Source organism: Dipodomys spectabilis, unplaced genomic scaffold (genome assembly GCF_019054845.1).
Source record: "Dipodomys spectabilis isolate Male_0828 unplaced genomic scaffold, ASM1905484v1 ptg000018l, whole genome shotgun sequence".
Taxonomy (NCBI): domain Eukaryota; kingdom Metazoa; phylum Chordata; class Mammalia; order Rodentia; family Heteromyidae; genus Dipodomys; species Dipodomys spectabilis.
The window spans coordinates 361,527-1,330,000 of record NW_024870695.1 but is presented as its reverse complement, the minus strand read 5'-3'; the positions used below and the strand labels follow the sequence as shown (position 1 = coordinate 1,330,000).

Genomic DNA, 968,474 nt, shown 5'->3' with positions numbered 1-968,474 from the left:
TTCCCAGTCCTGGGGCTTGAACTCAGGGCCTGGGCACTGTCCCTAATCTTTTGCTCAAGGGTAGCACTCTGCCACTTGAGCCACAGCGCCACCTCCAGCTTTTTCTTTTTACTAAGGAATGAAACTCAGGGCTTCATGCATTCTAGGCAAGCACTCTACAACTAGCCACATTCCCAGCCCCTACATCCATATTTCTTTAAGGGTGGTCCAAGTGACAGACAGCCAGGTGCATCCCAGAATGTACCTGGGTAAGAATTAGACAGAGTGCTTGTCAAAATGCACATTCCCCAGATTGACTCCCACCCCCTAGGTGTAGCTTGGGAGCCTTCTGCTGAACATGTTACCCAGGTGACATGCACATTGGGATTTGAGAGCTGCTGCTTTGGTTGCTGCTATCAAGGAGGTCAGACTAAGGTCATCTCCAAGTGGTTCAGACATCCTTCCAACAGCTCCTCCATGAAGAACAAGGCAAATTCCCTTCTCTTTCCTCTTCTGTCACCACCAGGGATTAAGGGAACATCCTTAAATTAGAGAACCAGTGTATATAATATATGCAATCCAACATTATTTACAAGAAAAAGAAAATGAAAACAGCTGCCTGCCAACAGTGGCCTGAGAAGCTACATATCTTTTCAGTAGAACACTGCAACTAGTGAAAGTATCTATGTCATTATTATTAGATAATCAACTTTCACTGAATCTTTGTAAAAAAATGTGTTAAGCAAAGAATGGTGTTGCACACTCATAAGCCCAACACTTGAGAAACTGAGGCAGGATGATTGTAAGATTGTCTCAAAAGAAATGTTAAATGGGCACTGGTGGATCATGCCTGTAATCCTAGTTACTCAGGAGGCTAAGATCTGAGCATCACGCTTCAAAGCCAATTCAGGCAGGAAAGTCCGTGAGACTCATCTCCAATTAAGCACCAGAAAACTGGAAGTGGTGCTGTAGCTCAAGTGTTAGAGTACTAGCCTTGGGCTGAAGAGCTGAGGGACAGCGCCCAGGCCCAGAGTTCAAGCCCCACAACTGACAAAAAAAAAGGAAATAAAAATTGGTGGGGCTTGAACTTTGGGCCTGGGCACTCTCCCGCAGCTCTTCAGCTCAAGGCTAGTGATCTACCTCTTGAATCACAGCACCACTTCCAGTTTTCTGGTGGCTAATTGGAGATGTCGCACAGAACTGTGATCCTCAGGTCTCAGCCTCCTGAGAAGCTAGGATTGCATGCGTGAGCCACTGGTGCCTGGCTTGGTATTGAGTTTTTGATATAAACTTCTACTATCTTTTTTTTTTAATGTCACTGGGGTTTAGATTCAGGACATACCACTTGCTAGACAGGTGCTCCGTTCCTTAAGTCACACCCCCACACTCTCAAATCATTTTACTTTGGTTTGACCTTTCTATTCCAAAGTAGCTGAGATGACAGATGTTTGTCATTGTGCCCAGCTTTTTTTTTTTTTTTTGTCATGGAGCTTGAACTCTGGGCCTGTCCCTCCACTCTTCATCTCAAGGCTAGTGCTCTACCACTTGAGCCACAGCACCACTTCCAGTTTTCTGAGTGGTTTATTGGAGATAAGAGTCTCACAGACTTTTCCTGCCCAGGCTGGCTTTGAACCATGATCCTCAGATCTCAGCCTCCTGAGTAGCTAGGATTACAGGCATGAGCCACCAGCGCCCGGCCCAGCTTTTTGTGGTTTGAGATGGGGTCTTCATAAGTTGTTGCCCAGACTGGCCTGAAGATCCATCCTCCCAATCTCTTCATCCAGGAATTACAGGCCTGAGCTACAGTGTCTAGCTATATTACCTTGATTTATTTTATTTGTGATGATAGATATGGAACCCAGGGACATGTGCATGGTAGGCAAGTGCTTGACTGCTGGTATACTCTAGCCTCAATTGTTTTTTTATAACCAGCCCCTACCACAGGGCTCCTTCCCAGATAAGTAATGTTCATAGGAGCTGCAGAACTCAGTGGCTATCTTTGGGCCCAACAGGCACCCACAGACCATCTTGGTGCTTTTGTAGGTGAACTGCTGTGTTTGATGTTCCTTCTCCAGGAGTGATTTGGACAGTCCTGGGGTTTGAACTCAGGACCTTGTGCTTGCTAGGCAGGCACTCCACCACTTTGAGCCAAATTCCCAACCCATCCAGGGGTGATGTAAAGACTAAGGTTATTCCCTTACAGAACCCAGCTACAGTGACACTGGCATGAGTCTCCTAGCTTCCTCCATCACCCACAAAATTTTAACAGGCTAAATGACTACCTTGTACCTGACTGAGTGGATTGCTTTTTGGAGATTAGTCAAAGAGATCAACCTCCTCGGCTTACAACAACCTTGCACCATGGCTAAGGCCCACTCAGCAGCAGGAGCAGCAGGAGTAGCCAGCAGCCACCAATGCAGATGGTCAGCCAAGAAGGCCTTGACCCTTGCAAGTATGGGAAGTATACTCAGGCTCCACAGGCAAACCCAGAATCCACTGGTCCCCTCTGTTAATGGAATAAGACACTGAGACAGCAGCCAGGTTACAGCTGCAGTTGTTGTGAGGAGAATGCCGTATCCACCGTAATGTTACCTACTTCTGGTTGTATGACACAGCCATTGTCAACACCTGCTGGATGATCAGCCCAGAGGCGGAGATGTTTAGCATCTTCACTGGCTCCCAATCTCTTTCTTTGTCTCTGTCTCTCTCTGTGTCTCTCTCTCTCTGTGTCTCTCTCTCCTCCCTCTCTCCCCTCTTCCTCTCTTGTTGGTCATGGGGCTTGAACTCAGGGCCTTGTTATTGTCTCTGAGCTTTTTCTGCTCAAGGCTAGCATTCTACCACTTTGAGCCATAGTGCCATTTCTGGTTTTCGTGATAAATTGGACATAAGAGTCTCTTGGACTTTCTTGCCCTGACTGGCATCAAACCACGATCCTCAATCTGTCTCCTGAGTAATCCTACAGTAATCCTTCCTCTCTCTCCCTCCCTCTGTCTCTCTCTCCCTCCCTCTGTCTCTATCTCCCTCTCTCTGTCTCTCTCTGTCTCTGTCTCTGTCTGTCTGTCTCTCTCTCTCATATGCTGGTCCTGGTGCTTAAATGGCCTGGATCTCTGAGTTTTCATTCAAGGATAGCACTCTAATATGTCTTCAGCCACAGCTCCAATTCCAGATTTTTTTTTGTTTTTTGGTAGTTAATTGAAGAGCCTCATGGACTTTCCTACCCAGACTGGCTTGAAAACATGATGCTCAGATCTCAGCCTCCTGAGTAGCTAGGATTAATTACAGGTATAATCACCAGTGCTAGTCTTTGTCCTTAGTCTTTAGCACACTACTCTATTACTCAGGATTTCAATTGTGTCCGTGGGGGTTTTGGTCGTGATGCCTACCTGGAAGAAGGGCTCTAAACTGGTGCTCTGGGTTGACTTCAGCATGGCACCTTATAGCCAGCAGCATATTACTGATCTCAGAGAGATCCTCCTTGGAAAACACCAAATCCACATACCCGAGGATATGAGGCAAGGAGCTCTGAAGAGCTAGATTGTCTTCCTCAGATGGCCTTGGGTATCATGGCAACTACAGCCTTCTCTCCGAGGAACACAGGCACCTGCTGCATTGGCTTGAAGCCACATTGCCTACTCCCACACGAAGCATTAAGAAAGTGGTTGGATTTCTAGGTTGGATTTCTGTCTTCCCTGGGCATCACTGTGGTGTGTTAGGTAATTGTCATGCATGATGTAAAGATGGTGTTTCACTCTTACAAGAACCCTGGGTGACAAGTCCATGACTTTTAATATTTGTATTTTTAGCTTAGTGCTAGTAGCTCAAACCTGTAATCCTAACTACTCAGGAGCTGGAGATCTGAGGATCCAGGGTCATGCCAGCCCAACAGATAAATCCAAGAGATTCATATCGAATTAACCAACAAAAAGCCAGAAATAGAGGAGTGGTTTAAGTGGTAGAGTACCAGTTTTGAGTGAAAAATGAGAGTGCAAAACTTTGAGTACAAGTCCCTCAAAAAGCCTACTGCAATAAACTGAAAATTTTCAGAACACCAAAACCAAAAGAAATTTTTGATTTGTTTTGTTTTGGCCAGTCCTGGGACTTGAATCTGGGCCTGGGTGCAGTCCCTGAGCTTATTTTGCTCAAGGCTAGCACTCTACCACTTGAACCACATAGTCACTTCTTGACCTTTCTGTGATTTAGCTGGAGATAATCACAAGCCAGGCAGCGGTGATTCATGCCTATAATTCTCTTACTCAGGAGGCTGAGAATCCTGGTTTGAAGCCAGCCTAGGCAGATAAGTCCATGAGATTCATCTCCAATTAGCCACCAGTAACCCGGAAATGAAGCTGTGGCTCAAAATGGTAGAATGCTAGTCTTGATCAGAAAAGCTTGAGTACAGCACCCAGTCCCTGAGTTCAAGCCCAATGACCAACAACAAAACATCAACAACAACAACAACAAACCCCAGATACTTAGAAAACTCAGCAACTGAGGTGGCAGTTATGATTTGCCCAAGATTCAGGAACTTCTTTCCTTGAACTGGAGCTGTGGTTGAAGTGGTAGAGCAACTACCTAGCATGTTCAAGTTCCTGTGTTCAAACCTCAAACCTCTGAACCACCAAAAAATTATTTTAAAAACTGCAAACTTGAAGTGCACACTTGCTTTTCTTTTGTGGCCAGGCCTGGGTTTGGACTCGGGTCCTGGGTACTGTCTTTGAGCTTTTCTTTTTTTTTTTTCCCCTCTAGGCTAGCACTATATCGCTTGAGCCATAGCTCCACTTCTATTTTTGTTTTGTTTTGTTTTGTGTTTTGGTGGTTAATTGGAGATGACGATCAGGAGTCTAGGCTGGCTTCAAACCTTTATACTCAGATCTCAGTCTCCTGAGTAGCTAGGATTATAAGAGTGACCCCCAGGGGCTGGGAAGGTGGCTCAGTGGTAGAGCGCTTGCCTTGCATGCATGAGACCCTGGGTTCGATTCCTCAGCACCACATAAACAAAAAAGAAAAAAGCCAGAAGTGGTGCTGTGGCTCAAGAGTGGTAGAGCACTAGCCTTGAGCTGAAGAGCTGAGGGACAGTGCCCAGGCCCAGAGTTCAGGCCCCACAACCGGGCCCCCCCCCAAAAAAAAGAGTGAGCCCTGGGCACCCAGCTATTTTTCTTTTCTAGTAGTTTTGGTGTAGCTAATAACTGAAGAAGAGTTTCCAGTGACCTGAAGAGCAGTGAGTAATTATGCAAGGTCCCATGCAGGGCCTCTCAAACCCTGACCCCTGACATCTTTCCAAACTCAAAGCATGTGGCTTTCTACAGCATGTTGAGTTTTGAGCAGTGCACATTTGGATATTACTTTTCTTGAAGATTATTCAGATTTCTATAGCACAGTCCAGGACTTGTTGAAATTGCAGGAACAGACATCTGGAGTTGGATATAAACTTACATTCAGGATTGTTTGGTCTAGGCCAATCAGGTTTAAAGACTATGTGTCCATCTTGAATAACTTTTTCATTGTGATAATAGAAACTTTCTTCAACTTCTACATTGCCTTTTTTTTTTTTTTTTTTGTCGGTCGTGGGGCTTGAACTCTGGGCCTGGGCGCTGTCCCTCAGCTCTTCAGCTCAAGGCGAGCACTCTACCACTTGAGCTACAGCGCCACTTCCGGTTTTCTGGTGGTTTATTGGAGATAGGAGTCTCACGGTCTCTCCTGCCCGGGCTGGCTTTGAACCGCGATCCTCAGATCTCAGCCTCCTGAGTAGCTAGGATTACAGGCGTGAGCCACCAGCGCCCGGCTTACATTGTCTTATTGTAAGAGGCAATTCAAAAGCTGCTTTGGGGCTTTGCAGCTACTGCTATCAGATCCTGCTGTCAACCATGATCAACCCCACGGTATTCTTCAACATTGCCACCAACAGCATTTGGGTTGTGTCTCCTTCAAACTATTCTCAGAACAAGTTCCAAAGACAGCAGAAAACTCCAGTGCTCTGAGCACTGGAGAGAAAGGTTTTGGTTATAAGGGTTCCTACTTTCACAGGATTATCCCAGGATTCATGTGCCAGGATGGTCACTTTACATGCTCTAACGGCACTGGTGGCAAGTCCACCTATGGAGAGAAATTTGAAGATGAGAATTTTATCATGAAGCATACAGGTCTTGGAATTTTGTCCATGGAAAATGCTGGGCCAGACCCAAGTGGTTCCCAGTTTTCCATCTGCACAGCCAAGACCGATTAGTTGGATGGTAAGCATGTGGTCTTTGGATATGTGGAATCCATGTGGGGCTTTGGGTCCAGGAATGGAAAGACCAGCAAGACCATTACTGACTATGGACAACTCTGAACACATTTGACTTGATTTATCATAACCACTAGGCCATGCCTTCTGCAGCTTAGGAGAGAGCACTCTCACACCCCATCTGTTTGCAACATCCTGTAATCTTTGTGCCCTCATTGCATGCAGTTCTTCGGGTTCCATGTTTTCCTTACTCCCCTCCAAGTCTAGCTCGATTGCAGAGTTAAGCTTATGATTATAAAAACTAAATAACAAAAAAGCTACTTTTGCTGTGTAAGGTCTACACAGGGATGCCTCCTTACCTCTTGGCTAAGTTTCTGCCCAGTATCTGTTACCTAGGTAACTGACAAACCTGGAAGCAGTCCCTTCCCCTCCTACTAGGTCACATCCTAGGCCACCTCTGGTCACATGCCTCCCATCTGACCTTAGGAGAGTCCCAGACCCTGAGGTCATATCCGGAATCAGTGTGACCACACCTTTCCCCCACCTGGCCACACCTCTTCCTGTCCCTGGCCTACATAAGTCCTAGCCTGGGGTGGGTTGCCCTTCCCCCCCTTTTCTCTGTCTCTCTGTCTCTATCTCTCTGTCTCTGTCTCTGTCTCTGTCTCTGTCTCTCTCTGTCTCTCTCTCTCTGTCTCTGTCTCTCTCTCTCATGCTCTGGGGGGAGTCAGGAGGCTGCTTCTGCCTGGTCAGCTGTCCTTCACTCCCAGACTGACTCTCCTGCACATTTAATGGGGTGTTGCGAGTCATGCCTGAGCTGCAAAACCCCTTTGAAATGCTTCCTGCGCTCCCTGGAAAGCCAGAGCACCTCATTTTTATGCCATTCTCAGATGTAGACAGTTTTTGCCACTGCAATGGTAAATGGTCAGAAGTCTGTTTACTTTCAGGCTCTCTTTGCTCTCTGCCAATCATGTCCAACTTTCCTTCTCTCCCTTTCTTTTTTCTACAACATTTTGGCTTGTGCCCTGAAGAGTGTGACACAGGCTGGGTCCCGGGGAACCCCCCCATCTAGGTTCCCTCTCAAAGGCTAGCCACTCTAAGATTGAAAATTGTCAGAGTTTCCTTTTGTTCAGGTTTTCTTTGCACTTTTTCAGAAATTTGCCATCTTGAGTTCGCCATCTTGGCCACCTGGTAGATTAAGGTTTTGGTCTCATCTGACCCTTAACCTTTCACCAAGCATACTAGTCCATCCATTTATTCTAATGTACCTTGCTAACAAGTTGCTGCCTCTATAGGCCCTGGTAACTGAGGCCCAACCATCTGATGTGCTTTGTTAGCAAAGATGTCTAAATATTGTTGTCAAAAATTTTAGGTTTTGAGTTTTGCCTTTTTTTTGTTTGGTGTTGTGTATTCCAGTACTGACTACATGGTTCTAAAATATTGGGCAAAATAATGTTATCTTACTGCTGGAATTCCAAGAGTCTACAGCCGCTATTCATTTTGGGGCACTGCAAAACTTAATGTGTACAGTGTGTGTGTATGTCTGTGTCCATCTAAACTTGCTATTTGGCATTGTAATCAAGTTATTTGACTTAAATGGTCTGAGATTCCTGAAGTTTGTTCAGTTTGGATTCGTAGTTCAATGCCACCAGTCTACATGCAGTCCAGATCCAGTCCATCTCTTCCAACCTGGAAGACAGGCCTCCCCCCTTCCTAGACCATCCTGACTACTTCCACCATGGTAAAAGTAGACTGGAGTCTCACTTGGCTCCATCACACGCTGCTGATTTCCTGGTGAAAGATTGCTTTGGATTTGCAAAAGCTAAGGCTCTTTCTGTAACTTTGGTTGACTTAAGCACTGTTAGGGTTACCAGAAAGAAATCAATACTATATCTGTGCTAAAAATTCTCATCACGTCTACCGAGTTTTGTCATTGCAGAATATTTGTTAGTCAATTTTTTTTTTCCTTTTTGCCAGTCTTAGGGCTTGAACTCAGGGCCTGGGTGCTGTCCCTGAGCTTCTTTTACTCAAGGCTAGCTCCCTACCATGTGAGCCACAGTGCCACTTCTGGCTTTTTCTGTTTATGTAGTGCTGAGGAATCAAACCCAGGGCTTCATGCATGCAAGGCAAGCACTCTATCACTGAGGCACCTTCCCAAGCCTGTTAATCAATTTTTGTAAGGATCAGGTAAGCTCTACTTATTCTATTTGATCTCCTTGTTGTTCTAATTGGAAATACTAAAGGGTTTTTGTGGCAAATATTGTAGTTCAAAGCCAGCCTGGGTTGAAAAAAAATCCCTGAGAATCCATCTCCTAACCAGCAAAGAGCTAGGCTGGAAGCATGGCTCAAGACACTCTTATCTCTAACCAGCAAACACTGGAAGCGGCGCTGTGACTCAAGCAGTAGAGCTCTAGCCTTGAGTTTAAGAGATGAGGGACAGTGCCCAGGCCCAAAGTTCAAGGCCCACAGCTGACCAAAAAAAAAAAAAGGAAAGGGGTGACCCACCCTAGGCCAGGACTTATGTAGGTCAGGGACAGGAAGAGGTGTGGCCAGGTGGGGAAAAGGTGTGGCCACACTGATTCCAGATATGACCTCAGGGTCTGGGACCCTCCTAAGGTCAGATGGGAGGCATGTGACCAGAGGGGGCCTCGGATGTGACCAAGCAGGAGAGGAAGGTGACTGCTTCCAGGTTTGCCAGTTACCTAGGTAATAGATACTGGGCAGAAACTTAGCCAAGAGGTAGGGAGGTGTCCCTGTGCAGACCTTACATGCTGGCCTGTGAATTGACTAAAATCTGGACATTTGAAGCCTCTTGGCATCTTTGCTCTTTGATCTGAGCTATTCTCTGTTGCAGTCACTTTACAATCACCTTAGGCTCCAGGAAAAACAGGATTCTATGATAAATATCTTGTCACAAGAGCAAACCCTCAGATCTCTGTATCTTCTTATCAGTTAAAAGCTCTAGAGACCATACTGTCAGCCACTGGTTTCCTGCTCCTCTCCAGTGGAAAACTTCTCCAAGGTCACAAAAACTCCTCCAGAGACAAAGACAGATAATGGTCCAGCAGGCCACCTGCCTCTTTTAACTCACTGCCCCAAATTCTTCCTAATCTGAGACCAGTATCTGTAGCTTTTGTTGTTGTTGGTCAAGGGAGCTTGAATTCTGGGCGCTGTCCCTCAGCTCTTCAGCTCAAGACTAGCACTCTACTACTTGAGCTACAGTGCCACGTCTGGTTTTCTGGTGGTTTATTGGAGATAAGAATCTCATTGACTTTCCTACCTGGGCTGGTTTTGAACTGTGATCCTCAGATCTCAGCTTCCTGAGTAGCTAGGATTACAGGTGTGAGCCACTGGCACCTGGCAAGCTTGGGGGTTAAAGACCCATTTCACTGGTAACTTTCATAAGCATAGCATTGAACAGGCAGCTTAGGCCAGTCTACTCCAAACCTAGTACTGCAAACAGGTGACATGCCTGCATGGTTGGCTTTACCATTGTGAAATCACAGTCTTCAGCTTTCTATCTGAGTTGTCCTGGCAATCATCCGTGTATAATAGTGTTTTAGAGCCAGCTTAGCCCACGTTGATGATTTACTTTTAGATTTCTGCCCTCGGCTTGACTATTGGAGCACCATACATGTATATTTAGATCAAACTTTCCTCATAATTATTCTGACTTCTCTACCATTTGACTTGATCTTGGGTTATTGAAAGTTCTATGATTATGTATCTAGGATTAGATATAACTGATCATTATGAATATTCTTAGTGAAAGAGGAGGATCACACTCATCCATCCCAGGGGACCACACAGAGGCAGGCTGGCACAGGAGAAAGATTATTATAAGGTTTATTAGAAGAGCCATATTTCCCCCAAGAGGGAACACATGGCCTCCGTCCCCATCCAGGCAGCAGGAGGGTCTGAGAGATAGAAGTGAGGTAGATGGGAGTTCAGGTGGATCTGGATGGAGAGAGGGAGGAGCCAGCTGTATGGAGTGAACTCCAGGAATGGGAGGGTGGCCCAGGTCTGGGTAGAGCTGAAGACCAAGGGTGAGCATAACACTAACACTTAGTACTACAGCATTTTGGGTTATTGTTGGGCTTTTTTTTAGAGGTACTTGAGAATGTAGCTATAATCTTTCTTCATGAGTATTATACTCTGTAAGGCATTTTATCTTAGTAGTAGGTCCCTGAAGGCTAAGGGAGCATACATCTAGACTTGAAATCATCTTTACTTCATGATGATTCTAATTTGTATGTTATTTTGAGTTGATTCTGGTCTCTCAGGCATTTGATGAGCATAGAAACCACCTGTATGATTATTCTCATCTAAAGATTTATATTAATCATTCATTATTATTGTGCTGCTCCTAGGACTTAAAATCAGGGTCTAGGCCCTGTTCCTGAATTTTTTTTGCTTAAGGACAGTGGTCTACTACTTGTGTGACAGCTTCACTTTCAGCTTTTTGGTAGTTAATTGGAGATAGCCACTCATAGACTTTTCTGCCTGGGCTATTCTCCTCAGATCTCAGCATTCTGAATAGCTAGGATTATAGACATCAGCCATCCATGCTTGGCTCTAATCCTGTTATCTTGAAAATCCTTAGCGATGAGCTGGGAAGGTAGCTCAGTGGTAGAGCGCTTGCCTTGCATGCTTGAGGCCCTGGATTCGATTCCTCAGCACCACATAAGCAGAAAAAAAAAAGCCGGAAGTGGCACTGTGGCTCAAGTGGTAGAGTGCTAGCCTTGAGCTGAAGAGCTGAGGGACAGCGCCCAGGCCCCACGACCGGACCCCCCCCCCAAAAAAAAAAGAAGAAAATCCTTAACAAATATATCTGGATTCAGATACAAGATGCAATTTTTTCTTTAGCAGTATATTGATCTCAAAGCCTGGTGCTGGAGACTCATGTTTGTAATCTTTTTTTTTTGTCAGTCATGGGGCTTGAACTCTGGGCCTGGGTGCTGTCCCTCAGCTCTTCAGCTCAAGGCGAGTGCTCTACCACTTGAGCTACAGTGCCACTTCTGGTTTTCTGGTGGTTTATTGGAGATAAGAGTCTCACAGTCTCTCCTGCCCGGGCTGGCTTTGAACCTCTATCCTCAGATCTCAGCCTCCTGAGTAGCTAGGATAACAGGCATGAGCCACCAGCACCCAGCTTTATGTTTGTAATCTTAGTTATTCACAAGGCTGAGATCTGAGGATCATGGTTCAAAGCCAGCCTGGAAAGTCTATGAGACTTTTTTTTTTTTTTTTTGCCAGTTCTGGTACTTGTACTCAGGGCTTGGGCATTGTCCCTGAGCTTCTTTTGTTCAAGACTAGCACTCTACCACTTGAGCCACAACATCACTTCTGGCTTTTTCTGTTTATGTGGTACTGAGGAATTGAACCCAGGGCTTCATGCATGCAAGGCAAGCATTCTACCACTGAGTCACCTTCCCAGCCCTCTTGAAGCTTATTTTGATAAGTATACTTTTAAAATTTTTTTTTTTTTTTTGAGGGAAAGCTGGGCACTGTCCCTCAGCTCTTCAGCTCAAGGCTAGCGCTCTACCACTTAAGCTACAGCACCACTTCTGGCTTATTTCTTTTTGCTTATGTGGTGCTGAGGAATCCAACCCAGGGCCTCAGGCATGCAAGGCAAGCGCTCTACCACTGAGCCACCTTCCCAGTCCCGGTAAGTATACTTTTATAAGATCATATGCACATAGCTATTGAGCCCTTGTGATCCTCTCCTAAGAGTATCTTTCTTTGGTCTCACTGTGTGAATGTCTAGAGTCCTGTATAATTTGTCATGTCCAAGTGTATTTTTTTGTCTTTTACTATCCAATGTATTTACTTGTACATTTATAGGCACATTCTAGTTACAAAAATGAGGGAAAACATGCAACCTGTGTTTCTTTGGGTCTGGCTTACTTTGCTTAATGTAAGTTTTTCCATGTCTTGGGCTGGGAAAGTGGCTCAGTGGTAGAGTGCTTGCCTTGCATGCATGAGGCCCCAGGTTCGATTCCTCAGCACCACATAAGCAAAAAGCAAAAAAAAAAGCTGGAAGTGGCGCTGTGGCTCAAGTGGTAGAGTGCTAGCCTTGAGCTGAAGAGCTGAGGGATAGTGCCCAAGTCCAGAGTTCAGGCCCCACAACTAGACCAAAAAATAATTTTTTCCATGTCTTTCCACTTCTTTATGAATGATGCAATATCATTTTTTCTAATGGAAGCACAGAATTCCATTATCTATCTATCTATCTATCTATCTATCTATCTATATATGTATGTATCTATATATAGCAAATTTTTTTTATGCATCCATTGAGGGGCATCTGGGTTGATTCTGTATCTTGGCTATGGTAAACAATGCTGCATTGAACATGTTTCTACCATTGTTATTATTATTATTTATTTTTGGTGGTACTGAGGTTTGAACTCAAGGCTTTATACTTGCTAAGGAGGCATTCTATTATTTGAGTCCTACTCCCTGTTCTCCTACATCTTAGATACAGTCTACTTCAACTTCACCAGTCATCGTTCCAAGGCCATTTTCTCTTTCAGCTTTTCAGAAGGAAACACAAAAGCTTGTAATCCAAACTGTAATCCAGAAAGGCTGGGCAATATAGTGAGATCTCATCTTAAAACACACACACAGCCGGCCGCTGGTGGCTCATGCCTGTAATCCTAGCTACTCAGGAGGCTGAGATCTGAGGATCGCCGTTCAAAGCCAGCCCGGGCAGGAAAGACTGTGAGACTCCTATCTCCAATAAACCACCAGAAAACCGGAAGTGGCGCTGTAGCTCAAGTGGTAGAGTGCTCGCCTTGAGCTGAAGAGCTGAGGGACAGCGCCCAGGCCCAGAGTTCAAGCCCCACGACCGACAAAAACACACACACACACTCTCTCTCTCTCTCTCATGCTCCAAAACACCAACTACTCCAATAGTAACTAGTACCAAAAGTCATTTCAAGTTAGAAAAACTTCTCCCCAGTACCAAAGGAAAGACAAACTAAAAAATAAAAATAAAGTCCTCATGTTAAATTGGTGGCCCCACAGAACCACGCCTTTGCAATCTGAAAGATACCTTGGAATTATCTCTTCCCTTTTATATAGGCTGGCCGTTTGACTTGTTTTCACCTACAGAATATGGTGGAAGTGTCAGTTCTTGACATAAGACTTAAAGAAGGCCTAATGACTTTCACTTTTGCCCTTTTGGAAGCTTCAAGTCAACATATCATAAGTCTGACTGTCCTGCTTGGGAGATTGTGAAGAAAAGCTACACAGATGTTAGATCTAGGAGTACAAGGAGCCGCTCCACACTTTCAGCTGAGGCAGCTCCTAATATGTTCTAGGGTCATTGAAAAGAACAGCAAAATAGCTGCAATTATTATAGCCCAGATTGCACAACTGAGTAAATAAAATAGTTCTTGTGTCAACTCATAGATTTTATGATAGTGATTTGTTGTGTAACACCTAGAAAAAACTTTTCATAGAATACTACTGGTACACTTGGTTCTGCATAAGATTTCTGCTGACGTCTCATTCCTTATTCTCTGCTCTCTCCAACTGTCAAGGCAACAGTTTGCCAGAAAATTTTGCATTAATTTCTACATATGCACAAATCATTTCTGCTTTGTTTTCATGGCGCTAGGGAATCTAACTTCATGCTAAAAGCACACTGTACTTCCAATTACTCCATCTCTCAGTTTTGATATTAGGAAGTTCTTGGTCTTGGGAAGTTCATTAGTTCTAGCTTATTGATTGTATGTCTTTAGGAGGTAGGGGGGTCCTGGAGTGTGGTGTAGATGGAATCTAGGGCCGTCAGCATGCTAGGAAGTGCTCAAGTCTGAGCTACATTCCCAGCCCTAGTAGTCAGCCTTTGGAAGTCATTCACTTTCATATCTCTGCTGTAAAATTGGAACATTGAAGTTTATTACTAAAGGCTAAACATAAGAGTAACCAAAGTTGAGAAGAAAATGAAAGGCATTAACTGAGTTTCCAGTTCAAGAAGCCGGAGGGGAAGTACAAAAAAATGAGGACTTGATGCCATCTGAATGTGTTCCATAAAAGGCATGGCGTTAGTGTCTCATGTCTATAATCCTAGCCTTTCAAGAGGCTGAGATCTGAGGATCATGGTTTGAAACCAGCTCTGGCTTCTGGCCGTCTGTGAGGTTCTTAACTCCAATTAATTAGCAAGAGGTCAGACATGGTGTGGCTCAAGTAGCAGAGCGCCAAACTTGAGGGAAATAGCTAAGAAATAATTCTGTGCTGAGTCAAGCCCCAAACAAAAATAAACGGCCTGACATCGTCTATTCTTCCTCTGTAACTAAGGTGCTTTCCCAGCCTCTCAAGTTGTTTGACCTGCGACCATTAAAGGTGGTATCGCATACAGAGACCTGTTGCGCACAAGCACTAATTGCCCACCAACAAGCCCAAAAGTCTCTCTTCCTCATCCTCCGCCCACCATCCCAGAGAAGATGATTTACTAAGTCTAAACTGGGGCCTAGAAAGCCCGGAACAAAAAGAAAAAAAAACGAAAAACCAAGTTCTCCAGCCGACTGCAGAGAATATCCGGCCCAGACCCCAGAATCCACCCCTAGACTGGCCGCCACACCCACACCTTCTGGTCTAAAGCGGTGGTAAGCTCCAGTTATCGCGATAACACGCCTCCCCCAGCTAAGCTGGAGGTCACGCGAGAGTGACTAGTCCAATCACGAGGCCAGATGGCTCTCCAAGATGGCGGCGCGCTGGGAGCGTAGCATCTGCGTTTCTAAGAGCTGGGCGCTGTGGGGATTACTATTTCGGAGTTGAACGAGCCCCCGCCAGGCCCGTTGTTGTCGAACGGGAACATCGGCCTCAGAGGTGGGTCATTTGACTTCTCTGCGGGATGCGATCTTGAACGGCGTAGGCCCAGGGGTCCGTGTCGGATTTGGGGCCCGTGAGGTGTTGACTTGGGGGTCCGGAGCGGGCTTCCTGGGGCGGGCGTGTTGGGGTGGGCTGGTGGGCGGAGTTGGCGACGGGAATGGAGACGGGGATTGAAGGAGAGACCCCGGAGCGGGAGTGTGCTCAGATGTTGCGAAGACGTTTGAAGCTGAAGACCTACTGAGGAGGCAGGAGTAGGAGTAGCGGGGGGACAGGCAGGGCAAGAACAAGAGGGAAAAAGCCGAATTGAGGGGGGAGGGCGAGAAGAGAAAACACGGAGGCCAGAGCCGAGGACGGTAAGATCGAGTGAGAAGGAATTTGACGTGCCAGAAGCAGAATTGGACCGTTTCTTGGCTTCTGTATTAAAGGAAATTAAAATAAAAAAGGTTGGGGCACCAAGGGAACCGAAGCATGGAAACGAGAAAGATCAAAGAAGGTCGAAGCATCAATTTTTCTGAACTGCTGCTACTACTATTGCGTTCTGAACTGACTCTGGTCAACTAAAAGAAAAGATGCCTTCCCTTGGGTTGGGCTTAAAACATTTTTTTTTTTTTTTGAGACTTAAGAAGGGGACAGACGGCCAAGTCCCAATGAGAATGCTATGTTTCAGTAGTATAGACTGTGAAAAGTGTTTCATAACATTTTCAGTCAACACTAGTTGAGTGCCCGCCTTGTCCAGGTTCTGTTTAAGGCAATGGGATGTAAACAGTGAAAAAAGAGACACTTTGCCTTTTCTAAAGTAGGATAGAGCTTCTTCGTGTGTGTGTGTGTGTGTGTGTGTGTGTGTGTGTGTGTGTTTGTGTTTGTGTGTAGACTCTATGGAATGTCAGATGGGTAAATTCTCTGTGGAAGATAGCTAGAAAGCGAACGAGGAGCATGTTCCTTCTGCATATTTACATGTGATGTTAATGAGAAGGAAGGTGATGTTTGGCTAAAGGCCTGAACAAGGTGAGATGCCTTCAATGTCTGTACTGGTGGAAGAACAATCTACGCAGACTGAATAACGACAGCAAGAGCAAAATTCTTAAGGCTTGTGGCAGACTTGAAGCAATAGGGAAGAAAGAGGTCACTGTGGCTAGAGCAGGAGTAAGGAAAAGTTAAGAGATTCCATTAGAGAAGAGTGGAGAGTGCCAGGTAAGAGTTGGCATCCAAGTTAACTTTGAGGCATGAAACAGCTTCAGTTAAAACTTCAGTGCCTGTATTAGGAAGTAAGTTAGGCTGCAATGTAGGAGCTCATTGATAGAATTCATGCTTACATGTATGAGACTCTAGGTTCAATCTCTAGGCCCCTCCTCCCAAAAAAGAGCAAAGAAAAATTTTTTTGACTCTTCCTATATTTTGAACAGAATAAGTAATGGAGTTGTCGATCTGAAACTTAGTTTGTTTCATATATGTACTTTTTGGGGTCGGGGGCGAGGGGAGTTGTGCTGTACTGAAGCTTGAACTCAGTGCCTGAGCTTCTTTGCTCAAGGCTGGCGCTCTGCCATTTGAGCCACAGTTCCCCTTCTGGCTTTTTGGTGGTTAATTGGAGATAAGAGTCTCCAGGACTTTCCTGCTGGTTTTGAACCATGTCACTCAGAATAAGTTGTAGAGCCCTAATATAGCAGTAGTCCTTGAAATTGTCTTTTAGTTTCTGTTCAGAATTACAAGAAAGGAAAACATGGTCTTTTTTTTACTATTTTCTTGGGGACTGGGATCTATTCTAGTTTTATGCCCTTCTATTTCCTGATGATCTGTAAAGGCAATGTTATGTTAGGAAATTAAAATTGATGTATAAGCCAGGCTTGGTGGTGTACAACTATAATCTCATCACTCAGGAGGATCTTGAGACCAAGGCTGGCCTCAGCTACATTGTGAAGTCTTTCTCAGAAAACCAACACACAGGGGCTAGGAAGGTGGCTCAGTGGTACAGCGCTTGCCTTGCATGCCTGAGGCCCTGGGTTCAATTCCTCAGCACCACATAAGAAAAAAGAAAAAAGCCGGAAGTGGTGCTGTGGTTCAAGTGGTAGAGCGCTAGCCTTGAGCTGAAGAGCTGAGGGACAGCGCCCAGGCCCAGAGTTCAGGCCCCATGACTGGACCCAAAAAAAAAAAAGAAAACCAACACACACACACACACACACACACACACACACACATGCACACACTCACACACACAGTCCTTAGAGAATAGTGTGCTTTAGTGATAGTGTGAGGAGTTAAAGGTAGTAACTCACTGCTTAAAAACTTCCAAGTGAGGGGCTGGGAAGGTGGCTCAGTGGGAGAACGCTTGCCTTGCATGCATGAAGCCCTGGGTTTGATTCCTCAGCATCACATAAGCAGAAAAAAGCCAGAAGTGGCGCTGTGGCTCAAGTGGTAGGGCGCTTGCTTTGAGCTGAAGAGCTGAGGGGCAGCGCCTAGGCTCAGAGTTCAAGCCCCACAATCGACAAAAAAAAAAACAAAACAAAGCAAAAAAAAAACCTTGCAAGGCATTTTTTTTTTTTTGTCTTGTCAGTTGTGGGGGCCTGAACTCTGCACCAGGGCGCTGTCCCTCAGCGATTCAGCTCAAGGTGAGTGCCCTACCGCTTGAGCCACAGTGCCACTTCCGGCTTTTTCTGCTTATGTGGTGCTGAGGAATCAAACCCAGGGCTTCATGCATGCAAGGCAAGCACTCTTACCACTGAGCCACCTTCCCAGCCCCCAAGTGACTTTTAATATTCATTTAATGAAATATTTATTGTATACCCATTGTTGGGAGTACAGTGAAGAATAAAGTGGGAGCTGGGTGTTGGTGGCTCATGTCTGTAATTCTAGCTACTCAGGAGGCTGAGATATGAGGGTTGTGGTTCAAAGTCAGCCCAGGCAAGAAACTTAACTCCAGTCAACCACTAGAAAATCTGGAGTGGTGCATTGGCTCTAAGTGGTAGAGTGCTAGCCTTGAGCAAAATAGCTCACAGACAGTGTCTAGGCCCTGAGTTCAAGCCCCATGACTGAACAAAAAAAGAATAAAGTGGGACTACCCAAATGTAGAATGTGTGTGTGTGATGTAAGTGAAATAATTACACTCACAGCCACTGTAAGGATGGAAAAGAATGGGGTGCTTTGAAAACAGAATAGAGGCTAGGGGGATGGCTCCAGAGGTAGACTGCTTGCTTGGGAAGCAGGAGGCCCTGAGTTCAAATCCCAGTACTGCAAAGAAAAAGCATATAGAGTGGGCTCTTGATGGGCTGTGTAGATGAGAGAATGCTTACTTGAGAAAGTGATTGTTAGGGTATAATTTAAAGGCCTAATGGGTCTTCAGAGTTTAGTGAAAGGTGACAGTGGAAGATGATGAGATTCTTGCAGACATAAGGATAGCAGACGGTGAGATACCCCACTGTGTGGCAGAGAAAATGAAAGCAGACCATGTTACATGGAGCATAGGGTAGGTAGGGGAAAATGGCAACAGATGAGGTAGGCAAGGCCCACGTCTTGTAGGCCTTGTTAATGATTTTAGACTTGAACAGCTTTAAGAAGCTGCTGAAGGAATTTTGCAAGGGAATGTTCAGATTTGCATTGAGAGATGGGGACAGGCTTGTCTTCTGGGTGAAAAAGTGGATTGCAAGGGGCAAGAACTGTTATGAGACTCTTTTTGTCTGGCCAGATCAGTGGATTTATAGGGATGAAAAGTTGGATAGTATCAAGAAATAATTAGGACAAGGAAAGTACTAAAGAATTCTGGCTAGTATGTCACAGGAAAGATGGTAGTGCCATTCAGTAACATAGGAAAAAATAGGAGAGGACCAGTGTGGAGTTGGTAGACAAGACTTAATTTTGGACATGTATATAAAGTGCTTTTTGGCTATTCAAGTGAGAAATATAATAGGCAGTTAGATGTGTAATTTGGAAAGATTTGGAGTGAGGACAATGGTTCTCTTTTGAGATTGGCTAATTGCCAGGATAGAAACTGTCAGAAAACCTGAAATAGGTTGTTAATGTTTATTACTGTGTAAAATTGCATCTCTAAAAAAGCTGGTGAAGGAAAGGTTCTTATTGCTAGGATACTTAATAATAGGGGATTATGACTCAACTGTTGACTTAGGGAAAGAAGAGCCTTTGGAAAAAGAGATGCTTGAACTATGATCCTAAGGATGAGCTGATAAAGAACAGTACAGTTAAAGGTATCTCCTGGGGCTGGTGATGTAGCTCAAGTGGCAGTGAGCTTGCTAACAAGCACGAGGCCCTGAGGTTAGTCCTCAGCACAGAAATACAAAAACAAGCAAAAGAAATGGCCTGTGTAAAGGCCTTTGACATGAATGGAGGAGCAGAAAGGGCAAGAGGTCTGACTTACACTGAGGGTAAAAAGATAGGTAAGGCTAGATCATGCAGGATCTGGTATATATGTTGAAGTAATACTTGCTGTTATCTAAGAGTAAGGTTTTGAGTAAGTAGGTACTGAAGGACATACTGAGATTTGTGTTTAGAAATAATTACTGTGTGACATGATGTTATATGTCTGCAAGTTCGGCACTGGGGACCTGGAAGCAAGAAACTTCCTGAGTTTGAGGCCAGCTTGGCTTCATAGCAAATTCCAGATCAGTCTTGAGTTATATCTAAAAAAAAAAGACTCAGGATGTAGCCCAGTTTTTCCTAGTATGCCCAAGGCCCTAGGCTCAGTTCCCAGAATGACAAAAATAAATGATTCAGCTGGATATGATGCTGTATACCTATAATTCCAGCATTCAGGAGGGTGAGACAGGAGGATCATAAGTTGGAGACTATGTTAAACAGCCAGACCTTGTTTCAAAAGAAAAGAAAAAAATCACTGCGAAGTGGAAGGGCAGTGGTGAGAACGAGTGCCTCAGTATTCTAAGTGGCTTGTACTGGACTGCTTGTAGAGGTGGGAAAAGAGATGGATATGAGGCATTTAGCAGGTGAACACAGAATTTAGGATTTATGAGATATATGAAGGAGAGAGGGCTATCAGATAATAGCTAGATTTTGGCTTGCTTTATTTAGGTGAATGTTGTTAAAAGTGGAAAATACATATAACAAGGGGGAAAGTCACCTATACCTAGAAATGGATATATGCTAAAATATTTTTTCATTTGCCAACTTGAGGCTGGGGTGCAACTTCATGTAGACACATGCCTAATTTTTGTTGTTGTTGGTCGTGGGGCTTGAACTCTGGGCTTGGGCGCTGTCCCTGCGCTCTTCAGCTCAAAGCTAGCTCGCTACCACTTGAGCCACAGTTGCACTTCCAGTTTTCTGGTGGTTTATTGGAGATAAGAGTCTCACGGATTTTTCTGCCGGAGCTGGCTTTGAACTGTGATCCTCAGGTCTCAATCTCCTGAGTAGCTAGGATTACAGCCACTGATGCCCAGATGGCTAATTTGTTTGACTCCCAAAATTGAATCCCAGTATTAAAACAACAAAAACAACAACAACAAACCGATGACCTGGAGATTAGGTAAACTAACACCATAGTTTTTCTTCATTTTTATTTTTCCATAGAAACACATTAGTTTTTTTCCATTTTGTAATCTGGATAAAGATAGAAGAGTGTTTTCATCCAGGTACAACAACAAATTTATAAAAGAAATTGGGATAGAAGAGATTTTTGCAAAGTTCAGTGACTCAGTATTTAATCCTTGCAAGGCGACTTGAACCTATGACTAATAATCTTGGCTTCTGTCACTTACAGGTTGGGGACTGGGAATTGAATCTAGAGCCTATACAAGCTAGGAAATGATTTACCACTAAATATACCCTCAGCCTACTTTGATACTGTTAAAAGAATGATTTTTTTTTTTTTTTTTTTTTTTTTGTCCAGGGATAGGGGCATGAAGTCAGGGCCTAGACCTTGTCCATTAATCTTTTTTTCTTTTCTTTTCTTTTTTTTGTCGGTCTTGTGTCTTGAGCCTGAGCTCTGCCCCTTAGCTCTTCAACTCAAGGCTAGCCTTCTACCGCTTAAACTACAGCGCCATTTCCGGTTTTCTGGTGGCTTATTGGAGATAAGAGCTTCATGGACTTTCCTGCTGGGCTGGCTTTGAGCTGCAATCCTTAGATCTCAGCCTCCTGAGTAGCTAGGATTACAGGCATGAGCCACTGGCACCTGGCTTCCATTAATTTTTTTTGGGTTTTGTTTTTTTTTTTTTTTTTTTGGTTTTTTGCTGGTCACGGGCCTGAACTCAGGGCCTGGGCACTGTCCCTCAGCTCTTCAGCTCAAGGCTAGCACTCTACCATTTGAGCCACAGCACCACTTACTGCTTTTTATTTATGTGGTGCTGAGGAATCGAACCCAGGGCCTCATGCATGCAAGGCAAGCACTCTATCACTGAGCTACTTTCCCAGCCCCTCCATTAATTTTTTTACTCAATGCTGGTACTCTACAATTTGAGCCACATACCTCTACTTCCAGCCTTTTGGTAGTTAAAGGTAACAATCTCATGGACTTCTCTGTCCTGGCTGGCTTCCAACAATGATCCTTAGATCTCAGTCTCCTGAGTAACTAGAATTACAGGCTTTGAGCAACAGTGTCAGGCAAATTTTTTTTCTTTTTTTTTTTCTCATTAGTTATGGGGCTTGAACTCAGGGCTTAGGCATTGTCTCTGAGCTCTTTTGCTCAAAGCTAGTGCTCTACCACTTTGAACCACAGCTCCACTTCTGGTTTTCTGGAGGTTAATTAGAGAAAAAAACTCATACTTTCCTGCCTGTGCTGGCTTTGAACCTTGATCCTCAGATCTCAGCCTCCTGAGTTGCTATGAGTATATTATCCAGCAGTGTTGTATATTTTTACTGTAGTACAATAAACAATGTAAAATTTTAGGTAAAAATTCAAAAGTCACCGGGCGCCAGTGGCTCATCCCTGTAATCCTAGCTACTCAGGAGGCTGAGATCTGAGGATCAAAGTTCAAAGCCAGCCTGGGCAAGGAAAGTCAATGAGACTCTTATCTCCAATAAACCACTAGAAAACCAGAAGTAGTGTTGTGGCTCAAGTGGTGGTAGAGTGTTCGCCTTGAGCTGAAGAGGGCAGGGACAGCGCCCAAGCCCAGAGTTCAAGCCCCGCAACCGACAAAAAAAAAAACATTGAAAGTAAAATGTTAACCATTTTAAGTATACCATCCAGTGGCATTAAGTACATTCAGGGTGTTTTGCAATCCTTATCACCAATGGAAGCTTAATGCCCATTAAACACCGCTTCACTGATTTTCCTCTGCTCTTCATCTTTGTTGATTTATTTGTTCTGGTGTTTCATAAGTGGAAGCATATAATATTTGTCCTTTTGTGTGGCTAATTTTTTTGTTGGTTGTAAATGCATTGGTTGGTTGTAAATGTAAATGTGTGGCTAATTTTTGGCTTATTTTTCTTAGCACAGCGCTGTAGCATGTATGAGAATTTCATTCCTTTCTATGCTTGAATGTGTATATGTTTATATGTGTATATGTATACTACATTATATATAGTCAATCTTTCTGTCACTGGACACTAGATTTAGCATTTTTTCAAAAATATAAATCAATCTTTTTTTTGTTGTTAGTTGTAGGGCTTGAACTCTGGGATTGAGCACTGTATCTGAGCTCTTCAGCTCAAGGTGAACGTTCTACCACTTCTGGTTTTCTGGTGGTTAATTGGAGATAAGAGTCTCACAGAACCTTTTCTCCCCAGGCTGGCTTTGAACTGTGATCCTCAGATCTCAACCTCCTGAGTAGCTACGATTACAGGCGTGAGCCACCGGCATCCAACTTTTTTCTTTCTTTTCTTTTCTTTTTTTTGTGCCAGTCCTGGGGCTTGAACTCAAGGCCTGGGCACTGGCTCTGAGCTCTTCAGCTCAAGGTGAGCGCTCTACCACTTGAGCCACAGCACTACTTCTGGCTTTTTCTGTTTATGAGGTACTAAGGAATCGAACCCAGGACTAGGCAAGCACTCTACCACTCAGCCACATTCCCAGCCCACACTTATTTTCTTTTTCTTTTTCTTTGCTTTTCTTTTCTTTCTTTTTTGGTCAATTGTGGGGCCTGAACTCTGGGCCTAGGTGCTATCCCTCAGCTCTTCAGCTCAAGGCTAGCGCTCTACCACTTGAGCCACAGCACCATTTCCAGCTTTTTTCTTTTTGCTTATGTGGTGCTGAGGAATCGAACCCAGGGCCTCATGCATGCAAGATAGGCACTCTACCACTGAGCCACGTTCCCAGCCCTGTTACTTTCTATTTTTCAAGTTTTGTGTTTTATTTATGACAACTACCCTATTGTGTGTGCAGTGGAATTTCATTGTGATTTTGATTTGCATTTCTCTAATGACAATGTTTTTATGTGCTTATTTGTGTATATTAAAAAAGAAAAAATTTATACTTGGGCTGGGAAGGTGGCTCAGTGGTAGAGTGCTTGCCTCGCAGGCATGAGGCCCTGGGTTTGATTCCTCAGTACCATATAAGCAGAAAAAGCTGGAAGTGGCACTGTGGTTCCAGTGGTAGAGCGCTAGTCTTGAACTGAGGAGCTGAGGAGCTGAGGGACAACACCCAGGCCCGGAGTTCAGACCAAATGACCATCAAAAAAAAAAAAGATTTGTACTTTCTTGATTGGTAAGATGTTTTGGCTATAACAATTAAGTTGGCATCCACAACTTTCCCATCAATATTTTAAAACTAAATATGTATATTTTTTTCTTTTTTCCTTTTGAAGATGGCTTTGAGTAAGTCAATGCATGCAAGAAATAGATACAAGGACAAACCTCCTGACTTTGCATATCTGGCATCCAAATATCCAGATTTTAAACAGCATGTTCAGATGAACCTGAACGGAAGAGTAAGGTAGGTAACACATGAACATTGTTAATATTATTATAGTGTGATCTGAGTGAACATAATATCATGAGAAGCAGACTAGATTAATAGAAGATCTGTCATCTAGTTATCTATCTTTATTGGAAAAAGAACACACAATGTATTACATGCTTAAGGAATGGAGTATTAGAAGTCAATATTCATCCTTAGAAAGCACCTATAATAGGAGACAGGAAATATACTCTAGTATACAACAAGCTAGGTGCTTACAAGCCTTCCACAGGATTGATAATAACTTTCTGCCTTGATACAATGCTCTTCTTTTATAATGGCTTTTTATTTAGCTCTATGATGTGTGAAAGAATAATCACCAAAATTACAAACTTAGTTAATGATGGAAATGGAATACTAGGCAACTTATTAGATCTGAGATGAGTTGGAATGTCATTTATTTGTTCAGCTCTTAAGTAATCTCTTCAGGGAAGCAGGGGATATGAAAAGCAATGGTCCTTTTAAGTTACTCATCCTTAAGTATCAGATTTGAGAGTACTACTTACCAACTGAGATTTTTAGATACTTCTCTTAGTTTTACTGAGACTGAATCTCTTCACCTAATGAAGAGAAGTAAAAGAATGTAATAAAAGAATGACTAGTTGTCATAAAGGTTAACAATAATGTATGTATAACAACACATTGTAGAGAATTGATACATTGCTTTTTTTGTTATTAATCCTGGTGTGATTAAGATGATCAATATTGCCAGTGATAACTTTCTCTGTTTTTCTTCCCTGCACCTGTCAGTGCTAGCCCTAATCAAATCAGACCATTACGACTAAATTTTATCTTGTGCTTTTTTCATAGTAACCAGCTCCACAGAGGCAGACTACAGTTTACTTGAGCTCTGTCAATGGAGTTTGAATAGAGTGAAGCTTAGCTAATTTGTTTTTAAGCCATAGACCTGGTGTTGAAGAGCTTGGTCATGCTGGGTGATCGTATCATTTTTAGCATCTCAGTGACAATCCAATGACTGGATCATTGTTGGAATAAAGAAGGCAGGCTTTGGCCTTATTATACACCTGGTTCAGCTTTTACAGTATGAGGATGATTGTTCTTTCAACCCTGGTTACAGAAATGGATCCTACCAAAATGCATCTATAATAATGCTGCAATTACCTGTAATAGATCAGGGAGTTATTCTGGGGAAATGGGACTTTAGCCTGTTCACACAATCTATTTTGTGATATTTTAAACAAATAACAAAGACTAATGGAAGGAATAAATTGCTGATTTCCACGTGAGAGCTAATTTTAGTTAGGCTCCCTGTGATCTCAGAAATGAAGGGGAAAAAAGATCTTACCTATGTTGAGGAGTTTGAATGTCCCAGGGTGCTGATGTGACCTAGATATTTAACTTGTGAAGTTGGGTGACTAGACTTTGTCCTGCAAAACTACAGACTAATGTCTGCATTTTCTTAGAAGAAAAAAATTAACACTCATTTTACGAATGAAATCTAAGAATCTGCTCTTCATTGATTTTTTCAGTTAATTCCTTCAGTTATCTCTTGCCTCTATTTGGTGGCTTATATTTTTTGGTGGTTAGGATAATTCTTCAATAAATTATGTGTTGTAGTTCATGTTTTTGTTTTGTTTTGTTTTTTGTTGGGGTGCTTGAACTCTGAGCCTGGCAAGTGCTCTACCATTTGAGCCACAGCACCACTTCGGTTTTCAGGTAGTTAATTGGAGATAAGAGTCTTACAGACTTTTCTGCCCGGGCTGGCTTTGAATCATGATCTTCAGATCTCAGCCTCCTGAGTAGCTAGGATTACAGGCGTGAGCCATTAGTGCCTGGCTTCATTGATCTTTCAAATGAACTTTGACCATATTCATTAACCATAGTCATCCTCATTCATTTTAAGAATTGGAGACATTTCATATAAAAATATGGGTTACTTTTTTTTTTTTTTTTTATTGTAAAGCTACTATACAGAGGGTTACAGTTACATGAGTGAGGTTATGAGTACACTTCCTCTTGAACATTGTTACCCCCTCCATTGTTTTCCCCCTACCATCCCCTCCCTCCCTCCCTTCCCCGAGGTTCTTTTTTTTTTTTGATTGTGATTAAATGATTACATAATTTCAAAGTCACAAGTTCATTCTTACTTCTATGGGTTACTTTTTGTTTGAAAGTATTATAGGGCCAGGAATGAGGTATATGCTTGTCTCTGCTGGGTAGGAAAAGGATTGCAGTTAAGATCCTATCTAAAATATAAACTAGGGGCTGGGAAGGTAGCTCAGTGGTAGAGTGCATGCCTTGCAAGCATGAGGCCCTGGGTTCGATTCCTCAGCACCACATAAGCAAAAAGAAAAAAGCTGGAAGTGGCGCTGTGGCTCCAGTGGTAGAGCGCTAGCCTTGAGCTGAAGAGCTGAGGGACAGCGCCCAGACCCAGAGTTCAGGCCCCATGACCTGCAAAAAATAAATAAATAAAATAAAATATAAACTAAAGCAAAGAGGGCTGGAGGTGTGACTCATGTGGTAAGAGTGCTTAAGGTCCGAAGTTCACGTCCTAGTAACACCAGAGGAAAGAAAAGAAATATTATAGATCAGGCAAAATTGGGCTGGCAAAAACCCAATTGACATTCCTAACTTTTGTGTCATCTTCATAGAGCTACTGAAAATGTGCTCATTGAGTGTGCTCATTGAGTGCTCAACCACAGACTGTTTACTGTACACAGAGATTACTACCTTGTGCATTTGTTAGTCACCTGGCACAAGCTTCTTGTCCCAAACTGGCATTGTGAGTAGTATTGATAGCTGTTCCTTGTAAATATTTGAATTTTCAAGTTCTGATTTTCAGTTTCTTTGAAATGCCTCTGCAGAGTAGCATTCAGGATTAATAAGGCAACAATTGTGTCACTATGTACAATTAGATAAATTATCTAGATTTTCAGAGTTTCTTAAATAGAAATTTTCTCAAGTTTCACAATTGAGCTGGTAAGATTTTGCATGGAGCTGTTTTGTTGAGAAATATCCTTTTATGTGTTTAGGCAGTGAAACTTAAAGGATGTGAACACATTTTAATGCTTTTGCTTTATTTTGATATGAATTTCTTTCTGGGGATGAAAGGAACTTTCATTCCTGTCATTAAAGGAAGCAAAGTTGCCCGTCATTTTCAGGATGGATTATGACTGATATTATAGGCATAAAATACAATATTGTTAGAATTCAACCTGTCATTTTTCTAGTTTCACAAATTATTTATTTTTGTGATGGTCCTGGGGCTTGAACTCAGACCCTGACCTTTTTGTTCAAAGCTAGCTCTCTACCACTTGAGCCACAGCTCCACTTTGAGCTTTTTTTTAGGGGGAAGGGGTAGTTTAGTGCAGATGAGAGTCTCAAACTTTCCTGCCCAAGCTAGCTTCAAACTATGATCCTCAAATCTCGGCCTCCTGAGTAACTAGGATTATAGATGTGAGCCACTGGCACCCAGCAGTTTCTTTCTTTTTCTTTCTTTTTTTGTCGGTCGTGGGTCCTGAACTCTGTGCCTGGGCATTGTCACTCAGCTCTTCAGCTCAAGGCTAGCGCCCTACCACTTGAGCCACAGCACTACTTCTGGCTTTTTTCTGCTTATGTGGTGCTGAGGAATCGAACCCAGAGCCTCATGCATGCTAGGCAAGCACCCTACCACTGAGCCAACTTCCCAGTCCAACCCAACAGTTTCATAATCTATTTGTTGCTACATAATTTATGTTGACTCTGGGTTCATGTTGATTTCAGTTCAGGAAGAAATCCAAAGGCAATATGTCAATCTTTTTTTTTAATGTGAAAATTGATTGGGACAGTTGATGGGCAGCTGAGTAAGTAGAATTGTAGTCCTTTGTTAGCATTTTTCATACAAATTGTTCCAGATTTGGCCTGTGGGAGTTCACTCTGTGTACTTTTGACTTTATCTTCCTTTCAACATGGCCTATTTTCTGATATGACAAAACGTTACAGGCTTATCTTGTACTTTTCCCACTCCAAATATGATATAGTTGGTTATCCAAGGAAATTGTAATTTCTTTTAGAGGGGAGTGGTACTTAGAAGTCAAGATAATGGAGCTCTAGATATGTTTACTGCTATGGAAATGTCACAGCTGGGCTCCTACTGTATTTATTGATATTCTACTATGGCTACCCTCTTTTCTTTGCTTATATTGAAATTGTGTGTTTGTGTGTGTGTGTGTGTGTGTGTATGTGTGTGTTCCCTGTATAAGAGATTACACCATGATATCTAGGCAAGCATGCTAGCACTGAGCTATACCCTCAGTTCCTTGAATTTTTATTCTTTGTGCCTTCTGTCTCTGTCTTCATATACTTTCATCCTATTATCACTGTTCGCATAAGTTCTTTAAATATAAACATTTCATTTTTCCTTTTTTGTTTGTTTGACGTAGAGAGTCTTGCTATTTAGCTCAGTCTAGCCTAGAATTTGTGGTCTTCCTGGTTCAACCTTTCAAGTGCTGGACCACTATGCCCAGCTGAAAGTTAGATTTTTCTAAATTGAACTCTGGGCCTGGCGCTGTCCCTCAGCTAGTCAGCTCAAGGCTTGCGCCCTACCACTTGAGCCACAGCACCAACCACTTCCCTCTTTTTCTGTTTATGTGGTGCTGAGGAATCGAACCCAGGGCCTCATGCATGCAAGGCAAGCACTCTACTACTGAGCCACCTTCCCAGCCCCTAAAGTGTAGATCACAAGATCTCCTACTGGTTGTCTATTTAATATGTGATCAGTAGCATGACTAGATGCTTGACCTCTTTTAACAAGAGTGAGAAGTTTGATACAATACCATACTGGAGAATAATGGGAACATTTACTTGTCTTTTGTTACTTTTTTTTTTTTTTTTTTGTTGGTCATGGGGCTTGAACTCTGGGCCTGAAAGCTGTCCCTCAGCTCTTCAGCTCAAGGCTAGCACTACCACTTGAGCCACAGCGCCACTTCTGGGTTTCTGAGGGGTTTTATTGGAGCTAAGAGTCTCATGGACTTTCCTGCCTCGGCTGGCTTTGAACCGTGATCCTCAGATCTCAGCCTCCTGAGTAGCTAGGATTACAGATGAGCCACCGGCTTGGAGCTTGAACTCTGGGCCTGGAACTGTCCTTGTGCTTCTTTGCTCAAGACTAGCACTTTTAATTGAGCCACAGCTCCACTTCTGATTTTTTGCCGGTTATAGATTAGAGTCTCAAAGATGGGCTGGGAAGGTGGCTCAGTGGTAGAGCGCTTGCCTTGCATGCATGAGCCCTGGGTTGGATTCCTCAGCACCACATAAGCAGAAAGAAAAAAGCCGGAAGTGGCGCTGTGGCTCAAGTGGTAGAGCACTAGCCTTGAGCTGAAGAGCTAAGGGACAGCGTCCAGGCCCAGAGTTCAGGCCCCAGGACTGGACCCAAAAAAAAAAAAGTCTCAAAGACTTTCTTGCACAGGCTGGCATTGAACTGATCCTCAAATCTCAGCCCTCTGAGTAGCTGGGATTACAGGTGTGAGCCACCAGTGCCTGGTTTTTTATTATGTTTTAAGTAATTGTGTAAAGTGTCCTGTGTTTCTGTTACTTGCTTTACAAATGTTTAAGTGACTCTTGGCCCTGGTACCAGTTCTTTGGCATCTAACACTAGACTAGTGTGCCCAGTTCCTTAATTTTGTAGATGTAGAAACTAAGACCTAAGAACTCAAAGCATGCCAGGCACTTGTGGCTCACACCTGTAATCCCAGCTACTCATGAGGCTGAGATCTGAGGTGTGTGGTTCAAAGCCAGCACAAGTGGAAAAGTCCATCAGACTCTTACCTCTAATTAACCACCAGAAAACTGGAAGCGGTGCTGTGGCTTAAAGTAGAGAGCCCTGGTCTTGAGTATAAAAGCTCAAGGACAATACCCAGGCCCTGAGTTCGAGCTCCAGTTCCAACTTAAAAAAAAGAAAGGGGAAAAAAAAAGAACTCAGGGCTTAACATGACTAATTGCAGGACATTTGTACTTTTTTTTTTGCTAGTCCTGGGGCTTGAACTCTAGACCTGGGGCACTGTCCCAGAGCTTCTTTTGCTCAAGGTGAGGGATCTGCCACTTGAGCCACAGCACCACTTCTGGATTTTTCTGCTTATGTGGTGCTGAGGAATCAAACCCAGGGCCTCATGCATACAAAGCAAGCACTCTACCACTGAGCCACCTTCCCAGCCCTTTAACAGCATTTTAAACACGAAACTACATTATTATAAACATAAGTTTCTTACTTAAAACATTAATATACCATGTGGTACAGTCATGGATGGATGTCTGTCCATATTTCCACACAAAGACTTGTTGAGGAATGTTCACAGCACCATTGTTCTTGTGAGCCAAAAAGGAGAAAACGTATGATGTCTGCCTTTAACGGTTGGTGAATGGAAACAAACAGGCTTTTCTTACGATGCTATACTATTCAGTGATATGATGAGACAAACACTGTAGTACAGAAGAACCTCACCAATATTGTGCTTATGGAAAAAAGTTTTTGCCAGGTGGGCAAAGTGTGGTTTCAGTTTCCTCAAAAGGCAAAACTCCACACAAGTGGCCTGGGCTTAGATCTATGAAGATGACTTACAGTATTGCATAATACTTTTTTTTTTCCTTGTTGGTCATGGGGCTTGAACTCTAGGCATGGGCCCTGTCCCTGAGCTCTTCAGCTCAAAGTGAGCACTCTACCATTTGAGTCACAGCGCCACTTCCAATTTTCTTGTGGCTAATTGGAGGTAAGAGTCTCACAGATGGGGCTGGGAAGTTGGGTCGGTGGTAAAGTGCTTGCCTCACATGCATGAGGCTCTGGGTTCGATTCCTCTACCACATAAGCAGAAAGAAGCCAGAAGTGGCGCCGTGGCTCAAGTGGAAGGATGCTAGTCCTGAGCTGAAGAGACGATGGACAGCGCCCAGGTCAAGAGTTCAGCCCCCATGATGGACAAAAAAAAAAAGAGTCTCATGGACTTTCCTGCCCAGGCTGGCTTTGAACAGTGATCCACAGATTTCAGCCTCCCGAGTAGGTAGGATTACAGGTGTGAGCCACCAGCACCCAGCTTGAGCTGGCAGTTCTTTTGTGTGTCCTCTAATAGGATTGTAGGGATGGTTACAGAACTCTGTTAATGTACTATGCACTACTCTGGGTGTGGTAGTACATTCCTATAATCTAGCACCCTGGGGATGGAGGCAGGAGGATTAAAAGTTTGAGGCTACCCTTGGCTATATAGGAGACCTCTACCCCAAAAAAGTTATATTAAATTTGTTGTCTGAAATAGCTCTATTTAGGTATTTTAGTGTATTTTTATTTTTATTTTATGTTTTTGCTCAAGACTAGCACTCTATCACTTGAGCCACAGTACCACTTCTAGCCTTTTCTGCTTATGTGGTACTGAGGAATAAAACCCAGGGGTCATGCATGCTGGGCAAGCACTCTACCATTAATCCACATTCCCACCCCCTAGTATATTTTTAATTGTGAAGATTTGATGCGTCTTTCTTTCCATTTTAAAGGATGATTTTCAAAGAATACTTGTGTCAGATGATGTCAGTGATATTAGTGGAAAAAAAAAAGATTTACTTTTTTTTTTTTGGTCATTCATGGGTCTTGAACTTGGGGCCTGGGCCCTGAGCTCTTCAGCTCAAGACTAGTATTCTATCACTTTAATCCACATCTCCATTTTGTTTTCTGGTGGTTAATTGGAGATAAGAGTCTCATAGAGGGCTGGGAAGGTGGCTCAGTGGTAGAGCGCTTTCCTTGCATGCATGAGGCCCTGGGTTCGATTCCTCAGCACCATATAAGCAAAAAGAAAAAAGCCGGAAGTGGTGCTGTGGCTCAAATGGTAGAGCGCTAGCCTTGAGCCACAGCTCCCACTTCTGTCTTTTTTCTGCTTATGTGGTGCTGAGGAATGGAACCCAGGGCTTCATGTATGCGAAGCAAGTGCTCTACTACTGAGCCACCTTCCCAGCCCCACAGAATCATTTCTATACAACACGGCAGTGCTGTAAGACAGGTCCTGCTTCCCTCACTTTACAGTTGTGGACATAATCACAGAGGTAAAGAAATGGTCCTGAGTAAGGGGACCTTAGAATGGGAACATATTCTTTTTTTCCTTCCTTCCTTCCTTCCTTCCTTCCTTCCTTCCTTCCTTCCTTCCTTCCTTCCTTCCTTCCTTCCTTCCTTCCTTCCTTCCTTCCTTCCTTCCCCCTCCCTCGCTCCTTTCTTTCTTCTCTCTCTCTCTCTCTTGCTGGTCCTGGGGCTTGAACTGTAGGCTTGGGTGCTATCCCTGAACCTCTTTGTGCTCAAAGTTAGTGTTCTACCACTTGAGCCATAGCATCACTCCCAGCTTTTTCTGAGTAGTTTATTGGAGATAAAAGTCTCATGAGGGGCTGGGAAGGTGGCTCAGTGGTAGAGCGCTTGCCTTGCATGCCTGAGGCCCTGGGTTTGATTCCTCAGCACCACATAAGCAAAAAGAAAAAAGCTGGAAGTGGCACTGTGGCTCAAGTGGTAGAGCACTAGCCTTGAGCTGAAGAGCTGAGGGACAGCGCCCAGGCCCAGAATTCAGGCCCATGACCGGACCCAAAAAACAAATAACAAACAAAGAAAAACCGAAAAAGTCTCATGAACTTTTCTTCCCCATCTGGCTTCAAACCATGATCCTCAGATCTTAACCTCCTGAGTACCTAAGAATACAGGTGTGAACCACTGGCTTGGGAACATATTCTTAATCAACATGCTTCATGTGTGGGCATACAGTAGTTTGGTGGAAAGCGACACCATCTTCTACAGGCTGTGAGAGTGTTAAAACACAGCTCTTCCTTCATGTGAGCTCTCACTAGGAGAGTCAAGTAGGCATTTGGGCATGATGAACTCTGTCATACAACTTGTATAGCAGAAGTGAATCTTACTAATCATTTTGACTTCTTTTTCTCCATCCCTCAGTCTTAATTTTAAAGACCCTGAAGCAGTCAGAGCTCTGACTTGTACTCTCCTAAAGGAAGATTTTGGACTTTCTATTGATATTCCATTGGAGAGACTAATTCCCACAGTTCCCTTGAGACTCAACTATATCCATTGGGTAGAAGACCTGATCGGCCACCAGGAATCTGACAAAAGTACTCTCCGAAGAGGAATTGACATAGGTACATAGTTTTAACTTTTTTTATTTAAGTTTTAAATTTTACAAAGACATATTCTTCATAGGCTTCCTCTGCTAGGTATTGGTTGTATGAAAGAAGCTAGCGTCATATACTGCTTTTTTTTTTTTTTTTTTTTTGTCGGTCGTGGGGCTTGAACTCTGGGCTTGGGCACTGTCCCTGCGCTCTTCAGCTCAAGGTGAGTTCTCTACCGCTTGAGCCACAGTGGTACTTCCAGTTTTCTGGTGGTTTATTAGAGATAAGAGCCTTACGGACTTTCCTGCATGGGCTGGCTTTGAACTGTCCTCAGATCTCAGCTCCTGAGTAGCTAGGATTACAGGTGTGAGCTACCAGCACCCCGCAAATACTACTGTTCTTATTTGTTATATCGGGGCTTTTCTGCCATTGGTTTTGCTTGAGAAGAGTTGTCAGCTCTCAACACAGCACTAATGTGTGTGTGTCTTCAATATTATCTTTATGATCTTCACTTACTTTGTTTTTTTTTTTTGGGTCCAGTTGTGGGGCCTGAACTCTGGGCCTGGGCGCTGTCCCTCAGCTCTTCAGCTCAAGGCTAGCACTCTACCACTTGAGCCACAGCGCCACTTCCGGCTTTTTGCTTATGTGGCGCTGAGGAATCGAACCCAGGGCCTCTGGCATGCAAGGCAAGCGCTCTACCACTGAGCCACCTTCCCAGCCCCTTCACTTACTTTGTATGTGTATTCTTATGCCAGTCCTTAGGCTTTAAGGCAGGGCCTGGGCACTGTCCCTGAGTTTTTGTTTTTTTTTTTTTTTGGTCAGTTGTAGTGCTTAAACTCTGGGCCTGTGTGCTGTCCCTCAGCTCTTCAGCTCAAGGTGAGCGTTCTACTACTTGAGCTACAGCACCAGTTTCAGTTTTCTAGTGGTTTATTGGAGATGAGTCTCATGGACATTCTTACCCAGGCTGGCTTTTTTTTTTTTTTTTTTTAAATTTTTATTTATTTTTTATTGTGAAAATACTGTACAGAGGGGTTACAATTACATGGGCAAGATAATGAGTACATTTCTTATCAAGCATTGTAGCCTCCTCCTTTGTTTCCCCTTCCCAGCCTCCCCCCCCTACTCAATTCCCTCCTTTCCCCCCAGCTAGCTTTGAACTGTGATCCTCAGATCTCAGCCTCCTGAGTAGCTAGGATTACAGGCGTGAGCCACTGATGCCCAGCTTCCCTGAGCATTTTTTGCTCAAAACTAGTGCTCTAGTACTTTGAGCCACAGCTCCATGGTTAATTGGAGATAAGAGTCTCACAGAGGTCTGGAAATGTGGTTTAGTGGTAGTGTTTGACTAGCATGCATGAAGCTGGGTTTTATTCCTCAGTACCACATAAACAGAAAAAGCTGGAAGTGTCACTGTGGCTCAAGTGGTAGAGTGCTAGTCTTGAGCAAAAAAAAGCTTAGGGATAGTGCTCAGGACCTGAGTTTATGCCCAGGACTGACCCCCCCCCCCTCCAAAAAAAAAAAGGCACTGACTTTTCTGCCTGGGCTGGCTTCAAATCACTATCCTTGGATCTCAGCCTCCTGAGTAGCTAGGAACCAGTGCCCAGTTTTACCTAAGGCTCTTATCATTATTATCCTTATTATGTTCATGGCAGAAGATTGACTGGTGTATTCTAGAAAGCTTTAAAAGGTGTACAAGCCAGGTTTGGTGCACATACCTGTAATATAAGCACTTGGGATTGAGGTAGGATATTGAGGTTCAATATCAGATTGGGTTATTTGGCAAGCACCTCTCTAAAAAATAATTTAAAAAAAAAAAAGCTTCACAGCCTATTCTTGGTGCTAATTTAATTTTAATTATGCCCCAAACCCTTTGAAACAGCACTTGGGGATATAGGAGGTTAATGGATTTTAGCTCTTCACAAGAGACAAGCAATTCTAGCTAAAATCACATTCATTCTAATTAGGGTTTTATATAAATTCTTCCCCCAGACTCTCATCAGTTTGCTCTAATTCTATGATTATATACTTTTCCATTTTTATTTTTTATTAAGATTATTACCCACTTAAAATGTCATTTGACTTTCTAAGGGGATTAGAGTGTCAAAGTTACAAGTGTTTTGGTCTTGAGAATTGAGGAACTTCTGGGGGGTGAATGGGCATTTTACCTACATTTTTTGCCCTAAAGTAAGTGCAGTTTTTGTTTTCTTTGAAATGAAGTGGAGCTATGAAGAGAGGAGCAGCTATGTGAATCTGAATTTTCTTTTTTGCCTATGGAGCTGAAAGTGCTAGGAAATTGAAAGACTAGCCGTCAAGGCTAAATAACTTGGTTTCAGGAGAAGTCTAAGCGCATTTTGCTCCTCCCCTCCCCCATCACAGATCCTCATGTGTTCACCCTTGCAGCATCAGGTCTGGAGATTTGGGCAGCAAATACTGTGACTGACTAAGCTTAACTGTTGCAGCATTAGTCAGTCATTGGCCTTTCTTTCTTTTCCTAGCTTGTTGAGAATACCGCATGAGGAAGCAATAATAGGAGCCTGGATTTCCTGTGGGTTAGAAGGCCTTCAGCCTCAACTTCATGCCAGATAACTTTAAGGGCAGTCAGGGAAAGCAACCCTAGAATGGCCAGGTTAGGCTTGGCTGCAATAGGCCTTCTCAGAAACACGGGATGTCCTCCCAAATATCCTTGCTTAGGATCTGATTGGTCAAGATTAGTTTGTGGTTGTAGGAGGAATATTTGTGGTTGGTATGTAAACTGGTCCAGGGCTGAGGCTCTGCATGGGAGTTAAAGGCCAAACCCTCCTTGTCAAAGACTGATTTTTGTTTGGAGTGTCACCCTGTGAGTTGTGTGCCTTGAATCTGTGGTAAGTCCAGCCAGTGGCTTTGACTTTTATGGAAATGTGGGTAATTGGATCTTTTGATGTCAGGAAAATTTTGCCTTACATATTTTTTTCTGCTTTTGGAGATGAGTGCATATACTTACCCTGTTTGTTTCTTTGTTTTATTGGTGGTAGGGCTTGAACACAGGACCTTGGTGCTGTCCCTGAACTTTTTCTCTCAGGGCGAGCACTCTACCACTTTGAGCCACTTCGATTAATTGGAGATAGGAGTCTCCTGGACTTTCCTGCTTGGGCTGGCTTTGAACTGTGATCCTCAGATCTCAGCCTCCTGAGTAGCTAGGATTATAGGCATAAGCCACTGGTGCCTAGCTTGCTGTTGTGTTTTGTATGTATATATTGTCTGTTTTTTGGGGAAACAAGGTCTTGCTCTGTAGCTCAGGTTGGCCTCAATTCTTCTGCCTGTGCCCCTCTCCAAGTACTAGGACTACACATGTGTATTACCATGTCCAGCTTTATATTACTATTTCTATTTTAATATTTCTGTGGTGATATAAAATAGCTAATTTAACCAATAGCATTGAATCTGAATCTTTTTTTTTTTTTTTTTTAAGAAAATTGAGTTTTGTTAGTGACTCACACCTGTAATCCTAGTTTCTCAGTATGCTAAGATCTGAGAAGTCTGGTTCAAAGCCAGCCAGCCAGGGCAGGAGAGCCCAGGAGCCTCTTATCTCCAATTAACTACGCAAAGAAGCCAAAGTGGAGCTATGGATCAAGGGGTAGAGCACTAAGCCCTGGGTACAAAAGCTCAGACAGCATGGAGGACAGAGAGAAAAAGAGAGAGGGAAGAAAGAGAGATGGGGAAGGGGAGGAAGTGAAGGGGAAAGAGATTCTGTAGAAGAATTAAAATGAGCCAGGCACCGATAGCTCATGCCTATAATCCTAGCTATTCAGAGGCTGAGATCTGACGATCATGGTTCAAAGCCAGCCCAGGCAAGAACGTTCATGAAACTCTTATTTCTAACCACCAGAAAACCGCAAGTGGTGCTGTGGCTCAAATGGTAGAGCTGAGGGACAGAGCTCAGGCCCAGAGTTCAAGCCCCATGACCAACCAAAAACAAACAAACAAAAAAGAATTACATGGGGGCTGGGAAAGTGGCTCAGTGGTAGAGTGCTTGCTTTGTATGCATGAGGCACTGGGTTCGATTCCTCAGCACCACATAAAAAAAAAAAAGGGGCTGGGAAGGTAGCTCAGTGGTAGAGTGCTTGCTTTGCATGCATGAGGCCCTGGATTCGATTCCTCAGCACCACATAAGCAAAAAGAAAAAAGCCGGAAGTGGCGCTGTGGCTCAAGTGGTAGAGCACTAACCTTGAGCTGAAGAGCTGAGGGACAGCACCCAAGCCCAGAGTTCAGGCCCCACGACTGGACCCAAAAAAAATTAAAAAAAAGAAAGAAAGAAAGAAAAAAAGCCGGAAGTGACACTGTGGCTCAAGTGGTAGAGCGCTAGCCTTGAGCTGAAGAGCTGAGGGACAGCGCCCAGGCCCAGAGTTCAGGCCCCGTGACTGGACCCCCCCCCACCCCCATAAAAAAAAAAAAAAAAGAATTATATGAAGCTGGGAATGTGGCTTAGTGGTAGAGTGCTTGCTTAGCAGGCATGAAGCCCTGGGTTCGATTCCTTAGTACCACATAAGCAGAAAAGGCCAGAAGTGGTGTTGTGGCTCAGGTGGTAGAGTGCTTTCCTTGAGCAAAAGAAGCTCAGGGACAGTGCCCAGGCCCTGAGTTCAAGCCCCAAGACTAGCAAAATTAAAAAAAGAGAGAAAAGAATTAGGGGGTGGGAAGGTGGCTCAGCAGTAGAGTGCTTGCCTTGCATGCATGAGACCCTAGGTTCAATTCCTTGGCACCACATAAGCAGAAAAAGCTGGAAGTGGCGCTGTGGCTCCAGTGGTAGAGCTGAAGAGCTGAGGGACAGCACCCAGCCCCAGAGTTCAGGCTCCATGACTGGCAAAAAGAAAAGAAAAGAATTAAAATGAAACTTTTTTCTTTTGGTTGGTTATGGGTTTGAACTCAGGGCCAGGTACTGTCCTCTTTGTACTCAAGGCTAGTTCTCTACCATTTGAGCCACAATGCCATTTTTTTGTTTTTGAGTGGTTAATTGGAGATAAGAGTTTCATGGAGACTCTTCTGCCTGGTGGGCTTTGAACCGCCATCCTCAAATCTCAGCCTCCTGAGTAGCTAGGATTACAGGCATGAGCCACCCAGTGTCTGCCTATGAAAACTTTTTATAACACAAATAGATTGAGTATTGACCATTTTTATGTAATGGATTCCTGGGGCTCCAATTACATGTGTTTCATTTTAAATTTAGTGTGCAAAAGAAGAGGGTAGCAGGAAATTTGATGTTACTTAGGAAATAAGGTTCACGAACATGAAGCAGCTAGAGAGGCCAGCAGCCCCATATGTCTTGGTTGGTGATTTAAACTGCAAAAACCAGGAGGCTTCTGAGAAGAGAATGTGTGAAGAATGTGTTCTGACATTTCATTTCCCTAGGAACTGGGGCCTCCTGCATCTACCCTTTACTTGGAGCAACTTTGAATGGCTGGTATTTCCTTGCAACGGAAGTGGATGATATGTGTTTCAACTATGCCAAGAAAAATGTGGAACAGAATAACTTATCTGACCTAATAAAAGGTTAGCTCAGCAGAATAAATATCCCCTTCAAACTTTATTTATAGCCTTTCTAGTTTAATATGTCTCTTTTTTCTTAAATGAATTGACTTAAAAAAAAATTGTTGGTGGTGGTGGTGGTGGCAGCGGGGGCCGGGCCTGGGCGCTGTCCCTCAGCTATTCAGCTCAAGGCTAGTGCTCTACCACTTGAGCCACAGTGGCACTTTTGGTTTTCTGAGTGGTTTATTAGAGATAAGAGTCTCACGGACTTTCCTGCCCAGGCTGGCTTTGAACCACCTTCCTCAGATCTCAGCCTCCTGAGTAGCTAGGATTACAGGCGTGAGCCACTAGTGCCCAGCGACTTTGATAATTAAAAAAAAAAAAAAAATGAATGCATTATAATTGGATTTGCTATTTTGATACTGGAATTATGTTGTGTGTGCATGTGTCAGTATTGGGCCTTGAACTAAGGGCCTCACATTTAATTGGCTTTTTTGCTTACAGCTAGCACTTGAGATGCCTCCAGTTTAGCTGGTTAATTGGAGATAAAGAGTCTCACAGACTTTTCTGCCTGAGTGGATTTGAACTATAGGCATTTGCAGTACAGTTTAGTTACAGAGCACTTCACAGTTGTTGAGTAGAAGGTAGACTTCCCATGTACCCCCACCCTCACATGCACAACCTCCCCATTATCAACATCCCACATCAGGGTGACACATCTTCAATACCCAGATTCCACAGTTTATTCTGAGGCTTACTCTTGGTGATGCACATTATGCAGTTTTGGACAAATGAAGGGACAGGGATGTAGTTCATTTGTAGAGTTCTTGATAGTATTCTTTTTTTTATTTTGCCAGTCCTGAGGTTTGACTCAGGGCCTGGGCACTGTCCCTGAGCTTCTTTTACTCAATTCTAGCACTCTACCATTTGTACCATTTAAGCCACAGCATCACTTTATGTGGTACTGAGGAATCAAACCCAAGGCTTCATGCATGCGAGGTAAGCACTCAACCACTAAGCCACACTCCCAGCCCCTTGCTAGCATTCTTAAGACCCTAATTAGTCCCCAGTACTTAAAGAATAAATAAAATAAATAAATAAATAAAATAAATAAAATCCTACCCAACTTTTTTTTTTTTTTTCATTTTAAGGCAGAATCTCTCTATGTTGTCCAGACAGGCCTCAAACTTGTGATTCTTCCACCTTAAGTCTTCTGAGTAGCTGTGATTGCTGGCATGCACCACCAGACCTGGCTAGTACTAGCTTTTAAATTTTTGTACCTGGCACTTGCTGAGAAATCAAATTCTTGAGTAATCGGTTAACTGATTTTTTGTTGTTGTTGTTTGTTTTTTAGTGACCCATATATGAAGTGCTATTAATTTTTTTTTTGGGGGGTCCGGCCATGGGGCCTGAACTCTGGGCCTGGGCACTGTCCCTCAGCTCTTCAGCTCAAGGCTAGCGCTCTACTACTTGAGCCACAGCGCCACTTCTGGCTTTTTTCTTTTTGCTTATGTGGTGCTGAGGAATCGAACCCAGGCCCTCATGCATACAAGGCAAGCGCTTTACCACTGAGCCACCTTCTCAGCCCTCATTTTTTTTATTACAGTGATTTTACTGTCTTCTTAGAAATAAGGCCTTCCTGGGAATGTTAAACATATTGCAAGGGGAAAATACTGATATCATTAATGGATTTGTTTTAATTCCCATTGTTGTATAACAAATTGCTACAAAATCTATCCATTTCAAGTGGGTATTTATGATTGATTTCATAGTCCCTGTGGGGCAGGCAGTCGGGCTTGCAGTTTGCCTTATTGTCTTTCATGAAGCTGCACTCTGGTTGTAAGATGCAGCTGTCATTTGAGGGCTCAATTGCTGATAGAACTTTGCTTCCATTGGTGCTGTGGCTCAAGTGGTAGAGTGCTAGCCTTGAGCTGAAGAGCTGAGGGACAGTTCCCAGGCCCAGAGTTCAGGCCCTATGACGAGACCCCCCAAAAAAAAAAGAACCTTGCTTCCAAAAGGGCTTGCTCACATGGAGCTGGAAGAAAACTTTAGTTTGTGTCCACCTGAATCTTAACAGCATGTCACAGGGCCTTTGATAGAGTGACTGTTCGAGGGAAAGGCAAGGAGAGGGTCCTGTCGTTACTTCTGTCCTACTGTTTGATAAAATCTGTCACTAAATGTGGCTTACTCTCAAGGAGGAAAATTTTAAACTGCACCTCTTTTAGGAAATAGTATCAGACAGTTTATATACATTTTCTTTTTTCTTTTGTGCACATATTTAAGGCATAGTCAACAGTTCTATTTTTTTCCTAGTGGTGAAAGTACCCCAGAAGACACTCCTAATGGATGCTCTCAAGGAAGAATCTGAAATAATCTATGACTTTTGTATGTGCAATCCTCCCTTTTTTGCAAACCAGTTGGAAGCTAAGGTAAAGATATCTTTTGCTTTAAAGTCATTTAGTATTTACCTGAATTTACCCTGTTTACAGAGATAAAAGCAAAGGTACCCTTTCCTTTGGATGCTGTAGTGGAAGCTGTATTGGTTATGATGCTTTTGGCTTGAAGGACTTAAAAACCCACTTCAGATTAACTTAACAGCCAAGAAAGTTTATTGGCTTAGGTATTTGAGAAATAACAGCAGTAGTCTGAACTTCATGAACAATTTGATCAATGAAATCTCATAAAGGCTGAGGCTCTGATTGTCTGGGTTTCTCTTGGCTCTGACCTAGTCCTTAGCTGTTTTTGTTCTCTGGCTGCTTTACTTGTGGGAGAAACAATATCTAGTGAAGTAAGATGGAGAAGAAGGAGCTGTTCTCTCTCCCCAAATCACTGGACATTTGATTGTGTTTTTCTGATGTGACTAACAGGTTGCAGTCACTTTTGCACTGAGCTTATTGGATTAGGGAACTACTATTTTTTTTTTTTTTGGTCTGTCGTGGGGCCTGAACTCTGGGCCTGGGCGCTGTCCCTCAGCTCTTCAGCTCAAGGATAGCATTCTACCACTTGAGCCACAGCACCACTTCCGATTTTTTCTTTTTGCTTATTTGGTGCTGAGGAATCGAACCCAGGGCCTCATGCATGTGAGGTGAGCACTCTACCACTAAGCCATATTCCTAGCCCGGAACTACTCTTTTTTGCTAGCACCTGTTACTTGATGATAAATGAGTAGGTGATTTTATCTTTCCAACTTCAAATGAGGGCTGGGACATGCCTCAAGTGGTACAGCACCTGCCTAGCCAGTTAGAACATTTTCATCAACCCAGGAAAAAAAACCTCTTAGTCATTAGCACTCACTCTTGATTTCTCCCAAGCACCCTGAGGCCTGTCTCTGTAGATCAGCCTGTTGTGGGCTTTCCATATAAATAGAATCATACACTCAGGCCTTTTGTTTCTGACTTCTTTTATGGAGATACAAATATTTCAAGGTTCATCCATGTTTCTTTTGGTTGCCAAGTAATATTCCACCATATGGTTATAACACATGAATTACCTGCTCAGCAGCTAGTAGGTGTTGGTGTTTTCCACCTCTTGGCTCTTAGCAGTGGTACTCTAGCATCCATGTACAGGGTGATCTTTGGACCTAGGTTTTTGTTTATCTTGGCTATAGACCCAGGAATGAAACTGGATCCAATAGTAGGAAGCTCTGTGATTCATTGGTTCAGGAACTGCCAGATAGTTTTCCCATGTGCCTGTGCTACTTTACATTCCTGTAAACAGCAATGCATTAGCATTCTAATTTTCCACATCCTCGTGGATGTCTTTTTTCATTATAGCTTCCTAGTGGGTGGGAAGTAGCATCTTATTCTGGTTTTGATTAGCTTTTTCATGATGGCTGACAGTGCTAAGAATCTTTTCATGTGCTTATTGGCCATTTCTTTAAAATCCTTTGGCAAAATGCCTTTTTAGATCCCTTGCCTCTGACCCTCGTAGCCAGGATGGCAACTTTTTTTTTTTTTTGGTCTTGGGGCTTGAACTTTGGGCTGTCCCTGTGCTCTTCAGCTCAAGGCAAGCACTTTATTGCTTGAGCCACAGCGCCACTTCTGGTTTTCTAGTGGTTTATTGGAGATAAGAGTCTCATGGACTTTCCTGCCCTGGCTGGCTTTGAACTGTGATCTTCAGATCTCAGCCTCCTGAATAGCTAGGATTACAGCATGAGCCACCAGCACCTGGCTTGGGATGACAACTTTTATGGTAGACTGGGTCTTGTGAACTTTTTGCCTGCCCTGGCTTCACACTGTGATCTTTTGGATCTCTGTCCGCTGAATAGCAAGATTACCAGCAGGAGCCTGGCTTTGTTTGTTTTAGTGCAGGCTCTGGAGCTTAGAACTTGGGATGTGGAGGCTGCCTTTTGAGTATTTTTGCTTTAGGCTAGCACTACCACTTGAGCCACAGCTCCACTTCTGGTTTTCTGGTGGCTAATTGGAGATAAGAGTCTCACAGACTTTTCTGCCCAACCTGGCTCTGAACCAGATCTCAGCCTTCTGAGTAGCTAGGATTACAGGTGAAAGCCATCAGCATCTGGCTTTCTTGATGTTGTCCTTTACAATGCAGAGGCTTTTGATTGTGATCAAGTCCAATTTTATCTTTCTTTTTAGTTGTTTTTTTTTTTTTTTTTTTTTGGTCCGGTCGTGGGGCCTGAACTCTGGGGCCTGGGCGCTGTCCCTCAGCTCTTCAGCTCAAGGCTAGCGCTCCAACAATTGAGCCACAGCACCACTTCTGGCTTTTTTCTTTTTGCTTGTGTGGTGCTGAGGAATAGAACCCAGGGCCTCTTGCATGCAAGGCAAGCGCTCTACCACTGAGCCAACTTCCCCGCCCCTTTTTAGTTGTTCTTGTGCTCTTTGTATTGTATCTAAGAAACCACTGGCTAATCCAAATTAATGCAGATTTACTTCTATGTTTTCTTCTGGGTTTTAAAGTTATAGCTCTTACACTTAGGTTGTAGATTGATTTTGAGTTCATTTTTTTTTTCTTTTTCTTTTTCTTTTTTTTGGGGGGGGGGTCTGGTTGTGGGACCTGAACTCTGGGCCTGGGCGCTGTTCCTCAGCTCTTCAGCTCAAGGCTAGTGCTCTACTACTTGAGCCACAGTGCCACTTCCGGCTTTTTTCTTTCTGCTTATGTGGTACTGAGGAATCGAACCCAGGGCCTCAGGCATGCAAGGCAAGCACTCTACCACTGAGCCACCTTCCCAGCCCCGAGTTCATTTTTTTCATATGATATGAAATAAGGATGGGTTAAATACTTAAGTATTTAAAAACCAAAAAATACTAGAAGAAAACATAAGTAAATATTGATTTAATCTTTGGGTAGATTTCCTGTGCCATGGTATCAAGACAGAAAGCATAGAGGAAAAGCAACAGATTGGGCTAATATAAAAAGGTAAAATTTTTTATATTTAATCACAAAGATGAAAGGTAAAGTCTCTAGGGAGGAATATTTGCATGAATGCATTTGTTTAAAGTATAACATTGTACTGGTTATGATTTTTAAATCTTAAGACTAGTGTAATGTTTAGAAAATAAAAGTAGATTTACACTTTGCTACTACAGCTAGATGATACAGAGACTTGCATCTTAAGAGATGTAAACATTTTCATCATGACTTTGTTGTTGTTCAGGGGGTAAACTCTAGAAATCCTCGAAGGCCTCCACCTAGTTCTGTCAATACAGGAGGAATCACAGAGATCATGGCAGAAGGAGGTGAATTAGAGTTTGTTAAAAGGATCATCCATGACAGTTTACAGCTTAAAAAACGATTAAGGTAAGTTAGCTGTTACAATCAGAATATTTATCTTTGTGTAATTCCTAAAGAAACCAAGCCACCCAGAGGAAAAGTAGTCCTAAAGTCTAGAGAATAAACAACTGGCACCAGTGGCTCATGCTTATAATCCTAGCTACTCAGGAGGCTGAGATTTAAGGATCAGTGTTTGAAGCCAGCCTGGGCAGGGTAATCCATGAGACTTTTTTGTCATGGGACTAGAACTCAGGGCCTGGGCATTGTCCCTGAGCTCTTTTGATCAAGGCTAGTGTTCTACCACTTTGAGCCACAGCTCCACCTCCTATGATACGCTTATCTCCCATTACCCACAAAAAAGGCAGAAGTAGAGCTGGGGCTCAAGTAGTAGACTGAAAGCCTTAAGTGAAAAAACCTCAAGGACAGCACTCAGGCCGTGAGGTCAAGCTCTAGCACCAGCACCAAAAAAAAAGAAAAAAGGAAAAAAGAGGTAAGAATGAAAAGGTAGTGAACTCTACATTAGGCAGAGACCCTTTTTCTTGTTTGTTTTTTGTTGTTATTGTTGTTTTGGTTTTTTGTTTTGGTGGTACCTGGGTTTGAAAAGAGGGCCTCACCAATTGCTCAGTGTTCTTGCTTTGCTGGTGCTCTACTATTTAAACCATCAGCCCCACTTACAGGTTAGTTTGAAGATGCCCAGGCTGGCCTTGAGCTTCAGACCTCCAGATCTCAGCCTCATGAGTATCTAGGATTGCAGGCATGATTCACCATTGCCTGGCCCTGCTTTTGATAATGCTCTCTAATTGATGTGTGTTTCCCTAGTCATCTGTACACCACAGATAAAAAGGAGGAAAATACCATATGATTGTATTGCTCCCATTAATATGGTCCTGTGATGGAACAAAACTGTTTAAATATGGCTTTTGATGAGAAAACAGATGGATTCAAATCTGTCCTGTGAACCAGAATAAATTTGTTGCCTAGTCCTTGAAGCAATTTATGTTCTTGGAATCAGTCTTCCAAACAGTGACAGATGTGAGGACAAAGAGCTGTCAAGAACCTAATGAAGGGAAACATAGATCACTAACCAGTGCCCAAAGAGAATTAAAGCTATTCTTTTTCAAAAGCTAATTATTTAGGACAACACACCTGTCATCAAGCAGCATAAGGTACTGAAAAAGGGCTGCTGTCTCTCTTGACTTTGTACCCTGACACATTGTCAACTTGATGGATAATGTAGTTCAATGCTGAAAGAGTTTTTAACCCTAGAATTCAGCTTTTGGGGGGGGGGAGAGAGAGACAGAGTGTGTGTGAGAGAGAGAGAGAGGAGAATGTGTATGTGCGTATAAAATAGACATAACATTATCCCCCCCCTTTTTTTTTTTGGTTGGTTGTGGAGCTTGAACACCCGGGGACTGGGTTCTGTCCCTGAGCCTCTTTGTGCTCGACTCGTTGAGCCACAACACCACATCTGGCTTTTTCTGAGTAGTTTATTAGAGATGAGAGTCTCATGGACTTCTCTGCCAGGTGTGAGCCACTGGTGCCTGACTACATTTACTAGTCTTAATAGTTGTTGTGTTTTGTGGTGCTGAAGATGTAGCCCTGAACCTCATATATGCTAGGCAAGCACCCTACCTATCCTGTCCCATAGTTTTATTGGTATATAGTTTAGTAGTGTGAAGTACGTTCACATTGTTGCACAACCAGTCCCAGAACTCTTCATTTTCCACAGCTCTGACTCTATTCTGTTCCTTCCCTCCTCCCAGCCACTGGCCCCACATTCTTCTTTCTTTTCTATGGATTTGACTTCCTTAGGGGCCTTTGCCTGTAATCCTAGCTGCTCTGGAGGCTGAGATCTGAGGATTGCGGTTCCAAGCCAGTCCAGGCAGGACAGTCTGTGAGACTTTTTTTTTTTTTTGCCAGTTCTGGGGCTTGAACTCAGCGCCTGGGCACTGTCCCTGAGCTTCTTTGGTTCAAGGCTAGCACTCTACCACTTGAGCCACTGCTTATGTGGTACTAAGGAATCGAACCCAGGGCTTCATATATGCTAGGCAAGCACTCTACCACAGTCCCAGCCCCTGTGAGACTCTTTTTTTTTGTGGTCGTGGAGCTTGAACTCTGGGCCTGGGCGCTGTCCCTCAGCTCTTCAGCTCAAGGCGAGCACTCTACCACTTGAGCTACAGCGCCACTTCCGGTTTTCTGGTGGTTTATTGGAGATAGGAGTCTCACGGTCTCTTCTGCCCGGACTGGCTTTGAACCGGGATCCTCAGATCTCAGCCTCCTGAGTAGCTAGGATTACAGGCGTGAGCCACTAGCGCCTGGCCCCTGTGAGACTCTTATCTTCAGTTAATCACAGAAAAATCTGGAAGTTCAAGTGATAGAGCACAAACCTTGAGCAAAAGGAGCTCAGAGCACAAGCCTTGAGCAAAAGGAGCTCAGGAACTGGCAAAAAAAGAATCATTCAGTGACTGACTTCACTTAATATAGTTTTCAAGCTTCAGCCAATGACATAGCATGTCTCAGAATTTCCTTTTTAAAGATACAATATAAATTTTTCCGTGCATGTAAACCATATTTTCTTTGTCCATCCATTGTTGGATTCTTGTTGCTCTTGCCATTTGACTCTTGTGACTGAGTCTGCAGGAGCATGGGTATATAAATAGGGAGTCTCAAGACTGGCAGTTTTTTTTTTTTTTTTTTTTTGTCGGTCGTGGGGCTTGAACTCTGGGCCTGGGCGCTGTCCCTCAGCTCTTCAGCTCAAGGCGAGCGCTCTACCACTAGAGCTATAGCGCCACTTCCGGTTTTCTGGTGGTTTATTGGAGATAGGAGTCTCACGGTCTCTCCTGCCTGGGCTGGCTTTGAACTGCGATCCTCAGATCTCAGCCTCCTGAGTAGCTAGGATTACAGGCGTGAGCCACCAGCGCCCGGCTAAGACTGGCAGTTCTTGAGCCATCAGTTCTTCTGTCTGTATGCCCAGATGCACATTGCTGGAGAGGGAAGATTTTTTTTTTTCCCTATAAGTATCTAAAGCTGCTTATTTTAAGCACACTCGCACACACCTAACTCTCACTGAGGCCAGCCTGGGCTACTTAGTGAGGCACTGATCTCATGCCTGTAATCCTAGCAACTCAGGAGGCTCAGATCTGAGGATTACAGTTCAAAGCCAGCCCAGTGTATCACTGAGTTTATTTAAATGTTTGTGGAAAGCAGCTTGACTATTGTGATTTGTCCCTTAGAAAAGTTCCATATTACTGATGCCAAAAGTTAAAGATATTTTTGCTTTAATTGATTTTTTTTTTTTTCTCCTTATCGTGGGGCCTGAACTCTGGGCCTGGCTGTTGTTCCTCAGCTCTTCAGCTGAAGGCTAGCATTCTACCACTTGAGAGTCAGCCCCACTTCCAGCTTCTTCTGCTTATGTGGTGCTGAGGAATCAAACCCAGGGCCTCATGAATGCAAGGCAAACACTCTACCACTGAGCCACCTTCCCAGTCCAAGCTTGATTGTTTTTTAATAGAATCTTATACTTAATGCCTAGGCTAGCCTGTACCATGATCCTCCTATTTATATACTTCCTATATAAGCTGGATGGCAGGTATAGCACTACTTTGCATAACATTAACTTTGGTTGAAATGGAGTCTTAACAAACTTTTTGTCCAGGCTGGACTCAATCTGAGATTCTCCTGATCTCAACCTCCTGAATAGCTAGAAATAGTCATGAACTATTGCTCCTGGTTTTCTACTTACTAACACACACACTCACTCACACGCACTCCCCCCCCCCCTTTGCCCCCCAAGGATTTAAACTCAGGGCCTTCTTTGCATCAGCTGATACTATTTGAGCCACACTTTCAACCCTTAATAAAGGTTTTTTGGGAGTTTTTTTTTGCCCGGTGTGGGTGGGAGGTTGGTGGTACTGGTGTTTGAACTCAGGACCTCATGCTTGTTCACCTTGCTTGCTTAGCTGGTGGTGTACCATTTGAGCCATGTCTCCAACTTCTGGCATTTGAAAGAAATGGAGCCATCTGGAAAATGAACTGTAGATGGCTCTTTTCAGCTACAATCTTCTTGAGCTCTTGTTTGTTTTTAGGAGACTTAAATAATAAATTTCCAATGTGTCCTGAGTTTTGTGAGCTGCTGATACCTTGCCAGTTTTCCCTTTTTGATACGCATAATTAAATCTTCATTTTTCCTTGACCTAAAGGATTTTTGGGTTTTCACTAAACTTGTGATTTTCATTGTTCTCCATTTTCTTTGTGTTTTTCCCTTCATTGTTTCTGTTCTAATCTTTATTATTTCCTTTCTTCTTAGTTGGATTTAATTAGCTCTTGTTCATTTGCTTTGCACCTCAAATCAACTGACTCTCCTGAGTTCCCATGTCAGCCCACCAGGCTCATCAGGACTGCTATTCTGTTTGGTTAACTTTCCTTACACCTCAGCTAGTGCTCTACTTTAAGCAGCAAGTACTGGCCCCTATAGGACTACCCTGGTTGGTTTCTTTTTCTGGGGTTGTAAGTGTGCTAGCAGTTGTCCAGTATCTGAAAAACAGTTTCTATATATTTTGTTCAGTCTCTAATTGAAGAACAATTCCTGTAGAACTAATACTTTATGGGCTAAAGTGCTACTTAGATTTTATATTTTGCAAAACTTTTTGAATAATCAGAAGAAATAAATTCTCTTATCTCTTTACCTTGCAGCCAGTTTCCCCAACATCGCCCACTCCATTTTTGGATTAGTGTTTATATAAAACAGATTGATTCCATAATCTGTTGCAGACATAATGTACTAATGAACCTTAAATTCTGCAGATCTGGGCTAATAGGTGATCAGGCAGGACTTTATAAGTTCTCTTATTATGGGGTAGGGGTTGTTTATATGCATTTTTAAAATTTATTGATTAATTTCTGCCCTAAGGCTAAGTGGCCTTTATTTTGAGTGTGACAGATACATCTTCTTCAGTCTCTTTTTAGACACTTAAAGCCTCAATGTAGTGCAGAGGCTAAGTGGGTTGATGTTCTTCATGTTGCTTTGGGTAACACATTAAGCACATTATCTACTGTTTTCATCTTGTTCCGTTGGATAATGCTTAGTTCAGAAGTGTCACCACAAACTGGCTGATTTTTTTTCTTAGATGGTATAGCTGTATGCTGGGGAAGAAATGCAGCCTGGCTCCACTAAAGAAAGAGCTTCGCATCCAAGGGGTAAGGCTTTGTTTGGCATTACCATTCTTTTTTTTCTTTTTTCTTTTTTTTGGTCTGGTCGTGGGGCCTGAACTCTGGGTCTGGGCGCTGTCCCTCAGCTCTTCAGCTCAAGGCTAGCGCTCTACCACTTGAGCCACAGCGCCACTGCCGGCTTTTTTCTTTTTGCTTATGTGGTGCTGAGGAATCGAACCCAGGGCCTCAGGCCTGCAAGGCAAGCGCTCTACCACTGAGCCACCTTCCCAGCCCTGCATTATCATTCTTGAATAGCTACTTTTTTTTCTTTTGAGACAAGGTCTTGCTAATAGCCCAGGCTGGTCTGGCCTCAAACTTGAAAACTCCCTACCTCAGCCTCTTGAGTGCTGGGATTGCAAGTATGTACCACCCACTATACTTGGCTCTTTTTTTCAATTGGTCTTGAAGTTTGAACTCGGGGTCTGACACTGTCCCTGAGCTCTTTTGCTCAAGGCTAACACTCTATCACTTGAGCCACAGTGTCACTTCCAGTTTTTGAGAGTCCCATGGCAACTTTTATACCCAGGCTGGCTTTGAACCACAATCCTCATATCTCAGCCTCCTGAGTTGCTAGGATTACAAGTATGGGCCACCAGCTCCTGGCCTACTTGAATCTTTTTACAAATAATTCCCCAATTATTTCTTCCCCCAGTTACTTTCTTTCTCCTGTTTGGACCTTTGAGCTAGATCTGTAAATTCTAATGCATTACCAAAGGCAAAAACAAAACAGAACCAATGCATTCATTGTCAGGCAGCTATGTAAAACAATTTTTAAAAAATAATAGTGCTTGTTAACAAAAAGGACCAAGGGAAATAGGCAGAAACATTGATAAGCACTTCATTCAGTTTAATTGAGATGCTGTGTGTTTTGGTTTCAGGTTCCTAAAGTCACCTTCACTGAGTTCTGTCAAGGTCGGACAATGCGATGGGCTTTAGCTTGGAGTTTTTACGATGATGTCACTGTACCAGTAAGTAGAGACTTTGCTTCGCCTTCTCCACATGCCAGCACATGGTGGCCAGTGAGCTAAATCTGCATTGTCCCATTTCCCTTAATATGCCCCTAAATGCTTACGGCCATAAACAAGACACAGCCCTAGAGCTGGTGTAGTGCAATGGAACCTTCCTCTGGGTTTATGCCACAGTGACCCTTGTTAAACAGGTAGAAAGAAACACATCTTAGGGATTAGAAATGCAGATAAGGTAGCCTGGAGGAACACTTGGAGGTATGTGATCCTTCTCCTCTGGAAAGGAAATTGAAATCTGTATCATTGCCTTTACCACTGCTCCTTTCTCAGAGAAGCAGCTTCCTGGGGCTCCTAGGGAATTTACAAGTTGCCAGTTGGTTGCTGCCTTCTCTTTTGTTCTTGCTCTCTCTCTTCCTTTTTCAATGTTGGGCATTGAATCCAGAGCATCACATACACTAGACAAATGGTCTGCACCTGAGCTGCAGCCAGCTGTAGTACTTGTGTCCCTCTCACATATAACTCAGGGATCATCCTGTTAGAGTGGAGAGTGTCACTGGTACCGGGCACTGATGGTTCATACCTGTAATGCTAAACTCAGAAGGCTGAGATCTGAGGATTATGGCTTGAAGCCAGCTGGGGCAGGAAAGCCTGTGAGACTTATCTCTTAACTGCCAAAAATCTGGAAATTGAACTGTGGTTCAAAGTAGTAGAGTGCTAGCCTTGAGCACAAAAGCTCTGAGTTCAAGCCCTAGGACTGAAAAATTAAAAAATTAAAAAAGATTACCACTAGGATAGATGTTGAACAGTATTGAATGTGGATCATTATTCTGTTTTCTCTACTTTGTATTTATCGTTTTATGGAATGAATTTTTAAAAAGTAATCGTTTCCTCGCCGGGTGCTGGTGGCTCACGCCTGTAATCCTAGCTACTCAGGAGGCTGAGATCTGAGGATCACGGTTCAAAGCCAGCCCGGGCAGGAGAGACTGTGAGACTCCTATCTCCAATAAACCACCAGAAAACCGGAAGTGGCGCTGTAGCTCAAGTGGTAGAGTGCTGCCTTGAGCTGAAGAGCTGAGGGACAGTGCCCAGGCCCAGAGTTCAAGCCCCATGACTAGTGCAAATAGATAGATAGAAGATAGATAGATAGATAGATAGATAGATAGATAGATAGATAGATAGATAGATAGATAGATAGATAGATAGATAGGTAGATAGGTAGATAGGTAGATAGGTAGGCCAGGCATGGTGGTACATGAAAAGCTGAGGCAGAGGATTGAGAGTTTGAGGCCAGCTTGGCTATATAATGAGACCCTGCCTTGTAAGAACTGTCTCATGGCCTCTTAGCTGGCCACCTGGGTGGTTTTCTGGGCTGCCCTGGGAGGCGGTGATGGAACAGCATGTGTTTATTCTCTCTCTTCCCCCTTAAAGTAGACTTGTGTAGCTATGGCCACCCACCTTAAGCTTGTGCACAACCAGTCAGTGAATCCTTCTTCCCATGGTATGTGTATGAAGGCCTGTATCTGCTCCTGCATGCTTCTGTCCCTAGTCTGAACATCAGGATTCATCTGGGGACTCTTCTTCTAAGATCTTAGCCCAATTTTTTGGTCCCTAAATCCATCTTGATGATGTCATGTTTCTGAGTCTCTCCCCCTACTCTCATAGGACAGAGGAGTAGAGGTATGTGGAACTCACCATGTTTCTGGTACTACCATGTTTCTAGAGACATCTGCTCAGACCCAGATGAGCCCAAGCCCATCCTTCACTCTGCAGCCTGATGTACTGCTGAATCACAGTCAGACCCTCTCCCAAGGTTTTGGGGTTTTTTTTTTGGTTGGTCGTAGGGCCTGAGCTTTGGGCCTGGGCGCTGTCCCTCAGCTCTTCAGCTCAAGGCTAGCTCTCTACCATTTGAGCCACAGTGCCACTTACAGCTTTTCTGCTTATGTGGTGCTGAGGAATCTAACCCAGGGCCTCATGCATGCACTGAGCCACCTTCCTAGCCCCCCTCTCCCAAGTTTGAATGGCCTTTTTATGAAAACTTGATTCTCTTCGATGGTGCAGTAGGTGTCATTCGTTGGTGCTAGGCATGATGGTGCATGTTTGTATTCATAACACTTAAGGAAACTAGCATTGGGTTGGAGGGAAGAAAGTTTAAAGTCTGCCTGGAGCTACATAGTAAGTTCAAGGCTAGCTGGAGCTATGTAAATAACAAGACCTTGTCTCATACAACACACACAAGAAAGAAAGGTCAATGATTAAAAGATGCCTCTACTTTTCTGTCCCCCTTTATCTATTACACTTTCCGTTGTTTCCTAGAATACCAGGGCTTTCACAGTAGGTGGATAAAATCTTCAGCAATGCCCTAACTTAGTCCTGTGCCGACATGAACAGCTATAGGAACATGGGGCCACACCAGGTTCTGAATGTTTTGTGTTTAGCCTGCATCTGGAAGAGCTGATAATGGCTCTGGTAGTCTGCATCAGCCCAGTCTAGTCTCCTTTGCCCTCTCGGGTTAGTTACCATCATGGATCCAAGTGTTAAGACTATGTTTCTTTTTTTGTTCAGTTGTGGGGCTTGAACTTAGGGCCAGGGCACTGTCCCTGAGCCTTTTCTCTCAAGGCTAGTGCTCTATCACTTGGAGCCACAGTGGTACTTCTGGTTTTCTGTTGGTTAATTGGAGATAAGAATCTCATGGGGGGGGGGGAGTTGAGGAGGTAGAAAGGGAAGGAATAGTAGGGGAAAAACAAAGGAAGGGGATACCTTACTCACATAACTGCAACCCTTCTGTACAGTATCTTTACATTAAAAAAAAAAAAAAATCTCATGCTCTTTTCTGCCCGGGCCAACTTTGAACTGTGATCCTCAGATCTCAGCCTCTTGAGTATCTAGGATTACAGGTGTGAGCCACTGGCACATGGCCAGGCTATGTTTCTATGTTAATCTTGTTTTGAAAAGGAACCCTTGAGTCTTCCTTCTGCTTTTAGGGCAGCCTGTAGTTTGCAGCCAGCAAAAATACCTCTGGCTAAGGCCTCAGATTCCTCTCTTGCTGCTGGAGTATTCCCCCCTCCCTTCCACTGCTGCTACCCCCCAAGCTGTTAATAATGCATTCCCAAGTGCTCCATTAGATGCACTTAAACTGCTAAGGGAAAATGGCAATTTCTGATTTGTAGTAACCCAGCAACAGTTTCTTAGCACTGGTGCTAAGATCAGTGACTACTTTCCCTGGGGTAGTTTGAGGTTACTTGTGAGATTTTGGTTTGGTTTTCTTGTGGTTCTTCTTCCCTCCACTTAAACCTTGTCTGATTTTTTTTTTTTTTAAGCTCACCTGACTTTCCCACGCTTTTTGGAGATTGGGAAGGAGGAAGGCACTATTTTACACTAGGAGATAAGGAATAGAGCTAGTTAAGCAGAAATATTGACCTACTTCCCCACCCCCATCTCTGCCATTTTAGGTTAGATGTGCAAGTTACTATGGCAACTTGTATTTTCACTTATCTCAGGACTACTGACTGTTTTCTGTTGATGCTGAATGCTGAACAATTCGAATTCACTGTGATTTGAGTGGTTGCACTAAGCCCATTGCTGTTGTCTGGATTTATTTTAGCAACAAAAAGACAGATCCTAGTGTTGATGGAATTTTTGTGCCATCATTCTGATGGATGCTGAATGTAAGGACTGTTCTTTATAGTGTTCTATCAAGATTCTCTCTCAAAAAGCCTCTTTGTCCTGTTCTCTAATTGCCCAAGGCAATATTTTAGCTTTGCCTTGGTTTGCTTTAAGGAATTTAGATACTTGCTAAAGGCCGACGAATAGTTCTATTAATTTGTGTACTCCTGGAGTGAGCATTACCCAGGAACTCAAGTTTTAAAAGAATTATTGTGTGTTCAAAATCTTCCCCTTAAGGCTTAGATTTTCCTGTGTAGGGAGTAATAGCCAGGCTTTTTAGTGACCAGATGGAGGGAGGAGGCAAGTTAGGTAAACATGTGAGTGTCGGAACTGGGGTCTCTTGGTAGTGCTCTATACATTTTCAAGCCAATACCACTGAAGTACACATCAGATTCATTCTTTGGATTTTTTTTTTTTGTCGGTTGTGGGCCTGAACTCTGGGCCTGGGCACTGTCCCTCAGCTCTTCAGCTCAAGGTTAGCCCTCTACCACTTGAGCTACAGCACCACTTTCGGTTTTTTCTGCCTATATGGTGCTGAAGAATCGAACCCAGGGCCTCATGCATGCAAGGCAAGCGCTCTACCACTGAGCCACCTTCCCAGCCCTGGGTTTGTTTTTTTAATCAGAGCTTATCTGCTTTTATCAATTTCAGATGCTGATTTTATTTGTTGAAAAGGTTTTGTTGAGAAATGGTTTGGGCTGAGGGCTACTCAGGAGGCTGAGACTTGAGGATTCCAGCTCGAAGCCAGCCTGGGCAGGAAAGCCCATAATACTCTTTATCTCCAATTAATCACACAAAAAAACTAGAAATAGAGCTATGACTCAAGTGGTAGAACACAAGCTCTGAGTGGAAGCCCCCAGTACCAGCATACCAGCACATAACCTTCTCCTCCCCCCGCTCCCCCTCTCTGCCCTCCTTCCATTAAAAAAAAAAGGTTTAAAAGTGATGGCCTAAGCCAGGCGCTGGTGGCTTATGCATGTAATCTTAGCTACTCAGAAGGCTGAGATCTGAGGATCGTAGTTCAAAGCCAGTCCAGGCAGGAAAGTCTGTGAGACCCTTGTGTCTAATTAACCACCAGTAAACTGGAAGTGGTGCTGTGGCTCAAGTGGTAGAGTACTCGCCTTGAGCTGAAGAGCTCAGGGACAGTGTCCAGGCCCAGAGTTCAAGCCCCACGACTGACCAAAAAAAAAAAAAAAGTGATGGCCTAGCAACCACAAGGCCCTGAGTTCAATTCCTAGTACCACAAACAAGCAAGTAAACAACAAAAAAACCTCAAAACAAGAGATGGTTTAGGAATTGGAGTAAATGGCTCAGTGGTAGGGTATTTGCTTGGCATACATGAGGTCTTGGTTTTGATCTAGTGATCACACACAATAAAAAAACAGTTTGGATACCAAGCTGCACATTAGGTTACAAAACAGATGTGAAGAGTTAGGCACCAATGGTTTAAAACTATATTCCTAGCTACTCAGGAGGCTGAGATCTGAGAATCATAATTTGGAACCACTTATATACACAGACAGATGTAATGATTAAAGAGCTGAGGTTTGAGCAAAATCAAAGCTAAAGACACTTTTCTTAGTTATTTTTTGTATTATATGTGATCCTCACTATGATAATAAAAAAAAGACCTCTTTCAGTTCCTTGCAATGATTAGTTTTATGAGGAAAAACCAGTGAACACGAAATGATAGGAAAATTTATATGAACAAGTTCTAAAGTAAATGGTAGGGATGAGTAATTGAGAGCTGAGCCAAGGAAGTGATTGGGACTTAGCTGGTTAGAGATGTTTGTCAGTGCCTGTTTGTATGTAGTTGGTGCTCAGTGAATGCTTGCATGTTTAAAGGGATGACCACATAGGATCTGTGTTGAACAATAGGTGAAGCAGAGCATCAGTAGGTTTAGGAGATTTGAAATGCTGGATGTATTCTCTGTTGTTATTTGAATGCTTCATACATACTATCTCCTTCACTTCCACCTGACAGTGGTGGAGTGAAGTAGATGGTATTAGCCTATTAGTCCCACTTTATGGATGAGGACATTGGAGGCTCCAAAAGTCAGGTTGGAATCCTGGTGAGTCCTAGTTACCCTGACCTTCTGCCTTTCCCCCAGTCTGGCTATGACAGCCTGGTCATGCAGGCTTTCATGGTCTAGTGTTGGAACCACAGTCTTATCCTCTAGGAGTCCTTTGAGTTCATCCCAAGTCCACCATTCTGTTCATAAACTGGAGTCCGTTCGTCTTCCATATCCCCCCATCCTAATCACCTTGTTTTCCTGACTACTGTCTTCTATCATATTAGCTTTCATATACTCTCATGATGCCAGAATTAGATCTGACTCAACTATTTCCCTATTCTGTCTGCTCCTTCACTCTCTCCACAGAACCCAGCTTAATTCCTTCCTTCCTTCCTTCCTTTCTTCCTTCCTTCCTTCCTTCCTTCCTTTTTCTCTCTTGCTCTCTCTCTCCCTTCCTTCCTTTCTTTCTTCCTTCCTTTCTTTCTTTCTTTCTCCCTTTCTTCTCCCTTTCTCCCTTTCTGTTCCTCTACAGCTGCTTCCTGTGTACTATGTAGCCTGCCTAGCATGCACAAGGCCCTGGCTTTAATCACAGCCCTATGTGCATACATGCGTTTGTGTATGTATGTATATACCTTTAAGTACATTATTACTCCTCATTTTACAGATAAAGAAACTGAAGCTTACAGAACTAAAGAATCTGCTCAATGTAAAGCTAACAGAAGCTGGCCACACAAAAAGGCCTTTGTTCATGCCAAACAGTACAATTTTAGTGTTATCCATCATGTCAGAATTGAATGAAGTGCCAAAATAAAGGAAGTTTGTGCAAAGTACAGATGACTAAAAGATAGATCCAATAAATCCAGAAAAAGAAATAAATATCTATGGCTGAATGGTTAAGACAACACAGAATTGAAGGCTGGGCATGATGACAGATACCTGTAATCCCAACACTTAGAAAGTTGAGGCAGGAAGATGATGAGTCCAAGGCCAGCCTGAGCTACACAGTGAGTTCAAAGTCAGGCTGGGCACAGGTGGTTACTCAGAGGGCTGAGATCTAAGGATCAAGGTTCAAAGCCAGATCAGCGACAGTGTCCAAGCCAAGCCCCAGGTCTGGTACATGTACACACACGCACGCACGCATGCACACACACACACACACACACACACACACACACACCTAACAATTTCTATCTAAGTAATATATATAGAGAGAAAGTTATACAACATATAGAGAAAATTTTATGAGAAAAGCAGCTGTGTCCCATCTCAGCCTCTTCATACTGTTCTTCTCCCAAGAAGGACCATATATTGGCAAATGCTCTTTCTCATATGATCGCTTCCATAGCCTCTAATACATGTCTGTGCTGTCCAATATGATGGCTTTCTTCGGTCTCTGCCTCTTCACTGCTTTATATGCTTCATTGCCACATGGGCTAGAAGCCACCCTTCCAGCCAGAGCAGATAAGGAGCACCCTGTCACTACAGGAAGTGCTAGTAGGGTAGGCTGTTTTAGTTAGAACTTGTTTGTTTTTTGAGATAGGGTCTTATTGTGTAGCCTAGACTTCCCTGGAACTCAAAATCCTCCCTCAGCCTCCCAAATGCTGGGATTGGGGGCACTTTTTGTTGTTGTTGTTACTCAGTTTTGGAATTCTAAAAGATAATTACGTGGTTTCAAAACCAAAATCTAAAAATATCCATGTTCATATACATAGTTAGAAGTCTTTGTTTTGTCCTTCTCACCCTCATCCTTCACTTACCCTTTTTCTGTTTGTTTTTGTCAGTCATGGGGCTTTAACTCAGGGCCTGAGCACTGTCCCTGAGTTTCTTTTGCTCAAGGCTAGCACTCTACCACTTGAGCCACAGCGCCACTTCTGGCTTTTTCTGTTTATATGGTACTGAGAAATCGAACCCAGGGCTTCATGCATGCTAGGCAAGCATTAAGCCACATTCCCAGCCAATGAGTACATTTCTTTTGGGACAGTACCACCCTTCCCTTGCTCTTTTTTTTTTATATAAGGAAATACATGTATGTAATCCTTTTCTTTTTTTTTTTTGCACTTGTGGGGCCTGGGCTCTGTCCCTCAGCTCTTTAGCTCAAGGCTAGCGCTCTACCACTTGAGCCACAGTGCCACTTCCATCTTTTTCTGCTTATGTGGTGCTGAGTATACGAACCCAGGGCCTCGTGCATGTAAGACAAGCACTCTACCACTGAGCCATCTTCCCAGCCCGTAATCCTTTCTTTTTTTGTTTTTTTGTTTTTTTGGGGTCCAGTCATAGGGCTTGAACTCTGGGCCTGGGTGCTGTCCCTCAGCTCTTCAGCTCAAGGCTAGCGCTCTACCACTTGAGCCATAGTGCCAATTCAGGCTTTTTTCTTTTTGCTTATGTGGTGCTGAGGAATCGAACCCAGGGCCTCATGCATGCAAGGCAAGCGCTCTACCACTGAGCCACCTTCCCAGCCCCCAATCCCTTCTTTTTAATAGGTAACATTTTGCATAAAATTTTCTTCCCATTGTTTAAATTTTTTTACTGTTTTTTTTTTTTTTTTTTTATATATTTGGGGGATGAGTTCAGGACATTTTAAATTAAGATTAAAAAATGTCAACTAGGCTGTTAATCCAGTGTATGGCAGCAGAGCTGGTACACTGTTGTACAGAGAGATTTCCCCATGACCACCACTTCTGTATCCTGGCCATATGACAGCATTGGTGCCTGTGCTGTTTCACCGAGTACTGGTGGCTTTTGCTGATCAGCGTCTTACAGGCATTCTGCTGGTTTCTGAAGAACCTAGGTAAGCAGTTCACAGGGTGGCAGAGCTCTTCCAGTGCTAAGAGTACCCTTTATACCTTGAGGCCAGACTAGAAGCTTCTTTGCCAGAACAAGGGAGTTCAGTAGCTGTCTAGAAAATGGTTCTTTCCCTGTAGATCCCAGGGAGAATGTGTTTCACAGAGCCTGTGGCTTGATTGTGTGCCTTTGCATCTGCCACAGTGAAGAGCCTGGCTTAGGCAATGTGGCAGGCCTCCACTGATTCATGTTCCTTATCCCAGAGTCTCTGGACTAATGACAGTACAGAGATCTAGAAATCAAAGCAAGGATTAAAAAAAATTACAGACAACTGTGCTATTAGGTAACTAGGGAAAGCATATTTAAATGTTCACAACTATTCTTGCCCAATTTATATTGTTTGTTTTTTTCCCAGTAGTAGGGATTGAACTCAGCAACTGCTCTTACCAATTGAGCCATGCCCCTAGTCCAGTTTTATGTGTTTGGAACAAAATAGCAAAGTTCCTCCCCTGGTGATACATTATTACTCACTGACCACTTGCAATTCAAAAGCTATAAAAGCTGTATACCCTGGGGACCCTTGGCTCCTCTGCCCAGGTTCACTCCTTTTCCTTTGATGTCTGTAGTGCCTCTATGAATGTGAGGTCGGTTACAGATTTGCCTTCCTGTCCTTTGTAGTAAACTGGATTGATTGGCTATTGTGAATGATTGGATGTTTTGAGTTTTTTTTTTTTTTTGTAAAGTTTATTTATCTATACCTTCCTCCTATACTTGATTATGACAGTTTGAATATAAAAATGTTGTGGCTTAAGATTACATTAGCAGCCAGGTGCTGGTAGCTCAGGCCTGTAATCTTAGCTACTCAGGAGGCTGAGATCTGAGGATCACGGTTCAGAGCCAGCCCAGGTAGGAAAATCAGTGAGACTCTTATCTCCAATTAGCCAGCAGAAAACCAGAAGTGGAGCTGTGGCTCAAGTGGTAGAGCATTCTCCTTGAGCTGAAGAGCTCAGAGACCGGGCCCAGGCCCAGAGTTCAAGCCCCAGGACCAAAAAAAATAAAAAATAAAAAATTACATTAGCAAAGTAAGATCAGGTCAGTTGGAGAAAGCTAGCTTTTTACTAGTGTTTGTAGCAGGGGGTAAAATTGACCTAATACCAGAGACCTGGGGGATTTACTTTAAACCAATTTTTTTCTTTTAATAAAGGTTAAAAAAATATGTCAAAGGAAGTTCTACAAATAGAATTTAAATGGAAGGTAGTATCGAATAATTATGGCTTATATCCCATCAGCTTTACTTAAAAATAATGGATAGGTTTATGCTTTTTAATCTGTAATAGTCTGGAAATTAAATCATTTATGATGCTTTCACACTGATAATGAGAAGTTTTAGAATTTGCAGTAACTTAGGTTCAATTTTTTGCTGGGTGCTGGTGGCTCACGCCTGTAATCCTAGCTACTTAGGAGGCTGAGATCTGAGGATCGTGGTTCAAAGCCAGCCCGGGCAGGAAAATCCAAGAAACTTTTATCTCCAATAAAACACTGTGAAAACCGGAAGTGGCACTGAGGCTCAAGCGGTAGAGCACTCACCTTGAGCTGAAGAGCTGAGGGACAGTGCCCAAGCCCAGAGTTCAAGCCCCACGACCGACAAAAAAAACAAACAAACAATTTTTTTATTATTTATTTATTTATTTTTTGGGTCCAGTTGTGGGGCCTGAACTCTGGGCCTGGGCACTGTCCCTCAGCTCTTCAGCTCAAGGCTAGCGCTCTACCACTTGAGCCACAGCGCCACTTCCGGCTTTTTTCTTTTTTTTGCTTATATGGTGCTGAGGAATCGAACCCAGGGCCTCAGGCATGCAAGGCAAGCGCTCTACCACTGAGCCACCTTCCCAGCCCCACAAAACAATTTTTTAAGACCTGATCTTTATACTATTGTGGCCCTACCACTGGAAGACTGGGTGCTAGGCCATACTTAATCTTTTATCATTTTATTTATTTATTTTGGGGTCCGGTCATGGGGCCTGAACTCTGGGCCTGCGCACTGTCCCTCAGCTCTTCAGCTTAAGGCTAGCGCTTTACCACTTGAGCCACAACGCCACTTCTGGCTTTTTTCTTTTTGCTTATGTGGTGCTGAGGAATTGAACCTAGGGGCCTCAGGCATGCAAGGCAAGTGCTCTACCACTGAGCCAACTTCCCAGCCCATCTTTTATCATTTTAAACCCTTGCTTTAGCCTGGGACCCTAGTGGCTCACACCTGTAATCCTAGCTATACCGGAGGCTGATAACTGAGGATTATGGGTTTGAAGCCAAGTCTGGCAGGAAAGTCTGTGAGACTCTTATCTCCAGTTAATTACCAAAAAGCCACAAGTGGAGCTGTGGCTCAAATGGTAGTATGCTAGCCTTAACCAAAAAAGCTCAGGGACCGTGCACAGGCTCCCAGCAAAAATACATTTAAAATGATCCTAAAGATCTGTAATATACACGTGTGTTAGTTATTAGAGACCTGAGGCCGTGTTTGTTGGAGCTGGAGATGTAGCTAAGCAGTAGAGCATATGATTATTTATACATTCAAGACCCTGGGTTTGATCCCCAGAACTGGGGGTTGAGGCTTTTGCCATATTTCTTTTTTTTTGGGGGGGGGGGGTCTGGTCGTGGGGCCTGAACTCTGGGCCTGGGCGCTGTCCCTCAGCTCTTCAGCTCAAGGCCAACACTCTACCACTTAAGCCACAGTGCCACTTCCGGCTTTTTTCTTTATGTGGTGCTGAGGAATCGAACCCAGGGCCTCATGCATGCAAGGCAAGCGCTCTACCACTGAGCCACCTTCCCAGCCCTGCCATATTTCTTGATTGATCACTGTATATGGAAAACTGGGGCCAGAAGCCACATTTGAAGTTTTTGTTTTAGTCCTGAGATATAAGGGCAACAAGTTGTCTATTTCATTGTTTCTTACTCCCTCATTACTTTGGAAGTAGATCCTTGTTGGAGTTCTTGTTAGGTGGGATGAAGATGTGGTTCCCTTTTTAAGTTGTAGAAATAATCATTTCTGCAGTCCATTCTATCTTTTGATAAAAGAGTATTGCAGGCCAGCTCCAGCACAAATAAGAACCAGCAATATCCTTATTCTCCTGTTTGGAATTTATGAGCCCAAAGGGTGTCTGTGCTGCCAGGAGAGAATGAAGGGCTGTCCTTTCTTTCATACTTGTAGCTGACCTTTGGTGTTCTGAGTGAGCCGTCCCTGGTAATGACCTTGAATGTTGGAGAGTGGAAAACTGGAAGGGGAATCCAGTTTTTTTTTTGTCCCTTATCATCTTCCTCCTGCCACACCACCATTTTTTTCCTCCCCAGCTTAATAGAAATCTTATTTCAAACTGGGCACTGGTGGCTCATACCTGTAATCCTAGCTACTCAGAAAGCTGAGGAGCTGAGGATCTCTGTTCAAAGCCAGCCCGGGCAGGAAAGCCCGAGAAACTCTTATCCTCAGTAAACCACCAGAAAACTGGAAGTGGCGCTGTGGCTTAGGTGATAGAGTGCTAGCCTTGAGCTCAAGAGCTGAGGGACCTCCCAGGCCCAGAGTTCAAGCCCCACGACCTACCAAAAAAAAAACTTACTTCAAACTCCTTAATAATACAAAGTGTTATGTTCTCAGTATAGTCTATAGGAATTGTGTCTCTCATGCTGGGTAATTAAGAAATAATAATATTGCTCTCTGAATGTCAATAAGAATCTGTCTCATCTTGTCTGGAACCTAATTGAACAGATACAGGCTCAGACAAGTCTTTCAGTCCACTGTTCATACCACAAGAGTAGTTTATTATACACAAGCATATCCTTTTTTCTTCTAAGCTTTTGTGTTGTTTTTTCTTCATTTCATTTTTGTTGTTGTTATTTTGAGATAGGGCATCTTATATAGGCCAAACTGGCCTTCGGTGTGCTATCTTTCTAGATCTATCTATCTGTCTGTCTGTCTTTTTTTTTTTTTTTGCCAGTCCTGGGGGCTTGAACTCAGGGCCTAGGCACTGTCCCTGAGCTGCTTTTGTTCAAGGCTAGCTAGCACTCTACCACTTGAGCCACAGTGCCACTTCAGCTTTTTCTGTTTATGTGATACTAAGGAATCAAACCCAGGAGCTTCATGCATGCTAAACAACATTCTACCACTAAGTCATGTTCCCAGCCTCTATCTATCTATCTATCTATCTATCTATCTATCTATCTATCTATCTATCTATCTATCTATCTATCTATCTATTGTCTTTCTATTTGGTGACGCTAAGATTTGAACTCAGAGCCTTACATTTGCTAATAAGCACCCATTCTACAACTTGAGCCACAGCTGTAGCTCTGAAAAAGTAAATTTGTACTACAAAAGGATCATTTGGTTTTAAAATGGAACTTGAGTCCCTCTAGTGGGTAGGATGTGATTTACCTTCCAGCCCTGAGATAGAAGGGTGGTGGAGTTTCCTGGCCCAAGCTTTCCCACGCAGTGCTCAGTGCTGGTGTCCCAGAGCCCAGTTGAGAGACGGTGTCAGCCAGCCCAGGGCTTGGCCTGACCCAGCCAGGGAGGTGGAGACTGCAGCCCTGCTTTTCCACCCATGTTGTATTAGTATCCCTATTCATTCTTAGCATGTAATCACACAAGCTGCTGTAGGTCAAGCCCCAGCAAGTTGGGGATTTTACACTGTGCAGGTTTGTTTGTTTCATTTTGTTTTTAAATGGAAAAGGACATAGCAATCCAGGTGCTTGAGTTGAAGGACAGGCCTGCTTCAGCACAGCAGACATGGAAGTCTATTTAGCCTTTAGAAGAGGTTGGTGCTGCTAGCCAGGTGGTGTGGTTGGAAAGAAATTGGGTTTGGGGTTGATGCCCACCTGGGCCATTACTAGTTGTGTCACCTGAGCTATGATGGTGCAGTCTGTCTGTGTCAGTATTTCCTTTTATAAAGTGGGAAGATGGCAAAATCTTGCAGAGCTGTTCTGAGTCCTGAAAATAGCATGTACAAAGGCTTCATGATTGGGAGCTGAAGTTGTAGAGCTTTCCTCTCTCCTTGAGTCAGTTACAGTGCATGGGATTTCAATATTTACTCTGTTCCTTCTTTTTTCCTTTCAGTCACCACCAAGTAAACGAAGAAAGTTAGAAAAACCAAGGAAACCCATTACGTTTGTAGTGTTGGAGTCTATGATGAAAGAATTAGCCCTGAAAGCATCCTCTTTGGGCTCTGAAACAGTGGAGGGCATCGTGGTTGTGACTACCTGGATAGAGAAGATTCTCACTGACCTGAAGGTATGTGCAGGCACATGATGATGTGCTCCTAACCTCTCCTTTTAAAAGGAGTTTGACAAGAAGGGACAGGTGCTTTCCTATAAAATCCTGTTTGTTTCTACTTAGGTCCAGCACAAACGAGTTCCCTGTGGAAATGAGGAAGTGAGCCTTTTCCTGACAGCCATAGAAAACTCATGGATTCATTTAAGGAGAAGGAAAAGAGAGCGAGTGAGACAGCTAAGGGAGGTTCCTCGAGCCCCTGAGGACGTCATTCAAGCCTTGGAAGAGAAAAAGTCCACCCCTAGAGGCTCAGGCAGCAGCCAGGATATGGCCCAGGCCTCCCGGGAGAGTGCCCTTTGTGGGTCTGCTCTGCCTGAAGGCGAATCTGCCACTGTGGATGGCCACTGCCCAAGTCAGGAGTCACTGTCCCAAGAGGAAATCCCAGAAGCCATGGAGGATGAAAGGAGTGAGGAAAGGGGAGGGATGGCCATTGTGGAAAGCTGCATGGGCTCCAGCAATGGAGCCCAGGACCAAGAGGCTTCTGAGCAGTTGGGAAGCACCGTGGTTGAGAAGGCAAAGCACCTCCAAGGAACAGCTGGACCGTACCTGTTCAAGTGTTTGATCAAAGTTAAGAAGGAAGTGGATGACACACTAGTTGAAATGCATTGGGTTGCGGGCCAGAACAGAGATTTGATGAACCAGCTCTGTACCTATATTCGTAACCAAATTTTCAGGCTTGTTGCCAGTTAACTCTCAAATTCTTGCACAGTTAGAGGTGTCTATGGGACTGGGAGTGTAACTGAGTGGCAGAGTGTATTCTTAGCATGCAGGAGGCCCTAAGTTCAATCTTCAGCACAGAGAGAGAGACAGAGAGAGAGAGAGAGGAAAGATTTATAAAACAGCCTACTTTGGAGGAACCTGTTGGGTAGCACTATGATAGCATTTTAAAAAGCAGAAACCAGTCCATCCATTTTAACCCCCTCCCAACTTCTTAAGTCATGGGTTTTATAACTTTTGGGGAGAACTGTGATTGTCAACAGCAAAAGGCTGTCAGTAAACTCAGAAGGGATGTCAAGCTCAGTCAGGCTGGTCACCTCAGCTTTGGACTAGTTCTTTTTGAGGCCAGAAGGACTGTTTATGTCATCTAGTCTGGCCAGTGGTCAACATTACCGAGAATGCAAGGAGAGTTGGAATACTCATCCTAGACTGGAGGCAGTCCAGTGGGACTGAGGCCCAGGCCTTCTCTAGTGTCACCTTCAAGACTGAAGCTGGGTTAATATGACTGGTTAGTACTGTCCAGACCCCCAGAGAGGAGCTGGTCCCATAGTAGGTTGCAGGAGAGTCAGGAAGAGAGGCATTAGTTAGGCCAGGCAGAAGGACCCATCTGGGAATGCCTAAGAAACGGTGCACTCCTGGCTTGATGCTGCTTGGATGTTGCCCAGTTCAGACGCAGAATTAGGTAAGCAACATTCCGATACATGACTGAGACTTACCAGTGCTCCTTTCCCCATCTCCACCCTGGTGAAAGTACCAGATGTGGCAGTTGTATTGCTTTGTGATTTTTGTTTCAACCTGTGAAGTGGAGCTTGTTTTGTTTTTAATATATGAACATTCATAATCGAAAACTGTCAATCCTGTTTGGGTCTTGGGGTTAGGGAAAATATTTTCTTGCCTTTGAGTGGGTAAATGGTTGATGATAGAAATGAGAAAGGGAACAAAGTCTGAAGCTCCGTGGTTGAATACTCACCGTGTGCATGTGAAGTCCTGGGCTCAGTTGCCAGCACTGCATGATTCTCTTACAGGTGTGAGCCCCCACACCTGGCTTCCTCCTGCAATTATTTCTGAAAGCCCCTTGAACATATGTCTGTTCACAACCTCCTCTAGGGAGGAGTGGGAGAAGTTAGACCCATGACAAGGGAGTGGGATCAATAATCCATTTCAAATAACCATTATTCAATTCCAGCCATTCAACAGGATGCAGAAACCCATCAGGGGTCCATAGAGTCAATATTCAGCCCAGAGCCTTGGGTTCCTCCCAGGGCCTTAAATTCCTGCCTCTAGTAATGTTTGGCTCTGCCACACTTATTCCCTTTCCATGTTTGGGTTGTATATGGGGCCCAGACCTACCTTTTTTTTAAATGACATTTTAGGATCTTTGAGTTATATGGCAACCATCAGTAAGTAGTCAATAAGTGTTTATTGTTTTGTTTATTGTTATTAAAGAGTATCATAAGCTCAAAGATTTAGAATAAATGCACTGGAGATGTGTGTCAGTGATAGATGGCTTGACTAGCATGCATGCAGCCCTGGGTCCAATGCCAGCCCTGGGGGAAATGACTCCTGGTCTGGCCTTCTCTAGCACAACCACTGTGGGTCAGTGATCTAGAGAAGACAGGCGGTGCCAACTGACCATACTTCCACTGTCTATTTGGTTTCATACTGTACATCTTCCTTTAGTAAGTGCTTTTTTGTATGTTACAACAGTAGTATTGTATTTACACTGCTTGCCTGATGAGAAGGTCCTCAGGCAGAGAATCAGGCTTCTTGCCTATTTGTAGGGATTTTCAGAGAACAGTGTATGTGGCTAGAAACTCAAGAAATTGTGTCTAGGTCTTTATATGATCCAGGCTGGAGGCATGTTGTGGAAGTTTGTGCAGGAGTTGAGGTAATGATCCTAGAATTAAAAAAGAAATGTGACAAGGTTGATGTCCAGAGTCTGGAAAACTAGAGCTATGAATGCCTTCTTCACCTTTGGATGTCATTTCCTTTCTCTGAGGAGAAAAGTTTATTTCTCAAACTGTCTAATGAGAGACACTGAGAACATTAAAGAGATTGTTTGCATTCTGCATGGCTTTCTAGTCATGAGATGTTTGTGAAGGCATATTCCTTCAATGCAGGGAAAGAAACCATTTAAACAAATAGGTTACCAACTCACATGTTCAGTGTTGGATGACAGTCTCCCTAAGTGTCTGAGGTCAGCTTCATGTTGGTCTTGGTAGATTGGTATGAAATTAAATCTTGGTGGAATTATCTTAAATTCTATTCTAGTCCCTGGCATTGGCTTCTGATGTCTTGATAGCTAAAATGGGAACAGAGGCTGAGCTTGTTTACCAGGGAACTAAAGCTGCTTTTGTTCTTTGGGATCTGCTTTGGTTTTATCAGTTTGGTTCCTTCACCCCACATCCTTGCCCACTGTTCCCACTGTAGAGCTTTGCTGCCCGTCCTGGCGTGTCTGGTTGTTTTGTGAAGGAGTTTGAGCTAATCTTAAGGGTTCATATTGATTGCTTTAGTATATGTTTTTTGCACACATAAAACCTCTCTTTTCTTGATGGAAATCAAAGCTTACCACGTGAGTACACCAGCTTCAAGCCTCTGACAAAAATATTAAAGATGCAAGGTGTAGAAGAAATGAAAAAGCCTGTGGAATGTCTGAGGTCTTTTGAGAAAGGGAATTAATGAATACTTGACTGGTTGTTGGAGCCTCTTATTTGGCCAGCAGCACTTCCTTCTGCCGCCACATAGGGGCACCCTCAGTCCTCTTATCAAACGCCTTAACTTCACTGTGGAAATGGATAAAATTGTGTCCATGGAATTTTCTTGAAATACCTAGTTGCTACCCAGATAAGTATTTTTATGTAAACAAATACAATTTTACATTAAAATTTTTGAAAAATAAAAGAAAAAAACCTCTATCTATGGTCTTTTTATCTGACATAATCCCTGTTAAACTTTAAAAAAAAAATAGTCTCTGTTGAGTATTTTTCTTTCTTTCTTTCTTTCTTTTTTTTTTTTTTTTTCATCTGTGGTTCTTCTTTAGAATATACTCAGGTTGGGCCAGTGTTTTAGAGCAAGTTTTTCTTGGTATCTAGTTAATGGGGTTGTTCTAGGGGAGGACATTTACTGACCTTAAAGCAATTAACTTCTAAAGCTTTCTATTCCAGGACAGGTAATACAGACAGCTTTGAAGTAAGAGTTTTCAGGGTCCTTTTGTTGATTCTTGCTTTTTCTAGTTGGCAGATGGGTATACCTGTAAATAGAGTAGGGGAGGCTGAGGGTTTTCGGTAGTGCTAGACATTGAACCCAAGCCCTTGCACATGCTAGGTGAGCATCTCCCATTGAGGTACATCCTCAGCCTGGGTCTGTGTTTATATGAAAAGTCAGTGAGTTCTGTGCTGCATATATTATATAGGTGCTGTTAGCTGGGGCTTATTTGTTACGGTGCATGAGTAAGAGTAGAATATGAATATTACCCTGGGGTATAGGTACCAAGGAGAAATTTCATGTGTGTTTTTTTTTTGTTGGTTGTTTTGTATTTTCACTATTTCTAGGGCTTGAACTCAGGGCCTGTGTGCTGCCCCTGAACTTTTTTTCTCAATGTAATTTCTCTACCATTTGGGCAACAGCTCCATTTTTGTCTTTTTGGTGGTTACCTGGGGGTAAAATTATCACAGCCTTTCTTGTCCAGGCTGGCGTTGAACTGCGATCATCAGATCTCAGCCTCTGAATAGCTAGGATTATAAGCATGAGCCAGTGGCACCCTGTATTTTATGAAAGTCTCAGGGTTTGTGGTGCCCCCCCTCCCCCGCCAGATCCACCTGTTAGGAAGAGAAAATCCAGTTTGAGAACCTTGAATCAGAGCTCTCTGGAAGAAGGGATGTGTCAAAGGTGTCATCCAGGGGAGTGCCATGAGGTAAAGGATGTGACCACATTCTTTTAGGGAGGTTGGATTGCTGAATGGGCAGTGGCCACAGTAAAACCTTATCCGAATAACCAATACAATGGATCTGCTTTTGCCTCCCAGAGCAGGGCATAAGTGGTTTTATGCTTCCTAATTATCCCAAATCCATACCCTGTGTGAGTGCCAGCCCAGCACTGGAGCAGGCAGCATGGGGTGCCCGTCAGCCACACACACACACACACACACACGCCAGAGCTCCTGCTTCGCTCTGGAAAGATATTGAGATTCTTTGCTGTGACTCACCCAAATGACTAAAACAGCAGTTTATTTCTTTAATTGCTAGTTGGGACAGCTAATGCTGCCTTTTGGAGGCTGTGCTTTTACTCTGGGAAACTATGTTGTGACTGAGTGAAGACCTTGTATGTGCTTCCAAATGTCCTTTGCCATGCAGCCTGTCTGCCTGTCTTTCCAGGCAGGAATATGGGGGCCTGTGGGCTCTTCTTAGAGAGGAAAAGAACCATAGGTGCTCTGCGTGAGAAATGAAGACGAAACAGAAAGGACTTTGAGCAGATACATATAATTCCAAAATACATTTCTAGAAATAGAGGCACGGCTCAAGTGGTAGAGCACCAGCCTGGAGTTAAAAAGCCAAGCACACAGTACCTCTGAACCAGACCCTCCCTGTGGGAAAGAAAGCAGGGAACTAATAATGGGTTGTCTGTTTGGTGTCTCTGTGAGGCCCTTGTGGTATGGTGCCCTTGTGGGACAGCTGAAGGAACTGGTAGCTTAGAAAGCTTAGGTGAATTGCCCTAAGGTTATCCAGAGTGAAGCCATGGAAACAGGACCTGAACTTAGTCTGAGAAGCCAAGACTGATCTTGTGCCAAATCTCAAAAATGTCATGCCAAAGTGATGTTCATAAGGTAGACATGCTTCCAGTTGCATTTGACCTACCTCTGTGGAAGGAGATGGCAGTTTTATGACCCAGGAAAGAGAGAAAAGGCACAGTGCCCAACTTTACAGGTTAGCACTTTTACAGTCATATTTTTCCAGCCTCTGATCAATAGTGAGACTTAGTGAAATTACTTATAATGAGTTCTTTAATTTATGCCACCAAATCTTCATAGAATATTGTATTTGGCAGTTGGGCAGATAATTAAGTAGTTAATGAAACCACAAAATACAATGGTAGTGAAAGCACATGTTGGAGCAGAATCAATGTGAAATAACTGATAATTAGATAATGACTCTTTGACAATATGTAATTGTATAATAGTGGAGGGAGGTTTAATTCTTTATGGGAAAAAAAAGGCACTGCCACATATTTCACTTAACCAGTGTTCATGAGCTTGTCACAGAAGGTGGCATTGTTAAGAAATCAGCAGGTCCTCTTTCCAGGTAGGTATGGGCCTGGTTTAGATCTAGGGACGCAGAGGCTGCCTGCCATCTGGTAGACCTTCTCAGAGAGAGTATGGTGGGGGAATCTAGAAGGAGAGCCAGGAATTCCCAACTGGGGGACGTGGCTGACTCCAGCAGCTAGTCAACCTCCAGGGAGCTGGCAGCTTGTGCAGCTGCTTTTCCAAAAGAGCAAGTTCCCCCAGAGCTCTGCTGAATAGGTTCCCCCCGACCCCTGGGGACTGTAGATGAGTCGGGCTGATCCCATGGACTTGCTGTCTCTTACTGGCAAGGAGTTAGCAGTGGTCTGACATAGGATCCTTACTTCAGACACAGTCATGGTATTCCTGCCTTCAGCTCCAAATGTGGCTATAATACGAAGTGCTTTTTTTTTTTCCTCTTTCTGGTCCTGGGGCTTGAACTAAGGGCTTGGGTGTTGTCCCTGAGCCTCTTTGTATTCAAGGCTCAAGGCTTGCACTCTCACCACTTGAGCCACAGCAGTAGTTTATTGGAAGTAAGAGTCCCACAGACTTTTCTGCCTGGGCTGGCTTTGAACTGTGATCTTCAGATCTCAGCTTCCTGGGTAACTAGGATTACAGGTGTGAGCCACCAGTGCCCAGCCTGCTTATGGAGCTTTATAGACTAGATTGTGGCCAAGGTTTCAGTGAGCTCCAGACCAGCACAGATAGACTTTTTTATCACAAAGGAAAGTAGCTCCCTCTTAGGCTAGGAGCCAGGCAAGAAGGCAAAATGCCTGTGCCCTGACTCAAAGGGAGTGGCTTTTATTTAGCTCCTGCTGGTTACTGCATGAAAAAGTGTATGTGACAGACTGGGAATGTGGCTCAGTGGCAGAGCGCTTGCCTAGCGTGCATGAAGCCCTGGGTTCAATTCCTCAGCACCACATAAGCAAAAAGCCAGAAGTGGCACTGTGGCTCAAATGGTAGAGTCCTAGCCTTGAGCAAAAGCAGCTCAGGGACAGTGCCTAGGCCCTGAGTTCAAGCCCCAGGACTGGAAAAAAAAAGAAAAAAAAAAAAGAAAAGTGACATGTGGCTCGATCTTCTGATTGTTTTGAGAGAAGCCAGAAATCCAGATTTATGATACGTGTAACTTAATTGTAAATCCTAGCAGTTAATCAGTATTTTATTTATTGGGAGGGGGTTGGGAACCCTGCATGGTAAACCAATGTGTTCTGTCCTCTTCTGTGACTGGCTGGTAGAGCTGTCCTATTTGCTGCCTTCTTCACCTTTCCCAGCTCTCGCTTTACCTCTGAGGCTTTTCTAGCCATAGGTCTTGTTTGCATTTTTCTTCTATTTCTGGCTGATGTCATCCACTCTTATGACTTCAGTTACTATTCATCTAAATATTCATCCTGTCCAAATCCAGTCCTATCCTGAACTTCTACCATCTACATACCTGGCCACTAGTGGACATTTCCCCCAGACCATGGGTATGTCTTAACTTCTGTCTGTGCCTCCATCTTCATGCAGGTGGCTGTTCAGATTAGAAATTTGCTCTTGCCCAGCACCATTGTCTCCCACCTGTAATTGTAGCTACTCAGGAAGCTGAGATCTGAAGATCATAGTTCAAATCCAGCCCTGGCAGGGAAATCATTGAGACTCTTTATCTCCAACTAACCTCTCCAAAAAGCCAGAAATGGAGCTATAGTTCAAGTAGTATAGTGCTAACCTTGAGCAAAAAGCTCAGGGACGGTGCCCAGATCCTAAGTTGGAGCCTCAGAACCAGTACAAAAATAAATAAATAAAAATCTTTGCTCTTCCTTTTCACTAAAGAAAACCTGTCCTAATCCTACCAGCTTCCTCCTCCTGAGAACTTCAGCAACTGCAGCCCCACTGACATGGCCTTCCTTACTGAATGTTCCTCAAGGCCACCTGGGCTACAAGAATAGCCTTGGCTTCTGAAGAGCTTCAGAGGAAGGCAGCAGATTCTCCAAGTCTTGGGGGAAGACTAGATGAAGAAACCTGCTTTGAGGAAGCTTTCAGAAGAAAGAGTAAGGTGGAAAATGAGCAGGACGGACACAAGTGGAGTAAGATCAAACACAATGAAACCCCCATGGAACAGGCCCACCCTTTTCCCCCTGCAATGACCATTTTACAAAAGTAATGCATTTCCAATATAAAAATATATTGAAGCCGGGTGCCAGTGGCTCACACCTGTAATCCTAACTACTAAGGAGGTTGAGATCCGAGGATCACAGTTCAAAGCCAGCCGGGGCAGAAAAGTCTGTGAGACTCTTATCCCCAATAAACTACTAGAAAACCAGAAGTGGCACTGTGGCTCAAACGGTAGAGCACTCACCTTGAGCTGAAGAGCACAGGGATAGCGCCCAAGCCCAGAGTTCAAGCCCCATGACCGATTTAAAAAAACAAAATTGCCAGCAAACACACTGTTGAAAGTCAAATGGTATTGCTGTTTGGGTGGTTTAGCAGCCCTGTTTCTTTCCACATACCTATTGTGAGCATTGCTTCACTCACTCAGCTGGTCCTAGTTGGGACTAGATTTTCTAAAATGGTTTTTATTATTGTGCATAACACTTAAGTGGATATCTTTGTATTAAGAAACTATGCATTTAGGGTAAGTTTGCATGAGTTCCTAAGGCAGAGGACATACCTTTTACAGAAGCTTCTATACATGGACAATTTGTTCATGACTATGGTCATTTGCATTTCCATGAGTATGTTTTTGCCACACTTGACTGAGAGGCTGCATTTTAAAATTTCTTTATCTTTGATTGGCAACACATTAGTCCATTGTTGGATTTTCTGATAGATCTATGAGCTCATGCATTCCATGTCTGTGCCTCTATGCTGTACATATTACATATAATTGGGGGGGGGGGTTGGGGGGGGGGCTTGAACTCAGGGCCAGGATGCTATCCCTGGGCTCAAGGTAGCACTCTACCACTTTGAACCACAGCTCCACTTCCAGTTTTCTAATGGTTAATTGGAGATGAGAGTCTTATGAACTTTGCTGCCCAGGGTTGGCTTTGAACTGTGATCTCAGATCTCAGCCTTCTGGGTAGTTAGAATTACAGGCATGAGCCACCAGCGACTGGCTTGAGTTCATTTTTTTTTTTTTTAAACAAAGGTTCTTTTTCCTGTTCAATTACAAGACTTCCTTCTGTTTGGTCATTTACCTTTTCCTGTGTGTGTCTATGTGTGTGTCTATGTGTGTGTGTTTGTTCATGTTCTTGTACATGTGATGTTACTGGGACTTGAACTCAAGGTCTTGTACTCTTGCTTGGTTTTCAAAGCTGTAGCTATATCACTTAAGCCACAGTTCTACTTCCAGCTTTTAGCTGGTTTATTGGAGATGACTCTTACATACTTTGCTGCCCAGGCTGGTTTGGAAGCCCAGTCCTCAGAACTCAGTCTCCTGAGCAGCCAGGATTACAAATATGAGTCCCTGGTACCCAGCACCTTTTCTTTTTTTCTCTTTCTTTCTTTCTCTTTCTTTCTTTCTTTCTTTCTTTCTTTCTTTCTTTCTTTCTTTCTTTCTTTCTTTCTTTCTTTCTTTCTTTCTTTCTTTCTTTCTTTCTTTCTTTCTTCCTTCCCTCCCTCCCTCCCTTCCTTCCTTCCTTCTTTCTTTTTTGGGTCCAGTCGTGGGGCCTGAGCTCTGGGCCTGGGCGCTGTCCCTCAGCTCTTCAGCTCAAGGCTAGCACTCTACCACTTGAACCATAGCGCCACTTCCAGCTTTTTTCTTTTTGCTTATGTGGTGCTGGGGAATCGAACCCAGGGCCTCATGCATGCAAGGCAAGCGCTCTACCACTGAGCCACCTTCCCAGCCCCTCAGTACCTTTTCTAAATGATGATTTTGTTTTATTTACTTAGAGGTGATCAGACTATCACACTATGCTGTCACAATTTTTCTGTTTGCTTTCACTGGTACAAAGTTCCTTGGCCACTCTAGATAGAAAAATGTTTGCCTATATTTTATGATGGCTTCTAAGACAGATGTTACATCGGCACTTGACTGTAGGTAGTTGGTATGCAGGCTAGACCTAACTACTCAACCAGTAGTTCAGAATCACCTTAAAGTGACTTCAGAGACAGCTGGTTGCTCACTAACAGGGACAGTGACTAGTACTGTATAGGCTAGATCAGTGTACCAGATCAGTTGGAAGTATGAAGAGAAGCATGGGCTGGCATGTGATACCCTTAGGTTCCAAAGAGGGCCCCCACTCTACTGTCCAGTAGAGGCTTGGGGCCCTCATATTCCTTACCAGTGGTTCAGTGCAGCTAAGTCCTTACTCTGGGCTGGCCAGCCAGTTTCAGTCACTGGCTGGGCCTTACCAGTTCTGAGTGAATATTTCTCATCACTGATCCTTCATCTTATGAGTTTGGAAGACCTGGAGCTACAACTGGGCATTTGAGTATGTTTGGGCTGCTGGGACAGTAAACTTCAGTCCTCTTTGTGGAGCTCAGCTTGCATCTCCTGGAGTCCTGTGCCCTAGGAGGGGTCTTCTCTGTCTCCCACATCTACACCCCTGCACCGTCCAGCTGGCTGCCACTCACACTGCACATTCTACCCTCCACTTCTCTTTACTCATCATTTTGCCTATTCCACTCCCTTGACCTGGATCCATTTCTCTCAGAAAGCCACCTCCTTTTTCCTTCCAGGAGTTTCTAAAATCCACATCCTGTCCTTCCACCTTTCCACTGGGTCAGCTGCCACCCAAGTCTCTTGTCTGCATCAGACCCACCTCTAGCATCATAGTTCTGGTTTCTCAGAGAAGCCCAGCATGTGGCTCCTCCCTTTTTACTTCTGAACTGCATTTCTTTCCTCCTTACTCAGAGTCCACACCCAAAGTGATGCCTGGATGAAAGTCTGCCCCTTTCTCCAGTCACCCTCTCAGGCTAGATGAGGAATGGCCACCTCTCTAGGCAATGGCCTCTGAGGTCATGGAGCTCCTGGATCCAAGTCCAGTTCTCACTTACGGACTCAGTTTTGTGGAGCAGCTCTCAGTGAAGTTAATGATTATGTTTTTAATGAGGAAGAGAGGAGTTCACTCCCCCTCTTCACCTGCTTCTGAGATGTACAGGGACTCTTAACACTGTGATTAGGCCCCTTCTCTACTGGACACCTTGGTGACCATCATTAAGACATCTCTCTCTCTCTCTTTTTTTTTTTTTTTTGGTCAGTCGTGGAGCCTGAACTCTGAGCCTGGGCACTGTCCCTCTGCTCTTCAGCTCAAGGCTAGTGCTCTACCACTTGAGCCACAGCAACAGTTCCAGCTTTTTTCTGCTTATGTGGTGCTGAGGAATCGAACCCAGGGCCTTATGCATGCAGGGCAAGCACTCTACCACTGAGCCACCTTCCCAGGTCCTAAGACACCTTCTCTTGGTAGGTCCTGCCAGGTGATCTGAACTCTTCCAGCTGTGGCATGAGACAACAAATTGGGGAACTTACCTGGACAAGAAGGTGGAACCAAGACTGTACCTGTTGCGTGGGTCCTGGAGAAGTCCTTTCATCTATCATAGTTGGGAAGGGGTGGAGGGAGGTGAGACTGCTGTAAAGAAATCGACTTCACTCATGACCAGTGGGTACCTGCTTCTACTCCTAATCTTGTTCATTCTGATAGACTTACCAGAAATCAGGTTCATTTAACTAATCCAGACTTTAAGCCTACTTTGTTTTTATTTTTTATTTTTTTTGGGTCCAGTCGTGGGACCTGAACTCTGGGCCTGAGCGCTGTCCCTCAGCTCTTCAGCTCAAGGCTAGCACTCCACCACTTGAGCCACAGCACCACTTCTGACTTTTTTCTTTTTGTTTATGTGGTGCTGAGGAATTGAACCCAGGGCCTCATGCATGCAAGGCAAGCACTCTACCACTGAGCCACCTTCCCAGCCCTGTTTTTATTTTTTGTGCCAGTACTGGAGCTTGAATTCAGGGCATGGGCATTGTCCTTTAGCTTTTTTGCTCTGTCACTTGAGCCACAGCTCCTTTTTCAGCTTGTGGGTTCTAGTGTATCTGTGCTTTCAGTTTCGCCCCCTCCCCCTTCTCAGTGCTTGGAAGAAGTCCACATACAACTTTGTTTTTTTTTTTTGGGGGGCGGGGGGTGGTGGCAGACAGTTCCATAAGGAAATGTTTCTAGCTCAGCACATTAAAAAATAGTGAGGACTGGGAAGGTGGCTCAGTGGTAGAGCGCTTGCCTCCCATGCATGAGGCTCTGGGTTCGATTCCTCTGCACCATATAAGCAGAAAAGAAAAAAAAAAAAACGGAAATGTTGCTGTGGCTCAAGTGGTAGAGCGCTACCCTTGAGCTGAAGAGCTGAGGGACAGTGCCCAGGCCCAGAGTTCAGGCCCCACGACCAACCAAAAAATAAAAAATAAAAACTAGTGAGTGAAATGAGATTTGAACAGGGCATCAGAGTACATAGGACAGGAGAAAGATTGAAAGAGGATTAACATCCTCTCAGGAAATGCACGGTGATGGGTGTCCCAGGTTTTCTTCTGCCCCAAAGGTCCTACAAGTAAGAAGTCATAAAGAAACTTTAGGACCAACTTTAGATCACTAAGCTTTCTGCTGAACAGGCAAAACTATCTTTCCCTTGAGTGATACATTTGCCAGCTTCTCTCGTTACTCCACCCCCTTGGAACAGGAAACTGGCTTGAAATGTTAAATACCCCTTCTATTCATTCCTCTCCACTTTTATGTTCCCTCCTTACAGGAGTGTCTACCTACACTATTCATTCCCCAACTGAGGAAACCATAGTTGATGAGAAATTCTGTTGGGCCATTTTTCAGGCTCTCATAAGCAACAAGCCCAGCAAAAAACCACCTTTCCAAAGTCTAGCTTTTGCCTAACATCCCCTGGCTGCTGTCCCTGATATGACCCAAATAAACAGATGATCATGTGAAGCCAGTAAGGCTGTTTGTTTTAAATAGCATGCATCTCCACTAAGCTCTGGGCCAGATGTATTGAGAATGACCAGTATTCAACTCTGTGTTCACCTCACTTGTATCTCCAGTTTCATCCCAACAGGAAAAAAAGCCTTCCAAATACTGCTCAGAGTGGTGCCTTCTTAATGATACAGAGCTGGTCCCTAGTGAGAAGAGTCTAGCAAAACTGGACTTGGCCTCTAGAAAGGCTTAGGTCTACGTGAGTGCCATTACTACCTGCAGACAGGCTAGATGCACCTCCCTGGGTGAATGCTTTAGTGTTGATCCCAAGCAATATGAGAACTTGGCCAATATCTCACATCACTATGGAGTAGGATACTCCCCCTCCTCTGCCTCTCCCCTTAAGTTTTTGGCAGTACTGGGGGACTTGGACTTGCTAGGAAGCTGCTTTACTGCTAAGCTCCAGAATAATTATCATTAGGAGCTGGAAAGGTGGCTCAGCGGTGGAATGCTTGCCTCAAATGCATGAGGCCCTGGGTTCAATTCCTCAGCACCACATAAACAGAAAAGGCCGGAAGTGGCACTATGGCTCAAGTGGTAGAATGCTAGCCTTGAGCTGAAGAGCTCAGGGACAGTGCCCAGGCCTAGAGTTCAAGCCCCACAACCAACAACAACAACAACAAAAAAACTTAGATGGTACTGGGATTGAGAGCTTTATGCTTTGCCAGGCATAAAGTGCCCTACCACTTAAGGCAAACCTTCAGCTCAAGTATCCCTTTTCTCAAGTTGTACAGAGTGGGCCAGGTCCAACCTAGTAAATATTATAAACATTGTGAAGGAAGCAATGTAAGGGCAGATCTAGCCTTCCTAGAAAAAGGGCACTCAAACATCATCAAAATCAGTGTCACCCAGATATTTATGTTTGATGGTCCCTTCATGCTATACAGATGCTGGGGCATTGGAGAGGTGACTGATTGCTACGATCTTCCCTGCAGTTTTCTTTCTCACTGTGATGGTCATAAACGAGCATCAAGGAGTAAACGAGTAAAACCACCAAGCATTAATTTGTACTAGTTCTCTCTACTGGCTCTTTTTCAGCTGGTCCCGGAAATTGGCACATATGCTTCTGAGGGCACAGTGTGGATGGGATAGTTGGGCAGCGTGTTGAAGCCCAGGCCCCAACTAGGCTCCTGACACCACTGGGCACAGTCCCACTCTCCTTGACTGGTTTGACAAGGCACTTGGAACCATAACTAAGGTTATGTCCTATGCCTAGCATTCGGACAGCAGAACTGGATATGCTCCAGGGTGCCCCAAATATCCCTTCAGCCAGCTGGAGCCTGTCACTACCAATTGTACCAGTGGGAATGGTGTGACCTCCCTCAAAGAAGCCAAACAGTAGGGTTGAGTATTCAGCCAAAGGAAACGTCAGTTGCCCAATCATATGTTAAGTGGCCACCCCCTTCCACTCCCCCCTCCCCCGACGCCCCGGCTTTTTTCTAGTTGGGAGTCCTGCCTCTGAACTGGCTTCAAAGGAGGATAATGCTCTTCCTTATGGGACAAGGAGCAGCAGGGATGGGGAATGATCGTAGACAAGTCCCTTCCTGTCTCAGGGCTTCAGTTTTTCTATCAGTAAAGTGAGAGGATTTGGGCCGGCTGGCCTCCAGGCAGGTCTGACTTTCTGATTGTACCTTAGGCGCCCCTAAGCACTGGAGCCCGGAAGAGAAGGGCGGGCGCGCCTGGCCTCCGGGAGAACGAAGTTCAAGCTAGACGCGGCGACCCCGCCCCGCACCCCGCCCGCGGCCTCCTGTGGCCCAGTGGCCAAGAGGACCGGGCTTCCGCCCTCCACGTTGTTGTTCCCGATTTGGACCACACCCCCCCTCAACGCGCGCTTTATAGTTGTTTCCCCCTGACCGCCGCCGCCTCGGCCCAGAGCAAAAGGTGGCCCCTGAGGTGGCACTGTCGGAGTCTCCACCCACGCCAGACACGCGTGGACAAAGACAAAAAATTTAGAGGAAGAAGTGACTTGGTTTTAAATGAGAGGGTGATGAAAAGTAGAGGATGGACCTGGTCACTACTTCAAGAAGTTACCGAAACCTGTGTTCACCTATGGCCCCGTCCGAACCCTCAAATGTGACCCTTCAGACACTGGCCCTTTAAACAGAAGGCTGGCGGTGCGGGGTGTCCATGTGGAGCTGCTCCATGCCGTGTTGTCCTGCCCGCCCATTGGCCCGCGGCCCGATTACGTAGCCTAATAGGATGCGAACGCACTGCGGGGGGAGGAACGGAGACAAAACCCGGAGCCGGATCAGCCCTCCGCTCCGCCGGCTCTCCGGCACCCTGCTGTCGTCAGCTCCGCCCAGGGGCGGATCCCGCGGGGGGAGGGGGGAATTGCGACAGTCGGGTAGTTGCGGGATTTAGGTCGCGTGTGGGAGGGGAGCGGGGACCTAAGCGTCCGGTCATAAATTTCCTTAACCAGCATAGCCTTAATTCAGCTAACCTCAGTCTTGAATTTTCCATTCTTCCTTTCAACCAGGCGAGATTACGACGAGAATGACCCGAGCGCTTCACCCTTTGCTCAACTTGTGGCTTGTCATTGGGGCGGGGCGAGGTGGGAAAGCGGAAAACGGGCGCAACAAACCCTATTCCCTCTTCCTCCCCCACCTAAGCCACGTGCGCGCGCGTGCGCGCGCCGTTTATAGTGGGCGGGGCCACCCAGCGCGCGACCCCGCCTCTCCCTCCGTGAGACGACCCGGCCCTTCGGGCGGGGGCTCCGGTCCGGGCTTTGGCTGCGGCCCCGGTGTAGTAGCGGGGGCGGCGGCCGGGGGCAGCGCGGCTCCTTCCCTTGTTGTGTGTGTCGGTGCCTCCTCGCCATCTTGTTGCAAAGCCCTTTCTTGTCGGCGGGACTCCCGGGGGCCGCGGGGCGGGAGGCATCCGAAGGGAGGAAAAGAGGGAGGGCAAGAAAGGGAGGCAGTGCCGCCTCTTGGGGAGATCTTTTTTTTTTTTTTTTGCAGATTTATCTTTTTGCAAATATTTTGGGAGACATTGATTTTTCTATCCGTGCTCCCCCGTTCTTTCCTGAGGAGTGCGCTGCGCCGCCCAGCCCTGTCGCCCCCCGGAGGTGATCCCTCCCTCCTGCCCGCCCGCCAGCCTGACCTGTGCCTGGCTCGCGGGCCGCAGCCTCGGCCCCGGCGCGCCCCCGGCTGCTCTCGGCGCGATGAGCATCGAGACGCTACTGGAGGCCGCCCGCTTCCTGGAATGGCAAGCTCAGCAACAACAGAGAGCACGTGGTGAGCGGCCGGGCTGGGCCCCTGGGGCACCGGGCAAGGGGAGGCGAGTGACCCTGGTCCCTGAACCCACACGAAACCCCAAGCGCCCCCCCCTCCTCGGCGGCAGCCCGTAGCTTCCCCCCGCCCCCCCCCCCCCGAGCTGCCGCCCGGGAGGAATGATGTGGGCAGTGAAAATAATTAATCAATTCATTAACATGCAGCAAAGGACCTGGTTCATTCGGGCGCCACCCTAGCAGCCTGGCACCCCCGTACACTATCCGTGGGGGGCTCCTGCCGCGTGGGCCGGCGGCACCCAGGGTAGCATTGAGGATGTGGATGTGTGAACCGGGGGTTGGGGCAAGGGCTGGTGTTACGTGGGGGTGGCAGACCCGCGTGTGCGTGCGTGCAGGGAGATGTGTAATGGGAACCTCGGAGAGCAGACGAACGGACGTGTACACCGACGTGTGTACAGCACACGAGTGGGCGTGTGTGTAACGGGGTGGGGGTGGGGATTACTCTACGCGGAGCAGCTCTCCGGCTTTCCTGGTCCCGGCAGGAGGGTGAGGGGGGGGCGCTCCCGGCAGATCTACGCGCCGCTCGGGGCGGAGGCGGCCTTTGCAGAATGAAATGACATCGCGTGTCTTATGATCCTAGCCAGCCCCGCCTGACCCCGCCTCCCAGGGCTGGGCTGGGTCCCGCGCCTGGGGTTTGAGTGAAAGCCGGGCTGATTGGGCGTCTCTGCAAATGCCCCACGAGTCGACGGGGTCGGTTCCTGGGCCCCCTCGCTCAACCCGGCTTTAGCCGGTGTGGAATGTGGCGTGTCTACGCCTTCCAAACCCGCTCTCGGCTGGAATGTTGCGTGTGCCTGCGTCCCAAGCCCGTTGGTTACACCGGGTGGTGACGTGGATGGGCCCCGCCCCCGACCACGTGCACGGGGGACACTCCCGCTGGGGACGGCGGGGCCCGGCCCCTCCTCCCCGACTCGCGCTCGGCCGGGGGCGGGGTCTGGGCGGGGCCGCCCTGGAACCTTGCGCCGGGTTGGGCCCGGGATCGGGCCGCTGGGCTTCTCCCTGGGAGAGAGAGAGCCTTTGCCCTGGGAAGGAGGAGCGAAATTCACCTCTCGATTCTCGCCTAATCTTCCTGTATTTGCTCTTGAGGCGAGGGAAACCCTCAGAATCCCAGAGTGACAAGACATTTAGGACTCAGATTGCTCGGCCTACCCCCCCAAAAAACCTTCTCCCCAGTCCTTCGTGGCCCTGCACCGGCTGCAGTGATCCACACTGAAAAGGGGTAAACCTTGGCATTTCTAACTCAGAGCAGAGACACTAGGATTTTATGGTCCGCCCCACGCACCCTTGGTGGTTGGTCGCTAGCCTTAGGGGTGCTGCCGAGATACGGGCTGAGGAGAGAAAGACTGCTGATCTCCACACTGTCAAGGAGGCTTCAGCCCCCGAACCGTATGGGTGCAGTTCCCCGGGACTCCTGTTCCCTCCCAGACCCCCTAGCACTCCTCGGCCGGTGGGTTGTGGTAGCGAGTGCTTCGCCCTCCTTTCCGTTCTCGCTGCCTATTGTTGCTTCAATGATGAGTCATGCAGGAGGTAGTAGTGTGTGGTGTGTGTGCGCGCGCGCGCTCCTGCAGCCTGTGCCGCTGCTACAGCGGCGCCGGAGGAGGGGGGGGGTAGCCAGCAAGGGGAGGGAGAGCTATGGGTCCGCAGGCCTAGTCCGATCCGACCGGCTTCTCAAGGTCAAGAGTCACTAGAGATGTGCCAGACTCAAGTGTCTGGGTTTTGCAGAACTGGTGGGTTGGGACCATCAGCCTACACGTTCCTCTCTCTTGTTTGGGGGCGTCTGGAGCGGGGTGAGGCAATGGACAATGCAGTCTCAGCTGTAGTGGGGAGAGGGAGGAATAAGCACTAGGTCTGGGGACGTTGAGTTAACTCCTGCCACTGTCAACACAATGCCTATCGGGAGTGTCAATCTGTGTCCCTATGCATAGACACCAAGAGGAGCGCTCAAGGTGAACAGAATTGACCTGCTGTTGCCTCTGGGTGTATCCTCTTTTCACTCTCACCTGACTGAAGGCTGAAAGGCCATGTGGGGAAAGGGAGAAGACCATCCCTGTCATTCCTTCTACTCCTCCCCAATTAAGCCTAGGGCTGGTCAGTTAGATGGAAGTGGGTGATGTAAGCTGCTTTGCAGGCAAAGCAGTTGGGGAATAGCTCTCCTAAGAAGGTGCAGAGCCCTGCCCCTCCCCCAGGTGGTGAGAACTGGGGGTTAGCCAAGTTCAGCTACTGGGTCAGAGCTTCTTGATGCTGAATCAGGGAGTCTTGGGAGATGGATGGTGCTAAAAAGCCTAATCTATTCCAAGAAAACATGCATCTCTTGTCTAGAGTTGGCCAGACCTGGTCTCAGCAGTTTAACCTCCAGAATTCCCTTTCTTCTTCTTAAGATTCTATCCTTTATCCTGGAGCAGGAAGAATGGGAGAGAAGAGGGTGGGATGTGAACCCAATGATCAGCTCTGAACAGAAATTCTCCTGTCCATTCCTCCTTCAATCTCAAGGGCAGGTTTTCTGGCCTAAACCATATAGTTGGCTTACATGATGGATGAACCTGAGGATGGGTGCACATTGGAGCCTGTGTGAGAAAAAATAAGAAAGGAAGGGCAAGGCCCTCTTTTGTTCTGCAAGATGGCTTAATTTGGTCTTCCCAGGGGTAATTTGGGCTCTACTACCTTGATTGGAGGATGCTAGGCAGAGTATCCAGAGACACCTGTCCATGTCCTGCCCTGGGTCTGCTTTGTTTGCCAAGCTCCCTGGTAGCCTGTTGAAGGGGAAAACTGCTGTGCACATTTGGGACCACAAAGTGTGCACATTTGTGGACCCCCTTAACCTGGAACCCTGTGCCTAAGTTCCTAGGCCCCTTATAGCTTAAAAAGATTGCAGGTAGCTGGTGCAGTGGCTTGTGCCTGTAATCCTAGCTACCCAGGAGGCTGAGATCTGAGGATGGAGATTCAAAGTCAGCCCATGCAGGAAAGGCCAGGAGCCTCTTATCTCCAATAAACTAGCCAGAAAAAGTCAGAACTGGCCACTGTAGTAGAGTGCTAGCCACAGGACCAGAAAAGAAAAAAAAAAAAAAAAAAGATTGCTAGTAGCACTCCTGCAATCTTGCTCTCTGGGCCTTTGGCCCTGGATTATCCCAAAGGGTCATGATAAATTCTTGGGGGTGGGGCAGCACCTGGGTAGATCCCAGGGAGATGAGTGTGCATGCGAGAGGGCGTATGTATACCTGTGAGTACAGAATGGTTGAAATCTGCAGATTGCTCTTGAGGAAGGCCCTAGCACCTGTGTATTTGGCCCTTCAGTGCCCTAGAGAGGTTCTCTTTGGGTAGAAAATGAGTGGTTGGGGACAGAAAGCATTGGTGACTGGTTCCGTCCTAAGACAGCCTCCCTCCCTCCCTCCCTCCCTCCAGAGTTGCTCATGCTAGGCCAAGTGTGATAGACCTTTGCCATTCACCAGGGTTTTTCCTGGCACCTGGGAGACATGTCTCCCTGCTTCTGGAAGAGGGGAGGGGAAGGAAGGAGGTTGCCATCTCCTAGGTGAGCTTTGGATTTGCTTTAAAATACAGGGTTTGTCTAGGTTCCCAGGACACCTGTCCTTGGGTCCCTGTCTGTCTGCCCATGGAGAGTAGAGCATTTGCTCCTAAGCTAATGGATGTTTGGATTCTGGGTTGAAGAAGTGGAGATGGGGAGCTGAAGAGCCTTATCTTGCCAGGCCCAGCCTGCCAGCAGTCTGGAGCTGGAATTCAGCAAGGCTTTTTTGCCAGTGTGGTTTGTGGGAAACTGGAGCACAAGGAACAGGTTTTCTCTGGTGCTGTAATCTAAGCCAGGGCAGGTAGGGAGAGGCCTGGAAAAGCAAGGCCTCCCCACATTGGAGCAGGCCTGCCCAGCTTGGCGGCTTAGCTTCCTGAAGGGCAGGGATGATCAGGAGAGGCCCTGTGACTGGCAGCCCTGAGCCCTGGCTGCTGGGAAACCACGGAGAGCTTTACTCTGAATACTTCCCCTCTGTTTCCTCCTTGGGCTTCTTCCCTGTGGGCAGGGCCAGCAGCTGCCCTGGAGATTCTGAAGGTGTCCCTTGGCCAAAGGGCCTTGGGCCTCTGAGCCAGTAACACTTGTAGAGGTTGTTCTGCCCCCAGCTTCAACTCACATTTGGGTGTGTCCACTCACTGCTGTGTCCACTCATTCAACAGTGGTGAATGCAGCAGGAGCAAGAGGCTGGTTGTCCAGTTCCTGCTTGTCTTGAGTCCGTGCAGCCCTATGCAGGGCTGGGAAAGGACAGCACTGGGAGGGTAAGGGAAGGCTCTGCTCCTTCTCCTGTTCTCTATCAGCTCCTGAGCAGGCCTCACCATCCTGCTTGGCTTTCAACAGAGGAGTTGAAGGAAGTGACCAGTGAAGGTAGCCTGAGTCCATGCCCCTGCTCTGCCTCTGCTAAAGAATCCAGCCTACCTTTCTTCCTGCCTCTTACCTTTCTAGTTTTTGTTGCTGTTGATGGAACAGAAGGGATTGGGAGAAATGAATCCTAACAGAAGGGGCAAGTATGTTTATAGTCTCTTTAGAACACAAAGAGGCCTTAGGACTGGTCTGGGAGTTTAGAAGTCCTGAGAGATTGTCTCATAAAGGCGATATCCCTGCCCTACCTGTGACTTGGGGCTCTTGTGAGGATTGGGGATGTGAACGTATGCGAGTTCATGTTGACATTGAAAGTACTAGGCATCTGGCTAGGTGTTAATCTTGCTGTGTGACCTCTCTTGTGTTCATTTACTGCATCTGTGAAGTGCAGGGGCCTGTCTGTGTTTATAACATCTGTGAAATAAAAGTGCTGCCTGCTCTCTAACAGGTGCCTTGTAAATACTGTGAAAGCTGCCTCCATTCTTCTATGGTGGCTGGCCTCTGCCCAGCTTTCTGACCTCATCTTTCCCTCTTGGCCCTCTGGACACTCCTGGCTGATCACCTGCCTTACCCACTCAAGCTTCAGGTTGTCAAGCCTACAGCACCCTCACAGCTTCTACTTACCTTTCCTTGGACCCTTTCTTTCCTGGACAAGGGGTATCATGGAACACTGACTGGGTGAAGCAGGACCCACAGCCATCAGCCCTGCTGAGACTCCCTCCCATGTGTTCTTTCTTTGCATAGAGGAGCAAGAGCGGCTTCGTCTGGAACGGGAACGGGAGCGGGAGCGGGAGCAGGAACAGAAGAAAGCCAGTAGCTTGGCCAGGCTAGCACATGCCCTACCTGTGGAGGAACCCCGCATCGAGGCACCCCCGCTGCCCTTGTCCCCACCAGCTCCCCCACCAGCACCTCCACCCCCACTTGCCACTCCCACTCCACTGACTGTCATTCCCATTCCTGTAGTGACCAACTCTGCCCAGCCACTGCCCCCACCCCCACCACTGCCCCCTGCTGCCCAGCCTCTGCCCCTGGCACCTCGTCAGCCAGCCCTGGTCAGCACTCCTGGACTCAGCATTAAGGAGCCTGCCCCGTTGCCTGCCAGGCCTCAGGTGCACACCCCGGCTCCTGTACTGCCGGACTCGAAGACCACTGTTGCACCTACTGGCAGCCCCAAGCCTTTGCAGCCCCTCCCCACACCCATCCTGACCATAGCACCCCACCCTGGCGTACAGCCTCAGCTGGCCCCCCAGCAGCCACCCCCACCCACGCTTGGGACCCTGAAGTTGGCACCAGCTGAAGAAGCCAAATCCAGTGAACAGAAGAAGAGGCCTGGGGGGTGAGTGGGGAGTGGGGCCGGAGGGATGGAGAGAACTTGTCTGGTCCCTGGGCTGTGTGTGCAAGAGAAAGTACCCTTCCCAGCATGTCATGCCCAATCTAGAAGTACCTCCTGTATTTGCACAGGCCAGACACTGTTCTCACTAAGCTTTCTCTGTCCTGAGAATGAATGGCCATTACCTTCTTGTTCTCAGACCCTCTCCAATGCCATCACCCAGGGGCTTATGCTACTTCCAGGCCTTTGGGAAGGGGCCAGGGTCAACTGGCTGCTGACAGCCACAGCATCTGAGCTGTCTGTCTCAATAGTTGACCGGGAGGGATAGAGGGTTACAGGGCATGTGGATTAAGAGCCTAGTTGTGCCCTGAGAAGGGGGAGTGGGGATATGGGTTCTGCATAGGGCAAACACTTTTCATTGCCCATTGCTGCTATTAACGAATGTTGGGGACAAAAAGCCTGTGGCATTTGGGAGGGATGGCAGCGGGGCTCAGGAAGGCTGCCTATTCAAGGCCCTTTCTGAGCCTCCTGTCTGTCTGGGTTTCAGGATCGGAACCAGAGAAGTTCACAACAAATTGGAGAAAAACAGGTGTGTGTGTGCATGCGCCCGCACGCACCTGCGTGTGTGACTGGGGGCCCCAGCCCCTCCCTCCCTCCCTCCCTCCCCTGGGATTTGCCCACCTTGGGTCTCCCCTAGCTCCCCTCTCCCCCTCCCCGCCCCGGGGCCTTCCTTCCTCTCCCCAGTCTGGGGCGCTGGCTGACTCGAGCTCGCTCCCTCTCCCTCAGGAGGGCCCATCTAAAGGAGTGCTTTGAGACCCTGAAGCGCAACATCCCCAATGTGGACGACAAGAAGACATCGAATCTGAGTGTGCTGCGGACGGCGCTGCGGTACATCCAGGTATGGGGGAGGGAAGCCGGACCGGGCGGTGCCGCCACAGGCCGCAGCGCCAGCTTCCTGCTCCGCAGCCTGCCCCGCCCTCCCGCGCTCGCCGGCTCCCCCGCCCGCCTCCACGCGGGCGCTGAGCACATGGCCCCGCTGACGTCAGCGGGGCTCCCAGCCCGAGAGGAGGAGCGGTGGTGGCGGAGAGCGCGTGCGCGGGAGGGCGGGGCGGAGGGCGCGTGCGCGGCAGGGGGGTGGCGCTCTCCTCTCCCGCGCGCGCGCGGCGTCTGCGGGCCCCGGGCAGCGCCGCTGACTCTCGGCAATGTGTGAGCGCAGCGCGCGTGACTAGGGCGCGAGTGACTGGCGTCGCCCCGCCCTCCGTTAGGGCGGGAACCCGACTTGGCCCGAGCGACTGTCGCTAGTGGCAATAAGTGGGACAGGAAGGTGGGGGAACTCCTGGGCGGAACCTCCCTCCCTGGCAGCGGGCTGGTGAAGCGCCCCTTCTGTCCGCCAGGCTTAAGATCCCCCCCCAGGATGGCGTAGGCACCGAGAGGCCGCGACCTGAAAAGGCGAATGCAGCGATTTGGGTGACACACAGTTCTGGGCTCACTGAAAAGAAAAAAAAATTGGGTTTCCCTTCTGCCATTGTTGAAAGAAAGGGGTTTTGTTTTAAACTGTAGTGGATCCTCTAGGCTGTCGGTCCCCTCCCTTGGGCGGGCGCCCCTCTGCTGCCGTGGGGAGCGAGCCGATAAGACAGTTGCCATGACGGCCTGGAGTTCCGGTTTCCTTGGAAACCGGCTCAGGCGCGGCGCGCGGGGCGGGGGGGATGGGCGCGCGCCGCGCTCGGCTGCCTCGGCGACGCGAGCCGTTGAGGAGGTGGGCGGCGCTTAGGGCTCCCTGCCGCGCGGGCGGGGTGACGCCTCAGGGTCTCCCTGTTGGCCCATTTGGGAAGCTTTCGGGATGGGGGGGTGAGAGCAGAGATGTCCAAGAAGCCGGCCCTCCCTCGGCTCCCCCACAGGGGTGACAGTTCCGAAGCAGCCCGAACCTGACTTGCTGCAAGACCCAGCCGCCGCTACGCACCCCCCCCACTGCCCGCTCTCCCCTCCCCCTTCCCCCGCCGGCAAACTCGCGCCTTTCCGCCCGCCCTCCCTAGCGAGGGGGAGGGACTGGCCCGTTTCCCGTTCGCTTCCCGGCAGCCAGGAGGGGGCAGGGCAGCATCGCTGATTGGCCGAGCCAGACTTGGGGCGGGGTACCTGGGCGCGCGGAGGGAGGGTGCGGCTGGCGGGAGTGACGCAGCAAAGCCAGGCCGCGTGGGTGAGCGCGTGCTCCGAAGGGGCGGGGCCTCTTGCGGCTAGGGTGGAGGGGGAAAACCCGCGGAGCGGGGGAGGGGCTCCGGGTTACCCGGGGTCTGGAGGATGCAGTGGAAGGTCAAATAGCTTATTTTCGGAATTTTTTTTTTTTTTTTCAGAACTTAAGGTTGTAACAGGGTATAATTTGTGTTTAGCCAAGTGGCCTCTTGACAAATTCCTGTTGAGAGGCTGTGATATTTTCTGCGAATAGCAACTTCTGCTTGGTGAAGTTGAACAACTAGTCGTGCCAAGATGTTAGGAGAATTGAGTTTATTCATGCAAATAACCTCAGGCACTGTAAAAGTTATTAGGAATCGTTGCTGAGTAGAAGGATGAACTGGCAAGTTCCTCTACAGATGCATACTTGGGGAGTCTTGCATAACAAGTGGATTTGGAAATAATTCAGAGATTCAGAAGCAGCAGAATGAAGCTCCTTAGGCTCCTGGTTGGGCTGACTAGGAAGTGAGAGGGACCCCAGGCAAGTTGTCGAGCAAGACATTAGAGACCTGCTGGATATATCTGGATAAACTCAGGAGGCAATCCAGATAGTGTTGGAGGGAGGAAGATGCCTTTTTAGAAGTAAAAGATGTGCTGATGAGGGTTTTGGTATTGTGTGCAGAGCAGGAGGCTATGGAGGGCAAGAGACTCAGCAGAACCTAGAGGTGGTATAGGACTAGAAGACCGCCATAGAGAACAGAGCAGAGGAAGAACAGGCATGCATCCAGGTCATCACAGGGAGGAAGTGAGTTTAAAATGAAGTAACTCAGTGGGTAGAATGCTTGCTTAGTGTGCATGAAGCTGTGCGTCTGACTGTCAGTATCACCAGGGCAAACCAAAAATGAAACTGTATAGGCTGAAGTTAGTCTCTGGGGAAACTTTCCAGACACTTGTATGCCTGTAGAGAACTCCACTGTGGGAAGAAGAGCTCTTGGCTCCTGATCTAAAAGTCTGGCCTCCCTGAAAGCCAGTAGATTTCAGAGTGGCAGTTACAGCCAGCCACCAGGTTCCAATGATAGCTAAGTTACCAGGGGCCTGCCATTGATGTAGCCTCCTGTGATACCATGTGCAGGCCCAGGGTAGAGCCATGAGAGAAGCCACACAGGTGTGGAAGGGTGGGTGGAGAGTGTCTTTTCTACTTTTTCTAGCAGAATGTGGGAAAAACAAGTTAAAGTAAGGATAGTAGAAGAGGGTTGTGTGGTCAAGGCCAGTACAGAGTATGACTGTATCTGCATTATGTGTCTTGGCCCTGATAGTTTGAGTCATTTCTCACTGGTCAGAGGTCAGTAGTTTGGGGCCAAAGGAGTGTAGGGCAGTGGGGCCCAAATGGATTAGTGAGGTTTAAGACATTGCTATATACAGTCAAGAAAAGCTGCCACAACAGCAAGACAGCTTCTAGGGTGTGGATGCATAAAGGTCTCCAATGCACTTAGTTCCTGTGATTCTTTCTCCTTAAGATGAAAGGGTGAGACTGCACAGAGCCAGAGCAGGGACAGACATGCTCATAGATCTTTCCTTGAGGCTGGTAAGCACTTTGCTTATCATCCTGTCTTGGTAGGGTACTGAGGGTAATAAAATGGAGAGCAGTCCTTACCTTCTTTCACATATTGGGCAGGGACAAGGTACGAAAACAAAATATTGACACATATCAGCTATTTTGGTGGACATCTGATAGTATCTAATTTAATATTCAGATGTTTGATAAAGCTATTCATGAATTCCTGGCCAGGCTTTGAGCTGAAGAAGGATAGTGGAAGGGTGGGGACCCAGGTTTGGTCTTGGAGCAGGAGCAAACGAGAGAGTGGTGAAGATGGGAGAGTCTATGTATAGGCATTGAGACAGATAGGGTTCAGAGAGGAAAACGAAGACAAATATGTGGTTCTAGTGTGTGAGGAGTCTGTATACTTGGTTATATTCCCCAAGCCTTGGAGGTCAGATACTCAAGAACAGATCAAGAAATAGACTTGGGGGCTGGGGTGTGGCTTAGTGGTAGAGTGCTTGCCTAGCGTGCATGAAGCCCTTGGTTCGATTCTTCGATACCCACATACACAGAAAAGGCCAGAGTGGCTCTGTGGCTCAAGTGGTAGAGTGCTAGCCTTGAGCAAAAGCAGCTCAAGGACAGTGCCTACGCCCTGAGTTCAAGTACCAAGACTGGAAAAAAAGAAAAATGGAGTCTGGCACTGGTGGCTCACACCTATAATCCTAACTACTCAGGAGGCTGAGATTTGAGGATCATGATTCAAAGCCAGACATGGCAGAAAAACCCATGGAGACTTTTTTTTTTTGGGGGGGAGGGGGGATCCGGTCGTGGGACCTGAACTCTGGACCTGGGCACTGTCCCTTAGCTGTTCAGCTCAAGGCTAGCACTCTACCACTTGAGCCACAGCGCCACTTCCGGGTTTTTTCTTTTTGCTTATGTGGTGCTGAGGAATTGAACCCAGGGCCTCATGCATGCAAGGCAAGCGCTCTACCACTGAGCCACCTTCCCAGCCCTCCATGAGACTCTTGTTGCCAGTGAACCACCAGAAAATCAGATGCGGAGCTGTGGCTCAAAGTGGTGGAGTGCTAGCCTTGAGCACAAAAGCTCAGAGACAGTGCCCAGGCCCTGAGTTCAAGCCCCATAACCAATAAAAGAGAGCGAGAGAGAGAGAGAGAGATACTTGGGCTGGGTGCCAGTGGCTCACACTTGTAATCTTGGCTACGAGGAGGCTGAGATCTGAAGATTTAGTTCTACCACCAGCTGGTGCAGATAAAAGTCAGGAGATTATAGAGACATGAAAAAGATGTATGTGTAGAAGGCAGCTTGGAAATGGGATGTGAACAGACAGATTAGAGCTGTGTTAACCCTGTGCAAAAAGGTAATTGGAGAGAAGGAGATGAGAGGATGCTGTCCCAAAGTTTAGCTTGCCATCTCCAAGGACAAGGTTACCAAAGGGGAAAAGCAAATGGTGAGGTGGAGAGAAGTGTAAGATCCTTCTGTGGTTCTTGGAGGAACAGGTTCTGAGGAGTAGCTTGTGGTATCAGTGACTGAGCAGAGGGAAAGAATGATAGTGGAGGCATCTGGAGTGGAGGTAGAGAGATGAGGCAAGAAGCAGTGAGTCCTTCAGAAACAAGCTGAGGGAGGGGTAGGAGAGGGCCTTCATACTTGGGTCCAAGCTGGCCTGAATCTGCTTGCTTTCAGTGGTATGTGTTCAAGATCCCACAGTGCTCAGAAGCATTAGCAGGCCTGGTCTCCAGTGGCTCAGGTCCCACCAGGCCCCTTGTCACTGCAATGTCCCTGTAGGTCTGCTGATGTGACGTGAGGTTTTGAGGTACCATGCAGCCTGTGGCTGCTGCTCAGTGTATCCTCCTGTCCCTTGTCCTGTCCCCAGTCCCTAAAGAGGAAGGAGAAGGAGTATGAGCATGAGATGGAACGGCTGGCGAGGGAGAAGATCGCCACACAGCAGCGGCTGGCAGAGCTCAAACATGAGCTGAGTCAGTGGATGGACGTGCTGGAGATCGACCGTGTACTCCGGCAGACGGGCCAACCTGAGGATGACCAGGCCTCCACCTCCACTGCCTCTGGTGAGCCCTGGCCCTATGCTAGCCCTCCCACCTCCAGACATAGTGTCCAGCTTCCCTGGTCAGGTTTTTTTGTCTGTTAGAAAAGTTGCTCTCTACCCCATCCTGTCTCCAGGCCCCTAGTGGCATCTTTGCCTCCACACACTTGTTTTCTGTGCCCTTCTGATCTGCTTCCCGCTCCTTGTTCCCCCACAGAGGGTGAGGACAACATAGACGAGGATATGGAGGAGGACCGGGCAGGCCTGGGCCCACCTAAGCTGAGCCATCGTCCCCAGCCGGAGCTGCTGAAGTCTACCCTGCCACCTTCCAGCACTGCCCCTGCACCTCTGCCACCACATCCTCACCCCCATCCTCACCCAGTGGCTCTGTCTCCTGCCCATCTCCCTGTGCAGCCACCGCCGCCACCACTGCCACCACAGCAGAAGACCCCTCTGCCAGCACCACCTCCCCCACCAGCCACCCCTGCCCAGACACTGGTGCCAGCTCCAGCTCATCTGGTGGCCACAGCTGGGGGTGGTTCCACGGTCATTGCCCACACAGCCACCACCCATGCCTCAGTCATCCAGACTGTGAACCATGTTCTACAGGGGCCAGGCGGCAAGCACATTGCCCACATTGCCCCCTCAGCCCCCAGCCCTGCCGTGCAGCTAGCACCTGCCACGCCCCCCATCGGCCACATCACAGTGCACCCTGCCACCCTCAACCACGTGGCCCACCTTGGCTCCCAGCTGCCCTTGTACCCACAGCCTGTGGCAGTAAGCCAGCCAGTGGCAGTGAGCCACATTGCTCACACTCTCTCACACCAGCAAGTGAATGGCACAGCCGGGCTGGGGCCCCCGGCCACTGTCATGGCAAAGCCAGCTGTGGGGGCTCAGGTGGTGCACCACCCCCAGCTGGTAGGCCAGACAGTGCTTAACCCAGTGACCATGGTCACCATGCCCTCCTTCCCAGTCAGCACACTGAAGCTGGCCTGAGGATGAGGCTACTCAGAGGCCCCCAGTGGGGGCAGGGAGGGGGACCTGTCCCTCCCTCTCCTACCCACCAGCTCCACACATTCCAGCCAGGCCCAGGCCCACCTAACCCACACCACCCCCAGGCCTCCTAGGGGAAGGGGGTGCAGAGACACTGAGCCAGGGGAGGGAAGGGCTCCCAGAGAGTTGGGGGCAGGGCAGGGTCTTACCCCGCTGTACTAGGGCTTGATAGAATTAACTGCTGAGAACACTGATGGATGCGCCACCTGTGTGGCTAGTGCCAGCCCCTGTCCCCTGAAGTGATAATGGCCTCATGTTCCCTGGCTCTCCCTCCCCTGCCCTCCTTCCTGTGCTGCTGCTATTGCTCTATCTGGCGAGGTGACGAAGCACCCCAGCCTTCCCACCCTGGCTTCAGTGTACTTCTCTGGGACTTTTGTAGAGAAAATGGGGGCAGACCTGAAGCCACTTGGTCCTGAAAGCTGGGGACATGCCTGATGAGGGGCCCTTCTCTGAGTACAGGTGACAGATCCTATGATGAAGTGGTTGGACCGGAGTCATGCCCAGACAGGTGGGGGCCTGGGCCTGGACCTGGTGCTCGCTAACCTACTCGGAGTCACTAATTCGTTGCAGTAGAAACTTTCAAATGGTTACCAACAATAAACCAAGCTGTTGTCAAGCTTCCCCATCCCTCCCACTTGGCTCTTGACCTCCAGAGGGCAGGCTGAGTTGGAGCTGTGGGAGATCAGAGAGGAGCCATCCTGTACCCCTATCCCCATCTTGGGCTTGGTATTAGGCTTCCAGGAGGTCCTGTTTTGGCTTTTATGCCCCCTGGTTCTGTGATCTCTTGTGTGGGGTGGCCTCCCAGGAGCTGGGGGCAGGCCTTTATGGGTCTGGATTCCAGGGGCTTAGAAGCCACATTGGTGAGACCTCAGGAAGATGAAGTCCAGGGACATGGCCAAAGCCTGGTACCCCTTCCCAAACAGCCCTGGGATCTGTAAAAGGGGCAGAGCTGGTCTCCCCGTTACTCCAGTGGAGGTTTGAAGGCCCTTCCCGAGTGGGCGCTGCAGCATACTGCCACCTTCCATTATGGGAGGGGCAGGGACAGTGCTACACTTGGGGTCAGGAGTGAGGGTGCTGTGCTAGGAGATGCTCTGCCCCTGCCTCTGCTGTGGTAGACTTCGTTGGCTTCTCTTTGTGTGGATATTTATTACAAGTGGCCTTGTGTCAAGACACTCAGTTACACGCACACATGCACATTCAGCTCCCCACTGGACACTCACCAATGGCCTTTTGGTGTGGGGAAAGTGAATATCCCTAGGTGTTAAGTTTGCACTGGAGTCCGGTTGTGTGAGGGACCAGGAGGGGCCAACTCGGGATCTTCTGGAGTGCCCCAGGAGAGTGCTGAGGACCCCAGCAGAGGTCTTAAATGGATTTTCCCCTGAAATAAAAGATTCCTTAGATGCCTAAACAACTCCCAGTTCCTTCCTGGTCCTGGAGACCTCCCAGGGGACTTCTTTCCATTTGTCTTGGGGGTGGGGTGGGGGTGACAATAGGATGAGGTCCCCACTCAGGCCTGTGGCAGGGCAATCTACCCCACAGGCTGGCTGGCTTTCTGCAGCCATTCCACCCACACCCTGGGGGTGGGGGGCGGGGAGACAACCACACTCTGGTGACAGTGAAAGAGCAGGGTTTGGTGCCAGCACGGAGCACTTTGGCAGACTTGCCACCCCCATTCACTTTTCTTTGTGTCCTGAGGCCAGTTCTAGAGTTCAAACTCCTGTTGGCCAGTTGCCCTCAGGCCTGCAGATTACCTCATCATCCACCTGCCCTCCCCCTCCCAGCCCCTTGTAGGGGGTCCTGATCTAGTGCCGAATGACTCTGTCCAGATTGGTGATGATGGGTGTTGTTGCTGTTGTTTTTGTCGTTTGTGAACGCTGTGATGCTGTGTGCCCAAGCGGGCAGCCACTTCCTGGCCCTTCCTTGGGCATTTCCCCCTGAAAGCTGTTAGGACCATATCTGTCCTCACCCTGTGGGACCACCTAACCTTTCCCTCCCTAGCCCTTCCAGCCTGGGACACACACACACACATACACACACACACACACACACATCTTACCTCTCATGCGTGTTTTACCCTTGATGTTCAGAGTGACTCACTGGCTGGGAGTCTTTACCTCGGGGAGAAGGGGGGAGTGGTTCCTTGGGGGCCAAAGAAGGGCAGGGAACACCTGGAGGGTAGTTGGGGGTCACCATATAGCCCCTGCTCTCTGGGAATAGCTGCTTCTCCCCCCATCCCAGGGTCCCACCCCCAACCCCTAAAGAGGTGGCCCTTGTTTACAGTGAGGACTCGGTCACTGTGTCTCCGTTTCCTGAAATACAAACTGTAGCGACCCCAGACTGTAGAGATTTTTATGTGTTTGGATACATCTGCTGTGTGGGAAAAAAACAAAACTACAAAACCCCTAATTTTGTACATATTGTATTTTTACTATTGAACTGTATTCTAGTGGCTGTTCATGCTCCAAAACTTTAGGTATTGAGACATGAATACTATCCATGTAATAAGCACTTGCCTGGAATAAAATATAAAACTGAAATAAACCTGCACTGAAACCTGAGATAAAGCTGCCAGCCTGCAGCATCTGGGTCAGTTTATTGCAGAAGGAGGTGGAGGCAGCAGGATCTGCCAGCAAGGGCTGTGTCACAAAACCCTGTCTCAAAACACAAAAATGCCAGATGTCTGTGGCTTAGACCTGTAATTCTAACTCAGGTGATAGATCTGGGGGATATTGGTTTGAGGCCAGCCTGAGCAGAAAAGTTGAAAAAAAGGCAAGGCTGAGGGCTGGAGGTGTGGCCAAGTGGTAGCGCTAGAGCACCATCCAGGCAGAGCAAGCAAACTTGAGTAAGGAGCCCTGAATTGAATTTGAAATCCCAGTACTGTCCCAAAGAAAAACCCACAAAAACCAGCTGGGAATGTGGCTCAGTGGTAGAGTGCTTCCTCAGCATGTATGAAACTCTGAGTTCAATTCCTCAGTGCCACATAAACAGAAAAGGCTGGAAGTAGCACTGTGGCTCAAGTGGTAGAGCGCTAGCCTTGACAAAAGAAGCTTAAAGACAGTGCCGAGGCTCTGAGTTCAAGCCCCAGGACTGGCCAAAACAAAACAAAACAAAAAACAACTGGAATGGTTGGAAACAAAACAGAGAGTAGAATACTTGCCTAACAAGTGCTTCTGAACTAGGGTTCCATCCCAATCCTCCAGCAGTCCTAAGTTCAATACCCAGTAGAAAGGATAGGGAGTCCATCCATACCCTGGGCTGTTTGGAGAATGGTCAATTTTAAAAAACAGTTTGAGGGCTAGGAATATGGCTTAGTAGTAGAGTGATTATCTAGCATGCATGAAGCCCTGGGCTCGATTCCTCAGTACCACATAAACAGAAAAAGCCAGAAGTGGCACTGGCTCAAGTGGTAGGGTGCTAGCCTTGAGCATAAGAAGCTCAGGGAGGGCTGGGGGGAAGGTAACTCAGTGGTAGAGCACTTGCCTTGCATGCATGAGGCCCTGGGTTCGATTCCTCAGCACCACATAAGCAAAAAGAAAAAAACTGAAAGTGGCTCTGTGGTTCAAGTGGTAGAGCGCTAGCCTTGAGCTGAAGAGCTGAGGGACAGTGCCCAGGCCCAGAGTTCAGGCCCCACGACCGGACCCCCCCTCCCAAAAAAAAAAAAAAAAAAGCAGCTCAGGGAGAGTGCCCAGGCCCTGAGTTCAAGCCCTAGGACTGGAAAACACACACACACACACACACACACACACACACCTAAAATCAAGACACCCAGTTGTCATCACATGCCTCAAATTTAGACTGCAGTTTTGGTCATCCTTATGCCTCTGTAATGTTTTATATTTCCTCCAACCATTTTTAACAAACAGCCCATTGGAGGAAATAAAGAGCTAACCCAGCTGAGCAGATAAGGAAACAGGTTTGAGGGGGCCAAGTGATTTGTTAAAGTCACATGGTCGCACAATTGTCTGAGCCCTTCAAGCTACGTTCAGATCTCTGAACAGAATTTTCCCTCTAGCATGTGACACCCTTGACCTAGCCTGGTAGCAACACACCCCAAGACTGTGGCATAAGCAGTAAGCAGCTTCTTCCCAAGAAGGCCACTTGGCTTTGGGTCATGAGAAGACATCCTAGGGGTCCACCAAGTCTTTCCAGGAAAGAGAAAAAGAATGAGAAGAGGGTGGAGGTCAGAGGCCAAGAAGTCATGTTACCAGCTAGGTATGGAGGAACTTGTCTTCACAGTGGCATTTTAACAATCTAGCCCTGTGGCAGGCTGTCTCCGGAGTAAGTGGTGGGAAAAATGAGATCAGGGAACAGCTAGCTGGACCTAACCTCAGACCAGACTAGCTTGACCTTCACTGCACCTGACAGCTCCTCAGAGAGAACTGACATTGTGATATACGGGGGTTAGCCTTGAAGAAGGGAGCGGTGACCATAATGTCCTATAGGTCTTTTTTCCACTGAAGGAGGTTAGCATTAAGCAAGTCCAAGTCCATCTCTGCCCCACCATCTCATCAGCTTTCACATGTGAGATGTGGGCTCCCTCTGCTGGTAGCTTCAGGAAAAGCTCAAGAGGACAATGGTTCTGGGCACTGGTAGCTCACACCTGTAATCCTAGCTACTCAGGAGGCTGAGATCTAAGGATCACAGTTCAAAGCCAGCCTGGGCAGGAAAGTCTGTGAGACTCTTTTATTTTTTTTTTTTGGTTGGTCGTGGGGCTTGAACTCTGGGCTTGAGCGCTGTCCCTGTGCTCTTCAGCTCAAGGCAAGCGCTCTACCACTTGAGCCTCGGCACCACTTCCAATTTTCTAGTGGTTTACTGGAGATAAGAGTCTCACGGACTTTCCTGCCAGGGCTGGCTTTGAACCGTGGTCCTCAGATCTCAGCCTCCTTAGTAGCTAGGATTACAGGCATGAGCCACTGGCGCCCAGCTTCCGTGAGACTCTTATCTCCAATAAATCACTAGAAAACTGGACGTGGCACTGTGGCTCAAGTGGTAGAGAGCTTGCCTTGAGCTGAAGAGCTGAGGGACAGCACCCAAGCCCAGAGTTCAAGCCCCACAACTGACAAAACAAAAGGGGGGTGGGGGACTGTGGTTGGGGTTAACTCTTTGTGAGCACCCACTCATCACTAGGACTGCCCAGCACTGAGAACATAGATGCACCCTGCTCTGTAAATGACCCATAGCTCCTGAAGGTAGACAAGCTACGCTTCTTGTATCTCTAGAGTATCTAGAGCCTGTGGACAGAAATTCCAAGTAAGAATCCAGTTGCCTCCATTTACTAATCTCTGTTCTGTGAGAGAGGATTCATTTTCTGAGGAGTGTCTGCTGAGATATGGTTTCTAGAGCTCTTTCCTGGTCTTGCCAGAAGACTGGCCTCTGTCCCCAGCAGACCATTATTTTGGTTAGGAGATTCCTTATGGTGCTAGCCCAACCCAGGGTCTGGGTAGGAACAATGGAGATGATTTTCCATGGTCACAGCAGAAGGAATTCTGATTCCTCCAGGCCAGAGAACCAAGTAGTTTCTTTGCCTATGTGGCTCAGGACAGTAGTCTTTGTTTTTTTGGTCTGGGGGCTTTCTTTTGGGCGGGGGCAATGCTGGGGCTCGAACTCAGGGCCTGGGTGCTCTCCCATAGCTTTTTCAGGTCAAGGATGGCACCATAGTTACACTTCTGGCTTTTGGCTAATTAGACTTTTCTTTCTGGGCTGGCTTTGAACCATGATCCTCAGATCTTAGCCTCCTGAGTAGTTAGGATTACAGGTGTGAGCCACCAGTGCCCAGCATGTATACCATCTTAACATCATGCTCGGGCCATGAGCTGGGTTTGCAGCTGAATCTGTTGGGAGTAGTCCCTAGTTCCCAGAAAGTGTCATTTCGAGACAGAGATTTTGTTGGGTGACTGAGGTCCTTTACGCACAGGATAGAGGTCACTGTCAACTTGAGATAGAACCACGATTTTGGGGTGAAGTTCCTCCAGGGTGCTGACTATTTGAGGTCTGGCCATCACCTTTAACTTCTGGACTATTCCATGCCAGGCTAAGGACTGGAGATTTTCCGTCTAGGAAATGTTGATCCCCTTTATGCCATCCTTGACTTTGGGGGCTTATGTCTTTACTGTTCAATTATGGAGAATACAGACCTCCTCCTGCCCCATGCACGGTCACTCTGAGACAATGTCAGTTGCAGAAGTAGCCTCCAGAGCCTCAAGCATTGTCAAATGCTGTTTATTGGTCTGTTACACTGAAGAGTATAGTTTCTGAGCCAAATACACACACACACACTCTGCTCCTCACAAAACCACTTCGTCACTAAGGCAGGCACACATTGGCCATTCGTGCTTGGTGGAGGCCAAGGACTCATGGACAACAGGGGCAGGCAGTGGGGTGGGCTGGCCCTGCACAGGCTGTGAAGTGCCCAGGGGCAGGGGTGGGCAGGGTATGCTGGGTGCAGAGGGCTGCTGGCTCTTTCTCATGGTTCTCAGATAGAGGAAGTCTGCAGACTTTGGTGACTGCCAAGCAGAAGCCAGCCAGTGTGGCCTCTAGGCCCCAGAGCCAGGCCTAGCTTGCACGTGTTTGGGTGGTAGGGGATATGGAGCTGACAGAGCAAGCAACATGCCAAGGCCTCAGGTCAAGGGCAGGGCCCTTTCTGACACACCCACAAAATACAGTTCCTCCAAAGGAGTTTCTGGGTCCCTGGGTCTTTTGGCATCCTGAGATGCATGTGGAAGGCAGAATTGGCTTTGCTTCTCCCCAGGGACAAATGAGGAACCCAAGTACCCCTGAATCCCTCAGCCCCAAGAACTCAGCATATGCCTGGGGCAAGTAATGGAGTGCATCCCTACAGAATCTCTCTGGGCTACCTTGGAGAGCAAGTGTTCCTGCTACATTTCTAGACCATCCAACCGGCAAGTATGGGATTTATGCACAGTCTTAGGGGTGTATCTAGGTGCATAAAGCGAGGACAGGGTGGCAAGGGTTACACTGTACAGACACTGGGGAGTGGAGGGGGTCGCCTCAGGTCGCCAGAGGCCGTGGCAGTGCTGCTGAGCTGGGTTGCTCCCCCTGGGCTCATGTCTGACTGCCCAGAGTCTCAGGGGAGGGCCTAGGTCACATGCCTGAAAGGACAGTTACTGTCCTATTGGGACCGCAAAGGGACTCTCGGGAGAGATATAGCACAGATCCCCTTGCCCCCCAGATCTTTCTGTAGGCGGTGCTCATGCCGCTAGAGCCTCCCCGGCCTGCCACCTCTGCTAGCCCTACAGATAGGTATTAGGGAACAGTCCAGGCTGAGGCTGCAGGTGGCAGTGGGGCTATTCCCAGTTGTTTTCAGAGAACAGAATAGTTGTCCCCCAAGGCAGCTGCTCTCTGAGGCCAACTCCTCCTGTCCCAGCCCTGGTCTGAAGGCATCCTGGCCCAACTTGCCCTATGGGGCCAGCACTGCCCACAGTCGGATCCCAGGCTCACATCACTTTGTTAGGAACACAGCTGGGCTGGCAGGGGTGGCTGGGGGAGTTGGGACAGTCCCAGCTGTGTTTGCCCGTGCCTCTGCCTGCTGGCACTCAGGGGCCCGGTGTTTAGGCTGTCCACGCTGCTGCCCCAGCTACAGCCCTCACTTGTTCTCTATGAGCATCTGCACCTTGTGGACGAGGTCTCGGGCAATCCGCAGGATCTCCTGGGCATCATGACGCTCAGCCCGCTCTGAGAGAAACATAGGTAACTGTAGCCAGGTACAGACAGGGCAGTAGGCTGGGAGGGGCCCTGTGGCTGATTACCCTGCCTATGGGGAAGGGACCCTGGTATTCCTGAAAACCCTCCAATTCTTCCCAGGCCTTGAATGAAGGTCCCCACGCCCTGATGGGGACAGTCGGATGGCTGGTCCAGCTCCTACCATTGAAGAACTTGATGATGTCAGTGAAGTCCATGTTGTTGTCTCGGATAATCTCTCGGTAGGCCTCCACCAGAGCCAGGGCGATAAACAGGACAAAGTGCTCTGATGAGATGTGCCTGGCCGCCCAGATCACCTCCCACACGGCAAACACGTCCTCATACAGCAGCTCTGCAGACAGGAAGGGGCTGGCGCTCACCAGGCCAGGCTCACCAGCACAGGCCTGGTGATAAGGCTGCCCTGGCTCCCTTGGCTACCCACGTATAGCACTTCTTCCTTGGGGAAATCAACTTTTAATGCTTAGGGAAGACGCACAGTTTGAAAAAGGCTCAAAGATCATCACCTATCAGGGGGATGGTTGCAGCCCTGGGTGTTCCATGTGCTCTTCAACCTAAGGGAGGCCGAGGGTGAGCCAGCACAGGGCATTCGCAGTGCTTCAAAGCTCTCCATGTGGTGCCAAGGTACAGTTAGGGGATTACTGACTGGGAGGAAGAGGGATCTCCCACATCTGTGGCCCTAGTCTGCTGATCCCACCACCTACTTCTTACCTCTTTTAAAATCCAGCAGGAACCAGCGGTAACAGAAGTAGAAGTGGGTGTAGTCTCCGTTCTGATGCATCAGCTCAAATAACTCTGAGTCCAGGATCTCACAGGGGAAAAGGAAAGAGACTGATCGAAGGCTGCCTCTCTGCCACCCTCAGCTGCCACGCACAGGGATGCTGTACGGTGCCTGCCAGCTAAGGTCTCCTTGGGTGGAGGCTTGCTGCTGCCTCCCTGCCTGTCTCTGGGCAGTATTCCTTTGGAGTTATATTTATTTGTGAGTGTTAGATTTCACCACCAACTTCGAATACACAGCAAAATCACACTTATAGTCTTCTGTTTGTAACATGGACAACCATGTTTTTTGTTGTTTTAATGAGAGAAATTAAGCTGATGTGTGAAGACCCCTCCCTCTAGCACGCTCGGTGACCTCTCTGAATGGACTGACTAGTCTAGCACCGCCATTATGACCCCCCAGGTGGTTTCAGACCTCACCTGGATGAGGGACCGCATGTTGGCAAAGTGGGTGTCCATGGCACCCCCGTTGGGGAAGTTCTGGCTCATCCTCTTCATGAGGTGGCTGAAGCAGCTGTAGGCTAGCTGATCTGCAGTGAGACCAGAGTGAGACCGGCAGGGCTCCTGTTTCCACCCTTCCCAACCTAGCCATCTTTCCTCTCCAGTTTGTTACCCCAACGCAGCTCCACTTTGGGATTGCGTACTCTGTGTCCCTCACCATTGTCGAGGATGACCAGGAGAGGTGCCAGCAGATCGCACATGCCCTGCACGTAGCCCACGTCCAGGTGCTCCCACACGTAGCTGAAACGCCAGGGATAGTCACTAAGTCATTGTGGCTGTGCTCTGGCCTTCCCTTCCCACAGAGGTATCTGGGCACATGACCTCTACAATAGCCTGCTACCTCCAAATCAGCCTTTCAACAGTTGTAAAGCACTTCCTGTGAGCCTCACTTCAGGAGACAGTGGGAGGCTATATACGTCCCCTGCTCCCCAAGGCATTTGGGGACTCGGGGAAAGAAATGGCTACCACAGCTTGGTGTGTAGAACAGGGGAACAAAAACAGGAGAGTCTTCCTGTAGAAGAGTGGCTGAATAGGTAGGTGCCGGTGGCTCATGCCTAGAATACTAGCTACTCAGGAGGCTGAGATCTGAGGATGGTGGTTCAAAGCCAACCTGGGCAGAAAAGTCCCTGTAAGACTCTTATCTCCAATTAACCACTCAAAAACTGGAAGTAAGCTGTGGCTTAAGTAGTAGAATGCTAGTTTTGAGCATAAAGAGGCTAGGGATAGCACCTAGGCCCCGACCGAGTTCAAGACCCACAACCGACCAAAAAAAAAAAAAAAAAAAATGAGTGGCTGAAGTGGGGATCTGGGCGGTCTCAGGGAATATAGGGTTAGGTGGGTGCACTATAGGGAAGTTGTTCTTGAGAGAGGGCAGCAGGCGTGAATTGGGTGTGAGGGAGAGGAATAAGACATCTGCCAGACCTAACCCCTCACAGAGAAACTGGTAGCAGCCTGAGCATGGGCCTCCTTGCCTCCCTCCCTGAGCCTGCCCCACAATGGCACCTGCACATGATGTCTCTGAGCCTCTCCAGGTTGGAGGAAGTGAAATACCAGTAGTTACGATCACATCTCTGTACGTCCTTGTCTATGCGGTGCAGATTTAAGGCCACGGTGTCCAGTAATTCTATCTGGAAGAGTGTATGGTGTTCAGGGGAGAGGCTGGACAGCCTCTCCCAAGTTGGGGCAGGAGAAAGAAGCCTAATAGGGAAGCCAGAACTCTTAGAAGAGGGTCCTCTGAGGATGCTGAGAGATGGGATTAGGGCTCCATGTCAGGACAGGCTGAGCACCCCACCACCCTGGCAGCTGCTCCCCAGGTGTTGGGATGTCCAGAGTACCTCTGGAGACACTGGGAACAGTACCAAGGGCCACAGGGAGGGGTCACGTACAGTGTAGGACGCGGCACACACAGCCTCCAGCTCTTCCCCTGCCTCCAGCTGACTGGCCCTGGGAGCCTTCTCCTGGCTGGGATCTTCCTCCGAGAAAGAGTGGCCTGCAGGGGCTGGCCTGTTAGAGCCTTCTCCACCTCCATCTTCTTCAAAGCCCATGCTCTGGCCTTCATCCAGGCTAGATTGGATGCCGGAGGCCACCGAGTAATTTCGGGAGGAAGGCAGCCCTGAGTCTGGAGAGTCAAACTCTACAGACTGCTGCTGTTCCACCGCTGCTGCTGTGCCTGGAGTCCCAGCTCCTGCTTCCTGCTCAGGCTTTGGTCTAGAATCTTCAGGGCCCTGGGGACCTGGGGGCTCCAGATCATCCACAGAGATGAATACCTAGTGAGAGTGAATCCACACATGTTGGCTCCTCACAGCACCCCAGGACTTTCCTTTCTATAGCCCCAGCCCTCTCCCTGCGTCAGAATGGAGCCCAGATAGAGAATTTTTTTCCCACACTCCTTTCTTTCCTCTTTTCCCCACTTTCTCCCCAATTCTGGGCTTCACATTCTTGCTTAGCTTTTTCACTCAAGGCTGGCACTCTACCACTTGGGCCACACCTCCACTTCTGGCTTTTATTGGCTAATTGGAGATAAGTCTCTTCGATTTGCTGGCTTCAAATATCCATCTTCAGATCTCGTCTTCCTGAGTAGCTAGGTTACGAGTCACTGGAACATAGCTGAATTTTGTGTTTGAGTTAGAATTTTGCTAATGGCCTTGGCTGGCTTGGAACCCTTGATCATCCTGCTTCTGCCTTCTGTGTGTTGGGATTACAGGCATGTACCTCCATACCTGGTCCACATTTCTTTTAAGTCTTGCTTCAACATATGCTTTCTGTTATTGTTATTATTAGAAAGGGTTTAGTAAAGCAACAAGAGACAATTTTGAACAAAAAACATAAATTGATAAAGGTATTCTAAAAATGAAACATCACCGGGCACTGGTGGCTCACTCATGCAATCCTACTAGCTACTCAGGAGGCTGAGATCTGAGGATTTAGGTTCAAAGCTAGCCTGGGCAGAAAAGTCCATGAGACTCTTATCTCCCATTAACCACCAGAAAACTGGTAGTGGCGCTGTGGCTCAAATGTTAGAATGCTCACCTTGAGCTGAAGAGCTGAGGGACAGCACCCAGGCCCAGAGTTCAAGCCCCATGACCAACAGAGAGAGAGAGAGAAAGAGAGACAGAGAGAGAGACAGACAGAGAGGCAGAGAGAGAGAGAGAGAGAGAGAAACTTATTGGTGTTAATTGGGTGTAGAGACTGTGGTGTAGATCTTGCTGTCTAAACACAGGAGGAGGGATGCCAGGAAGAAAGGAAGAACTTCCACCCATGCTCTGAACTAGCTCTGCCTGGCCACTTCCACAAGGCCACAGATGTGGGGGAGAGGGGATCTGCCAGTGGATACCAGAGGGGCACAGAGTGCACTGGGTACCCTTGGTGCAGCCTCTGTGATGAGAAGCATGAGAGCAGATGAGGAAACAGAGGTCAGAAATGGGAAGTTGTTGGCAGACACATTGCGCATCCTTCCCAGTCTGGGGAAATCATTATCTTGTTAGACAAGAAATAGGCAGCAACCCATTGTTTTGGTGGAAGAAAATGAGATACAGACACCTTGAGCCTTCTGCTGTGGGTCCCACTGTCAGTGAGTGCATAAAAGACTTCTGGCCCACGCCCCCCACCCCCAGGCTCCCCTATCCCCTAGCCACCACCGCCTCCCTTTCCCCCACCCCTGTCTGGCTCACATCATTGCTGATGGTCGAATCTCGGTGGATGAGGCGCTGCACGTGGCTGTCAATGCTGCTGCCCGAGGAGAACTTGGTGAGCATGGCTGGGTGAGCCTCCCGCTCCCGTTGCCTCACCACCACCTCACAAGCCTTCCACTCCGCCAGCACCTGCTGGTACCTTGCCGCCACGGCTGTGTCCACCTGTGCTTGGACCACATCATGATCATGGCAGAGGGCACCCCAAGGCCTCCTCTTCAGGGCTGGCAGACACTGGATCTCTGGCCCAGAATCTCAAGGCTAGAGCAAAGCTGCTGGTGAGGGCTGTGGGGCTGCGCTATCTTCCTCTGCCATGTTTCCCATCTCCCTTACCCCATAGGTGTAAGTTTCTGTTACCTGCTCCATCTCCTTCTTGCTCATGCCAAACTTGTAGTGGCTGAGCAGGAAGGGCCAGACATCCTTTCGGATCTCGTGTTCCACACCTCCGTAGTAAACCTGCCGCAGCAACTCCAGCTCCTTGTAGTTCTGAGGGAGCCAGTGGGTAAAGATTGTGTGGCTCCCAGGCTCAAGCCCCAGCCCAGGTGCCCAAGCCCCGGCTCAAGGAGGGCTCAGGCTGGGGCGGGGACTCCTCTGCTGGAGCCTGGGCAAACTCTGCTTGGGGGAGCCAAGTCCTCTCGTGCCCCCTTCAGCTAGATGAGATCCAGCCCTACCTCCTTCCTCACAGGGCAGGAAATGAAGCCCGGAGGGAGCCAAAGAGCTGCCTGAGATCACTGGAGCAAGGTAAGAAGCAGAAAAGGTTCCCAGCCCAGACCCTTCCCATGGAGACCCAGCAGTATGAGATTCTATGGGGACTCAGGCCACTTCTAGGAAGTCAGCCCACCCCCTGCCATGTTCTACCTGTAATCCTCATTCCTTCCAGGAAGCTGCCCCCAGAGCAAGCAGCTGTGCACAATGGGGCCCACTCCAGCCCTTCACCCATAACCCCAGAGTTTGTACCTTTTTGTCCTTCTGGTACTTGCTCCACACATCCTTGGTGAGGCCTCCTGAGGCCCCAGGAGGCCGGTCAGGTGGGATGATGTTGTGATGCACCAGTGCTGACAGGTGGGTCCGCACCGTGGACAGGTGGCGGCAGTAGGCCAGCCCTGTGGTAGACAACCAGGACACCCTGATGGCTGGTGCCTCCTTCCCACTCCCAGCCTCTCCCATCCTCTTCCCACCTCACCACACACTCACAGCCATAGAAGGCCCGGGACACGATCTGCCTCTTCATGCTCTCGCACAGTAGCCTCAGGGGCAACCTATGGAAACAACGTAGTGCGACCTAGTGATGGGTGATGATGAGCACGTATTCTGGCTTGAGAGGCAGGCAGGTGTATGGACTAGCAGACCAGTGGGCTCCTCCTCCCTGCCTCCGCCCTCCTTATGACTGCTGCTACTCCCAATATCAATGCTGGGCAACTAACTTGGCTTTAGTAAATCTTGGAGAAAGCTACCTGAAGGTCCCCAGGAGTAACAGGTAAAACATAAAGTGACAGGTGAAGGACAGCACCCAGCCAATGGCCCACACAAAGGTTGTCCACACACTGCTCTTTCACATGGCAGGTGTTGAGGGATGTGTTGAGTGCTCTCAGATATGTCACCCAACAGCAGGTTCTGTGTCCACACTGGGAAGTGGGGAGCACTTACTATGTGCAGGCATGTTTTTTTTTTTTTTTCTGAGCCAGTTCTGAGGTATGAACTCAGGGCCTGTGTGCTGTCCCTCAGCTTTTTTTTTTTTTTTTTTGTTAAAGGCTGGTGCTCTATCAATTGAGCCACAGAACCACTTCTGGCTTTTTCTGAGTAGTTTATTAGAGATAAGAGTCTCACAGACTTTCCTGCCTGAGCTCACTTTGAACTGTGATCCTCAGATCTCGCCCTCCTAAGTAGCTACTAGGATTACAGGCATGAGCCACCAGTGCCCAACTTCTCACTTGGTTTTTTGTCGGTCATGGGACTTGAACTCTGGGTCTGGGCGCTGTCCCTCAGCTCTTCAGCTCAAGGCTAGCGCTCTACCACTTGAGCCACAGCGCCACTTCTGGTTTTCTGAATGGTTTATTGTGAGATAGGAGTCTCACAGATTTTTCTGCCCAGGCTGGCTTTGAACTGCAATTCTCAGATCTCAGCTTCCTGAGTAGCTAGAATTACAGGCGTGAGATACCAGTGCCCAGCTTCATGTGGTCTTTACAAGTGTGTTAGAGAGTAAGTGATAGCACCCCCACTTCACAGGGGAAGAAACAGGTTGAGAAACTCAGAAACTTGCCAAAGTCACATAAGTAAAATTTGAATCCAGGTCTGTCCAACTCTAGAGGCCAGCCTGCCATGCAAGTGACACAGACTGTAAAGACAGAAGGACACATATGGATAGACTCATTAAAGGGAGGCTGGCATCCCAGGCTCTCTTCCTACTCACCGGTCGGGGACACAGCTGCAGTGGCTGGGGGTTGCATATGGGGAGCTGCTGGAGGAACAGGAGAGGCAGGAGGAGCCTTGGCCACACAAGGGCTCCAAGTGCCAGGCTGTCAGGCCAGGCCCAAAACCCTGCATCTCAATCATGTCGCCAGCATCTGAGGGCAGGAAAGGGCTATGGTCAGTGTTTGTCAAGCCTCCTCGCTCAAGCATCCTGTAGCATGCCCACTTCTGTTCCCAGAGCTGCAGCATGAAGTCATCATCAGTTGAAAACCACAGGGGTGTGGACCTGCCTAGTTCAATGCCCAGAGATTAAAAATGATAGAGAAGGTACCTGGCACTTCCCAGGCTCTCACAAGTCTGAAAAAGGCCGGTAAGAAGTCTTAGTACAAAACAGAGTACTTAGACTGAGTTGTGTCTACTTACCTTCTAGAAAAGTATTTGTTAGTAATAGAGATCTCACTATCAGCAAACACTTTTCTAGAAGGTAGGGAGGGAAAGAGAAGGAACGGCAAAGGCCTAAGCTCCCAGGCAGCCTGGCCCTTAAGGGCTGAGTTTGGTTTGCTCAGGCAAACTCTAAGATGCTCAGAAAGGTGCTTGAAACCCATCACACTCTAACTCCTCTCCCTAAGGGAGTCTCCACTGCTCAAAGCTCTCAAAGGACCCTAGTGCCACCAGTCCCACTTTCCTTGCTTTTCCAAGGGTTCTACATCTAGTGGACAATGGCTGGGTCCAGACATCCTGCAGCCTAGTCTGACTATACTTGGCATAGCAGCTCCCAAGTGAGCTGGAAGGGAGGGCAAAATTCCCAGGGCTACCAGGGACAATATAAGGGCAGAGGTGGTGACTATGCTCACAGGCCCACCGCTTAACACCAGTCACAGATAAACGTGCCTAGGTGTAGCCTCAGAAGATGGCTCCTTAGACATATCTACACTGCTGCGGAAGAACCTTTTCAGTCAGCTCTGTTGGGTCTGCATGGGACCTGAATCAAGACCCTGGGGACTTCCCAGGGCCTGAGGAGGGCAGGGCGCTGCTCAGGAATCACACTGGCAACTCCAGGGGGCCATGGAGATGAAGCTCACTGAGGGAAGGAAGTGAAAAGACTAGGAGGGGAAGACTGTAGATGTGAGGGAGAAGAGAGCAGAGAAGAGGACAGAATGAGGAGAGCACCGTGTGGGTTGAGACTTTTTAACAGCATTTTTCTTAGTGATTCTAATGTGAATTTGACCCAGCCTAGGCTCTGGTCTGTCATGATCTGAGGCAGGCCTCAACCTGGTTTTTCTGAGAGCCCGAGTCCAGTTCTGGGTGTGCTTTGGTAGAGAAGACTGAGCTGAGCATATTCCCCTCCAGCCCCCTCAAGAGCTGCCCTACCTTGTACCACCATGGCTGGGATTGTGTGTGTGTGGGAGTGTGTGTGTATACACATACATATATATATGTATATGTATATTTATATGTATATATGTGTGTATGCGTATATGTAAATGTATATATCTGGCCCTTCAGCTCCACCAGGAGGCAAATTAAGGGAACATACACGGGGCAGAGGGGCTGCGGCTCTGGGAGTGAGGGGTTGCAAGCTATGAAGAGAGGGAGGGGACAAGTGCAGGAGGGGTGGGACAGGAACCCAGCTCATGCCTCTGCAGCAGGCAGAAGAGAGGCCAGTTCTGGGAGGACCTGGGATAGGAACTGGCCCAACTGGGCAGGCAGCAGGCAGCAGGCGAACAGGCAGGGAGGACATTAGGTGCAGAGGGCAGAGGGTGGGCACAAAGGGAAACAAGCTCATGCCCAGAAAGCAAGGCCCAACCAAGGCAAATCTCCTGGGTCAATGCTTTTCACCTTAATTCTCCAGGAAGGAGCTGAACCAGCCAGCCTTGAACACTGTCTGAATTAACCCAGTACAGATGGCTGGAGCTCTGACATGACTGGGTGAGGGGTAGCGGGCTGGACAGGGAGGGTCTGCTGGGTCAGCTTTGACTCTGACTCTCTCCTCTGAGCATGAGGAAAGTGTAAAGCAAACAATCTAGGTGGGTGAACCCCACAGCCCCTAAGACTCCGAGTGAAAGGTGCCTGGCCTGGAGCAGAATTAGAGTGAACAGCATCTCTGCTCTGTGGAGGAGGCAGCGGGAAAAGGGGGGTGAGAAGGGGAAGGAGAGGAGATTTGGACACCCCGCCACTTGAATCACATGCACAAGTCAAGCATGTTGCAGGCCTGAAAAGCAACAGCCAGCAGAATGGACTCATCAGTGTTGTCATTATGGACTGGAGTGGAGGTGGGGGCTTATATTCCTAGCCCCTCTCCCCAGCCACCTAGGGATTCTGTTCTTATCTCCCTCCCCCTTCTCCAAGTATTGAGGCCCCAAGCATACTGGCTTCATCTGGCACCTGAGTTCTGCAAGAGGATGCTCAGACCAATCCTAAGGCCTCTGAACTTAAGATTTGGCAGTCCTGCTCATCTTGAAGGACTAGTCAAGAGGGCTTTCTATTGCCAAGTCTGCTAAGACAAGGGCTCTGCTGGAACCCTTCAGCCTCCAGCCTGCTTGCCAATTTGTGGGTCAAGAAGGGGCTCCTTGTTTCCCCTTAGACCTTAATCTTCCTACCCTGCTCGCTTAGCCTACAAATAAGCAGCAATCCTTAGTCCAAGTCAGATGGCAGGATGTGTGCGGGCAGTAAAAATGAGAAGTAGGGTGTCTGTAGCTAGGCCTGGCCTATGGACTTATGTTGGAAGGGCTGGGAGGGAGGGTGGGCTTAAGGACAGGCATGTGGCAGGAAGAAGAGCAGCTAGCAGGGTTGGCTGAGGGGTGCAGGTGTGTTCTAAGTCATGGGTCTGACTGGCAGGGATAGAGAGGCTCGTCACTTGTGGTCAAGCAGTTGGGCTAAGGAATAGTACTCCTTAGCAGAATTTTGTAGACGTATAAGAGGAGTGTTACAGATTCTGAGGCTCCCTCTACAGGGACAGGGGAAATGGGAGACACAATTAATTCCGTCATGGAAGTAGATGGGGATGGTAAAGTTCTCTAACTTCCAAGAGAGCAGGCTTCAGCTGACCAGCCTTTCCTCATGTGTCCCTTCCTTATCCTCAAAGGATTCTAGGCTGCTGGATCTCCATAGAGTAGGACTGCCTTTCCACCCACCTACACTTGTGCAAAAATAGATAAACAGGTGGTGGATAGAGAAAAACTGCTAGTTGTGGATACTGCTGTGCCATTTCCAATGACTCTGAGGTCCATGAGATGGGAATACACTGGTGTGGTATCCTTGGCACAGAACCGGGTGCCAGAGAGAATGTTGAGCTTCCAAAAAACAAAAAGTATCACGTAGCCCATACTGTGTGCCAGAGGCATATCTGTGACAAGAAATTCAGCTGACATGCCCTAAGCTGTGTTCCTTTTTGGACAGCCCACAGAGATATTTCTAGGCTTCATGCTAGAGCACCAGGCCTTACTTTCTAAAGCCCTTAGGTATGCTGGAAAAACTAAGCCCTGAGGTGGCCTTCACCTCTTGCTTGAACTCTCCAACCTCTACCCTTGCTCTAGAAGAGCCTAGTACCTCTGGCCTGTTTCTGTGAAGTCAGAAGTCAGAAGCACAGGGAGGTGGCTGGGACTGGCCTTCCCAAATCAGCAGAGAGAAAGAAAGAGACTACTACTGCCTGGCATTTCCAGCATGAAGGCCAGAAGAACAAAAGGCTGAGGCCCATGAGGGGCAATCAGATAATCACTGGCTCCCCTCAGTGGCTCTTCTTCCCTCGAAGCATGAAGCTCCCTTCTTATAACCAGTGTCACTTACTCTGAATGATCCTTTTTCTGGGCAGCACCTGTCCAGACTCCTTCCGCCCTCCCTGATCAGTATCCTGACAGAAGGAAAACACCCTAGGTGCGAGTCCCCTAATGCCAACACTGCTGTTTGAGCCCCTGTGGTGGGTGGCAGGTGGGCCCAGGGGGTGGGGTGGAGGATGAGGTGAGTCAGGGAGTGGGGAGGGATAAAAACCTTTCATCGGATTGGGAGCTGTGAGGTTCCGCGAGCAGATCATTGAGAGCATCGCGTGTAGTTTATCCTCCTCTTCCTCATCATCGTCCACCGAGGCCGCGCGGCTGGCCGCTAGGTGGTGGTAGTTAATAGTGACTGCTCAAAGAAAATAGCGAGAGAGGCAGAGGCATGAGGACCCTGGTGAAGGGGGTCTGGGAACCTTCCGGTGATTACTAGATGAGTACGGAAGAAGGTGAGGGATTGGGAGAGCCCCAGAGCGCTACTCTTTGGAGGGATCCTCTCCAGGAAGAACAGAAGAGAGGCAACTGAGTCTGTATGTGTGAAAGACAGGGACTATATGGGGCAGGTTAGCAGCTCAGGCGCTTACCATCCCTGGCCAAACCTGGGCAGGATTACAAATCCTGATCATTCTCCAGCTCCTGCCATGGTCAGGCTGCATTGAATCTGAAGACTTTGGGGATAAATCTCTCTTTTGAGGCTATAAATTCAACCTTCTCCTCTCAGGGTTTCCCCAGAGCCACCCTAAGGGAGCCTGAGTCACTCAGCTGAGTTTCTGCATCAAGCACTCAGGATTTCCCTCAAGATTGAAGCAGTCCTTAAAAATGAAGTGACCAGAAAGGGAAAGGTCAGTGATTGAAGAGGGGGAAGCAGAGACCAAAGAATCTAAACTGTGCATCAGCCTGAGACTAAGTGTTGGGTTTGCAAACCCATTCTGGCTTAAGATGTCTCTTTGTCAGGTACATCTGGGAGGAACAAGGGATCCTCGAAACCTTGTGCCCTCCAAGACTGTTGGGAGGATTTGTCTGCAGCTTGGTCATTTGCCTGCCAAACCAGACACACTTGTTGACAATTTTCTGGCACCTGTTAGGAACTGTAGGGAGCAGGTGGTCTGGCTGGCAGTAAGTGTTCTGAGATGGCAAATTCCCTCACTTTTATCTTCAAGAAACGTTGAATCTAGTTCAAAGAAAACCCTGAGTAGCAGCAGCACTCTGACTAGAAAGGAAACTCTGGTGTTATTACAAACATATCAACAGACCTTCAGGTTGGGAGGTGTGTGTCCAGCGCAAGGCAGGATGCATGAGAACCCGGTGCCTTCAGGGGTCCAGCCCTCCATATGTAAGACCCAAGTCTCACCCTCCAGATGCATCCTGCTCAGGCCAAACCTTGTCTCCTCAGGAGCTTGCATGAGGAAGGCTCAGTGAACAATTTGCACTATCCAAAAAGTGCAAATCCCCTGCCCATGTTGCTTCCTGGGAGCCTGGCAGACATCTGGTGGCTAACGAGGGACTGAGGGTTTGCTACTCTCTATTTCTAGTCCCTCTACATTTTTCCCCCTGAGGCATGAAAAGATGTCTAAGAATCTTACACAGTGATGCCTGGGTCTACTGAGCCAAGAGGTTCTGGGTGAAGAGATAAGAAGGACCACTAAGCAGATGGGAGGCAGGCTTTCCAAAGGAGGACAGGTAAAAGGTCCGATGGGGAGGCAGAGCGATGAACTTCTTAATCTGGCCTGGCCAGAGGACCCTGTCTGCTACCCTCTTGGATGATGTGGTGCTGTCCCACCTCCTGAACAGCTCTCTCCTCCTCCATGGAGGAAGTTTGGGACACTCACTGTGCTCATGCCTGTGCCCAGGGTAGATGATCCGGAACACGTAGTCTGTGGTCCGCCCCATGCCCAAGTCTTCCATGTCCACGGATCGTATGCTGCTGCGTTTTCGTAGCTTGGGGAACACCTTACCCTGCAGAGTGAGGGGGTGGTCAGCCTGCCCAGAGCAAAGTCCCACCCAAAGCAGCTCCTAAGAACTCTCTGTGGGGAAAGGAAGGGAGGTACCTTCCTTCACCCAGCCCTGCACCCAGAACCCCCCTGCCCTGAGGTACCTTTCCCTGCTGGGTCCACAGCGGGGGCTCAAGCTGTCCTCGAGGCAGCAGCCCATTCTCCAGACAGGACAGAAAGGATAGCAGGTGTCCTCCCTGTGGGAAGTGCAGTGGCGGCCTCTGGATGCCATCCTGGCTCACCAGCACGAGTGTGCCACCACTCTCTGGGGGGGAGGGGGTGAACGTGGTTGAGTGAGGCCACCTGAGACCTCCCTGCCCATCACCATAACTCCTTGGCTAGGTTGCACGGGCTGGTTAGGAGGACAGCCAGGCTGGCCCATTGGCTTTTTTAACAGGGACAGCAGGAGGACCAGGGATGTGGCTCAGTGGTAGGACACATGTACAAGACCCTGGATTAAAATCTCCAGCACCACAAAATGAATGAATTAATCAATTAATACACTGACTAATTAATAGGGACAGTGGGAGAGACCTAAAGAGTCTTGATGCATAGTGCACAATGGGGAGAAGAATGTCTACCCTCCCACTCCTCTGCCAGGGACAAACAGACTTACTGTGCTGATGACAGTGGATGCAGACAATCTGACTGAAGGGTACCACCAGGGCATAGTCCCAGTAAACACTGAAAAGGAACCAGTCTGGTGTTACTGTGTCCTAAGACCCACCATCTGCCTACTTTGTCACCTAGTCCTAGCACCTCTTAAAACTTTCCTGAAGACAGGATGGTCTAGAGCTGAGTAATGACTTCAGCCAGCCTTGTCCCTCTGAGCCCCATGCTGTCCTCTGGCACAGAGACTGTCTGTCTCAGCTGCTTAGAGCTTGGCTTGAGCATGACTCTCCACAGCCAGGCCAGCCTCAGTCTTAGAGGACTTGGGAATCCCTCCAGGCAGCTTCACGCTGTAATTCTTGGCATTGGGATAAGGAGTGAGGCTTGCCTCCCTGGAGCAGATTGAGTCTCTCCATTTCCGTCCTTGTGACCAAGTCTCCCATTATTTCCCTGAGGCCTGGGAGCAAGTGCCAAACCCCCACCTCTTTTCCAGCTCAGAGTCCCCCAAAGTCCCGTTCATGAGCTGGTTGGGGGTCCATTTCAGAGTTAAGTTCTCTGCAGACTGGTGCAGGGAGAGATAACCAGGGACAGCCTCCATGTCTTCCTTCTACAGGGAAAAGGCAACAGAAAAAAGAGACGATGAGTGGTGGGGAGACTCCCAGGATGGCCCAGGGAAAAAAGCAGAAGATGGAGGCCAGGCCAGGCCAGCTCTGGGGTCCTGAGCTACAGGCTGGGCAGAAGCAAGTGTGAACAGGAAGCCACACAGCCTGCCTGGGTATCTTCTCTTCCTGGTTGGCCTGGTGCCATTTTCTCTATCAGCCTCCTGGATGCCAGGTGTGTCCTGGCCCAGCCAAATCTACACTGGACATTTACCCTGCCTGTTGGCTGCCATTTTTGCCCCTGGACAGCCTAGTTCTCAGTTAGCTATAGCAGATGTCATCCCTGGCTCCTGCCAACTGCAGGCTGGGCGTGAGTCATAGGAGACAGCGAGGTGGAGGGAGGGCTGCCTTTCTTGTTCTCTGGTCAAGCTCCTTAGGTAAGAAACATCTTGTGGCTAGAGGCTTCTGGATGTGGACCTTCAGAGGGAGACTGAAGGGGAGGGGGGAGGCATTAAGCCTTCCTACCGGCTGAACCAGCACGTTGTTCTTGCCATAGAGCAGCCGCGTTCTTGAGTTCTGATGCAGGGATTCCACATACTCTCGGGCACAGGCAGCTAGCCTGTCCTCTGATGTGCTGCCACTAGAATGCCGCTTCCGGATCTGCCAGGAAAGCCACAGCTCAGCCCCTGGCCTTGGGAAGTCAGGCTTAGGACCTGAAAACCCTCAGGCTTCCATGCCCACCCTCCCTCGTGAGCCCCAGTTTGTATTTGTGTGTGTGTATGTGTGTGTGTGTGTGAGCTGGTCCTAGGGCTTGAGCTCAGGGCCTAGGTGCTGACCCTCAGCTTGCTTTGCTCAAGGTAGTACTTTACCACTTGAGCCATAGCTCTACTTGCGGCTCTTTTGACAATTTACTTTTTTAATTTTGTCTTTTGGTTTTTGGTACTAGGATTGATGGGGATTGAGCCCAGGATATTTACTAGGCAAGCACTTTGCCACTGAGCTACATCCAGCCCCTTTAATAGTTTATTGGATATGAATCCATGGGCTTTCCTGCCTGCACTGGCTTCAAACCACAATCCTCAGGTCTCAGCCTCCTGCGTAACTAGGATTATAGGTGTGAGCCATAGTTTGCTCTTAGGTAGCCTCTGATTCCCAGCCAAGGACAAGCATGGGCTCCCAGAATTTAGGCAAGTGGTAGTGTGGACAGAAGGCTCTTCTAGGTGGCCACTGCTTTGGGGCAAGTTTTCTCTCCTTGTAGGCCCATAGGTATAGCCTGAAATGGGTAGGGAGACACCCACCCCCAGGGCTGGGCGCTTTGCAGGGGAATCCTGGCGATTGGGGGGACCTCGGATACGGTGTCTCTGGACCAGCTCATCAGCAGAGGGGTCAGTCCAATAATGATCAGCTGTCTTGAGCTTTGTGTATTCCAAGGCACAGGGTCCCACTGTGGAGACAGGGATGATTAACTTAGATGGGGCTCCTTACCACCTGTTCCTCACCTCACTAACCCCGCTCAGGCTCACCTAAAAGAGAGGCCAGGATTGGGCCAAACACAGGATCTGCCAGTAATGCTTCTTTCTCGTAGTACTTGCTGCCAGGAGGACAGATGGACAGGGTCACTGCCAGGGTACATGGACTGAGTCCAGGTTAGTCAATCAGGCTCACCCGGAAGAGATGTCACTCAAGGAGGAGTGAATCCACAGCATGGAGCTCTGTGGGGTTTCTGGTGAGGTCAGAGCTTTGGAATTGCTAAAAGGGGAGGTACAGGCATGCCTAGCTGCCAGGGACTGTGAAGGGTAGAAGAGTGGGCTGAGGCCTGTGCAGGAGGTAGGCTGGGAAGGGGGGAGAGTTTGGATGGAGGATAGGGCAGTCACCTGCAGTTTTCCACCAGGTACTGCACAACCCTGTCCAGAACTTTCTCGATGAGTGCTGTGCGTACCCATATGTGTTTCAAGGCCTGAGGGCTGAGGGCTGGGGCCTTCCCACTGGTTGAGGCCTGTTTCCGCAGAGCCTCAGGGCCACCTCCAGAGGATTTCCTGCAAAGAGGGGTAAGGGTTTCAGGAGCATAATGGTCCAGGGGTAAACCCCAAGTTGGTGGCACTAGATGTGGGGACTGGTGAGCTGAGACAGTCCCTGGATGAAGGTAGAGAGGTGAAGGAGTGGGACTGGACACACTCAAGCTGGTCCCTCATGGGAGCAATACAAGACCTGGGCCTAGAAGCCAACCTTCACATAGGCTGTCCAGGAAGCAGCAAATGCCAAATGGAAGGAAAGATGCTGAGGGTGAGAAGGGGCTAGTCCACAGCTCACCTGCCCTCTACTTGTTGCTGCAGCTCCTGTACCTTGTGACAAATCTCCCCAGCCACAGGGCATGTCTTCCCCACCTTGGTAAACAGAGCTGCCATCTTGTCGCTGCGCAGGAAGCCAGCAGTTCGACGTCTCAGCTGATGCAGGAGGCAAGCCTCCACTGCACCTGGGCCACGAGAGAAAATAGCACCTGAGCCTAGGTAAGTGGGGGACATCCCTCTTTTCCATGACTGTACAGAGGTAGGAAAGGGCAAGGCCAAGGGCAGGCCATGACCTATGCTACAATTAGGGGAAGAGGAAGGCTGGGGAAGCATCCTCTGACCTCCTTCGAAACCTTACCTTCTTGTTCCTCTGTCCCCACTTAGGGTGGACCTACAAGAGCTGTGGCTGTTTTGTGCCATTGTAGTTCCTCTTTCATATCTGGTAAATAGCATCACCCCAGGTGGGCTGTGAGGACCAAAGCTACCCACTGGGGTGGTATGAGTAGTTCTAACTGACCATAAGGACAAGCAGGGGCAGTACCTACAGGGTGGGGATACAGATAGCACGTGGCCCAGTGCCTTCCCTGGAAAGCTTAGTGATGTGGTTGCTAAGGAACCAGGTTCTAGAGGAGCTGAAATATTGATAAAGCCACTGCAGAGATCGACCTGACACTGGCCCCTGGATTATTGATGAGTATAGCAGCTGAGAGTGAGATTTCTCTCATCCATGCTGGGAGGGTTCCCCTTCATTCATTCATACTTTAGGGGGGACATTTAATCTCTCCATCTGTATCCTACTTAGCCCAGAGACCCCACAGGAAAGAAAGTAAGATTTGGTGGGAAAGAGCAGTGATTGTCCCAGGGCACATATGGATTCTAAAAATGTTGGGCCATGACTAAAGCCAGGCTGGGTGAATAGTGCTAGAGACAGACCAGAGGCTGAAGTTGGTGGAGCAATTCGTTGCTTTTGGAAAGGCTGGGTAAGTGATTATTCAATGTTTCAAGCCTTGTATTATCATCCACGAATTGGGAAAGACTTTTTTTTTTTGTCGGTCGTGGGGCTTGAAAACTCGGGGCTTGGGCGCTGTCCGTGTGCTCTTCAGCTCAAGGCAAGCACTTTACCGCTTGAGCCACAGTGTCACTGCGGTTTTCTAGTGGTTTATTGGAGATAAGGGTCTCAGGGACTTTCCTACCTGGGCTGCTTTGAACTGTGATCCTCAGATCTCAGCCTCCTGAGTAGCTAAGATTACAGGCATGAGCCTGGCTTGTTTTTGTTTTGTTTTGGCCAGTCCTGGGGCTTGAACTCAGGGCCTGGGCACTATCCCTGAGCTTCTTTTGCTCAAGGCTAGCACTCTACCACTTGAGCCAAAGCACCACTTCTGGCTTTTTCTGTATATGTGGTACTGAGGAATGGAACCTAGGGCTTCATGCATGCTAGGCAAGCACTCTACCACTGAGCCTCATTCCCAGCCCTAGACTTCTTAGGACTGGTATGGGACACTACATGAGATGGATTATGCAGGTTATGGCTCTCAGAAGGTACTGGAATTATGTCATTTCCTGACTGCCACTCTCCCTGTTCTGAGCCTATTCTATATCCAGTCAGTAAGAGCCAGGTGTGGCAGGACCCAAATGCAGGATCCAGATGTATCACATGATCACAGGGTGCCCCCTGGGGCCTATAGCGCTCTCTTAAATCTGGGGGACTGAAGTCATCAAGTTTGTGTTGTTTTTTGTTTTCTTTCAAGTTTACTTTGACTAGCACTGTTGGGATAGGCAACTACCCTTAGAAAGTAATTACTGAAAACAGACTTCCTAAGCTTTTGTTCTGCCTTTGAGCAAATGACAGTCACTGCTGCCCTATAAAATAACCTCATGGTCAGGGGAAGTCCAAAAGGGAGAGAGAGGACCTGAGGCCCACCTGGAGGATGGCTGGCTTGGTGACAGTACCCTAGGGGAGGAAAACAGGCAGGCCACTGCCTCTGAGAGTGTCCTGCTCAGGCCTTGAAGGCCTTGGAAAGGCTGTGGTGTGGTCACATATAATTGGCACGTCCCATGCATGCGTAAGACAAGTGGGGAGATCTATGGCTCTAGTGTCCACACAATCCTCCCCATAGTCTGCACTGGTCCCTGGAGGTCTTGTACATTGGCATGTATAGGACAGTGACTCTTGGGTCCGGGTTGCTGCAGCTATGGGTGTGTTACATCTGTGGGAAGGCAGTAATCATTTCCTGAAGTTGAATCCTTATCTAGATGGAGAGGGAAGCCACACTAAACAGAGCCTTGTGGCAGCAGGTGGCACCAGGCCTACGGGGCATCATGTGCCTCCATGATGTGACTAATTGCAGGGATAATGAGTCATTAGCCTTGCCACCTTCCCCAGGCGACTGCAAATGCAGCCAGGCTGGGAGATGGGAGTGGCCACCCTGCTTGGCCTCACTGGCTCTCTCAGCCAACCTCTCAGCAGAAGCAGGGGGTTCTCTCTTGAGAGTGAGAAGAAGCAATCCTCAGCAATTACTGCACTAAAGGAGTGCTGAGGGAAACCCAAACATCTCGCCCAACCCTCTGCTCACCCCACGGCTCCTGAGTTCCTTCTGTGAAACCCAGGCAAAATGCCACGTCCTGTCTGGGGAAGGAGAAATCCCTCTCACCCTCCACTTTGCAAGGGATCTATTGTGCCAGATGTTTTTGGCCTACTTCCATACCTCCCTTCACCAGTGATATTTGAAACTACGCAATGTTCTTTCCTGTTCCCATGGTGGTAACCTCAGGAAAATCAGCAAATGCAACAAAAAGTATTGTCCTGTGTCAACATGTAGGCATAAGTAATAATAATATTAACAATGGAGAATTATTATCCTAAGGAGGCTTGTGGATGGGTTTCTTGAGCTCCAAAGGCAGTCTGAAAATTATGTTTAAATTGTATGTAAATTATTGACATGTTCTAGAATGGGTGAGTTGACTTTATTTTTGTATGTGGGGACGGGGAGGGTCTGGGGCTTGAACTCAGGGCCTAGGCATTGTGTGCAAAAGCTTGAGCCACAGCTCAATTTTGGCTTTTTGGTGATTAATTGGAGTCTCACAGGCTTTCATGCCTGGCCTGGTTTTGAGTAGCTAGGAGCACAGGAATGTGCCAACAGAGCCCAGTGAGTTGATTTTTTTTTTCTTGTTAGAGAATCCATGTCTTTCTGTAACTCCTTCTCTAACACTTTTGAGTTTAGGAGAAACCCAAACATTCCCACTGAATAAAACTCAAAGATGCAAAACTAACCTCTCCCTCCCTCTCTCTTCCCCTCTAGCTCCAATATATAGTGAATACTACATTCAGAACTGTCTAAAGAGCCATTGGCAACAACATCCAATGTTGTTCTGAACATACCCTTCTGGGAAAGGCTTTTCACATTCAGACTGAACAGGGGCCATCAAGCTCCCTTCCCCAGGGGGAACTTTGTTAAAAACATATGCTTATTTTCTCTCTTAACATAAGGCCAGGGCACTAAGCAGACATCTAGGGCCTTACTCCTCTTTCTGTACTTGATCTGCCACCAGGACCCTACCTGCAGGGTGAAGGGCATGGAGGAGATTGCCACAGAGATAAAGTTCTAAGCTGTCCAGTCCTACCTGCTTGCTAACCTGTTGAGCTATCTGGATCCTGGGCCCTCGGTCATGGAGGTTTCAAGTCCCTCCCACTCGCCCCCCCCCCCCCCGCCCCCTTTCAGTGGGTCCAGTACTCTCTGAATGGACCACAAGGTGACAACCTTATTTACCACTTGGCTCACTGATGGAACAAAAACATGAACTAGCACTGGATTGGGTGGAAAGGTCTGGACAAATGAATGAAAACAAAGAGACAGGACTTAACAAGAATGATCCTCTCATTGCCCACACTGATCTTCCCATTGCCTTCAGAGTTTGGACCAGAGGAGCTCAGGGTACCTCTTCCACTGTCATCCATCCCATTCCACTGGCAGAAAGACTCAGAGAACAGCAGCTCTGAGTGGGCAGGAACATAGCTAAATTTAACTTCAGCACTTGGCCATGAACACCCCCTCCCACCACCGAAAGGTCTGATGCCATCTTCTCAAGTAAAGCCTGGTAATTACAGGCTCAGACTAGCCCCCAGACCCACTACCTTCTGACATACCCTTCAAGCCCGTTAAGTTATGGAGCTTAACAAATGCTACCTGAGGCTAGAGACCGCAGTGCTACTGAAATCCTATAGGGCCCTCACTCCAACTCTTCATAGGCTGACTTAATCATTCCAATAGCCCAGTACAGACTGGAGACATCAAGGACACAGAGATGGAAGGGACATGGAAAGCTGCTGAATCTGCTTGTACAAGGTTGATGGGAGGGCTGGATGGTTAAACACATATTTGGAAATTTGGCTCTATCAATGAAGCAGATAACCTCAGTCCCTGCAACTCCTCTCTTCTGGAACTTTTCCTACAGATGTAACTGAACTGATTATATGTGTAACAGCAAATGATTAATAACACCCACTTGTCTATCAATAGGGGTCAGATTGGGTTGGATTTGTGGTTCAAGTGGTAAAAAGCCTATAAGGGTAAGTGTAAAGTCCTGAGTTCAAACCTCAGTACTGTTAAAAAAAAATTGGAGGAAGTGGTGCTGTGGCTTAGGTGGTAGAGCACTTGCCTTGAGCTAAAGAGCACAGGGACAGCGCCCAAGCCCAGAGTTCAAGCACCACGACCAACAACAACAACAAAAAAAATTGGAGTCAGGTTAGGTCAATATGGTAGATTCACATGGTAGAATCTTGTGCAACTCTGAAAATCAATGAAATGCTCTCTAGGAACTGATGATGGCAAGTTTTCCCAAAGCAGGACAGTGTGACTGCATGTCATCTGTTAGTAACAAAATGGGTGGATTTACAAAGATTATGATCTTTTTAATTATGGTTATAAAAAAAAAACAACCTCTAGATGGACACCGGTAGCTCACAACTGTAATCCTATTACTCAGGAGGCTGAGGTCTGGGGATCGCAGTTCAAAGCCAGCCTGGGCAGGAAAGTCCGTGACACTTATCTCAAATAAAACCACCAGAAAACGGGAAGTGGGTGATGTGGCTCAAGTGGTAGAGCGCTTGCCTTGAGCTGAAGAACAAAGGACAGCGCTCAGGCCTAGAGTGCAAGCCCCATGACCAACCAAAAATCAAACAACAATGACAACAACAAAAAATCCTCTAGTTGGGAGCTCATGCCTGTAGTTCTACATATTCAGGAGGCTGAGATCTGAGATCACAATATGAATCCAACTTGGGCAAGAAAGTCCATTAAAATTTTATCTCCAGGGCTGGGAAGGTGGCTCAGTGGTAGAGTGCTTGCCTTGCATGCATGAGGTCCTGGGCTGAGGCTCAAGTGGTGGTAGAGCGCTAGCCTTGAGCTGAAGAGCTGAGGGACAGTGCCCAGGCCCAGAGTTAAGGCCCCATGACCAGCCAAAAAATAAATAAATAAAAATAAAAATAAATTATCTCCAATTAACCACCAAAAAGTGGGAAGTGGAGATGTGGCCCAAGTAGTAGAGTACTAGTCTTGAGCTCAGGGATAGTGCCCAGGCTCTGAGTTCAAGCCCCAGAATCAACACACACACACACACACACACACACACACACACACACACATCTATGTGGGACATAATAAGCAGAAGGGAAGTGCATGATGAATGGGACTAGAGAAAGGCATATTAGGTTTGTATCTTTTATACAGTCTTGATTTTAGAATGAGGTAAATATCAGTTTAAAAATTTTAGTTAGGGTCTGGGAAGGAGTGGTAGAGTGCTTGCCTCACATGCTGAGGCCCTGGGTTCGATTCCTCAACACCACATAAACAGAAAAAGCCGGAAGTGGTTCAAGTGGTAGAGCACTAGCCTTGAGCTGAAGAGCTGAAGGACAGAGCCCAGGCCCAGAGTTCAGACCCCACGACCAACAACAACAACAAAAATTAGTTATAGTGACTTAGTAGGTGGGGCACTATAAGAGTTCCTAACATGAGGTGATGCCAGGTTTTCTTCAAACAAATAGGATCTTCCAAATAGCTTGATTCCCTAGTCAGCACCTGCTTAGGGCAATAGTGGTAACCTGAGTGGGGCAGGGACAATAATCCCATTGGCTAGAATAAACTCAGGTATCTTAGGAGCTTACAAAAATGAACTGAGGCTGGGAATGTGGCTTAATGGTAGAATGCTTGCCTAGCATGAATGAAGCCCTAGGTTTAATTCCTCAGTACCACATTAAACAGAAAAAGCCAGAAGTGGCACTGTGGTACAAGTGGTAGAGTGCCAGCCTTGAGCAAAAGAAGCTCAGGGACAATGCCCAGGCCCTGAGTTCAAGCCCCAGGACTGGTGAAAACAACAACAACAACAACAAAAACCACAAACTGAAACTAGAGCTGCTGCCAGGAAATGCTGCAGTGGTTGGGAAGGTGTCCTAGGGGGCTTCTACAAGGTGCAGTCTAGGTAGGTTCCTCATTCCATCTTGCATCTCATATGCAAATACATCTATATTCAAAATTGTAGCCAAAGAGCCTAGTAACTATCCTAGTAACAGTGGGACTCACTGAACAGCCTTCAGAGGACTGGCCAAATTTGGCTGAGGTACAGGGACAAAGCCCCCTATAGCTTGCACATCCTGACATGAAGCTAAGCCTAAGACAGTCTTCCAGGAGGGTTGTGGATGGAGGAGAAAAGGTATGGCAAAAGTGTAGCTTCCTGACATGTGGCTCAGTCTCACCTTTACTCCCAGCTACCATCTGTGCAATGGGGGAGTTCCATGGTGGTTTCCATAGAGAACCAGAAGTAGGAAAGTGTGAGTAGTATAGTCAGCATGGATGACTGAATAGGGCACTACTCAGAGTAGAGTTTTCTTTTCTTTTTTTTTGGGTCCGGTCGTGGGGCCTGAACTCTGGGCCTGGGCGCTGTCCCTCAGCTCTTCAGCTCAAGGCTAGCACTCTACCACTTGAACCACAGCGCCACTTCCGGCTTTTTTTCTTTTTGCTTATGTGGTGCTGAGGAATTGAACCCAGGGCCTCAGGCATGCAAAACAAGCGCTCTACCACTGAGCCACCGTCTCAGCCCCCAGAGTAGAGTTTTCAAAAGCTGAATGTCTTGGGCTACTGATGGGAGGAACAAAGAGGCATCACCTTTCTTCTCTGATTGGCAATTCACACCCACCCAGAGTTAGGTACTGACCACTCAGAATGAGCATTTCTACTATAGACAGAAAGGGCTTTTCCTCTCAGCCCACACTGGTTATTAGCTTCCACTCTGGTGTGCATTCAGCCTTGTTCAATCTCAAAATAAGAAAGTATTCTTCCCATCTAGACCTTGACCGTGAAGAGATAATTGGCCTGATATTCTGGACGAAGGTGAGGGTAAACAAGTCTTGCCACACGTACTCATTTTCCTTGTTCTCCTGGGGGTGTGGGGCAGGGATTGCAGGCAGAAGGCTCACAGTGGTTTCTGAAGGAACTGAGCCAGGCCCAGCCTCTCACACAGTAGACAGAGGCCTGAGCACATTCACTCAGTTTAACAAAGGACTCGCTGACTCCCAGGTATCTCTGGACACTTTAGCCCCACTAAATGACTGAGCTGAGTTTGCCCAAATGCCAACTCCTCAGCAGTGTCCCCACTCCTCCAGGCTCCACTCCTGGATAGTCCTCAGGGGCACATTGATCCTGAGCAGCAAAGACTTTGGGCCAAGACAATTGGCCCAAAGTTCAGCCACTGGCTCCTCTCCTTACTAGCCGTTTCACTGTACAAATCACTAACCTTCCTTTGCTTTGTTGCAATTAGGGAAGATAACATGTCTTGCCTCAATAGATGCCAGATGACAGAAAGCAATTGCACATGAAAGGTACAAAAGTTTTCTTGATGGCAGCCTGCATGTTGAAGGGGGTCAGGAAGCACTGGTACCATGCACCCTGTGCTCACAAGCATCCCCAGCACTACCATGATCAGGTAGTGCTGTGCTCTTCTCACAGGTCACTGAAACTCGGGCCTTAAACACGGGAACCCAGAACCTCTCACTTAGCCAAGAACTCCAGTAAATGACCCTTCTCTTTCCTTTATCTTCCAATTTTCTCGCTTAAGCTACTTCTTGGGCTGGGAAGATAGCTCAGTGGCAGAGTGCTCATCTAGCATGCATGAAGTCCTGGGTTCGATTCCTCAGCCACATAAACAGAAAAAGCTGGAAGTGGTGTTGTGGCACAAGTGGTAAGAGTGCTAATCTTTGGGGGGGAGGGGGAAGGCTGGGAAGGGAGGTGAAAGGTAAACAAAGGAGGAGGCTGCAATGCTTGGTAAGAAATGTATGCATTATCCTGCCCATGTAATTGTAACCCCTCTGTACAGTATGTTCTCAAATAAAATAAAATAAAATTAAAAAAAAAAAAAAAGAGTGCTAATCTTGAGCAAAAGAAGCTCAGGGACAGTGCCCAGGCCCTGAGTTCAAGCCCTAGGACTGGCAAAAAAAAAAAAAAAAAAAAAGATACTTCTCATTTAAATATGAACATTTTGGGCTGGGAAGGTGGCTCAGTGGTAGAGCGCTTGCCTTGCAAGCCTGAGGCCCTGGGTTCGATTCCTCAGCACCACATAAGCAAAAAGAAAAAAGCAGGAAGTGGTGCTGTGGCTCAAGTGGTAGAGTGCTAGCCTTGAGCTGAAGAGCTGAGGGACAGCGCCTAGGCCCAGAGTTCAGGCCCCACGACCGGACCTCCCCCCAAAAAAATAAAAAAAATAAATATGAACATTTTATAACTTTTACAACTTGAAAACACACTACCTACCTTGGTCCTGCATCCTATCTGGGTATTGTCCCATTTAGCTGTACCCCTTTAAATAAAATTTCTCAAGAAAATGATCCATACTTGCTATCCTCTTTTTTTTCTCCTCTCATTCTCTTTTCCCTACTAAAAACTTTTGAGATGCTGGAACCTAGAGCCTCACATATACACCCATACTAGGCAAGTGCTCTGCAACTGAGCTATACCTCCTAGACCTGCATGGGTCTTCCAATCCTCATATCTACTTTTTTGGGATAGAATCAAAGATGATTAAATAGATGAGCAAATAGCATTCTCAGTGACAAGGCCAGGGTATGAACTTGGGTCTGTCTGGATCCCCAATATCCTAGCTACAAGTCATACCACATGCCCTCAGCCATGGCCCCTCCCCTACTTTGCACAGGGGGTGGGGAGCTAGTTCCTTCCTACTTGATCATTTCTGGATGGACAGCAGAAGAGCTAGTCTGAGAATGAATTATTCACTGAATACAGGTGAGAAGGAATCCCTTTTACTGAAAAAAGAGATATGCTGAAAATTGTCTGGACTTTTTCTCAGAATGTACTGGAACATCTGTGGTTGTAATATCCCAGGTGGGATGTAAGCCTCCCGTGGCACCTGCTGCTCTTCCAGCTCATTAGCATCTCTTGCCATTACCCAGAGGACCTCGCTGTGGGGCAGAACTAATGAAAGCTGCTTAGCAACAGGAAGGTTAATAAAGCCTGATATTTTTCCTACCTCTGATATTTTTCCACCCCTGTCTCCTGTGACAGTGCACCCTCAGCCTGAAGCAACCTTTAAGATGACCCTTTTAAACACTGGAGGGGCAGGAAACTGGTGAGGAAAAGGCTAAGCTGGTTGGGCCCAGTAACCCCTCAATCCCTGGGAGCTGGCAGTAGTATGAGAAGGAAGACATTGAATCTGAGAGCCAACTCTGCCAGCCAGAACTCCTTAACCAAAGGTTAAGTTCAACTTCAGTGTCCATTCAGAATAGAGTAGACCAAGGGCTGATCACAGGGAGGACAGGCTCAGAGAAGCTTTGATGCTAGGCTACCTGAATTTACCTCAGATCTTTCAATGGACAGCCTCTTTTAAGCACACACATGACTATTTTCTTTTTTTTTTTTTGGGTCCGGTCATGGGGCCTGAACTCTAGGCCTGGGCGCTGTCCCTCAGCTCTTCAGCTCAAGGCTAGCGCTCTACCACTTGAGCCACAGCACCACTTCCAGCTTTTTTCTTTTTGCTTATGTGGTGCTGAGGAATCGAACCCAGGGCCTCTGGCATGCAAGGCATGCGCTCTACCACTGAGCCACCTTCCTAGCCCCACACATGACTATTTTATATGCAGGATTCAAAGGCAGAACTTGGGATGATTTTCTGTTGCACTCTGTTCTTGAGTGCTCTGTCCCCTTGTACATGTTAAAAGCACCTCCACGGGAGGCAGGGATGCAGGAGGGTGTGAGAGTGAAGTTTGTAAGCCACAGGAAAAACATGAAGCACTGATTTAATAGTATTTTTATTTTTCCTTTTGTGGTGCCACAGCTTTGATTCAGGACCTTATACTTGCTATGCATGAGATCTTAAGATTTTTTTTTTTTGTCGGTCATGGGGCTTGAACTCTGACCTGGGCGCTGTCCCTCAGCTCTTCAGCTCAAGGCTAGTACTCTACCACTTGAGCCACAGAGCCACTTCTGGCCTTTTCTGCTTATGTGGCACTGAGGAATCGAACCCAGGGCCTCATGCATGCAAGGCAGGCACTCTACCACTGAGCCATCTTCCCAGCCTCAAGAATTAAAAAAAAAGGGGGGGGGGATATCAGCTGGGCATTGGTGGCTCATAATTGTAATCCTAGCTACTCAGGAGGCTGAATTTGAAGATCGTGGTTCGAAGGCAACCCAGGCAGAAAATTCCTGTGACATTCTTATCTCCAATTAATCAACAAAAAGCCAGAAGTATAGGTATGGCTTGAGTGGTAGGACACCAACCTTTAGTGGAAAAGCTAAGGGACAGTGCCCAGACCCTGAGTTTAAACATTAGTCACACACACACACACACACACACACACACACACACACACACACACACACACACACACAGAGTAAGGGGGTTATTAAAGATCTCTCTTCTCTTTTCTATTATGGTGGTTTAAGTCCATCTTTGGTGCCTCAGCTGAGCAGCACTGCAGCCACACTCTGTGGTCTGAGAGGCAGGAACAGTACATGTGGATACCACGTTTGCTACCAAAGCTTCCTCACAAGGAAACTTTCTACTTGCAGGGCCTGACTGACTCCTAGATAGACAATTTTAGGGACAGCCACAGCAAATACTGAACAAATGCACCTTTCTTGTCAGTCCTGCCTCTTGACCTACTCCTTAGTTAATATAACCAGAAGTCTGGCCACAATATTCCTGGGTTTGTCCATCTGTCTGGCTGTCTCCTCTTTAGTTCTAGGGACTGAATTTAAGCCCTCATGAATGCTAGAACACCACTAGAGCTACATCCATGCCACTCAGGGATTCTGGTTCTGTTTCTAGAGCCCTCCAGGAAGCTTGCTTCAGGTATCTATCTATCTATCTATCTGTACATATAGATATATAGATATCAGTACTGGAGTTTGAACTCAAGTCATGTGTTTACTCTGCTTGCTTGCTTGCTTGCTTGTTCTGGAGCTCTACCACTTGAGCAAGACTTCTAACCCTGATTTTTTTTTTCATACTGGTACTGGGAATCTGAACTCAGATCTTAGGTGTTATCTCTTAGCCCTTTTGCCTAAGGCTGGTGCTCTACCACTTGAGGGTAGCCCCACTTGTGGCTTTTTGCTGGTTTATCAGAGATAAAAGTCTTGTCTGCTTGAGCTAGCTTCAAACCTTGATCCTCATACCTCAGCCTCCTGAGTAGCTAGGATCACAAGTAGGACCCAGCATAACCCAAATATCAGTATCCTAAGGAAGTTCTTGCCTAGGTCTGAGTCCTCAGTCACCACCTAGTTCTCCTTTTCCTAGAACAGAGGGAAAGCATGGAGTTAAAAGCTCCAAGGATGCAGTCACTCTATTGTTAGACTAGTTTACCCTGACTTCACTCTGACCCTGACCATATCATGCATATTTTATGAAATCCCACTCCTCCCAGAACAAAGCGAAATTCTGGACAAGGGTAGGAAAACAGTACAAATGGTACAAATCCAGTATTCATCTGAATCTCCTTCAGAATAAAAATGCATTCCCAAACATTTCCCAGCGTGAGGGAGATGGGTATATCAGAATCTCTAAAAAGCTGGAGGGTGTCATTTTCATTCAATACATATCTAGACTCTCCCTCCCTCTCCCCCTAAGAATCCTGCTTATAATTCTACTGCATGGAAGCAGCTTGCAGATGGAGAAAAAAACCTGATAATCATTGCTTTAAATCAACCTTGTTTTGAGCCCAAATTCAGAATATCAATTAATGTTATTTGGAACACCAATTTTGACAAAGTACAAGAATTTTTTTGAGGGGTGGGGGGAGAGTTGCCAGTGTCCCAGCTGCCTTGGCTTGGTGCTGTTGGCAACCCCTCCTGTTCATGGTCTCCTCAGTAACTATGTACTGAGCCCAAAGCAGAGGCAGGAAACTGGCAGAGGCCTACAGATGCCTTTTGTCTGGCCCACACATTTTTTTAATGGCAATTAGTTGTCAGCATTTACACAGTGAGAAGTTTTATTTAAAAAAAAATCCCGCACTTCTGTTTTTTTCTTATAAAATAGAGACCATGGGAAACCTGGGTCCATACCCCCATAGGGGGATCATGGCTGTCTCCCTTCCCATAGGGCAACTCTATCCAAGTCACTTTCAGTCTCTGCCACTGCCTCCTATTTCACATCTGGTCAGCTTAGCTTGTGGAAACTTCTCTGTCTAGGCCTATAGACATTTAAGTTTGTACTGCTGGCCCTGAGCTATCTTTTGAAGACCAACAGAACAGGGCTCTTCTCTCTGGTCTGAGCTCACAACGCTGGAGACTTGAGGGCCTTGTTCTATTTCAGCAACTGAAACTTAACTGATAGTAAAAACAAAACAGAACAACAACATCAAAAACATGCACATTCCTTTAGAGTATGATCTCCTAGCCTTCCGGAAAGAACCCCAAGCTTCCAGGTAAGAGATGAAAGTGAAAGCTCCACTGCTTCCCAAGGGCTCTTGGACCAATCACAGGACAGCTGACAGTTGTTTCTCACCCAAACAGCCTGAGCCTGAGTGTGGGACAGACAGCATCAGCTTTTCTTCCGCTTGTCTTCCTCCAATACCTTCTCCTTCAGCTCCCATCCATACCCATCCATGGCATCCGTGTACAAGTTGTTTGTGCTCTTTGTTTCTGCTTTCTTTAGAGTGTGTGCTTTGACAAAGCCAAACACCAAGCCATGTATAACTGGGCCACCTGCAGATCCCTTCTGGCAATGATAGCAAAGCGACATGGCACAGCTGGAAAGAAGAATTCTAAAGCTCTTCCAGAGTACTTACTAGAGACTGGCAAGCTTTTTTTTTTTTTTTCCCCCCCAGCACAGGTGGTCCTGAGAAAAGGTGAGATCAGGTTACGAACATGATCACCTCATAGAACTGGGGAAATATACTGAAAAAGGAGATGATGGGAACCTAAATCCTGCGAGCCAACCTCCAATCTCAACATCCAGAGGAGAAAGCAACACATTTTCTGTTCTTACAGTGCTGGAGACATTCACAGTCATCAACAAAATTCCCATATAAAAAGCACTGCCTCGGATCTCTCTCTCTCTCTCTCTCTCTCTCTCTCTCCCTCCCTCTCCCTCTCTCCCCCTCTCTCTCTCCCTCCTTCCTTCATTCCCTCCCTCCTCCCCTCTCTCTCTGTGAGCTAACCTCTTTGGGGTTTGAACTCAGGGCCTAAGCACTGTCCCGGGGCTTTATTTTGCCCCAAATTAGTGCTCCACCACTATTCCATCTCTGGCTTTTTTTGTAAGTGGTTAATTGGAGATAGGAGTCTCAAAAACTTTCCTGCTTGGGCAGGCTTTGAACCACAATATGCAGATCTCAGCCTCCTAAGTAGCTAAAATTACAGATGTGAGCCACTGGTACCTGGCTTATGTAGCCCAGAAAAGAAAGTCCTGAAGACTCTCAGATAACCACCAGAAAGCTGGAAGTGGAGCTGTGACTCAACTGGTAGAGCACTAACCTTCAGTAGAAAAGCTCAGGTACAGCACCTAAGCCCTGAGTTCAAGACCCAGGACTAGAAGAAAGAAAAGGGGGGAGGGGAGGGAGAGAGAGAGGGAGGAGACAGGAGAGAGGGAAGGAGGGAAAGGAGTGAAGAAGGGAGAGGGGAGGAGGAAGGGGAAAGGGGAAGGGAGAGAGGGAAGGAGGGAGGGAGGGAGGAAAGGAAGGAAGGAAGAAAAAAAATAAGGGTAGGCACCAGTGGCTCACATCTGAAATCTTACTTACTCAGTAGGTTGAGATCTGAAAAACACCATTCAAAGCCTGGACAGCAAAGTCTTTGAGACTCTTTTTTTTTTTTTTTGTCAGTCGTGGGGCTTGAACTCTGGGCTTGGGTGCTGTCCTTGTGCTCTTCAGCTCAAGGCGAGTGCTCTACCGCTTCCAGTTTTCTGGTGGTTTATTGGAGACAAGAGTCTCCCGGACTTTCCTGCCAGGGCTGGCTTTGAACCGAGATCATCAGATCTCAGCCTCCTGAGTAGCTAGAATTACAGGCGTGAGCCACCAGTGCTTTGAGACTCTTATCTCCAATTAACTATCAAAAAGTTAGAAGTGGAGCTGTGGCTCAAGTGGTAATATACCAGCCTTGAGCAAAAAAGCTAAGAGACAGTGTCCAGGCTTTAGTTCAAGCCCTAGTACTGGTGCGCACACACATACGCACACATGCGTGTACACACACACACACACACAAAAGGTTGACAGAAGAAACTTATCCAAGATAATGTAAGTGGTACACAGAACACCAGAGCTCAAACTCCAGAACACCTGGTCTCAGCTCACTGGCTGCCTCCAAAATCACTCCCTCGTATCTATTTTCTTTTGTAGTTCTTATTGCTATACCTATAATCACCTGACATGTCTCTTTTGTACATTTGTTCTCTTGTCTCTCTCAACAGAATATAAGTTCCTGAGGCAGAGACTTGACCACCTTGTCATTGCCATTTCCCTGTATGGAACACAGGAATTACAGATTATATAATCTGGAGCTTTCAGCAAGTATTTGTGGCTGGACTCATGGGTAGGGCAACGCTGTCTCACTACATAATTATCAAAAGCATCCCTTCTGCATGCATGCCATGCATTAGCCCCTGGTTAGATCCTGTGTATAGAGATACAGATGCAAAAATCTACAAATTGAGAAGGTTTTATGGATATTTCCCCCTTTTTTGGATGGAAGACTGTGACTACCCCTCCTAGCCTAATGCTTATATACTTCTGCATCCATCTTAACTTTACTGCATGTAGAGTTAAGATGATGTAGCCGGGCACTGGTGGCTTACACCTGTAATCCTAGCTACTCAGGAGGCTGAGATCTGAGGATCGCAGTTCAAAGCCAGCCCATGCAGGAAAGTCTGTGAGACTCTGATCTCCAATAAAACCACAGGAAAACCAGAAGTGGCACTGTGGCTCAAGTAGTAGAGCACTAGCTTTGAACTGAAGAGCTGAGGGACAGCATTCAGGCCCAGCATTCCAGCCCCACGACCAACAATTACAACAACAACAAAAAGGATGATGTAACTACTCAGAAAGTAAATGTGTCATAGGAAGTAGAAAGCATCCCCAATGTACCAATCTTCCTCTAAAGTTCAAAGAAGGGTAAATCAGAGCAGTGGTTCCCAACTCTTAATTACCTCAGGCAGTGGTTCTCAAAATATGGTCCCTAGACTGGCAACATCAGCCCTATCTGTGAGCTTGTTGGAAATCCAGATTTTCTTGCTGTGTATGGTAGCTTAAGCCTATATTCTAGCTATTCAGAAGGCAGAGACGGGGAGAATGAGTGAGGCTTGCACAGGGAAGAAAAGTTCGTGAGACTTCTTCTTTCAATGACTGGGTGTACTGGCGCATGCCTGTCATCCCCAGCAACACAGGGAAGTGCAAATAGGAGGAGTGCACTCAAGAAGACTCTACCTTGAAAATAATCAATGCAAAAAGGGGCTAGAGTCATGGCATGGAGTCCTGGAGTCAAGTGTGAGGCTGAGTTCAACCCCCTAATACCACCAAAAAAAAAAGAACCTCCCAGCAATAGGTGACCTCCACACCTACTAGAATCAGATACTCTGGGGCCAGGAGCCAGGCCTGTGTTTTAACAAGCCCTTCAGGTGTCTAAAATTGTAGAACTATTATCCTAGGGAACTGAAAATGTATAGATTCTTAGGCCCTGAAGATCCAATTGAATAGATCTAACTGAATTGAATAAGGCCCAAGGAGAATTCAAGTTTTTTGGGGGTTGATGTAAACTTGTGGCTAAAGATTTGAGTAGTACACCTAAGGATTCATCTTTCCCAGCTTCAGGAAGGCATCATCCTCAGCTCTAGACCCATCTCCCACCCCACCAGACCTAAGCCTCTCACTCACCACACAGAGCAATGATGTGGCTGCTATCTTCATGCACAAACTTCCTGGTGACAGCCTCTTCCATGATTTGCTTCACCTGTGGATAAATGGACAGTATCCTTATTTTTATTTTTGTTTATTTTGGGGGGATGCTGAGGACCAAACCCAGTGCCTCATACATGGTAGGCAAGCACTCTACCATGAAACTACATCCCCAGCGCAGCATCGTTTTACATATATATTCACATATACACACATATACATGTATATGTACGTATATGTGTGTATATTAATTCGTTAATTTTTTTTAGGACTTCCTGCTCCAAGCCTTTCGGAGGGGAAACCAGGAAAACAGATGTCATAATCCATCAACTAAGTGGTATGGCGTTCTAATCCAGGTGAAAGTGTCCTGCTTTGGGGATAAGAGGCTGTTTGTGCCAGGTGTAATTCTGTAATCCCACCTGTAATCCTAGTTTCAAAGTGAGTTTAGCCTCATCTCCAATTAATCACAGAAAAAGCTGGAAGTGGCACTGTGGCTCAAGCAGTACAGTGCTACTCTTGAGCAAAAGGAGCTCAGGGACAGCACTCAGGCCCAGAGTTCAAGCCCCAGAACCAGGAAAAGAAAAAAAAAAAGGCCGTTTGTTCCTCTGCATTCGGCTGGAGGGCTTGTGCGCAAACAGTCTCAGTGACAGGATCCATTCATGCCTCAGGGACATTTGATTGTGTTTTCATTCTTTCTAGGTTTTAAAACTGATGTGTGTCACAGTGAGAGAAGGGAGGATATTCTTAGGAGAGGAACACAAAGGTGCAATGCCTATGTGCATCTGATCATGTAAAATAATACTTATTGAAATGAACTCCAGGAAATGGGAACAAGAGGTCCTTTTCTTTGTTGCTGTTTTTGTTTTGCTTTGTTTTGTGGGGCCTGGGCACCGTCCCTGAGCTCTTTTGCGCAAGGGTAGCACTCTACCATTTTGAGCCACAGTTCCACTTCCTGATTTTTGAATGGTTAATTGAATATGAGTCTTGCAGGGAGACCGGGGCTGGCTTTGAAACACGATTCTAAGATCTCAGCCTTTAGAGTAACTAGGTTTAGTCATGAGCCACTGGCGCAGGGCCACTGTTTTGACTTCTCACATCACTGGTTAGATTTCTAGGTATTTATTTTGTTGGTTCTAAGGTTTAGACTCAGGACCTGGTGCTTGCTAGACAGGTGCTCTACCCCTTGAGTCATGTATATCTGGTCCTAAAGTATCTTTTTTGTTTTTATAAATAGAATAACAAGTAGTGGTATTTTGTAGCTGGTCTCTTTTGCTTGCCTGCGTGATTGTAAGATTCGTCCATGTTGTGTATATGTTGTAGATAGATATAGATGTTGTGTATAGTTGTAGATGGTTCATTCCAGATTGTGTGAACACATAATTGACTGGCATTTGGGTAGTTTCCACTTTGGGGTTTTTATGAATAGTCTTGCTATGAACATTCTGGACACATATTTTGCTGAACATATGTGCTGGCTTTTTAAAATTTATATTTCTAAGCAAGGAATTTCTGATGTATATAATCTGCTTTGTTAGACTTTGCCAAAATGCTCTCCAAAGTGATTGTAATAATTTACACTCCCATTGGTGTTTATAAAGCTCTAGCTGCTCCCAACATTTTAGGCAAGCACAATCGAGACCTAGGGGAATGGGTAGAAGACAGATGCTAGCACTGGAGATGAGAAGATAGATTTCCTTAACTCCAGCTTACAGGAGGCAGAATTGGTCTTACCATTCTTCGGACAGTCAGTTGTACAGTGTTCTGATGCTGCCCTCAGTTAGCACTATACTGTTTGGAGAGTGGTAAGAGTCCAAAGCTTTCAGAAAGGGGAAGGGATGGAAAGGGAAGGAAAAGGAAAGGAAGAAGGGCCCAGAAGCTCTTCACTTCCTCCCTGATGGAACTGCTCTTCCTTGGTGGTTAGGTAAATAAGGCTGAGTTAAGATTAATTCCTGTACTCTAAACTGTTAAAAGCTTCCTAGATGACTTCCCAAAGGGTGTTTATATTTATCAGCAGAACATAATACCACAACTAAACATCCATAGGCATCTGAAGTGCTTGGTAGCACCTATTTTTGGGTTAGAAGGCTCTATAGCTACTCCTAAAAAGATACTGCGGGTCTCTGTGAAAAAGGATGGCCATACCTAAATTGATACTGGTTGTCTCTACTTTTTTTTTTTTTTGGGTCGGTCGTGGGGCTTGAACTCTGGGCCTGGGCGCTGTCCCTCAGCTCTTCAGCTCAAGGCGAGCGCTCTACCACTTGAGCTACAGCGCCACTTCCGGTTTTCTGGTGGTTTTTATTGGAGATAGGAGTCTCACGGTCTCTCCTGCCCGGGCTGGCTTTGAACCGTGATCCTCAGATCTCAGCCTCCTGAGTAGCTAGAATTACAGGCGTGAGCCACCAGCGCCCGGCTGGTTGTCTCTTCTTGTAGAGAGAAAGGATATGTTTTTTTCTTTGCATTTCTGTTCTGAACCTGGGGCTTGAACTCAAGGCCTGGACCACTGTCCCTGAGCTTTTGTGCTCATGGCTAGCGCTTTACCACCTGAGCCACAGCTCCACTTCTGGCTTTTTGGTCATTAATTGGAGATAAGAGTCTCATGGACTTTCCTGTTGGAGCTAGCTTTGAATCATAATTCTAAGATCTCAGCCTCCTGAATAGCTAGGATTACAGGTTTGAGTCACTGGTGGTTGGGTTGGATATATATATATATGTATATTATATATATATTTTTTCTGTAAACCAAGCACTGAAGGGGGAAATACATGAAACTGAAAGCAGGTAGATCTATAATGAAGACACATTATACAGTTGTGCCATATTCTGGACATGCTTCAGGTTGTGGGGGGGAAGATCACGCATACATGCACGAGCATGGGCACTTATTGGTGCTGGGGCTCAGATTCAGGACCTTATTCTCCTTTGACTTTTTCTGCTCACAGTGGTGCTCTATCACTTGAGCCACATTTCTAGTTAGGGTTTTTTTTTTTTTTTTTGGTCGGTCCTGGGGATCGAACTCTGAACCTGGGCGCAGGTGAGCACTCTACCACTGAGCCACATTCCCAGCCCCCAGTTTTTTTTTTTTTTTTTTTGGAGTCCAGTGGTGGGCCTGAACTCTGGGCCTGGGCTCTGTCCCTCAGCTCTTCAGCTCAAGGCTAGCGCTCTACCACTTGAGCCACAGCGCCACTTCCGGCTTTTTTCCTTTTTGCTTATGTGGTGCTAGGGAATCGAACCCAGGGCCTCAGGCATGCAAGGCAAGCGCTCTACCACTGAGCCACCTTCCCAGCCCCCCAGTTTGGGTTTTTTAATTGAAGAGTCTCTCTTTTTTCCTTTTATGCCAGTCCTGTGGCTTGAACTCAGGGTTTGCACTCTGTCCCTGGGCTTTTTTTGTTCAAAGCTAGCTAGCACTCTACCACTTGTATTCACAAAACTACTCTGGCTTTTTTTTTTTTTTTAATGTATTGTGAAAATACCATACAGAGGGGTTACAATTACATGGGCAAGGTAATGAGTGTATTTCTTTCTTTTTTTTTTTTTGTCCATCATGGAGCTTGAACTCTGGGCCTGAGCGCTGTCCTTCAGCTCTTCAGCCGAACCCAGGGCCTCATGCATGCAAGGCAAGTGCTCTACCACTGAGCCACCTTCTCAGCCCCATGAGTACATTTCTTATCAAGCATTGTTGCCTCCTGCTTTGTTTCCCCTTCCCATCCCTTCCCATCTTTTTTTTTTTTTTTTTGCCAGTCCTGGGGCTTGGACTCAGGGCCTGGGCACTGTCCCTGAGCTTCTTTCTGCTCAAGGCTAGCACTCTAACCACTTGAGCCACAGCACCACTTCCAGCTTTTTCGGTGTATGTATTACTGAGGAATAGAATCCGGGGCTTCATGCATGCTAGGCAAGCACTCTACCACTAAACCACATTCCCAGCCCGAGCTTTTTGTGTTTTTTTTTGTTTTTGTTTTTTAAGAATCATTGTTGGACTAATATTGTCTTCTAAGTATTGGAGAAAAAAATCATTGTTTTCTGAAAAATCTTTCCTAGTATGCCTAATCAACCCTCAAATTTGGATTGCACTAATTGCAGCAAATGTTTAATCACATTTGTCTTAAATGTTTGGGTATGACTCCCTTCCTGCTTTTGTTCATACTCTTCTTGGAAGTCTCTGTCACTAGACTACTTTCTTTCTGGAGATAATCAGTGACTATTTTTTTTTCTTTTCTTTCTCTTTTCCTCCCAGAGGTTGGGACTGAATTGAACCTGGGCCTCATGCATGCTAGGCAACACTCTACTAATTTGGGGAGATCGGGGCTGAGGCTTAATGCTGATTTGATAGACCCCTAGCTTAGGAAACCCTCATGTGGCCACTTCACAACAAAAGCACAATAAAGCTTCTCACACAAGATGGGAAGGAGAGGGCTAATGCCAAGGAAAGGAAAGGTAACTAATAGGGCATAGTAGCTAACCCACAGTAATGAACTATGAAGAGTTTTCCAGGATTTTATGAGAACCCAGAGTCTTGCCCCACCTGAAACTCTAAGATGTAAGAGAACCAATATGGTAATTTTTAAATAAATGAGATAGCATTATCCCTATTTAAAGGGGGTATGGGGGCTGGGAAGGTGGCTCAGTAGTAGAGCGCTTGCCTTGCATGCATGAGGCCCTTGGTTTGATTCCTCAGCACCACATAACCAAAAAAAAGAAAAAAGTCGGAAGTGGCGCGGTGGCTCAAGTGGTAGAGCACTAGCCTTTAGCTGAAGAGCTGAGGGACAGTGCCCAGGCCCAGAGTTCAGGCCCCATGACCGGACACCCCCCCCCCCGAAAAAAATAGCATATTTAAAGGGGGTGTGTGTGAAGAAATCCAGGCTCAGAGAGGTTAAGTAACTTACTTAAGGTCACACAGAAGTAGATTCAGGCTATTCCAAAGTTCTATTCTACCAGTTCTCAGTTTCCAAGATCAGCAGGCTTATTTACATATAGTCACTGTGTGCCTGTAAGTGTGCCAGGTACTGGCTAGAGCATAGTGAACAAAGCGGACAGGTTCCCTGCCCTCATGGAGTTCACACATCTGGCAGATCTAGCCACCAAAGCAGTGGGGGAAAGGAGGCCTCATTCATTTCATCTACTCTGCAGGCTTGAGCTCTCTCACAGGCTGGTGAGTCATTCATACGTGTCGTCCACCACCCCCCCCCCCCACACACACTGAAATGAAAATGGGCTTTTGAGCAGGGTCAAGGTAAGGGAGTTAGTACGGAGGAGGACTCTTCTTTCTGACGTGAGGGCTTCCCTCAAAAGCGGAGGAAAAAAAAAAATCGAGTCTAAAAACACCATTCTTAAACCCCCGGTTCCTGGGTAAAGAGGTGGGCGTGGAGGGAGAAGAGAGAGAGTGCAGCAAATCAGGCAGCCACGACTCAGGGATAGCGAAGGGGGGTGGTCGGACGCCCTCAGCGGGATCCAAGCACCCCTCCCACCCCATCACCCGCACAGGATGCCCGCGGGGGCCCGCCCTCTCCCTCGATGGCACCGGGAATGAATGGGCAAAGCTCCGGCTCTTCAGAAACCGCCGCCACCCCTCCCGCGACCTCGGTCTCCCGGGACTGCTGCCGTCACAGGGCGGGGAGCTGCGGGAGCGCGAAGCAAACAAGCCCTGGGGTGCCACCTGTCCCCGGGACCCCGCCCCCGCCCGGCCCAGGCCTGGCCGTCAGGTGCCCGCAGCCCGAAGGTGGGTGCGGACCTCCGGGTCCCCGGGCCGCGCGGGCGTGGCGCGAGCCGTCCCCCCCCCCAGGCGCTGGGGTCCGCACCCCGACTTTACCTCCTTTTTTACGTTCCACAGCAGTTTCTCTTTGGCTGCGTCCTCTGCGCTGCCCATGGTGCGGACGGTGGCGGAGAGGCGGCACCGAATGCCCCCTGAGTCCCCCGCTCGCCCTCGCCACCTCCGAGCCTTTCAGCTCAGCGCCCCACGCGCAAGGCGGAGCCCCCTCCCGCCGCCCTCCCCGCCTGCCGCCGCCGCCGCCGCAGCCACTGCCGGGTGCTCGGCTCCGCAGCCATCTTCCGAGCCCCGCACCGACGTCAGGCGGCAGGCCCGGCCCCTTCCCACAGTCGGGAGGGGCGGGGCGGGGGGTGCGCACAGCGAAGGGGCGGGGGTCGGGGCGCGGGGAGGCTGCGCGCGCCTGGGGGCGGCGGGCCCGGGGGCCGCTGTCATGGCAACGCGCCTGCTCCCTCCGGGAGGGCGCAAACTCGCATTGTGAGCGCCGGTAGCCAGTCCCGCACTGCACGGTCCAGCCAGACTTTGGACCCTGAGGCTGAGCCTCAATTCTGATAGATGCCTCCCCAATTTCCACCCGCGGAGCTGGGAGGACCGGGTCCGGCACTAAGGCTCGAATCTGCCCACGGGGGACGCTAGCGTTGTCTCCCGGTCCCAGGTCGCCTCCGAGTCCCACGGTCAGCGGTTGCTCAGTTGCAAAGCTTGTTGGAAGTTGAGTGGGAAGGCAGCTGCTGGTTTTGGAGAAGAGGAGCCAGAAGGCAGGAGGGTCATGGCCCCCCTCCCCGCCCACCCCCCAACACACCCACACCCTTCGCAGGGCTCTCCACATCCTGTCTGGTCCTGGTAACCGCTTTGTGAGAAATGAGGTGCCGATTGTAAACGGACCGGCGGGAACTTGTATGGAGCTAATGAGGCGAGTGAAGCGCCTTCCCTGCGACTTGCCCTCGAATGTAAAGGGTGTTTTGGGAAAGGAAAAGGCTGCTCAGCAGTAAAGAACGCCTTTTGTTGTCAATATAGAGCGGCGCGCCCGAATCTTACGTGAGAGGGGCTTAGGCGTCTCGTGCACAAGTAGCCTTCCATTCAACATCTTACTACGTGCTGCCATGTAATAGTGCAAAAAGAAAGAGAGAGAGGAAGGAGGAAAGAGAGAGAGAGAGAGGAAGAAAAAAGAAGAGAAGTGGACACAAAACCGCCCTTCTGGAATAAGAGCCGGAGTTGGCAGTATATCGGCTCCTTTTGTCTTTTTCTTTTCGGTGCCAGTCCTGGGGCTTGAACCCAAGACTTGGGCAATGTCCCTGAGCTTTTGTGCTCCATCACTTGAGCCACAGCTCCACTTCTGGCTTTTTGGTGGAGATGAGTCTCACGGATTTTCCTGCCCGGGCTGGCTTGGAACCACGATCCTCAGATCTCAGCCTCCTGGGTCGCTAGGATTACAGGCGTGAGCCACCCGTGCCCGGCTACAAGGGGAGTTTTAAAGTCGTCAGCCGCAGAGTGCAACGTCTGAAAAGTTCCCACCGCGGTTCCACTGAGACTGACAGATGGGTTGAAAAGCCCTCAGCACAACGCGTGGAAGCCCCGCCCCCGGAAGGGGCCCTCTAGAGGGAGGGGCCGGAAACACTCCGCGCGGCCCGGAAGTAGTGCGGGCTTGGAGCACGCGGACGGCGGCATGGCGGCTCACCGCTCCGGCCCGCTAAAACAGCAGAATAAGCCTCATAAAGGCGGGCGGCATCGGGGTCGAGGGTCGGCACAGCGAGATGGCAAAGGTGAGGAGACAGGGCAGGTAGAAGGACCGTTTAACTGGTAACCGCTTTTCCTTGCGTCTGCACTGCTATAGTCAGGCCTGGGACTGGGCAAAGGCCCGTGGGGCGGTGGGCTTAGAGAGGGGGCCTCTGTTTATCTTCCGATCCAGACACAACAGCCCCATCTGGTCTCCTCTCCAGGCCGCCTAGAAATGAAAATCCTGTGCAAGAAGGTGAAAAAAGAGCTGAGCAGAATAGACCAGAGACATCGCGCCAGCCAACTCCGAAAGCAGAAGAAGGAGGCGGTAAGGAGAATTGGGTTGGGGACATGCTGCGGATTTACTACCATTATACAAGGATGATGGTATGAACTAGAAGATGGGACTCTGGGACGGGCCGGAGATGGAAAATGCACAAGTTGGGCCTACACTACTTACTGGTCTAGATTTTTTTTTTTTTTTGGTCGGTTGTGGGGCTTGAACTCAGGGCCTGGGTGCTTTCCCTGAGCTCTTTAGCCCTAGGCTAGCTCTCTACTACTTTTAGCCATGGCTCCATTTCCCGTTTTTTTGAGTGGTAAATTGGCTCATGGGAACTTTTCAGCCCGGGCTGGCTTCTAACTGCCATCCTTAGATCTCAGCCTCCTGAGTAGCTAGGATTATAGGCATGCTCGGTGCCCAGCTCTGGTTTGCATTCTTTTTTTTTTTTTTTTTTTCTGCCAGTCCTGGGGCTTGAACTAAAGGCCTGGACATTGTCCCTGAGCTTCTTGTGCTCAAGGCTAGCACTCTACCACTTGAGCCACAGTGCCACTTCTTGCTTTCTCTGTTTATGTGGTACTGAGATATTGAACTGAGTGCTTCAGCATGTTAGATAGGCACTCCTACCACCAAGCCACATTCCCAGCCTTGGTGTAGATTCTGTTAGAGTCTGAGATGACCTGCAGGCTTTCCCCCATACTTGGGGGCCTGTGGCAAGGAGGCTGGTACCAGGCTGCCGCTGGCCATACTGTTGGAAATGTAATACTGGAGCATAGTTTTCTGACTATTTCTTTTCTCAGGTTCTGGCAGAGAAGAGACATTTGGGCAGCAAGGATGGGCCTCCCCATCAGGTGCTGGTGGTGCCTCTGCACAACAGGATTTCCCTGCCTGAGGTCTTGGGACTGCTTCAGGATGGAGACTTGGGAACAGTATGCTTCAATGAATGTGGAAACACTCACAGCTTTATGCTACTGTGCCCACAATTGAAACATCGGTGGTTTTTCACATTTGCAAAGCCAGGTTAGAGCATATAATATTCTCCTGTTAAATATAAATAGCTTAAATTTCTTTCCTTTTTTTTTTTTTTTTTTTTAAACTTAGGTGGTGCTTATAATCAAACGCAGGGTCTTGCCCATGGTAGGCAAGTTGTCACTCTGCTGACCTTGAACTGGTGGCCCTTTTATCACAGCCTTCAGAGGGCTAGGTAATATTTGCTGAGAATAATGTTCTGTACCTTTTCTGTGTCTTCTATCTCCAGGGGATCTGCACACTGTGTTAGACCTGGCTAAAGTGGCTGATACCATCCTGTTTCTCCTTGATCCACTAGAAGCTTGGGACAGCACTGGAGATTACTGCCTTTCCTGCCTCTTTGCTCAGGGCCTTCCCACCTACAGTAAGTGAGTTGGCATATTGGAGGCTAGGAAAAAAGTAAATAATTGTTCATTGTGTACCTATAGCTGTTCAAGCACTTAGCTTGGCATTTGATTCAGGAATATATATGATGGATTATATTGCTGGTAGAATGTATATGCAGACATTAAATTTGATCACTTATGAATTGTCAGTTAAGGTCCTATTTTATTTCTGAGCTGACATTTGCCAAGAGGAAGAAGAATGTGAAGTTTTGTTGTGACATTTCTTTTTTTTTGGTCAGTAGTGGGGCTTAACTCTGGGCCTGGGCACTGTCCCTCAGCTCTTCAGCTCAAGTCTAGTGCTCTACCACTTGAGCCACAGCGCCTCTTCTGGCTTTTTTTGCTTATGTGGTGCTGAGGCATGCAAGGCAAGCACTCTACCACTGAGCTATCTTCCCAGCCTTCTTTCTTCTTTTTTTTGGGGGGTCTGGTCATGGGGCCTGAACTCTGGGCCTGGGCGCTGTCCCTCAGCTCTTCAGCTCAAGGCTAGTGCTCTACCACTTGAGCCACAGCGCCACTTTCTGCTTTTTTCTTTTTGCTTATGTGGTGCTGAGGAATTGAACCCAGGGCCTCCAGCATGCAAGGCATGCGCTCTACCACTGAGCCACATTCCCAGCCCCCTTCTTTCTTATGTGTATGTGTGTGTGTGCCTGCATGCGTGTGAGTCCTGGGACTTGAACTCAGGTCCAGGGCTTTTTTGCTCAAGGCTAGTGCTCTATCACAGGAGTCACTTTCTGCCTGGGCTGGCTTTGAAGTGCTATCCTCAGATCTTAGTCTTCTGAGTAGCTAGAATTATAGTCATGAGCCACCAATGCCAGCATCATTGTGCCATTTCTTTCTTTCTTTTTTTTTTTTTTTTTTGATGGTGGGGCTTGAACTCTGGGTTTGGGTGCTGTCCCTGCACTCTTCAGCTCAAGGCAAGCGCTCTACCACTTGAGCTACAGCACCACTTCCAGTTTTCTAGTGGTTTATTGGAGATAGGAGTCTCACAGTCTTTCCTGCCCGGGCTGGCTTTGATCCTTGGGTCTCAGCCTCCTGAGTAGCTAGAATTACAGGCATGAGCCACCGGCACCCGGCATTGTGACATTTCTTTAGGGTGGCCAAGGGTTGACTTTCTCAGTGATCTCTGGGATCACATACCTGTTGGCTTATTTGAATTGCAAGAGGATTTTCATGTAAGCAGTAAGTTACAAAGCCCTCTCTTTTGCTTTCAGCACTAGCTGTCCAGGGGGTTTCTGGCCTCCCACTGAAGAAACAAATAGATGCCAAAAAGAAGTTAAATAAAGTAGTGGAGAAGCGCTTTCCTGATGACAAACTACTCTTGTTAGACACCCAACAGGAGGCAAGCATGCTGCTTAGACAGTTGGCTAACCAAAAGCAACGGCATCTTGCTTTTCGAGATCGGAGGGCCTACCTGTTTGCCCATGCTGCTGATTTTGTGCCTAGTGAAGAGAATAACTCTGTGGGCACCTTGAAAATCTCGGGTTATGTTCGTGGGAGGACTCTGAATGTAAATAGCTTGCTGCATATTGTTGGATATGGAGACTTCCAAATGAAACAGATAGATGCTCCCATGGATCCTTTCCCCTTAAATACTAGAGTGAATAAGTCCCAGAAGGACTCAAGCATGGCAATGGAGGTGAGATTGATGCTTTTGTATTTTGTTTTTCTTTTTGTTCCCCTGCCCCCCTGTCAATGCTGAAGATCAAACCTAGGACCTCATGAATGCTAGACAACCATTTTACCACTCAACCTGTATTATGGATTTTTGTGCAAGTTGGCACATGATGGAAATTTAAATCCAGAAAAGATAGTCCACAAGTATGTTGGTCTATTATATATATTACTTTTTAGTATGTTGATCAATTATATATATATTACTTTCTAGCTGTCCTGCACACAGTTGACTGAGTTTATAGAAGGGGACCCAGTATGTGATCACTCCTCAAAGAACTTAGTTGGATTAGAAAAAAAGGGCAAATGCCAGTGAAGTAAAGGTTGAAGTTAGGTTATCATATGGACCTACTGTAGAAGTTGAGGAAATAGACAGGCAAAGCAGAAGGAAAATCAGCTAAATGTGGAGTAGGATGAGTGTGGCTTAAGGTAAAACGGAGGTGAAAGAATGGAGACAACAGCTTGATAGGAATGAGAACTAGGTACAGTATGGATAAGATTATGAAAGGCCTCAAGAGCTGAGCAGAAGTGTAGAGTTAAGATGCCATTTGACATGGAAACAGCCATTTGAAAATACCCTTGGTTATGTTTTGATTTGTCTGCATAAGGACTGATAGGTTTCTGAATCTTACTGCTTGCTGTGTTTAAGTATACTTTTGGTTAATGTTTGACTGGCTAGACCTGCTTTTGTTTTTCAGATTTGTGCTGTAGATGCTGTGGTTAATATGGAAGAAGATCTTAAGATCCTAATGAAGGCAGACCCCAATAAACAGGAATCTTTGCAAGCAGAGGTCATCCCAGATCCAATGGAAGGGGAGCAGACCTGGCCCACTGAGGAGGAACTGAATGAGGCAGATGGTTGGTAGTAGTAACAGACTTCTTTGTTATTTATCTGACCTGGAATTGTGGATTTTTGTCTAGTTGCTTATAGGGTAGCTGCTCACACCCTATGTAGGGTAGAATAGGATGAGAATAACATTGAAGTTCCGTCATTTCCCGTATCCCCAAATGCTGTAGATTGCACTAAGCAAACAGTGGATGCAACTTTGTTCCATTTCTTGACATTGCATTATTTTATAATGAACAGATAAACAACTGTAGATGTACTGAAACAACTTAGCTGTGTAGGTATTGCTAATTGTGAGGCAGTTGAGTTAAATTTGAAAGTCTGCTCTACTTACCTGTCTACTAATGTGTACACATGTTGACAGAAGTGTCCAGCATCTTCTGGAGTTAAGAAGACCCAGGGCAAAGGAGGTCCATAATTTGTTGGGAGGTTTATAACTTGTTTTGGCTTTTACAGATTCTGTGAAGCAAAGTTCTAAGGTGGTAAAGAAGGTTCCCAAAGGAACATCCAGTTACCAAGCTGAATGGATTTTGGATGAAGGTGATGGAAGTGATGGGGAAGGAGATGAGTATGACATGGAACATGAGGATTTTATGGAAGAAGACTCTCAGGTAAGGAATTGGATCATTAGACCACTTATATACACAGTGCTCAGTACTAGGTGGTGTGCAGTCTTGACATTGCTGTCATTTTCTTAGTAATGACTGATCACAAAGAATGAGATTTTTTTTAATGACTTAATCACTGTTAGAATAGAGATGAAGATTATTGGTTAGTTAGGTGTCCAGGGAAATTAGCTTCCTGGCTTTGGGGTAGAGGTGGATGGATTTCTTGTGAGATAACTGCAGTCCTTTTATAGGTTGAGAGTGCTGAAGAGGAAGATGAGGAGGAATGTGAAACGCTGACAACAGGGGAGTCTGTGCGTGATGATCTGTATGATGAGAAAGTGGATGAAGAGGCTGAGGAAAAAATGCTGGAGAAATATAAACAAGAAAGATTAGAAGAGATGTTTCCTGATGAAATGGATACCCCCCGTGATGTGGCTGCCAGAGTGCGGTTCGTCCATAATTCTCAAGTGAAATAATAAGTTTTTATTTAAAAACTATGGCTCAGAACCATGTTATAATAGAGAGAAAGATGTTGTGTTTGCTCCTGAAGGGTTAATATTCTGTGTCAGAAAGGGAAATTAATATATGATCTGTGGTAAAGACTAGTATTATATGATTACTCAATTATTGGAGCTTGAACTCAGGGTCTGGGTACTGTTCTGAGCTTCTTTTGCTCAGGGATAGTACTATACCATTTGAGACTCAGCTCTACCGCTGGCTTTTTCTGAATAGTTTATTGACGGTAAGAGTCTCATGGACTTTCACGCTGGGTAGCTTCAAATCTCAGCCTCCTGAATAGGATTACAGTCATGAGCCACTGGCATCCAACTACACTCTCAGCCTTTTCCTGGTTAACTGGAGATAAGATTTTCACAGATTTGTCTGCCCAGGTGGCTTTGAACCTTGATCCTCATATCTTAGCCTCTTGAAATGACAAGCAGAAGCAATGACAACAGAAGCTAATACTCAGTTGAAGTATAATGTTTGTAGGTTTGGGAAACGTGTGGCAGGACAACAAAGTAAAGGCATGAAAGATGATCTTGTCTGTTCTGAATTGGAATCTGAAGCCAGTGAGTAATGTTGGATATTAAGTGGTTAAGGCTATTGCCAAAGATGTAGTTTATCTGGTTAAAGAGCCATTCCCTGTCAGGCACCAGGATGCCACTCTAAATACTTTATCCCCAGTAAGAAGTTTGGGTTTGGTTCTGAAATACTTGTTACAAGTTATTTCTAGAGTATGAATTCTAGAGTTAGATTTTTTTTTCTGTTTTGTGAAGAGGAAAGGTTTATTTTGTTTATGCTAGATTAGATTTTTTTTTTTTTTTAGAAATGACAATTAGAATTCCTTTCCCCTTTTCTTTCTTATCATTATCTCTTTCCTGTTTTCCTTTCGGGTAGGCAAGTGCCCTATCATTTAAACCACATTCCTGGCCTTTTTTCTTTTTCAGTTATTTTTCAAGTAAGGTTTCCTGTTTTTACCTTGGTTGGCCTCAGACAACAGTTGTACCTGCATCTGTGCCTGACCTTATGTTAAGGGTGATGATGTACAGACGAGATGGGATCTTAGGAACTGATTTTGCTTGGGTTAACCTTAAGCCATTTGGCCCATGAAGATTCTTTGGCCCATGAGGATTCTTCTGTTTCTCACTTTCTGAGTAGCTGGGGTTATAGGCATTATCTACTATGCCTGATCCTCTTTGGGGTCTTTGTTTTGTTTTTGGTTGAAGTCAGCCTGGGCACTGTTCTTGAGCTTTTTTTGCTCAAGGCTACTCCACTTGTGGCTTTTTTTTTTTTTTTTGGTCGGTCGTGGGGCTTGAACTCTGGACTTTGGCTCTATACCTCAGCTTTTCAGCTCAAGGCCAGTGCTCTACCACTTGAGGTACAGGGCCACTTCCGGTTTTCTAGTGGTTTATTGGAGATGAGAGTCTCACGGACTTTCCTGCTTGGGCTGGCTTTGAACCTCAGTCCTCAGATCGCAGCCTCTTGAGTAGCTAGGATTATAGGCGTGAGCCACAGGCACTGGCCCCACTTTTTTGGTAATTAATTAGAGATAAAATAGGCTGGTTTGGAACTTTGATCCTCAAGTCTTAGCCTTCTGAGTAGCTAAGATTATAGGCATGAGCTACTGGCACCTGAGTTTCCCTATTTTTTTTTTTTTTTTGGGTCCGATCGTGGGGCCTGAGCGCTGTCCCTCAGCTCTTCAGCTCAAGGCCTGAGTGCTGTCTCTCAGCTCTTCAGCTCAAGGGTAGCGCTCTCTACCACTTGAGCCACAGCGCCACTTCCTGCTTTTTTCTTTTTTGCTTATGTGGTGCTGAGGAATCGAATCCAGGGCCTCAGGCATGCAAGGCAAGCGCTCTACCACTGAGCCACCTTCCCAGCTCCTGTTTTGAGACAGGTTATGGCTCTGTAGCTCGGGCTGTCCTGGTACATTCTGTCTTTTGTTAGCACTGTGAATGCTAGGATTACAAATATATATTATTGTACTCAAGTGTTTGTTTTTGATTTTTTGGGGGGGAAATGGGGAGTGTCCTTGGGGCCTGAACCCAGGGCCTTTACCACCGAGCCATATCTATGCCTAGCTCAATTTTTGTTTTTGGTTGATCGTGGGGCTTGAACTCTGGGCTTGAGCGCTGTCCCTGAGCTCTTTAGCTCAAGGTTAGTGCTGTACTACTTGAGCCACAGCTCGACTTCCTGTTTTCTGGTGGTTAATTGGAGATAAGAGTCTCATAGATTTTCCTGCCTGGGTAGGCTTTGAACCCCAATCCTCAGATCTTAGCTTCCTGAGTAGCTAGGATTACAGGCATGAGCCACCCGCGCCTGGCCCTAGTTTAGTTTTTTTTTTTAAGCTAGAGCCTTAGATGGTGGTGTTTTTGTTGTTGTTTGGTGGTTGGTTGGTTTTTTGGTGCCTGTCTTTGTCCCTGAGCCTTTTCTTGCTCTATCACTTGAACTACAGCTAATTGAAGATAAAAGTCTCATGGGGGCTGGGAATGTGGTTTAGTGTAGAGTGCTTGGTTAGCATGCTTGAAGCCCTGGGTTTGATTCCTCAGTACCACATAAACAGAAAAAGCTGGAAGTGGTGCTGTGCTATGGCTCAAGTGGTAGAGTGCTATCCTTGAGCAAAAAGAAGCTCAGGGACAGTGCCCAGGCCCTGAGTTCAAGCCCCAGGACTGATTTAAAAAAAAAGTGTCTCATAGACTTTCTTGCTGGGTCTGGCTTTAAATAAAGATCCTCAGATCTCAGCCTCCTGAGTAGTTAGGATTACAGGCTTGAGTTACTTGCACCAGACTCATTTTTGATGTTCTTTTTGTTTTGTTTACTAGTACCAGGGTTTGAATTCAGGATCTCCTTTCACTTGGCTTTTTTATTCATAGCTGGTTTTCTGCCACTTTTTATGTCTTCAGTCTGGCATTGTGCTGGTTTATTGGAGATAGAGTCTCACAGGCTTTTCTGCCCCGACTGGCTTTGAACCACCATCCCCTAGGTCTTAGCCTAGTGTGTACCTAGGATTATAGGCACGAGTCGCTGGTGTCTGGCTCCTTAGCTGTTTTAGACCTAATGTGAATCTTATGTAGCACATATAAATCTCTTACATATATTTGAAATTTCTATTCTAGCTTTCAGAAATATAGAGGCCTCAAGAGTTTCCGGACATCTCCATGGGATCCTAAGGAAAACCTCCCTCAAGACTATGCTCGGATCTTTCAGTTTCAGAACTTTATTAATACTAGGAAACGTATCTTTAAAGAGATTGAGGAAAAAGAAGCTGAAGGAGCTGAGGTATCTTATCTGCTTTCCTGTGTGTCCTATAAGTTGTGAGTGTTTGCGATCATACTACCACTTTTACTTTCTCTTGCTCTTTTTTTTTGGGGGGGGGGCAGGTGGTTGGGGTGGGGGTGGTCCAAGACCAAGACTTGAATTCTGTATTTGCTGCTTTGGTGGAACCCTAACACCTGAGCCACAGCTTCAACCCCTAACGGTTTATTATTTCTTTTTTTTTTTTTTTTTTTTTTTTACTTCTCTTGGCATGAGAATGAGTATCTAATTTAGTTTTGTGCTTGCCTGCAGCTAAATCAGCTGTATTAACCGAGAGACTTGTATCTGAGTAATTGAAGCATCTGTTAGAGGGAATCTTTCAGGGGGAAGGTTAGTTTTATGTAGTCTGAGAGATTAACAATTTGGAGAAAAGTTCTGTCATTATTGAGACTTTAAGAGTAATCCTGTGATCTCTGTTTCCTGCTGGCAGGTCGGCTGGTATGTCACACTTCATGTCTCTGAAGTCCCTGTCTCAGTAGTTGAATACTTCAAACAAGGAGCACCCTTGATTGCATTTTCTTTGCTCCCTCATGAACAGAAGGTAAATTAGTATCTGTGGGAAGTAGCATCACAAAAAATTTTCCAACCTGTTCATGATGTTTTGCTAATTGGGATATGAAGATTATGGCTTTGTAATTTAGTAATCAGAGAATCAGAGAAGTCAATGATGGTTATACCCAAAATGTCTGAACCTGTCTGAAGCATCTCAGTGATGCAGTTTGGTGTAGTTCTGAGACTTCTCCAAGATAGGAGTGTTTTTCAGATAACAACAGCAGCAGTAAGGGGCTGGGAATGTGGGTCAGTGGTAGAGTGCTTGCCTTGCATGCATGATGAGGCCCTCGGTTCAATTTCTCAGCACCACATAAGCAGAAAAAATCAGAAGTGGTGCTGTGACTCAAGTGGTAGAGTGCTAACCTTGAGCTGAAGAGTTGAGGGACAGTGCCCAAACCCAACAACAACAACAACAACAAACAGCAGTAAAAATATAAGGTATACTATGGTTTAGACCTCTTGTCTATATGACTTATTGTGCACATTAGGGTAGAGACAACTGCTCTGACCTTTGGTTGGTGGTGTAAGAGTTGAGGAAGAGGCTTGAATAAATAGGATTTGAAGGCCATAATGTGTAGATGAATAGAAAGGCACTGTGACAGAAGTTGAGCTCTTTTATGTTAGATATGGGAAGGTAAACTAACAAGTGCATGAGAACTTTGATCATGCTAATGACAGTTGTTGATGGATATAAAGGGTTACTCTGTGTCATCATCTACACTCTACCATTAACTAGTACTTGTAAGTTTTAGAGTGAATCTGATGTTTGTTTGCTTTGCCTTCTTTCAGGTTAGGCTGTTGTATTCCTAGATTAGAAGCTTTTTTTCTTACTTGGTCCTCAGATGTCAGTATTGAACATGGTGGTCAGTCGGAGCCCTGGCAACACTGAACCTGTGAAAGCCAAAGAGGAACTGATCTTCCATTGTGGATTCAGGCGCTTCCGAGCCTCACCTTTATTCTCTCAGCATACTTCAGGTCAGTAGTGTGGAAGCCTTTCAGTTCTCCTCCATCTTGTTTTTCTTTTTGGAGACTGGGAGTGATGGAGGGCAGAATACAAAGTTCCAGCTCTTATGTATCTGGGTTTGAGGTGTTTTCAGTACTCTGGCTTAGGAGTCAATGATGTTTTTATTCAAAATGTCTGAACCTGTCTGAGGCATCTTAATGATGCAGCTTGTGTGGTGCTGAGACTTCTCTGTCATGAGTACTTGTATCCAAGTAAGTTTTGAATCAGTTGATAGCTTTACAAAAATGGGTATGTCAGTGTGGAAACCATAGTGTCTGGCATAACAGTGGCAGTGAGTAAAAGGGTGGTGACTTTTGTGGCTCTCCAGCTGAGTAAAGAGATGGTAAGATTGCATTTAGTAATTTAATAATTGTACTCCTATAGACTATGAGATAGGTTATCCTCTAACTTGGTTTTTTTTTTTTTTTTTTTTGTTGACTGTGGGCCTTGAATTCTGTGCCTGGACACTGTCCCTCAGCTCTTCAGCTTTAGGCGAGTGTTTTACCACTTGAGCCACAATGCCACTTCTATCTTTCTGGTGGTTAGCTGAAGATAAGAGTCTTATGGAGGGCTGGGAAGGTGGCTCAGTGGTAGAGTGCTTGCCTTGCATGCATGAGGCCCTGGTTCCATTCCTCAGCACCACATAAGCAAAAAGAAAAAAGCTGGAAAGGCTCAAGCGCTAGCCTTGAGCTGAAGAGCTGAGGGACAGTGCCCAGGCCCAGAGTTCAGGCCCCACGACTAGACCCCAAAAAAAGAGTCTTATGGATGTTCCTGCCTGGGTTGGCTTTGAACCATGATCCTCAGATCTCAGCCTCCTAAGTAGCTAGGATTACAGGTGTGAGTCACCCAAGCCTGTCTTAACTTGGCATTTTTGAACATCACCATAGCTCATTCAGCTTCCAGCAATGTCAGGAAGAAGACATAAAGGCATTATTGGTAGTCTGAATAGTTTTTATTATTCTCACCAATCATACTATCCAAGACTTTTTGGGGGGGGGGTCTGGTCGCAGGGCCTGAACTCTGGGCCTGGGCCCTGTCCCTCAGCTTTTTGGGTCCAGTTGTGGGTCCTGAACTCTGGGCCTGGGCGTTGTCCCTCAGCTCTTCAGCTCAAGGCTAGCGCTCTACCACTTGAGCCACAGTGCCACTTCCTGCTTTTTTTTTCTCTTTGCTTATGTGGTGCTGGGGAATCGAACCCAGGGCCTCATGCATGCAAGGCAACCTCTCTACCACTGAGCACCTTCCCAGCCCCCAAAAGACTTTTTTTTATTAAATATTTTTCTTTTTCTCTGGCTTTTAGTATATTAAGGTCAGGTTCAGCAGACAAAGGTTTTTTTTATTTTTAAATTTTTATTTATTTTTTTGTCGGTTATGGGGCTTGAACTCGGCCTGCGCACTGTCCTTCAGCTCTTCTGCTCATGGTGAGCACTCTACCACTTAAGCCACAGTACCACTTCTGGTTTTCTGGGAGTTAATTGGAGATGAGAGTATCATAGACTTTTCCTGCTCGTCTGGCTTTAATAAATCACAATTCTCAGATCTCAGCCTCCTGAGTAGCTAGGATTATAGGCATGAGCCATGCTGCCCAGTGATTTTTAGGTTTTCAGATTTGTCCAACTTGTTCTTTTTGTAACCAAAGTTCATTGGAATGCAGTGTGCCATTTTAATTTTCATTTGTTTGTTCATTTGTTTATTCTTAGCACAGTGTCTCACTATATAGCCCAGGCTGGTCTTTCAATCCTCCACTTCTGCCTACTAATTTATATATACCTTTTGTTGTTTTTGGTCGTGGGGCCTGAACTCTAGGCCTGGGCGTTGTCCCTCAGCTCTTCAGCTTAAAGCTAGCACTCTTACCATTTGAGCTATATTGCCACTTCCAGCTTTTTCTGCTTATGTGGTGCTGAGGAATTGAACCCAGGGCATCATGCATGCAAGGCAAGCACTCTTACCACTGAGCCACCTTCCCAGCCCCAATTTATATATACTTTTTAAAATCTCCAGGTGTATATATTGTCTGTGGCTGCTTTTATGTTACAGTGGCTGAACTAAACAGCCTCTGTGTGGCTTCAAAGTCTAAAATACTTTATATCTAGGCTGAAGCACTGGTCAGTGCCTGCCCAACACTAAGTGTTGTTGTAGCAGAGGGTGTCAGCAAAGCACTGATTTCTAAATGAGGTGGGGCACTGGGCATCAGAATCCTCTGGAGAACTTGTTTTTCTTTTCTTTTTTTTTTTTTTTTGGGTCATGTCGTGGGGCCTGAACTCTGGGTCTGGGCGCTATCCCTTAGCAATTCAGCTCAAGGCTAGTGCTCTACCACTTGAGCCACAGCGCCACTTCTGGCTTTTTTCTTTTTGTTTATGTGGTGTTGAGGAATCGAACCCAGGGCCTCATGCATGCAAGGCAAGTGGCTCTACCACTGAGCCACCTTCCCAGTCCGAGAACTTGTTTTTCTTTTGGTGCTGGTCTTAGGGCTTGAACTCAGAGCCTGGGTCCTGTCCCTGAGCTTTTATGCTCAAGACTAGCAATCTACCACTTGAGCCAGAGCTCCATTTCCAAATTTTTTGGTGGATACTTGGAGATAAGAGTCTCACAGATGTTCCTGCCCAAGATGACTTCTAACTGGCTCAAATCTGAGCCTCGCGTGTAGTAGTTAGGATTACAGGTGTGAACTACCAGTGCCCTACTTGGAGAACTTTTTGAACCTTAAATACAGTTAAAGCTCCAATTCATAGGACAAAAGTTACATCTTTCAGTTGTATTGAGACAACTTCTTAAAAACTTTTTTTCATTATGAGCCCCTGGGTGGCCTCAAACACAATTGTCTTGTCTCTACCTTATAATTGGTGGGGTTACAGGTATATACCACCATACATACTCTGAGGCAGGGGGGAAAAAAGAGAATTAGTGAAGTAAAGAAATAAAAGTGGACTGGAAAGGTAGCTTAGTGGTAGAGTGCTTGTCTAGCATGCATGAGGCCCTGGGTTCGATTCCTTAGCACCACATAAGAATAAAAAGCTGGAAGTGGTGCTGTGGCTCAAGTGGTAGAGTACTAGCCTTGAGCTGAAGAGCTGAGGGACAGCGCCCAGAACCCAGAGTTCAGGCCTCATGACCAATAAATAAATAAATGAATAAATAAATAAATGAGGCTGCTTTTGGTTTAGCAGTTGACCTTGTACAAATAATACATGCTGATAGTTTTTTTTTTTTTTTTTTTTTAATATTAAAAGTTGTGGTTGGAAAAGAGCACTTGCCTGCCATGCACAAGGCCTTCGGTTTGGGAGAAGTTAGCAGTGATATAGCCCCTTTGGATTGTTTATGGTTTCTCAAAATGTTTGTGATTTTTCTTTAACCCTTTTGGCAGCGGACAAACATAAATTTCAGAGATTCCTAACTGCTGATGCAGCTGTAGTGGTGACAGTGTATGCACCAATCACTTTCCCTCCTGCATCTGTGCTGCTTTTCAAGCAGAAAAGTAATGGTAAGTTGAGTTCACAGTGGTGAATGGGCTTTTTGGTAGCATCATCACTGTTTTCTATGTTTAGATTCGGGAGTCATGTGGTATGTAGAAGGTTAGCAATGGTTTCAAAATATATCAGTCTATGACTCACAGTGAGTCTAAGCTACCAAAGTGGGTGCTGTGTTTAGCGTAGGTTTGGGGAACAGGCTGAGGCAATATCATTTAGTGGTCTTTACTGTAGTTTCAGGAGGGGGAATAGTAGAGTACATTGCTTTTTTTCCCCGTGGATTAAACTAGTAAATGGAGAGTGTGGTCTATAGATTCTTGAACAGCCTCTTTTCTGTCCCCTGTAGGAATGCACAGCCTCATTGCTACAGGACATCTGTTATCGGTGGATCCGGACAGAATAGTCATCAAGAGAGTTGTTCTAAGTGGTCATCCTTTCAAAATTTTTACCAAGCTGGCGGTAGTGCGTTATATGTTCTTCAACAGAGGTAACATGAAGAAGGAGGATGGGATTTGATTGTTTGTGATGGGAAGGTTGGGTTTACATTTTTTTTTTTTTGGTCCGGTGGTGGGGCCTGAACTCTGGGCCTGGGCGCTGTCCCTCAGCTCTTCAGCTCAAGGCTAGCGCTCTACCACTTGAGCCATAGCGCCACTTCCGGCTTTTCTTTTCTTTTTTTTTTTTTTTGGCTTATGTGGTGCTGAGGAATCGAACCCAGGGCCTCAGGCATGCAATTCAAGCGCTCTACCACTGAGCCACCTTCCCAGCCCCTGGGTTTACATTTTGTGGGTAAATGTTTCATCTTGGTCTTCTATGTTTTCCATTCTTAAGAGGATGTGCTGTGGTTTAAACCAGTGGAACTGAGAACAAAGTGGGGCCGCAGGGGACACATCAAGGAACCTTTAGGTAAGAATGTGAGATTTGGGGACCTAATAGATTTCTCCAGTGCTACTCTTGGGATTGGTGCACACTGATTTTAAATTTTTTACTTTTAATTTTACTAATTTGCCATAATCTTTCCAGGTACCCATGGTCACATGAAGTGCAGTTTTGATGGGAAGCTAAAATCTCAGGACACAGTATTGATGAACCTCTATAAACGGGTATTCCCCAAGTGGACTTATGATCCATATGTACCAGAACCTGTATCTTGGGTGAAAAGTGAGACTTCTTCAACAGTGCCTGAAGTGGACATAGAATAATGGATTCACTGGGATCTGACCATTCCTCTGATAGGAGTCAGTGGGATGTGATTGGGCAGTTTGTCACTACTGTTTTGGCCTATTTGTCTGCTGCCCCACTACAAAATTTATTTTGATCTGAAGTATCACATATGGAAAATTTTCGATTGTTTAACCCAAAAAGCTTATTATTTCATACTGAAATTTCTATTTTTCATTAGGGTTCTGAAAATTAAGAGGAAAAGATAGAAAACTTTTCATGTATTTGGAGACACAGAGTCCTATCTCTTCCTTTTGCATAAATTAAACAGAAACAAACTGATACGGAGCTGGCCTTTCAGCCTCCTTCACCCAAGTTAGGGAGGTTAAGTCTACATTTCCACCACTGAGCACAATACAAATATTCTTTACTTCCGGAGATACTGTTTGAAAATTCTGAGAAAGCACAGCAGCTACTCCAACACCAGCAGTAGGTTCAATGAGGAGTTTCATTCTCTCCCATACCAACTGGGTTGCAAACTGTTGGTAAGAAGGGAGTAAGGATTAGTACAAGAGGAGAAAGGAGAGGAATCTAGTAGTTTTTTGTTTGTTTGTTTGTTTGTTGTCATTTGTGGGGCCTGAACCCTGGACCTGGGTGCTGTCCCTCAGCTCTTTAGCTCAAGGTGAACATCCTACCACTTGCCACTTCTGGCTTTTTCTGCTTTATGTGGTTCTGATGAATTGAACCCAGGGCCTCATGCATGCAAGGCAAGTACTCTACCACTGAGCTACCTTCCCAGCCCCAGTTTATAGATTCTAAAAGCAGATGAGGATACTACTCAGTCTGAATTTTCTTTTTTTTCTCTCTTTTTTTATGCGTGTATATGGTATATGAGACTGGGGTTTGATCTTGCTTTTGTTTGGCAAGTGCTCTTCCACTTAAGCTATACCTGAAGACTCCTGGTCTGAATTTTCTTATTGCTATGTACAAATAGAAACTTTCAAACTTAACTAACTGCTACTATTGAAAAGTTTATCACAAAACAGGTCATTAAATCAACTAGCTAAGTCCCTGTGGGTCAATTGCAATTCATCATAGAAGTTGCCCTATTCTTACTTATATTTTCCTATTGGAGGCTCACCTTAATTTCGTCCTCTGTGACAATGAAGACATCATCCACAAGGTCCCTTATTATGGGCCAGGTGTTTAAGCCAATACTGGATTTGACACCATCTGCTATGGTTTCTGGAGGGTGAAGATTGGGGGTCAGTTCCCCTTTCAGTTTGGACTGATAGCAGTCATCTGCGTTCAAGGGTTCAGCCACATATACCTTCACATTAGGTTTCAGAGCCTGGAAAGAGGAATATATGTCTGATATTGGCCTGTAGTTGCTTAGACCATTGGCTGGGAAGGGTATATACTGCTGTAGGCAGTAGGCTGATAAGTGGGGTCTGGGAAAGGACTGAGGGTGCTGTTGCTCAGTCTCTGTTGTTTTTCTTTTGTGCTGTAAGATTATCACAATGGCAGGCAAAGAGGAGCTTTCCATATACAATTTAAAGAGATGATGGTAATGATGCACTATGATGTAAATAAATCTGTTCCTAATGCATGAAGTTTTTGAGAAGCTGTTTTCTCACCTTAATTGTAATTGCGATTCCAGCAGCCATTCCTCCTCCCCCTACAGGTACCACCAGTGCATCCACCAAGGGAACCTATGGTAAAAATACAAAGGTCTCTTAGTAAGCAGTTTTGTATTTATATATAAAATAACTAGGAATGTGGCTTAGTGGTAGAGTGTTTGTCCTGCATGCATGAAGCCCTGTGTTTGATTCTTCAGTACCACATACACAGAAAGAGCTGGAAGTGGTGCTTGAGCAAAAAGCTCAGGGACAGTGCCCAGGCCCTGAGCTTAAGCCCCAGGACTGGCAAAAAAAAAAAAAAAATAGAATAAAATAAAATAACTGAATCTCTGGACAAACTACCAGTAGCTAAACAGGAAAAATTAATTAGGTTGTGTTACCTGATTTAGCACTTCCAGGGCAATTGTCCCTTGCCCAGCTATCACTGCAGGTTCCTGGTTAGGGTGTACCATGATACCTTCTGTTTCTTCCATGAGTCTTTTTGCAACCTTTTCCCTAGACTGAAACAGCACATTAAGTTAATTTACTTGACTTGAATTTAATATAGTTCCCAAAACAATTTAGGTTTGGTTTTTTTTTTTTGGAGGGGTCCGGTCGTGGGGCCTGAACTCTGGTCCTGGGCGCTGTCCCTCAGCTCTTCAGCTCAAGGCTAGAGTTCTACCACTTGAGCCACAGCGCCACTTCTGGCTTTTTTCTTAGGTGGTGCTGAGGAATCGAACCCAGGGCCTTGAGCATGCAAGGCAAGTGCTGTACCACTGAGCTACCTTCCCAGCCCGTTTTCTTTTTTTTTTTTTTAAGGGGCGTAAGGTAAGTCATGGAGCTTGATCTTTGGCCTGGATGTTGTCCCTAAGCTCCTTTGCTCAAGGCTGACATTCTGTCACCTTGAGCCACAGCTCCACTTCTAGTTTCTGAGTAGTTAATTGAGATAAGTCTCACTGGCACTTTTCTGCCTGGACTAAAGATCCTCAGATCTTAGTCTCCTGAGTAGCTAGGATTATAGGCATGAGCCACTGTACTCGGGCATTTGATTTAGTATTCAACTCTTATTGACACTTAACTTTTTTTTTTTTTTTTTTTTGGTTGGTCATGTGGCTTGAACTCTGGGCTTGAGCGCTTTCCCTGCTCTTCAGCTCAAGGTGAGCACTCTACTGCTTGAGCCACAGAGGTACTTCCGGTTTTCTAGTGGTTAATTGGAGAAAAGAGTCTCACGGCCTTTCCTGCCTGGTCTGGCTTTGAACCGTGATCCTCTGATCTCAGCTTCCTGAGCAGGTAGGATTACAGGCATGAGCCACCGGTTCCTGGCCTGACCCTTAACTATTTTTCACATTTTGTTCAGTGGGGGTAATTATAGCAGTGAGCAGAATCCCTATCCCCCACCCCCAAGTTAAATTCTTTGTTTTGTTTTTGTTTTATTGCTGGTTCTGGGGGCTTGAACTCAGGGCCTGGGCTTTGTCCCTGAGCTGCTTGGTGCCCAAGACTAGCAAGGAGTTATATTCTTAGGCATTAGATATAAGTAAATGTATGGTCTGTTCAAGTACTGATGATAAAATGACAAATTACAGTTGAATAAGTGCTATTGGTATAAGAAAATTCCAATGAAGTGACAGTACTAAGTACAAAGACAAGGTTGGCAGTGGTCTTTGAGGACCTGCTAAGAAGTTAGTGAGTAGAGTAATGTTAGGAGATTAAATAAGCATCGGCCACTTCAAGACGTTGATTTTTTTTTTTTCCAGTCCTGGGGCTTGAACTTCATGGCCTGGGCACAATCCCTGAGCTGCTTTTTGCTCAAGGCTAGCACTCTTATCACTTGAGCCACAGTGCCATTTCCAGCTTTTTCTGTTTATGTGGTGCTGAGGAATTGAACCCAGGGCTTCATGCATGCCAGGCAAACACTTTACCACTAAGCCACATTCCTAGTTATTTTATATATAAATACAAAACTGCTTACTAAGAATCTCGATGATTCTAAGAATTGTAGTTAGCAGGGCAAGTAACTCAGTGTTGGAGTGATTGTTTAGTATACCACAAGGCTAAGCATTCCAACCCCACCAATGAAAGACAAAATTTTAGGCCAGGTACTGATGGCCTAGCTGTTCAGGAGGCTGAGGTCTGAAGATTGAGGTTCAAAGTTCAAAGCCAGCCTAGACAGGAAAGTCTGTGAGACTCTTATCTGTAATTGTGAGACTTCAATTAAACACCAAAAAGCTGGAAGTGGAACTGTGGCTGAAGTGGGAGAGGGCTAGCCTTGAGCCAAAGAAGTTCAAGGACAATGCCCAGTCCCTGAGTTCAAGCACCAGGTCTGGCATACACAAACAAAAAGTCAGGGTTTGGAAGTGGCTCATGCATGAGGCCCTCGTTCAATTCCTCAGTACTACATAAACAGAAAAAGCCGGAAGTGATGCTGTGGCTCAAGTGGTAGAGTGCTAGCCTTGAGTTGAAGAGCTAAGGGACAGTGCCAAGGCCCAGAGTTCAAGCCCCACAACCAACAAAGCAACAACTCCAAACCAAAGGTAAGGAACTATGGAAGAATTTAGGTTGGTGAGAAGAAACAAGTTCTAAGTTAACTAAATAGCCCTGTTTGCTCTGGAAACTTTTTTTTTTGCTTATGTGGTGCTGGGGAATCAAACCTAGGGCCTCATGCATGCAAGGCAAGTGCTCTACCACTGAGCCACCTTCCCAGCCCCTGCTCTGGAAACTACAGGGATAAAGATAGTAGCAGAGACCAGTTAATTTACCTGAATCTAGGAGAGACTTGATGTTGATTGGATCATGGTGGTGTGGTAGAGGTTGTTAAAGGACAGATTTTGATGCTGAGTATAAAAGGGTTGTCAATTTTTTCCCCCCAAGATTTTTGCTAGAACAATTATCAGTGTTGCCATTTTCTGCATTGAGAAAGACTAGAAAAGGGGATAACTGGAGAGGAAGAGCAGAGTTTGGTGCTGGAGATGCCTCATAATACATTCAAGTAGGAATGTAGCTGTTGAATGCAAGTCTGAAATTAAGGGTAGATAGGGTACAAAGTTGCAGGAGACTGATGGTTCATGCCTATAATCCTAGCTACTCAGCCTCCTGAGGATCAAGGTTTGAAGCCAGCCTGGTAAGACAAATCTGAGAGACTTGTATCTTCAGTTAACCAGCAGCAAAGAAAACAAGGTGGCTCAAGTGAAGGGTGCCAGCTTTGAGTGAAAAAGGTAAACAAGAGCATGAGGTCTTGAGTTCAAGCACTAATACTGCCACCAGAAAAAGCAAAATGTTTTTAACAGACTGATTACATCATCTGAGTAAGTACAAATGGAGAAAAGCTTAGGCAGTATAACAGATGAAGAGGAAATAAAGGATCCAGAGAAAACATCCAGGAAGGTAGGAAGAGCAGTTCAGTTGGTCAAATGAGGTTAAATGAGGTTGTTAAGGTGGTACTGAGCACTGCTTTCTTCTTACCTCATCATTAGGTTCACTGTACACTATAGAGGCTCCATAGGCTTGTATTGCCAGTTTTTTACAGTTGGGAGCTGTTTGGGGCACCACAATATAAGCAGGAATCCCTGGGAAGAGAAAAGCAATTAAGTCAGAATTTAGGATAAATCGTTAATATTCATTTTGCTGTAGTCTCATGAGGACACATTGTCCACGAGATATGGGATACTTTCCACTCCTGATAATCTTACCCAGTACCCTGAGAAATTAATTCAAGTACCTTCCAGTTTGGCAGCGTAGGTGAGAGCCTGACCATGGTTTCCACTGCTGTGAGTAACAACAGCCTTGGGCTTCCCCTCTAAAGTGGATGAAATTAGGACTTTGATAGCATTAAGGGCACCACGAATCTGGAAAAGAAGGATGGTAAATCCACGTACAGTTGTGTATCATTGAACAATAGGGGTATATTCTGAGAAAAGCATCCAAAGGTGGTTGTAGAAGCAAACTCAGCCTGCTCTACATCTATTGTACCCAGTATGACTGTTGTTCTCAGGCTGCCAACCTGGACAGCATGTTAACTATCAATCAGTACTGGAGGCAAAAAAGAACAGTAAAAATGAGGTATTAAGGATAAAAAAATTATATATTTGGGCTGGGAAGGTGGCTCAGTAGTAGAGTGCTTGCTTTGCACGCATGAGGCTTTGGGTTCGATTCCTAAGCACCACATAACCAGAAAAAGCCGGAAGTGGCTCTGTGGCTCAAGTAGTAGAGCACTAGCCTTGAGCTGAAGAGCTGAGGGACAGTGCCCAGGCCCAGAGTTCAGGCCCCACAACCGACAAAAGAAAACACACACACGCACACACATATACACACACACACATTTACTATGAGTGTAGCTTACAGAACTCGAAATTGCTTTCAGTGTCTAATGAGTCAGGAATATTATGGACTACTTTGTACCTCATAAACACCGTACAGCTAAGTTACACTAAATTATTTTTTCTTAGGACAATTTTTTCAGCCAGGCACCTGTGGCTCATGTATGTAATCCTAGCAAATGAGATCTTAGGATCACAATTCAAAGCCAACCTCGGGCTTGAGTTCAAATATGTGTGTGTGTGTGTGTAACACATTGTATAAAGGGTTTTTTTATTGTAAAGCTGATATACAGAGGGATAATAGTTACATAAGTTAGGTAATGAATATATTTCTTTTTGAACAGTGTCATCCTCCTTCATTTTCTCCCAGTTTTTTTTTTTCCTCCCCATCTATATAAAGGGTTTCATGTGACATTCTCATTCATTCATAAAATGTAGCCATCAACTTTATCCCCTTTACCACTCCTGTATACATATTCACCTCTTCTTAAGAGTAATTTCACAATAGCTTCTTTTATTTTTACATAAGCATACAAAGCACTTCAACTACAGTCACACCTCACCCTTTTTCCTCCTAACTTTTTCACTTTATGAACTTTTTACTTTTGAGAGTTCAAAACCACCTTTATCACAGATGATATATACATTTTCTCCTTTTTAAAAAGTAATTTATTGGGGCTGGGAAGGTGGCTCAGTGGTAGAGCGCTTGCCTTGCATGCATGAGGCCCTGGGTTCAATTCCTCAGCACCATATAAGCAGAAAAAGCCAGAAGTGGTGCTGTGGCTCAAGTGGTAGAGCGCTAGTCTTGAGCTGAAGAGCTGAGGGACAGCCCCCAGGCCCAGAGTTCAGGCCCCACGACTGGACCCAAAAAAAAAACAAAAAATAAAGTGGCTTGCTGGGCACTGATGGCTGTAAATCTGTAAATCCTAACTACTCAGGAGGCTGAGATCTGAGGATCACGGTTCAAAGCCAGCCTGGGCAGGAAAGTCTGTGAGACTCTAATCTCTAATAAACCATTAGAAAACCAGAAGTAGTGGTGTAGCTCAAGTGGTAGAGTGCTTGCTTTGAGCTGAAGGGCGCAGGGACAGCGCCTAAGCCCAGAGTTCTAAACCCACGACTGACAAAAAAAAAAAAAAGTGGCTTATCAGCTAGACTGTGGTAGCCCATGCCTAAAATTTTATTTCTAAATAACCACTAAAAAGCCAAGAAGTGGAGCTGTGGCTCAAGTGGTAAAGTGCTAGCCTTGAGCACAAAAGATCAGAGACAGCACCCAGGCCCTGTGTTTAAGCCCTAAGACCAGCACAAAACAAGTGGCTAATCAACACTATGATGCTAGGTTAACCAGGACTAGAACAATTTTTTTTCTTCAACCTTTTTTGTCCAACTGCAAAAAAGGTTTTAATTCTACCTACCATATTAAGTGGTCAAGAACATCAAATACATTTATATGTTGAAGGAGTTTGGAAACACATAATACACTAACAAGAAGGGTCTTTACCTTAAATGATCCAGTTTTCTGGAAGAGTTCACATTTGAAGAAAAGATTGCGCCCTGCTACTTGATTCAAAATTGAGCTTGTTAGTACTGGTGTGAGATGGATATAATCTTGAATGTTGATATGAGCTTTTTGAACATCATCAAAGGAGATGCAGTATTGAGCACACATGGTTCTGAAACCCAGGAATAAGAATGGGGTCAAGTCTGAGACAATCTGTTTATTGAAAAATACAAAACACAGGAGAATAGACCTATGTGGAATTGTGCCCATACTAAAATGCCAAAATTTGTGTACACTGGAGGACTTGGCTTGAAGAAAATTTTCTGGTACTTTTGGAAGCTAAAGCTCACTCTTTGACTTACACCATTCATGTCTTGTCATTGCCACTGGTTTACATTTTTATCATTGTGAAGCTGTTTGGATGAACTAAGTTTATAATCTGTTGTAATACATTTATTACTATTTGTATGTGTGAAAGACAGTCTCACTATGTGTCTAGACTGAGCTCAAAACTAGGCTTGCCGGGCGCCAGTGGCTCATACCTGTAATCCTAGCTACTTAGGAGGCTGAGATCTGAGGATCACAGTTCAAAGCCAGCCTGGGCAGGAAAGTCTGTGAGACTCTTATCTCCAATAAACCACTAGAAAACTGGAAGTGGCACTGTGGCTCAAGCAGTAGAGCACTGGCCTTGAGCTGAAGAGCTGAGGGACAGCACCCACACCCTCAGTTCAAGCCCCATGACCAAAAAAACAAACAAACAAAAAACTGGGCTCAAGGGGATCTTCTGTTTTATCCTGAGACCGGGAAGTGGTACCCCAGCCTCCCAGGTATTAGGGCTATAGGTATGCATCATTTTGCCTGGCCTAAGTTTTTTTTGTTTTGTCGGTCATGGGGCTTTCTCAAAACAACCACTAAGCCAGGCACTGGTGGCTCATACTTGTAATCCTAGCTACTAGGGAGGCTGAGATCAGAGGGAGAATCATGATTCGAAGCCAGCCAAGGTAGAAAAATCTGAGAAATTTATTTCTAACCAGCAAAAAGCTGGTAGTGGCTCAAGTGATAGAGCACCAGCTGTGCGCAGTAAAACCAAGGAAGATACTGAGTTTCTAAGTTCAAACCCCTGTACTGGCGTGTGTGTATACGCGAGTGCGTGCATGCACACACACATACACACATATTCACACACAAGTTCTTGATTACTCAAAATTTTATTGGCTTCTCTCAGATTAATTCTTCCATGTGAATTCCTTTAGCAAAACTTACTGTAAAATGTATAAATTAAAATAATTGATAGTGAGCAACATTCGAGTCTCATGCAGTGCCTGGAATTCAAGCCCCAGTATCAGCACCCTTCCTAAAAATAAAAGACTTCCCATGAAAATGAACATTTTTTAATTTAGTAAACCTTTTTGTATAATTCTCGGTATCAGTCGCTGGGAATGTGGCTTAGTGGTAGAGTGCTTGCCTAGCATGCATGAAGCCCTGGGTTTGATTCCTCAGTACCACATAACAGAAGAAGCTCATGACAGTGCCCAGCCCCTGAGTTCAAGCCCCAGGACTAGCAAAAAAAAAGAATTCTCAGTATCATTTTCATTGCTGGAAATGGACTTTAGGATATTAAGCAACACTTAGCCTCAGCTTTTATTTTTGTACCAGTACTGGCATTTGAACTCAGGGCTGCACTTTCATTTAGCTTTTTATTCTAAGGCTAGCACTCTATTACTTGAGCCATACTTCTACTTCCAGCTTTTGGCTGGTTAATTGGAGATACGTTTTATGGACTTTCTGCCTGGGCTGGCTATAAACTGGGATCCTCAGATCTCAGCCTTGTCATTAGGTATAGGTATGAACCACCAATGTCTGGCTCTGCTGTTTCATAACTGAATTTCCTTTAAATTTTTTTCATAGCTTCAGATACGATTTAATGTACTTGGCTAAAATAATTATCTTCAAGATTTTCAATTCTCAGGTTTCTCTTTTATTGTATTTATTTTCAGCCTCCAGGGGAATTGAGGAGCTCCTCCAGCTTAAAAACAAAATAAAAGCATTTAGTCCCATTCAGTTTTTCTTTTCTTTTTTGAGGTTAGGGTCTTGCTGTGTAGCTCTGGCAGCTGTGAACTCAGCCTTCTCCTATTACTGTTTTCCATGTTTAGTGACTCTTAATTGAATTATCTTGGGTCACCTACTGACATCTGAACCAGTAACTGTGGCTCAACTGAAAGAAAGTATAGTTCTCCTGGAGAACTATACTTTGAGGAGAACTATACTTTGGAGATAGGAGTCTCACAGTCTTTCCTGCCCGGGCTGGCTTTGAACCTCGATCCTCAGATCTCAGCCTCCTGAGTAGCTAGGATTACAGGTGTGAGCTACCGGCGCCCAGCTGGTAAAGCCATTTTTGGCCTAAAATACTTTATTCTTTTTTTTTTTGCTGGTCTTGGGGGCTAAACTCTGGGACTGGGTGCTGTCCCTCAGCTCTTCATCTTAAGGCTAGAACTCTACCACTTGAGCCACAGCACCACTTCCGGCTTTTTCTGCTTATGTGGTACTGAGGAATCCAACCCAGGGCATCATGCATGCAAGGCAAGTACTCTACCACTGAGCCAACTTCCTAGCCCTGGCTTTGAACTTTTGATCTTCCTGCCTTCACCCTGAGCTCTGGGATTACAAGTGTGTGCCATCAAGCCTTAGATTTAAATTTTTATAAAATCAGTTTAGCTACGTTATGGTGAATGAAAAGGAAGGAGACTGTGGGCTGGGAAGGTGGCTCAGTGGTAGAGTGCTTGCCTTGCATGCATGAGGCCCTGGGTTCAATTCCTCAGCACCACATTAGCAGAAAAAGCCATAAGTGGCAATATGGCTCAAGTGGTAGAGTACTAGCCTTGAGTTGAACAGTACCCAGACGCAGAGTTCAGGCTCCAAGACCGGCAAAGAAAAAAAAAAAAGGAAGGAGACTAATGAAATCAAGGAGTGTACGGAAGGAAATCAGGACTGTATTTTGGTTAACATGAAGGATAAAAGAGGCTTAGATGGCATAAGCAAATTAAAAATAATTTATTTTGGAAACAGAAACCTAATTTTAGGAATGGGTAAGAATTTGAAATTTTTCTAGAGAAGATACGCAAATGACTAACACACACAGGAAAAATGTTCAAATTATGGAAATGCAAATCAAAATCACAAGACTTAGGTATCATCTTATACCATGAGATAGTTACAACAAACAACAAAAACCCACCCAGAAAATAATAAGTTGAAAAGATATTGAGAAATTAGAACCCTTATGTACGTTTAGTGAGGATATAAAATGGTAGAGCTATGGTAAATGCTATACTTCTTTCTCAAAAAAAAAAAAAAAAAATCTGACATAGAACTATCATATGACCCAGCAGTTCCACTCCTGGAGGTAGCCCCAAGAGAATGTCTGGCTGGGAAGGTGGCTCAGTGGTAGAGTGCTTGCCTGCCTTGTATGCATGAGGCCCTGGGTTTGATTCCTCAGTACCACATAAACAGAAAAAGCCAGAAGTGGTGCTGTGGCTCAAGTGATAAGAGTGCTAGCCTTGAGTTGAAGAGCTGAGGGACAGCACCCAGGCCAAGTCAGGCCCCAGGACCAGCAAAAAAAAGAAGAAACCCAGGTGTCCATTAACAAAAGAATGAAATGCTTGCCGGGCGCCAGTGTCTCACACCTGTAATCCTAGCTACTCAGGAGGCTGAGATCTGAGGATCGAGGTTCAAAGCCAGCTCGGGCAGGAAAGTCCGTGAAACTCTTATCTCCAATAAACCACCAGAAAACTGGAAGTGGTGCTGTGGCTCAAGTTGTACAGCACTAGCCTTTTGCTGAAGATCTGAGGGACAGCACTCAGGCCGAGTTCAAGCCCCACAACTGACAAAAATTAAAAGTATGAAATGCTGACACATGGTATAATAGGGATGAATGCTGAGGACACTATGCTAAATGAAGCTATTCAAAAAGGAGGCATATAGTTTGATTCTACTTATTTGAAATATCTAATGGAGCCAAGTTCATGGAAGAATAGTTGCCAGGGAATATATGGGTTAGAGGAATGGGGAGTTGTTTAATAGATCTGGTATTCTGATATTGACTGAACAACAGAAATGTATTTAAAGAATCATACACTTGGGACTGGGAAGGTGGCTCAGTGGTAGAGCGCTTGCCTTGCATGCTCGAGGCCCTGGGTTTGATTCCTCAGCCCCACATAAGCAAAAAGAAAAAAGCCAGAAGTGGTGCTGTGGCTCAAGTGGTAAGAGTGCTAGCCTTGAGCTGAAGAGCTGAGGGACATCGCCCAGGCCCAGAGTTCAGGCCCCACGACCGGACCAAAAAAAAAAAAAAAAAAAGAATCATACACTTAAAATGGTAAATTGGGCCGGGCGCTGGTGGCTCACGCCTGTAATCCTAGCTACTCAGGAGGCTGAGATCTAAGGATCGCGGTTCAAAGCCAGCCCGGGCAGGAGAGACCGTGAGACTCCTATCTCCAATAAACCTCCAGAAAACCGGAAGTGATGCTGTAGCTCAAGTGGTAGAGCGCTCGCCTTGAGCTGAAGAGCTGAGGGACAGCGTCCAGGCCCAGAGTTCAAGCCCCACAACCGACAAAAAAAAAAAAAGGTAAATTGGTAAATTTTTTTTATCTCACATACACATACACAAATAGATGTATTTTAGAGGATGTAATAAGTTAGGCCTGGGTTGCAAGTGAGAGAAGTCCAATTTGAACTAGTTTAGACAAAAGAGGAGGGTGTCCAGATTTACTGGCTCATGGAATCCAAGGAAGAGTTAAACCACAGAATAGGGAGTTTCAGGAACAACTGGAACCAGGGACTGGATAGCTTCCAGGACTCTCAGTTCCCCACCTCTGCAGCTCTTTGCATGTTGGTATCTTTTTCATTGCAGACCAGCTGGTTCCATATGGCAGGGCATGTGGCTGCTGACAGCTTCTGTGTTTTACATTTTATGGCTTCCACAGTGGAGAGGGATTTTCTTTCTCAATTTCAGTTCAAAAAATTCTGGGTAAGAAATTCTGACTGTCCTGTTTCGGCCCAGGACCAGTGGCCAAGGGTGTGAGGTTAGTTAAAAAAATACAAGTAAAGTGTTTACAGAAACATCAGTAACAGATCAGTAACAGAATGAGATCTATAACATACTATCAATTACATTTAAAACAGATACATACGTAAAACATTATATATTATTTAAAGATACAACATATTCATGGACATATATCAAACACATTATTCACTCACCTAAAGGGAGGAGATGGAACATGAGTGGAAATTGAAATGAAAAGCAAAATGATAAAATAAGAATGGCTTGTTGATTGTGAACAAAACAGTATAACTGTCTCATTTCTCTTCACCTGAGGGAAAATAACAGCAAAAGAGGGAATGATGAATGAAGCAAAGAGAAAGAAGAAAACAATGTACTTTTGAGTGGGAAATTGAATGTAGGGAGGAGCAGGGGAGATGGTATCAAGAGTAATTCTTTGGTTTTGTATTAGGTGGTAGTACAATTTTTTTTTTTTAAACAAGTTTTGTTATTTAGAACAGGCTGGCTTAGAACTCATAATCCTGACTCAGACTCTCAAGTGCTGGAGCACCACCAAGCCTAACTACTTTATTGAAATTTGAGACTAGCAAAGAAGGAAGAAAATGAGATTTGATGAGCTAAGTTTGAATTGCTTATATCTATCCTTTAAAAATTTATTATTAAAAAATATTTCTTGCTAGACACGTATCTATTTTAGCATTTATTTATTTATTTATTTATTTTTTGTCGGTCGTGGGGCTTGAACTCTGGGCCTGGGCGCTGTCCCTCAGCTCTTCAGCTCAAGGCGAGCGCTCTACCACTTGAGCTACAGCGCCACTTCCGGTTTTCTGGTGGTTTATTGGAGATAGGAGTCTCACGGTCTCTCCTGCCCGGGCTGGCTTTGAACCGCGATCCTCAGATCTCAGCCTCCTGAGTAGCTAGGATTACAGGCGTGAGCCACCAGCGCCCGGCTTGATTTATTTTTTTCTTGCCAGTCTTAGGCTTGAACTCAGGGCCTCAGCTGTCCCTGAGCTTTTTGGATTTAAGGCTAGCACTCTACCACTTGAGCCACAGCTACACTTCTGGCTTTTTAGTAGTTTATTGGAGATAAGAGTCTCATGGACTTTCCTGCTCAAGCTGGCTTTGAACCACGATCCTCAGATCTCAGCCTCTTGAGTACTAGGATTACAGGTGTGAGCCACCAATGCCTGGCTTAGCACTGATTTCTGAAAAAAACAGCTTTCACTTATCATGAACATTCCATTCGTTTTCTTATTTTCTTTTTGGTTGTAGGTACTAGGGTCTGAAACCAGGCCTTTGTGCTTACCAGGCAGGGACTCTTACATTTGAGCCATGTCTAGACCCTGTTTTACTTTTTTTTTTTTTTGAACATTTTGTGCTTTAGCTTGGTCTGGCTATACTGAGATACTCTTATTTGCTTCTTATGTATCTGGGATGACATATTTACAATTATGCCCAGCTTTTTTTTTTTTTTTGGGTCCGGTTGTGGGGCCTGAACTCTGGGCCTGGGTGCTGTCCCTCAGCTCTTCAGCTCAAGGCTAGCGCTCTACCACTTGAGCCACAGCACCACTTCTGGCTTTTTTCTTATGTGGTACTGAGGAATCAAACCCAGGGCGTCATGCATGCAAGGCAAGCACTCTACCCACTGAGCCACCTTCCCAGCCCCTATGCCCAGCTTTTTACTGGATGAAACAGGGTTTCTTGAACTTTTTGCCCAGGCTAGACTTAAACTGAAATCCTCTCAATGTTTGTCCCACAGATAGCTAGAATTATAGATGTGAGCCACCATGTCTGGGTTTTTTCTATTTTCCTACTTTTGCTGAATGCTTATTTTCATTTTTTAAATAATAAAAGCAAGAAGCCTACACATTTCCTTCAACACTGTTTTAATTAAATTATCATGGATTCTGTTTTGCAATATATATATATATATATATATATATATATATTTTTTTTTTTTTTTTTTTTTTTGGGTCTGGTCATGGGGCCTGAACTCTGGGCCTGGGCGCTGTCCCTCAGCTCTTCAGCTCAAGGCTAGCGCTCTACCACTTGAACCACAGCGCCACTTCCGGCTTTTTTTTCCTTCTGCTTATGTGGTGTTGAGGAATCGAACCCAGGGCCCCATGCATGCAAGCAAGTGCTCTACCACTGAGCCACCTTCCCAGCCCTGCAATATTTTTGTCTTAATTTCTAAGTAAATCTTATGCTCTTTGTCTTTATTTCTTGAGATGAGGTCTCAGCTGCTTCAGTGGTTCGGACTACAGATATATGCCACTTTTTTTGGCTATTGAGTTAAAAAAAATAACAAATGATGATAATTTCTTTTTCTTTTTCCTTTTTTTTGCCAGTCCTGGGGCTTGAACTCAGGGCCTGGGCACTGTCCCTGAGCTTTTTTTGCTCCAGGCTAGTACTCTACCACTTGAGCCACAGTGCCATTTCTATTTTTTTTGGTTTATGTGGTACTGAGGAATTGAACCCAGGGCTTCATGCATGCTAGGCAAGAATTCTTACCATTAAGCCACATTCCCAGACCCTGATTATAAATTCTTATTTGTAACTCTTCACTTCTAATTTTATTACTCAAAAATGTGACATACTTTTTTTCCCCCTGTGCTGGTCAGGGCTTGAACTACTGGAGATAAAGAGACTCATGGGCTTTCTTGCCTGGGCTGGCTTCAAATCATTATCCTCAGATCTCAGCCTCCTAAGTAGCTAGGATTACAGGTGTGAGCCACTGATGCCCAACCAAAGTTTATAATTTTTATTTTTAGGAATTGAATTATTCTCTCACCCATTATCTAAATTTGCTTTTTTTGTTTACAAATGTAAAACAAACAGCAGTATCTAAAACTTTGTCTATCATAAAATTCACTTTTTCCCAAAACTAACCACTTTTTTATGTTTTCCACACCATTTTGATGTTACATAGATATTTACATATACAATAAAAGGTTTTTCTACATACAAGATAGTCATACTATACATATTCTTCTGCAAATAACTTTAAGGAAAAGCATTTCATAATACATCTGAATACTGTTCCATGCCAATACTTAAAAGGTATTTTAATTCTTTAAACTCAGAAGCCTTTCAGTGTAACACAGACCTAAATATGTTGATATTAAATTTCTTTTTCCAGTATTGGGGACTGAACTCAGCATAAGTCAGGCAAGCACTTTATCACTGACCTACATCTCCACCCATTTTAAATTCATATATATATATATATATATATATATATATATATATTTCTTTTGGTCAGTTGTGGGCCTGAACTCTGGACCTAGGCACTGTCTCTCAGCTCTTCAGCTCAAGGCTAGCATTCTACCACTTGAGCCACAGAGCCACTTCCGGATTTTTCTGCTTTTGTGGTGCTGAGGAATCAAACCCAGGGCCTCATGCATGAAAGGCAAGCACTCTACCATTGAGCCACCTTCCCAGTACCTTAGATATTTTTGAGACTAAGTTTCCCAAGTTGGCCTGAACTTATGATCCTCTGCTTCAGCCTCCTGTGTGCTGGGATCACTGGTGTGCACCACCATGCCTGGCTTTTATTAGTACATTTGCTCTGGCCACTGAAATCATTCTCTTTCTTTAGGACTGATGATTCATTGTACATTTATTGTCTAAACAAAAATTGTTGACTATTTGAGGGCTTAGAAGCCTTCTGTGAAGCTGGAAGAAGACAGCCTTAGGGGAGGGACTTTCCCCACATCATAGTTTTTACCAGGTTCTCAGTCAAAAAAGGCTAAAGTAACTGTCTTCTGGTCTAATTAAAAGTTCAAAGATGGCCGGGCACTGGTGGCTCATGCCTGTAATCCTAGCTACTCAGGAGGCTGAGATCTGAGGATCACAGTTCAAAGCTAGCCCGGGCAGGAAAGTCCATGAAACTCTTTATCTCCAATAAACCACCAGAAAACCGGAAGTGGTGCTGTAGCTCAAAGTGGTAGATCGCTATCCTTGAGCTGAAGAGCTGAGGGACAGCGCCCAGGCCGAGTTCAAGCCCCACTACCGACAAAAAAAAAAAAAGTTCAAAGATGGAAAAAAAATAACATTAGATCTAGAAGAAGGGCTTTTGTTTGTTTTTTTAAGAATCCACAGTGGTGCCAACATTATCACACAGCTTCTTCCTTCTCTAAGAGCCAACGGTACTGAATATAGCATTTGAAAGTCAGGAGGTTGGGGGCTGGGAAAGGGTGTAAAAAAAGCCATGAAAAGACTATGAGACCCTGATGCTTTGGAACTATGTATACTGGGCAATTTATTTATTCACTTCTCCTAGATTCAGATTCCTGATCTTAAAGATGGAGTTGATACACTGGGCTCCGGTGGCTCAACGCGTGTAATCCTAGCTACTCAGGAGGCTGAGATCTGAGGAACGCGGTTCAAAGCCAGTCCGAGCAATAATGTCTTTGAAACTATCGCCAACAGACCACCGGCCTCCCGCCCCCCCCAAAAAAGGCCGGAAGTAGAGCCGAGGCTCAAGTGGTAGAGCGCTAGCTTTGAGCACAAAAGCTCTGGGACAGCACCCAGGCCCTGAGTTCTAGCCCCAGTACCGTCCTCCCCCCGCCCCCCCAAAAAAAGGTTGTTGATGATAATAATTACTCTGACAAGATCTTTTTTTTTTTTTTTTTGAGTCCAGTCATGGGGCCTGAACTCTGGGCCTGGGTGCTGTCCCTCAGCTCTTCAGCTCAAGGCTAGCTCTCTACCACTTGAGCCATAGTGCCACTTCCGGCTTTTTCTTTTTGCTTACGTGGTGCTGAGGAATCAAACCCAGGGCCTCAGGCATGCAAGGCAAGCGTCTGACAAGATCTTTAAAGTCCCCAAACAAAACCCTGGCGCGTTAGTCCCCGGCCTGCGGCAGAAGATTCCGTCCTAAAATGACTGGAGAGGCCAGATCTGGGGTGGAGGGGTGGGGGGAGGAGATGTCTCCGTCAACCCGAACCCCAGACCAGCAGCAGTGTGCTGGGTGGTCACCATAGCAGCGGCACAGGCAGCCTTCGCGTGAATGCCAGCCTGGCGAGCCAGGCCACCCGGGGCGCGCCGCATCTCACCCCACCTCACCTCACCTCACCTGGCCCCCGCCGCTCGCTTCCACCACCAGGCACAGCGCACCTTCCCCCGCCTACACCTCTGCGCACGCGCAGCACCCTCTTCTCCCGCCCAACCCTTCGTCAACCTGCGTTCAGTGCTTTTCCTCCCAGTGCGGCCACCGTCGTTCGTGGAGGGCGGGCGGGAGGGGGCGGGGAAAAGGGTGGGAGTGGGTGAGCGCGCGCCGCCCGTCCGTCGTGGTTTCCTGGTTGCGCGCGGTGGTGGCGGAGTTGCTGCAGCCTGAGCAGCAGTCGCGAAGATGGCGGAGGGGTTGGAGCGTGTGAGGATCTCTGCGTCGGAGCTGCGAGGGATCCTGGCCACTCTGGCTCCGCAGGCCGGGAGCAGAGGTGAGTCGCGCCGCCCAGCTCCTGGGCCGGGCCTGCCCGCCCCGCCTCCCTCTCCTCCTCTGCCGCCTCCCCGCCCAGTCAGCGGCGCTCCGGAGCCCCCGCCCCTGCCCCGACAGTGGGGGCGGGGGCCCGGACCGCGGGGCGGGGGTGGGAAGGCGGGCCGCTGGCCTCTCCCGGTCCATCCCCGGGCTGGGACGGGGCCGCGGCCAGGCAGCTCAGGCTCCCTCCCGGAGAGCCCGGGCTCCCCGAGTCTCCACCCTCTTTCTCCTCTCGAAGGTGACTGTTCCCGGGTTCCCCAGCCCTATTCGACCAGCCCAGCGGACGCCCCTTTAGGGGACGCCGAGGGGAAGGCATGCTGGGGGGGGAGGGGGTCTTGGTGGGCGCCCTGGGGTGCGTCGTTTCCGAGAGAACCTTCTCTTTGGAGTCGGAGAGGAGGAGCTGGGGAGATTGAGGAGAATTCAGGCCAGGACTTCCTGGCTGAACTTTTTCCCCAAGGCAGGATTCTGAAAGCTGCGCTCCCGGAGGGGGCATTCAGAACCTTAGAGCAAAGCCTCCACTGGCTTTGGCCTTGGCGTGTGTGGGAGCTTTTTATTTATTTATTTATTTTTTAATCGGAGAGAATTGCCAGTTTAAAGTGTTAAAAGTCTCCAGCCACGTCAAGGAAATCTTACCTCTCCTCTATTAGGTTGTGGAGTTGTGTAAGAATTGCACTCATAGTAGGTGTCTTCTAAGCAGGCTGTGGCTAGAGTTTGTGAGATTGGGTTCTTCTTGGTCAATTGAATTGGATTATTCAGGGCTGTTTCCCCCCCCCCTCTGTTCTGGAAAGTGTAGGTCTACTAAACCTTTTCCTGGCCCCAACCTAACTTGCAAGGTTCATTGAGGGTTTTCTGAGGTTACACTGCTTTGTTTCATATTTGATGAAGTTTCCCCATCCCTACCTTCCTTCCTGAGGATTGAACCCAGGGCCTCTTGCGTGCTAGACAAACACTATCACTTGAGTCATACCCCAACACTATTAAGAATCTTTTTAAACTTCTGAAAGTGTCAAAGTAGTATCTTAAACGTCATTTTCTTCTCTTCTGTTTTTCCTATTTTGTTATAGCCACAAAAAATGTGTGTAAATGTGGGTCATCTAATACCCATAGACTTGTTTGCATTTGTTTACTGTACAATACAATGCTTAGATTTTATATAACATTCCATTTTTGAGTAGAGGATAATATTATTACTAAGTCCCATCACTTGAAATGTTTAGTGGATACTTGTAATCTCCCAATCTTAAGGTAACGGATACAAAAAACATACTTATGTATCATTCAATAACTCTGTGGATCCTGGAGAATGGCTTATAAAGTTCTGTACTCTATTTAGTACTAGTACCAGGTTTGGGCTCAGTGTCTTGCTTGCTTGTGGCTGATGCTCTGCCATTTGAGGCATGTTTCTAGTTTGGTTAATTGGAAATGGAGTCTCACAGTTCTGCAAGGATTAACTTCAAACCATGATCTTCCAGCTCTTGGCCTCCTGAATAGTTAGGATTACAGATGTAAGCCACTGCTGCCCAGGACTGTACTCTTTTTTTTTTTTTAAGGTACTGGTACTACTGGTGCTTGCACTCAGGGCCTGGGCACTGTCTTTTAGCTTTTTTACTCAAGGCTAGTTCCCTACTACTTGAGCCACAGTTCCACTTTTGGCTTTTTTTCTGATTACATGGAGATAAGAGTGCCACAGACTTTCTTGCCCAGGCTGGCTTTGAACCATGATCCTCTGATCTCAGCCTCCTAAGTAGCTAGGATTACAGGTGTGAGCCACTGGCGCCTGGCCTAGCCACTGTATTCTTATTCTTGAGTGCTTCAGTGCCTGGTACTTGGATAGCATATCACAATCCTTCCATCAGTGTCAAGAAAAGGTTCCTCTGTAGAACATTTTTCTTCTCATATTCCATTGTCATAGTAGCAGTTAGCCTCCGTATTCTAATGATGATAGTTTTGGTAGTATTTTCTTGAAATGACTCTGTTGACTGCTGTTAGAGAGGTCATAAGAATGTGTAGAATTGAAAAATGTAAATGGAATTGCTTCATGTTTTGCTTCAATAGTAGGTATGTGATAGGGTGACTGGTAGCCTAAAGAAGAGGATTGTCTAGTCAAGTTTACAGACTAGAATTGCTATTTTTTTCTCCAGAGATGTCTAGAATTATAGATTGCTGTGCATATTTCTCTTTTCCCCTCTTTACTGTTTTTTTTTTTTTTTTTTTGGTTTGTTTGTTTTGCCGGTCGTGGGGCTTGAACTCTGGGCCTGGGCACTGTCCCTGAGCTCAAGGAGAGTGCTCTACCACTTGAGCCACAGGGCCTCTTCGGTTTTCTGGTGATTAATTGGAGATTAGTCTCACAGATGTTCCTTCTCGGGCTGGCTTTGAACTGCGATCCTCACATCTCAGCCTGTTGAGTAGCCAGGATTACTGGTGTGAGCCACCAGTGCCCGGCTTATTTGTTGGTTTATTGTACTAGAGATTGAATCTTGGGCCTTGCGCATACTAATCAAACATTTTACCACTGAGCTGCATCACCAGCCCTGCTTTTAAAAAAACCTGCAAAAAATTTTGGTAGTACCAATATTTGAACTGAGGGCTTCATGTTTGCTAGGCAGGTGTTCTATCACTTGTGCCATCTTTTTTTTTTTTGAGTTTGAGAGAGGATCTTGCTAAGTTTCTGAAATTGACTTTGAACTGTCTATATAGCCTGGGGTGGCTCAAAGTCATCCTTCTACCTCAGTCTCCCTATTGCTGAGATTACAGTTGTGGCACACATCCACCGTCCCCCCACCTTTTTTTTTTTTGGTGGTGGTGGGGCTTGGACTCTGGACCTGGGCACTGTCCCTCAGCTCCTCAGCTCAATCACTTGAGCCACAGCTTTTTCTGCTTATGTGGTGCTAAGGAATCGAACCCAGGGCCTCATGCATGTGAGGCAAGCACTTTACCACTGAGCCACCTTCCCCGCCCAACCCTCCCCTTTTTGAAAGCCTCCTGTTTGCCTTCTTTGGCAAGTACTGTACCATTAAGTCACAGCCCTCCCTCTGGCTGCCTGCTAATGGTAAAAAGAACTTAGCTACCCTGGAAAAATATTAGAGACAGAAGAAACGATTGAGGTGGATTCAAGAACTCTATAGTGAGTAATTAGATGCTGAAAATGTTCAATTATTCTGACAATAATGAGGTAGTTTGGGGTCTTGAGGTAATTTGGGGTCTTGGAGATCTGAATATGAATATAACTTGGGTCACCAAAAAGAATATAGGTTCCCCATTTTCTGAACCCAAGTATAAGTAGCTCTAATATAGTCAGGTTCTTTATTTTTTTTCTGAGAAAATTTATTAACACTTAAGTGAACAGAGCACATAAAATTGTTGATAGCTTATACACACAGTTATGTTCTTAGCTTTGATGCTTGAGAAAAATATTATAACCAAGAATTTCTGCTTTTACAGAAACAGTCTTTCTTGTTTACCAAGATTAGCATTTGGACATGTAATTATTGCTTGACTTTTCTGTTACTTAACCAGAATGACAGTCTTCTCCCCTCCCTCCTCTTTTATTTTTCTTCTATTTTACTCTTCAACTCTCTCCCCAACATAACAGAAAACATGAAGGAGTTAAAGGAGCCCAGACAGCGCAAAGATAACAGGCGCCCAGATCTGGAAATCTATAAGCCTGGTCTTTCTCGATTAAGGAACAGACCTAAAATCAAGGAGCCCTCTGGGAGTGAGGAATTTAAGGATGAAATTGCTAATGACAGAGATTCTTCTGTGGTTGGAAATGGTACACAGCTCATTAAAGATGTCTGCAAGGAAATGGACAATGAACAGCAAAATGAGCCTGTAGACCCAGAAAATAATCAGGCACAGGAGACTTTTTCTCGGACTGCTGGACAAGAGGATCGAAGTCTAAAAATCATCAAGAGAACAAAGAAACCAGACCTACAGATCTATCAACCTGGACGGCGGCTGCAGACCATTACCAAAGAGTCAACAGGCCGGGTGGATGAGGAAGAAATCCTTAGCCAGGTGGAACAATTGAGAGTAGAGGAAGATGAGTGTAGAGAAAAAATTGTAAAAGAGCAAGTTGTGAATAAGTTAGACAAAGCTGAGACAGAAAAGAACCAAAGTAATGACAGAGGAAGGACTACAAAAGGAGAAAAAGGAAAAAGGATTGAAAAAGGGGAGGGGATGAAGAAAGTGAATGAGGACCTAGCTCAAGGAAAACCTGGATCTGCAAAGCGCTACTCTCGCTCAGACAAACGAAGGAACCGCTACCGCACTTGCAGTACCAGCTCAGCTGGTAGCAACAACAGTGCTGAGGGACCTAGCCTGACAGATAATGGATGTCGCCGCCGACGTCAGGATCGGACCAAGGAAAGGCCTCGGCTGAAGAAGCAAATATCAATGTCCTCAACTGACTCCTTAGATGAAGATAAAATTGATGAGTCCTATGGATTAGGGTCCAGGAGGAACTCAGAAAGGAAGAAGCACTTAGAAAGAAACTGGTCTGGCCATGGGGAGGGTGAACAGAAAAGCAAAGATAACCGAGGCACTCTTCGTGTCACTTTTGATACAGAAACTGTGAACAAAGATTCCCCTGTGGTGAGGTCATCTAGGGAGGATATGGATAGAGCAAAGCCTGACAAAAGCTTGAACAATGGGGGCAAAGGCTCTGAGAAGCAGGAATCTAAAAACCCGAAACAAGAACTTCGGGGTCGTGGTCGTGGCATTCTGATTCTGCCTGCCCATACTGCTCTATCTGTCAGTTCAGCAGGTTCTCCAGAATCCACACCTTTGGGACCTCGACTTTTGTTTGGATCTAGTACTAAGGGTTCTCGGAGTTGGGGCCGTGGAGGTACTACGCGACGACTGTGGGACCCAAACAATCCTGATCAGAAACCTGCTCTAAAGAGCCAAACACCTCAGCTTCATTTCTTGGACACTGATGATGAAGTCAGTCCTACATCTTGGGGTGACTCACGTCAGGCCCAAGCATCTTACTATAAGTTTCAAAATTCTGACAACCCCTATTATTATCCTCGGACACCAGGCCCTGCCTCCCAATATCCCTATACAGGATATAGCCCTCTACAATACCCAGTGGGCCCTACAAATGGTATGTACCCAGGGCCTTACTACCCAGGATATCCAACTCCATCAGGGCAATATGTATGTAGTCCTCTTCCTGCCAGCACCATGAGTCCTGAGGAGATAGAGCAGCATGTGAGGAACATGCAGCAACAGGAGCTACATAGGCTTCTCCGTGTGGCTGACAACCAGGAGCTACAACTGAGCAACTTGCTTTCTAGGGACCGCATCAGTACTGAGGGCATGGAGAAGATGTCTCAACTCAGGTATAGTGTTCTTTTCTAGCTAGAGGGAAATGGGGATAAGTTAGTGATAAGGAAAGTAGAAACTTTTTAGGTAAGTTACTGGGTATTATCTCCCTTTCATGTTTCTTTTTTCCTTTGTGGTGCTGGGCCTTCTACACATAGGATAAGCTGTATCATTGAGCCACATCCCTAACCTCTTCACTTAGTGTTAGTAAAGGAAGGGTTGTTGGAAAAGGACAAGAAGTTTTGGCTCTAGTCTTAAGAATGGAAATGCTTTCCTACCTTTTGCTTAAGAAAAAAAAGAATTTTTTTTTTTTTTGTCGGTTGTGGGGCTTGAACTCTGAGCCTGGGCGCTGTCTCTCAGCTCTTCAGCTCAAGGCTAGCACTCTACCACTTGAGCCACAGTGCCACTTCCAGTTTTCTGAGTAGTTTATTGGAGATAAGAGTCTCACGGACTTTCCTGACTGGGCTGGCTTTGAACTGCTATTCTTAGATCTCAGCCTCCTGAATAGCTAGGATTATAGGCATGAGCCACTGGTGCCCAGCGAAAAAAGAATTATCTTTAAGAAAGCGGAGAATCTTGAAAAGCAAAGACCTTCCAGAACACCAAGAAACAAGCAACATAAAACTTACAGTGAAGATCTTATGTTAGTTGTTAAATTTAGGTGTGCATGTGTGGGGAAATGCTATTTACCTACATATAACTGTCTTTGGAATGACACTCTGCTGTGCAGAATAGAAACTAATGTGAATAGGATACCGGGTCACATTTTGGTTTTCTTGCCAAGAGAGTGGTGAATTTGCAGAAAATTTAAATCTTGGGTCTAGCCTTTTCTGTGATATATCTGGAGCTCGAGGTTGCATGTATTTTATTTCAGAGCTGAACTGCTACAGCTGTACGAGCGCTGTATTCTGTTAGATATTGAATTCTCTGATAATCAGAATGTGGATCAAATCCTATGGAAGAATGCTTTCTACCAGGTAATTGAGAAGTTCAGGCAGCTTCTTAAAGATCCAAATATTGAGAATCCAGAACAGATTCGGAACAGACTCTTGGAGCTCTTGGATGAGGTAAATCATCATCATTTTGTTTTTAGGATAAAAGCTTTAGCATTGTCTTTTTTTTTTTGGTTGGTTGTGGGGCTTGAACTCTGGGCTTGAGTGCTGTCCTTGTGCTCCTCAGCTCAAGGCGAGCGCTCTAACCGCTTGAGCCACAGTGCCATTCATGGTTTTCTAGTTTATTGGAGATAAGAGTCTCACAGACTTTCCCGCCTGGGCTGACTTTGAACTGCAGTCCTCAGATCTCAGCCTCCTGAGTAGCTATGATTACAGATGTGAGCCATCGGTGCCCGGCTTTAGCATTGTCTTATAATGGATTTTTACTACCTGAGATACAGAACATTGACAGAAAACTTTATACTTTTTCTTAGTTTAGGCCTGATATACCACTATACTTCCTTAGGATGATAACTTACTGACAACTGGAAGTTAGTTTTTTTTTTTGTCTTTTCTTTTTTTGATACTGGGGATCGAACCCAGGACGTTGCACTTGCTAGGCAAGCGCTTTGCCACTGAGCTACATCCCAGCCCCGGAAGTTAGTTTTGAGTTTCGAAATTTTCTGAATGCCTTGGCTTTTGGGGGTGGGGGTTGAGGGAGGAAGGGGAATATGTGTGTGTATGTGTATGTGTGTTTGAAACTTTGAAACCATGGAGAGGTTTACACTATGAATTTGTCTAGTGCTCATTTGGCAGCCTAATACCATATGTGCTCCCCAGGGGATGTCTGAGCACTGACAGAACTTTTGAGAGGGTCATTTGACTCAGTAAGTTGGATAAAAATAGGTCAATAACAGATATTTCTTTTCTCTTTATAGGGTAGTGATTTCTTTGATAGTTTGCTTCAGAAGCTGCAGGTTACTTACAAGTTCAAACTGGAGGATTACATGGATGGTCTTGCCATTCGTAGCAAGCCATTACGCAAGACAGTAAGTTTTTTTATCTCAAATTTATTCATTCATTTAGTAAGCATTGATCTAGGGCTAGGCATTGTACTGGATATTGAGGATGTCAGAGAAAAAGATACAATATTGTAAGGTACAGAGATGAAACCAGCAATAGTAATGTCATAATAGTATGTATAGAATGGTGAAGTGGCATTAAGATAGAACTGACCCTAACTGGCCTTAAACAAAGAGACTGTCAATTTAGGTCATTTTTTTTTCCTTTGTGGTTTGAGGATGGAACTCAGGTAAGTGCTTTATTGAGTGTTATTAGCCAAACTGAGTCTTGAAATATGATTGGGTATTTCAAATGTAGGAGTAGTATAGATAGAATAGCTGTTATTGGGAAGGTGCAAGGAGCTCAGTATGCTGATATTTATAAAGTGGAGTGGGGGGCTGGGAAGGTAGCTCAGTGGTAGAATGTTTGCCTTGCATACATGAGGACCTGGGTTCAATTCCTCAACACCATATAAGCAGAAAAAGCTGGAAGTGGCGCTGTGGCTCAAGTGGTAGAGTGCTGTCCTTGAGCTGAAGAGCTGGGGACAGCACCCAGGCCCAGAGTTCACACCCCACAATTGACCAAGAAAAAAAAAAAAGAAGAAAAGAAAAGAAAAGAAAAAGGTAAATATAGTGGAGTGGGTGTGTTGAAGGAGATACAGCTAATGAAGTAGGAAGTGACTAGGTAAGACTTTTTTTTTTTTTTTGTCGGTCCTGGGGCTTGAACTCTGGGCCTGAGCACTGTCCCTCAGCTCTTCAGCTCAAGGCGAGCGCTCTACCACTTGAGTTACAGCGCCACTTCGGTTTTCTGGTGGTTTATTGGAGATAAGAGTCTCACGGTCTCTCCTGCCCGGGCTGGCTTTGAACCGCGATCCTCAGATCTCAGCCTCCTGAGTAGCTAGGATTACAGGCGTGAGCCACCAGCGCCCGGCTAGGTAAGACTTTTTAAGGAAGTGGTGCTGTGGCTCAAGTGGTAGAGAGTTAGCCTTGAACTGAAGAGCTGAGGGACTAGAGTTCAAGCCCAGGCCTACAGTTCAAGTCCCATGACAGACCAAAAGAAAAGGACTTTAATTTATTTTTTTTTGGCCAGTCCTGGGTCTTGAACTCAGATCCCTGAGTTCAGATCCCTCAGATCCCTAGCTCAAGACTAGTGCTCTGCCACTTCTGCTCTCAGCTTTTTGGTGATTAATTGGAGATTAGAGTCTCACAGGACTTTCCTACTCAGTCTGGCTTTGAACCTTGATTCTCAGATCTCAGTCTCCTGAGTAGCTAGGATTACAGGTGTGAGCCATAGATACATAACTTAGATTAGACTTTTTTGTGGGTCGTGGGGCTTGAACGCTGGGCTTGGACGCTGTCCCTGCGCTCTTCAGCTCAAGCCGAGTGCTTTGCCGCTTGAGCCACAGCCACCACTTCTGATTTTCTAGTGGTTTCTTGTAGGTAAGAGTCTCACGGACTTTCCTGCCTGGGCTGGCTTTGAACTGCAATCCTCAGATCTCAGCCTCCTCAGTAGCTAGGATTACAGGCATGAGCCACTGGCACTTGGCTAGATCAGACTTTTTTGTGTGGTCCTAGGGTTTGAATTCAGGGCCTCATGCTTGCTTAGCTTGCTTACTTTGCTAGTACTGCACCACTTAGACAATGTTTCTAACACTAGGTCACACTTTTGAATGCCATGCTAACAAGTAGGGACTTCATTGTTGAGTCCTTGGTTGATTTTTAGCAAATGTGTAACATAGAGTTGTTCTTAGAACTAAGCATTTGAATGAAATAATGCATTTAAGTGGATGTTGAGCAAGAGTGGAGATAGGGAAGTCAGGTTATAACCATTGATTGTGATAGAGGCATATAGTGGAGTATGAAGAGAAAGCCAAAAACATAAGGAAATAAAATTGAATTGCTGGGGCTGGGAAGATGGCTCAGTGGTAGAGCGCTTGCCTTGCATGCCTGAGGCCCTGGGTTTGATTCCTCAGCACCACTTAAGCAAAAAGAAAAAAGCCGGAAGTGGCGCTGTGGCTCAAGTGGTAGAGCGCTAGCCTTGAGCTGAAGAGCTGAGGGACAGCACCCAAGCCCAGAGTTCAGGCCCATGACTGGACCCCTTCCCCCTCCCAAAAAAAAATTGAAATTGCTGGCCCATTTGATAGGAGGGCTAAGATTGGAGGCATCAGGAATTTAGTTTATATTCTAATTTGTGACATTATGGACTGGTTATAAAGGAAGAACTCAGGTTAAGTTTAGATAAAAGTAGGTGTGGTATCTAGCAGGAATTTGAAAATGAAAAAAAAAAAGTACTTTGAATTGTTTGGAACTCAGGAGAAAGATAGGCTAGTAACAAAGATTCAGAAGCCATAACTGTGTAGATGATAGTTGTGCAGAAGTTGGGATACTTGGAAGGCTACTCAAATGGGAGATCAAATTTCGTTTGTGGGTTAGTTGGTCGCTGTCCCTGACCTCTTTTGCTCAAGGCTAGTGCTCTATCACTTTGAGCCATAGCACCACTTCTAGTTTTTTTGAGTGGCTATTCTGCCCAGGCTGGCTTCAAATCCTCAGATCTCTGCCTCCTGAGTCACCAGGATTATAGACGTGAACCACCAGTGCCTGGCTGGGATAGCACATTTTTTTTTCAGATATTTTATTTTATTTACTTAATTTAATTTTTGTCAGCAGTGGGGCTTGAACTCAGGCTTGAACTGTCCCTGAGCACTTTTGTTCAAGGCTAGTGCTCTATGGAATATCAAATTTTTTTTTTTTTTTTTGGGTCCGGCCACGGGGCCTGAACTCTGGGCCTGGGCACTGTCCCTCAGCTCTTCAGCTCAAAGCTAGTGCTCTACCACTTGAGTCACAGTGCCACTTCTGGCTTTTTTCTTTTTGCTTATGTGGTGCTGAGGAATCGAACCCAGGGCCTCAGGCATGCAAGGCAAGCGCTCTACCACTGAGCCAACTTCCCAGCCCCATGGAATATCAAATTTTTAAGGTGAGAATGGGTAAAATTATCAATTGCATAGTTTCCAAACATCAAAGCCAGGCGCTGGTGGCTTACATCTGTAATCCTAGCTACTTAGGAGGCTGAGATCTGAGGATCACGGTTCAAAGCCAGCCTGGGCAGGAAAGACCGTAGACTCCTATCTCCAATAAACCACTAGAAAACCGAAAGTGGTGCTGTAGTTCAAGTGGTAGAGCGCTCGCATTGAGCTGAAAAGCTGAGGGACAGCGTCCAAGCCCAGAGTTTAAGCCCTATGACTGACAAAAAAAAAGAAAAAAAGAAAAAAAATCAAGATTATTAAAAAGTGTTTATTGGATTGAATGTCTTTATCAAGAGTTGTTTTTATTTCAGAGTATAGCAGTCAGATGGTGGTTCAGGCTTGTAATCCTAGTTACTCAGGAGGCTAAGATTTGAGGATTGCAGTTCAAAGCCAGACCTTGCAAGAAAGCTCATGAGACTCTTATCTCCAATTAATCACCAAAAAGCTGGAAATGGAGCTGTGGCTCAAGTGGTAGAGTACTGTCCTTAAGCAAAAAAGCTCAAGGACAGTGTCCAGTCTTTGAGTTCAAGCCTCAGGACCAGCACCAAAACAAACAAACAAAAAAGCTAGATGGTATCAGAGGTGAGCTGGTAGCAATCATGAAAGTGCAAACACCATTCTTTTAAGAATCTTGACTGTAGCTGGAAGTGCGAGATATGACTCAAGTGGTGGAGCGCCAGCCTTGAGCAGAAAAGCAAACGAGTGGAAGGTCCTGAGTTCAACACCCCCTCCCTTTCTGCCCTCTTACTTCCCTCTGGGTTCAAACCAGCACCAAAACAAAACAGATTCTTGGCCATGAAGGCAAGAAGGAAAGATAGCTAAAAGAGAATACAAGGTCAGGAGAAGTTTTTGTTTTTTGTTATTTTTGTGGTGCTGGGACCAAAACCAAGCCCTTACCCATGCTTGGCAAACACTGTACCACTGAACTGTGCCCTAATCTCTTTGTGTGTGTGTGTGTGTGTGTGTGTGTGTGTGTTAGAATTGGGATTGGAATCAGGGCCTGAACTGTGCTCTGATCTCTTTGTGTGTGAGTGTGTGTGTGTGTTAGAGTTGGGGTTGGAATCAGGGCCTGAACTGTGCCCTGGTGTGTGTGTGTGTGTGTGTGTGTGTGTGTGTGTGTGTGTGTGTGTGTGTGTGTGTGTGTGTGTGTGTGTGTGTGTGTGTGTGTGTGTGTGTGTGTGTGTGTGTGTGTGTGTGTGTGTGTGTGTGTGTGTGTTAGAATTGGGGTTGAAATCAGGGCCTGGGTACTGTGTCTTAGCTTTTTCCAAAGCTTTTTTGGGAAAGCAAGTGAAGAGAGGCATTCTAAAGAAGAGGGGGAAGTGGTGCTGTAGCTCAAGTGGTAGAGCGCTCGCCTTGAGTTGAAGAGCTGAGGGACAACGCCCAGGCCCAGAGTTCAAGCCCCACGACCGACAAAAAAAAAAAAAAACTATATAGAGCACTAAAGAAGAGGGAACAGTCTAACTGGTGAGTCTGAAGTTGGAAAAGTGTTAGGAAAACAGGTCTGAGCATAGAGAGTTAGTGGAAAGTGGTGCTGAAGAGGTGTCAGAGCCTTTAGCACTCATGCTGCTGCTGATGGATAACCTCTGAAAGAATTTGTTCAGTATTTGCTCCCTCATCCAGATGGTAAAATGACTGCAGTATTGTGACATAATCAATTTTCTTTGTGCTCTATTAGTAAATACCTAGGGCTTTGAACAGTGTGGAATAATCAGGACCTTGAGGGTAAAACATTCCTAACGTACGAATTTGAGTTACATGTTAAGGTTGATGCGATCCTTTAGCTTCCTGAGGAGTCAGTGTCTATTTTTGATGGAGTTTTGTTCTTTATTTGGGATATGTTAAAGTTTTCTTTCTATAAATTAAGCATCCACTCTGTGGTTCCCCACTTCCCCTTCCCTACCCCTTCTCCTTTTTCCCTTTCCCCTCCCCTCTCCTTTCCTATTTCACTCTCCCTCCTCTTCCTCTTCCCCCTCCTTCTCCCTGTCTTCCTTTTTCATTTTATTTTTTCTTATTTTGGTCGGTCATGGGGCTTGAACTCTGGACCTGGGCACACTCCCTCAGCTCTTGAGCTCAAGGCTAGTGTTCTACCACTTGAACCACAGTGCCACTTCCAGTTTTCTGATGGTTAATTGGAGATAAGAGTCTCACGAGCCAGGTGCCAGTGGCTCATGCCTGTAATCGTAGCTACTCAGGAGGCTGAGATCTGAGGATTGTGGTTCAAAGACAGCCCAGGTAGGAAAGTCTGTGAGACTCTTATCTCCAATAAACCACCAGAAAACTGGAAGTGGCACTTTGGCTCAAGTGGTAGAGCCACTCTCCTTGAGCTGAAGAGTTGAAGGACAGGGCCCAGGCCCAGAGTTCAAGCCCTACAACCCCCCCACCCCACCAAAGAAAAAAAAAAGCTATATGCACAAATGGAAAAATAGGAAAATGAAAATAAATATTAAGTCTATTAGTGAGAAAACATGTTTCTAGTACTATGTAATCTCTTAACATATTGTAGGTGTTTTAGGCAAAGAGAATGTAGTTCAATAACAGTATGAGAGAACAGTATAATGGTATAGAAAAACAATAATTAGGGCTGGGAAGGTGGCTCATTGGTAGAGTGCTTGCCTTGCATGCCTGAGGCCCTGGATTTGATTCCTTAGCACCATATAAGCAAAAAGAAAAAAAGCCGGAAGTGGTGCTGTGGCTCAAGTGGTAGAGTGCTAGCCTTGAGCTGAAGAGCTGAGGGACAGCACCCGGGCCCAGAGTTCAGGCCCCAGGAGTGGACCGCAAAAAAAAAAAAAAAAAGAAGAAGAAAAAGAAAAACAATAATTACCTTTTTTATTTTTTTTTGGGTCCGGTTGTGGGGCCTGAACTCTGGGCCTGGGCGCTGTGCCTCAGCTCTTCAGCTCAAGGCTAGCACTCTACCACTTGAGCTACAGTGCCACTTCCGGCTTCTCTTTTCCTGCCTATGTGGTGCTGAGGAAGTGAACCCAGGGCCTCATGCATGCAAGACAAGCGCTCTACCACTGAGCCACCTTCCCAGCCCTATCTTTTTTATTTTTATTTAATTTTTTTTTTTTGTCAGTTGTGGGGCTTAAACGCTGGGCCTGGGTGCTGTTCTTGAGCTCTTTAGCTCAAGGCTAGTGCTCTACCACTTGAACCACAGCACCACTTCCGGTTTTCTGGTGGTTAATTGGAGGTAAGATTCTCATGGACTTTTTTGCTCAGGCTGGCTTTCATCTCAGCCTCTTGAGTAGCTAGGATTACAGGCATGAGCCACTGGCACCTGGCAGTTATCTTAATATTTATATACCACTTTATAGAATATTTTAATATTTCTTCCTATATATTACCATGCAGTATTTTTTTTTTTTTTTTTTTTGTCGGTTGTGGGGCTTGAACTCTGGGCTTGGGCGCTGTCCCTGTGCTCTTCAGCTCAAAGTGAGCGCTCTACCGCTTGAGCCACAGCGCCACTTCCGGTTTTCTAGTGGTTTATTGGAGATGAGTCTCATGGACTTTCTTGCCTGGGCTGGCTTTGAACCTCAGTCCTCAGATCTCAGCCTCCTGAGTAGCTAGAATTACAGGCGTGAATCACTGATGCCTTTTTTTTTTTTTTTTTTAACTGGTCCTGGGTCTTGAACTCAGAGTCTGGGTGTTGTCCCAAAGTATCTTTGTGCCCAAGGCTAGTGCTCTATCACTTAAGCCACAGCCCTACTTCTAGCTTTTTCTGGGTAGTTTATTGGAGATAAGAGTCTCTTGGGCTTTTCTGCCTGGGCCGGCTTCAAACTGCAGTTCTCAGATCTCAGCCTCATATAAGTAGTTAGGATTATAGGTATGATCCACCCGTACTTGGCTACCATGTAATATTTTTTTTTTTTTTTTGTCGGTCGTGGGGCTTGAACTCTGGGCCTGGACGCTGTCCCTCAGCTCTTCAGCTCAAGGCGAGCGCTCTACCACTTGAGCTACAGCGCCACTTCTGGTTTTCTGGTGGTTTATTGGAGATAGGAGTCTCATGGTCTCTCCTGCCCGGGCTGGCTTTGAACCGCGATCCTCAGATCTCAGCCTCCTGAGTAGCTAGGATTACAGGCGTGAGCCACCAGCGCCCGGCTCTACCATGTAATATTTTATACTCAGATCAACTCCAGTCTCAGGTGTCTCAAAGATTTTTCTTGGGAATCACAACATCGGAAAGTGAGGTTACTTTTTTTTTTTTTGGTCAGTTGTAGGTCTTGAACTCTGGGCCTGGGCACTTTCCCTGTGCTCTTCAGCTCAAGGTGAACATTCTACCATTGAGCTATAGCACCACTTCTGGTTTTCTACTGGTTAATTGGAGATAAGAGTCTCATGGACGTTCTTGCTCAGGCTGGCTTTGAATTGTGATCCTCAGATCTCAGCCTCCTGAGTAGCTAGAATTACAGGCGTGAGCCACCGGCGCCTGCCAATCAGGTTACTTTTAATTTCAAAGTGTATTCTTCATTTGTTTGTGTTTCAAAATAAGAATTAACCCTCTCCCTTCTGCCATTATATTTTATCGGTAAAAATATTATATGCTGTTGACTCTTATTTTGGTGGTCAAGTTTACTTGGCTGAGAGCTTTATTCTTTGTTGAAGACTTAGTGCCTTATCAGTGTTGTTCTGTTATTTTAATCCTACCCCTGACTTTAAGTGTTTAAATTATAGTGTTTCTTGGGTACTCTACTAACTCATTGTTTCTCTTGAAGGTAAAATATGCTTTGATCAGTGCTCAGCGATGTATGATTTGTCAAGGAGATATTGCTAGGTATCGGGAGCAAGCCAATGATACAGCAAACTATGGAAAAGCACGCAGGTACTTTTACCTCTCAGTTCATTATTTCTTTTCCCTGTGTGACATTAAATGAAGCCCTAATAAGGTATGGCTCATTTGAATACTGACTCTCATATAGATATGGTATATGGGTGCCCCTACTGGTCACTTTAATTGTGCTTTACCATTCCATATCTAGCTAACTCTCCAGAGTAAGTAGTAGGGCTATCAGAATAAATTGAGAAAGAGTGGTATGTAACTAACATTTTCCTACTGTTTTTCTCTTCTAGTTGGTACCTGAAGGCCCAGCACATTGCTCCAAAGAATGGGCGTCCCTATAACCAGTTGGCTTTGCTGGCAGTGTATACGGTAAGAAATTCTGTGTATGTGGACAGTGTTCTAGGCAATTTCCTTTCCTGCTGTGTAGCTCAGGTAGCCTCAGCGTTGCAAATCCTGTGGTTATAGGTATGCACCGCTTGGCTGGAGCTTCTTTTTTTTTTTTCCTTCGGTCACGGGGCTTGAACTCTGGGCCTGGGCACTGTCTCTGAGCTCTTCAGCTCAAGGTAAGCTCTCTACTCCTTGAGCCACAGCGCCACTTCAGGTTTTCTGGTGGTTACTTGGAGATAAGAGTCTCACACAGAAGTTCCTGCCTGGGCTGGCTTTGAACTGTGAACCTCAGATCTTAGCTTCCTGAGTCGCTAGAATTATAGGCGTGAGCCACCAGTGTCTGGCTTGGACCTTCTTAAAATATGGATTTTGATAGCATTAGTTCTTGGAGTTTGATTTCATTGGCTCACTGCAACTTAAAGAATATCCCTTCTGGATTTCATCTTCAAACTCCTTTTGTGCCTCTTTCTGAGGTAAGTTATCACAGATCACCTTACTCCAGTTACCATTGTACTTAATTTTCTAACAGAATGCTCATGCTTCCACCAAACACCTTATGCTTTCCCCCCACTAAGCAGTTTGCCCCGTTGATAGGAATTTTCATTATTTACAATCTTTGTTTCTACAGAAGTATTTGTGGACACATATGTGGACACATATCTCCCTTTTTATGGACAAATGGTTAGAATGTCATATCTGGATTATGTACCAGACTCTTTTCCCAAGTAGTTATGCTGTATTACATTCCCACCAACAACATGAAAGGGCCATTTTCTTAAAAAATTTTTTTTTTCCAGTACTGGGGATTGAGTTCAGTTGCTTGCTGGGCAGTTGCTCTACCACATGAGCTACGCCTCCAGCCATATTCCTCCCTCTTTTTTTTTCTTTTTGTGTTGGTAGTAGGATACTTGGTGCATGGCTAGACTCTACCATTGAGTCATTCCTCTACTTCTGGATTTTTGCTGGTTAACTGGAGATTAATTGGAGTTTTCAGATTTGTCTGCCCAGGCTGGCTTTGAACTACAATTCTCAGATCTCAGCCTCTTGAGTAGCTAGGAATTTATAGACATGAGCTACTAGCCCCTTGCTCCAGCTCATTTTTTATTGGTTATTTTCAAGGTAGGGTCTCACGTTATGCCTGGGCTAGCATCTTCTTACTTTCCCATGTTTTAGAGGATAACAGGTATGTATCATTGTGCCCCAGCCATTGTGCTTCCTCCATAGCTGGGGATAACAGGTAGGCCTCTATACCGAGTCATTGGAGTCATTGAGATAAAGTCTTGAAATTTTTGTTGTTGTTGGTTGTGGGGCTTGAACTCTAGGTCTGGGTGCTATCCATGATCTCTTCAGCTCAAGGCTAGTGTTCTACCACTTTAAGCCTCAGTGCCACTTTGGTTTTCTAGTGGTTAATTAGAAATGAGTCTCACGGATATTCCTGCCTGGGCTGGCTTTGAACTTAATCCTGAGATCTCAGCGTCCTGAGTAGCTAGGATTACAGGCATGAGTCACTGGTATCAGGTGCTTTTTTTTTTTTTTTTGTGGTATTTCAGGGCCTCACTTGGTCATGCTCAGGTTTTTCACTCCCAACTAAAGCCATGCATCCCTTTGCAAACTACCTAGCTGACCTCGAACTGCATTCTCCAATCTTCACCTCCCAAGTAGCTAGGATTACAGGCATTGAGTCAGTGTACCTGGCTTCCCACCACATTCTCACCAGTGTCTTTTTTTTTTTTTTGGTCGTGGGGCTTGAACTCTGGGCCTGAGCGATGTCCCTCAGCTCTTCAGCTCAAGGCAAGCACTCTACCACTTGAGCTATAGTGCCATTTCCTCTCACCAGTGTCTTATGGGCAATATTTTTCAATTTCAGCTGTTGTAATAGCTTGCAAGATTATTTTGTAGATTTATTTTTTATTTTTTGCTCCTGTATAGGACTTGAACTCAGGGCTTTGTGCTCTCGCTTGGCTTGTTTTGCTGAAGGCTGATACTTTACCACTTAAGCCTTATCTATACTTCTGGTTTTTTGCTGATTGGAAATAAGAATTTCATGGACTTTGAGCTGACTTGATTTTTAGGTTTAAGAAGGGTTCTTTATATGTTATAGATACTAGACCTTTATCAGATATTTGACTTGTAAACGTTTTCTCACATTCTGGGCTTTTTTTCACTCTCCTGATAGTGTCATTTCATGCATAAAAGTTTTTGTTTTTGTTGTTGGATGCGGAACATAGGGCTTCTCCAGCCCGCACAGAAAGACTCTAGCTTCCTTAAGTTTGATGAAGTCCAGTCTATCTACAAGTGTATTAGCAATAAGATGCAGTCTTAGCCTGGCTCCAGAGGTTCAACCTGTCATCCTAACTACCCAGGAGGCTGAGATCTGAGGATTGTAGTTCAAAACTAAGCTGGGCAGGAAAATCTTTGCTCATTTTTTTTTTTTTTTGGTCGGTCGTGGGGTTTGAACTCTGGGTTTGGGCACTGTCCCTGCGCTTTTCAGCTCAAGGTGAGAGCTCTACTACTTGAGCTACAACACCACTTCTGGTTTTCTAGTGGTTTATTGTAGATAAGAGTCTCATGGATTTTCTTGCCTGGGCTGGCTTTGAACTGTGATCCTCAGATCTCAGCCTCCTGAGTAGCTAGGATTACAGGTATGAGCCACTGGCTCTTATCTCCAGTTAACCACCAAAAGCTAGAAGTCGAATTGTGGTAGAGCTGCTAGCCTTCAGAAAAAAGGCTTAAAGGAAACACATAGGCCCTAAATTCAAGCCCCAGGACTGGCACACACATGCACGCGCGTGTGCGCGCACACACACACACAAATGAAGTTTCAAATCAGGTGAATGGTATAATCAGAGATTAGAGTGGATTGGAGAAATATTAAGAGTAGTTAACAAACGGTGTGCCAGTAATGTGTTAAACTACGTATTAGGAAAATTTAATCTTTCCAAGAACCACATTGTATAAATATCTCCATTTTGCAAACCAATTAAACTCTTCTAGGTTGGCTTGCTTTTTTTTTTTATATTTTTAAAATTTATTGTTGTATCCAGTATATACAGGGAACTCAAGAAACTAATCCCTCCCAAACCTAACAAACCAATTACTAAATGGGCAAGGGAACTAAAGAGGGACTTCTCAGATGAAGAAATAAAAATGGCAAAGAAACACATGAGGAAATGTTCACCATCCATGGTGGTGAAGGAAATGCAAATAAAGACAACCCTGAGATACCACCTTAACCCAGTCAGAATGTCCCACATCCACAAGTCAGCCAGCTACAAATGCTGGAGGGGATGTGGAGAAAGAGGAACCCTATTACACTGCTGGTGGGAATGTACACTTATACAACCACTTTGGAAAGCAGCCTGGAGGGTCCTCAAAAAGCTAAAGATTGACCTCCCTTACGACCCAGTCATACCACTTCTAGGCATCTACCCTGAACAACAGGAACCAATATACAAGGACACATGCACCTCCATGTTTATTGCAGCACTGTTCACAATAGCTAGGATAAGGAAACAACCCAGATGCCCCACCATAGATGAATGGGATCCAAAAATTGTGGTATCTATACACAATGGAATATTATGCAGACATTAGAAATGACAAAATAATGGCATTTGCAGGGAAATGGATGGAGCTAGAAGAAATCATGTTGAGCGAGGGAAGCCAAGAGCAAAGAGACAAATGGTACATGGTCTCCCTGATAAGTGAATGTTAAATCCAAAATGTTAGGTGATACGACAAAATTAACAGGACTTAAGAAACAAAGAACTTTCACTCATCTGGTCGAACCACTACTAAATAACCCCATGCTGCTGATCACATGTATGATGTATGTGTACACCGTTATATGTTATAGACCGTGATAGACAGTTTGCTCCAGGAAACTTAGAATGAGTTTATGACTTTAAATGAGCATCATTATTCCACAACACTGTGAAATTTGGGAAATTATGTAATCACTTAATCACAATTAAAAAAAAAAAAAAACCACCAGAAAACTAGAAGTGGTGCTATGGCTCAAGTGGTAGAGCATGAGCCTCGAGCTGAATTGTTCAGGGACAGCTCCCAGGCCTAGAGCTCAAGCCCCACGACTGACAAAAAAAAAAAGAGATCTTTCATGCGATTGTTTCTAACATATTTATAAGATTTATGTCTTTGTTGCCTTGTATGTCCCTCCCCCATGGTATAACCCCTGCTTTCACTATATATGATGTTGATTTGTTAAAACAGGGATACAGGAGGACCCATTGTAACAATGAGATGTACAAGTTGTTATGTCGAAAAACGAACTTTACAACTTTGGTGTGGGGGGGAGGATACGAAGGGATGGGAAGGGGAAACAAAGCAGGAGGCTACAATGCTTGATAAGAAATGTGCTCATTATCTTACCCATGTAATTGTAACCCCTCTGTACAGTATTTTCACAATAAAAATATATAAAAAAATTTATTGTTGTTATAGAGGTGATATACAGAGAGGTTACATTTACATGAATCAGGTAATAAATACATTTCCCTCCTGTTCCCTTATTCTCTTCCACATGGATACATTTTTGAGGAAAGAAAATATTTTAAATACTAGTAATAAAGATTTAAAAATACTCTTTAGAATTACAATAACTTTTTAAATGAGGTATAGAGTGTAAAAAGACTGACAGATCAATAGACCAGACCAGAAAGTACAAAATCGAAATACGTGTGACACACGGTACACACCAGAGATGGCTTTTTTTTTTTTTTTACATTTTTTATTATATCTTTTAAGTAGTTGTACAAAGACATTCCCATTCTACAAAACAGTATATGAGTACAAGGTGTCTGATAACATTGCAGATTGACTTGCTTTTTAATAAATCAGGACTAAATTAAATTAGCAGTTGATCTTAGAACCTATGAAGAATGAGAAGATGCTGGTGGAGAGAAGTTGGTATTTTTTTTTTTTTTTGGGTCCGGTCATGGGGCCTGAACTCTGGGCCTGGGCACTGTCCCTCAGCTCTTCAGCTTAAGGCCAGCACTCTATCACTTGAGCCACAGTGCCACTACCAGCTTTTTTCTTTTTGCTTATGTGGTGCTGAGGTATCGAACCCAGGGCCTCATGCATGCAAGGCAAGCACTCTACCCCTGAGCCACCTTCCCAGCCCCAAGAAGTTGGTATTTTTCTTTTTTCTGGGGGGGGGGTCCGGTCGTGGGGCCTGAACTCTAGGCTTGGCTGCTGTCCCTTAGCTCTTCAGCTCAAGGCTAGCACTCTACCACATGAGCCACAGCGCCACTTCTGGCTTTTTTCTTTTTGCTTATATGGTGCTGAGGAATTGAATCCAGGGCCTCAGGCATGCAAGGCAAGCGCTTGACCACTGAGCCACCTTCCCAGCCCCAGAAGTTGGTATTTTAAATGTGTTTCAGGGCTGGGAAGGTGGCTCAGTGGTAGAATGTTTGTCTTGCATGCATGATGCCCTGGGTTTGATTCCTCAGCACCACAGAAGCAGAAAAAGCCAGAAGTGGTGCTGTGGCTCCAGTGGTAGAGTGCTAACCTTGAGCTGAAGAGCTGAGGGACAGTTCCCATGCCCAGAATTCAGGCCCCACAACCGAACGAAAAAAAAAAAAAAAAAGCGTTTTCAGAGAGTTACAGAAAGAAGTGAAAAGGAATGGGAAGTAAGAGAGACATTGAAGCTTTCAGATATTCTTCCTCCTCTTTTTTAATGTTCTTCTTTTTCTTTGTGTCTGATTCTCTTCCCATTCTTCTCTCCCTTCCACTTTTTCCTTCCATTAGAACTTTGTGCATGTTAGGCAAGCCATCTACCACTGAGCAACATTTCAACCTTCCTCTCCTCTGTCCTCTCCCCTCTCTCTTTCTTTTTCTTTTTCTCTCTCCCCTCCCCTCCTTTCTATCAGTACTAGGTCTTAAACTCAGGGCCAGGGTGCTATCTCTTAGCTTTTTCTCTCAAGGCTGGTGCTCTACTACTTGAGCCACTGCTTCACTTCTGGCTTTTTGGTGGTTAATGGAGTTGAGTCTAATGGACTTTCCTGCCGTGGTCTGGCTTTGAACTTCCATCCTTTTCCCATGGATTACATTCTAATTTTCTAGTTTTCTTAATGGAACTCCTTACAACTTGGGGAGCAGGTTAGGGGAAGAGACTCTGATTTTCTGAATATGTGTCATCATGTTGTCAGAAAGAAAGTCAGCTGACTGTCTCTGGCCTTTTTTTGCAGAGGAGGAAGCTTGATGCTGTATATTATTATATGCGCAGCTTAGCTGCCAGCAACCCTATCCTGACTGCCAAGGAGAGTCTAATGAGCTTGTTTGAAGAGACCAAGCGAAAGGTAAGAGGGGATGCAGGTGGATTTATTTATCTGTGTCTTTAGGAATAACTAATAATACCTTCAAGTGGACCCATTGAACTGTGCTGATGGGTTATCAGTTAGTTCTTGTGCAGATTGAAATTCATGTTCAGGAGTGCTTTCAGAATCCCTCGGTGTACATGTCCTACAGCAACTTTTATGAATCAAAGCAGAGGAACAGTAGGAAAGACTTTGTAAAATTTTTTTTACAGTCCTTAGCTTATAAACAAAGGTGAAAATTTTTCTTTTTTTTTTTTTTTGGTCGGTTGTGGGGCTTGAACTCTGGGCTTGGGCACTGTCCCTGCACTCTTCAGCTCAAGGTGAGCGCCCTACCGCTTGAGCCACAGCACCACTTCCGGTTTTCTAGTGGTTTATTAGAGATAAGAGTCTCACGGATATTTCTGCCCGGGCTGGCTTTGAACCTCGATCCTCAGATCTCAGCCTCCTGAGTAGCTAGGATTACAGCGTGAGCCACTGGCGCCCGGCTTTTCTTTTTCTTTTTTTTTTTTTTTTTTTGGTCAGTCATGGGGCTTGAACTCTGGGCCTGGGCACTGTCCCTCCGCTCTTCAGCTCAAGGTGACCACTCTACCACTAGAGTCACAGGGCCACTTCTGGTTTTCTGTTGGTTTATTGGAGATAAGAGCCTCCTGGACTTTTCCTGCCTGGGCTGGTTTTGAACTGTGATCCTCAGGTCCCAGCCTCCTGAGTAGTTAGGATTAAGGGCATGAGCCGCCAGGACTTGGCTAATACTTTTCTTTTGTTACCTGAATCCCAGGGGACTCTGAGCTTATGTGTGTCTTCTGTTTTATAGGCAGAACAGATGGAAAAGAAGCAACATGAAGAATTTGAACTGAGCCCTGATCAGTGGCGGAAAGGAAAGAAGTCTACTTTCCGGCATGTTGGAGATGACACCACTCGTCTGGAGATCTGGATTCATCCATCCCATTCCCGGTCTTCCCAGGGCACTGAGTCTGGGAAGGATTCTGAGCAGGAGAATGGGCTTGGAAGCCTGAGCCCTAGTGATGTAAGTTCCTGAGAGTTATGCAATGAGCCAGACTACCTCACTAAGCCTGGGTGTTCCAGTTCATAAAGATGTGGTCCTCAAAAGATTCACACTATCTCAGGGAATATCAGCCACTTGAGTTTTTTGATAATATCTTTGGTCTCACCTACAGGTCTTTATTATGTCCTTCTCTTGCTCACCACTGTGTGGCACTGTAGAATATAGTATATATAACCTTAGAGTTTTTTTTTTTTTTCTTCTGGCATCACCAGAATGATGGTAAAGAGCCTTTGGGATGTTGTGCTTATTTTTTTTTTTTCTGTTGGTTGGCATTATATTTAGAGAATGAACTAAAACAGCATGGGGACATTGGTTAGTATGGTTTATGATCAGCTTTTTTTTTTCTTTTTTTGCTGGTCCTGGGGATCGAACTATGGGCCTGGGCGCTGTCCCTGAGCTCCTTTTTGCTCAAGGCTAGCACTCTACCACTTGAGCCACAGTTCCACCTTCTGCTTTTTCTGATGAGTTGGTGATGAGAGTGTCATAGACTTCTCTGCCTGTGCTGGCTTTGAACTGTGATCCTCAGATCTCAGCCTCATGAATAGCTAGGATTACAGGTATGAGCCACTGGTACCTAGCTGTGATCAGCCTTTTATGAGATATACTCTTATGACTCTTGTGCTTAGGCTTTTTCCTTGAAGCCAGGAGAAATACCAGTAGAAAATCCCAGACTTATATGGAAGTCCTCTTCATTTACTCACTAAATAGTAATTGAGTACTTAAAAATGTGTCAGGCACTAAAGGCAAAGTAATATTTCCTCTTACTTTCAAGGCAAGGAGGACACAGAAATGTGAGCAAGCAAAGTACAGTGTAACAAATTTTGCTTAGGGGACTATCCAGTTTATGAGAGCACATGGTTGTGAGACTGTTGGTCAGTGAAGCAGCACTGGTCAGTTGGAGTGTAAAGAATGAATAGATGTTAGTTAGAGGAGAAAGGAAAGCAGAATAGTAAAGTGTATTCCAGACAAAAGAATGCAAAGGCCTGAGGTTAAGAGGAGAGGAGAGGAGACAGAGACAAAGACAAGAGAGAGACAGAGAAAGGTGAGGAAGGGAAAGAAAGATGAAGGAAGGGGGGAGAAGAGGGAGGAGGAAAGAGAGAATAAGAAAGAGAATGAACAAAAATACACAGAGACTGCAAGAGGCTGGTTGTGTCTGGGAGTAATACAAGTTAAATGTGAAAAAGACATGAGCCAAGCAGTGTCTTTGGAGGTGGTAGACATGAACAGATATAAGGTATATTAATAAAGCAGATTCTAATAGACTTTATTAGATATGGGGAACTAAGAGACAAAAGGGAGTTGTGATTTTGGGTTTGGAAACAGGGTAATTGCTAGTTTATTTAATAAGATAGGGAATAAAGATGAATAAAGTTGAATTATTCCCATGGAACATTGAAGTAGAGCTATTCAGAGGTTAACAAATGTCTGAAGCTTAAGGAAACTTAGATCAGAGATGAAGATTTTTGAAAGCATCCTCTTGTTGATGATAATGAAGCCATGAGAGTTGATTTGCTAGAGGTTAAAAATAGAAGAATTATGGGCTAGGAATGTGGCTTAGTGGTAGAGTGCTTGCCTAGCATGCATGAAGCCCTGGGTTCGATTCCTTAGTACCATATGAACAGGAAAAGCCTGAAGTGGTGCTGTGGCTCAAGTGGTAGAGTACTAGCCTTGAGTAAAAGGAGGTCAGGGACAGTGCCCAGGCCCTGAGTTCAAGCTCCAGGCCTGGCAAAAAACAAAACAAAACATTATACTTAATCTTTTCACTTTCAAGGAACCTTCTTTCTATCACTTAAAATAAGTTGCAACCCTTCCAAAGCCTGTTTGCACAAACCATATTTTTTTTTTTGGTTCCAGTCCTGGGGTCTGAACTCTGGGCCTGGGCGCTGTCCCTCAGCTTTTCAGCTCAAAGCTAGCGCTCTACCACTTGAGCCACAGCGCCACTTCTGGCTTTTTTCTTTTTCTTTTTTCTTTTTTGGGTCCGGTCGTGGAGCCTGAACTCTGGGCCTGGGCGCTGTCCCTCAGCTCTTCAGCTCAAGGCTAGTGCTCTGCCACTTGAGCCACAGCGCCACTTCCGGCTTTTTTCTTTTTGCTTATGTGGTGCTGAGGAATCAAACCCAGGGCCTTGAGCATGCAAGGCAAGTGCTCTACCACTGAGCCACCTTCCCAGCCCGGCTTTTTTCTTTTTGCTTATGTGGTGCTGAGGAATCGAACCCAGGGCCTCAGGCATTCAAGGCAAGCACTCTACCACTAAGCCACCTTCCCAGCCCTGAAACCATGTTTTTTTCAAGGTGAAATGTCTTTCACTCAAGGCTGGTGCTCTACCACTTGAGCCACAGCTCCACTTCCTACTTTTTGACATAGTTAGAGGTAAGAGCTAGCTAACATCTATTCATTCTTTACACTCCAACTGACCAGTGCTGCTTCACTGACCAACAGTCTCACAACCATGTGCTCTCATAAATTGGATAGTCCTCTAAGCAAAATTTGTTACACTGTACTTTGCTTGCTTACATTTCTGTGTCCTCCTTGCCTTGAAAATAAGAGGAAATATTACTATGCAAACATCTACTTGCTTCCTCAATGCTCAAAATGTTTCCTATTACATTTGGTCTTAGGAATGAGCATTATAGCAGAATTGACTGTTTTTCATTTGTCTATCTTTTTGTTGTTGTTGTTTTGGTGGTTGGTTGTGGGGCTTTCACTTGGGTCTGGATGCTGTTCCTGAATTCTTTTGCTTAAGATGAGGACCCTATCACTTTGAGCCACAGCTCTATGTCTGGTTTTTGAATAGTTAATTGGAGATGAAAGTCTCAGTGGGACTTTTCTGACCAGGCTAGCTTTGAACCTCTGTCCTCAGATCTCAACCTCCTAACTAGGATTACAGGCGTGAGCCACCAGTGCCTGGCACTTGTCAATCTTCTTATTGTATGTATGTATGTATGCATGTATATGTTTGTGTACATATGCTGTTTATGGGGAATGTATGTATACTGGAGCTTGAACTCAAGGGCTCATGTTTTTGCTCAGCATTTTTGCTCACAGCTGGTGCTTTCCCACTTGAACCTTGCCTTTATTCTGGCATTGTAGTGTTAATGGACTTAGATCTCTTAGCTTCCCTCCTGAATTGGCTTCAAACTAAGATTTTCCACATTTTAGCCTCCTGAGTAGATAGCATTATAGCCATAGTAAGTGGCATGTTCCACTGGGTGCCCCACACTAGTATATTTTTATTTTTATTTTTATTTTTTTGGGTCCGGTCGTGGGGCCTGAACTCTGGGCCTGGATGCTGTCCCTCAGCTCTACAGCTCAAGGCTAGCACTCTACCACTTGAGCCACAGTGCCACTTCCGGCTTTTTTCTTTGTGGTGCTGAGGAATCGAACCCAGGGCCTCATGGATGCAAGGCAAGCACGCTACCACTGAGCCACCTTCCCAGCCCACTAGTATATTTTTAATATGACTGTATATCTCATTATAAAGATGTATATCAGCTGGGTTCCAGTGGGTCAACTGAAGTCCTGGCTACTTTGGAGGCTGAGATCTGGAGGATCATGACTTGAAGCCAGTTTAGGCAAAAAAGTTCACTAGATCCATCTCCAAAATATGCAACAATAGCAAGGCTGGAGGTATGCTCAGGTGGTAGAGTACCAGCTTAGCAAGGGTGAGGCTCCTGCGTTCAAAACCTGGTACCACCAAAAAATTATATCAGTTACTAATACCATTTAAATATTTTTAAACTTTTTTTTGTCTTGGGGCTTGAACTCAGGGCTTGTGTGCTGTCCCTGAGCTCTTCAGCTCAAGGCAAGCATTTTGCCACTTGAGCCACAGAGCCACTTCCAGTTTTCTAGTGGTTAATTGGAGATAACAGTCTCACAGACTTTCCTGACAGCACTGGCTTTGAACTACGATCCTCAAATCTCAGCCTCCTGAGTAGCTAGGATTACAGGTGTGAGCCACCAGCGCCCAGCTCCCTAAGTTCTTTTGCTTAAAGCTAGTGCTCTACCACTTTGAGCCACAATGTAACTTGTAGTTTTCTGGTGGTTAATGGGAGATAAAGAGTCTCATGGGGACTTTTCAGCCCAGGCTGGCTTTGAACCATGATTTTCAGATCTCAGCCTCCTGACTAGCTAGGTTTACAGGTGTGAACCACCCATGCCTGGCCATTTAAATGTTTTTGTGTGTTGCTTGTTTATATCAGTTGCCCTTTTGAAAGCAACTAGCTTTAATAGAAATTATTGCTTTGACAACTCATAGTTTCAAGCACACACTTAAAGTTTAGACCTGTGAATAAACAATGTTCAGCTTCATCTGGTTATTAATAATGATAATAATGTCCCAACTACTTTACTTTCTCTCTTTCAAGTGTGGCCTATGGATCTCTGAATGGTTCAAAAGGTTAAGCTTGTGGGTTGTTGGTTTTCAGCCTTGAGATGTGGTTTGGGTTGAACATCAGCCTGGGGAGGGAATACCACCCTCAACTTCCAGTGGTGGTCTATTAAGATTCACATGTAAACTCTTTCCCCTGTCCAAGTAGGCCATTTAGAGTCAATGTTGCCAGGGCTCTGGGCATTCTTTACTCAACAAAACTGCTTTTTGATGTATTTTATCTCGTTTTGGAAATCTGGTCAAAGGGTACTACTTACTACTTGGCCTTTTGGTTGTTGCTGACAGTCAGTTAACTAAGTATATTAAATTAGAGTCCACAAATGATTATAACACTGAAGAGCAATGGTGTGTGGTGGAACTACTAATGATTTTTTTCTGATTGATTCCCCTTCTTCCCCCCACGCTACCATTTTTTCTTTTTTTGTAGCACTTCGAGTAGAAGTGCTGTGCTTGGTGCTTCACACCTATAATCTAAGGATTGTAGTGCTTTTCTTTTTGGATAATGTTACCCTTTCCCTTGCTTTCTCCCAGTGAGGACTTTTTTTTGGTGTTAGTCCTACCGCTTGAACTCAAGGGCTATGCACTGTCTCTGAGCTTCTTTTTTGTCAAGTCTGGTGCTCTAACACTTAAACCACAGCTCTACTTCTGGCTTTTGGTAGTTAATTGGAGATAAGAGTCTCATTGTCTTTTCTGCCTGGGCTGGCTTTGAGCTGTGATCCTCAAATCTCAGCCTCCTGAGTGGCTAGGATTACAGGCATGAGCTACCAGTTTTTAGCAGCTTATTTTTTTATTTTTTATTTTTTTTTTTGGTCGGCCGTGGGGCTTGAACTCTGGGCCTGGGCGCTGTCCTTCAGCTCTTCAGCTCAAGGCGAGTGCTCTACCACTTGAGCTACAGCGCCACTTCCGGTTTTCTGGTGGTTTATTGGAGATAGGAGTCTTACGGTCTCTCCTGCCCGGGCTGGCTTTGAACCTCGATCCTCAGATCTCAGCCTCCTGAATAGCTAGGATTACAGGCGTGAGCCACCAGCGCCCGGCAGCAGCTTATTTTTTTTAAGAGTATCTTATACAAGTATCATTTTCTTTAGACCATCATTTGTCTTGCTTTCCAGTGCACCTTGTATAGTTTGTAACTTGAACTGCTGCTGTTGCAATACCACAATACAGAAGAAAACTTCTGTGTGTGGGTGGTATACCCTCCTTCAGTACCATATAGTCAGCATATCGGTTTAGAAGACTGCTAACATAGACAAGATGACTTGTCTTGAATTGGAGTTCCAATTCTTAGACTTATATCATGAGCTTTTAAAGTTTGTAGTTTCAGAGCTATACCATTTAAACTTTTGAATAAGCTTCTCTCTCTGGAGAACCTAAGCACTGATTTAATCTAAAATGTTAGTTTTGTCTCTGTACTAGTAAGCAAATGTTTTATTTGTGATAACTTGATTATTTCATTGGTTCATAATTATATTATCATGGCAGAGAAAGTCATAAAGTTTTGGCTTCATGGATGTAAGATTTCTGACTAATTTTTAGGTGGGTTACAGGTGGTTTTTTTTTTTTTTTTAGGATTGTTTTGATTTGACTTCTTTTTACTTATTTGGTCTTTACTTCTGTAAAACAGTTTCTAGTGTGAACCTTTTGCTATACTGTTTCACCCTGGAAGCTATTTGAAAGTATACTTTTGTGAATGGAGATTTGGCAGCAAGTGGTACAGGAATCCTATAAGAAAAAGCTCCAAGCCGGGCGCTGGTGGCTCACGCCTGTAATCCTAGCTACTCAGGAGGCTGAGATCTGAGGATCACGGTTCAAAGCCAGCCCAGGCAGGAGAGACCATGAGACTCCTATCTCCAATAAACCACCAGAAAACCGGAAGTGGCGCTGTAGCTCAAGTGGTAGAGCGCTCGCCTTGAGCTGAAGAGCTGAGGGACAGCGCCCAGGCCCAGAGTTCAAGCCCCACGACCGACAAAAAAAAAAAAAAAAAAGAAAAAGCTCCAGATGGCTGTGTTTTTTTATATTATAAGAAACCGCTGGGGCTGGGAAGGTGGCTCAGTGGTAGAGCACTTGCTTTGCATGCATGAGACCCTGGGTTCGATTCCTCAGCACCACATAAGCAAAAAAGAAAAAAGCCGGAAGTGGCTCTATGGCTCAAGTGGTAGAGCGCTAGCCTTGAGCTGAAGAGCTGAGGGACAGTGCCCAGGCCCAGAGTTCAGGCCCCACGACTGGACCCAAAAAAAAATCAACAACAAAAAAAAAGAAACCGCTTGGTGAGATTATTGTCAAAGATCAGAATTAGGACTGCATTTTCAGATAATATAAAATATGCTGTGAAGAACAATCTCTAGTCCTTGCCTAGACCCCTGCTGGACCCTAGGACTGAGCTGTGGTTGGCAGTGAGTAGAAGTTTCTCAAAGCACGTTGGCCCCATCTACAGACCCGTAGCACCCTGTATGACCTCGGTCACCAAACCACTTCAGGCCTTTATTTTTATCCTGGCTGTTCATTTCAAGATGTGAGGTTGGTTTCTTTCCTCTGAAGTTCTCTGGAGAAAGAAACAGTGCCAAGGTGCAGTTGAGGTTGGTTAAACACTGAAACCACATTCTTCATCTTTCTGAGCTTGAGACGTGACATAAACTATGCTACAAAGACCATCTTCCACCCTGTAAAGAAGCCTCCTCAGATATATACTTGCTGTGTTTATATTTTGTATTTGTATTTTTGTATTTGTATTTTTAGACAAGTAAAATGCAGAAGAAGAAAAAGTGTACTCTCTTAATCTATGCTAGTCAGAAATCTAAGAATGAACATTTTTTAAAATGTAGCATTTCCCAACTCAAGGTTTTTCATCTTCCCCAAGGGTGTTGATGAGAACTCTCACAACTTACCAGGTCTCAGGAAGCCAGATTACCAATATATCCTGTTCGCGTGCATGTGTGTATTCTGTGTTACCCACAGGCCACTTTCCACCTCACGTGACCTTTAGTTATCATCCGGAAAGTCAGGACCCAGATACCAGTCAGAATTTCCAGGCTTTGGTTTGGTTTAGACATTTTAGAAAATGTTAACAATAATTGTAAAGAGACTTCTTTTGAGTGGCACGCATAGCAAATAGGAAGCAATACATCCTAAAGAGAGTAGAGAGAGACATTGTGTGTACTTTGTTAAATAATGTGTTTGAAAGTGAACATTCAGAAGAAAACATGAGGGACTGTAGTCATGTAGAGATAGGATGGGATTGAGAGTCAATTTTAAAATTGATTTGGCATGAAGCATTGAATAAACTGATGTGAAGAAAGGGAAAACACGCAATTGTTGCAGGTTGAGTAAGTACATTGTGATTAAGATGAGGAATATACATGAGGAATATACAGTAGGAACAGGTTAAGAAAGAATGTAATGAATTGTACCTTAAATGCAAGTTCTATGTTTGAGCTGTTTCTAGAGAAAGGGTTTAAGAGATACCAAGCATACAAGCCATTATGAAAAGTGAACACTGTGTATCATTTGAAATAACAGGAAATTTATGGCATTATCTTTTTTTTTTTTTTTCTGGTTGTGGGCCTGAACTCTGGGCCTGTACGCTGTCCCTCAGCTCTTCAGCTCAAAGCTAGCCCGCTCTACCACTTGAACCATAGCGCTACTTCCAGCTTTTTCTGCTTATGTGGTGCTAAGGAATTGAACCCAGGGCCTCATGCATGCAAGGCAAGCACTCTACCACTGAGCCACCTTCCCAGCCCTATGGCACTATCTTTTATGTTCTATTGAAAGAAATTGAACTTGCTCTCAATAATTTTTTTTTTTTTTTTGTTGGTCATGAGGCTTGAACTCTGGGCTGGCGATGTTCCTCAGCTCTTTAGCTCAAGGCTAGTGCTCTACTACTGAGCCACAGAGCCACTTCTGGTTTTCTGGTGGTTTATTGGAGATAATAGTCTCACGGACTTTCCTGCCCAGGCTGACTTTGAACTGTGATCCTCAGATCTTAGCCTCCTTAGTAGCTAGGATTACAGGTGTGAGTCACCAGCACCCAGCTGGTGTATATGTGTGTGTGGGGGGGTGGGGGGGCGCATGCATGTGCATGTGTGCGTGCGTGTGCGCGCTGCTCCTGGGGCTTAAACTCAGGTCCTTGGCTCTCACTTGGCTTTTTGTGCTCATGTTAGTGCTCTGCCACTGGAGCCACATCTCTACTTTTGACTTTTTGCTTGTTAATTGAAGATAAGAGTCTTTTGGATTTTCTGTTCTGGTTGGCTTCTAACTGAGATCCTGAGATCTCAGTCTCCTGAGTAGCTCTGATTATAAGCATAAGCCATCAGTACCTGGCAAATGTTAGTTTTTTAAGTTAAAGAAAAAAAGGTAAACATGTGGTAACTGAAGTGCACTGGGGAAAAGGAGGAAACTAGGTAATTATTAATAGATTAGAACTCTTATTTCAGTCTTTTTTTTATTTTGATAGAGTTGAGGACTAAACTCAGGGACTTGCACTTGATAGGCATGTGCTCTTCTACTGAGCTAAGTCCCCAAACACCTTTTTACATTCCTGTTTTCGTCTTTTTTTTTTAAAGAACTCTTAAGGTATGTTCCAATTCTTAGGTCTAAAGGTCAATTCTAGCTGAGCACTGGTGGCTTGTGCCTGTAATCCTGGCTTCTCAGAAGGCTGAGATCTGAGGATCATGGTTCAAAGCCAACCCGGGCAGAAAAGTCCATGAGACTCTTTATTTCCAATTAATCACAGAAAAAACAACAACAACAACAAAAAACAGAAGGGGCACTTTGACTCAAGTGGTAGAGTGCTAGCCCTTGAGCAAAGATGCTCAGGGACTGCACCCAGACCCAGAGTTCCAGCCCCAGAATTGGAAAAAAATAAAATAAACAAAATTAAAAGAATTCTGTAGTTCTTATTTCATTCTTTAAAATTGTGTACTATATGCTATTAGAGTCATTTAAAACATATTCCATCACATTTTATTTTAATTATTTGGTAGTTCTGGGCTTTGAGCTTAGGACTTTGCTTATTAGATAATTGCAGCACAGGAGCCAAGCCTCCAACCTAGCAATTAACTTTCTTTTTCCTTCTCCCATTTCTCTTCCTTCTTTCCTTTTTCTTTCCCCTCCCCTTGGTGTTTCTTTCCTTCCCCCTCTCATTCCTTTCCCTACCTCTTTCCTTTCCACTGTACTAGGAATTGATCCCAGGGCTTTTCAAATGCTAGGCAAGTGCTGTGCCATTTGAGTCAAGCCCCAGCTGTCCCCCCTCTTTTTTTGCTAGTCCTGAAGTTTGAACTTAGGAGCTGGGCACTATCCCTGAGCTTTTGCTCAAGGCTAGTAATCTACCACTTGAACCACAGCTCACTTCTGGCTTTTTTAGTTTATGTGGTACTGAGGAATTGAACCCAGGGCCTCATGCATGCTAGGCAAGCACTCTACCACTAAGCCACATTCCCAGCCCCTCCCCCCCTTTAATTGTTTTTTTTTCTTTTTTTAAAAATTGAGATTAAGTCATTACATAAATTTCACATATTCCACAGTATTATGGAATAGTGATACTTAAAGTCATGAACACATTTTAACCTTCACAAGGCAAATTGTCGTTATCATGGTCTATAAAGTTTGTGAATTCTATAAGCTCTACAGTACAATTATTTCTTCCTCATCAAGTGATATTTACATTTCTTTCCTTTTGCTTAGTGTAAGCTGTTATAGTTATTTTGAGACAAGGGTCTCAAACTTTTACCCAGGCTAGCCTTGAACTTAAGATTCTCTTGGCTTCTACACTCCAGGCAGCTAGGATTAGAGGACTATGTCCCTATTTCTGGCTTATTTTTAAATTGTTGTTGTTATTGATAGAGTCTATTTATGTTGCCCAGGGTGGTTTCAAACTCCAAGCATAAGAGATAGATAGATCCTTTTCTCTTTCCTTAGCTTCTGGAGTAGCTGTCATTTCCTTTTAACTGTGAAGTAGCCCTGGGTGTTATCAACATCTTTAAGTTAATGTAAACAGAATGAAATGAATCTGGTAATGCTTTAAAACAAGGTAGACAAAAACTTCTCAATTCCTTGTAAGCTAAGAGTGGTTATATTCTTTTTTTTTTTTTTGTCTGTTGGTCAGGAGGCTTGAACTCTGGGCCTTGGCGCTGTCCCTCAGCTCTTCACCTCAAGGCTAGTGCTCTACCACTTGAGCCACAGCGCCACTTTCGGCTTTTTCCTTTTTGCTTATGTGGTGCTGGGGAATTGAACCCAGGGTCTCATGCATGTAAGGCAAGCACTCTACCACTGAGCCACCTTCCCAGCCCAAGAGTGGTTATATTCTTACATAAAGAGTTCAAAATTGGGGCTGGGAAGGTGGCTCAGTGGTAGAGTTTTTGCCTTGCATGCATGAGGCCTTGGGTTCAATTCCTCGGCACCATATAAGCAGAAAAAACCAGAAGTGGCACTGTGGCTCAAGTGGTAGAATGCTAGCCTTGAGCTGAAGAGCTGAGGGACAGCACCCAGGCCCAGAGTTCAGGCCCCACGACTGGACCCCCCCTCCAAAAAAAAGAGTTTAAAATTATAAAGAATTGTGATAAAGACCCCTACTAAGTCTAAATTACTCTGGCCTCTTGCAGAAAAAGTTTGTATCACTTTCTTTAGGAGCTAGGAGAGGAGTCAGTTTTGCTGAGGTGTTTCCGTTAGGATACTGATTACTTTGAGAGCCCTTTGAGGGCACACACGTCATTTTGTAGGCCTGCCATTACAGGGTATTTAGCATTCCTGGCCCTGCTCACTAGATTGCTAAATGCCCATAGTGGTCCACACACATTTCCAAACACTTCCTGAGAAGAACAGTCCTATTCTGATTGAGAACCACTGATTTCCAAGCTTGGTAAGATTTTTAAAAATATGTTAAGAAATAGACCATAAGATTTTCTTTTCATTTCTTCTCAGAGAAGCAGTCTTGGGTTTACATATTCATGGCATAGATCAACAATAGTGAGAGAGAACTTGAGTGGAAAGGATTGTTCTGAAAAACAGAATAAAATATTTTAAGGAAACCATTTTGAATATGTTTGTGCCCTTTTCATCCATTTTAAGAATCAATGAGATTGATTTGTAATTCATGAAAGATTTTTTTCTTGTTGCACATACTTTGAAAAGTATTGTATTTTCCTCTGAGAAATAGCTGTCTTTGGCCTTAATGTCTAGATGATGTGGAGGTTTGTGGGAACCTGTGTGGTATACTTCAGAGATTTGTTCAAAGCCAATGTAAAGATATCATTTTGGCATCTTATGAATAACCTGATATCCAGATTTATGCAGAGAATGTTAGAGAATTTTCCAGCCTGGAAGGGTTGACTGAGAAAGTCCTCCTTTGGCTCTTTACCAAGTTAGACAAGAGAGCAATCAGCTGCTGAGTTCCAGCCAAATGGAATGTATGTAACTATAAATCGTCCCTTAGGATCCAACTCCCAGTCTGTGAAGAGCCTTCCAAATAAGAGTGAGTGTTATACATTGCATCTTGCTCAGTTTGTAGCTTCTATAGGAAGGAATACAGTAGTAAGGTGATAGGATCAGATCACGTTATATAACATACTGTTAGTTATTTGGGTTGAAGGACTACACTGACCTTTTTGTTTTCCCCATGTTGTCTTTCTCATGATTTTCTTCCTCCCTTCCACCTCCTGTCCTCCTCCACCTCTTTCTTCTCTCTCCCCCCGCCCCCCCCCTTTTTTTTTTTTTGCCAGTCCTGGGGCTTGAACTCTGGATCTGAGCACTGACGCTGAGTCTCTCTGTGCTCAAAGTTAGCACTCTGCCACTTGAGCCACAGTGTCATTTCTAGCTTTTTCTGTTTATGTGATACTGAGGAATTGAACCCAGGGCTTCATGCATACTAGGCAAGCACTCTACCACTAAGCCACCTTCCCAAACCCTTCCTTCTTTTTCTTTCTTCTTTTGTTAGTCTTGGGGCTTGAACTCTGGACCTGGGTGCTATCCCTCAGCTCTTCAGCTCAAGGCAAGTGCTCTACCACTTGAGCTACAGTGCCACTTCCGGTTTTCTGAGTGGTTTATTGGACATAAGAGATTAATGGACTTTCCAGCCTGGGCTGGCTTTGAACCTTGATCCTCAGATCTCAGCCTCCTGAGTAGCTAGGATTACAGGCATGAGCCACTGACACCTGGCTTCTTCTTTTTCTTTTTTCTCCTCTTCCATCTTTTTTTCCCTTTCCTCCTCTTCCTCCTCTTCATTTTTCTCCTCCAATTCAGGGCCTCTTGCTCTTATTAGCTTTTTTGCTTATGACTAGCACTCTACCACTTGAGCCACTTCTATTTTTCACTTTTTTTCTGATTAATTGGAGATAAGTCTGTCTGGACTGGCTTTGAACCTGATTCTCAAGTCTCAACCTCCCAAGTAGCTAGGATTATAGGCACAAGCCATCAGCACCTGGTTCTCATAATTTTCTGTTTTTGTTTGTTTTGTTTCTGATTGAACTCTTGGGGAAATATACCTGCAATTCTGTCATTCTATAATCTCTTTTTGCTCTTAAAAGTTGCAGTATTCCATCTCTCTTCCCTTATTTCACTATGGTGAAATAACATTTGGGCTATAATAGAGAATGTGAATAATTGTTTCCTTGGCTCTTGGTCATCCCCCTGTTTGTGGACTTTTTTTTTTTTAAACTTTAGAAGGATTCTCTGGGTTTTTCCCCTATTGAAAACCTTTGCTTTACTCAAAAATATTTAGTTTTGAAATTCCTGCTTAGTTTTAGTCTCTTGAGAATTAGTATATATAGACTCTAGACCTGAAGTAATTAAAAATAATATCTAGACTATGTTTTTGATGCTTAAGTACTTAGAAAATATATTTGGCCTCACTTTTTATTGTTAAGAATTTTCACCATCATTATTTTATTATTTTAGTGCCAGTACCCAGGGCCGGGGCATTATCCCTTAGCTTTTTGTTCAAGGCTGGTGCTCTACTTTTTGGTGGTTGTGACAAGTGTCTTATGGATCATTTCTGCCCAGGCTATCTTCACCTGTAATTCTCCGATATCTTCCTCCTAAGTAGCTAATACAGATAGTTCACCAGTGCTTGGCTTTTTTTTTTTTAATCTTCCATCCATGGATCCAGTATCTGTTGAACATCTATTATGGGAATTGTAAGGCATCTCTATTATATTTACATATCAGTCATGCCTAGAACCATCACAGAGCTATGTAACTAGGAAACATGTTCATTACCAGTAGTGTTACTTTTTACCAATATGTCCTTCTGTGTATAATCATCCTGTATTATGGCAAATAATAACAGAGACCTGGTGAGTCATTGCTATTTGTATTACATGGTATCAATTGTGGGAATTTCTCCTTTTAGTACTAGAGATAGTTGTATAGGCTTTAAAAAAAAATCCCATTCACATTTCTGAACTTACAATTCATAGTGATTCTCTATTTTAATTGTTCCAGATATTATAGCTAAGCTGGTAACTTCCTCTAATAAGTATCAGACATACTGGTGACCTCTTTATCTTATTTAAAAATACTTTTTTGGGGCTGGGAAGGTGGCTGAGTGGTAGAGTGTTTGCCTTGCATGCATGAGGCCCTGGGTTCGATTCTTCAGCACCACATAAAGAAAAAGCTGGAAGTGGTGCTGTGACTCAAGTGGTAGAGCTCTAGCCTTGAGCTGAAGAGCTGAGGGATAGCACCCAGACCCGAGTTCAAGCCCCACGACTGACAAAAAATAAATAAAAATACATTTTTAAAACATAGCATATACTTTTGTAAATTGCCTTAAATAACTGGCTTCACCAGTTGTTTTTTTGTTTGTTTTTGCTTTTTGTTTTTCCTTTCTTTTTTGAATTCCAGGGGCTCTCAATTGCTAGGCTGTATTCCATGGCCTGGCCATACCTCCCACCCATTTTTTTGTACTGTTTATGTTATGATAGGGTGTGCCGAAACCCAGACCTGGACCACAATCTGCCTATTTTCACTTCTTGTAGCTGATATGATAGGCATGTATCACCATCCCCAGTTTCTTTTGTTGAAATTGTCTCTCGAGAACCTTTTTTTCCTAGGGCTAGCCTTGAACTGAGATCCTTCCAATTTCAGCCTTCCACATAGCAAAGATGACAAGCATATGTCCCTATGTCCCATTTCATGGTTGAGAAGAGAGTCTTGTGTTTATGTCTGCAATGGCCTCCAACTGCAGTTCTCCTGTTCTCAGCTATTCATAGCTAGGATTACATGTATGAGCCACTGTTGGCTTCACAGTTTAATATGAACATTTTTCTCTTTTCACTTGCATATTCAGTTGTAAAACCCCTTCTTAGGTCAGCTAGCACTCTCTGATTCTGATTATCTCTGATCACCTTTTCCCATCTAGGTAGTTTCCATAAATGTTATATGTTAATTATTATTGTAGGCACTTTGTATATCAAGATGCTTTCCTTAGAGGTACAGTATAGTAAGAAAAACATATATAAATAAATAGCTGTGATAAAATGTTACAAGTGTACTAATATAAACAGGTATACTGTTACAGAGGTAATATAGAGAAGAAAGATTGACAATGGATGACTAGGAAAAGTCACAGAAGATAGTTTGTGTTCTTAATTTTCAAGAATGGACATTCTTTAAGTGTAGATAGGAAGGAACAGTAAAGATAAAAACATGATGTGGATTGGGCACAGGTGGCTCACACCTGTAATTCTAGCTACTCAGGAGACTGAGATATGAGGATCATGGTTTGAGACCAACCTAGGCAGGAAGGTCCATGAATGAGACTCTTTATTCTCCAATAAACTACTCAGAAAAAACTGGAAGTTGCACTATAGCTCAACTGGTAGAGTGCTAGCTTTGAGCAAAAGAAGCTCAGGAACGGCTCCCAGGCCCAGAGTTCAAGCCCTAGGACTGGCAAATAAATAAAATTGTGTGGTTAAAAATTGATAGAAACCAAGTATGGTGGTTCAAGCCTATAATTCCAGACAGGAGAATTACAAGTTGGCGGCTTGCCTTAACTATCTAGCAAGACCTTATTTCACACACACAAAAGTAAAAGAACAACAACAAAAAGAGCTGGTGAGATAGCTCAGTGGTAACAGCAGTTGTCTAATATGCATGAGGTCCAGTCCCTAATACTGCCAAAAACAAGAGAAAACCTGCAAAGAATGGTTGCTTCTGAAATTCCTAGCTGAGAGTCTATTATTGGAATACCTTAGATCATGATACAGATGTCCACACTGATGCTGTCTCATTTGGAACTGAGGTTTCATCACAAAGTAGATTTAGGCTTTTGATTTGGCCCAAGCTTAGAAGTGAATCCTTCAAATAGTTCTCCCCTGTTTTATTTTATGCATTAGCTAAAGTTGAGTCATCTTAAAGTCATGGCCTTCCATCATTCTGGGAAGCTTTCTGAGCCAAACCCAGCTTGGCTTAGGAATAGGTTCTGCTTTGTGTTGTAACCATTGGCAATAAGTCCTGATCTTGCTCTTTATATATGTAGTAGGACTATCTAGTGAAGCACAAGGAAAAGAGAAACTGGGTAAGAATTTATATTTGCATTTTTCTTGAGTGTTTTTTGGTAAGGACGCTAAAATCTACTTCTGTCTAATGAAATTTTGAACTGACTTGTACTACTTTGAACTGACTTGTACTTTGTGATGTGAGGTCCTAATTTGTAAAGCAAACTTTTTTGAGGCAGTTGACATTTTCTCTGAGGAATTTCTTGGGCAGGTTTTCCTTTGCAGTTCTGGACAGATCTGTTAAACAGTATGACATTTAAAATACCTAAAAGTGACATATATCAGAAGGCTGAATAAGGCATTAATAGATGCCCTTGGTACTATGAGATGCTATCCCTTCAGGTCAGTGCAGATCTGGAATGTGTTCTTTTTAAAAATTTATTTAGGGGCTGGGAAGGTGGCTCAGTGGTAGAGTGCTTGCCTTGCATGCATGAGGCCCTGGGTTCGATTCCTCAGCACCACATAAGCAGAATTAAAAAAAGCTGGAAGTAGCGCTGTGGCTCAAGTGGTAGAGCGCTAGCCTTGAGGTGAAGAGCTGAGGGACAGCGCTCAGACCCAGAGTTCAGTCCCTAGGACCAGACAAAAAAAAAAATTATTGTAAAGGTAATGAACAGGGAGGTAAAGTTACACAAGTATGGTAATGAATATCCCTCCCTCCCTCCCTCCTCCTCTCTCTTTCTTTCTTTCTTGCTTTCTTTCCCTCCCTCCCTCCCTCCCTCCCTCCCTCTCTCCCTTTCTTCCTTCCTTCCTTTCTTCTTCTTTTCTTTTCTTTCTCCTGGGGCTTGAACTCAGGGCCTGGGCAGTCCTTGAGTTTCTTGGTTTTGTTCAAGGCTAGCACCCTACCACTTGAGCCACAGCACCACTTCTGGATTTTTCTGTTTATGTAGTACTGAGGAATTGAACTCAGGGCTTCATGTATGCTAGGCAAGCAGTCTACCACTAAGCCACATTCCCAGCCCCCCTATATTTCTTTTCTTTTTTTTCCTTTGGTCATGGGGCCTGAACTCTGGGCCTGGTGCTGTCCCTCAGCTCTTCAGCTCAAGGCTAGTGCTCTAGCACTTGAGCCACAGCACCATTTCCAGCTTTTTGTGCTTATCTGGTGCTGAGGAATGGAACCCAGGACCTCCTGCATGCAAGGCAAACACTCTACCACTCAGCCACATTCCCAGCCCCCCTCTACATTTCTTTTTAAACACTGTTATCCCCTCCCTCATTTTCTCCTGCTTACCACTCCCCACTCTAGAATATTTTCTTCTTTTTTTGCCAGTCCTGGGGCTTGATCTCAGGGCCTGGGCACTGTCCCTTAGCTTCTTTTTCTCAAGGCTAGCACTTTCCACTTGAACCACAGCACCACTTCCGGCCTTTTCTGTTTATGTAGTACTGAAGAATTGAACCCAGGGCTTCAGCATGCTAGACAAGCACTCTACCACTAAGCCACATTCCCAGCCCTGGAATATATATTTAAATTTTTCTATTAACAGATTCCTTTATTCATTTACAATAAAGGAATTTTTTTCTGCTTCTGTGAAATAGGGATCAATTTGCTATTTAACACCAATGCAGCTTTCTGCACCCAAGTAGAGCCTACAAAATTTTAAACTTTTTACTTTTAATTTTGACCACATCAGAGTTAGAATTGTGATGGAGGTAAGTATATACGGGGTAGAGTGAAAAACTTCTAGCACAATCACCTTAATTTTTACTACCCTACAGTTTGAATTGCTGGGGTTAGCACATATGAGAAAGGGTATTGTCTATTAGAATAGGGCCATTTTACAGAACAGAAGAAGAAATTGCATTGTGATATATGGCAGGAAAAAAGTACAGATTCAAGTTGATAAATTGTCACAAACTGAGTGCACTTGTGGTTTTATACTTGTATCATTTTTATTCTTTTTTTCCCTTCTTATTCTTCTAATGGTAACAGTAACAGGACTAGAACACACACACACACACACACACACACACACACACACACACACACACACACACACACACAAAATCAATGCTTTCCTTGCTTTCAGGTATCCATGTAAAGAGTAATTTTTAGCCAGATGCCAGTGGCTCACGCCTGTAATCCTAGCTACTCAGGAGGCTGAGATCTGAGGATCGAGGTTCAAAGCCAGCCCAGGCAGGAAAATCCGTGAGACACTTATCTCCAATAAACCACTAGAAAACCGGAAATGGCGCTGTGGCTCAAGCAGTAGAGTGCTCTCCTTGAGCTGAAGAGCACAGGGACAGTGCCCAAGCCCAGAGTTCAAGTCTCACGACTGACCAAAAAAAAAAAAAGTGATTTTCGTTAAGAGAAGATAAGAATAATGAATGAAAAACTTGGAAGATAAGTTAAAGATAGATTCAAAAGGTGTTTGAGTTGTGAGTTTTTTCTTTTTTTTTTCCCTGGACTATGGCTTAAACTCAGGGGTGTGGGTGCTGTCCCTGAACTTTTTTGCTCAAGGCTACTACCACTTGAGCCACAGCTCTACTTCAGCTTTTTTTGATAGTTAATTGGAGATAAAAGTTATAAACTTTCTTGCTTGGGCTGGCTCCAACCTGTGATCCTCAGATCTTAGCCTCCTGTATAGTTAGGATTATTGGCATCTGATTTGATATCTTTTCTTTCTTTTTCTTCTTCTATCTTTCTCTCTCTCTCTCTTTTTTTTTTTTGTGAGTCATAGGGCCTGAATTCAGACCCTGGACACGGTCCCTGAGCTTTTTTTGCTCAAGTTTTTACCACTTTGAGCCACAGCTCCACTTCCAGTTTTGTTTTTTTTTTTTGGGTCCGGTCTTGGGGCCTGAACTCTGGGCCTGGGCGCTGTCCCTCAGCGATTCAGCTCCAGGCTAGAGCTCTACCACTTGAGCCGCAGCACCACTTCCGGCTTTTTTCTTTTTGCTTATGTGGTGCTGAGGAATTGAACCCAGGGCCTCAGGCATGCAAGGTAAGCGCTCTACCACTGAGCCACCTTCCCAGCCCCTCCACTTCCAGTTTTTAGGTGGTTAATTAGAGAAAAGAATCTCATGGACTTTTCCTGCTCAGGCTGGCTTTGAACTTTGATTCTCAGATCTCAGCCTCCTGAGTAACTAGGGTTACAGGCGTGAGCTCCCTGTGATATGTGGTTATTGTTGTTGTTTTAAAATTGATAGTTTGGGTGTGAGAAAAGGTAAGACTGACAAAAATCTGTTTGGAAGTCGGCCTTGCCTTTAGTCACTATTTTCACTAGTTGAAACTGAGTCTCTATCAAAAGTATTTTGATCTTGACCTTAATCTTGTTGGAGGGAGAGAATAACATTGTGGCCTGCTTATATCTGCACATGCTTGCTTCAGGTCAGATGTGGAATCCCAGAACTTCTGTATGTAGCTTTGTCTTTGGTGTCAAGGTAAATGACAGGCTGTACTAGACTTTTGTTGTCACTGTGTAATACATTTTTGTTCTAAGTTTTCTTCTTTCTGCTGTTAGCTGCCAGTGAGGTAGAGTTGCCTCTTTTGATAAAGAACAGATACAGAGGTTCACATCCAAACCTGAATAGCCATTTTTAACTTGAAACACTTTTCCTAGGAGTTGATGCACCAGAATCCTTCCCTTATTTGGTGCCTTGTTTAAATGTGAAGCTTGTATGAGGTTGCCAGCACTCCCTGTATGCTGGTTATTTGCTTTTTGGTGCCCACAGCTGAGTAGTTTGTGAAATTATTTTAGTGACCACATGTGCCTTAAACTGAAGCCTCATTCGCCTTTAGTTCTAAGATTTTTTTTTGCCTCTCCCTTTCCTGAGAGACTTAAGAGTTTTCCTGTATTATTGTGGTAGGTAGGTAGGCAGAAGTTGCTTCAAATATTTTTTTTTTCTGGGCTGTGAAAAATCTTTTAATGATGGTACATACATATTCTTTTGGTGTGTGTTGTTTGTGTTGGTCCTGGGGCTTGAACTCAGGGCCTGGTCACTGTTTCTGGCACTCTACCAAGAACCACAGCTCCATTTCTGGCTTTTATTTTTGGTGGTCTCTGGACTTTCCTGCCTGGGTCCTCAGATCTCATCTTCCTGAGTAGCTAGGATTATAGGCATAAACCACTGGTGCCAGCTACTCTTGCATTCTTTGACTCTTAAGAACTCTTCTCCTGGCCCTAGGAATGTGGCTTAATGGTAGAGTGCTTGCCTAGAATGCATGAAGCCCTGGGTTCATGCACATAAACAAAAAGCTAGAAGTGGCACTGTGGCTCAAGGGTAGAGTGCTAGCCTTGAGCAAAAGAAGCTCAGAGACAGTGCCCCAGGACTGGCCAAAAAAAAAAAAAAAAGAAAGAAAAGAAAAAAGAAAAAAAGAAGAACTCTTTATCAGTCAACAAGATGGTAGATTTATCTAGAAAAATGTTGAGTTTTTATTGTTTTATCATTACTATTTTATTGTCATGAAGAGTAGGCTTTGTTCACTTTTCTTTCCATCCTTATCTTGCTGGCATTTTTCTAGGATGCATTTGTTAAGTGCTTCTACCTACTTGCATAGTATTAGTTGGGCTAGAAGCATCCATTTCCTTTAATTTGCAAAACTCAGTTGGTTTGGCCTGGTTGTATCAGTGAATGACATCTGAAACCATTGGTGGTTTGTGTTTGAGGTTTCTTTAGTTTTTGGTCTTTATATAATCTGAAATATCTCTCTTTGTTCTGCTGAAGATGAAGAGTACAATCTCTAGAGCCAGACCTTCTGTGCTCAGTTTCCTCATCTGTAAAATAAAAATAATAATAAAAAATCATATAGTAATAATATATTATACTTTTTATATATATTAATAGTATTGATACATAATATATAACAGCATATATAATAGTATTTATATATAATAGTACTTATTTTATAAAATTGTTGCAAGGTGAAATGAGTTATTAGAAATAAAATGCTTAAAGCTGGGCGCCGGTAGCTTACGCCTGTAATCCTAGCTACTCAGGAGGCTGAGATCTGAGGATTGAGGTTCAAAGCCAGCCCAGGCAGGAACATCCATGAGATTCTTATCTCCAATAAACCACTAGAAAACTGGAAGTGGCACTGTGGCTTAAGCGGTAGAGAGCTCGCCTTAGCTGAAGAGCACAGGGACAGTGCCCAGGCCCAGAGTTCAAGCCCCACCACCGACCAAAAAAAAAAAAAAGAAAGGAAAAGAAAGTGCTTAGAATATTTCCCTATGCGGGCTAGGAAGGTGGCTCAGTGGTAGAGCACTTGCCTTGCATGTTCGAGGCCCTGGGTTTGATTCCTCAGCACCACATAAGCAAAAAGAAAAAAGCCAGAAGTGGCGCTGTGGCTCAAGTGGTAGAGCGCTAGTCTTGAGCTGAAGAGCTGAGGAACAGTGCCAAAGCCCAGAATTCAGGCCCCATGACTGGACCCCCCCCCCCAAAAAAAAAGAATATTTCCCTATGCATATAACATGCTACAGAAGTTTATTATTATTATTAAGGTGGTTGAATATTAAACACTCATTTTGTTCAGTTGGGAAAACTTGAGACCTTAATGTCTAAAATGTGCTTGAGTACTTGGAGTACTTTTTTTGTTTTTGTTTTTGTTTTGTTTTTTACTGTTGGCAATACCAGGGCTTGAACTCAGGGGCCTCACACTCACATGGCTGTCTTGCTTATGATTGGCACTTTGACACTTGAGACACAACTATAGCCCTGTTTTTTGATGGTTAATTGGAGATGGAGTCTTGCAGACTTTCCTGCTTGGTCTGGCTTCAAACTATAATCTTCCAAGTTTTACTCTGAGTAGGATTACAGGTGTGAGCCATCAGTGACTAACTTTGGAGTACTTATAACTTGTAAGTACAAGCCAGCACTATCAATTCAAACTGTCTGTAGATGGGATGTTATCCCCAAATTTCTAATAGGTGCAGTCCAATAGTTAAAACAAGATGTGAGGCTACACTGCCTTCTGTGTAGGTTATATAGCTGGGTAGAATAGCAGAGCAACCAGTCCTTGGCTCACATTGACTGAACCCTGTTTGAGTCCCAGAGTGTCTCTTTTGCTGAAGCTATTTAGCATCCTGGAAATTATATGAGCATTCTCTAATTTTTAGAGTTAAAACTTAATTTACTCACATATCACCTTTTACTAGTTTCTAAGATACAGAAATGAACTAGTCACTAATAGAGATCACAGTCTACAGTTATGCTGATAAATAAATATGTTAGTTGTTTTTAATTAGCTAAAATGAAATAAAAATTCAGTTCCTTAGTCACACTAGTCATCCCTGCATGACTAGTGGCTTCTGTATTGGTAAATGCAGATAGTTCCATAATCATGAGAATGCTTATCCAACAGAGCTAGTCTAAAGAAAGATGTGTGTGCATAATTAAGAAATGTTATGATATCCAGTAAAACAAAAGTATTTGAAATATTTTCTGAGCCTGGATAATAAGATATCAACTCATCCTGAAGCGTGAGATGCTGTGCAGATTTAAGCAAAGAAAAAATGGGATTTTATTAAAGAAAGGAGCGCATAAGAAGACATTCTGTAAGGCGGAGAGGGCAGCAGCATAAAGAAAATGCTGGCTAGGTGCCAGGGGCTGACATGTATGATCCTACCTACTCAAGAGGCTGAGATCTGAGGATTGTGGTTAGAAACCAGCCTAGGCAGGAAAGTCTGAGACTCTCATCTCCAATTAACTCCCAGAAAACCAGAAGTGGTACTGTGGTTTAGAGTGGTGTAGAGCACTAGCCTTGAGTGATAAAGTTCAGAAATAGTGCCCAGGCCCTGAGTTCAAGCACCATGACCAACACCCGCCCCCCCCTGCAAAAAAATAAAGCTGAGGGGCTAGGAAGGTGGCTCAGTGGTAGAGTTCTTGCCTTGCATCATGCATGAGGCCCTGGGTTCGATTCCTCAGCACCACATAAGCAAAAAGAAAAAAGCCGGAAGTGGCACTGTGGCTCAAGTGGTAGAGTGCTAGTCTTGAGCTGAAGAGCTGAGGGACAGTGCCCAGGCCCAGAGTTCAGGCCTCACGACCGGACCCCCTCCCCACCCCCCCAAAAAAGCTGAACTTAGTGTACTATACCAAAGGGTAGTTTTTGTTACCAAGGGTTAATGTAGGAGCAGCAAAACAGGAAATACTATTTTTTTCACCAAGTATTGGTCATCTGATAGGAATGACTGAAGATACTCTGATGACCAAAATACATAATTAATGTTAGGATATGTATCTGTTGTGTGTGATACACTTTTACATATATAAAAATCATTTGGGGGCTGGGAAGGTGGCTCAGTGGTAGAGCGCTTGCCTTGCATGCATGAGGCCCTGGGTTCGATTCCTCAGCAGCACATAAGCAAAAAGAAAAAAAGCCAGAAGTGGCGCTGTGGCTCAAGTGGTAGAGCGCTAGCCTTGAGCTCAAGAGCTGAGGGACAGCGTCCAGGCCCAGAGTTCAGGCCCCATGACTGGACCCAAAAATAAATAAAATAAATAAATAAATAAAATCATTTGGTGATAACATACTCTGAAAGCAGAGCAAACAAAAGCAGTTCTTTTCCCATTTTGTTACACAGTATCATTTTAATAATAACTAGCTGTGTTGGCTCTTGATTGTAATCCCATTTACTCAGGGGGCAGATATCAGGAGGATTGTAATTCAAGGACAGCCTCAGCAAATGTTATTGAAACCCCTATCTCAGCAAGTTACTGAAGGCATGGTCGTACATGTCATCTCAGCTATACAGGAAATATAAATAGGAGATCATGGTCCACCCCCCACTCCCCCAAATTTGGCAGAATGCAAGACCCTTTTTGAAAAGTAAGGCCAAAAAAAAAAGCACTGGGGATGTGGCTCAAGAGATATGGAGTGCCTGCCTAGCAACTGCCGGAAGTGGTGCTTGTGGCTCAAGTGGTAGAGCACTTTCCTTGAGCTGAAGTGCTCAGGGACAGTGTCCAGACCCAGAGTTCAAGCCCCATGACCACTACCACCACCACCAAAAAAGTATATCATTTGATTTTTTTTTTTTTTGTCAATCATGGGTCTTGAACTCTGGGCCTGCGCGCTGTCCCTGTGCTCTTCAGCTCAAGGCGAGCGCTCTACCACTTGAGCCACAGCACCACTTCTGGTTTTCTAGTGGTTTATTGGAGAGAAGAGTCTCACAGACTTTTCTGGCTGGGCTGGATTTGAACTGTGATCCTCAGATCTCAACCTCCTGAGTAGCTTGGATTATAGGTGTGAGCCACTGGCCCAGGTTGGCTTTTATTTTGTTTTTTGTTTGTTTGTTTGTTTTTTGGTACTAGAGCTTGGACTCAGGGTCTTGTACTTGCCAGTCAGATGTACTTACTTGTTCTACCACTTGAGTTATATCCCAGCCCTGATAAAAATGTTGGAATAGAAGCCTGACATCATTGAAAAAATTCTTGGGCAGTTATAATTTGCTGTAAAGATGTAGGGACATTTTAAAGATAGTAAATGTTAAGGCTTTAAGGTGGGAGTATGCTCATTGACAGAACTGGAGGCAACAGCAGTAGAAAATGTGCGCCTTGCGGGGCACTAGTGGCTTATGCCTGTAATCCTAACTACTTAGGAGGCTGAGATCTGAGGATCACAGTTCAGAGCCAGCCCAGGCCAGAAAGTCTATGAGACTCTTATCTCCAATAAACCACTCAGAAAACTGGAAGTGACACTGTGGCTCAGGTGGTAGAGTGCTAGCCTTGAGCTAAAGAGCTGAGGAACAATGCCCAGGCCCCATAGTTCAAGCCCCATGACCAACAACAAAAAAAAGAAAATATGGGCTGTTTGAAGGCCACGTCAGGTGTTGGCTTTTACTGTGATATTAACTTAGTCTTTTCTTGCCCATTCAGTTGGCCTGGAATGTAGCAGATGAAACTGCTACTGCTTAGATTAAAATCTTTAAATCTTGACAGAACTCACTTTTTTCTTTGAATACCTTTTTCTAGGTTTTGCTCAATTACCTTCTAACTAAGAGTTGAGAATTCTTATTCTATTTTTCTACAACATTAATACTAGTAGCGTATTGTTTCTTTTTGTGTGTGTGTGTGTGTATTAATTACCTAGGTAGTGCATTAATTATTGTCCAACCTATATTTTAATACATTTTCAGTTGGTATTGTGTACTAAGTGCCAAATATGTTAGATAACTTAAAATATTATTGAAAGGAAGTAAAATAAGAATATCTGAATGACTTCTGAAAATGAAGCCAGTGTTTCATTTAGTTTAAGGCTTCTAGAAAAAGACTCCTGCTAATACAAGTGGTTTATAATCCTAACTGCTGAGGAGGCTGAGAGCTAAAGATCAAGATTTGAAGCTGGCTTGGGCAGGAAGTCCTTGAGACACTTATCTTCAATTAACCAGCAAAAAGCTAGACGTGGAGATACGGTTCAAGGGATAGAGAGCCAGCCTTGGAGTGGAAAAGCCAACTCAGAGTACAAGGCTGAGTTCAAGCCCCAGTGTTGGCATGAAAAAAAAAAAAAGACTGCAGTATTACTTGGAACTGGAACAACTAGGACTTAAGGACAGAGACTGTGATAGTGTGTGGATTACTTACCTCCTTCATTGTCTTTCTTTCCTTCTCAAACTCCATTACTATAGGATGATTGCAACCATAGCTTCTTACCTGGTTTCCTGACTTCCAACATTTCCACTTCCTCCTAAACTCCTAAATTATGTCAGTTGCCAGAAAGACCTTTGCTTATGTCACTTTCCTTCTGAAGACCCTTCGGTGTCTTTATGATGAAACTCTTTAACAAGGATTTCAATGACTTGGTCCTGCTTACCTCTCCAGGCTCTCTTACAGAATCAGTCTTCTAGCCATAAGTTTTTTCCTTTGCTTATAACATTGAAGCAAGACCCTTTCCACCCCTCCAAAGCCAACTGATTAATTTTCTCAACCTTTAGATTTCAACTTCAGTTCTCTTCCAAGAGTTTCTCTGATGTTTCTGTCATGTATATCATAGCATTTTATCTTTCCTAATCAAAGCACTTTATAATTGTTTGTTTCACTTAAAACAAGGATTATTTCTATCTGGTTCATAATTTGTGTCAAATGTTTTGTACATAGTGCATGGTAAGTTTCTGTTGGATGAATGAATGAAAGAACAATGTATGAAGGCCCTTACCATCCTCTTACATTCTGTTGATACATTCATTTATAAAAAGAGTTTGAGCTTGAGTATGTGCTGGTAGAGAACAGTTTTCTGGTTGTCTACCTAATCACCAAATAGGAGCCTCAGTGGAGACACAAGATGTCCCAGCTTTCCTATTGTTTGGGTGAGATGGGTATGAGAGTTCCCAGGCACTGAGATAAGATGAGTCAGAAAGCAGAGTCATTCAGAAAGTAAGCCAGTCAGAGTAACAGTGTTGCCCTTTGGCTGAACTTTCTCTGTCTTTTTTCTGCAGATCTTGAGATGTTAAGCTGGTGGCACTTTTGAGGTGGTTGCTACAGATTGTCAGGCCATGTCTAGGGACTCATAAATATTAACCTGGGTGAAAGCAGTCATAGACAGCATGTGGACAATGAGTGTGGCTATGTTTCAACAATTTTTTACAGTGCAATTTAAATCCATTTAATTTTCATATTATAAAAAAATTTCCTCCCAAACAGCAAAAGTGTATCAAGGTTAACCTTGATAGTGAGACTTTGCCCTCCCCTCCAAGAAAAAGTGGTTGACACCTGTAATCATAGCTACTCTTGAGGTTGAGACCTGGAAGATCTTGTTTCTTTTTTTTTGGGGGGTCCAGTCGTGGGACCTGAACTCTGGGCCTGGGCGCTGTCCCTCAGCTCTTCAGCTCAAGGCTAGCACTCTACCACTTGAGCCACAATGCCACTTCCGGCTTTTTTCTTATGTGGTGCTGAGGAATCGAACCCAGGGCCTCAGGCATGCAAGGCAAGCGCTCTACCACTGAGCCACCTTCCCAGCCCCTGGAAGATCTTGTTTCTAGGCCATTCTAGGCAGAAAGAAAGAAGTCTGAGAGACTCCATCTCCTAAGTAACTAGCAAAATGCACAACTGGAGATACTGATCAAATGGTAGAGCTAGCTGTGAGCAAGAAAGCCAGAAATGCAAGGAATAACCACAAAAAGTAAAAACACTTCTTAGCTCATGTGCTAGATTTAACCCTTAAGCCATATTTTACCAATCCAGGATCTATCCCAGTAGTTCCCAAATGAGAGATCTCTAAAGATATTGATTCATAGCTCACCCATTCTGATTCTGTAGACCTGAGGAATCATTTTCTTTAAAAAGCTTATTGAATGGTATGCAAGTGCATGTATTAAATGGAATATGGTAGATTCAAGGGAGAACTAAAATAATGTAATTCCTTAGAAAGACAACATCAAAAGTTCAGCAAAAAGCCAGGCACAGGTGGCTCATGCCTGTATCCTAGCTACTCAGGAGGCTCAGGGCTCAAGATTCAAAGCCAGCCCCAGCAGGAAAGTAGTACGTGAAACTTTTTTCTTTTGTTTGTGTTGGTCGTGGGGGCTGAACTCTGGGCCTGAGTACTGTCCCTCAGCCCTTCAGCTCAAGGCTAGCACCCTACCACTTGAGCCACAGTGCCACTTCCAGCTTTTTTCTGCTTATGTGATGCTGAGGAATCAAACCCAGGGCCTCATGCATGTAAGGCAAGCACTTTACCACTGAGCCAACTTCCCAGCCCAGTCCGTGAAACTCTTATCTCCAATTAGCCACCAGAAAACCAGAAGTGGTGCTGTTGTTAAGTGGTAGAATACTCACCTTGAGCCGAAGAGATGAGAGACAGTGCCCAGGCCCAGAGTTCAAGCCTTATGACTGACCCCCCCCAAAAAAATTTAGCAAAATAAAACACCAGGAAGTATGTACTAAAAAGGGGTAGGAGGAGGTCAAGGGGATAGGTCTAGACAAATGAAGAGAATAGGGGGAAAATATAGTCAAGAATCTAATTATATCCTACAAAAATTAAGCAGATGAGGGAAGGGGTGCATATGAGAGGGATAGGTGGAAATGTTGAAAGGGATGACATTGATCAAGTGTATTATATTCTTAAACTGCTTTGTTAAATGGCAATTCCTTTGTGCAACTACTTAAAGATTTTTATTTTATTTATTTTTATTTTTTTATTTTTTTGTCGGTCATGGGGCTTGAACTCGGGGCCTGGGCACTGTCCCTCAGCTCTTCAGCTCAAGGCGAGCGCTCTACCACTTGAGCTACAGTGCCACTTCCCTGAAAGATTTTTAAAAAGCTGCTTAGAGTGATATACGTGCATTTCAGGATTATGAAATCACCCATAGTGATCTCACTTAGTATTCTCATTCTATAGTTGAAGAAGCAGCTTTATAAAGTTGTGACTTGCAGCACATAGAGAATAAATGATATAACTACAATTTGAGCATGTAAGCTTCAGCTCTAGGATCAGATCAGTAAGTAATCTTTGTTCATATTATTCTGTCCTATTCCTTCCCTCTGGTAAACATACAAGCAGTAAATACAGAACAGTCACATATTTACGACTCCTTTTTTATACCCAATACAGATTTCTCTCCTCAGATCTAGCCAGGTCTTCCAAGCTCAACTGTTCTAGGCTTGCTGCTGTGTTTTCAGTAGTTGACTACTGATTGGAAGTTTAGCCTACCTTCCCTCTAGTTTGCTGGATATAATTCAGAGAAATGATGAAGCAAGAGAAAGTGAATTGTTTTAATATTGTATAAGACTTCGTTTAAAGCAGCATAAAACTACAACGCATGAGTGAGAACCATTGTTTCAAAGAGTATATTAGTTAGAAGGGGTAGTTTTTAAGTATAATTTCGGGCTAGGAAGGTGGCTCAGTGGTAGAGTGCTTGCTTTGAATGCATAAGGCACTGGGTTCGATTCCTCAACACCACATAAGCAGAAAAAAGCTGGAAGTGGCGCTGTGGCTCAAGTGGTAGAGTGGTAGCCTTGAGCTGAAGAGCTGAGGGACAGCACCCAGGCCCAGAGTTCAGGCCCCATGACCGACCAAAAAAAAAAAAAAAAAATATATATATATATATATATATACATATATATATATATAATTTCATTGTTAGTAAGGTGTTGTACAGAGAGGTTACCATTCATAAGTTCCATTATAAGTACATTTCTTCTTTTGATAATTTCATTCCTTCCTTTGCTTTCTCCCAGTTTTCCCCTCCTGTCTCTGCCCACAAGTTACTTCATTTTCCACATAGTGTATACTGAATAACATGATTGCATTTGTTCACCCAGAATGGGGTGGTTTTAAAATACACAATTTACTTCTAAATTCACATGGCCCAGATCCAGCTATCTGAATGAAGTATTTTTGTATGGAACTTGTACTTAGTTATAGCTAATTGAGCTGTCATTCTTTCCAGAAGAGTTCAGGGGTAGAGACAAGTCAAGATGATGAGTATTTGCATTCCTGTTGTTCCTCAGCTTTTTTAAAAAATTATTTTATTGTAAAGATGCTGTATAGAGGGGTTACAGTTACATGAGTAAGGCAATGAGTACATTTCTTGTTGAGCACTGTTACCCCTTTCTTTGTTCTCCCACTATCCCTTCCCTCTCCCATCTCAGTCACTCCTCCCCTCTCCACCACCTCAGCTTTGTTGTGGCTTTTTGGTCAAATAAGGAATATTAAGATGGATTTTGGCTGGACACTGGTAGGACATGCCTGTAAATCCCAGCTACTCAGGAAGCTGAGATCTGAGGATTGTGGGTTGAAACCAGCCTGGACAGGAAAATCCATGAAACTCTTATCTCCAATAAATTACCCAAAAAAGCAGAAGTGAGCCGGGTGCTGGTGGCTCACACCTGAAATCCTAGCTACTGAGGAGGCTAAGATCTGAGGATTGTGGTTCAAAGCTGGCCCAGGCAGGAAAGGCTGTGAGACTCTTATCTCCAATAAACCACCAGAAAACCGGCAGTGGCGATGTGAGTCAAGCAGTAGAGCTCTCACCTTGAGCTGAAAAGTGCAGGGACAGTGCCCAAGCCCAGAGTTCAAGCCCATGACTGACAAAAAAAAAAAAAAAATCTGGAAGTGACACTGTGGCTTAAGTGGTAGAATGCTAGCCTTGAGCAAAAGAAGCTCAGGGACAGCACCCAGGCCCAGAGTTCAAGTCCCAGTACTAGCCAAAAAAAAAAGGATGGACTTTTTTTTTTTTGGGGGGGGGGGGGGAGTCGGTCTTAGGGGCTGAACTCTGGGCCCGGGTGCTGTCCTTCAGCTCTTCAACTCAAGGCTAGCACCCTACAAGGATGGATTTTTGTGTGGTTGAAATTCTATTTTACAGTTAAGAAAAATCCAAAAATCTTTTTTTTTTTTTCTCTTAAACTCATTATCTCATAGCCAGTGACTGACAGACTTCATTTTAGAGACCTTCCAACTGCTTTTAGCATCTCTGGGTTTAGCTAAGGAGTCCATAGTGAATTAGTTTCAGACTTGAGCTAAGGAGATAGCAGTTTGATTATTCCAATATTACCTCTCATGGCTGCACCCAAGAAGCAATTTTGATTTCTGATGTACAGTATGTGAAGGTGTGAGGGAGATCTGGAGGCTGACAGACTCAAATTTCTTTCTCTACCTAATTTCCTAAAAAGTTACAGAAGTGGAAACCAGTCCATGGTGATGCGTTAGACAAAGAGGAAACTTTGACTAAGGCTTTTCTGACTGTGATCTTGGCATCAGTTAAAGAGTTTTCCAGATGCCAGGTATAATGAATTATAATCCTATAAACCTAGCACTCAGGAGATGCTGGAAGGAAGATTGCAATTTCTAGGCCAGCTTGGACTACATAGCTAAACCTTGTCTCACAAATAAAGCAAAACAAAACACACATCTCTTAAAAATAAAAACCAAAAACAAGGGCTCAGGACAGAATTTAGTGGTAACCTAGCATGTATAGGCCCTAGGTTTAATCCTCAGCACTGAAAAAAATATATATATCCAAAGGTCTGCTTTATGCTAGCACATTGTCAGGTGTAGATGTTGTTTATGCTCTCTACCCCTACCTAGTATTAGGCTTGAACTCAGGGCCTGGGCACTGTCCCTGAGCTTCTTTTGCTCAAGGCTAGCACTCTACCACTTGAGTCACAGTACCACTTGAGTCACAGTGCCACTTCTGGCTTTTTTTTGTGTATGTGGTCCTGAGGAATTGAACTCAGGACTTCATGTATGGTAAGCAAGCACTCTTATCACTGAGCTACATTCCCAGTCCCTATGGCCCATTTTGACAATGTATAATGAAGCTGCTCCCTCCAGATAATATGGCTACCTCTAGGATACTTCTAAATTTGTAGCTCCTTTCCAAATTGAAACATTATTGGTGATAACAAAAAAGAACTATTTTTTAGGGTGACAGATACTTTAAGATTAAAAACAAAGCAGTGTTTCTGAAGATCAGAGAGAAATGTGTGCATACTCTAAAGTTCCCTTCACTCTTACTAGTTGAAAATGATTGAGGCCCACTTTTAATTGTTATTATAAAGGTGATATACAGAGGGGTTACCATTTCACAAGTCAGGTAATGAATACATTTCTTTTTGGAGAATGTCACCCCTTCCTTTACTTTCTCCTAGTTTTTCCTATGGTTCCTGACCACAAGGGTATAATTAATTTTCAATATAGTGTCTAGTGAGTACCACTGCTGCATTTATTCACTTTTTGTCCCTCCATTTCTGTGCCCTATCTACCTCCCTCCCCAAGATAGATAAACATATGGGGCTTGAACTCTGGGCCTGGGCACTATCCCTAAGCTCTTCAACTCAAGGCTAGCACTCTACCACTTGAGCCACAGTGCAGCTTCCAGTTTCCTGGTGGTTTATTGGAGATTAGAGTCTCACAGACTTTCCTTCCCGGGCTGGCTTTAAACTGGGATCCTTAGAGCTCAGCCTCCTTAGTAGCTAGGATTACAGGTGTGAGCCACCAGCACTTTTAAAAAAAAGGTTTGTTAGTATACATTAGTTATACAAGGAGGGGTACTTTGTAACACTTCTATATTATGCAGACAATGTATTCCATCAACCCACTCCCTCTTTTCACTTCCTCTTATTTCTCCCCTCTCCTTTTAAAACGGTTTCAACTGGTGAAACCCACTTTTTCCTACATATAGTTTAAATAGATAGTGGCAAATTAAGTTGGCCTTATTTACTACTTGTAAGGAGAAGTCTATAGCATATACTGCCCTAAGGGGTAGTATAGATCTAAGGGGAAGTATAGATAGAACTTTGATGTTCCAAAACCTCTTGAAGCTCCGACTATATTCCTGGTAGCATTCTGCTTTCAAACAGTATAAGTTTTTTCCCACAATCCAGTAAAGGAAACTTTTTTTTTTGGGTCCGGTCGTGGGGCCTGAACTCTGGGCCTGGGTGCTGTCCCTCAGCTCTTCAGCTTAAGGCTAGTGCTCTACCACTTGAGCCACAGCACCACTTCTGGCTTTTTTTCCTTTTTGCTTATGTGGTGCTGGGAAATTGAACCCAGGGCCTCATGCATGCAAGGCAAGCACTCTACCACTAAGCCATCTTCCCAGCCCCAAGTAAAGGAAACTTAAAAGCAAAACTTGAACTCCTTTTCAGTTACTCTCATTCCGTCATCAAAACTGTTCATTAAATCAGTTTACCAGTTGTTTTTCTGAGGTTTTTGAGAAGGAAAACTATTTGGCATCTAAAGACCTAGGTTTAAGTTTGTTTGTTTCTTTCTTTGTCTTTTCTTTTTCTTTTTCTTTTCTTTTTTTGTTGGTTGTGGGTCATGGATTTAGGGCCTGTGTGCTGTCTCTGAATCTCTGTGCTAAAGGGTAGCACTCTACCACTTGAGCCCAGCACCACTTCTGGTTTTTGAGTGGTTAATTGGAGATAAGAGTCTCATGGGAGTTTTGGGGTATGGGGGTTGGTTTAGAAGTAAATGAGGTAGATTAACATCCTTCTTTTATTCCTGCCAAAGTACCCCTTATATGTACATGCACCCAACTTTACAAAGTATTCCTCCCAATTAGGAATGAGTTAAATAATGCATATTAGTTACAGATGTGGGAAGAGGGGTGACTTAAAATAGGAATAGAGAATACATATTTTTACCTTTCCACTTGAAATAATTTCATACCTATATAAAAAAAGTTGTGGAGCTGGGAAGGTGGCTCAGTGGTAGAGTGCTTGCCTTGCATGCATGAGGTTCTGAGTTCAAGTCCACAGTACCACATAAGCATAAAAAGCTGGAAGTGGCGCTGTGGCTCCAGTGGTAGAATGCTAGCCTTGAGCTAAAGAGCTGAAGGACAGTGCCCAGACCCAGAATTCAGCCCCCACAATCAACCAAAAAAAAAGAAGTTGTAAGAAGCTGAGCAGATGGCACTAAGGAGGCTGAGGGTGGAGGATCTTGAGGTCAGGGCCAGCTTAAGGTATAGGTGAGATCCTGTCTCAAAGATGAAAACAAAGCTGGTTGCTGGTGACTCACGCCTGTAATCCTAGCTACTTAGGAGGCTGAGATCTGAGTATCATGGTTCAAAGCCAGCCTGGGCAGGAAAGTCCATGAGACTCTTATCTCCAATAAACCACCAGAAATCCAGAAGTGGTGCTGTGGTTCAAGTGGTAGAGTGCTAGCCTTGAGCTGAAGAGCTGAGGGACAGTGCTTAGGCTCAGAGTTCAAGCCCCACGACCGACAGAAGGAGGAAGAGGAGGAAGAAGAAGGAGAAGAGGAGGAGGAGGAGGAGCAGTAGCAGCAGCAGGGAGCAGAAGGGAGCAGAGGGAAAGGAAGGGAAATGGAAAGGAAAAAGAAAAGGGAAGGGAAGAAAGGGGAAAGAAGAGAAGAAATTAAGGGCAGGGAAGAAGGGAGAGGAAGGAAAGGAAGCAGAGTTAAGGGAAGGAAAAGAAAGAGAAGAAAAAGGAAAGGAAAGGAGAAAAAGTGGGACTTAGGGTAGGTTTGATCCATTCACAGAGATCCCACAGCAGGTAAATACTTGACAGAGTTGGTAGAACATAAGCATAACACAAGTCTGTTTGATGAAAAAGTTCCTATTTCTCACCATCTTCTATAGTGGACCTAGAGACTTGTATTCTAATGCAGGTTTTGCTAACATCAGTACTCTAATTAACAATTTATTTTCAACAGTTGATCTTTCCTTTCTGCTAATGGAAATCTAGTATCCCTGATCCTGAACTCATCTTAAAAAGAATCTTCAATGAAGTATCCTGAGGGGTTTTTTTTTTTTTGTTGTTGGTTTTGTTTTTAACTAGGGCCTCATGCTTGCTAGACAGGTCCTATAAACCTTATCTTGAGTGTTTTAGCTATAGAGATTATTCCTTTTTTGGGGTCCGGTCTTGGGGCCTGAACTCTGGGCCTGGGCACTGTCCCTCAGCTCTTCAGCTCAAGGCGAGTGCTCTACCACTTGAGCCACAGCGCTGCTTCTGGCCTTTTTTTTCTGCTTATGTGGTGCTGAGGAATTGAACTCAGGGCCTCATGTATGCAAGGCAAGCGCTCTACCACTGAGCTACCTTCCCAGCCCTATAGAGATTATTCTTTTTTTTTTTTTTTTTTGTCGGTCGTGGGGCTTGAACTCCAGGCCTGGGCGCTGTCCCTCAGCTCTTCAGCTCAAGGCAAGCGCGCTACCACTTGAGCTACAGCACCACTTCCTAGAGATTATTCTTGAATCTAGAATAGCTGATCAGTATAATTCAATTAAGGCAAAAATAAAGGCAAATTTGGCTCATATACTAAATTCAAGTTGAAGTTATTGGTGACTTTTTCTATAGTAGCTTCCATATAAAAGAGATGGAGCCAGGTGCCAGTAATGTTAGCCTGTAAAACTAGTAGCTCAGGAGGCTGGTTTGAAGCCAGCCCGGGCAGAAAAGACCATGAGCCTCCATCTTTAATTAACTACAAAAAGTTGAAAGTAGAGTAAGGGACATTGCCTAGTCACACAAAACAAAGAGAGATAGAATGACTGTCATTTTTTTGGTCATTTGTGGGGCTTGAACCTGGGTACCTGGGCTGGCTTCGAATTGAAATCTTGAGATCTCAGCCTCCTAAGTAGCTAAGATTACAAGTGTGATCAGATCCACTGGCACCTAGCTTTGCCTCACTTTTTTTTTTTCCCTTGGTTGTGGGGCTTGAACTTAGTGCCTGGGTGCTGTCCCTGAGCTTTTGTGCTCAAAGCTGGCCACTATACCACTTTGAGCTACAGTGCCACTTCTAGTTTTCTGGTGGTTAATTGGGGGTAAGAGTCTTTGAGAGGGCTGGGAAGGTGGCTCAGTGGTAGAGCGCTTGCCTTGCATGCATGAGGCCCTGGGTTCGATTCCTCAGCACCACATAACAACAAAAAAAAAAAATCCGGAAGTGGCGCTGTGGCTCAATTGGTAGAGCGCTAGCCTTGAGCTGAAGAGCTGAGGGACAGCGCCCAGGCCCAGAGTTCAGGCCCCATGACCAGACCCCCCCCCCCCCCCCCGAAAAAAAAAAAAAGAGTCTTTGAGACATTCTTGGCCAGGCTGGCTTCAAACCAGAGGATCCTCAGATTTCAGCAACCTTAGTGTGGCTAGGATTACAGGCATAAGCCACCAGTGCTTGGCTTTTGACCTCACTTTTTATTGTTAAGACTTTTGATCATCATCATTATTTCATTATTTTGGTGACAGTACTGAGCTTGAATTCAGGGCCTAGGTGTGCCATCCCTTAGCCTCTTCATTCAAGGCTGGCACTCTACCACTTGAGTCACAGTTTTACTTTTTGGTGGTTGAAATAAGTGTCTCATGGAGCTGAGAACAGCTGTATTTTTACTGCTATTCTGGTATGCAGGGGGATAAACCAGAAGAGGACCTACCCTCACCTTGGGGGCCCTGGGAACTATCTGGGCTATTGGACTGTTCCTTACACTAGTAACTACCTTCTTGAAATGAAAGTTTATAGTCCTCTTCCTGTAGTATACAGGGTCCTGAGCATGCTGCTTCTAGGAAAACAGAGAAGATGAAAGTAAGATTTAGTCTTTAAATTGCGTGCACTTTCTTTGGAGTTATATTGAATTTTTTCCCTTCTCCTTTATTATGCCCAGAGAGGTCTATTTTGATGAAAATAGATTTTTTTTTTTTGGTCATAGGCCTGGACCCTGGGCCTGAGTGCTGTCCCTCAGCTCTTCAGCTCAAAGCTAGCACTCTACCACTTGAGCCATAGTGCCACTTCTGGCTTTTTCTGCTTATGTGGTGCTGAGGAATCAGACCCAGGGCCTCATGCATGCAAGGCAAGCACTCTACCCTACCACTGAGCCACCTTCCCAACCTCTGAAAATAGATTAAAAAAAATAATTTGTTTTTCCTTTCATTTTTTTTAATCTTATTTTTTGCTAATATGGTACTGAGGAATTGAACTCAGGGCCTTATACCTGCTAGGCAAGCACTCTACCAACTAAACCATATTTCCTACTGAAAGTGTATTTTTTTTTTTTTGGGGGGGGGTCCGGTTTTGGGGCCTGAACTCTGGGCCTGAGCACTGTCCCTCAGCTCTTCAGCTCAAGGCAAGCGCTCTACCACTGAGCCACATTCCCAGCCCATGAATATGTGTGTGTGTGTGTGTGTGTGTGTGTAAATTTTTTTTTTTTTTAGAAACTTGGACCAAAATTGTAAATTGATAGCTCATGAGCCGGAGATGGCTAGCAAATGTGCTTTTTGTTGTAACTGTTTTGTGTTTTGTTTCTTTATTTAAATTTTTAAAATTAGCAGCCAGTATTAAAATTAGCAGCCAAAGGAGTTCGTATAAAAATCCACATTCTGGTTTCTACTTTGGGCCCACATAGAACATCTGGCTAGAACTGGAAAGTAATAGCCATTGCTACTATCTCTACTAGCTTTCTTCATGCCCAACATTTTAGACATATGAATGCTTCAGACCTAGAACTCCAGTTTTAAAAGCAGGTAAAGTAAAAATTGATGAACTAGTTAGTAGTTATTATCCCTAATTATTGAAGAAGAGTTTTGTCTTCCTGGGTTGGTAGAAAAATAACTGATAAATAAAATTAGGCGGGTTAGAGATGTGGTTCAGTTAGTAGAGTGCTAGCCAATGAGTGACAGCATCAGGTACTGAGGACCCTCTCCCCCCAAAAAAATATAGCTGGGGGCCAGTGGCTCATGCCTGCAATCCTAGTTACTCAAGTGGCTGAGATTTGAGGATTGCAGTTCCAAGCCAGCCCAAGCAAGAAAGCCCCTGAGACTCTTATCTCCAATTAAATCACAGAAAAAGTGGCACTGTGGCTCCAGTGAGAGTGCTAGCCTTGAGCAAAGGAGCTCAGAGACAGTACCCAAGCCCAGAGTTCAAACCTAGGACCAGCAAAAAAAAAAAGGAGGAGGAGGGGAGGAGGAGGAGGGGCAGAGGAGGAGGGGGGGAGGAGGAGGAGGAGCAGAGGGGAGGAGGTGGGGGTGAGAGGAGGAGGTGGAGGGAAGGGGAGGAGGAGGAGGGGAGGAGAGGAGGTAGAGGAGATAGAGGAGAGGGGAAGAGGAGGAGGGGAGGAGGGGGAGGAAGTAGAGGAGAAGGGGAGGAGGTGGGGGGAGGAGGAGGAGGAGGGGAGTAGAGGAGAGGGGAAGAGGGGGAGGAGGACATGGAGGAGAGGGGAGAAGGTGGGGGGAGGAGGAGGAGGGGAGGAGGTAGAGGAGAGGGGAGGGGGAGGGAGGGGAGGAGGGAGGAGGAAGAGGAAAGGAATAATAAGATTAAGATTTCTTCTAATTTACTACTATCCTGTCCTTGTCAGAGTTTCCTTTATGGAAGAGTGGCTTCTAGATTCCAGAGAGCCATAGGCTCTTGTAACTTTATTTTCTCTGTTAGTTGGGTCTGGTTCACAGCTTCATTTCCTGCACAGAGGCACCACTACCAGCAGAGGGTGTTGTCTACTCACCAAGCCTGTTGTAGTCTTGGCTCAGCTAAGCAACAGCTGTTGGGCATGTGCCCTGGGTTTCTGTGAGAGTTTGGGCATGTCCATTTGGTTCACATCCCCAGTGCCCACCCCTTTAGACCCTGGCCAGGTTATTGTGTCACTGGGGACTCTGTTCAGTAACAGGAAACTGGGGAAAGTTTAATTGTTTTCTCCTCTCCCTTTTTCCCATGCAGCTGAACAAAAGGTTCATCCTCAGTTTTCTACATGCCCATGGGAAGCTGTTTACCCGGATTGGGTAAGTGTGCAGGATGTTTATTTTATTTTCCTACATTACAAGTCGTTTTGGAATTCAATATTGTTAGCAACTAGACTGTGTTTGTAACTGAGGGCACAGGGTGTGAATTTGTAGAGGGCCTCCACCTTCTCTTCCCTCCATTCTCCTGCAATGCTTGTAAAGTTTGAGAAATATTACTCTTCCATTTCTCTGTCTTTTTTTGTACCTTGACTAAAACCCTCTTTAAGGACATTCTTTTCCTAACCCCCTCCTCTCGTCTGCTTGGGTTTCTTGTTTCTTGTACCTTCCAACTAGGCCCCTGGTGAACCCTTGTGAGGCCATACGTGTATACCCCTGAGAGCAGCTGACAGGGGACCTCCTTGGGAAAAAGTTGTTCATTAATATTCCTTCAAAGACAAGAGGAATATTTACTTTATTCCATGCCCTTCTGACTTATACCTCTTCCTTCTGAGCAGTTTCCTGTACCACAGTGGTGTCAGTAAATACCAAAACTATTTCATGGTTTTGCCATCCAAAACTGATGGGTCAACATATAATACCAGGGAAGTACATGGAAAACCTTACTACTTCATACCTTAATTCAGTGGAAAAAGATCAGTTTCCCCACATGCTTTTTTTTTCTCTTGTCAGTTGTGGGGCTTGAACTCTAGGCCTGTGCCTTGTGTCCTGAGCTCTTCAGCTTAAGGCGAATGCTCCACCACTTGAGCCACAGTGTCACTTCCAGTTTTCTGGTGGGTTAATTATAAATAAGAATCTCACGGCCTTTCCTGTCCAGGCTGGTTTTGAACCATGATCCTCAGATTTCAGCCTCCTGAGTAGCTAGGATTATAGGCATGAGCCACTGGTACCTAGCCCCACATACATTTTTAAATTAACATCAGTTTTACAAGAGAGTTTTATTTTGACATGTCCACATATGCATAAAATGTACCTGATCAGACTCCTCCCTCTTGCCAGATATTTGAGTTTTAATTCTTCCTCTAAGTATAAAATTCATTATCTAAAGACTGAAGATGCCTTCACAACAAAGGCAGTTTATGCCAAGAGTCTCTAGTACAGGACTCCTTAGTTATGAGATAGTGAAGAGAGAAAGAGATGGTGGTGCTCACAAGATAGTTTTGTTGTTGTTAAATTTGTTCTGTTCTGTTCTGGTTTGGATTTGGTATCTTGCCACAGAGCCCAGACTGGCCTTGAAATCGTCATCCTACTGCCTCAGCTTTCTGATTGCTTAGATTACAGGTGTGTACCATTATACCTGGCTTTATTTTGGATTTTAATCTTTTCTGAGTTGGAGGGGTTTTTTTTGTGAGTTACCCTTTGAGGTGATTTGTTTTAGATGATAAATCCTCCAGTTACAGTGTTTCCCTTTCACTTTCTGTCATAAATTTGTAAATTTAGCTGTAATGTTAGACTTCTTAGTACTAAGGAAGGAATAGGAACTATGTCAGTTTCCACATACTTTTGTATTTAACTCTCTTGAGAAGCTGAAACACTTTGTCCTGCTTGAAGAAATGCTGCCCTGTGAATGTTGACATAGAAAGTATGCTTAGGGGCTGGGAAGGTGGTTCAGTGGTAGAGCGCTTGCCTTGCATGCATGAGGCCCTGGGTTCAATTCCCCAGCACCACATAAGCAAAAAGAAAAAAAGCCGGAAGTGGCGCTGTGGCTCAAGTGGTGGAGCACTAGCCTTGAGTTGAAGAGCTGAGGGACAGCGCCCAGGCCCAGAGTTCAGGCCCCACGACTGGACCCCCCCAAAAAAAAAATAAAAGAAAGAAAGAAAGAAAGGAAGGAAGGAAGAAAGAAAGTATGCTTAGTATGGTTTGTATGTCTGCATGTATTGTTTGGTGTCAGCCTGGGCAAATGTGACAGTAATGGCCATTTCAAGGGCAGTTTGGATTTTGAAATGACTTGGGGAATTGGACAAATGCCAAGAGATGAATCTCTATCAGGAGAAATAAGTGTGAAGTTAATCATTTAGGAAAAATAAGCCATATGCATTAGTAGCTGCCACCTGTGTAAGCTCTACTGTGGCAGGAGTTGTGTTTTGTTTTGTGTTTAGCCTGGAACTTGCTATTTAGCCCAGGCTAGCCTCAAACTGTGATCCTTCTGCTAGTTTTTTTTTTTTTTTCCCCTAACATTGTTGAATGCTGAGTACATGACATATATTGTAGGCACTTAGTTAATAGTTGTTGTATGAATGAGTAAATCATTATAAGCAATGGATGCATTGTTAAAGATTGGAGATAAAGGATCTGGTATGTCAGTAGATTACAGTAGACTCGAACCACCTCACTGGTGAGTAATGTAAAGCTGCGCTTGGTGGTGTTTTATAAAACAATACATCATAGTAGGGAATACTATTGTGATATACTTTGTTTGTTTGTTTATTTTGCCAGTTCTGGGGCTTGAACTCAGCCTGGGCACTGTCTGTGAGCTTTTTTTGCTCAAAGATAGCACTCTACCACTTGGGCCACAGCACCATATCTGGCTTTTTCTGTTTATGTGGTATAGAGGAATCAAAGCCAGGGCTTCAAGCATGCTAGGCAAGCACTCATCATTAAGCCACATTCCCTGCCCTGTGATATACTTAAAAAAAAAAACCCAAAACTTAAAAAGGTTCTTTTACCCCTTACCTCATTCTCTTTTTTCCGTTTTTTTTTATCTTCCTTTCCCTTACTATCACTGCCTTTTCTCTGCATGTTTCTCTCCTGTTTTTGTTGTTTAGATTTTCCATTTTGAGCTGGATAATTCCTAGTTGTAGGGGGCTGCCCTGTGCATTGGAGAATGTTTAGTAGCATCCTGCTCCTTTTAACTATGTGCCAGTAGGACACTTCACATGCTTCAAGTCTGAAGATTAAAAACATTTCCTGACAGGCCAAATGTTCCTTTGGGGAGGGGGCAGGGTGCAAATTTGCCCATCATTGAGAAATATCATTTAGCTATTTCTTGCTCTGTTAGAGAGTTTTGGGATCAAAAAATTTACAAATCATACTTCAAGATATTTTATTAAGCTAAGTGTTAATTATACCTTTATTTTCCCCTTAAAAAATTTTCTCTCCTTTTTTTTTTTTTTAAATTAATTTTTTGGGTCCAGTCATGGGGCCTGAACTCTGGGCCTGGGCGCGGTCCCTCAGCTCCTCAGCTCAAGGCTAGTGCTCTACCACTTGAGCCACAGCGCCACTTCCGGCTTTTTTCCTTTTGCTTATGTGGTGCTGAGGAATCGAACCCAGGGCCTCATGCATGCAAGTCAAGTGCTCTACCACTGAGCCACCTTCCCAGCTCCTCTCATTTTTTTTTTTTATGCCACTTCTGAGGCTTCTTAGGATCTCAGCTTCCTGAGTAGCTAGGATTACAGGAGTGAGCCACCAACACCCAGATAAAAATTCTCATATTTAAACACATATTTTGGAGGAAGTTTGTGAAGAAACCACAATAATTATTAAAAGCTGGGAAAATATATCTGGGAAGAAAAAAATTATTTAAAAACAACAACAACAAAAAATACAAAGTGCTACTCATACCTATAATCCTAGTTACTTAGGAAGCCAAGATGTGAGGATCTAGGTCTGGAGCCAGTCTAGGCAGACAAATTTGTGATACTTTCATCTCCAAGTAACCAGATAAAAGTCAGAAGTGACGGTTTGGGGCTGGGAAGGTGGCTCAGGTGTAGAGTGCTTGCCTTGTATGCATGAGACCCTGGGTTCAATTCCTCAGCACCACATAAGCAGAAAACACCAGAAGTGTTGCTGTGGCTCAAGTGGTAGAGCACTTGCCTTGAGCTGAAGAGCTCAGGGACAGTACCCAGGCTCAGAGTTCAAGCCCCACAACAGACCAAAAACAAAAACAAAGGGGCTGGGAAGGTGACTCCATGGTAGAGTGCTTGCCTTGCATGCATGAAGCCCTGGGTTCCATTGCTCAGCACAACATAAGCAGAAAAAGCCGGAGTGGCACTGTGGCTCAAGTGGTAGACTGCTAGCCTTCAGCTGAAGAGCTCAAGGACAGCGCCCAGGCCCAGAGTTCAGGCCTTATGACTGACAGAAAAAAAAGTGATGGTGTGGCTCAAGTGGTACAGCTTCAGTCTTGAGCAAAAAAAGCCAAGAGAGAACATGCAGCCTGAGTTCAAGCCCAGTTCTGGCACAGAAAAAAAAATTATTTAGAGGGCTGGAAACATGGCTCAAGTGGTTAGAGTGCTTGCTTGCCTAGGAGGTGCAAAGCCCCAAGTTCAATCTGCAGTACTGTCACATACACAAACACACACACACATATATATATATGTAAAATATAATATTTATATACACAATATAAAAATATGTGTGTATATAAATGCTTATATACACATTTTATATATTGTGTATATAAATATTTATATATATATATATATATATACACACACACACACATATACATATATACATATATAAAGGAACTGGGCCCAAGATATATCACTGTTCAAAATCAGCCTGGCAGGAAAGTCTATGGTATTCCATATATATATGTATATATATATAATTTAGAGACATTAATATATTATTTAGAGACATCAGTAAAGTGCCCTATTTCATTTAAATAAGAGTCATTAACTTGATACTCTTTATGGGGTCCCAGTAATCTAAATAGGCTTATGGTCCAGTTGGAGAGGTGTGGGTTAGGTTTAAGAAAATTTCACAGTGAAAATGTTTGAGAATTTCCTTCACGGGCAAGCTTTAAAAAGGAATAGGTCTTATTTGTCTGAAATTTTTTTTACTGTGATTCAGATTATTTTTCAGGTTCTCTTTCATTCTTCCATATGTTCCATTGTCATAAAAGAGTCAGGGCTAGGGTATGGTTCAAGTGATTAGAGTGCCTACCAAACCAGGTAAGTGCCCTGAGTTCAAACCCTAGTAACACTTCCCTTGCCCTCCCCAAAATAAAAAGACAACTCAGTTTTACCTTTACAAAGGATGATTTATGTTAGTTCTCAAGTGAGAAAATGTATATTTCAGCACCTGGTTGTATATTCCTCTTACACTGTCCTGAAAGAAAAAGGAAATTAGTTCCAAATTTATTCAGCAAGACAGAGCAGCTAGTAACATTCCTGTTGTTAAAAAAAGGGGGAAAAAACTAATGTGGGAGTCCGTAAAACTAGAAATGCAGTGAACCCCAGATATAACATCATGGCCTGTTGCTTAATTTATCAAGAAGATATGAAGTGTAGGAGGCGTTGAAAATGAATTAAGACTGAGGAGATTGTAATGTTGAGCAGCTGAAGTCACATCAGTATCATGTCTGCCTTTTTAGAAAAACTGACCACTTCACTGATCTCAGTGTTTTCTGTACTGGCATCCATGTTGCATCCATATGCACTTGAATGCCTACAGTGTACAAGATAAGTCTGCTTCCTGCCAGCCTCAGTTAACAAGAGGTTATAGCTTTAATGAGATTAAATACCAAAAAGAGTTAAAACAACAAAAAGTTAATCTTCAGGGTGCTGGTGGCCAACTCTTGTAATCCTAGCTACTCAGGAGGTTGAGATCTGAGGACCGTAGGCTAGAAAGTCTTATGAGACTCCCCCTCCCCTCCTCAGTTTCGGGGCTTGAACTTGGGGTCTGGGATGTCAGGTCCCTAACTAAGCTCTTTTGCTCAAGGCTTGTGCTCTATTACTTTGAGCCACAGCACCACTTCTGTTTTCCTGGTAGTTAATTGGAGATAAGTCTTGCAGTCTTTCCTACTCTGGCTGGCTTCTAACCAATATCCTCAGATCTCAGCCTCCTGAGTAGTTAAGATTACAGGTGTGAGCCACCAGCACCCAGCCTGTGGGTGCTAGTGGCTTATCTTTAATTAATTAACCACCAAAAAGCCAGAAGTGGAGCTGTGGTTTAAGAGGTAGAGTGCTAGCCTTGAGCATAAAAGCTTAGGGACAGTGTCCAGGCCCTGAATTCAAGCCCCCGTACTGGCACTAAACAATCAGTCCTCGAAAGCAAACAAGTCAAAATTGTTGTGGGCTTCAATTTCCTTATCAGTGTATTGTTGTGGGCTTCAATTTCCTTATCAGTGTCTACAATCTTTTTTTTTCCTTTTCCTCTTCTTTTTTCTTTGCCTTTTAGTTACTACTATCTTTTTAAAATTAAGTAGTAGTAGTATAAAGAAGTTACCATTCCATCTAGTTAGTACGATCTTGCTCAATTTTTAAAAAATTACTAAGAAAAGTTAGGGAGTCTGATTGTTTCTACAATGAATGTTGTCTAGCCCAGCTGTGTTCCTTAGCATCTGAGGGGTTGGGTCCTTCCCTGTTAGTCACTATCTGAGTCACTCTGGAGTCTGGGTCCCAGTGATGTCTGAAAGATTCGTTTCTTAAAACTGCCATTCAAATGAGACAAGGTGTTTCTAGAGATACTTCACAGGCACTTAAGGCAGTGAAACGCATAGCCTGAAAATGAGCCTGTCTTTTGAAGTTTTAAAGAATAGTGTTGGAATCCTCTTCTTAGACTCAGGAAGAGAAATCGGGTGCTGGGTGGCTCCTGATAGATGCTTTCTCGATCAGAGGCAGATCAGCCATGCACGTGGCCTCCACTGAGAGGTTGGGAAGTTGGCAGCCTGGATTTGTGACAGATGAGGTCATTTTGCTTCCTTTTATTTTAAAGTTGCTACTTCGGTTTTCACCTGCTTGCATGCTCATGCTATTTGCATAGCTTCAAGGGCTTTGGAATTTAAAGACTGGTATATTTATTTTGGATTTTAATTATGGACTAAAATTTTTTTAAAATATAGTGTTTGTGTCTTTGTTAATTAACAAATGTCTTAAAATACTGAAGTATGTATTCATTGTGAAGAAAACCTTTTTCTTACATGGTGCTTACTCTAAAATATTTAGAAAACTTAAAAAAGCAGGGCGCTACTCGGGAGGCTGAGATTTGAGGATCGTGGCTCAAAGCCAGCCCAGACAGGAGACTCTTATCTCCACTAAACCACTAGGAAACCGGGGGTGGCGCTGTAGCTCAAGTAGTAGAGCTCTCACCTTGAGCTGAAGAGCTGAGGGACAGCACCCAGGCCCAGAGTTCAAACCCCACAACTGACCCCCCCAAAAAAAAACAAACTTAAAAAAATTAAAAAAAACTCTATTTCCTATCACTCAGAGATAACTGCCTATTTGATGTCTGTTTTTTGGGACACACACACACACACACACACACACACACACACACACACACACACACACACACACACACACACACACACACACACACACACACACACACACACACACACACACACACACACACACACACACACACACACACACACACACACACACACACACACACACACACACACACACACCTGTTTTTTTTGTTGTTGTTGTTTCCTTTTTGTAGACAAGGTCTTAAGATGTGTACCCCAAACTGGCTTCAAATTTGTGAGTCTCCTGCCTCAGTCTTCTGGGATTATTATTATGCTTGGCTACACTTACTTTTTAAGCGAACATACTTAAGAAAATAGGTTCTTTTTAGCATATTTTTGTAATTGTATGTAGATAGTATGTACAAAAAGTGATCATATTAAATTGCTTTAAAACTACTCTTAAGGCATATTTGTTCCCCCCACATGATTACAAAATGTAATACAGCCTTTAAAAAATAGTACTTGATGTGCAGATGTGCCATCTTAGTCATCTCCTGTTGTTGCTTTGTAGGTTGCTTCCAGTTTTTTACTATTTACTCTGATCTTTTAATTCCTCCTCTATTGCTGTTGTACCTGCAATTTCTTAATCATCTTGGCTTAAATTTTATAATTTACATAAACAACATTAAGAGAATCATTATGAAACATAACATAATGATTAAGGCTAAAATTTCAACTCTGCCAAACCCTGGGTCCTCCAAAGAGATAACATGGGATATTGTTATTTATTCTTCGAGATTTTTTGTTGTTGTTGTTGTGGGGCTTGAACTCTGGGCTTGGGCACTGTCCCTGAGCTGCTTTTGCTCAAGGCTAGTGCACCACCTCTGGCTTTTTATGTGTATATGGTACTGAAGAATTGAACCCAAGGCTTCGTGCATCCTAGGTAAGCACTCTACCACTAAGCCATCTTTCCAACCCTTCTTCAAGATCTTTTTTTTTTGGTTGGTCCTGGGGCTTTGAATTCTGGGCCTGGGTGCTCTTCAGCTCAAGGCAAGTGCTCTACCGCTTGAGCTACAGAGCCACTTCCGGTTTTCTGGTGATTTATTGGAGTCTCATGGACTTTCCTGCCTGGGCTGGCTTTGAACCGCAATTCTCAGATCTCAGCCTCGTGAGTAGCTAGGATTATAGGCGTGAGTCACTGGCGTCCGGCTCTTTGAGATCTTTTAACTGCATTTATATACTTATAATTGTGTCTTTTATCTTGTGGTTTTTTTAAACCTACCATTATTAATTTGCTTTTAGTATAATTTTCTCTCTGTAATATGAGCAAAGATTATTTCTAAAGACAAAGACAGGTGAGGTAATTTGAGGTAAAAGTGAGAGAATTTTTGTTCCAAAACTGAGAACCAGAAGCCTCATTATTAGGCTCTGAGGAAAGTTAGAGTTATTTGTGTTTCCTCTGCTATTGCTTAACAAAGCTGATTTTTTCTTTTCTCTTCTTTCTTTCTTTCTTTTTCTTTTTCTTTTTTTTGGTCAGCCATGGGGCTTGAACACTGTCCCTCAGCTCTTCAGCTCAAGGCAAGCGCTCTACCACTTGAGCCACAGCGCCACTTCCGGTTTTCTAGTGGTTTTTATTGGAGATTAGAATCTCACGGACTTTCCTGCCTGGGCTGGCTTTGAACCATGTTTCTCAGATCTCAGCCTCCTGAGTAGCTAGGATTACTGGCATGAGCCACCGGTGCCCAGCATCTGATTTTTTTCTTAGTAGATACATCTCCTACTTACATCTTTCCTATTTGTGTTTTGGGTTTTTTTTTTGGTATTGATTTTCATCGTTTTGTGCTGGTCAGAGGCAAAGGGAAGACTTTTAGAAGCTTAAAAAAATAACATTATGGCTATTTGTTCTGGTTTCATATGAGACTATAGTCAGACCCAAGAAGTGTTAATGGACTCGTTTCAATTCCTACCCGAGGGAAGAGGCTTCCTCAGACTCGGCTTCGAAGCAAGACTGTCCACGTGATACTTCTGTCCTGTCGTTCTGTGCTGGCTCTTTCCTACCTTTCAACACGGAGACACATGGCTCTGAAACTTGCCCAGTGTGGCTGAATTTCAAGCAGAGTGAACTCTGCTCTTCTCGTAATGAGACGTGCTAGCCCCCCTTTCCCACCTCCAACCCGAGAGAGTGCTGCACAGTGTCAGGATTTAAAATGAAACCTTTGTTATAGCCCATGGGGGAAAAATGGATCCAGTCCAGCCCCAAACGTATCACTCTCTGCCATTCCAAATTTACCAAGAGTTTTGGCATCTCTGAAACTTTTTAGAGGGGAAAAAGTTTGTCTTGTTTTGTTTTGGGGAGGCACTTGAAATGGCATGTGGGGGAAAAAAGCAAATGCATGGCAGGTTTTGTGCCAATGAAAATGAGGACAGCTCAGCAGAGAAGGGAACTGGAATGTAAACTGTAATTGACCCATAGCTGTGGCATGACTTCTGGGCACCAGAGGGGTCAGTAATAGAAGTTGCCATCCAAGGGCAAAGAATGAAGATCACCAAAATTCGATTCAGTTTTAGGGTTTTCTAATCTGTAGTGGTTACTGTTCATCCAGAAAAGGCCAAATTAGGGGTGAAAAACTAGCAGCACCTTTTTCTACAACTTGAGATTGTTTTGTGTCTTTTGAGAAGAAACCCTTCTCTGTGGCTTTCCAGAAGCTATTTATTAATCCATCCTAGAGCTGTTCCCCACCCTACCCCTCAGTGTACCACAGGCAGTTTTCTTTGATTGGGGGGAGGGGGAGGTGAGGGTGGATAAAAGATACTTTGCTGACCACGAATTGTTAGCATGGCTCTAAGGCCCGTGTGCCTGGTTTCTCTCTTGCTCACCAGTTTTTAGTTTGCTTTTTATTTCGGAGGACTTCAACTGTGGTTTGTTCTTGTTGCCAAAGGAGCTTCAGGCATGCACCACTGTTTAGGATCCAGTGGCCACATTTGGCAAGCAGTGGTTTGAATGACCTCTCCTTAGGAGCCCTAGGTCACTGGCTGGATTTCTGCCTCCCTCCATTACAGGCTCTTCCTGTATTGGGAGTGGCAGTTGGCCAGGGCATTATATTTCCACTGGCCTGAAAACATACAGACCCTGATGAGTAGAGGCTTGTAAGAGGGAAAAGAACAACAGTACAGGAAAGGCTGAAACAAATGATTGAGGCCCTAGGTCTTGAGAATTGTGAAGGGGAAATTCGGGATCTTTAGGTGGAGCAGTTAGTTTGAAAACATCTAGGAAGACCACAACAGAACTGTCTTGTTTCCCCTCCCCTTCCATTACCTTCCCTAATTTCCCCTTTTTCTTCCCACTCTTTCCCTTTCCTTTCCTTTCTTAGTACAAGGTCTTACTAGTAATTTAGGCTGGTCTCTAACTTGGGATCCTCCTACTTCAAACTCGCAGGTACTGAGATTGCGAGTATGTACTATCACACAAGCTCTTATAACTGAGTTCTTGAAGTAAATCATCTCAATAGTTTCATGACATTCTTTTTTTTTTTTTTTTTTTGTCGGTCATGGGGCTTGAACTCTGGGCCCTCTGAGTGCTGTCCCTCAGCTCTTCAGCTCAAGGAGAGCGCTCTACTACTTGAGCTACAGCGCCACTTCCAGTTTTCTGGTGGTTTATTGGAGATAGGAGTCTCACGGTCTCTCCTGCCCGGGCTGGCTTTGAACTGCGATCCTCAGATCTCAGCCTCCTGAGTAGCTAGGATTACAGGTGTGAGCCACCAGCGCCCAGCTCATGACATTCCTTTTATAGAATATAGTTTTCTTTTTCTTTCCTGTTTCTTTTTTTTGTCAGTCCTGGGATTTGAACTCAGGGCTTCATGCTTGTTAGGTAGATACTCGAGCCATGCCCTCAGTCTTTCTCTCTTTTTTTTAATCTATACTCAAAAATTTTAATGGCTATAAAAATATAATACCAGCCAGGCACAGTGGCTCATGCCTGTAGTCCTAGCTATTTAAGAGGCTGATATCTTAGGATCACAGTTCGAGGCCAGCCTGGGCAAGAAACTCCATGAGACCCTTACCTCCAAATACAGAAAAAACTGGAAGTGGCACTGTGGCTCAAGTGGTAGAGTACTAGTCTTGAGCAAAAGGAGCTCAGCACCCAGACTTAGAGTTCAAGAAGCCCCAGGACCAGCAAAAAACAAACAAAATAATACCTATTTTCCCAAAGAAAATGTCATGCTTTAATTTTTCAGAGGGAAAAAGGGGCAATATAACTAGTTGTCTTATCCTAACTACACCTCAATAAGCCATATGAACAATCTCCTAATTGTTCATTTCAGTGTCCATTTCTTATCAAAAGAAAGAGGAATGAGAAGCATCCTAGACTATACATACATTTGCTATTATATCTTGATTTGATTCCCAACCCCAGCCCTTTCTTGCTTTAGTTATTTCTGGATAAAGTATTGTGTTTGCCTAGGATTGGCCTGGGATTATGATCCTTCTTACTGTGCCTCTTGCATATCTGGAATTACAGGCATATAACAACACATTCTAAGCCAAGCTTAGAATATAGTTTTTTTTTTTTTGGTCAGTCGTGGGGCTTGAACTCTGGGCCTGGACACTATCCCTCAGCTCTTCAGCTCAAGGCGAGCACTCTACCACTTGAGCTACATTGCCATTTCTGGTTTTCTGGTGGTTTATTGGAGATAGTAGTCTCTCGTTCTTTCCTGCCCGGGCTGCTTTGAACCGTGATCCTCAGATCTCAGCCTCCTGAGTAGCTAGGATTATAGGCGTGAGCCACCAGCGCCCGGCTGAATATATATATATATATATATATATATATATATATATATAATTTATTTATTTGTTTTTATATATAATTTATTTATTTGTTTTTTGTTGTTGTTGGTGGTGGTGGTGGTGGTCATGGTCTTGGGGCTTGAACTCCGGGGGTGCTGTCCCTCAGCTCTTCAGCTCTACCACTTGAGCCACAGCGCCATTTCTGGTTTTCTGGTGGTTAATTGGAGATAATAGTCTCATGGACTTTCCTGCCTGGGCTGGCTCTGAACCATGATCCTTAGATCTCAGCCTCCTGAGTAGCTAGGATTATAGATGTGGGCCACTGATGCCCAGCTCTAGAATATAGTTTTAATATCAGAGAGTTTGAGAACTAAGGAAGTGTTCATGCTTAAAGGGAATTTCTTTACTATTTAGAAAAACTTTTAATGAGAAACTTCTATGTTATCTTGAACTCAATATTGCTGGGGTTAGGAAATAGAATGCCAATGCATAATAATAATTCATAGTGATTATCCCAAGAATTGTTTTCATATCTGAACCCTGAATCCTTTATTCCTTTTTATTAAATTTGTGCAAAGTGGCATGATACCCGGAAGTAAGAAGCATCCTAGGCATTAATTGTTTGCATTTAGGGGGTGTGTATGTGGATAGTCACTACTTTTGGGACTGTTCCTCACTAATAGGCTCCCTGTATCTGCAGGATGGAGACATTCCCTGCAGTGGCCGAGAAGGTTCTCAAGGAGTTCCAGGTATTGCTGCAGCATAGCCCATCTCCTATTGGAAGTACCCGCATGCTACAGCTTATGACCATCAACATGTTTGCTGTACACAACTCACAGTTGAAAGGTAAGGAACCTCTAGTTATTTCACCTAGAAAGAGATTAGTCTAGCTTCTGTCCTGTCTACCATATCACCTTTTCCGTGCAACAAACACACACACTGCCCTTCCTACCATTGACTCAAAGTCTAGTCTCTGAAATCTGTAAGACTATCAAGTGCTTGGGTAGGATGGAAGGAGGAGATCATGGTTATAGAGCTTAATTTGCAAACCAGGAGATGAAGTTGCACATCTGGCTATGCTAAAGGCAGCATCAAGTCTTCTTGGAAGCTACAGACCCAGAGCCTCTCCCAAGGGAGAGGCATTGCTGAAATGTTTCACTGCAGAGACCATACACTTGGCAAGGAGAGGGAATGGCTGTTTCTGGACTCATGTACCCTGTTTGTTCATTATGGAAAAGTCTAGCTCCCTATGGGATATCCCTTGTGGGAGTCTGCCAAAGAATAAGAACAGAGAATTGATGAGCTTTGGTGACTCAAATCTGGAAGCAAAAAATCCACCAGGCCCAAAATTTGGCTAGTGTACTGGCATGTATTCTGAACTCCTTTCTTGAACAGTGTGTGTGTGTGTGTGTGTGTGTGTGTGTGTGTGTGTGTGTGTGTTTAAGAGAGAGACAGACAGACGTAGAGACAGAGATGGGATAGGGAGTTGGAGAAGAAGAGAAGGAGGGCATATTGGCAGACGGTTGGTTTTTGTGTTTCCTTTTCTTCTGGTGGTCCTATGGACCATGCATTTACTTAACTTGTTTGTTTGGCTGGTATTCTACCACTTGAGCTACACCTTCCTGCATTTTGCTGTTTGTTTTGGAGATGCAGTCTAGATGGAATCTAGTCTATGCAGGCTGCTTCAAATTGTGATCTCCAAATCTCAGCCTCCCAAGTAGCTAGAATTTTAAGTGTGAACCTCCACACTAAGCTTAGATAAGGCATTTCTGGGCAGCATGCTACTGACTCTATTATTGTACCTTTTCTTGGAGCTTTCCCTAACTCTAAAGTTTATTTATCTTTCTGTTTATAATTGGGGGGGTAATGCTCAACTTTTGGTGGTGAGGAATTTTCCCCCTGTTAGTGGATGTACTACATTTTCCCTGGAAACAGGATTCTTCAAAGGATTTGTATAGGTAGGTCCTTAGCTACTTGGGCTTTCAATCACATCTGAATTCTAGAGGACCATCTCCTCTTCAAGCAGCCTGCTATCAAGATGTAGAGGCTTTGGGAACGTTTTTGAACTTGGCTAATTATTCTTTTTTTTTTTTTTAATAAGTTTTTATTCTGAAAATACTGTACAGAGGGGTTACAATCACATAAGCAAGGTGATGAGTACATTTCTTTTTTTTTTTAATTTAATTTTATTTTATTTGTGAACATACTGTACAGAGGGGTTACAATTACATGGGCAGGATAATGCGTACATTTCTTACCAAGCATTGCAGCCTCCTCCTTTGTTTACCCTTCACATCCCTACCCAGCCTCCCCCCTTGGCTAATTATTCTTGAGGCTATTATGAGATGGTGAGAAGGAATGGGGTCCAGTGGGGCAGAGCTGGTTTTCAAGGAGGAGGAAACAATGTTTGTTTCTTGGTGAGGCTGTAAAGAGAAGGGAGAGTCTGCTACCAAGAAGGAACCTCACTGAACTCTGGAAGTGGGTCTCCAGAGCTTCCCTCCTACTCATTTTCCTCCCTTCTATTAAAATAACCACCATTGAATTAGAGACCTATGATAAAACTAGAACACATTATTAACATCAAAAGACCTATGGTTTTTGTAGATGTGAAGGTAAAGGACCTGTAGCTCTTGCCTGTGAAGGATCTGTTTTTGGCAGCTTTTGTCCAAAGAAATACCTTGGTCATTTCTAGGCTGCTTTTTTTTTTTTTTTTTTTTTTTTTTTTTGCGTCCAGTTGTGGGGCCTGAACTCTGGGCCTGGGCGCTATCCCTCAGCTCTTCAGCTCAAGGTTAGTGCTCTACCACTTGAGCCACAGCGCCACTTCTGGCTTTTTTCTTTTTGCTTATGTGGTGCTGAGGAATCGAATCCAGGGCCTCAGGCATGCAAGGTAAGCGCTCTACCACTGAGCCAACTTCCCAGCTGCTTTTTTTTAAGTAAAAATTTTGTGTTTTTTCTTTGTTGGTGCTGGAATTTGAACTCAGGTCCTCTTGTTTGCTAGGCTGACACTCCACTGCTGAGCCATGCCTCCAGCACCTTGGACTTTTCATAGGCCACCAGTGAATTTTCTTATAGTTGTTAAGTACAGGTTAAAAAAGAATATAAGAATGGAAGTAAGGTAAGTACAAAGAAAGAAGGAAGTAGGTGGTTCCATTTGAAGCCAGTTATTGTAGATATTTTCCATGGTTGGTCTTAACAAATACCCTCCAGCCAGGAATGACATATAAAAATCTATCCTTGTGACTCCTCCTCATTACTGGCCATGATCCAGCTCTCACCTCTACGACACAAGAGGAGCCTGAGCTGGGGTGATTGGTCACAGGCTCAAGGGTAGTTTGGGGAAAAACAGCCCAGGCCACAGGATATAACACTCAGCTAGGACACAGAGCTCTGTGGACATGCTGCCAAGTACCCGGTGTGCAGCTGAGGCGGCTGTCCAGACCCCACTGTGTGGGCTGCCACTGGGAGAGGGGTGAGCAGAGCACTCAGCAGGGCTGGTTGGTGGGAAGATGCACTTTTCCATTTCCCAGCACATGAGTCATCTTCTCTGGGCCCCTGTGCTGTGCTTGCATGGACAGTGGCAAGAAGGGGGTGTTGTGGCTGAGTAGCAGCATCTGTGCCGGGGGTGGAGAGGGAAGAGGGTTGGGGAGAGGGTAAAGATTTAAATCCTTCACTAATCAGCAGCAGTTTGAATCACATTTTTATGAGTAAGGAAGTGATAAATTAGCCCTGCGTGTTCAGCCCCCAAGTGCTGTCAGCTGGTGCCCTTCTAAAGGTTTCTCTCTGCACCAGTCTGCATGCTGTCAGAGTCGCCACCCAGCCACAGGTCCCTGGCTGTCTAAAACCAGGAAGTACAAGGTCTGATGCTGCCTGGCCCTCCCAGGTGCTTGGGGTCTGTGGTGATTTGGCAGTCACTGCAAGTTATAGAACATCTGGGCCATCATTTTTCTTTCCATTCTTTCTTGGATGTGTCCTTCTGGGTGGGTGTTTGTGTATGTCAGTTCCTGGACTCTGTGGAGGAGAGCATTCCAGCCTGAAGCAGAAGTGATCTTGTGGCCCACAAAGCAGTCCAGATCCTTTCAATCTGTGCTTGAGTCTTCCCCAAGATGCAGGGTCAGAAGTATGATTTGGAGAGCAACAGAAAAGCCCTTACTTAAAAAGCATGTCCTTTGCTTATGCCTCTTATACTATCATGAATCTTTCATTTTTGTGCTCGAAAGCTGCCTTTGTAATAGCCACCTCCTTTTCACAATATCAGTAGCCCAGGGATAGAAATCATACTGTCATTAGCACTTCAGGGTGCTTATTTTTCAGATCTGTTTTCTTTGTGGATGTAGAGCTGTTTAAAAGCTTTGGATGCTTCAAAGTTAAAATGGAGGGAAGCTGAGATGATGGGGAAAGAATATCTTTCCCTAAGTAAGGCTTTTCCCTTGAGCTAACTCTGCCAGTGAAGGTGGAAGTTGGGAGGTTAACTTGACCTCTCTTCCACCCAGATTCAGCTCTCTTCCCACCCACAGGGGGAATAGATGTGAGCTTTCTGACATATCATTTAGCCAACCAGACATTCAGATTTTAGCAATTACCTTAAAACTCATGGGGTTGGGGCTGTTTGTGGAAAGATTTTTATTTCCTCCTATCATGTGGGCCCTATGCAAAATCTTATTTTAGTGGAACTATAGAGTCTAGAGTCTTAATACTCTACACTGAGGTGGTTGAAGACAAATAAATTTGAGGGATTGGACAAGGGATGTTAGGGAGCTTTGGTATTTATTAGGCATATAGTATTGCTGAATGCATGGATGAGGAAGGTCACAGCTCCGAGAAAGCCATGTTCCTTACCTGGCCTGTATCCAAACTGGTGGTGAGATAGGTGGTTCCAGAGTGATGTCACAATTGGTAATCTTTCAGTGGCATTCTGAGCTTGAAGGGAGAAAGGCCTTCTCCACATGCCTCAGTATTTAATACTGCAATAGCCATCTGATTGGCTGATTTGAGGTAAGGGTGAACTGTTGATCTAAACCACAAGCACTCCAAGAATTTTAATTTTAAAAAAATTCTGTAATTTGAGGAAACAAATCTAGGTTCTTGAAGATGAATAATTGAAGCAACATTTATGGTAGGGCATCACTGAAACCCCTTTGCATCCCATCTGTGCCCAATTTATTCCAGCCTGACCAGCCTACCTCACCCCCACCTTTCTCCTCTTCCTTTCTTTCTCCCCTCTTAATCTTCTTTTAAAAACGTGTTTTATAATATTTGGAATCAAAACCATTTCAGGCACACACTGTTTTATTTTACTCTATTATTGGATTATATTTCCTATAAATCATTGGATGTTACTCATTGGCCACTGCTGGAATAACTTCCCTTTTCTTGCCCTGGCCTCCTCTTTTTCCTCTTCTACCAGGTTCATAGAATATATTTCCATTTCAGTTTTGCTGAAAAGCCCTGATAGCAGCAAGAGGGCACCCAAGAGACACTTCTTCGTGTGTTATTGATGTTGCTTGCTTTGAGAGAACACTTAGGTGCCAGAATTAAAGTAGAACTAGACTGGATTTTCTTTCATGATCATTTGTGCTTGATTTTGCTTATTTTATTTTTGTCTTTTGTAAGACAATGCCTTGCTATGTAGCCTGGGCTGACCTTGAACTGGCTATCTTTCTACCTCCTGAGTGTGAGGATTCCTGGTGTGCCACCGTGCCTGGCTTCTGCCTGTTTTATGGTGTGAGTAGTGCTGAATTATAAGAATGCCATCTGTGTGTCTTCAGAGAGATAGAAAACTACAGCTATCGATATGGGACTTCCAGAGCTTTAACTCATTGTTATGTATACATGTTGACACTAGTTGGGAACTTTACTTCAGAACCAGAATTTGTCTTGTGGCATACAACTTTGGAAACTTTACCAAAAGCAGTTTGCTCCCTGTATTGATTCATATCTGACTCTCTTACTGAAGCAAAATGTATGAAGTGCCTAATCCTCTGCTTTTCAAAACAGTTGTACAGGAAATCCACCTTTCATAAGGAGTTAGGCTTGAATTTAGCTGTGTAAACTGTCCCTCTTATTCCTATGTCTATAGAGTCCTTGGACTCTTTATCCACAAGGATCCCTGCATAGATTGCTTTAGGTAAGCAGTGCTAACTTGTAGTTTCAGGTTTCTTCAGGCAAATTAATAGGGGGAGGGCCAGTGTGACCAGCAACTTTTATGAGAAATAGTGTTAAAGGTCAGAATGGGTTAGACTTTGAAGGCAGGGCAGAGAAGGCTTCTGTCCACCTTTCTTTCTTTCTTTCTTTCTTTCTTTCTTTCTTTCTTTCTTTCTTTCTTTCTTTCTTTCTTTCTTTCTTTCTTTCTTTCTTTCCTTCTTTCTTTCCTTCTTTCCCTCCCTCCCTTCTTGCTTTCTTGCTTGGTCGGTCATGGGGCTTGAACTCTGGGCCTGAGAGCTGTCCCTCAGCTCTTCAGCTCAAGGCGAGCGCTCTACCACTTGAGCCACAGCACCACTTCCGGTTTTCTGGTGGTTTATTGGAGATAGGAGTCTCACGATCTTTCCTGCCTGGGCTGGCTTTGAACCTCGATCCTCAGATCTCAGCCTCCTGAGTAGCTAGGATTACAGGCATGAGCCACTGGCGCCTAGCTAAGGCTACATTCTTAAACTTTGCATTCTGTTCCTAATGGGGAGAGATAACTATCAACCTGTTGTTTAGCACAGGCTTCTTCTCTTAGCTATCTAGCTGTATAGTTCCTTGCAAAAGAAGAAAAAACTTACAAAAAAAAAAAAAAAAAGAATATATGAAGGAGGGGACCTACTGAAGGAGGGGACCTGTCCAACTCTGAATTCTAGGGTTTTGTTTTGAGAATCAACCTATTACTTTTTAGGCTGAGAAAAAAGAAACAGTTGTAAAAAGCTAAAGAAAACAAGAAAATCATTTATAACAATCAAATTAGCATATAAGTTAGCATGTCAGCTGAGGAAATAGTCATTTTTGCCTCAAGATAATAATATGACTTGGTGTCTATGGCCAGCCTGGTATGGAGTGCATAAGTGTAGTATTCCATTGTCCAATGGTTGTTGTAAATTTTATCATTTCTGTTGTGGCTTTTATTGCTTCTCAATTTGATTTTTTTTTTCCCATCCAGATGGACTTAACTCTGAAAGAGAGATAATGTTTGGGAGAATTTTGGCAGCAAGGATTTTCAGTTACCCTTTCCATGATTTTTTTTTTTTTTCTGTCGGTCGTGGGGCTTGAACTCTGGGCCTGAGCATGGTTAGCTCTTCAGCTCAAGGCTAGTGCTCTACCACTTGAGCCACAGCACCACTTCCGTTTTTTTTTTTTTTTTTCTGGGGGGTTATTGGAGATAAGAGTCTCACAGACTTTCCTACCCGGGCTGGCTTTGAACTGTGATCCTCAGATCTCAGCCTCCTGAGTAGCTAGGATTTTAGGTGTGAGCCACTGGTGCCCTGCAAGAAGTTTCTTTTAAAAAGCATGAAAAAAGGGGGCTGGGAAGGTAGCTCAGTAGTAATAGTGCTTGCTTTGCATGCATGAGGTCCTGGGTTCAATTCCTTAGCACCACATAAACAGAAAAGGCTGGAAGTGGTACTGTGACTCAACTGCTAGAGCGTTAGCCTTGAGCTGAAGAGCTCAGGGACAGTACCCAGGCCCAGAATTCAAGATCCACAACCAACCAAAAAAAAAAAAAATAGCATGGAAAAAGTGGCTGGGAAGGTGGCTCAGTGGTAAGAGTGCTTGCTTTGCATGCATGAGGCCCTGGGTTCAGTTCCTCAGCACCACATAAGCAGAAAAAGCTGGAAGTGGTGCTGTGGCTCAAGTGGTAGAGTGCTAGCCTTAAGCTGAAGAGCTAAGGGACAGTGTCCAGGCCCAAAGTTAAAGCCCCACAACCAACCAAAACAAAAGAAAAAAACATGGAAAAAGCCGGGTGCTGGTTGCTCACACTTGTAATCCTAACTACTCAGGAGGCTGAGATCTGAGGATTGCAGTTCAAAGCCAGCCCAGGCAGGAAAGTCTGTGAGATTCTTATCTCCAATAAACTACCAGAAAACTGGAAGTGGTACGTGGCTCAAGTGGTAGAGCACTAACCTTGAGCTGAAGAGCTGAGGGGCAGTACTAAGGTCCAGAGTTCAACCCCCACAACCAACCAAAACAAAAGAAAAAACTTTCTGCCAAGTGCTGGTGGTTCACACTTGTAATCCTAGCTACTCAGAAGACTGAGATCTGAGGATCACAGTTTGAAGCCAGCCCAGGCAGGGAAGTCTGTGACATTCTTATCTCAACCACAAAAAGCCAGAAGTAGAGTTGTGGCTCAAGTGGTAGAGCACTAGCCTTGAGCACAAAAGCTCAGGGACAGCATCCAGACCCAGAGTTCAAGCCCCAGGACTGACAAAAAGAAAGGAAGGAAAAAAGAAAAAAAAGGAAGGAAGAAAGGAAGGAATGAAGGAAAGAGAGAAAGAAAAAGAACAAAAGAAAGAAAAACTTTTCTTGAGGAGTAAATTATAAATGTTTATCTTCAAGGTATTGAGAGCTATACAGAAGCCACAGGCCAGATCTATACTAGGTGTTGAATACACAAAGAAAATAATTCTAATTTTCAGAGGATACGACTAGTCATACAGGAGTAGAAACAAATGTGATAATACATGTTATATACAGTTACTATATACATGTTTTCATTTGATTCTCCTGTTAGTCCTCAGACAGATTGGACAGATATTTGATGTCCTACTTCATAGATAAGAATAATATCAGAAAGGCTATGTTACTTAGGTAAGTTTACATAGTAAATTATACCTAGGTCTCAAATATTCAGCCTTTTCCATCAAAAGATATAAAGATGACTCTGGCCAGCTAGACAGTAGAAGAATTTTTCTACTAATCTGAGTATTCAGATCCATCACTCAGATCTGGGAATAGAAGAGGATCAGAAGTAGAAGTGGGAGAGCTAGAGGAAATCAGAATGCTCCCAAGTAGCTTGGAACTCAGGCGCATGTAATAAGCTGATAGAAGGATATGGTTTGGGCAAATTAAGTCTTTCTGTGGTTCATGTTTGGTATTGTCATGTATAGAGGAAAATCTTCCTCTGATGGTAGAGAGCATTGTTCATGATCAGTTGGTTTAAAAAGTGTTATATTTCTCTTGGAATTATGCTAATTATACTACATATAATACATATGTATATTTATTGTTTACTTATTTATTTTGGTGCTTGTATTGTGCTTGAACTCAAGGCCTGGGCCATATCCCTTAGCTTTTTTGCTCAAGGCTGGTGTTCTGTCACTCAGGCCACATTTCTACTTCTAACTTTTTGCTTGTTGATTGGAGAGAAGTATCTCATGGGCTTTTCTGCCTGCCTCAGCTTTGAACCATAATCTTCACATCTCAGCCTTCTGAGTAACTAGGTTTATAGGTATGGGCTACCAGTGCTTGTTCCAGTCCTTTTTTTTGGTGGGGGAAGGGGGGTCAGTTGTGGGCTTGAACTCAGGGCCTGGGTGCTCTCCCTGAGCTTTTGTGCTGAAGGCCAATGCTCTACCACTTTTTTTTTTTTTGCATCCGGTCGTGGAACTCTGGGCCTGGGCACTATCCCTCAGCTCTTCAGCTCAAGGCTAGTGCTCTACCACTTGCACCACAGCGCTACTTCTGGCTTTTTTCTTTTTGCTTATGTGGTACTGAGGAATTGAACCCAGGGCCTCATGCATGCAAGACAAGCGCTCTACCACTGAGCCACTTTCCCAGCCCCCTGCTCTACCACTTTGAGCCACAGGTCTACCTAACCACATCAGTTTTCTGGTAGTTGGATATAAGAAGTCTCACAAACTTTGCTACCTGGGCTGGTTTTGAACTGGGATCCTTGGATCTCAGCCTCCTGAGTCACTAGGATAATAGGTATGAGCCACCAGCACCCTGCTCAAGTACTTTTTAAAAAATAATTATTTGTTGTTGTTATGTAGGTGATGTACAGAGGGGTTATAGTTAAATAAGTCAGTCACTTTTTGGACAATGTCACCTCTTCCCTCACTCTCCCCTAGTTTTTCCTTCCCATTCCCACCTAGAAGTTGTGTAGTTCGTTTTCAACATGCATAGTGACTTTTTTTAATTATAATTTTTTTTCTGCTAGTCCTGGGGCTTGAACTCAGGACTGGGCACTGTTTCTGAGCTTTTTTGCTCCAGGGTAGTGCGTAGATCTACCTGTTGAGCCACAGCTCCACTTCCAGCTTTTCTAATGATTAATTGAAGGTAAGTCTCATAGACTTTTCTGTCCATGCTGGCTTCAAACTAAGATCCTCAGATGTCAGCCCTCTGAGTAGCTAAGATTACAGGCATGAGCCACTAGTGCATAGCAAAATTTTGTGTTTTTTAAAAAATTAGTATACACTAGTTGTACAAGATGAGTTTAATGTGACATTTTCTTTCTTTTTGGGGGGGGGGGGGGGTGGGTCTGGTTGTGGGATCTGAACTCTGGGCCTAGATGCTGTCCCTCAGCCAGCTCAAGGCTAGCACTCTACCACTTCAGCCACAGCGCCACTTCTGGCTTTTTTTCTTTTTGCTTATGTGGTGCTGGGGAATCGAACCCAGGGCCTCATGCTTGCAAGGCAAGCGCTCTACCACTGAGCCACCTTCCCAGCCCCATAATGTGACATTTTCATTCATGTATACAGTTCATTTCTATTAACCTTACTTTTATCATTCTTCCTTATTCCCCTTCAGGTTTCTTAAAAACAACTTGAACAGATTTCATTGTTTTACTTTCCTATATGCAACCAAACTACACAGGCCATATTCATCCTCATTCACTCTTTTCTTTTCTCTCAGGCTTATTTGATTCAGTGTACATTTTAAGTTCTATCCATGTTAATGTATACAGTCATAGTTCATTCATTTTCATTGCTATATTTTATTCATTTACTAGTTTATTTGTTCTTGTATCAATGAACATTTGGGTTCTTTTGTTTGGGGCTATGACAAGGATTGACAGTCATTGTATTTATATATACACCACTTCTGGCTTTTTCTGTTTAAGTGGTGCTGAGGAATTGAACCTAGAGCCTCATGCATGCAAGGCAAGCACTCTACCACTGAGCCATCTTCCCAGCCTTACTATCCTATTTTTATTTTTTATTTTTATTTATTTATTTTTTTTTTTGGGTCCGGTTGTGGGTCCTGAACTCTGGGCCTGGGCACTGTCCCTCAGCTCTTCAGCTCAAGGCTAGTGCTCTACCACTTGAGCTACAGCGCCACTTCCGGCTTTTTTCTTATGTGGTGCTGAGGAATCGAACCCAGGGCCTTGAGCATGCAAGGCAAGCGCTCTACCACTGAGCCACCTTCCCAGCCCCTATTTTTTATTTTTTTGTTTGTTTTTGTTGGTCGTGGGGCTTGAACTCTGGGCCTGGGCACTGTCCCTGTGCTCTTCAGCTCAAGGTGAGTGCTCTACCGCTTGAGCCACCGCGCCACTTCCAGTTTTCTAGTGGTTTATTGGAGATAAGAGTCTCACAGACTTTCCTGCCCGGGCTGGCTTTGAACCTCGATCCTCAGATCTCAGCCTCCTGAGTAGCTAGGATTACAGGTGTGAGCCACAGGCGCCTTGCCCACTATCCTATTTTTAAAATCAGTTTTTTGGGTTTGTTTTTTTTTTTCTTTGGTTGGTTGAGCTTAGAGCTTTGAACTTGCTAGCCAATCACTTTGCCATTTGAGCACCATGCAACACTCCAGACCTTTTTGCTTTTTTATTTGTTATATGTCCTCAGTCCTCTTATTTATGCTTCCCACATAATTAAGATGACAGATGTGGATCACCACATCCAGATACTGATTGTGATGAGGTTTTATAGGCTTTTTCGTCTGGGTTGGCCTCAAACCTTGATCCTCCTGATCTCTGCCTCCCAAGTAACTAGGATTATAGGAATGAGCCAGAAGTGCCTAGCTATTACTGAATTTTTTTTTCTTTTAAACTCAAGGACTGCCTTGAGTTTGCTAGGGAGACCTACCACCTGCACCATGCCACACCCCCAGCCTTACCTCTGCCTTCCCCAAGTGCTGACATTATAGGCATATATCACCTACCATACCTGGCTTAAGACGCATTCTTACTTTTTAATTGGTTTGTTGTTGTTATTGTCATTTTTCGTAAATAGAGGTTTGTATAGACTTATGTGTTTAGTTTTAGTTACTTTTTTTTTCATTTCAGATTCTTCTTACTATTGCTTTCTTTATACCTGAGGCATATTCTTTTGAATTTATTTAGTGAAGGTGTGTGTGTGTGTGTGTGTGTGTGTGTGTGTGTGTGTGTGTGCGCGCGCGTGTGCCGCTGTTAATGGGGCTTGAAGTAAATGCTTTGCACTCTTGCTTTTTTTCGCTGAAGGCAGATCCTCTACCACTTAAAGCACAACTACACTTCTAGGTTTGGGATGGTTTATTGAAGATAAGAGTCTCACAGATTTCTCTGATCATACTGTCTTAGAATGGCAATACTCAGACCTCAGCTTCCTGAGAAGCTAGGATTATAGGTATGAGCCATAAGCACCCAGCTTGTGAAATTCCCTTGATGACACACTTTCTGTTTTATGTTTATTTGTAAAAGCTTTATTTTACCTTTTTCCTCCTAAAGATTATATTTACTAATAATAGAATTTTAGGTTCATGGGGTTTTTTTCCCCCTTTCAGCCTATTTATGCTATTTAACTGTATTTGAACTTCCACTGTTGGTGATTGAGGGCAGCTGTCTGTCCCTCTAATTGTTTTCCTTTAAAAGTAATCTATCTTCTCTCTCTGGGTGCTTTCCAGCTTTTTTTCTTTTTTTCTCTCTCTCTCTTTTTTTTTTTTTGCTATGATGTTTGCAGTTTAGTGATTTGTCAAGGTTTGAATTTATTTGTTCATTTTTTTTCATATTAGGGGAATTATTAGGCTTCATCTGTTTCTGAGTTCTTTTTTCCTCATCAGTTTTAGAAAGTTCTTAGTATTCACTTCTCAAATATCACTCTCCCCATGTTTTCTCTTTTCCTCTATGTCTCTGATTAGACATATATTAGACTTTCTTTGATTTTTTTTTCAAATTAAATTTTATTTATTTATTTTGCCGGTTGTGGAGCCTGAATTCTGCACCTGGGCATTGTCCCTCAGCTCTTCAGCTCAAGACTAATGCTCTATCACTTGAGCCACAACACCACTTCCAGCTTTTTCTGCTATGTGGTGCTGAGGAATCCAACCCAGGGCCTTGTGCATGCAAGGCAAGCACTCTACCGTGAGCCACCTTCCCAGCCTTGTTTCTTCTTTATTTTTTTGTGTCGGTTCTAGGGCTTGAACTCAGGGCCTGAGCTTCTTTTTTGTTCAAGGCTAGTGTTTTATCACTTGAACCACAGTACCACTTCTAGCTTTTTCTGAGTAGTATTTTGGAGATAAGAGTCTCCTGGACTTCCCTGACTAGGCTGGCTTCAAACCTTGGTCCTCAGATCTCATCCTCCTGAGTAGCTAGGATTACAGGCATGAGCCAGCAGTGTCCAGCATGTCCTTTGTTTTTGATGTCTCTTAAAATGTCTGTTTCATTTTTTTGACTCTTTCTGCATTCCAGGTCATATCTTTAGCTCCCTTTTTCAGTTTATTGAACCTTCTCAACTGTATTTAATCTGCTGTTAAATATACCCCTTTGAGTTTTAAATCTTAATTATATGTTTATCATTTCCAGATATTTTTATTTTTTTGTCATCTGCTCTGACTTTATGCTTTCTCGTTCCATGAACATATCTGTGAGCTTATCTTTTATTTCCTTGAAATATATTATACATGGTTATTTTAGAGACAATCATCTGAAATGGTGTGGCTTGGACATAAGCCTTGTGGAATCCCAGCTTTATGGCAGGCATCTTGGACTTCCCCCTAATGTTGAATATACCCACAAAACATTGGAAACCAAAGTTCAAATTCATCAGGTAGCAAGTTTTCTGAGGATAAAGGCTTTTACTCATTCCTTGACCATTGGATTCCATTTGTTTGCTAGTTCATCAGTGCCTTTAAAAAAATACCTTTTCTAGGATAATTAATTATGCCATTGGAAAAGTGAATCTATGTATTTAATTGGCTTACCATATGACTACTAAGAATGCTACTATTCTTTTTTTTTTTTGGTCGGTCGTGGGGCTTGAACTCTGGGCCTGGGCTCTGTCCCTCAGCTCTTCAGCTCAAGGCGAGCGCTCTACCACTTGAGCTACAGCGCCACTTCCGGTTTCCTGGTGGTTTATTGGAGATAAGAGTCTCACGGTCTTTCCTGCCCGGGCTGGCTTTGAACCTTGATCCTCAGATCTCAACCTTCTGAGTAGCTAGGATTACACGTGTGAGCCACGGGCGCCCGGCTCTTTTTTACTTTTTATCATCACACTTAAGCTTTTGTTTCTTCCCTTCTGCAGTGATAAAGTATAACCAATATCCAGGATGGCCAAAGCTTGTTAGGTTGTTCTTCCTTTTCTAGCTCCTGTCCATTTTTGTCCCATTTGTATCGTGGCAGATGGTAATATTGGTCACACATTAAAAAAAAATTTTCCCAGAGGTTTTCAGTGTATAATATACATATTTTGAAAGCTAATTGGGTAGAGAAATAAGCTGAAGAAAAGGGGAAGGGAAACAGCAGTTGGAGTGATAGGAACCATTTATTGCCAGAAGACTGTGAGCTAAAGATGTAGAAAAGATCGCTTGTTTCAGTCACATTACATTGCATTTGTGGTGAACCCAGATGGCTCATAAAGCCCTTTCCATTAGTTAGGGTCCTCTGTGCTTTTGTTCTAAACTGCTACTATTCATCTTTATATATCTTAGAACTGTTTGGTTACTTGCATGGCTCAGTTTTCTTTCCAGAAGGCAGTCTGTCATATATTTTGGAATGTGCTTAGGGTTACGGGAGCCTCTAGCTTGGTTAAGTCCTCTCTTCAGCTATAAAATCCATTTTGAAGCTTATGTTCAGAACATGCCCATGTGATCCATTGGCCCAAGTACCAACAGCAGATGCTGCAGGGAATTTCCAACTCTGGGTAAATTTCTGAAATCTGGACACGTGCTGTTCACACTTTGGCTTCTGAGGAAAGGATCAGTGGCCGAAAGAAGAGAGGGGCTGGCAGGGAACAGGAAGGAGAAAGATCTCCTAATGCCTGTCAGGGTTACAGGCTGTGTCAGCTTTCTTCTTCCTCTTCTCCAGCTGGCGTTGGTAGGGTAGAGTAAATCACTGTAGAGGGTTATGAGCTGAACTCACTGGGGACTCTGTGAGGCACATCTGTGACGTCACCCTGTTATCATTGTCTGTTCTGCAAAACCTCTTTTCACCTCTCCCCTGAGAGAGGGTGATGCCCAGAACTCATGTCAGGGTGGTGAACAGAGAGAAATATTTGGTAATCATTACTTTTGAGATGCGGGCTAAGAACATGCACTCAGGCTGTTATCACATTATTTAAGATTCCTCATTGTTGCTTAGTGAGTGAGGGGCCTGGAGTTTAAATTGCAGCACCCCCCCCCCCAAAAAAAAAAGAAATTCTTCCTTAGAAGAGAGAAACCCTCCTTACAAACATGACCTGATACCTATTGTGGGAAATTTTTTTTTTGGGGGGGGGGGGTCCGGTCGTGGGGCCTGAACTCTGGGCCTGGACACTGTCCCTCATCTCTTCAGCTCAAGGCTAGAGGTCTTCCACTTGAGCCACAGCGCCACTTCTGGCTTTTTTCCTTTTGCTTATGTGGTGCTGAGGAATCAAACCCAGGGCCTCATGCATGCAAGGCAAGCGCTCTACCATTGAGCCACCTTCCCAGCCCCATGTGGGATATTCTTAAAATTGCTAAGTGATCTCTTATAGCCCCAGCCTCCTGCCTCCCTTCTAAATACACACACACACACACACACACACACACACACACACACACACACACACACACACACACACACACACACACACACACACACACACACACACACACACACACACACACGATCAGATCATGTCACTCCTCTATTCAGAGTCTCCACTGGCTTCCCATTTCACTCAAATAAAAACCACAGTGTTTACAAGGCCTTCCTGTGTAGACCTATCCTCTCACCTACATTTCCCTTCTGACCTCATTTACTACTGTTCTTCTGGTTTACTTACTTTGCTTCAGCCATGCTGGCCTTCTTGCGGGTCCTCTGGTAAGCTGGGGATTCCCCTACCTTTGGCCTTTGGCATTAGCTGTTTTTTTTAACTGGAATGTTCTAGCTTTCTGCATGGTGAATACTTCACCTCCTATCATCTACTCTGTTTCTTTCCCAACTATGCTAAATATTTAATACTACTGTGCTGTGTTCTTACCTGCATTTCTAATCTTCTTTCCTATCCCTTTCACTTTTTTCCCAAATACTAAATAACCTTGCTTATTATGCCTATGTTATCACTTACATCTCTCTACTACTACTCTGCCAGAATGTAAGCTCCCTGCAGAAGTTTTCTTTGACCTATCTTGTTCACTAAGTGTTATGGGGATTTAGAATCATGCCTGGACTGTTATAACTTCTCAGTGAACATTGTTAATTTAGTTCAAGTCAAAAAATAGTTTGTCAGTGTGAGCAGTGAAGGTTGAATGGCATCTGTTCACTTCCTGTTTTCTGTTCAGATGCATCTCCAGAAAATACAGTTTTCAAATGCGTGTTTGAACCCTAACATTAAATTAAATACACTAAATGTGCTTAAGTCAGTCTCTTTGGGGTTCTATAAAACAAATTTCTTCAAAGCAGCCTAAGTTCTGTATTTTCTGGTTTCCTAAATCTTCCAACTTTTACTGTCCATTTTCCCTTCTCATAAATATTCTTTTAAATTCTCCTATATTCATCTCCCATATTTTTACTATAATTTTATTAAGCAACTTTATCCTGTTTATGTAAACTAAATAATTTAAAAAGATTTAGCATTTTGAGTCTTGTTTAGCCTATACGAAAGATAAGAAAGTGGAAACTATCTGTAAGCCAACTACCTAACAATGACATTCCTTTCAAGGTTTGTAGAACAGTTCAGTTTTTAACAGAGTTGAAAATATACTAATATAAAGTGTTTGGTTGTACTATTTTAACTTTCTGTAAATACTTGGATTATAAAATACATTTTTTGTGGGGACAGGTTCTCATTTTGTAGTCCCTACTGGCTTCAAACTTGAGATACTCTTGTAAGCCCATCCTCCAAAGTGCAAGGATTACAAGTGTGAGTCTTCATGCCTAGCTTTGTAATGACTATCTTGCTTGCTTTAATATTGTTGGCATGTACCTCCACACTCTCCACAAATATATTTGCATTTTTGTCAGCTAAAGGGAATCGTAGCATTTTTTTTTTTTTTTTTGGTGGGTTGTGGGGCTTGAACTCTGGACCTGGGTGCTGTCCCTGAGCTCTTTAAGTCAAGGCAAGCACTCTACCACTTAAGCCACAGCACCACTTCCAGTTTTCTGGTGGTTAATTGGAGATGTCTCAAGGACGTTCCTGCCTAGGCTGGCTTTTAAACGAGATCTTCAGATCTCTGCCTCCTGAATAGCTAGGATTACAGGTGTCAGCATCTTTTGTTGGGTACCTTTTTTTTTTTTTTTTCCAGTTGGGAAGAGATATTGAGTACCATGCTTAACTAAATTAAACAGCATGAGAGCCAGGTGCTGTTGGCTCATACCTGCAATCCTAGATACTTGCTTTATTACTTTGTCTTTTTTTTTTTTTTTTTTTGTCGGTCGTGGGGCTTGAACTCTGGGCCTGGGCGCTGTCCCTCACTCAACTCTTCAGCTCAAGGCAAGCCCTCTACCACTTGAGCTACAGCACCACTTCCAGTTTTCTGGTGGTTTATTGATAAGAGTTTCATGGACTTTCCTGCCTGGGCTGGCTTTGAACCGCTACCCTCAGATCTCCTGTGTAGCTAGGATTACAGGCATGAGCCATCGGCGCCTGGCTACTTTGTCTTTAAAAGCACAATGGAAGGTATGCTGGGGGCAGCATTTTTATAGTGTAGTGTAGTGAGTTGGAGCAGTTGGCTATTTTGATCTATTTATTCAGGAGGATGGATAGAGAGTAATGTTTTTTAAAATTTCTGTGCTTTATGGAGGTTGGAGAAAGGTATAGGGATAGGACAGATCTATCTTGCCCATTGTAGAGAGTTGGATTGTGACTTTTCCATTTTCTGGTCTGGTTGACTCTTGGAAGAAAAGACTGGGATTAACTGCCAAAAATGAGATCTTTCCTTGCTCTGAATGCCATGTGACCTCATGGTTATGAACTTTGTAATTGATCCCATTTTTGTAAAAGAATACACATACATATATGAATTGAAAATCAGAATTTAAAAAGTTTTTTTTTAATGATCACAATACTTGAGTGAAAGAAACATTTTTAAAAATTGTAATACAAGTACTCTACCACTTGAGCCACAGCACTACTTCCAGTTTTCTGGTGGCTTATTGGAGATAAGAGTTTCATGGACTCAAGCCTGGGCTGGCTTTGAAATGCAATCCTCAGATCTCAGCCTCATGAGTAGCTAGGATTATAGGCGTGAGCCACGGGTGTTCAGCCTGAATTAAAATCTCTATCTGTCTGTCTGTCTGTCTGTCTGTCTGTCTATCTATCTATCTATCTATCTATTCCCTTCCTCTTATCCCCAAACTGAAGGACCTCACTCTCACTCTAAGGAGAATAGAAAACCAAATTAATAGGAAAATTCCTTTTAATTACCTATTAGGCCAGGATGCTTCCTTAGAAGGGAGACTTGGAGCAGTCATTTCAACCATAGTGATAGAACCTGCCATCAGTTTTGACCTTACTTGAGGCCACTAAAGGCTTAGAGCTGTCCTGGGAATGGGTGGAAATGTTTGCAATATGTGTGCTATTTCTTTAAAAGAGAGTGTAGCGGAAGTGATGCTGTAGGGAACATCTGCACTTGGGGCTGAGTGGAGAAAGCGAGATGCGCCGCAGCTGGTGTAAGGCCCTGGCAGGCTGAGGCGCTGCTGTCTGTTGGGGTTTACTTCTGTCTACATTGAAACATGGCTTGGGAGGGGGTTGGTGGCCTTCTGCCAGCCTCAGCCTGCCCTTCTCTTTCCTCTTTTCTCTTTACTCCCCCCCCCCCCCCCACTCCCCTCCCTCATGCTTTAAAGTCACATTTCCAGGCCAGACGTAGAATTAATCTCTGGGCACTTCACATTGCTGGCAGCTGAAAGCAGGATGTGGGATCTTTTTTTTTTTTCTCTTTCTCTCTCTCTGCGTCTTGGCTGACTTTTTTACCTCTCGAAGAATTTGGAAGGCCGTGAGATTTCCCCCTCCCCACGAGTACTGTGGAGTTTTTCAGCACGCTGATCACCCTGCTGCGGCTTCACCCTAATAGACTTCATATGTTGATGCAGTTGACATCAGTATCAAACTATTTTACATGTGATCTGGTGTATTTCCTGAGGAAATCTGCAAGATATTTATTAAGAACTAATAAAATAAACCTCTCCATGAGTTTTTAGGTAGTTTTCAATTTTTCATGTCTCTCTCGTTTCCTCTTATCAATGAGTTGCTATTTTCTCTCTCCTCTGACCATTGCAAAAGGAAACAAAAATAAATGTTTTAAACTGTTCCTGAAGGGACAGGGATAGAATAGTTCTGCCATGATGTATCAGCCGGGGCTGTATTTTTAGTGCAGCGTTGTAGAAACTAAAAATATCCTGTTATAGTGGATCCTTTTTATAAGTCTGTGTGTGTGTGTGTGTGTGTTTATAATGTACGCACAAGTGCCTTTGTGCATCGGCAGCCGCTCTTCCCATTACAGCTGGACTCCATTAGTCCTTGAAAATTAATGTAATCCTAGTTAAGAAAAAAATTAATTACTCTACCAGAGCTGTGTTTCATCCAAAACTAGTGTTAGCTCCCTAGCTGGCAGCTCAGTTTGAGAGGCTCCAGGGACCCATGGAGTTGTGGCTTTGGTATCACAGCATTTGCTGCTGTGCGTTTCCTGTTGAGAGCATTCCTCACTTTTCAGGGTACCTATGTAGACCCCTTTTCTTCAGTTAACGACTGTGTTCTAGTGTGTCCATCCCCAAATGGGGTGTCCACCACAGGTTTAACTCACCTGCTGGAGGTTTTATCTTATTTCTTTGCAGCAGAGAAACTTTGGCAATGGTTGATTTCATGGAGAGAAAATAACATTTAAAGTCTAAAAGATAGGTGGGGATTGTCTGTGTGGTCAGTTAAGAATGACAGTCATGTTTTGCCCTTAATATTTGTTTAAGGTTTGGATTGATTTGTTTCATACTCACCTTTTATTATAAATGAGTATGTCACAGTTGACTGCTGGTTTCTAATTGGACTTCTCAGCACCAGCCTTGATTGATTGTGAGTAACTTTTTCAGCTTTGTGATCGGTATTGTGGGGTGTTGTGCAGGGCACAGCCCAGAAGTTGTTGCAGTGGACCTCACCTTCATGCTATAGCTCTCGTGCAGTTGCCTGCTCTTGTTTCTCTCTGTGGCCCTGGACTAGTGTTAGCAGGATAGGTGGGAAGATGGGTTGTTTGTTTTCTTACTGGTCACTCTCCAGGCCCTCTGCTGAGAGTCAGGGCCGGATCCATCTGTCTTGGACTGCACTTCTCTTTTTCTGCTGAGCTGGGGCGTGGGCAGCATAGGCCTGTATAACTCGTGACAGGCCTCCCAACATGCCACGATGGCATGGATCCTCATGGAGCGGTTCAGAACAAAAACAGGGTTAGTGCCCTTTTGTTTCTTTTTGGGCATGTGCTCTGAGGCTTGTCTCTGGACCTTGTGTTCTTTCCTGCTAGTGGCTATAGGTCCTCCCCCAATCCCTTCCCGTCATCCCCTCGCTGACAATTGTTTAAGCCCTCAGCTTCCTGTACTTGATCCCCAAGCAGTATAGTTCAGTGAAAGTAGTAATTAGGCCTTTTACAAATTTATTTTATTAGTGAAGAGAGTTGGTGTGTAATGGGCTATAATTCTAACACAGCTAGTTTGGAGATTAATAAAAAATGTAAGAAGAGCACTTTTTAACAGAGGCAAAGGGCCTGTTATTTCAAGTTTTCAGCTGAGTTGAAATCAGAGCAGCCTGGGACCCATGGCCAATTGTGTTGTTGGGAGGATGCAGAGCCACGTTCCTTGTTGTTACAGTCTGTGCAGTGCCCGTCCTTGAGGGTGCTTTACGCTGGCATTGGAAAAAAGGAAACTTTGTTTTCCAAGAACTCTGCTCTCTCTCTCAGCTTGATAAGCATTTAAAAATAAAAGCTGCACAATTGAAATTGGCAGTGCATCCTCATTCTTTTGTCTCTCTGTTTATTTTTTCCCTCATCCCTCAACATGTGTGCTACAGCCCATGGTTATTACACCCTCAAGAATGATATCCTGGAACTCAGCAAACTCGCACCAAGGTCTGCCCGCCTTGCTGTTTGAAGCTGGCTGAGGCATCAGGGCCTAGCACTGGGAGGCTGTGGATCAGGCTCACTATCCCCATCTGTGGCACATTCTCCCTTTCTCCTGAAACCACTGCCTGGAATTTTCAGTTCCAGAATCCCAATTGTCAGCTCAATCTGTCTTGTTAGTTTTTGCAGTTAACTTAATTGATTTGTTTACCTCTCCATTGGAGGAGCTCAAAATGAAAGTGTTTTGGCACTGATTAGGAGCAGTTCTGTTTTGCCTTTTAAAAAATGATTCTGTTGAGCCTACGCTTTTTTATGATACCCAACCCAGGGAAAAGAAAAGCTACTATGGCTTTGACTTAGGGTGACTGTAGTCTGGTTTGCTTAGAGAATAGATATTCACTGTTTGAGATTTTTTAAAAATTAATGTATATTATTAAGTGAGTAGTTTTGTTGTGATATTTACTTACTACTTATGAATTACTAATAGCTCATCTTTTGCTCTCCAAGGTACCTTTAGGTCATAAAATTTGGCATCACTCTAGCTTAGATGAATTTAGCAAAAATCAAACAGACAAAAACACTACTTCCTACAAACCATTAGTTTTTTTTGTAATAGAAATGTAATGGTTTTCTGAGGTGTAGTGCAAACCTGGCCTTCAGCATTGCATGCAGATTCCACTGGAGTCCTGCACATGTGACCTCAGATGGAATTGCTATATCTGGCTCTGTGAGAGGACTGGCTTTCCCTCTTGAATAGTTCTGGTTAGGCCAACATTGAAATACCATTCCACTTGTTAGAGCATTTCTGGTTATCATTGCCTCCTTGATTGAGTCAGAACCTGGAGTTAGTTTGGTAGGGTGTGGTTTCAGGTTTGCAGACTTTCTGGTTGATGCCAGCAAAGGGTTGTTGCCTGATGTAACGGAATAGGGTGTTACTTCAGGTTAGTAGTTCCTGTTTTTGCTTGACTGGTTGGACTCAACCTGGTATTACTGTTTCCCAAAGAATATTTTTGGTTTGAAAACTGAAGGTCAGCAGTTCGAAAGTGCTAAACTTGAAGCCAACTCTGTGGTTGCCTTGTGCCACTGGGCCAGCAGCATTGCAGTCCTGATCGATTGATCTGCAGCAATATGAAACCACGAATAGTAACTGCCAGACAAAACTCCATCTCACCCCATTCCCTTATCCAACCTTTCTCTCTGCCCAAATCCTCTTTCTTATTGCTTATGTGACTGTCTCACTCTTGGTTATGTATTTCACTTTTTTAGGTTTATCTTTTTCCATCTCCCTGTCTCTTTCCATAGCAGTTTTTAATACTGTTTTAGTTAGTTCCAGCCTTTTCTCTGAATGGATCCCATTGGAAAATGCATTTGAAAGGAAACAGTTATACACTTCCCTTCCTTTGAAACTCTGTTGGCACCTTTTCCAGTGCAGTAAACCACACAACATGTATTTTCAAAGTTTCCAAATACAGACATGCTGGCGTTAAATTTGTGAAAAAGTATTTTATTCAGCCGTATGGTAACTGGGACTTTGAGAGATGCTGATCAGATTTGAAATTGGTGCTGACTTTTGTAACTTCGGGTTTTCAGATCTCTGCAGGAAATACAGCCACACTGGCTCTTGGGAAGTCTTCCGTGTTTTTCACTTTGGCCTTGAATTGCAAGGTTGGGCAGGAGGACTTGGGGCAGATGTAGATGTGGGGATCCCCAGTCACACCCAGAAGAAAACAGGGAAGGCAGTGAGTCATTGAAGAGTATTTCGTAGCTTTGTTGGGCATAGAAACTGGAGGTAACTGCCTTCTATTTACAAAAGGTAAGTTCTGTGTTCTACAGCCAAGACTAGAAGTATAATAACACCTGTTTGTGTGGTTCATTATTTTCTTTAGGATTCTATTTCTAAGAAGAATTTATTTATTGGCATTCAAATCAGTGTGATGAGCCAGGCACTGGTGGCTCAAGCCTGTAATGCTAGCTACTCAGGAGGCTGAGATCTGAGGATCGTGGTTCAAAACCAGGTCAGGCAGGAAAGTCGGTGAGACTTTTTTTTTTCAACTTCCTTATTTTTCTTTTTATCTTTTTTTTTTTTTTTTTGGGTCCGGTCGTGGGGCCTGAACTCTGGGCCTGAACACTGTCCCTCAGCTCTTCAGCTCAAGGCTAGCGCTCTACCACTTGAGCCACAGCGCCACTTCTGGCTTTTTTCTTTTTTCTTATGTGGTGCTGAGGAATCAAACCCAGGGCCTCAGGCATGCAAGGCAAGCGCTCTACCACTGAGCCACCTTCCTAACCCCTATATATTTATTTTTTAATTGCGAGAATTCCATACAGGGGAGTTACAATTACAAGAGCAAGATAAAGAGTACATTTCTTATCAAGCATTGTTGCCTCCTTGTTGTTTTCAGTGAGACTCTTATCTCCAATAAACCACTAGAAAACCGGAAGTGGCTGTGGCTCAAGCTGTCAAACGCTGGCCTTGAGACGAAGAGCTCAGGGACAGTTCCCAAGCCCAGAGTTTAAGCACACGATCCAAAAAAAAAAAAATCAGTGTGATGTTGCTAAATAATTATAAATTATTACCTTATACACCTCCTCCTTTCTTTGTGTGCTTTTTTGCTCAAAGCAAGCACTGTTATCACTAGAGCCACAGCCACACTTCTCACATTTATTTATTTGGTGTTTAATTGAAGATAGAGTATCATGGACTTTCTTGCTCTGGCTGGCTTCAAACCTAGGTCCTCAGATCTTACCTTCTTGAGTAGATAGGATTACAGGTGTATCTGGCACCCAGCTCAGTTAGCAAGTTTGTTAAACACTCATTATGTCTCCTTCTTCTTAATTTTTTTGAAGGGGCTTTTGCTTTTTCAATTTAGACTTTTCAGAAATGCTTGTCTAAATTCTCTTTGTTTTCTTGGAGTCCTTTTTCATCTGGCATGCTAAAAAATCAGCATTTACTAAAGTTCTTACCTTGACTTTCTTTTTCCTCTTTCTTTGGTGGATTGTAAAATCTCACAGTTTCAGTTATCAATCCTTCGTGAATATTTCTCCTTTTATTTTTATTTGGTGCTAGTCTGGGAGCTTGAACTCAGGGCTGGGTACTATCTATGAGCTTTTCTGCTCAAGCCTAGTGCTTTACCACTTTGAGCCACAGCTCCACTTCTGGCTTTTTGGTGATTTAATTGGAGATAAGAGTCTCTGGACTTTTCTACCCAGGCTGACTTTTAACTGTATTCCTCATATCTTGGCCTCCAGAGCAGCTTGGATTATGGGCATGAACCACCAGTTCCCTGTTCTGAGTCACTTTTGTCTGAACTTTTTCTTGAGCTTTCTCCCAAATTTCTAATTTCTTCTGGACATTTTCATCCATAGTCTCACCTATTTTTTCCTATTGTATATAAGTTAGGTTCCACATGAAGCAGACTTAAGATAGAGATTTGTATGTAGTTTATTCTCCAACCAACTTCTTGTAACACCTGAGAGGACTTGCAGGGAGCAGGATTAGGTCAGAGGGAGAAGTTGCAGCTGTAACAAAAGCCTTGACCAATCCTACACGAAACTCTGGAGCTAGGTTAGCTCCTTAAGAACAATTGACCTCAAGGGCTGACTCTTTATGTACCTTCTTCTGCTCCCTAGCAATCAGTTCACTTGTAGAGTGACATTTTGGAAGCACTTCACTTGGAGGGCAAATCTGGAAATGGCAATCAGCCGAGAGCCACTAATGCCATCAATTCCAACGGCGGCGGGCAGAGGCCGGGGAGTGCTTTAGTTCTGGAGGTGCTCTTAAAGCAAGCACCAAATCATTTACTGCAGTTATGATTCAGTTCTTCCTATGCACAATATTTTTATTGTTGGTCCAAGTGCCCTCCACAAACTAAGACTGTCTCATGTCTCAGCCTTACTGTTTCTGTGAAGTTTTTGGTTCATTTGGTTTTGTTTTTGTGTTGGTACTAGGGCTGGAACTCAGGGTCTGGATTCTCTCCCTTAGCTTTTTCCATTCAAGGCTTATACTTTACCACTTGAACCACAGACACACTTCTGCCTTTTTTGGTGGTTAATTGGATGTGGTCTTTCTTGCTCATTCTGGCTTTGAACTGAGATCTGCAGACCTCTACCTCCTGAGTAGATAAGATTACAGATGTGAGACACTGGCACTTGTCAACACTCTTAAATTTTTGCGTTTCCTTGAATACCAGTAGCTTACAACTATAATCTTAGCTATTTAGGAGGCTGAGATAAGAGAATCCCGTTTCTAAGCCAGCCTGAGCAGGAAAGTCCATGAGATTCTTATCTCCAATTAACCACTTAAAATAGCAGAGTTGGAGCTGTGGCTTAAGTGGTAGAGAGCTAACTTTGAGCACAAAAGCTCAGGGACAGTGTCCTAGCCCTGAGTTCAAGCCCCAGGACCAGCATAAAAAAAAATCAGATTTTCTTGTTGAGCATGGTGCCCGGGCCTATAATTTCTAATTCCTTAGGAAAGAGAGATTGGGAGGATTGTGGTTTGAACCAACCCTGAAAGAAATTAGCAAAGCCTCATCATAGTGGTAAGTCTTAGTCTTTAGCTCTTTGAGGGTTTAGTTCATATCTAATCCATCTTTGAAAAACTAAATGGCTAGCACAGGACTTTACGTGTATCACATGCAATAGTTACTTTTAGTAAATACTGTGAATGAATTGGACCAGCACTATGTGAAGTATCTATCAGAACTGATAAGCTGTAATTACCAGGCACTGTAGTATGTATACTTGAGATTTACTGGAGTCTGCACAGGAGATCCCAGCCTATTAGGAATTAGTCATCCCAGTAAGATTGGGGGAATGTGACAGATTATAAATTCTGTGTTAGGGCAGCTTTTTGCCAAGTGTACCCTGTAAGTGTTATAGACAGAAATACTGAGCCCAGAGGAAGAAGGTCAATCAGGAAGCACAGTATAGGATTAATATGTGCTGAATTTTGAAAGAAGGGCTTAGATAACAAGGAAGAAGGAAACTTTGAGGAAGCAGGTTTGCTCTTTTGATTCCTCTACCAACTTTTGGTATAGGACGCCCCTCCACCCCTTTTATTTTTATTTATTTTTATTTTGGGGGGGGTCCGGTCGTGGGGCCTGAATTCTGGGCCTGGACGCTGTCCCTTAGCTCTTCAGCTCAAGGCTAGCACTCTACCAGTTGAGCCACAGCACTACTTCTGGCTTTTTTTTTTCTGCTTATGTGGTGCTGAGGAAATCGAACCCAGGGCCTCAAGCATGCAAGGCCAGCGCTCCACCACTGAGCTACCTTCCTAGCCCTCCACCCCTTTTTATTTCATTTTTTTTGTGCTGGTTCTGGGGCAGGAACTCTGGGCCTGGGCACTGTCCTTGAACTTTTGTGCTCAAGGCTACCACTGGAGCCACAACTTAACTTCCAGCTGTTTGGTAGTCAATTGAAGATAAGATTCTCACAGATTTCCCTGCCTAGGCTATCTTTGAGCCTGGATCCTCAGATCTCAGCCTCCTGAGTAGCTAGGATTACAGGTGTGAGCCTGTTTATAACACATGAATTAAATGTAAATAAACTATTAAAAGGTACCCAAGAAATACTATTCTATTATGTGTATGGTAAGACAAATGTATCAAATCTATGAGTATTATTACAAAAACATATAGAAATACAAATATACTGATAATATATATTGTTCTTTAAGATCTATAAAACTAAGTTACAAATGACACTAACTCAAAAAATAACTCTTATAAAAGACCCAGGAGTGGTGGTATACACCTGAAATCCCAGCACTTGGTACACTAAGGTAAGAAGATCGAAAGTTCAAGACCAGGGCTGGGAAGGTGGCTCAGTGGTAGAGTGCTTGCTTTGCATGCATGAGGCCCTGGGTTCGATTCCTCAGCACCACATAAGCAAAAAGCCGGAAGTGGTGCTGTGGCTCAAGTGGTAGAGCACTAGCTTTGAGCTGAAAAGCTGAGGGACAGTGCCCAGGCCCAGAGTTCAGACCCCACAACCGGACCCAAAAAAAAAAAGAAAGTTCAAGACCAGCATAGGCTATACATCAGGATTCTTCCTCATAAAACCAAACCAGATTAAGCCAAACAAAACCATAGAAAACAACAACAACAAAAATCCTTGATGGATTTCTTTAAAATTAGAGATTCCTGGTAACTAATCTACATGCTTACCCAAAATGACAGAGAAACTGAGTGTCATAGAAACTCAAGTTTAAGTGCTTCAGGCAAATTGATGATTAAAGATCAGTTAAGAATGAAGACTGAGCTGGTGCTGGTGGCTCATGCCCATAATCCTAGCTACTGAGGAAGCTAAGATCCAGAGGACTGTAGTTCTTGAACAGTCTGGGCAGAAATGTCAGAGACTCCATCTCCAAAAATAACCAGCAGACAGTCAGGCTGAAGGTTTGGCTCAAAGTGGTAGAGTACTGGCTGAGTGAGCTTGAGGCCCTGAGGTTAAACCTTAGTACTGGCAATACAAAGAAAACTGAGTACCTGTGGCTCACACCTGTAAATCCTTAAATCTTAGGTACTCAGGAGCCTGAGGTCTGGTTCAAAGTCAGCCCCAGCATGAAAGTTCAAGAGACTCTTATTCCAATTAATCACCAGAAAACTGGAAGTGGTGCTGTGGCTCAAAGTGGTAGAGTGCTCGCCTTGAGCAAAGAAGCTCAAGGACAGTGCCCACGTTCCCTAAGTCCAAGCCCCACTACGAACAGCATCAGAAAAAGAACACTGAAGAATTCTATAATATTAAAGTGACACGATACTAGAAAATATTCTTGTTTTAAAAGGACCAAATAGCTGGGCACTGGTGGTTTATGTCTGTAATCCTAGCTACTCAGGAAGCTGAGATCTGAGGATCGCAGACCAGGCAGAAAAGTCCCTGTGAGACTCTTACTCCATTAACTACTCAAAAACTGGAAGTGGAACTGTGGCTCGAGTGGTAGAGCCCTAGCCTTGAGCACAAAGAGGCTCAGGGACAGAGCCCAGCCTTGAGTTCAAGCCCCACAACTGACAAAAATAAATGAAAGGACCAAGTATATCAAAATATACATGTAAAAAAAAAATATATATATACATATATAAACACAAAGGTACTAATGTGAAAGGGGAATTATCTTGGCTATAAGTTTCAGATTATGGGCATTTTGGGGATGTTTCTAAAACAAAAGAGCATAACAGCATGCTGTAAAGCAAGGGGATACATAAAAAGCTTTTATACTTGAATGCTAGTACAGAAACCAAGACACTATAATTCTGAGATTAGCACCTCTTGCCAAGCAGTTTTTAAAGTACTAATTCTCTTTCAATTTCTTGGTGAGATTTTCTCTATTTGAATGGATAGACCTGTTCTTGCCGGGTTCAAAAAATGTAAAAAGACCAGACAGGCACCAAAAAAGTACCAAAATAACCCAAAACTTTTTTCAAGATTGTTTTTTATTTGTGTGTTTGTTTTTGCCATATACCCCTTGCATAGAGTCCAGGTTTTAAAACATTACTTTAGAACTCAGTGCTAAGTAAAGATTGTTTTCCTGGAGTGCTGATCCACCTATTTCTTCCCAGTAATGACAGCTATACAATTGTTGGTGTTTCCTTCTTTGATTTGGTTGTCAGAAAATCAGGCGATTCATGTAGATCATTAAACCCATCTGATCTGATTTTCTAACCTACTTTAATGTTACTCATTGAGTATGATTTGCTCTTATCACAAGTCTTTTTGGATAATGTATAAAGAAATAAGTAGAAACAAAAAGTTTAATCTCATAAAACTTATTTTGTGTACTACTAATGAGATAGATAGATAGATAGATAGATAGATAGATAGATCTCCATATACGTACTATTGACTGTGTTAGTCAACTTTCTGTTACTGTGGCAAATACCTGAGATAATCAGCTTAAGATATTTGGTTCAGTTCCATAGTTGAGGGATTCTGTTGCTTTAGAGTATATGGCAGAGCAAAGGCACTCTTCTCATGGCCAGGACACAGAAGTGGAGGGGAGGTAGTAAGGTCTCCCTATCTCCTTCCTATCTCCTTTAATAAAGGGCATATTTCCAGTGACTTGAAGACTTGCCACTATCAAGGTGGGGAGCAAGCCAAACTCTTCAAATAGTATTTTTTTGGGGGGGGTCCGTTCTTGGGGTCTGAACTCTGGGCCTGGGCGCTGTCCCTCAGCTCAAGGCTAGCACTCTCCCACTTGAGCCATAGCACCACTTCCTGCTTTTTTTTTTCTGCTTATGTGGTGCTGAGGAATTGAACCCAGGGCCTCATGCATGCAAGGCAAGCGCTCTACCACTGAGCCACCTTCTCAGCCCTACAAATAGTATTAACAAATTAAACAGTCTCACTTTTTACTACTAACCGTCTGTTTGGTTGATGACTGTGATCTTGTATTTTGTATTTTGGGAAGCTCTCAGATGGCTAACTCTTCAAAAACCTTCCAAGAGATACTTTATGTCCGAAGTATTTCTCTGTCCTGTCTATCTTAGCATTGTTCTATTTTTGGCATTGTTTACAAACTTTTTTAGATGGTTTTGTTTTTGTTTTTGTTTTGGAAATCTTTTCGGAAGCTTTTAAAAGAAAGAAAATATGTTAATATGGAAGCTGAACACTTCTCTGTCTCACTTTTCTGCCTGCCTGTATTAAATTTAGGAGCTTTCTCTGAATCAGGATGTGTGCACATATTTTCTCTTGTTAACTTTTATTTTCAGCCAAAGTGTTTCTAAAGGTTCATACCATCAGAGGTGCATTTCAAGCTGTCTGAATCAGCTGTCAAATCTCTCCTTACTTTCATTCTTTTTTTGGGGGGGGGGGGGCGGATCCGGTCGTGGGGCCTGAACTCTGGGCCTGGGCGCTGTCCCTCAGCTCTTCAGCTCAAGGCTAGCGCTCTACCACTTGAGCCACAGCGCCACTTCCGGCTTTTTTCTTTTTGCTTATGTGGTGCTGAGGAATTGAACCCAGGGCCTCAAGCATGCAAGGCAAGCACTCTACCACTGAGCCACTTCCCAGCCCTCTCCTTACTTTCAGAATGGTTGTAGTTTATTAATAATTCCTTCTTACTATTATTTAAAAAAAAACATCTTTTTGTAGGTTGGTTAATGGGTATGTCTGTTAGGAAGCCTCTTTCATACCTCTGCTCCTTAAACACCCTGAGATAACTTCTGACACAGGACACTAGATCTATGTCAAATTCTATAAGCTTACTGGCTGATATAATTAGTTACTGCTCTTTGCAGTAACTCTCTTCCCCTAAATAATGAGAGAGAGGCAAACTTCCTAAACCTCTGGCAAGCAGAGTCATATAAGATCTACTTGTAACTCTTCCAAATGAGCTGCTGGAATGGCAAGCCCTCTTCTCCTGGGCCCCATTACTAGAAGACTGATCTTGTGCCAGCATGCCATTCTGCTGGCAGCAGCTCCTTGCCCAAGAGTAAGCATATTTTTGAATGACTCTAGAATTAGGCAGGAACTTCTGGTGACAAAAATACTTACTCAAAGATACAGCTAAGGTAGAAATATCCAGTGTGTAGTTTGACTAGTGTGTTACTTATTTTCCAGGAAATCTTAGGCAAACCAATACTAAAATTGCTTGGGTATTTCTTAGGAAAAGTTCAGCACTCACTGAGAAGTATGTTTATTTTTCCTAGTGGAGAGTAGATGGTTATTGTCCATCTTGCAAAGATGTATTGATAGAGCCCCAGGAAGCTGTTGACCCTAGAGCCTCATTAAAAAAAGGGAAAACCAAGTGTTCGAGATGTTCTTTCTCTTCTGGATATTTTTTTTCTCACTTTCAGAAGGTTTTGGTTGTTGTTTTGATGTTGTAAAGGAATTGACCTGATCAAAAGATTGAATTCCTCATTGTATGACTAACTGTATGGCCTTGATGAAGCACGTTTACTTGTCCTTTCTGAGGTTTAGTTTGTCTCTAAATAGGGTATCAATGTCAGTTTGCAGAAAAGGATTTTCCAAGTGTTAGGTAAGTATACCCCTTTACCTAGGACCGTGGTACATACTAGATATTCCAATTTACCATTTTTATTAAGGCATAGTGTATTTTTTTATTTTTATTTTTTTGGTTGGTTGTGGGACTTGAACTCTGGGCCTGGGCACTGTCTCTCAGCTCTTCAGCTCAAGGGTAGCACTCTACCACTTGAGCCATAACGCCACTTCCAGCTTTTTCTGTTTATGTGATGCTGAAGAATTGAACCCAGGGCCTCATGCCTGTGAGGTAAGCACTCTACCACTGAGCCACCTTCCCAGCCCTTTAGTGTATTTTTAGACTATATATTTACTGTTTGCAATTTTATGAAGTTTGAAATAATTTATACTTTATGAAACCATTACTGAACCAAGACAGTGACCATGTCCTTTATGAAATTCCTTTATATTCCTTTGTAATCCATTGTTGAATTTTCTTTTTCAATACCTAAGTAGCCACTGATTTGCTTTCTGTCATTATAGTTTCTCTTGTTGTACTTTTCTGACATTGCATTTTACTAGAATTTTATATAAATGGAATTTGACATTTTGTTCTCTTCACTTTGAATAATGATTTGACAATTATGATGTGGAGTGGTTCAAAATTTTCTCTCATTGTTGAGTAGTCTTTATTGTATGGATATACCACAATTTGTTTATTCATTTACTTATTGATCAACATTTTTCCATAGTTATCAATAAAAACTCAGTAAGTACTTTTGAAATGCAGGGGAAGAGAGAGAAGCCTTAGAGAGAGAAGAGGGGGTGGATTTGGTTAACATACATTAGAAGCATCAATAGAAATATCATGGTAAAATATCACAATAAAAGCCCTTTGTGGGACTGGAAATGTAACTTAGTGATGGAATGCTTGCCTAGCATGTATGAAGCTCTCAGTTCGATTCCTCAGTACCACTTAAACAGAAAAAGCCGTAAGTGGCGCTGTGGTTCAAGAGGTAGAGTGTTAGTCTTGAGTAAAAGCAGCTCAGGAACAGTGAGTTAAAACAAAAACAAAAAACCAACTGCTATGAGCATTCAAGTGGAAGTGTTTGTGCCAAGATCTGCCTGCCTTCCTGCCTTCCTGCCTTCCTGCCTTCCTGCCTTCCTTCCTGCCTTCCTTCCTGCCTGCCTTCCTTCCTTCCTTCCTTCCTTCCTTCCTTCCTTCCTTCCTTCCTTCCTTCCTTCCTTCCTTCCTTCCTTCCTTCCTTTCTCTCTCTCTCTCTCTTCTTCTCTTTCTTTCTTGCTTTCCTTCTTTCTTTCTTTCTCCCTTCCCCTTTTCCTTCTCTTCTCTTTTTTTCTTTCTTTCTTTCTTTTTTTTTTTTGGTTGGTCATGGGGCCTGAACTCTGGGCCTGGGCAGTGTTCCTCAGCTCTTCAGCTCAAGGCTAGTGCTCTCCCACTTGAGCCACAACACCACCTCCAGCTTTTTCCCCACTGCTTATGTGTGCTGAGGAATCGAACCTAGGGCCTCATGCATGCAAGACAAGCACTCTACTACTGAGCCACCTTCCCAACCCCTACTTTCATTTCTCTTAGGTATAAATACTCAAGAGTGAGTGGCTAGGTAGTAAGGGTATTTTAACTTTTTAAGAAACTAACTTCTTTTTTTCCAAAGTGGTTATATTATTTTATATTCTCAAAGTAGTATGTTAGAATTTTGGTTGTTCTACATTGTAGCCAGCACTTGTTATCTGTTCATCTTTTTTATTGGTGCTATCTTGGTGGTGGTAGAGTTATATTTTTCATTGTCTTAATGATGTTGAGCCATCTTTTCATATGCTTATTTGCCATCTCTCTCTCTATATATTTTTTTTTTGGGTCCAGTCATGGGGCCTGAACTCTGGGCCTAGGCACTGTCCCTCAGCTCTTCAGCTCAAGGCTAGCATGCTACCACTTGAGCCATAGCACCACTTCCGGCCTTTTTTTTTCTGCTTATGTGGTGCTGAGGAATCGAACCCAGGGCCTAATGCATGCAAGGCAAGAGCTCTACCACTGAGCCACCTTCCCAGCCCCCCATCTCTATATTTTTTTTTTTTTGTCGGTCGTGGGGCTTGAACTCTGGGCCTGGGCACTGTCCCTCAGCTCTTCAGCTCAAGGCGAGCGCTCTACCACTTGAGCTACAGCGCCACTTCCGGTTTTCTGGTGGTTTATTGGAGATAGGAGTCTCACCGTCTCTCCTCCCCGGGCTGGCTTTGAACCGCGATCCTCAGATCTCAGCCTCCTGAGTAGCTAGGATTACAGACGTGAGCCACCAGCGCCCGGCTCCCATCTCTATATTTTTAATTAATTTACTTTATTGTTATTATAAAGGTTAGGTACAGAGGATTACAATGGCATGAGTCAGGCATTAAGTACGCTTCCTTTTGTACAGTGTCTTGCCTTCCCTCATTCTCTGCCAGTCCCTCTCTACCATTTCCACCCACGAGTTGTATAGTTCACTTTTATCAGTGTCCTGTGTGCTCCACTGCTGCACTTTTTCACCCTGTTTCCCTCCAGTTCTGTCCCCTCCCTCCCCTCCCAAAGATATACCCTTGAGTATACTATACATAAAGAAGAATCATCAAAAAATGAATATTTTTAAAAAAAGAAGAAATCTCCTGTTTCCATATCTTGGACTTCATTTCAATATATATATTATTTTATATAAATATGAAAAGGTACATCTTGTGTTTCTCTCCTGAGAGTATCCTCTTTTGATTTCACGGTGTGTGAGTATCTTGACTCCTGGTATAATTTTATCATATTCCTGTGTATTTTAGATCTAATTTCTGTATATCAGAGAACACATGTACTATTTGTCTCTCTGAGCTTGGCTTACGTCACTTAACATGATTTGTTCTAGTTCCATCCATTCTGTGCAAATGATGTAATTTGATTCTTTCTAAAGGCTGTGTAAAAATTCCATTGTGTGTAGGTACCACATTTTTTGGATCCACTCATCTATTATGGGGCATCTAGGCTGTTTCCATGTCTTGGCTATTGTGAATAGTGTTGCAATGAACATGGATGTGCAGGTGTCTGTAACATATTCTAGTTCATGATATTCTTTTTTTTTTTTTTTGTGTCCGGTCGTGGGGCCTGAACTCTGGGCCTGGGCGCTGTCCCTCAGCTCTTCAGCTCAAGGCTAGCACTCTACCACTTGAGCCACAGCGCCACTTCCGGCTTTTTTTCTTTTTGCTTATGTGGTGCTGAGGAATCGAACCCAGGGCCTCAGGCATGCAAGGCAAGCGCTTTACCACTGAGCCACCTTCTCAGCCCCTCTAGTTCATGATATTCTGTGCAGATGCCCAAGAGTGGTATGGCTGGGCCGTAGGGAAGATCTGTTTAGTATTTTTTTTTTTTGATCGTGGCGCTTGAACTCCAGGCCTGAACACTGTCCCTCAGCTCTTCAGTTCAAGGCTAGTGCTCTACCGCTTGAGCCACAGAGCCACTTTGGTTTTCTGAGTGGTTTATTGGAGGTTAGAGTCTCACGGCCTTTACTGCCCAGGCTGGCTTTGAACTGAGATCCTCAGATCTCAGCCTCCTGAGTAGCTAGGATTACAGGCATGAGCCACCAGGGCCCGGCTTCTATGTTTAGATTTTTGAGGAACCTCCACACTGCTGTCCAGAGTGGTTGTACTAGTTTACATTCCCACCAACAGTGAAATAAGGTTCCTTTTTCCCCACACCCCTACCAACATTTGTTGTTCAAATTCACAATGTTGGTCGATCTAAATGGGATGAAATGGAATCTCAGGGATGGGTTAGTTTCTTGATCTCCTTGTATATATTGCATATTAGGCCTTTGTCTGATGTATTGCTGGTAAAGATCTTCTCGCAGTCTGTTGGTTGTCTTTTTAGTTTATTAACTAGTCCTTAGCTTGCAGAAACTTTTTATTTTGATGTGGTCCCACTTGTCAAGTCTCTTTTCTATCTATTGTGCCCCTGGCACTCTCTTCAAGAAGTTTCTATTTATACCTGTAAGTTCTAATGTTTCTTCTATTGTCTCTCAGTAATTTCAAAGTTTTAGGTCTGATGTTGAGATATTTTATCCACTTTGAATTGATACTAGTTCATGGTGACAAACAGGAATCCACTTTTAGTTTTCTACATATGGATGTCCAGTTTTCCCAGCACCAACTATTGAAAAGGCTATTTTTTTCCCCACTGTATATCTTTGGCTCCCTTATCAAATATCAAATAACTGTAAGTGTATGGTTTTATTTCTGGGTCTTCTAATCTGTTCCATTGATCTTTGGGTCTATTTTTGTGCCAATATCAAGTTGTTTTTGTTATAGCTCTATAGTAGAGCTTGAGGTCTGAGATTGTGATACTTGCAGATATTTTCAGAATATTGATTCTACCTATCCATGAACATGGATAGTCTTTCCATTTCCTGATGTGCTCTTTGATTTATTTTTTCAGATTTTTATAGTTTTCACTATAGAGATCATTTATGTCTTTGGTTGGGTTTATTCCTAGGTTTGGTGTGTTTTTTTGCTTGTTTGTTTTTTCCTTATTGAGGCCCTTGCAAGTGGAATTGTTTTCCTGATTTCCCTTTCTGCTTGTTCATCGTTGGCATACAGAAAGGCTACTGATTATCGTGGGTTAATTTTGTTGTTGTTGTTTTTTCTGTCGGTTGTGGGGCTTGAACTCTGGGCCTGAGCGCTGTCCCTCAGCTCTTCAGCTCAAGGCAAGCGCTCTACCACTTGAGCCTACAGCGCCACTTCCGGTTTTCTGGTGGTTTATTGGAGATAGGAGTCTCACCGTCTCTCCTGCCCAGGCTGGCTTTGAACCGCCATCCTCAGATCTCAGCCTCCTGAGTAGCTAGGATTACAGGCGTGAGCCACCAGAGCCCGGCTGTGGGTTAATTTTGTATCCTGCTACTTTGCCAAAGTGGTTGTTCAGCTCTCTCTCTCTTTTTTTTTTTTTTTGGTCGGCTGTGGGGCTTGAACTCTGGGACTGAGAGCTGTCCCTGCATTCTTCAGCTCAAGGCAAGCGCTCTGCTGCTTGAGCCACAGCACCACTTCTGGTTTTCTAGTGGTTTATTGGAGATAAGAGTCTCGCGGACTTTCCTGCCCGTTGGCTTTGAACCTCGACCCTCAGATCTCAGCCTCCTGAGTAGGTAGGATTACAGGTGTGAGCCACCAGCGCCTGGCCAGCTCTCTCTATTTTTGTCTAAATTTTCATTTATTATTTAAGTTAAAAGTTTCTTATATACTTTATGTATGAATTCATCTTTTGCTATTTTGAGGAATTTATTTTATTTGTTTTGGTCCTGGGATTGAACCCAGGGTCTCAAGATTAGTGCTTACCCTGAACCATCCCCAGCTCTCTGATTATTGTTCTTGTTTTTGTTTTGTGATACTGGTCATTGAACACAGATTCTTGCATGTGCTAGGCAAATGTTCTACCACATAAGCCATACTCCTAGCCCCCTGCCCTTTTTTTTTTGTGGCACTAGGGTTTGAACTAGGGTTTTCCTGCTAGGAACACTCTACTACTTGGTACATACCTCTAATCTGTATCTGAATTTTGTCTTTGAGATAAGGTTTCATTAACTTTGCCAGGGCTTGTTCAAACCTGGGATTCTCTTGTCTCTACCTCCTGAGAAGCTGGGATTATAAGAGTATACCATCACAGCCAGCTTTAGATAGATATTTTAGAAATGTTTTTACCAGTTAGAAAATTTTCTGTGGGTTGTCTTTTAATATAATTCCTTTAAAAAGCAAGCACTTGGGGGGGAGGGGGGAGGCTGGGAAGGGATGGAAGGATAAACAGAGGAGGAGGCTGCAATGCTTGGTAAGAAATGTATGCATTATCCTGCCCATGTAATTGTAACCCCTTTGTACAGTATGTTCACAAATAAAATAAATTAAAAAAATAAAAAAAAATAAAAAAAAGCAAGCACTGGTTGGAGCCATGGCTTGGGTGGTAGAACACCTGCCTAGCAAGCTCAAATCCTTGAGTTCAACCCCTAACCCCAGTACTACCAGAAAAAAAAAAGCAGCAACTTTTATTTTAATGAAGTCTCCTGTTTTTTACAGTTATACCTAGTAAGTACAGTTACTGAAGCCTATAATCCCAGCTACTTGGGAGGCAGAGGTCAGGAGAATGGGAATTCAAAGTCAGCCGAGGCATAAAAGTTCACCAAACCTCATCTGGGAGTGGTGGAATGCCTGTTATCCCATCTACAAGGAAGCATAATGGCTAGGCACAATGGTACACACTTTTTGTCCCCATCACAAGAAACAAGTAAGAGGATCATAGGCAGGCCAGTTCAGGCATAAAGCAAGGTCCTACCTTGAAAATAACCAGTATAAAAAGGGACTGGACAAGACACAGTGGTAGAACACCTGCTTTACAAATATCAGGCCCTGCCTTTAATCCTCAATACTGCCAAAACCAAAAGATAAAATAATTTTCAAAAATGTGTTAACATCAATTTGGTTAATGTTCCAAAGCAACACTGAAAATGGAAAAGTAGTTTTATGAGGAAAACAGTGCTAAGACTCGTGTGTGTGTGTGTGTGTGTGTGTGTGTGTGTGTGTGTGTGTGTGTGTGTGTGTGTGTGTGTGTGTGTGTGTGTGTGTGTGTGTGTGTGTGTGTGTGTGTGTGTGTGTGTGTGTGTGTGTGTGTGTGTGGTGTTGGTCCTAGGGCTTGAACTCAGGGATTGGGTGCTGTGACTCATGGTGTTTTGTGTGTGTGTGTGTGTGGTATTGGTCCTAGGGCTTGAACTCAGGGATTGGGTGCTGTGACTCATGGTGTTTTGTGTGTGTGTGTGTGTGTGTGTGTGGTGTTGGTCCTAGGGCTTGAACTCAGGGATTGGGTGCTGTGACTGATGGTGTTGTGTGTGTGTGTGTGTGTGTGTGTGTGTGTGTGTGTGTGTGTGTGTGTGTGTGTGTGTGTGTGTGTGAACTCAGGGATTGGGTGCTGTCCCTAAGCTTTTTTGCTCAAGGCTAGAGCTCTACCATTTGAGCCATACCTCTACTTCCAGCTTTTTTTGGGGGCGGTGCGGGGGTGTGGGGGGGGGGAGTTAAATGGAGATAATCTCACAGACTTTCCTGCCCAGGCTACCTTCTTTTTGAGATCATCAGATCTCAGCCTCTTAAGTAGTTAGGATTACATGCATGAGCCACTGGCACTCAGTTTTCTAAGACTCATGTTTTAAGCAACTTTTTTTTACTGCTGTCTTTACTTGAAGACTATACATACCATTGGTTTGAGATTTGTTCTTTTACTTATTTTTTCAGAAGCAAGGCATGTTTAAACAGCTCATTTAACTTCTACAATTTGTTGTTCTTGTCGTCTTTCTTCACTTTCTCATCATCTTCACCTGATGCTGCTTGACATGGATTTTACTGATTTGATGAGTCATAGCCTTGATGATGAAGTTCTCATTATTCTTTATCCTTTAGATAGAAGCTCTGCTTTTAGTGAACCTTCTTTCCTTTTTTGTTGTTTTCCTTTTGTTTGCCCTTGGCAATTTGTTGCTTAGGCCAGATAAGGACTAGGGCACCTGCACATCTCCAGCAACTTAGGCAAGGCAGCCCAAGATGAGAACAAGAGCTACATCTGGACAACATTAATCAGCTACAGTTCATCACTGAGCAATTGTCCTCCAAATATCTAAGCTATCCTTTTGTATATAGAAGAAATATTAGTATAATCCAGACTTAATTCAGATTCCAGTTAGTCTTGCATTAGTGTAATATATGTAGACAGATGCTTGTGCATATGGTTTTATGTGCCTTTACCACATATTTAGCTTGATATAACTGCTGCGCAATTGATGTGCATACTGCAAGGTTCATTCATGATATACCTTTAGAATCCTTCCTATTCCTTTCTGCTCTTAACTCTAAACAATAACTAATCTTTTTGTCTCTATAATACATATGATTTTAGTAACATATAACATTTTGAAATTGGCTAAGCATGGTTCTCTTAGGATCTATCCAACTTACTGCATGCATTAATTGTTTATTCCTTTTTACTGCAGACTAATGTTCCATAGTACGGATGTTTCAAAGTTTCTTTAAACATTCACTATAGAAGAATATTTGGGTTATTTCTAGTTTGGGCTATTATAAATAAAGGTTCTATGCAAATTTGTGTACAGGTTTTCTGATAAATGTTAAGTTTTTATTTCGCTATGACAAAGCCCAAGAATTCAATTGCTAGAGTCATAAGTATATTTTTTAGTTCTAGGAGAAACTGCCAAATTATTTTCCAGAGTACCTGTACAATTTTACATTCCCCTCTACAATGTATACATGAGCTGATTTCTCTGCATCTTTACAAACAATTTTGTGTTACTTTTTTTATTATTTTATAATCATTCTCTGCCAGGTGCCAGTGGTTCATGCCTATAATCCTAGCTACTTAGGAGACTGAGGCCTAAAGATTGCAGTTTAAAGCCAGCCTGGGCAGGAAAGTTCATGAGACTTTTATTTCCAATTAATCACCAGAAAACTGGAAGTGGAGCTGTGGTTCAAGTGGTAGAGCACCAGCCTTGAGCAGAAAAGTTCAGGGACAGAACCTGGGCCGTGAGTTTAAGCTCCAGGACTGTAACAACAACAAAAAAAATTATGGCCATTTTGATAGTAGTGATACCTTGTCCTTTTTAGTTTTTATTTCCCTATTGGCTAGTGATATTGAACATTTTCCATCTGTATATCCTTTTTTGGTGAAATGTATGTTGATGTGTTTTGCCCTTTTAACTTTTTTACGTGTGTGTGTGTGTGTGTGTGTGTGTGTGTGTGTGTGTGTGTGTGTGTGTGTGTGTGTTGGTACTGGGGCTTGAGTTCAGGGCCTGGGCAGGAGCTATCCCTCCACTTCTAGCTTTTTGCCAGTTAATTGGAGATAAAAAGTTTTGAGGAGGGGCTGGGAAGGTGGCTCAGTGGTAGAGCGCTTGCCTTGCATGCATGAGTCCCTGGGTTCTATTCCTCAGCACCACATAAGTAGAAAGAAAAAAGCCAGAAGTGGCGCTGTGGCTCAAGTGGTATAGCGCTAGCCTTGAGCTGAAGAGCTGAGGGACAGTGCTCAGGCCCAGAGTTCAGGCCCCACGACTGGACCCAAAAATAAAAAATAAATTGAGGATATCTTCTGCAGTTGGCTTTGAACCTCTGTCCTTAGATTTCTCCTGTTTAACTAAAATTATAGGCATGTGTCACCACTAGCACCAAGATCTCTTGACCATTTTATAAAAGTAGTATTAGTGATTTCTAATTTATAAGAATTCTTTAATTACTAGTACTTTGGCAAATACATAGCTTCCAAATCTATTTTCCTAATGTATTACACATATTTTTAACTTCTCACAGTCTTTATGTAGAACAATTATTGTATTTTTATAGATGCAGTGTATAAAATTTCCCTCATATATTAGGTTTTGTAATAAGTCTTAGAATTTTTCACTTAATCTGAGGAAGTCTTGATCTTTTTTTTTTTTTTTCCCGGTCATGGGGCTTGGGTGCTATCCCTCAAGTCTTCAGTTCAAGGCAAGCGCTCTACCACTTGAGCCACAGCTCCACTTCCAATTTTCTAGTGGTTTATTGGAGATAAGAGTCTCACAGACTTTCCTACATGGGCTGTCTTTGAACCGTGATCCTCAGATCTCAGCCTCCTGAGTAGCTAGATTACAGGCTTGAGCCACTGGCGCCTGGCTCTTGATCTATTTTGAGCTAACTTTTTTATAAGGTATAATGGTATATCAAGTTTTTTGTTTTTTGGGTTTTTTGCACATAGCATCATTTATTAAAAAGACCACCCTTTCTTTTCTGACCTAACTTTAGGAAGGCGTTAACATTCTTCATGTTTTATTCTAATTTTTCAAATTATTTTAGCTATTGTAGATTGAGCTTTTTTTTGTTTTGTTGTTGTTGTTTTCTGGTACTGAGGATTGAATTCTGGGCCTCTACCTCTAGAGTTATATTTCCAGTCCATTTTGCTTTAGTTACTCTACTTTTCAGATAAGGTCTGTCTTTTCTAGAGCTGCGCTCAGACTGTGATCTTCCTCTTTACTTATCCACCAATAGTTGGAGCAACCGCGGGTGCGCATCATCACTCCCAGCTTATTCACTGAGTTGGGGGGCTCACTTATTGCCAGGTTGGACTTTCATCTTCCTCATTTCCACCTCCTGAGTAGCTGGTATTATAGATAAGAGCCACTGCACCTACGTGAAAGTAAGTGCTTTTTGTTTTGTTTTGTTTTTGTCTATAAAAACTTTTCATGAGGTTTTTGATAGTAATTATATAAATCTAGGAATATATTAGAGGGAATTGACATCTCTACAGTGTTGAGTCTTGCAGTTCATGAAACTTTTTAAACAGAACTAGTATATCAGAGATTAGTCTGAGAAGTAATATGATATAGAAACAGCAAACCTGATATAGAAACAGTGTGGATATAAGAGCAGACAGACTTACATTCAAATTACAGCTTTGGAATTTACTAGCTTTGTGACCTCCTTGGGCAACTAATTTGAGCCTGTTTCCTCCACTGTTAAGATGAGGGAATAAATACCACCTATGCATATCTTCATTAAAGTTTTGTGACAACACATATAAATGTGGTGTCCCAAAAATAGATCTCATTGTCTTGGATTTACTCTGCCTGCAGTAGAATCATTCCATGCTTAGGAACTGCAAGCAAGAGCCGATTAAGAGCAGCAGACTTTTTTCTTTATTTCTCTTTTTTTTTTGTTTGTTTTTTGGTCAGTCGTGGGGCCTGAACTCTGGGCCTGGGCACTGTCCGTGAGCTCTTCAGCTCAAGGCTAGTGCTCTACCACTTGAGCCACAGTGCCACTTCCAGCTTTTTTTTTTTTTTTCTTATGTGGTGCTGAGGAATGGAGCCCAGGGCCTCCTGCATGCAAAGCAAGCATTCTACCACTGAGCCACCTTCCCAGCCCAGCAGACTTTTCTTTTTCCTTCCTTCCTTCCTTCCTTCCTTCCTTCCTTCCTTCCTTCCTTCCTTCCTTCCTTCCTTCCTTCCTTCCTTCCTTCCTTCCTTCCTTCCTTCCTTCCTTCCTTCCTTCCTTTCTTTTTTTTTTGTCGGTTGTGGGGGCTGAACTCTGGGCCTGGGTGTTGTCCCTCAGCTCTTCAGCTCATGGCCAGCGCCCTACCACTTGAACCACAGTGCCACTTCTGTCTTTTTTCTGCATATGTGGTGCTGAGGAATCGAACCCAGGGCCTCATGCATGCAAGGCAAGCGCTCTGCCACTGAGCCAACTTACCAGCCCCAGCAGACTTTTCTTGAACCTCTTCATGGTGCTAATTTTCAAGGATATGAAGTCTTGACATAGACTTGTCCTCAAGGGGCTTATAATTTGGTTAGAGAACCATGCTACCTATATAAAAATTCTAGGAGGTGTTAAATTTTGAAGACATGGGGCAGATGGTGAGTGCATCAGAAAACATTCTGAATTTTGTTTGTCCTTTTGTAACCATCAAGGTGGCTTCTGGATGATGTTGATGAGACAATGTGTAGAGATGGGAAAGAGTGTATACAGAATTAGGGGAAAGGAGTCATGTGGGAATATGTAATTAATTTTTATACTTTCCCCAGTAAACCATAGACCCTTTTTATGATGTCATGAGGGATTCCTTAATTTTGCAGCTGCTTCCTGATTACGTCAGAGAGGAGCCTCTCACCCCACAGCCTGGAACTGCACTCCTACAAGAATTGGAAACAAATGAAGTGCTGAATATCTAATGGCTTCCACAGGGATAGCCAGTTCAGACTTCCCAGACTTCCTCATGCAAGGTCTTCCTCAAGTATTTCTGACCCCCTGAAGTGTCTTTGTTCTGGAAAGACAGAACTTGGCCCAGCGCCAAGCTGGTGGAGCCTGGGGACTTTTTGATATATACCTCCCTGTCTCCAGGTGTTCTGCAATCCTTTCCTGGATCTCTTTTGGTGGAAGTTAGTTGCCTTTCTTGAGTCTCAGGATCCTCTAGAATCTGGTGAGAGCATCAGTGACAGTCTTGACTGTTCAACCAACAGTCATCATCTCTTCCTTCCCTCACTTACCAACATCATTTCTACATTCTCTTCCTCTTTCTGCAGCATTTTTTCTAATATGCATTTCACTGACTTGACATTATAAAGTTTATGAAATGTTCTATGTATATTTTCTCTTAATTTAAACAAGTTCATACCCTCTTAACTTTCCAACTGATCTCCCTCTCTATTACTTTTTTCTAACTACTTTAACCTGTTCTAAATGTTTTAACTAGGTTAATCCTAAAATACCATTGTGTCATTCAGAAACTTTGAGTGAGTGCTCCCTTACTGTCTGTTGAAGCAAGTCCATGTTCTTTATTCAGCATTACAGGCCCTGAACATTGTAGCCCCAGTTATATAAGAGGGCCGCAAGTAACTCAAATCCTTCCTGCCTTCACCAGTTCTGCTAATGTTCATGTCTTACAGCTCATCTCAGAAATAGTCTTTTTCATACTAGCTGAAATGATTTTCTATTCTCCCATGGAAAAAAGAATCTTATTTCCATTTTCCCTATAACATGTGATATGTTGCTTGAGTTGTAGTTCCTTGAGTTTCTATGTATTCTTATACACAGAACTCTCATTTTCTCTGTGTGTGTGTTTGCGTGTGTGTGTGTGTGTGTGTGTGTGTGTGTGTGTTGCGTGTGTGTGTGTGCGCGCGCGCGTGCACGTGTGCGTGTGCACGTGCTGGTAACTGGGCTTGAACAGCTAAGGAACTCATATTCTTTCTTGGCTTTTTTGCTCAAGGCTCTTGCTCTCCTACTTGAATTATACCTCCATTTATGGTTTTTTGGTTAAGTAGAGATAAGAGTTTGGGCTGGCTTCAAACCATGATCCTCAGATCTCAGCCTCCTGAGTATCCAGGATTACAAGCATGAGCCACCAGCACCCAGCTCCTAGTTTCAGTATCCCACAATTGGATATCCAAATAAATTTTTTTTGATTAATGAGCGAGATCACTTTTTTAGAAAGTTTAACTTTGTTCTGACCTTATATCTCCCCACTTTTAGAAGAGTGGTAGAAAAAGCTATGGAGTATTGCAGTCCTGGAAGATCCAATTTTTTTTTTCCAGTCCTGGGGCTTGAACTCAAGGCCTGGGCACTGTCCCTGAGCTGCTTTTTGCTCAAGGCTAGCACTCTACCCCTTGAGCCACAGCACCACTTCCAGCTTTTTGTTTTGCTCAAGGCTAGCACTCTACCCCTTGAGTCACAGCACCACTCCAGCTTTTTTTTTTGTCATGGGGCTTGAACTCTAGGCCTGGGTGCTGTCCCTGAGCTCTTCAGCTCAAGGCAAGCACTCTACCATTTGAGCCACAGTGCCACTTCCTTTTTTCTAGTGGTTAATTGGAGATAAGAGTCTCATAGACTTTCTTGTCCATGCTGGCTTTTGAACCTCAATCCTCAGATATAAGCCTCCTAGTAGCTAGGATTACAGATGTGAGCCACCAGTGCCCGGAGCTTCTTGTGAAGAAGCTTCTTCTACTGAAGAATCGAACTTACATGCTAGTCAAGCACTCTACCACTAAGCCACATTCCCAAACCAAGATTTAATTTTATTATTATTTATTTATTTATTTTGTGGTGTACTTGGACTTGAACAGCTCAGGGCCTCACTCTTTTGTTTGGCTTTTTTTTGCTCAAGGCTAGTGTTCTGCTACTTGAGCTATACCTTCACTTGTGGCTTTTTGCTATTTAATTAGGGATAAAAGCATTTAGGCTGGCTTTGAACCGTGATCTCAGCCTCTTGAGTAGTTAGGATTAGGAGCATGAGATACCAGAACCCAGCTCCTAGTTTTAGTATCCCAGAATTGAATACCTAAATTTTTTTTTTTTTTTTTTTTTTTGTCGGTCGTGGGGCTTGAACTCTGGTCCTGGGCACTGTCCCTCAGCTCTTCAGCTCAAGGCAAGCGCTCTACCACTTGAGCTACAGCGCCACTTCCGGTTTTCTGGTGATTTATTGGAGATAGGAGTCTCACGGTCTTTCTTGCCCGGGCTGGCTTTGAACCGCGATCCTCAGATCTCAGCCTCCTGAGTATCTAGGATTACAGGCGTGAGCCACCAGTGCCCGGCCCTAAATAATTTTTTTAGGGGGGGGGGGGTCGGTCATGGGGCCTGAACTCTGGGCCTGAGGGCTGTCCCTGAGCCCTTCAGCTCAAGGCTAGTGCTCTACCCCTTGAGCCACAGTGCCATTTCTGGCTTTTTCTGCTTATGGGGTGCTGAGGAATCGAATCCAGGGCCTCATGCATGCAAGGCAAGCACTCTACCACTGAGCCACTTTCCTAGCCCCCAAATAATTTTTTTAATTAATGAGAGAAATCATTTTTTTAGGAGGTTCGTTCTGCTCTTATACCTCCCTACTTCCAGAAGAATGGTAGAGTAAGCTAAAGTATTACAGTCCTAGAAGATCCAAAGGGACCAGCAGATAGAACAGTGAAAGCTCCTAAGAAGGAGAGACTACTTTCCCAGTCTCTCTTCAGGGATATATCATGGCTTACCTTATGCCTAATTGTTTCATCATAGTACCGGGGTACTTTGCTTGGGTGTATCAGTGCTTGATTTTTATGACTTAGTCATTTTATTCCTCAGGGAATAAAATGAAGATCCAATTTTTATTCCTTAGGGAATAAAATGGTGCCCAGAAGGCATGAACAGCTCTGCTTTTGCTCTGAAATTTTGTTGTTGTCAACAGCAACAGAGAACTCTGGCTCTAATTCTCACTGCCCACTTCCTATAGACAAGAATTCTTGGATGGGCTGCTTAGGAACTGTGCCAGTCCTATGTCTGTCTGGTGACTGACTCGTGAGAAAGTAGCCTGATAGCTGAAAGATAGAGAGCCAACAAATCACCCCCAGGTGATTTGGTGTTAGTTGGAAGTGACTGACCATTTATTTTCTCTCTTTGAAAGGAGACACAGTGGTCATCTTCCCTGAATTTTTCTTTAACTATTAGTGAAATAGCAAAGCAGATAGTTGGTTTTCTGTGGTAGAATGGCTGATGGAATCTAGGGCCCTCTGAATCTTTCCTCCGGCCATCAGGGTTGCAGATTATGTGTTACTTATCCTATGTCTACCCTTCATTATTCTTCTTATCCTTTTGCCAGGAAGCTGGCTGTGTGCACCAAGAGAGCTCTACTAATTTCATTGCTGCCAGGTTTTTCTGTGACTAGCCAAACCCCAGCCCACTGATATGGTTTTTCTCTAAATCACTCCCTTATAAAAACTTGATACTATGTCCCAGAGTTGATCAGGAGCAAGGGTTTGAATCACTATTTGTTGGCTGGGATTAGAGACCAAGGCAGGTGAGCCTGCTTCCACTTATCCCCTCTCCCCCTCCAATCCCTCCCTACCCCTCCTGCCTCACTCTCATTTCCTGCAGGAGGATGCTTTGCCATCCTGGAGCCATCAGGCACAGCTTTGCTTTGGCAGCACCATTGCACACACACTGGTGGGAGAAGGGACATGTTTATCACTTTTCCTGGAGATTATCTGTTTAAGCACTTCTCTGACAGTTACAATAACAAGGGCAGTGTGTTGTGTTTCCCAGCAGAAGGACACTTGCTGTTGAAAGATGTATAGCACTAATTAGAAATACATAACATCCGGCCACATGGCAGCCTTCTCCCGGCCGCTCCATTTCCTGATTTCATACAACTTTGACGACAGTTGGTTTATGTTTTCCATGAATATGTTCTCAGAAAAATGAGAAACTCTCCCTGTTACACAGGGGCAAGAAGGATACTTCTGCCTGAGCAGGTATTTAGCCTGGGGAATACTGGGAGTTGTGGTCATTTGCCCACATGTGGAAAGAGGCAAAATCAAGTTCAGACCTCAGGTGACTTTATTGGTAAGAAATAATTCCATCTGACATTCTTAGCCAAAACCATCCCCCTAAACCCTTGAGCAAGGCTGCTTTTGGAAAGAAGGGGAAAGGCTATTTCACAATGTTAATGAGTTCCTCAGCTCATGTCAGGCTCCTGCTACCTGACACAAAGCCAGAGGAACCCAGGCAAATACCAAGATAAACAATGCCTTTTCCTCCCCACCCTACATCACTTATTTGCCTGACCCAGCCCAACTCCAGGGATACATACGGACATTTTTTTCAGACTAGGTCCAGTTTCCTAAGTCTGGCCCCAAAGTGGGTGGACTCTGGTAATCTAGATGACTTTTTCCCACCTTATATGAGAGAAAATAATCTCAAGAATATTCCTGAGTGTGTATCTATAACTTCTATCCCACAGAAGCCTATGAAAGGCCAAGAGCATCCTCTGAAAATACCATGCATTTGAAATACATTTAAATCCAAGTTGCCATAGTTCCTTGAGTAAAAAAAAAATTCCCTTCAACTAACTACATAGTCCTTTGGTTATGGAAACCATGATTTATTTGTGGCTGTACCACAGTACCAAGCACAGTATAGATGCTCCGTGTGCTTATTGTACTATTGAACCAGGGAGAAGAACAAGCAATTCAGAAAGTGCTACAGATAGCATCGTCAGTCCAAGGCTGACCAAGACCCAGACCTTCTGGGATAGCTTGTGAAATGTCTGCCTGCTTGATTAGAGCTTCCTGGTTTGTATCTCTCTATTAGTTGGGCCAGACACTTGAGCAAACAGTGCCCTTGGACCCTACCCTAAGAGGATGCTAAAATGAAGCAACTGAGGTGACATAAATATGCAGAATAGCTATGAAGCCGTCTCCTAGCTACTTCTCTGAGAGTTATTAGTTGATCCCTCTCAGGCGTATACCAAAGAGGTTCCTATTTTTGCTACCCTACTTGGTCCCACACCTTATTGTAGGAACTACAACAGATTCCCCAGAGGCCATGGATACACTTAAGCAATCCATGTTCCTTATGCTCCCAGCTTGAACTCTGAAAGACAGTTTAGTTTGATTACTGTTCATCATAAAAATAGGAATGTTTGGTCAAAGTAAGTTCTCACTGCCCCATCTTACTCTTAGCCAGGCTTTTGAGAGTGCCTTGCTGTATCTAGTCTCTTGGAGCAAAGATATCCCCTTCTGTCTCTGATAGCTTTCTCTGTTGTAATCTCATTTTAGACATCTTCTACCTAAAATGCACAGACAATGAGGAGGTGCTGATAGAGTTAGAGAGGTGGCAGGATTTGGCCTCTACTTGTCCTATCTCAGTTTTCTGGGTTCTGGATTTATTCTCTATTCAACCTGACTGCAAATTAAGAGTTAGGCTGATAGATTAGCTGGGGTTGAACAGACAGTGTTGCATAGATGGTGCTGCTACCTGTAGCTGTGCGGGGAAGGAAGACATTAGAAATTTTCCTTGGGACAACTTACACATCTTCCCTTTCCTGCTGATATCCATCTAGCTCTTGGTTGCTTGTTTTCTGCCTCTTTAACAGAAGTTAGTGCCTTACCAGGGGACTGAGTGTGATGATACGTTCTGATCTCATGGATTCTTATCACTTTCCCACTAACTGCCACAGTTGAATTGGGAAGTTAGAAGGTGACATTTAGAACCAGTGGGCAGCTTGAAGGCTGGCCACAATAGAAAAATCACTCCATTAATGCTACTCACATGTTGGACTATCCTGAGCAGCAGCCTGCTCCTCACTTCCAGACCTTTACTGTAAGGAATAGCTGTGGTTGTATAGTATCTCCTGAAGTAACAACTTCAGTTAGGCTCATTGAGAAGACCAGCAAGCTGACAGAGGTTGAAATGTGTGTAAGGACCAAGATCAAACCTGTGGCTAATTATCCTTTTAACACTTGGAGATTCTGAGTTCTCCAGTGTTACAGAGGAAACTAACAAATTAGCTTCTGCCAAAACTAATGAGGTTGACCCCTGGATTCATCTCTTATGAGTGTTGGGTATCTCCTCCCCTGAGGCTACCAGTTGGATTGCTGCCTTGTTTGTTAACCAGTTCCCTCCAAGTCTGGATGAAATGGCTTGTTGGGGAAGCCATTGACACTGAATCAGAGCAAGCAGGAATGTGTGTGTTACATTGTTCCCTTCAAAGACCAACTCTACCCACTGACAAGACTGGCTCTTTTCAGTGTCCTGAAGCCAGAAGGAAGTTAGCCAGGCTGAAAAAGTAGGGATGGAGGGTGCTGGTATTGGGAGCCAGGTTTATTATTTTTGCCATTAGGAAAAATGAACACTAGCATCGATTAAAGTGTATATTATGTGCCAAGTACTATATAATTATCTATTTAGCAAAAATAGATTAATTGACTGGGTCTTGGTGGCTCACACCTGTAATCCAAGCTACTCAGGAGGCTGAGATCTGAAGATCACAGTTCAAAGCTAGGAAAGTCCATGTGATGCTTATCACCAATTAACTACTAGAAAACTAGAAGTGGCACTGTGGCCTATAGTGGTAGAATGCTATCCTTGAGTAAAAGATCTCAGAGACAGTACCCAGGCCCTGAGTTCAAACCCCTTGACCACCACCAACAACAGCAAAAAAGATTAATTTTGTTACTGTAGTTTTATTAATAGCTAAACCCAGAGACTCTGCAGCTCTAGCTCACCTTGCCTACTCTGAGCAATGGGTCCTGGGAAAGTAATATAGAACAGAATTTCTCACAATTGATTCTTAGAGTTATTGAACATTTATCCATACACGAGGCATACTGGTGAGTATTTTTCCTATATTATTTTACTTAGCCTTATAGCCCTCCTTCAAGAGAGAGAATTATTTCTATCCATAGTCTTAGATGAAAAAAAGGAAGCTCAATAATGTGGCCAAGGAGGTACACATCATAAGATGTGAAAGTAATCATGGGCTCCCTGGTGTAATGAAGTTTCTTTTGCTTCTCCTTAGACTGCTTCTCAGAGGAGTGTCGTTCTGTGATCCAGGAGCAAGCTGCAGCCCTGGGCCTGGCCATGTTTTCTCTACTGGTACGGCGCTGCACCTGCTTACTTAAGGAATCTGCCAAAGGTAAGCAGGATGGCCCCTGACTAGTTGACTTTCCAGCTGCTCTGCCCTATCAAAATGAGCCTTAAAGTGCCAAGCTGCTTTCTCAGTGTCTTTCTTGTACTCTGAAGTCTTCCTCCTCCCACCTTGCCTTTTGCCATTTAACTAGTTCCATTTCTTTGCAATCTGATAAGCTCATAGGTCCTCTTTCTTGTGGATCTGTTCCCCCCCACCCCTGCCCTCTGTTATGATTTACACTGTACCTAAGAGTTACTGTGTGGTTTTTAAAAAGACCAGGAAAGTGAGTTTCCTTCCCCCCATTCCCCAAGTACTAGGGATCCAGTATGCTTCCCTTTTTGCTTACAATTAACGTTTTACTTTTTATCCTGTTGATCTCTGTGTCCCTCTTTGGTTCCTGGTAGGTGCTATAACCACCATAAGACAGACATCTTGGGAGGCTCACTGGATCCAGCAGGCATTTTAGCCCTGAGATTAAGGTTATTACCTTTTAAAGTGCCCTTAGAATTCTAGGCTTGATTACTGTAGCTATGTAAGGTAAGGCTGACAGTCACACTTTGGTCTCACCTCCTGTATTAGTACTGGTAATTAGTGAGGTTCCACTATTTACTGCCAAACCAGCTTTGCCTTTAGCCTTTGGAGCTGTCATTTTTTCAGGAGCATGAGGAAGCCACAACTTATTATTAAGAAATAATATAAAAGCTAAGTGCCTATGGGTCATACCTGTAATCCTAGCTACTCAGGGGGCTGAGATCTGAGGATTGAAGAGCCAACCCTAGGCAGGAAAGTCTGTGAGGCTCTTATCTCTAATTAGCCACCAAAAAAAGTGAGAAGTGCAGCTTTGGTAGAGTACTAACCATGAGCAAAAAAGCTAAGGACAATGACTAGACTCTTGAGTTCAAGCTGCAGGACTAGAACACAAACAATAACAAGAAATAATAACAGATTAACAGAACAGTTTTAAGAATGGTGCATAATGTTTTTACATACCCTTCTTCAGACACCTTGCTAGTTAGCATTTTGCCATATATTCTTACACATGTGTGTGTGTATATATGTGTGTGTGTGCCTTTAAGCTCATTATTGTTGTCCTGGACTATTTGACCTAAAAATGTAGGTATAGTAGCCCTTTACCCCTAACTACTTAACTCCCTATTTTCTAAAACAAAGACATTCCCTCTACAGTTATCAAAATCAGAAAATCAACTTTAATATAGTGCTATTATTGAATCTATAGTTCTTATTCAGTTTGTACCAGTGGTCCATAATAAAGTTCGTTTTCTTTGTTTTTGAGATAGGATGTCATTTCCAGTCTCACCTCAAACTCATGATCCTCCTGCCTCTATCTCCAAAATGTATGCTATACACACTCAGGTCTACTTATGATCCTTATAAAGAAAATGATTTTTTTCTGCTGTAGAATCTAATCAAACACTGTGTTTATATGATTGACATGCTTTTTTTTCCCCTTTTTATTTCCCCTATGAGATGGGGATTGAACTTCAGGCTTTGCTCACATAAGGCAAGAACTGCACCACTGAACTAAATCCCCAATCCTTTTTAACCATTTTTATTTTTAAGATGCTGGGATCAAACTTAAGGCTTTGTACATGTACTATCCTCACTTGTCCCCAGCCCTAGATGTCATATCTCTTTAGTGCCTTTTAATGTGGAATGTTTTCTTACTCTTTGTCTTTCATAGACTTTGACATTTTTGAAGTGTACAAGCCATTTATTTTGTAAAAAAAAAAAAAAAAAAGTCCTACAATTTGGGTTTATGTGCTGTTTTCTTATGATTCAGGTTAAGCAGTTTTGGCAGGAATTCTGGTGCCATGTTGGCACTGTGTTGAAGGAGCACTAAAAGAATGGGCTAAAGGCCAGAGCAGAGATTTCAATCAGTGTTCAGGTGAAGCAGAAAGAGTCATCTCCAGGGCAAACCCAGTGCACTGGTTCTCTCTTTGTCCTACTTTTCAGAATCCTCTTAGGTGCTGGCATTTGTCCTCGCTTCTGGGCCCAGCTTTCCTGTGGACTTGGTCTCCCTTCCCTAAGAGCTTGCTGCCGTCCCAGCATCACAGGCATCACTCGGGGACCACAGCAGACATAGGCCCAGTTCTCACCCTTTGCCTCTGCAGCTCAGCTGTCCTCTCCTGAGGGCCAGGATGACCAAGATGACATCAAGGTGTCTTCCTTCGTCCCAGACCTGAAAGAACTGCTTCCCAGTGTGAAAGTCTGGTCAGACTGGATGCTCGGCTACCCAGACACCTGGAATCCTCCCCCCACTGCTCTGGATCTACCCTCACAGTGAGTTTTCCTGCCCATTCCTTTTGTACTGCCAGCCTTGACTCACCCATGTTCCCCTAGCTCCCCTCCTTGTCTTATCCTTGCTTTCTCCTACCCACAGCCCACACATTTCCCTGTTCCCTTCTTATTTGAATTTTGATTTTGTCCTTCCATGAACACCTTCTGATGTTTTAAATTATTTTGGTCTGTTCTCCAGTCCTGGTCCTGTTGCTCCTCCTTTCTGTTGCTCCATAGTTTGTTCTGTTTTGTTATTTTGTTCTTTGTCCTTGTTCTTGCACTCTCATCCTCACTTTATATTGTTCATACTCACTGTTCCTTCAGCTGCCTCTAGAGTTTTGGATATGTGTTGATGAATGTGGGAGAGACTTTGTTTCTTCTCTTTTTCTCCTTTTTCATTTTTCTGTAACTTCTACTGGTACTGTCTTCTGCATTCAGTTTCCTTATCTCCTTTCATGGCTTTTAGTGTTGGAGAGCATGAGTATGTGCATATCTTTCTTCATTCTCTCTTTCTTCATGCATCCCCTATTTTCTCACCTAGTCTCCATCTCTTTTTCCATGTGTCAGTATGGTATCTCTGAAGACATCTGTTGGGGTACAGTATGGTATGTTGAGTTGAAAGTATGTGGGCCTACCTGTCTGGATAGTTTGTGTAGATCTGTTTGTATGTCTGTATGGGTATTTTTCCCTTTTTCAAATAGTGGTAAAACATCCAACAAAATTTGCCATCTTAATCATTTTTATGTTTACAGTTCAGTGGCATAAATTACATTCACAGTATTGTGCAATAAGGTATGGCTGTTTCTTTGTTCATGTCTGGATTTTGTCTGACCCTGACTGGAACCTTATGTCTATGTGTGTCCAAAAGTCTGTGTATCTTAGTGTCTATCTTTGCCATGTGTGAAGATCTGGTGTTTCTGTCTCCATATGGTTGTTTCTCTAGGAATCTTTCAGAATGCCTGCTCATGTGTATCTATCTGTAGCCATGTATGGTGTATTTATATATGTTTGTGTGATATGTCCTGATGAGGGCCTATGACAGTTTGTGCTTGTGTACTCTGTGTGTTCTTGGGTCTGTGTTTGTCTCTATAGAATTCATATGTCATCAGGGTTCTATTTGAATGCCTGGATCTGTATCAGTCTTTGCTGTAGTCCTATCCATGTCTCTATGTGACTCTCCTTTAAGATTGTGCTTTTGTATATGTTCCCAAAAGTCTGTGTTTGTGTCCATGTTTTTCCAAAACCATGTCTGTATGTGTCAGTCTGATTGCCTCATTGTGCTAGTCTGGATCTCTGTTGAAGAAGGATTCTGTGTATGTGGCTTTGACTGTGATTGCCTGCCTATCCCAACTTGTCTCTGCCTGCTTCTATTGTCTCTCTCTGCTGGGTATGTATGTAATTATATCAGGAGTCAGCATACTATGAACCACAAGCTAAGAATGGTATACATTTTTAAAGGGTTGGAAAAAAATCAAAAGAATACTATTTCATGACTCGTGAAAATTATATGAAAGTCAGATTTGTTTTATGGGAACACAGACATGCTTATTTGTTTACACTTGGTCTGTGGCTGCTTTCACACTACAGTGCTGGGGTTGAATGGTTGCCACAGAGACTGTGCAGCCCACAATGCCTAAAACTGAATCCAACCCGTTACAGAGGAAGCTCACCGACTTGTGATATCTGTAGTTTCCCTCTGTGTTTTCTTGTTTGTATAGTAGTGTCTGCTGTATGTATGTGTAGGCTCCATAACTTAGTTCTACTGATGTCTACCTTTTTCCTTCTGCACTCTCTTTCTCCACTCCCTCCCTCTTTTCCTTCCTGTCCCTGTCTCTGTCACTCATTCCCCAATTCCTTTTCATCTTTGCCTTTCAGTATTACTGCCTTTCTCTCTGTCAGTCACCACTTCTTTCTTTCTCCCTCTCCTTCCCCAAACCTATTCTCTGCATTATAGTCTTTCTGGAGGCAAGACAGCTTCAGGTTCTATATGTGTGATTATATGTGTTTCACCACAAGCATCCATATCCAGTACCTCATCATTCATGTGTAGGGCTCTTCTGTAGGAGGGAGAAAATACTAGAGACTAGAATATGGAGACCTTGGCTGCTGCTGGAGAGGAGAGAGAGGAAGTTTCTGTGGGATAGTCTCCATGTGTATGTATCTCTAGACTCAGGTAACCCATAGAGTGAAGGCTGTAGCAAAGACTTCTGGGTAGCAGTTATTGTGTTTTCTGTGTGTGCTGTGTAGTATAGTCAAACTTCCTCTATTCCTCCCAAAGTTTTTTCTTATTCCTCACCCCAAAAGCTACCTCTAAACTATTCATCTCACTTCTCTCATCCTTCCCCACTCTAGCTCTATAACCATGTAAATGATGCTCACAGCATCACTTCGCATCTTTCCTATGGGCTCTCCTAGGTTTCCAAATTGTGCTCCAACCTGAGGCTTCATGAGCCCCAAGGCAAGCCCTCAGTTGGGCAGCTGGGGTCACATAAATATACTAATGGATCTGCTAGTTATGGGCCTTTCTTTCATAGCAGGTGATCCCCAAAGAGATACCAAGTACAGTATCAAACTTTTAGGCTATTACTCTGTAATGTGTACTGGGAAACTAATATTTTTTTTAAATTTTTTTTTGCGTCCGGTTGTGGGGCCTGAACTCTGGGCCTGGATGCTGTCCCTCAGCTCTTCAGCTCAAGGCTAGCACTCTACCACTTGAACCACAGCGCCACTTCCAGCTTTTTTTTCTGCTTATGTGGTGCTGAGGAATCGAACCCAGGGCCTCAGGCATGCAAGGCAAGCACTCTACCACTGAGCTACCTTCCCAGCCCGGAAACTAATAATTTTGGAAAGAAAAAAAACAGGGAAAATCTCAGCTTTTCAAATATCTAAGCCAGTGCTTCTGAGCATGTGCATGGGCTACTGAATAGTACCTCTTCCTCTTAGGGATAGAGAAAGAGACCAACTTTCCCTAGAGCTTGGGCCTTCCTTGCTCACCTTACCTCACAACCACAGTTCTCTTAGATATGATCCATCCATATCCTGAGCAATCAGGTCTGCTCGCTGTCTTCTGCAGCATTCATTCTTTCATCCCCTTTCTCCCCCACTCCCTTTGGCCTTCGTTTGGCTGCAGACATGGAAAGCTCACATAGTAAGTTCTGGGCCTCATTTGCTTAAGGTATTGAATCTTGTTTTCTCTTTGGATGCTGCAGCAAATAGCCTGTTGCTGGCTCTGTGAGCTGCTGCCCATTTTTGAACAAAGGCTCAACCTGGAGCTGGGCACGTGGTCCAAGCTGCAGCTTTCCCCAGGGGGGCTAGAGAGAGTTGGGACATGTGAAACATACTTGCTTCAACTCTTCAGAGTTCACTTTACAGAGAGAACAAATCTGACCCAACAATATGTTGAATGTGATTGTAAGTTCTGTGGCTATTGATCCACTTACTCTGTTGTGAATCTAGTCTGAGCAAGAAAAGTCAGTATGCACTGCCTTCAGTCAGGCTATCTCTAGAATGTTAATTTAAGCATAATTTAAGCCAATACCCCCTTATCCATAAATGGTTGCTTAAAGACTGGTACCTCTGTGCAGCAGAGTAAATCTCATCTGACTAGCACTGAGACTAGTTTTTTCTCACCTTGTAATCTTCAGATCTGAGAACAAGAAAGCGTAAGAATTTTCTTTTCTCTCTCCCTTCCTTCCTTTCTTCCTTCTTTCTTTCCTTCCTTCCTTCCTTCCTTCCTTCCTTCCTTCCTTCCTTCCTTCCTTCCTTCCTTTCTTTCTTTCTTTCTTTCTTTCTTTCTTTCTTTCTTTCTTTCTTTCTTTCTTTCTTTCTTTCTTTCTTTCTTTCCTTCTTTCTTTCTCTCTCTCTTTCTTTCTTTCTTTTTCTCTCTCTCTCTTTCTTTCTGTCTTTCTCTCTTTCTCCCTCCCTATCTCCCTCACTTCCTCCTTCCTTCCTTTTTTTTGGGGGGGGGGGGTCTTTTGTGTGGCTTGAACTCAGGGCCTGGGCACTTGTCATTGAGCTTTTTCCTCTCCAGGCTAGTGCTATTTTTACTTTGAGTCACAGCACCAGTTCCAGTTTTCTTGTGGTTAATTGGAGATAAGAGTCTCTTGGTCTTTCCTGCCCTAGCTGGACTTGAACCATGATCCTCAGATTTCAGTCTCCTGAGTAGCTAGGCTTACAGGCATGAGCCACTGGTGCCCAGCCTCTATTTTCTTATATAACTAGTGCCCTATCTACGCCAAGTCAAAACCATGATTGAGAAATGGGCAAAGTGTGATGGTTCTGTGGGTTTCAAGCTTGTATCTTGTACCCACTACTACTGTGGAGCTTTTTAAACCATAGAGAGTGACACACCCCAAACGATTCTGTAGATATGAGAATTGTAACTCCCAGACACTGGGAAGGTCCTTGTTGCTGATCTTCTTTTTGGAGGGTTTAGGGATGCTCTCAAGAGAGTAGGAAAGAAATGGCTTCTATTTACTCCCTCTCCTTGGCATGCTTTCCTTGGTCCTTGCCTGCATTTGTTCTCTGCAAAGACAAAAATTCCTCTGATCCTAAGATAAGGTGACCAGATAGTCTATATTTCCGCTTGCTTTTCCTCCAGAAACTACTCCCAAATGGTCCCTCTGGCATGTTGGACCCTTACTTCATTTTGCTCCCCTTTCATTCCTTCCCCATCCTTCATTTGTTTCTCTCTCTCCTTGTATGGTTACAGAATTATTGCACAGCATCCACCACTCTCCTCGGGGAATTCCAAAGTCCAGTATTAGTCTTCTTAGCTCTCTCCTCTTTGCCTATGTTCTTCTTCTCTCTAGTCAGATCTATTTTTCCTAGGCAATAGCAGACACATATGGAACCCTTAAGATGATTAGTGAACAAATACCAATGGCACTGTGATAAGGGAAGGATTTCAGGCTCCCTTGTTTCTTCCCTTAGAGTGGCATTTTAGGTCTGTGTGGTATAGCTGGCATGTAAATTGACTTTACTTTTTTTTTAATCTCTTATGAGTTGTAATATAAGGGCATCAATATTCTAGATGATTTCTGGGATAGAGCAGTATAGTAGTGTTTGGAAAAGGCCTTGTCCACTGTAAAAGGCAGGGTGTAGAGTTTCTTTGGTCTTTATAGAGTACACTGCAGTGTGTAGAGAGGCCATCTACTTGACCTGTTAGCTAGCTTAGTTTCTGTGCTTTTTGCACACTATGTTTCCTGTGGTTCAGGAGAGGCAGCTGCTCACTACTTCACCAAGTGAGCATGAGGAAAGGTATAAATGTCAGCTGAGCAAAGCAGCAGGCTTCCCTGGGACTCTTGGCATCCAAAGACCTTGGGCAGGGCCAGGGCAGTGAGACAGCCTACCTTATTTCAGTCTCTGCTGAAGCCAAATCTTCCCTCATCTTGATCTCTAGTTCTCAGTAAGTGAAAGAGTCAGGGGACTTTGAGAACATCCAAACCTAGCCCAGCTGTGGCAGTTGGTTTATTGCTTTCAGCTGGTACTTGAACCCAGGTCCTGGTCTTGGAGGCTTTCCCAGGTTTAATCCCCAGAGCTTTCTCTGCAGCTGTATGACACTGCGCTGACCCCGAATGAGGATAGGAAAATAGAACCAGTGCCAAGCCAGAGTCTCTTTTTCATTTGGAGTCTGGCTGTCTGCCCATGACCAGGGTTACATAATGGGAAACATAGCTGGGGCTCTGGAGAGCCCGCGTTTCACCAGGCTGCCCAGACCTTCGCATTCTGATGCTATATATCTTCCTAATTGTAGCTCAGATGCATTTATCACACAGTTGGATTGGAGTACTGTTTAAAAAAAAAAAAAAAAAAAAAAAAAAAAACCTCTAGAAATTCCTTGCTTCTTTTCCATTGCTTGTCTTGTATAGTCTGCATAACATACTGGAAAAGGCTCATAGGAGCCCTCAGAGGTACCGTCACATAGGGAGAAGGAGGGATGTATAGGGAGTAAACCATAAGCTCATTTCCACAGGGAGCCTACATGTGTTGACCTTGCAGAAGAAACAGAAATTCTTGAGTTATAAAGCCAGCTAGTTCATTCACCCTTATAGGGCAGCTCTGAAAGAAGAACTAATCCCAAATCTAATCAGCACCCTTTCAAGGACACTTAATACGTCTTCCCAAAAGGACATTTTAGGAGGTCACCAAGTAATAGTCCATCAGCACTTCCCTGAAGGAAGTGGTGGTGACTGTGGGAAGCCCCTTTGCTACCCTGGCTCCCCACCCAGTCTCCCTGGCTCCATGTTGGGGCGTCAGTGCTACAGCCTGGCACCAAGGGGGTTCCTCTTCCTCCAAGTGCCGAGTAGGGGGCACACGTGATCTCTCCCATGGCAGGAGCCTTTGTCCCCTCCCTACTCCTCCCACAGGACTCCTTGTGAGAGGAAGGGGTGTTGGCCTAAGCCTCTAGTCTGACCCTAGCAGGGTACAGCAGCTGACCCCAGGGAGAGTACTTTCCAGCTCTGAGCTGAGGTTATTTGGGTCCAGTGTGTGCTGAACTGAGAAGACGTGTTGGAGTGGTTACAGCTAAAAGTTTGGAGAGGCAGGAACCGTGAGAATCCGCACTAGGGAGGCCACCAAGAGCTCCACTCATGCGGCGGAGATGTCAAGATCCCCTAGGGGCTGCTCTTTCCCAAAACACAGTGCTGATGGGTTTAACACACCATACTGAAATGACAGAGGATACATATACACACATGGTTTGAGAGATCTAAAGTCAAATAGTGTTCTGACCTAGATAAATTTAGGGAAGGGACATATTAGAGATACTCTGGTTCTTGAGAAGTCCTAGAATGAGGTTATGATGACCTGTTATTAGGCATAAGGTTCCAGCTGACTGCCTAATACACAGAGAACATGTCCTTGCAGTAATACATGATGACTGAGCTTCAGAATCTGATTAGGGTTAGACACTTTTTTTTGTCTCAAAGACCCAAGTTGACTTGCTTGTATAAGTCAGGACTGTTGAAGGGATAAATATTCAACTAGGACTTATATTATTTATTGCTCACATAAGAAACATCTCTTCTTCTTGTAGGGTAGCTGCCAATGTCTTGAACTTGTGGAAGAGTGATCTCTGATTACTTTATATGGAGAAGGCATTTAGAAAAGACACACTATGGGTCCTAAGTCTCAGAGAAGGAACTATATAGGTTTCTTCTCATTTCCCATCCCAGGGCCTTTTGTAATGTTAGAAACATCCTGCTGCACACAGGTTTGGCATGACATCTTGGCTTTCAACAGACCTTGCTAAACCATGTAAGACCAAGTATTACCCTTTTAACTCTACTATACACTTATGAATTTAGGTTCATTTCTGCTATTAGCTTGCTCAGCTCCTGCCACTTTCTGTATCTCAGTGAGAAGTGCTCCACAGTGACCAGGGGCATGTGTTGGCTGTTGAACTAGTAAATTGGAGAGTATTGGGCTCCCATAGAGAAATGGTTTAAAAAGCAGATATTGCACATTGCGGGAACATTTACTTATAGTCTTCAGCCTTTGTGTCTGTACTAAACTATATTACATTTTGTGTCTCTACTTTTTCCTTTTCAGCTTCCTTATGCCTAATTTCTGTGCCATCTTGGCTGTATTTCCAGATCTCCTCACCCCAGGAACCAAATGACCCAACTTGTTTCCCATCTGTACTACTTTTCCGATCTTCCATAACTCTGAAACACAATGCAAGGCTTCTTCTCACTCAACTCTTTCCGGGTTTGTTCTGCAGCTGTGGAGTTTGAATGTTAGTGTTTAAACAAGCTGGTATTACACAGGAAATGGCCACCTCCACAGGCCCCTGCAGGCTTGTAACATGGGGTCATTGTACTTGATATTAATCACCAGTCAGCCTTTTCCCTCAGTAAAAATATGAAGGCGTGTGCAAGTACTTAGTCCTCCTTAGTCTCTCTAGAAAGAGAAACTAACTGAGCCTGGTCTGCTCATTCCAAAATGTAGCCTTCTCAGTCCCACACCGATTGGAGCATTCGGAGTAGTTGTACTTGACCCGTTTTCTATTAAGTTGGTAGCTCTACCTTTCTTTCTGAGCCAGAAAAAGAGGTAGATTGTTGTGGTATAACACACCATACACCCATATCACCCTGTAATCTTTCAGGGCATATTGAATTTGAGTAGTATCCTCTGTAAGGGAACTCCAGAATTTAGGAACATAGCAGCCCACTGTCCCACCTGAGAGAAGGGCTCCTTAGTGCCCTGGACTGAAATGCTTTCTAATGCTATTTGCAGAACTAACCCCTGCCTGAAGAGTTAATCTGATTCCCCAAGTCAATATCCCCCAAACAACCAGCCATGAGTGTGTGTGTTGGTTCATTTCTGTGAAATGTGTTTCCCCAGTCACCTGGGCTGGCCTGGGCTGCATTGTATCGGCCAGCAGCTGCACTGCACTCAAACTGACAGCTACATTAAACCTTGGAATTCTGAGGCAATAAAAAGTAAATTAACTCTTATTTTTTTCCTTTCCTGGTGGAGTAAGTGAATGCATGTCTGTAGGGAAGTGAGTGAGCTTTGGTTCTGAATACATACCTCTTAACTAGTCACTGCTGGTCTGTCCCAGGCTAGGATCTGGTGTTCAGACTCCAGCCAGGGGTCTGCTTTCCTGGTGTGTGGTGTGTTCTGTGGGGTTGGGCCAGTGGGTCACTCTGTAACTGCTGATCCCTGCACACTAATCACATCCCAGCTGCTGAGAGAGACTCCCTTGCCATCATTCTGGGAGCCATAAATTGGTTTATTGGACACAGTTTCATATTCTCTGGCTGCTTTGTGTCTGCTTGGTGAAGAGTGCACCCTAACTTTAGTAGGATTTTGTGCACTCTCTGGGAGCTTCCCCAAAGTATAGATTGAACCAGAATAAGCTAGAAGAACTTTACTGAGCCCGTAGCATTCTAGAGTAACCATTTAGAATCAAAGGTGATTTGAGATGATCAGAAATAACTTCAGGGAATCCTTTTTCAGACATTTCAAAAAAAAAAAAAATGGCAGCTGTTTGAAGTTCCTCATAGCCACAAGAATTTGATTTGGGGTTCCTTAGCCAATCTTGAATCCTTAGGGTCCAGGGGCTGCTGTAGGGTGAAGGTTAGGAAGGCACTTCTGGTTGGGATATGGACCTAAAGCAGGAAAATGCTAAGCCTTTCCCCTTCTACTTAGACAGGAAACTCTGTTCACTCACAGAACTGACCACCCAGCCCAAAGGCCTAACTGGGGTAAGCTGAGGTGATGTTGCCAGAGTTCCAGGAAGTACCTCATCCTCTTGCAAATACTCACTTTGTGTCCAGGTATCTCACCTAGATTTTCAGAGCACCTCCCCTTGTTAGTGTTAGTTTCCTGACATATCCAACTCCCACACCCCTGTAAAGAGTCACTGTATGGCCTGTGGGTACTAGTTGAATGTGTGTCTGTGGTGTTTGCCAGGAGTTGCTAACATGATGTGAAACATGAAATGAGCTTAGGTAATCCTACTGTGATACCAGAAGAAAGCAGCTACTCAGAATCAGAGTTCAAGTACAAGTTCAGGCTGGATTGACCAGTATAAAAGTGACCTTTCATTGAAACATTTTGTGTATTCCCTTGATCAGTCTAGTCTTGACCCTTGGACCACTTTTATTTATATTTCTGAGTTGGGAACTCAGGGCACTTCCTATGTCTTTTGGCACCAGCTTCTGTCTTACAAAATTAACATTAGAATAGGAACTCTCATCCACCTTATTTTGCAGTGAGTCTTAAGGTTTTGGCACAAGGTAGGTGGTAATGGGCAAAAGGCAGATGTGGGCAGGGGTCCCTAGTGGTGGCCAGCAGTCTCTGGGAGGAGTCAATTTTGTTTTATCTGAGCCTTGGGGGACAAGAGAGCATGGTAATAAGAACCACATGGTACCACATATTTCTTCATCTTGGATCCAAGATGGTAGGGGTGGGAGGATGAGAGAGGGATATGGGGCCTCCCACTATGGCAGACGTGGGTGATTTTTCTGCTGCCTCTCTCTGGCTGGGGATGCCACTGCCCACACCCTTATTCCCCAACTGTGTCCTGTAGCAGCCTTGACCTGCACACCACCAACCAGGGCTCCCAAGCCAAGAATTTAGCTGGGAGACTTTTCACCTTCTTCCTTCTCACTGTTGTCTTTCCTGTTTATTTTTCAAATTGCTGCTCTGCAGCCGAGCAGTGCCTTTTGGCCAAAGCTCACCAAAGCTGTGGGATCAGACTCAGGCAGTGGGCTCAAGTGGCCAGCAGGGCACTAGGGGAGGAAACAGGGAACTGGAAGAGCCTCCCTGTGCATCTCCCATGGGCAGCACTAACCTCAGAGGCGGCCCTGAGCAGCCCTATCACATCCGGTGCTTGTCTCTGCAGCCGGACCGGAGGATAAACTATCAGAGCTGTGGGGCAGTGCATCATTCCTCTTATTATTTTCTTCTCTGCAGATGGGGTCGTGGAAAGTTCAGTTCCTTTTAACCCTCAAAGTTCTGTTTATTCTACAGCTGGTAGCCTGAATGCTGCGTTTCCCATTACATCACAAAGGGGCTCAGGCAGATCTCTGCACAGAAACGTGTTGCAACTGTTTATTTTTTTCCATATTTAAACATTTCTGACAGCCAAACCCGGCTGAGCCAAAATATGGGGCTTTGTGAATGAGTCTGGTTGTTGGTTTCTATGCAGAGAAAGGCTTTAGAAAAATTCTCATCCCTCCGGTGATTCTTCCTGAACATGTTCTTTTTCCTGGGCAAAGCCTGTGAAGTGAGTTACTTCTGCAGTACACGTGTGTTGATTATGTGCTGTTGTGTGATTAATGGGGCCATGTTCCACCTGGTTCCCAGGACACTCTTGAAAACAAGATGTTTCATTTCATTGCCTTTTCCTAGTGCAGTGATTACAGTAAATAACCTAGTTCAGCCTCCTTCCACCTGGAGCCAGGCAAGGAGTTCCCATACCTCTCCCCCACACGTTCTCCCAGCATCACCTTCAGTTGTATAAGCCTTCAGTGCCTTCTCAAGGTTTCTAGTCTCCAGGAGAAACATGACATGAGGTCAGAGGTCCTCATGTACATTAACTCCAGGACAATTTTTGCTTATTGTCTCTTCACACTCCGTCTCTTCAATTTGCTAAAGTTTTCCTGTAATTCTCCTATGCATCTCACTCCTATTGGAGTAAAATTTAACATCCACAGGACATTGCCTATTTGAGACTCCCATGTTAGAGGTTTCTCTGGAGGAAAAAAGCCAATTCTGTAAAATTGGCCAGTGGCTGGGCACCAGTGGCTCACACCTGAAATCCTAGCTACTCAGGAGACTGAGATCTGAGGATTGTGGTTCAGAGCCAACCTAGGCAAAAAAGTCCATGCAGTTCTTATCCCTAACCAGCAAAAAGCCAGAAGTGGAAGTGTGACTCAAGTGGTAGGATTCTATCCTAGAGTGAAAAAGTTAAGGGAGAGAGCTCCCTAGACTATATCAGACCCCAATTTGAGATATTACTGGGAGGTTAAAAATAGTTTGATGGATCCTTAGTACCCATCAAGCATGAATCTGAAACACAATAGAAACACAATCTGCCAATAAGTGATGGTGAGAGAGAAAAATGAACATTCTTTTAAGTGGAGTGAGTAAAACTTTATTATTTATTTGAGAGTTTCTTCTCAGGTTTTACCTGGATCTGTGGATATGCAATGAGGGTGGCTCAACCATTCTGATTTTTGCAGGACTGGGCAATTGCAGAGATAGGGTGAAGGATGATACTTACAGTACTAAAACCAGGACAGTGCAGAATAGTTGGTCACCCTGTATCTAACCTTCTGTAATTGAAAAGGACAGGGTCTAGTATAGCCAAGATAGCACTAGTAGTGGTTGAAATGCATGAGAGGCTTTACCTTCTTGGGCAGATCTTACGTAGGCCAGGAATGAGGTTTCTGTTGGATCTCAGTTTGTTTTCATATATATCTATATCTGCATGTAGATATAAATATATAAATGTATATGTGGAAGTGATCTAAAGTAAGAGGAAAACCCACATGACTCTTCATATAGTTTGACTGGTACCTATGTTGCTGTGGCTAGAGGAATGAAGCTGGTGCCCATTTTCTTGCTATGTGGCATATACTTGGCTGCACAATAGAAGAGAGTTGAGGGAACTGCTTTAGGCATTGGATGTTTGGAGTGTTTGAATAACTGTCTCGGCACTCTGTCTGGAAAGGTGACAGGATCTGCATTAGGCAACTGATTCTCCAAATTCTTTTTCCTTTCTGGTTAGGATTAAAACTCCCCCTAATCAATTTGTGTAGAGGGACACATATATCCCAGATTGCTGCCATGAGCACAATTTCATATCCTAGCATTTTTGGAATGATTTCTTGGCAGCTACCAGCCTAGACAACTTTTGCTGCAAGTACCTTTTTTCTGACAAGTGCCAAGAATACTTCCATTGGTCTCTCTTTAGAGCTGCTCTTTTTGACTTATTTCTCATAGGGTTGCTGTGGATGTGTGGGCAACATTGGCTGATTTCTGCAACATATTGACAGCGGTGAATCAGTCTGAAGTGCCACTGTACAAGGACCCGGATGATGACCTCACCCTTCTTATCCTGGAAGAGGATCGGCTTCTCTCGGGCTTTGTCCCCTTGCTGGCTGCCCCTCAGGACCCCTGCTACGTGGAGAAAACCTCGGATAAGGTCAGCCCCAGGCCAAACGTCCTTCCCCATTCACTCCTCTTCTCAATTCTCCAGACTTTTTTATTCTTGGGAAGTTTTCTGTGCAAACGGAACATGATTAAGTCATTGAGAAGGGTGTTAAGGGAAAATATCGACCTTTTAGCCGCTGACATCCAGCTCTATGTCCTGGAAAAAAAAAAATCCCTCTCAACTTCCTTTGGTGTGTGTGTGTGTGCTCACTGGCATGTTGTATATACGATCATTTCCTCACTTGTTTAAATAGTGCAGCTTGTGTTGGCAGTGCTCTCACTCAGCTCCAAATGGTTTGCATCATGCTTAAAGCACCCTCCTTTCTCCCCCCTTCCTCTTTCCCCCAGCCACAAAACTCTGCACTAGGAAAACAGCCAGGGCTTTTTCCCTTCTCTAAGGAGGAGAGTGATAAATAGGTGACTAGAGAGAAGCAGACACCATGTGTTAACTTACAAAAAAAGCTTTTAGGAATATGAAGCATTCCCTACTGCCTGGTTTCTATTCTCCTTCCTCTAAGGACTCTGTTTTAACCTGACTTTTTTCTCCTTGTCTGTCTGTTTATAGAAAACAAAGCCCTGTCCCTGTTGGCCGATGGGGACTGTGGAGCTTCTAGTCTCTGCTTAACAGTTGGGTCTTCAGCCAGGTGGAGAGTAGGCAGTCTGGGCTCTACTCGTCTCATGTAGCAGTCAGTTATCCAGGGAAGTAGCAGTCACAGACCTTGAGGGCAGAATCTCCTGTGCTGAGACAGGGAATCCTGTGCCTTACTTCTCATCAAAGTGGCTGGGCATCACATCCTTCTGGGGGAGTGGCCTTTGGCAAAGGGTATATACATAAATGTCTTCTCAGGAGGAAGTGTTTTGACTCAGATAAAGTATATGCAGAGAGATGATTTGTAGAAAGTCAGTAAAGCTGGGCTCTGGTGGCTCATGCCTGTAAGCCTAACTCCTCAGGAGGCTGAGATCTGAGAATTGTAATTTGAAGCCAGCCTCAGCAGGAAAGTCCATGAGGCTTTTATCTCCAATAAAGTATGAAAAAACTGGAAGTGGAGTTATGGCTCAAGTGGTAGAATGTTGGTTTTGAGCAAAAGAAACTCAGGAACAGCATCTAGGCCCTGAGTTCAAGCACCAGGACCAGCATACACATAAAAATCAGTAAAAATTAAATTGTTAGACTGAGGATATAGTAAAGTACTTGCCTAATATTCATATTTAAGACCCTGGGTTTAGTCCTCAACACCACCAAAAATAAGAAACAAATGAAACCCTCCCAACATAAAGAAAAAGCTAAATTCCTAACATGAACTGTAAATATAAGAGAACTTAATATGTGTTGCTATAGTAGACGCAAATCTGAGAAATTTTATACTGAACATAATATTTTAAAACTTTTGTTCTTAATATAAAACAATATTCACTGTAGAAAATTTGGAAACAAGCCAGGCGTCAGTGGCTCACATCTGTAATCTTAACTTCTCAGGAGGCTGAGATTTGAGGATTGTGGTTTGAAGTCAGCAGGAAAAGTCTATGAGTTTCTTGCCTCCAGTTAGCCACCAGAAGACCAGAAGTGGTACTGTGGCTCAAAGTGGTAGAGCCCTGAGTGAAAAAGGTCAAGCACACTGGGGCTGGGAAGGTGGCTTAGTGGTAGAGTGCTTGCCTTGCATGAATGAAGCCCTGGGTTCTGTTCCTCAGCACCACATAAGCAAAAAGAAAAAAGCCAGAAGTGGTGCTGTGGCTCAAGTAATAGAGCGCTAGCCTTGAGCTGAAGAGCTGAGGGACAGTGCCCAGGCCCAGAGTTCAGGCCCCATGACCGGATCGCCACCTCCCCCCCCAAAACAAACAAACAAACAAACAAAAAAAAAACGGTCAAGCACAGCACCCAGGCCCACGACCAAAGAAGAAAAGAAAATAAAATTTTGAAACAGACAAAAAAAAATCCACATCCTTCTATATGGTGATAACATCACTACTATTTTGTTAATCCTATATAAATACATTTTAGTATAACTTATATATATGCTTTATAAGTGTAGAGTGGAACTGAGGATGTAGCTCAGTGGCAGAGTCTTGCCTAGCATACACAAAGCCCTGGGTTTGATCCTCAATACTGACAAAAACAATAAGACAAAACAAAAATTGAGGGAGCATGTTATACATACTACTTGTAGTCTGCTTTAATATTTTTAACATATTGTTATATAGAATTCTTTCCCCTGCCCTCCCCTCTGCATCCTGGGATTTGAACTCACAGCCTGGGTACTGTCTCTGGGCTTCTTTTGCTCAAGGCTACCACTCTACCACTAGAGCCACAGTGCCACTTCAGACTTTTTCTGTTTATATGGTGCTGAGGAATTGAACCCAGGGCTTCGTGCATGCTAGACAAGCACTCTACCACTAAGCTACATTCCCAGCCTTTTGTGTAGTGCTAGGTTATTTAGTATGGAATCATTTTTATGAGCACTTAGTTTTGTGCCTTTTTTTTTTTTTTTTTTTTGGTCACGCTCAAGGCTAATGCTCTGCCATTTTGAGACACAGCACCACTTCAGTTTTCTGGAGGTTAATTGGAGATTAAGAGTCTCATGGACTTTCCTGCTCGAGCTGGCTTTGAACTATGGTCCTCAGATCTCAGCCTCCTGAGTGGGCACCCAGCTAAGTATTTTTTATGTCCCATAGTTTCCTTAATCAATCTTTATTTTATAAACCCAAAGGAATGTTACCAGTATTTTCACTGTTACAACAGTAAATTGATACCTCTAGAATTTGAGCATATATTCCCTTTGGTTAAATTTCTGTAAGTAGGTAGAGGATCTAAACATTAATTGGAAAATTAAAAAAAAACATATTCTCTGGATAAACTTAATGAATATTGGGTCTTAGGAAGATAATTGAGAAATGAAGAATATTCATTTTATGCCTTTGCAGAAAAAAAGTCCTCGACGCCTGTAATCCTAGCTACTCAGGAGCTTGTGAGCTAAGAATTGAGGTTCAAAGCCAGCCTGGTCAGGAGAATCCATGAAACTTTTTCTTTCTTTTTTTTTTTTTTTAGAAACCAACTTAAAAAAAATTTTTTTTTATTTTCAAGGTGATATACAGAGGGTTTACAGTTACTTAAGTAAGGTAATAAGTACATTTCTTGTCAAACTTGTTACACCCCTCCCTCATTTTTCTTTCACTTTCCCTCCTCCCAACTTTCCCCCTCCAAGTTGTACAGATCATTTACAACATATTGTCTTGTGGGTATTGCTGCTGCATTGGTTCTTTGTCCTTTGTCTCACCATCTTGTTGTTCCCCTTCCCTTCCCAAATTCAGATAAAAAAATATGGAACGCTTCATGAATTTGCTTGCCATCCTTGCACAGGGTCCATGCTAATCTTCTCTATATTGTTCCAATTTTAGTATATGTACTGCCAAAGTCAACACCCATGAAACTCTTATCTCCAATAAATTGCTCAGAAAAAGCTGTAAGTGGCGCTGTGGCTCAAGTGGTAGAGCACTAGCCTTGAGCACAGAGAGGCTCAGCTACAGAGCCCAGGCCCTGAGTTCAAGTCCCAGGACCAGCAAAAAAAAAATCCCTTGAGTAAAATTCTGCTCCTGTGGTGTCAGAAAGGGATAATAATATGGATGTGTAGCACTATAGCACTTGAGGCTGAAGATAGCTAACAAGTTGTTTATTCTCTATGGAAGGTACTGTGTTAGAAGAGATGAAGATACTGAATTAGAATAAGTATGTCTTGGACCAGAACTTGCTAATAGATTTTGTGATTACAGGGTAGTCTTGATTCCAGAGAGTCCTTTTGAGAGATGGTCAATGAATTAGTGGTTTTTGTTGTTGTTTTCTTAGTGCAGAACAAGGGTAAAGTCCTAACTAGGTTAGACTTCCTAAGCTTTGTCTTCTTCAACTTATCAACATTCCTAGCTGTAGTGCTAGATACTAAGTCTGTAACCTGGCTACAAAAACAAACAAACAAACAAACAAAAAAAAAACCCATAGAGCCAGCAGTTCGCCCTCTGTCCAGTGAATGGCTGCAGCTCACTCAGTCTAGGACAAGGACTTCACTTCAAGGATGGTGAAATGGCTATGTTAAACAGTAGCATCCCAATATCCTACCTTGCTCCTATTACTACACCTACTTTTCCTTCAATATTTTCTATTGCAAACAGCAGCATTGGCTTTTTAGTTGTGATTCAAGAGAGAATCTTGGGGTTATTTTGGGATCTTATTTTTCTCAACACCTTCATACCTACTCTGTCAGCAATTCGTGTCTTCTTTTCCTTCAGAATATATGCAGGTACAACTCTTTCCTTAGTTCAACTCACTGAAAGGCCTTTTAACCAGTTTCTCTGGTTTTTCCTCCCTCCTATTCCCCAGTCTGTTTAAGCATGGCCACTAGAATGATCTTTTAAAACATTAGAAAATCATCAGTTCTTTCTTCAAAACTTTCCAATGACTGTTCTTTATTGAAGTAAAGGCCAAAGTTTTATCAATGGCCTCTGATGTCCTCTGCAATATGACTACACTTCTATCCTGTTAATTCTCTGATCTCAGCTTCTATTCTTCTTCTTATATACTCTGTCCATATTGACATCCTTGTTATTGTTCCTCAAGCGAACCACATACCCATGCCTAAGGATCTTACAGTTATTCTTCTCTTAACCTGGAATACGCTGTCCCAACTACTTGTATAACTCTCTCACTAGAGAGGTCTTCTCTGGTTACTTTTTTTTTTTTTGGTCCAGTCGTGGGGCCTGAACTCTGGGCCTGGGCGCTGTCCCTCAGCTCTTAAGCTCAAGGCTAGCGCTCTACCACTTGAGCCACAGCACCACTTCTGGCTTTTTTCTTCTTGCTTATGTGGTGCTGAGGAATCAAACCCAGGGCCTCATGCATGCAAGGCAAGTGCTCTACCACTGAGCCACCTTCCCAGCCCCCTCTGGTTACTCTTTATAAAGTGTTGCCTGCCTTCTTTTTCCTTTTACTCTACTTTATTGTACTCCATGATGAGGAGAAATAATTCTTTATCATGTATCAGACCCTGAATTAGGTATTTCTGTACAGTATTACTCCCACTAAGCCTGCCATATATGTACCTTCCTTTTTAAAAGAGAACCTGAGGCTTAAAAGAAGAATGAAGAATGATGAAACACTCACCAAGGTTGTCTCCTTGGCTGATCTAGATTAGTAGAGATGTGTCAGAGGAAATCTTTAGGAACTCTTGACCTTTTAGAAATCTGATAGACTGGGGGAATGTAAAGGAAGGGATGACATTGTCCAAAAAAAAAAAAAAAATTTACTCATTCCCTGAATTAAGAAATGCTAACAACTCTGTATAACACCTTAATAATAATAAAATTATATTTTTAAAAAATATGATAGACATTTTCTCCAACATTTAGTGGTCATTACTATGAAATGTAAAACTTTCAAGGACTCAGTTGCAACAACTGAGTGATTTCATTACTAGTTGACATCAGTAATATGTTCGGTCCAACCTGGATGCTCGTTAATAATACATTTCCTGAGCACACATTACCTGTATAACTTGGGAGAGACAGATATACAAAGCAGATAGTCTAGTTGTTGTTTTTTTTAATTGCCCTTTTGTGTATGTGCTGGTCTTGGGGCTTGAACTCAGAGTCTAAGTGCTGTCGCTGAACTTTTGTGCTTAAGGCCAGCACTCTACCACTTGAGCTGCAGCTCCACTTCCAGCTTTTTATTTATTTATTTTGGTTGTTTATTGAAGATTAGAGTCTTAAAGCCTTTCCTGCCTGGGTTGGTCTTGAACGCACATATCAGATCTCAGTCTCCTTGAGTAGCAAAGACTATAGGCATGAACCACCGTTGCCTGGTGCTTTAATTTTTTTTTATTTTAAATAGTGTATACAAGAGGTTTCAGTTTATGAGTACAATGTATCTTCATCAATGTCACCCCTTTTGTTGTTCTCCTCCATCTCTCCCAGCCCTACTCATCCCCTCAAGTTGATTCCATTTTCACACATGTACATTGAAAATTATGACTGTTTTCATCAACCTTTCCTCTCTTCAGATATTCTACTTTTGAGAGACCATTTATGGCACATATAAATATGTCCTTAACTGTGTATGTTGATTTTAGCCTGTAAGCAGTGAGAAGTTCTTGTAGTTGGGTTTTTTTTTTTTTTTTTTTTTTTTTTGAGCTGGTTGTATTCCAGTAAGATGTTGAAAGTTTTATAATCAAATTAGTAAATCTGTGTTAAATGGAATTCACCACTACAAGATTTCTTGTATGGAGCTGGGAATGTAGTAGAGTGCTTGCCTAACATGCATGAACCCATGGATGCGATTCCTCAGTACCACATAAACAAACAAACAAAAAGCTGGAAGTGATGCTGTGACTCAAGTGGTAGAGTGTTAGCCTTGAGCAAAAGAAGCTCAAGGACAGTCCCCAGGTCCTGAGATCAAGCTCCAGGACTGGCAAAAAAAAAAAAAAATTCTTGTATGTTTTAACATTATAATGTACATTGCAAGAAGAATAGCCATTGGATACTTTCCCAAGCTTGCTCTTCGCTCTTTTTTATTTGTTACACATTTTGTAGGATTAGTATTCTGGCTGAAATAAACCACAATAGAAAGCCCAGGTATAAGATGAGCAAGAAGTGAAAAAAAAAACTGATTTTAAAATTATTCAGAAGATGCACCTGTATTCCTAACTACTGAGGAGGCTGAAATTGGTGGAGTTTGGTTTGAAGCCAACTCAGGCAAAAAAAAAACCCATGTTACTCTACTTCCAATTACCCAGCAAAAAGCCAAACTGGAGGAGTAGTTCAACGAATAGAGTCCCATCTTTGAGCAAGTGAGCCAGCCAAGTGAGTCACTGAGTTCAAACTCCATAACTCACAGGGGGAAAAAAGTGAAATAAAAAGATCATTAGAGGGCTAGGAAGGTTGCTCAGTGGTAGAATGCTTGCCTTGCATACAGGAGGCCCTAGGTTCTATTCTTCAGCACCACATAAGCAGAAAAAGCCGGATGTGGCATGATGGCTCAAGGGGTAGAGCGCTATCCTTGAGCTGAAGAGCTGAGGGACAGTGCCCAGGTCCAGATTTCAGGCCCCACGACCAACAGCAACAACAAAAAGATCATTAGGATTAAAGTGATAGGTGGAGCTGATTACCTTTTAAGAGAAAAGTCACAGGTATTGAAACCAATTGGAGCCATCCAAAGGGAAAGAAAGTGATCTTATATTCATTGAGTGGCTGGTAGGCACCTGAATTCAAAGATTAAATAGTTTACCCAAGGTAATATAGTTAGTAAAAAAAATGGGTATAGGATTAGAATCCTTGTTTAATGACTTCAAAACTCACCTTCTGCTGGGCATGCTGGCACATGCTTATTAGTACAATATCTTGGTATATCTTTACAAAAATTATTTTCAGCCAAATATTTAGGAACAAACTATGTTGTATTTCCTTCTCTGTATTACCGGTTTGATTCAAGAAGCCCTTGTAATTTTTTTTTATATATTCTAATCACAAATATTTTTCAGATGTGTCCTACAAATATTTATTGTAGGATATAGATGAAGTTTGTCTTTTGTTTGTTTCCATAGCCTTAATTAACAGCAAAAATTTTTTATTTTGATGAAAGTTGAGGTTGAAGTTGGATAGTGCCTTTTTGTCTGAGAAATTTTTGTTTTGCCCCAAAGGTCATGAGGATTTTCTCAAGTGCTTTCAGTATTGTACTTCTTTTTGTTCCTTTTCTTTTTTTGAGTAAAGTCTCAAACCTAGGGCCTTCCTTGTGTTTGCTAGCCAACAATTCTATCACTTGAATCATGGCCCCAGCCTTTTTTGCTTAGGTGTTTTGGGCATATGACCAGATTGGCCTGGACTATGATCCTCCTATTTATGTTTCCCACATAACTGAGGTGACAGTTACACTGTTTGTTTGTGTGTTTGGTTGGTTGGTTGGTTGGTTGTAATGGAATCTTTTGAACTTTTTGCTTAGGTTAGCCTAAAACTATGATCCTCACAATCTACACTTTCCAAGTAGCTAAGATTATAGTGTGTGCTATGATACCTGCCTTCATTTCCATTTTTGTCTTCATAATTTGTGTGTGTGTCTGTGTGTGTGTGCGTGCACGTGTGTGTGCGCACGCTCACGCGCCTGCGTGTGTGCATGAGTGCATGCGTGCTTGTACTGGGTCTTGACCTCAAAATCTAGGCACTGTCCTTATCTTTGTGTGTGTGTGTGTGTGTGTGTGTGTGTGTGCTTTTTTTGGGGACTTGAATTCAGGGCCTGAGTGCTATTCCCTGAGCTTTTTTGCTCAAGGCTCTAACTTAAAAAAAAAAAAGTGCTAAGTATTGAAACCAGGACCTCAGATATGTTAGGCAAGCACTCTACCACTATGTGCTGTATCCTCAGATTTACTTCTACCACTCAGTATGTTGTTAAAACTCATTTACTCAACTTTTTCCTCCTCATTTTTCTTTTCAGCTCATGAATTCCTGCTTTATTTTTTTTTACAGTGTCCATTTCTCTGTTATTAATTTACTCACTAAGACTGTTTTTTGTACTGGGTTTTATAGTATACACCTATAGGAGGCTGAAACAAGAGGATTGTGAGTTTGAGAACAGCCTTGAGATACAGAGTGAGAGACACTGTTTCAAATTGTTTTCCTTTAAAGCCAGGTGCTGGTGGCTCACGCCTGTAATCCTAGCTATTCAGAAGGCTGAGATCTGAGGATCACGGTTCAAAGCCAGCCCGGGCAGGAAAGTCCATGAAACTCTTATCTCCAATAAACCACTGGAAAACTGGAAATGGTGCTGTGGCTCAAGTGGTAGAGCGCTCGCCTTAAGCTGAAGAGCACAAGGACAGCGCCCAGGCCCAGAGTTCAAGCCCCACCACCAACCAAAACAAAATAATAAATCAAAACATTGTTTTCCTTTAATTCTTTGAAATCTCTCCCATTAATATTTTTGCACATTTCTAAAAGCTGTGTCAGTTATTAGAATTGGCTGATTCCAACATCTGGGGTCATCTCACATTTACTTTTATCAATTGCATTTTCCTATTTCTTTGATATTTGTTTAGTATCAATGCACATTGTGTCTTCCAATCCATAGAGACTGTGATTTCATTGTTTTCCTCTGGAGAGTTCTTTTTGTTTTGTTTTGTTTTTTGGTTGTGGGGCTTGAACTCTGGGCCTGTGCACTATCCCTCAGCTCTTCAGCTCAAGGCTAGCGCTCTACCACTTGAGCCACAGCGCCACTTCCACTTTTCTGAGTGGTTTATTGGAAATAAGAGTATCATAGACTTTCCTGCCTGGGCTGGCTTTGAACCACGATCCTCAGATCTCAGCCTCCTGAGTAACTAAGGATTATATATGCGTGAGCCACCAGTGCCTGGCCGGAGAGTTTTTTTGTTTTTAATTTTAGCTAAAAGTTAATGTACTGTCTTATGATCCTAAACTTGTGCAGGTTGGGCTCTTCTGCATTATTAGTGAAGATATATAGAAAGCCAGGGTATTTCCTCAGCTTCAGTATTTTGACAGTTGTAAACTTCTTAATCCTATCTCTGCAGTTTTTGTTTTAGACTAGATTTCACTCTATTACAAGCGGTTCAGATGAGGTCCAGTTGTAGGATGTGGCTCTTATTCCCAAAGTATGGGTGCTCTGCAGTCTCTGCTGGGTGCTAAGTATTTACAGTGTTAAAATCTCCAATTTGCCAGTGCTAGAATTCCTGCTCCAACATCCCCAGGCTGTTGCTTTTCCCTAGCACTAAAAGACCATCAGTATCTCTGTGTTGTGTTGTGTTCAGTTCTGTTCTCTCTCCCTCTCCCTTTTTTTCCCTCTCCCTCTCCCTTCCCTCCTCTCTTTTTTTAATCAGCAAATGGAATTTGAACTAAGTACCTGATGCTTTCACTCATTAGCTATCACTCTACCAACTGAGCCATACATACCTCCAGCCCATATCTCTGTTCTATTCTCACCCCAACTGCACGGAAAGCTTCTGGTAATATTGGTCAGGATATAGTCTAGCCATCACCAGCATATTCACTAAGGATTCTAACATGTACTTTGTGCCCTTTCTTTGCATAATTTCTTCCTGCTCATTTCCTTACAGATGCTATTCACTTTGACCACTTGTAGTATCTCAGATTCCGCACTCTGCTTTCTCAGCCCAGCAGAACCACCATAATCAGTTTGAGATTAAACTTCTCTTATAGATGGGAAATTATCTCCAAAGCAGAAGACTGGATGATCACAGGCTCCTTTCATAAATTTCTCTCAGGGGGGCTGGGAAGGTGGCTCAGTGGTACAGCGCTTGCCTTGCATGCCTGAGGCCCTGGGTTCAATTCCTCAGCACCATATAAGCAAAAAGAAAAAAGCCGGAAGTGGTGCTGTGGCTCAAGTGGTAGAGCGCTAGCCTTGAGCTGAAGAGCTGAGGGACAGCTCTCAGGCCCAGAGTTCAGGCCCCATGACCGGACCCAAAAAAACAAAAACAAAAAACATAAATTTCTCTCAGGGATCAGTTCTACACTGCCTTTTATCCACTACCTAAAAGTCTATTGCTCATATATTTTATAGCTGTTGATTTTGGGAAGACTGACCCACTACCAGTTACTCCACTATATTCAGAAGCAGAAGCTAGCCTACTTTTACTTTTTAATAACCAAAGTAATAATACTTTCTGTAATATCAAAATATGGAGAATGAATATGAGCCCTTCCCTTCTAAAGGTAATTGTTATTAACAGTTTAATAGCCATCCTTTAAGACACACACAGCTTAATTTTTCTAATAAAATTAAAGGGCATGCTACATATATGTTCTTTTTTCATAATATATCTTGGAGAACTCTAAATCAGTACATATAAATCTACCTCATTTTTCAAATTGTACTATAACCCATTATATAAACATGTAATTTATTTATTAATTTATATTCATGTTTAATTATTATTATAAACAATACTAGAATGGACTTATTTTATGTGAAATCTTTGTATTCATCTAGACTTTCTGTAGGATAGAACCTACAAGTAAAATCACTTTGTCAAAAGATACTGTTTTAGTATTTTATGGAATTTGGAGCCCAATTGTTATTCAAATACCAATTTGTACTCCTCCTAACAATGTGTAACTGTCTCTTCCCTTGTACTCGCATCAACATTGTATATCAATCAGTATTTTATGTTACTGTATATCAGTATTTTATTGATAGCAGTATTTTAAGTTCCTGTTACTCTGGGTACAGAGATACATCACTTGAACTGCCATTTGTTAACTAGCAGAGTAAGTGATCTTTCTACATGTTTATTGTTTATGTCTTCCTTGTATATTTATGGCCTTACCCAGTCTTAACATTGTTGTTTACTACTAGTCATATTTTATTTCATGCACTGCAAATATTTATTTATTTATTGCTAGTCCTGGAGCTTGAACTCTGGGCGTGGACATTGTCCCTGATCTTCTTTTGCTCAAGACTAGCTCTCTACCGCTTGAGCCATAGTACCACTTCTGGCTTTTTTGAATAATTTATTGGAGATAAATCCTCAAATCTCTAGCTAGGATAACAGGTGTGAGCCACCGGTATCTGCCTTTTATTTTATTTTATTGTTTTGAACTCAAGCCTCATACTTGCTAGCCAAGGCACACTACTGTTGAGCCATGCCTCCAGCTCTGTTTTTTGCTTGTGAAGTAGTGCTAGGCTTGAACTCAAGACCTAGGCCCTGTCTCTGAGCTTTTGTGTTCAAGGCTAGCACTATACCACTTGAGCCACAGTTCCACTTGTGGCTTCTTGCTAGTCAACTGGAGATAAGAATCTCATTGACTCTTCTGTATGGCTTCCTTTGAACCCTTATCCTCCTGAGTAGCTAGAATTACAGGCTTGAGCCACCAATGCTCAACTCTGCTGATTACCATTAAAATATAATTTCATTTCCTGCCTAGTACAAACCTGGACCCTGATATTGCTGTTTTGTTTTCCTGTATTTGCTGGGATGACAGGCATGCACTACTTGGACACATCTTCTCTCTGTTGAGGTGAAGTTTTGCAGACTTTTCTGCCCAGGCTGACTGGAAGCACTATCTTCCTAATCTTAGCCCTCTACATAGTTTAGGATGAAAGGTGTAAGCCATTGTACACAGCTAGGCTAGGAATGGTATCTCATGAAACTCTTCTGCCCTTAGGAAGGCCTTGAACCTTGATTCTCTCATTCTTAGCTTCCCAGGGAGCTAGGATACTGGTGTGAACAAACAGTGCCTGGCAACTTAATATTTTTTGTAGAGGTAAATTGGTCTGTTTTCCTATGTGACCTCTTGGGTTTTTTGTTATTGGTGCTTTTTGGGTTTTTAAAAATCATGGTCCCTTCATCTTTGTATACTCCAATTCTTGTTCTTGCTGTTTAACTTGGTTTTTCTAAAAAGAAAGTTGGTGATTAATCAGGTTCACCATGATTTAGCCAGGCTTCCATTGCAGTTTTAGCTATAAAATAGGGATGCCGGGCTGAGAAGGTGGCTCAGTGGTAGAGTGCTTGCCTTGCATGCTCAAGGCCCTGGGTTCGATTCCTCAGCACCACATAAGCAAAAAGAAAAAAGCCGGAAGTGGCACTGTGGTTCAAGTGGTAGAGTGTTAGCCTTGAGCTGAAGAGCTGAGGGACAGCACCCAGGCCCAGAGTTCAGGCCTCACGACCGGACCAAAAAAAAATAGGCATGCCATTTTTAACTGCACCACATATTTCAGAATAGCCATCATTTAGAGCAAACGTTTTTCAGAATTTGATGTTTTTGTGTATTTTTTGTGTTATACCATTATTGTAGGTGACAGGAGAATGGATCTTTAGCTGCTTTAGAGTAAATTCAAATGTTTCTTAACTACCAGTAAGCTCAGAAATAAGCAGATAAAATCATAAAACCTCATTTGTAGTGAATGCTTATCTAGGATGACTTTTTTTTTTTTGGCTCATCTGCACACACACACACACACACACACACACACACACACACACACACACTAGTGAAGAAGAGAAAAATGAAAAACTGTTCTTAATTCTAGAGTGCAGGGAAAACGTGGTTTGCATATGTGCAGCAAAAAAGCATTGGAAGGTTGGAATTGCACAATGAATGTAGGCTGAGCAATTGCTTAACAAGGCCTACACATTGGGGGTGTCCTTTGCTCTTGCGCAATTAGGGAACTCCAGAGCTGCCTGAAGAAGGAATTTCCTTTCTATTTCTTATATACCACTTTTTTTTAAAAAAATCACTTTTCCCCTCTTTTTCAATGTTTATGTCTATTATTTTCTTGAATTGGTTGTTTCTGTTTTTTCTTTTTTATTCTTTCTCTTGAGGAATTAATGTCCTCCACTTCTGTGACTTTGACTAGAAATGACTGAGCAGGAGTCATCTAGTAGTAGGAATGTTCACAATGTAGGGGTTTTTAGTTTAGCTTCTTCACAAGTACAATACCCAGCAGTCGTGGAATTCTGAGTGTTTAAAGTATAGGATACTAACCAGCCTGAATTCGCTGATTTCTTAATATTAGAATTTTGCAGACTTTGTAACAAGTGTTCTGAAGTTTAGTTTGTTGCCTGTCTTGTTTTTAATAATGACCAACACCTTCTGATGAAGATCAGCTGCAGAGATTACTAGAATGTAAAATCAAACTTTTAAGCTGAAAACATAGGAGCCAACCAGTAAGATCCAGAATTAGATAGGAGTTTTCTCTGGCAAAAAAAAAGAAAGAAAGAAAGAAACGTCTTTGTGTTTTCTCCTCTTCCCTTTAGCCTGCTCATTCACACCATGAGCTTCAAATGCATGTTTCTAATTCAAATTCTCTTCCACTTACCTTTGTGATGAGGGTACTGGAACCTGTTCATCCTCATCTTTGTTCTATTCCGGAGGAGTAGGAGAGGTAGTTGGGTCAGAGTGCCAGAAAAGTAGAAGTTAAGTATGTGGATTTCATAGCCACATGCACGAGTGTTTGTGGGGCAGGGAACTTCTAATGGAAAACATTTGTGTTGCATCGAAAACAGAGCAAGGCCTGGTTAGAGTCTGTCTGCTCTGTCTGTCAGTCTGCTCCTTACTAGCACTAGTCATTGTTCTCCTGGGAGTCTTGGGCGTATTGTGGTTTCTTCTGCGCTTGCTATTCTCTCATCTTGCCAGAGTTTTTGTGTCATGGGTGGCCCCACGTGCATTTTGGAGTGGGGCTGCAAGAGTGGTGACTAGTGAATGATTCTGAGGGTGCTCAAGCACACATATGGGCGTTGGACCCTTTCAGGGGTTCTCTTTAGGACAGAAAAGGGTCTTCAGAGCAGACCATGGGAAAAGCATGCTTAGGCTCACACAGATGTTTTTGTTGTTGTTATTTTGAGTTTGTTGGTGGTAGTGGTTTTTTTCCCTGTTGTTGTTGTTTTTATAGCAGTAACAAGGTTTGAACTCAGAGCCTCCAGGGTCTTGAGGTTTTGCGTAGACTAGTTTCTGACTGTTCTGTAGCCTCCCATGTAGGTAGGATGACAGTTGTGAACCACCTTGCCCAGCTTATTTATTTATTTATTTTTGGGTCCAGTCATGGGGCCTGAATTCTGGGCCTGGGCACTGTCCCTCAGCTCTTCACCTCAAGGCTAGCGCTCTACCACTTGAGCCACAGCACCACTTCCGGCTTTTTTCTTTTTGCTTATGTAGTGCTGAGGAATCAAACCCAGGGCCTCATGCATGCAAGGCAAGCGCTGTACCACTGAGCCACCTTCCCAGCCCCCCAGCTTATTTTTTTGAGATTGGGAAGCTTACTGACTTTTCACCCAAGCTGGCTGTGAACCATGATCCTCTTGTTCTCCTCTTCCCAAGTAGGTAGGATTATAGGCCTGAACCAAATCATCATGCCCAACCCCAGTGCCTTTTTTAGTCCCTGCTTTCATTGCTAGCAAAGAAAAAAATAGAAAAATGGAGACAAGGGTTCAGAAAGCTCACTGTTTGGGCTTGCCATTTCATTTGTAAATGCTCCTCAGGGATGCACCTGGGCACCCAAGCTGACAGGCTGATGTCAGTCAGGTTGTGTGGCTTGTGTCCCCTTTGGTACATACAGAAGAGAGAGTGCTAATTTCCCTGAGGATAGTGTCACTCCAAGATATGAAAGAATCTGTAACTTGAGATGTATCTTCCCCCTTCCCCGGGCCTCCCCACCTCCCCATGGCCCCCCTGAAATTCACATTTGTTCATAATTTTTTAAAGGAAAGAAAGAAAACTTTTTTTTTTAAACCAACTTAACTCAGAGATTTCTAGGTCCCCAAAAAGGTACTTCACCAATGTGGTTTTCACATTTTCAGTGTTTTGGCTGGTGAATAAGACTGAGCAGAAATGCTCCTTCCCCTGATAACAATACATTCAGATGCAGGATCAGGAGCGAGTGGATTAAAACCAGACGGTGGATGATTAATACTTTTGCTTATAGAGATAGACATAGCAACTTCCTCCATTTAAATTTTTTAAAACTTTTTTTGCATTTGCATTTGTGTATGTGCATACACTTACATGTGTGTGCTCATGAAGGTTCTTTCGAAGCACTCAGAAAGTGCTAGGTAGATTATTCTGTGACACAGAGGTGTAAAGACCTGCTACTAGGACAGAGTGAGAATGGTTTTTGGGTTTGTTTTTTTTTTAGTCTAAAGGCACTCATAGCTCTCTAGGTCCTGCTGTAACACATTTTTATCCGCCAGACCCACTGTTTCCTGTGGCCATGTGACCTTATAAAATGTTTCTTCTTTTAAAGTATTGCACTTTTAGAGGGGCCTCTCCCCATCATTTCATTACTAGATACAATGATATTAAGAGAAACTTTATTATTACCGGGTTACTTTATGTTTTTGACCTTACTCACTGAAAACATGACAGATTTCTTAAGAGTATGCTCTAAATGAGAGGTTGGCAGGTGTTTGTTTATTATTAAAAATGCATTTGAGGATTTATTTTTATTAGATTCTGTGCATATTAACCCATATAGGCCACAAGGCCTCCAGTTAGCCTAGGCCTCTGATTTCCCCAGTGATTTAAACTTGCATATGCTTTCCTGTGTATAGAAACAGACGTCTGCCCAAATGAAACAGGAAATGAAGGGGGGAGAAGGAAAACCAGACTGGACTTGGTATCTTTTTATCTGCATGAAGAAGGTTGTTACATCTCTGCAACAATGAAAAGTTTGAGGCACCAAGGGCATAAAATTCCTTTTATCTCAACAGAAAGTAGCTTAGTGTGTATATGTATATGTGTATGTGTGCTGGTCCTAGGGTTTGAACTCAGGGCCAGGGTGCTGTCTGTAAGCTTTTTTTGCTCAAGGTTAGTGCTTTATCACTTGAGTCATAGCCCCACTTTCAACTTTTTGGGGGTTAATTAGAGATAAAGAGTCTCATGTACTATACTGGCCTCAACTGTGATCTTCATATCTGAGCCTCCTGAATCACTAGGATTACAGGCATGAACCGCTGGTGGTGAAAGTAGGTTGGGCCCCTCACACTGTAACTATTTGCATCCCATTCACAAAATAGAGAAATGTTCTTCTAATTCAGCGCTTTCCCTAGGAACTCTGAGACCAAGATACATACAGTTGTGTCACTATCACAGTTAAATTTACAATATCACATTTCTATCACTCCCCTCCCCCCAAATTCCCTCATCCATCTCCTCTCTCCTTGCTTTCAGTTCTAGATATTTTTTCATCTATTTTCTGTCTCTGTAACTTACCAGAATCTTATACTACATGGCAAATTCATCTGTCATTGTTGTCTGTATCAGTAACTCATTTTACTGTTGTTGCAGAGTAGTATCCTATTATATAGATATGCCACTTTTGTTTTGTTTTTATCTATTCAGCTGATAAACATTTGCACTGTTGGAAATTTTTATAGTCATGGATATTTGTCCATAGGGCTTTATGTGAACGCGCGCGCGCGCACGCGTGCGTGCGTGCGTGCGTGTGTGTGTGTGTGTGTGTGTGTGTTGGAGCTTTAACTCCTCAGGGCCTTGGCACTGTCCCTGAGATATTTGCTAAAGCTAGTACTCTACCACTTTGAGCCACAGTGCTACTTCCCATTTTCTGATGGTTAATTGGAGATAAGAGTCTCACAGATTTTCCTGCCCAGGCTCAGGCTGGTTTCGAACTGTGATCTTTAGATCACAACCTCCTCAGTAGCTAAGATTACAGGCATGAGCCACCAGTACTTGGATATTTTTCTTTGAGTCATTGTAATACTCCATTGTGGTTTTTAATTTGTGTTTCTCTGATGACTAATGATGTTGAGCGTCATTTCTTTCTTTCTTTTTTTTTTTGGCGGTCCGGTCGTGGGGCCTTGAACTCTGGGCCTGGGCGCTGTCCCTCAGCTCTTCAGCTCAAGGCTAGCACTCTACCACTTGAGCCACAGCGCCACTTCCAGCTTTTTTTTTTTTTTTGCTTATGTGGTGCTGAGGAATCGAACCCAGGACCCCATGTATGCAAGGCAAGCTCTCTACTACTGAGCCAACTTCCCAGCCCTTGAGCATCATTTCATATGTTTATTTGTTGTATGTATGTCTTCTTTGGTGAAATAAGTGTTCATATCTTTTGCATATTTTTAAATTGAACAATTTGTTTTCTTAGTCTTGTGAGGTCTTTATATACTCTGGATACACATCCTTTGTCATATATGTATGTGTTACAAATATTTTCTTTCAATCTGTGGCAGGTCTTTCATTTCAGAGACTTAAGTTTTGACTGATTAAATGCTGAAAGCTGAAGGTTTCAGACTTTCTTGGTGGAGGAAAGTGAGAAAATTGAGATCTTAGCACAAAAATGTGAGGACCACCCCTTTTGGAGCTGTTTATTTAAAATAGGGAAGAAAAGGGTGAGCTAAGATTGAGTTGTGCAGACAAATGTTTGAAGCTTTTTTTTCGCTTCCTTTCCTTTCTCCTGCCTGGGTTCAACTGGACTCTACTTCCCATCATTCTAGACCCATTGAGGCCTCATCAGCTCTGAAAAAAACTAACAGCATAGTCCTGCCAGCTTCTTTTTTTTTTTTTTTTTTTGTCGGTCGTGGGGCTTGAACTCTGGGCCTGGGCGCTGTCCCTCAGCTCTTCAGCTCAAGGTGAGCGCTCTACCACTTGAGCTACAGCGCCACTTCCGGTTTTCTGGTGGTTTATTGGAGATAGGAGTCTCACGGTCTCTCCTGCCCAGGCTGTCTTTGAACCGCGATCCTCAGATCTCAGCCTCCTGAGTAGCTAGGATTACAGGCATGAGCCACCAGCGCCCAGCTCCTGCCAGCTTCTTGTCCAGAGTGTGACCCTGTGATTAAGTCCCTAATTGATATCATCCAAGGAGCCACCCTCTGTGAAGAGCTGCTTTCTGCCTCAACTGGACTCTTTGCAAACACGCATCGGCAGTAGACAGGGTTCAGACACTCAGGGTTCTGCCATGAGAGCAAATTGGCGCAGACAGCCCCAGAGGCAGGTGAGGTTCAGTTCTCAGAACATATATTCAGTGTGGATGAGATAATTACTTACCATGCATTCTTTCCACAAGGCATCCCACCCTGCCCCCATTGAACAAAAGTCAAGAAAAGATGGAATCTTGTCACTTTGCTTGCTTATTTGTGACTGGATCCCACTGTGTGCCGCACACTGATGTCCACCTCCCTGAGTGCTGGGATTACACGCTTGTGTCATGACTCCTGGCAAATATTGTTATTAATGGCAGATCCCTGTTGAATTGTTTTTCTTAAACAGCAGTTGCCACCAACCACACTTTTGCAGAGTTGCTTTTTTTTTTTTTTCTGCATGATAACATGGATCACTGTGATGGTCAGGGTCCTGCTTTGGTACTCGAGGGCCAGCTATTTCTCCAGAATAATGGTGTCTGGTCAAGGCTCTCTGGCTTCTGACTCTAGTAGGAGTGATATGTACAGAAAAGAATTTCTGACCCTTTACTAATCTTAGTTATTTGGATGCTTTTTTGTAAACAAAGCAGGCTTGTAGGCATGCTTGTAGCTTTTCTTTTTCTTCTCATAAAGGTACATATTTCTCTCCTTACTAAGGACAAATAAATTCAATTGAAAATAAAGCCATAATATAGAATACTAGTTCACACTGCTTTAAAAACAGAAGGTGGTGTTAAAAAACAAGTTCTGCAGTAAATCAGCAAATGTGGAATCTAAGTGAAATGATCCCATCTGGAAAACCCTACCAATAGTGCCATGGCTGGTTTGTGGAGCAATGCAGATTGAGGAGTGAAAAAAGACTCTGTAGTTTTGAAAGATGACAAGCTCCTTAATTGATGTCCATCTCAACTGGTACTGTGCCAGCTTATGTTGGCCCCAGTCCAGCGTTCCTGTAATTTGGGAGCCAGGTGTGAAGGATTTTTGTTCCATCTTGTTCCCCAGCATCTACAGAAGCCTCACACATCTCACTTGAGGCAGCAGTACTCTGTAGGAAACAGATGTACAGGTAGAGTTGGAAGGAAGTATTATAGCTATGTTGTGGATATTAAAAAGAAAAAAAGTTTTTCTCCACACTCACATGAGACTAGGCTTGAGGGTTGGCAGAAAAGGTATTTCATAGCCTTGGTATGAGTTGTAACTATTAAGTATCCTAATTAGACAGACACTCTTGTGATTTTTCAAAATGTTTTACTAAACACAGGCAGAAATCTTTTTATCATTTGCTTTGTTTGACTCTGGGAATTAAGTGCAATATAAGGATCATCTCAGGATGACCATCAGAGTTGCTTCTGATCACCATGGCATGTAAGGACCAAGGGAACAGAAGCACCTGAGAGATTAACTTCGAGTACATGGGGACATAATTATGTTCTTTGGAGATGTTGAGGAGCACATTAAAAAATACTTTAGAAATGCTTAGTAGTATCTGTCCAGTACATTGATTAGGCCCTTGATTCTGTAGATTGTGAACATAATAGACCAAAGATAACTTTACAGAATCCAACAAGCACTCTACCAACAACCACCAACCCTTTTTACTTTATTTATTTTTCAGATAGGGTCTCACACTTTTTGCCCAAGACCACCTAGACAGAGATCATCCTATCTAAACCTCCTATACCTGGGATGATAGGTGAGACACTGTACCAGTTTTTTTGTTGAGACGGAGTGTCAATAACTTTTGCCAGGCTGGCCTCAAGCCAAAATCCCTGCCTTCTGAGTAGCTGGAGTAACAAGAACTAGCCACTGCACCTGATCATTTGAACCATTTTTTTAAGTATGCAGTTCTGTGGTATTAAATATAGCCACATTATTGTGCAGTCTATCAACAGAACTTGTCATCTTCCCCAATAATTAATAAGTCCCCCCCTTGAGTCTCTACCTAGTTTGGGGCAATTACAATTCTGTTTTCTCTCTCTATGAATTTGGCTCTCTATGAACTTCATATTGGTCCTTTTATGACTGTTTTATTTTGCTTAGTGTCATATCTTCAATACTTGTCCATGTTTGTAGCATGTCAAAATTTCCTTCCTTTTTCAGGGCACTTTAGTCCTAGCTATTCAGAAAGATGAGCTCTAAAAATGAAGGTTTGAAGCCAGCCTGAACAGACAAATCTATGAGACTTATTTCCAGTTAACCAGCAAAAAGCCAGAAGTGGAGCTGTGACTTATGATTAGAACACCATCCTTCAGCAGAAAAAAAAAAGGGGGGGGGGGTGGAGGTTTAGCCCAGCGGAAGGGCGCCCACCTGGCGCGCGCAAGGCCCTGGGTTCGGTCCTCAGCCCTGGGAAAAAAAAAGAAAAAGAAACAAAAACAAGTAATAGCACAAAGCCCAGAGTTCAAGCCCTAGTACCAGCACAGATTATTTTCCTTCCTTTGCAAAACTGAATATTTCATTAGAGATGTATATCACACTTTGCTTATCTGTTCATCTGAGGGTATTTGTTTGTTTGTTGCATAGTAGGGTTTGAACTCAGGCCAGGCCTGTCCCTTGCTAGACTAGCACCTCTGCTACTTGAGCCTTTCATCTATTGATTGATGCATGGGTTGCTTCCACTTTTTTGCTACTGTGAGCCATGCCACAATGAACAAAGATGTACTAGAATCTCTTTGGGGAACTTTCTTTTGGTTCTTTTAAGTATATACCCGAGTAGAATTGCCACTCATAGGTAATTCTATATTTAGATTTTTGAGGAATTGTCACCATTTCTCACAACAGCTATGTATAGCTATATATGATATATATTTTAATATATGATATAGATGTATACTTTTACATTCTAGCTATACCAGTGTTCCAGTTTCTCACATTCTCACCCACACTTCCTATTTTCTAAGTTTTTGTATTTTGGGGTTTTTTGTTTGATTTATACCTTACTAGTAGGTATAAATTATTTTGATTTTCTCATTATGGTTTTCATTTTGCATTTTCTTGTTGACTAGTAATGTTGAGTGTCTTTTCATGTATTTATTTGTATATGTCTGTGTATATTCTGAGAGCAAACCCAGAGCCTAGGACATGGTAAGCAAATACTACCCTAAGCTATATCCCAGCCCATTCTACATTTTAAAAATAGAAGTTTTGCTTTCTCAGTTGATTGATCTTGACTGCCTGAGTATTCACTTCTTTCTGAGGCAAAGGGAGGCAGAGGCCAAGTGGAATTAAAGAAAGTATCCTACATGGACTCTGGACTTACCTTTGCTATCTAAAACCCTAGACTATTCTGTAACTTCCCTACCCCCAGCTTCCCTGTTGTAAGAATAAAGGAGATCAGGAATGTGAATTCATCTTGAAACATTACACGGAAGTACAATATAGATGTTATCATCTGAGCCATTAAGCCTATTATTGCTGCAATTCCTCATCAAACCTAAGGTAAAACATTCATCATCTTTTTGCCTTTGACCAAACGCTATAGGTTTCTTTGGTAGGTAAGGAGAACAGAACACAGCAGATCTACTTACTCGTAGCTCTTCGTGTCCCAGCCTGAACTTTCTTCTCCGAACTCAGTGAGGGGTCAGCTCCTTGACATGTATTATCCCCCACAATATGACCACACAGTCTGAGCAGCTTTGTGTAGGGATGCCGATCATTGACCCCATTACTTATATATAAATAAGCATATTATATAGTGTAACAGATACCTACTGCTTAGTACTTCTCAAGCACCCACATGTATGCTTCCCCTCTACCTTGCCAGGTTTTATTTAAAATTTGTATTACTATTGTTGATATTTGTGAGCCTCAACATACAACGTTGTATTTTATTTTATTAATCATGTCCTGTAGGCCCTGTTTCTCCTGCAATTTCTTTGCTTCTGAAAAGTAAAATATTCAGGGAAGGATATAGATCTGAATGACATAGATATAAAATGTACCTAAGATTTAGGATGAGCATCATTGATCTCCTCCGAATCCGTTGTTATGTTAGAATTTGGATGGCTCTAAAGCTCAAGATGGTTAGTGCTCCTACAACTGCTATGGTTTCCTAATTGAGTTCAGAATGGGTGGTCAGGCTTTCCTTTGTATGACTGCTAGTCCAAAGTATATTGTCTTAGGAGATTTTGGAGGACAATGGGGGGGATTTGGTTATTTTTAATTTTTTAAAAATTTTAGTGGAAGGAATTTTTATTGGCTTATATCAGCTATTGGGAGAGGGATTCATTGTCATAGCTCAATACATGTTATACTGTATTTAAATCAATTTTATCCCTGTATCACAGTCCCTGCCTGTTATTTTTGAGGTAGGGTCTGGCTTAATGACTGGGCTGATCTGGGCTGTGATCTTACTACTACTTGTGATTCTTCCTGTTGTTGGGGATGACAAGCACTTGCCACTGTACCTAAGCCCTTGTGACTCCTCCACCCATGACAGGCAGGCCCTACTGCTTAGCCATTGGTCAAGATGGAGTCTCAATTACCTATCTGTATCTCATTAAAGTATTTATCCCAGTGTAATTACCTTAAATTTTTATTTGTGAGAATGCATAGATTAGTAACATTTTGTCTTATTTAGTGTTCTTTTTTCCCAGGTTGTAATTTACATTCTACTTTAAAACGGTATACTATTTATGGCATATAGTATTTTATAAAGCCATATTGAAGGCTATAGTCTTACATCTTGAGATTGAAAAAAAGGTAGAATCTTATGAACTTGTATACCAGGTTGCCTCAAACCATTATTCCCTATCTCTGTTTCCCAAGTAGCTAGGATTACAGGTGTGAGCCAACACACCCAGCTACAAATATCTTTTCATTTAAGTCTTTCAGTATGTGTGTGCGTGCATGCTGGTCCTGGGGCTTGAACTTAGGGGACTTGGGCACTGTCCCTGAGCTCTTTTGCTCAGGGATAGCACTCTACCACTTGAGCCACAGAGCTACTTCTGGCTTTTTATAGTTAATTGGAGATAAAAGTCTCACAGACTTTTTCTGCCTAAGCTAGCTTTGAACCTTGATTCTCAGATCTCAGCGAAGCTAGGATTACAGGTGTGAGCCACCAGTGCTCAGCTCCTTCTCTTTGTTATAATCTCATCATCTTTGAATTTTTTTAAAAGCCTTTTTCTGGAAATACGAGTGAGAAGCTGCCAGGAATCTAGGCTTATAGGTATATTTTATTATGGCAGTAATAACAACAACAATTCTGAAATTATATAGTCACCATGTGCCAGCCCCTGTGTTAATTAAGTACTTTGCATTGATTTCTTTTTCCTGTTTGTTTTTTTTTGGGGGGGTCCAGTCGTGGGGCCTGAACTCTGGGCCTGGGTGCTGTCCCTCAGCTCTTCAGCTCAAGGCTATTACTCTACCACTTGAGCCACAGTGCCACCTTAGGCTTTTTTCTTTTTTTTCTTTTTTTGCTTATGTGGTGCTGAGGAATAGAACCCTAGGGCCTCTGGCATACAAGGCAAGCGCTTTACCACTGAGCCACCTTCCCAGCCCCTCCGGTTTTGTTTTTTTTGTTTTTTTTTTAGTGGAGTTGGGGTCTCACCCTTCCTAAGCACACATTCTTCTGCGCTACAGCCAGATCCCTAGGTTATTTGAACTTATCTTTACAGTATCCCTGAGAAGATTTAGCATTATTGTTTTCTCTTACAGGACAAGGAAGCTAAAGCTTATGGGCAACAAGCACAAAGTCATACTTTTACTGAGTAACAGAATTAGAATTTAAACTCAGGGCTGCTGGGTTCCAAAAAAATCTACCACCTTAACCACTATGAGGATATTCCCTCATCTCAAGAAATCTGTTAGGGGCTGGTAATGTGGCTTAGTGATTGAGTGCTTGCCTAACATGCATGAAGTCCTGAGTTCAATTCTTCAGTACCACATAAATAAAATTTTTAATTTATTTTTTTATTGTCAAGGTAATATACAGAGGGGTTATAGTTACATAAGTAAGGTAATAAGTACATTTTTTTGCCAAACTTGTTAAAAAAAATTTTTTTAAAGAAAGATATTAGGGGCTGGGAAGGTGGCTCAGTGGTAGAGCACTTGCCTTGCATGCATGAGGCCCTAGGTTCAATTCCTCAGCACCACATAACCAAAAAGAAAAAAGCCGGAAGTGGTGCTGTGGCTCAAGTGGTAGAGCGCTAGCCTCCAGCTGAAGAGCTGAGGGACAGCGCCCAGGCCCAGAGTTCAGGCCCCACGACTGGCCCCCCCCCCCCCAAAAAAAAGAAAGATATTAGATCTACATAGTTGGTAAGGAATGATGTTTTCCTTGTTAACTAAATAAATAATTTTCAAATAAAAGGCTCAATTCTGTTTTCCTCAATTATATATGCAGAGTTTTAGATTCAACACATCTTATGGGGTCTTTCCTTTTTATTAGTATGGTAGGATTAGGTACCGGAGTTGAATATCATTCGACCTTTTTATCTGGCTTTTTTCACTGTATAATGTTTTCAAGGTTCATTATGCTGTATGTATCAGTACTTCATTAGTACTTCATATTCTGGCTGAATAATATTCCACTTAATGGAAATTTTGTGGCACTGTTCATTCATTCATCAGTTGATTGGCATTTGAATTATTTCCTATTTTTGCATGAGTAATGTCACTCAATATTTATGTACAAGTTTTGTTTGGACATGTTTTCATTTCTCTTGGGTATATACCTAGAAATGGAATTGTTTGGTCATGTGATAAACTTTAACTTTGTGAGGAACTTCTAGACTAGACTTATTTTCCAAAAAGGTGTGAAATTGTATTCTCATTAGCAACAAATGTGTGTTTCATTTTTTCCATTTCTTTACCAACACTTTTTTTAAAATTAAAACCATCTTTAATGAATGTGAAATGGTATCTCATTGTGGTTTTGATTTTCATTTCTCAATAACAATTATGTTACCCATCTTTTTAATGTGCTGTATATCTTCCTAGCAGAACTATTTGTTCACATTTTTTCCCTTCCCTTTCCCTTTCCCCTTCCCCTTCGCCGTCCCCTTCCCTTTCCTGAGACAGGATCTCACTAATGTTACCCAGCCTGGCTTCAAACCCTTCAGTCCTCCTGCCTCAGCCTCCAGTGCTGGAAGTATACGTGTATACCACCACACCTGGCTAAAGTTCTTAATTTTGATGAAGCTAATTAATCCATTTTTCTTTTGTTACTTGTGCTTTGGTGTTCTGAGGACATTTTTAAACAAATACTGGACTGAGTGTGGGGTTGAAATGTGAAAGTGCTTACCTTTTATGCTTACAGCTTCTGGGTTCAATACCTAGTACAGTGGGGGAAATAGGTGAACAAAGGCAGGAGGATTTGTCCTTACTAGTGGAAATTCCTTCTACCTAGAGAATATATTTTAAGAAAACTATCCCAGATGCATAAAAAGAATGGTGAGAAGTGATAGTAATTATAAAACTAGATCTGATTCATTATAGTAGAGTCAAGAGGCTCCTTCAAAGATATCAGGGTGGGGGCTGGGAAGGTGGCTCAATGGTAGAGTGCTTGCCTCACATGCATGAGGCCCTGGGGTCAACACCACATAAACAGAAAAAGCTGGAAGTGGCACTGTGGCTCGAGTAGTAGAGTGCTAGCCTTGAGCTGAAGAGCTGAGGGACAGTGCCCAAGCCCAGAGTTCAAGCCCCACGACCAACATTAGTCTCCTGACTAAGGAAGTCAGTAGTCCTCCAGAGTTTGCAGAAGTGTCTGATTTAGATCATTCCCAGAGTTTTCTGTCATGAAAAAGTCACTATTAAAATTTTTTTTTCTCAGACTAAGCACAGTCTGCTTTTCCACTGATTGGTTTTAGACAGGATTTCTCAGGAATTACAACTCTGTTTTTTTCTAACACACCTTGGTATACTTGAAATTCTGAAGTTTTCTTTTCTCAAAGCTAAACATACATTCTCCAGTGTAATCAAATAGATTCTTAGCCAGGGGCAGGTGGCTCATGCTTGTAATCTTAGCTACTGAAGAGGCTGAGATCCAGAAAATTGAGGTTCAAAACCAACCTGGGGCAGAAATTAACCAGCGAAAGGCTGGACTGGAGGTGTGGCTCAAGTGGCAGAATACCAGCTGAGTAAGCAAACTGCACAAAGGCCCTGAGAGGGAGGGAGAGAAGAGAGAGAGTAAATAGGGAGGGAGGAGAGGAGAAAGGGAGGAAGGAAGGAGTTTGCAACAATGGCTCATACCTGTAATCCTAGCTACTCAAGAGGCTGAGATTTGACAATTAAAGTTCAAAGCCAGTTTGGGCATATAAATTCAAGAGCTTCTTATCTCCAATTAATCAGCAAAAAGCTGGAACTGGAGGCATGGCTCAAGTGATAGAGTGTCAGCTGTGAGCAATAAAAATAACTGAGCTGAGCACCAGTGGCCCACACCTGTAATCTTAACTACTTAGGAGGCTGAGAGCTCTGAGGATTATGGTTCAAAGCCAGCCTGGGCAAGGAAAGTCCATGAGATTCTTATCTCCAATAAACCACCAGAAAACTGGAAGTGGCATTGTGGCTCAAGTGGTAGAGGACTCAACTTGAGCTGAGCCACTCAGGGACAACACTGAGGCCCAGAGTTCAAGCCCTATGACCAACCAACCAACAAACAAACAAACAAATAAATAAATGACTGAGAGATCAAAGACCTGAGTTAAGCTTGGGTTTTCTGCACAAAAAGAATAGCAGAAAGGCAGGAAGAGGAAGGATTCGTGACCAGTACTATGAAATAGAACTTTCTGTGACAATGGAAAAGTGCTGTGTCTACACCATTCTTTGCAGTAGCCACTAGTGATCTGTGACAATTAAATATTGAGAATCAGAAAAGGTAATTAAATTAAAATATTCACATGTGGCTAGTGTGTACTGCTTTAAACACTGGAGTTCTAAACATTCTTATGGATTGTTTCCTCAGTATTACTTAGTGTGCCACCAGTCAAGCAGCATCAGATTCATGTGGGAATGTGCAGTATTTAAAGCCATACCCCAGAACTATGAATCTAAATGTTTTGGGAGTAGAGCTCAGCAGTCTTGGTTTAACAGGTTATTCTACTGCCTTAGAGCTTGAAAGCCAATTCTGGGTTTTCAAGGTTTTTGTTAAAAATAATACTCAGGCATGGTTTCAGGGGGAGGGGCAGGGGTGGAGAAGCTTGGATTTAAAAAAATAATAAAGTGCCACATATGAGGGAAGCTAGGAGGAAGAGGACACAGAATCCGAGGGAAATGGGAAAACATACAACAGAGGAACCCATCAGCTGCACTGGACATTGATGAAAATGAACTAAGCAACTCAAAGGCAGCGATGGTAGGGAGGGAATGAGAGGGAAAGAGGGAACAGCTTACACTAAGCAAAAGGAAAGAAATGTACATATCACCTGATGTGGAAGAAATAGGTGTATTGCCAAAGCCCATAGAATTCACAAACATAGACAATGATAATGACAATTTGCCTTGTGAAGGTTAAAATGTGTTTGCTACTTTAAGTATCACCATTCCACAATACTGTGAAATATGTGAAATTTATGTAATCACCTAATCTCAATAAAAAATTATTTTTAAAAAAAGTACCAGATGAAGTTTTAAAAAAAAGCTAAGGGGAATGTCCCACTAAATCTCATCCACAGCCTTATAGAACCACGGGCTTTTGATTCTCAGCCTGCTATGTTTTCCATCTATTCGGCTGTTTCATGAAATAAGCCCCACTGTTTATTTGGCTTGGTGTCTCCCGGAAGAGAAAAAGCTGGTTCTTTGGCATGTACTTCACCCTGCCCCCTTTGGGGGGCATTCCTGTCTGCTCTTCGATTATTTCCCCATTGTTAGGGTGTCTCTAGTGACACCCAATGACCTGGGAATACCCCCTCCTTTTTAGGGATTAGTAAATTTCACATATATAGTTGTTTTCTTTTAATATGATTTTTGTCCTTTTCAGCTTGAAACCTAGAAGAGGAGTTGGCTTGTTCTTTTGTTGGCCTTGAGCCAGATGTCATAACTTCAGGCAGTGCCACGCTACATATCTCCAGCAGTTTGAAATGGAGAACCGAGCTAAAGATAAGATCAGCAGCTTTAGGTGATGGCATTGTTTCAAATAAACCATGCATGACCCAAAGCTTCCACTTCAAATGGGGAATGAAATTGCTTCATCCTTTGACAGCTTGCTCCATGAAAGAAATTTATCTTCACTTAATTGCTTTAGATCCCAGGAGACTGCATGCAGTAATTTCTAGGAGATAATTATATCAAATTTTAAAAATATGTGACTGTGGACGTGAATATGCAACTGCAGTGGACATGGAGGGGGACAAAGGTCCTGCTGAACTTAATGGTAGGTTTCTGTTCTCATTGCTAGATCACTTATTCTCAGAAACTGTTGAGTGAGATGTAGGGCCCGTAGTATTGCCTTGTGCTACTAAGGTTAAAGCATCTGGTCATCCCCTGTGGTGAGGTAACATTTTGCTCAAAGTCCTGAAGTGGGGAGGGGTCAGGCTGGCTGGACCGCTTCCGGCTGCTTGTCTTCATCTAATCCTGCTGGGCACAGTCTGCCTATACTGTGGGCCAGAGCAATTGGAAGTCATAGTCAGTGGCAGCTGAAACCCAGCAAACTTGTTGATTTTAAAACACAACTATTTAGATGTTAGGGATAAACTTCCTGTAGATGGGGACAAGCTCCTTAATCTAGGCATGTTTGAATTTCTAATTCTTGTTTCCTTGGCCTTTATATTTTAAGAGTCACAGCCACTACTAGCTTTTACCCCACATTTTTTCTTATTTCTGAAGTTCCAAGGCTTTTTTACTATCTTCTGCTAAATAACTATCCCCATATTATTATATAGCAATCTCTAAAATGACCATAGTTGTCCAAGTATGAACACACTTCCCCAGGGTAATCTCTCACTACTTTACTCTTTAAAACTGCACACTAAACATTAGATTGTGAGCTTCCTGAGACTTCTCGCTAATTGACATCCTGACTGTGGTGTGATGTGCTGTGGTGTCACAGATCTCATGAGAGCATGTGAGTAAGCCAGTGAGACATAGCTGAATGACATGGTTTCTGGACACTCTTGCCTGAAGGACAATGGAGAGCTGACTGGGAGGTGGCAGACTGGTGAGTTACCTAACCAGCATGCACCACAGGAGGCCCAGAATCAATCACAGTGGTCAGACTCAAGCTGAGACTCTGTAAAGCCAGACACCCCACCAGGTTTGTCCTGGTCAAGTCCCATGGTGCCTTCTGCTCACAGGGGTCATTTTCTTGTCTTCCTTATCCCTTCATTCTCAGGATTGTTCATACTCCTTAACTCAGTTGAAGGGCAGAGTATTGCTGTTTCTTTTAAACTCTTACCCAAGAGACCTGACAGCTGGAATGAGTAAGCCAATTTGCATTTGAGGCCTACTAGTATGCCCTAAGGAAATTCTGCAGCAAGTACTGTCACATCATTTCTTGGAGTTATATCAAGGGGTTTTTGAAGGAATTACACTTTTGTTCATATCTAGAACATGAGCACCTGAGTTGCAACCTGGAAAAGTTCTCAGGTTCAGGGTGTTTGTTCCACATGTGTCCTTTGAGGAAAAAAAAAAAATTCTGTGTGTTATCACCACCTTTGGTGACCCTCTCTGGAGTAGCTTTTCTTCTGCTCATCTGTCTATCAATCTGAGAGTAGAAACCTAAGAGAAGCTACCCAGTCCTAAGTTGAAATATAGACATCTCAGTTAGAGCATGTAGACCTTGCTGGACACTAGAGGCTCACATCTATAATCCTAGCTGCTCAGCAGGCTGAGTTCTAAGGCTCAAGATTTGAAGCCAGCCTGAGCAGACAAACCCAAGAAACTATCTCCAACTAACCAGCAAAAAAGCCCCAGTAGTGGAGGTGTATGGCTTAAATAGTAGAGTGTCAGCCTTGAGCAAAAAGGGTAAGCAAGAGCCAGAGGGTCTGTACAATATACACAGTAAAAGAAAGGAAGACACAGATCCTAGTTAGAAATGTATTATCTAGGCAGATGAAACAGGCCAGTAAATAGTCTACCACCTGTTCTTGGGATTTGGCTAATGCTGTTGAGAGATAGCAGATGCTTCACTGACATTAAATCGCCAGCATTTTTTTTTTTTTTTTGGTCAGTTGTGGGGCTTGAACTCTGGGCCTGGGCACTGTCCCTGCGCTCTTCAGCTCAAGGTGAGCACTCTACCACTTGAGCCACAGCGCCACTTCTGGTTTTCTAGTGGTTTATTGGAAATCAGAGTCTCACTGACTTTTCTGCCTGGGCTGGCTTTAAACCATGATCCTCAGATCTCAGCCTCCTGAGTAGCTAGGATTACAGGCATGAGCCACAGGCACCCAGCTAGCATTATTATTTTAATCAACCTCCCATCTCTCTTCATGAGCCTATTTGTACATCCCATTGATGAATTGCTTATTTATTTTGTTGTTGTTTTGAGACAGGGTCTTGCTATGTAGTAAGGTTGGCCTTAGCCTGAAGATCCTCTTGCCTCAGCCTCTTGAGTACCAGGATTATAGATCTATACAATATCACCCCTAGCTGGGTTGCTAATTTAAGACAGCTTTGTTTACCGAGGAATTCTCAGGATGAGTTACCGTGATTCAGGCTATTTCTTTTCTGGTTTTTTTTTTTGGGTCCGGTCATGGGGCCTGAACTCTGGGCCTGGGCGCTGTGCCTCAGCTTCTCAGCTCAAGGCTAGTGCTCTACCACTTGAGCCACAGCACCACTTCTGGCTTTTTTCTTTTTGCTTATGTGGTGCTGAGGAATCGAACCCAGAGCCTCATGCATGCAAGGCAAGCACTCTACCACTGAGCCACCTTCCCAGCCCTCAGGCTATTTCTTTTAGATTGACCTCCAAGAAGCAGAACATGCTTGTTTCTCTTTGTTTTATTTAAATTTTTTTTTTTTGGGGGGGGGGTCCGGTTGTGGAGCCTGAACTCTGGGCCTGGGCGTGTCCCTCAGCTCTTCAGCTCAAGGCTAGCGCTCTACCACTTGAGCCACAGTGCCACTTCCGGCTTTTTTCTTTTTGGTTATGTGGTGCTAAGGAATCAAACCCAGGGCCTCATGCATGCAAGGCAAGCACTCTACCACTGAGCCACCTTCCCAGTCCCTATTTAATTTTTTTAAAAGGGCATGTGAGACATATTTGCTATATAGGACTTAGCAGAAAGGATAAACTTCTAGTGTCTCTCTTTTTTTTTGGGGTGGGGGGTCGGTTATGGGGCTTGAACTCTGGGCTTGGGTGCTATCCCTGCGCTCTTCAGCTCAAGGCGAGCACTCTACCACTTGAGCCACAGCTCCACTTCCGGTTTTCTAGTGGTTTATTAAAGAGTCTCACAGACTTTCCTGTCTGGGCTGGCTTTGAACCGTGATCCTCAGATCTCAACCTCCTAAGTAGCTAGGATTACAGCCGTGAGTGCCTGGCCTAGTGTCTTTTTTAATGCATTTTTGTGAGAATTTCACATGTCCAGTTATTTTGGTGTTTAGTAAAGCCTGAGGATGTCTGTCCCACCTGTCCAAGGGGTGTGAGTATGCATTGAACATATGTATCTGCTCCTTTGGAAAGAAAATCATCAAACTCAAATTCCAAGTAGGGAAGTAGGGACTTTTCACATGAGGAATAGTCTAGAAAAGATAGCAGTTTGACATAGATAATTGAGAAGAAATCAGATAAATCCTATGGGAGTGAAGGAAATGACATATAGTCTGCTCTTTCTTAGAGTTTATTCTACAGTTGTCATTAATAACAATCACTACTCTCTCATCTATCTAATATTAAATAGATCAAAATTAAATAAGATTTAAAATTCAGTTCTTGGGTCTTGGGTCACACATTCCAAGTAGTCAATTTCCACATGAAGTTAAAAGGCTACTGTATTGTTAAGCATAGGAATAGAGCATTTACATTATTGCCAGAAGTTTTCTTGGGCAGTTCTATTCTGTGATAAGATTGAGAAGTGTGACTTGATTAACATTGAGGGGTGGACAAGGGGGTTTTGGGGGAAATGAAATACTATCAAATGAGTACAAAGTTTGATATAGGAGGAAAACTGGTAATTTAGTGCACAGCATGGTGATTACACTGAATGATAAAGGGTATTTCAAAATAGCTTTTTATTCTCACCATAAAGCAATGGTAAAATAGGGCATTTAATTATGTGTTAACTAGTCTAATTTGGTCATTTTATAATGTTGTACATTTATGCAAACATATAATAAATACAACTGAATTTTATTGGGGGGGGTCAGTCATGGGGCTTGCTCTGGGCTTGGGCGCTGTCCCTCAGCTCTTCAGCTCAAGGCTAGTGCTCTACCACTTGAGCCACAGCGCTACTTCTGGTTTTCTGAGTGGTTTATTGGAGATAAGAGTCTCACGACTTTGCTGCCTGGGCTGTCTTTGAACCGTGATCCTCAAATCTCAGCCTCCTAAGTAGCAAGGATTATAGGCATGAGCCATAGGGCTTGAACTTTGGGCCTGGGCGCTGTCCCTTAGCTCTTCAGCTCAAGGCTAGCACTCTACCAATTGAGCCACAGGGCCACTTCTGGTTTTCTGAGTGGTTTATTGGAGATGAGTCTCACATACTTTTCTGCCCCGGCTGGCTTTGAACTGTGATCCTCAGATCTCAGCCTCCTGAGTAGCTAGGATTACAGGCATGAGCCACTGGTACTTGGCCAAAACTTCTTTTTTTTTTTTTTTTTTACATGGGGATGGTCTCACTATGTTGTTCCAGGCTGGTCTCAAACTCCTGGGCTCAAGTGATACCTATCTTAGCCTTTCAAGGTGCTGGGACTATATGCTTGTCCCATCACACTTGGCTTAAATAAAACTTCTATTTGTACCGGGAATTGAACCCAGGGTTTTGTACTTTTCAGAGAACTGCTCTATCACTTGAGCCATACCCCCAATCATTTTGCTTTTAGTTTATTTTTCAGTAGGTCTCAGTCTCATGCTGGCTTTGAACCACTTAAACTTTTTCTAAAAGGTCTTAGTTATAACACAGAGGATGCTGTGATTTGTCTGGTTAAAGTTGCCTCATTAGAAATGAATCTGCATCAGAAGTGGTAGACTTCAAAAACTGAAAAATTGGGGGGCAGGGAGAAGGGATAGTAGGAGAAAAACAAAGGAGTTGATAACAATGTTCAACAAGAAATGTACTCATTACCTTACTCATGTAACTGTAGCCCCTCTGTACAACACCTTTACAATAAAATAAAATTTTAAAAGGACTGAAAAATTGTAAGAATCATGTTGAAATTATTTAGTCATGAATTTAGCAGGATACAAGATATTGTATCTCTCCAAAGTGATTAATTTTCATGGTATAATTCTCACCTTACTCTTTATCTCTGTATCAATACCTGCTTTTCCATTCTTAGCTTCTCTGTTTTCATTAATGAAAATGGCATCAGCATTTTACATAGTGCCATCATGGTGCGTTACTTTACTGGATTCTCACTATAGCTCTAGGAGGCATTATCACTTTTTTTGGCCAGTCCTGAGGCTTGAACTCAGGGCTTGTGCACTGTCCCTGAGCTTCTGTTTCCTAAGGCTAACACTCTACCTCTTGAGCCACAGCACCTCTTATGGCTTTTTCTATTTATGTGGTATGGAGGAATCGAACCCAGGGCTTCATATATGTTAGGCAAGCACTCTACCACGAAGCTACATTCCCAGCCCCATTATCACATTTTACAGGTGAACAGGACTAAGAGAGAGAGACTCACTTATTTGAGATCGTATTTCAATAATAGGCCAGAATCCAAATATATTATTTTAGTGACAGGTATAGTTAACTGTGAACCTCAACCACATAAGCCTAAACAAACAAGATTAATTCTCTTACATCCAGAGTAAAGAAATATGCAGATCAAGGGTACTGTTTAGACACCAATTTGGCAGACATGTAGTACGGTATTGTTTCAGTTTGAGTATGAAGTACCACCCCTCGTGTTGTTGAAACCTTGGTCCCCAGCTAGTGGTGCTATTGAAGTGATTGGATCCTGAGGACACTAGCTCTGTCAGGGTAGTTAATCCATTAATGAGTTCACACTTAATGAACAATTAGGAGTTAAGACTTGTTACTGGGGAGGTGTCTTTGAAGGGTTTATCTTTGCCTCAACCCCTTTCTTGTCTGTCTCTGCTTCTTGGCTACCATGAAGTGCTGTACCACATCTTCTCTACCATGATGTTCTGCCAAATGTTGGCCCAGGAACAATGGTGTCAGCCAATCATGGGCCTCTGAAACTATGCACAGAAATAAATCTTTCCTCCTTTAAACTGTTTCTTTGAGCTATTTGTCACAGTAACGAAAAGGGAATATCTAACCCAGGCTTCTTCCAGATGCAGACTTGCTATTATTGTAAGTTCACAATCAGCTTTTCTAGCTTTCCAAATTGACCATACTAGTGTGTAGTATACTTCCTATAAAAGTATCAGTTACCACTTTTCATACTTTTAATTTTTGCCAGTTGGCTTAGGAATTGTTAGAATTTTAAGTCATATCCTCTGTTATTTTGCATTTTTCTGACTCGAGAGGTTATGCTTTTTATGTTACATTTATTTGCCATTTGAAATTCTTGTATTTATTAATTTTATGTAGCCTCACTATGTTATTCAAGCTGGTCTTGACCTCCTAAGCTCAAGTATCCTCCTATTTTAGCCTCCCTAGGGCAAGGACTATAGACCCTCCCATACCCTCTCACTTACCTAGCTGAGAATGCCTCCTTCTCTCCATCCTTCCCTCTTTTCCTTCCTTCCTTCCTTCCTTTTTTTCTATTTTTACTTACTTTTTAAATTTTAGTTTTTGTTGCTGCTGCTACATTGAGACAAAGTCTTTCTGTATAGCACAGGGTGGCCTCAAACTCATTCCTCTGGCTAGAGCCCCAGTTGGCCTTGCAGTTAGGACTTCCTATTGCAACCTCCCTACTTGTAAGATACAGTCTTGAGCCACCATGCCTGGTGAGCTCTCCTCTTTTAATTTCATGATCATACCCTCTGCCCCTTTCCACTTCTTCTGAAGTAAGTGGTTTCGGATTATGAATCATTTATCCACTATGTGTATTGCAAATGTCCCAATCTGTACTTTATCTTTTAAAATTTTTATAGTGTTTTTGTTTATACAGAAATTCTTTTTATGGCAAAATTACCAATTACTTTCCTTATGATTTGTTTTTTATGGACATTTCTTTCTGAACTGGGAATATAACTCAAAGTTAAAGCATTGGCCTAACATCTAAGTTCCTGTTTTGATCTCATAAGATCACAAAAATGAGGAAGGAAGGAAGGAAGGAAGGAAGGAAGGAAGGAAGGAAGGAAGGAAGGAAGGAAGGAAGGAAGGAAGGAAGGAAGGGAGGGAGGGAGGGAGGGAGGGAGGGACGGAGGGGAAGGGGAGGGGAGGGGAGGAGAGGGGAGGGGAGGAGAGGGGAGGGGAGGATTGAAGAATTCTTCCATTCTTCCTGTTCAACACTGGCTATGTATTGCCAGTCATTGACACTGGGTAATAGTACCATTTTCTTTGTGTGTTTGTGTGACAGTCCTGGGGCTTACCCAGGACCCGAGCCTTTTTGCTTAGGGATAGCACTCTACCACTTGAGTTACAGCTCCACTTTTGGCTTTTTTGGGTGATTAATTGAAGATAAGAGTCTCACAGACTTTCCTGTCCAGGCTAGCTTAGAGCCATGATCCTCAGCATTCAGCATTTATTGTATTCACTTCTATACTACACTGACTGTGCTTGAAAATTTCCATGATAAAATTATTTTACTTAAAACAAGATAATGAGAATGCATTTGTTGCAAAAATATTTAAAGATTTATTGTATAGGAAAAGTTACTTGGCCTAACAATAAGCTTGCAATGTAGGAGGAAAAGATTTACTTTTTATCTCTGTACACACTTTGATTCTTTTTTAAATTAAAAAAAAAATCACTTTATTGTGCTGGAGATGTGACTTAGTGGTAGAGTGCTTGCCTAGCATTCATGAAGCTCTGGGTTTGATTCCTTACTACCATATAAACAAAGAAAAAAGCTGGAAGTGGTGCTATGGCTCAAGTGATAGAGTGCTAGCCTTGAGCAACAGAAGCTCAGGGATAGTGCCCAGGCCCTGAGTTCAAGCTCCAAGACTGCCCTCCCCCCCAAAAAAAAATCATCTTATTATGTTAAATATTGCCAAGAACAATTAGGACAAAAGAAATTTAACCTACCCTGAGGTCACAAGGAACATATATCTACATTTTGACTTCAAAGTTTTAGATGTTCAGTGGGTAATTTAAGCATACTTAAGACCCTAGATTCCATCCCTAGTACCAGAGCCTTCGATTTTCACTTGGCTTTCATGGATGGTGTATTACCATTTGAGCCCTGCCTCCAGCCTGGCTTCTTGCTGGTTGATTGGAAATGAAGCCTCATGGATTTTTCTGCCCAGGCCAACACTTCATACTTCTATCCTCAAGATGTCAGCCTCCTTAGTAGCTAGGATTATAGGGTAACCACTGGTGCCAGCTATATATTTTTTATTTATTTATTTATTTTTGTCAGTCATGGGGCTTGAACTCTGTACCTAGGTGCTGTCCTTCAGCTCTTCAGCTCAAGGCTAGTGCTCTACCACTTGAGCCACAGCACCACTTCTGGCTTTTTCTGTTTATGTGGTGCTGAGGGTGGAACCCAGGGCCTCATGCATACAAGGCAAGCACTGTACCACTAAGCCACCTTCCCAGCCCAGTGCCAACTATATTAATAAGTTTTTTTTTTTCTTTTGTCAGTTGTAGGGCTTGAACTCAGAGCCTGGACACTATCCCTGAAACTCTTTGTGCTCAAGGCCAGCCTTCTACCACTTGAGCCAATGCACCACTTCCGGTTTTTGAGTGGTTTATTGGAGATAAGAGTCTCACAGGGACTTTTCTGCCCCGACTGGCTTCAGACCAGTCAGGGAAGATCCTTAAATCTCAGCCTCCTGAGTAGCTAGGATTACAAGCATGAGCCACTGGTGCCTAGCAATTAAAAAGTTTTGAGCCAGGTGCTGGTGGCTTTGCCTGTAATCCTAGCTACTCAGGAGACTGAGATTTGAGGATCGAGTTTCAAAGCCATACCAGGCGGGAAAGTCCATGAGACTCGTACCTCCAAAAAACCACCAGAAAACCGGAAGTGGTGCTGTGGCTCAAGTGGTAGAGCATTTGCCTTGAGCTGAAGGGCTGAGGGACAGCGCCCAGGCCCAGAGTTCAAGCCCCATGGCTGACAAAAAAAAAAAAAAGAGTTTTGAATGTAGAACTATCATACACTTCTTACAATAGCCCAATGCTATTCCCAACCCCCCTCATGAGTTTATTCTCAATTCACAGTATTGATCCTCTGAAATATTTTTTATTCTGCTGTCTGCTTGTCATTTATTCTTTCTGAACATATGTAGACAACAGCTATGTATTTTATACTGTTCACTATGCTAAGGACAATACAGAGGAAGAAATTTGGGACCAAATCAAAGTGTGCTGCACTTAAAAGGAACCTTACCTTAGTAAAGAGACGAGTTTAGACAGAAGCTGCAGTATCTGAGATTGCAGTAATCCTAACTACTCAGGAGGATGAGATCTGAATATCATGGTTTGAAGTCAGCCAAGGCAGGAAAGTCCATGAATCTTATCTCCAATTAACTAACAAAAACAAAAAACCTGATGCAAAGCTGTGGCTCAAGTGGTCAGGAAAGCTCAAGGACAGTGTTCTGGGCCTGAGTTCAAGCCTCAGGACCAGCACACACACAAAAAGTTTGTAATATTAGATGGATTTACAGTGGTTAAGGAACCTATTAGAATAATAACCAATAGGCAGGATGGTGGTAAACCTGAGTAAGGGATAAGTCAAATAGAGGCAGCATATGGGATGGTTCTATTTCAGTTAATGGGAACTAGCGTCTTGCTCTCCGATACACACATTCTTTGATGATGGAAATGTTCTATTCTGCATTGCCCAGTCTGGTAGCTTTAAGACACATGAACTAATTGAGAACTTAAAATATGGTTGATAGGCATGAGGAAATGTTTCTTTTTTTATTTTTTTGTCGGTTATAGGGCTTGAACTCTGGGTCTAGGAGCTGTCCCTCAGCTCTTCAGCTCAAGGCAAGTGCTCTACCACTTGAACCACAGCGCCACTTCCAGTTTTCTGGTGGTTTATTGGAGATAAGAGTCTCATGAACCTTCCTGCCCAGGCTGGCTTTGAACCGTGATCCTCAGATCTCAGCCTCTTGAGTAGCTAGGATTACAGGCATGAGCCACCAGCGCCAGGCGGAAATGATTTTTTAAATTGTGGTAAAATATAAATAACATAAAATTTATCATTTTAACCATTATTAAGCTTACAACTCAGTGATACTAAGTACATTCACACTGTTACACAACCCTCATTACACTCTGTCTCAAGATCTTCAATCATTTCAAATAGAACTGTACCCATAGAATAGTAACTCCCCCTACTTCTACCACCTTCTGGCTCCTGGTAACCTTTGTTCTACTGTCTCTGAATTTGCCTTTTCTAAGAATCTCATTGAAGTGCAACCATATATTTGTCCTTCTGTATCAAGCTTATTTTCAAGCTTATTTTCACTTTGCAAAATGTTATCAAGATTCATCCTGTCAAGCTAGGCATGGTGGCACACACCAAAATCTTAGCACTTAGGAGGCTGAGGTATAAGGATCACTTAAACTGAAGAGTTTGAGATAGCCTAGGCAATGTAGTGAGACCCTGTCTAAAAAATAAAATCATACATCACAAGTTCACTTTTTTATGGATGATACTTCATATTTTGTACACATACACACACATATACTACATTTTGTTTCTTCATTTATTGATAGACACTTGGATGCTTCTACAATTTGACTATTGTAAATAATGCTACTATAAATATTGGTTATATATGTATATGTCTATATGTATATGTGTACATGTATACACACATCATATATATATGTGTGTGTATATATGTGTGTGTGTGTGTGTGTGTGTGTGTGTGTGTGTGTGTATGTAGTTCTTTTGGAATGTACCTTAGAATATAATTGCTAAGTTCTATCATAAAATAATTTAACTTTTTTTGTATGTGTGCCAGTCCTAGGGCTTGAACTCAAAGCCAGGATGCTGTCCCTGAGCTATTTTTGCTCAAGGTTAGTGGTCTATCACTTGAGCCCACAGCTCCACTTCCATAATTTAATTCTTTTTTTTTTTTTGGGGGGGGGGGTCCGGTCATGGGGCCTGAACCCTGGGCCTGGGCGCTGTCCCTCAGCTCTTCAGCTCAAGGCTAGCACTCTACCACTTGAGCCACAGTGCCACTTCCAGCTTTTTTCTTTTTGCTTATGTGGTGCTGAGGAATCGAACCCAGGGCCTCATGCATGCAAGGCAAGCACTCTACCACTGAGCCACCTTCCCAGCCCCCATAATTTAATTTTTTTTTTTTTTTTGTCGGTCGTGGGGCTTGAACTCTGGGCCTGGGCACTGTCCCTCAGCTCTTCAGCTCAAGGCTAGTACTCTACCACTTGAGCCACAGCGCCACTTCTGGTTTTCTGGTGGTTTATTAGAGATAGGAGTCTCACGGTCTCTCCTGCCCGGGCTGGCTTTGAACCGCAATCCTCAGATCTCAGCCTCCTCAGTAGCTAGGATTATAGGCGTGAGCCACCAGCTCCCGGCTCTCCATAATTTAATTTTTTTGTTGTTGTTGTTGGTGGTGGTGGTGGTGGTGGTCATGGGGCTTGAACTCTGGGCCTGGGTGCTGTCCTCAGCTCTTCAGCTCAAGGCTAGCCCTCTATCACTTGAGCCACAGCACCACTTCCAGTTTTCTGAGTGGTTTATTAGAGATAGGAGTCTCATAGACCTTCCTGCCCAGGCTAGCTATGAACCGGGATCCTCAGGACTCAGCTTCCTGAGTAGCTAGGATGATAGGCGTGAGCCACTGTCGCCTGACTTAATTTATTTTTTTGTTTTATTTTATTTTTTGTCATTCAGGGGACCTGAACTCTGGGCCTGGGCACTATCCCTCAGCTCTTCAGCTCAAAGCTAGCGCTCTACCACTTGAGCCACAGCGCCACTTCTGGCTTTTTCTGCTTATGTGATGCTGAGGAACTGAACCCAGGGCCTCATGCATGCAAGGCAAGCACTCTACCACTGAGCTACCTTCCAAGCCCTTAATTTAATTTTTTGAAGAACCACCAACCATTTTTCTCAGCATCTGAGCCATGTTACATCACCATGAGCAGTGTATGAGTTGCATTTTTTTTCACATATTCACTAGTATTCATTATTTTTTCTACCCATCCTCATGAGTGTGAAGTAGTATATCATTGTGGTTTTACATTTCCCTAACGACTAAGGATGTTGAGTATCATTTTGTGTGCTTATGGGCCATTTCCTGTTTTCATTAACTAAATGTTCTAGAGTCTTTCACCTGTTTTGTTTTGTTGGCTGTTCTGGGAATCAACCCAGGCCCTTATGTATGCTAGTCCAGCACTTTACTATTGAGTCACACTTCACAGCTAGTGTTTTGTTTTTGTTTTTGTTTTTTTGCCAGTCCTGGGGCTTGAACTCACTGCCCCTGAGCTTCTTTTGCTGAAGGCTAGCACTCTACCACTTAAGCCACAGTGCCATTTCTGGCTTTTTCTGTTTAGTGGTACTGAGGAATTGAGCCCAAGACTTCATGCATGCTAGTCAAGCACTCTATCACTAATGCACATTCCAAGCTTGCCATTGTTTTATTGTTTTGTTTTTGAGGAAAGCCTTATTATATAGCTCAGGCTAAAATCAATGTTACCACTCTCTGCCTCCACTTCCCTAATGCTAGAATTATAGGTGTATACCACCATACCCAACACCCTTTGCCTGTATTTGAGTTAGATGATTGGGAGTTGTTGCATTGTAGGAGTATAGTATATATTTTGAATATAAATCTCCTTGTTTGAGGCTGGGAAAGTGGCTCAGTGGTTGAATGCTCACCTAGCATGCATGAAGCCCTGGGTTCGATTCCTCAGCACCACATAAGCAGAAAAAGCCGGAAGTGGCACTCTGGCTCAAGTGGTAGAGCGCTAGCCTTGAGCAGAAGAGCTCAGGGACAGTGCTCAGGCCCAGAGTTAAGGCCCCACAACTGAATGAATGAATGAATGAATAAACAAATAAATAAATAAATCTCCTTGTTATACATATGATTTATAGATATTTTCTCTCATTGAGTACGATGAAAATCTTTTACTCTCTTAGTAGTCCTTTGGTGAATTAAAGTGTGTGTGTGTGTGTGTGTGTGTGTGTGTGTGTGAGAGAGAGAGAGAGAGAGAGAGAGAGAGAGAGAGAGAGACTTCTTCTGAAGACCAGCCTCAACAGATTCTTCCAATTATTATTAGCATGCACTAATTATATGAGGAAATATTCATGAATACCGTGTATTCCAACCACTCTCACCCCCTCTATCCATGTCCTACTTCCTAAAATAATTTCCCCAAATTTCATTGTTCTTTTTTCTTACATGGAAACAGTTGGCTTTAAACATATTCATCTTCATTCACCCTCTTCTTCTTAAGAAGCTCAGGCCCCTCTCTGGTGACTCATGCCTGTAATCCTACCTACTCTGGAGGCTGAGATCTGAGGATTACGGTTCAAAGCCAGCTGAGTCAGGAAAGTTCTTGAGACTCCAATAAACCACCAGAAAACGTGAAGTGGTACTGTGGCTCAAGTGGTAGAGCATTCGCCTTGAGCTGAAGAGCTGAAGGACAGCTCAGGAACAGCGCCCAGGCCCAGAGTTCAAGCCCCATGACGGACAAAAAAAAGAAGAAGAAGAAGCTCAGACTTGTAAATAATCCCCCCAGAGTTTATCTCAAGGCAGAGGAAGTTTTCTAATGAAAACTGTATCAAAAAATATTTTGTTTTACTTCTTTCTGGCAGTGAGGCTTGAACTCAGAGTCAGGGCACTCTTACTTAGCTTTGTTTTTGTTCAAGCCTATTACTGTACTACTTGAGCCACAACTCTACTTTGGATAAAAATTTTTTTTTTAATTGTGAAAATACTGTTCAGAGGGGTTACAATTACATGGGCAAGATAATGAGTACATTTCTTAGCAAGCATTGTACCCTCCTCCTTTGTTTCCCCTTTCCATCCCTTCCCATCCCTCCCCCCGCCCCTCCCCCATGGATAAAAATTTTTAAACTTGATAAAATTTGGTGTATTTTTCTTTTATTGCTTGTGCCTATAATATCATAGTTACTGTCATCAAGATTCTCCATTTTCTTTTAAAAAGTTTCTAGTTCTAGCTTTTAATTAAGGTCTGATATATTTTGAATTGATTTTTTTTTTTTTTTTTTTTTGTTGGTCGTGAGGCTTGAACTCTAGGCCTGGGCGCTGCTGTCCCCTCAGCTCTTCAGCTCTAGGCGAGCACTCTACCGCTTGGAGCCACAGTGCCACTTCCGGTTTTCTAGTGGTTTATTGGAGATAAGAGTCTCACAGAGTTTCCTGCCCGGGCTTGCTTTGAACCATGATCCTCATATCTCAGCCTCCTGAGTAGCTAGGATTACAGGCCTGAGCCATCAGTGCCAACCCTTGAGTTGGTTTTTATAATGTTAGATAAGAATAAAACATCATTCTTTTGTGGATATTTGGTTCTGCCAGCATCATTAGTTATAAAGGGCAACCTTTCCCTGTCAGTAGCCTTCTCAGAAAATGAGTATATATGAGTTTGTTTCTAGGCTCTTTATTCTATTTCATTTGATATCATGTCTGTGTTTAGCCACATTTTTAAATAATTTGTTTTTGAGAATAAGTGATTGCATAAATTTCACAAATTTCACAGTATTGTGAGATAGTGATACTTAAAATCACAAACACATTTTAATCTTCACAAGGCAAATTGTCATTATCATGGTCTATAATGTTTATGAATTCTATGAGCTTTGACAATACAATTGTTTCTTCCACATCAGGTGATAGGTACATTTCTTTCCTTTTGCTTAGTGTCAGCTGTTCCCTCTTTCCCTCTCATTCCCTCCCTCCCATCACTGCCTTTGAGTTCCTTAGTTCATTTTCATCAATGTCCAGTGCAGCTGATGGGCCCCTCTGTTGTATATTTTCCCCTGTTAACCTCTGATTCTGTGTCCTCCTATCTTGCCTCAGATGTGCACATATATATACCATGTAGCCACATTGTTTTATTACTTTAGCTTTGTATATTGTTCCTTGAGATTCCATATGAATATTAGAATGTTTTGTTTGTAGTTTTTGAAAAACTGTTCTTGTGATATTGATGAGATTACATTGAATCTGTAGATTACAGTGAGTTGCATTGTCAGCTATACTAAGATTTTTGTTTTGTTTTGTTTTGTTTGCCAGTCCTGGGGCTTGAACTCAGGGCCTAGGCACTGTCCCTGAGTTTCTTTTGAAGCTCAAGGCTAAATAAACACTACCACTTCAGCCACTGCACCCCCACCCCCACCCCCGGTTTTTTCTGTGTTTGTGGTACTGAGGAATCAAACCCAGGGCTTCATGCAGGCTAGGCAAGCATTCTCCCACCAAGCCACATTCCCAGCCTACACTAAGTTTTCTAAGCCATGAACATGGAATATCTTTCTGCTTATTGAAACTTGTTTCTTCCTCTTCTTCCTCTTCCTCCTTCTCTTCATTCTTCCTTCTTATCCTTCCTATTTCTTTTTTCTTTTTTTTTTTTTGTCGGTTGTAGGGCTTGAACTCTGGGACTGGGTGCTGTCCCTCAGCTGTTCAGCTCAAGTCTAGCACTTTATCACTTGAGCCACAGTGCCACTTACAGTTTTCTGGTGGTTTATTGGAGATAAGAGTCTCATGGACTTTCCTGCCCAGGCTGGCTTTGAACTGCAATCCTCAGATCTCAGTCTCCTGAGTAGCTAGGATGACAGGCGTGAGCCATCAACGCCTTGTTCCTTCCTATTTCTTATGCCTTCTTCCTCCTCTTTTCTTCTTCTTCCTTTCTCCTCCTCCTTTTTTTCTCCTTCATCCTCCTTTTTTCTTTTTTTGTTATCTTCTTCCTCTCCTCCTTTTTCTTTCTACTTTTCCCTTATTTCCTCTTTTTTTTTTTTTTTTTTTTTTTTGTCGGTCATGGGGCTTGAACTCTGGGCCTGGGCGCTGTCCCTCAGCTCTTCAGCTCAAGGCGAGCGCTCTACCACTTGAGCTACAGCGCCACTTCCGGTTTTCTGGTGGTTTATTGGAGATAGGAGTCTCACGGTCTCGGTCTCTCCTGCCCGGGCTGGCTTTGAACCGCGATTCTCAGATCTCAGCCTCCTGAGTAGCTAGGATTACAGGCGTGAGCCACCAGCGCCCGGCTTATTTCCTCTTTCTTAAAGCAAGGTCCCACTATGGGGCGGGAAGGTGGCTCAGTGGTAGAGCATTTGCCTTGCATGCATGAGGCCCTGGGTTCGATTCCTCAGCACCACATAAGCAAAAAAGAAAAAAGCCGGAAGTGGTGCTGTGGCTCAAGTGGTAGAGTGTTAGCCTTGAGCTGAAGAGCTGAGGGACAGCACCCAGGCCCAGAGTTCAGGCCCCACTACCGGACCCCCCCCCCCCCCCACACAAAAAAAAAACCAAGGTCCCACTATATGGCCTGAATTGGGAGGACTCAAACCAACAACCTGTATGTTCCAGTCAAAATCTGTATCTCTGAGCTGTATGGGCCCCCGTTTTTACATTATGTTTAAGATTAGGTAACTTGAATCTCCATATGTAGCTAATGGTTACCCAGACCTTGAGAATCGTCCTCAGGAGATGAGATGGCTAATGTCTTGTTGCACCACTCTCTCTTCTGTTTTCCTTTCAGGAATTTTTGGTTTTTCAAACCAGAACTAAAGAGAACCTATTACTTTAAATGGAATTGTTTGCTTTTTGTTCTATTTGCTTTTTGTTTGTTTTGAGAGAGGATCTCCCTGTATAGCTCAGATCTCCCTATATAGTTCAAATTCACCTAGACCTCAGATTCTTCTACCTCCATCTCCTGAGTGCTGGGATTACAGTCAGGCTTCATCATACCTGGCTAACCTATTGTTTTGTTGTTATTTTTCTTAAATAGAAGGCTCTAGTGATTCATACCTGTAATCCTAACTACTCAGGAGGCTGAAATCTGAAGATCATGGTTCAAAGCCAGCCCGGATAAGGATAGTCCATGGGACTCTTATCCCCAGTTCATCACCAGAAAACTAGAAGTGGTGCTGTGGCTCAAGTGATAGAGCTCTCGCTTTGAGCTGAAGAGCTCAGGGACAGCACCCAGGCCCAGAGTTCAAGCCCCACAACCAACAAAAACAAAAACTCTGCCCCTAGTAGAAATTGAATTCTTTCTACTTTTTTATTTCAATAGAAGCATGAAGGTTAAAATTGGGCACTTTTTTTTAAAAGAGATTCTTTATCCATGTGAAGATGATGATTATTTTAACATTTATACTTCGGTCACCATTCTGATGCTGTTCTCAGTAGAACACAACAAAAATACCTTTATCTGTCAGTAATTATTCAACCCTCAATTTCATTTTTCTTGAAGGTTAAGAGTTTGAGACATAAACAAAAATAAAGGACAAACTCTAAGTAATAATACCAGAAAACTCCCCTTCAATTGTCATTATCTCTCCTGCAAGGTAAGTAATGGTAGGATGCAGTATGCTCTGTTCCTACTATTGTTCACAACTGTGTTCCCTGCTGCTCCCCTCCCTAGAGTATCTCCAATGACTCCCTAGGGAGAGCTGCAGGTCTTTTCAGAGTAAGCAGAAAATTTTATGGAGTGTGTGTCTGTGTGTGTGTATTTGCACCAGTCCTGAGGCTTGGATGCTGTCCCTAAGCTTTTGCTCAAGGCTAACACTCTACCACTTGAGCTATAGCTCCACTTCTGTTGTTTGTTTTTGTTTTTTTGTAGTTAATTGGAGATAAGATTTCTTGTTGGGGCTGTCTTCCAACCTAGGTCTTCAGCTCTCAGCCTCCTGAGTAGCTAGGATTACAGGTATGAGCCACCAGCACTCAGCTCAATTGGGAGTTTAGAGCCTAGGGACTAAAAGACACAACTGTGCTAGAAAAAGGTGCTTTTGGTCTCAGAAAGCCAGGAGATGATAGGTACAGTTGCTGTAGAGTAGCCTACATCTACTTTGACCAGAAGTGGAACCTGTGTGTCCTGGCCTCCCCCCATAACCACATCACATCAGATGCTCCTGAAAAAGACTAGAATGTCCCTTGTGTTTTCACAATTGGACTAGCCCAGCAGCAAGTCAGTCCACTAAAAATGATTTCTCAACCTTACTACCCTATGACCTGCATGCACCCCACCCTTATTCTCACTCCTCTCCTTGTACAGAGAGAACTTCTTTATTGTACTGGCTTTTTTTCCCCCACACTACAGTTGGTCTGTCACCATGCTACTAAAATGCTTGTGCTAACACTTGGGTGTTCTGGTGTCAGATCTTAGAAGTGTGCTAACTGCCCCACCCAACCTCCTCAACTCTTCCCTCTCTCCTGGGTTTTTGTGCTGGAATGCTATTCCTCTTGGATTTCAGCATGTGCAGTCTGCTTAGGGTGGAGCCTTGAGCTGTTCACTGGAGTACTGGTAATGTCTGGCCCTCGGAACTGCCAAAGGCAAAAAGCTGGCCTCTTCTCAGTTTAAAGCACATATTTGGATTGCTGGGGCAGTGTTAGATGGAGGGTGGAGTGAGCAAATACCACTCTCTTCCTACTGTGTTTTCAGGAAATGATTATAAAGCAGCTATAAGTGCAAATGAAGTCAAAAGAATGGATTGGCATCTGTCCTCCCAACCCCCACCCCCCAAGAAAATAAAATATACACACTACTCCTCTGGACTCCCCTTGAGAGCCACACCCTATTGTTCTGCTGGGCTTAACTTCAGTGATATTTCAGAGCAAAGCATCTTTGTTAAACTATCTCTCTACTCCCCTGGAGAAGTTAGTGGTTTGCTGAATAAGAGTTGAGCTTTCCCTTTAGGCAAACTGGGTTCTACTTTCTTATCTGCTCCCTTTCTAAGAAGAGGCATAAAGATGGGTAGCCAGTACCACTTTAAATCGTGGTAGGTAGCCAGTACCAATATTCAAGTCTTCAGTTAGGGAGTAGGCTTCACACTGGTAGTAAAATTGTCTGCAGAGTCAGCTCACCTCTAGTCCCTTCCAGCTGCCTCCTTTCCTTGCACAACTTTTTGCCTGGAACCTCTGTGAGGCTAAAGCCATATGGCTCTTATAAATGTTGTCTGGAGTCTTCTAAAGTGGGAAATTTTGCTGTGTGTAGTACACAGTACCCCTGAGTCTGGTCCTCCCCTCTCAGCAGCTGTTTGCCACTGACCGAGGTGGCGACTGAGCCTGTGTGTGTGGCCAGAGTCAGTGACGAGCCTCCCACCCAGGCCTGGGGAAGCCCTCAGCCAATGTGGTTCCTGTGGCAGCAGCCAAACAAGCCAGAGCTGCTCATACCTTCAGGGTTGTGGTATAACAGCCAGCTTTATGCGGTGGCATTGTTTAGTGTTGGTTGACTTGACTTCTCTGTCCCCACCCTCAGTGTTTAAGGGAATCTGGCCCTAACCCAGTAGCAAAGAAGCTGGCATTTGTGAGTGGCTTCCTGCTGTCTCTCATGTAGTAGGAGCCAGGACCACCTTCCATCTCTGCTTCCTACCCATGTGCCAAAGACCCACAGCCCCTCTGCACTCAGCCTCCTGCTGTGAAGTTTCAAGTTGCCTAAGATCAGGACCAGGCTATCTGCCAGGTTATCTGCCCAGATAAACATTTATTGTTTACTGGATGTGTTTCAGCTGCTATGGCTGGTCCCACTGGTGAAATTGTCTAGTTTCTTGAGGCTTTAGGCCAATGTGTGGAGCTGAAATCCAGACAGAACTACTAGTGTCTGAGCTAAGTGACCAGCTACTTCGGTGTTAGCTTTGACATTGTCCCCTCCCTCCCTACCTATTTCCAGAGCCAAATGTATATCTCTTTTTCCCAGTCCTGCCTTCTGGGTATTGAAACTGTCTCTATATTTTCAACATCTTCAGACTGGGAATTTATGTAAGATCCAGTGTTATAAGGCAAACAGCCAATGACCTTTTTTAGGTGGCAAAGCCAGCATTCCAGCACTGTTTTCATTTAGCATGTCTTCCCTAACAGCTCATGACACTGCTGTTTAGTAAGTGACAAGGAAAGAGGCAGATTTTCTATTTTAATCCAACTATGGTCAGGACATCCAAATATTCTTTGCCTTTAAGGTTTTTAGTGTATAATTGATTTTCCAACATTTTATTATATAGTAAAGTTGAGTTTTTAACTGTATTTTTTTTTTGGTCTTTTGTTTTTTGGTATAGGGATCGAACTCAGGACATTGAACTTGCTAGGCAAGCACATTGCCAATGAGCTACATCCCATCCCAAAGTTGAGGGGGTAAGGGTGGGTGTTTGTTTTTTTTTTCAAACTTAAGTCTTATAGTGAATTTACTTATACTCAGCACCTATTGTCATGCTTGTCATAATTGCCTTAGCATGTTCCTTATGCCTCGCCATCCTATCTGTGTGTCTGTTTGTGTGTCTGTCTGTGTGTCTGTGTATCTATTAGACATTTTGTGAAAGTTGTAATGGGATTTGAATTCAGAGCCTGATACATGCTAGGCATTTATTCTACCACTTATGCCACATGCCCCAGTTCCTTTTTATATTTTTTAATGTATATCATTAGTACATTTCTGTTGAATCTTTCATCATGTATATCTATCATTGAATTCAGTATTAGAGATTTTTTCTTTCTTTCTTTTGAGGTAAAATTCATATCTAATGAAATGCATAAATATTAAGTGTTTCTTGGCTAAGTTCTAACAAATACATGTACCTGTGTAATAAAGAAATCTATCAAGAATCTTTTTCTTTTTGGCGGTTCTGGGGTTTGAACTCAGAGCTTCACACTTGATAAGCAGGCACCCTATTACTAGAGCTATACCTCCAGACCTTTTACTATAGTTATTTCTGAAATTGAGTCCCATTTTTTTGCCCAGGCAAGCCTGGGCCATGACCCTCCTATTTACATTTCCCAACATAGCTGAGATGACAGGCAAGTGCCACTATGCCCATCTTTTTTGTTGAGGTACAGTCTTCTGATCTCTCCTTACCACACATACCAGGCTAGCCTGAAACTGCAGTCCACCTGATCTCAGCCTTCCAAGTAGCTGACATGACAGCTAAAGCACAGCCTTATTATCATGCTCTTTTTTCCCAACTCTACCCCAAAGACATTCTCTCTTTGATTTTTCAACTAGAAATTAGATATGTCTGTTTTCGAATTTCAACTAAATGAAATCATACAGTATATATTCTCTTGAACAAGACTTCTTTCATTTAGCATGAGTTTGTTAAGATTCCTCTATGTTGTTACATATAGATATTTTGTGTGTGTGTGTGTGTGTGTGTGTGTGTGTGTGTGTACTGGTCCTGATGTTTGAACTCTCAGGGCCTAGGCAGTGTACCTGAGCTGTGCTCAAGGCTAGCACTCTACTACTTGAGCCACAGCTCCACTTTGGGCTTTTTGGTGGTTAATTGGAGATAAGAGCCTCAGGGACTTTTCTGCCTGGACCAGCTTTGAATCACAATCCTAAGCCTCCTGAATAACTAGGATTACAAGTGTTGAGCTACTGGTGCTCAAGAATTAATTGTCAAGAATTACTTTTTAACCATTTCCACTGCACCATCCTAGTCTAAAATGTTCCCTCTTGTGTGTCCATTCACTGGTACTGGCCCTATTATCATCATCTCTGCTTCCCTTTTAATCTCATGATCTCAACACTCAACCAGAGTGTTATTTATGAGATATAAATAAGAATATTTAACATCTTTGCTCCATACCCCTCCAGTGGATTCCTGTGTCACTCAGGAAACAAAAAAAATCAAGTCCTTTTCAAGGCTTCCTTCCTTTCTGATCTCATCTATCACTCAGATAACCTATGCTACTTGGCTTTGCACTGCTCTTCTCTGTCCTACTCACTGTTACCACGCTGTCTACTCGCTGACTTCCTTTACATGCCTGTTCAGAGGTCAGCCTAATCAGAGTTCTTCCCCCAGATACACTCTCTGCCTTTACTGCACTTGATCTGTGACTGTGACTTTGGGTTTTTGTTTGTCAGTTCAGTTTTGGAAGGGGTGTTGGTTTGGTTTGGTATGGTTTATTTTTTGTTTGTTTTGTTTTGTTTCTGTTACTAGAGCCTGAACTCAGGACCTCACATCTTGCTCATGATTGGCTTTACTTCTTAAGCCACACCTCCAATCCAGCATCTAATTGGAGATAGTCTTAGACTTTCCCACTCAGGCTGGCTTTAAACCATGTTCTTCCTGGTCTTACCCTTTTTGAGTTTAGGAGTACAAGTATAAGCCCCAAGCACCCACCTTTTTCTTCTATTTATCACTAGAATATAACAATTTTGTTTTTATTTACTGTACTAATCTCCAATGCTTAAAACTATTCCTCAGATTCCTGAGATCTGAGGATTGCAGTTTGAAGCCAGCTGCAGCAGTAATGTTCAGGAGACTCTTCACTAAATTGCCAAAAAAGCCAGAAGTGAAGCTGTGACTCAAGTGGTAGAGCTCTAGCCTTGAGCAAAAGGAGTTTAGGGATCCCTGAGTTCAAGCCCCAAGACCAGGAAAAAAAATAATTCAAAAACAAATATTTCTCTAAATTTTTCACATTGAAAAAAAAAAATTTCACAAGAAACTGAAAGTTAAGAATAAAGCTGTGGCCGGGCGCTGGTGGCTCACGCCTGTAATCCTAGTTACTCAGGAGGCTGAGATCTGAGGATCGCGGTTCAAAGCCAGCCCGGGCAGGAGAGACCGTGAGACTCCTATCTCCAATAAACCACCAGAAAACTGGAAGTGGTGCTGTAGCTCAAGTGGTAGAGCGCTCGCCTTGAGCTGAAGAGCTGAGGGACAGTGCCCAGGCCCAGAGTTCAAGCCCCACGATCGACAAAAAAAAAAAAGAATAAAGCTGTGTGTAGTGGTTCAGAATAGAGCTATGTACAGTGGTTCAAGTCCAGGCCTGTTATTCTAACACTCATAGAGATAACAGGATTGAAAGTTTCAGGCCAGTCTGGGTTACATATTGAGACCTTGTCTCAAAAAACAGAACCATCGGGCTGGGAAGGTGGCTCAGTGGTAGAGTGTTTGCCTTGAATGCCTGAGGCCCTGGGTTCGATTCCTCAGCACCACATAAACAAAAAGGAAAAAAGCTGGAAGTGGAGCTGTGGCTCAAGTGGTAGAGAGCTAGCCTTGAGCTGAAGAGCTGAGGGACAGAGCCCAGGCCTAGAGTTCAGGCTCCACGACCGGACCCAAAAAAAAAAAAGAATATACTGATGTCAAGCTGGAGGCAGACACAAGACACTGAATTCAAACTGGTACTGGCCAAGAAAAAAAAATATAAAAAAGAATATTATTGATGCAGCCCCCCCCCCCCCCGCCGTCTTGAGGCATGAACTCTGGGCTTGGGCGCTGTCCTTGTACTCTTCAGCTCAAGGAAAGTGTTCTACCGCTTGAGCCACAGCACCACTTCTGGTTTTCTAGCAGTTTATTGGAGATAAGACTCTCACGAACTTTCCTGCCCGGTCTGGCTTTGAACCGCGATCCTCAGATCTCAGCCTCTTGAGTAGCTAGGATTACAGGCATGAGCCACCAGCGCCCGGCTGATGCAGCCTTTTTTATGCCTAATTTTATTTGTATATTCTCCATTTTCCCAAATTTATAGCAATGTGCATTTCTGAATTTTTCAAAACTTCAATTTCTGTTTATCCTATTTTTTAATTAAATTGTATTTTATGCTCTTACATTTGTCTTTTTTTTATTCTTTTACCAATGCCCAGCTCTTTTTCTTTCTTTCATTTATCCATTCATTCATTCATTCATTCAGAGTGTGTGTGTGTGTGTGTGTGTCTTGAAGTCAGGGCTTGGGCACTGTCCCTGAGTGGGGGGCCACAGCTTCACTCTTTTGGTGATTAATTTGAGATAAGAGTTCAAGGACTTTGAACCTTGATCCTTAGATCTCAGTCTCCTGAGTATCTAGGATTATAGGTCTGTGCCCCCAACCATTTATTTTTCTTAGACCTGTTTTGATGTACTTATGTTGAACTTTTTACTTTAAGTATGCCAGTACTTGGACCACATTGTGATCCATTTGGATATGTACTATTCTAGTGATTATTTCTAATTATCATAGTATGTTTTCTTCAATTTGATTTTAAAATTAAAGTGCAGGCCAGGCGCCAGTGGCTCCTGCTTCTCAGGAGGCTGAGATCTGAGGATCACCAGCAGGAAAGTCTGTGAGACACTGTCTCCAATTAACCACCAGAAGTAGTACTGTGACTCAAGTAGTAGAGCACTTTGCCTTGAGCTGAAGATCTCAGGGACAGCATCCAGGCCGAGTTCAAGCCCATGACCGACAAAAAATAAAAAAAAATAATAAAATTAAAGTGCAACCTCATATTAATCTTCTATTAAGTTTTACAGATTTTGAAAAAAAAGTCTCTTTTGTAGAATTCGAAAGGATTCTGAATCACGCCATTCCGCCATTCCTATTGTCTATACTACTGTTTAACCTAGTAGTTTTTTGTTTTTTTTTTTTGGTTACTCTTGGGGCTTGAACTCAGGCCCTGGGCACTGTCGGTGAGCACTTCAGCTCAAGGTGAGCACTCTACCATTTGAGCCACAGCCCCACTTCGTATTTTCTGGTGGTTAATTGGAGATAAGAATCTCATGGACTTTTCTGCCTGGGCTGGCTTTGAACTGGGATCCTCAGATCTCAGCCTCCTAAATAGCTAGGGTTACAGTGTGAGTCATTGGTGCCAGGCTTGACCTAGTAGATATTTTATAGAGTGAATCTACCACTACAGTTGGGCTTTTGCTAAATTGTTTTTGTTTTGTTTTGTTATATTTCAGAAAGTTTATGCTTCCTCATTTTGATTTCATTCCTGCTTTGTATTTCCACTTGGGTTTGTGTTTTAATTGTGTTTTAATTGTGTTTTGTCTTTCCCTAATAAGACATTTGCCTATACCTTCAAAACAAAACAAAAACAAAAACAGCCAGGCTCTGGTGCCTGTAATCCTTGCTACTCTCATGCCTATAATCCTAGCTACTCAGGAGGCTGAGATCTGAGGATCGCAGTTCAAAGCCAGCCTGGGCAGGAAAGTCCATGAAACTCATATCTCCAATAAACCACCATAAAACCGGAAGTGGTGCTGTGGCTCAAGTGGTAGAGCGCTAGCCTTGAGCTGAAGAGCTGAGGGATAGTCCTCAGGCCCAGAGTTCAAGCCCCACGACTGACAAAAAAAAAAATTCTATCTCCAAGATAACCAAAAAAAAGCTGGGCTAGAGGCTTGGCTCAAATGGTAGAACACCAGCCAAAAGCATGTAAGCCAAGTGAGCACAAAGCCTCTGAGCTCAGGCCCTTTTGCCAGCAAAAAACAAATCAAAAACCTTAGCAAGCTCTATACTTGCATTTGGGTATGTCTCTTTAAGGCTCTTTTGGTATTTAAAGTCCCCTATCCCCTATCTCCTTTTTGTTTATGTTATTTATTTGTTGAAGCTTACTAAATTTTCCAAAACAATGTTTTTACTGAGCTTCTAATACTTTATCCCATTGGGATATATAGTTAAAGATTTTTTTCTTGGATAGTATATTGTGTATTATCTTTCTAAGTCTTTGCTTATCAGAAAGTATCTTTCTTTTGCTCTACTAAAGGAATTGCAACAACTATTGAGACAAAAAAATCAAAATAAAAAATAAAAAAGAAGACTAAGGTGAAGGCTGGGCAGTTGGCACATGCCTCAGGAAGCTGAGGCTGAAGGATTGTGAGTTTGAGACCAGGTTAGCCTATGAAACAAATCCCTGTATCCAAAAAAAAAAATTAAAATTTGAGACAAATTATATTTGGGGAGTCTGTTTTAAATGCTTCTAGGGTTATGTTATTTTTGTTTTCATTCTTTGGAATGTAAAAGTGGATCAGGATATTTCTGAATTAAGGATGGCAAATATCTAATAAGGTATAGGTATAGGTATACTTACACTTTCATTCTATGCCAGAGACAGTTATTACTAAGTGTACACCACATTCTTTCCTGTTGAATGCAAATGAAGATTTATATTCCTTCAAACAATGAAACAGAGGGGGAAAAATACCATTTTGCCATTTGTGATGTGTGTCTTGGTAAGTTTCCTTTTATTCTTTCCTCCTCTCTTCCTTCTCTCTCCTCCTGCTTTTTTTTTCTTCTTTTTTTTTTTTTAAAGTATTGCCCTTTATCTATCTTAACCATTAGAAGATTAAGCTTATAGTAAAATTCACATGGAAGCCACAAAAAAACCCAATAGCAGAGATTTTGTTCTGAGCAAAAAAACATTGGTGAAGGTATCATAATACCTGGTTTCAATACTATAAGATTGAGAGTATAGAAATACTAATATTACAAGGCTAACAATAAGAGGGCAGGGAGGGGAAGAGCTAAACAGCCATAGTAACAAAAGCAGACACATAGGACCCAGAAATAAGACCATGTGGGCTGAGAAGGTGGCTCAGTGGTATAGTGCTTGCCTTGCATGCATGAGGCCCTGGGTTTGATTCCTCAGCACCACATAAGCAAAAAAAGCTGGAAGTGGTGCTATGGCTCAAGTGGTAGAGCACTAGCCTTGAGCTGAAAAGCTGAGGCCCAGAGTTCAGGCCCCATGACCGGGGGGAAAAAAAAAGAAAGAAAGAAAGAAAAAAAAAAAAGAAATAAGACCATGTAGCTGCAGCCATCTGGTTCTTAACAAAGATGCCATAACATATGTTGGAGAAAAGACAACCTCTTTTACAAATGGTGCCGGAAAAAACACATAGAAGACTGAAACTAGATCCTATCTCTTAGCCTCTACAAAATTCAATTCAAAATGAAGACCTAATGTAAGAACTGAAAATTTGAAACTAGTAGAAGAAAATATAGGAAAAATACCTTTAGGTTTGAACAGGGATCCAGTAGTTCAAGAAATAATAGCAAAAAAAATGACAAATGAGATTGCATCAAATTAAATAGATTCTGCATACCAAAGGCAACAATTACCAGAGTTAAGAGACACTGTGCAGAAAAGGAGGAAATCTTTGCCAGCTTTTCAACTATAGAGATTTAATATTCAAATATATAAAGAACTCAAAAAATTACTCTGAGATCCAATCCTCCTGAGGGAGGCTAAGGCAGAGAATTCCAAGTTCCAGGCCAGCCTACGTGAAATAATGAGACCCTCCCTCAAGAAAACTAACAACACGCAAATTCATGAAGCATTCCATATTTTTTTTATTGCAGCATTATTTACCATAGCTAAGATATGGAACCAACCCAAATGCCCCTCAGTAGATGAATGGATAAAGAAAATGTGGTATATATATATACAATGGATGACATTGCCCCATTTGTTAGGAAATGGAAAGACTTGAAAAAAATTACATTAAGTGAAGTAAGCCAGGCCCAAAGAAACATAGGTCCCATGGTTTCCCTTATTTGCAATAACTAGTATATGTCTGAGACAAGCAGAAACGGTCAGATAAGTTGATGTTAGGCGAAATGAACCCCAAGATAAGGACTCAAATTTTTTTCTTTCTTGTTATTGTTTCTAACATATTTAGAAGATATTTCTTTGTTGCTTTGTATGCCCCTCCCCCACAGTATAACCCTGTTTTCACTGTATTTGATGTTGGGATAATTTGTGGAGGGGAAGGGAAAAAACAAATTGTTTAAATAGGGATACAGGTGGACCCATTGCAACAATGAGATGTACAAGACGTTATGTGGAAAAACGAACTTTACAACTTTGGCGTGGGTGGGGGAATGGGGGGAAGGGATGGTAAGGGGAAACAAAGGAGGAGGCAACAATGCTTGATAAGAAATGTACTCATTATCTTGCCCATGTAATTGTAACCCCTCTGTATGGTATTTTTACAATTAAAAAAAAGAAAAGAAACTAACAATAACAAAAAGACTACCAAAAGGAAAAAAATCATTTAATCAGTATATAGGCAAATGAATTAAACTGACAGTTTTCAAAAGAAGAAGTATAAAGCCAAAATACATGAAAATTGTTCAACATCTTTGAGATTCCATCTTACCTAGGCAGAATGGATATCAATAAGAAAACAAAAATAGCCAAAGCTAGGGGATGGGACAGCAGAAGACCTAGTGGTATAGGAAGACCTTATACACTATTGATGGGAATGTAAATTAGTGCCTCCACTATAGAAATAGGAAAATAAATAAGGCAAGAATTGGAGAAGTTTCTTTCTAGATCCTCTAATATTGAATCTGTGAAGTCTGTTGGGAGGTGGTAGTGGATTTTAGCTGGAGTCTATTGTAGTTCTCTCTTCCCACCATAATGGCTGGTGCAGTATATGACTCTGAGGTCAGGCTCATCGAGGGTATAGTTTAACAGTGACAGGCTGCATTTGCTTCATAGTTCCCATTGCATACCAGGAGTTATTGTTGGCCCCAAAAAGCTTTGCAGCCTGTAAGCTGGGCAAGTTCCCGCTCACTTTCAAATCCCCCCACTTTCAAATCCCCCCAGTTTGCCCACCCAGCAGTGGCAAAAATCCAATGTAAGGGTTGCCTACTACAGGTTGTCTACATCAGAGAGTAGGGGAAGCAAACAGCACTGAGTTTTGCTCTGAAGGAGGAGGACCAACAAAACAGGACACTCAGCACTTTTCAGACCCTGCCTGCAATAAACTGCCCAGTAGGAAAGAGGAAGCTGCAGAAATCAAGCCATTAGCTGAGGCTGGACTCAGACACCTGCCAGGCAGCAAACCACACACAGAATGAAAGCTGCTTAGGAAACTGGGCTATCTATCTGCTAGCCATGGGTTCTGGGCTCTTAGTATCTGCAGTAATCCATGGTGACAATGCTCCCTCCTCAACACAAGCTCTCTGTTGCCTGAACTTCTCAGCAGGTCCCTGTCTGACCCTCCCCATCTCAACTGCTTTCATAGCATTTCCCACCCAGATACTGACAAGGTGTTCCCAGGCTTTCTGGCTTTTGATTGTTCTTTATTTTCAAGTTTTGCATAGGAACCTCAGACAATGATTATAGGGTTGCTTGTTTGTTGTTTTCCTTTTTAATGTTTGGAATATGTCTTATATTGGACATATTCTTTTTTTGCTTCTAATGGTATTTTTGTTTGCTTATTTATTTAGATTTGTTTATTAAGACATCTCACTATGTAGCCTAGAACTGGGCTCAAACTATTGCAGGTGTGCACTTCTACCCTGGCCAGGTTAGTGGTGTCTTTTGCTGAACACAAATGATTAAATTTTTCTCCTCTTTTTTTTCTTTTTTCCAGTTCTGAGTCAAACACAGGTCCTTGAACATGCTAGGAAAGTGATATACTACTAAGCAACAAATTATTAATTTTAATGAAGTCAGTTTTTTTCTTTTTTTGGGGGGGGGGGGTCCAGTCGTGGGGCCTGAACTCTGGGCCTGGGTGCTGTCCCTCAGCTCTTCAGCTCAAGGCTAATGCTCTACCACTTGAGCCACAGCGCCAACTTCCAGCTTTTTTCTTTTTGCTTATGTAGTGCTGAGGAATTGAACCCAGGGCCTCAAGCATGCAAGGCAAGCGCTCTACCACTGAGCCACCTTCCCAGCCCAGTTTTTTTCTTTTTTTTTCTTTTTTTTGGGGGGTCCAGTCGTGGGGCCTGAACTCTGGGCCTGGGCGCTGTCCCTCAGCTCTTCAGCTCAAGGCTAGTGCTCTACCACTTGAGCCATAAGCACCACTTCTGGCTCTTTTCTTTTCTGCTTATGTGGTGCTGAGGAATCGAACCCAGGGCCTCGTGCATGCCAGGCAAGCGCTCTACCACTGAGCCACCTTCCCAGTTTTTTCCTTTTACAGCTAGTGCTGAATTTTTCAGTTTGGCTAATTGGTTGAGACTTGTTCATATTGCTTGGCCATGTTGTTCAGGTTGTCCTCAAAGTCCTAGACTCAAGCAATCCTCTATCCTCAGCTTCCAATTGCTGGGGCTACATGCTCTTGACACCATGACCACCTAGTTAGTACTTTTTAATGAAATGTTCACCTTCTCCAACATCCGGAAGATACCCTTCTATATTTTATTCAAGATGTTATGCTGATTTACCTTTCATATTTCATATTTAGATTTGCCATTCATCCGACATCAGTTCTACTTTTTTCTGTGTAGATACTCAATTGACCTAGTTCTGGTTATTGAATGATCAGGTTTCCCTGCTGAGTTACAGTGGTACTTTATCAGTCAGGTTAGTATATGTATTTGGGTCTGTTTCTAAAATCTGTTCCACTCTAAAAGTATATCCAGGCACTGATGGCTCACACCTATAATCCTAGCTACTCAGGAGACTGAGATCTGAAGATCACAGTTCAAAGCTATCCCAGGCAGGAAAGTCCATGAGACTCTTATCTCCAATAAACCACCAAAAAATCAGAAGTAGCTCTGTAGCTCAAGTGGTAGAGCACTAGTTTTGAGCAAAAATTCTCAGGGACAATGCCCAGGCCCTGAATCCAAGCCCCATGACCAACCCCCCCCCAAAAAGTATATCTTTATATCATCATTACAGTAAGTCATATTGAATATTAGTTTGAAAGTTCTATTGTTTTCACTTATATTTTTCCTGTCATTTTTCTAAAGAGATTCCTTAGAACATCTTAGTAACTTCCTATTCAACTTTAATGTTGTTTTATGTTTCAAGTGACTTTTTAAATCCTTATTAGAACCAGTCTATATTTTATTTGGTTTGGCTTGTTTTTTTTGGCATTAATGGGGTTTGAACTTGGACCATGCTTACTGGGAAGTTACTCTGCCACTTAAACCATGTCTCCAGCCAGTTTTGTTGTAGTTATTTTACAGATTGTCTCAAAATTTTGCCTAGCTTCAAACCAGTCTTCCTACCTATCTGTGCCTCCTAGAACCTCCTTCTAGGATCACAAGTATATGCCACTATTCATGTCTTGCTGGTTGAGATGAGGTCTAATTAATTTTTTTGCCCAAACTGGCCTCCAACCACAATCATTTTGGTATCTGCCTTCTTAAAGCTGGGATTATAGCCATGTACCACCATATCACACTATATTTGTTTTGAGATTTTAGATATGTATAGAAGGAAAAAAGGAATGATTGGTTTATATACTTAAAAGTTAAAGTCTCCTACAGGACTGCAGAGAAGAAATCAGGGCTAGATATAACTATGGGAAACCTGCATTTCCAGGAGTAGGCAGTTTCTCAACTTAATGTTCTTATTCTAGGACTTTTGCTTCTATTAGAAGCCAGCCTGGCTTTGCCTTCCTTCTAACCACATTAATTGCAAGACAACAGCTGAAAAGTTTCATCTGATACTTTACTTCTCATCAGCCCTGTTGGGACTCTTCTACCTTTTATCACAGCCCATCTTGGCTCTTGTTCTACTTGTCCCAATACAAGGATATTATTAGAGGGCACTGCTGCTAATGGCTCATCTACATTCTTACTAAGCCTGCAAACGCCTGCCCACACTTTGTCTTTTTCCTCATTCCAGTCCAATCTGCAGCTTATCTTGCAGAAAATTCCTCAGTTTTTGGTATGTGGTTGCCTTTTTCTTGTCATTACAGTAGAAAACTGAAGGGAAATGCAATTGCGAGAAGTGTGCATTCCAACCTAATTTTCAAAAAATAATTTCTAGGGCCTAGTAACACCGTGGTAAGTAAGTTCTTACCTAGCATGTTCAAGTCCCTGGGTTCTATCCTGAGAACTAAAAGAAAAATTGTTTATTGGTTTCCTCTTTCATTTATTCTTCCTGTCAGATGATCATTCCACTGTTCCTCTGTTGGTATTATCTGAAATGTCATGAGGGTAGCAGTTAGCCTACAAACTGAGCAGTCTCCAATATCCTCCCTACCCCACATACTGGAACTTGAACTCCTGACCTTGTACCCTTGCTTGACTTTTTCTACTCAAAGCTGGCACTCTACCACTTGAGCCATGCTCTAGTCCAGCATTTTTGTTGGTTAATTGGAGATAAGAGTCTCATGGACTTTCCTGCCTAGGCTGGCTTTGAAATATGATCCTTAGGGCCTTGGGATGGTGGCTCAGTGATAGAGTGCTTGCCTTGCACGTATGAGACCCTGGGTTTGATTCCTTAGTACCACATAAGCAGAAAAAGTCGGAAGTGGCGCTGTGGTTCAAGTGGGAGAGTGCTAGCCTTGAGCTGAAGAGGTGAGGGACAGCGCCCAGGCCCAGAGTTCAGGCCCCATGACTGACCCCCCCCCCCCCAAAAAAAAAGAAAGAAATATGATCCTTAGATCTCAGCCTTTTTTTTTTAGGCGGTCATAGAGCTTGAACTCTGGGCCTGGGTGCGGTCCCTCAGCTCTTTAGCCCTTTAGCTCAAGGCAAGTGCTCTACCACTTGAGCCACAGTGCCACTTCCAGCTTTTTCTGTTTATGAGGTACTGAGGAATCGAACCCAGAGTTTCATGCATGCGAGGCAAGCACTCTACCATTGAGCCACCTTTCCCAGCCCAGATCTCAGCCTCCTGAGTAACTAGGATTACAGGTGTGAGCCACCAGCACCTTGTGAATTTCTGGCTTTCAAATTGAATACTTTGAAGATCATTGTTCATGGGTCTGGGAAGGTGGCTCAGTGGTACAGTGCTTGCCTTGCATGCATGAGGCCCTGGGTTCGATTCCTCAGCACCACATAAGCAAAAAGAAAAAAGCCGGAAGTGGCGCTGTGGCTCAAGTGGTAGAGCGCTAGCCTTGAGCTGAAGAGCTGAGGGACAGCGCCCAGGCCCAGAGTTCAGGCCCCACGACTGGACCCCCCCCCCCCCCAAAAAAAAAGATCATTGTTCATTTTTATTAAGTTGACATTGTATTTAAAATATGCTTGTATTAGTTTGTGTGTGTGTGTGTGTTTGTGTATCTACACACAGATTTATTACTTCACAGCAAGCAGTTCTGCTACTCTCCTATACAAGTCAGAACAGAATAATCCAATAATTAATGAAGATGTTCATTAAATCTTTCTGTATTGTATATCAGTTTTACAACCTGGTTCTCCCCTTTATACCCACTCCTGTCACAGCCTAGATATGAGTGAAGACAATGCCATCTACGCAGAATGAAACAGAATTGATTCTTTTATACTGATGGTTTCAAATTATCTGCTCATATGCCTTAATTTGATAAGAGTGCCACATGACTCTTTTGGCAGCTGTATAAGAGAAACTGACCCTAGGATGAGGATAACCCAGGGAATGATTTGAGATTTGGGGCTCTTGCTCTGCAAGAACATTTTCCCAAGAGAGTTTTGTTGAAGGCCAAAGTGGAAAGCAGAGACTATTATAATTTTTTATTATTTATTCATTTATTTTTATAAGAACTGGGGCTTGGACTAACTGCCACAAGGACTGGCTGGCTTGTTTGTTTTTTTCACCCATTGCTGGCATTCTACTGTTCGAGTCACACCTCCACCTCTGACTTTTTGCTGATTTATTGGAGTCCTATATTCTTTTGAGCTCTTGTGCAGGTCATAATTCTCAGGAATTGGTAAGGAATTGGTACCTATTAAGAAATTTTCTTGTTTATTACTTTGCTTTTTAATGCCTAAAAATATTTAGCTTGAAATTTTTTTATAGTTTAGAATAAAAGCATAGAAATTTTTCAATTTTTTTTTTTTTTTGGTCATGTAGCTTGAACTCTGGGTCTGGGCACTGTCCCTCAGCTCTTTAGCTCAAGGCTAGCGCTCTACCATTTGAGCTACAGCGCTACGTCTGGTTTTCTGGTGATTTATTGGAGATAAGAGTTTCACAGAGCTTCCTGCCCAGGCTGGCTTGAACCGCGATCCTCAGATCTCAGCCTTCTGAGTAGCTAGGATTACAGGCGTGAGCCACCAGTGCCCGGCAAATTTTTCAATATTTATATTGAAATGCAAGAGAAATCTATAATAGGAACTTTAGGAAAACTCTAAACTTCAATTGTAAAGATGCGTCCTTTTTGCCAGGAATGAAGCCTGATCAAAGTTGATACCTACCAATGTGGAGTGGAAGGGGGTAAATCACAGCTAAAGACCTTGGCACTTCTGTAAGAAATTTAAATAACAGGCAGACACAGAGATTTGTAAATATGTTCTTGGTGCCAGCTAAACCACAGAGAAGATACTGTATTTGTGGTCCAGGGAAGTTTAAATATTTGTGGTTGAACTTAAAATTCAACATACAACTCTCATCTGTGGTGGAAGCTTTCCAGAAACTCCATGGAGGGCAGGCAAGCTGCACAAACTCTCAAAAGCCTTTCCTCTCACAGGGCTGGGCTAGAAAAGCCAGTTGTTGTTGTTTTTTCTTCTTCGTACTATGTAGCTGAGAGTGTGTGGACATTCTATTGTTCTACTTACCCAACCTGGAAGGTATTCTGAAGCCCTCTCTCTGGCTTATGGCTTAGTCCTTCTATTCTGATCAAATGTTAACTCACCTAAGATCCTTTGCCTATCCATCCTATATAACGTAGCAATACTCTCTCTTTTATTTCTGTCTCTGTTACTCTGCTTTACTTTTTTTCACAGTACTTACTTGGTTCTCAGTCTCTAGAATGGTAAGCTCCATGAGCACAAAAGCATTTTATTTACTGCTACATCCTTTGAATAGGAACTGCCACACCACAGCAGTTCCTTAATAAATATTTATTGGTTGCACTCAGCAGAATATCTTTAAAATGTTCCCAAAAGTATCATCTAGAAAGGGACAAGTTATATTCTGTTCTACCTACACAATAGAACTTTAGACTGAGATCAACTCAAATATGCTACTTTTGTTTTAACTATAGGTGTGGTTGAAATAGGTGTTCAAGGTGGTATATAAATCTTCAAGGCACCTCCTGCCAGAGCAGTTTCCCAGGCATCGGTGGCTCATACCTGTAATCCTAGCTACTTGAGAGGTTGATACCTGCAGGATCACAGTTCAAAGCTAGCCCAAGCTGCAAAGTCCACTAAATTCCATCTCCACTTAACCAGCAAAATGCCAGACTGATAGGTTGGCTCAAATGATAGAGTGCCATCTGTGAGCAAGCAAGCCCAGTAAGAAAATGAAGCCCTGAGTTCAAGCCCAGTACCAGCACAAAAGAAAAAAATGTGGGCTGGGTGCCAGTGGCTCACGCCTATAATCCTAGCTACTCAGAAGGCTGAGATCTGAGGATTGTGGCTCAAAGCCACCCTGGCTAGGAAAGTCCATGAGACTCTTATCTGCACCACTCAGAAAACCAGAAGTGGCACTGTGGCTCAAGTGGTAGAGTGCTAGCCTTGAGCTAAAGAGCTCAGGGACAGCACCCAGGCCCAGAGTTCAAGCCCCATGACCACCAACACCAACACCAACCAAAACACACACACACACACACACACACACACACACACACATACACACACACACACACACACAGAGAAAAACTGTGGCCTTTTGTCATTTGAGACCCTGCCTGGCTGTGGCTTCTTGTTGTTGATGACCACTCCCACTCCTCTTGGGAGCATGACTGGTGACTTTGGAGGCTTTCTCCTATCTGCCTTTCTCTGCTGCCTTTTCTGAGTCCTATCAGTCCTCTCAATACAGAGAAGAATAAACACATAGCAATAAGTACATTAGCTTTTCTTAGCTGTCTATTCCAGGACTTTATTGTCATTGACTTTTAGCATTTGGTAAAAGTCTTTTTTCTGGTCCTGATCCTGGTCCTGGACACTGTCCCTGAGCTTCTTGGTACTCAAGGCTAACACTACTACTTGAGCTACAATGCCAATTCTGGCCTTTTCTGAGTAATTTATTGGAGTCTCATGGACTTTTCTGCTGGGGTTGGCTTTGAACTGCAATCCTCAGATCTTAGCCTCCTAAGCAGCTAGGATTACAGGCATGAGCCACCCAAGGCCAGCTGAAAGATTACTTTCAGCCTTTTGTATCATCTGTTTTTATTATATGACATGTTTTTCAATTATACACTACTATGTAGCATCATTTTGGCCTAGCACTTAAAGCTGGGGTAGTACTGTGTCATGACACCTCCCAGAGAAGATAGATGTTCTCATTAATTTCTTTTTTTTTTTTTTTTGTCAGTCATGGGGTTTGAACTCTGGGCCTGGGTACTGTCCCTCAGCTCTTCAGCCCAAGGCAAGCACTCTACCACTTGAGCCACTGCACCACTTAGGTTTTCTGGTGGCTTATTGGAGGTAAGAGTCTCACAGACTTTCCTGCCTAGGCTGACTTTGAACCATGGTCCTCAGATTTCAGCCTCCTGAGTAGCTAGGATTATAGGCGTGAGCCACCAGTGCCCAGCGTCTCATTAACTTCTTTACTGCTTTATCACTGTAAAGCTAGCTTTAGGCTTGTCCTGATAATGCATATCTGTAATCACAGCACTCGGAAGGCTGAGCAGGAGAACTGTGAGTTCATGGACAGCTTTGGATAATAGTGAGACCCTGACTCAAGTGAGAAGTGACTTTGACCTAAGAATTTAGCCACAATATTCAGCGATGGATTTTAATTTTGTGTTGTTGATTTTGTTAAAATTTGTGTATATAGGTTTCCCTAATACAGGGTGGTATCATATTTTATCCTCTTTCAGTCATTAGTATATAACACTAAAACTATATTTGCAGTTTATAACTGTTTGTATGTCCTTTCCTTTTAGGTGCTCCAAAAACAGAGTAAGCAGCTTTCTTGGTCTCTCTTTCAAGTCCTATGGGGAATATTTTTGCTCTCTACTACTCTACCACTTGAGCCACAGCTCCACTTCCAGCTTTTTGGTGGTTAATTGGAGATGAGTGTCTCATGGACTTTCCTGCCTAGGTTGGCTTCAAATTGTGACCCTTAGATCTCAGGTTCCTGAGTACCTAGGATTACAGATGTGAGCCACTGGGACCTGGGCTCAAGATCCATCAATTATTTTGCCAGAATATCTCCTCATTCTAGGTACAGATCATAATCTTAATTATGTTCTGTGCTAGTTACAATAAAACTCCAGATAATTTATTTAATTTGTCTGAACTTCACTTTACTCTCTGTAAAGTAAGGCTAGTAGGCTTGGTATGGAAATACAATGCTATAATCTGAGCACTCAGGAGGCTAAGGCAGGAAGATAATGAGTTCAAAACCAGCTTGGGCTATATAAGAAGACTCTCAAAAAAAATTAAGATGACAGTAGCTACTTCATAAAATTTCGTTAAGCATTTAATGAGCCTGTAACCTTAGCTACTCAGGAAGCTAAATTCTGAGGATTGTGACTTTTAATTAACTACCGAAAAGCCAGAAGTGGAGGTATCAAGTAGTAGCTCAAGTAGTAGCACACCAATTCAATCTTCAATACCAGCATGTGTAAATGCGCATGTGCATGCACACACACACACACACACACACACACACACACACAAATACAACATCTCATTTAGAATTAAATGAAATAAAATAAGTGAAGAGATCTAGATTTTAAATACGTCTCATTCTCTTAAATCTTCCCAGGTCATCCTGCAGTTTTGACTGCTATTTTCTACAAATTCTCACAGATACTTCACTATTTTCATTGTCTACGTTCATTTATTTACTTTTGTGCTGGTACTGAGACTTGAACTCTCAGGGCCTAGGTGCTATCTCTTAGCTTTTTTGCTCAAAACTGGTGTTCTACCACTTGTGCCACACTCCCATTTTCTTGTTTACCCTTTCTGGTATTACCAATGTCGTATAGTTTTGGATATCAAAAACCTGTTCAATTATCTGACATGTAACTATAACCCCTTTATAATAACAAAAAATTAAATGAAAAACTGTTAGATTTACTTTGTAGGCTAAGACTCAGGCTCAGCAAGAAAGGTAGGCAGGGCTTAAGGTAGCTTTTTAGAAGGCAAGATAAGTGTGCATACAGTCATTTCATCCCAGAATTCTGCTGGAAATGTGAACACACAAACCACAGCTTAGGAGCTCTTGGAGGACAATAAAACACCACTTGGAAAATGTAACCATGCTGTTGTGGGCATTCCAGCCCTCTCCTGCTGGACTCCTTTCAGCACCATTCCTTTCTGTAGTCCCACCCCATCTCAGCCCTGGCGTACAGTCCCATGAAATGTCACCTGCCTTTTCTCTCTGGCCCCATCCTTTGGCTGCTCAGTTTATTTTTTCCACATCCTCACTCTCTTCCAGCTCCAAGTTAAATAACCCTCACAGATGGCTTGTTCCATCAATGCTGTTTAAGAACACAGCATAGCAAACTGGAGTCCAGAAAGAGCTGCCAAAGCCCAGTACTGCTCTTACTCAGTGGCTCTACACAACTTTGTTGTCCACTGCCTGGAAGTCTGCAGACATGGAACAGAAAGAATGGCAGGTGGAGAAGCAGAATATCTCTTTAGCAGTATAAGTCTCTAGCAACTAGTTTTCACTTAGAAGTCAGATTCTGGAGTCCAATACATTGTATACTCCATTTTCCACAAAAGACAGTGAAAACATTTTGTAGTTGGCAGTTCTCCCCCACTTTTTATAGCATGGAAACCCAACAGGAAATGGTAGTCCCGTTTTTGTTCAGGCTGGTGGTTTGAGTCCTTACTGAACCTCTTCATGAACTCCTGAGAGGTCCAGATCCCTGCCCTGCCTGACCTGAAGGGCAGTATTCCCAGTTGTCAGCACGCCCTGGGGAAGAGGGGAAACTTCAGATGCCTATTGGAAATCCTGTAGAGAGACAAGACCCAGAATTTCATTCTTCCTTTCCTGTCAGCAAGGCCATGGAGGTTTCCTGTCTGCCTTGTCATCAGCTTTGGAATACTTTTCCTCCAACAACCTCCCCTCCCCAACCCATGCATGCAGTGGTTTATAAGCATTGCCCTTTTCATTTTCCCAGTACCCTCCTTCCTTCTGTCATAATCAGATGGGTCTGTTTAATTTTGCCCTTGTGACAGCACAGCCTTGACCTTACAAAGTTATTCCTGTGGGACTGAAATCTCTCTGTCCGGGTCTCCCATCATTTTTTTCTTCCTTCTTGCTCTTTCTTCCCTAACAGCAGTCTTTGTAAGTAGATTCCTCTGAGGTCTCGGAGGAAGGGGGCAGTGCTATTCACTGCTCTAGGAGTCTCTTTCCTTCAGCAAGCGAAACTCCCTTGAGAAACACCCTCCCTTCCTCCATTAAGGGGCATGTAGGCACCTTATCTACTTGAATTCTGGCATAACAAGACAGGGAACAATGGCACGTACAGAGTGGTCTGGCCAGACAAAGGGAAGTTAACTCAGCTTCAGAAAACAGACAATGAAGAAGCTTCCCTTGGAAAGAAAAGAGAAGGAAAGGGATGGAATGGAAAGAGAAAATTCTATGATGAAAAAGTATTCTCTGTGATCTCAGTCAGAAATCAATATCTCTTCCCTAAGCCTGGTCTTTCTACTAAGAAGTAATTTTTCTGTTTGTTTGTTTATTTTATTTTATTTTTATCCTGGAGGTAAAACCCAGACCTCACACATGCAAAGCATGTGCTTTATACTTAAGCTACAGCCCTAGTAGAAGTAAACTATTATTCTCTCGCTTTTCTTTCATACCTTGCTATAAGATCAAGGATTCACTGATGAATAACACAGTCTGTTGTTTGTGAAATAAGTTTCTGGGACTGACGGATTTGTAGAGCCTTGAGCTCCAGATAGGAGGGAGCTTTGATTTCCATTTCCATGCTCTATGATGGACTCTGCTTTCTACAGTACATCCTCTGTAAGAGCAGAACAGAACTTTCAGGGGACACTCATATTTAGGTCTTTTATTGTTGTTGTAGTTGGTGGTGGTGGTCATGGGGCTCGAACTCAGAGCCTGAGCACTGGCCTTGACCTCTTTTGTTCATCTGAGCCACCGAGCCCCTTCTGGTTTTCTGGTAGTTAATTGGAGATAATGTCTCACGGACTTTGCAGCATGGGTTGCCTTTGAACCTCAATCCTCAAACCTCAGCCTCCTGAGGAGCTAGGATTATAGGTATGAGCCACCAGTGCCTGGTTTAGATATAATTCTTAACAGAATCCAACTATCACTAGTTTCCTGTGTATTCATTCAGCTTATCACCTGGCCATATAATGTCCAGGGAAATGAAATTAATCTAGATGATAAAATTCCTTTCAGGGAAAGTACCCTGAGAAGTTTTTAACTTCAGAATCTGTTCTTACTTGTAACCTAGCCAAGTACCCATTTACTTTGTGTTCATCTAAATGAAAAATTATTTACTTTGTCCTGGGTGCTTTTGGGCTGCTGCTAAGCCAGGGCAAGTGTACTGTCCTTTAAGTGAGAAAGACTTGAAATAGATCCCTTCTCCAAAAGTGCTCTGGGCACTTTGCAAAAGTACTCCTAAGAGGCAATAGTTTAACATATTAAACACAGACTTTTGAGAGTTCAAGACCACCTGTATCACAGATGATATATACATTTTCTCCTTTTTAAAAAGTATTTTAATTTATTGGGGCTGGGAAGGTGGCTCAGTGGTAGAGCGCTTGCCTTGCATGCATGAGGCCCTGGGTTCAATTCCTCAGCACCACATAAGCAAAAAGAAAAAAGCCGGAAGTGGTGCTGTGGCTCAAGTGGTAGAGCGCTAGCCTTGAGCTGAAGAGCTGAGGGACAACATCCAGGCCCAGAGTTCAGACCCCACGACCAGACCCAAAAAAGAAAAAAAAAGTATTTTAATTGTCTTTAAGTAGTTATACAATGAGGTGTCAACTTATGATTACAATGTATCTTTTTTTGATAGGTACAATGTATCTTGATCAGTGCCACCCCTTTTGTAATTCTCCATCTCTCTTAATCCCACATCTCTTCTAGATGTACATTTTCTCTGCACTTCAGTTTCTTCTTCTTTCTCTCTCACAGAAAGACTGTGAGAATCAAATCAAATAGCATAGCTGGGCACATTGGAAGCTGAGACCTGGGGATCACAGTTTGAAACCACACTGGACATGAGCATCTTATCTACAGTTAACCACCAAAAGTTGAAAGCAGGGCTGTAGCTCAAGTGGTAGACCTAAAAAGCTCAGGAACAGTTCCTCAGTATGGCATGCATACACACATGTACAAAATCAGATAACTTAAGGCCTAGTAACCATCAATCATCACACTATCTATATCACAACCTTCCTCATAAAAAGGATATTGTAGCCACAGAGAAGCTGTGACCAGTGAAAATTGTGGGAGAATTAAGATGCCAATATAGTCTACTTGTCACTATCCTGAACTTCTTGTTTGCTCCTAACAACTCCCCAACCTAAGTTTGTTAGGTATTTTTTTTTTCATTTGCAGGATATTATTTCATTATAAATACTCGAGAGCTCATAGCTTCTGAGTGACAGTCCTGGAAAGCATCCTGCTTCCTCTGTGTTGCCACAGAAGTGTTGTTAGCAGACTGGTCTCCAGAGACCACACCTTATACCTTTCTTAAGGGCCCTGTCTTGACTCTGGATCTGATGAGAACTTAGCCAAAAAGTCTTCAGTCTCAGGGGCCCACAGGTTTGGCTTTTACCCTTCAAGTAGCCCAGTGGGAGCTGCAGAGTGTTGGAGACAGCCATGGGAAAGAAATAGCTCACACAAGCACATGGTACATGAGCCAGCAGCTCCCTTCTGCCTGCTGGAGCAAGCTCAGGGAGGCCGCTGACAAGAGTCTTCAGAACACTAAACAGGTGATTAAAATATCAGTATAAGTCTCTCCAAGCCTTATAGACAGCCAAAGACTTAGTTTGGACACCAACAGAAATTTTCCGCTCTGGAGTTTTATACACTGGTCTGCTGTTTCTTCCTCAGCTCTGGCCAGAACAGCTTTGTGCTGATGATTCCATCAAACTCCCCATCTTCCTGAGTGGCTTAACATATGAAAAGAACACCAACCACCTTCTCCCACCTTATCTCCAGCTCCTCAACTGTTCAAATTTTGATCTTTCAAATAGACCCAGGCCCGCTCTTGGCACAGCCCCTGTCCCAGCAGAGCTCCAACATCAAGCCCAGTGACAGAACTGTCCTCCCTCCTTTCTAAGACCACTGCCCAGAATTATAGGACCTTAAAATGGAAATAGAGCTGGGTGCTGGTGGCTCACACCTGTAATCCTAGCTACTCAGGAAGCTGAGATCTGAGGATCATAGTTCAAAGCCAGCCCAGGCAGGAAAGTCTATGAGACTCTTATCTCCAAATAACCACCAGAAAACCGGAAGTGGTGCTATGGCTCAAGTGGTAGAGCACTCGCCTTGAGCTGAAGAGCTCAAGAACAGTGCCCAGGCCCAGAATTCAAGCCCCATGACCAACACACACACACACACACACACACACACATACACACATAAGAATGGAAATAGAGATCCAGTAATTCCACTTAGGGTACTTAACAAAAGATCTTCAATCATTTTATTGAAAGGATATCTTCATTCTCATGTTCATTGTGATGTTATTTATAACTGGCAATCAGCAAATAAATGGATAAAGAAAATGTTACATACTTGATGGAGTACCATTCACCCTTTATAAAGAAGAAAATGTCCATGCACTGTTTGCTCATACCTGTAATCCTAGCTCCTCAGAAGGCTGAGATCTGAGGAACACAATTCAAAGCCAGCTCAAGCAGGAAAATCTGTAAAACTCTTATCTCCAGTTGACCACCAGAAACCCAGAAGTAGCTCAAGGTGGTAGAGCCTTGACTAGAAAAGCTCAGGGCAGTGCACAAGCCCTGAGTTCAAGCCTCGTGACATAGATAGATAGATAGATAGATAGATAGATAGATAGATAGATAGATAGATAGATAGATAGATAGATAGATAGATAGATAGATAGATAGACAGACAGACAGACAGACAGACAGATAGACAGACAGACAGATACATAATGCTCTAATAAGAGTGGAATAGATAGATAATGCTCTAATAAGGGTAGAATTAAAGAATATCATAATAGCCAGGCACTAGTGGCTCACGCCTGTAATCCTAGTTATTCAGGAGACTGAGATCTGAGGATTGCAGTTCAAAGCTAGCCTGGGCAGGAAGTCCGTGGGACTCTTAATCTCCAGTTAACCACCAGAAAACTGGAAGTGGCACTGTGGCTCAAGTGGTAGAATGCTTGCCTTGAGCTGAAGAGCTCACAGATAGCGCTCAGGCCCAGAGTTCAAGCCCCACAACTGACAAAAAAAAATAAAAAAGTGAAATAAGCCAGGCATAGAAAGACAGCTACCTATTCTGACTTACATGTGGAAATTAAAACAATTCAACTCATAGAAGCCCAGAGTACAAAGGTGAATACCAGAGGCTGGAGATAGGGGGGAACTTGGAAGATGGTGGTTAAAGACTACAAAGTCTCAGGAGGAAGAATCGGGTTGGGGAGGTTTGTGTAGGGTTTTTTTGTTTTTTTTTTTTTTGTTGGTTTTTTTTAAGTTTTAGAACTACTAGATAGCATGGTAAAAGTAATTAATATAGTACTTTTCAAATTTTCTAAAATTGAATTTCAAATGTTATTACCACAAGAAATAATGAGGAAACAGCAATGGTTCATGACTGTAATTTGAGCTACTTGGAATGCTGAGAACAGAATTGCAGTTTGAGGCCAGCCTTAGCAGAAAAGTTTGTGAGACCCCTTTTCAACCCAGAGTAGGGTGCTGTGATGTGCCCTTGTCATCCTAGCTTCATGGGAGGCTGACATTAAGAAGGATTGTGGGTCTAGGCCAGAACGAGGCAGAGAAGTCCATGAAACTCTGTCTCCGTGGAAGAAGCTGAGAATGATGATGCATTCTGCCATAACAAGAAGCCAAAAATAGGTGGATTGTAGTTTAGGCACACACCTGGCAGGAAGTGATACCTTACCAGAAAAATAACTAGCACAGGGCTAGCTATTGGTTCAGCAATAGTAGAGCACCTATCTAGCAAGTATGAGGCCCTTAGTTCAAATCTTAGTACTGCCAAAAATAATGTGATCTGAGGTACTGTGTTAACTAGTTTGCTTTACTTGCATTGTGTTCATGAATTATAATATCATTTTGATATTCCATAAAAACATATGATGAGCCAGGTGCCAGTGGCTCAAGACTGTACTCCTAGTTACTCAGGAGGCTGAGATCTGAGAATTGCGGTTCAAAGCCAGCCTTGACAAGAAAGTCCATGAGACTTGTCTCCAATGAAACACACATTACACACACACATACACACACACACACACACACACACACACACACACACACACACACACACACAAAGTAGGGCTTCCGTGGCTCATGCCTGTAATCCCAGCTACTCAGGAGGCTGTGATCTGAGAATTGTGGTTCAAAGCAATCCCAGGCAGGAAAGTCTGTGAGACTCTGATCTCTAATTAATCACCAGAAAACCAGAAATGGCACTATGGCTTGAGTGTAATCCCAGCTACTCAAGAAGCTGAGATCTGGAGATCATGGTTCAAGCCAGCTTGGGCAGGAAAGTTCATGAGACTCTAACCTCCAATAAACTACTCAGAAAAAAAAACAAAAGTGGCACTGTGGCTCAAGTGACAGAGTGTTAGTCTTGAGCAAAAGAAGCTCAGGGACAGCACCCACGCCCCAAGTTCAAGCCCCAGGATCAGGAACAAACAAACAAAAAAAACACCTCCATAAGATGCTTCCATTCTCCCTTTTATTTTTTTCATGTAATTTTCCATATTGGGTCAACTCTTTCCCCTTGCAAAAATTGTGAGATTTTTCTCCCTTAAACACAAGCAAATGCTCTGGACCATTGAAAGCTGTGGGTAGTTAGAACAGTAAAAACAGACACATTCCAGCCCCTCTACTTTCTACCTTGAGCAAGTTACTCACTTCTTTGTGCCTTGATTTCCTCCTCTGTATAATTGAGGTAATGAGGTACCTACTTTATGAGGTTGTGGTAGGGACTGAATTGGTTCAAGTAAGGCATTTGGCACCGTGCCTGGCACGTATTAACCAGTCACTGAGTGTTAGCTGTAGTCTTAGAGGGTGAGTGAAGCACGCAGCATGTTTTGTTGTGCCCTGGGAGGCCCAATGGCACTTTCCTAGGAAAGCAGCTCTGGTGAGGTGGCTGGAGCCTTGGACAAGGAAGTTCTTGCATCTGCCTTTAGATTTTAGCTCTGCTGAACGTGTTATTTAATTCCTTTGAATTTCAGTTTCCTCTTATCTGTTACCTGAGTAATAATAACTACATTGGATGATGGAGATTTTCTAGGTCCTAGAAGCACCATGAAAAGTGTAAAGTATAAGCTGGCTATAATCCTAGCTACTTAGAAAACTGGAGGATTTCTTTTTTTCTTTTTGTCTTTTCTTTTCTTTCTTTCTTTCTTTTTTTTTTGTCGGTTGTGGGGCTTGAACTCTGGGCCTGGGCGCTGTCCCTCAGCTCTTCAGCTCAAGGCTAGCACTCTACCACTTGAGCCACAGTGCCACTTCTGGCTTTTTTCTTTTTGTTTATGTGGTGCTGAGGAATCAAACCCAGGGCCTCATGCATGTAAGACAAGCACTCTACCACTGAGCCACAGCCCTTTTTTTTTTTTTTTGCCAGTCCTGGGGCTTGAACCAGGGCCTGGGCACTGTCCCTGAGCTTCTCTGTGCTCAAGGCCAGCAATCTACCACTTGAGCCACAGCACCACTTCCAGCTTTTTCTGTTTATGTGGTATTGAGGAATTGAACCCAGGGCTTCATGCATGCTAGGCAAGCACTCTACCACTAACCCACGTTCCCAGTTCCATAGCAGGAGGATTTCTTGAACCTAGAAGCTAGAGGCCCTGTCTCAAAAAAAGGGGTGGGGCCAGGCACTGGTAGCTCTCGCCTGTAATCCTAGCTACTCAGGAGGCTGAGATCTGAGGATCGAGGTTCAAAGCCAGCCTGGGCAGGAAAGTCTGTGAGACTCTTATCTTCAGTTAACCATCAGAAAACCGGAAGTGGTGCTGTGGCTAAAGTGGTAGAGCCTTGAGCTGAAGACCTCAGGGACAGCATCCAGGCCTAGAGTTCAAGCCCCACAACTGACCAAAAAAAAAGGTGGGTTGGGGTGGAGGGAAATGTAAGATTATTTGCATCTTATCTAAAATACAGCTGCATTTTAAAAAGTAGGCTAAAATTGTGAGCATTTTAATAACTTTGTGACAATTTTCACCAAACCTTTTACAAGCATTTAAAACAGCGATTATCAAACCCCAGTGTTTATGAGTACCTGGAACACTTGCTTAGTCCAAAGTGGAGTCCAGGAGTCTGCGTTTGCACGTGCGTGCGTGCGTGTGTGTGTGTGTGTGTATGTGTGTGTGTGTGTGTGAGAGAGAGAGAGAGAGATTGTGAGCATGCACCTGTCCTGGAGCTTGAACTAAGGGCCTGGGCACTGTCCCTGACCTTTTTTGCTCAAGGCTAGCATTCTACCACTTGTGCCACAACTCCACTTCCCACTTCCAGCTTTTTTGCTAGTTAATTAGAGATAAGAATCTCAGGAACTTTCTTTCATAAGCTGGCTTCAAACCACAATCCTCACATCTCAGCCTCCTGAGTAGCTAGGATTATAGGCATAAGCCTCCAGTACCTGGCAGGAGTTTGCAGTTTTAACAAGCTCATTAATTATGTGATTCTGATGCAAGTGGTTTTGAAAAATCCTTTTTAGTTATTAGAGGTGACAAAAAGAGAACTAATACTTACTGCTTTGCCCTATGTGCCAGGCATTTGACTTAACCCAAACTATGAATAAACTTTAATTACTTTTAGTTAGCAGAACATGACTTGTCTTCCACTATGAGGCACAGACCACATTGGAGAATCAGGACTGTAGAAATTTAGGATATGAAATGTAACTTAAAATGACTTTCTCCCTCAGCTGGCATCTCAGAATTTTTGTAAACCATATTTAATTTCCTATGGTAGTTCTCCAGCTATAGCTGTGATTTCTTTTTTTCCAAAACATTACATTAGGAGCTGGGGATGCAAAGCACATACTTAGCATGTATAAGGCCTTGGATTAGATTCCAGAACCAAAACATCAAAACCAAAAGTCATTGGTGCTTTGAAAAGCAGCATTAAGATCCATTGTATCTTACTGGGGAACAGCAGCTTCCACTTAAGACAAGGCAAGACATGCCCACAGCTTGGCTTCTCATGGTATCTTATTTCACACTAGAAACCCTGAAGGCAGCCTGGCCAAAGAGACACCTATCCCTTTGGGATTCTGCATCTCCTCCAGGAGCAGCACCCAAAGCAGAGTAGCATCTCTGAGTCTGGCCAGGGCATCTGTGTTATACAACTTCAGGGAGCATGATTCACACAGTATACAATGTGGCCAGCACCCCTATTAGATCATCTGGAATTGTCCTAAGCCATCTGCCTGCCTGCTTGATGAGTCATTCACATTGTCCCAAGTTCTCATAGTGTATGTTAGATACTACAGGCAGCTTTTACTTTAAATATATACATACACACAGCTTGCCCTCAAGAACTCTATTTACACAGAAATGGAGGGACAAAGAGTGAACACTATGTGGAAAATAAACTATATAACTTGTGAGTCGGGACAAGAGGAAAAAACTGGGAGAAAGCAAGGGCTTAAATTCTGGGCCTGGGCCTGGGTACTATACCTAAGCTCTTCAGATCAAGGCCAGCACTCTACCACTTGAGCCACAGCGCCACTTCCAGTTTTCTGGTGGTTAATTGGAGATTAAGAGTTTCACAGGCTTTCCTGCCCAGGCTGGGTTTGAAATGTGATCCCCATATCTCAGCCTTCTGAGTAGGATTATAGCCGTGATCCACCGGCACCTAACCCTATATCACCTTTATAATAACAATTTTTAAAAAATTAAAAAAACTCTTATGAGAAAAATCAAATTATATCTTTGAGAGAAAGATAATGAGAAGAATAATCAAACCAGCTGGTCATGGTTATTGATGGTATGAGCTTGAAAAGTTGTACATTCTCAGATACCTGGTTTTGGATCTAGAGTACAACTATATGGAACAAGAATACAGCAAAACATTCAGTGCAGGCGAAATAGCATGAAAAGACCTTGAAAAATAATGTAGGGCTTACCTTCAGTGGAAAGAGACATGATTTAGCCACATAGGTGAAAACAGTTTGAGATTTATTGATTAGAAGCTCATAATTTGTCAGTAGTTCAGAGTAGTGAACAACAAAGTGATGTCATTTAGTCTCTTCATAGAATTGAGGTCTAGAGCAGAATGAGGCGTGTTCTATACTGTTTGCTACTGCCAGACCACACATGGGCATTCACTTTAGGAGACACATTAAAACATAAGCAGGATGTTGAGGAGACTGTGGAAGTGAGGAGCAGTTGGGAAGTGGGATTGTTTAGCCTAGAGAAAGTATAGCTCAGCAAACCCCCAATAATTTGAGGCCAGTCAGATAGAAATAGGGTTAGAGTTTCTCTGGGCCCCCAGAGAACAGATATAGGAAAATTAGAAGACAGATTTGATCTTTAAAAAATAGGATCTGAGTGCCAGTGGCTTACACTTCCAATTCTAGGTACCCAGGAAGCTGAGATCTGAGGATTGAAGCTTGGAATTAGCTGAATCAGACAGAATTCGAGATACTCTGATCTCCAATTAATAAGCAAAAAGCCAGAAGTGGTTTTTTGTTCAAGTGATAGAGCATTAGCTATGAGAAAGCTGAGTGAGAGTGTAAGGTCCTGAGTTTAAGCCCCTAGTAATGGCACAGAGGGGAGCAGGAAGACAAGCATTAGGCATTTCTACCAACTAGACAATTCCAAAACACAGAATGCGCTTCTCCTAGGAAACAAAACTCTCTTATATATAAGTCCATAACAGTCCTTTCTCTCATATTGCATGATAAGGACTGAAAGTTTACCAGTTTAAAAAAAATGTGTTTACATAGGTTATGAAAATCTGTTGCTTAGTATTAAATAATGATTGATTTTAAAAGCTTCTCTCAGGTCTTGAAGTTTTTTAAGTAAAATTTCAAGAAAGGGTTGCATCACTGAGGGATGCTCAGAGGAACATTTTTACAGCCTGCAATGGTTGTTAAGCCCCTCCCAATCCTAGAAGACAAGGAAGCTCAAGTTGTAGCATATGAGTAACATAGACTTGAGGGCTGCTAATGAGGTCAGAAAAGATTAACAAATTGTAAGCCTAATCCCTTGAGGCTGAAGAGAGAATCTGTAGTTTTCAAGTTTCTTTAGACTCCTCTCCCTAGACAGAAAACACTATGAAATCAAGAACTGTGTTGGCTTTATTCTGTTTTGTATATCCAGGATGTCTAGCATAGTCCCTGTCACATGGTAGTACAAGAGAGGTATGGCATACCAGGAATACCTGGCAGAATAGACAAAGACTAAATGATGTCTATAAAAGCCTTTGGGGAACGGCCGGGGGGGGGGGGTGCCACAAAAAAAAAAGCCTTTGGTTTTTTTTGTTTTTGTTTTTGTTATGGCAGTACTGGCATTTGAACTCAGAAGTGTGCCCTTGCTAAACAGGCACTCCATCACGTGAGACATGCCTCCAGGCCTTTTATACACAGGCTAACCTGGATATCTTCCTATTTATGTTTCCTTGCATAGCTAGTATGTATACACCACCATGCCCAGCTTTTTCTAGGGTCTATTTGGATGGGGTCTCAATAACTTTTTGCCCAGGCTACCGGAATTGTGATTCTTCCAGTCTCTTCCTTCCAAGTAGCTAGGATTGCAGGTATGAGCCACCATATCTAGCAGACTAAGTAACTGTAGTCCCAGCACCATGAGGATTTTATGTTCAGTACCAGCCTATGGTACTTAATGAGACTCTTAAATAAATTTTAAAATGTAAGGTTTTGGGTTTTTTTTGTTTGTTTGTGTGTATGTGTGTCTGTGTGCTGGGGCTTGAATTCAGGGCCTGGGTTCTGTCCCTAACCTAAAGATAGCTCAAGGCTAGCACTGTAGCTCTTGAGCCACAGCTCCACTTCTGGATTTTTGGTAGTTTAGTGGAGATGAGTCTCACAAACTTCCCTGCCCAGGCTTGCTTCAGACTAGGATCCTCAGATCTCAGATCACAATAAGATTTGAATAAGAATAAGATTTCAGGTGTATACTACCAGTGCCCAGAAAGGGAGAAAAAGTTTTACCAGACACTTGTGGCTTATTCCTGTAATCCTAGCTCCTTAGGAGATTGAGATCTGAGGACTAAGAATTGAAGTCAGGCAAGCCAGAAAAGTCCATGAGACTCATATCTCTAATGAACTGCAAAAGGTCAGAAGTGGAGCTTGACTCAAATAGTAGACCCTGAGATTAAGCCCAGTAAACACACACACATACACACACACATTTTTATCATGCTTAAAAGCGAAGGAATAAGGTGAAGTGATTCCATAAAGACAAAGTCAGTTAAAAAAAAAAAAAAGTGTTGGCAAGGTGGCTCAGTGGTAGAGTGCTTGCCTTGCATGCTTGAGACCCTGGGTTCAATTCTTCAGCACCACATAAGCAGAAAAAGCCGGAAGTGGTACTGTGGCTCAAGTGGTAGAGCACTAGCCTTGAGCTGAAGAGCTGAGGGACAGTGCCCAGGCCCAGAGTTCAAGCCACGTAACTGACAAAAACAAAAAACAAAACCAAAACTATGACCAGATGGTAGAGGAAGGTGGGTTGCAGACTCATTGCCTGGGGCCTGGAGTCTGGAGTAGGTACAGTAGTGTCCTACAGTAGTGCCCCCTATAGGGGCGTCACAAAGGAGAAAAGAGCTTACCAGAGCATGAAGCATGGAGATAGGCTGGGATTCATCTCCTAGCAAGGTTGAGCCCAAGTGAAGTCTCCATCATGATATCCTCAGATCATCAGCCTGAAAGACATAAAGGAGCAGGGCTGGGAAGATGGCTCAGTAATAGAATGCTTGCCTCACATTCATGAGGCCCTGGGTTTGATTCTTCAGCACCACATAAACAGAAAAGGTCAAAAGTGGCACTGTGGCTCAAGTGGTAGAGCGCTAGCCTTGAGCTGAAGAGCTGAGGAACAGCGCCCAGGCCCAGAGTTCAGGCCCCATGACTGACAAAAAAAAAAAAAAAAAAAGACATAAAGCAGCAGATCTCTGTTTTATATTTTCCTCCTCCCTTGAGAAAAGAGAATTCTGCCTTCCTGGGTGCTGTAGGTAATAGTGGGTAAGCATATAGTTTTCTCTTGATTTAGTCCTTGATTTAGTCCTTCAGTCTGCCTAGTATGAACACTCTACTCTTCACCTCACTAGAACAGGGACTTTGCCTTGTTCTTTGCTGAATTCCTTATCAGAGTAGACACTTAGTTTTTTTTTTGTTTGTTTGTTTGGTTTGTTTTTTTTTTTGGGTCCGGTTGTGGGGCCTGAACTCTGGGCCTGGGCGCTGTCCCTCAGCTCTTCAGCTCAAGGCTAGCGCTCTACCACTTGAGCCACAGCACCACTTCCGGCTTTTTTCCTTTTGCTTATGTGGTGCTGCGGAATCAAACCCAGGGCTTCAGGCATGCAAGGCAAGCTCTACCACTGAGCCACCTTCCCATCCCAGAGTAGACATTTAGTAAAAGTTTGCTGTATTGAATATACATATGTTGTTTAATGCCACTGATGTCTCAGAAAGGATACTCTTCACACAGAATAAATAAAACCAGATACAAATCTGGTAAGGGAGCATGAACACAAACCTTAGGGGTAGCCTCCTGGGCCTGGCTGCTGGAAGGCAAATAAGACTTTTGTTCAAAATGACTAGATCCTGAGATTCAGTGATACTGCCCAGAACTAACTAGCAGTGGGGAACCACTATAAATATTTGCAGACTGAGACAGACAGCAGACTTGCATCCCCTGGGGCTGAGCTTGTAGCCTCCCCTGCTGGTTCAGTGAGTGAGGGCCCCAGTTCCTGAGTTCCAGGTTTCAGACAAGCAAAAGCCAGGCCTGAAAGGCTTGTGTTGGCAGTGCCAGTATCCGCCCCAACCCCTGCCAACGTGGGTGGCTGTGCTGGAACACACTACAGGGGAAGCAGGATTGGACTGCAGCCCAAGCTACTGCTCTCTTTAGTGCCCTCACTATTCAGGGTGCACCTTGCTGAAATAGCGGAGCTCAGAGCTCTAAGAAGAGTTGATACTTTCTTTCCATGAGGAACAGTTCACAAAAGCAAATTGCACTGGGCCCAGGGAAGACCAGGCTCCAAACTGGCTTTGTTCAAAATGTCCAACCTCAGGAAATTCAAGTGGGTAGAAAATACCATAGTTGAGATTTTCTCATCATTACTTCCATTTGGGGAGACCTGAGGCAAAGATCCTGCTGGGTCTTATTCAAGGAAGATATCATTAGCAAAGGCAAAACCACCCCCAACTGTGAAAGAGCCATGTGGCACTTTTGGGTTACCACAGTATTTTATTTCTGATAGGTATTGGTGGCATACTTGTCCTAAAGTCTGCGTTCTTATGGATTCTCCAGCGTCCTGTAGAATACATATGTGTGTGTATTTTATATACATATATATATATATATATATATATTTATACATGTGTGTGTGTGTGTGTTTGTGTGTGTATGTGTGTCTATGGTTAGGTCTTTTTGGAAAGTAGAGAGAGGAAGGGCTGGATATGGTGACACATACCTGTAATCCTAGTTACTCAAGAAGCATGGGAGGTGGGGGGAAATAGAAGGGTTGTTAACAAAATTGAGGCTAACCCTGGACAAAAAGCTTGAGACTCTATCAAAAACATAACAAAGGAAAAAAGGGCTGGGAGGATGAGGGGTGTCTCAAGTGGTACAGTACTTGCCTAGGAAGTGCAAAGCCCTGAGTTCAAACTTCAATACTGCCTCCCCCAATCAAAAAAATAAAAGGGATAAAGGGATAAACCTGCTAGACAGAGAGGCCAGACCTTCCCTCTAGCAAGTGGCCTGCTCAGTAGTCTAGTCTATGTCTGGGAATTTAACCTGAATACAGTATTTTAGTAGCTTCAACAGCCAGGTGAATATTCCAAGCTCTCCCTCCAGTGCTAGGCTAGGTACTAGCTCCATGCTCCTATCTTGCCTGAATTTGGCTTCCAACCCTCTCAGTGATGTTAGACATGATGCCCCTCCTGCCTCTGAGCAAAGTGAAGCAGAGAAGAGGGGGGATCATAACAACTACTTGTTTATTGAGTACTTAAGTAGGCCCAGGCATCTTGCTCAATTTTTGGTTTGTATTATCTCTTCTAAACTTGGCTAACAACTTGAACAAACAGGATCTGAAAGATTCAGTAACTTGTCTATAGACACATAGTTAAGAAGTGGCAGTTAAAGACTTGAACTCAGAAGCCAGGCAGCGTGGCTCATGCCTATAATCCTAGCCACTCAGGCTGAAATCTGAGGATCACAGTTTAAAGCCAGCCCAGGCAGAAAAGTCCATGAGACTCTTATCTCCAGTTAATCACAGAAAAAGCATTTATCACAGAAAAAGCCAGAAGTAGCACTGTGGCTCAAATGGTAGAGTGCTAGCCTTGAGCAAAAAGGAGCTCAGGGACAGAGGATTCTGTGCTGTCTTGGCTTCCTTCTTACCACAATTGATCCATTTTTTCCTTCTGTACTTTTCCTCCTTACTGCATGTATGTTCCATAGCTCCTCTCTTCCCCCTGGCTTTCCCTCCAGTATAATTACAATCTATTTCCAATAGCCAAGTGCCTATAGAATCTGTAAAGAAACTATTGTAGTAACCTTACCACACCCATTTGCCCGTTCTATCTACTCATATTTAAAAGACTAATTGCAGGTGTACATGTTTGTGTACACATGATGGATATGGGTATGGAGAGCGGGTCACTCACCACTCTGAGAACAGGCAGCTATGTAATGCCAGCTGATTAGCAACAGCCATATTATCTCCTCTGAGGAGAAAACCAACAGATTTGACCCATGTAATGAAATAGTGTTATAGCTGCGGGTTGACCAATGCTGTTAACATTTCATCTTGTGACTCAGGCCAGCCATAGGACTAGGACTATTTCTGGGCATTGGATTTGGAAGTGATTTAGGACAGCCAGAAGCTGGTGGCTCACAACTATAACCCTAGCTATTCTGGAGGCTGAGATAATGATGAATGCAGTTCAAAGCTTGCCTGAACAGACAAATACATGAGACTCTTTTAGATCAGCAAAAAGTTGAAAGTGGTAGTAGAGCACCAGCCTTGAGCAGAAAAGCTAAGGGGAGATCTTGAGGCCCAGAATCCAAGCCCCAGTACTGGCACGCACACAGACACATAGAATGACTGATAAGTGGCCTATGCTTGGTGCCTTGCATAAAAATGAGACCGCAAGGCAACATGGTAGGTAAAGGGGCTGTTTGAGTTGATCCCTTGGGCTGTATGCATGCCCTAGGGTTCTCCAAAGATGTATCCAGTATAAAACTCATGATTTTTCTTCTTCTGACCCATGGTCATTCAAAACTTTAGCACAGCTTCCTTCCTCCTCTCTGACCCCTGACCTTCTCTCTCCCTTCCAGATCAACTTGCTCTGGTTCAGGTAGGCTGTGAGTATCTCTCCCTGTCCTAAAGTGCTGCGTTTATCATCTGAGTGATTGTGCATCCTTCTAGCCACTCTCTCTCTCCTGCCAGGAGTCTGCTCCCTGCCAAGAAGCCCCTCCCCCTAGGAATGTGAATAAACCATTTCCTCTGTCTTCCCAGCTCCAGAGGATTCCCTGTGTGGTATTCTTTATTTCTGTGTCTGAATTTTCATTGGCAGACCCCTTCTCAGGCTGACCCACCCTTGGCCTGCACAGAATTGTGCTTTCTGCCCTTCAGTCTCCTGTGAGGGTGAGATGTGCATAGTTAGAAGTTTCTGGTTTGTGAAAACATATTAGTCTTGTAGCAAATCCTATAGGCTTGGCTCATTAAAGATGATAATTAGCCTATTGCTAATTGAACTCAGAAGCCAGCCAAGCAGCCTGTATTTTACCAGTCTTGGTGGTAGATTTGAAGGCTATTTTAAGGTTTCTTAATAATCTTAGCAAGACTTCACTTTTCCTGTCTGCATCTTATTTGCTCTGAGGACATTCTGTAAAATTAACAAGCTATAAAGTTTGATTGAAGGTTTCAACAAATGTGAGAATAATTGGCTCCATTTAAGAGCAACAAGAAAAACAACCTGTAAACTTGAGTTTGTGGGGGGAAACCTGTGTGATTTTTTTCTCTTTAACTAGAGGAGCAGTAGCAAGCTAGACTTTTTCAGATCAGAAAAAAAAAAAAAAAAAAAAAAAAACTGGCTGATAGTGCAGGTTTAAATTCTGATTCCCACAAGCCAAAAGTTCAGCAGAAGAAATCTTACAAAATGACTAGCAACTGTTTTACTCATGCCTTCCAAGAGGCCTGTTTGGAGAAACAGGGACCCAATAAAAATATTGTGAGTTCCTCTTTCCCTAGAGCTTGCATCCAGAGGCCTGGTTCAGCTCTCCAACCCCTACTCATATTCCCTGGCTACACAGGGGTTTTCTCCTTCCCAGAGGCTGCTCTAGGGTGCTGCCTTGGAACTCAGTGTACATGAATATGTGTCATCTGGTGGTCAGTTCCTTTTCTCTCTCATCTTCTTCCCACCTTCCTTCTCTCTCACCTTTCCCCATCACTGGACATCTCTGTCCAGGCTGTGCTGGTCCCTGCAGGATGGCTATGGAGAGTTACTACTTTTCAAAATTCACCATTCTTTCTTACTTATCCACCTCCCCACTTATGAAGACCAATAAGCCGGACTTCTCAAAGGTTCTTCCTGCTTTTCTCAAGACCTAGCTTTCTCCTTGTCCCCAGTTCTCACTCCCCTACTGCTGGCTCACGTTATGTTGCTAAGGAACTGAGCCTGGGACAGGACAGGTGCCACTATCGCCTCCCCACACTGAGCTTTCAGTTTTCCTTTTTGCTTGGCTCTTTGCGTGTGGACCTGATGGGGTGATAACTGGAGCCCTGAAGCTCGAGGTTTCAGTTCCTGCTGATGATGGGGCAAGCTGCCTCAGACAATGTTTAGGGGAAAAGGAAGGGACTTTCTTTGGGTGCCTTTCTTTCAACTTTTCCCTGATCTAAAGCCCCAGGTTTTGTTCAGAACTGTAATGATTCATGTGAGCATTTGTCCGTTAATTTTTTTGGAGTTCTTGATAATCCCCTATATTGGGTCTCCCTGCAGCAGGCCCAGGACTGCCACCAAGAAGATGCACTGAAAAGGTTCTCAGGCCAGCAATCCTTTACCTACCTCTAGCCCTAGTTGAGCCCAACTATCACCATCCCAGAAGCTTCTCTTCCCCAGCTCTTTCTTTTCTAGAAGATCTACTGCTTGTTTACCCACATTGCAATGAACATATACCATTTACTGTCTCAGCTTTTCATTGATACAGAATGGAAAAATGTGCTCATGAACAGAGTTACTGTGGGAATTATGTCATAGATTTCATCTGGACTCCTTCCTCTCCAAACAGGGAACCTAGCTTTAACCCCTCTCCTACCAGGATGTCCTCCTTGGACAAGCAGATAATCTTGGGGTTTGCTGTTTGCAGGCTGTTTGAAAGACTTCCCCTATTAACCATATTAAACTGCTTGTGTTTCTGTCATCTTCATTTTTTTTTGTATTGCCCTGATTTTACTACTACAGACTTTGAATAGGAGAATATTTTCACAAGACTTTTGGAGAATGCCACAGGGAAGGGAGTTGTGATCTTCTCCCGTAGTACTAGACTTACTATTCCAACATGAAGGAGGAATTGTCTCACACATGACAGTAGGTTTTTCCAGACTCTGGGCAAGCCCTAGACATTGCTGCCTCTCATTTCTCACTGTCACACTGTCCTTAGAAATCTAAGGAGAATGTGCACAACTGTCTCTGTTCTCCCTGCTGATTGGATTGCAAAGAAGAGAGGATACTCCTAAAAGACTAGATAAATTTTCTCTCTAAACAGTCAGCAGACTTCTTAGTACCAGCTGAAAGACCCAGAATGGAAGAAAGTCTTTTTGGTCAGTTCGACAGTAGTGCCCTTGCTCTAGAGGAAGAATCATGAACATAGCATACAGAAAGCATGGAAATGAAAAACAGGGTGGGGAGAGGCTTATTTTTGCTTGTCTGCCACATGGAGGACAATTCCCACTGAACCTCTAAGGATGTGCAGCAGGCAGGCTCAGGATGTCTGCCTCCCAGGGTCCTGCTGTGCCCTGGAAATCCCCATCCCCAGGAGTCCCACGTCCACACATGTGGCCTTTCTCCCTCTTGGCCAGGATTCACACACTCTTCCTGAGGCAAGCAGCTTACCACCCAGCCTGTACCAGCAATGATGCTCCTCCCACCTGTCTGAAGACTCACTCATAGCACACTCTCCTTCCTTGGATAGGTTTCTATTGTAGACTCAGCAAGAGACCCTGTGCTCATTCAGGTGAGCCAAGGACCATCTCAAGCTTATAATATCCTCTTCTCTGCCCTCTTCTCATCCCTTCATCTCTACCTCCTCCCATTCAGTGGCAGCAGCCTCATGCCAAAAAGGAAAGTCCTAGACCCATTACATAATTCTCCATAGTGCAAGCAGTAGCTGGGCCGTAAGGTCAGAGGTCATAGTGGGGTCAGGTGGCTGACACACACTGTAACGACAAGGTGGTTAAAATTAGACCAGAGAGAGGAAACTGGCAGCCTTGTGGAAATGCAGAAGTTTCCTCTGTAAGTGAGAGGCTGGGGATGCAGGGAGGCCACTGTGCGTGCTGCCTGCCAGGCTATTACTCATTTCAGCTCTGTTCTTTAATGCCTTTTAGCCCCTGCTTCTGTATTTCTAGCCTTCCTCATCCCATGTTTGAATACACGCTATGGAACCATGGTTACCTGACCTGACCCAAGGCAGGGTCTTCCTTCCTCCTTCAGGAAGGTAAGCCTACGACCAGGCACCCTAATCTCAAGAGGCTTTCCTTTTTCTAAGCCTCCTTGCAGTAGCAGATAACTTTTTTGCCCCGCCTTGGAGATAGACATGGTTAAGGTACTTAGCCTGAGGTTCCAGCTTACAGTGACCACAGGTCCCTGGTGAATGGTGCCAAGGCTGGGAAGAAGATGACAAAGAATAGTCACGGAGTACTCAGGTGACTGGTGTGTGCTGCACTTTCTTTGGTCAGCCCACCTGGCTGAGTGGTGCTCATTTCCAAAGTGACTTAGAGAACACGAATCATGCCCACATCATCATCTTGTTTACTCAACTGAGTTTCACTGAGTCTTCTGGTGTTTGCTGTGGACCTACTATGTGCTCTTAATTATTCTCCAGCCCTTGCCAGTGAAGTATGTAAAGTATGAGATGTCGTCTTTGCTGCCAGAGAGCTTGTGGTCCTTAGATGAGGGAGGGAGTAAGTGTACCCACAAATGAACCAAGTCATTCTCTATAACAGACCTTCACTGCGTGATGCAGCTCTGAGTCCTTTTCATATTCAGAAATGGGAAGGCAGCCAGGTGTGGGTGGCATACGCCTGTAATCCTAGCTATTCAGGAGGCTGATATCTGAGGATCATGGTTCAAAGCCAGCCAGGCAGCAAAGTCCATGAGACTCTTATCTCCAATTAACCACCAGAAAAAAAACAGAAGTGGCGCTGTGGCTCAAGTGGTAGAGCGCTAGCCTGAGCTGAAGTGCTAAGGGACAGCACCCAGGCCCAGAGTTCAAGCCCTATGACCAACAGAAAAAAAAGAAAAGAAAAGAAAGAAAGAAAAAGAAATGGGAAGGCATAAAAAGAAATATGGGGCATTCAGTGCGGTCTGGACTCATAATGATATGGGGGCTGCCCCTGGTGGTGTGTCTAGCCATTGCAATGTGTTTCCCATGTGGAACCACCCTCCGATTCTGAGAGCCCTTGGTGTGCACCCTGCCAGTAGGGAAGACAGGATCCAGAGGTCGGCAAGGGGACTAGAAGGGCATGCAATAGCAAGAACAGAGAAGAGTGCAAACAACCTAGGTGGGGCTAAGGGTGAAGGTGTATGTATGTACGTGGTCTCACAGGGAAGACTAGATGACTGGATACTTGTATCTGAGACATTAACAAATTTGAAAGTAGCTCAGAGTAATGAATTTCCTGTCAGCTACATGAGCCCCCACTTATCTGGCAGTACCAGCAAGTGTACATGGCAGCAACTGGCCTGAGTCCTGGATGAACAGAGCTTTTGTAGAACACCCCTACCTGCTCTGCTCAACTCTCTTCCCAAAAGTGTCCTGCCTGACCCCAGTCTCTGGGGCATAAGAAGCTTTAAGGTAGGGCAGGAACTTCTCAGAGAGGCTCAAAATGACCTGGCTGAGATGAAACAGCTAAGAAAGCTGTAGGCATTCACTTTGCACTTGGGCTGCCAGTTCTCCTGGAGGCAACCTGGGGAGGGGCAGCAAGGGGAGCCACAAAGCAGTGTTGTGCTCTCCACTCCCTCCAGTTGATAGGATTCCAAACTTAGAAGAACTTAATTTATTCCTTTTTTTTTTTTTAATATCAGGACTTTTGTTTTTGTTTTTTTTTTTTTTTTAAAAAGCACCCTGAGGGTACCTGGCATCGGTCCTGGGGTGTCTGCGGTCCTAGAGATGACCTAAGGCAAGACCCTGGTGACTTCCTTCCTTCAGAAGACCTTGGTCCTTGGCCCTCTCTCACCTTGCACACGCACGCTCCTGCCCCTCACACTGCCTCCCTTCCAGTAACTTCGACACACTTCTCATGTGCCCTGCAGCCAGCAGTGTCTCTGAGCTTCATCTTCCCCTTCAGAAATGCTGTTTTTCTTCTCTTCTCCCACCCTGTAGGTTATTGCAGCCGACTGCAAAAGGGTCACAGTGCTGAAGTATTTTCTGGAAGCCCTTTGTGGACAAGAAGAGCCTCTGCTGGCATTCAAGGGTGGAAAATATGTGTCAGTGGCACCAGTCCCAGACACCATGGGAAAGGAAATGGGAAGCCAAGAGGGAAAACAACTGGAAGATGAGGTACTATTCGGGAAGAGCCCACTGTGGCAGGGGAGGCTCCCCTCCCCCTGCCCAGACTGCAGCTTCTCCTCGGGATTATTTATAACTGCTCAGAGCAGTGTCTCTGTTGATGGGACAGCCAGCTTCTTGAGATTGCACTCTGCTGGTGTCCCTTACTGCCAGTCTACCTCCTTTGCCTACATCTCACTATACTACGAGTTCCAGATGCTTCTTTTTAATGTTGCACTGGAGGAGAAAAGAGGGAAAGAAAGAAAAGAGTTTAATAATGTGCAGCTCTGGAGGCTTAGGAAAGGGAGTGGGGAGAGGGGGGTGTTAGAGTTCAGGCTGAGGATCAAGTTTATAGATGTACAGTGCTCAGTGCAGCACAGGCCTGAACTCCAGCCTCCAGCACACATACAGGAAGAGCTGACATTGCTGGCCCCGGGTGGAAAATCACCCCTCCCCCAGTCTACACTCCCTCCCTTGCTCCCTCCCTCCCTCCTGCACATCCTGATGTGATTAAGGAATTCTCCTCTTGTTTGTTTGCCCTTGGTTGTTCCTGTAGCCCTTGCTTTATTCCAGACTCTGTGTGTATATGCGCACACACATGTGTGCACCAGCCTGTGTACCCACTGCTACAGACCTCACTGACAGTTGCCCTACCCATCATGTATATGTCTTTCTGAGGATGACATTGAAGTGGCCCTACATTGCCTGGTTTGTGTGTTGGTTGGAGTGAGCACTGCTGCCAGCCCTTCTGCTGTCTGTGGATTCTTAACACATGTGTGTAACAGTGTTGGAGCATGTGTGCATTTAACATCACTGTCACCCTCCCTGCTGTGCATCTGGGCATAGATAATTCTGTCTGGTTGTGCATACACATCTCACTTTTCCCTGAAGGTTGATTTTCCTTCTTTTTCCCCACTATGTTAAAAACAGGGGTCTTAGGTGGGAAGGAATGTGGGAATGAGGAAAGGGACGGAAGCAATTCTAGCCAGAGGCCAGGTCACCCATAGGCCAACACAGTCATTTGGCCTGCAGCAGTCTCAAGCGCCCGGTGGAGCAGGGTGGGGTACACCGATGAAATCAGCAACAGGCCAAGGAAGCCAGATGTCAGCTGGAAGCTGTCATTTGGGATCTGAGGCAGTGATAGAGTGGCCACCTTTGGAACAGAGTCTTCAGAGCAACAGTATTGGCCTGGCTTCATTGGGATAGCTGGAGAACCCCACCCCACGCCTAATGACACAGTGCTCAGCTTCCAGGACAGAGGTGGTTCCAGGGATATGGCTGAGCCCAGGATTCCAGACTCTCCAGATGAAACCTGGGCAGAGAATAACGGGAAAGAATGAGCTGTCAGCGTGGGAGGAGACAGTAGAGTTGCCAAAGCCATGGGGATGTCCACACTTAAGGCATTCGGAGTAGTGGCACCACATCCCTGGCACTTGTGGGAAGGTTGGGGCAGAAAGCTGTGCTTCTCTCCTTTGTCTCACCTATACTGGAAGGCAGGGATAAACATGGAGGATAAGCTAGTCCCTAAGAGGTGTCTCCAGCCAGTAGTGTAGAGTCTACAGCACAAGTGAGTGAGAAAGAAGTGTCTCCTGTGTCACAAGGAGCAGACCAGCTCTCTGGACCCAGATCTTAGCTGTGCCCAGGTCATAGCTCTGCCTCCTTCTGAGGCTTTCTGACCAGGCAAATGTTTGTGACCCACACAAGGCTGCCCACTTCTTCCTTTTCCCACGAGCCTCCTGGGTTCCTTTATGTTAGTGGTCTCTGGGAAACCCTACTTACCCTGGTCTGTGTAATTTCATAACCTTGCACTTCCTCGTTTGCTATGAGAGCTAAGCAAACCTCAGACAAGCTTCTCTGACCCTCATTTGACCTTAATCCAGCTCATTTCAGGCACATGATAACCCTGTGCATCACTGGTCCAAGGAGGCAGGGGCACTGTTCCCTCACAGGGCCAACAGGCATCCTATCTCCACTTGCTCCTATTCTGTTAACCCCTAGAACAAGGAAGCAAATGTTTAGTCTTCCTCCTTCCCATGGGTGGGGGTTAACAAATGAGTGGTGCCTGGGAATAGCACCCAGACCCCTAGACCTCTCAAGACCGCAACAGTTTTAGCCCCATCCTTAGATCTGATCTCTCCCCTCAACTACAAAACAAGTCACTGAGACCATTGGAGGAAGTAGAAGATGCTTCAGCATCCTTCTTTGTGACTAGGACAGAGTCTAGTTTGGGGATATTGCCTGACCACCCATCCTCCATTGGACCCTGCTCCCTGATCACCTACATACTCACCCACTTACTTAACTTCCCTCTGCCAAGAAGATCACAGACAGAAAAGAGAACAGTTTAGAATAGCCTGACAAAGCTGAGCCATTAAGGTCTGGGTCTTGGCCTTCTGTCTCAATTTAGGAATCTAACCCTATGGGTTTGCTTGTTATGATTAATAAGGATACAGACTTTTTTGTTGTTTTCTTACTTGCCTTAGGGCTCAAACTCAGGGCCTAGGCATTGTCCCTGAGCTTTATTTGCTCGAGGCTAGTGCTCTACCACCTGAGTCACAGCTCCACTTCTGGCTCCACTTTCGGTAGTTTATTAGAGATAAGAATCTCATAGTTTCCTGCCTAAGCTGGCTTCAAATTGAGAGCCTTAGATCTCACCCTTCTGAGTAGCTAGGATTACAGGTGTGTCACCAGTGCCTGCCAAGGGTACAGCCTTTGAAGTCAGACTTCCTTAGATTTGAATCTCTACTCTGCCAGCTGCTACCTAGTATGTAACATTGTCTTTCTCTAAATTTTGGTTTCTGAATTTTATAAAGAAGGGATGGAGCCGGGCACCAGTGACTCACGCCTGTAATCCTAGCTACTCAGGAAGCTGAGATCTGTGGATCACCATTCAAAGCCAGCCCAGGCAGGAAAGTCCATGAGACTCTTATCTCCAATAAACCACTAGAAAACTGGAAGTGGCCCTAGAGCTCAAGTGGTAGAGCGCTAACCTTGAGCTGAAGAGCTCAGGGAGAGTGCCCAGGCCCAGAGTTCAAGCCCCCATGAACTACCCCCCAAAAAAAAAAAATTGCATAAAGAAGGGATGGAAGCCAGGCACCAATGACTCACACCTATATCCTAACTGCTCAGGAAGCTGAGATCTGAGGACCACAGTTTGAAGCCAACCTAGACAGACATATCTGAGAGACTCTTGTCTGATTAGCCAGCAAAAAGCTAGAAATGGAGTATGGCTGAAGTGGTAGAACACTGGCCTTGAAAAAAAGCTGAGCAAGAGTACAAGGCCCTGACTTCAAGCCCTAGTAGTATACGCACACACAGGCGTACAAACACACACACAACAAAACAAAGATATGTTTAGAGCAGCTATTTCACAGGCCATTGTGAGGATTGAATTAGTTAATATATGAAAAATGCAAATCTCAGTACCTGGCTAATAAGCCCTAAGTAGATGGTAGCTATTGATGTAGTTATCATCATTATCATCCTATTACAATCATAGGAATCATCCCCTGCTGCATTTCTCCCCTTGTACCCTTGCTGACTGTGTCCCTCGAAGCTCTCTGGGGCAGCTGCATGTTCTCTACTGACCAAGGCCAAAAGTGAGAGAGAGAGGAATGGAGCTGGGACCACCCGGGGAGCAATGGCTGTTGAGAGCTGAGGCTGCAATCAGGGAGGTGCCATCCCTGGGGAAGGCTGTGCTTGCCTTAAACTGCTCCTTAAGTTAGCTAGCCACCTCCTACCCTGCCCAAGCTCTGGAAGGGCAGCTGAACAAGGCCATGTCATGTGAATTCCTGTAATTGGGCCAAGCAGTCCCCACACACCACCAAGCTGTGGTCTTAAAAAGAAACCAGAGCAAGGTCTGCTGAGCGACAGCATCTGCTCCTGATGCTCTCTGGGGCAAGGAAGCCTCATCATGTAACTCACAGATGTTGGCCAGAGTTGATTCCTATCAGTTCATTAGCATGAATTAAATTTAAATTGGGCAGTTTAGCTTTCCCTGTTGTTTACCCTTTTGAATCATTTGTGATTTCAAAATGAAAACAGGTCCGAAATTGGACTCTGTGAATATGCATGAGAATAAGGAGTATGAATTCAAACATACACATATACAGGTATAATTGTGTGACTTAGGTGTGAATAGGTAAGAAAGGAACCCTGGAGTGTAAAAGGGAGCAATTTGAGGGAAAGAGTAACAGATTTTCTCAACCTACTCTTCTTAAAGAAGGGAAACATAAGCTGGGGCATTGTGGGCAAAGAGTAGTTGCATGCACTGGGGCTGCAGGGGCAGAAGGATGATTCAGGAAGTACCTGGCTCTCATCTTCTTTACCCTGTGGTCTTCTTCATCATCCAAAGGAGGAGGACGTGGTGATTGAAGACTTTGAGGAAGATTCAGAAGCTGAAGGCAGTGGGGGCGAGGATGACATCAGGGAACTTAGGGCCAAGAAGCTGGCTCTAGCCAGGAAGATAGCGGAGCAACAGCGTCGCCAAGAGAAGATCCAGGTGAGACCTGTCTGGGAAGTGTGATCCCCATGTAGAAGTGGCTGTACAGGGTGTGTGGGGACGTGGGTAGATAGCGGGAATAAGTAGGCCCCTCTCAGGAAGCAGCTGCATGTCCTCTACTGACCAAGGCCAAAAGGGAGAAAGTAATGGAGCTAGGAACCCTCCATGTCTTGTCCAGTTCCTCCCAGTTTTCTTACTCCACCACCACATTCAGGTAGCTTGTCTGTTGCCTGTAGTCTCCTTCTTTACAAGCTCCAAGGCAGGGGTGAGGTCTTCCCTGACAAGATGATGAGCTCTTCTCCCCAAGAAGGCTCTATCACTTACACCACCACACGTGTGGTTCTTCATGTAGTTTCAGGGTTTCAGAGTTCCTCTGCACCATACCCAGATTCTCATGGAGAGAATACCTTCTTGGGGGAAAGAGTATGGTAAACACAGGCTACTGATCTAACTTTCCAATGTCATGGACATATACTCTCCACACCCTCCCAGAGAGAAGCTACCTAATCTCCATGAAAAGACTTCCCTACTGTTAGCACTCTTGGGGACCCAAACTTTCACTTCCAGCAAGTTTTTCTGTATGGCTTTCCCAGGTCTGTCTCTTTCTTATCTAAGGCTTAGAGTGAGCAGGGAAGAGCTACTCATTCACCCCCTTTATAGAATGTATGCATGAGGAAGTATTAAGCCACCCTCTTTGATTTCTCTAGGATAGATATATCTTCAGCCTTCTGCTCAGCTCCCCATCTCCAGAGCATAGGGTCAGGCAAACCTGATTATAATCCAGGCTCTGCCATTTATTAACCTTGTGACATTGGGTAACTCATGTAACTTCTCAGAGCCTCGTTCCTCATCTACAAAGTGAAAGTAGTAACAGCACCTACCTCTTCATGTCTCGATGGTGAAGCCTGAATAGGGCAGTACACGTAAGATAAGTAGCACCGCACATGGGTCCTCTGTCTGAGAACAGTCTAATCGCCTTGCCCTGGGAAGGAGAGAGGTAGCAGTTTGGATTCATCCTCCTTTAGATACATTCCTGTTCCACTGCACCTGGATTCCTGTATGCAGTACCTCTACCAGCCTATCTGTTATAACACATAGTGTGGCTGCCTGCTTCGCTTCCTGAGGCTATAAACTCGAGCGGTCCAAAAAGCAGCCTTGTTCTCAAGCCTTTTGACTTGTGCTTTTCTTCCAAAAGTCCTCCCTCTTCTACTCACTAACTCTATAACTTGACTCTCAATCCTGGAACTTGATCACAAATCACCAAGGACATATCTTTATCAAACTTCAGTCCTCATCATAGATATCTTTCCTGTAGCTTTGGGCTCTGAAGCTCTTTTCCTCTCCAGCTTTCCCTTAAGCATGTATGAGTGAGCATTTTGTCTTCTCTCTGCTGATAATACCATCCTCATCATTGTATTTTTTTCTTTCCTCTTTCCTTTCTAGTACTTCTTAGACTTAGAAAGTTGAGCTGATGTTTAGCAAATATTTGTGGTTGACTTCATAAATTATATCAGAGAGATAATCATTTCGGTTCTATCCTAGCTTTTAACCCATGCTATTCAGTTCTTATCTGATCCTATCTATTCATTTATTCCCTCCTCCCTCCCTATTCCTATTGTCACTACTATCCTGGTTCAGGGGCTTAACTTGAATTGTAACAGTCAAGGCCTCTGCATTGCACAGCTTCAGAAATGTCATTGATCTTATAGTCTGGAAATGGCCTCTCCTGGAATTCAGTACCACAATGCTTCTGTTTCACTCCATTTCTGCCAGCACACTATGTCTTCCCCAAAGAGCCATTCCCTTACTTGGAAGTCATCAGTGCCTTTGCTTGTCTAGTGAAATGCAATCTAATTCCTTCCTATACCATTTTAAGACTATTTGAACTTCCCAATCTGTTTTTCCAACCTCTTCTCCCACTGCTGCCATCACTAGATGTGTGACATTGGACATAACTAACTTCTCTAAGTCTGTTTCCTCATCCACAAAACACTCCTACCTTTCAGAGTTAACTGTGAGACCTTGGAATAAGCAACTGTTATGGAATACTTGTCTCATCACTAAGGCCCTTATGCCTGATGGAGACACTAATCTTTCTCCCTTCTCACTGTCCCTAAACACACTCCACCCTTTCCTACTCTTGGTTCTTTGTTGACGGCTGTCCCTCAATTGAAAGTACCTTTTTCTGTTCCACATTTCCTGTTACCTGTTGAAATTCTATTTCCCTTTCAATCCCCAGGTGAAACTCCATCTCCCCAGTGAAAACTTGCCTGATTTCCCCCAGGAAGTATTTCATCACTCTGCTTAGTGTTTCTGTAGTGTTGATTTATACTTCATTTAGAACTGCTATCATGTCTCCTATTACAGTTATTTTATTTCTGGGTTTGTTTCCCTCCGTGTATTATGAACTCCTTGGAATCAGAGACCATGTCTTTAACTCAGTTATTAATCAAGTAATGTTGAACAATGACTTTGCTGGTGGCTAGGGACACAAGTGAACAGAAAAATGACATTCCAAAGTGCATGGTATAGTGAAGAAGTCAATCACTAAACATATAATACATGATTTGACATATTAGTGATTTTTCTCCAACAAGACCAAGTAGGGCCAGACACGAGTGGCTCACACCTGTAACCTCAGCTGTGCAGTAGGCTAAGACATGGAGGATTGCAATTTTGAAGCCACCTCAAACACAAAAGGCTATTAGATTCCATCTCCAATTAACCAGCAAAATGTTGGACCCAAGGCATGGTTCAAGTGGTAGATCACCTGCCATGAGCAAGCAAGCCAAAAAAGCCTGAATTCAAGCCCCAGTACTGACTGACACACACACAAAATAAAAATAAAATCAAAGTAGGGCCAGATATGGTGACCCGTGCCTGAATTTCCAGCACTTAGTAAGCTGAGGCAGAAGGATTAAGAGTTTGAGGATAGTCTGGGCTACACAGCAAGTTCAGTGCCAGCCTGGCCTATATAGTGAGACAAGGATCCACCTCCGGCCAGAGTGCCGTGTCTAGTTTGGATACTCGAGCAATGAGTAACCTTAATAAATGGAGGCCTAATGTGACTGACTTTCAGTGCCACTAGCTGGCCCTGTCCTCAAAGGCATGCTATGGTCTGCAAAAGTGTAGACTGCTATGGCCCCTTTAAGAACAGGCCCCACATGCACTACTGCTGGCGGCCCTGCCTCCTGTCAGCCTCCTTCCTCCAGCCTCATAGCCACAGGAGGATTTCTCAGCAGAGGAAAAATTCCCCCCTCCAGTTCCCCCCCTCTCTTTAATGCCCGGGGCCCTTCACTTCCATAATTCTTCATTTTCCAGCCTTGAACGTAAGCCAGACACATCTGTCTGGCCATATGCGTGAACCCTGGAGTCTGTGCCGAGGTGGCTGTAAAACAGGGCCGGTGAAGGCCCTTCTGGGAGAGCACACACATGTGTGTGCCCTCGGGCCATTGGCTCCCTGCCCAGAACCACGGGGCTTCAGCGCTCCAAACCCATGTTAACCTTCTCTCTTTTTCCTCTTTTTGTTTAATTTAAGGGGGAAAATCCCAAGGAAAAGGTATAAATTGTCCTGGGAGTGAGGGAGAGGCTCCTAGCTAGAGAGGCCATTATTGTTGGCAGGTACCTGGGTCACACTAATACAATAAGGAAGAAAGGAGCATCGAGTGAATTAAGATCGGAGAGATGGGCTGTAAATTACACTGCTCTGAACCCCATCAGTCTCTGGGGTGTTAACCGAGAGGTGTAAGGCAAGTCCCCAGCTCCCAGTGCCTTTTACAGATGCAGCAAAACAGGAACCACACATGTTTGGGGAAGGGGATATGAAGATGGGGTTGAAGAAAATCCCACTGGCCCTCAGGATAGCTATAAAGTCCAAGTGAGATCTGGGGCCACACCCCCACTTTCCTGCTGCTCCCACCTAAACCCCTGGGCCTCAGCTCATCTGTGGGGATGGGGGAGGTGAGTTCTGCCTTCCCTCTGTAGCCTGTCCCTCCCCGCTTCCGGCACTGCACAGAGGCTGGTAAGTGGGGCCGACTGGAGGTCAAAAAAGGGGTGTGGGGAGCTCTGGGGCCTGTGCAGCTGGAGCTATAGAGTCCAGGCAGGGCCCTGGATGTGGGGGGCACAAGTCCGCCCACCCAGGGCTTGAGGCCACACTCTCTGGCTCAGGCCCGGCTTTGCCTTGTTGCCTGAGAAAGTGCTTCCTGGTAGGTTGGTCTTGCTCACCTTCCTGCTCTCAGCCTGAGTTCTTCTCATTCCCACTGCCATTCTTGGGAAGTGTCCAGAGACCAGAGCAGGGTACATGGTTTGTCTGGGAAATTGGTCAGAAGTGTTTCATTCCTAACCAGGCCCCCAGGGCCAAGCAGTCACTGAAAATCCTCCTTCAGGCATGAGGCGTGGCCTCTTGGCACCTCATACTGGCCCTGGCCCTGTGAATCCCCTGCCTCCTCCCTGCCTCCATGAGGCTATGCTGTGATTTGTGCTCCTGTCGGGCGGGGTCAGGTTTCCTGAGCAGTTGCAAACATCCCACCTGAAACATAACAGGCTCTTCCTCTGTCCACAGCTATTGTTTCCTTCTGCATTATGGCCACAGTCTTGCCCTGTAGCCAGCAATGACATATGTTCTGAAAATAGCTTTGCTCCCCTGTCCCCTTCCCGCCCACCCACCCTCCTGAAGATGCAGTCACTCCTTTGTGGTAGCCCCAGGAGTTTCACTCTAAATATAGTCACAGTCTGCTCATACTACCACCCAGCTGGGGAGGGGGGTTGTGGAACAATGGGGTATGCAGAGAGCCCCCAACACCTGTATGGAAGTTAGCGGAAGGCAGACACTCAGCCCTGGCTCCTAGCTGTCGGAGGCAGGGTGGGAGCCAACATACTACCAGGCCAGGGGCACGTTCACGCCAAGGCAGGAAAGCACATCAGCCTGCGGAGCCCGGCACCACCCAAGCCCACTCCAGCCTCTCCACACCAGGGTGCGCGCGTCCAGTTTACTCTGGCTTCTCCCACCTTATTGGCTCCAGCTGCAGCATCCACAGGATCCTGTCCTCCCTCAGAATGGTGAAGCCTTTGCTGAAACTCCCTTGCACTGTGGACTGGAACAAAGCTCCAAAGTGTCATGCCTAGCTCTGCTCCTTCTCCACAGTGAAAGGCAGAAATCTGGCCTTTTCAGAACAAAGGTTAATAGTCAAGTCGATTACTATGAGACTCTGTGATTGAGGTCATAGCACTCCTATGATACATTAATCTCTGTCCTAAACCAGTCAAGGTAACACACACCTGTGTTGCCAGCTACTCAGGAGACTGAGAGGAGAGCATCACTTGAGTCTAGGAGTTTGAGACCAGCCTGAACAGTGTAGAGGGACCCTGTCCTAAAACCAACAAAACAAATTGCCCAATACTTTATGGTAGGTACTGTAAAAGAAACTGTAAGAAATAGGCTCCCTGAAGGGTTAGTATATGCTGAATCTTATGGTACTTTCAGACATCAGAGGATTCTAAGCAGCAGTTTCCCATTGGCAGTGTACCTATATGATGCACTCCTGCTGCTCCCAAAGGAGGCTCTTGCCTGCTTTATATATTCAACGCATTTATCCGTTCCCTTTGGTTTCTGCCAATGATTATCTCACCAACTATTCACTCTTCCCCCACTTTTTTCCCTTTTCATTTACATCCACACACACTTGTTTCTGGCCATTACTGGGGTTTAACTCAGGGCCTCATATTTGCTCAGCCTGCTTGCTTGACTGGTACTCTACCACTTGAGCCATGCCTATGACTGGCTTTTTGCCAGTTGTTTTGGAGATGGAATCTCGAAGACTTTTCTGCCAGTTGGCCTTTGAACCACAATCCTCTGGATGTTGGCCTCCTGTAGGGGAGGATTACAGCTACCAGTGCCCAACTTTGCTGGTTATTTTTTTGAGACAAGATCACACTTCTTGTTCAGGCATATGTCTAGACTTTGATCTGCCTATGGTAGACTTCCTGTCATTGCTGGGATGACAGGCAAACCCCACTACATCCAGCTTCCTCTGTTGGGAAGTCTCTTGGACTTTTTTGTCCAGACTGGCCTGGAACTGCTCCTCCCATTCTCAGCCTCTCATGCAGCGAAGAGTACATGTATGAACCACTAGCACCCAGCTTTTATCCATATAGTTTTTAAAAAATCAATAGTAGTGCCTGGCACAGGTGGTTCACACCTGTAATCCTAGCTACTCAGGAAGCTGAGATTGAGGATTATGGTTCAAAGCCAATTGACTCCCCTCCCTCCCCACGGCCGGCCGGCCAGTTCTCTACCAGCTTGCTCCAGGAAGCTCCTATACCTCAAGCAAAGATGGTTACATAACATCTTCCAGAAACTGAATTAAGTTCCTTTTCGTTCCTATACTTTATGCCAATGTGGTCCTTACTGACACCAGTCTGATTTGGAAGTGCCTATACTTTCCTTGGGTTCCCCGGGCACTGTCCAAGGACTGGTGCGGCCCAGGCTTAGTTGAAGTCAGAAGGGTTCCATTGGAACGCTCCTTCCGGGTCCACACACTTGACTTCAGGCCAGGGCCAGGCCGTCTGAATCTCAGCATTCCAGTTGCACCCCCACCCCCTCCCCCTCCCCCACCCGAGGCTTCTGCAACTTTTTATTCATACAAACAAAAATAAATCTCACTACCGGCCTCTGAACTCCACAGCAGCATGCTTCCCCTTCTCCCCAAGCATCCCATGGCTGTGAGCGGGGACTTGGCACTCTCCCCACCAGCATCACTTTTTCACTCCCTGCGCATCCTGTGTCCTTCTCTCACCGTGCGACCCAGAGATCAGAATGGGACGTGACGGCCGGCACAGGCGCCGTGCACAGCTGCCAGGAATCTGACGGGTAAAATCTGGAAAAGTTGGGAGGGCAAATGCTAAACACACACAGCGCCACTCAGAAAGGGCCGGAAACACAGACACCCATAGACATAGAAGAGTGCCTGTGGACTCCCAGCTCTTCTTGAGCTGCCATTCTTTTTAAGGGGATTAAGCCAGTTTTGCAATCTAGGTATAACCCCCTTAAGGCCCACTGGTACCCTGGGAGAAGAGGCTGCAGCCTTGTCTAATCTCCTGAGATTCCACGAGGGCATGTGGGGAACAGGAAGCAGTTGTGTAGTGACTCACTGGGCAGAACCAGGTTAAGGGAAGTTGTCTGCAGGCGTCCCTGGGACCGGATGAGGGCAGCTCGGCTTTGACCACCCGCACACAGCTTGGCCCTGCCCCACCCCCAGGGAGCTGGCTGCCACCTCCCTAAGAGGCTGTAGCTAGTTCACCTTTCTAGCCACAAGCCAGAGTTCTAGGAACCCAGGGAAATTACAGCTTCTCTGGCCCCACAGGTTTTGCCTCTGCCCTGTCACCAGAACACCAGGTGTGCTAACCGCCTTTAGCCTCCTGTAGCTACCTGGCTTAAAGGGCGTCCTGCCTACTGACAGCATAAATGTAGGATGAGTCAAGGTCTAAGGAGGTAATTAATGGTTTACACAGAGAGAAAATGGTAGCCAGCAATCTACTTGATGGAGTCAAATCAGGACTGTAGGGTGATTTCTTTCTTTCTTTCTTTCTTTTTTTGTCAGTTGTGGGGCCTGAACTCTGGGCCTGGGTGGAACTCTGGGCCTGGGCGCTGTCCTTGACCTTCTTTTTTGCTCAGGGTTGCGCTCTACCACTTGAGCCACAGCTCCTCTTCCAGCTTTTTTTTTTTTTTTATAGTTTTGTCTCACAGACTTACCTGATTGGGCTAGTTTCAAAACATGATCCTCATATCTCAGCCTCCTGAGTAACTAGAATTACAAGCATAAGCCACCAGTCCCTGGCTCAAGTAGGGTCACTTCTCATAGCAAATGTGAGAGAAGTGGCAGAGGAACTGCTTAGGTCCTGGGCCCATGTTACTACAGGTGCCACTGGCCCCATCTCCCCCAAGCCAAATGGCAGTGTTTTTGTTCTAGGAAAAGCAGTCCTGACAGTGGAAGAGCTACATGAAGAAAGAGAAGCCTGGGTAAAGGAAGAACAGGAATGCCGACGCTCCTCTGCATGAGGAAGAAGGGCAGAATCTTGTTTACTGAACCTGCTCTTAAGAAATGCTCAGGCCAAGAGTGGTAGAGCCCTCTGGGAAGGAGCAGTGACCAGGGTCCCTAGGAAGATGGCTGGCAGTAGGGGTATTTTCCCCTATTGAAATGAGATCAGTAGGAAGACTTCAGCAAACTGGGCCTCTCAGCCACATTTCTCATGTTGCCAGCGTCCTGCGGCCTGTGCCTTTACCAGATGTGGTGGCAGTGGCAACAGCAACTTACTCATAGGGAAAGGTCCCTGGCAGGTCACAGAGAAGCCACCCCCATCATTTAAAGGCATGCCCTTTCAGTTTTACTGTTACTCTTAGTGAATCCTCCTCACTGACTGTTGGTGGCCAGGCCCAACACTGTAGGCCCCATCCCAGCTGGCACGCACCTACTTTCCCCCGGCCCAATGCCTGTGTCTATGTCTCTGCAGTTGCAGGAAGAGGCTATGAATGGGTGTTGACGGGGCCTAAAACTGCTCCCCTGTCCTGTAAGATTTCTGTTGGTACCCAGCAACCTGTATGCTGCCTGGCACAGAGGACAACAAATCAGTTCACTTCTTGGCCCTGGCCCCTCCACAAAGGAAACAGCACAGTAATGACTATGTTCTACTGTGGCAGGTATATCCAGGCCTGTCTTCACAAGCCACAGTCACACATGGCAAACTGACAGGCTTGGGAATATTGGACTTTCACTTATGTGCATGAAAGTCTTTGGGATAGACAAGCCCTGGGCCAATGGGCTTCTGAGAGGTAAAAGTTGTGCGCACACCTGTGGTATCATGTGGGTGGATACTGAATTTTTTATTATGGTGATTTAGCTTATACTAGGAAGACATGACTAGCTATCATCAAATCCTCGAAACCCAGGATAGCAGATCTGAAGAAGAACCTAAGCAGAAAGTCCATCTAAAGAAAACATGAGAAAGTGGCGCTGTGGCTCATGTGGTAGAGCACTTGCCTTGAGCTGAAGAACTCAGAGACAGCGCCCAAGCCCAGAGTTCAAGCCCCACAACCAGCAACAACAACAAAAAGAAAACATGAGCCTAGTGCTGGTAGCTCACACCTATTGTAACCCCAGCTACTCTGGAGGCTGAAATCTGAGGATTGCTGTTCAAAGCCAGCCCAGGCAGAAAAGTCCGTGAAACTCTTTTTTTTTTTTTTTGGTCGGTCGTGGGGCCTGAACTCGGCCTGGGCGCTGTCCCTGAACTCTTCAGCTGTAGACTAGCGGCTCTACCACTTGAGTTTCAGCCCCACTTCCAGCTTTTTCTGCTTATGTGGTACTGAGGAATCGAACCCAGGGCCTCATGCATGCAAGGCAAGCACTCTACCACTGAGCCACCTTCCCAGCCCGTCCGTGAAACTCTTATCTCCAATAAACCACCAGCAAACCGGAAGTGGCACTGTGGCTCAAGCAGTAGAGCACTTACCTTGAGCTGAAGAGCTAAGGGACAGTGCCCAGGCCCAGAGTTCAAGTCCTAGGACCAGCACAAAAAGAAAAGGAAGTGGCACTGTGCCTTAAGTGGTAGAGCACTATCGTTGAGCTAAAGAGCTGAGGGAGAGTGCCCAGGCCAAGTTCAAACCCCATGACCAAAAAAAAGAAAGAAAGGAAGAAAGAACGAAAGAAAGAAAGAAAGAAAGAAAGAAAACATGAAGTCAATAATAGTATCACTTCTACAAGGTTATGGCAAAGAGTCAAAGTAAAACCAAAAAAGCCAACATTTAGAAAACACCATTCCAGGAGAGGGAAGATGGTGGAAGTTCTGATTGGTCTGGGTGTTGGCTTGGCATGCCTGTGAGTTGGGACTTAATTCACTTCACTGTATATACTCTTACTGCTGCAGAAGACTGATTATTAATGGCCAGTTAATTATTAGTTGTCAGTTAATAGGACTTTTTCACATAGCCATTAACTTTGCCACGTTTTTGTTTTCTTATTTATTCAGTTTTTAATGGGTTTGTTTTAGTACACAATGAATTCAATTGAAATAACAAATTCTGCTTTGGATATTCCTAAAGGCCTGCAATGAGAAGTGACCTTGTGTATGGTGCCTGGATAATGTCCATGAAACCCCTTTCCTCTCCAGATAATGAACTCCTTGATTTTTTTTAGCCCAAGATTCTGTTTTCAGAGACCTTTTCTATTTAATACCATCAGGGTCCTTTCTATCATAGGCAGGATTTAGTGATACCCTATTTCCTGATAGCCATTTGGTCCATGTTGATTTTGATTCAGGCCTGACAGGCCAGCTGCACCTCTGGAGGGGGTCAGGATACTGACACACTGTTGAGTCAGGGCCCTGGCTCACCCACCTGCTTGCTTGCTCATTCTCTGGCTCCCTTACACTCTGTGTCCCTGTAGGCTGTGCTGGAGGACCAGAGTCAGATGAGACAGATGGAGCTGGAGATCAGACCCTTGTTCCTCGTACCTGACACCAACGGCTTCATTGACCACCTGGCCAGTCTGGCACGACTGTTGGAGAGCAGGAAGTACATCCTGGTGGTTCCTCTCATTGGTGAGTGAGTGGCTAGGCAGAGTAGCCCTACACATATGTAACAGCCCCCTCCATTCACGCCCCACGCCTGGGCCGGGCAGGCAGAGCCCTGCTATGCGTGTGTAAGACAGGATTTGCAGGGAAGCAGGGAATGCATGGGGCAAGGAAAATTGTTTAATAATCAAAGCAGTTCAAATTATTATGGCTGATCCATGGCTTAAACTGCTTGAGCAAATGGACTCCTGTGTCCCAGCAACCAGCGGCTGCATGAGCCCAGCCCTTGTTTTTATCCTTATAAAGCTTGCAGTAAAACAGCAAAGCTGGTTCCCGTTATTGGTAAACACTCAGCCCTGGCAGATAACGGCAGTGCTGCTGGGTGGTCTGGCAGGGAGGCTGGGAGGATTTTGAAGTGGTTAGATGCCTTTGGTCTGATTGTCTTGTAGCTTTTCATGATCATTCTGTTGGGTTGAGGTAGCATTCTTCTGGCCCAGTGTCATCCCAAGGCCAGGCTGACAGGAACCCTCCAGAGCAAGCCCTTGGCTGTAGATTCCTACCACTTGAGAGCTTACCACTGGTCACTGGAGCTGGTGCAGGGGTCAGCAGCTAAGGGCCCAGCAAGCTTGCTTTTCCTTGCTGAGCTGCTTCTGAGAGACTTTCTGGGCACCCTTAATTCTTGAAGTTCTATGGTAGATCAGCCTTAGGATGGCTTTGGGCTGTGAGCTCCTGTTGAATCTAGTTGACACACGAGCAGAAGGTATGGAAGATGGTGGTGAACTCAGGCCTTTTCTATACCCCTCTCAGCAGTCCCTTGAAGCAAGTTTGGGAGCCCTGTCCTCTGGAAAAGCCACCAGACTGGCAGTCTGCCTGCCAAGCCACCTCTGACATCCATGCCAAGATGTTCCATTGGGCCTTCCCTCCCAGTCCCAAGTGTCTTAGTGCCAGATGGGGATGGAAACAAAGGGCAGGAAACATCCGCCCCTTCAGAGCCTGTAGAACCCTGGGGGGTTGTGGGAAACACGTTAGCACCACCTGAGAATGTTGGCACTGAAGCAGCCCTCCTCCCTCCTCCACCCTCCTCGTCTTCCTTCCCCCTCCCCATGTGGCCTGGCCAGAACCTCTTAAACCCAGGCCCTGAGACCTAAGGGAAGGTTTTCTGCACTTCAAAAGAGGAGCAACTTCTGTCCTAGGGCACGGGAGCAGCAAGATCATCACAGCCAGCTTCCCGGTTGCTTCGCTAGGTCCTAGGGTGGGCTGCCTTGGCCTTTCAGGATGTGCCTCTGTACTTTCCTCCCAGGAGGTTTTCAGGGAAAAGAAAGCGAACTGAACTTTTCTCTCTCTCTCTCTCTCTCTCTCTCTCTAAATGGTTGGGAAATTGTTCTAACAAAGAGATTGCTCACATCTCAGGAGCTCCAAATAGGTCAGAAAGTACCTCAGATACCGTCCCAGGCCAGCAGGATTCCTAGTCACTTGCCTCACTTGTTCCCCTACTGTGTGCTCAGTCTCCTTCCTGAGAGATACAGCGAAGAGAAGAGCTGTGACCTTTGGTCCTGGGTTCATATGGCAATCCAGATTTGATTGGAGAGGGAATCATAAGAAAATCTAGAGGACATAAGTAAACAAAATTGATGCTCTCCAAGGGCACTGGGAACTAACAGCTGTGTCGCAGCCACACCTCGCACTAGCCAGCCTCTCCAAATCTGCTTCAGCTGGGCAGGCCCCTGCCCTCTCTGCTCGAGGGCTGTTGTGAACAGCTCCTATTCACTTATGTATTCCTCAGTGGATTCCTGCTCAATGTCCAGAACAACAAAGGGTTAAGCCGACATCTTTCCCTGCTTGCTTGTTTCTTATGCTCTTTAACCTGCTCCATGCTCCTTAGGCCTGACCCCAGTGTTGAGAAGTCCCGCCTGGTGCAGAAGCACAAACAAGTTTTCCCCTTTGAAGCCTGTTTAGTTTGGAAGCAGATTTTGGGATAGAATACCAATTTTTCCTGTTTGATGTTCTGTTTGCTGTACCATATACCCATCCACCACCATTCCCCAATCTCAGCCATGCATTGTATGGACACTTCAATCTCAGATTGTTAAAAGCAAGGGCATCGTGTGTGTGTGTGTGTGTGTGTGTGTGTGTGTGTGTGTGTGTGTGTGTGTGTTTTCTTCCCACATGGCCCTTTTTCAGAAAGTGTTTCTGAATACCCAGACAATGAGTGCCAGGCTCACTATGGAACAGCATGCTCATGCCGACTCAAGCCATGAATCATTGTACTAAAGAGAGGCCTCAGACCCCAAAGTCTCCCGGAGCCCCCAAGGATTGCATATTTCCCACTTGACCTCAGGCTTTTGGCTGGAATTTTGGAAAGAATCTTCACCAGAAATGAAGCCATGTCCCAGACACATAGACAGGCAGACAGGCAAAGACACACACACACACACACACACACACACACACAGTATCAAGGAGGTAATGTGCCAGGGTTATGGTTTTGAGAAACACCAGGGCACTTGCACGTGAATCTATGACTGTCCTTACTCTGTGCTGACTTCCCTGCACTTTGTCAGAGAGGGGGCATGTAGAACTTTGCCCCTCTTAGACTGCTATCGGTGGGTAGGATTCCCCAAACGCTGATACTATATACTCTCTGAAGGACCCTTTGATTTGATCTGCCACTAAAGAATGCAATAGAGGGGCCCGGTTCGATCCTCTGAGGAGGAAGACAAGGCCCAGGGAAAGAGACAGAAAAGGGACAGGACACTGTAAACATTGGGAACTCTTCCTGTCCCTCCTCTGGTTTCACTGGAAGACTCCTGGGGAGGAAGGTACCTCTGTGGTCTCTGAAGGGATGGCCAGAAAAGCAAGTGGACAGAGGCCTAGGATGAAGGCTCATATAACTGCAGATTGCTGAGGCTGACACCTTCTGGGCTCTGTCTTATCAGTGATCAATGAACTGGACGGCCTGGCCAAAGGACAGGAGACAGACCACCGGGCAGGGGGCTATGCCCGTGTGGTACAAGAAAAGGCCCGGAAGTCTATTGAGTTCCTCGAGCGAAGATTTGAGAGTCGGGACTCTTGTCTACGGGCCCTGACTAGCCGTGGCAATGAACTTGAATCCATCGCCTTTCGCAGTGAAGACATCACTGGCCAGCTGGTAAGACCCTCAGCAGAGAGGGAATGCCCACAGCTCACTGTTAGACCAGGGTTTCCAGAATGGAACAACTAAAGGAAAGTCCTACCAGTCTGAGCAGCCGAGGAGCAGCCACCTTCAAGAACTAGGAGTGGGGAGTTCCTTGTCCCCTACATCACTCAGCACAGGCTCAAGCAGAGCCAGACTAACATGACAGGGACTCCAGGACATGGCCCTGGAAGTATACCTCTGCCTCCACATGGCGCCCCCTCCTGCCCAGTGGGGCTTCTCACAGCCTCTCTCTCTCTCTCTCTTTCCAGGGTAACAATGATGACTTGATCCTTTCTTGCTGCCTCCACTACTGCAAAGACAAGGCTAAGGACTTCATGCCTACCAACAAAGGTAAGGCTTAGCCCCTTCTCAGAATCCTCCCTCCCCCTGCCCTGCTTCACCCATCCTGAGCCCCTGGGAAGAGTCCCTCCATTGACTGCTCTTGGAAGTCCAGGATGGCCTAAGCGAGACTGAAGCAAGCACATTTCCTGCCCTCCAGGTCAGACCTCCTGGCCTAGCTCCTCCACACCCAGAAACTGGCAGGTGGGTGCTGGCCTAGCTCAGGAAGCCCAGCTTTAGGCAGTGAGCTTTCCTACTCAGCCTGTGTCCATTTCCTTTCTTGGGTCCTGGGTGAGTTCCCTCTGACAGCAAGAATGTCTTCATGATTCAGTGTAGCTTGTTCTGGCTGTGGTCTCTTGCATCCAGACCTCTGCAGCCCTGAGGAGTATGATCCCAAGTGGCCGCACTCCTACCCGTGTTAGTTTACCCTGTAATGAGCCTGGGGCAGAGGTGCCTCCCCAGCAAGGGCTAGGCCTTTACTCCCAGTCCTGTGGCTGGGAGCTGTGCACTTTGTGGACTGGCTAGAATTGGAGGCAGGGGAAAATTTGAGGACTGAGCCTACAGCTTCATTTGCAAGAATCTTTTTGGTGAGCAGAGGCCCACCTTGGGGCGCTCTTGCCTGATGACCTTACCCCTGAGCCTTCTGCACAGCACCACAAGCCCAATGACACACGGGAGTTTTCTGCTCCTGGTTCCTAGGATTCTAACATTTCTTTTGGAAGGAATTCTAGCACCTCCTAGCTTAGTATCATCTGCAGAGCTGGTAATTCCCATCACTGAATTTCTGCCTTTTTTTTTTTTTTTTTGGTGGCTAGACAGGGGCTCTACCTGAGCCACTTGAGACTTAAACTTACAGTTTCTGTCTTAATATATATAGGTGGTCAGTTTCTTCTAGTTTTATGTTTTTTAATTTTTTTTTGGTTGTTGTTGGTGGTGGTCGTGGGGCTTGAACTCTGAGCCTGGGTGCTGTCCCTCAGCTCTTCAGCTCAAATGAGCACTCTACCACTTGAGCCACAGCACACTTCCAGTTTTCTGGTGGTTTATTGGAGATAAGAGTCTCACAGACTTTCTTGCCCAGGCTGGCTTTGAACCGTGATCCTCAGATCTCAGCCTCCTAAGTAACTGGGATTACAGGCATGAGCCACCAGTGCCCAGCTCTTCTAATTTTTTACTCCTGTATCTCCTCTGATCATGTACTAGCCCTGGCTCTCATGCTGGCATAGGGATTGTCATCTCTCTGCCTCACCGCACCCACGTTAGCTAGCATAGCCCTCCCTCTGTCTGAGTCTCTGTGCCAGGGGCTGGTCACAAGGCCAGAGCTTCTGCCAGGGGTCCTGCTGAGGAGGACACTCCTGAGGAAGAGGTAGGCAGGGTTGCAGAGGGCCTTAGGAGGAAGCATGGCTCCCATGCTGCTTAGCCTTGGTTAGCACAAATGCATTTGGGCTTTGGCCCTATTAGTCCCTCCACCACTGCTGCCATCCCAGGATACCCCAGCAGCCTGTGAGAACCATTGCCATCCTCAGGACCGCCTCTATCAGAATTACATCAGCAACGGCTGGTGTAATCAAACCCCATTTGTCAGTGTGAATTCTTAGCAGATTAACTTGTCAGATTCACAGAGAAACCGTCACCAAATGTTTATGTGTAAACGATGTTGAACTTTAAAATCATGTGGATTATGGCGGATGGGGCCTGACAAGATGACAGTCTCTGGTTTCTAACAAAGTGAAGTTACCAGTGTCAAAACAGAGGATGTTTATTGTTAAAAATGTCTCAAAGTATCCACAGAAACCCCTGCAGACCCCTGCCAGCAACGCTGGGCCTTGGTTGGCTGACCTAAGGCCTGGGACTCCTTGTCTGAGGCCCAGGGCAGGAACAGTGAGGCTGCAGACAGACCTAGACAAGCAGCTGGGAGCTCTACACAGAAACAGGCACCACACCTCACCTCCCAGGGGTTGGGGGAGGAGGCCCAGGCAGTAGAGGGTGTCTTAAACCCTATATCCATTGGCCACTTAATTCACCCTCTGTCCACCACAGCCCCTTGCCTCCCTCAAGCCATCCTTTCTCTCACTATCATCAGTACTGAGAACCTCTCTTTCCTTTGTCACCAGAACTCTTCCTTGAGGTTAAAAACCAGTTCTTAGCCTCCTTGCCTGGAGCTAGCAAGCCTGAAACCACTGGAGTGGGACATGGATGTTTGCAGTCCCCTGTCCCCGCCAGCCCACGCAGTTTGTGAACACCACAGGATGTTTCCTGTGCTTCACTGTCTGCTGGGCCTCCGCTAGGAAATGACCAGCCTGGGACTAGAGTGGATGTGCCACCCAAGTGGGCCTGCCACAGGTGGTGGCATCACTTGCATGACTACTTGGCCTGTGTTAAGTTCATTAAAGGTCAGAGAGGGGAAGGGATAGTAAAGAGATTATAAAGTAATCTAAACAGAATTGAAGGCTATGTTCTGATGTAGGAAGGTGTTTTATATAACATTTGAGTAAATACAGCTAGTTTGAGCTCAGCTTTGTAGGGAGAAAGCATACACATGAACACATCCACACACACGCTCACATCCACACATACACATACACACACACACACACACACACACACACACACACACACACAAAGTATATGTGCTTAGAAATATACATAATCTAGAAGGATATACAGAGCTACCCCTAAGGTACCAGATAGCTGAGAGGATAATCCTGGTTTTTCATTTCCTTTTTACTCTTCTGTACTGTTAGATATACATAGGTTACTTTAATAGAAGAAATCATTTGGCCATAGTACCAGGACCCCTTTGGTAAAACTTTTCCAGAAACTTGCCTACCTCTCCCCAGGGCTCATTCAAACTAACCTCTTTCCCCACACCTGGAACCTGGCATGCTATTTCTGTTCAGCTTTGGTTTTCTGTCTCTGTAGTTAGGAGAAAATGTGTAGAAAGGTTTGTGAATTCAGGGCCAGCCAGGCAGTCAGGAATAGAAAGCAAGGAACTTCTACTCCTAGGAGTATAGAGTCCTGGAGACAATCTATGGATGGCCCACTGTTTGGGCATTTCACAGGCACAAGGCAGAACAGAGTCTTGTGTGGCAGGCAGGTGTTCAGAACAGAATCCCAGCCCCTGCCCAGCATGACCCTCTAAGCTGCAGGAGAGGTGCAACCCAAGTATGAGAGTTAGAAGAAAAAAAGAACTTGTTCCCTCCAGGACCACATTCTCCTCCCAGGTTAGAATTGCCTACCAGCTCTTTTGCTTCCTGTCCTCAGTGAAGTCTTTTTGCTTTCTGTGTTGACAGAAGAGCCAATCCGCCTACTACGGGAGGTGGTGTTACTGACTGATGACCGGAACCTGCGTGTGAAGGCTCTGACGAGAAATGTGCCTGTGCGGGACATCCCAGCCTTCCTTACGTGGGCCCAGGTGGGCTGAGGGGGCCACGCTAGGGTCCACCCAAAATGGAACCGTTCCTGAGAGGCCACCAGGCACCCACACTGTAGCACAGAAGATGCCCACGTGCCTGAACCACCAATCCACCCAGATAATAAACCATCCTCTTCCAACCCACGCCGTGGCCGTGCTGTGGGGGAGCTGCTCCTCACAGAGCCCCTTCCAAGCGTCGGGTGGAAGCTGCTGGGGCCCTCCTGGGCTGCCAAGATTTAGCAGGGAGGTGGCTGGCTACAGTGACAACAGGTGGGCAAGCCAGACAAGGCCGCCCATGCTCTCAGCCTTTCTCCCCCCGTCTCGTTCAGGGCTGGGGCAAGGCCTGCTAACCCCCAGGACTGGGCCACTTTCTCTAGTGGTGAGGGGGTAGGGGTTCTAGTTTCCATCAGATGCAGGTGAAATCACAGACCCCTTTTAATCTGCAGAACCTCTGGCATGAATGTGTCCTAGAGGCTTTGGCTGTGTTGTGAAGAAGGTGCCCGGGGTATGTCTGTCTCCCTGAGGCTTAGATTCCCCCCATGGACCCTGTGGTTAGGTTCTGTCCCTAATAGCAGCCCCATGCCCCCAACCTCCACTACCCCCACCCCAAACACACACATTCACCCTTCCTCCTCGTCCTGCCAATCTGTGTCTCTTGCACCTTGCCCTTGTTTTCCCCCAGAACTACCATGGGTCTAGAGGGAACAGACATCAGGTCTCAGGCTCATACTTCCTGGGTGGGGTGCTCACTCTGCTCACCCCTCTCACCTGCTCACTCTCCCCTCCTGACCTTCTTTTTGCTCTAATCCCTTTTTTGGGGGAAATGCCTTCAGACCCTTACCAACCCTCCCTCTGAACATCTCTTCACCCTTCCCTTTATAGTGCTCCTTCACAGGCCCTGGTCCTTCAACTTCCGCCCTTCAGTTCCTCCTCATGGGGGTTCTCTCTCTGAATCTTCCTCCTCTACTACCTGTGGCAGGAACCTATTATTAAAGCTTTCCCACCCATCTTCCTTCCTTCCCAGGCTTCCGAGCTCAGAGACACGTCCAGACTAAAACAGTCCAGTCTGAGAATAGGGTGGTCCAGTGCCTGGTGAAGCATTATCCAACCTAGAGTGTTCACTCTGTTACTAGCTTTTTTTTCCTTCTACTTCTGAGAAGAACTGATGGAGGTCCTTTACCTTTTAAATCTGTTGCCCTTTAGCTGGTGCCCTTATTCACCACCTTACTCTGGAAGATTCCTACCAGTAATCACTTACTCCATAAGTGATGAGGGATAAGGAGGACTTAGGGGTAAGCAGGGTCTTAAGCAGAGCAAAGGTAAATCTTGACGCGCCAGTCAGAATCTCCCCTACAGCCCACTGACTCTCCAGCCTGCCCAGAGGTTGGGAGCTTCCCTGAGGATGCTGGGCCTTCTCTGGACCCAGGACCATACTAGACTGGGGCTGGCAGGAGAACCAGGCCAGTGGTCTGGGGGTATGAGTGCCAAGGGCCTCAGTGCTCAGAAGACTGACTCTTTGGGGTACAAGGTCCAGGCCTCCTCCCTTGAGATCCTCTCTTCTTGTCCCATTTGAAGCCCTGGTTTTGTTTCCTTAATAAATTTTTAGTTATGAAGCAAACGACCTCTTACTAGTCTCTTTCTGGGATTGAGGAGGGGTTGCTAGTCCAAGCTTGTACACCTGCCACCCTGGACCCTGGCGTGGTCCACTCAGGTCCTTGTGTGGGGGCACAAGAGAGTAGCAGGATTGGGGACCTTGGTTACTGCTTTATTGCTGTTTGGTTCGAGTATAGAAAATGGAAGCGGCTCTGGGAGAGCCTGTGTACAAGATGGGAAATATACAAACGAAAAGGAAGGAGCTAAGGAGACCGAATTCCAACCCAGCCCATAGTGGGCTGGGGCTGGGGGCCACCCGGGGCGCATGCAATAAATATGGTCCGGGACCCCAGGGGAGGGGGGGGGGGAAGACACCAGAGTGGAAGACAGGTAGGCCAGGGCTGTCTCAGTCCTGGCTCCAGAATTCCTTACCCGGGTGATTAAGAAAGGGGAGGGCTGGCCCTGGGGTTAGTGCCACTTGTGCAAAATGAGGAACTTCACATTATCAGTCCCGGGGCGGTCGGGAGTGGGAGGCAGGGGCCCCTCCGGCGGCTCAGTCCCCTTCCCTCTCCCCAACTCTGCCCGACGCTCCGACCCCAGCGGGGAGATTCACAGTGAGAATGGGTGTGGTCGCGAGGGCCGGAGGTAGGGCTGAGAGCGCCCGAACAGTGACACCCCTCCCCCCAAGAGCAGCACGGAGCCGGGGGGAGGGGGCCAACGAACCACAGGAAGAAGGGGGGAGAGGCCGGGGTCTCCTTTGGTCAAAGCTGATATCAAAAATATAAATCTCCCCTCCCCCATCCCACCCCACCCCCACCCCGGGCTAAGGCACAAAGCAATGAGGCCAGGTGAGGCCGCAGAGAGGCGGGGCCGCCACTGCGGCGACGCTGCTGCTACTAGTGGTCCCGGGAGCGGTGTGCCTGCTGCTCGCCGCTGCGCCGCTCCCCAAGAAGACAAGGCCGCGAGGCGCAGGCCAGGCGGGCCCTCGAGGGGCGCCCTAAGTGGGCGAGAAACGATCGATGGTCCGGCCGTCGGGCCCCGCGGCCAGGTGAGCGCCCTGGCTCAGCACTTCCGCAGCCTTGTCGGGGCTGAGGCCCAGCTCGGCCGTGAACTTGGCCAGCGGGTAGAGGCTCTCGAGCGCCACCTTGGGGTCGTGCAGGAAGTGCGTGGTCTGCGCCAGCAGTTCCGCCGCCGCCGCCTTGTCCTGCTGCTTCAGGCTCAGCTGTTCCGCCGTGAGGCGGGCCACAGCAAAGACGCCCTCGGGGAAGTCGAGCTTGCCCTTGCCGTCGGGGCCGGGGACGCCGGGGAGTCCCCCGAGACCCGCCAGCGCCCCGGCGGCGCCAGCCGCCCCACCCACGGCGTGCATCTTCATGTGGCTGATGAGGTTGCGTTGCTGCGCGAACTTGCCCCCGCACACCTGGCACTCGTAGGGCTTCTCGCCCGAGTGGATGCGCATGTGCTCGGTGAGGCGGTACTGGCGGGTGAAGCGCATGCCGCACGCGTCGCACGCGAAGGGCTTGAGGCCCAGGTGGCTGCGCATGTGGCGCGTCATGGTCCCGCGCTGCGTGAACTTCTTCCCGCAGATGGTGCACGGGTAGGGCCGCGTCAGCCAGTGCGTCTTTTCGTGCTGCCGCAGCGTGGCCGGGTCCTTGTAGCTCTTGTCGCACGACGCGCAGCGGTATGGCCGCAGCAGTTCTCCCAGGCCGCCCGGAGCCCCGGCGACCTTGTCCCCGCCACTGCCAAAAGGGGGCCCGAGGCCCGCGGCCCCGGCCGCCACGTCGGCCGCCTCGGCCCGGCCGTAGAGCGCCTCCTCCTCCTCCACGTGCGCCTCCACGTGCGCGTTCAGCTGCTCCGAGCTGGGGAAGCCCTTGCCGCAGGGAATGCACACGTACAGGTTGTCGCCGAAGCTCTCCGGCTCCCCGTAAGCCAGGTGCGGGCACGGGTAGCCCTCGAGGTGGCCTCCGGGCGGGCTGGGGTCCTCGCTGCTGCCCGTCTCCTCGCTGCTGCTCTTGTAGTCGTCGCCGTCGCCGCCGGCGCCGGGACCGTCCAGGCTGCCGGGGTAGCGCGGCGGCGGCACGAGGCCGAGCGGCGGCCCCCCGGGCGACAGGGCCGGGTCCCCGCCGCGGTCCTCGCCGCGCTCGCCCGGGGAGCCGCGTTCCCGGCCCAGCTCGTCGCCGTAGCTACCTAGGCCAGGCTCGTGCTTCATCCATCGGTACAGGAGGCTGGAGCCGTCGGGGCGGCCGGGGGGCTCGGGTCCCGGGCTGCCGCCGCTGCCTCGGAACGGGTCGGGAGTCGGGGCGGCCTCCTCCAGCTTCTGGAAGGGCAGCGGCGGCAGCGGCGGCAGCGCGAGCGGGGGTTCCTTGTAGGCGGCGGGCCCGGCGCTGGGAGGGCTGTCGGGCCGCGGCGGCAGCTCGCGCTCCCCCAGCGGCCGCTCCGGGGCCGAGGAGCCGGGCGGGCTTTTCTTGGACAAGTCCAGGCCGCAGAGTGGGGAGCAGCGGCGCTCCGGGATGCAGAGGGCGGCGGCCGGGCCCGGGCCGGAGGCGTAAAGCTCGGCGCAGTGTGTGTTGACAGCGGCCTCGGGGCCGGACGGCGGCTCGGCGCTGGGCGGAGGCGGAGGCCCGGCCGGGGACGAGTAGCAGGCCTGGATGACCGGCGTCGCGGCCCGCAGGCCCCGGCGGCCGTAGGGCGCGTAGCCGCCGCCGCCGCTACCGCCACCTCGCAGGTGGCAGTACTTGCCGTGGCGCTTCAGGCGCTTCTTGCAGAGCGCCACGAGGTCAGGGATCTGCAGGTAGCTGGCGGCGGCCAGCACCGCGCCCAGGCTCGGCTCGGTCCCCGGGGCCACCGCTGCGGCTGCAGCCGCCTCGGCCCCGTCAGCCAGGCGGCCGGTGTAGATGAAGTCCAGCACCAGGCGGAACACGGCTGGGCTCACCATATCATGGTCCAGGTTGAGCAGGTTGTCATGCACCACCAGGGACTTGAGGTAGGCGCTGCTGGCCGCCAGCACGTTCTTGTGCGCGCGGAAGAGGGCGTTCTGCACCACGATGATCACGTCGCACAAGAAGCCCTTGGTGCGCTGGTTGTTGAGCTGCAGGAGCAGCTGCCTCGAGTGGCCGGGCGCCTCCATCGTGTCCAGCATCGTCTGCCCAGCACACTCTCCTGCGGGGACACACACCAGCGGGGTAAGAGCCACGCAGCGCCCCGGCCGCCGGTGCCCGGCCCGGCCCGGCCGCTCCACTTCCCCTTCCCCTCAGCTGAGCGGGGGCATGGGGCACCGCGGCCTGGGCACTGGCGCGGGAGGACCGGCGGCCTCCGGGAGCGGCAGCCTAGGCCTGCCGGCCCGAAGCACAGTGTGGAGCAAAAGGAGGACGGCTGCGGATGGAGAGGAGGCCAGGCAGGCCTGGGTGCTCCAGGCCCAGGCGCTACCGGGCGCCCGGGCTGGGTGCTGGGGACTCCCAAGGAGCCAACGGTTAAGGCGCAGTGACCCTTTCGCAGACAGTTACCCGACTTAAGTGAGTAAAATGTCCGCTTCAGGAAAAGTCATTCAGGGCCAAGCAGTTTGCCCAAGTGGGGTGCAAAGGAGCCGAGTAAAGAAGTCCCTCCCGCCTCGGAAGAAGTTGCCCCCGTTGGGGGAAATAACACGGAGAACGAGAGCGCGGAGCCCACCGAGGCACCGCCCTGGCTGGGGGCTGTCAGCCCCTGCTTGGGGCCCGAGGCAGTGGCGCGGGAGCGGAGACAGCGGCTGCCGCGGCGGGCAGAGCGCGAAGGCCGGGCCCCGGCGCGGGGAGGGCGTTATATCGGGCAGGAGGCTGAGGCAGGAAGCAGGTGGGGGGGCGGGGGGAGCCACGCAGCTCCCAGGGGAGGGAGGGGGCAGCGCCCCGGGCGGGCACGGCGCGCGGCCCACTGCGGCCCTGACCCCCGGCCTGCGCCCCACCCGCGTTCTGGCCCCAGCCCTGGCCTCGGCTCTGCACTCGCGGACCTGGCGCTTCCCGCCCCAGCTCCCCCAGACCCCCTGCTTCCCCCCCCCGGAATCCTGCCTCCCCAAACTTGGGGAAAAGTTTCCCAACTTCAGACAGGGCGGGAGGAGCGCGCCAACCCCCAGCCCCTCGGCTCCCAGCTTTTCCTCGCGGCCCCCTGGCCCGAGCCAAACTCCACGGCTCTCCCCTGTCCTCCTGGTCGGCCGCCCGGCTCCATTTCCCGCCTGGCCCGCACGACCTCGCGGCCCGTTACCTGCGGCCGCACCCCGGCCGGGCTTCCCTCCCCGCGGCAGTGGCAGCTCCTAGCCCGCGCCCCACCCGCCCCGCTGCCAGGCGCCGAGCTGTGCCAGGGCAGCGCCCCTGCCAGCCCCGCCCGCCGGCTCCCCTGCTCTTCCCCTCTCCGTCTCCAGCCCATGTGCGGGCAGAGCCGGCCCGGGGCCGCTGACCTCGCCGTGAACCCGGCAAGGAGCAGCGGCCCTACCGTCCGAGTCCCCTGGGGAAGGCAGTCAGAACCCCGAACGCCAAGCACGACGGGGCGCCCGCACCAAAGGATGCGCTGGAAGCGGCCAGCGCGCGAGTACCGGACCGTCCCGGGTCCCTTGTCCCTCCCGGTCCCCAACTCAAGGAACCCACCTGGGGGGCATGTCGGAAGCCCCGGGCCCGGCTGACGGCGGATCCAGGGGGGACGTGGCTGCGCTGCCCTCCGCCCGCCGGGCCCCCAGTCGGTCTGTCCTGCCGGTCCGTCCTCCCCGCGTCCTGGTCGCGTCTCAGACCCGCCGCGCTTTCTGCACACTCTTATCTGGGGCTGCCCCGGCTGGCAGGCGCAGCCGCAGCCGCAGCTATGGCGCCACCTCGCGGCCTTGCGAGCGCGCGCGCCCCGGCCACGATCTCGTTCTCTCGCACCTGGAGGGATGGAGGATCGCAGATGCCGGGCTCAGCTGGAGATCCGCAGGTTTGTGCGTCCAGATGCGCCCACCTGGAGACTCAAGTACAGAACCTATGAGTGCCAAGAACCATGTGCGTTTGAACTGTGTTCCCATGTATACACGACTATGAACATTGCGCAAAGTTCGGCAAAGTCCTGACCACAAGGAGGGACAGGAACTCTGGTGATGGCAGGTAGTGAGGGGAAATCCTGAGACGAAGGTAGACAAGTTCTCAGAGACTCTCAATAGACACTCCGGGACGCGACTGTCCACCTGGCCCCGCCCCACAACACGTCCGCCCAGACTCAGGCACATGTGTTAAGTATATACCGCATAAACCCGTTTGCGCCCAGACCATATCTAGGCAGCGACACATGCTGGACAGTAGAGTATCTCTGGACACCAGAACATTCCATAGGAAATGGTTGTGCAGAGCTTCTGGGGACTTCTGCTGAGCAGGAGTGACCCAGATCCCCCACGTGAGCCATTTCCAGTAGCCCCCAGTGAATGAGTTCTTCTCCAACCCACTCATAACGAGAACATGTCATGAAGGCCCGTTGGCTTAAGACCTCAGAAAAGGTTCTGCACCCCACATGAAGGATCGGTTCATGAGGGATGTTTCTTCCGGAAAGGAGGGGACCCTGCACGGGCTCCGGAAGTGTCCCCCGCAAAGCCCCGTGCAGGCACTAGGACGGGTGCAAGCATCACGTCTCAGTGGCCTACGCTCCGCCTCCTACGCCCCCTCCCGCACCTCCTGACCCCCGCCCACACGCGAAGGGGAGGGGTCCCCGAAACCGCCTGCAGCTTCTGATTGGCTACACTTCCCTCAACCACCAAGCGCGAAAGGCTGGGGCGCAGCGTTACCATGGTAACTGATGAGATTGCCCAGATCGCTTCACTCCAAGGCCTTGGAGAGCTTAGCAACAGCGCGGGGCCGCCGGGCGGGCGGAGGCCTCACTCGCTGTGCACCCGGCGCGGCTCTCCGGCCCCCCACCGCCCCCGCCAGAGGTAGAGACTGAGTCACTCGGCCTGGGGCGGCTGCCGCGGTCCCTAGCTGGACACCAAGATCTTGGGCGCCCTCCAGAGGCTTCTTTTCCTCCGCAGCCTCCTTGCCTGGCCCCGCCTTCTGGTCCAAACTAGTCTGACAGCCTGACTCCCGCAGCGTCTTGAGTGCCCCCCCCCTCCCCGCCGGCCCGTTTTTGAGGTGTGTTCCGAATCTATCTTATCCATTGCGTCTTCACTGGACAAATAGTAAAGTCCCAAAGATGAAAACAATAGGCTCCGGTTTTGTACCTCTCTAGGGGAAATGGACCTGGACATCTCCGCAAAGCGGGGACTTGTGGGCTAAGGAGGAAGAGGGTACCTGAGGAGGGAGTTGGGGAGGGAGCCATGGGAAGGCTCATGAGAAGTGTCTTTAGAGCTGGGTTTTGACGGATGAGCATGAGTTCTCTGGCCGAGTAGGAAGACCTTTCTGGTAAATAAAACTATCGAGCAAAGGTTTTGGCAAAACAAGGGGGGAACTCTAGGAGGTCAAATCCCAATAGACAAGCAGGAAGTCTCTGGCTTCATCTCTGACTTTAATTTCCTTTTGACCTGGTCAGATTATCTGAGCCACCTAGAGGAGTCCCTCAGCCCTGTGTGTCTTGGGCATGAGTCTGTCCACTGCCGACTCGCGCGTCCACTGTGCCCACTGTCTTTGCTTTATCGTTTAGCACTTGCTCCAGATTTACACCCTGCCCCACCTTCAACGCTTTGCCGCTTTGTTGGGGAGGGTCTCAAAGTCCTGCCCACCTTGTCCAGCGCCTCTGTCACACCCCTTGCTTAGAACCTGGGATGGTCCAGAGCAGTTCATTTCTCTGGTAGTACCGTAAGGCTGAGCCAGTGTCCACACTGACCCTCAATAACTCTACACCTCCACAACGCGACCCCCAGCACCCCGTGAAAGTCCGGCTCTGTCAGTGCTGAACCCTTGGGCTCCTTCAACATCAGATGAGCCCATCCCACAATGCCCATCCCACAAATCAGTGATGAGCTCCTTGGTGCCATAGCTGGGCACTGCCAACCTGTCCCCCCACTTCTTTTGCTCTGTACTCCTGACCGTTCCCCTCCAGCCCCTCATCTGGACGCCCTGCACCTTTCTGTGCCCGACCACTCTCAGCTACGTTGTCCTCCCTCACCGCTCCAGCTCCCGACTGGTACCTGCACCGCACCCTCCCCCCCAGGGGGGCGGGCTCTTTCCCCCTCCCCCCCCCCCCCGTCCAGTCTGGGCATCCACCCTTCCTCCCCTAGACCTGAGACACCAGAGTCCGCGCCGCCGGACCCTAAAACCCCTAGGTGGGGACAGCTTCCTTTCCTACACTCCCCAAGAGGAAGTGATGACGACATCAAAGTGGCCACACAGGGTGTGACGCCGTTACAAGGCGTTCTGTGATGTCACAGCCGTCGGGTCTAAGAACTGAGGAGTGGGGGTAGGGGCTACCAGATGAGGGACCCCCCCCCCCCGTGGGCCAGGCGGGCGAAGGGTCGAGCCTCCAGGAGTCCCAGAGCTCCGGAAGAGAAGAGTGAATAAACACGTTCCAGCGCCGCCGCACCCTCCCCGCACTTCTCCCCGGGCCGCCCCCCCTCCCTCCGCGCCCGCAGTTCCGGAAAGTTAACCCCTTGTGGGCCTGGACAAGGGGGTGCGTGCTCCCCCTACCCGATCCTGCTTCCGTGCGCTCCCCTCCCCTCCCCACTCCTCGGCGCTTCTGTCCCCACTCCCGTCCTCCCCCCCCCTCCCGCCCGTCTCGCCACTATAAATAGCCCCTTTCCCGTTTCCTAAATTCCGTGCTGACGTCGGCAGCGCGTCAGTGTGTAGGAGCCGCGGCCGCATGAATGAGCCGCCACACGAGTACTACGCGCGCCTATAAAAGCCGCGGTGCCCGCCGGGCTGCGGGAGGCGAGCGGGCGCTGGCGCGACGCGGCCCGCCAGGTAAGCGGGACTGCCCGACCCCGGGGCCGGAGACCGGCCGATGCGTGGACACGGGTGGGAGGGCGAGGCGGAGACTGGCGGGCGGTGGGTTGGAGAGGGTCTCTCCGGAGTGGGGACGGGGACAGGATGGGGGGGGGAGTGTTCCTTGGAACAGGGGCCAGAGCTGACACAACCCCCGCGCAGCACCTGCCCAGAGGGAGACGCAGCCACGTCGGAGGAGCCTCAAGCCGAGGACAGACCCGAGTCGCCCAGGCTTTCTTAGGGGCTCCTGCGCCATCCTCATAAAGTGGGGGAGAAGATGCTGGCACCCCAGGAGACGCGCCCCCTCATCCTCCTCCATCTCCCCGCAGCGCGGTGACTCAGCCTAGCTGCCCCCGGCTGAGTGAGCGGGGGCGGCCGAGAGAGACAGAGGTCCACCCGGCCGCAGCCTCGGCTATGGCTCTTCCGCGCCCCCGGCCTCGAAACCTGCCCGGGCGCCCCCTCCCCGTGCCGTCGGGCTGTCCCGCTACGCCCAGGACTTCCCGCCCCTGCGAGTGGAGCTGTCCTCTCAGGACTAGGCGGGGGCGGGGCTTCGGCCAGGCCGCCCCGCCCCGCCCCCACTCATCCCCCCGCCCCAGCCTCCGGAAGTGCCTTCCAGCTGGGACATCTTTGACGTCACAGAACTTTGACGTCAGGGGTCGCGTGCCTCTCCGCGAGCGCTGGGACCGAGAAGGGCGGGAGACGGGGGTGGGGAGGGTGCTGGAGATGGGGCGGGAGTGGGGGGCGCGGGAGGAACAACAACGTCCCCAGCCGCGGGCGACCCAGGGCACCCCCCTCTCCCCGTCCGGGCAGCGCGCCGGCACCTTGGCTCTAGACTGCTTACTGCCCGGGCCGCCCTCAGTAACAGTCTCCAGTCACGGCCACCGACGCCTGGCCCCGCCCCAGGACCGCGGACCTGGCTGCCCGCCGTGCCCCGGGACCCTTCTGTCCCTCGGGGTCCCGCAACCCCTCGATTGCTGCCTGCGCTGTCGCTGTCCGCGGTGCTGACCCAGCGCGGGCGCCACCCAGGGGCGGTGGCGTTCTAAGTCCCCGGGGACTGCGAGGGCCCGCATGCCCACACGCGCGCTCCACGCAGCCCCCGCGCCTGCTCCGCCGCCCCCAGCCCCGCGTCTCCCCCCCCCCCCCCGCCCCGCGGTGCTGACGTCAGCCGCCCGAGCCGCCGCCGCGGTGCCGTCAGCGGCGCGCGCCCCGCCCCCGCGTCTCCAGGGCAACCGTGGCTTTCGATTGTTACTGTGGGAACCGGAGGTAACAGTCTACAGCCATGGTCGCCCCGCAGCACGCCCACGCTCCGCACCGCACCGCGTTCCGCCAGCCGGGGGCTGGGGAGATACCGAGCGAGAGGAGGAGGGGGCGGCGAGGCTACGTTGGCTGAGGAGTCCGCAGGGGTGACAGATGTGCGCGCCCGCGCGGAGGCGGAGGCCCGACTGCTGTGCACCCACCCAGGCAGGGAAGGAAACGCGGTCTGCTTCAGACTGTCCTGTTCCTCCCCGCCCCCCCGCCCCCCCGCCGAGCTGCTGCTGCCCAGGGATGGCAAGAGAAATGGGCAGTTCTAGGATAGGGATTTTTATCTTGTCGATGGGAGAGCGGCCTCCTGGACCAAGCGGTATGGAGAAGGCCGGCTTGGGGGCAGCCGAGAATTTGTTCTTAAATACGTTACACCTTTATTCCAAGAACCTCCTAAGTGAACAGGTAGAGGAGAGGAATACACCTCTAAATCAAATTCCTGGTAAGTCATATAGCATCCCCGCAATTCCTTTCCACAACTTTCTGGCAAGCCTGAAGAATTATAAAAACGATCCCTAACTTTCAAGAACTAGTTACCCAGTCCCTGAAGTGTCTGAATATACTAGCATTCTTCCCTCTGTCTCTAGACGCTGAAATCCGTCCAACTGGAGAATTTCTTAAATTTGATCCTAAGAGGAATGAGTACCACAGGGGTGAAGTGCTACTGACAGCGAAGTGTGAGCAATGATCACTTTAAAATAATTTATCACTGCCAGCACCAGCCATCATGACAGGCTGAAGGTATCAGGTGCAGAGCTTAAAGGATAGCGTTAAGACAACCCACCACCCATTAATCCAACTTTTGTCTCCATACACTCCATCCTTTTTTTTGGGGGGGGGGGCTTGGGCACTGTCCCTGCACTCTTCAGCTCAAGGCCAGCGCTCTACCGCTTGAGCCACAGCACCACTTCCGGTTTTCTAGTGATTTATTGGAGATAAGAGTCTCACAGACTTTCCTACCCGGGCTGGCTTTGAACCGAGATCATCAGATCTCAGCCTCCTGAGTAGCTAGGATTACAGGCGTGAGCCATCGGCGCCTGGCCACTCCATCCTTCTCAAAGTTATTTCTAAGACAGCTGGTGCTGGTGTCCTCCCAGCAAATCAACACCCTATTGCCCTATCCCCTGCCTAGGATCCTAAAGTCTTGCACTAAAATGCATTTTATTCTGAATTCAGGGGGACATCTCTAAGCCAATTGTACTGTCTGAGGGGAGCAGTATACTAAGAAACAGGAGGTTCAACTGTCTTAACAAGTGGTTGTGTCCATCTTTTCTTCACACACACACCCTCCACATCCCCATTCTCTACTGGGACTTGAACCTAGGACTGTAACTCTTGTTAGGCATACTAGCACTTGAGCCACACCCCAGTCCCCTTTTTGAGAGGGGATAACTGGTCATGTAGCCTCAAACTCAGAATCCAGTTTGATCCTGAGTAGCTAGGATTACAGACCTGCATCACCAAACCAGCTGCCATGTCTGACTGACCCTTCTATAATTTTTCTTGGCAGATACACTGTGAGGATAAATGGCAAGTGCAAAACTTTGTAAGCAGGAAGGAACATTTCCATTGGGTAGCCATATTCCATTAGGGTACTACATATTGGAGGTGTTAGAAGACCTTTGCTCTGGACACTTGGGCAAAGTTCTGAGACTAGGGCTCTGTTATATGGTTATTTCCTGAGAAACTCTGCCTAGAACTTTAGGAATCGAAGATGCAGAGGCGAAATGGTAAGAATTTTCTGAAGAGGCCAAGTCTTTGTAGTTTGAACTCATCCAGAAGGGAAGAACCATGGGGCTGGGAAGGTGGCTCAGTGGTACAGTGCTTGCCTTGCATGCCTGACACCCTGGGTTCGATTCCTCAGCACCCCATAAGAAAAAAGAAAAAAGCCAGAAGTGGCATTGTGGCTCATAGTGGTAGAGTGCTAGCCTTGAGCTGAAGAGCTGAGGGACAGCGCTGAGGCCCAGAGTTCAGGCCCCACAACCAAAAACAAAACAAACAGAAGGGAAGAACCAGAGGTCTGACTGAATGTTAGACTTGTTTTGTAACTTAGAAATCAAGTTCTTCCCCAACATCTTTTTTTCTGTCATGTGCATGCCAGTCTTGGGGCTTGAATTCAGGAATTCAGGGCTTGGGAGCTGTCCATCAGCTTTTTTTTCTCTCAAAAAAATCATTTGAGCCAGGCACCAGTGGCTCATGCCTGTAATCCTAGCTACTCAGGAGGCTGAGATCTAAGGATTGCAGTTCAAACCCAGCCCCAGCAGAAAACTCTGAGAGACTCTTATCTCCAATAAACCACCAAAAAACCAGAAGTGGCACTATGGCTCAAGTGGTAGAGCGCTAGCCTTGAGCTGAAGAGCTAAAGGACAGAACCTGGGTCCAGAGTTCAAGCCCCACATCCAACCAAAAAGAAAAAGGAAAAGAAGAGAAAAAGAAAAATCACTTGAAGCTGGGAATATGGCTTAGTGGTAGAATGCTTGCCTAGCTTGCATGAAGCCCTGGGTTCAATTCCTCAATACCACATAGCTGGAAATGGTACTGTGGCTCAAATAGTGGAATGCTAGCTTTAAGCAAAAAGAGACAGTACCGCCGGGCGCTGGTAGCTCACGCCTGTAATCCTAGCTACTCAGGAGGCTGAGATCTGAGGATTGCGGTTCAAAGCCAACCCGGGCAGGAGAGACCGTGAGACTCCTATCTCCAACAAACCACCAGAAAACCAGAAGTGGCGCTGTAGCTCAAGTGATAGAGCGCTCGCAGAAGTGGTGCTGTAGCTCAAGTGGTAGAGCGCTCGCCTTGAGCTGAAGAGCTGAGGGACAGTGCCTAGGCCTAGAGTTCAAGCCCCACAACCGACAAAAAAAAAAAAGAGAGAGAGAGACAGTACCCAGGCCCTGAGTTCAAGCCTCAGGAATGTCAAAAATAAATAAAATCACTTGACCACAGCTCCACTTCCAGCTTTTTTTGGGGGGGGATAGTGGGGTGGGGTGTGCTTAATTGGATTTTCCTACCTTGGCTGGCTTTGAACTATGATCTCAGCCTCCTGAGTAGTTAGGATTACAGGTGTGAGCCACTAATACCCAGTTCCTTCAACCTTTTATGAATTGGGAAACTGAGGCCCAGACAGGACACAAAACCTAAGTACTTCTCTTTTTCCACAGTGTAGCGGAGAAAATGACTATAGCAAGGTGCAGTGGTTCTTATGATAGTTCCAGCTACTCAGCAGACTGGGTCAGGAGGGCTTGAGCCCAGAAGTTCCAGGTCAGCCAGGAGAACATCGTGAGACCCAGTCTCAAAAGGAACACCTAGAATTTAAAGGTAGTATTTATTAATATGTTCCTTAACGTAATCTGTATACGTGTGTGCGCACGCACACGCGTGCGCGCGCACACACACACACACACACACACACACACACACAACCAAAACTAGTAACATGGAAGAATGTGAGTCCTGGGATCTGAATCCAACCTGGATAAGTTATTCTGCCTGTCTCAACTGTAAAATTAGCCTATTAGGTTTAATTTCATTGTTGTGAAATTAAATTAGGTGATAAAAGGGCTGGGCATGTAGCTAGATGGTAGAGTTCATACTTAGCATGTCACAGGCCCAAAGTTCAATCCTAGTACCAAAAGAAATGTTAGGCAACAGTAAGGCTTCTGCCTATCACAATTGTCTCATATATTAAAAATATTAGGTCAAATCTTGTTGGTAAGAGCTGGGGATGTGGCTTAGTGGCAGAGTGCTTGCCTAGCATGCATGAAGCCCTGGGTTTGATTTCTTAGTATTGCATAAACAGAAAAAGCCAGAAGTGGAGCTGTGCACATCTCAGGTGGTAGAGTGCTAGCCTTCAGCAAAAGAAGCTCAGGGACAGTGTCTAAGTCCTGAATTCAAACCCCAGGACTGGCAAACAAAAACAATTGTGCTGTCCCTGAGCTTTTCCATTTAAGGCTAGTGCTCTATCACTATGAGCCACAGCTCCACTTCTGGTTTTCTGGTAGTTATTTGGAGAGGAGTTCTGCCTGGGCTGGTTTTGAGCCATGATCCTCAGAGTTCTGCCTCCTGAGTAGCTAGGATTACAGGCTTGAGCCACTGGCACCCAGCTAGGTCATTGTTTCTTCAGTGGAGCTTCCCTATCACTTAAGGGTTGCATGAGAATTATACTAAGAACTTTTTTCCTTACCAGAGGTGTGTGTTCTGTAAGGCAGTGATGTCAAGTAGTACTTCAATGAGGAACCAGGACAGTTTGCCCAGGTAATTCTAGCAAGCTTAGCATTGGCTCCAGTAATCCAGTTATAATAGATGATCCCGATTTAAATGATCCACAGGAACTGTGCATGTGGTGGTAGTTATGGAGGGAAGCAGCAGACTTCTATGGACTTGGACATTGTATGATCCTCAGGAGGAATTTTCGCCCCAAACTTGGGTACTACTGTTTTACCTAATTCTGCTTTGCTCTAGCCACTCCTCCCTTACTCTTAATTTTTAAGCCCTGGCTTAAAACCTATGCAAGGAATTTTCTTTTTTTTTTTTTGGGGGGGGGGTGGGGGTCCGGTCATGGGGCCTGAATTCTGGGCCTGGGTCCAATCCAACAGATCTATAATTCAGTCTGTCTCTTCCTCCAGTCAATGGAGCAACAACAACAACAACAACAACAAAGGCAGCTAGGCACCAGTGGCTCCTACTTGTAATCCTAGCTACTCACAAGGCTGAGATCTGAAGACAGGAGTTCAAAGCCAGCCAGCTGAGGCAGCAAAGCCTATAAGACTTATTCCCAATTACCCACAAAAAGCTGGAAGTGGAGCTGTGGCTCAAGTGGTAGAGGGCTGGCCGTAAGCAAAAAAGCCAAGGACAGTGCTCAGGAAATGAGTTCAAGCTCCAGGACCAGCACACACACACACACAAAGGCAAGGCAAAGACCAACTTCCCATCTGGTTCAACACAAACACTTTCTAAAAGTCCTAAAAACCTACTAAAATTGCTGGGTGCTGGTGGCTCATACCTGTAACCCTAGCTACTAAGGAGGCTGAGATCTGAGGATTGCAGTTCAAAGCCAGCCCTGGCAGGAAAGTCCATGAGACTCATCTCTAACCACTAGAAAACTTGAAGTGGCACTGTAGCTCAAGTGGTAGAGCACGTGCCTTGAGCTGAAGAGCTCAGGGACAGCACCCAGAGTTCTAGCCCCACAAAAGGAAAAAACAAACAAAAAACAGCAAAATGAATCTCAGCGCACATGATTCCAGTTATTATCCTAGACAGCTTCTATCTATAGTGAGTTACCCAAATTCTTAAGGGATATGTGATTTTCAGAAGAATGGATTGTGGGGTATCTGTACAGATCTGCTTATTAAGATCTCTGATACTGTAGTACAGGGTTGGTTAGCTTTTGTGGGGGCTGGGCTGGTAATGTGGCTTAGTGGTGGAGTGCTTGCAGAGCATGCATGAAGCCCTGGGTTCAGTTCCTCAGTACCACATAAACAGTAAAAGCTGGAAGTGGTGCTATGGCGCAAGCAGTAGAGTGCTAGCCTTGAGCAAAAGAAGCTCAGGGACAGTGCTTAGTTCCTGAGTTCAAGGCTTTTGTAAACCTTTATATTTTACAGAAGCAAGGAAAAAGTTAGAAAACGAAGAGCCAAATTCGAAGTAGAAGGGAAAATAGCTAGATAGTCCTTAAAGTGCCGTGGGAGGACTACCCAAGGGCAAATATTAGGACTACTTAGTCCTTGGTTATCGATTCTCAGAAACACTGCAGATGTGGTCAAGTTTGCAAGAGGCAAGTTTACTCTGGTGCAGTCTTTAGCTTCTATACAAGGTTTGGTACCACATCACCATTCAACATAATTGTTCAGAGGAGTTGGACCACTTGAGGAAAAAGCAGAGAAAACAGCAGAGGGAGACCAGCCTGCAACTCTCAGTGATCCAGAACTGAGGAAACCAGCCGAGAATGGGTTTTTCTGTGGATAACAAGAATGTTCAAAACCTGTACCACTTTATTGTGTGACAGTCATGGTGATGTCAGCTTCCCCTCTCACCTAGGGCTCTTAAGACCATCATATTCGAGTAAAACAAACCCAAGTCTAGTAATGCAGAATTGACAGCACAGCAGGGAGGTCTCGGGATGTGGAGAACATGAGGGAGGACTGTATGTCCTATACAGGCCGCCCCAAGGCTACAAAGCCGTTCATCTTTCTAAAAACTGGTCCAAGAACTTGAGGTAGGCCTGGCGCTGGGATGCAGCTGCTGGAATGAAATGGCCACCAGAGTGGGTGAGGGTGATGGCTTCAGGGAATCGGCTAGCCAGCTGCACACTTTCCTGAGAAGGGATGACGCGATCACTGTCCCCGAAAACATGAAGTGAAGGCAGTGACAAGGGACTCTGCAGGCTGGGTTCCTTGAGGCCTCGGGGACAGAAACCGGAAACAAGGATAATAAACCGCGGCAAAGGGAAGCGGGGATCGCCGGCCTGGCCCAGGGCGCACACATGGGCTACCAATGCAGCTCCCTGGCTGAAGCCAAGAAGTCCGTCGAACGGCCCCAGCTCACTCAGGGCCCGGGCCACTGTCGTCAGGGCTTCCTCGAGGCCCCTGCACTCCGTGGGCTCGTCCAGGGCCGAGAACACGTCCGCCTCCGGCTCGGAAAACCACCAGCCCCGAGGCTGCTCCTCCGGAATGCAGGGCCCTACGGAAGGAGGATGGCATCACGGCAAGAGGGACCGGGCAGAGGCGACAAGGGCAGGGTACAGGCGGGGAAGAGGGGCCCCTGGGGCCGCAGGGCGGGAACCTGAGGCGTGCTGAGGGAAGAGGTCGTCTCACCGGAGTCGGGCTCAGGGCCCCCAGCTACGTCGATAAGGGGGTGCGGGCCGCTGAGGCACACGAGCTCAGCGCGGCCTCGCAGCGCCTTCCTCAGCGCTCCCGTCTTCTCGCGGAAGCCCCGTTCGCTCTGCCGGAAGCCCGCCAGGCACAAAACCCGCAGAGGCCGCCGCGCGGCCATGCTACGGCAGCGCGCCACACAGGCACCGGAAGCAGCTCTTCCCCGAGCGGAAGTGGATGCTCGAGGGCGGGGCACAGCGCCGCCACAAGGCTGAAGGCGGGGCCTGGGAGGGAGAGAACAGCCCTAGGCAATAGGGAGGGGCGGGCGAGCCAGAGCCCCGGATACCTGGGCTCAGAGGCTGTCAGGTCTCCAGCGGCGCTACCTTCTCTCCGCAGCTGCAATCCGTGCAAGTCGGAACTGGAGACGGGTGTGTAGTCCCCTCCTGGCATCCGAGATCGCAGACTTAGGGTATGGCTTTTGCGATTACCTCCATTCCTGTGCATTTCCCCTTGCGGCCGCAGGGCGGCGGCCTTGGCTCTCTTCGCCAGGAAGGCGGCTGAGCCGAGCTCCCCGGGCTGCCTCACCTCCAAGTCCCCCAACTACCTTCCCCAAAGCAGTTTGGCGGGGGCCCTGCGGAGTTCGATCTCGCCCGTGGTTCACTGTCCACGGCCCCAGGGAGCTGCCGGCGTAGAAGTCCATGGGATAAGGTTGCTGCCAGGTGATGTCCCTCAGAACCACAGCCGCCTAGGGGAGGAAAACTGGACAATAACTCACTAAACATCTTCTGTGCCTAGATTATTGAACTGAATCCTAACAACGGCCTATGAAGAACATATATTATCCCCATACTGCAGGAAGAAAACGTCAGGCACAGACTGAAGAAAGTAGAAGCAAGGAAGAGGCTCAGCTGAGGGATTCAAGACCAAGACTGAATGAATGGTTCAAGATCATGATTTCAGACTGCCCATCTACACCATCTTAGAGCCTTCCCTTGACAGGAGGTACAAAGCCCACTCCCCACCAATTTTCACAACTTCGTGTTACCTCATAGGGGGTCAGCAGTGGCTTGGGGAAGGCTGTGCCCCAGTCAATGGAGAGTCGTGGGCATGCCACCTGCACCCACCTGGGAAGAGACACAGGTAAGACAAGATGCTGATGGCCCCTCTCCAGAGCAGCCCATTAACTAATGGGATTTATGAATACTGAAGTAAAAACTGCCACCTACTGCTATTCACAGCACTTGCTTGCATTGCCCTGTTTCCTCCTCTATGAACTTTCTGAAGACATGTAGCACATTTTTTTACCCTATCTTCAGAACCACATTTAAAACCTAGTATACAGAGCAGGTACCCTCAGATTCATTTCATCAGAACTACTGTGATGTTGCCCCCAAGGCCTGACAAAGCATGTGACCCATTGTCAAGGTAACACCCTGCTTGGGGCAACTGCTTGTCAAACTAAAATTTCATGACTATGTATGTGATTCTTATCAACTGCAACCTTGGTACTGAGCAGGACCCAACTTGAAGCCTCAAGTCAAGCTGGGTAGGTAAGGTGAGGAAACTTACACATCCACCTCAGGGAGTAGGCTGAGCTTGCTGGGGAAGATCTCGGACAGCAGCAGTCTTACAAAGGGAAGTTCTAAAGCTTGGAGCCGAGATTCTAGGTGCTGTTGGGAGAGGGAGGCAGCCAAAAGTTAAATCCCTTGGCCTACCAACTGCTTTTCAGGCAGCCCCCTCCTCCTGGGCCATCCCAAGCCCTCTGACCTCCAGGATCTTGGGACTGCCCTGGCGGCCCAAAGTACTCAGAATAAGGCCCCAGGATTTAGCAGAGCGAGCAGTAGCTATGGCTTCCTGGCGAGTGGCCTGCATGCGCTGGTGGTCATAATGCTCCCTGGACAGGACTTTGCTGTATGGGTCATACCTGGAAAAGAAGTTGCCAAGGTCAGTGACAGCCATTTTCCAGGTTCCTGCTGTATACAGGGTTCCCTGATACTGGCTTCCAGCAGGTAATTAGGGAATTAGGCCTCTGACAAGAACAGGGATTTTCACTGGGAAGATCAATTCCACAGCTAGAGCAGGCAAGAGGAAGTGTTTTAGGATCTCAGTGTGAATCTAGAAGTATTGAATCTAATACCCGTATATAGGACCCAAATGACTCAGACCATTACAGCCAGGGGCTGTTTAGTGGCTAGGGAATGAGGACCTGTCAGCATATTGAAGGCTTCAGGGGAAAAGATTCTGATTCCTCCACAACTGGTCACCATCACATACCGGTAAGCAGGAATATTAGGGTTGGCAATCATGACAGACTCCAGATGGAAACGACCATCTCCAAGATACCTGCAGGGGTGGAAAAAGACTGTGTGGTGTGGGCAGCAGCAGCAGAACTCTGGCTTAGAGGCCCAGGGGACTGAATTCAGGCCAATAGGCTCTAGAGAACCTAACTTGGGAGTTAGGGGGCAGGTTCTTCCACACCAGACTCAATACAGATGTGGGTTCCAGGAAATTGACTATGATTTGCCCAAATCAGCTCTGGGCCTCAGTACTGAGTTATAACAGCTGCTTTAAAAATAAAACAAAAGAACAAAAAACTTGTTCTAAATTCCAGTCCTGAAATAAGTCCCTGTATTAACTCAGTTGTATTAATTAATCCTCCTATAGTATATAGGAATATATACCTATACCTATAAGAATAAGAATATATACCTATACCTATAAGAATAATACCTATAGTATTCTTATTTTAAAGATATAACTGATTCAGAGATGCTAAAACATCGGCTTAAAGCTACAGAGCTGTTAAGCAGTTAAACAGTGTATATGTGACAGTGTATCAGACTGTACCATGCGTGCCTTAGGAGACTCCCTAATAGTATCTTTCAAGATGTCAAAGCTCAAGGCAGCTGCTTCTCCCCCTTTTGGAGAGGAATGCCCAACACTCAGGGTGTCCCTCCCTCAACACACACCTTGAATCTCCCTATCAGTTCAGGCACAGGTGCACAGGAAATGACCTTCTGGGAGCAGGTCTGAACTAGGGAAGACCTGGATATGGGGCTCTGTCTAATGCAGGTGCAACAAAACTGGGGACCAGTACCAAAAGGTCCAGGAGTAGGGCTGAATCAAAGAAGGCCCATCCTTCTTCCTTGCCATTAGCTGGGAACCAGGCTCCCTCCCAGTCCCAGCCAGGGGAGCTGTCGGCTCTGAGGCTGGCTGCATTCACACAACATTAAGCATTTCCATTACCTAAAATAATTAGGCGGCAGGAGACACGCTGCTCCTGCTTGTTAGCTGTCCGGATGCTAAATTAATGGGGCTGCAGCCTGGGTGTGCCCATCCATCTTCTCCAATTATATTCCCACCATTTCTAGCCACCCTCATTCCCCAACATCAGGCCCTCTGATTCTTGTTCCCACCCTAGAACACAGCCTTCCAGATGGATGGTGGTCAGAACACTGGAAAGAAAGTAAACCTGAAATCTAGTTCCTATTTGGTACCTCCCTAGCAGGGTGACCTTGAACACAGAGCTTAGAAGCTTTAGACTCAGTTTCCTTTCCTATATAATGAACAGTATAATGACATTTCTCATGTCTCTACAATGTGGCCACTTTTTTTTTTTTTGTCAGTTGTGGGGCTTAAACTCAGAGGCTGGGTACTGTCCCTGAGCTCTTTTGTTTAAGGCTAGCGCTATAGCACTTTGAGCCATAGCTCCACTTCCAGTTTTCTGGTGGTTAATTGGAGATGGGTACAGTTCCTGAGCCTCTTTGTGCTCAAAGCTAGTGCTTTACCACTTGAGCCACAGCACTACTTCTGCTTTTTCTGTATAGTTTATTAGAGATAAGAATTTCATGGACTTTCCATTCCGGGCTGGCTTTGAACCATGATCCTCAGATCTTCAGCCTCCTGAGTAGCTAGTATTTATAGACATGAGCAACTGGCTGAGAGGACTGTATATTAAGACTAGCCCAGGCAGGGCGCCAGTGGCTCATGCCAGTAATCCTAGATACTCAGGAGGCTGAGACCTGAGTATTGCAGTTCAAAGTCAGCCCGGGCAGGAAAGTCCATGAGACTCTTATCTCCAATAAACCACTCAGAAAACTGGAAGTGGCACAGTGGTTCAAGTAGTAGAGCGCTAGCCTTGAGCTGAAGAGCTCAGCACAGCGTTCAGACCCAGAGTTCAAGCCCCATGACGGACCAGAAAAAAAGGGACTTTTCTTTTTCTGCCTGGGCTGGTTTGAACCGCAACCCTCAGATCTCAGCCTCCTGAATAGGTAGGATTACAGGTGTGAGCCATCAGCACCTGGCAAAAGTGGCCACCATTTTTAACTTACACAATGGCCTCCACCTCCTTGGAGATTCGGGGGGATGTGCAGCCTAGGATCTCTCCAGGAGACAGGGGCTTACATTGTGGGACACTCACACGATACTCAGCTTTCAGCTCCTGGGCAGCTGCCTGTAGGGATAATGAAGGAAGGGAAGAAAGTGGCTGGGAAAGGAAACCAGAACCAGAGGAACAGACAGGGGCATCTGACAAGGAGACCCAGGAACAGCCTAGAAAGGAGCCTCTGTCTGCCGCACATGATATTGAGACAATCCTCATCCACTTACCTGCAAGGTTGACACAAACTGAATGGTGCTGACCAGAGCAAGGGCACTAGCTGCAGGAAAGTTAAGGCGGATGGAGTCCAAGAGGTGGGCTGTGTCTATCCGGATATCAACAAAAACATACAGCACCCGAAAGTCTTGGACTGAGGTATCCATAGGAACTGTGGGGACAGAAGAGTTCAGAAAGCCATTTTGGGAAGCAGGAAAAGGCAAGGGATGACCCAGGCCCAATCTTTTTCTTCTTTTTTTGGTCAGTGGTGGGGCCTGAACTCTGGGCGTGGGCGCTGTCCCTGTGCTCTTCAGCTCAAGGCTAGCGCTCTACCACTTGAGCCACAGCACCACTTCTGGTTCTCTGGTGGTTTATTGGAGTCAAGAATCTCACAGAGTTTCCTGCCTGGTCTGGCTTTTAACCACCATCCTCAGATCTCAGCCTCCTGAGTAGCTAGGATTACAGGCGTGAGCCACCGGCACCTGGCCCAGGCCCAGTCTTTGAGCAAACAAGATGAGTGGCTTTGGCTTAAGGACAGAAGTGAGGTGGTAGGGAAGTAGAGGGCCAACAGTCTGCTAGAACTCCTTATTCACTCAGCCTGCTCTATCACCAGCAGTCTTTCGAACACCTGCATCTGAGACAGTAGCACAGTTTCCAAAACAACCAAATCCAAAGGAAAGATCTACCTGCAAAGCAGGAAGGCCAGTGCCATCCCAGTTATCAGGAGAGACCTTGTGCCTGTACATGAGACAAGGCCTTGCTTTGGAGATTAGTGTGTGGCCTGCCTTCCTGCCTGAGTCCCAGTGTCCAGGCCCACCATACCCAGACAGCTGTGCCCGTAGTGCACCAAGAAGTCAGCCCCCAAGGCCCTTGCAGTGAAGTCATCTACACAGCAAGCCCCATAGGTCACATCGCCCATCACCATCACTTCAGCCTCTGTGAACCTAAGGGGGGAGACAATGGGACAGTGTTACCAAGAATGAGGTGGAAAATGGTCCTAACTGTGAAGATAAGTCAGGATTCAACTCCTCACTCTCCACCTCTTCCAATTCCTTGGGTTGGCAGCTGCCAACCAAGAGTAGGAGGGGCACAGCTGCCACTTTCCTCAGCTCTGGCAGCAGCTCCTGAAACAGTTGCTACATGAGCATGTCTCTGCAATACCCTGACTCCTTATCCAGGTTCAGACTACAAGAGGGACCCCCCCAGCCCTTGGATGGACATGCCTAGGCACCAACAGATTCCTCCCCTGACTCATCCCACCTACAGCCATGACCATGCATACACAAAGGTCCCCACACCAAGTGTACCTGGCACTGTGGCATGCATGACGCAGCCGCCTTCCTGCCTGGACCCCCTACAGCTCCCCACCCATAGTCAAGACCCTGGGGTCCAGGATGGGAGAGGACTCATATACAGTTCCCCCACAGCACATGACACTACCCACATGCCTCATGTGCCAGGAAGAATGGGCTCTGGCCAGCACGTTGTCATGGGATTTGCTGCCAGACTTGAATCACTGGGTAGTGGGGAAGACCCCTCTAGACCTGCCACAGGGAAGGAGCAGGAGGTCAAGCTCTTCTCTGGAATAGACTCAGACCTGGGGGACACAATCTGGCTCAGTAACTGGGGTATCAAATTCTTCACTTGAGGTATGGTGGGGGAAGCTGAGTGCTGCCAGTCAGTCCCCTCCTCCACCCCTTCCCCAAATCAGGCTGTGTGCAGAAGCAGATTATTCAGCTCCTTAGAATGCAGCCCAGGCTCTGAGTCAGCCAGAGCACTTAATTTTTTATAGATTAAAATGTATGCAAATTGGCCTGAGCCCCAGAGAGCATCCCCAAGGGGCAAGAGGGTGGGAGCAGAGAAGTGGGTCTGTGGCAGCAGGAAGGGGGAGTAGAGGGGGGCAGGGCAGCAGCAGGGAGGTGGGAGGTTCTCAGCACGAGATGACCTCCCCTCTCTTCATTCCCCCCTCCCTGCTTGTTCCAGATGGCTGAGCATTCACCCCCCCTCCCAAGGATGGCTCATTGTACTGAAGAAACTTAGGAGAGGGGGCAGGGGAACTGAATATCTTCCCAGAGGCACTCTCTCCCCTACCAGCCTGGCTCAGCTCTCCTAAACGTTCCTAAGAAAAAGGTGCCCCTAGCTACTTAGCCAGACCCTCCTCAGCACACTTCAGGGTTAGCTTTGTGTAGTCTTAGGTTCCTCCCGAGTCCTACCACTTGCTGTAGGCCTAGACATTTAATTTTTTTCCTAATTTTATAGGGGTGGGGACATGGACAAGAAGGTTACTAAGCAAACTGGAAGTTTTGAGTTGGTCCTTTTGGCTCAGCTTCCTCTCTAGTGGCCCAAACCTCACCTTTCCAAAATATCCACAATGGTGCAGGCAAACAGGAGAAGCCCTTCAGGCATTTGCAAGGCCACTGCAACACAGGGTGGAGACGAGAGAAGCAAAAGACATTAGGCAGAAGCAGATTTGAGGATTACAAGAGGCTGGTTCAGGCAACCTCTCCACCTGCCCCTTACATGCTCAGGGCTCACCCTTCTTGGCCTGGGCTTGTTGGATCCTCCAGATGGTCTTGGGAATCTCAAAGTTGTAGTTAGAAGGTAGGGCTTGGATGGCTGCCTGCAGCTGAGAGTTATTCAGGATCTCAGGGGGGATCTGATTGGCCAATCGGCCCCGAGGGGCCCGACCTAGAACAGATGTAAGGAGAGTCCACTTTCTGACACAGACTACAACTAGATGCAGATAAGCTGTTAGTTCCAAGATTCCTGACACTAAGGAAGTTGTCCCAGCTTCCCACCACCCCCACCTTGTATTCATCTTGAAGGTAGAAAAAGAATAATAAACCAGCAAGAAATCCATGAAGTGAGATTATTAGGACTCAAAGACTGAATCCCATAAATGGAGTATGGCTCACCTCTTACCACAAAAGAGTAGATATGACACCAGGGCACTGGAGAGGCAAAGCAGAGCATGTTGTATAGAGCCCATACAACTCAAGTTCTATGAGTAGGCCCACACTGCTTAACACTTGAATTATTCTCACTCCCATTTAAAAGGGATATAAGCACCTATATTTAATTGATTTAGCAAGTTCCCAGTCCCATGGTTTCTCTCTATCCCCACCACAGGAAGGACAGAAAAACTACTCTAGTAAGGATTATGGACATATAGGTAAGGACAGAAAAACGATCTTGCCTTTAGGGATTAGCAGTCTAATGGCATAGAGAATACAAATAACTTCTTGAATAAAGGAAATATCCCATCTGTTTTGTTTTGAGACAGGGTCTCATCAAGCAGCCCAGCCTGGCTTCAAACTCACATGCAGACATGCATCACCATGCCTGACTCTACCATAGTTTTTTTTTTTTTTTTTGGTCCATTGTGGGGCTTGAACTCTGGGCCTGGGCACTGTCCCTCAGCTCTTCAGCTCCAGGTGAGCACCCTACCACCTGAGCCACAGCACACTTCCGGTGTTTTATTGTCGATTGGAGTCTTGCAGGTGTTTCTGCCCGGGCTGGCTTTGAAACTTTGAACTGTGATCCTCAGATCTCAGCCTCCTGAGTAGCTAGGATTACAGTTGTGAGCACCAGTGTCTAGCTACCATAGTTCTTTAGTAAGGCTGTGGTCCTGAGATTGGGTTCATCTATCCTATGTTTCACAATACCTGTTAGAGCTGCATGCCTATAATCCTAGTTACTAATCTGAGAATCGCGATTTAAAGCCAGCCCTGGCAAAAAAAAGTCCCTGACTCATCTCCAATAAACTACTCAAGAAATCTGGAAGTGGCACTGTGGTTCAAGTGTTAGAGCGCTAGCCTTGAGCACAAAGAGGCTCAGGGATAGCACCCAGGCGCTGAGTTCAAGCTGCAGGACCAGCAAACAAACAAACAATACAGGTTAGCTTAGCCCCTGTGTAACTAACTAGGAGTCAATTCAGGAATAAGATAAAGCAAGAAATTAATTTATTCAATTAATAATTATTGAGCTTCTACTGTAGATCAGAACTTCTATTTAGGGTCACTAGGATAGGAGGGGTGCTCCTAGATCTATGCCTTCACTCTGTATATGCAGGGGATGAAGGGGTACAGTGGGTGAAGGGGTACAGTGGTAGAACTAGCTTGGTAGGCTAGGGCTCTGAGACCAGATTTGGATGTTATTACTGTTAGGAGTGTGTGTGTGTGTGTGTACATGTGTGCTGATCCTGGAGTGTGTGCGTGTGTGTGTGTGTGTGTGTGTGTGTGTGTGTGTGTGTGTACACATGTGCTGATCCTGGGACTTGAACTCAGGGCCTGGGCACTGTCCCTGAGCTTTTTGTGCTCAAGGCTAGCTACCACTTGAGCCACAGCATCACTTCTGGCTTTTTCTGTTCATGTGGTACTGAGGAATCAAATCCAGGCTTCATGCATGCTTGGCTAGCACTGGACTACTAAGCCACATGCCCAGCCCTCCTTTAAGCTTCTTTTGCTCAAAGCTAGCACTCTTAACCATTTGAGCCACAGCCCCACTTCTGGCATTTTCCTAGTAGTAGGTAAGAGTAGTAGATAAAGAGTCTCATGGTCTTTCCTGTCCAGGCTGGCTTTGAACCACCATCCTCAGACTGCTGAGTGGGGTCACGGTGTAAACCACCAGCGCCCGGCCACTCTTAGGATTTTTTTTTTTTTTTTTTGGCCAGTTGTTTCAAATGTCTTCTCTGGGCTCCTTGCAGAACTTGGGACAAGCCCAAGTCTCAGGGTGTGTGCTGGGCTCGGTAGCTCAGTATGTTCCCTGGGCCAGTCCTAGTTTTCTCCCTTTATCAAGACCTGTCATCTGCTGTTTACATCAATACCTCCCCCTCCCTCCCTCCCCCCGTGAGATCCCGTATGGTCCCTTGCACACACACCCCCCCCTCCGGGAAACACTCGAGCCCAGCGGAGAGACTCCGGCTCCGGGCCTAACAGGCCTGCTCCGCCGTCTCCTCCCTCCCGCTCCGGGCCAGCCCCGTCCATCCCTCTCCCGCGGCCGGGGAAGGATGGCGATCGGAGGACTGCAAGCTCGTGGAACAGCTCTCGACTGCACCCTAAGCCAGACCGAAAAAAACAACAACAAAAAGCCACAGCCCGTCCCCCAGGGCGCCGGTGACGGCGGCCCAGGGCGAGTTCACGGCGGGACCCGGCGGGGCGGGGAGAGGCGCCGCCACGGCGGGGGCAGGGAAGGGGCCCCACCCCCAGATACGAGGTCTAGAGGCCGCGGTGTGGCAGCACCCACCTCTGCCAGGGCCGTTTCGGCTGCCTGGCTCCGCTGCCGGGGACACCACCGGCGCCGCCATGGCCCGCCAGCCCACGTGAGGGGGCCAAACAGACAGCACTGGAAGAACGCGGAGAGCGCAGCCCTCACGATCGATCGCCGAGCAGCCAGCGAGGGAGGCGGAGACTCTGGCTGGGCGGAGCCCCGAAAGGAGGCGTCGGGGGCGGGGCTATGGTGGGCTCCACCTCGGTCTGGAAAGCCCGGACTCTTAGAACCTCAGCTAAGGGCCAATCTGAACACTGCAGTTGCGCTCCTACACCGCCGACCTGGTCCTCAGTTTCCTTCCTAGATCTGACACACTCACACCGGTGCTTCCCGATAAGCCTGTGCGGGGGGAAAAAACCCACCAACTCTTCCTGTTGTTTCCCACCCTCACTCCTAACTGGTAACCAGTAGTCTGTCAGTGGATGCTGGGTGGCCACATTCACTACCTCCGAAGACCCCACTGCCCTCAATGTGACAGAACTTAGCCAGGCGCTGGTGTCTCACGCCTGTAATCCTAGCTACTCATGAGGCTGAGCTCTGAGAATTGCGGTTCAAAGCCAGCCAGCCGTGGCAGGAAAGTCTGTGAGACTCTTCGCTCCAATAAACCATCAGAAAACCAGAAGTGGCGCTGTGGCTGAAGAGCTGAGGGACAGCACCCAGGCCCAGAGTTCAAGCCTCACGACCGACAAAAATAATAAAGACAATTTAGTGTCTCCCAGCTCAGCTCCAATTTGGGAGTCTTGGTGTGGATTTCTGAAGCAAGTGGGTCCTTTACCACCTTTAGAGCCCACTCTGGAAGGCTCATACACAAGAAACTGCTGCACAGGGGAAGATCTGAACCTGGGAGGAGGGAAGGTGATTTCCAGAGAGAAATGGGGCAGCCCTTGCATTCTTTTTCCTGAACCTTTTAGATCCTTTGGCCACCCTGCCACCCCTCAGGGCTAGAAAGTTGTTCTCCTGATAAATGATCAGAGCTCTGGGACCATAAAGAGAAGGTCGAGCAATCAGTGAGACTGTCTTCACCTTTAGAAGAGCGAAGTGCCTGCAGACTTTCCCTCAAAGTCTGCCTCAAGGAGCAGTGGTCTCCAGGGCTGTTTAGCTCGCCCAGCCCACATCCTCCTCACTCTGCCATGCTGTAGTGAGCATTGCTGGCCCTTTAAGGTTGCTCTGTGGCCTCAGACTCCCCACCCCCTCCGCCCTCCCTGCTTGGAAACCCCTAATTAAGGTACTGGGAGGAGTGAAAACAAGCAGCCTGGGACTGGGCTTACCTGGTAGGCTGCCCTGAGTGGAGGGATGGCTAAGCATGCTGGGAGCAGACAGCCGGGGAGAGCAGAAGAAGGGGTCAGAGCTCTACCCTCAGACCCTGGCAAGCTCTAGTATCAGAGTATGGGTAGTGTGGGTCCCAAAAAACACCCTTTTCATCTCAGTAAGTCTATCCTGGCCAGGTGTGGTGATGGCACACACCTATATGGAAGGAAGACTATGAGTTCAAGCCCATTTGGGTTATATAGCAAGAGCCTGTCTTAAAAAAAGAAAAAGCCAGGTGCCAGTGACTCATGCCTGTAAACCTAGTTACTCAGGAGGCTGAGATCTGAGGGTCATGGTTCAAAGCCATCCCAGGCAAGGAGGCTATGAGACCTTTATCTCCAATTAATGACAAAAACTAGAAGTGAAGCTGTACATGGCTCAAGTGGTAGAGCACCAGCCATTAGCAGGAGGAAAAAAGGCCAGTGAGAGTTTGAAGCATTCAAACCACAGTACCAACACACACACACACACACACACACACACAGTCCAAAAGAGAGAGAGAGAGAGAGAAATAGACCCCAAGCTGCATTTCTCCAAGCTTCTCTGGATTCAGTAGGATACAGGGTATGAATTTCAAAGCATAACCCTGCCTCTTCAGTTGACTTGTGGTTTTTTTGGAGGGTCTTTTTATAGCTTTTTTTTTTTCCAGAGCTGAGGACCAAACTCAGGGCCTTGCGCCCCCCAGGCGGGCACTTTTCTGCTGAGCTAAACCCCAGTCCCACAACCCTGCCTCTTCAGCACAATAAGACCAAGCCCATGGAAAGTTTCAATTATGTTTTTTGTTGTTTTGGAGCTGGTCCTGGGGCTTGAACTCAGGGCCTAGGCACTGTCCCTTAGCTTTTTTTGTTCAAGGCTAGTGCTCTACCACGTTGAACCACAGCTCTACTTCCAATTTTATGGTGGTTAATAGGAGATGAAAGTCTCACAGCTTTTGTTACCAGGCTAGCTTTGAACCATGAACTTCAGCTCTCAGCCCTCAGCCTTCTGAGTAGCTAGTATTATAGGCATGAGCCATCAGTGCCTGGCTTCCCTGAGCTTTTTTGCTCAAGGCTTGTTTTTGTTTTTGTTTTGTCGGTCGTGGGGCTTGAACTCTGGGCCTGGGCGTTGTCCCTCAGCTCTTCAGCTCAAGGCGAGCCCTCTACCACTTGAGCTACAGTGCCACTTCCGGTTTTCTGGTGGTTTATTGGAGATAGGAGTCTCAGGGTCTCTCCTGCCCGGGCTGGCTTTGAATCGCGATCCTCAGATCTCAGCCTCCTGAGTAGCTAGGATTACAGGCGTGAGCCACCAGCGCCCCGCTAGCTCAAGGATTGTGAGCTAACCACTTGAGCCAAAGTTCCATTTCCAGCTTTGTGTGTGGTTATTTGAAAGTAAGAATTACGTGGACTTTCCTGCCTTGGTTGGCTTTGAACTGCAGTCCACAGAACTCAGCCTCCTGAATAGCTAGGATTATAAGCATGAGCCACAAGTGCCTGGTTTTAGAATTCCAAGTCAGAAATATTGTTGTAAGCAGAGCAGTGACTTCTTCCTAGCAGGTGCTTCATCCCTTAGGGCCTGTTGTCAGAGGAGATGATGATGAAGGTCCCATTCTTTTATGCCTTTGTCCTGAAATGAACAATTCTTGGCCCCCTGTTAGGAAACCAAGTGATGCCTGGAAGAACAGGTATAGTGCACCCCAAACATTGCAGCGCCGGACAGTTAGATGCTGACATTCAACTTGGGCTGAGGATACTTCCATCTGTCCATGGGGGTCTCCCTTCCTGAGTTACTCAGAAGTCTGAGTAATTACTGTTTGACAAGAAGGCGGGTTCAGTACACCCCCCCACATTACACCACAACACCCGCCTACAGCCACCCTCACCTCTTGGCTGGACTCCAAGTCAGTACCCAGCCTTTCCAAAGCCTGAAATAACTACTTGGCTTAATCACTCCACCCAACTTAGCCTGAGATGCTGGCGTTTGTGGGGCAGAGGGTCACAGAAGGCAGCCTGAGAGGGTGCTAAAAGAGGATTGTAGCCGGGCGCTGGTGTCTCACGCCTGTAATCCTACTCAGGAGGCTGAGATCTGATGATCGCAGTTCAAAGCCAGCCTGGACAAGGAAAGTCAATAAGACTCTTATCTCTAATAAACCACCGGAAAACTGGAAGTGGCACTATGGCTCAAGTGGTAGAGTGCTTGCCTTGAGCTGAAGAGCTGAGGGACAGCACCCAGGCCCAGAGCTTGCCCCATGACAAAAAAAAAAGAGGATTGTATTCAAACCTTGATTCACTGATTCAAGATCATACTTTAACACTGGTCTACTGTGTGACACTGAGGAAATAAAGTAGTCTAACCTTTCTGGGCCTTAGCTACAGAGGACCTCTGTAGCTCTTAGTGCCCTAGAGCTTAGCTCTGGTATCTGATCCAGCCAGGCTCAGGCACAAGTGTGGGGTCAGTGCCAAGTTGCATGTGATAGAGGCTAAACAAATGCATCTTGTTGTCACCCCAAGAGGACCTAGCGTAATTATCTAAACAGTATTACTTCCCACCTCTTGTTATTTGCATATTTGCTCCTGCTCCTCCCTGGAATATCTCCCCACCAAGAACTGAGCCCTTAAGGCACATCTTCTGTATTTCCTAATTACTCTTTACCCCCTTAGACAGGGAGCAGAACCTTTCCACACCTCTGTCCCATTCTAAAATGGTATATGGCTCTTTTCATCATCACTATGCCAGCTTCTGGAAGTCTGAATGCTGTCCCCTCATGTCAGCTCCCCAACAAGGCTCAGCATTGTTGGTTTTTCCTTATTTAGTGCTGTTCTTGGGGCTTAAACACATGGCTTGAGTACTGTCCCTGAGCTTTTGTGCTCAAGGCTAGTACTCTGCCATTTTGATCCACAGGCCACTTCTGGCTTTTCTGTTAATTTCCTGGAGATATGTCTGGTAAGCTTTCCTGACAAGGCTGGCTTCGAACCTCCATTCTCAGATCTCAGCCTCCTGAGTAGCTGGTATTATAGGCACGAGCCACCTGTGACCTGTTCCTGCTTGGTTTTCTTCCAAGCACCGCTGTCATCTACTCTATTACTCCTCGAGGACAGAAACCTGTCTTTTTCACTGGCTAAATTTCCACAAATAGTAGTGCCTCACATGCTAAGCCTTCAATAAAATGTGTGTTGAACGAATGAGTTGATCGCCTCTTTTCCTACCTCAAACATTGTCTTATACCAGGCCAGTAGGGGGTGCTGGCCTCTACCCAGGATCTCGCACGGTTTGAGCTTGTCTCACAGTCGGCCCAGTGGGGCCCCTTCGGACCCGCTCGCTAAGCGACGTCCCTCCATTTTTGAGAATCCCCGGGGCGGGCGGGGTCTGTGAGGACCGAGGGAGATCAGAGCCCCCCACCCTTCCCCTCCCCCGACTCCAGGCGGAGATCACCCATCCCAACCTTTACTGGGTCCTTCCTACGGGATTTGCAACCGGACTTCCCCAAGTGCTTGCTGCTTTGTGCCTCTCCCCAACCCGCGCCCTCCACCTCGTCCTCGTCCCCCCCCCCCCCGTCCCCGCCCCAAACAATGTCCTGGGACGCAGGGTGGAGGACGGAGGGTTCTCCCCCGCTGTTCTGGGAAGGGAAGAGCCGTCGAGCCTTGGAGGAGGAAGGGGCGCGGGCCAGGAAGGAGAGGGGCGGGGGGGGGGGTGCGGACTTGTGATCCCGGACTCTGGGTAGCGGACTCCGGGGCGCACGCTTCCAGCCGCCTTTCCCGATGACCTCCAGCTACGAAGGGCGAGCGGGAGGGGGCTGGGCTGCGGGTGCGGGCTTCTCCAAGAAGCCTGCGGGGCCGGGGAGGGCATTTGGGGGTGGCCCGACGACCCGCCTAGGGGCTGGGACAGGTACTTGGACGGACGTGGACGGAGGATGGTCCCCGGGGGCGGGCACCGCGAAAACACCTTGGGAGGCGGCGCCGCACGGCTGAGCGCCGCTGCCCTGGGAATAGGACGGCGCTCGGCACCGCGAGCTGAGAGCACTTTCATAAATTTTGTATGGGAGGCGCTCCGTGAGCGGGGGCGGGGAGCGGAGCGGGAGGGAGGGAGCTAGCGAGCGAGCGAGGGAGGGAGGGAGGAGGAGAAGAGGTGGGGGAAGCCGGGGGAGAGGAAGGGAGGCGCCCCGCTCCGCCGATCGCTCGGTCCTGCAAACGCGCGCCGGGCGCTTTCCCCGGAGCTCGGCTGTGCGTTCGAGCGCCCTTTTGCAGCAGCCGCGGCGGCGGCTGCCCGAGGGGGCGGTGAGGAGGGGGCCGCGGCCGGCCGGCCGGGCTGGGGGAGGGGGGCGGTGTCCACCCTCAAAACCGCCTGCAAAGTGCTCGGGGCGGCAGAAGCAGGCCGCCGGCTCCGCGGAGCCAGCCGCTCGCCCCCGGGGGCTGGGAGAGCGCACGGGGTTGGTTGGCAGTGCCGCGGTTGCTGGCGGGCGCCGGTGCCCTCGGCGCGAGGGGCTTGGGCTCACCATGCCCCAGCGGGGCCGGGCCGCCGGGCATAAGCGGATCCCCGGCTTGCCCCCGCCTCGGAGCACTCGGATTAGCTGCAGCTGGCGCCCGGGGATTTGAACGTGGACCCCGGGAGGGAGCGCACCTAGGCCGACCTCGAAGCGGCGGCCCCGCGGCCAACATGCTTCGCAAAGGTGAGGTGGAACGGCAGGGGCAAGTTGGAGTTGGAGGCGCACGGGGCAGAGCCGGCAGCACGGGAGCTGTCCAGCACCGAGGATCGGGGCGGGGAAGCAAAACCCCCGACGAGCTGGCTGGCTTTGTCTGTCGCGCCCGCCCAGGGGCTGCTGCTGGAGCTCTTTCCCCATCGGTGGCCTGCGGCGAGAACGCGGGCTTTGCTCCGTGAATCGAGAGCCAGGCCTGGGGATCGAGCTCGGAGGGTCGGTCTGAGACCAGAGTGAGCGGCCTGTGTAAAAGGGGAGCTGGCCTCCTGGGACCTTTGCTTTGCCAATATAAAGTTTTGCACTTGCAGGCTCCATGCATGTCCTGCGCGGGCACCCGCCCCAGCTTCTGCCGCTTGGTGGGGCCAGGTCCAGCCCGAGCTCCAGTACAGCCGGCGGTCAGTCACCGCGCAGCCCCCGCGCTCACCGCGTGCCCTGGGGCTCGCCATGCGCGGCCGGGACGCGGGCACCTTCCCAGCAGCCCTGGTCGATCCCCAGGGACGAGCTCTTGGAGAGTGTCCACTGAGGGCGGGGAGTGGCAAGCGCCTCTAGTCCGGCTCCCCAAACTTTCCCAAGGCTTGGATCGCGAGGACGCGGAGACGAAAGCCGTGCCGCGCCGGCAGGGTGCGCGGCCCGAGCCAGGCTCAACTTGAGAAGCGCTGGTTCCGCAACCACCTTGCCTGGACTCCCCGGCAGCCCCGCCTGAGACTGCGCGCGGCAAAGTTACTGCGGGAGCCGGGGAAGTCCTGCCGCGCCCCCACGTGGTTGCCGCGCGGGGTGCGGTCCCTCGGGCCCCAGGAGGGCAGGTAACCACGCCGTGAGCCCGGGGACTCGCTACCCGTAGCATTTGTCTCTACGTTTGCCTCTCCCCCTAGCCACGTCCCAGCGGGGCTGTGGCGCCTAGCTGGGACCCCCCCCCCCCCCGCCCCAGTACCAGGCCTGGGCGGGGAGGGGGGCGCGAGGCGCAGCGCCTGGCGGCTGTCGGCTCCGGCCCTGCGGGAGCTCGTTGAGGCGGGAGCTCAGGTAGCGGAGGGGCCTGATCCCTACGCTCCGTGCTCCAGCCTTAATCCGCCCCTGTTTCCATGGCAACAGGCCGAGGTGTCGTAAGCACCGGATTCTGACCTCACAGCGGGATGGGGAAGGAGAAAACGGGCAGGGGGAGGTGGTTCTGAAGGTGGGGAGAAGTGAAGCCCGGTGATGGGCGGAGAGAAGCAGATATGGGATGATGGAGGAGACAGATAAGCAGGTCAGACAGGTGGGTGAAAAAAAAATCATCACGCCTTTTATGGGGGCAGGAAAGACTGAGTGATGGGCCGGCTTTGGGCCAACCAGTTGGTTGCTTAATTGTACAGGGATAGTCACAAACTTGTGTGTGACTTGTGCCCTCCACGTGGGTTGGTGCGGAACAAGGGTGCGGGGGAGACTGGCTGCATTTCAGTGTGGTGTGGAAAAAGTCTCTATGGCTAGTTGGAGAAACCGTTTCACTGTTACACCCCAGTTCCTTTCCCTGCAGAAAGGCACAGAAAATCCTTTCAGCAGCCTATCTGTACTGGCCAGATTGTCTGCACCCAGATAGTGCTTTTTACGCCTGAGAACAGGCCCAAGGCTGAGAAGCTTGGGCCTGGAGTATGCAAACTTGCCCAAGTGGGGAAGGCTTTCCAGGCAGTTTTAAGAGGCCGCCATGTCTGGGCTGCAGGTCTGTGATAGAGATAATAGGGAAGAACTGACATCTTATTTCCCTTTTGGTCTTTTGTCTTTTGGCAGTGTACAGTTAAAAATGAGCCATGAAGCAGCCAACACACTTTCTTCATGTGGTTTAGGTGCCCAGGGAGGCTCCAGCAGCCTCCAAGAGCTCTCTTGGTTACCCTTTCTAGCCAGAGGCCCAGCTCAAGAGTAACCCAATGCATTCTGGGGGCTGCTCCCTGGGGCGGGGAGGCTCCTTATTCTTGCTCTAGAGGTAGCCACTGGAGGCTTGGCAGTCACGTGTGTTTGCTGTTTTTCCCTTCCTTGCACAGCCTGGTTGGTGGGAGAGGTTCCACCTGCAAAGATGTTTGCACCTGGATTAGCCTGGGGGAAATGGAGTAGAGAAGGCCTTATCTAGCATTGGCCTTGGGTGGCCTGGAGCTTGCTGCTGGGACCTAGTGTGGACAAATGACTTTTGTTTTGGTCCTTTCCTGGGCAATTTCCTCTTAGTCTCTGATCTGATCCTTTGGATTTATCCCTTCTGCACACATGTAGAGTACGCCCAGATTATCTGTGGGGATTCTCAGGTATGTGCCCAAAGCTGAAAGCATGCCTCAGGCTAATGCCAAGAGAGCTGGCCATTGAAGTTTGTTTCTGGAATTGTTTCCATAGGCTCCAAACCGCACTGTTGCAGAACATAGGTTGGTATAGTTGTTGCCTACCGGATGCAAAGCCCTACATGGGGTCCATGGCCTGAGTGAGTGTAATAGTTTGATTTGAAAAAGGATTTGAAGGATGAAGAACACATAGCCCTCCCTAGATCCTGAGAGTATGGGGAGGAATAGGTTTTGGACCATGAAAGTTATCTCTCTACCTCTAGAACCACTTCTGGCTTTTGGGTGGGTAATTGGAGATAAAAGTCTCTCAGGCTTTCCTGCCCCAGCTGGCTTCAAACATCAATCTTCAGATCTCAACCTCCTTGGTAGCTAAGATTACAGACATGAGTGGCCAGTCCCTAGCTCTTTCTGATTGTCCTATGAAACATGTCACCTGGAAGGCTGTTTCAGGGGTAGTTGAGGGTACTGTCTTTGCCTCTCTTAATGAATGGACTTTACTGGCCACAGCCCTACCTCTGTGACCGGAAGAGCCCTGGTGGGATCTAGCTGCTGACAGTGCTGGTAGCTGTAGGCTTCAGCAGCTGCTGTACTTGCTCTTCCATCTCCTGGCATGCCCTGGCAGAATCAGGGATATAAAAAGCAAGCCTCTAGTTGAGAGAGATGAGAGGCAGGCAGGGCAAGCAAGGCCTGGAGCCATCCAGCAACATCCAGGAAGGAAGGGCAGCCTGCTGGGGGCTTTGCTTTGCCAGAGCAACCTGCTTAAGGTTAGGATCTATGGTTTTCATTTTTAGAGCTATAAAAACAGAATGCAAATCAAGAGCCTCTGGGCTAATACAGAACCTTTCCTTAAAGTTTTTGTCTTGTTAAGCAAGGAAATAGAGTGCCAAATAGGCTTTGTTAAGTGGCAGTCTAATTAATAATTTAAAATCTTGTAGCTGTCTTTCATTAGAATTTATCTGTACATCAACCACAAAATCAGTCAAACATATTCATTTATAAGTTAATGCCATCCCTTAATAATTCAGCAAGAGCTAGAGTAAGGCCTGCAACCCAGTATGATACATTTTGTTTTCTTGGTTTCCGATAACCAGATGGGCTTATCTAGTGACTGAATTGGACTTCTCCCTTGTGAGAAGAAGAAAAAGTAGAATGAGGGGCCATGATATTATCAGGTGTTCAGTAGATTTGAATCTAGAGGTTCCCTAGCTGATGGGACAGTCTCCCTGTGGACAGGTGCAAGCAGGCAGCATCTCTGTATCTCTTTGAAACCAAATAAGATTCATGGCTGTTGATAATATGGCCCTTTTTAGCTCCAGTAAGGAGAAGAGTGTTCATGGACAACCATGATACTGATTTCTGCTGTGGAAAAAGCATGAAGAGAAATGCAAGAGCCTTTATCCAAGAGAGCTAAGACATGAGGCTTTTTAGTGTAAGTCCAAGTGCAGAAGTGGAATTTCAGACCCTACAGACCATTTCTGTCTAGATAAAGAAAAGTAGACCAATAGAACCAATGTCACCAAAATGCTTCCTTCATCATCTTGTGTGTGTGTGTGTGTGTGTGTGTTGGTACTGGGGCTTGAACTCTGGCTCTCTCTTGGCTATTTTTTTTTTTTTTTTTGTCGGTCGTGGGGCTTGAACTCTGGGCCTGGGCGCTGTCCCTCAGCTCTTCAGCTCAAGGCAAGTGCTCTACCACTTGAGCTACAGTGCCACTTCCGGTTTTCTGGTGGTTTATTGGAGATAGGAGTCTCACGGTCTCTCCTGCCTGGGCTGGCTTTGAACTGCGATCCTCAGATCTCAGCCTCCTGAGTAGCTAGGATTACAGGCGTGAGCCACCAGCGCCCGGCTTCTCTCTTGGCTTTTTTGCTCGACTGGTACTCTACTACTTTAGCCACACCCCCACCTCCAGATTTTTGGTAATTAATTGGAAATAAGAGTCTCTCAGATTTATCTGCCCAAACTGACTTCAAATGACAATCCTCAGCTCTCAGCCTCCTGAGTAGCTAGGATTACAGGTGTGAGCCATCAGTGCCTGGCCATCATTAACTTCTGATTCGCTGCCTCTTTCCTCAAAACTCCTGGGCCTTAGTCTAGAAAAAAAAAAAACGAGAAGGAATTTTAGGGGAGTAGTAGGACAGCCCAGAAGAGAAAAAGTTGTTAAGAAAAGGCCTTACAGGGCTGGGAAGGTGGCTCAGTGGTAGAGCGCTTGTCTTGCATGCATGAGGCCCTGGGTTCGATTCCTCAGCACCACATAAGCAAAAAGAAAAAAGCCGGAAGTGGCATTGTGGATCAAGTGGTAGAGTGCTAGCCTTGAGCTGAAGAGCTGAGGGACAGCGACCAGGCCCAGAGTTCAGGCCCCATGACCGGACCCAAAAAAAGAGAAAAGGCCTTACATTTGGGACTGGGAGGTTAGCTCAGTGGTAGAGTGCTTGCCTTGCATGTATGAGGCCCTGAGTTTGATTCCTCAGTACCACATAAGTAGAAAAAGCTGGAAGTGGCATTCTGGCTCAAGTGGTAGAGCACTGGCCTTTTGCTGAAATGCTGAGGGACAGCACCCAGGCCCTGAGTTCAGGCTCCCTGACCAACAACAAAAAAAAGCCTTGCATTCATAGCCACATCTGCAGCTAGAATAAAGGCCAAGACAGAAGCATAGCATTCCCCTGTGAGTTCAGACTATGTTAACAATGTGTTTTGGTTCAATTTCTATCACAACACAGGGCCAATTCTTCACTGCAGGTTTGTATTCTTCATTTTTTTTTTTTTTTTTTGTCGGTTGTAGGGCTTGAACTCTGGGCTTGGGCGCTGTCTTTGCACTCTTCAGCTCAAGGTGAGCGCTCTACCACTTGAGCCACAGTGCCACTTCCAGTTTTCTAGTGGTTTATTGGAGAGAAGAGTCTTACGGACTTTCCTGCCCAGGCTGGCTTTGAACCTCGATCCTCAGATCTCAACCTCCTGAGAAGCTAGGATTACGGGCATGAGCCACTGGCGCCCAGCTTATATTTTTCTTTTTTTGAGAAAGAATTTCATTATATAGCCCAGGCCGGCCTTGAACTTACAGTCCTCCTACCTCGGCCTAAGTACTAGAATTATAGGTGTGCAACATTGTGCACAGTTTCAGATCCATTTTCAATAGGGAAACTGTCCAGGATCCAAATTCCTAGCATAGGCACCTCTGGTTTTTCCTTTGCAGGAATGAGCTCCAGAGCTTTCTGTGTCTGTCCTAGCCAACAACTTTCAGCCTTCTTGTGGGTTAAATAAAGCTATGTATGGAGATTGGATAGAGAATCAGAGCAAATATGCACTTGGAGACTGGAGAAGTTCTTAGCAAAGTTTGACAAGAAGAAATCTCGTTAGGAAAAGGCTAAGTCACAGAAGAGGTAGGCGTTTGCTCCTTTGACCCTGGGCAGAGCTGACAACAGATGGACCTAAGGAGGGGGAGGCTTAGGATGTGAACCCAACCCCAAACTCTGGCCACATCTTTTGGACTGGGCCTGCGGAAGGACAGAGCAAGGGGAAGGGGGCAGGCATCTTGAAGGATGTCAAAAACGGGTCTGTTGAGTACCATCTGCGGTGAAGTAGTGGGTAAGGTTAAAGCAGAAAGGAGATGACAGGAAGGGAACAGATGGCCGAGGAAGCAAAATAGCTTGGTGAAACGGGAACAGAGCCTCCGGGGATGGGCAGAAGGCAGGACCTTAGTACTGAGTGCTGGAAGCAGCCCTTTCCTTGGGGTGCAATGGCCAGGCCACCCTGGTAGGTATGAGTTAGAGAGCTGGGTATGGTAGAACATCCCTTGATCTCAGCACTTGGGAGGCAGGAGGATCACAGTTTTCAAGCCAGTTTGGGCTATATAGCAAATTCAAGTACATCTTGGGCTATACAGAGTGAGACTCTGTCTCAAAAATTAAAGGCTGAGGACCTATAGTTCAGTATGAACACTAGCTTGGCATGTACAAAGACCTAGGTTCTATTCCTAGCAAAATAAATTTTGTTTTTGTTTTAGTGCCAATCCTGGGGCTTGAACACAGAGCCTGGGCACTGTCCCAGAGCTTTTGTGCTCAAGGTTAGTGTGCTACCACTTGAACCATAGTTCCACTTCTGGCCTTTTGGTGGCTAATAGGAGATAAGAGTCTCATGGACTTTCCTGTCCTGGCTGGTTTCAAAACATGATTCCCCATATCCCAGTCTTCTGGGTAGCTAAGATTACAGGCCTGAGCCACTGGTGGCCAGGAGTAATTCTTTAATTCTTTTTTAATTAAAAAAAGAGAGGGAGGCATAGGATAGTGAGTGGCCCAGGAGAAGACCTTGGAACTTTTTTTTTTGTCTTTCCTTTTTTTTTTTTGTCGTTTGTGGGGCTTGAACTCTGGGCTTGGGCGCTGTCCCTGCGTTCTTCAGCTCAAGGTGAGTGCTCTACCGCTTGAGCCACAGCACCACTTCCGGTTTTCTAGTGGTTTATTGTAGATAAGAGTCTAACGGACTTTCCTGCCCGGGCTGGCTTTGAACCTCGATCCTCAGATCTCAGCCTCCTGAGTAGCTAGGATTACAGGCGTGAGCCACCCGGCGCATGCTGTCTTTCCTTTTTTGATACTAAGGATCAAAATCAGAACATTGCACTTGCTGGGCAAGTGCCTTACCACTAAACTACATTTCAGTCCTCTCTCTGGGAGCTACTGGTTTCAGGGTGAGGGTCCCAAGTACAAGGATGATAGATTGGGGTTAGGAGGTACAGTTGGCTCAGTACTCATCACTATAGCAAGCAAACCTACCTTGGGTCTTAGGAAGATTCTTTTTTTTTTGGGGGGGGGGGGGAGAGTCCTGTTGTGGGGCCTGAACTCTGGGCCTGGGTGCTGTCCTCAGCTCTTCAGCTCAAGGCTAGCGTTCTACCTCTTGAGCCACAGCGCCACTTCCAGCTTTTTCTTTTTGCTTATGTGGTGCTGAGGAATCAAACCCAGGGCCTCATGCATGCAAGGCAAGTGCTCTACCACTGAGCCACCTTCCCAGCCCTCAGGAAGATTCTTGGAGGAGGTTGCTGGGAGGAGATATGAATACCAGAACAGGGCCTAGACCTTACTTTTCAACTGTCTTCACTTCACTTCTGCTAATCTCTGCATATCGGTTGACAATAGCTGTTTACATTTACTAAGTACCTTTCCTGCTCCTCCTCCTCCTCCTCCTTCTTTTTCTTCTTCTCCTCCTCCTCCCTCCTCCTCCTCCTTCTTCTTTTTCTTCTTTTTTTCTTCTTTTTGCCTGTCCCAAGGCTTGAACTCAGGGCCTGGACACTGTCCCTGAGCTTCTTTTGCTCAAGCACTCTACCACTTGAGCCACTGTAGCACTTCTGGCTTTTTCTGTTTATATGGTACTGAGCAATTGAACCCTGGGCTTCATGCATGCTAGGCAAGACTCTACCACTAAGCCACATTCCCAACCCCGACTAAGTACTTCTTATGAGGCTAAGTGCCTGATCTCGTGCCATCTCCAAAATTACCCTGTAAGATCTGACCATGCTTGTTCCCATTTTAAAGATGAGGAAACTGAGGTAGTCCCTGAACCTGGGTCTCTCAACTGGCACACTGCTGAATCAGGCTGTAGTCTTAGGCTTGTCCTCCCAGCCCCTCAGTTTCCCTGTCTCACATACCCATCTGTCTTAATTTTGGTGACATTTGTTTTGTGGGTTTCTGGGTGTTGCTGAATCATTTGTGTCCTGGTAGTTCCCCTGCACTCCCTTCCTGTGTTCCTCTGGGAGTTTCTCTGGCTAAGATTGGGGCCCTGAGACACTGTCTCACGTATCCCCTTCTACTTTGTCCCCCTTGATGTTTGGGCAGGCCCAGACATGATTGGTAATTGTCTGGGGGAGCAAAGGCTCCAGAACATGCTGGCCTATGTAGGTAACAGCCGGCAGGCTTGGTGAGGCAGCCTCCTCCACTTATACCTGTGCCCCCTCCTTCCATGGCCCAGCCCTAGTCTTCTAGGACTCAGAGTTTCTATCCCATTCCAATGTCTGCTGAGTCCCAGATGAAGCCTTTCAGAGAGTTGGGCTGATCTGGGGGGTTGGGAAAAGCAGAATGGAGTGGACGCCCCTTCCACTGTGGTGAGGCGGGTGCCTCATCTAACAGATTCAGAGAGTGCTTCTGATTACTGTCGCCTCAGTCAGTGAAGTTTGGAGAGAAAACTGCAAACAGCCCCTGCTATCTGATTCACGAGAGTCACTCTGGGGGCCTCTGTGCTGGCACAGCAAGAGGGTTGGCATGATACAGTGTGTGTGTGTGTGTGTGTGTGTGTGTGTGTGTGCAGAAACACACCTGGTGAGCATGCAACAGGCTCTCAGAGCATGCATGCCTGGGGTCCACTATTGTAAAGCAGCTCAGCACTAGCACACTGGAGCGGACGTGGCACCCACGCACTCTCAGTCCACTAGCATGGCTTGGTGCCATGCGAGCTGGTGAGCCACTCTGTTAGGGGCTCTAGGAGTGGGCGGGCCAGTGCTGTGTGCACCACATGTCGGGTACAAAGCTTGCAGAGTGGGTGTGTGGCTCGCCCTCACTGGGGGTGGGTGGGCACGACTCATCACACATCTGCCAGGGGACAGACCACCGCAGCCCCCAGAGATGGGGCCTCTTGGCAGCTTGCTGGCTTGATTCCAGAGGGTAGTAGCATTGCGGTGACAATTGCATTAGTCTGCAGGAAATGGAGCAAAAGTCTTTCCTGAGTCAGGAGAAAGCTGGGCTCTCCAGGCAGCCTGTTGAAACAATGTGAAAGTTTACTTCCCAAATTGTCAGGGGGCTGAGCCCACCCTCTCTGCCCCTCCCTCCCCCCTCTCTCTCTTTCCCTCCCCTCCCCTCTCTCCTCTCTCCTCTCTCCTTTGGGCTCCAGAGCCAACTGAGAGTGAAGGCCTTTACATATGCTTATGTAGAGAGGTTCATTCATGAGGCCCTGGGGTGGGGGTGGTGGGGGAATTGGAATTCTTCTTGGGATGATTTATTTATAGGGAAATTGGATGATGGGATATGGAGGCCAAGGTGCCTCCATTAGCGAGAAGCACACAAGGCAGGAAGCCTTGCTCTGTGTTTGACATTTAGTGGGGCGACTCCTACCAGGGAGTAGCTTTTTTCTTTTAGAAGGTTTTGCCTTTAATGTTCTATTCATGGGCTGCTCTGGGCAGGCTGGGAGAAGGAAGGAGCATGTGGTGAGATGGGCCAGGGACTGAGGGCTGGCTGGCCCGAGGAGAAGCAGGGAGGTCACCCAGTGGCCAGGGTTGGGCAGCCCCGACCGGCTGGAGGCTGGAGAAATGTATCTCTGCTCCTGCACCACAGGCAGTCTGCTTGCCCGCTGCCTCTTGTTGGCTTGTGCTGCATGCGACATGCTGCGTGTTTACTTTCCTGTCTTATCTTTCTCTCCATGGGCTGCTGGGCTTTGTCTCTGTCCGCAGCCCTGTGGCAATCCTGGCTTTGGCCTTGCCATGGTTCTTTCCTTTCTGGGGACTTTAGGGTTGTGGAAAGAAGATCCCTGCCCCCCATCCCCCCCAACCACAGTTGGCATCCTGGGGCTGGGTTTTGACCGACTCATTAGGACTCTCCTACGGAGCCTCAGTTTACCCACCTGTAATATGACTAGGTTGATGATCTTTGAAATGCTCTTCACCAGTTCGTGAGTTGCTTCAAATGGTCCTCTGTGTCAGAGCTCAGAATATAACAACACATGCATGCATGGTAGGGGCCCCTTTTTGGCCTCACAGTCCCCCTGGCTGCTTCTCTAGCTTGGAAACTCCTCTGCAGCCCAAGAACCAGATGTTCCCATGATCCTCTGTCACCTCCCACCCCACCCGCCACCTACAGTGCATCATGGGGTGGAATTCTTGTGGGCCCTCCTAGCAAGACAGTCACACTGAAAGACCACTAGTACACTGACATGGAAGACAGTGACTGTCCCCAGAGGGGTTTAGAGTTGGAGTTCTGGATTCTGCAGTGAGGTGAGTTGTTCTTCCTCTTAGTTTATATCCTGTGACCATTTGCCTGTCTCCTCCTGGTGGCACAGAAGGGTTGGTCTTCAGTATTGGTCCCACCCACCCCTTACTCCCCAACCAGACTTACAGTTTCTCCCCCTCACTCTTCTGTTGCTGCTACAACTTAGGACTAAACGTAATCAACACTTCCTGTCTCTCCCAGGCCACTGGGGGCCTAGACTCTGTTGGCCTTGCAGTTTCATTGTATCTTCCCTGGTTCTCCCTTCCATCCTGCTGAACCAACTTTATCTCTTGCCATCCTCAGCGCCAGGCCTTCCTGGGCAGTTCCTGGATCCTCCTTCCATACTCTGTTTTGGGGGCTTCTGTACTCCCCTAGTTGCAGTGGCCATTTGCTGATCCCTTCCATCCATCTCATTTCCAACCAAGGTACTGCTTCTGATGTCTAGCCCATCTGTCTGGCTGATGCTCCCCACCAGTGGTCCCCTACATCAGCCCCTCAAACCTAGTGAGTCTGGAACTGTACCATTGCTTCCTATCCTTGGCTCACAGAAAACTGCACCTTCCCTGTTTCCATCTGGGTATCCAGCTCCATTATTCTACCATCCACATCAGCCCAAGAACGGGAAGTCCCAGCGCTCCCTGCAGTTCATCATGGAATGGCGTCCTTCACACCTTTTCCGCTGCTCGGCCAGCCTCCACCCAAGCCCACGCTGATATTCTCTTCCCACCATCCCAGTGGCCTCCCGCCTCACTTGCTGTCACCTGATGCAGGCTTTCCACTATAGCCAGGTTCTACAGTGCTGTGTCTTTTTTCTTCCTCCCTATACTTTAGTTTGGTTTTTTTTTTTCCCCATTGACACGTTGTACATATTTATGGGGTGCCATGTGATATTCTGTCAGTCTCTTGCTTAAAAACCTTTAGCTATTCCCTTTTCCTTCCGGGGATGGCCCAGTCTTCACAGCCAAGCTGTCAAGCCCTCCTACCTTGTCCTACCTGCGCGTTGCATTACTCCCTGCTCTCTACTCCCTACTTTGAACTCTGAGCTCTAGGTCTGCTCCATTTCCACTCAACCAAATCATGTTAAATCTCTGCCTAGAACATCCCTTGTTGCTTCTTTGCCATTCACTCCTACCTTTCAGGTCTCAGCTATCACTTACCATTCCCTCCCTCTCTTCCTCCCTCCTTCCTTCCCTCCCTTCCTTTCTTCCTCGCTCTTTCCTTCCCTCCTTTCCTCTCTTCCTCCCTCCTTCCCTCCCTTCCTTCCTTCGTTCTTTTCTTCCTTCCTTCCTGTGCCAGTACTAGCTCTTGAGCTCAGGGCCTTTTTTGCTCAAGGATAGTACTCTATCACTTGAGCTACACCTCCACTTTGGTTTTCTAGTGGTTAAGAGATAAGTTTCATGAACTTTCCTGCCCAGGCTGGCTTTGAATTGAGATCCTCAGATTTCTGCCTCCTGAGTTGCTAGGATTATAGGCTCAAACCACCAGTACCTAGCCACACTATCTTTTCTTTTTTCTTTTTCTTTCTTTTTTTTTTTGTCATGGGGTCTGAACTCTGGCCCAGACGCTGTCCCTCAGCTCTTCAGCTCAAGGCTAGTGATCTACCACTTGAGCCATAGCACCACTTATGGCTTTTTCTGCTTATGTGGTGCTGAGGAATCGAACCCAGGGCCTCATGCATGCGAGGCAAGCACTCTACCACTGAGCCACCTTCCCAGCCCAACTTTTTCTTTTCTCTTTTCTTTTCTTTTCCTTTCCTCTCTTTCTTTCTTTCTTGCTTTCTTTCATTTCTTCCTCCCTCCCTCCCTTCTTTCCTTCCTTCCTTCCTTTTTTGTTGGTCATGGGGCTTGAACTCAGGGCCTGAGCACTGGTCCGTGAGCTTTTACACTCAAGGCTAAGGATCTACCACTTAGAGCCACAGTACCTCTTGTTTTCTGGTGGTTATTGGAGATAAGAATCTCATAGACTTTCCTGCCTGGGCTGACTTTGAACTTCAGTCCTCAGATCTCAGCGTCCTGAATAGCTAGGATTACAGGTGTGAGCCCCTGGTGCTCAGTTCATACTATCTTTTCTTAAGGAGCCTGCCTCCATTCCCTGGACTAAAGAGAGACCCAAACCTCCCTGTCCTAGCTCTCAACCCACCTTTTTTTTTTTTTTTTTTTTTTACGATCTTGGGGCTTGAACTCAGGGCCTGGGCACTGTCCCTGAGCTCTTTTGCTAAAGGCTAGCTTGCTCTGCCACATCTCCACTTATGGTTTTTGAATTGTTAATTGGAGATAAGCATCTCACCGAGACTTTTCTTTCTGGGCTGGCTTCAAACTGCCATCCTCAGATCTCAGTCTCCAGAGTAGCTAGGATTAGAGGTGTGAGCCACCAACACCCACTTGCACTCAACCCACTTTATTGCAGTCAGTTTCCATCTGCCTTACTTGCAAAAGGTCAGTTCAGCTGGCTGGCCATGACTCTCCCCCTAGCCTGGCCAAGTCTTGCTTTCCACCCTGCTGTCCGTTGCTCATGGTTAGTCTGTCCAAGTTCAACTATGGGCTCCCACATTCTTTTGCTTTTTGTTTGGGTTCAACCAGTGGTGAGCCAGCCCTGGACTTCTATGTTCTTCTACCAAAGGTTACCCACAGATTTTCCCAGAAGCAAAGCCTGGGACTAGGCTTCAAGTAAGTAGTTTATTTGGGCAAGTAATCCTTGGAAAGACCCAAGAATGAATGAGGCAGCTAGACAGAGAGAGAGCAAGGAACCAGTTTAGGGCTCCTGTCAACCCTTCTGGGTAGAGACTTTGGAATACAGTCTAGAACCTGTACCTCTCGCTCCTCTCACCCCAAGGTGGAGGGAGCTGGGGAGCTATGTTGCTCCTGTGGAAGTACTAATTCTCTGGCACTTTTGGCCTGCTCTAAGGGTGAGCAAAGCTAGCTCTACTGCTAAAGAAAGCCTCAGGCAAAGAAGGGGGGTGGAAGGCAAGCTGTGTACTGAAATGGTACAAGCTCGGCTGTGGGCAGGCCCTGGCTGCTGCTGCTGCCCAGCTCCTGCCAGTGTTGCTGTCTGCTACTCTTTCTGTGTCTAACTTTGGTAAGTGCATGCATGAGTGTGTGTGTGTGTGTATGCATGTGACATTCTCTCTAAGGACTTTCCTATCTTTGCTTCTCTCCCTTCCCCTCTCTGCCCCTCATTTCCCCTCTCCTCTCTTTCCCTTCCCTCTGCTCCCCCTCCCCTCCCCTCTCCCCCTCTCCACCTCTCCCTTCTCCTTCCCACCTTCCCCTCCCCTCATCCTCTCATTTTGATTCTCTCTCTGTTTCTGTCTGTCCGTCTATCCATTTGTCTTGTCTGTCTCATTCCAAAACTTGAGCTCTGGCTCAGAGCTTGAGTATGTACTCACAACCTGGTGCTCTATCACTGGAGCCACACCTGTAGCCCTGTTCCTCCCCCCCCCCCCCCTTTTATATATTCATCAAATTACTCAATTCCAGAATGCTCTGGTTCTTATCAGGACCTGACTAAAACCAGCATCTCACATCAAATTAAATGTAGCACATACTGACATTCAGTTTAAAAAAAATGCTGAATCGATAAGCTAATGTGTATCTCTGTGAGATGATGGGCTAATGAATATTAAATGATTGTACAAACAGGTTCAAACACAAGAAATTTACTCAAAACCTTAATTTCTTTTATTAGTATACATTAGTTGTGCAAAGGAGGTTTCATTATGACATTTCCACATGTGTAAGCAACACATCCCCCTCCTGATCCACTTCTCCTCTTCTGTCACTCTCTCCTGTTCTCTCCTTCTTAAAACAATTTCATCAGGCCGGGCGCTGGTGGCTCACGCCTGTAATCCTAGCTACTCAGGAGGCTGAGATCTGAGGATCGAGGTTCAAAGCCAGCCCAGGCAGGAGAGACTGTGAGACTCCTATCTCCAATAAACCACCAGAAAACTGGAAGTGACTCTGTAGCTCAAGTGGTAGAGCGCTCACCTTGAGCTGAAGAGCTGAGGGACAGTGCGTAGGCCCAGAGTTCAAGCCCCACGACCGACAAAAAAAAAACAATTTCATCAGGTTTCACTGTTCTATTTTCACACATGCAAATAATCTATTTATTTCATTTACCCTCTTAGTCTCCTCCCCCCATCCCTACCCCCTCCAAAAGAGCTTGAAAAAAACTTAACTTTAAAATTGTTCTGGGCTGGAAAGGTGGCTCAGTGGTAGAGTGTTTGCCTCAAAGGCTTGAGGCCCTGGGGTTGATTCCTCCGCACCACATAAACAGAAGAAGCCAGAAGTGGCGCTGTGGCTCATGTGGTGGAGCTGAAAAGCTGAGGGACAGCGCCCAGGCCCAGAGTTCAAGCCCCAGAACTGACAAAAAAAAATAATGAAATAAAATAGAATTGTTTTGTATAGAAATATTTATAGAAATATAAAAATATAAATGAATATTTACTTAATATTTACTCTTTTACTTTAAGGATACATTCATTGCTTTCTGGGCTACATTGTTTTTGATTAAAAAATTAGTTGTTGGAGGCCTCTTTGCCCCTTTCAAGAATGGAACTCTAGGAAATAGAAGCAAGAGATTTTTTTTCCCCTTTTGTTGATATTCTCCTTTTCATTTCTTTTGTCGTATTTCATTTTTTTGTCTTTGGGAGGGGAAGGGGAAGGACATGGAAATGGTGGGACACAGGGTGAATAAACGCAGCAGTGATACTCACTAGAGACTGGTAGGTAGGGTGGAGAGGGAAAACTGGGAGAGAGCAAAGGAAGGGGTGACATTGTTCAAAAAGAAATGTACTCTTTATCTGACTTATGTAACCGTAACCACTCTGTACATCACCTTTACAAGAAATAAATAACAATAAATAAATTTAAAAATTGTTTTGTAACCATAAAATGAAATAATGAATACCTAGAGAGTGTTTTTGTTGTTGTTGAGATGGGGTTTTCTTTTCTTTTTTTTTTTTTTTTTTTTTTTTGGGTCCAGTTGTGGGGTCTGAACTCTGGGCCTGGGCACTGTCCCTCAGCTCTTCAGCTCAAGGCTAGCGCTCTACCACTTGAGCCATAACACCACTTCCAACTTTTTTCTTTTTGCTTATGTGGTGCTGAGGAATCGAACCCAGGGCCTCAGGCATGCAAGGCAAGTGCTCTACCACTAAGCCACCTTCCCAGCCCGAGATGGGGTTTTCTTACATTGCCCATTCTATCATCTAGAACATGTTCAGTCTTGAAATCTAGAGTTCAAATAATCCTCCTGCCTCATCTTTCCCAGTACCTAGGCACATGGCTAAATTTAATGCTTTTCAGAGAGAAAGAAAAAGAAAGGGACAGGCACTGGAGGCTCGAACCTGTTATCCTAACAACTCAGGAAGCTGAGATCTTAGTCATGGCTCAAAGGCAGCATGGGCAGGAAAGTCCGTGAGACTCTTATCTCCAATAAACCACCAGAAAACCAAAAGTAGCACTGTGGCCCAAGTGGTTGAGTGCTAGCCTTTAGCTGAAGAGCTGAGGGACAGCGCTCAGGCCCAGAGTTCAAGAACCATGACAGACTAAAAAGAAAAAAGAAAAAAAAGTACCAGGCAACAGGAGGAAACAGGATTTTATTTTTTATTTTTTGAGGTGTAGAATGGAGCGGAACTGTGATCCTCAGATCTCAGCCTCCTAAGTAGCTAGGATTACAGGCATGACCTATCGGCCATCAGGCTTGGCAGATTTCTATGGAACCAAATTCAATTCCAAGGCAAATTAAACCTCTCTCAAACACTCTGGGCTTCAGAGATCTGAGCTGTTTAAATGAAGCTGGACCCCACATGAGGAGGTAAATTTGGCAGCCAAAGTTGAGCTCAGGTAGATTCCAAGGTGAGAAGGCTGTCTCTTTTGCTTGGCACTGGTGTCTTACACCTGTAATCCTAGCTACTCAGGAGGCTGAGCTCTGAGGGTCATGGCTGGAAGCCAGCCTGGGTAGCAAAGTCTGTGAGACTCTTATCTCCAATTAACCACCAAGAAATCCAGATGTGGCACTGTGATTTGAAGTGGTAGTGTGCTAGCCTTGAGCAAAAGAGCTCAGGAACAGCACTTAGGCCTCAAGTTTAAGCAAAAAGAAAGAAAGAAAAAAAAAGACTGTCTTTGTTTGTGACCTCCCCTCCCATCCCTTTCTCTTTTCTCTCTCTTCTCCTCCCCTCCACTCCCTTCTCTCTCTCCTCCCATCTCCCCTCCCTTTCTCTCCCCTCCCTTTCTGGCAGGGAGGGCTCCCAGGTTGCTGCCCAGCCTTCAGTATAAACAGAAAATCTGAGCCAAAGTGAAGCAGAGCAGTTCACAGGGCCCCACTCAGGAGAATGAGCAGCTGAGAGGAACATTTTGCCACCTAATCCAATTGTGGGGTGATAACAGGTCCAGGGTATCCTGGAGGTATCAGTGATTATGGTCTTCCTCTGATTGGCCACTGCCCTTCATGGGTTGGTATTTCTGTCTCTGAAGACAGATTCAATGTAGCCAATAGGAAATGCAGGAGGGTAGGAGGTAGTACAAGAGATAGGTGATCTGGACTCTAACGTCTCTGAAAGGGGGCAGCTCTAGGAAGTACAGCTTCTCTGTGGTCTCCTTCTTGGCCCCTCTCCCTTCCAGCTAGTTCCAACTTCACATCTGTTGCTTCTTCAACTTTCCAGGAAGCTTAGGGTGACCACCCAAGACTTGCCTTTCAAAGACAGCCTTTCTCTGTCCCTTCCCCCAATGCCCTGCCTCTGCAAAAATAAATAAGAATAGAAAGTAATGAGAGCTGTTATTTTAGAGAAATGAGCTGGGAAGCCTTTCTGACAAAGTGACATTTGAATAGAGGCCAAAGTAAAATAAGGGAAGAAGAAGCTGCAGATGATCAGAGATGCCTCTGCTTAGGAAGAGCTCTCCAGATAGAAGGAATGACAGTAAGTGCAAAGGCCCTGAGGAAGGAGTGTTCCTAATATGGTACCTGGCTACCCCTGTGGTTGTGAGCAGGGCAGGTGCTTCTGAGGTGTACACCATGGACCTTTGGAGAACATGAGTGCTGGGTACCAGTCCCAAATTTATTAACCAGTTGGCCAGGGATTCAGAGACCAAGGCAACAGCTATGACAGGGTAAAGGGAGGAATGGGGGACCTTTTGCATCAAGGTCAGATACCTCTCCTTCCTTCCTTAGCTCTTTACCTGGTACAGGCTGCAACCTAAGCACCTGACCAGAAACCAAGTCTCATATGGCCCTCCTTTCTACTCCAGATTATATACTATAGAACTCAGCTCTGTGTGTAGTCTTGTCCTCCTACAACCAGACCTGAGCTCCTTGTGTCTTGCCACCATTTTCTTTTTTTTTTTTTTTGGGTCCGGTCGTGGGGCCTGAACTCTGGGCTCGGGCACTGTCCCTCAGCCCTTCAGCTCAAGGCTAGTGCTCTACCACTTGAGCCACAGCGCTACTTCCGGCTTTTTTCTTTTTGCTTATGTGGTGCTGAAGAATCGAACCCAGGGCCTCAGGCATGCAAGGCAAGCACTCTACCACTGAGCCACCTTCCCAGCCACCATTTTCTATTTTTGAATAGGGCAATGTAAGGGATAAAACTCAGGACCTTGTGCATACTAGACAAGCACTTAGCCACTGAGCCATGCCACCCACTTCCTGAGTAACTGAACTCTTGCTGTGGTCCAGGTACAGCGGGAGTAGAAGGAATGCACAACCCAATAGGAATCACCCCACTTCAGCAAGGAGGGAAAGGAAGGCATACCTGTGGTGAGGAAGGTGGTTCAAGCCAGGGCAGGTGGCTGGAGGTGGGCTTTCCTTCCCAGGTTCATCTAGCCAACCTTTTTGGCAAAGAGGAAAAAATGTAGAAGGCCTAGAGGACAAATGCAAGCACAGCACAGCGTCGAGCAGTGTACAACCTTGGTCACAGCCAGTGATACCAGCAGTGGCAAACCTGTGGCGAGGCAGATTGGCAAGAGCATGATTCCTACAGAGCCTGAAGTGCCAGGGAGGAAGATGGTTGGTACAGCCAGAGTATATGTTCTTGACTTGCCAAACAATACATACCCATGGCAGAAAACAGCAAAAAGCCACAAACTGCCCACCCCACCCCCCAAAAAAAAGATCTCAGCATCTTGAGTATTACAGGCATTAGCCACCAGTACCCAACTCATTTATTTACTTTTGAGATATGTTCTGTCTCACATTGTGTTCTAGGCTGGCCTTGCATTTCTGGGCTCAAATAATTCTCTACCTTCAGTTTCTTGAGTAGCTAGGATTACAGGCAAGAGCCACAGTTGCCAGGCTTTTTATTTATTTGAGATAAGGTCTCTCCATATAGCCTAGTTTGGTGGCAAACTTACTATGAGTAGCCAGGTTGTCCACAAACTCTCAATCCTCCAGCTTCAGCCTCCCTAGTGCAGGATTACAGGTGTGTGCTACCATGTCTAACAAAGCCTTAGTGTTTTCTTTTTGTGTTATTTTTATTTTTTTGCAGTTTGAATTCAAGGCCTTACTAGGCAGATATTCTACTTGCTAAGCCATACCTCCATCCCTTATATTTTTTGCTGGTTATTTTTGAGATAGAGTCTTCCTTTCTTCCCAGGTTTGATCCACTTATTTTTAGGCTTCCTGTTTGATTTTTTTTTCTTCTGGGATGACGGGCACACCATTGCATCCAGCTTCTATCCGAAGTAACTAGGATTACAGAGATGAGCCACCAGCATCTGGCAAAGTCTTAGTGTTAATGGCTGCAAAATGTTCTTTAATGTGACTTATCAAGTGACAAGACATCAGACTGGCAAGAGTATACCATGGCCAACATCTGACAGTCTTGGCTTCTGTACCTTGTGGCCTCTATGTGGGGGCAGGTAAGAGGCCTTTGTAAGGAGGCATGTGGACAGAGACTGTTATAAGAGGTTAGTGACTCTCCTGAAGCTACCTCAACCAGCAGCCAGATAAGAATTAGGGAGAAAGAAGGGTGTGTGTGTGTGTGTGTGTGTGTGTGTGTGTGTGTGAGAGAGAGAGAGAGAGAGAGAGAGAGAGAGAGAACATAGTCTACATTTCCAGTGAAGCAGGCTGTGGGGGACATGGCAGGGGGAAGATTATAGAGGTATTTTCTCTGGGACTATGTGGTTTTTGACACTAGAAAACTCCTGAGGACCAGGGTATGAGAAGGAACACAGCCTTTACTTTTGATTTTCAAGGAGGGTTGACAGATTTGTATACACTTTCATATTTGGTGCTAGAAGAGATCTGAAAGCGCAGCTGAGAAAACGAAAGCTTTGGTGACTTTCCCAATATTATATCATTAGAAATATCTAGCCAGCCAGGCACTGGTGGCTCACGCCTGTAATCCTAGCTACTCAGGAGGCTGAGATCTGAAGATTGCAGTTTAATGCCAGCCCAGGCAGGATATCTGTGATACTCTTATCTACAATTAACCAGCAAAAAGGTGGAAGTAGAGCTGTGGCTCAAGTGGTAGAGTGCTAGACATGGGCAGAAAAAGCTCAAGGACAGTGCCCAGGCACTGAGTTCAAGCCCAAAGACTGTATGAAAATATAAAATAAGGAGAAGAAGAGGAAAGAAAAGAAGAGGTCTATAGAATGCCTGGCTAGAAACACATTTCAAAATCTCTCCCTAAGCCAGGTGCTGGTGGCTCACACCTGTAATCCTAGCTACTCAGAAGGCTGAGATCTGAGGACTGCGGTTCAAAGCCAGCCTGGATAGGAAAGTTTGTGAGACTTTTGTTTTTTTTGGGTCTGGTCATGGGGCCTGAACTCTGGGCCTGGGCACTGTCCCTCAGCTCTTCAGCTCAAGGCTAGCGCTCTACCACTTGAGCCACAGTGACACTTCCGGCTTTTTTCTTTTTGCTTATGTGGTGCTGGGAATCGAACCCAGGGCCTCAGGCATGCAAGGCAAGCGCTCTACCACTGAGCCACCTTCCCAGCCCCGCATTGTGATCTTTCTATTTGGGCTTTTCCACATAGCTGGGAGGACAGGTGTATGCCACTGTGGCCAGCCCTGTGCTCGCCTTGTAGCTTGGGATGACAGATGTGTGCCCAGCTGCTGATTGAGATGGAGTCTCAAACTTTTATGCCTAGGCTAGCCTTAAACCACTGTCCCCTGATATCCACCAGCCCCAGTTTGTGAGACTTTTATCTCCAATAAACCACCAGAAAACTGGAAGTGGCGCTGTGGCTCAAGTGGTGGTGTACTCACCTTGAGCTGAAGAGCTGAGGGACAGCGCCCAGGCCCAGAGTTCAAGCCCCACAACCAACAAAAATAAAATAAAAAGACAACTCATGTATACCTACTACCATCAAAAGGTACTACTGGTCTCTTCAAATCACCAGCATGCAAAAAGCTGACCCAAGTCCTACTCAAAGGCTTTGTCTGGAGCAGCTGGACTCAGCCTCTCTGGGCCAAAAAAAACAAAAACTCATGGGGCTGGGAAGGTGGCTCAGTGGTAGAGAACTTGCTTTGCATGCTCGAGGCCCTGAGTTCAATTCCTCAGCACCACATAAGAAAAAAGCCGGAAGTGGCGTTGTGGATCAAGTGGTAGAGTGCTAGCCTTGAGCTGAAGAGCTGAGGGACAGCGCCCAGGCCCAGAGTTCAGGCCCCACGACCGGACCAAAACAAAAAAAAAAAACCTAAAAAACCCTCTTTCTATACCTCTACTTGGATAGACTCCAATTTGGTGCCCTCCTAGGCTGTACTAGTAGTTATCCTTCTTAGTGAAGGCTTTCACTCCACAAGATAAGAGAGATTCATGGGACTTGGTTATTTTAAGTGTCAGTGGCCAAGACCCCCCAACTCTAAGTGTGGAGGCACTTAGGATGTGGTTAGATCCAGGTTCAAATCTTGGGATCTACATCTTTTCTTGGACTTGAATTCCTTCACTTATAAAAATGGAATTTATAAGCATGCCTATCTCAGGCTGGGGAAGTAGCACCGTGATAGAGTGCTTGTTTAGCTAGTATGCACAAGCTCTGGGTTCAGTTCCCAGCGCTACAAATAAAATGGAAACAGAGGGGCTGGGAAGGTGGCTCAGTGGTAGAGCGCTTGCCTTGCATGCCTGAGGCCCTGGGTTCGATTCCTCAGCACCACATAAGCAAAAAGAAAAAAAAGCCGGAAGTGGCGCTGTGGCTCAAGTGGTAGACCGCTAGCCTTGAGCTGAAGAGCTGAGGGACAGCGCCCAGGCCCAGAGTTCAGGCCCCACGACTGGACCCCCCCCCCCCCCAAAAAAAAAAGAAAACAGACCCGATAAGGTGGTATATGCTTATAATCTCATCACTTGGGAGGCAGAAGCAGGAAAATTATAAATTTAAGATCAGCCTAGGATACATAGTAAGACATTTCCTCAGAACAAAATAAGAAGCACCTATTTTGTGGGATTGTGAAGATGAAACAAGATGGAGAATATGCAGCGCTTGCCACTTCCCTGTGACCTCACCCAGACTAGAAGCTCAATGAACACCATCATCAATATTAGCAGTAGCCATGATATACACATACCTACAGCTCCTGAAGGCCCTTTGAAGTTTTGCCTCCCTTGACTCAGAGCTGAGTCTTGGGAGTGGTCAAAACCGGTCCTGGTCAAGGGCAGGAATCTCAGGACCACAGGAACAACTCACCTGGAGGGTGGGGGTGGGGGTGGGAGTACCTGTTTGGGAAGGAGCTCCTCCTTCCTGAATTTTCTGCCTTCTTGGCCAGGGTGAAGATAAAACCCAGAAGGTAGCACATAAGACAAGGTGGAAAGCATCTTCAAGTGGTTTAATTGGTTTGGAAAAGTGACATTAAGTAGAACTCTCCAAAAAATGGATGCATTGACCACCAAGTAGTCTGTTACCCTAACTTTTTTTTTTTTGGTGTCAGTCATGGAGCTTGAACTCAAGGCCTGGGAGGTGTTTCTGAGCTTTTTATGCCCAAGGTTAGTCCTCTACCACTTGAGCCACAGCTCTACTTCTGGCTTTTTGCTGGTTAATTGGAAATGAGTCTTGTGGACTTTACTTCCCCAGGCTAGCTTCAAACGATGATCCTCAGGGATCTCAGCCTCCTGAGTAACTAGGATTGCAGGTGTGAGCCACTGGCACCCAGCCTGTCACTCTAACTTCTCAGCTTCCTCTTCTTCCTCTCTCAAACAGAGAATTGCTGATCAGAACGGCAAACCCAGGGTACTTCCCCATGCCAAGGTCTCTGACTACGAAACAGATATTGCTTCTTGTTTAGGTGTTGTGGAACTTACTACTATTTGACCTGGGTTTTCCTGAGGTCTCCACAGACAGCCAGGCAGAGAGGACTAAGGGTTAATGAGCCAGATGGCAGAAATCAAGTCCTGGATTTACCTTTCTTTGGTGGCTGGCTTCACTGGTTCTTCCCTTCCCTTTTCTTTGTTTCAGGCTCCGTTATGCCCTGCTGTAAGATCCACACCAAAAAGGCCAGTCAGCCAGCCCTGCAGGATTTGGCATGTGCCAGCTGCTAGGTCCTTGCCAGGCTACCTTGGCATCTTTGCATCAGTCATGACCTGACCCCTTTCTACATGCAGATATTTCTGGGAGAGGAACAAGGAGTGTCCCTGGAGCTGGTAGTGCCCTCTTAAGCCCAGGGAAAAGATCTCTCACCTCCCCACAGAGGAAGCTGGGATGGAGCTTTCTCTCATCATTCCTTTGAAGAGAACATGGGAATGGCCTTTTGCTGGGGGTGGTGGTGAGGGGGGGGGGGGTATCTGGATAAGGCAGCAGGGATGGAGAGATAGCTGGGGATCCCAAAATAGGGGTATACTCTAGGGTGGGTTCCCTCATTGTACATGTTGTATAGAGGCTCTGTTTGCCTAGCAAGTAACTGATTCTGGTACTTTTACTCATACACTGATTCTAGTATTTTTAGTATTCTAGTTTGTTTTTTGTTTGTTTGTTTCAGTATTTTTAGTATTCTGATTTTGGTATTTTTACTAATAAACTACCACAGTATAGTTTCAACAGAATTAACAAGGAGGGGGAGAGAGAAAGACAGAGAGAGGAGAAAGAGGAGAGAAAGGGAAGGAGGGGGGAAGGAAGGAAGGAAGGAAGGAAGGAAGGAAGGAAGGAAGGAAGAAAAAGAGGGAGGGAGGGAGGGAGGGAAGGAGAGAGGGAGGGAAGGAGGAAGGGAGGGAAAGGAAGGAAGGAAAAGAAAACAAAAGAAAGTCCTTGAAAAAATGCTGCTGCAGTGTCAGCTAGGACCTAAGATCTAGTACTATCTATTTTTTAATAATTGAGGGTAATAAATATGTATTTCTTTCTCCTCACCACCCCCAATCCTCCGAAGCTTGTCAGCTCCCTGCGTCTCTCCTCTGATCAGACCAAGTCTTCCCCCAGCAAAAAAATAAAAAAAAAAATCCTTTAAGCAAAAAGGATTAAAGCCATGAAAGTAGGTCTGCCTGAGCTCTTCCCTCCCCCACCCTTCCCCAGGGCTGGAGTGGAGAGGCCCCTCTGGGAGTCAAGGATGGGGTGGGGGTGGGGGGCTGATGAAGCTATCTCCCCTACTCCCACTCCCATAGCCCACGCAGTCCTGGACTAGCCTGGGGAAGGGAATCAGCCTAGCTTACCTCAGGTGTCACTGGCACCAAGGAGGACTAATCTGAGGACCAGTTCCATCATCACTCCCCCCCCAGCCCCCCAAATCCCCCAGCAAATAGGAGGAGGGAAAAAATATCTGCTCTCAGTTCCAGCTCCACTTTGCATGGTTTGCACAATGGCGTTATGCTTTAGGGGCCTGTGTGGCTTTGGAGTAAGCACTTGAGTCTCAATTTCTTTGTGTGGGTGTGCGTGCGCGCACGTGCTATTCTTGGGGCTTGAACTCAGGGCCTGGGTGCTCTCCCTGAACTCTGTTCTCAAAGCTAGAACTCTACCACTTCTTGAGCCAAAGCTCCACTTCTAGCTTTTTTGGTGGCCAATTGGAAAGCTTTTTGCCTAGCCTGGCTTTGAACTGCAATCCTCAGATCTCAGCCTCTTGAGTAGCTAGAATTACCATGCATGAGCTACCAGCCCCTGGCAAGTCTCAGTTTCTTCATCTGTAAAATGGGCAAACAGAAACTCCTCCCCAGAGGATTAAATAAGGTGAAGATGTGCTAATATCTGGCACATAGTAAGTTCAGAACAAATGGAATAGCCACCATTGTTTTTATGGAATTCTAGGACGTCATATAGCCTGTCACCTCTCCTATCCACTGGCCTGCCATAGCTCCCAAGTGCCTGCCCTGCCCTGCCCTGGTTTTTCATGCTTCATCCCCAACAACTCCTTGAAGAGGGGGCGGGGGATTGAAACCAAGGTTGGATAGGTGGTTAGGACTGTGGCCCAAGACTGGTAGAATTAGAACCCAGAGCAAGACTTGTATCCCTCACCCCTCCTGGCCTGATACTCATACCCCATGCTGCTTCTTAACAGCAAGCCCAGCATCCCTGTCTATTGGCTCCAAAATCTACCCACAAATCCCACCAGGAAAGGCCTAATATGCATGGCCAGGAAGGTAGCACCTGGGCATCAGTGGGCTGCTGCTTGGCCCACCCGCCTTCCTCCCGACCACAGCTGCCAGCCTTGCAGTTCTGCTGAAGCAGCAGCCCCAGCCCAGGCGGCCTCCCTCCCTCTGTGCTGGCCACAAGCATACAGGACTGGCAGCAGGTGGCCTGTTCTGTGTCCCTGCACCCACCCAGGCTTGGGAGCCCCTGGCCTGCTTCAGTGTTTGGTGGTTGGCCAGGTGGCCTCTAGGGCCGCACTGCCCACCCCCCAGGCACACCTTGGCTGCTCTGGCCGTAGGCAGGAACAGAGAGGCAGGGCCAGGCCGGAGGGCAGGGAAAGCTGGAGGGAGGTGGCTATTTATAGCTGGCTTTGCTTTTGTTCCTTTTCCAGCAACACTTCTCTTTAAATAGGAGCTGGGCTGGAGGCTGCCGCACTTCTCCAGCAGACTGTAGCCAGTGCGCAGGCGTGTGTGTGTGTTCGAGTGTGTGTCTGTGGTGTGTAGGGAGACACACGTGTAGAGATGGACTAGGGGTGAGCACTTCAGTTCATGCGTGTGCGTGTATGCAGGGAGAGGATAAGGAGGATGGGTGTTCTGTGTGTGCGCATACACCACTGTGTTCAGGGGTAGAGGTGACTGAACTCTGATATACCCGCCTGTACAGGGACAGGCAGGGTCATTCTGAGTAGGTGGTGGTTTTGTGTGCTTGTTTTTTGCTGCTGTTTTGAGACAAGGTCTCATTATGTAGCTGAGGCTGGCCTTGAATTAGAGATCCTTCGACCTCCACCTCCTAAATGTTGGTATTACAGGTATCCACTATCATACCCAGCATATGTGTATTTATATTGGTGGGTGTACAGGGGGATGGAGCATGTGTGAGCATGCAGATGGTGTGTGTGTATAGAGATGGATCAGGGCTGGACAAGTGTGTGTGTGTGTGTGTGTGTGTAATGCGGAAAATGTGAATGTACATCCACTTAATGGTGCTAAGTGCAGTCAGGGTTGTGTGTGGTGTGTGTGGGTGAATGTGTGGCGTGATGTTTACCGTGTTTGGGACTGGAAGGTGATGGAGGCTGTTATTTTGTGCACGCCCCGCTGTACACTTCGTGAGGCTGAGGCTGTGGCCCACGCTCGGGTCCTTCCCCGGGCCTGTCCCCCTCCTGTGTGGAGTGTTCACTGCATGTTTCGGAATTGCTTGTGTGTTGGCGGGGAAGGGTGTAACGGGGCCTCAGGGATCCTTCTTGGCTGCACCCAGCAGGCGTTTTTAGAGCACTCACAGAGCCCAGGGGCACTCTGGGGAGGAAACCACTCCTCTTTCCCTTTCTCTGCTGCTAAGCCTGGGCCTAGTGGGGCCTAGCGGGCCTGGGCTCTCCCGCAGCAGCGGCGCCTTGGAGATCAGATCCCTGGCGAGCCGGGAGAGGAGGCTCTGGGCTTTAGCGAACGGCCTGGGTGCTGCACCTGTCTCTGCCTCCGATTTCACATCTGCAAAATGGGGAGAGTAAAACCCTCTGAGGGCTGCTGCGGGGATCCACGGAGATGGGGCTTGGAGCGTGGCTTTTGGCCCCTGGAGGGACCGATCTGCAGCCGGGTTACGGCTCCCAGCGCTGCCACCCAGATCTGTGAGCGCCTCCGGGGAGGAAGAGGGGGGCGGCCCGGGAGGGGCGCGCGGAGGCTGGGGGCACCGCGCCGGGCACCGCCCTCGGCCCCGAGCCCGCCCCGGCCCCGCCTCGCCCTACTGCTCGCGTTCCTCGCCACCACCGCACTCCCCGCCCCTCCCCCAAAGGCCAAACAAAACATAGTAAATATTTAATCCGGGCCCGGGAGCCAAGGAGGCTTCCCCGCCCCCTGCACAGCCGTCTGGCTCCTCTGCCAGCCCCGGCTGCTCTCCTCGATAATGAGGCCGGGAGCAGCAGGGATCGATCTAGGGCCTGGGGCGGGCGATGCGAGGGCGCTCCCGTCCTGCACCCTGGGGTGGCACCCTGGCCCGGGCTCAGCAGCCCACCCTAGCCCACCTGCGCCCTTGCTTTTCCTAGCCTGCTCTCTTGGTCCACCTCCCTGCTCACAGACAAGCAGGTGGGGTGGGGAAGACAAGTTGGAAAGAGGGTCAGTAAAGGGGTGGGGAGGGGTCGGGGTGAGACACCCCAGCCCCAGCTGATGCCCCCAGGCCAGCCCTGACTTCCAAGGTCAATGGCCTAAAGCCTGTAGGGGGCTTTGGATGGGGTGTGGGGTGGTCTAAGTCTCCCCAACTAACAGAGAAGCTAGTTACCTCCCTGCGTGCTGGTTTCATTCACGCAGCAATCACTGAGTACTTACTAGGTACCAGATGTAGCTTCCAGCCTGGAGACACTCAAGTCCTGACTGCAGACAGAACTGCTTGCCGGAGTAGACAAACAGTTAATAAGTAAACACAAAAGATGATTTCAGGTAATGGGTAAATTTAGTGTAGAGAATAAAAGTGTAATGTGATATTGTGCCTGTCTGGGACAAAGAACAACATGAGCTAGAGTGGTCGGGTTGCTGACAGATGAGAGGTAGAGCGGGATAAAAATCATGCCTGGCAAATTTTATAACATGTGCAAAGGCCCAGAGGCAGGAAAGAAAATGGCATGCTCTATGATTGGGAAGAAGGGTCAGGGAGGTTGAGTGTCGTGAATGCAATGGCAGGTGCCTTAGGGTCTTGCAGGCTATGGAGGAGTTTGGATTTTATTCTAAGTGCTGTATGATGGCGTTAGAGGTTTTAAGCAAAGGAATGACATGATCTGATTTACATTTTTAAAAGCTTCCACTGGCTGCAACGTGGAGGAAGGAAGATAGGGAGTTAAGAGAAGCCGAGAAGCCAGGTGCATGGGGGGTTGGTACAGTGGTATACATGAGGGAGTCTGGTGCCCTGCCTGGCTCAGGCAAGGACCGTGAAGTGGTCATTTATGCTCCTGCAGCTGGCAGAGCCCTCCAGCAATCAGGAGCAGCCTGCTCAGCAGCTCTTGGTTCACAAAGTCCCTGGGGAGCTAAGCAGAGCCAAGACCGAGAGTTACCCTTGACCTGTCCCCCCTACCCAGCCTCCATGGTGGGCAGGCCAGGAAGTTTCCCTTTCTATTCTTTTTTAGGAGCATTAAAAAATGTTGACATGTTTTGTTTTTTTTTTTGAAACAATTTCAGATCTGATATCTCCGCCAGATTGAGTTTGTAACCAGCTTTATTGTTTAAGCCTGCTGGGATTTCATCAAAGGCGTCTGCTGTTTACCCAGAACCATTTCATTGGAGAAAACAGCAAACAGACCTGCATTTCTATCTGATTTCACTTTTTCCCTTTTCTCATGAATTTAAGTGTCTGTGAAAAGCAAGGCTGATAAGGTAAAGCAGTGAGAATCAGACCCTGAGTAGGGGGCTCAGAAGGATCTCAGCTGAGGTTTATTAATAGAGCCCAGAAAAGCTAAGGGTGACTAGCTACCCCTCTGGGGGCTGAGCAGCATACCTGGCCAGCTGCCAGCCCGCCCCAAGGGGACACTGGGGAGAGCCATGGAGAGCCACTGTTCTCCTGTACCTGTGGCTAAGATTTCTTTGTCATCTCCTGGTGTTTACCTTGTTTTGTTAGTTAGTTTGTAACCAATTTCCAGGCCACCAAGCTCCCACTTGGAGCAAGTGATGACCCAGTCTCAGAGATCAGTTCGATGAGGCCCACTCCAAACTTCCTGGGACAGGTACCAAAGAGAAGCAGTACAAAAGGCAAATGGAAGCCAGATTGTGAGAGTACTAGGAGATGGCCTTTCTGTTCCCCCTCTGCCAATGCTAGAGACTTGTTCTCTGGCACAGGGAGGGCAGGGCTGGACACAGCGACTCTTGTTACCCACTGGGCACTCCCTCCACCTCCTCAAGGAATCTATAGTACCATCTTCACCTGCCTAATAGGATGAGGGGCCTTTAAGCAGGCCCATTGCCCCAGCAAATGTTATGGCCCAGTAAGGGAGGTGCTATTCTGTAGCCTATCAGAAGATGTTCTGAGAAATTTGAGTTAATGTGCCTGGTTCTGTTACTTGAGTGACAGCTAGTTAAGTCACTTGGCATAGAGTTCCTCCCCTACCAGTGATACATTAGACATACTTGTAAGGTCAATCGATTTGAACCAATTAGCGGGAGGATAAGGACTTGTTTGTCTTTAATTGCTGGTAAATCTTACAGCAAGCCATTCAAATAGGATGATATGAGTACAGAAGTATTTCTTCAGCACTGGGTGCCAGGCATGCCACTGTGCTTTACTGCATTCTCTCTGGTGGGCTTTGGGCCATCAGAGCCCCTTGACTATGAGCTATTATAAGGAAAATGAGGGCAGGCCAGAGCCCTTGACTCCACAGAGTCAGGTCTAGGCCGTCCTGCTTACAGATGTTCCCCTCCCCAGGGAGAGCTCAACTGCTCAGGGGCCTCCATGGCTCCCTCCATCCTGTCCTTGTGGATTCAGAGCCTGTCCCAGGTTTCCTTCAAGAGAAGGGAGATACGTGTTCCACACATTTCTCCTGTCCCCAAGAGACTTGGAGGGTCTACCCTTGGAAGACCTATAAACATCTAACTTAATGTGTATAAGCTGCTAGTCATGGTGGTGCACACCTGTAATGCCAATACTCTGGAGGCTGAAGCAGGAGAACTACCAAGTTTGTTGTTGTTGTCGTTTTCTTTTTCTTTTCTCTGTGTCTGCATACTTGCATGCCAATACTAAGGCTTGAACTCAAGGCTAGGTAACTTGTTCCTTAGCTTTTTCACTCTAAGCTGGTGCTCTACCACTTGAGCCAAACCTTCACTTCTGGCCTATTGCTGGTTAATTGGAGATAAGAGTCTCACTTTTCTGCCTGGGTTGACTTTGAACCCTGATTCTCAGATCTTAGCTTCTTGAGTAGCTAGATTACAGGATGAGTCACCAGTGCCCAGTGAGAATCACCAGTTTAAGGCCAGCCTAGACTACACAATAAGACACACACATACATACACACACACTCTGCAATACAAGCTTCCTTTCAGACCTGGCCTCGTATAGCCCAAGTAGGACTCACAAATCTCCTGTCTTAGAGACTTGGAGGTGGAAGGCAGCAGTTGGACCTCTGTGGTCTGAAGTCTTTTGACTGAGCAGGGATTTGAGACCAGCCTGGCTTACCTGTGGATTTGGAATCTTTTCACTTGGCCTCTCTGCCCTCAGCCTTCTGTGAGATTAGGTAGAAACAGAAGCTTTTTTCAAATTATTGGATTGGGACAGACAAGCTCATAAGCTGGCCAACTCTGGCCATCACTTTCCCCTGACATCCTTCTCCTCAGTCCTACCCCCCCCCCCCTGCAGATGGCACACTTCTCAAAGCCAGCAGAGTCCATTCTTAACCCTGAGCTTAGAAACTAGAGCCACAGAGTGGGAGTTGGGGAGTAGTCAGTCAGGTGGGGTTTCCTGCAAAGAGGGTAGAATATAAGTATCCTAAGGAGTAAGCAGCTCCAAAGAGTCTGGGTGGCAGGGGGGTGGGGGTGAGGGTGTACTTTTCTTCCAATTCTGTCATCCTCGCTCAACTCAGGAGAGTTGACCAGTTCTTCCTAAAGTGCATCAGATCTCTCAGCATTTTCCTGTTAATAATCTCACAGTGGTGAATCCTTGACCTTTGAGGGTGGGTTTGATTTTTTGGAAAAGGCCAAAAGTCATTTGAAGCTGTGTGTTGGGAATAAAAAGATGAGCAATTTGCAATATGTGATTTGTTTTTGTTGAGATTGAAAGAATTTTTTTTATTTGAAATACCAGGGGACCCTAAAGAATTAAGTCAGTTTTCTCACAAGGAAATTTCCCAAGTGTTGTAAATCATGATGCTGCTTTGCAATGGTGGCTCACGTCTGAATGTGACCATGTTGAAAGGCAGGGGAAGGAAGTTGATGCTTTATTGAGCTGCTACTATGGGTCAGGCACTTTACATACATTATTGCGCTGGCTGAAGTCATTTTGGAATAAAGCCCATTTATTTAAAAAATTATAGATAAACCATTATCTTGCTTCTCACAGTCATCCTATTAGACAAGTTCTTAGCCCATTTCACAAATGACATAAAATGACATATATACATATTATGCTTTGGCTTTTTTTTTTTTGCCAGTACCAGGGATTATGTAGGTATGTGTATTTAGGTATTTATATTATATATCATGTATAGATATGTATTTATACTGTGGGGTGTTTTCTGCAAGTACCAGGGATTTGAATTTAAGTCTTTAAGCTGACCTAGTTTGCTTGCTTGCATGATGGTCTACCATTTGAATCAAGCCTCTAGCTCTGCTTTTTGTTAGCTAATTGGAAATGGAGTCTCTTGGACTTTCTTCCTATGCTGGCTTTGAACCATGCACAGGTGATCTTTCCCTAGCACAGCTGACAAACAAACTCCAAGGAAGGTAAATGGCCTCCCAAGACTATAGCATCTTATTTAATTTGTTTAAGCTTCTGGCGGTGTGGTTCATACTTGTAACCTCAGTATTCTGGAGGCTGAGGCAGGAGAATCACAGGTTCAAGGTCAGCCTAGGCTATATAATGAGATACACATACTCCTCATAAATTTCCTTTCTGACCACACCTACTCCAGCTCAAGTAGATTTTACGTTTTCTTTCTTAGAGATAGAAACTGAGGCTTGGAGGTCAGGGCCAATATTTGAGCCCATACCTGATTGACACTACTTATCTCCACCTCTAGGAACACACAGCATTAGTATTGTTATATTATGATCACATCATTCTGGCTGTGTTGGCTTAAGATAAAAAGCAGATCATGGGCTGGGAAGGTGGCTCAGTGGTAGAGGGCTTGCCTTGCATGCATGAGGCCCTGGGTTCAATTCCTCAGCACCACATAAGCAGAAAAAGCCAGAAGTGGCACTGTGGCTCAAGTGGTAGAGCACTAGCGTTGAGCTGAAGAGCTGAGGGACAGCGCCCAGGCCCAGAGTTCAGGCTCCACAATCAACAAAAAACAAACAAACAAAAAAGCAGATCATAAAAGAGTCAATGTCAGGGTGAAGTGCTGACTGTGTGGGGTGGCAGTCATCATCAGTAGGTGTCAGGGAATGTATGGGTGACAATGGCAAAGCATGAAGTATGGTGTCTATTAGGTACTGGCAAAGGCCTGGGAGTTCCAGATGCCAAGCGATGATAAGTGGGAACTGCCTGTCTCAGTGCTCACTTAGCTCCAAGAGCTGAGCTTTGGTGGCTTTGAATCAACTGGACTCTGGCACACATCAGTTCTGGGAGTGCTCTGAGGATCATGATGGCAGCACAAGCAGCAACCATGCTGGTAGAAGCTCATTCTAGGCCAGACCTTTATCGCATCCTTAATCCCTCTGCATGCTCCTAGCCTCCAACTTGGAAACTTGTGGATTTTTGTATGCTCATAGCACCAACTGGATCCCTGACCATGCAGTCTGGCTTTTAAAAAAATTTTTTTTGAAAGTAGGGTCCTGGAATGTAGCACAAGTTGGCCTTGAGCTCAGGATCCTCCTGCCCTTCACCTCCCAAGTACTGGGATTATAGTTGTGCACCATCACTCTCCTTACAGGTTGGGTCTCTGTGAATCCAGAAAAGGCCTCTTTCCCTGCATGAAATCTAGAGCCTTGCTCTGAGGTGGTCACATGCCATAAGTGAATTGGGAGCCAGCCTGCCCAAGGAAGGAGGGTGGGGGTGGGGCACAGTACACAGCTCCAACTGGACTAATCCACCACAACCACAGTCCCTACTCTCTAAATTTAGCCATTCCACTTCCAGGAACTTGTCTTATGGACACCCTGGCCTCTGTGGGCAGAAATGCACATAGGGAACATGTGCGGCATCATTGCTTATAATAGCAGTAATGGCAAGAAGCCTGTGTGTCCCTCAGTAGAGGATCAGCAGGGTTAAACACAAGCCCCCCACCCCCACCCCAGTGCCAAGGAACTTTCAGTCCATGGAAGAACGGTTGGCTTGAACTGATACAGGACAGATGCCAAGTGACAAAGCAGTGCTAATACACTGCTGTACCATTTGCGTTTTTAAAAAGGAGAGACTTACTTGTATGCGCTAGAAATTTTCTGGAAAGACACAAAAGAAACCATTAACAGTGGGATGTCTCTGAAGAAAGATACCAGGGACTGGAGGTCTGAGTGAGGAAAGGCGACTTATTTTTATTGTATGCCATTTTGTGTTCTTTGGAATTTTTTTTTTACTATGTGCATGCATTATCTTTTCTATTAAAAGGAAGTGGTGGTGGTTTAAAAAAAGAAACAAATCCTCAGTCTTTATTTGGCTTCACTCTACTTTTTCTTCTCTGCCTCAAATGCAAGTTCTGCTTAACTTTGACTCACAGGCCATTTTTCAGCTTCTCTCTCTCCCTCTGCTCCAGCCCATGTCCACTTCTCCCCAAGGCATCCATTACTGCCTCTTACAGGTACTTAAAACCTACCTTTTCGCCTTGAAATACAAATAACTCTAATCTGCAGAGAAAGCTGGGCTTCACTGCACTTCCAGAACAGACAGAAATCGGCTGGCACTGAGACGCTCGATAAATGTTTGCTGAATCGAATTGAATCTGTGACTCGGTTGGTTACACCAAGCAAGGTACTAATTGGCCAGGGTCAGGCAGCCAAATCCTGAGCAGGTTGGCTCTCCCTGAACCTAGAGAAGAACTCTTTCCCTGCATGTAGTCCCAACCTTGCTCCAAGGATCTATGTCACAAGGAGTAAAGGAGGGTGGGAGCTGAGGGCACACGGTTCTCTCCTGAGGACACAGCTCAGAGGAACTTTAGCAAGCAGGACAGACAGAAAGGTCCAGCTTTGGGAGAATCTGACTTTCCAAGGAAGAGCATCTGAACACAGGTACTGGTGGCTCAGGCCTATAATCTAGCTATTCAGGAGGCTGAGAGCTGAGGATTGAAGTTCAAAGCCAGACCAGGCAGGAAAGTCAATGAAATTCTTTTTTCTTTTTTGCCAGGCCTGGGGCTTGAACTCAGGGCCTGGGCACTGCCCCTGAGCTTCTTTTGTTCAAGGCTAGCACTGGACCAGTTGATCCACAGTGCCACTTCTGGCCTTTTCTGTTTATGTGGCACTGAGGAATTGAACCCAGGGCTTCATGCATGCTAGGAAAGCACTCTACCACTAAGCCACAGTCCCAACCCATCCATGAGATTCTTATCTCCAATTAATCACCATAAAACTGGAAGTGGTGCTGTGGCTCAAAGTGGGAGAGCACTAGCCTTGAGCAAAAGAACTCAGGGACAGTGCCCAGGTCCTGAGTTTAAGCTCCACAATCAACAAAAACAAAACAAGCTGGGTGCTGGTGGCTCACCCATGTAATTCTAGCTACTCAGGAGGCTGAGGTCTGAGAATTTCAGGAAAGTAGGAAAGTCCATGAGACTCTTATCTCCAACTAACCACCAGAAAGCCAGAAGTGGTGTTGTGGCTCAAGTGGTAGAGCACTGGCCTTGAGCTGAAGAGTGCCCAGGCCCAGAGTTCAAGCCCCACAACTGACCAAAAGAAAAAGAAAACAAAACAAAATAAAAACCAGAATAGCATCTGAGTAGGCTTCAAAAACTCCTTCTTCCTCTCTACTCGCTCTTCCTCCCTCCCTCTTTTTTTTTTTTGGATGCTGGTACTAGGGCTTGAACTCAGGGCTTTGCACTGTGTCTAGGCTTTTCCAGCCAATGCTCATGCTCTACCACTTGAGCTACAGTCGGAAGTGGGTCTAGATTGCTGCTGGTTAATTGGAGATAAGAGTCTCATGGAGCCGGGCGCTGGTGGCTCACGCCTGTAATCCTAGCTACTCAGGAGGCTGAGATCTGAGGATCGTGGTTCAAAGCCAGCCCGGGCAGGAGAGACCGTGAGACTCCTATCTCCAATAAACCACCAGAAAACCGGAAGTGGCGCTGTAGCTCAAGTGGTAGAGCGCTCCCCTTGAGCTGAAGAGCTGAGGGACAGCGCCCAGGCCCAGAGTTCAAGCCCCACGACCGACAAAAAAAAAAAAAAAAAAAAAAAGAGTCTCATGGATTTTCCTGTCCTGACTGGAACTTTGAACTTTAACCCTCAGATTTCAGACTCCTGAGTAGCTAAGGTTACAGGTATGAGCCACTGGGGCCTGGCTTCCTTCCTTTTTTTTTTTTTTTTTTTTGGTAGTCCTGGGGCTTGAACTTAGGGCCTGGGCACCATCCCTGAGCTTTTTTTGCTCAAGGCTAGCACTCTACCACTTGAGCCACAGCGCCACTTCCAGCTTTTTCTGTTTTATGTGGTACTGAGGAATGGAACCCAGGGTTTCATGCATGCTAGGCAAGCACTCTACCACTGACCCACATTCCCTCTTTTCCTTCTTTGTATTAACTGTTTTGACTTTATTTCAAGAACTTTTATATAGAGGTTGTCAAGAACTTTTATATAGAGGTTGAATTATCTGCTAAGTGTGGCCCTGTCTTGCCTATTGTCTTTGGAAAACAACCATTTTTTTAGTAGGTGCCCTCCAACCCCCATGAAGTCCAGGTCCTCATACATGCTAAGCATGTGCTCTACCACTGAATTACAACCCCAGCCCTTAACTTTTTCTTTTTCTGTCTGGAAAAATCAGCAGCATGGAGAAGACAGCATTTATCTCTTGCCTGTGACCACCACCTCCTGAATTCCCCAGTAGTTCAATGACCCAGGCCTCTGTGCCATGCCCCAGCCGGCGCCTTTCTCCAGGCTATAATCCAGCCACTTGGCACCAGCTCTAGGACTCCAGCCTGCTCACAGTAGAGGCTTCTTGTCCCAGTAAGGGTTATTATGATGAGGAAGCATTTGCCTGCAAGCACAGTGAGTCAGAAAGTTTGATGTGCCTTCCAAAAAAAAAGCATCTATAATTTTTGACCACATTAATAGAAGTGTCCAAATCTAGGACGGGGAGGAATCTGGTTCTCTCTATGCTGAGTACCCACTGACTCATCCTCTCCTTCGTCATCGTCCACCAATGGTGTCCATTCCCTGCACATTGCCCGAGTCTTCTCCTTCTCTCATTTCCGCCACAGCCTGCTCAAACCAGGGGCCTGCATCTCCTGTTTGGAACAAAGCTCTTAATTGGTGTTCAAGATTCTTCTCTTGCCTCCAAGTCTCACTGCAGTCAAAGGTGTTAGGGAACAGGATCCTTAGGGGCTTACAGTCCTTCAGTGGCTTCTCACAGCTCTTGAAGTACAAGCTCTGTGTGTGTGTGTGTGTGTGTGTGAGAGAGAGAGAGAGAGAGAGAGAGAGAGAGAGAGAGAGAGAGAGAGAGAGAGAGAGAGAATGTATCTTGGGGCTTGAACACAAGGTCTGGATGCTGTCCCTGGGCTTTTTTGCTCAAAGCTAGTGCGTTACCACTAGTGGAGCCACAGCTCCACTTCCAGCATTTTAATAGTTAATTGAAGACAAAAGACTCCTAGATTGGGGCTGGGAAGGTGGCTCAGTGGTAGAGAGCTTGCCTTACATGCCTGAGGCCCTGGGTTTGATTCCTCAGCACCACATAAGAAAAAAGCTGGAAGTGGTGCTGTGGCTCAAGTGATAGAGTGCTAGCTTTGAGCTGAAGAGCTAGGTTTTCTTGCCTCGGCTGGCTTTGAGCCTTGATCCTCAGATCTCAGCCTCCTGAGTAGCTAGGATTACAGGCTCCTGGCTCAAGCCCTGCTTTAAACAGGGATTTATTTATTTATTTATTCTTTTTCTTTTTTCTTTTTTCTGGCTGGTCCTGGGGCTTGAATTCAAGGCCTAGGTGCTATCCCTTGAGCTTTTTCTGCTCAAAGCTAGTCCTTTACCACTTATTATTATTATTTTGGTTGGTCGTGGAAGCTTGAACTCTGGGCCTGGGCGTTGTCCCTGAGCTCTTTAGCTCAAGGTGAGTGCTCTGCCACTTGAGCCACAGAGCCACTTCCAGTCTCCTGGTGGTTGATTGGAGAAAAGAGTCTCCTGGACTTTCCTGCCCGGGCTGGCTTTGAACTGCAATCCTCAGATCTCAGCCTCCTGAGTAGCTAGGATTACAGGCGTGAGCCACTGGCACCTGGCTGATTTACCACTCTGAGCCACAGCAACACATTTGGCTTTTTTTTCTGAGTAGTTTATCAGAGAGAAGAGTCTCATATCCTGGGCTGGCTTTGAAACTCAATCCTCACATCTCTGCCTCCTGAGTAGCTAGGATTATAGGCATGAGCCTCCAGCGCGCCCGGCTCTTCATTTTGTTTTTGAGTCAAGGTTTCCTTATATAGCACAGGCTAGCCACCTCTTGTCCACAGCCTCTTGAATGCGGGGTTTACGGGAATGTGCTACCATGTTTGATAACAAAGAGGCTTTCAAGATCTTTTGTGATTAGGCCCTGACCTATCTATCTACCCCATGTTATAGCACTTTGCATCCTTATGACTAGTTTTGTTTCTATTCTCATGGGAATCTCCCTGCATATCCAGGGTCACTAGCATGAAGACTATGTTGCCTACAACACTCTCTCCATCCACCTGGATTATCCCTTCTCTTCCTTTAAAACACCTCAGATGGTACTTCCTGAGTCCTCCAGGCTTGGTCCAGGCCTTCGATTATGTATACTGACAGCAATCATTCATTTGTTCATTCGCTCCTCAAATTGAACAACACCAGAAGCTGTTCATGTACACTTCTTGGTGCTGAGGACATTGGTGAACAAGTTAGCTGCCTTGAGGAAAGTGGCCAAACATTAAGGGGGACTTTATTATCTTTGGTCAGAGATTTTTTTTTTTTATTAGTTTTAAGTAGTTTGTATCAAGCAGTGGCCATTCAACAGAGCAGTTTATGAATACAATGTATCTTGATCAATGTTACCCCTTTCATCATTCTCCTCTATACCTCCCAGCCCCAAGAGATGATGCAAAGTACATAGATGTGTGTATATATCTGGGAATTCATATGTTTGCACTACAGGCACACACATACACTGTGACTCTCTAGCCCTGAAATTATGTACTAGAAGGACTTTGGGTGTTTTGTTTTGTTTATTGTTTTTGGTAGGTTGTGGGGCTTGAACTCTGGGCCTGGGTGCTGTCCCTCAACTCTTACTGGCACAAGGCTAGCGCGCTACCACTTGAGCCACAGTGCCACTTCTGGTTTCCTGAGTGGTTTATTGGAGATTAGAGTCTCATGGACTTTCCTGCCTGGGTTGGCTTTGAACCATGATCCTCAGATCTCAGCCTCCTGAGTAGCTAGGCTTATAGGAGTGAGCCACCGATGCCCAGATCTCAGCCTTTTCTGTTTCTGTGGTGCTGAGGAATTGAATCCAGGGCCTCATGCATGGGAAGCAAGCACTCTACCACTTCCCAGCCCTGGTATTTTGTTTTGTTGAAGCTTGCTCACTGCTGGCACTCTACTACTTGAGCCCAAAAGAACTCATAAAAATATACTTGGGTTGAGCACCAGTGGCTCATACCTGTAATCCTAGCTACTCTGGAAGCTGAGACCTGAGGATCACAGTTGGAAGTCAGGCAGAGCAGGAAAGTCTGTGAGACTCTTAACTCCAATTAACTACTGCCACCTACCACCTCTCTCCCCCTCCCCCCCAAAAAACTGGAAGTGGAGCTGTGACTTAAGTGGTAGAGCTTCAGCCTTGAATATAAAAGTTGAGGATAGTGCCTGGTCCTGAATTCAAGCCCCATCACACACACACACACACACACACACACACACCATACACAAAATATAAAATATACTTTGGGAAGCTGAGTCAACAGGACTGCTACATGAGGCCAGCCTGGGCTATATAGGAAGACAATGAACAAACAAAAGAAGTCCAACTTGGGTCTGGTCTTGGGACCTTCTAGTTACAAATGACAAACAAAAAAAAATCTCATAGGCTCCTGAAACTTAAAAAATTATCATCAGGTACAACTTGATCACAGTGTCACTAGGACCTGATTTTTTTTTTCCTTTCTTTCCTATTTTTTTGGGGGGGGGGGGGTGAGGTGTTTGAGGCCGGGTTTTACTATGTAGCCCAAACTAGCCTCAAACTCTTGCTCCTCCTGTCTCAGCCTCTCCACTACTAGGATTATAGGTATGCACCAACACACCTGACAGGGGTTGGTTTCTTTTTCTCTTGGCTTGGCCTCCCCTGAGTATGCATCATTCTCAGCAAACTGTAGCAGCCATCTCTCCCTCTGCCAAGATAGAAAGAAGAGCTTTCATTCCTTCAACAGTTTAAACCAAAGTTGTGATCTGAAATCATTGCCTTACACTAGTTTGGCCCTGAAGCAGTCCTTGAGGCCTGGGAGGCTTGGAAGCTTGTGCTGATTGGGTGCAAGCCCACCCCTAAAGGCGGAGCAGGAACCAGCTCCTTCGAAACATCTGGCAGAGAGTCAGGCAGACCAGACCTCTTTGCTAAGCACTTTTTTTTCTTTTTCACTTCATATTACCCAGATCCCGTTTGTCCCTGAGATGGCAGCTGTGCCCAAACCCCTCCTTTGCAGATGAGGAAGTAGAGGCTGAGTGACTTCTTCAAGGTCACACCACAAAGTCACAGTAGATTGTAACTAGAACTCAGGCCTCTGGCCTGATAGTATTATATGATGGATGGACCCTGAGTCTGGAATCAGCCTGGAAGATCAGATCTTGGATCTGCCACTTGTAAGGTGTGGGATTGCAGTCATTTTCTGGGGCGGCCCTAAATTACAAACTCAGGAGCTGAAAACCACGGAAATTTATTCTCACACAGGTCTGGAGGCTATAAATCTGAAATCAAGGTGTCCACAGGGTTGTACCCCTCTGATTGTCAATCTGTTCCTGTCTTTTCCAGCTTCTGATGGCGGTTTCTTGTTGCTGATCATGAGGTGCAGCTCAAATGATAAAGTGCCTATCTAGGAAGCTCAAAGTCCTGAGTTTAAATCCCAGTATCACCATAAAAAAAGTACAATAAACCCATATTCCTTGTGGTTGTATTGTTTCAATCTCTGCCTTTGTCTTCATGTGGCTTTTCTCTGTCTTCTCTTTTATCTTTTTTTTTTTTGCAGTATTGGAATTTGAATTCAAGGCCTCTACCACTTGATCCAAACTGTTAAGCCTCTTTTGTCTTGTGTGTGTGTGTGTGTGTGTGTGTGTGTGTGTGTGTCTGTCTGTGTCTGTGTGTCTGTGTCTGTGTCTGTGTCTGTGTCTGTGTATGTGTGTGAGATAAGGCTTGAACTCAGGGCCTGGGTACTGTCCCTGAGTTTTTTCTGCTCAAGGCTAGTGTTCTACCACTTTGAGCCACTTCAGGTTTTCTGGGGGTTAATTGGAGATAACAGTCTTGCAGACTTTCCTGCTGAGGCTGGCTTTGAACCTTGATCCTCAGATTGCAGCCTCCTGAGTAGCTAGGATTACAGGCCACCAGTGTCTAGCTCTTTTGTCTTTTATAAAGACATTTGTCATTAAATTTAGAATTCATCTGGATAATCCAGGATGAGCTTATCTCAAGATCCTTAACTTTCTGAATACCTTACCAGCTACTTATCAAAGCTACTTGGGAGACAGAGATTAGGACAGTCCAGGTCAGTCCATGCAAAAAATTTATTGAGGTGTCATGCCAACCAATAAGTCAGAGGTGGTAATTCATACTTGTAATCCCAGCCACTCAGAAGCTTAAGTAAAGATAAGGGTCTAAGGCAAAAACAGGAGACCCTATCTAAAAAATAACTGCAACAAAAAGGGCTAGAGGTATAATTCAAGTGATGGAGCACCTGTTCTCGCAAGCACAGGCCATGAGTTCAACCCCCAATATTACTAAACCAAAGAAAACAAACAAAAAAGATCATTAAATACATCAATAAAGACCCTTTCTCTAAATAAGGTCAAACAGGTTCCAGGGACTTGGATATGAGGATGTCATTTGGAAGCCACCATTCAATTCAATCCAGGGACCTAAACAAGTCATCTGCCTTCTTCAAACTTCAGTTTAATCATCTGTAAAATAATTTATACAGAGCCAGATGCTGGTGACTCACTCCTGTAATCCTGGCTACTCAAGTGGCTGAGAGATGAGGATCAAAGTTCAAAGCCATCCCCAGCAGAAAAGTCCATGAGACTCTTAGTTCCAATTAACCAACAACAAGCTGGAAGTAGAGGTGTGGCTTAAGTAGTAAAGTGCCAGCCTTGAGGAAAAGAAGCCAAGCAAGGCCCTAAGTGGAAGCCCCAGTACCCCCCCTCTCATACACACACACACACACACACACACACACACACACACACACACATAAGACACAGATTTGTACAATTAACATGTACTAAAAGTCACAAGAACCAGGTGCTGGTGGCTCACACCTGTAATCCTAGCTACTCAGAGGCTGAGATCTGAGAATCTCAGCCTGGGCAGGAAAAAAAGTCACAAGAAAACAGGCTCTGTTGTAGTGGGAGAGGTGACACCTTCCTTATAGGGCTGTCATGTGAGGATTAATACAAGACAAACTTCTCGAAGTCCTTCATAGAGTGCTGAGCACTTAGTGCTCAGTAAATGTTAATTATTCTCTCTCCCTCTCTCTGTCTCTGTCTCTCTCTGTCTCTGTCTCTCCTCTCTCTCTCTTCTCTGTCTCTGTCTCTCTCTTTTGGTCGGTTGTGGGGTTTGAATTCTGGGCCTGGGTGCTGTCCCTCAGCTCTTCAGCGCAAGACTAGGGCTCTACCACTTGAGCCACTTCCGGTTTTCTAGTGGTTTCTAGTGGAGATAAGAGTCTCTCGGATGTTCCTGCCCCGGCTGGCTTTGAACCAAGATCCTCAGATCTCAGCTTCCTGAGTAGCTAGGATTATAGGCATGAGCCACTGTCTCCTACTCCGTGCTCTCTCTCTCTCTCTCTCTCTCTCTCTCTCTCTCTCTCTCTCTCTCTTTCTTTCTCTCCTCTCTCCAGTCATGGGGCTTGAACTCAGTGTCTGGACTGTCTCTGAGCTGCTTTTGCTCAAGGCTAGTACTCTACCACTTGAGCCACAGTGCTCTTCCAGCCTTTTCTCTTTATGTGGTAATGCTGAATTGAACCCAGGGCTTCATGTATTATGCTAGGCAAGCTCTTACCACTAAGCCACATTCCCAGCCCATGTTAATTACCTTTATTACCAACCCTGCTTCCTCCGATGTGGCTTTCTTCCACAGGTAGGTCCAGCTTCTATTAGCTGGTAGTAGTACTAGGGGAGATAGAGTTGTTGAGTGGTGGCCTCATCTGGGAACATCCTTTTGTTCAGGCAGGCCAGAGTTAGCAGCAGAGAGGTGTCCTGTCAATCACCCTCTCACCCTGGTTCCGGCAGGCCAGCCTGGGAACCCTATGATTTACAGTGATGAAATGTAAATTGCTGAGATTCCGTGCTTCCCGTGTGGTTGGGATCCCATCAGCGGCTCATTCCCCTTACCCGGGGCTCCTCCTCGTCTCATTTGGTGGATTCTGTCGGCAGAGCGCCTCCTCAGCCACCACAACGGCTCCTTCCTCCATCTATCACACCTGCACTGTGACAATGTAATTTTTATCTCTGGTTGTTTATTTCTCAGATGGAACTACTTGTAAATTCCAAGAAGAAAATATATCCCTGTGTGTGACAGAACCAGCCCAGGGCGATTAATCTGGGCTTTTAAGCTGGGAACACAAACCTGGCTTATGTTGTTCTGAGCATAAGTGTCCAGCAATCAACCACAGTCATTAATTGTCCGCTGATGAAGCAGTGGCCCTAGACGGGGTTGGGTTCAGTAAGATTGATTCAGATGGATAGAAAGGGGTACATATGTTCATTTTCCATCTGCCAGGTATCCAGCAGACCAGGTGGCTTGAGGCCAAGAGGTACAGAGGTAGAGGGAGAGACCTATATTTTTAAGGCTGAGTTGACAGTGGGTGTGAGAAGGAGAGCACCAAAGCATTGTGGAATGCTGAAAAGTGGGTGCCTGGGGTTGGCTGAGATCCAAGTGCTACCTCTTACCATGTACCTTCACTCAAGGGGGAAGTTTTTGATCTGTCAGAGGGAGCCCTGTAGGGCCATTGGGAGACTTGAATCCCAAAGTCTGACAAATGCTTGTTGCACGTAATGGTGTTCAGCACAAGCGAGCTCCCTTCTTCCCAAAGGCCTGGGGGGGAGCGCTCAGCCCTGCAGAACATGAAAGTCACAGAAATCATCAGAATTCTAGAGTTGGAAGGAATTTAGAGATCATTTAATGCAAACCTTAGAAGAGGTTGGGGAAGTGAAGTGACCTTGAGGAGCGGGGAGCCCTGTCTCTGATCACCACCTTCTGTCCCGGCATACTGCTTCTACATCAAGGCACTGACGGGGCTTCTGGGTCCATGAGCATGCGTGGGTTGGCCTTAGACATTCATAGCCCTCAGAGAGGGCTGGGAAGGTGGCTCAGTGGTAGAGTGCTTGGCTTGCATGCTCAAGGCCCTGGGTTCGATTCCTCAGCACCACATAAGCAAAAAGAAAAAAGCCAGAAGTGGCGCTGTGGCTCAAGAGCGCTAGCCTTGAGCTGAAGAGCTGAGGGACAGCGCCCAGGCCCAGAGTTCAGGCCCCACGACCGGACCCCCCAAAAAACAAAACAAACAAACATAGCCCTCAGAGACAATGGATACTAATCTGTGTACAGGCGCATTGTGAGGAAGAGAGCTTCAGGGCCTTAACCAGATTCTCCCATCCAAGGGCTAATCAGGTCCCACCTTGCTTAGCTTCCTAGATCAGACAAGAATTTATGTAATCACCTAATCTCAATTAAAAAAAAGTGAGAGAAGAGAAGGGTTAGGAGTGATGGGTGAAAATGTTGTCAGACACCTTGTATTCATATACTATTTTTTCTGTTTTTTTTTTTCTTTTTGTCAGTATGGGGTTTGAACTCTGGGCCTGGGCGCTGTCCCTCAGCTTTTCAGCTCAAAGCTAGCACTCTACCACTTGAGCTATAGTGCCACTTCAGGTTTTCTAGTGGTTTATTGGAGATAAGAGTGTCATGGACTTTCCTACCGAGGCTGGCTTTGAACCATGATCCTCAGATCTCATCCTCCTGAGTAGCTGAGCCACCAGTGCCCAGCTGATTAAAACTTTTTTTTGGGGGGGTCCTTGATTTTTGTGGCTAAATGGTTTATGTGGGTGTGGATGGGATGTTGCTCAGTCTTATTCACCTGCGTTTGGTGAACACAAGGTTTTTGTGTATGATGTGGGATTTCCTTGGCCTCAGGGCCTCTGCCAATCCTTATTCCAGCCTAGAGCATGGGAAACCAGCTCACAGGGCCAGGCTATGAGCCTGTGCTTTATTGATGGAAGCATTTCTAGATTTTGGCATTTTGGTCAGATGCAGATTTTGTGAAGCTTAAATATTCATGTGAGGTGTGTGTGTGTGTATATGTGTATATTTGCCGGGGCCCCCTTTATAAGCAAGAATAGCAAGTCATGAATAGAGTTCAGTGCACAGCCACAGGAAAAGCAATAGATGCTTTGTCAGTGTCACTGTAAATCAGCCTCTATGGTGAGGTTACTGGACAAATGTCTTCGGGGGAATGTGAAGTCTCAGCACAGCTTTCCCACCAAATGGCCTCCTAGGGTCTATAGTCCTCCTCTATGTCCAGTTTTCTGGTTGCTGACTTTTGGGTGCTTGAGATAAGACTTGTGTAGGAACCATGCTGCCTTCAAGGAACTCACAGCAAAAGGAGTCTCAGGACATAGGAGAACAGTAATGTGTCTGTCCTCTGCCTCCTGCTGAACTGTCCTCTTCTCATTCCTCAGCTCAGCCAGTGGCCGTGTCCCTCTCACTTTGCTTCCAGTGGGTGGGATCTGCCTCTGTAAAGGAGGAGGAGAAGAGGGCCTCCAGGGTGGGCACCTGCAGCATAGGTGGCACTGCCTCTTCCACTAGTTTCTGCAGAGATAAACAGAGCATGCCTCTTGCTCAGACCGGGCAAGTCCTTGGCAGATGGAGGGTGGGCATACAGGAGCTGTGGGCTCTTTCCCTCCTTCCATTCCCACTTGTGGATTTGTGGCTGCCTGGCACTGACCTGGGGATAGGATGGTGGGAAAGACACTGTCATGAACAAGAAGCTGAAACAAAGGACCTGAGTCTGGCTCTGGCTCTAACACTATCTACTGTGGCAGCTTGCAAGCAGCCTTGGAGTTTCAAGTTTGTCATCTAGACAAAAGGGTAGTAATACCTGTCTTGCTGGGCTTTTGAGATCTGGGGGTTTATATGTGGTGTTAACACTTGTGTATTCTGTTATTAGTTTGGAAGTGCCATCCTGCCTGTTGGAATTTACATCCTTGGCCCTCTGGCATCCTGATGAGTTTCCTTTTCTGGCAGGTTCTAGAATTTCCTGGAAAAAGAGCAAAGCCTGGACAGATGATCTGGGGGAATGGCTTCCTTGGCTGGTGCATTACTATTTAAGCCATGCTTCTAGCCCTAGCTTTTTGCTAGTTATTTGGAAATAGAGTTACTCAGACTTTTTTGCCCAGTACTGCTTCAAAGCACGATCCTCTGGCTCTCAGTCTCCTGAGTAACCAGGATTGTAGGTGTGAGCCATCAGCTTATGCTGAAGTGTGAAGCCTTGAGACTTCTTGCTCTCCCCCAGCACATCTGGGGGCAGATGGAACAAGCATCAGGGTCTTCAGCCCTAGTGTTCAATAAGGCTTCCAGGAGCTTCCCTCAAGGTTGAATGGGGATCCCCTATGAGATTTCTTTCTCCACATTCTTCTTGGCAGGAGCGCCTTCATACTTGCCCTGCCGACCTGCTGGTAAAATAGAAGTCTAGGGTGGAGGGTAAGCAGAAAGTTGGGGAGGTGCTCCCCAAAGAGAAGAGCTTGCCCCACTGCGCAGAGCTGGACTTGGTGACTCGTTCCCCCTTTCTATCCTGAGAGGCGGAGGGCTGTGCCTGGCTCTATAATTACAAGGGGGAAAAAAAACCACCCTTGGAAGAATGACATGTCAGTGGAAACTGATGAGGACTCCATAGAGAATAAATAATTCCTTAGAGGGAAGAAAAGTCAAAGGTCTAGGAGAGAGGGTGGAGTGTATTAGGGAGATTTGAGGGTGGGGTGGTACTGGGGTTTGACTTCCGTGCCTCTTAATAGGTACTCTACCACTTTTTTTTGTTGTGCCACTTCCAGTTTTCTGGTGGTTTATAGGAGATAAGAGTTTCGTGGCCTTTCCTGCCCAGGCTGGTTTTGAACCATGATCCTCAGATCTCAGCCTCCTGAGTAGCCACTGGTGCCCATCTGCCCCCAGTCTTTTTGCTTGTAGTTTTTCCAAACAGGATTTGGTGCTAACTTGACCCAGGTTGGGTTTCCAAACAAGAGCCTCCTGCTTCCATCTCCCAAGTAGCTGCAACCATAAGTGTTCACTACCTTACTTGGCTAGGAAGAATTCTTTGTGTGCCACTACTGCTCACCCACTATTGTTTGTTTGTTTTGGTCAATCGTGGGATCTCAACTCTGGGCCTGAGTGCTGTCCCTTAGCTCTTCAGCTCAAGGCTACTGCTCTACCATTTGAGCCACAGTGCCACTTCTGGCTTTTTCTGCTTATATGTTGCTGAGGAATCGAACCCAGGGCCTCATGCATGCAAGGGTGCTGTCCCTGAGCACTTTTGCTCAAGGCTAGCATTCTACCACTTTACGATAAGAGTTTCATGGGGACTTTATTGCCCAGGCTGGCTTGGAACTGCAATCCTCAGATCTCAGCCTCCTAAGTAGCTAGGATTACAGTTGTGAGTCACTAGCACCTGGCTCTCCTTTAGCATTTTTGCTCAAGGCTGACACTCTACCACTTGAAACACAGCTCCATTTCCAGCTTTTTTCGATGATTAATTGGAAATAGGAGACTGATGGACTTTTCTGCGTGGCTGGCCTTGAACAATGATCCTCACATCTCACCCTACTATGGAGTAGCTAGGATTACAGGCATGAGCCCCTGGTGCCTGTTTCACTTACTGCCAGGAAGCAGGAAATGCAGGGGCCCTACCTGCTGGCTGGTCACAGCCACCATCTAGGGAAGCCCCCTAGCCCACCAGCCTTCCGTTGGGTTCAGGTCTGGGAGGCTGTCTGTACTGATGATTGGAAATAGGATGCTAGGGTGGAGGAGCCTGGGCATTATGGTGTTCTGATTGGGAGTCACCCCAGCAACTTGGTGACGTGTGCCCATTGGCAACAGCTTCTAGACCCCAATGGAACTGTTTATTTTTTTCTCCGTGAATCCAGGCTTAAGTATTTGCTGTGTGCTAAATAGCCTGTGTGCATCACCACCCTTCATCTGCACAACAGCCTTATAAAGTGGGTCCTTTTTCCTCCCCATTTTATGGATGAACAAACTGAGAGGTTGAGAGACCAGCTCAAGGTCATCCAATACAGCCTGAACTCCCAAGACCTGGTTCATTCCAAGCCAGAGAGCGGAGCCGCTATTCCTGGCAGCTGTTGCTGAGACTCCGTGAAGAACCTACCTGGATGCTTCCGCCTGGATAGCTCACTGAGGGCGGCCCCAGACCTCTCCTCGGAAGGCTCTGCTCCATTAGCACGTTCTCTGGGGATGGAGGGTGTATTTGTATGCCAAAGGAGCGACTGGGACCTAGAGAGGGAGGGGCCGCGTGCCCCATTTTCGAAGTGCAGTCCAAGTGCTGGGTTTGGGTTGGAGTGGGGTTAAAGTCTGGGGTTCCGGCTTGCCTGGGCTGGGGGCTCTCCGCACTGACTGAAAAGCTTTCAAGGTGGAATGAGATGCAGCCTCACCCCGAGACTCCCAGGGGCAATGGCGGTTCCTCTCTCTGGGAGGGGACAGGAGGAGGGGTCGTGGATGCGGGTGTGAGTTGGGAGGGGCTCCCCTCGGTGCCAGCTCCCACCTGGGCCGACCCTGCGGGGCCGCTGGTTGGCTCCCTGGGAGTGCTACTCGTCCTATCGCGCACCTGCACGGTTGCCAGGCAACTGAGACTGAGTTGTAACACCTTGGCGAGAGCCAGGATGGTGTTTTTTTTTATTTCCTTGCTGCTTCGAGTCTCTCCTTAGAAGTTGTACAAAGATGGCACTTGGCTTCTGTCCCCAAAGAGACCCTGACCCACCAATCCCCAAGACCTCAGTCCCCTGCATCTCAGGCCAGACCTGCCTATGGAGTCACAGTATCCCCGTCCCCTGCTGGGTCTCAGGCAGGTGAGGGGCTTGGAGGGCTCTTCACACATCCGAAGGGAACCCAAAGACTTCCAAACTGGGGGATCCAGTAAGACACCCTCACTTCCAAGGTGGGAAAATGCAGGCTCCAAGGTCATCAGGGTCACCATTGCAGTTACTGGCTGACTCAGAACAACCTTGAGATGGCCTTGGGCTGGGGGTGCAGCACATCCGCAGCCTGCTCTCCGGCTTTACAGACAGGTTATTATCTGTGTTCCCCAAATTTGAGTCTCTGCCTCACACCTCCCCAGTGTCTCACCCATCTGTGTACCACCTGCACTATTTTTCCACTTCCTTTTTCTTCTGTAGATTGACCCAATTTAGCTTAAATAAATGTATTTAAAAAGGAAACTTGATAACACTTCTGTAAATGGAGACTCAGTATCACTTGCCATAAATAGAAAGTAACTGCAAAAATAAATACAAAGAGAGAAAACCTTATTAAATTTTAGCACATGGAGGCTGATCTAAGAGGGCTGTCATGATCATGAAATAATTGCTTATTAAGTATTTCCTCCGTGCCAGGCACTAGCTAAGCACTTTACAGGGATTAGCTCATTGGATCTATATTATTTGTATTCCCATTTCACAGATAGGGGACAATTGAAGTTCAGAGACTCCAAGGGCTTAGGTCAAGGACACACAGACTGATGCATTAACACTCAAAGCTGCACCCAGTGTTAGCTCTTCTTTACATGCTCATACCAGGCTTGAACTTGCTCTCTCACATAGCTTTTTCACTCAAGACTGGCACTCTGCCATTGAAACTGTACCTCCTCTTCCAGCTTTTTGCTGGTTAATTGGATATAAGAGTCTTTGGGATGCGTCTGCCAGGAACAGCTTCAAACCCCCTATCTTCAGATCTCAGCCTCTTAAGGAGCTAGGATTACAGGTGTGAGCCACCAGCACCCTGGCGCAATGTCAGCTTTTGATCAAGTCTCCCAGCATGGTGTCACCCTGGCTTGCTGCCCTGGGTGCTGGGACATAGCCAGTCTAAGACTGAGACAATGACTTGAGCCCTACCCAGCTGCAGTGGTTTGTACTTGGCCTCGGGAGATAGCTAGCTCACTTTATAGCTAGGAACTGAGATTCAGTGAGGCCACTCCACCCACCGAGTCACACTGTTTGCTGCTCTGTGGCTGGGCTGGGCTGTGGGTCCTGTCTCTCTCTGCAGTGCTAACACTCTTACACCTCTTTGTAGCTCATTCGACCTCATGCAGAGACAAGAACCTTTTATTCTTAGCAAATCTTATAGCAGAGCAGAGCAGAGCCTTCTCACAGGGAACCAGATTTCCACCTGGGGAGAGTAGGTTTTTTGTTGAACCCAGCCCAGGCTGTGGGCAGACCCCTTTCCTTAGAGCCAATCTCTGTTTTTGGAACCATGGTGAAGACCCCTGGGCTTCCCCCCCACCCCCTGCTCAGCAGGACTCCTGTATTAGCAGGCAGGGATGTCTGTTTGCTTGTATTATCTGCCCTCCTGAAAACGTAGTCCATCATCTCCTATCAAAATGAGTGACTGTATTTCTTACTCCAGAGCTGGCTCTTTCTTACCTGGAAGAGAAAGAACAAGGGCACATTTGGAGAGGGAGGAAAATCATATGTTATTTTTAAAAGGTATTTTGAGTGAGTACTGAATAGAGTTCAAGAAAATTGCCTTAAAGACCTGTTCTCTGCAGGGATGGTGTTTCTCATGGCTCCCAAGTATTTGGAAACTTAATTGCACATTTGTACGGGCTACTGTTTTTATTTCTTTCTGGTCTCAGAGGTGGGCTTTGAAGATTGTGCTCTCCCTGTAATGGTTTTCTTTATCTCAAATAAATTTCGCACACCTGCAAGGTAGAGCTGCTTGAAAGAAACTGTGTCAGAATTGGCTCTCGATTTAATAAATCTGCAAATGGCGCATAGTTCGCTGAGATGATGTGGCATTAGTTGGCTTTGAGCCTCCTGTCACAGAGGTGGGGCCTAATCCCCTTCTTGCCCACAGGGGCTATGCTCTCTGCTCATGCTCTGAACTGCCAACAGAGCATCGGCCCACATCTTTGCTGGAATCCTTTCTCCACCCTTAGCTGGAAGCCAGTTGGGGTGGAGGAGACTGATTTCTGTGTGGGTGTTTGGGGCCTTTTAGGCCAAGATGCTAATAAGAGGCTTTTAGGTTAATTGTACAACTACAGCTCCCCACTGCTGGGGACTTCCTTGATCCCACACCACCTCTTCTCAAAGAATTACCAAGTCCATTTTGGGGTCAAAACTGTGTGGTGAGCAGGTAGGAGTTACAGCGAGGTGCTTGGGGTTTGGGGGCGGGGGGTTGCCAATGTTCAGGGTGGTGGGAGAACCCTGTGATTGTACACAATTCCCCGTGGTCCTAGAAATATGGTCTAAGGACTTGGGTTCTGGCAGCAGTAAGCATAAGGATGAAGGCAGGCTCTATGACTCTCCAGGGGTTGAAGGAAACAGGAGATTCCATTTGTCTCCTCTGCTCAGCACTAAACCTGGGAGACTGAATTGGTGATGACACCTGTTGGTTCCTATACTTAGGCTTCAGATTCAGCCAATAGGAGGTCCTGGCAGCTGAGGAGAAACAGAGGAGAATATATGCTGATTCCTGCCTTCTCCACAGGACTTCTCTGTTCTGGACTCTGATTGCTGGTCCTTTTCCTTGGCTCTTCAAGCCTAACAGTTGCCACACCAGTGGTTTCTTTCCTGTTGTTTACTTTCCAGATGGATTCTCTAGGCCTGCCCACATTATCTTTAAGGTTTGTTTTTGTTTTTGAGTGTTTGTGGATTTTTGTGCTAGAGATTGGATCTAGGGCCTCTTGTATGCTAAACATGCTCTATACCTCTAAGCTACTACATCCATGGCTTACCTGCCAACACCTTTGTCAACTGTCCCTTTATTAACCTTTTTCAAATTAGATAATGTGCCAATCTGAGATCTGAAGATCAAGATTCAAAGCCAGTCAGGAAAGTTTGTGAGACTCTTATCTCCAATTAATCATCAAAAAAAGCTGGAAGTAAGCTGTGGCTCAAGTGGTGGCATGCTAGCCTTGAGCAAAAAAGCTCAAAGACAGTGCTCAGACTCTGAGTTCAAGTCTCAGGATTGGCATGTGAACACATGTGAGCACGCACACGCACGTGCACGCGCATACACACACACACACACACACACATAAATTGATACCCAGCTGACTTAATGGTTTGGGACAAGCTATTTATTTCCCTGAGCTTTGGTTCCCTCATGTGTAAGGAAGGAGTCTTATTTTTAAAGAAACAATAAGGTACCAATAGTTCACACCTATGATCCTACTCCAGGAGGCTGAGATCTGAGGATCAAGGTTCAAAGTCAACCTAAGCAGTCAAATGAAGGAGACTCTTATTTCTAATTAACCAACAGACAAGCTGGAAATGGAGGTATGGCTCTAGTGGTAGAGTTCTGGTCTTGATCAAAAAACTAAGGAAGAGTATGAGGCCCTGAGTTCAAGCTGGAGTCCCACAAAAGCCAAAACCAAAACCAAAACAAGTTTGCTGAGTGTTTAGTAGGAACTAATTGTAACACTGTATACAAAGTACCTACTCAGGCCTGGAGGATAGTAACTTTGGCCCTCAGGTGGGGAGGGGTTCAGGATTCGGGCCATCCTTCAGAAAGAGTCCGAAATGATGGGGCAGGAATGGTCTAGCTCTGTGCTCTGGGACACATGGCAGTCTTCCTCTTAGCTCTCTGCTTTCTGTACAGAAATGAGAGCCATAGACCTGATTCAGGAAGAAGACACCAGGGCACAGAATCCTGTGGGATACAAGAAGCTGGTATTTCTTAGAGGAAATACACAGATGCTGTCCCCCATACCAGGAATCAAACATTTATTTATGATTACTGGGAAACAACACAGCCATAGATTCTGTGCACCATGGTGCCCCTTGTGAATGTGAAAGGAAGAAACAGGTGTCATGGTGTTGGCATATAATCTTAGCACTTGGGAGGGGAATTAAGAGGTTAAAGCCAGCCTGGCCTAAAAAGTCTCAAAAAAAAAAAAAAAAAAAAGAAGACAAGCAGGCTAGGAATGTCGTGGTAGAACAGATGTGTAGCATGCACTAAGACACTGAATTCAGATTCCAACTATAATTTTTTTTTTTTTAAAGCTAGGTATCAGTGGTTCCCACCTGTAATTTTAGCTGCTCAGGAGGCTGAGACCTGGAGGATTTCAATTTGAAGTTTGCTCAGGCAGAAAAGTTTGCAAGACCCCCATCACTAATTAACCAGAAAAATTCTAGACTGGAGGTATGGCTCATGTGGTAGAGGGTCAGCCATAAGCAAGAAACTTGACTTCTACATCTACCACACCAAGCTAGAGGAGAAATTCTTCCTTTTTTTCTTTTTCAAATTTTGTGCCTGTACTGGGGCTTGAACTCACAGCCTCATATTGTGACTTGGCTTTTTCATTTAAGACTGGTGTTCTACTACTTGAGCCATACTTACACTTCCAGCCTTTTCTCTGTTATTGGAGATAAAATGACTTTCTTGTCCCAGTTAGCTTTGAACTGTGATCCTTGGATCTCAGCCTCCTGAGTAGTAGGATTACAGGCATGAGCTTTCAGTACCTTGCTTAATTGCTTAATGAAGGAATTCTTTTTTTGGTTGTGGGGCTTGAACTCTAGGCCTGGGCCCTGTCCCTGAGCTCTTCAGCTCAAAGCAAATGCTCTATCACTTGAGCCACAGAGCCACTTCTGGTTTTCTGAGTAGTTAATTGGAACTAAGTTTCATGGACTTCTGCTCGGGCTGGCTTTGAACTTCGATCCTCAGATCTCAGCCTCCTGAGTAGCTAGGATTACAGGTGTGGGTCACCAGTGCCCAGCTAACTAAGGAGGCTAACTAAGGAATTCTTCACTTAGACTTCACAGGTGGACCTCAGAGCATCCCTGAACCTCCTGAGTGGTTGGGCTTTGCATTTTCTAGCTAATTCTTTCACCTCTTTGGGCCTCAGTCTTCTGATCTCCAAAACGGAACTAAGGTGGTTACATGGACCTCACAGACTGTCCAGGGTAACAGCTGAGTGACCGACACAATGTGAGGGCTTGATAAAGGGTAGCTGCGGAGCTACAAGTGAGTGTGTGTGGCATGTACTTCTAAGGAGGGGTCTCCTACAGCTGACACAAGATTCCTTAAGGGGTCTCTGATTGAAAAAATGTTAAGCACCACTTGCTGCTCGAGAGGTTTAAAAATAGAGGAGTGTTAAGCATCAGAGAGTAGTGTTTATGTGAACTAAACGTGGCAGCGGGGCCTGCAGGCAGGGAAGCCTGCATGGAGCCCTTCTGTCCATCTGTTGGCTCCACCATCCTTCCATCCATTTCCTTGGTTATCAAGCACTGCCAGGTACAGAGGGCACAGAGTCAAGAACACACTGACAATGGGGAAGAGAGATGGGCAGTGGCCAATCTCCAAAGATGGCCCAGCCCTCTTGCTGTTCCTGTCCTCAGGAGGGTTCTTTCCCATGTGGAATCAGGGGCACCTGCTTGATTTAACTAGTAGAATGCAGGTGGTGGCAGTTCTTGCACTAAAGATTAAGAAGGGAGGTAGCCTCATTCGCATAGTTTGGGGAACAAAGAGCCCCCATAAGTAGGCTAGCTATCTTATTAGAAAGCATGTGCAGGGACCAAATTGAGAAGAGAAATTCAAAGATCACAGGAGAGGGAGACAGGCTCAGATGTCCAGCATCTTAGTTCAGATGAGTCCAGCTTCACCCACTACCTGATTACGTACAGCCACCTAAGATTCTCTTCCACAGTGGGAACAGACCTGATGAACTAACCTGATGAGCTTATCTTTTGCTTGCCAGTCCTGGGGCCTGAACTCAGGGCCTAGGCGCTGTCCCTGAGCATCTTTTGCTTAAGGCTAGTGCTCTACTTGCTCCTTCTGGCTTTTTCTAAGTAGGTTATTAGAGAGAAGGTCTCTGGACTTTACTGCCTGGGGTAGCTTTTTTTTTTTTTTTTTGGTCAGTCGTGGGGCTTAAACTCTGGGCCTGGGTGCTATCTCTCAGCTCTTCAGCTCACGGCAAGTGCTCTACCACTTGAGCCATAGTGCTACTTCTAGTTTTCTGGTGGTTAATTGGAGATAAGAGTCTCACAAAGCTGGGCCTAGTGTCTCATGCCTGTAATCCTAGCTACTCAGAAGGCTGAGATCTGAGGATCACATTTCAAAGCCAGCCGGGCAGGAAAGGCTGTGAGACTCTTATCTCCAATTAACCACTTAGAAAACCAGAAGTGGTGCTCAAGTAGTAGAGCGCTAGCCTTGAGCTGAAGAGCTGAGGGACAGCGCCCAGGCCCAGAGTTCAAGTCCCATGACCGACCAAAAAACAAAAAACAAGAGTCTCACAGACTTTCCTGCCCAGACTGGTTTTGAATCACAATCCTAAGATATCAGTCTCCTGAGGAGCTAAGTTACAGGCATGAGCCATCAGTGCCTAGCTTCTGATGAGCCTATATAATTCACAATCCTGAGATCATGAAATGGTTTTGTGTTAATCCCCATTTCAGTCCCTTTTCTGTTGCTATGACAGAATACTTGAAACTGGTTAATTCACAAAGAAAATAGGTTTATTTGGGCTCATGGCTCTGTAGGCTGAGAAGTCCAAGAGGCTGGCATCTACTTGGCTTTTGGTAAGGGCTTTGGTTGCTTTACTTCATGGTGGAAAGTGGAAGGGCAAGCAGCCACATTGGACAGACAGAACACAGTGGGCAGTGTTCTAACAACCCATTCTTGTAACTAATCCAGTGCTTGAGAGAACAAGAGCTTGCCTATAAAGAAAAGGCATTAATCCATTCATGATGGCCCTGCTTTTCCTATACAAATCCATGAGTTGTGTCAAGGAAATCAGGGGAGAGCCAGATTCAAGGGGACTTTGTCCTTAGGGGCAGAGGAGGCCAGCTGGGCCTGGAAATGGTTGGGAGTTCCTGTGTGGGGAGGGGATGGGCCTCAGGTGTGGGACTTGAAGAGAGAGAAGAGGAAGTAGGCTGACTCTTCAGAGTAATGTCTTTCAAGAACTTTGCCTAGGAATGGGTGGGAAGAGACAGCTACAGGGAGATTTCGGTGAGGCAGGGTTTTGTTTTTCAATGAGAGAGTCTGGAGCACTAGAGAGAGGTGGATTGCAGGGGTGGGAGACTGAAGATGCTGAGTGTGGGACCCATTAGACACGGAAGGCAGCTGTCATGGGCAACTATGGCCTTGGGCAGAATCCAAGCTGTAAGTGGAGTGGCGTGGGCTCACACTGTTTTGTTTTTGTTTTGTTTGGGTTTTTTTATTTGTTGAATTTGATGCCAACCAATTGCATACCAAAAAAAAAAAAATCTGGAATTTGAGCTGCTGGCAAAATCCAAAGACTTGATAACCTGTGCCTCCTTCCTCTCCCGCCTTCCTTCAGAACAGCTAGAGTTGGAGCCCAGAGCCCTGGATGGGCCTAGCTTCTGGGTTACCACCTACACAATCATCCCTGCTCACCTCATCTGGGGCTGTTCCCTGCAGAGTCCTTACCTGTAAGCAGGTGAGCTGAAACCCTCAGGTGAGGAGAGGTGAGGGCAGATACTGAAGCCAGTGGCTCAAAGGAGGGGGGGTGCATGAGGATGCTGGAGCAGTGAGGGCCCACCCCATTATGGAAAGAGAAAGGGGAAGGCTGAGGAGAAGCAGAGAGGAAGCTGTGAATGGCCCAGTGGCAATGCTGGAAGACCAACTAAGATGGTGAACTAGGGGCCTGAAGTAGCTCTAGTTCACATCACTAGGTAACCATGTAGGTGCTGGAGGGTGGGAAGGAGACAAAGGACTTGCTTTGACCTCCAGGATCTGCTCCACCCAGCATCAGTGTTCTTTGACTCTACTAGCCAGTGGGCAGAAGTCCCCAAGACTCAGGGCCACAAAGATAGGACTCCTGGGCTGGGAACACATTGAACGGCTTCACTTAGCATGAGGAAGGAGTGTGCTCCACAGATTCTGATCAGAATCCCCTCCCCTCCTTGTGACAGGCCCTGAGGAAAAGCTCTCTCTTACTTCCCCTCATCCATCTTCCCTCCGAAGCATCTTGTGTCTGCTTCACCACTGCCTCATGCTTTCTTCCATCAGTTGCTACACACAGGGCTCAGCTTGTTCTTGACAGGAGAGGGGTCTCAATCCAGGGCCTCCCCAGGTAATAGCTCAACACACACTTCAAGATGAAAATGTCTCCATTCACATCCTCTGCAGGAAGATTCTCTTCAGTCTTGCTGGGTTTCGTGTGTGGCTTGGACACATGTCACTGAGTTGGAATGTAATTAGGTGATGGTGGGGGAAAAAATTCCGTCTCCTGGGAATGCTGGAATAATGAGCCATCGAGAGAGGATGGAGAAGGTTGGCGGCAGTTGCTGACCTGAGTCGGAGCTGGGATCATTCATTAGCTCCGGAGTTGCCCTGATCTGTTCCTCATCTCTGCCGTGGAAATGAGCCACCCTGTTCTTGAGTGGGAGGCGGGAGTTATAGTGAAGAGCTTGAAAGGTTGTCCCAGGCTTTGAAGCAGGGAAAGCAAGCGAGTCATCCTTTTCAGCTAGAAGCCACAGTCGTCCACCTAGGCAGGTGGCCACTTGCTTAACCCAGCCCAGGTGCCAAGCAGCAGACTTCCCTGAGTGGGCTACAGAGAGATAGGTTGGGGTGGGGGGCCACAGGGACTAATGGGGAAGGAGCATAGAGTGGTCAGGGGTCTTCAGCAGGAAAGAGAACTGGAACCAGACTTGGGAGAAGCACAGCCCCATCTGAGTTCATGAACCCCTTGAGGGCAGTTCTCAGCACCTCCCACCTGCCCCACTCCATGGCAGCCCAGTAAAGGCTCCTGGGAATATCAGAGAAGAGACAACAGAGAGGCTGGTTGTGGCCCCAGCCTGGCCTGCTCAGCAGTCTCAGGACAGCTCCTCCTCTATCAGGCCACCAGCTTATCCCACATGGCACCACTCAAAGCTTTCTACTAGAGCCAGGACAGTTTACCTTGGGCAGCCCAGGAACTTCTAGCTGATTTCCTCAGCTGCAACTGAGCATTCTTTTGCCTCCTTCTAGTGGGGCCTCATCAAGTCTTGGCAGCAAAGGCCATCCCCCATGGATGCCTCCTGTTCCCTCTCTCTCCTCTCTCCTCTCTTCTGTCTGGGGATCAGACCCAGGAACTTGAGTGTGCTTCCACCAAACTGCACCTCAGCTCCTGTCTTTGTTTCTTCCTTCCTTCTTTCCTTCTTACCTTCCTTCCTTCCTTCCTTGCTTGCTTCCTTCCTTCTTTCCTTCCATCCTTTTTTTTCTGGTCCTGGAGCTCAAACTAGGGCCCGTGCACTGTCCCTGAGCTTTTTTGCTCAAGGCTAGCACTCTACCATTTGAGCCATAGTTCCACTTCCAGCTTTTTCAGTGCTTAATTGGAGATAAAAGCCTTATGGACTTTCCTGCCAGGTCTGGCTTTGAACCATAATCTTTAGATTTCAGCCTCCTGAATAGTTAGGATTATGAGCGAAATTAATTGTAAAATACACTCAAATATCTTGCTATGTAATCAAAATAAAAACTATTTGTGAGATATTTTGCTTTTTTTTTGGGGGGGGGTTATGGGGCTTGAACTCTGGGCTGGGTGCTGTCCCTGAGCTCTTCAGTTCAAGGCGAGTGCTCTGCTACTTGAGCCACAGCGCCACTTCTGATTTTCAAGTGGTTGATTGGAGATAAGATTTCTCATGTACTTTCTTGCCTGTCCTGGCTTTGAACCACGATCCTCAGACTGAGTCTCCTGAGTAGCTAGGGTTTGGGCTGGCTTTGAACCATGATCCTCAGACTGAGTCTCCTGAATAGCTAGGGTTACAGGCCACTGACACCTGGCTTTCTGCATTTTATTTATTTATTTTTTGCATTTTTTTTGTAAGTCATAGGGCTTGAACTCAGGGATAGGGCACTGTTCCTGTACTTTTTCACTCAAGGCTAGCCTTCTACCACTTTGAGCCACAGCACCATTTCCAGTTTTCTAGTGATTAATTGGAGATAAGAGTCTTGCGGACTTTCCTGCCTGGGCTGGTTTTGAACCATGATTCTCAGATCTCAGCCTCCTGAATAGCTAGGATGACAGGTATGAGCCACTAGCGCCAGCTTTTGCATTCTTTTACCTATTCTTCGAAATAGCCACATCTCAACTGTCCATGACAGCACAGCTCTATACATGTGTTGGGTACTTGAGACCCCAAAATTTCCCACTCAAAAGTCCCCACCTGCATCTGGATCCCCTTTCCCCATGAGGTTGCATCAAAGCTTACTGGATGAGAAGAGCCAGGAGCATGGCTTGCCTCTGAGGATGGGCAATTCTCTATGGGTTTGTTTTCTTTCTAAGCTTAAACTCCATTCTGATCCTAGAGGCCAGGGTGATGGGAACCGTGGGTAGAAGAGGAACAGGGGAGAAGGGGCAACAAAGAGGCTGAATAAGTGTCCTGGGAAGACCCAGCTGGCAGAAGGGAGCATTGTGGGGGCTCCACAGTCCACAGACAGGTTAATGGTTCCCACTTTACACACAATTGAATTTGCCTTTCTGAGACTCCTGGCTTTGGGGCAGGGCCTCTCCCTCAGGGAGCTCTGGTGGACTTGGAGAGCCACAAGGCCTGGTCCAGCCAGAGACCTGATTCAATCAGGAAAAATGAAGGACAGGGTTCATAGACAGCCCAGTTCCCAGAGGCCCATAGGCTCAGCTCAGAAAGATAAGGGAGAGCTAATAGGGATTGGGAGATGGGATAGCATCGGTCTATTCTGGTTCAGCTTCCCTTCCCAGGAGTTCAAAGAGTAAGGACCCTCCCCAGCCTTAAAATACAGTTAACAGTTGTCTGTCATGTACCTTGCTACGGTCCCCTCCTCCTGCCTTCCTATCTCAAAAGTGCTTGCAGAATGATTCAAAATCAGAGCAATAGGAACTCGTGATTTTTTCTTTGTGTCTGTAAGTTATTATATGTGCTAGAGCCTGGATGTGGAGGGCAATAGAGAAGAGACAAACGCAAACAAAAGAGATTCCAGTCAGGTATTGGTGGCTCACATCTGTAATCCAGGAAGTTGAGAAAGGAGGATCAGAGTTCCAAGCCAGCTTAGGCAGAAAAGCCCATGAGACTCTCATCTCCGATTAACCAGCAGAAAACCAGAAGTAGAGGTATGGCTCACGTGGTAGAGCAACAGCCTTGAGCACAAAAGCTGAGTGAGACACCGTTCTATCTTTCCTCAGCACCATATATATATATATATACTTTCTGTGGGAAGCAAATGAAAACAATTGGGATAAATGATAAACTAGAGGAGGGGCACCCTATGATTCCTAAGGGCACATGCTCTCATGACCCCTCCATTTCCTTCCACTTGGAACTCTACCTCTCCAATTCCAACTGGGGTTTATCTTCTCAATGGATAATGTTATGTTCTGGCTCATTCAGTCCACTAGTAATAGTGAGGGCCTCCCAGGTGCCTAGCATGGTCCTAGAGTCTGGAAGGAACAAGACAATACACCCATAAGCAAATAAATGAGGTATTTTTAGAGAGTGTTGAGTGTGGAAAGGGAAATAAGTGGAATGAGTGGCTGGGGCAGGAGGAGAGCATTTGTAGACAGGTAGGTGATATCTGGATCTGAGACCTGACTCTAAAAAAGGGCATGCATGGTTCGGTAAAGGACCTGCCTGGCTAAGTCATGATGTAGAACAGCCAGTGCTACCACTCTGAGCCAAGCATTGTATGACTCCAGTTGTAATGACTACCCAGAACAGGCAAATCCACAGAGAAAGCCAGGAGGTTCACAGATGCCAGGGGCTGGGGGAGGAAAAATGGAGGGTGACTACTAATAGATATGGTGTCTCCCTTTGGGATGATTGAAATGTTCTGGGACCTGATTGTGTTGATAGTTGTGCAAGATTGTGAGTGTACTACATGAAACTGAATTGTATGCCTTAAAATGGCAAATTTCATGGCATTTATCTATAGTAAGTATTTATAGACTTTACCATAAAACAAAACCTCCAAGGCAAGAATGGACTTGCTGTGGCTTAGGAGCAGAGGGTCACTGTGGTTGCAACGAGGAGGGCGACACAGGATGGTGCTGGAGAGGTGGTCAACAGATCATGAGGCTATGTGGCCTGATAACAGACTGTATTTTGTTCTGGTGCTATGAGAAGCCCCCGGAAGATTTCAGGCAGAAAAGCAACAGGATTTTACTTACTGTTTTGTTTTGTTTTCATGGTACTAAGGATCAAACCCAGGGCCTTACACATGCTGGGCAAGCACTGCAGCACTGAGCTGTACCTCCAGCCCTGTACTTAACTAGTTTGCTTTTTGTTTTTGTTAGTCCTAGAGTTTAATCTCAGGGCCTGGGCACTGTCCCTGAGCTCTTTTGCTCAAGGCTAGTTCTCTACCACTTTGAGTCAGAGAGCCACTTCTTGGTTTTCTGGTGGATAATTGAAGATAAGAGTCTTACAGACTTTCCTGCCTGAGCTGGCTTTGAACTGTGATCCTCAGATGTCAGCCTCCTGAGTAGCTAGGATTACAGGTATGAGCCACCAGCACCTGGCACTTAACTCGTTTTGAAGACCTTCCAGCAGTGGCATATATGTGTGTGTGTGTGTGTGTGTGTGTGTATATATGTATATGTATATGTGTATGTATATATATGTACATTTGTGTGTGTATATCCTTCAGCATGGGTGGTGATGGGGCAGAAACAGACACAGATCATGGATCATCTGTTAAGGAGGCCATGGCAGGGTCCAGGGGAGAGGGGACAGTGGCCTAAGATACAGTGAGGAGGGGTAGAGATGGAGTGATGTAAATTAGGGATATATTTTAAAAGTGGAACCAATAGGACTTAGAAGATCAAAGGAAAAGAAAATGAAGGAAAGGAGTAATGGAAACTAGCACCTATGTTTCCAAATGGCGGTGTCCACTTTTGGGATGCAGAAATAACTAAGGTGGGGCTGGGAAGGTGGCTCAGTGGTAGAGCGCTTGCCTTGCATGCTCGAGGCCCTGGGTTCGATTCCTCAGCACCACATAAGCAAAAAGAAAAAAAGCCGGAAGTGTCACTGTGGCTCAAGTGGTAGAGCGCTAGCCTTGAGCTGAAGAGCTGAGGGACAGCGCCCAGGCCAAGAGTTCAGGCCCCACGACCGGACCAAAAGAAAAAAAAAATAGCTAAGGTCATGGTGGGTGTGAGCTGCTTGTTAGACATCCACGTGGAAGTATTGGGTGTGTCCAGTGCTTGGGAAGGTAAGCAAGTGAGGATAAAACATCATCATTTGTCATAGCCATAGGGTTAGAGATCTGCCTCTTGGACAAGTCTGGACACCCAACACATAGTAGGTGCTCATGAATGGCTGGATGACTGAAATGATTATGTTCAGGCCTGTGTGGCATAGATTTCCGAGATTTTAGGTGTTTGAGTTAGAAATCTAACATTGGAAGTGGCTGAGGAGGTCGGGCAACCTATGTAATGCAAGAAGCCGTTTGTGGGGTGAAGGGTGGGGAGAACCCAAAGATAGCCTAGGATTCTAGCCTGCCCGCTGCACATTCGGAGAGGACCTAACCCTCTTGCTTTTGTTCCCTGTGCCTCTCAGGGGGTGATTCATATTTCAATATATTCCAGCTGAAAAGGGATCTGATTTTTGAGCAGGTGGTAAGCCAGTACATGGAAATTTGATATATTTTGACTAATGCAGTTTGAAATTTGAAAACTGCAGACAATTTTATTCAAGATCCATTTTTATACCAACTCATTATTGGAGGGGGGGGGGAGGCAAGATTTAAGGTTTCCTGTGAACCCAGACCTGTCACCACCAAGCCCTACCAAACAGGGCTGGCCTGGCTGGCCAGCCATGCTCTGCCTGCTGCCTGCCTCTGTCAACTCACATCCCTCCCTGCCGGAAACTCTTTCTTTAGCAACCTCTTTCAAGTATCCCTCTGGGGGTTACTAGTCCAATTTAATCTGACCTTCAGCCCCACCTCTGTCGCACCAACTCCAGCAAATCCCTAGGGCTGGCACTTAAGACAAGTTTTGTGATACAGACGAGGGTATTACACAGAATTTCCACTTCCTTCCCCCTCTGCCTTGTCCATTTCCCAGGACTCCGGAGTGTGAAGCTCGAGGAGAGGAATAAATAATAGAGATGGGGTAGAGGCAAAGTGATCCTCCAGGGGCAAGGATACAGCCCATGGGAGGTAAGGGGGCTGCATGTTGGGGTACCGGAGAAGGTGCTGCTGGGAAAGTTTCTGAGTGAGCAGTAGCTACAAAGCAGAGCCATGTCGCCTCATATTACTGGATGCCAAATCTGTCTTATTTGAATCCTGGCTCCACCATCTTGGGCGAATCACTCACTAATTTATTGAACCACATTTTTATTCTCAATGGTAAAATGGGAATATGAATATCTTCACAATAATTTGGGGGAAGGAATGTTCAAAGAGTATATGTGAGCGCCCCCAGGAGGTTTTTTAACATATGTGAACCCCCCATTGGCTCCCTCACAATCTATTCTTCATGTGAGACAGAAGTCTGTCTCTGGGTAGCTCCCAATTTGGCTGGGAAAGCGGAAGAAAGGACCAGATCTCTGAAAGCCCCCAAGCCTGGTGGTCTCCTAGGTGCAGTACCAAAGAATTTTGTGAGCTAAAGCTTCTGGAAGGTGACTTGTCAGTTCATCAAGAGGACTTGGCCCCATGACCACCAAAAACAAACAAACAAACTTGGATACAATAATCTAAGAATCTAAGAAAAGGATCAGAAACTTGAACAAAGCTGTGTTTGTGCACAAAGATGTTCATCTCAGTGTTATTTAGTTTACATCTCACTGACTCTCCAAACATTAAATTGACATATTGGCCCGGATAGCATTTAGCATGTGTTACCATAGCCACATGATAATAAATCAAAAGTCCCTGACACGTATTCAGTGACAGTTCCTTCACCCCAGTCCCCCAACTTCTCAACAGTCCTCCCAGAAGGCAACTAGTATTACTGACTTTTGTCATGATAATTTATAACAGTGAAAAATGAGAGACAATCTAAATGTTTCACAGATAAATAAATTATAACTTTTATCCGAACAGTGGGACCTCTGCAGTCTCTCAAAATCCTGTCTGTTACCACATATTTTTCTTTCAGTTAACTGACTGTTGCCTCTGGCATCAAGCCCTCTGCATAGCTTTTTACCCTGGCTGGAATTCCACCTTCAAACTCTTTACACTCCATTCTTATATATTCCATAGTTCTCACAACTCCCTAGATCTCTTTCTCCTCTCCTTTTTAGATGTGTGTGTACACACACATGCACATGTGTGTGTATGTGTGTGTCTGTATGCACACATGCACAGGTACTGAGACTTGAACTCAGAGCTTGGACACTGTCCCTTAGCTTTGTCACTCAAGGCTGGTGTTCTACCACTGGAGCCACAGTTCCACTTCCAGCTTTTTGCTAGCTCACTGGAGATAAGAGTCTCATGGACTTTTCTGCCTGGGATGGTTTGAACCCAAATCTTCAGCTCTCAGCTTCCTGAGTAGCTAGGATTATAGATGTGAGCCACTGGCGCCCAGGTGTAAGGTGAAATTTTATATGGTCATGGCTGGCAGATGAGAGCTATGCTCCCCATTACATTGTACTGCCCTGGAGGTGGGGCTCCTCTGCCTGCTGGGCTCCTATTTCTTCTTCCTTAACACAGAACTGCTGATGGAATGGAATGGTTAAAGCAGATAATGCGGCACACAGAGCTGCAGGTATAGCATGAACTCAACTTTATTTCTTGAAATAAAATTTTTATTTAATTTTTATATGCCCTATATAAATGAAGGAAGCATTGAAAGAAGGTATAGCAAGGCCCTGTCGATGGCTGTCAAGGGTAATGGCAATATAGTGGTAATTCTGCTTTTTGCTTCTAGACTTTTCACATTTCTTTCAACCAGAAACTGTTATTTTAAAATCAAAGTAAACAATGATGAATAACTTTAAAGGGAAAACCTGATACATGAAAACAAGGCCTGGGGAGCACATGGGAAACTCATGTGAAGTGCTATCTGGGCCAAATTTCCCACATCTGGAGTTTGAGGACTGGCAGCAGTAGACCCCTGGTAAATATGCCATGTTCCAGCCAGCAAGAAAGATGGGGGGAAATTGGAAGCCAAGGACCTGAGCAGCTCAGCTGGGCTCCACAGGTGTCTGTCACAAGGAGCCAATCAGGAGAGATACCACAGAGGGGTCAAAGGAGAAAAGATGTGTGTGGTAAGATGGGAGAAGTCTGGTTGAGAGACAGCCCTGGGAATCTAACAGGAAATGAGAATTTAGTCAGAAGCTGGGTCAGTGGGGATTAGAAACCCTTGCTTGTGAACACTTTCAACTTCTTTGTCCTTTCTTGACTCTTTGGCCTCACCTAGAAACCCCACCCTTGGGCTACCTTGCCTCCTTGGTACACCTGCATAGCTAAGACTGCTGAAGAAAGCCCCAAAGCTAGGCAGCAGGTTGGAGCCCCAGAGGATCCTCAGGTGACTGAGAGAGCTGGCTCACTCTGATGCAGGATGCCTACCTCTTCTGTCTGTTTCAAACTTCCCCCCACCCCCACCTACCTCCATACTCAGCCAAGGACCTCTTCAGAGAGAAAATAGAAACCATTCCAGTCCAGTTCTATCTCCTTCTCTATGTATATCATAGTCCCCCGTTACAGTGGACAGGTGTTCCTTATCAGTCCTGGGTCCCATCTTCTCCTGCCCGCTCCCAACTACTGCTTCAGCCTCTCATTCTCCCTCTTTCTCCCTCTCCCCTCCTCCTTCTGAATTATGCTCATTGGCAAGCAAACAGACTCTATTTCTTCCTTCCCCCCAAAAACAAACACTGAGAGGAGATAGAGGATGAAGAGAGGATGGTTAACGGGTACAGGGGTGCAGCTGGATAGGAGGAGTAACTTCGACTGTTCTATGGCACAGTAGGAAAACTGTCATCATGTAAACTCTCCACAGCCTTCAGCAATTAATTGTATATTTCAAAATAGCTAGTAGAATTTTGAATGTTCCCAAGACAAAGAAATGATAAGTGTTGGAGTTGATGGATATGCTAATTGCTCTGATCTGATCATTACACATTGTGTACATGTTTTGAAATGTCACACTGTACCCCATAAATACACATACAATTGCTATGTATCAACTGAAGATAAAAACTATAATTTTAAAAAGTTCTTTTTTTAAAAAAGATAGATAATAACTGCCCTCGGCCCACACCCCTGCAGGGCTTTCCACATTTCTCTGCTCATATTCTTGGTAGTCCTTCCTGTATGAGTAGATTCTGAATGCCCACAAACATACCCTACTCCCTGAGTTCCCCAAGAGGAGTCTTCCCGGCTCAATATGGACAGACAGGTCCACATGCGTTGTGTTAACTAATGAAATAGGAGCAAGGATGATTTCTGTTGCCTGACACACAGGAAAGAACTAGTAGTTGGTCCTACCTATAAAACTATTCCTGGCAGTGTTCGGGGTTAGGGGTGCTCATTCCAACTGACCAGATTCCCTGTGCATCTTCAGCCTTCCCACGATCTTGTGAAACAGCCTTTGTTGTTGTGAGCCATTATGATTCCCAGCCACATGTTAACTCAGCACACACACCCTCACCTTTCCTGGCTGATCCTAGGCCATCTTTCCTTCCCTGCCTTTCAGTCACTCTTCATCTACTCCAGTATGTTTTATCCTCACCATTCCTGCCAGAAATGAACTTGCCAGAGCCAACAATTACCTCCATGTTGCCAAATCCATCAGACACTTCGCTGTCACCGTGTAAACTCTCCACAGCCTTCGGTACTGATTTCTCCCTCCTTCTGGAAACCCTCCACTTTCTGATTTGCGACACGTTCCTAGCTCTTCCTGTTTGCCTGTGACCTCACTGGCCATTCCTCCTTTGCTGGCTCCTCCTCCACCAATGACTCCTCCTCTTTCACCGGCTTTTTCTCTGCCTTCCTCCGGTACTAGTGTGCTGCGGTGTATTGCCTCTTACCTCTCCACTGTGACCTCATCCATTCCCACAGATTAAATACCATCTCTATACTGATGGCTCCTGAGTTTACTGCTCCCCTCTGGATTCCTGTGTTGTATACATCCAGCTGCCAGGCTTCACATGTCCTAAATGGAGTTCTTGGTTGTCCCCAAGCCTGTTTTCCTAGGCTCCTTTAGTCTCTTGGTGTCACCTACTTCCTTCTAGTCTTGGTGAAGGTTTCTATGGTCCCTGTACTTGTCATCTAAAGAGTTCCCTGTCTTCAGGACCCAAACATCTCTCAAAGACAATGATAATAGGTCTCCTGGCCTCATTCTTGCTTCCCATCACCCATCTAAGAGGAAATCCTCTTATCCAGCCACATCACCCCTACCTCAGGGCCTCCAGTGTTTTCTTGCCATACTCAGAATAGAATCTAAACTCTTTATTGTGACTTTTAAGATCCTACCCCTGGTTCCTACCTTTTGGCTTTTATCTCTTGCCCTGCCTTTATCTGCATCAAGATCAGTCCTGCCCCAGAACCTTTGTACCTCTCATTCCCTCTGCCTAGAAGTTTCTTCCTCAACTGCTTCTTAGCCTTTAGGTTTTTTATTCCCATGTCACTCTTCAGGGAGGCCCTCCAGGCGCACATAGAGATTCAGCTGAATCTTAACACCTTCTTCAAGTTCTGAGGACTTACAATTTGTCATTTTGAGGCTCCTTTCTTTTCCTGTTGTGTCCTCCTCAGAACGGAGGCCATAGGAAGGGAGTTATGCCTCTTACTGTTCCAGAGCCCAGCCTCTCACAGAAATGAAGGAGGGTAGGAAAGATAGCTGCAGAATTGGGTGTGCTCACCGGGCACTGGTGGCTCACGCCTGTAATCCTAGCTACTCAGAAGGCTGAGATCTGAGGATCGTGGTTCAAAGCCAGCCCAGGCAGGAGAGACCGTGAGACTCCTATCTCCAATAAACCACCAGAAAACCGGAAGTGGCGCTGTAGCTCAAGTGGTAGAGCGCTCACCTTGAGCTGAAGAGCTGAGGGACAGCGCCCAGGCCCAGAGTTCAAGCCCCACTGCCAACCAAAAAAAAAAAAAAAAAAGAATTGGGTATGCTCTGTACCCTGGTCTTGAATGCCTCCCTCTGAGTGTCAGGAAAAGATGGTTCTTTGGGTACTAGGAATAAGAGTTCTTTGCAGAGAATTCTGCACCTGCTTCTCAAAGGTAAGGTACCATCTCCTGCTGTGCCTGGCTGAGTGCTCAGCCCTGCCCAGTATTGGAATCTTCAGTTTGACAGACACTTGCACCCAGCTCCCTTTCCCTCATACTCCATGGGCCACCAGGCAGGCAAGTGGCCCCCTAGACATTTACCATTGAGGACTGTGTCACCCCCACAGAAGCCCCCCTCATTTTGGGAGTCTGGTTTGTCATAGCCCAAATACTGGGATTCCCAAACCAAGGAATGCATTGAGTCAACAGGGCAATTTTATGAGCTAGGGAAGAGAGAAAGCAGGAGGTGAAGGTGAAGTCCACAGCCCAGGTTTCTAGCAGACAGCTCCATCTACCATGGCTCTGGGGTCCTGGGACGTAAGGGTAGGTAGGGTGAAAGCCAAAGCCCCTTTGAGGATGGAGACAGCCCAAAGGCAGTCTGGGAGCAGCTTCTTTTGCCTAACAACCCAGTGACACAATTGTCACTTAGGTAGGGCCTCCCACACAGTAGGCACTACTGAGCAAAGCCAGTGCCCAGGCTCACTGAGTAAGGCAGGCGCTCACTCCACTTTCCAGATGAAGAAACTGAGGCCTCAAGAGGTTTCCTGATCCACTAGATGTTGTCCAGGTAAAATGTCCCCCATATTGTGGCTGGGAACAAGCCTGGCCAATGCCTGGGTATTTAGTTGTCTGTATGTAGCCCCCAGCTCTGCTAGGCTCAGAGCCCTTACAATGAGGAGGCAGTGGACCCGATGGGAGGACGTGGGGAGGCCCAAGTTGCTCCCACAAGGCCCTGTGAGAAGTTGGCAGCCCAATTAGTGCAGCATTCATGGCCAGCCTGTTCCAGGGGACCAGCCAAGGCAGATGAAAGCTGAAAGGTTATTCCAACAAGGAGCCACCCACTTCTCAGTTAAGAGTGATCCTAGTGCTCCAGAGGAACTGAAGTGGGTGCATAATTCAGCATGTCAGGAGGAGAGCCAGAGCTGAAGGCAAAGTGAGAGGGAGGGCTGGCTAAGACAGGCTCATTTCCCTCCTCCCAGTGTGTGCCTCTGGCCCTGCCTCTTCTCAGGGATGCGACAGGATAAAAGGGAGGACTGGGCTGCCATCCATAGTACCTAGAGACCAATGCGTGTTTACCTGTGTATGCATGTGTTCCCAGATATATGCATCACCATGCTTATGTATATATACAGAGCCGTGGACACACACACATATATATATAAATCCACAGGCTTGCACACTTGTACACAAAAGCACATACATACAGGCACACATTGCATACACAGGAACACATTAACACAGGTGTGTGCACACCTGCCTAGACATCCACATGTCCACCCACAGGCTCTCTCTGGGCCCAAGCATGCCTCTCTGGCTGACAGTAGGCCAAGGTTTGGAATCCCAGGACACAGATGCCTCCAGGCTCTCTTGTACCCAGAGGTGTTTTTCTTTCGTTTGTTTGTTATTGAGGGGAGTCACAATCCTGGCCTCCACTCTGGATGATTTGTGCTTGTTAGTTTGGGAATGGCCTAGTTTTAGCACTGTTTTCTCACATCTGGGGAACCCCTCAGCCCTAGGCACATCTGTCCTAGGAGACCCCTGTCCCTGGCTAGCTCTGGGTCCTCCTTCCCAGAGTCTCCTAAAATGGATCCAGAGGAACACTTCAAGTCTCTACTCTTGTCTTAAGGCTCTGTGTCTGCTCAGAATTAATGAGAAAGCATCTACTTGGAGCCGGGCCCTGGGCCTAGGGTTTTGTGAGCATTGCTTTTGAATGCTGCCCCTCACCACACCCCCCGCTTCCACCACGAACTCAAGAAAATGCCTGAACTGGATGTTGATGGCTCATACCTGTAATCCTACCTACTCAGGAGGCTGAGATCTGAAGATCAAGGTTTGAAGCCAGCTTGGGGAGGAAAGTCTGTAAGACTCATTTCCAGATAACTAGCAAAAAGCCAGAAGTAGAGCTGTGGCTCAAGTGATAGATCATTAGCCTTGAGCAAAAACAAAGCTCAGGGACAGCACCTAGGCCCTAAGTTCAAGCCCCAGGACCAGTATTTTAAAAAAAGGAGTTGTCTGCTTCACCTAGCCATTGTCGCTGAGCTCTGGTTGTATGTAGGTAATCCTGTCTTCATGGAGTCAGCACTCAGCAGCAGGACACAGAAAGTTAATAGACATATGCGGTGTATGAGAAGAGGGGGTAAAGTGAAGCAGGGAAGGGACACCTTTCAAACAGGCTGCTCAATGGAGGCCTTGCCAAGAAGGTACTTTGGGCAGAGCTCAGCAGACACTCCGGGCAGGGTTCCAGGTAGAGGGAATAGCACATGCGAAGGCTGGAGGTGGAGTGCCTGTGGTGTGTAGGAGGGACTGCAGCAAGATCAGTACGGCTGGGGAAGGTGGGGCCTCTGGGCCATGGTACAAACTTGTGAGTGAGATGGGAGCCATAGAGAGTCTGGGCAGAGGACTGATTCAGATTTGTCCTGGGTCTCCCTGGATGCTGAGTTGGAGGAGATGTAGGGGCAAGAGCAGGGGCAGAAGGGCCTCTGAAGAGGCTACTGCTATAGTCCAGGTGAGCAGTGAGTGTGGATGGATGCTGGATGAATTCTAAAGTTGAGCCCACAGAATTTTCTAGGAGATGGGTGTGGGGTAAGAAGAAAGTTCTAGCTAAGGTGTTTGGCTTGAACAGCCAAAATAAAGAAGCCTCCTTACCTAAGAGGGAGAAGATGTAAGTGGAGAAGGCTAGAGGGTAGGGGGAAGAGCAGAGTTTGGTTTGGATGGATTTTTTGTTTGTTTGTTTGAGTCAGTACTGGGATTTGAACTCAGGACCTGGGTGCTATTCTTTAGTTTTGTTTTTGTTTGTTTGTTTGCTCAAGGCTGTTGCTCTACCATTTAAATCACATCTCTACTTCTGGCCTTTTGGTGGTTAAAGTCCTTTCCTGCCTGGGCTGGCTTCAAGCCTTGATCCTCAGATCTCAGCTTCTTGAGTAGTTAGGATTACAGGCATGAGCCACTGGTGACTGGCTTGGATGGCGATTGCTTTTGACAGATGGAGATGTGGGTGAGGTGGGTGGATACCAGCATCTGCAGTCAAGAGGACCCCGCACTGGAGCTTTAAAGTGATTGTTCCCATTTTATAGGGTGAGGAAAGTAAGGCTCAAACAAGTACCAGGATCAGGTCTTTAAGCAAAAGATTCAGGATTTGAACCCAGGTGTCTCCAGCTCCTGCTGTTCTCTGCCATGGTCTGGAGGATACTGGCCACTCTGCTCCCCCCCCCCCCCCATGTCCATCAGAGAAGCTCTGATTAGAGGAGCTGGCTTTCTTATCTCCAGCGCTGGGCTAGGCTGTGAGGGGGTGGGGTGAAGGGAGGGAGTAACTCACCAGGAAGAGACCTATGCTTAGGATACAAGTGGCATAAGTGCCAAGTGGTTTGAGGCGCCAGCAGCCCCCTGAGTGCAGCCGACCTGGCCGGTGGCCACCGTGCACTCGGCAGAGAGCATTGGGTTAGCATTGATTAGCTTGGAGAAGAGCCTCTGGCCAGGCTGGGGGGAGGGTTGAAGAACTACAGAGCGGGAGGAATCGACCACATGGCTGCTGACCGGTCTCCAAGCCTCAGAGGGCCCCCTTAGACCTGCTTAGCAGCCACGGGGATGCAAGCCATGGGACTAGGAAGGAGCAGCCCCTCAGGCGCCAGCAGGCTGTAGTGATCAAGCCTGGGACCTTAGGGCCTGAAAGGGCTGGTCAGCCCTCAGCTGCCTGCATGCCTTGGGGAGCTGGGGTCTAGAGTCCTCTGGGTGGGGCCTGGCCCACTAACCCCACTGTTCTGCTCCCTAGCCATGTGGCCTGCTCAGGTGCTGACCCTCTGGGACCCTCATTTCCTCCTCTGTGAAATGATGCTGCTCCCAATGGGCCATTGCGCGCAGTTGGACTGGGTCCCCCTCAGTTCTCTTCTTGCTTCCAGGGGCTGGGAAGAACTGGTCCCCTTCCACAATAGCCATCAGACTTTGGCTTGGGACAGAGGTCTGTTGGTGCTGGTCCCAGTGTCAAGATCTCTGGTCACTCCAACCCTGGGCTGCTGTCCTGGCCAACTGAGCTCAGGTTCCAACTTTCTGGGACATTCTGCCCAGTTAGAGGGCCCAGGTGAAGGATGGGGGTGGAGGGCACTCCTTCCTGCTTTCCTGGCTCAATGCCTTTGCACACAGTGCATCCTTTGTATTTTCTTTCCTACCTCTGGGACTGAACATAAACCATCTGGACTGGCCTGGGTGCAGTGGCCACCTGGGCTCAGGTCTTGGTTCTGCTGTACATCGTGCCTCTAGCCCAGCAGTAGAGGGTTATGTTTGCAGGGAGGAGGTGGGAAAACAGTGCCAGCTCTCTTGCCTGTATCACCTCTGTGCTGGGTGGCATGCTCAGCCCTGAGCAGACTTCTGCCATAGAATCCTAAAGCAGCCTCATGGGCAGGGACCCCTCTCAGCCCCATTTCCCAGATTACATACTCCCGGAGGCTGAAGACCTGCCCAAGTCATGCCATTAACTGGTGATCAAATAATGTTTGAAGTTGGGGGGGGGGGAGGTGGCAGGTGTGTTCCCAAGCCTCCTCCCTCAACTTCCCCCATGCTCTCTTGCCAGATGGTTACTCTGGGTCCCGGTGCCTGGTCATCCTGCCTAGTATTGTGAAGACTCACCTGAGTCATGACTGGGCCCTCCCTGTGCTGGCACTTCTGACTCTCTGAGACTCCTGAAGTGTGGTGGGGGGTGGGGGGAGGAGGGAATAAGTGTTGAATGGAGAAAAGAATGAATGAGGCTGCAGAGAGGTGGTGAGCTCAGACGTGGTGTGGGAGGCTGGGAGTTTGGCAGTTGCTAAAAGGGCATCACCCAAAGGAGGCAGGCAGGAGGAGGTCTGGCTTGCTTTCTTCAGTTCCCTCGGGCAGAACAACCCCCACCTCTCCGTCTCCCACCCTATTTAGGAGGGGCCCTGATCATTTGCAATCTTAAAATGTACAGCGAAATCTCCAGGCGATATTGTTAGTACATTAATCAGGCAATCAGCGGGGCAGGGCTCCCAAGAGCTGCATGGCAGGGGCATAGGGAAAGCTATGGCAGTAGGGTGCTGGCCGCCTCCAAGTGAAGACACCAGAAGGGTGACAATCTAGATCCTGGTTCAGGTAGGGGAGACAGAAGTAGGTGAGGATGGCTAGAGCATTGAGTCCAGAGTCTCAAAGACACCAGCTACCAGGGCAGGGAAGCACTTAGCGGAGAGCCCCCTGCCCACAAATGGAGGGGCAGGGGGATCTGGCACAGACACGGGCATCTGAACAGTATTAGAGGGCAGAGAGCAGCTGCCTTGGGCTCAGATCCCAGCAGCCCCCACCTGCTTCTGGAGGAGCCTTTCACTGTCCTCTGGCCTTTGGATGGAAGCCACTGCAACATATGGTCCCTGTGGCCTTGTTGCCCCAGACCCTAACAACATAACACCATGTTCTTTCTTGGGATAATAGGGAACAAGAGTTTGGCCCTTGCACCAAGACTTGGCTAGGGTCCCTTGTCCTCTTGTGGCCTTCTGAGAGGAAGGGCAGGGGCCTTCCCTCTGTCCTGCCTTTGGACCCTTGCCTCTTGTAAATGCTATAGTGCATTCACAAGATTTTCTGGTTGGTTTTTTTTGTTGTTTGTTTACTAAACTGAGTCCCTGATCTCCCTTTTCCTGTATATTGGCATCCCCTGGAGGTACCTGCTTTCTGTCTGAGGGGTACAACTTTCCATGGGCCCCTAACTTCTCCTGGGGGCCTTACAGAGACAGAGCAATACCAAAGGTGGGAAAGGGCCGCTCCCTCTCTAAGGATCAGAGGAGCACACGCAGAAGCCCTCTGTAAACTCCAGTGAGCTGTACAAATGTCGAGTGGGATTAGTGCTAAGCCTGCCACAGCCCCCCTTCCCACAGCTGCAGACTGAGGGAAGGAAATTCCTTTGTGTACACAGGACCACCAGCGTAAGGCCTACCATGTCCCCTTAAGCACAGTGAACACCAGGAATGCCCTTGAACCAGGAGCCTGGGCTCTCTCCGAGTGTCTAGGAGAGGGTTACACCTCGCCTCCGGGAAGGTGAGACTTTCCTAAAAGAAAGCAACCTGGGCAGGGAGGGGTATAAGCTGAGATTGGAGGCTCAGCCCTATGAAAGGGGTAGTCAGTGGGGTTGGACACTCCCAGACTGCATGTGGAGGCTGAAAGGCCCAGGCAGGCTCCCTTTGGGCTGACAGGGATTTGGAATTTAGGCTCCTACTGCATCCTGTCCTTGCCTTTCCTCCAGGGCTGGGACCCCTGGACAAATGGAGGTGAGAAGTAGGGACTGGAAGCCACACACAGGTTTCCAAGGGACAGGCTGGCAGACATCTCCTAGGCATGTTCTGAAGGTGGCCATAGACTTGGCCTAAACAGTAGGCTGTGCAGCAGCTGGGTGACTGAAGGCCCTGCGGAGGCCACAGAGAGCCTGACCTGGCTCAGAAACGGTCCTGTGCTGTGCTGCCACCACCACCAAGGTCATAATTGCTCTGAAATCACAACTGAACCCAATTATGCAAAAACTAAATTATGTGCAATGATTTTTATGTGCTGGAAACGCTGGGTAGACGCTGGGTGATTACAGGGGGGGACGGGAAGCAGCTGCCACTCTCTGGGAGCCCCTAACTCCCAACAGCTGGGAGCTGTCACTTATTTATGATGCTGTTTCTGCTAGGAACAAGGGGGTAGTAGTGGCGATAAGACCTGCTCAGCCAGGATCCAGGGCAGTAGTTGTCCTGGAAGCCCAGGTGGTGGGTGGGGGAGGTGGCCAGGAGGGTGGCGTCTCTCATTATAAATACTCTGAACACAGCTGGCAGGAAGAAGACTCAGCTGAGCTGCCCAGGGCGCCTTAGCTATCCCAAGAGGCCTGGCTGAACAAGCCACCAGATAAGGGGCAAGAGGCCAACATAGCCAGGGGGAGGTGGCTGCCCAGCTCTCCGGGGTGGGTGTCGGTAGGCCTGGAGCCTGTCCTCTCCGCCCTGGCGCGTCTGCTGGGCTGCTTGGGGCAGCTGTGACCCTGGAAAAAGGCAGGTAATGACGATCGTCTGTAATGAGGCTACTCAGATAATGAGCGTGGGGCTATTACCCGACCACAGGCTGGACACATCCGAAAATAAATTATTTTAAGGATCCATTAACGAATGCCTAATTAATGCCCAATTAGAGGGAAGCTACAGAGGAAATGCTCTGGACAATCAAGAGCCAAGGCCTGGTTTTGCAGCTTCAGCCTGGGAGCTCAAGTGAGATGGGGAGGGGGAGGGCAGAAGGTGGGCTGGGATGGGGGATGCTCCATCTGGCAGTTTCATGGACCCCCAGAACAGGTCCATTCATCAGCCCTGGTGCCCACACTATCCCCTCAACGACTTGTGCCCTCCCCCATACAACTGTCCAGCTGAAAGTTACTGCTATGTGGATTTTAGAAATGAAGAAACTGAAGTACAGAAAGGGTGTTGCATATTTGAAGATATAGATGACAATGTAAATGAGATTTCTTTTCTTTTTTGTCAGTCCTGTGGCTTGAACTCAGGGCCTGGCCACTGTCCCTGAGCTTCTTTTGCTCAAGGTTAGCACTCTACCACTTGAGCCACAGAACCACTTCTGGTTTTTTTTGTGTGTCTGTGTATTTGGTACTGAGGAATAGAACCCAGGGCTTCATGCATGCTAGGGAAGCACTCTACCACGAAGCCACATTCCCAGCCCTAAATGAGACTTCTTTTTTTTTTGGTCCAGTCATGGGGCCTGAACTCTGGGCCTAGGTGCTGTTCCTCAGCTCTTCAGCTCAAGGCTAGCGCTCTACCACTTGAGTCACAGCGCCACTTCTGGCTTTTTTTTTCTTTTTGCTTATGTGGTGCTGAGGAATCAAACCCAGGGCCTCAGGCATGCAAGGCAAGCGCTCTACCACTGAGCCACCTTCCCAGCCCCTAAATGAGACTTCTTTTGAGGTACACTTTGGTGTTATTCATGCATGCTTTGCTTGTTACTAGGAACATTTTTCTTTGTCAGTCATGGGGCCTGAACTCTGAGCCTGGGCACTGTCCCTCAGCTATTTAGATCAAGGCTAGCACTCTACCACTTGAGCCATAGCACCACTTCTGGCTTTTTCTGCTTATGTGGTGCTGAGGAATTGAACCCAGGGCCTCATGCATGCAAGGCAAGCACTCTACCACTGAGCCACCTTCCCAGCCCGGGAACATTTTTTTGTGTGCATTAGAACTGGGGCTTTAACTTAGGCTTTGTACTCTTGCTTGGCTTTTTCATTAAGGCTGGTGCTCTACCACTTGAGACACAGCTTCACTTGCAGCTTTTTGCTGGTTAATTGGAGATAAGAATCTCCAGGACTTTCATGCCTCGTCTGGCTTCGAACCTTGGTCCTCAGATCTCAGCCTCCTGAGTAGCTAGATTATAGGCATGAACCACCACAGTGCTCAGCTTTATTTAAAATAATTTAGATAAAATGATTCCTCGGGACACCAGATGTGATACTTTGTTAGAACTATTGTCCGTGATGGTAGATAATAGTAAACAAGTGGCAGGCTTGTGACCAGAGCCAGAGGCTGACCATTTTGGTCCACAACTGTGGGCTTTCATAGCAGCAGGGCCGATAAAGATGAGGAGGCTCAGCTCAGCTGCTTGAGGTAGAGCTTAAGAGGCTTGAGGGGCAGAGCTAAGGGGATATTGGAGTTATCAGGGTCCCCAACCCCAAATTTACCATCCAGCCTAAGAGACACATGCTACAGTATGGTCAAGAACAGACCCTGAGGAGGGCAATGGAGGAGAGCCCTATGTCAGTCCCCATCCCGCCCTCCTCGCCTGTCTGTCTCTCCGATCCCTGGGCAGCCCCTGACTGGCTGTGCTGTCTCTCTCCCTGCCAGGGTGCTGTGTGGAACTGCTGCTGCTGCTGCTGGCTGGGGAGCTACCCCTGGGTGGCGGCTGCCCACGGGACTGTGTGTGCTACCCAGCGCCCATGACTGTCAGTTGCCAGGCGCACAACTTTGCCGCCATCCCAGAAGGCATCCCTGAAGAGAGCGAGCGCATCTTCCTCCAGAACAATCGCATCACCCTCTTGCAGCAAGGCCATTTCAGTCCCGCCATGGTCACCCTGTGGATCTACTCCAACAACATCACCTACATTGATCCCAACACCTTTGAGGGCTTTGTTCACCTAGAGGAACTGGACCTCGGTGACAACCGGCAGCTGCGGACGCTGGCACCTGAGACATTCCAAGGCCTGGTGAAACTTCATGCCCTCTACCTCTATAAGTGTGGGCTTAGTGCCCTGCCTGCGGGCATCTTTGGTGGCTTGCACAGCCTGCAGTACCTCTACTTGCAGGAAAACCACATTGAGTACCTCCAGGATGACATCTTTGTGGACCTGGTCAACCTCAGCCACTTGTTTCTCCATGGCAATAAGCTGTGGAGCCTAGGCCAGGGTCCCTTCCGGGGCCTGGTCAACCTGGATCGGCTACTGTTGCATGAGAACCAGCTGCAGTGGGTCCACCACAAAGCTTTCCACGATCTTCATAGGCTGACCACTCTATTCCTCTTCAACAACAGCCTCTCAGAGCTGCAAGGTGAATGCCTGGCCCCCCTGGCAGCCCTGGAGTTCCTTCGCCTCAATGGGAACGCCTGGGACTGTGGCTGCCGGGCTCGATCCCTGTGGGAATGGCTGCGGAGATTCCGAGGCTCCAGCTCTGCTGTCCCCTGTGCCACCCCCGAGCTGAGGCAAGGCCAGGACCTGAAGCTGCTGAGGGCCGAGGACTTCCGGAACTGCACAGGGCCAGCATCGCCACACCAGATCAAGTCGCACACACTCACCACCACTGACAGAGCTGCTCGCAAAGAGCACCTCCCCCATGGCCCCACCAGAGACAGGGGCCATCCTCATGGCCATCTTCCCGGTTCCAGGTCAGGCTACAAGAAGCCAGGGAAGAACTGTACCAGCCACAGGAACCGAAACCAGATCTCTAAGATGGGCGCCGGCAAGCAGCCCCACGAGCTGCAGGACTATGCCCCCGACTACCAGCACAAGTTTGGCTTTGATCTCATGCCCACAGCACGGCCCAAAAGGAAGGGCAAATGTGCCCGCAGGACCCTCATCCGTGCCCCCAGTGGGGTGCAGCAGGCCTCCTCAGGCACTTCCCTAGGGACCTCACTCCTGGCTTGGATACTGGGGCTGGCGGTTACTCTTCGCTGAGGGCCCAGGGTACCAGCACCCGGCACTGCCACATGTCCAGCAAGGAACAGCATTTCTTTTCTTTTCTTTTTTTTCACAAGTGGAGGATCTGCTGGGTTTCAGGAAAAGGCTGATAGAGCCTTCAGCTGCTATCTGGACCCTACCCGGTGGATTATAAACCCCAGTGTACAGCCCTAGACGGGAGGGGATTAGCACACCTCACCCAGCTGCCCCAGCCAGCCTCAGCCAAGCACCCATGGACAGTGTCTGCTCCAACATGGCACGTGAAGTGAATCCTTCATTAGCAGTGATGGGACAAGCTCCTCTCTTGGGAGCTGGGCTCTGTGGAATCCTGATCATTTGAGAGATCATCGAAAGGGACCCACTGTTCTTGGAGGAAGCAGGACTCAGAACAAACAAGGCTCACCCAGAGCCAGCTGGGTCGACCAGCAGTCTGGGAACACTCAAGCAGGTGGCATCTTGGCCCTTTCCTGAGGCCATTTAATTGACTTGCCCTGAATCTAGCGCTATGTCACCTTCAACCCCTCCCTCAGGGAGGAAGGGGGAACACCTCTCATTCCTGATGTCTCAGGCAACCCTGGCAGACCCAGGTTCACCTGCTGGGGTCCAAGAACCAATTACCAAAGGAAAGATCATCAGAGGCTGAAATTTAGAACCTTATCACATGCAATGAGATTCTCACAGAAGGTGCAGTTTTATACCTATGTCCACTTATATATATATATATATATATACACACTCCACATCTATCTATATATATATACATACAAAATGCACAGGTTCCCTGCCCCTCCCCCAGCCACTCTGTTACCAAATTGTATGTCTTATCATCATGTTTATAAGCTATATGGATTGTACTGGTGATTTCTAGCAAGAAATAAGTTATAGAATTTTTGCCTAGAATCCCAGCCTGGCAACAATAGTCCCTATGTAAGCTGGGCTTATCAGGGCTAGGGGCAAGATAACAATGATAAGGGTTAGGGAGAAAGGGAGGCAGTGAGAATCACTTCAGGGGACCAATATTCTTAGACATTTAGAACATCACCTTGTTTTTATATGCAAACACAAGCCTGTCTGGCGCCCTGAAGCACCCCATCACCCCTACTATGGAAGCTGTGGGAGTCAGGATGACACGTGGGAAGCAGTGTGTTGGATGTCAGGGAGCCAGGTGCTGGGAGCCATCTAGACAGAAGGAGAGGGATGGGGCTTGGGGGTTTGTAAGCCAGCAGGCAGGGCAGCATCCACAGTGTTAGTCCAACAGGTTGGACAGTGTCTTCAATCTAGCATTTTGCAAGTGATGGTCAAGACAGGCCAGATGATTAACTGGAAGCGCAGGCTGGGAGCACGGCTCAGCTGCTGAGTTTTACCCTGAGGCTCTCTGGTGGGTGACCTGGCAAGGGCCCTGTGTAGCTTGGTAGGAGGGCACCAGGAGGTGGCCTTCACAGCAGGAAAATGACGAGGGCTTTCCAAGAACCATCTCCTGCATTATGGAAGCCTCCTCTCCTCTGACTCCTCTGGATATGGCTGGGAACAGGCAGAGGTCAGAGGCCTAAACTCGGAGGTCAGGCGCTGGGACAGGTCGCCTGCAGGGAGCTGAACAGATAAGCCCCGTCAGGTGAGAGGGGCTGCTGGCCAGGGGCCCAGGCAAGCACAGTCCCGTTTTGCGCTTTGCACAAACTTGAGTTCCCCGCCAGAGAGAATGTGTGTGAGGAGTGAGAAATGCTGAATCCAATTAAGAGAGAAAAATAATAATAAATTTTTTTTTTCTTGGACAAGAACCTGTTTTTCATTTCCTAACCCCGCATTCCTGATGGGTGGCAGATCTTGGGCTTTGGTGGGGTGGGCGAGCCTGGCCAGGCACAGATCTAAGAACACAGCATACTTGTTGGCAGAAGGAACCATAGCGGGCAGGGGCACTGTGACTCACAGGGACTCACAAGAGCAGGTACGTATGCGTGCGCACACGCGCATGTGCATGTGCACGCGCGCGCGCACACACACACACACACACACACACACACACACACACAACTTGTTCTCTCTTCCATCCATCTTCTCTTGCCTGCAACAGAATATGATTCACTTCCCACATTCTGGCTGTACTGGGTCGACATATCTCTATCTCCAGAGCAGACTGGTCCTGGATCTTTCCTGGTCTGTTCCCATGAGCCTCAGCAGCAGCTGCTGAGGTATTGATTCTCAGGAGGCTGGAAGGGAACAGCCAGTTCCTGGGGCCTAGTGTTTTCCAGGAAGCCAGGGACTGCCTGGGACAGCAGCAGACAGACCCTGGAGGCTGTGTCTGCCTCTCTGGTAGTGAAACTGGCCAAAAGTTGAGGACTGATTTCACCATCAAGCTCTGGACATTCACCAGAGGGAATCTAGTGACAGCAGGACAAAACATCTTAGACTTGCAGTGGCTTCCAGCAGTCCTCTTCCTCTGACCCAGACCAGTGCCCCGGCATAGTGATCCCTTAGAATCAAGGAGGTTGTTAGGTTGTTGATTTCATTTCCAACCTCAGACAGCAAAGCCCTCAGTGGGAAAATCAAAAGTTTAAGTAGTTTATTAAATTCTTTTTAAAGACTTAGTAAGTCCTATACCATAGAAGTAAAATGTCAGGAGGAAAAATGTTAATGTCTCATAAAGCCTCTGTTTCTGTCCACTTCAGCACAGTCTCTGACTGCCCACTGTCATTACAGGCCCATCAGCAGGGCCCTGGGTGCTGAGTGTATTTTTAGTAGATTTCTCCTTTAGGAGGGAGGAAGCATGAAGGCAGCTCTGTTGAAGATGACATCACTTGTCACTCAGCAGCTCCTAGGCCAAGCAGTTATGATGACACCATTGCCTAAACATAAAAGCAAGGTGACAAATCAGGTTTACTTGAAGCTGCTCTTTACCAGATCTAGCTGCCCCTGAGTCATCGGAGAGCAGGGTACTCAGATTAGAACAATGTGTACCCTGTCATCCTGGGGTTCGAAGTCACCTGTCTGCTCTTACTGAGACCTGTGCTCTGCCATCTTGGCTCAAGACTTTTTGGCTAATTATAATTCTTCTTTTTAACTGTTTGTTTTGAGGGGAAGACTGGGGTTTGGACTTAAGGCCCTGTGACTGTTAGACAAGTGATTTACCACTTGAACCATTCCTCTAGCCCAACTTAATACTTTTTGAGAGTCCCAGAAAGAATCTTCCCTCCCTTATCCTCTTCCTTTCCCTCCCAGCAAGCAGTCCTCTGTCTAGGATGGTGGGGATGCAGGGAACCCAGAGGGAGGTTCTGGCTGGCCCTTGGTGGTCTCACTCCACACAAGCTCCTCCCACGACCCCAGAACTTGGCTTGGATCTCTACTGTGTGTTCCACAAATACTGGTCAAAGGCCTCCATGTAACATGACTCTAAAAGTTGCTCAGAGCTTAGATGTGGGACAAGTATCCCTTCCTTTCTTTTTTTCCCCTTTGGCAGTACTAGTGTTTGAACTCAAGGACTCAAATTTGCTAGGCAGGAGCTCTGTTGCTTGAACCATACCCACAGCCTTTTATTTTTGCCTTAGTTATTTTCCAAGTAATGTCTTGCCTTTGTCCAGGGCCAGCCTCAGATTGCCTATCTCTGCCTCCACCTAGCTCAGATTATAGGCTTGCACCACCATGTCTGGAAGGTACTCATGTTTCTAGTATAGGACTAAAGTCTGTATTACCACTCTCCCCTCTCTAAAATGAGGAAGTTGTTGGGTTTGGGGGAGTCAGAGGATTTCCAGGAGGTAACACCTCTCTGGTCTCTGCAGATGAAGAGTGGGTCAGAGAAGAGCACAGAGAGGATACCAGGAGAGAGCTGGAGGCTCTCACTAGCAGAGGCCTCCAGGGTGTCTAAAAGCAGCAGCCAGCTGAGACTAAGCACAGTATTTGCTGGGGTTTTGGGAGACTAGCCTGGCAATGGGGAAGCCCAAGTCCCACTCAGAAACTTGGACTCTGTCTTGGAAGTAGAAGGAATGTGTGGTTCTGCCGTTTGAGCTCTTCCCACCCCCACACGCCCAGCCTTTCTACAAGCACATGGCCCCCCTGGTGGCACCCTTAACCAATATCCCTCAACAGAGGGTTTCATCATTGCCACTTGCCTCCTGTTCTCAGCCAAATCCTCCATGCCAGCAAGCTGGAGCGCTTGCTGGAAATCTGCCTGGGCCAGAGTCCCATTCCCAGACACCTGCTGCTTCCAAGCTCCGAATGCATTCCATAATCATTTAGTCTTTGCAGCCTCCCGGCTTCCCCCATCCCCTGGCCATTTCCACACGTGACTGCTCCTCGGGAATCTGCAGGACTGCTCCCCTGAACTCCGTCTTCACCCCTCCCCCTCCTGCCAGGCTCAATCATTACCAGGGAGCCAGAATCCCACTTAGCAAATGTTTACTCCACCTAGCTAATCACTCAGCACTCCACAGCCCATAAGAGCCCCCTGGAAGCCTGAGCTCAGCTCTGAGGATGCTGGGGGGCCAGGAAGGCTTCTCCGAGGATGAAGATGGGCTGCAGGGCCTAGGCTCAGAGAGAATGAGTGTGTTGGGCAGAGAGTTGGAAATCCTTGGCAAATTCTCCTTTGTGATAGCGCATATGATACCATGTGCCCAGGCTGTCTTCATCTATTCCCCTGGACTCCCCAAGGCCCTCCCAAATGTTGACCTGGAAGGAATCATTCTTTTTTCCGTGTGTGTGTGTGTGTGTGTGTGTGTGTGCGTGTGTGTGAGTCTTGGGGCTTGAACTCTCAGCCTGGGCACTGTCTCTGAGCTCTTGAGGCTAGTGCTCTACCACTTGAGTCACAGCTCCACTTCTAGCTTTTTGTGGTTAATTGGAGATAAGAGTCTCCTGGACTTTTCTACCTGAGCTGGCTTTCAACTGTGATCCTCAGATCTCAGCCTCCTGAGGAGCTAGGATTACAGGTGTGAGCCACTGATGCCCAGCTAGGAGACATTCTTTATTTGTGTACATTGACACAGAGTTTCACTACGTAGTTCAGACTGGCCTAAAACTGATCCTCCTGCCTCTCCCTCCTGAGTGCTGAGATTACAGATGGGCCCTACCATGCCTGGGTTGTCTGTGTATATTCGTGGATGAAGGAAGGATGGATGCACATTTGGACAGTTCCATCTACCACCTCTTGAAGTGTCCTGACCTGGCCACAGCTGCATTCAGGTTCAACAGCCCCAGCCTGCTTTCTAGCTTCCTTTAAGCAGGATTTTAAAGGCGCCATCACTCCATCCCATGCCACCAGTCCCCCACTATCAGCTTGTAATGGGCCAATTTTCTTTTGCCTTCTGTCTACTCCGAAAAATATCTCAAGAACCTTTGACTGTGTGTTATAATATCCTTTACAAATCCATGCTTCATATCTCTTTCTGCTCCACTAATTGTCCCTTTTAACTCACTATGCTTCCTGTATAAATCTCCCGGTCTCCCCCTTTACAGGCTGTTAATAAATACGAGCTCTAACAAAATATACATAAACATCCATTGTTGGCTAAATAACTCACAACACAATTAAAAAGCCAGAAAAGGAAAAGAAAGAGGTTCTGCAAAACCGAATGCTCACCCCTTGAGTTCCCCTCGCCTTCCGGAAGAAGGCTCTAGAATCAGGGTAGTTTGTGGCCCTACAAAGGCCAGTGGGGGCAGGTAGCAATGATGCCCCAGGAGACAAAGAAGTGAGGGGGAGAAGGAGAAGCTGCAGGGCATATGAACGGGGCTTCCTGCAGGAGCAAGGAGGGGTGGGGACAAAGGAGACCCGATGTGGGGAGTGGCAGCGAGGTTAAGCGGGATTTCAATGAGTCCCTTACCTCCAAAAAAAGTGGGTCAGCCTTCTCCAACACATAGAGCCAGCCCGCACTGCTGTGGCCCACCCCCCACCTCTCTCCTTTCAGCTCTCATTTCTCATTAGAGCCGTTAGTCTCTAAGCACTGAGAGGGTGGGGCAGGCTGTGCCTTTGTGTCACTGGTTTCTATATGGCAGTGTGCACACTAATGGCATGCCTGAATGGCAGAATTTGACTTTGCTGCTACAAAATGTGCTCGGGTCACAGTGCTTTCCAAATTGGCTGAGGTTCCATACCACCCCCTGCTCCTTTACCCTAGCAGCTTGCTGCCCCTGCCAGCCTCAGCTTCTGCTGCTCCCTCCGAGGGGCTCCGACAAGAGAGGAAGCAAGACGTGTATTAAACTCTTCAATCTCTGTAAGTACCATTCCCCAGGAGACCTACTCGGAAGCAAAAGGCAATGCCAGTGCTCAGGACCTAAATATGCAGGAGGTGATGGGAGCTTAGAGCCTCTGTGTCACCTCCCCTTGTCCCTCTGCTCAGAGGTCAGTCATGGGCAAGACAACGATGTTCTCTGTGTGGTGGCACCCAGGGGGTTGCTTACTGCTCCAGCCAGAGAGACCCCCACGGATCATCACTAAAGAAGATTTTCTCCATGATGAGGGACCAGCTGGTCACAGCCATGGGCACTGGATGGGCATGGGAAGGTGGTCTCTGAGCAAGACGTGCACAGTGATACTGCAGAGAGTCAGTGCAGCTCCATGGGGGCAGTTGTATGGATAAATGAGAGGCAAGGAATGATGGAGACAGATAGGAGGGCACCACACAGAGAGAAGCATTTTGTACATGCACGTGTATACATACACACATACACATATACACACACAGAGGCATTGCCTCCTATCCATTCTCCCTCATGCAGCTGAGTGAGGGACATTCATGAAGATAATAGATCTGAGTACCAACAATATACCAGGCCCTGGATCCCTCCATGCACAAAGCAGGCTTTCCATGTACAGGATACATCTCAGCTGAGAAAGCAGCCAGAAACCAGAATCTCCTTTCATTGGATTGCAAAGGTAGTCTTCAAGAGACAGTCCGAGGGGTCCTATGGCACTCTGGAGACAGAAGCCTGCTGGTAACCACCATCGGTCACATGCTGATAACTGCCATGGGATGTGACAAGGTAGCAGACCTGATCTCATACCAGAGCCCAGGCAATTCCCACTCATGGGGCCCTGAAGGGCTTTGTCTGACTCCCAGGTGATGGAGGCTCCAGAGAAGCCGAGAGCTTAGTTTAACTGATGTGCTGCTGTCTGGTGCTTACTGGAGGCTTTGAACCTCCCCCTCCCCCACCCTGCACCCCCAACCAAGCCACATTCACATTCTGCCCCTGTACCAGAGGTCACAGAGGTCTCCAAGGTGTTTTTACTCTTTATTCAGGTACGAGAGCCCCAGAGGCACCGAGGTTTCTGACCTCTGGTCTCGCCTGCCACTGGGAGAGTCTCTCACTGTTTTATCTGTGGCATTTCAAGTGCCACCAAGCGTCTGGCACTTTGCAAGTCAAAGGTACAAACTCTTCTGAATTTCCACACCAGGAGCCACCCCCAGGCTGGTCTTCTTGGCTATGGCTGGAGCCCTTCAGAAGAGAGACTCAGACCTACCTTAAGTGGTCTCACAGCATAAAACCAACACTGCATAAAGACTGGAGATTCTAGACAGGTATTGCACAGGGCTCCTGATTGCAAGCTGCTGTGAACTCCAAGCCTACAAGCCCCACCTCCATCCCAAATTTAACCTATCGCTGCCTTCTCTCCCTCTACAACACTCTTAGACAAATATCCCACCCAGACTCACAGGTAATGCCTGGGGGGAGGGTCTCCCTGAAATTCCTCCTGCTGATCCTCTTCCTCTGACCTCACCCTGGACTATAATGCTGGCCTCAGCCTCCCTAAGGGCCACTGGAGGCTGTCCCCTGTTTCTGCCTTCTTTGGCCTTTTCATTCAGCAAAGGTTTCATTTCTGGGTTACTGACCCACTTTAGTCCTTGCCCTCCAGACAGGCCGCAGACAGGCCATGACCCTGTCTTTTTGAAGACCTTTTCTCGTCCATAACCTCTCCAAAAGCCAGTGGCAAGTCAAAGGGAGAAAGGAACTTAAGAGTCCCACAATATTTCAAGATTTGGAAGCCCCTCACAAACATGACCTTATAGCCATTCAAGTGTCTCCTCTGGGGAGATTTAATTATAATTCTCACTTTGCAGATATAAAGAAATTGGCTTTCTTGTGCTTCAGAGCCTTCCTGTCCTTCTTTTTGCCAAGTGGAAGGAATTCAAGTGTTTCAGACAGTGCCACTAGTGATCCCTGTTCCAGGTGCCCATGGCAAGACAGGCCCATGCTGGGAGAAGCTAGCTCTTCCCTGAACCCCAGAAACTTCAAGCTCTTAAGAGGCAATTTGCAGAAGCCTTAGAGAGCAAGTCAGATCTGGCTTCGTGCTTTTCTTCTCTTCTCCTGTTTTCTCTTTTCCTCTCTTTCTTTCCCTTTTTGGTCAGTCCTACGGTTTGAACTCAGGGCCTGCGTGCTGTCCCTAAGCTTTTCTGCTCAAGGTTAGTGCTCTACCACTTTGATTCACAGCTCCACTTCAGGTTTTTGAGTACTTAATTAGAGATAAGAGTCTCATGGCCTTTCCTGCCTGGGCTGGCTTCAAACCACAATCCTCAGATCTCAGCCTCCTCAGCTTTTCTTAGAGGTTTACTCTTTTGCTCTGTCCCCTCCAACTTCCCCAAACAAGGTAACCAGGATTGCCAACCTAGATGACTGAAGGAGCTAGCAAGAGCCCCAGTCCTACCTTGTCTGCCTTCTGTTCCACCAAGAACAGGTTGCAATGGCACAAAACTCCCACCTAGACAAGGTTTTGTTCTCTCACGCCTTTTGTTGTTGTTTTTGTTTTCCTTTTTTGGGGCCTATATTGGGATTTGAACTCAGGACCTCATATTCTCTCCTTGCTCAAGGATGGCTTCAGCCACATTTCTACTTCTGGCTCTTTGCTGGTTAGCTGGAGATAAGAATCTTTCAGATTTGGGCTGGGAAGGTGGCTCAGTGGTAGAGCACTTGCTTTGCATGCCTGAGGCCCTGGGTTCAATTTCTCAGCACCACATAAGCAAAAAGAAAAAAGCCGGAAGTGGCGCTGTGGCTCAAGTGGTAGAGTGCTAGCCTTGAGCTGAAGAGCTGAGGGACAGCACCCAGGCCCAGAGTTCAGGCCCCATGACTGGACCTAAAAAAAAAAGAATCTTTCAGATTTGTCTGCCCGGGCTGGCTTCGAACCTCAACCCTCAGATCTCAGCCTTATGAATAACTAGGATTATAGGTATGAGCTACCATGCCCAACATCTCTCAGTTTTTTGACAGTTGAAGCTGGATCCCTGTTTCTTTGTTGTTGTTGTTGTTTTGTTTGTTTTTTGGGTCCGGTCATGGGGCTTGAACTCTGGGCCTGGGCGCTGTCCCTCAGCTCTTCAGCTCAAGGCTAGTGCTCTACCACTTGAGCCACAGCGCCACTTCCGGCTTTTTTCTTTTTGCTTATGTGGTGCTGAGGAATCGAACCCAGGGCCTCATGCATGCAAGGCAAACGCTCTACCACTGAGCCACCTTCCCTGTTTTTGAAAGAATCTCATGGTTGCCAATAACTATGGACAGAGAAAGAACCTTCCTTCTTCAGGGAACATGAGGTTTCCACCATGTAAAAGCAAAAGACAAAAAAGAGAGAGAGAGGCTGGAGGTTGGGTCTATATTAGATTATTTGCCTAGCCATGTGCAAGGCCCTAGATTGCAGCCCCAGTCTGCAAAACAAAAGAAACTGTTGACATTGAAGTCTTCAAGAACCACTTAAAATAGATGTGCCTCCCCTTCCTCCAACCCCAGTGGCTCCATTTTCTTATAACTCTGCTACATGTATTTTGGCTAATTTATTTTGAGCCTTTTCTCAGAGATTTTGTGAATCTCACGACTGTTCTGGGAATTTGTATTGTCTTTTCATTGTTTTTGTTCATTTGAAAAATTAGCTTAAAATCTTCACATTGAATGATAGAGGGGATGACTGGACTGGAATACATTGTAAATGTGCATGGAAATGTCACAATGAAATCTCTTCTGTGTAACTAATATATGGTAATAAAAAAATCTTTAGCTGGGCACCCGTGGCTCATGCCTATAATCCTAACTACTGAGATCTGAGGATTGTGGTTCGAAGCCAGCCCAGGCAGAAAAGTTCCTGTGATACTCTTATCTCCAATAAACTAGTCAAAAACTGGAAGTGGTGCTGTGGCTCAAGTGATAGAGCCCTTGCCTTAAGCACAAAGAGTCTTAGGGACAGTGCCCAGCCCTGAGTTCAAACCCAACAACTAACCAAAAAAAAAAAAAAAAAAAGTTTGAGAGATTTTTGCAGCCACAGCTCCATTTCTGGCTTTTTGGTGCTTAATTGGAGATAAGAGTCTAACAGACTTCCTTCCTAGGCTGGCTTCGAACCACTACCCTCAGATCTCTGCCTCCTGAGTAGCTAGGATTCCAGGTGTGAGCCACCAGCACCTGGCTTTCTTGCTTGGCTTCTTTGTTCAAGGCTAGCACTTGGGCCATACACCTACTTCTTGCTTTTTTGCTAGTTAATTGAAGATAAGAGGCTCACAGATTTGTCTGCTCCAGCTGGTTTCAAACCTTGATCCTCAAATCTTAGCCCCCTGAGTAGCTCGTATTGCAAGCATGAACCTCTGGTGCCTAACACATTTAAATTTTTAATTTGGGGGCTGGGAATGTGGCTTAGTGATAGAATGCTTGCCTAGCATGCATGAAGCCCTGAGTTTGATTCCTCAGTACCACATAAACAGAAAAAGCCTGAAGTGGTGCTGTGGCTCAAGTGATAGAATGCTAACCTTGAGCAAAGGAAGCTCAGGGACAGTGCCCAGGCCCTAAGTTCAAGCCCCAGGACTGACAAGAAAAAAATATAATTTTGTTTTCAGGTAATGGTATTTATTTTACCTAGTTAGGTAATTTTCCTTATGCTAAAACAAAATTGATGCTGAGCACCAGTGGCTTATACCTGTAATCCTAGCTACTCAGGAGGTTGAGTTCTGAGGATCACAGTTCAAAGTCAATCTGGGTAGGAAAAATGTGAAACTCTTATCTCCAATTAACCAACAAAAAAGCCAGAAGTGCCATTAATGACCCCCCCCCAAAAAAAAAGCCAGGAGTGGAGCTATGGTTCAAATGGTAGAGTGCCTTGAGTAAAAAAAGTTCAGGGGCAAAGGAAGAGGCTGCAATGTTTGATAAGAAATGTATGCATTATCCTGCCCATGTAATTGTAACCCCTCTGTACAGTGTGTTCACAAAAATAAAATTAAATTAAAAAAAAAAAGTTCAGGGGCAGCACCCAGGTCCTGAGTTCAAGCCCTAGGACCAGAACAGAGAGAGAGAAGGAGAGAGAGAGAGAGAGAGAGAGAGAGAGAGAGAGAGAGAGAGAGAGAGAGAGAGAGAGAGAGAGAACTGTTGATAAGGAGTGAAAGAAAGCATCTAATATGGGCAAAAATAAAAAAAGAATGGTTACTTTTTCTGCTTAGCTATTGTATTATTATTATTATTTTTTGGTCAGTCATGGGGCTTGAACCTCTGGGCCTAGACACTGTTTCTGAGCTCTTCAGCTCTTCTACCACTTGAGCCACAGTGCCACTTCTAGTTTTCTGGTAGTTAATTGGAGATAAGTAAGAGTCTCACGGACTTTCCTGCCCAGGCTGGTTTTGAACTGCAGTCCTTAGAGCTCAGCCTCCTGAGTAGTCAGGATTGCAGACATGAGCCACTGGCGCCCAGCTGTATTTATTTATTTATTATTAAAAATATTTTTTAATGTGGTACCAAGGAATGGAACCCAGGGCCTCATGCATGCTAGGCAGGCACTCTACCACTAAGCCACATTCCTAGCCCCTGCTTGGCTAGTTTAAATGTATTTTCTAAAAAACATTGGACTGAGAAATGAAAGATGAGAAATGTCTGTTCAAATAAAGGTTCTTAATCAAAAGGTTCTTAATCCAAAGCCTGGGAGGGATGATTTGACCTTTCCTTCCTGACCTATAGGGGGCACTCTGCCTAGGGGCAGCTTATCCTTGGCTGTCTGTCAGGGAAAAATGGATAGCAAAAACTTCAAAAGCTATGATAGAAAAATAGTTGTTTTTGACTAATTTGACTGTTTAAAGATGAAGATCTTGCTACATAGAACAAGTTGGCCTTGAACTTGTGATCCTCCTTTATCAGTCTCCCAAGAGTTGGGATTATAGGCTTGGCTCTAGCACATCCAGATCCAACTTGATTTGGACCAAATTACCTCCCTTCTTATTGTCTCACTCCAGGGAAATGAAATGGTGGGGAAGGATTAAAGTCTCCTGGAGGACTGTAGCAGAATTTAAGCCCAGGCACCCTGCTTCTTTTCTATCCTAAAAGCCATGCAACTGGTAGAAACAAATCTCCCCCGAAACTGTGTTTTCCAAATGCTAGTTTGAGGACAAGGGGAGCCTGTGATTGGCAATTTCACCGATTTGCAATGAAACATTAATGTAGTAGGCTTTTCATTAAGCCAAATTTATTCAATCTAAAGATAATCCTTTATTCCAAAATTGCATCTTTTTATTTGGTTGGAGGAGGCAGAGGGTGTAATAAAAAGACCTTTCTTTAATGAAAGGGTCTTTAGTTGGCCAAAGAAAATATTGGCAGCCAAAGAAGCCCCTCCAAAGATTTTTTTTCTGGAATTTTACAGCTCTGTGGGATCCCCAGATTCTGGAAATGGTAGTTCTGGGGAAGTCTGGTAGCATGCACCTTGCTTTTTTTTTTTTTTTTCATGTGAAAAAGAATTTATTAGGCACAGAGGGTGGCTGGTGGCCAGTTACAAAATGGTTATCAGGCTTCTTCCAAGCTGTACTTCAGGGGAAAGTGGAAGCCTATGTTTTCCCTTCCTGCTCCCTTCATGGCTGCATGCGAATAGCCCCATCCAGTCAGATGACCTCTCCATTGAGGAATGGGTTCTCGATTATGGTCTGTACCAGATGAGCATACTCAGCAGGGTCCCAAGTCGGCTGGGAAAGGGTACTTGGCTGCCCAAGAAGTTGCGCACCTTCTCTGGAAGGGGTGCCAAACAAACCTAGAGCAATGGTCATAACTCGGATGCCAACAGGAGCCAGATCCCAAGCAATGGGCAGTGTCATGCTCACTATGCCCCCTTGGATGCAGAATATGCAGCTTGACCAACCTGACCCTCAAAGGCAGCCACACTGGCAGTGTTGATGATAACCCCACGTTCGCCTCCTTGGTCTGCTTCATTCTGGCCCATCCAGATGGCCAAGTGGATCACATTGAAGGTGCCTACAAGATTCACATTGAGAACTCGCTGGAAGTCCTCCAAAGTATGAGCCATGTTCTTCTTTGCATTGTATATCTTAATGGCCACTGCAATACCTGCACAGTTGACCGCCACATCTACACGGCCAAACTTTTCTTTTGCTAGATTCAGAGCTGCTTGAACGTCCTTCTCAGAGGGTACATCGGCTGGGGCGAACACGCAGCCCTTTCCTAACTTCTTGGTCTGGGCCTCACCATCCGAGTCGGACAAGTCCAGAAGCACAGCAGTGGCCCCCTGTTTCACCCATCGCTCGGCCGTGGCCAGGCCAAGGCCAGAGGCTCCTCCGGTTATGATAGCCACCAAGCCCTTCACGCTCCGGCATGCTGCAGCCATCTTGTGCCGCCTCACACATCTTGCTTTTTACTGTTCCCCATCCCATCCTCAACCCTACTCAAGCCCAGAGGATGCTTACCTGAGCCATTCTCTTTCGCCCAACCTCCTTCCTCTTTATTACCTGTCTCTCCATTATTTGCAGACAATTATCTGCAATAACTAGCCAATTACCCTTAAACACAATTATACTCTTCCATCAGCAAACAGGGATGTTCTTTTCTTGATTCTTTTAATGAAGCCAATATTAAGGAGATGCTTTATTTACATAAAAGTCAAATGGCTCCCTTTTAGGAGGGTTTGGGTACACTGTTTACATCTTAACAAGGGGATGGGTGTAGAGACTTCCGGTGGGGTAGAAACAAAGATGGAAGAACTGTTTTAGAAAGGTAAGTTACCCAGGGGAGCCAGTGTGGGGCCTTCCTCTCCAAGCTGATGAGATCTGGAAGTGCGGATGAAAAGCTGTTGCGGGGGCACTGGGCTCAGGCCTGAAGTGGAATGGTTCCAAAGTGCTTGCCTCCAACTGACCACAGCTCCAGCTCCCTTCCCCCCAGCCCCCCCCCCCCCCCACCTCCAGGGACCGCCAGAGCTAATCGCTTCAGGGAGCCAGACTGAAATGTGCTCCTCACCCCTGGCTGCTCAGAAAAGCTTTATCCTGGGTGAAAACAAACCCAGATGAACCTGAACCTCAACATAGTTTCTGCCAATAAAGGTGCTATTAAAGCCCTTGAATGAAAAAGCAAAGGGAAAGGCTATAGTTTTATCTCTTAGCAGATGCCCCTCTCCTTATGCTTTGGGCTTTACCTGGTGACTGTTTGTACTTGATTGGCCATGGGCAAAACAACAGCAAGTTCTTTCGAAGTTAGAACACACACACACACACACACACACACACACACACACACACACACACACACACAAACACTGAAGTCTGAAGTCTGCCCCTGCTGGGTTTTTAAAGAGCTGTTTTCTTCCTGAGCTCTATGGCATGGTGGCTCTAATCTGAAATTTCTTTTTAATCATAGCAGGAGTCCCAATTAGCGTGTTGGGTAATCTTTCAAGTAGAACTGGGAGTTCCGTGACCAGAGAGAGCAGAGGCAATATTCTGCGCGAAGCCCCTGAGAAATAAGACAGAGAAAGCAGTTGGGCCTATGTACACATGTGTGACAATGAATGTCTGGCTTACTACCATTCCAGGACTAGGGGTGTGCACCCTGCACCCCTTGATCTCCAAGGCTATGCTAGAGAGAATATAGAGGATATTGTCCGTGGCTAGAAATGCCAACCCAGCCCTACCTGTTAGCTAACACGACCTCCTAAAGGTATGGGGTGGGGGTGGGGGCAGGTAACTAAGCTTCTTGCAAGACAATGGGCGCAGAGTTTGGGGAGAGGTGTCCCTCTGATTTCCATGAGATGGCCTGCACTGGGGTTCAGCCGACACCCAGGGCTAACTCTGATCTGGCACTGCCAGTGACCTACTTTCCTTTGTTGTTGTTTTTGGAAGTGCTGATGTCAATGCAGAATTCAGCAGAGAGGCTGAGTGAGAAAAGAAGGGAGAAGGGGGAGGAGAAGGGAGAGAACAAAGGGGGAGGGACAGAAGACAGCAGGGAGCAAGCAAGTGTCAGATCGAGATAATGCTGGCATGTTAGCTGCAACTGTACCCGTACTGGCCCCGTGGGGCCTGCCCAACACAGCTGGCATCAGTCTGGACCTATGGCTTCCGGCTAAGTAAACAGGGAAGGGGATCCATCCAGCTTCCTCTCCCCTCCACACACAAGGAATAGGATGTGGTACCCGGCAGGCATGCCTAGATGTGTCTTCCCACTCAAAAAGGAGCTAGGCTCATTGGGCACCTCCACTCTTTCTTGGGTGCCTGGAGATACTATGTGTGTGTCATGCCTTCAGTGAGATACCACACAACCACCCTGGCAATTGGGATTTGGTAGAGGTTCTCCACGTGTTTCAGCGCTGCAGGAAATTGGTCTTTGGGGATGCTGAAGGCAGTTTCCTCTGTTCACTTGCTCCTTGGTAACTCACCTGACACAGCTCTGCCAGCGACTCTCCTGCTTTCACCTCCCATTCCCAGGACAACTGCAGGGTTTGGGAAAAGAAAAGCATAAGGCTTTATCTTTTTTCTTTTGCCAGTACTGGGGCTTGAACTCGGGGTTAGGGTGTTGTCCCTTAGCTTTGGTGGCTCAAGGCTAGCATTCTATTACTTAAGCCACATCTCTGTTTCCATCTTTCATTTGGCTTGTTCATTGGAGACAAAAGTCTCATGACGGACTTTCCTGACTGGGCTGGCTTAGAACCATGATCCTCAGATCTCAGCCTCTTGAGTAGCTAGGATTATAGATGTGAGCCACCAGTGCCCAGATGCTTCAGACTGTTTCATGCAGGGCTACAAAACGACAGGAAATCATTCCAACACGCTGCCTGTTCCCCTGGTGTGAAAAACAGCTTGACTTCTCTATTCCACAGCCAAGGGTGAACTCCAGCTCCAAGATGACAGGGACTCTGACCCCACTGTCTCAGCACTGGCTGCCCAGCAGAAGCCACAAGTGAAGTCTCCTGGCTGAGCCTTTCCTTTCTCAAGACATTTGGTCAAAAGGCTCTTTCTGATGAAACAATTACAGCTCCAATTTTCATGAAACTGAACTCGGTAGGCCGCATGATGATTCTGTGTATATGTAACCATGTTACCCGATGTGCCCAAGAGCCTCCATTCAGGTGGGAATGGCGGGGAGGGGAGGGAAAGCCACTCGTGCCCTGTTGGACCCTTCAGCCCCCAAACAAGCATGACACATGATGAAAATCATTCTTTCCTGCTCCACAAGCTCATACATTTTTCAGATACAGAGGAGACAAAGCCCTCGTCTGCTGAAATTAGACCCGGAAAAATAGGTTACCTGACAATTACTTGTTTCTAAGTGGAGCATGATCTAGTGGCGGGAGCTCTAGATGGGCTGCTGGGGCTGCGCCTTCTCCCAACTTACTGCTTCTTAACCTCTCAGTCCCTCGCTTCAAGTCATGGATAATAATTCTCCTCACCTCCCTCCCTCCCCAGGCAGGTGGAAGGCATAATGAATCAATGACTGAAGAACTCTGAAGAGGCCAGGCTTGGGGATGCCGTGTAAGTACACAGCACCACCAGCCACCTTCTCAAATCTACATCAGGCTGATTTATTTACCTCCCGTGAAAGAGACAACAATCATCATATTTACACTTCACGCAGCAGCAGCTTCCTGCATTTCCCTACAGCACCCCCCCCTCCCCCTTGCTAAGGATGCTATTCAATATCCTGACTGCCTTTCCAAGAAGAGACAGAGGCCTCTCCCAACCTCTTCCTGGCTTCACCCATCCCAGCCTTCTTCCCCACAACTCAGAGGAGGCCATGGCCTCCCCATGGAAGGATGAGGAAATGAATTTCATACGCAAAAGATGTTTCCTAGCCAGATACGAGTGGCTCATGCCTATAATCTTTGCTACTCAGGAGGGAGAACTAAGGATCATAGTTCAAAGCAGGAAAGTCTATGAGACTCTTATTGTGAATTATCCACCAAAAAGCTAGAAGTTAGAACTGTGGCTCAAGTGGTAGAGCACTGGCCTTGAGCACAAAAGCTCAGGGACAGGGCCATTGCTAGTAATTAAGAAGCAAAGCAGCCGGGCGCTGGTGGCTCAAGCCTGTAATCCTAGCTACTCAGGAGACTGAAATCTGAGGATCATGGTTCAAAGCTAGCCCAGGCAGCAAAGTTGGAGAGACTCTTATCTCCAATTAACTAGCAGAAAACCAGAAGTGGCACTGTGGCTCAAGTGGTAGAGCATTCACCTTGAGCTAAAGAGCTCAGGGATAGTGCCCAGGCTCAGAGTTCAAGTCCCACAACTACCAACAACAACGAAAAGAAGCAAAGCAGAAGTACATGAAAAACTGTGTTTAAATGTTGAGTCATTTAAAGAGTGCCCCGGTGCTCCTGTTCCTGTTACCACACAGGGCTCAGATGGGTGGCAATTAAGGCTGGCACAGGTAGGGTTCACCTGCGGAGCCGGGGGAAGGGAGGACACACCTTCCAGTTATTGCTGTTGGGTACAGCATTGCTCTTTCCCCCTTTCTTTCTGGCTTTTGACAACCCCTTCATTTTCAACAGCATTCAGGACTTGGTGCGTTTACACAGAAAATCATATTAAAGGAAAAAAATAAAAAGAAGGAGGAAAAAAAAGAATGAAAAGAAAAGGTCTGAAAGGTTCTTATGAGTTCTGAAGATTTGGAACGGCTCCTCAGGCATCCAAGCCTGGACAGGAGAATTTGCTATGGCCAGCGTGTGAGGTTCTGTAGCAACAGGGACCAGCACAAGAGCTCCTTGGGTGCCACCTGCCAGGAGACAGGATAAATGATCATCTGTCCTCAGAGCACAGCCCAGGGACTGATTCCCCAATACTGATGCATGAGGGAAATGTCAACAGAGGTCCCCTAAAGAATGATGTCTCTATTTCCATGCTAATCCAGGGCTGCGCGTGAAGGCAAGCTTCTGTCTGGAAAGCAGAATGGGGCCACCAGAGCTCAAAGAACGACACCCACGGCTGCTGTTGCTTCCTCCAGGAGAAAGCAGGGGGCTGTGTGCAGGTGGAAAGGGTGGGATGGGTTGGCTCAACATCCCTACCCTTCTTTCACTACCTGCCTTCAAGCCCCTTGTGGGCTGATCTTCAGCTCCTGGAAAACAGAACTGACTCCTGCTATCTCCAAAGGCATGCCACTGCCAGCCCTGCCAGCTTATCTCCCCAGTGCTTTCGAGATCAAAACCCCCAAACTCGTTAACTCAAAACTTTGTTTCGGGAACAATATCCACCACCGAGGTGCCCAAAGCTGAGCCACCTCTTATGAAAGGGTCTTTCAACATGAAAACTCACTGCTGATGACAATGGGCACTTGGCCACTGCTGCTCAGAATGGGATGCCCAGGAAAGAAGAAAACAGCCGTGTCCAGGTCAAAGTAGATTAAATTCACGGATGGCAGGATGTGGCCGAAAGATGTCTGTTGACTGTACACATGGTGCTACTTTTTTTTTTTTCTTTTTTAAAGATGTTTTTTTCAGTTGAATGCCAGTGGCTCATACCTGTAATTCTAGCTACTCAAGAAGCTGAAATCTGAGGATTGAGGTTTGAAGCCAGTCTGGGCAAGAGAGTCTGTGAGATTCTTATCTCCAACTAACCACTAAAAAGTTAGAAGTAGAGCTGTGGCTCAAGTGGTAGAGTGCCAACCTTGAGCCAGGGACCCAGACCCTGAGTTCAAACCCAGGATCAGCACAAAAAGAAGAAATAATGGTGGTGGTTTTGAAAATGACCTTCCTGTTGATGGTGTTCATTTATTAATGTGTGTGTGTGTGTGTGTGTGTGTGTGTGTGTGTGTGTGTGTGTGTGTGTGTGTACCAGTACTGGGGCTTGAACTCAGAGCATATGCTTCTGCTTGGCTTTTTCACTTAGAAATGCTGTTCTACCACTTGAGCCACAGTTTTTTCCTGGCCGTTTGGTGATTAATTGGAGATGAAAGTCTTATGGACTTTCCTGTCCAGGCTAGCTTTGAACTACAGTCCCTACATCTCAGCCTCCTAAGGCATGAGCCACCAACACCCAGAGATGCTCTGCCTTTTTTTTTTTTTTTTTTAACAGAGGACTTAGTCCCTGTGCTCCTTGGTGCTGTGGTTAAGTTGTCATCCAGTGACTGTAAAACAAAAACAAAACTAAGCACAAGACACGATGATACATGACGCAGAGTTAGAGAAAAGAAATACTGGATGGTGTGTGTGGGATTCTTGCAGAGCAGCCCTGGAAAGAAGGAATTCTATAGAAACCTGAGTGAACCCTTGGCAATCCTCAGTGACCCAGCCCAAGGAACAGGAGAGAATTCGAGATGGAGGAAAGATAGGCCCTATGAGTTTCCCAGGGCTGCTGAGACAGATGACCACAAACTGGGGAGCTGAAAAGAGCAGAAATTCAGGCCATCTGGCTCTGGAGATGTAAAGTCTGAAGTCAAGGTGGTGGCAGGGTTGGTTTCTTCTAGAAGCTCTAAAGGGAGAATCTGTGCCAGCTCTTTCTTCAGCTTTTGGTGGCTGCCAGCAATCCTTGGCTTGTAGAAGCATCACTCCAATCCTTGTTTCTTTTTAGTTTCTGTCTCCTATCTCCTATTGTTCTTTGATAAAGACACCTATCATTGAATGCGTGGTTCACTTCCATTCAATATAATCTTCTAAAGACCCTTAGTGTAATTATACCCACAAACACTCCTTTTTTGGTGTAAGGTTACATTCACAGGTTCTAGATAAGCATACCTTTTGAGGAGCCACCATTTAACTGTCTTTGACAGCCAAAGCCTCTGGAGATCTGTTCCTAGGACCAAGACTTCTCTCAGTGACTAGTCAGCAGTCTACCAGATTATCTATCTGCCTAGCAGTGGGAATTTCCTGGCAGCTCTCAGAGCACCTGTGATTTTTAGATCAGTAACAAAAACCACAGGGATATCTTGACTTTCTTTAAAGCCGAGCCACACCTTCTAAAACTATTTTGCTGTCTCAGAGTGTCACTCATCATTGAGTTCCTTCTCTTTGAAAGTATCAAGTCACCACAAGCCTCATACCCACAAGGCACCCTGGGGGAGAAAAGAAAGTGCCGAGCCAAGCACTGAAACCAGAACTGTGTCTCCTCTCACCTGAGACCCACCTGTGCAAGAACCATGTCCAGGGCTCATCTTCTTGAAGGGCTTTGCAAATGTTTTTCACACCTTTCCTTTTTGTTTTTGTGATACCAGGATTCAAACTTGGTATCCAGTACTTTTTCTTATTGGCTGACACTCTACCACCTGAGCCATGCACCCAGCCCTTCCTTTTCTTTCTTTTCCTTCCTTCCTCTTTTCTCCCCCACCTCTCCCCCCCCCCTTCCCTTTCTCCTCTTCTCTCCTCACTATATACCCAAGCTGTATTGAGCCAATGATGCTACTGCTTTAGTCTCCTAAGTGTTGGAATCATAGACATGTACAGCCACACCTGAGTCCCAGCCTTTTCTTAATAGAGAATTGATGGATGCTGTTTATGTTCTAAGGTGACCTATTGAGCTAGCTGTAGAGGCCTACGCTTGTGATCCCAGCATGAAAGGCATTGAGTCAGGAATGAGTTTGAGGTCAACTTGGGGTCCATAGCAAGACCCCGTCTCAAAACAAAACAAACAAAAAAACCCGACCTAGACCTATCTGCAATATCATACTTACTGTCCCAGACTTGCCTTCTGGAGCCCTAGAAATAGAGGCGAGCCAGGCACTGGTGGCTCACGCCTGTAATCCTAGCTACTCAGGAGGCTGAGATCTGAGGATCTCGGTTCAAAGCCAACCAGGGCAGGAAAGTTCCGTGAGACCCTTGTCTCCAATAAATCACTAGAAAACCGGAAGTGGCGCTGTGGCTCAAGCAGTAGAGTGCTCACCTTGAGCTGAAGAGCACAGGGACAGCGCCCAGGCCCAGAGTTCAAACCCCACAACCGACAAAAAAAGAAAGAAAAAGGAAGAAAGAAAGAAAGACAGAAAGGAAGGAAGAAAGAAAGAAAGACAGAAAGGAAGGAAGGAAGGAAGGAAGGAAGGAAGGAAGGAAGGAAGGAAGGAAGGAAGGAAGGAAGGAAGGAAGGAAGGAAGAAAGAAATAGAGGCGACTGCTAGGCACTGGTGGCTTATGCCTGTAATCCTAGTTACCCAGGAGGCTGAGATCTGAGGACTGTAGTTCAAATCCAGCCCAGTGAGAAAAGTCCCCATGAGATTTTTGTCTCCAATTAACCACTCAAAAACCAGAAGTGGAGTTGTGGCTCAAAGTGGTAGTGCATTAGCCTTGAGCAAAAGAGCTCAGGGGCAGTGCCCAGGCCCTGAGTTCAAGGCCCACAACTGACAAAAATGAAAAGAAATGGAGGCTGTTACCACCAGGGAGCTTCTAATCAGTTGAGAGTATGAAAATACCTCCCAGAGGTCAGGCACTGCAGCACAGGGGGGCTATACTTACCTAATGGATTTTGGCCCCTCCACAAACACAGCACAGATAACAACTTTGTTTCTCTTTTTGGTGCACTAGGATTTGAACTCAGGATTTTGCACCTGCTAAGCAGGCATTCCACTTCTTGAGCCATGCCTTCGGTCCTTTTTGCCTTTTTTTGGGGGGGGGGGGTGTCCGGTCGTGGGGCCTGAACTCTGGGCCTGGGCGCTGTCTCTCAGCTCTTCAGCTCAAGGCTAGCACTCTACCACTTGAGCCACAGCGCCACTTCTGGCTTTTTTCTTTTTGCTTATGTGGTGCTGAGGAATCGAACCCAGGGCCTCAGGTGTGCAAGGCAAACGCTCTACCACTGAGCCACCTTCCCAGCCCTTTGTCTTTTTTTTTTTTTCTTTCAAATAAGTTCTCACAATTCAGTCTGGGCCAGCCTGAACTGTGAGCCTCCTATGTATATTTCCTGCATAGCTGACAATGAGGTGTGCACTCTCCTTCCTGGCTTTATTGATTGAGATTGAGATAGGCTGGCCTTGAACCTTGGTGCTCCTAAGTAGATAAAATTACAAGTGTGAGCCACCTTGCCAGCCTCTGTGTGTGTGTGTGTGTGTGTGTGTGTGTGTGTGTTAAGGCTCCAACCTATGGTCCTGCACATATGAGATATAAACCCTGAGCTCTCCTGCCATCCCTAGCTCTCAACAATGCACTTTTGGAATTCACCTTGTTAGGGGTAGGTGCTTTGTGGGTATTATTTCTTTTTGTTTTGTTTTGTCCATTCTGGGCCTGGGAGCTGTCCCTGTGCTCTTCAGCTCAAGGTTAACGCTCTACCACTTGAGCCACAGTGCTACTTCTGATTTTCTGGTGGTTTATTGGAGATAAGAGTTTCACACATGGGCTGGGAAGGTGGCTCAGTGGTAAAGTGCTTGCCTTGCATGCATGAGGCCCTGGGTTCGATTCCTCAGCACCACATAGCAGAAAAAGCTGGAAGTGGCACTGTGGCTCAAGTGGTAGAGCACTAGCCTTGAGCTGAAGAAATGAGGGACAGTGCCCAGGCCCAGAGTTCAAGCCCCAAGACCAGCAAAAAAAAAAAAAAGGAAAAAAAGAAAGAAAGAAAGAAAAAAAAGAACCTTGATCCTCAGATCTCAGCTTCCTGAGTAGCTAGGATTACAGGCGTGAGCCCCTGGCACCCAGCTTTTCTTTGTATTTTGAAATTAGCATCCATGAGTTATACAGGGGGGATTCCATTGTGGTTTACAATGTATTGCAATCTCATCTTCCCTTCCCCTTCAATGCTCCCCTTCCCCTCCAATCCCTTTTTCCTTCCTTCCCCACTTTCTCATATAATTTCAACATGTTTCATTGTTCTGTGCTCATACATGCAAACAATCTATTTCTACTATATTTATTCTGTGTGTATTATTCTAATCCTCAATAGTCTAGAGGACAGACATGGCCTCCCCCACCCCACCCCCCACAAACACACCCCGCTTCATACACAGGCATAAATTCTTTTTTTTTTTTTTTTGGGTCCGGTCGTGGGGCCTGAACTCTGGGCCTGGGCGCTGTCCCTCAGCTCTTCAGCTCAATGCTAGTGTTCTACCACTTGAGCCACAGCGCCACTTCCGGCTTTTTTCTTTTTGCTTATGTGGTGCTGAGGAATCGAACCCAGGGCCTCATGCATGCAAGGCAAGCGCTCTACCACTGTGCCACCTTCTCAGCCCCACACAGGCATAAATTCTAACGCCAGATATACGTGGAAGCTGTGGGATTTGACCCAGATCTATCTGACCACAGAGTTTTCATACTCTTGCCTCCCTGATGTCCACAAGAAGCGGTCTTCCTTCACATAGGGGTGGGGGTGGGGGATGCTGAGAAGTGGGGGTGGAAGAAGCAGGAACTAGCTTGCTGTCTAAACCAAGCAATAATGTTTTATATCCATTGCTCTGAACATACACTTCAGTGACACTTGGTTTAAAATTAAAAAAGCAAACCACACACACACACACACACACACACACACACACACACACAACTGGTTTTTGAGAAATGTCAAGTACTATATTTTGGTGGACGTGTACAGAACAATCAAAATATTGAACAGAGACAAAGCTTCATCGAAAGTCTCTTCCAAAGGCAATCACTGAGGTTTGAAAAGAGCAGATTGGGTTTCCAGCCCAGCTGATTTCTCTTCCCTTGTGAATCATAACCTCCCAAGCCAGGAGTAGAGGGGTGTAGGGTCCAAGACCTCAATAGATGTAAAGAACCTCATATGGCACCAGGCCCTAAATATCTTTGGTTTCCTCTAGTACATACACACCTATGACAAAATGCAATAAAATAAAGCTAGGCACTGGTGGCTCATGCCTGTAATCCTAGGAGGCTGAGATCTGAGGATCATGGTTCAAAGCCAGCCCAGGCAGGAAAGTCTGTGAGACTTTTTTTTTCCTTTGCAGCTCATGAGGCTTGAACTCAGGACCTTGATGCTGTCCCTGAGCTTTTTCACTCAAAGCTAATACTTTACCATTTGAGCCACAGCACCACTCCCAGTTTTCTGGCAGTTCATTGGAAATAAGAGTCTTACAGATTTTTCCTGCCCAGGCTGATTTTGAACTGTGATCCTCAGATCCTAGCCTCCTTAGTAGTTAGGATTACAAGCATGAGTCACCATTGCCCATCCATGAGACTCTTCTTTCCAATTAACCATCAGAAAACTGGAAGTGGCTCTATGGCTCAAGGTGGTAGAGCACTAGCCTTAAGTAAAAGCGCTCAGGGACAGCACCCCAAGCCCTGAGCTCAAGTCCCAGGACTGGCAACACACACAAAAAGAAGCAGCAGCAGCCAACTCAGGGACAGCACCCAGACCCTGAGATCAAGCCCCAGGATGAACACCAAACAAATAATAATATACTCTCATAGAAGTTAGGTGACTGTGGTGCCCCTCCCCCTTCCAGACGGGGAGATAAAGCTAGGTGAATGGCAAAGGCAACAGGACACAATGCTGGGCTACCATTGGCCTTTTCTGTTGAACCCTAGGATGCTGTTTGAGCAACACAATAAAATCTCACAGCATACATCCCACTACCATCTGTGCCAGAATGTGAACCGTCCCTTTGTGCAGTGTATCCATGCAGCATATACTACCCATGTTCATCCTTTAGTCATTTAGTCCCCAACCTAAGTTACCCCATTTCCATATATATTGTTTTCAGATCATCCTCAGAATGGCATGATGTTTAAAACTTACGAATTGTTTCTGGAATTTTTCATTTGATAATCTTCAGACTCGATTTAAGCACCAGTAACTGGAAGTATAAAAGGTGCAACTGCAGGTCCAGGACATAACTGGGATTATTATCCCTTGCAGGATTGTAGAATATTTTAGACTTTCTTTTTCCTCACGATTGCTGCATTTCCTCTTCACTTCCTTCCTATGAGGTGCAAATTCCCTTCACTGGACAGGGGAGGATATCCGATGAAGTGGATCCCGAGGTGGCGTTCTTGAAGGGAGACGAGGATAAGTGGATCCCGAGGTGGCGTTCTTGAAGGGAGACGAGGATAATCAGGGGTCCTTTACTCCCTTCTATCTTCCTCACACGATTTCCACTAACACTTTGTAGGTTTCAGAGTCCTGAAAGGAAGTGGCCACTCAAGATCTGGCCAAAGAGCTAGGAAGGAGCAGGAAAGATGGGGAGAAAGAGAGAGAGGAGAGACAGACAGACAGAGATGAGGGAGAGAGAGAGAGAGCCATGATGGGAACAGCTATAGTATCACTAAACCTGAGACTTGATTATGGATTTTGCCTGGGACACAGAGGCCAGAAAAAACATCCAGGTTCTATCTAGGAGATAGAACCAGAAGTCCTTTAGGTTTTGGCTTTTTTTTTTTTTTTTTTTTTTTTTTTTTTTGCTGGTAGCTTGAACTCCGGGCCTGGGCACTGTCCCTGAGCTTTTGCTCAAGGCCACTGCTCTACCACTTGAGCCACAGCACCACTTCCAGCTTTTTCTGCGATTTAATTGGAGATAAAGAGTCTCATGGCCTTTCCTGCTCAGGGTGACTTCAAACCATGATCTTTAAATCTCAGCCTCTTGAGTAGCTAGGATTATAGGTGTGAGCCACCATGAGCCATTGGCACCAGGCTCAGAAGTCCTTTGAAATTAAATGATCTTTACACTTGCAAGCCCCCTTTCTCTGGAGCACGAGCTGGCCCTCAGCAATGACAGTGTTAGCCCAAAGAGATCTGGAAGGTTGGCAGCAACTTGTCCCTGCTAGTGTGACTGTGGCCAGACTAGATCCCAGACACAGGTACTTCTCCAAGGTCATATTGTCTAATGAATTAAGGCTAACAGCCACACTGCAAAAGAAAGGGCAGTGAACTTTACTCTGCCAGCGCATGGCTTCTGAGTAAATACCTAGGGGCATTGCTGCACTCAGTCATCAAATACCAGTAGCTCTGCTGAATGACATGCTCATGGCTACTGATGGGCCCTCAGAGGACCCAAGAGGCCAGACTTTGCATTTGGCTCATGCAAAATTCCCAGGCCACAGACAGGGATGGAGCTCAGTAGTACAGCACTTGCCCAGCATGCCAGGTTCAATCTCCAGCGACACCAGAAAATAAAGAAATAAACCCTTCAAGGACAAAGGAAAGTTTAACAGTCATGCTTCAAAAAATTCTGTTGGTTTAATCATTCCTGCCTAAAGGACACTGGCTCCTGCAGCAATGGATTCTCAGAGTGTGGCTTCTTCCTCCACAGCCCCAGAGAGCTCCTTCTGGAGCTCCCATAATCCACATTTCTATTTTGGGGACCATTCTGCTCTTACACATGGAAAAATGGAGAGTTGAGGTTTACATGGTCATTTTTGTTATAGTAATGAAAGCCTTGAAATGATCACAAAAGGAAAATAGGAAAATCTGCCACCTAAAAAGAGCCCAGGCAAATTATTATAGCAACTGAATCCTAAAAGGAATTTTCAAGTAAAAAATATGGCTCATGTGAAGTTGTTATGGCAACTGACATTTAAAAGTAACTGGATTTGGGCAAGTTTCTTTCTCCACCCTCTCTGCAAAGTCTTGCAGGAAACTTCATGCTAAAATTATGCTTTAATTTTAATTAGCCAAATAGGTCATAAATATAGCTTATTCCCAAATCCTTACAATTTCTACCCTGTGAGCAAGCTGATCTACTAATGAGAAAATATTTCCACAAAAACCCACTTCCCATTAAGAACTCCTATCCAATATTTTTCTAATATAATTTATCAATTTAAACACATTGTATAATGTGATATTCTGTAACATTCCATTAAAGTGATAAATAGCAGTAAGGAGGGGAGAAAAAAACACCAAGAGATTAAACATATTGCAAGAAGTGTAACTGTATTTAAATAACTCAAACCATTGCGGAGGCAAACACACTGTTCTCATCCCCAAATACAGTCTAAACTCAGATCTGCATATCCTTGACTGTAAGGGTATTAATAGGACAGAAGAAGGGGGGCAATAAGAAATGACAGGCAACTTCAGAAGAAATAAATTTTCTATTAGGTTTTGTTATAAGATTACATCAAAGCAGTTCATATGTTTTAATCTGGGGAGAGAAAAAGCAAGTACTTGGGGTTTGTGCCTGGGGGCTGCCTCTGTGTACTGAACCAGACAGTTTGCATAATGAACGATTTTCATTCAATCAGGATCTCAGCATAGATAGCTCCCACTCAAAGGTCCAGGGCACAGGCTCAAAGTTTTTGTCTCCCAGCTCCACCTGCTGGACAAACAGTGTATTACAGAAAGAAAAGATTCAAGGCCCCATTTCAGAGCCACTGTTCTAAATTCAGGTAGTACATAAAGTTAGAGATGTGACTTTAAACAGCTTCCCAAGGCTGATCTGGAGACCTCTACAAGATAGTAAAAAGCATCGCTTTTTAATAACTCCTATCGTAGGTTGAGCCAGCTCAAGGAGGTCATGGCACAAAATATTTTGTCCTTTCCACTGCTTCCTGAATTAAGAATTTTAAAAATTGCTGCTTTGTGTTCTGAGCCAAGACTAAAGTTCCTGGAAGACAGTATGCCTTGAGTGATGAGTGGATAAAATCACTGTTTTAAAACTCCAAATACTGCCAAACATGGTGGCTCATGACTGTAATCCTAGATACTCAAGAGGCTGAGATCTGAGGATTGTGGTTTGAAGCCTACCCCCAGACTGGAAAGTCTCTGAAACTCTTATCTCCAATTAACCACCAAAAGGCTACAAGTGGCTCAAATGGTTAGAGTGCCAACCCTGAGAGAAAAAGCTAAAGGATAGCAGACAGGCCCTGAGTTCAAGCCCTAGTCCTGGCACACAAAAAATGAACAATAACAAAACTCCAAATGCAGTTCCTACTTAAGTCATCTTCCCAGGACCCCCTCTGTCTAAGGCATCAAAAATGGAGGTGAAGAAGCAACCCAATAAAATTAGATTTCCATGCACAATGGAAAACTTAAAGCTGAACCAATCATTTTCGAAAAACTGGCACAGATGACATTGGCTTGAAGGAAGGAGCATCCAGGGTGCCAGGACCCCGGGCTAGGCCTAATCCGCCTTTATCCAAGGGTTTAGTGCATGGCTCCCGCTGCTCTCTTCCTCTGGCTGCAACTGCAGAACAGCTAGGCCTCACCTGGCTCTGTCCCAGCATGGCTGGCCACGGGGTTGCTCTCCTGCCGCCGGGAGGCTCTGCCAGGAGGGGGAGCGGCATCAAGCCGAGTGAAACTGTTTTCGAAAACCTGGGATGATCATTTAAATGTTTAAAATATGCACATGGTAATTCAAAACTAATTACCCTGAGCACATTTGAAACATTTATGCCATCATCTCTGGATCCAGCCTCCTGATTGTGCAGTGCAACTCACTCTGGTGTTTCTATAAACTGCTTCAGCGATTTTAACTTCCAGGCTAAATCAGGCAGGCTCTGCCTCCCTCCCCGCCTGGTGAAGAGACCCCTGCCCTGACTTCCCCCCCCCCCCCCCCCCCCCCCCCCCCCCGAGAGGGGGCAGCGCCTTTTTTCCCTGGAGAGCCATTTGTCACGGTCTTGTAGTTCTGGCTGCCGAATCATTGCTCTTATGGCTGTTCATAATTGTCATCTCCATTATTTAATTTAGGCGAAAATGACCTCTCTCCCTACTGACTTTTTTTTTCCTTCTAGTTCCTCTCCACTTCCTCTTCCTCAGCACATGGTCCACCATTTCCCAACTCACTCAGGCATATAGAAAGTTCCCCTGACATTTATAACCCACATGGTTCTTCTCCATCTTGGGGTAAAGCTAGGGTGTTTTTTGGGGTGGTGTGTGTGTGTGTGTGTGTGTGTGTGTGTGGTGTGTGTGTGTGTACATGCATGTGTGCACACATGCTAGTACTGGGACCTAACCTCAGGTCCTGGGCATTGTCCCCTAGCTTTTTTTTTTTTTGCCAGGCTTGAGGATTGAAATCAGGGCCTGAGCATTGTCCCTGAGCTTCTTTTGTTCAAGGCTAGCACTCTACCACTTGAGCCACAGCTCCACTTCTGGCTTTTTCTGTTTATGTGGTATTAAGGCATCGAACTCAGGGCTTCATGCATGATAGGCAAGTACTCTACCACTGAGCTAGCTTCCCAGCCCCTTCCTTAGCTTTTTTACTCAAGGTTGGTAATCTACCATTTGAGCCACAGCTCCATAATTGGTGTTTTCAGTGGTTGATTGGAGAGAAAAGTCTTCAAGACTTTCCTGTCCAGGTTGGCTTTGAACCTTGATCCTCAGATCTCTGCCTCCTGAGCAGTAAGGACCACATTTGTGATCCACAGATGCCCAACTCTACCAGCTCTCTTGAGAGCCAGGCCCCAGGCAGGCCACTCTGAACCCACATGCTTCCCCTTGGGTTTTGTTATACAGTACCCCCCCCGCACCCCCCCCCCCCCCCGCACCCCCCTCCCCCTGACACACACTGCCAGACATGTGCGCATCCCCCTCTTGTACAGCTCACTCCACTTACAGACTAGACTAATTAGACCTAGGCAGGTCCTGAAGCAAATTCATTTCTCCTTTTTTTCCCCCTGAATAAAATGAGTTCTCTTCCTTTGGGGGTACTAAACCAGCATGCCGGTGGCAAAAAAGACCGAGCAGGGTGATGTGGCCGAAATCACTCGGACGTCCCCAGTCTATGAGAGTGACCTCGGGTCAGGGTGGGGGTGGGGGCTGAACAGCAAGAAATGAGCTTGGGTTATAATGCTTCAGGAAGCAGAGGAATGAGGGCTGCCTCCTTATTAGGGCTTTCAAGATGCCAGTGGCGGGTTTTCAGATGTTCGGGGATCTAAAACTGGGTTAGATTCCCACCGTCAGCTGAAGTTTGACAGAGTGATATTACGGGTTTAACTAGAGCCATTAAGAGACTCTTCATTATCCCCACACACCACCGCCACCAAAGTTATCACTCGAGCCATAATGCAAGAAAGAATTTTCATTCCATCAACAAGAGAGGGAGCCAGTCTATCTTTGTCCAAAGGAAATGAGCAGCCCAGCATGAAGCTTGTGAGGAATTGAGTGTACAACACTCCAATAACATCCCCTGCAGGATTTCCTCAGCGATTTCGTCGGCTAAGCAGAGCGGCTGTACAGGAGCAATGTTCTCATGTACCTGGCTTGCAGGAACACCTGCTCCACAAGCCACTGAAAGGTCAATTAACAACCAAGGCGCCTCGAGAAGACCTACATTCCACAGGGCTTAAGTATTAAGCTCCAAAGAAATCAAGATCCAGGCCATTCTCCTCAAGTTCAGCAATCTCAATGATTATTTTCCTACCAAGATCTACCACTCCAACCAAACTAATTTCCTTGGTATCACCTGTGCCTAATTTACATTCTCCTTCGCAGTGTGCAGGGCTTTTGGCTTCAAATGGACTTTGTCTCCTGCCAAGCCTTTTCCTTTTTTTTTTTTTTTCACTGTCAGATGACAGCTTGCAAGTACCTCACAGTTTGTCCCTTACTCCACAGGACTCTTCCCATACAACACACGACATGCTGTAAATGACTCCATTTATTTGTAAGAAGTGGTCTTGCATTTTGTGACCCTTCCCCTTGCAGATTAAACTTAAGGACAAGATTGTGTGTGTGTGTGTGTGTGTGTGTGTGTGTGTGTGTGTGTTTTAGGGGGGAAGGGATGGTTTTGTTTGTGCTGCTCCTAGGGCATGAACTCAGGGCTTAGCAGCTATTAGTTTTTTCTGCTCAAGGCTAGCACTCTACCCTTTGAGCTACAGTTTCACTTCTGGAACTCATGGAATTTTCTGCATAGGGTGGCTTTGAACTGTGATTCTTAGATCTCAGCCTTCAGGAATCACAGGCATGAGCCACCATCAGTGGCTTGGGACACATTTTCTATTTCCTTTGCATTTCTTGGGCATATTCAATAGTTTTCACCCATTGGAGACACCCAGGTTAGATAGAAGCGACCAACCTAGTAGTCATTTATAGTTGGAATGAACTGACCCCAGCATCCCCACCCCCACACCAAGCAAAAATGATACCCACCCCTCCCTGCTGGCATCCTATAACTTGCCCAAAGCCAGATTTATTGCTCCTGCTGTAAAGTGTATCCTCTCTAAGCCTCACTTAAAAGCTACCACTTGGCAGAAGATCAAGTGAGAAGTGCAGGATAGCAGGTGATGGTTAGGGTAGGAGGGGGTGGGGAGGCTGGGGTGGAGCAAATAATTGAAGCAGAGAGAGAGAGAGAGAGAGAGAGAGAGAGAGAGAGAAAGAGAGAGAGAGAGAGAGAGAGAGAGAGAGAGAGTGTTACCAGCTCAATATTTAACGTAACTGGTAATTTGCTGTGACAATTATGCCACGAACAGAACACTACTACTATGCAAGAATGTCGCTCACTAATTAAGAGGTCTCTGCTTTTCCTAGTCATCCGCACAGCACACACACACACACACACACACACACACACACACACACACACACACACACACGACTTGGTTCCAGGAGCTAATGGTTCTATTAGGAGCATGTGCAGTACAGGGCTGTGGCAAGCACATCGCTCTGAGTGATGCTGCCCGGTTAAGTCTCTAACACCTTCAATTCGCCCTCCGATGGAGAGGAGAGAGCATCTTTCAGGCCCTCACGCCACGAGCTCCATTTGACTGACAGGCATCTTCCCGGAAAGCCTGTGCGTGCCTCCACTGTAAATCGACCCGCTTTCCCACAGCACACTTTCAACCAGGAAGGCTTAAGGCTTGGCATGGGTTTGATCCATAAAGAGTAACTTTAATAAGGATTTTCACCAAAATAAAAGTCCATGGGAACAGATCTTTCTCCTGGAGAGGGACACAGGTATGGATGGGGACACACACACACATATACACACTGCTAGCCAAATGGCATGAAACAAAGAGAGTATTATTAACATGATGCTTATAAAGAAGGATGCTGCCATCTTCTAAATTGACTACTAGATTCCTGTAGCCAGACAAACAATTTTTCTTCCTCCTCATCGTTTCTTTTTTTCTTTCTCTGCTTAATTAGTGGCTCCTTTATGGAAGGCTTGCTGCTTGGAGAGCCCATTAGAAGAGAGTTCATTTATAGGAATACACCTTCTAAAGCTATTCAGATTTTCAATAAATAGCAGAGAAGGAGGCTGGTGGCGGTAAAGCGAGGGTACTGGGGAAGCAGCAAGACTTCTATGGAAGGCAGGCTCTGCATTACAAGCCTAAGTGCTGGCGAGATTGAGCAAACCTATATGCTTCTAAAATTTTAGGCCAATACAAATGACCTCTGTACCATGGCTGACTGAAGATATAAATAAACTTCAACATGAACAGCGGTGTCAATGAGGAAAGGAGATGAGTCCAATGGAGACTTATTTTTAAAAAATCCTGGGGGTTCTGGACTCCAATTCAGGACAGGGTATTCATGAACAGAGCCGCGGCTCCCTGCGGTGAGCTCTCCTGCTTTCTGCAGGTGCCAGTCCCTCAGTTACCTAACCATTGAAAGGAAGCTGTACCTCACACAAGTTAAATATAGGCTGGGTTATCTGCATTTTACAAGCACCAAGAGCATTATCTGAGAAAGCTGTCATTTTTAATGACAGCCCAAACTTCCAATTACCAACTGGGTAATACACCAGGGAACAGGGATAATTTTGTAAGAATGGCTCACCATTATTAAAAGTTTACATGATCACTTTGGAAGTGATATAAATATTTCACATGGGGTGGATGAGATTCACTTTTTCAAGCAGCTTATAGGAGGTTGGAAAAAATATAGGGTTTTGGATTTTTTGGGGGGGGAATTATACATTTTGAGGTATGTCACCAGCTGAGAAATAAAAGTGCCAGGTGAGAGTAGTGGGGCGCTTTGCAAAGTGGAAAGGCTGCGGAAATGGTTAGGTGGCTGGTTCAAAGTCTCTGAGCCACCTATAAGTGCACTGGCCCAATGAAAGCCCGGGGCGGGGGTGGGGTCTGCCATCAGTCAGTACAAGTGAGGACCTCTTAGATTCCCTGTGGTCAGACATTATTGACCCGGGAATTACCTTCCTTTGGAGCTCTTCTCCTTTCTTTTTTCTTTCCCTCCCTCCCTCCCTTATTCCCTCCCTCCCTCTTTATTTCGTTGTGGGTCTTGAACTCTGGTCCTGAGCACTGTCTTTCAGCTCTTCAGCTCAAGGCAAGTGCTCTACCACTTGAGCCACAGCACCACTTCCAGTTTTCTGGTGGTTAATTGGAGGTAAGAGTCTTACAGACTTTCTTGCCTGGGCTGGCTTTGAACCTTGATCCTCAGATCTCAGCCTCTTGAATAGCTAGGATTACAGGCATGAGCCACTGGCACCTGGTGGAGCTTTGTTTCCATGTGGACAGACAGCCCCTGACCTAAATGAGGGCTTCAGTTCATGTCTTAGGTCAAGCAGTTCTTTGTGAGGCTTCTGCTGATGACTCCAATCTCTAGTGATCTTTCTTTTCTTTTTATGGTCAGTTGTGGGGCTTGAACTCAGGGCCTGGGTGCTGTCCCTGAGCCTTTTTGTGCTCAAGGCTAATACTCTACCACTTGACCCTCAGCTCCACTTAGAGCTTTTTAGTGATGAATTGGAGATAGGAGTTTCAAGGACCTTCCTGCCCTGTCTGGCTTTGAGCCACCATCCTCAGATCTGAGCCTCTTGAATAACTGGGATTACAGGCGTGAGCCTCCGGCACGCAGCTTCCAGTGATCTTCTATCTACTGAATTTTAATTTCACTGTGTTATGACTACTTAGCCCTAACCCTTGCTCCAAATACACCACAGTTCCTGGGGATAAAGTTACCTGAGTTTAAAACCACTTAGAGGAGGGGCTGAGGTGGCTCAGTGGTAAAACCACTTAGAGGGCCTTTAGCTCTGCAGCACAGCATGCACTTAGCATGTTTGAGGCCCTGGGCTCAATCAGCAGCATTAAAATAAAACAAGACAAGTGAGACTCTTATGCCCGGTGGCTCATGCCTATAATCCTAACTACTGAGGAGACTAAGATCTGAGGATTGTGGTTCAAAGCCAGGTTGGGCAATAAAATCCACAAGACACTTATCTCTACTTTACTACCAAAAAGCCAGAAATGGAGCTGTGGCTCCAGTGATAGACTGTCAGCATTAAGCAACAATCAGAGCCTAGGACCTGAGTTCAAGCCACAAGGGGGAAAAAAAAAGTGAGCAGTGTGCTGGAGGCTCACATCTCATAATCCCAGCTACCTGGGAGGCTGAGGGTGTGGCTGCAGGGAAGCCTAAGCACAAAGTCCTTGAGACTCTGTCTCGACATTAAGGAAGTTGGACACCATGGCGCATGCCTGTGATTCCAGTTAAGTACAGGAAGCCTGAAATAGGTGGAGCAAGGCTCACACATGCATCAGGTGAGGGATAAGAATTTAAACAAAAGAGTGAAACATGTTTGGGGTTGGAGGGGAAGAAAGGATGAAATAAGGGTGAGTAAAAGTAGTCATTATAATCAGTATACATCATGTAAACACTGAACAATGTATCTTAGGGTAGGGTTGGGAAGGGGAGAATGGAAGGGCAAGAACTATGGGAAGGGTGACATTGATCAAGATGCCCTGTAGTCATAACCTGACTTATGCAGTTGTAACACTTTTGCATTACTAAGTATTTTTCTAAGTGAAAAATAGGGCTGGAGGCAAGGCTCAGTAGAAACATGAAGCTGAATTCAAAATCCTAGTACCATCAAAAAGGAGAAAAAAAAAAAGTCACCTGGAAGGAAGCTAGGAGGTAGGTGGTCAGGGAAAACAACTACCTTTCCTCAAAGACATCAAAACCACCATTACAAATATAATTAAGAGATGTGAGGATCATTAACTGATAGCTTTAGAGAAAAGGTCAGGTACTTTACAAAGCAAGTCAAACATGTTCCCAGGAGACCATTTCTACCACACTGGCAGAAAACAAAGGTGTTAGTTCTCTGTGACTACAACCCGCGTCCTAGGGGTAGGGAGGATGAAATCTGAACAACTCCAAAGCTTCCCTTCCCTGGCCCCTCTGTATTATCTCCCTGCTTCTAAGGGTCTGCTCAAATTACCTACCAGCTTTTGATAGTACATGAGAGTTAAGACAAATTACCATCAATCACAGCAATGGACAAACAGAACTAATAGCACGCCAGAAGCCCAGGCATATATTCACATTGCAGAAAAGCGGAAGCGTTCATGCCAAGAACTGGACTGATGATCAGTTTGTTGGGCCCAGTGGCACATACCTGTTATCCCAGTAGCTGGGGGTCTAAAGGAAGATTATGAATTTGAGACCAACCTGGACTACATAGAGATCTTGTACACACACACACACACACACAGCTGGCAAGGTGACTAAACTACCTAAATTCACACATTCCTATGACCAAATGCTATTCAAAGCAACACACATCTACTTTCTCTTCCTGGGGCTTGAACTCAGCGCCTTGTGCTAGCTGGGGGTCTAAAGGAAGATTATGAATTTGAGACCAACCTGGACTACATAGAGATCTTGTACACACACACACACACACACACACACACACACACACACACACACACACACACACACACACACACACACACACACACACACACACACACACACACACACACACACACACACACACACACACACACAGCTGGTGGCAAGGTGACTAAACTACCTAAATTCACACATTCCTATGACCAAATGCTATTCAAAGCAACACACATCTACTTTCTCTTCCTGGGGCTTGAACTCAGCGCCTTGTGCTTGCTAGACAGAATGCTTTACAACACTTGAACCATGCCTCTAGCCCTTTTTATTTTTCAAGTAGGGTCTTGAGTTTTTGCCTGGGCCAGCCTGGGACTAATCCTCTTATCTATGCCCTCCACATAGTGGGGATTACATGTTAGGCTCAGCTTGTTTGTTGCAATAGAGGTTTTACTGAATTTTGGCTCAGCTGGTGTGAACTGCAATCCTCCTGATCCTCATCTTCTCAAGTAGCTATGATCACAGGTGTGAGCCACCATGCACAGCCCTTATCTACTTATACTGAAGTTGACCATACTATACGTGGCTTACAGAATGGTAGGAGTCATATCACCTCTACATCGAGCCACATCCACAACCTTGTATTTTTTTTTTTTTTTAGTTATGGGGCCTGAATTCTGGGCCTGGGTGCTGTCCCTCAGCTCTTCAGCTCAAGGCTAGCACTCTATCACTTGAGCCACAGCGCCACTTCTGGCTTTTTCTCCTTATGTGGTGCCGAGGAATCAAATCCAGGGCCTCATGCATGCAAGGCAAGCACTCAACCACTGACCCACTGACCCTTCCCTTGTATTTTTATAAAAACAGATAAGGCTTAAAAGTGCTTAATGCTGGTTAGTGGGATTATGGGTAATTTTTAAAAATCATTTTTTAATGAATATGGATTACTTGTAGAAGAAATGATTCAAATCATCTTTTCTTTTTTAAAAAAAACATGAGCTGGGAGCCGGTGACTCACACCTGTAACCCTACTACTCAGGAGATTGGGATCTGAAGTGGAGCTGTGGCTCAAGTGGTAGAGCACTAGCCTTGAGCACAAAAGCTCAGGGACAGCACCCACACCACCAATCTCCCACCCCACCAATGAACAATATTTAACATCAGATGGATAGATAATAAACTGACATGGCAAAGGCTTTTTTCTTCCTCCCAAGCAAATATGAAAATAACATCTAAACTTTCTTTCCTGTGAGAAAACTATTATTTCCAAAGATGCTTATAGAGCCAGTATTCTACATACAGAAAGGATTGTAAAAGTGAGAGCTATCAGCCTAATGGCTCACATCTAAAATCTTAGCTACTCAGGAGGCTGAGAAGTAAGGATGGCAACCTGAAACCATCAGACTCTTATCTCCAATTAACTACCAAAAAAAACCCTGAAGTGGAGCTGTAGCTTAAGTGGTAGAGTGCTAGCCTTAAGCAAAAAAGCTAAGATCATGAGGACTTGAGTTCAAGCCCCAGTACCGGCATACACATATACATACGAAAGAGTAAGAGCCACTATGCCATGTAAAAAAGTGTAGGATTAGGCAGGGGCTGGGAGCTCACAATGTAATTGTGAATACTCAGGATTGAGGTTTGAGCTAGCTGGGGCAGCAAAATCTGTGAGATTCTTACCTCTAATTAACCACTAAAAAGCCAGAAGTGGAGCCAGTGGCACAAGTGGTACAACATTAGCCTTGAGCACAAAAGCTCAGAGGCAGTGGCCAGGCTCTGAGTTCAAGCCCCAGGATTGGCACACAAAAACAAAAACAAAGCAAAACAAAAAGATGAAGAATTAAAGTAAGAGAAACTGCCTCTGAGACAAGGAAAGAATCCATTTAAGAGGGGACAGTGGCTTTCCTACAAGTACAAAGCAGAAAGGAGGCTGAGCAACCAGTTTCATTTTCTATAAATAAAACCTTGGCAGGCTTATGGTCCAAGAAACACAAGTCAATATAAACCTTTATATACTGGGCTGCCAAACTTCACTTTTAGACAGTATATTAATTATGTAGTCAATAATCATGGGTTTCATTAGCGTATTAAATACCACGATCAATATTATTTATACATTTCGAAGACAGGCCACTCAGAAAAAAAAAAAAAAGTGGGGGAGAGGATACTTTTGACCCTGCAGTTCAAAATGTCAGAATAGCACACTAGAGATTAGCAAGGCTTTAATGGAAAGCATAAAACATTGAAAATATAGACAGAAATCAGATTATTACTGTTGTTGGTTTTTGTTTTGTTTTGTTTTTGCTTTGCCTTTCACAATAAGACGAGAGGGAATTCAAGAGCCATTTAAAATAAAGGCGAAATGATTAGATTTTTTTACCCCTTCATTGCTTAATGCTGATGTCATCATATATGCAAGATAAACATTGATCTCTCAGTGAAAGATGAGAAATAGAACAACAGGAACAGCCTTTTGAGGTAAACTATCTCCAAGAGAATTCTAAGAACCGTGGGCCAGAATCTACTTAAGACAATCCTCTGGGATCTGAACCTCTTAAAAGCGTAACTGTGGAGCCAATTTCTGGGGCTCTGTAGGTGATCTGATGCTTTAGGGAAATCTGTTAAGCATCCTCCTTCAAGGGAGCCCCTCCTTCCTAAGCCCCCTATTCTAGTCACACCCATGGAGCTATGCTGGTTTTCTCAGTGGATACTGAGAAAGCATGGGGATGGGCCCAGTGGTCATTTTCAAGATCTGTCCTCATATCACAGTGAGTCAATTCTCCCATGGCCCATGCTGGGGATGGAGAAAGAGGAGGTATGAAAGACTGGTTACTGGACCGAAAGCTAGATTACCACCTCCAACCCACAATTTGTCAATCCAGAACAGCACTGAAGACTATAATTTTCTAGTCAACATTTTATAAGCAAGGTCAGAGAGAAAAGAGCCTCTATAGAAATTGTTGAGGCTTCAGTCAGAGAATCAAGCACAATGCGAGTCACATATCCTGAGACCAGGAAAGGGTAAGGAAGACTATCCACAGTCAGTAGGTCTGAAAGAACGAAAGTTGCTCCAGGTCTGTTTGATTTGCAGCCATGGGAGCCATCCCCTGTTTAGGGTTAACTAGCTGTTTCCTAAAGAAGACAATTATGAGCCAGTGTGCTGTACATCTGTAACTCTAGCACTTGGGAGACTGAAGCAGGAGGATCCTGAGTCTGAAGTCAGCCTAAGTCACACACTAAGTTTGAGATTAAGTTACAGAGCATGATCCTGCTTCAAAACAAAGCCAGCCCAGGTAGGAAAGTTCATGAGACTCTCATCTCCAATTAACCACCAGAAAACCAGACGTGACGCTGTGGCTCAAGTGGCAGAGCACTAGCCTTGAATTGAAGAGCTCAGGGACAGCATCCAGGCCCAGAGTTCAAGCCCCACGACAAACAAAAAACAAAAAAACCAAGCCAGGCATCATTGGCTCCCATCTGTAATCCTAACTACTCAGGAGACTGGGATCTGAGGACTGTGGTTCAAAGCCAGCCAGCACAGGAAAATCTTTGAGACCAAAAAGCTAGAAGTAGAGGTGGGGCTCAAGGAGTAGAGCACCAGCCATGAGCAGAAAAAGCTAAGAGACAGTGGCCAGGCCCCGAGTTCAAGCCCAAATATCAGCACAAAAACCAAACAAGACAGGATCAGTCAAACAGTGAAGGTTGGCAGCATAAGCCTCCCCAGGCTCTATTCATACCAGTTAGAAAGTAGGCTTGCAGCCGTACTGCAACACTGCCTGTCATAGTGGGATGCTTGGAGAGATGTGCAGCACATGCCAAGCAGTGGGCTGCAGCAACCCACCAGATAATTAATATGATTAGGAACACACAGAGCAAGCATGCTCTTGCTGACTGAAAAGCCCAGTAGCATAATTACTGTTTTCTTACTCGCTCACTGTCTGTACACATTTCAAAGCCTGCTTGGTGTTAGACTGCTGTGTAAACATCAATAAAACCTCAAAGTGCTAGATCATCAGCATTGCTGGGCACAATGGTTTTTCCTTTTTTGGTGTTTTCATTCTTTGAAAGATGTATTTCAGGGTTACAAACATTAGTAATCTCAGACTAATCTCTGAGTCTGTAATGAGTTAACATTTCTCCCAAGTGAACATTTATTATGAAGACTAATTAATTGCTTTCCAGTTACAAGAACCCTTTACATTCAAAGAAAGTAGAATTCACAAGCAAAGAACATACTGTTTATTAAAACAAAGTAAGGGAAACAAGGGGAGCGTCTCTCCCTTCAAAATCTTTTCTACTTAACGAGCTTTAATCAAGAAATAAACACACAAATGCAAGAAGTATGTACAGGTACAAAAAGTGTGCATTCGCCAACCAAAATGCAACATTAATTGAAGTGAAAACCCAAGCAATGCTTTGTAGTTGCCTGGATGTCCCCAGGGGACAGCAAGTCAATGCTTATCAGCCATCCTCAGAAGAGACAATTTTGATTAATATCAGACCCTTCTGACTTAGTCTATTAAATCTATTAAACCCTGAAGGAAGGGTAGTCTTCAGATATAAAAGATAGGCCTTTGATTAATAATTCTACTCTACTGCCATTCCAAGCACTAACAACCATGTGGCAAATGTAGAAAGAGTGAGCCTCTGAATTCCAGGAAGATACACTTAATCAACACCTCAGTTCCCCACTCCCTCCTCCCAGGAAGAACCCAAGTTGTGAAGGTGTCAGTACTGGAGAAGCAAAACTCAAGTGACATAATTTACTTCACTGTCTGTAGGGAGGGTCAATTTCTTGACATAATTCTTGCTTGAATTCTTAATAAATCTGACAGAAATCTGAAGTCAAAAGGGAGGGACTAGGAGGGCTACGCTACCTGCTGGCTGACCTCCAGGTCTGACAGTTTACACCACAGCCCTCTGAGTATATCCTTTGTCCACTAATGCATCCCAAGAGGTACACAGAAGAAACTGTCCACCATGAAGAGGCTCCTGTGTAACTGATGAGGGTGTGGGGGTCACATGGGGGCAGGAAGTAGATTCCACCTCAAACTTCTGTCCCATAAGCATGGCTCTCCTCACAGCAGGGCATTCTTCCTGATGAGTGTGACCAGCCTCCGGCCATACTCCCTGTAGTCCACAGGCTTCACGTCCATCACAGTGGCCTTAATTCGAGACTCGTCCTTTGAAAAAAGAAAAGCTGGTTGTGAGGGATGATGACTGGCCCCAGCATGGAGCAGTGGTGATAACCTTCTTTGCTTCAGTGGCTCCAACTAGCCCAGCAGGACGAAGCACATGCTGCATTCAGTTTAGTAATTCCCAGTGAACACCCCGAGTGGGAGCCTGTCCCAGAATTCCCGCTGCTGGGACAACAGCCAGATCCCCACTTCACAGATTCTTTCTCTTGTCCTCAGCTTCCCAACACCTAGAGACTTAAGGTCTTAAAGGAAAAGACTTTGGAGGGTGTTCCTATCTCTTAATTCTCTCTACAGAGGCACAAACAGGAGCCAAAAAGGGTAAATAACTTGAGAAAGCCACAAAGCTAACTCTGAAAGCTGTCTTCCGCTCAAGAAAAAGCTCAGCCAAGCCAGACGTTGGTGGTTCATGCTTGTAATCCTAGTTACTCAGGAGGATGAAATCTTAAGATCTCGTTTTAAAGCCAGCACAAGCAAGAAAGTCCATGAGTGGACTGTGGGGTGTCTTTAGACGAAGACAAGGCGCTTCAGCCCAGTGGCTGGCGTGGGGAAGGGGTTGGAAGCAGGGTGCTATTTACTAGTGTGGTTAAGAGCAAAGACTCAGGCTCATTTTTGTTCTCTGCATGAGAAAATGGGGATAAGGACCGTGCCGACCCACAGGTGCTGTGAGGACCAGTGAGACACATGTATCCCACAGTGCCCGCTAAATGCTGCCCATTCTGACTACCTGGGTCACCATAGACCACTGCAGAAATTTTCAACATAATTTGAACTCATATACAATCTTCAAAACCTAAACTTGCAGGCAGAGAAAGTCTGCTGCACACTATATACATTGTCAGTTCACAGACCAAAAAAAAAAAAAAATACTAGTTTATTTATTTATTTATTTCTAAATTTGAGACAGGGTCCAGCTATGTAGCACAATCCTCCATTGCTATGTCCTGTGCTGAGATTACAGGTATAACATACAACTTCCTCTTCTCCAACAAAGAAAGCCACAGAGCATTTCCTCTACATGTTCTACATATTTAGATAAGACACAGAACCTCTAAATCTATTTCCTCATCTGCAAGTGAGGTTCGTAATGGCACCTCAAATTGGCATGGAAGTAGACAATTCACTGACAAGAAAGAATTCTAGAAGGCTGCTGCAGGCAATAAAGGGCGACTTCCCATCGCTAACCACCCCCTACCCCACCCCCAATCCTCAGCAGCCTGACTTACATTATAGGTCTCCAGTTTGACCCTGACTCTGAAGGTGAAAGTTCGGAAGTTGGCATTCTGGAAAACTTCGTCAAATGCCTGCTCATTCTGCAACAACACATAGAAACCACTGAACAACTTGTTAGGCTTTGGCAAGTCTCACCTTCATGGTCTGAAATTACTTAAGAACAATTAACTTACAGTTTTTTGTTTTTGTCAGTCCTGAGGCTTGAACTCAGGGACCAGGCACTGTCCCTGAGCTTTTTTTGCTCAAGAACGGAACCCAAGCCCAGAGTCCAAGCCCCAGGACCAGCAAAAACAAAACAAAACAAAACAAAACACTCAAGAGTATAACTCTCCCTTGGTATTTTCAGGAGATTGGTTCCAGGACTCTAAAGTAGATACCAAAATCCAAAGATGTTTACGAACTCATTCACATAACATTCCTGTAGGTTTTATATCCTCTGAAGGATCCAAATACCTGATACAATGTATATACCACCTAAGCAGTTATTATACTGTTGTTTACAGGAAAAACATCTGTACATGGCCAATACAGGTATAATTTTCCCTCTATAAATATTTTTGATCCATAGGTGATTGAATTTGTAGGATTGGTGGTTGCTGGGCTGGCAGGAGGGCAAGAACAGGAAAGGAGCTGCAATTTTTATTTTTTGTGGGGCTTGAACACAGGACCTGGGTGCTATCCCTGAGCTCTTTCGCTAAAGGTTAGTGTCTACCACTTTGAACAACAGTGCCACTTCTGGTTTTCTGGTGGTTGACTGGACATGAGTCCTCCCAGGGCTGGCTTTAAACTGAGATCCTCAGATCTCAGCCTCCTGAGTAGCTAGAGTTACAGGTATGAGCCACCAGCACCTTGCTAAGGAGTTGCAATTTAATGGGTACAGAGTTTTGGTTTGAAAGTTGGAAGAGTTGAAGAGAGGAATAGTGCTGGCACAACAGGGTAGATAGTTAACTACATGATTCAAAACTGTTACGACAAAAAGTAAAAAGGTTGCAATGATAAAGGTTCTATATAATTTTTCACACCAAAAATTAAAACACTCAGCAAAAATACTATTCTAAGATTCTAAATGAAATGATCTGGGACCCAGTAGGCTTCACCTAACAGGTAGGAAAATACTTTTAAGAGAAGTCAAATTGGGCTGGGAAGGTGGCTCAGTGGTAGAGTGCTTGCCTTGTATACATGAGGGCCCTGGGTTTGATTCCTCAGCACCACCTAAGCAGAAAAAGCCAGAAGTGGCGCTGTGGATCAAGTGGCAGAGCTCTAGCTTTGAACTGAAGAGCTGAGGGACAGTGCCCAGACCCAGAGTTTAAGCTCCACAACCAACAAAAGAAGGAAGGAAGGAAGGAAGGAAGGAAGGAAGGAAGGAAAGAAGGAAGGAAGGAAGGAAGGAAGGAAGGAAGGAAGGAAGGAAGGAAGGAAGGAAGGAAGGAAGGAAGGAAGGAAGGAAGGAAGGAAGGAAGGAAAAATTGTTATAGGCTTACTCATTATTTCAGCCTCAAAGCTATTGACTCAGAGAGCAAGAAAAAGAAACAAGTGGAGTGGGTCAAGGTCAGATAAGGTCAAGAAACGCAGTCCCCTCTCTGCCTCCTACTTTTCAAATACTATGGAAGTTCCGTTATTAACAATGACAGTAGGGCTGGAAATGTGGCTTAGTGATAGAGTACTTGCTAGAATGCATGAAGCCCTGGATTCAATTCCTCAGTACCATATAAACAGAAAAAACTGAAATTGGCGCTGTGGATCAAGTGGAAGAGTGCTACCCTTAAGCAAAACACACTCAGAGAGAGTGCCCAGGCCTGAGTTCAAGCCCCAGGACTGGCGGGGGTGGGGGGGGTGGGGGTGGGTGGAGAGAAAGACAGGAGGAATTAGAGAATCTTTTTACTTATGCATTTATATTTTTTTGTGGTACTCATACTTGCTAAGCTGGTGTGGTACCTCTGAGCTATGCCCCAGCAGAGAATGTATTTTATATAAAATGCAAAAACTTAACAGTGATAATACACGTATAAAACAAATAGTTCATAAGTTCTTTATTTTCATTTTTAATTTATTATTTTGATCAGTCATGGGGCTTGAACTTGAGGCCTGGGCACTATCCTTGAGTTCTTTTGCTCAAGGCTAACACTGTACCACTTTGAGCCACAGTGCTACTTCCAGTTTTCTTGGGGGTTAATTTGGAGGTAAGAGTCTCATGGACATTCCTGCCTGGGCTGGCTTTGAACCACAATCCTCAGATCTCAATCTCCTGAGTAGATAAGGTTACGAGCATGAGCACCAGCACCTGGCCTTTTTTTTTGTACTGAGGATAAAAAATAGTGGTTTGTACAGGCTAGGTATTTTCTTTTTTTAATTTTGAGGCAAGGTATTACTAAGCTGTCCAGGCTGACTTTAAACTTGCTAAATAGATCAGGCAGGCCACCTTGTACTTGTGATTCTCCTGCATCAGCCTCCTGAGTAGCTCAGACTACAGGCATATACATACGCCCATGCCCAGCTAAGCTAAGTATTTGGCAAGCACTATGTAGCATGCAAATGGTTCTATCATAGAGACTTTTTTTAAAAATAGAAGTTATCTGACAGAACAAACAAAAAACCCAAAAAAAATCATTCTATGGATTCTCAATATATAAATAATGTATTAAACCTTTGAAAAATTATGTGAGTTGCCATTATTCTTACAGATTAGGGAAGCATGGATGCACACTCCAAGAACATGATGGTTTCTGAGGGAAGTTTCCACACTTCCTCTTTCACCAGTCGACAGAACAGCCAAATATAATAAGCCCATAAAAAATCCTGAAAGGCTGCCTTTGGCCTTAAAATCTGATAGGAAAATAGAGGACCAAGCAAAATAGATAAAAGATACTATCACAATTTAAAGTCAATTCCAGTTATTTCTACAAAAGGATTTGGTTGAGACAATTTTCAGAGATCTTACGAACTGAACCAACCAGACAGAACTGAGGACAGAAAAGAGTAAGAAAAATACCAGCAGCCAATTCTTATTTCTCTGTGGCCTACCCAATTTGGAGGAAATGGGAAAAAAGAACACTGTGTATAAATGGGTCCCAATTTTCATGGCCTAGAAAATACAGCTTTTAGCTGTTTTATCTCTACTTTCTCAATTAAATCAATCTAGTAGATAAAAGCAAAATGACTTGGGTGCTGGAGTTCAAGCCTGTCATCCTAGCCACATGGGAGGTGAGACCAGAGAATAGTGGGTGATGGACAGCTTGGTAATTAAAAAAAATGTCTGTATCTTAAGCTACTCAGGAGACTGAGATCTGAGGATTGTGGTTTAAAGCCAGCAGCCAGTGCAGGCAGCAAAGTCTGTGAGACTTTCATCTCTAATTAACTAGCAAAAAGCCACAAGTGGAACAGTCTTGCACGGAAAAAGCTAAGGGACAGTGCCCAAGCCCTGAGTTCAAGTTCCAGTGCTGGCACAAACAAATCAATAAATTCAGAGTTTAAGCAGAGAGTTTATAAACTATGGTGAAGTATGTGGCTGACCTTCTCTTTGAGTTCCCCGAGGTAAGCAGCATTCTGTCCAAGGATCACTTCAGCTGACTCCTGGAAACAAGTCACCCACTGATTCTCCTGAAAATCGGCAATATTGGCCTAAGAACAAACACAACTCTGTTATCGCAACAAACGCATAATAAAAGGAAGACATATTAAGGAGAATGGAAGATCACTTTTCTTCACTCATTAAAGTAACTTCCACATAACAATATACTATCATCCTATATACTTAAGGTCCCTGATGTCTGATGGCTTGACCTCATGATTTTCCCTCAGTATGCAAAAGCACATGCTCCCCCACCAGTCTGGTTTTTACTTTTAGTATTGCCATATGACATTCAACACTTTACTGTAAAACAGGCTTTATGCCAGAGGATTTTGCCCAATTGTAGGCTATGCAGGTGCTCTGAGCACACTTAATGTAGGCAAGGCTAATAAGCAAGACAGTTAGTAGGTTATGCGTATTAAACTTTCCACTTGGGCTGGGAAGGTGGCTCAGTGGTAGAGTGCTCGCCTTGCATGCTTGAGGCCCTGGGTTCGATTCCTCAGCACCACATAAGCAGAAAAAAAAAGCTGGAAGTGGCGCTGTGGCTCAAGTGGTAGAGTGCTAGCCTTGAGCTGAAGAGCTGAGGGACAGCACCCAGTCCCAGAGTTCAGGCCCCACGACCGGACCCAAAAAAACCCCAAAAAACAAAAAACAAAAAAACAAACTTTCCACTTACACCTTCAACTTATAATGGGGTTACTGGGCATGTGAACTACATCCTTTCTAAAAATGGTGACAGAGATCATGAAACAGGTTTAAAAAGTAATCGGGTGGATGTGTGATTTCAGATCTACGTGGAGACAGAGGCAGAATCCAGGCATATTAGATCTAGCGCCCCTCCAGATGCAACAGATTTTGCCCTAAAGATTTTGAATAAGCTCTGTCAGGGTAGGTCCACTGAATTTGATTTTTATTTTTACTTCTTTTTTTGGGGGGAGAGAGGAGGATCTTGTCATAAGAGCCCAGGCTAGCTTGGAACTTGTGATATTCCTGCCTCAGTATCCCAGGTGCTGGGATTACAGGTATATGTCACCACACTTGGTGCTTGTTCTTGGCATTTTAAATTGTGCATTTATTTTCCTGCCACACACAAGGAGCTCTTTGATGGCTCTAAATCACCACTGAACATCCCAAACAATTTCAGTACCAGTGCTAAAGGGTCTTTGCCAGCCACTGAATCTACCTAGCAGTAGAAATGGGCAATCAAATGTCCCCAACTGTGCATATGGTATAAAATTAAATTGGGAAGGATAAAGACAGAAAGCAGATTTTCAAAAATTCAGTTGCTGAGTAAAAGGCAGTATAGAAATGAGGGTGACGGCCAGGCACTGGTGGCTTACACTGTAATCCTAGCTACTCAGGAGGCTGAGATCTGAGGATCATGGTTCACAGCCAGCTCATGCAGAAAAGGCTATGAAACTCTTATCTCCAATAAACCACCAAAAAACTAGAAGTGGTGCTGTGGCTCAAGTGGTGGAGCACTACTAGCCTTGAGCTGAACAGATCAGTGAGGGACAGCACTCAGGCCCAGAGTTCAAGCCCCATGACTGAGAAAAAAAAAGAAAAAAAAAGAGGGTGATGGTTGTGTTTAAAGGCTTCATTTTGACAATTTTGTTTTTTAAGTTCATGGGGCTTTGACTATACAATGTTATGGAAATAAGGTGACAAGAAAAGTTAAAAGCATTGACAAACTCAAGGTAATGGTGGCACACACTGGAACCACCAGTCCTGAGCATCTATCAACAGGTAAGAATAGCAGAGACACAGACACAGATGTTCAAATAAAACAATTGGGAAGGGAATTCCACTACTGAGGAGCCACGGAATTAACTATCTAAAATGCTTTCCTTCATCTTGGTTGAATGATCTGAGGATCTTGGTTCAAAGCCAGTCTGGGCAGGCAAGTCCTGTGAGACTCTTATCTCCAATTAATCACCAGAAAACTGGTAGTGGCATATGGGCTCAAGTGGTAGAGCGCTCGACTTGAACTGATGGACAGCGCCCAGGCTCAGAGTTCAAGCCCCACGACTAACCCCCCCCCCCCCACAAAAAGGCTCTTAAGTGACCCACCATTTAGTACAATTAGAGTTTAGAAAGAATAGATGGAATCCTTTTATTGTTATTAAGGTTTGTTAACACAGGGGTTACCATTTCTCTTAAGTCAAGTAATGAATACAATTCTTTTTGGACAATGTCACTCTATCCTTCACTTTCCCACAATTGCCCCCAAATCCCTTTTATCTAAAAATATTTCTTTAAAATTTCTTTTATATCAAGAGCTGAGAGTGGTGATGCACACTCGTTATCATAGCAACTTGGCAGGCAGTGGAGTTGGACCATGAGTTTCAGATCCTAGCTTAAAAAGAAAAGGACCGGGGCTGGGAAGGTAGCTCAGCGGTAGAGTGCACGCCTTGCAAGCATGAGGCCCTGGGTTCGATTCCTCAGTACCACATAAACCGAAAAAGCCAGAAGTGGTGCTGTGATTCCAGTGGTAGAGCCCTAGCCTTGAGCTGAAGAGCTGAGTGACAGCGTCCAGGGCCAGAGTTCCGGCCCCAGGACAGGCAAAAAAATTTAAAAAAAAAAAAAAAAAAAGGCTGACAAGAAAAGGACCAAGGATGTGGCTCAAATACAAGAACATTTGCTTTAAGCTGGAGGCCTTGGGTTCAATTCCCAGTACTAAAAGAACAACAACAAAAAGACCATCTAATTATGAGAATATACATTGCACGGAAAAAAAAAATGAAACTATAGAAAAGTATACTGAAGAAAATAAAGAACCAACCAGAAATAACCACCGGCAACAATCTGGTCTTGTATTCCTTCTCCCAGTCTGGTTCTATCTATGAATATCCCTCAAGACCACAGAAAACAGACTCTTTAGTATTTTCTATCTGGAATGAATAAAGTCTGAATCTTTACTTATGTCATTTAATAGTCTTCATAAGGAAAGTTTTCAAATACTGTCAAATAGTAAGTGGTAAATTCAAAGGCCTTCACAGTGATGATGGTTGTTCAACAAAGGAATTAGCAGAGCAGGAGGGACATGCGAGTTATATCCAACCTTCTAAAATAAACAGCAGTGTGACAGACAGCTTTACATAGCTGTGACATCTCTGGTTATTTCTTTGGAATAAATTCCTCCAGCTGGTTACTGTGTTAAAAAATATAAATGCTTTTAAGCCTTCTGATATATTACTGCCAAATCACTTTCGAGAAAAACAGAATGCCCTTTCTTTATTGTTTAGTTACTATCACTAAAAGTATACCTTTCATTCAAACCACCACAACAAAAAAATCTTTACAATGCAAAAAAGTCACAACACTACCTCACATTCCAATGTTAAGAGTAACAATGAACCCCTTAAAAAAAAAGAACTAGATATAGGTATATCTAGATATATATGCTTAAATAACTTATAGATACAAGTGATGTCTAAGTACAGTTACTGCTGTCCAGAAATAGCATTTCAAATATGAGTGCTACCAATGTTGTAACCATATAGAATGAGTGGAAATTGGCCAGGGTGCCAAGAGACTCATGCCTGTAATCCTAGCTACTCAGGAGGAGGCTGAAATCTGAGGATCAGGGTTCAAAGCCAGCCTGGGCAGCAACGTCCATGAGACTCTTATCTCCAATTAACCACCCAAAAGCTGGAAGTAGAGCTGTGGCTCCAGTGCTAGAGCACTAGCCATGAACAAAAGCAGCTCAGGAATAGTAGCCAGTCTGAGTTCAACTCTCAAGACCAGCACAAGAGCTGGGAATGTGGCTTAGTGGTAGAGTGCTTGCCTAGCATGCATGAAGCCCTGAGTTCAATTCATCAGTACCACATAAACAGAAAAAGCTAGACATGTCACTGTGGCTCAAGTGATAGAGGGCTAGCCTTGAGCAAAAGAAGTTCAGGGACGGTGCCCAGGCTCTGAGTTCAGCCCAAAGATTAAAAAAAAAAAAAAAAAAAAAAAAACCCAGTACAAAACAAAACAAAAAATCCTTTTAGTAGAAGAACAGTCATTCAGGTGGTGCAAGGTCCTTACTTCTTCATGCACTCATCCACAAGCTCCCCACCACAAATGCTTTGGTGCTTCTAATGTAATGCTAGCGTATGACAGCGAGTCAATAAACATGCCAGAGCTTCTCATCTCCCACTGTACGTACCGACAAGATCATGCGGTATTTGAAGTTAGGAAATTCCCGGTCACACTTTTCACAGCGATACAGGCCATTCTGCTGGTCAATCACTTTCTTATTGCAGTCCTGAGATGGGCAGGCTTGGTACATACAGTTCTCTTTGCGAAGATACACTATCGTGGCTACAGAGCTGAAATAGTCCGCCTTTACAAGAATAATAAAGGGGGAATGTGAGAACACACCTGCATTTGGGGCTGGAACCAACCAGATGGGGCTCAAAGCTGCCCTTACACACAGATGTCAAGTACTTACATGTGTTCCTGTCCTAAGCTCACAAAACAATTATGGGAACCATTCATTCTGCAGTTTCAGAAATAGCATGCATTGCGTACAAACCCAGGGAGGAAATAAACCAAATTCTAAGGTACAAAATTCCTTCTTAATAAGAGTTAATTCAAGCCAGGCACAAGTGGTTCATGCCTAAATCCTAGATATTCAGAAGTCTGAGATGTGAGGCTCATGGGTTTTTTGTTTGTTTTTGGTCGGTTGTAGGGCTTGAACTCTTGAGCTCTTCAGCTCAAGGCTAGCGCTTCACCACTCAAGCCACAGCACCACTTCCTGTTTTCTGGTGGTTAATTGGAGATAAGAGACTCATGAACTTTCCTTCCCAGGCTGGCTTTGAACTATGATCCTCAGATCTCAGCCTCCTGAGTAGCTAGGATTACAGGCATGAGCCACTGGCACCCAACTGAGGATCATGGTTTGAAGTCAGTTCAAGCAGACAAATCTGACTCTTTTTTTTTTTTTTTTGCCAGTCCTAGGGCTTGAACTCAGGGCCTAGGTACTGTCCCTGAGCTTCTCTTGCTCTACTACTTGAGCCACAGCACCACTTCCAACTTTTTTTATGTGGTATTGAGGAATCGAACGGGGCTTCATACATAATAGGCAAGCACTCTACCACTGAGCCCCCTTCCCAGCCCCTCTGAGAGACTCATCTCCAATTATCCATCTAAAGGCTAAAAGTAAAAGTATGGTTCCAAGTGGTAGAGTATCAAGCATGAGTAAAAAGGCCAAGAAAGAGTGTCAGGCACTAAGTTCAAGCCCTACTATGAACGTGCATGCCTATGTGTGTGTGTGTATGTGTGTGCGTTTGTATGTATACATGTATCCAGGTGTCTCACACCTGTAATCCTAGCTACTCAAGAGGTTGAGCTCTGAGGATCCCAATTCAAAGCCAGCCTGGGCAGGAAAGCCCATAAGATTCTTACCTCCAATTAACCAGCAAAAAGCGAGAGGTGAAGCTCTGACTCAAGTGGTAGAATGCCAGCCTTGAGCAGGTAACTAAGGCATAACACCTAGACCCTCAGTTTAAGCCCCAGTACCATCATTACCACCAAAAATATATAAGTAAATAAAAGATTTAGAGTAGCTATGATCAACTACTCCTCCCACTCCCACACTAAAGCTAAGACCAGTGATTTCTCGGTCATTAACCAAGAAACTTAGCTGGATAATTTATTATTCAGCTTCAGGTCCGATAAGCCATTCAGTCATTGTCTCTTCTTCAATTCCTCAGAAACCCCTGTTGTGGGGCATGAGACAACATGTAGATGGAAGCAGCTGTCTTTGTTCCAATAAAACTTTACTAACAACAAGCAATTGCCTCAGAACACAAAAATACCCATGAATGAGGATCTGTGCCTTGTAAGTATAGAAATCACTGACAAGTCAATCCAGAAAGCACTAAATTGTGCTTGGCTTTTTGTTGATATTTGTTTTGACTTTCAACCCCCTCCTGAGTCTCCAGAGCTTTTAAAATTTATTTTTACTGTATTTTAAAAAATATCTTCAAGTGGCTGAACAAAGTAGTTACCATTCAACAAATCAGTTTATGAATACATCTTGATCAATGTCACCCCCTTACTTCATTTTATCCCTTTTATAACAAGCTAACCCCTCCACTCCATTGAGTGGAGTACTGTGACTGCATTCTCCCCCTTTTCTTTCTTCATTCCGCTACTCCCCTCCCCTTGACCTTCTCCTATACCTTTCAAGTACCTATTTCCTGGTATCATTTTGTTGTACTGTGGTTAGTTTTTCTAAGGAATTAAAATTTAAATTCTCCTCTGCAAATACTGTATTTCAGTTAATACATTTATAAATTATTTCTAGCTTCTATATACAAGAGAAAACATGTGTCCTTCGCCTCCCCGAATTGTTTTAATTTGTACTTGATATCTCCAAGCAGTGGTTTCAGAGACAAAACAAGGTGAATGCTTAAAAGAATCTAGCTACTTCCCCGTGTAGAAGGTTCTAGAGCTAGGGCTGTAGCCCAGTGGTAGAGTGCTCACATAGCACCCACAAGGCCATAGGTTCTAACCTCAGCTCCACCAAACAAAAAGAAAAAGAAAGCTCTAGAGAAAGGCGGGCAGTAGTGGCTCATGCCTGTAATCCTAGCTACTCAAGAGGCTAAGATCAGATGACTGTGGTTCAAAGGCAGCCAGGGCAGAAAAATCTATGACTTTCATCTCCAATAAACTACTCAGAAAAAGCTGGAAGTGCCGAGCACTGGTGGCTCACACCTGTAATCTTAGCTATTCAGGAGGCTGAGATCTGAGGATTTCAGTTCAAAGCCAGCCCGGGCAGGAAAGTTCGTGAAACTCATCTCTAATTAACTACCAGAAAACCAGAAGTTGTGTTGTGGCTCAAGTGGTAGAGCGCTAGCCTTGAGCTGAAGAGCTGAGGGACAGCACCCAGGCCCAGAGTTCAAGCCCCATAACCACCACCACCAATAACAAAAAGCTCTACAAGAAAGTAAGTCTCTTAGGTAAATCCCTGGAGCTTTCCCGTATTTCCATGTCAGGTCCAGACTCAAGACATGACTTGAAAGTCTAGGTGCAGACATGCAGAAAGTCTAGGTACTTGGTATGCCCCATTTCTTATCACATACTATCTTTAGATCAAGAGAGAAACTGGGAGGCAAGAAAATGAGAAGAGTGGCTGTTCCTATGACAGGAGAACACAGATTTATCCCATGTTTAATTCTCACAACGCTCTATAAAAGCATTGTGAGTTTCTGTTGATGACAGTGATGGATAGGGATGTACTGTGAAATCAGACAGTAAGAAATAAAACCTGCATTGTATATGCTGACAGCAAGGGATCAGGGTGCATAAAAGAAATAAGTGATTTAAATATGTAAACCATTTATTTAAATATTCAAATGACCTAACCTGCTGACAGAACACAGGTTAGGTCAAGACAGTGGGAGGGTTATCCCACACATTCTGACAGGAAAGCTATAAGTAAAGTCAAATACCAGTCAGTCCCCAGTGGGGTCCATCTGCAGCCCTCAACTTGTAGGGGGCTGTAGAACACAAATGGGGAACTGCCTGATGCTGAACACTGAGCCTGGATGATTTCCCACTCAAAAAAAAAAAGTCTTTGTAGGGGCTGGAGCTGAGGCTCAAGTGGTAGGACACCTGCCTAGTAAGTATGAAGCCCTGAGTTTAAACCGCAGTACCACAGAAGAAATAAAGTATTTGTGACCAGTGAGTACTTTGATTTGTAGAAGCAATTAGAAAAGTAATGTAAACCCAAAGTCAGTTTACAATGTAGTTATAATACAGGGCTCAGAAATGATCACTTTCTTGAGATCCTCTGAGCCTTCCCATTTTTCTGCCTTAATGCAGGGAAGGGCTACAACACACTTTAAAGTTAGACAGCATTGGTTCATTAGGCCTGGACAAAGTCCCAGGTAAGAATGAACACCTGACAGCTGGTATCACAAACCAGATCTCAAAATTCAGGCCTCTGTACACTTTTGCATGCTTTTGTGGAGACAGTGAAGAACGTAAAAATACCTTGTCACCTTGGCCCAGGTTCTCCAATTTAACCTCATATAATGTTTTCCAGTTGGTGTTGCTGCCTCCTGTTCCTCCACCCCTTTGATCAGAGATGGAAACACCATCTAAGGCTTGTCCTTCTGAGTCAAACCTGAAAAAATAAATAATAAGGACCATAGGGACTTGATTTGTATATACTTCTCAAAACATGCTTCTTGTTTCTACTTACTAGATAAAGGCATCTACCCCCACCAGCTTTCACATCCATCCTGTCATGTGGGCTCAAATTAGCATCTTCTGTTTTACCTTAGTCTAAGGAAGAAAGTGTTTTTTCCTTTGATCTCATTTGCTTTGATGCCCCCCAGTGGTCAAGACAATCAGTGCCAAAGTACCACAGACCCTTCCCTAGACTACCTCTGCACAGGAAGAGTAGCCAGGATTGAGGCCTAAAAATACTGTGAAAGTCAACAATTGTAAGCTACAATGTAGAGCTCTAGTACAGTCCTTTGCATTACTACTGCTCATCTCAGTTGCAGCTGCATTGTGTGCACTTGCTTGTACATCAGTACTACAGCTCAGAACTCGCCTTTGCTCATGGCTGGTGTTCCACCACATAAGCCACGCCTCCAATCCAATGATTTTTGTTGGTTAATTGGAGATGGGTGGGTCTCACAGACTTGGTGTGGTTCAAGTGGTAAGAGTCCCAGCTGAGCAAGCAGCTGTATTTTTATCCTCACTGAAATATTGGAAACAGTTTCCTCAGTGGAAAGCTTAAGCCCAACATGAATTCAATTGATTATATAACCCAAAACAATCTACCAGAAGGCATTATCTATATTTTCTTGTAGAATTGCCTCCTTATTAAGATTTTACTTATGTCAATATTAAATTCAAATTAATCTGTATTAAATTATTACTAACATTGATTATACTTCTTGGCCACCTATCATTGACATGTAGGAAAGGCATGAAGGCCAGGGAGAGGGAGGATTAGGGACATACTTGTGACAATAGTCAGCCTGAGATTAAAAACATGCCCAACATCATTGCAATGGTGAGTATCTAAAAGCTAACCACACACAGAGCAAGCTTTCTAGAAACAGAGCATCCAGCAGAATGGATGCTGCCCTAAGCTGCAGACAATTGCCTTCGCATTCTGTCAGGTAAGCGGCTAAATCCGTCACCGAGGCACAGCAAAGTCCATAAATCTGTTTCACCGCTACTAGCTACACAAGTTTATGGTTTCAAAAACTCCAAGGAGACATTTGCTACCAAAGACAGCTCATCAGGAGTCAGCAGAGCAAGGAGAGAGGCAGCCCTTCTTACAATAAAAATTCTACTTTGTTAGAGTCAAGATCTAAACATCACTAATCCCTGCTGCGTGGGGTGTGTGTGCACCAAACCTCTCTTTGATCAATGACAAGTTATTTTGTTCAGGGGATGGGCATGTCTTTTTATGTTGCCTGGCATCCAGTTACTGACAATGAAATATGAACACCTTAATGTGGGCACACAATTAACTGGGGGTTGTGCTTCAGACAAAGGCTGGAAGAAAACCAAGCAAAACCAAACCAAAGTCCTGGTTATTTCTGGTCAGACTATAATAGGCCCTGCTGGATAATGCCATGCCAGCTTCCAGAATAGTTAAATAAAAGGATGGCGTAAGTGACATGAACACTTCTATAGATGGTTTAGAAACTGTTAAAACACTAGTGCTATTTGTTGACATCAGACTCAAAACAGAAATGATGAGTATGAAATACGAGCTTGTTCTTGAGTCACTTAAGCCCTAAGACCCAGTTGGAAACTGACACGTCCCCATGTGACTATAACTATACAAATTATTTAAGCTTGGGCTTGTTAAAAGTGTTTTCCCTGACCACATCAATTCTTATATACCATGTTTCAGGCCGAAGTGCTTTTTTAAGGCAGAGTTTTAATGCCTTCAAAAGCTAGATATGGTGAAATTTTTAACAGGCTCTCCTCATCCCTTGAGTGCTTTGAGAATAACAATATAATGGCAACAAAAGTCCATTGTTCCCACCCTGCTATATCAGTCACAGTGAACACACTCGAGAAGATGTGACCTGCACCAGAGGCACAAGAGTAAGAAAGAACATTCTTCCCACACAGCTCAAACATAGCAGCAAAAGATTCCCTCAGCATACATCCTGTATCACCCTGCTGCTAAAGCCCCTCCGTACCCTGCTTTGGCAGGATCGAGGTCAGCACACAGCACTTACATTCTAATCGCCTCCTCTGACTTTCCAGGCTTGTTGTGGGATTACGAGCTTGTCACTTTAAGGGCTTTAAAGACATCTCAGAAGGCATAAATAAAGCCTCCAAGAGAGAGGAACTGTTCCGTTCAGTTAGGAAGCCTTCTACTTGGTTGAGAGCTCCTACACTGATGGTACCCAGCTCTTCTCAAAGCCCAGACTCAAATTTGATTTAGCCCCACAAAACCTACCATCCACGCAGCTTATAGGCCTCTGGGATGTCAGGATTCATAATGATAGTGCTTGAAGACAGAACGGAGAGGCTCCGTCCACCAAAATCAGAGACTCTCACCCCTTTGATGGCCATTACCGGCTGTCTGGACCCATCAAACTTGTCTGCCTACAAAACAAACACCAAATACATCTAAGTATCACTGGCAGGAATTCCAAGAAAAAGTTAATAGTACAATGCATATTAATCTGTGCATGTGAAATCTATATAAGACAGACCTCACACTCATGTTAAACCTGCTCAGAGATAACATGACAACTAATCTACCACTACTTTCCTAGAGTTACAAAGAAAAGCATTTTACTACAGAAAGCTGAAATCATAGCACATCTCATAGAAAAGTTGTCAAGTAATTGCCAGGGAGCTCAACCCTTTATCCCTATGTGGCCAACTCAGGACAGGACAAGGCACCTGGAGTCTTTCTGCTCAGTGTGAGCACTTACATCTTCCCCCCACAGCGTAGCAGTCACCACTTTCCCTGACGTATCCATCAGATAGATGTTTCTCTTAGCAACTTCTCTGTTGTTAGACTTGATAGTGACCTTAGTGGCATCTTCATAGTTCTTGCAGATCCCTAGTATGTCTAAAACACAGGCACAAGTCTTTAGCAGGAGTGATCAAGGTTCCTTTCACGACATGATCAAAGGCCAAATGATAAGCACAGCAAGCCTTGCACCTCCCTATACACTGCAAATAAACTAACCACCACTGCTCTCCTGGCCTCAAGCCTGAACTTACCTACAAGTGCATCTTTAGACTTGTTCTCTAGGTCACCAATCCCTGTGAAATCAAACTGAACTGTGGGCAAGTGATGATCATCTTCGCAGGGCACGACAGAAGTCTCATTATTGAAGGTCATCTCATAGTCATTTTTAACAGCTGAGAACTGTTTGTTAGCAATCTTCAGGGTGCCTTTTGAGAAATAATACACCTGCAAAAGAGGCCAAGCCATGAGACGTGATAGTCCATCACATAGAATGCAAAAACTCCTTAGGCAGGTTGAGAGTATGGTTCAAGTGGCAGAGTATATGCTTAGCAAGCACACAGCCCTGAGTTCAAATCCTGGTATTGGGGTGAGGGGGTGAAGAATCCCTTTATTGGAATACAACACACTAATGGATGAGACCCCCTCCCCCACCACTATTCTCACTGTTCCATACAACTGTCAGTTCTCCACCAACCCAACGTACCTTATTCACTTCAATAAGAGGGAAGAACTTGTCCACTTGCTCATTGAAAGCAGTAGCTCTGATTTCACCCTGTAGAAGCAAGTAAGAGCAGGTTAGGAATGTGGTGTTCTGCATCCCAGTTTAAGTGGTGAAAAGCCAGCCATGTTAGCATCAAGATGACATCTCAGGGGCAGTGGCACAAGGGGACCTGCGGGAGGGCTGCAGACATCCCAGAAACCCACATTTTACAGCTATACTTTCAGCTCCCCCAAAACAAGACAGGGGCCGGGCACCGGTGGTTCACGCTTATAATCCTAGCGACTCAGGAGGCTGAGATCTGAGGATCACGATTCAAAGCCTGCCACGGCAGGAAAAGTCCATGAGACTCTTATCTCCAATAAACCACCAGAAAACCAGAAGTGGCGTTGTGGCTCAAGAGGTAGAGTGCTCCCCTTGAGCTAAAGAGCTGAGGGATAATACCCAACCCCAGAGTTCAAGCCCCATGACCAAAAAAACAAAACAAAACAAAAAACAACAAAAAAACCCAGAGAGGGTCAAGTAGCCAAGCCAGTAATCACATTTAATTTAAGATGGAAAGAAAACAAAACAAAACAAAGGACAGGTTTAATATTGTGATAATAAAAGCCTCAAGTTCCAGATTCTGAGTGACACGACCAAAGCCCACGGGGCTGTGAGGAACATGGGTGACTCAAGCAGCCTCCCTCCTGCTTGCCACCTGAATGACGGATGATTTCACACTCAGGAGCCGCTGCCAAAAACGTTATAACAAGTCATGCTTTCAAGTTGCTTCTGATTTGATTTTTACTTTTACTATTCTGTCAAGGCAATATGTTAGAGAGAGATGAAGAACTTAAATAAAGGGTTGAAATATTTAGCCCACTGTAGATTAGATGGACAATTTGTAGAAAATGAGGTTCTGGTACTGACTCTGCCATCACAATTAAACATTTGGGGTGATATGCCAACTTCCAAAAGCAGGAAGAGGAAGAGAAGAAAAAAGAAAAGGAAAAAGAAAGGGATATGACAATGACAGTTTCGAAATGTTTTGTCAGCAAAAGGGTTCTATCTAGTTTAAATTAAAGCAGATAATCTGGATCCCAGTGGATCATGCCTATAATCCTACTTGCTCAGGAGGCTGAGATCTGAAGATCACTGTTTGAAGCCAGTCTGGGCAGAAAAGTCCATGAGACTCTCATCTCCAATTAACCACTAAAAATCCAGAAGTGGAGCTGTGGCTCAAGTGGTAGAGCACTAGCCTTGAGCAAAAAGGAAAGACACATAGCCCAGGCCCCAGAGGTCAAGCCCAATAGTGGCACAAAGAAGTAAATAAACAAAGCAAGCAAACAAGCAAGCAGATAAGACTCTGCAGGTCAGATCTTATTTATTGTTTGTTTGTTTGCCAGTTGTGGAGCCTGAACTTTGGGCCTAGGCACTGTCCCTCAGCTCTTCAGCTCAAGGCTAGCGCTCTACCACTTGAGCCATAGCACCACTTCTGGCTGTTTCTGCTTATGTGGTGCTGAGGAATCGACACCACAGCCTCATGCATGCAAAGCAAGCACTCTACCCCCTAAGCCACCTTCCCAGCCCCAGATCTTATTCATGATGGCTAACTCTCTCCCTGCAGTAAGCATGCAAGGATTTCATCTTTTTGGCCTCAGAAGCCTACAGAGCCCAGGCTGTTTCTTGGAACCCAGCCCTGTGACTACCCCACCTGACACATACTCACACTTTCATCCACAAGTTCTAGAGAGAAAAGCTTCCCTTCCCCCCGGGAATTGCTCCAAGTACGGATCTGACTTTTATTGGTGACACGAGCACAAATGGTCCACCTAAAAAACAAACAAGGGACGTTAGTGTTTGGAGTCTTCCCTACCTGATTACAGATCAGGTAAGAAAGTATTTTCCCACAGTCCTTCTTATCTTACACATACTCCATTTGTAAGTTACCTGTATTTTAATCCAGCTAATTAAAAGACTGAGATGACATTCAGGCTTGACAGTTTACAGAATAAGCAAACAGTGAAACGTACAAGGTGATTTAACACTAACTCATTCTCCTGTCAAATAAGCAAATTTATAAACTCTCTTCCTTCTCCAAAAACCATCACCAAGGCAACAATATCCCCTTAATGAAAGGCTCTAAGCTTTTTTTAAAAAAAAAAAAAAAAAAAAAAAAAAAACAAACCCAGTTACACCAGCAATTATATTTTGTCACTATTTTCAGTTATGGGAAATGATATAACTAATGTCAAACTTCTGTCTTGGAAAATTTCTAATGCGTGCAGAGTATGAACCTACATACAGAACATGGCACCTGTGGGCCATTAAAGAAAAATACATTAATGCCATATGACCTTAGAGGCCACTGAAAAAGGAGGCTCAAGAACCAAGGTCCAGGTCTATGCCCATCCTGAGGGTAGGTGCTGGACACACTGGTTACCTTACTTCAGTTTCACAGGAAATAATCATCCCTATACAGCTAAGTACTAGAAGAATGAATAAAAATATACCTGAAAGAATACTGAAAAAAAGAACTCACTAGTTGGATGTCAGGGGCTCTTGTCTGTAAGTCTAGCTACTGAGGGGGCTGAGATTTGAGGATCATGGTTTGAAGCCAGTCTGGGCAGGAAAATCCTTAACTCTCCCATTCAACCACCAAAAAGCTAGACATAGAGCTGTGTCTCAAGTAGGAGAGCAATAGTCCTGAGCACAAAAGCTCAGGGACAGTGCCCAGGCCCAGAATCTCTCACCCTGTCCCCCACATCACTATTTTCTAACAGTCTAAGATTAAATGAAAAAAAAAAAAAAAAAAAAAACCCTGATATAAAAGAAATACATATTTGGGACATAACTAATGTGGTTCATATAAATAGCACAGATTATCTTAGTCAAACTGAGCTTATCAATTGAGTTTCTAAGCAGTAATGTTTTTATTTTAAATTTTTCTAAAAGTATGGAAACCTACTGGCTACACCACATTGCTATTTTTTCCTTTTTTTTTTTGGTGCCAGTACTGTTTTTTTCACTCTAGCCTGTTGCTCTAACATAAGCCACTCCTCTACTTCCAGCTTTTTGCTAACTAACTAGAGATAAGAGTCTCTCAGATTTGTATGCTTGGGCTGGCTTTCTACTATGATCCTCAAATCTCAGCCTCCTGAGTAGTTAGAATTACAAGCTACCAGCACCAGGCTTTTCCATTCTTTTTTTTTTTTTTAGCTCCGTCCTGGGGCTTGAATTCTGGGCCTGGGCGTTGTCCCTTAGCTCTTCTGCTCAAGGCAAGCGTTCCATCACTTGAGCCACAGCACCACTTCCAGTTTTTTGGTGGTTAATTGGAGATGACTCTCATGGGCTATCCTGCCCAGGCTGGATTCAGATCTCAATCCTCAAATCTCAGCCTCCTAAGTAGTTAGATTATCAGTGTAAGCCACTTCACCCTGCCTTTTCTTTCTCTTTTTCTTCTTTTTTTAAAATAGAAATTAAAGAAAAAAGTAAGGAACCCTTTCATGAACCCATGGTAACTGTGCACTTGGCCAACAACTCACTTGGACTGGTAAGGGGTGAGGCTGGCGATTGGCACTACTTTGGCCTGTGCTCCCCCAGAAGGGTGTGAGAGGCCCGTCCCAGCAGGTTTTCCAAATGTCTTTGAGGCACCATACGTCTTAGATACAGTCGAACCTTTACAAGTAAACACACACAGAAAAGGACAGTCAGTGTTCTACTTAGCCTATATAGTAAATTTTACAAGTATTCTCATTACTGATATGCCTGGTGAGGTAAAATTTTTCATTTTCAGTATCCAGATACAGAGGGAAGCAGGAGGCTAGGAAAGCAATCTAGAATGAGGGCGGGGTGCAGAAGAATCCATAATTACATCCGTTGACTTAAACCCCAAGGGTCAAAATAGAGATGATAATGAATCCGCACTGCTCTTTCTCAGGTCCACCCTGTGAAACTTTTTCTCTTGCACCAATGGACACGATAATGGGGCAGAGAAAGAAGATTAACTTGACTGGGAAAACTGATAGCAAGTCTGTAGGTCCCTAAGAAGAAAAGCGATTCCCCACCTTTAAAGGAAAAGGAAAAGCATGGCCATAAGGGACCAGGAGGATGGATATTGGTAGGAAGTGGTATCTATCACCAATGAATCATTTCAAAACACTGTCACTGGATGAGGTCTACAAGGAAAGCTTTAGGAAGGATGGTTTTAGTTGGGAACAAAGGGCAAGACTCAACGTTTGGTCAAGGCGAAAGGTAGGAGGCCACTTTGACTTGCTGTCTCTAAGCTCTATAGTGGCCTTGCATGTGGAAAGACCACTGTTCAAAGTTTATTAGCAAATGAGTTTTGTGCTCACAAGCTTTACAGCTGTGAAGCTTCAGCCACTAATTCTGAAAAACAAATTAAGTTCAGTGATCTCTTACCTTCCACACCCTAAGTTTTTTTCATATTAGAATTTGTTTAGGGGCTGGGAAGTTGGCTCAGTGATAGAGTGCTTGCCTCACATACATGAGGCCCTGGGTTCAATTCTTCAGCACTACATAAGCAGAAAAAGCTGGAAGTGGCGCTGTAGCTCAATGGTAGAGTGCTAACCTTGAGCTGAAGAGCTAAGGAACAGTGCCCAGGCCCAGAGCTCAGGCCCCACCACCGACTAAAAAAAAAAAGAAAGAAAGAAAAAGAAAGGAAGAAAGAAAGAAAAGAAAAAAAAACATGTTTAAAAACCTAAATTCACTTTGTATTTATGAGTTCCCAAAACATGTTTTACACTACTGCAGGTATGTGTAGCACTTGGTTAGAAATGCATGCAGGAGGGCTGGGAAGATGGCTCAGTGGTAGAGTGCTTGCCTTGCATGCCTGAGGCCCTGGGTTCGATTCCTCAGCACCACATAAGCAAAAAGAAAAAAGCCGGAAGTGGCGCTGTAGCTCAAGGGGTAGAGTGCTAGCCTTGAGCTGAAGAGTTGAGGGACAGCGCCCAGGCCCAGAGTTCAAGCCCTACGACCGGACCCCCAAAAAAAAAGAAAAGAAATACATGCAGGAGCCGGGCGCCGGTGGCTCGTGCCAGTAATCCTAGCTACTCAGGAGGCTGAGATCTGAGAATCAAGGTTCAAAGCCAGTCCAGGCAGAAAAGTCTGTGAGACTCTTATCTCCAACTAACCACTAGAAAACCGGAAGTGGTACTGTGGCTCAAGCAGTAGAGTGCTCGTCTTGAGCTGAAGAGCCCAGGGTTAGCGCCCAAGCCCAGACTTAAAGCCCTACGACCGACAAAAAAAAAAAAAGCAAATGCACGCAAGAGTGGAGTGCCTCAGATCCTAGAGCTTTCTGTTCCACACAGGAGTCAGAAGAGGCCAACAGACATACAACAGGAATGACCCAAGGACACACAGGTACTCTGCAGTATGTACACATATGGAACACAATACAGTTTTATTAAACACACACAAGCGTCCATTTATCCACTGTATGAGAGTGACAGACAGACAGACACAGAGACAGACACACAGACACAGACAAGACACACACACACACACACACACAGGGAGTGAACCCAAGGCCTCCAGAATGCAAGATAAGCGCTGTCACTGAGCTACATACATCCTCAGCCCCATTCATCCAAATAATTTATTTGTGGTTGTTGGTTGTGGGGCTTAAACCCAGGACCTGGCACTCTTCTGCTCAAGGATAGCACTCTACAACATTGAGCCACAACACTACTTCCAGTTGTCTGGTACTTAATTGGAGATAAAAGTTTCACAAGGGATGGGAAGGTGGCTCAGTGGTAGAGTGATTGTCTTGCATGCATGAGGCCCTGGGTTTGATTCCTCAGCACCACCTAAGCAGAAAAAGCCAGAAGCAGAGCTATGGATCAAGTGGTAGAGCACTAGCCTTGAGCTGAAAAGCTGAGGGTCAGAGCCTAGGCCCAGAGTTCAGGGCCCACAACTGGCAAAAAAAAAAAAAAGTCTCACAAATTTTCCTGTCTAAGCTGGCTTTGAGCCTTGATCCTCAGATCTCAGCCTCCTCAGTAACAAGGATTACAGGCATGAGCCACCAGTGCTTGGCTTTTTTTTTTTTTTTGGTCAGGAAGATATCCTTCAGTTTACATCTAGTCCATTTTCTTACACCATGAAGTTTAAAATAACAAAACAACAAGGAAAAACAAAAATGTAAATCTGTGGAAGGAAAAGGAGGAATAATGTACTATTTATATTTCAGCTTAAAGAAGGAGCTTTTAAATTCTTAAGCATTTTACTTTTTTTCTTTAGCATTTTAGCTAATCTAAACAGTATGTCGCATGAGACGTATATAAGTATACAAACTCTTATTAAGATGATAAATACACAGCCCTAATGCAAGGTAGATTAAAACAACAACAGAGGGGGAAGAGTCATATGTCCTAAAAGTTTCACAGAAACAATTAGTGACGTCTTAACCTTGCTTTTCTCAGAACCGTGCATTGAAAAATAGAAACCAATAGTTGAAGGGAGGAGAGAGGAGGCGTATATGATGTTGTAATAAAAAAGAAGTCTCTAAAAATAAATCCAATCACATCTTGTAAGTCATAATTTTTCATGGTAGCTTCCAGGTCAAGAGGTTCCTAAAACAAAGGCCAGAAAGTAAACAAAATGATTCCATCAGGAGTTCCCTGAACCTGCTGCAGAGCTGAAAAGCAGAACTTATGAACAATAGAAATGACTTTAGGCAAACGATAAACACCCTCCAAAGCCCAAATGGAAAACTTGGGGAAAGAAAAGCAGAATTAGTAAGAGGATTCTAGTCAGTTAAAAGGTAAGAATTAAAAAGGTATGCAAATTCACAGAGCATGTAAAAAGACGTGAGAAATACTAGAAGAGTATATTATAATAAAGGAAGTATTAAGTATCTCTATTGGGGGTGGCAGTACTGAGTTTGAAGCCAGGGCCACACACAAGCTAAGCAGATATTCTACTACCAAGTCACTCCTCCACTCCTTTTCACATTGCTCTTTTTTTTTTTCCTTGACTAGGCTCATGCCTAGCTATCTGTTGAGAAGTAGCTTCAATCTGAGGCTGGCCCAAGACTGCAATCCTCCTGATCACAGCTTCCCAAGTAGCTAAGATCACAGGTATGTCATCAGCACTCTCCATTGTTTCAGTCACATAAGAATTGGAATTATTTGCCAGCCACCTTTTACAAGCTACTCAGGAAGCTGAGATCTGAGGACTGATGTCTGAAGCCAGCAAGGGCAGGAAAGCCCATGAGACTCTTATCTCCAATTAACTACCAAAACAGTCGCCAAGTGGAGCCATGGCTCAAGCAGTAGAGTGCTAAAATTGGAATTATTCTTTGCAGTTCCACATCAGGAGTGCCATTCTGAGAAGTCATCAGTCCCTGACACACATAAGCTGGTGGCACCTTACCTGCTCCTGAGCTCCCATTCTGTTGCTGAGGTTTGCTGACCACTGGGCTGGCTGCTGAGACCGTAGAAGGCACTACTTGCTGTTGTCCATGTCCTGAAGATCAAAACCAAAGGCCATTTTAGTGCAAATTGAGTTAAGAGACTGAAACTTAAACTGAAGAAATACTTTGGAGAAGTGTCCATTTTTAAATTTCTCATGTGTCACAATCAGGCTGAGGCATCCAACTGCATATAGTGAATGTGCCAAAGACTCACTTTTTGTTTTCATGTAGGAAAGGTTGGGCTCCTTTTTACCTTTCAACCTGTTTATAATTGATATACTTTTCAGTTTTAATGAGGTTCTCCCCTAAAACCTTGCCCATTTCTCCTATAGGAACCCACAGTAAAGTCACTGAGCTGAAATCTGTGACACGACCACGATTTCCATAGCAACAAATCGATGTCATCAACAGTATCGTGCGTTCGTGGCAAGATCTATCAGAAGAAAAAACTGGGTGGTAAGGAAGACCTAAAAGCAGTTCAATTGTCTCTGAAGTGCTCCTGCTTCAAAGAAAAAGGAGCCGTTCAGAAAGGATTCTACCCTTTCCCTCCCAAACAAAGCAACCTTATTTTGCAGCTGACAGCTGGTAGAAATGAGAGTTGAAAGAGTCGTAGGTAGCGTGAAGTGCCAGTGAACTGTCACAGCAGGGAGAGATGAGAATGGAGTTCAGAGGCAGCCGTGTCAAGGAAACGGGAAGATTAAAGGGAGAGGAGGGGAAATGAACACATCTCTCAAGCAGAAAATAAGAAATGCCATACCATAGACTATATTTGCCTCTCCCTTTATATGAACGTTTATGAAGCCCAAGAATGTTAAAATTGTAAAATAGCTCATACTTTAAAATAATAAACTTAGGGAACTTGATTTGATCTCTGTGATTGGCTTGCAAGTCAACCCCATCTGTGCTATTCACTGAAAGCACTTGTGTGCCCTGCGCGCGCGAGTACGCACATACACACACACACACACACACACACACACACACACACACACACACACACACACACACACACACACACACACTATTCAGCTGAGCATCAGTGGCTCATACCTGTAAGCCTAGTTAGGTAAGGAGGCTGAGATCTGAGGATCACAGTTCGAAGTTAGCCTGGGCAGACAAATTTCTCAAGACTTTTCAATTAACCTGCAAAATACTGGAAGTGGAGGTGTGGTATGCTAGCTTTGAGCAAAAAAACTAAAGGTGAGGTCCTGAGTTCAAAGCATGCACACAGGAACACACACACACGTGTGCGCACACACACACACACACACACACACACACAATTCAGTGTCCTAAACATTAAAAACAGCAAGCAGAGCTGGGAAAGCTCCTCACCTGCCACCTTATTTTTACCTTCCCCAACTGCTGAGTTCAAGTTCCTGCTGGGCTTCCCATCATCCTAACTCACCTAGGCATGATATGGACTGATTTAATTTACTTCTGCCAATATTACTCTTAAGTAGCATTGTTAAATGAGACATAACTGTGCCATTAGAGTAAAATTAATTTAGCATAAAATTAAAAAGATTAAATAGAATTGTTTATTCTTTAGTTCTTCCTATGGAGAGAAAAACTGATACCTTATTTACATAGAAAAAAGGCCTAGATTATAAACAATGAAATTTTTGTCTTTACTTTTCAGCTTTCCATTATCTCTGAATTTACAAAGCACCATAAGAAATCAGATGGGAGAACTGTCTCCCCTGACAATGTGTCTTGTGAAGAACGGTTCTCAATTCTTAAGTGAACCTTTTTATAAAACAGTAGGGAAAAGATGAGTTACTCAGTAAATAGTATTGAAGCTAAGTGGTTGGGGGAAAAAAATCCTGTCTTTATCTGTTTCATAAAATACATTCAAAAGAAGAAATAAGATTAAAAAACTCAAAAATGGAACCGTTAGGAATACACATATAAACCAGGCACCAGTGGTTAGCACAATACAAGGTACTCAGAAGGGTGAACTCTGAGGATCATGGTTCCAAGCTAGTCTGGGCATAAAAACCTGAGACTTTTATCTCCAATTAACTAGCAAAATGTCAGAAGTAAAGCTGTGGCTCAAGTGGTAGAGCGTAAGTGGAAGAAACTAAGGGAGAGTACTCAGGTCCAGAGTTCAAGCCCCAGCACTGGCACAAAAACAAAGAACCAACAACAACCTCCCCTCCCCCACCCCATACATGCACTAGTGGCTCATGACTATCTATAATCATAACCCCAGCTATTCAAGAAGCTGAGCTATAAGGATTCAATTTTATTTATTTATTTTTTCAGTCTATGACCAGGACTTGAACTTGGTACCTGCCACTTTCACACACTGGCTAGCACTCTAACAACCAAGCCATGCCCCTAACATGAGGACTGGATTCTGAAGTCAGCCTGGGCAGATAAACCCCAAAGATTCTTGTCTTTTTTTTTTTTTTTTTTTTTGGGGGGGGGGGTCCAGTTGTGGGGCCTGAACTCTGGGCCTGGGAGCTGTCCCTCAGCTCTTCAGCTCAAGTCTAGTGCTCTACCCTTGAGCCAAGGCACCACTTCCGGTTTTCTGAGTGGTTTATTGGAGATAAGAGTCTCACAGACTTTCTAGCCTGCACTGGCACTGAACCATGATCCTCAGATCTCAGCCTCCAGAGTAGCTAGGATTATAGGTGTGAGCCACCAGTATCTGGCTACTTGTTCCTTTTATTATCTGTTATAAAGGTAAGTGAGCTATGAGTAGATAAAAATTTGCTTATAGGCTCTTGTGTATATACAGTAATAAAAAAAATACTCAACTTGTAACAAAACTATAAAGAACATACAGTTGAGTCACCATATAATTATAATATCCTGTTGATGGAAAAATGGACAACACCAGGCTAAGAAGAATTCTAATTAATATCCATAATGAGCTATACTAATAAACTAATTATTTGTGCTATATGAGGCTAAGTAAAATAATAGCAAGAATGTAAGTATGTAGAATTATACATATATACAGAAATAAAAATAATATGAAGCAGTAACAAGAGTTTTAAAGCCATTTAATTCAATAGTGTATGAAGGAATTGTGCTTTTTTTTTTTTTGGCTTTATTGGGGTTTGAAATCAGGGCCTCATACTTGCGAGGCAGGCACTATTAAGCCACACCTCTAGATGCTCTAGTTATTTTTTTGATGGGTTCTCTTGCATTTTTGCCCAGGGAGGACTCTAGCAGCGGGGATTATGGGATCACAAATTCAGGCTACCAGGCTCAGCTTCTGTATTGAACTGGAGTCTCACTAAGTTTTTCTGCCAGGCTAGTGTTGAATCACTGCCTTCCAAGTAGCTGAGATTTGTTAGTTTTATTTTTCACATATTCAGAATTCTACAGTTATCTCTATTTAATGTGACACTAATATTATAATACAGCTTAATGCACTGTTTAGAATTCCTATTTATTTCTGGGCTGTATTTAGTCAACTAATTTTCCCTGGTCACAGGTACTCTGAAAATAGAAATCTTGTTTTATTTTTCTGCCCACTAACAAGTTTCTTTACTGTCACAAATTAGAAATTAGAAACCACAAATTAGAAAATTAGGAACCATTGCAGTGAAATATACCATATGGACATAGTAACTGTAAGGAAGGTAATTCTATGATGGCCCGAGTAATACCTTGTTATTGATGTGGTAACAATGAAATTCAATCATAAATAATTCTAAAGAGCAAAATCTTTTCCCCATTCCTCTGCACTTAGCAGTCCCTGAAGACAGGGTAAGAGCAGCGAAACTAGATGGATCCAAAGACTTTCCCCACCCCAAGCAATAATTACTTTTTAACTGTTTCGTCCCCATCTTTTGCTTTTTTTTTCTTTGCCCTCCACTTGCTTGCCTGGTTCTCTAACACTCGAGTCACCCATCCAGCCCTGTTTTTGCTGGCTATTTTAACAGAGGGAACCTAGTGAACTTTTCTACCAGGGCTGGCCTTGAACTGTGACCCTCTCCCCCTGAACTCAGCCTTCTGAGTAGCCAGGACTATGGTATGAGGCACTGGTGGCCAGCTCACTTCCACCTTTATCACTAACACTTTTGTCCTTGAAACACAAAACATCTAATACAACCATTCAATTAAACAAAACAAGAGAAACCTGGCCAAAGCAGCTAAAGCTGCTACCAGGGCCCCTGTCCTGCTTCTACAAAACTCAAGGATTTCAGAGATTCTAAACCACTGCTTTGTCTTATATTTCTTCTAAAAGCAGAAACTATAACGCTAACTGATATGATCACTTAATAGAGCTTATTACTGTGATACAAATGTGATGTTCTAATTAGATCATTCTGAACCTGACCTCTCCAATTTAGGGCCCACATTTACTACTATAAAGACTAGTACCTAGCAGGCAGGTTCCATTTCCAGAAAGACTATTTTATGTTAAAATATACTATATTCATGTCTGAATACCAAGGTGAAGCTTTTTGGTATGACTAATACACGCTAAAATAATAAGAATGATATGACAGTAAAAAAAACTCAGTGGGGAAGCAGGCAACAGTGGGAGAGAGAAAGGCTAATGAAGATGGTGAATAAGGATGAGTATAGTCCATGTTGTTTATTTCCAGACAATAAACAAACTCCAGACAACAATAAAACTTGTTGAAATTGTTTTAAGAAGGGGAAGAAGGGTAAAGGAGAATGATAGAGAGAATGCATTTGGGATTCAATGTACTAGATGTGTAGAAATGTCACAATTAAAGTATGTTTAAAAAAAAAAAAAAGCTCACGTTTAATGTGGTGAAACCAGGGACAGAGAAAACCTATAGAATCCAAACAACATGCAGGTGATATCTACAGTCAATGCGTCACAAAAGTTAAGACAGAACAGCCGGAAGATAAAAGTGTAGATACTGAAGCTACAAGGAATAGAGTAAAATGTGGGGGACTGCCCATACACTGAAAGTATCAAGCACTGAGTTTAATCCCAGTACTGTCAAAGGGGGGTGGGGGAAGCCAGGGACAGTGACACACACCTGCAATCCCAGCAGTCAGGAGGTAGAGGCTGGAGGATTATAAATTCTAGGCTAACCTGGAGAGCTTGGACTACATGGCGAGACCCTGTGTCACAAAAGATAAAAAGTAAAGTATCTCTTCAAAATTTAATGTTTATTAAAGAAAATAGATATCGAATCATCCTAGTTATGTTACTTTCAGTCTTTAAAAATTATACATGTTTTGCTAGGTGTGGTGGCTCATGCCTGTAATTCCAGCTACTCTAGAGGAAGAGACTGAGAAGACCCAAGGTCTAGGCAAAAAAGTACTGAGATTTACATCTCAATCAGTAAGCCAGGTGTGGTAGCGCCTATAATCTCAACTACACAGGAAGTGTAAATAAGACAACTGAGATCCAGTTTGGCCCCATAAACCTGAGATCTATTCAAAACCTAACTAAAGCAAAAAGCTCTGGAAGGATGGCTTAAGTGGTCAAATGCCTGCCTACCAAGTGTGAGGCCCTGGGTTCAAATTCTAGTACTGGGGGAAGGGGAAAAAAAAAGCACACAGAAAAAAACAGATAACTGGAATACTATCTGTTAAAAGAAAAAAAAAAATTGAAGTTGAAAAACTTTCTCCCAAAAAACAGAAACCAACACTGGGGGGCCCCATGTGACAAAAACATACCCACAATCCTAGCACTCAGGAGGGGGAGGTAGAAGGATCAGGAGTTGACAACTATCCTGGGCTACATAGTGAGTTTGAACCTCCCTAGGCTACAGAGCAAGACCCTGACCCACATCTCCCAAAAAGGGCCCAGATGGCATCACTGGTGAGGTTTACTAAACATTTAAGAAAGAAGTAATACTAATTCTACCCTAACTCTTCAATATTTAAGAAGGAACACTCTCCAATTCATTCAATGCAGTCAGGATTACTCTGATACCAAAACCAGATAGACACAACAGGAAACTATAGACTAATGGTTCTTATGGATAGAGAAACAAGTATTTCAAACAAAATCAAATCAAATCAAGTGGACTTAGAAAGCAAATCCAGGGCTGGGAAGGTGGCTCAGTGGTACAGTGCTTGCCTTGCATGCATGAGGCCCTAGGTTCGATTCCTCAGCACCACATAAGCAAACAGAAAAAAGCCGGAAGTGGTGCTGTGGCTCAAGTGGTAGAGCGCTAGCCTTGAGCTGAAGAGCTGAGGGACAGCACCCAGGCCCAGAGTTCAGGCCCCATCACCGGACCCAAAAAAAAAAAAAAAAAAAGAAAAAAAGAAAGCAAATCCAACAACGTACAAAAGGATAATACATCATCATAGTACAGACTTATCCTAGAAACCCAGATGGTTTTAGCATTCAAAAAATCACTACTTCACCACATTAACAACTAAAAAAAATGAAGAAACACAAACATGATTATAAATGAAGAAAAAGTATTTAACAAAATCTATCACCCAGTCTTGATAAAAATTCTCAGTAAATAAGAAACAAATTTCCTCAACCTGATAAAAAGAATCTGTAAAAGAAAATCTATAGTTAACACGTAATGGAGCAAGTTTGAGGGCTTTCTAGGAGAGGAATAAGACAAAGGTAAACAGTAAGGCTGAATAGTTTCCCTCCTTTCTTACTTCCTTTTTTTTTTTTTAAATTTTAATTTTTTTGCAGGTCCTGGGGCTTGAACTCAGGGCCTGGGTTCTGTCCCTGAGCCTCTCTGTGTTCAAAGCTAGCAATCTATCACTGAGCCACAGTTCCATTTCCAGCTTTTCCGTCTATGTGGTTTTTTTAAATTTAACTTTATTTAAAAAAAATTATCTTTAAGTAGTGATATAGTATCAGTTATGAGTACAGTATCTATGTGGATCTTACAAAGAATGGCCATGACATTCTCTTTTTTGTATTTCTCCTCCTTCTTATTCATACACTATTTCTTCAATGTCAAAAAAAATCCCTGACAGAACCACCTGGCTCCTTGAGCCCTGACTGACTGTTGTTTTATTAAGACGAACAACACGAATGGAAGCCAAAAGACAGGATTCTGATCTATAAAGAAGCACTACAATCAAGGGCTACAATCTATAAAGAGGATTTTACCTTCATTATAGGGCACTGGATTGCCGATCTTTAATCCAACTGCTTCTGCCGACTTCAAAACTTCTAAATCCATCAAAATAATTACTCTCCTAACAAAGGCAAGCAAATGGTAACAAGTCAGAATAAATAAACCAAACACTTTCTAAAGACAAGCTATTTAAAAAGCTTTCCCTCAAAGATCATTGTGATAAAACTATTTTCCTTTGTTAGTAATTTTCATTACTGAATAACTAATATATGATATCAATTCTACGTAAGTATCTCCCTTCATTTTTCACTGCATCATTATCAAGGTTTTTTATTATGATAGGGTATTCATTTCCAATCTAGGCCCTTAATTAAAATGATGCATATTTGCCAAAAACATATCTTCAAGGAGCCACTGGCATGTTAAGAATTTAGATTATTTGGGGCTGGGAAGGTGGCTCAGTGGTAGAGCGCTTGCTTTGCATGCTCAAGGCCCTGGGTTCGATTCCTCAGCACCACATAAGCAAAAAGAAAAAAGCCGGAAGTGACACTGTGGCTCAAGTAGTAGAGCGCTAGCCTTGAGCTGAAGAGCTGAGGGATAGTGCCCAGGCCCAGAGCTCAGGCCCCACAACCGGACCCCCCTCCCCCCCCAAAAAAAGAATTTAGATTATTGCCGGGCACTGGTAGCTCATGCCTGTAATCCTAGCTACTCAGAAGGCTGAGATCTGAGGATCACGGTTCAAAGCCAGCCCAGGCAGGAAAGTCTGTGAGACTCTTATCTCCAATAAAACCCACTAGAAAACCGGAAGTGGCACTGTGGCTCAAGCGGCAGAGAGCTAGCCTTGAGCTGAAGAGCACAAGGACAGCGTCCAAGCCCAGAGTTCAAGTCCCACGACCGACAAAAAAAAAAATAAGAATTTAGAGTATTAAACACAAGAATATACTGCATAAAGTGTTCAGAAACACACACTTCAACAGTTAATTTTCCACCATGAAAAAAAATTATGACAGTTGATACTTTAGAATTTTTAATTATCTATCTTTAAGAACTTTCAGGCCTTTAACTCATCTATCACTACTTTTCCAAAGATCTTAGACCCAAAACAATCTTTGATATTAGGGCTGTGGATGTAGCTCAGTGGGAGAGCACTTGCCTAGCCCATGTGAAGCCCTTAGTTTAGTCCCCAGTACCACAAAATAAATCAACAAAAACCTTTGACATGACAAGGCTTTACATGGTCTGGCCTTGATAACCAAGGCTTCTCAGCGGTCCCAAACTGAGGAAAGTCAGCTGTTTTCATTTTGTTTCTATATATGCTATGCCAGTCCTGCCTCAAGACCTCCATCATATGCTTCTATTTTTTTGGTAAGTCAGGTCCTGGGCATTGTCCCTGAGCTCTTTCACTCAAGGCTTGAGCTCTACCACTTTAAGCCACAGCTCCATTTCATCTACTTAAAAAAAAATACATGCACACACACTTGAGCCACAGCGCCACTTCCGGTTTTCTGGTGGTTAACTGGCGAAAAGAGTCTCACAGACTTTGCTGCCCAGGTTGGCTTTGAATCTCAATCCTCAGATTTCAGCTTCCTTAGTAGCTAGGATTACAATTTCAAGCCCCAGAATTGGCACATACACACAGATAAAATTATATATATACATATATACATACATATATACATAATATATCCACACATAGATATACACCTACATATGAATAGCTGAAAACTGAACACTGAATGTCTGAATATTCAGTTATAAAATCAAAAGGGTAACTTTAAAATACATATTATTATTTTTTTAGTTTAACATAAAAATACATATTATTATTTTTTGTGTGTGTGTGCTGGTCCTGAAGGCTGTCCCTGAGTTTCTTTGCTCAATGCTCTACCACTTGAGCCATAGCTCCACTTCCAGCTTTTTGGTGGTTAATTGAAGAGTTTCACAGACTTTCCTGCCCAGGTTGGCTCTGAACCTTGATCCTCGGATCTCAACCTCCTAAGGAGCTAGGATTACCAGCATGAACCACCAGTGTCCAGCTTTTAAATAGTGTTAAAAAAAGAAATGTATTCATTATCTTATATCACCTTTACAATAAAATTTAAATTAAAAAAAGAAGCAATATATATTTTTTGGAAGGAGAGGGGGTCTGGTCGTGAGGCCTGAACTCTGGGCCTGGGCACTGTCCCTCAGCTCTTCAGCTCAAGGCTAGCACTCTACCACTTGAGCCACAGCGCCACTTCTGGCTTTTTGCTTTTTGCTTATGTGGTGCTGAGGAATCGAACCCAAGGCCCCAGGCATGCAAAGCAAGCGCTCTACCACTGAGCCACCTTCCCAGCCCTTAAAAAAATATTTTTAAATGAAATAATACACCTGATATTTACTTCAAAATTATAGAGGCAGGGGCTGGGAAGGTGGCTCAGTGGTAGAGTGCTTGCCTTCCATGCATGTTGGGTTCGATTCCTCAGCACCACATAAGCAGAAAAAGCTGGAAGTGGCGCTGTGGCTCCAGTGGTAGAGTGCTAGCCTTGAGCTGAGGAGCTGAGGAACAGTGCCCAGGCCCAGAGTTCAGGCCTCATGACCAGCAAACACACACACACACACACACACACACACACACACACACACACACACACACACACACACACACACACACACACACACACACACACACACACACACACACACACACTATAGAGGCAAGTGAGGGTGGAAAGGACAGTGACTGGCAAGATTGGACATTAGTTGGCAACTTGAAGCAGAATGCTGGGCTATATGATATTCATATTTCCATTGTGTATTCTGACCACTTTTATAAATATTTAAAATAACCCAGAATAAAAACAAGACTGAAAAAAAGAGACAGTGAGAAAAAGGAAGCTAAGAGGATTATTTTTTAAGGTGAGATTTATTTTACAGGAATGAAAAATATGTCTGTTAATCTATTAAAAATAACTCATGTTGCTAGGAGGGTGGCTCAGTGGTAGAGCACTTGCCTTGCATGCATGAGGCCCTGGGTTCCTCAGCACCACATAAGCAGAAAAAAAAAAAGCCAGAAGTGGCGTTGTGGCTCGAGTGGTAGAGTGCTAGCCTTGAGAAGAGCTGAGGGACAGCACCCAGGCCCCACGACTGGACCCCCCAAAAAAACAGTGTAAAAATAACTCATGTTAAGTGATTAAAAACAACATATCAAGATGAAGTAAAAGCTTTAAAAAAAAAATCCAAGAGCCATTACAACAAAACCCTGAATAGAAGGACCTAAAAAAAAAGTCCTGCACACTCCAGAGGGCCTTGGAGTTATATAACAAGTTCTTTGTTACACTGAAAAGGAGAGCAAAACAAAGAAGTTGCTAATAATTGACACCCCCATTTCAACACTTTGGATGTTGCTAGCTGACATACTACCATTAAAAACAAACCAATTTGTGGGCTGGGAAGTTGGCTCAGTGGTAGAGTACTTGCCTTGAATGCACAAGGCCCTAAGTATGATTCCTCAGCACCACATAAGCAGAAAAAAGACGCAAGTGGCCCTGTGGCTCAAGTGGTAGGGTGCTAGCCTTGAGCTGAAGAGCTGAGGGACAGTGCCCAACCCCAGAGTTCAGGCCCATGACTGACAAAAACAACCCCCCCCCCCCCCACACACACACAATGGCAGAGCTGGGTGCAGGTAGCTCATGCCTGTAATCCTAGCTACTCAGGAGGCTGAAATCTGAGGATCCAGGTTCAAAGCCAGCCAAGCAAGAAAGTCAGTGACACTCCTATCTCCAATTAGCTCCAATGGAGCTGTGGCTTAAATAGAAGAGTTCCAGTCTTGAGCAAAAAAGCTAAAGGACAGCCCTCAAACCCTGATAGAAATATTACACTAAGGAAATTATATAACTGCATCAAGAAAATCCTAAAGACTAAATGGCCACATGCCATATTCTTTGATGGAAAAAATCTTATAGAAAATATTGTATATATTTTTGCATTCCAACAAGACTTTTACTTGGTTTTCAAATGTGACTCTAAAATTTATATGGAATAAACAGAAGAACTGCCAAGGAAATTTGTGTGTGTGTGGTGTGTGTGTGTGTGTGTGTGTGTGTGTGTGTGTGTGTGTGTGTGTGTGTCAGGGTGGGAGGGGATTGGGAGAACAGGTAAAAGACACTGCCAAGAGTTACTAAAATCTTCTCCAGATAATATTTTAGCTGAAACTTTGCAACAAGTGTTGGAGCAGCTGTTTGGAAATAGTCTGAAAGCTCCTAAAATATTCATCATAAAGCTACTCCTTGTTGACATTGGTGGCTCATGCCTATAATCATAGCTACTCAGGAGGCTGAGCTATGAGGATCCAGGCTTGAAGCCAGCCCAAGCAGGAAAGTCCATGAGACACTGATCCCTAATTAACCAACAAAACTTGGAAGTGGAGCTGTGGTTCAAATGACAGAGCACTGGCCTTGAGTGAAAAAAACTCATGGGAGAGTGCCCAAGCCCTGAGTACAAGCCCCAATACAAAAAAGTTACCTTTGAGGCAGCAATCTTACTACTCCTGGATACAGTCTTCCGCAGTGTCTCTAGGGGATTGCAATGATCCAGGACACCTCTCAGGCACAAAATCTGTGCATGCTCAAGGTAGTTTTTGTGTATGTCCTACACATGTCCTCTTAGATAATTTAAATTGTCTCTAAGTTACTTATGACATCTAATACAATGTAAATGCTATGCAAACAGCTCTCACACTGCATCGTTTAGGAAGCAATAACAAGCAAAGTCTGTATGTGTGTGCAGTACAGATGCTGTTTTTCTCCTCTGAATATTTTTCACCAGCTGTTGGTTGAATCCATAGGTTCAAAACCCACAGCTATAGATTCAATTATGTTTTAGAAGTGGAGACATATGTACACATAAAAAAACTGTACCACAGGGCTGGGAAGGTAGCTCAGTGGTATAGTGCTTTGCCTTGCATGCATGAGGCCCTGGGTTCAATTCCTCAGCACCACATAAGCTGAAAAAGCTGGAATTGGCGCTGTGGCTCAAGTGGTAGAGCGCTAGCCTTGAGCTGAAGAGCTGAGGGACAGTGTCCAGCCCAGAGTTCAGGCCCCATGACTGACAAAAACAAAAAACTGTACCACAAGGGCTAAGTTTCTGGCTTAGGTGGAAAAGCTCTGGCCTAGCAAGTGTAAGGTACTAAGTTCAAACCTCAATACTGCAGAGAGGGAAAAAAATCAGTACACTAATCTTCAGTGCATTATTTACCCATAAATTGGACCCGATCCTATTTCATATATCTTCTCTCTTGATCTCTCATTTCTGGTTCCCAAATGTCTTTTGTACATTTTGTTGTTGTTGTTTTGTCAGTTATGGGGCTTGAACTCACAGCTTGGGTGTTAGTCCCTGAGGTTCTTTTTTTTTTTTTTTTCTTGCTCAAGGCAAGCAGTCTTACCACTTTTTTTTTTTTTTGGTCAGTCATGGGCCTGAACTCTGGGCCTGGGCGCTGTCCCTCAGCTCTTCAGCTCAAGGCTAGCGCTCTACCACTTGAGCCACAGTGCCACTTCTGGCTTTTTCTGCTTACGTGGTGCTGAGGAATTGAACCCAGGTCCTCATGCATACAAGACAAGTGCTCTACCACTGAGCCACCTTCCCAGCCCCCAGTGCATTATTTACAATGGCAAAAAGATAAAACAATCCAAAAGTCCATAAACTAATGAAGGATGAATGAAATGTGACATCATCTATCTATATACTACAGCTACAAATAGGATACTGGTTACAATTTGGATGAATCTTGAAAACACTATAGTAAATCAAAGACATGGTCACAAAGGACCATGTTTTCCAAGATCCCACAGGAAGTAGCCAGAGTAGACAAATCTATAGAAACAGAATGTATATTAGTAGTTGCCCCAGACTGGAAAAGTTGGTGGATTGATGGGTGCAGGGTTTCTTTATGGAGAAATAAAAATGTTCTTAAATTAACTGTGCTAATAATGACTGCACAAACCTGTAAAAATATTTCAGTGCCAGGTGCTGGTGGCTCACACCTGTCACCTAATTTCTCAGGAGGCTGAGATCTAAGTAATGATTGTGGTTCAAAGCCAGCCCAGACAGAAAAGTCCCTGTGAGACCCTTATTTCTAATTAGCCATTCAAAAATTGGAAATGTGCTGTGGATCAAATGGTAGAGTGCTACCCTTGAGCAAAAGGGTTCAGGGAGGTTTAGTGGTAGAGTACTTGCCTAGCATGCATAAAGCCCTGGTTGATTTCTCAGTACCACATAAACAGAAAAAGTTGGAAGTGGTGTTGTGGCTCAAGTATTAGAGGACAGCACCCAGGCCCAGAGTTCAGCCCCATGACCGAAGGTGAGGGAAAAAATTCTCACAGACTTCCTGCCCAGGTTAGGCTGGCTTTGAACCATGATTCTCAGATCTCAGCCTCCTGAGTAAATACGATTACAGGAACAAGCCACCAGCACATGGATAACGTCAGTATCTGAAAGTTTCAGAATCTTTCAGGAACTTTTTTTTTTGGTCGGTCATGGGGCTTGTACTCTGGGTCGGGGCGCTGTCTCTCAGCTCAAGGCTCAAGGCTAGTGTTCTACCACTTGAGCCACAGCGCCACTTCCGACCTTTTCTGTTTATGTGGTGCTGAGGAATCGAACCCAGGGCCTTATGCATGCGAGGCAAGCACTCTAACACTGAGCCACTTTCCCAGTCCCAGGAACTTTTAAACTTAAAATATAACACACACTATTTCCCCATCAAAACCCATAGCTTCCCATTACATTCAACCCAACAGCTGAATTTCTCTAGGCTTTCTATGCTATGTGCTACTCATCTAGGAAAGAAGTTAGATTCCTCCTTCATACCAACATAAAAATAAATCTCAGATGAACCAAGTCAGCTTCTCTAATTGTCTGGTGCACTAAAACAAATTGTAATATGTTGTTTTTCTCAAAGCAGATAATCCAGTGTTTACATTTACAGTATTTTTTTTCTTTTTTGGTAGCACTGGAGTTTGAAATCAGGGCCTTGTACTTGATAGCACTCCCCCACTTTAGCTACTTACTCCAATCTAAAAAAATAGCTTTATTACCTAGATAGCCAAGATACAAAATCTAGAAGCCATAAAGGAAAAAAAAAGGGACAAATACAAATAACTTCAAAAAGTATTTAATTCCCTACAATGAGTCTTTAATTCTCTATAATAAACAGAAAAGGAGTAAGACAAAATACATGAGCCAGGTGCTGCTGGCTCACACCTGTAATCCTAGCTACTTAGGAGGCTGAGCTCTGAGGATCACAGTTCAAAGCCAGCCCGGGCAGGAAAGTCTGTGAGACTCTTATCTCCAATTAACCACCAGAAAACTGGAAGTGGCACTGTGGCACAAGTGTTAGAGCATTCGCCTTGAGCTGAAGAGCTCAGGGACAGCACCCAGGCCCAGAGTTTAAGCCCCATGACAGACAGACAGAAAGAAAGAAAGAAAGAAAGAAAGAAAGAAAGAAAGAAAGAAAGAAAGAAAGAAAGAAAGAAAGAAAGAAAGAAAGAAAGAAAGAAAGAAAGAAAGAAAGAAAGAAAGAAAGAGAGAGAGGGGGAGGGGGGAGGGAGGGAGGGAGGAAGGAAGGGAGGGAGAAAGAGAAAGAAAGAGAGAAAGGAAGGAAGGAAGGAAGGAAGGAAGGAAGGAAGGAAGGAAGGAAGGAAGGCAAGGACAGAGACAGAGACAGAGCCAGAGACAGAGACAGAGACAGAGACAGAGACAGAGCAAGCGAGCGAGCTGGGTACAGTGGCTTATGCCTATAATGCCAGCTATTTGAGGGGCTGACTTTAAGGCCAGCCCAGGGAAAAAGTTAACAAGATCCTTCAATCAAAAAGCCAGGTGTAGCTGAGTGCTAGTGGCTCACATCTGTAATCCTAGCTTCTCAGGAGGCTAAGATCTGAGGATCAAGGTTGAAAACAAGCCTGGGTCCAGAAAGTCCAGGAGACTCCAACTAACCACCAGTAAACCAGAAGTGGCACTACAGCTCAAAGTCGTAAAGCACTACCCTTTAGTGAAAAAGCCCAGGGACAGTGCCCAGGCCATGAGTTCAAGCTCCATGACCAACACCAACAACAAAAAAGCCAGGTATGCCTTTATAATAATAATAATAATAAAAATTAATGCAAAACAAAAAGCCAGGTGTGGGAGAATGTACCTCTGGTACCAGTTACTCAGGAGGCCATAGGTTAGAGGATCTTAGAGACCAGCCTTAGACAAAAATGTTAGACCCTACCTGAAAAGTAACTAAAAGCAAAAAAAAAGGAGCCAAGGGTACATTTCAAGTATTAGAATACCTGTAAGCACCAGACCTTGAGCACAAAGCACAATACCATGTATTCATAAAAAAAAACAAAAAACAGATTATGGAAGAGTCATATTTCTGGTTAATAAAAAGTGCCTATAAACATTTTTAGGAAAATGGTATAATAAAAAGAGAAAAGTTACAGACAGCCACAAATGTAACATGCTTATCTTCACTAACAAGAAAATGTAAGCCAAAATAATGATTAGGTTTTTTTTTTTTTTTTTTTTTTTGGTTGGTTGTGGGGCTTGAACTGTGGCCCTGTCCCTGCGCTCAAGGCGTGCATTCTACCGTTTGAGCCACAACACCACTTTCAGGTTTCTACTGGTTTATTGGAGATAAGAGTCTCACGGACTTTCCTACCCAGGCTGGCTTTGAACCTTGATCCTCAGATCTCAGTCTCTTGAGATCTGATTACAAGCATGAGCCACCGTCGCCTCGCTATAATTGGTAATTAGTAAAGAAATTAAGCAGGCCTGGTGGTGCATGCCTACAATACTAACCTAAGAGGCAGGACGACTGGGAGTTCCAGCCCCCAGCCTGGGATGTACAGAGGTATTCTATACCAAAACAATTCTCAAAATTGCCAGTAAATGAGAAAGCTTTTTTTGTTGTTGTTTTTGATAGTTGGGGTTTGAACTCAAGACCTAGTGCTTACTGGACAAGTGTTCTAACTTTGAGCCATGCCCCAAGAAAGGTTTTAGTTTTAAACAACAGCTTTGGAGGTCTGGCTCAAGTGAAAGAGCACCAGTCTTGGGCTGGGAAGGTGGCTCAGTGGTAGAGCGCTTGCCTTGCATGCATGAGGCCCTGGGTTCGATTCCTCAGCACCACAGAAGCAAAAAAGAAAAAAGCTGGAAGTGGCACTGTGGCTCAAGTGGTAGAGTGATAGCCTTGAGCTGAAGAGCTGAGGGACAGAGGTGCAGGCCCAAAGTTCAGGCCCCATGACTGGACCCCCCCGAAAAAAAGAGCACCAGTCTTGGGGGGGAGTACAAGGCCTTGAGATCAAGCCCTAGTACCAGCACAAAAATAAACAAGCAGCTTTATGATTCATGTAATCTAAGATTCACTTTGCTATGTGTATAACTAGGAGTTTTCAGAGTTGTGCAAGCACTACCACTGTTAACTCTGAAACAGTTTCATCATCCCAAAAAGAAGCCCTGTGCCCACTAGTGGACACTCCACCCTTTGGAGCCACATCGCTGTTTCTGTGCACTTGTCTGTTCTGAAATAGACACTCATTAAACATCATTTATATTGGGATATTTTGTTCTGTCACCATAATGCTAACTCTAGTAGCCTACCCTTCAGAAATAAAAGCAGGAACATGTAAAAGAAAACAGCTGAACAAAATGACTAAAGCCCTGTTTAGAATAAACCTGAAAGCTGGACATAGTGGCATATCCTGATGATCCTGGAACTCAGGATCATGAGGTCAAGGCCAGCTAGGGCTATATAACAAATAAACCTGAATGACCACTACAGAGATTAAGGAATAGATAACCCACAACAGACATAGGCCTTCCTTTACTCTGACACAAACCTTGTGCACAGGTCTGAAAGAATACATGACATGCCGCGCAGCAGGTTGAGGTGAAGTGCAGCAGAGCTATACTTCGTGGAGTGGAACTATATCTCTAACTAGAGAGAACAGACTTTGAAGAACTCCCAGCAAGGACTGTTCTCAATCCCAGCCAAGCTCTCCACTGTCTCCCACAACCATATCCTGGAGGACAGAGAGAAAGTAGCACCCACAGCACTCGAAGGTAGCCTGGAGTGCAAGATAACAGGTCCCCAGTGGGAAACTTGGCAAGATGATGCACCTGGCCTAGACGCTGCCTGAACAATTATGAAACCTGAACAGAATTGTCCACATTAAACATGAACAAGATAAAAAGAAATGGCATGGGACAATGAAAGGAACAAGGTCAGATAAAAGACCAAGAAACTGCCCTAGAAGAAAACATATGCCAAGAAAGGAGTGATGACTCCCCAAAGCCATATTCAAACTACTGCTATGAATTCAATAGAGTCAAAGATACCATAAAACAAGGCAGAAGAATAGGGAGCTTGAAAAGCAAAGGAGAAAAAAAAAAAGAAACAACAAAAGTAACACTGTTATATATCTAATACTTAAAACTATATAAACATCAAGGGACAGAAAAGAGCTAAAACCTCAACTATTATCATGTTGGAAATGATATAAACCAATACATGTATTAGACAAAAGATTGAAGCCAACTAAGGATTTACAAGGAAGGCAGTTACCCAGCAACTCCATAAATGAAACAGAAAACAGCATGAAGGAACAACAAACAGAAAAACTTCTTTAAAATGAAAGAACTGAGCTAGGCACTAGAGGGTCATGCCTGTAATCCTAGCTACTCAAGAGGCTGAGATCAGAGGATTGCAGTTCAAAGCCAGCCGGGGTAGGAAAGTCTGTGAGACTCTTACTCCCAGTTAACCACTAGAAAACTGGAAGTGGAACTGTGGCTCAAAGTGGTAGAGTGCTAGCCTTGAACAAAAAGAATTCAGTGCCAAGCCTTGAGTTCAAGCATCACAACCACCCCCCCCCCAAAAAAAGAACTGAATAAGCGAAGTGAAAGATTATTTGATATGGTGTGTACGAGGGGGAGAATTGGCAAGAACAGCTGACATTGAGATGTGGTCTATTATGGAATATGAAGTATGAAGAAAAAATTCTAGGCAGTGCATGGTAGTAAACACCTATAATCCCAGCACTTAGGAGTTAGAGCAGGAGAACCTGGAGTTTGAAACCAGTCTGGGCTACATGTTGAGATGTTGTCAAGAAAGGAAGGAGGGCTGGGAAGGTGACTCAGTGGTAGAGCATTTGCCTTGCGTGCATGAGGCCCTGGGTTCAATTCCTCAGCACCACATAAGTAAAAAGAAAAAAGCCAGAAGTGGCACTGTAGCTCAAGTGGTAGAGCACTAGCCTTGAGCTGAAGAGCTGAGGGACAGCGCCCAGGCCCAGAGTTCAGACCCCATGACCGGACCCAAAAAAAGAAAAAAGAAAGGAAGGAAAAAAAGGAGGATAAAGAATTCTTTGGGAATCCAAGCAAATAAAGGAAAACTTCCTAACAGGAAAGAAGCCAAAGCGGGCTAGCCTTAAGACTTTTGAAGACCAATATTCAATGCCAGAAGACAAAATTCTGAGGGAAAACCATGGAAACCAAAGAACAGATACCAAGCCAAGTTGTCAGTCTAATACTTTAATCCTTTTAATATTCTTTACAGTTTTGTTTTAATCTTTGTGGAAACTTAACTGAAATTGCTCTTTCAAGGAAGAAATTTTATCTGGTTACATTCAGTTCCTTCTGTTTGTGTTAAGTTTTTTAACCAACCACAGTATGAAAATTTACATCTCTGCTGTTCAAGTTCCTACCTACTCACAACACAACCATCCATGTTGGGAAATTAATACTGACAAAATACTTTCATCTAACTCATAAAAGCCGCTGGAGTTTCATCTACTGCTTCAATGACAGCACAAGGATCCAATCCAGGGCCTTGTGTCAAAGGGAGAAACGCTTCTCAATTTTTCATTTACTTTCACACTTAAGATTTTTTTAATTTTTGTTGGCTTGAACTCAGCGCCTAGGCACTATCCTTGAGCTCTTTTTGCTCAAGGCTAGTGCTCTACCACTCTGTACCACAATTCTACTTCCAGTTTTCTGGTGGTTAATTGGAGCTAGGAATCTCATACTTTCCTGCCCAGGCTGGCTTTGAACTGTGATCTTCAGATCTCAGCCTCCTGAGTATTTAGGATTATAGGCATGAGCCACTAGCACCTGGCTACATGAGATTTTTTTTTTGGTTGGTTATGGGGCTTGAACTCTGGGCCTGAGCTCTGTCCCTCAACTCTTCAGCTCAAGGCTAGAGCTTTACCACTTGAGCCATAGCACTACCAGCTTTTTCTGTTTATGTGGTTCTGAGGAATTGAACCCAGGACCTCATGCATGCAAGGAAAGCACTCTACCACTGAGCCACTTTCCCAGCCCTACACTTGAGGTTGTTGAAGATGAGGCCAATTACAATGTAATTGAGGCTTTGACACTACTGGATACTGTCATGTATACACCTATACCCAGCACAGGACAGAAGTGAGGCTGTATTCTGTTACATGGTACATGATTTCTACCTGTGCCACCACAGGTAAAGTTAACATTGATTATCACCATGATCAAAGGGCCTAGGTTCCTCCCTTGCAAAACTACCTCTCTTCCCACTACAATTAATAACTATTTCCTGGGGAGGTACTTTAAGCCTATTAACTACCTTGTTTCTCATCAAATTTTCACCTACTTGTTTTCTATCAACTGTATGCTAGATAAAGACTATAAAACCAAGCATGGTGGTCCATGCTTGTAATTCCAGCATTCAGGAGCTGGGGATCATGAACTCAAGGCCCAACTAGGCCACAAACTGAGAACACATCACATAAGAGCCTGTCAAATACCCACATCCTAATCCTAGAACCTATGAATGAGTGGTACTTTTACATGGGAGGATGAGATAGCCACAAATGCAATCACATGTATTTTTCTAAAAGGAAAGTGTGTGTGTGTGTGTGTGTGTGTGTGAGAGAGAGAGAGAGAGAGAGAGAGAGAGAAGGGGAGAGGGATAGAGATAGAGATAGAAAGATCTATTATCTATGTGTATATATATCTATATCTATTGATATACAGAGAGAGTACATTGGAATGATGCAGTCATAGACCAAGGAATGAATGCCAGGAGCCACTAGAAGGTGAAGAGACAAATGGATACATCCTCCCATGAAGCTTCCAGACAAAGTACAGTCCTCCTGACATGGCTTCAGCCCAGAGATAATTTCAACATTTGTGTGTGTGTGTGTGTGTGCGCTTGTCGGTTTTGAGACTTGAACTCAGGGCCTGAGAACTGACCCTGAGCTTTTTTTGTTCAAGATTAGCACTCTACCACTTGAGCCACAGCTCTACTTCCCACTTTTTTGGTGGTTAATTGGAGATAAGAGTTTCATGGACTTTCCTGTCCAGGCTGGTATTGAACTGTGATCTTCAGATCAGAAGCATGAGTCACCAGTGTCCAGCTAGGTTTCAGCTTCTGGCCTCCAGACAGAATAAGTTTCTGCATCTGTTTCTCCAGTAGTTTTTTATTATTCTATAAAATCATCAAGTTTGTCATGGCTAATAGTAGCCATAGGAAACATATAGCATCTACTAATGCTTCCTGCATCAATCAATCATTACCATGACAGTTGCCAAATGGTGATTTTCTAATTACATAATTTATTTTACATTCGTGAGATATCATCTTATTTTAAGAAAAAGCTGTTTTCCCATGTATTCATTTATTCAGGATGGACTTTTAAATTCCTGTTCTAGCCAGTGGATTCAAATTCATTTTGTACTAACTTGTCACTTTGAAGATTTTTTATCTTCTTTTTTCTTTTTTTCTCTTTTTTTGTGCCACTCCTAAGGCTTGAACTTAGGGCCTGTGCACTGTCCTTTAGCTTTTTCCACTCAAAACTATCAACTCTACCATTTGAGCCACTTCTAGCTTTTCAGTGGCTAATTATAGAGATAAGAGTCTCAGACTTTTTTACCTGAGCTGGCTTCAAACTATGATCCTCAAATTTCAGCTTCTTAAGTAGATAGGATTACAGGCATGTGCCACCAATGCCTGACTCACACATGATTTTTTTATAACCCATTTCATTTGGAAGGATAGTAAAAATATTGACCTATTTCAGAATATTTAATTCTTAGATTTAAGAAAAATCAGAAACTGCCATAGAGACACAATAGAACATGTTAACTTCTGAACTAATGGAGGGGGGGAGGGAACCATTGATCTATGACAAGGAAAAAACAAGAACATTGTTCAAACACTAAGAAAAAATAAGCAAAAATGACCAATAATAAATTAAGCAGAATAAACCCACAAATTAAATCTGAAATTGAATTTTTTAACTTATTTATAAAATGACACCCAAATTAATTCAAAAGGCTAAATTTTAAAAGAAAACAAACATATATCCAATAACACAAATTGACAATCTTTTGTAAATATACAGATAATGTAACATACCTTGATGAAGCTTTATCAACATTGAAATGCTTATATTTGCTTCTTGTGTTTTGAATATATTGTGTGATTCAAAATAAAAATCTTGGGGAAAATACTATATAAAGTTCCCCCACTTTAAAAAGATCATTTTTCTGTTCAGTTCACTGTTATATTTCTAGCACATAACATCTTGAAAGTACTAAACATATTCTATATTGGCTGAATACTGAAAATTCAAGATTGTGGAGAAAAAAAAAAGAACAACAGTATATAATTAAATGTATTTTTTTATACTGTATTCAGTGACCTCTTCATTACCAGATACTAAAAACAGCTGAAAAAATAAGAAGTAAATACAGTTATGCATTGTTTTATTCTTTTGTTCTGGGATTTCCAATTTGTTTGCATATTTCTCTTTCCATGGTGCCATGTTTTAGTTTTCTGAGTTCAGACCTGATTAGCTACAAATTTCTTAGCTGAAAACTCCTTACTGCCTTTTTAAAATTCCTTATTGAATTTTTGGCAGGCAATGTGTTTCTCTGTCATACAAACAGAAAACACCTACCTTCCATCTTTCAGAGTGTTGACGATAAATCTGTTAATCTGGCAAATACAGTTGCTGGACAATTGTTCCTTCTCAACAAGGGAGTTCAACTGGGTTGCCAACATGAAAGCTGAAAAGCACAGACATTATTTTAGCCTCGGGGAACACTTCAGTCACAGGAATATGAGAGCTGATCCCAAGAAAACCAATGGCTTCCATGCACACTTACTGAAGTTATAACTAATCAAGATGCATAATGAAAAAATGGTATAAATCAGCTGTGTTTCTCAAAGGGCCTCATCATTTTCTTATGTCACTCAGGTTTCATGAAAAACACTCAAGTCCTTCTAAGTCCTTTACATTTACATTGTGACTAGAGATAGCAAGCAAATATTCTATACATTACATCTTCCTTTTAAAGCTTCCAAGACAAAAATAAAACCCCCCAAAAGGCAAGTACAGGACAGCTAACCCATCCCATTCACTAAATGCCAATACCATCCTTAGGGAAATTAATCAAAGAAAACATACAGCACCAGTTAGAGAAAAGTAATTAAGCTGAGTGGCAGCTTTCCACTCCATGCAATCTATTGTTAGAATGCTCTCTGCCAGCTGCAACTCTGCCTCAATGAGATACACAGCCAAGAAGTGTGGTATACTACAACAATGTACCCAAATTACTGCACTCAGAGTGTCAGGTGGGATTCTATCATTTTCACACTCACAGTTCTAACAATCATGCATCATACTCACAGGACAGGGTGTTCAATCCATCACTCATAAGCAGTCGGTAACGGGGTGGACTATTGCCTGTAGTAATAGCACGGATATTCTAGGATAGAAAACTTGATTCATTAGCCAGGTTTTCTGCCCAATCCCTAGAGAAAACTAAACCTAAGTGGTAGCTGAGTGGGTTGTCATTTGTTCAAGACAAATGGAATTTTGTCTTGAGTTTTTGCCCATTCTCTTGATACCTACATACAAATAAAAAGAATATTGAATTGGATAATTACTCCCACTAACTTCCCACTAACATTATTAAAAACAATATACTCCGACACGGGTGGCTCACAGGAGGCTGAGATCTGTTTAAAGGCTGAGCTTGGTTTAAAGCCAGCCTGGGCAGGCAAGTCTATGAGACTCTCATCTCCAATTAGCCAGAAAAAAAAAACTAGAACTAGAACTGGAGGCATGGTTCAAGTAGTAGAGTTCTAGCCATGAATAAAAAAGAACAAGAGCTTGAGGCCAGTTTAAATGCCAGTATTGGCATACACATATACACAGGCATGCACATGCACATGTATATGCACATAAAAAAATTTTAAGGAAAAATATATTTATAACTAAGCACCAAATCTATACATGGTATGTATAGAAAACATGCTAAAAATATAAAACGGAAACTGAGGAAAAAAGTTCCTTGCCCCGAAGGAGCTTATAGTTGGATAGAGATGGAAGCAGGGGCAGGCTCTGTGTAAAAACAGTGGTCTAAGAGCCAATCTGAGGCTTATCCTAGCTTGAAGGAGAACAGAGGCAGATTTCTGAAGGAAACTGAACATGAAGCCTGACAATGACCAGCAGTGAGGAGTTACTAGGGACTATCACTTACTTTCCCTCAATCCCAGGGTATAATCCTGGATTTTGCTTTTATTGATGCTTAAAATTCCTACCACATTTGAGACTGAAGGGTTAACTGAAGACTTTGACATCAACAGCCTCATTTTTTTCCTCTCTCTCTCTGAAGGTCATATGGATGGCAGAGTAGATATAAGGATGTGTAACACTGTAAGTCACCTAAGCAAGGTAAAGCTTAAATCTAACACTGCAAACTAACTTTAGCATTAATTTTTAACTAACTTTGGCTAGCATTTTGTTTTTTTTTTTTTTTTTTTTTTTTTTGGGTCCGGTCGTGGGCCTGAACTCTGGGCCTGGGCGCTGTCCCTTAGCTCTTCAGCTCAAGGCTAGCGCTCTACCACTTGAGCCACAGTGCCACTTCCGGCTTTTTTCCTTTTTGCTTATGTGGTGCTGGGGAATCGAACCCAGGGCCTCATGCATGCAAGGCAAGCGCTCTACCACTGAGCCACCTTCCCAGCCCTAGCATTTTGTTTTTTAAGCCTCATTATCCTCTCTTTCAGGGTCACAATGTAGACTGATCTATTTCTAAACAATGGAGAGAATTTCCTGAAGGAAAACTGTGTCTTCCATCAAACATAATTTGAAATTATTTACAAACCTATAAAATATTTGAGCAATACATGTAGGTACTTACAATGACTTGGAGGATGGGTTTGATAGAAGTGTTTCCCTGTTGCATTATGGCCTGATAAAGTAAAAGCATTCTTATGAGATATATACTCAAATCACAATTAAAAAGACATATTTGTACAGTATGGCACTTGTAATAAGCAACAGATAATATTGTTTGAAGAGCCTATTCAGTACCAATCATTTACAAAGTCTAAATTATCACTAGACAAATAATAAGAAATGTGTTTTCAAAGAGAACAAAGAGTATCTGCTGCTAACAATAAAAGTCTTTTCTTGTGAGCACTCACAATTTTTATAAACAGAAGCAGTGGCTTAAGCCTATAATCCTAGTTACCTAGAAGGCAAAGATCTGGGGATGGTGGTTTCAGGCTGGCCTAGGCATAAAAGTTTGTAGGATGTATCAAGAATAATGCTTAAAGAGAAATTTACAGCTTTAAATGCTTACAACAGAGAAATAGATCCAATGTCAATGATCTAAAACTTCTACCACAGGGAGCTAGAAAAAGAATAAATTAAACCCAAGTACATAGAAAGCAGGAAATAGTAAGAATCTAAATCAATTAAACAGAAAATAGATAAGCAGGGGAACAAAAAATCAAAATCTGGTTATTGGAAAAGATAAAGTTGATAGCCCATTAGCTTATATACTCAAAAAAATATATTTTCAGTATCTGGAATGAAGAGAGATATCATATAATCTTACATATAAATTAAAAAGATAAAGAAATAGCAGGATGCTGGTAACTCCTTCCTGTAATACTAGCTACTCAGGAGGCTGAGAACTGAGGACTGTAGTTCAAAGCCAGCTCAGGCAAGAAAGTCTATGAGACTCTATCTCCACTTAACCATTAAAAAGCTGGAAGTGGGCTAAGAGGGTAGCTCAGTGGCAGAGTGCTAGCCTAGCATGCAAGCCCTGAGTTCGGTTCCTCAGTATCAAATAAACAGAAAAAGGAGACGTAGCACTGTGGCTCAAGTGGTAGAGTGCTAGCCTTGAGCAAAAATTAACTCAAGGACAGTGCCCAGGCTCTTAGTTCAAGCCCTAGGACCACCAAAAATAAAAAAATAAAAATAAATTAAAAAAAAATAAAGCCTTCTTTAAAAAAAAAAAAAAAGTCTGGAAATGGAGTTGTGGCTCAAGGGGTAGAACACTAGCCTTGAGCAAAAAAGCTTAGGGACAATGTTCAAGCCCCAGAACCCTTACCACCTTGGCCCCCTCCCCAAAAAATAGCTCGGCATTGGTGGCTCATTCCTGTAATTGTAGCCACTCAGAAGGCTAAAATCTAAGGATCTCAGTTGAAGCCAGGATAGACAGGAAGGTCCAATTTAGCTTCATTTCCAGCTTTTTTTGCTGGTTAATTGGAGATAAGAATCTCATAACTTTTTTGCCTGGGCTGATTTTAAATCGGGCTCCTCAGATCTCAGGTGCCTGAGTAGCTAGGATTACAGATGTGAGGCCACCAGTGCCCAGCGTAAAAAAAAAAACTTCTAAGACAGAAAAACTAAATCATATCATTCATGAACAAGGGTGCAAAAATCCTTAATGAAATACAAATCAACCAAGCTTAGCACTAAATAAAATGGGTAGTCATGACTAAGTGGGAGTAAAGTTTTACTCAAACCCCAAAATCAATGTAATTTGTCACATTAATGGAATAAAAAAGAAAAGCCACAAAGATCTCAGCAGATAAGAGAAAACACACTGGACAAAATTCAACACTTGTTCATTACAAGTGTCTTCCTTCCTTCCTTGCTTCCTTCCATTTGTGTAGCTACTGGGTCTCATGCTACAGGGCCTCATGCTCTCCTTTGGCTTTTTCACTAAAGGCTGGTACTGTATTACTTGAGCCACACCTCCACTTCCAACTTTTTGCTGGTTAACTGGAGGTAAGTCTCACAGAAGTTTCTGCCCAATTTCTGGCTTGGAACTATGATCCTCAAATCTCAGCTTCCTGAGTAGCTAGGGTTACAGGCATACGCCACCAGCACCTAGCTGCTGGTCTCTATTTCTTAATACTGGCAATAAGATAATAGAGAATGAAATAGCCTAAAATGCCATATAAATACCAAATGCCACTGCCAGGTGCCAGTGGCTCATATCTATGAATACAGTGCTAGCCTTGAGCAAAAGAAGCTCAGAGACAATGCCCAAGTCCTAAGTTTAAGCCCCAGGATTTGTAAAGCCAGCACCCGGCTTCACACCAATGTATTTTACGTATCATTAGCATATAGATCAACTGCAGAATAGAAATCCCCAAAACAGATTCACACATATATAATCAATGGATTCTGTCAAAGGCAACAAAGTAATGCAGTGGAACAAGATAGTCTTTTCAACAAACAGTGATGCAACAACTGAATATGTATATGGTCCACATTAAAAAGTGGACTTGAGCTGGGCACAGGTGGCTCATACCTGTAATCTTAGCCACTCTGGAGGCTGAGATCTGAGGATCCCAGTTCAAAGCCAGCCTGGACAGAAAATTCTGTGAGACTCTTACCTCCAACTAACCATCAAAAAAACAAGAAGTGGAGCAGTGGCTCAAAGTGGTAGAGTGCTAGTCCTGAGCAAAAGAGCTGAAGGACACCCAGGCCCCAAGTTCAAACCCCACAACCAACAAAAAGAAATATGAACTTGAAATGTTTCGCAGGCCTGACAGCAAAGCTAAAACTATAAAACTGGAAGAAAATCTAGGACAAAAGATTCGTGACTTTGGAGTAGGCAAAGGTTTCTAATGGAATAAAACACAATTTAAGCTAGGCACTGATGGCTCATGCCTGTAATCCTAGCTACTCAGGAGGCTGAGATTCAAAGCCAGCCCAGGCTGAAAGTGAAGCTGTAGATTAAGTGGTGGCTGTGGATCAAGCTCAGGGACAGAGCTGAGGCTGTAAGTTCAAGTCCCAGAATAAGCACAACAAGGAAAGAAATATAGCCAAGTGCCAGTAGCCACTGGCCTACTCAGGAGGCTGAGATCTGAGGATCGTGGTTCAAAGCCAGCCTGGACAGGAAAGTTAATGAGACTCTTATCTCCAATTAATCACCAGAAAACCGAAAGTGGCACTGTGGCTCAAGTGGTAGAGTGCCAGGCTTGAGCTGAAGAGCTCAGGGACAGCACCCAGGCCCCATGACTGATTAAAAAAAGAAAAGAAACATATATGTATATATAATATATAAAATATATATATATACACATAATAAACAGTGGATGTTGAAGTCTCATGCCTTTCATCCTATCTACTTGGGAGGTTGAGAATGGGAGGACAGCAGTTTGAGGCCAGCCTATATCTGAACACAAGTGGCATACAACTGTCATCTCAAGTTATATTGAAGACTGAGATTAGAAGGATAATACTTCTAGGCCAGCCTGTACAGAAAAATCTGAGAAACTCTGTATCAACAGAAGGAAGCTGAATTTAATGGTGAGCACCCTGTCATCACACAAGAATGAAAAGCCTAAAATAGTTGGATCAAGATCCAGGCAAGGGGCTGGGAAGGTAGCTCAGTGGTAGAGTGCTTGCCTTGCATGCATGAGGCCCTGGGTTCAATTCCTCAGCACCACATAAGCAAAAAGTGGCGCTGTGGCTCAAGTGGTAGCATGCTAGCCTTGAGCTGAAGAGCTGAGGGACAGCACCCAGGCCCAAAGTTCAGGCCCCATGACCGGACCTCCCCCCCCCCCCAAAAAAAAGATCCAGGCAAGTACTTAGGAAGGAAGCAAGATACCCTATCTCAAAAATAACCAGTGGATGGAAGTGGCGCTGTGGCTCAAGTGGTAGAGTGCTAGCCTTGAGCTGAAGAACTGAAGGACAGCGCCCAGGCCCAGAGTTCAAGACTCACGACTGACAAAAAAACAGAACAAAACAAAACAAAAACAGTGCAACATTGCCCCAAAAGAAATTAACTCATTATCTAAATTCTGCAACTGTAACCCCTTTGTACAACACCTTTATAATAACAATTAAAAGTTAAGAAAAGGGCTGGGAATGTGGCTTAGTGCTTGCCTAGCATGCATGAAGCCCCAGGTTCAATTCCTAGGTACCACATAAGCAGAAAAGACTAGAAGTAACACTGTGGCTCAAGTGGTAGAGTACTAGCCTTGAGCAAAAGAAGCTCAGAGACAGTGCCCATGCCCTGAGTTTAAGCCCCAGGATTTGTAAAAAAAAAAAGAAAGAAGAACCAATGCAAAACAGGGTTGTAGATGTGGCTCAGTGGTAACTGCCTAGGAAGCATAAGATTCTAAGTTCAAACTTCAAAGCTGCCAAAGAAAAAAAAATCATTAAAAGAATGAGAAAACAAAATAAACTGGGAATATACATACACATACAAACACACACACATACACACACAAATATTTAACAAATAACATTCAGGATCAAGAATTCTTACAGCTCATGGGGCTGGGAAGTTGGCTCAGTGGTAGAGTGCTCGCCTTGCATGCATGAGGCCCTGGGTTCAATTCCTCAGCACCACATAAGCAAAAAGAAAAAACCCGGAAGTGGTGCTGTGACTCAAGTGGTAGAGTGCTAGCTTTGAGCTGAAGAGCTGAGGGACAGTGCCCAGGCCCAGAGTTCAGGCCTCACGACCGGACCCAAAAAAAAAAAAAAAGAATTCTTACAGCTCATTAGTAAAAACATAAATCAATTTTGTTTAATTTTGTTTAATTTTGAGACAGTATCCTATTACATAGCCCAGTACATATTTCTATATAATAATAATGAAGAACTGGAAGCTAGATGCTGGTGGCTCACACTTATAATCCTAGCTACTCAGGAGGCTGAGATCTGAGGATCAAAGTTCAAAGCCAGCCTAGGCACGAAAAGCCCGTGAGACGCCTATCTCCAATAAACCACTAGAAAACCGGAAGTGGTGCTGTGGCTTAAGTGGTAGAGCGCTTGCCTTGAGCTGAAGAGCTGAGGGACAGCATGCAGGCCCAGAGTTCAAGCCCCACTACCGACAAAAAAAAAAAAAAAAACCAACAATGTGGAGTGAGCTGTGGCTCTAATAGTAGATGACTAACCTTGAACACAAAAGCTCAGTGACAGTACACAGGCAATTAGTTCAACACACACACACACACACACACACACACACACACACATACACACATACAAACAAACGAGATTAAGTTAGGCAAGATGACTCATATCTGTAATCTTAGCTACTAAGGAGGCGATAAGGAAGACAGTAATTCAAGGGAGGAGAACAAGCAAGGGGGAGAGGAGGGAGTTAATGAGATCCCTATTGCAACCTCAACCAATAGCTGAACATAGTAGCTCACACCTGTCATCCCAGCTACTTGATAAAACATAAATAGGATGATGGATCATACTGCAGGACAGCCATGCCAAAAATGCAAGAATCTATTTGAATAAACAACTAAAACCTAACTAACAAGCAAGAAGCTCAACTCCTAGAAGAGCCAAGAACAACTGTAACAAGAAAATAGAACTAGAGAATGAAATTTTCATTTGATGAAAGCAGTTAGAGCAAGGCATGGTGGTATGCACCTGTAGTACGAGCAACCCTGAAGGGTAAGGTAGGAGGATCAATTTAGACTGAAGAGTTCAAACCCACTGAGTAACAAAGTGATACTACTATAACAACAACAACAAAAAAAACCCACCATAGATTCTTGTTCTTTTCTCCTTTTCCTCACTTTCTCTCTTCTTCCCTACCTCTCTCCAAGATAGGGTATTGCTAGCCTGTAGCCCAGCTGGCCTGGAACTCAGTCTTTCTGCCTCAGATTTGTGTCACAACATATAATTTAGTTAATTTTTCATTTATGTCTGGGGAACAGAACTGGGCAAGATGGGTAATAACTTCATTAAATAGCTTTCTGTTCAACTTGATTTAAAAACCATATGCACTGGGAAGGTGGCTCAGTGGTAAAGTGCTTGCCTTGCATGCATGAGGCCCTGGGTTCGATTCCTCAGCAGAAAAAGCTGGAAGTGGCACTGTGGCTCAAGTGGTAGAGCACTAGCCTTGAGCTGAAGAGCTGAGGGACAGTGCCCAGGCCCAGAGTTCAGACCCCACAACTGGCAAAAAAATAAATAAAAAATTAAAACCATATACATGCATTACATTATTATTTTTAATTTAATGTGTTATCATATATAGTGATTATGATTCTTTTTGGGGGGACATATAACATGATATGTACACTTAGATACAAGGGCCTTTTTGACTAAAGTTTTACAAATTGCATTGCTAATAAAAACATAAAGCAACAGAATGCAATAGGGCTTATGTGTTTAAATCCTCCCATGAACAAGTTATTTATCTTTTCTCCTATAACATCTTCCATTATAAAATGTGGATATTGGCAAAAATAAACTTCCTAAGATTTCTTAAGTACTTAAAGTATCTACCACATTGAAAATGGATATATATACATATATATATATATATATAAAATTTCTTAGTTAAAGTGTCTACTGCATTGAAAATGGATGTTCTCTTCCCCTTTCTTTCTATAACTTAATTACTTAGATATAAATGCTGGGCTGGGGATATGCAGCTGTGGTACAGCACTTGCCTGGTACACAAATATGAAGCCCTGTGTTCTACCCCTAATACAAAAAATAATCTGTTCTACTAATCATAATAGTTCCAGGCATAACCTCATTTTATGATGACAACTTTTGCCCTACTTCCACCATTTGTGTGCTATTTGCTTCCCCTTGGGGACCAAGGTCTTTTCATTTAAAGTGACACTCGCTTTAGTTGATAATCAGTCAACCAAGTTTCCCCACTCTTACTCTATCCCTAAAGATGTGTAAAAAGTTCACTTACAAACAAAACACCAGTAATATTTCACCTAACGTTGGAAATGGGTTTCTAAAATTTTGAATAGCCAAGTACTAGTGGCTCATAACTGTAATCCTAGCCATTCAGGAGGTTGAAATATGGAGGTTCAAGGTTTGAAGCCAGTCAATACCTAAAAGTCCCCAAGACTCTATCTCCAATTAACCAGCAAAATTCTTGGCTGGAAGTATGGCTCAAGTGGTATAGCGACAGTTGAGTAAGCAAGCTCAGCTTGCTCAAGGCCCTAAGGAAAACTTAGCAAGTTATTTATAAACATTTTTTTATAAAAGCAAAAAACTACCCCTAATTTGTCCTAAAGGTGCAAGGCAGCAGCTATAAAGCAAACAAGAAATACAACTTAAAACTAGGCAGCTAGCCAGGTTCCAATGACTCACACCTTTAATCCCCAGCTACTTGGGAGGCTGAGATCTTAGGACTGCGGTTCAAAGCCAGTGTAGGCAGAAAAGGTCCCATGAGACTCATCTCCAATTAACCACTCAAAAACTACAAGTGGCACTATGGGTCAAAATGGTAGAGCACTAGCCTTGAGCAAAAGAGCTGAGACAGCACCAAGGCCCTGAGTTAAAAACAAAACAACCAAAAAAACAGGCTCCAGCATTCATAGATTCCTAATTTATTCAATTTTTTTTTTTTTTTTTTTTTTTTTTTGTCGGTCGTGGGGCTCTTCAGCTCAAGGCGAGCGCTCTACCACTTGAGCTACAGCGCCACTTCCGGTTTTCTGGTGGTTTTATTGGAGATAGGAGTCTCATGGTCTCTCCTGCCCGGGCTGGCTTTGAACCGCGATCTTCAGATCTCAGCCTCCTGAGTAGCTAGGATTACAGGCGTGAGCCACCAGCGCCCGGCTCTAATTTATTCAATTATCTACTTGACTCTGATTGTTCCTCCCCTTGTTTCCCCCCAGCTGCCTTTCTTCCCCACCCATCTGTCCTTTCTTCTCTCCCCTGTTTCATTCATTTGTGCAACTAGCAATCATTTATTGGGTACCAAAAGCTCACCAGAATTGCTCCAAGGTACTGGGGATACTATGCTGAGCAAGCAAGCAAGCAGAAACAACCCAGAGCAGGTACCCTATAGCTCACTCCTTTAATCATAGCTACTGAGGAGGCTGAGATCTGAGGATCAAGGTTCAAAGTCATCCCAGGCAGGAAAGTCTCTGAAACTTTTTTTTTTTTTTGAGGGGGGGTCCGGTCGTGGGGCCTGAACTCTGGGCCTGGACACTGTCCCTCAGCTCTTCAGCTCAAGGCTAGCGCTCTACCACTTGAGCCACAGCGCCACTTCCGGCTTTTTATTTTTTTTTGCTTATGTGGTGCTGAGGAATCGAACCCAGGGCCTCGAGCATGCAAGGCAAGCACTCTACCACTGAGCCACCTTCCCAGCCCTCTCTGAAACTCTTATCTCTAATTAGCCACCAAAAGGCTGGAAGTGGAGCTGCAGCTCAAGTGGTAGAACACTAGCCTATAAAGGGAATGGCTGAGTGGAAGTGAATAGTCCAGGCAGGAATGATGGTGCCAGAATGGCTAGAGAGAAGTACATGGACTTAAATGATCTATGTGGATATAAAATATTCTTCATCAGATGATGGACTCCACATTCAGAGTGATACATGAATGCAGGCAAGAATGTTGGCCTCAGTTTCTGGCCTGCATAACTTAACATAGTGTCATTCACTAAGAGGGGACATCAAGAGGCCTAAACTTAGGGGGATAGCAGGTTTGCTTTGGGATATGCTGAATTTAACACTTGCGAACTAAACGGGCCAACAGATTTGTAGCAACTTGTCTTCAAGAGCAAAGGTAGCTCAGCACAAAGAAATTAGCAAGCCACTGATAGTACATAGTAATGAAGTTATCTGGGGAAAAGAGGGCCTTAAATAAGGGAGCACTTAGTCAACAAAATTTGCATAGGGGTTAGCAAGTAAAACGTGGAGAGACCAGTCAAGCTGAGCCACAGAAACCTAAAGACAGTTTTAACAGAAGGAAGCAATGATCCACTCACTGATACAGGCCAGATACTGCTGAGAATCTGGGATCGATGAAAACTGAAAACTGTCTGTTGGATTTAACGGCTTGGAAACCACTGGTAACCTGAGCCAAAGTTCTATGGGATGTTTGCTTGGAGAGGACTAAAGAACCAAAGGGAGGTAAGGAAATGAAGACACCAACTCTAGACTAAAGTTTGGCTGTGGGTGGCAGAAGGGGAGGTAACAACAGATTGGCTACCGAGAGGTGATGCATGGCTTTTATTTTTGCTTTGTGTTCTTAAGGAGGAAGAAATGTGAGCATGTTTTTAGAGGACAGGAAAAAGGCTTGAGGGTAATGATGGGAGCGACCACCCCCCACCGGCTCCCTCAAAGCATCCCACAATCCCCACCCCACCCGCCGGGGTCCCTCCTTCTGCACTCTGCACGGCTGTAGGCCCATGCCACCAGAGTCTCCCCCCCTTGACTCCCAGGCGTTTTCTCACCGTAATGGCCCCTTCACTCAGTTGACCGACCATGGCTGCGACACGCTAACTCCCGCGCTCGAGCTCTGGCACCGCCCCAGCTTCACTACCGGGGTCCCGCGGGCTGCTCAGCTATTGGCCCAAGGAGCTGCGCGCGCCACTCCCGCCCCGCGACGTGTGCGCGGCACGGGGGCGGGCCTATGCGCCGAGCAGCTCCCTAATTGGCCAAGAGGCGGCAGGAGGCCCACGTGATTCGCCGTAGGCCTTAGTGGCGGGACGGCCATCACGTAGTGGCGGGGCCTAGAGGCGGGACTTCGGAGCGGCGCGCCAGCTCTACGCGGATGTTTCTGGCCGAGGCCTTTGGCAGATGCACAGAATGTTAATCCAAAGGACAGTCGGCGCTGTTTCCTGATAACTCCGCTGCTAAATATAATCAGAGCAGTGACCTGGTTCCACCCGCTGCAGGCCTTCGGTCTGCCTGCGCCAGGCCCTAAGCTTGACACTGGGGGTCTTCTGAAGATAAATCTGACCGGGCCCCTGCGCTCAGAGGAAAGCCACAGTCTGTCCCGGGAGTTAGAGCGGTGAGCATCCCAAACTCTAGGTAAAAGTGATATGGACCCCACACGTGGTGAAATCACAGTCAGAAAACCAGGGAAGGCTTCCTAGAGGAAATGCAATTTGAATTGAGTTAAATACGTGTGGAAATTTGTTAGGCAGACTCCAAGTGAGGATAGGAAGAATAGTCCTGAAAATACATGGCCTATACAAAAACGCTGAAGAAGCTGGGCGCCAGTGGCTCCCGCCTGTCATTCTAGCTATTCAAGAGGCTGAGATTTGAGGGTCCCGGCTTGAAGCCAGCCCAGGCAGGAAAGTAGGTGAGAATCTACCTGCAATTAATCACAGAAAAATCTGGAAGTGGCGCTGTGGCTCAAGTGGTAGAGCGCTAGCCTTGAGCCTAAAGGAGTCCAGGGACAGCGCCCAAACCCAGAGTTCAAGCCACAGGATGGGCAAAACACACACACACACACGAGTTGAAATTGCGAGGCAAGTTGGGGATAACGTTGAGGAACTCAGTATGGTAGCATACCGAGAAAGTGTAATAAACGAGAGGCAAGCCATCGATTTGGGTCAAGACCTTATTGGGGGACAGACCTGCTGGGATGCTCTAAGCGGGGAAGGAAGCAACAGCCGTGGACAGGTGTGGGCAGAATTTAAACACAATTTTAGGTGACAGTCACATGGGTCACATATGTGGACTGCGGGAATTCGGGGGCAGAGTCAGTTCCAAGGTGTTACGCGGCTCGTTGGTGTAGGGGTATGATTCTCGCTTAGGGTGCGGGAGATGTTACATGGGAGTTGGGGGGAGCCTCCTTCTGAGGAGACTGTTGCAACTGGGGCAGTATTTTGTGCATCATACCAAGGAAACAACCTAGCATTGGGGAAATAGAAATTTAGCATATTTTTGTAAACAAGTAAGGGACACAGGGTGGGTACTTTCAGAATTGGCAACCTGACTTCCAAGACCTTAGAGAAGAAAATAATAGAAAGTAAGCAAGGGGCAAGTAGTAATGGGTTTGTCCTGGGCTACTCTTGTTTGCTGGGAAGAGCTTTGATGAAGTTAAGATGGAGGGCTGAGGCCCTGGACACTAGTAGAACACTCTAGAAAGAATGCCAGGAGCTGAGAAGGTGGCTCCGTGGTAGAGCACTTGCCTTGCATGCATGAGGCCCTCGGTTCGATTCCTCAGCACCACATAAGCAGAAAAAAAAAAAGCCGAAAGTGGTACTATTGCTCAAGTGGAAGAGTGCTAGCCTTGAGCTGAGGGACAGCGCCCAGGCCCAGAGTTCAGACCCCACGACCAGACCCAAAAAAAAAAGAAAGAAAAGAAAGGAAGGAAGGAAGAAAATGCCAGACAGGAGCTGGGAAAGTCTTGAACTGAAACAATGACTTGAAGATTGAAGCAGGTGGAAATATTTAACTTAATAGTTGCTGGGGTTGGAGCTAAGTTGTAACTCAAGTGTTGAAGTGCTTGCCTAGCAAATGCAAAATCTCTGAGTTCAAAAAAATAATAAATGAGCCAGGCATTGGTGGCTCACATCTATAAACCTAGCTACTCAGAAAGCTGAAATCTCAGGATCAAGGTTCAAATATAGTCTGGTCAGAAAAGTCTGTAAGAACTTTCCGATCCGCCATCAGCGGTGGGACCGCCGCCAGGATGCAGATTTTCGTCAAAACCCTTACGGGGAAAACCATCACACTCGAGGTTGAACCCTCGGATACTATAGAAAATGTAAAGGCCAAGATCCAGGATAAGGAAGGAATTCCACCTGATCAGCAAAGACTGATCTTTGCTGGTAAGCAGCTGGAAGATGGACGAACTTTATCCGACTACAACATCCAAAAGGAGTCCACTCTTCATCTAGTATTGAGACTTCGGGGTGGTGCTAAGAAAAGGAAGAAGAAGTCTTACACCACTCCTAAGAAGAACAAGCATAAGAGAAAGAAGGTTAAATTGGCTGTCCTGAAATACTACAAGGTGGATGAAAATGGCAAAATTAGCCGTCTTCGTCGAGAGTGCCCTTCAGATGAATGTGGTGCTGGGGTTTTTATGGCTAGCCACTTTGACAGGCATTACTGTGGCAAGTGTTGTCTCACTTACTGTTTCAACAAGCCAGAAGACAAGTGATTGTGTATGAAGTAATAAAAGGCATAATCTAAAAAAAAAAAAAGAAAAAGAAAAGTCTGTAAGACTCTTTATCTCTGGTTAACTAGTGGAGCTGTAGTACCAGCCTTCAGCAGAAAAGCTCAGGAATAACACCCAAGCCCTGAGTTAAGCTCCAAAACTGTCTCTGTCTGTCTGTGTCTCTGTCTGTCTGCCTCTGTCTCTCTCTGTCTCTCTCTGTAATCTCTGTCTCTCGCTCTCTCTCTGTCTCTCTCACATACACACTAAAACATTTGAGCAAGGAGGGAAGATGGAAGTCTAGAAGGACTGGAATGGAACTGGGTAAACTTGCTCATTGGCTAGCACTCTACCAATGGAGCCACTCCTCCAACCCTTGTAATCTGGTTCCTGTTTGTATGAGCACCAACCTAACTTTGTTTCTGGAACAAAGGTTTTCAATAGGTACTTCAGAATGACAGGATGTTGAGTGAATGCATTGGTATGACAATCTAGACCTTTCTTCAGCATAGAACTATAGGAAAGTACCACAAGAATCAGTTTTGTTGCTTCATGCTTGCTTGGCTGAGGTCTCAGTCTTTTAAAATTGTGCATTTGTAGAAATCTAAATTCCTATTTTCTTACTTTATAGATCTAAAGTAGCATGGATCTGCCTGTGGATGAATGGAAATCCTACATACTTCAGAAGTGGTCTTTACTCCCAAAGGCTGTGCGCGTAACAATTTCTACAGCAGAGACTTTGAGTGATATCTTTCTTCACTCCTCTTCCCTTCTTCAGTAAGTGAATGGGAGCTTTAGCCAGGGAAATGTCTTCTTTTGTCATTTGCTCTGAAGTTGTATCTCTTTTTGATGCAAAGACAATTCAGACACTTATATTTGAGGCATGTAGCAGTTCTTGCCGTCTTTACAGTTTTGTTTTGTTTTTTCCTAGCCAATGATTATAAAAGAGGTATAAATGATGTTTGCTTTTTAGGTTTCTATGTTACATTTCAGTAATTCAGTGTCAGCCAAACACTATAATTCATGCCTGTAATTCCAGCTATTGGGGAGACAGAAACAAGATGATTTAACGGCAGAGCTCAAATGATACAGCATAAGTTAAAAGCCCCCCCAAATTTTAAACAATCAGTGCCTTGCTACAGTCACAAGGCTGTGAGCCTTGCTGTTTCTCAAGGGATATAGCAGAGATTTTCTAGCTGTGCACTAAAATTCCTAAGTGCTTAAATTTGGAAGAGTTCTTAGAAGTGATATAATCTAATTCCAGTAATTTTTAAACTCTACATTTTTTAATGAGGAATACATTTTATATTACAACCTAGTAGACAGGTGAGAAGTTAGGCCAGAGTGGGAGGAAAGGATGGAGAGAAGCACTTAGATTCTGAGGTTGATTTAATAGCAGTTCCTGAAATGGGATGTGCAGTGTTAGAATGTGAATAAAAAGGGATTTGGACCATACAAAATAAAAGGTAAAAGGACAATCTCATCATCATTTGAGAGACTTGGGAAGGAAGATCAAACCTTCATATTTCAGTTTCTAGTGTTACTAGACATCCATATAGAGATGTCCAAATGAACTTGGGATTCACAAAAGAGACCTATGGTAGAGATACAAATGTGTTGGTTGTATTTAGCATTTTAAACCATAAGACTGGAGTTCACTAAGCAAGAAAGTTTATCTATTACATTTAATATGCTTTGATATTTTCCCTTTTACTTTTTTCATTCTAAGAATGCTAATCAGAATGCACTAAATTAATTTCATGACCCACTGATTTGTAACCTGAACTTTGAAAATTGTGGCAAAAATATCTAAAGCTGCGACTGTAGGTGGGACCCAAGTGGTAGAGCACTTGCCTAATAAGCATGAGACCCTGAGTTCAGGACCACCAGAAAAGAAAATTAATAAAATTAAAAATTTTTAAAATGTCTAGGGGGCTGGGATGTAGCTTAGTGGTAGAGTGCTTGCCTACCATGCATGAAGCCCTCTCTGTATCACATAAACAGAAAAAGCTGGAAGTGGAGCTGTGGCTCAAGTGGTTTCTAGCCTTTAGCAAAAGAAGCTCAGGGACAGTGCCCAGGCCCTGAGTTCAAGACACAGGATTTACAAAAGAAAAAAAAAAAATGTAACACTTCATAGGGCTGGGCACCGGTGGTTCACACTTGTAATACTAGCTACTCAGGAAGCTGAGATCTGAGGTTCTCAGTTCAAAGCCAGCCTGCTCAGGAAAGTCTGTGCGACTTTTTTTTTTTTTTTTTATCTGGTCGTTGGGCCTGAACTCTGGGTCTGGGCGCTGTCCTTCAGCTCTTCAGCTCAAGGCTAGTGCTCTACCACTTGAGCCACAGCGCCACTTCCGGCTTTTTTTCTTTTTGCTTATGTGGTGCTGAGGAATTGAACCCAGGGCCTCAGGCATGCAAGGCAAGCGCTCTACCACAGAGCCAATTCCCAGCCCTCTGTGCGACTCTTATTTCCAGTAAACCACCAGAAAACCAGAAATGGCCCTGTGGCTCAAATGGTAGAGTGCTAGCCTTGCACTGAAGAGCTCAGGGACAGCGCCCAGGCCCAGAGTTCAAGCCCCATGATTGACAAAAACAAAAAACAAAAAAGCTTTATAGGATCTCTGAGTTTCCTTTACAAAAATTTAGAAATAATAATGAACTGCATATGTAACTGTGGATAATAGGCAGGATTTTCCCAAGATAAATCAATGAGGTTTACTAATTGAAAAATGCTACCTAGCAATAGGTGTGGTACACTGACAGGAACATAATGAAGCATATTTGCCTGGACAAATCCTCAAAACACCAGCCTGGGCTCTCTTCCCCTTCTACTCTATTCTCCACTGAGCTAGTCACATTCGCATGTACCTGAATTTTTTTGCTCAAGACTAGCATTCTACCACGTGAGCCACAGCTCCACCTCAGCATTTTGCTGGATACTTGGAGATGAGAGGCTCATGGACTTTCCTGCCAAGGCTGTCTTTGAACCTCAATCCTCACTCAGACCTCAGCCTCCTGAGTAGCAGATTTACAGGCACAAGCCACTGATACCTGGCTCTTAAAACTTGTATGTATGTACTCTTAAGTTTTATCTTCAGCCCTGACCTCTCTTCTGAGACCAAAATCTCTGAATCCAGCTGACTACTTTAAAAGCTCATAGCTAATTAAGTTTCAATATATCCAAAACTCAAACATGCAATTTTGTTTTCAAAATTAGATTTCCCTCCAGTGGCCTCTTTCTCAGTGAATTATACTGCCTTACATTCCTAAGCTAGAAACATAAGAGCTATTCTATATTTAAAAACAAAAACTTGCTACATCCCCCAACCTATATCAGATCATCTCCTGTAACCCTTTAGTGAATTGCACCAGTATCCATCTGGTCGTTACCCAGAAACCTAGAAGTCATACCTATGTTTCCCTTTTTCTTCACCCTCCATATTAAATCTCAAATCATGTCTGTTATACTACCCTTAATGCTGGCTTGCTTTCAGATTTGTCAAATAGGACTCCTGCTTCTGGGTAGATCACAGCAGGTAATATTCCCAAGGCAACTAAAATAAGTGTATACTGTAATAAAATTATTTTTCAAGCCATCTGATAGCAAGGATTAGATGGACTTAAATTCCAGAGAGGAAAGACTGTTTCCTAGATGATCATTAGCCATTTTTTTTCCTGGGGGTAATTGCAGACTGAGGAATCAGGCTAGGCTCCAGCAAAGGGACCATCCTAGAAGAAATAGAAGCCAGTAAGTAGATCTCTTTAGTCATTTGTGGCTGATAAGATGGATTGGAAACTAGAGGAGTCGCAAACTGAATGCAAAGTCAATTTTCCTCAATTCTCAGGAAGTATAGGAGACCATCAAAAAAGAATGAATTCTGAAGTCCTATAATCCAGAGAAACAAACTCCTACTGGTAGAATGGACTAGACTAGACACAAATATCAAGACACTGCCAGATTTTAAATACCCGTGGAGTGGTAAGCTAAAGATGTAAGCTTAACACTTCCTGTACCAAAACTTTGAGGCCTGAGGAAAAGAGGACCTTCAACCAAGTGAGAAACCAGAACTGCACTAAATTTCTTTCTTTTCCTCTCTCCCTCTCCCTTCCTTCCTCTCTTCTCTTCCCTCCCCTCCCCTCCCCTCCTCTCCTCTTCTCTTCCCTTCTATTTTCTATCTAAATTCTGGGATTAAAAGTATATACCACGGGGCTGGAAAGGTGGCTTAGCGGTAGAGCGCATGCCTTGCATGCCAGAGGCCCTGTGTTGGATTCCTCAACACCACATAAGCAAAAAGAAAAAAGCTGGAAGTGACACTGTGGCTCAAGTGGTAGAGCGCTAGCCTTGAGCTGAAGAGCTGAGGGACACCGCCCAGGCCCAGAGTTCAGGCCCCATGACCGGACCCAAAAAAAAAAAAAGTATATACCACAACAACCAGCTAGGCTGGTATTCTACCACTAAGACTGTTCTTTTTTTTTTTTTTTTTGGGTCCGGTCGTGGGGCCTGAACTCTGGGCCTGGGCGCTATCCCTCAGCTCTTCAGCTCAAGACTAGCGCTCTACCACTTGAGCCACAGCACCACTTCCGGCTTTTTTCTTTTTGCTTATATGGTGCTGAGGAATCGAACCCAGGGCCTCAGGCATGCAAGGCAAGTGCTCTACCACTGAGCCACCTTCCCAACCCATACCACTAAGACTGTTCTATCTACAGCCCTGTTTTCACTGGTTATTTTTGGGATAAGGTCTCACTTTCTACTTGAGAACATGTCTGAGCCACAATCTGCCTACTTTAGCCTTCCCAGAGTTGCTAGAATAATAGGTACAGGCCTACCACATCCAGCTTCCTTCTGTGAAGATGGAGTTTGGTGGACTTTCCTGTCTAGACTGGCCTCAAACTGGGATCCTCCTGCTCTCAGCTTCCCAAGTAGTTAGGATTACAGACATAAGCCACTAGCATCAGACTTCAAATCAATTCTTGATTGGATTGAGATAGGCCCACTCCTTTTCCTCTATGTTATATATAGGCAAAGAGGTATCTTTAACTAGTTGTTTAACTAGAGGTATGTTAACTAGTTGTTTTGTTTTGTTGCCAGTCCTAGGGCTTCAACTCAGGGCTAAGGCACTGTCCCTGAGCTGCTTTTGCTCAAGCAACCCTACCACTTGAGCCACAGCACCACTTCCAGCTTTTCTGTTTATATGGTACTGAGAATCAAACCCAGGGCTTCATGCATGCTAGGCAAGCACTCTACCAGTAAGCCACATTTCCCAGCCTGATGTTATCTAGTTTTATTATATGTTCTGTACAATGTCAAAGATGCAGAAAAGAATTACTAGATATGCAAAGTTACATTAAAAAATGACCAATAACCAGAGGGAAAAAATAAACATTAGAACCAGACTGAGGGCAACATATTAGGAGTTAATACACTACTATTTTTATTTATTTATTTATTTTTTGGGTCCAGTTTTGGGGCCTAAACTCTGGGCCTGGGCACTGTCCCTCAGCTCTTCAGCTCAAGGCTAGCGCTCTACCACTTGAGCCACAGCGCCACTTCTGGCTTTTTTCTTTTTGCTTATGTGGTGCAGAGGAATCGAACCCAGGGCCTCATGCATGCAAGGCAAGCGCTCAACCACTGAGCCACCTTCCCAGCCCTACACTACTATTTTAAACAGCACTTCATGAATGGCCCATCCTTTCCCCTGTGCTTCAAAAAGCTACACTTGCTGAAAATTAAATTTGCACTTATGATAAATTTGTCTATAGACTGTATCTGCTCTAAAACCCAAAGGTTTACAATATCATTTTATAACTCAGTTTCAAGTAACAGAAATTCAGCTCAAATTATAAAAATATTATAACTATGAAACTAGGGTATCTAAAACCAGGTCTTTTTTTTTTTTTTTTGTCGGTCATGGGGCTTGAATTCTGGGTGCTGTCCATGAACTCTTCAGCTGAAGGCTAGTACTCTACCACTTTGAGCCATAGCACCATTTTCTTTCTTTTTTTTTTTTTTTTTTTGGTCGGTCGTGGGGCTTGAACTCTGGGCCTGGGCGCTGTCCCTCAGCTCTTCAGCTCAAAGCGAGCGCTCTACCACTTGAGCTACAGCGCCACTTCCGATTTTCTGGTGGTTTATTGGAGATAGGAGTTTCACGGTCTCTTCTGCCCAGGCTGGCTTTGAACCGCGATCCTCAGATCTCAGCCTCCTGAGTAGCTAGGATTACAGGCGTGAGCCACTAGCGCACGGCTTCTTTTTTTTTTTTTTTTGGTGGTTAATTGGAGATAAGAGTCTCATGAACTTTCCTGCCCTGGCTAGCTTTGAACCGCGATCCTCAGATCTCAGCCTCCTGAGTAGCTAGGATTACAGGCACGAGCCACCAGCACCCAGCCTAAAAGCAGATCTTTTATAGACTTGGTTGTATCCACAGGCTCAGAAGATGTCATCAGTGTTCATATTTCTTTTTCCTTTTTTTTTTTGGTCAGTCGTGGGGCTTGAACTCTGGGCTTGGGCACTGTCCCTGCACTCTTCAGCTCAAGGCAAGCACTCTACCGCTTGAGCCACAGCACCACTTCTGGTTTTCTAGTGGTTCAAAGCCAGCCGGGACAGGAAAGTCTGTAAGACTTTGATCTCCAATAAACCACTAGAAAACTGGAAGTGGCGCCATAGCTCAAGTGGTAGAGCACTTGCCTTGAGCTAAGAGTGCAGGGATAGTGCCCAAGCCCGAAGTTCAAGCCCCACCACTGACAAAAAAAAAAAAAGAGAGAGTCTCACGGACTTTCCTGCCCAGGCTGGCTTTGAACAGCGATCCTCAGATCTTAGCCTCCTAAGTAGCTAAGATTACAGACGTGCAGTGTTCATATTTCTTCATCACTCAAACAGACTCTCTTCATTTGTTTTTTTTGTTTGTTTGTGGGGCCTGAACTCTGGGCCTACGCGCTGTCCCTCAGCGCTTCAGCTCAAGGCTAGCGCTCTATCACTTGAGCTACAGTGCCACTTCCATCTTTTTTCATTTTGCTTATATGGTGCTGAGGAATCGAACCCAGGGCCTCAGGCATGCAAGGCAAGTGCTCTACCACTGAGCCATCTTCCCAGCCCCAGACTCTCTTCATTTGATGGACATTATAGTCATTCCTAACCCTTTTTGCCAGTTTCATTGAAAAGTTCCATATTGGTCTTAGATCAACCTAACTGATGGCTTACACATCTCTTCAGCCAGAGATATAGGGCTCTGCTGATTGGCCAAGCCATTCCCACTCCTGATGTGACATGACGCTGAGGTCAGCCTCACTTCAACCAAAGGAACAGTTTCTAGGCTGGGAATGTGGCTTAGTGGTAGAGTGCTTGCCTGGCGTGGATGAAGCCCTGGTTTTAGTTCCTCAGTACCATATAAATAGAAAAGGCTGAAAGTGGAGCTGTGGCTCAAGTGATAGAGTGCTAGCCTTGAATACAGGGAGGCTCAGAGACAGTGCCCAGGCCCAGAGTTCAAGCCTCAGGACTGGCAAAAAAAAAACAACAGTTTCTCCCCTGAAACTTACTAGAAGTAAGAAAAGCACAAGGCCCTGAGTTTAGTCCCCAATACTGCCAATGGAAAGAAAAAAGAAACCTTTTTTTTTTTTAATTGTGAAAATACTGTACAGAGTGGTTATAATTATATGGGCAAGATAATGAGTACATTTCTTATCAAGCATTGTTGCCTCCTCCTTTGTTTCCCCTTCCCATCCTTTCCCATATACCCTCCCTGTCCCCCCCTCCAATCTCCCCCCCCACCCCCGCCCACCAAAGTTGTAAAGTTCGTTTTTCGACATAACAACTCGTACATCTCATTGTTGCAGTGGGTCTACCTGTATAAGAAACCTTTCTTGTGACTAAGTCACAAATAGAAAATGTACCTTTGTTAACTGTAAGGCCAGGTTCCCAAACATACATACACCTCATTGTTATATTTTGACTAGGTTGTATACATTTTTCCCCCATGTGAATTTTAGAATTGGCTTGTCAAATTCCATTAAAAAATGTTGGGTTTTAGCTTGGGATTGTGTAGGATTTATAGATTTATTTAGGGAGACATGACATCTTTACAATATTAAATTTCTTCATCCAAATAAAAGATTGTATTGCCATTTATTTAGGGCTTCTTTTATGTCCTTAAGTAAATTTTTATAGTTTTCTTTAGATAGGTCTTCCACATTTCCTGCTAGACCTTTATTCTAACTTGTAAAGTTTTTTGTTGATATTGTCTGTTAGCCATCTCCCTCTCCTCATTCATATTCTGTAATTGATGATTAGAGATGTAAATAAAAGGTAGAAAGTTTTTAATTTTTTTATACAAAAAAAACTGACTACCTATCTGTACTTCAACATTATTTTCTTATTATGCCAAGCCCCTTAGAATTTTTAGGTTGAATAACTACATCTGCAAATAAAAATCTTTCTTTCTAATATTTCAGTTCTTATTTTACACTTATATATGTATGTATGTATGTATGTATGTATGTATGTCAGTTGTGGGGCTTGAACGCAGGGCCTGGGCACTATCCCTGAGCTTTTTCTACTCAAGGCTAGCACTCTATTGCTTTGAGCCACAGCACCACTTCTGGTTTTCTAGTAGTTAATTGGAGATAACAGTCTCAAACTTTTCTCCCATGCTGGCTTCAAATGACATCCTCAGATCTCATCCTCCTGAGTAGCTAGGATTACAGGCATGAGCCACCTACATCTGGCTCAGCAATACATATATTCTTTTTTTTTTTGGGGGGGGGGGTCCGGTCGTGGGGCCTGAACTCTGGGCCTGGGCACTGTCCCTCAGCTCTTCAGCTCAAGGCTAGCGTTCTACCACTTGAGCCACAGTGCCACTTCCAGCTTTTTTCTTTTTGCTTATGTGGTGCTGAGGAATCGAACTCAGGGCCTCAGGCATGCAAGACAAGCGCTCTACCACTGAGCCACCTTCCCAGCCCCCAATACATATATTCTTATGTCTTTGTAAACATTATTGACATGAACCTTAAGTATGCTTTGAATTATCCCTGTCATTGTTTGCTCTATGTATCTCTAACCTAAAAATAAGTTAATTGGCTGGGCATCAGTGGCTCACACCTTTAATCCTAGCTACACAGGAGACTGAGATCTAAGGATTGCAGTTAAAACCCAACCCAGGCAGGAAAGTTCATGAGACTTATTTCCAATAAACTACTCAGAAAAAGCCAGAAGTCGAATCATGGCTCAAGTGGTAGAACACTAGCCTTGAGCAAAAGAAGTTCAGAGACAGTGCCCAGGCCCTGAGTTAAAGCCTCAGAACTGGCAAGAAAGAAGAGGAAGGGGCTGGGAAGGTGGCTCAGTGGTAGAGCGCTTGCCTTGCATGCATGAGGCCCTGGGTTCAATTCCTCAGCACCACATAAGCAGAAAAGAAAAGCCGGAAGTGGGGCTGTGGCTCAAGTGGTAGAGCGCTAGCCTTGAGCTGAAGAGCTGAGGGACAGAGCTCAGGCCCAGAGTTCAGGCCCCACGACCAGACCCAAAAAAAAAAAAAAAAGAAGAGGAGGAGGAGGAGGAAGAGGAGGAGGGAAGAAGAAGGAAGAAGAACAAGAAGTTGTTATTAACTAAACTGGGTGTCAGTAGCTAAGAGAGAGGAGGAGGAGGAGGAAGGAAGAAGAAGAAAGAAGGAAGAAGAAGGGAGAAGAACAAGAAGTTGTTATTAACTAAGCTGGGTGTCAGTTGCTAAGAGACCAGGAGGATTGCAGTTTGAAGCCAACTTGCACAAAAAAATCCAAGACTCCATCTCCAAAATAACTAGCATAGAGCCAGACTGGAGGTGTACTGGAATTGATAGAGAGCCAGCAGTAATCAAGCACTCTGAGAAAGTGCTGGTCTCCTGAGTTTGAGCCCCAGTGGGGAAAAGCCATCTGAGGGTTGGCAGCATGGTTCAAGTGATAGAGTGTGTCTGCCTAGCAAGCACAAAAACCCTTAGTATTTCAAAAAGATTAAAAAGAAAAAAATAGCTAAAAGCGATTATAAGACTATTCAGTCATGATCTAAAGAGATCAAACAAGATATTAGAAGTTTAAACTTCTAATAGAACCTCTAATATCCATAACCACTCCTATTAAATAAAAGTGTGAATTGGGCCTTTAAAGTTAGACATCACTAAAAATTGAATGACACAAGTATAAAATGAGGGACTGTGTGCTCAGGTGAAGCCCATCTCCCTACCCAGGAGAGCCTTGGCCTTTCAATGGGTAGCATGCTTAACTATACTTGAAGCTCCTAGGTGCCAAACCATTTAGTGCCTTGGCTGTCTATCCCACTGCCTTGGAAGATGGATTCTTTTCATCTCTGAGCTTCTACTTACTTATTCGCTTCCTCATCTACTTGTGGTGTTGGGACCAAGCTTCCAGGATCTCTGAGCAGCACCTCCTCCAAGTTAGGACACAGCTCCTAGCTGTCCTGCCCCTACCCTTGGGGAAATCATCATCAGTTCTTGACGGCTTGGCAAGGGTTCTTGGGCAGTGTTCAGGGTCTGTGGTGTCAGACCCTGGATGTTGTGATGCCCTGGGTACTGTGATACGCTGTATCTGGGACAGGGAGTAGATGAGAGACTCTACCACTTTGTGGCAAACTAGGATTTAGCCACTTGTGTATCTGTGTTTGAACTTTCTTACAATGTGATCTGACTTTCAAGAGCCTCTGGGTCTCCAATGCCACTGGAGAGGCAGGGGTAGAATTATTTGGGCAGAAATCATGACCGTTGTCTCTCAGGCACTGAGCTATGGGTGGGGGTGGGGGCACAGATGAGCTCAGCAGGGTGAAGTTAGTCACATGTGCACGTGAATTCCTTGGCTTCAGAGCCACCCCGTGGTACTCCTTTCCCCTCCCTGCTCACTTGTCTATGGTCTAAGTCTTTGTCATGAGAAGACTGGCCTCACACTCACACAATGCAAGAATTTCTGATCCAAGTGTCCCATTTTCAGGCAGTCTGAAGCTAGAATGAGCAAAGATGGAAACCTGCCCAAAGAAGGTGGACAGGTAGGGCCTGGGAGGTAGTGGGTTATACTGTGGGATATGAACAGATTAGGCCAAAGGGAGGAGTCTCCAGCTCACATGTTCTTGGAACTAATACTTCCAATCCTGGTTGCTTCATGATCAAGAGGAGGTTGATTCCAGCCTCTCCCTGGCTTGGAATGGGATCCTGTCCCCATAAGGCCACTAGGTCTGGAGGCTTGTGTGCTCCTCAGAGCAGCCAGGAAGTGGAGATACACAAGTCTGGTTGGCTTGAGTTGGTTGGTATTATTACCTGCCTTCTATCGGCCCTTGAGTTAGCTTGATCCATGATAGTACCCAAGACTGTCAGAAGTACTTCTTTTTTTAATTTTTTATTTATTTTTTTTTGGGGGGTCCGGTCGTGGGGCCTGAACTCTGGGCCTGGGTGCTGTCCCTCAGCTCTTCAGCTCAAGGCTAGCACACTACCACTTGAGCCACAGTGCCACTTCCGGCTTTTTTCTTTCTGCTTATGTGGTGCTGAGGAATCGAACCCAGGGCCTCATGCATGCAAGACAAGCACTCTTACCACTGAGCCACCTTCTCAGCCCTGTCAGAAGTACTGACCCAAGTCTCCTATGTGCCTGTCATAGATTCCAGTGCTAGGGAATGAAAGGGCTGTTGTAGTTGAGGCTGGTGGTTGGTCCTGACAGATAGGACAATACCTATGGAAGGACCAGTGGGCCTTCTCTACCTCCTTTCCCCTTTGCACTTGTCTCTAGGCAGAATGGAGGAAGCTTACTGACATCAGACAAGACAAGGAAGAAGACAGGTTGCAAAGGGCATGATTGGGACTGCTCTGAAGCTTGAAGTCCCCTTTCACACTTTCTGTCTCTGGGTGTTCTGTGCCCTCCTGGTGGCAGATACAGGAAATGGGGATCTCGTCCTCTAGAGGAAGTGAGTGCGTAGCCAGGCCTTCACAGGAACCAGGTCGAGCAGCTAAGTAAACACTTGGACTTTTCTTTCCCTTCAAGATGCATTCTCTTGTGCTTCTGCTTTTTACTACCATTCCTTTATTGTTAGCACTTCCAAAAATGAAAACAAAACAAGATCATATACTCTGTACTTTGCTGTAAATAAAGAATGAATGAAAAAGAAAAAATAATGAGGGACTGTTTTGGGATGGGAACCAGTGGAGGAGGGATCATGAAAGGATAGGGTAAAGAGGGGTGAATTTAAGTGAAGTACTTCATTCGTATGTATGAAAACAGAATAATGAAAGTGGTTGAAAAAAAAATTTTTAAGGGTAGCAGGAGCTGGTGGCTCATACCTATAATTCTAGCTACTCAGGAGGTTGAGATCTGATGATCACAGTTCAGAGCCAGCTAGAGCAGAGAAATCTGGGATACTCTTATCTCCAATTAACCAGCAAAAAGATGGAAGTGGAGGTAAGACTCAATTGGTAGCACATCAGCCATGAGTTGAAAAAGCCAAGCAAGAACATAAAGTCACGAGCTCAAAACCCAGTATCATGCCCCCCCCCAAATACTATAAATTAAAAATAAATTTTTAAATGGGTAGGGGAAATAAGAAAGTAATAGAGAGGGGAAAAAAAGAAAATAATAGAGAGGGTAAATTTTCTTTATATATGAATGGAAATATCTCAGTAAAACTTTTGTATCATTGACATATACTAATATAAAGGAAATAGTGAAGCATATTTTCTTCTTTCTTGTCAATTTACATTCTTTGAGGAAAGTTTACCCAAAATAGTTACCTCTCACCAATATTTGAAAACCTTTTATTGACAGAAGGCCTCCTCCATCTTATAGCTAATACTTTATTAGCAGTTAAGGAAATCCATAGCTGTTTCATTATCTACCCCACAGCCTTACCAGTTTGATTTTATACTAATTCAAGTGGAATACCTAATTGTGCCTGAATGCAAGGAGGTACTTGAAGAGTAGAATTTGTGTCAAAAAGAATACAGGAGCCAGTATGAACAATTTCCCACCAGCCAAAGTTAGAGCACAAAATAAGTACAATGGTAATGGTTTATAACAATGAATTTTTTAAAGGCCATAGTTATACTCAAAATACATAAATAAGTAAAAGACAAAGGGGGAAATTTGGCTTTACAGAAGAATGCCAGTCAGTAAATTTAAAAGTGGTAGATTTAGAAAATCACCATTTTGTAGTCCCCCAGCATATTATGTGAGCCTGGCAATAGTCACCAGTGGATTCTAAGCTATTCGAAGAAAAATTGCTCAGAAACTGGCTGCTCTCATGGTCTCAAAATATGCCACACAGACATCTCATTCAGTATGGCAGAAAAGAATCTTTACATCAGAGAGATCTAGTAACTTCTATTTAGCCAAGAGATAAAGCTTATCTTCACCAACGTTGAAGTACTATGAATTCAAAAGCATACTTAATGAAGCCAGGAGCCAGTGGTTCACACCTATAATCCTAACTACTGAAGAGCCAACCTTGACAAGAAAGTCCGTGAGACTCTTTATCTCTGATTAACCACCAAAAAGACAGAAGTGGAACTGTGGTTCAAGTGTAGAGCACTGGTCTTGAGCACAAAAGCTTAGACCTGATTTCAATCTCAGGACACTACCTACACACACATCTGGAGATGTGGTAGGAAAATGTGGAGAAGTTGCAACCCCTGGTACATTGCTAATGGTAATGGTAATGTGAAATGATGCAGCAGTCACGGAACATGGTATGACTGTTGCTTGAAAGTTAAATACAAATCTGGGATCATGACTGTAATCCTAGCTACTCAGAAGGCTGAGGTCTGAGGATCACAGTTCAAAGCCAGCCCAGGCAGAAAAGTCTATGAGACTCTTATAAATAAACCACCAGAAAACCGGAAGTGGCACTGTGGCTCAAGTGGTAAAGTGCTAGCCTTGAGCTGAAGAGCTAAGGGACAGTGCCCAGGCCCAGTTTTCAAGCCCCCACAAACTGATGAAAGAAAGAAAAGGAAGAAAGAGAGAGAGAGAGAAAGAAAGAAAGAAAGAAAGGAAGGAAGGAAGGAAGGAAGGAAGGAAGGAAGGAAGGAAGGAAGGAAGGAAGGAAGGAGATCTTTGTTGCTTTGTATGTCCCTCCCCCACAGTATAACCCCTGCTTTCACTGTATTTGATGTCGGTATAATTTGTGGAGGGAAAGGGAAAAAACAAATCGTTTAAATAGGGATACAGGTGGACCCATTGCAACAATGAGATGTACAAGTCATCATGTTGAAAATGAACTTTACAACTTTGGTGGGGTGGGGGGAGGATGGGAAGGGGAAACAAAGGAGGAGGCTACAATGCTTGATAAGAAATGTATTCATGCTGGGAAGGTGGCTCAGTGGTAGAGCGCTTACCTTGCATGCATGAGGCCCTTGGTTCGATTCCTCAGCACCACATAAGCAAAAAGAAAAAAGCCAGAAATGGTGCTGTGGCTCAAGTGGTAGAGTGCTAGCCTTGAGCTGAAGAGCTGAGGGACAGCGCCCAGGCCCAGGGTTTAGGCTCCACAACCGGACCCAAAAAAAAAAAAAAAAAAAAAAAGTACTCATTATCTTGCCCATGTAATTGTAACCCCTCTGTACAGTATTTTCACAATAAAACAAAGAAAAGGGATTATAAACAGAAATAGAGAGAGAGAAAAGGAAGGAAGGAAGGAAAGAGAGAGAGAGAAAGGAAGGAAGGAAGGAAGGAAGGAAGGAAGGAAGGAAAATACAAAATTACCATGTGATCCAATAATCCCACTTCTGGGTTTATACTCTGAAGAACTGAAAGAAGAATTTGAATAGATACCTTATTTTCCACACCCAAGCTTCTATCTAATATATGATCCAAGAAATAATTGATTGGCCAGTGAGTACGAGATGAAAGATAAGACTCTTTCCTCTGGGTAGAAATCGTGGTTTATGTCTTTGAAACCACAGATGCTCTCCTCCGGTTGTATTACATAGTATATACAGACCACATGCTCTTGTGTTCTAGGCACATTCTAATTTCAAGTGCAGTGATTTGGTGCCTACCTTGAAATAATTAATCTCTGTGCTTGTTTCTTTTTTTTTCTTCTTTCTTCACGAAGACCTGAGGATGAGATTTTTTTGAAGAAGCTATCTAGAGGTTATTCGGTAGGAAAGGATCCTGATGCTCCTTTTTTCTACAGAGAAGAAGGAAACAAAAAATTCCAGGAGAAGGATTACATAGGAGCCGCAGTACTATACTCTAAGGTAAAAATGCTTCTAGCCCAGCAATTCAACAAGGCATATTTCTGTAGAATACAGAACCATATCGTTAATTTCATAACCAATGTTATTTCTGTGTATAATTTGTGAATTGAATTTGAAAAGTAAATTGGTAGAATTCTGTTCTTGATTATATTCTGAAACAAAGGATAGTTTATATGCTCTGAATCTCATCAAGGAACTTCTATTCCCATATTTCTTCAGACACTTTGTAGCAATAAGTTTATTAGCCCCTTGTCCTGTCTTACCATGTATGTCAGCTCTCACTGAATTGCTTGCCATTTTAGTCTAACTGACTGATAAGAATGATGAATAGGCTGGGCGCTGGTGGCTCACGCCTGTAATCCTAGCTACTCAGGAGGCTGATATCTGAGGATCGCGGTTCAAAGCCAGCCCGGGCAGGAGAGACCGTGAGACTCCTATCTCCAATAAACCACCAGAAAACCGGAAGTGGCGCTGTAGCTCAAGTGGTAGAATGCTCGCCTTGAGCTGAAGAGCTGAGGGACAGCGCCCAGGCTCAGAGTTCAAGCCCCACGACCGACAAAAAAAAAAAGAATGATGAATAGTCCTGATTTAGATACAGAACAGCTATTTTGTTTTGTTTTGTTTTTGTTCTAATCCTGAGGCCTGGGCATTGTCCCAGTGCTTTTGTGCCATTTGAGCCACAGCTCTACGTCTAGCTTTTTAGTGGCTAATTAAACATAACAGTCTCACAGAGCTGGGCACTGGTGGCTCATGCCTGTAATCCTAGCTACTCAAGGGGGCTGAGATCTGAGGGTCATGGTCCAAAACCAGCCAGGGCAAGAAAGTCCTTGAGACTCTCATCTTCAATAAACTACTTTAAAAAGGGGGAAAGTGGTGCTGTAGCTCAAGTGATAGAGCACTATCCTTAGCACAGACCCAGGGACAGTGCCTAAGCACTTAGTTTAAGCCCAAGGACCAGAGAAGAAAAAAAAAAAGAGTCTCACAGACTTTCTTACCCCAGGCTGGCTTCAAACTGTGATCCTCAGCTCTTGTCTCCTGAGTAGCTAGGATTACAGGTGTGAGCTACCAGAGCCCTACAGAATAGCTAGATTTTAACCAATCACAGTGTTAGCTTACAACTAAAATAACTTAAGTGACATTAGAAAGGGAAATGAGCTAGCTGGGCATGATGCCACATGCCTGTAATCACAGCTGCTCAGGAAGGAAAGATAGGGTCATGAATTTGAGGCAAGCCCAGGAAAAAGTAGCCTTGAGACCATGTCAAAAACTAAAAAAATAAGCCAGGCACCAGTTGCTCATGTTTGTAATCCTAGCTAGTCAGGAGGCTGAGATCTGAGGATCGTGGTTCAAAGCCAGCCTGGGCAGAAAAGTCCCTGTGAGACTCTTATTGCCAATGAATCACTCAAAAACTAGAAGTGGTGCTGTGGCTGAACTGGTAGAGCTCTAACCTTGAGCACAAAGAGACTCAGGGACAGCGCCCGGGCCGAGTTCAAGCCCTACAACTGACATAAATTAATTAATTAATTAATTCATTAATACTAGCAACAGCAATGATAATAAAAGGGCAGGGAGCATAGCTCAATGATAGAATGATTGTCTGGAATGTGCCAGGACTGGATTCAATCTTACAACCCTTAAAAAAACAAGGAAAATGAGGTGATTGGTCACAGCCCAGTTGAACTTCATCTTAAAGGTTGTTATCAAACATACTTGTATTTGAAGCTGTCAAATACTTTAAATTATACTGACCACACCAACTTCAATTTTGAGGAAGAATCATGGCTTTTAACAGTCTGACAATCTGTTACTCTTATTGGTCTGCTTCTATTGTAGGAACTGGAACAAGATCCCCTGAGAAAATTCCTTCTATTTTCTTTTAAGAGTCTTATATGGGCTTAAGTTACAAATATTTGAATCCCCTGAATCCCTTTCATATTAAAAGAATGAGTGTAAGTGGTTGGGAGTAGCCCAGTGATAGAGTGCTTGCCTAACATACATGAGGCCAGGGTTTGATCTCCAGGATTGAAGAAAATAAATAAATTTAGGACTGGAGGCATGACTCATGGTCGAACACTTGCCTAAATAAACACAGGGTCTTCAGTTTAAATACCAGTACTACCATACACTTACAAAAATCTACTGGAAGCCATGCATCAGTGGCTCAAATCTGTAATCCTGGCAACTCAGTAAACTGAGATCTGAAGTCAACCTGAGCAGATAAATCCAAAACACTTTGTTTGTTTGGTGCTGATCCTGGGTTTGGGCCTAGGTACTGTTCCTAAGCTTTTTCTGCTCCAGGCTTAGTGCTCTACCACTTGAGCCAGAGCTCTAATTCCAGCTTTTTGGTGGTTAGTTGGAAATAAGTGTCTCATGGGTTTTCCTTCCCCAGACTAGCTTTGAACTGCAATCCTCAGGTCTTAGATTATAAGCTTGATCCACTGACACCTGGCCCAAGAGACTCCTTTTTTTTTTCTTTCTACAAACATTTGGCAGTTGTTTTTTTTTTTTTATTGTGAAAATACCGTACAGAGGGGGTTACAATTACATGGGCAAGATAATGAGTACATTTCTTATCAAGCATTGTTGCCTCCTCCTTTGTTTCCCCTTCCCATCCTCCTCCCCCCCTCCCCAAGAGACTCTTATCTTCAGTTAACTAGCAAAAAACTGGAACTTGGAGGCATGACTCAAGTAAGAATACTTTCCTAGCAAACACAGACCCTGAGTTCAAATAGCAATACCACCAAAAATAGTATAACTTTGAAGAGCGTACTCTGAATCTCTAACAGGCCCACCCTCAAGATTTGAAAGTAATTTTCCAAAAACTGTCAGACCTATAACAACGGTGGTAGACAGCTGATAAAAGCCCTGCTTTGTGGTGGTATAAGAGTATAGAGTAGGCTGGGCGCTGGTGGCTCACACCTGTAATCCTAACTACTCAGGAGGCTGAGATCTGAGGATCACGGTTCAAAGCCAGCAGGGGCAGCAAAGTCTGTAAGACTCTTATCTCCAATAAACCACTAGAAAACCAGAAGTGGTGCTGTGGCTCAAGCAGTAGAGCCCTCGCCTTGAGCTGAAGAGTGCAGGGACAGTGCCCAAGCCCAGAATTCAAGCCCCACAACTGACAAAAAAAAAAAAGTATTGAGTGGAATAGTATTAGTGATTGCTGAAAGATTAAAATCCATTAGATGTAATGATCCAGTGATAAATGGCTTAATAGTTCTTTTTAGAGCTAATCTCTTCAACTGTATGTGTATTCATCATAAATGTGAGCACATAAAAAGTTATTTAAGGATGGGGCTGGGAAGGTGGCTCAGTGGTAGAGCGCTTGCCTTGCATGCCTGAGGCCCTGGGTTCGATTCCTCAGCACCACATAAGCAAAAAGAAAAAGGCCGGAAGTGGCGCTGTGGCTCAAGTGGTAGCGTGCTAGCCTTGAGCTGAAGAGCTAAGGGACAGCACCCAGGCCCCAGAGTTCAGGCTCCATGACCGGACCCAAAAAAAAAAAAAAGAAAAAAGAAAGTTGTTTAAGGAAAACAGGTAGAAGACAAAGTGAAATCAGACAAAAAAAGTAAGGTTTTTCTCTGTATGTAGTGGGAGATGTACTTCCTATTCTATGGAGCTGGTATTTCAGTGATTATGCTACTTTGCAATTTTATAGAGAGCTGCTATTTTCTTCTTTTTTAAAAAAATAGTACTTGTTTTTTCTCTGTAAAAGTAATAAATGTTACTTTGGAAAATATAGAAAAGTATAAAGAGTAAGAACAAGGTCATAACCAGTGATAAGCACTGTTAACATTTTTGCTTATATCCATCCAACCAGACTTTTTCCTCTGAAAATGTGTTTTCCTTCTACAAAATTGGGATAATGCAGCACTTAGTGTTTTGTAACCTGCCTTTTTTCCCCTCAACAATTTACTGTGCCCATTTTCTCATGTTATTAAATTTTCCACCACAATGTGATTTTCTGCAGCTGGCACAGTGTTCCGTTACAGAGAAGAAATGTACTCAATTTAACATCTAATGTTACCGTGCTGTTTGGTATCATAATGCTGTAACAAGCATCTCTATGTAAATGTTTGCATACAACTGATTGTTTCCTCAGGATAAATTCATGGAAGCATGGAAAAGTAGTTGCGGGGTCAGAAGGAAACACAGTACCTAGGCCCACGCCCCAGAAGGCTTTTGGAATTTGATGCTGAATTGTTCTCCAGGAAAGAACTAGTTACCATCTCTTCTGACAGAGTATAAGATATTTATTTCTCTGTATCCTGAGCAATACTGGTTATTATTGTTATTTTTTAATAAGTAATATGGTCACACAGTTAAATTTAAAAGTTGCAAGAATATACAGTATAGGCTACTTCTCCTGCCCTCTGGCCATTTTATTTTCCATCCCCATAATCTAGCATCATTAAATGTACTATATCTCATGCATATATAAATGAATAAAACATAACCAAGCACAGGGGTACTCACCTGTAGTCCCAGCTACTTGGAAGACTGAGGCATGAAGGTCACTTGAGTCCAGGAATTGGAGAACAATCTGGACAACATAACAAGACCCTCTCACTAAATAAATAAACAAGTCTAGAGGTATAGCTCAGTGGTAGGACCTTGGTCTTAATTCCCATTAACAAAATTAATCTTAGCGAAAATGTTTTTATTTTACCCAAATAAAAACATACTGGCTGGGTGCCAATGGCTCGTGCCTGTAATCCTACTCAGGAGGCTGAGATCTGAGGATCACAGTTCAAAGCCAGCTCGGGCAGGAACATCCATGAGACTCTTATCGTCAATAAACTACCAGAAAACCTGTAGTAGTGCTGTGGCTCAAGAGGTAGAGCACTAGCCTTGAGCTGAAGAGCTCAGGGACAGCACCCAAGCCCACAGTTCAAGCCCCACCAACAAAAACAAAAACATACTGCTCAGTAGCATATATTTTGCAGTTTTAATGCCTTTTCACATTGGTACATAAGGAGCTTCCTCTTTTTTTTTATGGTTCCGTGGTATTTCATTAAATAGAGGTGTCATTTATTTAACTAGATTTCTGTAGATGAGCATTTGTTTCCTGTCTTTTGTTCTAACAATTTTTATGAGAAACTTTGCATATGTCATTTTGTATGTGTCTATAAAGAAAATGATTATAAGATAAATTCATGGGGCTGGGATGGTGGCTCAGTGGTAGAGCGCTTGCCTTGCATGCCTGAGGCCCTGGGTTCGATTCCTCAGCACCACATAAGCAAAAAGAAAAAAGCCGGAAGTGGCACTGTGGCTCAAGTGGTAGAGTGCTAGCCTTGAGCTGAAGAGCTGAGGGACAGTGCCCAGGCCCAGAGTTCAGGCCCCACAACTGGACCCAAAAAAAAAAAAAAGATAAATTCATAGAAGAGGAATTACTTAGTTGATGATGTATCTATAGATATATATATTTTATATATATATATATGTATATATATATATATATAAAATATATATATATATACATATATATATATATATATAAAGAATGTAGTACATAACATTTTACAGGTTGAGTTGAGGATACAAGTCAGTGGTAAATCATTTTAAAGTTCTGAGTTGAATCCTTAACAGTACCTCCCACCCCCAAATTAATATATATTGCTAAATTGCACTTCCTAGTCATTGGACCAATTTAGTACTGGTACTTGAAGTCAAGGCCGAGGTAGTGTCCACCTCTTGAGCCATACCTTCACTTCTGACTTTTTGGCGGTTAATTGGATATAAGAGTCTCAGGGGCTTTTCTGTCTAGGCTGGCTTTGAGCCTCAATCTTAAGATCTCAGCCTCCTGAGTAACTAGGATTACAGGTGTGAGCCACTGGTACCAGGCTCAATAGATTAATTTATAGTGCCATTAGCAACATAGGGAAAATGCCTATTATTCCACTTCACTGCCAAGTCAGTGTGCCTTCAGTTTAATTTTTCTTGCCAAGCTGATGGGTGAGAAAATGGTATCTCAGTAGTTTTGATTTGTACTTTGTTGATTATAAATGAAGTTAAGCATTTTATCATATGATTAAGAGCTATTTATATTCCCCACAATGATTGTCCATATCATTTGCATACTCTCCTATTGAATTGTGGTTATCACTTAATAATCTGTAGAAACATTAAAAGTTAGAAACTTTTAATAAAGTAATTAACGAAGGCTGGGAAGGTGGCTCCGTGGTAGAGTGCTTGCTTTGCATGCATGAGGCCCTGGGTTCAATTCCTCAGCACCACATAAACAGAAAAAGCTGGAAGTGGCACTGTGGCTCAAATGGTAGAGTGCTAGCCTTGAGCTGAAGAGCTGAGGAACAGTGCCCAGGCCCATAGTTCAAGCCCTCCAATCAACAAAAAAAAAAATAAGCATAAACATAAAGTAATTAACTGTTTGCCTATACGATGAGCTACATATTTTGTTTCACGTTCACTGATTTTTGTGAAGAAATTTTGTATTTTTTATGTGTCACATGTATTACTCTCTTATGACTTTTTTTTTTTTTTTTTTTTTGTCGGTCGTGGGGCTTGAACTCTGGGCCTGGGCGCTGTCCCTCAGCTCTTCAGCTCAAGGCGAGCGCTCTACCACTTGAGCTACAGCGCCACTTCTGGTTTTCTGGTGGTTTATTGGAGATAAGAGTCTCAGGGTCTCTCCTGCCCGGGCTGGCTTTGAACCGCGATCCTCAGATCTCAGCCTCCTGAGTAGCTAGGATTACAGGCGTGAGCCACCAGCGCCCGGCTCTTATGACTTTTTAGAAGCAGTACTGGGCTTGGAACTGATGGCCTCATGCTTACTAGGCAGGTACTCTACCACTTGAGCCATTCCTCCTGCCCCTTTTTTTATTATAAAGGAATTCCTCCACATAATTTTTATTGGTAGTGGTGGTCATAGGGCTTGAACTTGGGGCCTGGGTGCTGTCCCTGAACACTTGCACTTACGGCTAGTGCTTTACCACTTTGAGCCACAGTAGCACTTCCCGTGTTCTGGTTGTTAATTGGTGATAAGACTCTCATGGACTTTCCTAGGCTGGCTTTGAACTGTGATCTTCAGGTCTCAGCCTCTTAAGTAGCTAGGATTACAGGCATGAGCTACCAAGTGCCAGGTTTCCAACATTACTTTTAAACTATTTGTATAGTTTCCTTCATTACTATTTACTTTAGTTATTAATGTTCAGAGTTTGTTCCATTAATGGGACAGAACATAGCTCACTGGTAGAACACATACTGAGTATGAGTTCTTGGGTTCAATCTCCACAACCTTCTCCAATCCCCTCAAAAAAGTTTGTTTAGTTAATTTACAGTGAAAAGTTTTTTTGGTTTGGTTTTTTTTTTTTTGGTCAGTTTTGGGGCTTGAACTCTGGGCCTGGGTGCTGTCCCTCAGCTCTTCAGCTCAAGGCAAGTGCTCTACTACTTGAGCCACAGCACCACTTCTGGTTTTCTCACAGACTTTCCTGTCTGAGCTGGTTTTGAACCAAGAACCTCAGATCTTAGCCTCCTGAGTAGCTAGGATTACAGGAGTGAGCCATCGGCGCCCCATGAAAAGTTTATCATATGTTGACTACTTTCCTTTTTTTCAAAGGTTACCTGTTCAGGTTCTTTCTCTGAATATCGTCTTTTCTCCAATAATTAGAAATACCAAAAGAGTAAATTTAATTTAAAAGTTTGGTAGATTAATTAGGGTCCAAGGTCCCTAGAGAACATGTTGCTGTGGAAGGCACTGCTGGTTTGTGAGACTATTATCTCTAGTTAACTACCAAAAGGCCAGGAGTAGAGCTTGGCTCAAGTGATAGAGCACTAGCCTTGAGCAAAAAAGCTCAGGGACAATGCACAGGCTTTGGCAGTTGTGTGCCCCAGTACTAGCATATAACAACAACAACAAAATCTCTAGACTCAGAGCCATAGAGACAGAGACCTTGACAGAGATACTTCTTTGAATAAAGTTCTCCATACTCATCCTCCATTGTCCTGGACTTTATTCCTCAGAGAAGAACCTAGGAAGGCTACAGGGCAGTGCTGGCAGTAGAGCTGTAACACCAGCAGGCATTGTCTGCTGCTGAACTGAAACACTAAGTAGACACTGTCTGCTATAAGGCTGTTACCCTAGTGGTCTCTGCCAGCTACAGAGCCACAAGGATGAATGGGTTCTGCCCACTGAAAGCATTAGCAGAAGAAAATTCTGTATGAATACCATCTTTATGATTGTTAGTTCATCCTTGCCAAATTGGATAAGAGAAAAAAATGCTTTGTTTTGCAGGGAATTTCCCATTGCAGTCCTGACACAGAGGACATTTCACTGTGCTATGCCAATCGCTCTGCAGCCCTGTTCCGCCTGGGTCAGTATGAAGTGAGTATCAGGGTGTCATGTCTGGGCTGCACTGGAGGACAAAGCCTTCTCTCTGCTTCTTCCTCATAACACAAATCGGCTGTGGTGGACTGAATTGGAAACACACTGATAGACTCCCTAATTGTCCCTCCTTTGATTTATTTCTCCATCACAGGTGACCATGCAGAGTGTTGTTGATCCACAAGAAAAAGCTATGGCATTACCTCCTCCTCCCCTGGAGGCATGGAATATTTCCAGTGAGCGTCTAGTTCTCTGTGTTGTCTTAGCTATAGATGGTGCTAGTAAGGCTTAAATTTCCAAGTATGTCCAGAATATCTCCTTGTTCATTTGTTTCTCTTATTTAGTATAGAGTGTTAACATGATCGCTTTCATAATGTTGCCCACCCTCAAAAAGTTGTGTGTACAGGGAAGTGAGAGGTGTCTGTGAATCCCACGGGTTACACTTTGTGAAGTGACTTTGTTCTCAGCACATAAATGTAGTAAAGATACTGAGAACTCCACCAGAGTTTTGAAAAGAAGTGACCAAAATCAGGTTTATGTTTATGTCAGATCTTTCAAGTTTGTAAAATAGAGGCCTAAGGACCAGCTTTTGCTTTGGGGGGGTGGAGGTGGTCCGGTCATGGGGCCTGAATTCTGGGCCTGGGCGCTGGCCCTCAGCTCTTCAGCTCAAGGCTAGCACTCTACCACTTGAACCACAACGCTACTTCCGGCTTTTTTTTTTCTGCTTATGTGGTGCTGAGGAATCGAACCCAGGGCCTCAAGCATGCAAGGCAAGCGTTCTACCACTGAGCCACCTTCCCAGCCCTGCAAGGCAAGCGTTCTACCACTGAGCCACCTTCCCAGCCCTAAGGACCAGCTTTAAAATGCCATTTTATATATCCAATTTAGAGTCCACAGAAATTCAAATTGTACCATAGAGTTGAAGACTATTAGAGTCACATGCTCATACTCCCCTTCAGACTACAAAAGAGCAAGAATCTAACTATAGATGCAAGGAAAATAAGTACTAGATAACTGAAGGAAAGATTGGAAGTTATAGAATGTTTGACACTTTTAACTTCCCTGCATTGATTGTTTCTACTTTTCTTCTTATAATGATGCTTACCTATTGAGCACATACTTTATTCCAGGTACTTCTTTCAACACTTTGATTGTTTTGGTGGCTCTATGGATTAAAGTCAGACCCTTGAGCTTTCTGCAAGCACTCTACCACTTGTGACATGTCCCTACTCTTTTTGGCTTTAATATGCTTTTCAGATAGTATCTCAAACCTTTGCCTGGGCCATCCTTGAACCTAAATCCTACACCATACCCTGCCCTTCCTTTCAGCACATTAGATATATTACTTTATTTCAAACAACCTAGTGAAGTATTATCATCCCTGTTGTTCAGATGAGAAAACTAAATAGTGAGGAATTGTTTACATAAGGCCTTGCATCTGATAAGAGACATAGTATTTTTGTTTGTTTGTTTTTGTTTTTTGGGTCCGGTTGTGGGGCCTGAACTCTGGGCCTGGGCGCTGGCTCTCAGCTCTTCAGCTCAAGGCTAGCGCTCTACCACTTGAGCCACAGCGCCACTTCTGGCTTTTTTCTTTTTGCTTATGTGGTGCTGAGGAATCAAACCCAGGGCCTCAGGCATGCAAGGCAAGTACTCTACCACTGAGCCACCTTCCCAGCCCAGAGATATAGTATTTAAATGCAGGTTTGTTTGGCTTCAAAGTCTGCCCTCTTAAACTACCTATAATTCTGTAAGACTTTTTTTCCCCTAACAGTGGAAATAGTTAATAAGAACAATTAGATATAACATCTTCAACAAGTATTACTAATCATTCAGTTAAAAGATCACACAGGCTGTGGGAATGAAGCTAAGTGATAAAATGTCTGCTTAGCATGAGCATGTGCTTGGGCCTTTAGCATGTGAGGCCCTAAACTCAGTCCCCAGAAACCACTTCCCCAAATATAGATCACAGAGTAAAAATATAATTTTTTTAAGTTAACTTTTTTTTGGAGGGGGCAGTACTAGTGTTTAAACTCAGAACTTTGCTTGCTAGGCAGGTGCTTTGGTTAGTCAGATGCTCTACCACTTAATACAACAACTTTAGTTGTTTTTCAGACATGGTCTCACATTTTTGAGGGGACTGGCCTCAGACTTTGATCCTCCTATCCTCAGCCTCTTACATATCTGAGACCTGCTGCATGCCACAGATCTTGCTTATTAATTGAGATGGGATCTTGCTATCTTTTGTCCAGATTGGCCTTAAACTGTGATCCTTCTGGTCTCCCAGCCTTCTGTGTACCCAGGATTATAAGTGTGAACCATCAAAACTGACCCCACTCTAGTCCTAAACCTTCTTGTAGATTTTTTTTTGCAGTGCTAAGCATTTGAAATGAGGATCTCATGCTACTAAGCATGCTACCACTTTAGCCACTATTCCACTCCTTTTTTATTGTTTTTTTTTTTTGTCTGTTTTTTGTCAGCCCTGGGGCTTGAACTCAGGATCTAGGGCTATCCTTGAGCATTTGTGCTCAAGGCTAGCATTCTACCATTTTGAGTCATAGCTTTACTTCTGGTTTTTTAGTTGTTAATTGGAGATAAAGAGTTTTATGGGCTTTCCTGCCCAGACTGGTTTCAAACCTCAGTCCTCAGATCTCAGCTGCCTGAGTACAGGCCTGAGCCACTGGTGCCTGGCTATCTTGGTTATTTTCAAGATAGAGCATTTCTTTATACCCTGGCTGGCCTAGACTGTAATCTTCCTATTTGTGCTTCCCCTTGTTGCTGTAATGACGCACAAACTATCACACACAGCCATTTGATCCTAGCCTTGAATCACAGTCTTTTGATTTCTACCTCCCAAATAGCTAAGATTGTAAATTTGAACCACTGTGCTTGGCTTCCTTTTGAAGTATTTTCAATAGGAATCAATGATCACCTTGGAATTTCCTTTCTGTTTTCAGACTTGTCTTGAAGACATCATCAGAGCACAGACTCATGGATATCCAGAAAGACTGCAACCTAAAATGATGCTGCGAAAGGCAGAATGCCTAGTAACCCTGGGACGACTTCAGGAGGCAAGCCAGACCATCAGTGATCTTGAAAGGAATTTCTCTGCCAAACCAATCAAGGAAGCTTCTCCCTGTCAAATTCTGCAGAAAAACGTCCATCATCTGAAAATGAAATTAAAAGAAAAGAAGAATCTCCTAGAAATGGTCCCAGCAGCTCTCACCAAAGCCTTTGAGGATGTAAGTCTGAAGGAAGAGAACAAACAAATTTCCGGTGCCTCGTCATCTGTCGGCTTATGTTCAGACCCTTTAAAAGGACGCTATCTGGTAGCCACAAAAGACATTTTCCCAGGAGAGCTCCTGGTGAAGGAGAATGCTTTTGTGAGTGTCCTTAACCCAGGAGAAATGCTACCACTGCATCACAGCCTACAGAGCAACTGGGGTACTAGAATTACCAATGGGGACCTCTACTGTCATGGATGCTTGAAGCACACCTTGGCCACAGTGCCCTGCAATGGCTGCAGTTATGCCAGATATTGCAGCCAGGAGTGCATGCAGCAGGCCTGGGAACGCTACCATAGCACAGAGTGTGCTCTAGGGGGACTGCTTCTCACTCTGGGTGTCTTCTGCCATGTTGCCCTGAGATTGACTCTTTTGGCTAGATTTGAAGATGTTGACAACATGGTAAGGAAGCTTTGTGATGAGATTAGTAACAAGGATCTCTGTTCACCTGAAAACCAGACACTGGACAAGCCACACAATTATAGCCAATCGGAGTGTGAGGAAAAATATAGACAAGTTGAAAACCCAATCCCCGGATGCAGTATTGATGGGAAGTATGAACATAATTACAATGCTGTCTTCAACCTTTTGCCCCATACTGAAAACCATAGTCCAGAGCACAAATTCCTCTGTGCTCTCAGTATCTCTATACTGTGCAGACAGCTCAAAGCCACCAACTTGCAGGCCGTCACCCCAGTCCTGCCATCCTCTAGGTCCAAAGCAGCAATGATCCCTGGGTTGTGTGCAGACCAGAATATTTGGGGAGTGGCCATGCTGCGGCACATGTTACAGCTGCAGTGCAATGCTCAGGCCATCACTGCCATCCAGCAGACAGGTAAGAGAGAAACCTGTCTTTGCCTAACAATAGAGTTTTATATGTGGCTGGTGTTAGCAGAAAAAGAACCAGAGAGGAAAACAGTAGCGTTCCAACAATCTGTGATATAGGGAAAACACATCTGTTTTAGATAATTATTATGTCATTAAGAAGCTCTGTGACCTGTAAGTCTTTCACTTCATTTTGCCTCAGTTATCTCGTCTGTAAAATGCATAGTTCCAGCTCACTTAACTTTTCTTTTCTTTTTTTTTTTTTCTATTTTTATTGAAACTCAGGCTCTGTCCCTTAGCTTTTTTTTTTTTTAATTTAATTTTATTTTATTTGTGAACATACTGTACAGAGGGGTTACAGTTACATGGGCAGGATAATGCGTACATTTTTTACCAAGCATTGCAGCCTCCTCCTTTGGTTTACCCTTCACATCCCTTCCCAGCCTCCCCCCTCCCCCCCAATCCCAATCCTTCTCCTTCCCCCCCTTGCCCCCCCCCCCCACCGACGTTGCAAAGCTCGTTTTGGACATGACAACTTGTACTTCTCATTGTTGCAACAGGTCCACCTGTATCCTTAAACAACTGGTTTTTCCCCATCTCCTCCACAAGTTATACTGACATCAAATATAGTGAAAGCAGGGGTTATACTGTGGGGGAGGGATCCCTTAGCTTTTTTGCCCAGGGCTAGTGCACTACTTCTTGAGCCACAGCTCCACTTCTAGCTTTTTGTTGGTTAACTAGAGATAGTCTCATGAACTTTCCTACCTAGGTGTCTTTGACCATGGATCCTCAGCTCTTAGCCTTCTGAATGGCTAGGATTAAAGGAATGATTCACCAGCTTCCACTTAACTCTCTCACTTAACTTTATAGTTGTGTTTGTAAAAATTCTTTTTTTTTTTTTTTGTCGATCGTGGGGCTTGAACTCTGGGCCTGGGTACTGTCCCTCAGCTCTTAGCTCAAGGCGAGCGCTCTACCACTTGAGCTACAGTGCCACTTCCAGTTTTCTGGTGGTTTATTGGAGATAGGAGTCTCACAGTCTCTCCTGCCCGGGCTGGCTTTGAACCGCGATCCTCAGATCTCAGCCTCCTGAGTAGCTAGGATTACAGGCGTGAGCCACCAGCGCCCGGCTGTGTTTGTAAAAATTCTTTAAAAAATGAGCCAGGTGCCAGTGGCTCAAACCTATAATCCTAGCAACTCAGGAGGCTAAGGATCCAGGTTTGAAGCCAGCCTGGACAGAAATGATCATGAGATTCTTATCTCCAATAAACTGCCGATGGAAGTGGGGCTGTGGCTCAAGTGGTAGAGTGCTCGCCTTGAGCTGAAGAGCTGAGGGATAGCGCCCAAGTCCAGAGTTCAAGCCCCACGAACAAACAAACAAAAAAAAAAGTAATCAATAAACTGCCGAAAAGCTGGAAGTAGGGGCTAGGAATGTGGCTTAGTGGTAGGGTGCTTCCCTAGCAAGCATGAGGCCCTGGATTCAACTCCTCATACACAGAAAAAGCCAGAAGTGGCACTGTGGCTCAAGTAGTAGAATGCTAGCCTTGAACAAAAGATGCTCAGGGACAGTGAGCGGGCCCTAAGTTCAAGCCCTAGGACCAGCATGCCCTACACACACGCACACACACGCACGCACACACACACACACACACACACACACAAAGTTAAAAAATGAATACTACTAACTTTGACTTTGGTTTTTTGGGTGTGTGGGTGTGCACACATGTGTGCATGTATGTGCGTGCACTTGTGTACAGCAACCCTAGAGCTTAAACTCAGGACCTAGGAGCTCACCTTCAGCTTTGTTGGTGGTGGTGGTATTATTGTTCAAGGCTAACACTTTACCAGTTGAGGCACAGTTCCACTTCCAGCTTTTTTTGGTGATTAATTGGAGATAAGAGACTCAGAGAGCCGGGCGCTGGTGACTCACACCTCTGAGGATCCCGGTTCAAAGCCAGCCCAGGGAGGAAAGTCCAGAGACTCTTTTTTTTTTTTTGGGGGGGGGGGGCCCAATCATGGGGCCTGAACTCTGGGCCTGGGTACTGTCCCTCAGCTTTTCAGCTCAAGGCTAGCACTCTACCACTTGAGCTACAGTGCCTCTTCCGGCTTTTTTCTTTTTGCTTATGTGGTGCTGAGGAATCGAACCCAGAGCCTCATGCATGCAAGGCAAACGTTCTACCACTGAGCCACCTTCCCAGCCCTCCGGAGACTTTTTTTTTTTTTGGGTCCGGTCGTGGGGCCTGAACTCTGGGCCTGGGTGCTGTCCCTCAGCTCTTCAGCTCAAGGCTAGCACTCTACCACTTGAGCCACAGCGCCACTAACGGCTTTTTTCTTTTTGCTTATGTGGTGCTGAGGAATCGAACCCAGGGCCTCGAGCATGCAAGGCAAGCGCTCTACCACTGAGCCACCTTCCCAGCCCACCTCCGGAGACTCTTATCACCAATAAATCACCAGAAAACCAGAAGTGGTGCTGTAGCTCAAATGGTAGAGCACTAGCCTTGAGCTGAAGAGCTGAGAGACAGCGCCCAGGCCCAGAGGTCAAGCCCCATGACCAACAACAAAAAAAAGAGAGACTCAGAGACTTTCCTGCCCAGACTGGCTTTGAACCGCAATCCTCAGATTTCAGCCTCTTGAGTAGCTAGGATTACAAGCATGAGCCACTTTTGCCCAGTTTGAGATTTTTTTCTTAATTAGAAAGGAAAACACCCAATTAAATAGCAATAGCAAGTTTTTAATAAAAATACATGCATAGGAATGCAGGAAACGCTAATTGTTTTCTCCTTAGGGAGGGCAGAAATAGTCATAGAAGACTAGAAAGAATAGGGTTTATGGTTGAGTAAGGCATCCTATACTTAAAACTCACTCAGCTGCTCTCTGAATGTTCTCTTTCTAGTTGACAGGTTTTCCCCACTCTTTCTTACTTTCTAAGAGGAGTCCTGCCCAGCACTGTTTTCACAATGTACTATATCTATGTATTGGCCACCATTCATATGCGCTATCTTTAGATGAGGTAGCCAGGCATTCAAAGAGCTACGTCTGTGTACAAACCAGCCAGCTCAGTTTCCTGAACTGAGTTCTAAAATCAAAATGCCTTTTGATTCTACCAGTTTATTATACTTTTCCTAATTTCTTTAGTCAATGCTATTGAAAGGGAGCATACTAGGTGATAGCTAAACCTAAGATTTATGGACTGATTAATTTTCAATGTCGCTAGCTGAGCCAAACAAACTTAGCTCTTCAGATATGTCACTTAATGCTAGAATTTATCAGTCTTTCTATGCACTTTTTATGTTTAACCTTAATTCAGCTGCCAAGTTCTATGGCATATTAGGTGTCTCACTAGAGATGTGTTTGGACATGACTCTTCTTCCTGAAGCACATGAGATATCCACAAACACCACAGCTAGGTCCCACTCTTCTCCTGAATCACATTTCAAGTTATTCTGTTTTCGTCTCTGACTTCTTTTCCTTCTTTGAGCCATTTCTCCCAGTAGAAGCAAAAATAGCAGAAAGCTCAATGGTGATTAATTCTGAAAGCAACAATATGAATGATTGCTACTTCTTTGGACTTTTCTGTTTTTAAAATTAAGAACACAATTCACACACAGTGATATTATTATACTAGTAAATTTTGAAATGGGTTATATGTCCTACCATCATTCTAGGGGAAAAAATTATTATTATTATTATTATTTCATTGTTGGTTGTGAGGCTTGAACTCAGGGCCTGGGCACTGCCCCTGAGCCTCTTTGTGCTCAAGGTTAGCATTCTACCACTTGAGCCACAGTGCCACTGCCAGTTTTTGGTTAGTTTATTGGGGATAAGAGTCTCTTGGGGAGTTTTCTGCCCAGGCTGGCTTCAAACCACAATCCTCAAATCTCAGCTTCCTGAGTAGCTAGGATTACAAGCATGAGTCATCAGCACCCAGCAAAACTTTCTTATAAAATAGCTTATGGCTAGAGAGGAATAAGAGAGAGCAATACTGGAAGTGAATTTGACCAAAGTATGTTATATATGTATATGCAAATAATGCAGTAAAACCTCTTTGTGCAATTAATATATGCTAATGAAAAAAACTAGCTCAGAACAAAAGACAGACAATGAAAATAAGTCTGTAATAGTAAAAATAGGTGGTCTAAATTCACCTATTAAAGGAATTCTTCAGAGCTGATTACAGTATCTTGTGCCTCTAATCCCACCTACTCAGGACAGAGATTAGAGGACTGGGGTTCAAGGATAGCTGAGGCAAAAAGCATGAGATCTTATCAGAAAAATAACCTAAAACTAAAAGATTTAAGGGTAGAGGGGCTGGGAAGGTGGCTCAGTGGTAGAGCGCTTGCCTTGCATGCCTGAGGCCCTGGGTTCGATTCCTCAGCACCACATAAGCAAAAAGAAAAAAGCCGGAAGTGGTGATGTGGCTCAAGTGGTAGAGCGCTAGCCTTGAGCTGAAGAGCTCAGGGACAGCGCCTAGGCCCAGAATTCAAGCCCCAGGACCAACCCTGTCCCCCCCAACACACAAAAAAAAGTGTCTTAGAATAGGTCAAAAAATTAAGATCTTAACTGTATTACATTTACAAAATGACTCATTAGCAAAATAACATAAGATTTGGGGCAAGACATATCAGGAACTATAAGTAAAGTATTGGTATTAATGTGAAACAACAGAACCCAAGGTAAGATCTTGCAAATGTAATTAAAAATGGATTTTATGCTAGGCACTGGTGGCTCATACCTGTAATCCTAGCTATTCAGGAGGCTGATATCTGAGGATCATAATTCAAAGCTAACTGGGACAGGAAAGACCATGAGACTTACTTCCAACTAACCACCAGAAAACCAGAAGTGGCACTGTGGCTCTAAGTGGTAGAGCACTAGCTTGAGCAAAAAAGCTCCAGGACAGCACCCAGGCCCTGAGTTCAAGCCCCACGACCGACAAATAAATAAAATTCCTTTTATGAAGGAGACTTTACACACTGAAATACATGATCAGCCCTGACTCTCAGAAACATAGAGATTGAATCTATAAAACAAAAACAGTTAAGTACACAGGGAGGAGCTTGGCAAAAACTCCATTGTGTGAAAATTGAATATAACTCTGACTTTGATCAAGTACATGAAATATCTAGAAACTAAGACAACATAATAAGCTGGATTTTTGGTAGGTATCTCCATCTATCAAAGCTTGTATCTACAGATTGGAAGTCACAACACTTTCTGTACAGGGTCAGATAGGAACTAATGGAGGTTTTGCAGGGCATACAGGCTCTGTTGCATTTATTCAGCTCTGCCACAAGTCATGGACAATTCACCATTGAGCAAGTATAGCTGAGCTTCAGTGAATCTTTACGGAAATTTAACTTTTTGTAATTTGTGTGTTTGTATGTGTCCTGGGCTTAAACTCAGGGACTGGGTGCCATCCCTGAGTTTTTGTGCTCAAGGCCTGCGCTCTACTACTTGAGCCGTAACTTCACTTCTAGCTTTTTTTTTTTTTTTGGTGGTGGTGGTAGTGGTAAACTGGAGATCAGAGTCTAATGGATTTTCAGGCCCAGGCTAGCTTTGAAACACAAATCAGATCTCAGCTACCTGAATAACTAGAATTATAGGTGTGAGCCACTGGCAACTAAATTTTTGTAATTTTTCACATGTGAGAATTACTCTTTTGGGTTATCTATAACACTGCAAAGAATAAAAATATTCTTAGGGCTGGGCGTCAGTGGCTTATACCTCTAATCCTAGCTACTCAGCAGTCTGAGATCTGAGGATCGTGGTTTAAAGTCAACCTATGCAGAAAATTCTGTGAGACGGCTGGGAAGGTGACTCAGTGGTAGAGTGCTTACCTTGCATGCTTGAGGCCCTGGGTTCAATTCCTCAGCACCACATAAGCAAAAAGAAAAAAGCCAGAAGTGGTGCTGTGGCTCAAGTGGTAGAGCGCTAGCCTTGAGCTGAAGAGCTGAGGGACAGCACCCAGGCCCAGAGTTCAGGCCCCACGACCAGACCCAAAAAAAAAAAAAAAAAGAAAAGAAAATTCTGTGAGGCTCTTAGCTCAAATAAACTACTCAGAAAAAGCCCAAAGTGGTGCTGTGGCTCAAGTGGCAGAGTGCTAGCCTGGAGCACAAAGAGCCTCAGGAACAGCACCCAGTCCCTGAGTTCAAGCTCCAGGACTGGCTAAATAAATAAATAACTGCAGCTAAATAGGCTGGAGGTTTGATTCAAGCCTGCCTCACAAGCCCTCTACCTGAGTTCCAACTCAAATAATTGTTTTGAAATGGTCAAAAATTAAACCATAAAATATTCAGATAAATGTAAGTAAACATTTATGTAATCTTGGAATGGATAGGCTTCTTAAAGTACATAATAACAAATTTAGGCAATTAAAAGATTGCTAGGACTGAAAATACAGCTCAGTGGTAAAGTGCTTGCCTACTGGCCCTGGGTTTGATCCCCAGTACTACGAAGATAAAAATAAGCCAGGCCTCGGGGCTGGGAAGGTGGCTCAGTGGTAGAGCGCATGCCTTGTATGCCAGAGGCCCTGGGTTCGATTCCTCAGCACCACATAAGAAAAAAGAAAAAAGCCGGAAGTGGCGCTGTGGCTCAAGTGGTAGAGCGCTAGCCTTGAGCTGAAGAGCTGAGGGACAGCTCCCAGGCCCAGAGTTCAGGCCCCACGACCGGACCCAAAAAAAAAAAAAATAAGCCAGGCCTGGTAGTACATGCTTATAATCCCAGCTTTCAGGAGGCTGAAGCAGGAGAATAGCAAGTTTGAGGCTAGCCTGACTAAATAGCAAGACCCTTGTCTCAAAAGGAAAAAAAAAATTTTCTATATATAAACCTAAAAAGGGGCTGAGAAGGTGGCTCAGTGATAGAGTGATTGCCCTTGCATACATGAGGCCCTGGATTCGATTCCTCAGCACCACATAAGCAGAAAAAGCTGAAAGTGGTGCTGTGGCTAAAGCAGTAGAATGCTAGCCTTGAGCTGACGAGCTGAGGGACAGCACCCAGACCCAGAGTTCAGGCCCCACAACTGACAAAAAATAAGTAAATAAAATACACCAAAAAGTTACACCAGCCTGCTAGGATTACAAATGACTGTCATTGTGTCTGTAATTTAATTTTTTCCTATCACGTATGCCTTTTGTAATTTTAATTCATTTTTAATGATAAAAATTATACAAATGCTGAGAACATCTTTGTGGGAACATTTTTAAGGTACTTGATGCGTATTGCAAAACTGCCCTCCAGGTACATTGTAGCAGTTACGTGCTGCCAGTACTGTTCACTTTCATTTTTGGACTCAATCTAATTTTGTTTTAGTCCGCTCACATTTGTAATCTTGTTAGATCCCTTTTTTATTATTTCTTGGGGTTCCAACACTTCCCAGTTTAGTGTTCTCATTGAATTTCATTAGCAGCTGTTTCATTAGTAGTACAGAAGAAGGATTAAAGCGTTAACTAGGATAGACTTTGATGGAAACCTATGAAAATGTATGTTATTATCTTTGCATAAATCCCTTTTAATCAGAGCTCTTCAGAAACCCTTCTCTGATGCCCATCTCCACTGATAGGACAGGCTTCAGGTGACCTTCGGGACCTTGAACAGGCGTGTGTGCTTCTCTCAGAGGGAACAGCACACCCAAGTTGTATCTGACTTCGTGTTGTAACTAAGCTTAGTAAGGCTTTGAGCAGCTTCAGATCAATCCACTGCCCTTTGCTTTTGCTCCTCAACAACCTTCTGTTTGGGTCTCTGGTAACTTGACACGTACACAGTTTTTTCATTTTGACAAATATGTACTAGAATGGATATATTCTGGAATGATTTTTAATGCATCTTTTTTTCCCCTCCTTAAATCCTCTTTTAAATGCACTGGAAATATTATCAAGGTATACTCTTGATAAAGAATCATTCCCTCTTTTTTCTATACAAAATGTCACATATTAAATTTGGTTTATAATATACATAGATATTGTTTCTTTCTATTATCTTTGCTAATAGATGACTAATGCAAAATATTGAGTAATTTTTTAAAATCAATACTTAATTTGTTAGAAATAATTAGAGACATTCAACTCTGACACAAATATCCCACTCAGTTCCTGGGCCTACTTCTGTTAGAGGATGATCTATAAATAATTCACGAAGCTGACATTACTCACTGTGTTGCAATCATTTTTTTTCTGGGAAAATTTTAGCAACTGTTCTAATACAGATTGCCAATGATCAGTAGTTGAGAATGCAAGTCAACTTTTAATTATGGAGAGGCTGATTATTCAGATGACAAATTGTTCGGGCCCCACTCTGCTCTTTCCTGCTGCCTACCTTTTAGCATTTCACTGCTCATTAGCACGTATTGCAGAAGGTAGACATTGGACAAGCAGGAGAAAAGCAGCAGAGGAGATGGAAATCAGTTAAGCACTTAGGAGAAGCTCTGATGAAAAGATTTTAATACAGTTTGTAGAATTATTGACTAAAATTGAATCATTTGGATTCTTTGTGAATTATGTTTACTTACTTTATTCTTGTTTTATTTTATTCCATAGCAACAGATAATAGAATTGTCTGTAAAGAGACAATGTAATTTCTACATTTAATTTTTCCTTTAGAGAACGTTTTTCACTTGATAGTTCATGATATTTTCTTTATTCATTACATTTCTATCTAGGCTGCTTATTTCTTTGGTAAATGATTTGTTGAGATTCCTGGCATATGTACGGTGATAACACAATTACTTGACAGTTCTCCAGTTTTCTAGAAAACCAAATGTTTCCCTTTAAGTATCTTTTGCATTTCAACCAATTTGTTGAAAACATGTTTTTTCTAATACCTAAACCAAGGCTATTAACCATAACTTAAGTCTTTCTCAATGGCCAAAGTTATCTATACCATCATACACTCCTGGGATATGTATGGCTATTATAAAAACCTATTCATGCTGATCACCAGTGGCTCACACCTGTAATCCTAGTAACTCAGGAGGCTGAGATCTTAGGATTGCAGTTCAAAGCCAGCCCAGGCAGGAAAGTCCATGAGACTCATATCTCCAATCAACCACCTGAAAACTGGAAGTGGCATTGTGGCTCAAGTGGTAGAGTGCTCATCTTGAGCAGAAGAGCTCAGGGACAGCACCTAGGCCCAGAGTTCAAGCCCCACGACCAACAACAACAACAAAAAAAAAACCCCACAATACCTGTTCACTTATGTTGTCCCTTTAGAAGCCTTTGGCTCGGTGGAATGTAGTAAAACTACACTTATGAGTTCTGTGTCCCTTCTCCAATTTGTCACCTCTTTTGTTTGTTTCCAGAAAAACCTGCCTCTTAGATTCTCCCCATATCAATTCTCTCCTTTTGGATTTTTGTGGCCGAAGGAACAGCATAATCAGATCAACACTGTGTCTAGAATAGGAGCAAAAAGTCTGGTGGGTTTGGGATATTAAGAGCTTCTTCCCCCACCTCCCCAGTCCATATACTAATGGCTTGGTCCCCATCCTTTTGGGAAATGTAGAATCTTTGGGAGGTAGGGCCTCATGGAAAGAAGTTAGGTCACTGGGGTCATGTCCTTGAAGGACATATTGGGGACCCTGACTCCTTTCCTGTCTCTCCTTTGTGTGTGTGTGTGTGTGTGTGTGTGTGTGTGTGTGTGTGTGTGTGTGTGTGTGTGTGTGTGTGTGTGTGTGTGTGTGTGTGTACCAGTCCTGGGGCTTGAACTCAGAGCCTGAGATGCTGTCCCTCAACTCTTTTGCTCAAGACTAGTGCTCTACCACTTGAGCCACAGTGCCACTTCCAGCTTTTTCTGAACAGTTTATTGGAGATAAGAGTCTCATGGACTTTTCTGGCTACAAACCACAATCCTCAAATCTCAACCTCCTAAGTAGCAAAGATTGAGCTACTGGAACCCAGCTCCTTTTTCTCTTTTTGCTTAGTCACTATGAGGTAAGCAGCCTCCTCTGCCACACACTCTTACCATGTCCTGTGCCATGTCCTATGCCACCACAGGCCCAACTTACCATGGACTGGAACCTCCAAAATGGAACAAAAAAATTTCCCTTTTTCTCTTCTCACTCTCTCCTCACTCTTACTTTTGAGACAGGGTCTTGCACTGAAGTTCAGCTGGCCTATAATTCTATGTAGCCTGGGCTGGCTTTAAATTTGTAATCTCTTTGCCTCAGCCTCATGAGTTCTAGAAATTGAGATAAGACCAGCTTACCATTCCTATTTCTAAGTAATTGGGTTGTTTTTGCTTTTTTTCGGATATCTAAACCTTGACCAATACATTGGCTTGTACATGAGTACAAAGAAGTCATATATGAACATAAGTACATGAGCTTGGCGCTAACAATTCTTGTTACATCTATTCACTTTTTTAAAAAAAAATTGGTCAGTCATGGGGCTTGAACTCAGGACCTGGGTGCTGTCCCTGAGCTTTTTGCTCAAGGCTAGTGCTCTACCACTTTGAGCCACAGCTCCACTTCTGGTTTTCTGGTGGTTAATTGAAGATAAGAGTCTTACAGCTTTTCCTGCTTCAACTGATTTCAAACCATTATCCTCAGATCTCAGCCTCCTGAGTAGCTAGGATTACAGGCATGAACCACTGGTGCCTGGCTTCATTTGCTTTTAACTGTGCTGCAAAGATTGTTTGGAACATGAGACTAACTTACATAAAGCTAGTACAGAGAGTGCTTTGGTGAGAATTACTGCTGACTGGTTTCCCATAAAGGAGGGACAGAGGGTAAAATGAAGCAGTATGCATAATGAATATTCATTTTATATATATTTGTAGGCACAAAAAGTCTATAAAGTCTAGTATAATAACTGGCCACTTGTTCTTTTAATGAACCAGAGACCAGTTAAAAGCACTTGTCTTTGGGAAATGGTCTCAACAGGTACTCTGGCTTCTGTGTCTTTGTGAACAGTATGAAACAGTCTAGAAATCTCCATGCTGATAATCCCTTTTTGATTATTTTTTAATAAATTCTAATTTAGGGATTTTATTTTTTTGGCTATGGCATAGGGACATAACAATTAAGTTTTAGGATTCCAGTGGGTTTTTCATGCGTTCCTTCACTTTGTTTCCTGGGGACCAAAGTTTGTCATGACTCATGTTCCATCCAATTTAGATTGGATCCGGCTGTGGAGCAATGACTCAGATGGGCTTCAGGCCCAGCTGCTCGGCTCATCTTCTGAGGAAAGGATGGCGAGGTCAGCACTGATGGCCTGATGCATTTTTCCTCTTCCCTCTTGTGCTTTCAGGATCTAAAGAGAGCTTCGTTACCAGCAGCAAGCAGGTACGCCTTGCCACAGGCATCTTCCCTGTTGTCAGTCTACTGAACCACTCCTGCAGCCCCAACACCAGCCTGTCCTTCGCTGGCACTGTCGTCACAATTCGGGCAACACAGCAGATTGGAAAAGGGCAAGAGATTCTCCACTGCTATGGTGAGCCAAGCTTCCTTACCACTGGCCTGCCCTTTTCCAGCCAAAAATAACAAGCTGGATAGGAATGAGCAAGTCATCAGGCAGATGCTTCCATCTGTCCAGTTTCCTGGAAGAGGCAATGCATCTTTAGACCAAAATCATAGTAGGAAGCCCTGTGGTGGACAGGCTATTGTGTCTTTCACTACTTAATCCCTATGTACTACCTCAACAGCTCAGCTTCTTTTCTCCCTGTTCCAACAACTTTGAAAACTATTTGAGAATCCAAATCCCCCAATGTAAAGTAAAACTTTGCTGCTGCGTGATGAATCACCCAGCCCCTTTGCTGAGCTGCAGACTTGTGAATAGTCTTTAACTCTCTTGCTTTAAGAAGTAGCTGGGGTTGATCTCTCTGCAGGGCCTCATGAGAGCCGGATGAGTATTGCTGAAAGGCAACAGAAGCTGAAGTCTCAGTATTTCTTTGACTGCAGCTGTCCAGCTTGTCACACTGAGGAGCTCAGAACAGCTGTGGGGCCCAGGTGGGAAGCCTTCTGTTGTAACAGTTGCAGAGCGCTTATGAAGGTAAATTTCTCTTCTCCCTTCTCTCAGTCTACTCTTCCCAGAGGACAGTGATCCTTCCTGAAAGTCATCAGTCTTTAGAAGAAAGCTATTAGGGGCTTGTAGGTGCTGAATACAGTAATAACATTTCCATGTTGTAAACCATCCCCACATATTGGTTGTCTCTCTAAAGGAGTGACAGGGTTAAGGTTAGATTTAGTGATGTGTCTCTTGCACGTGACATAAAATGCCACCTAAACTGATTCAAGGAAGGAAATAAAAAGGAATTAGATATTCATTTGCTCAAGTAAGTCATTAAAAAGTTTCATGCTAGGGGACTGGGAACGTGGTTTAGTGGTAGAGTGCTTGCCTTGCGTTTATGAAGCCCTGGGTTCAATTCCTCAGTACCACATACGCAGAAAAAGCCAGAAGTAGTGCTGTGGCTCAAGTGGTAGAGTGTTAGCCTTGAGCCCAGAGAATCTCAGGGAAAGTGCCTAGGCCCTGAGTTCAAGCCCCAGGACTGGTTAAAAAAAAAAAAAAAGTTTTATGCTGGGGCCTGGTGACACATGTCTATAATCCCAGTACTCAGGAAGCAGAGGCAAGAGAATCTTAAGTTTGAGACCAGCTTGTCTCAAAAAAAAATATTTTGTTTCAGGGTAGAGCTGCTTCAGATACAGCTTGGCACCAGTACACAGGTGACTCCTGCCTAAAATCCTAGCTACTCAGGAGACTGAGATCTGGAGAACCACCAATTGAAGCCAGCTAAGCAAAAATGTCTATAAGACTCCATCTCCAATCAACCAGCAAAAAGGCTGGACTAAAAGTGTGGCTCAAGTGGTAAAGCACCAGCCAAGCAAGCAAGCAAGCCCCAAGTGAAAGCACAAAGCCCTGAGTTCAAACCCTGGTACTAGTCCCCACCACCATTCCCCACACACACAAACACACACACAAAGATACATCTTTGATCCAAGGGCTCAGGAATGTCACCTAGAACCCACTTTTGCATGTCTCAGCTCCATTCCTGCTGTGCTACCCCCATCCTCACATACTTCCCTGACAGGGTGGTACGGTACAGTGGCTGCCAGCAGCTTAACTTCCTGATCCTCCCTGCCCAGGGGAATAAAAACATGTGGCATTCCAACAGCAGTTGGGACAAAAGTCTTATGCATCACTGACCCAGTGACTGTGGCTAGAGAAAATGGAGTTTTCCTCCATTTTGAATCAGAGGGAAACCCCACACCTGAGCTCTCTCAGCTTCATGGCATTGACAGAGGGAGGCTGAGGGGGCACCCTTAAGAGAAGTTGGTTTGTTATGCCAAGTGATGGCACAGATACCAACATCTGCAATGCACCCATGCCCACCTGCTGTCATAGGATCCATGCTCTTCTGAGGGTACTGTAAGTAAAAGGCAGAGCTGGTTGTACAGGGAAGCTAAAGTGGTAAACCCTGGGTAACCCTCACCTAACCCCTTATGTATTGGTTTTCTTTTCTTTTCCTGGTAATTTTGTATTTGTTTCTTTTTTCTTGTTTTAATAGCAATACTAGTATTTGAACTCAGGGTCTTGAACTCACTAGGCTGACTTTAACTCACTTGTGCCACACTTCCAGCCTTGTATTGGTTTTCATTCTTTCTTTTTTGGTGTCAATATTGGGGTTTCAACTAAGTGCCTCGGTGCTGACCTTAGCTTTTTTTTTTCATTTGCTTTATTTCACTTTTTCACTCTACCACTCGAGCCATAGCTCCAACTTCCAACTTTTTGGTGACAAGTTGTAGATAAGAGTCTCACAAACTTGGGCTGGGAAGGTGACTCAGTGGTAGAGTGCTTACCCCACATTCATGAGGCCCTGGGTTCGATTCCTCAGCACCACAAAAACAGAAAAAGCCAGAAATGGCGCTATGGCTCACGTGGTAGAGAGCTAACCTTGAGCTGAAGAGCTGAGGGACAGCGCCCAGGCCCAGAGTTCAAGATCTACTACCAACAACAACAACAAAAAAAAGTCTCACAAACTTTCCTGCCCAAACTGGCTCAGAACCTCAATCCACAGATCTCAGCTACCTGAGTAGCTAGAATTACAGGCAGAAGCCACCACTGGCACACAGCTTTGTATTATGGCTTTTCTTACAGCTGTGTGTGCGTGTGTGTGTGTGTGTGTGTGTGTGTGCATGTGTGCATGTGTGTGTGTGTGTGAGAGAGAAAGAGAGAGAGAGAGAGAGAAAGAGAGAGAGAGAGAGAGAATATGTCCTGGGGCTTGAACTCAGGACCTGGGAGCTATCCTTGAGATTTTTTTTGCTCAAGGCTGGTGCTCTATCTACCACTCGAGCCACTGCTCCACTTCTGGCTTTTTTTTTTTTTTTTTTTTTTGGTGGTTAACTGGAGAAAAGAATCTCATGGAATTTCTTGTCCAGACTGGCTTTGAACCATGATCCTCAGATCTCAGCCTCCTGAGTAGCTAGGATCATAGGCATTAGTCACCAGCATCTGTCTTCTTACAGCTTTTTTTTTTTTTTATAACCACTATTCAAATACTTTTTTTTTTTTTTTTGGTTGGTCTTGGAGCCTGACTCTGGGCTTGGGCGCTGTCCCTGCGCTCTTCAGCTCAAGGCGAGCACTCTACCGCTTGAGCCACAGCGCCACTTCCTTTTATAACCACTAGAAATGTGTTTGCCACCAAAAGGCAAAGAGAGATTAAAAGAGGGGCTGTCAAGATGGAAAGAAATTGTAAGCTCTATCAGTTCTGTTTCAAAAACTTAAATCTCAGGATGGAATCAGTTGCTGCTTTCATTAGAATTACTGGTTTTAGACAAAATTCACTCCACCTTATATCATAATATATGTATATGTATATATATATATTTTTTGGGGGGGGGTCCGGTCGTGGGGCCTGAACTCTGGGCCTGGGCACTGTCCCTCAGCTCTTCAGCTCAAGGCTAGCGCTCTACCACTTGAGCCACAGTGCCACTTCCAGCTTTTTTTCTTTTTACTTATGTGGTGCTGGGGAAGAGACCTCAGGGCCTCATGCATGCAAGGCAAGTGCTCTACCACTGAGCCACCTTCCCAGCCCCTCATAATATATTATTGCAAGAACTTTTTTTCCATAGCTGGGCACCAGTGACTCATGCCTGTAATCCTAGTTACTCAGGAAGCTAATATCTAAGGATCTGGTTCAAAGCCAGCCTGGACAGGAAAGTCTAAGAGACTCTTAACTCCAGTTAACCAGAAGTGGTGCTGTTATGGTTCAAAGTGGTGGAGTCCTAGCCTTGAGAGAGAGGAAAAAAAAAAAAAAGCTTAGGGACAGTGCCTAGGCCCTAAATTCAATCCCTATGACCAACCAAAAAGAAATCTTTTTCCCCTCCCCAATAGAGTCAGTACTCCCATAATGTGAGCATGTATAATGTTAATAACTGAACTGAGTGTGACTTAGGAGTAAAGACAGAACTGACTTCCACAGGGAAATGCTGTACTGAGCTGTGGCACCAGATCTTGTGCAGAATCCATCAGTAGGGACCATCTGCTCTCTCGGTTACAGCAACTTCAACAGCACGTTGAGATGGCCCAGAAGCTTCTCAGAAATGGTAAACTAGGTGAGACTGACTCCATCCTTGGTCCTCCAGCCCTTTCCCTTTTATATGTATTCTTATAGCACTTTGTATCAAGAAAACTCAGGAATAAAGAATTGTATTGAAATATCCCTGTAGCAGCCACAAGGTGGCTATATTGGCCAGTAAGAACAAACAAACCCTAGCTAGCAGTCCTTGTATAAAATGATAAATGATTGAAGCTGTTTACTTATGCATTAGATAACAAGTTCTGGTATCCCTGATGACTGGAGGCTTATATCTGACTTCCATGACTGACTTCCTTCCTTCCTTCCCTCCTTCCTTCCTTTTTTGCTGGTCCTGGGGCTTGAACTCAGGGCCTGGACTCTGTCCCTGAGCTCTTTCTTTGTGCTCAAGGCTAACACTCTAGCACTTGAGCCATAGCGCCACTTCCCGCCTTTTCTGTTTTTGTGGTGCTGAAGAATCGAACCCAGGGCTTCATTCATGCTAGGCAAGCACTCTCCCACTAAGCCACATTCCCAGCCCCTTCCATGACTTTCTAGGAAGGTGATCCTCAGAGTCAGTCTTTTTTTTTTTTTTTTTTTGGGTCCGGTCGTGGGACCTGAACTCTGGGCCTGGGCGCTGTCCCTCAGCTCTTCAGCTCAAGGCTAGCACTCTACCACTTGAACCACAGCGCCACTTCCAGCTTTTTTTCTTTTTGCTTATGTGGTGCTGAGGAATTGAACCCAGGGCCTCAGGCATGCAAGGCAAGCGCTCTACCACTGAGCCACCTTCCCAGCCCCAGAGTCAGTCTTTGCTAGAAAGTGGTAAGAGCATGCGCCCAGTGGAGATAAGAATCCTACTCAGTACAATCCACTGGCAGAGCACTTCCCTAATATGCATGAGGCTTTAGGTTCAATGTCTAGCACTAAAAGAGGACTCCCCATTACTTTTTTTTTTTTTTTTTTTAGCCAGTTCTGGGCCTTGAATTCAGGGCCTGGGCTCTATCCTTGAGCCTCTCTATGTTCAAGGCTAGAGCTCTACCACTTGAGCCACATGGCCACTTCCAGCTTTTTCTGTTTATGTGGTACTGAGGAATGGAATACAGGGCTGCATGCTAGGCAAGCACTCGACCACTAAGCCACATTCCCAGCCCTCCTCATTACTTTTGAAGATTAGAACTTGACCAAGAAAGAATTTAATTACCCTACTTTGTGAAAAGTGATCTTTAGCCTATACTTCATAGGCAAAAGAAATGACCATGAGTGGACTATAGGGTTGGTTATATTGGAGAGTGGATGTTGGGAACCCAGAGTAAATGGGGAACACTGGCTAACTCCAAGACATGGACACAAGAGGTTTGTTGTTGTTGTTGTTGTTTTTAATGAACTATGTGATTTTCTGTTTCTTTTGTATGTTCTTCCTCTTACGATACATCCCCTGTTATCACTGTATTTTATTTTGGTACCCTGGTATTATATATACATTTATTTGAATTAGGGAAGGGAAGGGGAACCACAGAATGGTGAGACAAAGGACAAAGGGGGGAACCAATACAACAGTGATATACTCAAGATCATATATTGGAAATGATCTGTATGTCTTGGAGGGGAGTTCGGGGGAGGAACACTAGGAGAAAAATGAGGGAAGGAGTAACAAGTTTGACAAGAAATGTACTTATAACCTTACTTACATAACTATAACCCCTGTGTACATCATCTTGACAATAAAAAAAAAATGGGGAACACTGGAACACTGTGGGTTGGTGATAGCCCGTGGAGACATGTGAATGCCTAGCTGAGGCAGACTTGATACTTGTCTTCTCATCTCCAAGCTGAGGTTTGTGTATAAGAAGCATTTTTTCCTTTCAATCAACAGAGCAAGCCATCCAGCAGTTGTTAGTGTACCAGCAAGATGCCAAGAGCTTCCTGTGGACAGAGCACACCATGGTGGGGAAGATTGAGGATAGCCTGGCCCAGGCTTATGCCGCCTTAGGTACCACACATGTTTTCATTTCCTGCCTTGTATGTTTTTTCACAGTACTCACCATTCCTCGTTCTCTCAATATTCAAATAGATGCTGCTCTCCCTTCCATTGAGCTTTCTTCACGCTGAGAATTCATCCACAGTTTACTGTGGTTCTTTTCTACTGTAAGATTCTTTTTTTTCTCTTAGGGGACTGGCAAAAGTCTGCTGCCCATCTACAGAAGAGTCTCCAAGTGGTTGAGGCCCGCTATGGGCCAACCAGTGTTGAAGTGGGCCATGAGCTCTTCAAACTGGCTCAAGTCTTGTTCAATGGGTAAGTCTTAACCTTTTGCTAGCACTTTGCCAGGGCACATACTGTTCTGTTGCTTACTAAGAGCTTCAGTGTATAACACTTTTTTCCTATAGTGCTTTTGAAGTATGTTGAAACTTGTTTATTTCCTCTTTAGGACAGATCCTTGCTTTCAGTTTTGCTGACAAACTTAAAGGTTTAGAATTTCCTCCTTAGAGATATGAGGGAAGCTCTTAGCTCTGAAGAGTTTCCCCAGGGAGGCCTGGCTGGGCAGCACTGCCCTTCTACCAGTGTAGCATTCCCTCTCATTCCTCCCTGGTTAATCACACCTCTCTTGGCCCTTGGTTGTCTTATTTCCAGCAACTTCTTCTCCAGTCTCTTGATCTTTTTCCTAATTTACATCCTATGCCTTTTAAAGAAATTGTTTTCAACCAGGACTGATTTCTGCCTCAGATAGCATCTGACACTGACTGGAGACTTTTTTGTGTATGCTGGTCTTGGAGCTTGAACTCAGGACCTGGGCACCATCTCTGAACTTCTTTATTCGAGGTTAGCACTTTACCTCTTGAACCACAGCTTTATTTCCTGCTTTTGGTAGTTAATTAGAAATAAATCTAATGGACTAGGCTAACTTCAAACCTCAATCCTCAGATCTCAGCTTCTGAGTAGCTAGGATTACAGGCATGAGCCACTGGCACCTGGCTAGACATTTTTATTGTTATGACAGTGAAGTGTGGGAGAGGGGGAGGGGAATGCAGGTTACTAGCATCTAGTGGGTAGAGGCTAAGGTATTCTAAACCTCCTGTAGCATGCAAGTCACCCCTAACAGCACAATCATCAGCTCAAGATGTGAGTTGTTCAGAAACTAAAAGTTAAAAGAGACAGACAGTCAAGGTAGTACATGCTTTTAATCCCAGCACTCTAGAGACTGAGGTAGAATTACATGTTCAGGACTAGCCTCGGCTACATAGCAAAACCCTGTCTAAAATGAAGCGTAAAAGAGGGGCTTGAGGCGTAGCTCATGAACAGAGCAGTTGCCTAGTATGCTTAAAGCCCTAAGTTCTATCCTCATTACTGTAGTAAAAAGTAAATAAACATAGCTGGAAATTGTAGGGTGCTTGCCTGACATGCATGAGGCCTGGGTTTGATCCCCAGCACCACTTAAAAAAAAAAAAGTAAATAAAGGTTAAAAAAAAAAGAGAGAAAGAAACTGAGCTTTTAGCTCAGTGGTAGAGTGCTTGCCTCACATGCATGAGGCCCTGGGTTTGATTCCTCAGTACCACATAAACGGAAAAGGCCAGAAGTGGCACTGTGGCTCAAGTGATAGAGCACTAGCCTTGAGCTGAAGAGCTGAGGGACAGTGCCCAGGCCCAGAGTTCAAGCCCCATGACCAACAAAAAAAAAAAAAAGAAAGAAAGAAACCATTAAAAATTATAATAAGGCCGTGCACTGGTGGCTCACGCCTGTAATCCTAGCTACTCAGGAGGCTGAGACCTGAGGATCCCGGTTCAAAGCCAGCCCGGGCAGGAAAGACTGTGAGACTCCTATCTCCAATAAACCACCAGAACACCGGAAGTGGGGCTGTAGCTCAAGTGGTAGAATGCTCGCCTTAAGCTGAAGAGCTGAGGGGCAGTGCTCAGGCCCAGAGTTCAAGCGCCATGACCGACAAAAAAAATAAAACAAATTATAATAAGGAGCCAGGCACCAATGACTCATGCTGGTAATTATAGCTACTCAGGAGAGTAAGATCTGGAGGGCTAGCCAAGCAGGAAAGTTCACTAATCTCTATCTCCAAAATAGCTAGCCAAAATCAGAGCCGGAGGTATGTCCCAATTGGTAGAGGAAGCATGAGGCCCCAAGATCAGACCCCAATACCACAGAAATGGAGTGCAGACAATTAATGAGCTGATCCTTACCACCCTTCTGCCATTTGGTGAACACTCACTTCAGTATTTCTGGATAGAGTGCCTCCAACCTCAATAGAACTGCCATTAGTGTACATTGGGTATAAGAAAGTGTTTGAGGGGCTGGGAAGGTGGCTCAGTGGTAGAGCACTTGCCTTGCATGCTTAAGGCCCTGGGTTCGATTCCTCAGCACCACATAAGCAAAAAGAAAAAGCCGGAAGTGGCGCTGTGGCTCAGATGGTAGAGTGCTAGCCTTGAGCTGAAGAGCTGAGGGACAGCGCCCAGGCCCAGAGTTCAGGCCCCACGACCGGACCCAAAAAAAAAGAAAGTGTTTGAGTTGAGCATTGGTTGCTCATGCCTATAATCCTAGCCACTCAAGAGGCTGAGATCTGAGGATCCAAGTTTGAAGCCAGCCCAGACAGGAAAGGCTGTGAGAATCTTATCACCAATAAATATCCAGAAAAAGCCAGAAGTGGTGCTGTGGCTCAAGTGGTAGAGCACTAACCTTGAGCAAAAGAAGCACAGGGAAGCCAGGCACTGGTGGCTCACGCCTGTAATCCTAGCTACTCAGGAGGCTGAGATCTGAGGATCACGGTTCAAAGCCAGCCCGGGCAGGAGAGACCGTGAGACTCCTATCTCCAATAAACCATCAGAAAACCGGAAGTGGCGCTGTAGCTCAAGTGGTAGAGCGCTCACCTTGAGCTGAAGAGCTGAGGGACAGCGCCCAAGCCCAGAGTTCAAGCCCCACAACCAACAAAAAAAAAAAGCGCAGGGACAGAGCCCAGGCCCAGAGTTCAAGCCCCAGGACTGGGAAAAAGACAAAGAAAATGTTTGGCTGGGCATTGGTGACTCACACTTGTAAACCTAGCAAGGCTGAGATCTGAGGATCACAGTTGATGCTAGCCCAGACAGGAGTCTTGAGACTCTTATCTCCAATTAATCACAAAAAAAAAAAAAAAAGGCTGAAAGTTGAGCTGTGGCTCAAGTGGTAAAGAACTAGCCTTGAGAGCAAAGGAGGTCAAGTACATCAGGAACATCAGGAACTCAGGTACAGGCCCTGAGTTCAAGCCCAGGACTACCAAATATATATAACATATATTATACATATTATATATATTTATAACATATAATTTATATATTATAATTATGATATACTAATATAACTATAATAATATTATACTTATATAATGATTTTATATATTATATAGCTTGATTTAGCTTACATATAACATATATAGCTTATATATAATATATATATAGCTTAACCAGCAGTGAACTAACCTCTCTTGCCTCCCTTGGTTCAGGTTTGCAGTACCTGAGGCTCTGAATACCATACAGAAGGCAGAAAAAGTCCTCTTGGTGCACTGCGGCCCTCAGAGCAGTGAAATCAAGGAGCTCCAAGAAATGAGATCCTGTTTATTGGACTTGCCACCAGCCCTTGTGGGGCCTTCAGTATAGGATCCCCAAGAGACTCTGGCCACAGGAAAGGAGCCCTGGTGGATGAATTGAAAGGGTGGTCCTGCTGCTGAGCTGTCAGCTGAAAGACAGTTTGCCCAACAGCCCATCCTAGTGTGTTAAGGGCAGGGAAAACTGGAAAATATTACACTTGGAGAGAGACACTCACGCATTCATGGACGTACCTTGAATAGCAAACAGCTCTTCAGAAAACTAGTACACAGAAAAGACTTCCATGGGCTAGGAAGGTGGCTCAGTGGTAGAGCGCTTGCCTTGCATGCATGAGGCCCTGGGTTCAATTCCCCAGCACCACATAAGCAAAAAGAAAAAAAGCCGGAAGTGGCGCTATGGCTCAAGTGGTAGAATGCTAGCCTTGAGCTGAAGAGCTGAGGGACAGCGCCCAGGCCCAGAGTTCAGGCCCCACGACTGGACCCAAAAAAGAAAAAAAAAAAAAAAAAGACTTCCAACTAGAATCTGGAGAGGCCTGTTTCTTTAAAAAGATTGTAGTTAGCCAGGCACCAGTAGCTTACCCTATAATCCTAGCTACTTAGGAGGTTGAGATCTGAAGATCATGGTAAGAGGCCAACCTAGGCAGGAAAAGCCATGAGATTGTTTTTGTTGTTGTTTTTGGTCAGTCCTAGGGCTTGAACTCTGGGCTTGGGCGCTATTCCTGTGCTCTTCAGCTCAAGGCGAGACTTCTACCACTTGAGCCACAACACCACTTCCAGTTTTCTACTGGTTTACTGGAGATAAGAGTCTCACAGACTTTCCTGCCTGGGCTGGCTTTGAACCGAGATCCTCAAATCTCAACCTCCTAAGTAGCTAGGATTACAGGTGTGAGTCACCTGCACCCAGCAAAAGCCATGAGATTCTATTTTTTTTTTTTTTTTTGGTCCGTCATGGGGGCTGTCCCTCAGCTCTTCAGTTCAAGGCAAGTGCTCTACCACTTGAGCCACAGCACCACTTCCGGCTTTTTTCTGCTTATGTGGTACTGAGGAATCGAACCTAGGGCCTCATGCACGCAAGGCAAACACTCTACCACTGAGCGAACTTTCCAGCCAGCCATGAGAATCTTATCTCCAGTAAACTATCAGAAAACCCAGAAGTAGCTCTGTCACTCAATTGATCTGCAGGCAGCCTGAGGTTTGGGCCAGATTCCATCTCACTAAATGGTAAGAATCTGCTTTCCTGAAACAGTCCTGTGGTTTCTAATAGTAATGAAATGTTGCATACAGACTAGTAGGAACTCTTAGTAGTTGTATTGTAATTGAAAAATAATTATACAGTAAAAAATCTCTATGGCTCATTACCTCAAGAAACATGATTCCACTTATTGTATCCAGCTTCCTCAAATCCTTCATTACTATAGTTTTGTATAGTATAGTATGTAGTTTAGTGTAGTTTAGTATATTTTAGGATAGTTAGGAGTGTAGTTTGCAGATACAGAAATAAATATGGGGGGCTGGGAATGTGGCTTAGTGGTAGAGTACTTGCCTAGCATGTATGAGGCCTTGGGTTCAATTCCTCAGTACCACATAAATAAAATAAAATTTGGGGCTTGGAATGTGGCTTAGTGGTAGAGTGCTTGCCTAGCATGCATGAAGCCCTGGGTTCAATTCCTCAGTACCATGTAAACAGAAAAAGCTGGAAGTAACCCTATAGCTCAAGTGGTAGAGTGCTACCTTGAGCAAAAAGAAGCTCAGGGACAGTGTCCAGGCCCTGAGTTCAAGCCCCAGGACTGGCAATACATACATATCCACATATATATATATATATATATATATATATATATATATATATATATATATATGTGGATATGTATGTATATATATATGCACTGAGTGAACCAGCCCCTGGTAGTTCATGTCTGTAATCCTAGCTTCTCAGGAGGCTGAGGTCTGAGGATCATGGTTAAAAGCCAGTTTGGGCAATAAAGTCCATGAGACTCTTATCTCCACTTAACCACTAGAAAACCAGAAGTGGCACTGTGGCTCAAAGTAATAGAGTGCTAGCCTTGAGCAAAAGAAGCTCAGGGATAGCACCCAGGCCCTGAGTTCAAGCCCCAGAACCAACAAAATAATAATATGCTGAGTGATATACCACTGATGTAGCTTAGTGGTAAAGTGCATGAGTGTAAGGCCCTAGTTTGTATCCCCAGCATGTGCACATATATCCCAGATGCTCAAGGGCATGAATCTTGCTGCTAGTGGTTTCAAACTTGAGACAGAGGTAGACAAGAATGGTTGTTCCCTCCCACAGGCTGTATAGCAATGATCCAGGAACTGTCTTTTGGAGGCTATGGGATTTTTCTGGGTCTTCACCCCTTTGCGGTATCACTACTGGTGGCCAGACACTGCGGAAGAGTTAGTGGGAATGGATGCCAGGTTCACACTGCCTTTGAGAGCTTGTCACCCTTCCATGCCTAAAGTGGGCCTGTTGGTTGCCATGCCTTGCTGTCAAGAAATAAATAGCCTAGGAGATGACTGGCAGTAGCTTTTCAAGGAACACAGTATTTGCAATACAGTTAGTATTCAAATATTTGTTGAATGAAAAGTGGGTAGAATTTGGGTTATCCTCTAATAACTCATTGTTGCAAGGAGTGGTCAGTGTATATTTTGGTAGAACTTTTTTGGAAAGGAAAAAAGTCCTGCAGATAAATTAGATTCTCAAAAGTTTGACATATTTCATGATTCTCAAAAAGGCTTATAGTTCATAAAAATAGTTCTAGTTTCTTTAAGAATATGCTAATCAGGTTCTATTTTATATGTACTTGCAAGCTTGCTTTATAAAATAAAGAACTGTATCCTAAAGTTACAAATTACTTCCCTTATCTGTCCATATGTTAACCTCTATTATCATGTAGTCTTAGCTTAACTATGGAATGCATTGAAACCAAGCTGGCTAATTTAAGAGCATGACCTATAACTTTGTTCTTACATACCCTCTGCCTCTGCTCTCACCAAAGGCCTATATAGACTTGGAGGTGGAGAACCAAAGAGGTGAGAGGTCTTTAGTTCTTTCGGGTGACACCTCAAAAGAAAATAGTGGGATCTTGATCTCTTTTGCTTTGCTTCCCAGCTGTAAGGCATTCCTGCTATGAGGTTCTGTCTCACAACATTCCTAAAAGTAGCCATGTCAATTGATTATGGTTGGATCTAAAACTATGAGCCAAAAATAAATCCTTTTCTGCCAGGCATGGTTGGCATATGCCTGTAGTATCAGCTATGGAGCTAAGACAGGAGTATTGCTTCTTCCTCTTCCTCCTCCTCCTCCTCCTCTTCCTCTCCTTTCCCCTCCTCCTCCTCCCCTTCCTCCTCTTCCCCCTCCTCCTCCTCGGCACTATTCCTGAACTTCATGCATGCTAGGCAAGCACTCTACCACTAAGCCACATTCCCAGCCTGAGACAGGAGTATTTCTGTCTGAGGCCAGCCAGGAAAAATTGGAAAACCCTATCAGAAAAATACACTTATGAGGCCAGGAGCTGGTAGTTCATGCCTGCAATCACAGCTACTCAGGAGGCTGAGATCTAACGATAGTAGTTCAAAGCCAGCCCAGACAGAAAAGTCCGAAAGACTCCTCAGTCTTCAATTAACAAGCCAAAACCAAAACTACAGGTGTGGCTCAAGTGGTATAGCACCACTTTGAGTGAAAAAGCCAAATGAGTCAAGTACCAATGACTCACACCTGTAATCCTAACCACTCAGGAGGCTGAGATCTGAAGATGAAGGTTCAAAGCCATCCCAGATAGGAAAGCCTGAGGCTCTTATCTCCAATTAAGGACCAAAACAAAAAGCTGGAAGTAGAGCTGTGGCTCAAGTGGTTAAGAGCACTACCCTTAAACAACAAAGCTAAGGGATAGTACCCAGGCCCAGACTTCAAGCCTAGGGACACACACACCATTTGAAAGCACAAGTCCCTCAGTTCAAACTCAGTGCTGCTGGATGCTGGTGGCTCATGCCTGTAATCCTAGCTACTGAAGAGGCTGAGATCTGAGGATCACAGTTCAAAACCAGCCCGGGCAGGAAAATCCATGATATTCTTTATCTCCAGTTAACCACCAGAAAACTGGAACTGGCGCTGTGGCTTGTGGTAGAGTGCTTGCCTTGAGCTGAAGAGCTAAAGGACAGCATCCAGGCCCCAAGTTCAAGCCCCAGGATCGACAAAAAAAAAAAAGACTCAGTACTGGCAAACGTACACACACACACACACACACACACACACAAGACAAAAAGCTCAAGTAACAGTATTTACTCAGCATGTTCGAGACCCTGAGTTTAATCACCAGTATCATAAAGTAAGTAAATCAGATTTTCTCCTATTGATTATCGCAAGTATTTGTTATAATCAGGGAAAGCTAACTAACAACATGCTTTAGTGATTGTGGAGACCGGAGATGTCCTCCTTGGAGAACTAGTGGCCCTGATGCATAAACACCCAGGGTAGAAAGCAGGCTCTTATATAAACACAGATAACTAAAGGTTCTTATAAATGGTTTCTGCAGAGTTCAGGGCAATGCATCTTCACAGTCAACTCAGCATAGCTCAAAACAGGGAAGAACAAAGCAACCCAGGTTACGGAAAAAGCTCTTTTATTGCAAAGCATACATAGAAACTATAGGAGCACCTTCATGTAATGTGTTCTTGCCATTCTTCTAGTTTTCTTCCAGGATACTGGGACATTAAACTGGGGCATTAAGTGCCCCTGGGGTCCAGAATTTTGCCTATGAAGAGAAGGGCTCCTGTGTCTGTGTCCCTCAGTACAAAGATAAAAGGTTGGTTAAGGTGATAGTCCAGGGGGAAGGTGAGGCGGGTAACCTGCAGGGGTGAGGTGGGAGTGGTTCCTGCACCATCTTCATTCCACTCAAACCCAAGCCTGTGTTCCATTTGAGTGAGTTTGACAGGTTTGCCTGTGATCTTGCTGAAGTCTGGTGTTTCGAACAAGGATTGCAGTTCTGTAGAGGTTAAGAGAGATTCCCATTAAAACCCTGCCTTATGTAACACCCCAAAGAAAAGACAAAAAGGCAGGCAAACTGGAAATGGAGCACTGCTTTGACCTGTGAAGCTTGGAGCCAGGGTAAATGATTGTCCCAAGAGGAAATTCTATTAAAATGTAAAATGGATGATATATCCAGGACCTGTCTACAAAGCCATGGAGCCCTTGAATTCTGCTTAGCAAAGTGGAAGCTTCTAAGGTTCAGCCCCACCATGACCTCCAAGAGCAAAGAGGTCTTGCAAACATACTCATCTCTTGTAGGGACTTGGAAACTTCGCCTTCATAACTCAGCTTCAGCTTGGGGACAGTCAGGACTGCTTGGATAGTCTTCAGCTCTCGGTCTATGTCATGAATGAATTCAGAGGTGAGGCTCTCTTCTATCATCGTCAAGTTCTGTGTTGCTCTCACGGGAAGGAAGAAGATGATACTCATACTACCAGTCAAGGGCAGCTGAGCAATCTGAAACAGCAAGAAGCAGGTGGGTAAGTGCTTCAACACCTCAAAGCCTAGGAATGGACTGATACTAAGAGCTATACCTTCCCTTCTCCTATGGTGGTGCTTGGCTCTGTATGTGCCCAGCTCCTGACATATTATCCTGTAATAGCAAGCAAACTCTAGATGCTCCTTAAAAACACAAAAACTGAGGCCCGGCGCTGGTGGCTTACACCTATAATCCTAGCTCAGGAGGCTTAGATCTGAAGATCTTGGTTCAAAGCCCAGGTAGAAAAGTCCGTGGACTCTTATCTTATTAATTATCTTATCTCCAATTAACCATCAGAAAACCGGAAGTGGCCCTGTGACTCAGGTGGTAGAGTGCTTGAGCTGAAGAGCTGAGGGACAGTACCCAGGTCCAGGGTTCAAGCCCCATGACTGACCCAAAAAAAAAAAAAAACTGAGAAAGAGAGAACAGCTTACACTAAGCAAAAGGAAAGAAATGTACATATCACCTGATTTGAAAGAAATAGTTGTATTGTCATAGTTTGTAGAGTTCACAAGCTTTATAGACCATGATAATGACAATTTGCCTTGTGAAGGCTCAAACGTAGCTAAGTATCACATTCCCACAATACTGTGAAATTTATGTAATCCCTTAATAAAGAAAAAAATTAGCTGGGTGCTAGTGTCTCATGCCTGTAATCCTAGCTACTCAGGAGGCTGAGATCTGAGGATCACAATTCAAAGCTATCCTGGGTAGGAAAGTCTGTGGGACTTTTATCTCCAATTAACCGCTAGAAAACAGGAAGGAGCGCTGTGGCTCAAGTGGTAGACCATTCACCTTGAGCTAAAGAGCTCAGGGACAGTGCCCAGGCCCAGAGTTCAAGCCCCATGACTGACAAATAAAAAGCACATTTCTCTTTTTTTTTTTGGGGGGGGGGGGAGGGGGGTCCGGTCATGGGGCCTGAACTCTGGGCCTGAGCGCTGTCCCTCAGCTTTTCAGCTCAAGGCGAGCACTCTACCACTTGAGCCACAGCACCACTTCCAAGGATACATTTGATAACTAACCTTCCACTCCATCTTTTTTTTTCTTTTCTTTTGTTGGTCATGGGGCTTGAACTCCAAGACCTGGGTGCTGTTGCTGAGCTCTTTTGCTCAAGGCTAGCACTCTACTACTTGGAGCCAGAGCTTCACTTCGGTTTTCTGATGGTTAATTGGAAATGAGAGTCTCATGGATTTTCCTGCCCAGGCTGGCTTTGAACCATGATCAGCAGAACTCAGACTCCTGAGTAGCTAGGATTACAGGTGTGAGCCACAGCACCCAGCCTTCACTCCATCTTAAAGCGAGGAAAGGCTCAGAAGACTTGCTCACACAGTCACCCAGCAGATAAAATTCAGATAGTTATCCAATCTATTTCCATACATCATTCTGCCTTTCTTTGACCTCTCCCATCTACCTCTACAGACCTTGCAGTTGAGATCAGAATCCAAGCCATAACGTAAAATGGCCTTGGGGTCCGACATCATGGGGACTCTCACAGTCCTGTCCTCATCCAAGTGGAAATCCTGGAGGGAGGTCTTCCTGGAATCAAACTTCGTTACCCACTGTCCTGGAATGGAACAAATGGAATGTCCTGAGCCCCAGGCACCAGAAAGGCCTAGGGGACCATGCTGTGTCAATTTCCTGACTGTTTGAAGGAATCTTAGTCCTCAGCTGCTCTGACACATGAGGGAACAGTTGCTCTATCTCAGCATGTGTAGTTTGAGGTACAGTACTTCCAGTACCCCAAAAGCCTTCTACAAGCCAACTCAGATGGAAAGAAGTTTATTTGATTTGATTCCTTTCATCAAAGGTGATCTTTAATATGCTAGTGTGTGACTGCTCTTTTACTGGACATCAGCTCTTGAAGGAGGAAGCCACCTTGATTTCCTCTGGGAATTTAGGGGTCCAGTCATGCTGGTTTCTGAAAACATAAGCATTTTAAGGGGAAGATAATGCTATTGTCTCCCCCCTATCTCCAAGGCCTTATCTGAACATGGCAGATCCCACAGTAGGCTGTGCAATCATTTCTGTGCCCATCACCACTGTCTAGAAGAATGGTGATAGATAATGAATGACAGTTTATTGACCACCTCCTGAGCCCCAGGTACAATATTAGGGTGCTTTGAAAACAAGTGAATATACAATAGTCTATACTTTATAAAGTATGTGTGTGAACCTGACATTAAAGATGAGGACTCAGACCCAAGAAGGTTTCAGGGTTCTGCAACCAGCAAAGGCAGAGCCAGGATTTAGCCCTGTCTGACGCAGAAGCCTAATATGGTGCCCAGCACAGGTCAGGCCTCTTACACCTGTGGCCCCTCATCAGTCACTCTGTAGACACCTAGTAGATGGAAAACAGATAGCTGCAGCCTATCTGATTCTCTCCTGGCTTTGCCTCAGAGTCATGTCAGGCAAGGATTTGACTTCTCTTTCTCAGCCCCTTGACACCTGTCTTCAGCCCCTGGCCACAGAGAAATGGGGAAGCCCTCACCCTTGAAGTAAGCCACACCCAGAAGCAGAATGCTGATGTCGCTGGGCATCTCCCTGGTCGACCTGGCAACTTTCCCTTTCATCTGGGCTTGTACCCAGTTGTTAATCTCCTGCAGGTCTATGCGAGGGTTGCCAGTCATGATCCTGGGCCTGGTCCCATATGACTTTTCCAGTGCTGCAACAAAGCTGGATTTTACCCGCAGCTCTAAGAAGAGGTAAGGAAAAGAAGAGGTTAGTGTATGGGTGAAAGCTGAACCAGCAGCCTGTCTTTGAGAATTTGCCAGGCTTAGGCTCTGTTTACCACACAGCAGGCCCCCATTTCCTGCCCAGCATCTTCCCATGACTTGCTCAAGCATCTGCTGGCTTCCCCAGACACTAGACAATGGATTCCATCCATTGCTGTTTCTCTTTATGCTACTGCACACCACTGTCCCCCCCTCCCAAAAAAAAAAAACCCACACCCTCCTGCCTGCCATCTCCCTCAGCCCACTTCCTCTTTCTGATCCTTATGGGCTCCTTCCTGTCTACCAATGCCAGGCCTGGACTGAACACACTTGATCTTTTGTTTAGGGTGGGGGGAGAGGATGGCAGGAGAGGGGAGGTTGGCAGGAGGGGGGGGTAGCCGGGAATGTTCATCTTGGAGCTTAGAGGCCTTAACTATCAAATAGCCCAGGCTAGAAAGGCAATTGACTGCTTGGGTACAGTAGGACATGCCTATAGTCCCAGCACCAGAAAGGGCAGTCAGGAAGACCACAAAGAGGTGGGTAAGGAAAGAAGAGAGGAGAGCAAAAAGAAGGGAGGGAAGGAGAGATGGGAAAAGGGGAAGAAAAAAATGGAGAGAACTGACTCCTCTCAAAGACAACACGGGAAGCACTCTTGAAGTTCTTTTGGGGGGCAGTGACGGTGGCAAGGAGCTCCTTGTAGGTGCTGTGGATATCAGGATTGCTGATCAAGTCATAGTAGAGAGCCCGGTGAATGATGGATTCCGTTCGTTGTTCTGCACCTGTCAGACAAGATGATGATCCTTGGATAACTGATGAGCCCCAGTCCAGCTTCTTTCAGGACAGCAATGCTAAACATTTCTTCCTTCCTGCTAATTGTGGGGCTTGAACTCTGGGCCTGGGCACTGTCTTCAGCTCTTCAACTCAAGGCAAGTGCTCTACCACTTGAGCCACATCACCACTTCTGGTTTTCTGGTGCATTACTGGAGATAAGTATCTCACAGACTTTCCTGCCTGGGCTGGCTTTGAACTGCGATCCTCAGATCTCAATCTTCTGAGTAGCTAGGATTACAGGCATGAGCCACTAGTGCCCGGCTTAAACATTTCTTACTAAGTAAAGCAAGCTGACCCCGAGCTCACAAGCTTTCTGCCTTAGACTCCTGTGCTGAGATCACAGGCATGTCCTCCACAACCTAGCTAATACTCCTTTTATCTGCTAAGAGCCTGAGTAGACTGATCCTTCAGACTTTCTAGGTGGGCAAGGATTTGAAGGTAATGGAAGACACAATTAGGTTCTCAGAGATGTTTCTTAAAGTAGGTGAGCACAAGTCCATATACTCCCTATCTCAGTCCCTACACTGTTTTGTAGTTACCTATTTATCAGTGTCCCCTGTGAACTCAAGCTGTGACCCTACTGTGGGCAACCCCAAACCTGCTTTCAGGCAGATAAATCCCTAGAACCTAGGTGAATAGCTGACACATAGTAGGAACTTGTTTAAGGAATGAATAAATGTTCTAGTCACAATATCAGTAAGAAGTGAGGATTGTAGCTGTACAAACCCTAAGCTCCCAAGTATATGGGCTGGACCCACACACACACACACCCATAACCAGCTTTACCACAAGCCCTTTATGCCCTTCCCCAAACTGCACATGCGCAGAAGCCCCTTGGGGAGGGGCCTCCATGTCCATCTGGGGCCTTCTGCAGCTACACACTCACCCAGCGAAAGGGCAGACAGGGCTGTGGCCATGCTGAGTGGAGACAGCAGCACATTGGCAGTAGGGCTGGCACTGGATCTCTGGCGGTATAGGTCATAGCCGAAATTGGAGATGGCTGCTGCCAGCTTGTTCACAGGGATCTTGAAAAAGGGGTCCTCTTCCTCCACTGGCTCCCCAGTGCTGTGAGGGACTGGGGAGCCCTGGATTAGGAGTAAAAGGACCAGAGGTGACACTAAGTGAATGATGTCTCCTGGCCTTGAGTAGGGTGTGTTCTGGCTCTGGGGTTTATGGTATGTTTAGCCTAACGTTAAATGAGGCATGAATTTTCTGCTAGGAAGAGGCAGCCTGGAAGATATTTAGCTGGCCAGGTTTAAACATCTGATGGAAGCCTATGACACACTTTTTTTTTTTTTTTGGGGGGGGGGGGTGGTCCAGTCATGGACCCTAAACTCTGGGCCTGGGCGCTGTCCCTCAGCTCTTCAGCTCAAGGCAAGCGCTCTACCACTTGAGCCACAGCGCCACCTCCGGCTTTTTTCTTTTTGCTTATGTGGTGCTGAGGAATCAAACCCAGGGCCTCAGGCATGCAAGGCAAGTACTCTACCACTGAGCCATCTTCCCAGCCCCGACACTTTTTTAAACAAATGACCAGGAGTACCCCATCTCCATCCCCAGCCCCACTGAAAACCCTGTACTCAGGCTCCATCTGGTCACCCTGGCTGATTGCTCCGAGGCTCTGCTACACCCTTCTATCACACCCTGCCCCGTCTTTCTTGGCCACACGTCCTTTCCTCCATCCCAGATTTTCCCTGGCCAGCACTATTTGAAGGGAACTTTTGACTTCCTGACCTTTTCCAGAGTCAAAGATCACCATTACGCTAGGTGCTAGACTCTTGGCTAGTTCATTCACTTTCCAGTGCTGGGTATCAAACCTAAGGACTTGCACATGCTAAGCCAGCACTCTACCACAGAGCCATGCCCCAGCCTCTGCTAGTTCTTTTTTACTTTCTTCATTTCTTCATTGATATATTCATCTGATACCCCAAAAGACTAATATCTTAAAAGAATTGAAAATGTCTTTACTTTCTACCTATCCCCAGAACCTTCAGAGTAGATAGATGGTCATGAGTAGGCTGCAGCAGGTAGAGTACCTGCCTAGCTATACAAGGCCCTACTAGGTTCAATCTCCAGCACCAAAGACAAAGAAGAGTAAGTATCCAGCAGGTAATAAATAAATGTATAGTCACAATGTAAAGAAACAGACTGAGGTCACTAAGCTGGTGAGAAGTAGAACCATAACTGAAACTCAGAGCCCACAAAATGCAGGGCTCTGACTAGTATGCCCCAGCTGCCTGACCTGTGAGTAAGAATCCCTCACCCCTAGTCATACAACAGAGGCTCCAACTGGGCTCTCTGAGAACTCTACACTCCAGTCAGTATCTAAACAAATTACTAAAGACTACCACCCATCCAGTGAGCCATACAAGTATTGCAGAGATATAAGGGAGGATCTTGGGGCTTGAACTCAAGTCCTGAGTGCTATTTCTGAGATTTTGTTTTGCTCAGGGCTAGCACTCTACCACTTGGACCACAGCTTTACTTCCAGATTTTTTTTTATTTTATTGGTGATTAATTGGAGGTCAAGACTCTCACAGAGTTTTCCTGCCCAGACTGGCTTTGAACCATGATCCTTAGATCTCAGCCTCCTGAGTAGCTAGGATTACAGGCACGAGCCACCTGTGCCCAGCACTTTTCAGGTTGTTTTTTTTTTTTTTTTTTTAATCTTATTTTGGCCTCTGTTCTGTCCTCTGAAAGAATTCTTGGAACCCGACTTCCTGTGCTGTCTACCATGCTGCCTGCTAAGCAGGGGCTGGAAGAACTGATACCCCTCTCTCCTCATCCCACTGACCTCAGAGCTGCTGGCGACATTCTGGCAGCTGACTTGCCCAAGTAAGGTTCCAGCCCAGAGGAGTAGCACCAAGGCCCGCATCTCAGACCTGCAAGAGATGCAAGAAAGACAGGCAAGCCCCTCCCCTCATCTACCACTCTCCCCTGCCACACTGCCTGGCCAAGGGGCAGGCAGAGCAAGCACTTCCCTCCAGCCTGGAAGTAGACCCTTTAGATTACCCCCTCCCAACCATACCTATGCCCACCCTGCACTTCCTCTCAGTCAGCAGCTATCAGGAACTGTATTTTCAGCTCAGTGGACCCACCTTCCAATGTAAAGCTACAGTGCAGTGAAGATCCAGCTGTGGGCTCCTCCTTCCCTGTAAGTATGCTATAGTGCAAATGTACCACAAAGCTTTTCCCTGGAGGAATCCAGACAGCTTATTTGCTAGGGTTTATACCTGGAACCTCCTGAAAGAATGAGGGCAGAATCCAGTGCTCTGTGGAATCTCAGAATAGCAAGAATGGGAGCATCCAGCCCAGCCCCAGCTAAGCTGCCAAAAGTTCTCCAAGTCTTCTGGAATTCCTCTGGCCTAAAGCCTGTGACTTCTGAAAAACTCATTCTCTTCTCATCTCCATTTCCAGAGCTCTTCCACAGTTGGTGAGGAGCCCTAGAGTCTAGGGTTGGACCACCTAGATCCAAATCTCAATCTTGGCATTATTTTTGGTGTTTGTTTTTGTTGTTATTTTAAACTTTTGTGCCACTGCTGAGGTTTACACTCAGAGCCTTATACTTTCACTCAATTTTTTTGCTCACAGGTGGCATTCTACCACTTGAACCACATCTTCAGTCTAGCCATTTGATGGGTAATTGGAGATAAGTGTCGCAGACTTTCTGCCCAGTCTAACTTCAAATCATGATTCCCAGATCTCAACCTCCTGAGTAGTTAGGATTACAGGCATGAGTCACCAGCACCTGGCCAATTCTGGGTTTTAGTTGTTCTCTACATAATATTTTTTTTTCTTGGTAAAGTGTAAGTAAAATAGTACTTACCTATTATTATGAGGATCAAAATTAGTTGTCCTTTTTTGTTTTTTGAAACAGGGTCTCGCTGCATAACCCATGCTAGACATGAACTCAATCTCCCAAGTGCTGGGATCATAAGCAAAGGCCACTATGTCTGGCTCCAGGCTAGATAATATATCAGCATCACTTAACAGCACCAGAGGCCAGGTACCAGTGGCTGATGTCTGTAATCCTAGCTATTCTGGAGGCTGAGATCTGAGGATTACAGTTCAAAGGCAGCCCAGGCAGGAAAGTCCATGATATTCTTTTTTTGGGGGGGGAAGGGAGGTCTGGTCATGGGCCTGAATTCTGGACCTGGGCACTGTCCCTCAGCTCTTCAGCTCAAGGCTAGCGCTCTACCACTTGAGCCCCAGCGCCACTTCCGGCTTTTTTTTCTGCTTATGTGGTGCTGAGAAACCAAACCCAGGGCCTCATGCATGCAAGGCAAGTGCTCTACCACTGAGCTACCTTCCCAGCCCCCATGATATTCTTATCTTCAATTAACTATCAGAAAAACAGAAGTACTGTGGCTTAAAGTGGTAGAGTGCTAGACTTGAGCAAAAAGCTCAGGGACAACACCCAGGCCCTGAGTTCAAGTCCCATGACCAACCGGAAAAAAAAATAAAACAACAATGCCAGAGATGGATAAGCTCTCGAATGAGCCCAGGACCAAATATGTACCCTTTAACCAAAATCATTGTCCTGCTTCTATTTACTCTATATGGTATTTTCCCTCCCAGCTCAAAAGTAGTTCTTAGACCCCAAAGCCTTCTATCTTTCAATGTAATCATCTACTTCTTAACAAGACCTCACAAGTCCAGTAACTTCCCCAGCAGTGGCACCTCTGCTGTGCCTCTGGTCTGGCCCCTGGACCCCAGAGAAACCTTGAAAATCAGGATCTAGGGCTCTAAATTCTTCTGTAGTCACCTCATCTTCCTGCGTTTACCTGTGCGCTCTTTGGAGTCAGAATCCAGGGGTGAGGGAAAAGGGAAATTTGTGGGTCACAGGTAAGACCTTCCCTGAGGCCTTCTAGTTACAAAGTCAGAATAAATCTTCAACTACCCAGACTTTGTTCCATGTTCTGCTGCCTCTAACTTGTAACACACACACACACACCACCACCACCACTAACTCCCAGAAAAGTAAGGATTATAGTGTGTGATTATTGGCTGCAGTCCTTAACATTAAGTCTGATAATCCCGTGGACAACACTGTAGTACATAAAAGGGAAGATTTTACCTTGCTCAGTTTAAGGGAGGACTGCCAGCAGGAACCAGTCCTGCTCTCTTTCTGTACCCTCATCTCCAGTCGATCTCTGGAGTTCCATGGACTCCTTGTGTTCTTTTTTAGTGGTGGTGGTGGTGAGGCTTGAACTCAAGGCCTGGGCAATGTCCTTATGCTTTTTCACTCAAGGCTAGTGCTCTACCACTTTGAGCCATAGTGTCACTTTAGTTTTCTGATAGTTCATCACAGGTAAGAGTCTCTCAGAGAGGCCGGGCGCCGGTGGCTCACGCCTATAATCCTAGCTACTCAAGAGGCTGAGATCTGAGGATCACAGTTCAAAGCCAGCCCGGGCAGAAAAGTCTGAGACTCTTACCTCCAATAAACCACTAGAAAACCAGAAGTAGCACTGTGGCTCAAGCAGTAGAGTGCTCGCCTTGAGCTGAAGAGCGCAGGGACAGCACCCAAGCCCAGAGTTCAAGCCCCTCAACCGACCAAAAAAAAAAAAAAAGAGTCTCTCAGAGGAAGGAATAGTAGGGGAAAAACAAAGGAGAGGTAACAATGCTCAATAGGAAATATAGTCATTACCTTACTCATGTAACTGTAACCCCTCTGTACAGTATCTTTATAATAAATATATACATAAAAATAGTCTCACAGACTTTTTGGCCTGGACTAGCTTTGAACCAGCTTTGATCCACAGATCTCATGAGCCTCCTGAGTAGCTAGGATTACAGGCATGAGTGACTGGTGCCCAGCTCACCCCTGTGTTCTTATTGGCCCCATGACTGGTGAAAGGAGAGAAAAGGCTTTCAGTAGTATTAGACAAACCAAAAACATCATCAGGCTTCCAGCACTCTCTGCTCTCTGCCAGCCAGCCCTGCCCAGAACTGTCTGGAGCCTTCCTTGCTTGAGCCTCCAGAGACTGGTTTGTTGGAGACTGAAAATAAGTGAGACAAATAGAAGGCAAGGCTAGTGAGCTATCCATCAGCTCTGCTCTCAGGTCATTGCAGTAGGATATTGAGAGAAGAAAGGAGACAGGACAGTAGGCATAGTAGTTAAGGAAACAATTCAGATGCACTTGAAGGTAGGGCCTTCTTTAATCCTTCTGAGCCCCCAGATCATGTTACTCTTCATTGTCACCACAGGAGTAGGTTGAGGACTGAAGATGAAGTGAGGGACCCTGGAAGGGAAAGAGCCAGGGGGACAGAGCTGGTCCAGAGCAGGGATGGGTAGTACTAATGGCATGACTTTGAATTAATTCTCCACTTCGAGCCATAGGGATAAAAGAAGTGGACGTGTGGTAGTAAAAGGATAGAGTAAAGGTCTGCAGTGGGGGCCCCTCAAAGCATCTGTAATGCTCTGTGCAAGATGATTGGTCTGTGAGCTTTTGCAAGAAACCATTGTCCTGGCCATGGGCACAGGCCAATGTTGCCATTCTGGCCAAAGGGCAGTATCTGAACCAGGCTCCTGGCCTCCTACGTGGGGGAGGACACCAGGAGGAGATAGATTCTCCCCCACTGGGCCAAGGTCAGTCTTTCTTTCCATTACAATCCAAGAGGCACAGGAACTGGGATGCTGGGAGAATCAAGTTAAGCCAACACATGTGTTTCAGATTAAATTCAGTTGTGAGACAAACACCATGGCTCCTCCTTTCCTCCTCCTCCTCCCAGAACCACATAGTCTTCAAGCCACATGGCACTAGGCATTGTGGACCATGCAGGAAAAGGACACCTCCCTCTTGGCGGGCTCTAGGAGTTTCCAAGGGTCCTCTCTGGTCTACCCAAGCTCCCAGGAACCTCAAGTGAATCAATCCATGGTGCCCAGAAATCCATCTCTTCACACTACCATAGGAACCAGTGCTAGGACCAGAACTCCCTGGTCCCCACTCACTCTGTGTTGGGAGTTAACTCTGGTGGACAGCCACAGTGAGTTTGGGGGAACCTGAAGCTTCTTTTTAACTCAAGTCACCTCCCCGCTGTGGTATGCTTCAGGGAATGCCAAGCCCCCTGAACTGCACACACACAAACAAGGCTAAATAGTGGTCATTGTTTGCATGGGGCCGTGACCTCATCTGTCTCTTACTTTTGCTTTTTGCTCTTTTGGCCACAGAGAAAGAGTGGGGGCTAAGGACACAGCTGTTACCCCATCCCTGCCCTCAGGCAGGACTCAGCAGGCACTAGCTTAGTGCTGCTGGGAAATGAGATCTCTGAAGTTAGCACCAGTTGATTTTGGAAAAAGTAGCAGCAAGCTGAGTGGAAGGCAAAGCTGAGCTACCAGATGACCACCTTCCAGACTTCCCCCACTGGAAGCAGCTCCCTGAAATTGTCCTTTTCCTAAGGGGATAGCCTTTTTAGGCTGCTACTCAGACCTGACCCAGGGCTTAGCTCTGTGCCTCCCCCAACCCTCCTCTATTTTTGCTTCCCACTCACTTTATTCAGAAATCTTTCCAGTGGGGTTGGGGGTAATTGGGTCCTGATCTTTGTCTGCCCACTTCCTCTACCTTCTTTCACCCATTCAGCCTGAGGGCCAAACTGCAGACACTAACATGTCTCCCACCTCTTTCTCCCCCTGGCACTCCTCTTTTCTGCTTCCTGGGGCACCCCTGCTTCTCCCAAGTCCCCCCTCCAGCCCAGAGGGAGCTTTCTAGTCTTCCCATCTTCCCCTGACATGCAAACCCTGGAGCTGCTTTACCTGTGGTTTGTGACAGCTCCACTTCCAGCCTGGGTGCCTCAGCTTGCACACAGAAGGGGGCTCCAGCAAGCAAGCTCTGGAGCTGTGGTTACTGCCTCCCAAACTCAGCCTCCAGCAGGCTTCAGATTACAGCTACTCCTTTCTTAAAGCGACCTGCACTCAATTTGAATTCTCTGATTGCATCATTGTCTGGGGTTAATTTTAACCCATTGCTGCCTTTCCACCCCAGATTCACAAGACCCTCATATTCACATAACTCTCCTCCTCCATCACATCTTCTTGGCTGTCATAACTGCCTGTTGGGATTTCCAGCAAGGTAGCCAGCCAGGGATGAGAGGTACTAGTAGTATAATAGGCACTTAAAAGATCTCGCTAGGCTCATGAGTTTACTAGGAGCAAGTTCAGAACAAGGCATCCCAGAGTCCACCATTTTTGTGTGTGTAAGTAGAGGAGCTTAGACTTGGGTACTGGGGTTTGAACTCAGGACCTCAATCAAGAGCTTTTCCTGCTCACAGCTGGTACTCTATCACTTGAACCACACTTCTACTTCTTTCCACTTTCTACTTCCAGCTTCCTTCTGGTTAATTAAGATGGTCTCCCAGATTTGTTTGGCTAGCTTTGGATCAAGATTCTCAGATCTTAGACTTCTAAATAGCCAGGATTATAGGAATGAGCAACCAATGCCTGACAGGTGCCCCATTTTTATCTGTATCCTTTGCCTGCTATTAACCATTCTCTCCTGAAGTCACTTTGAAGCCATCTTGGAAGCGAGGAACCACAGCAGACTAACAGCCAAATACTCTTATCAACTGGTGTGTGTGTGTGTGTAATGTGTTGGTACCATGACTTGAACTCAGAACCTGGAGCTCTGGCTTGGATTTTTCTTACAATTAGCTCTTTACGGGGCTGGGAAGGTGGCTTAGTGATAGAGCGCTTACCTTGCATGCATGAGGCCCTAGATTCGATTCCTCAGCACCACATAAGCAAAAAGAAAAAAGCCAGAAGTGGCTCTGTGGTAGAGTGCTAGCCTTGAGCTAAAGAGCTGAGGAACAGCGCCCAGGCCCAGAGTTCAGGCCCCACGACCGGACCCAAAAAAAACCAATTAGTTCTTTACAGCCAGGTGCCTGTGGTTCATGCCTGTAATCCTAGCTACTCGGGAGGCCGAGATCTGAGAATAGTGGTTCAAAGCTAGCCAGGGTAGGAAAGCCCATAAGACTCTTATCTCCAATCAACCATCAAAAAACTAGAAGTAAGCTGAGTACTAGTGGCTCATGCCTCTAATCCTAGCTACTTAGGATACTGAGATCTAAGGATCATGATTTGAAGCCAGCCAGGGCAGGAAGCCTGTGAGACTCTTAGCTCTAATTAGTCACCAAAAAGCCATTAAATGAGCTGTGGCTCAAGTGGTAGAGTGTCAGCCTTGAGCAAAAAAAAGTTCATGGACAGTGCTCAGACCCTGAGCTCAAAGCCAGGGGTGATGACACACCTATAACTCCAGTACTCCAGAGGCTGGGGCAGGAGGATTGGTTGTTTGAAGCCAGCCTTAGATACCTCATTGTGGAAGATACCTAGTCTCAGCTTGCCAGGCATGAGTGGCCCACACACCTATGATCTTACCTATTCAAGAGTCTGAGATCTAAGGATCATGGTTTAGAGCCAGCCTAAGTAAACAAATCTGAGAGACTCTCATCTCCAGTTAACCAGCAAAAAAACAAGAAAAAAACAAAAACAACCTAGAACTGGAGACATGTCTACAGAGTGCCAGTCATGAGCAAGAAAAGTAAACAAGCATCAAGGTCCTGAGTTCAAGCCCTAGTACAAGCACCAAAAAAGAAAAAAAGCTCAAATACCACCTCAGGACTTCTCAGGACTGGATGTAGCTCAGTAGTATAGCACTTGTCTAGTATGCTTGAGGCTCTGCCATTAATCTCTAAAACCACACAAGACTTCCCATAGTTACATAGTATCACAAAACCTGGAGAATTCCTCTTCTGACATTTCAGATCATTCTGTTTACTACATCTTAGAGCTTTGCTTTTGTTTTCTCTCTCAGAAGCCAGGCAATAAGGAACTGTTCTGTGGTCTGATGCACAGTTCAGGCTACGAAAATCCAACCATGACTTGTTTTTGGTGGGGCTTTTGTTGTTGTTTTGCCAGTCCTGGGGATTAAACTCAAGGCCTGGGCGCTGTCCCTAAGCCTCTTTTTGCTCAAGGCTAGCACTCTACTACTGGAGTCACAGAGCCACTTCTGGCTTTTCCTGAATAGTTAATTAGATATAAGAATCTCACAGACTTTATTGCCTGGGCTAGCTTCGAACTGTGAGCCTCAGATCTCAGTCTCTTGAATAGCTAGGATTACAGGTATGAGCCACTGGCACCCCACCTGTGATTTGTATTTTTTTGTTTATTATCTACATCACTCTATTACTACTTGGGCTTTCCTGGAGAACAGAGATCTTGTCTGCTTAGTTGCTTCTGCATCCCCAGAGACCAGTGTGCTGCTGGGCACATAGAAGGTGCTCAGTGAGGATCCACAAGGCAGAAAATGCAATTAAGGAAGCCAACCCAGTAGCCAAGAGAGACCATGAGGGGATAGCAATGACCCAAAGAAGTAACAACCAGACCCTGACCTGGGATCTGGGAGTAGAAATGGAAAGAAAGAGAGGGAGAAGGAAAGAAAGATAAGAGAAGCAAAATGAACAAAGTTGACTGGGTGAGTTGACCTTCCAGTGACTTTTTTTTTGGTGGTGGGGGTGGTACTGAGAATTAAATCTTCTAGTGACTTCTTATTCCTCCCACAATCTACATCATGACCCTAGAGCCTTCCACGATCTGTCCCAGAACTGACTCCCTCCTCCTTTACTGCTCCTCCCTTACAGGCTACCATCTCACCTTGAACTTGTGTGCGTGCTCAGGACCTTTGCACCAACTAGCTCCCTGTCCCTCACCAACTTCAGTCTCCTGCTCTCATGTCACCTTCTCCTGGAGGCCCTCTCTTCCAAATCTGTCACCTGCATCTCTTTCCAGGAGGGTCCACATAATCACTGCAGTCAGAGACAAGGGCCACCACAGCCAGCCATGACACTTCTCACCACAGGGACACCCACACTACCCCCATCTCATAGGCTCTTGAAGAAGAAATTGTCAGCTCCATGCCAAGATACCCCCAATAGCATCCATCAGATCCCCGGGCACTGAAAGCCTCCAGCTGCCAGCTTGCCCCTCCGGCTGACAGGCGCCAGCTCCCGGCAGGAGGGTAGGGGGTGTTCTGTGTGTAATTAGAAACTCCAGGCTCCCTAATTGCCAGTTCTTCCCCAAAACTGGGAGACTGGCGCTATTCTGAGCGGCCCTTGTTACTGGCTGCCTGAGGCTCCTAGCAAAGGACAGGCAGACGGCAGAGCCAGGCTGGCATGGAGGTGGCCCTAGAGAGGTCTGGCATGTGGCCAGAGACCAAACGTGGCACAGCAAGAGCTCAGTACTGTCTGTCCTGTGGCTGCCTCTCTGCTTCCCCGCTTCCCCCGCCCATGCCCAGAACAGTGACATCAAACCAACAGGGCCTATTCATTCTTTATTCAGGTGGCATAAAAATCACTACAAAAACTTTACAAAAGAGCTGTAAGGAGCTAACAGGGCGCCTTTCCTCCCTCAGCCCCTGAGCTACTGGCAGAAGAGGAACACAAGAGAGGAAGGCAGGGGATCCTGGCAGTGTTGGCATCTGGGGAGGCCTTAAGCAAGCTGCATCCATGTCAGGCTATGAGAGAACATGGGGCTCCATGAAGGGCAGAAGCTGGTCCTTGGTATCCAATCCTATGGCAACACTGCCTCCCGAGTCACCCCTAAGGTTTCTTTCCCGTCTTTAGCCAGGGTGTTCTCAGACATGTCCCAAGGCAGCCTGCTCCTCTTGTGCTTATAAATGTAGAGGTGTCTCATCTGCTGACTTGGGTACGAATCTAGCCTACTTCTTGCTGGAGCAGAATCCATAGATGCTCTACCACCCCACCCCAAATAGGACACCTTCTGAGCCCCTTGGGGAGAAATGAAAAGGAATCTGGCCCATGATTCCCATACCTGGCCTCCTCCCAGCCTCCAAGCCCCCAGAAGGAACTGGAAGAGAATAGCGCCTCTCCTCTCACAGACTGCCCCTGGGCCCCACCCTGCCCCCACAAAGCTGGTTGGAAAGAGTCACGTGAGTTGAGATGCTGGTCCAGGTGGGGACTTAGGATGCTGGTACTGGTGTTCCTCACTTGGGGTGGCTAAACTGGGGGTAATCCTCCTCCGAGGGCGGCACAAGTTTCAAATCAGGGTCAAAGAACTTGTCTCCATGGAGGAAGGCTTTCTGGTTCTGGATTAAGTTTCTGTCATCAGGGGAATCTTGCTGCTCCTGGAGCTGGGGCTGTGCACTAGGGTTGGGGTTCCTCACGCTGCCCACAAAGAGGGGCAGGCCTGTGGTATCCTCCATGATGAAGAAGAGGAAGGGGCGGTTCACACTGAAGGAAGAGAGTGACATGCGGGACATAGCAGTGCTGGTGGCTGCAGCTGCCTCCACGCCAGCCTCGCTGAGCTCCAGGGTGGACTGGTGCTGGACACTGGATACCACCAGCCTCTCATCAGAGATCCCACGTAGGTCTGGGGCCTGGAACAGCTCATGCAGGCCTGCCCAGAGCAGCAGATGGATGATTAGTGCTGCCCTCTGCCCCCAGGGCTCCCAGGTCCTAGCTGGTACCCTAGCCAGGGAACATCTTAAATCCACATCTGCTTAACCTTCAAATCTCCACTTAAACATTGCTTCTTTATGGGCTAGGAATGTGACTTAGTGGTAGAGTGCTTGCCTAGCATGCATGAAGCCCTGGATTCCATTCTTCAGTACCACATAAACAGAAAAAGCCAGAAATGGTGCTGTGGCTCAAGTGGTAGAGTGCCAGCGTTGAGCAAAAGAAGCTCAGGGACAGCACCCAGGCCCTAAGTTCAAGTCCCAGACCTAGCAAAAAAAAAACACAAAAAACAAACAAAAAGAAACATTGTTTCCTTTAGGAAGCCTTCCCAGATCCCAGCCTAAAAGTCTGAGGTCAGATTTGGATCCAGTACCTGTTCAATAGTCTCTGAAGTGAGCTGGAGAGACACCTTCTGTCTTATCACTTATGCTAGATTGTAAATGCCTGATTTCTCACTTGTCTATTCCATTAAATGATTACTTTGCATACAGTTGGCTGCTAGTGCCTATACAGTATGTGGAATATAGAAATTGCTTTGCAAATGGCTGACAAGTAAATGTATCTCTTTTTTTTTTTCCATACTAGGTTTTAAACTCAGGGCTTTTCACTTGCTAGACAAGTACACCACCATTGAACCATGTCCTTTTTTGCTTTAGTTATTTTCCAGATAAGGTCTTATGCTTTTTGCCTAGGCTAGCTTCAGACTACAGTCCTCTTTTCTTTACCTCTTTTTTTGGTGTGTGGGGGGGGGGGGCAGCCTTGGAGCTTGAACTCAGGGCCTGGGCCCTGTCCCTAAGCTCTTTTGCTCAAGGCTAGCACTTACCACTTCAGCCACAGCACCACATCCAGTTTTCTGGTGGTTAATTGGAGATAAGAGTCTCACAGAGCTGGGCGCCGGTTGCTCACACCTGTAATTCTAGCTAGTCAGGAGGCTGAGAGCTGAGGATCACAGTTCAAAGCCAGCCAGGGCAAGAAAGTCTGTGAAACTCTTATCTCCAATAAACCACCAGAAAACAGGAAGTGGCACTGTAGCTCAAGTGGTAGAGCACTAGTCTTGAGCTGAAGAGCTGAGGGATAGCACTCAGGCCCAGAGTTCAATCCCCATGACTGACCAAAAAAAAAAAAAAAAAAGAGTCTCACAGAGCTGGGCTTTGGTGGCTCATGCCTATAATCTTAGCTACTCAGGAGGCTGAGATCTGAGGATTGTGGTTCAAAGTCAGCCTGGGCAGGAAAGTCTGTGAGATTCTTATCTCCAATTAACCATCAGAAAACTGGAAGTGGTGCTGTGGCTCAAGTGGTAGAGTGCTCACCTTGAGGGACAGTGCCCAGGCCCAGAATTCAAGCCTCACGACTGACAAAAAAAAAAAAAGTCTCACTCACAGAGGATTTCAACCTGAGCTGGCTTCAAACTATGATCCTCAGATCTCAGCCTCCTGAGTAGCTAAGATTATAGGAGTGAGCCATGTGTACCTAGCTATCTTTGCCTCTTTTTTTTTTTTGGTCGGTTGTGGGGCTTGAACTCAGGCCTTGGGCTCTGTCCCTCAGCTCTTCAGCTCAAGGCGAGCGCTCTACCACTTGAGCTACAGCGCCACTTCCGGTTTTCTGGTGGTTTATTGGAGATAGGAGTCTCACAGTCTTTCCTGCCCGGGCTGGCTTTGAACCGCGATCCTCAGATCTCAGCCTCCTGAGTAGCTAGGATTACAGGCGTGAGCCACCAGTGCCCGGCTATCTTTGCCTCTTGTATCTGGGCTTATAGGCATACACTACCACATTCAGTAAATGCATCTCTTTAACAATGTGACACCCCATTTTCTCCTCCTTCCCCTTTCAGGAGCCAGGAGGTTCACATGCCATCATGGGCTCTCGACCTAGTATTCCTTGGAGTATTCAAGTCTTGGGCAGCAGAGTCAGTTGACAGCCTTGGGTGAGCCAGCTCACCCAAGAACAGGGATTATACCAAACCCCCTTAATCAGGACAAAGGGATATCTCTGACTCAGACCTGCTATCAGCTGGAGGCCTCTCCTCATCCACCTTTCCCAGCCCCACCCAGGGCTGACCCACCATCCTCCTTACCCAGCTGGCCGAGGGTAGCCACCAGATCTAGCTGGTGTTTGAGGTGCAGCTTCGGCAGCCGCACTTTAGTGGGCTTCTCTCGTAGTGAGGGCTGGTTCAGGGTGTCCCAGCTCAGGTTGGCCAGTACCTGGGACACATTCCACTCAAAATGAGTGGGCACCATGACCACAAAGCTCATGTTGTTCTTAAAGGGGAAATGAGCCACCTACAGATAAAGGAAAGAGAATATGAGAACCAGAAAGCACACAGACCTAGCTGGATCTGCGCTTCTGTATTTCTCAGCCGAGTAGGAATCAAGTTCACCATGATCAGTTGTGTTGCTGAGCCTTCACTTCACCTGTGAAGCTGCATAATACCTCCCTAGTGCAGGTTGGTGTTTGAATGGGATAAAGCTCTTAAAGTATGCAGCAGGATCTGCACTCAAAAGCCATGCTCAGGCTGGGAATATGGCCTAGTGGTAGAGTGCTTGCCTAGCATGCATGAAGCCCTAGGTTCGATTTCTCAGTACCACATACACAGAAGAAGCCGGGGAGTGGGGGGTGGGGAAGTCCTGTACTCGTCAAAAGCCATGCTCAATAAATAGTGGATATCTCTCTCATCTGCTCCCAGCTAGCTGTGCAAATAGGTAAAGGAGCCACCTATCTTCCTCTCAGTTCTCCTTGTGTATAATGGGTGGGGTCGTTGCTTCCCAGATTTCTCTGGAGTTCAGTGGAGGAGCTACTGCAAAGCGCAGTACCCACTCCACCCCCTCTCACCTTCACTTAGTGACTCTGCCCGCTTGCACATATCTGAGATTTGAAATTGAGTTGTTGTTGTTTTAAACATGGGGTCTTGCTAGGTACCCTCACCCCCAGCTGGCCTTGGACACACTATATGGCTCAGGATGGTCTTGAACTGCAGATTCTCCTGCCTTAACCCCCCAAGTGCTGGGATTGTAGCCATGAAAGACCATACTTAGATCATAAGATCGCATTTCTTTACTTTTTTTTTTTTTTGCCCTTCTTGGGGCTTGAACCCAGGGCCTGGGCTTCTTTTGCTCAAGGCTAGCACTCTACCACTTGAGCCACAGTACATCTTCTGGCTTTTTCTGTTTATGTGGTACTGAGGAATGGAATCCATGGCTTTATGCATGCTAGGCAAGCACTCTACCACTGAGCCACATTCCCAGCCTGCATAAGATCTCATTTGAAGGCACTCCTAAAGCAAAGTCAGCTACTTGGGCCTGCCTGCAGAATACCTGAGAAGGATGGAGAAATGGAGACAAAGGAAGAAGGAAGAGTGTGCAGGACAAGAAGAGAGTAGCAAGAAAGAAACCTGTGGGAAAGTGGACCAGTTCTCCTTTCAGGATGAGCTGGAGAGAAGTCTGGCTATCTAAGTGGCTTCTGTCTGCAGATGTGACTGTGTTCTGTCATGCTTGCCTTGCAAACCTAACCAACACTACGATCTCAGCCACTACTGATCGGCCCAGGGAGCAGTGTCCCAGCCTAACAGGACTACACTTAGGTAGTATGAAGCAAGGGAAGTCATGGGGTCGTACCTGAGAATCACAATGTTCCATGCAGAATGCGGAGAAATTCAACCCAATGGGATCCTCCCTTCTAAGAAGCTCTGTATGAGAGCTCAGGTCACATCTTCCAGGCTGAGACCCTGGGTGGCTGCATAGCTTCCAGGGTGGTTCCTGTGCTGTCTCATCAGCTACAGATCCTTTTAATAAACCCTCTGTCGAGGTCACCTTGGTCTCAACTCAGTGCCCCTTCTCCAAAGAATTCTTCCAGACCCAGACATTAAGAGGTCACTTTTTTTCCCCTTTCATGACACTCCTGACTGAAATGACTGTGATACTGTACACCTTCCCTTCTAAGACCAGGGCACTCTCTCCCTTGTGGTCCACCTAATTGCCAGTGCCTCAGACAGTACCTGGCACACAGCATACTGAGTGCACAGCCCAGAATACTGTCTTTGAGTGAATGAACCTATGGAGACTGAGCCTGGCACCTCAGAACTGTGGCTACTCCACAGGTGTCCCCTCTCTCCCTCCCCCTCCCTGGGCAATCCAGGGTAACCTGTATCTCAGGCTGTTCTAGCAGGAACCAGCGTAGAGGGTACGAGTGTGCTTGCATCATGTCTACTGGCACTGTGAACTTCTCATCCAGGTGGAAGGAGTCTCTCTCAGTAAAGCTTGGATCAAATTTGCTCTTCCAGAAACCTGTAGCCAGGAGAGAACAGGAGCCATGAAAACTAAGACCAGCCTCTTTCCCATCCCACCCAGAACTCCCTCAAGGCATGAAGAGGTAAAGCCAAGCACCCAGGGGGTAAAGCCAAGCACCACCTGCCTGCTCCTTGAAACATTTTGGAAACCTGGGCTTGGGTCTTCCCTATCTGCTGCAATGCTCCTAGTTGGAGACCTGCAAGTCCCAGTGGGAGCTATTGCAACTATCAAACTCTTGCACAAAAATCACCAGGGGAAGCCAAGCACTGGTGGCTCACCCATATAATCCCAGCTACTCAGAAGACTGAGACCCAAGGATCATGACTTAAAGCCAGCCCAGGCAGCAAAGATCATGAGACTTTTATCTCCAGTTAGCCAGCAAAAACCTGAAAGTGGAATTATGGTCCAAATAATAGAATTCATCTACATCCCCTAACTTTCTTTGTTCCAGGCTATTTTGTTTTCAACAACCTCGTGAAGTTCCTGAGCACCTTCCCATCACATGTACACACACACACACACACACACACCCGCCTCATGACCCAGCCTGAAGAAGAGAGACAGGGTCCCACTCAGCCTACAGGGTGGGGCTAGCATCACCAAGATGGGGGACTTGAGAAGAACGCACCCTGAAAATGGATGGCATTGAGGAGAAGCAACACCGTGTTTTCAGGAAGCTCAGAGAGGAAATCCTCAATCTTCCCTTCTGTGGCCTCTTTCACCCATTGGTTGATGTTCGCCAGGTCTTCTTCCTGTCTTTCCGTCAGTTTCATGGGCTTTGCACCAAACAGTTGTTTTGATTGTTCCAGGAAATTCTCTTTGATGGGAAATCCTGCACACAAAGTGTCCTGAGCTGATCCCTGGATCTGGGTTCCATAGCTACCAATGCTCCAACTGGTTACTTGAAACCAAGCCTTTCTCCCGTACCCACTCTCCATTACAGGGCACTACCTAGGCAGTCCTCTGTCATCAGCAGCTTACCCTTCTGTAGGTACATTCTGGCAGCCATTCGGAATGTTCCAGGGCTCAGGTTCTGGCACAGGTGGCTCAGTAGATGGGGAAGGCAGGGCTCTGAGTCTACATGTAGCACCTGTTGCAAGCTCCGTAGTGTTTGGTTCTGAGCACCTGGAGGGGATCAAATTGGGCTAAAGCCAGGGCTAGGGGATCTTTCCCACCCTAAGATCCACTCCAGCCTTTTTGTATATCCATGATGAGTATGCTCAGGGGTCCCCATGATCTCTCCTGAGTTCCACTTTCATCTCTGCTTGCCGACAGATTGAGCTTCTTCACCCCATTCCAATTGCCTTCCCTCTCTGGTCCTCTGTTTCCCTTAAGTCTAGTAGGAGACCTGCAAGTCCCAGTGGGAGCTATTGCAGCTATCAAACTCTTACACAAAAATCACTAGGGGAAGCCAGGCACTGGTGGCTCATGCCTATAATCCCAGCTACTCAGAAGGCTGAGACCTAAGGATCATGACTTATAGTCAGCCAAGGCAGCAAAGATCATGAGACTTTTATCTCCAGCTAGCCAGCAAAATACCTGAAAGTGAAATTATAGCTCAAATGGTAGAGTCCCAGCCTTAAGCACAAAGCTAAGCAAGAGGGCAAAGCCTAGTACCAGCACACACACAAAAATAATACTAAAAGGACTTGTGAATAAGTACATCGGACCCAATCCCTGGGAATCTGTCCTCAAAGACAGGTGTGGGGGTCAAAAATCTTGTGTTTTTTCTAATGTCTATGTGGTGCTGATAGAGAAGCCATCAGTAGTCACATCTGGAACAGTGAGTGCCCACAGGCCTCAGTTCTGCTGGACCAGTTCTGCCACAGTACCTAGGGCCAAGTGAGACAATGCCAGGGCCACACTCAGGGGTGAAAGGATGAGGTTGGGGCTGGTGGATGTTTGGGCCACCATGGAGAATAGGTCAACGGTGAAAGCCATCATGGCCTGGGCCAGCTGGCGTGTCTCCTCTGGAGTTGGGGCACCCTTGCAGTCTGCTGAGGACTTCTTCGGGGCAATCTGGTCATCAGGTTTCTATAGGGACAGATCAGGGGTCAGTGAGGTCAAAAGATCAGCTCCATGTTCTGTCAAATGTCTTCTTTATAGCCCTTGTGTTCCAGGGCAGCAGCCTATCCTGTCTATTCTGAACTCCAGAATCTCAGCCCTATACCCATGACCCCCATTCCTTGTTGATTGGCCTTCCTCCTTCTGCCCTCACCCACTCTTCCCCAGCCCCACCTGGTTATACCTGGTTGTTTGACTTGAGGAAGGCAAATGAGGGCAATGGCAACTTCTCCTGGCCCTGCTCCATAATTGGCTGCAGAAAGAAGGAAGCAGATGGAGAGTGATGATCTTCCCATAGGTCCACACCACAGGTGAGATCTGCTGCTTTCTTCTTCCCACCCACATGCCCCTCACTCCCTAGTACCTGCTGGCCCAAGGGCTCCATAGCGCTCACAGGAGAGAACTGCTGAGAAAAGGGTGGTGATTAGAAGGGGAGCCCCCTCAGAGCCTGGACCCCCCCACCTTTTCTCCCCTCAGCCCCTTTGATCACTCCAATATTTGCTACCCCCTACTCCCATCTACCAGTGTCTTCTTCAACTTGACTGACCCCGCCCTCCTGAGCCCAACCTCACCACCAAGCAGGGGCCTTGCAGGCAGGACAAGCCGAGCACCAGGAGCCCTCGGAGCAGCGCCATGTTCCTGTGTCCAGGACAGGAAGGCTCAGTTTCCAGTTACCACTCCCACACTGGATGGTGGAATCCTACCCCCACGTTCACTGACTCGGCCAATCTGTAGAAGCATGTAACACATTCAGAACACATTAGCAACTGTTCTCAGCCTGAGTAGTGGGGTTTCCCTGGTCTTTCCTCACTTTGTGGTTTGGGTTTTTCATATGTCATGGGCTGAGGCTATTTTGGTCAATAGGGAGTGGTGAGGTCCCTCATTCTTACAGACTGGTTTGAATCTCAGCTCTGCCTCTTGCCAGAGGCCCTTGGACATCTCCCTTAACTCCTCATTGCCTTATCTGGTAAATGGTGGCAGGGCTCCTACCTCCTTCCATGGATTTTGAGGGCTAAACTAAGTCTAAAAGCTGAGCAGAAGGGGCTGGGAAGGTGGCTCAGTGGTAGAGTGCTTGCCTTGCATGCACGAGGCCTGGGTTCAATTCCTCAGCACCACATAAGCAGAAAACGCCAGAAGTAGTGCTGTGGCTCAAGTGGTAAAGCACTAGCCTTGAGCTGAAGAGCTCAGGGACAGCACTCAGGCCCAGAGTTGAGGCCTACAACCACCACCACCAACAAAAACAACAACAACAACAACAAAAAAAAAGCTGAGCAGAATGTTCAATACCCAATGCCCTTAGTGAATGGTAGTTATCAGCCTAGTTCCAGGCTAGGGAAGGCAGCCACTCCAGAGCACCCATCCAACCTGCTGTCCACCTGGTCAACCTTTCTCAAGCTGGTCAGGTCTTACACATAGAGTGGGCAGGACTGTGAGGCCCTAAGGTCACTGCAAGGGTGATGGCATGGCCAGAGAGCTGCTTTGTTGATCTAGCTGCAGGGTCCAGTGAATACTTCTGGTCTAGGCACCTTTGGACTTACGGGAATCACAGGCCTGTTCAGGGAAGCCAGGCTTGTGTGTGGGGATGGGCAAGTTCTAGTCTAGCCTTGGCCTTGGCCTCAACACACACACACACACACACACACACACACACACACACACACACACACACACACACCCCTTGGCCTTGGCCTCAACACACACACACACACACACACACACACACACACACACACACACACACACACACACACCCCTTCTACCCTGCCCATCTCAAGGCCAATTTTTCTGAAGGACTGCTTTACCCACCACACCCACCACCCATCACTCACAAGGGCCCTGGGCCCGGTCTGAACTCCAACTTAGGCATTTGAATCTTTCTAGCAAAAACAAAACAAATCTTCCAGTTTGTCAGGTCCCCAGGTGGGGGAGGGGACTCCTTTTAGAGTTCCTACATTGGCTCATCATCACCCCAAGAGGCTGAGAAACTACAGGCCTAAATAAATTCATCCCAGACAATTCAGCTACATGAGCAACTCCCCATCCCTTCTGCTGTCCCAGGAGCAGGCTGAGCCGCCCTTCCATCTTACCTCTACTCCTTGCTGCAGCACTCGATGTTCCTCTGGCCCCACTTACGTGCTCCCCACGCTCTCTGCCCAGCTCCAGCCAATCCAGCCTGGCCCTCCCCTCCCACCAGGACCTTTGCTCTCAGCCAACCCCTGTTCAGCTTGCTTTCTCTGCTGGTAAATATTGACCTGCATATCCGGTTAAACATTGATACCGGGGGCCAGAAGCCCCTTTCCCACCACAGCATCTAATCTTGAAATAGCAATTCAAACCCCCCTGGATTTAGGTCCCTCCTGAACCCAGAGAAGCACACTTCAGGAGCATACAGCTGAGAAAGCTAGGGTTGGCCAGCCAAGAGGGCAGATCCAGAGATCCAGACACACAGGCTGGTTTAACATTATGCCTTTTTTTTTTTTTGGGTCTGGTCGTGGGGCCTGAACTCTGGGCCTGGGCGCTGTCCCTCAGCTCTTCAGCTCAAGGCTAGCGCTCTACCACTTGAGCCACAGCACCACTTACGGCTTTTTTCTTTTTTCTTATGTGGTGCTGAGGAATCGAGCCCAGGGCCTCAGGCATGCAAGGCAAGCGCTCTACCACTGAGCCACCTTCCCAGCTCCACATTATGCCTTTTTTTTTGTTGTTGTTGTTGCTAGTACTAGGGCTTAAATGCCGGGCCTGCACTCTCACTGAAGGCTAGTATTCTTTATGTTGTTGGTGGTAGTGATGGTTATGGAGCTTGAACTCAGGGCCTGGGCGCTGTTCCTGAGCCTCTTTGTGCTCAAGGCTAGTGCTCTACCACTTGAACCACAGCACTACTTCCAGTTTTTTTTCTTTTTGTTTTTTTTGTTGTTGGTCGTGGGGCTTGAACTCTGGGCCTAGGCGCTGTCCCTCAGCTCTTCAGCTCAAGGCGAGTGCTCTACCACTTGAGCTACAGCACCACTTCCGGTTTTCTGGTGGTTTATTGGAGATAGGAGTCTCACGGTCTCTCCTGCCTGGGCTGGCTTTGATCCTCGATCCTCAGATCTCAGCCTCCTCAGTAGCTAGGATTACAGGCGTGAGCCACAAGCGCCCAGCTTACTTCCAGTTTTTGAGTGGTTTAATGGTGATAAAAATGTCACAGGCCAGGCGCCTGTGTCTCATACCTATAATCCTTGCTACTTGGTTCAAAGCCAGCCTGGGCAGGAAAGGCTGGGAGACTCTTAACTCCAATTAACTACCAGAAAACCAGAAGTAGCACTGTGGCTCAAGTGGTGGAACATTGGCCTTGAGCTGAAGAGCTGAGGGACAGCACCTAGGCCCAGAGTTCAAGCCTCACAACTAACAAAACAAAAACAAAAACAAAAAAGTATCATGGGGGCTTTTCTGCCCAGACTGACTTTGAACCATGATCCTCAGATCTCAGCCTCCTAAGTAGCTAGGATTACAGATTTGAGCCATCGGTGCTCAGCTTTAATGCTATGTATTCTATCATTTGAGCCATTCTTCCACTCCTGGCTTTTTGCTGCTTAACTGGAGCTAAGTCTCACAGACTTTTCTTCCCTGGCTGGCTTTAAACTGCAATCCTTGGATCTCAGTCTCCTGTATAGCTTGGATTATAGGTGTAAAACACCAACACTTGGCGCTACATTATTCCTTTTAATAACCCCACAGAGTGAAGTCTTTCTTTGGTTAATCAGACTCAGATGCTATGTGACCGGCCCAAGAACACAGCTGAGTTCAGAGTCACTTCCAATGTCCTTTCCTCTCCTTAACAGCTGACCAAGGATTGGGAAGGGAAGGCTGCAGGAGCCTATGCAAAAAACCAACCTCCAGCTCTTGCAAGCCAAGGGTCCTGCCTCTGGCCTGGACCCAAGGGCAAGGGGTGAAGAGAGATGCAGAGAGATGTTACCTTTCCCAGCATCCTATCTTTTCAGGAGCAATGCACTCTGCCCTGTTCTTCATCCCCCTCCTAACTCTCCTGGATGTTGCTGAGTTTCAAGCTTCCCAGTCCTTACATTCTTTTTTTTTTTTTTGGGGGGGGGGGGGTCCGGGCGTGGGGCCTGAGCTCGGCCTGGGTGCTGTCCTTCAGCTCTTCAGCTCAAGGCTAGCGCTCTACCACTTGAGCACCACTTCCAGCTTTTTTCGTTTTGCTTATGTGGTGCTGAGGAATCGAACCCAGGGCCTCAGGCATGCAAGGCAAGCGTTCTACCACTGAGCCAACTTCCCAGCCCAGTACTTACATTCTTTTTTTTTTTTTCCTTTTGCTTATGTGGTGCTGGGGAATCGAACCCAGGGCCTCAGGCATGCAAGGCAAGCGCTCTACCACTGAGCCACTTTCCCAGCCCCAGTACTTACATTCTTAAGACAAGCCATTAGCCAGGTATGGTGGTATATACCTGTTACCCAAGCTGCTTGAGAGACTGGGACAGGAGGATACCTTGAGCCCAGCCTGAGCTATATAGTAAGAAATTGTTTAAAAAATATAACACACACAAAAAAAATAAGTTTAAAAAAGTATATATACGGGGCTGGGAAGATAGCTCAGTGGCAGAGTGCTTATCTTGCATGCATGAGGCCCTGGGTTCGATTCCTCAATACCACATAAGCAGAAAAATCTGGAAGTGGCACTGTGGCTCAAGTGGTAGAGCACTAGCCTTGAGCTGAAGAGCTGAGGGGCAATGCCCAGGCCCAGAGTTCAGGCAGGCCCCACGACCAGAAAAAAAAAAAAAAAATATATATATATATATATATATATACATGTATGCATATATATATGTATGCATATGTACATATATGTTTATATATACAAACATATATGTTTATATATATATATGTTTATATATAATAAACAAGCTTCATTCCACCACATGGCTCTTCCAAAGGATTTATTGATCATATTTACAAAGGATTTCTTGGTTATATTTACATCTATTGCAAATAGTGAGGAGGCAACAGGAGGCAAGCCACAGACCTCAGCTCTGCTCTAGTTGAGGACTCAAGAGATTCCTGGGGCTCCCTGTCCCCTGTGAGAGACCTGAGATGCAGATGATTGATTCTTCTGGTCCCTTTTCTCAGGATCTTGGACCACCTTCCTGGGCCCAGGGGCTGCCTCCTCAGCTCAAGGCACAAACACTGTGGTTAGGGAGAGGCAGGCAAGGTATAGAATCACTCCTGGCAGGGACCATCTGGCCCAGCCCACCTTCTCACCCCTGGCTCTCTCTTCTTCCCTTCCTAGTCCCCCACCAGGCAGGGCCTGGCTGGACACTTGAAACCCAGATTCCTGGGTTATGCCCAGTCTTCCTTAGCCCTCCTGGAGTCCAAGCACCATCAGTGCCCTGGACTGGGGCAGTTTCCTGTCTTTGGGGTACAGGAGCAAGAAAAGCCCAATGGGAGCTGGCAGGGCAAAACCAGTCTCCCTTCCCCTTCCTGAAGCTTCCCTGTCCTGGCAGGCAGAGGTTGGGAGAAATGGAGGTCACAATGCTTTTCTCTCTTCTCCTTGCCTCCTTCTGGCTAGGAGCAGTGTCTGCACAAGCCATGATTGAGATCCCTCTGCAGCTCTCATGGCTTTGGGAGATTCAGGGACTAGGACCCCAACTGGGGGCCCTAGCAGGCAGGCCATGTAGACACAAAGGCATGGGGCCTGGACCTGGAATGTTTTGCAGCATCAGAGTAAGGAGCTGGACTCCCAGGAGATGTCAACCTGCTCTGCCCAGCCAGCTTCAGTCTCAAGCTTTATGCCAGCAGGCGGATGACGCCATTGTCTGAGCCCAGCAGAAGGTGGCGTTTAGTGGGCAGCAAGGCCAGGCTGGTGAGTGTGCCACGGAAGTTCTCAGAACTGAGCTTTGTAGTAGCCTGAGAGGGTGGCTCCAACAGGGAGCAGACGCCAATCTTGTTGGCTACAGTACCAGTGACCACTTCGCTGCCATATAGGTCGAAGGTGTGGATGGGGTCAGATGCTGACTTGTAATGATGCGTAGGCTTCTGCTCCAGCTCCTTCCAGACGGTCAAGGAGTGGTCAGAGGAAGAGCTGACCAGGACACTGCCCTCCACTGCCTGTCAGTGGTTGGAGAGAAGAGAATCTCAGTGGGGGCCTGGACATCCTGAACTCCCACCAAGCCCCAAATGCTTCCCATTTTCCCCTATATCACACAGGAAAGGGTGACCACCAGTCAGCCGTGTCATGTTAACTACGGTTAATATTAATTAATATATAGTCATGAACCTAATCACTGCTCTGTGCTATGCTTGCCCCCTCACCACATTTGATCTTCAGAAAGACCCTATGAGGTAGATGCTACCCCTGTTCCTATTTCTCAGTAGAAAAAACAGAGACTCGGAGAAGCGAGATCTCAGAGGGCCAGCACTAACACCCAGGCTGACTGCAAGACTTCTCGACCCTTATTTGTTTAGAGACTCTTGGAACCCAGGGTCCCTGGGGCCTAGAAGGAGCTGGGGGGCAACCCACCCCGTATAGCAGCAATGCTTGCTTCCCGACCTGCACCCAAACTGCGCATGAACCCTCCTGGCCATTGCAGAGTGCCTCCCTGAGGCCTATGACTGAGGATGAGGAGTAGGAACTGGTTCCCAGACCCTCTCTGGTTTCCCCACCCCCAAACCAGGGCATCCCAGCAGAAGGCATGGACTCTGCTCAGCAGTTTGGGGGCAGTAAACAGCTTCCCAGCTGAGCTTTATTTAACCTGAACTGGGTCATGGACAGGGCCCGACCCCTGATCCTCCAAGCAAGACAAATATGGACAAGGGTTACTCATTAGAACATCTCCATGGAACAGCCGGGTCAACTCTGCCCTTGGCTCCTGCCCCCTGCCTGCCTTCTGTGAGGCCCCTACAGTACACCTGGCTCCTGAGTTGGCAGAGGAAGACCAACCTCTCTGCCCATCAGTCCCTGAGCAGGTGTGAGGGACACCAATGCAAGCCTGTCATGTGTCTATACCTCCCCCACCGCTAAGGGCCTAAAGCAGAGATAAGGGGTTGGAGTTAGACAGGGCAGTAGGCAAGAGGACTAAGCCCATCACCTTGATCTGTAGAATGTCCCCTTCATGAGCTGGCCAGCCTCGCAGAACCAGACCTGTGCGGGTGTCCAGGAGCACCATGAAGCCCGAAGAGAAACCAGCCACAACACTACGGCCACTGGGGCTGACTGCCAGGGAGCGGACAAGCCCAGGGTTCAGCCCGCCACCCAGGCGGAACTCATGCTGCAGGCAGAGGGAGACTACATTGAGATGCCACCACTGACCCTATCCACCCTCCCTGAGGCCCCAAACACCACCCAGGCCACCATGACCAGAAGGCCTGATCCGCTGGCCTCATCCAGAGTAAGGAAAAGGCCAGAACCCCACCCATCACAGGGCAGAGTCCCATCCCCACAGTGGCTGCTATGAATGACATTTAATAAGTCCAACTCCTGCTTTCTCTCTTTGTGAGTCACCGCCCTGACAGGTCTCCAGAGACTCAAGTCAGGGCTCAGGAAACTAGACAAACCCCTGACCTGCAGGCCAGGCTTCCTGCAGTCCACAAAGCGCAGGGTAGAGTCAGAGCTGGCCATGGTGATGCTGGTGTGGGGGGCAGGCATGACAGCCACTGCAGTCAGGGGCACCCGGCTGTCCGACGGCTCCACTGTACGAAGGGTCTTCCCTGGGAAGGAAGGGTATAGTGCATCTGGGTCCTGGAAACTGATGGAGAGCCTTAGCCCCTTCCATATCTGCTACCTGCACCCCTCCCCCAGGGGTCTTCAGAAAACACTGGACTCTCCCCTGCTTCCATAGCCAGGCCAATTATGCTAAAAAGAGACCAAGAAACTATTTGCCAAATGCATAATACATGGTACACATCAAACCAAATCCCTATGTGTATCATCTTCTAAACCAGTCCTATTTTATGGTGAGAAACCCAATACCTCCCATAGCAGAATAATTTGCTTATAGTCACACATTAAAGTTGGTGGTGCTGCTCAAACTCAGGTATAGGCCATGTGTAGTGGCTCATGCCTATAATCCCAATTATATGGAAGGCATAAGTAGGAAGATTGTGACAAGCTTGGGCAAAAAAGCATGAGACCCTATTCAAAACCTATCTAAAGCACAAAAATGGAAGGATGAAAGGTGAACAAATGCAGCACTGGTACTCACTAGACACTATGTTGAAAATGAACTCTACACTTTGTGGGTGGTGATGAGAGAGAAAAACTGGGAGTAAGGGAAGGGATGATATTATCTAAAAGGAAATGTACTATGTAACTGTAACCCTCTGTATATCACCTTTATAAAAACGATAAAAAATTATTTTTAGGGCTGGAAAGGTGGCCCAGTGGAAGAGTGCTCGCCTCACACGCATAAGGCCCTGGGTTCGATTCCTCAGCACCACATAAACAGAAAAAGTGGGCACTGTGGCTCAAGTGGTAAAGTGCTAGCCTTGAGCTGAAGAGCTGAGGGACAGCACCCAGGCCCAGAGTTCAAGTCTCATGACGGATTAAAAAAAAAAATTTTTTTTTTAAATGTACTCTTCACCTAACATGTAAATGTAACCCCTTTGTACATCACCGTTATAATAACAATATTTGTTTTTTGCCAGTCCTGGGGCTTGAACTCAGGACCTGAGCACTGGCTCTTAGCTGCTTTTGCTCAAGGCTAGCACTCTACCACTTGAGCCACAGTGCCACTTCCGGCTTTTTCTGTTTATGTGATACTGAGGAATTGAACCCAAGGCTTCATGAATGCTAGGCAAGCACTCTACCACTAAGCCACATTCCCAGCCCAATTTTTTTTTTTTTTTGGTCAGTTGTGGGGCTTGAACTCTGGGTTTGGGCACTGTCCCTGTGCTCTTCAGCTCAAGGTGAGCACTCTACCACTTGAGCCACAGTGCCACTTCCGGTTTTCTAATGGTTTATTGGAGATAAGAGTCTCATGGAGGGGCTGGGAAGGTGGCTCAGTGATAGAGCGCTTGCCTTGCATGCTCAAGGCCCTGGGTTCGATTCCTCAGCACCACATAAGCAAAAAGAAAAAAAAGCCGGAAGTGGCGCTGTGGCTCAAGTGGTAGAGCGCTAGCCTTGAGCTAAAGAGCTGAGGGACAGCGCCCAGGCCCAGAGTTCAGGCCCCACGATCAGACCCAAAAAAAAAACCAACAAAACAAAAAATAATAAATAGGGGCTGGGAAGGTGGCTCAGTGGTAGAGCGCTTGCCTTGCATGCAAGAGGCCCTGGGCTCAATTCCTCAGCACCACATAAACAGAAAAAGCCAGAGTGGTGCTGTGGCTCAAGTGGTAGAACACTAGATTTGAGCTAAAGAGCTGAGAGACAGTGCCCAGGCCCAGAGTTCAAGCCCTACAACTGACAAGAAAGGAAGGAAGGAAGGAAGGAGGGAAGGAAGGAAGGAAGGAAGGAAGGAAGGAAGGAAGGAAGGAAGGAAAGAAAGAAAGAAAGAAAATATAAAAAAAAAAAAACTAGAGCTGGGTACCAGTGGCTCATGCCTATAATGATCTGAGAATCATGGCTCGAAGCCAGCCTGGACAGGAAAGTCCATGACACTCATCTCTAATAAACTACCAAAAAGCCAGAAGTACAGCTGGAGGGCTCAAATGGTAGAGTGCTAGCCTTGAACAACAAAAGCCCAGGGACAGCACCCAGGCCCTGAATTCAAACCCCAGGACCAGCACAAACACACTATGCCAGGCACCAGTAACTCACACCTATAATCCTAGCTTCTCAGGAGACTGAGATCTGAGGATCACAGTTCAAAGCCAGCCTGGGTTGACAAGTCTCCATGAGACTTCTCCAATTAAACCACCAGAAAACCAGAAGTGGTGTTGTGGCTCAAAGTAGTAGAGCAGAAGGGCTCAGGGAGAGTGGCCAGGCCTTGAATGTAAGCCCCATGACTGCCCCCTGAAAATAAATAACTAAAGCAAAAAGGCGAGAAGCATGATTCAAATGGTAGAAAGCCCAGCAAGTTCAAGGCCCTCAAGTCTAACAGATTTAAAGCTCTAACTGCTCCTCCAAATAACCTCATTGGCTCTCTCCCCAAAATATACTATTATTACCCCCCCCACACACACACATACTGAGACCCCATTCGCAGAGACCTGGCATAGTAGAAGAAAGAACAGGCCTCACCTGGGCCCCCTCACCTGTGAAGGGATCCCAGACGTGCACAGCCCCATCACAGCTCACTACATACTGCGGGGCCTCAAGCTGGCCCACGTAGAACACACTCTTCCGGTGCTGGGCATAGATGAGGCGGGGGGCTGTCTCACTGGTTCCGTCCCCGTAGTTGTACAATGGCCACAGGCGCACAGTTCGATCCTTGCTGCCACTCAGGAAGAAGTCCTCGCTGCTCAGGGGAGCCACACACTTGACAGCCCCCGAGTGGCCTGGGAAGCTCTGAAGGCGAATCTGGTGGAAGTGGAAATGTGCATCCTGCTGGCTCACACCAATCTCATACTGCCAGTATGCTAGCCAGTTTCCACTCAGGCCATGGGCACTCCGTGGCAGCTCCCGTTTTAAGGCGTTGTCATCATTCCCAATGCCAAGGCCTCCACCACCCATCCCTGAGCTAGGGCCCAGTAGCCCAGGACTTTCAATTTGAGAATCATTAGGGATCTGGATTCGATTTCCAATCAGGACACTCCCAAAAGTCCCTGAGTGGCCATCATCCTGGGGACAGCTCGCACCCCGGGGGTCCCTCTCAGGGCTAGTGCTGGGCATAGTGGGCTCCATGCTGGCAGGATTGTGGGTACTCAGGCTGATGCTTTCCAGGTACAGTCCGGCCAGCTCCCCAACCAGCTCATGGTTGGGGATGATTTTCTGGATGATGTCACCTGGATGGGAGGAGGAGAGGTTCTAAGATCAGGAAATTGGACAGGTGGCTGCTATACCCACCCAAGGACTTAGGAGCCACAGAAGACAACTTTGGACAAGTAGTCCTTGTCTCTGAGCATCAATTTCACTCCCAATAAAACATGATTTCCTTGGGTTAATATATTCATATGCACTGTGCTACAAATCAAAAACAGGACAGTGAATCAAACAGGCAGTAACTTGCCCTCCCAGAACATCGGTGGGGGGTTGGGGAATAATAACATACCTAACCATAAGGCTATTCATTCTATTTAAGGCAATGGCCCACATAAATGCCAGCACAGTACCTGTCCCGGAGAAAAAGCTACAAAAATGGCAGGCTACTCACACCTTTGCAGACATCTGGAGACCATCAGTATATCACCCTCACTCCCCTACTCCCGAGTCTCTCTTGCTAGCTAATGCTCAGGCACTGTTTACATGTCACCTTGAGACTTGGTGTCTGAGGCTAAAATGCTTTGATCTAATCCCTCCCTTAAAAATGTGTTCAACACTAGCCTTCAGCAAAAAAGCTCAGTAACAATGCCCAAGACCTGAGTTTAAGCCCCAGGACTGGCACACACCAAAAAAGTGCTTAAAACTAGCTCAAGGCCATGCACTGGCTGCTCATACCTGTAATCCTAGCTACTCAGGAGGCTGAGATCTGAGAATTGTGGTTCAAAGCCAGCCTGGACAGAAGTCTGTGAGACTCTTATTTCCATTAACTACCAAAAAAAAAAACAACAACAGAAAAAACTGGAAGTGGAGCTGTGGCTCAAGTGGTAGACTACTACCCTTGAGTAAAAAAGCTCAGGGACAGCACACAGGCCCTAAATCCAAGCCCCAGGACTTGTGCATGTGCACAGGTGCACGCATGCACACACACACACACACACACACACACACACACAAATGACTTAGTAGAGTACCTGCCTAGTACGAGAAAGCCCTGAGTTCATTCTTTGTAGTGCAAAAAAAAAAAAAAAATTAGTTCTATCCTCAGTACTGAACAAACAAATAAATAAATCCCAATTGTTAAAAAGAAAGGCATGGTGGTGCATACCTGTAATCCCAGAACTCAGGACACTAATAGTATCATGTCTGAGGCCAGTATAGGCTACACAGCAAGACTCTGTGTATATACATACATAAACTATTGCCACTGACTGTTCAGTAAAGCATGGAGCCCTTCCCAGGGAAGAGAGAGCAGCCACCAAGGTTGTACAAGGGAACAGGATGGGCCAGTACCCAACAGGCAGGAGAAGGGCACGTAGATTGTGTATGCCATCTCTAGGGTGAACACCTTCTGCAGCTCATCCAGCAGTGTAGGGTCCACCAACCGCCGCTGCCCATCAGAGAAGGTTGCCTCTGGCAGCTGGCCCTCACCACAGCCCTCAGGATCCAGCTGCAGATCCTGTGGGAAGGAAGCACTGAGAGTCAGAGCAGCCCCAGCCCCAGCCCCAGCCCAGCCCAGCCAGCTCCAACCCAGAAGTTCAGCCCACCTGCTGCCGAAGCTCATGCAGCTGAGAGAAGACTTGAAAGAAAGTGGCCACAGGTTCACTTAGGTGCTGCTGGACCATCTCCTGCCCAATGCGCAGGCAGATGAGGGCAATAAGGCTGATGGTCTTCACACACAGCACAGTCCGGGCCTGGGCTCCACTTGGGAACCTAGAAACAGAATTCATGAGTTCCAGGCCAGGCTCTCTGCAAGAATCTACAAAGCTATCAAGAGCTTTTTTTTTGGGGGGGGGGGGGGGGAAGTGGGGGGTGGAGATCAGTCGAGAAGCTTGAACTCTGGGCTTGGTCCCTGCGCTCTTCAGCTCAAGGCAAGCACTTTACTGCTTAAGCCAGAGCACGACTTCCAGTTTTCTGGTGGTTTATTGGAGATAAGAGTCTCACGGACTTTCCTGCCCGGGCTGGCTTTGAATCATGATCCTCAGATCTCAGCCTCCTGAGTAGCTAGGATTACAGGCATGAGCCAACAGCGCCCAGCTTTATCAAGAGCTTTAAAGACCAAGCTCAGCCAAACCAGATGAGGAAAACAAGCACAGGAAAATCGTGTAGTTTATTCAGTCAGAGCTAGAATCAGAACAAGGAATATTTCTTTTTTCAGTGCTGAGGATGAAAGCAGCTGCTTCATACATGCTAGGGGAGTCCTTTATCACACCCCCCAGCCCAGGACCAGGACTCTTGGCATCCAACTCAATGTTAATCTCCTCTTTCCTGAGCTTCCCAGTCCTGCCTATGGAGGCGCCTTCAGCCTGGCAGCTTCCCCTTGAGGCTGAGCAGGAACCTACCCTGTGACAAGGGAGGTGAGGAAGCTGAGCACAGGCAGCAGGACCTCGTGGCTGATCCGGGGCAGGATGTCCATGAGGGTGGTGTCCGAGAGGTACACAATGATCTTCTGGGTTAGTGTCACTGCGGCCAGCAGCCCTGCCTCCTTGCGGCTGTTCAGTCGGCTGGGGCTTGAGTTGTTAGCTGGGGCCACCTGGAATTACTGAGTAGATGAGCACCACGCTACTCTCCAGATACCCTGGTATCCCACAGATCCTAGGCCAGCCCTCAAGTCCTCAACTTCCTCATCCCAGGTGGGCCAAACCAGTGACTGACCAGGTAGCTGATGTAGGGCAGGTACTGGTAAGTGAGGACAGGTTCCCCATACAGGTAGGCGATGTGGAGGAGGCAGCTGAGCACAGGCCTGGATACTATGTCGCCCAGCACTGGCCTCTTCTGGTAGATGTTGCCAGCACTCAATGGGGGGCTCTCGCCACTGCTAACCGTGAACTGCTGCCGAGTGGGCCCTGCCAAGGAAGAGCCAACAGCCTTGAGCAGCTAGCAGAGGCAAGGAGGGTGCTTACCCTTCCAGGACTGTGGGAGCCATTCCTGCTCATGCTAGCCTGGGGGCCATACTGTGCCCTACCTAAAAAAAACGAAGGTCCTGAGATCCAAGATCTGCTCAGAAAGTGGTCTGAGGAGGAGCTAGTTAAGATCCCCTAGAGATGGCTGAAGACGGGCAGAGGCCTAGAAGGAGACTAGGTTTCCGGCAGTGACCACAGGCCTTACCAACATAACAAGACGTCAGCAGGCGCAGCAGGTTCCGGGCCACGTGGTGGGAGGCCACAGTGGGGCCAAGTTTGGCTGACAGCCAGCGGACCATCTTGCAGGCTGTATCTGTAGGGCAGGAGCAGGCCCTGAGCTCATCAGATAATAGCACTCATCACCACTCCCACCCCGCCCGCTGCACCCCACCCCACTTAGCTGACTCAGGCCACAGCACTGGCCTTAGCACAGTGTTCCCACACTGGCCCTCTCCATTTAGCAGTGGCAGAGGTGCTAGGCTTTTGCCTGTGGGGCTGGCCACTGCAGACTCTTCTCAGGCATGACCTGCAGAAAGTCAATCTTCCCTGGCTCTTGGCTTCTTCTTTTCCAGCCTCTCTTCCCTCAACTTCCCTGTGCTCTCTCAGCTAAATCATGTTGGCTTTTCTTTTTCTCTTGTCTTTTTTTTTTTTGCTAGTACCAATGTTTGAACTCAGGGCCTCTCACACTTGCTGGGCTTGTTCTGTGGGATGATGCTTGAGCCATGTTTCCATTTCAGCCCTTTTGTCAATTATTTTAGAGATGGAATCTTGAAGACTTTCCTGCCCAGGTTGACTTCCTCTGAATCTCAGCCTCCTGAGTTGCTAGGATTACAGGCAGGATCCACTGGTGCCCTGTCTCATGCCAGCCTTTTACTGTTTTTCTAATGGAATTAGAAGCTTCCAATTACATCCTCCCCAGAACACATTTCCCACTTCCTACTGTACCATTTTTACACGCTTTACACCCCTACTTGAACTCCAATGGTTCCTGTTTTTTGAGTTGTATGTCTGTAGTGCTGGCATAGAACCCAAGGCCTCAAGCATGCTAAGCAAATGCTCTACCACTGAGCTATACTCCAGCCTGAAATACCCCTACTTTCAAGAAAGCCTTCTCTGACCCCTCCAAACTAAACTTAAGCCCCTTTTTCCCATAAGACTAACATATTTCATTGCATCAGACTGCTTGCCATGCAGCACCTCCTCTGCTGGATTTGGTCCTCTGAAGGTAGCCTGTGTCTATGTTGCGTGGATCTGGCTGCACCAATGCTTGGCACCAAGCAAAACACTGCAAACATGGAGAGAAAAGTAGTGACTGACCAATACCTCCCAGACCTGAGGACTCACCAAGGAGGATCTTCTGTTCCTTGCCTTCTGATTGCTCTGTCAGGGGCTCCTGCTCCTGCTCCTCTGTGTCTCCCTCACCGCCACCAGTCACAACTGTCTCCATGGACAGCACTGTGTCAGACAGAGCGAGTTCAGCTGTCCCAGTGATCTCATCCTGCTCCCCCTCCTCCTCTTCCAATACCACACAGCCTTCTTCTTCCTCCTCGTCCTCCGAGCCCTCGCTCTGCTTCAAGTCCTGGCTGCTGTCGCCTGATCTGAGGCTGCTCTTGTCCACAGGGGCAGCCACATCATCTGCAGCCCGCTCCTCACCCAGCGAGGTCTCACTGGTGCTGCTTTTGTCACTTAGACGGCCCAGGCTCACAGCCTCAGGCTCCTGAGACTGTGGAGACTCAGCCACATAGAGCCCAGCTTGGAAATCCTCTGTCTCAGGGAGATCAGCCTGGTCATGGAAGCTGACCCCTGATGTGTAGTCTGGGAGCCCCAGGCCCGAGGAAGCAGCTGGCTCCTCCTCCATCTGAATCTCTTCCCCAAAGGCACAGGAACCAGGCCCAGCCCCTGGGAGCTGGCTTTCCTCATCCTCCGTGCCCACCCCCAGGCCCTTGCTCTCCTCCTGGGAAACCTCCACCCCAGCCAGCACCTGCAGGACATGGGGCAGCAGGTGGACAAGAAAGGCCTGCAAGCCCAGCCGCACCATCAGCTGTGCCACAAAACAGTCAGTGTACAGGTAGAAGCGGCCATGCAGCCGGCAGGGGCTCTCGTAGGCACCAATGAGAGGCTTCAAGAGGTACTTATTGGCATTTTTGGGGCCCAGTGCCTTGGCAACAGGCTCAAATAGGTACCAGGCCGTGTACACGGCTGTGTGCTCCTCTGACATGAGTGACAGCACAAAGGGGAGAAGGATCTCCAGGCCCTCGGGAGTGATGTCACTTAGTACTGAGCCCAGTTGCTGCCACAGAGCAAACACTAGCTCCCGTCCCTGGGTCTCATCCTCTACACGCCTTGCCTGATACAGAAGGATGAACCTGTGCAGGGCCGGGAAGTAGGAAGGGAAGGGAACTACAGAGCTGAAAGGGCTGAGAAGCTGGGCTGGGCAGGGTGGGGGCAATCCCTGGGAGACTGGTCTATATTCAAACAGTGGGTCCAACGTGCCCCTCTTTTCAACCACAAGGCCTCCAGGTCCACTCAGTTGCAGGAGTGTATCCAGCACAGGCTGCAAAGACACAGGGACCTCCTTAATGTGGCGTGTGCAGAGTCCCCGAACAGCCTCGAAGCGTACCCACAAAGATGAGTCAGGCTGCAGTGTCCGGACCCTGGTGGCAAATACCATCTCTGCCAATAGGACACCCAGCGCCTGCATGTCCCGGTGGAAGAGGTCCTGCAGCTGTACGGGTGGCTGGATCTGAGACTGCTTTGGCACCTCCAACTGGCCCCCTAAGCCTCTAGCCAGGAAGTTGCCCATTTTCTCCAGTTCCTCCAGAGCCTGCAAGGGACTGAAGCCTTCGGGAAGAAGGATCTTCCCCTCCTCACCTTCGCCAGGATCTGCCGCAGCAGCTTTATTCCTGCGGCCAGGTCGAGAGGCTGAGGCCGCTGAGAAAGACAGGACAGCAGGAGAGGCTTGACTGGAAGTGGAGCCCAGCTGGTCCCCTGCTTTCCCAGGGACAGATATGGAATCCAGAGCTTCTGTGGCCTGCTCTAAGTCATCTTCCCCTGAAATGGGCCTGTCTCCAGTCCAACCAGCCTCACACGGAGTGGCCTCTAAAACGAGCCTGCCCATCCCATTTGTGAGCTGTCCTGGGAAGTCTTCCCGGCCGGTGGTTTCCCGGATGTTCTGAACCAAGAGCCGGGGGATGAGTGGAGGCGCCGGGGCAAGGGCAGGAGCCCCAGCCAGGCGCTGAGGGTGTGGCTGATCGAAGAGCTGTACCACGCCATAGCTGGTCAGGTGGGTGTGTGCATCCACCAGGTGCAGGCATACGTTCTTCTCCTTCACAGCCTCCTTGCCCTGGAGTTTGTAGCCAAAGGTGAGGTCAATCCAGTGGTGCAGATCCTGTGATACCTCGCGGCTCTCTAGCAGTGCGCGGTGGGCCGCCACAAACTCCTGACTGGAACTGCACCAGGCTGGCACATCCAGGTCGGGCATGTCAGGGTGGATGGAGCAAAAGATAGAGGGATCAGTGTAGAACTCGGGGATGCACTCATCAGGCGTCCAGGTCTGCATCCGCTCCATGCTGGCAGGATATTCGTGGGGCTCCCACTGCGCTCGGACATGTCCACAGAGTATGGACCTGGGTGTGCGGCGAGCCTTGTACACATAGTACGTGATATCTGACAGCACATCAGAGATGTGGTGAGGAACGTGAGGTGACTCCCCGCCACCAGCACCACCTGCAACAAATGCCTGCCGGGTCATCTCATACGTGAAGTCTAGTTGCTTATCACCTTTGTTGAGGCGGAACTTGGACTTGCGCAGGTCCCTGAAGCGCCCATGGGGCGTGGTAAAATCCACCACCCAGGGAAGCACCGGGTGATAGTTGGGATCCCCCTGCCGTCGACCTGCCAACCGATTCAACTGCATGAGGTAGTGGAAATTGCTGATGCGGCCATGCACCCAATCTAGAACAAGACCCCTCAGTTCTTCCTGGCAGGTACGACACTCAGGTCCCCCTGCCCTCTCTTTTTCAGACTTAATGGCTGTCCCATCCCTCACCACAGGGGCCTGCTTGTTCTCATCTTCTGTGTGCAATTCATAAGCACTTAAGTCCAGCCGGAGCTGGCTGCAAAGCTTCTCATCCACAGCGACGTGGTGCAAGGACAGGGCCCCGCAGGCCAGCCCCAGGCGGTGACAGGCATCCATGGCCCTCAGCACACGGAAGAGAATAAAGAGCACCTTGGCTTGGCTGTTGGTCAGCTTGGCGGGGCTAAAGGTGACTACATCGTGCAGGGAGAACTGCACATAAGGATGTACCACATACAACATCTCCAGGGACTCCAGCAGGGCCTCGGCTCGCAAAAGGCTGGGACAGGCTGGGCTGCCCCGAGGGGGGCAGGGGACGTCTCTGGCGGATGACAGGCATTGGGAGGCTTCACCCACTGGCAAAAAAGGGCAGCCATAAACCCTCTGCAGAGCCTGCCTGACGGAATCCAAGGCAGGGGCAGCCGAGGGGGCAGGGCTATGACTATAGGGCTGCCCATAGGTCTGATAGGCATGGCGCCACAGGTTCCGATAATTCTGAGCAGCCACTTCCTGCATGAATCGGGTGAGAGTCTCAGGGCTATAAGACCCCTCCTCACAGGACTGGGCCCCGCCCAGCGGGTAGGACAGTCTCCGTTTCCGCAGCCCGTGCACCTCCACACGCGTCCAGCCCGGGGGCAGCCTCTGCACCGAGCGCTGCAGGAGCGTCCTGACTTCCGCTTCGCTCAGGCCCTCGGCCCGGGGACAGGGTCCGAGCCGGCGCTCGCGGAGGCCGGCGAGCCAGCGCGAGGACACCAGGGCCACCACGTGGGTACCCCCCGGGGCCGGAGCCAGCTGCCGGGCATCGATATTCAGGTCCCTCTCCACGCTCCGGAGCAGTTCCTCCATGTCGGGGCTCGGGGGTGTGGCCCAGGCCTCGGCCCGGGTGGGACGGGCGACCTCCCGCACCTTGCTCCCCTGGGCCATCTCCTCCCGGCCGCCGGGGGGCAGCGCGAGGCTGAGCCTGGCCACGGCCCTCCTCGCGATGGCTTCCGGGGTGCCAGGCCCGGGGCCGGGGAGGGCTGATCGAGGGGCTGGGACCGGGGTGCAGTTGGCTAAGGTGAACCGGCGGTGTGGAGGGGGGGGACTAGAATGGGGGAGCCCTTACCACCTCCGTAGGGTCCTGCGCTGCAGGCGCTGCGGGAAGGGGGCTGCAAGGTGCCAGCGCCGGGCTCTACCGTGACGGGTCAGCTGATGCGGGTCATGTGATCGGCCCGACACGGAAACAACCGCACGTGGCTCGCCTGGGCCGGAGAGACCCCGCCTCCTGCCCGCGCCGCCGCCCTCGCGCTCTTGGCTTTTCTTCCCGTGGTGGCTCGGCCCGGGCTCCGCAGGGTCCGGGTGCTACGCGGGAATCCGGCGGGGAGGGCGATCTGGATGGGCCGCGAGCCCTCCATCCCCCCCTCCCCTCCCCGCGTCCCCCTGTGCGCGCCGGGACGCGGTCTGGGGTCTGTTCTCCGAGATGCCAGCTCGTAAGCCGAGTGTCTGCACAGCCAGGGGCATCGACATCCCCCTTCCCCAGCGCCTGCATGGCCGCCTCCCAAACCCAGGCGCCCCTTGGCCCCCGCGGCGCTCTAAGGGGTGGGAAGAATAACGCTTGTCGTTTAGATGTTACAGGTAATAACCAGGAGCTACCAATAAAGGATTGCCCGAGTGGGTTCAAATGGAGACTGAGAAGACAGTGCCAGACTTCCATTTTTTTTCTTTTTTTCACTCTAGAGCCCTACTGTGCACAGCACAGCACCCCCCTCCCCTTCTCTCTCTCCCCCTCCTTCCTTCTCCACCTCTTCGTTTTTGAGCCCAAAATCTCACCTTATCATGTAGGTGCTCTGCCACCTGAGCCACTCTGGTTATTTTGTTGTTGTTGTAACTATGTGTAAGTATGGTTTATGTGTATGTTTTGTTTTTGTTTTTGTGGGTCCTGGCCTTGAACTTGGCCGAGGCACTGTCCCAGAGCCTCTTTGTGCCCAAGACTAGCACTCTGCCACTTGAGCCACAGCACCACTTCCAGCTTTTCCTGAGCAGCTTATTGGAGATAAGAGTCTCGGGGACTGCCCTGGCTGGCTTTGAACCACCATCTTCAAATCAGCCTCCTGAACAGCTAGGTGAATCACTGGAGCCCAGCTTCTGTAACTATGTTTCTTTCATATTCAACAGTCATAATCACACAAAGTATAACTGATTGTTTAAACAACACATTCCAAATAACCTAATGAAGAAACTAGTAAAAGGAACTTATCTTGAGCATGTAACAAAACATCTGTGAATAATACTGAACACACAAAGCATAGAATCACAACAGGCCTTTTGAAATTTTAAAATCTTTAACCAACAGGGCAAAGTGATAAGAAAAAGCACATAAATATATCCATCCTGCTAATTTGCTCTAGTAGTAAATCCACTTCCACTATAGTTATTTTGTTGTTTTTTTTTTGGTCTGGGGCCTGAACTCTGGGCCTGGGTGCTGTCTCTCAGCCCTTCAGCTCAAGGCTAGCACTCTACCACTTGAGCCACAGTGCCACTTCCGGCTTTTTCTGCTTATGTCCTGCTGAGGAATGGAACCCAGGGCCTCATGCATGCAAGGCAAGCGCTCTACCACTGAGCCACCTTCCCAGCCCTCTAGTTATTTTTTTGAGAAAAGGTCTCCCTCTATGCCTACGGGTCTGTGCCTCCCATGATCTTCTTTGTAGTAACTAGGATGAGAGTCTGGCCACTGGACCTAGCTAGAGGTTGAGATAGAGTCTCCCTGGCCTTAAACTTCCATGTTCCATATGTCTGCCTCCCAAGTGGCAAAGATTACAGGCTCCAGACACTGTGCCTGGCTTCTTTTTTCATTATAACTCCGGGAGATCCCTGAAACAAAGTGGCCCAACCCCATGAGCCTGGAGTTCTGTTGTGGGACTTGATCTCTGGTTCGGGAGCTATCCCTGAGTTCTTCAGCCTCAAGGCGAGCGCTCTACCACTTGAGCCACAGCTCTACTTCTGATTTTCTGGTGGTTAATTGCAGATAAGAGTCTCATGGCCAAGTGGCGCTGTAGCTCAAGTGGTAGAGCGCTTGCCTTGAGCTGAAGAGCTGAGGGACAGCGCCCAGGCCCAGAGTTCAAGCCCCAGGACTGACACAAAAAAAAAAAAAAAAAGCTCAAACTGTTTAAGCCGGGCGCTGGTGGCTCACGCCTGTAATCCTAGCTACTCAGGAGACTGAGATCTGAGGATCGCGGTTCAAAGCCAGCCCGGGCAAGAAAGACTGTGAGACTCCTATCTCCAATAAACCACCAGAAAACCGGAAGTGGCGCTGTAGCTCAAGTGGTAGAGCGCTCGCCTTGAGCTGAAGAGCTGAGGGACAGCGCCCAGGCCCAGAGTTCAAGCCCCACGACTGACAAAAAAAAAAAAAAAGAGTCTCATGGCCTTTCCAGCCCAGGCTGGCTTTGAACTGCCATCCTCAGATCTCAGCTTCCTGAGTAGCTAGGATTAAAGGCATGAGCCACCAGCACCAGGCAGCCTGGAGTCTGTCATGGGGCCTGAACTCTGGGCCTGGGTGCTGTTCCTCAGCTCTTCAGCTCAAGGCTAGTACTCTACCACTGAGCCACCTTCCCAGCCCCTCTGGAGTTCTTAAGAACAAATATTCTCCCAAGACTTTCCAAAATCTACCTCTTAAGTGTCATAGGGCTAGCCAATGTGGTCTGATCAGGGCACATCCACTGTGGCTTAGGGTAGAGTGTGACACAGGATAGGGAACAGAAACCAGAGAGCTGGCACTGAAACTACAGGACTCCTTCAAGGGGGTCTCAGTTTTGGCTCATGTGCAGGAGAGACAGGCCATTGTCTGTAATGAAACCATTTTTTTTTAAATTAATTTATTTTTGGTAAAAGTTTGGTACAGAGATGGAGGTTAAAGACACAAGAAAAAAAACAAAAGGGATGGGCACAGGTAGCTTGTGCCTGTAATAATAGCTACTCAGGAGGCTAAGATCTGAGGATCATAGTTCAAAACCGGACCAGGCAGAAAAGTCTGTTAGACTCTATCTCCGGTTAACCAGCAAAAAGCTAGAAATGTGGCTCGAGTGGTAGAGCTCTAGCCTTGAGTGGAAAAGGTAAGGGATAGCATTTACACCTTGAGTTTAAGCCCTAGTACTAGCACAAAAAAAAAGAAAAGAAAAAAAGGTTAATTTAAAAAAAGATAGGAATAACTCAGCAGTGGCAGAGTCCATCTGTTGTTTTCTTTTGGACAGCACTAAGGTATGAACTTGGCTTTGGGCTTGCTAAGCAAGCATTCTGCCACTTGTACAATGCTCCCCAGTGTGTTTCCTATTTCTTTAAAGGCAGCTGGAGCCCATGATGTTCTTGGTCACAAGACCTTATGCAGTCATAACTTACAATTACTATTTAAGACACAGTTAGCAGGAACCAGTCCTCTGCTCAGTACTTGGCAATTTTGTATACATTGTTTTGTTTTCACCACTACTGTTTTAATAAACCTTTTTAAAAAAAAAAAAAAATTTGTTGATGGTACTGGGGATTGACCTAAGAACTTCATGCTTGGACAAGCACTCTGCCACTTGAGCCACACCCCCAAGTCCTCAGTAAACTGCTTTTATGCCCATTTTTGGATAAGGAATAACTACCTTTGGTAAAGTTACTCAAGGTCGTGTAAGAAGCTAAGAAAAAGTTGAGCCAGGATTCAAACCCAGGCCTAGTCATTCTGAAACTCGTGCTTCTAGAGTCCTTGATTGTGCTCTTATGATTCTTTCACCTAGGAAATGAGATGGCCTATGACAGTTCCCTGTTCCTGACTTTCACATGAGAACTTAAAAGCAGAAGACAAGTTTTTATTTGGTTTTATTTAGTGCCAGTACTGGAGCTTAAACTCTGGGCATTGATTCTATCTCTTAGCTTTTTCACTCAAGGCTGGCATTCTACCATTTGAGCCACTGCTGTACTTCCAGCTTTTTCTTTTTCCTCTTTCTTTCTTTTCTTTCTTTCTTTCTTGCTTGCTTGCTTGTTTCTTGCTTTTTGTGGTTAATTGGAGATAAAAAGACTTTCCTACCTGAGCTGACTTTGAACCACAACCCTCAGATCTCAACCTCCTGAGGAACTAGGATTATAGACATGAACCAAGGTTATATGGGCTCATTATTATTATTGTTGTTGTTGTTGTTTCTTGGTGCTGGAAATCTGACCCAGGAGAGAACCTACTTTTCCTGTTTGTTTTGTTTTAAAAAAGTCTTACTGTATAGTCCAGGCTGATCTTTTTTTTTTTTTTTTTTTTTTCTGTTGGTCCTGGGGCTTGAACTCTGGGTTTGGGCACTGTCCCTCAGCTCTTCAAGTCGACGCGAGCACTCTACTGCTTGAGTCACAGAGCCACTTCCGGTTTTATAGTGGTTTATTGGAGATAAGAATCTCACTGCCTTTCCTGCCCCAACTGGCTTTGAACCGAAACCAAGCTGATCTTAAATTTGAGATCTTCCTACCTCTACCTCCCAACTCTGGGATTACAAGTATGAGCCACCACAACCAGCTGAGAGGACTATCTTAATAATCCAGCTAATGCCCACTTCTTAGTACCAATAAAATTGGGTCTGCCTAATCTTTGGCTATGGTCTCAGTTACCAAGACTAAGCACTTTTTTTTTTCTCTCTACAAGTTTGTTGTGTGCCCTGCCCTCTAGTGGTGGTAAAATATACTACAGTACTGACCTTGAGTGTATTTAAGTTTACTACTTAACTCTTTTTTTTTCCTGCTTAGAATTGAGATGTCTTTGCAGTTCTGGGCTCTTCCCAGCCCCATCACACCTTTCTTGATATGAACTCTTTCCTTTCCCTTTCTTTTCTTTTCTTTTTTTATAGTGCCAAGGACTGTTCAAACCTAGGACCCAAGTGCAAGCTAGCATGGCAACTATTCTATTAAGCTACCCCTTCCCAAGTACTTTTCAATTTTAGGGCATTCTGCTGATTAAATAGTCTGGACAGAATGAGATCCAAGAATATGAACTTTTTTTTTTTTTTGTCAGTCATAGGGCTTGAACTCAGGGCCTGGGTGCTGTTTCTTAGCTCTTTTTTGGTCAAGGCTTGTGCTCTACCACTTTGAACCACAGTGCCACTTCTGGTTTTCTGATGATTAATTGGAGATAAGAATCTTAGACTTGGGGCTGGGAAGGTAGCTCAGTGGTAGAGTGCTTGCCTTGCATGCATGAGGCCCTGGGTTCGATTCCTCAGCACCACATAAACAAAAAGAAAAAAGCCGGAAGTGGTGCTGTGGCTCAAGTGGTAGAGTGCTAGCCTTGAGCTGAAGAGCTGAGGGACAGCGCCCAGGCCCAGAGTTCAGGCCCCATGACCGGACCCAAAAAAAAAAAAATCTCAGACTTTCCTGCCTGGGCTGACTTTGAACTGTGATCCTCATATCTCTGCCTCCTGAGTAGCTAGAATTACAGGCATGAGCCACCCACACCAGGCAGAATATGAACTTTTATCTAGCACCCCAGATGTTTCTGATGCAGGATTAGGGTACGTCTGGAAAAATAATGGTCTAGGCAGCAGTTCAGTGATTGAAGGTATAGTATGTACAAGGTACTAGATTCAATCCCTATTACTCTCACTACTATTAATAATAACAATAATTCTCTATAGTAGTTCTCCCAAATTTACTACTTTCTCACCCCAAAGCGCTCTTCTTAAATACCAACTCAAGCACTTTGGGCTTTAGGGAATCCAGAATCAAATTGTTCATTCCTCTTTTCCAAACTCAATGTTGGGTTCCAGGAAGTCATATCTTGGGGCTACAGCTGCTTTTTGGGCGGCTAGCCCATGCTGTGATTAGCTTTGACTAAACTGGCAGGGGGAAAGATGAAGAAAGTTAATGTTCAGTGCATCCAACCAAGTTAGTATGCCAGTATTTTCAACCAATCACTTTAAATCACTACAGAAAACCAAGAATTTATTATTCACCTTTTGTTGTAGGTGACAAAAGTATATTCCATAAGCTCAAAGAGCAGGAATTTTAGTCTAAATTTGAGTTTGCCTAACTCAGTAGCTCTCAACTGGGGAAGATTTGAACCCCAGAGGACATTTGAGGACGCTTGGTTATTCTAATTGGGGAGCTGCTACTTGCATGGTATTGAACTTCTTACCATGCATACAGTAACCCTCCCACAAGAAAATGTCTGGCTCAAAATGTCACAGTGCAGAGGTTGAGAAATCCTGTTCTCTAACCCTGTGCTTTTGTCCTGGAATGGTTGAAAGGTTAGGGAACAGGGGCTGGGAAGGTGGCTCAGTGGTAGAGTGCTTGCCTTGCACGCATGAGGCCCTGGGTTCGATTCCTCAGCACCACATAAGCAAAAAAAGGAAAAAGCCGGAAGTGGCGCTGTGGCTCAAGTGGTAGAGCACTAGCCTTGAGCTGAAGAGCTGAGGGACAGCGCCCAGGCCCAGAGTTCAGGCCCCACAACCAGACCCAAAAAAAAAAAAAGGTTAGGGAACAGAACAAATGGAGGAGGGCTACCCCAAGGGCCTTGAGTGAGTAGGAAATGAGAGGTTTCTGCTAAGGAATAATGGAGAATGGAGCAGCTGGTTGAGACTTCTCTTTCTCCCAAGCTTGGCCAGAGCCCTGCTCAATTTCTCCCAACCTTGCCAAGTCAGTTCTGGGACTTCACACTAAGCTCGTCCTGGAGTGACCCTGACTCCCAGCTCAGGGCTGAGGCAATATATTTACCTGAGGCTTTTCCTGCAGGACTTTCTTTTCAAAGCCCTTAGCTTAAAAGGACCAGTGTGTTCTACTAAATCCCTAGGTAGCAAAACGGCCTTCTCAGTAGAGGGGAGGGTAGTAGTGCTAAAAACAAAAGATGGGGCAGCCAACAGACCAGGTGGTAGTGTCACTGGACAAAGGTCTTAGAACAGTCAAGTTGGACAAAGCCAGGATCCCCTCAGCAAGCTACTCAATGGAGAGCAAAGCAACTTGAGCAGGGATTAAGGGGACAGCTGGCTTTGGAAACTGGGTTTTAACACCAAAATAAGGTTTGCTTTTCACAGCCTTCCCTCTTCCCGAGGCTTGGGGCTCAGGCTCCCTGTGCCATCTCCAGCTCCCTCCTGGAGCACCCACACACCCAGCTGGCCACCATTGCAAGCCTCCCCAGTACTGGCCTCCCCACTAGGCCAAAGAGGGACGGGTCTGAGCTGACAGAAGGAGACCGGAAATACCTCTGCTTCCAAACTCTGAACCTCTGAAGAATTAACAAGCAGATGGGGGTGAAGGGAAGTGACAGTCTTGAAAGGGTAGGGTTTAGAGGATGCTTCGTAAATTATGCCCCCCATACTTGGGGTTCCACTTCCTTCCGTTACTACCCAAGGGAGGGGGGGTGGATAAGGGGGTGGAGGAGGGCAGGCAAGGAGGATGTGGTAACAGCTGATTCGTCCCCCTAGGTCACACTTTCCAACAATCAGCTGTTACTGGGGCAAAGGCAGGAAGTCTCCTTAAAGGTACAATGTTCTGAACACAGATTCAGAACTCTTGAATTCTTAGAGCTCCAAGAAGCTATAGCAATCACCTAGCAATCTTCTACTTAACACTGAATGAACTGTCTCAGTATCCATATTCATCTCAGTCTCAGTATCCATATTCATCTCAGTCTCAGTTATCTTTACTCTCACTGTGGGACTTACAGAAAAGTCATAAATCCTCATCCATACTTTGCTCTTTGGAGGTAGTGGTGAAGTGGGCAAGTGGAAGAGGTGGGCTAGGTCCCAGGCTGCCCCTTTAAATAAAGAATTCAGCAGCTTTTGCCAAGTCATTGGGTTCATTTCAGTTTTTGCCCATCCTCCAGCCCTTAGTCTTTGATTGGTCCCTGGAGACGGAGCACCCTCCTCATTGGTATCCGTCATTGAAATCTCTTCCCTAAGTAGGCCTAAATCTGGGAAGGACCAGACCGAATGGGGTTAATGAAAGGGTGGGACTTCTGGCCACCTGCGCTTGTGCATGCCTCATCTAATTTCTAACCTAGGTTCTATCCCCCCTCCCTCCGCCCTTCCCCCTCCCCCGCCACCCCCTCCCCGGAATCTATCTGATGAATCTTGCTAGGAAGCTGCCCCTTTAGAGGCAACGTTTACCAGAAAAGACTCCTCTAATTAGAAAGCTTCCGCTCCAAGAGGGAGGACTAGGTCTCTGTTGATAGGGCTGTAAGAGCTAGCCTTTCTCCAAAAGCCCTTGGAGTTCGCCTCCAATCAAAGTGTCTCGCTGCCCCGGGGGGCTAATTTCCATTTTCATTCTGTTCACTCCAGCTGCAAGGACTGCTCCATCTTTTCTGAGAGAGCTTTAGCCTCCCTTGTGGAGGCCAGAGAGCCCTCCTCTCTTGTTCCCTCCCGGGATGTTTGAGGGTGCCTAACAGAGGCAACACCAGCTCCAAAAAGAAGAGACTGTAGCCCTTTAAGGACTTCCCCGGGATGGAATCAGAGATCAGTTTAAAAATGCCAACTCACAAAGCGTGCTGCATTCTGGGAGCAAGAGTGTAAGGCCAGGAACTACACTGACCAGTGTGCACTGCAAATACACACGCTTTTTAACTTCCTTCTGCTCATTAGACCCGGCTTTTGACGTAACGCTCTCCTAAGCAAGTGGCATAGGCTGGGCCTCACCTTTTCATTTATTGGCCACTTCGTGAGTTGGTGGGCGTGGCTTAGCTCAACTCCGCTAAGGAAAAGAATGGTCTCCTTGTCAGTCACAGCGAAGTCGTTCCGAGGGGCGGAACCAGAGGGGAGTGCTGGAGCCCCCGAGTGGGTGTGGTCACGTTGTCCAGCACTAGGCGGTGATTGGCTCTAAGAGGTGCTAACGTAGCTTGTGCGTCACGACGCCGCCAGCTGATCGGAGACTGGAGCCGGTGTGTGCTGGGCACTGGGAAGAGACAGCGCCGCCGGTCGTGGGGATCGGACGCTGTGATTTGCTCCCCTATCCTCTGCAACCCCCATAGCCCAGCACCAGGTGGGTGTGCTCTGGGGACCCGGTCATACAGGGAGAATTGTAGTAACTGGGTGATGGAGAAAAGTGGGGTCCTGGCGGCCACACCCTGCCCTCCTGGGGGAGGGGAGAGGGGGCGGCGGGGGCTGAGGCGCCCCGGGGGAGTGGGGCCTGGGTGGGCTGAAGTAGTGTGTGTGGAGGTTTAAAGAAAAAGTCCAGGACAGGGGTCGTGGTGGAAGGTCTGGAGGAGTAGATGGGAGGAAGATGAGGGGCCGGAGGGTCGGGGGCGGCTAACCCCTTCGTCCTCTGGTCTGAGGGTGTGGGAAGCGACCATCTAGCCTGGAGAGGATCTGGACCAGCGAGTAGTAGGGAGGTGCTTTGCCTCTGCTGGCACTCACTGGGTCAAGGCCAGTTCGGATCCCTGGCAGGGAAGGGGTCGCTGGGCGGGCCGGTCCCTCCTCTCGTTCCCTCTGGGAATGTTATGTAAGGGGGGAGGGGAAAGGAGTAGGGGGCGGCGGAGCGGGGCCTTATGCAACTCAAAGGTTAGGGTTTCATTGCGGTTGGGTGGGGGGGGGGGTGAAGGGAAGCAGGCAGGAGGAGGGCCGGGAAACCCTAGCCCCTACCCAGAGCCCCCCTCCCCCTCTACCGGCCGTCTTGGACAGAGAGGTCACCTTTGCACCTCCCCCCCACACCCCAGCCTGTCTGTGGTTGAGGCCCCTAGCCCAGGCCCTAACCGCCTGGGAAGCCGGCTGGCTGGGTGGGGCGCCTGGGTTAGTCATCGCTGGGCTCCCTCTCTCCCCACCTCTCGGCCAACTCTTGGCCCCTCCCCATGGCCTCGGCTAGGCTGTCGCCCCCACCTCCTTCTGGCCCTGGTTCCAGCCTCCAACTCATTTGGCCTGTCATCCTGGCTGTCACACTGGGCTAGAAGCTGTTAGGGTGCCAGAGGGTTGATGGAGCAGCTGGTCAGAGGGTCAGTGCCCTGGGCCCACCCCGCCCTGCGACCAAGGACACCTGCTTGGCCCAAACTCTGAATAGCCGCTGGATCTCGTGGGATGAACAGAGCCATCTCGGGCAAAGGGGAGTGGGACAGAGTTGGCACTGGTCACCTAGAAGGAAGATACCACAAAGTTCATGCCTCCCAAGAGGCTTTCGGAATTTGAAGAACCCCACCCCCACCCTAATCTTTCTATCCTCTTGTGTATAGAAAATGCCAAGGCAAAATCGGCCTTAGCCCCTCAACCTGGCACAGGCCATGCCCTTGGACTGAAGTGTCAGTGCAGACCCGCCCTCTCCAGCTCACAGCCCTCCAGCCTGCCACGCCCCCAGCCCCCTCCTTGGGCCATGCTGCAGGGCCCGGCTTTTCCTGCTGATTCATGCGTTGGAACTGTGGGGGCGGGGCTTGGAACTTGGAACAAAGTTCAGACATGGAGGGGCCGGCAGACAGCCTGGAATTCATACCAGATGTACCCGGAATGTGCAAGCGGAATGCCTGGCATCTGAGAGTTCTGAGGAAGCTGCCCAACCACCCTGCCCATACCCCCCTCCCCTACAGCCTTCAGTGGGCTGTCCTCTCCCTCACAGACCTGGGAGCCTCTGCTGACCTTCCAAACTCTAGACCTCCCTTTCTCTCTCCCCATTCTAGCCACACAGGCCCCCATGCTCTCCTTCCAGCTCAGTTCCCTGGGAACAAATTACTTGAGCTGATCACTGAACTCACATTTCTGGACCCGAAGTACAATTTCTCACCTGGGACCCGAATGACTGGTGGAGTGTATCCAGGGTCGTAGGTCCTTCCCACTCTGAGAAGCAAAAGAGGCTGGAGCCTCAGGTAGGCTGCTTGTAAAGAGGGGCAAAAGAAGTACATTTTAGAGCTTCCTCTAAGAGCTCCTGCAAGCCCCATGAGACAAGAATCCCTTAGGACCAGTTGAAAGTCTGGGCTTCAGTGACCAGTGTGACAGTGTTAGATCTTTCCTGTTTTTCTTTCCCTTCCCATTAGGAGCCTGTGCCTCCCACATCCTCACCTGGCTGAGCCGCAGTAGTTCTTCAGTGGCAAGCTTTATGTCCTGACCCAGCTAAAGCTGCCAGTTGAAGAACTGTTGCCCTCTGCCCCTGGCTTCGAGGAGGAAGAGGAAGAGAAGGAGCTGCTTTTCCTAGCATCTGGAAGGTGACAAGTGGGGACTGGGAAGGTCTGAACAGCTCAAGTGATCGATCATACCTTTTGGGAAGGGGTTGAAGAAACTTCACCCGGAATGACCAAACAAGTTTTAGAGTTACAGATTTTAGAGTTATTGGCTGAATTGGGGAATAGGTAGATTGAAGTATCCAAGGTTTGTTGGTTTTAGTGTGGCAATGCAAAGAGAGAAGGAAATTCTTTCTAACCCTTTACCCATATTTCCTCCCACTTTGCTTATCTCTCATTCTACCCTAATTTTCCTTACCAGGCAAAGGCCAAAAGTGAGTGTGTACTCTTAAGGAGAAAAGTGACACTGAAATTCTGATCATAGTCATTCTTGAATTTTCTTAGACTGGCTCAGATTCTAGATTTAGGTGTACTTACTATATGAGACCCTTATACCTGCCTGTTTCTCTACCTATGAAGTGGGGAATCCCCTGGGCCTGTGGATAGGAAGATAGTGGCTTTCTGCATAAGTTATTGGTCCTCCCCTGTTCCTACCACAGCACCAGTGGCTGGGACATGGTTGAGGGGGGGAAGACCAGGGTGAGACCAGTGTAAAGGGCCACTAAATGTTCACTGTCTGCATTGACTTCTCACCAATCAGGGTGACCCAAGGCTTCTGTCCCACAAAGTAGAGACTGCAACTCTGAGTTCTAGCTGCCTCTGCTGTTTCTTCTCTCAGTTAATATTTCAGAACAGTGAGAGAGAGAGTCAATTTAGGCCTGTAAAGCCAGCAAATTGTCCCCTCCAGCATGAAGTGTGGGATGTGATCACTTTTGGTTATCAAGCAGTATAAATCTGCCACCTTTAGCTCCCAATCCATTCTTATTTTTGTGCTTGGGCTCAGGTTTTCATGTGGTTCAGTGTGGGCCAGTCTCTCTAATGGATGATGGCCAAATTCAGGGGTTACAGGAATTTATTTGTCCTGTTGGGTGGAAGGAGATAAATAAATGGAGACTGTATTCTCCATTTATTAGAAACTGAAAGATATGAGAGTGTAGACCATTCAACCCTACCCCTCTACAGCCTAAGCTCTGGGTAGGATGTGTGTGGTACTATAGTGGAGTGGGTGTGGGTAGACTCAGTCTACTCATAGGCTTGAACAAAGATCACTCTGTCCCCTGGACATTGCCTCTGTCCTCTCTTACCCTCATTGCTTCACTGGCCACAATGTATTTCTCCAGTGCTGGGTATGTGGCTCTGCTATCTTTACCCAACATGGAGCAGGAATAAAGAATGGCAACTTGGCAATACAGAGGCAGTCAGAAGATCAGTGAAGGATCTGGTCTGGAGGCTCTCTGGAAATCAAGAAGGACTTCTAAAGGCCTGACCACCTAAGGAGAAGGGAGAACAGCCAGTCTCCATCAAGGACAAACTTCCTTCCATTTCTCTCCAGTCCTGCCTCCTTCAGAGATGTGGCAGCATAGTAAAGTGTCCTGTGGCTTTGCCCTCCTTCTGCCTCCAACCCACCCTGTAATTTTTGTATAAGCAGCCTCAAGAAGTCATGAGCCAGCTGTGAAAGGACATACATAGGAAATTCATAAAAGAAATGCAAATGTATAAAACCATAAAAAAGCATTCTTCATTAGTAATTAAAGGAAGACAGATATTACTAGAATCATTTTTCCCTTAGCGTGCTATGACAGAAATAAATAAGATCCAGTACTGGCAAAAGAACACTGCCATACATTGCATGTAGGAATCTAAACTAGTACAGCATCCTGGATGGAAGTTTTATAATATATATCAATCAAACACCCTATGAGCTAGGATGTAGCCCAGTGTCAAAGTGCTTGCCTAGCAAATACAACATTCTGGGTTCAATCCCCAGAACCCCTCCCCCCAAAATACACTTAACTCCCTCCAAAAAAAAATCCCAAAAGGTTCCATGTTCCTTTGACCTAATAATTCTGCTTGGGAACTCATCTTAAGAAAATAATTAAGGTTTTTACTGTAAAATGTTTGTCTCAGGGTTGCCATAAAGAAAAATGCAGCAACTGCTTGGGCATTCATTCTTTTCTGCTGTAATGAAAATTTGCAATCAGGGATTGCTTAAGTAAATTATTGTATATGCAACCAGATGGTGGAGTACTGTGCAACCATTAAAAGTCATGTAGAAGACATTTGACTGGAAAGAAAAGAAAAATGCTCTTGGAATATTAAAAAGGTTATAAAAATAGTGTGTATTTTTTTGAGACAGGATCTTGCTTTGTAGTCTATGTTGTCCTCAAATTCACCAGCTTCGTCTTCATGCTTTTGCTTCCTGAGTGTGGGAATTACAGTCATATACTACCATACCTGGCTATATTTTATTATCTTAATTTTGCTTTTAAACAAAATTTGTATTTAAAGTATGAGTGTGAAGTTGAATATATAGACTATATATTTTAAACACTCTGAAGACATATTCAAGAATGAAAATAGTGGTTATCTTTCAATGATGGAATTACAATTTTTCTCTTTAATTTTTCTGTAATTTCCAAGTTTTCTACACTAATAGTGCATTAATTTCATGTAATGAAATGTGAAGATGAATGTACTTTCTTTTTGAACTTTAGAAAGTGAATGTAGATGAAGGAAGAGCTGTGCCCAGTTCCTTGGTGAGAATGCTTGGTTGGGCCGCCTATTGGTTTATGATTTGTTGGGTGGATGTGGTGGTGCTAGGGATCAAACCAGAGCCTTGTACATACTAGGTGAACCTGAGCTACATGCTTAGCCCTATGAACTTCAGGAATATGTGAACTTTAGGAGTATGTGGAATCTACCAGCTCTGCATACAGAAAGCAACTCCCTGACTTGCTGGCTGTCAGCCAGTTGAAGGGGTGTGGAGTGGAGTAAGAAGGAAGGAAAACTGAAAAACGTGTCACTCCTCCAGGGATGAAGGCTATGGGAGGATTTTCCTCTCAAGGCTGAAGGAACCTAGATCCTAGCAGTCCTGCACCCTAGGTTTCTCTCTCTCTCTCTCTTTCTGAGTCTGCCCTAACGTTGAGGTGACCCGTGTCACCGTGTCATCTCTCCTTGCCCTTAGATTGGAAAAGATTTCTACTCACCCAACAGGTATCCAGCCCTGGGAGAGGGAATGCTTTTCAAGACTACTAGAGTCTTTTCTTCCTAATAAGGATTTTCAGTAGAGCCAAAAATAAAAGGAAGAGGAGGGGCTGTGGCCGCAGTGGGTTGCTTCTTAAAAATTAGGGCACTTGATTGGAAAGTACGAGGGTATAAGGTCAAGACTCCTGGAGTTACAAGTTTGCGAACGGCCTGGAAAACCAAATGAGACAAAAGGTGTGGCATAAAGCAAGTGAGGCGCCGCCTCCCGCGGTGAAGGAGAGGTGGAAAGGTCTAGGCCAGTGAGGTTGGCTGCGCTGGCTGCAACCGTCAGGGCTGTGGCTGTGGGGGGAATGGCGGGTGGGGGAGAGACGAGCTAGCAGGGAGGAGGAGGTGAGAGTTAGTGGGGCGGGGCTCCCAGGAGTGTCTGGTAAGATTGGACTGGGGACCCATTTCTGAAACTCCGAGAGGCTCAGAACCCTGCAGATGAAGAAAACCTCTGTTGACATTCTGGAAGTGCTCCCCCCCCCCGAGGTAGGTGGCACCCCCTCGGTTGCACCCCTCGGGGTCCAGGAGCCCCCAAGCTGCTATCCCAGGGTTGGGCAGGACGCGGTCGGTTGCCGGGGTTCCTTGGGCGGTGGCTCCACCGCTGCTCCAATCACGGCCCGGCTACGGCGTAGGGGCGTGGCCAAGCCGGGAAAGTTATAGCAGATTCGGCGGGCGGGGCGGCCAGAGAGCGCCGGGAACGGGAGAGCCAGACCTGTGACCCGCCCGAGGCCTTGGGGCCCCAGAGCTCTGGGGTTACAGAGAAAGATCCGGACCTAACTGAGCCGTCTGGCCATGCGCACTCTGGGCCCGACCCCCCCTTCGCTGTGTTTCGGGGGGCTGCACTGCGGGCTACCGCTGTTGCCCACGCCGGGATTCCGCTGTTGCCCACGCCGGGATCTGCCGCTCAGGATCGTTGGAATTGGCGGAACCTCTGTGTCCTGCAGATGGACAACCTGCTCACCAGGGCCGGGATGCGGCTCTGGTGCTCAAGAGCCTGAAGGTTGGAGAAGCACCAGAGTGAGGATGAGGGGGTGGAAGGCTGAGGTTAGAACAGGCCACAGCCCCTTTGAAATTCATAACAATTCCAAAGGCTAAACTGGGGGCGTGGATGCCTGGAGAGAGCCTAGTCTGGGTCTTGGAGAGACTCTCTCCATAGCTCCCGCTTCCCCCCTCCCTCCTCAGGCTGTCGTTTTATCCTTAGGTGGACACTGATCCCATTTATAGCCACCCACCCACTCTGGGCACTGCTACTAACAGTAGGGTTTGTGAGTCAGCCTGTAGGAAAGAAGGAACAGTGAGGGCAACCGTGGAACTAGAATCACAGGTAGGGATCAAAGGTTTCTGGAGGTTTACTAGGGGGGAACTAAAGAACTTTGGGGGGAGAGGGAACCACAAACAAATGAACAAACAAAAAGAACTAGAGAAAGAGAGGCTTGAGATTCCTTCCTAGACTGTGCACCAGCTCTGGAAAGCCTAATATCCCCACCCCTCCATACTCAAAGGTTACTTCCTGACTGATAGAGTTGGCATGCGGTAGAACTAGACTTTGGGTCAGGCTTGGGTCCCTCTCTATCACCCTATGGTGGCGAAACTCTGAAGGGAGAAAGCGAACAAGGAGGAGAGACATGCCAAACCTGGCATCCCAACCTCTCTTTAGTCCTTTGCCCTCTGACTTCCTACAGTTTCTCTGAGTACAGCTGGATTTTGTAAAAAAAACAATTTTATTGTAAGGATACTGTACCGAGGGGTTACAATGACAAGAATAAGGTAATGAATACATTTTTTTTTTTTTGTCGGTCATGGGGCTTGAACTCTGGGCCTGGGCGCTGTCCCTCAGCTCTTCAGCTCAAAGCGAGCACTCTACCACTTGAGCTACAGTGCCACTTCCGGTTTTCTAGTGGTTTATTGGAGATAGGAGTCTCACGGTCTTTCCTTCCCCGGGCTGGCTTTGAACCGCGATTCTCAGATCTCAGCCTCCTGAGTAGCTAGGATTACAGGCGTGAGCCACCGGCACCCGGCTATGAATACATTTCTTAACAGCTGGATTCATACCCACCCAAACTTGTGCTGAACTAGGAGGAAGGAGGCTGACTGCTAGCCACAGCTGAAGTCTAAGCACTGCCCAAGGAGTTTGGATCTCTTTGTGATCGAGTCCACCTGATAACAGAAACATTGAGTATGGCACTTTTCTAAGGACAAGTCTGGTATAGAGTGTGGGGATGGAACACAAAAGCCCAAGAATAGAAGTTGAGCGGTACTGTGTAGCTGCTGCAGCCCCAGGATGAGAATCTCCCTGGCCAAAATAAGGGGAAACATAAAGGTCAGGTCAGGCTTTTTGGAGTCTCACAAAATGATTGGGAGCACTTTATTATAAGAACTGAGATAGTGGAATGGATGCAAATGATGGCAGGTCTTCTGATCTTGAGCCCTACTTCCAGGTAGTGAGCTAACCTTGGAACTGGTGTTCTGTCTGGCTACTCTGTGGGCTTCTCTATGGTGTCTGCTCCTGGAGCTGAACTCTGCATGCTTGTACCTGCAGAAGCTTCTGCTGATTGCTTCCCAGGACCCATCCCTGGCCTTCGGCTTAGTCACTTGTTCACTCTGGTCCTCTTCCATCTGCTTGGTGCTTCTGGTTATTCTGACAGCACTACCAGGTACCTCTGATGCTGGTTATTCTTGGTGAAAGTAAGCTTGGTCACTGTGGGTGTGACAAATACCATATTAGATGTTCACATTCTAGTTAGTGATATTCTGTGTCTTATGTCCATTTGTCCTTGGACCCAAGAAATTAGAGGGAACAGGATATATTGTGATGGGGAGCTGGTCAGCAAAAACAATTCAATTCTCAGCCTAAAAGACTAAAGCAGGGCTGGGAAGGTGGCTCAGTGGTAGAGCGCTTGCCTTGCATACATGAGGCCCTGGGTTCGATTCCTCAGCACCACATAAGCAAAAAGAAAAAAGCCGGAAGTGGTGCTGTGGCTCAAGTGGTAGAGCGCTAGCCTTGAGCTGAAGAGCTGAGGGACAGTGCCCAGGTGACCCGTCCAGCAGGTCAGGTAATTTGGTGGGACCCGAGGGGGCACCTCCTAAAAGAACCAATGGGTGGAGAGAGGAAGGAGACCAAGCGCATAAAGAAAGACAAAGTCAGTCTGGGTAGCGTCAAGGTCTCGTTTATTGGTGAAGAAACTTAAGCTTTTATAAAGGTAGAAGGGGAAATACTAGGAGGAAGGGCGGGGTAGATAGGACATTTTAATAACGGGGTTAGGGCGAGATCTTTTTTGTCCAACGGTTCTTGCAACAGACCAGCCCAGCTGGCCCAGCGCCTCACGGTCCCGATCTTCCCTCCAGCCAACAATTTTGGGTTCGGTTGGCATCTGAGGCATTTAGGGCTGCGAAAGCCCCCAGTATTAAGTTAAAAAGTCTATTTTTGGCACGGGACTGGTCAGTAGCTAGGGTTGGCAATGCCTGGGTTGGCAAAAGGGGAGGGTAAAGATGAATTTGAACTAGGCGGTTTAGGTGTTTTAGTATTGGCTTTTGAAGTTTTTGGGTTTTGATAATTAGCGATGATTAGATTTGGCCCAATAGCTGTGGCAAGGGGTTCCGTCTGTAGTCGAATGGTAAAAGTTGTAGCTGGGTCATACCCAGTTCGGTACAGACGAAGCCCCCAAGAGAGGCCTTGTATCCACTTAATCAGGTCAATTGATTTTGCCTGGTTTGTGAAGCTGACTTTTAGCCCATTACAGCGACCACCTGGTGTTGCCCATGATCGGGACGGCCATTTTTTAGAGTCATAGCAAGGTCCACAAGCCCCCTGCCGGCCACAAGTGCCAGTTCCCTGCATGCTTCTATCCCAGGCCTCAACCTTTATAAGGTCATTAACGGGAGGGGACCACCAAACTGATCCAGTGCTTTCACATCCCCAGGCAGCGCAATAACCATCCCCCGGTCCACCACATTTCTTAAGTTGGGATTTGGATCGACTATGGCCAGGGCAAACATAAAATTGTTGGTTTCTAGTACTATGCCTTTGTCCTGGGCTAGCACAACCATACCCAGGGAAAGGCTCCTGATCGGAAGGGTCCCAATCTCCCCCTATAATATCACAAAGATCTACAAACAAGTTTGGAAACCAGGCTCCTGGTGGGTAAAGAGTAGAAGAGGTGGCGTTAGCGACTTCTCCAGTGTTAGGGTTTACAATTGACCATGTCTGTTTCACAGGCACAGGGGGGCTAGTCTTGGCAACAACTGGCATCAGCACGGTCCAGAAGATGAGACAGGCAGGCAAAGGGGAGGTCATCTTTTAAAGTAGGTTCTGAAAAGAAAGAAAAATTTTGTCTCAGGTTGTAGGCCTGGACCTACTTAGCATTATCTTTATTGGCATTATTGTCTGAATCATTGATATTGGTATATGGTTTAACTAATCTTTCGGGTAGCCATCTGGCTCCATTTTCCCTGGAATCATAAATGCATGCAGACCCTTTTCCCCAAATGATAATTGGGTCAGGCCCCTGCCATTTTCCCGTAATGGGATCCTTCCAAAGAGCCTGAGCAAACCCTTGTTGAGTCTTTGGGTGCCAGTGTCTTTCAGCAGCAGACCTCCCAAAGGCATCCAGTGTTAAAAAATTTAAAACAAAAAGAGCATGAGAAAGTAAGGCCTTTTGAAACAAGGTTTCTTGTGAGCGTAGTTTATGTAAGGTGTTTTTAAGCGTTTGATTGGCTCTTTCCACAATACCTTGGCCTTGTGGGTTATAGGGTATCCCTGTGACATGTTTGATTCCCAATTGTAAGCAAAATTGTTTAAATTTATTACTGGTATACCCCGGGCCATTATCGGTTTTTATGTTCTTAGGTTGGCCCAATACTGTAAATGTATATAACATATGACTAATAACATCTTTGGTGGCTTCTCCACTATGGGCGGAGGCACAAATAAACCTACTAAAGGTGTCTATAGTAACATGTATAAATTTTAGGTTACCAAAAGAGGGAACATGGGTAATATCCATTTGCCATAGTTGTCCAGGCGTGAGTCCCCTAGGGTTTACTCCATAATGGGGTTCAGGTAAAAGCATTAGGCAGTTTTTACAGCTTTTTACAATTTCTCTAGCCTGTTCTCTGGTAATTAGGAACCTTTGTCTCAAAGTCTGAGCATTAAGATGATGAAGACGGTGAGCCTCACGTGCAGCAGCTAGCTGGCTAGATTCTAGATGAGAAATCAAAACAGAACATGTGGCCAAATCGGCAAGTTCATTTCCTTGAGCTAGAGGTCCTGGCAAGCCGGTGTGAGCACGAATGTGGCCCACATAGAAAGGTGTTGACCTCTGTCGAATTAGCTTTTGTAAATCAGAAAACATTTGAAAAGTAGGAGTAGTAGGTTGAATTATGGGAACCATCTCCAAGGTCTGTAAAGCCCCAACCACATACTTGCTATCTGAATATAAATTAAAAGGGCTATCTTTATATTTGTTAAAAACGGTAACGGCAGCAAATAATTCTACCAGCTGTGCTGATTTAAAGCAGGTCTTTATAACATGTTGTTTGTTAAGGACATAAGCAGCTCTGCCATTTTTTGACCCATCAATAAATATGGTAGGGGCAGTTGGAATGGGGTTTTCCTGGGTGTTTTTTAAAAATACAAAAGGGGTGAGGGAAAAAAAACTGAAGAAGTTTATTTCTTGGCATTTGTGTATCAAATTCTCCGGAATAGGAGCAAATAAGAACAGCCCAATCAGGATCACGGGTACACAACCATTTGATTAGCTCTTTATCATATGGCATAATAACAAAATTAGGGTCTCTCCCAAAATAGCGTGTGGAAATATTTATCCCTCTCATAATTATTTGGCAAACCAGGGAAGGATAGGTGGGAAGAATTTTTCTTTTAGCTACGGGGAGGTGTACCCAAAGTAAGGGCACTGGCTCTTGCCAAAGTAGACCGGTAGGTGCAAACTCTGTGGAAAAGATGACTAGATATAGGGGCGCACCTGGGTCAAAGTATCCCGTGTGTTGTTGAGCTATGGCTAATTCAACCTTAAGTAGTGCTCTCTCTGCTTCCTTAGTAAGATGTCTAGGGGAGAAGGGATCAGGGTCTCCTCTAAGGAGATCCTCAAGGGGGCGCAGGTCTCCTTTTGTTAATTTTAAATATGGTCGTAACCAATTAATGTCTCCCAAAAGTTTTTGATAGTCATTAAGGTATTGAAGAGTGTCCCTCTTAATTTGGATCTTTTGTGTATATAAAAAGTCTGGACATAACTCAAATCCTAAAAATAAAAAGGGATATTGAACCTGAATTTTGTCTGGGGCTATGGTAAATCCTCTGTCTAAAAGAGCTTTAACAATTATTTGAGCAACTCTTTGTGTCTCATCCTCAGTTTTTCCAGCTATCAATAAGTCGTCCATATAATGTATAATATAAACTGAGGGATATTGAATCCTAACTGGGTCAATGGATTGAGCTACATACTTTTGGCATAAGGTGGGCGAATTGGCCATGCCTTGGGGTAATACCTTCCAATGAAATCGGGGATTAGGGCCCATATGATTTACCATGGGTATGGAAAAGGCAAATCGTTTACAATCCATAGGGTGTAAAGGAATAGAAAAAAAGCAATCTTTAATATCTATAACAATTTTAAAATATTTTTTAGGAATGGCTTCAGGGGAAGGAAGTCCGGGCTGTAGTGCCCCCATGGGAACCATTGTCTTATTTACTTCCCTAAGGTCCTGTAATAACCTCCATTTGCCCGTTTTTTTCTTTATTACAAAAATAGGGGTGTTCCAGGGGGTGGTAGAAGGTTCAAGGTGTCCTTGTTTTAATTGTTCCTGCACCAACTGAAGGGCAGCCTGAACCTTTTCTGAAGGCATGGACCACTGTTCTATCCAAACCGGCTCATCAGACTTCCAAGTTATTTTATCGGCTTGGTGTGCAGGAGGAGCAGTGGTCCTTAGGAAAAAAGGTCCGTCCCTAATCCCCCTCTATCTAATTTAGGGATGGGTATGATGGGCTGGGTACCTCCCTGTTCATGTTTTCCCAATCCTTTACCTGGCAGAAAACCAGTTTTTAACATCATCTGAGTTACCTTATCATTGGGGCTCATCATAATGACCCCCATCTGGGTCATAATGTCTCTTCCCCACAAGTTAACCGGCAGCCCTTCAACCACGAAAGGCCTCACTGTCCCCGAGTTTCCTTCCGGGTCTGTCCACTGGAGAAACTTAGAACTTTGTAAGGTATTTTGAATCTGGCCACTGCCCTTTAGGTGGGTGACTGTGGGCTCCAGTGGCCAGGTGTTGGGAGCCAAAAGTTAAGTCTCTCAAACTTGATAGGCTTAACTATCGCACTGGAACAACCTGAGGCTGAGTTTACAGAATCCCACCTTTTCACCACGCCCTAAAGTAAACACCCTGCAGCTACTAACGACCACCTTTTCACCCCCCATACAAACACCCCATAGCTGCTAACAACCACCTTTTCACTGCCCTAAGCAAGCATCCTGCAGCTGCTACACCCGATGAAAAAGCTTCCTTATTCTAAACATATAAATACCCCTGCGTGAAAAATAAAATTTGGCAGCTTGATCAGAATCCTTGTCTTGCTGTCCTTCGTGTCTCTGGTCCCTTCATTCCTTCTCCCTTAGGTTCATTGCCCTGGTTGAAGTCCTGCGGGTAGGGACAGCCAGGATTTAGGCCAATATTTTTTTGCTATGACTGTGGTGTCAGCGCCAGTGTCCAAAAGGCCTAGGAGTGGTTCTCCATCTAAAGAAAGTTTAATTGTGGGTCGGCTCTCCATAAGTTGTTGGACCCAGAAAATATCTGAAGATCCTGGTTTTGAGGACCCATGGGCAGGGTTTTTGTGAGAAAATGGTCCCATGAACGGCAAGGGGAGGGCCTGAGCAATGCCCCGTCCTATTGGAACAGTAATGGGGCCTTGAGGGGCAGAGGCCAAAATCTTTATCTCACCCTGATAATCAGAATCAACTATGGTGGGGGTTATGGACAATCCCTGTAATGAGCTAGAGGCTCGTCCAAGGATAAGGAAAAACATTCCTGGCGGAGGGGGGGGGGGGGCGGCAATACCCCTGTGTCTATTACGGTTATGCCCTCTTCAGGGGTTATAATTCGGGTGGTGGAGGAACAGAGGTCCAGTCCTGCGCTTCCTGGTGTGGCTCTAAATAGGTCTGCGCAGGTCGGGTTAAGGTTGTTTGGGGCTGTGGGAGTTTTGGCCCTGACTGGTGTTGAAGGGATTGTTGGAAATCATTTGAGGCCGGGTTTGTAACTGGGTAGGGCCCCGAAACGGGGCCCGCGGTCCGTTTCCCTGGACCGCAGACAATGGTTGGCCATTAATATCTGTCTTAGAGCGGCATTCTCGGGTCCAATGCCATCCTTTTTTACATCTAGGGCAGGGTCCTGGGGGCGGTCTTTTTTGGTCGCCCGCGGGGAAAGTTTGGCCGGACTTTGGTGAGCTGGTACATTCCTTAGCGAAATGTCCTGGGCTTCCACATTTACCCTTGTTACCGGAAGCTTTGGGGGGTGTTTGAAACATGGCACCAATTGCCAACATGGTTTTGGAAATTTTATAATCAAGAGAATCAACATCATTACAAATTTTGATCATGCCGTTTAAATCTAAATTTTTTGTTTTACCACGCAAAGCGGCTTTACAGGCACTATTAGCATTTTCTATAGCCAATTGTTTTATTAGTATATTGTCTGTACTATCATCTCCCAGAATTCTCTCAGCTGCTTCTAATAGTCTGGCAACAAATTGGGCATAAGGCTCATTAGGACCTTGAAGGATCTTAGACAGAGAGGTTGTGGTCGTCCCGGTAGAGGGCACGGCCCGCCAGGCTGCCATGGCCGCTTGGGACGTCTGTGTAATGAGTCCCCTTGGAAGCTTTTGTTGTTTTTCTTCTGTAGCAAATTTGCCCCTTCCGGTAATTTTATCAGAGGTCCATGTGGCCATTTGAGGACTCTTTTTATTTAAAACGGCCTGCATCTCAGCCCTGTCTATAAACTCAGCCTTCCAGGTTAAGAACTGGCTTCTAGTCAGGACTGACTGAACCACTTTAACCCACTCATGAGGCAGCAGGCTGCCTCCTTGGCCCAGTCCTTCAAGTATAGAAAGGGTGAAGGGTGCATTAATACCATAATTTTTTACTGCTGAATGTAAGTCTTTTAGATGTTTAATTTTTAATTTTTTATATATGATCTGGCAAACATTGTCCTGTTCTCGCTCCTCCTCTAGTTCCTCCCCCTCTCCCTCAGAGGCTGAAGTCTCCTGTTCAACATCTTCATCATCCGAATTATCACCCTGGGTGGTGTCTGCCTGGTCCCCCGTTCTTTGGGCCTGAGTACCAGAGCCGGTTATTACTGGAAAAAAGAGCGACATCGAAGCCGGCGTCTTGTTATTTTTATTTATCTTTGGCTTGGCCTGTGTATTTGGCGAGGAGCCCGCGTAAGGCAAAACAAGGCCGGCCTCCCCTGTAAGGTCAATCTGTAATTCCTGTATTTGTTGGGTGAGATCCCTTAATTCTTTTTTTACAGAAAGGACATCTTTTAGAGTGGAGACCTGTCTTAAAAGGGATTGTTTAGTTTTTAAGAGTCCTTCTACCCCCGGAATCTGGATAAGAGGGACTGAATCGTCTGGGGGGGCGCTGGGGGGACATGGTCTATATGGGGGTGGAAAGGGCCAGTGGAGTTGTCTTGTATGCCCCTGGTCTGCTATAAAAATTTGGGGCTGATATTGAGGACGGGGCCGTATTTTTCCTCATTATATTTGGCTGCCTCCTCCTCGAGGTCGGCTTGTTGTGAGGGATCAAGCCAATCATCGTCAGGGACATTTTGATGAATTACAGGATATGTTGCCTTTTCTTATTTTTAAGGATTTATTTATAGGGGGTGGTCTCAGTAAGGGGGGAGCCAATTTAGTGGGAATAGGCTCATCAATAAGGGATGGAGAAGGCGAAGTCGCGCTAATGGCAGCCTCATCTAGGCCCGATGTCCCTTTTTCCGAATTAGTTTCATTTTTTAAAGGGGCGGTTGGCGAGCTGACCTTAGAGCAAGGTTCATGTTCTGCCGGGGAACAAGTAAGGAGGTCTTCCGCAAGGGCTAAAAGATGGGAAAAGCGTCCATCTCTCTCCACATCTTTTAAGATGTCCCTGATGACCCCATAAAAACTGAAAAAGGCTTCGGGAACTTCTTCCCCCTCCCTAAGGAGTTTGTTAATGTCCTTTCCTACCTTATTCCAGGTAAGAGGGTGAATCCCTGGGCCATGTAATGTTAACCATGGACATTTTTCCTCCACAAAACAAAAAAAAGTATGCAAGTCCTTTTTTTTTAACTCTAATTCTTCTTTCCCTAAGATTACTTTTCATTTCCTTAATAAAAAGTCCTTCTTTAGACAGATTTTTGCCCATGGTTGATGGGACAGCAAAACTTACCTCAAGACTTTTTCCGGGGTGCACGAGCGATGCGGTCCGGACGTCTCTACCTCATGTGTCCAGGAGCTCCGTGTTTGTCCGCTGTCCGGCAGGTCACCGCGCCTCGGGCCCCACGTTGGGCGCCATTTGACCTGTCCAGCAGGTCAGGTAATTTGGTGGGACCCGAGGGGGCACCTCCTAAAAGAACCAATGGGTGGAGAGAGGAAGGAGACCAAGCGCATAAAGAAAGACAAAGTCAGTCTGGGTAGCGTCATGGTCTCGTTTATTGGTGAAGAAACTTAAGCTTTTATAAGGGTAGAAGGGGAAATACTAGGAGGAAGGGCGGGTTAGATAGGACATTTTAATAACGGGGTTAGGGCGAGATCTTTTTGGTCCAACCTGCCCAGCCTGTTCCAGGAACTTAATCTAAAAGTACATCTTGCGGTATTTCCGAGAATGGTTGTTTGTCAAAGTTTGCACAGGTGTCTGTAAAAGGTCAGAACACTCTCAGGCAGGTTTTTGGTCTCCTACACCCAGGCCCAGAGTTCAAGCCCCACAACCAGACCCAAAAAAAAAAAAAAAAAAAAAAAGACTAAAGCAAAGTGGTAGACTCCTCTTTTGCCTTCCTTGGTGGAGGTGGGGCCAGAATAAGGAGATAGTGATCTGCATCCACAGCCTGCCATGGGAGAAAGAGCCAAACTAGATTATCAGGATCTCAGGTCTCTTTCACCTAATTCCTCTCTTTTTCCTTCTAGTATCCAAGAAGAAATCCTGATGTTGGTGGCTGGGTGGAAACCTGGGTTCACTGAATTCTATCAGATGACCATATTTTCCATAAAAAAAGAACTCAGGAGGTAATATCCTGGTGTGTCAATTAAAGGCTAGCTAGAGGCATGAAGATAGAAAGAACTGCCAGGAAAAACAGAGCCTTTGCTCTAGCATTGGGGCAGATGAGAGAAGGAGGGGTCCCAGTGGGATAAGAGAGATGTAGCATGGAGTGGGTAGAGCCAAAGAGAAGAGATACCTCACTTAGGACCAAATTCTGGCAGCACGAAGAGGGCACAAGAGACATCTGTGGCCAGTAGGGATAGGATGAGAGTTGCCAAGTGACAGAAGAGCCCAGGAGACTGCATTGCTGCTAATACTTCTGGTTCTGAAAGCTACACTGCAAATATTAAGTTTGTACTTAACCCATCTGCTGTGTCCAGCCTTTTAAATGTTTTTGTTTTTTTCTGACCTTTCAAAGAAAATTATTCTGAGCCAGGCATTAGTGGCTGAGATCTTAGGATAGAGGTTCAAAGCCAACCCAGGCAGAAAAACTGATGAGACTTTTTTTGTTTGTTTGTTTTGGGTTTGGTTTTGTTTTTTTTTAGTCTTGGGGCTTGAACTCTGGGCCTGAATATTGTCTCTTGGCTCCTTTTGCTCAAGGCTAGTGCTATACCACTTAAACCACAGCTCCACTTCCAGGTTTTTCTGTGATGACTTGGAGATAAGAGTCTCATAGGCTTTCTGCCTGGGTTGGCTTCCAATTGCCATCTTCAGATCTCAGCTGCTGCTGCTGCTGCTGCTGCTGCTTCCTCTTCTTCTTCCTCCTCCTCCCCCTCCTTCTTCTCTCCCCCTTCTCCTCCTCCTTCTCCTGTCAGTTGCAGAGCTTGAACTCTAGATCTGGGCACATCCCTCAGCTCTTCTGCTTTCTGCTCAAGGCTAGTGCGCTACCACTTGAGCCACAGCACCACTTCTGGTTTCCTGAGTGGTTTATTGGAGATATGAGTCTCACAGACTTTCCTGCCCGGGCAGATCTCAGCTTCTTCTTCTTCTTTTTTTTTTTTTTTTGTCGGTCGCAGGGCCTGAACTCTTCAACTCAAGGCTAGTATTCTACTACTTGAGCCACAGTGACATTTCCAGCTTTTTCTGCTTATGTGGTGCTGAGGAATCGAACCCAGGGCCTCATGCATGCAAGGCAAGCACTCTAACACTGAGCCATCTTCCCAGCCTGAAGATCTCAGCTTCTTGAATTGCTGTGATTACAGGTGTGAGCCACTGGCACCTGGCTCTGTGAGACTCATCACTAGTTAACCAGCAAAAAAGCTGTTGTTCAACTGGTAGAGAAAGAAAGAAAGGAGAGAGAGAGAGAGAGAGAGAGAGAGTCAGGTGCCAGTGGCTCACGCTTATAATCTTAGCTACTCAGGAGGCTGAGATCTGAGGATCATTGTTCAAAGCCAGCCCAGGCAGGAAAATCTGTGAGACTCTTATGTCCAATTAACTACTCAGAAAAATCTGGAACTGGTACTGTAACTCAAGTGGTGAGCACTAGCCTTAAATACAAACAGGCTCAGAGACAGCACTCAGTTCCTTAGATCAAGCCCCAGGACCAGCAAAAACAAGGAAGAAAGAAAGAATGGGAGAAGAGTTCTTAGAGGAATGAGCACATGGCTAGGCATGTCTTCTTCAGTCAGCACAGAAGCCCAGAGTTATAGAAAGCACTTAATACATCCAATGTTTGCACTCAGCACAGGATTTTCCAGGGCCCAGGATTCCACTGGGGAATGAGAGCAGAGATAGAACAGGTGAAAGGATTATCTTTCTTGGTTGAAGAAGGATGAAGGAATAGTTGACTTCCTCAAAAGCTCCCCTTCCTCACTGCTATGTCTGCTGAATTTTTCCTATTGAACAAGACTCCTCAGAACATCCAAGAGGTTACTGGAAGTGTAGAGCAGATTAAGGTTCCTATTCTACTAAACAATGGACAGAAAGAAATAAGCCTTAATCATCCCCAGAAAAGACACATGAGCAAAAAAACAAGAGACAAGAAGTTAAAAAAAAATGCTAAGAAGCTGAGGGAGCGACGGACAAAAAGAATGACAGAGACCAATACATGTAAAGGGATAGATAGAAGGAAAGAGAGAATTAATTACATAGGGAAGCCAGAAGCAGAGAGAGACTGAGGGCAGGGGAGAAAGAAACCTTGGCAGAAATACTGAAAAAGGTTGTTACAGGGCTTCTGAGAAACCCAAATCATAGGATTGGTTAAAAAGTAATCATAAACAATAAAGACAAAAGAAACAGAAATAAACGAACGCAGACAGAAAAAGGACCCCAAAGGTGGAAGACACAGCTAGCTTAGACAGCTGAATAGTGAGAACAAATGATAAGGAAGAACAAGCCCACTCGGGAGGAAGGAAGATGATAGAGATTAGCAGATGAGAGAAGAAAGGTGGAGAATGAAGAGGAGGGGAGCAGAAGGGCTGGAAACAGAGGAGGAGGCATCAATGAAATGATTTGGAGAAGAGAAGGAATTATATTGAGTTAGAGATGGGCAGAAAGACAAAGGACAAACAGCTGCAGTGTAACACAAAGGCAAGACTGACAGTAATTGATAGGCTGAGAGGGCAGGAAGATGAGGACAAGTCAGAATCGGAGATATGCTTTGGCATAGAAGAATAGCAATGATGAGGAATCATGGGAAGGAAAAGTAAGGCACCCTCAGACTAATAGAATAAATATCCCAAAGAAGGAGGACTGCAGAAACAGAAAAAGAGGGGATAAAAGGAATGAAAACTAAGATGGCCAGATATCATAAAAATAAGCATGTAAATTGGGTGCCTGTGGCTCATGCCTGTAATCTGAGCTACCCAGGAATCTGAGATCTAAGGATCAGAAGGTTTGAAGACAGCCCAGGCAGAAAAGTCGTGGACTCTTATCTCCAACTAACCATCAGAAAACAGGAAGTGGTGCTGCACTGTGACTCAAAGACATAGATGCTAGCCTTGAATGCAATAGCTCAGGGACAGCACCCAGGACTGAATTCAAGCCCCATGACCACCACTACCAAGAACAATAACAATAACAAGATCAACAACAACAAAAACACAACAGGCACAAAGGGAGAAAGTAACTAGGAAAGGTGAAACTGAGATAAACATGGGCAGAAAATAAGAGCAGAAGGTTTAAACATAATAAAACTAAAATGATAAACCACAGATAAAAGACTTGAAATTGGAAACACTAAAGTTAAGTGTTCTTTTTTTTTTTTTTTTTGAGACAAGGTTTTGTGTTCTCAAGGCTGTCCTCAAATTCCTGGGCTCAAGCATTCTTCCTGCTTCAGTCTCTCGAATAGTTGAGACTAAAAGTGTGCACCGCCAGGCGCTGGTGGCGCACGCCTATAATCCTAGCTACTCAGGAGGCTGAGATCTGAGGATCTTGGTTCAAAGCCAGCCCGGGCAGGAGAGACCGTGAGACTCCTATCTCCAATAAACCACCAGAAAACCGGAAGTGGCGCTATAGCTGAAGTTGTAGAGCGCTGGCCTTGAGCTGAAGAGCTGAGGGACAGCGCCCAGGCCCAGAGTTCAAGCCCCACGGCTGACCAAAAAAAAAAAAAAAGTGTGCACCAATGTATCTGGCCAAAGTAGTGTCCGGGTCAGTTTGTCCTTAATAGAAATGCCTCTCCTTCCTGCCCCCATCTCTCTCTCTGTTGGATTGGGTCTTGAACTCAGGGCCTCTCACTTTTGCTTAGCTTCCCTTCCCCAAAGCTGATATATTCTACCACTTGAGCCACACCTCTACTTCCAATTTTTTTTTTCTGGCTTTGAACTGTGATCCTCAGATCTCAGCCTCCTGAGTAGCTAGGATTACAGGTGTGAGCCACTGGCGCTCAGCTTAGAAGTGTCTTCTAATAAAGTACATCATTTTACCATCATAAATGAATGTGTTGGTTAAATGTCTCCCTAAAGAAGAAATGTGACAATCCATGTAAGAAATCTATTCCTCGTGAATATGTTGAGGTCATACACCTTTTCTTTTAATATTGATATAAATTCACAGTTCAAGTGCATACCCCTCTTAGTAGTACTTGATCTATGGGGGTTGCCCAAGAACTTGACTATTAAGGAAATATGGCTGTTTTGTAGATAAGCAGGTAAAACACATACAGGAAGAATGAAATTAGCCACTAGTGGACACAGGATGTAAATAGATACCTGAAGAATTGGGGATCACACACAAATTTCTATCATTGTGACCCAGTGAAACTTTTAGAAAGCAGGACTAGATCATGATTATGATTAACTAGGAATAGAATCAACTGGTGTGTGGTCCAGATAAAGATAATGTGAATCAGTTGGGACCCCAGAAAAGAGATGCTCAGGTATATAGAGGTGGAGCTGGAGTACAAGTAAAGTACTTTCCTGGATTGGGAACATTAAGATTTTATTGTTTGGGACTGGGAAGGTAGCTCAGTGGTAGAGTGCTTGCCTTGCATGCATGAGGCCCTGGGTTCGATTCCTCAGTACCACATAAGCAGAAAAAGCTGGAAGTGGCACTGTGGCTCAAGTGGTAGAATACTAGCCTTGAGCTGAAGAGCTGAGGGACCCAGAGCTCAGGTCCCACAACCGACAAAAAAAAAGAAGAAGAAAAAAACATTTTATGCTCTGAGAACATTATTCTTATTATATATATATATAAATTGATTTGCAAATAATCATCTCTCTCCTCTCTTCTTCTCCCCCCATCTCTCTCTCTCTCTCTCTCTTTCTCTCTTTTTGCCAGTCCTGGGGCTTGAACTCAGGGCCTAGGCACTGTCCCTGAGCTTCTTTTGCTCCAAGCTAGCACTCTACCACTTGAGTCATAGAACCACTTCTGGCTTTTTCTGTTTATGTGATACTGAAGAATCCAACCCAGGGCCTCATGCATGCAAGGCAAGTACTCTACCACTGAGCCACCTTCCAACCCTCACATCAATCTCTTCTGTGATTACTTTATTTTATTTTATTTTTGGTTGGTTGTGGGGCCTGAATTCTGGGCCTAGGCACTGTCCCTCAGCTCTTCAGTTCAAGGATAGTGCTCTACCACTTGAGCCACAGCACCAATTTTTCTGCTTATATGGTGCTAAGGAATGAACCCAGGGCCTCATGCATGCAAGGCAAGCTCTCTACCACTGAGCCATCTTCCTACCCATTGTGTAATTATTTTGAGTCACTTTTCCCAGTTGCAATGGTTACTTGGTTTATAATACAATGCTAGATTGTGGAGGCTTTGCCTTGGAGGAAGATTTTTCTCTTAGCACTTTCTCGAGAGTGCGCTGTGGCTCAAGTGGTAGAGTGCTCACCTTGAGCTGAAGAGCTGAGAGACAGCGCTCAGGTCCAGAGTTCAAGCCCAAGACCGACAAAAAAGAAAAAAGAAACCCTCATCATTAGTAATTGTCTTAAGATCCTCTACTATCAAAAAACAAACCTAGGGCTGGGAATGTAGCTTAGTGGTAGAGTGCTGGCCTAGCATGCATGAAGCCCTTGGTTCAATTCTTCAGTAGCACATAAACAGAAAAAACTGGAAATGGTGCTGTGGCTCAAGTAGTAGAGTGCTAGCCTTGAGCAAAAGAAGCTCAGGGACAGTGCCTAGGCCCTGAGTTCAAGCCCCAGGACTGGCAAAACAAAACAAAACAAAATACAGCCAGGTGCTGGTGGCTCACGCCTGTAATCCTAGCTACTCAGGAGGCTGAGATCTGAGGATCGCGGTTCAAAGCCAGCCCGGGCAGGAAAGACCGTGAGACTCCTATCTCTAACAAACCACCAGAAAACCGGAAGTGGCGCTGTAGCTCAAGTGGTAGAGCGCTCGCCTTGAGCTGAAGAGCTGAGGGACAGTGCCCAGGCCCAGAGTTCAAGCCCCATGACCGACAAAAAAAAAAAAAAAAAAATACAGTCAAACACAGGTAGCTTACATTCCCCTATCTTCCTCTATTCTCTTCTCTCTTTGTAGTGCTGGATATTGAACACAGGACCTCCCACATGCTAACAATATACTCTTATCATTGAGCATACTTCCAGCCCCAACAGCTCCATTTTTGTCATTATGGGGATTTTTCCTTGGAACAGAGCCCTTCTCCCACTGTTACAATGGGAATGTGACCTAGATTTAGTCATAGAAGGCCATATCTCTTTTTATTGAATTGAGATCAGGACATAGGAAAAGACTATACATTTTGACTTCTGCTAAGACTTTTGGAAAATGTTTGCTCAACGTGTGCTGACCTTGCTGTCAGGATGTAAAAAAGCATAAAAACAACCCAGAAAAAGAGAATTCAGAAGCTGTGGGGAGAGATTTCTAGCATTGTCTGAATATCCAGATCAAACTAAATTGTGATTTTAATTACGTGGGCCTAGAATGGACTGGAGTATGGACTAGAAAACAATTATCTGAATAAAAAAAAGAATAATACTAGGCATGGTGCTATATCCCTGTAATCCTAGCATTTGGGAGGCAAAGACAGGAAGATCATTTATTTTAGTTCAGCCTGAGTGACAAAGTGAAACTCTGTTTCAAAAAGGAGGAGAGGGAGGAAGGAAAAGAGGAGAAAGAAGAAGAGGGAGAAGGAAGAGAAGGAGAAGAGAGTAGAACTCTGCAAAGTGAAAGTTCAATTCATGAAAAAACATTCTTAAGTGGGTATGAATGGAGTTTCCCTTCGCCATAGTGAGTCCTGACTGACACATCTTCAAGTTTATCCAGTTTCATAATTTCATTTTGCGTAGAATTGAAGCCCAGAGAAGGTAAATGACTTAATCCTGCACATCCAGGTGTTCTGCAGCACAGCCAAAATTATAATCCATGTCTTTTTATTTGCTGTAAGACTTTCTTTTTTTTCATTAAGTTTTTTTTTATTGTGAAAATACCATACAGAGGGGTTATAATTACATGAGCAAGGTAATGAGTACATTTCTTATCAAGCATTGTTGCCTCCTCCTTTGTTTCCCCTTACTATCCCTGCCCTCCCATCCCCCCCTTATAGAACCTCTTTCTTTTTTATTTTTTGGTCGGTTGTGGGGCTTGAACTCTGGGCTTGGGCGCTGTCCCTGTTCCCTTCAGCTCAAGGTGAGTGCTCTACCACTTGAGCCACAGTGCCACTTCTGGTTTTCTAGTGCTTTACTGGAGATAATAGTCTCACAGAGTTTCCTGCCCGGGCTGGCTTTGAACTGAGATCCTCAGATCTCAGCCTCCTGAGTAGCTAGAATTACAAGTGTGAGCCACGGGCGCCCTGCTTAGAGCCTCTTTCTTTACCGAAAGGTTGCAGAGTAGAGAAACTTCAAAGTGGAAAGAGCCTGCTAACAACTAATGATCAATCACATCAGATAAATTGACTCTGAAGTGATACTTATAAGTCAGGATGCTTCCTTCTGTTTGAAAGCCAGACTTCTATTCACAAGGTATTGATTTCTTCACTTGTGAAAAATGCAGTAACCATACAGGGCAGAACTGCATTTCATCTTGTAGACGTGAAACCACTTAAGCCGATGCAATGCTTTGGAGCAGCACCTGCCTCTATCAGAAGCCAGCATGCCTGCAGGTCCTGGGAGATATTTCTACAGAGACAAGTCATGTGGATTTAGGAGTGGGAGGTCACCAGGCCCTAGTGGCTCACATCTATAATCCTAGCTACTCAGGAGGCTGAGATCTGAGGATCATGGTTCACAGCCAGCCCAGGAAGGAAAGTATGTGAGACTCTTATCTCCAATTAACCAACAAATAAGGCAGAAGTGAAGCTGTGGCTCAAGTGGTACAGTGCTAGCCTTGAGTCTTGAGCAAAAAAGCTAAGGGATAGTACATAAGTCCTGAATTCAAGCCCCAGTAGTAGCGCATGTTTGGGCACACGTGTGCACATACAGACAGACAGAAGTAGTTCATTTGTGTGGTACAATGTGTATGGTTCCCTGGAAAGGGCTCTCTGCTTACCACCATCAAAACACAGACACTTGGATAGCCTCTGACATTCCAGGGATATTATGTCATTTCTCAGGGTGGAGCTTTGCTCTCCCATGCCTTCCCATGCCTTTGAGAGACTTCCTTCATCTCCTTGACCTTCACTGGTTAACATTGCTAATCCTGGGTACCAAGAGATTTTCATGGTGGCTCCCTGTCTCAGATCCTGAGCCAGCTCATTGAAAGAGGATAGAGATGCCTGCAGAGCTTGAGTGTCACAAATACACTGCCACCCAACTAGTCACCTGCTCCTGTTAGCAGTTTTCCAACTATCATTTCCCTCAGTTCCTACCATTTCTTCCCGAACACCAACTTGGATCTTCCTCGCAGGATACAAGTGCCCCATAACAATACCATAGCTATCAGGAAGGAGTGCTGGGGAGATGGTTGAGAGAAACAAAGGCACAATCCAAGGCAGCTCTCTGGGCTTGGGCGCTGTCCCTCAGCTCAAGGATAGAGCTCTAACACTTGAGTCGCAGTGCCACTTCCGGCTTTTTTCTTTTTGCTTATGTGGTGCTGAGGAATTGAACCCAGGGCCTCAGGCATGCAAGGCAAGCGCTCTACCACTGAGACACCTTCCCAGCCCTTGTATGTGAATTTTTAAGAATCAACTTATTTCGGGCTGGGAAGGTGACTCAGTGGTAGAGCGCTTGCCTTGCATGCATGAGGCCCTGGGTTCAATTCCTCAGCACCACATAAGCAAAAAGAAAAAAGCCGGAAGTGGCGCTGCGACTCAAGTGTTAGAGCTCTATCCTTGAGCTCAAGAGCTGAGGGACAGCGCCCAGGCCCAGAGTTCAGGGCCCAGAGCTGGACCCAAAAAAAAAAAAATTCACATACAAGCCGGCGCCGGTGGCTCACATCTGTAATCCTCGCTACTTAGGAGGCTGAGATCTGAGGATCACAGTTCAGAACCAGCCCGGGCAGGAAACTTTGTGAAACTCTTATCTCCAATAAATCACCAGAAAACCAGAAGTGACACTGTAGGTCAAGTGGTAGAGCACTTGCCTTGAGCTGAAGAGCTGAGGGACAGCGCCCAGGCCCAGAGTTCAAGCTACATGACCGACAAAAAAAAAAAAGTCATATGAACTTGGCATTCTTCTTCAAAATCTTCCTGTTCATTTTAGTATAACATTTGAAACAACTTAAAAATTTCAATCTTTGATTTAAAAAAAAAGTCTTACAAAATGTCAGGTGAAACTCAGCATTATGATCTAAGGAACACGTGTCATTTTATTCTGTGGGTCTAAGCGCTACTGGAATACTTCATTTTTCCTTGTTTTTTCTCTTACCAACAAATATTTACAAAGAACCTAGGATGAGAATAAATAATTAAATAAATGAGCCAGAGCCCTGGCCTCAAATGGACTGGTTGTCCAACTGTGAAATATAATAGCTGTCTAGAACCTGACTCAGAATCTTCTCCTGCTCCATCTCCTCCTCCTCCTTTTCCCCCTCCTCCTTCTCCTCCTCCTTCTTTTTCCCCAAATTTGTACTTTCCAGTATTCTCATAGGATAGTCATAGCTCTGCTATATTTTATGTCAGTAATGGAAGAATCAACCTCAAGCTACCAATTTCCACCCTATGCATATGCATGCAATTAATTAATCATCAAATTCAGAATGGCTTTCCCATTGTTCCTTTGTGTATCTTCAGTCCCATCTAGGTATGAGTCACTCTTAGCTCTAGCTTGAGTAACATAATCATGCTCATAGTATTTGTTTTGCTTTGTTTTCTGTCACTCCTGGGTCTTTAACTCAGGTCCTGGGCACTGTCCCTGAGCTTTTGTACTCAAAGCTAGTGCTCTACCACTTGAGTTAACCTCCACTTCTGGCTTTTTTGGTAGTAATTTCGAGATAAGAGTTTCATGGACTCTCTAGCCTGTTACTAGCTTTGAACCACAACCCTCAGATCTCAGTTTCCTGAGTAGCTAGGATTATAGGCATGAGCCATTGATATCTGGCTTCATAACTATTCTTTGTTTTTTGTTTGTTTTTTTTTGGGTCCGGTCGTGGGCCTGAACTCTGGGCCTGGGCGCTGTCCCTCAGCTCTTCAGCTCAAGGCTCTAGTGCTCTACCTTTTGAGCCACAGCGCCACTTCCGGCTTTTTTTTTTCTGCTTATGTGGTGCTGAGGAATCGAACCCAGGGCCTCATGCATGCAAGGCAAGTGCTCTACCACTGAGCTACCTTCCCAGCCCCTTCATAACTATTCTTATATGACAGCTAGTTTGCAAATCTGGAATAGTTCCTCCTTTTTCTTTAGACAAAAGGTATAATTCACTATATAGCTTGTAGGGTTTCAGATGCTTTCTTCTTATTTACTCTTCAGACTTTGTACTTCAACCTTTGTGGAACTTCCTTCTCAATTCTCCACTCCCACTTTTTTCTTTTCTCCTTCTATCTCACTCTGTTGTTTCTTTTCTTTTTTTGGCCAGTTATGGGACCTGAACTCAGGGCCTGGGCACTGTCCCTGAGCTTTTTTCCTAAGGGCTAGTGCCCTATCACTTTGAACCACAGTGCCACTCTTGGTTTTCTGTTGATTAATTGGAGATAAGAGTCTCACAAACTTTCCTGCCTGGGCTGGCTTCGAACTGCAATCCTCAGGTCTCAGCCTCCTGAATAGCTAGGATTATAGACGTGAGCCACCAGTGCCCTGCTACTCTTTGTTTTTTTTTATTGAAATCCTTTTTGTTTATTTTGATGGGATAAGAAATTACAAATATGTGAGAAAAGCCCTTAATAAGAAATATGTAAAGCTGGATGTTGGTGGTTCATGCCTGTAATCCTAGCTACTCAGGAGATTGAGTTCTTGAGGCTTGTGGTTCAAAACCATTCTGGGCAGAAAAGTCCATGAGACTCTATGGTTCAAGTGGTAGAGTTCCAGCCAAAGTGAGAGTGTGAAGCCCTGAACACCAGAAACTTTAGGCAGAATCTAGACTAACAGGGCCCTAAGTCCTATTAGAGTGATGAGTGCTAATGGATATAAGACTTCTTTCTTTTTAATCCTTCCTTCTTTCCTTTTCCTTTCTTTCCTTCTTTCTTTTAAGTAGGCTTCAATTCCAAATCAGGTTATTAGTACAATGTATATTGCTCAATGTCTTCATTATTTCTCCCTAATTTTCCCCCTCCCATACAAGGTGTCTTTTATGTTTGAAGAGAATGGTATGAAACTAAATAGTTGTAACATACCTGGACAAATATGCTAAAACTAGTTAAGTTGTACACTTCAAACATGTTAACAAATTGTTCAGAAATCCTACGAATAGCCAGGTGCTAGAGGCTCACACCTATAATTCTAGCTGAGATCTGAGGATCATGATTCGAAGCCAGCCAGGTAGGAAAGTCTATGAGATTCTTTTTTTTTTTTTGGGGGGGGGGGTCTGGTCCTGGGGCCTGAACTTTGGGCCTGGGCGCTGTCCCTGAGCTCTTCAGCTCAAGGCTAGCGTTCTACCACTTGAGCCACAGTGCCACTTCTCTGGCTTTTTCTGCTAATGTGGTGCTGAGGAATGGAACCCAGGGCCTCATGCATGCAAAGCAAACATTCTACCACTGAGCCAACTTCCCAGCCCCTGTTTATATCTTTTTTTGTTGTTGTTGGTCATGGGCCTGAAGCCATAGCACCACTTCTGGCCTTTTCTGCTAATGTGGTGCTGAAGAATCAAACCCATGGCATCATGCATGCAAGGCAAGTATTCTACCACTGAGTCACCTTCCCAGCCCCTGTTCCTTTTTTTGTTGTTGTTGGTCTTGGGTCTTGAACTCGGCCTGGGCTCAAGGCGAGCACTCTACCACTTGAGCCACAGCCCCACTTCAGGTTTTCTGGTGGTCAATTGTAGATAAGAGTCTCATGGACTTGCCTTGCCCAGGCTGGCTTTGAACCTCATTCCTCAGATCTCAGTCTCCTGAGTAATTAGGATTACAGGCACGAGCCACTGGCACTGGTGTTTATTCCTTTTTCTAAATCTCTATATCCACCCTTCCTTACTCATTTTGCAGTGCTGGGGATGGGATCAGAGCCTTCTGCATGCTGCACAACCAAGTACTCTATTATTGAGCTACATTCGAGTATTGCTTCTCTCTATATTTTTTCCCTAAGATTTTCATTGTTTTAGCTCTTACTTGTGGGTCTATTTCAAATCTAATTTAAAAAATCATTTTGTTTTCGGTGGTACTGGGGTTTGTACTTAGGGCCTTGTGCTTCTTTGGCTGGGGCTCTTAGCAATTGATCCATGCCTCCAATCCACTGGTTATTTTGGAGATGCCAGACTTTTCTGTCTGGGCTGACTTCCAACTGTGATCCTCAAGATCTCAGCTTCCTGAGTACCTGAGCCAAAGAAATTGGGCAATTCCCAAAAATTGAGTCAAATTTTGTGTACAGTGGGAGATATCATTGCTAAATAGAGGGAAGAGAAAGACACCACCAATGAAGTTCCTCAAAGTACCTTTATTTTCCTAGGCTCTCTGAGAAACTCCTCTCTGGTTTCTGAGGCAGAATTTTTTTTTTCACATTTATTTTTGGCAGCACTGGAAAACAAAATCTAGGCCCTTGCACATACTAGGCAAGAACTCTACTACTGAGCTTCATCCCCCCAGGCAATATTTTGGTCTATTATCCTACTGCCTTGTGAGTTCCATCAGGTTGTCTTTTTTCCAACTGTACTATCAATCGTTGGTATATAACGGGAATATAACGGGAACGGAAAATGGCAACGGAATGAGTGACTGCATGAACAAAGGGTTGATTGAGTTGGAGCTAGTACGGCATGTCAAGTCTGCATTTATGAGAAGAGACGGAACAGTGTATAATTTTGACAAATTTATTAAAATTCTGATAGCTCCCCTGTCTAGGAGCAACGTTGAAAGCCAATTGGGTCTACAGGAGGCCTCAGGAGGAACCTAGGAAACGCGGGAGGAGGAGCTTGATTCCGACCACACCCCCTCACGTTCAAATCCTTTCCGCTTATGGACCCGCCCCTTCCGGAGAGGTACCCAGTCCTAATTGGTCTTCTCATTCATCCATCTGAACTCCGATTGCGCACTTCCTGGTGTTGGGAACGCGGGGCGGACGTAGGCTGCCGCCATTGCGCTGCCGGGATAGCGGCTGTCTGTGGTAGGGGCTGCTTTGTGGGTGGCTTTCAAGGCTGGGCTTCAGGAGGCTTAATGGGGCCCGCTTGAGCGGTCAGAGGGTCTGTGTCAGGTCGGGCTGGATGCACTCTTAGCGAGGTGGGATTCAAGCCAGGGGTTTCTGGACGTGTATCATCTTTGAGCCTTTTGTGGGCCTGGGCCTTGCTGGTTAATTTTTTTCTCCCGCCGCTCTGTAGATTCTCCGGGCATGGCCGGAGTATTTCCCTACCGAGGGCCGGGTAATCCGGTGCCCGGCCCTCTAGCCCCGCTGCCGGACTACATGTCGGAGGAGAAGCTGCAGGAAAAAGGTGAGGAGGGGGCAGTGGGAACGGCGCGCGCGGGCCCAGCTACGCGACGGGCATGCGCATGCGCGCCAGCAGGTTTCGGCCCAAAGTTCTGTTTTGACGGATTATTAGGTGTCAGCTCACAATTTAGCTCATTTTACTAGTCAAGTCATTTAAAGTTTTTGTTTGCAGCCAATGATCCAGTGGTGGTGGTGGTGGGAGGGGGGGGTTGTATAGCAATAGAGACAATTCCCGCAGTCATAGGGTTTAAATTGCAATGAGGAGTTATACGAAACCCCTCAACATCAGTTAGTGATAATGGCAATGAGAGTAAAAGTAGAAGAGTAAGATGGCAAGATATGTCCCGACAGGAGCTTACCCAAGGGCGGGAAATGCGTATAATTAGCCTAAAGGTGTGCAGTCCTTTAAACTGAGGTACCTTTGTAGCCCGAAAATGGCAGCAGTTGCAGGCCAAACGATATGCAGAAAAGCGCAAGTTTGGATTTGTGGATGCTCAGAAGGAAGACATGCCCCCAGAACATGTAAGGAAGATTATTCGAGATCACGGAGACATGACCAACCGGAAGTTTCGTCATGACAAAAGAGTCTATTTAGGGTAAGCATTATCCTGGAATAATTTAATCTGGAGTTTTGCATGTACCTTTGCCTGTCCTACCATTTTCAGTCTTGGATAGATCTTCTGCCATCTGCCATCTAGCAGGTGTGTGTGTGTGTGTGTGTGTGTGTGTGTGTGTGTGTGTGTGTGTGTGTGTGTGTGTGTGTGTGTGTGTGTGTGTGTGTGTGTGTGTGTGTGTGTGTGTGTGTGTGTGTGTGTGTGGAGGGAGAGTATGTATGCTGATAGTGAGGCATACAGTTTGTTCCTTAGCTTTTTGATTTAAGACTAGCACTCTTCCACTTGAGCCCCACCTCTGCTTCCAGTTTTTTTGGTGGTTAATTGGAGATACAAGTCTTATGGATTTCCTTGTTGGGGCTGGCTTCAAACTATGATACTTAGATCTCAGCATTCTGTGTAGCTAGGATTACAGATGTGAGCCATTGGCACTGGTTCCATCTTGGTGATTATAAGAGTAAGAAGGGAACGGTTGAGACTTAGTGATAATTTTCGGAACTTTCAGTTAAACAGTTTATTGCTTTGTTTTGTTCTGTGGATGCTGCTATAAATGCCTATGTAGTTGGACTGTGTGGGATGGGAAGGTGGCTCAGTGGTAGAGTGCTTGCCTTGAATGCATGAGGCCCTGGGTTCGATTCCTCAGCACCATACAAACAGAAAAAGCCAGAAGTGGCGCTGTGGCTCAAATGGTAGAGCACTAGCCTTGAGCTGAAGAGCTGAGGGACAGCACCCAGGCTCAGAGCTCAAGCCCCATGATCAACAATCAATCAATCAATCAATAATTGAACTATATGAAGCCCAAAGTAGACAGTGTATACAGTCTGGAAATCTTTAACTTCTCAGTGATGAGAATTCTGAGATTTAGGATATTTAACTCCTAAGGTCTGGGTACTTTTTTTTTTTTTCTTGTGACCCTAAGCTGTGTGAGTACACAAGATTTCTTCACAAATCTCTGTTCTTGTGAGCACAAAAATGTTAGCCCATTAATGACCAGGTTTAGGACAGCCATGGGAGTTTATTTCATAAGTAGTTTTGAAATAAACAGTATACTTGTGATATGGTGATGCATGCCTACAATCCCATGGTCCCCAAGACTTGGGAAGCTGAAGCAGGAGGATTGAATTTGAGATCATCCTGGGCTTCATAAGTTAGACTTATGTCAAAACAAAAAATCAAGCTTATGCTAACTACTAAGCAGGCAGTAGTAATGATCTCCACTTTTCAGTAGTATAGAATCCAGTGGCATGATAGATATGAGACAAATGGATACAAAAAAGTGTGGTAAATATTTTACCATTATTTACAGGAAGGTGTAGAGGGAGTAGATTGTGAGATTATCTAGATGTCTTCAGAGGAAGAGCTGTTATTTTAGTCTAACATTGTGGGAGGGTGAAGTTTTAGTAGAAGAGTGACACAAGATGGAGGTATTGATAAGGCAAGGTTTCTAGTCATAGAGGACCTGACTTCATGCTGAGTTGGGGGTTTGGACTATGAGTTAGGACTTTCTATGGAACATGGTATTGTGATAAACACATGGCTTGTTAGCATGGGAATAATAGCAGAAGTCCTTGACATTTCTAATAACCTTCTCTCTTCTTAATGTGATAGTGCCCTAAAGTACATGCCTCATGCTGTCCTCAAACTCCTGGAAAACATGCCTATGCCATGGGAGCAGATTCGGGATGTGCCTGTGCTGTACCACATCACTGGAGCCATTTCCTTCGTCAATGAGATTCCTTGGGTCATTGAACCAGTCTACATCTCCCAGTGGGGGTGAGAAGGGCTAGAATATGGCATGTGATGGTGGTAGTGGTAGTTGAGGGTCAGTTGGTAGAAACTGTTATATGATATTCTTGCCATCTAGGTCAATGTGGATTATGATGCGTCGAGAAAAAAGAGACAGGAGGCATTTCAAAAGGATGCGTTTCCCTCCTTTTGATGATGAGGAACCACCCCTGGATTATGCTGACAACATCCTAGATGTTGAGCCACTGGAAGCCATTCAGCTTGAGCTGGACCCTGAGGAGGATGCCCCTGTATTGGACTGGTTCTATGACCACCAGCCCTTGAGAGACAGCAGGAAGTGAGTAATGGGTAGACTTGTCACTCTTGTGAGAGTTCTGGAAATGAGAAAGGGGACCTGGAAGAGCAGTAGGGTTATATGGTTTGGCTAGCTAGCTACTTGATATGAGGCCTCTTTTTATCTCTAGGTATGTTAATGGCTCCACTTACCAGCGTTGGCAGTTCACACTGCCTATGATGTCTACTCTCTACCGCCTGGCTAATCAGCTTCTAACAGACTTGGTGGATGACAACTACTTCTATCTGTTTGATCTGAAGGCCTTCTTTACTTCTAAGGCACTCAATATGGCCATTCCTGGAGGACCAAAGTTTGAACCTCTTGTTCGAGACATCAATTTACAGTAAGTTGGAGAGATTGAGACTCTTTGAGTGGAGTAAAGTCTAGTCTTGATCTTTAAGATTTTTCCAAACTAGTCTACTCATCCTTGATTTTGTATTCTAGGGATGAAGACTGGAATGAATTCAATGATATTAATAAGATAATAATTCGGCAGCCTATTCGAACTGAATACAAGATTGCTTTTCCTTACCTATACAACAACCTTCCACACCATGTCCATCTTACCTGGTGAGATAATGGGAACACCGCAGTTAGAAAGGAAAACGCTGGTATTTAGATTGAGGCCAGGGCAGAAGAATTTTGACTAACTCTTTCATTTTTAGGTATCACACTCCTAATGTTGTGTTCATCAAGACTGAGGATCCTGATTTGCCAGCTTTCTACTTTGATCCTTTGATCAATCCAATCTCTCACAGGCACTCGGTCAAGGTAAGGGGAAATGACACTTTTTCAGTAAGTGAGCTTAAGGATCAAATCCAGAGCCTTGTGTATGCTTAAGCAGTCTTTTTTTTTGGGGGGGGGGTCGGTCATGGGGGCTGAACTCTGGGCCTGGGCACTGTCCCTCAGCTCTTCAGCTCAAGGCTAGCACTCTACCACTTGAGCCACAGCGCCACTTCTCTGGCTTTTTCTGCTAATGTGGTGCTGAGGAATCCAACCCAGGGCTTAATGCATGTGGCGCAAGCACTGTACCACTGAGCCACCTTCCCAGCCCCTGCTTATGCAGTCTTTTTTTTTTTTTTTTTGGTTGCTTGTGGGGCTTGAACTCGGCCTGGGCGCTGTCCCTCAGCTCTTCAGCTCAAGGCGAGCGCTCTACCACTTGAGCTACAGCACCACTTCCGGTTTTCTGGTGGTTTATTGGAGATAGGAGTTTCATGGTCTCTCCTGCCCGGGCTGGCTTTGGACCTCGATCCTCAGATCTCAGCCTCCTGAGTAGCTAGGATTACAGGCGTGAGCCACCAGCGCCCGGCTGCTTATGCAATCTTAACACTGGACTACATACGTCTCCAAAGAGGAAAGATAGCTTGACTTCAGCTGTTACCAGAGAAATTTCTGAAGCTTGAAATGTTACTAGGTGACAGTTTGGCTAGAGAGATACATGTTTCTATTCTGCTAAGTGTTCTTTTTGAACTATAGACTTATTTAAAGTATTTAGTATTTAGCTTACTACAGGTTATTGATTCAATCTTGGTTTCTGTGATTAGCTATTTGGACTTAATCCTTACTACTCCTGGGTTCTCATTATAGTATATTGTAATCTGTGGCTTTTTTTTTTTTCTTTTTCCTCCCAGTTGTCAGTATTGGGGATTGAAGTCAGGGATTTGTGCTTAGCAAGCAAACTGCCAGAATCACCTTGCTTATAAGTTGTTTTTCAGATAGAATCTTCTATTTGGCCAATATAGCCTTGAATAGAGCAGCAGGAACATAGGTATACTGTAACACCTGGCCCACCTCACTATTTTGAATCTTTACTGAGATGTAAATAATAGGGCTTATAGATGGCTCACTTAAAGTGGTTTTAGTGGTTTCTTTTTTTTTGCCCGTCCTGGGGCTTAAACTTTGGGTCTGGGTGCTGTCCCTGAGCCTCTTTGTGCTCAAGGATAGTGCTTTACCACTTGAGCCACAACACCATTTCTGGCTTTTTCTGAGTAGTTTATTGGAGATAAGACTCTCACAGACTTTATTGCTTCATACTGTGATCCTCACATCTCAGCCTCCTGAGTAGCTAGGTTAACAGGCATGAGCCACAGGCTCCTGGCTAGTGGTTTCTAAGATAGTCTTGAAGTTGTACAACTGTTACTAGGCAGTTTTAAGATTTTTATCATGCTAAAAGAAACTGCAGCACAGTTGGCTCTATATTTTTCTCCAACTTCCGTTACTATAGACAACTATTAATCTATTTTTTGTCTCTTTGGATTTACTTATTCTGGGTATTTCACATAAATGTATTATGTACTATAATAGGGTATTTTGTGACTAGCTGCTTACACCAAGCATAATGTTTCCAGTGTTTATTTACATTTGTTGGTTAATTGTTAGGTTGGAGCTTGAACTCAGCCTTATGAATGAATGCTAGACAAGGACTTTTTTTACTAAGCTATATCCCTAGTCCCTGTTGTGTGCTTTATTTATTTAATTTGTTTGTTGAGACAGCATTTCTCTATATATTTCAGGCTTACCTTGAACTCACTATGTAATCCAGGTTGACCTTGGGCTGTCAATCTTCCTACTTCAGTCTTAGGGGTTAATAGGAGCTGGGATACAAGTGTGTACTACTATACTATGTATTTTTTTTTTTGGGGGGGGGGTCCGGTCGTGGGACCTGAACTCTGGGCCTGGGCGCTGTCCCTCAGCTCTTCAGCTCAAGACTAGCGCTCTACCACCTGAGCCACAGCGCCACTTCCGGCTTTTTTCTTTTTGCTTATGTGGTGCTGAGGAATCGAACCCAGGGCCTCATGCATGCAAGGCAAGCGCAATGCCACTGAGCCACATTCCCAGTCCCTATACTATGTATTTATTGTGGTGTTTTGTTTGTTTTACTTTTGATGATACTGAGGCTTAAACTGGAGCCCTCATACTTATTAGGCAGTCACCACCACTTGAAGCCTCCCTCTTTTTTTTTTTTTGACCAGTCCTGGAGCTTGAACTCAGAGTCTAGGCATTGTCTTTGAGCTTTTTTTGCGCAAGGCTAGCATTTGACTATTTGAGCTACAGTTCCACTTCCAGCTTTTTGGTAGTTCATTGGAGATAACAGCCTCACGGACTTTCCTGCACTTGCTAGCTTTGAATGACAGTTCTCAGATCTTAGCCTCCTAAGTAACTAATATTACAGGTGTGAGCCACTGGCACCCACATCCCATTGTCTTCATAACATGAGTAGATCTCCCAAGTGTAGTCTTTGGGGCTTGTGCAGGAACTTTTGTATCAGGACTCCTTTGGGAGACTTTCGGTGGTGAGCTAGTTGAGATATGTGAAGAGCTTCTTGCTTTCCTGGTTGGCCCTGGTTTGTTCTCTGCTCCTTGTTCTTTTCTCTGACCCTGTGGGGCTTGTTAGGCATTCATTTCCATGGCAGATGTAGCCACTGTGCTTCACTCTAGAGAATTTCCCTATCATTTCAAGTCTTTGTACAGTTCAGTGGGAGTTGAACTCTTGGTTGGGTTCCTTTTTCAGAGCCAGGAACCATTGCCAGACGATGATGAGGAGTTCGAGCTCCCAGAATTTGTGGAGCCCTTTCTGAAGGACACACCCCTCTACACAGACAATACAGCCAATGGCATTGCCCTGCTTTGGGCCCCACGACCCTTCAACCTACGTTCTGGTCGCACCCGCCGGGCCCTGGACATACCTCTTGTCAAGAACTGGTAAGCTTTCTACCTAGGAGAATGGCAGCAGATGTGTAGAAGATAAGAATACATCTAGTTGGGTGTGCAGTTTTTTCTAGCATGTGTAGGAAAGATGGACAAAGCTCTAATTGGTATTTTTCTCCTAGGTATCGGGAGCATTGTCCAGCTGGACAGCCTGTGAAAGTGCGAGTCTCCTATCAGAAATTGCTTAAGTACTATGTGCTGAATGCCTTGAAGCATCGGCCTCCTAAGGCCCAAAAGAAGAGGTAAGACAACAGAGAGCTCTGCTTTAACTTGTGTTCCAAAGATAATTAGTATGTATGTGCCTTTGATCATATAATATTTTTTGAAATGAACTCTAGGAATAGAAGCAAGATTTTTTTTCTCTGCTGTTCTTTTTGTTTTCTTTCCATTTTGTCTTATTTGTTCATTTATCTATCTTTGGGAGGGTAAACGGGGCACACAGAAATGCAGGGACGAAGGATGAGCAAATGTAGCAGTGATACTAGACCCTTGAGAATGAACTATACAACTTGTGAGTGAGAATAGGAGAGAACAATGGGAGAGAGGGTGACATTGCTCAAAAGGAAACAGTACTCTACTTGACTTATATAATTGTAACCGCTTTGTACATGAAAAAAATAATCAGTACACTAATTTTCACTTTTTATTCTCACCCAGGTATCTGTTCCGCTCCTTTAAGGCTACCAAATTCTTTCAGTCCACAAAGCTGGACTGGGTGGAGGTGGGCCTGCAAGTTTGCCGCCAGGGATACAACATGCTTAACCTTCTCATTCATCGAAAAAATCTCAACTACCTTCACCTGGACTATAACTTCAACCTCAAGCCCGTTAAGACACTCACCACCAAGGTGTCTGCATTGGACCTTAGGGTTCTCCTCGGCTTAGGGATGATTATTATTGTCACTGGAACCACTGCTTATTTTATATTCTTTCTGTTTTGGTATCTTCAGGAAAGAAAGAAATCTCGTTTTGGGAATGCGTTTCATCTTTGTCGGGAAGTACTGCGATTAACTAAGCTGGTTGTGGACAGTCACGTGCAGTATCGCTTGGGCAATGTGGATGCTTTCCAGGTAAGGCCAAGTATCCCTGACCCAGTTTGGGGGAGGTTAGGTGGAATCTGTAATGACTGTGGAGCTGGCTCAGGCTCAAAGTCTGATGGGCAATTATGTTGCAGCTGGCAGATGGACTGCAGTATATATTTGCCCACGTGGGGCAGCTGACAGGCATGTATCGATACAAATACAAGTTGATGCGACAAATCCGCATGTGCAAGGACCTGAAGCATCTCATCTATTACCGCTTCAACACGGTGAGATTCTTCTTTTAGTTTTTAAATATACTTTATTCTATTTTTACTTCTGAAGTCCTTCTGGAGGAAATTTTTTTTTTTGTCAGTTGTGGGGCTTGAATTCAGAGCCTAGGTGCTATCCCTGAGCTCTTTTGCTACAGGCTAGCACTATACCACTTTGAGCCATAGCTCCATTTCCAGTTTCCAGTTTTCTGATGGTTAATTGAAATAAGAGTCTCACAAACTTTCCAGCCTAGGTTGGCTTTGAACCTTGATTCTTAGATCTCAGCCTTCTAGTAGCTAGGATTACATATAGGAGACACTAGTGCCTAGCTAGGAAATACTTATTTAGGGTAATCATACTAGAGTTCTGAAATTTGTACTTCCACCTTGCTAGGCTGGTTCTCCATCATGTGAGCTACACCTCCAACAATCCATTTTCTTTTCTAAAAACTGATCAGGATTCTCTCCAGGAACTTATTTGAAGAAAGGCTATGCGTATGCTATTACTGCTCTCACTTTGTAAATTTCATCACATTCCCCCAAAATGTAACATAAATCCAAGTAGAGAATCTTATTTCTGGTTTTGTTTTCTATTTTAGGTATTGAAGTTCCAAAGTGTTTACTTTTTACCCCCCCCCCCCCCCCCCCGCCCCTTTTTTTTTAAACTAAGTTTTTTTCTAGTGCTGAGGATCGAACCCAGGGCTTTGAGAATGCTAGGCAAGCTGCCATTGAAAACATCCCCAGTCCTCCGCTCACTTTACTTATGATCTCTTAATAAATAGCTAATTCATATTCTTGATTTCTGCTTGGGATTGTAGGGCCCTGTAGGGAAGGGCCCTGGCTGTGGCTTCTGGGCTGCTGGCTGGCGAGTCTGGCTGTTTTTCATGCGTGGCATTACCCCTTTGCTGGAAAGATGGCTGGGCAACCTCCTGGCCCGGCAATTTGAAGGTGAGTAATCGTCTTTGTCTGACTTTTGTTTATTTGTTAAAGTTTTAGCAAGGCTTTATTTTACTATAATAGGAAAAAGTAGAGACAAATGGAAATAGAGAAACATTTCATGTTCCACTTGTAAAATGGATTATGGGAATTAAAGATTCCTGTACAACTTCTCAGTGCTCCTTGAAGGGCAGATAGTGTATGTGTGGGTGTTTTTTTGTTTTTTTTGTTTGTTTTTGTTTTTGTCTGTCATGGGCTTGAACTCGGCCTGGGTTCTGTACCCCAGCTCTTAAGCTCAAGGTGAGCGCTCTACCAATTGATCCATAGCATCACTTTCAATTTTCTGGTGGTTAATTGGAGATAAGTCTTGTAGACTTTCCTTGCCAGAGCTGGCTTTGAACCGTGATCCTCAGATCTCAGCTCCTGAGTAGCTAGGATTATAGACGTGAGCCATCAGTGCCCGGCTTATGTGTGTTTCTTTTTTTGTGTTTTTGGACAGTCATGGGGCTTGAACTCTGGGCCTAGGCGCTGTCACTCAGCTCTTTAGCTCTAGGCGAGTACTCTACCACTTGAGCCTCTACCACCTGAGCCGCAGTGCCACTTCTAGTTTTCTGGTGGTTTATTGGAGATAAGAGTCATAGGCTTTCCTGCCTAGATTGGCCTTTAACCATGATCCTCAGATCTCAGCCTCCTTAGTAGCTAGGATTACAGGCATGAGCCACTGGCACCTGGCACCCGGCTGATGGGTATATATTATCTGACTCCTGCCTTTGCATGAATCGTTCTGGAGTGCTTCTGAATCTCATTTATCAATGAATGACCTGCAGTATTCTGTTTCTTTTTCTCTGGAATTTTGAGGCTACCATGAATTTACAGGACTGGAAACTCCTCACAAGTATAGTTGTGAATATCTGAGATAGCTTATCTTTTTGCATGTGCTAGGTGTAGAGATGCTTTGTTAATATTTACTGATTTTTTTTTTTATCACCTTGGGCCATCTCTTCTAGGCCGACATTCAAAGGGGGTAGCAAAGACAGTGACAAAGCAGCGAGTGGAATCCCATTTTGACCTTGAACTTCGGGCAGCTGTGATGCATGATATTCTGGACATGATGCCTGAAGGCATCAAACAGAACAAGGCCCGGACAATTCTGCAGCACCTCAGTGAAGCCTGGCGCTGCTGGAAGGCAAACATTCCCTGGAAGGTAAGCTTATTCTCATCTCAAAGGAGTCATGGCCATCTTCCAGGGATTAGGGCTACAACTCTCACACCCTTAAGGGCTGTCTGGCTTCTAGCACTTCTTTCATTTTCTCATTGCACTTGTACTTTCAGGTCCCAGGGCTGCCAACACCCATAGAGAATATGATCCTTCGATATGTGAAGGCCAAGGCTGACTGGTGGACTAACACTGCCCATTACAACAGAGAACGGATTCGTCGTGGGGCCACTGTAGACAAGACTGTTTGCAAAAAGAACTTGGGCCGCCTCACCCGACTGTACCTGAAGGCAGAACAGGAGCGGCAGCACAATTATCTGAAGGTTGGATGGAGTAGGCTCGGCAGGATGTTGGGGGTTGTTTAGGAGGTGGACCACAGAGTCGGGACCATGCCTTGTCCTGGGTTTGGACTATAACAAGAGATTAATTACATGTTCTCCTTGCAGGATGGGCCTTACATCACAGCAGAGGAAGCAGTAGCAGTGTATACCACCACTGTACATTGGTTGGAAAGTCGTAGGTTCTCTCCCATCCCTTTTCCCCCACTTTCCTACAAGCATGATACCAAGTTGCTTATCTTGGCTCTGGAGCGACTCAAGGAAGCTTATAGGTAAGAAGTGGGCTAGATGGGTAATAGAGGAGTTAGTTTTATTGTCAAAGTCCAAAGAAAAGTTTACCCATAATTCTTTCTGGCTTTGGTGTCCTCTTGGTTTTCTCATTCACCTTTCTGTTGCTTTGTCAGTGTCAAGTCTCGGTTGAACCAGTCCCAGAGGGAGGAGCTAGGTCTGATTGAGCAAGCTTATGACAACCCCCATGAGGCATTGTCCCGCATCAAGCGTCACCTCCTTACACAGAGAGCCTTTAAGGAAGTGAGTGAGATGCACCCTAAGTTGTCTTTTGGCCTGTAGTATTGATTCTTGGCACCAAGGTAGCAGTTACCGCAAGTGATGAGCGGACTGATGTGAGACAGTTTCCTTATCTCACAGGTGGGCATTGAGTTTATGGACCTCTATAGCCACCTAGTACCAGTGTATGATGTAGAGCCACTGGAGAAGATAACTGATGCTTACCTGGACCAATATCTGTGGTATGAAGCAGACAAGCGACGCCTTTTCCCACCTTGGATCAAGCCTGCTGACACAGAACCACCTCCACTGCTTGTTTACAAGTGGTGCCAAGGTAAAACTGGAGTCATCTTTGAAGATATGGGGGAAAAGAAGTCTGTAAGTCTGTGAATTGAGTTGTGCATCAAAATTCTTCCCTCAGTTGAATCATCAATCTTTTTTTTTTTTTTTGGCCAGTTGTGGGGGTTGAACTCTGGGCCTGGGTGCTGTCCCTCAGCTCTTCAGCTCAAGGCTAGTGCTCTACCACTTGAGACACAGCGCCACTTCCGGCTTTTTTCTTTTTTCTTTTTTTTTGCTTATGGTGCTGAGGAATCGAACTCAGGGCCTCATGCATGCAAGGCAAGCACTCTACCACTGAGCCAACTTTATAACAAGGCCATAGTGTTGATGTTAAATTGAGCATCACTAACACTTGTAGCAGACTGAAATAGTGAGTGTGTGGTAGTGGAATTGAATTATGGAATGGCACTAGAAAGGGAATTTTTAATCTGCTGGAGCTCTGTCTTGCCTATTCCTTAGGTATCAATAATCTTCAGGATGTATGGGAGACCAGTGAGGGCGAGTGTAATGTTATGCTGGAATCACGCTTTGAGAAGATGTATGAAAAGATTGACTTGACCCTACTTAATAGGCTACTGCGACTTATTGTGGACCACAACATAGCTGACTACATGACAGCTAAGAACAATGTTGTCATCAACTATAAGGTGTGTCCCAGGGCAAGGCAGCATATAATTGTGTTGGGGAAGGGGTTGCCTGGACCACAGAGTTAACAGTTTGCTGAAGGTAGAACAAAAAAGGGTTGGATCCTTAAGAAGCCTGATTGATAGCCATGGGTTTGAAGACTTGTGGTTCTTTTTTTCTAGGACATGAACCATACAAATTCATATGGCATCATCAGAGGTTTGCAGTTTGCCTCATTCATAGTGCAGTACTATGGCTTAGTGATGGATTTGCTTGTGTTGGGATTGCACCGGGCCAGTGAGATGGCTGGACCCCCTCAGATGCCAAATGATTTCCTCAGTTTCCAAGACATAGCCACTGAGGCTGCCCACCCCATCCGACTCTTCTGTCGATACATCGATCGCATCCATATTTTCTTCAGGTAAGGGACTTGCTCAGACTCATTTCCCTGCATTGAGACATGACCTGCCTATCAAAGCTGCTAGTCTTGACTCACTTATGGGCAGATTTAAAAGTAAAATGAAATTTGGGTTGGAATGGAATTTTCATATTTGGAGCTAGAATTTTAATAAGGTATCAGTGTATTTACTCATCAACAATATGCCTTCCTTGTGTAGGTTCACAGCAGATGAAGCTCGGGACCTGATCCAACGTTACTTGACAGAGCATCCTGACCCCAACAATGAGAACATTGTTGGATATAATAACAAGAAATGCTGGCCCCGAGATGCTCGCATGCGTCTCATGAAGCACGATGTCAACTTGTGAGTTACATTGGGGCTATAGGACTGGGAAGGACATCAGCCTGAGGGACATGAGAAGAGTTAGGAAGTTGTATTCTGGGTGTGAGGAGTATAGCCCAATATCTAAAGACCGATGTAACTCTGTTCTCTGTGCTCAGGGGTCGAGCAGTCTTCTGGGACATCAAGAACCGTCTGCCACGATCGGTGACCACAGTTCAGTGGGAGAACAGCTTTGTGTCTGTGTATAGTAAAGATAACCCCAACCTGCTGTTCAACATGTGTGGCTTTGAGTGCCGCATCCTGCCTAAATGCCGTACCAGCTATGAGGAGTTCACTCACAAAGATGGAGTCTGGAATCTACAGAATGAGGTACAGTCTGGAAAGGGCATTATGAGTAACATTACCTCTCCCTTCCATTTCTGGGGTAAATGGGTGAGAAACACAGGCATTCCCTTTCATTATCAGTCCACTGAGCCTTATATGGTACTAACAGTCCATGGAGACTTAGTGGTGCTCACAGTTGTTTCTTGCTTCTGTTGCAACCCCAGAGATGATTAAACTTTGACCTTGTGGTTTAGGTAACCAAGGAGCGAACAGCCCAATGTTTCCTGCGTGTGGATGATGAGTCAATGCAGCGCTTCCATAATCGTGTGCGTCAAATTTTGATGGCCTCTGGATCTACCACCTTCACAAAGGTACAGAAAGCTCTAAGCCCTCACTTCTTTCACATTTCCCTGATCGTCTCGCAGCCCTTTTAGCTCCCCCTGATTTGAGCTCCTTTCTTTCCAGCTTTGCTTTTGGTATACCTGTCTTCATACTTTATGGCAGAAGTGGGAAACATCCAACCAGTCCATGGTCCATTCAGAGCTCTTCTTTTATTTCTTTTTTTTTTGGGGGGGGGGGTCCAGTCGTGGGGCCTGAACTCTGGGCCTGGGCGCTGTCCCTCAGCTCTTCAGCTTAAGGCTAGCACTCTACCACTTGAGCCACAGCGCCACTTCCGGCTTTTTTCTTTTTGCTTATGTGGTGCTGAGGAATCGAACCCAAGGCCTCAGGAATGTAAGGCAAGCGCTCTACCACTGAGCCACCTTCCCAGCCCTCTTATTTCTTGAGAATGCTCTGTAGGGATTCAAGCCTGATACATCTTTGAAATTATGGTGATTCTGAAGGCAAAAGTAGAAGTTGGAGTCCTCAATTGGAACCCCAAATACCAGTTTCCAGAGGCTTCTTTTTTGTCAGAAAGCTCTTACTTCAACCATTAGTATGGAATGTGGTTCTCAGTTTTTCTTTTTTTTTTTTGCTAGTCCTGGGCTTGGACTCTATCCCTGAGTTTCTTTGTGCTTAAGGCTAGCATTCTACCACAGGAGGTATAGTGCCACTTCTGGCTTTTTGTGAGTAGTATATTGGAGATAAGAATCTCACAGGCTTTTCTGCCTGGGCTGGCTTCGAACCAGATGTCCGACTCCTGAGTAGCTGGTATTATGGGTATGAGCCAGTGGTGCCTGGCAGTTTTTATTCTATTTTCCATTATGTCTAGAGGCCTAGCTGAAGGCAGCTAGAATTGAGAAAAAAATAATATGAAGATTTTTTTTTGTTGTTGGTCATGGGGCTTGAACTCTACCACTTGTGCTATTGCTCTACCACTTGATCCATAGCCTCACTTCTGGTTTTCTAGTGGTTAAGTAGATAAGAGTCTCGTGGAATACTTTACTGCCTGGGTTGGCTTTGAACTGTGATCTCAGCCTTCTGAGTAGCTAAGATCCACAGTGATCCACAGTAGGCTTTTGAGTGGCTAGCTTTTGGTGCAAGCCACTAGTGCCTAGCTGAGAATTCCTATATTGAATTGGTAGGACATGTTTGTTGGAACTAAGTAGATTTCAGAACAGAGTATTCTAGGGATAAGGAAAGTTATTTCATAACAATAAGTGGATATCTTATGAGGGAATGTAACGATTACTAACATTGACACTATTGACATTTTGAGCCAGACAGTTGTTTATTGTGAGGGCTTCTCTGTACATTGTAGTATGTTTTGCAGTTTCCTAGCCATCATTTGCCAGTGGCATCACCCCAGTTATAACATCAAAGTCTTCAGACGTTGTCACATACCAAGGTAGAGGAAACAGACTTAGTAATCTCTTGACAAAAAGGTTGAAAGCTTGACCGATACCACCAGAGAAAATGTAGAGTGAGAACAGAGCAGATTGGGACCTATGAGCAAACAAAAAAAGCAGTGTAACCAGAACTGGAGTATTCTGGGATGTAGGAGCCAAGTCTGTTAGGAACATGTATCCAGAATTGGAGTAGGTACTTAACAGTGTCAGTTGCCTAAGAACATTTCAGTTAGATAACTACTGAAAAGTATCCATTGGAGTTGCCAGTTAGGACGTCATTGGTGACCTTAGAGCTGTTTCAGAAATAGTGGGGACAGAAGCCAGATGGGAGGCTTTATGGGAGGTGAGTGATACAGCAAGAACTGTGTATTTGCCAGAGCTGGAGTGAGAGCATTAGATGCCACCTAGAGGAAGCTGTAAGTCAAGACAGGTATTTTTGAATAAGAGAAACTTGAATGTATTTAAATTAAATGAGCCACTTGCAGCTCAAAGTACAACAGAGAAGCAGAGTAGCAGAAGAGATCAGTACGATAGAATAAAGAAAAAGAAAATAGAAACATCCTTTGAACCTTTTGAACCTAATAAGAAACATAGTCTGACTAGCTATGGATACAAATGAGGTTGGCAGGAAGTTAAAACAGATCATGAAATTTTAGCTTTGCTTGATTAAAGGATTAGGAGTGTGCATAGTGGGCTTGATGACAGTGGTGTGGTATGGTAGCACTTGTTGAAGAAACTGAGAGGGATAGACAGATGTGTTGCGGTTCCAAATGGGTTTTGAGAAAGTAAAGACAAACTATATGGGTGATTCATTCTTTCTTTTGGCCTTTTGTTTTGGTCGGTTGTGGGCCTGGGCGCTATCCTTGAGTTCTTCAGCTCATGGCTAGCACTCTACCACTTGAGCCATAGTGCCACTTCCATCTTTTTCTGCTTATGTAGTGTTGAGGAATCGAACCCAGACCCTCATGCATGCAAGGCAAGCACTACCACTGAGCTATCTTCCCAGCCCTAATTATTCTTTCCAGAAGCACTTCACTACTTAATGACAGGATGGAGAAAGTATTATAGTAATGGTCATGAAGTGCAAAGGTCAGAGTAACCAAGGGTGCCAGGACCCATTGGGATCTTGGATAATGGGAGAGGCGGGGAGAGAAGGAACAGACCAGAAAAGGCCACTGTCTTTGGAAAAAATGTAGGCATGAAGGAACCAGATGAGAAGTCAGAGCCTGTGTGATGGAGGATTGGCTGTAACGACACTAGTGGTTACAAGAACGGGATCAACTAAAAACTTACTTTTATTTCTTTGAAAAATTACTTTGCTATTATTAATTTATTACTTTGGAGAGGCACTTTGAACACAAGGCCATGTGCTTGTTAAGTAGGTGCTATACTACTTAAGCCATACCCTCAGCTATTCTATGCTTTAGTTATTTTTGAGATAGGGTCTCATGTTTATGTCTGCTCATACTTGGACTATACTCCTCCTATTTATGCTTTCTATATAACTGGCATGATAGGTATATACCACCACCTTTCCCCCCCATCCCCAGTTGGTTGAGATGGTAGTCTTTTGAACATTTTGTCTTGGCTTGCCTTGAATCTATCCTTCCTGTTTCTGCCTCCCAAATAGCTGGAATTACAGATGTGAGCCACCACATCTGGCAGGATACTTTTTTTTGTTGTTGTTGGTCGTGGGGCTTGAACTCTGGGCCTGGGCACTGTCCCTCAGCTCTTCAGCTCAAGGCTAGCACTCTACCACTAGAGCCACAGCGCCACTTCTGGCTTTTTCTGCTTATGTGGTGCTGAGGAATCGAACCCAGGGCCTCATGCATGCAAGGCAAGCACTCTACCACTGAACCACCTTCCCAGTCCATGGTTACCTATTTTTAAAGAAATATTTCACTTAAAGTGATTAAACTGAAGTTTGATGGCTTATTATCAACCTAAGAACAAAATTTAGACTTTTTTTTTTTTAATAATTTGTACATTAATACTGTAGATTGAGCATTAATATATTGAGTTTTTAATATTATTTCACCAATGTGGTATCTTTAAATTTTAGATATTGTAACTTTTTTTGGGGGGGGGGGTCCAGTCGTGGGCCTGAACTCTGGGCCTGGGCTCTGTCCCTCAGCTAGCACTCTACCACTTGAGCCACAGCGCTGCTTCTGGCTTTTTTTTTTTTTTTTTTCCTGCTTATGTGGTGCTGAGGAATTGAACCCAGGGCCTCATGCATGCAAGGCAAGTGCTCTACCACTGAGCCACCTTCCCAGCCCAAGATATTGTAACTTTTATCCCTAGAAGATACAAATATGTGAATAGTTTGAGACTAGTTTTTAAGCTTGGTTGTGGAAGCTCCATCGTAGCCTTTGCCATTGGGCTACTTATTACTTTACTGCAGACTTTACCCAGTTCTCATTGTGTACTCTGGCTAAAGGGAATACAACTTTCCTGACCTTGTATGAATTATGTGATTTATTCAGCCTACTGCTTTCTGTTCTTATAGCATTAGGGAATTTCATTAGATACAAGTGGATACTCAGTCACAAACTTGAAAGAATCCCTTCATGAATTTCTGTCCATAATCCTCACAAATTCTAGTGGCCTTAGTCTACAGAACCGTAGTCTCTAGGCTTTTCTTTTTGGTCCAAGACTCAGAACCTGACCTTTGCTCATTGGCTGGTGCTCTACCAACTGAATCAGACCTTCAACCCCCTGGCTTTTTTTCAGTTTTTGGCAGTACTAGGTTTGAACCCAGGCTTTAACTCTCCTGCTTGAGCCATGTTTTCCCAACTCTGTTTTGTTTTATTTTGTTTTGGGATAGGCTCTCTTGAAATAGATTGTTTTAAGGCTGGAAGCATAGCTCAAGAAATAGAATCGGCCATGGCTGGTGATGGCATGAGGTTATGCATTCAAGCCCTAATGCTGACAAACCCCCCAAAAAAAGATTGTTTTAGAGCTAGGCACAGTAGCTTATACCTTTAATCTTAGCTACTTGGGAAGCTGAGATTGGCAGATTATGGTTCAAGGCCAGCCTGGGCAGAAAAGTTAATGAGAATCCCCTTTTCAACCAAGAGTTAGGCATGGTAGTTCATGCCTATTATCCTAGTTATGATGAGAGGCCCAGCAGTAGAGTACCTGCCTGTGAAGCCTGTGTTCAATCCCAGACTGCAAGAAAAGATTGATTTAAATGCATGTAGGGCCGGGCGCTGGTGGCTCACGCCTGTAATCCTAGCTACTCAGGAGGCTGAGATCTGAGGATCGAGGTTCAAAGCCAGCCCGGGCAGGAGAGACTGTGAGACTCCTATCTCCTATTAACCACCAGAAAACCGGAAGTGGCGCTGTAGCTCAAGTGGTAGAGCGCTCGCCTTGAGCTGAAGAGCTGAGGGACAATGCCCAGGCCCAGAGTTCAAGCCCCACGACCGACCAAAAAAAAAAAATGCATGTAGGGTTTTTTTTGTTTTCCCTTCTTTCTTTGCTTTGTACTGAGAGGACAACTTCTGTTTTTTGTTTGTTTTTTTTTCTTTTGAGTTTGAACTTAGGGCCTGTATTCACTGGACTGGCTTGCTCAGGTAGCTGGTACTGTTAGCATCAGAGCTGCACATTTAGCCCCACTTTTCTGGTTATTTTGAAGATTGAGTCTAGGGAACTTTTCTGCCCAGGCTACCTTCTCATTGCAATCCTACAAATCTCAATCAACAGCCAAGATTACAGGTAAAAGAGCCGCCAGTGCACATCTTAGCTTTTATTTCCCCTCATTAATTGTTTTAGCTTTTTGAGACAGAGTCTTAATATATAACAAAGCTGGCCTTGAACTTGAGACCCAATCCATCTTCTCCCCATTAGTGGGCTTTCCTTCCTTCCTTCCTTCCTTCCTTCCTTCCTTCCTTCCTTCCTTCCTTCCTTCCTTCCTTCCTTCCTTCCTTCCTTCCTTCCTTCCTTCCTTCCCCCCCTCTTTCTTTCTTTCTTTCTTTCTTTTTGAATGTGGAATGGGGGTATAATTCTCATGTAGGAGCCATGCAAACTTCTGTATCATACCAATTTAGTATATGTGCTGACAATGCAATCATTGTATTTCATGTCATTTTTTGAGGGAGGGGTCAGGACTGTGCTTGCTAGGCAGGTATTATACAACTTCAGCTACATCCCCAGCTCTCATTTGATTTTCTTTGTACACCTGCCTCTTTTTTTCTTTGTTTTTCTTTGGTGCCAGTAATGAATGGGACTTGATTTCAGGGCCTTGAGCACTCACTTAGCTTTTTCTCTTAAGGCTGGCTCTTTACCACTTTCACCTTTTTGCTGGTTAAAGATAAAAATCTTGAGCTGGGTGCAGGTGGCTCACGCCAGTAATCCTAGCTATTCAGGAGGCTGAGATCTGAGGATGAGGTTCAAAGCCAGCCCGGGCAGGAAAGTTTGTGAGACTCTTATCTCCAATAAACCAACAGAAAACTGGCAGTGGCATTGTGGCTCAAGTGGTAGAGTGCTTGCCTTGAGCTGAAGAGCTGAGGGACATCGCTCAGGCCCAGAGTTCAAGCCCATGACCGACAAAAAATAAAAAAAATAAAAAAAATCTTGGATTTGTCTGCATGGGACTGACTTTGAACCAGGATCCTCAGATCTCATCCTAGGATGAGTTCTAGGATTACTGGTGTTAGTCACCAGTGCCCAGCATTCATTCTCTGAGATTATTCATTCTAATAGGGTTTATAATAGTGTCAAAGGTTTATATTACCTCCAATTTCTATTGAAATTAATTCATATACATATACCATAAAATTCTTTTTTTTTTTTGTCGGTAGTGGGTCTTGAACTCTGGGCCTGGGCACTGTCCCTCAGCTCTTTAGCTCAATGCTGGCACTCTACCACTTGAGCCACAGAGCCAGTTCCAGTTTTCTGAGTGTTTTATTGGAGATAAGAGTCTCACAGACTTTCCTGCCCAGGCTGGCTTTGCCTTTCAACCTCAGATCTCAGCATCCTGAGTAGCTAGGCGTGAGCCACCACCACCTGGCTTTCTTACCATTTTAAGTAGTCATTTTCTGTATATTGCAACCAATATCACTATTTAATTTTCTAACCTTTTTTTGTCTTACAGTTAGTGTAATGTTTCCCTATTATACTATATATCAGTACTTGAGTTCTTTTTGTAGATTAATAACATTCCATCATATGGATAAGACTACATTTTGTTTTATCTTTTTTTTTTTTTTTTTTTTGGTCCGGTCGTGGAGCCTGAACTCTGGGCCTGGGCACTGTCCCTCAGCTCTTCAGCTCAAGGCTAGTGCTCTACCACTTGAGCCACAGCGTCACTTCCGGCTTTTTTCTTTTTGCTTACGTGGTGCTGAGGAATCGAACCCAGGGCCTCATGCATGCAAGGCAAGCGATCTACCACTGAGCCACCTTCCCAGCCCCTTTGTTTTATCTGTTTGCAAGTTGATGAGCATTGGGATTTTTTTCCCTCTACTTCTTGTCTATTATGGATAATGTTGCTATTACTATGAACATTTGTATAGATTTTTATGGTTTTGTTTTGTAACAAATACTTTTGAAACAGGATCTCACTATGGTGCCCAGGTTGGCTTCAGAATTGATATTCTCCTGTCTCTGCCTTCTGAGTGCTGATATTACTAGTTTTGTTTGTTTGTTTGTTTGTTTTTCCTCTTTGGTATCGGTCTTAAGACTTGAACTCAGGGCCTGGGTGATGACCCTAAGCTTTTCCTCAAAACAGCTCTCTACTACTTGAACCACAGCTCTCCTTCCAGCTTTTTTGGTTGTTAATTGGAGGTAAGAGTCTTCATGGACTTTCCTTAGCTGGCTTTGAACCATGATCCTCAGATCTCAGCCTCCTGCATAACTGGGATCATAGGTGTGAGCCATTGGTACCTGGCTTGTACAGGTTTTTATTTGTTTTCTTCTTTTTTTTTTTTTTGGTCCGGTCGTGGGGCCTGAACTCTGGGCCTGGGTGCTATCCCTCAGCTCTTCAGCTCAAGGCTAGCGCTCTACCCCTTGAGCCACAGTGCCACTTCCGGCTTTTTTTCTTATGTGGTGCTGAGGAATCGAACCCAGGGCCTCAGGCATGCAAGGCAAGTGCTCTACTACTGAGCCACCTTCCCAGCCCCACAGGTTTTTATTTGGACATATGTTTTTATTTTTCTTGGGTACATATGTGGGAGTAGAATTTCTCAGTAATGTAGTAACATTTTCTAGGAACTTCCAGTATTCAGTAATTGCACCATTTTACATGGCTCGCAGTAGTACCATGAAGGTTCCATTTTCTCTATATCCTTGCTAATTTTTCTCACACCACCATCTTGTAGGTCTGAAGTCTTTTATGAATTCCCCCGCCCCCGCCCCCCGCCCCCACCTTCCATGGCTCATCTAGAATTCTTTCCTACCAACTTTAGATTGTGAATAAGTGGAATACAGCTCTCATTGGCCTTATGACATACTTTCGAGAAGCTGTAGTGAACACCCAGGAACTCCTAGACTTGCTGGTAAAGTGTGAGAATAAGATCCAGACACGTATCAAGATTGGACTCAACTCCAAGATGCCAAGTCGATTTCCTCCTGTTGTGTTCTACACTCCTAAGGAATTGGGTGGACTTGGCATGCTTTCCATGGGGCATGTGCTAATCCCCCAGTCTGACCTCAGGTAAGCCTTCATTGAGAATCTCTACTATGAGACACCATTGTTTAGACCCTTCAGGAAAATGGGTATTTTTTTGCTTTTGGTCTTTACTTTTCTCCGTTATCTTTGTTGCCCCAAATAGGTGGTCCAAGCAGACAGATGTAGGTATTACACACTTTCGTTCAGGAATGAGTCATGAAGAAGACCAGCTGATTCCCAACTTATACCGCTACATACAGCCATGGGAGAGTGAATTCATTGACTCTCAGCGGGTCTGGGCTGAATATGCACTCAAGAGACAAGAGGCCATTGCTCAGAACAGGTGGGCATCTGGGAAGTAATAGCAGTCTGTGGGGAGTCTTGTAAGGAGGTGATGGGCAGAACATTACTTTTGGGGGTGGGGAGGAGGAGGTGTCTTGTCCTGGGGCTCGAATTCCTCAGGGCCTGGGTGCTGACTCAGAGCTTTTTTGGTCAAGGTTAGCTCTCTAACACTTGAGTCACAGCTCCATTTCTAGCTTTTTGGTGCTTAATTGGAGATGAGGATCTCATGGACTTTCCTGCCCAGGCTGGCTTTGAACTTCAGTCCTCACATCGCAGCCTCCTAAGTATGAGCCATCAGTACCTAGCTAGAATCTGACATTTTTTAATGAAAAAGTTAGGTTTTTTTTTTTTTGGGTCCGGTCGTGGGGCCTGAACTCTGGGCCTGGGCACTGTCCCTCAGCTCTTCAGCTCAAGGCTAGCGCTCTACCACTTGAGCCACAGTGCCACTTCCGGCTTTTTTCTTTTTGCTTATGTGGTGCTGAGGAATTGAACTCGGCCTCATGCATGCAACGCAAGCGCTCTACCACTGAGCCACCTTCCCAGCCCCAAAAGTTAGGTTTTTTCAATCCTGCTTATCACTTAGCCAGGATGGATTGGTGATCTCTGCATGAGAACATATTATAACTTTAATTTTATTTTCTTGGTCAGACGATTGACTTTAGAAGATCTAGAAGATTCATGGGATCGTGGCATTCCTCGAATCAACACCCTTTTCCAGAAGGACCGGCATACATTGGCTTATGATAAGGGCTGGCGTGTCAGAACAGACTTTAAGCAGTACCAGGTATGTGAAAGAGGTAGTAGAGAAATTTTCTCTAATGAGGAATACTTATGGCCATCTGAAGGACTTTAACAGAAGCTTGACAATACTTGCTTTCCCATTAGGTTTTGAAACAGAACCCTTTCTGGTGGACACACCAGCGGCATGATGGAAAGCTCTGGAACCTAAACAATTACCGTACAGACATGATCCAGGCCCTGGGTGGTGTAGAAGGCATTCTGGAGCACACACTCTTCAAGGGCACCTACTTCCCTACATGGGAAGGTCTCTTCTGGTAAGGATTTTCCCCTCCTTTTACGACGGGAACCTATTACAGTTCTGTGAGCTTTCACAGTCTTCTGTGGTGTTTCCCAGATAGCTACCACCTGGAAGTCAGCAGTACTCTGGGAGATAATAGGATCTCACTTCATATGATTCTTCTCCCAGGGAGAAGGCCAGTGGCTTTGAGGAATCTATGAAGTGGAAGAAACTAACTAATGCTCAGCGATCAGGATTGAATCAGATTCCCAATCGTAGATTCACCCTTTGGTGGTCCCCAACTATAAATCGAGCCAATGTAAGTCTTAGACATGAGAGTTGAAAACAAAAAGATTCTGCTGCCTTAATTATATCCTGAGAACTAAAGTCTCTTGATCACTAATATCACATTCCCTCTTTCCTGACAGGTATATGTAGGCTTTCAGGTGCAGCTGGACCTGACAGGTATCTTCATGCATGGCAAAATCCCTACACTGAAGATCTCCCTCATCCAGATATTCCGAGCTCACTTGTGGCAGAAGATCCATGAGAGCATTGTTATGGATTTGTGTCAGGTAGGCTACAATTGAAGGATAAGAGGGTATCAGAAAGAGTCCAAACAGCTTGCTCTTTTTTTTTTTTTTTGGTCGGTCATGGGGCTTGAACTCTGGGCCTGGGCGCTGTCCCTCAGCTCTTCAGCTCAAGGCGAGAGCTCTACCACTTGAGCTACAGCGCCACTTCCGGTTTTCTGGTGGTTTATTGGAGATAGGAGTCTCAGGGTCTCTCCTGCCCGGGCTGGCTTTGAACCGCGATCCTCAGATCTCAGCCTCCTGAGTAGCTAGGATTACAGGTGTGAGCCACCAGCGCCTGGCTCAGCTTGCTCTTTTGAGTATGAAAAATCTACCCTGGATGCTATGAAGATGAGATTCATATTGCTTTCTTCTCTTAAATTCTACACTCTCATACTAAGTGGATTTCTGTAATAAGTTACCACCTTTTCATCTTCAGGTGTTTGACCAGGAACTGGATGCACTGGAAATTGAGACTGTGCAAAAGGAGACAATCCATCCTCGAAAGTCCTATAAGATGAACTCTTCCTGTGCAGACATATTACTGTTTGCCTCCTATAAATGGAATGTCTCCCGGCCTTCATTGCTGGCTGATTCCAAGTAAGTGTTTATAACCTACTTCTCAGCATCCAGGTAACTTAGTGTTACTATTTTCCTAGTAGAATTAAGGAAGACATTAACCTCCTCTTTATCTTTTGTTTTTTTTTTTTTTAGAGAGAGAGGCTCACTATGTAGCTCAGCCTGCCCTTAAACTTAGGATCTTCCTGTTTCATCCTCACAAGTTCTAGAATTATAAATATATGTCATCACACCTAGCTCCCTGCCTGACTTTCTTTCAAGCTTGGAGCCAGTGCTACCACTGTAGCCTATGATACTCTCAGTGAGATGTGCTGATTCTCTTTCTCTTTTATTTATTTATTTTTTTTGGGGGGGTGGGGGGGTGTCAGTCATGGGGCTTGAACTCTGGGTCTGTCCCTGAGCTCTTCAGCTCAAGGCCAATACTCTTATCTCTTGAGCCACAGCGCTACTTCTGTTTCTTTGGTGGTTAATTGGAGATAAGTCTCACAGACTTTCCTGTCTGGGCTGGCTTTAAACTGTGATCTTCAAATCTCAGCCTTCTGAGTAGCTAGGATTCCAAGTGTGAGCCACTTAGGCCATGCTGATTCTCTATCTGAGGTGGAACAGGCAGAAGTTTCAGGATTTAGGTGTAATAAGTAGATAATCTCATGGCTCTGGAGACATTTGTTACAGTTGTGGCTTTCAAGAAACCTCTTTCTACTTTTAGGGATGTGATGGACAGCACCACTACTCAGAAGTATTGGATTGACATTCAATTGCGCTGGGGGGACTATGATTCCCATGATATCGAACGCTATGCCAGGGCCAAGTTCCTGGATTATACCACAGACAACATGAGTATTTACCCTTCACCCACCGGTGTGCTCATTGCTATTGACCTGGCTTATAATCTGCACAGGTGAGTTAGGGTTCAGAAGTGTATAATGTCCATTAACTATGTATATATAGTTTCACCCCCCCACACACGTACACGTACACATATACAAAAAAGTTGTTGGTGGTTGTGGGTCTTGAACTTAGGGCCTAGGTGCTGTTCCTGAGCTCTTTTGCTCAAGGCCAGCTTTCTTGAGTTACAGCACCACATCTGATTTTACTGGTTAATTGGAAATAAGAGTCTCACGGACTTTCCCGCCTGGGCTGGCTTTGAACTTTGATCCTCGGATCTCAGCCTCCTGAGTAGTTAGGATAACAGGGCCCAGCTTCCAGAGGTCTTTTGTAATTTTCCCAGGTGAGATGAGATTTCCTTTTCTGGGTCTCTCATTTCCCAGAGCATATGTACATTAATCAGTTATTGTGTCAACCTAGCCAAGTCTGTTTTTCCTATGGGGCTTAACTTTTCTTGCCCCCTCCATCTTCACAGTGCCTACGGAAACTGGTTCCCAGGTAGCAAGCCTCTCATACAGCAGGCCATGGCCAAGATCATGAAGGCAAATCCTGCCTTGTATGTGTTACGTGAACGGATTCGTAAGGGGCTCCAACTCTATTCATCTGAGCCCACTGAGCCTTATCTGTCCTCTCAGAACTATGGTGAACTCTTTTCCAACCAGATTATCTGGTTTGTGGATGACACTAATGTCTACAGAGTGACTATCCACAAGGTGAGTGTTAGAAGTGTTAGAAGGCAGGTGGGGCTCCATAGGCCATTGGGAGCGTATGAGAACAAATGTGTGTACTGATTGGGATGAAAGCAAGATGTTTGTATCTAGGCAGTGCTAACTAATATGTTCGTGGTTTAGACCTTTGAAGGGAACTTGACAACCAAGCCTATCAACGGAGCCATCTTTATCTTCAATCCACGCACAGGACAACTGTTCCTCAAGATAATCCACACATCTGTGTGGGCTGGACAGAAGCGTTTAGGGCAGGTGAGCAATTAAATTATAGTGAGGCCATTGAATCCTGCTGACTAAATCTTGTGTAAAGGGTTCAGTGATAGAGGAAAAAAAAATATTACTGTTTATTTATTGAAAGATAGGTCTCATTTGATTATAGCCCTTAAATTACTTACCTTGAGAAATATTCTTCTGCAGGAGGTTGAAGATTGTGTGAGACCCTTTATTCCTTCTAGCTGATCTTTCTGAATCTCTGATTGCTAACTGGGCTACTGGTTACTTTTTTTTTGGCTGGTCCTGTAGCTTGAACTAGGGGCCTAGGTGCTGTCCCTGAGCTTTTTTGCTCAAGGTTAGTGCTCTGCCACTTGAGCCATAGTTCCACTTTTGTCTTTTTGGTGGTTAATTGGAGAGAAGACTCTCTGGGACTTTCTTGCCTAGGCAAGCTCCAAACTGTAATCCTCAGATCTCAGCCTCCTGAATAGATAGGATTACAGGTCACTGGCACCCAGCTCAGGCTACTGTTTTCTAAAGGGAACAGATACTCTTTGGCTGCTTAGACATTTAATACCTGTGCTGTTCTTGTTGAGTCAGTTTCTTTATATTTACAGCTTGTTTCCTCTAACAATAAATCCAGAAGCCTACTATCCTAAAATCCTGATCTTCGTATTTACTCTGTAGGTTTTTTTTTTTATATTTTCTCATTTAAGAACAAAATCTTCTTTTTCTGTTTATCACTGTGTGTATATGTGAACATTAAGACAGGGCCTCATGATGAAGCCCAGGCTGGCCTGGAACTAACAATCCTCCTATCTCAGACTTCCCTGTGCTGGGATTTACAGGCATGTACCATCTTGCCTGGCTTCATCATATTTTTCATACAGTCTTTTGTTTTTCCATTTCAATAGAATTTTAAGGCAAATCCAGATACCATGTCAGTTTGTCCATAAATCCATCCAAATCCATCTCAAGGAGGACTCTATTCTATATATTTAAAGTCCATGTCATTACAAAAGCTTCCTGGGCCAGGCACTGGTGGCTCAAGCCTGTAATCCTAACTACCCAGGAGGCTGACATCTGAGGATTGCGTATCAAAGCCAGCCAGGTCAAGAAAGGCTGTGAGACTCTTATCTCCAATAAACCACCAAAAAACCAGGAGTGGCACGTGGCTCAAGTGGTAGAGTGCTCTACTTGAGCTGAAGAGCTGAGGGACAGTACCCAGGCCCAGAGTTCAAGCCCCATGACCAACCAAAAAAAAAAAAAAGTTCACATTTCTACTGTTACCTCAAAAATGATTTCCTAGGGAAGGTGGCTTAGTAGTAGAGTGCTTGCCTAGCATCCATGAAGCTCTGGGTTCGATTACTCAGTACCACATATACAGAAAAAGCCAGAAGTGGCACTGTGGCTCAAGTTACAGAATGCTAGCCTTGAGCAAAAGAAGCTCAGGGATAGTACCCGAGCCTTGAGTTCAAGCACCAGGACTGGCAAAAAAAAAAGACTTCCTAGAATTAGTTTGTTCAAATCAGCTTTATCCCCTAGCCTCATCCCCTGGCTTTTCTCTGTACTTCTAATTCGCTGCTGAAGAGTGATTGTAATAGCATATCCTGTGGGGTCTGAACCTGCTCTTCTTAAACTCATTTCCTGTAAACTCTTCTAATTTCATGTGCATTTAACTAGAATTTTTTTTTTTTTTTTGGTCCTGGGTATTGAACTCTGGGCCTGGGCACTGCTCTTCAGCTCTTGAGCTCAAGGCTAGCACTCTACCTTGTGAGCCACAGCACCACTTCCAATTTTCTGAGTGTTTTATTGGAGATAAGAGTCTCATGACTTTCCTGCTGGGGCTGGCTTTGAACCGTGATCCTCAGATCTCAGCCTCCTGAGTAGCTAGGATTACAGGCATGAGTCACCGTCACCCAGCTTAACTAGAATTCTTAAAAAGCCAGAGCAAAATATATTCAGGTAACCTGAGACTTATGTGGCTATGCCTGTGATTCCATCTAGCAGACCTGTGTTTCTGGCTGGTTAAGCAGATACATTATAAGTGTTAGGAGTTTGAAACACAAAAGTTAACTGTGACCCAGAAGATGCCCTGTGTTGAACAATCAACTTGCACTGTTCTACCACTTGAAACATGGTTAAACTTCCAGCCTTTTGGTGGTTAATTGGAGATGAGAGTTTCATAGACTTTTCTACCAAGCCTGACTTCAAACCCTTGATACCTTGATCATCAGATCTCACTTCCTGTAGCTAGGTTTACAGACATGAGCCATTGATATCTGGCCAGTTGTAACTTTACTGACTAAAGACTCCAAGACTAGGACTTGTTTCCCCAAGCTAGCTTTGAATTGTGACCCTCAGATCTCAACCTCCTAAGTAACTAGGATGAGTCACTGGTACCCAGTCTTTGTGCTGCTCTTTTTTTGAGGGGGTGGGGCTTGAACTCTGGGGCCTGGATATGCTATCCCTGAGCTCTCCAGCTCAAGGCAAATGCCGTACTAATTGAGCCACAGCACCACTTCTGGTTTTCTGGTGGTTAATTGGAGATAAGAGTTTCATGGATGTTCCTGCCTGGGCTGGCTTGGAACTGTGATCCTCAGATCTCACTTTCCTGAGTAGCTAGGATTATAGGCATGAGCCACCAACCAGCACCTCCAGCTTACATAGTGAGAAACCCCTTTGTATAAGTCTGTTTGACACTTTTTCGAAGTGTCTCATTCAATACCAGTGTTCATTAGGAGCATAGTTTATTTGGAGACTAGGAATCTTTTGTTCCATTTCTTCTAGGAGGGTAGACTCAATTTCCTTCTCCCTTGGTTTTTAGTTGGCCAAGTGGAAGACGGCTGAGGAAGTGGCTGCCCTGATCCGATCTCTGCCTGTGGAGGAGCAGCCCAAGCAGATCATTGTCACCAGGAAGGGCATGTTAGATCCATTGGAGGTAAACGGGCAGTCGAGCTATGAGGGAGGAAGCCTGAAGTGTCCAGGTTCCATTTCTAAGTCTCATGGACTTTCTTTCCTGGACTGGAAGTAAATCTAATCGTGACTTGTGTCGTCTTAGGTACACTTACTGGACTTCCCCAACATTGTGATCAAAGGATCGGAGCTCCAGCTCCCCTTCCAGGCTTGTCTCAAAGTGGAAAAGTTTGGGGATCTCATCCTTAAAGCCACTGAGCCCCAGATGGTTCTGTTCAACCTCTATGATGACTGGCTCAAGACTATTTCATCTTATACGGTAATAAGTCACTTGAAGAGAGTGTCCCTCTACGAGTGTGTTTAGAGTCAGGAGAAGATCCTGTGTCTTAGGTTTCCTCACAAGCCATTTATTGAGGTCATTTTCAAAGTTTTGGCATGTAGATGGGAAGAAACAGTTGGCTTGAGAGGGGTTAGGATCCTAGAGTTTGAAGTCAGTTCCTGGGTTTTCTGAAACAATACAGAAAGGTGGGAAACCCTCAAGTGGCTGACTTCCTGACACTCCTGAATCTTTTTCAGGCTTTCTCCCGTCTCATCCTGATTCTGCGGGCCCTGCATGTGAACAATGACCGTGCAAAGGTGATCCTAAAGCCAGATAAAACTACTATTACAGAACCCCACCACATCTGGCCTACCCTGACTGATGAGGAGTGGATCAAGGTGGAGGTGCAGCTCAAGGATCTTATTTTGGCTGACTACGGCAAGAAAAACAAGTGAGCAGTGATGGTGGGGAAACATGCAGGAGATCCCTAAAGGGCAAAGTGCATCTAAGCATAGCATTTAGGCTTAGAAATTTCTCAGGAAATAGTCTGAGATGCCAAAAAAAGTAGACAGTATTTTCAGGTAACATAGGCGCAGCGCCCATGCTTTTCATGGAGGTATCTTTGTCATTTTGAGCAGGATATACTTATTTGTTTATTTTTTAATTTAAGTTTTTTCATTTTGAACTCTGGGGCTTGGCTGTTGTCCCTGTACTTCTTTCCTTCAAGGCGAGTGCTTTACCACTTGAACCACAGTTCTACTTAGGGCCTTTTTGAATAGTTAATTGGATATAAGAGTCTCTCAGACTTTCCTGCCTGAGCTAGCTTCAAACCATGATCCTCAGATCTCAGCCTCCTGAATAGTTAGGATTACAGGTATGTGAGCCACCATTGCCCAGCAGGGTATTTCTTTTTATAAATGTCCAAGTCCCTAAGTACTTCTGCTGTCAGCACGTATGTTCTGTCTACTCTCTTCCATGTCATTGCAGCAACCAAAAGTATCCATAAACTCCCAGATATTCACTAAAGTGACTAATAGTGCCTCTGACAGAATAAGTTTTAGGGTTTCTGAGGTTTTGTTTTTTTGTTGTTGTTTCTCTGGTTTTTGTTTTGTTATTGGTGCCGGTCTGGGGCTTGAACTCAGGATCTGGGTGCTGTTCCTGAGCTCCTTTGCTCAAGGCTACCACTTGTGTCACATTATCAACTTCTGGCATTTTTAGTAACTGATTGGAGATAAGGGTCTTACGGACATTCCTGCCCAGGCTGGGCAATTCTCAGATCTCAGCCTAATGATTAGCTAGGATTACAGGTGTGAGCCTAGCTCATCTGTGGTTTTTTTTCTGTTGTTTTGTTTTGTTTTGTTGGTCGTAGGGCTTAAACTCAGGGCCTGGAAACTGTCCCTAAGCTTTTCTAATCAAGGATACTACTCTTCCATTTTGAGCTACAAATCCACTTTTGGTTTCTGGTGGCAAATTGAAGATAAAAGTCTTACGAACTTTCCAGCCCAACTGGCTTTCAACTGTGATCTGCAGATCACAGCCTCCTGAGTAGCTAGGTTTATAGGCATGAGCCACCAGTGACAGTATTTTGTGACAGAGTTTTCACTGTGTAGTCTGGGCTGCCCTGAATTCATAATCCTCCTGCCTCAATCTCCTGACTACTGGAATTACAGTCATATGCTACCATGCCTCGATTGGAATACATACATGTTTGTGTATGTATGTGTGTATATGTGTATGTGTATCTTTTTACCCTTGGTTACTAGGGTTTGAACTCAGAGCCTACTAGGCATGCCCTACCACTTGAGCTATATCTATAGCCTAACATTTCCATTTTTGAGAATTGTTTTGTGTCAGCACTTTTTGTGTCACTTGAGGACTATCTGGGTGAAGTTATGGTCTGTCCTGTTCACAAGTTACAGCTTTGACATCAAGGCAAAAGTGACAAAGGGGAAAGGATCTCATGTAACTCAGACTGTTCCCACAGTGTGAATGTGGCATCACTGACACAGTCAGAAATTCGAGATATCATCTTGGGTATGGAGATCTCAGCTCCATCACAGCAGCGGCAGCAGATAGCAGAGATTGAGAAGCAGACCAAAGAACAGTCACAGCTGACTGCAACCCAGACTCGCACTGTCAACAAGCATGGTGACGAGATCATCACCTCTACCACCAGCAACTATGAGACTCAGACCTTCTCATCTAAGACTGAATGGAGGGTCAGGTATTATGAAGAGCAAGAGGGCAGGGATGATGGTGTGTTTGCTGACAATGTTGAAAGATCCTGATATTCCCTACTTGTTTTTTAGGGCCATCTCTGCTGCCAACCTGCACCTACGGACCAATCACATTTATGTTTCCTCTGATGACATCAAGGAGACTGGCTATACTTATATCCTTCCAAAGAATGTGCTTAAGAAGTTCATCTGCATATCTGACCTTCGTGCCCAAGTGAGTGAGTCTGTTCAATTGGGCCATAATTGCACCCATATGTCATGTGCCTAGAATTCACCTGGTAATTCCAGGAACATGAGATACTGAAGATTCATGGATGAATAACTATAAAAAAGGATAGCCAGCGCTGGGAATGTGGCTTACACAGAAAAAGCTGGATGTGGCTCTATGGTTCAAGTGGTAGAGTGCTAGCCTTGAGCAAATGAAACTCAGAGACAGTCCCCAGGCTCTGAGTTCAAGGCCCAGGACTGGCAAAAAAATAAAGGATAGCCAAAATAGCAAGAAGGGTATTTTTTTTTTTTTTGTAGGTCATGGGTTTTCTAGTCTTCCAGTTTTCTAGTGGCTTATTGGAGATAAGAGTTTCCCGGACTTTCCTGCCCGGGCTGGCTTTGAACCCAGATCCTCAGATCTCAGCCTCCTGAGTAGCTAGGATTACAGGCGTGAGCCACCAGTGCCTGGCTAAGAAGGGTATTTTTTGTTTGCCTTTTTTTTTTTTTGTACCAGTACTGGAACTTGAACAATGGGCCCAGTTGAAGAGATAAAAGGTCATTTAGTAAAGGAACTGAAAATGCCAAACATAGTATGAAAAGATGATCTACTTTGTTAGTAAATGATTTTTTTTTTGTCAGTCGCGGGCCTGAACTCTGGGCCTGGGCGCTGTCCCTCAGCTGTTCAGCTCAAGGCTAGCGCTCTACCACTTGAGCCACAGCAACACTTCCGGCTTTTTCTGCTTATGTCCTGCTGAGGAATGGAACCCAGGGCCTCATGAATGCAAAGCAAGCACTCTGCCACTGAGCCACTTTCCCAGCCCTAAACAGAGATTTTTATATTTTCTGAAACATCATTTTGTGGCTTTCAGAACTGACAAGTTTGAAAAGCTTGCTAATAACCTCTGAGTGACTTGATAGTAAGCATTTCCTGTTAGTAACAGTATCAGATTTAACATACCAATCTGGAATATATGGCTTGGTTGTAGAATGCTTGCCCAGTTTTCATGAGGCCCTAGATTCAGTCCCTCCCACCCCACCAAGAAAATTGAAACATCATGTACTGTTTTTTCAGCTGTAGTATTTAGCTTGTGGAGATTGAGCTGTATGCTTGTTTACCAACTGAAGATTCTGGTGGGGACAGTGATATGAAGTCCTATGTAACGGTTTGAAAAGGTGATTCTGATGAGGGTTGTCTGCCTGAATTTGAGAAGATTCATTCTTGTTAGTGTAATAAAACCCGAACCCTTATCGTCTAATACTAAGGATGTTTCTTGACCCTCCCCCCCTTATCTTCAGATTGCTGGATACCTGTATGGGGTGAGCCCACCAGATAACCCCCAGGTAAAGGAGATCCGCTGTATCGTAATGGTACCACAATGGGGCACTCACCAGACTGTGCATTTACCTAGCCAGCTGCCCCAGCATGAGTACCTCAAGGTAAGTAATGGTGTGAAAGAGCTTGGAAATTTGGCTTCCTGCCATGGGTGAGGTAGTGGAAAGGCAGTTATTTTACTTTGTTATTTACTTATTATTGAAAGTTATTTTCTCTTTGCCTATAGGAGATGGAACCCTTAGGTTGGATCCACACACAGCCCAATGAATCCCCCCAGCTCTCACCCCAGGATGTCACTACCCATGCCAAGATCATGGCTGACAACCCATCTTGGGATGGTGAAAAGACCATTATTATCACTTGCAGGTGGGTGTGGCTTCTCCTTTTGAAGAAGTATAATGGAGGAGGCATTGCATGTCAGAGTCTGGAATGTTAGCTTCTCTCACTCTGGTCTTTATCACTCCCCAGCTTCACACCAGGCTCCTGCACACTGACAGCCTATAAGCTGACCCCTAGTGGCTATGAATGGGGACGCCAGAACACCGACAAAGGCAACAACCCCAAAGGTTACCTGCCCTCACATTATGAGAGGGTCCAGATGCTGCTGTCTGATCGCTTCCTCGGCTTCTTCATGGTTCCTGCTCAGTCCTCATGGAATTATAACTTTATGGGTAAGGGAGCAGTATGTTTGTGTGACTACAACACAGTTGGGGGGGATCAGAGATCTGGTGAGATCGGCACCTTTAGCACTTGGGGCCTGATTCTGCCTTAGAATTGCTTGGTGAGGCAGGTGACCTTTATTAACATTTGATGTTTCCCTCTCCCCTAAGGTGTACGGCATGATCCCAACATGAAGTATGAACTGCAGTTGGCAAACCCTAAAGAGTTCTACCATGAGGTGCATAGACCCTCCCATTTCCTCAACTTTGCGCTCTTGCAGGAGGGTGAAGTCTATTCTGCAGACCGTGAAGATCTCTATGCCTAGTGTTTTTCTCAACTCCTCCTGCTTCAGATTCCCCAAATGCTGGAGCTTCCTTTCCCCACCCACAGACAAGCTGGTGACATTCAGCAGCTTGGCCCGCTTTCCCTGTTTTGTGCTTGTGTTGTTGATAGCTTGTGATCCTGAACAAAATAATAATAAATTTTGTATAAATAGGGTAGTTTGTGATTGTTTTCTCTTTTTTCCTAAACTCAGATTCCGGGTGTCAGTAGGTCAGGGGGTTGGCCTGAGGCAGTTGTTGACACCAGTGTGCTAGGTTTGGCTTTGATGTGATATATAATGCCTCCTCTATTCAGGACTTGGGGGCTCAATATTGCTTAGACTCAGGGTACTGAAGTGGGGTTGGCCTTCACCCTCTGCTGCCTTGACCCCATTTGTTGCTTTCTTTGCAAAGTTCTTACACATCCCCCATTGTCAACATTACTTAAAGCAGCTACCATTTTCTGGGTCTAGTTGTGCCTGTATTGTCCAACCTACTTCTTCTCCCTCCCTCGGTTAGGAGTACTGGGGGTTTTTTGTTTTTTAATTTTTTTTTCCCCTGAAAATACCGTACAGAGGGGTTACAATTACATGGGCAAGTACTGGGGTTTTGAACTCAGCTTTACTCTCTTGCTAGGCAGGCATCTACCACAAACCACACCCCAGTCCCTGTACTGCTTTCCTTTTCAAGTCAGGGTCTCACATTCTCTAGGCCAGTTTCAACATCAGTCTTCCTGTCCTCTGCCTGTTAAGTAGCTGGAATTTCAGGCATGAGCCACCCATCCATCCAGATTGGCCTTTGTTGGCTTTTTTTTTTTTTTTGCCAGTCCTGGGACTTGAACTCAGGGCTTGGAAGCTGTTTTGCATCAGGCTAGCACTCTACCTACTTGAGCCACAGTTCTAATCCAGGCTTTTTTGGGTAGTTAGTTGTAGATACTTACGGGCTTTCCTGCCCAGGCTGGCTTTGAGCCGTGATACTCAGATCTCAGCCTCCTGAGTAGCTAGGATTACAGGCCTGAGCCATAGGTGCCTGGCTTGTTTTTCGCTTTTTTAAGAAAAACTTGCCTAGCTCAGGTTGGCCTTTTATTCCTCCTCCTTCAGTCTCCTGAGTGCTAGGACTATAGGTGTTCAGTATTACCTGCCAGCCCTTTTTCAGCTGTGCCCTTTCTGGTCTGGGAAAATAAGCACTGGAACAAGCCATCTCTTCCCAAGAAGGTCGACCTTCAACCTTTCCAGACACTCAAAAGTCCAGCCCCTGGCTCCAGAAACGGGTGGAGCCTGACGGGGGTGCAATGGGGAGGGCTTGCCTAAAGTGACCACTGACAGCCCTGGGCCTCAGCTCTTGGATGCCTGCCTGGAGTTGGCTGTCCTCTTTCCAGTGACCTTGCGGCTGAACAGGACAGGGCCCAGGGGGCCTAGGACAGTCTTCCCCACTCCAGAGCCCTTTTCCCCGGGCGCTCCTCCCTTGTCACTTCTACTCCACTCCTTACTAAACTTCCTGGACCGGAACTTGTGGCTTGTCCCTGGCCCAATTCAGAGTAGGAGTGAATTTGGCCTGAGGAGTAGGGGAAGCAAGTAAAATGGAGCCTAGCTGGTCAGCGCCTGGGCCAGCTGGCTGCGGGTCTCGAGGGGCCGCGGGGTCGGGGACAGCGGCGGAGCTCGTGTACCATCTCGCGGGGGCCCTGGGCACTGAGCTGCAGGAGCTGGCGCGTCGTTTCGGTCCAGAGGCAGCGGCCGGGCTGGTGCCGCTCGTGGTCCGGGCACTGGAGCTCCTGGAGAAGGCCGCCGTGGGGCCCGCCCCGGACTCGGTGAGTCTCTCCCCTCCGCTCGCGCCCGGCGGGAGCCGCGGGTCCCTAACCGAGAGTCCCGGGCCTTGCCAGCTACAGGTGTCGGCGCAGCAGGCCGAAGTGGAGCTGCGGCGGCTGCGGGAGGAGAACGAGCGCCTCCGCCAGGAGCTGCGCTCGGGGCCGCAGGGTGAGTGCCAGCCCCTCCAGGGTCCGGGGCGGGACCCCTGCGACGGCTACCGTTAAGAACGCCCCTTCCTCAGAGGAGCGCGCGCTGCTGCGGCAGCTCAAGGAGGTGACTGACCGGCAGCGCGACGAACTCCGCGCGCACAGCCGCGACCTGCTGCAGCGCAGCCAGGAGACCGAGGCCGTGAGTGCGGCGAGGGCCGGCCGCGGGCGCGGGGCGGGGCTGTGGCGCCGCGAAGCTCCGCCCACCGCGTCATCTCGCCCCGCCCCCAGTTGCAGGAGCAGTTGCAGCGCCTTCTGCTGGTGAACGCGGAGCTTCGGCACAAGCTGGCAGCCGTGCAGGCCCAGCTGCGGGTGGCTCAGGACCGCGAGAGGGAGCGCGAGCTTTCTCGGGAAGGCGCCCGTGAGCTGGCTGGAGACCACAAGCAGGAGCCTGAACGGGCAGCCCCTGAACACCCGGTAAGTATCAGAAGAGGGCACTCGGTATGCATTGGGCAGGGATACCATGCTGCGTAACAGATCCACCCATATGGCAGCATATGGGTTTGGTCCCCAGTTGGCGTCTGGCTCGCACTCAGGCACAGCTGTGCTTTGTCCATCTACTGTAGCACCCTTGCTCTCCGCCTCCCTGTCCCCACGTCCCCTAGTGTTCCTGTGATGGCACTAGGATTAAGCAGAGATCACCATCTAACCACACCTGACTTCCTACAGGTGGATGCACCAGAGCAGCCAGGGAGTCCCTTGCAGGGAGGCCAGTGCGGCTTCAGCCGGGAGGAGGTTGAACAGATTCTTCAGGAGCGGAATGAGCTTAAGGCCAATGTGTTCCTGCTCAAGGAGGAGTTGGCCTACTTCCAGCGGTGAGGGGCTGGGAAGCCAAAGGTCCTCCACTCCCACCTGTTCTTGGACCTCCAGCCACCTCACCTCATCCTTTGGTTCATTCACATATCAGCAGTAATATTTGCCAGATCCTATCTGAGCACTGGAAGGACATGACTATCAGTTCCTTCCTTTCTAGAACTTGGTGCAAACAGAGGAATGAGCAGGCACAAAGGGTCACAACAGCAGTAGGCAGTGAAGTATTCTTAAGAGCCACTTACTAAGAAAAGGTCAGAGGAATGAAGAACACAGGTACTTGTCTGAGACCTACTTTTGGCATCCCCATTGCTTTCCCTCTGCTCCTACTTTTCTATGTAGGGAACTGCTCACAGACCACAGGGTCCCTGGACTTCTGCTTGAAGCCATGAAAGTGGCTGTCAGGAAACAGCGGAAGAAGATCAAGGCCAAGATGTTAGGGACACCAGAGGAACCAGAGAGCAGGTAAGATCCTGACTCCATTCCCAGTGAACCAGCCTTCCTTCCTCTCTGCCCCCCCCCCCCCAGTTTTCTGAGCCTGATAACCCAGCCTTAGCTACCTCCTGCATCTGTGGACCCACTTTCATCACCCCCTTGAGCCGACCTAGTATAGTTATTTCTTGGCCCTCTCAACCTGGCCTGGTTTTCCTTTTGCCTAATGTTTAGCTTGCTATCTTTTTCTCTGAATCTGGCTGCTCCCACCTGCCCTGCCCACTGCATATCCTGCTAAAGAAATCTACTAAGGGCTGGGAAGGTGGCTCAGTGGTAGAGTGCTTGTCTTGAGTGCATGAGGCCCTGGGTTTGATTCCTCAGCACCACATAAGCAGAAAGAGCTGGAACTGGTGTTGTGGCTCAAGTGGTAGAGCGCTAGCCTTTAGCTGAAGGACTCAGGGATAGTACCCAGGCCCAGACTTCAGGCCCCACAACCAACCAACCAACCAACCAACCAACAAAAATCTAGTAAGAGCTGGGCGCCAATGGCTTACACCTGTAATCCTAGCTATTCAAAACTCAGATGGAACAGAAAAATCTGTGAGACTTTTTTTTGTTGGTCATGGGGCTTAAACTCTGCCCACGTGCTGTCCCTCAGCTCTTCAGCTCAAGGCAAACGCTCTACCATTTGAGCCACAGCGCCATTTCCAGTTTTCTAGTGGTTAATTGGAGATAAGAATCTCATGGACTTTCTTGCCAAGGCTGGCTTTGAACCACAATCCTCAGCCTCCTTAGTAGCGACTAGGATTACAGGTGTGAGCCACCAGTGCCTGGCTCTGTGAGCTTCTTATCTCCAATTAACCACCAAAAAAAAAAAATCTGGGGCTGGGAAGGTGGCTCAGTGGTAGAGCGCTTGCCTTGCATGCACTAGGCCCTGAGTTCGATTCCTCAGCACCACATAAGCAAAAAAAGAAAAAAGCCGGAAGTGTCGCTATGGCTCAAGTGGTAGAGTGCTAGCCTTGAGCTGAAGAGCTGAGGGACAGTGTCCAGGCCCAGAGTTCAGGCCCCACGACTGGACCCCCCCCCAAAAAAAATCTGGAAGTAGAAGTATGACTCAAGTAGTAGAGTGCCAGCCTTGAGCAAAAAAGCTAAGGGAGAACACTCTGGCTCTGAATTGAAGCCTTAGTTAGTACCAGCACATTCATCCTCTCTCTCTTTCTCTCTCTCTTCCTCCGCCTCCTCTTCTCCTTCCTCCTCCTCTCCCTCACACACACACACACACACACACACACACACACACACACACGAGGAAAGACAATAAAGAAAGTGACAGAAAAAACAAAGAAAGAAAGAAAAAGAATGAAGAAGGAGGGAAAGGAAATTTGCTAAAAACATCTTCACACTCAGCCTTCATTTTCCTGCCTTGGCTGGATTAGAGGTGTGAAGCTGTGGCTGCAGCCATAGGGGACCTGCTGACTGCCAGGTTATGAAGTGAAAACTTGACGGTGTCCTACATGTCCCCAGTGTCATCTTCTCTCCAGCCCCGAGGTCCCTACAGTCATGCTGTCCTCCCATGATGCTCCTGGGAGCAGTGAAGAAGGCTCAACATGAGCTGGTCTCCTGTTGTTCCTGAAGCCATTATGCCTCCTCCCTCTGTCTTAGTGATGATGAAGATGGCTCATGGCTCCTGCTCTCCATAGATAAGGAAGATCACCCTCCACCCACCGAGTCCAGAATACAGAGTTTGTATGTTGGGGGAAGGGAAAAGGCAGAGGAGGGAGTAAAGGAGCAGCCCCCCTATTTTTCTGTGCCCTTTTCCTGTTCTACTTCCTCTCACCCAGCCGTCCTAAGCACTAACTTTCCTCCTGCTTCTCTGTCCTAGGCCCCTTTAGTTCCCTTTGATCTCCTGACACACTTTCTTTCCTCTGTTTCCCTGCCCTTCGCCCATTTTCTTGGCTTCCTGGCTCCAAGTACCTCTTGCCTCTCCCTCCAGCTTTAGCTTGTGGTATCGGGGTCAAGCAGAGGCCCCTGACGCTGAGACCAGCAGCAAGCTAAGAGAAGAAGAGGAAGCCCCCCAGCCACCTCTCCTGGAGCCTGTGGGCACTCCTCCAGCCCCCACCTCCTGACTGTCCTTCGCTGCTCATGATGAACATGTTGGTCTGAGGGCCCAGCTGCCCAAGATGCCTGACTTCAGGGTTTGGCTGGAAGTGGATGTGTGACTTCAAATGAAGAGAGGGGACCCCCTTCACACCTGTCCCCAGGGCTCATCTGCAGTCAGTTATGGCAGTTGCATTGGGGATTTTAGGCTGCCTCACTCCCCAGCATGTGTGTACCCCACCTGGGGGCCAGATGTAAAGGTGGCTTGTTATCAGGTCCAGTTTCCCCATCCAGGAGAGAGAACTGACTGCCTACCTCCCAGGAATTTTGTACAAGCCTCAGCTAATATAATAAAGTATCTGCCCATAAGGCCCTAAAACTGTGTGTTGTTTTTTTTTTTTGGTTGGTCATGGGGCTTGAACTCTGGGCTTAGGTGCTGTCCCTGTGCCCTTCAGCTCAAGGTGAGTGCTCTACTGCTTGATCCACAGTGCCATTTCTAGTTTTCTAGTGGTTTATTGGAGGTAAGAGTCTCATGGACTTTCCTGCCTGGGCTGGCTTTGAACCTCAATCCTCAGATCTCAGCCTCCTGAGTAGCTAGATTTACAGGCGTAAGCCACCAGCGCCCGGCTCCTAAAACTGTTTTATGTCTGTCAGTGTCTAGCTCTCCTCCCAGGTTCTTCTTGGCCAGTCACTGGGTGGCAGCTTCTCCCAGCTTTAGCCTCTTGTTGAGAGTGTGGCTTAATGAAAAGCCATGGCTCCTACTATCACTCCATCCCTTTGCCTGTCCCCAGTACCCAGGACCTATGGCTTCTGAGCTCCATACGTGGCCCACTCTGGCCTTACTGTTAACCTTCCTTTCGTTTTTTATTTCTGGGTCTCTGGCCTTCCTAGCATCCTCCGCCCTCTCAGGGAGGTGCTTCAGGACAACCCGCCCCTCGGGCCTGGTTTCCTCAGGAAAAGCCTTGGGAGGAAGCAGGGAGGGGGTTGGGAGCTTGTGGGGGCCTATTAACCCTGACCCTCCCACTGCTCTGGGCGCCATGAGACTGGGGCTGCTGCTCCCACTGCTGCTGCTCTGGACAAGGGGGACCCAGGAGTCCACGCTAAACCCAAAGGGGCAGCACGTCTGCCCCGGCAGCAGGTGGGTTTGTGGGAGTCTGATGAGATGGTGGCTGAACTACCAAATCATGTTGGGGCATGTGGGAGCGAAGGGAGGGGAAACTTGAGGGACAGCCTGGCTGGGAAGGCAAGGGAAGAGGAAGAGAGAGCTTGCGGACATGGGGGCTGTGATTCTCAGGGACTGTGATTACAGAGCAGATCTCCCTGGTAGGGCTGAGGCTGGCTCCCACACCTCAGCCAGAGTCTGCGATCAACCCTGTTAACTGGCTGTCCCATATGACCCCTTTCTGCCCCCACAGCCCCTCTGCGGACCTCCAGTGCTGCCCAGGCTGGAGGCAGAAAGATCAAGAATGCACCATCCGTGAGTAGCCAGGACGGACCCCCACCTAAAAAGGGGGACACACGCAGCCCATTGGCTGTCCTCCTTACCTCTTTTCCCTCCTGAGCCCTAGAAACCCCCCCTCCCGCCCCATGCGACTCTAAGAGAATGTCTTTGAAGAAGCAGAGCCCCAAGAAAGGGTGAAAGGGCAGGGGTATCTGCTAGTCATGCCTTCTTGCCTTCTCACCTGGGTGGGGTGATTTTCAGCCATCTGTGAAGGGCAGGACGCCTGCAGGAAAGACGAGATATGTGTGAAGCCAGGCCTCTGTCGATGCAAACCTGGATTCTTCGGGGCACAGTGTAGTTCACGTGAGTTTGGGAAAAATTGGGTATGGGGCAGGGGTGGCACAGAAGGTAGAAATGTAGCCTTAGGCCAGGTGTTGGTGGCTCACACCTTTACTCCTAGCTACTCAAGAGGCTGAGATCTGAGGACCACAGTTCGAAGCTAACCCAGGCAGGAAAGTCCGTAAGACTTATCTCCAACTAACCACCACAAAACTTGAAGTGATGCTGTGGCTCAAAGTGGTAGAGTGCTAGCCTTCAGTGAAAAAAGCATAGAAGGACTCTAGACTCTGAGCTCAAGCCCCAATACTGGCACAAAAAACAGAAAAAGAAAAGAAATATAAACTTAGAACATCAGGGCCAGAGCCCTAGAAGCCTCACGGAGGAAACGGAGGCCTAAAAACTGGAAGTGGTATCTTCCTGAGAAATGCCCTAAATGATCTGGTTTTTACCAAGACCCACAAAGTCCTGTATACCTGGCACCTTCATTTTTCTTTCCAACTTTCCATAGACATGAGCCCTATTAACTGCAAAATGAACACATTCTCAGTCTCCCCCCACGTCTACCTTATACATCAGTGGAAGGAGGCCAGGGGCTGGGCTGTTTGCCCTCTCTGCCAGGAAGAGGGGGATGGGAAAAGTGTGGGGATGGCACATAGCCAGTGGAAAGACGCTAGGAGTCTCTGGTCTGGGAGGAGATGGAGAAATGCAGCTTTTCCTGCTGTCCTGGTGGGCAGCACCCACCTGAGATCAGGGTGAGTGTTAAGCTCCCAGCTCACATCAGAGGTAGTGGGGAATGTATCAGGAAGAGGTGGGTGAAACCTCACCCACCTCTGAGTGGGTGTCTCTGGACACACCCTCTCCCTTTCAGCATCTCTAAATGTGTTCTGGAATGTGTAGTGGGAGGCGGAGCTTAGGCTAAGGTTTTTCTGATTCAGTCTGGGGCAGGAAATGAGCTGTAACCTAGGATGATAAGCTGCTAGATGTACTGGGGGGGACTGCCTCTGGCTCTTGGGGGATTGGTCTGGTCCCCTTCGGCCTTGGGGAAAGGCCAGGGTGGTGATTTGTCCCTGACTCTGAGCTCTCATCCCCCTGTTCTATCTCTGACTCCTGCAGGCTGCCCAGGCCAATACTGGGGCCCCGACTGCCGTGAGACCTGTCCCTGCCACCCTCATGGCCATTGCGAGCCGGCCACAGGTGTGTGCCAGTGCCAAGCCGGCCGCTGGGGCAGCCTCTGTGAGTTTTCATGCTCCTGCAGCTCCCATGCACGTTGCGACCCCGCTACGGGCACATGTCATTGTGACCCAGGTTGGTGGTCGCCCACGTGCCAACGCACATGCCAGTGCAATCCAAGGGCGCACTGTGACCCAGTCACTGGCGCCTGCCTGTGCCCGCTTGGCTTTTGGGGTCGCCGCTGCAACTTCCATTGCACCTGCCACACCTCACCATGCCTGCAGGATAACGGCCGTTGCACCTGCCTGCCAGGCTGGTGGGGCCCCGAGTGTCGAAGGCGGTGTGAGTGTGTCCGTGGCCAGTGCAACGTTGTCTCTGGCCAGTGCACCTGCCCACCCGGCTTCCATGGCAAGCACTGTGAACTGCCCTGTGACCCTGGCCGCTATGGAGATCAGTGCAGTGAAAGGTGAGCCATGGGGGAAGACAAAGGAGGGCCAGGGTAAGGGGAGGTAAAGAAGGGTTAGGGGAGCATGGGAATAGGTTGGACATATATGGAGAAGGGTGGGAGAAAGGGTAAGATGTTCCAGTGCTATCCCCAAAATATACACAAAGCAAGGATGACATAGCCTTGATTTCTCTAGTTCTACCTATATCCACTCCTGGGGCTGGAACTCCGGTCCTGGGCACCGTCCCTGAGCCTCTTTGTGCTCAAGGCTAACACACTACCACTTGAGCCACAGTGCCACTTCTAGCTTTTTTTAAAGTAGTGTATTGGAGATAAGAGTCTCACAGACTTTTCTGCCTGGGCTGGCTTCAAACTGTGATCCTTAGATCTCAGCCACCTGAGTAGCTAAGGTTGTAGGCATGAGCCACTGGTGCTGCTTATACCTACTCTTTTCATCCAATGATTATTAAGAAGTATAGGACCTTGGGCAGAGAATGCGGCTTAATGGTAGAGTGCTTGCCTAGCATGCATGAAACCCTGGGTTCGATTCCTCAGTACCACATAAACAGAAAAAGCCAGAAGTGGTAATGTGGCTCAAGTGGTAGAGTGCTAATCTTGAGCAAAAGCAGCTCAAGGACAGTGCTCAGGCACTGAGTTCAAGCCCCAGGACTGGCAAAAAAAAAAGTACAAGGCCAAGGCATGGCTAGACAGTAGAGAACCTGTCTAGCAAGTGGGGAGCCCAGCTCAAGTGATGGTGCAATCCCAGCACTCAGGAGACAGGTACATCTCGAGTTTGAAGCCAGATTAGGCTATATAAAAGACTGTCTCTTGGGGCTGGGAAGGTGGCTCTGGTAGAGCGCTTGCCTTGCATGCATGAGGCCCTGGGTTTGATTCCTGAGCACCAACATAAGCAGAAATAGCTAGAAGTGGTGCTGTGGCTCAAGTGGTAGAGTGCTAGCCTTGAGCTGAAGAGCTGAGGGACAGTGCCCAGGCCCAGAGTTCAGGCCCCACGACTGGCAACACAAACAAACAAGTGGCATGATATCTTTGTTGCTTTTATGAAATGCCTTAAAACATGTTCTGAATTTGTCATATATGAAGTCCCCCCAAATAAATATTTTATAACTCTAAAGGAAAAAGGCCTAGGGGGCTGGGGAGGTGGCTCCGTGATAGAGTGCTTGCCTTGCATGCATGAGGTCCTGGGTTCGATTTTTCAGCACCACATAAACAGAAAAAGCTGGAAGTGAAGCTATGGTTCAAGTGGTCGAGCACTAGCCTTGAGCTGAAGAGCTGAGGAACAGTGCCCAGACCCAGAGTTCAGGCCCCATGACGGACCAAAAAAAAAAAAGAAAGAAAGAAAGACAGAAAAGAAAAAAGGCCTAGTATTAGAAAGACTCCTGCTACAAAATAATGGTAAGGTCCCTTTAGGATTCAGTGGTTTTCAGACATTGACCAATTTCCCATACAGTAAGAAATTGTAGTCAGAGGCTCACCTCTGTAATCTTAGCTACTCAAAAGACAGATCTGAGATTGTGGCTCAAAATCAGCCTGGGCAGACAAATCTGAGACACTCTTATTTCCAATTAAACAGCAAAAAGGTAGAAGTGAAGGTGTGGCTAAAGTGGCAGAGTGCTATCATTGAGCAGAAAAAAAAAAGCTAAGCAAGAGAAAATTACTCCTCCCTGCCCCGCCCAATATATGTAACACATATTTGATATAACTAAAGTAAAAGTTTAACACATACTTAACTTTCATTATACTTACCTAAGAATATATGAAGCTGAGCACTGGTGGTTCACACCTGTAATCCTAACTGTTCAGTAGACTGAGATCTGCCTATCATGGTTCAAAGCCAGCTGGGGCAGGAAAGCTCATGAGACTTTTCTCTCCAGTTAACTACTGAAAAAGCTGGAAATGGCGCTATGACTAAAGTAGTAGAGGAAGGAGTAGCCTCCTAGCTACTCAGGAGGCTGAGATCTAAGGATAATGGTTTGAAGCCAGCCTAGGCAGGAAAAGCTGTGAGACTCTTATCTCCAATTATCAAAGTGGTAGAATGCTAGCCTTGAGCAAAAGAGCTCAGGGATAACCCCCAAGTCCTGAGTTCAAACCCCACGACCAACACACACATATATACACAAAAAAACCACAGCAATAATTTCTTCTTTTTTTTTCTCAATCCCAACCATAATCACCTAAATCTTTGTTATTGTTATTGTTGGTGGTGGTGGCTTGATCTCTGAGCCTGGGCGCTATCCTTGAGCTCTTCAGCACAAGGCTAGCCCTCTACCACTTGAGCCTCAGCACCACTTCCAGTTTTCTGGTGGTAAATTGGAGATAAGAGTCTCATGGCCTTTCCTGCCCGGGCTGGCTTTGAACCTCGACCCTCTCAAGTAGCTAGGATTATAGATGTGAGCTACCTGCGCCTGGCCTAAATCAATTTTATAAACTCCTCCTTTACCTTAGCCCCGGAATGGATCTGACCCAAGCCTTTGATCCCAGATAACCAAGCATCTGGAGAAAGAAACTTGAGATACAATTAGCATCAATGGGAAATTAAGACAAACTTGAAAGGATAGTGGTGAAAACAAGAACTGATAGTTTATTTAGTTTTTTTGTTGTTGTTATTTTTGCTTTTTTTTGCCAGTCCTGGGACTTGAACTCAGGGCCTGGGCACTCTCCCTGAGTTTCTTTTGCTCAAGGCTAGCACTCTACCACTTGAGCCATAGCACCACTTCTGGCTTTTTCTGTGTATGTGGCACTAAGGAATCAAACCCAGGGCTTCATTCATGCTAACCAAGCATTCTACCACTAAGCCACATTCCCAGTCCAGTTTTACTTTTTTTTGTTTTGTTTAATTTTGTCTTTGGGTTTGAGTTCAGGTCCTAAGTATTGTCCCTGAGGGTTTTTTTTTTTTTTGCTCAAGGCTAGTGCTCTACCACTTAAGCCACAGCTCTATTTCCATTTTTTTTTTTTTAGTGGTTAATTGAAGAAAAAGTCTCACAGACTTTTTCCTGCCTGAGCTGGTTTTGAACTGCAATCCTCAGATCTCAGCATCTTCAGTAGCTAGGATTATAGGTATGAGCCACTTGTTTGCAGCTCTTAGTTTAGGGTTATTTATTTATTTCATTTGATATTCCTGGGGCTTGAATTCAGGCCTGGGCACTGTCCCTGAGCTTTTGTGCTCAAAGGTAGGGGTCTACCACTGTACCACTTCTGGCTTTTTGGTGGTTAATTGCAGACAAGAATCTCTCAGATTTGTCTGCCCAGGCTGGCTTTGAACTGGGATTTTCCAGATCTCAGCTTCCTGAGTAGCTAGAATTACAGGTGTGAGCCACAAGGGTATCCAGTTGTATTCTATTTTTATCTATTTTCAAGTTATAGAGAAAAAGATAAACCACTGAGTCCTGTTTTAAGGGATGGTGTGCTATGGGAAAGGAAATAGGGGAAAAGAGGAGGAAGGCAGAGTTGAGAAGAGAGAAGTAGAAGACAGGGTGGGAATTCGATGCCCTACTCGGGCTGGGTCAGAGAGGCCCTGGGACCTAGAGAAGGGTGAGACAGAGTGAGGGGTCAGGTGACAAGAGATGGCAAGTGGTTACATACTGCCTCACAAACCGAGGCCTGGAGTTCAATATCCAGTAGTGTGAGTGTACACACACACACACACACACACACACACACACACACACATACACACACAAGTAGAGAGAGATGGGAGACAGAATCCTATGAGCATGCTCAGAGGCCATCTATCTAGCCTCTTCATTGTATAGTGTGGAGAAGCTGAGGCTCAAACCTGTCCGAGTTGACCCAGCTGGGGCCTGAACACGCTCCAGTGTCCCAGGAGGGCTGCCTGAGCTGGCAGGGAGGGATTGGAGGGGGCGGCACACTATCTACCCTCAGTGCTCCCATGTACCTCTTCTCTTGCCAGATGTGGCCACTGCAAGCCCAATGCAACATGCTCTCCCATCACGGGCAGCTGTGACTCCTGCAAGCCCGGCTGGAATGGAACCCAGTGCAAGCAACGATGCCCACCTGGTACCTTTGGCAACAGCTGCAGCCAGCAGTGCCCCCGCTGCAAGCTTGGGGAGCCCTGTCAGGCAGACACTGGGCACTGTCAGCGCTGTGAGCCTGGCTGGCTGGGGCCCAGGTGAGACAGCCATCCTGCTCAGGACAGGTACCCTTTTCCCCTAGGATCATCTCCCTTGCTCTCTCTGTGAAAGCCAATCTTCTAGTAACACACACACACACATACACACACACACAGATAGAGCTCTTGTGCTACCTCCTAGAAACACTGAGGGAGAGAGATGGGAGAGAGGGGCCCTGTGCACAGTGCTCTTCTACTTTCCCTCACCACTCAGACTGCCTTCCCTCTTCTTCCCCTGAGGATCCATAGTCTGTTACCTACTGGGTTTGGTTCCAGCTTCAAAGTCTTGTGTGCACCTGAACCTCACTGCTAAGGAGTGGTCCTTTGGGTCCCCAAGTCCAGGAGTGTGTGGGGAGACTGTAGGCTAACCACTAGCCTCCCAGTCCCTGACTGAATCTTCTATTTCCCCCAGGTGTGAAGACCCCTGCCCAACTGGCACTTTTGGGGAGGGCTGTAGTTCTACCTGCCCCACCTGTGTCCAGGGGGTCTGCGATGTGGTGACAGGGGAATGTGTCTGTAACGCTGGCTACTGGGGAACCAGGTGAGGACTGGACCCTGGGGAGGGGAGAGAAAAGGGTGGTGATCAGACCTCTGTAATATGTTTCCCAAGCCTCCCTTCCTGGGTCTCTCCACCTCCCAGACACCACCCATCCTTCCCCTAAGAAGGTAGTCCTGATGTATTTTCAAAGGAAAGTCTGCTGATGCCTAATCTAGAAGGACAATAAATAAATAATAAGTAAGTATCAAGTTTGGGGCCAATCTAGGCAGAAAAGTCCAGCTCCAAAATAACCAGTACAAAAGCATGGCTAATGATGTAGAGCACTTATCAAGCAAGCAAGCAAGCTGAGCAAGGGCAATGCCCTGAGTTTAAATCCCGGTTGTGGTAAAAATTAATTAAATACAGAATAAGAAGAAGAAATAAGGGCTGGCTCCCTAACTAGATGGGAGTTGGCTCCAGACATTCCCGAAGTCTTTAGGTGAGTGTGTATACTGTCAGATGGAAAAGATTTCATTTTACAGAGAACGGGGCTGAGGCTCAGGCAGTTGGGTCAGCTCAGACCTCCAGACCTGAGAGGTATCTCCCTGGATGTACTTTATGTGGCTGATCTCATACAAGTGCTGGGTGGCCAGCAGGGTGAGTGAGTGCAAAGATCCACATACAGAGGTCTACACACTGTCCTGGGAATGGCTAGGCATCTTCTGGGAGGAAGCATTCTTCCACATGCCGCCAGGGCCATGTAGAGTGGCTCAAAATGCAGAGGGGTCTGTTTGGGCATCGTCCAGAAAAATCTACCTGGCAGGGTAGTGGGAATGGTGCCCAGAAATCTATGTTGGACTCTCCCTGCCCACTCCCTTCCCCTCTTATCCAGCCTGCAGCCTGCCCTTCCTTCCTTTCCTTTCTTTCTTTCCTTCCTTTTTAAAGTTTTTTTTTAAATGATATTATAAAGATGATGTACAGAAAAAGAGGTTACAGCTACATAAATCCAATAATGAGTGTATTTCTTTTTGGACAATGTTAGTTCCTTCCCCCTCCCCCCCCCCCCCCTTTCTCGTGTCAGTCCTGAACTCAGGGCCTGAGTGCTGTCCTTGACCTTTTTCACTCAAGGCTGTTGCTCTACCACTTGAGTCACAGCTCCACTTCCGGCTCTGTGTGTGTGTGTGTGTGTTTAATTGGAGATAAGGGTTTCATTGACTTTCTTGCCTGGGCTGGCTCTGAACCACCATCCTCAAATCTCACCCTTCTGAATAGCTAGGATTACAAGCATGAGCCACCAGCTCCCGGCTCAATCTGCCTTTTCTTGTTACACCTAGCTGCAACAGTTCCTGCCCATCTGGCTTCCATGGAAGCAACTGCTCTCTCTCCTGCCAATGCTCAGAGGGACTCTGCCACCCTGTCTCTGGGGCCTGCCAGTTGGGTAAGGTGGAGGGGGAGGCCTAGAGCATGGTAACCAGGGTAAGTCTGGCTCTTTCATGGGCTAGGCCCTATTTGCTGGGGAGCCTGGGCCACTTTAGTGATCTTCGGCATGTCTGAAATCTGTTTGAGTACTCTGGATCCCCCTGAAGATGTGACAGAGTTTTAGCCCTGTGCACTGCCCTCCCCCTCCCTCCCTGCCCCTGGCTGCAGAGGGTGGGGGAGCCACAGGTAAAAGACTGTGCAAAGGGCAACTTAGAACTAAAGAGGAAACATAATATCCTGAATATTGAACCATCTCTCCTAGGTCGTCATGGTAAGAATGCCCTCATTGCTGGCATTCTTGTGCCTCTGCTGTTGCTTCTCCTGGGCGTGGCCTGCTGTGTCTACTGCCGCTGGGCTACCCGGTTGGATCCCAAGGACAGGTGAACACTGTCTGGTACCGTTTGGTTTCCTTTCAGGGCTGGGGAGGGGCTGGCCTTGTTACACATTTAGGTTGTAGGTAATAGAGGTAGTTGGCGGTGGTGAAACTTCAGGTCAGTCACCTGCCTTTCTTGGAAACCTTTAATAGGGAAAGTCCCAGGTCATGTAGGCATGAGTGAGGGGCACTAGGCCCTAAGCTGTCCAAATACAACCCATAGCAGGAAGCTGAGCTCAATTGACCAGGGCCTTGAAGAAGGCAGGAAACACAGAAGCAGAGGCCCAGCTCTGGGCCAAGAGAGGAAGAGACCAGAACTCACTCCTCCAAGAAATGAGAGTGACTTGAAACTCCGTGCAGAGTTTGGCAGAGAAGGTGGTTTTCTGAGGGATAGACCACTGGGCTGATGAGGCTGCCAGACAGATGTGGCTCATGTTTTGTTCTTTATAAAACCTCTTGATACCTCTTCGCTCCTTTGAGACAGGAAATGTGGGGGTGGGAAGAAGTTTTTGTCCTCAGTTCACAGAAGACAGCAAGGCTCAAGCTGACCCAGCTAGTCAAAGCTCCCACAGAGCTCCTGCCCAGCTTTCTGGACTCTGTCCTCATTTTACAGATTAGGAAACTAGAGCCCAGAGAGGTGACAAAACTGTTACCTAGGTCTGTTTGACACTAGGGCCACCTTGCATTCTGTTACTCAGATCTTGGGCTCAATAGTTTAGGTTTTATTCTACCATCAATATGAAACCATTTAGCCTGTAGCCCCAGCACTTGGGAAGCTAAAGAAGGAAGGTCACAAATTTGTGCTATGTGAGACCCTGTATCTAACGAACCAAAGCAAAACAGCCATTGAAGTACATGTGATCATTTTGTCACACTATGCAGAGGTTATTGTGGGTCACATGCATGAACACCTACCTTAACCACCCCCCTTTTTCAGGCCAGCAAGAGATGGAGCTGCCTTATCCAGGATGAAGCAGCAGGTCTGGGGGGCACTGACCAGGCTGGGCTCTGCGCTGTCCTGTGGCTCCCTCAGCAACTACAAGCTTCCCTGGGTGACAGGTAAGTGGGCACTAGGGGCCAGCGGCTGAGATGGAGCAAGTCTTCCCAGAAGGCTGTGCACCTGACTTGAAGTCCCTACAGTCTCTCACCATGACCCGGAGGTCCCGTTCAACCACAGCTTCATCGAGCCACCTTCTGCTGGCTGGGCCTCTGATGACTCCTTCTCTTCTGATCCTGAGTCTGGAGCAGAGGATGAGGGTCATACCTACTCTGTGCCACCCCGAGAAGGTAGGCCTCCCCCAACAGCTCACTCAGTCCCTGAGCAGCCTGCCCACCTCAATCTCTTCTATATTCCTTCAGCTAATGTGGACCCAGTGAAAAATAAGAGAGATTCCTGTCCTCATTAAACTTGTAGTCTGATAGACATCAATCAGATACATCATTAGGAAAACAGGACAGTGTGTGTGTGTGTGTGTGTGTGTGTGTGTGTGTGTGTGTGTGTGTGTGAGTGTGGAGCTTGAACTCATGGCTTCAGCACTGTCCCTGAGCTTCTTTGCTCAAGGCTAACTAGCACTCTACCATTTGAGTCACAACTCCACTTCTAGTGCTTAATTGGAGATAAGAGTTTCACAGAGTCAGCTGCCTGGGCTGGCTTCGAACTACCATCCTCAGATCTCAGCCTCCTGAGTAGCTAAGATTACAGATGTGAGCCACCAATAGCTGGCTTGATATATATTTCCATGGGGGAGGTAGCTGGCATTTCAGGTAGAGGCATCAGCATTCACATGGTTCACATGACTCTATGGCTTCGAAACTTTTAGCTAGACAGTGGTTCAAAGCAGGGAGGGGTAGGGAGAAAAGAGCCAAGGAGCCAGGGCTACAGATCTGGCCTTTCCCCTGTTGTTCTGCACTTCACTCTTTGCAAGAGGAAGATGCTGCAGGTAGGATGAACTGGGGTGGCCAGCACAGCTGCAGCCTAGCTCTTCTGTTTCCTCTGCCAGGGATGATCCCTGTGGCTGAAGCAGAGTCTCCAGAGGCCAGCCTGGCTGGAGGCCCCTTCCCGCCCCCCGAGGATGCCTCCACACCATTTCCTATCCCACGCACCTCCAGCCTGGCCAGGGCCAAGCGGCCATCCGTTTCCTTCGCTGAAGGCACCAAGTTTGCACCACAGAGTTGCCGAAGTTCAGGGGAGCTCTCCAGCCCAATCAGAAAGCCCAAGAGGCTTTCCAGGGGCTCCCAGCCACATCCTGAAGGCCAGGAAGCTGAGGAGTCCACAAGCCCAGAGCAAGCAAAAACGGAGGAGGCGCCTCCTGAAGCTGCTAGTCCAGGAGATGCAGCTGAGTGTGTGGAAATCGTCAATGGCAGTGCTCAGGACAATTCTAGCTCTGTAGCCACCATCTACATGCTAGCAGGGACACCACAGAAATCTGAGGGTCCTAGCCGGTCTGTCTTTCATCGTCTTGGTAACTTCCAGAAAGGCCAAGCAGAATCCAAGGTCAAGAGTGCCATCCCTAAACCCATACGCCGAGCCCTGGGTCAAAACAAGGGTGGCCCAGGGCTGGCCTCTGGCTCTACCAGTCAGAACCCTGGCTCAGCCCCCAATATCAGCTTGGGGACTAGGCCTGAGGAAGTGTCCAGGGAGCTGAAGGATGGCACTAAGAGTGCAGGGAGAGTCCAAGAGGTAGCCTCAGGAAGCTTTCCCCCAATACCAGATCCCCAGAAGCAAGCTGAAGAGAAAAGACAGGAAGAGCCTGTGTATGAGAATGTTGTACACATGTCTGGGCCACCACAGGCCTGAGGGCCTTGAATTTGGGGAGTGGGAAGAGGATGGGTAGGGTGGGCAGGGGAACACCAGAACTGATTGTGCTTTGTGCTAGAAAATGGTCCTGTGGCCAGGGCAGACATAGAGCCTCTGCTCTGAAAGAGGTCAGGGTTGGAATCCAACTGGCTCTGGGCCTTGGCAGTGCTTTGGGAGTAAATCTGCCTGGAAGGCCTGGGTAGAGACCCTGCAGGATGGGGTCAGGCATGGAAGACAGATGGCTCTAGGGACTTTTCCTCTATTTTCCTGGATCCTGCCCCAAAGGATACTGCCCTTCTTCATTTGCAAAACATTTTTCTGAAATGGGAAACAACCTAATTTTTAAGCAAATATTTCTTAGGCTAAGTTACTATATAACCAGTGGGGGGGGGGGGGGAGGGAAGATACCATATACCAGGCGCTAGTGACTTATGCCCATAATCCTAACTACTCAGGAGGCTAAGATATGAGGATCATGCTTCAAAGCCAGCCCAGGCAGGAAAGTCTGTGAGAGACTTATCTCCAGTTCACTACCCAAAAACTGGAAGTGGAGCTATGGCTCAAAGTGACAGAGTACTAGCCTTAAACACAAAAGTTCAGAGACAGGGCTCCAGCCCTAAATTCAAGCCTCGTGACTGACAAAAAAATCATGTTGTGCAAAAATATTTTAAAATATGGGAGAATGTTCATGCTATGCTGTGTATGTAAAAAGTAAATTATAAAATAGGGGATATAGTACAGTTTTTTTTTTTTTTTTGGGGGGGGGGGTCTGGTCGTGGGGCCTGAACTCTGGGCCTGGGCGCTGTCCCTCAGCTCTTTAGCTCAAGGCTATCACTCTACCACTTGAGCCACAGCGCCACTTCCGGCTTTTTTCTTTTTGCTTATGTGGTGCTGAGGAATCAAACCCAGGGCCTCAGGCATGCAAGGCAAGCGCTCTACCACTGAGCCACCTTCCCAGCCCTATAGTACAGTTTTATTCTTTTCTTTATCATGCCTTTCCTTTCTCTTCCATCTTCTCTCTTTCCCTTTACTTCTTTTCCCCTTCCTTTTTTTCCCCCTCATTCTTTTGTTCTACTATTTTTTTTTTTGGTAGGCCATGGGGCTTGAACTCGGGGACTGGGTGCTTTTCCAAGCTCTTTTGCTCAAGGCTAGCTCTCTACCACTTCGGACCATAGTCCCACTTCCAGTTTTCTGGTGGTTAATTGGAGCTAAGAGTCTCACAAACTTTATTGCCCGGGCTGGCTCCAAACTTCGATCCTCTGAACTTAGCCTCCTGGGTAGCTAGGAGTATAGGCGTGAGCCAACAACACCCAGCCCATTCTACCTTTTTGTGGATGTGTTCATACTGGGGCTTTTCCACACAAGGTTGGCACTCTACCACTTGAACCACAGTTCCATTTCTAGCTTTTTGCTAGTTTATTGGAGATAATAGTCTCTTGTATTTATTTGCCTGGGCTGGCTTTGAACTGAGATCCTCAGATTTTTGCTTCCTGTGCAGCTAGGATTTCAGGTGTGAGCCACTGATAGCCAGCTCTGTTTTTGTTCTTTGTGCTGGAAGGCTAGGCAGCATAGTAAGAACCATCTCAGAAATGATATTTGGTAGTAGAGGTCTGGTTCAACTGGTAGAGCATCAGCTTTGATTGAAAAAGCCAAGTGAGAGTGGGAGGCCCTGAGATCAATCCTCAGCACACAAGATAATGATAAAATTAAAACTAGGGCTGGGAATGTGGCTTAGTGGTAGAGTGCTTGCCTAGCATGCATGAAGCCCTGGGTTCGATTCCTCAGTACTACATACACAGAAAAAGCCAGAAGTGGTGCTATGGCTCAAGTGGTAGAGCACTAGCTTTGAGCAAAAGAAGCTCAGGGACAGTACCTAGGGCCTGAGTTCAAGCTTCAGGACTGGTAAAAAAAAAATAAACCAATAAAATAAAAAAATGTTAACATTATAAACATCTACAAAGTAAACTGAGCTTTTTCTCAGAACAGCATGGGGGCAGGAGAGGTGTGATTTACTTTTCTGAGTGCCTTTGGTTTGTTTGGGTTCTTGACTCACACGTTTTATTACACAATCAGAAAAGAAGGGGAGAGGGCCTTTTACCTTTTATCCTAATGCTCAGAGAATCTCACTAACAACTGAGGCAGTGATTTTCTTAATTTTTATTGTTGTTGTTATATGTAGGGCTTGAACTCAGGACCTGGGCACTGTCCCTGAGGGTGGTTTTTTTTTTTCACTTTTTTTTTCCACTCAAGACTAGCCTACTCTACCACTTTGAGCCACAGTGCCACTTTTAGTTTTCTGGTGGTTAATTGGAGATAAATGTCTCATGGACTTTTCTGAGCTGGCTTCAATCCACAATCCTCAGCTCTCTGTCTCCTAAGTAGCTAGGATTATAGGCATGAGCTACCAGTGCCCAGCTCAGCTTTTTTTTTTTTTTAATTTCCCTTAATTTTGTTGTTGTTGTTGTTGTTGCAGTTGTAGGGCTTGAACTCTGGGCGTGGGCGCTGTCCCTCAGCTCTTCAGCTCAAGGATAATGCTTTACCACTTGAGCCACAGCCCCACTTCCTATTTTTTGGTGGTTTATTGGAGATAAGAGTCTCACGGGCTGGGAAGGTCGCTCACTGGTAGAGTGCTTGGCCTTGCATGCACGAGGCTCCGGGTTTGATTCCTCAGTACCATGTATGTAGAAAAAGCTGTAAGTGGCACTGTGGTTCAAATGGTAGAGCGCTAGCCTTGAGCTGAAGAGCTGAGGGACAGTGCCCAGGCCCAGAGTTCAGGCCCCAAGACCAACAAAAAGAGAAAGAGAGAGAGAGAGAGAGAGAGAGAGAGAGAGAGAGAGAGAGAGAAAGAAAGAAAGAAAGAAAGAAAGAAAGAAAGAAAGAAAGAAAGAGAAGGAAGGAAGGAAAGAAAGAGTTTAACAGGCTTTCTTCCCAGGCTGACTTTGATCCTCAGATCAAAGATCCTCAGATCTCAGCCTCTTCAGTAGCTAGGATGACAGGCGTGAGCCACCAGTGCCCGCGGGTTCCCTTAACATTTTTGCTCAATGCTGACACTCTACCAGTTGAGCTACACCTCCATTTCTGACTTTTTGCTGGTTAATTGCAGAGTCGCACAGACTTTCCTGCCTTGCTAGCTTCGAACCAGAATCCTCAGGTCTCAGCCTCTTGAGTAGCTAGGATTACAGATATAATCAGATATTTTTCTCAGATGTTTTTATACATATATAGGTTTTAGAAACAGAAGATCATGCTCAGCTAGCTTCTGCAGCTTGCTGTGTGTTTGTGTCTGTGTGTGTGTGTGTGTGTGTGTGTGTCTGTGTGTGTTGGGGATGGAACCCAGGGCCTCTTTCATACAGGCCCTACCACTTGAGCCACACCCCTACCCCTGCAACTTGCATTTATACTTAGCAGTATATCCTAGAGAACTTTAAATGCCAGTAAATATGAAGCTACCTCTTTACATTAAAAAAATGACATGGAATTCCATCATGGGAAAATAACATAGGTAATTCAAACCATACCCCTTGCTGTGGACAGTTGTTACTAATTGTTTTTATACAATAAATAATGATTCTCTGTGTAAGTAACTTTATCTTTTGTACTACTGCAAGTTTTTCTATCACATAGATTCCTAGGAGTGAAGTAAGTTGAATTATAGGGTAAGAATATTAAATACTTTGGTACTTCCTCCATATTGCCCTCCCAAAAAGTCTTATGGGTTTATATTCTCACAAGATATGGGTGTATCAATTTCTCCACATGCTATCTGAAACCTGTAATCCTAGATACTTAAGAGGCTGAGTTCTAAGAACTGCAGCTCAAAGTCAGTTCTGGCAGGAAGGATCATTAGGTTCTTATCCCCAGTTAGCCACCAAAACCAGCCCAAAGTGGAGGTGTGACTCAAATGGTAGAGTGTTAGCCTTGAGCAAAAAAGCTCAGGATAGCACCCAGGCCTTAAGTTCAAGTCTCAACACACACACACACACACACACACAGATATCTTAGGGCTAGAGTGCAAACTTGAGGTACTGAGTTCAAACTCCAGTTGTGAATAACAAAGAATAATACATGCTGAAGCATTTGAAAGTAAAAATGTTTGAATAAATTTACAAAATTAGGACAAGTCTTTTAGATAGCTAAAACTAGCTTTGAAGTTACTATATAGCCTAGCCTAACTTTGAACTGAAGATCCTCCTGTTTCAGACACCTGAGTACTGAGATTACAGGCGTGTTACCACCACCAATTAAAAAAAAATTAAGCCAGGTGTTAGTGGCTCACGCCTGTAATCCTAACTACTTAGCCCCCTGAGTAGCCAGACTTCAATGTCTCCCAGGCAGGAGACTCTTTATCTCCAAGTAACCACTAGAAACTGGAATTGGCACTATGACTCAAAGTGGTAGAGTGCTAATCTTGAGTGGAAAAAGCTAAGAGACAGCACTCAGACCCTGAGTTCAAGCCCTACAATAGACTAAAAACAAATATTTAATCATCACACTTGGTGTGCCTTATGTAGAGAACACCTTTTTCTAAATACTCAGAAGGCAGGCTTGGCCTTTGTGACAAAAAAGGGGGGGCGGGCAGAAGCCAGTGGCTCATGCCTGTAACCCCATTTACTCAGGAGACTGAGGTCTGAGGAACATGTTTCGAAGCCAGCTGGGACAGAAAAGTCCCTATGAGCTTCTTATCTCCAATCAACCACTACAAAACTGGAAGTGGAGCTATAACTCAAAGTGGTAGAGCACTACCTTTGAATGAAAGAGCTCAGAGATAGTGCCTAGGCCCTGAGTTCAAGCCTCACAACTGATCACAAAAAAAAAAATCAAAAGAAGCCAGGCACTGGTGACTCCCACCTGTAGTTCTAGCTACTCAGAGGGCTATCACAAGAAGGATCTAAGTTCCAGCCAGGTTGTGTAAAAAAGTTAGTGTCCTCATCTCAACAGAAAAATCTGGGCATGGTATACACATTTGTCATCCATCTATAGTGGGAAATAAAACCATGAGGATCACAATCCAGGTCCAGGCAAATGCTAGACCTTATTTGAAAAAGTGAAAAAGGCCAAAAGGCTGGGGATGTAGTTCAGGAGTACTTGCCTCCTATATACAAGACTCTAAGGTTCTAACCCTACACATACACACACAATCACATACACACACAATCTCATTACAACTTAAACTTATATATGATTATTCTAAGACTGAAGTTCTTTCTTTTCCTTTCTTTTTTTTGGTTGGTTATGGGGCATGAACTCAGGGCCTGGGCACTGTCCCTGAGCTCTTTTGCTCAAGGCTCTGCCACTTTGAGCCACAGTACCACTTCTGGTTTTCTAATGGTTAATTGGAAATAAGAGTCTCATAAGACTTTCCTGCCTTGGCTGGTTTTGAACCATGATCCTTAGATCTCAGCCTCTAGAGTAGCTAGGATTACAGGTGTAAGCCACTGGCGTCCAGCTAAGACTGAAGTTCTTTTTTTTTTTTTTTTTCCGCCAGTTCTGGGGCTTGAACTCAGGGCCTAGGCACTATCCCTGAGTTTCTTTTGCTCAAGGCTAGCACTCTACCACTTGAGCCACAGTGCCACTCTGGCTTTTTCTGTTTATATGGTACTGAGGAATTGAATCAAGTGCTTCATGCATACTAGGCAAGCACTCTACCACTAAGCCATATTCCCAGCCCAAGACTGAAGTTCTTAGTAGCTATTTTTATTTCTTCTATAGATTATCTTGTTATATTCAGTTTTTAATTGAGGTATTAATTATTTTTGGCAGTACTGTGATTGAACTCCTACAGCTACCTCCTGAGCCACACCCCAGCTCTAAGTGCCTTTTACATGTCGAGGATATTAGTTCCTTGCTCACTTTGTAACATTTAAAAATCTCATTTAGAGATTTCTTGTCTCCATAGAAGTTTAAAGTTTTAACTTAGATTTTTGTCTTTATGACTTTTTAATTTTTTGGTGCTGGTACTGAGGTTTGAACTCAGGGCCTTGTGAGATCCTCCAGGTCTCAGTCTCCTGAGTAGCACTTTATTGGTTTTATTTTTATGTTTTGCAGGGTTGAGGATTGAGTCCAAGTCTTCATACATGCTAGGCAAGCATTCTACCACTGAGTCACATCTCCAATTTTTTCTTCTCTTCTCTCTTGTCTTCTCTTCTCTTCCTCTTTTCTCTTCTCTTCTACTCCCCCCCCTCCCTCCCTCCCTTCCTTCCTTCCTTCCCTCCCTCCCTCCCGCCCTCTTTCTTTTTCCTGGGGCGTGAACTCAGGGCCTGGGTGCTGTCTCTGAATTCATATTGCTCAAGACTAGCACTCTATAACTTGAGCCACAGCTTCACTTCCAGGCTTTTTTGGGGGGATGGGGGTGGGGGTTAATTGAAGATAAGAGTCTCTTGGATTTGTCTGCTCAGGCTGGCTTGGAACCTTGATCTTCAGCTCTCAGCCTCCTAGGATTCCAGGCATGAGCTCGTGCCAAGCTGAACCAGATACTTTTTTTTTTTTGCCAGTCCTGGGGCTTGAACTCAGGGCCTTGGCACTGTCCCTAAGCTTCTAAATCTCAAGGCTAGCACTCTACCACTTGAGCCACAGTGCCACTTCCAGCCTTTTCTGTTTATATGGTACTGAGGCATTGAACCCAGGGCTTCATGCATGCTAGGCAAGCACTCTACCATTAAGCCATATTCCCAGCCGGAACCAGATACTTTATTAAATAAGAGTCAACTGGGAGAGAATGAGAGAATAGAAAATACTGTATGAAAGGAAATGTGCTCAGTACCTGACCCATGTAATTATAATCCCTCTGTACCCTCATCACCTTTATAACAATAGTAAAGTAAATTAATTTACAATAAATAAGAGTCTTACAGACTTTCTGCTGAGGCTGCCTTTGAACCTTGACCCTCAGATTTCAGCATCCTGAGTAGCTAGTACAGGTGTGGACCACTGGCACTGTTTCTTGTTCAAAGATCTTAATTGCGATTAGTTTTATTTTAGAACCAAGCAATACTTCCATTCTTTATGACTTTTACACAATGCTGTGTTGGGGTCTTGACACACCTGATGAAAAAAAAATAAAGTTTTATTTAGGTGGATCTGGGTTCAAATGCCAGGTGTTAGGGGTGTGTGTGTGTGTGTGTGTGTGTGTGTGTGTGTGTGTGTGTGTGTGTGTGTGTGTGTGTCTGTGTCTGTGTCTGTGTCTGTGTCTGTGTCTGTGTCTGTCTGTGTCTGTCTGTCTGTCTGTCTTTAGGAGAGTCATTTAAAGCCTTAGCTTTTCACCTGGAAAATGGAATAAGGGCCTTTCTCCCCTAGTGGTTGTAGGATTGAATGACACAAAGATTAAGGCACCTATTAAATGTTTAGCCTTCAAGAAAGGGCCAGTAAGGGCTGGGGATAGGGCTTAGTAGTAGAGTGCTTGCCTAACATACATGAGGCCCTGGGTTTGATTTCTTGGTACCACATAAACTAAATAAAAACTTTTTTAAGATGTCATTATTACTAGTACTGACATCATCCTCCAATTCTGGATCTTGGTCCAAGAACCTATTTCTTTTGTGTGCTGGTACTGGGGCTTGTACTCAGGGCCTGGGCACTGTTCCTTAGCTTTTTCAATCAAAGCTGGTGCCCTACCACTTGAGCTGCTTCAGGCTTTTTTGGGGGAGGAGGGGGGATAACTGAAGATAAAAATCTTTTGGAGGGCTGGGGAGGTGGCTCAGTGGTAGAGTACTTGCCTTGCATGCATGAGGTCCTGGGTTCGATTTCTCAGCATCACATAAGCAAAAAGAAAAAAAGCTGGAAGTGGCGCTGTGGCTCAAGTGGTAGAGTGCTAGCCTTGAGCTGAAGAGCTGAGGGACAGCGCCCAGGCCCAGAGTTCTGGCCCCACGACCGGACCCCCCCCAAAAAAAATCTTTTGGATTTGTCCAGCTCAGTCTGGAACCTTGATCCTCAGAGCTCAGCCTCCTGAGTAGCTAGGATTCCAGGCATGAACACTCACGCCTAGCTGAACAAAATACTTTTCTTGTTCTTTTTCTTTTTTGTGTGCTAGTCCTAGGGTTTGAACTCAGGGACTTTGTATTGTCCCTGAGCTTCTTTTTTTTTTTTTTTGGTCCGGTAGTGGGGCCTGAACTCTGGGCCTGGGCACTGTCCTTCAGCTCTTCAGCTCAAGGCTGGAGCTCTACCACTTGAGCCACAGCACCACTTCTGGCTTTTTTCTTTTTGCTTATTTGGTGCTGAGGAATGGAACCCAGGGCCTCAGGCATGCAAGGCAAGTGCTCTACCACTGAGCCACCTTCCCAGCCCCTCCCTGAGCTTTTTTTGCTCAAGGCTAGTGGTCTATCACTTGAGCCACAACTACACTTGTTTGTTTTGTTGTGTTTTTTGGTAGTTTAGTGGAGATAAGAGTCTCAAGGACGGGCTGGGAAGGTGGCTCAGTGGTAGAGCGCTTGCCTTGCATGCATGAGGCCCTGGGTTGGATTCCTCAGCACCACATAAGCAGAAAAAGGCAGAAATGGTGCTGTGGCTTAAGTGGTAGAGCACTAGCCTTGAGCTGAAGAGCTGAGGGACAGCACCCAGGCCCAGAGTTCAGGTCCCAGGACCTACCAAAAAAAAAAAAAGTCTCAAGGACTTTCCTGACTGGACTGGCTTCAACCCACAATCCTTAGATCTCAGCTTCCCGAGTAGCTAGGATTACAGGTGTGAGCCACCAGCTCCTAGTTTTGAACCAGATAATTTTTTTAACACTTTCACTTGTGTTTCCATTCACAAACTCATATTACGTACTTGCTTTGTTCATACTTCAGTATTAAGGGCTGCTTATGCAAAGCTGAGTAAGACATATTCCTGCCCCAAAATAATTTATAGTCATTGGAAAAGGGGAGATGCACGCAGATGAATAATTACAAAACAATGCAATCAATGGACATGGATAGCTAAGGAAATCCTGGAGAGTGGCTAAGGAAGGCTTCCCAGAAGAGATGCTGTCCCAAAAAGAGCTATGCTGAGAACCAGAGGATAGAGAAGAGTGAAACTGGAACCACAGGTAATTTCATCTGAGTGGAGCTTCTAGGATCACGCAGGGCAAACTGCCTGTAGAAGGGAGAAAAGGTTAGTGGGGAAGAGCCAGTGTGGGGTCAGATTGGAGAACTTGAACTTCATCTTGCAGAACAAAAGGTCGTTTCTAAAGGATTTTGGTAGAGGCCAGGCTTACAAGGTCAGATTAATATTTCTCATAGCTCACTAGGATGGACTGAAGAGTTAGACTTGGGAAACAGAGACTGAAATACAGAACATAAATGGCTAAAATAAACTGGAGACATTGCTGTAGTGGTGGAGGGGGGTGAGGTGGAGGAGAGGGGAGAATCACAGCAAGTGTCCAGCAAATATTTGTTGGAAGATCTACTTCAGTGGATAAAGGTGATTGAGGGAGAATGACAACACAGTTTTGAGGGAGACAGTGCATTATTTAAATGTTGGAGGCCTGGAGAGGTCCTTGAGCAGTCGCATTATGGAAGACCGGAGAGGGGCTGGGAATTTGTCAAGTAACAACTTAAGACCCTAAAGTGGATGAGTAACGGGCCAGGTAACCGGCTAGGACCCCGGCAAACCCACAGGCCTCTCTCCCTCCCTGTCTGGGCAAGGACACCCTGGCAGGGTGGTCAGCGGCGGGCTCCGGACAGCAGGGGGCGCACGCGGACTGAGGGAAGTGGAGCAGGAAGCTGCTGGACTCCGGGCCCAGGGGTCAAGCAGCTTCCATAGTGTAAGGAATCTGGGGCGAAGGAGTCTTCTGAGGTTAAATTAGGACTTGTGACCAGGAAGATGTAACCAGACAGCTGAGTTTTCACAACTGTGGCTCCCTCTGCCTGCCCTGGCAGCAGGTATACAGACAAGCCAGAGTCCTCTAGGTCCCTGGAAATCCCGTGCACCCTCTGGGGCCAAACTGACAGCTTGACATCATTCGCAGCGACGCTTTGCAAAGAAAACTCTCACCTGAAGGAGACATTGGGGAACAGGGAAGAAGGGCAGGGAGCTCTTGTCTGGGTAGGGGGTTCCCATGGGGACTGAGCAATGTAGGAGCGGGGTCGGGGCAGGGGGGGACCAAAGTCTGAGGACCAGAGGAGACACCGTCCTCACACGGGACAGACAAGCCCCAAAGTCCTGTATAAAGATCTTCAGGGTACAGTTATGATGAACAGGCCGGTGACACTTAGGAGAGGGGAAAGGACCTACGAATCTGAAAAGCAGGGAAGACTTACATCACACCAGGACAGGAGCCCCGGATCCCAAACCCTCACAATGCACCCGGTTCGGGACCACCGGACACAGAACAGCTGGGAACCAGGACACAAGATCAGGGAAGCAGGGGCTGCAACACGGGGTGGGGAGGAGGCGGGGTGGGGTGCCTCCAGAGCTGACCAGCTCCGTGGGGAGCCATCGCGTCCGGGCGTGGCGCACTGGGCGCGGGGGAACCGGGTACGACAGAGCAGGCCGGAGCGGAACGGAGGCAGGAGCCCAGCTGGCTAAAGAGAGGGACCGCCGTGCTGCCGGGGAAGTTCGGGGAACGGAAGATCGCCGAGACAGGCGATCGGCCCAGCGTCAGGTCTCCGGACAGCGTCTGGGGAGGCTAGGGTCAAAGCTCCCGGGGATTCCCGGCCCGGCTGCGACTCCAAGACAGCAGAACCGAGGCACAACCCCTAGCGATCCCCAGCCCCCCACCCCAACCCCCGCCCGCTCGCCCGCCCGCCCCAACTCTCTTGTTTGTCTCCAAGTCCGGCCGGAACCGGCTTCTGCTTGCCGGGGGGCGGGCGGGTGGCTGCTGATTGGTCAACGCCTGTTTCCAGCTCCTACTCAGCCAATCAGCGGGAAGCACTGCTTTTCATCTTAGGGTCGGAATAAAAGGGCTGGAATAAAAGGGGACAGAAAAGGCTCCGGGCGGGCCCGACACACACCAGTAGGAGCCGGGTGAGCTGGACCTCCCGGGATCCCGGCCCGAGGCGAGGGTGCGGGATGCAGAAGATGCACTTGAAAGGGCTCAGGGAGACCAGGCGGATGAGGAGAAGAGATGACAAATAGTAGAGGGAGCTGGGGGAGAGAGGGCTGGGGACCTGCCTTTATGGAAACAGGCTAATTACGGAGGTAACAGCCCAGAACCGCGGGGTCTCGCGGCTGGCTCGCGCCGCCGGTTTGAACCGGCTTCGCCTTCTCCGTGTGGGGTTCGCGTGGCCGCAGCGCCTAGCGACCTAGACTGTGTCCAATGGCGCAGCAGTTCCTGTGCAGCCAGACCAATGAGCGCGCCGTGGGCGGGCCGTTCCGGGGCTCGGAACGCTGATCTTGTGGTTAGAGGAACCAGCTCTGGGGAAGGGTCTTGAGTGCGGGCGGGAGAGAGCCTCTGACGGTCCCTGGGAGTGGCAGCTCTCAGGTGTGCCCCTGCCCAGGTGGCCATATCTCAAGCTGCCTCCGCTTCCCACCCCCACCGTAGCTATGTCATCCTGCTTGGGTCTACGACTAGTTCCACGTCCTTGAGCATGCGTTAATCTCTTCATGCTTCCTTGCCTCAGTTTACCTCGGAGTCAGCTGAGGGAGAAGTCTTCCTTCCTTGTCAGCGTAGCTGAGGGCAACGGTACGAGCCAGCCACGGGTTCGGGGGCGTCCTAGGTCCGGGGTAGGGTTGGGGCTTGCTTACTTCGCTGCGCACACCTACAGCGGGGGCCGAGGAAGGGTGACAAGCTCGGCGCCCTCAGGCAGCGGCCAGGGGTGGCGGTGCGGGCTGTTCAGGACGGGCACTGACGCGGGGGTCTGGCGCAGGTGATCGCAGAGCCGGAGCCGGGCAGCCGCGCCGCGTCGCACCATGGCGCCCACCCTGGCCACTGCCCATCGGCGCCGCTGGTGGATGGCCTGCACTGCTGTGCTGGAAAACCTCCTCTTCTCGGCAGTCCTCCTGGGCTGGGGTTCACTGCTTATCATGCTCAAGTCGGAAGGCTTTTACTCCTACCTGTGTACTGAGCCAGGTAAGATGGGCACCGGGGCGGGAGAGGGGGGGGGGATCGGGAGGGGGCGCTCAGGTTGGCTCCTCGAGGGGAGCTTTGGGAGAGGGCGGATGGTGGCCAAGACCCAGTCAGCAATCCCCATCACTGCGCAGTGCTCCCGGGTATCCAAAGGCCCTTTGGATCCTCACCCAGCTCTATTTGGTATCATATCCTCGTCCCCGTTTTGTGATGAAGAAAAAGAGGCTTGGACTCTTCTGGTTTGCTGGATCCGGGGACTGTGACAGATCCCCAAACTCCCAAATCCAGTTCTTTCTCCTTGCTGGACTTCTGTTTGCCAGCCGCCTGGAATATCGCTTGTCTTGCAATAAACATGTTGCTCCCTGGTTGTAAGAAAGAGGAACTCTTGATTTGGGGCCTGGGGTAAGGCAAGAGGGAGGAAGTGGCTTTGCCTCCACCCCAAGGATGTTTTTCAATCAGGCCATTATGGAGTCTCCTAAGGGCTTGCAGACATAATTTCTTGTCTTTTTGTTTTGCTTTGCTTTATGATTCTCCAAAGGTCCTTTCTTTCCACAAACTGTGAGAACACCTCAGTGGCCTTCCAACCCTAGGGGCAGGAAGAGGAAGGGCACAGTTAGGGAAATGATGTTAGGTTTGCTCCCTTCTTTTTGTACCTCCAGATTGCTGAAGGCAGGCTGAGGATGCTTGCCTACATGAAATCTGACCACCCTGCACCTTCCCACTTTAACTGCTGCAGAAAAGCCCACCATAAAGGTTAACTTGGTTCCTAAACTCTATCCTCCTGCTAAGGCAACTGGGTAGGAAAGGCTTCCCTTCGCTATCTCCCTGTCCCCAGCAGAGGCTGTGTAATAGTTGAACTCAAAATCTACCCAAGTGCTTGATTCCCTTGTGATGGAGATAGTCCAACGCTGACTCCCTGACTCACCCCCAGCAATGCCTTTTATTTCTAGTTTTCTTAGAAGAAAAAGCTTTAGACTGGTTTTTGCTGCCTGTAATCCTCCCTTTTCCTTTCAGTTCAGAGGATTCCTGAGTGTCTAGGGAGACTTGGCAGGAGAGGTTAAGGGCAGGAGAAAGGGAAGGAATTGGAGGCTGCCTGGGAGAGAGCAGAAAGTATATCATTTATAATCAACCTTTAGCCTTTAGCCACTCAAAAACATTTCCTAACAGCCTAAGGGTTCTTGGCAGGCCTTTCCCCACATCAGCAAGAAATCTTGGGAGATGAGAGTCAGACCTTGTTCCTTGATCTAGCTTTCTGTTTTATCCAAGAGATGTTAGGAGATTAATGACTCTTTTGGAAGGAACAGGTTAGAGTGTTTGGCTCTTCCTCTCTTTCAGAGTACATGAGGAGTTTCGAAAACAAAAAAAGAAAAAAAAATGCCATCCCTAGACAAAGCTTTTAGTATCTCACCTGGACTAGAGGACTGTTTTGGTTAAAAAAAAAAATTAATTCTGGTGTTGGGAAAGTCAAATTGTAGGGACTTTTTATTTTCATGGGTTGTCCTTTTATATAATTTATTATATGATATTAACCAAAGTGGCCTGGTGATCACTTAATTTCCAAAAATCTTGGCTTCTTCCTTTGGGTAGGAGTGATTCCAGAGCTTATGCCAATACAGCGCTGAGTTAGTATTTAAGCCTAGGAGACACTTGACAGGTCACTCCTACAAACCAAAGTGAAGGTGAAGGGTCAGGATTATGGGTTGAACATCAACTTCTTATCCCATGCCTTTGCTCCTGCTTTTGATTTTGCCTTTTCTGATTATCTGGCAAACTGGCTGATCAGCATGCTCAGCGGGAAAGCCTGCTGATTCTACACAGCTTATCTCCCTGGCTTCCCTGCTCCTTGCTTCTTGGAATCCATCTAACCTGTTGTCTTTTGGAGCTAGAAGCCCCTTTGTTACACTTACTGTGAGTTCCTGGTAAAGCTTGGGTCAAGGTTTGAACTCAGGCCTAATATTATATCAAACTTGGATGGCTGAGTTGCAGAGAAGCAATTAGGTCATTTATTACATATATTGGATTAGATTTTTTTTTTTTTTTGTCAGTCATGGAGCCTGAATTCTGGGCCTGGCACTGTCCCTCAGCTCTTCAACTCAAGGATAACATCCAACCAGTTGAGCCACAGCCCCACTTCCGTTTTTTTCTGCTTATGTGGTACTGAGGAATAGAACCCAGGGCCTCATGCATGCAAGGCAAGCACTCTACCACTGAGCCATCTTCCCAACCCCATGAATTAGAATTTTGAAGAGCTGACCAGTATATAGCTGATGCAAATTCCTCAGCTTCTTGTTGCTTTTCAGATTGATGCTGTTTGTTTTCCAAAGGAAATTTGCCTGAACCTGTTGAAAGGTTCCCAGAATTCTTTGTCAGGACTATGGTCAGAATCTGGGCTCCAGACATGGTATTAGATTTCAGCTTGGTGAGGTGAGAGAAAAAAAGAAAATAGCTGTTGTTCCTTAGCTTGTTTTGCCTTACCACAAGACACGGGGGAGGGGTGCTGGGTGACGGATGGACTGGGGTGCCAGGTCCTGGCATTTCATGCACTTCGCGGCTGGATGCTTCCCTAGTCCCTCTGCTGTGGATACTGACATCTCAGTCTGGGGCTTCCCCCAGGCTGTGTCCTTTTGGCCTCTCTGTGGCCAACTAAAGTGATCAACCCATACTTGATCTCTTTATTTTTTCTGTTGCTCAATAGCAGTATCAGCTTAGAAGGATGAGGTTACCTGTGGATGTCCTTCTCCTCTTTGATCTAATCTGTACTTTGGTAAACATTTGGTGAGGTGCTGGATTGAAGGAGCCAAGCAAACAAACCATCCTACACAGACTTCATGCTTCTGAGAGAGGAACCAATAGTGGGGATCTGGTTGTGATTGGGTAGGGAACTCCCAGAAGTTTAGGCTGAAGCCTGGAGGAGAGACTGAACAAATACTTTCAAGGAGAGGAAAGGATTGTCCCAACAGAGATGACATGACCAGGAAGGTAGGAAGGGGCCAGGATGAGCAAGATCTAAGGGGTCATTTGGGAAGACTGGATTTTATTCTCAAGGCAGAAAAGGAGCCATGAAGACAGAAGAGGGTCAGGACCCAGTTCACCTCTTAGAGGCGCTTCAGAACCATTGAGAGCTTGCCACATGCTGGGTGTGAGTGGAATAAGGGCTATGAAAGTGGAAATCTTCCCCTCCCCCCACTGTGCCTCCACTCTTGCTAGAGGAAGTCAGAGCCAAACCAGAAACATGAAGGTAAACTGCAGTTCTATGCTCTTGATGGCTGTGGCCACTGATTGTAGCCATGCAAAGCTGGCTCCTGGGTCTCAGAGAGGGCAGAGGAGCTACTATCCCCCCAGGGAAGTAAGGCCAAGCCAGGGTGCAGCTGTGGACAGATGTTCCTGTTGCTCCAATCCCCCCAAACACTCCCTGCAGTAGTGGGATTTGAATTCCAGCCCTACTTTTTGCTTGTTACTTTGGAGATGGAGTTTAGTGAACTCTTTTTTTTGTTTTTTTTTTTGGTCAGTTGTGGGACTTGAACTCTAGGTCTGGGTACTGTCCCTGAACTCTTCAGCTCAAGGCTAGCAGGCTACCACTTGAGCCACAGTGCCACTTCCGGCCTTTTTTTTTTTTTTTTACTGTTTATGTGGTGCTGAGGAATCGAACCCAGGGCCTCATACATGAGAGGCCTGCCTCTGAGCCACCTTCTTAGCCCCTTTAGTGAACTCTTATGTCCTGGCTGGCTTTCAACTGCAGTTCTCTAGATCTCAACCTCCTGAATAGCTATAATTACAGGCATGAGTAAAACACTTTCTTTCTTTTTCTGTTCATGGGGCTTAGAATTCTCTTGTAACCCAGGCTGGCCTCCAACTTGCAATTCTGCTTCAGCCTCCCCAGTGCCAGGATTACTGGTGTGCACTATTACATTCCGCTTCTTTTTACTTCTTTTATCCCAGTTTGTTTATTTTTTGCAGTGCTAGGGGTTAAACTCACATATGCCAGACAAACATTCTATCACTGAACTATATCCATTCCCAGTTTATTTTGAATTAAAAACAAAATTTCATAAGAATGGGTAAAAGGGCCAAAGACTTGTGTCTCAGGATGTATCACAGAAAAGAACTAGTACCCTTGGATGTCACTAATAACCTTGCCTTTCTCCTTCAAGTTCATGATCTAAATTCCCTCCCCCAACATCCATTGGCCTCCATTGGCTTTGTGTGTGTGTGTGTGTGTGTATGTGTGTGTGTGCGTGTGTGTGTGCGTGTGTGCACCACACACACGCGCGCTCGCGCGCGCACACACACACACACACACACACACACACACACACACACGCTGCTCCTGGGACTTGAACTCAGGGCCTGGGCACTGTCCCTGAGCTTTTCTGCTTGGGTTAGGATTCTACCACTTGAACCATAGCTCCACTTCCAGGTTTTTGGTAGTAAATTGGAGATAAGAGTCTCATAGACTTCCCTGCCTGGACTGGCTTCAAACCATAATGCTCAAATCTCAGCTTCCTGAGTAGATAAGATTATAGAATAAGCCATCAGTGCCTGGCATCCATTGGCTTCATGAAGGTCCTGTCCAGCTTGGGCTATCTCTCAGGGACCTTGTGGGAAGGCCATGGAGTATCCGCTCTTTTTCCAGATGATACTAAAAGTCTCAGGCCTAGCTCCTGATGCTGTGTGACAGCCTTTTCCCAGATCTGTTCTGTCACTGAGCCAGCCTTCCTCTAACTGGAGAGGACAGCATCAGGAGCTTTGGGTTCTGACAGCCTGGATTCAAGTCCAACTTTCCCTACACCTTTGGCAAGTGACTTACTTGCTCTGAAACTCCAGTCATGTGGAACATGGGGCCTGAGTGAGAAGACACTAAACAATCCAGGGACTGAACCCCACTGGACATAGTGACACCGTGGCTGGTGAACACAGACTCTCTGCAGAAGCAGGCTGCGCTATGATCTCCATGAGGCGCTTGGCTCTCTGACCACAGTCAGACCACAGTCTTGCTTCTTGTTTGCTCCTGTGGCTCAGCCGACCTCTCACCCATATCTCCCCGCTGCTGGACTGAGGTGCTGTTTCCTGTTGCCGGATAGACTAAGGACTGGAGAGAGACAGGAGATCCTGGGGCAGGTACCCACAGCAGGGCCAGTCAGAGACCCACACCCTGGAGGGGAGGGCCTCAGAAACCAGCAGCCAGCAAAGAGGGCTGCCTGGGGATTTAGAGGCATCACCAACTCTGTGCCCGTTGGCTCTTAGCATGCTCAGGAAGCTATTCTGGAGGCTCCAAACTCTCTTTGTTTCCTGGGGTAAGGAAGGCCTCTTTTTGACCCTGGAGAGGCTCTGGAGAGTCTGAGTGGGGTCTAGCACCCTCTTTTCTCCCTGGCTTTTTCTGAGTGGGGCTCAACAGTACAGGTCATTGTTCTGTCAGCCCTGGCAGCCTTAGTCCTGTTTTCCCCACATTCTGCCACACCAACTCCTTGTCTGTCTTCTTAGTTTGCCCTCCCTGACTGGGCCAGGCTGGGCCACTCTGGCTGACCATTCTGGAGGCATCTGTTTAATAAACAGAGTTGTTTAGGTGAGACCCCAGGCAGGCTGGCTTGGCTGGGCCAGAGCTGAGCTTCTAGGCCAGGAGCAAGGCATGGGGGGTGCTGGGGGTGCAGGGGTGGGGGGGTGGGGGGGAGCATCCCGGGGCTTGGTACTTCCTGGGTGCTTATCTCTATGTCTCTGTCCTGGCCTCCATGGGAGCAGAGGGAGAGGAGCTGTGTGGGCCTGCCTGAGTTTGGACATCTTTTGGGACTGAGATTATGTGTGTGGGCTGTTGACTGCCAACAAACTTCTGGACTCGGCAAAGGTTTCATTCTCTCCGGGAGCAAGGAACACTCTCAAATTGCTCCCTGAGCAAGACAAGAAAGGCCACTCAGCTCCCCCAGCCCTCTGGTTCATCTGTCGCTGGACATCACTGTCTGGAGGTAGGAGGGCAGAGGGCCAGGTGGGCCCATTGGCAGGGATTGCTTTAAGACAGAAGCCTGGTGTGTAGGTCCCTGCTTCTGTGCATCGTAGCCTCAGGGTGACAGAGGCAAAGACAGACACTCTCACTCGCACCTGGCCCCTTTCCTTGGAGACCCCCTGTCTGGTAACCAGATGACCACATTTCCAGGCAATTTTAGATGTTTCTATTCCTAGGCCCACTGAGGTAGAGGCTGCCTAGGGAACATGCCTTGAATTTGTTTCTCCCTCCTTTGGGGTTGAGGATGAAACCCGAGGCCTCATTCACACTAGGCTAGTGCTCTACCCTTGAGCTATATCCCTAGCCAGTGACTCTGGATTTTTATTTTCAGTCCTGCAATGAAAAGAATCATAGGGGGTTGGAAGTTTGGCTCAGTGAGTAGAGTTGGCAGCCAATGAGTAAAAGCGTCAGGTACCGAGTTTGAGTCCCAGTCTCAGGCCTAAAAGAAAAGAATTATGGATTCAGGGAGCCAGCTGTGGGTGCTTCTCCGAGGGACAGTAGAGGAGGGAGCTGGTGCCCTTCCTTTTAGGGAATACTGCCTTGTCTCTCCTGTCCTCAGCTCCCTATGCTCCCTGCGGCGTCAGAGCTGTGGCACTCCATAGGTCCCAGTGTAGTCCTGGGCTCCAGCCTCTGCACACCACCATCAGGTCTCACAATCAGGCCATCCAGGGCTTACGGACCTTCCCTCCACCATCTGTTGTATCACATCCAGGCTGGTTGGGTCATATCTGCACATGAACCTGGAAATGGGCACTGCTGAGTAAAAGGCCCTGTCCCTCAGCTGCCGGTCCAGTTCCTGTTGCTGGCAGGGCTGACTCCTGAGACCAGCGTCTTCCTGTGACTCTGCCCTTCCATGAACTGCCCCACAGTGCACAAGCCAGCAGCTCAGGCCTGCCACCCCGCAACACAGACCCATTCAGAGCTGCATCTCAGTGGTCTCAGAGGGCCTGTCTGCCATACGTTTCAGCCTCGATGTGGTGACTATTCTTAGAAAAGTGGGAGAAAGTGGCAGGAGCAGGAATCTGTGGTTTTCATAGTTAACCCTGTGGCTCTAACCTCCCTAAACCCACTCTATCTGCACCTGGGATCTGTACATCCTCTTTCCTTTTCTCTGTCTTGATCCTTTTGGCTGTTAGGATCCAGTTCCATTGTTTTTACTCATTCAGTAAATAACTGCTGGGGCCAGGGCCTGCTGGGAGCTAGGACCTGGAGGTAACTAAGACCCAAGCAGCCATCCCGTGCTCCCGGCCCAGTGGGAGACTAGACCATGGAATCATGCATGAAGCAGACTTAGTATTGTGCTCCTGGGCACTGGGCAGGTGCGATCCTTTCCTTCATCCCAAACCTCCAATCATAGTAATAAAAATGGTAACTTTTTTTTCTCTCTCTCGGTTGTGGGGCTTGAACTCTGTCCCTGCGCTCTTCAGCTCAAGGTGAGCGCTCTACCTCTTGACCTACAGCGCCACTTCCGGTTTTCTAGTAGTTTATTGGAGATAAGAGTCTCATGGACTTTCCTGCCCAGGCTGGCTTTGAACCGTGATCCTCAGATCTCAGCCTCCTGAGTAGCTAGGATTATAGGTGTGATGCCACCGGTGCCCGGTTAAAAAAAAAAAAGGTAACTTTTAATTGTTATTACTGAAAGCTTCCTGTGCCTGTGTAAGCTTTAGAATGTGATCTACTTTTTTTGGGGGGGAGGGGGGGGGTTCCGGTCCTGGGGCCTGAGCTCTGGGCCTGGGCGCTGTCCCTCAGCTCTTCAGCTCAAGGCTAGTGTTCTACCACTTGAGCCACAGCGCCACTTCCAGCTTTTTTTTTTCCCCTGGTTATGTAGTGCTGAGGAATCAAACCCAGGGCCTCATGCATGCAAGGCAAGCCTTCTACCACTGAGCCACCTTCCCTGGGTTTTGTTTTGCTTTGCTTTGTTTTTGTGCTGGTGCTAGACTTGAACTCAGGGCTTTACACTCTCACCTGGGCTTTTATCAGTCAAAGCTGGCACTTTCCCACTGGAGCCACACCTCCACTTTCAGCTTTTTTGCTGGTGAATTTGTGAGATAAGAGTCTCTTGGGATTATCTTCCTGGGCTGGCTTTGAACCTTGATCCTCAGTTCTTAGCTTCTTGAGTAGCTTGGATTACAGGCGTGAGTCACTGGTACCCAGCTTATTATTTTCTTTCCTTGTGAATTGTTTTGTTTTGTGGTACTAGGAATTAATTGAACCCTGAGCCTGGTTCATGCAAGGCAAGTGCTCTACCACTTAAATCACACTCCTAGAATGTCATCTTGAGTTTCTCATTGATATTTCCCAAAACCATAAATGTACACACTATTGTTATTATATTATGTCCATTTTACAGATAAAGAAACTGATAGAACAGTATCAAGCTACTTCCCCAAGTCTGTTCAAGTGTAGCAGAGGAACAAAAATTAGAAATCAGAGACTGTGTTCTGCCCATAATCTCAGCACATCCCCAGCAGAGCTTGTTGGTCAGAAGTTAGCATGTGGTATGAATCACCGTAACTGCTTTCTTATTCCCCTGCCTTTTATTCCCCCTGCCTCCCGCCCCCCCCCCCCTCCCCCAGCTCTTCTTTCTGCTCATATCCGGGCCTGAACTCAATGTCTTGTCTTGTACTTGCTAGGCTGGCACTCTACCATTTAAGCATGCCTCTAGCTCAATTTTCTGGTTAACTGGAAATGATGTCTGGAGGGCTTTTCTGCCTGGACTGGCTTTGAACCATGATCCTTCAGATCTCAGCCTCCTTAGTGTCTGCACCAGCTGCTTTCTTTACAGTTGTGTGAGGCAGCCCTGAGATGCCTGGGCAAGCCTTTGCCTACCTCAGCCTTACAGCCCTGGCACCAAAGGGCTGCAATTGGGAGGCAGTTAGTTATCTGAGGAGCAGTATTGCCTTGGCTCTCTGGTGTAGCCTTGCATCTAATCAGTCTGTCCTGTCTCTGTGGGATTAGTCAGCACCTCTGAACTAGCAGTCCTGCTGAGGACAGTTCCTCAGTCTCAATCTCAGCTTGTCCCCATCCTCCCCCACCCCTCGCTTAGCTACCACAGCACTTTTTTCTGCCTTCTGTGTTCTTTCTTTGCTGGTTGGACTTTGGAGGGGGGCCCTTAAGGGCTGAAATTACAACACAGGTGTGGCTGACACACCAGGCTTTAGCACCCAACAGGGTCTGGGTGTGGTCACAGGAGACAGCCACACAATAGCCCAGAAGAACAATAAGAAAAGATGCATCTCAAGGCCAGGTATGTTGGCAGCCCACATGTAATTCCAGCTACTCTGGAGGTAGGGATCAGGAGGACGGTGTTTCTAGGCCAGCCAGGGAAAGAAATGTCAGTGAGACCCGACCTCAATAAATAAGCTAAATGTGGTGGAGTGTGCCTTTCATCCCAGCTAAATAGGAAGTATAGGTAAGAGGATCACAGTCCAAGGGTGATCCAGGCCAAAACTCAAGATACTACCCGAGAACAGAACTAAAGCAAAGCAGGCACTGGTGACTCATGCCTGTAATCCTAGCTACTCAGGAAGCTGTGGCCTGGAGGATTGCAGTTCAAAGCCATCTGGGGAAGAAACAGTCAGCTAGACTCCATCTCCAAAATAACCAGCAAAAATCAGGGCTGATGGTTGGTATAGCTCAAGTGGTAGACCACAAGCTGAGCAAGCAAGTCAAGGAAGCATGAGGCCCTGAGTCCAAGCCCTAGTACTAACCCCCTCCCCCCAAAACATAAAGATGTAAAGCACCAGGCACCAGGCCCTCACCTATAATCCTAGCTACTCAGGGTGCTGAGACCTGAAGATCCCAGTTCAGAGTCTGGGCAGGAAAGTCCAAGAGACTCTTACTTCCATTTTACCATCAAAAAAGCCAGAAATGGTGTTGTGGATCAAGTGCTAGAGCACTAATCTTGAGCACAAAAGCTCCCAGGCCCTGAGTTCAAGGTCCAGGACCAGTCCTCCCAAAAAATAAAATAAGTAAGCTGGGTTCCAGTGGCTCACACCTGGAACCCTAGCTACTCAGGAGGCTGAGATCTGAGGATCATTGTTTAAAGCCATGGACAGGAAAGTCTGTGAGACTCTTATCTCAAATGAACTACCCCAAAAAGCTTAAAGTGGCTTCCTTCCTTTTCTTGGCTTGAACTCAGGGTCTGAGCACTATCCCTAAGCTCTTTTGCTCAAGGATAGCACTCTACTACTTTAAGCCACAGTGCTATTCCCTGTTTTCTGGTGGTTAATTGGAGATGAGTCTCATGAATTTTCCTGCCCAGACTGCTTTAACCATGATCCTCAGATTTCAGCCTCCTGAGTAGCTAGGCTTACAGATATGATCATACCAGCAGCACCCGGCAAGCACAACTTTTTTTTTTTTTTTTGGGGGGGGGGGTCCGGTAGAGGGGCCTAAACTCTGAGCCTGGGCTCTGTCCTTCAGCTCTTCAGCTCAAGGCTAGTGCTCTACCACTTGAGCCATAGCACCACTTCCGACTTTTTTTTTTCTGCTTATGTGGTGCTGAGGAATTGAACTCAGTGCCTCATGCATGCAAGGCAAGCGCTCTACCACTGAGCCACCTTCCCAACCCAAGCACAACTTTCTTTACTGGATTCTCTAAATGGTCTTTGGTGTGAAAGTTGCTAACTCCTAGATTATTGCTTCAGAGGACTTGGGTCAAATAGACATCCAGGCCCCGGAGCCAAGTCTGGTATTCCCAGTGGGATAATGGAATGATGTACCTGCCCCTCTGCTCTTTGGGAAAGCCTGCTATGTTCCTTTCCTCTATATTCACAGAGAATGTCACCAATGGCACAGTGGGAGGCACCGCAGAGCCAGAACATGAGGAGGTGAGCTGGGTGAATGGTTGGCTCAGCTGCAAGGCCCAGGATGAGATTCTGAATTTGGCCTTCACCGTGGGCTCCTTCCTGCTCAGCGCCATCACCCTGCCCCTGGGCATCATCATGGACAAGTATGGTCCAAGGAAACTCAGGCTGCTGGGCAGGTCAGTGTGGGATCCTTGGGGGCAGAGGGTGGATAGGTGGAGCCCTTGGGTTGCATTTTCTGGAAGGAGCTAACAAGTACACTGTAAAAGCCTGGATGGATTGTGTTAGAAAGTAAACTGAGGGACTCCTTAAAAGGAGTGTGTGTGTGTATGTGTGTGTGTGTGTGTGTGTGTGTGTGTGTGTGTGTGTGTGTGTGTGTGTATGCATGTGCCAGTAGTAGGGCTTGAACTTAGAGCCTCTCACTTTTACTTGGCTTTTTCACTGATGGCTGCTGCTCTACCATTTTAACCATACCTCCACTTCAGGCTTTTTGCTGGTTAATTTGAGACAGCAGCCTCTCAAATTTGTATGTTGGGCTAGCTCAGAACCTAGAACTTCAGATCTCAGACTCCTGAGCAGTGAGGCTTATAGGCATGAGTCACTGGTTCCCAGCTCCCTAAAAGATTTTAAGCATGTAATCTTAATATAAGCACATGCAAATACAAACTATATGTATACCTGTCTTCCTTCCTTCCTTCTTTCCTTCCTTTCTTCCTTCCTCCCTCCCTCCCTTCCTCCCTCTAGGTTTGAGCTCCAAAACTACAAATATACATACATACAAACACATACATATATATATATACATAAACGTAGATACATACAGCTCTAGTCTGTTAGACTTTGGCCAGTTTCCAATCCACTGGCCCTCTTTTTTTTTTTTTTTTTTTGCCAGTTGTGGGGCCTGAACACTGTCCCTCAGCTCTTCAGCTCAAGGCTAGTGCCCTACCACTTGAACCACAGCACCACTTCTGGCTTTTTCTGCTTATATGGTGCTGAGAAATCAAACCCAGGGCCTCATGCATGCAAGGTGAGCACTCTACCATGAGCCACCTTCCCAGCCCCATCTACTAGCCCTCTTAAGTCAGGGTCTCTCCAAGCCATTTCCCATTGGGAATAACCACCTTTTCAGGCAATAGCTTATAGTGGATAAGTCCTGTGCCCATGAAGGGAATGTATATAAGGTTGGAGAATTAGTGCCTTTCACTCTAGTGAAGAGACTAGCTTCCAGGGAAGAGCTAAGCGAAGGAGTTTGGAACCAGCCAGACATTTACCCTGCCTGGTAGGTCATGTCCATGCTGTGGCTGAGTGGGCCCAGGAACCTGAGGGGTGAACTGTGTGCTTTCTCCCTCCCTAGCCTGGGCCCACTCCAGTCCAGTCGGGGAGGGGCAGTGGAGTATGGCATTCATAGAACCAGGCTTTGGGGCATCCATTCTGGCCTAGCCTCTTGCTAGGTAGGAGATCTTGAGAGAAATCAGGGGTTTGGATTTTTGGTTTTGGTTTGCCTTTTTTTGTGGGGGTGGGGAGATAGTGCTGGAGATTGAACCCAAGGCCTTATACATGCTAGGCAAGTACTCTACCATGGACCTATAAACCTAACCTAACAAAAACTTAGGATTTGTGTTTTATTTGCATTTTATTTTTAATGAGATTTATTTTCCTCATTAGTAAATTGAGGCCAACTACAGTATTCTTCTTTGTTAATATTGGAGAATGAAACCTAGGGCCTTGTGGACGTAAACCAAGTCCTCTACCACTGAGCTATGCCCTCAGCCCCTATAATTGTAAATTAAATAATGATTGTAAGTGCTCTAAAATGACACATAGTATCTCCCCATGATAAGACTGCATAATAGTGTCAATAATGCAATAATACATAATATACTCTCTCTGCTTGGTTCTAGTGCCTGCTTTGCTGTCTCCTGCTTGCTGATTGCATATGGAGCAAGTAACCCAAACTGTGAGTATGCCTTTGCTCTACTCTTTTTTTTTTTTTTGTCAGTCATGGGGCCTGAGCTCTGGGCCTGGGCGCTGTCCCTCAGCTCTTCAGCTCAAGGCGAGCGCTCTACCACTGAAGCCACAGCGCCACTTCTGGCTTTTTTTGTTTATGTGGTGCTGAGGAATCGAACCCAGGGCCTCATGCTTGCAAGGCATGCACTCTACCACTGAGCCACCTTCCCAGCCCCCTTTGCTCTACTCTTCCATCAGGAACTGGGGAGAGATTGTCCAGAGGTGCTTCCTGGCTACCTGCTCTTAGATACTGTACGTGTAGTCCTTGCCTGGAGTGGACAGCTGTTAGGCTTCTATACTCAGTTTCTTATCTCAAATGAGTGGTCAGGTAAGAGAGTAATCCACCCCAAGAAAAAGTCCCTTGGGGTGATTTACTCTCTGTAGCTCTCAGAGTATATGAAGCCCCCATCTTCTCAACAATAAAAAGATGCCTTAGAAGTGACTTGCTCTCTATCCTGTTCAGACCCATCCATTGTTTCAAGGACTTTCCGAACAAATACCAAAGTAGGATCTGCATTTTGCCAAAATCTTCACCAGGCTCCTCCCCAGTTTTTCAGTAACCTAGGTGTATAGTGTCATTGAGAGTATTGTGGGCCTCTTGCTTGCTGCTAGGTCAGCAGACAAAGGGGGACAGGTGTGTGCTTTTTATAAGAGCTCAAGCTCTTGGTAGGCAGGAGGAGGAGGAGGCACTAACCCTCTATAGCTTTTCCTCCATTCAACCTGCATCAGATGGGAACCTGTTCCATGCAGAGGGGTGGGGCGGAGGGACCAGGCCCTGGCCTCCCCAAAGATTATCTATGATTCCTTGCTTATGACTCTATTCCCTACAGCTCTCTCTGTGCTCATCTTCATCGCCCTGGCTCTGAATGGCTTTGGTGGGATGTGCATGACTTTCACCTCTTTAACGGTAAGTATTGACTGATTGATTATCTATCTATCTATCATCTACCTATTTATTGTGACAGTACTGAGGCTTGCACTCTCTTTTGGCTTTCTCACTTAAGGATGACATTCTACTACTTGAGTCACACATCAGCTTTCAAATGTTGAGTTTTTTGGGGGTTTAAAAAAATTTATTTTAAAGAAGATCTTTCCAGGTGCCAGTGACTCATGCTTGTAATTGTGGTTCAAAGCCAGCCCAGGCAGAAAAGTCTATAAGACTCTTATAAACTACTTAGAAAAAGCCAGAGTGGTGTTGTAGCTCAAAAGAAGCTCAAGGACAGCATCCAGGCCCTGAGCTCAAGCCCCATGACTGGCAAAAAGAAAAACAAATAAACAAACAAACAAAAAACAGAGAGGGCGATTGAGTTTTGAGTTTAGTAATCTGCGGAACTTGACACAGCTTTTATTGGTTTCTACTAACTCACTTTCCATTCATCCACATTGCCTGATGTCCCAAGCAAGGCCTCCAGTAGACACAGTGACTGCAGCAAAGCTGGTCATGGTCTCGAGCTGGGAGGTCTTGTTGGTGGCAGGGCACTGCTCTCAGGCTGAACTTCTGGCCTTGACTTTAGCACGGGGAGAGCTACTAACTAGCTTTGTGGCTAGGGAAGAAAAAAGAGCCACTGCCTCCCCCTTTCTTCTTTTCATTTTCCGTGGCTACTGTCACCAGGGTCTCTGGGAGTTCTGGCTAACAGTTTAACCCCAAAGAAAACCTCCCTGAAATCTCCCCAGTCCTTGCCTCTGCCTTACCCAGACCTGAATGAAAAACTCAGAGGAGCACCTGTGTCTTTCTTCTTGGTTTTCTCAATGCCAGAACACAGCAGCCTCCAAAGGGGAGAGAGAGTTGTTTCTGCATGATGCCAAACACCCATTTCTTGGGAGAACAGGGTGCCAAAAATAGGCTTCTCTTTGAGATGGAAATGGGAGCTGAAAGAAGGTGCAGGTTGAAAGAAAGAAAGTCAAAGAAAGAACAGAAGGGAGCTCTCAGTAGCTTCACCTGGTTGGGCAAGGGCACCATTCATAGCTACTTTTCTGAGACATTTCTGTTCAGCAGAGAAATCTCATCTGCCTCAGTTTCCCTGTGAGAGAGGTTTTAAGATACAACACCTACTGTTACTATTTGTGGTTTCTGATTTCCCTCTCTGCCGGTGAGTCAGGAGTCATGCTGTTGAGAGGCCCTTGTTTTGTTCTGGGAGCTCTGGGGACTTGTGGTTCTTTGGTGAAGAGCTTGAAGAGGTGCTGGCATCTCTGTGACCCGCCCTACGGCTTTGAGCCAGAGGCTAGGCCCAGTGCTTTCTCTGTGTCCCCTTCTGGGCTTTACCGTGCTGGCTTTGTCCTGGCAGAGAGGATTAAGTGTCTGGGCCTAGGTCCATGGACATTGAAAGAACATTGCAGTCCATGTTTGGTGAGTTCAGGCAGTGTGTGTGTGGTGTGCTCTGGGTGTGAGTGTCTGCAGGGTGTGTGACACAAATGCCGATGACTGGGTTGCTTTGCCTCTGCTTGTACCTGGAAGATTTACTTTGTACTCTTTAGGGCTTATGGAGTTCTTTGTTTAGAGACAAAGTCTCATTATATAGCCCAGGTTAGACCTGAACTTGCTATGTGGCCCAAGCTAGCCTGAAACTCTGGATCTTCTAACTTCTACCTCCTGAGTACTAGGATTATAAGCATCACCATTCTCAACTTTGTGTGTGTGTGTGTGTGTGTGTGTGTGTGTGTGTGTGTACGCCAGTCCTGGGGTTTGAATTCAGGACCTGGGTACTGTCCCTGAGCTTTTTTTTTGCCCAAGGCTAGTGCTTGAACCACTGCTCCACTTCTGGCTTTTGTGTGTGTGTGTGTGTGTGTGTGTGTGTGTGTGTGTGTGTGTGTGTGGTTAATTGGAAACAAGTCTCACAGACTTTCTTACCTAGACTGGCTTTAAAATGCCATCCTCAGTTCTCAAACTCTTAAGTAGTTGAAATTACAGGCATGAGCCACCAGTACCCAGCCATTCTTTTTTTTTTTTTTGGTCGGTTGTGGGGCTTGAAGTCTGGGCCTGGGCGCTGTCCCTCAGCTCTTCAGCTCAAGGCGAGCGCTCTACCACTTGAGCTACAGCACCACTTCCAGTTTTCTGGTGGTTTATTGGAGATAGGAGTCTCACGGTCTTTCCTGCCCGGGCTGGCTTTGAACCGCGATCCTCAGATCTCAGCCTCCTGAGTAGCTAGGATTACAGGCGTGAGCCACCAACTCCCGGCTCCCAGCCATTCTTGACTTAAAAGAAAAAAGTTAAAACTTTTTAATCAGTTACATTAAAAAACAAAAACAAACAAACAAAAAACCCTACCTCCTCCCCACCACCCTTGCAAAGAAAAAAAAAATGACAACCTCTCAGAGGAAAACAAATGTGGAAACTGTGGGAAATATGTTCACACTGTCAGAAGTACACAAATTCCATTAGGTTGTGTAAATTGTGAAACAGGAGTCGTAGTTCTGTTTGTTCTTGGACAGTGTAAAAACCACCATTCCTTTCATCAAGATGAAAAATAAAAACTTGGCATCCCTTGCATTGTTTTAGTCACGCTGGATCTCTGTTATGGCAAGTCTGAATTTCAAGGATAAAAGAACAAGATGGTCCAGGGGGATTTAAGCTCCAAAGTGTAGAATGATGCTTTGTCATAATAAAATATAAGATAAATAAGAATGGGTGTACTCAGTTGTTGACTCTGTACCTAGCATACATGAGGCCCTGGGTCCAATTTCTGGCACCACAAAAAAAAAAAAAGTAGGTTTAAGAGCACCATACCATGAGCCCCCTTTAAGGAATCCTTTAGGCTGGGTATGGGTCTAGTAGTATACACCTGTACTTGGGAGGCAGAAGCAGAGGCAAGATAATCTCAAATTCAAGACCAGCCTGGACTATATAGTTAGGGGCTGGGAGTATGGCTCAGTGGTAGGGCACTTGCTAACATGCTCAGGGTGCTGAGTTCCATCCCCAACACCACAAAAAAAAAAAAGAAAGAAAGAGAAAGAAAGAAAAGCATTTTATGACTCTGGAGCTGTTGTCCAAGTAACTTTTATGAGAAACAATAGTCTATAAACATTCTTTTGTGTGTGTGTGTGTGTGTGTGTGTGTGTGTGTGTGTGTGTGTGTGTGTGTGTGTGTATGCCAATCTTTGGGCTTGAACCCAAGGCCTGGGTGCTGCCACTGAGTCTTTTTGCTTAAGGCTAGTGTTCTAACACTTGAGCCACAGCTCCATTTTGGGCTTTTTTTTTTCTTTTTATCTTTCTTTCTTTCTTTCTTTCTTTTTCCAGTCCTGGGGCTTGAACTCAGGGCCTGGACTCTGAGCTTCTTTTGCTCAAGGCTAGCGCTCTACCACATTGTCACCGGGCCACTTCAGCTTTTTCTGTGTATGTGGTACTGGGGAATCAAACCTAGGGCTTCATGCAGGTAAGGCCAAGACAAGCACTCTACCACTGAGCCACATTCCCAGTCCCACTTTGGGCTTTTTTGGTGGTTAATTGGATATAAGAATCTCACAGACTTTTTTGCCCTGCCTGGCTTCAAACTGTAATCTTAGCCTTCTGAGTAGTTTAGGATTGTAGACATGAACAACCAGCACTGGGCTTTTTCTTAGTTTTTATGATTATAAAACAAGACTGTTGCTGGGCACTGTTGGCTCACTCATGACTGTAATCCTATCTACTCAGGAGGCTGAGATCTGAGAATTTCAGTTCACTTGGGCAAACAAATTCAGGAGACTCTTATCTCCAATTAACCAGCAAAAAGCCTGAAACAGCTGTGGCTCAAGTGGTAGAGCACTACCCTTGAGTGGAAAAAGCTAAAGGAGAGCTTGAGACCTTGAGTTCAAATCTCAGTACTAGAACATGTGTACATGCATGCCCACACACACATACACAGAGAATATTTTCATTCTGCAATGTGAATTATAGACTGCAAAAATCTTTTTTTCCCCCACCAGTCCTGGGGCTTGAACTCTGGGCTTGGGTGCTGTCCCTAAGCTCCTTGTTGTTTTTTTCTTTTTCTTTTCCTTCCTTCCTTCCTTCCTTCCTTCCTTCCTTCCTTCCTTCCTTCCTTCCTTCCTTCCTTCCTTCCTTCCTTCCTTCCTTTTTTTGTCAGTCGTGGGGCCTGAACTCTGGGCCTGGGCACTGTCCCTCAGCTCTTCAGCTCAAGGTCAGTGCTCTACCATTTGAGCCACAGTGCCACTTCTGGATTTTTCTGCTTATGTGATGCTTAGGAATAGAACCTAGGGCCTCATGCATGCAAGACAAGCACTCTTCCACTGAGCCAGCCACCTTCCCAGCCCCTTTCTTCCTTCCTTCCTTTCTTCCTTCCTCCCTTCCTCCCTTCCTCCCTTCCTTCCTTCCTTCATTCCTTCCTTCCTTCCTTCCTTCCTTCCTTCCTTCCTTTCTTCCTCCCTTCCTCCCTTCCTCCCTTCCTCCCTTCCTTCCTTCCTTCCTCCCTTCCTCCCTTCCTCCCTTCCTCCCTTCCTTCCTTCCTTTCTCTCTCTCTCCCTTTCTTTCTTCCTTTCTCTCTCTCTCCCTTTCTTTCCTTCTTTCTTTCTTTCTTCCCTTCTTCCTTTCTTCCTTTCTTTCTCCAGGGGCTTGAATTTAGGGCCTGGCCATTGTCCCTGAGCTATTTTTACTCAAGGCTAGCATTCTACCACTTGAGCCACAACACCACTTCTGGCTTTTTCTCTGATTAATTGGAGATAAGAATCTCACAGATCTCCCTAGATCCAGGCTAGCTTTGAACCATGATCCTTAGATCTCAAGCTCCTGAGTAGCTAAAATTACAGATACCAGCCACTGGTGCCCAGAGACTATAAAAATCTTAAATCTTCCCTCCTTCATTTGTTTTGGAGTGTGTGTGTGTGTGTGTGTGTGTGTGTGTGTGTGTGTGTGTGTGTGTGTGTGTGTGTGTACATCTTCAGCATTACTTTAAATCTGTATATACCATTGTTATTCCTTTGAAAAAACTGTTATTACAATTTGTTCTTCCACAAATCTTTTGCTTTTCCTGTCAGTACTTAGAGATCTGTCTTCTTATTTTAAATTCTAGAAATCTCCCTCATAATTAAACAGTTCCATATTATTCTGTAGTATAGATGTAACGTAATTTATTCAACCAGTCTCCTACTAATGTACATTTGGATTGGTTCCAAAATTTTCCAAATTAAGAATGCTGTCTAAGTGAACATCCCTGAACATGTATTTTTGTAAAATAAATTCCTGGAAATGGAATTTCAGGGCCACAGGATTAGCATGTTTTAAATTTTAATATGTGCTGTCAAATGATCTTCTAGAAGGTTTCCACGCTGGTACTTCCCAGAATGACTGAAAGGGCTTTTTCTCTATCTTATTCTAAGACCATATCATTGATCTTTTAAACCAGTCTGACATGGTAAAAAAAATTATATAGGATGATTTTTTTAAATTTCTTGAATTATCAGTGAGAGAGTCCTTTCACCTCTTTGTCATTTGTATCTCCTGTGAATTGCTTCTTTGTAATATTTGTCTATTTTATTTTTTATGCTTTGTAAAGAGCTCTTTCAAATTCAAAGAAACTAGCTCTTTCTGAGAAAAAGATCTTGCCCTAGAGTTTTTAGACCTCTGCATGGCCCAGCCCATGAATAGGCATCAGCAGGGCTGCATACCTCCTTGAAATTAGTTGCCGGCAAAACGGGCATCAATGTGCTGCTCTGGGCACTTGCTTGTGGGAGTGCCCAATGCTTTTTTCACCCTCTGAGGCTCTGTGTGAAGGCTAAAACCATGAGTCAAAGCATTCTCTGAGCTCCTGGCTGAACACAGGCAGGTGAAAAACTGCTCAGACTAGACAATACATGGGCAGAAAACCCAAATTATGGCACAAATCCACTGGTTATCATAGATTTGTATAAGGGAGGCTGGTCCTCTGAGATCTCTATTCTTGGATTTAGAGCTGGGGATCAACAAACTGCGGCCCGCCCCCTCCCCAGGCCAAATCCAGACCTCTGCCTGTTTTTGTAAACAAAGTTCTGCACACGTGCCTGTTTGCGCACGTGTTGTCTACAGCTGCTTGCGTGCTCAGAGGCAGTCCATGACACAGACCATATGGCCTGCAAAGCCTGAACTGTTTACTGTCCATCCCTTTACAGAGAAAGTTTGCCAGCCTTTGATCCAGGCTCCAAGAAGCTGCTAACTGACTATTCCCTGACTGCCCGCATGCCCCCCCTGCCCCCCCGCTACCCCCCATCCTATAGTTGCAGATGCCAGCTCTCTAAGCATTTTTTTTTTTTTTTTGCCAGTTCTGGGCTTGAACTCGGGGCCTGGGCACTGTCCCTGAGCTGCTTTTGCTCAAGGCTAGCCCTCTACTAAAGTCACAGCACCACTTCTGGGCTTTTTCTGTTTATATGGTACTGAGGAATCAAACCCAGGGCTTCATGCATACACTCAACCACTAAGCCACATTCCCAGTCCTCTAAGCACTTTTGAAGTCATCCCCACCCCTACCCACAATGTGCAGGGGTCTCCTTGGAGATTCCCCTGTACCATGTGGTGATCTCATGAGAACAGACCCCGAAGGGAGAACGAGGAGCAGGTCAGCGAGGACAGGCTGAAGCTCTTAGGTAATGCTCTCCGGCTGGCTGAGGCTTCTGCTGAGCAGCGCTGAATCTCCTTCTGACACAGCCCAGGCCTTTAAAAAGCAGAACCGGCTGCCACAGCTCTCAGAGATGCCACACGACACCACAATGGCACTTTCTGTTTGTCTCCCACCCATGTTCTCATTTTGGGGACAAAAGAGCCTTTAGGGTTGCCTTCAGGAGCTTCCTAAACAAAATCTCCTGCTTTTGGGGGGAACAAAGATCTAAAACTGCTTTTGGGCTATGGATAATTGCTCCTTGATAACATGGGAAAGAGGATGCATTACCATGGAAACCCTAATTCAGGGACTTTCTGAGTCTCAAAGGGTTTTGTGTGGCATGAACTATAGTCTAAATGAAGTAAACTGGGGGCCATTGCCTCCATTGGTGGGGAGAGGGGTCTTCAAGTCGGCAAAATTCCTTTTTCTCACAACCTAGGAGGAGATGACCCACAGCCCCCACCCTCACCCCCCCCCCCCCCCCAGAGCCTGAGAGGTCTGTACTTGGGTGATTCTTCCCTCTGGAATGATGGCTCAGCAAACACTCTCCTTTGCCCCCCTAATCAACAGCTAAGGCTGGCAGCTCAGATCCCTGTAGTATCAGGCCTGGGTCAGCGTGTGGCATCCCGGAGGGAGGGGTGCCAGGCCAGTTCACGGGGCCAGTCCTCCCACCCCACCCCTGACATCTGGTCAGCACACTGGCGTGTTTGCTCAGTGCCTTGCATTTGTGCAGCCCTTTAACTCGCTTCATCAGTTGGAGCACAAACACCAGCCGGCGCCCAGAGATGCCACCACCCTACAATCCAGGGCCTGGGTTGCTTAGAGATGGGAGCAGATGTAGCCAAAATTGTGAACCTATCTTTTCCACTTCATTACCCTGACCCCTGTCAGTGTGGGTAGGATGGGAGAGTTCTGGGTTGAAACCCTTACAGAAGAGGGGTTACAAATGTTGTTACTCCGCACTCAGGAAATAGTTCCCTCTGGGTTTTTCCCATTTGATTCAACCAAGTCTGACTTTAAACCCAAGATAGAAATGAGCCCATGGGAGGTGGAGTGGAGTGTGAAGAAAACACAATAAACAGACTTGGCCAAATCCCTGAGGGAAGGGCAGAGGTGAGTAGGTTAGCCTTCCTCCTTCTAGATCCGGACTCTACCATCAGGGAAGGTGGCTGCAGTGGGCTTCTACCTTTCTTTGGACAATCTAGGTGTCAGGTGGTCAGGGCCCTCTAGGGCCCAGAGTCTGTTTGGCCTCCAAGCTTCCTTATTTCTGGTCGTGTCTTAGGACCCCAAAGCAATCAGCTGAGTACTGTTGGTTGGGAAAAATTCACCCATCAGAAGTTTCGCCTCATGAATTTGCTCCAGCATGTGACCTGGGCTAGGGTGGACAGAAAGTGCAATGAGGCCATTGGCAGAGCTGGACCTGGCAGGTGGGGAGGGAGGTGGCTGGAGGAAAACGTTTCCCTTCCCTTTCCCTTTAGCAGTGAAGCGGAAAGGTGACCACAAGGACCTTCTCCAGAGGCACCTGGTTTGTTTGCATTAGGGAGTGGGCCAGCTTTGCTGAGTCTGCTTGTCTAGACCAGTACCTGGATCCCGGCCTCTACAGGCTATACGGAGCATTAGGTGTGTCTACCAGCCACCCGAGGACAAAGCTTACCTCTGCAAGGGGCCTGAGGACCAGAATGCCAGCCTCTAGTCACTGCTTGGCACCCAAGCCTACCCAGGATGTGTGTGGGGCCAAACTGTGCCCCAGGGCTAGTGGACTTGGCAAGCCATAGATTTGGGGGCAAAAAAATCAATGCCAGAAATACTATATAGTGACTTTCCATCCCTACCTGTAACCAACCCCATAGCCTCCCCTGCAGGCTCCTAGAAAGAGAAGCATCTTAGAGTCCTCCAAGGAGGAGAGGCCACTCTGTGACCCAGGGCCTTGGCCTCTGGGAACTCTTGTCCAGTGGCGTGCTTGGTGACCAGGAGGCCAGGGGAGGGACTGCCTGCAGCAGCTGTTTTCCCTTCTGGGAAGGTCACACAGCCAGGCCTGTTTATGGCAAAACTGAGGGGCTGAGAGAAAATGAGTCATCGCAGGCTTCCCTGGGTGAGGGGAAGGGGGTCCGTGTGGAAGGCCCAGCAGCCTGGGCCCAGAAAGCAGGTTTTGCCCAGCAGAGCAGAAGCAGCTGAGTGGCTGTGACAAGATCCAAAAGCCAGGAGAGAGGACTGCGTTTCCCTCCCGAGAGCCAGCTTGTGAGTCGGGAAACAGCCTCTGCCGAGCGTTTCCCCTGGCATCCGTCATTGCAGCATGGCTCCAGCTTCCTACTTGGCAGCAGTGCGGGTTCCTCCCCATTACCGGGCCCTTACGCCTGCCCTAGGACACCCAGCTCAGTCAGTACCGAGCCAGTATGCCATCACCACAGCTCCTGAGCAAGTCATATGTGCAGCCCAGGCCAGGCAGAGGCAGAAGGAGGAGAGAGTGATCCAGAAGGGATGGGCAGACCCGTGAGGGAGGAGACCCCCTCACTGAAGAAAAACAAGGGTGAGTCCGCAGGCAAATATGCACATCACTCTGTGGTGTGGCCCTGGACTATGGGGAGGTCAGCCAAGGAAGACCAAGGAGGGGAGGGGAGGGGAGAGGAGGATGGGTTTTAAAGAAGCATCCAAGGGGATGTAGGAAATCTCCAGTGGGCAGGAGTCAGACCACATGCTAAATAAGGAACATGTAAAAGGCAGGAAAAGTAGGGGGAGCTGCCTTGGGCTCAAACTGAACTGTATATCAGACCTGGCTATGTGAAACTCTCTAAGGCTGTGTAGCCTGGTAGCTATGCCCACTTCTGACCAGTTTTGAGGCCTGAATTTGATCTTCACCAACTAGGAGGGGGGTCCCTTAACTGCTAAGTTTTGACAATAATCATTGATACTTAACACAGTACTTTTGAGAGTCTTAAAAATAATATAGAATATTTAAAGCAGTTGCTACTGAAACCAGGCACCAGTGGTCTGTGCCTATGACCCTAGCGACATTGGGCGGCTGGTGGGTAACACTCGACTGTCCTCCAACTATATGGCAGGCTGAGATTGAGAGGATCTTGGTTCCATGCCAGTGGGGCAATAAAGTTCACAAGGTTCCATTTCAACGGAAGAAGCTGGGTGTGGTGGTATGTACCTGTTTCAGTTAAGACAGGAAACCTAGCTTCGATCCAGGTGTATAGAAAAGGGCTGGAGGCTTGTTCTAGGTGATAGAATATACCTGCCTAGCAAGTGTGAGGCCCTGAGTTCAAACTTCACAACCTAAAACAAAAACAAAATGAGAAACAGTTGCTACTATTGTGTGTATTATTACTTAGTGTGAAGGAAGTCTCATCAGATTGCTCCTGGGCATAGCCAATGAGATAAAAGTTTCCTGGCAGGAAGACAGCTGTAGGAGGAAGGGGAGAAGCAGCCTAAGAAACATAAGTTAGTATTACCATTTAGGAAAGTAATTTGTGCCCACAGAGAAACCTGTATTCTCCTGTGCTTATACTTGGTGACCACACATTGATTGTTATCAGGATGTTTATGCTTTGGGTTTTATCAGTCAAGGTCAACCTTAATATTCTTTTCAGAGCAACTTCATCTGATACAAACACTAGGTAATCCTTAAAAGCTGCAAAAACATTTAGCTACCTATTTTAAAACTTCAGGCTGGGCATGGTAGTTCATGCCTGTAATCTCAGCCCTCAGAAGGGGGGAGGGAGGAAGATTTAGAATTTGAGGTTAGCCTGGGCTACACAGTGAGTTTCAAACCAGACTTGGCTATCTATCAAGACCCTGTTTTAAGAAGATCTAAACATAACAACAACAACAAAAAAGCCCTTCTTTTGATTAAAAAAAAAAAGTGATGTAAGAAGTTAAATGAGCTGGGAGCCGATGGCCCATGCCTGTAATCCTAGCTACTGAGGAGGCTGAGATCTGAGGATCACGGTTCAAAGCCAGCCTGGGCAGGAAAGTCCATGAGACTCTTTTTTTTTTTTTGGTTGGTCATGGGCCTGAACTCTGGGCTTGGGTCCTATCCCTCAGCTCTTCAGCTCAAGGCTAGCACTCTACCACTTGAGCCACAGCGCCACTTCTGGCTTTTTCTGCTTATGTGGTACTGAGGAATCAAACACAGGGCCACATGCATGCAAGGCAAGCACTCTACCACTGAGCCAACTTCCCAGCCCATCTCCAATTAACTACCAGAAAACCGAAGTGATGCCGTGGCTCATGTGGTAGAGTGCTCAAAAACATACTTTCAGTGTATGGACAAAACTGTAAATGTCTTAAATATATGAAGAGCCTTTACAGCTGAGCAAGGTGGCACAAACCTGTAGTGTCAGCTACCTAGATGTTCAGGCAGGAGAACTGCTTGAACCCTAGAGCTGAAGGCCAACCTGGGCAACTTAGTAAGACCCCCTCTTCCCTAAAAAAAAAAAAAAAGAAAGAACTATACTGCAGTTTGAACTCAGGGCCCTGTGCCTTCACTCTGCTTCTCAACTGACACTTTACCCACTTTAGCGATGCCTCCAGTTCAGCATTTTTGTGTGTGTGTGTGTGTGTGTGTGTGTGTGTGTGTGTGTGTGTGTGTGTGGGCATATGTATGTATGAGTACTAAGGCTTGAACTCAGGGCTTGGGCACTGCCCCTGAGCTTTTTTATTTATTTATTAATTTTTGCGGGTCGTGGGGCCTGAACTCTGGGCCTGGGCGCTGTCCCTCAGCTCTTTAGCTCAAGGCTGCTGTTCTACCACTTGAGCCACAGTGCCACTTCTGGCTTTTTCTGCTTATGTGGTGCTGAGGAATCAAACCCAGGGCCTCATGCATGCAAGGCAAGCATTCTACCACTGAGCTACCTTCCCAGCCTCTCCTGAGCTGTTTTTGCTCAAGGCTAGCACTCTACCACTCAAGCCACAACTCCACATCTGGCATTTTGATAGTTAATTGGAGATAAGAGGCTCATGGACTTTCCTTGCCTTGGCTGGCTTTGAACATGAATCCACAGATCTCAGCCTCCTGAGTAGCTTAGATTACAGATGTGAACCACCACCCACACACACCCTGCGCTCCCATGCTGAGGATTGAACCTAGGACATTAACTCATGGTAGATAGGCACTTTACTTCCCACCTATATCTGCAGCTCAAAAATGGGTTTTAAAAGGATAGCAGAGCCAGATACTGGTGGCTCACATCTGTAATCCCAGCTATTCAGGAGGCTGAAATCTGAAGAGTAAGAATGCTCAGAGACAGACCCTGAGTTCAAACCCCAGGACTGGTGGAGGATGGGGGGGGGGGGGGTGGTTAAAGATAATGGTAAAGTAGCAAATGTTGAAAACAACAACACAACATTGGGGTGGCTTCAGGGCAACAGGTACTGCTACCCTACTGCCGGTCAGGGGTATCAGTTGTTATTAATATTCTGGAAGGTTGGGCACAAAATATTATCAATCCTTAGAAATGTGTTCCCTTTTGTCTAGTGACCCTACCTTTGGGAATCTACCCTAAGGAAATACTGGACTGGGGGCTGGGAAGGTGGCTCAATGGTAGAGTGCTTGCCTTGCATGCATGAGGCCCTGGGTTCGATTCCTCAGCACCACATAAGCAGAAAAAACTGGAAGAGGTGCTGTGGCTCAAGTGGTAGAGTGCTCGCCTTGAGCGAAGAGCTGAGGGACAGCGCCCAAGAGTTCAGGCCCATGACCGACTAAAAAAAAAAAAAAAAACAAAGAATATTCACTGAGCCACTGAGCCAGGAGTGGTGGTGCATACCTGCAATTCCTGTTCAGGAGGGTGAGGCAGGAGGATTTCAACTTCAAGGCCATCCTGGGCAAATGGTGAACCCCCATCTCATAAAAAGAAGCTTACAAAACAATAGGCTCCATATGATCATATGTTAAAATTGTGTAGGCACTAGTGGCTCATGTCTTTATAATCCTTTCTACTCAGGAGACTGAGAGGATCCCTGGTCAAAGAAAAGTTCATACAAGTCTGTATCTCCAATTAACCACCAAAAAGCTAGAAGTGGAGCTGTGGCCCAAGTGGTAGAGCACTAGCCTTGAGCAAAAAAGTTCAGGGATAGCGTCCAGGCTCTGAGTTCAAGTTCTGATACTGGCACAAAAAATTATATTTATTTATAAGGAAAAATATTAGCAAACAATATACATATATACATATCTGTGTATATGTATACATGCACGCATATACATGGAAATGGTAACATAGCTATATGAGAGCCATTACTTAAAGATTTTTTTTTTTACTACCAAACATTAGTTATACATAAAGGGTTTCATTGTAATATTTCCATACATGTATACAATGTATCTCATCAACTGGCTCCATTAGTCTTCTCCCTCCCCACACACCCCCATTTTTTCTTTTTTTGTCGGTCATGAGGCCTGAACTCGGGGCCTGGGCGCTGTCCCTCAGCTCTTCAGCTCAAGGCAAGCACTCTACCACTTGAGCCACAGTGCCATTTCTGGTTTTCTGGTGGTTAATTGGAGATAAGAGTCTTACCAACTTTCCTGCCCTGGCTGGCTTTGAACCATGATTCTCAGATCTCAGCCTCCTAAGTAGCTGGGATTACAGGCATGAGCCACTGGCACCAAACTGCTTTTTCTTTCTTTTTTTAATCAAGAAAAAATTCATAATTTGAAATACAAGATTGTAGGTGTTGGCAGAAAGTGATGTAGTGTGACTTGCCCTAAGGCTCTGGAATGGCTGGCCAAAATAGCTTGTTGGGGAGAAGAATTTTTTTTGATGTTGATAAGAATGTTATAGACGGGAAGAAGCTGGCCAGCAGGAGGAACAACTAGAAAGCCTCTGCTTGTTCATGGACAGGTGAAAAATCAGCCTGGTATTGCTTGTCCTGAGTCTAGAGCCCGAAGACTTCAGATGAGAGCAGGCCTGTGTACTTGCCTCAAGCTTGATTCTGTTGGCCTCTAGCCATTCAAAGACGGCCTTGAATTTGTAATTCTCCTGTCTCAGAAAGAAAATGGCCATATAGTATCTGCTTTACTGGACTATTTTCTAGCTCTATTGAAAATTTCTTTCCTTGCTGGTGCTCCAGTGGCTCATGCCTTCCTTCCTCAGATGAGTTTTCTTTGGGGAATTCTCCTTAATCTGTGTGCCAATAGGTTCATCTTCTTTCTTCCTTTCTTTCTTTCTTTCTTTCTTTCTTTCTTTCTTTCTTTCTTTCTTTCTTTCTTTCTTTCTTTCTTTCTTTCTTTCTTTCTTTCTTTCTTTCTTTCTTTCTTTCTTTCTTTCTTTCTTTCTTTCTTTCTTTCTTTCTGCCAGTCCTGGGTCTTGAACTCAGGGCCTAGGCGCTATCCCTGAGCTTCTTTTACTCAAGGCTAGCACTCTACCACTTGAATCACGACACCACTTCTGGCTTTTTCTGTTCATGTGGTACAGAAGAATCCAACCCAGGGCTTCGTGCATGCAAGGCAAGCGCTCTACCACTAAGCCACATTCCCAATCCTCCAATAGGTTCATTTTCAAAAACAAAAAATGTTTCTCTGGCTTGATCTGCACCAAGAAGGCCAGGCTCTTGGCCTCCATCTGCTAGTCTGGTTGGATTCTAAGCTTTCTTTATTTTTATTTGTCGGTCGTGGGGCTTGAACTCTGGGCCTGGGCGCTGTCCCTCAGCTCTTCAGCTCAAGGTGAGCGCTCTACCACTTGAGCTACAGCGCCACTTCTGGTTTTCTGGTGGTTTATTGGAGATAGGAGTCTCATGGCCTCTCCTGCCTGGGCTGGCTTTGAACCACGATCTTCAGATCTCAGCCTCCTGAGTAGCTAGGATTACAGGCGTGAGCCACCAGCGCCAGGCTAAGCTTTCTTTAATCTCTTTTATCCTTTCCTCTCTTCACTTGTCCTGGCTGGAGTGCAATGCCAGGTGGGAACATTTCCTTCTTTCCACCTATGCAGACCTAACCTTTGGATTTCCAAGGTGGATATAGTCCTAGATATGCCTTCTTTCTAAGGATTCTATGCTGGCATAAACAGCATGTGGCTGCCCATGTATGTGAGCTGCAGAATTGAGCATGTCCTTGAACTCACAGGTAGGAGGTGGCTACTTGTGAGGCAGGTGTACCAAAAGTTCAATTGGGGCCCCAGTGAACCTATCGCATTTCCTTTGTCTCTTGCATCTTTCTTTCCTTCCCCCTCTTACCCTTTCTGAGAAGTCAAGAACAATGTAGCCCACTCTATAGAAAATAATTTAAAATTTTAATTAGCATATATTGCCCAGCCCAATGGCTCACACCTGTAATCCTAGTTCCTCAGTAGGCTAAGATCTGAGGATTGAAGTTCAAAGCCAACCTGGGTAGGAAACTCTGTGAGACTCTTAAGTTCAATAAACTACTCAGAAAAAGCCATAAGTAGCACTGTTGCTCAAGTGGTAGCATGTATGCACACCAGTCCTAGGGCTTGAACTCAGGGCCTGGGCACTGTCCCTGAGCTTTTTTTGCTCAAGGCTAGTGCTCTACCACTTGATCTGTAACTCTACTTCTAGCTTTTGGCAGCTAATTGAAGAGTCTCCTGGGCTTTTCTTTGCTGGGATAGCTTTGAACTAAAATTCTCCTGTCTCAGCCTCCTGAGTAGCTAGGATTTCAGGCATGAGCCATTTCATGAACAAGTTTGTTGTTGTTGTTGTTGTTGTTTTGGTTGGTCGTGGGGCTTGAACTCTGGGCTTGGGCACTGCCTGTGCGCTTTTCAGCTCAAGGTGAGCGCTCTACCACTTGAGCCACAGCACCACTTCCAGTTTTTTAGTGGTTTATTGGAGGTAAGAGTCTCACGGAGCTTCCTGCCCGGGCTGGCTTTGAACCATGATCCTCAGATCTCAGCCTCCTGAGTAGCTAGGATTACAGGTGTGAGCCACCAGTGCCTGGCTCACGTACAGGTTTTTATGTGGACATATCTGGGTTTCTCTGTATGGATACTGTGCTTAATTGTCTGGAGACTGGCAGACTGTTTTCCAAAAGGCTACCATTTCCATTCCCACTGGTAGTGTAAGAGTTCTAAGCCCTCTATCATTTCACCAGCATCCTTTCCAATTATGACCACCTTCATTGGTTTCAAGTATCGTAGTATCTTATGTGGTTTTGATTTGCATTTCTCCAGGATAAATGACATTGAACTTCTTTCCACCTTCTTGATGGTGCTGTTTGGGTCACAGAGGTTTTTAATGTCCAGTATGTATTTATAAATGTGGGAATGACAGGCAGCAATGATGAGGGGTAGATACACAGACAGTTAAAACTACCTCCATTTAGTGCAGTAAGTTTGTCTTACAGTGGCCACAGACATTTGTTGTTTGTGAAACAGAGTCTCCCTAAGTAGCCCAGATTGACCTAGAACTCCTCTTATAGTTCAAACTGGATTTGAACTCAAGATCATCCTACCTCAGCTTCTGATTGCTGGAATTGCAGGTGTGTGCCACTATACCCAGTTATAGCTATGTTTGGTAAAATACAAAAATGATTCAACTGGGGCTGGGAAGGTGGCTCAGTGGTAGAGCGCTTGCCTTGCATGCATGAGGCCCTGGGTTCGATTCCTCAGCACCACATAAGCAAAAAAGAAAAAAACTGGAAGTGGCGCTGTGGCTCAAGTGGCAGAGCGCTAGCCTTGAGCTGAAAAGCTGAGGGACAGGGCCCAGGCCCAGAGTTCAGGCCCCATGACTGGATTCCACCCCCCCCCCAAAAAAAAAGTTGTACTATATTTCAACAAGTAAAACAATGCTACAAATAAAGAAAACCAATAATTAAATATTAATTAATAAAATTTAAAAAATCAGTATTTAAAAAAAAATGATTCAACTGGATGCCAATGGCTCATGTCTATAGTACTAGCTATTCAGGAGCTTAAGACTTGGAGGATTGCAGTTCCAAGCCAGTCCAGGCAGAAAACTAACCAGCAATGCCAGATTGGAGGCATTGCTGGACTGGAGATGTCACTGAATTGATAGAATGCCAGCCAAGAGCAAGAAAACCCAGTGAGAATATGAGGTCCTGGAGCTGGGAAGTGGCTCAGTGGTAGAGTGCTTGCCTTGCATGCATGAGGCCGTCAGTTCAATTCCTCAGCACCACATAAACAGAAAAATCCAGAAGTGGGGCTGAGGCTCAAGTGGTAGAGTGCTAGTCTACATCTGAAGAGCTGAGGGACAGTGCCCAGGCCCAGAGTTCAAGCCCCATGACCGACAAAAAAAAAAAAAAAAAAGAATATGAGGTCCTGAGTTCAAATCCCAGTACTACCAAACAAAAAAAAAATCAGGACAAATGAGGGAGGGAAGCATACACCATATGTGTAAACCTGAATTCAATGAAATAGGTTGACATCACTCTAAGAGCATCCTTAACACCAGGGACTCCCAAGTGTACAGAGGAACATGCTATAGCATTCATGGTCTCTCTTGGGCTTGGGAAAAGATAGCTGGTTGGGAGGATGTGCTTTCCCCCAGATCTATCGAAGTCTACAACACTGTTGTATTATCTTACCATGCCTGGATTTCTGCAGCATCATTAAAGGTTTTGCTATGAAGTCATTTTCAACAGGTATTCTTTCCTCTTACCTAAGGTAAGAGGCTGTGAGCCAGAGTAGCTGTGTTTGGAACAGAGCCTGAACCTTCCTGATCTTGGCCCTGTCAGGTGCCAATCGATAACTAGGAGAGAATCCCCTACTGGCACTTAGAAATTTAAAAGCACAAGGACAAAGGGTGACAAATACCTTAGTGTATTCACTAGACACTATGTTGAAAATTAACTATACCACTTGTACATAGGGATGGGAGGGGAAAACAGAGAGTAAGGGAAGGGGTGACATTGTCCCCAAAACAAATGTACTCGTTACATTAGATAACTATAACTCCTCTGTACATCACCTTTATAATTACAATAAACAATTAAATATTTTTTAAAAAAAAACAGTAACAGACCAGCTCTATTGTCAGCTGTGAGGGAACTGACAATTCTTATCAGCACCTTCTAGAAACCTACTCTCAAAACTGAAAGCAGCTTTTGCTGACATCTGCTCCTTCTGGGACTCTGATATTTTTATTTATAAAAATGACGCTCTTATCCCTAAATAGATTCTTATTTTCAGTGGGCTTTCTCTCTTTGAAGAGTGCCTGAGGCTTATGGCTCTGCTGTCTGAACTCTTGGTGTAGGGCAGACCCTTTGTCTATGTCAGAAGTAAGGCTGGGAGATGGAGGTGATCCCAGTCAGAAAATCAAACCACCATCTCCTTTCACCTGGAGTTGGATTTCTCCTTTGCTCTCCTTCCTTTCTCTCATCTGCCTCTGTCCAGGAAGGGAAAGCTTACAATTAGCAGTAATTACCCTGAGTTTACCCTGTGGCTTATCTGAAGGGACAGACAGTAGGTACAACCTGCTGCCTGGACACTTTCTCTTCTCCCTCTTTCTTTCTTTCTTTCTTTTCTTTTCTTGTCTTTTTTTTTTTTTTTTTTTGGTTGTGGGGCTTGAACTCTGGGCCTAGCTTTGTCCCTCAGCTCTTCAGCTCAAGGTGAGCACTCCACCACTTGAGCCATAGCGCCACTTCCAGTTTTTTGGTGGTTTATTGGAGATAAGAGTCTCACAGACTTTCCTGCCTGGGCTGGCTTTGAACTGTGATCCTCAGATCTCAGCCTCCTGAGTAGCTAGGATTACAGGTGTGAGCCACCAGCGCCCGGCTTTCTTCTCCCTCTTTCTAAACCTTTCCTCCCATTATTCCCCTTAGCTGCCTAACATGTTTGGTGACCTTCGGTCCACGTTTATTGCCTTGATGATTGGATCCTATGCCTCCTCAGCAGTCACCTTTCCAGGAATCAAGGTGAGAGTGTAGCCATTTGCTTATCCTGGCATCTTGGCTGAGGCCTCCCAAAGGCCATGCCTCCCTCTCTGGGGAGAGGAGGGGGGGAGAGGAGAGGAAGGAGAGAGAGAAGGAGTGTATTGTGGGTGCTAGGGATGGCCCCTCCACACCCGGGTAGGATGCACCTGTTACCACAGAAGTAAGAGAAGAAAACCATAGGGCTATCAGGGACGGGTGATATGAGTAAGTCATTGTAGTATATGACCCAAGTCCCCCTCCCCCACCCTGTTGTTATTGGGCTGTTTTTCCCCATTAGCCAAAGTGCTGCACTCGGCCAAGTTGGTTCAGCTGTTTCCCTCCCAGGCAGGATTCTGAGCCTGTGGAGGTCAGGATAAAGCCACTGCTTCATGTCCACTGCCAGTCCTACAGCTGTGCCAGAGCTCTGGCCGGGGCTGGCACCAGTGCCAAGTTGAAGCCATACTTAGACATTCAGGAAGTGCTGTGGTGATGAACAGCGTAGGCCAGACATCTGGAATCAGAGTGGTATGGGGAGGGATCCAGTCAGGTGTCCTGTGGACTTTCTCTTGCCCTCAAATGGTGGAGAACATATCCCTGTTCTGTCGAGTGGCCAAAAGCCAGGCTCCTTCCTGTGCTTCCAGCACTTTGGGGACCTTCATGTTGGTTCTCATGACAATAACTGCTGGCATGCTCAACAGGCTGCTCACCTTCTAGGCTGAGTACTCAGCTCTCCCACTACTAGGGATCACATGGTTCCACAGAGGCACATCCCTTGAATATGGAGGGGTACCTGCCACGTGTACTCTTTAAGAGAAACACCAGTGGATGAGGCTGGCAAGGTCCTGTCTCCAGGGAGCTAGGCTGATAGCAGACAAGTAAAGGGCTCAAAAGGCAGCCAGTGCTATTCACTGTCAGCCTTGAGAGAGGTGTGACAGTGACAGGGTGGTTGTCCGCGGCCTGGCCAACACAGTGATATTTTGGTTCAGATTGCATGCACAAGGCAGACAAGTTGAGATTTTTGGATCCAAGGGTTTTTCTTTTTTTTTTATCAGTCGTGGGACTTGAACTCTGGGCCTGGGCACTGTCACTCAGCTCTTCAGCTCAAGGCAAGCGCTCTACCACTTGAGCCACAGTGCCACTTAGGTTTTCTGGTGGTTTATTGGAGATAAGAGTCTCACAGACTTGCCTGCCAGGGTTGGCTTTGAACCGTGATCCTCAGATCTCAGCCTCCTGAGGAGCTAGGATTACAGGCGTGAGCCACCAGTGCCTGGCTAGATCTAAGGGTCTCTGATGACCTAACAGGTGGGCTGACAAGGGTGTACCTCCTCACAAAGCTCACGATGGCAAAGGGCAGCCAGGTGCCCCCTGCCTGCTTTCCTACTCTGGCTTCCTCCTGCTAACTCTGCACGCCTTGTCCCCACCTCTACCCCATTGTGCCCATCAGCTCATCTATGATTCTGGTGCCTCCTTCATCATCATCCTGGTGGTCTGGGCCGGCTGCTCCGGGCTGGTTTTCCTCAACTGCTTCTTTAACTGGCCCCTGGAGCCCTTCCCGGGGCCAGAGGACATGGACTACTCGTAAGTTGGCATGTGCTTCTTCACCCCACCCTCATGCCAGCCAGGGTCCTGGGCCGCACCAACAGACACCCTTCTGTGGCCTCCAGGGTGAAGATCAAGTTCAGCTGGCTGGGCTTTGACCACAAGATCACAGGGAAGCAGTTCTACAAGCAGGTGACCACGGTCGGCCGCCGCCTGAGCGTGGGCAGCTCCATGCGGAGCGCCAAGGAGCAAGCCGCGCTGCAAGAGGGCCACAAGCTGTGCCTGTCCACTGTAGACCTGGAAGTGAAGTGCCAGCCAGATGCCGCAGGTACCCACCACATAGCCCTCACCGCCTAGTCAGTCTGAGATGCCGTAGGGGCATCTTCCTGCCCCCCACACCTATGACCTGGGGGGAGGGGGCAGGCAGCAGTGGCTTCACATTGGGTGGGTATTGTCTCACTGAATTCCCACTTCATCCCCAAAGGGGTGATGACACCACCAGCCTTGTTTTATAAGAGAACTCATTAACAGAGAAGTGGGGGGGGGGCGCACTATTCAATTCAGGGTCTGCTCCGTGACTCTCCCAGGGCAGGGCCCTCTTCTCACGTCCCCTCCTTATGTCCAGCACGAGGTCAGCACATTGGGTCTCCCCCTCCCTGGCACTCAGCCCCCACATGGTAGGTGGGCCCGTGTTCCCAGCCCTGAGCCCCCACCTTCTTCCCACAGCCGCCCCCTCCTTCATGCACAGCGTGTTCAGCCCCATCTTGCTGCTCAGCCTGGTCACCATGTGTGTCACACAGCTGCGGCTCATCTTCTACATGGGAGCCATGAACAGCATCCTTGAGTTCCTGGTCAGTGGTGACCAGAAGACAGGTAGGTGTTCCCTGGGCCCCAGGGAAGAGTACCTCGAGAGTCCTTGGTCATTCCCACTGGCCACCCCAGCTGCAAGGTGTGAGGCTGAGCTGGATCAGCGGGGCCTGTTCGCTCATCCGAGCTCAGCTGTTTCGTCACTGCCAGCCTGACAGTTCTCTTGTGTCCCTGTCAGAGTTTCCTGGCTGAGGGAGGGAGGGAAGAACTAAAATAGCTCCTTGTGTTTAGGGTGTGGGGTATCTGTTTCCAGTACTGGTGGGTGGGGGAGGCCTCGTGTGTGTGTGTGTGTGTGTGTGTGTGTGTAGAGCTCAGGCCTACACCTGGGGCTGCTGATGGCATGTCCAGCCCCACCTGGATTCCTGAAGACCGCAAGCATGGCACCTGGAGACCTGGGATCCCAGGGGGAGGATGTGTGTCCAGTGGGCACAGCAGTTAGGTCCACACTGGGATCTGTGTCCTATACTGGGAAACAGGGAAACATAGGCTTCCCAGGAACAAGTAATCTAGTCGAGGCTTGTTAGCTCCGGTAAACAGGACTGATAACCAGCAGGAAAACAGCAGCGGAAGGTCTTCAGCTGGGGAGAGCCTTTGCTCCCCTGTGCTTTCCTGGGCCAGCTGAGTCAGCATTAGTCACTCTGTAGCAGTGGGACCAGCAGTCGGCTAGTCCTCTTTGTTGGCAGGCTCATTGGCGTGTAGCTTTCCTTTGTTGGTTTACTTGCTTGTACCGAGGAGATGATGCTTTGTAACGAAGCAAATATCAGTTTGGAACAAGAATGAGAAGTTCTACTTTCACAAAAGAAACAGACATCCCAGGGAATGGGATAATATTGGACAAATGGAGAATCCAATGTGCAACGTGCATAACTTTGCACAAAATTTGTAAACAAACAAATGAAAAAGCTAGGCAAGAGCACAAGGCCTGGAGTTCAAGCCCCCAGTACCAGCCACACACACACACACACACACACACACACACACACACACACACACACACACACTAGTTTTGAACTGGACACCATAGCACTAGCTATGTAATCCTAGCTTATGTGGGAAGCTGAAATAAGATTATAAGTTTGAGGCCAGCCTGGGCTACATAGCAAGTCTCTGACATTTTTTAATTTTTTAAAATCAGTTTCAAGAAGTAGAGGAAATTGGGGCAGGAAGTTTGGTCTGGCTCTGCCTAGAATGGCTGCTGCTGGATCAAGAAGAAGGTAGGGGTATCAGATGGCATGGCAGATTCTTGCACCTTTCTCTCTCTGTCTGAGAGCAGCAGGAAGTAACTGAGAGAGCAGCATTCCCACAGGGTCATACGGTAGTGGAGGACTCAGTTTCTGGCAGGCCTTCTGTACCCAGCACGCCACTTCCCCATCACGGTACTGGCCAACACTGTCGGCCTGACTCACCATCCTGCCCATGATGAGGCACCAGCAGACAGCTCTCTCTCTCTCTCTCTCTCTCAGATTCTTCCTGTGAGCCTGGCATAGGCTTAGCCACTTCTGAGCACTCTGAGGGAGTGCTCTGCCTGCAATAGTTGTTTCAATTTCTGCCACTAACTTCTCCTTGTGCTTTTCTTCCTTTGCTTTCTCAATGCAGTGATGGCCACGGGTAAGCAGCGGTTCATCCCAGCCAGACTGTTCAACGAACACCCAGAGGTGTCTTACCTTGAACACCCCTCTCAACTGAACTAGTGGGGGGTAGGGGGAAAGCAATTAACTTTCAGCTATTTCTCTGACACCCTCCCTACAATAATTTTAAGTCTCTTTGAAGATGGATGCTCTTACGTCAAAGTTCCTGTGACTGGTGCCTTCCTGGTATATTTCTAGAGGCAGAAAAATAATGGCTAGTCACACAAAGCCTCAATTGTGGGCATTGGTAATTTTGTGGTTCCCAAGTCATAGTAACTTCCTAGAACTTCTGGTGGGGAATCATTGTGACATACTGGATTTCATTAGCTATTTCTGGGAAATAGATGGGAATTTAGAGCAGAAAATTAGGTGACCTACCACTTGATCAGTTTTGATTGAGAAGCTAAGGGCTCTGGGCTTCCCTCAAAACCTGTGGTGAGCAAGGGGCTTGGGGGAAGACTCCAGAAGAGCTCCTGTAGACTCCAGCCCCTTCAGCTTTTACCTAGCCTGTCTCCAGGCCTCTGTGACATATCACACTGTATTTTTTTCCCCAGTTGCCCTCTACACCTCCATCTTCGGTGCGCTCCAGCTGCTCTGCCTGCTGACGGCCCCTGTCATCGGTTACATCATGGACTGGCGGTTAAAGGAATGTGAAGATACCTCTGAGGAGCCTGAGGAGAAAGACGCCCCCCAGTGCGTAGGCCCAATCCCAGCCCCCAGACAAAAGAACACTGAGAAAGACTACCTTGGCAGGGCCAAGGTGGGCAGGTTCAGTTTTACAGGCAGAAGGAAGGGTGAGAGAGAAGTGGGCCCTGTACCCTCTCCCGAGTCCTTGAGAACTCATTGGCTCTTCAGTGTCTCCCACCTCTTCTTTGATGCACTAAAGCTTGGGAGGGACTGAGCTAGATGAAAGGAGAGGAGACACCAGAGGAAAGACCAGGGCCCCATGAGGGCCTCAGATCCCTGGCAAGGCAGCAGCATGGGGCCATCATAAAGCCAGAGTTTATGCCTCAGGGTTTATCCCACTCAGTTCTAGTAGAAAGCTGCTACAACCAGATGCGCTAATGGATTTGTTGATGATTGTGAGGATTAAACAAGGTGCTGCAGCCCTACTTTATAGAAGGGCTGGGCTCTAAGATCAGAGTATAAGCTAAACTTGTCTTCTACAACTCCACCTTAATATAATAAGCTGTTTTTTATTGTGTTAGGCTCAGTGCCAAGCACTTAGCACACAATGCATTAGTTCAGTCTCCTGACACCATGGGAGGTGTGAACTGGTATAGTACCCATTTTACAGATGAGGGGACTGAAGCTAGGTGGTTGAGTCACCTGCCTGAGGTCACATAGTTAGCAAGCAGTGGGTCTGGACTCCCTGCCCAGAATCTCTGGGTACTTGGCTTCTCCTCTTGGATGTCCATGGGGTGTCGGTATGGATGGTGAGACTGGCATCAGTAGTAGTTAATTCACAAGGAAATAATTACAGAGAATACTCTGTTATCTAGGTCAGGCCCTACAGCCAAGGGGTTATTTGTGCCCATTCCTGCTCCATCTGCTGCATATTTATTCTCTCCTGCCCCCCCCAAGGGGAAATCCATTCCCTCCCCCCACCTCTCGGCTTATTAGCTGGCTTATTACCAACTTGCCACCAATTGTGAACTCAGAGCCAATTGTAAAGTGAGGCTTTTGCTGCATCCAAGCCCAGGGAACCTTCTGCTTCCCTCCCCATCATCTGAGCTCCCTTCCCTGGGCAGTGTAGTGTACTGAGGGCCATCCTTCTGGGTCAGAGACTCTCTACTGAGTTTCACATTCAGTGCAAAACCCAGAAGTGGCCTGGGGAGTGTCCTGTAGCTAGTCTAGCCCCAACAGAGCCACTAAGATACTCTTGGGTCACCTGTAAGTCTTGCATCAGTCCATAAGTGAGGATCCCCTAAACCTGACTTCCTGGGAGGGCTGACTTCCTCCAGGGAGCCTCCCCAACCCTCAGTGGTTGTGTGTTCTGTCTCCACAGAGGTGAGAAAAAGAAGAAGCGTGACCGGCAGATCCAAAAGATCACCAATGCCATGCGCGCCTTTGCCTTTACTAACCTGCTGCTCGTGGGCTTTGGGGTGACCTGCCTTATTCCCAATCTGCCCCTACAGGTGGGTATGAACAAAAGAAGGGGCCAGGTGGAGAGGTGGTAGTAGAACAATGAGAAGGAAGTTGGTTTAGACACTGAAAACTATGTTGTATGTCACAGAAGCCATCAACAAAGACAATGGGATCTTTTTTGTGTGTGCCAGTCCTGGGGCTTGAGCTCAGGGCCTGGACACTGTCCCTGAGCTTTTGTGCTCAAGGCTAGCACTCTGCCATTTGAGCCACAGCTCCACTTTTGGCTTTTTACTGGTTAATTGGAAATAAGTCTCATGGACTTTCTTCCCTTAACAGGCTTTGAATTGTGATCCGCAGATCTCAGCCACCTGAGTAGCTAGGATTCTGGGCATGAGCCACTAGCACCCAGAGCTTTATTTAGCCACTGTTATTTATGGGCAGCTCTATGCCCAATGGGTGGTGGAGCTGTAAGGACATTTGGGTTCTTTCACAGAGCTCTTCTCCATGAAAATACATTGCTCTTCTTGGTCTTTTGGGTACCTTGTGTGCCATGAATACCACCATCATCCATTTCTTGGAACTGTGTAGGGCAGTAGTATGGTGGCTTATTTTGCATTTGTTCAAACATCTGGAAGCTGCTGTCCAAATAAGTGTGGCCAGCTGGTGGTATTGATGGGAGCATCTCCATCTAGTATAAGAGTGACTACAGGGCCTCTGCCATGGAAAAACTGGAAAACAACAGTGATCGTGGCCTTGCACCTAGGTTTCACTATGGAGCCCAGGTTGGCCTCAAACTCAAGATCCTCCTGGATGCTGGGATTCACAAACATGTTCCAGCACCCAATTTTACACAGTATTTCTGATGTTTTTGAAACTTGATATAGATTAGGAGCAATGTGTACTTTGTCACCTCCCTAGCCCCACTCTTTGGCTTGTGATAATGTTCAGGCAGTAGATTTTGTCCCAGTACTCAAACACACTTTAAAGAGACATATGTGATGGTATTGCATAAAGACCATAGCCAAAGACCATATGGTATGTCAGACCAGCTCCAAGAGAAAGGCAAGAGGCCCTTCTTGTTTACAAGGAGCCAGGTGTTGAGCTATGTTGAGCATGTAGTTGTGTGCACCCACAGGTAGTCATGAGTATGTGCCAACACTGAGCGTGCAAATAGGAGTAACCCATGAGAGACTCATACCAGTTCCAGGTGGCAGTGTCCTTTCTCCTGCCTCCTCCCTGGCCTCCTAAGCTGCTCTATCTGTAAGGCTGGCAGACCCTTGCCCTGACCATCTTGTCCAGTCCAGGGGCAATGCTCAGTGGAGGACAGTTATCTGCTTTTTGTTTTACCAAGTTCATTGCAGGACAAGTTGTGAAAAGGCAGTAAGGCATTGGGAGTGCAGAGAAGGAGTTCATACAAATGTGTGTGCGCATGTGCGTGTGCATTCAGCCACAGCCCTCTCTCAACCCTGCCAAGGGCAGCCCCTGCCCCCTCTACCACCCACATTCCTGAGAACAGGTCCTAGCTGCTAAGCAAGACGGCAGGGCTGTGTATAAAACACACAAAGGGCAAATACAGGGTCGTGGTGGCAAAGCAGTTGTCTCAGGTGCCTCTCAGCGATCATTCACAGGGGCGTCTCTGAGCTTGCTGAGCTCAGTGGTGTTCTTCCCAGGAAGGGGCCTATTCTAATGCTATAGAATTTTGCTAAGGAGGTGAGGCCAGCCACCTGCCAAGGACAAAGACAGATCAAGTAAGGCAGGTAAGGCAAAGATAGATCAAGGTCATGATTGGTAACTTCTTGCTCAATGTTGCACAAATGCATATTTATTCATAGAATTGGTAGCCTTGGGGGCCTATGGGAAGGCAGATGCTAATCTGTAGCATCTGCAGATGCCATGGATTAATGCTCTCATCCTGGCTGACTTCAAGCTCTCAATATGTTGACAGTGATGTGGAAGTGGAAAAAAGTGAAAAAATTCACATATAACAGATATAAGACACCTTCAGAGCACAGATAGCTGTAAAAGAGTAAAAGAATTAGAAAACAAATGGCAGTGGCTCATGCCTATAATTTTGGCTACTTAGGGAGCTGAGATTCAGAGGATGTTGTTCAAAATTAGTCTGAGCAGAAAAGTCTGCAAGGCTCTGTTTCTGAAATAAGCAGCCAAAAGCCAGGCTGGTGATATGGCTCAAGTGGTAGAATGCCATTGAACAAAATGAGATGCCCTGAATTCAAACCCTCATACTAGCAACAGAGAGAGAAAGAGAGAGGGGGGGAGAGACAGAGAGAGAGAGAGAGAGAGAGAGAGAGTGATGAGATTTGTATATTCACTACCTTTGTTTTAACATAATCTATTTAATTATAAGCTTATACAATTTAATTTTTAATCATGACTGTGTTTAACAACTGGCTACATAGTTCCTGAAAATGTCACAGTTAGCTCTGGGGAGATGGGGGCAGCCAATTCCAGGTTGCTCCTGATTCTATGCCAAGGAATAGCTGGGGGTGGGGGAGAAGGGGATTGTCCTGGGGGTCTGCTGCTCACGCTCTATTCTCCTTTCCAAAGATCTTCTCCTTTGTCCTGCACACAATCGTGCGAGGATTTATCCACTCTGCCGTTGGGGGCCTGTATGCCGCCGTGTAAGTTCTGGAAGCTGTGGGTGGTCTTCTGGATGAGGAAAGGGCATGATCTGAGGGTAGGCCACATGGAATTGAGTCCCTGGGGCTGGGCCAGCCTGCTCCACCACCAGAGTAAGTACCCCAGGGTTTCTGCTGGCCGTGTCAGGAAACAGCCACACCTGGAAGCAGGTAGAACATTGGGCAGACAGTTGGATACCCAGGAGCCTTGGCATTTAACACGAAGTCATTCTTTCAACTCAGGTCAGTGCCTCAGGCCTCATGGATTGTTACTCAGCTGAGTCCTGGGACTGCCTCTGGCTGCTCATTAGGACAACCCAAAGCTAAATGTTTAAGTTCAAATGGCTCTCAACAGGGGCAGTGACATGGGTAACTGACCCCAGAATGTACCAAGCTATCCTTGCCCAAGGCCTCAAAGGCCCCACTACAGCCATAACCATCTTGGGCTTTAGTTGAAATGAAAGCTGCACTTTTTCCAAGAGACTACACAGCTGGCCCTCCTTTGGCTCAGGGCTTGGTCCTAAAACTGGAATCCAAACACACCATTTACCATCTCTTGACTAGCTCATTGCTTGCTGGGAGCCCCTTCTCTTCCTGAGGTTCACCAAGATTTAACCCAGAACTCCTTCCCTCTTCCAGCAGTATCCCACGGGGGTCATTCCAGGTCGGCCTATCCCCTGCCTCTCCCTCCCCCCCCCACTCCATGGAGGAAGTTGTGGCTGCCTTGGCAGGGTGTGAGGGAGTCGGGCAAGAACTGTGATGCTGAGTTTCCGTGATTACACAATGCTGCTCTGGAGGAGGGTACAGCAGAGCCAGGCCCAGCCTCCGACCTGCTCCCTGGGCACGTTTCCCAAGCCGCAGACGCCTGCTGGCACCACTCTTTCCACTTAACTCCACCAGACACCTATAGGCCCAGGGCACATCTGGTTGCAAGGGGTAGGGGAGCATCTCTTCTGAGAGTCTGGTCCTTGGGGTGGTCCAAACAAGAAAGTAACCCAGAGCCAGCACCCAACCCTCTCAATGTTCTCCTGACTCAGGCAGACCAAAGGTGCCTCCTTGGGTACTGGTACTCAGGGGCCAGGCTAAGGTAGGGTGTGGGAAGCTCAAGAATGGCACTGGCTGTTGACAGGTCTTGATTGCCCCCACAGGTACCCCTCTACCCAGTTTGGCAGCCTCACAGGACTTCAGTCTCTGGTCAGCGCACTCTTTGCTCTCCTACAGCAGCCCCTGTTTCTGGCCATGATGGGTCCCCTCGAAGGAGACCCTCTATGGGTAAGAAGGGCCGGGCAGTGGTCATAGGCATCGCTCCATTCTGTTTCCTGGGAGCTGGGAGCCTTAAGGACAGGCTGTTTGGGAACTTGGGTTAGGACAAAATCAGGTCACCTTTGTGAACGTTGCCAGGCAAAAGGAGAAAAATGGTCTTTCTGTACCTGATTTGGGAAAAACAGAAGAGAGTTCCTGTAAATCCTGCCAAGGGCCAGGATTCTTAACCAGGTACCATGAACTGTCCTGATCTCAGGCAGGGCCCTGAGGGCAGCTGCTGAGTGGGCAACCAGGAAATTGGGATATTGGAATGTGGAGTGACAGGCCTTGGGATCTGTGATCTGTTGAGCTTTTTTTTCTTTACTTTTCTTATGTGTTTTTTTGTTTTGTTTTGTTTGCCAGTCCTGGGCTTGAACTTAGGGCCTGGGCACTGTCCTTGGGCTTCTTTTGCTCAAGGCTAGCTAGCACTCTACCACTTGAGCCATAGCCCCAATTCCTGCTTTTTCTGTGTATGTGGTACCGAGGATTGAACTGAGGGCTTCATGCATGCTAGGCAAGCACTCTACCACTAAGACACATTCCTGGCCCTCTTATTATATATATATTTTTTGTCGGTTGTGGGGCTTGAACTCTGGGCCTGGGCGCTATCCCTCAGCTCTTCAGCTCAAGGCTAGTGCTCTACCACTTGAGCCACAGTACCACTTCTGGTTTTCTGAGTGGTTTATTGGAGATAAGAGTCTCACGGTCTTTCCTGCCCGGGCTGGCTTTGAACCTTGATCCTCAGATCTCAGCCTCCTGAGTAGCTAGGATTACAGGCATGAGCCACAAGTGCCTGGCCCCTCTTATGTTTTTGAGGCCAGTCCTAGGGCTTGAACTCAGATCCTAGGCACTGTCCCTGAGCTTTTTTTTTTTTCCCCTCAAGGCTAGTGCTCTACCACTTGAGCCTCATGTCCATTTCTGACTTTTTTTTTTGGGGGGGGGGGTGGCTAATTGAAAATAAGATTACTGACTTTCCTGCATGGGCTGGTTTTGAACCCTGATCCTCAGATTTCAGCTTCCTGAGTAGCTAGAACTATAGGCATGAACCACTGGTACCTGACATGTTGAGTTTTTCTGTTTCATTTTTTTCCCCTTCTGCTGTGACCACTTTCCTTCCCCAAACCCAAGTAAGGGTACGTGTGGGAAGATGCTGAGCTGGGTCCTGAAGTGACCACAGCCCCTGCCCCTGGTGATGGCCTCTCCTCCCCTTCCCCAGGTGAACGTGGGGCTGCTCATCATGAGCATGCTAGGGTTCTGCCTGCCCCTCTACCTGATCTGCTACCGGCGCCAGCTGGAGAGGCAGCTGCAGCAGAAGAGGGAAGATGACAAGCTGTTCTTGAAGATCAATGGCTCATCCAATCGGGAGGCTTTTGTGTAGCACTACCACCTCAGAACTGGGACCTCTTGTCCATGCTTCAGTGACTGACTGACATACTCCTCCCCACCCTAGAGGACCCCACCCCCTCCCCACCAGGATCATCTCCTTCACCATGTTGGAATGAGTCCACACTTCTTCCCAGGGCCCTGGTACCTGCCTCAGACCTCAGTGGTGGAAGGATGGGAGAGAGCCCATGACAGGAGATTTCCTCTGCTGGAAGCAGGGCTGCCCTGGCCTTGCTCTAAGGGACCCTGAGGCCTTGGGTCTCATGGTGACTGCAGGAGGAACTAAGGGTACCCTCCAGCAGGCAGGCTTGTTTCCTTGCTCTCTCTCAAGAGTCTGGATTCTGCCTCTTGCCAAAGTAAAGGGGCCTGACATCCACTTCCCACCACCTGCCCCTCAGCTGCATGCCCACTGACCACGCCTGCCTGAGGACAAAGGCTTCACTGTCTGCACCCCTTGCCTGGCCCCTCACCTCCTCCCTTGGCCAGTCTGCAGCTGCCTGAGGAAGGAAGACCCCGCTTCCTGTTGTTGGTGCTAACCCCTTTGTAATCGCAGCCCCCTGTGGCCTCTCCATGGCCTGTTCTCTCATTGGTGGCCTGGAGAGGGGATGGAGGCCAGGATGATCATACACAAGGCCCCAGGGGTCATGGGCAAGGCTGATGGGTCATCCATCACTCATCTCCTCCCTCAGAGTTGGAGGGGAGAACATTTCCACTGCCACCCTGGGTCCAGTCTGCAACCTGAAGGGAATTAAATGGACACCACTAGGTCAGCCTTTCCCCCACTCCACCCCATAGCTGTTAATGTGGGGCAGTAGTAAGGCTGTAGCTAGCAGACATGGAGGTCCAGGCCTAAGAAGGGAAGTAGATTGGTGAATGACAGAGGTGTGTGTTCCCATAGGGTGTGTGTGTATACATGTGTGTGAGATGGTAGTGGGCTCTAAGGTTTGCCCTTATCCCCACAGACCAGACCAAGAGCCAGCTAGGTCTGCAGCATTCCTAGGATATACCTGAGCAGCCTTTTTTCATAGCCAGTAGCTTGTCCATGGCTGTCGGGCCACAGTGCCCCCTGCTGGCAGATTCCACCAGAGCCTCAGAGCTGTTTACTTGGAAAAGGCCAGTCCAGCCTGGCTCACTACCCCACTCACCTTGACCATCCCTAGAAATGTGTCTGAGACCTCCTGGGGTGCCAAGAGGAGTGGGTTGATTTTTAGGTCTGTAGTTGTTTTCTCAAGTTTTATCAGACTTATTTTTATAAAGCAATAAACCCATTTTCCTCCTGGTAAGGGATGCCCTCCTAGCATTATCAGTTGACTGCTGCATATGCCTGACTCGAGGTACAGAGGAAATGGCAGGGTAAGGTATTCTGCCACTGACTAGCCTCACAAGCTGTACCTTGCTGATAACCATCTCCCTGGGTGGCCTGTCTGAGGAAGAACAGTGGGACAGGAAAAAAATACACCCTACTTTAGATTTCTTTTTTAAATTTTACTGCATAGACGTGTGGGCCTTTCCCTCCCCAGCTGTCTGTCCCAGCCACACTGACTAATCCTGACCCCTTCTCATCATCTACACAGATTTCCTGTCACTGTTCCACACCCTGAGGGTTCCTCCTAAGTGCAAGTCAGGATGACCCCAGAAAACTGCAGGCTCAGAGAGCAGCATCAGGATATGGTGGGGGGTGGACGGGATTAACAGAGATGAGGAAGACAAGCTCCACAGTCACAATGAACCACTGAATCTCCTAGGCTTCAGTCTAATCAAACATTAAAAAAAAAATCCAACCCAGTTGGGTACTAGTAGCTCATACCTGTAATCCTAGCTACTCAGGAAGACAGATGCAGAAGATCATGCTCCAAAGCCAGCCATGGTAGAAAAGCCCATGAGAATCCATTTTCAAGTAACCAGCAAAATGCTGGACTGGGAACATAGCTCAAATGGTAGAGTGCCAGCCACAAGCAAGCAAGTTGATGGAGCACTCAATTGTCAGTACTAGCACATACATACAAAAAAAAAAATCACAATCCAAACATAATGAATTAAGGGTGTAGCTCAGTGATAGAATACGTGTTTAGCATGAGTAAGGCTCTGGGTTTGGTCCCCCAAAAGCACGGAATTGTCATTTCCCAAACACTGCCCAGAACACTGGTCTGTGATGAGTTAATAGTTATTCTAGTTAGAAAAGTTTTATAGTGAAACACAGGAAATGCTGAGTTAAAGTCAAGCCCATTTCTTTAAAGCAAGCACTCAGCACTTTCCCCCACATTCACAAGGGTTGGGGCTGTCCAAGAAAGGGATGTGGTATCAGGCATGGTGGTGCGCACCCATAATTTCAGCACTCAGGAGGCTGAGCAGAAGGATCGGGAACTTGATGCTAGCCTCAGCTACAAATGACTGTCTCAACAAACCAAGACAAGAAAAGGAGAAAAATGTTGCTGAGACCTGGCTATAATCACTGGAGCCATTTCCCCACTGTGTAACTGGATGGCATCAACATTGGAGGCTTCTGGGGTTTTGGTGACAATGGCAGACTCCATGTCTTGCTTCTGCCTTGGATCTGGTGCCTTGCTGCATGGTTTGAAGAGCAGGATAGTTTGAAGAACCTCTGGCAGCATCATTTCCAGCTGGGAACATGGAGGTTGAACAGTCAACCTGTCTGTCCCTAGTAGTGTCCAGTCCCAGCATTCCTGAGTTGTGGCACTTTGAGGGAAGATGCTGGCATTGAGAAACTAGAAAATGAGAGCAGAAGCTGGGCACTGGTGGCTCATGACTGAAATCCTAGCTGAGATCTGAGGCTGATTGTTCCAAGCCAGCCCAGGCAGGAAAGTCCGTGAGACTCTTTATCTTCAATTAAGCAACAGAAAACCAGAAGTGGTGCTGTGGCTCAAAGTGGTAGAGCACTAGCCTTGAACACAAAAGCTCAAGGACAATGCCCAGGCCCTGAGTTCAAGCCCCATGACCAACAAAAAAGGAAAAAAGGAAAGAAAGAAACGAGGGCAGAAAGCAATCCATGGACAGTGATGTAGGAGGCAGAGGCGTAAGCCAGTAAAATAAGCCTAGTCAAGGGCCATTCTACCCTTACTTTTATAGAATAGAAGGGTTACATAGTTTCTTGTGATCATGCAATTGTGTTAACAGTCTAGATGAAATAGACATTGTCATCCTTTGACACTTGGAAAAATTAAGGCCAAGAGAGGCGAAGTAACTTGCCTGAGGTTAGAACCTGGACTCCAATGCAGGTCTTAAGTCATCAGAGAAGCTAATTTCCCTTTAGACCAGAACATCTCATTCCCTGCTGCAGCCCAGGGTGCCCCAGCCTCTAGTAGGGCAGCAACAGCTGGACAAAAAGGAGCAAGCTGAGATATAGTCTCTATTTTTTTTTTTTTTTTTGTCGGTTGTGGGGCTTGAACTCGGCCTCGGTGCTGTCCCTCAGCTCTTCAGCTCAAGGCGAGCACTCTACCACTTGAGCTACAGCGCCACTTCCGGTTTTCTGGTGGTTTATTGGAGATAGGAGTCTCACAGTCTTTCCTGCCCGGGCTGGCTTTGAACCGCGATCCTCAGATCTCAGCCTCCTGAGTAGTAGTCTCTATTTTTTTACACGCAGTGCTTCCTCTGGAGTAGCATACATTCTATTCACCCAGTGGAGTCATTTGAGCCCTGGAGGTTGATGGATCACTTGGTGGCGGGGGAAACTCTCTGGTCACTCCAGATTCTCACGCCCCGACATGGAGACCTGATCACAAGCCAGGGCACCGAGTGGCCACAGCCCTCCCATCTTCCCCCTTGTTCTCCAGGCTCCCATGGGGGAATGAACAGGAAGTGGATTCAGAGCAGGAGCAGTGTTGGAGCCCCTCTTTAGTCTCCCTAGATCCTGGGATCCAAGCACTCTGGGCCTCTGTCTGCAGCTTCTCCTGCCAGCCCTTACCCACAGTCAGTTCTACCTTGGCAGAGATCAAAGGCAATATACAGGCCCTTTAGGGACTCTTCTTTACTCCACTCTTCCCCTCCTGTGCCCAGTATGGACATAGTCAAAAGAACTTTACATAGTCTTACTATGGCCTAGGCAATCTAAGGGCATCACACTGCACTAGAACCCAAGGGCACTGGAAACAGAGAGATCTGGAATTAGGATCACAACAGTAAGGACTGTCCTAGACCTTAGCGCAAGTACTTTCAGCTAAATAGAGTTGGGAGTGCTTCCCAGGAGTCGGGGTCTAACTATATCTCTAGCTTCAAATGCTGAATCCTCCTGCCTTAGCTTTTCGGGTGCCCTTAGCTTTTCCACCAAGCCCTGCTAAGTGGAGCTTTGATGCACTTGTTTGTCTGAACCTGAGCAGATGGTAGATGGTGAGGGGCAGGGACAAGCTATAGGGAGCCTGTGGTAAAGAGTTCCTGTAAGGAGTTCTATTCTGCCTTCACAGAACCTGGCTCCAGGGGCCATTCCAGTAGCAGTCACCTTTCCTGTGAAGGACTCAATGACAGATTCTTAAGGGGCTTTTGGGACAGCGAGGTGCCTTATCTGTGCTAATTACCAGGGGCTCAATTTCCCCAAACACACGGTTTATGAGGGTAGTAGCACAGGGCCTCTGAATCAGAGGGATTGCAGGCCGCAGTATTTCCTTGAGGGTGGGGTGTCGGGATGAACAGGTAGGCTCTATGAGATTTTCCCCATACCCTGACACCTGGAGCCTGATTTGGGAGCGGGGTGGGGGTGGGGGCATTTAAGAAGCTTCCTAGGGGTCAAGGAGGCTCTGCATGCTTCATGAGGTTGGCCTGTCACCTGTCACCACTCTGGCATCTCCTTGCCAACATGGAGCCACTGCCTGTGTCCCTTGGTCTCTGAAGTTAGTCACCCTTCTGGGCAGATCTAAGAATGGATAAGGGACACTGGCCATCCCTGACCTCGGTCCTCCTCAGATAGTGGCCCATCTCCCCATGCTGAGGAGACACTGAGGAGTAAAGGTCACCAGGCCTGACCACATTCTCTCTGGTGCACTTAGGCAAGTCTTGAGCCTCAGTTTCCTCATGTGTAACACAGAGTCAATGGTACTCACCAAGAATGACTGCAGGGGTGTGTAAGTAAAGCGCCTGTACAGTAGTGTATCTGGCAGTTAGCAGGCACTTAACCATGGGGGTATTATTTGATGGCTCTGGAAGAGGGTAGACAGCACAGGGAACAAGGCATCCCCACCCAGATGACAGGACACCTACTTAAGGTGGCCCTGACCAGGATGGACTTGCAGCCAAGTGGACAGTGAGATGTGTCCCTGCTGACCCTGCTCCTCTCAGAATTCCTGTCTCAGCAAAGCCTTAAGAAGTGATTCCCTTGACCACTTTTCCTTTATATTGTTCCCATAAGACCTTTGTGTCTGGATTGTCTCTAAATGGGGCAGGTTTATACTGAATGGGATGACTCCAATTCTAAGCCATGGAGGCAGGTCAAAGCACCTCCACAACCACTTTGGACAGCTGTTTGCCTGGGCTTCTAAGTGTGTGTATGTGTGTGTGTGTGTGTGTGTGTGTGTGTGTGTGTACACGTGCGCGCACGTGCATGGATGTGCACGTGTGTGGTCCAAGACTTGTTCCGAGTATGTCTGGGTATGTCTGTGTTTAAAGAAATGTGTGCCATGACACCTGGATGGAGAAGGAATGGCCTTCCCTGGCTCTTATCTTTTTCGGTTGCTAGAAGGAACATTTAGACAAGCCAGGTTCAGGGTTCAGGGTCCAGGGCCCAACCTAGGCCTCAGAGAGGCGCCTGAGGGAAATCCATTCTCAGTGTTAACCAGGGTCACACAGTGTCACTGACAATTCAGTGACCCTGGTTCTTCCCTGCTCCTTTGCTGTTCCTTGCACATGGCCTACTCCTTGGCACACAGTAAGCACTCAATAAATGTCTGCTGAGAATGACTAAGAATTGCTTCCTCCATGCCTCCTGTGTTTCTTTCTCCCCTGATGACATATCTTGTGTCCAGAATTCCTGTCCCTCCTGAAAAATACATGCATACTGATGTCCACCCTCTTAGGCTGCCATAGCTGCTTTGGCCTTTTGTTCTTTAAGTGGGCAGGACAAAGGAAAGGGTCTCCCAATGGAAAGGCAGGAATCCCAAGGCTGCTGCTAAATCCTGGTTCTGTGTGTGTGTGTGCCAGTCCTGAGGCTTGAACTCAGGACCTCGACACTCTCCCTTAGCTTTTTCACTCAAGATTGACACTCTTTTTTTTTTTGGGGGGGGGGGTCCAGTCGTGGGGCCTGAACTCTGGGCCTGGGCACTGTTCCTCAGCTCTTCAGCTCAAGGCTAGTGCTCTACCACTTGAGCCACAGCACCACTTCCGGCTTTTTTCTTTTTGCTTATGTGGTGCTGAGGAATCGAACCCAGGGCCTCATGCACGCAAGGCAAGCGCTCTACCGCTGAGCCACCTTCCCAGCCCTCAAGGTTGACACTCTACCCTTTAGCCACAGTTCCACCTGCAGTATTTTGGTGGAGATGAGAGTTTAATGGACTTTACTGTCTGGGTTGGCTACTAAACACAATCCTCAGATCTCAGCCTCCTGAGAACCCAAGATTACAGGTATAAGCTACTTACTCACACCAACTGAATCCTGGTTCTAATGGAGCTCATCCTTGCTTTTCCTCCTGTGGCCTTCCCACCAAACTAACCACTTTTCCACCAGGACCCTGGGCAGTGACTATAGGAGGGAGACAACCTCTGGGCCTACCCAGAGAAGCTCCTGGGAGACCCCCCTCTGAACCAGGCAGGGAGGAGACCAAACAAAACTGTCTGAGACCTATAACCTAACATTGGGGGCCTGGGGCCCAGGTGAGGTTATGGACTGCTGAGGTGGCGCCACTCAGGAAGGAATGAGTGGCGGGCCCCTGCAGCCAGGGCAGGCACATGCCAGACACACCAGGATGTGCCTGGTGGCTGCGTCTTGTTAGGACTGCAACCTCAAAGGCTGAGCTCAGCCAACATCCCTTTGTTGTCGCCTTTCATTTCCCGCTTTTGATGGAGACAGCTCTTCAAGGAGAGCCGCTGCATACACTCTGTGGTCAAACAGAAACAGCTAGATGTTGACCTCCACCTTGGAACATGGGAGGATGTGGGTGGAGGGAGACCTGAAGACTACAACCCCCATCTAGGGGGAACATCCTGGACATAGCTCCAGCCATGTGCTGTCATTTGGAGATGAGTTGCCAGACCTTTTAATTTTTTTTTTTTTTAAGAGAAGCTGGAAGCTGAGATTTACATAAAATATCTCCCTTTTCAAATGTTGGCTGGAAGGACTTTTTTAGAAAAATATCACAGCTGCTCAAATCATTTTTAACCCTATGTAGGCTAAACACTGTTGAAATAGGGAAAGAGGTGAGCAAGTAAAGGGTCTTGTTGCCCCCTTTGGACACTAAGATACCTGCTGTCAGGTTTCCCTTCTGCCCAGCAGATTATATACTCTCCCCTCTCTCCTGCATTATGTAGGCTGAGCCCTTCTCTTTTTTTTTTTTAAACTCTTGTTTCCCCAGACTGGCTCATAGTGAATGCTACTGAGTGAACAAATAGGTTAAACACTCTCATCTCCATCCCTGTGGTGCTCAGTCTCTATTTAGGGACAAGGAATTGTCAGAGAAGCTTTGAGCAAGCCAGCTCACCCTCAAGGGCCTGAGGCCCTACCCAAAGCCAGTATGGCTCTTGTGCCCAATGGGATAAGTAGGTGACTCCACACTCAGCGATCTCTTTTTATTTTATTTTATTTTTAGTTTTTAAAAACCATGGGCTGGGAAGGTGGCTCAGTGGTAGAGTGCTTGCCTTGTATAAATGAGGCCCTCGGATCAATTCCTCAGTACCACATAAGCTGAAAAAACCAGAAGTGGTGCTGTGGCTCAAGTAGTAGAGCACTAGCCTTGAGATGAAGAGCTGAGGGACAGCACCCAGGCCCCACTTACCAAAAAAAAAAAAAAAAGAAAAAAAATCCAGCTGGACAACGGTGCCTCATGCCTGTAATCCTAGCTACTCAAGAGGCTGAGATCTGAGGATCACCGTTCAAAGCCAGCCTGGGCAGGAAAGTCTGTGAGACTCTTACATCCAATTAACTACCAGAAGCCTGGAAGTAGCACTGTGGCTTAAGTGGTAAAGTGCTCACTTTGAGCTGAAGAGTTGAAGGACAGCCCCTAGGCCCAGAGTTCAAGCCCCATGATCAACAACAACACACACACACACACACCAGTACTAGGAATGGAACCAAAGATCTCCTGCATGCTAAGCAGGACATGCACATGCACATACTCATACACAGAGCAGAGCCAGGTTTGTTCTCTTGCCTGTCTGTCTTCCCACCAGAACAAATGTTCCTTGAAAGCTGGCATGTACCCTACCTTGATCATCACTATACTTATACTTCCTGGTATAGAAAAGTTATTCAGTAAATATTGTGGGAATGAAATTTAAAAAGAGATAGACACACAGTACTAAATACAAAAGAGGCCACGTGCTAGTGGCTATGCCTAATCCCAGCTACTCAGGAGGTTGAGGATTGCAGTTCAAAGCCAGTTCAGGCAGGAAAGTCTGTTAAACTCTAATTTCCAGTTAACCACCAGAAAACAGCAAGTGGCACTGTGACTCAGAGTGATAGAGCACTAGCTTTGAGCAAAAGAGCTCAAGGACAGCACCTAGGCTCTGAGTTCAAGCCCCTGACTGGCAAAATAAATAAAATTAAAATAAATAAAATACAAAAAAGACTGAGAATTGGGTGTGGTGGTCCATGCCTATAGCACCAGACACTTACGAAGTGGAGGCAGCAAGATTGTGGTTGAGGACAGTTTGGGCAAAATTAGAAGATCCTAACTCCAAAACAAAAGGGCTGGGGCATGGCTCATGTGGTAGAGTGCTTTTGCGGCCCTGAGTTCAAGCCTCTTTACTGCAAAAGAAAAAGGCTGAAACAGACAGAGGCTGGAGAGAAGCATGTATTCAGCAGCCAGGAAGAGACAGAGCAGAAGATGGAAACAGTGAAACACAGTCTTCCCAAGATAGGAAAGAAGAGATCGGTTACAAGTATGGCCAAAATGAAGGGCCAGCCAGCTAGAGGCAACAGCCAGGGCTACAAGAGATGTAGGCATACAGTCCCCACAAGGGGCTGGGGAGAGTGGGAGAGAGGGAGGAGCAGTGGGGTGGGAAGGAGACAGCTGCATGAAAGAAATGCAGGCTGAAGGTACACTTCCCCCAAAGAGTCACAAGAACTGAGACAAAAGGTGGGCCGGCATGAGGGGAGGAGAGACAGAAGGAAAGGCCTGAAGAGGAGGAAAGGGAGAGAGGTAAAAAGAGACAGAGGAAGTGGTGCTGTGGCTCAAGCGGTAGAGCGTTCGCCTTGAGCTGAAGAGCACAGGGAGAGCGCCCAGGCCCAGAGTTCAGGCCCCACGACCGACAAAAAAAAAAAAAGAGACAGAGACAGGCAGCTGGGGGTGGGGAGGTACTGGAGAAAGAGACAGAGCAGATAGACACAAAAGGCTTAAGGAGGAGAGGGAGAGAGTAAAATACATGTAAGAACTCAGGTGTGGTGTTTGCACACTTGGAATCCCAGTACCTAGGAGGTTGAGGCAAGCAGTTCTGGAGTTTGAAGGCCAGTCTGAGCTACATAGTAGCACCTTGTCTCAAAAATAAAAGCCAGGCCCAGAGCCAGTGGTTCACGCCTGTAATCCTAGCTACTCAGGAGGCTGAGATCTGAGCGGTTCAATGACAGCCCAGGCAGGGAAGTCCAGGAGACTCTTATCTCCAATAAACCGCTTGAAAAAAACAAATGAAGCTGTGGTTCAAAGTGGTAGAGTGCTAGCCTTGAGCTGAAGAGCTGAGGGACAGTGCTCAAGTCCAGAGTTCAAGCCCATGACTGACAAAAATAAAATAAAACAAAACAGAATAAAAGCCAGGTGCTGGTGCTGGCAGCTCATACCTGTAATCATAGCTACGCAGGACGTTGAGATCTGAGAATTTCAGTTGGAAGCCAGCCTGAGCAGGAAAGTCTGAGAAATAAATAAATAAATAAAAGCTTCAGGAAGGTTAGAGACATGGTTTAAATGGCAGAGCACTACCAAGCAAGCTCAAGGCCCTGAATTCAAGCCCCAATACTGCCAATACATACATATATACACACTGCATATGTATGTATACCTCAGGAAAGAAAAGAGAAGGAAGAGTGGCAAATACTTTATAACAATTAAAACTGGGCAGGGGCTGGGAAGGTGGCTCAGTGGTAGAGCGCTTGCCTTGCATGCCTGAGGCCCTGGGTTCGATTCCTCAGCACCACATAAGCAAAAAGAAAAAAGCCAGAAGTGGCGCTGTGGCTCAAGTGGTAGAGTGCTAGCCTTGAGCTGAAGAGCTGAAGGACAGCATCCAGGTCCAGAGTTCAGGCCCCACGACCGGACCCAAAAAATAAATAAATAAATAAAAAATAAAACTGGGCAGTGAGTTGTAGGGAGGTCCCTACGGCCCTCAAATGGGTCCTCAAACTCTCTTACCTGGGACTTAAGGACCCACATTCAGCCCCATGTATTGGCCACTTTACTTTTTGCTCACTGGAGCTAGCATGCTCTGTTCAGATCTCAGCACTGAATCCTGTCAGTTGTGGGGCTTGAATTCTGGGCCTGGGTGCTGTCCCTGAGCTCTTCAGCTCAAGGCTAGCGCTCTACCACTTGAGCCACAGCTCCACTTCTGTTTTTTTTTCAAGTGGTTTATTGGAGATAAGAGTCTCATGGGCTTTCCTCCCTGGGCTGGCTTTGAACTGTGATCTTCAAATCTCAGCCTCCTGCGTAGCTAGGACTATAGGCGTGAGCCACCAACACCCAGCTTGTCCAGCACTTTTGCTCTGCTAATTTCCCACTGAAGAGGTCATTCCTGCCCCCATAGTCTCTTGTAGCTCAAGACCTCCATGTTCCCAGGTGCTTCCTATACCTCAGACCTTCTCTAGTATTGATGCTCAAGGTGACACAATCATCTTTGTCAAAAGCTATATCCAAACAGGGCCCTGGTGGCTTATGCCTTTAATCCTAGGTACTCAGGAGACTGAGATCTAAGGAATGTGGCTAAAAGCCAGCACAAGTAGGAAGCTCTGTGACTCTTATCTCCAATAAAGTACCAAAGCTCACAGACAGATTGCCCCAGGCTCTGAGTTCAAGCCCTAGACCGCCCCCCCCCCCCACCTCACATACACACCCATACACACCCAAAGCTACAGCCAATTCCTAGTGACTGTTCTCTTTTTGTTTGTTTGTGCCTGTGAGCTTGAATTTAAGTCCCTGGAGCTGTCCTTTAGCTTTTTGCTAAAGGCTAGAGATCTAGCACAGCTACTTTCAGCTTTTTTTTGGTGCTTAATTGGAGATAAGAGTCTTAGGGACTTTCCTGCCTAGGCTGGCTTCAAAATGTGGTCCTCTGGTCTCAGCCTCTAGAGTAGCTAGGATTATAGGCTTGAACCACCAGCACCAGGCAGTGATTGTTTTCTTCTTGTGCAAGTTCTCTCAGAGATAAGGCTATTTCTCTCAAATTCTGGTGCTTGATTTGGTTCCTTATTCCCCCAAGTTGCTCAGCCTAGCCCTTAATCTCCAAGTTGCTCAGCCTAGCCCTTAATCTCACCTTGAATTCTTATCAGCTAAGAAGCCAGTTTAGCATTAATCTCTCTAGTCTTTCTAGTCTCAATCTAAACACGGCCTTAGGGTTAGAGGCTTGGCTCAGTTAGTAGAGTGCCAGCCAATAAACAAAAGCAGTAAAAACATAGGTACTGAGTTTGAGTCTGGTCTTGGACATAAAGAAATAAAAAAGAAGCCAGGTGCCGGTGGCTCACACCTATAATCCTAGCTACTCAGGTGGCTGAGATCTGAGGATCACAGTTCAAAGCCAGCTGGGCAGGAAAGTCCATGAAATTCTTACTTCCAATAAACCACCAGAAAACCCAAAGTGGCTCTGTGACTTAAGTGGTAGAGCACTTGCCTTGAGCTGAAGAGCTCAGGGACAGCACCCAGGCCCAGAGTTCAAGCCCCAAGATGGACCAAAAATAAAAATAAAAAGAAATAAAAAGGAAAATAAAAGAGCTATAAATATGGCCCCTCCCAAAGGCTTTTCTGACCACATGCCAATGCTGCCCACCAAAGCTAGTCACCAATTCAGCTTCTTTATCACTACTGGAAATCATGTCTGTATTTGTTTAATTATGCTTCCCTCCACAAAGCAAGGAAAATTTTGTTTTGCTTGGTTACCCCTGTATCCTGAGTGCCTAGAAAAAAAGACCTAGGATAAGGCCAGGTGCTCAATCAATATTTATTGAGTGAATGAAGAATTGAAGTTTTCCCAACTAGACTGCAAGTTCCCAGGGGACAGGATCTGGTTACTTCCTGGAGAGAGCCAGTACACAGGGTCTGATAAAGAACTATTCATTGATACTACAGAGAAGAGAAAGCCCTGTGCTAGAGAGTCAGAGGACCAAAGTCCAAGGCACTTACTTAGTCTTGGACTTCAGGTCCTTCCCATCTCCTTTCTTGGCTTTCCCTTGTGGAGCTTGGGCTTATATTTCTAGAGTTATCCTTGTTCCTACACTATGGTTTGATGAATAAGTAGATAACACATGCAATACCCAGGGAATTCCTGGGCACTAGTCATCGCTGGACAGCAGTACCTGCTTCACCCTCCCACCCTAAGCATCTGCCCACCACTTCACCTGAATGAACTTCTCCCTGCTCTCATTGAGTTCCACACCAAAGTCATTATCACCTGGACAACTTGTTTTCCTATGTTTTCACTGAAAGCCATACTGGCCATCCAGATTCTCAGATTGGAAACCCTCCAGTTTTTCTCACCAATTCATCATTAATACTCTGTTACCCTCTCAGCCCATTAGCTAACAAGCCCTGCATTTTTTTACTCCTTGTGTTCCCTAGATGTTGATGACAGATTCCTAACAAGTATTGCCACTTCCCTATTGGTCCACTCCATCTCCAGTCCTTAATTTGTCCTTCTGTGTTATGGTACTCTACTAGTTGACCCATGTCCCCCCTTTTTGCTTTACTTTTCAGATAGGGTCCTGCACTTTTGACTGAGGCTGGCCTCTGACCTTGATCCTTTTATCTACCCTTCCCAGATAGCTAGACGAAGGTACCACCAAGCCCAAAGACTTTTTCTTTTTTTACACAATCTTTTTCTGGATCTCAGCCACTCTCTCCCAGGGGAAAGCCCAAGCTTTGGGGTGCAACTGTTCTTTTATAAAAGATCATTCATACCTAACACCTGCCCAGATATCTAGATTCTTAGATGCCTCCACTCTTTAGGCTTTGGAGTAAGCCTTTGCATCCTGAACCTACTCATGTCACTGTCACTGCCTGACTTATGTTTCCTCCCTAGCTCCTTGGGCCTCCAAACTTAAAGGACCAGTCACATCTTTTAGTTTCCCAAATGAAGTATGTTGTTGTCTGCAGCCTTTGCTTTCACTCTGCTGGCCACACTTTTCCCCTACACAACTCCTCCAGGATCTCAGCCTGGAATCTTACCTCCTGGCCGCCTTCCCTGACTACATACCCTTTCCTCACGTTCAATCAAGTGCCCCTTGATGTAAGCCTACCAAACCCAAGTGTCATTCTAATGGCCTGGCTCTATAACCTCCAGATGTTACCTACTCTATCTGACTCTGAGCTTCCTAAGGGCTAGATTCACTCTTCAGGAAAGTACAGGCTTTGGTACACAGCATTTTTTTTTTCTGTCCTGGGGCTTGAAATCTGGGTCTGGATGCTATTCTTGAGCTCTTCAGCTCAAGGCGAATGCTCTACCAGTTGAACTATAGCACCACTTCCCGGTTTCTGGTGGTTAATTGGAGTTAAGAGTCTCATGGACTTTCCTGCCTGGGCTGGCTTTGGACGGTGATCCTCAGATCTCAACCTCCAGAGCGGCTAGGATTACAGGCGCGAACCACCAGCCCGGTGCAGCAAATGTTTATTGGGTGGATGATGTGGTAATGAAACTGTTGGGTTGCAATGGGTGGGGTTGGGAGAGATCCCCGAGAATGATGAAAAGGGTGACACTGATCAAATGCATTGCACTCACGAACTGACTGTTGAATTGAAACTCCTTTGTTACAACTACTTAAGGATAATTTAAAATTAATTATTTTTACAAGGCTGCTGGGCTAAAAAAATCTCAACTCCATCCTACTGGAATTTTGGACTTGAGCAAGACTAACTTAAATCTCACCACTTGTAAATGGGACAGTAACCGTACCTTTCTAGTAGAGTAGTGATAAATCAAGTACTTAGAGGAGAACTTGCTGTTATTTATTGCTATTGTTTGCTTTGTGTGCTAGACAAGTGCTTTGCCACTGCGCTATATCCCTGCTTCCTTTATTTCTGACACAACCTTTATGTGGATCTCAACCTACTCCCTGGGGAGATCCTGGCATCCTAGGGTTCCTTCATTTGTCCTGTAGAAGAGCACTTATACCTCACCCCTAAGATGCCTGCTCTGCCTACTAACCGGGTCTAGCGCTGGCCCGGGGCCCACCTTCGACGTCCACACTGACAGAGAGCAGCCTACTTAAAGGCGTGAGGGGGCGTGTACGCCCTGGAAGGCCACGCCCCCGCGGTGAGGTCAGCGCGTACCGCTGCGTGTGACGCTCTGGTTGCCGCAGAGACGCCCCGCCCCCGCGCGGCGCTGCGGAACCGGAGCTCCGGGCGGCGTCGGCAGCGGCGCGGGAGGCGACGAGGCCAGGGTGGCAGGAGTCCGCGCGGCGACCGCAGCGAGAGCGGCGGGGACGGAGCAGACCACGACGAAGGCGTACAGGCGGCCGGGCCGGGCCGGGCCACAGGGAGAGCGGCCTCCGGGAAGCGGGCTGGAGGCCGGGCGGACAGCCGGCAGTCGCCGAGCCGCGAAGCGACATGGTGTTGCTCAAGGAGTAGTGAGTGTCCTGTCCGCGGTGCAGAAGCCGGGAGGGAGGGAGGCAGCGTCGGGGATGGCGGCCAGGAAGGCTGGTGATGGGATAGTGGGTAGCCCAGCAGGGACGGAGGGGGAACATCGGGGGGCCCGGACAGGAATCGAGGTGAGGCCAAAGGGGGCAAAGAGAGCCAGGCGGCAACCCGAGGTGGAGGGGCAGCCAGGGACGAATATAGGCCTGAGGAGAGGCCGAGGGGGCCAGACGGGGCCGGGCCGGACGTAAGATGGGGTCAAAGGGACAGGAAGAGCTGGCTGCGGGTCATCCAGAGGCGCCGAGGGAGCTAGGTGGAAGGACCAGCCGGCACTGCAGGAGGGGCTGATGGGACCCGCGGGAGATGGAGGAGTTGTCTGATGGACCCTGGAACGGTGCGACAAGGGCAGGCAGAGCTGGGGAAGCCGGCTGGTGGTTGGGAGGGATTTGAGGGCTGAACAGTACTAAGGGGCAGGATCAGATAAGACAGCTCCTGGAATGGAGTTGAGATGCCGGTGAGGAGTGGCGAGGAGCGCTGAATCGGAACCTGGAGCAGGCACAGTGGCTGCTTTCGGCAGCAGGGAAGGATTGTAATAAACTGGGCGGCCCCGGAAAAAAGGAGTAGAGAGTCAGGATCAGGCTTGAGTGATAGAGGAGGGGAAGTATAGTTTAAGGGGATGAGATTGAGAGTGAGGAAGGGAAGTATAGCTTAAGGGGCTGAGATTGGGAGTGAGGAAGGGAATTATAGTTTAAAGGGCTGCGATTGGGAGCGAGGAAGGGAAGTATAGCTTAAGGGGCTGCGATTGGGAGTGGGAGTAAGAATGGGGGTGGGGAGGCTGGAGTGACGTGGTGTCCAGATGGTAGGTTCAGAAAGAAGAGGTATTTAGAAAAATCTTGGGATGACTGCTTAGGACACCTGAATGAAGAGTACAGATAATGTTGGGTACATTGGGGGTGAATCAAGGGAGTTGTGATGAAGGTGAGGACCAGAAAGTTATCAAAAGCACAAGCAGCCTAGAAGGAGAGTATGTTTGCCAGTGAATACACCTGTTATTGAAGGTAGCAGGGACCAGGACAGGGATAGCATGTTTCTGAGGGTTTCTCAGTGAGAAAAGATGGGGAAATGACTTTGAGATATTGAGGAAGATTCCATAAAGTCAGTAATTGAGGAGAGATGTTGGAGGGTGAGGGAGTTCTTAATGCCTTGGAGGTGAGAAGCTGGTAATTTGGGGCAAGAGTTAACAGAGAGATGGTTTGGTCCTGAAATCCAGGGGATTCGATGGGTAAATATTTCAAATAACAAGGTGACCTATCTCTTAAGATTCTGATAACATTGAGTCAGAAGCCGTGGAAATCCAGAAGTGGGAAATATTCAAGTAGACTTGTGGGACTCTTAGTAGCCAGGTAGGTATACAGAGAGTTTTTTGCCAGTGAAGACACTTTGTCCAGCCCCACCTGGCTTGCCCCTTGGAGGTACATTTAGGACATAGTATGGAATTTGCATGACAAAGGAAGCAGAGATCCAGGGTCATCCAACTTGACACTTTATGTGAAGAATATAATTTGGAGGTCCCTTCACTTTGCTTTCTTGTATCTAGTCTGTTGTCAGTCTAGCCAGAGCTGACTTTTACATGGTGAAGAGGAAGAACCCTAGGATGTTAAGGTTCTCCAAGGAGAAGAGGATGATGATATACTTTGCAGTTTAATCTTCAGTGTCCAAGGCAGTAGTTTTCCCATTCTTTTTTTTTTTGGTCCGGTTATGGGGCCTGAACTCTGGGCCTGGGCGCTGTCCCTCAGCTAAAGGCTAGCGCTCTACCACTTGAGCCATAGCACCACTTCCGGCTTTTTTCCCCCCTGCTTATGTGGTGCTGAGGAATTGAACCCAGGGCCTCATGTATGCAAGGCAAGCGCTCTACCACTGAGCCACCTTCTCAGCCCCACTTTCCCATTCTTCAGGTCTTTTTTTTTTCTATTTCCCCCATTCCTAGATGAAGCCTAGACTCTGTAGACATCTATAATTTTGAACAGAAGGTCATGCAGGGGAAGGAAGGGCCCTTCAAAAGAGATTTGAGTGAGTTTGTAAGGGAGGTACTCTTTTCCCACTCTTTGTTCTCCTTCCCTTGAAGCCTGACAGGAAAAGGCCCAAAGTGCTGGGGATACAGAGCCTTTCTGGCATCCATATTTCCTTACTGCTGAACTTTTGTTCAGTGTTTGCATCCCTGGGCTGGGGATAAGGTGGGAGAGACTCTTGGCTCTGGCTTCGGTGCTGCAGCTCTAGGAAGGGTGCAAGTGAAGGTCACACTATAATATACTGCATGGCTCCTGTCTCAGTCTAATTGTGCCCTATCCTTTAGAATTGTACCTTATTGCTGCTGAACTTTTGTTTCCAAGGAACACTGGAAACATGTCTGTGTGTGCATCTGTAAATGAGAGCATCCTATGATGCTTTAGGAGGAAGGGGTTTTAGATGTGAAGATTGTCCCTTTTGATTCTTCTGACATTTCATCTCACAGGATTCTTGAATTTGATTTCTAAAAATTCTTGGATGTGATTTTTGCTGTGCTCTTAAAGATAAAAGACATATTGTTTTCTAGGAAGTTTCTTCTGAGGGTGCAGAAATTCTGGCCTCCGAGTTGGGAGTATTTTTCTGCACTGTTGGCTTTCTCTAATGGAACGAGAGCTTTAGTGGCAGTATCCAGTAAACTAGATGATTTACATTATTTGAGTCATTCTGGAAGATGGGAGTTGTTAGAAGACAATAAAGACTTGGAACCCATTTTGATTTTCCTTCTATTTTTCTGTTTAATGCCTGGCTTTTACTGTGATGTTTTCCTCAGACCCCTCTGTGTGCTCTTGATTCTTGGGGCCCTGTATGGAACTAGAAAATAGCTAGTTAGCAGTCTGAAACAAGGAATCATGCTTGAACCCACTGCCTACTAAGGAGGGTATGATCCTGCTTCACCAAGCAAGCACATAAGGCACAGAAGGGCCCAATAGGGCCCAGCAAGGCTTTGAGGACTGAGAATCTATGCTTGGAAGCTGATTTGGCTTTGGCAGCCAAGGCCTTTTTCCTCATCTTGCTTACCCAGTACTGAACTGGGGATCAGCCATTGGTCTGTGTTACAAATGTGAGCCACCGGGCTGGGAAGGTGGCTCTGTGATAGAGAGCTTGCCTTGCATGCCTGAGGCCCTGGGTTCGATTCCTCAGCACCACATAAGCAAAAAGAAAAAAGCCGGAAGTGGCGCTGTGGCTCAAGTGGTAGAGCGCTAGCCTTGAGCTGAAGAGCTGAGGGACAGCGCCCAGGCCCAGACTTCAGACCCCCCCCAAAAAAAAACAAAAACAAATGTGAGCCACCTGGACAAGTGACACTAACCCTTTTGCCTCTCACTCCTCTGATTCCATGGAGGACTTTACCGGCCATGGTTTCTCCCTCAGGTTATTGATGGTACCTTTAACAACTGATGGTCATTGAAATGGAGAGGAAAAAATGATCCATTGGGGTGCCCTCGATAGCTTCTGGAGGTCGGGGCACAGTTGGGTGTTCTCTTTTGGAGTTGTGTGTTAATAGTTTGTTTTTGTTTTGTCAGTGATGTGGCTTGAACTCAGGGCCTGGGCACTATCCCTGAGCTTTTTTGTTTAAGGCTAGTACTCTACTACTTTGAGCCTTAGTGCCACTTCTGGTTTTCTGGTGGGTAATTGGAGATGAGACTCATGGACTTTACTGCTTGGGCTGGCTAAAAACCTTGATTATCAGATTCTTAGCCTCCTAAGTAGCTAGGATTACAGGTGTGAGCCACTGGTGCCTGGCATGTTAATAGTTTATATTATAATATCCTGCCCCATAATAGAAATGGTTGGCACATACTTTTGGGGGGGGCATTTTATTTATTTATTTTTGAGGCAAAGTCTTGCAGTATAGTCTAAACTGGCCTCATACTCATTCTGTGGCCTGTCTGGCCTTGAACTTAGGATCCTTCTATTCAGTTTCCTGAGTGCTGGAATTATAGGCATGAACCACTACATCTGGTTCAGTACATGTTGAAAGTGATTAAGCCTCCAGTGATGTTGGCCTCTTTCCCAGCCTTTCACCTTGAGGGCGGATGTTGGGAGGTTGGGTCCACAGAGATGCAAATCCCCAGGGCCTGGTTCTTTGGGTCTGAATCCTCCTCCTCATAGTGGGTCCTTCTGTGTTAACCTCTCTGTTTTACTAGACGCATTAAGAGATGGGTGAGGGAGCATGAGAAGAAGACAGCTCCAAATGTGAGTCAGCAGCCTGGGAAGTAGCTGGGAGGTGGGGGGGATTCAAGTTAACCCTCAATCACAGGGTTCTAAATGGGATTCCAGAAGGGCACAGCGGGTCCTAACCTCAAATCACTCAGAGGGCCATTTCTTGCTGGGTTTCTGTCAGTGAGTATAGAGTCATATGCAACAGAACATTGAGTGATGCTTTAAAAATGATGCTTTTAAGAGTCTTGAGTAGGTTTTGGAGCCTGAAGTTGATTCTTTCTTTTCCCTCTCTTGTAGTCGAGTCATCCTGCCTGTGTCTGTAGATGAGGTAAGTCCTTTTTCTTTATTGTCCATAGTTGTACCTAAGTCTTGCTTATGATCGTTGGCTCAGTTAGACTGAAAGTGGCCTTATTGTCCTTTTTGTCCTAAATTAGAGGTAACCAGTTTCAGTGTCTTCTGTAAATTTTCCTGGTGCTATTTAGAGTAGAAAGAGCATTTATGTTGTGTATCTGGGTAACATTTACATCCTGCTCCATGTGTTGGTGTGCTAGATGGCTGTAAACAGAGACTAAATCAGCCCTTTGCCTACAGGAGTTGTGCCTGTTTGGGGACATATTATTGATGGGATGAAGTGTGTGCATTTCTAGGACCTCCATGATTTGACTAGGAGATGTACATGGCTCTCAAGTAGTACAGCAAATTAGCAGGACAGGAAATCTTGAGGCCCTTTTTAGCCACTTTGGTGACTGCTTGCAAGACCAGGACATAGAACTTTTTGCTTTTCTTGTTTCTTTTCCTTTTCCTTTTTTTTTTTTTTCTTGTCAGAGCTCTTCAGCTCAAGGCTAGTGCTCCACCACTTTGAGCCATAGCACCACTTCCAGTTTTCTTTTTTTTTTTTTTGGGGAGGGGGGTCCAGTTGTGGGGTCTGAACTCTGGGCCTGGGCATTGTCCCTCAGCTCTTCAGCTCAAGGCTAGTGCTCTACCACTTGAGCCACAGCACCACTTCCGGCTTTTTTCTTTTTGCTTATGTGGTGCTGAGGAATCAAACCCAGGGCCTCAGCTATGCAAGGCAAGCGCTTTACCACTGAGCTACTTTCCCAGCCCCACTTCCAGTTTTCTGATGATTAATTGGAGATAAGAGTCTCACAGACTTTTCTGCCCAGGCTGGCTTTGAACCATGATCCTCAAATCTCAGCCTCCTGAGTCGCTAAGATTACAGGCATGAGTCATCAGTGCCTGTCTACCTTTTCCTTTTTTTTTTTTTTTTTAATGTCGGTTGTATGGCTTGAACTCCCGGGCCTGGGTACTGTCCCTGTGCTCTTCAGCTCAAGGTGAGTGCTCTACCACTTCTGGTTTTCTGGTGATTAGTTTGAGGTTAGAGTCTCCAGGACTTTTCTGCCCAGGCTGGCGATCCTCAGATCTTAGCCTCCTATGTAGCTAGGATTACAGGCATGAGCCACCAGCTCCCGTCTCTCTTTTCCTTTTTTTTTTTGGGTCCGGTCGTGGGGCCTGAACTCTGGGCCTGGGCGCTGTCCCTCAGCTCTTCAGCTCAAGGCTAGGGCTCTACCACTTGAGCCACAGCACCACTTCCGGCTTATTTCTTTTTGCTGATGTGGTGCTGAGGAATCGAACCTAGGGCCTTAGGCATGCAAGGCAAGCACTCCACCACTGAGCCATCTTCCCAGCCCCTCTTTTCCTTTTTTAATTTGGTAGTACTAGAGTTTGTTTTTGCTCAGCTTGCTTATGCACCTCCAGCCATGCTTTTTGTTGATTATTATTACTATTTTTTGGAGATGGAGTCTAGCAAATCTCTTTTGCTTCAACCACCATCCATTGGAACTTAGCAACTGGAGTGGGTTCTTTTTTGTTGTTCGGGGTTTTTTTTTTTTTGGTGCTGGTTCTGCAGCTTGACTAAGGGCCTGGGTGCTGTCTCTGAGCTTTTGTGTTCAAGGCTAGTGCTCTACCACTTGAGCCACAGCTCCACTTCTGGCTTTTTTGGTATTTAATTGGAGGTAAGATTCTCACAGACTTTCCTACCCAAGCTGGCTTTAAACAATGATCTTCAGATCTTAGCCTACTGAGTAGCTAAGATTATACCACCAGTGGTGACCAGCAAAGTCTTTAAACTCACTATCCTCCTACCTCTGCTCTCTAAGTACTGCATTAGAGGGCTATACCATTATACCTGGCACAGAATACTCTTTTGAGGGACAGCAGGGAATGACAAATAGGCTTGGCTTTTCCTGTGTCCTTTTTTTTTTTGGTCGGCCGTGGGGCTTGAACTCTGGACCTCGGTGCTGTCCTTCAGCTCTTCAGCTCAAGGCGAGCGCTCTACCACTTGAGCTACAGCGCCACTTCTGGTTTTCATGGTTTATTGGAGATAGGAGTCTCACCTTCTCTCCTGCCCAGGCTGGCTTTGAACCACGATCCTCAGATCTCAGCCTCCTGAGTAGCTAGGATTACAGGCGTGAGCCACCAGCGCCTGGCTCCTGTGTCCTTTTATGGTTTTGAGTCTGACATCTCTTTGTTTGGGGATTTGGCAGCAGCATTTGCCATAAGAAAGTTCATAGGCCGTGCTGACTCAGAGTTGGTCTCTTGGACAGCAGAAAACTGTCACAGAACCTCCCTTGTCCCACCCTGTCCCTGAACTTCCTTTCCTCTCCTCTTCTGGTACAGACTTGTTCTTTGCCTCCTCCTGAATCCATAGTTCCCACTCCAGCTTCCAGTGCAACTTGAATCTGGTGGTTTGTTGGCCATTGTAGTGCCCTCAGTCATAGTTTCATCTGTTTCTTGAAAATCTGTGAGGTTCTCCCTAACCATACTTGGTGACTAACTAGCATGTAACTTCCCTTTGCTTCAAATAGGAGATGGCCCTTTGAGAAGTGAAATCAGGCCAAGAAAACCCATAGTGCTCTTTTTGTTGTTGTTTGTGCTGGTCCTGGGGCTTGAACTCTGGTCCTGGGCACTGTCTGTGAACTTTTTGTGCTCAAGGCTAGCACTCTACCACTTGAGTCAGAGCTCTGCTTCTGGCTTCTTCATGATTAATTAGAGATAAGGGTCTCACAGAACCATGATCCCCAGATCTCAGCCTTTTGAGTAGCTAAGATTACAGTCATGAGCCACTGGTACCCCACTTCTTGCATTCATTATTAAAAACAGCAAGTAGGCAGGTACTGGTAGCTCACAGTTTGAAGCCAGCCCAGGCAGAATGTCTGTGGACTCTTTTTTTTTTTTTTGGCCAGTCCTGGGGCTTGAGTACTGCCCTGAGCTTCTTTTTGCTCAATGCAAGCACTCTACCACTTGAGCCACAGCACCACTTCCAACTTTTTCTGTTTATGTGGTGCTGAGGAATTGAGCCCAGGGCTTTGTGCATGCTAGGCAAGCACTGTACTGCCAAGCCACCTTCCCAGCATGTGAGACTCGTATCTCCAATAAAAATCTATCCAAAATAAAAGCCAGAATGGAGCTGTGCCTTAAGTGGTAGAGTATTAGCCTTGAAAAAAATTAGAAAAGCAGCTGAGGGACAGCACTCAGGCTCTGAGTAAGCCCCAGAATTTCCCCCCTCCAAAAAATAAAAAATAAAAAGGAATAGCAAGGCCAAGCAGGACAATCCAGCTGATCCTTTGCCCTGAAACTTAAGGAGCTTGTCTAGTGACTTTCTCTTGTATAGGATCATCCTACTCCACCTCCATCAAGAGTATATTCCCGGGGCTGGGAAGGTGGCTCAGTGGTAGAATGCTTGTCTTGCATGCATAAGGCCCTGGGTTCGATTCCACACTACCACATAAACAGAAAAGGCCAGAGCTGTGGTTCAAGTGACAGAGCACTAGCCTTGAGCTGAATTGCTGAATTGCTGAGAGACAGTGCCCCAGCCTAGAGTTCAAGCCCCAGGACACACACACACACACACACACACACACTATCACACACACACACACAAACACACACACACACACACACACACACACACACTATATTCCCCCGCTATGTTGGGACTTCTTCACACACACACACACACACACACAATATATATTCCCCCGCTATGTTGGGACTTCTTGACTGTGCTGTTTCAGGAAGAGTGGATTTTGGTGGAATGAAGGTTTCACTGTCTTTGAGAGTGCCATGGACGAAGAGGGCCAGCGTTGTCTGGAAGCACCTCTTCATCATTAGCAGTGAGGACCAGAACTTTGACTTGCGATGGGGTCCAAGAGTATAAGGAGAGGAAATCTGCCTTGAGAGTATCCATTACGGCAGGTTTTAGTGTGTGATATTTGTAGCATTGAGGAAGTATCGGGCAGAGTGGGGAAATGAGAGCCTAGGTTAAGTGGAAGTAAGTGGTAGCTAGGCTCCATCATCTATGGATAGCCTGTTCTCAGCAAGAAACTTCTGCCAGGAAAGCAGTGCATGGCCTGGTAGAGTTGAAGCTGCTCTTTTAAAGTCTTGAACTTGAGTTCCTAAAGATCAGAAAATTCAACCAGGCACTGGTGGCTCATGCCTGTAATCCTGGCTACTAGGGAGGCTGAGATCTGAGGATCACAGTTCAAAGCCAGCCAGGGCAGGAAAGTCCGTGAGACTCTTTTTTTTTTTTTGGTCCGGTCGTGGGGCCTGAACTCTGGGCCTGGGCGCTGTCCCTCAGCTCTTCAGCTCAAGGCTAGCGCTCTACCACTTGAGCCACAGCGCCACTTCTGGCTTTTTTTTTTCTTTTTGCTTATGTGGTGCTGAGGAATCTAACTCAGGGCCTCAGGCATGCAAGGCAAGCGCTCTTCCACTGAGCCACCTTCCCAGCCCCAGTCCGTGAGACTCTTATCTCCAATCAATCACTAGAAAACCAGAGGTGGTGCTGTGGCTCAAAGCGGTAGAGCACTGGCCTTGAGCTGAAGAGCTGAGGGATAATGCCCAAGCCCAGAGTTCAAGCCCTAGGACTGAGGAAAAAAAAAAAAATCAGAAAGAAGGCCCAAAGAAGAAATTATTAAAGACAAGCCTTCTAGTCTTTGTCAGTAACCCTGTCCTGACTCATCATACCCATAGACCAGCCTGAAATCATGTGACAGGTAGATTCACTTCCTATATTTGAAGGTCATGACAGGAGGCCATGATTTGAGGTCCTCAAAGCTTCTGATTTGGGGAGAAAGGTGAAAAAAAATGAAAGAAAGTCATATCTCTAAAGTCATTCTGATGGCCTGAGTCAATTTTTGGGGGCCGAATTTGCTTTGGGCTGGCAGAGCCTTTGCTAACACTGCCCTGGGTTTCTAACCACTGTGCAACATAGCAGGAAAGCCCTGGCTATGTGATGTGGGAGTGTCCACAGTGGTTCCTGGCTCAGGCTGGTCCACCTTCTACTATGGGTGGGGCAGAGATTCATGACCATTCCCCTATGGCACCTGCCCTGACAGCCTTGGGAACAGGACCAGCAGCTGTACTGCTCACTTCCTGTTTCATGTCAGTATTTCTGGCCCACCTATAACATCTTCCTGGGCTTCCACCCCTGTATGCCAAAGTTGTGGAACCTCTTTTTCTTACCTGAGTATCTTAGTCTGTAGGACAAAGAACAAAACTCAAGGGCAGAGTACATTTTCTCAGGTTTAGGAGGCTGGAATCCTTATCTGATTTAATGGTCTGGTCCTCACCCCTACTGCTATCCACTCTGAGTCTGGCAGCTTTCTTTTTTTTTTTTTTTTGTCAGTCGTGGGGCTTGAACTCTGGGCCTGGGCGCTGTCCCTCAGCTCTTCAGCTCAAGGCGAGCGCTCTACTACTTGAGCTACAGCGTCACTTCCGGTTTTCTGGTGGTTTATTGGAGATAGGAGTCTCACGGTCTCTCCTGCCCGGGCTGGCTTTGAACCGAGATCCTCAGATCTCAGCCTCCTGAGTAGCTAGGATTACAGGCGTGAGCCACCAGCGCCCGGCCCTCTGGCAGCTTTCCTAGGTGCAGAATAGCAATGGCAGAGGGAATGCTCTGATATGAAAAGTGTCCCTAACCTGTAACTTGTGCAGGGCAATCTTACTCCTTTGGATTAACTAAACTGCCTTACTTGTCTCATTGGAATTAAAGGATCAGAATGTCAAGAGAGATTAAAGGGGGAAGATGTCAGCCCAGTCTGATCCTCTTAGAACCTACTCTATGATTTCTATAGCGGAAGGGAAACCTAGTGAAGACAATCTCTGCCTGCCTTGAGGATCCCCCTCCCCTAGGAGCATCACTAGCCAGCTGCCCAGTCCCCTCTACCAGACACTTGTCCTAGCCTGCCCTTTCAGATTGCTGAGTTAGGGATTCGATATTCTTGTGACTCTTCTCTGAGTCTGAGTTCCTGCTCCGTCTTAGGAAGCCCTGGCTCAGCCAAACCCTGACCCACTTGTTAGCAGTTTCAAATGTGCCTTAGCTAGGTGGCACAACTAGAAAGGCACAAAGACACTGCGGTTCTGTGGAAGCAGTGGGGCAGCACTGATTTGCTTCGGATTAGCAAGGTCAAGGTGACTGGCTCTCACCCAGATGTTCCTCTTTATGGGATTAACTGAGCCTTGATCACTTGCCTAGACCTTTCTTTAGCATTTTGTACTGGGTTTTGCTTTAGAAATTAGGGCTCTTTCAGCTTTGTGGTATGCAGTGAGTTGTCGTGGTCCATTGCTCTGCCTTCCAGACCTTCCACAGAAATTTCCCTGCAGTGCTATGGAACAGGCTTCCAAGTTTTGTGAAGCAGCCCTGGAAGCTGCTGCGCATCTTGCTGTTACAGGGCATGGTGTCAGTGGCAGGCGCCAGGAGGACAGTCTCTGCTTTACTCCACAAACAGGAAAATCCCTAGTCTTTCACTCCTGGGAGACCAAGGAAGGGTAGGGGAAAGTTTAATCTTTATCCTCCTAACATGTTGGTTGATCAGGCATTTGCTTTCCTTTATGTTACTTAAACCTTGTGCCTATACTTGATATGGCAATGATGGAGAAGATGTGTCCTTTGGTGTAGATAAAACTTCTGCTCTGTCACTGTTCATGCCACTTCACCATAGTTTTTCTTCTAGTCAGCCTCCCTGAGAAAGAAGAGGTAGAAGGGCCGGGCCTGGACATTGCCCAGGACATTGGCCCAAGCACAAGGGGGTCAGAGTAGGCCAGTGATCTTGTTGGTGATTTGATAGAGTGACATGTGACACAAATAAAGGAAAAGCAAGCTTTTGCCATCTAGTAACCGCCAATACAGGGAGGGTACCCAACCAGCAGACCAGGGACAGAATCTTTTATGTCTAATATAGGAAACAGGAGCACTCGCTTCAGCCCCACCAGGAAATTGGAAAGCTTTTGGAAGTCTGGTTGTCACAAAGACTCTTCTATAAGTTCTTTGTGAGGGTGAGGAGGACACAACACTGGAGGAAAATCAAGTGGGTGGGCTGGTTTTACAGCAGAGGTTGTGGACTCCACAGAGCTCCGGGCATTTTTCTTTAACAAGAAGCCATTTGGTAGATCAGTTTAAATGAATAGGATAAAGAGATTTCTAGCAACCAAACTAGATCCTGTTTGGTGTCTTAATACCAGAGGTGGGCCCAGGATAAAGCTACCTTAGACTCTATAATCTATTTTCTGAATGGTTCTGTGAGATTAAGAATACTCCCCCAAGTTCTTTAAACCCCAATGAGTAATATAAAAAAATAGGAAGAGTGAAATAAAACTCTCCCAAAGCCTAAAGAGGGGCCACAGAGCAGAAGTCTCCATTGTTTTGGGTAGATGGACCAATCTCAGCCTGCAGCTCTGGGCTGAGCTCCTGGATGAGAGGACATCCCCTCGCCCCCAGGGTTACTCACTTGGACTAGCAGCTGCACTGTATGTTACTGTAACACTGTGTTAACTGGAGAATGATGCCTGTCTCTCTGTTCCTTTAGTATCAGGTGGGGCAGCTGTACTCCGTGGCTGAGGCCAGTAAAAATGAGACAGGTGGTGGTGAAGGTGTGGAGGTCCTGGTGAACGAACCGTATGAGAAGGATGGTGAGAAAGGCCAGTACACACACAAGATCTACCACCTACAGAGGTATGTGACGTGGCAGTGGGGTGGAACACTAGCCTGGTTTGGCGGTGGTTGATATTGGTCATTTGGGGATGTTTCTAGGTTATTAGCTGGTTGCTTACATTGCCTCACCTATGAGAGTCAGTGTAATTGGTACTTTGTTCATTGAAAGATTTTTGTTATTTTTTTTAAAGTAGTACTTGCTCTACCAGGTTCCCAGTCCCAGAAAATGATAGATTTTGTTTCTTATAGGTCTTTCTATTGCCTGTGGTGTAGAAGTGTACATGTAGTATATATGTATAAACCAGCGTGTTACCTTTATTGTTACCTTATGTAGATAGAATCACTAGATGTACTATTAATGTTCTGAAGCAGTGCTGGGGCTTGCACTCAGGGCCTCAAGCTCTTGTTCCCCTTTCTTATCCTTGTCTGGCATTGTCATTAGAGCCACAACTCTAGTCCAGCTTTCTTGGAGATGGAGTCTTAACCTCTCTGCCTAAGCTGGCTTTGAACTGCAGTTTTCCAGGTGTCAGTCTCCTGAGTAGTTATTGGTGCCTGGTTTATATGCTGCTCTTTTGTCACATATTATATCATAACAGTTTTTCAGTTTCAGCTTATCCTCCTGCCTAATTCTTTCAAAGCACTAGTCCCTCCTCTCCTCCTTCTGCCTCTTTTGGTACTGGTGGTACTTTTGTTTGTTGGTACTAGTGGTACTTTTGTTTGTTGGTACTAGTGGTACTTTTGTTTGTTGTTACTAGTGTTTGAACTCAGGGCTCACACTTACTTGGCAGGCATTCTGCCGCTAGAATCATGATCCCAGCTCATTTTTCTTTAGTTGTATTTCAGATAAAATCTTCCATTTTTGCCTGAGGCTGGCTGTAGACCGGGATCTTCCTGCCAATAGCCTCCTAAACAGTTGTAACCATATGTGTACACCACCATGCCCAGCTTATTAATTGAGATGAGGATCTTATTAACTTTCTGAATAGTCTGGCCTCAAATGGCAATCCTCCCTATCTGCCTTCTAAGTACCTGGGATTATGATGTGAGCAACCCCACTGGCCCATGCCTGCAGGGCCAGGCTCTGCCTCTTGGACCACACTCTCAAGCCCTTTTGATTTTATTTTAATTCTTTTTTGGTGAGTCGTGGGGCCTAAACTCTGGGCCTGAGTGCTGTCCCTCACTCAGCTCTTCAGCTCAAGGCTAGCGCTCTACCACTTCAGCTACAGCGCCACTTCAGCTTTTTCTAACCAGGCACTAGTTGCTCATGTCTATAATCCTAGATGATCAGGAGGCTGAGATTTGTTTTTGTTTTTGTTTTTTTTTTGGGATCCGGTCGTGGGGCCTGAACTCTGGGCCTGGGCGCTGACCCTCAGCCCTTCAGCTCAAGGCTAGTGCTCTACCACTTGAGCTACAGTGCCACTTCTGGCTTTTTTTTTTTTTTTTTTGGTTATGTGGTGCTGAGGAATTGAACCCAAGGCCTCATGCATGCAAGGCAAGCGCTCTACCACTGAGCTACCTTCCCAGCCCCAGGAGGCTGAGATTTGAAGATCACAGCTCAAAGCCAGCCTAGGGAGGAAAGTCCATGATAGTCTTTTTTTTTGGTCCGGTCGTGGGGCCTGAACTCTGGGCCTGGGCACAGTCCCTCAGCCCTTCAGCTCAAGACTAGCACTTTTAACACTTGATCCACAGCGCCACTTCTGGCTTTTTTTTTTTTTTTTTTCTGCTTATGTGGTGCTGGGGAATCGAACCCAGGGCCTCATGCATGCAAGGCGAGCACTCTACCACTGAACTACCTTCCCAGCCCCCATGATAGTCTTATCTCCCAATTAGCCACAGAAAACTGGAAGTAGAGCTCTGGCTCAAAGTGGTACAGTGCTACCTTGAGAGAAAAAGTTTAGGGATAGTGCTCAGGCCCTGAGTTCAAGCCCAATAACTGACAGAAAAAAACTTTTTTTTTCTTATGGTATTTATTATGACTTATTTATTTATTTTATTGGTCATGGGGTTTGAACTCAGGGCCTGGGCACTGTCCCTGAACTCTTCAGCTTAAAGCAAGCACTATACCACTTGAGCTACAGTGCCAAATTACAGTTTTTCTGGTGGTTAATTGGAGATAAGAGTCTAACAGGTTTTCCTGACTGCGTTGGCTTTGAACCACAATCCTCAGGCCTCAGCCTCCTGAGTAGCTAGGATTACAGGTTTGAGCCACCAGTGCCCGGCTTTTTATATGTATATACACATACTTTTTTTTAAATTTTTTTATTGTAAAGATACTATACAGAGGGTTACAGTTACATGAGCAAGGTAATGAGTACACTTCCTATTGAGCATTGTTACCCCCTCCATTGTTTTCCTCCTACCATCCCTTCCCTCCCTACCTTCCCCGAGGTTCTTTTTTTTTTTTAATTGTATACACATAGTTTTAATGTTTCATAAAATAATTAATTCACCCTCTTATTTTTTCCCTTCCCCTTTCTCCTCCTAAGTAGTTCTTTAGTTTGATTTGTTTTCTGTTTATCCACATAAATAATTATGTACATGTATATACATGTCCATGAATGTGTATGTCTTTTAGGTCTAGTTTTCACATATGAGTGAAAACAGAATTTTTTTTTTTGGTCGGTTATGGGGCCTGAACTCTGGGCCTGGGTGCTGTCCCTCAGCTCTTCAGCTCAAGGCTAGCACTCTACCACTTGAGCCACAGCGCCACTTCTGGCTTTTTTTTTCCTGCTTATGTGGTGCTAAGGAATCGAGCCCAGGGCCTCATGCATGCAAGGCAAGCACTCTACCACTGAGCCACCTTCCCAGCCCCAAACAGAATATTTTGTTTTGTGCCAGTCCTAGAACTTGAACTCAGGGCCTTGGTACTGTCACTGAGCTGTTTTACTCCAGGCAAGTGCTCTGTTGCTTTTAGCTTTGGGCAATTAATTAGAGTTAAGAGTCTCATGGATTTTTTTCCAGGTCTGGCTTTAAACTGTGAGCCTAGATCTCAGCTTCCTTAGTAGCTAGGATTATAGACATGAGCTACCCAGAAATATAAATATTTTTTTTTTTTGGGTCCAGTCGTGGGGCCTGAACTCTGGGCCTGGGCGCTGTCCCTCAGCTCTTCAGCTCAAGGCTAGCGCTCTACCACTTGAGCCACAGCGCCACTTCCGGCTTTTTTCTTTTTGCTTATGTGGTGCTGAGGAATCGAACCCAGGGCCTGAGGCATGCAAGACAAGCGCTCTACCACTGAGCCACCTTCCCAGCCCCAATATAAATATTTTTAAATGATTCAAATGTATTTGTTTATCAGAATCCATAGCAAACTACACAAATTTTCTGAAGCTCTAATCAAAAGAATAGCATTGCAGTAAAGTAGGAGCTCATCAAAAGAGCTTTGAAACAATAGAAAATATGTATCAGCTTGAATGGAAGTCAAATCAGACTGTTCTAGAAACTGAAGAACTGGGGAAAAAAACCTGAATCTTTTTTTGTTGTTGTTGTTTTTGGTTGGTTGTGGGGCTTGAACTCTTGGCTTGGGCGTTGTCCCTGCACTCTTCAGCTCAAGGCGAAGCGCTCTACTGCTGGAGCCACAGCTGGTTCTGGTTTTCTAGTGGTTTATTGGAGATAAGAGTCTCACGGACTTTCTTGCCCTGGCTGACTTTGAACCTCTATCCTCAGATCTCAGCCTCCTGAATAGCTAGGATTAAGGTGTGAGCCACCAGTGCCAGGCCTTTTTTTTTTTGTAACCGATGTCTTTTTTTTTTTTGGTCAGTCATGGGGCTTAAACTCTGGGCCTGGGCGCTGTCCCTGCGCTCTTCAGCTGAAGGCAAGCGCTCTACCACTTGAGCCACAGTGCCACTTCCTCTTTTTTTTTTTTTTTTTTTAATTTTTAAGAGTACACAACCTGGCTGGGAAGGTAGCTCAGTGGTAAAGCGCTTGCCTTGCATGCATGAGGCCCTGGATTGGATTCCTCAGTACCACATAAGCAGAAAAAGCCAGAAGTGGCGCTATGGCTCAAGTGGTAGAGCACTAGCCTTGAGCTGAACAGTTCAGGGACAGCGCCCAGTCCCAGAGTTCAGGCCCATGACCTACAAAAAAAAAAAAAAAAAAGAGTACACAACATAAAATTCACCATGTTCAAATGGCCAGTTTAGTGACATCAAGTATGTTCACCTTAGTTTATGACTTAAACCTGAATCATAATTCCTTAGTCCTAAGTGACACTGAAACCAGTTTAATTTTCATTTGGTAAAAATCCCTAATCTGCCACTCTGGTGAAAGAAAAAAAAGTGCAAATCAGCCAAGCACTAGTGGCTCATGCCTGTAATTCTAGCTAATCAGGAGGCTGAGATCTGAGGATCACAGTTCAAAGCCAAGCCCAGGCAGGAAAGTCTGTGAGACTTCTATCTCCAATTAACTACCAGAAAACTGGAAGTGGCATTGTGGCTCAAAGTGGTAGAGCACTAACCTTAAGCTAAAAAAAAAAAAGCTCAGGGACAGCATCCAGGCCTTGGGTTCAAGCCTCATGACTGACCAAAAAAAAGAAGAAAAGAAAAGTGTGAACCCATAGGCCCAAGACTTTGTGGGATTGGAGGAAGGAGAGCAACTCCATGAAGTGAATGTCATTGTTCACCACACTCTCCTCCATGTCTCCTCTCTCATCACTACCACTGTACTGTTGTTATTAATTAATATTAGACACTGGGCAAAAAGAGAGAGAGAGTTTTAGATTCTCAAGATTTGCCCTCTGCATAGTACATTCATTTGATTGCTTTGGTTATTTGTTTATTTTTGTGCCAATACTCAGGGTTTAGGTACTGTCTGTCCCCAGATCTTTTTTGCTCAAGACTAGCATTCTACCACAGTTCCACTTCTGCCTTTTTTTTTTTTTTTTTTTGGTACGTAATTGGAGATGAGTCTCATGGAATTCCTTTTTTTTTTTGTCGGTCATGGGTAATGAACATTGGGTCTGGGCACTGTCCCTCAGCTCTTCAGCTCGAGGCTAGCGCCCTACCACTTGAGCCACAGCGCCACTTCTGGCTTTTTTCTGCTTATGTGGTGCTGAGGAATCGAACCCAGAGCCTCAGGTATGCAAGGCAAGCACTCTACCACTGAGCCAACTTCCCAGCCCCTCATGGAATTTCTTATCTGGGCTGGCTTCTAACTGTGATCCTCAGATCTCAGCCTTCAAGTAGCTAGGATTACAGGTTTGAACCATTGGCCTCTGGCTTTGGTGTGTGTGGGGTGTGTGTGTGGGTTTGTGTGTGTAAAATATAATTTTGTGTTAAGGTGTTGTAAAGAGGGGTTACTATTTCATAATTCAGGTAATGTGTACATTTCTCGTTTGCACAATGTCACCCTTTCCTTTGCTTTCCCCCACTATTGGTACTTTTTTTTTTTTTTTTTTTTTGGGTCAGTCATGGGGCTTGAACTCTGGGCCTGGGCGCTGTCCCTCAGCTCTTCAGCTCAAGGCGAGCGCTCTACCACTTGAGCTACAGCGCCACTTCCGGTTTTCTGGTGGTTTATTGGAGATAGGAGTCTCATGGTCTCTCCTGCCCGGGCTGGCTTTGAACCGCGATCCTCAGATCTCAGCCTCCTGAGTAGCTAGGATTACAGGTGTGAGCCACCAGCGCCCAGCTCTATTGGCACTTTTTAAAGAGGACTTTGAAATGGTATTTTAGGCAAAAGGAGCCAGTTGGTTCCTCGGATTCAGTTGTGACTGAGTATAAACCTTGACCCGTGACCCCTGTTCTTTCTTTAACACCAAACCACCTAACAAGCAATAGTAATATTAAAAGTAGCAGTGACTGCTGTCAACACCTGCTCTCAGGACAGAAGCCTTCCAAGCAAAGGTCCTGTTAACTGTATCTCCCTAGCATCTCTAATATATTTATTTCTTTCTGTCATCCCTGGCCTGGATTATGATAGCAGCTCCCACCTGGTCTTCCTACCTTCTAACCTCTACATAGCTGCACATATCCTGTCTGGAAGATCTGTTGCTCCCAGCTTGAAAGCGATAGATGGCTTCCCTTTGCCCTCAAGATGAAGTCCGTACTGTCAGACATAATCTACAAGATCTTCTATGATGAGTGCTATTCTCTTGTATTACACCACCTCATACCTTGGACCAATCGCACTCTCTTCCTCACAGATTTTTCTGCCTCACTCCCATCCTATTGTCTGCTTAGTCCTTCATATTCCCTGCTACATGTGTTCATGTCATCCGAGCTCTCCTGAGGTGCCACCTTGCCATGTTCACACAAGCACTCCATGTCTCCCTCTCCCCCCACTCCCCAAACCCTATGTTTACCATGAGAGTGTGTACCTTCGTGTTGTTATTTGCCCTGTTTAGTTTGGTTTATTCTGTGTATCTGGAACATAGAAGTATCTCATGCACTATTGTAGTGCATGAGAGTCTTTCTCTAAGCTGAGTTAGCTCTCTCCTGGGGCTAGCTTGCTCTTAGGCTTGAAGTACTTATGAGGTTGCTAGATTCTGCTAAGACCATGAAGATTACTAGTTATAAACTGAGAAAAAGTCAGGTGCTAGCGGCTCACACTATAATCCTAGCTACTCAGGAGACTAGATCATAGGATAGAGGCGTGTAGCCAGATCAAGCAGAAAAATTCCCCAAGATTCCATTTTTAGTTAACCAGCAAAAAGCCTGGTTAGAGGTATGGCCTAAGTGGTAGAGCATCAGCAGTAGGCAAAAGAGCCAAGTGAATGTAAGGCCTTAAGTTCAAGCCATGGCACTTGCACACACACACACACACACACACACACACAAATAGAAGAAAATATCAGCAAATTGTGGTAGTAAACACCTGTAATCCTAGCTAGCACTTGGGAGGCTGAGACAGGAAGATTGTAAGTTAAAGGCCAATATGGGCTACATAGCAAGACTCTATCTCCAAATAGAAAGGAGGTATTTATTTGTTTTGGGAGGCAGATAGCCCTAACATCTTATTTGTTTATTTATTTATTTATTTTTTGGTTGGTCATGGGGCCTGAACTCTGGGCCTGTGCACTGTTCCTCAGCTCTTCAGCTCAAGGCTAGTGCTCTACCACTTGAGCCAAAGCACTACTTCCAGCCTTTTCTGCTTATGTGGTGCGGAGGACTTGAACCCAGGGCCTCATACATGCAAGGCATATGCATTCTACCACTGAGCCACCTTCCCAGCCCCGCCCCCCCCAACGTCTTTTGTCCTTTTAAAACTTATGAAATTAGACTGGGTCATGTAGGATTCTGTATTCTGAGTTCATCAGCCAGTCAATCTGACCAGTAAACCTAGAATGGCAGATGCAATTCACCCCTGGAAGTATACACTCAAGCCATCTCCTTTGCTTCTCCTTGTTCTAGATAGTATAGTGCCCTGTGCCAGTGAGCTTTGGAAAACTGTGTAATGAGAATGTCTGGTAAGGTCTCATAGGCTGTCCTGGACCTGGTGGGGGGGGGTGGTGGAAAGGGCAAGTTTGGGGTCATATAAGAAGCCAGTCAACTTTAGGTGTCAGGCCCTAGCAGGTGGCTTCTCACAGAGTAACCTACTTATCACAAGGGAACTTGTCTGTACTTCCCATAGAAGAAGCTGGAGGCATGGCCTAAAAAAGATGATATTAAAAGCCTGTTTTTCCTTTCTTTCTCTCCATTTCCTCACTACCATTTTTTCCCTCTACAGCAAAGTACCTACTTTTGTTCGCATGCTGGCCCCAGAGGGAGCCCTGAATATACACGAGAAAGCATGGAATGCCTACCCATACTGCAGAACTGGTGAGCATAGACTCCACTAAGAGCTGGATAGACAAAGGTATCCAGTGGACCCAGGGAGGGGGTACATGAGGGCTTTTACATCCCACTGTCACTTTCCAAATTAAAGCAGTGAAGGAATGAAATGGGCCATCAATAGGTGAGGATAGACAGCTGGGTGCCAGTGGCTCATACTTATAATCCTAGCTACTCGGGAGGCTGAGATGTGAGGATCACGGTTCAAAGCTAGCCCAGGCAGGAAAGTCTGTAAGATTCTTTTTTTTTTTGGGTCCGGTCATGGGTCTGAACTCTAGGCCTGGGCGCTGTCCCTCAGCTCTTCAGCTCAAGGCTAGCACTCTACCACTTGAGCCACAGCGCCACTTCTGGCTTTTTTCTTTTTGCTTATGTGGTGCTGAGGAATCGAACCCAGGGCCTCTGGCATGCATGGCAAGTGCTCTACCACTGAGCCATCTTCCCAGCCCCGTCTGTAAGATTCTTATTTCTGTTTGTTTTTTTTTTTTTTGGTCGCTCATGGGGCTTGAACTCTGGGCCTGGGTGCTATCCCTGCCTTCTTCCACTTCCAGTTTTCTAGTGGTTTATTGGAGATAAGAGTCTCATGGACTTTTCTTCCCAGGCTGGCTTTGAACCGTGATCCTCGGATCTCAGCCTCCTGAGTAGCTAGGATTACAGGGGCCCGGCTTCTGTAAGATTCTTATTTCCAATAAAACTACTCAGAAAAAGCTGCAAGTAGCACCTGTGGCTCAAGTGATAGAATGCTAGAATGCTAGCCTTGAGTGAAAAGAAGCTTAGGGACAGCATCCAGGTTCAGAGTTCAAGCCCTAGGACTGTCCAAAAAAAAAAAGATTAGTAAGGACTACCAAGTAGTCATAGCCTTTGACAGTTCAGAACTAACCCCTCTGGTCTGAGGAAAGTATAGTAATTTTTATTGTTTTTTTGTATGTTTTGTTTTTATCAATTATAAAAGTAATGTTCTATTCATGTATTTTGGAAAATAAATAAAAGCAAAAAAATCAACCATGATTTATCTCTAGATAGTCACTTAATATTTTATTGTTTTGGGGTTTTTTTTGTTTTTTTTTTTGGTTGTGGGACTTAAACTCTAGGCACTTGCGTGCGCCAGTCCTGGGAATTGGTCTCAGGGCCTGTGCATTGTCCCTGGGCTTTTTTTGTTCAAGGCTAGTGTTCTACCACTTGAACCACAGCCCCACTCTGTCTTTTTGGTAGTTAATTGGAGATGAGTCTCCTGAGCTTTCTTGCCCATGCTGGCTTTGAACCAGGATCTTCAGATCTCAGATGCCTGAATAGCTGAGAATACAGGCATGTGCCACCTGTGTCTGACTCCAGTCTTTTTTGTTTGTTTGTTTTGTCAGTCCTGGGACTTGAACTCAAGGGCTCGGGCACTGTCCCTCAGCTCTTCAGCTCAAGGCAAGCACTCTACCACTTTGAACCACAGCTCTACTGGTTTTTTTGAGCGGTTTATTGGAGATGAGTGTCTCACGGACTTCCCTGCCTGGGCTGGCTTTGAACCGAGATCCTCAGATCACAGCCTCCTGAGTAGCTAGGATTACAGGCGTGAGCCATGGGCACCCGGCTATGGAATTCCTTTTGATTAGTTCACTCAGCATTCCAAGATTTGAAATCTCAAGGGACATCGAGGAGTAGACCTCTTGAGTCCAAGCTAACACTGACTTGACTTATATGCCAAGAAAGTTCTAGAGGTTTTTGAGGTTGGTGACCTTTTCTTCCATCAACCTTCATTCATTGGCACAGTCTTGCTCAAGGATCCTTCTACTAGCTTCTGCTTGCTTGCTTTATTTTTGGACCTGGTACTTTCTAGGTTGTATCTAATAAGGATACAATCTTTATGTGTAGATCCCAGGTGATCCTTACCCTGTGGACTTTGGCAATGACTAAAGTCATTGCTCTTTCCAGCTGTCCTCGTGCTACACAAGTTCAAAGATCTTTCATCAGGAGATGCACAGGCATTGGTGGGACCTGGCATATGTAGCACTTAAGGTTTTATTGGTGTAAGTCCAAACATCACTAATTTCTAAGCATGGCAGTGGAAGCTGTTTAGTTCTTGGAATTGAGGCATGTACCCATGTTCTTTAAAGGCCTTGTGCTAATCCCAGCAGTTGGGAGGCTGAGGCAGGAGGACCTTGAGTTCAAGGGCAGCTGGGCAACACAGCTAGTTCCAGGCTAGCCTAGATAACAGTATACAAATACACACAGAAGCAGTGAGGCAGGGTGTGTCTGGTCTAGGGCCAAAGGTAAATTTTCTTAATGTCTAGGAGAGTTGCAATGAGCTTGTGTTCTAAGAATCCTAGCCAGGTTTGCATGGAGGGGCAAACAGATAACATGAACTTCTCCAGGCCTGAGGTAATTTCTGTGTGGGCAGCTCATGCTGAGAGATGCTACTTAGGAGGAATGTACTATAGTTGGCATGGCATTTATCTACACAACAAATGTTAGTCTGCATGTTGGTGCTCGACACAAGAAAAATAGAATTTTTAAATTCTCCAGGTACAGGAGAGACAGTCTTAGGAAAGGAGGAAAGTTGCTCTCTTCAGTGAAGAATTAAATCCTAGACCTGTTTACCCAGAAACCTGCTCTTTTAAAATAAGAGACAGAAACCAGGAGTGGATGGAAGAGAGATAGTTAATATCAATGTCTTAGTTTGGTCTGAGTAGATCAAGTTGGAGCTAAGATGGATAAAGTTAATCCTATTCTGAGAGGAATGAGAACAGATTGGGAAACCTTATTCATTTTCACAATTTCTGTTCTCTTTATTTTCCTCTCTTTCTCTGCAGCCTATGGTTTGGAATATGAGGAAGTGTTTATAGGATGATCTATAGGTGAAGGTGGGAAGAGGAAGAGAAATATATGTTTTTGTTTTGTTAGTATTGTGGCTTGAACTCTGGGCCTGGGTATTGTCTCTGGGCTCCTTTTTGCCACTGAGCCACCTTCCCAGCCCCATGGCTCCTTTTTTTTTTTTTTTTTTTTGTCGGTCGTGGGGCTTGAACTCTGTGCCTGGTCGCTGTCCCTCAGCTCTTCAGCTCAAGGCGAGCGCTCTACCACTTGAGCTACAGCGCCACTTCCGGTTTTTTCTGGTGGTTTATTGGAGATAGGAGTCTCACGGTCTCTCCTGCCCAGGCTGGCTTTGAACCACGATCCTCAGATCTCAGCCTCCTGAATAGCTAGGATTACAGAAGTGAGCCACCAGCTCCTGGCTCCCATGGCTCCTTTTTGCTCAAGACTAGTACTCTATCACTTGAGCCACAAAACCACTTCTTGCTTTTTCTATGATTAATTGGAAATAAGAACCTCACAGACATTTGCATTCTGGCTGGTTTCAAACCAGGATTCTGCCAGGTACCGGTGGCTCACGCCTATAATCCTAGCTACTCAGGAGGCTGAGATCTGAGAATCACAGTTCAAAGCCAGCCTGGGCAGAAAAGTCCATGAGATTCTTATCTCCAGTAAACCACTAGAAAACCAGAACCGGCTGTCGCTCAAGCAGTAGAGCACTGGTCTTGGGCTGAAGAGCTGAGGGGTAGCGCCCAAGTCCAGAGTTCAAGCCTCATGGCTGACAAAAAACAAACAAACAAATCAAGATCCTCAGATCTCAGCTTCCTGAGTAGCTAGAATTACAGTTGTAAGCCACCAAGGCTGTAGTTGGAATGCTCTGAATATAAAGATGTTTGAAGGGGAAGAGGGCTAGGAGAAGAGTAGGGGCAGTTATTATCACTCAAGTTAACATTAAAAATCCAGAAAAGTTCATATGTTCAGAAAGCCAATTTATCAGAATTGAGTAAATCTGCTTCTGTGTCTTACAACCACTAATGTATAAAACTCCCAAATCTCCGCGTTTATATTGAAATACAGAATTATGAATGAAACCAGATATCCCTGCTCACTGAACAGAGCATTCTTTCCTTGTGAATTCTACAAGGGAAACAATTAAAATAACCAACAGGTAGTGAAAAATGTCCACTTGGCTAAGTTGATCAGGTTTTGTTTTTTTTTTTGGTCGGCCGTGGGACTTGAACTCTGGGCCTGGGCGCTGTCCCTCAGCTCTTCAGCTCAAGGCAAGCGCTCTACCACTTGAGCTATAGCGCCACTTCCGAGTTGATCAGGTTTTTGTGTCTGTTAATTAGCACGTTCTGTCCCCATAGAGGCCAGACTAGGAGAGGGTAGATTCAGAATATTGTGTTTAATTGGAGAGCTTATTGCTAGTTTTCTTCAAATTAGACTTGACACTGCCATCTCTACTCTAGGGGTGGAGGTGTGTTCCCACAACAGTGGAAAAGAACTTCTACCAAATTGGCCTTCCCTGTAATACATATAGTACCCATCATTTCTTTTTTTTTTTTCTTTTCCTAAAATGGTTTTCTCAAGCTGCTAATTGAGCAGTTATTTTAGTTATAGTCCCTTAGTTAAAAACTTAATCTGCTGTTTCCTTCCAATCTTTTTTCTTCTTCCTCTTCCTCTTCCTCCTCCTCTTCTTCCTCTTCCTCCTGTTCCTCCACCTCTTCTTCTTCATTCTCTTCTTCTTTCTACTTCCTCCTCCGCCTCCTCCTCTTCTTTCTCCTCCTTCTTTCCTTTTTGTAGGTCTTAGGACTTGAATTCAGGGCCTGAGCTCTGTCCCTGAGCCTGTTTGTGCTCTAGGCTAGTGCTCTACCAGTTGAGCCACAGTGCCACTTCTAGCTTTTTCTTTTCTTTTTTTTTTTTTGGTCCAGTCATGGGGCCTGGGCGCTGTCCCTCAGCTCTTCAGCTCAAGGCTCTACCACTTGAGCCACAGAGCCACTTCCGGCTTTTTTCTTTTTGCTTATGTGGTGCTGAGGAATTGAACCCAGGGCCTCAGGCATGCAAGGCAAGCGCTCTACCACTGAGCCACCTTCCCAGCCCATTTCTAGCTTTTTCTAACCATGATCCTTAGATCTCAGCCTGCTTAGTAGCTAGGATTACAGGCATGAGCCACCAGTTCTGGTGACAAGTTTTTTCTGTACACAGTGGCTTGCACCTCCCTGTATCTCATCTTTTCCTCCTTTCAGTTCCAGAGGTTGCCTTAATTTCACATTTGCAGTTTGTTGGCTCCGTATGCCCCAAACCCATGAAAGTGGTATTCATCAGAAAACTGAAGTAGCTCCCATATTCATAGGATACAGAGTGAACTAGGCGTTGTCAGGAGGGAGCTATTCTGTCCTCAGTGATATGAGAGCTTCAGTCATTTTCTCTGATAAATAATTGAACTGTGCTTTCCAAGGGGTCCCATTACAATGAGCAGGAGTGCAGAAAGGGAGAGATTTGGTTACAATGAGAGGAAGGATGCCACCAGCAGATAGAGTGCCTGGCTCAGAGTACCTTGCTCTGTGTTCCTCGAGGTAGAAGTGGAGGCAAGGTGCAGGTGATGGTCTGACCACACAGTAGTAGGCTATAGGGCCTCAACTGATCAAAGAAGAGTCTCAAGAAACCCCTACTTTAAGTCCAGATTTGATATTTCAGGACTTTCATATGAGTAAAACTTGAGGTGAGTTGGGAATTGAAGCACTCTTAATTCTCTGGGGCCTGGAGGTAAGAATGGAGTAAGCTGGGCCGGGAAGGTGGCTTAGTGGTAGAGCGCTTGCCTTGCATGCATGAGGCCCTGGGTTCAATTCCTGAACACCACATAAGCAGAAAAAGCCAGGAGTGGTGCTGTGGCTCAAGTAGTAGAGTGCTAGCCTTGAGCTGAAGAGCTGAGGGATAGGACCCAAGCCCAGAGTTCAGGCCCCATGACCAACCAAAAAAAAAAAAAAGAATGGAATAAGCTATGGGAAGTAGGGAATGCTTTACTGTACATGGTCCCAGAGGATGGGGAACAGGTATTTATTTGTTGTTATTAACCTTTTTCTCTCTTCTTTCCATGTGCTTGCCTTGGAGCAGTTATTACAGTAAGTATTTTCAGGGGGGTTGAAATTATAAATGATCTAAGAAAAGAACTAATAATGTAAACATATTAGAGGTCCTGGATATTTCCTACTTTCCCTGGAGGACATGTGGAGTCACTGAGGCTTGGGATTTTCAATCCTAGTGAGGAACTTGCTAGTTGGCTATGCTTGATAAGTCTTAGGGCACAGAATGAACTAAGAGTCTTTTTCCTGCCCACCTCAGATCATGACTATTCAGGGTTGAAGAGAAGTTTCAGTTCAGCAACATGATGGTTCAGCAATCTGTTGACTCCTATGAGCATTGACCCTTGGCAAAATTGTGCAATCAACAAGATATCTTTTCCATGTCTGTCCGCTTTGTCATTGCCCTTCTATGACATTCTTCAGCATTTTCACCCACATGCCTTCCCCTTTCTGGGAAACTAATTCCTGGTAATGGGATAATGGGTTGAATTCCTCCTTTGAGTAGCTCCAGTGTTTTGGGCATTTTTTTCTTCTTACAATTGTTCCAATTATAAAGAGCTCTAAGCCAATAATTAGCATGAAGGGTTGCCTTTGCAAAAGGCTAGTTGAGAGAAAGTCTTTCTCTTTCTACTTTCTGGACTAACCATTAGTACCCTATGAATAAAGCAGTATAGAAGACTGGTTAAATGCATGGATTCTAAAGTCATACAGACCTATCTTCTGGCCTAGTTCTGTGTTGATTTCTGTGGCCTTGTACAAGTCACTTAACCTTTTTGAATTTCACTTTCTTCATCTGTAAAATGAGAGTGATTATATAGACCTCACAGGCTGGAATGACGGTTGATTCCATTGGGGTAATATGTACTTAAAGTTAACTGTAATTGTCAAGCTGGAGCTGGAGTTTCCCTACTATCATGATCCCCAGTAATGGAGACAGTTATTCTCTAGCTGTGAGCCTGGTGACTGAAGGGTTTTTTTTTTTATTTCAGAATGAGTACATGAAAGAAGACTTTCTGATTAAAATTGAAACCTGGCACAAACCAGATCTTGGCACCCAAGAGAATGTAAGTAGTACTTTCAAAGAACGCAAGAATTCCTGGTACCGGGGCAGGATCTGAAGATCTGTCCTGTAGTTTCTCTATCTGTATTGAAGGGCCCTCTCTGTGGTCCTCCTTTGCCTGGGCAGGAAAGCAATGGCCTCCTGTCCTGCTAAGATGTGATTGCTCTGTCTCTAATTGTAAATTGTGATTTCCAAGATTCCTAATTGGGCCTTCCCTGTGGTGATGATTGGTCTAACGTGCAGTTCCGGACACAGAGAAGCAAGTTGTTGTTGTTGTTTGGGGCTTGAACTCAGGGCCTCATGCTCTCACTCAGCTTTTTCTACTCACAGCTGACACTGTGCCACTCAAGCCATGCCTCCAATTCCAGCTTTTTGCTGGCTAATTGGAGATAAGAGTCTCTCAAGTTTGTCTGCCCCCGCTGGCTTTAAGCTTTTTCCTTTGAGTTGCTAGAACTAAAGCCATCAGTCATCAATGCCCCCCAAGAAGCAACTTTTTTTTTGTTTTTGTGCCAGTCCTGGCCTTGAACTCAGGGCCTGGGAACTGTCCCTGAGCCACTTTTGCTGAAGGCTAGTACTCTACCACTTGAGCCACAGTGCCACTTCTGGCTTTTTTCTTTTTGCTTATGTGGTGCTGAGGAATCGAACCCAGGGCCTCAGGCATGCAAGGCAAGCGCTCTAACACTGAGCCACCTTCCCAGCCCCAGCATTTTTTAAATATACTTTTATTGTAATTATTTAGGTATTATACAGAGGAGTTACCATTTCATAATTCAGGTAATGTGTACATTTCTCTTTTGGACAGTGTTGCTCCTTCCTTTGAAGAGGCAGTATTTATGTATTTATTTGTTGGTCTTGGGGCTTGAATTCTGAGCCTAGTCTGAGTCCCTAAGGCTCTTTTCCTCAAGGCGAGCACTCTACCACTTGAGCTATAGCACTACTCTGACCATTTTATTGGAGATAAGAGTCTCATGGAGTTTTATGCCTGGGCAGGCTTTGAACCATGACCCTTAGACTTAGCCACTTGAGTAGCTAGGATTACAGGCATGAGCCACTGGTGCTGACTTGAAGAAGTAGTGTATTACATTGCCAAAGATTAAAAACAAGTTAAGAGCTATGAGTAGACATCATTAAATAATTGGGTGGCCAAATAATTGTATATTAGCAATTTCACTAAAAAAAAGTCAGTTGAGCTGGGTGCTGGTAGCTCACATCTATAATCCTAGCTACTGAAGAGGCTGAGCTCTAAGGACTGAGATTCTAAGCCAGCCCATGCGGTAAAGTCCATGAGACTCATCTTCAATTAACCACCTAAAAACCAGAAGTAGAGCTGTGGCTCAAAGTGGTAAAGTTCTATCTTTGAGCAAAATGTTTATGGACCATGCCTAGGCCCTGAGTTCAAGCCCATAACTAACAACAACAAAAAGACCTAGTTGGAAATAGTGCTTACAAAACATTGCCCAGTAAAAAAAATGATACAAACCAGTATGTAGATGTACTGCTGTTTGTATTAAAAGGCAAATCTATGCACATGGATGTTTTCATGTAGGTAGACTAGAAGCAGTGGCTTATACTACAGTGAGGATAGGGACAAGCAAGAGGGATAGTTCCTTATTGTTGTATCCTTTTGTACATTTTGAATTGGTGTCAAACTATATTATATACAAGTGTATCCTAATTAAATAAGCATCATTTCCAGGAGTGTATAGTCTTTACTAAGGGACACAGTTGAAACAGTAGGTGCTCTAGGGAGCCATGAGATGTGTTGACCTGCACGTTAGAACTGAGCTTGAAAGCCCATGTAATTGTAACTCCTCTGTACAGTATTCTTTTTTTTTTTTTTTTTTTTTTTTGTCGGTCGTGGGGCTTGAACTCTGGGCCTGGGCGCTGTCCCTCAGCTCTTCAGCTCAAGGCGAGCGCTCTACCACTTGAGCTACAGCGCCACTTCCGGTTTTCTGGTGGTTTATTGGAGATAGGAGTCTCACGGTCTTTCCTGCCCTGGCTGGCTTTGAACCGCGATCCTCAGATCTCAGCCTCCTGAGTAGCTAGGATTACAGGCGTGAGCCACCAGCGCCCGGCTCCTCTGTACAGTATTCTTACAATAAAAAAAAAAAGCCCGAAACAATTAAAAAAAAAAAAAGAAAAATCAGCTTGAAAAATCAGAGTTTATGCCTACTTAAAACATAGTCTTCCTTTAGGTAATTTTGCATAAGTTGATCCTCCTAAATTCTTGGGACTCGATGTGTTTCAGATTTTAGAATGTCCAAAATATGAGTATATTCAAATGGTAAGATAAGGAGGGTATACTTAGGTATAAATCTGAAATTGATTTGTCATATATACCTTACATGTACAGCTTCAAGGTAGTATTTTTAGCACGCCTGCATTGTTACTATAACCTATTTCAGGAGGACAGGTGGCAAAAAGTTTCAGGAGGACTGGAGGCATAACAAAAGTAGTAGAGCACCAGCCAAGCAAAGCAAGCTGAACAAGCATAAGGCCCTGAGTACTGGCTGGAGGAAATAAAATGCCATGCGTTCACTTTTGTTGTTTTTGGCGGTGGTGGTTGGTTGGTTGTTATGTGTGGTGATGGGGATCAAATCCAAACCCAAGCCTTGTGCATGCTAAGAAAAAGCTCTACTACTGAGCCACAGCCCTAGCTCTATAATTCTTTGCTAGTGGGAATATCATTTCTATGGCTTTGGGAAGGTGCTGCCTGTGTACAAATGGTCTCCCTTCTTTCTACAGGTGCATAAACTGGAGCCTGAGGCATGGAAACATGTGGAAGCCATATACATAGACATTGCAGATCGAAGCCAAGTACTTAGCAAGGTAGGAACTAAACGTGAAATGCAAAGAGAACTTTTTTTTAATGGTTTTTAGACAGGGTCTCACTAGGTAGCCCAAGTTGACCTAAAACTCATTATAGCCTAGGCTAGCCTCAACTGTACTATCCTCTTTCCTCCACCTCCTAGAAATTACTTCTTTTTTTTTGGGTCCGGTCATGGCCTGAACTCTGGGCCTGGGCACTGTCCCTCAGCTCTTCAGCTCAAGGATAATGCTCTACCACTTGAGCCACAGCGCCACTTCCGGCTTTTTTTTTTTTCTTTTTGCTTATGTGGTGCTGAGGAATCGAACCCAGGGCCTCATGCATGCAAGGCAAGCGCTCTACCACTGAGCCACCTTCCCAGCCCCTAGAAATTACTTCTAAATGTTAGAGAACAGGCAACTATATCCAACATGGCCTGAAAGGAAATACTTTGTGTTGTTATCTATCAGTCTGTGGATTGACCAATTGGTCATGCTGGGGATTGAGCCAGGGCTTCATAGATCTACATCCCAGCTTTTTTTTTTTTTGGTCAGTCATGGGGCTTGAACTCTGGGTCTGGGCGCAGTCCCTCACCTCCTCAGCTCAAGGCCAGCGCTCTACCACTTGATCCACAGTGCCACTTTGTTTTTTTTCTGGTGGTTAATTGGAGATACGAGTCTCACTGGCTTTCCTGCCTGGGCTGGCTTTGAACCATATTTCTCAGATCTCAGCCTCCTCAGTAGCTAGGATTACAGGTGGGAGCCATCCAATACCCAGCCTTTTTTTTGGTTGGTCATGGGGCTTGAACTTAGGACCTGGGTGCAGTCTCTGAGCTTTATCACTCAAGGCTAGCACTCTACTGCTTTTAGCCATAGTGCCACTTGTGGTTTTCTGGTAGCTAATTGGAGATAGTCTTATGGACTTTCCTGTCCGGGCCGACTTTGAACTCCAGTCCTCAGATCTCAGCCTTTTGAGTAGCTAGGTTTACAGATAGGATCCAGCAGCACCCAGCCCAACTATTTTAAATTTAATTTATTTATTTTTGTGCTGGTATTGGGACTTGAACTCAGGGCACTTTCCCTTAGCTCTTTTACTTAAGGATAGTGCTGTATCACTTGAGCCATAGCCCCAAATCCAGCTTTTTGGTGGATAATTGGAGATAAGAGTCTCACAGACTTTCCCCTCAGGTTGGCTTCAAACTACAATCCTCAGATCTCAGCCTTCTGAGTAGCTAGGATTACAGTTGTGAGCCACCAGCACTGGGCTGATTTGTTATTTTCTATCCCTACACCCACCCTCAAAAGTTTGATTAATTTTTTTTAGAATTTTATTTTTTTATTTAATCTTTTTGTCGTTTGTGGAACCTGAACTCTGGGCCTAGACACTGTCCCTCAGCTCTTCAATTCAAAGGTAACACTCTACCGCTTGAGCCACAGCACCACTTCCGGCTTTTTCTGCTTACGTGGTGCTGAGGTACTGAACCCAGAACCTCATGCATGCAGCCCCTGGTTATTTTTTTCTTTTAAGTTTTTTCTTTTTATTCTCATTATTTATTTTTTGTTTATGTGGTACCCAGGGACTCATGCGTGGTAGGCAAGCACTCTACACTAAGCCACATAATGTCAGCCCCTTTAAAAAAAAACAAAAACAAACAAACAAACAAAAAAACCACCTTATATTTGTGCCAGTTCTGGGGCTTGCATTCAGGTCCCAGGGGCTTGTGTGTACTCTTATTTTTTTTTTGTCGGTTATGGGGCTTGAACTCTGGGCGTGGGCGCTGTCCCTGCCCTCTTCAGCTTAAGGCGAGCACTCTACTGCTTGAGCCACAGTGCCACTTCCAGTTTTCTAGTGATTTATTGGAGATAAGGGTCTCGTGGACTTTCCTGCCCAGGTTGGCTTTGAACCTTGATCCTCAGATCTCAGCCTATTGAGTAGTTAGGATTACAGGCATGAGCCACTGGTGCCAGGCTTTGCTTGTACTCTTGCTTGGCTCTTTCCACTCAAGGCTGGTGTTCTACCACTTGAGCCATGCTTCTACTTCTAGCTTTTTACTGGTTAATTGGAAATAAGAGTCTCATGATCGTGCTTGGAAGGTGGCTCAGTGGTAGAGCGCTTGCCTTGCATGCATGAGGCCCTGGGTTCGATTCCTCAGCACCATATAGGCAGGAAAAAAAGCCGGAAGTGGCGCTGTGGCCCAAGTGGTAGAATGCTAGCCTTGAGCTGAAGAGCTGAGGGACAGCACCCAGGTCCAGAGGTCAGGCCCATGACCGGACCAAAAAAAAAAAGTCTCATGATCTTTCCTGCCCAGTCTGGCTTTTAAAATTATGATTCCTAGATCTCTCAGCCTCCTGGATTATAAGCACAAGCGATGGTCACACAGCTCTGTGTGTGTGTGTGTGTGTGTGTGTGTGTGTGTGTGTGTGTGTGTGTGTGTGTGTGTGTGTGTGTGTGTGTGTGTGTGTGTGTGTGTGTGTGTGTGTGTGTGTGTGTGTGTGTGTTGAGGTTTGAACTCTGGAGTTTTTGGCTTTCTTGTTCACAGTAGGTGCTCTACCACTAGAGCCATACCTCCTGCCCTCAAAAAACCTTTTACTAAGAAGATTGTGGAGATATAGATCTATAAACCTATAACTTAGGAAGTAGAAACAGAAGGGTACATTGTACTAAGAACCTGTCTCAAAACAAAGGAAAATCCTTTTTAGGTAGAACATATACAGTAAGTTAAATATATCATAAACATATAACTTGATGAGTTTTCTCAAAGTTGATATACTTACATATTTCTCAAACTGAATACTAGCAGAAAGTATGGTTCTTTGAGTTTTTAGCTATCTTTGGTCGTATGAGTGGAGGGAAGTAGTAGTGTTGGGGAAGATTTTTTTTCCTTTTTTTTTTTTTTCCTCCCTGGGGGTTGTCTGTGAAACTCGGGCTTTCTGCAGCTTGTTTGCAATTTAAGCCACACCTTTGGCCTGGCTTTTTGCTGGTTACTTTTTGTTGTTTTTGTTTTCAGTATACATTAGTGATACAAGAGTGAGGATTTCATTGTGTCATTTCCATAAATGTATACAATGTATTCTAAGCAATCTCACCCATCTCTCATTGTCCTATCTTTATACATGCAGACTATCTGCTTCTACCATGTTCACCTAATTCACCCTCCCTATTAGCCTAGCTCCTGTTCTTGGACATGTGGAGTTCTATTCAAATATACTTACCTGTGCCTGTAACTTCCAGGATTTTCCTAGTTTTCATAATAGATTTAAAGTTTCAAGTCTTTCTTTCATCCACTTGGAGTTGATTTTTGCACAGGGTCGGAGATAGGAGTCCAGTTTCCATCTCCTGAATGTGGATTCTCAGCACCATTTGTTGAAAGGTGTCCTTTCTTCAATGTGTGTTTTCAGCTTGTCAAAAATTAATGGCTGTAGCTGTGTGATTTCCCCCCCCCCCCATTAATGTGTGTGTGCTTGTGTGCTAGTGCTAGGGTTTGAACTAAAGACCTCATGCTCTCTCTTAGCTGGCACATTACCACTTGACACACAGTTCTAGTCTGGCATTTCGTTGGTTAACTGGAAATACAGTCTCTCAGACTTTACTGCCTGGGCTGGCTTCAAATGAAGATCCGCTGGATCTCAGCCATCTGAGTAGTCAGGATTACAGACATAAGCCACTTGGAGCCTGGCAGCTGTGGTTTTTATTGCATGGGCTTCTATACCGTTCCATTGGTCTTCAGGTCTGTTTTTGTGCTAGTACTATGCTATGCTGTTTTTTGTCACTATGGATTTGTGGTATATTTTGAAGTCTAGTATTATGATAGCGTCCAGAGTGATTCTTTTGACTAAGAATTGCCTTTGCTATTTGAAGTCTTATGCTTTCTTATGAATTTTTCTAGTTTTTTGTTTTGTTTTGTTTTTGGTGCCAGTCCTGGGGCTTGAACTCAGGGACTAAATACCTGTCCCTGAGCTTTTTGCTCAAGGATAGCACTTCACCGCTTGTGTTCTGCCACAGCTCCATTTCTAACTTTTTTTGGAAGTTCATTTAAAATAAGAGTTTTGTTTTGTTTTGTTTTCCCTGTGTGTTCTGGCCTAATCTCTGAGCCTGGGTTCTGTCCCTGAGCTCTTCAGCTCAAGGCTAGCGCTCTACCACTTGAACCACGGCGCCACTTCCTTTTTTTTGCTTATATGATGCTACGGAATCAAACCCAGAGCCTTGTGCATGCAAGGGAAGCACTCTACCACTGAGCCACCTTCCCAGACCCAAGTCTTTTTTTAAAAAAGAGACATCAAATAGATTTTTCCTATCTTCATTGCATCTGTATTCATTTGCTCACTATTTACTGTGCAGGTACTATGTGCTTTATTTACACTGTTAGGCCCTGAGGATAGAGCTCTATGAAAACAGACAAAACCCCTGTTGCCTGAATTTTACCTTCTGTCAGTGAGGAAAGGACAATAAGGAAAGGATGGGGGCTTGAACTCAAGGCCTGGGCACTGCCCCTGAGCTTTTTCATTCAAGGTTCGTGCTCAACCACTTTCAGTTACAGCTTCACTTCCAGTTTTGGGTTGGTTCATTGGAAATAAGAGTCTTACGGACTTCATTGCCCAGGCTTGCTTTGAACCACGATCCTCAGATCTCAGCCTCCTGAGCAGCTAGGATTAGTCATGAGCCACCGATGCCTGCCTACAGTAATAAATTTTCTAGAGTAGGAAAGTCATATAGGGAAGGTACTAGTTGAGGCAAAGGGTACAAGTCACAAGCTGGAGAAGAGAGGGGAAGGTAAGTCTTCCACATTAGGTCAGTTAATGATTGGAGCAGGCTGGGAAGAATGTCAGTAGGAAATGAAATCAGAGTGGTAGCAGAAAGCCAGAGCATGAAGACCTTGTAAACTACAAAAAGGGAATGGGCTCTTATTCTGACATAAGTCATTGCATGTCATAACAATCATGCATGTCCCTGGAAAATAACAGTCTTATAGACATTCCTGCCTCTGCTAGCTTCAAACCATGATCCTAAGATCTCAGCCTTCTGAGCACCTAAGTGTGATTGTAGATATGAGCCAACAAACAGCACGCAGCATTTATGAGGTTTTTGTTATTGTTGTTTTTTAACCATCCTGGGGCTTGAACTCAGGGCCTGGGCACTGTCCCTGAACTGTTTTTGCTCAAGGCTAGCACTCTACCACTTGAGCCACAGCACCACTTCTGGCTCTTTCTGTGTTTGTGGCACTGAGGAATCGAAGTCAAGGCTTCATGCATGCTAGCAAGCACTCTACCACTAAACCACATTCCCAGCCCACAGCCCAAGGTTTTTTTTTTTTTTTGGTCCGGTCGTGGGGCCTGAACCCTGGGCCTGGGCGCTGTCCCTCAGCTCTTCAGCTCAAGGCTAGCGCTCTACCACTTGAGCCACAGCACCACTTCCGGCTTTTTTCTTTTTGCTTATGTGGTGCTGAGGAATCGAACCCAGGGCCTCAGGCATGCAAGGCAAGCGCTCTACCACTGAGCCACCTTCCCAGCCCCAGCCCGAGGTTTTTTTGTTTTGTAATTTTCTTTTTTTATTTCTGTGAAGAATGACACTGGAACTTTGATGGGTATTGCATTGAATCTATGGCTATTTTCCCAATATTTATTCTGCCAATCCACGAATATAGGAGTTCTTTCCATCTTCTGATGTCTTGAGTTTCTTCCTTTAAGGTTTATAGTTCTCATTATATAGGTCTTTTTCACTTTCTTGGTTAGTGCCAATGTATTTTATTGTTTTAGAAGTTATTATGAATAGAATTGTTTTACTGGCTGGGCGCTAGTGGCTCATGCCTGTAATCCTAGCTACTCAGGATCTGAGGATCGCAGTTCAAAGCCAATCTGGTTAGGAAAACCTGTGAGACTCTTATCTCCAATTAACCACCAGAAAACTGGAAGTGTCACTATGGCTCAAGTGGTAGAGTGCTCACCTTGAGCTGAAGAGCTCAGGGCCAGAGCCCAGGCCCAGAGTTTAAGCCCCAAGACTGACCAAAAAGAAAAAATTGTTCTGCTGATTTCTTTCTTGACCATTCATTGTTGGGTTATATGGAGAAGCTACTGATTTTTTTATATTAATTTTATATTTGCCTGGTTACTTTGGAGATGGAGTCTCCTGCCTGGAGACTTTCCTTCTTGAACTGGTTTTGAACCTTAGTCCTCTGGATCTCAGCCTCCTGAGAAGCTAGGATTAGAGGCATAGGCCAACTGGTGCCCAGATGGAAAAGATTTTTTTTAAGTTCACATAAATCATTTTAACTTTAGAAAGTACTTTGTATGTGATTTATTATTTTCTTAAATATTATTATGAACCAATATTAGTTTATATAGATTAGCTAAAAATTTGTGATGAATTAACACAAAGAACTGATTACATCACGTGTGTGTGTGTGTGTGTGTATGTGTGTGTGTGTGTGTGCGTGTGTGCGCGCGCGCGTGTGCGCGCACCTGCGTGCATGTGCACATGCATACAAACCAGGCCTAGGGCTTGAATTCAGGGCTGTGCACTATCCTTGAGCTTTTTTGCTCAAGGCCAGCACTCTACCTCTGGTGCCATGACTTCACTTAATGTGATTAATTGGAGATGAGAATCTCACAGACTTTCCTGCCCAAGCTGGCATCAAACCTTGATCATCAGATCTCAGCTTTTTGAGTTGCTAGGATTACAGATATGAGCCACCAGCACCAAGCTCTGATTACTTCTTGTGTGTGTGTGTGTGTGTGTGTGTGTGTGTGTGTGTGTGCCCGTGTGCTCACGCGCTCGTGAGCATCAGTTGTGGGGCTTGAACTCTGGGCCTTGGCACTGTCCCTGAGCTCTTGACCTCAAGGCGAGGGCTTTACCACTTGAGCCACAGCACCACTTCTGGTTTTCCAGTGGTTAATTGGAGATAAGAATCTCATGGACTTTCCTGTCTGTGCGGGCTTTGAACCGTGATCCTCAGATCTCAGCCTCCTGAGTAGCTAGGAATCCAGGGGTGACTCCTGGTGCCCACCTTCTGATTACATTTTTAATCAGTAAAGTTGAGGGGAAGGGATAGAGTTGACAGTAGGTACTAAAGTATAGTTAGATAGGAACAAGAAGTTCTAGCTTGCTATTGCACACAGTAAGGTGGCTTTAGAATATGATAATGTATATTTCAAAAGACTAGAAGTTTGAATGGTATATGTTTGGAGCTAGAGGTATGGCTCAAGTGGTAGAGCAAACATCCCAGCAAGAAAACCCAGCCATAAGCCAGGTGCCAGGGGCTCATGCCTGTAATCCTAGCTACTCAGGAGGCTGAGATCTTAGGATCATGGTTCAAAGCCAGCCCTGGCAAGAAAGTCCGTGAGACTCTAATCTCCAATAAACCATTAGAAAACCAGAAGTGGCACTGTGATTCAAGCAGTAGAGCACTCACCTTGAGCTGTAGAGTGCAGGGACAGCGCCAAAGCCCAGAGTTCAAGCCCTATGACAGACAAAAAAAAAAAGAAAAGAAAGAAAAGAAAATCCATCCAGAATGAGGCCCTGAGTTAAAACTCTAGAACTTCTCAAAAAAGAAATGATGATAGTTGAAGAGATAGATGTTTTATTTGTCCTAAACATTATACACTATATAAATATATTAAAATATCCATAAATATGTATAGTTTTTATTTTTGTTTTGTTTAGTCTTGGGGCCTGGGCGCTGTCCTTCAGCTCTTCAGCTCAAGGCTAGCACTCTACCATTTGAGCCACAGCACCACTTCCGGCCTTTTCTGCTTATGTGGTGCTGAGGAATCGAACCCAGGGCCTCATGCATGCAAGGCAAGCACTCTACCACTGAGCCACCTTCCCAGCCCAAAACTAATTTAAATTTAAAAAAAAACTAAGTGAAACCAACTTATAGTTCACAAAAGTATAAATTCTACACATTGAACATTTTCAACAATTATTGAAACAGGCCAAAGGGAGACTAGACTAGGAGATTTCAGGAATGACAACCAGTTGTTATGAGCTCTGGTTATATTTAGAATCACCTGCAGATTTTTTTCTTAAATGCGGCCCTCAGCTGGGTGCTGGTGGCTCATGCCTGTAATCCTAGCTACTCAGTAGGCTGAGATTTGAGGTCACAGTTCAAAGCCAGCCTGGGCAGGAAAGTTGGTGAGACTCCTCTCTCCAATTAACCACCAGAAAGAAAACTGGAAGTGGTGCTGTGGCTCAAGTGGTAGAGTGCCAGCCTTGAGCAAAAGAGCTGAGAGACAGTGCCCAAGCCCTAAGCTCAAGCCTTATGATCACCCCCCACCCAAAAAAAAATGTGGCCTTCACCTGCAGATATTCTTAGTTTTATAGGTTTCTTGATTTCTTCTGAGTTTTAAGTAGAAAACTAAAAAATTTTCTGTAGATGAGTGCCAGTGGCTCATGCCTATAATCCTAGCTACTAAGGAGGCTGAGATCTGTGGATCACAGTTCAAAGCCAGACAAGGCAGGAAAGTTCGTGAGATTCTTATCTCCAATAAACTGCCAGAAAACCAGAAGTGGCACTGTTGCTCAAGTGGTAGAGTGCTTGCCTTGAGCTGAAGAGGTGAGGAACAGCACTCAGGCCTGAGTTCAAGCCCCACGGTCGACAAAAAAAAGTCTTCCATGACAATTTAGATTCTCACCCAGATTAACAATCTGTCTTAAAAACATTGGAAATATGTGCTTGCTCAGACAGTATTGTGACAGTTTCATACTTGTAAAACTAAAAACAAACCCTCGCAGAGAAACTCACATAGAACTCTTCTTTGAGGCGAATATAAACAGTTCTTTATCTTGTTTATAGCATTTGTCCATATTTGCAGTGTGCCAGCAGCATGAAGAAAAGGTATGAAGTGTACTCTTAACGAAAATCTGTTCTCTCTCCTTTGTCCTCTTCCTTTCCTTTCCCCTCTCTCCTCTAACCCCCTTTCCAAACTCTCAGGATTACAAGGCAGAAGAAGACCCAGCAAAATTTAAATCTATGAAAACAGGGCGAGGACCATTGGGCCCAAATTGGAAGGTGCAGTTCACACACTTACCATCAGAGGGTCGGGCACCATGTGGGTGGGCCTCTCCCTTAGAAGGAAGGAATGGCTGGGGCTAGGCTAAGGGACAACCGGAGTTTTTTCCTCTTAGTTACCAACCTGCCTCTGGGTATGTTTCCAATGCAGCAAGAACTTGTAAATCAGAAAGACTGCCCATATATGTGCGCATACAAACTGGTTACTGTCAAGTTCAAGTGGTGGGGCCTGCAGAACAAAGTGGAAAACTTTATACATAAGGTAAATGAGCAGGCCTTTCTTCAGGGTAGGGGTGGGGGTGATGGGTGTTTGCATCAGCAAGAGGTCATACAAATATATGACCTGTATCTAGAATTCCTAGCCTAACAATATTACAAGTGGCTTTCCAGACCCTCATTTTCCCTTGCATGAAACAGTTTTCAGCTGTCCATCCAGGAGTATCACACATGACTGGGAAGGAAACCCAGGCAAAAGAAGACTTGCTGTGATTGAATTACAAATAAAACTGTTTCCTTTTCTTTAAGCCAAAAGGCAGGAGGCACTTTGAACCCAAATCTTCAGTGTCCTGAATTACCCAAGTAGGCATATCTAAGTTTTATAGCCTTTAAATTCTTTGATGTGTTAAGGATATACTCTTGGGCCACATTTCATAGCTGCTAGCCAGTTACAAGTTGGCATCAGAGACAAGAGAAAAATCTGGCAGTTGTTTCGAGGCCTTGGCTTAGCTAGAAGCTCACAAGCTGCCTGTCTTAGTAACATAATGGGCAAAGAGCCTAAATTTGAAATAGGCACCTACCCTTTCTTGGGGGCTTGCTCCTACTTGAAGCCTCACCTGTTAGACAAATAAAGGCAGAGGTCACTGACCTGTGGCTGGTCCTGATAAGTCAGCCAGACATTACTCCTGTCCATATCTCCAGTGGTTTGCATATTAGAGATCATGAGGACAAGGGCTGTAGTGATGGCCTTTACTTTCTGTGTTCTAACTTGGTTCCCTTCTTTTTATAGCAAGAGAAACGTCTGTTTACAAACTTTCACAGGCAGCTGTTCTGTTGGCTTGATAAGTGGGTTGACCTGACGATGGATGACATTCGAAGGATGGAAGAAGAGACGAAGAGGCAGCTGGACGAAGTGAGTGGAATCACAGGGCATTCTGTGGCTCTTGGTTACATACATATATGCATATTAAGGAGACTCATGTTAGGTCACATCGCTGAGGACATCACCTGTTCTAGAAACATTTCAGGTTGTACTGTGATTGAAGTGCCAAGCTGTATGGGTAATATAAGGAAGAGAACAGTCTGTGCTCTTGAATTTGCAGTTTAGCTGAGGTCTCATCATATCCACAGGGACAAATATGGTAGTTTGTGTTGAATGCCAAGTGAGTAATAAAGCTACTGCAGTGATTCTCCAGAGCCAGGTGGGAGATTGTACTGGGCTGTGGAGTTGGAGGTGACCCTGGGAGGAGACAGGCTGCACTGATCCAGATACCATAAACATTACCCACAGAGGATAGCCATAGCACATGCAGAAGCTAATGCACTCTGTATGATTTTTAGTTATTCTTAGAGTTTAGAGGTTTTGCGCTTTTTGCTTTTGTTTCCTTGGACTTGGCGTGGATCCCAGAAGGAGAGTTGTGTGCTCCATTGGAGCCTGAAGACCCAGCACTCATGCTCACTTAAGGAAGGCTTCCCCCAGAGACCCACTCAGAGGAAATGGTAGTGGATAACCATCAGGCACTCCCTGTCTGCAAGGCACTATTCTAGGGGCATTAAAAAAAAAAAAAAAAAAAAAAAAGCTTGGTACCAGTGACTCATGTCTATAATCCTAGCTAATCAGGGGGCTGAGATTTGAGGAGCTCAGTTTGGAGTCTATGAGAATCTTTTTTTTTTTTTTTTGCCGGTCATGGGGCCTGAACTCTGGGCCTGGGCACTGTCCCTCAGCTCTTCAGCTCAAGGCTAGCGCTCTACCACTGGAGCCACAGCGCCACTTCCGGCTTTTTCTGTTTATGTGGGGCTGAGGAATCGAACCCAGGGCCTCATGCTTGCAAGGCATGCACTCTACTGCTGAGCTACCTTCCCAGCCCGAGAATCTTTTTTTTGTCAGTCATGGGGCTTGAACTCTGGGCTTAGGTGCTATCCTTCAACTACAGTTCAAGGCTAGCACTCTACCACTTGAGCCACTGAGCCACTTCTGATTTTCTGAGTGGTTTATTGGAGATAAGAGTCTCAGGTTTTCCTGCCTGGGCTGACTTTGAACCGAGATCCTCAGATCTCAACCTCTAATTACAGGCATGAATGAACGCCCTGCGTCCAGGAGTCTCTTATCTCCAATAAATTATTCAGAAAATGCCAGAAGTGGTGCTGTGGTTCAAGTGTAAAGAGCTAGCTTTGAGCACAAAGAAACTCAGGGACAGTGCCCAGGCCCTGAGTTAAAGCCGCAGGACTGGCAAGAAAAAAGAATGTAATTTTATTTTTAAATTTAAGGATTATACAGGGGGACTACCACTTCATAAGTCAGGTAATGAGTGCATTCCCTTTTTTGGACACCCCTTCCTTCACTTTTCCTGTTTCCCTCTCCTGTCCCTGCCCACAGGTCACATAGTTCATTTTCCACATGGTGTATACTGAATACCATGACTACTTTTGTTCACCCTCATTCTTGGGGCTTTTACACACACTGTTTCAGCTACTCATCACAGCATCTGTGAGGAGGCACCCTTAGCTGAGAAACGTGTGACTAAGAACTCAGTGCTGCTATACCAGGGCCTGATAGTAGCTCAGCATTGTCTGGTCCAAGGTCACTGCTTTTTAACCACTTGTCTTAATCCTCTCCCCATTTGGGACCCTCTAACCTTTTTGTGCTAAAAATAAGAGGGGAAGTTCTCTATCTTAAGAAACACCATCTGTTTTTCCCTCTTCGTCCCAAGTGGAGGTTGGCTTGGGTCCTAGGTGTCCAGCAAAGGCCTTGTTTTGTAATAGCCTCACCCAATTCTCCTTCAGGGCCTCAGGTGAGGCCCAGACATGGGTGCCACTGGTGCCCATGTGACACATATGCGCTGTGCTTCACAGTGCTGGTCTAGGGTGGAACCTGGGCCCAGGAGCATTCTTTGCCCTGGCCCTATTGGGAATTGTCTTTGCCATTCAATATATGACACTCTTCCTGGGCTGACTCACTGGTAAGTGGTATGCCGAGTTAGTTCCTGCTGAAGGCGGATGTTTTGATTATTCATTCAGCTACATTTGGCAGTGAAGTGGCAGGATTTTGGAAACCATCCATGATTCTTTTGCTAAGCATCCGCAGGAAGTGGTAGACCTGCATGTTCAGGACTCTGGCGGTTCTCTCTGTATAAGAGCTTGAATCTTTGGTCACTCTAGGCCTTACAAAATAAAGTTAACAAATAGAGCAATACAAAGACTTTGCTTGGGATTTGGTGAAGAGCTTCAGCCATTGCCTGACAAAAGCCAGCATTAAGTACACTATTTGCTGTCTTATGCTGTCTGGATAGAGTTAAAAGTCTTGGAGCTAAGCCAGGCGCTGGTGGCTCACGCCTGTAATCCTAGCTACTCAGGAGGTTGAGATCTGAGGCTGGAGGTTCCAGGCAGGAAAGACTGTGCGACTCCTATCTCCAATAAACCACCAGAAAACCAGAAGTGACGCTGTAGCTCAAGTGGTAGAGTGCTAGCCTTGAGCTGAAGAGCTGAGGGACAGCGTCCAGGCCCAGCGTTCAAGCCCCATGAGCAACCAAAAAAAAAAAAAAAAAATTCTTGGAGCTATTAGTATGAACCTCCAAAAAAAGCAATGCTCAAATTCTTTTTTTTTTTTTTTTTTGGGGGGTCCGGCTGTGGGGCCTGAACTCTGGTTCTGGGCGTTGTACCTCAGCTCAAGGCTAGCACTCTACCACTTGAGCCACAGCGCCACTTCCGGCTTTTTTTTTTCTTATGTGGTGCTGAGGAATCGAACCCAGGGCCTCAAGCATGCAAGGCAAGTGCTCTACCACTGAGCTACCTTCCCAGCCCCAATGCTCAAATTCTTGAAGCTGCAAGAACTCTCCAGATGATCTACTGAATCTGCCTCCCTAAGATCCCAAAGTTGAGAGTTATCAGAGTTGGGAGCTGTTGTTTTTTAATGCTTTTGCATTTCATGGATGATTGTGCCAAAAGCTTTAATTACTATCCTCCAGGACAACTGCTAATGTAGGCAGCTTTTTGGAATTAGAAACTAACTTGTAGTAGCCAGGCCCTGGTGATTCATGTCTGTAATTCTGGCAATTCAGGAGGCTAAGATCTGAGGATTACAGTTCAAGCCACCCTAGACATGAGACTCTTTCTAATTAACAAAAAAGCCAGAAAAGTAGAGCAATAGCTCAAGTTGTAGAATACTAACCATGAGCCAAAAAACTAAGAGAACATATCTAGACACCAAGTTCAAGCTGTAATGTTCACACACACACACACAAACACAAAGCTAGATCCAGAGGTGTGGCTCAAATGGTAAAATGCCAATCTTTAGTGAAAAAGCTAAGCATGAGGCTCTGAGTTCAAAGCATAGTACCAGCACATACAAATACATTTATATATTTTGGGCTGAAGATACAGTTTGATGTTAGGGTACTTTCAGTTCCCAGAAACACACACAAAAGTTTATATATACATAGTTTTTAAGATTACATATGTATTTTTAATCAAAGTTTTAGTTTATAGTTCTATAATACAATACCTAAGCCTCATGAAGTCCGCCCTCAAGAAGCAGCCCCATGCAGTTCTCATACTTGTTTTAATTACTGCCATGTTTTTTTTTTTGGGGGGGGGCAGTCGTGGGGCCTGAACTCTGGGCCTGGGTGCTGTCCCTCAGCTCTTCAGCTCAAGGCTAGCGCTCTACCACTTGGGCCACAGCACCACTTTCGGCTTTTTTGCTTATGTGGTGCTGAGGAATGGAACCCAGGGCCTCATGCATGCAAGGCAAGCGCTCTACCACTGAGCCACCTTCCCAGCCCCTTACTGCCATATTTTCATGTGCTTATGCTCTTATTTTCTCAATTATTTTTCTTTCTGTCTGCCTTCTTGGAGATTCTTTCCAATGTTAATTTCTCTTATATTCGGTTAAAACAAATTTTAAGGGGCTGGGAAGGTGGCTCAGTGGTACAGTGCTTGTATGAGACGCTGGGTGCAATTCCTCAGCACCACATAAGCAGAAAAAGCTGGAAGTGACACTGTGGCCCAAATGGTGGAGCACTAGCCTTGAGCTGAAGAGCTGAGGGACAGCGCCCAGACCAAGAGAAAAAAAAAATTTTTTTTAAAGCTTTGTTTTTTTGGCCATTCCTGGGGCTTGAAATCAGGGCCTGGGCACTGTCCCTAAGCTGCTTTTGCTCAAGGCTAGCACTCTACCACCTGAAACACAGCACCACTTCTGACTCTTTGTGTTTATGTGGTACTAAGGAATTGAACCCAGGGCTTCATGCATGCTAGGCAAGCACTGTACTATTAAACCACTTTCCCAGCCCAGATTTAAGCATTCCTTGCTCTCTGTTCTTTTCTTGTGTGTGCTGATCCTGGGACTTGGACTCAGGGCCTAAACCTTGGTTCTGAGCTTTTGTGCTCAAGGGTAACACTCTGCCACTTGAGCCACAACTTTACTTCCTGCTTTTTGGTAGCAAATTGGAAATAACTATCTCACAGACTTTCCTGCCTGGGCTGCCTTCAAATTGCAATCCTCAGATTTGAGCCTCTGGTACCTGGTTCTGTGTTCTTTGCTCTTTTTTTTTTAACTGGTCCTGCGGCTTGAACTTAGAGCTGAGTGCTGTCCTGAGCTGCTGCTGCTGCTTTTTTTTTTTTTTTTTGTCAGTCCTGGGACTTGAACTCAGGGCCTGGGCACTGTCCCTGAGCTTCATCTTGCTCAAGGATAGCACTCTACCACTTCAGCCACAGCACCACTTCAGGCTTTTTCTGTTTATGTGGTATGGAAGAATCAAACTTAGGGCTTCATGCATGCTAGGCAAGCACTCTATCACTAAGCCACATTCCCAGCCACATTCCCTGAGCTTTTAGGATCTGGGTGCTATCCCTGAGGTTTGTTCATTTGGTTGGTCATGGGACTTGAACTCAGGGCCTGAGTGTTGGCCCTGAGCTTTTCTTACTAGCTCAAAGCTAGCACTCTACCACTTTGAGCCACAGTACAACTTCTCATTTTCTGGTGGTTATTGGAGATAAGAGCCACTGACTTTCCTGCAGGGGCTGGCTTTGAACTCAAATCTTAGCCTCCTGAATAGTAGGATTACAGGTGTGAGCCACCAGTGCCCTGCTATTCCTGAGCTTTTTGCCCAAGGCTAGCTTTCTACCACTTGATCCACAGCTCTACTTCTGACTTTTTGGTGCTTAGTTGGACATAAGAGCCTCAAGAGTCTTCTGTGTTCTTTTAATGTCTTTTTGTTTTTCTTAAATGTGTGGTCTTTTTTTTTTTTTTGCTGGTCTTGAACTCTGGGCCTGAGCACTGTCTCTGAGCTTCTTTTGCTCAAGTTAAGTGCTCTACCACTTGAGCCACAACGTCATTTACAGCTTTTTTGAGTAGTTTATTGGAGAAAAAAGTCTCATGGACTCCAGTAAGCCCCGTCTGGCTTCAAAGCACGATCTTCAGATCTCAGCCTCCTGAGTAGCTAGGATTACAGATGTTAGCCACCTGTTTATTAAGGCTACTGGTTGGGCTGGGAAGATGGCTCAGTGGTAGAGTGCTTGCCTCACATACATGAGCCCTGGGTTTGATTCCTCAGTACCACATAATTAGAAAAAGCTGGAAGTGGTGCTGTGGCTCAAGTGGTAGAATGCTAGCCTTGAACTGCAAAACTGAGGGACAGTGCCCAGGCCCAGAGTTCAGGCCCCACGACCTACCAAAAAAAAAAAAAAAAAGGCTACAGATTGAGAGTTGCTGTTCCTTTGTTTGTTTGGGGTTTTTTGGTTTTTTTAGCTTCTCCAAATACAGTTTCCTCTGAGTTTTTTTTTTTTTTTTTCAATCTTTAAATATTCGTACAAAGGAATATCAATTTCCTCTGAGTTCTTATGTTCAGTTCTTGTTGGATTCTGTCTCATTTTAGGGGCACCCATTTAATTAGTAGATGGTTTCATTGTAAGATACTCAGGTAGTGACAATGGGGAACCTCAGTCTTTTGTGGGGCTGCTTATTTTGCCTCCCCAACCTCTTGCATTGGGGGTAATATGGCAGCTAACATCCTGAGAAATTGAGGAAGGGTCTGACAGGTTCATACCAGTGGTTGGATCTAACTTAATCTGTACATATGCTGCACCATGCCCACTCTGACTCTAGCTGAGCCCAGGATCCTAAGTCACTGTTTCCTTTAGTACCTCTACAAAGTGAACCTTCTGGCTTCAGAGCAGGGAGATGGAATACCAGGGCCCAACTATTGTCTATTCAGACTTGGCAGAAATCACCTGTATCAACACTGCTGAACACTCCCTCCTGTAGAGGTACCTGGTGTTTCCAGTTCCTGGACCTTTGGAGAACTACCAACAGAGACAAGTTTGCTCTTTCTTGGCTCCCTGTCCTCTTGAGAATTAGTGCTCATCCCTCCTGTTCCCATCCTCCAGAATGTTACCATTTCTCTGCTGGTGTCACCTCTGTTCTTGTCTTTATTAGTTTGCTTGTTTTTTAATCTTTTTTCCCACCTTTAATCTCATGGTATTAGGGTATTAGTTTGCAATAGGAATTATGACTTACTCTTTTTTGTTTGTTTTGTATGGGACTTGGGGCTTAAACTCAGGGCCTGGGAGCTTCCCTTGAGGTCTTTTGCTCAAGACTAGCACTCTACCACTTTGAGCTACAGGGCCACTTCTGGTTTTCTGGTGGTTAGTTGAAGGTAAGAGTTTCCCAGAATTTCTTGCCTGGGCTGGCTTCAAACCACAGTCCTCAGATCTCAGCCTCCTGATTAACTAGGATTATAGGCATGAGCCACCAGCACCTGGCTTATGACATATTCTTCAACTTAATGCACAATAGTCTAGTGCAGGTAGATTTTTAAATCAGTTTTTAACAAACTCATTTCTTGTTTTACTGTTGTATATCTAGTCATTTTCAGGGATAAACTCTGTTCTTGGGTGAGACTCAGATTTTAAAAACAGATAATCGAGATTTGTTCTGTGGTTCATATTGTATCCATGGCTCATGACTGTAATCCTAGTTACTCAAGAACCTGAGATCTGAGTATCATGGTTCAAAGTCAGCCCACTCAGGGAAGTCCATGAGATTTTTATCTTCCAATTAACCATCAAAAAGCCAAAAGTGGAGCTGTTGCTCAAGTGGTAGAGTGCTATCTTTGAACAATAAGAACAAAAGAGCTCAGGGCTGGGAATGTAACTTAGTGATAGAGTGATTCCCTAGCATGCATGAAGCCCTGGGTTCGATTCCTCAATACCACATAAACAGAAAAGGCTGGAAGTAGTACTGTGGCTCATGAGGCAGAGCACTAGCCTTGAGCAAAAGCAGCTCAGGAACAGTGGGAGAGAGAGAAGGTGGGGGATGGGAGGAAAGGGGAGGGAGGGAAAGAGAGAGATTAGTTCTTTTCTCTAAAAAGAAAATATCAGAGGCTGAGATCTGAATATCGAAGTTGTGCAAGAAAGTCTGTGAGATTTATCCCCAATTAACTACCAGAAAACCAGAAGTTGCACTATGACTACAAGTTGTAGAGTACTAGCTTTGAGTAAAAAAAAGTTGAGGGACAGCATCTAAGCTGGAAGTTCAAGCCCCATGATGAAAAAAAAAAAAAAAAGCAAGCAGAGATTCTTGAGTCCCAACCCCAGTACCATCAAAAAAAAGAAGGGAACTACTCAGGAGGCTGAGATCTAAGGATCATGGTTCAAAGCCATCCTGTGCAGGAAAGTCTATGAGACTCTTTATCTCGAATTAACCACCAGAAAACCAGAAGTAGTACTGTGGTTCTAGTGGTAGAGCACTTGCCTTGAGCTGAAGAGCTCAGGGACAGCGCCCAGGCCCAGAGTTCAAGCCCCATGACCAACCAAAAAAAAAGAAAGGAAGAAAGAAAGGAAATAGAGAGAGAGGGAAGGGAAAGTTTGGCATTTCTTTTTCATGTCCTTCAATTCTATGTAAAGTATACATTCACTGGACCTGAGGGTCTCACAAACATCAGAACTCACTCATGTCATATAGACCCAGGAAACAGGAAATAACCATTCTTAGGTCATCTCATTTTTTTTTTTTTTTTTTTTTGGGTCCGGTCGTGGGGCCTGAACTCTGGGCCTGGGTGCTGTCCCTCAGCTCTTCAGCTCAAGGCTAGTGCTCTACCACTTGAGCCACAGCGCCACTTCCGGCTTTTTTCTTTTTGCTTATGTGGTGCTGAGGAATCGAACCCAGGGCCTCGAGCATGCAAGGCAAGTGCTCTACCACTGAGCCACCTTCCCAGCCTTAGGTCATCTCATTATAAGAATAAACCAGAGTTATTTCATTGGCACCCTCTGGAAACAACCTCATCTCTAACAGTGGAGGAAACTGTCACATTCTCTGATAAGAAGTTCCATATTATTAAAAACAGTGAAAAAATAAAACCTGGCTTTGCACTAGTAAATTATTAAATTGTCATGGATGGTGGGACCAGTGACAGAGTTAGAAACAGGATGGCTTGGGCTACGTAGACTTCTATTTTCCACTGGTTTGTTTTTTCTACAAAAAATGTTCCACTCTATCTATTAGCACGATTGAGAAGGTATATATGTTTACAGTGGAGTTCAATCAGCAGCAAGAGCTTTCAGTTTTTTCTGCCTTTTCTGTTTCAGATGAGACAAAAGGACCCAGTGAAAGGAATGACAGCAGATGACTAAACTCACTCCTCCCCCTTCTGCACTGTATGTACTGAATTTCTTTCTTTCTATGCATGTCATAGAAGCTAAAGTCAGCTTGGCTCCTCAAGGCCTCAGCAGTTCACTATGGAATCAGAAAACCTACTTCATTCCTCATCCTTCACTCTAATAATGATGACTGCCATGCTAAACAGTGAGCTCTTGGGTTTCCAATGGACAGGGAATATGGCTATTAGGACATTCTAGGGGCATGTTAAGGTAGACACAGTCAGGTGGTAAGAAGAGAGGGTGGAGTGTGGTAGAAACAAGTTCATGTGCTACTAATCACTCTTCCCTTTTTGCAACTTGGACCATCTCAAGTTGAAGTTGTCATGCTGGGGGCAGCCCCTACCTCCCAAATGCTGGCATTCCCTGCCCTTCCCTGGGAAAGCTGGCTAGCTTTTCTTAGCATTCATTGTTAGGTTAAGCACTTCGTTTCCTTCCTCCTTTGATGCCATACAAAGTAACTTTCCTCAACAGAGGCAGCATCTTTCAGATAATGGGAGAGTGTTTTCTGCCCAGGTCATAGGGCTAGGTAGGACATGGCATTCTTTGTTTCACATTGGCATTTTCCCCAATGCCTTTCTGTTTATTAGTTCCCAATGCTGATTACCTGTTGCCTGCACACCTTGAGACTCATTCTAGCACTGAGTGGTCTTGGTCATGGAATGAAAAACCTGGCTCTACTACCAGCTAAGCACTGAGAGAAAACTATTGGATCCAATGAAAAACTCAGCCATTCACAAGTGACTCATACTTGTAATTCTAGCTGTTCAGGAGCTTGAGATATAGAGCAACACAGTTCAAAGCCAGTCCTGGCAGAAAAGTCTATGAAGCTCCATCTCCAATTAACAAGCAAAAAGTCAGACTAGAAGCATGGCTTGAATGATAGAGCACCAGCTGTGAGCAAAAAAGCAAAAACACAAGGTCCTGAGTTCAGTTCTACTACTGGCAAAAACCAAGCCAAATCAAAAAACAAAAAAAAAACCTTTAGTGACCTTTAGCACTAAAAGGCTAATGGTCACTAGCAGTGATGCATATTTCTGTGCTCTCTGGCTGGGCTATGTTCTTTTTTTTTTTTTTTTTTTTTTTTGGTCGGTGGTAGAACTTGAACTCTAGTTTGAGCCCTGTCCCCTCAGCTCTACCACTTGAGCTACAGCACCACTTCCAGCTTTTTCTGTTTATGTGGTGCTGAGGAACTGAACCCAGAGCCTCATGCATGGGAGGCAAGCACTCTACCACTGAATCACCTTCCCAGCCCTGAGCTATGTTCTTACAGCAACTTCTAGGAGATAGAAGGGTAGGATTAAATGGATGCTACTTTCCCAGTCATTTCTGGAACTTTAGTACCCTGTCTCCTGAAGCTTCTCCCTGTAACTGGCATCCTTCCTCCTGTTGAAATTCCTTAAGATGATTTACAGTGTGCTTCTGTTTTCCCTTGTTGTTTCCTTAATAATTGTATTTTTCTTCTAGTTTTGCAAGACAGTGGTCAACAGGAAGGCCCAGCAGCTCCACCCTCCTGAGTGACAGGCCATCTTCGGACGCAGCCTTTCTGTGCCCATTCTTCAGGCAACTTCCGATCCATCCCTTACTGTAGCTAATTCTAGATGCCCTTTAATATTGTGAACAAATAGACCGTCTGGTATTACAAAGCCTGTGTGCTCGGGAGCCTGCTCCTCTGAGAAACGTGGCGGGTAGGTTGCTGTATTAACAGCTCCTCCCTCTCTCTCCATTGTATTCTGACCCATTTCTGTGTGTGCCCCCAACCTTTATTTCCAAGTGACATTTTTAGTCTTTCAAAATAGCTGCCTTTTTGTGATGTGGTGATTTAAGTTCACTTGTTTTCAACCTTGGGATAAACTGAGGTATTTTGCTTCCTGGGCAGACCTTTGCAATTTTGAGTGCTCACTTGGGGAGAGAGAATGGGTTAAAAATACAGTTGTTCTTCTCCTAGTTCCACACAATAGGAATGTGGCTTCTTAACTCTGATCTCTGCTCTGAAGTACCAAGAAGCTATCCAAGGCCCAGCCAGTTGCTGCTTAAGGAAATTTAGCAAGTTGATGAATTAACTCCTGCACCAGTCATTGCATCTCTGGTTACTGTTCTTAGAAACAGCTGTGGCTTCTCTGCTCTCCTGCTGTTCACTCTCTGAATCTGTCCATAGAACCTAAAAGACACTTTAGTCACCTCTTTTACCTGGAGGGAACTGTCCAATGTGGCCCTTAGAATCAAGTATGCCCTATAGATAGCAATCTGTTTGACCCCAGAGGAACTTGTATGTTCATGCTCCTCTTCCCTTTTGGGCCGGTGCTGCCACTCAGCAATAATCTTTTTTTCCTGTACTTTCTTAGATTCCTGTCCTCTGTCTATGAGGCTGGTTAGGATGCAAGAGTCTGGATCTTTTCATGCTGCACAAACTGAGCATGCAAAAAGCTTTTTTTCCCCTGCAGAACATGTACCCTCTTGTCTCCAATCACCGGAAAAGAATTTGCAGATCAAGAACTCAGTTCATCCTGCCCCCATGCTGAGTTCTATCCTGGACAATCAAAAGCAAGTAGTGATGGTAGTATAGTAGAGTATATTTACCAAAGTAGGCTGTGAAGAAGTCCAAGCTCCAGGGGAGTAGAAACTGTTGAGTGCTCCCTAGTTCCTACAACTTGGCAGAACCTGAGTATGCCTTCTTGGTGGAAGAATCTTAGATAGCTGTAGTGTCACTAATATTTCCCAAACCTTATGAAATAAGTTGGCTTGAGTGTTCAGTGATTCAAGCCCATGCTAACCAGGTACCTCTGCTAATAAGAGGGACCAAATCTCTGTTGGAAGAATGACAACTAGGATCGGTTAATTTATCCTTGTTTTGGTTTTTTTTTTTTTTTTTGTCAGTTTGTTTGCCTTATTCATTTCTAAGTGCAATAAGGGAGTGTCTCAGAGAACTGCACCTGAGACATCCTGATTGGATGGCTCCCTAGGGCAAGGGTGGACAGATTTAAGCCCCTCAAAATCGTTAGCTCTGACCTTCATTGAGGTCCCTTTGGGACCAGAAGATGTCCATTACAGACACCTTCCTTTGTATTAGGCTCCTCACTTTGTAGGGTCTACACTGGACTTGGGGCATTTCAACTGCTGATAGCATAAATACTGGACTGGGAAAGTTGGAGAAGAGGCATTCCTACTGGAGAAATATGTAAATATTTTCCTACAAGCTCTGTATTACCTATTAATTATATTTGTGCTTAAAGATTTTACTTCTTCATTCATCAACTAGATAAATTCCAGAAATGAGGTATGTTGGAAGAAATTGATACTCTAGGCAGACAGTTGTTTATGTGGTATGAGGGCCACCAATGTTCATCTCCTTCCGTTAGCTATTCTTTGAAACCCATACATATCACTATATCCATACATATTGACTATCATGGGGGCTTGCTTTGTATCTGCCTTTTTCTCTCGCTCTTCCTGCCTCCACCTATTGCCCACATTTGAAAGCATCCAAGTGAACTGAACTAGACTTACTGAGATCAGCCTGGATCTGGAGCTCCTGGCCATGTAAACATAAAGGAAGGACATCTCTGCTCTATTCTATCTCCATGGATGGTATTGCTGCTGGACAAAAATGTTGGCTTCTTTTAAGTACCTTCTCCCCTCTTCACCCACCCCCAACTGATGAGCACTCAGAGGGACTTATGATCAAAGGCCCAGCTCCAGGGATAATACCTGAGGGTGTGCCATGCCCCTTCAGACCAGCTGCTTCCATTAGATTTCCAGGGTCTTAATTCCAACTCAAAGCAGCAGTGCTTCACAAGAAGGCCGCTGGGCTCTGGCATTCTCACGGAGAGAGACCGGGGACAGGGTCAGTATTGTGGGCACATATCTTTCCAAGTTTTCCTTTTACAGTCCCTACTGGGACTCCCTGACTTATTTTTGGTTGGTTCCTAGTGCTACTTCTTTTACAAACTACACTTTGTAGAACTGATTAGATTACCTTGTTTATTTAATGTGAGTTTGTGCCTTTTTGTCTCAATCTTCCAATACAGGTATATTGGGGGAAAAAGCAGTCTAATAAAATCCTAGACAGAGATTCCTGGAGTCCAGCTTATTGGTGATGTTCTTAGGTCCACTTTATAATTTAGATATCCTCAAATTCCTACTGATGTCCCCGATTTCGCCAAACCACAATTGGGAAAAGGTACAGTAGTGTCTCTGGGAATTTCTGTAGGTAAAATTTCAAACCATTCCCTTTGTTGATTTACTTATGCAACATTGCATATCTAAATGTAATACAGCCATTTTCTACTGGCAGTATTTCATTTTTGCCTATGTCCCTTTGTCTTCAAACATCCCTTTTTGTCCACCCTACCAAGATGTTTAACATAGAAGTTTTTGCTTCCTTCGTTGGTTTGGGTTTTTTGTTGATGGTGACAAGCAGTTTTTATTCCCCTTAGGGACAAGGTCTCTGTTGCCAGGGCTGACCTGAAGCCTTTGACCCCTGTGCTTCAGGCAGTCACCTGCTTCAGCTTCCTAGTGGGAATATAGAAGCACTCTACAATGCCAAGCTAAATTAGAAATTCTTAATTGGATTCCATTTTGTCAACCTCTTAAGGCTTGTTTGTAAAGTTTGTGTGCATTTTTCTGGGGAAGGTCATAGCTGTCAAAGGAATCTCATGCATTATCTCTTCTACCAACAACAAAAGACTTAAGGAAGGATTTGAAGGAGGTCATAGTGAATCTTCGGCAAAGTAAAAATAACGTTCATTTTACGTGTAGTCTTGAATTTATACCAAACAGAAACAGTAACTTATTTTTCATTCATCCATGCCTAGTTTTCCAAGAGTCCTGGGACCCCAGAACGTCCCATGTGTAATACGTAAACCAAGTTCGAACAGCAAAAGCCATCCAAAAGAGAACTGAGAATGCAGGAGCTCAGTGACTAACGTGAGGTTGCCATGGGAACTGAGGAAGTTACCTGCAAGGGGAGAGGTGTCACAGTCAGGCCCGTGGCTACACTGGGTGTCCCTACCCCAATCTGCTCCCTCGATCTGGGCTGGCGGGAGTAGGCCCGCGGGAAAGCAGCGCCCAAGTCAGCACTCACGACTGAAGACTGAAAAGGGTGGGGCGGGGCGGGGCGTCAAGGCGACTTCCCCCGGAAGGCGTGTGGCGGCTCCGCCCCCTCGCGCGCCTTCCTTACTCGAGGCGGGCAGGTTCAGGCGTGGGCCCCCCCCACGCGGGCGGGGACAGTGGTCGCAAGACCCGCCTCCTCTTCCCCGTGTCCGGGAGCCCTCCGGCTCAACGGCTGGCGGTTTCGCGCTCGTTGGAGAGTCCCGCCTCTCCTCCCGAGCTTCACCAGCCAGAGCCGTCAACGTAGAAAAGCCCGCCTCTTACGGAAGCCGAAGCGGGCGGTCAGAATCCGGAAGAAAAACAAGCCGGCGAGAGGGGCGAACGAGACCTGCGCTGGAGAGGCTGCTCTGGCCTCCACCGGCCGGAGCGGGGAGACCAGAGCCCGCGGCGGGGCCACCGGGTGGGGATGATGGCGGCTGTCAACCAGCGGAAGCCGAGCGGACCCAAACGCACTAAGCTCAGGTGAGGCCACGCCTGCGTGCCGGCTGGTCCGCACCTGCCGGGCTGCAGGCCTGGGGCCGGGCAGCGCTGGGAGGGCGGAGGCCACTGGTGTGGCCGACCTGGTCCCGAGACCTTCGCAAGTGTCCCTAGACCAGTATCCAGGAATGTGTATTGGGCTTGAGCCTCGCGGCGACTCTACATTTACCAGGCCGCCGAGCTCATTCCCGTTGGGGCGCCCCAGGCGGGTGTCCCCATGGTTTCTGAGGAGGCAGAAGGTGTTCGTCCCTGGGGTCTAGAATAGAAATGTTGTCGCTGCTTTTCATCAGCACGCACACCCCCCCCCCCCCCTTGGAATCTGTCTGGTCCCGAAAAGACCTCCGGATATCCGAAATCAGATTAAGATAAGATCCTTTAGTGAAGTGAAGCTTGGTCTCATGCCTGCTCTTTCACAAGGAACAGTGCTAATCCCCGCCGTAGCGTTAAGTCACAATGCCTGGATTTGCTGCTCATAGCTGAATTTAAGAGTAAAGACACCCCCCAAAAAAAAATCCGATTTCCATTTTCCGTCCAATTAGAGCGAGTGACTGTGAGGATTTGATGCTAATAGTCGAATCTGACAGAGTGGGGACAAGAAACCCCAACTTCTTAAAGCTAGTGCCTGGGAAAACAGGGAGCCTTAATTCTCAGTTGGACAGCAGGGGGAGATCGTAAACAAATGAATCTCACCGGGTTCTTGAGAAAGGTTTTTTATTATTATTATTTTATGTTCATGCTCATAGAGAGGGACAGGGTGTTGTTTTAAGCTGGTCAGGAATTTCTTCAATTCGTGGCTAAGAGATTTATTTATTTATTTGTTGGACAATATTGGTACTTTAATCGATTTGTCAAATCCATTGTTAGGCAGCTGCTCTAGCACTTGTCTTCCCTTGGGTTCCTGGTTTTTGCTTGTCTTTTGTTTTTTTGTTTTACCAGTCCTGGGGCTTGAACTTAGGGTCTGGGCACTGTCCCTGAGCTTCTTTTGCTCAAAGCTAGCACTCTACCACTTGAGCCACAGTGCCACTTCCAACCTTTTCTGGTTATGTGGTACTGAGAAATGGAACCCAGGACTTCATGCATGTTAGGCAAGCACACTACCACTAAGCCACATTCCCAGCCCAAGAAGAGATGTTTTACATCAATTTCCACTCTTCTTTAATCCTCCTCACCCATACTGGATGTTTAGCTGCTTGCAGGTGCTTCCATACCTTCTCTCAGTTTTTGTGGAACTCATTGGTTTGGTGGCTGTCTTGTGTGTCTGTGGGGACTGGAGCTTCTGCTACATTATCAGCACCATTTGGGCTTCCTTGGAGTGTTGCTGTAACTATTCATTTAAAGAATCTTCAGCCATGGGGCTGGGAAGGTGGCTCAGTGGTAGAGTGCTTGCCTTGCATGCATGAGGCCCTGGGTTCGATTCCTCAACACCACATAAGCAAAAAGAAAAAAGCCAGAAGTGGCGCTGTGGCTCAAGTGGTAGAGTGCTAGCCTTGAGCTGAAGAGCTGAGGGACAGCGCCCAGGCCCAGAGTTCAGGCCCCTTGACTGGACCCCTCCAAAAAAACATAATAAAAAAATAAAGAATCTTCAGCCAGATGTCAATGGCTCAGCTGTCCCTCAGCTACTCAGAAGGCTGAGATCTGAGGATCATGGTTCAAAGCCAGCACAGACAGGAAAGTCCATAAGACTCTTATCTCCAATTAACCACCAGAAAACTGGAGTGGCGCTGAGGCTCAAGTGGTAGAATGCGCCCCTTGAGCTGAAGAGCTGAAGTAAAGGGTCCAGGCCCAAAGTTCAAGCCCCATGACCAACAAAAAACAAACAAAAGAATCTTCAAGGGATTCCTCTTGGACATCCCTCTCCAGATGGAGAGTTTCACTACTTAGAAAAGACTTCAAATCTCCCCTGAGAGGCTGTTGGGATATAGTGTTATTGAGAGCTGCTGGTCTAGGCCTCTTAATTTGTGTGGAATTAATAATGGAGAATATTATCCAACTGGTAACTTTTCCCAGTAGAGGGTAGGCTTTTTTTTAATTTTTATTTTTTTATTGTTATTATAAAGGTGATGGTGACTCTTGAAAGAGATATTGAGAAACCTGTTTGTAGCATTTCCTCAGGCTCCCTGAGGGTTTGGTAGAATTTGTTGTGTTTAGGGAGTCTGCTAGATAGGAGAGAATGTTGTCGTGTTCTCTTTTTGCCAGTCCTAGAGTTTGAACTCAGGGCCTGCATGCCGGCCCTGAGATTTTTTTGGTCAACACTACCACTCTGCCACTTGAGACATAGCTCCACTTCTAGCTTTTTGGTGATTAGTTGAAGATAAGAATCCCACAAACAGCCGGGCGCTGGTGGCTCACGCCTGTAATCCTAGCTACTCAGGAGGCTGAGATCTGAGGATCACGGTTCAAAGCCAGCCCGGGCAGGAGAGACCATGAGACTCCTATCTCCAATAAACCACCAGAAAACCGGAAGTGGCGCTGTAGCTCAAGTGGTAGAGCGCTCGCCTTGAGCTGAAGAGCTGAGGGACAGCGCCCAGGCCCAGAGTTTAAGCCCTATGACCGACAAAAAAAAAAAACAAAAAACAAAGAATCCCACAAATATTCCTGCCTAAGCTGGCTTTGAACTGCAAACCTTAGATCTCAGCCTCAGTAGCAAGGATTACAGGGACAAGCCACCAGTGCCTGACTTGGTTTTTTTTGTTTTGTTTTTTGTTTTTATTTTTTTATTTTTTGTCAGTCGTAGGGCCTGAACTCTGGGCCTGGGCGCTGTCCCTCAGCTCTTCAGCTCAAGGCTAGTGCTCTACCACTTGAGCCACAGCACCACTTCCAGCTTTTTTGCTTATGTGGTGCTGAGGAATCAAACCTAGGGCCTCATTCATACAAGGCAAGCACTCTACCACTGAGCCCCCTTCCCAGCTATGGCTTGTTATTTTTAAATTTTCCATCCTTATAGTTCTAAGGACTCTGACAGGTACAACCCCTGGCTTGAGGAGCAGTGGTAGGAAGTTGCTGCCATAGATGGTTGCTGAGGTATGGATAGCTGGAGAGCTAACAAATTGCTGACTATTCAGCCCATCCATCATCACTTCTAAAACCTTTTGGGTTCCTTTTGCACCAAGTTCTCCCCAGATATGGACAGCTGTAGGCCTACATGGAGGAGGTTAGAGGGTAGAGGTTCCTATTTCAGAGGACAAAAGTGAAGACCAAGGGTTTACCAAATATAGAAATATATTTCCCACTATCACTGCAGTGGCAGCCATTAAGAGTTTTAAATCTTTGTCCGTTACCTAGACAAGATTTCAGCCTTCTTCTTAGCCTTCCTTTTGCATCTCTACTACAGTATACATGTTGTGACATGGAATGTGGCTGCAGCAGCTCCCCCTCAAGACCTGAGTGACCTACTTCTCCTGAACAACCAGAACCTGAATCTGGATATGTATATTATTGGGTATGTATCTGCAGGATCCCATTCACCTATCCTGTATCCCTGGAGATGATGTCTACCATGAGGTACCATTGTAACCTATCCTTCCTTGTTTTGGAGTCTGAAGATGAAGACCTTTCAACCTCATTGGGGCCAGCTTGTGTCTCTTGTCCTGGGTTAGCGATGGGAAGGGGTTGAAAGTAATGGGAGGGTCAGATCATGGCCATCAGAACCTAGGCTCTGGGTGTGGGCAGTACTAAATGTTTGTGGCAGAGGTAATATCCTCCAGATGAGGGGATGCGCCTCTGACCTAGAATGGTCAGTTTGCAGGAAATGAACTCTGGGATCATAAGCCTTCTTTCTGACACTGCCTTTGAAGACCCATGGAGCAGTTTCTTCATGGACGTACTTTCTCCTCTGAATTTCATCAAGGTAACTAAGGTGCATGGATGATGGAGAAGTGTGTCTTATCTTCATCAACCCCCAGTTAAGTTTTGTGTGATAAGTTCTTCCTACCACTCTCATACTTTTTCCCATTTATTAAAACATTTAATCATTACTGCATCTGGCTCCCTGGGGCTCCTGCCTTCTTGTGCTTAGTTTCACACATTGATATTTGTCCCCTTGGGAGAATTCTGGGAGGAGGTGCAACTGGGCTTATTAGCCGTACCTTACCCTGCCCCACCCTCAAGCCTACTCACTGCCCAGCCTGAAATCTGAGCGCAATAATTGCTACCATTTATGAAGTGCTTACTTGGTGTTGAGCATTAGAAATTAAGATCTTTATGTACATTATTTTAAGATTTTAACTCTTGAAATTGAGTATTTTAAAGATAAAACAAAGGTTTAGAAATCACATGGGCTGGCAAGGTATGATATTACCTACCTGTGATCCTACCATTCAGGAAACAGATTCAGGAAGACTGAGTGATCCAGGTCTGCTTGAACTACATAGTGAATCCTTGTCCCAAAAAGAAAAATCAAGCTGGGCACTGATGGCTTACACCTGTAATCCTAGCTACACAGGAGGATGAGACCAGGAGATTGAGGTTCATAGTCATCCCAGCAAGAAAGTCCTATGAAGCCGGGCGCTGGTGGCTCACGCCTGTAATCCTAGCTACTCAGGAGGCTGAGATCTGAGGATCGCGGTTCAAAGCCAGCCCGGGCAGGAAAGACCGTGAGACTCCTATCTCCAATAAACAACCAGAAAACCGGAAGTGGCGCTGTAGCTCAAGTGGTAGAGCACTTGCCTTGAGCTGAAGAGCTGAGGGACAGCGCCGAGGCCCAGAGTTCAAGCCCCACGACCGACAAAAAAAAAAAATGATATACAGAGGTATTACAGTGCATAAAGTCAGGTAAACAATAGATTTCGTGCCATGGTGCAGAGGCTCACACCTGTAATCCTAGCTACTCAGGAGCCTGAGGTCTGAAGATTATGGTTCAAAGCTAGCCCAGGCAGGAAAGTCCAGGCCCAGAGTTCAGGCCCCACGATTGACACACCCCCCCCCCCCAAAAAAAAAAAAGAATACATTTCTTTTTGGACAATATAACCCATTCTTCCCTATAGATTTTTGTCAGGCATGGGTCTTGAGCTCTGGGTCTGGGCATTGTCCCTGAGCTCTTCAGCTCAAGGCAAGCTCTCTACCACTTAAGGCACAGCACCACTTCCAGTTTTCTGGTGGTTAATTGGAGATAAGAGTCTTATGGACTTTCCTGCCCGGGCTGGCTTTGAACCATGACCCTCAGATCTCAGCCTCTTGACTAGCTAGGATTACAGGCGTGAGCCGCTGGCACCCAGCTTTAATTTTTAACTTTATGTTCTAAACTGCTGTAGCAACAAGCTCCAAGATGGACAGGTACCCTGTGGCTAACCTTGCTTATATTATTCTTTGATCATGCACATCAAATTTCTCTAGTGCCTCATGCCTGTATCATAGCTGCTCAGGAGGCTGGGATCTAAGGATCGTGGTTCAAAACTACCTAGACAGGAAAAGTCCATGAGACTCTTATCTCCAGTTAACCACCAGAACACCAGAAGTGTTGTTGTGGCTCAAAATAATAGAACACTAGCCTTGAGCTAAAAAGCTCAGGGAACCTAAGCACTATTGGCTCACACCTTTAACACTAGCTACTCAGGAGGCTGACATCTGAAGAGGGTAGTTCAGAGCCATCCCAGGCAGGAAAATCCATGAGACTCTTACCTCCAATTAATCAACAGAAAACCAGATATGCAGCTGTGGCTCAAAGTGATGGAGTGCTAGCCTTGAGCAAAAAACTTCAGGGACAGTGCCCAGGTTAATTTGAAGCCTCATGACCGTAAATAAATAAATAAAATTTCTATAGGCCTAGAGGTTAGGAAAGGGGAGCTATGTATAGAGGAAAGGTTCTTAGTCTAAGAGACCACTGTACTTTGAGGAATTTTTAGACTATAGGAAAATATGCAAGAAGGCTCTAGATTGATAAATCTTGTTTCTGCCCTGCATACCTGAGAAATTTATATACACCCATTCAAAGCACCTAGTTCACAGCTTCTGGAAATACCAGAATTTTTTATGTTGCCTTCTTTGGGTGACTGATACTTCTTTTTTTTTTTTTGACTGATACTTCTTAGAATCAGTACTTTTAGTAGGAGTATGGCTGAAGTGGTAGGGTACTTGCCAAGCATGTCAAAAGATATATCATTATTGAAAAAAAAGATATGTCATTATTGTGTGGCACCACCAAACAATAGTGATAATTATCATCATTATCATCATCATCTGTTACTCTACTTTTCCTGATGGTGCTGGAGCAAGAGCTCTGAGAAGAGGAAGACAAGATTTAGTCCTGATGAGACTAACTATGCTAGCCCTAGTCCTTGGTTCTCTTCAAACAGAGGCTTTTCTGTCAGACTTGGAGCTAGATCCTCACAGAGCAGGGGAGAACCATTTCCCTGTTACCACCCACTGCCTTCCCAAGACTGCAGGCCTCCTTGCTCCTTAGCTAACTGCCAAGCGATTGGTAGGATGGAGTAGAGCCAAGGAAATTAGCTCAGCTTGTGGCAGGGACACAACCCATTCCATCCATGAGGCCTCCGAAGTTGATAGGCTAGTCTGAGGGCTAGGCACCCAACCAGGATGCCCCTCCTTCCTCCAGCCACAAATTGAGGTGGACAGGCGAGTCTTCCTTATGGCCTGTTCTTGCAGAGGGGATTTGTAAACTATAAGTTGAGCCACTTGGGGTTGACCCCTTTTGCTACTCCAAAGCTTCTACCTCCTGCCATTTCCTCTTTAGCTCCTCCTACTTCACTCCTTCCAACTGGAACTTCCCTACAAGTCTACTTTTCCCCACAGCCCCACCCTTTCTCCCAGTCTGACTCTGTCCTGCCCTTAGCAGATTCTCTCTGCCGCCTTCCCGCCACACACACATACTATAACAGCTGCTGCTCTGCAAAGTGGAGCCCGGTGGCCTAAAATTTGTGGGTTAGGATTTAGCTTGAATCTATTCCTGAGTCTTTATCACTTTTCCTGGCTCAGTCCTGACCCTGGGAGTCAATCATGCATAAAGTATGCATATGAATGGGAGAGATAGAAGACTTGGAGTGGGCTAGGCACTGGTGGCTCATGCCTGTAAACCTAGCTACTCAAGAGGCTGAGATCTAAGGATCACAGTTCAAAGCCAGCCCTGGCAGGAAAGTCGATTAGACTCTTTTCTCCAATTAACCACCAGAAAAGCAGAAGTGGCACTGTGGCGCAAGTGGTGCTGTGGCACAAGTGGTCACTAGCCTTGAGCTGAAGAGCTAAGGGACAGGACCCAGGCCCAGAGTTCAAGCCACAACCGGAGGGGGGCGGGGGGAGGACTTGGAGTAGAAGGTAGGGTTGAGGGCACATTTGTAGCAACCTCAGGCCAAACTTCAGATTCTAATGCCTCCCTTGCTCAGGCCTGAGTTAGGGGTTCTCCCTGCTTTGACTCCTCTACTGTGCTAGGGCTCCTGACCTGTGGAATCAAATTTCATAATTCCTGGAAGGCCCCAGTACATGCTCCCCACCCGGGGATTTCCTCCTTGGCCTCTGTACCTTATGCTCCGGAAATAGCTACTCAGGTAGTGGGTGTAGACAGCCTGAATCTAAGAGAGAGGGTCACTGGTTATAGCTCATTCCCACCCCACTACCTATAGCGAAGATAGTAGGCATTTTGACAAACGTAGAATAGGGTAGACTATTAGCCAATTAGGCTCCTGAGTCTCAGTCTTGCATCTGTAAAACAGTGATTTTCCCAGAGAGTTAGGGAAAAGCCTAAATAAGCTACAGATTCCTTTGGTAGATGCTATTCTCCCCAAATTGCAGTCCGGTGTCCATACTGTCATCCCCATGCCTTCATGGATTTCCAACCATGGCTTTATTGAGACAGGGTTCTGTTGTGTATTCCAGGCTGGTCTTCTGTATATGTGCATGTGTATACTTGTATGTGTGCTATGTATCTGATACTGGGATTTGGACTGAAGCTCTCATGCAGCTTTTTTTTTTTTTTTTTTGTCGGTCGTGGGGCTTGAACTCTGGGCCTGGGCGTTGTCCCTCAGCTCTTCAGCTCAAGGCGAGCGCTCTACCACTTGAGCTACAATGCCACTTCCGGTTTTCTGGTGGTTTATTGGAGATCGGAGTCTCACGGTCTCTCCTGCCCGGGCTGGCTTTGAACCGCGATCCTCAGATCTCAGCCTCCTGAGTAGCTAGGATTACAGGCGTGAGCCACCAGCGCCTGGCTCATGCAGCTTTTTTAAAAGCTTACAGTTGATACTTTACCAATTACCACTTGAGTTACACCTCCACTTCTGGCTTTTTGCTGGTTAATTGGAGATAAGAGTCTCTGGGATTTATCTGTCCAAGCTGCCTTTGAATGAATGTGATCCTCAGATATCAGCCTCCTGATGAGCTATGGTTACAGGCATGAGGCACCTACAGTTTGCTTGGCCTTGAACTCTTGATCTTCCTGCTTCAGACTCCTGAGTGTTGGGAGTACACTACCACACCTGGCTTATTACATTTTTTTTCCATTTTCATGGTTGTAAACAATCTGTTTTATAGTGAGTTTTTTGGTATATGTGATTGGGTTTTTTTTCAAAATTTTAAAATGTTTATTTTGTGGCAGGACTGGGCTTTGAACTCAGGACCTTTCATTTACTTGTTTGCTCAGCTGCTGAAATTAGCATATTTCCAATTTGGACTTTAATGGGATTTTTCTACAGAGAATAAGATTTTCATATTAACATAATAATTTCAAAATAGATGCGTTACAGAATAGATTCTAAATGTAATATTTAATGCTATTGTATTACTTGAAGTCAAAGGTTTACAGAAAAATTTAAATTTCAGATAAACTCTAATATTCTAATAAACACGTAGAAGAAATATAATTTAAAAATTCACAGTTCAAAGCAAACCCTGGCAGGAAAGTCTGAAAGACGCTTATCTGGAAACAGGAAGTGGCACTGTGGCTCAAGTGGTAGAGGCTCCCCTTGAGCTGAAGAACTCAGGGATATGTTTACACCCAGGTCCTGAGATTAAACCCCATGACTGACAAAAAGAAAATAAAATTTAAAGAATTAAAGCATTAAGGCTGGGAAGGAGACTCAGTAGTAAAGTGCTTGTCTTGCATGCATGAGGTCCTGGGTTCAATTCCTCAGCACCACATAAGCAGAAAAAAGTGGAAATGGCTCTGTGGCTCAAGTGGTAGAGCACTAGCCTTGAGCTGAAGAGCTCATCATGGACAGCTGCCTCCAACCTGGCTTTTTGCTTGCTTTTTTTTTCTTTTGAAATGAAATTATTAATTTTTCTGCCCCGGCTGGCATCAAACCATGATCCTCGAATAGCAGGGATCACAGACATGAGCCACTGGCACTTGGCTTAGTGTTTTTTTCACTGAGCATGTACAGAAAAGAACAGAAAGTCAAGTGTGCTGTTTGTTAGATTTTTTTTTCCTGCAAATTCATACTGGTATTGACATCAGTGAAGTTAAGATTCAGAACATTTCTAGTACCCTAGAAGCCTTTCTTGTCTTCTTTCCCTTCGTTTAAGAATACTCAAGCCAAAAAAGAACATCTGTCAGATAATCTTCAAAGTATCTGTGATATAGTATTTTTGTTGCTTTGTCCATGAGAACATTGGCTTGCACTACTTGGGGAGCATTCAAAGCATCTCAACATGTGAAAGGAGCATGGAAGCATGTGTAGGGCTAGCATTGAAGAATTGGTACCCTTTTGATGGCTGGGTATCCTGATGGCCTCCTCTCCTCCTCCTCAACTTCTAGGTCCACTGAAACTTTAGCTCTGAGAATATACTGTTTGGCAACTGAGAGGAAAAAAGGAAAAAAATAAAACTCTTGAGTCTCAAATTGAGATATCATAGATGCTTGGGCAGGGCATTTTGTGTGTCTCAGAACTATAGATTCTCTAGCCTTTGCATAGCAGAAATATACTTAGCATGTATAGTTTAATGAATAACTTTTGCTTTTACTTTGCTTCAGATCTCTCATGTTCGCATGCAGGGGCTTCTCTTACTGCTCTTTGCTAAGTATCAACATCTGCCGTTCATCCAGATCCTCTCAACAAAATCTACTCCCACTGGCCTCTATGGGTACTGGGTAAGGACTGATCTTGAGCTAGAGAGGGTTGGGAGCATTGGAGCTGGGCAAAAGAAACAGGAATAAAATCTTGGTACTATGTCCATCCCTTGTGCTCTGCATGCTCCACCTCCTTCAGAGGGACCTCAGACCCCCGGCCATGTGGATTGAGTTTTGTGCATGGAGAGATTACCATGGGACCATGAGAAGTGTTGGGTGTCTGTCCCTGGGAGATCCTAGGGGAGATGAAATTATCTCCTCTCAGACCTAAAATGGGAAAAGAGGATATGTCTAACCCAGAGTAGCTTCTCAGACTTCTGCCCACCTGTCCTACCAGGGAAACAAAGGAGGAGTCAACATCTGCCTGAAACTTTATGGCTATTATGTAAGTATCATCAACTGTCACCTGCCTCCCCATCTATACAACAATGACCAGCGGTTGGAACACTTTGACCGGATCCTGGAGACACAGAATTTTGAGGGATCTGCTATTCCCAACGTCTTGGATCATGAGTGAGCCTGGAGTTGCAAGCTGCCACCCCTGCCCTCTCCCCAGTACCAGCCCAGGCTAGCATCATCTGTCCAGTCTCTGCTCCCCAACCAGTCAGTAGTGCTCCTTCTTCTGCCCTTCCCGCTACTCCTCCCCTGATATATCCCATATGTTTGCTCACCCAGCTTTGCCTACCTGGGGTCCCTTTCCTCTAGCCCCTCTCTCTAGAATGCCTAGGTGCTTCTAAATATCCCAGGTCAAGAACCTTGTGGTCCCCAAGATCACCAAGAGGGCTTGTTTTTAGCATGCCCTGCTGGCCAGTTGAGAGAACAGAAGAAAAGGCTAGAGCCTGCTGCACATTTGCCATATACCCCTCTGAACTGTTCTCTTTGGCTTGAATGATGTATATCATCTTGAGATCAGTCCTCTGGTCTCATGCATGTTCTTGCCCTCGCCCGATCCTCTCCTAGCATCTAGCTTCTTGCTGGTACCACTTTCAAACTTTCTACTCCCCAACAGCCCTTGGATTGGATAGACTAGAGCCACCTATTGCTCCCCACTTTGCTGACCACATTGCAAACCTTGGGCTACCCCCTTTTCTTTTTGAAGCCTTATTCTGTGGTTTGGAGACATGAACTTTCGGATTGAGGACTTTGGCTTGCACTTTGTCCGGGAATCCATAACAAATAAGAACTTCAGCCAGCTGTGGGAGAAGGATCAGGTATCAAGTGAAGGGAGGGTCCCTGGAAATAATCTGAATCCACTGCAGAGGTCCACATGTAAAGTGTAGAGAGCAGTGCTCATGTTTCCTAATGGGTGCCCTTTTCTCCTTGGTAGGGAGCAGATCTACCAGAGTTTCCTATGTGGGGGGATAGCATAAGGACCATCCTGTCAGTACCTAATCTTCACCTGTCACCTGGAGGAGCTGCTTGTGCACTCTAGAATAGGAACCCAAAAGGGCTTTATGCCCCATACCATGCATCAGCCCCCTTGTATCCCTGTCCTCTTTTCTTATCCTACACCTTGTTTACCTCCTAGAGGATGAGATACCATCCCTTTGCCCCCCCCCCCCCCCCGCAGGTTTCCCTCTAACACAAGTCTACTAATGGCCTCCAGAGAGCAAGAATTCAGATTCTGCTTCCTATATTCCAAAGACTAGGAAGTGACAGGCAGCTGCTCTGTCTGTGCATGTGGGGATCATATTTCCAGAAAGATTCTCCCAGGAAAGGGGAAGTTAGTTACTGTGGTGGCCATAGGGGCAGTAAGAAAATGAAGTGTGATGCTGGGCTCATGGGTCAGGACTGTGGGGCTATGGGAGCTGTGTCTTTATCTATAGCTTAGAATTGCCAAGAGAGATGACCCACTGCTCCGAGAGTTCCAGGAGGGTCCCCTGCTCTTCCCACCCACCTACAAGTTTGATAAGAAGTCCAACAACTATGATACCAGGTAAGGAGGAAATGGATCCCAGGAAGTGGGATTATGCTAGTTCTAGTGGCAGCAGGAACTCTCCCAAAATAGAAGTGTTAGGGAAGCAGGAATAGCTCTAGATATCACTTCTCAGGAGTCGCACCTCTGGCCCCCAACTTGAGGTACTTACTGTAAGAGCTGTCCTAGATTGCCTAAGAGAAAGCAGAGGGGAAGCTGGTGCTTGCAAGGTTGGGATGGTGGCAGGAGAAGCTGGAAGAGACAGGGGAGGCAGCCCTGCATTGAAGGGAAGTTACTCCAGCTTTCTGGGAACCATTGCCTCTACTTCCCAAGGCCTTCTTATCCCCAGATGGGTCACAAAGCTTGGCTTAGCTAATGACTTACATTAGTATCCTACCGCAGCCTGGGAATTGGTCAGATACTATGTGAGAAGATGAAGAACAGTGGAGAACTTTATAGGGAACAAGAAAGAGACAGTCCTTACAATGCTTTCAATCTTATCAGCCATCTGACCCTTGGACGAGGAGTTTAAACCTTTGTATTGTCATCCATGAAATGGGATAATAACGGTACACATCCCTGGGGTTGAGGGCTACAGGGGGCCTTACATATGTTTAGCCCAGTGTTTGACACCCACTTATTATGGGTGATAATCGCAATTGTTACTTTTACATTTGTGTCTTTAGGCAGTAATTTTACTATATACTTTCCCAAGAAGCTGATATGAGGCTTGTTAATCACCAAAACTTGACACTTAGATGAAAGGGCAAAAGCATCACTGCCAACAGGCCTCTGATCCACTTTAGAGCACAGAGACCCTATTCTCTTAGAAAAAAAACCATTTTCTTCATTTCTTCCAACAGGACTGTCTTAGCAGGGAGGTGAGCCTGCAAGGTAACCCAGGTCCCTGGAAGTTACGGCATGATTAGGTATCCACAGTAGGCCAGAACTACAGACTATAGAACTACAGGCTAGTTCTGGAAGTGGCTTATTAGCAGAGCCAAAGTACCCTGGCCAAGGAAAGCGAGAGCTAGTGAACCATTTCAATGTGGAGCAAGATAGGATGGGGCCATAGCCAAGGCAGCTGACACAAAGAAGCAATGAACTCTGGAGACAGGGAGCAGCCAGGGCAGCAGAGCAAGCATGAAAGGAGGTAAGAGGGCAGGCTGATGGGTCCACACAGACATTAAAAATTAGAGTCAACATAGAGCCGGCGCTGGTGGCTCACGCCTTTAATCCTAGCTACTCAGGAGGCTGAGATCTAAGGATCACGGTTCAAAGCCAGCCCAGACAGGAAAGTCCATGAGACTCTTATCTTCAATAAACCACTAGAAAACCAGAAGTGGTGCTGTGGCTCAAGAGGTAGAGCGCTCACCTTGAGCTGAACAGCGCAGGGACAGCGCCCAGGCCCAGAGTTCAAGCCCCACGGACAAAAAAAAAAGACAAAAACACATGTAATACAGTGATAAAGCTTCTAACTTTAAAGCATGTGCAGGGCCCTTGGTTCAAGCCTCAGCACTGGGGTGTGTGTGTGTGTGTGTGTCTGTGTCTGTGTCTATAGAGGTGATGTACAGAGGGGTTACAGTCAGGTCATGAGTATATTCCTTTTTGGATAATGTTACCCCTTCCTTTTCTCTCTCCTAGATTTTCCCTCCCTTTCTCACCCACAAGTTTTTGTTGTCTTTTTAAAAGTGGGTAGAACCTAGGGACATCACAATATTCCTGGTTGGAGCCAGGGTCCAGATACAGCTATCAGTTCCTGTGTACACAGGACTGAGCTTATCTGACAACCAGTATAGTCAAACTTACTCCTTGAAGGCCAATTTAGATACCTCTGCCAGGAAGGCTTTCTGTTAGCTCATTGAGTTTCTCCTGCCGTGTGCTATCATCAAGCCTTTTACACATCATGTATCAGTGGTCATAGGGCTTGAACCCTGGGCTTGGACACTGTCTCTTAGCTCTTCAGCTCAAAGCTAGCGCTCTACCACTTGAGCGACAGCATCACTTCCGGTTTTCTGGTGATTTAATTGGAGATAAGAGTCTCAGGGACTTTCCTGCCCGGGCTGGCTTTGAACTGTGATCCTCAGATCTCAGCCTCCTGAGTAGCTAGTATTAAGGCGTGAGCCACTGGTGCCCAGCTTCAGTGGGCCTTTTAACATGCAGCTTGCCAAGCCAGGCGCCAGTGGCTCACACCTGTAATCCTAGCTACTCAGGAGGCTGAGATCTGAGGATCACAGTTCAAAGCCAGCCCGGGCAGGAAAGTCCATGAGACTCTTATCTTCAATAAACCACCAGAAAAACGGAAGTGGTGCTGTGGCTCAAGCGGTAGAGTGCTCGTCTTGGGCTGAAGAGCTGAGGGGAAGGGCCCAGGCCCAGAGTTCAATCCCCACAAATGACCAAAAAAAAAAAAAAAAGATGTGGCTTGCCTCATTTGTTGTACCATACATACCCAGAGAGCAAAGAAATCACTGTGAAGACAGTTCATGGACTATATTTGAATTGGAAGTCTAAGAGGACAAAAGGAAAACATTTGGTATTTAGACCAGTCTAGCAAGAAGACACAAATAATTACTTATCAATCTAGCCATGAGTTAACCATCAGAAGGTTTCCAGAACTCTGCAGATGTGCCAAAGGAGGCTGCTAGCTGACAGGAGGAGGTCAGTGAGATTTGGCAAAGAGCTTTGTTTCTGTTTTTTGCAGTACTGGAGATCAAACTCAAGGCCTTACATAAAGTGCTAGGCAAGTGCTCTGTCACCAGCTTCAAGAGAGTATATTGAAAGAGGCAGGCCTGGGTACCAGTGGCTCATGCCTGTAATCCTAGCTACTCAGGAAGCTAAGATCTGAGGATCACGGTTCAAAGCCAGCCTGGGCAGGAAAGACTGAGACTCTCAAAATACCAGAGGGCTGGGAAGGTGGCTCAGTGGTAGAGTGCTTGCCTTGCATGCATAAGGCCCTGGGTTCAATCCCTCAGCACCACATAAGCAGAAAAGGCTGGAAGTGGCGCTGTGGCTCAAATGGTAGAACGCTAGCCTTGAACTAAAGAGCTGAGGGACAGTGCCCAGGCCCAGAGTTCAGGCCCCAGGACTGACAAAAAAAAAAAATCAAAATACCAGAAAACCAGAAGTTGTACTTGTGGCTCAAGTGGTAGAGCACTAGCCTTAAGCTGAAGAGCTGAGGGACAGCACCCAGGCCCAGAGTTCAAGCCCCACAACCAACCAAAAAAAAAAAAACAAAAAGAGAGAGAGAGGCAGTGGCAGTGGAGAGGGCTGAAGAAAGAAAGGCAGGCTTTCCAGTCTGGAAGAACCACTGATGAGAGGCACCTCGAGGGGCCCTGACCCAGGTGAGACCGTGGCCTGTTTAAAATGACAGTTGTGATTTTAGGCTTGTTGAGCTGTACAAAGTGACTGTGGGTGATTTGTGTACAGTGAATGGAATGTGGATTTGACCAGCCCTGAGCCAAAATGTAATGAGAAACGAGGACAGCTCCATTACAAAGGAGGGTGAAAGGGCTGAGGGCAGAGTGGGAAATCCTGTTAGAGTCAGGGATTGCACTAAATTTTGTTACATTTCCCATTATGAATGCAGACAGCCTCTCCTTAGGCAATGCGCAGGGGATACTATGAGCAATATTAGTCAATACTTCTGTTGCAGCGATATTAAATGAACTTATGTCCCAGAGACAGCAAGTTCTCATACCCAGAAATTGGGCACATTCCTACTTGGGGGTCAAGAGACTGGCTCCATCTGTTTAATACTTTTTCTCTTTTCTTCTCTTTTTCTTTTTCTGGTCCTGGGGCTGTGATAGAATACAAGGTTCTGAGTCAGTCCCAAGCACTTCAGAAAAGTGAATCTTTCAACTGTTTGTCATCTTCCTATTTGCGTGGCATCTAATAAATCTTAGTTGAAAGAATAAGCAGTATTGGGGCTGGGAAGGTGGCTCTGTGGTAGAGTACTTGTCTTGCATGCATGAGGCCCTGGGTTCGATTCCTCAGTACCACATAAGCAGAAAAAGCCACAAGTGGTGCTATAGATCAATTGGTGGAGTGCTAGCCTTGAGCTAAAGAGCTGAGGGAAAACGCCCAGGCCCAGAGTTCAGGCCCCACAACCAACAAAAAAAAAAAAAAAAAGAAGCAGTGTACTCATGTGTTTGGTTATGTAAATGGGAAAGAAGGAGAGTTGGAGAGGTCTTGGAGGAAGGAGAGGGGCTGTGGTCAGGGCTCAGGGAGGTTCCTGACGTGCACCAGATCTAGGCAATTAATCATCACAGCAAATTAGGGAGGGGGAATACTTTGCAAGAGAAGTTGCATTCGTGTGGTTCTTCCCATGGGTTAAGCTTTGCTAAGAGCCTAATGTCTGCAATAGACTAGAGATTCAGTGCCTTTAGTCTGTAAGATGGAAATGCCACCTTCCAGTGTCTCTGAACACTCCTTAGAAGAGTGGAAGTCTAGAAATAGCCCAAGGACTAGCAGATGGTAGTTTAGCCACTTACTACTCTTGGACCACTCCCTTGACGCACCTTAATTTCTCTAATCCTTGCTATTGGCCTTTGATGTAAGTGCTGTTATCAACCCATCTTAACAGTTGAAGAAACTGAGGCATAAAGAAGTGAAGTCACTTGCCCTGGGGCACATAGCTCTGAGTTACAGGGAGAAAACCCTCCCCCAGCTGGTCTCAGATTCTAAACTCTGGGATTCACCAGGATGCTATCCTCATTTGCTAAAAAGACAACAATGTGTTGGGAATATTTATTTATTTAAAACAGTAATTGAATAAAGCAAGAGATAAAAATAATGTTTCAAATTGATGGTGAATATATGAGACTATATGCATTAAGATATGAAAGAGTGGGAATAGGGCTCCAATGGCTCATGCCTGTAATCCTAGAACTGGAAGATGAAGTTTGAAGCCCCACCCAGGCAGCAACGTCCATGAGACTGCATTACCAATTAAGTTGAGAGTGTCAGTTGCAAGCAAAAAGGCCAAGCAAAAGCATGAGGCCCTGAGTTCAGGCTCTAGTATGAGCACTTCTCCCGGCCCCTGACTCCCTGCTGCTGCTGCTGCTGCTGCCAAAAAAAAAGGTGGGGGAGGGTGAAAAGGGATGGGGCATTTTTTAAGAAGGGAGCCTGAACATGTGGTTTTACAGTCAGGCAGTTAATGAATGTTGAACTACCAGGGTCTATGCCAGTACTGAGAATATACAAGAGACTCCAAAACCCTTTAGAGTCCAAGTACTAATGGATATGCTCACTGGAAAACAAAATTACAGTATAGTGTAGTTGGGTAAACGCTGGTACTAAAAGCTTTGGAAACAGAAAGCTGAGGTCAGGAGTGGCTTTATGATGAAGGCACTGTTGGAATTGGGCTTCTCCCTGGTGAAGAAGAGTTTTCCGGGAGCAAAAACAGAATGAGTCTGGGGAGGTGGTAAATTAGTTTGGACATCCCTGGAAAGCCCTACATGGGACTTGTACTTTACTCAGGAGACAGTGATGGACTCTTTAAAGATAATTTCTTTTTATTTTATTTATTTTTGGAACTCAGGACGTTATATTTTCTAGATGACTACAACTAAGCCATGTTTCCAATTCCTTAAAGGTTTTATGGTAGAGCCAGGTGCTAGTAATTGACTCTTGTAATCATAGCTACTCCGGAGGCTGAGATAGGATTGAGGTTAAAGCCCTATCCAGCAGACAGATCCTCAGTCTTCTCCAATTATCCAACAAAAACCTGGAAGTGGAGATGTGGTAAAGTGGTAGAGTACCAACCTTTAGCATGAGAGTGAGAGGCCCAGAGTTCTATGCCTTAGTACTGGTACAAAAGCCAGAAGAGCCGGGTGCCATTGGCTCACTCCTGTAATCCTAGCTACTTGGGAGGCTGAGATCTGAGGATTGCAGTTCAAAGCCAACCTAGGCAGTAAAGTCTATGAGACTCATCTCCAGTAAACCACAGAAAACCGGAAGTAGCACTGTGGCTCAAGTGGTAGAGTGCTCGCATTGAGCTGAAAAGCTGAGGGACAGTGCCCAGGCCCAGAGTTCAAGCCTTATGACCAATCCCCCCCCTCCAAAAAAAACAAAAAAACAGAATACCTAAGAAGGTTTACTACATTGAGGTTCATTTAGGAGATGGAATCCTTCACTAAGAAAGAACTTGGAAACAGCAGCTTTTCTCCCTGTCCTACACCATCCCAGGGCTTAGGGTTCACCAGTGTCTTTAGAGGACAGAGCATAGCTAATACACAATAGTTGGCTTGGCAGGACTGGATAGGAATTAGAGAATTTAGTTACCTAGAGGCGTAATTTGTCTCTAAAGGCCAAATGATCTTACACTTCTCAGAGAAGTTAGCAAGTGGAGTCAAGAACAGGTCTCTCAGTTGACTTTGAGAACCAAAAATCACAGTTGTTGGGGATGGGAATGTAGCTTAGTGGTAGCATGCTTGCTTTACATGCATGCCTTGCATGCATGAAGTCCTCAGTACCACATAAATAGAAAAAGCTAGAAGTGGAGCTCTGGCTCAAGTGGTAGAGTGCTAGCCTTGAGCAAAAGAGCGTATGTGTTAGATACTCTTAACTCACTGAATCATCTCAGCAGTACGGTGAGGCCTACAACTATTACTGTTTCCATTTGCAGATGAGGAAGTTGAAGATTAAGAAAGTTAGCTCAGGGCTGGGAAGGTAGCTCAGTGGTAGAGTACTTGCTTTGCATGCATGAGGCCCTGGGTTCGATTCCTCAGCACCACATAAGCAGAAAAAGCCAGAAGTGGCACTGTGGCTCAAGTGGTAGAGCCTTGAGCTGAAGAGCTGAGGGACAGCACCCAGGCCCAGAGTTCAGGCCCCACAACTGGCAAAAAAAAAGCTCAGGGGCTGGGAATGTGGCTTAGTTGTAGAGTATTTGCCTAGCATGCATGAAGCCCTGGGGTTGATTCCTCAGTACTACATAAACAGGAAAGAAAAAAAGAAAGCAGCTTAGCTCATTTAAGAGCACATGCTAGGGTGGGAATGTGGCATAGTGGTAGAGTGCTCGCCTAGCATGTATGAAGCCCTGGGTTCGATTCTTCAGTACCACCTACACAGAAATAGCCAGAAGTGGCGCTGGGGCTCAAGGGATAGAGTTGCTACCCTTGAGCAAAAGAAGCTCAGGGACAGTGCCCAAGCCCTGAGTTCAAGCCCCAGGATTGGCCAAAAAAAAAGAGCACATGCTCTGCAGTCATGCTGCCAGCCTCACCTGAAGCTTTGGCTCCACCACTTAGTAGCTGTGTGACATGGGGAAAATTATTCTCCTTCTAAGACTCTGTTTTCCCATCTGTGAAGGGTAAATGATAACCATTCTTCAAATATTTCCCTTCTCTCTCATAGTCGCTTTCACCTTGAATAGACAAGAAAGCCAAATTGCTTTTTTTTTTTTTTTTTTTTTGGTGGGCAGGGGATCCGGTCATGGGGCCTGAACTCTGGGCCTGGGTGCTGTCCCTCAGCTCTTCAGCTCAAGGCTAGCGCTTTACCACTTGAGCCACAGCACCACTTCTGGCTTTTTTTTCTTTTTTGCTTGTGTGGTGCTGAGGAATCGAAACCAGGGCCTCATGTATGCAAGGCAAGCGCTCTACCACTGAGCCACCTTCCCAGCCCAAGAAAGCCAAATTCTTGCTCCTCTCCGTAGACTCCAAAATCCAAGTCTCAGATATTTTGATTTTCTCCTTTTGTTGAGGAAAGAAGAACTTTGAAATGGAATGTTTTGACTCTCAATTTGAATCATAAAAATATAGAATATGGGACTGGGGCCAAGGCTCAAGTAGTAGAACACCTACCTAGGCAAGTACAAGACCCAGCGTAAAAGCCCCAGTAACACACCCAAAAAGAAAATGTGGGGCTGGGCATGTGGCTTAGTGGTAGAGAGCTTGCCTAGCATGCATGAAGCCCTCAATTCGATTCCTCAGTACGACATACACAGAAAAAGCCAGAAATGTCACTGTGGCTCAAGTGGTAAGAGTGTTAGCCTTGAGCAAAAGCAGCTCAGGGACAGTGCCCAGACCCTGAGTTCAAGCTCTAGGACTGGCAAAAAAAGAAAAGCAAATGTGGCAGAGGGTCATTGGCTAAGTAGGACAAGCCAGATTCTGTTGGGCACCCTTTTGAATGCTGTCATGCTCCTTCCAGCTTTACTCCAGAAGCCTTTGGCTATTGATAGATCCTGGAGTTTAGGGACTCATAAGGGCACATTCTTGCTCTCATGGCAACCTTTTCTTCTCTCCTCATTCCTCTTCTCTAACTCCAGTGAGAAAAAACGCAAGCCTGCATGGACCGACCGCATCCTATGGAGATTGAAGCGGCAGCCCTATACCAAGCCCCTCACCCCTTGTCTTCCAACCCCCTACTTCTTCCTGTCTTTGAAGAGCTACGTCAGCCACATGATGTACAGCATCAGTGACCATAAACCTGTTACCAGCACCTTTGACTTGGAGGTGAACTTCTGGGCTGCCCGACACTTGGCAGAGGAACAGCCATACTGAGCTACATCCCCAAGCCTTCCAGGCCTGGACTCTAATGTCAGCCCGTTCCCCAGGGGAGACCTGTAGGAAGACATGATTGCCTTTTCTCCCAGGTCAGGTATCCCAGCTCTTAGGAGTTGTTGATAGCTCTTTCTGTCAAATCCATGTTGAGCCTTTGTGACTAGGTTTCCATTTCCTCTTACTACTCTCCCTTAAGGCTAATGAGTTCCATTAGGCTTATTATGTGCTGTGTGAAGTAGGACTTCCTTTCTTTGTCATAAACCTCTGGATCAGATTGCAAAGGGAGTTCCCTCCATCCTTGGACCTTGCCATCTAATGATTGAGGTAGTATTGACTTCCTTCAAGCTACAGCTACATCCTAGCCTTCACTTTTTTTTTTTTTTTGTCAGTTGTGGGGCTTGAACTCTGGGCCTGGGTGCTGTCCCTCAGTTCTTCAGCTCAAGGCTAGTACTCTACCACTTGAGCCACAGCGTCACTTCCAGATTTCTGAATGGTTTATTGAAGATAAGAGTCTCACAAACTTTCCTGCCCAGACTGGCTTTGAACTGCAATCCTCAGATCTCAACATCCTGAGTAGCTAGGATTACAGGCCTGACCCACCAGCGCCCAGCCTTCACTTTTTTTTTTTTTTAAGTTGGCTGTGGGGCTTGAACTCATGGCCTGGGCACTGTCCCTGAGCTATTTCACTCAAAGCTCTACCACTTTGAGCCACAGTACCACTTCCAGTTTTCTAGTGGTTAATTGGATGGAGGTGGTTAATTGGAGAGAAGAGTTTCATGGGTGGGCTGGCTTTGAACTGTGATCCTCCAATCTCAACTTCCTGAGTAGTTAAGATTATAAGCGTGAGCGTGAGCCACCAGCGCCTGGCACCAGCCTTTACTTTTGCTTTGTCTTACAATATTGTGCCTTTCCTAGCTGTTTTGAATTTGGGTCAGAAATCTTAGAGACCTGGGGCTGGCCACCATTATATGTTTCCTATTCTCTTTTCTTCCAGGCCTAGGTAGTCAAGCTGCCATGCTTCTTTTCTAAGCCTCTGAGCAACTACCTCTTCCCCCTCCACTGCCACCCTCATCACTGGGCTCCCTGTGTTGCCCACCTGGCTCTCAGCTCCATTCTACTGGCAGAACAACTTCCCCTAATAAACCATTGGCCCTTGGTCAGCTAGGATAGCCTAGTGGAGTTCTGTGCCCATTCCCCTGGGTACCCCACCACCACCACCACCACCACACCAGGTAGTCACAATGGGAAACAGTTGCCCCAGAGGGAATGGTACTACAAAAGAATTCAACCTAACCTCCACCCTCTTATGTGTAGTTGAATCCACTGATGTCTGTTCCACTGATAACCATGATGCCTGAGAGCCTGTGGACCATGGAAAATGACATGTTGATCAGCTACTCCTCCTCCCCAGACTTCCTCAGCAGCTGCTGGGACTGGATTGGACTATACAAGGTGATGTGGGCAAAGCAATGAATCCATCAACCACAGTTCACTTGCTTATCCTTTCTGGGGACTTACAGGAACTGGGCAAGACACTGAAAAACTCACCTTCACCTGCCCCAGGGCTACTTGTCTACCTAGGGCCTGGAAGAGAAAGGAAAAAGAAACATAGTAGGTGGCCAGCCCCAGCAGCAAGACCACCCTCACCTTAGGACTTCCTTAGGTCCATGTCCTCCCCAACCACTGATTCTCTCATCTGATCCCCTCACAGGTGGGAATGCGCCACATTTATGACTATGTGTCCTATGTCTGGGCTGGGGACAACCAGGTCTCCATGAGCGACAACCTGAATCAGGTACATCTGTGAGTTGGGCTTGCCCTGATAGTCTTGTCTTCTGGAAGAAGAGTTATATAACTTGTCACTAAGCCAGGAAAGTGCAGGACCCTAGAACTGATGTTTCTATCATTCTTCTTTTACAGGTATACATCAACATCAACGATATCCCTAAGACTGAGGATGAGTTTCTCCTCTGTTACTACAGTAACAGTAGGAACTCTGTAGTGGGAATAAGCAAACCCTTCAAGGTAAGGGATGATGGTTGGAGAAGGGGAAGGTATTACTGAGGAACTGAATCCATCCTTTGTTTCCTGAGGCCAGAGCCCCAGGAATTCATACCTATGAGCAGTTGGGGTATTGACAAGGTATAGAGAAAGACCTTCACGGCGCTGGGAAGGTGGATCAGTAGTAGAGTGCTTGCCTTGCATGCATGAAGCCCTTAGTTCAATTCCTCAGCACCACATAAACAGAAAAAGCCAGATGTGGGGCTGAGGTTCAAGTGGTAGAGCACTGGTCTACAGCTGAAGAGCTGAGGGACAGCGCCCAGGCCCAGAGTTCAGGCCCCACAACCAACAAAAAAAAAAAAAAAGAGAAAGACCTTCACTTCCCCCTTCTGCTACCTATTTCATTCCTACAGATCCCGCTTCGCTTCTTTCTGAAGGACAATTCACTGGATGAGGATGAACCACGAATCTAAGCTGGACTAGGAATGAGTGAAGCCAGGGTGGAGGCTAGAACTGGCAGCCTACTCTGCTTGAACTGCTGCCAGGATTACTAGGAGCCCAGCCGGGCCCTGCCCCTGAGGAAGGAGCCAAGTAACCTACACTTCCAGGGGGAGCTCAGCCAGACTCCCTTTGCTTTCTCTAGGCCAGATCTCTGAAATTGGCACTCAAATACAGGTTTTTGTTGCTGAGATGTGAGTGAAAGCAACTAGTTTGTCAGCAGTGAAGATTTGAGAATAGCCCTCCAGATACAGGAAGAACTGTCCAACTGACATTTTATTTCTTGATTTTCCACACACATACAGATTCCTGTTCCCGCCCAAGCAGTCCTGCCAGGCACATGCCCCATCTGGCACAGGCTTGCATTCTTGTCACACCATCCTGGGCCTCAGGCTGCCTAGGAGGGGGAAGTATTTGTACAGGTTCCACTGACTGGGTGGCACAAGCAACAATGGGTTCCAAAAGTCTAGGCATATCATAGTGTGTCCCCATGAGGGATAAGTAGAGGGTCTGGAATCCCTGCTTTCCACAGAAGCAGTGTGACCAAGTGGATAGAATGAAGGGGTCATCCTACTAGCACACCACGCTCTGCGTGGAGTCTGGCCCAGAAGTTCTAAGGCCCAAGCAGAGAGAATTCTTTAGACTGAGATTGGTTTCTGTAACTTGGTTAGGCCCTGTGACCCTAGCTTGTCCTTTTATGGAGGGTTGACAGGTGGTAGAGGAGTGGCAGCCACAGACCTCCAGAGTGATTCTCATCTGGCTCCACCCTTGACATGAGTCATTGGCAGAAAACTCCTGTCTCTGGACCCCCTCTGTGACCTAGAAGCATGGGGTTAAGCAGAAAGGGGAGTCAGAATCAAGACATTTTGGAGTAATCTCAGCATGTGGGAGGCTGAGGCATAAGGATCATGAGTTGAAGGAAGGCTCAGCTAATAGACACTGTCAAAATAACCCTCGCCCCCCACAAACAAAAAAAAGATATTTTTGAGGCTCTGACATCAAGAGCTACATGTATTAAGAATTTCCCCTCTTGTGGGCTGGGAAGGTGGCTCAGTGGTAGAGCGCTTGCCTTGCATGCATGAGGGCCCTGGGTTCGATTCCTCAGCACCACATAAGCAAAAAGAAAAAAGCCGGAAGAGGCGCTGTGGCTCAAGTGGTAGATCACTAGCCTTGAGCTGAAGAGCTTAGGGACAGCGCCTAGGCCCAGAGTTCAGGCCCCACGACCGGACCCCCCAAAAAAGAATTCCCCTCTTGCCAGGCACTGGTGGCTCACACCTATAATCCTATTTACTCTGGAGGCTGAGATCTGAGGATCATGATTCAAAGCCAGCCCAGGCAGGAATGTCCATGAGACTCTTTATCTCGAATTAACCACCAGAAAGAAGTGGAACTGTGGCCCAAGTGGTAGAGCACTTGCCTTGAGCTGAAGAGCTCAAGGACAGCGCCCAGGCCCAGAGTTCAAGCCCCATCACCAATCCCTCCCCCTCCCCCCAAAAAAGCAATTCTCCTCTCCAAAAAAAAAAAAAAAGTTTCCTGGGGCTGGAAAGGTGGCTCAGTGGTAGAGTGCTTGCCTTGCATGCATGAGGCCCTGGGTTTAATTCCTCAGCACCACATAAGCAGAAAAAGCCAGAAATGGTGCTGTGGCTCAAGTGGTAGAGGGCTAGCCTTGAGCTGAAGAGCTGAGGGACAGTGCCCAGGCCCACACAATGACAAAAAGTTTCCCTGGTGTCTAGCAAGCAATGGTTGTCTGTTACCTTGGGGGATAATTGAAATGTGGCTTTTACACTGTGTGTGTGACTCCTTCATGATGGGAATGAGGACCAAAAATACATGCAGGAATGGGACCTAAAAACCTGGACTGAAATCAGGATTCCATCCTTCCTTGCTTTTACCCACATGGGAGTCTCAGTTGTCAGAAAAATACAAATAATGCACCTGTTCGTAACATTATGAAAGAACAGTTGCTATAAAAAAGAAAAATATCCACTGCACCATTCTGGTTGGGCTGACTCTCTGGCTACTTGATCCTGTTTCTCTTCTACACATTCACTTCTGTCCTTCCTATACTTAGTACTTTACACATTCCTACCCCAGCCTCCTGTGCAGGGCCCCTCCTGCACTGGGAGGGGTGAGTCCAGCAGTGATTGAAAGGCGGAAAGGGAAAGGGGATTGCTCTCCCTCCTCTCTGCCCCAGTCAGGATATGGCTGCTCTGGGCCCACCCCTGACCCATTGGGTGGAAACAGGAAATATGTGAGACTTGGTGTGTGTTGGGTCTCAGCGCCTGGCTCCATGGCTGATAAGAGCCATTGTGTGGCCACTGGAGATGAGCCTGCCCTGACTAGATGTGCTTCCCAGAGGAAGGAAGGAAGCTTTGCAGGCCTTTCCTGGGCGGGTGAAGCTGTGGGGAGAGAAAGGTGCCCAGGAGAGATCTCTGCCCACCAAACCAGTGAGCTCGGGCGCATTGGACAGCTACCCCTCCCATGCCAGCCTCTCCCTTTGGAAAG

General features: G+C 45.8%; 23 protein-coding genes, 3 long non-coding RNA genes, 4 other non-coding genes and 2 pseudogenes across 46 annotated transcripts; 19 read left to right on the top strand and 13 right to left on the bottom strand.

The window, feature by feature from the left end:
- The first annotated feature begins 5,843 nt into the window (after positions 1 to 5,843).
- Positions 5,844 to 6,307, top strand: LOC122103420 (annotated as a pseudogene).
- Positions 6,308 to 14,906: 8,599 nt separating this feature from the next.
- On the top strand, positions 14,907 to 67,752 carry Mettl16 (methyltransferase 16, N6-methyladenosine). The gene is made up of 10 exons (XM_042673949.1): positions 14,907 to 15,031; positions 23,728 to 23,855; positions 32,782 to 32,981; positions 38,331 to 38,471; positions 40,761 to 40,876; positions 44,062 to 44,204; positions 49,304 to 49,373; positions 50,264 to 50,353; positions 63,908 to 64,081; positions 64,187 to 67,752. The coding sequence occupies exons 2-10, from the start codon at positions 23,728 to 23,730 to the stop codon at positions 64,808 to 64,810; spliced, it is 1,686 nt and encodes a 561-aa protein (XP_042529883.1). The 5' UTR covers positions 14,907 to 15,031; the 3' UTR covers positions 64,811 to 67,752.
- Positions 67,753 to 79,828: 12,076 nt separating this feature from the next.
- On the top strand, positions 79,829 to 93,477 carry Mnt (MAX network transcriptional repressor). Its single transcript, XM_042673968.1, has 6 exons — positions 79,829 to 80,283; positions 85,453 to 86,044; positions 86,586 to 86,627; positions 86,825 to 86,936; positions 91,636 to 91,828; positions 92,021 to 93,477. The coding sequence occupies exons 1-6, from the start codon at positions 80,211 to 80,213 to the stop codon at positions 92,797 to 92,799; spliced, it is 1,791 nt and encodes a 596-aa protein (XP_042529902.1). The 5' UTR covers positions 79,829 to 80,210; the 3' UTR covers positions 92,800 to 93,477.
- A 5,582-nt stretch (positions 93,478 to 99,059) lies between these two features.
- Positions 99,060 to 139,132, bottom strand: Sgsm2 (small G protein signaling modulator 2). 2 transcript variants are annotated; one of them, XM_042670864.1, is made up of 24 exons: positions 138,883 to 139,132; positions 133,059 to 133,134; positions 116,727 to 116,889; positions 116,291 to 116,452; positions 115,940 to 116,007; positions 115,715 to 115,860; positions 114,942 to 115,076; positions 114,300 to 114,424; positions 113,825 to 113,892; positions 113,313 to 113,473; positions 113,047 to 113,173; positions 111,435 to 111,569; positions 107,449 to 107,602; positions 106,233 to 106,297; positions 105,996 to 106,141; positions 105,396 to 105,524; positions 105,021 to 105,203; positions 103,236 to 103,616; positions 102,853 to 102,977; positions 102,008 to 102,090; positions 101,770 to 101,879; positions 101,284 to 101,380; positions 100,739 to 100,906; positions 99,060 to 100,548 (listed from the first exon to the last, which is right to left on the bottom strand). In XM_042670864.1, exons 1-24 carry the CDS (start codon positions 138,937 to 138,939, stop codon positions 100,460 to 100,462), a joined length of 3,153 nt encoding a protein of 1,050 aa, XP_042526798.1. In that variant the 5' UTR covers positions 138,940 to 139,132; the 3' UTR covers positions 99,060 to 100,459. The 2 variants fall into 2 exon arrangements, with proteins under 2 accessions (XP_042526798.1, XP_042526806.1); XM_042670872.1 differs by lacking the exon at positions 111,435 to 111,569.
- Positions 139,133 to 140,479: 1,347 nt separating this feature from the next.
- Positions 140,480 to 155,527, top strand: Tsr1 (TSR1 ribosome maturation factor). The gene is made up of 15 exons (XM_042670884.1): positions 140,480 to 140,597; positions 140,775 to 140,878; positions 141,628 to 141,847; positions 142,086 to 142,220; positions 143,454 to 143,878; positions 144,612 to 144,771; positions 145,217 to 145,371; positions 145,620 to 145,816; positions 148,983 to 149,145; positions 149,612 to 149,722; positions 150,576 to 150,708; positions 154,095 to 154,211; positions 154,544 to 154,684; positions 155,026 to 155,100; positions 155,218 to 155,527. Exons 1-15 carry the CDS (start codon positions 140,501 to 140,503, stop codon positions 155,394 to 155,396), a joined length of 2,412 nt encoding a protein of 803 aa, XP_042526818.1. The 5' UTR covers positions 140,480 to 140,500; the 3' UTR covers positions 155,397 to 155,527.
- LOC122103641 lies at positions 149,835 to 149,928 on the top strand. The gene has a single exon (XR_006146814.1). It is a non-coding gene; the product is annotated as a small nucleolar RNA SNORD91 family (small nucleolar RNA).
- Positions 150,839 to 150,931, top strand: LOC122103640. Its single transcript, XR_006146813.1, has one exon. It is a non-coding gene; the product is annotated as a small nucleolar RNA SNORD91 family (small nucleolar RNA).
- A 94-nt stretch (positions 155,528 to 155,621) lies between the features above and the next one.
- Positions 155,622 to 172,982, bottom strand: Srr (serine racemase). 8 transcript variants are annotated; one of them, XM_042670887.1, is made up of 9 exons: positions 172,919 to 172,970; positions 167,652 to 168,154; positions 162,786 to 162,957; positions 160,690 to 160,816; positions 160,434 to 160,537; positions 157,376 to 157,495; positions 156,993 to 157,067; positions 156,497 to 156,706; positions 155,622 to 155,894 (listed from the first exon to the last, which is right to left on the bottom strand). In XM_042670887.1, exons 2-9 carry the CDS (start codon positions 167,684 to 167,686, stop codon positions 155,679 to 155,681), a joined length of 1,059 nt encoding a protein of 352 aa, XP_042526821.1. In that variant the 5' UTR covers positions 167,687 to 168,154; positions 172,919 to 172,970; the 3' UTR covers positions 155,622 to 155,678. The 8 variants fall into 8 exon arrangements, with proteins under 8 accessions (XP_042526821.1, XP_042526834.1, XP_042526822.1 ...); XM_042670900.1 differs by having other exon boundaries at positions 168,042 to 168,154; positions 172,919 to 172,964; XM_042670888.1 differs by lacking the exon at positions 172,919 to 172,970 and having other exon boundaries at positions 167,652 to 167,827; positions 168,042 to 168,459.
- Positions 172,983 to 173,109: 127 nt separating this feature from the next.
- On the top strand, positions 173,110 to 422,959 carry Smg6 (SMG6 nonsense mediated mRNA decay factor). Of its 2 annotated transcripts, none has more exons than XM_042672392.1 (19): positions 173,110 to 173,282; positions 176,913 to 178,665; positions 179,523 to 179,715; positions 180,519 to 180,629; positions 188,374 to 188,480; positions 188,729 to 188,807; positions 195,032 to 195,142; positions 195,972 to 196,184; positions 234,091 to 234,152; positions 246,734 to 246,879; positions 296,147 to 296,263; positions 298,390 to 298,558; positions 311,015 to 311,216; positions 399,187 to 399,363; positions 403,706 to 403,852; positions 414,289 to 414,442; positions 417,352 to 417,563; positions 417,860 to 417,941; positions 421,220 to 422,959. In XM_042672392.1, exons 1-19 carry the CDS (start codon positions 173,195 to 173,197, stop codon positions 421,348 to 421,350), a joined length of 4,254 nt encoding a protein of 1,417 aa, XP_042528326.1. In that variant the 5' UTR covers positions 173,110 to 173,194; the 3' UTR covers positions 421,351 to 422,959. The 2 variants fall into 2 exon arrangements, with proteins under 2 accessions (XP_042528326.1, XP_042528333.1); XM_042672399.1 differs by lacking the exon at positions 173,110 to 173,282 and adding an exon at positions 173,482 to 173,558.
- Trnaa-ugc lies at positions 256,592 to 256,656 on the bottom strand. Its single transcript has one exon. It is a non-coding gene; the product is annotated as a tRNA-Ala (tRNA).
- Positions 314,535 to 314,641, bottom strand: LOC122103625. The gene has a single exon (XR_006146798.1). It is a non-coding gene; the product is annotated as a U6 spliceosomal RNA (small nuclear RNA).
- Positions 422,960 to 423,852: 893 nt separating the features above from the next.
- Positions 423,853 to 427,685, bottom strand: Hic1 (HIC ZBTB transcriptional repressor 1). The gene is made up of 2 exons (XM_042672408.1): positions 427,542 to 427,685; positions 423,853 to 426,090 (listed from the first exon to the last, which is right to left on the bottom strand). The coding sequence occupies exon 2, from the start codon at positions 426,068 to 426,070 to the stop codon at positions 423,932 to 423,934; it is 2,139 nt and encodes a 712-aa protein (XP_042528342.1). The 5' UTR covers positions 426,071 to 426,090; positions 427,542 to 427,685; the 3' UTR covers positions 423,853 to 423,931.
- A 10,189-nt stretch (positions 427,686 to 437,874) lies between these two features.
- Ovca2 (OVCA2 serine hydrolase domain containing) lies at positions 437,875 to 439,231 on the bottom strand. The gene is made up of 2 exons (XM_042674031.1): positions 438,929 to 439,231; positions 437,875 to 438,794 (listed from the first exon to the last, which is right to left on the bottom strand). The coding sequence occupies exons 1-2, from the start codon at positions 439,104 to 439,106 to the stop codon at positions 438,298 to 438,300; spliced, it is 675 nt and encodes a 224-aa protein (XP_042529965.1). The 5' UTR covers positions 439,107 to 439,231; the 3' UTR covers positions 437,875 to 438,297.
- Dph1 (diphthamide biosynthesis 1) lies at positions 438,708 to 448,836 on the bottom strand. The gene is made up of 13 exons (XM_042674030.1): positions 448,764 to 448,836; positions 446,055 to 446,207; positions 445,873 to 445,936; positions 444,342 to 444,463; positions 443,534 to 443,691; positions 443,257 to 443,378; positions 441,200 to 441,268; positions 440,693 to 440,849; positions 440,495 to 440,595; positions 439,971 to 440,049; positions 439,530 to 439,670; positions 439,272 to 439,368; positions 438,708 to 438,794 (listed from the first exon to the last, which is right to left on the bottom strand). The coding sequence occupies exons 1-12, from the start codon at positions 448,822 to 448,824 to the stop codon at positions 439,288 to 439,290; spliced, it is 1,308 nt and encodes a 435-aa protein (XP_042529964.1). The 5' UTR covers positions 448,825 to 448,836; the 3' UTR covers positions 438,708 to 438,794; positions 439,272 to 439,287.
- A 5,571-nt stretch (positions 448,837 to 454,407) lies between these two features.
- Rtn4rl1 (reticulon 4 receptor like 1) lies at positions 454,408 to 533,729 on the top strand. The gene is made up of 2 exons (XM_042674016.1): positions 454,408 to 454,737; positions 530,670 to 533,729. The coding sequence occupies exons 1-2, from the start codon at positions 454,725 to 454,727 to the stop codon at positions 531,989 to 531,991; spliced, it is 1,335 nt and encodes a 444-aa protein (XP_042529950.1). The 5' UTR covers positions 454,408 to 454,724; the 3' UTR covers positions 531,992 to 533,729.
- A 10,897-nt stretch (positions 533,730 to 544,626) lies between these two features.
- On the bottom strand, positions 544,627 to 545,542 carry LOC122103358 (annotated as a pseudogene).
- A 26,159-nt stretch (positions 545,543 to 571,701) lies between these two features.
- Positions 571,702 to 630,163, bottom strand: Rpa1 (replication protein A1). Its single transcript, XM_042673809.1, has 17 exons — positions 630,059 to 630,163; positions 620,777 to 620,827; positions 619,261 to 619,339; positions 618,529 to 618,637; positions 603,616 to 603,704; positions 596,540 to 596,632; positions 592,693 to 592,825; positions 590,877 to 590,979; positions 589,151 to 589,219; positions 588,699 to 588,891; positions 588,404 to 588,543; positions 587,920 to 588,068; positions 585,471 to 585,603; positions 581,635 to 581,811; positions 577,424 to 577,531; positions 573,907 to 573,993; positions 571,702 to 572,668 (listed from the first exon to the last, which is right to left on the bottom strand). Exons 1-17 carry the CDS (start codon positions 630,089 to 630,091, stop codon positions 572,564 to 572,566), a joined length of 1,851 nt encoding a protein of 616 aa, XP_042529743.1. The 5' UTR covers positions 630,092 to 630,163; the 3' UTR covers positions 571,702 to 572,563.
- Positions 630,164 to 630,396: 233 nt separating this feature from the next.
- Positions 630,397 to 681,747, top strand: Smyd4 (SET and MYND domain containing 4). Of its 2 annotated transcripts, none has more exons than XM_042673951.1 (11): positions 630,397 to 630,618; positions 633,347 to 633,492; positions 647,768 to 647,912; positions 656,158 to 656,247; positions 659,202 to 660,363; positions 671,588 to 671,770; positions 672,165 to 672,328; positions 675,756 to 675,888; positions 677,722 to 677,838; positions 678,018 to 678,141; positions 681,326 to 681,747. In XM_042673951.1, exons 2-11 carry the CDS (start codon positions 633,359 to 633,361, stop codon positions 681,477 to 681,479), a joined length of 2,406 nt encoding a protein of 801 aa, XP_042529885.1. In that variant the 5' UTR covers positions 630,397 to 630,618; positions 633,347 to 633,358; the 3' UTR covers positions 681,480 to 681,747. The 2 variants fall into 2 exon arrangements, with proteins under 2 accessions (XP_042529885.1, XP_042529884.1); XM_042673950.1 differs by having other exon boundaries at positions 630,397 to 630,638.
- On the top strand, positions 632,213 to 632,757 carry LOC122103376 (ubiquitin-40S ribosomal protein S27a). The gene has a single exon (XM_042673952.1). The coding sequence runs from the start codon at positions 632,251 to 632,253 to the stop codon at positions 632,719 to 632,721; it is 471 nt and encodes a 156-aa protein (XP_042529886.1). The 5' UTR covers positions 632,213 to 632,250; the 3' UTR covers positions 632,722 to 632,757.
- Positions 681,748 to 686,053: 4,306 nt separating the features above from the next.
- Serpinf1 (serpin family F member 1) lies at positions 686,054 to 698,331 on the bottom strand. Its single transcript, XM_042673757.1, has 8 exons — positions 698,242 to 698,331; positions 693,283 to 693,370; positions 691,378 to 691,576; positions 690,284 to 690,439; positions 689,438 to 689,641; positions 688,371 to 688,513; positions 686,717 to 686,927; positions 686,054 to 686,427 (listed from the first exon to the last, which is right to left on the bottom strand). The coding sequence occupies exons 2-8, from the start codon at positions 693,361 to 693,363 to the stop codon at positions 686,168 to 686,170; spliced, it is 1,254 nt and encodes a 417-aa protein (XP_042529691.1). The 5' UTR covers positions 693,364 to 693,370; positions 698,242 to 698,331; the 3' UTR covers positions 686,054 to 686,167.
- Positions 686,866 to 688,774, top strand: LOC122103245. The gene is made up of 2 exons (XR_006146728.1): positions 686,866 to 686,946; positions 688,369 to 688,774. It is a non-coding gene; the product is annotated as an uncharacterized LOC122103245 (long non-coding RNA).
- A 3,465-nt stretch (positions 698,332 to 701,796) lies between the features above and the next one.
- Serpinf2 (serpin family F member 2) lies at positions 701,797 to 711,479 on the bottom strand. 2 transcript variants are annotated; one of them, XM_042673935.1, is made up of 10 exons: positions 711,388 to 711,479; positions 709,873 to 710,029; positions 709,665 to 709,706; positions 709,485 to 709,553; positions 709,069 to 709,270; positions 708,218 to 708,361; positions 707,865 to 708,068; positions 707,091 to 707,233; positions 705,028 to 705,232; positions 701,797 to 702,894 (listed from the first exon to the last, which is right to left on the bottom strand). In XM_042673935.1, exons 2-10 carry the CDS (start codon positions 709,933 to 709,935, stop codon positions 702,482 to 702,484), a joined length of 1,485 nt encoding a protein of 494 aa, XP_042529869.1. In that variant the 5' UTR covers positions 709,936 to 710,029; positions 711,388 to 711,479; the 3' UTR covers positions 701,797 to 702,481. The 2 variants fall into 2 exon arrangements, with proteins under 2 accessions (XP_042529869.1, XP_042529870.1); XM_042673936.1 differs by having other exon boundaries at positions 709,665 to 709,703.
- A 2,731-nt stretch (positions 711,480 to 714,210) lies between these two features.
- Wdr81 (WD repeat domain 81) lies at positions 714,211 to 728,302 on the bottom strand. 2 transcript variants are annotated; one of them, XM_042673534.1, is made up of 10 exons: positions 724,388 to 728,302; positions 723,249 to 723,356; positions 722,796 to 722,986; positions 722,483 to 722,673; positions 721,688 to 721,853; positions 721,434 to 721,599; positions 719,477 to 720,166; positions 716,847 to 716,992; positions 716,374 to 716,553; positions 714,211 to 715,393 (listed from the first exon to the last, which is right to left on the bottom strand). In XM_042673534.1, the coding sequence occupies exons 1-10, from the start codon at positions 728,040 to 728,042 to the stop codon at positions 715,073 to 715,075; spliced, it is 5,814 nt and encodes a 1,937-aa protein (XP_042529468.1). In that variant the 5' UTR covers positions 728,043 to 728,302; the 3' UTR covers positions 714,211 to 715,072. The 2 variants fall into 2 exon arrangements, with proteins under 2 accessions (XP_042529468.1, XP_042529470.1); XM_042673536.1 differs by lacking the exons at positions 714,211 to 715,393; positions 716,374 to 716,553 and having other exon boundaries at positions 716,859 to 716,992; positions 719,463 to 720,166.
- An 8,556-nt stretch (positions 728,303 to 736,858) lies between these two features.
- LOC122103308 lies at positions 736,859 to 741,677 on the top strand. Its single transcript, XR_006146738.1, has 3 exons — positions 736,859 to 737,075; positions 739,048 to 739,215; positions 739,731 to 741,677. It is a non-coding gene; the product is annotated as an uncharacterized LOC122103308 (long non-coding RNA).
- Positions 741,678 to 742,758: 1,081 nt separating this feature from the next.
- Positions 742,759 to 745,234, top strand: Tlcd2 (TLC domain containing 2). Its single transcript, XM_042674146.1, is given in 7 exon segments — positions 742,759 to 742,806; positions 742,953 to 743,285; positions 743,522 to 743,576; positions 744,767 to 744,818; positions 744,820 to 744,927; positions 744,929 to 745,001; positions 745,003 to 745,234. Coding segments are annotated over 7 exon segments (849 nt in total). The 3' UTR covers positions 745,183 to 745,234.
- A 237-nt stretch (positions 745,235 to 745,471) lies between these two features.
- Positions 745,472 to 753,013, bottom strand: LOC122103307. The gene is made up of 2 exons (XR_006146737.1): positions 752,757 to 753,013; positions 745,472 to 746,629 (listed from the first exon to the last, which is right to left on the bottom strand). It is a non-coding gene; the product is annotated as an uncharacterized LOC122103307 (long non-coding RNA).
- Positions 753,014 to 766,523: 13,510 nt separating this feature from the next.
- Positions 766,524 to 800,511, top strand: Prpf8 (pre-mRNA processing factor 8). Its single transcript, XM_042673759.1, has 43 exons — positions 766,524 to 766,588; positions 766,800 to 766,910; positions 767,334 to 767,502; positions 769,126 to 769,290; positions 769,382 to 769,600; positions 769,728 to 769,940; positions 770,042 to 770,167; positions 770,263 to 770,368; positions 773,108 to 773,298; positions 773,427 to 773,546; positions 773,962 to 774,151; positions 774,254 to 774,373; positions 774,478 to 774,612; positions 775,413 to 775,542; positions 776,538 to 776,734; positions 776,863 to 777,069; positions 777,193 to 777,356; positions 777,489 to 777,615; positions 777,733 to 777,925; positions 778,390 to 778,577; positions 778,737 to 778,975; positions 779,172 to 779,318; positions 779,456 to 779,666; positions 779,876 to 779,992; positions 787,810 to 788,057; positions 788,176 to 788,355; positions 789,003 to 789,138; positions 789,240 to 789,409; positions 789,562 to 789,691; positions 789,801 to 789,947; positions 790,381 to 790,541; positions 791,227 to 791,418; positions 791,881 to 792,118; positions 792,257 to 792,385; positions 795,171 to 795,284; positions 795,405 to 795,578; positions 795,836 to 796,029; positions 797,563 to 797,802; positions 797,888 to 798,029; positions 799,319 to 799,459; positions 799,582 to 799,721; positions 799,824 to 800,026; positions 800,186 to 800,511. Exons 2-43 carry the CDS (start codon positions 766,811 to 766,813, stop codon positions 800,338 to 800,340), a joined length of 7,008 nt encoding a protein of 2,335 aa, XP_042529693.1. The 5' UTR covers positions 766,524 to 766,588; positions 766,800 to 766,810; the 3' UTR covers positions 800,341 to 800,511.
- A 1,173-nt stretch (positions 800,512 to 801,684) lies between these two features.
- LOC122103249 (Rab interacting lysosomal protein) lies at positions 801,685 to 806,049 on the top strand. Of its 2 annotated transcripts, XM_042673761.1 has the most exons (8): positions 801,691 to 802,142; positions 802,215 to 802,308; positions 802,382 to 802,488; positions 802,578 to 802,763; positions 803,016 to 803,161; positions 803,499 to 803,621; positions 805,251 to 805,334; positions 805,582 to 806,049. In XM_042673761.1, the coding sequence occupies exons 1-8, from the start codon at positions 801,915 to 801,917 to the stop codon at positions 805,712 to 805,714; spliced, it is 1,101 nt and encodes a 366-aa protein (XP_042529695.1). In that variant the 5' UTR covers positions 801,691 to 801,914; the 3' UTR covers positions 805,715 to 806,049. The 2 variants fall into 2 exon arrangements, with proteins under 2 accessions (XP_042529696.1, XP_042529695.1); XM_042673762.1 differs by lacking the exon at positions 805,251 to 805,334 and having other exon boundaries at positions 801,685 to 802,142.
- Positions 806,050 to 806,717: 668 nt separating this feature from the next.
- Scarf1 (scavenger receptor class F member 1) lies at positions 806,718 to 818,743 on the top strand. Its single transcript, XM_042673760.1, has 11 exons — positions 806,718 to 806,823; positions 807,101 to 807,162; positions 807,388 to 807,489; positions 808,579 to 809,101; positions 813,009 to 813,227; positions 813,640 to 813,768; positions 815,040 to 815,143; positions 815,447 to 815,564; positions 816,495 to 816,616; positions 816,698 to 816,844; positions 817,558 to 818,743. Exons 1-11 carry the CDS (start codon positions 806,723 to 806,725, stop codon positions 818,352 to 818,354), a joined length of 2,424 nt encoding a protein of 807 aa, XP_042529694.1. The 5' UTR covers positions 806,718 to 806,722; the 3' UTR covers positions 818,355 to 818,743.
- A 10,515-nt stretch (positions 818,744 to 829,258) lies between these two features.
- On the top strand, positions 829,259 to 876,165 carry Slc43a2 (solute carrier family 43 member 2). Of its 2 annotated transcripts, none has more exons than XM_042672421.1 (14): positions 829,259 to 829,292; positions 830,135 to 830,337; positions 841,109 to 841,316; positions 843,039 to 843,094; positions 843,975 to 844,051; positions 862,434 to 862,526; positions 863,968 to 864,101; positions 864,188 to 864,390; positions 864,789 to 864,935; positions 867,112 to 867,250; positions 868,566 to 868,695; positions 871,211 to 871,284; positions 872,430 to 872,553; positions 873,800 to 876,165. In XM_042672421.1, exons 2-14 carry the CDS (start codon positions 830,178 to 830,180, stop codon positions 873,959 to 873,961), a joined length of 1,707 nt encoding a protein of 568 aa, XP_042528355.1. In that variant the 5' UTR covers positions 829,259 to 829,292; positions 830,135 to 830,177; the 3' UTR covers positions 873,962 to 876,165. The 2 variants fall into 2 exon arrangements, with proteins under 2 accessions (XP_042528355.1, XP_042528350.1); XM_042672416.1 differs by lacking the exon at positions 829,259 to 829,292 and adding an exon at positions 829,666 to 829,950.
- Positions 876,166 to 888,617: 12,452 nt separating this feature from the next.
- Positions 888,618 to 941,537, top strand: Pitpna (phosphatidylinositol transfer protein alpha). 2 transcript variants are annotated; one of them, XM_042673604.1, is made up of 13 exons: positions 888,618 to 888,871; positions 893,090 to 893,138; positions 893,403 to 893,433; positions 900,968 to 901,113; positions 908,752 to 908,843; positions 914,763 to 914,770; positions 915,721 to 915,795; positions 918,537 to 918,620; positions 927,524 to 927,601; positions 927,753 to 927,863; positions 928,608 to 928,730; positions 937,397 to 937,465; positions 938,933 to 941,537. In XM_042673604.1, the coding sequence occupies exons 2-12, from the start codon at positions 893,116 to 893,118 to the stop codon at positions 937,439 to 937,441; spliced, it is 816 nt and encodes a 271-aa protein (XP_042529538.1). In that variant the 5' UTR covers positions 888,618 to 888,871; positions 893,090 to 893,115; the 3' UTR covers positions 937,442 to 937,465; positions 938,933 to 941,537. The 2 variants fall into 2 exon arrangements, with proteins under 2 accessions (XP_042529538.1, XP_042529540.1); XM_042673606.1 differs by lacking the exon at positions 893,090 to 893,138.
- Positions 941,538 to 942,844: 1,307 nt separating this feature from the next.
- On the top strand, positions 942,845 to 966,160 carry Inpp5k (inositol polyphosphate-5-phosphatase K). Of its 2 annotated transcripts, XM_042673914.1 has the most exons (12): positions 942,845 to 943,036; positions 946,383 to 946,490; positions 946,790 to 946,898; positions 952,965 to 953,081; positions 953,398 to 953,573; positions 954,160 to 954,271; positions 954,887 to 954,996; positions 963,236 to 963,422; positions 964,785 to 964,922; positions 965,182 to 965,265; positions 965,391 to 965,495; positions 965,885 to 966,160. In XM_042673914.1, the coding sequence occupies exons 1-12, from the start codon at positions 942,981 to 942,983 to the stop codon at positions 965,942 to 965,944; spliced, it is 1,362 nt and encodes a 453-aa protein (XP_042529848.1). In that variant the 5' UTR covers positions 942,845 to 942,980; the 3' UTR covers positions 965,945 to 966,160. The 2 variants fall into 2 exon arrangements, with proteins under 2 accessions (XP_042529848.1, XP_042529847.1); XM_042673913.1 differs by lacking the exon at positions 942,845 to 943,036 and having other exon boundaries at positions 946,398 to 946,490; positions 946,797 to 946,898.
- The last annotated feature ends 2,314 nt before the right edge of the window (positions 966,161 to 968,474 follow it).

Excerpts from the sequence above, each read along its gene's own strand:
- Mettl16 (XM_042673949.1), top strand. The coding sequence starts at position 23,728 with ATGGCTTTGAGTAAGTCAATGCATGCAAGAAATAGATACAAGGACAAA. Across the intron at positions 49,374-50,263 it reads AAGAGCTTCGCATCCAAGGG|GTTCCTAAAGTCACCTTCAC; the intron begins GTAAGGCTTTGT and ends TTTTGGTTTCAG. Across the intron at positions 50,354-63,907 it reads ACGATGATGTCACTGTACCA|TCACCACCAAGTAAACGAAG; the intron begins GTAAGTAGAGAC and ends TTTTCCTTTCAG.
- Mnt (XM_042673968.1), top strand. The coding sequence starts at position 80,211 with ATGAGCATCGAGACGCTACTGGAGGCCGCCCGCTTCCTGGAATGGCAA. Across the intron at positions 80,284-85,452 it reads GCAACAACAGAGAGCACGTG|AGGAGCAAGAGCGGCTTCGT; the intron begins GTGAGCGGCCGG and ends TTCTTTGCATAG. Across the intron at positions 86,628-86,824 it reads AACAAATTGGAGAAAAACAG|GAGGGCCCATCTAAAGGAGT; the intron begins GTGTGTGTGTGC and ends CCTCTCCCTCAG.
- Sgsm2 (XM_042670864.1), bottom strand. The coding sequence starts at position 138,939 with ATGGGCAGCGCAGAGGACGCAGCCAAAGAGAAACTGCTGTGGAACGTA. Across the intron at positions 116,453-116,726 it reads CAGCAACAAGTAGAGGGCAG|GAAATCCTCTGGAGGTGGCC; the intron begins GTGAGCTGTGGA and ends CCCTCTTTGCAG. Across the intron at positions 107,603-111,434 it reads AGCTCCCAATCCGATGAAAG|ATGCTGGCGACATGATTGAG; the intron begins GTTTTTATCCCT and ends TCCTGCCCTCAG.
- Tsr1 (XM_042670884.1), top strand. The coding sequence starts at position 140,501 with ATGGCGGCTCACCGCTCCGGCCCGCTAAAACAGCAGAATAAGCCTCAT. Across the intron at positions 143,879-144,611 it reads ACTCAAGCATGGCAATGGAG|ATTTGTGCTGTAGATGCTGT; the intron begins GTGAGATTGATG and ends TTTGTTTTTCAG. Across the intron at positions 145,372-145,619 it reads TTATGGAAGAAGACTCTCAG|GTTGAGAGTGCTGAAGAGGA; the intron begins GTAAGGAATTGG and ends GTCCTTTTATAG.
- Srr (XM_042670887.1), bottom strand. The coding sequence starts at position 167,686 with ATGAAAAAGATACCAACATGCAAAGAGCTGCAGAG. Across the intron at positions 162,958-167,651 it reads ACATGCAAAGAGCTGCAGAG|AACCATGTGTGCTCAATACT; the intron begins GTGGGGAACTGA and ends CCTGGGTTTCAG. Across the intron at positions 157,068-157,375 it reads CCCTGGAAGTGCTAAATCAG|GTTCCCTTGGTGGATGCACT; the intron begins GTAACACAACCT and ends TTTTTACCATAG.
- Smg6 (XM_042672392.1), top strand. The coding sequence starts at position 173,195 with ATGGCGGAGGGGTTGGAGCGTGTGAGGATCTCTGCGTCGGAGCTGCGA. Across the intron at positions 298,559-311,014 it reads GCTCTGGATCTACCCTCACA|GGTTGCTGTGGATGTGTGGG; the intron begins GTGAGTTTTCCT and ends TATTTCTCATAG. Across the intron at positions 399,364-403,705 it reads GAAAACAACTGGAAGATGAG|GAGGAGGACGTGGTGATTGA; the intron begins GTACTATTCGGG and ends CATCATCCAAAG.
- Hic1 (XM_042672408.1), bottom strand. The coding sequence starts at position 426,070 with ATGCTGGACACGATGGAGGCGCCCGGCCACTCGAGGCAGCTGCTCCTG.
- Ovca2 (XM_042674031.1), bottom strand. The coding sequence starts at position 439,106 with ATGGCCGCGCGGCGGCCTCTGCGGGTTTTGTGCCTGGCGGGCTTCCGG. Across the intron at positions 438,795-438,928 it reads GGGCCCTGAGCCCGACTCCG|GGCCCTGCATTCCGGAGGAG; the intron begins GTGAGACGACCT and ends CTCCTTCCGTAG.
- Dph1 (XM_042674030.1), bottom strand. The coding sequence starts at position 448,824 with ATGGCGGCGCCGGTGGTGTCCCCGGCAGCGGAGCCAGGCAGCCGAAAC. Across the intron at positions 445,937-446,054 it reads ACAAGCCCAGGCCAAGAAGG|TGGCCTTGCAAATGCCTGAA; the intron begins GTGAGCCCTGAG and ends CCTGTGTTGCAG. Across the intron at positions 444,464-445,872 it reads ATTGTGGATATTTTGGAAAG|GTTCACAGAGGCTGAAGTGA; the intron begins GTGAGGTTTGGG and ends CTCCCCCCTTAG.
- Rpa1 (XM_042673809.1), bottom strand. The coding sequence starts at position 630,091 with ATGGTCGGTCAACTGAGTGAAGGGGCCATTACG. Across the intron at positions 618,638-619,260 it reads TGGATTGAACACCCTGTCCT|CTTTCATGTTGGCAACCCAG; the intron begins GTGAGTATGATG and ends TGTGCTTTTCAG. Across the intron at positions 588,892-589,150 it reads CTCTTATTGAAGTGAATAAG|GTGTATTATTTCTCAAAAGG; the intron begins GTACGTTGGGTT and ends CCTCTTTTGCAG.
- LOC122103376 (XM_042673952.1), top strand. The coding sequence starts at position 632,251 with ATGCAGATTTTCGTCAAAACCCTTACGGGGAAAACCATCACACTCGAG.
- Smyd4 (XM_042673951.1), top strand. The coding sequence starts at position 633,359 with ATGGATCTGCCTGTGGATGAATGGAAATCCTACATACTTCAGAAGTGG. Across the intron at positions 647,913-656,157 it reads CCGCAGTACTATACTCTAAG|GGAATTTCCCATTGCAGTCC; the intron begins GTAAAAATGCTT and ends TTTGTTTTGCAG. Across the intron at positions 660,364-671,587 it reads CACTGCCATCCAGCAGACAG|GATCTAAAGAGAGCTTCGTT; the intron begins GTAAGAGAGAAA and ends TTGTGCTTTCAG.
- Serpinf1 (XM_042673757.1), bottom strand. The coding sequence starts at position 693,363 with ATGCGGGCCTTGGTGCTACTCCTCTGGGCTGGAACCTTACTTGGGCAA. Across the intron at positions 688,514-689,437 it reads GGGTGTGGCTTACTTCAAGG|GACAGTGGGTAACGAAGTTT; the intron begins GTGAGGGCTTCC and ends GTTCCATTCCAG. Across the intron at positions 686,928-688,370 it reads ATTCTGATCTCAACTGCAAG|ATTGCTCAGCTGCCCTTGAC; the intron begins GTCTGTAGAGGT and ends TTGCTGTTTCAG.
- Serpinf2 (XM_042673935.1), bottom strand. The coding sequence starts at position 709,935 with ATGGCGCTGCTCCGAGGGCTCCTGGTGCTCGGCTTGTCCTGCCTGCAA. Across the intron at positions 709,554-709,664 it reads TGGAGCCCTTGGGCCAGCAG|CCAATTATGGAGCAGGGCCA; the intron begins GTACTAGGGAGT and ends TTCTTTCTGCAG. Across the intron at positions 702,895-705,027 it reads GGCTACCCTCGGCCAGCTGG|GCCTGCATGAGCTGTTCCAG; the intron begins GTAAGGAGGATG and ends TGCTCTGGGCAG.
- Wdr81 (XM_042673534.1), bottom strand. The coding sequence starts at position 728,042 with ATGGCCCAGGGGAGCAAGGTGCGGGAGGTCGCCCGTCCCACCCGGGCC. Across the intron at positions 721,600-721,687 it reads TGCATGAGCTTCGGCAGCAG|GATCTGCAGCTGGATCCTGA; the intron begins GTGGGCTGAACT and ends TCCTTCCCACAG. Across the intron at positions 716,993-719,476 it reads CGTCTGGGATCCCTTCACAG|GGAAGACCCTTCGTACAGTG; the intron begins GTGAGGGGGCCC and ends CTTCCTTCCCAG.
- Prpf8 (XM_042673759.1), top strand. The coding sequence starts at position 766,811 with ATGGCCGGAGTATTTCCCTACCGAGGGCCGGGTAATCCGGTGCCCGGC. Across the intron at positions 775,543-776,537 it reads CCTGGCCCGGCAATTTGAAG|GCCGACATTCAAAGGGGGTA; the intron begins GTGAGTAATCGT and ends CATCTCTTCTAG. Across the intron at positions 789,948-790,380 it reads TTGTTATGGATTTGTGTCAG|GTGTTTGACCAGGAACTGGA; the intron begins GTAGGCTACAAT and ends TTTCATCTTCAG.
- LOC122103249 (XM_042673761.1), top strand. The coding sequence starts at position 801,915 with ATGGAGCCTAGCTGGTCAGCGCCTGGGCCAGCTGGCTGCGGGTCTCGA. Across the intron at positions 802,489-802,577 it reads GCAGCCAGGAGACCGAGGCC|TTGCAGGAGCAGTTGCAGCG; the intron begins GTGAGTGCGGCG and ends CCCCGCCCCCAG. Across the intron at positions 803,622-805,250 it reads CCAGAGGAACCAGAGAGCAG|TGATGATGAAGATGGCTCAT; the intron begins GTAAGATCCTGA and ends CCTCTGTCTTAG.
- Scarf1 (XM_042673760.1), top strand. The coding sequence starts at position 806,723 with ATGAGACTGGGGCTGCTGCTCCCACTGCTGCTGCTCTGGACAAGGGGG. Across the intron at positions 813,769-815,039 it reads GCTGGCTACTGGGGAACCAG|CTGCAACAGTTCCTGCCCAT; the intron begins GTGAGGACTGGA and ends TGTTACACCTAG. Across the intron at positions 815,565-816,494 it reads CGGTTGGATCCCAAGGACAG|GCCAGCAAGAGATGGAGCTG; the intron begins GTGAACACTGTC and ends CCCCTTTTTCAG.
- Slc43a2 (XM_042672421.1), top strand. The coding sequence starts at position 830,178 with ATGGCGCCCACCCTGGCCACTGCCCATCGGCGCCGCTGGTGGATGGCC. Across the intron at positions 868,696-871,210 it reads TTCCCAATCTGCCCCTACAG|ATCTTCTCCTTTGTCCTGCA; the intron begins GTGGGTATGAAC and ends TCCTTTCCAAAG. Across the intron at positions 872,554-873,799 it reads TCGAAGGAGACCCTCTATGG|GTGAACGTGGGGCTGCTCAT; the intron begins GTAAGAAGGGCC and ends CCCCTTCCCCAG.
- Pitpna (XM_042673604.1), top strand. The coding sequence starts at position 893,116 with ATGAGAAGAAGACAGCTCCAAAT. Across the intron at positions 893,139-893,402 it reads AGAAGAAGACAGCTCCAAAT|TCGAGTCATCCTGCCTGTGT; the intron begins GTGAGTCAGCAG and ends CCTCTCTTGTAG. Across the intron at positions 928,731-937,396 it reads CGAAGAGGCAGCTGGACGAA|ATGAGACAAAAGGACCCAGT; the intron begins GTGAGTGGAATC and ends TTTCTGTTTCAG.
- Inpp5k (XM_042673914.1), top strand. The coding sequence starts at position 942,981 with ATGATGGCGGCTGTCAACCAGCGGAAGCCGAGCGGACCCAAACGCACT. Across the intron at positions 946,491-946,789 it reads CTGGATATGTATATTATTGG|TTTGCAGGAAATGAACTCTG; the intron begins GTATGTATCTGC and ends TAGAATGGTCAG. Across the intron at positions 964,923-965,181 it reads ACTGGATTGGACTATACAAG|GTGGGAATGCGCCACATTTA; the intron begins GTGATGTGGGCA and ends ATCCCCTCACAG.